The 1,148,516-nt window shown below is 44.4% G+C and overlaps 7 protein-coding genes, 2 long non-coding RNA genes and 1 pseudogene across 28 annotated transcripts; 5 read left to right on the plus strand and 5 right to left on the minus strand.

Moving 5' to 3' along the window:
• Positions 1-4,977: 4,977 nt before the first annotated feature.
• MAPKAPK3 (MAPK activated protein kinase 3) lies at positions 4,978-79,363 on the plus strand. 2 transcript variants are annotated; one of them, XM_050957866.1, is made up of 11 exons: positions 4,978-5,006; positions 6,933-7,258; positions 60,301-60,440; positions 61,378-61,442; positions 63,825-63,904; positions 70,329-70,455; positions 71,980-72,055; positions 72,292-72,416; positions 73,899-73,984; positions 76,512-76,592; positions 77,522-79,363. In XM_050957866.1, the coding sequence occupies exons 2-11, from the start codon at positions 7,034-7,036 to the stop codon at positions 77,678-77,680; spliced, it is 1,164 nt and encodes a 387-aa protein (XP_050813823.1). In that variant the 5' UTR covers positions 4,978-5,006; positions 6,933-7,033; the 3' UTR covers positions 77,681-79,363. The 2 variants fall into 2 exon arrangements, with proteins under 2 accessions (XP_050813823.1, XP_050813822.1); XM_050957865.1 differs by lacking the exon at positions 4,978-5,006 and adding an exon at positions 6,118-6,207.
• Positions 79,364-186,840: 107,477 nt separating this feature from the next.
• DOCK3 (dedicator of cytokinesis 3) lies at positions 186,841-790,190 on the plus strand. Of its 8 annotated transcripts, none has more exons than XM_050957666.1 (55): positions 186,841-187,258; positions 260,050-260,133; positions 282,689-282,729; positions 313,669-313,724; positions 327,276-327,372; positions 421,835-421,983; positions 455,804-455,888; positions 471,779-471,820; positions 473,168-473,322; positions 538,006-538,087; positions 556,574-556,634; positions 557,531-557,678; positions 601,356-601,444; positions 603,345-603,470; positions 618,931-619,055; positions 633,815-633,977; positions 634,545-634,651; positions 635,412-635,583; positions 636,527-636,624; positions 643,100-643,183; positions 643,577-643,677; positions 645,218-645,299; positions 655,606-655,776; positions 660,099-660,291; positions 665,128-665,255; positions 667,984-668,130; positions 683,786-683,884; positions 691,979-692,073; positions 694,171-694,246; positions 694,905-695,005; positions 695,662-695,720; positions 699,476-699,624; positions 703,280-703,365; positions 704,820-704,846; positions 704,971-705,066; positions 720,678-720,738; positions 721,429-721,522; positions 722,457-722,605; positions 738,347-738,433; positions 740,252-740,356; positions 749,912-750,053; positions 751,458-751,624; positions 752,165-752,251; positions 752,733-752,912; positions 754,017-754,100; positions 764,661-764,777; positions 767,245-767,366; positions 769,140-769,275; positions 769,902-770,049; positions 772,352-772,504; positions 776,403-776,521; positions 777,584-777,671; positions 782,825-782,947; positions 783,567-783,649; positions 785,906-790,190. In XM_050957666.1, the coding sequence occupies exons 1-55, from the start codon at positions 187,222-187,224 to the stop codon at positions 786,416-786,418; spliced, it is 6,369 nt and encodes a 2,122-aa protein (XP_050813623.1). In that variant the 5' UTR covers positions 186,841-187,221; the 3' UTR covers positions 786,419-790,190. The 8 variants fall into 8 exon arrangements, with proteins under 8 accessions (XP_050813623.1, XP_050813624.1, XP_050813628.1 ...); XM_050957667.1 differs by having other exon boundaries at positions 776,421-776,521; XM_050957671.1 differs by having other exon boundaries at positions 769,968-770,049.
• LOC127053374 (uncharacterized) lies at positions 514,086-582,422 on the minus strand. 2 transcript variants are annotated; one of them, XR_007775017.1, is made up of 4 exons: positions 582,209-582,422; positions 525,879-525,965; positions 520,541-520,707; positions 514,086-514,163 (listed from the first exon to the last, which is right to left on the minus strand). It is a non-coding gene; the product is annotated as an uncharacterized LOC127053374 (long non-coding RNA). The 2 variants fall into 2 exon arrangements; XR_007775016.1 differs by lacking the exon at positions 525,879-525,965.
• Positions 790,191-819,816: 29,626 nt separating the features above from the next.
• Positions 819,817-825,024, minus strand: LOC127053365 (uncharacterized). Its single transcript, XR_007775004.1, has 2 exons — positions 824,799-825,024; positions 819,817-820,755 (listed from the first exon to the last, which is right to left on the minus strand). It is a non-coding gene; the product is annotated as an uncharacterized LOC127053365 (long non-coding RNA).
• A 244-nt stretch (positions 825,025-825,268) lies between these two features.
• On the plus strand, positions 825,269-833,682 carry MANF (mesencephalic astrocyte derived neurotrophic factor). 2 transcript variants are annotated; one of them, XM_050957925.1, is made up of 4 exons: positions 825,269-825,430; positions 828,062-828,189; positions 829,262-829,403; positions 833,247-833,682. In XM_050957925.1, exons 1-4 carry the CDS (start codon positions 825,343-825,345, stop codon positions 833,429-833,431), a joined length of 543 nt encoding a protein of 180 aa, XP_050813882.1. In that variant the 5' UTR covers positions 825,269-825,342; the 3' UTR covers positions 833,432-833,682. The 2 variants fall into 2 exon arrangements, with proteins under 2 accessions (XP_050813882.1, XP_050813883.1); XM_050957926.1 differs by having other exon boundaries at positions 825,272-825,327.
• Positions 833,683-834,582: 900 nt separating this feature from the next.
• On the plus strand, positions 834,583-837,622 carry RBM15B (RNA binding motif protein 15B). Its single transcript, XM_050957751.1, has one exon. It carries the CDS (start codon positions 834,660-834,662, stop codon positions 837,357-837,359), a length of 2,700 nt encoding a protein of 899 aa, XP_050813708.1. The 5' UTR covers positions 834,583-834,659; the 3' UTR covers positions 837,360-837,622.
• Positions 837,623-841,489: 3,867 nt separating this feature from the next.
• Positions 841,490-949,947, minus strand: DCAF1 (DDB1 and CUL4 associated factor 1). Of its 2 annotated transcripts, XM_050957705.1 has the most exons (24): positions 949,850-949,947; positions 932,188-932,305; positions 924,301-924,377; positions 920,938-921,011; positions 918,550-918,663; positions 910,702-910,839; positions 909,120-909,623; positions 906,467-906,568; positions 905,612-905,770; positions 902,189-902,368; positions 901,083-901,292; positions 899,661-899,830; positions 898,573-898,697; positions 896,117-897,377; positions 894,927-895,125; positions 894,169-894,251; positions 891,387-891,471; positions 889,669-889,902; positions 877,371-877,464; positions 875,978-876,082; positions 875,101-875,174; positions 872,889-872,993; positions 848,787-849,042; positions 841,490-842,400 (listed from the first exon to the last, which is right to left on the minus strand). In XM_050957705.1, exons 2-24 carry the CDS (start codon positions 932,295-932,297, stop codon positions 842,342-842,344), a joined length of 4,518 nt encoding a protein of 1,505 aa, XP_050813662.1. In that variant the 5' UTR covers positions 932,298-932,305; positions 949,850-949,947; the 3' UTR covers positions 841,490-842,341. The 2 variants fall into 2 exon arrangements, with proteins under 2 accessions (XP_050813662.1, XP_050813663.1); XM_050957706.1 differs by lacking the exon at positions 910,702-910,839.
• A 37,379-nt stretch (positions 949,948-987,326) lies between these two features.
• Positions 987,327-1,004,143, minus strand: LOC127053844 (zinc finger BED domain-containing protein 5-like; annotated as a pseudogene).
• RAD54L2 (RAD54 like 2) lies at positions 1,002,254-1,096,659 on the plus strand. 9 transcript variants are annotated; one of them, XM_050957710.1, is made up of 27 exons: positions 1,002,254-1,002,572; positions 1,019,264-1,019,349; positions 1,023,454-1,023,584; positions 1,024,279-1,024,432; positions 1,026,813-1,026,991; positions 1,033,766-1,033,969; positions 1,057,346-1,057,429; positions 1,065,499-1,065,697; positions 1,067,231-1,067,370; positions 1,069,766-1,069,900; positions 1,070,262-1,070,497; positions 1,071,500-1,071,682; positions 1,071,994-1,072,127; positions 1,073,429-1,073,625; positions 1,074,630-1,074,972; positions 1,075,883-1,076,060; positions 1,077,469-1,077,720; positions 1,080,431-1,080,549; positions 1,080,870-1,080,988; positions 1,082,172-1,082,271; positions 1,082,484-1,082,689; positions 1,083,399-1,083,574; positions 1,085,505-1,085,701; positions 1,086,586-1,086,782; positions 1,087,867-1,087,956; positions 1,089,343-1,089,435; positions 1,089,712-1,096,659. In XM_050957710.1, the coding sequence occupies exons 6-27, from the start codon at positions 1,033,822-1,033,824 to the stop codon at positions 1,090,701-1,090,703; spliced, it is 4,518 nt and encodes a 1,505-aa protein (XP_050813667.1). In that variant the 5' UTR covers positions 1,002,254-1,002,572; positions 1,019,264-1,019,349; positions 1,023,454-1,023,584; positions 1,024,279-1,024,432; positions 1,026,813-1,026,991; positions 1,033,766-1,033,821; the 3' UTR covers positions 1,090,704-1,096,659. The 9 variants fall into 9 exon arrangements, with proteins under 9 accessions (XP_050813667.1, XP_050813666.1, XP_050813669.1 ...); XM_050957709.1 differs by lacking the exon at positions 1,023,454-1,023,584; XM_050957712.1 differs by lacking the exon at positions 1,023,454-1,023,584 and having other exon boundaries at positions 1,024,279-1,024,370.
• A 1,727-nt stretch (positions 1,096,660-1,098,386) lies between these two features.
• LOC127053304 (semaphorin-3D-like) lies at positions 1,098,387-1,126,296 on the minus strand. The gene is made up of 17 exons (XM_050957816.1): positions 1,126,067-1,126,296; positions 1,114,144-1,114,304; positions 1,113,626-1,113,688; positions 1,113,076-1,113,195; positions 1,112,186-1,112,288; positions 1,110,094-1,110,222; positions 1,108,439-1,108,584; positions 1,106,771-1,106,885; positions 1,106,376-1,106,445; positions 1,105,583-1,105,727; positions 1,104,970-1,105,192; positions 1,103,375-1,103,463; positions 1,101,975-1,102,016; positions 1,101,323-1,101,480; positions 1,100,803-1,100,867; positions 1,099,628-1,099,761; positions 1,098,387-1,099,313 (listed from the first exon to the last, which is right to left on the minus strand). The coding sequence occupies exons 1-17, from the start codon at positions 1,126,197-1,126,199 to the stop codon at positions 1,098,885-1,098,887; spliced, it is 2,325 nt and encodes a 774-aa protein (XP_050813773.1). The 5' UTR covers positions 1,126,200-1,126,296; the 3' UTR covers positions 1,098,387-1,098,884.
• Positions 1,126,297-1,148,516: the final 22,220 nt, after the last annotated feature.

The raw sequence follows: 1,148,516 nt of genomic DNA on the forward strand, positions 1-1,148,516 counted from the left end.
TAATAATGTATACTACCCAGATAGTTGACAATGCCTCAGAGGAAGGTACATAACCACTATAGTGCACCTAAATGTCTACAGCCGCATGCAGAGGGTTCCTCCTAATTGTAAAAATGTGGTCTGTCCCTTTTAAGGGGTGGTAGGCCCAGGGGCCTGCCAAATCCCTGTGCCAAGGTAAACTTCTTTAAAGGTAAGTGTTTCATCAGAATGCGGGCCAGGGGTTTTACTAACATGCCTACAATCCTCAGCAGGTAAAAAGATGGGGCTGGGGGGGCGGGTCTGGAGAGAAGTTCCCTGGAGCAGAACCTGTAGCCTGATAAGGGTAACTAGAGAAGCCAGTGAGGATTACAGCACAGTCCTGTGGGGCTGTGATAATTTCATCTCAAGGCAGAAGGAAGTTTGGGCTGAGAAGGAGGTGCTGGGAAGGAGAAACAGGATAACTTGAGGGGCAGAAAGACTGATTATTTAGGATTTCCAGGTCTGGAAACTCATGGCAGAGGGTGAGTGTAGGTTCTCCCTAGGCTACCATCCAGGTAGAGAGTGCAGCAACAGCTGCCGCTAAGAGGAGGTAGACAGAACTAACCAGAGCTCAGGAATTTGAGCCTGGGAATAGAAAGACAAAGCCTGTTATGTGACCGGCACAGGTCCAAGATGGAAGACTGATGTTTTTCCTTGGACTTTGATTACCTCAGAAGGGTTGGACTTAGCCAGAAAGCCAAGCCACCTCAGAAACTCAGTCACTGAAAACCCAGGAGGGAAACTGAGGCAGGTTGACTGCAGTGCCAGACCACACAGGGGCCTGCTCTGGAACTACACCCTCTATCTTAACCCCATCTTATACCCTGGGGGATTCATGAACCACTGTAACTGTTATCCTACTCTCTATAATTGCAGATGCTGCTGTTTTACGTAAAATGTATAATCTCCCTTTTAATCCCTAAAGAATGGATACATGGAGATCCTTGCATTGAAACAAATACAGCTCTTTTCAATGGAATGATTAATATCTTCACGTGTACAAAGAGCTTAGCATCTCACATCCACATAACAGCACTCTGTGCAACAGTTATGAGTGGTGGTGTGAGAACTATCATATTTTTTAATATCCTGACTGAGCATTCAGATGTGTAATGAAACATTGCATAGTTGAGGAGGGTTGTGTGTGTATGTGGGTGTGTGTGTGAATTGGATAACAATGTTGAATATTCCAGTAAACTGCATATCCATGGAGATGTAGCCTCAGGGCCATCCCTAGCTATTTGGGTGCCCTATGCAGCCCCCCTGCAGGGGGGCTCTGTGGGGCCCCCAGCCTCCATGGGACAGGGGCTGGCCACTTCCTGCAGGAAGTGGAGTGACCCGGCTCCAGCCTGCTCTGCTCCCCTGGCTCCCAGGCTTGGGGGGAAAGGGGCACTGCCCCCCAGCACTCATTGGCGGCGCGGTGAGTTTGGTGCCCCAAATTTCCTGGTGCCCTACGCAGCTGCATACTTTGCATATGGGTAAGGACAACCCTGTGTTGCCTGTCCAAATTACTTTACTGATTCCTTTTGCTTAGCTTTGTAGAAGAAATTTTACAGGTTAATAAACAGACTTTATTTAGACTGAATGTGACAATCCTGTCTCACTTTTAAAATAACAGGTGCAGGACACACATTTGATACAGCCTTTGAGAAGATTGCTTCAATCTTCCCTGTTATGCTTTACCAGTTTGCTATTGGGATATGCCCATTATCACCAGAAGGTGTCATACTGCTACCGTATCAAAAGTGGAGTGATACCAAAATTCAAAGAAGGCTAATGCAGCTGTGTTTTGTAAGTGGTTTCCTCCTCTTTACTAATCAATCTGTGCCTCAGGGAAGGGTGTTACTGGCAGTGGTACTTGGAATTCTCCGCCCCACCCCCCACCTTTAGATATATATAAAAAAAGTCTTTCTTCCCAGGACCTGTTGTACTGATGCAGCGACTGACTCATCTGTTAAGTGAACAGGGCAAAAGCTTCTGCAAGCTAGGCTTCTTTGCCATTAATAACCCTTCTCTACTGAGGGTGCCCTAAGAAAGGAGTGACAATTCCTTTGCTGCTGTTTTAGAGTCTCAGGTTTTGTAGCAGCCTCTTCTCGTTTTGGTCTGCTGCTCATTGGTCTTCTAACAGCTTCACCATGCATGCATGGTATTCCCATCATGTAACTACTGTGACACCTATCCTAAAAGATCATCCCAAATTATTCCCAGCTATAATGAATGCATCTTCCTTCCCCTTGCATCCCAAAGAGTGGGCCATCCAGCTGGTGCTGGAGCCTTCCATCTCAGAGTATTCAATGCAAGCCTGATTGCCTGCTGCTGGAGAGGCATGTCCTTGGCTTTCTCAGTGAGGAAGAAATACAGCTCTTTTGTTATTGCCTCTCTTGTATATGTTGCCTGCATCTGCACACAGGCACTGAAGTGACAACTGGGCCTTGTCCACCCTAGGGTCACTTTAAAAAAAATCCCCTGAGTTCAGCTACACTGCTGTGGACAATGTTGGGATGCCTATATGGATGGGCTGCTGTAGTGTCTAAACATATTGATTAGAGCTGGTCTGAACGAGGTTACTGGACACAGTGGTAAAAATACTCCAGGTGTGTCTGTTACCTACCCTCTACCATCGTACCCTCTGGGGGAGCTGCAGCAGCAGAGAATACGGTACCTGAATTTAGAAGAAACCAAAGGAGACTTCTGAGTCATAATGCTTCCCATGGAAGATTATAGCTTTATCAGTTCTGTGAGCAATACTTTATTGGCATTACAAGTGTTGCCAGAAAAAGAAAAGAAGCAAACAATTTTAAGGACAGAACCCTTGTGAGGTTTGTCAGTACTACATTACAGCAGGCACGGGGGCCTTCAGTGTGGGTTTGTGTCTTTATTCCCCTGTCTCTACTAGTCATGCCTGCCTCACTCACCAGTGCTAAGGTTCTCCCTGCCCTCTGACTCATCCTTTTGCTCTCTACCAGGAGGGTATTTCACATCAGTTCCTTTTGCCTCAAAGCTGATTTCTGCCTGTTTCCCCATCCAACTAATTAACACATAATCCTTGTGTCCCTCCCCACCACAACCCACACCCTGCCAACGTGTCCCTCCTTCTTAATACCACCTCCTCCTCTGCTATCTTGTGTGTCTGACCTGGCAGTGCCCCTGTGGCTAATGCCCCCTGCCCTTTGCACATCTCCTAGTCAAGAGGCTGGTGCTTGGTCCCTGCTCCCCCTCCTGGGCTGACTGGTACCCTGTGTGCCCCCACTCCCTGCCTGGCACCCTGTGTGGTGCCCCCTCTCCCTGCCTGGCAGGAATCCTGTGTGTCTCTCCCACCCCTGCCTGCCTAGCTCATGTGCGTTCCCCCCTTGGCTAGCAGGTACCCTGTGCCTCTCACCCGTGTCTGCTCCCACCTGGCTGGCTCGTACCACCCTTCTCAGCTAGCTCGTGCTCTGTGCATCTCCCCCACCCCCTGGCCCAGTCCACTCCCATGGTTGGCTGGTACTCTGTGCCCGCCCCACCACCAGGGCTGGCTCTTACCCTGCGCATCTCACACACACACACACTCTCCCCTCATGGCTGGCTCGTACCCTATGCATCTCCCCACCCCCTCCCACACTCCCTATGGCTGACTGGTACCCTGTGCATTCCCCGCACCCCACCCCCGTTCCCTATGGCTGCCTGGTACCCTGTGCATTCCCCGCATCCCACCCCCGTTCCCTATGGCTGACTGGTACCCTGTGCATTCCCCGCACCCCACCCCCGTTCCCTATGGCTGCCTGGTACCCTGTGCATTCCCCGCACCCCACCCCCGTTCCCTATGGCTGCCTGGTACCCTGTGCATTCCCCGCACCCCACCCCCGTTCCCTATGGCTGCCTGGTACCCTGTGCATTCCCCGCATCCCACCCCCGTTCCCTATGGCTGACTGGTACCCTGTGCATTCCCCGCACCCCACCCCCGTTCCCTATGGCTGCCTGGTACCCTGTGCATTCCCCGCACCCCACCCCCGTTCCCTATGGCTGACTGGTACCCTGTGCATTCCCCGCACCCCACCCCCGTTCCCTATGGCTGACTGGTACCCTGTGCATTCCCCGCACCCCACCCCCGTTCCCTATGGCTGACTGGTACCCTGTGCATTCCCCGCATCCCCCACTCCCGTTCCCTATGGCTGCCTGGTACCCTGTGCATTCCCCGCACCCCACCCCCGTTCCCTATGGCTGACTGGTACCCTGTGCATTCCCCGCATCCCACCCCCGTTCCCTATGGCTGACTGGTACCCTGTGCATTCCCCGCATCCCACCCCCGTTCCCTATGGCTGACTGGTACCCTGTGCATTCCCCGCATCCCCCACTCCCGTTCCCTATGGCTGCCTGGTACCCTGTGCATTCCCCGCACCCCACCCCCGTTCCCTATGGCTGACTGGTACCCTGTGCATTCCCCGCATCCCACCCCCGTTCCCTATGGCTGACTGGTACCCTGTGCATTCCCCGCACCCCACCCCCGTTCCCTATGGCTGCCTGGTACCCTGTGCATTCCCCGCATCCCACCCCCGTTCCCTATGGCTGCCTGGTACCCTGTGCATTCCCCGCACCCCACCCCCGTTCCCTATGGCTGCCTGGTACCCTGTGCATTCCCCGCATCCCCCACCCCCGTTCCCTATGGCTGCCTGGTACCCCGTGCATCACGCCCCGCCACTCTCTCCATGGCTCGCTGGCTGGTACCCTGTACGTTCCCCCCGCGTGGCTGGCTGGTACCCTAGGCGGCGGCGCCCCTCCCCTTCCCAGACTGCTGGCGCAACACGTGCTCCTGCCCCTCCCCTGGGCCGCATGTCTCCGCCGGGACCGGCGGTGGCAGGAAGGCGGGACCGGGGCGTCACATGAGCGGCCGCCTCTCCTGGCGGCTGGTGGAACAGACCGCGCCGGACCCTGTGTGGGAGGCGGCCCGCGGCTGTACCTGCCCTGTCCCGCTGGGACACCCCCCCCTCACCTGCGGCGGGCACCTCCAGGTAACCCCCCCAATAGCGCGGCGGGCAGGCTCACCTGGGCCCGTCCCGCCCCTAGCTCTGCGCGGGGCAGCCAGGTAACCTGCCCGGCTCTGCCCCTCCCCCGCCTTTGTCCTGTGGGAAGCCCAGGTGGGCCCTCCCCCCCCCCCCGGGCGAAACCCGGGTGGGCCCTCACCTGCCTCTCCCCCTCCACCCTGCCTGTGTCCTGGGTGAAACCCAGGTAGGATGACCAGATAGCAAGTGTGAAAAATCGGGACAGCGGGTGGGGGGTAATAGGAGCCCATATTAAAAAATACCCCAAGTATCAGGACTGGCCCTATAAAACTGGGACATCTGGTCACCCTAAACCCAGGTGGGTCCTCACCTGGGCTCTGCCCCTCCCCCCCTGCCTGTGTCCTGGGTGAAACCCAGGTGGGCTCTCACCTGGGCTCTGCCCCTCCCCCCCTGCCTGGGTCGTGAGTGAAACCCAGGTGGGCCCACACTTGCACCCTCCCCCCACCTCTGTGACCTGGCCTAGAGGAAGCTCAGAAGGGCCCTCATCTGCCACCCAGCTGTGCCCTCCCCCTATGTCCAGAGTGCTCTAATTGTAGTGACTAGGTAACACCTCACCTGAGGCCTTCTCTCCTCCAGTCTGCTATAGATTAGCCAGGTAACTCCTTACTTTGGGGTTCTCTCCTGTGATTCTCCACCAGGGCTGTCATTACCACCTCATCTGGGGGCCAGCTCTTCCACATACCTTTGATGCTGAATGGGAGTAGTCATGTATGTAGGGTGACCAGACAGCAAATGTGAAAAATCAGGATGGGGGTGGGGGGTAATAGGAGCCTATATAAGAAAAAGACCCAAAAATCAGGACTGGCCCTATAAAATCGGGACATCTGGTCACCCTATATGTACCTCTCATCTAGGGCCTTCATCTCCTTGAATTCTGCAATAGAGCAGCTGGGTAAACCCTCACTTGAAGGCCTTCTCCCCCATTCCCTTGATCCGTGCACCAGAATGGCCACATAACTCCTCACATGTTTTATGCCTGCCCCATAACTCTTCACTAGGGCATCCTTATCCTTATCCATGTACTTCATTTCACCTAAAACCTGCCCCTCTTCTTGACCCAGCATTGAAGTGGCCAGGTGATTCTTCACCTGAGGGCCTTTTCCCCCAACCTGACTTCACCTAGGGACTACTCTTGCACTGGACTTGCCAGGTAATCCCTTGGCTGGGGGCTTCCTTCTCCCAAAAACTTGTTCAATTATGTATTATCAATGAACCCCAGACCTTGGGACTTACTTCCTTTTGACCTGTGCACTGGGATAGCCAGGTTGCCACTCAGCTGGGGACACCCTCCCCCCTGCTTTTTCTCCAGTTTATGTACCAGGGCAATTAGGTAACCTCTGATTTAGGGCTTCCTTCTATCTCTCTACACAGTCCTGTTCCTGAGTCGGTGCATCAGTGACTCATTTGAAACCAAGTTCACTTAGGCCTGTAATTAACTGGGTGATTTTGAACCTTTCAGTCACTGTTCAGTGCTGTAAGGCTGATATTCAGATCATAGGTACAACTGTCTTCAACATTTGTCATTAGAGATTGTAAGCTCCTTGGGATATAGGGACCATCTTTTTGTTGTGTTTGTATGGCACCTGGCACAATGGGATCTGGGTCCGTGGTGTAGGCCCCAGGCTCTGCCACACTGTAGATAAATAGTGATTGACTGTTACCTCTAAATAAACGATTCAAGGCAACTTGATCAAGTTCTTTATGCTGATAGGTGAAAGTTACTTTTCTGACGTGAACAGCCATCTTCAGTCATCTGTAAGTCTGGTATTGCCAGATATCTAAATATGAAGAAGGGAGGAGAGAGAGGCGCTTGTGTAGGAGCAGAGTTTGATTCTACCAAGTAAATTGTTAATATTTATTTGCCTTTTTGTTTAGGAAAACTGAGTGAAATACAACCAAATGGACTCCTTGAAGCTCTTGCTTTGATCTGCTGAGGATCTGGTGTCTACATCTGTAACCTCTAACTTCTCAGTGCTATGGAACAAAGTGAGGGTGAGCAGGTGCCCCAGCCAGAGAGTCATGAGGACAGCAAGAGCAATGTGAAATCGTTGCCTGGGGGACCTGTCCATGTCTGGGGAGAAATAAAAAAACACGCAGTTACAGATGACTATAAGCTCTCCAAACGGGTGCTAGGCTTGGGTGTTAATGGCAAAGTACTGGAGTGTTTTAACAAGGTGACAGAGCAGAAATGCGCTTTAAAGGTATGTAGACTTTTTCTTGTATACATTTTTGAGGCCAAAGCTCATCTCTCAAAATCCCATAGAAGGCCATCTTTTCTGTTGGTGCCTAAGTAAAACAGATAGATACACTGGAGATTCTTGGATATGCAGAGAGACAGTCTAGTGTAACAGTATGTTGTTTCAAGCTCAAGAGGTCTTTTTCAGACTGTTCTTGAGTGAGTTTCTGTAATAATTATCATTTATATAACTGACTGTGTTTTTCTACCAGTACTGAAACCCCACCCCCCAGCCCTCTCCCCTGAGTGGTTTAGTCAGGGTTTTTATTTCGGATACTATGCAATCAACAGTCAGGAATCTGTTGCAATAGGTCTAGGGCAATGGTTCTCAAACTTCTGTACTGGTGACCCCTTTCACATAGCAAGTGTCTGAGTGCAACCCCCCCTACAAATTAAAAACACTTTTTTGTATATTTAACACCAGTCTAAATGCTGGAGGCAAAGCAGGGTTTAGGGTGGAGGCTGGCAGCTTGTGACCCCCCATGTAATAACCTCATGACCTCATAAGGGGTCCCAACCCCCAGTTTGAGAACCCCTGGTCTAGGGCCTGATGCCTTTATGTGTATTGTATCAGGGGGTAGCTGTGTCAGTCTGTATCCACAAAAACAACAAGGAGTCCTATGGCACCTTCAGGACTAACAGATTTATTTGGCCATGAGCTTTCATGTGTAAAAATACTTCACTTCTTCAGATGCATGGAGTGAAAGTTACAGATGCAGGCATTATATAATGACACATGAAGAGAAGGGAGTACCTCACAAGTGAAGAACCAGTGTTGACAGGGCCAATTCGATCAGGGTGAATGCAGTCCACTCCCAATAATAGATGAGGAGGTGTCAATTCCAGGAGAGACAAAGCTGCTTCTGTAATGAGCCAGCCACTCCCAGTTCCTATTCAAGCCCAAATTAATGGTGTTAAATTTATACATGAATTTTAGTTCTGCTGTTTCTCTTTGAAGTCTGTTTCTGAAGTTTTTTTGTTCAAGAATTGTGACTTTTAAATCTGTTATAGAATGTCCAGGGAGATTGAAATGTTCACCTATTGGCTTTTGTATGTTACCATTCCTGATGTCCAATTTGCATCCATTTATTCTTTTACGTAGGGACTGTCGGGTTTGGTCAGTGTACATGGCAGAGGGGCATTGCTGGCACATGGCATATATAACATTAGTAGACGTGCAGGTGAATAAGCCCTTGATGGCGTGGCTGATGTGGTTGGGTCCTCTGATGGTGTCGCCAGAGTAGATATGGGGACAGAATAGGCAGCGAGGTTTGCTACAGGGATTGATTCCTGGGCTGGTGGGGATCTGTGGTGTGGTGTGTAGTTGCTGGTGAGTATTGCCAGTCTTCTGGTTTTCCATCTTTAAAAAAAGTACTAACGGGCAATATGGATCCTGGGGTCCAAGACTTACAGGTCTGATGGAAAGGAGTCCCTGACAAATATTTGCCTGTTTGTTTTTCTTATAAAATATTTCTTGGGGCTTTAAGGAGCTTTTCTAGTTGTTGAATAAAAACTGCAGGGTGAGTGAGTAATTCCATTTTCTTATCTACTTCCAAAAGAGTAGGGCATATGAAAAAGATCAGAGATATCAGGTTTGGGCAAACGTGTTTACCCACTTATCAATGATGAGCTGATATTAGGGTAATAAGTGTCGTTTAGATAAATAGAGCAGGAAACATGCACTAATAAGTGTAGGGCTTACCTATCAGTTTGTGCAGTATTGTACAAATTTAACCCTAATAGTGACAAAGTTAATCTTTACTGAGTCTGTAAACAAGCATAAGCAACAAAATTGTGTGAACTGCCTCAGAGCTCATTACTGCTTCTTTTGCATTAATTGGGATAACTAGAATATCTAGAAGACTTCAGATACCTTTTTCTGTCCCCACCTTCAAACCCTGAATGCATTGGCAGAGAGTAGGACAAATCTGCTAGTGATCTTCTGGATGACTTGTTGTGGTATGGACAAGACCTTGTCTCTAGCAGACTGGACCTGAATTCTACAGCAAGGTTCTTGCATTCTGTACTATGCTGGTGTGGCAGACAGAAATATTGGACTTTTAATTGATTAAACATGAAAATATCAATCTGTACAGAAATGTGGGCTCAAATTAACATAGGGACTAATTAATGCATTGCTCACATCTTCAGTTTTCCTGCTGATTTCTGTATTGACAACGCATAGTTGAATTGCAGAAGTTTATTGGGATGGAGTTGCAGGTTTTGATAAGTGGGTGGGGGAACGTTCAGGCTTCTGGCACACAGGCAGGCATAGGAGGGTGTTTGAGATTGTTGGATAAGTACATTAGCTTGTTGTTTCTGATTAAAATGATCAGCAATGAATTATGGAGTGTAGTCGTAGTCATGTCTGTCGTAGTGAATTAGTTAATATTGACACTTATTTAATTTTCAGACCTAACTCATTAAAATGAAGGGAACAATTGACATTCAGAGCTATTTCACAGTGTCTGCAGACTCAGGCAGGCCTCATTATATAAGTTTATGCTTGGTTCACATTTTCAAAGCTTTTGTTGCAGCTCTAAGAGCTAGACATTTTTAAAATGTGCGCTTACTTTCTAGAGCAGGGGTGGGCAAACTTTTTGGCTTGGGGACCACATCTGGGTGTGGAAATGGTATGGCGGGCCATGAATGCTCATGAAATTGGGAGTTGGGGTGCAGGAAGACTCCAGCTGCGGGTGCAGGCTGTGGGGTGTGGCTGGGGATGAGGGGTTGGGGGTGCAGGAGAGTCTCCAGGCTGGGACAGAGGGGTTCAGAGGATGGGAGGGGATCAAGGCTGGGGCAGGCACTTACCTCCAGTGGCTCCTAGAAGCAGCAGCATGTCCCCTCTCTGGCTCCTATGCGGAGGTGCGGCAGGCGGCTCTGTGTGCTGCCCTGTCTGCAGGTGCCACCCCTGTAGCTCCCATTGGCTGTGGTTCCCGGCCAATGGGAGCTAAGGGGGTGGGGCTTGGGGCAGGGGCAGCATGCAGAGCCTCATCTGCCCCTAGGCGTAGGAGCCAGAGGTGGGTACATGCTGCTGCTTCCGGGAGCCGTGTGGAGTGGGGAAAGACCCCGACCCTGCTCCCTGGCTGGAGCGCCAGAGCGGGGAAAGCCCCTGACACCGCTTCCCGGTGGGAGCTTGAGGGCCTGATTAAAATGTCTGGAGGGCTGGATGTGGCCCCCGGGGCTGTAGTTTGCCCACTCCTGTTCTAGAGCAATGGTTCTCAACCAGGGGTACACATACCCCTGTGGATGCCCAGAGGTCTTCCATGGGGTACATCAACTCATCTAGATATTTGCCTACGTTTACAGCAGGCTATAGCTATAAAGCACTGATGAAGTCAGTACAAACTAAAATTTCATACAAACAATGACTTGTTTATACTGCTCTACATACTATACACTGAATTGTAAGTACAATATTTATATTCTAATTGATTTATTTTATTATTATATGGTAAATATGAGAAAGTCAGCAAGTTTTCAGTAATAGTGTGCTGTTACACTTTTTTGTATTTTTATGTCTGATTTTGTAGGCAAGTACTTTTTAAGTGAGGTGTAACAGGTATGCAAGACAAATCAGACTTCTGAAAAGGGTACGGTTGTCTGGAAAGGTTGAGAGTCTCTGTTCTAGAGCGTGGTTCTGTGGTAATGGATCAATTTGAAAGCAAATTCTGTAACTGTGAAATCATGTAATAAACTGTGTCTTGGATATAGATGTAATTTTAAAAAACTAATTCAGTACTGATGAAGCTACAGAGAAGAATGTCAGAGATTAAAGGTAATGTGCTTTTTAGCAGGCTTCCCTTTGCCTAACGAGCAGGAAGAAGTAATGATGGAGAAAGAGATCTGAGACATCCAATGTTGAGGTTCCCTGTAATCAAAAATGATGCTGAAAAATCAGTTAACCCCTTCAGTGCTAACATACATAGGGCACACAAAACCCCATCCCCTACCTCACCTCTCACACACACATACACAACCAAAACTATATTCTGTCTGATGTACCTGGTATATCACTGAAGTCTTGTTGTGATGTTCCAGTGGAATGTCTGCACTTCAGGGAGTGCGCCCTTGTTCTGCTGAAATGGACAGAAAGGTGTTAAGATGTGTGTAAAAGCCATAGGGAGCTAAAATAGCAGCTGATGCTATATTCTATGTATACAGTTTTCATCAGTATGGGTCTGAGTGCCAAGTACAAAATGAAATATGCAATTATGTAAAACTGCCAGTGGCTAAGAGTGCAGCCACTCCCAAAAAATGACAAAGAGAAAAATAACCATGGAAGGATAGACAAAATCATTTAATTGTCCTGAACTGAAAAATCTGTATTGAGCCCTGAAGATACTAAGGGGTGGCAATGTTCAGAGAGGATGTTGTCATTGTTTCATGGGGATCCTGAACCAAGCAGCACAAGTCCCTCTCCTGCTCCTCATGGGACCTCAGAACAGCCCATCCAGACAAAATAGCTGTGTAAAAACTTCTGGAAATACGTTCTGTTCAGAAACTCTGCTTTTATATCCTACAGTGTAAGGCTTGTTCTCCTTTTGGAGGAAAATAGGTTCAAGAGCTTTCAGTCTACCATTGCTTTCTATTTCTCGCTTGCATGTAATTATCTCGCATTGGGGGGGTTAAACGGTAGGGGCGGATGAATTATTATAAAAACACTCAAAAGTAGAGAAATGCAAATGTTACTTTGTGTGTAAATTTTTTTGTATAGGGAGCCAAAAGCTGGAAAGAAGGACAGAAGTGGGTATTTTTAGGGCTTTATTTGTGCGTGTCATATAATGCATAGTGTTTTAGAATATTAGGATTGGAAGAGACCTTAAGAGGTCATCTAGTCCAATCCCCTGCTCAAAGCAGGACCAACGTGTGCATGTGCACACGCATACACACTTCCTCCATTACCTCTCTGCTCCCTGTAACCAAGTCCCCTGAACAAAATCAAAAAATCCTCTTGCTGCTGAAGGTAGAGCTTATCAACAGTAGGTTCTCTTTACCACCAAACTCTCCCATCAAATCTGCTCCTGACTTGGCAGATGGCACTGCTTTCTGCCAGCAGGTTTTCTTTCACAAGGGAACAAAGCCAGCACAGAGCTTACTCAACAGAAGGAATTTTTACGGAGGTACTCAAGAGAAAAACGCCTGAAGAGGCAGAAACATTCATCCGCAGAGCCATGTGTCAGTCAAGCACTACATATTGTAATTGGGAGGTCCCTGTTGTCTCCTTTAGTCCGTGCCTGTAATTGGAACTAGTTAGAATTTTACTAATCATTGTAGACTGGGAAAACACAAGGCATCCTCCCAGGATACTGCAGGGGTTCTGACTGTGGCTTTGCTTATTTTTCTGAAGTGTTATGTGGCTTCGTTTACTCTGCTTGGCATAGTATTCTGTTATACGCTTTTTAAAAGTGCTGTCACCTTTGTTTCTATTAGATTGAAATGCCACCCACACTGCTTCCACAGTTCAGAAAATCTAATCTGGCTACTTGCTTATACGCATAATGACACGTTGGCTGTACAGCAATGTTTCCAAACAATAAGGGTGGAGGAGTAAACACTCTGGTCTACAGGACAGTGGCCTTCTAGAAGCAATTTTGAGTAGTCCACACATCTATTATTTTTCTACCAGGTAGGCAACTAACCTAGATTCACTTCCATAACTTAGGTGATTTCACAAGCCCTCTTGCATTTTTGTCCCTTCCTTTGTGTCCTGACCCCATTCTTCATAGTTCTACTTCCCTGTGGAGCTAGACTTGGAGAAAGTGCTGATACTTAACTTCCCTTCTGCTTGCATTGCAGTCAGCCTGAAAGCACTCTATTATGTCCCTTCCTTATGGGGATAAAGGAATCTGGGCCAGCTTTCTATCTGGGACAAAGATGATAAACATGACGGTTACTGAAAGTTGCCTTCTTGAAAAAGGCCAGTGGTTCTCAACACTTTTTTCTTCTTCTGTGGAATGAGACTCACAAAGTGGCCAAAAAAATCATCCTATCACCCACCATATCCCACAAATCTCAGTGGAACTGAGGATGATGTGATTTAGGTTTATAGGATGGAGGTGTATCAAAAAAGGTGAGGAGGCTGGAGGGTCTTCTGGGTCATGGAGGCTTTTCTGTGCTTGCACAGTGCTCCGTTCCAGGGTGGCAATGAACTGCTGCTAGTGGATGAGAAGCTGGTCAAACAGATCCTTAGAGCACTGCTTCCTCTTGCCCTGAAGCCTTCCACAGTGTGGAGAGAGAAAACAATTGTCCTCAAACTCAGGGGTGGCTGTTCAGGGATAGCATCAGCAGGAGTGAGCCTCTTCTTTCTTTTTGTTATTGCGTTGTCACTGTGTCCCAGAGTTTGAGATTTTTACATTGGTCAGCAGCTGGATGTGACTCACTGAGCATCCTCTTTAACCCACTTCTGCTTCACACCCCACTGAGTGAGAATCAGTGCATTACGGCTTGTAGATCACAAAACTGTTTTTTTATTTGAGACTTGCAGACCATGGGCAGGCTGTGTCTTTTACTTATCCCTGGTTCTCTTTCCTTTTGAGCTAGTCTGAACTTAGTAGCTGAGCAGGGGTAACACTGAGATTTCCAGAAAGGTCAAAGGCAGTGGTTTGAGCGTTTTGATACACTACGAAAAAGGACTAAAATGGCAGAGTGGCTGCCTGTGAGTTTTTCGCTCTTGCGCACACACACACAATATACACTAACACCCTCCTCATCTTGGTTAGGGCAACATGAGTTTGGTGTATGAATGGGCCTGCTTCCTCAGGGCTTCTAGCCTAGAACAAACTAGGCTGTCACCTTCTGGCTGCTGGAAAAGTTAAGAATTGGAGATTATGGCTACCCATAAGCTAATACCCCGAGAACATTAGAACATATAAAAATATGAGAGGCTATACTGTGTCAGATCAAAGGTGCATCTAGCCCAATATCTTGTCTTCTGACAGTAGCCAATTCCAGGTGCTTCAGAGGGAATGAACAGAACAGGTAATCATCAAGTGATCCATCTCCTGTCACCCGTTCCCAGCTTCTGGGAAAGCAGGCCTTGAATTCACATCAGAACAGCTCAGCAACAGGAAACCAAACAGGAAACTTACCTATATTGCAGGTAACTTTTGCTTTCTTAAGTGCCTTTTTTATTATTACCTGAGAGGGTAAAAAGTTTGAGAGAGAGAATACAAAGTTCATATGAGAGCAGCATTTACAGAGTGCAAAAAATTTGCAGTTTTACATGACTGAGACCAAGGCAGTGAATGAACATTTTCAAAGTGCAGATGCAGGCAATGGTTATGATTGTAGTGCATAAAATCATCCCCTGATAATGGGTATCATTGCCATTTTCTTGAGATGTTTGGGCTGGTATTTTCCTGTGAAGGATCAATACCTTTTGCTTCTTGAAGAATGTGGACGTGATTTTCAGCAGATGATTTGATACAGAACGAGAAATGTTAGCAAGTTTCCTGGTTGATAGAAGTTAATTAATCCTATTAATTCTCTTTCCATTGAAGTCATCCTTTAGAGTGAAGAATTCCAACCGCGTAACAGTGTAAAACAACACTGCATCGTTTTAGGACAGGAAATAAGAATGCTGGGTCATGCCGAAACTGCACGGGAATTCAGGGTGTTAGAATAGAATTATCAGAGTTGGAATTTTGTAACGCATGTAAGAGTGATTGTGTTTTGTAGGTGGAATTTTAGGACTTCTGACTACAGGACACTTCATCTTAATCTCAACTTTTTTTTTTAAACCCTTGCCATCTGTTTACGCCAATCCGTCTCATTGGTACAGGACTTCTAGAATCATTATCACAAACGATTACATGTAATGAGCTCGAGCTCCAGGGAGCTAATGGGATGTGGGAGAAGGCAGATGCTGGGTGAAACAAGCATACTTCAGGAAGATTCCACCTGAACTGGAGCAGAACCTAAAATATGCATAGTGTGAGACTGGTACCCTGAACTTTGTTCTTAGATGCCAAACCCAGATCATGTATGAAATACCTAAAATAAACATCCACTGGGTGGATAGTGGATTATTTTATCTGTCCCAAAAAACTTTTTGCAAATCAGTGGGTTACTTGAAAGACCAGGATCATTCACGCACTTACCTATCTGCAGTTGGTCTAGAGCTACTGCATCTTATGGACCAGTTGTTTTGGTTTGGTTATCAGTGGAGTTTGTCAATTGCTTGCACTCTACGGATGTAAATAAGTTGGTTAGTCTAGTAGCCTTTTGTGGTTATTGCCAGCGTGGGCTGATTTCTAACCATAGAAGAGTTGTATAATAGGGGTATAGCAAGTGGATGCTAACTCATCAAGCCTGTAAAGTGGAAATGCGGAAAAGAAGGGGATGCTGTAAAACGATTAAGGTCTCTGTGAAAAGCAAGCTGTATTGCTGTTCCCTCTGTGCTTTTTATGTTCTCTTCTAGTGTGCCAACAAGCTGAAACATGTTCCATCCAGACGTGTGTCGTAACAAAGCTTAGGAAGATCAAGGTGTGTCTCTGTGGCTTCAAGCAGATTTGAAGATCTGAAAAACTGTCACAGATACAAATCTTGTCACCTGGGTCTGTCTGTCTGTTCATCAGACCTGACTAAGATTGCTTTGTGTTAGGAATAGATGACCCTTCTCCCCATCTCTTCCCCCTTTATAGTTTAAATCCTTCTGTTCCATTTAAGGACAGTAGAACCTCACTAATTCACACTGACTGGGCATCTCATTACAGATAACTGGATTTTGCAGATCAGTTTTAATGTAAACACCCAGTAAGCTAGAATAACAAAACGTTCATTTATTTAGACAAGTCTGCTTCAGTTTTAATTACTTCTGGTAATACATCGCAGCACAGGGATGTCTGAACTGAACGTCTGATCCAGCCTTCTGCAGTTTGAGGAAAAACACATCCTCCTTTGAATGTGAAGGCTCAGGCCCGGTTTGCCTTCATAGTGCACTAGTAAACGTGATGAGGTGTCCTGTGTACAAGTAATGCAGTCTTAGAAAAATGAGGAGCTCTGCTAGCCCTCTGCTATTAAATCTCTGCCCAAAAAATGGGAAGAGACCCCCATTTTGCTGTGTTAAAGTGATAGGGAGCACAGATTAGTAACATTCTGCGTTAATTGGGACCATATGCCAACATGCACCTAAGACACTTAATAGATAGAGGTGCTTAGCATACATAGAATTTTTAATATTAATATTTTAATTGTATATTAAATGAACCAATTTAAAGCAGATGTAAATTAACCATTATTGATCAGTTCACATCTGTACAACACTCCATTCTAAAATAGTTTGCAAAGTACATTTCACTCACTCTTGAAAAGCAGCCATTGTTAGCATGAAATGATTATTGTTCCATATGATGGGATAATAGCTACACTCCCATTTTTTTCTTGATTTTTCCTAAATTAAAGATGTATTTATTTAAAAAGCCAAACTGTTTAGGGCTATGTGTAATGTACCAATGGCAATGGTTGCTGTTTAGCAGTCCTTATTTCTTTTGCCACAATAAGAGTTTGTTGAACTGCTCCGCTTCATGGTTTTAATACTGCAGATATCCACATGGAAACCTTCTTGAACAGCAGTGTGGTGCACATGTGTCCAGTAATGGAACTAGAATAGAAACCTAGTTGACTGGAAAAACGTGAGAACTTCTCTCTCCCCTAACCAATGGAATCAGCAGCCTCTCTGGATTAGAGCGTGTAAATTGTCTGGATTGTGATACTTTACAGAGACTTCCCAGGTATTTAAGATGATTCAAAGCTCTCTTAATGAGATTAAGCTGTAACTCCCTTGCATTTTAATACCTCTAAACTGAAGGGAGGAAAGAATTCTAGTTCAGCCTGCTAATCAGCCCTGGGCTTCCTATTTTCTGAATCTTTACAATATGGCATTTCATGCAGAGGCGTCTGAAAACTGCTTTGAGAGGAATAGCAAACACAAAATTTTTAAAATTAATTTATTCCAAAGCAACTTTAACAATGCCAAACTTTTGATAAAATACTCTGAATGTTTTTCTTTAAAAATTAATTTCAGATACCAACCAAGCTGGCCAAAGAGCCAGAGCTTGTTAAAGTTGAACTGGTCTCGAGTCTGACCTATTGTCAGTTCAAAATCTGGCTCTTCTCCACAGCCCTTTTCCCAAAATTATTAGTTCTTCCTGATTCCTGTTTTGAGCGTGCTAATGGTTAAGTAATAAGCCCTCGAGCAGCTTGCGGGATTTGAGCCAGCTACAGTCTGGGACAAATTTTGATGCCTATTTCAAGGGTGGAGTTGAGAAGTGCAGAATTCTGTTGGAATGCTCAGGGCCCCCATCTCTGGAAGCCACAAAGAGTAGCCAGAATGGTACTCTTTGGTTGCTGTCCATTGAGATTTTGGCTAGTGAGAGTGAATTGCCTTGTAAACTAGCCGTGATGCCCCTTATATTCAGTATCTCTGTTGCCTCTTACAAACACGTGAGTAGGTAAGATAACTGATAACCATTATTGGTTTTCAGGTAAATATTTTTTTTTGAGGGAAAGGAGGGAGGGAAAAGCCTGGATGGTGAACTACTAGTGTCTTTCTTGCACACTGTTCTGTGCATATATATCCTGAAAGTCTTAAGATCTCTCTAAGGTTTATGGCAGATTGGATATTACTGTTGTGGGATATTTAAAGCCCTGTTCACAATACCATAGGGCATAGTGAACAAAACATTCTCCTTATTAGCAGATCTGTGTGTCTGTTTGGGGGCTTGTTTGTTGTTTTTACCAAAACCCTAAAATCCTTATTTTTTTTCTTTTAAGAATTCATTTCTCACAGAGCTTTATAACGATTCCGGTTTCCCACATGTTGCTTTCGGTCAATGTGGCTTTGTCAAAAGCAGTCTGGTTGCCACAGCAACAGAGTTGTTAATAGCAAAGATGTCATTGCTTGAAGGTGGGGAGAGGGGGAGAGCGGGTTTCTCTGGCTCAGCTGCCTTTCCACAGTAGAAGCTCCTGCTGGAGCCACACTACAGTACAAGGTCTCCATTGTTTTTGTGAGGAGTAAAAGCCTTTTATTTTGTTCTCCTCTTCTCTTTCCAATCAATTTACAATCAAACTTTGACACATGGGAGGGTGACGGGGCTTGACATTGGCTTGATACTGTGAAGCGTTCCTGTTCTTTCAGACCCTCCAATCTCAAGGATACTGCTGTTGTCCTCTGTGTTTAAAAGAAAGTTTCTGTGAACAACAAAGCACTTGCATACATACAGAACCTGCAGCATTCAGTTTGTGTTTATAACTAAAATAACACATAGACACGCCATCCTCTTTCACTTTAGCTCACAGCCCTTTTATGAAGGTAGTGTGAAAAATAATCTATCCCTTCACCCTGTGCTGTAATATGAAACCAAGAGGACACTCAAAGAGCTTAAAGGGCATTGAGTTTTCAAAGGAACCTAAGGATGGGACGTGGGCATCTAACTCCCTTAGGAAAATCCCATCCTTAAACAGCATGTTACTTCTATTAATATTTAGTGAACCTGTGGAATTCTCTGCTCCAATGTCAGTGAGACCAATGCTATCAGGATTTTAAAAGGGACTGGGTCATGTTTATGAACCTTAATGAAACATGTATCTCTGCAAGCAAGTTATATAAACTTTTATGTTTTGAAACTAATAGTGCTATGTAAGCTTTGTGTTAGCTTGCAGTGATAGTACCCATGCTTCAAGGAAGTAGCTGATTCTCTCCTTTTCCCTGCTGCTAAATATACCACCTCAGCAAGTATAGCATTCCGCTAACCAAGGAGAGAGAAGTGGAGCTAGGTCTCGATTTTGCAAGTGCTTATGGACATGAGTAATGTCATTCACATGCAAAAAGTTATGCACGTGTAAGAGGTTGTCCACAGGGAGAGTTATTCCAGAATAAGGTAGGAAGTGAATTTAAAGCACATCAGCTATTACAGAATAGCTCCCTGTGTGGACACTTATTCTGATACAAGAATTAGAGACCTAAACTGGAAAAAAGGCTTATTCTGGAATCTGAGTGTCCACACTGAGCTATTGCAGACTAGCTATTCTAATCAATTTCCCCATGTAGACAAGCCCTAGGTGTTTGCAGGATCAGGGACCTGGAGTCATCCTATCGGCTCTAGTATGGTTACTGTGCTACTCCTGGAGCATTATGCTGTCCTCATTTTTTCTTTTTTAAAAATCTTATTTTTGGGTGCACTGTCTGCTACTTTATTAGCCTTTAATAGAAAGAAAAAAGCTACAACCATGTAATTCCTATTAAAATTACATTTAACCAGGGATTTGAAATGGAGTGGAAATAAGCTGGTTTAAAATATTTCTATATAATATGTTTCAAATACACAGTAAAATCAGATTTTACCCAAATGCATGCAAGGATGTAACTCAAATTAAGGTGTCTCTCACATTAATAATTAAAACAACACAAAAGTTTTATAGCTCTTTTTTTGCAGTCAGATGTAGTTTATTACTGTACTTGTATGTTACTTTCAGGCAGGTGCCTTATGTACTGTAGGCATCCTCCAGTTATGTACACAAATAACCTGGGTAGCAAAAGGGAAAATCTGTGCATTGTCTGCATCTGGTATGTTGGAATTTGTTGTTTTACAAGGTAAACCTCTTGCAGGATTAACTGGGTTGGATCTCATTAGGTTCTTCACTTTACAGTATTTGGAAATTGACAGGATTTCCAGCACCAGAGAGCGAGCAAGCTCGGGAACGGCCAATTAATGTAGAAACTGTCTCAGTTATGAAGGATTGGCACTGAGTGGAATAGTCTTTCAGCTCTGTAATAACTTTCTCTTGTTGCTGAGATACTGTGATTAAAGGCCTTTTGAGGGTGGAGGGCAAAAGAACTTGGGGTTACTAGTAAGACAAGTGCATTTCAGAAATCCTGATTGTCAGGTGCACCTTTATTTAACTGGTGGTGTAACTGCCTTGACTTGTAATGGGGCTACATGCCTATTGCTATTCATAAATAGGATGTTGCAATGAAGATCTGAAAATTCTAACCTCTTTCTGCAATAGGGTGGGGAAGAAAACAATAATATACATTACTGAGAAAAGGCTTAAAAGAGAGATTAACTGAGCTTTTCACATCTCTCAGCTATCTGAATCATTGGTAGTGGGCAACAAAAACAGTTTCAATGTTATATACTGGTGCACAAAAGTCAATTCACATAGGAAGAATACAGGGAAAAAATGCTCAGAATTGCTTCCAATGAAGCAATATCAAAGTTTGTTGTTTAAGAAAAATACCCCCAACTTCCACTCCCCCCTCTCCCCCTACAACATTGTACCAGTGTAGTTGTGGCCGTGTCAGTCACAAGAACTGTGTGTGGCTGGGAAGCTTGTCTCTCTCACCAACAGAAATTGGTCCAATAAAAGAGACCTCACCGCCTTGTCTCTGTAAAACTGTATTAGGTAATTTGGCTTAACCATTTTGAAGTGTTCAGTCTTTTTTTTTTTTTTTTTAAGATTTTTAAAATATATTTGCCAGGAAATTGTTTGTATCCTGTAATGCGGGGTGGAGTTCATAGTAGAAATTTTAGGAAGGACATAAAGATTTGAAAAGGAACAGTGATCCAGGACTGGACCCTAGGAAGAGAGTATTAGTATAAAGTGAGAATAGGTTGGGTGGAAGTTCATTAACAATAGGACGTGAAAGTATTGATGATAGCTGCTGAGTGGTTGTTTCTCACATGTCAGTTTTTGCATGATTTATGATACGAGTGCTGTGATCTCCAAATGCAGATATTGTTGGTATTCTGTATGTTTGTTTTGCTTTTTATTTCTTATATTGCAGTGTACCATTTTAATTCAAGCCTATGGGGACATTCAGTGTATATATTCTAAACAACTTTATTTTGTAACAAAACAACAACATTGTGTATGTTCTGCTTATGACTACTTCACCCCACTGATGCTTCTCGGTGGAAACCTGACTCAATCAATTAAAGACAAGGCGGGGAGGTAATATCTTTTATTGAACCAACTTCTGTTGATGTTAGACAAGCTTTTGAGCTACACAGAGCTGCTCTTCAGGTCTGGGAAAACTACAAGCAGTGAATTAAGATACTCCTTTCTCCCTTCTAGGGTTAGTCTAATGACCTGCATTTGAGCATTCTTAGAGCAGGGGGTTCACCATCCTTCCTCTCTTTAGCTTCTGTTAGTCAATAGCCTGTCCAATAATGATAGCCAGTCAGGCTCTTCCTTTCTCTGTTGCTTAATGAAATGCTAATTGCCTGGTATTGGGAAGAAGAGGGAAATCAGGTATTACTTTCTCACTTGCAGTGTGGTTCAAATGGTTCTTCATTTGAACAAACTGAACCAGAACTTCAGATAACTTCTTTCAATTACATGCAATTTCTTTTACATATGCTTTTGTGTGCAAGTAATGAGTATAGCAAATATCCGACATGGAGTTGGTAAGAAGTAAAATTGTAATGGCTGTGTTTTAATTAGAAAGTTCAGTGCCATGGCTATGACAACCTAGCTGTGTAAGGGAATATTTAAGTGTGTGAAAAATCCCGGAGCAGCTCTTATGGCATTTTAACTCCAGAATCTGAACAAAGTGAAAGCAGCTATTTTACTCATGGTGTGGGAGTGGGTGCTTCTGACTATGCTGCTTCAGTCAGAAAGGGAAGAGTATTAATATATTTGTGGAGTAAGTGGGGGAAATGGAGAGGGAGACTTAGGCTCCAATGTTGCAGATTTACATACATGCTCAACTTTAGCGACATGAGTAGTTCCTCTGAAGTTGACTCAAATACTGATTTCTAAAGATAAGTATATTGTGTATATCCTTGCAGGACTGGGGCTTTAGTTTACATTTTCCTGTTAGTTCTGTTGAGTATTATGATTCTTCACAACTCAGTGATAGATGTAGGTTTCATTTTTAGAAGGTACGCACTATACATTTTTTAAGTGATTTATTTTGAAAACTTTTCAGATTAGTTTTACAGATATATCAGAAAATGAATGATTGTTTGGTTATTTCATTTACCAAAGGTAATTGAAGCAGATGTTTATAAAGTCATTGGGAGGTGAACTATCTCCAATTCAATAGGTTAATCATTAATATTTGGAGGATTTTCTTGGCATGGTGTATTAGCAGGAGAACATCACCAAACAAAGACATTTAAACACATAATATTTTAACAATACAAGCATATGAATTTTTGAATTTAGTAAAACATTCAAGTTTTTTTTAAATCAGGTTTTTGTTAAAATTGTTTTTAACTAAAATAGTTAAATTAAATATTAAAAAAAACCAAAAATTAAATCAACTACATCAGCCAGGTCAACATGAGAAACGTGAAATATTGGCTTCTGCAGCTAACTCAGTTGTCTTCACCTTCATGTTCCTGTTTGCTCGTAATCTGGAAAAGAAAAACAAGCTTTCCTGCTTTTTCAGATCCCAAATTATTTCTCAATTTGGAATGAATTAGTCCAAAGGAAGAAAATATTCTTTCTACACCGGCAGAAGAAGCTACTGCTTTTGAAAGTGAGATTATCATTTCAACAGTCTCTGAATCCAAGTGCTTAAGTGAATTCCACCAGTTCATTGGTGTGATTTTCTTAAAACAACATCAGCAAACATATATTTCTTGAATGGTTCACCCTTAGCTCTCAAGTTTATTATAGTTGGCATTATGGAGGGATGATTGCTCAATGTCCATGTCGTAGCCAACTCATCATCTTCAGCAGTTAAGGTTTGACCCTGGTACTGAGTATTGAGAATATTTGTAAGAAAATGAGCTGGGGATAGTGCTTGTCCCATTCGTTTTTTAATTTAATGCTGTCATTGCATATTTCTCTTATTAAGATCTCACTGAGTTCCTTCCAAATTTCAACAGTGTCATCACTAAAACAGCTATTTCCCTGCATTTTGTTCAAGGCTACAGAAATCGGCTTCAGGGTACTCAGCATGTGTTCAACATTTCTCTTAAGCCCAATGTTAAGAACTTTGCCTGTGACCGTGCCGTCTGCCTGTGACCGTGCCGTCTATTTTTTCACAATTTTGTTCACAAACTGACATCAGATTAGGCCAATTCTTGATATAGTGCTCAAAACAGTCCACTACTGAATTCTATTGCTCGTCTTGTGGTTTCTCCAACTTTTTTCAGAGCAGCTGCTGCAAAGTGGTTATTACGGAAGTATTTTGCAATTTCAGCAACATTAGTCTTTATTTCTGGAACATTGAAGTCTTCGGCTAAGAGGTGCATCAAATGAGCCTGCAACCGTATGTTATTAGCTTGGGACGCTCTTCTAAATAATGTCTTCTCATCTTGGATACATTTGCAGCATTGTCTGTGACCAAGCTGCATACTAGACATTTGAATTTTTTTTCACAGTTTGTTATAGCTTGTACTGCTCCTACTTGTAAGTATTCTGCTGTGTGCGCATTTCCCAGTGTATCAATTGTTTCTGTAAGGAAGACATTCCCCACTTCTGTTGTAACACAGGCACATACAACAGGATCATTGTGGACATTGCTCCACCCATCAAGATTCAGGTTAACAATTTCACCCTCTAGACCTTTTGCACACTGCTAATTTTCTCTTTCATACACTTTATTCAGCAATTTGCCTGCGACACCTGCTCTGTTGGGTGGACTGTATCCTGGTCTTAATGACTGAACCATGTTAATGAAGTGTGGGTTCTCAAGCATACAGAAAGGAGAGTTTTTCATCAATTAACTCTTTTTGTAATCTGGGTCTTATCACAAACTTATCGATGGTTGTTTCTGGATAATGGAATTTTATTTTTCTTTTTGCTACAGGTGATATACTGTGGCTGTGTGACATAGATGATGTGACTGAAACACTATCATTGGCAGATAACTCTGAACTATAGAAAATGATGGTGATCTTGAAGGTGGATAGTCTTCAGAATCCTGTATGTTGAGGATGAATTCTCCTAAACAAAATAAGTCAGTGCAATTATTTAATTATTATTACTGTACTGCTCATTTAGTATTACTCATTGCATTCACTGACACTCAGTACTACTTTAAACATGAAATTGTAAAAGGAAGATCTGCCTATTTCAGCTACTTATTTTTTATCACAACTGCATCTAAAAGGATAGTACCATAGAGTAACAGCTATATTTTTTTGCTCAAACATAAGAATTCAAGAATAGTCCAGAAGGAAGACAGGCAGTTCTTAAGAAAGAAGTATGAATAAAAAAGTTTACTAACCTGAAGATCCTGTATGTTCAGACATGTTCCTTTCATCATCTTCAGTGCAGCTTCCTCCTGAGAAGGAACATTTCTCATGATATTGTTTTATTCGGGCAACCAGGCCTTGCATTTCTTTGTTGCACTGTTTGCATTTTTCACCCACAGGTAGAGGAACTTAATTAAAATATTCCCAAACTGGGTCTCTTTTACGGCCTCCTGCCATTATAGGTTTTCCCTTCTAGTGAGAGAATGGTATGATAGACCTCAAATCAATGAAGGTTGACCTCAAGACTTCTGGAATATGCTGCTCAAACAGTTTCACTTTTGTTTCTGCTGCCTGGCTCTCTCTGCTCATGTTTATCTCCAGACATCATCTCCTTATCCAGATCTGTTCCGCTCCCAACAATCTTCTATTCATTGAACTTTTTTAAACTTTGAACTTTTAGAGAGAGGTAAGGGATTGACTCTGTGTACACAAATTTGCAGAGGGACAATAGAGTTGAGGTCTGTTATTTCTCACCTCTATATATTATTTATTTATTTATTTAAAAACATTTTTGCTGTTAACAAGCATGTTATTTCTGGAGACACAAATCCACAGTTTGAGAACTGCAAAACTAAGCATCTTTGATGATATCTTCTAGACTGAACACTAGTCTATACAGAAGGTCCTATAAGGTTGGGTCCCTAATCCATGAACTATTAGAACTCATTTACAAAACTTTTTTTAAATATTACATGAATATATTGTCTCATACTATAGAGTTAGAATTTATAATCCCTATTCCATGATGATATCTTTTTGAGCTATAATGTATCTTATATAAAATTATCTTTAGGTAGGTTATTTCCTCAAAAAGCATTTTATCAAAAAAATCCGATTTAAATTAAAAAATCATTTTTTTTTTAAATCATTGATTTTTACCCACCCTGGTATTTTCATTAAATTCTAGTACTTAAATTATTCAGTGCTCATCTACCCCCTTCCGTTGCCAGTACTTGAAATTTCTGAGTATCCGTGTTCATGAAACCCCAGTTTGAATTTTTAATACATATATGTGCATTTCTAAGGCCTGGGCTACACTGGGGGTGGTGGTGGTGGTGTTCGAATTAAGATATGCAACTTAGTGTGGCTGAAGTTGAAGTATCTTAGTTTGACTTACCTGGCCATCCTCACAGTGGCGAGTCGACCGCTGCAGCTCCTCCATCGACTCGGCTTACTCCTCCTGCCGAGGTGGAGTACAGGCGTTGATTCGGGGATCTATTTATCGCATCTAGACGAGATGCAATAAATGGATCCCTGATACATTGAACACAACCTGCCGATCCAGCGGGTAGTATAGATGTACCCTGAGACACTTAACATTGTATCTATATTAGACAATATAGTCTAGATACAGATGCTAACTCTGCCTGGAAGACAAGGAAAAATAAGGCAAATTGATGTTTTTTTAACTTAAGACTGCAGTAGAGTGGACAAAGGCTAGTGTAGAGGTCTGCAGAGTTTATTTGCACTGGCTTCCCAGGTTGTTCCTGCTGGTTTCTGGATAATATTTACATGCCTCTTTATTTTGTCGTGGATACTTTTCAGATGCAGGGCTTTGGTCTAATGTCATTCCACAACAGTTCAAGCTGGGATAACAAAAAGCTGCTGGCCACTGAAGTCTGTGTGCAGGTCCATCCTAGCATCTCTATTGCTTAGATGAAATTCTGACATGGCATTCTTAGTAGGTTTTGGTTTTAGCCTCCAATATAAAAACTATTCTGTGGTTTTAATGTTCTATAGGACAAACCCTAACTAAATTAGGTAGATTTCATGCCTGTGTAGTCAGAGCAATTTTATCAGCATAGACTGATTTCAATGATGTTTAGGGACAGTTGGTGGTGCAGATATTAAACAAGATCAGTGCTTAGCTGGTTGCTGTGGTAGGCTGTCATTGTGAGTGCATGGCCTGCTGATCTGGTCACCAACAAAAAAGTAAAACCTACAGCTGGCCAAAATGTCTCGGAGTGTTTGATCATAGCAAAATTATCTCAATCAACACAGGCTTTCAGGAGAAAGACGTTCCTCCCTATGGTGTCATAGGCATCAGATAAATCTAAGAAAATTGCCCCAGTCTTGTGTTTTCACTGGAATTGTGCCTCAGCGTGTCGTGGTCAGGCTAATACTTGGTTAGCACAGTGCAGCCTGGTCAGAAACCTACTTGTTTATTCAGTAACATTTCTTCTACAAGCGGCATAATCTTTGCCAATAATATTCTCTCCATGACCTTGTGTAACATGCAGAGGAGTGACGTGGGCCACTACAATGGTTGGGCTTGTCAATGGCTATGACCACAGCCTCATACCAGATCCCTGGGACAAGTCCTGAGGAATGGATATTGGAGAACAGTGCTTCCAGCCATTTCTCTCCTTTAAATCAAAGGTTTTTAAGAAATTCTGGAAAGAAGCCATCAGGCCCTGCAGCTTTCCTAGCTTTTTTGAGTGAGAGAGTTTTATTCACCTTTTCAGTGTTGAAGGTCAATGATGCAGGGAGGAGGTGGATAGTGTTTGTCAATTCTTTCTGAACACGTTGTGCTTATTGGACTTGTCCCCTAAGCTTACTATTCAAAAGGTCTTCAAGAGGCACCTGTCTGTCTCTACTCCATCTCCCTGCTTTCCTCTGCTTCCCCACCCCACCCCAAAAAAGAGGAAACAAGCAGGAAAACATGCTGTATCTAAAGTGCTAGGGATTATGGGGTGCTATCTAATGCTGGTTTAATAGAATACTATGTTCTTCACCCTCTTCCCTAAAGAAAGATGAAGCTTAGGGTGTAGTGGGTACCCAGTGGCTCAAATTTTATTTTGAGGTTCAGGTACTGTAGAACCCAGATCCCCCAGTGAACTTGTAGGAGCTAAACTGGACAGGATCTGTTTGAGGCTCATGAGTGCCCCCACTTACTGTCAAGAATAGTTAACTAACTGGTCGGGATTGTGCCTGTGAGTTTGGATAAGAAAATTCAGTGACTCTTTCTCTTTTACTTCCTTTTATGAAAGGGTGAAGATAAACCAACTGATGCTCTCTCTGTTTAAAAAGTGGGTAGTTTTGTGTGTGTGTGTGCTTATATGTGCCTAACAGTCAAGTGTAAATAAAGAAGTAGATTTTTACAAGATGTGGAACATATGAGAATTGAAAATGACCACCACCATTTAGATCCAGGGAGAGAACCTGCAATGGGTAGGTAATCTACTCAGTATCATGAAGTGCTGTGCAATGATAGATCAGTGACTCTTCTCCTTCTCCAGCTTGACTTGTCTCTGTGATCCTTCTCTTGCACAGATGGAATAAACATCACTGGCAGCTTCGTCGTCCTCCTGCCACTTGCCTGGTGTGAAATGTTAGCTCAGCTCTTTTGAGAGGGACTTGCAGCTGCACCAGTTGGACAATCTGCCTCTCTGTTAACATGGCCTTAGTGTGAGTGTTTCCCTGGCACATCATGTCCAGGAGAATGATAATGGATGGCACATCATGTCAGTGAAATCCATCTCTTCAAAAAGCATTTTACAATTTCATGAAGCAGCTGCTGCTGCTGCAGCTCCCCCTGCTAGGTTTAGAATAAGAGAGCTGCGTAGAGTCTGATCAAAAGTCACATCAGTGCTATTTCTCCCTTTTACCCCACCTCCCTGCTCCTCTTTCTCCTTCTACAAAACCCACACTTTTATCTTAGAAACACACTGACTTTTGGAAATGAGCCAGCATTGCAGACTGACAGAAATAAATCGTTGCAGGGACAGGAGGAGAAAGACAGGATCCTATAAGAGGCAATTGGAGGTGTGTTTCACAGCTTGCTTAAGAAAGAATTGAAACAACTAGAATGACTTTGTTTTCCACCTTTGCAATGTCTTACTTTTCTTCCCTCTGTTTTATCCCCAGTTTAAAGGAAGAATAAGCCTTAGTCTTCCAAATATTCTTGGAATTTCTCCCTTTCCTCTAATGTGCATGGTCATCGAGTAGGCATAAAGTGGCAATACTATAGAGCAGCAGTTTTCAACCTTATCTCATTTGCAGACTTCTAATACATTTAAAGTGGCAGTATGGACCTCTTTGGAAATCTTAGACATAGTCTGTGGATACCCAGATGTACTCGGACCTCCGGTTGAAAAGCACTGCTGAAGAAGAATGGAGAGGAAGTCTATTTAGGAACATTTAAAAAGCCTCTTTTGATTATAGCAACATACTCTTTTCCATTTGAATTGCCCTGTTCATACTTCACTACGTTTGATTCTCTGCAACCCTATAATCCAATAGCAGGGAGTGCAAAGGAGATTGCTTTCTTTCTAATGCCTGGAAAATTGGATCACAGATCTTGGAATAGGTGGAAAAACTCTGCCTCCCCTCCTCCATACCATGATCTTGGCTAGGGAGAGACTTCAGAGGAAGGTCACAAGGATGGAAACTGCAATGAGGTGGAGATTGGAGTCAAAATTACATTTTCTGTCTTTGGGATTGGAAAACTCCTTTCGCCGCAGGGCAAGTGGAAAAGGAGATTGGGGATCTGAGGGGTATTCTGTATGTCTACATTCCGATGGAGATGAGCATTTGATTCAAGGCCAGAAGGGTCCATTTTGATCATCTAGTCTGACCTCTTGTCTACCACTGGTCATATAACTTCCCCAAAATAACTCCTAGAGTAGATATTTTAGCAAAACATTCAGTCTTGATTTAAATATTGCCAGTAATGGAGAATCCTCCAGGACTCTTGGTAAGTTGTTCCAATGGTTAAGTACCCTCACTGTTAAAAACGTATACCTTATTTCCAGTCTGAATTTGTCTAGCTTCAACTTCTGACCATTGGATCATGTTGCACCTTTTTCTGCTAGATTGAAGAGCCCATTATCAAATATTTATTCTCCACATGGGTACTTACGAACTGTGATAAAGTCACCCCTTAACCTCTTTGGGTACGTCTGCATTATAGAGACTATACCAGCATCGCTACGTGTAGACACAATATATTGACAAAATAGGTTTTTCACGTCAGCGTAGGAACACCATTCCCTCAAGCAATGGCAGCTACATTGACAGAAACATTCTTCTGTTGGTCAGGGGCATGCATTTTTCATACCCCCGACCAACATAACTATGTCAACCTAGCTTTTAACCTAACAATCACACCTTTAGTTAAGCTAAATAATTGAGCTCCTTGAGTGTGTCATTATAAGACACGTTTTCTAAACCTTTAATCATTCTTGTGGATTTTCTCTGAATCCTTTCTATTTTGTCAACATGCTTTTTAATTGTTGTCACCAAAACTTAAGAACATACATAAGAATGGCCATACTGGGTCAGATCAATGATCCATCTAGCCCAGTATCCTGTCTTCTGACAGTGGTCAATGCCAGATGCTTCAAAGGAAATGAACAGAACAGGGCAATCATCAGGTGATCCATCCCTTGTTGGTCAGTCCCAGCATCTGGCAGTCATAGGCCTAGGGACACCCAGAGCAGGGGTTGCATCCCTGACCATCTTGACTAATAGCTGTTGATGGACCTATCCTCCATGAACTTATTTAATTCTTTTTTGAATCCAGTTATACTTTTGGCCTTCACAACATCCCCTGGCAATAAGTTTCACAGGTTGACTGTGCATTGTGTGAAGAAGTACTTTTTTGTTTGTTTTAAACATGCTGCCTTTTAATTTTATGAGGTGACCCCTGGTTTTTGTGTTATGTGAAGGGAAAAGTAACACTTATTCACTTTCTCCACATCATGCATGATTTTATAGCCCTCTGTCGTATTCCCTGTTAGTAACCTCTTTTCAAAACTGTCCTGGTCTTTATTATTTCTCCTCATATGGAAGCTGTTCGATACTCCTAATCATTTTTGTTGCCTTGTTCTGTACCTTTTCAATTTCTAATATATCTTTTTTGAGATAAGGTGACCAGAACTGCATGCAATATTCCAGGTGTGAGCGCACCATGGATGTATATAGTGGCATCATGATATTTTCTGTCTTATTAGCTATCCCTTTCCTAATGGTTCCTACCATTCTGTTAGCTTTTTTGACTGCACACTGAGCAGATGTTTTCAGAGAACTATCCACAAGGACTCTCAAGATCTCTTTTTTGCGTGAGAATGGCTAATTCATATCCCACCATTTTGTGTGTATGGTTGGGATTATGTTTTCCAATGTGTGTTACTTTGCATTTATCAACACTGAATTTCATCTGCCATTTTGTTGTCTAGTCCCCCAGGTTAGTGCAATTTCTTTGTACCTCTTCGCAGTCTGCAGTGGACTTAATTGAGTAAATACCCCATCTTGTGCTTTATCTGTTAGGACATTGATCATAATTATTCAAGATCATGTTTTTCCAGGTTGTGAGTGACTCTGAAACAGCTATTGCCATTTTTGACAGAGTGTCACTCTCCCTTCCCTTTTGCCAACTCTTTTCTTCCTAAATAGGTTATGACCATTGATTGTAACATTCCAGTCATGCAAATCATCCCATCGGGTTTCAGTACTACCACCTAGATTGAATTTATGCTCCTGAATGAGCAATTCCAATTTCTCTTGTTAGTTACCCATGCTTCTAGCATTGATGTAGAGGCAATTAAAGGATTTCTTCTCTTCACATCCTGTGGTTCCTTGATTAATTTTATTCTCAACATCTCGATTTTTGTGCTAAATAAGTGTTCCTACCTTCCCTCTCTTCCCCTTCCCCTTTTGGCTACTTTAGCCGGCTGGTCCCTGAGGAGATTAGTTCCCTTTTTACTGAAGTGAAGGCCATCCAAACTATACAGCCCCTTCTCCCCATAGAAGATGGACCAATGTTCAACTAAACCACTTACCTAGCCAGCAGTTCATGTCTTAAATCTTCTGCCTTTTGTCTTTCTTTGCTTGCATGCTTCTGATTTCCCTGGAGTCATCTGTTATCTGTGAGAGATCCTGCGATGCAGCAGCATTAGTGCCGATATGAACCATCACCAATGACTCCTTGCCCATTGGCATCAGAAGCCTATCCAGTCTGAGAGAGATGGCTCATGTCTTGGCTCTGGGAAGATGGCACATCATCCTGTTTTCCACTTGTCCCTTGCAAAATGTTCTTTCAAATCTTCTGAGTTTTGAATCCCCAGCAAGGATCATCTCTCTTCCTTGGACAGCTGGAGATGTCTTGGTGGGCAAACTTGATTTTCTTACAGATTGAGCCCAGCTGCCAACTGTGGGTGTCTCTCCATTCCCTTGGACCAGCTGGATCTTGAGGTATCTTTTGCAATTTCCATGGTGAGGACCTGGTATTGACTGGAAATTCTAGCTATGTAGAATTCTTCCTGGTCCTCTTCTCTTTGGTGGCCACAGCCTTCCCATTCTTGTCTGTTTCCCACTGTGCAGAACTAGTTGCAGTTCATGATCACAACACTATGTCCTGCTTCCTCCCTCTTCTCTGCCCCATTACCCAACTTGGAGTGATAGAGAGATGGCTTAGGAGCAGCAGCTGAGGTTAGCTAAGGAGCAGTAGCATGGAGCAGGCTAAGCTGCAGAGAGCAGCAGATTGGCAGGAGACCAGCAGGAAGTAGACAACTGAAGGGAACAGAACAGAGTAGTGGACTGTAGACGTGCGGACTCACCCCTGCGGCGCCTCCTGCTGGTGACTTCTGGGAATTAGCTTGGTTCCAGCTCCAGAGCGCCCTCTGCAGGCTGGTGATCCTCCTGTCATCTGGCCCCCGTGTCCCTCCCAGGACCCGGTGCCCTTTTACATGGGGTTCTGCCCCCTGGCAGTAACCCCCTTTCTCTCAGGGTCTCTCCTTCCCGGGGACCCCCCACCCTCTATTCCCACCTCGCCTCAGTGTATGGCTATTGCCAGTCATTGTCTATCCCCACGCCCTGGGGCAGACTGCAGTATCAACCTATTCATCACTGACAAGGAGGGTTTGGACATGCTGCCTTGGCCTACCGCTGGGCTGCCCTCTGCAACCCCCAGTACCTGTTAACCCAATGCTAGGCCACAGCCTGGAGCCTTCTAGGCTTGAGCTCCCCAGCTCCTCAGCTTTTCCCCAGCCCTGCTTCACTCAGGTACCTTGTCTCTAGTTCCCAGCAGCTAGGCCCATCTCCCTCTACAGGCAGAGGAAGACTCCTGAGCCCCTGGCTCCCAGCCTCTTTGTATAGGCCAGCTGTTCAGTTTGGGGCATGGCCCCAGCTGCAGTCACTTCCCCCAATAAGTGCAGCCTAAAGGCTGCTCTCTCTAGCCACAGCCCCTTCCCAGGGCTGTTTTTAACCCCTCAGGGCAGGAGCAGGGGTCCACCCTGCTACATGGACAATTAACCATCTAGAGAAGGGAACCAAGCAGTGGGGAAGACCTGAGCCTGTAGGGACCCAATCAGTGGGAGACACAAGCCAGTGGAACTCTAGACAGTTGGAATGTACCCAGCAAAGGAATCAAGTTCTTCTCCTTTTCCACTCTTTGTTCTCTCCACTCCTTCTCCGAGAAAGATGCTTTCTAGGCTACTTAGTGCAGGGACCTATTTCAAATGCTTTCATTGTTTGTTTGGAAATCCTGAGCTATAGATAATGTCCTGAATGCTAGTGCAACAAGTCTGCTGAGTGGTTTTATGTCAGGAAAGTGCATTGTTATGAATCTGCTGCTGCTCTTTTCCTCCCACTTGTGAAGGTTCTAGGCCAGGAGTGCAGGATGGTTATGTGGCAGTTGGTGAGGAGAGGGTCATAGAGACATGGTATCTGGGGACCTTGCAGGAGTATAGTGTTTCTGGAGGCAGTTGGTGAGGGTGTCTGGAAGACCTGCCAGTTGCTGGACCCTATCAGGCATAGCAGTTGAAGCTGCTAGAACACTTTCTAGAGTCATGGTGTACAGAGCATGGTGTGACATCCTGCTCAGGACACCCAGGATAATGAGCTGCTGTGTTACCCCTCTCTGCCTCAGTAAGGGAGAATTTTTCTGTTGCTAAAGCTGTGCATCAGCTCCCTGACACACTAGCCTGTCTGTCTTGCTGGGAAACTCTTCCGGACTCTGCCAGTCCAAACCTCGCCTTGCAGGTAACAATCAGTGAACCCATATTCCCCAGAGGTGTGTCTCTGCTGGGTCCAGTTCCTCTCACTGTGACACTCTTAGAAATGATCAAGTTTGCTGCCTCCAAAGAGACAGAACATGCACAAGTGTGTCAGTTTTGCTGAGGACCCCCATAATACACAGCCCTGAGGTGGTTTTGTAATAAAACAAGAATAAGTTTGTTAGCAAAGAATAGAGATTGAAGTGATACTAAGCAAGAATAAAAAAGACAGGTATGGTTATAAGCAAAACAAAACATTCTTTTTGTTGACTAAAACATGATTTCAGCAAATTATGGTTGGTTAAGCAGATTTCTCACTCTCATCAAGTTTCCAGTAGCTCTTGCCTTTTAGGCCAAGAGGATCCAGGTTCAAAGGCGCAAAGGGTTCTGTACCCTATCATCTCCTCAGTGATGGATCCCTAAAAGGTCTTTTTGCTCCCCTTATATTACTCAGAGTCCATTGTTTCTGCCTCGAGCCAGGAAGTCTTCCTCAGATTCGTATTCTGTCCCCCAGCAACAGGGGATTGGGCCAAAATAATCTGATGAGATTCAACAAGGACAAGTGCAGAGTCCTGCTCTTAGGATGGAAGAATCCCATGCACCGCTGCAGGCTGGGGATCTGCAGAAAAGGACCTGGGAATTACAGTGGATGAGAAGCTGGATATGAATCAGCAGTGTGCCCTGGCTGCCAAGAAGGCTAATGGCATATTGGGCTGCATTAATAGGAGCATTGCTAGCAGATCGAGGGAAGTGATTATTCCCATCTGTTTGGCACTGTTGAGGCCATATCTGGAGTATTGCGTCCAGTTTTGGGCTCCCCACTACAGAAAAGATGTGGACAAATTAGAGAGAGTCCAGCAGAGGGCAACGAAAATGATCAGGGGCTGGGGCACATCACTTACAAGGAGAGGCTGAGGGAAGTGGGATTGTTTAGTCTGCAGAAGAGAAGAGTGAGAGGATTTGATAGCAGCCTTCAACTACCTGAAGGGGGCGGTTCCAAAGAGGATGGAGCTCGGCTGTTCTCAGTGGTGGCAATTGCAGTGAGGGAGGTCTAGGTTGGATATTAGGAAACACTATTTCACTAGAAGGGTGGTGAGGCACTGGAAAGGGTTACCTAGGGAGGTGGTGGAATCTCCATCCTTAGAGGTTTTTAAGGCCTGGCTTGACAAAGCCCTGGCTGGGGTGATTTAGTTGGTGTTGGTCCTGCTTTGAGCAGGGAGTTGGACTAAATGACCTCCTGAGGTCTCTTCTAACCCTAATCTTCTATGATTCTATTGTAAATGATCTTGTTCCCTGTTCATTTAACTTGATGACTTTGTTTACCTTATATATGTACTTCTGTTGTCCTCTGCCTATAAACAAGCTGGTCAGATGGGTAAATACACATTCCTTTGTCTAGGGCAGGCTGAGCTTATGCTCTGCCTTCCAAACACATTTTAAGAACATATTCCTATCACATATTTATATCACTTGTACACAATCCATACATACATCAAATAATGATTTTTGGGACCAGCTTGTCACCAGTTTACACACATCTTGCACGATGCCTATGATTATCTATCTATCTATCTAATCTATCAAAATATTACGACAACAGTATGTTAGGGCAATGAGTGTCAGGCCTGAGTCCTGATATGAGTTACAGTTTGGGGGGGGCCCTCTGCCTTTGGCATTGATGTGCTCCCAAGGTCACAGGAGAGAGACTGACAAACACTAATGTGTTCTGCCTCTCCAGGATAACTGAGGTTTTGGAGATGAATACTGGCAAACCCAAACAAATATCAAAGTTAAAATCTGACACCTCCTTAGAGATAAATTGTGTGTAAGGATTTAGCACCACTTTAGGGAATATAGCGAGTAGAGTATCTGCTGCAAGAACACGTGGCTTATGTTGTTGCTGTGAGAATTGTAGGGTTAATAATCAAAGTGAAACAGTGAAAACTGCAACAGTGGTTCACATAGGTAGTCCCAACAGCATTCTATTTAAATTTAGATTTCAAATTTCACACAGCTTGCAAAGGACCCTTTAGAAATCTCTTCAGTGTTGGATGAGTGACGAGAACATACCTTTCAGAGATACATGGTAATCTCATGTTGCTCCTGTGCACTGTCAGCAAAGGACATTGAGGAAATAGAATCTTTCAACTGAAGTAGATAATCTCGAAGATATCTGAAATTGAGGATGAAACAAGATTGAATTATTTTCTCTTTTCCCTAGTTGGATGAATTGTAGCCATTTGGAAGAAGCTATGGATGGAGGAAAAGGCAGCGCAGGCTGCACTAGCCGGGAGAATGCCCTTTTCCCTGACAGCAAAGGCAGTAACTGACATGGGCTTGCAGTTGTTGTACTGTTATAAGCTCAGATGCCTCTCTGGTTTAGCCATACTCAAATCCAGTGCTGCATAAAAGCCCCAAATGGCTTCTAGGCCTAGAATATGAAGGGGGTATGTGTGTGAGAAGAGTCCTAAAGCTACTTACAGCTAAAACTAACTGAATACCTAGGACTATCCAGTACTACAATGCAGTTAACCACAAGAATATTTTAAGCCTAGATCCCCAATTTGGGGCAAAATTAGTTGGACTGTCTAACTCACTCCAAGCTTCTGAGCTATTGCAGTAGTTGACTGTGAAAAGGAAATAAGGTGACTATTAGGAGCTACACCTCATTTATAGCTTCTCATAAGTTCCCTGCACAAGGAGTTCATGGCTTCAGCAGTCACTGCCAGCAAAAGGTTCCAGACACATAGCTACAGGCACATGCATCCCAAATGTTAATGTGGGGATTTTTGTGATGCAGTTCTCAAAGTATGATGTTTATCTGTTGTCTTGTAATACCAGTTAGCTGTTAAAATGCATTTGCAAGGCAAGTCTATATTGTGCAATATATGTGCAAGAAATAAAATATGATTGTTTAAGAAATGTTTTGACCATCTTACAGAAGGGTGAAGGGTTTGTTGCTTTAACCTAAAAAACAGATGACTACTTATATTCATAGCTAAACACCAACCCCAATGAATGGATGATTGCATGAGTGTGAATGATTTGATAGTGTATTAATACACCAGAACATGTGTGGGTTTTTTTTCAGTACTGTTGGGCACAGTCATCTTCTGAAGTGTGTATTTGCAAACTGCCGTCCTGTAAGTCTGAGCTTATTTCCCATATCTGCACTTTCCTCTCTACACTGCAGGTTATCATAGAGTCTGACAGATCACCTAAATGTCATGCTTTCCAGGGTTAATTAAGACTTCCAAAAGCCTGGACTTTGAGAGAGGGCGAACTATGGGAGGGAACTATGCATTGAAACCTGTGCTAATAATCTCCTTGTAACCATCTCTTCTGTCCTAATAGTAAAATCTTACGCCGCGCAAGATGCCTCATATTAATTGTATTCTTGGGTGATCGCCTATTAACAAACAGCCCCTTGGACATGATTAATAGACTTACTGTACTGTCACCCATATGAACTGAGTCCACCTTTGACTTTTTACTTTGAAATTTTGTTTTCTTCACTTTGAATTTATTAATTTTCTTGGCTCTAGAAGCTGCATACTCAGAAAAGCAAGCACAAGCAGCGGTTCGGAGAGAGTTATTTTCACCAAAGTTATTCCTACTTCTTGTATCTGCTCTCTTGAGTAGCAATACAGAAATGGCACCTGCATTTGGAACAGTTCTGATTTTTCACCCCTTGCTGTGTCAACTGTGCCTTGCACAAGATGTGCAGATCCCGGTGATCCTCTTGATCTGTTGCTCTAATGCAGTGGTTCTCAACCTATTTACCATTGTGGGTCTCATATGCAGCTCTCTCTGTGTTATGTGGTTTGCATCCACACAATATATATGCTACCTTTATGGCCCTGAGGATATCACATGGGCCGCAGCTCTGTGCTGACTGGGCCACGGGTTGAGAACCACTGTTCTAATGTATTACTCCTGCTGCAAGTTGGGCTGTAACTTAGAACATGTCTACACTTACCTCTGGAGCGATAAATCCAGGAGGGGTGGTTTTATCGTGTCTAGTCTAGACGCGATAAATCCACCACCAAATGCTCTGCTGTCGACTCTGGTACTCTACCAGAGTTCCATAAGCCAGAAATAGGATTTTCTTGTTGAAAGATTTTGCAGACAAGAATTAATGCAAGAGAAGTAGTTCACACATATGACACATTGCTGGAGAAAATGGTGCTGCAGTGCATTGGATCCAGTCATTCTAGTTGGATAGATAACAGAGAGTAATGGTGGGCAGCTCTTCTATGTTACCTGGAATTATATGGATTCTTTCAAGATTCTGCACCTCTCCTGTTACAGATTGTGAGATACCATGGTCCACCAGTATACGGGCCACATGCCACCAACATTGGGACTGCATTCATCTGCATGTCTCCTCTTCCACTAATAGAGCCTCTGGCATAGACATCACAATGCCTTGAAGAAATAAATGGATGGATGAAGAGCGGGTGGTTCAAGCTCCCTCCAGGAAAGTGGAAACATTTCAAGGAAGTTGATGGTAATCTATCCTCCCCATTGACTGAGAGCATCAGGTCACAGACAGTCAATATTTTGTTAAGCCACAGGCTCATGCAGAATTCTTTGCTGCTCCTGGACATGCACATTGCTCTAGTAATGAAGAATACTGTTTTCTTCAACTATCCACTAAACTGCTCCCTTTCTGCTCAGAAATCTACCCACTGGGCTTGAACATAACTTAAACTGATGCATGATTGCACCATGTCATTGGTAATAAAGGAATGATACCTCACAAATGCCACTGTTCTGTCCATTTTGAAATCCCTGATCTAGCCAGAAAACATTTATTTTGGTCCCAATCTGTTATCATAGTAACTGCCTCATTCTCTGCAGCCATCTCAGACAGCTGCAATACACAGGGATGATGCATCTTGACAGTTCCAGGTTTAGATTAACAAACATCATGCTGGGGGCAGAGTATTCTCCCTGAAGATAAGGACCAAGACCTTGAACTTGATTAACTGGGTAGCCAGTGTAAAGAGCAGAGAACAAGTTTGATGTGTTTGCAGTAGCCTATGTTGCTGAGGAGACATGCTGCAATATATGGTACTGTTGGAGTTTCCTAAGCCTTCATGCCCAGGAATATTGCGTTGATTTAGTCCATCTGCAAGGTGAATAAAAGAGGACAGGTCATTGCTTGTCAGGGATGGCATGATTCCTTATTGTGAGGGATTTATAAATTGGCAGTAGTGATAATTTTTCTCCTACGAGGAAACTTTTATTTCAATTTCCAGAGTAGGACCACAAGTGAAAAGTGTAATTATTTCAGGTGGGATTTTAAACTGCCTTTTTCCAAATCACTACTTGAATAGCAGTGGTGGAGCTGCAGTTGAGGTCATTTGATTGAGAAGCCCAATTTACTGCACATAGGGTGCTCACTTTCTCCCTGCAGTAAATATCCTTGGAAGGTTTATCACTAGCAATTAGCCCGAATATGCTGCAGTCAGAACAATGATGGTCTATCAGGCCAAACAGGCCAGGATTTTAGGTGTCACAGTTGTCTAACATACTAGACTTTTACCTCCCGATACTAGTTCGAATCCTGGCTTTGGTCAGGTGGAAATTTAATTTGCTCATCTCCAAACAACTAGATTTATGCACACAGCTGGAGCAGGCTGAGATTCCCCTCAGTGATGAATGACCAAACATCCAGCACAAGAGCTTCAAGCAAGAATTTGTGGTCTGCCCAGTCATTCTGCATCCTGCATGTTGGTGGAGAGGAGGGAGAGGGGAGAAGACTCAGATTACTGTGGTGGCAAGCAGTCTTTAAGTCTAAGAAGCTTGTCCGTGGCAGGGCTTTGAGACAGAGGTTTCTACCTGGATGATGACTGTTGAGCCTAGAGTTATTCTAGTACTGGATGCTTAGGTCATCAGTAGCATATCATGCTAATAGTACTTGAGAAACAGGGCCATCCTTAGGCATGCATAGCATATGTGGCTGCGTAGAGCACTCGAAAATTTGAAACACCACCAGGACCATATGCGCCAACTTCTCATCTTGCTAAGGAGTGCTCGACACCCCGCCCTTCTCTCCAGGCCCTGGCCCCACCACACCCCTTCCCCACCCCAGTGCATGAGAGGCAGCGGTGGGGGAGGGAGCTTGGCATTGGTGGATGCTGTGCACCCACTAAATTTTCCCCATGGATGGTCCAGCCGTGAAGCACCCACCCACGAAGTCTGTGCCTATGACTGGAACAGCAGGTAAGAGTGGGTCGGCTCCCACATAGCCAGCGCGCGCTACCATCTCCTTATTAGGCAGAAGGCAGTGCCGTATTCACAGAGCTGAATGTGCTGGCATAAGGGCACCAGTATAGGGGCACCAGTATTCACAGAGCCAAATGCACCGGCACAGGGGCACCAGTTTAATAATAATGCGTAGGGCCCCATAAATCCTAAGGATGGCCCTGTTGAGAAGTAATGATGGACTGGGAAATGGAGTCCTAGACCTGCCTAAACAAATTGTCAGACTAAGAATTTTGTGGGAGAAAAAAATTTGTGGCTGTGGCTTTTTAAACTAAATATGGTTACAGTGTTTAGAATACCATAGAAACCATTTGTGGCAGCCTGTAGCTTAAATCTTATTCTGTTCTAAAATGCTAACAAAAGTTGGTGGAGGAGGTGGAACAAGGTTACTCTATGCAAACAGCACTAGAACACCACCTCCTTTTTGGCTTATGGAAAATTGGAAGCCTTTCAATAAAGGGCTAATATTTATCAACATTTGGGAAATGAGAGTGCCTGAGCTGTGAAGTTGTCTTCCCTCATTCTTTCCTATCTCACCACCAGCACCCTCTTGACCCACCTTTCCTCTCTCCCCACTACAAATGAATGTAACTTTTCTTATGGCATGTATCAGATGGCTTTATCTATCCAACTTGCAAAGCAAGTATAGTGCTAAAACACAAATATACAGTACTTATCATAGAATATCAGGGTTGGAAGGGACCTCAGGAGGTCATCTAGTCCAACCCCCTGCTCAAGGTAGGACCAATCCCCAGACAGATTTTTGCCCCAGATTCCTAAATGGCTCCCTCAAGGATTGAACTGGGTTTAGCAGGCCAATGCTCAAACCACTGAGCTATCGCTCCCCCCCTGAACAAGTGCCCAACATGGGGCTTGAACCCACGACCCTGAAACTAAGAGTCTCATGCTCTACCAACTGAGATAGCCAAAAAATGAAAGGAAATTAGACTTTTAAATCAAATTATGTATGCAGTGTGGTATAAACATAAACCTGAGTAGTTGGGTCACCATACTTCAGTTAGGAAAACATACTCATACTATTAAATATAACAGCTCATTGGTTTGTGTTAATATAAATTATAGTTTTTTTGCTTTACTGTATGCTAACCTCACGTGCAGAGGATACCTTTGAAATATATATATATATATATCTGTTATTTTGCCATTTTGGTTGCCCTTGCTCCGTCTCTGCTGATGTTATGAGCAGAGACACTTGACCTTTGCAGAGTCAGTGGCTAGCGATATGTGTAATTAGAGTTAATAGCTGTATGTCTCATTTATTTTTTTCAGTTTGTACAATCATATTGCTGGGCACCCAGGCCATCTTCTGGGTACCTCTACAATAAAGTATACTGTGACATACATTAAATAGATATATTTGAAGCCACTGCCCAAAATTACCCACCATGGAAACCAGTTATACTCAGAGGACTCCTTAATTCCTCATACCAAGTCCAACTAACTCCCAAATGCTTGGGAAAAGAGTTGGACTTTGTAGTGTGGCCAGAAGGCTAATAAATCATCCTCTCCATAAATGCACAGAGATCCTTGTGTTATTCTAAAAATAGAGGAATCTTGACATAAAACTTCTGTTCCTCTTGCTGCTTCCCATCTCTGCTGCTGCTGAAACATGTGGTTATTTCTTACTGAGATGTGCATCTCATAAATTGACCACATCTGGTCTGCAAGCAGGCAAGTTTTACAAATGATCAGATTTATAAAGGATCATACCTCTCTCTGCTTGTGTGTCTTCTTCTCCTCTTTGCCTCTTTTTGTTTTTCTCTTAAATGTGCTTGTGATACAGCATGGCCAGAGGACAGCAGGAGAGGGTTAGAAGGGAGCCTTATTCCCTGTAAAGGGAAGAAAGTTTGCTGTAGATTAATTAGAGCACCTGAAGCCAATTAGAGCACCTGCAGTCAGTCACATGATAAAAACCCCTGCTTCAATTAGACAGTGTGGGAGTAAGAGCAGAAAGGACTGGTGTTGGAGCAGAGAACAGTTTGGGGGAGTTGGAGCAGAAAGGATTGGTGCTGGAGCAGAGAACAGTTTGATGGGAAGCAGAGGACAGTGCGGAGAAGTGCTGCGGTGGGCTGAGAAGTCCTAGACCCTAGGTAAGGGGCACCTGGCTTGTGCAGAGGGAGGGCAGGAAGCCCTCCACAATCTGAAGGGCAGCAGAGAGAAGTAGCCCAGGGGAAGGAACCGTCAGTTCAAGTGGTTCACCACTATCCTCAGGGCCCCGGGGCTAGGACCTGGAGTAGAGGGTGGGCCCAGGTCCCTCCCTCTCCACTCCCCTCCTCTAGGACACTAGTGGGGCAATTAATATTTCAATTCAGGGGCAAGAAATGGTGCCCTGAACCCCCCCCCAAAGAAGAGAACGCACAGGACCCATCATAATAGTGCCGGCAATTTGCCACACGTGGTGTCAGGAATGGGATTTACACTCTGGGGACTTAAACCAGGGTTAGCCAAAACCCTCCCGTCCTTAAGATGGACGACGTGGTCAAGGCCCTAATACAAGCCATCGTGGCCCAGCAGGAGGCTACCCGGGTCCAAGCAACTGCCCAACAGGAGGCGACTCGGATGCAGCAGGAGACTAATCATCTGTTGATGATTCAGGCTGCCCAAGACCGGGCCCTGCTGAAAGACCTGGTGAACCAGATGAAGGCCCTTACGGAACTGAACCGCAACTGTGAAGGCACCCGGACCATACGGGCCAGCCATTGACTACAGAAAATGACAGGGGAGGATGATGTGGAGGCATACCTCCTGGCTTTTGAAAGAGCAGCCCTGCAGGAGGCCTGGCCCCGAGATCAGTGGTCTGGTATCCTAGTCCCATTCCTGTGTGAGGAGGCCCAGAAGGTCTACTACAATATGGCCGCAGAGACTGCATTAGATTACTCCCAGCTGAAGGCAGAGATCCTGGCAAGATCCGGAGTAATGATGGCAATGCGAGCCCAGAGGTTCCATGAGTGGCAGTATACAGAGGACAAGACACCCCAATCACAATTGTTTGACCTGATCCACCTGACTCAGAAATGGCTGCGCCCTGAGGCCCTCAGCTCTGAGAAGATGATGGAGGTCCTGGTACTGGACTGGTATATCAGGGGGCTACCACCAGGCCTCCGGGCTTGGATTGTCCAGAATGATCCCTCCACCTATGATGAGTTGGTCTCCCTCGTGGAAAGACAGCTGGCAGCCCGTGAACTGTTCCAGACCCCAGGCAGGGAGACATGGCAATCCAGGAAGCCAACCCCAAACCCAAGGCCCCAGACTGTTGAGAACTACAGGAGAACTGCAACAGGGAGGAAAGACACCGAGGAATGGCCCGAGGCCAAGAAGGGACCTGGGGATTTGGGAAGAGAGGTGGGGGGCTGGCCAAATAGCCCCAGGCAGAGGGTGACAACCAGAATAAGGGGGCGGTGTTATGAGTGTGGGCAATTGGGGCATATAGCAGCCCAGTGCCCCAACAAGGAAGAACCTATGCAGTGTAATCTGGGGAATTACGGGGAGCAATGTGGCCTAATCGGCCTGGTAGGAGTCACAATGACCTCACATGGGTATACAAGATCAGTAAAAATGAATGGTATTAAGACCATAGCATGAATAGATTCTGGGAGTGCTGTCATGCTGGTCTTGGGGAAGTTGGTGGGGCGAGACTAATTAACCTGGGCCAAAAACACAGGGGTAATGTGCGTTCATGGCACCATGAATTTCTACCCCACAATGCCGGTATGGATTGAGATCCAGGGGAATACTACCAGGGTGACTGCAGAGGTGGTCCCCAAGCTCCCCTACCCTGTCTTAATCGGTAGGGACTTCCCCGGGTTTGAGAGCTTATTTACCCCAGTAGAGCCAGGGGAGGGTAGCAACCTCCAGGCTGAGACGGAGGCACCTACAGATAGTCTCACCCCAATGTTTGCCAAATTTGCTCCAGAGTTATTCTCATCCCCTGGGAAACCCCGAAAGTCTAGGTGGGAAAGGAGGGCAAATAAAAGATTAGGGACCAGGATTCTAGCAGAGAATCAAAAAACTTCCCTTGTGGGTAGGCAAACCCGTTCAGGAGGCCAGGAGATAATTCAGGCCAGGGAGGACTCGGAGGCGGTTCCTAGCCCAAGTAGGAGCAACCCCGGGGGCAGAGTAGAAATAGTCCCCCTAGAATTAGGTTAGATCAGTACCGCACGTGAGAATTTCGGGCAGGATCAGGCCAATGATCCGCTATATGTGAATGTGAGGGAAGAGGTAGTGGAAGTAAATGGCATACCTGTGGAAGGAAAGATCAAAGGCCCAAGGCCATATTATATGCTCAAATGCAATCTCTTGAACAGGATAGAGCAAATACAAGGGGAAGAAGTAGAGTAACTCTTAGTCCCATGGAAACACACAAGGGCCGTATGAGAGTTAGCTCACACTCATCTATTTGGAGGACATCTAGGAGTAGACAAGACACTGGATAGAGTCCTAAGAAAGTTTTATTGGCCAGGAATACGTGCAGAAGTCCAGCGCTATTGTGCCTCCTGCCCTGAATGCCAGTTGCATAGCCCCCGACCTTACTTGCAGGCCCCACTAGTACCTTTGCCTGTTATTGAAGTCCCTTTCAAGAGGATAGCCATGGACATAGTGGGCCCACTGGAAAGATTGGCATGGGGCCACCGAAACGTACTAGTCATCCTTGACTACGCCACACGATATCCAGAAGCTATTCCTTTAAGAAACCCCACATCCAAGGCAATAGCAAAAGAACTACTACAGGTTTTTGCCAGAGTGGGCATCCCTAAGGAGATCCTGACAGACCAAGGAACCCCTTTCATGTCAAAATTAATGAAGGACTTATGTGCCCTATTCCGCATCCAGGCCATACGGACTTCAGTCTACCATCCACAAACAGATGGACTGGTCGAGCTGTTTAATCGTACCCTTAAAAGTATGATCCGGAAGGCGGTAGCACAGGACAGAAAATACTGGGATACCCTTCTACTGTATTTAATGTTTGCTATATGGGAAGTCCCCCAGACATCCACTGGTTTCTCTCCCTTTGAACTACTATATGGACGCCACCCATGCAGGATATTAGATATCGCCAAGGAAGATTGTGGGAAGAACAACCCAACCCAGGAAAGAATGTCACTGAGCATGTGACACAGATGACAGAGCGAATAACTTGAGTAACCCCTATAGTGCGAGTACATTTGGAAAAAGCACAAGAGGCCCAGCAGACATATTACAACTGTCGGGCGAGAGTACGGAGATTTCAGCCAGGGGAACGGGTGATGGTGCTAGTGCCAACAGTAGAAAGCAAACTCCTAGGCAGCTGGCATGGACCATATGAGATAGTGGAAGCCATTGGGGAGGTGGACTGTAAGGTCAGACAACCAGACCGCCAAAAGCCAGAGCAAATCTACCATGTCAACTTACTGAAGCCCTGGTGTGACCGAGAGACGTGTCTGGTCATTCGAGGAGCTCCGCCCCAGACAGACAACCCACAGGAGCAAGTAAAGATACCTCCTGAATTAACCCCAGAACAATGAACAGAGGTCATTGAGATGATCCACCGGAATCAGGACTTGTTCTGTACACAACCGGGCCGTATGACACTGGTCCAACATCATATTGTCACCATCCCTGGAGTAAGGGTGACGATAAGACCGTACCAAATACCGGAAGCTAAAAGGGAAGAAATTAGGACGGAAGTGAAGAAGATGCTGGAACTTGGGGTTATTGAAGAATCCCACAATCAGTGGTCCAGCTCTATCGTCCTAGTCCCCAAGCCTGATGGCACCCTGAGGTTTTGCAACGACTTTCAGAAATTGAGTGAAGTATCTCAATTCGATGCCTATCCGATACCACGCATTGACGAGCTAGTTGATCAGTTAGGCAAGGCCTGATGCCTAACCGCTCTGGATCTGACCAAAGGATATTGGCAAATTCCCCTGGCCAAGAATGCCAAGGAAAAGACTGCTTTCTCTACACCTGATGGTCTGTTTCAATACACTGTCCTCCCTTTCGGACTCCATGGGACCCCTGCAACATTCCAATGACTTATGGATAAGTTACTGCGACCCCATGCCAAGTATGCCGCCACGTATCTAGACGACATAGTCATCCATAGACCTGACTGGGAAACACACCTAGGAAAAGTAGAAGCAGTGCTAGACACCTTGCGGAAGGCCGGCCTCACTGCTAACCCTCTCAAGTGCTTGATAGGACTAGCTGAGGCCAGATACCTTGGATATGTACTAGGGAGAGGTTTGGTGAAACCCCAATGGAACAAGTGGAGGCAATACAAGGTTGGCCTCGACCAGTCCGCAAAAAGCAAGTCAGAGCATTTCTAGGGATTGTAGGATACTATCGGAGATTCATCCCTCATTTCACCACAAGAGCAAGGCCATTGACGGATCTGATAAAAGCTCAGGGCCCCGAGATAGTAAAGTAGACTGATAAGACAGAAGAAGCATTTGCAGATTTAAGGACAGCCCTGTGCTGCCATCCAGTACTCATAGCCCCATACTTTGAGAAGCAATTCATCCTACAAACAGACGCCTCGGAGGTAGGGCTCGGAGCCGTCCTTTCACAGATGGTAGGGAGGAGGAACACCCAATCTTGTACCTCAACCGGAAAGTCCTCCCCAACAAAAGTACGCTGTCGTTGAAAAGGAATGTCTGGCGGTAAAATGGGCTATGGAGACTCTCCGCTACTATCTGCTGGGGCGGCGGTTTACCCTCGTGACAGACCATGCCCCGCTCCAATGGATGCACAGAAACAGGAAGAACGCAAGAGTGACTAGGTGGTTCCTATCCCTGCAGCCCTTCCATTTCTGGGTACAGCATAGGGCTGGAAGCCAACATGGCAATGCTGATGGCCTATCACGACAACACTGCCTCTCATCCCAAGTAGCCCAACCCCATGGTGTTGGGGTGGGGGCAGAATATGTGGTACATGGCCAGAGGGCAGCAGGAGAGGGTTAGAAGGGAGCCTTATTCCCTGTAAGGGGAAGAAAGTTTGCTATAGATTAACTAGAGTACCTGATACCAATTAGAGCACCTGAAGCCAATTAGAGCACCTGCAGTCAGTCACATGATAAAAACCCCTGCTTCAGTCAGACAGTTTGGAGGAGTTGGAGCAGAAAGAATTGGTGTTGGAGCAGAGAACAGTTTGAAGGGAAGCAGAGGACAGTTTGGAGAAGTGCTGCAGTGGGCTGAGAAGTCCTAGACCCTAGGTGAGGGGCACCTGGCTTGTGCAGAGGGAGGGCAGGAAGTCCTCCACAATCTGAAGGGCAGGAGAGGGAAGTAGCTCAGGGGAAGGAACTGTCAATTCAAGTGGTTCACCGCTATCTTCAGGGCCCCTGGGCTGGCACCTGGAGTAGAGGGCGGGCCGAGGTCCCTCCCTCTCCACTCCCCTCCTCTAGGACACTAGTGGGGCAATTAATATTCCAATTTAGGGGCAAGAAATGGCGCCCTGAACCCCCCCCCAAAGAAGAGAAAGCGCGAGACCCATCATAATAGGGCCAGCAATTTGCCACAGTGCTCTTTAAAACTTCTTATGGAACAGTGTTCAAGGTTTGAGTGTCAGCATGTAAGCGAGTCTTCTTCTGACACCACATGTAAGTACTCCTCTTTAGCCCTCTTCACTCTAGCTCATTGTGGCAGGACACTGAATATCAGTCTTCCAGCTTTTGCGTTTAGAGTGATTAGCTGGGTATAAATTAGAAGAACGGAGACAGGAGGAGGAAGAAGGATTCCTAAAGCAGACAAAGAAAGCCCTTGATTTAGTGCTTAGATTAACTAGAGTATAGGTATAAAACCAGAGCCATCTTTTAAAACTTGTTCTAGACACTTTGGCATTGTTCAGGTTTTGAATGGCTTTATCCCTGTGTAGGCTTATGAAAGGTGAATGAAAGCTCTTGACTGAACTCCCGTGTACAAGTATAGCGCAGGCAGGAGCAATGCAAGCTTTGGCACTGCAGAGTGCTTCTTTACTAACCTGGAGGGACCACCTGTGGGGTTGGTCTTTCCACTAAGTGTGCCCATTAGTGCTGACAGCAATGGTAGTTTTGGTAATGTGAACAACTCCACTGGAATTGGAGGGACTAGCTGTTCACTACACTTAGGCCACCAAACAGTTTTGGTTACTAACACCCTGGTGTAGAGACCTAGAAGTGAAAGGCTTTGTGACCCACCACCAATCCCCTGATCCATCCAATCCATCTGGTTATTTTTAAATATACAACAGTCACTGAAAGATTTTTAAAAAAAAAACACACTTTTTCAGTGAGGGTTTGCAGGCCTGTGTTCTCTGCTGGAAATTTTGGGTGTTTTTTTTTTCCCCCCTACGGAGAGCAGAAGAGAAACCTATTCAGAGGGGTATGTTCCTACTGCATTTTTCCCTTTCCCCACTATTTAAGAGAGAATGTGGACACTTCTCCACCAACTGAGGCTCTTCTCCTATAAGGATTTTTTCACCTCTGTGGGTAACACAAGCCAGAAGCACTGTCTTACTTCCATCTACCTATCACTAAGGCTACGTTTTAGTCATGGATATTTGTAATAAAAGTCGTGGACAGGTCACGGACAGTAAAATAAAATTCACGGCCCATGATCTGTCCATGACTTCTACTATATACCCCTGATTAAATCTTGGTGGAGGGGCGGCCCAGGGCTACTACAAGTGCTTGGGGGGGGCAGCCCAAGAACCCTGCTGGTACTTGGGAGGGCAGCGGCATGTGGTCCAGGATCCCCGCTGGTGCTGCCAGGGGTAAGGTTGGCAGGGCTGGCAGGCTTCCTGCCTGGTTCCTCCTGGCTCCCCAGAAGCGGCAACATGTCCCTCCCTTAGAATCATAGACTTTAAGGTCAGAAGGGGCCATTATAATCATCTAGTTTGACCTGCACAATGCAGGCCACAGAATTTCACCCACCCACTCCTGTATCAGACCTGTGTCCGAGCCACTGAAGTCCTCAAATCATGGTTTAAAGACTTCAAGGTGCAGAGAACTTTCCAACAAGTGACCCGTGCCCCACGCTGCAGAGGAAGGCCAAAAAAAACCAGGGCTTCTGCCAATCTGCCCTGGAGGAAAATTGCTTCCTAACCTCAAATATGACAGTCAGCTAAACCCTGAGCATGTGGGCAAGACTCACCAGCCAGCACCTAGGAAAGAATTCTCTGTAGTAACTCAGATCCCACCCCATCTAATATCCCATCACAAGCCACTGGGCATATTTATCGCTAGTAGTCAAAGACGAATTAATTGCCAAAATTAGGCTATCCCATTATACCATCCCCTCCATAAACTTATCAAGCTTAGTCTTGAAGCCAGATATGTCTTTTGCCCCCATTACTCCTCTTGGAAGGCTGTTCCAGAACTTATCTCCTCTGATGGTTAGAAACCTTCATCTAATTTCAAGTCTAAACTTTCCGATAGCCAGTTTATATCATTTGTTCTTGTGTCCACATTTGTACTGAGCTTAAATAATTCCTCTCCCTCCCTGATATTTATTCCTCTGATATATTTATAGAGAGCAATCATATCTCCCCTCAGCCTTCTTTTGGTTAAGCTAAACAAGCCAAGCTCTTTGAGTCTCCTTTCATATGACAGGTTTTCCATTCCTCGGATCATCCTAGTATCCCTTCTCTGTACCTCTTCCAGGTTAAGAAGGATGAATTCAAACATGGGAGACCAGGACTGCATACAGTATTCCAGATGTTGTCTCACCAGTGCCTTGTATAATGGTACTAACACCTCTTTAGCATTACTGGAAATACCTCGCCTAATGCATCTCAAGACTGCATTAGCTTTTTTCACACTCATATCACATTGATGGCTCATAGTCATCCTGTGATCAACCAATACTCTGAGGTCCTTCTCCTCCTCTGTTACTTCCAACTGATGCCTCCTCAGCTTATAACAATAGTTCTTGTTATTAATTCCTAAATGCATGACCTTGCACTTTTCACTATTAAATTTCATCCTATTACTATTACTCCAGTTTACAAGGTCATCCAGATCTTCCTGTATGATATCCTGGTCCTTCTGTGTATTGGCAATACCTCCCGCTTTGTGTCATCCGCAACCTTTATTAGCACATTCCCACTTTTTGTGCCAAGGTCAGTAATAAAAAGATTAAATAAGATTGGTCCCAAAACTGATCCCTGAGGAATTCCACTAGTAACCTCCTTCCAGCCTGACAGTTCACCTTTCAGTATGACCCATTGTAGTCTCCCCTTTAACCGGTTCCTTATCCACCTTTCAATTTTCATATTGATCCCCATCTTTTCCAATTTAGCCAATAATTCCCCATGTGGAACTGTATCAAATGCCTTACTGAAATCCAGATAAATTAGATCCACTGCATTTCCTTTGTCTAAAAAATCTGTTACCTTCTCAAAGAAGGAGATCAGGTTGGTTTGGCACGATCTACCTTTTGTAAAACCATGTTGTATTTTGTCCCAGTTACCACTGACCTCAATGTCCTTGACTACTTTTTCCTTCAAAATTTTTTCCAAGACCTTGCATACTACAGATGTCAAACTAACAGGCCTGTAGTTACCCGGATCACTTTTTCTTCCATTTCATAAAGATAGGAACTATGTTAGTAATTCTCCAGTCATACAGTACAACCCCTGAGTTTACAGATTCATTAAAAATTCTTGCTAATGGGCTTGCAATTTCATGTGCCACGTCCTTTAATATTTTTGGATGAAGATTATCTGGGCCCTCGATTTCATCCCATTAAGCTGTTCGAGTTTGGCTTCTGCCTCAAAACTGGTAATATCTACCTCCATATCCTCATTCCTATTTGTCAGCTTGGTCTACAAATCCTGCCTATGAATTTTTCCCCCTTTCATGGGATGCAGGCTTCTGCTAGTTTCTGCAACTTTGATTTGAAGTAATTCCAGGCCTCCTCCACCTTTAGATCCCCAAATTCTTCAGTCCAGTCCACTTCCCTAACTAATTTCCTTAATTCTTTAAAGTTAGCCCTTTTGACATAAAAAACCCTAGTCACAGATCTGTTTTTGTTTATCCTTCTGTTTAGTTTAAACTGAATTAGCTCATGATCACTCGAACCAAGGCTGTCCCCTACAACCATTTCTTCTATGAGGTCCTCACTACTCACCAAAACCAAATCTAAAATGGCTTCCCCTCCTGTTGGTTCAGAAACTACTTAGCTGATGGATTCCTTCACCATCGCATCTAGGAAAATCTGAGCCCTATTATTATTACTACTATCACTTGTCCTCCAGTCTATATCTGGGAAGTCTCCCATGATCACACAATTCCCATTAGTATTTATTTCATTAAAAACATTACAAAGGTCTCTATCCATATCCAAACCAGATCCCAGCAGTCTATAGCACACCCCAAGCACTATCTCATGGGAGGGTCTAGTAGCTTCCTTCCCCAATGTGATTTTTGCCCAGACAGACTCTCTTATCCATTCCATCCCTTATTTCTTTACAGTCTACCTCATCATTGATATACAATGTTACTTCACCACCTTTGCCTTTATTTCTCTCTTTCCTAAACAGCACATAGCCTTCAATACCTGTACTCCAGTCATGACTACTATTCCATCATGTTTCTGTTATCCCTATAATATCTGGTTTCACTTCCTGCACCAGTATCTCTAGTTCCTCCATTTTGTTACCTAGACTCCTCGCATTGGTGTATAAACATCCTAATTCTTGCTGGTTGGCTTCACTCACATTCTTTATCCAATTAGGCCAAGACATTCTACCGCCAGTATCACCTATTAGAACTGTATCTACAGTACCCTTCCTCCGTATGTCCATTCTCCTACCCACAACAGTATCCTTTGTTGCTTCGTTTTTTTCCCTCTCAATGGTAAAATCCGGCATGGAGATTACTTGGTCATCTCCTAACCATCTCCTCCCAATTCCTAGTTTAAAGCTCTCTTAATCAGTTGTGCCAGCCTCCATCCTAGAAGTCTATTTCCCTCCCTACTCAGGTGAAGTCCATCCCAAGAGAACAGTCCTCTGTCCATGAATGCCTCCCAGTGGCCATACATCTCAAAGCCCTGCTTATAGCACCACTGCCTGAGCCATCTGTTGATCTCCATAATTTTGTCATACCTTTGTTGCCCCTTCTCTGGGAACAGGCAGAATCCCACTGAAGATCACCTGAGCCCTGATTTCCTTAAGTGTCTTCCCCAGCCTGGCATAATCTCCCTTGATATGTTCCAGCAAGAATGTAGCCATATCATTCGTTCCCACATGAAGGACAATCAGCGGATTCTTTCCCGCTCCCGTTAGGATCCTCTTCAGCCTCAGGTCCACATTCCGTATCTTAGCACCTGGCAGACAGCACACCCTTCCGTTCTCTGGATCAGCTCTGGTGACAGGCCTGTCTATTCTTCTCAGTAAGGAGTCCCTAATCACATAGACCTGCCTTTTCCTGGTGACGGTACGATTCTCCGGTCTATCCCTTGTTCCCTCTGGCTGCAAGTCCTCTCGATTCCTATTCTTCCTTGCAATCCTCTGCAACCCATCCTATATCCTCCTGAGGCTTATGTTTGGTGTCATCTCCATTGACTCTTCCCCTCTTCTTATAGGACTAGCTGCTCTTCTCTTCTTTCTTGCCCTCTCACCTTCAGCAACCACCTGCTGTGCCCCTTCTTCATTTTCCAACTCTGCAAACCTGTTCTTGAGCTCTATTGCTCCTTCACTAGCCTGTCTTTTCCTCTGCCTGGTTCACTTAGTCACATGCTTCCATCGTCCACTTTCCTCACCCAGCAGTCTCCCCTCAGAATTCTTTGGTCCTGCTTCCAACTGCAAGTCTGAGCTTTTCCCTTTCCCCTCATCATATCTTTGCTCCATCATCTGCTCAAACCCCCTTCTAAACTCAACCAGAGTTTCCACCTGCATCTCCAATCCTCAGATCTTTTCTTCCATCAGCTCTAACAGGCGGCACTTCATGCAGACAAAAGTCTTTTCAGGTACCCCCTCCAGGATCATGTACATGCTGCAGCTTCCACATCCAGTCATCTTCATTGTGTCTTCCACTGCTGGGGTCACTACAACTGCTGCCTCTGTATCTATCATAGGCTTCCCACCTAAATTCTGTAAATCTGGAAAACACAAACCAACCCAAAACACCACCACTCACAGCAAAACAAACCCCCAGCAAGCACCAAGACACTGCTAGAACACTGCACACTCCCTTCAGTAGCCTTTGTTCCTCTGCCTGCCTCTCTTAGTCTTCCCACAAACTCCCACTCAAAATCCCCTGTGTGCAGCTCTGTTTGCTGGCTCCTGTGCCGCTGCATCTGTCTAGCTCCACGCACTGCCCCTGCCCCAAGCACCGACTCCACAGCTCCCATTGGCCTGTGGGTGGAGGCAGCGCGTGGAGCTAGGGGCTGAAAGAGGGACATGTTGCCGCTTCTGGGGAGCACCCCAAGGTAAGCACCATCCAGAGCCCTTACCCCCTCCTGCACTCCAACCCCCAGCCCTGAGCCCCCTCCCACACACCCCCAAACTTCTGCTGCTGGGGGAGGGGAGCAGTGCTCTGAGACTGCCCCAGCAGCAGCTGGTGCAGCTGGCCCAGAGGCTGCCGGAGGTGCTCAGGTGGCCCGTGGGCCAGCCACACTGGCTGCTGCAGAGGTCCCAGAAAGTCATGGAATCTGTGACCTCTGTGACAAACTCGCAGCCTTACCTATCACTGTCTGTTCCCCACCCCCTCTCCAGTTGAGAAGTGTCTTGAAAAAATAGTGAGTGAAACAGCATCTCACTGATACCTGAGCTTCCCCATAGAGTTTTCTGTTTTCAAGGTCAAAAAGCTGTTAATGTTAAGAGCAAGCAGTAAAGCAAAATGCAAAACATGATCCTCTTTGGGGAATTACAGCACTTAGAGAAAGACAGTGCGGTATCTCTTATTGAATGGCATTAATCAATGGGCTCTCCTCCATTCCCTTCCCCTGCTGCACCTTTTAGTCACCAGAATTCACAGTATTTGCAAAGGCCTTTTTAAGGTTTCCTGAATTAATAAAAATATGATTTAACAACCAGTGAAGTAAAACTATCAGAACATGCCTTTGCTGAAATTGAGGTGCAATCATCTTGTTTAAAAACCTTTCTGGTTGATTCAGTGTCCTTCTCTCTTTCCACTCTAATGGCACACAAGTGGTCTCCCCAGCATGTTCACATTCATTATGCATTAGACCATCCAGATCTGCCTTTATAGAGTAAGTGTAGAAATAAGGAATTGACTGCAAGACTACATGTGGTCCAAAGCCATGGTGGTAGAGACATTTTGTGGGTGAGGGAAGAGGAAAGGGACAAGTAAAAGCTGCATTAATCATACATAACTGGACATTTAGTTGAGGCCCGTCTCTACTAATCTTACAGCCTTATCTCTGACTGAAATGAACAACAGAAAGGTGAGGACACTTAGTTTCTGTTTGCAGGAGAAGCTAGGTGCTGGGAATGGGAGTAAATGAGTGAACCTAGAGAGGACCACCTGTAAAATCAGATGTTACTGGGACAACTAAATTCAAGTGCAGATGCCTAAAGTAGTAGTCAGTGAGTTTGCTAGGGGTCTAACACAAGTCTCAGAACTTGTTGGAATCACAGGGACTTGAAAAAGAGGATGATTGTTCTTAATCTACTACAGAGGGACAATGTCAGTGGATATGTCTACCCTGCAAAACAAGACCCACAGCCACACTCAGTTGACTTGGGCTCATGCTATGAGTTCGACTTCAGTCTGGAGCCTGGCCTTCAAAACCTGGTGAGGGAGGAGGGTCTCTAAGCCCAGGTTCCAGCCCGAGTGGGAACATCTACACTGCTATTTTTAGACCTTTAGTGTGAGTCCCAATCAGTTGACCCAGGCGCAGAGTCTCATTGCTGATATGAGTTTTTGCAATGTAACCGTATCCTTAAGCCCCAGAAATCAGACAAAATAGTAAAATCACCTTCCATGGAAACGTTACACACCAATCACTTAGTAGTTCTTGGTGTACATCGATGGGAAATCACACAGTTGTCAGAGGACAGCATACCATGCTCAGTTTCCTACTGCACCAGCCACAGATTCCATTACTACCATTAATTGCATAAAATGCTGCATATGTTTATACCTGTATATAGTATGCAAAGGGCTTATTTTTGGATCTGTGTACCAAATAAATACAAAGGATATTTTCCAGATTTTAACCCTTACCCTCTAAAAAAGGCTTTTGGCAGGCACTTTGACATATAACGATTGCTGCACCTCCTCCTTTCTTCACTTCTGGCCAACAGTCCAGGTGTGCTCCCTAGTGCCAGACTTGACTATGGTAACGTCAAGATGACAGCTGGAGAGAGTGGGAGAGGGAGAGAGCACACACAAAAATCAAGAGCAGAAATGTGGGGACTTGGTTCACATTTCAGGGGTGGTTAGATTTATATTAACTCTTCACAGTCAAATCTTTACTGGTAAGAGTACTGCAAAAATTAAAGTAACCTTTGGTTTCAAATGTAAAATGAGATGCCTTTATCATCCCTTGGAATGGTACTTGGAAAAGCCACTCACCTGTGCCAAGAGGAAAACTTTCCTTGATGTGTGCAGGGCCTACAAACAATTTCTGCAAAATGTAGGCTGTCATTTAAAACCACTATTAGGATTCTAGCTCTTATGAGTGCAAAGAACATTTTCCAAATTTGCACTGAGTGTAAACTGGAGCAGTGTCATCTTCCTGAGTCTGTAGAAAGATGGCACTGGTCCTCCTGCTGCTAATAGCTTGCCAAACAACAACAAAGCGAAACTGGTAAGACTAGAAATCAGTTTCACTGATGATTTTCAGAACTCTGAAAACATCAAGGAAATTAAAGCATCATGTTTTTTTCATGCTGTTGGTTCAGAGAGGCAGCTGAAACAAGAACCAGAGTTCTTCATGGGAAGACCCAAAAACGGAGGCTAGGAGAGATCTAAAGTAATAGAACCCTATTTCCTTGTCCTCCCCTCAGCTCTTTGCAGCAGCCAGGAAGGCTCTGGGGGAGAGGAAGAGGTTCAGTGTATATGACAGGAACAAGGCCAGGATTGTGGTAGAAATTCTAGAACACATTCCCATTCCAGTAGCTGGTGGTGGAGGCAAGACTGAGCTTCTCCAAAGGACATTGTCCCTCGGCCTTGCTTGTCATCTTTTGTGTCTACCTCTGGCTAGCAATTATGTGTTTAAAAAAAAAAATTGAGCCCTGCCTCAGAATGCCTGCTCTAGCCTTGCTCTGTGAAATTTCTTTTGATCATTTCTGTTGGAAAAAAAAGGAGACTAGGAAATTACACTGTATCTGCATTTGCTAATTGAACTTGCATTGATTGAGCATTATGTAAAAGGGAAGAGTAGCAGGAACTCTCACACCTTAATCGTCTGATCTATACAGAAAATAGCTTTCTAAGAACTCCAGTGAGAGGCAAGTTTAAGAGTGGTAGCCGTGTTAGTCTGTATCAGCAAAAACAACGAGGCGTCTTTGTGGCACCTTAGAGACTAACAAATTTGTTTGGGCATAAGCTTTCGTGGGCGAAAACCCACTTCATCAGATGCATGGAGTGAAAAATACAGTAAGAAATACATATATATATATAGAAAGAGAGCACATGAAAAGATGGGAGTTGCCTTAGCAAGTGGGGGGTCAGTACTAATAAGGCCAATTCAATTAAGGTGGAAATGGCCTATTCTCAACAGTTGACAAGAAGGGGTGAATATCAAGAGAGGGAAAATTACCTTTTGTAGTGACCCATCCACTCCCAGTCAGTGGGATCCTTAGCCATTTAACTAAAGAGGAGACAGGTCTTTGGAAGAGACTTTGGGTCTCATCTTCAGCTGCACTGAGACAGCTTTCCACCACCTCCAGGAGCATGAAGATTTCCTAAAGTCTCCGGCCTGGGGGAATCCCCAAGTAATGTAGAATCACCATAGTCACTCCGATGTCTTCCTCTTCCCTGCATCCAGAACAGGGGCTGCTGCCAGGGAGAAACAGGCGGTGGTACCTGTCATCTAGGGATCTCAAAGTACTTCACAAATATTTAATTGATTTAAGCATAATAAGGCCCTATGAAGTAGTTTTGTATGGCTGCCCCCATTTTACAAAAGGGAGAACTGAAGCACAGAGAGTAAATGGCTGGCCCAGTGTCACATGGAGAGTCTGTGTCAGAGCCTGGAAAAGAAACCAGAATTGCTGCTATCAGTTCCTTGCTCCAACCTTTAGACCATGCTGCTTTCTCTAAGCACCTAGTGTACCAATGACAGAATACATACTGATACTTGTTCTCAAGAAGTATCTTCAGTTCCGTTTTGACTGAGATCTAATATAATAAACGAATGAGACATGAGGCAGACTTTGGCCTCATAAAGCCAATGATAACAATGTTGCCAATTTATCTGAAAATATTTCACCTACTGTTGCTATACTTAACTCCTAAGGCCCCAGTAACTGAAAGAAATTATAGAAAATTATTTTTTTTCCTTCTTTTTACTTTGTGCATTTGACAGTAATGTGTAGAGAGCCAGTTTCATTATTTCTCCAGTCCTGTTAATGCTGCTATTATATTAGCACTGAGACATCAACCAATATCAAGAATGCATTGTGCTAGTCACTGTACTGATACACTATATGAGACAGTTCTTGCCCTAAAGAGTTTACAATGTCAAAATAGACAAAACAGAGGGAAGGAGTGGAAGAGAAGTCACAACTGATATCCTGTATGGGGATATCCAGTAAAGTTAATCCAAATTAACTAAAGGTATGAATTTAAAGTGAATTAATCAAATTGCATTAAATCCCTGTGTGGATGCTGTTATTCAAAGCGTTCTTAATTCAGTTTAGCTTAATTCACTTTGGAAGTGAATCAAAGTAAACAGAATTAAAGTCACTTCAGTTCTGAACAGGGGTGTTCGCACAACAGTTTAATGCAGGAGTTTCACTAATCCACTTCAAATGCACCTTTAATTAATTCAGATTAATTTTCCTGGATGCCCCAGTGTAGACAAGCCCGAGTGAAGTGACTTGCCCCATGTCATACAACAGGTCAGTAGAAGAGTTGTCAGGGTTCCTTCCCCGCTCTGAACTTTAGGGGACAGATGTAGGGACCTTCATGAAAGACCCGCTAAGCTTATTTACCAGCTTAGGTTAACAGTAAGCTGCTACCACCAAGTGTGTTCCGAATCTTAGGGTAGAGCCACTTGGAACTTTGCATTCCCTCAAGTATTTCCCAAGTCCCTAACCCCCCCTTTCCTGGGCAGATTTGAGACTAATTCCTCACCCTCCAAGTCCTTACACCCCCTTTCCTGAGTAGCCTTGAGAGTATACCCTCATCAGTTAGTCCTGGTGAACACAGATCCAAAACCCTTGGATCTTAAAACAATGAAAAATCAATCAGGTTCTTAAAAGAAGGATTTTATTAAAAGAAAAGGTAAAGTTTATCTCTGTAAAATCAGGATGGAAATAACTTTACAGGATAATCAGATTCAAAGAGCCCAGAGGAACCCCCTCTAGCCTTAGTTTCAAAGTACAGCCAAACAGGGATAAACACCCCTCTAGCAAAGGAACATTTTAAAGTTGAGAAAACAAAGATAAAACTAACATGCCTTGCCTGGCTGTTACTTACAAGTTTGAAATATGAGAGACTGGTTCAGAAAGATTTGGAGAACATGGATTGATGTCCGGTCCCTCTTAGTCCCAAGAGTGAACACCACCAAAGCAAAGAGCACAAACAAAAGCCTCCCCTCCCCCCAAGATTTGAAAGTATCTTGTCCCCTTATTGATCCTTTGGGTCAGGTGTCAGCCAAGTTACCTGAGCTTCTTAACCCTTTACAGCTAAAAGGATTTTGGTGCCTCTGGCCAGGAGGGATTTTATAGAATTGTATACAGGAGGGTTATTACCCTTCCCTTTATAATTATGACAAGAGTCTAGAATAGAACTCAGGTCTCTTGCCTGCCAGTATACAGTTGTGTTTCATGCAGAACACTGGGCATCGGATCCACTGGCACAGTTCATTTTGAGTCATGGTGTTTTCTGGCAGATGAATAATTGGAATGGTAATATCAGCAAGCTCTTGTGCTGCTCAGAATAATTTTTGGGGAGGGAGGGAATATGTTTCTTGTTGTGCAGAGCTTCCTATGACCAGGAAAGCTAATCTCTAACCTAACCTACCTCTGAGGAGGTTAATATTATATGTCACTGAATATAATAGAGAAGCATGAGTATCTAGCCAGCAATCCTGGGAACATTAGAGGTTTGTTAATACTCAAGGAGCATACTCACAAACAAAGGACTGTATACATAGTCACTGCACACATTTAAAATCTCACTACATTTTAGGGCCCTGTAGTGCACCTTGACTTTTTCAGGCTCTGTGGTGGCTGGAGTGGGGAGGAAGAGTTGCTTTCAAAATCGTCTGGACAGCTGGAGCCTCCTACTTCATTCACACTATCAGTTGCTTCTATTATGGAGAAGCCCAAGAGCAGTGCTAGCCTCTCGCTGCTATTAGATGCTAATGCTTTAATCCCTGCCAGCTACACGAGACCACCTCCTGCCCCTCTGTTGCCCCCACTTCCTCCAACAGGTGAACAGCGTCACATTCTTTCCCCACATGTCCAACTTCACTGGCTGGCCAGCCTCTCTGCATGGTGCCTCTTCTGGGCTCCATGTCAAGAAGTCCCTTTCCACAGCTGCTGCTCTGAGCAGACCTGCTTCTCTATGTGTGTGGCAGTGTTAGGATCCCATGCAAGCCAGTGAGGAAGGGAATGTTCCTAGCAAGGAGTGGGTAGGGTAGGACTGCCTCCATCTAGGAATTCCTATGCTGCCTTCCTTTTTGCACCCACAGACCCTTTCTTCTCCAAGGAACAATAGCCCTCTATAGCCTTCCCACTAGTCCAGGAAGCTTGTCAGTCCTGATAGCATAAACCTTCTCAGGATGGGCTAGCATCCTATGGGCTGAGAGGACAGCCAAAGAGGATTCCTGTCACAGTCTTGCGTGCAACTGCCCTTTGAACCCTAGGTACTAGATTTAAGCAAAATAGCTTAGACCAGTGGTTCTCAGACTTATTTGTTCAGGCCCCCCTTCTTTTTGTCTATAGTTGTTTACGCCCCTCTCCCACAAGTACATAGACTGCGAGCCAGCTCTGAAGGCAGTGCCACGCCAGTAGCAGCACAGAAGTAAGCGAGGCAATATGAAAAGTGACATTCATCAATATAACTTTTCACAGCGGACTTAGTGCCCTATTGCCCCTTACTTCTATGCTGCTACTGCCATCCTGAGGCTGACAGCTGGAGTCACACCGCATCCTGGTGAGGGATTGAGGGGTGGGGAGGAGAGCCCGGGGCTATGGCTGTCCTGTTTATCCCCACATTGGCCCTTCTGCAGAAGCTCTGGCTGCCTGGGGCTGACAGAGCTCTTAAAGCGGGGTTGGGGAGGGAGGGGAGCACACAGCTTGCCCCTGCCTTGACGCATTCCCGGGTCTCCCTTGGGAGGCCTGCCCTATAGTTTGAGAACCCCTGGCTTGGACTGATAGCATTGCTCTCTCCTGTCTCCTTACAGCTCCTGTATGACAGCCCAAAAGCACGACAGGAGGTGGATCATCACTGGAAGGCGTCAGGGTGTCCCCATATTGTCCACATTCTGGATGTGTATGAGAACATACATCAGGGGAAAAGATGCCTCCTCATCGTCATGGAATGGTACGAACCAGGGAAGTGTCTTCCACCTGATCCATATTCTGGAGAGAAGAGGCAATGTGACCTCTAGATGTAAGAGCTGGGAGCAGTCCTGGCTGCACAGTCTTGCCATGCAGTAGCCTAGTGTGTGTCTCTCTTTATAGGATTTATGGGGAAACCTGCAGCTGCTCCAAGCAGCCTGTCTGTGGGAGGAACAAGAAGACTAATCATGAAATTAACCTTCCTTTGCACTCAGAGAAAAGTATCTTTATGGAAACGTGGGTGTAATTAATACATATATTCAAACATGCATCTGTCACTTTCCTCGATACATTCTCATGGGGGCTGACTGTCCTTATAAGGGCATTTGGCTCCCCTCAGACTATTACTTAACCCTAATTCTTCCCACTGTCCCCTACCCTCTTGGTGCCACTGTTGCAATGTTGTCTTCCTCTGGGGGGGGGGGCGTTTAAATTCTCTTATCAGTTCCTTATTTGCATTTTTGCTTGGGTTGTTTTCCTCATCCCCAAACCTTAAATAACTTTTTAGCAATGCAGTAAGACCACAAGATAGCTATCAACCTTCTGAACTAGCATCTATCTAACGTGTCATTTCTCGTCCCCCAGCAGAGATGTGTGGCATGTTACCAATGTCAGTGATTCTGTTTTCTGTGAAATGCCTCACTACATATTAAATCACGAGCCTCAAAACTCCTGGGTTTTTAGGGTTTTTTTAATTTAATGGTAGAGCAGGACAGCAATCTGCACTGGACCTATCAGGAACAGATTATTTAGCAAGGTTATTACTATATTACAGATTATTTAGCAAGGCAGGCAGTTTACCTAACTTACATAAAACCACAGTTGCTGCAGATCCATGCACACAAGATGATGCACAGTCTGGTGGAGATTTTCTTTTGTTCATCCCCCTGAGTTTGTTTTGTATGTGTTCTCTATTTCAGCATGGAGGGAGGGGAGCTATTCAGTAGGATCCAGGAGCGAGGAGACCAAGCTTTCACAGAGAAAGGTAGAATGTCATGAGAAAGTTGGTGAGGTTTTATTTCTTTCACCCTCCCACACTACCCAAAATAAATGGAAAATGTTTGCGTAGTTTTTGCAGGAACTTTATGGGGTTCAGTTTTGTTTCCTGATGTTTTACATTTCTATTTTTTATCTTTAAAACAATTTAATGTCACAGCTCAAGAAAATGAGAAGCTACCAGAATTGGCTAGATTTAGACATAATGTGGAAAGCTAGATGAAAACTTCCTGACACACATCTGCCTATACATTTCAGTGCTAAACTGCAGGAGCCACTGCTGTTCTAATTCCTGGTCCTCACACAGCTCTGCCAGTGTACCCCCATCCTGACATGCAGTCCCTCCCTTGAGTAGCATCAGTTGTGTTCAGCTGTGTTGTGAATAAATGATTATAACAAACACTTCATACAGAAAGGCTTCATGACTTGTTTAAGGTCCCACAGTGAATCAGTGAGAGAGCCTGGAACACAACAGCCTTGTTGTTTATTAATTATCATTATTACTTATTATTTGGACAGTACCATAAATGCACGTGACTGCAAAATTCTAGTTGCCCACTCTCTGCAGGAGAAGTGGCTTACTTTTACTGAAGAGTAAAATATTATTAGAGTTGTTTCATTATTGTCCTTGCAAAATGGATAGGTGAGTGGAATTTATACCTGGATTGTAAATTATCGTGACCATTGTGCAAGGTTGGTATAGAGGCCAGGTTTTCTGATTCCCAGTTTCATATGCTAATCTCTAGTCTGTGACAAATTCCTCGAGTGACTCATGTGGAGCACATGAACTGGATGCAGTTCTAAGGAGTGTTCTGTGTAATTCTGTCAGATACAAGACTCCAGAGGGAAAGAATCATTCTGTGACTGTAGGTGATTCTACCCTGGTAACAACATGACTTTTATGCATTGTATACCTAGTGTGTTTTCTCCCAGATACCCATTCACAAACCTTTGGGGACTACAAGAGAAAAATACTCCACTTGCGCAACAGGCGCTGAGAAATTAATATCCCTCTTTCTTTGAGGGACCTCCCAAGATCCACTGACCTTCCACTCTCCACTCACCTAGCAGATAGCTTCCCAGTGCTCAAGGCCTAGGTAGTAAAGGAGAAGGGTATGCAAGCTTTTAGCCTCACAGCTTCCCAATGGGATGCATTTTTCCTCCCTTTGATTGTTGCTGCCTGACAGGGCACAATTTATGCTCTCAAGCAAAAGCATCTTTGTATCAGTCTAGACCTGGATATTCCAGCCAAAGCAGGAGACTTGCTTTAAACCCAGATGGGTCTATATAAACTAGGTTTTCCTGGGTACAGTACAATAATCTTGGCTTTTCTCCTCAGCCTCTGAAGCTGAGAGCATCACTTTAGTTATGCTTCTACCTGTGCAGGAAACAAATGGCCAAGTTAAAGATATTAACTCTGGCCTCTGTTAATTCAGACAATATTGGATAATGTAGATATTTCTGTAGACTTGTGGATTTAAGATACTGTTGACCCATAACAGTGGGAACAGAGAAAATAAGAGAGAGACTGCAAGTGAAGTACCTTAGGGGGTTGAAGCCAAAACCAGCACTTGCTCAACAATAGCTGCTCAGCACACAGAGCCGGGGGAGGTCACAACCCTCTTTCTCTGAAATGACCTCCCACATAAAGCTCTTCTGGTTGCTGCAAGTTGATGAACTCTTCCAGGCTGCACATCATGAAATCTGTTGCTGGGGGGACAGACAGCTCACTGGCCACTAGAATTTCCTGCTGGAGTATGTATCAAGTGCAGAAATTAGACATAAAAATAAATTGGTGAAAAAATATACTAGGATAGGCTTTGCTGGATAAAATGGTTAATTCACTTTTATTTTTATATGAGGAGACACTGTTAAGGCTGATGAGGACCAAAAATGTAACCTACCATGGTATTATTTTATTATGATGTTGATCTGATGCTAAAAGAACTTTTAGCACCTCCAGAAGTAGGTGCGCACTGTTAGTTAAACTATTCTGCTGGGCAACCCAAAAATATACCCAGGGGCACTTTCTTCATGATCTTGCACATTGCTCCATCACTCTGTTGTGCCCTTAATACTCTGTTCTGATGAGCACAGCAGAGCATTAATTTACAAGTACACACGGAGCAGGAGTCTCAACTATTTAAGTTACTGTGCCTGCTCATGAGAATGGCTGAGCTGCCAGGGGGATTGTGGGGTATGATTTCCTTCAAAACAAAAACACAGCTGTTAAGGCTAATTTTAGGTTTTCCAGCGTTGACGCTAGCCCTGTATACAGACAAGCTGGATGTAACTCAGAAACATTCCCAAGCATGTCTCTGCGCTACAGTGGGAATGTTAATATGATCTTTCTCTAAAATTGTATTTATAGAGGCCTCTGAGATAATGAGAGACATCGGAACAGCCATCCAGTATCTGCATGCAATGAACATTGCCCATAGAGATGTCAAGGTGAGGCCTGAATGTGCTTGTGTAGGGGAGAAAAGTTAAAGTGAAAACAAGTGGATGATGCTGATTTATATAACATTTATGAGTACAGTAAAGCATAGGTGCTGGAAGTAGCGGTGCTGCTGCACCCCCTGGGTTGAAGTGATTTCCATTATATACAGAGTTTACAGTTTTGTTCAGTGGCTCTCAGCACCCTCACTATACAAATTTTTCCAGCACCCTTGCAGTAAAGTAACTAAAGTGTACCTGTATTGGGAGGATATGTCATGCCCAATCAGTTCAGGGTCTGAATACCCACCCATACCAAAGCCAGTGGTTTTCAGTTACATATTCAACACAGATCTAGGTAGTCATAACTGGTATTAAAGAGATATTCAACTTGAAGTCGAGTTAATTAAAAAAAATGTATTAAGTTGTTTCAGATACTGCACCCACACCTGAAATCCCCTTGTCAGTTTTTGTGGTTTCAGAATCATATTTTCCTATTTTATGTTTTCAAAAAGACCACAGAAAAAGGAGAAACTTCCTATGTAGAGGAAAATATGAAACCAATTTCACACAAAATAAACAAACTGGGGAGGGGGAAGAGAAATTAATCTTAGACTTGATCCTGACTAACAGGAAGGTATTGGTTGCAAAGGAGGAAGGCAACTTGGGGTTGATCATGAAATGACCAATTTCATGATTCTAAGGAAAGGAAGGAATGAGAACAGCGGAATAAGGACAATGGCCTTTAAAAAAGCAGACTTCAGAAAACTCAGAACTAGTAGGCAAGGTCCCAAGGGAAGAAAATTCTAAGGAAAAAAGAATTCAGAAGAGCTGGCAGTTTCTCAGTGACAATAGTAAAGGCACAACGGTAAACTATCCTGTTGTGAAGAAGAGATAGTAGGACTAGCAAGAAGTCAGTTTGACTGCTTTAATGACCTGAAAATCAAAAAGGAATCCTACAGAGAAACATGGACAAATTGCTAAGGATGAATACAAAAGAACAGTGCAAATGTGTAGGGACAAAATCAAAAAGGCTAAGGTGCATCAAGCAAGGAATATAAAAGACAATAAGAGGTTTTATAAATACATTAGGAGAAGGAAAAAGATGAAGAAAAGCACGGGTATACTACTTAGTGGGAAAAGAGAGCTAATGATGGAAGACTTCAAGAAGCTTGGGGTATTTTGTTTTGTTTTAGTCGTCACTAAAAAAAAGGTTTCAATGTGACTATAATGAATATTAACAACAAGGGAGAAGGACACAAGCCGGAATAGGAAAAAAATAGGTTAAAGAATATTTAGATATTTAAGATGTATTCAAGTTGGCAAGGCCTGATGAAATTCATCGTAAGGTACTTAATGAACTCGCTGAAGCAATCTGAGAACCGTTAGCGATTATCTTTGGGACCTCACCTGTCCTCCATGAGTTCTCAGAGGACTGGAGAAGGGCAAATCTTTAAAAAGGGGAACAGAGAGGAGCTGGGGAATTATAACCAGTCAGCTTAACTTTGATACCTGGAAAAAAATACTGGAACAAATTAGTAAACAATCAGTTTAGAAACAACTAGAGAATAATACGGTGCTAACTAGTAGCAAATATAGATCTGTGAAGAACAAATCATGCCAAGCCAACCTAATTTCCTTCTTTGACAGGGTTACTGACCTACGAGACAGGGGAAAGCAGTAGTGGTGATACATCTTGATTTTAATAAGGCTTTTGACACAGTCCCACATGACATTCTCATAAGCAAACTAGGAAAATGTGGCCCACACTATAAAGTGGGTGTACAACTGGTTGAAAGGTCGTACTCAAAAAATGTACAGCTGATACCAAACTGGGAGGGTTGCAAGCACTTTTGAGGACAGGATTAGAATTCAAAATGACCTTGACAAATTGCAGAATTGGCCTTTTATTGAATTTCATCTTGTTGATTTCAGACAAAGTACTAAACTTAGGAAGGAAAAATCAAATGCGAAACTACAAAATGGGGAAAAACTGCTAGACACAGTACAGCTGAAAAAGATCTGGGGTTACAGTGGATCACAAATTGAATGTGACTCATCAATATGATGCAATTATAAAAAAAGGCTAATATTCTGTGGTGTACTAACAGGAGTATTATATGTAAGACAAGAGAGTTTATTGTCCTGGTCTATCCAGCAGAATATTGTATCCAGTTTTGAGCACCACACTTTAGGAAAGATTTAGACAAATTGGAGAGAATCTAGAGGAGAGCAACAAAAATGTTAAAAGGTTTAAGAAACTAACCTATGAGGAAATGTTAAAATAACTGGGTCTGTTTTGTCCTGAGAAAAGAAGACTGAGGGGAACCTGATAAATCTTCCAATATGTTAAGGAATGTTATAAAAAGGACAGTAATCAATGGTTTTTTTATGTCCACTGAAGGTAGGCCAAGAAGTAATGGACTTAATCTTCAGTAAGGGAGATTTAGGTTAGATATTAGGAAAATTTTTCTATCTGTAAAGATAGCTGAGTATTGGGATGGGTTTCCAAGGGAGGCTGTGGAGGTTTTTGAGAACAGGTAAGACAAACAACTGTCAGGGATTGTCTAGGATGTTATGCTTGGTCCTGCTTCAGGGTGTGCGGGGTGGACTAGATGACCTCTCAAGAATCATAGAATATCAGGGTTGGAAGGGACCTCCGGAGGTCATCTAGTCCAACCCCCTGCTCAAAGCAGGACCAATCCCCAACTAAATCATCCCAACCAGGGCTTTGTCAAGCCTGACCTTAAAAACCTCTAAGGAAGGAGATTGGACCACCTCCCCAAGTAACCCAATCCAGTGCTTCACCACCCTCCTAGTGAAAAAGTTTTTCCTAATATCCAATCTAAACCTCCCCCACTGCAACTTGAGACCATTACTCCTTGTTCTGTCCTCTGCTACCACTGAGAACAGTCTAGATCCATCCTCTTTGGAACCCCCTTTCAGGTAGTTGAAAGCAGCTATCAAATCCCCCTCATTCTTCTCTTCTGTAGACTAAACAATCCCAGTTCCCTTAACCTCTCCTCATAAATCATGTGCTCCAGCCCCCTAATCATTTTTGTTGCCCTCTGATGGATTCTTTCCAATTTTTCCACATCCTTCTTGTAGTGTGGGGCTCAAAACTGGACACAGTACTCCAGATGTCGCCTCACCAATGTCAAATAGAAGGGAATGATCACGTCCCTTGATCTGCTGGCAGTGCTCCTACTTATACAGCCCAAAATGCCGTTAGCCTTCTTGGCAACAAAGGCACACTGTCGACTCATATCCAACTTCTTGTCCACTGTAACCCCTAGGTCCTTTTCTGCACAATTGCTGCCTAGCCATTCGGTCCCTAGTCTATAGCAGTGCATGGTATTCTTCCGTCCTAAGAGCAGGACTCTGCACTTGTCCTTGTTGAACCTCATCAAATTTATTTTGGCCCAGTCCTTTAATTTGTCTAGGTCCCTCTGTATCCTATCCCTACCCTCCTGCATATCTACCACTCCTCCCAGTTTAGTGTCATCTGCAAACTTGCTGAGGGTGCAGTCCACGCCATTCTCCAGATCATTAATGAAGATACTGAAAAAAAAACGACCCCAGGACCAACCCTTGGGGCACTCTGCTCAAAAGCGACTGCCAAATAGACATGGAGCCGTTGATCACTACCCATTGAGCCTGACGATCTAGCCAGCTTTCTATCCACCTTATAGTCCATTCATCCAGCCCATACTTCTTTAACTTGCTGGCAAGAATACTGTGGGAGACTGTAGCAAAAGCTTTGCTAAAGTCAAGGAATAACACATCCACTGCATTTCCCTCATCCACAGAGCCAGTTATCTTATCATAGAAGGCAATTAGGTTAGTCAGGCATGACTTGCCCCAGGTGAATCCACGCTGACTGTTCCTGATCACTTTCCTCTAAGTGCTTCAGAATTGATTCCTTGAGGACCTGCTCCATGATTTTTCCAGGAACTGAGGTGAGGCTGACTGGCCTGTAGTTCTCCAGATCCTCCTCCTTTCCTTTTTTAAAGATGGGCAATACATTAGCCTTTTTCCAGTCATCCGGGACCTCCCCTGATCACCTTGAGTTTTCAAAGATAATGTCCAATGGCTCTGCAGTCACATCTGCCAACTTCTTTAGCACCCTTGGATGCAGCGCATCAGGCCCCATGGACTCGTGCTCGTCCAGCTTTTCTAAATAGTCCTGAACCACTTGTTTCTCCACAGAGGGCTGGTCACCAACTCCCCATGCTGTGCTGCCCAGTGCAGCAGTCTGGGAGCTGACCTTGTTTTTGAAGACAGAGGCAAAAAAAGCATTGAGTACATTAGCTTTTTCCACATCTTCTGTCACTAGGTTGCCTCCCTCATTCAGTAAGGGGCCCACACTTCCCTTGACTTTCTTCTTGTTGCTAACATAGGTCCCTTCCAGTCCTACATTACTATGATTCTATGATTTTTTAAATCAAATCTCTTTTCATTAGCAATCTAAGGTGTTGTAACAACAGCAGGTAAAAAAAAAAAAAGTGCAGTCCCGTCTGAATATTTCTTAAGTTGGCTCTCTCTTCAAGAATGTGTTAAAATAGCTAATGAAAGAGAGGATGATGTTGGAAGGTGCTAGTACCTGGTAATTATTTGTGGCACAATACTGAAGAGAATCATTCCAGAAAGCAGGTCTGGATTTCAGACCCTGATTTAGAACAGTGGTAAGAACCTCAGGCTATTCCAGAGAAGCAAGAATGCCTGGCCTGCATACAGTATACACAGTTGCAAGACAGGTGTTGGTGCATTCAGCTATCCTCTCCATAAGGCCATGTAGAACTATACCCCTGGCTATTTAGTGTTCCTCAGCATCGCTGATAATGCCTCAGTCCCATTCAGCAGAGGAGATACATGAAATAGACATTTGACACACTTGTACCATTTCTGTGCGAGCCCACTTTATACGTAGGATGTGTTTTATGGTTGGCACCCATTTGTTATGGCAGTGGCACTGCTTACAGCTCTTGCAAACTCAGCTCTGAAGCAGTCAAGACGTAAATGCAACTTTTCAAATATTCTTAATGTTATTGCTGAGTTCAGAATCAGGAGGAGTAGGGAGAGCTCATTTAACACTACCATGCAGAACTGATTTAAGGTACTAGCTAATATTTGCCAGCCTATTTAGTGAGGGAGATTTGGCAGGCTTTTGCTATTAAATTACTGTATTTACATAGTGTTTATAATGTGCTTAGCAAAAATAAAGACAAGACCACTGCCCCCAAAGAGTGTACAATCTAAATACTCAATGTACAAATGAGGGATGGGCTGTAACAAAGAACAATCGATTTAGTGGTGGGGGTTAGCATCTGTCCTATTCCCATTCCACAACTTATTCATTTGTGTGTGTTTTCTAGCATCTATTTCTGTTCACATTTAGTTGAAAGGAGGACTAGAGTTTGTAGGGCTCATGGAAGGAGTGTGTTTTAAAGAGGGACTTGGAGGATGATTTACAAGTTAAGGGACTACATTCCATATACTTTGGCGGAGCTGAATTTGTGCCACTGCCAAACATAAGCATGAGAACTAGATGCTGGCTGGCTACACAACACGTGCCATATGCACAGCAGGTTAATGCAGAAATGGTACAAACTGGTTAGCCATCCCTCAATTCCCTCTTCCTTCAAGTCCTTCCTCAAAACGTGTTTCTTCCATCCTAATAGCCCCAGTGTGGAAAAGGGCATATCTGTGTACAGAACTGTAATTTCAGAGTGTTTTCTTCTCCCTCCCAGTGAAGTTAAATAAAGTCCTTACTTACTAATATTTTAACTCTCAGTGCCCTTTGACTCAGTGCTTAAGAACCTTCTTCCTCTTCTCTCACAGTGCACTGTGCAAGGGTGCTAGTACACAGATTGTAAGGACAGAATTAGTTCAGTTTGGGGGGAAAAGCTGTATCTTTGTGCTGGTTTTAATAGAGTAGTGTCAGACACTGACCATGGATCCGGTTCTTAAAATGAGTTGTTACCAGTACCCTGGTTTTTAGCTCCTACTGCCTGAATGCCTCATGGAAACACAAAGCATGGACCGATATCTTAATCAGATTAGATGCCATGTAGATCAGAAAGAATAATCCCCCAAAGTGTAATGTTCTAAAGAGGAATTCATAGAAAGCATGGTCCTACACCCATTGAAGTCAATGGAAATTTTGTCATTGACTCCAGTGGGTGCAGGACTGAGCCCATTTTTCTGTGATTATTGGGTTGGGAAAGATTTTGATGCCTGCTCTAGGCAAAGATCCTGCCTACTGGGGAAGGGGAATGATCCTAAATCTGGGTGCAGAAGTGAGGAGAGAGAGTACAGCAGTTCATGGTTGTTAATGGGTGGCCATGTGGATGAATTTAGGAGTATAGCCCAGTAGAATTTATTTTGAGACCCTTCTTCTGTGTTGTTGCAATTACCTTTTCTCTTGGTGCCATTGCAGCCTGAAAACCTACTTTACACATCCAAAGAAAAGAATGCAGTACTCAAGCTCACAGACTTTGGGTTTGCCAAAGAGACCACTGTACAGAATGCACTGCAGACGCCCTGTTACACTCCTTATTATGTGGGTGAGTCTTCTGAGAGGCCCTCCTCCACATGTATAATCATCTCAGTGAGCCTGGAGACCTCAGGAAAGCTCCCCATGCTGTGAAGGGCACCTCTTCTCTCCCACAGAGATGAAAAAGAGGAACCCAGAATTTTAATTGAGGTCATACTTGGACACTAACGTAGTCCCAACACAGAGTTCAAGCCCTTCTGCGTGGGAAGGAGAGAGAAAACGTAATGGCAAACTTGGCTACACAGAAGTAATGTTGGCTTTTTCACTGTGGGTTGATGTGATTAAATCCATAATCTGAACCCAGCCTTCACAACCATTGGATGTTTTCTTGCAAAACGTTGCTCAGCATAAAAACATGATGGGAGAAAACAGGGTGATTGAGTATTCCTCCAACTATAAAGGTCCATTTTCCTAGTTTAAAAATGCAAGAATTTGTAATCCAAGAACAAAATTTAGTCTTGGCTGAAATATTGCCTTGCTTGCATCCAGCAGTGTGTACCAATGTATTGAATGTCTCATTATGCTGTACTTGTACTAATTCTAGGGTACACCCACTGCAATCTTTAGGACAGTGATTTCCTCAAGATAGGATGAAAAGTCACTCTCCCTTTTGTATGGCTGAGTCAGTTTGCACTCATAACACCTCTTTGGGGATGAGAAGGGATAATAAAAAGCCTTCACTATTTTGGCAGAGCTGGTCCCCTTTGCTATACAGATGAAAGCCTATTTGATGTTTTTAATGGGTTAAGTATCTTCATGGGGGGTGGGGCAAAACACAAGTGATCATGGCAGAAACCATGTAAAGAAAAACAGCACTAGGAAAACAACATTGGACTGTACCCACCATGCGTAGGATCAGCACACTAACATGTTAAAGAAATTCATATCCACATATTTTAATGTCCTATATATTTGCACATGAACAGGCTGACTTTTCCCTTTCCATACCTCTATAAACCAGCATGAATTGCTAATATACTCAGAGAACCTTTTTCTTGCTAAGCAAACCTAAAAACAATTTGTTTCGCCTAAGAAAAAAACAATTTTCCCCATCTCCCAAGCCCCTGATATCTTTTTTTCTCATTTTTGTACTTTTGTAAGAATTAGATGCGGTGGAGTATAATAATTCTGAATGGAGCCAACCACATTCCAGGCAGGTGCTGTGCAAGACTTCCCCACATAGCTCTGTCACTGCACTTCAGTTCCAATCTCTGCAATATGCACTCCTGGTTATTCCAATCCTGGCTCCCCATAAAGTCCTCAGCTGCAGCACCCTCTGCTACTTTAGCTCAGGATTTCTCCTGAGCAGAGATTTGCCAATGAGGAATTGTGCAGTTTTTCAGATTGACACCCACACATTTGGAGCTTCATAGAGATCACACAGCAGTTTGTAAATAGAAAAGATTACCTAGTGATAGCAATCGTTTATTTTTTCCTGCAACGTATCTTTGTTGTCATTTTATACTGCTACTTGCTGTTTAGAGGTGAAGAAAATATCTGGGAATCAACTGTTTCTGATTTTTCCCTTCCTCAGCCCCGGAAGTCCTTGGTCCTGAGAAATATGACAAATCATGTGACATGTGGTCTCTTGGTGTTATCACATATATTCTGTAAGTATGAGATATAGGGACAGATGAATAAACAAGGGTAGGCCAGCTATTAGCAGACTCTCGACCCATATGTCTTGCCTACCTCCATCCCAGATACCATTGCACTAAGTAATGGACTAGTCACTGGGATTTTACTCATCCCATCTTTGGAAGAATCATAGGCTGTATGACTTTATATGGGACAAAGGAATATGGAGATTTCCTCGTTATAACCATTCCATGCACCTCTCTTACAGCCTGTGTGGGTTTCCTCCATTTTACTCCAACACCGGACAAGCCATTTCCCCAGGGATGAAAAGGAGAATTCGGATGGGGCAATATGGGTTTCCCAATCCAGAGTGGTCTGAAGTATCAGAAGAAGGTAATTGAACTAGCCTGTGTCTCTGTTGCTCACACATACACACTGGCTGGTGAGATGGTGTTTACATTTCAGACTGTTTCTAAGGAGTCTTTCTTTTGTGATGTCCTTTAAATCACGATTTTATAAAATGATACAGGGAAGGGCTAGGGATTGATGCATTTCCTGAGCAGTGTGGAATGTAAATAACAGAAAACTTTTATTAAAGGGCACTTAGTGCTGGTGAGAGGTGTTAAACATCCCTGGAAACTGAAGACCTTAACCTATAGAACAGGTAACAGTGTGGTGGAAGGTGTGCTGCAGGGGAGAACTCAGACATTGGCCTCCTTATTGATACTGCCAACTTCTCAAAATAAATGTTGCGATGTGGACACTTATCATCCAGGTATTAGACTGACGTCAACAATCTATTTCAGCTAAACTAGTGACCAAAGTCAGCTGTTGAGTGGTGACCTGGATGAATTAAAATCAGTGTGCTAGAAGTGGAAGGTTCTGATTCTCTGTTACTACACCAGTTTCCTAGACCACCTACTCTCACTTGCCAAACCATGTGTCAGGGAAATAAGTTCAGCAGCTTCTGATCATACTTCTAATGATAAGATGGCTTGTTAGAAAAGAAGCGGGTTATGCTGTGATAACACCCTTTAATTTTTACTTATTGAGTGAAAACCAGATATCATCACTGTGTCACACTGTGAGATGTGGTACAGCTGCCCATTATGGGATCTCACGGATGTGCATGCGGAGTGGGCCACTGCACATTTAATGTGAAGGACGATGCATCAGTTGTATGTCCCTGGGTGAATGCTCATTCTCCCCTACATTCTGTTCTTATCCTCTCCCAGGACAGCAGTTATTAAAATACTAAAGGAAGGTGGAGAGAAGTAATTTACTTGGAAAACTTGTTTTCATATGGATGTGATTGAGGGTAGTTCCCTCCTAATTTGAAGCTATTCAGCCCTCTCTACAAACCAAATTCAGCAGTGGGTCCCCTTGAACCAGTGCTGAAAACTGTTTAACTGCTAGTATGGATGGGACAAAACTGATTACAGAAAGAATGATACGCCAACAGTGCTGAGAACAATTTTGTCTGGTATATGCCAGGGTCATTAAAGGTTTAGATATTATGTTGATGTAGAGCTACAGAAAACCCTCTTTTAGACAACAGCCAAGGTGTATAGTTTTCAACACTGGTCCAGCGTTACCCACTTCTGACACCTGTAGTCAGCAACAGGTTAGTTTCAGTGTGTAGACTGGCTCATAAAATCCCTAACCCTCGTCTCCTCTTCCTACTACCTTTCCTGTGTTTGTGTGTACGTGTACGTATGTTCTCTCTCTGTCTCTCCCATCTCCTCTGCTTTTCAACATGAGAGTAGACACAGCTAGGTGTCTTGAGCTGTATACATTACCCTTCTTAATTCTTGTTCTGAAGATTGTGCTGGATATAGCTGAATACAGTGTGCTATGTTGGTCCTTGTCTTTCAGCCAAGCAGCTGATTCGTCACTTGCTTAAGACAGACCCGACTGAGAGAATGACGATTTCTCAGTTTATGAATCATCCTTGGATTAATGTGAGTCCTGTGTGATTTTTACAAAGGAGAGGGCTAGATTCTTACTTGCAGAGCCTGAAATGCTGCTCTGCCTGGCACAGGAAGGGGGAGCATTGTTGTTGTTATTACTCATTGTTAATTAGCAAATACTCTACCCAATGTGCTCTCTGTAAAAGGACACCTGTCTGCAAAGAGACAGTTCCTCACTGTGGTACCAGAGGACACACTTTACAGTTCTTGTGAGCAAGAACTAAGTACATCCCTACCTACTCTCAGCCAGGAGTTGCTACTGACTGTAGCATGCGCCACCCTCCTCCCTTTAAAAAAAGCCATGGTACTTCATTGTTGCAGAACTTATGAAGAGCTATTATTAGAAGTCCCAGACTTAGCTATGTTGATATGAATTCAGAGCCTCACGCGAAGGGAATTCTCATCCTTGGTATAGATGCCTGGGAAAGGGGAAGGATTTATGCACTGTACTCTATGAGAAAACAACAGAGACTGGTATACATGATGGTGTTGAGGAAACCAGTTCAAGTCTTGCTTTGTCACTTGTTTTTTTTTTCTCCCAAGTATTTGAGCTGATGCCTCTATTTCATAAAGTAATATTTATTATCTCAAGCAGGAAGCAAATTCCTGCTAGGGTTCCAAGGTGCTATCAGGATGAGTCAAGCACAATGGCTTTTAGGATGCGATCTCTGCTCTGTAGATGTCACTGAGAATGTTATAAATTTTCAGTGTTCATGCCTAACACAGAGCCTGGTTCTCACTCCCATGAAAACAAACCCAAAGGAAACAGAATGCTTACAGTGCACAATCCTTTCTCCCAGGGATGGCGGTTCTAAGGAACTTCCCTGTCTATGCTCACCCCAGGAGGAAGAAACACAAACAACAACATAACTTCATATTGTGTCTTATTTTATTGTATTCATTGCTGAAGATAAGTCTGCACTTCTGCAATGCCTTTCATCTGAAGATCTCAAAGCCCTTTACAAACATGAAGGAATGTAGCCTTATTAGCCCCCTGTGAATCAGCTGGGTGTCCTCATTTTGTGTTTGAAGCATGGATGAGGGCATTATCATTGCAGCCCATGCATCTCATGTGCAAGAGGATGTGGTTTGTCATTTAGGAGGAGCATGTTGTCCTCCAGTCAGTTGGTATGGAAGTGGCAGTTGGCAAACTAACTGTCAGCGGGTGGGGGCACACTCAGCTCCTGCTCAGAGAAACTAAAATGCACTCCATGGTGCCAGTTTTCCATTCCCTCCTCCCTAGCCTATCCTTAGCAAATCATGCCTTGGTCAGCAGGAGACTTTTTCCAGAGAAGGCATCAGCCATGCTTTTGGCTTCCTCTTGCCATATTAGCTAGAGCAGGATTTAATTTTATGGCACCCTGACCTGGGTGGCCTTTAGGCACTACTACAATATAAATGTACAGAGATCTCTTCACCCTTTGCTGAAATGCAGCTTGCTTTGGTATGGAATGCAACAGCAGGAGAATTCTGTGCCCAACTGAATCTATAGTGTGAGCTGTAGACAGGCAAAATGTCATTGCTCAGCTGGAATTCAGCAAGGAAATTGAGCTAACAACTCTACTCTACCAAAAAGATCTACAAAACCTTTCTTGACAAGAGATCACGGACCTCAGTCTTAATTCTTATCTGAAAGAGCATCTCAAGCAAAACAGTTGTTGAGGCATTGAATGTGTACTTACTCAAGATAATAAAACTATACATTGCTCTTCTGTAGCACCTTTCAGCCAAGGATTTCAATTATTTTCAGCCATTAATTGAGCCTCCCAACCTTTTCCTGTGAGTTATTGTGTACCTATTTTACATTTGGATGAATAATAATCCCTCACTTGTATATAACACTCTCACTCATATATAGCACTTTACATCAGTAGATATCAAAGTGCTTTACAAAAGGAGGTCAGTATCTTTGTTCTCATTTTACTGATGGGGAAACTGAAGCACAAAGTAGCTTGGTTATTTGCGGCAAATACTGAGCAGAGCTGGGAATAGAGCTCAAGTGACTGAATTCCTAGTCACCTGTTCCAAACTTTCAATTGTGTTTCCACCTGCCAATTCACGCAGACCTTACTTTTCCTGAAAGGTTTCCTATGGGAGTACTACTGTATCCCTCCCTACATTTAAGGTCTGATGAGATCATAGCCAGTAGTACTATATGTGCAGAATGAAATTTCCCCTATCACAAATGCTAGAAGAAAAATAATGAACTGCTTTGAATGGGATACTTAATGAATGAACAGTTGTTAAAAACAAAATATAATAAGAATACACAATATATGGTTTAAAAAAATCCTAGAAAAGAATAAAAAACAAATGAAATTCCAGACTGTGGCTTCTACATCCTCTTCGCCTTGGTTATATTTTAGAGGGATAATAGTACTTCTCTACCTTACAGGATAAATGCATTTGATTGTTGAGCACTCAGATTCTAAGGTAATAGGAGGCCATTTAGTAGCTTAGATAGGTCTTCTGCCTCACATACATTCATGCTTCTTTCTGGTTTTATTTCTCTCCTTAGAAATCAATGGTGGTACCGCCAACCCCTCTTCATACTGCACGGGTCCTGCAAGAAGATAAAGACCACTGGGATGAAGTGAAGGTCAGCCAAAGAACAGCTGCATGAATTATTAGTTTTGTGGTTATTGGAGATTCTTCCCAGAACGGGGGTTTGAGAAGGGATGGAGAGGCCTTTCTTTGCTTGGAATGAAAGAAATCCAAACATGTTAATGTATGGAAATACACATTATGGGCACCCAAAGAACCTTAACTCTGCCCTGAGACACCACGAGGAAAAAGAGTGAAAAAGATCTAATTTGTCTTCTTAAAAAATCATTTTAATCTAATCTGGGACTCCAAACACTGTTGTGCATTGACCCCAACTGTATGGTTATTACATTGTCATTATAGGGCAGACTTAAGGTTGTTTGGATTCTCTAACTCTGTTTCCATACCTTAACATATTTGCATTTCTTTTAAGGTTAACTGTATTTTATAATGTTTGAGTTTGGGACAATTGCAACATCCCTGTAATGTATTTTAACCTAAATTAGTCATACGTTCTCTTAACTTTTAAACTACATTAAGACGGAGTTTTGTCTGCGAAATGAGTTAAGGCAAGGCCAAGGCTCTCATAAAATGTCATTAAAGGGATTGAGATGATAGTTTCATTTATGATTTTTCAGTCCCATGTCTCTATTTGATTGTATGTATTTTGTTCAGGCCTCTTGGATGTTCTCTGATCACTTGACCACTAGTCTGGTGCATTCTCTTGTAAATTTGAACTATTTTCTGTTTGCAAAATTCATTGACACTCACATAGGCAGCCTATATTGAGTGAGAGTAAGATTTTTGCTCCCTTACCTTGTTAGCAGGTGATAACTCTCCCAGGCAACAGAAAGGTCTAATTTATCATTGATTATAATATAAGGTACAAGAGGGCTCCATTCTGTCAGACAGTCACTCATCAGTAGGATGGGAATGGCTGTCTTGCCTATGTCTGAGTTTCACAATTGTTCGATGTCGTTTCAGGAAGAGATGACAAGTGCTTTGGCTACCATGAGAGTGGACTACGACCAAGTGAAAATCAAAGACTTGAAAACATCCAACAACCGCCTCCTCAACAAACGCCGCAAGAAACAGAAACAGGCAGGCACCTCCTCCGCAGCCCCAGGATGTAACAACCAATGAGAATAAAGGAGAGGAGGCTGAGGACTTGAGGGTTAAAATTAAAAGGAACAAATAAAAATGAACAGTCAGCTCACCCTATACCACAAAGGGGCTGGCCTGACAAAAAGAGGAACCTGGCCTGCAAAAGGGGGGGGAGTGTTAAAGATTACATCATTCTAGAACTTTTTCTGGGCTTTGCTTTTCAAGGGGGATTTGTTCTTGTCATATGATTTTTGCATTTTGCCAGGGGTACCTAGCAGTACCAGAAATTGTGGAATTTTGACACAGCTTTAGCTGTTTTGGGTCAGCAGAGGGTACAGGAGATCAAGTCTTAAGATACTGATGCACAAAGGTTTTAACTACAGCCTGTGAGAGTGACTTCTACTGTGATTTTAAGCTTGTGGAGGGGAAGACCAAAGTGTTCTGGTAGGAGAGGTTCAAGAGTTCAGGCACGGGGAATGGAGTGAAACATCACTGCCTTCTTCACACAAGCAGCACAGTGTCAACTCTTGGTGTTGCTGGCGCATCTGAATCGCAGCTCATGCTAGCATTGGTTAGAACAGTGAGTGTTTTTCAGGTTTAACTCCTACAGCTGCACATTATCAGCTGAACAGGGAACCACTGTCCTTGGTTTGGGAAAACCTTCCTGTGCAGCTAATGGATGGAATAAGGGTTTCTTCTTGCATTTCCTTATTTACACAGATCCTTAGTCTTATGTGAAATTCAGGTTTTGTAGTACTTTTCTAATTCAGTAGTTTGTTCATTTTCTACAGTTACAATGATGCCGTGTCTGTTCTATTGGCATATCCCTCTCTTGCGTTTTTTGTTTTTGTTTTTAAAATCCATGGCAATATTTTACATAAAGCTGTTTGTTTTTAATTAGGACTCAGAACATGTCATTAATCCTTCTGAGTCTGTGAACCTTCAGTGAACACACCTGGATAACTATCATATACACACCTCTGCTCTAAAGAGAGGCGTCTGAAGTCCACAAAGAAATGGAAAGTGTTGTTCTCTGTAGGAAATCCCATTGGCTGACTTCATCCAGTATATTACATGCAGGTCTTATGCCTGATGTAAGGTGCTTATTTCTGTTAGGTTTTACGTGCTGTGCTTTAACAAGCAAACTTTAAACCTTGGGGAGTATCTTGACCCATTCTGACACTAGCAAGTGTAAACCTATGTCAGCAATACTGCTGGATCCAGAGTCCCAATATGGATATGCACCCATTGTCTTTTTTTCCTAACTCAAACTTCTGTTTTATGATATTCTAGCTGTGGTTTGTTAATTTGTTCTTCTACTTTATGTTCAGATTGTTTCCTCTTACTTCATTACGGGTTTTATTTGAGGCAAGGAAAATATCATCAAGAATGTTGAGAGTTTTTAATGTGAAATTAAGTGCTTCCATTGGTGAAAATAAACACATTGTAACATGGGAAATGAGGGCCTGAAAGGGTCAGACAAGAGGACAACAGTGTATAGGAAGCAAAGCAATCATGCCAAACAGGGTCTGGATCTTCCAATCTATCTGAAAGCCACACTGAACTTTTACCTCTCCACTGAAGATTTGCTTGATGCTTTGACCTTACAGATGGGCTGTGCTCCCATATAGGAAGCACTGGCTATCCCTACAAACCATCCACTTTTTTTTGTGTAATCTCAGGATTTTACAAAATCATTTTAATAAATCATGATGTTCCAGCATTTCCAGCACTACAGTAGTCCCTGTTTTCATTGAAATGTGTGGTTTCATGATACAGTCAGGGCCGGCTCTAGGCACCAGCGCAGCAAGCAGGTGCTTGGGGTGGCCAACGGAAAGGGGCAGCACGTCCAGCTCTTCAGCAGCGTGTCCCTCAGTCCCTCTCAGAGGGAAGGACCTGCCACCGAATTGCTGCAAAAAGGTGAAGTGGCAGCGGTAAAGCTCCAATCTTGGCTTCCCCCGCCCCACCCCATCATTTGGGGCAGCAAAAACTCTGGAGCCGGCCCTGGATACAGTACCAGGTACAGTCATCTTTGAGGATTTTGGCAGGAAAGGAAAAGTTTAAAAAGGAAAAATATCACCTGCACTCAAAGGCTGGCCAGCATATCTGAACATCTTTTTGCTTGCAAAGCTTTGTTTTTAAAATATAAATCTCTGTGTAAATGAAAGCACTGAAGGGTTATTTCATGTTATCAATCTAGCTACTCCCATGACCATAGTGTATCTCACATTAATTGATTTATCCTTTAGGCTCTGGTATGAGGGAGAAACATTACTCCCCTATCTCTAAAATAGGGATAATAAGGCAGAGAGTGATTAAGTGACATGCCCATGGTCACATGGATGAGGGTGTGTGTTAGAGCTAGGAACTGATCTCCTTAGTCCCAATTTAGTGCCTTTACTACAAGACCATCCATCCTTCCTCCCAAGAGTTCATCTGTTTTCAGAGGGTAAGCTACCACATCATACCAGCCATCTGAGTTGTACACCTCTTCAAGTTGGAATTTGTTCTCCAATATCCCAGCTAGTAGGGCAAGGAGTGCAAAGGATGTGTTTCTAATAATCTGCCTGTTTTTGATTATATAGAAATATGACAGCCATCGTGGTCCCAGTGTTGTTCATCCTCTGCAGTGGGTTTCCCATTATCTAAAAGGTTAAAAGTCTGAGCCGTTGGTCTCCTGCAAAACAATGGCTCATGTTTTTTCTTAACTTGTCAGTTCAAGCAGTCTGGAGCGCATTAAGGCAGTGGTTCTCAACCAGGGGTACATGTAATACTGCAGGTATGCAGAGGTCTTCCAGGGGTACATCGACTCATCTAGATATTTGCCTAGTTTTATAACTGGCTACATAAAAAGCACTAATGAAGTCAGTACAAACTAAAATTTCATACAATGACTTGTTTATACTGCTCTATATACTGTACACTAAAATAAGTACAATATTTGTATTCCAATTGATTTTATAATTGTATAAAATGAGAACATAAGCAATTTTTCAGAAATAGTGTGCTGTGACACTTTTGTATGTTTGTCTGATTTTGTAAGCAAGTAGTTTTTAAGTAAGGTGAAACTTGAGGGTGTGCAAGACAAATCAGACTCCTTCAAGGAAGGGGTACAGTAGTCTGGAATGGTTGAGAGCCACTGTTTTAAGGGATGTGCTTAAGCATTGGTCATTTCTGATGGAGAACTCCAAAATATACTAAGGGCCCAATTCATCACCACATTACCCCACGTTTACAGCAGTGTAATTTCCTCAAAATCAATGGAGTTACGCCACTGGAAAACTGGAGTGACAAATTGGTGAGTCAGGCCCTCAGGTACTCAAATTCCAGTCCCTGGACAGTGGAAGCTGTGACATATTATTTTTCTGACTACTGCCATCACATTCTGTTGTACTGTGACATCTAGGAATGGACTAAGTCAATCCACAAGGGGCAACCCCAGGAAGATCTCCAAAGTACAGTGTGAAAATCGGGAGAGGGGGCATGAGGGCATATTTCTGCTTAACGTCTTTTAATGAGGGACAGAGGAACATGTGAGGTAAATGCCATGTAATATATGTCAAGCCTTCAAGCCCAAATGTGCTACAACTTCAGCCATGTAGGGGAAACTGGCTACAACATGGTTATTACACAATCTGGTTCCATTTACAATATAAACAAGCTTTGTTTTAACCTTGTTACTGAGCCACACCAAAGCCTTAGATACATCAAAAATTTCAGCAGGGCTTGAGCATGTGGTTAATGTGCCATCCTCACTGAAATATGCAAGTGTTTTGTAACTGAATCTGGGGATAATTATGTTGTAACCTTTCCTTCCCCCCCCCCCCCGTCACATGGCTAAAAATGTAGATTAGACAAAGCCTTGGAAAATGAAGGCTTTTAAATTTCAAAAGGTTTTTTTGTGGATGTGGAGCTACCTGCTGGTCCTTTGGCATCATTGCACTTGTTACAGCATTAAAAAGTGGTAAGTCTCAACATCAGTAAGAAGCAAGGATGGTATTAACATAGAACAAAGTAAAACAAAATTGCTTTTAATGGATAACATCCACACCCTAAAGATTTTTGTAATGATACTGAAATGTTGCAATTGTTCAAAGCGCAGTGATTTTTTTTTTTTTTTGGAGTGCCTACCTTAATGCAGGTTACTCTGCCATGGAAGAGGTTTGCAAGATAAGGCGTGAATAGTGCTCTGTATTCTATGGATTCTCATGTTTCATAGAAGACCTTTCCCTTGCGGTCTTTAGCTCAGTTATACAAAATAACCATCACAACACACTCACACATCGTAAAGTGCTCCGATTATTAGCTATGGTACTTGGATCTTCCATGAACCCTACCTTCACTCCCATGCAGTCCTCCCACTTGGTATAATAGCTTCTTTAGAACATACTGCTTGGGAGTCCAAATGTATTGCTTGTTTTTAAAGAGGATAGACTATTATCAAACTGATTTATTTGCATATTCATCAGGCACATGGATGAGGTGACACAGCCAGGAAGAGAAGTGAATGGCCAATAGGACAGGCTGCAAAGAAAACACAGATTAAAAGAGGGGCGGGAACCTTTTAGGCAGAAGCTGAATAAGAAACTGTATGCACAATTCCCTGCCCATTTCTTTTAATGATTGCTTATGGGCTGCCACTTCCCTTGTGCATGTCTCTAGCCCATCTCTCTCCCTCTCATGCGTGCACTCTCTCACACACAGATATAGTAATTCCCTCCACCAGCTTTTCTCTGCCTATATTACACATCTGACTACCTCCTTGTCTTTGATCAAATGTACATTCTGATGAACCTTTTCTGACACACTACATTTCAAAACTAATTTTAATTGTAAGCCATTGTTCTACTGCTGTGTCTTCTAATTGAGAAAACACAGCATGCAGTCTTGGGACTGCATGTCTTAACTCTTAATTGACTGGGGTTTGGAAGCCCCTTTATATTGCAGCTCCTGATTTGCCTGAACTTGTGAAAAAGTAGGGTGCTACATACACAGTTTGATCTAATTTCCTGTTCTCATTTCAATTAACTTGGGTTTTTTTGGCCACTATATGACCAAGTTCTGATTGTGAGCCTTTTTGAGAAGAGGAGTATTTGGTGGGATGGGGAGTTGGTGGTCTTGGAGGTACATTTGTGAAAACATTTTTTGCAATGTTTTGAAACATCTGTTAGGGGGCTGCTGCTTTCACACACATACACCCACAATTAAACTAGCCCCAGGAAATTTTCCTGCCGCCACTGGGAGAAGAATTAATTCTTGAACTGAGAGGTTCATTCTCAAACTGTACATCACCTCTTCTACTTTTCTTCCAGACTCAGACCTGCAATCTGCCTCCCTTCCCTGCAATATAGGTTTGTTTCATCTTTGTCTCTGCATCTTCCTTCCCATGCTTTTGTCTCCTTTCACTTTGGCAATTGCAATTCCATCATGTAAAGCCTCCCTGTGTCCTGGTTTCCCAGACACCATCATATGCTGGATACCCACCTGTATTTTTTCACAGATGAAAGGAAGCATTGCCCCATCACTCCCCCACATACACACACCATTCCCTAACTCTGTGAATTCCCCGTTCATATTAAGAGCCAGATCAACTCCTGCCCCTTTTTTGCTAAAATCTCTATGAACTTGCTGCCACTGATATCTCCCCTACCTACCAACCCCTGTTCATTCATTACTGCTTTTTCAGACTATCTACAAACTAAAGTGGGGTAAAGAGAGAAAGGAAAAGAATAATTATGCACTTAGAAAGTGGACCTAACTCCCTCAAAAAAAAAAAAACCATACTTTTTCCCTCTGATCAGAACAAGGGTCCTCTTTCTCCTAAACTCTTGTTCTCTCTCTCCTCACCTTGCTATTTTTAGTGGTCTGATCTGCAGGGTAGGCTCCTTGTTTAAGCTGCTTGAAGAAGAACCATCACAGGGTATCTGTCCTGTTAAGGGAAATCAGGCTCAAGCTTGCCTGTGACCTATTAGTTAACCCCCAGCTGATCCTGCTCTGATGACTTAATTACCATTAGTGACCCTAACTGTGAAAGGGTCAGGGAGGCCTACATACAGAGACAGGGAAAACTACATGCTGAAAGAGGAAAACTCAGAGGAAGGAGATCCCAGAGAGAGCTACAAGGGGAGTTTCCTCTCTCTAGGGAGGGCTGGGGAAGGTAGGCTGGAGAGATCTGCAAGGAATAGGTCAAGCTCCTGTGGAAAGCCCTGAGGTAGGGACTATAAGAAGTTGAGAAGTCCCTGTGGAAGTCCCCAGGGAAGGAGGTCAGTGGGAAAATCTAGTAGGAAGAAGTGCCTGTAGGTAAAAAGCCATGGAGGATAGTGCTTAGGCAAAGGAGCAAATGTACTGAAACATTCCAGTTGAAAATGTAAAGTCAGTCTTAGCTATTAAATAAATTTGATGAAATGTTTTTCATTAGAAATAAAAGCATTTTCTGTGAATGAAATGCAGCCTTAATAATGAGATTTTCTTATACAGTGGGCTATTAAGAAAGAAACACATCATAATGAAAAGGGAGTGAGAATTGAAAACTGTCTAGTGTCATGAGTTCTGTGCTGTACCCCAGATATGCTTTATTTATTTTGTTTTAGTGCAAAGGCCTAGAGCTACACAATTACAGCTGACTGGCTTGGTCATCCTGTGAATGCTCCCCCTAGGATCTAAATATATCCATACCTCTGGACAATTAAGCAAGAAATTTGGAAGTCAAGGTTCAAGACTCAAGCAAGTGGAGGTTAACATGGGTTCTATGGTCATCCTTATGTGGCATAGTTATAATTTCTTTAAATGGTATCTGTCTTGAGGAACAAGATTGAGGATTTAGAAAATGGAGATGTAATAACCACTGGAATACTGGCCTCCTGGAAGGTAGCTAGGGATCTGATTAAACAATTTCCCTCACAAGAAATAGTACCCTGAGTCCTGAAGAACCTCATCAGGCAAAATCCTAATTTACTATGTGCAATGCTCTATACATGCACACCTTGCTAATGGAATAAGACCCCTGCACACATGTGAGTACATCCCTATCCTGACAAGTGATATTATAAACTCCTCTCCAGCAGAAATGTTCTGAATGAATACATCTAACCTTATTTCCAAACCTGACCAGCAACTTTCAGAAGCAGAGAACTTTTAGATCCATTCAAGCAATTACATGCTCACTGTCATAATAAGACAGTCGAAGGTTAATTTTTCTTTTACCTGTAAAGGGTTAAGAAGTTCACATAGCCTAGCTGACACCTGACCAGAGGAACCAATGGGGGAACAAGATGGTTTTAAAGAGGGAGCAGGGAAATCAGTCTTGTCTGTTCAGAAAAGTTTGTGCTGGAGTGAAGGATCCAGGAATCAGCCATCTAGCATTTCTTAAAAGTAGTAAGTGTTTAGAGAAGGAATGTATTAGATTATGTTTATTTTCTTTTGTGACTTTGTTTTGCATAGAGGGAGAATCAAATTGGGTTTCTTTGTGTAACTAAGGTTTTTGCCCAGAGGGACATTCTCTGTGTTTTAAATCTGATGTCTGTGAGAGTGGCTGGCATGCTAATCTCACAGAAGTATCCCTTTAACCCTTTTTCTTTAGTTAAAAGTCTCCTAAGAACCTGATTGATTTTTCCTTGTTTTAAGATCCAAGGGGTTTTTTGGATCTGGGCTCACCAGGAATTGGTGGGAGGTGAATCAGTCTCAATCCTGCCAGGAAAAGGGGGATAAAGACGGGGGAAATATTTGGGGGGAAGACAGAGTTTCCAAATGACTCTCCCATAAATGTGTGTTTAAACTATTTGACGGTGGCAGCTACTAGATCTAAGCTGGTAAATAAGCTTAGGAGTTATCTCATGCAGGTCCCCACATCTGTACACTAAAGTTCAAAGTGAGGGGTGACACCTTGACACCCACCTTGCATTCATGCACTCAGCATTCCTCAAGAGTTTGGAATCTACCTGTACTAACCACTTCCAAATCCAAAAGTATAAACATATAAACATATCAGTGGAGGAAGATTATAGGGGCAGTTGTATTATGAAGAACTATTGTTCTTTGGGGAAGTTTCCTTCTGTGAGACTTTCTTGTGTCTGGCTGAGGCCTGGTCTACACTACGCGTTTAAACCGATTTTAGCAGCGTTAAACCGATTTAACGGCTCACCCATCCACACTATGAGGCCCTTTATATCGCTATAAAGGGCTCTTTAAATCGGTTTCTGTACTCTTCCCCAACGAGAGGAGTAGCACTAAAATCGGTATTACCATATCAGATTAGGGTTAGTGTGGCCGCAAATCGACGGTATTGGCCTCCGGGCGGTATCCCACAGTGCACCACTGTGACCGCTCTGGACAGCAATCTGAACTCGGATGCAATGGCCAGGTAAACAGGAAAAGCCCCGCGAACTTTTGAATTACATTTCCTGTTTGCCCAACGTGGAGCTCTGATCAGCACGGGTGGCGATGCAGTCCCAAATCCAAAAAGAGCTCCAGCATGGACTGTACGGGAGATACTGGATCTGATCGCTGTGTGGGGAGACAAATCTGTTCTATCAGAGCTCCGTTACAGAAGATGAAATGCCAAAGCATTTGAAAAAAATCTCCAGGCTACACAGTGCTGCGTGACAAGCGTAATGGAAAGCCAAAGAATCAAATGGACGCTCATGGAGGGAGGGAGGCGGTACTGAGGACTCCAGTTATCCTACAGTCCCCAGCAGTCTCCGAAAACTATTTGCATTCTTAGCTGTGCTCCCAGTGCCTGTAGGTTCAAACACATTGTCTGGCATGGTTCAGGGTATAGCTCGTCAATTTACTCCCTTCCCCCACCACGTGAAAGAAAGGGAAAGAAATTGTTTCTTGACTTTTTTCAATGTCACCCTATGTCTACTGAATGCTGGTGGTAGACGCGATGCTGCAGCAGTGAAGAGCAGTATTCTCTTTTCTCCCCTCTCCTGTGGCAGACGGTACAATATGACTGCGATCCATCGTCACCATCAGCCCATGAGTGCTGGCCTCAGGTGAGGCTGGCCGGGGGCACCTGGGTAAAAATAGGAATGATTCCCGGTCATTCCCAGTAGATGGTACAGAATGGCTGGTAACCGTCCTCATCATAGCAACTGGGGGCTGAGCTCCATCAGCCCCCTCCCTTTCCTGTGTAAAGAAAAGATTCTGTACTGATAAAACTATCATAGCAGTGGGACGCTGGGCTCCTCTCCCCCACACCGCTTAATGTTCTGCCTGGACTGTCATAGCACCAGGAGGCTGCCTCCCCCTCATTTTATCTCACTAACAAGTCACTGTTTCTTATTCCTGCATTCTTTATAATTTCATGACACAAATGGGGGGGAAACTGCCACAGTAGCCCAGGAAGGTTGGGGAGGAGGGAAGCAACGGGTGGGGTTGTTGCAGGGGCAACCCCCATGAATGGCATGCAGCTCGTCATTTCTGCGGGATCTGACATGAAGCAGCTGTGCTCTCTGATACACTGGTTCTCTAGTACACTTGCCCCATATTCTAGGCAGGACTGACTCTATTTTTAGATACCATAAAGGAGAGATTGACTCGGGGAGTCATTCCCATTTTTGCCTTTGACCCCCGGCCGACCTCAGCCAGGGGCACCCATGATAGCAGCAGACAGTACAGAATGACAGATAACCGTCATCTTATTGCCAATTTACAATGGCATCAGACGGTACAGAACAACTGATAACCATCTCTGCTATCATGCAAAAGCAAATGAATGCTGCTGTGCAGTGCTGCAGTAACGCCTCTGTCAGCGGCATCCAGTACACATACGGCGACAGTAAAAAAAAAAAAAAGCTGAACGGGCTCCATGGTTGCCATGCTATGGCATCTGCCAAGGCAATCAGGGAAAAAGGGCGCGAAATGATTATCTGCTGTTGTTTTCCCAGAGGAAGGAATGAGTGACGACATTTACCCAGAACCACCCACGACAATGATTTTTGCCCCATCAGGCACTGGAATCTCAACCCAGAATTCCAAGGGGCGGGGGAGACTGCGGGAACTATGAGATAGCTACGGAATAGCTACCCACAGCACAACGCTCCGGAAATAGACGCTAGCCTCGGACCATGGATGCACACCACCGAATTAATGTGCTTAGTGTGGCCGCGTGCACTCAACTTTATACAATCTGTTTTACAAAACCGGTTTATGTAAAATCGGAATAATCCCATAGTGTAGACGCACCCTGAGACATTCCTGGGGGTCCCAGTCCAGATGCCAGTGTCCTTGCCTAGTGTAGTCCTACTTGTCTTTCCAATCTTCTGCTACTTAGCAGGAGAGATTTTCAATTTCTTTATTGTTGTTTGGTTTTCCCCTTGTTTTTACTCTTGATACCTCATGTTTTCAGATAGTTGGCTCTGCTGTGGTACCCTTTACATGCTCCAGTAGCATAAATGGGCCATATAGCCAACTTAGCCATTCAACTGTGGATTCTCCTGGCATGAGGAAATCTCCAGGCAGCATTGATGGCATTCCCCTCACCACATCCTGTGTTGTAGGGGTAGAGACAAACAAGGTGGGAGTGCTACTGCATTCCAGCAATCCCTGGCTGCTGGAATGGCACCTTAGAGCTATAGTCAGTCAGGCATAAAGAGTTGCCCTGAAACAGTTGTAAGTATCACCATGAGCCAATGTATCCCCTAGTTGACTAAAGGAGAGTTGGAACTCAAAGATGGTATAGGTACCTCTGCCTTCTCCCCTCCTCCCCCTACTAAGTCTGGCATGAAGTAAAGCGTTGTTAGTAATGTCTGTCAAGTGGATGGGGTATTATTTTTCATTGTTACATTGGGCCATACTTTATGGAGTTCAACTGTAACTGCCAAGCATGGACTGTATGGAGCATAAAGAATCCAAAAATTGGAAGTTGCATGGTTTTCTTATAGAATTGACTTGTGCTGAATTCCAATGTATTGAAGTTTAATTACAAATGCTTTTTGTTTCACAACCATTTCTGATCACTTTATCCGTTAACAGGAATTATAGATGCTCCCTCCTTTTTTTGTTGCATCAGTTTTATTCAAGTCCTTGCAATTAAATGGAATGGTTATTTGGACTATAGTTGCTCTCCTGAAATTTCCTTGCTTACTGCTTTGAGAAGCTTGCAATACTGTTCTCAGGAGACATTTCTTATTGCTTAGCTACTGAAACATCTGCTAAAACTGAGCTCTCTGAAACTGAAAATTTAAATGTGAAAAGGGTGGGTAGGGCTGGAAGAGAAACTTCTTAAAACACTAATATAAGAATAAAATGTGTTGGTGGAGAAACACTGGGGAGGAGGGGGTGCGGGGAACTCAGATTTTAAATCTAAAATGTATTGCTTCACTAATGAATCAGGAAAATTCTGGTTTGGATATTAGCTATTGCCCCATCTCAGAGCAGTTCCTGAATTCAGAAGTAATTAAATCTCCCTAAAGACAAGTACAACATGTATTCTACCTATTTCTGGAGAATGCTAATGCAAGGCTGTGCCTTATGGATATGAATGAGTCATTTGAGTACTTACCTTAATTTACCTAATAGGCTCAATTTTTAGAGCAGCTAATAACTGAACAAATGCACTGTCCATGTATTATCAGATACAGTCCCACTCTCTCAAAGTTATTTGGCTGATCTCACTCTTTGTTTTTAAAGAAAGATATATGATCAGGCAAAGTAGACCTTCCCTTTTTAATAATCCTTTGTCAATCTTACAAATTTCTGACCTGGATGAAGATTTATTTCATTTGCCTCAAGACAGAGACCTATTCCATGATGTCTCTTTATCTTTGTTTCAACTTAAGAGGCTGCCTGCCACTCCATCTCTTACAATCACGTAGGGCAGGGGGAAATATCAAGGGATTGTTTGGCAGGAAACTTTCCAAATAGGATTCTATATTATGTGCAAACCAGTGAGAAGGAAAAGCCCAAAATATCTAGGAATGGAAGGTGTATCCCTGTGCCATGCCAGACTCCTGAGATCTCCCCTACACTTGCACGCCAAGACCAGAGAGAATGGACAACTCTGCCAATGAAATCAGCCCAGATAGAGCTCTGGGTACTGGGAGTGTGTGGCATGGTTCCTCTGTGGCAGCTTCCTCTGAGTCACCCTGAAAGAATGTTGCCCCCCTCAGCAACTGTCTTACTCGAAGAAACCCAAGATTGTGGGACACAAGGATTGGTTGCTTTCAAATGCACAGTATTACCTATGGACTGTGGAGGCAGGGAGAGGTCAAGAAACAGTGAAAGCACAAGGCCTCTGTATGAAAGGTGCTGGTGAGTCTCCCAGATCCATGGTTTTACAGAGATGGATCTATTTCACGAGAAGACAACAAGCAGTTGCTATAACACATCTATAAATCAATAGAGCTGGTTGAAAACTTTGTCAGAACAGTTTTCTGTCAGAAAGTTCTGCATCATCAAAATGTTTCAAAGGAACATGTCTATATCAATGGAAAAAGTGACATGATTTGAATGACAATATTTTGTTTAACTTTATCATTTCAGTTTGACTTTCTCATTCTTTCTATTTGGACTTTCTTGTTGTTTAATTTCATTTTATTGTTGCATTTTGGCTCGATGTGGAAAAATTTCATTTGAGGGATTGTGTACTGGGATTGACCTGTCACCTACTGCCACGTGTCGTCTTTCACTGGATCTGACTGCACATTGCTTCTGATTATTTCAGCTGACCCATGTGATGTCACAGTGTGAGCAGCAGCTCTCTGTTTAGAGCCAGGCTCAGCCTTTGAGTGAGGCTGTGATTGCATGACATCTTTGCTGAAAGGCAGCAATAATTGCCATCTATCTTGCTTCTCTGTCCTTCCCTTCCCCCCGCCCCCCCAGGTGCTCTGGGCTTCTGTGAAACATGGTATTTTCAGTGATTTCACCTCAGAAAGCCTGCCCTCTGATCTGAAAGATTTAAAGAGGAAGTGGAAGCAGTTCAGGTAACACTCAGCAGTTGTCTGACTCTCAAATAATAAAAAGGTCTCTTCGTATGACACTGCTTCCACTATAAATGACAGTGCCACATCTCCTGTCACTTCTAAGAACATAATGCCTATACTGGGTCAGAGAAATGGTCCTTCTAATCCAGTCTCCTGTATTCTGATAGTGGCCGGTGCCAGATGCTTCAGAGAATGAACAGAACAGGGCAATTATTGAGTGATCCATGCCCTGTTGGCCAGTCCTAGCATCTGGCAGTCAGAGGTTTAGGGACCCCCAGAACATAGAGTTGCACCCCTGACCACCTTGGCTAATAGCCATTGAACTTATCTAGTTCTCTTTTGAACCCAGTTGTGCTTCTGGCCTTCACAACATCCCCTGGCGATGAGTTCCACAGGTTGACTGTGTGTATATGAAGAGGTGCTTCCTCATGTTTGTTTTTAAACCTGATACCAGTTAGTTTCATTGGGTGACCCCTGGTTCTTGTGTTATGTGAAGGCATGAACAACTTTCTCCACACCATTCATAATTTTATAGACCTCTGTCATATCACCTCTAGTCGTCTCCTTTTCTAAAATTGACAGTCCCAGTCCTTTTAATCTCTCCTTATATGGAAACTGTTCTATACTACTAATTTTTGTTGCTAATCTCTGTACGTTTTCCAATTCTAATATATCTTTGAGATAAGTCAACCAGAACTGCATGCAGTGGTCTAGGTGTACCATGGATTTACATAGTGGCATTATGATATTTTCCATCTATCTATTTCCTAATGGTTCCTACCACTCTGTGGGCTTTTTTGACTGCTCCTGCACATTGAGCAAAGGTTTTTCAGAGAACTATCCAGTGACGCCAAGATCTTCCTGAGTGATAACAGTTACTTTAGATCCCATCATTTTGTAGGTTTAGTTGGGATTATGTTATGCATTATTTTGCACTTATCAACATTCTATATTATCTGCCATTGTGTTCCCAGTCACCCTGTTTTGTGGGATCCCTTTGGAACTCTTTGCAGTCACTTTTGGATTTAACTATCTTGAGTAATTTCGTATTGTCTGCAAATTTTGCCACCCCACTGTTTACCTCTTTTTCCAGACCGTTTATAAGTGTATTGTACAGCACAGGTCCCAGTACAGAACCTTGGGGGACCTGCTATTTACGTCTCTCCATTGTGAAAACTGACCACTTATCCCTATCCTGTGTTCCCTATCTTTTAATCAGTTACTGATCCATGAGAGGACCTTCCCTGTTACCTCATGACTGCTTACTTTGCTTTAAGACCCTTTGGTGAGGTACCTTGTCAAAGGCTTTCTGAAAGTCTAAGTACCCTACATCCATTAGAACAGTATAAGTGGAACTAGCAGTGGAGGGGTAGGGATTGAGCATTGGCCTGTTAAACCCAGGGTTGTGAGTTCAATCCTTGAGGGGTTGGTCCTGCTTTGAGCAGGGGGTTGGACTAGATGACCTCCTGAGGTCCCTTCCAACCCTGATATTCTGATCCCAGCATGAGGCTGCCCAGAAGCTACCATCTTCAATGGAACAGGTTAGGGTGGAAAAATGACCAGCTCTTGAGGCTTGGGCTTGCTCAGTACAGAAGCTGTTGTGGATGCTCTGCACCATGCACCCTAGCAACTGCAGGGGGGACCCAGTTTGCCAAGAATTCAGAGAGGGGAGAGAACCCTGACATGGTGGCAGCACGGGGGGATCATTTTGAACCAGAAGCACAGACCTTGCGATTTTAAAAGGACACTTTTTTTTCCTTTTAGCTGCTTGAAAACCAGGGAATGTGGTGTGTATGTGTTTTTTCTTTCTAGCTCTCTGGTTAGGCTAGGCTAAGTGCAGGAAGGCTAGAATGATGGAAAGTGAGGTACAAAAGAAACTAGAATTAGCCTTATTGGAAGCTGAAGAGAGACAGAACATGAAAGACAAATGGCCTTAAAGCACTTGGAGTTGGACATGGAGGAGAAGGAGGCAAAATGCTTGGAGGTAGAGGCAGCCAGGGAGAAGACTTCCCATAAAAGAGCCCTGGAGTTAAAAGACAGAGAAATACAGGGCCAGATTTCGGCCCAGAAGCATGAACTGCCTGTTATGGAGTTGAAAAGATGGAACCCTTCAGCAGCTGGCTCCACTTCCCCCAAAATCCACAAATGGGAGTTACTATATTCACAGTATGATGAATCCAGTGATATTGCTGAATATTTCATCACCTTTGAGAGACTGTGCACCCCCCCCATGCAATTCCTGAAGATCACAAGATAACCACATTAGTAGCAAAATTGACTGGAAGAGCTCTGGACATATTCAACAAGATTCCTATTGAGGATGGTTCTGACTATGGTAAATTTTAAGGATTTGGTTTTGAAACAATTTCAACTTATACCTAAAATTTAGAGCCCTTAAGAGAGGGGCTGGACTAAGTAATGTGGCTTATGTAAACCAGATGAAGGATCTGTTAGATACATGGGTCAAAGGATGAGGTGTAACTAGCTTTGAAGGAATGTGAGATTTGGTTGTACAGGAGCAGTTCCTGACTCTGACCAATGATGATGTAAAATAGTATTTATGGGATAAGAAAATGGACTCGGCAGAAAGTCTTGCTTCTTATGCTGATCAACAGGAGCAGTCCCAGACTGTCTGAGAGGCAGGGCAAATTGGAACAAAGCAGGTGGAGGTAGCAGAGAGGAACAACCTGGGTTGCAGTTTGGGTGGATACCAGAAGGGACACCCCAAGGCCACACCACACCACCGGGGGAAGCCTAAGGCCCCACCTACACCCCAAGGAAAACCCCAGACACCTTATCTCAGCAACCCACCTAGTCCCAGTGAAAGGCCAACTGCCCTAAGAACCCCAACAGGTTACAGTACACTGCACCGGGGTCTCACCAAAGGTGCTCAGGTCCAGATGTCTCCCAGATACCCTCAGAGTGAAAGAAAACTGAGTGTGGGCGGGAGGAAGGTTATCACATGGAGGGACACTGGAGCACAGGTGTCAGCTATCCACCAGTCCTTAGTGGATCCCAAATTCCTCAACCCAGAGGCCCAAGTGACGATTCAACCCTTCAAGTCAAACTCTTTTGACTTGCTTACAGCCAGGTTGCCTGTCCAGTACAAGGGCTGGTCAGGAATGTGGACTTTTGCAGTCTATGATGATTATCCCATTTCCATGCTGCTAGGGGAAGACTTGACCCACCACTTGAAGCTAGCCAAGAGGGTGGGAATGGTCACCCACAGCCAGGCTAAGCAAGCCTTCACACTTATTCCTGTTCCTGAGTTTTCTACAAGAGCCCCGTCTGAGTTACCAGAGACACCGACTGAGGTGGTGGAACCGGACCCTACGCCAACATCTGCGACAGCAGTAGTGGATCCAGTTCCAGAGACCCAGCCAGAACCAGTCCCAGAATGGGAACTGGCAGAGCAATCAACACCAAAACCATTGCCAGCACTGAATCCAATGTTTGCAACCCCATCTACAACTCCAACACCAGAAGGCACCACCAAGCCTGCCCTGGCAGCAGCAGATAAACCTATGCAACAGGCTCAGCCAGAGCCTGAAATACAACAGTGCACCAGAAAAGAGCAGTTCACAGTCAACGGAAACATCCCCATCACCTACATCACTTCCAGAGGGACCAAGCCCAAGTCCACAATCCAGTGAGGAACTGATGTCTCTAGCATCAAGGAAACAGTTCCAGGCTGAGCAGGAAGCAGATGAAAGCCTCCAGGGGGCTTGGACGGCAGCATGGAACAACTCACCGCCTCTCAGCTCTTCTAATCGATCTTGGTTTGTTGTAGAAAGAGGACTTTTATACAAGGAAACTCTTTCTGGTGGACACCAGGAAGACTGGCATTCTCAGAGACAGTTGGTAGTTGCAACTAAGTACCGGGCGAAGCTCTTGAGCTTAGCCCACGATCATCCTAGTGGCCATGCTGGGGAAAACAGGACCAAAGACCATTTGGGGAAGTTCTTCCACTGGGAGGGAATGGGCAAGGACATTTCTACCTGTGTCTGGTCATGGTGAGGTGTGCCAAAGAGTGGGAAAACCCCAAGACCAGGTCAAAGCCCCTCTCCAGCTACTCCCCATAATTGAGGTTCCATTTCAGTAAGTAGCTGTGGATATTTTGGATCCTTTTCTGAAAAAGACACCCAGTACATACTGACTTTCATGGATTTTGCCACTCCATGGCCAGAATCAGTAGCTTTAAGCAACATCAGGGCTAAAAGTGTGTGACAGACATTTTTGCCAGGGTAGGTTGGCCCTCCAACATCCTTATGATTCAGAAACTAATTTCCTGGCAGGGACCATGAAAAGCCTTTGGGAAGCTCATGGGGGTGAACCACTTGGTTGCCACCCCTTACCACCATCAAATAAATGGCCTGGTGGAGAAGTTTAATGGAACTTAGGGGGCCATGATATGTAAATTCGTAAATGAGCACTCCAATGATCGGGACCTAGTGTTGCAGCAGTTGCTCTTTCCCTGCAGGGCTGTATCACATCCCAGTTTAGGGTTTTCACCATTTGAACTTGTGTATGGCCATGAGGTTAAGGGGCCTTACAGTTGGTGAAGCAGCAATGGGAGGGAACTTTCTCCAGGAACTAACATTCTGGATTTTATAAACAACCTATAAAACACCCTCCGAAACCCTTTAGCCCTTACTAGAGAGAACCTAAAAGATGCTCAGGAAGAGCAAAAGGCCTGGTATGATAAACATGCCAGAGAGCGTTCCTTCAAAGTAGGGACCAGGTCATGGTTTTGAAGGCACTCCAGGCCCATAAGATGGAAGTGTTGTGGAAAGGGCCATCTATGGTTCAAGAGCACCTGGGAGCAGTATAACTATCTCCTAGCATCCCCCACCTCAAATCTAAAGCCTAAAGTGTACTATGTTAATTCTCTAAAGCCCTTTTATTCCAGAGAATTAAAGGTCTGTCAGTTTGCAGCCCAGGGAGGAGATGACACTGAGTGGCTTGAAAGAGTCTACTATGAAGAAAAAGTGATGGTGGGGTGGAAGAGGTGAACCTCTCAATGACCCTCAGACATATGCAGCAAGAGCGATCAAGGAGCTGTGTACTAGCTTCGTGCCAAGGTTCTCAGCCACCCCAGGACGGACCAAACTGCTTTTGTAGTTGGCTAGCCATTCATAGTCTTTGTTTAATCCTGATCTGATGGTGTCAAATTTGCAAAGACTGTGAGTGGCTAGCCAATTACAAAAACAGTTTCTCCCCCCTTGGTGTTCACACCTCAACTGCTAGAAGAGGGTCTCACCCTCCCTGATTGAACTAACCTCGTTCTCTCCAGACTGAATCTTGCCTGCATATTTATACCTGCCTCTGGAAATTTCCATTACATGCGTCTCACGAAGTGGGTATTCACCCACGAAAGCTCCAATACATCTGTTAGTCTTTAAGGTGCCACAGGACTCTTTGTTGCTTTTTATAGATCCAGACTAACATGGCTACCCCTCTGATACTTGTCTCTTATGAAAGTTTCCCAAAATCAACTGGTTAAAATCATCTTCAAAATGTGAAAAATATTGTTTGCTTTTTATATAATCAGTAGTATATCTAAAGGTGCATGTGTCTTAACTGTCTTCTCCTAGAGTTCCAGGAAGAAATCACAGCCAGTGCGGAACAGGCTGTCCAGCACCATCTGTGATTTGAGGAGCATGTCATAAATGTAAAGGGAAGGGTAACAACCCTTATTTGTGCAGTAACATAACCTCCCTTTTGGCCAGAGGTACAGAATCACTTACCTGTAAGGGTTAATCAGTTTAATTAACCTAGTTGGGCACCTGACTAGAAGGACCAATGGGAAAAGAAGATACTTTCAAATCTAGGGGGAGGTTTTCCTTCTGCTCTCTTTGTTTGTGCCCTCTCAGACAGAGAGATGGAGCAGGGCAGGAAAAACATCTCCTAAAAAGATCCTGAAATTATACATGTAAAATTACAGAAATTGTAAGTAATAGAAAGGAAATCCATTAGATTCTTTTGTTTTAGCTTGTAAATTTTCCCTATGCTAAGAGGTAACTTTATTCCGGTTTGGAACTGGGAAGCAGAGTTAGAGGGAAATCCTCTGGGTTTTAACTTTACAGGGTAAATGAAAAGATTTATCTTCCACCCTGATTTTGCCGGTGTGATTCTTTTACTTTTTAAGACTCTGATTAATTTTTTTAGTGTCCTAAAAACCAGGGATTTGGTCTGTGCTCACTTTAACCTATCAGTTGGTATATTCTTCTCAATCCCCCCCAGGAAAGGGGGTGAAGGGGCTTGGGAGAATGTTTTGGTGGGGGATAGGGCTCTATATGACCCCTCCCTGAATGTTTGTTTAAATCACTTGGTGGTGGCAGCAGCAATAACTTCTAAGGACAAAGAAATGAATTTGTGCCTTGGGGAAGTTTTTAACCTAAGCTGGTGGAATATAAGCGCATGGGGTTTCATGTGGGTCCTCAAATCTGTACTTCAGAGTGGGGAGGGAACCCTGACATGCATCAACACTAATAATAAATAATTTGTGGTGCAACTTAGGCTTTCACTTCTGTGCAATCCCATTGCCTTTAAATTATGCCTACTAATGTCTCTGTGGTTCTATTGCTGTCAGTGAGTTTTCACAGCTGTAACTGATTGGAACTTAGAACAAATGCTGATGATGATGCAGGTGAAGGAGTAGAACTCCTCTCACTTTCACTTAGCTACATTAGCTCTGCAGTGCAGGGACGCAATAAACAAAGCAGATTACTGTACTAAGTGCATACTGTGAAACTCAGGACAGACAGCTGCAAGGGCGTGGGGTAGAAAACAGTCCCAGAAAGTTAAAAGGCACTCCACCCTATCAACTGAGGAGGGGTAACTACAGGACAATTAGGATCAGCTGAGAGGGAGTTATCTGAGGTCAGTTAGGATCAGCTGATTCCAACTAAGGGCTGCCTGAGACCTTTTTAAACCCTCCCTTGTTGGGAGAAGAGGGGGAGCGTGTGTGTCTGTCTGTGAGAGAGACAGAAAGAGATGGATGGATGCATGCTACCGCCAGTAGGTTGGGAGCAGCGAGCTTCACCAGGAGGGGAAGCTGCATTGCCTCCCATAAGGGAGAAAAAACAGCCCAAAAGACTGGTGGAGAAAAGGAACGGATTTTCCCTGTGCAACCAAGAGGGACTCTTTTTATCCAAGCCTGTCTCACCAAGGCTAAAATGCAGTGGAGGCTGGTGAGACTGAGAAGGTGCCTTGCCACAATACAGAAAGCAAATCTATTGAATAAAAAACTTAATTTCAGAATGTGTGCTAAAATGTAAAAATTTGAAGCTCACATTCATTCTTGCTCTTTTAACATGTTCTCGGAGGGGGTGGAATATATTAGATGTGGGGAAGTGAAAAGTTGGCTAGATACGTTGCATTTTGCTAGTAGTCCCTTTGCAACTTTCTCTCTTGAGGAATGACTAGTAGGGGTGAGTATTCCAAATCTTCCAGAATATTCATATTAATCAGAACAGTAGAATCCTGTGTTTTTAAAAGACTTGCTAGGTCATATGGGCCATCTTTCTGCCAATGCAAGATTGTTCTCCATTGTACTGAATGGTTTTCACCTCAGCTTTTCTGATAGTTACCCACTAGCTCATTATGCAAGGTGTGTCATCTCGTACTTCTTTGGAAACATGGTTTCAATAATCCCTCAGGATTTATTATGGTGGTGACATAGCAGCTCCATAGTGAGAGATTTGTACTCTTATTAGGAATTAAACCTCTTTGTTATGCATAGTTTCTACTCCCCAAAGTTACAGCATTTACTCTGAGTACAGAATGAATTTTCTGGAAATTTATGAGTAAATCTGTTAATCGTGTTATGAGTTATAAGCATTAAATGTGACCCCTTATTTTTTTCTTTTAAGAATTGTCACTTGTAGCTTAGATATTTTTTTAATAGTCTCCAGGCTATTAAGATTATTACTGTGCATACTTAGTCATAACCATTTTAAGTATGCTGATTTTTATCAAATTTGTCAGAAAATATACAGCTATACAACTGACTTTTTTGTACTGGTCACTTGTGTTTGGAGAAGAGGTTATATAATATATTTTTACAGGCTGTTTCCTAAAAGGAAACTGATGGAAAAGAAGCATTCTTTGTCAAAAGGAGTGTCTTGCAGCTCATCTAAGTAGAGTTTCAGCAGCCTACTTTCTGAGCAATATCCAAAGAACCTTCTTGTCTCCTGGACTTCCTCATCCTTTGTAAGTCTTCTAAGAGGAAAACTGCCCTCCTGCAGGCTTCCTATGACACTCGGGTGAAGAGCTTCTCTTCTGTTCATTACCTAAGGAGCTCTTCTAGAGAATTTGGAAAGAGCCATTTGATCAGCATCTTGCCCGATCCAATGTCTTCTACTACTGTTATCATCCCTCCCACTCCCCTGCCTCATCCAGTGTACTTGTAAACTATAAGCACATTACATTTTAACATACAAAAGTTATACTTGCAAAATATGTTGGCATAAGTGTTTATAGTTCATAAGAAGAAAACTGGCTGAAGCAGTAGGGGGATGGCAAAAGATGTCTGCTTAGGTCTGAGAGCATAGGATGGAGACAAGTAGATGGTTCCAGGGTATAAACACTTTAGAGTTAGCAGAGTAAAAAAAAAAAAACATATATACTCTTCACATTCAGTGGAGAAAGCTTTAAATAACACCCCTGGCACCACCTTTGACTTGGACTACAGCCAGGGAAAACTGAAGTGATGCTGATGGAAGGAGGAAACACTGCATCCCCTGCTCCCACACTTATGCACGTAAAATTAAGTTAATGATAGTTTGTATGGAAATTTTTGTCTAGTTTCTTATGACAACACACACACCAGACTACAAGGAATCATAAGTTAAGACAACATATGCACCTAGTGCAGTACCCTTCTACAAGCACAAGAAGACATTCAATCACAACATGCCCCCCACAATTTCTCTAATACGTTGAAGAACTGACAGCCACAGTACAGCTTATGACATATATCTTGCATAATAACATTCTTTCAACCTTTTAAGTTGCAAAGTCTAAGACGCCAAAGTTAGAAAATTCCTGTTTCATGGCTATCTATATAAATTTGACCCATATCGTGTGCAGCCTGTGTCCTGAACTAGGCAGGGGTCCTTTGGGGGTGGGGGGCGAAAGATGTTTCTATGCATTACAGTACAGTGTAATGACTGTACAGTAATGCATAGAAACATGAGGGCAGTATTAAAGTTTCACAGACAACTAGATCTGGCCTTTTCTAGCATGCATTCTTGACTTTGCAACCTATTTATTTTTTAATGTAATTTTCTAAGGGTTTTTTAATGGAAAAGAATAAAAAGTTATACTTTTATACAACTGTAACAGCCTCCCCATCATGCCTCATCAGCAGAGCTTGAACCCTGCACATTCAACAGTGCAAGAGAGACTGCTACCACATGAGCAACAGGATTAAATATGTTATCTATCACCAAGAGAAGGCTATTATTCCAGGTCATGGGCCATCCCACCCTGATGTGTGCTTGCTCTCCTTCACTCTGGACTTGGGAGAGCTCCTGCCCCATGTGGTACCTTCAGAGATGGGGAGAGACTGCTGGCACCAAGTGCTGGGTCTGTTGGATGGTTGTGGGGAAACGGGCCTAGCTATTTTTCCTCACTATTCTTGGGAACTGGGGGAGTGCCACCTCCATGTAGTGCCCTAAGAAATGGAGGGAATGTGCTGCTAGGGTGAAACAGCATGCTGAGTCTGTGGGGAGGGGGTGGAGAGAGAAGTCTCGCCCATTTCCTGCTGAATGTGGTGCCCCAAGGGAAACATAAGCCACTGTGACCATGTGAGGGGAGTCCAGCCTGGCTATCTTCACACTCTGCCCACAGTTGCTTTGGCAGTCCCCAGCTGTTCCAAACATAGTCTCATCTGCTGCTGTTGCAGTGGTACAAACCCAGTGTTCAGATGTCTGCACATTTAGTCATTATTTGGGTAGGCTGCCAAAATTTTGTTGAAGCAAAGTGGGAGAAGGAAAATTGGCCATTTTTAACAGTTTCTATTTCAGGAAAAGCTGAACAGAATTGTATTGAACAAAGACAAGACACTTTCCTAACCTAAGGGCACTCCCTCTGCCAAATATGAAAGGTCTGCTTGTAAACAATAGAAGTATGAGATCTTATAAAAGAAAAGGTCACAAGAATCTTTTATAACAAAGGGTTGGGCAAGTAGCAGCTTCTTGGATAATACATACATGATTGTTAAACAGTGTACATGTACATTTTAAGAATGAATATGGTTTTGTTCAATAAGCTAATAAGTGTCTCAAAAGTCTAAATACACAGTAGGAGTTTCTGGCTTGAGGTAAAAAATCTCAAATATGTAATTTTGCTCCTCCCTCCCATTTACTTTATGGAATATGAAGATAGTATGATCATTTGCCTTATTAAGTCTTTGCCTGTTTATTGTTTTGAGTTGTGAGGAAAAACACTTAGGCAACCTTAGTGGTAAAGACTGGAGGGTGGCCCTCACCCCAGCCTCTTTGTATTCCTCTGACAGTGCAAAGGGGACAGAAATGTCACAACTTGGTAACAATGGATTTCCTCCAGAATGCTTGTTTGGGATAGAGCCAGTATTACCATATCCACACCACCTCTTCCAAGCCCCACCAACATAGGAGACTGGGTTGCCAAGAGTTGGAGGGGTTGTAGCTAGTGTGTACTGCGAGGGGCAGTGAGTTGTATGGGCCCATGATGTCCAAGCTCCAGCAAATTCAGGGCTGGGGGCGGGCACACTTCCTCCAAGCGTTCTCTAGCCCCACCTACCACCCCTGCGTGCCTCCTTCAAGCATCCCTGCCTGCCTTGGGCAGCAAGCAGCTGCCCTCTGCAGCTCCGTGCTGAACTCCCTCACTGGCTACTGCTGGCTACATGGGAGTGGTGCTGGGGGCAGGCTGAGAGAGCTGCTGCCCTGTTGAGGGAGGGGGTGCGTTTGTGGGGGCTTATCCTGGCTGGACAGCCTGAGCAGCAGGCTAGGGGGCATGGGTGAATGTCCTCCCTCTCCCCTGGAGCTTGCTGCTGCTGCTTATAGGGAGAGGGCTGGGGAGAGTCCTCTGGCTCCCCACCGCAGCCCCAGGGCAGCCTGCCTGCTGCACCCCAAATTCATCCCCAGCCCCATGACCCACACCCCAACTCTCTGTTCCAGCCCAGAGCCTGCACCTAGTGCCCAACCCCCCATCCTGGAGCCTGTACCCAGCACCCCCTTCTGCACTAACCCCCATTCCAGCCCAGAGCCCACACCCAGCACCCAAACTCTGTCCCAGAGCCTGCACCCCAAACCGCTTCCTGTACCCAAACTCCCTCCAAGAACCTTAAGCAAGTGTGTGTCTGGGTGTGGGGGCGGGGGGAGTGGCACAGCAACAGGACTTGGACCCATTCTGGGCACCAATAAAAATTATACAAACCTACCACGCCTTCTGTAATCTGGAAATCTGAGCCAGTGTAAGGGCTTCTTTTGAGCAGGAGGCGGTGGAGCCTAGGAGGACAGAGTTATATGCCATTGTAGTTCAGAGTACACTGAGGATGGAGGCACTGGAAAACCAGCCCCAGAATTGGGAGTGCCAAATACGTGACTTGTGGGAGCTGAACAAAGGGTCAAGTGCCCTCAGCAGCCAGCTTGGGCTGGGAGAGGAAGGGGTGAGGCCAGAGGCGGAAGGGAAGAGGTGGGGCCAGAGCCTCTCCTCTTCCAGCCATGCTGCCTCGGATGCTGTCTAGAGCAGTGCAAAACCAAGCAAAAACAAAGAGTGCTGCCGCCCCCAGCACTGCGCCTCTGAAACACCCACCCCCAGGCCACCTGAAGCCCCGCCCCCAAGTGCCGCGCTGCCCAAAGCCCCTGCCCCCCCCGAGCACTGCACCAAGCCCCTGCCCGCCTCCGAGCTCTGCGCTGCCCCAAGCCCCCGCCTCCCTCCGAGTGCTGTACCAGCCCTCGCCCCCAAGTGCCACACCAAGCCCTGACCCCCGAGCACCGCACTGCCTGAAGGCCTGCCCCCCTGAGCGCCGTGCCACCGAAACACAACCCTCCCCTCCAGCACTTCACCAACGAATAAAGCAAAAACAAAAACAAAAAAACACCCGAGCGCCGCCCTGCCCCAAGGTGCCACCCCAAACATGTGCTTGGTTGGCTGGTGCCTTGAGCTGGCCCTGGCAGTGGCTGACTGGGAGAGTGCCCGGCTGCAGCAGTAGAAGGCTGCCCCCCACCCAGGGTAGACAGTCAGACGTACCCCCCCCCACCAGCATGCTGAGAGTTGGCTCCTGAGCCTGGGCTGGGAGCAGGCTGAGCCTGGGGACAGGAGCAGACTCTGAGCAAGCCAACGGGGTGGGGAGACTCCAATTCGCTCGGCCCATGTTCTGGAAGTCAAGCCCAGGCAGGAGGCAGCCTACTGCTGCCACAGCCAGGTACTCTCCCAGGCAGCTGCTGTGCTGCATGGGACAGCATCCAGTAGCGGCTCTGGGGCCTGGCCACCAGGAAGAGCAGCCAAACATGTTGGGGGAGCCAGTGCACTGAGAGGACAGAGTGTCTCTTGCCCCCCACCCTCATAATATGGGATGCAGAGAAGATGGAGAAAGTGTAGGGGCCCCAGGCTGGGAGTGGGTTGGGGAGGAGTCATGTGTCCTCCCCTTTAGCTGGTGCCCCTGTGTCCCTCCCACAAGTTGCCCACCACCATGAAATGACTACTTTGCACCCCCTCTCCACTTGCACCCAGTGCTCATGAATCATGTATGAGGATGCAGCTGTAAATTAACAATGTGGCATTTCAGTTCGGTTTGATTTGTGGAAGAGGGTGGAATGTATGAGAAATGGAACTCTATGGGAAAATGAAGGGAGAAAAATCTTACGCCATTAGAAACAGTCTCTCTCCTGTCCAAAAAACTATAGAGGATGTATTGGTTTTAGCTAATGAAATACTGTGGCTCTTCAGGAGAGCAATTTTCAGATCATTTGTCCCTCTTGTGTAGTCACCTTATATGACCTGGGTGCCACTGCACCCTTTAGACCTCCTTTAGTCCACTCCTTCTAGTGTCTCTCAAATGGCTGCTTCCTCAAGGAGTACCTGTCTCCAGGACCAGTAGGTCCTGGGCTAAAGTGTCATATTCTACTGCCTTCTTTCTCTGACTGCTGGCCAAGGCTCTTGGTGGTATCTTCATTTTTTTGGCTGTAGCAGGTCTCCCCTCCCTGGTAGCAGTGTTGCTGATTGCATCTTACCATTAATCTGAGAGAACGCCAGACAGGAAGTGTGGTGGTCAGACTCCCATTTGTATGCAAATTCCTTTAAATTTTTCCAAGCCAAATTGGGATCTGTTGTTGTTGAATACTGTCTGGAATGACATAACTTGTTAAGTGGGCCCTCAGTTTGCCAATCCCTGACTTGCTTCTTGTATCAGGCGGGGCCTCAACCTCCCAAAAGTTAGAATAACAGTCCACTGTAATCAAGTACTGCTTTTCCTTGAAGGTAAACAAGTCCATTCCCACCTTTTCTCATAGTCAGGTGGGCAGCTCATGTGGTTAGTTTTTTTTCTGCTGGTGGTTATCACATGACTGGGAGGTGTCACATCCTTCCATCAAGGAGTGGACTTGTATTCATTCATGGCCTGTAAACACATGATCCCATCTAAGACCGCTGTCATCAGGGGCGGCTCTAGGTATTTTGCTGCCCCAAGCATGGCAGGCAGGCTGCCTTCGGCGGCTTGTCTGCAGGAGGTCCCCGGTCCTGCGAATTCGGCGGCAGCCTGCGGGAGGTCCGCTGAAGCTGTGGGACCACCGGACCCTCCGCAGGCATGCCACCGAAGGCAACCTGCCTGCCGCCCTCGCGATGACGAGCAGAGCGCCCCCCATGGGTTGCTGCCCCAAGCAGCGCTTGGTGTGCTGATGCCTGGAGCCGCCCCTGGCTGTCATGGCGCAGGTGTGAGGCGTGTATTTTCTTCAAAACATCCTTACATAATGTGGTGGGAAAACAGCTCTCTGTGCTCGAAATAGGACTCCATCTTGCACACTTAGCTCATCTTTAAACTGAAAATATGGTTCTGGTCCTACTTACTTGGCTTTTGTCTTCTGGACATCCTGCTAGTATTGCTCTCTTGATGTCTGTAACTGGATGTCCTTTTCCATAACTTCTTTGATTTCCATCAGCTTCACTTTTGAAATTGGGAGTGCAACATGTTAATGGATTCAGTGCCCTGATGGTATATGCCCTACTAAGAGTGTTAGCTAACAGTCTAATCATCCTGAACAATATCTGATCTCTATATGGTATTACTGGAGGCACATCAGCATGTGCTGCCTTGTCTTTGGCACACTAAGGAATTTTGCCATGACTGCCTCTAGGGGTTTGTGATCTGATTGCAGTATTACTGGGTGGCTGTAGATGTGCTGCTGGAATCGCTACACTCCAAATACCACAACCAGAAACTCTGTTTCTAATTGGGCCTACCTATGATCAACCTCTGACTGTCTGCTTCTGGAAAAGAGCAATCCTTTTTGCCATGCATCCCACTGAAGTGTCAGAGGCTCACCTGGCTGTTAGTACTTCAGGACAGGGGCATGTTGTCATAAACAGATAGTTAAGGGTTAATGTCTCTTTTACCTGTAAAGGGTTAACAAACAGGGAACCTGAGACACCTGACCAGAGGACCAATCAGGAAACAAGATACTTTCAAATCTCGGTGGAGGGAAGTCTTTGTTTGTGTTTTTTGGGTTTTGCTTTGTTCTCTCTGGGTCCTGAAAGGGACTAAACGTGCAACCAGGTTTCTTGCCAATCTCCCTGCTACAGTCTCTTATATATTCAGAATAGTGAGTATTAAGTAGAAAAGGCGGTTATAGTCTTTTGATTGTTTTCTGTACTTGCAAATGTGTATTTTGCTGGAAGTATTTTAAATTGTATTTTTGCTGGGGGGAGGCTTCTCTCTAGTGTCTATAAGCTGAAAGACCCTGTAACTTTTACCATCTAAATTACAGAGACAACTTTTACTTTTTTTCTTTCTTTTTATTAAAAGTTTTGCTTTTTAAGACCTGTTTGATTTTTCCCCCCCTTGTTGAGGCTCAAGGGAATTGAGTTGTACTTACCAGAGAATTAGTGGGAGACAGGGAGAGAGAAGGGGGGGGGGAAGGTGGAATCCCTTTGTTTTAGATTCACGGAGCTTGAATCTGTCTCTCTCTCCAGGATAGCCCAGGGAGGGAAAGCCTGGGAGGGGGAAAGAAGGGGGGAGAAAAAACCTGATTTCTCTGTGTTGTGATTCAAGGAGTTTGAATCACGGTGATCTCCTAGTATACCCAGTGCAGGAAAGATCTGGGAGGAAGAAAGGAGAAGGAGGGGAAATGGTTTATTCCCCTTTGTTGTGAGACTCAAGGAATTTGGGTCTTGGGGTCCCCAGGGAAGGTTTTTGGGGTGACCAGAGTGCCCCAAAACACTATATTTTTGGGTGGTGGCAGCTTATCAGATCTAAGCTGGTAATTAAGCTTAGAGGAATTCATGCTGGTGCCCCATCTTTTGGACTCTAAGGTTCAGACTGGGGAATTATACCATGACACATGTCATAATTTGTTTCAACATGTCAAATGCTTGCTTTTTGGGATCTACTCAATCCCACTGCACATTCTGCCTTATGAGCTGACATATGAGTTCTACTACTGAAAACAGTGGGGACAGAACTTGGACAGAAAATGTATCATAGTTTTGCAAGAACTAGGTTCCAAGCAGTTGTCGTTGTTAACTTGGACTCTGGCTGTACGATATGAGTTTATAAAGGAATCCCATCTATTTCTTTCTCCACCCCATCCCTGTATGCAATTTTCAAATAAAACAATTTAAAATATAACCGTGGAATCTGCTGCTGCTGTGAGAATTAAGCCAGACATGCTGTTAAATAATAAATGAAACTTTTTGTAAGGCATTTGGGAATAAAATTTATTATACATGATTCCTCAGGATAGCCGTATATCTTTCTCTTCATCCACCCAGGCGGACTTATGTTTTCAGGCCTCAGGTAAGAATGGGGTCCAATATCCTGGCATGAGGGAATCCGATCTTGAGTTCCCTCCCCTCCTGTTGTCATGGAGGGCAAAACTTAATTTTGTTTTTCCTCTCCATTCCTGCTGCTAGAGGTAGGATCAGTCCTCCTGTAGTAAAGTGGTCATAACTGGGTTACCCACATAACTGGAGTGAAGCCATGTTCCACTCCTCCTTTACTTCCTGTTTTGTGAGTCATCCTCTTCCCCTCTGCCCCAATACACTGTGAGGTGTTATGCAGTAAAATAAAACAGCAAGTTCCCAGCCTGCAGTACTGTGAGTAGAGCTTGGTTTGTGTTGTTGTACTGAGCCTTCCCTTAACCATCACTTGCAAAATTTTCATGAGAGCACGGGAGGTTTCAAGCAACTACTTGAATTATTTGTTTAAGAAATGTCTCACTCCACCATGTTCCCCACCCCTCCCCCTCCACGTCCAAAAAATGCACTGAGGGCCTCTGTTTAATCACATGATTTGCTACAAGCAAATTAAAAAACCTGATCTTGCCATGCACTGGAGTTCAGGTTTGATCCTGTGCCTGACAATATTAGAGTTCTATTTCTACTTTCTCCATGTGTGTCATTGTTTAATGGTTTTTGTAAAGAAAAGATGCAGTTATAGGTGCTAATTCTGTGGGTGCTCTGGGGCTGGAGCACCCATGGGGGGAAAAATGCTCAGCATCCACTGTCAGCCCTACTGATCAACTCCTTCCCCTAACCCTCAGCCATCCCATCTGCTGGTGGGCCTTCCTGATCAGCTCCTCCCCATCCCTCCCAGCACTTGCCAAGATCAGCTATTCAGCAGCATTCAGGAGGTACCGGGGTGGAGGAGGCAGGAAGAGGGGGATGGGTGGAGCAAGGGCAAAGAGGCGGGGCAGGGGCTTGGGGGAAGGGGTAGAGTGAGGGTGGGGCCTGGGGCAGAGCAGGGGTCGAGCACTCCCAGGAACTGGGGAAGTCAGTGCCTCTGGATGCAGTCATTTTGGAAGCCTTATTATCTACCCTCTATTCCTTGACTTGTAGATACATTTCCTCATATTGTTTTCCTTGGAAAAATTTCAGTTATATTGCCTTTGGTTGTGAGCCATTAAATATCATCTTCTGACAATATAGTGTAATCCTTGGCAGGACCCATGCAGCAGCTATTAACAAAGAGCAAACAATGCCCTTTGAAGCTGCTGCCAATTAGAATAAACTGTTTTAGCTGTTCATTCATTAGCAGAGAAGTAAATAGTGCAGACAGATGCTTGTGTAACAGGGTGTTTGTTCACTTGTTTTCTGTTCTTCTCTGGATTAATAAAATGACTCATAGGTACAATTGCATGTTTGGAGGGAAAAAAACTGTAGGTGGAATGTGTATTGAGGCTACTGGGTTTTTTGCCAAAACACCCCCATTCCACCATGCCCACACTTGTGCTATATGCTGGAGCACTTTGTTGCTAAGGGGACTAGAACACCAAAGCCAGCAGAATCAAAGAGCACCTACAAGGATTTGGGTGGTTCACATCCATTTGAAAGGAATGGCTTGTAGGTGAGCAATGAAGAGCACAGAGTTGCCTATGAATGTCTGCAAACTGCAGAAACACTTGGGAAGAAGCATTATAACAAGTTTTATGTCTTAATTTCTCTGTTGTGCCAATAGAAGGAGCTGAGGGGAGATAGAGAGGCTTTCATAAGAACACATCCAGTAGCTCTCTCTCTATTGCTGTGGCCCCCATCACTGTAGTAACCAAGCACTTCAGTGTATTTATCTGCATAACACCCCTGTGAGGTAAAAAATATATTATGTTTTACACATGAGACATGAGGGCATAGAGAGACTAAGGTCCATATCCACAAAAGGAGGTAGGCCCCTAATACCTTTGTGGGTCTGGGCCTAAGTGACTTACTCAAGGTCACATATGGAATCTGTAAGAGAGCAGGGACTTGCCCTGGTACTCGGCAAACTGAGATTCAACACCTTAACTACTGGAGCATCCTTCCTTTCTGTATAAACACACATCATCTCTACAGCAGGCCACATATTTCTTGTAAAGTAGGAGAGTATTACTTAGTAAGATCCATATACTACAAATGAAACTCTAATTATAAAGAGGATTTTGTATCTTGAAGGATCTTTAAAAGTGTTCAATGTTTTACAGTTGATGAAGTACACTTTTTCCATCATTGTATAATTCAAAAGCAGGTGAAGAGGTTCTTCTGTAAGTTTTGCACAACAGAAAAAAATTACATTTGGGTAATGAAGAATGAACAACTTTCAGCTAAATAGGAAAAATTTTCAGTAAGCTATGAGAAACTGAAAGCAGGACAAGAAGGGAGGGTATTGTCATAGAACTCCTGATCAGAATTTAATTATAGTAGTTGCTACCTGGTGACCTCTGTATTGAGGAAACAGTCAAACTAGAAGCACCCAACTGACTTAATTTGAGACACAGGAAATTTTGCTCAGCATTTAAGTGCATGAGAAAAAGCAGGAAACTGTTTGATTTTTTTTCTAAAAGACTATAATTATGAAAAAAGAAACCAGTGCCTACAATGCAGCCACAGAGTTTTCAAACAGCAAATTACATATTCAAAAAGTGTTATCCACATAGGTAGGAGTACATTTCACAGCAATAACTCACCCAATAAACCAGCTCATATTTCACTCCTGTAACCACTCAATTCATGAGCGGTCCTAAAATTAGAATTTACCTAAGAGATCCTACATTTATTTTTTAAGACCACTGATGTTGGAAACGATTCCCTTATAATCACGTGCCATTCATTCTTAAAGAGGAGCCTGTGTGGCTAGAGAAGAGGCTTGGGCCTAAATCCATAAAGGGACTTAGGCACTGAAATGCCTCCTTTCCCCGGCCCAGTGACTATTTAAATATTTATCCCAGTCAAATCATCATTGGGCCAGAAGAAAGGAAGGGAATGATGCTGTAGCCTGGTGGCTAGGGCACCCACCTTGGAGGTGGGAGACCCAGAGTCCAGTCCCTTTGCTCAAATGACTTTCTTTTTTTGTTGTTGTTTATCCACAGTGAAACAGATTTAACAGGAGAGACTGAGGGAGCCTTACATCATACTGTCCCATAGTTCTGTGGTTAGCAAACTCTTCTGAGAGGTGGAAGATCCTAGTTCAAGTTTTGTCTCCCGCTCAGCCAGAGGGGGGAATTGATCCTGTGGGATCTCCCACATACTATGCAAGTGCTCTAGCTGCTGGGTTAAAACTTATAAAATGGGAAGTGCCAGCATACTTCCTCTTCCTCCTACCAGATTTTGAATGGGACCTGATCCAGTAAGTGACCTCTGATTGGCACCACGTGTGGGGGCATTTGTCTGCCTATCTTCCTCCAGTTGGTGGATTACTCTTAGGCTTAGGTGAGAGCTAGGCAGCTGGATGCCTAGAGAGAGACAACAGTGGACATGCCTGGTGGCAGAAATTTAGGCATCAAGGAAACTTTCTCCCTGAAAACTTAAGCACCAAGTACGTTTAGGCACCTACAGTGTTTGGCGAGAGTTTTGTGGATTACAGTGGTGCCTAAAACTGGGATTTAGGGGCCTAAATACCTTTCTGGATCAGGGCCTAGGGCTGTAGGAAGCAAAGAAGTGGAGGAGCAGGTTGGATCTAGAGCCAGGGATGGGAAGAGCGGAATGGGATCTAGGAGTTTGATCAAAGATTGAGGATAATTAACAAGGCAAAGGGACTCAAAGAGGAGAGGAGAACAGGTATTCCCAGGGAAAAGTGTAAAGGATTATAAGGTCAAGGAATCAGAAATGTACAGCTGAGAGGGGCCTCAGGAGATCATCTAATGTATCTTGTTTATGCGGAGGCAGACCCAAGTAAATTTAGACCATGCCTGAAAGGTGTTTGTCTAACCTGTTCTTAAAAACCTCCAGTGATGGAGATTCCACAACTTCCTTTGGAAGCCTACTCCTGAACGTAATTAGGTAGATAGGAGAAAACAAGAGAAACAACAATAACAAGGCAATGTATACATCGGAGAGTCTGATGAGGGGGGAAAACCCCAGACTCAGTCATTATACAGCTAGCTCTATAAAGAAAGAAATAAAAAAAAAGACAGCATTAAAATGCTTAGGCTTGAATGATGCAAGGTTCATTTACAACTAAACCCAATGGCAGTTGCTAAAAATAGCAGACGATGATCCCTCACAAGTGTAGGAATTAAATAATCAAAATAGATGATGTGAGGGAAGAGTCCAGATAGTGGTGTTAAAAATGGATATGTATAGAAACATTACATTGGGGTGAAAAATATACATTGTAACATTTGGGTTACTGCAAGGGAACCCATGGAAAAAAATAGATTGAACTGCAGTTTATAAACAAAAGTGCAATGGATTTGCTTAGTCTTGTTGTCCAAGCACAGGGCCTTCTAAGGCTGCTGGGGGAATGAGCCCCATTTTCTTGCTTCAAGAGGACCTCTAGCTACAGGCCACTCTCCTTGCCAAATCTAGAAGATTCTTTGAGGGGCTGGAAGCTGACTGACACCCCTTTAAAAAAAAAAACAAAAAAACCCTGGAGCAGCAGAACTTGAACAGATGCCCCCTCATAATAAACCTTAGAATAGTAGAGGATACTCAATCTTTAGGCATAGCTGCTGGGAAACCTGTTGCTATTTAGGCTAATGGGATACTTCATGCACTTACTTAGGGAAGCAGTGCCACTCCTATGCTCACTGTGGTTCCCCTGAGGCTAGGAGACAGGGAAGAGAGGACCAGCCAGAGAAAATCACCTTTTCCCAGGAGAGAGCAGTAGGGAGAGAGGTTGTGGTCAGGCTCTGGGTCCTATTCAAAGATGGAAATGGTAAGATTGGAGAGGTTCCCAATTTAGGTGAAAGGAAACATCAGGAGGGCTTTTGGTAGGTCAAAAATCTAGATCTGTGCAAACTGAGGCCTGGTCTACATTACAGAGTTAGATTGATGTAAGGCAGCTTACATTGACCTAATTATGTCAGTGTACACACTAGAGCCTAGTCCTGCTGATGTAAGTGCCCTACTCATAGGTGCCAACTTCCACTGTGTCCCGTGGGTGCTCAACCCGCCCCTGCCCCACCCTCGCCCTGCCTCAATTCTCCCTGTTTCCCCAAGTCCCTGCCCCACTTCTTCCTGCCTCCTCCCCTGAGCGTGCTGCATCCTCACTCCTCAGTCCTAAGCACCACCAAACAGCTGTTAGGTGGCAGGGGGGAAGCACTGGGAGGGGGAAGAGTGGGGACGCGGTGCGCTCAGGGGAGGAGGAGCGGTTGGGGTGGGGGGAGCTTAGCTGCAGGTGGGTGCGGAGCACCTAATTTTTCCCCATGGGTGCTCCAGCCCCACAGCACCCATGGAGTCGGTGCCTATGGCCCTACTACACTGACATAAACCCTATGCCCCTTGACAAGCAAGCCAGGCTGGGGGGCAGAGTGGGACTGCCTCTGCAGGCATTTCTTATAATCCCGTGACTTTTTATAAGGGGGCTCGTATTTAGAGTGGGCGGCCGCTCTACTCTTCTCCACCAGAGCTTTGAACTCCTTCCTGTCACATTCCTGGAGGGAGTCTTTGAATTTGGGTAGAGAGCCCCACAAACTGAACTCACACCGACCCAGGAGAACCTGATGGTTCGACACCCTTACTGGAAACTTGAGGACAAATAAACCTTTCTCCCAAATAAGTCCAGCCTCCTTGAGTCTTTATTTTTCGGAGTAGGAGCTGGTTGGCCCTGCCTCTCCCTGTGGTTGACCGACTCAACAACCAGAGAGTTGGGGGCAGGGTGGGTGTGCAGGTATTCATGCCCCTTGGCAGACACAAAGTACTTCTGTTCTGCCCTCTTAGAGATGGGGGGCAAGGAAGCCGGGGTTTTCCACAAGGCATTTGAAACTTTTGCCACCGCTTTGTGGAGTGGAAGGGCCACCCTGCCTGGTACCAAGGCTGATAGGACATTGAAGAGGGAGTCCGAGGGTTCCTCCACCTCCTTGGCCTGAAGGCTGAGGCTTGATGCCACCCTTTTCAGTAGTTCCTGGTGGGCCTTAGAATCCTCCTGCGGAACAGAGGGAGGAGAGGCCATAATCATCTCCTCACGGGAGGTGAGGATGCAGGCACGGTATTCTGTGTACCCTTTGGTACTGGAGGTCCTACCACTTAGTCGCCCTCTGGGCACAGAACAGAAGACGCACATCCCACTGACTCCTTTCTGGGAGACTGGGAAAGGGAGGCTGGCGGTTGTTCCGAGGCTCCGGCCACCGAGCGAGCCCCCATCAGGGGCTGCGTCGGGAGCCATGGGGCCCATTTGTATCACGGTGCCAGCCAAGGAGCCTGGTGCCACTGCACCTGTTTGGGCACTGGTGGAGCAGGCTGTTCAGCCTGACTAGCGTTATCACATTGACTGATGACTACAAAGGGAGGTTGGGCTGGCATACAACCTGCCACTGTCCCTGGACTGGGAGGACCGGTGGTGTCAAGAACAGTGCTGACCACGAGACCATGATCCCAATGTGGAGGAACGATACTGCCAGTGGCAGCTGCTCTGCGATTGGCTCTGGCGGGTGGATCCGCGATGGCAAGGTGCTGGCGATCAATGCACGGGACTGTGGGAAGCCAGATGAAGAATGGAAATGGTGTCAACGCCCATATTGCGACAGGCTATAGTAGCCTCTCAGAGATAAGGACCTTTGGTGCCATCTGTCTCAGTCTCAATGGGGACCACTCCCTTCGCGAGATCTACAGTCCCTCGAGACGGAGCAGTGCCTGGAACCGCTGTCAGTTGGAACCCAGTCAGATAACCTGGTGGGGGTTCATGGTGACCAGCGTGGACTATGCACAAGATGGTCACTGAGCAGTGATTGGCACCAGGAACATTCCCTCAACTGCCAACGGTACCAACCAGGAGGTGACTGTGGCTTGCCTCTGGATTAGGGAGCCAACGGTGGCAGTGCCCCTGGTACTGGCAAGGACATAACGTCACAGGCTGCTTGCAGGGCCTCCGGCATGGAGGGCACCTGGACATCCAGAGAAGCCTGCACTGACTGGGCCAGGCTATCCCGCTCAACCTGAGCTGGAGGCCGACGGGGACCAAGAACTGCCCAAAGTGGGTCTAGTCTCTCCCCCAGTCTTGCTCCAGTGCCTCGGCAAAGACCTCTTCTTAGCCTTCTTGGTTGCCCTGCGGATGGGGAGCGCTGCTGACTGGTGGAAGGCACTGAACGTCGCTGTGCACCGATGCCACGATACCTGGTGCTGACTCAGAGTGGTGCACCAGAGTTGGGGTCAGCACCGACTCCATCAGAATGGCTCAGCGCTGAATGTCCCTTTGTTTCTTGTTTGGAGGCTTGAAAGATCTGCAAATAATGCACCGATTGCTCAGACAGGTTTCCCCCAGACAGCATAAACAGTCTGCTTGTGGGTCACTCACTGGCATCGGCCACCTGAAAGTGTCACACAACTTAAAGCCTGGGGCACATCTGACCCGGGAGCACTAAACAAAACTAAAACTCTTGGTAGTCCATCGATACGATGATGACAAATCTGTGCAGATCATCTATTGTTGGTCTCATGGTGTGCCCTCTGATGACTATACAAGCCAATTCTAGAAGTGCACATTTTACTGCAGATGGTGCATGGGAAGTTTGCGGTCAGTGGATTGTGCGCTGCTGCTGCTCTGTGACGTTGTTCACGTGCCTCTTGTAGACGCTGGCAGCAGTCTTCCTCAAAGGCGATGCAGGTATTTCTAACTGTTGCACGCCACTGTGTTCTGTCGCTGGCAGCGGCCTCAAAGTCCCTAGGTTTGATACTGCTATACTGCAGATTGGCTTTGATGGTGTCCTTGTAACGTTTCCGCGGACGACCTATATGCCGGGTGCCCTGGGAGAGCTCACCATACAGAAGCTGACGGGGGATTCTGTTGGCATCCATGAGGCTGACATGACCAGTCCAATGTAGCTGTGACTTCATGAACATCATTTCGATGCTTGTCATCTGGGCTCTCTCGAGGACTTCAAGATTGGGCACTTTGTCTTGCCAGCGGATCTTCATGATGTTGTGGAGGCAGTGCATGTGGAATGCTTCGAGCTGCTTGATGTGAAGCCTATATAGTGTCCATGTTTCGCACCCGTACAAAAGAGATGAAAGAACAACAGCTCTGTACACAAGCAGTTTTGTTGACATCCGGATGTTGTGATTTAAAACTTTGACACGCAAACAGCCAAGTGCCTAGCTTGCTTTGGATATTCATGCGTTGATTTCATTATCCAGTGATCCATCACTGGATATGACACTACCCAGGTATTTAAAGTTCTCCACTACTTTCAGCTGAGTGCCGTCAATGGAGATACTCGGGACAGAAGCATTTGCTCCAGGTGCAGGTTGATGGAGAACTTCTGTCTTTCCGAGGCTGATAGTCCAAAAAGTTGCGAGGCCTCAGCAAACTTGTTGACAATGTGCTAAGGATCATTTTCAGTGTGAGCCATGAGGGCACAGTCGTCAGCAAAGAGTGCCTCAAGAAGGAGTTTCTGCACTGTTTTAGTCTTTGCATTCAGGCGACGGAGGTCAAAAAATGAACCATTGTTCCAGTATTTCAAGTATACCTCGGTCCAGATCTTTCATTGCATGGTTAAGGACACATGCAAAGAACAGGTTAAATAGGACAGGAGAGAGAACACATCCTTGTTTCACACCATTGGTGATGTTGAAGGGGGCTGATGTGGCTCCATCAGACAATACTTCGCCTGTCATGCTGTCATGAAAAAGGTGTATAATCTGGGCAAACTTTCTTGGGCAGCCAATTCGTGTTAGAATGGTCCAAAGGGTTTCCCTGTTGACGGTATTAAATGCCTTTGTCAGATCTACGAAGACAGCATACAGGTGCATGTTCTGTTCAATGCACTTCTCATAGACTCATAGACTTTAGGGTCAGAAGGGACCAATGTGATCATCTAGTCTGACCTCCTGCACAAAGCAGGCCACAAAACCCTACCCATCCAGTACCCTAACCTATGTCCGAGTTATTGAAGTCTTCAAATTGTGGTTTGAAGACCTCAAGCTGCAGAGAATCCACCAGCAAGTGACCCATGCTGCAGAGGAAGGCGAAAAACCTCCAGGGCCTCTGCCAATCTGCCCTGGAGGAGAATTCCTTCTCGACCCCAAATATGGCAATCAGTTAAACCCTGAGCATGTGGGCAAGACTCACCAGCCAGCACTCAGGAAAGAATTCTCTGCAGTAACTCAGATCCCATCCCATCCAACATCCCATCACCGACCACTGGGCATACTTATCTGCTGATAATCAAAGATCAATTGCCAAAATTAAGCTATCCCATCATACCATCCCTTCCATAAACTTATCAAGCTTAGTCTTAAAGCCAGATATGTCTTTTGCCCCCACTACTTCCCTTGGAAGGCTGTTCCAGAACTTTACTCCTCTAATGGTTAGAAACCTTCGTCTAATTTCAAGTCTAAACTTCCTAGTGTCCAGTTTATACCCATTTGTTCTTGTGTCTACATTGGTACTAAGCTTAAATAATTCCTCTCCCTCCCTAATATTAATTCCTCTGATATATTTATAAAGAGCAAGCATATCCCTCCTCAGCCTTCTTTTGGCTAGACTAAACAAGCCAAGCTCTTTGAGTCTCCTTTCATATGACAGGTTTTCCATTCCTCGGATCATCCTAGTAGCCTGTCTCTGAACCTGTTCCAGTTTGAATTCATCCTTCTTAAACATGGGAGACCAGAACTGCACACAGTATTCCAGATGAGGTCTCACCAGTGCCTTGTATAACGGTACTAACATCTCCTTATCTTTGCTGGAAATACCTCGCCTGATGCATCCTAAAACCGCATTAGCTTTTTTCACGGCCATATCACATTGGCGGCTCATAGTCATCCTGTGATCAACCAATACTCCAAGGTCCTTCTCCTCCTCTGTTGCTTCCAACTGATGCGTCCCCAATATATATCTAAAATTCTTATTATTAATCCCTAAGTGCATGACCTTGCACTTTTCACTATTACATTTCATCCTATTATTATTACTCCAGTTTACAAGGTCATCCAGATCTTCCTGTATGATATCCCGGTCCTTCTCTGTGTTAGCATTACCCCCCAGCTTCGTGTCATCCGCAAACTTCATTAGCACATTCCCGCTTTTTGTGCCAAGGTCAGTAATAAAAAGGTTAAATAAGATTGGTCCCAAAACTGATCCTTGAGGAACTCCACTAGTAACCTCCTTCCAGCCTGACAGTTCACCCTTCAGTACGACCCGTTGGAGTCTCCCCTTTAACCAGTTCCTTATCCACCTTTCAATTTTCATATTGATCCCCATCTTTTCCAATTTAACTAATAATTCCCCATGTGGAACTGTGTCAAATGCCTTACTGAAATCGAGGTAAATTAGGTCTACTGCATTTCCTTTGTCTAAATAATCTGTCACCTTCTCAAAGAAGGAGATCAGGTTGGTTTGGCACGATCTACCCTTAGTAAAACCATGTTGTAATTTGTCCCAATTACCATTTACCTCAATGTCTTTAACTACTTTCTCCTTCAAAATTTTTTCCAATACCTTACATACTACAGATGTCAAACTAACAGGCCTATAGTTACTCGGATCACTTTTTTTCCCTTTCTTAAAGATATGAACTATGTTAGCAATTCTCCAGTCGTACGGTACAACCCCTGAGTTTACCGATTCATTAAAAATTCTTGCTAACAGGCTTGCAATTTCATGCGGCAGTTCCTTTAATATTCTTGGATGAAGATTGTCTGGGCCCTCTGATTTTGTCCCATTAAGCTGTTCAAGTTTGGCTTCTACCTCAGATGTGGTAATATCCACCTCCATATCCTCATTCCTGTTTGTCATCCTTCCATTATCCCTAAGCTCCTCATTAGCCTTATTAAAGACTGAGGCAAAGTACTTATTTAGATATTGGGCCATGCCTAGGTTATCCTTAACCTCCTTTCCATCCTCAGTGTTTAGCGGTCCCACTTCTTCTTTCTTTGTCTTCTTCTTATTTATATGGCTATAGAACCTTTTACTATTGGTTTTAATTCCCTTTGCAAGGTCCAACTCTACTTGGCTTTTAGCCTTTCTCACTTTATCCCCACATGTTCTGACCTCACTAAGGTAGCTTTCCTTGCTAATCTCCCCCTTATTCCACTCCTTGTAGGCTTTCTGCTTTTTCTTAATCACCTCTCTGAGATGCTTGCTCATCCAGCTTGGTCTACAACTCCTGCCTATGATTTTTTTCCCCTTTCTTGGGATGCAGGCTTCTGATAGTTTCTGCAGCTGCGACTTAAAGTAATTCCAGACCTCCTCCGCATTTAGATCCACAAGTTCTTCAGTCCAGTCCACTTCCCTAACTAATGTCCTTAATTCTTTAAAGTTAGCCCTTGAGAAGTCAAAAACCCTAGTCCCAGATCTATTTTTGTTTATCCTTCCATCTAGTTTGAACTGAATTAGCTCATGATCACTCGAGCCAAGGTTGTCCCCTACAACCATTTCTTCTATGAGGTCCTCACTACTCACCAAAACCAAATCTAAAATGGCATCCCCTCTTGTCGGTTCTTCAACTACTTGGTGAAGAAATCCATCTGCTATCACATCCAGAAAAATCTGAGCCCTATTATTCTCGCTAGCACTTGTCCTCCAGTCTATATCTGGGAAGTTAAAGTCTCCCATGATCACACATTTCCCATTAGTGTTTACTTCATCAAAAACATTAAAGAGGTCTCTATCCATATCCAAATCAGATCCCGGCGGTCTGTAGCACACCCCAAGCACTATCTCAGGGGAGGCTCTAGTAGCTTTCTTTCCCAGTGTGATTTTTGCCCAGCCAGACTCTGTCTTGTCCATTCCATCACTTCTTATTTCTTTACAGTTAACCTCCTCATTGATGTACAATACTACTCCACCACCTCTTCCTTTATTTCTGTCTTTCCTAAAGAGCACATAGCCTTCAATACCTGTACTCCAGTCATGACTACTATTCCACCATGTTTCTGTTATCCCTATAATATCCGGTTTCACTTCCTGCACCAGTAGCTCTAGTTCCTCCATTTTGTTCCCTAGGCTCCTCGCATTAGTATACAGACATCTTAATTTTTGCCATTTCGCTTCACTGACATTCTTTACCTTGTTAGGTAGAGACATTCTACCACCAGCATCACCTGTTAATCTGCTATCTACACTACCCTTCCTCCTTATGTCAATTCTTCTGTCCACGGCTGTATCCCCTTACTTTGTTTACCTCCCTCTCAAGATTAAATTCCGGCGTGGAGATCTCCTGGACATCTCCCAACCATCTCCCCCAAATTCCTAGTTTAAAGCTCTCTTAATCAGTTCGGCGAGCCTCCATCCTAGAAGTCTATTTCCCTCCTTACTCAGTGAAGTCCATCCCGAGAGAACAGTCCTCTGTCCGTAAATGCTTCCCAATGGCCATACCTCCCAAAGCCCTCCTTATAGCACCACTGCCTGCACCATCTGTTGACTGCCATAATCTTGTTACACCTTTGTTGCCCTTCTCTAGGAACTGGCAGAATCCCACTGAAGATCACCTGAGCTTCGATTTCCTTGAGCGTCTTCCCCAGTCTTGCATAGTCTCCCTTGATACATTCCAGAGAGTATCTAGCCGTATCATTCGTTCCCACATGAAGGACAATCAACGGATTCTTTCCCGCTCCCGCTAGGATCTTTTTCAGCCTCAGGTCCACATCCTGTATCTTAGCACCCTGCAGACAGCACACCCTTCTGTTCTCCCGATCAGCTCTAGTTACAGGCCTGTCTATTCTTCTCAGTAAGGAGTCTCCAATCATGTAGACCTGCCTTTTCCTGGTGACAGTGTGATTCTCCAGTCTATCCCCCGCACCCACCGGCTGCAAGTCCTTTCGATTCCTGTTCACCCTTGCAATCCTCCTGGGGCTTATATTTGGTGTTGCCTCCATTGACTCCTCCCCTCCTCTTGTAGGACTATCAGCTTTTCTCTTTTTCCTTGCCCTCTCTCCTTCAGTGACCACCTGCTGTGCCCCTTCTTCATTTTCCAACTCTGCAAACCTGTTCCTGAGTTCTGTTTCTCCTTCACTGGCCAGTCTTTTCCTCTGCCTGGTTCTCTTACTCACATGCTTCCACTGTCCACTTTCCTCCCCCAGCAGTCTCTCCTCTGAAGTCTTTGGTCCTGCTTCCATCTGCACGTCTGAGCTCATCCCTTCAGCCTCCTCGTGTCTGTGCTCCATCATCTGCTCAAACCCCCTTCTACACTCAACCAGAGTTTCCACCTGCATCTCCAGTCCTCGGATCTTTTCTTCCATCAGCTCTATCAGGCGGCACTTCATGCAGACAAAGCTCCTTTCAGGCACCCCCTCCAAGATCATGTACATGCCGCAGCTTCCACATCCAGTCATCCTCATTGTGTCTTTCACTGCTACCTCTGTATCAGTCATAGCCTTCCCACCTAAAGCTTGGTAGTGCACGGAACAGAACACAACACAAACTCCCAGCAGGCACCAGACCACCACCCACTCCCTTAACTAGCCTGTCAGTTCCTCTGTCTTAGTCTCCCCTGCAACCTCCCCCTGTAAACTCCCTCTGAAACTCCCGTTGGCAGCTCTGTTTGCTGGCTCCTGTGTTGCTGCAGCTGTCTGTGCCGCTGCCTGACTGGCTGGCTACTTTTATAGGACCCCTAATCAGGTAAGCCCTGCCCCCTAATCAGGGCTCCGCTGCTCTCCCAGCACACTGCCCGTAGCAGCCCACACACACACACACACACACACACACACACACACACACACACACACACACACACACACACACACACACACACACACACACACACACACACACACACACACACACACACACACACACACACACACACACACCAGAATACAATCCACAAACTACAAAAACCAGCTCCTCCAACAGAACTCCCTCTGAAACTCCCCTGCTGGCAGCTCTGTTTGCTGGCTCCTGTGCCGCTGCAGCTGTCTCTTGTATTTGTCTGACAGCAAACACCATGTCAACTGTGCTCCGGCCAGGTCAAAAACCACATTGACTTTCAGGTAGATTTGCCTCGGAAATACTGGTTATTAAGTGGTTCAAGATGATACGGGCGATGATCTTCCTTCCAATGGAGAGGAGGGATATGCCTCTATAGTTTTCACATTCTGCTTTGCTGCCTTTGTTCTTGAAAAGAGAGACCATAGTAGCGTCGCGGAGGTCCTGTGGTATGTTTTCATCCTCCCAGATGCTGATGATCACGCTGTGGAACGCTGCTAGTGCTGCTGGACCTGCTGCTTTGTATATCTCTGCTGGTACCCCATCTTTTCCAGGAGCTTTTCCTGAACTCATCCAGCTAACAGCTTTCTTAATCTCATCTATAGTGGGCGGAAAGTCAAGATCTGTCAGAGCAGGTTGTTGTGGAATTTCATTGAGGACATTATTATTCATGGCTGATGGTCTATTGAGAAGGTTGCTAAAGTGTTCTTGCCATCTTTCATTGATGCCTTCTTTATCTTTAATCAGAGTTGTGTTGTCTACTGAGAGCAATGGGGTGGTCCTTGGTTTAGAAGGTCCATAGACAGTCTTAATAGCACTGAAGAACATCTTTAAGTTGTGGGTCTCAGCATGGTGCTCAATTTCTTTGGCTTTGCTCTCCCACCAGTTGTCTTGTATCTGACGGAGGTCTTTCTGTGTTATGCTCTGAAAGTACTTGAAATGGTCCCGTTTAGAGACTGAGGAAGGGTCATTCTGTCATTCAATAAAGGCTTTTCTCTTTACTTCCAGTGCTGAGCATATTTCTTCTTGATTCTCATCAAACCAATTCTGATGTGTTCTTTTCTTTGGTCCAAGAGATGTTATTGCTGTGTCAGTCACTATCTTCTTGAACTGGTTCCACTTTTCGGTTACAGTACCGATCAGTTGTCCATGGGACATCAGTTTGTCAACAAGGCTCTTCTGGAAATTGTTGAAACATTGAGCATCCTTCAGTTTGGCTATATTGAAAGCAGGTCGCACATGCTTAGGGCGTTTGTGCCACGAGGGGGCGATGTAAAGTTGAAGAGACGTCCTGATTAATCTGTGATCTGTCCAGCACTCTGCGCCTCGCATTACCTTGGTAATCAGTACGTCTTGAATGTCTCGCCTTCTAACAATGGCATAATCTATCAGATGCCACTGTTTGGACCTAGGGTGCATCCATGTCATTTTGTACTTGTCTGCTTGTCAGAGCAGAGTGGTGGTAATGGTCAGGTCATTTTCAGAGCAAAGACTCAAAAGGAGTAGTCCATTGCTGTTCATTTTGCCTACACCAGGTGGCCCAATTACTCCTTTCCAGTTCTCACTGTCAGCCCCAACTCAGGCACTGAAATCTCCAAGTAGAAGTAGTTTGTCTGTTACAGGTGTAGCCTTGATCAGTCTGTCGAGATCTTCATAGCATTGTTCCTTTGAGTTGTCAGAGCATGTTAAAGTGAGTGCATATGCACTGATGACAGTGACATGACGTTTGGCATTTAGTGGGAAGTGTAGCTTCAGCAATCTTTCATTGATACCCACTGGAAGGTCTGGAAGTTGATGCTGTCAAGGTTCCTTCCCTACTCTGAACTTTAGGGTACAGATGTGGGGACCTGCATGGACACTTCTAAGCTTAATTACTAGCTTAGATCTGGTATCGCTGCCACCACCCCCAAGTACTACCTTTTTTCCCTGGATAGTCTTCAGGGACTTCATCAATTCCCTGGTGAACACAGATCCAAACCCCTTGGATCTTAAAACAAGGAGAAATTAACCATCCCCCCTCCTTTCTCCCACCAACTCCTGGTGGATCTAGATCCACTCCCTTGGATCTAAAAACAAGGAAAAAATCAATCAGGTATTAAGAAAAAGGCTTTTAATTAAAGAAAAGAAAGGTAAAAGAAAACCCTCTGGGAGAGATTAGCATACCAGCTACTCTCACAGACAACAGATTCAAAACACAGAGGATGTTCCCCTGGGCAAAAATCTTAATACACAAAAAGAATACCCAAATTTGATAATTCCCTTAATGGTACCAAGACAAGTTACAAAGAAAATAAACATAAACCTATTTATCCCTTTCTAAAACTTACTACTCTGATAAGAGGCTGGTTCTTTGATCTTTTTCACTCCGACTGAAAACTGAACTCTCAACAAAGGAAAACTTCCCTCCTTCCTTTTGAAACATCTTGTTCCCCCATTGGTCCCTCTGGTCAGCTGTCAGCTAGGCTAGGTGAACTTCTTAACCCTTTACAGGTAAAAGAGGCATTAACCCTTAATTATCTGTTTATGACAGATGCATCAATAAGGTTTTTATTGCCAGACCAACTCCATGTATTCTGTCCTCTGTCTCAGTCTTACCCTTCCAGAAGAAGGTGTAACCACTTCCTGGTTCGCTCAAGAAACCTTCTCCAGGCAATCTTGTTTCATTTAATGCTGCTATATCGATGTTGTAGCAGACTAGCTCTCATAGACTCATAGACTCTAGGACTGGAAGGGACCTCGAGAGGTCATTGAGTCCAGTCCCCTGCCCTCATGGCAGGACCAAATACTGTCTAGACCATCCCTAATAGACATTTATCTAACCTACTCTTAAATATCTCCAGAGATGGAGATTCCACAACTTCCCTAGGCAATCTATTCCAGTGTTTAACTACCCTGACAGTTAGGAACTTTTTCCTAATGTCCAACCTAAATCTCCCTTGCTGCAGTTTAAGCCCATTGCTTCTTGTTCTATCACTGGAGGCTAAGGTGAACAAGTTTTCTCCCTCCTCCTGATGACACCCTTTTAGATACCTGAAAACTGCTATCATGTCCCCTCTCAGTCTTCTCTTTTCCAAACTAAACAAACCCAATTCCTTCAGCCTTCCTTCATAGGTCATGTTCTCAAGACCTTTAATCATTCTTGTTGCTCTTCTCTGGACCCTCTCCAATTTCTCCACATCTTTCTTGAACTGGACACAATACTCCAGCTGAGGCCTAACCAGTGCAGAGTAAAGCGGAAGAATGACTTCTCGAGCAATGACAGCTGTCCTTCTCTCAGGTCTTGCAACAGCTTCTCGATCCATGAGGGTACGAACATTCCATACACCAATGGTAAGTTTTCTTAAATTTTTCTTTTGGTTTTGGCTGCAAATTGGGTTGAACTGCCAGCCGTGGCTTGCTGGCTGATTGATGTAGAACAGGTAATTTTTAGGCTACCTTTTCTAGGCCCCTCCTTACTAGGGTGAGCAGTTCTGTCCTGAAGAGGGCTGCTCAGAAGCCTGGGATGCTGCCAGGCAACTCTGCTGCCCCAAGTACAGAGCTGGACGACCACCTATCTACAGGCCGCCTGCATGCAGGATTTGGACTACGACTCCCAGTGGTAACCTCCACCTGTTGCTTTGCCCCTCCCCCATCACTGCAGGACTTGGTGGTATGATGATGATGTTTGATGATTTGCACAGGACCTGTGCGTGAAAGCTTTTTAAGTTGTAGAGCTGTTGCATGGGAGGAATCCCACTCTCTCGACCTTAGAAGCCAGACACCAATGGTACAAAAAATCGTCACGACTGGTAACTTCTTTGGTTGCAGTGGATGGCCTTGACATCTTTCGTGCCTCGTCAAACCCTTCGCTTTCCACAAAGTGTTGCAGAACTGCCTTCTTGGATCTTAGTGATCTCTTTCACCCAGTCCGCCGGAGCTGACGTCGCATGCAGGGTAGGCATATCCTTAATTCACTGAGGGTTTGAGTCCCGTCAGTTACACTCACCTGGTTTGGCCGGCCTGTCGAAGTCATTGCCCGGGGTGTGGCTGCTGCACATGCTGCAGCTACTTGGAGCCACAGGTGAGAGCTGAATGACAGGTGGGGACCAAAGTGGATGGACTACCCCCGAAGGGGTACGACAAGTCCCTCCATAAGAGGTACGACCCCTTCCTGGCCATCCCATACACCCTAAACCTAAACTAATACTAATCTAGGGATATCTCAGTGGTTTGAGCATTGGCCTGGTAAACCTAGGGTTGTGAGTTCAATCCTTAAGGGGGCCACTTAGGGATCTGGGGCAAAATCAGTACTTGGTCCTCCTAGTGAAGGCAAGGGGGCTGGACTTGATGACCTTTTGGGGTCCCTTCCAGTTCTATGAGATAGGTATATCTTCATATATTTAAACTACTTCAACTACAGATACTACTACTATGAATGGACAAAAGTTCTAGAGGAAAGCTGCAGACAAGCTGGAGCAGAGAAGTTCCGATACACCTTCACTGGCAGCAAGAAGGAACTGAGGGTGTGGGGAGCGCGCAGCACCCCTTATACTGCACCTTAGAGGTGCCACGTCAGGGGATCACTAGGTGTGCTCCCCTATGGGTACTGCTAGGGGAAAAACTTCTGGCACCAGTGACTATGGCAAGCATGCACACCTATTGTGGAATACATATGAGCAATCACTCGAAGAAGAAGATTGCCTTTCAGCACAAAAGATGCACTTCAACTCACAGGAGCAGTGAAAGGATTTTTGTACAGGAAGAACGAAGACTGAAAATGGCAATAATAGTATTTCCTTACCTTGCAAGGGTATTGTGAGGATATATACATTACAGATTGTGAAGTGCTTTGAGATATACTGAGGAAAGGCACTATATAAGAGCCAGATATTTATTATTATTGTTAGGGGGAGAGATGGCATCCCAAGTTGCACAACTCCTGTGATCTCATCAGAAAGGAAATTATTCCCAAGATGTCAGTTAGTTTACCCTGAAGGTAATTATTGGAGTCCAAATTATCTCTGCAAACATGCTGGGGGAGAACTTCGTGGTGCACTGATGGTACATCTGCACTGCAACTGGAATTGTAATTTCCAGCTATGGTAAACATAGTTACACTAGCTTTAAGTGAGCTCCAATGTAGCCAAGGCAGCACAGGCAGTAAAAGTGCCACGAATGGCTAGCCTGTGCTGCTGCCCACTATGCCATGGCTACACTGGTGTTTTTATCAGATGTTTGTCTACCCAAGCTGGAAATTGCACCTCCAGATGCAGTACAGATGTACTCTGAGTCTATTGTTGCGGTATACTGTTTAGATTTAGTTAAGGACCAGTAATTGGTAGCTTACAATATGATGATTTTCACATATATTCCAACTGTTCCCATCTGTAATGAGGAAAAATAATTCTTTCCACATGTCTCATATTTACTTCATGTGACAATTGGAAGTAAAAGGATCACTTTATTTTCTCACTTCACTTTTATGATAGAGTCCAAATTCTGCAGCTCAGTTTCAGTATTGAGCTGCCTGACTTGAAAGCTGCATTTGAGAAGCATGTGTGTACTAGGCAGAGTAAACTGAGACCTCAATCCTGAAAGCACTTTTGTAATGTACTTAATTTTAAGCACACAAGTAGTCCATTAACTTCAGTGTCTCTGCTCAAGTACTTTAAAGCACATGTATAAGCATTTGCAAGACAGGGACCTGAGTCAACAGTTTCCCTTACAATGTATTGTGGGATATCAATAAGAGATCACAGTAGCTCAAGCACATGAGTTCAGCAGCAGAAAAGTTGAGAGGAAGCTTAGAGAACTAGTGTAAAGCCTATCAGAGTGAATTAAATAGACTTTTTGTTTTCTATTTTTTATTTGTCAAGTTTTATTTGTTTCTTGTTAAAACAACTGCTTTGTAGCTAAAATATTCTAGCCACTTTCTGTGTCAGCATTCCACATCTCACCTATCATTTAGGGTGTTAAAAAGAGAGGTTGATTACTATTCTTTTTCTTCCTCCTTTGTGATTATTCAAAGCTAGGGAAGATTACCCAGAAAATTTAGCCTGAGTGATCCATTCTTGGTAATATGCTGCTATTAGAATTAAATTGAGAAAGATCAGGGAAATAACCTCTTTCCCTAAGTAATAAAGACCCTATTAGGCATTTGTTGGCAACATTTAAACTCACTTGATAACCCTCCAATCACTTCTTATAGGCAGTTTTGGCTGTGACATCCTATTAATAGATTTGATTTTTTTTTTATTGCTGCACTAGAGCTCACATCAGCTGGGAAACTTTCACACATTCCCCTAAATTAGTTATTCTTCTAAGTGTCTCTTTTACTCTTGCTGTTTTCTTTCCTCTTTCTGTATCTTACCTTTATTAATATTAAATAACTTTTAAACTTCAAAACACTGTAAGTTGTCTAATATTTCTGTGAGGAACACACGAGTAAAAAAAACAACGGGTCCTTGTGGCACCTTTAGAGACTAACAAATTTATTTGGGCATAAGCTTTTGTGGGCTAGAACCCACTCCCTGTTTTTTTTTTTGTTTTTGTTTTTGTTTTCTGATACAGACTAACACGACTAGCACTGAAACCTGTCATACATGAGAACTCCATTAGAAAAGTGACTTGCCTAGGTGGATTTGGTATTAGTGCCAGAATTAGTAATCGGGAGTCCCTCTCAGTCTTGTGTTTGAACCACTGCTTTATCTTCTTTCCTTTCCTACCTTCATCTTCTTTTCCCTCCACCCTGTGTCTTCTTCATTACTCTTCACCCCACAAGCAATTTTTTTGCTTCCTTTCCTCATGCGAGTTTATAATTTCGTGCTTCTTTGATTAATTCAGACAGCACCACTCATGTGCAGGGACTTTGCCAGCTACCTTGATGAACTAAAGAGATGCTAGTGCTGGAACTCCTGATTTAATGCAGCAGGAAAGAGGTGGCCTAGCAGCAGCAGTAATATTCAGTTAAAATGGGTGGGAAATCTGCCTGAACTGGAAAAAATTACAAAACACAGTAATTGCACTGCTGCAATTTTTATTAAGCTACTGATATTTTCCAGTGGTCTTGCTTAATGAGGATATTGGCCTTCAAAAGGAAATGTTTTTTTTCTGCACATGCTGAGGTTCTATTGTGTTTCTCTGTAAATCTACAAAACTGTCAGTTTATGTATTCAAGCTGTCAAGAACTCTCAGTGAAGGGATCCAAAGGACTAAAGAACATGATTAGACTGCATGTTAACCTACAGCTCAGCTATGTGCCCATGGACAAGTCTTCAGCTTTTTGTCTCCCCCCCGTGCACTGCATGGAGTTTTTACAATCAATTTCCTTTTGGCTACAGCTAGCAACCTTTTTATTTAGAATTAATGCTCCTATTAGCTACTGAAATCAAACACATGCTTGTATCTGTTCCTTTTCTTTCCCTGTACAAAATTAGGTTAGTGGATAAAGAGTTCCTCTCAATTTTTGTTTTGTTATCACAAAAGGTTTCAGCTCCAGTCTGGGAGAAGAAGGTTTGCAGATTTCTGAGCTCCTTTATGCTTACTGACTTTATTAATTAGTTAAACTGACCTAAACATGGAGGCTTTTTCCAGTAACTTATAGTATTTGCTGGGAAATATCCTAGTAGAGTAAAAAGAGAAAACATTTTAAAAAAATAGCCACAGGAGAACCTTGTTGTTTCCCAACATGTATAATTTGTATCAGAAAAGTTTCTCTGACTTTTCTGAATAAATTTCATAACTCATATTTGACTTGATTAAACTCAAGGACTATGTGGAGAGAAAAACTGTCAACATTCTGCCCCTGCTACTGTAAGAAGGTCATGCCTACATCACAAAGTTTGGTTGACAAGTTACATCAGCATAAAACCAATGACCTTTGTATATTGCTCAGGCAAATGCATACTTGGCTACTTGCATTGGAACTGTGCATACACATCACAAGTGGCTATGAGGATGGAAAATGCGGTGCACCATTGGCAGGTATTCCAGCTTGCCCCCTGCTGCTGTCCAGACCAATGCTTTATGGGATATTTTTGCAGTGCTTTATGGGATATTTTTGCAGTGCTTTGTGGGATAGCAGCTATTTGCCTGGGATTTCTGGGAACTGGGTGTCAAATTCCCACAATGTTATTGTCTCCATCCCATAATTTTAATGCTTTATTTTAAAACTTCTACAGTTCAGTGTGTCACTCTTCAGTTTCTGCCATCTCTCTGGCAGAAGCCTGGATCCTGAAGGACTCAGCGCAATTTTAATGACTACTGCTAGTAAAGGACACATGATTCTCCAGTATTTGCAGAACTTCAACAAGTACTACTACAGCTGGGTGTGTGTGAGGAGAAAGAAGAGGTATTCAGCAATGATGACTGTATGCTGATGGACACAGTGAATGAAAATGCCAGGTTGCTGCTGGTATTCCCAGAGCAGCTCTACATGGTGGCTCACTGCTTCTGGTATTGAGAAACAAGCACTGATTGGTGTGATCACATTGTAGTGCATGATTGGAATGATAAGCAGTGATCTGCAGAATTTTCGGATGCAAAATTCGGATTTTCGGATTCCAGGTTCTGTGTGCTGAGCCTGCTTCAGTGCAGGGACACCAGAATAAGAGCTGCACTGACAATGGAGAAGCAAGTGGTGATCACGCAGTGGAAGCTTACAATGCCAGATTGTTACCACTCCATGACCAAACAGTCTGGAGCTGGAAAAGCCAAAGTGGGGGCCATCTAACACTCATCCAAGTGTGCAAGGCCATTAAGTGTATCCTGCTACAGACGACTGTGACTCTCAGCAATGTGCTGGAAATAGTGGACGGATTGACAACAGTGGGGTGCCCAAATTGTGCTGGGGTGACAGATGGCACTCTTATTCTGGCACCACCTCACCTCATCAGCGATTATATAAACAGAAGGGATACTTTTTCCATGGCTATGCAAGTGCTAATGGATCACTGGGGATGCTTCACTGATGTCAATGTGGGCTTGTCAGGGAAGGTGCATGGTGCTCATATCTTTAAGAACACAGGACTTTTCCAAAAGCTGCAAACCAGGACATTATTTGCTGACTGGTGGATTACTATTGGTGATGTTGAAATGCTTATGATTATGGGAGACATAGACTATCCTGGTTCATGATGCCGTATACTGGCCATCTCAACAGTGCCAAATAAAGATTCAACTACTAACTCAGCACTGCAGGATGACTGTTGAATGCATTTTTGGTAGACTGTTACAAAAAAAAAAAAAAGGCTTCCCCTCCTGGCATTTATCAGGCTGCTGTGTTTTCACTACCTGGATCTTGTCTAGACACGATACGTCGATCCCCAGACGCACTCCCCATTAACTCCGGAACTCCACCAGGGCGAGAGGCCGAACTGGAGTTGACGGGGGAGTGGCGGTCATCGATCCGGCACCGTGAGGACATGAAGTAAGTCAATCTAAGATATGTCAACTTCAGCTACGCTATACTTGTATCTGAAGTTGCGTATCTTGGTTGACTCCCGCGCTCCCCCCTCCAGTGTAGACTAGGCCTAAAACCTTACAATCCAGCTGCCTAAGCCCAGTGATTAGTGCTGGCTCTTCCAGGCTCCACAGACTCTTAAGCACCGATTCCCAGAACTCCAAATTTGTGGGCACAGTGGCTTATTGTTTACCTTTTCAGGAGGGACATGTGATAGTTGAAGCATATAACACACAGCCTTTGCAAAGGTTCCAAAACCAATTGCTCTTTACTTTAGATAGCACAAGAAACAAACAGATCTGGACTGGAAGAGGGTGTTCACTCCACAGTCCTAAAACTGTTAAAGTGGCTCAAAAGAGGCCATTGATATTCAGTAATTGAAAATGAAGTCCAGCTGGGCAGGAGCAGGCTGGGCACAAATAAAGCCAGGATGCTGAGCACAAAAAGGGGCTCCAGGGAGAAAATGAGCAGTTGCTCTCTGGGTACTGAGGTGGGTAAGAATAAACCCAGGAGAGAGCAAAAGCTCTGGGATCCTAGCTCTGTGGGAAGGATTTACTCAGAGGAGTTGTAGGAAAGAGAGCCTGTGGAAGGCAGAGTAGGAAGAAGCTCAAGGAAAGCACAGCAAGGACTAATACTATGTAGACCTTGGCTGCTGATTATAGGGGCCATCAGCTGGAACCCAGAGTAAGGATAAACCCAGGTTCCTCTACCAGCTAGTGGGGAAATAGCACATACTGGGAAGTGGCACAGAGGATGGAATGGGAGAGCACATAGGCAGATTATCTAGTGGGACTTGGCTTCCCCTGAAGAGGAAAACTATACAGTGACTTGACTACTGAGTCTGGAGAATGAGAGAGGCCATGAGGTGAATGAGTGTGGGTGCCCGCCCCCCAGTGGTGAGTGAAACCCCATTACACAGGCAGAAACAAGAAAATACTTATGCCATTCCCAGCTTCAATTTCCTTACCACACTGGAGTGCTCTTCAGGAGCTGTTTCAGTGTCTGTTGAGGTTCCAGGTACCTTCTCTGGGACTCCTCTTATCCAGGTTGGGCTTCTCTCTTGAATCATAGAGTCCTCTCTCATTCCTCCAGCCAGCTTCCTTTGACCATAGCTGATTGTACCATCCAAGATAAAAGCCTATGCCTCTGTTCCTCTCAGCTCCACCCAGAGGCTCTATGGTTTTTAAGAACCAGCACTAAAACTTGATCTGCTTCTTGGGAAACTCCACTCCTTCAAACCCCAAACTCCTGCAGAAAAACTGGTACTACTAGCTTCAGCCCATCCACTGTCTTAAGGTACTTCCCTTGAATGTGCAATCATCAAGGTTTAAAGACTCTCTGTTGTCCCTGATCTGGAAGATATATGACCCAGCCCTGAGAGTAGTTGGTGGAATCCAAATATACTGAGGCAATCAGTGATTCAGCAATTTCTTCAAATCAACCAGACTCCTTAAGTTGTATACAGAGCGGTTCTGTAGCGAGGGAGCCCCACTCCCCCGCACTCCTGAGGGACATAGGCCAGAGAAGGTGCAGCCACGGGTGGAGTCCCCGCCCCCCGGAAGTCAAGGGGTGGGACAGGAAGTCCAAGGCCCGTCCCACCTGTCCCCGCCCACAGAAGTCAGGGGGCGGGACCAGAAGTACAAAAGCCCGGCCCCAGCGCTCAGTTAGGAGGAGGCTGCCAGAGAAGGCAGACACTAGGGCCCGAGCTCCTGCTGGGCCCGGCCTACCCCGTGCCCGGTACCCGGAGGGGTACTGGCCTGACCTCCCCTGGGGCCAGTACTCAGAGGAGCTGACTGAGCGGTCTGCCGCTCAGCCTGTGGAGGAGCTGTCTGGACCTCCCGGCGCCTGGTACCCCGAGGAGTGGACTGGACTACCCGATACCCCGACGAGTGGAATGGACCTCCCGACGCCGGACACCCTGGGGAACCCATGATCTGGGACCCCCCGGACTACCCTGGCAGAGGGCAGGTACCCAGTGAGGGGGAGGTTGGAAGTGGCCCGGGGGCAGCCGACCCCAGTCAGGCTGCAGGCTCACTTGAGCCGATGGCAGTGTGTTTTGGTCAGGATCCCCCACTGACCGCTAGCGGTGTTGACCGCTACTAGGGCCCCGGGCTGGAACGCAGTGGAGTGGGAGGGCCTGCGTTCCCCCTGCCACCCCTTCAAGGGTGGCAGACTCCCCCTCCCCTGACCGGTGGAAGCTATATACTGGTCACCTGTGCTCAGCTCCGCTGACGAGGCCTGAGCCTAGACTGTGTGTGTTGCCCCGCCCTGCCCAAGGGCCTGGACGTACTTATATACTGTTCCCCTGCGCTCAGCCCCGCTGACGAGGCCTGATCCTAGACTCTGTGTGTTGCCCCGCACTGCCCAAGGGCCTGCGCGTATTTATATACTGTTCCCCTGCGCTCAGCCCCGCTGACGAGGCCTGAGCGTAGTCTGTGTGTGTTGCCCCGCCCTGCCCAAGGGCCTGGGCCACTTGCTAACTATTGTGGGTTCACTCCGCCCCGCAGCAAGGGAAGGACCCCGAGTCGACAGAGCGCGGTGGGCCGGTGTGGTTCCCCTCCACCCGCAAGGAGGGTTGAGCCCCGGCGCCGCTCTACTACAGGTTCCTAGCCAAATCATCACAATACATTTTTTTTAAAGTTGAAGAAAATGTTAACTTACTCTACTAAAACATCATTTCCATTGGCTCCTAGTCTCCTGCAGTGTGCCATAGAACTCTGACACATGTCAAAGTCAAATCACCTACTGATGCACCTCTCTGAAAAACAGTTTCTGGGGTGGAATGCTATTATGATTACATTGACTCTCGTTAGTTATATGTTCTCTCTCATGCTGCTACAGCAAAAACAATACATTATGTATTTCTGCAGAAATTAAACTATGGTTGTCTATATATTATGCAGCGTGCCAATGGCATTTCATGCATATACAAGAATATATATAAAGCATGTTTTTCAGTAAAATTAATCTGTGCTGAAGCACAAAATAAAACCCCACCACTTTCCATCAAGCTTTCATAATTTGAGTAGAATTTGGGTTTTTTTGGACTGCTAATCTTAATAATTAATTAGTTAATAGTGAATAGCTGTTTTATTGTCCTAGTGACTAGGAAAGTCCAGATAAGATGCACTAAAGCATTTCACATATATCAAGCAGGAAACTGCATTTATTTTGGTTCCAGTCTCTTTTTATTTCTACATCTTCTTTTGAAATGATGCTTTTCAAGGATCAAGAAAAAGGATATGTTTATCCTTTTATAGCTTTTGTAACATTTATATTCATCTGGCCTCTTTATCTCCCTTGGAAATCATATTCTCTGCTGAATAGATCTGGATGTACAATAAACCAATCAAAAGTTCCTATGCAGTATGTTAAAAGTGGCCTTGGTTTTTTTAAAGTTAGTCAATTGGTGACCAACTGAGCAAGAGGTCATATGGGCTCCTTCTGGAACACGGTTACTCTTTGCAGCTTCCCTGAATACAGGGTTTTTTTTAAGCAAATGGTATAGATGACAATCAGAAGAGTTTAGCAAGTGTACTTTTGTGTTTGATTCCTTCATTTAATTTCCTTTGTTTGGAAGAGACAGATGAAATTTGTTTCTCTTGTAAGTACTATGAAATTAGAATAACTTTCAAATCAAATTTTTGAGGTGGTGGAGAGGTGCAACATCACAAGCACTCTGGATACTGAAATATAGAAATTTGATAGAGAGGAAAAACATAACTGGTACATGATTTTTTGGTTACATCCCATCACAGAATGGACTAATGATTAATCATATCACTTTTACATAGTCTTCACTTGAAGGTTCGCAAAGCACTTTGCAAACTGTGCAACAAACTATAATAAATGATCACTTCATTCTCCATTCAAATACCAACCTTTGTGATAGGAAGTGAAGACTACCTTTTTATCCAAATGAACCTGCAGGGGGAATTTAAGGACAAAAAGTGTAATTAGCAAAGTTGGAACCTGGCCAGACCAGTACTCACAGGAGTCTGACTGAATGCTCATATAGTTAATAGAAAATACTGTGCTTTGTCTCTTGACTAACCTGATCCCTGAATGCTTTTAAACCTTAAATTTTTATTTTTCAAAGGAGCCTAACACTCCTAGGCTCCTTCTAAAATTCTTGTTTAGAATTGATTCCAGTTTTGTGTCCTATAACAGTACTTCAGTATCACAGTGTTCCTGCTAGACAAAATACTAGAGCACTGATTCTGTGCAGATCCTGAGGAAAGACTGCTACCTACTGAAATTCCAACCCCACTTCCTGGAGCATGTAGGTGTTCCTGGATATCCATCCAATTACAGAATGGTGTGACCTTGCTTTGGTTCCATGATCTCCTGGGATCACAGAAAAGATAGTATAGCTACAGGTAATAATTACTCATCCTTTTCTAGAACACCCTGATGCAGATTTAACACTTAGTCATTCCATTTGGAGGAAGATTAACAATTTTAAATACAGTAATAAATTGAACAGTATATACTGAAGAATTAAAGTATAGAGGAGCAGTTAATTAAGAGAAGTAGATAATTGGGGTAGTTTTCCCTCAGCTGTGGCCTTTCATTAACTTACTGAAATTGCCTCCACCCAGTCTGCCACTGCCTGACCAGTTCTTCTCCATCCTCAGGTGGCAGCTCCCATCCAGTTCACTGCCACCATTCTACCAGGTCAGATCCACTGCTGCAAGCTCTTACCTAAGTAACCAACAAAGTCCACTATGTTTGGTTAGAACTAGGGCTGTCGATTCATTGCAGTTAACTCATGTGATTTAACTCAAAAAATTAATTGTGATTAAAAAAATCATGATTAATTGTAGTTTTTATTACATTGTTAAACAATAGAATACCAATTGAAATGTATAAAAAATGTTTGTTTTTCTACATTTTCATATATATTGTATTCTGTGTTGTAATTGAAATCAAAGTGTATTATTTTTTATTACAAATATTTGCACTGTAAAAATGATAAACAAAAGAAATAGTATTTTTCAATTCATCTCATCCAAGTACTGTAGTGCAATCTCTTTATCGTGAAAGTGTAACTTACAAATATTTTTTTTTGTTTTAGCTTCTTCAACAAATGAATTAGAGGTCCTACAGCCAATAGTCAGTCACTGTCACTACACAGTCTTGATTTATCCCCAGAGTAGGTCTAGCTTGTAGACTCAATGAGGCCAGGGTTCCATGAAGAAAACAGTATGTGATCATGTAATTAAAGACTGTATCATACTGCACATGCACAATTGTCAAGGCTAATTCCCCACTCTGGCACTTAGAGTGCAGAACGTGGGGGCCTGCAAGGATTCTAGAAATTAATAATTAAGTGTATTAAACTCCCAAGGTTACAGCTTTTCTCTGACCTTGGATTGGTAGATGCTGTCACCACCCAAGTGCAGATCCCCTTTGAGGGCTCAGGAAGGCGCACTTGGGAATTCCTTCCTGTGGGGTACCCTCAAGCCCTTTCACCCCCCACTCCACTCCAGGGAATCATGAACTCTATCATTTCACCCAAGTTTCCTTCCATTTTCAAATTCTCAACCAGTTCCTTCCTATTTGTCAGAATCAAGTCTAGAACAGCCTCTCCCCAATAGTTTTCCCCACCTTCTGAAATAAAAAATTGTCTCTAATACATTCCAAGAACTTGTTGGATAATCTGTGCCCAGCTGTGCTATTTTCTCAACAGATGTCTGAGTAGTTGAAGTCCCCGCTGACCACCAAGTCTTGTGCTTTGGATGATTTTGTTAGTTGTTTAAAAAAAGCCTCATCCACCTCTTCCTCCTGGTTAGGTGGTCTGTAGTAGACCCCCCACCATGACAGCACCCTTGTTTTTCACCCCTTTTATCCTTACCCAGAGACCTTCAATAAGGCTGTCTCCTATTTCCATCCTGACAGCCGTAGTGAGAACCTTGCTTCCCAGACCCAAGATGACACTCCAGAAGAAATCCTTACTTTCTATCTAGTTATCCATCTTGGGCCTGACTAGATTTAAATCTGTACACTTTGTATTCTGTATTGTAATTGAAATCATTGTATTTGAAAATGTAGAAATATATCCAAAAATATTTAACAAATTTCAATTGGTATTCTATTGTTTAACAGTAGGATTAATTGCAATTAATTTTTTTTGTACAAATCGCGTGAGTTATGTCAGAGAAAAACTTAGTTTTTGCTTTTTGTTTGGGTGCAGCAAAATCAAATACTTTATTATTTTTTTAGCAATTGCAATAGAGGGAAGGAGTGCCTTAGGACACAGGGTTGCCCTAGTTTCGGACAGGATTTTTAATAGGTAAACAATTATAGCAAGCATTTATATTTTTGTTACAGACAATAACAAGCAATAATATAGACAATAATAAGCAATAGCTGCATTTTGTTTATACATAGGCCATTTTGCTATTTTATTTTTTTTATTTTTAGAAGACGCCAGTTTACATATTTGGTTATTAGTGCAAGGTCGTGACAACTCTTTACACATTTTTTTAATTTGCTTTACACTATTTTTGCTTTTACAAGTTTTGTGTTATTAGGGTTATAGCTGGCCTAACTTTTGTTAACTGCTAGCCTGACTTTTGCTAACAGACTGATATGCATTAAGATTTTTTATAAATTTTGTTAATTTTTTTTTACTTTTTTTTGTATTTTTAGTACAATAGATATTTTTAATTTTTTATTTGCATTAAGCTATGGATTTTTGATTTTATATTAGATGTTTTAATCTTAGGGGGTTTTACTGGAAGTAATGATAATGCATGATTAGCATGGACATGAAAGGTATTACTATTATTATGTTTTTTATAATAACAATAACATAATGTTAAACTAACAGCAATGTAAGCAATAATATTTTTATAGCAATAATATGATGAGGTTGTTGTACAGTTTTGGTTATAAAACACAATATATTAGTACATAAAATAGACACTTTATAAGCTGTATGAAAGGCATTTTTTTTAGCTTGATATATATTTTGAAGCATGTGAATTTGTTTTTATATTTTAGAGATTTTTTGAATTTTTGGTAACAATGGAAGCAAATTTTGAAATTGATTAGGTATTAAGTTGGTTTAATTAAAAGGTATTTGGAAACTAAGGGCTATTTGCAAAATTTTATTTGCAGGCCAATAAACAATGATTGCCTGCAGTGGTAATGAGATTAAAATGTATATTTTGCAATTTGGTGGTTTTAACATATACACAGCTATTATTAGCTTGAAAAAGTAGATGTTTAGTTAGGATAGTTTTTTGTTTTTTATTTTTTTAGCAAACGTTATTATGAACAGTGACAACTTTTTTTGACTTTAGTTTATGGATACACTTGAACCTGTAGGGGTTTTAACAGCCAAATGTTTATTGACTTTTTATTGCTATTTAAAATATTAGGTGTTATTTTAGGGGCACTGACTATAAATTAGTTAGGTGTACTAGGTGGTTTAATTTTTTAGATGTTTTGGTGAATAATTTAGTTTTATATGCATTTTTTTTATGGACTTGTTAGGATTTGGTATGTGGGAGCCCACACTTTTTTAACTCGTCTAAATATTTAGAAGGAGCACTGTGAACGTTTACACTTTTACTTAGAAAGTTTTTAGCATGTTTTTATAGCCACAGATTGGATGGTACTTTTGATGTGTTTGTAAGGGCAGTGGGCTAAGTTTGATGCTTAAGATTACTTTGAATGGCCATTACCTGGTTATTTAGGAAATTTTGAATTTTTAAACATACTAGATTTTACTGCAATGCCTTTTTAGCCTTAGTGATATTTAATACTGTTTTTGTTAGTAATTTTTGGGTGATAGAACTAAGCGTGGAAATAATATGTAACTTACCAATTTTAGCCTGTACTTGGGTTAGCTGAGCGTGAGCCCAACAGAGACAGAAGGCCCCACGGACAGTCTTCCGACAACACCCCAATAGAGATTTTAAAAGGTCTTATACCTTTCTTGTGGCACCATGGAGTTTGAAGGGGAACGATCTGTAGCAGCTGCCTGTGTCTCAGTAGGTGTTGACATCCCGGACGAGCCCCCAAATTGTCAGAGAAAAACTTAGTTTTTGCTTTTTGTTTGGGTGCAGCAAAATCAAATACTTATTTTTTTTAGCAATTGCAATAAAGGGAGGGCGTGCCCTAGGACACAGGGTTGCCCCAGTCCTGGACAGGTCTCTCAACAGGTAAACAATTACAGCAAGCATTTATACCTTTGTTACAGACAATAACAAGCAATAATACAAACAATAATAAGCAACAGCTACATTTTGTTTATACATAGGCCATCCTGCTATTTTATTTTTTTTAGTTTTAGAAGACACCAATCTACATATTTGGTTATTAGTGCAAGGTCGTGACAACTTTTTACACAGTTCTTTTTTACTCGCCTTACACCATCCTTGCTTTTACAAGTCTTGTGTCATTAGGGTTACAGCTGGCCTAATTCTTGTTAACTGCTAGCCTGACTTTTGCTAACAGACTGACATGCATTAAGATCCCCTACAAATCCTTGTCAATTTTTTCCCTACTTCCACAGTTAACTGCAATTCATCAACAGCCCTATTAAATACACACAAACATGCAAGGGCTCGCTATGAAGCCATTACTTACATTCCAGACAGCATGTTTACATGACAGTCCACTCAGTGTAGATGGGTGTCTCCCATGGTCCATTGTTGCTTCTGAAATATATAACACTGTGAGTGCCACTAGAGATTTCACAAACTGTTTAAAAGAATGCAATTCTATCCCTATATGCTATACTGTGCACTCCAGGATTTAGAATGCCCAAGACACTATTATATATTTAGTCTGGCAAAGCACATGGAAGTATTGCCCAACTCTATTGCAGAGATACCGTGGTCACACTTTAAAATAAAATAAATAAATAAATCTCCCAGTTTGAGAGAGAGTACTCCTGTGAAAGACAGTCCCATCACTTAAATGAAGGATACCTCTGAAAAAAGTAATCTCTCTCAAAATAATAGACTTCTAAAGTGAAGCTACTCATAGAATCACAGGGTATGTCTATACTATGAAATTAGGCCGATTTAATAGAAGTTGATTTTTTAGAAATTGATTTGATACAGTCAATTGTGTGTGTCCCCACTAAGCACATTAAGTTGGCGGTGTGTGTCCACAGTACCGAGGCTAGCGTCAACTTTCGGAGCGTTACACTGTGGTAGCTATCCCACAGTTCTGGCAGTCTCTGCTGCCCATTGGAATTCTGGGTTGAGCTCCCAATGCTTGATGAGGAAAAAACATTGTCGCGAGTGGTTCTGGGTACATCGTCAGGCCCCACACTCTCCCTCCCTCCTCCGTGAAAGCAAAGGCAAAAAATTGTTTTTAGCCTTTTTTCCTGGGTTACCCATGCAGACAACATACCTGCTCAACTCACTGTCACCGTACGTCTCATGGGTGCTGCTGGCAGACATGGTACTGCAGTGCTACACAGCAGCATCCCCTCTTGCCTTGCCTTGCCTTGTAGATGGCAGACGTTGCAATGCGACTGCTAACTGTCGTTGTCGTGCCGTGGTTGCTCCTGGCCGACCTCAGTTAGGTTGGTCAGGGATGCCTGGACAAAAATGGGAGTGACTCCAGGTAATTCTCTTTTTTAAGTTTTGTCTAATGGAGATTCAGTCCTGCCTGGAATATCATCGCACCTGGTGGCTTCTGCCTCAGGCTGCTCTCCCAGGCGGCAGCACTGTGCGATCACACTTACCCCAGCCTATCCCTTGCTCCTACGGGTCATGAAGCCTGGACAGTAATAAGGAACAGTTCAACTATAGGCTGAGCAAGTGCATAATGGTGGTAGAATGTGCCTTTGGACATTTAAAAGCTCACTGGTGCAGTTTACTGATTCGGTCAGACCTCAGTGAAACAAATATTCCCATCATTATCACTGCTTGCTGTGTGCTCCACAATATCTGTGACAGTAAGGGGGAGACATTTATGGGAGGGTGGGAGGTTGAGGCAAATCACCTGACCACTGATTACACGCAGCCAGACACCAGGGCGGTTAGAAGAGCACAGCAAGGCGTGCTGCACATTAGAGAAGCTTTGAAAACCAGTTTCATCAGTGGCCAGGTTACGGTGTGAAAGTTCTGCTTGTTTCTCCTTGATGAAAACCTGCCCCTTTGGTTCACTCTACTTCCCTGTAAGCCAACCATCCTCCCCTCTCCCCTTTGATCTCCGCTTGCAGAGGCAATAAAGTCATTGTTGTTTCAAATTCATGCATTCTTTATTAATTCATCACACAAATGGGGGGATAACTGCCAAGGCAGCCTGGGAGGGGTGGGGGTGGAGGGAAGCACAGGGTGGGGTAGTTGTAGGGGCAGCCCCAGAATGGCAGCTCTTCATAGAAGTGGCATGTCTGGGGCTCTGACCCGGAGCAGCCATTTGCCTCTCTTGTTCTTTGGTAGGCTTGCCTGAGCTCCTTATGTTTCACGCGGCACTGCTGGTCCCTGTTATAACCTCAGTCCTTCATGCCCTGGGAGATTTTTTCAAATATTCTGGCATTTTGTCTTTTGGAACGGAGTTCGGATGGCACAGATTCGTCTACCGATACAGCAATCAGATGCAGTACCTCCCATTTGGTCCATACTGGAGCTGTTTTGTGATTCTAGGACTCCATGGTCACCTGTGCTGATGAGCGCTGCATGGTCACCTGTGCTGATCAGCTCACCATGTTGGCCAAACAGGAAATGAAATTCAAAAGTTCACGGGGCTTTTCCTGTCTACCTGACCAGTGCATCTGAGTTGGGAGTGCTGACCAGAGCAGTCACAATGGAACACTCTGGGATAGCTCCCGGAGGCCAATGCCGTTGAATTGCATCCAAACTATCCTAAATTCCACCAAGCAAGGTCAATTTCAGTGCTAATACCCTTGTCTGGAGGAGTACAGAAATCGATTTTAAGTTGACAAAAATGGCTTCATCGTGTGGACAGGTGCAGGGTTAAATCGATCTAACGCTGCTAAATTTGACCTGAACTCATAGTGTAGACCAGGGCTAAGAATATTAATTAGGGTTGGAAGAGACCTCAGGAGGTCATCTAGTCCAATCCCCTGCTCAAAGAAGGACCAATAGTAACTAAATCATCTCAGCCAAGGCTTTGTCAAGCTGGGCCTTAAAAACCTCTAAGGATGGAGATTCCACCACCTCCCTAGGTAACCCATTCCAGTGCTTCACCACCCTCCTAGTGAAATAGTGTTTCCTAATATGCAACTTGAGACTATTGCTCCTTGTTCTGTCATCTGCCCCCACTGAGAACAGCTGAGCTCCATCCTTTTTGGAACCTTCCTTCAGGTAGTTGAAGGGTGCTATCAAATCCCCCCTTACTCTTCTCTTCTGCAGACTAAATAACCCTAGGTCCCACAGCCTCTCCTCATATATCACGTGCCCCAGCCCCCTAATCATTTTCATTGCCCTCTGCTGGACTCTCTCCAATTTGTCTACATCCCTTCTGTAGTGGGGGAGACCAAAACTGGATGCAATAGTCCAGGTGTGGCCTCACCAGTGCTGAATAGAGGGGAATAATCACTTCCCTCAATCTGCTGGCAATGCCCCTACTAATACAGCCCAATATGCTGTTGGCCTTCTTGGCAATGAAGGCACACTGTCGACTCATATCCAGCTTCTCATCCACTGTAATCCCCAAGTCCTTTTCTGCAGAACTGGTGCTTAGCCAGTCGGTCCTGAGCCTGTAGTGGTGCATGGGATTCTTTCTTCCTAAGTGCAGGACTCTGCACTTGTCCTTGTTGAACCTCATCAGATTTCTTTTGGCCCAATTCTCCAATTTGTCTAGGTCACTCTGGACCCTATCCCTATCCTCCAGAATATCTACCTCTTCCCTCAGTTTAGTGTCATCTGCAAAACTGCTGAGGATGCAATTAATCCCATCATCCAGATCATTAATAAAGATGTTGAACAAAACCGGCCCCAGGACTGACCCCTGGGATACTCCGTTTGATACCAGCTGCCAACTAGACATCAAGTCGTTATCACTACCCGTTGAGCCCGACAATCTAGCCCGCTTTCTATCCACTTTATGGTCCATTCATCCAATCAATACATTTTTAACTTGCTGGCAAGAATACTGGGGGAGACCGTATCAAAAACTTTGCTAAAGTCAAGATATATGACATCTACCGCTTTCCCAATATCCACAAAGTCAGTTATCTCATCATAGAAGGCAATCGGGTTGGTCAGGCATAACTTGCCCTTGGTGAATCCATGCTGACTGTTCCTGATCACCTTCCTTTCCTCCAAGTGCTTCAGAATAGTTTCCTTGAGGACCTGCTCCATGATTTTGCCAGGCACTGAAGTGAGGCTGACTGGTCTGTAGTTTCCCGGGTTCTTTTTCTTCCCTTTTTAAAATATGGGCACTATATTTGTCTTTTTCCAATCATCTTGGACCTCCCACGAACACCATCAACCAAATCCTCAGCACCCTTGGATGCATTAGATCTGGTCCCATGGACTTGTGCATGTCCAGCTTTTCTAAATAGTCCTTAAACAGTTCTTTCACTACTGAGGGCTGCTTACCTCCTCCCCATACTGTGTTGCTCAGTGCAGCAGTCTGGGAGCTGACCTTGTCTGTGAAGACCAAGGCAGCTATACTCCAAATTTATTTTAACTATGGAGGAATGTCAATCAGAAAGTTAGCCAGCCATCAAATTACATTAAAACCAGGACAAATCACTAGTTTCAATATATGTAATTATCTAAAGCTTGGGCATTCCAGGAAAGGAGGTTTTTACAGCACTATTGGGCCCTTCTTAGGGCAAGAGCTCTTCAGCAAAACAATGCCCCTGACAGGACACCACGGCATTGTTTAACATTTGACTGAGGCCTGGTCTCCACTTTTTACCAGCATAACTTTGTTAAGTGGTGTTATTAGTATTTTTTTTTTTACTAACATAGTTATGCTGGCAAAAGACCTAGTGTAGACAGTTACACCAGTATAAAGGTGCCTTATATTGATATAGTTTTTTGTTTCACCAAACTGGAATAAGCTACACTGCTCTAAGCAACTTTTTATATTGATATAACACTGTCTATCTGGGGGCAGGGTGGAAGAAGAAAGAAGTTGCCTCTTTAACTATGCTGGCACCATTAAAGCAGCACCACTTTTAAGCAGGGTGAATTTGATTTAAATCAGTTTGATTTAAATCATGATTTAAAACACTAGTCAGGAAGTTTTGATTTAATCATGGATTTCTACATAAAAGTGCATTCTTGTTAGTTGTTATAATCTTAACACATATTCTTCACAACTCAGAGATAAATGTAGGTTTCATTTTTAGAAAGCACACTATACATTTTTAAAGTGATTTATTTTGAAAATTTTTCAGATTAGTTTTACAGCTATATCAGAAAATGAATGATTATTTGGTTATTTCATTTACCAAAGGTAACTGAAGCAGAGATTTATGAAGTCATTGAGAGATGAACTATTCCCAATTCAACAGGTTAATCATTAATATTTGGAGGATTTTCTTGCCATGCTGTATTAGGAGAAGACCATCACCAGACAGACATTTAAAATGCATGTCACATGCATCTGAGGAAGTGGGTATTCACCCACGAAAGCTCATGCTCCAAAAACGTCTGTTAGTCTATAAGGTGCCACAGGATTCTTTGCTGCTTTTACAGATCCAGACTAACATGGCTACCCCTCTGATACTTACCTCTGAAGTTTATTATAGTTGGCATTATGGAGGGATAATTTTTGTAATCTGCTGATTCTTATCACAAACTTATCGATGGTTGTTTCTGGATGATGGAGATTATTTTTTCTTTTTGTTACAGGTGATATACTGTGGCTATGCCACATACATGATATGACTGAAACACTGTCATTGGCAGATAACTCTGAAACTATAGAAGATGATGGTGATCTGGAAGGTGGATAGTCTTCAGAATCCTGTATGTTGAGGATGCATTCTCCCAAACAAAGTAAGTCAATGCAGTTATTTATTATTCCATACTGCTCATTTAGTATTACTCATTGCATTCACTGACACTCCATTGAACCATCAATACCACTTCCTGAAGCAGTTGCGCTTTACTTGAAGATCTCTCACACAAGTGTTGGTCAGGCCTTGACACTGCTTGTCTTATAAAATCACAGCCCGAGATGAGATGGCTGCAGGCACTGTATGCACTGAGTTCCCCTGTTCCTCTGCAACACTCTGACTCTAATATTGTATTTTGCAAAAGTCTGCTAATAAAGGGTTTTGAATTTTCTGCTTATGTATCATCCATATGTTTCTACTATGAAATTATTTCCACAGGGAAGTCTTCCCCTCTTCCATTACTGTCAGCCTATTACACATCCAAAATTTCTCATTGTACAGTTGCACTTTGCTTTATAATAAATTTTTAATTCTATAATTTTGTTTTTTCATTTAATATAGGAAAGGACTTTAAGCTTCTCTTATAAGAGGCACTATATAAATCAAGTGTTGTTACCTTGTTCTACTTATGTATTTTTAACATTTTATTTACACTTATGTTTTTAAACATCAATAATTGTATATACCTCTACCCCGCTATAACGCGGACGTGGGGAGCCAAAAATCCCTACCGCGCTATAGCTGAAATCCTGTTATATCGGGGTAGGGGCAGCAGGGCTCCTGTGGTGATTTAAAGGGCCCAAGGCTCCACGCAGCAGCCGAAGCCCTGGGCCCTTTAAATCGCCGGCAAGCCCTGCTGCCGCAGCCCTGGGGTAGCAGCAGCAGGGCTCCAGCGGGTTTTAAAGGGTTTGGGGCTCCTCGCAGCAGCTGGAGCCCTGGACCTTTCAAAGCACCACTGGAGCCCCGCTGCTACCGCACTATAGGCAAACCCTTGTTATATCGGGTCATGTTATAGCAGGGTAGAGGTGTACTTGAAAACTGGTAACACAAACTAGAAAATAATTATTTAATAAAAGCAGTAGTTGCAATCAATATAATATTCCAGGATTGTTATTCTGGGTGTCACTCTGAAGCCTAGAATGTCTGATTGAGTGGAAGCGATGGAAACAGCTACAAGCATGGTGGATAGTTCTTTTGGTTCAGAATATCATCAGGTTGAATCATAACTGGGTTTTGCAGTCTGTTACTGTTGGAAGTTTATTCATACCATTGTTTATTCCAATACCACTATGATCCCAATTCAACCATAAATTCCTTTATGCATTGCAAAGGCTGAATGGTATTTGTACAATTGCTCCAAGCATGTCTAAATAATAAGCAATTGCTACATCCATACAGTAACAAACATTCCTAAGCATTTGATCAGACTACTCATGAAAGGATCAGTACTGGGGATAACTCTCTCATCCTGACTTGCTCAAGCATAATCAGGTAGGATCTGATAAATACCTATTGCAAGTCTTGTTCTTTTACACAGCAGAACAAACAAGTGATGCTTTACTGACTCTTACTATTTTAGCTAAAAAAACAGGTTTTGGCTAGTTTGGGATTACTACAGGTTCAACATGCGCAATCCTTTATTGTCCAAATTAGTTAGAATTATTTCTAATGAGTGGGACCTTTTTTCCAAGCACTTTTCCTCCTATCTTATTAGTTACCTTTCAAATTCAGTTTTTCCACTTAAGCCACAGTGAAATTACCCAGGGTAAAATCTGGATTGATGGATAACACTCCCCCCTCAATTCCCTAACCTGGGGTGCCTTGTACACAACTTCGCTGTGAGATCAATCACTCCTGGTCTGCTCTCATACAGCCTCCATTATGTAAATTCATTGCTAGCTACACTGAATGACTGCTATCATGACCCACTCATGTATTACACTTTAGAGCAACACCAGCAAACTCCCAAGTTCCAGACTTCCCTTCAGAAATGTGCACTTTGTATTGTCCAGCACCCTCTTGGACAACACAAGGTCATATAAAGTCTCTCATTTATTAACAGAAAATGATATGCATAAATCTTGTTATCCCAAATGGAGTTTCCCAAACACTTCAATCCAAACACATAGCAGATAGATTCCTTCACCGAGTAGCTGAAGAACCAACAAGAGGGGATGCCATTTTAGATTTGGTTTTGGTGAGTAGTGAGGACCTCACAGAGGACATGGTTGTAGGGGACAACCTTGGTTCGAGTGATCATGAGCTATTTCAGTTCAAACTAGATGGAAGGATAAAGAAAAATAGATCTGGGATTAGGGTTTTTGATTTCAAAAGAGCTAACTTTAAAGAATTAAGGAAATTAGTTAGGGAAGTGGATTGGACTGAAGAACTTGTGGATCTAAAGGTGGAGGAGGCCAGGAGTTACTTCAAGTCAAAGTTGCAGAAACTATCTGAAGCCTGTATCCCAAGAAAGGCGAAAAATCATAGGCAGGAGTTGTAGACCAAGCTGGATGAGCAAGCATCTCAGAGAGGTGATTAAGAAAAAGCAGAAAGCCTACAAGGAGTGGAAGATGGGAGGGATCAGCAAGGAAAGCTACCTTATTGAGGTCAGAACATGTAGGGATAAAGTGAGAGGCCAAAAGCCATGTAGAGTTGGACCTTGCAAAGGGAATTAAAACCAATAGTAAAAGGTTCTATAGACATATAAATAAGAAGAAAACAAAGAAAAAAGAAGTGGGACCGCTAAACACTGAGGATGGAGTGGAGGTTAAGGATAATCTAGGTATGGCCCAATATGTAAACAAATACTTTGCCTCAGTCTTTAATGAGCCTAATGAGGAGTTTAGGAATAATGGTAGGATGACAAATGGGAATGAAGATATGGAGGTAGATATTACCACATCCAAGGTAGAAGCTAAACTCGAACAGCTTAATGGGACAAAATCAGAGGGCCCAGATAATCTTCATTCAAGAATATTAAAGGAACTGGCACATGAAATTGCAAGCCCATTAGCAAGAATTTTTAATGAATCAGTAAACTCAGGGGTTGTACCGTACGACTGGAAAATTGCTAACATAGTTCCTATTTTTAAGAAAGAGAAAAAAAGTGATCTGAGTAACTATAGGCCTGTTAGTTTAACATCTGTAGTATGCAAGGTCTTGGAAAAAATTTTGAAGGAGAAAGTAGGTAAGGACATTGAGGTCAATGGTAATTGGGACAAAATACAACATGGTTTTACAAAAGATAGATCGTGCCAAACCAACCTGATCTCCTTCTTTGAGAAGGTAACAGATTTTTTAGACAAAGGAAACATAGTGGATCTAATGTATCTCGTTTTCAGTAAGGCATTTGATACAGTTTCACATGGGGAATTATTAGCTAAATTGGAAAAGATGGGGATCAATATGAAAATTGAAAGGTGGATAAGGAACTGGTTAAAGGGGAGACTACAACAGGTCATACTGAAAGGTGAACTGTCAGGCTGGAAAGAGGTTACAAGTGGAGTTCCTCAGGGATCGGTTTAGGGACCAACCTTATTTAATCTTTTTATTACTGCCCTTGGCACAAAAAGTGGGAATGTGCTAATAAAGGTTGCGGATGACACAAAGCTGGGAGGTATTGCCAATACAGAGAAGGACCAGGATATCACACAGGAAGATCTGGATGACCGTGTAAACTGGAGTAATAGTAATAGGATGAAATGTAATAGTGAAAAGTGCAAGGTCATGCATTTAGGGATTAATAACAAGAACTATTGTTATAAGCTGAGGAGGCATCAGTTGGAAGTAACGGAGGAGAAGAAGGACCTCAGAGTATTAGTTGATCACAGGATGACTGAGCCACCAATGTGATAAGGCTGTTAAAAAAGCTAATGTGGTTTTAGGATGCCTCAGATGAGGTATTTCTAGTAAAGATAAGGAGGTGTTAGTACCGTTATACAAGGCACTGGTGAGATCTCATCTGGAATACTGTGTGCATGGTCTCCCATGCTTAAGAAGGATGAATTCAAACTGGAACAGGTACAGAGAAGGGCTACTAGGATGATCCGAGGAGTGGAAAACCTGTCTTATGAAAGAGCTTGGCTTGTTTAGCCTAACCAAAAGAAGGCTGAAGGGAGATATGATTGCTCTTTATAAATATATCAGAGGGATAAACATCAGGCAGGGAGAGGAATTATTTAAGCTTAGTACCAATGTGGACACAAGAACAAATGGATATAAACTGGACACTAGGAAGTTTAGACTTGAAATTAGATGAAGGTTTCTAATCATTAGAGTGAAGTTCTGGAACAGCCTTCCAAGGGGAGTAGTGGGGGCAAAAGACATATCTGGCTTCAAGACTAAGCTTAGGTTTATGGAGGAGATGGTATGATGGGATAGCCTAATTTTGGCAATTAATTGATCTTTGATTATTACCAGGTAAATAGGCCCAATGGTCTGTGATGGGATGCTAGATGGGGTGGGATCTGGGTTACTACAGAGAATTCTTTCCTGAGTGCTGGCTGGTGAGTCTTGCCCACATGCTCAGGGTTTAACTGATCGCCTTCCTCTGCAGCATGGGGCATGGGTCACTTGCTGGAGGATTCTCTATACCTTGAGGTCTTTAAACCACGATTTGAGGACTTCAATAACTCAGACATAGGTTAGAGGTTTGTTACAGGAGTGGGTGGGTTTGATCCTTTGGCCTGCGGTGTGCAGGAGGTCAGACTAGATGACCATAACGGTCCCTTCTGACCTTAAGTCTATGAATCTATGTTATTAACTACAGGAAGATAAACTTTAAGTGACTACAAGTAATGAGGCATATAAGTCAGAATTTGTTACAAGGAAATAAATGGTAAAACGCAACTAACACCTAACTTAAGAAGCTAAATTAATATAAAGCAAAGGTCTCCCCCACCATATGTTCCAGCAGTCTTACTCGTTGAACCTCTTTCAGTCAGGTTCCCTCCCCTAGTCCAATGCTGCTTCCTTTGTTCTCCAGGTATTGATAATGCTGTGGGTAGAGAGCAAGGGAGAGATGATTTGGGGGTATCTGCCCTTTCCTCTTTATAGCCCTTTCTCTTGCACAAGAATATCTCCAGCTGATCAGGAAACAGAAAATCTGTGTGACCAGGAACCTTAAGCTGCTTCTTTGTCACTATGTAGATTTTATTTATTTATTTATTTATTGCCACCACCCTCAGCATGTTGAGAGCTGGCAGAGGGATTGACTAGCTTTTTGTCTCTGGGGAACTTGTTTGTGACTGCCCTTGAGAAAACGTTGGAACATGTCTTGGTAAAATCATACAGTGGAATCTTCCATCTTTACACAATATTGTCACACATAATTTACCAGGATAATAATCAGCAAATCTAGAGTTTTCAAATAACACTTTACACAATCTGCTTTGTACATAGTTTTATAAAAAGAGTGAACATAGGGGTACAGCCTGTCACAGCCACATTCCAAGTCCACTATTTCTGATCAAGCCTACCATCTTTCAAGACCTCTCCACAACTGCTAACTGCAAACCAAGCCATATCTTTTTTTTCCAGTTAAGCTAATTTAACCCTTTTAGACCTATCTAATCCTACAATTACCATCCAATTACCATCCAGTTTTTAAGTTCTTACAACTGTCTCACAGAAAGGCATGTATCTATACTATATCTACGTATCTATACAGCAAGGGTCCTACTCCATTGTGACATCAGAAGTAATGCAACCAATCACCACCCTTACTCTACAGCTAAAGTTTAATTGGACGTATGAGGGAGATGGTACAGATGGTGCACTACGTGGCCCAGCTGCCCCACCCATAAGACAGCATGAGATTTCAATAACTAGTTTAAGCAATTAGAAAAGAAAGTACAAAATTTTACATGATACAATGAACACAAACAATAACTAGACATTCATTAGACAAAGGCATTAAAACAAAAACAGTATTGCTTGTTAGGATATAAATTCCTTTTTTATAAATAGAATTATCCAAAATGGTTAATATTTAATATTTGAATTCAGGTACAATAGAATGCAATTAGATATTATTCTGATGTATTATAGACCTAATCCATTCTCATTAACATCAACAGACCTAACTCCCATGTTTCCAGTGTTGTTGTAGCTGTGTGCCATGGGCATTGAACCAGGCTCTAAAGTGCTCCATTCTCATGTCTTCCTTCTTATATGCATAAATGAAAAGACATTTGGCATCATTGTAATCCATAAAATGTTAATTGCTTTCAATTAAAGCACAATCACATTTTAACAGGTTATAGTGTCAGTGTAGGTATAGCTACAGAAGCAAATTCTTATCTTAAATTCAGCAATATTCTCCACTGTATCTAAGTTGCTCTAGAGACAGCGAAACTTTTGTAGTCATAGCTCTTTTCTTAAATAATACAGAAAGAAATGTAATAAAAGTGAGCTACGCAATAAGGAAAAGTCAGAAATAACTGGTGAAAGAGGCGTACTGGGCATCTAAAAGCTTTGCCTATTTGTTAAAAATTGATCCTTTTCTTTTGTTCATGTGTGGTTTCCAGTAATGAAGAGACTGTTGTACAAATCAATGTACATAGCTTTCTAAAATTCTAATGTTACATGACTTGATCCTATTTTCAATAATTTCAATTTTGCAATGAAGCAAATCATTATCCTGTATGAAGACTCCATTGAGTAACTGAAATGTCATACTGTGATTGCAATTCAGATGTTTTCCCTATGATTTTTGTAATGTTCTTTGATTTAAAAAAATCTTAGAACTAAATGAGCTGATTCATAGACTCATAGACTCTAGGACTGGAAGGGACCTCGAGAGGTCATCGAGTCCAGTCCCCTGCCCTCATGGCAGGACCAAATACTGTCTAGACCATCCCTAATAGACATTTATCTAACCTACTCTTAAATATCTCCAGAGATGGAGATTCCACAACTTCCCTAGGCAATCTATTCCAGTGTTTAACTACCCTGACAGTTAGGAACTTTTTCCTAATGTCCAACCTAAATCTCCCTTGCTGCAGTTTAAGCCCATTGCTTCTTGTTCTATCATTGGAGGCTAAGGTGAACAAGTTTTCTCCCTCCTCCTGATGACACCCTTTTAGATACCTGAAAACTGCTATCATGTCCCCTCTCAGTCTTCTCTTTTCCAAACTAAACAAACCCAATTCCTTCAGCATTCCTTCATAGGTCATGTTCTCAAGACCTTTAATCATTCTTGTTGCTCTTCTCTGGACCCTCTCCAATTTCTCCACGTCTTTCTTGAATTGTGGTGCCCAGAACTGGACACAATACTCCAGTTGAGGCCTAACCAGCGCAGAGTAAAGCGGAAGAATGACTTCTCGTGTCTTGTTTACAACACACCTGTTAATGCATCCCAGAATCATGTTTGCTTTTTTTGCAACAGTATCACACTGTTGACTCATATTAAGCTTGTGGTCCACTATGACCCCTAGATCTCTTTCTGCCATACTCCTTCCTAGACAGTCTCTTCCCATTCTGTATGTGTGAAACTGATTGTTCCTTCCTAAGTGGAGCACTTTGCATTTATCTTTATTGAACTTCATCCTGTTTACCTCAGACCATTTCTCCAATTTGTCCAGATCATTTTGAATTTTGACCCTGTCCTCCAAAGCAGTTGCAATCCCTCCCAGTTTGGTATCGTCCGCAAACTTAATAAGCGTACTTTCTATGCCAACATCTAAATCGTTGATGAAGATATTGAACAGAACCGGTCCCAAAACAGAACCCTGCGGAACCCCACTTGTTATACCTTTCCAGCAGGATTGGGAGCCATTAACAACTACTCTCTGAGTACGGTTATCCAGCCAGTTATGCACCCACCTTATAGTAGCCCCATCTAAATTGTACTTTCCTAGCTTATCTATAAGAATATCATGCTAGACTGTATCAAATGCCTTACTAAAGTCTAGGTATATCACATCCACCGCTTCTCCCTTATCCACAAGGCTCGTTATCCTATCAAAGAACGCTATCAGATTAGTTTGACACGATTTGTTCTTTACAAATCCATGCTGGCTATTCCCTATCACCTTACCACCTTCCAAGTGTTTGCAGATGATTTCTTTGATTACCTGCTCCATTATCTTCCCTGGCACAGAAGTTAAACTAACGGGTCTGTAGTTTCCTGGGTTGTTTTTATTTCCCTTTTTATAGATGGGCACTATATTTGCCCCCTTCCAGTCTTCTGGAATCTCCCCCGTCTCCCATGATTTCCCAAAGATAATAGCTAGAGGCTCAGATACCTCTTCCATTAACTCCTTGAGTATTCTAGGATGCATTTCATCATGCCCTGGTGACTTGCAGGCATCTAACTTTTCTAAGTAATTTTTTACTTGCTCTTTCCTTATTTTCTCTTCTAAACCTACCCTCTTCTCGTAAGCATTCACTATACTAGACATTCCTTCAGACTTCTCAGTGAAGACCGAAACAAAGAAGTCATTAAGCATCTCTGCCATTTCCAAGTCTCCCGTTACTGTTACCCCCTCCTCATTGAGCAGTGGGCCTACCCTGTCCTTAGTCTTCCTCTTGCTTCTAATGTATTGATAAAAAGTCTTCTTGTTTCCCTTTATTCCCATAGCTAGTTTGAGTTCATTTTGTGCCTTTGCTTTTCTAATCTTGCCTCTGCATTCCTGTGTTATTTGCCTATATTCATCCTTCGTGATCTGACCTAGTTTCCATTTTTTATATGACGCCTTTTTATTTTGTAGGTCACGCAACATCTCAAGGGTAAGCCAAGGTGGTCTTTTGCCACATTTTCTATCTTTCCTAACCATCGGAATAACTTGCTTTTGGGCCCTTAATAGCGTCCCTTTGAAAAACTGCCAACTTTCCTCAGTTGTTTTTCCCCTCAGTCTTAATTCCCATGGGACCTTGCCTATCAGCTCTCTGAGCTTACCAAAATCCGCCTTCCTGAAATCCATTGTCTCTATTCTGCTGTACTCCCTTCTACCCTTCCTTAGAATTGCAAATTCTATGATTTCATGATCACTTTCACCCAAGCTTCCTTCTACTTTCAAATTCTCAACAAGTTCCTCCCTATTTGTTAAAATCAAGTCTAGAACAGCTTCCCCCCTAGTAGCTTTTTCAACTTTCTGAAATAAAAAGTTGTCTGCAATGCAGTCCAGGAACTTATTGGATAGTCTGTGCCCCGCGGTGTTATTTTCCCAACATATATCTGGATAGTTGAAGTCCCCCATCACCACCAAATCTTGGGCTTTGGATGATTTTGTTAGTTGTTTGAAAAAAGCCTCATCCACCTCTTTCGCCTGATTAGGTGGCCTGTAGTAGACTCCTAGCACGACATCACCTGTGTTTTTACCCCTTTTAGCCTAACCCAGAGACTCTCCACCCTTCCATCTCCTATGTCCATCTCCACCTCAGTCCAAGTGTGTACATTTTTTAATATATAAGGCAACACCTCCTCCCTTTTTCCCCTGTCTATCCTTCCTGAGCAAACTATACCCATCCACACCAACATTCCAGTCGTGTGTATTACCCCACCAAGTTTCAGTAATGCCAATAATGTCATAGTTGTATTTATTTATTAGCACTTCCAGTTCTTCCTGCTTATTACCCATACTTCTTGCATTTGTATAAAGGCATCTAAGATACTGGTTTGATTTTGCCTCCCAGCTTTGCCCTGACCCTCCTTCCTCTCTGCCATTATAGCCCGTGCTCCCTCCTGTTTCCAACCCATCTCCCAGGTCTTGTTCCCCACTTACCTGCGGGCTTTGCTCACCTGTCCCCATCGAACCTAGTTTAAAGCCCTCCTTACTAGGTTAGCCAGTTTCAGATTCAGTTTCAGATTCATTGCAACAAGACTCTAAAGCTTGTATTAAAGGAAACACAGATGAATGATATCTTTGAAGATAGAAGACAATTTATATACAGAACATACTGGGCCAGATTCTCAGATGGTACTGACTTCAATGGAGCTATACTGATTTACAGGAGCTAAGGAGCTGACATGCTGCATTCAGTGCTGCTCTGGCCAAAGAAGAATATGATGGGGGGCAGATTCCCTCTTTTTTTTGGATGTCTCCTATAACTGTCCACTCATTATTTTTTAAATACCTCAAGAATCAAAAGGGGAAAAGACATATTCAAAAAGGACATCCTTTCAGCAAAGAAAAGCAAGACATATAAATAACCATCTAGCTAATTACAGAAAACATCAAAAAATAGTTCCTGCTCTACTGGGTGAAGAGAGTTCCAACAGGGAATGTATGGGCCACTGGCAAAGACACAGAAGCAGGATCAGCAAGAACAGCAATCTGTCAAGGGAGAGAAGCTTTAGGGAAATCTTCTTTCCTAATATAACTTTTCTTGATATTTCACTGTAAATCTGCATCAACTCCCAACTTTTATAACATATCAGGAGATTTGTGCGCTCAAGTCAGGCCCATGCAAAAGTACGTCTGTTTTAAAAATGTGTTCCACCTGCCCTCTCAAACTAAAAAATCAAGTGGGGCAGAGGGAGGCAGGAAGAAACAAAACATTTATTCTTCAAAGTTCTCCAGAACCAGGGGACCTTTGTGCATCCACTCACATTATCATGGCTAGTTTAAGGTCTGGAGAGCTGTGTAGCTCCAGAGCTCAGCATCCTTCTCACTGTTGTACATACACTGGGTACAATTCTGTGCTGTGCCTCTTGGAAAGTGTGGGCTGCTCTGAGTACAGGCATAGCCCCTGTTGGTAAATTATAACACCCAGTGGCTAATCTAATTTATGGTAGCCTTCTGAAGACTGCTTATGAGCTGTTTCACAGCCCAGAATCTCTGTAAATTCATGCACTCCAAAGAGACCAGCAAAATCCCCCTCTTTCCCCTGCAACATGCTCACTGTGCCAGAGCTTGTTAGTGGAGAAACACAGCACCATTTCCACTGTCTCTATACTGCTCATGTGCTGGATGAATTCATGACCTCTATACAGTATATAGTGATTAAGGCAGATGAAGAGAACCTCTCCTTCTGATTCTCTCACTCAAACTGACTATTACAGGAAACAACTGCTCCTGTAGAGGAAAGAAATTGAAGTGATTATTGTTCTTTAAATGTTTCTAAATTTAAAGGAAAATGCACCAATACTTTTTAGATGGTGTCAACAACTAATTTAATTCTGTACCTTACAAATTGTGTCCCCTTGTGAGAACTTAAGCAGTGTTAATAATCCTCAACATGGAAATCAGTTACAAGGGGAAGATGACAGACCTTTTATTTTGAAACACGGTAGGCAGCTCTTTCTTTCAGGGAATATTCCCTAGAATTATCTTCATTTCTTCTTAAACCTCAAGTTAATTAAATTAGATCACTGAAAGGACACTAAGGACACGTTTTGTAGGGCAGCAGCATGTTAATCTCCTTGGATTTGGAGTCTGTGAGTTTGAATCCCAGCGTAGCTGGCTGTTTAAAGGAGCAATATGTCAAGGTCTACACATGCCTGTTCAGTGAGGCTTCTATCTACAGCTATTAAGAGAAAAAACAAAGATGGGAAGTAAAGACCTATGATCATCCTGCATAATCATATAGATAGTCAAAGAAGTAAGATTTTTTTATTAAAATCATTTTCCTAAGTAGTGCTACCTGAAATTTCATTAACCTGCTCAGATTTGTAACACTGGCCTGGTCTACACTACAAGTTTATCTCGAATTTAGCAGTGTTAAATCGAATTAACCCTGCACCCGTCCACACAATGAAGCCGTTTACTTTGATATAAAGGGCTCTTAAAATTGATTTCTGTACTTCTCCCTGATGAGGGGGATAGCGCTGAAATCGACATTGCCATTTCGAATTAGGGTTGGCGTGGCCGCAATTCGACGGTATTGGCCTCTGGGAGCTATCCCACAGTGCACCATTGTGACCGCTCTGGACAGCGATCTAAACTCGGATGCACTGGGCAGGTAGACAGGAAAAGCCCCGTGAACTTCTGAATTTCATTTCCTGTTTGCCCAGCGTGGAGAGCTGATCAGCACAGAAGACCATGCAGTCCTAGAATCAAAAAAGAGCTCCAGCATGGATTGTACGGGAGACACTGAAGCTGATCTCTGTATGGGGAGATGAATCTGTTCTATCAGAACTCCGTTCCAAAAGACAAAATGCCAAAACATTTGAAAAAATCTCCAAGGCCATGATGGACAGAGGCCACAACAGGGACTCAATACTGTGCTGCATGAAACTTAAGGAGCTGAGACAAGCGTACCAGAAAGCCAAAGAATCATATGGACGCTCATGGAGGGAGGGGCGACTGACGACTGTAGCTATCCCACAGTTCCTGCACTCTCCAAAAACCATTTGAATTCTGGGCTGAGCTCCCAAAACCTGAAGGGTCAAAAACATTGTCACAGGTGGTTCAGGGTATATGTCGTCAGCCCCCCTCCTCCTTCTGTGAAAGCAAAGGGAAAAAATCTTTTCTCACCTTTTTTGAATGTCTCCGTATGTCTACCGGATGCTGCTGGCAGACGCGGTGCTGCAGCGCTACACAGCAGCATCCCCTTGCCTTGCCTTGCAGACGGTACAGTAGGACTGGTATCCGTCGTCATCATCCCATGGGTGCTCCTGGCTGGCCTCGCTGAGGTCGGCCGGAGGCACCTGGGCAAAAATGGGAATGACTCCAGGTCATTCTCTTCTCTTCTTTAAGTTTTGTCTAATGGAGATTCAGTCCTGTCTAGAATATCATTGCAGCTGGAGGCTTCTGCCTCAGGCTGCTCTCCCAGACAGCAGCACCACACGGTCGCGCCTACCCCAGCCTACTCCTTGCTAACAGGGCTCACAATCAGATACTTAGACCTCTACATTTTGCTGCAAATAAAAAAAATTAAGCTGCCATTTAGAACTGTCACCCAACATACATATCCTGGGACATTTTGTATTTTACTAGTTTCAACCAAAGGCCCACACACAAATGGAGATTCAGTCCTGCCTGTGCTTCTATCCTAGTGCTTATCACAGATTCCCATTTTCAGCTATAGACTGAGCAAGTGCAGAATGGTGGTTCACTCTACTTCGCTGTAAGCCAATTGCCATCCCCTCCCACCTTTGATCTCTGCTTGCAGAGGTAATGAAGTCAGTGGTGGTTCTTATTCATGCATTCTTTATTACTTCATCACACAAATGGGGGGATAACTGCCACGGCAGCCCAGGAAGGGTCGGGGAGGAGGGAAGCAACAGGTAGGTTGTTGCAGAGGCACCCCCTAGAATAGCAGGCAGCTCATCATTTCTGTGGGATGTCTGGGGCTCTGACCTGGAGTGGCTGTTTGTCTCTCTAGTTCTTTAGTAGGCTTGCCTGATAGTCTAGGCAGGACTGACTCTCCATTAGACAAAACGTAAAGAAGAGAATGACCTGGGCAGTCATTCCCATTTCTATCCAGGTGCTCCTGACCGACCTCGCCGAGGCTGGCCAGCAGCACCGATAATAGCAGCAGACGGTACAGTATGACTGGTAACTGTCTTTGTCAACTTGTAAAGCAGCAGATGGTATAGTAGGGCTGGTAACCATCTTTGCTAACTTGCAAAAGGCAAGGGGATGTTGCTGTGTAGCACTGCAGTACCGCGTCTGTCAGCAGCATCCAGTATACATATGGTGACAGTGAAAAAAGGCCGAATGGGCTCCATGGTTGGCGTGCTATGGCGTCTGCCCGGGCAATCCAGGGAAAAGGGCGCGAAATGATTGTATGCCATTGCTTTCACGGAGGGAGGATTGACTGATGACATTTACCCATAACCACCTGCAATACATTTTTGGCCCTATCATGCACTGGGATCTCAACCCAGAATTCCAATGGGCGGGGGAGACTGCAGGAACTATGGGATAGCTATGGGATAGCTACCTACATTGCAATGCTCCGGAAGTCGACGCTAACCTCGGTACATGGACGCACACCGCTGAATTAATGTGCTTAGTGTGGCCACTCGACTTTATACAATGTTTCCAAAAATCGATTTCTGTAAAATCGGAATAATCCCGTAGTGTAGACATACCCACTGATACACTGTTTCTCAAGAGTCATTGTAATGACTCCTCTAAAATTTGAAAAATACTACCTATGTAAGACTGCACTTTTAGGATAAATTCAAGGTAAACTGGTAATCATTGGATGATGAAAGAAGAAAGGTGGGGTGCTGAAGTGGATCTTTGTCATCATTTCTCTACTGGAACATGTGAGCTGATTTTGGGGAGTGGGGTATTGTGCAAACTATACATTAGCACTGTGATAACAACGCTGACCCCTACAGGCAATGGTGGAAGCATTTTGCACTGTCAGACATGCCATCCTTTGGGTGAGATGTGAAGGAAATACTTTCTGTTCATCATGGTCCAACTGACAACTGGAGATCATATGGGTGAGTTTAAAAAAAATATGAGAGAACCTCAGTGCTAATGCCAAAGTTCCAAGCAAAATGTGTTCTGACCTCGAAGCTGTGTGTGACAACACAACACAATCACAAGTGTTGCATCATTGTATTTATTTAAATATACTATATGCCCATTCAGAGGCCTGGAGTCTGTGCAATCACCAGACGAAGATTACCCCCTGCCACCTACAAAATGGTAGAACAAACTGATCCTGTTCTATCCACCCCAAAACTCTCCTCAGCTCTTCTGCTCCCTCCACACCTGCCAGCCTCTGCTCCGGAAGAAACCAGGGAAAATGGTAAGCTGTGTAATGAGTCTGTTAGGTTGCCAAATGCAGATGAATAGGTTGAACACGAGTATCAGAATCGAGGACTCCTCACTAAAGGATGTCTTCACTGTCGCTGGGACGGGCACAGCCAGCTGCAGTGTAAATTTATAGTAAGAAACTAACAGAGATCCTGTGGCACCTTTAAGACTAACAGATGTATAGGAGCATAAGCTTTCGTGGGTCAGTAAGTATCTGGCTTCAAGATTAAGCTTGATAAATTTGTGGAGGGGATGGTATGATGGGATAGCCTAATTTTGGCAATTAATTTGGCAATTGATCTTTGATTACCAGCAGGTAAGTATGCCCAGTGGTCTGTGATGGGATGTTAGATGGGTGGGATCTGAGTTATTACAGAGAATTCTTTCCTGGGTGCTGGCTGGTGAATCTTGCCCACATGCTCAGGGTTTAACTGATCGCCATATTTGGGGTTGGGAAGGAATTTTCCTCCAGGGCAGATTGGCAGAGGCCCTGGAGGTTTTTTGCCTTCCTCTGCAGCACAGGGCACGGGTCACTTGCTGGAGGATTCTCTGCAGCTTGAGGTCTTCAAACCATGATTTGAGGACTTCAATAACTCAGACATAGGTTAGGGGTTTGTTACAGGAGTGGGTGGGTGAGATTCTGTGGCCTGCATTGTGCAGGAGGTCAGACTAGATGATCATAATGGTCCCTTCTGACCTTAAAGTCTATAAGTCTATGAACATAAGAATGGCCATACTGGATTAGACCACAGGTCCATTTAGTTCAGTATCTTCTCTTCCAACAGTGGCCAATGGCAGGTGCACAGAGGGAATGACGACAACAGGTAATCATCAAGTCAACCACCCTGTTGCCCATTTCCAGCTTCAGGAAACAGAGGCTAGGGACACCAACCCTGCCTATTCTGGCTAACAGCCATTGATAGACCTATCCTCCATGAATTTATCTAGTTTATCTAATTCTTTTTTGATGACAAATATAATTTTTTATTTTTATTAGATTTTTCAAACAATAGAAAAATTATACATACACATACACAAACACACACATATACATACAAAGCAGAGGACAGATTTTCACAGCTGTCTGGGAACAGGCAGGGGACTCATGCCATAGCCTTTGTCAGTGGAACCAACACATCTCTCTAAGATAGCCCTCCTCCTCCCTCACAGTCTTTTCACTTCAGATTCACTCCACACCTGCCCTTCTTTCCTTCTCTCTGCCCTGTCCCTCTTATTCCCTTCCCTTCAATGTCTCCTCTCCCGTCACTTTTCTTTCAATTTAGCTTATCCCCTCCTACCTAAACCTGTCCCCAAAATAATAACAGCTGTGGAACTAACATGATGTTTGATGCTACCACACAATTCATTCTGCTTGATTATTATACCTTTTTCAGCAACTTGTATTTGTCTGCTCTCTATCTAGATTGTAAGCTCTTTGGGGCAGTGACTGTCTATTACTCTGTTTGTGCATGTATAACACAATTGGGCCTCAGTCTTGGTTGGTTGTTAACCACAACTGTAGTAAATATTATTAATATCTACTACAGATTATTTATCAAATATGCCATGCTGAGTACAGTTTCAAAACATTTCAGCTTAGAGGGCATAATGAGCCATTTAATTTTTTTTTAAATATATATGGGAACAGGCAAAAAGGGCAGTAATAGGGTGACCAAACAGCAAATGTGAAAAATTAGGACAGGCGGTGCAGGGTAATAGGAGCCTATATAAGAAAAAGACCCAAAAATCAGGACTGTCCCTATAAAATTGGGACATCTGGTCACTCTAGGCAGAAAGCACCCAACTTCCATTGATTTTCAGTGGCATTTGGGCAACTAACTTCCATTAGAATCTTTGCAAATCTACCCATATCTTTAATACCTCTTTTCATCTCCAAACATGTTTGGAATAAGGCCAAATTCAGAGATGAGTCTAAACTAGGGCTGTCAAGTAATTAAAAAAAATCACAATTAATTGAGTGATTAAAAAATTAATCACGATTAATCACACTGTTAATAATAGAATACTATTTAAATATTTGTGGATGTTTTCTATATTTTCAAATATGTTGATTTCAATTACAACACAGAATACAAAGTGTACAGTGCTCACTTTATATTTATTTTTATTACAAATATTTGCATTATAAAAAACAAAAGAAATAATCTTTTTCAATTCATCTCATACTGTGATGCAATCTCTTTATCATGAAAATTGAACCTACAAATGTAGAATTATGTACCCCAAAAAAATTACATTAAAAAATAAAACAATGCAAAACTTTAAAGCCTACAAGTCCATTCAGTCCTACTTCTTGTTCAGCCAGTCATTCAGACAAACAAGTTTGTTTAAATTTGCAGGAGATAATGGAAGTGAGAACAGACATTCGCATGGCGTTGCAAGATATTTATGTGCCAGATGTGCTAAAGATTCATACGTCCCTTCATCTTCAATCATCATTCCAGAGGACATGCGTTCATGCTGATGATGGGTTCTGTTCAATAATGACTGAAAGCAGTGCAGACCAACGCATGTTCACTTTCATCATGAGTCAGATGCCACCAGCAGACGGTTGATTTTCTTTTTTGAGTTCTGTAGTTTCCACATTGGAGCGTTGCTCTTTTAAGATTTCTGAAAGCATGCTTCACACGTTGTCCCTCTCAGATTTTGGAAGACACTTCAATTCTTGGACCTTGGGTCAAGTGCTGTAGCTATCTTTAGAAATCTCATATTGGTACTTTCTTTGCATTTTGTCAGATCTGCAGTGAAAGTGTTCTTAAAATGAACGTGCTGAGTCATCATCTGAGATTGCTAGAATATGAAATACATGGCAGAATGTAGGTAAAACAGAACAGGAGACATACTATTCTCCCCTCAAAGAGTTCAGTCAAAATGTAATTAACACATTTTTTTTTTAGGAGCATCATCAGCATGGACGCATGTCCTCTGGAATGGTGGCTGAAGCATGAAGGGGCATACGAATGTTTAGCATATCTGGCACATAAATACCTTGCAATGCCAGCTACAAAAATGCCATGTGAAAACCTGTTCTCACTTTCAGGTGACATTGTAAATAAGAAGTTGGCAGCATTATCTCCCGTAAATGTAAACAAACTTGTTTGTCTTAGCGATTGGCTGAATAAGAAGTAGGACTGAGTGGACTTGTAGGTTTTAAAGTTTTACATTGTTTTATTTTTGAGAGCAGGTATGTAACAAAAAAAATTTATGGACTTGTAGGAGGTGAATTGAAAAATACTACTTCTTTTGTTTATCTTTTTATAGAGCAAATATTTGTAATAAAAATAATAGTATAAAGTGAGCACTGTACACTTTGCATTTTGTCTTGTAATTTAAGTCAATATATTTGAAAATGTAGAAAAACCTCCAAAGATAGTTAATAAACTTCAGTTGGTATTCTATTAACAGTGTGATTAAAACTGTAATTGACTGAAAAAAATCATGATTAATCGCCTGAGTTAACTGTGATTAATTGACAGCCCTAGTCTAACCTAGTATACCACCACCATATAAATTACACTAATTTAGACTCCTACAGATGCTCACTGATATGTAAATTACATCTCTATATACATCACCATAGCCATTTAATTTAATTAATCCTGACAATAGCCTCAGAGGGTAGGTCCATTTTATAGATTGAAAAATTGAGGAACAAAAAAGTTAAGGCCATAATTCTCAAAAGCATTCATTAATTTTCCATGCCCAGTTTTAGAAACATAGACGCTAGAGTTTCACTTTGCATATTGGCACCATAAGTGCTCAATACTTTTAAAGATTTTGACATGTGACTTCCTAAAGACAGATAACAAATGAATGACAGTGCTAGAATTAGAATTGATGAATGTTTGTTTTTTTTGATGATACAGACCTTTATAAGATATATTCACATCAACTTTTCCAAATTCAACAGCAACAATATAACAAAAATAGCTGAAACATTTTTAAAAATTAAATCATGAAAAGCAACTCTGGCATTTTTAAAGCTGTTGTTGTTAAAAGTCAAAACATTTAACCAGTCACTCATTTGTATCCACATCTGTTTCTGAACAAGACTGTGTAGCAGATATAGCCTCTGATTTTTTTTGTTCTACATCAGCTTTCATGGCAAATGTGGAATTTAAGTGAGTATAGGACTAAAGCCTCCACAAATTATCTTTTTATGGGAACTCCTTCCTGATGCTTCTCATAGACTCCAGGACTGGAAGGGACCTCGAGAGGTCATCGAGTCCAGTCCCCTGCCCTCATGGCAGGACCAAATATTGTCTAGACCATCATGTCATGGAAGTGATATCTATAAACACAAACACTTATTCATCCTTAAATAAATCACACTTCTTTCTAGCCATGGGGATGATTCTCTGTCACTAATAATAAAGATCAGATTGCTTCCTTGAGGATTCCTTTGTATCTACTTCTCTGTCCTCTTTATCAGACTCCTGAAGGCCATTTTTCATATAAATTAGCTCCTCACTGTCAAGCAGCAGAGCCATAGAAAACCAGGACTCCAGAAATCCTATAGGGTCCTCCCACTCTGCACTGCCTGGCAAGCCAATTAGCTTGATATTTTTATCATTAACCTGATTTGCACTAATTATAAATCAGTATTTTACCAATCTGTTTTCTGTGATAAATACCCCAGTCAACTATTATTAGATCTGTTCCTAGGACAGCTAAGTAGCCTCACATCCACTCCAAGTCTTTGCTTTTCTTTATTTCCTGTCCTGACTTTGAAGCAAGAGGAGAAAAAACACACACATGCACGCACACAAACAAAAACGAACTCAGGGCTGGCCAGAAGTCTTATGGGTTCTCCTCTGTTCATGGGTGTAGTATCTGAGTGCTTTCTAGTAGTGCATTAAATAATATGACTAGCATCACCTACTTGTTCTCTCAGCCTCTCCCTTGGGGAGAAATGCATGCAGGGGATTGTTTTGATTTGGAAATTTGTTTTAGTGTGTGTGTTTACTAGCAAAATGTGTATTTTATAAATCTGTGGCTACCTAGTACTTCATGGCCATCAAGCCCTATGGAATGCATGGTCATAAGTAGAGATAGAATGTACGTGCTTCTTTTTGCTCCAAAATCATAGACCCATGGCCATCAGAGACCTGAGGTTCCTTTTTCCACACCAAATGTAGAAGGTTCTCCCCAAGGGTCTGAGACCCAGGACAGTTAATACTCAGTCCTGTTCCAATGTCAAGTTTAAAATCTATCATCTCTTGACCCATCCAGTCTAACAATGGGAGCTTTATACCATTAGAAGGGGGAGTGTAATGGGGTTTACAGACCCCAAACTAAAGTTATAGGAATGCTGGAGTAATTTTGGGCCAAGAATGCCCCATCTCTGAGCAGCTGCTGGGCATGCTCCTATGGAGGACCTGCTTAAAAAGGGAGCTCTGGCAGTCAGGTGGTGTAGGAGGGAAGGAGAGACTGGCTTCAAGAAGGCTGTCGATAGCTGCTCAGCCAGAGTGACTGACAGGGGAAGGACTGAGACTGTGAGTAAGACTCAGGTGCGGCCCTGACCCCTCCACACTTCTCCCTGACAAGGAGTAACAAATGGACTATGTGAGTGAGCTGGGGAGCTTCCCCCTCGCTCCTACTCAGCTAGGAGTTGGGGTGATGAATTGTGACTTGGCTGACAGGCCTCCTGGACTGCCTGGAAGATCTATCCCATGACACAGAGAGACTGTTTGGCCATAGCTTGAACACTAGACCTGCTGTCCCTCGAGCAAAACCTACTACAGAGATTTCCAGTTGGCCAGTAATTAAAGCACTTGTTTCTAGCTTTGAAAGTTCCTAAGATATTGAGCTTTATAGTCACAATATTTTCATATATAGAAAGGCTATTTTAGGTCACTATCAGTGTTCTGTACAACTGGACTTTGGCTTCATAGGTGGAAGAATGCAAAAAAATAGTCACCAAAATATCAGAGGGGTAGCCGTGTTAGTCTGGATCTGTAAAAGCAGCAAAGAGTCCTGTGGCACCTTATAGACTAACAGATGTTTTGGAGCATGAGGTTTTGTGGGTGAAATGCTCCGATACGTCTGTTAGTCTATAAGGTGCCACAGGACTCTTTGCTGCTTCACCAAAATATGTTTTTGAAGTCTTTCCAACATTTCTAAAATGGTTCCCCTGCAAAATGTGTGTATTATTATTATTTGTATTACTGAAGTAACTAGCAGTCTCAGTCATGGACCAGGACCCCATTGTGCTAGGTGCTACACATACAAAATGCATGCTCTCCAGGGTGATACAAGTTTTTAAAATGCCTCTTTTTAATAATATAACAAGAATATATACATATATATATAATATGCTTTTTTTCAATAACAAATGTAAATCTAAATGAGGGTGATATTATACTTACATAATAATTTCTAGGTTCATCAAAGTTCAGGCCATAGAGCAGTGGCTTTCAACCTTTTTTTCTCTCCATTTGCAGACCCCTACAAAATTTTGAATGGCGGTGCGGACCCCTTTGGAAATCTTACAGGGTCCACAAACCACAGATTGAAACCCACAGCCATAGGGGGATGACTGTGATTATCTAGTTTGACCTCCTCCAAAACACAGGCCATAGAATATCGCCCAGTAATTCCTGCATCAAGTCCATAACGTCTGGTTGAGCTAAAGCATCGTTTTAGAAAAACATCCAAACTCGAGTTAGACTTCAAGTGATGCTTAATTCACCACATCCCTTGGTAAATTGTCCCAGTGATCCTCTTGGTTAAAAACTGTACTTTATTTCCAGTCTGAACATGTCTCACTTCAACTTCCAGCCATTTGATTTTGTTGTGCCTTTGCCCACTAGATTCAAGTGCTATTAGAAATCTCTCCAGGTAGGTACTGACATTCTGTGATCAAGTCATGCTTTAACTTTCTCTTTGTTAAAGCTAAATAGATTGTGCTTCTTAAATCTCTCCCAGTTAGGAAGATTTTTCAGACCTCAAATCATTCTTGTAGATCTTTTCTGAAGCATTTCCAAGTTTGTAACATTCTTTTTGGAAGTGTGGAGACCAGAACTGGATACAGTATTCTACCGTATCAAAGGGATACCAATCTGTATGGTAAGATTAGGTCTATGTAATTTTGTTTTTAAATAATTGATTATTTCCAATTTCCTTTTGAACTGGTCCAAGTTCTGGGTTGCTCTTGCTGAGGCTTGCTCCATTATGAAGTTTACTCTGATCAGTTCTACAACTTGTTATGGTCCTGTTGGGTTCATTCATGCTCTCAGGATTGCTTTCTTAGCCAGTGTTATCAACAATGAAGTTCTTAAAATGTTCATAATGCCAAAACTACACAATTGTGGCCTTTTAGGCACAACAATTTCTCTGAACCCTTTTCTTGTGGCCATGACAGCCTCTTGGGAAGTGGGGGGAGGAGCAAAGCAGTGGAGCCTCCCCAAGGGCCACCAGCAGGGGTTGGGCCCTGTCCCCCCTCTGGAGCCACAAACACCAGAGGAGCAGGCAGCCAGTGAGTTTCCCCACCTTCCTGGTGGCAGTGAGGTGCAGGCTTCCAGATCTGGTCATGGGTCTTTGGATTCTGGTCTTGGACCCCGGTCCTCGGCTCACCTGCCACTGGCCCCTGCTGTCTTCCTATCCACCTCCCCATCCAGGGCTTAATTTGTCCACTGGTTTGACAGGGCTGAGTAAGTCTGCTGTGGAAATTGATATGTGTATGTTTGTTAATATCACTTTTCACAGCAGACGTTCTAGCTAGATGGGAGGCTGTGAAAAGCAATAGTACTTACAAATATTACTTTTGGCAGCAGCAGACTTATTAGCTATCAAGCCAGTCTTTTTTAAAAAAGCTGCCAAATAGCAAAAGAACAACAAAAAGAGACAAGAATGTGCAAAGCACCTTATTTGTGTTTCTATTCTGCTTAGGTCCAATAAAAAATTGAGACTACTGTACATTATTTTTATTATTGAGTCTGGGGAAAAAAAAACCTCCTACATAAATAAATTACACTGATTTGGACATGTATATGTGCATATTTATTTGTTTTTCCTAAAGTTAATTAAGTATTTTAGGAAAAATTGTCAGAGCAGCCACCAGAAAGAGTTGGTGGCCGTACTCTGAGGCCACCAAAAATTTGCTGTGAGACTCCCTGAGCTAGATGGACCATTGGTCTGACCCAGTATGGCCATTCTTATAATATAATAGGCTGAGGGTGAAATCCTGGCCCCAATGACATCAATGAAGATTATAACATTGACTTGCATGAGGCAAGGCTTTCACCCTAAATGTTGAAAAGTATACAGGGGGTTAACAGACAACAGGAAAACCACTGGTACAGTTTATAACAAAATAAAACACAAGAATGAATACTTTTGACAAGCATGTGTATTAAATGTATATTATATCAAATACTACATTTATGGGGCCCCTGCCTCATTCAGTGAACAGAGTGGACAGTGCTCTGGGAATTAATAGTAATTAGTGATGCTGTGGAAAAAATATGTGAACATGTAATTAAAAAGTGTATCATAATGCATACACATAAAGGGGGTGAATTAAGAATGCACTGGCATTTCTTAACATTTGAGTGCTTGACTTTGCAGTTTCAATGTTCTTTTAATATCGTTTTTTAAATGTAAATTTGTAGATTGTTTAAAAAAGTATACTGGAAAAAATACAAAAGAAGTTCCAACATGTGGAAACACATTGACTCCCACATGGTCCATCAGCACGGTTAGAACCTTTAAGTCCACAGCACAGCCCTCTGCTACTTGAGATAACAGAGTAACTGTTAGTAACAGTAGGTTGTCATAATTTAAAGGGGCAAGCCAAGAGTGGAAGATGAGGCATTTTGCTAGTGGGTTTCACAGCTATTTGCTAACAGCACAGGAATGTTGAAACTCACCAATCCTGGTTTCTATTCCAGGTTCTGAGGGGAATGTACTGTACCCTCCTCCCCAGCCTAACTCCTTCTGTCCCTGGCACATCTAGCTTTTCCTTGTCCCAGCCTCACAGTCCCAGCCTCACCACCAACTACCCCTTGGCTTCTTGTTCCACGCTTAGTCCCCATACCTCATCTCCATATCCCATCCTCCCACCCCAAGTTCCACATCCCAGTCCCTGACTCTGCTTCCTCATCACAGTCCTCCCCACTCTCTGCATCCCTGCAAGCTTGGATATTCACTCCTATGCATTTCAGTCTTGCAGCATCCTCATTCTCCTCCTCATGGCCAGGGCACCCACATTAGGACTACTGGCAGCACAGGAGAGACAGACTCCCTGCTCTCCACTCCCATGCCCAGAGCCACAGTGGTGCTTTTGTTCTGCCCAGCTGCCATTACAAGGAAAGTCCTGCTCATCCTCTGAAGCCTTTGGCTGGAACATACTCAGTGCAGATTGAATCTTTGGAGAATTTAGAGCCAACTTTGGAAACTCAAATGAGCACATGTAAACTAAAACTTTTCAGATATTTATAACTTGACCATTTTGAGCAGATTTTCATGGCGATGCAAAAGACACATTCTTGACACCAAGGTACCCCATGTGCCAAATTACAAGTCCCTGTTCCAAAGCATGAGGCAATAGAATAGGCTCTAGAAGGGAAAGGCCCCATGTCCCATTCCCTGCCCCCTGGGCCTGCCAGCCCCCTGCCTTGGGGCCAGATCAGAAACAGCCCTAGATGGGAAAGGCCCCATATCCCATGAGGCAATAGAATAGAATAGAATGTACAAATTTTTAACATTGGCAATGTATTTTATCCTATCCTTGTTCTCAGAAATGGCTGAACTATATGTGTGCTGAAAAAAAAAATCAACATTTGGCATGGAAAAATTCAGTTACATTTTGGCAAAATTATAAGCAGCTGAAAACATGGACTTACAAGGCAGAGAACTATCTTAACTATAGGTGTTGCTACCCATGCCATCTATAATTTGTGTGTGTCCGGATCTGCTGCTTACATTGGAATTGGCGAGCTAGATACTGTACCTATCTCATGCACCAATCATTGCCTTTTGCACTTTATGTCTGGGGAGAACCTCTTCTGTTGAGGCAAGGGACTTTTTTAATGGTCTGCTCTTGGAGGGTGATGGATCATTTCCAGATGGCTTCATAGCAAACTAGTTGCTTCTGATTGACCATTTTCTTTTGTTTTTCATCATCAGTTAGGTGGCTCCCTGTCCTCCTCTTCCTCTGTTTCATTGTCACAGGTCTTCTTGGCTTTTTGATGATGTGCAGTAGATGAAACAAGAGCAAACTGCTGGAACCTATGGTGGATATTCAGGACTGAAGGTAACTGACTACACATAAAGAACTCTTAAGATTTTATTAGAAGATTCTATTTGAGAAAAAAGGTTTTTTCCCCTTTAATATAGCATACGCAATATCTTGGAACGTAGATTCCCCCCCCCACATTTTTGCCCCCAGGGATTGATTCAAGCATCTCCTGTCATGAAGAAATTTGTTATTATTGTAGAGAAATAATTCTAATTTTGACTGAGCTGTCTGCATCCATGGCAGCCAAACAGCATATTGAGGTGACTGCTTGAGTTTCCACCAGTGTTGCTCATTGAGTTTCTGAATGTTCTGGGAGAAATTAATACTGCATCCCATATTTTGAACCCATCTACCCCTTGGCTGGAGAAAACTATCAGGATTTGTTAGCTAGTGGAGATTGTCAAAAACCGCTTTAAGGAGGGCAGAGTACTGAGCACTCTTAAGAACTTGTATGTATGAACTTTTCTCAAGAAAACATCATTTCATGACTATAATTTAGCCAACTATAGACCAATATTTAATCTTATACTTTTGAATAAGAACACAGAGCGAAGGCAATTATGGTGAGAGAATTCTGAGTATCTAGATGTGTTAGTTGGCCTTGTCAATCTGGTTTTATATTAAATTTTAGCATTGAGACTGCGCTCATTGATTATCTTGTCCTGACGATAGACGAAGATGAGGTGTCCATGTTATGATTGTTAGGTCAATCATCTGCCTTTGATAATGTTTTTCGTGTGCCTTTGATGCTGTTGGTCACAATGTTACTCACTTGTAGAGCTGAGCAGGAGTAGATGGGATTGTCTTCTAGAGGCTTCATCTTTTTCTCTCAGATTTCAAAGGATAGTTTAAGGTAATTGCTGATGTGTCCTGTGGGTTATTTTGTGTTATGTTCCATAAGGTTTTACTTATCTTCCCTATTGTGAACATAGGATCATTAGGAAGGTTACTGAGGAGGCACCGATTGAGGTTCTTTCGATATGAAAATATTGCTGTATGCTATCTTTCCATTTCAACTGACTCTAAGGGTGCAGCTGAGTTTTTTCCTCAGTGTCTGTTGGTGATTGTGCATGGATGAGAGCAAACTGGCTGAAGCTCAATCCAGAGAAGACTGAATGGTATTGGCAGGTTGGGAGAAAAAAACTAGGAGATATGGTAAAGGTTAGATTGGCTCTTCTTACTGAAGATGTGTGACCGATTTTTCACTCAAGCTTTAAATTTGTGGGGCTTGTTAAGTCTCACATCAGTAGCAGGATGGTCATAAAGCAGCAGGATAAGATGTGTTTTTTCCTATCTGCATCTGGTCAAGTATTTCACTCTTTTTCTTTGATACGGATCTTATTACTGCCATCCAAGATTCTTTCACTTCAAGATTAAACTATTCTAATGTCGTTTATATTGGACTACACCTTAAATCAGCTCTGGAAACTGAAGGTGGTATAAAAGGCAGTGGTCTACTTGTTGAGTATCTAGGTCTAAGCATGATACTACTGCCCAGCAACCTGTGTTGGCTAGTTAGTAGGATTCCAGGTGGGGCTTACATTTTCTTACTTTCTTCATTTTAAATTACAAACATAGTGTTATTTCTATTACATTTTTGTGTGTTCATATCAGGTATGTATTGTCTGGTTTTATTTTGATAAGTACTTATCTCTGCATCTATTTCAAAAAAAATAAGAGGGTTTTATATTTAAACCCAGGGTCTTTTTGTTTGTCACGTTTTGTGTCTAAAATATCTCATAAAATCTGTGACTAATACTATAAATATAATAACTCTGGTTGAATACAGAAGGTCACTGGTAACAGCATAACAGAGAGTGTGCAAACATTACATCATCATAATATAAATGTCACAGTTCTTCATATAGGATAATTTACTAGAGCACACCAGCACCATGGATAGCTCCTTGCCATTTATTCTATTTCTTTGAAGACAGTGTGTGAAGTATGCTATATTTTGGAGGGATTTGTGCAAGCAACATAGCTTTGTTCTGATCTACTGTATGTCTGTATGTTTTACAAAATGGATGGTGCCCAAACATTTACTGCACAAGCTAGGATAAGGAAGAATTCTTCTAAAAATAACTAACATGGAATATTTAATTTGATAGTAAGGGTGCTGTGACTAACCCATGGAACAGAGAGACTGTGAGATAAGGGACAGAACAATAATAGGAAGGTATTTTTGTTTGACTTTTAAACCAATGCAAAATGAAATAAATCTGCTGCATTCTTGTTGTACAGCTGAACATTAATAAAGGTATATAATAAATGTTATTCTACAGCCACTAGTTCCAAGAGGTATATTGGTTCACTGTGGGGGGGAAAAAACCTAACATTCAATTTTCCGTGAAACAAGGCAATAGCATTAGAGAAAGCACTTTTAGAAATGAATTAGTCTGTTAAATTGTAGACAGTTATGCTAGAAATGGCCTAAGTGATTACTAGTGTCAATTAAGACAAGCTCTGGAATGCTAACCTGGTTGCATTTTCAGATGCAATGAAACCAGCTCTCCAAGGCTTGATTCAAATGAAACAAAATTAATGGAATGAAAGCAAATATATCCTTTCAAGAAAATAAATAAATACATGGTAAGAAGTAAACCAAATCAAAAAAGATTTCTGAACTCGGCCACTTGAAAGAAACTAAATGCTAACAGTTTGCCATGATCTCTCCAGAATGCAGAAAATCCCTCATATCCTAAAACATTACAAGAAATAAAAAGAAAATAGTATCAATTTGTCAGAAATTTGCTAATTAATCTTTTATGATTTCTATTATCATCACCAAACAATCTGCTGCAGTAAGAACTCTACAGTTCCTATCAGAGGAAAAGTAAAAATAAGGTCAGAGTAGCATTTCCCAGAATTTCTCCATTATTTATGGAACACACATGAAAATTCAGAGGAATCTTCTTTGGTAGTAATTGGAGAGCAAAATCTTCTAAGTCTCTTAGTATCATAAAAATGTATTTGTTTAGTGTAATCTTTGATATTTTTCAAATCAACATCTAAAAGACCAAAGAATCCTAGGCTATACCATGAATTTATTATACTTGTATTTGATTATGTTCTCTCTGTATTAAAGTATTAAACTGAAATAATTTTAAATTTGTAATTTAATGTAATGTTCATAAAAGTGAAGAGTGGATAGCCCTCATTTGATCCAGACATAGGAGAAGCAAACATCATGCAAACTTTCCACAAACAGCTGTACCAAGGCACCTCCGGCTTGACCCATAACAGCTCTTCCTATCTGAATCCTGATCCTCTCTCATTTTAATTTATTTTCATTGGAGATTAATTTTATTACATGTTGACAAAAACAACATTGCAAATATAGTACATGAAATTTTTGATATTTGAATATAGTTATTAGTTTTATTTTTTTTTAAATTCAACTTCTAATGTAGTGTTGAAATTCAACTATATAGTGCTTTCCCAAAAAATTAAAAAATAAAGAATAAAAACCAACAAAACACTCAGATATTTTAAACCTCAGTTGGAACCATTTTTATTCTGACCCTCACTTGGTATAAAAGTGAGAATTGTGTTGCTAGATGAATATTGGTATTTTTACAAAATGATTATTTTAATCTAGGTATTTTGGGGACTTCTGAGAGCCCCTCTTTTTTTCATTTGGGTGAAACATGGGAAGTTTGAGCTATTTCCAGCTGTATCTCGCCCCCCCTCTTGAATCATGAGACGGGGGTGCTCCCACATAAAACCCCTGATCAGAAGGCGCATATGATGGTAGAGTCATGTGACTTCTATAAGAGGTGGCTGCCCTTCTCACCTTAAGAGACCAGGGTTTGGATGTAAGTGTGAACAAGGGTCAACTTTATCATTGTGCCACAGTGCCAGTTAGATTTTAAGCCAAAATCTAATAAACTAGATTTATCAATTTGATAAGTATTATAATCAATATTTGAATGGATTTAATTAGGATAATTTATTTTTATTGAGTCCAGAGAGTGCTAGCTTATTAACTTTAGCACTAGATTCTTTTCAGGTCTACTTTTACCTTGGACAGTATTTCTTAGATCAAGACATTTGACTATTCTTAACTAATCAACAACTTACTAACTCACCCAGAACAATCAACGGTTCATCAATCAAATGTAGATACAACCAACTTTCTAGGCATGTACTGAACAGAAAATATACATGTAATCTTGTAAGCAATTAACACAGGTCAGTGCCGTGGCCCAGCAGCTATGCCAAGGAACACTACAAATCTCCAAGATTTCTTGTAACATTTACTTACAATCTTCAGATATCAATTCTTTAGTAGCTCTAATATATTTATTACTCTTCCAGTAATTCTCCAATGAGAAAGGATGCATATGTCTATTTTAATGGCATGTTACAAAAGGGAGTAGTTTAAAATATCAAGAGAAATTGCTTAAAGTTATTGGCTAAGTCTCTCTTAGGCCAATTTGCTTGGGTGTATAAAGAAGAAACATTAGTTGGTTAAAATCCAAAGTATGGTTATTTGAGGTCTCACCTGAAAGAGTAGACTCAAGAAGATAACTCTTAGTTATTTATATTAAAGAACATGAAGAAAAATACAATCTCTGAAATGAAATTTCTCCACTGCTTCTTCTGTCTTATTAACCCTGGAAGAGGGGAGAGCTATCCGTGAGGCTGGTCTAAGTGTCTGATAGCATTTCTGGATTCTGAAGCTTATTTGTGTGTTCAGTTATCTCTTTTCTTAGTACTGTACCCTGGAGGAGGGGAGAACCATGCGGGTTCAGTTAGTTCTGAGGTCCCACATGGTGACCTCAGTTTTACATACTTTGCTTGGGAGTTTGTCAGAGTGGGGCCACTTTCTTGTTTTTATCAGACAAACTTATCAACTCAGTGCTCAGATTTCCTCTCTCTCTTTCTCTGCTGCTCTTGTTGATATACAACAAATTTCTTCAATCCTTTTCTTAGTCAGGGATTTTTTATGTTTGTTTAATTTCAAGGATTGTATTTCAGTAAAAGCCCTGGACTATGAACTGGAATATCACTTTTTAAGCAATTTCTTTCAATATTTCCAGTTATACTCCAGTTATGTGCTTATATCTTTCAATATTCCTTTTTTCCGTCTTGTGTTGTACCATTCATTCCACTTCTGTAGTGTATCAATCATTTAGAATTAAAACAAGAATCCCTTAAATTTCCTCTCAATTTAGTTGACATAGTCTGTGCATTCTTTGGTTATATCTCTTACTTTTCTTTTCACATGGTTACGGCTTAAATAGAATATGACATACATAGATATGGGTTATCTGATTCATAAGGCAGAGAAATTTACGGCTTCTACTTTGGGATGAAAGACATACTGAAGGAACAAAACAGATTATTCACATATGGAAAGATGGTGCTTTTGATTCAGAAAGCAAACACATGTAGTTTCACATCTGTGGTGAAAGCTAGTTGGTTTGGACTTCTTAATTTTCCAGTTCCCACAGTAAGTTATTTTCAGTTGGTTTAACTCCTACAGTTTCTTTACTCATATCTGGTGCTTGGTTAACACTTACACTCTGCACAGGAAAAAAGGGGCAGTTACTGTTGTCTGTCACCCTGTAGCTAGACCAAGCAAGAGATGGAATTTTCATCCACGAGTAAATTATGAGTCTTTGGTCTGAGGATCTAACAATAGTTGGAAGACTCCTTCTCAAGCTTTCCCTTCCTGGGGAATGTGTACTTCAACTTCAGTTTAACTGATGTTCCCCAGACAAGATGACCCACCCTGTTGGATGTGAATATTGGTTCTCAATGCCTTTAGCTCCAACAAGAAGCTAGTTTTGGATATTGTATAAGGGTGTGTGTTATAATGTTAGCTGGCACAGATAGATGGTTTCCTGATGAAAAGGGGCAGAAAGAAAACTATAGTTGTTAAACTTTTCAGGGCATATTTAACATCTATATTTCTTATGGGAGAAAAGGTCAGGGAAAAGGCTTGTCTGTGAAGGGCTTAGCCAGAAGAGGCCTAGGAAGATATGTGTAGAGGAGCTGAAGAAGTTCTGTGGTAAAGACCTAAGATAAAAGGCAACCTAAGCAATGTCAGAAGTAGCTCTGATAGAACAATGACATGGATGAGCATAGAGCAGATGGCTATTTCACTAGTTAGGGCCTTAGAGGGAGGGTCCGAGCTACCTTGGATCTTTGTGCAATGTCCACTGTAAGAGGTGAGTAGACAACTTTCTTACCAAAGGTGATGGATTGATTGCAGTCCTAGGGTGAAGTCTGTGAGGAGCACCTGTAGTAAGAGGAGAAAGACTACTGTGTATTGATTCAGTAGGAGCTGAGGAATTCTTTTTAAACATGGGGAAAATGGCTGAAGTAGGGGTTCTCAAACTGGGGTTCAGGACCCCTCAGGGGGTGATGAGGTTATTACATGGAGGGGTCACAAGCTGTCAGCCTCACCCCAAATCCCACTATGCCTCCAGCATTTATAATGGTGTTAAATAAAAAAAAATTGTTTTTAATTTATAAGGGGGTCACATTCAGAGGCTTGCTATATGAAAGGGGTCACCAGAACAAAAGTTTGAGAACCACTGGGCTAAAGTATTACTTCAGTATAGGAAAGGGCTATGGGGAGTAGCACTCCCTGAAGCTGGGACAGTGGCCTAGCCATTGAAATATGGTTAACAGATTCATAGATTCCAAGGCTAGAAAGGATCATTGTCATCATCTAGTCTGACCATATAACACATACCATAGAACTTCCCCAGAATAATTCCTAGAGCATTTCATTCAGAAAAACATACAATCTTGATTTAAAAATTGTCAGTGATGAAAAATCCACAGTAACCCTTGGCAAGTTGTTCCAATGGTTAATTACCCTTACAGTTAAAAATATATGCCTTAGTTCATCTGAGTTTGTCTAGCTTCAACTTGAAAAGCCTCTGCATTTAGAGGCCAAGGGGAAAACCTCTGTCACAAAAGGGAGAATACAGACCATTGTGGCTGTGAAAAAGAGTGGACTTGTTTGGTTTATTTACTTAGCTCCTTTAATTTCCCCTGGAAGGGCAGATTTATGATTTAGTTGGAGAACCAAGTTGCTTCAACAGACCAGACCAGCCTATCAATAGGGAGAGACTGTGTACGTGAAGGGAAACAGATTCACAGAGTGTGGGAAACTGAGGCATGGACAACTAGCTTATTCCATTCTGGAATCTGAATTATAGGAGAGAAACAAAATCCACCCCTTGTTTACTATGTTAGCAGGGGGTAGGCCAGTAGCAGCCGGTCTTGAACACAGACTTTAATCACTGATGCCTCCATTTAGTATCACCAACAACCCTAAGGACTGAAGGGACAGAGGAGAAAGACAAAAGTATATGTGCCCTTCCTAGGCATATGGAAGTGGAAGGGGCAATAGTGATAAGTATCCCAAGATACCTGAGGACTGAGAGGATAAGGAGACAGCTGATTGTGGGATTGTGCAAGAATAACTCAGTGCCAGCTGCCTGCACTGTCTGATCCCCACATGTCTTTTGAGGAGTATCTGAAGTGACCATTCAGCTCTTTCCTTCTCCTGGCTCTTTGATCTACGTACAGGAGGACATTTTTGCAAGTCTTTCCTTTCCCAACCTCCTATCTCGCAGATCATGTGTATACTATGAAAAAATATTATGCTGTAAAATGTGCTAACTAATGCATTTTAACTAAAACAACGTTCAACATGATTTGACACTATGTATAGACAGGGACAGTTGTGTTTAAAATAGACCCTAAGTTAAACATGACCAATGAACATTTTAAACACAACTATTTTGTCTACCATTGTCATGTTTACTATTGTGTTTGTTAAACATTTTTTTCTAACGTGTTTTCCCAGTGCAAATAGGCATCAGTGTGGGGGATTTGGCATTCCTTCTTTAGTTTGTGAGACAGAGGTCTGAGGAAAGAGACTTGCAATGCTGCTTCGTAGACAATGACAGCTCAAAGGGTCACTGTGGGTATGTCTACACTACAGGATTATACCAATTTTACAGAAACCAGTTTTTTAAAACAGATTGTATAAAGACGAGTGCACGCGACCACACTAAGCACATTAATTCGGCGATGTGCGTCCATGTACTGAGGCTGGCGTTGATTTCCGGAGCGTTGCACTGTGGGTAGCTATCCCATAGTTCCTGCAGTCTCTCCCGCCCTTGGAATTCTGGGCTGATATCCCAGTGCCTGATGGGGCAAAAAACATTGTCGTGGGTGGTTCTGGGTACAGCCTCACCCCTCCCTCCATGAAAGTAGCAGACAACCGTTTCGCGCCTTTTTTCCTGCGTGAACTGTGCAAACGCCATAGCACAGCAAGCATGGACCCTGCTGAGCTCAAGACAGCAATCATGGACGTTGTAAACACCTTGCGCATTATCATGCAGTCTATGCTGACCCAGGACCTGCAAAACCAGGCAATGAGGCAGCGGCTACGGCAGAGCGGTGACAAGAGTCATGAGGACATGGACACAGAATTCTCTCAAACCGCGGGCCCCTGCACTTTGGAGATCCTGCTCGTAATGGGGCAGGTTCTAGCCATTGAATGCCGATTTTGGGCCCGGGAAACAAGCACAGACTGGTGGGACTGCATAGTTTTGCAGGTTTGGTACGATTCCCAGTGGCTGTGAAACTTTCGCATGCGTAAGGGCACTTTCATGGAACTTTGTGACTTGCTTTCCCCTGCCCTGAAATGCTAGAATACCAAGATGAGAGCAGCCCCCACAGTTGAGAAGCGAGTGGCAATAGCCCTTTGGAAGCTTGCAACGCCAGACAGCTACTGGTCAGTCGGGAATCAATTTGGAGTGGGAAAATCTACTGTGGGGGCTGCTGTGATGCAAGTAGCCAAAGCAATCATTAAGCTGCTGCTACGAAAGGTTGTGACTCTGGGAAATGTGCAGGTCATAGTGGATGGCTTTGCTGCAATGGGATTCCCTAACTGTAGTGGAGCAACAGATGGAACCCATATCCCTATCTTGGCACCAGGGCACCCAGTACGTAAACCGCAAGGGGTACTTTTCAATGGTGCTGCAAGCATTGGTGGATCACTAGGGGCGTTTCACCAACATCCACGTGGAATGGCCAGGAAGGCTTCATGACAGTCGCGTCTTCAGGAACACTACTCTGTTTAAATGGCTGCAGCAAGGGAATTACTTCCCAGACCAGAAAATAACAGTTGGGGATGCTGAAATGCCTGTAGTTATCCTGAGGTACCCAGCCTACCCCTTGATGCCATGGCTCATGAAGCCATACACAGGCAGCCTGGACAGTAGTCAGGAATTGTTCAACTACAGGCTGAGCAAGTGCAGAATGGTGGTAGAATGTGCATTTGGCCATTTAAAGGCATGCTGGCGCACATTACTGACTCGCTCAGACCTCAGCCAACCTAATGTCTCCTTTGTTATTGCTGCTTGCTGTGTGCTCCACAATCTCTGTAAGAGTAAGGGGGAGACTTTTATGGTGAAGTGGGAGGCTGAGGCAAATCACCTGGCCGCTGATTACGCACAGCCAGACATGAGGGTGATTAGAAGAGCATACCATGAAGCGCTGCACATCAGAGAAGCTTTGAAAACGAGTTTCGTCACGGGCCAGGGTACGGTGTGACTGCTGTGTTTGTTTCCCCTTGATGAACCGCATCCCCCTTGATTGACTCATTCCCTGTAAACAACCCACCCTCCCCTTAGATTACAGCTTGCTTAAGGAAATAAAGGCACTATCATTTAAAAATCATGTATTCTTTATTAATTCATTATAAATAGAGGGAGAGAACTGACAAGGTAGCCCGGGTGTGTTTGGGAGGAGGATAGGAGGGAAGGAAAAGGCCACTAAAAAAATTTCAAAGTAATGACAGCCTTTTGGTTGGGCTGTCCATGGGGGTGGAGTGGGCGGGTGCACGGAGCCTCCTCCCACGCATTCTTACACGTCTGGGTGAGGAGGATATGGAACATGGTGAGGGTGGTTACACAGGGGCTGCAGCGGCACTTTGTGATCCTGCTGCTGTTCCTGAAACTCCACCAGACGCCGGAGCACATCAGTTTGATCACACAGCAGCCCCAGAGTTGCATCCCGCCACCACTGATCTTCCTGCCTACACCTCTGATCTTCCTGCCGCCACCTCTCATCTCGAGCATCCCTCCTGTCCTCAAGTTCACTGGCATCTTTCCTGTAATTTGATACCACGTCCTTCCACTCATTCAGATGAGCTCTTTCATTGCGGGTCACTTCCATGATTTCCGAGAACATTTCCTTTCATGTCTTTTTTTTTTCCGCCGTCTTATCTGAGATAGCCTTCGGGATGGAGTAGGGAGGCTTCAAAAATTTGCAGCTGCATGAGGGAGGGAAAAAAGGGAGAGAAATATTTAAAAGGTACATTTTACAGAACGATGCTTATACTCTTTCACGGTGAACAACACTCTTCACCTTACATAGGACATGTGATTTGACTACAAGGTCGCATTTTGCATCTTAATACTGAGTGCCTGCAGCTCTGGTGTTAGAGATCTCACAGACGCAGGTCCGGGCAGCAGAATTTGGCTTGCATGCGGCCATGGTAAGCCATTGTCTTCTGCAGCCTTCATATATCCAGCGCCCTCCTTCACCAAATAGCAAGCAAAGCCCGTTCAGTGCTGCTTCTTTCCTGTTAACTTGCAGCAGCAGAAACTACCCCTCCATCCAATTCTCTGGGATGATCGCTTTACCCCTCCTCCCACCGCGTGGCTGGTAGCAGGGGAGATCCCTGCTACCTAAACGCGAAAAAGCTCAGTGCCAATCACCCGCCCTCCTTCCCCCTGCTTGGCTACCTGCAAGGAAGGATTTCTTTTAAGCAACAGGCAAACAGCCCAGTAGGAATGGCCATCTCTGTCCCCTTAATAAAATTCCGGAATTTCAACCAGGTTACCATGAACGATATCACTCTCCTGAGGATAAATCAGCGAGATAAAGAATGAATGTTGCTTCAATGCCAGCAAACACCGGAACCATACGCAGCTAGACTTTGTCATGCAGTGATACCAGATTACTTGCTACATGCATGGCGTGGTCAAGTGCCCTACCATGGAGGACAGAATAAGCCTGCCCTGCTCAGAAACCTTCTGCAAAGGCTTTTGGAGTACCTCCAAGAGAGCTTCATGGAGATGTCCCTGGAGGATTTCCGCTCCATCCCCAGACATTTTAACAGACTTTTCCAGTAACTGTACTGGCTGCGAATGCATCCCAAGTCCTCAGGGCAAATTAATCATTAAAAAACTCTTGCTTTTAAACCATGTTTTATATTTAAAAGGTACACTCACCAGAGGTCGTTTCCACGGCTTCATTGTGTGGGATAGTGCCTTGGGAGGGCTGGGAGGGTAATTCCGTCAAAGTGAGAAAAAGCTCCTGGCTGTTGGGGAGAAAGGAGTGCTGTGTGTTCTCTACAAGCTCGTCTTCCTCTTCCTCCTCATCTTCCCTGTCCACGGAATCTTCAGCCATGGCTGAGATACCACCCCCACCTCGGAATCCACAGACAGGGGTGGGGTAGTGGTGGCAGACCCCTCGAAAATTGCATGCAGCTCAGCGTAGAAGCGGCATGTTTTCGGCCGTGCCTTGGACCTTCCGTTTGCTTCTTTGGTTTTCTGGTAGGCTTGTCTGAGCTCCTTAACTTTCACATGGCACTGTACTGAGTCCCTGGTGTGTCTCTCTGCATCATGGCCTTGGAAATTTTTTCAACTTTTTTTCATTTCGTCTTTTGGAATGGAGTTCTGTTAGTACGGAATCCTCTCCCCATACAGCGATCAGATCCAGTACCTCCCGTGCAGTCCATGCTGGAGCTCTTTTTAAATTCTCAGGAGACTGCATTGTTACCTGTGCTGATGAGCTCTGCGTGGTCACCTGTGCTGGTGAGCTCTCCACGCTGGTCAAACAGGAAATGAAATTCAAAAGTTCGTGGGGCTTTTCCTGTCTACCTGGCCAGTGCATCCGAGTTCAGATGGCTGTCCAGAGCAGTCACAATTGTGCACTGTGGGATACTGCCCAGAGGCCAATACCGTCGAATTGCAGCCACACTAACCCTAATCCGACATGGCAATACCGATTTCAGCGCTACTCCTCTCGTCGGGAAGGAGTACAGAAACCGGTTTAAAGAGCTCTTTATATCGATATAAAGGGCTTCGTTGTGTGGGTGGGTGCAGGGTTAAATCAGTTTAATGCTGCTAAATTTGGTTTAAACGCGTAGTGTAGACCAGGCCTGAGAGGGGATATAAGGTTGATGATCTGCCAGTACAGCCAGTATCTGGAACCCATGAAGTCCATCCTCAACCATTTAGATTTAGGGGCCCTAGATATTCAAGGAAAATCTTATCTTTCATTTTGATTTCTAAAATAAATTTCCAGAATTTTTCCTTGCCAAGACCCTCTAAAACATAAAAATCTACACTGACAATAGAGATGGAATGAACAAGCATGCAATCCTTATATAAAATAAATCTTACATTTGGGGTGTATCAACGAATCATTGTGCTATACCTATGCATAGTGGTGTGATCATCATGATTAGACAGTCAATTACATTTGGAGGGAGGAGAAGAGGCACAACATTGTTCTGCAGGCCTGCCCAAAAGTGCTAAAGTTGGCTCTATTTGCAAGGCTACTATATGTTGCTCTGGGCTTCCTTTGTTGCATATGGCTGACCCTAAGCTCCTTCTTCCTCCCCAGTGGACTAGCTCCTGTGGCTCCTTCACAGGATAAGATATATATTTAGCATTGGTAAGAATGTTTGTTAAAGAAATCAGGATTTGTGTTGGGCTGGTAGAGTACTCATTCAGTTTGTGAATGCACATCAATGAAACAGGAGTAAATACATCTGATAACTTTAAATTTTGTAAAATTGAATTCCATCTACTGTACTGTAGAGGATAGTGATTTGTTAATTACGATATCTGCCCCTCATGTCACTCTTTGGGAAGTACAAATGTACTAACAAGATAACTGTATCTGAGGAGAAAATTGGGGATTAAATATCTAATCTGTAGAATGTTGCAAATAAATCTTAAAATGTTTCAATACTTAAAGAATGACTGGAACTGCTGATACCACCATTTTATATAATGGTCAGATATATAAATGACCAATCTGTCTTTAAAACAAAATATTTTGGTCCTCTGAAGGCTTTGTCTGTCCCCACTTCTAATTACTAGCCCCAGCATCTCTTTAGAGTTTGTTTTAATTTAATCTTGTGTGGTGTTATATACCCTCAGTCTGTATTGTCTTCAGTGGATAAGGGTGCTCAGAAGCGCTCTGCATATAGCATCATCATCCTGTTGAGTTCTTCCTCAAAGAGGAGTAGCACTAGGGCTGTGAGGAGAAGCATTTGTTATCTCTGTAAAGAACAGGGCAGTTAGGAGAGGGCTAGGTAGAATCCCTGAGAGCAGAGCATAGAGAGATGGCCATAGCAGAGGGACCGTCTCTTGTCTTTAGAAAGTTTAGGATAAGTAAAATGTCTAATATTTAAAATTCAGCAGGTACAGATAAAAGTAAGAGATTAAGTATTATATTACAAATGTTAAAGTGAATAGAAAAATCCTAAAAGCTAGTAGCATCCTAGCTGTAACAACAAAAATCTCAAGATTTCTCAATTTTTGTTACTACTAAAAGCTACTCTTGTACGCTATGAGAGTTCTTAGGAAGATAAATAACAAAACAAATGCAAAATATGTATGCTTACATTTATGTGTAGAGTAAGGTATGATAAAATAACTGTAGTTTTCTAAATCAAGACTGTAAGAACACATGCCTGCATATTGGCATTGTATTTGTACTCTTATAAAATGCTGTCAGTACATCATCAATGTTGAAAATTTAGTTGCACAAAAGTCAGAAAATTTATAATGAAGGTTTCCATGGCAACCTCAGCTCAGTAGCTCAATTCAGCAACCTTTATTATTTAATTACATAATCGCAGAACACATATTTAGTAAAACAAAATGTTATATTACAAAAGTACTATGTAACCATAAAATTGTATATTACACATCTTATTGACAGATTTTCTGGAAGAGCTGTACAAAAAGAGCAGTCCTCTTCCATTATATTAAGGACAGTATGTATTGAAAAAAATAGCTAAATTATCAGGAAATTGAACTGATGAACCCAATATCAAACTTATTGAAATCCTAGGAAACATCTAGAATGACACATCCTTCAACTTCTAAGGCTCTATGAAGAATTCATATCTGACCCCTTGACATCAGAGGTTAAGCAGAAGTCATAGGTGAAGTCTAACACTTAATACAAATGATAGATAACTGCTTTTCCAATGATATGCATAAACACCGGTTACTTCTACTTAGAAACTTGTCAAACTGTTCATAATCTCCACCTTACAGGATTACATAACTTTCAGAAGAGTGTCACATTAGCTAGTGTTAGATGAATATATTGTGAAAGCCCCTATTGTAATGTATATGTAAATTTCCAATACAACTACAATCTCAGGCTTAATAGTACAACAACCACATTTATTTTTTTTAAAGAAAAACAGATTGAAGAAATAATGATTTTCAATAAATACTCATCAAACAATGCAAAAATTACAGTAAAATCTGCCTTAGAGACCATCCCTGTCACGACCAACTACTTGCAGAGGCCACAGAACACAGCTGCTCTCTGGTCTGCAAATCTTTGAAGAGAGACCACCTCTCACAAGAGAACACTTTTGCTAACTCCCATGCATGGTAACTTTTGGCAGGTTTTACTGTACTTGGAAAACTTTCCATGAGCCCCTGGGCTAAAAATCTTTGAAGTTCCAGCCTGAAAGGTCTCTTATTGAGAATAGGAGTGCTAAATGGAAATACTAGTTCAATTTGTAAAGCCACTGAATAGGGTGGAATATCAATGTTAAAGTTTGTATCAGGACAATAATAATCCAAATTGTTAGTTTTTTTCCTCATGTAATCTGTATTAGGCATTTGTACCAGGACTGAAGTACTGAATATGAATTTGAACTTAACTCCTATGATTCCTGCATGCTCAAAGAGTATGTTTTCTAGACCACGAATATTCATATGGTACTCACTGTACCATGCAAACATTCTATAGTATATGACCTTAGGGGACTGAAATTCCTACACTTCTGGGAACAAGAAGTTTGAATCCTAGTAGTCATCTTGGTTTATTCTACTGAAGTAGATACATTAAATATGATGAAGTTTACTGTGAAGTTTTTCAGATGAGATATAAACAAAAATCTAAGATTCTGAATAACCCTCTTATTCTTTTAAGTAAGCATTTGTCCTTCTGTGTGTGGCCAAAATTCCATTCATTGTGCGTCCTGTCTGCTGTTCATTTGCCAGACACTTGCAATCTGAGGGAGCTTTTATTATGGATTTAGTTGGGGAAGCACTTTGAGATGCTTTAAGAAGAAATCAGCAATATAAATGTGAGTTAATAAAGGCCAGACAGTGAATGTGCCCATTAAAGTGTCATAAACTGAAGATTAGAGCAAGGGTTGGTTTATCACTTCACAGTTAGTTGAGGTACACACTTGTATACAACTTCTCCTAGATAGTACTGGTGGAAGAGATCCGGTTAACTACACAGCATGGACAACCGCAACACTTATTATCCAACAACACTGGTGTAATAGTGACTCTCAAGCCTGGTCTACACTACACGTTTAAATCGATTTTAGCAGCGTTAAACCAATTTAACGCTGCACCTGTCCACACAACGAGGCCCTTTATATCGATATAAAGGGCTCTTTAAACCGGTTTCTGTACTCCTCCCCGAAGGGAGGAGTAGCACTGAAATCGGTACTACCATATCGGATTAGGGTTAGTGTGGCTGCAAATCGACAGTATGGGCCTCCGGGCGGTATCCCACAGTGCACCATTGTAACCACTCTGGAAAGCCATCTGAACTCGGATGCACTGGCCAGGTAGACAGGAAAAGCCCCGCGAACTTTTGAATTTCATTTCCTGTTTGCCTAGCGTGGAGCTCCGATAAGCACGGGTGGCGATGCAGTCCCAAATCCAAAAAGAGCTCCAGCATGGACCGTACAGGAGATACTGGATCTGATCGCTGTATGGTGAGACAAATCTGTTCTATCAGAGCTCTGTTATAGAAGAAGAAATGACAAAGCATTTGAAAAAATCTCCAGGCTATGATACAGAGTCCACAGCCCAGTGCTGCGTGACAAGCGTAACGGAAAGCCAAAGAATCAAATGGACGCTCATGGAGGGAGGGAGGGGGTACTGAGGACTCCAGCTATCCCACAGTCCTAGCAGTCTCCAAAAAACATTTGCATTCTTGGCTGAGCTCCCAATGCTTGTAGGGTCAAACACATTGTCCGGGGTTGTTCAGGGTATATGTCATCAATTTACCACCCCTCCCCCCCGTGAAAGCAAAGGGAAAAAAATTGTTTCTTGACTTTTTTATACGTCACCCTATGTCTACTGCATGCTGCTGGTAGACGCGGTGCTGCGGCAATGAATAGCAGCATCCTCTCCACTCCCCTCCCCGGTGGCAGACGGTACCATACAAAAGGACTGATAGCTGTCCTCATCATCCTGTGAGTGCTCCTGGCTGGCCTCAGGTGAGGTCGGCCAGGGGCGCCTGGGTAAAAATAGGAATGACTCCCGGTCATTCCCAGTAGATGGTACAGAACGGCTGGTAACCGTCCTCATCATAGCAACTGGGGGCTGAGTTCCATCAGCCCCGCCCCTTCATGTCTAAAGAAAAGATTCTGTACTGCCTGGACTATCATAGCAGCGGGATGCTGAGCTCCTCTCCCCCGCACTGTTTAATGTCCTGCCTGGACTATCATAGCAGCTGGAGGCTGCCTCCCCCTCATTTTATCTCACTAAAAACTCAGTGTTTCTTATTCCTGCATTCTTTATAATTTCATGACACAAATGTGGGGGACACTGCCATGGTAGCCCAGGAAGATTGGGGGAGGAGGGAAGCAACAGGTGGGGTTGTTGCAGGGGCACCCTCGTGAATCTTATGCAGCTAATAATTTCTGCGGGATCTGACACGGAGTGGCTGTGCTCTCTGGTTCTCTAGTACACTTGCCCCATATTCTAGGCAGGACTGACTCTATTTTTAGATAAACTATAAAGGAGGCATTGACTCAGGGAGTCATTCCCATTTTTGTCTTTGCGCCCCCAGCCGACCTCAGCGAAGGCCAGCCAGGAGCACCTATGACAGCAGCAGACGGTACAGAATGACTGATAACTGTCATCTCATCGCCAATTTACAATGGTACAGCAGATGGTACAGAACGACTGGAAACTGTCTCTGCTACCTTGCAATGGCAAATGAATGCTACTGTGTAGCACTGCAGTACCGACTCTGTCAGCGGCATCCAGTACACATACGGTAACAGTGAGAAAAGGCAAAACGGGCTCCATGGTTGCCATGCTATGGCATCTGCCAGGGCAATCCAGGGAAAAAGGGCGCGAAATGATTGTCTGCTGTTGCTTTCACGGAGGAAGGAATGAGTGACGACATTTACCCAGAATCACCCGCGACACTGTTTTTGCACCACCATGCATTGGGATCTCAATCCAGAATTCCAATAGGTGAGGGAAACTGCAGGAACTATGGGATAGCTATGGGATAGCTACCCACAGTGCAACGCTCCGGAAATCAACGCTAGCCTCAGTACATGGACGCACACCATCGAATTAATGTGCACTCGATTTTATACAATCTGTTTTACAAAACCAGTTTATGTAAAATCAGAATAATCCCGTAGTGTAGACGTACCCCCCCACACACACATACACATACACACTGCTGTGGATTAAACAATAACTTTGTTTACAAACAAAATGTCAAAGTTTACAAATTCAAATTACATGAGGCAGACAGCTCTAATTCTGTGCTCCCCATTAGCTGGCAGAGCCCTCGTTCAAAAGAGGTAGAAGGAAAAATAAAAACTCACAGCTCTAGTTGTTTTGAAATGGCCCAGTGATTTCTACAGGTGGCAGTTCACAAAGGCGGCTGCTGGTGGGGGTAACATGTTGGCACCCCCAAACCTGCCGTTTTAGCTGTTGCCAGGCCTTGCGGTTTGTTTTAGCAGGAGACGTGTGATAGAGGGAGTGTGGCTTTTCTTCACGCAGCTCCAGCTCCTGGAGGCATCTTTCCTTATTTTCCCTCAGAATCTGCTGTGGCGCAGAACCACTAACGCCTCGCGCGTGTGCCCCCATTTCCCGCCCTTTTCGTTCCCCTCTGCGGGTACCGTGCGGCCCCGGGACCAGGGAGTGCAGACAGCCAAGGGAGGTGTCTGCGCATGCGCGCAATGTGAAGGTGGGCGGGCGGGCGGCGGCAGTAGCGCCAGTTGTTCGGCGACGACGACGACAGTGAGGAGGCTGGAGCTCATCAGAGTGACCTAAGGGAGGGAAGTGGGGACCCCTGCAGCCGAGGGTTGGACTGTGAGAGGCCGAGAGCCGCCAGTACCATCCCTGTCACCGGGGGCTATTGGCAGCTCCGCGCTGGGTGCTGCGGAGCGCTGAGGGATCCGGCACCTGCCGCGGCGGCTCCCCAGGGAGTGCCCCCCCCGCACCTGCGCCTGGCCCAAGTGAGAGCGAGGAGGAGACGTTACCGTGCTCCGGGGGCTGTGCGGAGCAGCGGCCCCGCTGTCAGCTGGGGAGACCGCCTCCGCTCCATGAGCAGGGCTCGGCTGCTGCGCTCCGTGAGGGGGGAACCGCGGCCGACGCCGGCACCAGCATGTGGACCCCGACCGAGGAGGAGAAATACGGCGTAGGTAGGTGCCCAGCCCCCTCTTCCCTTCCCGCTGGTAGCACGGCGACCCCCTTTTCATGCCTCAGCGGGCTGGGGAGCTGCCCCCTCCGCACTAGGTGTGGGTCTGTATCCCGAACTGACCTCTCGCGGTCCGGGGGTGGTGGTGGGGCTGCCCCTCCTCTGAGCAGCCCCAGCTCTTGTGCCGCGGGCTGGCGTTGTACAACGAACCCAAACTTGCTGTAGCGGGAAGGGTCGTGGTGGGCCGGGGGTGGAGGGATGCGGGGGTGGGGCTGTTGCTGCTGGATGACAGCGGTCGTCTCTCCGCCTTTTGAAAACAGTAACGTGTGCAGCAATGTTCGCATCCCACTGTTCCCAACTGCACCACAGGCCTGAGCATCCCCCATCGCCTTGCAGGTACAATAGGAAACGAAGGAGGGCCATGTTATGGGGCTGGTCCCATCTCCCATATACGTTGAAGGGCTGCCCGCTAAAAATAAGATGAACATCATGAGGTCTGTGTGTGGGGTGAAACATCTGCTTGGGACTTTAGTCCTTTCGGATTTTTGAGTCTGGAGTCCAGTGTTTATATTAATTGGAAATCCAATTGAACTGTGCATACGTGTTTTGTGTGTGTTTCTTTTTGAGATGGTAAGGGAGTGGAAGGAGAGGAGTAGGCTTCCAGGGTCCACTTGTAGGTTCTCTTTGCGGAATTAAACAGTAAACGATTGTCTCAACCTTAATCTACTTAACTGCTGTTCCTTTTTCTCTCTATTTTAATCTGTGGTCTGTGGTGTTGTTTATATGGTTGAGTTTAGAGAAAGGGAATGATCATGATGACATGTCATTAGGGGGCGCCAGCGATGCACCTGCTCTGAGTGCTGGTATCCTTCCAGGAAAAGAGACAGAAGATGTAACAAATAGATAAATGTTAAAACCTGGTACTGTACTAAGTCCGGGCTATGATATTGAAAACTGATGAGCATTTTTGGATTCTGGCAGCACTTTACACTAGTAACCCAGAGCTACTGGAAAAACCAAAATGAACCCCCCAACACCTTTTAATGGTGAAACTAAGTAGTATGGTGTTATGTATAATATGAAGGGGTGTATATATACTTAGGTGACCGTTTGTTCCATTTCAAAATTTGTAAAAAATTCACATCTTGTGTAATATCCCTGAAAATGTCTGTAAAAATACATTATACTTTCTGCTAACATTGATTATTTTTCCTGGGTGTTAATAGTAGATGTGGTTTTGATCAGATGCCATAATGCACGTGTACTAACAAATACTCATAATAGTCAACATTCATTATATTTTTACAGACATGTCTTGTTTCTTGTAAACTTGGTATATTTTGAATACTTTTTATCAACACTTGATATTTTATGGTGAAAATTGGTATCTCTAGGATCTAGGAAAACCTCATCTTCTGAAGTGACAGTTCACTTCTGCTCAACTATAAAATTAAAATGTTAATGATTTAGAGCAATTTTTGAGGGGTGTAGAGGACCAGTAACATGATAAAGTATTCTCAATTAATTTGTCGTGTTATGCAGCTGTGTTGTAGTTTTATTACAGCTAGATTTATACATGTGGTAAAAACAAATTTTATTTGCTTAGAACAAGCATGATAGAACTTATTAATGTATAGACACATAAGGAATGCAGTTTTATCAGAAATGCAATTAAATGTGGTGTATGTTACTACCAGAGATACATGTATTATCATAGGTTTTTACATGTAATACATGTAATAAGGCTGTAATTTACTACTACTACAAATTTAATTAAAAAACCCAGGGGAAAGTTCAGTTTACATACCTGCAGCAGTATTGTTACCACAGTGTGTATACTGTGTAAAATACAAATTTTAACCTCTCAAAAGAACCTATATTGTAATCAGTAATATTATATATAGTTTTTGTGTTGAGAATCTCAAGTAAATCTTCTGATATGTTTAACTTCATATTAGCATCTGTAATGTTGTATTAAAGTAAGCTTTTTGTATTTGAAGTTTATATATAAAAATTGTATATCGGGGTACCATGTTTGTTTGTTTTGTTGGTGTTTTTTGGGTAACTGTTTAACTTTGCTTTAAATTGACTGTAGATGCAGGAAAATCCCAGCTGCAGAACTCTGAAGTTTGACAATGTGGCAATAACGTAACTAAAACCTTTTTTTACTCTGATGTGAGAGTGAATTTTTAATCATTTTCTTGAATTCTCATTCTATCCCATTTATAAACTGATTCTTCCTCACTGTGGACTAACAGCACATGAAGTTTGATGGTTTTAATATTGTCTCTTTTGAGTGTTGTACGTAGTCATGGTGGAAAAACCAAAAAGCATTCTGCCTTCTTAACTCAAAAGCAACTGTATTGATTTTGCTTAATCTGAGGCAGAGAGTGATCACTCTTGGGCTCTAAACAAGCCTGGAAAAGTTCACCTAAAGTGAGAAATGAGTAAGTGACAACAAGGGGGATATAATGAAAGTTTCTGGAGTCTTGGACATCTTCCTGTAACACCTTGTGACAGGGTTGGGCCAGATGGCTACAGGAGAGAGATCCTTTTGAGTACCACTGCTAAAAGCCTCCCCCCCAGCCTAGGGAGGGGCTACTAAACCCAGAACCCAACTGAGTTCAGGGGACAACAAATGCAATAACAGGAACAGGCGTGGGAGTCAAAGGGCCAAAACTAGGGAACCAAAAGGGTACACCGAGCAGAGGGCCCCGGACAGCACCCACTGCTCCTTGAAAGCATCAAGAGAGCTGGCGGATGCTACCCAGACGAACTCTACCTGGATATGTGAACGGATAAATGAACAAAAAACAGTCCAACAGTCGCAGGGCTCCCCCTCTGCCAACCTCCTCTCCCTGGTGTTACTCCTGACCGCCCTGGCCAGGAGGAGGTTGACGAGGTGGTCCTGCAACTTTGTGGAGCCTCGAATCGGGTGTGCATAAATAAACAAGCGTGGGGAAAAGTGCAGCCAGAACCTCAATAAGAGTTCTGGAGGAGCAGGAAGAGGGGCTGCAGCCTGGCACACTGAAGATACGCATTTGCCAAGGTCTCCCTCACACCACAAAGGGACAGATTTCAGTGATAGAGGTCAACTGCGCCAAGTACATGCCTGTGTTCTCGGCTCCATGGAGGAGCCACCAGCTGATATCCTCGGCAGGCTGCGGGACCAAGATGGAATATAAACTGGCCCACCGGAGTTCCCCACCCTCCACTGCTGGTGAAAGGTCCCGCCCCTTGGTATCAGGGAGGGACACGAGGGTGGGGTAATGAAGTGTGTGCAGCACAGGCGCATATAGATGGTCCCTTGCCGTGGTTTGGAAATGAACCAACTGCAATGCATGCAGCCGGCTTGAGGTATAAGGAGAGGGAGGCTGGGAAGACTCATGGGGCAGGGGGCGATGGAAAGATCTGGAGGGCCTGGAGTGAGGGGCAGGCGAGGCGCACCTTCTCTCAGGACCTGCTTGAGGAAAAACCAAGCCGCGAGAGGCATGGCTGCCTTCACCTCCTGGAGTACATGCCAGGGGGTCGTAAGGGTGGAGAGCCCCTTGTGCCGACCGAGCACCCAGGGATCCACCCAACCCCCCAGGTCGTAGTCCAGGAGGTCTCCGATCTTGATGACTCCCGCCAGGACCAACCTCTGAGACACCAAGGGGGACTCCGCTACCTGCACACAAAGATAGGGATTGTGTAGCAGAGGCTCTGCAAGGAGATCTACCCCCTCAGTGGCCACAAAGGACCTGGTTGCTGAAACCAGCCTCCAGGCCCGGAGGAGGTCCTGGTAGAAGACCAGCAGCTCGGAGAGGTCTCGTGGAAGATCTCTCGGATGGAGAAAAAGGAGCAGCTGGTCATATTGGAGCCCATGCAGGTGGCGGAGGAAGGCATGTGCCAATAGGCTCTACACCAAGCCATCTGCAATATAAAGGAGTCTCTGCAGGGCCAGGAGGCAGAAGACATGGACCTGCTTGCGCATACACGTCAGGCCCTGTCCTCCCTCCTCCAGGGGGAGATGGAGAACCCCTGCAGAGACCCAGTGCAGTCCTGGCCAAAAAAACGCCAGAACCAACCTCTGGAGATTGGCCAGGAACACTGGGGGCAGGCACAGGATGTTGAGTCCATGCCAGAACATGGATAGGACCAGTTTGTTAAGCACCAGTGCCTCCCCCCTAGAGGGACAGGCACTAGAGCAGTCCTGTCCAGCCCTGCAACCGCCCAGTCACCCTGCCCTCTAAACTGTGCCAGTTCTCCGGCAGAGACAAATATGTGGCAGAAAGTTAAACACCAAGATAGAACAGCAGATGCACGCCTCACCGGATGGCCTGAAGCGCGGGTGGGAGGGAGCTTGCCTGGCACCTGGCCCCAACCACCAGACCAGAGTTCTTGACCCAGTTGACCTGGGCAGAGGAGGCTGCTGAATAAACAGCTTGATGAGCATCAACCTGCACCAGGTCATCCAGGTCCTTGATCATGAGGAGCACATTATTGGCGTACGCTTCCAGGACCAGCCGCACCTCCGGCTCACACAGCACCAACGCTGTCAACCTCTTGCGAAGGAGACAAAGAAAGGGCTCAATTGCCAGAGTTTACAGCTGACCCGGCAGCGGGCACCCCTCACCTGAAGCTGACAGGTGCGGTCAAGGTCCAGTTGAGCCTGACCAAACACTCTGCAGAGGCATACAACACCTGGAGAAACCCCACAAACCGGGGCCCAAAGCCGAATGCCTGCAGAGTGCCCAAGAGATACCAATGGTCCATCTGGTCAAAAGGTCCTGATCCAAGGACAGAAGGGTGAATGATAGACCATTCCTGTACCCAACCTCCAAGAGATCCTGGACCAGAGAGAGATTATAAAAGATGGTATGGCGCGGGACGGTGTAGGTCCGGTCTGGACAGCCCACGTCCACCAGCACGGACTGCAGCGAGATAGCCTTTGCCACAACTTTATAGTCTGTGCTAAGGAGCGAGATGGGATGCCCATTCCAGAGATCATGGAGGTCCCCCTTCTTCGGCAGCAACGCGAGTACTGCTTGTCTGCACGACAGAGAGAGGATCCTGCTTTCCAAGGACTCGGCCCAGATGGTGACAAGGTCTGGGCCGAGGACGTCCCAGAACATGTGGTAGAACTCCATGGACAGCCCGTCCATGCCCAGAGATTTGTTGGGTGGCATGAGACAAAGCGCTTCCGAGAACTCGGCCGGAGTGAGAGGCTGCTCCAGCCAGTCCCGGTTGCCCATGCTGAGCATCGGGAGTCCATCCCAAAGCACTCTGCAGGCATTGGCATTGGTTGGATCCAGGGAGAAAAGGCCAGCATAGAAGGCCTTGGCCCTCTCACGCATCTCCACCATCTTCTAACAAAGGTGCCCCAGGCCCGAAGATTGTCAAGGGCCCAGAGCTCCTCCCACTTCTCCCTGTACGCTCCACAGAGGGGTGGATCACCGGGACTGGCAGCCAGATGCCTCTCCAGCTCTAAAATCTCCAACTCCAACTGCTCTATCACCACATCCCTCTGCCGTCTGGCGCCCCGGATGTGGCTATGGCAGAAGAGCCAGGCATGCACCTTCCCCACATCCCACCACCGCTGCGCAGAGGGAAAGGCATGCCTTTGTTCCTGCCAGGCCAGCCAGAACTCCCAGAAGGATGCCACAAATCCCACATCCTTTAGTAGGCTGTTATTGAAATGCCAATAGGCTGGCCATAGCCTCTCCGAAGAAAGAGAGGCCGTCACCAAATGGTTGTCCGAGAATTGGGCCAGCCGAATGCTGGAGGAATGGGCATGTGAAAGATGACAGCGAGAAAAATAAATGCGATCCAACCAGCAGTGGTTCATTGTTCCTCCACCCGGACATAAGTGAACATAGAGTCGTCATCCAGGTGGTGGTCGCACCAGATGTTCACCAAGGAGTAATGAGCTACTATCTTCCTGAGGACATTTCTGGTGGCCGGGCTTGGCTCAGTCACCATCCGGTACCGCTCCTCGAGGGTGCAGTTGAAATCTCCGTCCAGGACCAGACACTCGCGAGGATCTAAAGAACCAAGGAAGGCGGACGCCTGCTGGAAGAAACGCATGTGCTCTGGGTTGGATGTCGGGGCATAGACATTGTCAAGATGCAGCCCTTCCGCCTGAGCCCAGAGGTGCAGCAGGCAACCCGACACGACCTCGGTAATCCCCAGCACCTCAGGCTGTTGGTGCGGGGAGAACAGGGTCGTCACCCGGCCTGACGGGCCGAAAGGTGGCAAAAATAGACCCTGTCCCCCCCACTCCAGCTGCCAGCTTGCTTTGGCGGCTGGGTCCATGTGGGTCTCCTGCAGGAAAATAGAATCATCATAGAATATCGGGGTTGGAAGGGACCTCAGGAGGACATCTAGTCCAACCCCCGGCTCAAAGCAGGGCCAATCCCCAGATCCCTAAGTGGTCCCCTCAAGGATGAACTCTCAGCCCTGGGTTTAGCAGGCCAGTGCTCAAACCACTGAGCTATCCCTCCCACTGGATAACTGACTACCCCCCATCCTGAAGGAAGGAGAGCACCTGGCACCTGCGGAGACCCAGCCTACAGCCCTGGGTGTTTAAAGTGGCAAAGATGGATGGCGACATAAGGAGAGCTGGGGGTGATCCTCGCGGACGGGGCGCTATCGGTTCCCATTGGACCCCGCAGCAAACCGTAACCGACCCCAAAAGCCATCAGGGCATCACAGAAGCTGCGGGTCTGCTGGTAGGACTGCAGCGTCCCTCTTCTCGGTCTCTTTGCCCCCCCCCCCCCAAAATGGCCCTCGTGGTCTGGAGAACAACATGGAAATCACCCCAACGCTGAAGAACGAGATGCACTCTGTTCGTGGAGCCACAAATGTCCTCCAAGAAACAGCACATCTCGTTCCTCTGAGCAACAAGGACCAGGGTCATGGACCCTGGGACATCCCCCGATTGAACCCCCCTGCCAGCCCTGTGGCCTATTGAGATGGGCAAGCAGGGATCAGATCCCTGCCGTGGCACTTGTCCCTCCAGTGCTGCACCACCTGACTCAGCACTTGGCCCTAGGGACGTTGGCGGAGGGAGAACTGCAGCCCCGAATGGGCCAGGAGAAGGAAAAAGAAAACCCACCTCCTGGGGGCCTTCGTTTAAAAATAAAAATAAAAATGGGGCAACCTTGGGGGCAGCAGCAACAGGAGGAGGGAAGGAATAAAGGTTAAGGACAGGAACAGAGGCTGGAAGGGGGTCAGGGATAGGGACAGGACACAAATCTTGGATGGGAAGAGGATCAAGCAGGAAAGGGACAAAAATCAGGGGCCTGAGTGGCAGAGCCACAGAGACACAGTGCCTCTTGATCCGGCACGATGGTCAAAGGGGCAGCAAGGGATTGGGGCATTTCCACAGTGCTAGGCTCAGGCGCCTCACCAACTAAGGCACCCATGATTACAGCACTGGAGGGTGACGAGGGCCAATGCGAAAAGAAGATAGTTTCAAATCGGGGGGGAGGTTTTGTTGGTGCTCTTTTTGTTGGTTCCCTCTTGGGACAAAGAAAGAGACCAAGCAGGTAAACCAGCTCCTAACAAGATCCTGAAATGATATATCTAAAATTAAAAAATTGTAAGTAATAGCAAGGAAATGCCCCTCTAAGCTGGGCCAGGGGGCAGTCCCTCCAGATGTACCCCGCTGCCTGGCAGAGAAAGCACCAGGCCTCCCCTGAAGAATAGTAAACCTGGTACTGGGCCCCTTGATGGGGCACCAGAAAGGACCCCTTCAAAGCCTGCCTGTCGTGTGCCACTGGTGGCACTTGAACCTGCACCTGCCGGCGGAATGACAAAACGTGGCAGAGGGTGGGGTCCTTACAGCCCAACAGAAGGGGGCTGAGGATGGACAGGGGCTTCCCCTGGGTGGAGAGGAACGGCAAAAGGGCGGCATTGGGGAGGAAGGGAGGAACAGAGGAGAGCACCACCTGCCGCCAATCCCCTCTTCACCGCCTCCTGGGCAGGGGCCTCCAATGCCAGGAAGAACACCACCTTCCCAAACATCTTAGAGGCCGCCGCCACGGCCCCGTGGGCCCCACCACCCGTGCCAATGGCTGCATGTAGGTTTCTACGTGGGGCGAGGCCAACAGCAGGAGGCAACGCACCCTGTCTCCCTGGTGAGGGTGGGAAACGCGGCTGCTGGGAATGGTATTTTGGGAGGTGGCTGGGGCAGACGGCGAAGTGCCGAGCAGAGGGGTTGCGGCCACCTGGGCATATGCAAGGGGTCGAGGGAGCGGCACATCCAGGGCTGGCGGAGGGAATAGTGGGTTGGGGGAGAAAGAGGGTTGTGGCTGTTAATGGGGCTGCAGCGGGAGAAGGAACCACTGCCACGGGGGGTTTCACTTTCCGGGCAGGGCCCTTGTCCTTCTTCGTCCCCCGACCTTTCCCACTGGCCGAGGGAGCAGTCTCAGAGGTGGAGGCGGCAGAGGTCGTGGCAGCAACAACGGAAGAGAGGAGTGGGATGGGGAGGGGGGAACAGCTACCACACCCTCCTGCTAGGCTGAAAGCAGGGCAGGAGGGCACCAGCAGAAAGGGGCAGAGGAAAAACAAGGAACACAACTCCCAGCACAAGATGAAAGAAACCGGCTCCCCTGGCTGCACTAAGGAAAGGAAGGGAAAACTAAGATGTCATAGGGAAGTGTGCATCAGCGAAGGGATTAATGGGAAAAAAAGGGGGGGGGGGAATCTCAAGTGCCGACAGCAGAATTTGGGCATGCAGGCAGTGAGGGCAGACTGGGATGGGGAGCAAGAAGCAAGGGGACGGAATGAAGGGGAGGGTCAGATCAGGTATGCCTCAGATGTGGAGCAAAAAACGGGGTGGATTCAAAAACAACCAAACCAAAAAGGGGGATATGGGGTTGGCAACCACGCCGTACTGCGGGATGAGGGCAGGGCAAACAAACTAACCAAGGATCAAAAAACAGAACAGAGGAAACAGAGTGGCTAGAAAGGGGATGGGCGGGAAAGACAGCAAAGGGAAAGGGGGCAAACAGCTGCAAGAACAGGGCAGTGGGCGAAGAGGAGGGGAAGGGAGCCCACCGGCCAAATACAGCGGGAGGGGGAGGGCAAAGCCAAGGGAGGGGAAAGGAAATATGCATCTACGAGTGCCCAGAAAACTAGTGCCCACTTGCTGCTGCTAATGTCCCAAGATGGGAAAAAGGACAGAGTAAACTGCTGGGCTGGGGAGTGAAGAACAGAGCCAGATGGTAACTGGAAAGGTGGAGGGGGTAATGGTGGCAGTAGGGGAGTGGACTGACCAGGGGGAGGGCTCCACACCACTCCCCCATCTCCCTACTACAACAGTACCCAGCACCACAGAAGCAAGGATGTTACAAACCCCCTCCACAAAGCAGGGTCTCCTCAGCTCCAGCAGCAGTAACAGGCTCTCCAGCAGCAGCAAGGGCAGTAGCAACCCAGCCAGGGGAGGTCCCAAAGATGATGGAAAAAGTGGGGCTGTCATAAACAGATAGCTAAGGGTTAATGTCTCTTTCACCTGAAGCACCTGACCAGAGGACCAATCAGGAAACCGGATTTTTTCAACTTTGGGTGGAGGGAATTTAGTGTCTGAGTCTTTGTCTGTCTGCCTGCTTTCTCTGAGCTTTGGAGAAGTAGTTTTCTACTTTCTAGTCTTCTGTTTCTAAGTGTAAGGACAAAGAGATCAGATAGTAAGTTCTATGGTTTCTTTTCTTTGGTATTTGCATGAATATAAGTGCTGGAGTGCTTTGATTTGTATTCTTTTTAAATAAGGCTGTTTATTCAATATTCTTTTAAGCAATTGACTCTGTATTGTATCATCTTAATACAGAGAGACCATTTATATGTATTTTTCTTTCTTTTTATATAAAGCTTTCTTTTAAGACCTGTTGGAGTTTTTCTTTACTTCAGGAAAATTGAGTCTGTACTCACCAGGGAATTGGTGGGGGGAAGAAATCGGGGAGATCTGTGTGTTGGATTTGCTAGCCTGATTTTGCATTCCCTCTGGGGGAATAGGAAAGTACTTTTTGTTTCCAGGATTGGGAACAGAGAGGGGGAATCACTCTGTTTGGATTCACAGAGCTTGTGTCTGTGTATCTCTCCAGGAGCACCTGGAGGGGGGAAGGGAAAAAGGATTATTTCCCTCTGTTTTGAGACTCAAGGGATTTGGGTCTTGGGGTCCCCAGGGAAGGTTTTTCAAGGGGACCAGAGTGCCCCAAAACACTCTAATTTTTTGGGTGGTGGCAGCAGGTACCAGGTCCAAGCTGGTAACTAAGCTTGGAGGTTTTCATGCTAACCCCCATATTTTGGACGCTAAGGTCCAAATCTGGGACTAAGGTTATGATATGGTGGCAGAGGTGGGATATAGACAGAATCCAGAAGCCAGTAGGAATATTATATTTTTCTTTTCTCTGCTAAGGGCTTTTTAGCAGAGAGAGAAACAGTTGGTTTTAAAAGGGAACCAGAGAGAATTTTTTTTTCTGCTCTCTCTGGCAGTTTGTGGCTTGCATGTTAAGCGAGAAGCCATTAAGAGACTGTTGAGGGTCTTTTGTCACACAATAGCACTCCCATTGAGAGTCATTACCAGCACTATATGAATGCAAATAAAGTGGTTTTTCAGGTTTACTTAACATTGAAAATTAGCTAAAGGCACTGTTGCTAGGCAGACTTCAGGAGGCAACAGAGCCTGCAGTTCAGAAGATAAACACTGGAGGGCACCCCAACACAAGAAAACAGGAACCATGACTTCTAAGGCAAAAATTGAGGCCGAAGAACAAATCAAAGAAGCTGAACACAGGCGAGAGATGGAAAAACACAAACAGGAACTGGAAATAAAACAAAAAGAGATGGAGATGAAAGAAAAGGAAGAAAGCATGAAACTGGCAGCCTTCCAAAGAGAACAGGCAGCCCAAGAGGCAGCACACAAAAGAAAACTAGAAGAAGAAGAGGTGGCCTACCGAAGGAAACAAGCAGAAGAAGAGTTGGCCCACCGCCGAGAAATGGAAAAGCACCAAAAAGAAATGGAAAAACAACAAAAAGAGAATGAAGAGAAGGAAAAACAGAGAAAACATGAACTGGAGTTGGCAAAAGCTGGGCTGCATGTGCCAGCCAACCCTAACAACCCGGCGCCAATTATTGCTCCACAGCACAGGAAATTTCCCACCTACAAGGCAGGTGATGACACCGAGGCCTTCTTGGAAAATTTTGAAAGAGCCTGTCTTGGGTACAGCATTCCCGAAGACCAGTACATGGTAGAATTGAGGTCACAGCTCAGTGGACCTTTAGCAGAGGTGGCAGCTGAAATGCCTAAGCAGCAAATGAATGACTATAAACTTTTTCAAACCAAGGCCAGATACAGAATGGGGATAACCCCAGATCATGCCCGTCGGCGCTTCAGAACCCAAAAGTGGAAACCAGAGGTGTCATTTCCCAAACACGCCTACTACATTGCAAAAAACTATGAGGCCTGGATAACAGGAAACAACATTCAAACCTTGGAAGAACTGCACCTCCTCATACAAATGGAGCAGTTCTTGGATGGTGTTCCTGAAGACATCACACGGTACATACAAGATGGAAATCCCAAAGATATCGCTGAGGTGGGGGAGATTGGAGCCAAATGGATGGAACTGGCAGAAAGCAAGAAAGCTACTGTCAAGGGGAACGATTACCCCAGGGGGCACACAGACCATAAACCCTACAACCGAGGACAGCCAAAGACCCCACATACCACCCAAGTAAAGCCACAGATACCCTACCCTTCAACCTCACCAGTCTCCAGTAACTCACCTCGGCCCAGTGACCCATCAGATGGAAGATGCTTTAAGTGTAATGAACTGGGACATATCAAGGCCAACTGTCCCAAGAACACCATGCGAGTGCAATTTATTACACCACCATCACCCCAAAGATCCCCAGGCCCGGATGCCTCTCAAATACCCTTGGAGCGAAGGGAAAATTTGAGAGTGGGCGGAAAGAAGGTTACTGCGTGGAGAGACACGGGGGCACAAGTGTCAGCTATCCACCAATCCTTCGTTGACCCCAAATTCATCAACCCAAAGGCCAAAGTTACAATTTACCCCTTCATGTCACAAGCTGTAGACTTGCCTACAGCTCAACTGCCTGTCCAGTACAAAGGCTGGTCAGGAATGTGGACTTTTGCAGTCTATGACAATTATCCTATCCCCATGCTGCTGGGGGAAGACTTGGCCAACCAGGTGAGGCGGGCCAAGAGAGTGGGAATGGTTACACGTAGCCAAACCAGGCAAGCTTCCAGACCCATTCCTGTTCCTGAGCCGTCCACAGAGGCCCCGTCTGTGTTACCAGAGACCCAGGCAGAGGTAGTGGACCCGGATTCCATGCCTACCACTGAAGCAGCCACAGCATCTCCAGTCCCAGGCCCGGAACTGGAACAGCAACCAGCACCAGCGATTGCAACCCCATCTTCAAACTCAACGCCAGAGGGCGCCAGCGAGCCAGAACTGGCAGAAGCCAAAGACAGCCATACCCAAAAGGCTCAGCCAGAGCCTGAAATACCCTCAGGTGCACCAGCGGAGAGCGGTTCACCAGCAACTAAAACAAACCCATCACCTACATCGCTTCCAGAGGGACCAAGTCCACAGTCTGAGGAAGAACTGATGACCCCAGCCTCAAGGGAACAGTTCCAGGCTGAGCAGGAAGCAGATGACAGCCTTCAGAAAGCTTGGGCGGCGGCACGGAGCACCCCACCGCCTCTCAGCTCTTCTAATCGATCCCGGTTTGTTATAGACCAAGGACTTTTATACAAGGAAATTCTTTCTGGTGGACACCGGGAAGAATGGCAGCCGCAAAAACAGTTGGTGGTTCCAACTAAGTACCGGGGGAAGCTCTTAAGCTTAGCCCATGATCATCCCAGTGGCCATGCTGGGGTGAACAGAACCAAGGACCGGTTGGGGAAGTCCTTCCACTGGGAGGGGATGGGCAAGGACGTTGCCAAGTATGTCCGGTCTTGTGAGGTATGCCAAAGAGTGGGAAAGCCTCAAGACCAGGTCAAGGCCCCTCTCCAGCCACTCCCCATAATTGAGGTCCCATTTCAGCGAGTAGCTGTGGATATTCTGGGCCCTTTCCCAAAAAAGACGCCCAGAGGAAAGCAGTACGTACTGACTTTAGTGGACTTTGCTACCCGATGGCCGGAAGCAGTAGCTCTAGGCAACACCCGGGCTAACACTGTGTGCCTGGCCTTAACAGACATCTTTGCCAGGGTAGGTTGGCCCTCCGACATCCTTACAGATTCAGGGTCTAATTTCCTGGCAGGGACCATGGAAAAACTGTGGGAAACTCATGGGGTGAATCACTTGGTTGCCACCCCATACCACTATCAAACCAATGGCCTGGTGGAAAGGTTCAATGGAACTTTGGGGGCCATGATACGAAAATTCATCAACGAATTCTCCAATAATTGGGACCTAGTGTTGCAGCAGTTGCTGTTTGCCTAGAGGGCTGTACCACATCCCAGTTTAGGGTTTTCACCATTTGAACTTGTGTATGGTCACGAGGTTAAGGGACCATTACAGTTGGTGAAGCAGCAATGGGAGGGGTTTACGCCTTCTCCAGGAACTAACATTCTGGACTTTGTAAGCAACCTACAAAGCACCCTCCGACACTCTTTAGCCCTTGCTAGAAAGAACCTAAAGGATGCTCAAGAAGAGCAAAAGGCCTGGTATGACAGACATGCCAGAGAACGTTCCTTCAAGGTAGGAGACCAGGTTATGGTCTTGAAGGCGCAACAGGCCCATAAGATGGAAGCATCATGGGAAGGGCCATTCACGGTCCAAGAGCGCCTGGGAGCTGTAAAGTACCTCATAGCATTTCCCAATTCCTCACTAAAGCCTAAAGTGTACCATGTTAATTCTCTCAAGCCTTTCTATTCCAGAGATTTACAGGTTTGTCAGTTTACAGTCCAGGGAGATGATGCTGAGTGGCCTGACGGTGTCTACTACGACGGGAAAAAAGACGGTGGCGTGGAAGAGGTGAACCTCTCAACCACCCTGGAACGTCTGCAGTGGCAACAAATCAAGGAGCTGTGCACTAGCTTCGCCCCATTGTTCTCAGCCACCCCAGGACGGACTGAACGGGCATACCACTCCATTGATACAGGTAATGCTCACCCAATCAGAACTCCACCCTACCGGGTGTCTCCTCATGCCCAAGCTGCTATAGAACGGGAGATCCAGAACATGCTACAGATGGGTATAATCTGCCCATCTACCAGTGCATGGGCATCTCCAGTGGTTCTGGTACCCAAACCAGATGGGGAAATACGCTTTTGCGTGGACTACCGTAAGCTAAATGCGGTAACTCGTCCGGACAACTATCCAATGCCCCGCACCGATGAGCTATTGGAAAAGTTGGGACGTGCCCAGTTCATCTCTACAATAGACTTAACCAAGGGGTACTGGCAAGTACCGCTAGATGAACCTGCCAAGGAGAGGTCAGCATTCGTCACCCATGCGGGGGTGTATGAATTCAATGTCCTTCCTTTCGGCCTTCGAAATGCACCCGCCACCTTCCAGAGGCTGGTAGATGGTCTACTAGCTGGACTGGGAGAATTTGCAGTTGCCTACCTCGATGATGTGGCCATTTTTTCAGACTCCTGGCCCGAACACCTACTACACCTGGAAAAGATCTTTAAGCGCATCAGGCAGGCAGGACTAACTGTTAAGGCCAAAAAGTGTCAAATAGGCCAAAACAGAGTGACTTACCTGGGTCACCAGGTGGGTCGAGGAACCATAAACCCCCTACAGGCCAAGGTGGATGCTATCCAAAAGTGGCCTGTCCCACGGTCCAAGAAGCAGGTCCAATCCTTCTTAGGCTTGGCCGGATACTACAGGCGATTTGTACCCCACTACAGCCAAATCGCTGCCCCACTGACCGACCTGACCAAAAAGACCCAGCCAAATGCAGTTAAGTGGACTGATGAGTGTCAAAAGGCCTTTACCCAACTTAAGGCAACGCTCATGTCTGACCCTGTGCTCAGGGCCCCAGATTTTGACAAGCCATTCCTAGTAACCACAGATGCATCTGAGCGTGGTATAGGAGCGGTGCTCATGCAGGAAGCAACAGATCACAACTTCCATCCTGTCGTGTTTCTCAGCAAGAAACTGTCTGAGAGGGAAAGTCACTGGTCAGTCAGTGAAAAGGAATGCTATGCCATTGTGTACGCCCTGGAAAAGCTACGCCCATATGTTTGGGGACGGCGGTTCCAACTACAAACTGACCATGCTGCACTAAAGTGGCTTCATACTGCCAAGGGGAACAACAAGAAACTTCTTCGTTGGAGTTTAGCTCTCCAAGATTTTGATTTTAAAATTCAACACATCACAGGAGCTTCTAACAAAGTAGCTGATGCACTCTCCCGTGAGAGTTTCCCAGAATTCAGTAGTTAAAAAGTGTTCTTAAAATGTAGAAGTCTGTTAGTTATATACTTAGGAGTATATGTAAAGGTGTATGTGTTGTATTAATCTGTTTATTTTCAAGTTCTAGAAGGAAATCGCCGCCAGTGAGCTTCCCCACTGTCTGCAATTTGGGGGGTGTGTCATAAACAGATAGCTAAGGGTTAATGTCTCTTTCACCTGAAGCACCTGACCAGAGGACCAATCAGGAAACCGGATTTTTTCAACTTTGGGTGGAGGGAATTTAGTGTCTGAGTCTTTGTCTGTCTGCCTGCTTTCTCTGAGCTTTGGAGAAGTAGTTTTCTACTTTCTAGTCTTCTGTTTCTAAGTGTAAGGACAAAGAGATCAGATAGTAAGTTCTATGGTTTCTTTTCTTTGGTATTTGCATGAATATAAGTGCTGGAGTGCTTTGATTTGTATTCTTTTTAAATAAGGCTGTTTATTCAATATTCTTTTAAGCAATTGACTCTGTATTGTATCATCTTAATACAGAGAGACCATTTATATGTATTTTTCTTTCTTTTTATATAAAGCTTTCTTTTAAGACCTGTTGGAGTTTTTCTTTACTTCAGGAAAATTGAGTCTGTACTCACCAGGGAATTGGTGGGGGGAAGAAATCGGGGAGATCTGTGTGTTGGATTTGCTAGCCTGATTTTGCATTCCCTCTGGGGGAATAGGAAAGTACTTTTTGTTTCCAGGATTGGGAACAGAGAGGGGGAATCACTCTGTTTGGATTCACAGAGCTTGTGTCTGTGTATCTCTCCAGGAGCACCTGGAGGGGGGAAGGGAAAAAGGATTATTTCCCTCTGTTTTGAGACTCAAGGGATTTGGGTCTTGGGGTCCCCAGGGAAGGTTTTTCAAGGGGACCAGAGTGCCCCAAAACACTCTAATTTTTTGGGTGGTGGCAGCAGGTACCAGGTCCAAGCTGGTAACTAAGCTTGGAGGTTTTCATGCTAACCCCCATATTTTGGACGCTAAGGTCCAAATCTGGGACTAAGGTTATGATAGGGGCCTCACACTCCCCTCTGACGGTCACACCAGCAGGGTCCTCCCCACAACAGCGACAGCCAAGGGGGCAACCAGCCAGCAAGACAGACTCAAAAGAGTGGAAGGCAGGTATCTCAGCCTTCAGAATGAGCGGGTCCCTTTTTCCCGGGTAAGGTAACGGGCAGTTCCAGAACCATCAGGAACTTGCTGGAACCAGTTAAGGCTGGCAGGCTAATCAGGACACCTGGTTTAAAAAGGACCTCACTGAAGTCAGTGAGGGGCATTTGAGGAGCTGGGAGCAAGAGGTGTGTAAGAAACTGAGAGTGAGTAGGTGTAATACTGGAGGACTGAGAAGTACAAGCGTTATGAGACATCGGGAGGAAGGTCCGGTGCGGAGAACAAAGAAAGTGTTGGAATGAGGCCATGGAGAAGTAGCCCAGGAAGTTGTAGCTATCATGCAGCTGTTACAGGAGACACTAAAGACAGCTGCAATCCACAGGGCCCTGGGCTGGAATCAGGAGTAGAATATTGTATACCTTGATGTGGATGAACACTCTGTCTTAAGGGACCCTGCTTTATAGGTTAAATACATGAAAACTCCCATTTTGCTCAAGGAATAAATCAGTGTCTTATGTGGCTGCCTCACAACACTGTTTCTTCTTTCACCAACTCCCTGGCCTTTAGTCTATCTGTTGATAGCAGGAGCAAAAGTAATATGCACGCTGGCTGCACAGCATAGAGGTGAAAGGAGAGAGAAGTCCGAGACTCTGTTTTAGCAGCAGCTTCTGGCCCTGTTGAGACAGGAATTTCATAACCGAAGCTGATGAGGGAGATGGTGTTATGGGGCAATTTAAAGAAAAGAGCTAACAACAAGAGAAAAGTCAAGTTTTGCAGCATGGATTAGGGGGAAGTAGAAATAATGGCAGTATATCCTAGCTATTGAATTAGCCATCTGGCTAGTGACTGTAAAGTTGTGAAGCTCTGCATGTAGCTTCTGGTGTGAACTAGAGAATCTATATTGTTTTGAACTCTATCTTTTACATTCTGTTTAATCTTTTCCTGTGATATTTCTACTACATATGTAAACCAATATCATTGCTGCCAGTGGCACCTGTGAATTCCCATTAATATTAATCAGGATTGTGTACTTAAAATCTAGTGTATTTGTCTTACATGTCAAAGGAATAACGTTCAGATCCTTTGGATGTGACGTTTTAGTCAGAATTTGACATAACTCTGTCAAATCCTTGCAACAACTTATACGCAGTGAGGCTTTCTTCTTTTTACCAGCCCTTCACCTTGAAAAAATGAGGGTCTGGTCAGTTATCCAATCTGATTGCATTATATTTCTTTTAAGAATCAGAGACTTTTCTCCTTAAATCACATCAAGTAGAAATTTTATAAATAAAACTAGTGTTTTCAACTAACTGTCTTACAGTGGAGGGATTTCAGAGCAAAATAAAAACCCATAGATTCGTAGGTTTCAAGACCAGAAGGAACCATTGTGATAATCTGGTCTGACCTCCTGTATAACACAGGCCATAGTACTTCCCCCAAAATAATTCATAGAGCATGTCTCTTACAAAAACATCCAATCTTGATTTTAAAATTGCCAGTGATGTAGACTTCATCACAACTATTGGTAAATGGGTCCGGTAGTTACTTACCCTCTCTATTAAAAATGTACATCTTATTTCCAGTCAAAATTTGTCTAGCTTCAATTTCCAGCCATTGGGTCATGTTATGCCTTTCGCTGCTAGGTGGAAGAGCGCATTATTAAATATTTGTTCCCCATGTAGGTACTTAAAGACAACAGTCAAGTCACCCCTTAATTTTCTCTTTGCTAAAATGATAAATTGAGCTGCTTTCCAATTTAGCAACATCCTTTTTGAATTGTGGGCACAGGACCTGGACACAGGATTCCAGCACAAGTTGCACGAGTGTCAAATACAGAGGTAAAATAACCTCTCTACTCCTGCTCAAGATACCCCTGTTTATGCATCAAAATATTGCATCAGCTTTTATAGCCACAGCATAACACAGGATTCATGTTCATCTGATTATCCACCATGAATCTCCAGGTCTTTTTCAGAGTCACTGCTTCCAAGGGGAGAGCCCCCCTTCATGTAAATATGGCCTACATTTTTTGATCCTTGATAGGTACATTTACATCTAGCCATATTAAAAGGCATATTGTTTACTTGCACTCAGTTTACCAAGTGATTCAGATTGCTCTGTATCTGTGACCTGTCCTCTTCATTATTTACTACTCTCCCAATCTTTCTGTCACCTGCAAACTTTATCAGTGATTTTATGTTTTCTTCTAGGTCATTGATAAAAATGTTAACTAGCATAGGGCCAAGAACCTGTCCCTGGGGATTCCACTAAAAATGCCCTTTCCCCCAAATAGGTGCATTTTGAGACCTATCAGTAGCTAGTTTTTAATCCATTTAATGCCATTTTAATTTTATATCATGCTGTTTTTTTTAGTCAAAATATTGTGCGGTACCAAGTCAAATGCCCCACAGAAGTCTAAGTATAGTACATCAACACTATTAGCCTTATCAACCAAAGATTTAATCTCATTTAAAACAAAAGTTAATTGACAGGATTTTTTTTTCCATAAATCCATATTGATTGGCATTATTTGTTACCCTCCTTTAATTCTCTGTTAATTGAGTCCAATATCAGTTACTCCATTATCTTGTCCAGGATCAGTGTCAGACTAACAAGTCTATGATTACCTGGATCATTCCTTTTACCCTTTTTAAAATTGACACAACATTAACTTTCTTCCAGTTTTCTGGAATTTCCCAGTGTTCAGAGACTTATGGAAGAGTCAAGATTAAAAACCCAGAGAGTACACCAGCCAGCTATGTAAAAACTCTTGGATGCAAGTTATCTGGACCTGCTGATTTAAAGATATCTAACTTCTGTAGCAGCCGTTTAACATCCTCTCAAGATACTAGGCAAATAAAGAGTTATCATCATGATATAGTAATATCATGTATTTTCTCAGATATAGAACAGAAATATTTATTTAACACTTTGGCCTTTTCTGCATTATTATTGATAATTATACCACGTCCATCTAGTAATGGACAAATACAACTTTTTAAAAAGTATATTGGGAAAAAAAAGAATCCTCTTTCTTACTCTTAATTCTGCAGGTCATTGAGAAATCTGTGTGTGTCTTCACTTCCCAAATATATATTTTTTTTACAATCATATGGTTATATTAATTACTATAAGCTTCCTTTTTCTTTCATTTGTTATATATATTTTTATAGCTGCCTTCACTTCCCTCTTCCTTGATTTGTGGTTTTTTTGGGATCTAGTAAAATATTCTTAAGCAATTCCCAGTTACTCACATTTTTCTGATTAAATTCTTCCACCCAGCTGATTTGGCTCATAATAGTTTTCAGTTTTGTGAAACTGGCCCTTTTAAAGCACCAAGTACATCTGTTACTGGTGTCAGGGTTCCCTCCCCACTCTGAACTCTGGAGTACAGATGTGGGGACCTGCATGAAAGATCCCATAAGCTTATATTTCACCAGCTTAAGTTTAAAAACTTCCCCAAGGCACTAATTCCTTTCCTTGTCCTTGAACGGCATTGCTGCCGCTACCAAGTGATTTAAACAAACATTCAGGGAGAGACCACTTAGAGCCCTATCACTCTCAAAATATCACCCAAGCCCTTCACCTGGGGGTGCTTGAGAATAATATACCAACCAATAGGTTAACAAACTCAGCACAGACCAAATCCCTGGTTTTAAGGACACAGAAAATCAATCAGGTTCTTAAAGAATTTTATTTAAAAAAAAAAAAAGTAAAAGAATCACACCTGCAAAATCAGGATGGAAGATAACTTTATGGGGTAAATAAAAAGATTTAAAACACAGAGGATTCCCCTCTGACTCTGCTTCCCAGTTACAAAACAGGAATAAAATTACCTCTTAGCATTGAGAAAATTCACAAGCTAAAACAGAAGATAATCTAATGCATTTCCTTGCTATTACTTACAATTTCTGTAATTTTAGATGTATCATTTCAGGATCTTGTTAGGAGCTGGTTTACCTGCTTGATCTGTCTCTTTGTCCTGAGAGGGGAACAACAAAAAGAGCACCAACAAAACCTTCCCCCCCACCGATTTTGAAGGTATCTTCTTTTTCCATTGGTCCTTCTGGTCAGGTGCCAACTAGGTTAATTGAACTGATTAACCCCTTACAGGTAAGTGATTCTGTACCTCTGGCCAGGAGAGATTGTATGTTATTGCATACATAATGGTTGTTACTCATCCCTTTATATTTATGAAAGCTGGATTGGACCGTATTCTGTTGGCACATTATAAATGCAATCAGGTTACTATCATTTATACCTAAGCTACCATTCATTTTTACTTCTGTGATCAGTTCCTCTTTAGACTAAGTCTAATATAAAATTCCCCTGTGTTGGATGGAATTCTTTTTGAGTAAGGAAATTGTCATCTGTAATGTTAAGAAATTCTGAGGATGTTTTACTACTGGCAGCATGAGATCTCCAATACATGTCACTCAAATTGAAGCCCCTCATGTTCATGTGTCTTTTTAACCTAAATATTACAGATAGTGTGTAAGGAGCCAGTCATCCTGTTCCTTAGTATAATTTGGTGGTCTGTGGCAGATGCTAACTAATACCTGATCTTATGCTTTATCTGTTAGGACATTGATCCATAAGCATTCAGTGTCACTTTTTTTCCAAATTATTAGAGACTCAAAAACAGGTAATGCCATTTTTGCACATAAAGTGCCACCCCAATCCTTCTTAAATAAGGTATAACCATTGATTGATATATATATATATATATATATATACATAAAAAACTTAGTTACAGAAGTAGAAAATATCAATCCTTTCTGACAAACTGATATGTTCTGCCATTGAAATGGCAGTACATTCTGCATGTGTGTTGACTTTCTGTGATGCTAAGTAGTGACTGGGGATAAGCAGCCTTCCAAAGGATAAGGTAACTTCATCAGCTCAACAGTTCTTAAATGTACACAATAGATCAAACACTTGCTTTTCTCTATCTGGATTGATTCCACTTCAGGCAGCTGGGTTTTAAATGTCATATAAAAGAGGGCAATTTAGAGGATTTAAAGAGATTGTTCTTATTTTCTTTCTCTCCTCTGATAAATCATATTGATGATTTAAAAACCTTACCAAATATCCATTACACATTAGTATACATGAAGGACATTAGTGGGGACTTAACAGCGATTTTCAGGAGCTACCCAGGCAGTGTTGTGAACTCTAATGATTGTATTTCAAGTCTCTCAGTATTCTGTATCTCCTTTTCTTTAAAGCCCTAGCTCCTGGAGGCATGTGATGAGGTGGAAATCTCAGCTTTTATTTAAAACTATGTGTTTTTTAAGCCCTCATGATTGCAAAAATATTTAACATGTGACACATGCACTCTAAATGCTCAAAGGAGAAGGCAAGTAAAAAACACCAAATGTAGTACTTGATTAAAATCTAATGATTTTTTTCAGTGCCCCTAGGTGATGAGAATGAGTATGGGGAAACTGATGGGAATGAGTATGGTGTTGAGATTTTTAATAGAGTGCTATCTTTTGGATTTTGATACAAACAATAACGCTCTGAATCTGCCTCTGGCCATGAAATCTTCTATAAATTTGAAGATCAACCCCTTTCTAGTTGCTTAAGGGTGAAAGGAGCTCCCACTGGAGCTTCTTAGACTTCAAGGCCAGAAGGGGATACTAGGGTAATCTAATCTGATCTCCTGCATAATACAGACCATAAAATGCTATTCCGAGAGAAGGATAATTTCCATTATTCTAAATACACAAATTGCCAGAGTGGAATAAACAGCATTATTCAGAATCCTCTCATTGGGAAATCGGGGATCCTCTATTAGAGGAGCATGTTTCAAGACAAACTTCAAAGCCATTGGCTCAGTTGTGCTCTGGCAGCAGGCAAGTGGGAGCTGAGCCAAGGCATCTGCAATAATCTGTCCACCAAGTGGTCTCTCCAGAATGTAATCTTATTTGTAACCTGCAACAACAGAAAGATGCCAAGAATTTGCTCTTGACGATGAAATCCCTGAACCTAGAAGACAGACAATGTCTTTTCACCAAGAACAAACCCATCAGTGGCATACAAAATAGGCCAAATGTAATTCTGAAGACATGTTATTTGCCATGCAGACTGTGGGTCTCCAGGTTCATAAAAATGGAAGCCTAAATCCCTCAGAAGATTGCGGTTTTCAGTGATTGCTTTGTTACCTTAATCTTAATAGTGAATGAACTGTATAGCATAACTACAGTTGAGAAGAAGGCTCCTGTATCCATCCAAATAACTTGTGTTGTTCGTGTAAACAGTGTTGCTTACATCGACTGTTACTGGCTTTTAGAAGCTGTCCCACAATGCCTTCCACTGACAGTACAGTTGGTACAAGCACTTCTGATGTGGATGTGCACCACCGACCCAAGGAATGCAGTGTGGATATGCATAAGTGACTTAATTATTGCGGCAGCTCTATGGCAATGTAAGTTAGATTGATGTAATTTTGTAATGTAGACATAACTTCCGGGTCACAACTAAATACAAGATGAAACGGATGTTTGGCAGATACTCTATCTAAGGGATCATTCAAGGTGAAATGGCCTGTTAACACTCCTGTAGTCATAGGACAAAATTGTGTGTGTGTGTGTATGTGTCAGTGGATTACAGATAGTTATTTAGACCATGATTTTTAGTGTCCAGCAAAATTATCAGTTTAAGCTTCCAGGCTTGTCTTTTGAAAGTGTTGTGCAGGTTGCCTTTGAGGATGGGGACTGATAGGTTAGATACAGATTGATTGTTTTATAAAAAGTGTTCACACACAGGGGATATGGCATTCAGGGTGGACAAAAATCAATTATTTAAAAAAAAATCCATTTTTTATTTAAATCAGATTTTTGATTAAAATGCTTTTTGAGGAAAAAACCTATCTAAAGATTTCTTTGAACTACACCTCTACCTCTATATAACGCTGCCCTCGGGACCCAAAAAATCTTACCATGTTATAGATGAAACCGCGTTATATCGAACTTGCTTTGATCCACCAAAGCATGCAGCCTGCCCTCCTGGAGCACTGCTTTAACGCGTTATATCTGAATTCGTGTTATATTGGATTGTGTTATATTGAGGTAGAGATGTATAATGTATCTTAATTAAAACTCTCTCATCATGGAATAGGGATTATAAATTCTAATTCTGTAGTATGAGAATATATTCCTGTAATGTTTAAGAAAAGTTTGTAGTTGAGTTCCAATAGTTCATGGATTAGGAACCAATTTTATGGGGTTCCAAGGGCTTCTATATAGATTATTTAAATTAATCTTTCTATCTACCCAATGGGACTCAGTGGTCAGTCTAGAACCGGGGTGGCCAACCTGAGCCTGAGAAGGAGCTAGAATTTACCAATGTACATTGACAAAGAGCCACAGTGATATGTCTGCAGCCCCCCATCAGCACCCCCACCCTGCTCCCAGCACCTCCCACCCACCAGCAGCCCCGCCAATCGGTGCCTCTCCGTCTCTCCCTGCACTTCCCGATCAGCTGTTTGATGGCCTGCAGGAGGTTCTAGGGGGTGGGGAGGGGAGGCAGCTAGGGCACAGCAGACTCAGGGGAGCAGGCAGGAAGGGGTGAAGTGAAGGCAAGGCCTGTGGCAGAGCCAGGAGTTGAACAGTGAGCACCCTCTGGCATATTGGGAAGTTGGCACCTGTAGCTCCAGCCCCGGAGTCTGTGCCTATACAAGGAGCTGCATATTAACTTCTGAAGAGCCACAGATTGACCACCTCTGGTTTAGAAGATCCCATCAAAGATGTTTAGTTTTGCAGTTCTCAAATTGTGGACTTGTTAATAGCAAAAATGTTTTTAAGTACAGAGGTGAGAAATAACAGACCTCAACCCTATTGTCCCTCTGCAAATTTGTGTACACAGAGTCAATCCCTTAACTCTCTCTAAAAGTGCAAAGTTTCAGAAAGTTCAATGAATAGAAGATTGTTGCGGGTGTAATAGATCTGCATAAGGAGAAGAAGTTTGGAGATAAATATGAGAAGGGAGGGACAGGCAGTAGAAACTGAAGTGAAACTGTTTGAACAGCATATTCCAGAAGTCTTGGTCTTCACTGATTTGAGACCTACCATACCATTCTCTCACTAAAAGGAAAAATGTATAATGGCAGCAGGCCATAAAAGAGACCCAGTTTGGGAATATTTGAATGAAGCTCCTCTACCTATGGGTAAGACAGGTATGTGTGTAAAATGCTAACAGCGCAACAAAGAAATGCAAGGCCTGGTCACCCGAATGAAACAACATCACGAGACATGTTCCTTCTCAGGAGGAAGATGATGAAAGGAACATGTCTGAACATGCAGGATCTTCAGGTTGCTAAACTTTTGTATTTCATACTTCTTTCTCAAGGACTGCCTGTCTTCCTTCTGGACTATTCTTGAATTCTCATGTTTGAGCAAAAAATATAGTTGTTGTTCTATGCTACTATCCTTTTAGATGCAGTTGTGATAAAAAAATAAATAGCTGAAATAGGCAGATCTTCATTTTATAATTTCACCTTTAAAGTAGTACTGAGTGTCAGTGAATGCAATGAGCAATACTAAATGAGCAGTATGGTAATAATAAATAACTGTATTGACCTGTTTAGGAGAATGCATCCTCAACATACAGGGTTCTGAAGACTATCCACCTTCCAGATCATCATAATTTTCTATAGTTTGAGTTATCTGCCACATGATGTGACTGAAATACTATCATTATGTGTCATAGCCACAGCATATCACCTGTAGCAAAAAGAAAAAATAATCTCCATCATCCAGAAACAACCATCGATAAATTTGTGATAAGAGCTAGCAAGGTAATTGATGAAAAAATTACTCGGTTTGTTTATGCAACAAACTGTCCTTTCTGTATTATTGAGAATGCACACTTCATTGACACAGTTCAGTCATTAAGACCAGGATACAGTCCACTCCACAGAGCAGATGTCACAGGCAAATTGCTGGATAAAGTGTATGAAAGAGAAATTGAGCAGTATGCAAAAGGTCTAGAGGGTGAAATTGTTAACCTGAGTCTTGATAGGTGGAGTAATGTCCACCATGATCCTGTTGTATGTGCTTGCGTGACAACAGAAAAAGGGAATGTCTTCCTTACAGAAACAATTGATACATCAGGAAATGCACACATAGCAAAGTACTTGCAAGATGTAGCAGAAAAAGCTATAACAAACTATGGAAAATAAATTCGAATGTCTAGTATGCAACTTGGTCACACACAATGCTACAAATGTATCCAAGATGAGAAGAAATTATTCAGAATAGAGTGAAGAGAGACCCAAGTTAATAACATATGGTTACAGTGCTCATTTGATGCACCTCCTAGCTAAAGAATTCAGTGTTCCAGAAATAAAGGGTAATGCTGTTGAAATTGCAAAATACTTCCATAACAACCACTTTGCAGCAGCTGCTCTGATAAAAGTGGGAGGAACCAAGCTAACTCTTCCACAAGACGTGCGTTGGAACTCAGTAGTGGACTGTTTTGATCACTGTATCAAAAACTGGCCTAATCTGATGACACTGTCACAGCCGAAGTTCTCAACATTGGGCTTAAGAGAAATGTTGAACACATGTTGAGTACCCTGAAGCCTATTTCTGTAGCCTTGAACAAAATGCCGGGAAATAGCTATTTTATTGATGTCGCTGTTGAAATTTGGAAGGAACTGAGTGAGAACTTAAAAGAGAACTGTGCAATGACAAAATTAAATTACAAGTATTAAAAAAATGAATGGGACAAGCACTATCTCCAGCTCATTTTCTTGCAAATATTTTCAATATTCGGTACCAGAGTCAAACCTTAACTGCTGAAGAAGAGTTGGCTATGACATGGACATCCAGCAATCATCCCTCCATAAGGCCAACTATAATAACTTGAGAGCTAAGGGTGAACCATTCAAGAAATATGTTTACTGATGATGTTTTAAAGAAAGTCACACCAATGAACTGGTGGAATTCACTTAAGCATTTGGATTCAGAGACTGTTGAAGTAATAATCTCATTTTTAACAGCAGTAGCTTCTTCTGCCGGTGTAGAAAGAATATTTTCTTCCTTTGGATGAATTCATTCCAAATTGAGAAATTTTGGGGGATCTGAAAAAGCAGGAAAGCATGCTTTTCTTTTCCAGATTATGAACAAACAGGAAAATTAAGGTGAAGATGACTAACTTAGCTGCAGAAGCTAATATTTTAAGTTTCTCCTGTTGATGTGGCTGACACAGTCGATTTTAATTTTTGTATTTTTTTTAATATTTCATTTAACTATTTCAGTTAAAAACAAGTTTAACAAAGAAACCTGATTGTAAAAAACTTGAACGTTTTACTAAATTCAAAAATTCATATGCTTGTTTTGTTAAAATATTTTAAAAAATCAGGAATACATAATGTAGTTTTAGTTAAATAAAACAATTTAAATGTCTGTCTGGTGATGTTCTCCTACTAATACAGCATGGCAAGAAAATCCTCCAAATATTAATGATTAACCTGTTGAATTGGAGATAGTTCACCTGCATGACTTCATAAGTCTCTGCTTCAATTACCTTTGGTAAATGAAATAACCAAACAATCATTCATTTTCTGATATAGCTGTAAAACTAATCTGAAAAGTTTTGAAAGTAAATCACTTTAAAAATGTATAGTGTGTACCTTCTAAAAATGAAATCTACATCTATCTCTGAGTTTTGAAAAATATGTATTAAGGTTGTAACAACCAACAAGAATGCACTTTTATGTAGAAATCTATGATTAAATCGAGTCTTCCTGACTAATGATTTAAATCAGGATGGCATTCGTCGTTTTTTTTTTTAAATCATTTTTCTGTATGAGTTCATTTGAGAACGTAGTGATTGTCAGGTTTCACCCACATAGTTGTTGTTGGGGCATTTAGTGCACTGGATGAGCACCCCACATGTTATGATAGGCATCCGTAAGATCCATGGATCCTGAAAGGCGTGTTGTGGGGGAAATTGATCATTGTAGCCGTGGAGATAAGTCTACAGGTTTTGCATCTGTTGTCCTGCCAGGATCTGGTGCCTCTTTGAGTTTGTGTGTCCTGGTCTGTGGGGAACTTGTATAAACCACACACCTTCTGGGTGTGGTGTTCTGCCCCATCTAGTGGCACTGAGACCACTTAGAGAGAGTTAAATGAATCTGCTCTATAGCCTTAGCTAAGAGCCAGTTGGCTTTTAGCTCATGTGGTAGAGGCTCATGCAGTAAGCTCCAGAGGTCCCAGGTTTGATCCATCCCACCACCAACCGGGGTCTGTCGGTGTTACGCTTGCTTCTGATTATGAGCTTTCAGAGGGGAGTGTGTTTGAAGGTCAGAAGAGGGGATTTAGGAAAGATTTCTTTTGGGATGGGGTCCCCCTCAAGTGTGGGTGGTGGTTGTTTGATACCTTTTATGGGTTCTAGTGTGAGGTGGTAGGTGACAACTGTGAGTGTGCAGTGAGAAGATTTTATTTCTGTATTGAAGCAGGTTCTCTCACCATCCAGATACCCTGAGAGAACCTACCTCAGTACAGAAATAAACCCTCTGATAACCTCATCACTCCCAATGGAGGTACTTCCCTCACTTTGAAAATTTATGAACTAAACTATTTGAGGTTAGTACTGGGTAATGAGAGAAAAATCAAGGGGCATACAATGGACTTTCACACAAAGTTAGCAGGCTGACTTTGCAGATGACATCAGCGGGCTATTTCATATCCATAGAGACATATAAGCCAAAACCAATGATCTCCATTAGGTAGATAATTAGATCCTTCCTGAGTCAAAATAGTTAATTCAGCCTGTGCTGAGTGCAGCTTACTAGGTTTTTATCTACAGCTAATCAGGGATTGGAGCGACTTTGGAGATACGACCATGGCATAAGACAAATCAAGCTTTTACTTTTTTCTCAAAAGCCATCATATTTTCTCCATGTTTCCTCCTCTTGGCAGATTCAAAACTAATATTTCTATTCTACCTCTCAAATGGGCCTTTAGCATATCTGAGAATTGCCTGCTAGAAAATGCTGAGGGTGACTTATTTTTTCAATAAAATTTTTGAAATTGGGATCTAATAAAAGCAAAGAATTAAATCTATCAACACGGCTGTTTCTGACCTGGATTTGATGCTATTTGAAGAGTTGTAGGATCATGATCAGAGACTGCATTGGTAGCATTGGAGGAGTCAGTTACAGAATTAACCAAGTCTCTGGAGATCAAAAAGAAATCCACACAGGAATAGGACCCACATATTGGGTCAAAGTCTGAATAAGTATGGGTATGGATGTATGAGCCACCAAATATCAAATAGTCTTAGGCCGTTGATATGCAATTCCAGGGCTATTCTAGTTTTGGTTGGTTTATGACACTGAGTGTGAGATTTATTCACAAAAGAAACAAGCACTTTATTCATATCCTTAGCAATCACAACAGGAATATGAGGTTCTCTGTATAACGTAGTAAAAAACCTCCTGAAGGGTTTCAGGATCATTGAGACTTCATGCCTATTAGCAGTAATTAATTCAGATTCATTTATGGTGACTTCAAGGATTAAAAATCTGCCCTGATAATGTGAAATTGATTTAGACTTTTACCGCCAGTGCTTTATGGAATGTTATGGCTACCTCTACAGATTTGGATGAGAAGCAGCAAGACACTGCTTTTCCCACCCAGTCACATTCTAATTGAGCAGTCTGATCTGTGGTCAAGTGTGTTTGTTGCAAAAGCACTACATTTGCCTTTGCATTCTTTAATAATGAGTATACTTTGTTTCTTTTAATTGTAGTTTAGAGTCTCTACGTTCCAGGAAATAAAATTGAGATTCAGGACCCCATTGGCTATGTTAAGAATTTTTGTCATGTGGGACCTTATAAATGAGTGTGATGGAATGTTTGTGTATTTGTCATCCTATTCACCACATAGAATTCCATAGGGTGCGGAGTGTCATCTATGGATTAAATGCTTCAGATGCTTACTCTGCAGACTTTTGGATTACCTTGCCAGATGTTTGCCACTTGCCAGACCTCCAGAGAATAATATAGGTGCAGAAGCATGGGGGGAAGCATCAGCATTAGGCTTGTCTACACTACTGTGATAAGTTGACCTAAGTTACGCTACTTCAGTTACGTGAATAACAGAACTGGAGTCGACATATTTTAGGTCAACTGTGGAGTCTGCACTGCGCTGCGTTGACGAGGGACTCCCTCCTGTTGACTTACCTTACTCTTCTCATTCCGGTGGAGTATTGGAGTTCACTGGAGAGCACTCTGCTGTTGATTTAGCGGATCTTCACTAGATCTGCTAAATTGATACTAGCTGCATCGATTGCAGCAGCACCAATCTACTGGTAGGTGTAGATGTAGCCTTAGTTGCAGCCACCTGCAGAAGCTTGATGCAATTCACTGTCATGTAGGGTGCAATTTTCCTGAGTAATGTTGATCTAGAGCAGTGGTCCCCAACGTGGTGCCCGCGGGTACTATGGCGCCCGCCGGGGCATTTATGTGCGCCCGCCTAGTGCCCAGCAGGGGAGAGAAGCCTTGGCCCAGCACCTGATGGGGACAGAGAACTCAGGCTGTGAGCATGGTGTTCTCTGTTCCCAGCAGGTGCGGGGCCCGCCTAGTGCCCAGCAAGAGAGACAAGCTGCGGCCCCGCGCCTGCCGGGGACAGAGAACTCTGGGGGCTGCAGGCGCCGGTGTTCTTAGTCCCTGCCAGGCGCGGGGCCGGAGCATAAGCCAGAGAGAAGCCGCAGCTCCGCGCCTGCTGGGGACAGAGAACTCCGGGGCTGCAGACTGTGGGCGCCGGTGTTCTCTGTCCTCGCAGCTTCTCCCCAGCTTCTCTCGTCTCTCTGGATTCATATATTATGTTATATTAAATATGATGTTTTTCGTATTATTTAATGTATAAATACAAAATAAGCCTTGAAAAATTGTTGGCGCCCGCCACACTCTTCTGAAAACATGAATGTGCTACTGGCCACAAAAAGGTTGGGGACCACTGGTCTAGAGAGAGGTGGAAAGAGTGAGGGTGATAAGGAGAATATAGGAGAGGGTTCTGGAGTGGAAAAGGGCAAAGCCAAAAAAGACATTAAAGCAAAAACATAAAAGTTGATACATTCCCTAAGTTGAAATATTCCAGAGCATGACTGGCTGTTTTTGGTATGTGGTACTGGGCATCAGGGGCCCACGTTAAAGGTAAATCTGAGTGAAAAAGCAAGAATTGTCAAGTACTTAACACTATAAACAAAGCTAAACCAATTTTAAGTTCCAGAGGGTGGGCTGAGGAGGCTCACCCAAGCAGGCTGGTATTTTTGCCAAATACCTACTATTTTAAATTATATTTTCCAACAGGCATCCTATATTTTTCATACTGCAACAAAGTAAGCACATCTTAAAGAGCTAGAAAAGGATCACAGGCTCCGCAGACATGACTTTTCTTAATCTGGTATGTCAAGGATATGCCTGAGTATATTGTACCACCTGAAAGTCCAATCCTTTCTCCAAGTAGTGGGACAGTGGAAACGGGACAAGTAGGGGATTGCTTTGTAGGGTGAAGTATGATGGCAAACTCTGCTCTTCAGGCTGTTATGGTAGCCATGAAGGCGTACAGGTATTTACTCTGAAACACCCTGGCTAACGTGGCTTTGGTCAAGCAGACTAGGCTTATTAGCTTGAGCAGTTGAGCAGCTGATCTAAGAGAAGATCACTCTGAAAATAAACCTGCTGCCAGCAAGTCCTTCAGTTTTGGTTTACCTTGCCACTGGAAATGGTCTTGTTGGCACACAACTGCTAATCGATTTAAAAAAATTCTCATAAAGTCTTTGAAAATCCAACCAGTCCAGCAGTGATGGGGAAATGGTGAAATTGACATGCAGTGGATATTGCTGGCAGTCATAGATGTGAACCTGCATGAAGGGCAGGTCAAAGCTTTGGTTACTCTGCATTGACCTGGGGTGGCATTGTAGTCCGACAGCATCTTGATCAACTTGGCTGCTCTGTTCAGGGACAGCACAGCTGACCTCAGTCTGAGGAGTCCTGACCACCTTACCCTGACTTGAGGGTGACCCATAATGTGGTCAAAATTCAGTCAAGCCTTGAAAAGTTTTTCCTTTTATTTTAGGGTTGTGATGTGGAATATTTGTATGCTCCTTGAACTCCAAACCAAACTGAATATCTTGCTAGGCGGACTACTCTAGTTGTGTGAGGGTTTGGAAGATATTGTGTAGACCAGTGGTCTCCAACCTTTTAATGCCCAGGATCACTTTTTGAATTTAAGGGCAACCCAGGATCTACCCTGCCCCTTCTTCAAGGTCCTGCCCCGCTCACTCCATTGCCCCCCCTGTTGCTCATTCTCCTGCACCCTCATTCACTTTCACTGCTGGGGCAAGGGTTTGGGAGGGGGTGCAGGCTCTGGGCTGAGGGCTTCTCAGTGTGCGGGGGGGCTCCAGGCTGAGCCTGGGCAGGGGGGTTGGGGTGCAGGAGTGGGTGCGGGGTGTGGGATCTGGGAGGGAGTATTGGTGCAGGAGGGGGCTCTGGGGTGGGGAATAGTGTTGGGGTGCAGGAGGTGGTATGGGATGTGGGCTCCCACCAGGGGGCACTTACCTCTGGTGGCTCCCGATGGGCGGTGCAGCAGGACTAAGGCTGGCCTGCCTGCCTGCCCCTGCCTCTGCCCCACTCAGGCACATGGGCATCTACACTCCATCACGAGCCAATCACCGCCCCCTACTCTGCCAGCCAGTAGTGCACCATGTGGCCACACTGTTCCCAGAAGGGGCCAATGTGTGCTGGCCGTTTCTGCAGTCACCGCCATGAAGCTCCCATTGGCCACAGCTCCCCATTCCTGGCCAGTGGGAGCTGTGGGGGCTGTGCTTATGAGCAGCCCCACTGCACCACAGCATCCGAAGATTGTGATCTACTGGGAGAGTCCCCAGGACAACCAGTCAATCACGATCAATGGGTTGGTGACCACTGGTATAGACATTATAGTGCTGAATGAGATGCAACTTGCTGAGGAGGGTCAACTGGCTGAGGAGAATGCCAGGTACAAGGTTTTTCTGGAAGGGACACCTACAAAACAAGACGTGCATCCCAGGAATCGGCTTTCCTATCAGCAAGACTCTTGTCTCATTTGGAGATACTACCCATCTGTATAAATGATGGACTGATGAAGCTGTGCCTACCCCAAGAGATGGACATTATGCTTTACTGATTAGTACTTAGGCACTGACAATGACTAACTGAGAGTAAGGAGAAGTTTTGTTCAAACTAAATGACCTGATCTGATTGACTCCCCACAAAAAGTTGATTATTTTAGGTGACTTTAGTGTTCATGTTGACCATAATGGTGTGGCATAGTGGGCAAACGTGGTGTCGGCAAAATGAACCTCAATGGCCTACATTTGCTGATGACGTGTTGAGCTCCACTGTCTTCCAACTCCCTGACAAATATAAAACTACCTGGATGCACTCTTGCTCACATCACTAGCATCTGATCGAGTGTGTGTTGGTCCAACAGCATAACGTATAAGATGTGCTCGCAACTTGGGTATTACATGGAGCTAATTGTTTGACTCATCACCATCTTGTTCAATCAAAGCTTTCCCTCTTTATTTGGCCAAAAATGGGGGAAAAAAAGTCAGGTAAACACATAAATACTGCCTGATTGAAAGATTTGGTGAAAGTTGTTTGACGATCAACAGAGCTAACAACTGTTTTTTAGAAACTCTTCCAATGAATAGTGATGATGTATCTGCCAAATGGGTATCCCTGCATGACACACTCTATGACACTGTTGTGGACTGTGTTGGGTACATGAAATGCTGTTATCCAGACTGGTGCAGTGATGATGATCCTGAACTATCAAATTGCCTTGATATCAAATGTCAATCACAGTTGCGCTCTTAGCTGAGCCTTTCTGTGTCAGAAAAGGCCACATACTGGGGATATTGCAGCATGCTCCAGTGCAAACTCTGCCAAATGCAAAATATGTGGTTTGACTGTAAAGCAGATGGAACCATAGGCTCTTGCTGATAAACACGACTTCAAAGGTTTCTGTGATGGTGTCAGTGCTGTGTAGGGCCCTACCCGATCTGCCTTGTTACTGCTAATGTTGCATCTCTCATCACAGATTGCACTGCCATCAATCAGTGGTGGTGTGAACCTGTTGTTTATCTACTGTTTCTGATGGGTCACTGGACAATGTCTGCAAGTTGCCCACCTCCACCCACATGAGCCAAGGTATTGGAGAGTGTTCAAAGTCAGAGGTGATGCGGTTGGGGGGCTATATGTGGGGTCAAATGCCCCCTCCTAGATTGCTCAGTCATGTGTTGTGGCCAGGCTCCACCCTTGCGGAGAAGCTGAGCTGGGAAGCTGCATCAGACATCGAGAGGCAGAGCTGCAGGAGGGGCCACCACTTTACTCTACCAGGAGAGGCAGAGTGACAGCTGGGAGCTGCACGCAGGGGCTGCCGCTTGGTGGGGGCGTAACTCAAGTTGTTCTGGGATTGCGGTCTCCCTCCACTGTCAGCAGGCAAAGGTTGTCTATGGTTCAGATAAGAAAGAATAATAAATCTTCTGGTCCTAATGCTATTCCAGCTGAACCTTTCAAACATGAAGAAATTCTTATTGATAGGCTTTTTGAATTTTTCTTACATGTCTGGCTTCAAAAAATCATATCACAACAACTGAAAGCTAGCAACATCTATAAGCGTAAAGGCTCAAAAAGCAACTGTGGTAATTATAGCGGCATGTCTTTGCAGTCTGTGGCCAGCAGGATTCTTGTCCAGATCTGCCTGAAATGACTCCTGACCCACATCATCACCAGTGTTCTATCTGAGTCACAGTGCTACTTTTGTGCTCAGAGCAGCACTATTGACACTATTTTCTTCATTCAACAGTTACAGGAAAAATGTTGTGAACAGCACCAACCTTTGCACATCATGTTTTTCGAGCTAACCAAAGCATTCAACACGGTCAGCCACAGTGCTCTCTGGAAACTACTTGCTAAATTTGGATGACCAGAGAAATTTATTAACATTGTTTGGCAATTTCATGAACACATGGCTGGAAAAGTTAGCATTGATGTTTATCTAACAGACCCATTTCCAGTTATGAACAGGGTGAAGCAAGAATGTGTCCTCGCTCCTAGCCTTTTTGATCTATTCTTTGCTGCGATGCCAGAGGGAGCCCTTTGTGGCTCTTCAAATGGTGTCTTTATACACTTCTGCACTGGTGAACTCTTCATTCTGCATTTACGTGCGAACACCAAGATGATAAAGTGTTGATCCAGGAACTGCTTTACTCCGATGATTGTGCCTTGATGGCACACTCTGATGCAGCACTACAAGATCTTATAATCTGCTTTGTTGTGGCGGCTAAAAACTTTGGCCTCACCATCAGCTGAATGAAAATCACTCCTCAATAACTCTGCTAAGATCTGCAATACACTTGAAAGGTACCACGCTCCAGGCTTGCAAACAGTTCACTTATCTCAGCAGCTTGTTGAACAATGAAGTGACATTTGATCATAACATGGATACATAAATTAAGAAATCCAGTGCTGCATATGGTAGCCTCCATCACCAGATCTGGAAGCAACACGGAATTTTTCTACAGACTACAGTCTTTGTTTGACTTTTTTGTCATGCTGTTGTCCTCATGACATTGCTCTACAAGTGTGAAACGTGGACCTTTTTATCAACAGCACATAAAAAACCTGTTTTTGTGACACCTATGATGATTGCTGGACATCATGGCAGGACTGGGTTTTAAATATGGAAGTCCTGGTGAAAGCTTGTTCAATTGGGATTGAGTCTGATTTGATCGTCACCCACGTGAGATGTACTGGCTATGTAATTAGGATGCCTGAGACTCATTTAACAAAACAAGTCATATTCCAAATTAAGCACTGGCAGTTGTAAATGTGGAGGGCAGATTAAATGCTTTAGACCCTGAAACAAAATCTGCAAAAAACAAACATTTCTGGCTCAACCTTTGAATGACTGGATACTGATCGTATTGCATGGGTACCACTCTGTAAGTGTGGGTGTCCATGAGTTTGAGAAGAATGGTGTTGAACAGCTGGATACACGGCACCGGGCACAGAAAGAACATGCACCTCAATCAACAGAACTTGGCAATGGGCTCTATGGCCAGTGCGGTAAACGTTCTTCCTGCATTGAGTCTGTGGAGTCACACAAAGACCCATGAATACAATCTATGATTGTTGGTGTTTGTCATCCTTGAAATGGACGTGACAATCACCATCATCCCCTAGTTGTAATCTGTTTAATTTGTCAAATTGAATGCCAGAGTATTGGTAATATAGCTTGGTGCACTGAGTGAGATATATGTTGGATTATTTTCCCAGATCCACATGCTCCCATCCCTTTTTTGTTTACAACCAAACATTCAGTGTCCTTTCCCCATATTAAATGGGTATATAACTGACAGGGAAGAAATGTGACTGCTCCCTTAAATTGTAAATTGCTGCAGCAGAGAACACAACAAATAAACCAATCCAGCAAGTGAATTTTCTGTACAAAGTCATACTCCATGTACTAAAGGTCTGAGTTTGTAGAAGATGTTAGGTTGGGGAAATGAAGTTAGTCACAGTTACTAGATAAGTTTGTATGTGCAAGTAGGGCAGAAATAACTTCGATGTAAAACAGAACAGGTACTCAGTACATTGCAGGCTGTTTTAAAAAAAAAAAAAACCCAACAATTTTTTGGCTTCTTTTGGTTTTTGGAAGGCATGGCAAGTTCCCTAGTTCTTCTAAAGGTTGATCTCTGTTTAATCACATCTTTTGCAAAATCATGAAAAATCATTATCTTAGTTCATGATCTCCTCTTAAATGGTATTAATCACCACACTACGGAAGGGTCTGCCATCCTTTTGGATAAGGAAAGAAGCATAGTGATCTTGTTACAGAACTTTTTTGTTTCATGCTTCAGTAGATGTAGTACTCAGCCTTATTTAACTTTGTTGTGTATAACAGTATAGTCAATAGTAAATGTTACATTTATGATAAATAGGTTCTATAAATACATACAATGCTGTTGACTTTATGTGTAATTGAGTACAAAATTAACACAGTATTCATCATCAGTAGCAAAGGGAAGATAAAATAGTGTTCTTGTTTTAAAAATGTTCTAGCATCAAGGTCCGCTTACCTTTACACTTCTTATTATGTCAAAAACTATACATAATTTGTTCCATAGTTAATTTTATTAAGTGTATTGATTTAATTATTTATTAAATTTATTTGCTGTATGTGGACATTTTTTGCAATAGCTAATATAGTGTGTGTATGTGTGTGTGTGTGTGTGTGTGTGTATATATATATATATATATATATATATATATATATATATAATACATATATATAAAATACCTCTTTATCCCATTTCTTCCCAAATACACACAACTTTTTACCCTGAGGAAAGAGCACTTGAAGGATGTATCTTAAGTCTCATTCCTGTTTATGATCACTATAAGCGGGTAGGGATACTGCCAATTTGAGTGTTTTAGAATCTGAATTAACCTTCTTGCATATATTGGGTGTAGCAAAATGAAAACATTAAAGGCCTAAATAAAGGTATTATAAGAGAACCTGTAGCAACCCTTTTTTTAGTTATCTAACGGTTTCTATTATAAAAGATTTGTGTGCTTTTTTTAGCACCTCCATTGTTTGCACCAGGCATTTGAAATTTTGGCAGGGAAAGGCTTCTGGCTAGAAAGGTGTCTTTTTATTTTATTTTATTTTATTTTATTTTATTTTATTTTATTTATTTATTTTGGTCCTGTGAAATTCCACTCAGGTTTTGCTGAGATATAAACTGTTGGAAATTGCCATTTCCCTTTTGTTACTTGCATTCCTCAGGAAAAATTTGGAGCCTAGCAAAATAACAACTGAACATGAACATTCTAAGGCTGGTTTTACACCACTGCACTGGGAATGCCTGGGAACAGTGAGAGCAGCTGAAGAGTGTGGGGAGAGCCAGGCACCCAGCACATGGCCCATCTCTTCCTCTGGGAACACTGTGTGGGGAAGGGGAAGGATGGGCTGGTCTGAGCTCTTGTCCCCATGTCTGTCCTCTCAACACAGCACCTGGTTCCATTTTCCCTGACCTCAGAGTATCAGTATTCTCCTATTGCCATCTAACTGTTAATCTCATAGCTTAGGTGATTGTCTACAGTATTGAAGTTTCAGGGTTCATTTTAAACCATAGTTATGTCATTTTGGAGGGGGGGTGTCAAGGGTGGGGTTGTTGGTTTTACATAATTTACTTTTTTCTTTAAACAACCAAACATAAAACAGGAAATTAATTACAAAAACTGTTAGTTCTTTAGGTAGCAAAAGTAAAGGCTCCAAAGGTAGGATATGCCAGATTTGTGATAACACAATGTAATTTTAATTCTGCCACCTGGTGCATACGCATTATGACACAGACTTTAATAACAAGATTTGAATGTGTGCTTTCTGCAGGACCTGATTTAGTGTATAGTTTGGACACACAAAAGGTTAGGATTGAGGGTGCATCGGCGACTGTAAATCTGCCTGTGACTGGGGGACTCTACTCACTGCAGGATGGCATCGCCTTCTAGCTCTTCTGAGGATTAGCTCTGTGTGGCTGAAGCCCCTTCCTGTGGTAGCACACCATCTCTTCCTCCCTCTGCGGCCCCTCTCTTGCTCCAGGAATTGCAGTGTCCTCTTAGTGACTTGGCCCTCCCCTTTCAAGAGTGTTTATCAAAGTCCCTGCTCACCAGCCATCTCAGGCAGGCCTCCCAGTCCCTGCCCCAGGTGCCACTCCCTCAGTGGCTTGTAGGGGGACCTGGATCTGCCCTCTACTCTGAGTTCCTGATCAGGAATCCTCTAAACAGCAGCCAAGATGTGGTTCCCTCTTGCACTTTGCTGGCTTTTCTTGAGCCTTTTACTTAACTCCTGGTTCTCCCTACTCCTCTGGGTTTGCCACCCTCTCAACTCCCTTCTCCCAGGGAGTGACTGCAGACTACCTTCCTGCAGCCCCCTCTGCTTCTAATTTCCGTTTAGCTAAGTTCCACCTGTTTCCTCACAGGTAAGTCTCCCTCCAATTGACTTCTTTCAGCCTAAATCTTTTCTTTTTCCAGCATAGTGGGCTGATTGGGCCCACTTGGCCTAATTCAGTTCTTCGAGGGCCAGTGTGGGCAATATACCCCATCACACTGCCTTTTCCTAATTTTGGAGTGCCTTGATTTTTACAGTCTAAGTTAATATTAGTTATAGATATTCTAGCCTACAGATCTTAAATGTTTGCCATATTTGATTTTACAAGTGTGTGTTTCAATGACTTTGCTCAACTTGTCTTGGATTCTTGATGTAATTGGATTTTTTGCCATTTTTAATTAAGCTTATGAACTGATTTAGGGTTAGATTATGAGTTAATGATTTTCCCTGAACAGGAAGCAGCATGTTGTTGTGCTGTCTAGAAGGGAGATTTGTGATTCAGCAAAATAACAATCTCCTTCACAGTCTACCTATTGCATCAACAAGAAAGTAAACTGTGCAAGGTCTATATCAGGTGTAGTGTATGTGTGCTGGCATATTTTCTGCCCACCTGTATGATTGGGGACAGGATTGGCTCACAGTGGCTATATGGAGAGTGCTTCACCATCTTTGCTGTGGGTGGTGGTGTGGGTAGTTGGGACAAGGCAGTAAACAGACTTTTTAAAGAGGCATGGATGCATGATTGTTAAGGCCAGGTCAAAAGTCTACTCCTTAGTAATTGCTATTTTTAATATCCTTTAACATAATGAAATGTAATTTTCCCCCCCAAAGTCTTCACCCTTTTTTCTTTGTGGTTTGGTTATATGTGTGTGTTTTATTTGATAAAATACTTTGCTGCTTATATAATAGCATTCTCAGGTTGTGGTCTAATTGATTCTTCTACTAACATAGGTTGGGGGCAAACGGAGCTATATTTTTCCTTGTCAGAAAATCTTTGTAATAGAATGAATTCTTCTGAGTCCATTCCTCAGATACTTCCCATTCCTGTAGGGAAGTTGGGATCATTAAATAGAGTAGATACTTACGAAACTAATTTGTCTTAAATTTTCTATTGTAAATGGCTCTCCGTACTTGTAGACATCCTCAAAGTAGTGTGTGGGTAAATTTTATCTGAGCAGTTTTCATTTTGTATTCAGTATAGTTATAACTGTCTTGGTCACAGGATATTAGGGAGACCCAAAGAAGAGCTGTGTGACTTGAAATCTTGTCTCTCTCACCAACAGAAGCTGGTTCAGTAAAAGATATTCCCTTACCCACCTTGTGTCTGTTTATTTTTTGTTTTACTAAACATAATCCAAAGGACGATGGGAAGCAATCCTTACAAGTACTTGTTCATTAGGCTAAAAATGTTAATTGCTAAGATGACATTTACTAGTACAGTATTGTTCTGTTTTAGTCTAGGTGGAATTGTTTTCCTGTTATCTGTCTAGTAAGATTTTGTAAGAGCTGAGCAGAAATGTAAATAAAATTTGGAAAATTTAGGTCTCCTTTGGTTTACCTGTATCTTACCACCTGCTTTTTTATTATGTTTTTTCATTTGGTTTGTTTTTAAGTGAGCAAGCGTTTTATTTCACAAAGAATGTGGCCTTAAATCTATATGAGAACAATTTATATTTGATGTGAAATCTGGGGAAGAATGTTCACTTTTATGTGAAACCTCTTTTCATAAATGTTACACTGATTGTCACCTATGTTTTTACTGAGCAGGGAGAGAGAGTGAAAGAATGGCATTCTTCACCCCAAAGGTATGAGGAGAGAGAGAACTGTTAATTTATCCCATCTTTACTCCTACAGGTATGGGAAAGTGGCATCCTTCTCCAAGTAGCCAATTCAAGGCTTATATTTTGCCTTCCCATGTAAGGTTGAATTTTGAACTTGAAGTAATTTCAAAATAATTGAGGGATATGTGTCAGTGGTTTCTCCCTAAAAACTCAACAATCAGAAGACAGACAGAAATGTCATTCATAAGTTTTAAATACAAATAACAGCCAGTCCTGATGTCTGATTCATAATCTTTGAATGATTGGGGTGGGCAATACTGCTTTTATTGCCCTTCCTTATTCTTCCCTTTCACCCACCACCATAATCCATTGCATCTCTCCGATGCCTGAACTCCTCCAAACGCAAAACAATGTCAGTTTTTGGCTGATGAATTTAACATAATCCATAAGTTAAATTAAGAACTGATGATAGATGTCAAAAATTAGCTGTCAATGGGAAATAATTATCAAATAGGGGTATTAGTAGTGGTGTTCTGCAGGGATCATTTATAGGCACAACACTATTCAATATTTGTATCAGTCTGCAGAAGAGAAGAGTGAGGGGGGATTTGATAGCAGCCTTCAACTACCTGAAGGGGGTTCCAAAGAGGATGGAGCTCAGCTGTTCTGAATGGGGGCAGATGACAGAATAAGGAACAATGGTCTCAAATTGCAGTGGGGGAGGTCTAGACTGGATATTAGGAAACACTGTTTCACTAGGAGGGTGGTGAAGCACTGGAATTGGTTACCTAGGGAAATAGTGGAATTTCCATCCTTAGAGGTTTTTAAGGCCAGGCTTGGCAAAGCCCTGACTGGGATGATTTAGTTGGTGTTTGGTCCTGTTTTGAGCAGCGGGTTGGATTAGATGACCTCCTGAGGTCTCTTCCAACCCTAATCTTCTATGATTCTGTGAACTGGAAGTAGATATAAAATCATTGCTGATTGGCAGAATGATCGGTGAAGACAGGACAGTCATACAGGTCAATTGGGATCACTTGTTAAGCTGGGCCTGTTCAAACAAAATTCTTTTTAATACAGCTAAATGCAAGGTTATAATATATATAGGAACAAAGAATGCAGGTCACGCCTACAGAATGGGGGACTGTATCTGAGATAGCTGTATCTGAAGTAGTCTCATTCAGAATGCAAAAATAACATGATTTGGCAGAAATTGAAAGTAATTGAGAATGCCATGAAATTTCTCATCCCTTTCTCAACCTCTTTATTCTTCATGATACTGTAATTGTATGGTCAGACTGTATCTTACCAGCAGGGAAAGTGAACATTCAGTTTACTTTTGAGAATGGAATCCCTTTAAAATTCTCATCTGGGCAGAAGTCATAATTTTAGTTCCATATGTTCAAGACAAGCTCAACATTCAAATAATAGAATATTAGGGTTGGAAGGGACCTCAGGAGATCATCTAGTCCAACCCCCTGCTCAAAGCAGGACCAATCCCCAAATGGTCCCCTCAAGGACTGAACTTGCCACCCTGGGTTTAACTGGCCAATGCTCAAACCACTGAGCTGTCCGTTCGCCCCCACCCCTCAACTGGTTGAATTGTCAAATGATGCCTCCAGGAGAGGATTTAAAGAGCAAGATGTTTCAAAAAATTACTTGGAATAGGGAACTCTCCAAATTGATTTGTCTCCAATACAGACAGAAATATGAATGTGTGTTGCCCCAGATATTGTGAAATGCAAGCATGGAGGACAAAATATCTTCTGATTTAGCTGGTCAGACCATCTGATATATGCTGTCTTTCCTTTCTTGCTCTTAAATTGAATGGCCAAGAAGACTGAGGAGGATAAGGCCAGCGTACTTCTAATAGGTCCTTTCTGGCAGCTCAGACTAGTTTTTATATCAGAAGGAAATGTTTGGTGTCCTTTTCTCTGGGAGGTTCTCTTCATCAAAGATTTTCTGAGGCTGGGTTCTTTATGCAGCCAAGATCCAGACATATTTAATTTGCCAGACTGGAACCTGAGAGGATAAATTTTCCAGATTTGGCTATTTGGAACAAATGGTAGATACCCCTCATTCAATGCAGGAAGGACAATACATCAGCGCTATTATCATATTTGGAAAGTCTTCAGATCCTGGGTGCTTTAAACATGGTCTTAATTCAAAGTTAACTTCAGTCAGGACTTGGGTTAATTTATTTTTTGATGGATTCGGTAATAGTACTTGTCCTCAGCACATTTTGAAATCCATGTGTCAGCTTTGAGAGTCATTTGAGTATTTTTTGGGAAATAGTCTTGCTTCACATTTTCATGTTGCCAGTTTTATTAAAACAGTAGTGATGTTTTGTCTCCTGTCAAGACTCCTATTGCCAGCTGGAAGCTAAATCTAGTCCTGGAATAATTGATGGGGCAGCCTTTTTGAACTGGTGGCTCCAGCATCTGTTTTTCTATTTCTGTTAAAGTGGCCTCTCTTGTGGCAATTACTCTATGAGAAGGGTCAGTGATTTGAGTGCCCTTTTAGTTAATACTCTTCTCTTCAGTTTTTCTCTGACAAAATAGTACTTCACAATACACAAGAATTCCTACCTAAGGTAGTCTCTCCATATTGTGTGAATAGATAATTACTTCACCTTTATTTTTGTCTTAATTTGTCTCAGAGAGAAGTGAGATGGCATTACCTGAATATCTGTTGAGTCATAGGACAGTATCCTTCAGGAAGTCTGATGCCAAAATCTGAAAGCTTTAAAAGCAATTAAAGAGAGGCTGGTAAAACTCCTTTTTATTTTGTTTGGTTTGGACTGCTTCCTAAATCCCAATGGCCCTTTCCCTCACAAATTAATTGACTGTATGTGAACAGACAATCTTCTTCTTTTTGTTAATTTCTCATACCAGGAAATCTATTAGTCTGAAATGTCTCTCCCTTGTAAATATGTGTGTAATTATTTCTCTCTGTCTTGTAAATATGTGTATAAAAAGTATTCTGAAAACTGGAAGATGTCTGCTGGAGCTGTGAAGCAGTGAACAGACATAGATAGGAAATTTGATTTGATGCAAAAATCATCACCATTGAGCTGCTTCTGTGGGTACAGATGAACATGGTCAACCCATTAGTCCTCACCCGAAGAATAGGTTGCTTGCCATGAGAAGACAAACTTGAAATAAGAAGATTATTTAATTTTGTGCTACACTGGCCACCATTTTTATTGGAAAACCTGAATATGCAAAATTAAACATGATGTTAAGACTTATTTTCCTTGGAAATGAGCAAAATAACAAGAGACAAGTGTGTGTGCGTGCGCGCACGTGTGTGCATATATGTGTGTGTGTGTGTGTGTTTTTTGTAATACGGAGCATAAACAGAAAGTGTTCTATTACCCTGACTTAAAATGCAACTCTCCTTTATCGGCTTTATTGTTGCATTCCCTGTTCAAATTCTCTCTAGCCTCTGTTTCTCTGTCTATAAGTTCTTGTGTATTCTCATGTATCTCTTGTAATTCGCTAGAAAAACGCAGTTTTTTGAAAAGTGCACATTTCTTAGTCTCTTTCAGGTGGGTTATCTTTTCAGGTTTGGATTTTTTCAGTTATGTTTTTACTTTGGCCTTCTTTATTAAGTGCTTCCTCTGCTTCTCTTTCCTCTCACTTTGTGCCCCTCTTTTTGATCACAGTCTGTCTTTTAAGCGTCTCTTCTGTGTTCTGGGACTCCTCCTATCCTTGTTTCCTTTCTTTCTAGGTTTACTTGTTTTGCATACTCACCCCGAGAAGGTGCATTGCCTGTTGTGCTTCTACGACTATGAGTTCTATTGGTTTTGTTATGATTTAAATGTGTTGCCAGGGAGTATTTTTACTATCAAGAAGTCAGTAAGGTTTATAAAAACTTAAAAGCTGTCTGTGCTGATATATTTTGCAAATATGAACTTAAGCAAATTTCAAATCCAGTTTAAGGGGCATTCTCCAAGATGATTCAGAAGTAAAGAATAAAAATAAGATTTTTTAAAATTGGTTACATAATAAAGTATCTTAAACACAGTCTTTTTTGTAGTATAGATTTATTTTCATCAATATGTAACACGGCAAGACAACTTTTGGAAATGACAGTTTGAAAAAAATATTCTACATAAATTTTTGATTACCTAATAAGTATATTGATATGGTTATAATGTAATTTACTTGAGTAATTGGACACTCCATAAAAATATATCACTATGAAAATTTCCAAATATTGTATAGCTTCAGTAAAAGAAATATTGTATGGTTAACTGCTTCAACTGTTGACTGTACAGTTCAATGCAGTATATGTCCATTATTTCAGTGGTTAATACATAAAATAAAGAAGTCCTTTAAGGAAGAATTTCCATTTCATGTCTTTTATTTCTGCATCAGAAAACTACACAGGTAATTCTTTGGAGCCATAATTGTAACTGTTCATACTGCAGTAATGATTTACTTGTCTTCTAAATGGAGGTGTGGATTAGGTTTGTTTGAGTGGGGTTTTTTTAAAAGAAAAAAATCCAAGCTTTTTGAAGAGACTCTGTAAAGTGTATTGCAATTTATTTTGAAATTTTTTTGTAGGTGCGCTGAAAACAGAGAGTGATGTATTACCCTAAGTGTACTACTACCTAATTTCCATTCAAATTAATATTTTTGCAAGTTTTGGTCCTCCTAAATCTTAATTTGGGTGTGTCTTGTTGTCATAACTCTCCTACTCAGATCTGAACCTTAGAGTTCAGAACATGAGAAGCTAGCATGAAACCTCAAAACTTAATTACCAGCTTGGATCTGATATCGCTGCCACCAGCCAGAATTTCAGTGTCTGGCTCACTCTGGTCTCCCCAAAACCTTCCCTGGGGAACCCCCAAGACTCAGATGCCCTGAGTCTCACCACAAAGGGAAATAACCCACTTCCCTTCTCCCTCTTCCCCTCCAGGTGTTCCCTCCCTGGGTTCCTGGAGAGATATACAGATTCAAGCTCCGTGAATCCAAACAAAGGGATTCCACCCTCTTTACCTCCTCCCAGGTTTCCCTGCCCTGGGTACTCTGGGAGATTCCCTGCTTCAAGTCCTTGAAACACAAGTACCGAGAGATCTAATCTCTCTCCCCCCTCACCCAGAGGGTATGCAAAGTCAGGCTTAGTAAATCTAACACAAAGAGATTTTCCCCCTCCCTTCGTTTCTTAGCCCTAACCATTGAAAAACACTCAAACAGGTCTTAAAAAGAAAGCTTTATATAAAAAGAAAGAAAAAGGACATAAAATGGTCTCTGTATCAAGGTGACAATATACAGGGTCAATTGCTTAAAGGAAAAAATGAATAAACAGCCTTATCCAAAAAGAATACAATTTAAAACATTACAGAAACTACACACATGTAAATACCAAAAAAAAAACAATATAAACCTATTGTCTTACTATCCTTGTACTTACAACTTGGAAACAGAAGATTAGAAAGCCTGGAGATAGAAAGATCACTCTCAGAGCCAAGAGGGTCACCGAACCAAGAACAAAGAACTCACACCCAAAACTTCCCTCCACCCAGATTTGAAAAAGTCTTGTTTCCTGATTGGTCCTCTGGTCAGGTGTTTGAGTCCCTTTGTTAACCCTTTACAGGTAAAAGAATATTAACCCTTAGCTATCTGTTTATGACACTTGTATTTTTGAGAAAGGGGAAATTATTTCTGGTATAGATCTTACTTATTTTATTTTTCATTTTTATATATTTATTTTCAGAGACACATATTGGATTTTAGATAGGTGTGCAGTTGCACAGTCAGTCTAGGGAAGAGGGACTTGAGCTCTCTAGAAAAAAATAAGGAAAGAATTGATAGGGGGAAAGCAGAAGAGAAGGTGTGAAAGGGGTGTCTATCAGGTCATTATTTTGCCCACTGCTGGAGGTGGTTGTGTCCTGACACCTCCCTGCTCAAGGAAAACCCACTTGGAGCGGGCTTCCAACAAGACTAGTCTACATTAGAAGCACTACAGTAGTGAAGCTGCACCAATGCAGATGTGCCACTGTAGTGCGTCTGGTGAAGACACTCTGCTGATGGGAGAGAGCTCTCTCATAAGCATAATAAAACTACCTCCATGAGACGTAGTAGCTATGTCGGTGGGAGAAGCTCTCCTGCCGACATAGTGCTGTCCACACTGGCTTATTCACACCCCTGAGCAACATAAATTAAACCAACATAAATGGTAGTATGTACAAAGCCCTCAGTCCTCCAGAGGCGTAGAAGTGCCAGGAGGAGATGCTGACCAATCAGGAGCCAGCAGGCCAGTTAAAAAGGCTTGTTTGCTTCTCAGGAGCCCTGCTGGATGAGAGTGGGAGAGAAGAAGAGCTCGTCAGTACCAGGTCAGGGCCTTGCCTTCAAGCATTGCAACTAAATGCTTGCCTTTGAAGTTGTGCTTATTTACTGAAGGGAAAGTAGGCCTGACACAGGACAGTTTGGGATTGCCAGGGCTGGCTGATTATTATTATGCCATGCCGTGACAGAGGGTTGGAGAGCTGGGGCCTAAGAGTGGGCAGATGAATAACCTCAGAGAGGCTGAGTAGTAAGCCCAGCTGGAATAAAGTCTTTTTTATTTTTCCTTATTTTGGGATTGTGACTTTGGACTCTGCTGCCCCAAAAAGGAGAATTGAATTTTTATAGTGACTGGCAAGGCAGCTGAGCCATAAGTCCCCAGAGCGGGCTGGAAACTCTGTCAGGGAAGCTGAGGCAGAGAAGCTGCAATGCTAGGTCCCACAGCAAGGATGAACATGGGGACAGTGATCTGGTGCAGGAGAAGGGTGGTCCACAGGGTGTTCAGTGAATAAAGAGAAGTAGTAGCTTCATGTAAATGTTTATAGGTATAACAGTGGATCACTGATTAATATGTGTCAAAGAGTAAAATTCATATGCGTTCTAATGTTTTTGAGTCTCAAGTTTTTGAGTGAAGTTGTCTTAAAATTCACAGTCCCTATCATCTATATGTGGGGGCATTTGAGACCTTTTCTCTGCAGCACTAGTTTTAGCCACTAGTGGCATGAATAAACCAGCATTCTTCACAAATCTGAGATCTAGTGACCTTGGAATTGCCCTCAATCTGAATAGTTTGGGCCTGAATGAAACACTGTCTTGGTGGATGATGGAAATCCTGAAATGCAACACCTCTCAAAATCCTTTAATCATGGAATATTCTCAAGAGCATATGTGGCAGGGTTCTTGGAGCCCAACAACATCAGCAGATATTATTGTCATTTAGCATTTTGGTGGAGGCCAATGGAGGAAGAACTGTATTTTCTGTTTGAGTCTGTGATGGAAGTGTTAGAAAGATCTTTCAGTTTAATAGTAAGGCTAATTACAGACTACAGTTCATTTTAAATAAAGGTCTGTAGTTTTCTGTTTTTAAAGGCTCTCAGGCAGTGTTTCCCAAACTTGGGATGCCGCTTGTGTAGAGAGAGCCCCTGGCGGGCCACGCCTTTTTGTTTACCTGCCCCGTCAGCAGGTCCATCTGACTTTTATGCCTCATTACTTGTAATCACTTAAAATTAGTCTTTTTGTAGTTAGTAAACTTGTTTTATCTAAACCTGTGTGCTTGGATGGAAGTGTTGAGGAAACTCCATTTGAGGTACATACTTTCTATTAATAAATTGATGGACTTTATATGAGCTTGTGTTGTCCCCGAGAGGGCTGGGCAGTACAAGAGAAACATTTCTGGGTGAAAGTCGGGGCCTGGGAATTTGCTCTATTGCTCTGCAGTGTCATTCAAGAGTGGCTGGCCACAGCTCTCATACAGTATAGCTAGAAGTAATTTACATGCTGGAGGCCTTGTGAGAGCTGACCAGGAGTGGTTGCTCTCACAGTGAAGCAGTGTAAAAGTCACCCCAGTTTGGATAATTGAGAGGAGTGCCATGGGGAATGTCACACTGTCTGAGAATAATTTTTATACGTTTGCCAATTTGGAGAAATTGTCATAAGATTTTTTTGCTAATCAGGATTTGCATCATCTTGCACAAACTTGCAAAAGTGTTTTGTTTTAAAAAACAGCAACAAAAACAAAAAAACCCCCCAACCTTAAAAATGCAAAGCAAGCATTAAAGTTGGAACTGAAATAATTCCACACACAACCTCACATTCACTCAATATGACATTCACCCAACAAACACATGGGATAAACTTCCATATTGTAAAATTATAGACATTATGGGTATGTCTACACGATGGGATTCTTCCGATTTTACAGAAACCGGTTTTTGGAAACAGATTGTATAAAGTCGAGTGCATGCGGCCACACTAAGCACATTAATTCGGTGGTGTGTGTCCGTGTACCGAGGCTAGCGTTGATTTCTGGAGCGTTGCACTGTGGGTAGCTATCCCATAGCTATCCCAGAGTTCCCGCAGTCTCCCCCGCCTACTGGAATTCTGGGTTGAGAAAATGTCAGTGAAAAATTAAGTATGTTTTACTTTATATGTGACTCACACTTAAATTACTGTAACTAAGATAGAAATACTAGACAGAATATTTTTCTGTATTTTTCACTTTGTGCATCTGATAGCACTTTCTGTATTGTCATTTTCCCTTAATGTTTTTGTGGGGCTTTAAATGCTTCTCTTGTTGCATGTGTTTTAAAGAAAAAAAAAGGAGTGAAATATAATTGTAAGACTACCCAAGTATGGGCACACAAAATCAGGAGCTGTATAATGGACATAGGGAGAGGAGAGCTCCTAACCACCTGTATTCTAGATGCTCTCTTGACATTACTTTAACTTTTTTTTTTTTTGAGCGATACTCAATTTCAAGTTTCAGAGTAGCAGCCGTGTTAGTCTGTATCTGCAAAAAGAACAGGAGTACTTGTGGCACCTAAGAGACTAATAAATTTATTTCAGCATAAGCTTTCATGAGTCTCTAAGGTGCCACAAGTACTCCTGTTCTTTTTACTAAATTTCAAGCTGACTGCATTCCTTTTAAAAGAGATAAGAAACAAGAGGCAGACAAGGAAAAAGCTCTTTTGCCAAAACAAGTTCACATCTTGGCACTTAAATTCTAATGCACCTTGTTTAGCTTACCTTGGGAGCTGTCAGGCTAAAGGAGGGCTCGGATACACTCAATGAAGAGACACCAGGTGCATAAGTATAACTGGTTTTATTGCCAAAATCTAAGAAGCTTCCCAGCCTTCACGTGTTACTAAATATATGCTTTCCAGCAACCTAGCAAGCAAGCAAGCATCAGTGCTTATGCCCCTTCTGCTACAGACAGTCCTGGACCCTCCAGCCTTGTCCTTGAGGGCTTGTAGCAGGCGCTGCTCCAGGGTGGGAAATTCCTGGGCACCCACAAGGCGAAGGTCTGCAGGTGAGACTTTGTCTAAAGCAATTTTCATAGCCGTTTTTATCATCGTCTCTTTCTCAGGGGGTGTATACATCCACAAGCAGGCTCTGGCAGGAAACACTGCTGCTTTCTATTTCCACACTTAACACTCTCAGGCCTTCCTTATCTCTTTACTTGTTTATCCAGTCAGAGTGGCTGCATACCAGCCTGACTGGTCACTAGCTCTGCCTGGACCATTCTGTAACAACAGGCCAATGTAACTTGTGATCAGCCCCAACAGGAGCTAGTTCATAAGTCCTTCAGGAGTCCAGTTTACGAACTATTATTGCTGAGCACCTTACCATAGAAAATAATTCAGTTTTGAAGGTGTCAAACTGATTTAGGGATTTGGCTTATTTTATGACATATATTCTTACAGTATGTATAACAAATAAAATCCAAACCCTGTGTTGAAGAGAGATCATTCGGTGGTGACATGTTACTAGGGAGTCTGTTTTTGGATTATCTTTCTCTGACAAAACAATGAACTTGGGTATTTTTTGAAAATATTTTGTCTCTCTAACTTTTTGTTCTTTATGTACAGTAGTTCCTATTGAATTTGGAAATAGCAACTGCTTATGGCAGTAGCAGGAATTGTGCAAAAGACCTAGCAAGGGTCTATGTTTTGCGTTAGAGGATGATCACTATACTTCATGAAGAATTTGAATTTTCTCTGACAGTTTGAACATAAGAATGGCCATACTGGGTCAGACCAAAGGTCCATCTAGCCCTGTATCCTGTCTTCCGACAGTGGCCAATGCCAGGTGCCCCAGAGGGAATTAACAGAACAGGTGATCCATCAAGTGATCAATCCCCTGTTGCTCATTCCCAGCTTCTGGCAAACAGAGGCTGGGGACACTATCCCTGCCCATCCTGGCTAATAGCCATGGATGGACCTATCCTTCATGAACTTATCAAGTTTTTTTTTAACCCGGTTATAGTGGTGATAGGGTTAGTTGATGGTTTTTAAAAAGTGCCATCTGACTAAATTTTTTTCTACTGTTTGAAGTTTTCTTTAAAAATTAGGGCTGTCAAGTGTTCAAAAAAATTAATTGCGATTAATTGCATGATTAAAAAAAACTAATCGCACTGTTAAACAATAAGAATACCATTTATTTAAATATTGTTGGGTTTACATTTTCAAATATATTGATTTCAAGTACAACATGGAATACAAAGTGTACAGTGCTCATTTCTATTATTGAATACAAATATTTGCACTGTAAAAAATAGTATTTCAATTCACCTAATACAGCCACTGTAGTGCAATCTCTTTATCATGAAAGTTGAACTTTCAAGTGTAGAATTATGTACAAAAAAACTGCATTCAGAAATAAAACAATGTAAAACTTTAGAGCCTACAAGTCCACACAGTCCTCCTTGAGCCAATCACTCAGACAAACAAATTTGGTTACATTTGCAGGAGATAATGGCGCCCGCTTCTTGTTTACAGTGTCATCTGAAAATGAGAACAGGCCTTCGCATGCACTGTTGTAGCCTGTGTTGCAAGATATTGACATGCTGGATATGCTAAAGATTCATATGTCCCTTCATGCTTCAACCTCCATTCCAGATGATATGTGGCCATGCTGATGACGGGTTCTGCTCAATAACAATCCAAAGTAGAGCTGACTGATGCATATTCATTTTCATCATCTGAGTTGGATGCCACTAGCAGAAGGTTTTTTTTGTTCTTTTTTGTTTTTTGTTTGTTTGTTTTTGTTTTTGGTGGTTCGGGTTCAGTAGTTTCTGCATCGGAACTCTTAAGACTTCTGAAAGCATGCTCCACTCCTTGTCCCGATCAGATTTTGGATGGCATTTCAGATTCTTAAACCTTGGGTCGAGTGCTGTAGGTATTTTTAGAAATCTCACGTTGGTACCTTCTTTGTGTTTTGTCAAATCTGCAGTGACAGTGTTCGTAAATCAAACAACATGTCATCATCTGAGACTGCTATAATATGAAATATATGGCAGAATGCGGGTAAAAGAGAGCAGGGAACATACAGTTCTCCCCCCAGGAGTTCAGTCACTAATTTAATTAATGCACTATTTTTTTTTTAACGAACATCAGCAGCATGGAAGCATGTCCTCCGGAATGGTGGCTGAAGCATGATGGGACATATGAATGTTTAGCATATCTGGCACGTAAATACTTTGCAACGCTGGCTACAAAAGTGCCATGCGAATGCCTGTTCTCACTTTCAGGTGACATTGTAAATAAGAAGCAGGCAGGATTATCTCCCGTAAATGTAAACAAACTTGTTAGTCTTAGCGATAGGCTGAATAAGAAGTAGGACTAAGTGGACGTGTAGGCTCTAAAGTTTGACATTGTTTTGTTTTTGAGTGCAGTTGTGTAACAAAAAAAAATCTACACTTGCAAGTTACGCTTTCACAATAAACATTGAACTGCAGTACTTGTAGGAGGTGAATTGAAAATACTATTTCTTTTGTTTATCATTTTTACAGTTCAAATATTTGTAATAAAAACTATAAAATGAGCTCTATGCACTTTGTATTCAGTGTTGTAATAGAAATCAATATATTTGAAAATATTTACTAAATTTCAATTGGTATTCTATTGTTTAACAGTGCGATTAATCACAGTTAATTTATTTGAGTTAATCGCATGAGTTAACTGTGATTAATTGACAGCCCTAATAATTAGTTATTTAAGATTTAAAAAAAAGGCTGGTTTGAATGTGAACATTGATGACACAAGATATAATGGTGGCTTGAGAGTTTGTTGACATGTTATTGAAGACTCAACCTGTAATGATAGCACTGCCCTTATCTGAACTCAACAGATCATTTAGACAGAAAATGTGTCAGATACACTATTTACTATCTCTCTACAGGACTGAAGACATTGCAATTGTTACTCATCCTAACACGAAGTGGTTCTTTGTCCTCCTCTGTGGGCTAGAGTACAGATAATAGTTTGAGCATGTTCCTTTCTTTGAGCTGGTTCTTCATCTTAGCACCTACAGGATCATGGTTTTAGATCCAGAGGTACTAATTTCATTCCCCACAGATGCACGTAGGTGACTGTATGTGTGCGGGACTCACCTCTGCTGCGTCTTCTGCTGGTCACATCTGGGAATTAGCTCATCCAGCCTCTGGAGCGCCCTCTGCAGACTAGTGTCCCCTGTTGCTTGGCGCCTATGTCCCTCCCGGACCCGATGCCCCGTTATCTGGGGTGCTGCCCCTTGGCAGTAACCTTTTTCTCTCAGGGCCTCCCCTCCCAAGGGAACCCGCACCCACTATCCCCATCTTGCCTCAGTATAAGGCTATGGTCAGGCATTGTCTAGGCCCCACACCCTGGGGCAGACTGCAGTATCAGTCTACTCATCACTGGCAAAGTTAGGTTTGGACCTGCTGCTTTTGCCTACCCCTGCGCTGCCCTCTGCAACCCTCAGTACCCGTTGACCTTCTGCTAGGCTGTAGCCTGGGGCTTTCCAGGCTGAAGCTCCCCAGCTCCTATGCCTTTTCCCAGCCCTGCTCTTCTCAGGTACTCTACTCAGGTCCCTGCAGCCAGCTCCCTCCTTCTCAGAAGCTAGAGGAAGTCTGCTGAGCTCCTGGCTCCCAGCCTCTTATATAGGGCCAATTGAGGCCTGATTGGGGCGTGGGCCAGCTGCAGCTGCCTCCCCAATCAGCCTAGTAGCTGCTTCCCCCTGCAACAACCCTCTCCAAGGGCTGTCTTTAAACACCTCAGGGCAGGAGCGGGTGACCACCCCGCTACAGTGACTTAAATTTCTGGGGAACTCTTCAGCTTTAGGAGAAGGTTTCCTGGCCAGGATGAGTATGCAACTTATACGAACATTAACAACGAGGAATCCTTGTGGCACCTCTAGAGACCTTATGTGCCACAAGGACTCCTCGTTGTTTTTAGTGATACAGACTAACATGGCTACCCCTCTGAAACGTTATACTAACATGGTGGCTTTTTGACCCCTCTAGTGACTTGATAATATGTAACATTGCTCCTAGTTGGGTCATATGTGGAAGAAAGCACTGTAGACCTCTGGTTTTAAAAGCATGAACTGCTACTGTTTGAAGTGAAGGACAGAGGCCATTAGTTTAAAGGCAGGAACAGAATCAGGAACCTTAATATGTGGTGTAGCCACTCGAGGAGAATCAAAGTGTGGATTAGTGTTTTCAATGGAGAAGGAAGTTCAGGGCATCCTGAAGTAACTGTTATATTTTATTATGTTTGACCCCATTTTGTGCTTCATGCGTTAAACTCTGACAATACTTTGGAAACACGTTTGCTAATGTCTTTCAATGCCGGGTGTCGGGGATGGGAGGCACAGTCTCCTCTGTAAGAGTTGCCTATCCATGTGGGGAAGTGTTCTTCCTGTAACCCCTGTCTCTGCAGGCAGATTGACTAGCTTCATTAAGCTCACAAGTTATACTGGTGACCCAGGGGAAGGATGCCAACAGAAATTATATTTATATTTTACACAGTATTCCAGGTAAGGTCTTATTAATGCCTTGTACAATGGTATTACTTCTCTATCTCTACTGGAAATGCTTTTCCTGATACACCTGAGGATGGCATGTGCCTTTTCATAGCTGTACCATATAGGTGTAGTAGTTGATCACAAGATGACTACAGGCCACCAAAGTCTTTCTCTTCCTCTGTTATTTCCAGCTGATGAGCCCTCCGTTTGTAGAAGAAATTCTTATTAGTCCCTAAGTGCATGACCTTGCACTTTGTGTTACTAAATTTCATCCCGTTTCTATTACTGCAGTCCTTGAGGTCATCCAGCTCTTCCTGTATGATGATCTTTGTTGATAATGCCTCCTAGCTTGAGTCATCAGCAAATTTTCATACATTTGTGTGTCAAGGTCATCAATGAAAATATTTTCATAAGATTAGTCCCAAAATTGATTCTTGAGGAACTCCATTGGTAACTTGCAATTTTTTTCTAATCCACATTTTCTCCATCCTAACTAATAATTTTCTTATGTGGCACTGTATCAAATGCTTTGCTGAAGGACATCTAAATTAGATCTACTGCATTTCTGTGGCCTACAAATTATTTTAATCCTAGTTGAAAACATTAACCAAACTGCATGATGTGACTTGTTGACATATATAATAATTTCAGTGTTATAATGGTGCACCCAGATACAAGTTACCATAGCAGTTCATTGGTTGTTCAGCATTCTATCAGAACTCTGGAACATAACAATTAATTACCGCATATACTTGTTCATAAGCCAACTATTTTTGGTAAAAAAGTGACACATCAAGGAGTAGGGGTCGGCTTATAAGTGGGTCTACACCAAAATTTGATGATTTTAATGGAATCATTGAATTGAATATCTAATACATTGTCGTTTTGTTTACCTGGAGCATCTGCAGGCATGGAGCCCCTAGCTCCGCCACTACCCACAGCTCCCATTGGCTGAGAATGGCAAACTGCGGCCACAGGGAGCTGAGGGGCTCCATGCCTGCAGACACTCCAAGTAAACAAAACATCCTGACCCACCAGCAGCTTACCCTGATGGCCGGGAGCCAAAGTTTGCCAACCCCTGAAATATAAGATCGGCTTATGAAAGGGTCATACAGTTTTTGCTGTTTTTACCTAACCATCTTGGGGGGTCGGCTTATAAACAAACGGGCTAATGAACGAGTATATACAGTAGTTTCAGAAGCTGCAATACAGCATTCTGAGAAGAATGAGTTTAGGCCCAGAATTCACACTGGACAAAGAGGTTCTGAAAATGACAAAAGTGTAATTAGTGAACTTCAGATATCCAGACCCATGTCCAAAATCAGGTTACAATTTTCCTCATTACTTAGATCAAGTCAGTCACTTCCACTGTGTTTTATTAAGTCTAAAAATGCTGCAGTCTCCTTTTTCTAAAGGTCATTCTTTGGTAAGCATCATTCAAGATCATTCAAAGCAGTAAGTTTTCTAGCATAGTTAAATAACACCTTGTCATTGAACAAAAAAATAGAATTTTTTCCTCAGATATATTGTCTTTTTTGTATCCCAGCTGGGCACCCATTTACCAAATAAGGAAACAGGGATTTTAATTTCTGTATTTCAGTCTCCTAGAAAATTATAACCACTGCAACTGATTTCTCCACAGCTGTTCTTTCTGAGACATTACTCGATTTCTTGACTTGCCTAGAAGCAATTTGCTGACTAGTGTAATGCAAATATTTTGTTCCTAGATGGAAACAAAAGCCAAATGGAACCCATTTTACTCATCTACAGTTTGAAGTCTTGTTTTAACAGAAAGGGGAGACATTGATTTGAAACAGTTTGCTCTTTATTGTTAATTAACTCCCCTTAGGCACCTAAGGAGAGAGCTAAATCATTCACCTTAGCACCAAAGGCTAATCTGGATGCAGATATCTGAGGAAGTCTCTGTGCAATCTGTGTCTGTGAAAAAATGTATCTTACCTTTCATTGTGTATATGTAATGCTTATGCACCTTTTCAAATTCTCAGGCTACTTCAGAGTCAAAATCTGATTTGTTACATGGTGTATTTAATTCAAAATATAAATATTAACTACATATTATTCTGGAACTTGTTTATTGTATGTAATATAGGAAGGATAATGGACAGGTTATTGACTAAGACATGGGAGACCTGGTTTAATTTTTTTATTTAGCCCAGAGGTGGGCAAACTACAGCCCGTGGGCCACACCTGGCCCATGGGACCATCCTGCCTGGCCTCTGAGCTCCTGGCCCAGGGGGCTAGCCCTGGCTTCTCCCCTCCTGTTCCCCTTCCCCCGCAGCTTCAGCTCGCTTTCTCTGCTGCCAGTGCAATGCTCTGTGCAGTGGGGCTGTGAGCTCCTGGGGCAACATAGCTGCAGAGCCCAGCCTGACCCAGTCTCTGTGCTGCGTGGTGGTGGCGGCGGTGGTGTGGCCTGGCTCTAGCCGGGTGGCGAGGCTGTAGCGCTGCCACCCACTGGCGCTCCAGGCAGCGTGTTAAGAGGGCAGGGAGCAGGGGGGGTTGGATAGAGGGCAGAGGAGTTCAGGTGGTCAGGGGGCAGGGGTGTGGATAGGGGTTGGGGTGGTCGGGGGGGAGGCGGAGGTTGACTGGAGGGGCAGTCAGGAAGGAGGGGGGGTTGGATGGGGCAGCAGGAGGCAGGGGTTCTGGGGGCGGTCAGGGGACAGGGAGCGGGGGTGTGTGTGGATGGGGTAGGGGTCTCCAGGGGGCTGTCAGGGAACGAGGGGGTTTGGATGGGGCAGGAGTCCCGGGCAGGGGGCAGATAGGAGATGGGGGCCAGGCCACGACCTCCTTCCCTAACTGGCACTCCATACAATTTACAAAACCTGATGCGGCCCTCAGGCCAAAAAGTTTGCCTGCCCCTGGTTTACGCATAGAATTCCTTTGTGATCTTGGGTAAGTCACTTAATCTACCCTGTGCTTCAGTAGTTCTTCTATATAAAATGTTGATAATGCTTCTCTGCCTCTTGGGTGTATTGAGATTAAAATCCATTGATGATTATGAGGGGGCACAGATATCACAGTGGTGTAAGTACCTAGATAGATAGGGACAAATTATTTTTTTCTGTTTGTTTTGACCTGGGATATTTCCCTGGAGTAGTTTCATTAAATGCACATGCTTGTGTGTGATTTTATGAAATAGACTTATATCAAGAATTTTGAATGAAATTGAAAATAAAAAAATATATAATACACACATCAAGGCAGAGTATCATTAGAGTGGGACATCTTGAAAATTACTTATAATTTTGTGCACATCCTATGTTTTTAATTGGTGATATTTGAAATCTATAGATTAAAGATAACATTATAAATCAACTTGCATATTTCTGAATTTTGAATAAAAGTTCCTAAAAGAAGTTGCTCCTTGACTGATCCAAAGTACTATATCCTACCCTACTTCCTCCTTTACTACTTTTTAGCATGAGTCTGAGATAATTTTCCCTGACTTAAGTAGAGCATTGCAGTTTTGTAGATACTTAATTTCATATAAAATTATATACTATCAGTAGTTTGAATAATGAGATACATTTCAATCTTTGAAACATGATATAGACTTGTGAAAGTTCTGTATTTTCTTCCAGACTGATGAATGTGATTGTACTGAAGCCTATGTGTATGCATATGATGCAAGTTAAAATTCTTCAGGGTCTGTTAAAGGGGACTAATGCCACTGAGCACCAGGCCTTTTTATGGCTGAATAAATTTATCATGATTTTCCTTTCAATAAGCTTTGTGTGATAATATCAACTCTGGGTATTCATTACTAATCATACACCACTACCTTGATATAACGCCACCCAATATAACACGGTAAAGCAGTGTTTCTGGGGGGGTAGAGGAGGGCGGGGCGTGCACTCCAGTGGATCAAAGCTAGTTCATTATAACATGGTTTCACCTATCACGTGGTAAGATTTTTTGGCTCCCAAGGACAGCATTATATCGAGGTAGAGGTGTACTTTTTATTAGGAAAAAAATCTGTTATAGCCTTTTTCTTTGCTAGGTGGACATAAAATCATAGCCATGTAGGGCTGGAAGCGACTGAGAAGTTACTAAGTAAACCTAGACCATCCCTGACAGGTGTTTGTCCAACTTGTTTTTAAAAGCTTTCAATAATGGGGACTCCATGACCTCCCTTAAAAGCCTATTCCAGACCTTAACTACCCTTATAGTTACAAAGTTGTTGCTAATATCTAATCTAAATCTCTCTTGCTGCAGATTAAGGCCATTACTCCTTGTCCTGCCTTTAGTGTACATGGAGAACAACTGACCACCGTACTGTTCGTAACAGTCCTTTAACATATTGGAAGACTGTTATCAGGTCCCCCCTCAGTTTTTTTTTCTCAAGACTTAAGCATGCCCAGTTTTTTAACCTTTCCTCATAGGTCAGGTTTTCTAAATCTTTTATCATTTTTGTTGTTCTTCTCTGGACTCTTTCCAATTTGTCCACATCTTTTCTAAACTCTAGGTGCCCAGAATTGGACACAGTGCTCCAGGTGGAGCCTTACCAGGGTGAAAAGATCAGGACAGTTACCTCCTTACATACAAAACTCCTGTTAATGTACCCCAGAATCATATTAACCTTTTTTGCAGCTGCAGCACATGGATGACTCGTATTCAGTTTGTCACAATGTGTCAAATAATAAAGCCAGAGGTTATTTGTATATTGGATATGATTGTATCCAGTTATTTGTTATAGTAATAAAAAAGTATCTAATAGGTAAGAACTTTCCTTGTGTGAGGCGATCAGCCATGTTCCAGCTTAGCAGAAATGTAGGGCTGGTCTACACTACGGAGGAAAATCGATCTTAGATACGCAACTTCAGCTACGTGAATAACGTAGCTGAAGTCAAAGTATCTAAGATCGAATTACTCACCATCCTCACGGCGCAGGATCGATGTCCGCGGCTCCCCCTGTCGATTCCGCAACTCCCTTCGGGTTGGTGGAGTTACGGAATCGATATAAGCGCGTTCGGGGATCGATATATCGCGTCTAGATGAGACGCGATATATCGATTCCCGAGCAATCGATTGCTACCCGCCGATACGGCGGGTAGCGAAGACTTACTCATAATTAGAAACAAACAAAACCTATATAGAATGCAATTTCACCTTTCCTGGAAAAACGTGTAAAGGTCAGAGAGCAGTTGCTCAGTCTGGGTTCTCATGAGATTGTTTAATATTTGCGTTTGCCACAGAAGCACAGCAGACCTAGAGTGGTCTTAGACCTCAAGTCTTTAAGTGCATTTGCAGTACAAGATGGAACAACCACAAGAAGCTTAGAAAATGACAATATCTAACAGTCGTATTGACAGCATAGTCCTGTAAACATCCTTCTAAGGCCCAATTCACTGATGTGATTGGGTTGCTTTGTGCTCTTCCAGCAGGGTGGATTTTATTTAAATCAAATTGATGTAAATGATGATTTAATTAACTAGTCAGGAAGACTCAATTTAATCATGGATTTCTACATAAAAATGCATTCTTGTTGGTTGTTATAATCTTAATACATTTTCACAACTCAGAGATAAATGTAGATTTCATTTTTAGAAGGTACACACTATACATTTTTAAAGTGATTTATTTTTAAAACTTTTCAGATTAGTTTTACAGCTATGTCAGAAGATGAATGTTTGGTTATTTCATTTACCAAAGGTAATTGAAGCAGAGATTTATGAAGTCATTGGGATGTGAACTATCTCCAATTCAACAGGTTAATCATTAATATTTGGAGGATTTTCTTCAGATGCTGTATTAGGAGAAGAACATCACCAGACAGACATTTAAATTGTTTTATTTAACTAAAACAACAATGGTTATGTATTCTGGATTTTTTTCTTCAACAACAAACATAATATTTTAACAAAACAAGCATATGAATTTTTGAATTTAGTTAAACATTCAAGTTTTTTTAATCAGATTTTTGTTAAAATTGTTTTTAACTAAAATAGTTATATAAAAACAAAAATTAAATCGACTATGTCAGCCAAGTCAACATGAGAAACTTAAAATATTGGCTTATGCAGCTAACTTAATTGTCTTCACCTTCATTTTCCTGTTTGTTCATAATCTGGAAAAGAAAAACAAGCTTTCTCCTTTTTCAGGTCCCAAATGATTTCTCAATTTGGAATGAATTCATCCAAAGGAAGAAAATATTCTTTCTACGCCGGCAGAAGAAGCTACTGCTGTTAAAAGTGAGATGATCACTTCAACAGTCTCTGAATCCAAGTGCTTAAGTGACTTCCACCAGTTCACTGATGTGACTTTCTTTAAAACATCATCAGCAAACATATATTTCTTGAACGGTTCACCCTTAGTTCCAAAGTTTATTATAGTTGGCATCATGGAAGGATGATTGCTGGATGTTCATGTTATAGCCAACTCCTCTTCTTCAGCAGTTAAGGTTTGACCCACGTACCAAGTATTGAGAATATTTGCAAGACAATGAGATGGAGATAGTGCTTGTCCCATTCATTTTTTTAATGCTTGCAGTGTAACTCTGCATATTTCTCTTTTTAAGATCTCACTCAGTTCCTTCCAAATTTCAACAGCATCATCAATAAAACAGCTTTTCCCTGCATTTTGTTCAAGGCTACAGAAATAGGCTTCAGGGTACTCAGCATGTGTTCAACATTTCTCTTAAGCCCAATGTTGAGAACTTTGGCTGTGACAAACTGTCATCAGATTAGGCCAATTCTTGATATAGTGCTCAAAACAGTCCACTACTGAGTTCCATTTCACACCTTGTGGGAGAGTTAGTTTGGTTCCTCCCACTTTTATCAGAGCAGCTGCTGCAAAGTGGTTGTTACAGTAGTATTTTATAATTTCAACATTAGCCTTTATTTCTGGAACACTGAAGTCTTTGGCTTGGAGGTGCATCAAATGAGCACTGCAACCGAATGTTATTAGCTTGGGACTCTCTTCTAAATAATTTCTTCTCATCTTGGATACATTTGCAGCATTGTGTGTGACTGACCAAGCTGCGTACTAGATATTTGAATTTTTTTTCCAGACTTTGTTATAGCTACTTCTTGTAAGTATTCTCCTGTGTATGCATTTCCTGAGGTACCAGTTGTTTCTGTAAGAAAGACATTCTCTTCTTCCCTTCTTCTGTAGTCACATGAGCACTTAAAACAGGATTACTGTGGACATTGCTCCACCCATCAAGACTGAGGTTAACAATTTCATCCTCTGGACATTTTGCACACTGCTCAATTTCTCTTTCTCTTTACCCAGTAATTTGCCTGTGACATCTGCTCTGTTGGGTGGACAGTATCCTGATCTTAAATACTGAACCATGTTAATGAAGTGTGAGTCCTCAATCATACAGAAGGGAGAGTTTGTTGCATAAACAAACTGGGTCATTTTTTCATCATTACGTCTTTTTGTAATCTACTTTAAAGGTGAAATTGTAAAAGGAAGATCTGCCTATTTCAGCTATTTATTTTTTATCTCAACTGCATCTAAAATGATAGTACCATAGAGTAACAACTATATATTTTTTCTCAAAAATAAGAATTCAAGAATAGTGCAGAAGGAATACATGCAGTCCTTAAGAAGTCTGAAATAAAAAAAGTTTACTAACCTGAAGATCCTGTGTGTTCAGAGATGTTCCTTTCATGATCTTCAACACAGCTTCCTCCTGAGAAGGAATTTCTTCTCATGATGTTGTTTCATTCTGGCAAGCAGGCCTTGCATTTATTTATTGCACTGTTTGTATTTTGCATGCATGCCTGTCTTACTCACAGGTAGGCCTGGTCTACACTACACATTTAGGTGAAATTTAGCAGCACTAAATTGAATTAAGCCTGCACTTGTCCACACAACAAAGCCATTTACTTCTACATAAAGGGCTATTAAAATCGATTTCTGTACTCCTCCCTGACGAGGGCTGCGGACGTGTGAGGGTGGGTGAAGGAGTCAGGGAAGACATAAGGGATGAAACCCTCACCTGTTTGGGCACTCTTATGCTAGGTAAAAGGGCTGGAACAGTATGAAGGAGCCTCTCCATGTCCCTGAGTAGCCCAGGATCGGTAGGATGCAACAGTGTCTCGAAGCCAGTTTAGCCCCTCTGGCTGCAAGTTTTGTGTTGCACCACTAAGGGATGCAGCTTAGAATCTCATCCATGCTTTTTAGTGGTGTCTTGAAAGAAGAAGGAACAGCCATTGTGCACATCAGAGGCAGGAGCGAGTTCCAGATGTATGAAGCAACATGGAGGAAGGCATGAAAATGAGAGTAGAGTATGGATACAAAGAAAATGATGAAGAATGAGAGTTGAAGCTAAAAGAATGAGATGTCACGGAGTGGGTGGAGAGGGAGTACGGAAAAAAAAAAAGAATATAGATACAGGTTGGGCTGGAGATCACTGCATCCACTTTAACTTATTGGGCCAATTTAATGGATGCAAATTCAGTGACTTCAATGATATTGCATCAGTTTAGACTAGGATTAATTTGACTTGCATTTTCAAAGGCATATTGACGTATGCAGTGAATGCAAGATAAATTTTCACTTTTTTCATTTTGACAGAAGATGTTAGAAAACTAATTCTTAGTCAAATATATATACTAAATAATGTTAGAGAAATTAATATTATGTATATAGTTTAAGAAAATATAAAGGAGTTTTTGCTTTTTGTATGTATTTCTGCTGATCCAGCATTTGCAAATTTAGCTGAAACAGCATCAGGGTTGCTCCTGGGGAATTCTGCACCAAAATATTAAAAATTCTGCATGCAGTATTTTAAAATTCTGTAAAATTCTGCATATTTTATTTGTCAAAACAACACAATATAATCACACCAGTTTCAATTATTTTGGTAATTTATTTCAAAATACCTGTCAGCAATTGTGTGTCTGTATTGTTAACACAACAAAAAAAGATTCAAGAAATGTTTTTTGACAAATAGATTTCTTGCTAGGCATATTCATACAGAACTCTGAGTAATAATTCATTTAAACTACAGTACAGAACCGTATTTCCTGAACCCCTCAGAAGCAGTGCAAGGGCTTGGTGGAGTCAGGTGTAACAGAGGAGCTGAGGGAGAAGAACTTCAGCAAATGTGGGTAGATTTTAGCCTTTGGAAAGGAGTAGCATGAGCACCCAGCTAGCACCTTCTGTTCCCCATACATTAGCTGGCTAGGGAGATGGGCATTCCCTCTTGGGGCTATGGCATGTTGGAAGACGTGGAAAGAAGCATTCTTACTTAATGCCCCGGCCCAAACTGGATCAGGTTTCTAAACTCTGAGAAGGTTCCAGGACCTGTGCTTGGGGAGTAAAGGTGGGTAGTAGGCCCATGGGATACAGATAAATACAATCAGTTGGTAAGTGCCATTTAAACACTTAGTGTCACTGGAAGTTGGAGTAGTTCTTCGAGTAATGTCCCTATGGGTGTTCCAATTTAGGTGTTTGTGTACCCCTGTGCTTGTAATTGGAGATTTATGGTAGCAGAGTCCGGTTGGGTCACACATGTATGGTCCCGTCTTGCACCACTTCAGGCGATTAATTGGTGCTGTGCGACCAGCCCTCCCTCAGTTCCTTCTCTACCGTGGTTGGCTCGAGTTGGAGCAACTAGCAGCACCTCTCAGCTTTCTGAGTAGCATAACTCAGACATAGGTTAGGGGTTTGTTATTGAAGTGGATGGGTGAGATTCTGTGGCCTGCATTGTGCAGGAGGTCAGACTAGATGATCATAATCGTCCCTTCTGACCTTAAAGTCTATGAGTCTATAAGAAAGTAATTGTTGTGAAAGAGCCTGGGTATGAACTTGAAGAGTTGTTGGGTATGAGTGGGAAAAGTATGGAACAAGTTTTTGTAGGGGGAGGCGGGGAGAGATTGTTTGGGAGTGTCCTCCATGCAGACCCTGGTGGACCCCTCACTCCCATTCAGCCAGGCACATCTGCTCCTGTCCCCATGTGTCCTTGCACTCCCTGTCCACGTGTCCCTCTACCTCTACTCAGACACCCATTCCCCCATCCCCATGTGTGTGTGTATCCCCTCCCCATCCTCATGTGTCTCTGTGCCCCCATTCAACCACTCCATTGTCCCCATGTGGCGCTACACCCCTCTTCCCTGTGACCCTTTGCCTCCACTCCCATTCAGTCCTTGCCCCAGTCTGTCCTCCCGCACTAGCCCTTATAAGTAAGGCTGTGTGTCTGTCATGGAGGTCACGGAAGTCATGGATTCTGTGACTTTCTGTGACCTCCATGATTTTTGCAGTGGCTGGCGCTGGCTCAGGTCGGCAGCAGCAGCAGTTTGGATGTGTGGGAGGGGACTCAGGGCTCAGGCAGCGAGTTGGGATGCAGTTCCCAGCCAATGGGAGCTGCAGAGCCAGCACTTGTGGAGGGAGCAGTGCGCGGAGCTTCTCTGGCTGCCCCTCCCCTAGGAGCTGCAGGGACATGCCAGTCAGAGCTGGGAGGCTAGAGAGCGGGGACTGCTGGTCGGGCGCCCAGCTCTGACTGTAGTGCTGCTGCCAGCAGCAGAGGAGAAGAAAAGGTGGCAATACCATACCATACACGCTTTACTTCTCTGCTGTTGCTGGCAGCGGCACTGCCTTTATAGCTTGGCTTCTGGGCAGCTGCCACTGCTCTCTGTTCTGCCTGCAGAGCTGGATGGCTGGAGAGCGGCAGTTCTTCTTCGAGAGATGTCCCTGTGGGTGCTCCACTCTAGGTGTTGGTGCGCTCCTGCGCCTTTGATCGGAGATTTCTTCAGCAGTACTCATACCGGCCACGCATGCTCAGAGCCTGGCCCCCGCTCTGAGTATACCTCTAGTGAGCATGTGCGTCTGGTTCCCTCAGTTCCTTCTCTACTGTCCCCGGCTTGAGACGGAGCTCAGCAGACTCCTTAAAGAATTTCTTTTCTCATCTTAAAATAACTTTTAGTTAGACAGTTTCTTGTTAGTTAGTTGTTAGTTAGTGTTACTTACCCTGTTTCTACTGTTAAAAAAAATTTGTTCTCTGAGCCGCTTCAGATATACCTGGCTCCACAGGCTTTAAGCGCTGCTCCTCCTGTAAGGACGCTATCCCTCTCTCCGGTGGACATTCACAGTGCATAAAATGTTTGGGGGAGACCCATATTCCCCAAAAACGTGCTCACTGCACTAAACTAAGCTCCAGAGCGAGAAAGGACAGGGAGCTAAAACTTAAACTTATTCTACTTCAAAAATCCCTAGGGTCCGCCTCAGACCCTGGCGTGGACTCTGCCTCTGCTCACCGACACAGCTCTCCCACTTCTAAAAAGCAGAAGAAAGCAGCAAAACAAGGGCACCTTCTGTCAAATTCAAAAGAAGCCCTTAGACACAAACCTTCTCCGGTCAGATCCACAGTCTCCTTACCAGTGCTCCCCCACCTGAGCACTTTCGACGAGTCAGGCTCCTCCGGCACTGCGTTAAACCCTCCTGTGCTTTCGGCGGCAGTGCGAAGCTTGGGTGCCGAGGCGACAGGCTTTCAGTTGCTTGCCTTGATTATGGCACCTATTGGCACTGCGATGAACGCGTTGCCGACATTCCAGGACCCCCCTGAGGCACCGCAGCCTGCTATTAATAGTGCGGCACCGACTCCAGCACCGGCATTAACAGCGCTACTTGGCACGGAGCCAAGATTAAGAACTCCGGTGCAAGCCTGGGTTCCCTCACAGTAATTCTATCAGCCTTCACCTTCAGCTGCCTCAGTGCTGCCCTTTACCCAGTCAAGTGACCTCTTAGTGTCACCTATGCTGCAATCGTCCTTCCTTAAAGACTGCTTCTCCGTTATGAATGATTCAGCTTCGGAACAGCCTTTCTCCAATGAGGAGGAGTCTGGACTACAGGGTGATGTTTCAATGCGATCAGAATTCCATTCTCAGAGTCCTGTCACCCGCAGGCACAGGAAAGTTGTCTCAGACTATCCTCGAGACCCTGCCTCCTGGTGCGTTAACCCCTGGATGGCACCACCTATGCTTTTCCACCACCATGGCAGTATTGGGCCCCATGGGCACCTTTCCCTCGGCAGCACACCCGCTATTCCAATCCAACGAAACGCGAACGTCCAAATGATATGACTCACTTGGCGGCACCCTCCCATTCTCAGGATCAGTTTACTCCTGCTCCTGACCCAGTACTAACTGAAGTACCAACTGAAGTAATGCCTGAAGAAGCTTTACTTCCCTCCCCTCTACCGTCCTCAGATGATTTTTCGAAATTCTAGGATCTCTTTAAAAGGGTTGCCAGCGAGCTTAGAATCAATCTAGAGGAAGTACCAGATCAACAACATGAGTTAACGGACATCCTGCAACCCTCTTCTTCATCCAGACTGGCATTACCAATCTATGCAGCCCTTCTGGAACCTGCTAAGTCCATCTGGCAGGCTCCAGCCACAAGCCAGCCTTCCTGCAAACAAGTGGACAGTAAATACTTCATTCCCTCTAAGGGCTCTGAATTCCTTTTCTCACATCCTGCGCCAAACTCACTGGTAGTGGACACAGCCAATCAAAGGAACAAACAACAGTATTTCTGCCATACCCCAGCCAACAAGGAAGGCAAACGCTTAGACCTGCTGGATCACAAAGTGTATGCCTCATCAACCTTACAATTTCGAATTGCCAATTATACCACAATTCTGGCAAAGTACGACCATAGAAACTATAACAAGTTCATGGACTTTATTGAACACATTCCAGACCAGAAGAAACAACAGTTTACAGCTTTAGTTTCTGAGGGCCAAATTGTATCATGCACGGCTTTTTCAAGCAGCTCTGGATGCAGCCAATACCGCAGCAAGATCCACTGCTATGGCGGTGGTCATGCGCCGAGGTTCATGGCTCTTATCTTTCCTCGTGAGGTTCAGAGCACCATAGAGGATCTCCCTTTTGATGGTGATAAACTATTTGCTTCCATCACGAATGAGGTGCTCCACTCAGTGAAGGACTCAAGGGCAACTCTTCGATCCTTAGGCATCCAAACCCTTACAACCAGAAGGCGACAGTACAGATATCAACCTTACCACCGTCCACACTACCCCCCATATACTCAGCATTTCCCAAGATCTCAGGATCAACAACAGCAACACCAACGCCAGAGATCCAGATACCAGCGGCGTCGCCCCAATTCTTCCGGGATGTCCCAACTTCCTCCAACTAATAAGCAGATTTGAACCTTTGGTCGAGGGTCTCGTAAACATTGTCCCAACTTCAGCATATGCATTGCCTACAACTATCTTTGGACACTGCCTACAGCCATTTTTGCGCCAATGGCAGAATATTACCACCGACAAGTGGGTTCTAGAGGTCATCACAACTGGGTATTCTATCCCCTTCCTCTCCTTACCTCCCACCCACCCATCCACCCTCCCCGCCCCTCTGCAGGGACACCTCTCACGAGCTACACCTCCAGCAAGAAGTACAACATCTCCTTCACCTGGGGGCTATTGAACTTGTGCCCAAATGCCACAAGGGGAAAGGGTTCTACTCCCATTATTTCTTAACAGAAAAGAAAACTGGAGGATGGCGACCAATCCTCGACCTCAGGAGGCTCAACAAATTTGTCAAAAAGCAAAAGTTCAAGATGGTTACTCTCTCCACCATAATTCCAGCCCTGGAGCAGGGCGATTGGTTTTCAGCCCTCGACCTACAAGACGCCTACTTTCACGTCACTATCCACCTGGCCCACAGACGTTTTCTTCGTTTTACCCTCGGCTCAACGCATTTCCAATACAGAGTTCTACCATTCGGCCTTTCCACTGCCCCTCGAGTTTTCTCCAAGCTCCTAGCGGTAGTCACTGCCTACCTCAGGAAAAAAGGAGTCATAATATTTCCTTACCTTGGCGATTGCTTCCTGAAGGCCTCCACGTTCAACGAGGCCCTCCACTTCACACAACTCACCATCGATTGCTTCCAATCCCTGGGCCTGCAAATAACCAAAGCAAATCCACATTAAGTCCTACCCAGCACCTGGAGTTTATAGGAGCGAACCTCGACTCCACAACCGGGCTGGCATCTCTCCCACCCGACTGATTCAATACCATAAAACTGCTGGCTAGGAGACTTCGCAACAGCCCCCGGGTCACTGCCCAAGACTGCCTCCAGCTACTAGGGCACATGGCCTCATGCACCTTCGTGGTCCAGAATGCACGTCTCTACAGGAGGTGCTTCCAAGCTTGGCTGGCCACGGTTTACAAACCAAACGTGCACTCACTAAACAAACACCTGGCCATACCCTACCGAGTCAAAGACTCTCTCATATGGTGGACAGTCCCCTACAACCTCTGCTCTGAGTCCCCTTCCTCCAGACCTCCCCAACTCTGATAATGGCGACTGATGCATCCCTCACGGGCTGGGGGGCACACATCTCTCACCAAACAGTCCGCGGGCTATGGTCTCATTCCGAGACCTCCCTGCACATAAATGTTCTAGAACTTCGAGCTATACGGAATTCCTGCCTCTGCTTCCTTCCACTAATCAAGAATCAGCATGTACTCATAATGACAGACAACATTGCCTGCATGTTCTACGTAAACAGACAAGGAGGGGCTCGTTCCCACTCTCTGCTCAGAGGCCATAAAACTCTGGAATTGGTGCCTTGCAAACCACATCCGCATATCAGCTGCTTATCTCCCAGGGGTGATGAACACCACTGCTGACGAGTTAAGCAGACGTTTCCCTTCGGAGCATGAATGGGAGATAGACGAGGGAATCATCTACAACATATTTCGCACTTGGGGTCACCCAACCATAGATCTCTTTGCAACCGCGAAAAACACGAAATGCCTCAATTTTTGCTCCAGGGCGGGACTGGGCAAACAGTCCCTCGGAGACGCATTCATGATCCCATTGCACCGGAACTTACCTTATGCATTTCCCCCAATACCATTGCTCAACAGGGTCCTCATAAAGATACGAACGGATCTTGCCAGGGTGGTATTGATCGCACCTTCATGGCCAAGACAACCGTGGTTCCCTTTCCTCACCAGAATGTCAATTCGACCACCGATCTCCCTGCCTCTCATCCCGAACCTTTTATCACAGCAACACAACCGGCTTCTTCACCCCAATCTCTCCATGCTTCATCTCAAAGCCTGGTACCTGCATGGTTCTCCCAACGAGAACTAGACTGTTCCGACCAAGTTCAGAGGGTACTTCTACACAGCAGAACACAATTCTCCCGTACCACCTATCTCCGAGAGTGGAAACGATTCACAAAATAGTGTTCAACTAAACAACTATCTCCTACCTTGGCACCTCTTCCCTGCATACTCGACTATCTATTGGACATTAAGCAATCCGGCCTTTCCTTCAGCTCCATCAGAGTCCACTTAGCTGCCATCACAACCTTTCATGGTACAGTTGACAATACCTCGGTCTTCGCTCATCCCATCACCAAGCGTTTCCTGAATGGACTCCAAACCTTATATCCAGACATTAAGCCACCTGCCCCTCCATGGGATCTTCACCTAGTATTGTCCTGTTTAACTCATCAACCCTTTGAGCCCTTAGCCACCTGCTCCGTCTTGCACTTCTTGATGAAAACAGCCTTTTTGGTGGCGATTACCTCCGCCAGATGGGCAGGCTAGATAGCAGCCTTTATGGCAGATCCACCATGTATGCTGTTCTTCAAGGGCAAAGTTACTCTACGCCTACACCCAAAATTCCTTCCAAAAGTTCACGCTTCATTTCACATCAATGAACCAATACATCTACCAACTTTCTTTCCGAAACCACATGCAAACTCCTTCGAAGCCACAGTGCACACACTTGATGTGCGCAGGTCCTTATCCTTCTATGTGGACAGAACCAAACCCTTCAGAAACTCTCCTAGACTCTTTGTCTCCATCGCGGAGCGCTCCAAAGGCATGCCTATCTCTACCCAGAGACTTTCGAACTGGATCTCCGATTGCATACGACTCTGCTATCAGATAAAAAACGTTACACCTCCAGCATTGATCAGAACACATTCCACTAGATCTGTATCTACCTCTGTCACCTTCTTACCACTGACTGACATTTGTAGAGCAGCCACTTGTTCCTCCCAGCACACATTTGTCAACCACTATGCCCTTACTCAGGGCCCTTTCTCTGACACTTGATTAGGCAGGGCAGTATTATCTGCTGCATTCCTGCCAGATCCAAAGTCCCTACCTCCTTGAGATACACTGCTTCGAAGTCACCTAGAGTGGAGCACCCATAGGGACATCTCTCAAAGAAGAAGAGGAGGTTGCTCACCTTGTGCAGTAACTGACGTTCTTCGAGATGAGTGTCCCTGTGGGTGCTCCACTACCCACCCTCCTCCCCTCTACTTCGGAGTTGAGGTAGCCTCCGTTATAGAAAAGGAACTGAGGGAACCGGCCGCGCATGCTCACTGGAGGTATACTCAGAGCAGGGGCCAGGCTCTGAGCATGCATGACCAGTACAAGTACTGCTGCAGAAATCTCCGATCAAAGGCGCAGGGGCGCACCGACACCTAGAGTGGAGCACCCACAGGGACACTCATCTCGAAGAACGTCAGTTACTGCACAAGGTGAGTAACCTCCTCTTGCTGTCCGGCTACCTGGTGAGGGGTGTAAACTACTACAGATATGAAGAAGGGGGCATGATTAAAGAAGTTTGAGAACTACTGCTGTAGCGTATTGATCGGAGCCTATAACTTCTGAATGTTGTAACTGATCTTAATAACTTTATTCTTCTTTGGCGCTTAGTTTTTTGATACTTATCCTCAATAACAGGACCTATTTATAATTATATATAATAATTCCTCTGTGATTGAAAGTGAATTCAATGGATTGAGAATACTCGTATGTGATTTAAAGGATTTTTCCACTATTGCCCCAGTCAGGCTTTAAGTCACCCTGAGACTCCTCTGGTCCTGGAGCTGTCTGGACGCTTGTCCTGTCTGACATAAATTAGAAGAGTGAAGTCTGCTCTAGCCTACAGTGGCTGCCACTAGACCCAAAGAGCTGTTATAATGGCTGGGGTTTGGTGGAGAAGTCCAGCCATGACCTCTTTTCCTTGACTGTGCACACTGCATAGAGATCTCCAGGAAGCAGGAAGAGGCGCAGATTCTATCGTATGTAGGTTCTTATACTTCCATTGTTACCGTAGAATCTGAGCAGTTTCCATTAGTGCATTAAGCAATGTGACTAACCTGGTCATGTGGTTTGTTTCCCTCTCATCCTCTCCACAGGGAGAAAATTGTGTGTGCAGTGAAATTTTTGTTTTGCTAAGGTTTAGGTTTTGGTTTTTTTAAATACACAGTGTTACATGTTGGAAAAGGTTGAAGAAATGTGATTTGCACTTGGAACAGAAAATGTTGACGTTTGATGGTCCCAAGTTCTCGTGGGAGTTTTTTCTACAGTATCAGACCAGCCCCTGAGAAAGCTGTGCCTTCTGCATGGATGGGCTTTATACACAGGACTCTCTACAGTGGCTCCTTGTTATATGAAAATGCCTGTTTGAAGTAAAGAAGTGAGAAGCAGCTAAACTGAATGGAGAATTAGGCCCAAAATCTTGAGTTTAATTTGAAAGGAAAACATATTTCTTCTTAAATTGAAAAAAAATTACTTGTGGGCAAATGTCTAAAGTTTTAACCTGAGTATATTATTCCCCACTGGAGGTCACTATTTCAACTCATGGTTTTCCATTATAAATCTCCGCTGTGTGTGTGTGTGTGTGTGTGTGTGTGTGTAAAATGTATATACAAGATGTGTGTATTGTCAGTGTATATATAAATCATCTTAAAATTAGTTCTCCAGGAGAAAGTGGGTTTTCTGTTTTCTCCATTTTCTAATAAACAAATCTCTGATGTGTCCATAATGAAACTTATAGATACAAAGGTTTTTAAAAGAATGATCATAATTTATATGTAATCCTAGTTACTGATGACATGACCTATTAATGTAAAAAAAAAAAATATAACCCCCACCAAAAAATAAACCACCACCAAAAAAACCCAAACAAACCAGTATCCATGCCACTATGGCATCTTAACAAGTATCATGGGTAAGGAAGACTTTGTTACGCATTTCCAACAAATAATTCCTTTCTTGTTAGATTTAGGTTCTGAGTGGTAATTTATTTTATTTATATTTTCCTATGTTCATTTTTAAGACAAGACATTTCATAAAGTGATTTTTCTTAATTCAGTTCTACAGTAATTAACCAATAAAAAACCTGGAAGAAAAGACACAACACTTAAGGCTGTCATCTCTAAATTATTAAAGCTCTACAACCTATTCAGTAATTCTAAACAAAAAACACATTCTCTAATAGCCTTAATCATAAATATCTAAAAATAACAGCTTTCCTATATTAAATTAGTGCCAGACCGCGCTTGAAGATGAATAGAAATGTTGGAGAAAAGTAATCTCTGCAATCTACTTCCCTTTTTATGTACATTAATGCTCAAGAATAATATTCCTGATCCAAATAAAATCAGTGCTATTTCTTTCATTTGATAAGTTGTATAGATGAAGTGAATCTTGGTATACAGCATGATTTCATCTGGGATCAGTTATAAAAAAATGATTGAGGTCTTCCTCAGCCTGGATTATTTTCCCTAAAAGTACACATCATTTTTAAACATGATGGAGTTCAAGGTTGTGGTAAGAGGGAGAAGGACGTACAAGAGGAAGTAAGTGGCAAAATGAGAGAGATTTTTTTTTAAGCAGATATGTAACAGCTCTTTGTGTATAAATAAATTAAGCTAATTTGTGATTCTCCTTTATTTTAAGAATAAAACAAGACAATATGTAACCTTTATCTTTTATTTTTTCTAGTGATATGCAGCTTCCGAGGATCTATACCACAAGGCTTAGTCTTGGAACTAGGAGAAACTGTCCAGATCCTGGAAAAATGTGAAGGTTAGTATGATGGGTTGAAGTGGGGTGTGTTTCCCAAAGATAAATCTTATTTGCAGTAGAAATATATAAACAAATTTACAGTCATTTTGGGACCACGATGTATCAGATCATCAAAATACTCTGATAAAACCTCATTTGACCCACTTACCATAGGAAAGGCTAGAGCTTTACTGGCAGTAATCCAGTCTGATAGGAGGTCAGCGTGTTTAAGTAAACCATCTGTCCAGAAAATGTTCAAACCCTGACTTGAGCATTTTATGGTTGTTGTGTCTAGTGGTGAATTTTCATCATGTTGACTTTTGAACAAATATCTAGATTTTATCCCCTTCCTATTAAGTTGAGCTTACCAATGTTATTCATTTTCCATAAGTATTTGAAAATATGCTTAATGAAATATAGTTGTGATTTGGTTGGGACCAAGACTGTGAAAAAGAATAATTTGTTGAAGTTACTGATTTATGTAAAAAGAACAAGAGTACTTGTGGCACCTTAGAGACTAACAAATTTATTTCCGCATGAGCTTTCGTGAGCTACAGCTCACTTCTTCAGATACACAGAGTGGAACACGCAGACAGGAGATATTTATACATACAGAGAACATGAAAAGATGGAAGTATGCATACCAACAGGAAGAGTCTAATCAATTGAGATGAGCTATTGTCAGCAGGGGAAAAAAACTTTTGAAGTGATAATTAAGATGACCCATAGAAGGTGTGAGGAGAACTTAACATAGGGAAATAGATTCAATTAGTGTAATGACCCAGCCATTCCCAGTTTCTGTTAAGGCCTGAGTTCATTGTGTCTAATTTGCATATTAATTCGAGTTCAGCAGTCTCTCTTTGGTGTCTGTTTTTGAAGTTTTTTTGTTGCAAAACTGCAACCTTCAAGTCTTCACTGAGTGGTTAGAGAGGTTGAAGTGTTCTCCCACTGGTTTTTGAATGTTATGATTCTTGATGTCAGATTTGTGTCCATTTATTCTTTTGCGAAGAGAATGTCCGGTTTCGCCAATGTGCCATCATGGGACCTAATCACATCAGCCACGCCATCGGGTTCATTCACCTGCACATCTACCAACGTGATATATGCCATCATGTGCCAGTAATGCCCCTCTGCCATGTACATTGACAGACTTGAAGGTGGCAGTTTTGCAACAAAAAACTTCAAAAACAGACTCCAAAGAGAGACTGCTGAACTCGAATTAATATGCAAATAAGACACAATGAACTCAGGCCTTAACAGAAACTGGGAATGGCTGGATCATTACACTAATTGAATCTATTTCCCTATGTTAAGTTCTCCTCACACCTTCTATGGGTCATCTTAATTATCACTTCAAAAGTTTTTTTTCCCCTGCTGACAATAGCTCATCTCAATTGATTAGACTCTTCCTGTTGGTATGCATAATTCCATCTTTTCATGTTCTCTGTATGTATAAATATCTCCTGTCTGTGTGTTTGTCATAAACAGATAACTAAGGGTTAATGTCTCTTTCACCTGAAGCACCTGACCAGAGGACCAATCAGGAAACCGGATTTTTTCAACTCTGGGTGGAGGGAAGTTTGTGTCTGAGTCTTTTGTCTGTCTGCCTGCTTTCTCTGAGCTTTGGAGAAGTAGTTTCTACTTTCTAGTCTTCTGTTTCTAAGTGTAAGGACAAAGAGATCAGATAGTAAGTTATATGGTTTCTTTTCTTTGGTATTTGCATGAATATAAGTGCTGGAGTGCTTTGATTTGTATTCTTTTTGAATAAGGCTGTTTATTCAATATTCTTTTAAGCAATCGACCCTGTATTTTATCACCTTAATACAGAGAGACCATTTGTATGTATTTTTCCTTTCTTTTTTATATAAAGCTTTCTTTTAAGACCTGTTGAAGTTTTCTTTACTGGGAAATTTCAGGGAAATTGAGTCTGTACTCACCAGGGAATTGGTGGGAGGAAGAAATCGGGGAGATCTGTGTGTTGGATTTGCTAGCCTGATTTTGCATTCCCTCTGGGGGAATAGGAAAGTACTTTTTGTTTCCAGGACTGGGAACAGAGAGGGGGAGTCACTCTGTGTAGTTTCACAGAGCTTGTGTCTGTGTATCTCTCCAGGAGCACCTGGAGGGAGGAAGGGAAAAAGAATTATTTCCCTTTGTTGTGAGACTCAAGGGATTTGGGTCTTGGGGTCCCCAGGGAAGGTTTTTCAGGGGGACCAGAGTGCCCCAAAACACTCTAATTTTTTGGGTGGTGGCAGCAGGTACCAGGTCCAAGCTGGTAACTAAGCTTGGAGGTTTTCATGCTAACCCCCATATTTTGGACGCTAAGGTCCAAATCTGGGACTAAGGTTATGACAGTGTTCCATTCTGTGCATCTGAAGAAGTGAGCTATAGCTCACGAAAGCTCATGCTGAACTAGATTTGTTAGTCTCTAAGGTTCCACAAGTACTCTTGTTCTTTTTGCGGATACAGACTAACACGGCTGCTACTCTGAAACCTGATTTATGTAGGAGAGTGTTTTACAATTAACCTTCTTTACCTTCTTTTTACTCTTAAAAGTAAATGCCATTTCCAGTACATTACAACAGTAGCAGCCATTCTCTCTCTTTGAATGTATACATATAGGGTCCAATCCTGCTGCCTTACTCATGGGAATAAACCAGTTGAAGTCAGTGCTGCTAATCACATATGTAAAGGATTTGTCCCCTATTGTACAGAAAAAGCAAGCAACTGTAAATTATTTGTTTGTAATACCTTTGAGGCATACTTTTGACAACATAAAACATGAGAGCACGTTTCACTCAAATCTCTGAGATGGAATTATAGATCCTTAATCCAAAAATGTCTTCAAAAAATTATTCCAGGTCCCAGATCCATAGTTATGTATCTGAGTTGCAAATCCATGGGCCATGCAGTCTTTTGTCTCTAACATCCATGAATGTTGCATCACACCAAAGAACAATTAGAATTTTTTTTTTCAGATTTGGATTGCAGTGTATTAAAATTTACTCAGTAGTTTAGCATAGTTTATCAGTATACCATTTTAGCCATAGACCACTGTGCATACTACAGTAAATACAAATTTTAAATTGATAACTCCGAAAAACAGAGTTTTAAAAGCACAAATTAAAAACACAAGATTTATCCTTCCCCTATATCAATTATACCTTTAAAATTGCCACTCCTAAAACATTGTATGAAAATAAGATTAAAAAAATTAGCAGTGCAATATTTCATTTTGGTTAAAAGTGGCCTCTCTCACACTTATTTTTTCTTATGTTTATGACCAACCAAGCAAATAGGGTAACAGTCTATATAACTGAAATGTTTTCAGTGCATAACAAGTATACTGATTTCTGAACTGATGCAGTAAAAGGCATCTAGGCCAGGAATGAAAATAGCCATTTATTTCTCAGGTGGCAGTATAGGTTACAAGACTATAAATAGTGTGTTAAGTCTGCAGCCTGGCCAAACGTACATGGACAAAGATGATGGTCTCTCAATACCAGTATAACTCCCTTCCTTCCAAATAGGCCCTTTGCATAGTTTGAAACAGAGACGTCTAAAGACCTTCCTTAACATACTGTTGTTTAAAAAACTCAAATATTTCTCATATCTGTAGATATTCTTTGTTAGAAAGTCAAGGAGACATTTATTGTCTGAACAACTGCCACATCCAATTGTTTACAATTATATTCTGCTCTGAACTTAATTAAGGTTTTCTCAGTTTTGTCTACAGTGGTAACAAAGACAAATTCCAAAAAGCCCAATGAATGGAGGCAATAGTGAACTTGCAAAAGCCAAGGGAATGTCAGAGGATATACCTTACTGAGCTTTTCCTTCACACAAAATCATGGCAAGCACTGTCAATTCATATGCTGCATACAGAGCCAATAAATATTAAGGCATTGGGCTTTTGTTGAAATAGCATATTCCCCTACCTCTGCCCTGAGTAAAGCAGCTTGGGTGTAACTTAGGAAGCTGAGCATTCTACTTAAAAATTTGTTTTATACGCCCTGTAATTCGCTATGATTCTTCCAGCCCCAAATTTCTGTATTATACAGTATTTGGGAACACACTTTAGCTTTAAACTCTAAGAGCTGGAAGGGCTGGATTGCCCTGGTAAACGTGAATGAACACAGCACTGCTTGCATAGAACCTCGGGCTTTCTTCTTTACCTCCTCTATATGTTTATCCTACTGGCCATTATGTGTAAAACAGATATCCAAACAGGGGAAAAACCTGACTTGTTCAATATAATGGCCATCAATCATCCATGTATGCAGTCTTGGTCTGTGGCCAGAGAAAATTACTTTAGTTTTCTAATAGTTTATGGTCAGATTCTCCTACTTGCAAAAAGAGCTAAAGTCATTTAACATATACTTTAAGCCTAGGGGAGTTTAGACCACAGAACCATGTTGTCTGCATAAAGAAGGACCAACACAAATCGGTTCAGAATTTTGGGAGGGAAATGTTGTGCTGCTTCTAAAGCTGTCACAATCTCATTAATGTAAAAATTAAGGAGAAAATGGGCCAATAAGCAGCCCTGCGGGATGCCTTTTATGATGGATAAGTAAATTAGTTTATCTCTCCACCCAATCCTAATCTTGACACTGTTTGTCTATGGAGGGCTTTCAAGATAAAGAAGCCTAGAGTCTATGCTAGCCTTCGCAAGTTTCTCCCAGAGATGATCTCTGTCAGTAGACTCAAAAGCTGATTTCATGTTGACAAAGGCTGCATAGAATTTTTCCTGGGAACTGGGTTTGAAGGCTAATAAAATACTCTTGTCAGATGGCTGAGAAATCTTAATTATCTGGTGTGACAAAAAGTGGCCAGTCCAAAACTACATGGCTCTTGAGCTGGAAGGCAAAATAATATACATACTTATCATTTTGTGAATGGTTACAGTACACACCTTTGTAGACCGGATTCTTGAATACCGAAAGTGCTATATAAGGTTATTAGACCATTAATACTATGGACTTAAAGGAAACAATTGCTTACTGGAATTTCTCTGCTCAAAGGTAGATCATTTTCCTGAGATGGCATATGTTAATGATGGTACCTATCTTAAGAGTCTTTGTTCTGTGCAACTAAACTTGTAAAAAAAATCCAAACGTCCTTCCCAGACCTGAAGAAGAGCTCTGTGTAGCTTGAAAGCTTGTCTCCTTCACTAACAGAAATTGGTCCAATAAAAGATATTATCTGACCCACCTTGTCTCTCTACTAGCCTGGGACCTGCATGGCTACAAAAACGCTTCAAACAAGCAGTGGTTTGTAATTAAAAGCTAATTCTCCAATTCCATGGTATATACCTACCTCTCTTCAAGGGCCAGGGGAAACAAATGGGCCCTTTTGCAACATGTCTTGAAAGTTGACTAGTCTAATCTATTTTGTACCACAAATGGTGGGAATTCTAGAGTCATATCAGCTGGCCCCTATTTGTTATGTCAGGAAGGATCTATCAGTACATCTGCTGATCACAACTGTCAGTGTATTGCAGGAAGGGACATAGGCACAGACAGGACCGGCGCTAGGGGTTTGAGCGCCCTAGGCGCATGGCAATTTCGCCGCCCAGCGCACTTGTCCCGCGGCTCCAGTGGAGCTGCCGGCGGAGGGTCCGGTGCTCTGCGGCTCCGGTGGAGCTGCCACAGTCATGCCTGTGGGCGGTCCACTGGAGCCGCGCGAGGAGCCGACCGTCTGCAGGCACGACTGTGGCAGCTTCACCGGAGCCGCGGAGCATCGGACTCTCCGCAGGCACCACTGCGGCAGCTCCACCGGAGCCGCCTGCCGCCCCCTCCGGCAAAACGGCGCCCACCAATTATTCTGGCGCCCTAGGCGATTGCCTAGGCTGCCTAAATGGTAGCGCCAGCCCTGGGCACAGAATTTCTAATCTGCTGGGGAGTGCTCCTCCCTGGCCTCGCCCTCACTCTATCCCTTCCCTAATGCCTCACGCCCGTCCCGTCTCTTCCTGGCCCAGTTCTTCCCCCTCCCCCCAGCACGCTGCGCCCTTGCTCCTCCCCCCCCACCAGTACCTCCAGACACTGCAAAACAGCTGATATGCGGTAGGCGCTGGGAGGGAAGGGGAGGTGCTGATTGGTGGGGCCTGCTGGCAGGCAGGAGCCACTGGGGGAAGAGGGAGGCATTGATGGGGGACTGCCAGAGGGTGCTAAACACCCACCATAGTTCTTCTTATAGACTTTTATATTCCCAAATTTAGTACAAATCCTCATTGCTTAGGATTTGCCAGTTTATTTCTATTTTATTTCTGGCACTTTTCTTTGTCTGCCTTCGTTCCTGGAAAATAGACTTTATACTCAGTTAACCTAATTTGATGGCTTGTATCCTGGATTAACAAGGACAGTACATATCAATTGCTTGATCCACACTAAACATAATGACACAGATTATGTGTGTGTGTTATAGATCTGTAAAACTGTAGAATCTGATTTTGGATTCATCCAGAAATTTTCTATACCACTGAATGTGTTTGTGTCCTTTAAACGTTGACAGCTATCAATTACTGGAAAGACTGTTACTGGCAGCTTTTAGCTGTTATTGAAAACGTTCCTCAATAAGCATTGCACCATCAGTATATACAATAATTCTTCACTTAAAGTTGTCCCAGTTAACGTTGTTTCGTTGTTATGTTGCTGATCAATTGGAGAACATGCTTGTTTAAAGGTTCGCAATGCTCCCTTATAACATTGTTTGGCAGCCACCTGCTTTGTCCTCCACTTGCAGAAAGAGCAGCCCATTGCAGCTGGCTGGTGGGATCTTGAACCAGGGTGGACTGGCAGCCCCCCTTATCAGCTCCCCATTCCCTTAAGTTCCCTGTCTGGCAGCTGCTCAGCAGGCTATTGATTGCCGGCAGTTCAGCTGTCCCTCCCCCCACTGCCATGTGCTGCTCCTGCCCTCTGCCTGGAGCCTCCTGCTTGCTGGCGCGGGGGAGGAAGAAGGGTGCTAATGTCAAGGTATCCCTGCCCCCCCCCCGCTCCTGCCCCCCACTTACCCCATCTCCATAGAGCGGGGCGGGGGCACGACAGGGCTCAGGACGGAGGAAGCTTGCTAGCTTCAGCTGCTGTCTCTACTTGCTGATCTACTTAAAAGGGCAATGTACTTAGAGTGGCATCAGCGTACTTAAAGGGATAATGCACATCTCTCTCTTTCACACACAGGGTGTGTGTCTCTGTCTCCCATGCTGTCTCCTCTCCCTCCATTTGTGCTGCCTTATAGAGTGTGAGGCTACATTAACAACAATTTGTTAACCCTTGAGGGCTCAGCCGAGTGCTAGTTCATTATTCAGCACGAAGGCATTTCCTGGGCGATATTCCACTCTGACTCCACCACCTCAACCAAGCTTCACAATCATCATTGCTGTGTACAGTATTAAATTGTTTGTTTAAAACTTATACTGTGTGTGTGTGTGTGTGTGTGTGTGTGTATGTGTGTGTATGTATATATATATAGTCTTTTGTCTGGTGAAAAAAATTTCCCTGCAACCTAACCCCTCGATTTACATTAATTCTTATGGGGAAATTGGATTCGCTTAAAATTATTTTGCTTAAAGTTTCAGGAACATAAGTGCAATGTTAAGCGAGGAGTTACTGTCTATAAGTACTTCAAACGCTATATCAAATAATTATTAAATTTCAAAGTGGGATTCTCTTCAAAAGACCTTTCTTCTCTGTTGGAGTTTTGCAGACACTTATGTAAACACTTATTCTTTCTGGATCTTTTGAAAGAAATTATTTGAGATTAACCAAAGATTTTAACCAGTGTAGATTTCAATCATTAGTATGAGCAGTCATGACAAATGAACAGTTTGTTTTATGGGAGAAAACCAGCCCAGAGCATTTTGTTGAATTTTCTGGATTTTCCCCCATTTACTTTTCTCTTTCTATCTGAAGAATGCTTTTTTATGTAAATTTATGCATATTTATATAAATGTATAAAACAGAACCTGTAGTTTTTTTGCTAGGAAGTGTTGACAGGTATGCAATTTGACATTACTACCATAGGTATGTTAAAATGTGCAATGCGCATAATGAGGACTTTTTATCAAAATATAGTAAAGTTTGTATATAACAACTTTACAAAGAGGCGCACAACTTACAAAAGTAATTGCAGGAAATTTAAAGGGAAATTAGTAATCAAAGTTGAAACTTTTCTAGTCTCAATGGAAATCTGATTTGATTCAATTAATAAAGAAATGGAACCACAAAAGAAAAACATCAAAAAATGAGAAAAACTCTGAAACTTTACTATTACTTAGCCAACATGAATGATCCCACATAAAAAAATCATTCGGTGAGCCCAGAACAAGAAGATGCTGAAACATGACTGGTGGAACACATTTCATCTTCTTTGCTGTCTTCTATTCTGCTATTTAAAATTAAAAGTCCAACTTCTTTCCCAAATCTTTGCTTATGAAGGAGATTGCCACAATTTCCTCTAAACAAAATATGATGGTTGCAGGAGGAAGGACAGGAAAATTAATTTTTTCTTCAGTATTTAAAAACATGGCACACCTGTCGACCAATAGCAAAGACTTCCCAAGTCTTCCTTTCAGGTATATATTATATTCATGGTAATGCTTTACAGTGACATAGAAATTTTAAACAAACAAACGAGAAAAAGCAAAGAAAAAATATTTAGCATGAGATCCTCATCCCTACTCTGGCTCCTTTACTTGGAGTAAATTAGACTGAGAGGTGTATATGGGCCTTAAGCTGTAATTCTGTCCAAGGAAGTATTCCCCCCAGTGCAGGAAATGAGGAAGACAACCATAAAGTTGTCAATTAGTGTCTCTATGGGTGCTCCACTGTAGGTGTGCTTGCATCCCTGTGCTGCTGATTGGAGAACTTCAGTAAGTGTCCTTTATCATCTCCTTGTGATGCACCACGAGGCTAGTCAGCGCCTGAGCTAACCCCTCTCAGTTCCCTCTGAACTGCCCCTGGCTAGAGATGGAGCTATTCGCAGTCTGTTAGGATCTTTACTTTCTATTTGCATTTCTATAGTTAATTAGTCTCTAAATTAGTATAGTTGTAGTTTTTTCTTTACCCTGTTTTTTCTCTTAAAAGAAAAAGAACTCCACCTCCCTTGCTTCTTCTTTGTCATTGGAGACTCTTTATCCTACTGAGTATATCCAGTTCACCAGGCTTCAAGAAGTGTCTTACTTGCAAGGGAGGCAATCCCGGTTGAAGACAAGCACTCCCAGTGCATTCGCTGCTTTGCGGAAGGCCACATCCAGCAGAAGTGTGGTCTCTGTCAGCAGCTCAGGCCAAGTTCATGTAAGATCAGAGAGCTCCAACAAAAATTTATTTGCATGGAGGTGGCTCTCAGACCCTCTCAGGGCCTGCAGTATGAGTCATTTGGCAGACAGTGAGTCTTCTCCACAGTCCTCTACATTTAAAGGCTATGAATTGAAGAAGCAAGCTGCTGACCCTTTTCACAAATCATTAAAGAAGAAGGCGGAAGCCCCCAAAGTGAGCCCCAAGTTGGCCATAAGTGATCCCCATTGCGCTCGATATCTTCGGCACTCTTGGCACAGAGACCTTCCCAATCAGGTACCCATGGCTTACAGAAACCGACAGCAGTAGGTACTTGTTGACATGCCCACCGAGTCATTGGCACCGAGGGACAGGAGTAAGCACTCCACTAAAAAGGGTCTCCCATTACGTGAGTCTGTTTTGGTACTGTCATCAGTGCCTCATATAGCACCAGAGCAACCAGAACAGGCAAGATCCCCGGCTCCACCATTGGCATCGAGCCAGTCGGTACCAGCAGAATTCCACCACTCTAGAAACCTCCGCATATTGGATGTACCAGTCTCTCTGCATCTTATTATTGGGACTTCCACACCAAGCCTCTGCCTAGCACGGAAATCATCCCCACTGCCATGCCACATTCCCCAGCTCTCTAGCAAGGGTTCAGATACTGAGCCAGAGGAGGTGGCGTCACGCAACTCCTCCCAGGCTCCATATGGTGCCCAGTATCAACAGGCCCTTAGAGTATGCCCTCAGATGGCCTCACCACCACCATCCTGGCTTGAGCGCCACTACCTGGCTCTATGCCACCACAACCCCAGTGGCCATATTGGGACCCTCAGGTGGCATATCGCCTCATGCCTCTTGAGCTTCAAGCCTCACTCAAGAACTCTTAAGGCACTTAATGCACCCCTTTGGCTGCAACATCTGTAGCTTCAGAGCCTCTATAAGACGACATTGAGGAACATGAGGGCAGTGCTGAGGAAGAAGTGACCCTGGGGACCATATTCTCCTCCTCGCTGGAAGAAGCCGTCATGCCTTCCCCACCATTTCTGGCTGATGCAATAAAGAGAGTTACATACACTCACCAGATACAACTGGAAGTAGCCGAAGACACCCGCCATTGTCTCCTTGGCATTCTCCATTCATCCTCTTCCTCAAAGATCATCTTTCCTATTTATAAGCCCATCTTGGATCCGGGAAGAACCATCTGGCAAACCCCAGCATTGGTAGTGCCTACTTGCAAGCGGTTGGACAAAAATACTAAGTCCCAGCTAAGGAATCTGAATTCCTCTTCTCCCACCCTCCACCCAACTCCATCGTGGTGGACACTATTAATTCCTGTGGCCGTCAACACCAGATGAGATCCACTCTCTATGATAGGGACTGAAAGCATCTGGACCTTTTCAGAAGAAAAGTGTGCTCCTCGGCCATGCTTCAATTCTGTATAGCCAACTACCAAGCTCTCACGGCAAAATATGATTATATAAATTATTCAAAACTGAATCATTTTATTGAATGACTGCTGGAGTCACACTGTGACCAATTTAAGGCCATTATCCAGGAGGACCAATTAGAGGCAAAGACAACACTGCAGTCTGCCCTCAATGCAGCTGACAGCTAGTTCCATCTCCATGGTAGTGGTGATGTGATGAACATCGTGGCTCCATCTATCGGGCTTCCCAAAGGAGGTATAGTCGACTGTTAGACTTTCCTTTTTGAGGGCACAAAACTCTTCTAAGAAAATATTGATGCCTCCCTTCACGCTCAAGCCCTCTTGGGCCACTCTCCATTCTCTGGGCATTTCTTGCCAGGACAAAAAAGGAGGATTCAGTCCCCAATCTCAGCATAGATCACACACATCCCAATATCTGACTCAACGCCACTATGAGCTGCAGAGAAAGAAAAGTAAATTTTCTAGGCATAAACCATCTGGGCAGCAATTTTCCTCATCCCAGCCATCTACTTCCAAACACCAGTTTTTGAAAGGCTGGTTGAGGTGTCGATAGACCACTTTTCCCCCCAACCACTACGGCCGAAAATGCTGTACACCCATTTGGCCACTGATTGGCAGCCTTCTGCAGTGCCTGGGAGTGCATAACATTAGACCAATGGGTCCTAGATATCATTCACATTGGGTACTTCATCCATTTTACCTTCCTACCCCGGACACATCTCAAGAAAGAGATCATCTCTTCCAGTTAGGAGCCATAGAACTGGTACCTCAACATCTACAAGGCAAAGGGTTCTACTCTTGGTATTTCTTAATACCCAAGAGGAAGGGAGGCTGGAGCCCCATGTTAGACTTCAGAGCTCTCAACAAGTTTGTCAAAAGTCAAAAATTCAAGATGGTCACTCTAGCAACAATCATTCCATCATTGGAACAGAGAGGCTGGTTTTTGGCCCTTGACCTTAAGGATGACTACTTTCATATCTCAATCGGCTGTGATTTCTTAGATTCACTCTAGGACAAGAGCACTACCAATTCACAGTGCTCCCCTTCAGACTATCATTGGCCCTGAAAGTATTTTCCAAGGTTCTCTCAATAGTAGCCATGAAATTACACTCCCAATGAAACCTGATTTACCCTTATCTGGACGATTGTCTCCTGAGAGCCCCATCTCTCCTGGAGGCTCAGCAAGTCACCAAGGCTAAAGTATGCCCTTTTACAGAATTGGGCCTACAGATCAATGCCCAGAATTCAACCCTTGTTCCAGTACAGCACCAGGAATTCATAGGTGTAGACCTCTACTCACTACAGGCCAGAACTCTTCTACCTCAACAAAGATTTCTCTCCGTGGTTACACTTATAGAGCCCACAAATATCAGCCAGACATTGCCTCCAACTCTTGGGGCATATGGCAGCGAGCACAGTGGTAATACCACATGCCTGGCTTCATGTGCGATGCCTTCAGATGTGGTACAGCTCAGTTTACAGACCAAACAGGGACAGGTTAGAGAAACCCCTGTCACTACCCTCCAGGATCAAAAACTCCTTAGATTGGTGGAAAGACCCGGCTAATGTTTGCAGAGGGATTCCCTTCTCGCAACTTCACCCATTGTTGCTTCTCATCACTGATTCATCACGCAGAGTAGGGTGCACATTTAAACAACCTCACCACACAAGGCAAGTGGTCACCCACAGAGGTGTTCCTTCACATCAGTCTCCTTAAGCTCAGAGCCGTTAGGAATGCCTGCACCCACTTCCTGGCACTGATTAAAGGATCACACGCGAGAGTTCTAACAGACAACATAGTCTGCATGTATTACATAAATCAACAAGAGTGAGCCAGGGCACCCTCCCCTTGTACAGAAGCAATGAGGCTGTGGAACTGGTGTATCTCCCATGACATCACGATCTCAGGAGCCTACCTCCCGGGCACACAAAACTCCGTAGCGTACAGCCGCAGTCACAAATTCCCACACGACCAAAAGTGGGAGCTAGACGCAGTCCCAGCTAGACCTATGATCAATTCAGGCGGTATGGGGGCACTGACCAGAGATTTGTTCACTGCAGTACTTACCTGAACCAGAAATGTCCATGCTACTGCTCCAGAGTGGGAATAGGAGAACACTCCTTGGGCAATGGTTTCCACCTCCCGCAGGGAGAGGGACCTCCTTTGTGCCTTTCTTCCTTTTCCCCTGCTATTGAAGGTCCTACTGAAAATAAAGAGAGAGAACACATGTTTTTCTAATTGCTCCTTCTTGTCCATGACAGATCTGGTACCCTTACCTGTTGCATCTCTCTCCCAGTCACTCTGGACTCCTCTCTCAGGACAGAGGATGTACCTTACATCCCAACTTGGGGATTCTCTGTTTCAAGGTGTGGCTCCTTCTTGGTTCAAACACCTAGAAAGCTCCTGTTTGAAGGAGGTGTAAGGGGAGGTATTACACAGTAGAAAGTCCTCGACACAAACATACCTATCTGCAAAAATGGTCCAGGTTTCAGATTTGGTGTACTTCCCACCAAATCTCCGTGAAATACTCTACTCTTCCACATACCTTAGACTGTATACTTTCCCTAAAAAAAATCAGGGCTACCTCTAAGCTCTGTGAGTCCACTTAGCAGTGATAACAACCATCAACCTACCAGTATAGGGATACTTGGTGCTGTCACACCTGACTTCTAAAAGGTTCCTCAAGGGTATAGTAAACCTCCTCCTATAACCTCGATTTCCTATTCCCACATGGGACCTAATTCTGGTGCTGAAAGGACTGACTACACCTCTCTTCGAACCCATGGCCACCTGTTCACCTATTTACCTCTCAATGAAAACCACTTGAATAGGAGAAATAACTCTAATGGCACATCTCCCCCTACATGGTATTCTTTTGGGACAAGGTTACACTCAGGCCACATCTGAAATTCATTGCTAACACAATCTTCATCAACCAGTTGATTCATCTTCCAACCTTTTACTCCAAGCCTCACTGAAACAACAGAGAGGCTATATTACACTCTCTAGATATCAGGAGTGCTCTAGCCTTTTACCTGGACAGGATGAAGGAAGTCTCCCAGGCTTTTCCTCCCCCTTGCGGAAAGATCCAAGGGCTCAGCAATATCAGCACAAAGACTCTCCAAGTGGGTCTGAAACTGCATCAGACACTGTTACCAAGTTCGCAATATACAATTCGTACATATTCCACCAGATCTCCTAATTTGTCGCCTTCTTCAAGAATGTCCCTATCTCAGAGATCTGTATAGAGGCGGCATGAGTGTCGGTCCACGCTTTCGCAGAACATTTTGTGATCATCGGCGATCCTGCATCTGATGCCATCTTCAGCTTCACAGTACTGTCATCTGTGACTGACCTGTCTCTGAAATTCCAGCCCTCCAGAAGGAGTCACCTACAGCGGAGCACTCATAGGAACACTATTCAAAGCAGAAGAAATTACTCACCTTATGCAGTAACGATGGTTCTTCTATATGTGTATCCCTATGGGTGCTCCGCAACCTGTCCTCCTCCCCTCTACTTTGGAATTCTTGTAAATAATTCTGCAGTAGAGAAAGAACTGAGGGGGGCTAGCCCACATGCGCTGACTAGCCTCTTGGGCAGCATGAGGAATGACACCACATGTGTGGGCCTAATGGACACTGTTACCAAAATTTTCTCCTATCAGCAGTACAGGGACACTTATACTGGAGCACCCATAGGGGCACACATCTTGAAGAATCATCGTTACTGCACAAGGTGAGTAACTTCTTCTGTGGATTGCCTCACAAGCCCTGATATAAGGGGTTTAGTGAGAGATGGGCTTCAGCACGCAGTGTTGCAGAGATTCTAGGCAGTGCTTGTTATCTAATGGTAGGTCCAAGTAGTTTATAAGGTGGGGAATCTACTAATATGGTCTTGTTTGTTTTTTAAAGAATGCAAGCTTTTTACATTTTGGAAAATGTGTGTTTGAGGAATAATTATGCTTATGAAGTGTATTTTTATGTGTTATTTGATAAAACCTAATCATTCTGAGGCCTGAGGTTTTTTTAATGGGTGGTTTCAGTAACAGAAACAGTCTTCCCTTCCCCCTTTTCAGGTTGAGAAAAAACACAATTTACAGCTTGAGAAGCCGGATTGTATACAACTGACTTAATGTGCAAGGAAATATATTGTGGGTAATTAAATACATATTTATATATTGATATTTTTCATATTTCCTATGCCATTTATTTTTAAAATATTAAAATGGTTATTTTACAACATCACTTGGTTACTGAATATTTTAGTGCCATTATGGGTTGTATGTAACTTTAATGCCACTTATGATCTTGATTAAAATATATAGTACAATTTTTTTGTTGCACTCTAAAAGTGGTCGCCTTAACCTCCTTGGGAATTTAGTTGTGATATAAATGTGCAAGAACACCATAAACTTTGAAATTTTGATTAAACCTTGAAATGCACAGCATTTTAAAAATGAAACCCTTGTATAGAATATACATAAAGCTAAAAGGGAAGGAGGATTAGAATTGAAAAATATTGTATTGCATGGAATATTAACATTTTTGTTATAGTAGATTATTGAATATAATGGCTATTTTCAAGCAATGCATGCAAACAGAAAATGAATTTAAATATCATTAGATTTAAATAACTAAACAGCATCAGGTAAAATGATTACTGTATCTTCTAGTCTTGTGATATTTTTGTACTTCTGTCATAAGGACTTTTTTCTGTTACGTCATCAGGTAACTGATAGTATTAGCTGGATAGTATTGGTTCATATTTTGTGTTTGTGCTTCTAGAGGTGCAACTTTTGTTGTTAATAGACAATCACCCTTACAATAAAGTAAGTTTAGCACATGCAGTGTATTAGTCTTACAGTTTAGAACAGTGTTAATAAAGAACAAAACATTTTATTGTAAGACACACAGAAGACAATTTCAGACCACTGAATAGATCATTATTTTTTTTAAACAAAAAATTAAATTAAAGCATCACTTTATGGAAGTGAAGGCAGACTGACGCTTCAACAGGCATTTTTCAGTTAACCTCAGAATTTGAGTTTGAATTTATAATGTTTGTCCAGATATGAAATGTCATTGGCCCATCTAATTATGACCTCATCACTGGGAGAGGAAGTAAAAAATACTGCTGCTTGGGTATGTGCCTAGCTGTCGCTCTTGAACTTCTTTTTTTTCTCTCTTTAATATAGTGATGCAGTTGTTTTACTCTCATTGGTCTTATCATTTGAGAATTTGGAAGTGATCTCAAGGAAATGAGGAGCTTTGTCTCCTGCTGCAGTGTTTTTTTATCATTCATTGTAAATCACTACTGAATTATTCATCATATTCTCCTTTTCCTTATTTATATTGAGCAGATTTCCCAATGCGACCTACCATAATTTTCCTATTCTATTTAGGTGGTTTTAATTCCTTTATATTGTTAGCATTGTAACCTCAAATTTGTGTTTTATGCCTTTTTGCAAGGCTTCTTTACTCCTTGTCATTGATTGTATCTCAATATAAAGGAAGAAAATTGAGGGAGGTATAATAGAAAAATGAGTATAAACTGGTTTTACTATTACACTTAAGCGGGTCTATGGATGTGTGAAGCCTGTTTCTTTCTCTCCTTCCAATCCTTTTAACACTCTCCACTATTCATTACTGCTTTTGAAGCAATCCAATTAGCGGATCAGAGACCTACTCCTATTCCTATGGAAAAATGAGTCACTTAAAAAGTCTCACTAGAAAACATCACTCTGCCCACTATGGACACCAGACCCCATCAAGACCTACTCAGGATGGTGGCCCAGAACTTGAACTTACAGGCAGAGGAGGTCTGTGAGGACATGGATCCCATGGTAGATATTCTGGTCCCAGAAGGGCCCTCGAGGATGACTCTTCCCCCATCAAAACTGTACAAAATACCACCAAGGTGCTGTGGCACATGCTCGCCTCTATCCCACTGATAGCCAAGTGAGTAGAGCGCAAGTACTTTGTGCCTTCTAAGGGTATGAGCACCTCTTCACCCACCCCCAGCCTGGGACCCTGGTGGTGGAGGCGGCGGCAAACCACAAAGAGCACCGGGGGCAACTGGGGCCTCCCTCAAATCCAAGGATGCTAAGAATCTGGACCTCTTTGGTTGGAAAGTCTACCCCACTGGGGGGCTCCAGCTTCACATAATGAATCAGCAAGCAGTACTGAGCCGCTGTGCTTATAATTCTTGGAACTCTCTGGCCCAATTCCAGGAATTGCTTCCAGCAGACTCCCGTTCAGAGTTTGGAGCCGTTCTGGAGGAGGGACAGGTGGTGGCCAGGACTTCTCTTCAGGCCACCCTGGACTCAGTTGATTCAACCACCCGCACCATGGCCACAACTTTTTGTGAGTTGTGCTGGGGCTATAAAAAGGGGTATATCTCCTTCTTGGTTCCTTTTGACTACCAATGGTGAGAGTCAGAGCTCCACGTAGTTATTTACATTGGTTAGCCAGCGTTTTCTGGAAAGCTTGATGTATATAGTTATAGATAATTTAGTTCGTTGTATGTATTTAGTGTAGTGATCTGGGAATTTATTATGAAAAAATCAACAGGTTTCAAGTAGTGTGCCACCTGCAGGGCAATTTTCCCTGTCATGGACAGGCACAAAAGCTGCTTAATCTGCCTAGGGGGAAGGACACACGAGGGACAAATGTCCAGTTTGTAGCTTGTACCCACCAATACAAAGAAGCAGAGGACTTCTTCCTAAAACCTGATGAAGGAGGTGATGTGTCCTGTGTTGGAACCAGCCCCTGAACGTGTTCCTTTTTTACATAAAGGTACAGAAATTTATTGAAAATATTCCCAGAGAGGGTCTTTTTTATGACCTCTAACCATGGCAGTTCTTTTTTCCACTACACAGGTTTTGAAATCAACACTAGAAGCTTCACTTGGAAGAATGTTACTACTTTTTCCCTACAGTGTCCTGCTTTTGACACCAGTGTTGCTCCTTTCTGGTTGTACGCTCTGTTCTTTCCACCTTATTACATAACACACACACACACACACACACACACACACACGCACCCTAACCCCCAGAAAAACAAAAATGAACAACAACCACGCAAGACTTCTGCTTGTGTAACCCACATGCCTTTTGCATTTCAGTATTTTATTTACAGAGAGGGAGGCTGTGAAGAATTTAATGGATTTCTTTTTGTCTCTCTGTCCGTGTACACATGGAAGGGGACAGAGCAAGGCCATTTACTCAAAGGGCCCAGAACTATTGAGAAGCAAGGGCTAATAGTTACTGGGCAGATCAGTGTTTTTCCATGCACTGAAGCATAAGTTTCCATGTTGGTTGGAGTATGAATATTCATAATTTGAGAACTGAGCTAATCAGAGCTCAGGTAGGGAGAAGCTATAAAATAGGAGTACGAGACCACACACATGGTCTCAATAGATGAACTTGACGAGATACTTGATGGTGTCTCCTGGAATCAGAGGCTGGGTCCAAGAAACTGTGATGACTTTGCCAGTCTCTTGCACCCCCTAGCACAGTCTCTCAGTCCCCCACTGCATCAAGGCCTTAATACAATACATGACCTTTTGTGCCATGTTTATAAAGCTTAACCTCAAAGTTAGATGTTTTTCCATGATTATTTCTTTACATAGAAAGGAAGCCTTTAACTCAACATTTTTGATAAAGCCTCATGGATTCAGCATATTTATTTTTTTATTTAAATGTTTTAAAAGATTGCAATAAATGTAGGCCTAAACATACTTTGCCTTAAATTCAGATTTCATTTTATATGGTTTATTTTTTAAAGGAAAAACTTATAATTTAAATAATTGTAAAAATCTGATATTTAAATACAATAATCTGATTTTTAAAAATTAAAAAAATCTATTTTTATCCACAGTGATTTTTAGCAATGTTGGAAACATCACAAGTATGGGGCATGTATAGTGAATAAGTTTGGACAGACCAAGATAATACTTATGCTAGGCTGGTTGACTTTTATCTAGTCTTGGCTCGGCATGGGTGTTGTCTTGTTGACTTGCCCTTATGTAAGCTTGGACAATGATTATAGCTGCTGTATAGGACAAGGGTAATGTTCTGACCACAGAAATGTACTGACAAATGCATATTCAATGGATATACAAAATATATTGACAAATGGCGGTTACAGAAAAACAGGAAAGTCCCAGCATTGAGTAAGGGGTAGATGGCCTGGTCAGCATGCATGATCAATGTGTGAACAATGGAAGTAAACCATTTGGAAAAGAGATGATAATGTGGAGATAATGAGATAGCACAGATAGCAAAAAATTTGTACGTCTAAGCTTGTGAATTCATGGTGTATGAGTTATATAAGACATATTTCCTAATGTTTGTTGGAGGATAGTTATGGGTATGTAATTTGAAATTGGTTTGAAGACAGATGCTAGGAGGTAAAGGGGTAGTTGGAGGATCGTAGGAGAAATCCATCATGACCTGCCTGCCCTCTTAAGAAAATATAACTGGCTGTTGTCTTTTTCTGCCTATCTGCCATTCATTGCTTTTATAGTAATTGTAACTGCAAGGTGTGCTTTTGGTTCATAAAAATGTTGAATTAATAAACCTGGGCATTTTGGCCAGAGTGTGTTAAACTTCATCCAACAGTTATTTAGACAGTTAATTATGATGTTTTTAAAAAACCTTAATTTGTTATTACTACATAACTTATATATTAACACAATTATCTAAATTGTACAACAATGTAGAATGGTTTAAATTATTTTTGAATTTCTTTGAATGTGAGAATTATTTTTTTAAAATTAAACTTACAAATAAAAGTATTGCGCTGAATGAGTTATAGGAAACTCTGCTTGCGTTAGAGATTTCCTGCAGTTAGCAAGGTGATTATGTTTTAAAGACATTCTTGCATGTAAAGATCTTTGCAGCTCACATAAATCTTTATTATAAAATATTTGGAAAACTTGATACATAAGGAGAGTTCTTTGTGATTTGTAGCAAGAAAATATCCTTTCTTGGATGTTCATTGTTCATTTGATTTTTTTGTGCCTGACTTATGAACATGCAGGTGATTGGACAGGAGAATGCAAGGGCAGATCACAGAGGAAGAATGAGGAGGGGAATATGATGGAAAAGGGGGAAACTCAGAGGGTAGAGGCAGGGCTATGATGGGAAATGGAAGGCTGTTCCCCATCTTAGGGGTATGGAGCGAGTAAGTAGAGTTGCCATCCTAGAAGCCAGGGAGAGGGGGTGTAGTAAATTTTAGTATTAGTTAAGGGTTGACTTTTCAAGCTGATATTCTCTCTCTCACGCCCTGGCAAAATAGCAGAGGGGAGTTGGAAAGTCAAAAGACTGACTAAAAAACACAGTTTGGCTCCCAAATCCATTAATTTTTTTTTTAAATTCAATCTCATGATTTTTGGGTTCTCATGATTTTTGATGTCATGTAGTTGGCAATAATTGATATGGATTTTTTGTAAAAAGCCTGAGCAAAGTTGCAGCCTATCTTTGGGCAGTTGTTGGAGTGACGTATCAGTCAGTGTCCCTTTAGAGAGATGGCTATTTTAAACTTTCTGATCTTCAGGGTCTTTTCCTTTGATGGTTTTACACACAGTCCCAGGGAAGAGTCATTGAGAAAAATGAATAAGAGAAACGCTTCTCAAAATGTCATCCATCTGAAGGCTGTTATAGCTTCCAGACTGTTGAGAACACTGAGAAATAGCAACTGTTTTGAAAAATGGCTGTTCTTCGTGAAATTCTCTGTGGCAGACCATTGTATCCTTTAGCCTCTTCTGAAAGAGAAACTTTCAGTTATGAAAAGTAATGGGGAAAATGGCCATTAATAAGAAAAAAATCAAATATGGCCTATGTGTAACATTTCAGTTAGTTTTACTTGTATGAGAAATTTGAAAAGTCTTTTATTCTGTTACTAAGATTATTAGAGGCAAAGGTCTGACACTGGGTACTTAATTTTTAATTATTTTTCATTCCTAAGTAATTAAAAGATTTACTTGTAAACTGTCAACAATTATTCTGTATGTGAACTGCTATAATTTTAAAGAGGATATGCTTTGTTTTTCTGTCCATAACAAACCTGTATGCCTCCTTTATGTGCTAGAATCAACTCACTCTCAACTATGGAGTCAGTATTGATGCCATAATTAATTCTGTAATATTTTATTTATTTTTTGGTCAGAGGAACTGTGTATGAATATTTATTTTTGATTCTTTAACATACTATCATAGTAGAGACTGGGAACATTTTATAATCCAGGGCAGGGGCCTCCTCTTTATTGGTGTTTGTAAAACGCCAAGCATTTTTAGGCCCTGATATTGAATAAAGCTTTTACATGCAGCCATAATACAAATGATTAATAACAGTAATAGTATATTAGAATTGCTGATTATTGAAAAATTTGCTATATGTACATTTTTATGAGATTATTTTAAAAAGAGAAAACCTCAGTACTATAGTAATAATAATATACAAAAATAACAGTAAAAGAATCTTAAGGTTGCAATGTCAAGACCTCAGTAGTTAGGAAATGCCGGAATTAAGGTTGTCTGTGATTCATTAATTTACTCTGTGTGCCTATCCATTATGATAATCTGCAATTATACTAGCTCATTCACTATACACCTTCTAACTCCCACAACACTGAGGCATGAGTCCTACAGACAACAGCCTTATTCAGTACACATCCCTGATTCATTCCCTGAGCACTGTCCATTCTGTGCACTGAATGAGGCAGGGGTCTTATTGAAACAATAGTATAGGATCATATAGTTAAAGACTTTATCATAATGGATATGTACACACCCACAGATTAACAGGTAGCAGTTGAAGACTGTTATCTGTGTAGACATATCTCTAGAGATGTATGAGAGACAAACTTCGAGTTTTATAATTATTTTTAAAACTCAGGAATCCTGGGTTCAATTCCAGTTCTGGAAGGGAATGTGCTTCATGCACCCATTGCACTTCAGCTGTAGGGGGAGGGATCCCTATACAGGGAGCTGCTCCTCCATCTGCCCAACCCCCAGGAATCCAGACCCCGTCATACCCAGACCCTCTCACCGAGCCTCACCCCCCTGCACTTAGAACCCACCCTGATGGGTCCCACTCCCCCTGCACCTGGACCACCCCGTTAAGCCACCCAGACCTGTATCCCCACCCCACCTAGCCCCAACCAGTTGCACCTGAATCCCACCCCACTGAGCCCCACACACCCAGATTCCCCTGACGAGCTCTATACACTCAAACCCAGAAATTCCCCCCTGTTGAGCCCCAACCATCTTCACCTGTACCCCCTACAGAATCCCATTACCATTGCACCCAGAACCCCCCAACAAGCCCCTGTGCATCCAGAACCCCCCTGAGCCACCTGCACCCAGATTACCCCACAGAGAACCCTCTCAACCCACACCTGGATCCCCCAATACTAAGCCCCTCCACACTTGGATACTGTCTTGCTGAGCCAGCCTGCCCACACCTGGTGCACCTGGTGTTGAGGCACCGTCCCAGTTCTTGCATTGTGTCAGGGTTGGGTGCAGCCTCCCTGCTGAGTCTGTCCCTCGGGAGTGAGGGGGAGTAACTGTACAGTCATCTCCCACCTCTGTGCAGCTAGTGGCCTGTGCTCTCCAGTGCTATGCTGGAGCCTCCACATTTATTTGAGAAATAATATTTGCAGAATTTTGCAGAATTTTAAAATATTGTGTGCAGAATTTTAATTCTGTTGGCACAGAATTTTTTGGCACAAAATGCCCTCAGGAGTAAATGATTACCTCAGCATTTGGACTGTTTTGCCAGTGGCAGTCAGATTATTTCAGTATAAAGAAATGCAATGCCACAATTTAATACAGTATATTTTGTCCTGTTTTAGGCTGGTACAGAGGAGTTTCCATTAAGAAGCCCAATGTAAAGGTAAGTGTAAATACAGTCTCTATTTTTAAAAATGTTTTGAGAATGAGGGCTTTCCAACTTGCTGTTGCAGCCCTAACCCATTTTCTCCATCACTCTTAAGATTCCACTTCCATTTACGATTATTTTGACGTACATAATTGTACTGAATTCTCTTCTGAATTGATAAACATTGCTTCCTAGTCATCCCAAAGGTTCAGAGACCCTTTCCACCTGCATGCATGTAGGCTGCATGCATTTTGACTTTTTTTCAAAAAAGCCCAAATGCCTAAACAAGTCTGTACAATTCTTAATTCAGGATTTTTTAAACAAATTTAAATACATTTACTTTATCAAAATATAAATAAGAGAATTTTTAAAATAAACTTAACTGGGAGAGAATATTTTGAACGTTTTATATTTCACAGATTTTATAGTCTAATCAAGGAAATTTTGCACTAGGAGGGCTCTTTACGCTGGCTGTGAATTTTTGTGTGAGTTCATGTATGCTTAAGTATACAAAGACACAAGCTATTTCCAACATTCAACTGGCTTTAGTTTAAAATACTGTAATTTTCAATGTAATTTGTAAAAGTATATTAATGAACACTAGTGTCTAATGAATTTTTTGTTTTTTTTCAAAAATATAACATACATAGTGTTCAGTTACATTTTTCTTCTGATAAAACTCCACTAAGTTGTCGAGCATTTCATTCACTTGCGCATTTATTGTTACATTGTACACTGCATAAATCTGTGTTCACAGTTCTGACACAAGAACCATTCAAACTGACCAGTTTCCTAGGTGACCAACACAGTGCCTCAGAAACAGACTGCATAAAGTTGGAGTAAATCAGATAAAGTAATTCCAAGCAGCATTTCTACCTTTCCAGTATTTCTGTATGGTTAAAATGCATGTGTTCACTATTCACTTTCCTGATGAAGTCACTCTTGTTGGGAGAACCTATGGAAGAATCTGCTTCAAGTTTATATTTCAATGGAAAGGGATTTTTCCGCCTTTATTTTTTTCCTTGAAAATTCTTCATTTTAGTACTTCAGTGAGTTTTTTTTTTAAATTGTTGAACTAGTTTATTTTTAGCTCCTGTGTATATTGCCTGTCTGCTAGATTTTGACCTCTGTGTGGATGGCTTGTATATTTTCTTGATGTTGAGCAGCTGTGTATTTTGAATCTTGACATCTTTTCTGGGGATACTGTGAAAAGTAGAGAAAAGTAGCCATTTTTTGGTATGACTGTATTTAAAATTGTATGTGTACAACTAATTGTAGGCAAAGCTGGTAGTTACGCCTGTTGAAGATGCAGTGCTTTCCATTATGAGACCTTGTTTTCAGTTTCTTATAACTTTGCCAAACATAAACCGTTCAGACTCATATTTCCCATGTCAGTTGCTTCTCTCGGGTTGACTGTTTTTGGAAAGTTTCAGCTAAAATGTTTTAGCCATTTCTTACACCAAGGTGAGGGAAAAATACATAGTTTTGCTCACATTAAAAAATTCTCAACTCTTTCTTTGAGATACTCTAGCACAGAGATTCTCAAACTTTTGTACTGGTGACTCCTTTCACATAGCAAGCCTCTGAGTGTGACCCTCCGCATATAAATTAAAAGCACTTTTTAATATATTTAACACCATTATAAATGCTAGAGACAAAGTGGGGTTTGGGGTAGAGGCTGACAGCTTGCAACCCCCCCATATAATAACCTTACCACCCCCTATGGGGTTCTGACCCCTAGTTTGAGAACCCCTGCTCTAGCACGTCCATGCTTTGCAGCAGACGTTTGAAATTTGGTAAATGGGTCACTCTGGTGTCAGAGTGATCTTTTGTCCCAGTGAAAATCTTCTCAAATTTGGCCAAGTTTATAAGTCCCTGGAAAATCACAGTTTGGACATGATTAGTAGAGTTTTGTTAAAGGTTCTGAAGATTGAGTCTGTACAAAATGTGCTCCACTACCACTACAGAGCTCCTATGTACTGGCGATTGTCTGTGCCATCCTGACACAGTGACTGAGCATGCTGTATCCTAGGACTGCAGGAGCCATGCATGACTTTACCTGCAATTGCACCTCCCGGCAGCAAAGAGACATTGTGGCACCAGGCACCAGAAGTAAGAGCAGGGAGACTCTCTCCTTTGCTCTCAATGCTTCTGCTTCTGTAGTGGCAGAATGGAAGAGAATGATCAAGCAAGTTGACTTGAAAGTGGAGGCTGAGGAACAGAGGGGAGCTGTGGAAGTCAGGATGTTGAGTAGCAGGGGTGAAGATGGGAGAGAGAGGAGCAGAGAACAGAACGGAGTTTGGGAGTGAGAAGGTGAGTAGATTGGAACAGACAATGTGAGCCTCAGTAGACAAACAGAATGGAAAGTGCCTGCTTAATGAGCAGCTATTTGATACTGTTTTCTCTATTGTTGTGTGTCCCCATGGCTTATTTACTGCATACTATTGAAACCCTGCTCTGAAGACAGAATTGTTAATTTCCACATGGGCTTTTCTATGGCACTCGTCACTACGATGTCTGAGTGCTTCATCAATATAAATGAATATATTTTTACAACTCCCCTGTGAGATGAGGGAGGATTATTATTCCCATTTTGCAGATAGGGAATTGTGGCTCTGAGAGAGATTAAGGCTTAAAGTAGCCACTAATTCTGGGTGCCCAATTTGAGACACCTAGAACCTGATTTTTCAGAGTATTTAGCATTTTATAGCACTTCATTTGCTTGGAGCTCAGCTTCTGATTGATTTCAGTTGCAGTAGTTAATGCTCAGCACTTCTACAAGTCAGACTGCAGGGTCTCAAGTTAGGCACTCAGAAAATGTGGACTACTCAGTTAGTGACAGCCTGTGAAAAGGTTGGGTAAATGACTTGTTTAGCATCATATAGAATGGAGGAAAAGAATCCACATACATGGATCATCAACAGGATTGGGACTGTTAAATACATCATACCCTCTGCCACCTGAGCTAAAGGCGTAACTGATAGCAGCCTTAGGTTGTCATTCTCTGTGTGGTCATGCAGTAGAGGGAACTTGACACCTTTTGCCAGTGGAGTTTGGAGATACCTGCTGACAGCAGAGCAATGATGAAACTTGGTAATCGGGTTCCATTCCAGGCTCTGGAAGGGAATGTGTTCTAGCTGGCACAGTCTGTTCTGCCTTTTACCCTCAAGAGTGACACCTTCAGTCCCATCCCTGCCAACCTCTCCTTTTCCCAATTCTGTCTTGTCTCAATTGCTGGTTCCTCATTCCAGCTCCACCCTTTTCATCTAGCAGTCCAAGTCACCAAGCTTCGCATACCAGTTTCCTTGCCAAGCAAGTCTTAGTCTCTCCCTTCCAAACTCCCCATCCCAGCCCTAGTCTCCCCCCCCACCACACGTTCCCTATCCCCATTGGCTTCCTAAATGGGCTCCTCATCCAAACTCACTATCCTGTCTCTCCTGTTACCCTGCTACTCTTTGTCCCAGTCTTTTTGCCCAGGCAGTACCAGGTCTCCCCCTATATCTCAGTTCTTTATCAAATCAGTCTCACATTCCTCCCATCTCCTTTCCCTGACCCACTGACTCTCAATCATAGTGTCCCCCTAGCTCTTCATCCAGTCTAACCCGCCCCCACCTATTGGTTCCCAGTCCCAATCTCCCCCCGGGTCTCAGTCCTAATCTCTCCACCCCCATACCAGTTTCGTTCCTCTTCCCCCCCTTACTATCGTCCACTCCTAGTCTCTCCACCCCAGGCTCCTTGCCCCAATCTATACCTCCTTCCCCACTGCGTATCTAGCTCTTGTCCCATTTGCATTCACATCAGGCAACTTACTCCTCCACCCTGTCTCTACGCAGCAGGGAATCATGGAAAACTCAGTAGAGCCAGCCTCCTTGCTGTTAGTTCAGATAGCTGGACTTGTCATGGCCTCTGGCAGGTACAGTCCTGCTGAGTCGTGGTCTGAAGCATGCTCAGTGCAGACAGAATCTTCAGGGAATTTAGCTGGAAGAATCTAAGTCTCTGGTGAGAGTGTGAGAACTGTGATTTTTTTCAAAGACTTATTGTTTGGCCAAATTTGGACCAAGCAATTGGCAAAAGGCTCATTGCTAACACAAAGGCCACCCCCTGCGAAATTTCAAGTTTCTGCTCTAAAGCATGGGAGTGCTAGAGGTTTTCAAAGAAATGGTCACTTGAATTTTGAAACATGAGAGAAATAATGTGTGATTCCTAGCCTCTTTCTCAAAAGTTTCTGAATTATTTTAACTGAAATTAAACAACCACGACTACCACCCAGACTTAGGCAGACACAAGGGATAGAAAAGTTCAGTCCAAACAGTTAGTTTAAGTTATAAGCAGTTGAAAACAGGGTCTTAAAATGGGAAGTCTTAAATTGGGAAGTGTAGGGCAACCTTAATAACATTCAGTACTACAAGTTGCGTCTGTAATAAAATCGTAATAATCTGCACTGCAAGCACTGCCTATAATTATAGTAGCAGTGGGAGATCCTGAAGAGATGATTAGCTTGGTTCAGTCAAATATGAAAAGTTTGGATATTTATCTAGAAATATCAATCTGTCTAGCCTGGGAGTCTAGTGAGAACAGGTTTTATTGCACTTTTTGTACCTTCTGTTCTTACTGTAGCAGAATTAGTACATTCATAGTGCCCTTTTCTGTAACATTTTTATTCGTCTTCAAGTGATTGCTCATGTCAATTCCAAGTAAGGGTGTGTGTGTGTGTGCGTGTGCTGCATGCATGATCGGCAGAAGGTTTTTCCCTGGTGGTACCCGTCGGGTCAGCTGTATAGCCCCCTGGAGTGGCACCTTCATGGCCATGTATATAGGTCCCTGCCGACCTGCCGCCTCTTCAGTTCCTTTTTACTGCCAGTGATGTCATTGGAGCAGCTCCTCTCTTGCATTAGCAAGCGATTCTCTAGTGATTTCTTTCTTTTCTCTCTGCAAATAGTTTAAAAGTATAGTTCAGTGGTCCCCAAGCTTTTTTGTCTGGTGGGCGCCAGACGATGAGCCACGGAGGACCGTGGTGGCGGACGAGCATCCACTGAAATTCTGCTGACAAGCGGCAACATCAATAGGTGTCGCCGCCGAAATGCTGCTGACAAGCATAGAATCATAGAATATCAGGGTTCGAAGGGACCTCAAGAGGTCATCTAGTCCAACTCCCTGCTCAAAGCAGGACCAGTTCCCAACTAAATCATCCCAGCCAGGGCTTTGTCAAGCCTGACCTTAAAAACCTCTAAGGAAGGAGATTCCACCACCTCCCTAGGTAACCCATTCCAGTGCTTCACCACCCTCTTAGTGAAAAAGTTTTTCCTAATATCCAATCTAAACCTCCCCCTCTGCAGCTTGAGACCGTTACTCCTTGTTCTGTCCTCTGCTACCACTGAGAACAGTCTAGATCCATCCTCTTTGGATCCCCCTTTCAGGTAGTTGAAAGCAGCTATCAAATCCCCCCTCCTTCTTCTCTTCTGCAGACTAAACAATCCCAGTTCCCTCAGCCTCTCCTCATAAGTCATGTTCTCCAGCCCCCTAATCATTTTTGTTGCCCTCCGCTGGACTCTTTCCAATTTTTCAACATCCTTCTTGTAGTGTGGGGCCCAAAACTGGACACAGTACTCCAGATGAGGCCTCACCAATGTCGAATAGAGGGGAATGATCACATCCGTATATCTGCTGGCAATGCTTCTACTTACACAGCAATACCCCTACTTATACAAGCAGCGTCATGCAGAGGCGTCACTGCCGAAATACTTCTGAAAATCGGCGGTGATGTCTCTGGATGACGCAGCTTGTCAGTGGCATTTTCGCAGATGCTCGTCTGCTGGCCAGTACGCGGGGGCACTTAGACGCCCCGTTGGGCACCGTGGTGCCCGCGGGTACTGTGTTGGTGACCGCTGGTATAGTTAGTGATAAAGTTATAGTTTCTGTTCTGTGTTGTAGTTAAAGTTTTAGCTGTGGGTTACGCCCCCCCCCCCCACTTTGTTCCTGTCTCAGGGACTGGAGCATGCCTCAGTCTCAGGGCGTTAAGCCTTGCAGGTCCTGCCTGAAGCCCATGCCAAAGGGAGACCCACATGACTCCTGTCTAAACTGTCTTGGAGAGGGACACCAGGCTCACAGGTGCAAAATCTGCAAGGGGTTAGCCCAGAACTAAGAAGGAGCAAGACTTTTGCTTAAAGCTCCTTCTGATGGCATCAGCTCTTCAACCCCAACTGCCTCAGATGGTGTCTGACCCAGCTTTGGTGCGCACCAGCCTCGGTAAGGGAAGCCTTGGCACCGAGAAAGGACTCTGTCAAAGTGCCACGACACCGCCATTCCCCTGACAGTGAGGACCAACTCTAGTGCAAGGCACTGCTCACAGTCACCGGTGCCGCACAAGAAGAAGAAAGCTTATAGGAGGCGCTCCCCTGCTAGGGCAGGGGAGCAGGCGAGAACTAATGAGATGCATCCCACGTTGGGACACCCAGCCTTGGGCCCGCCTAGACTGGCGCCATCGACTCTGGCCTCTCGGGGAGGTCTGTTAAGTCCAGTCACTCCCCGGTGCGGGAAGATGTGGGGAAAACTTGGATGCTCCCTCCACACCAGACACATTCGAGGTGGACAAGGAGCTGATTGTCATGACGGCGCAGTTCCCTGCTCCACCAGGAGGTGCACCAGCTCAGGCCCCAGGTCCAGCACGGGCAACATGGTTGGCACAGACACCGATCCGACATAGGGGAAAACCCACTATCATGTGGCACTGATCTCGTTCGTTGTGGTATCAATCTCTGGCACCATCTCAATCTGCACCTCCCTGATCAGATTCAGACTTATCCTCGGAATCAAAGGTGGACTCATAAAATCATAGAATATCAGGGTTGGAAGGGACCTCAGGACGTCATCTAGTCCAACCTCTGCTCAAAGCAGGACCAATCCCCAACTAAATCATCCCAGCCGGGGCTTTGTCAAGCTGGGCCTTAAAAACCTCTGAGGAGATTCCACCACCTCCCTGGGTAACCCATTCCAGTGCTTCACCATCCTCATAGTGAAAAGGTTTTTCCTAATATCCAACCTAAACCTCCCCCAATGCAACTTGAGACCATTACTTCTTGTTCTGTCATCTGGTACCACTGAGAACAGTCTAGATCCATCCACTTTGGAACCCCCTTTCAGGTAATTGGAAGCAGCTATCAAATCCTCCCTCATTCTTCTCTTCTGTAGACTAAACAATCCCAGTTCCCTCAACTTCTCCTCATAAGTCATGTGCTCCAGCCGCCTAATCATTTTTATTGCCCTCTGCTGGACTCTTTCCAATTTTTCCACATCCTTCTTCTAGTGTGGGGCCCAAAACTGGACAGAATACTCCAGATGAGGCCTCACCAATGCTGAACAGAGGGAAATGATCACGTCCCTTGATCTTCTGGCAATGCTCCTACTTATATAGCCGAAAATGCCATAAGCCTTCTTGGCAACAAAGGCACACTGTTGACTCATATCCAGCTTCTCATCCACTGTAACCCCAGGTCCTTTTCTGCAGAACTGCTGCCTAGCCACTCTGTAGCAGTGCATGGGATTCTTCCTTCCTAACTTGTCCTTGTTGAACCTCATCAGATTTCTTTTGGCCCTATCCTCTGATTTGTCTAGGTCCCTCTGTATCCTATCCGTACCACTCCTCCCAGTTTAGTGTCATCTGCAAACTTGCTGAGGGTGCAATCCACACCATCCTCCAGATCATTAATGAAGTTGAACAAAATTGGCCCCAGGACTGACCCTTGGGGCACTCCGCATGGTACTAGCTGCCAGGTGGAGCTGGCATCACTCCCAGTACTGCCTTGGACAAGACAAGGGACAGCCCATGCCTTTAATATCCTGGCCTCCACAAGGGCAGAGATCGACACAGTGGCCATTTGGACACCATGGGCCTACCGCCAAGTCCAGGGTCCTGGTTCCAGGGCCCTGTCGGTGGTGTTGGAGGCGTGAATCCCTCCATCGGCCATGTCTGTAGCCCGTGAAACCTCCCCAGCGTAGGGATGCTCAAGCCCAGGCTGATGAGAAGGTCAGCACCAGCACCGAAGTGGCTGTGGCACCAGGTGCTGCTACCACTTCCTGAACCTCTCAAGCGGCCCAAGAGGATCCCCCTGAGCCATAAGGGCAAGAGGACCCAGTGCATCTGAGGGTGTCATCTTCGTCCTCCCCAGTAGCAGCCACCTCCATCACTCTGCCTGCTATGAACACTCAGGAGGGTGGCCCAGAACTTAAACTTGCAGGCAGAGGAGATCTCTGAGGACACAGATCGCATGGTGGATATTCTGGTCCCAGAAGGGCCCTTGAGGGTGGCTCTGCCTCTCATCAAAACCATACAAAATACCACCAAGGTGCTGTGGCATACGCCAGCCTCAATCCCACTGATAGCCAAGTGAGCAAAGCGCAAGTACTTTGTGCCTTCTAAGGGTATGAGCACCTCTTCACCCACCCCCAGCCCGGGATCCTGGTGGTGGAGGCAGCAAACCACAAAGAGCACTGTGGGCAACTGGGGTCTCTCCCCAAATCCAAGGATGCTAAGAATCTGGACCTCTTTGGTCAGAAAGTCTACTCCTCTGGGGGGCTCCAGCTTCGCATAGCAAATCAGCAAGCAGTACTGAGCCGCTGTGCTTATAATTCTTGGAACTCTCTGGTCAAATTCCAGGAATTGCTTCCAGCGGACTCCTATTTGGAGCCGTTCTGGAGGAGGGACAGGTGGTGGCCAGAACCTCTCTTCAGGCCGCCCTGGACTCAGTTGACTTCACCACCCGCACCATGGCCACCGCCATAGCCATGAGACACACAGCTCTTGGATACAGATCTCAGGGTTCCCGCACAAGGTCCAGAATACAATTCAGGGCCTGCCCTTTGACTGCTCCAGACTCTTTGCAGAACAGACAGACTCAAGGCTACATAGTCTTAAGGGATTTCAAACACCAGCCCCGCAAAGACATTCATGCCCTTAGCCACCCAACATTTCTACCCTGCCCCTCCTAGACAAGACTACAATAGGAAGCGGGACAGAAGCAAGAGGAGGCACCCATCTCAGTCCTTCTCCAGCCAAGGGCAGGTCTCAGCTAAGCAGCCCTCAGGCTCAAAACCAAACTTTTGGATGGAGCACCAGTTCAATACTTGGATCCTTCCCCTCCCTTTGTTAACTGCCTATCCCATTTCTACCATGCCTGGGCTCAAATAACCTCAGACCAATGGGTCTTGAGCACGGTAGAATTGGGATATTCTCTTCAATTTTGTTCCCTCACATCCTCCTACCTCCCATCCGTATCCCTCTTCAGGGACCTGTCTCATGAGCAACTTCTAGTGTAGGAGATGCAAATGCTTCCATAGCTGGGGGTGGTAGAGGAGGTTCCTCTGGAGTTCTGGGGCAGGGGTTTCTATTCTCTTTACTACTTAATCCCCAAGGCCAAGGGCGGGCTCAGGCCTATTTTAGACCTGCGAAACATCACCAAATTCATGAAGAAACTGAAGTTCCACGTGGTCTCCCTGCCCTCCATCATTCTATCTCTGGATCTGGGGGACTGGTTCACCATCCTCAACTTGAAGGGTGCGTACTTCCATGTCTCCATAACCCTGTCCCACAGACGGTTTCTGTGATTTGTGGTCACCAACTCCAATTAGTTCACAGTCCTCCCCTTTGGCTTGTCGTCAGCCCCTTGGGTGTTCACCAAGTGCAAGGCAGTCATGGTGGCCTGCCTTTGGAAGCGTCAGGTGCAAGTCTTCCCATACCTAGACAACTGGCTCATCAAGTGCTGGTCCTGAGCCCAGGTGGAGGACTATGTGAATCTAGTACAAACAACGTTCCGCAATCTTGGTCTCATCCTCAATGTGGTGAAGTCGACCCTGGTTCCAACTCAAAGGATAGAATTCATTGGGGCTCTCCGGGACTCCACCCAGGCTAGGGCATTTCAGTCTGTCTCATTTTTAGCCATGAGTACCATAGTACAAGGTCTCCATTGGTTCCCCACCACGATGGTCAGGAACAGCCTAAAATTACTTGGGCATATGGCAGCATGCACTTACGTGGTGCAGCATGCAAGGCTGCACCTCAGTCCCCTCCAGGCATGGCTGGTCCAAGTGTACAGACCAAACGGGGACCATCTAGACATCTGGTCACACTTTCTCCTCAGGCTCTCGAGTCTCTACAGTGGTGGCTCGATCCACAAACAGTTTGTGCTGGAGTACCCTTTTCCAAACCTCAGCTGTCTCTGTCACTAGTCACAGATGTGTCAGTGCTTGGGTGTGGAGCGCACCTGGGCAACCTCAGGACTCAGGGTTTATGATTCCAGGCATAACTATTGCTGCACATCCATGTCAGGGAGCTACAGGTGATGCGCCTAGCTTGTCAGACGTTTCAGACCCACCTTGAGGCAAATGTGTATTGGTGTTAACAGACAACACCACGGTAATGTTCTGTATAAAAAAATGGGGTACTCACTCCTCTCTCCTGTACCAGGAAGAACTCAGGTTGTGGAACTTTTGCATCATCCACTTGATACAACTGGAGGCATCGTATCTGCCAGGTGCACAGAACGAACTGGCCAATCACTTCAGCAGATCTTTCCGTGGCCGTGAATGGTCTCTCCGACTGGTCTCTCTGACTGGACATCAGCAATATCTTCCTGAAGTGGGAATCTCACCAGGTGGACTTGTTCATGACATGAAGCAACAGGAAGTTTTACAGCTATATCAGAAAATGAATGATTGTTTGGTTATTTCATTTACCAAAGGTAACTGAAGCAGATATTTATGAAGTCATTGTGAGGTAAACTATCTCCAGTTCAACAGGTTAATCATTAATATTTGGAGGATTTTCTTGCCATGCTGTACTATAACTCCTCGCTTAAGGTTGTAATTATGTTCCTCAAAAAAAGGTGACTTTAAGCAAAACAATGTTAAGCGAATCCAACTTCCCCATAAGAATTAATGTAAATAGTGGAGTTAGTTTCCAGGGAAATTTTTTTCACCAGACAAAAGACACCACACACACACACACACACACAAACACACACACACACACACACACACACACACACACACACACACACACACACACACACACACACTATAAGTTTTAAACAAACAATTTAATACTGTACACAGCAACGATAATTGTGAAGCTTGGTTGAGGTGGTGGAGTCAAAGAGTGGAATATTTCCCAGGGAATGCCTTTGTGCTGAATGATGAACTAGCGCTCGGCTGAGCCCTCAAGGGTTAACACATTGTTATTAATGTAGCCTCACACTCTACAAGGCAGCACAAATGGAGGGAGGGGAGACAGCATGGCAGACAGAGACACACACACCCTGTGTGTGTGTAAGAGAGAGATGCGCACTGCACTTTTAGGTATGCTCACCCCACTCTACGTACATTGCCTTTTTAAGTAGATCAGCAAGTAGAGACAGCAGCTGCTGCTTGCGAGCTCCCTCCGTCCTGAGCCCTGTCATGCATCTCTCCTCTCCCCACCCCTGCTCTATGGAGATGGGATAAATGAGGGGGAGGGAGACACCCTGACATTAGCACCCTTCTTCCCCCTCCCCCCACAGCAAGCAGGAGGCTCCCGGGAGCAGATCCAAGGCAGAGGGCAGGAACAGCACATGTCAGTGGGGGGAGGGACAGTTGAACTGCCGGCAATTGATAGCCTGCTGGGCTGCTGCCGCACAGGGAACTTAGGGGAGTGGGGAACTAATAGGGAGGCTTCCGGTCCACCCTGGTTCCAAGCCCCCTGTCAAGGTTCCCTCCCCACTCTGAACTTTAGGGTACAGATGTGGGGACCTGCATGAAAGACTCCCTAAGCTTATTTACCTGCTTAGGTTAACAGTAATCTGCCACCACCAAGCATGTTTCTAATCTTAGGGAAGAGCCACTTGGAACTTTGCCTTTCCCCAAATATTTCACAAGTCCCTAAACCCCCTTTCCTGGGCAGATTTGAGACTAATTCTTCCCCCCCAAGTCTTTACCCCACCAGTCAGCTGCAACAGACTGCTCTTTTTGTAAGTGGTGAACAAAGCAGGCAGCTGCCAAACAACATTATAAGGGAGCATTGTGCAACTTTAATCAAGCATGTTCTCTAATTGATCAACAATGTAACAATGAAACAACGTTAATCGGGATGACTTTAAGTGAGGAGTTACTGTATTAGGAGGAAAACATCACCAGACAGACATTTAAATTGTTTTATTTAACTAAAACAACAGTGTTATGTATTCTGGATTTTTTTCTTCAACAACAGACATATAATGTTTTAACAAAACAAGTGTATGAATTTTTGAATTTAGGTAAACTTTCTAGTTTTTTTAAATCAGATTTTTGTTAAAATTGTTTTTAACTAAAATAGTTAAATTAAATATTTAAATAAAAAAACCAGAAATGAAATCGACTGTGTCAGCCAGGTCAACATGAGAACTTAAAATATTGGCTTCTGCAGCTAACTCAGTTGTCTTCACCTTCATTTTCCTGTTTGTTCATAATCTGGAAAAGACAAACAAGCTTTCCTGCTTTTTCAGGTCCCAAACGATTTCTCAATTTGGAATGAATTCGTCCAAAGGAAGAAAATATTCTTTCTACTGCTGTTAAAAGTGAAATTATCACTTCAACAGTTTCTGAATCCAGGTGCTTATGTGGCTTCCACCAGTTCACTAATGTGACTTTCTTTAAAACATCATCAGCAAACATATATTTCTTGAATGGTTCACCCTTAGTTCTGAAGTTTATTATAGTTGGCATTATAGAGGGGTGATTGCTGGATGTCCATATCATAGCCAGCCCCTCTTCTTGAGCAGTTAAGGTTTGACCCTGGTACCAAGTATTGAGAATATTTGCAAGAAAATGAGCTGGAGACAGTGCTTGTCCCATTCGTTCTTTCAATGCTTGTAATGTAACTCTGTCATTGCATATTTCTCTTTTAAGATCTCACTCAGTTCCTTCCAAATTTCGACAGCATCATCACTAAAACAGCTGTTTCCCTGCATTTTGTTCAAGGCTACAGAAATAGGCTTCAGGGTACTCAGCATGTGTTCAACATTTCTCTTAAGCCCAATGTTGAGAACTTTGGCTGTGACAGTGCCATCTATTTTTTTCACAATTTTGTTCACAAACTGTCATCAGATTAGGCCAGTTCTTAATATAATGCTCAAAACAGTCCACAACCTAGTTCCATCACATGTCTTGTGGAAGAGTTAGCTTGGTTCCTCCCACTTTTCTCAGAACAGCTGCTGCAAAGTGGTTGTTACGGTAGTATTTTGCAATTTCAAAAAAATTACCCTTTATTTCTGGAACACTAAAGTCTTTGGCTAGGAAGTGCATCAAATGAGCCTGCAACTGTTATGTTATTAGCTTGGGACTCTCTTCTAAATAATTTCTTCTCATCTTGGATACAGTTGCAGCATGATCTGTGACCAAGCTGCATACTAAACATTTGAATTTTTTTTCACAGTTTGTTATAGCTTGTACTGCCACTTCTTGTAAGTATTCTGCTGTGTATGCATTTCCTGATGTATGAATTGTTTCTGTAAGGAAGACATTCCCTTGTCACACAGGCACATATACAACAGGATCATTGTGGACATTGCTCCTCCCATCAAGACTCAGGTTAACAATTTCATCCTCTAAACCTTATGCACACTGCTCAATTTCTCTTTCATATACGTTATCCAGCAATTTGCCTGCAACATCTGCTCTGTTAGGTGGACTGTGTCCTGGTCTTAATGACTGAACCATGTTAATAAAGTGTGGGTTCTCAATCATACGGAATTGAGAGTTTGTTGCCTCAACAAACTGGGTACTTTTTTCATCATTATCTCTTTTTGTAATCTGCTGTTTTTTATCACAGATTTATTGATGGTTGTTTCTGGATGATGGAGATTTTTTTTCTTTTTGCTACAGGTGATATACTGTGGCTATGTGACATACATGAAGTGACTGAAACACTGTCATTGGCAGATAACTCTGAAGCTATACAAAATGATGGTGATCTGGAAGGTGGATTGTCATAAACAGACAGTTAAGGGTTAATGCCTCTTTTACCTATAAAGGGTTAAGACGTTCACGTAGCCTAGCTGACATCTGACCAGAGGAACCAATGGGGGGACAAAATGTTTCGCCCAGGAAGGAGGGAAAAGTCCTTTGTTCAGTCCATTCATTAAATTGTGTGCTGGAGAGAAAAGATCCAAGAATCAGCCTCCTATCAGGGTAGTGAGTATTAGAGAAGAAATAAATTAGCTTATGTTTATTTTTTTTGTGACTTGTCCTTTTGCATTAGAGGGATAATCAAATTGGGTTTTCTTTTCTATAGCTAAGGTTTTGCCCAGGGGAACATCCTCTGTGTTTTGAATCTGTTGTCTATGAGAGTAGCTTGTATGCTAATCTCACAGAGGTATTTCTTTTACCCCTTTTCTTTAATGAAAAGCCTTCTTTTTAAGAACCCGATTGATTTTTTTCCTTGTTTTAAGATCCAAGGGGTTTGGGTTGGTGTTCACCAGGAAATTGGTGAAAAAGTCTCTCAAGATTACCCAGGGAAGAGTTACAGTACTTGGGAGGGAGAGATTTTTGGGGGAAAGTTTCCCAAATGACTCATAAACAGCAGCTGTTTTAAATGATTTGGGTGGTGGCAGCATGCTGATCTAAGCTGGTAATTAAGCTTAGGGGTTCTCATGCAGGTCCCCACATCTGTACCCTAAAGTTCAGAGTAGAGGTGAAACCTATGACATGGATAATCTTCAGAATCCTGTATGTTGAGGATGGATTCTCCTAAACAAAATAAGTCAATGTTGTTATTTAATTATTATTACCATAATGCTCATTTTGTGTTAATCATTGCATTTACTGACACTCAGTACTACTTTAAAGGTGAAACTGTAAGAGGAAGATCTGCCTATTTCAGCTATTTATTTTTTATCACAACTTCATCTGAAATGATGAGTAACTTCATTAAAATATTTGCAAACTAGATCTTTTTTAGGTCCTGCTGCCATTATAGATTTTCCTTTCTAGTGAGAGAATGGTATGGTAGATTTCAAATCAATGAAGGCCACCCTGAGAAGGACCTCAAGACTTGTGGAATATTCTGCTCAAACAGTTTCACTTTTTGTTTCTACTGCCTATCCTTCCCTTTTCACATTTATCTCCAGACTTCTTCTTGTCCAGATCTATTCTGCCCTCAACAATCTTCTATTCATTGAACTTTTTGAAACTGTCCACTTTTAGATAGAGTTAAGGGATCGACTCTGTGTACACAAATTTGCAGAGAGACAATAGGGTTGAGGTCTTTTATTTCTCACCTTTATTTATTTATTTATTTAAAACACTTTTGCTGTTAACAAGCAGGTTTTCTCTGGAGACACAAATGCACAGTTTGAGAACTGCAAAACAAAGCATCTCTGATGGTATCTTGTAGACTGAGTACTGAGTCTCATTAGGTAGATAGAAATATTAACCTAAATAAACTGTAGAGAAGCCCCTGGAACCGCAGAAGATTGGGTCCCTAATCCATGATCTATCGGAACTCATTTACAAAACTTTTCTTAAACATTACATTAATATATTGTCTCATACTCTAGAATCCCTATTCCATGATGATATATCTTTGAGCTATAATGTATCTTAATTAAAATTATCTTTAGATGGTTTTTTTCCTCAAAAATCATTTTATCAAAAAAATCCTATCTAAATAAGAAAAATGCATGGGAATTCCATGGCTAAACCCATTAGAGCTCCAGTACTCTGATTCAGTTACCAAGGTTCTCCTTGGCAATACAAAGCCTTCATTCATGCCACTTATCTAGCCAAGTGGAAAAGGTTCTTTATTTGGGCCACACAGAAGGGCACTCCTCCGCTGCAGTACTCAGTTCCCTTTATACTGGACTACTTATTCTACTTAAAGCGGCAAGAGCTGGGAGTCTCATCAGTTAAGGTACTCTTGGCAGCTATTTCTGCTTTCTATCCGGGCGCAGCAGGGCAGTCAGTATTTGCTAACTCCATAGTTGGAGATTTCCTTAAAGGACTAAACAGTCTGTACCCCCAAGTGCGGCAACTGGTCCTCCCCGCCGGGATCTTAACTTGGTCCTGTCAAGGCTCATGGGGTCCTCTTTCAAACCTCTAGCAACTTTTTCGTTGCTTTACCTCGCTTGGAAGGTAACATGTCTAGTGTCTATCTCATCTGCCAGAAGGGTGTCTGAGCTCAAAGCTTTAATGTCTGAGCCTCCTTATACAGTTTTTTGTAAGGACAAGGTGCAATAGTGGGCACACCTGGCCTTTCTCCCTAAAATTGCTTCACAGTTTCATACAAGTCAGGACATCTTTTTTGCCAGTGTTCTTTGTGAAACCTCAAGGCAGACTCCATTCTCCTAGATGTTAGATGTTCCCTGGCTTTTTAAATTGAGCGAACAAAGCCATTTAGGAAATCAGCATAACTCTTTGATGCTGTTGCTGAGAGAATGAAAGGTTTGCCCATCTCATCCTAACAAATCTCATCTTGGATCACAGCCTGTGTGCTATATCCTGGTGAAGATTCTAGCCCCAGGACTGACGGCGCACTCCATGAAGAGTGCAAGCTTCATCTGCAGTGTACCTGGCGCAGGTCCCCATCCAGTACGTCTGCAGGGCGGCAATGTGGTCATCTATTCATGCTTTTACGTGTCACTACGCCATCACTCAGTAGGCTAGAGACGATGCCGCGTTTGGCAGAGCAGTACTCCAGTCTGCAGCTTGGTGAACTTTGAGTCCTCCTCCAGGGGACTGCTTGGGAGTCACCTACTTGGAATTGACAAGATTAATGGTTCCCAATCCTGCTGGAAAGGTATAACAAGTGGGGTTCCGCAGGGGTCTGTTTTGGGACCGGTTCTGTTCAATATCTTCATCAACGACTTAGATATTGGCATAGAAAGTACACTTATTAATTTTGCAGATGATACCAAACTGAGAGGGATTGCAACTGCTTTGGAGAACAGGGTCATAATTCAAAATGATCTGGACAAATTGGAGAAATGGTCTGAGGTAAACTGGATGAAGTTTAACAAAGACCAATGCAAAGTGCTCCACTTAGGAAGGAACAATCAGTTTCTCACGTACAAAATGGGAAGAGACTGTCTAGGAAGGAGTATGGCAGAAAAGGATCTAGGGGTTATAGTGGACCACAAGCTAAATATGAGTCAACAGTGTGATGCTGTTGCAAAAAAAGCAAATGTGATTCTGGGATGCATTAACAAGTGTGTTGTGAGCAAGACACGAGAAGTCATTCTTCCGCTCTACTCTGTGCTGGTTAGGCCTCAACTGGAATATTGTGCCCAGTTCTGGGCACCACATTTCAAGAAAGATGTGGAGAAATTGGAGAGGGTCCAGAGAAGAACAACAAGAATGATTAAAGGTCTTGAGAACATGACCTATGAAGGAAGGCTGAAGGAATTGGGTTTGTTTAGTTTGGAAAAGAGAAGACTGAGAGGGGACATGATAGCAGTTTTCAGGTATCTAAAAAGGGTGTCATCAGGAGGAGGGAGAAAACTTGTTCACCTTAGCCTCTAAGGATAGAACAAGAAGCAATGGGCTTAAACTGCAGCAAGGGAGGTTTCGGTTGGACATTAGGAAAAAGTTCCTAACTGTCAGGGTGGTTAAACACTGGAATAAATTGCCTAGAGAGGTTGTGGAATCTCCATCTCTGGAGATATTTAAGAGTAGGTTAGATAAATATCTATCAGGGATGGTCTAGACAGTATTTGGTCCTGCCATGAGGGCAGGGGACTGGACTCAATGACCTCTTGAGGTCCCTTCCAGTCCTAGAATCTATGAATCTGTTCTATTCCCTGGTAGTTAGGCAGATAATCATTTTGGACATTGTTATAGTCATATATTTTTATCAAGTACAGTTTTAAGTATCCCTGTGTCCTCAGCCAATCATTTATGAGTTGGTGTTCATTAAGAGTTAAGGTAATAGGGAGTTAAGTGAGACAGCATAATCTTTTCATAAACATTCAGTACAAAATGTTCTGCCTAGAGGATTTAATAAAGGACACCACATATCCCTTATATGAAAAAGGTGATAATTAAGATCTACCACTGAAGAATATCTCATTTGGAATTTCTTGATACTACTTTTCTGATGCTGGAACAAAATTCTGTGGAATGATACTCTGATTCTTGATATGTTTATATGAAATGAAATGGGAATAGCCTCTATCAAGATCAGGTTCAGCCTACCTTACATTCATTCTTCCAAAAGTGAGAATCTAGAATCTCTCTTTGATTTTGATCCCTGATGTGGCATTGGTGTCTTGCAGCACTGGCCCTCTACAGCAGAGCAGACTTAATGAATGTACTTTTATCTTTTTAGGCTATTTGTATCAACATGCTTTTGAAATGAGGTCTTTCTGAAATTAAGTAATTATTAATTTTTAGAATCCTTTTAAAGAAGTCACTCAAATATTAAAAGCAGGATATCAGAATATACTGTTGTTTTTGCCTATAGCAGAATCTTACATTTTATGGGTGACTGCATAGGGGAAGGAAGTGGGGTAAGAGAGATGCCTTCTGGAGCCACTGATGTGTGAATTACCTTGCGGGACACAGGTTCTGCCAGCCTTCTACCTGGAGAATGAACATATCACTTCTGTGATGCATTTAACCTCTTATTGGAGACCTGATGTTTTTGAGTAGTCTTTTTTGGCAGAACAATGTGTTTATGCTTTCTTTTTTTTAAAAGAAGACAGAAAGACAGAAAAAGAACATTATGTTTTATACTCTGAGTCTACAGAATACTGTTTCAACTACTAAAGTAATTGGCTGAAAAATATGGAGAATTTGCACTATAGTAAATCTAATCTGTGTTAAGGAGAAACAAAAGGAGGAAGATAAGAATATGCCAATTAGTTCTCCATTTTTTCATCATGCCAAGGTACACTGATCTGTTACAATGGATACTTGAGCCCGCTTGCTTCTTCAGGGCAGAATCGGAACAGTCGGGAATTATTACTATTTTGTTTTACCATAGAGCCTTGGAGCCCTAATCACAACAAAGAACCAGATTGGCTAGGCACTGTATGAACATAGAACAAAAAGACAGTCCCTGCACTGAAGAGTTTACAATCTTAGGCTATGTTTACACTGCAGCCTATGTTGGCAAAACGTATGTAGCTCAGGAATGTGAATATTCCGCCCCCCTAAGCGACTTAAGTTACACCAACATAAGTGATCATGGGTACAGCGCTATGTCAGCAGGAGAGCTCTCTCCTGTTGGCATAGAGCATCCTTACTCTCCACTATAGTGCTGTTCCTATAGACATGGCCTAAGTGTAAGATGAGATGTCAGATAGGGTAGCAATGAGAAGTATTGGTCAGCATGATAGTGGTCTCAGTGCACCAATGGCCTAACTGTTGTTGATTTTTTTGTAGGCAGCATGGCAGAGGAGAGTTTTAAGGTGAGATTTGAAGGAGGATAATGAGGCAGCTGTGCCTCAGATGTGCTGATTCCTTTGGATTTGCACACACATCTCCCAACACACACACGCAAAAGGGGACTGTTCCTCCTCAAGGGAGAAAACTCTGATTTGGACGGCTGCCCTAAGGGGTCAAATAATAACATATTTATGTTTGAAAAATAGCCAACCCCTCTCCCCTCCCAGCAAACCCTCAAAGGATAGCTTATTACAGAGTGCTGTGAAATTTATGCTTACGAGGGCTGCCACTGCTATAGACAAGTTGTATAGCAGTATATGCCTCCTTGTGTGGGAAGATTATAAAGGGATGAAATTTCTTGACTCTCCTAAAAGACTAAGAAAATATTGGGCTGTCATCACCAGTTGCTGCTGCCAGTTGCCCTAACTATTGGGCTATCATACCTGATGTGGATTAGTGACAGAGGATGTGGAAAAAGCTAATTTACTCAATGCTTTTTTTGACTCTGTCTTCACGAATGAGGTCAGCTCCCAGACTACTGCACTGGGCAGGACAGCATGGGGAGGAGGTGAGCAGCCCTCTGGGGAGAAAGAAGTGGTTCAGGACTATTTAGAAAAGCTGAGTGAGCATATGTCCATGGGACTGGATGCACTACATCCGAGGGTGCTAAAGGAGTTGGCAGATGTGATTGCAGAGCCATTGGCCATTATCTTTGAAAACTCATGGCAATCGGGGGACGTCCCGGATGACTGTAAAAAGGCTGGCGTAGTGCCAATCTTTAAAAAAGAGAAGAAAGAGGATCCGGGGAACTACAGGCCAGTCAGCCTCACCTCAGTCCCTGGAAAAATCATGGAGCAGGTCCTCAAGGAATCAATTCTGAAGCACTTAGAGGAGAGGAAAGTGATCAGGAACAGTCAGCATGGATTCACCAAGGGCAAGTCATGCCTGACTAACCTAATTACCTTCTATGACAAGATAGCTGACTCTTTGGATGAGGGGAAAGCAGTGGACGTGTTATTTCTTGACTTTAGCAAAGCTTTTGCTACGGTCTCCCACAGTACTTTTGCCAGCAAGTTAAAGAAGTATGGGCTGAATGAATGGACTATAATTATAAGGTGGATAGAAAGCTGGCTAGATCATCGGGCTCAACGGGTAATGATCAATGACTCGATGTCTAGTTGCAGCCGGTATCAAGCAGAGTGCCCCAAGGGTCAGTCCTGGGGTTGGTTTTGTTCAATATCTTCATTAATGATCTGGAGGATGGCGCGAACTGCACCCTCAGCAAGTTTGCAGATGACACTAAACTGGGAGGAGTGGTAGGGATAGGATACAGGTTCAACAAGGACAAGTTCAGAGTCCTACACTTACGACGGAAGAATCCCATGCTACAGACTAGGGACCGAATGACTAGGCAGCAGTTCAGCAGAGAAGGACCTAGGGGTTACAGTGGACGAGAAGATGGATATGAGTCGACAGTATGCCCTTATTGCCAAGAAGGCTAACAGCATTTTGGGCTGTATAAGTAGTGGCATTACCAGCAGATGGAGGGATGTGATCATTCCCCCTATTCGGCATTGGTCAGGCCTCATCTGGAGTATTGTGTCCACTTTTGGGACCCACACTACAAGAAGGGTGTGGAAAAATTGGAAAGAGTCCAGAGGAGGGCAGCAAAAATGATTAAGGGGCTGGAGCACATGACTTATGAGGAGAGACTGAGGGAACTGGGATTGTTTAGTCTGCAGAAGAGAAGAATGAGCGGGGATTTGATAGCTGCTTTCAACTACCTGAAAGGGGGTTCCAAAGAAGATGGATGTAGACTGTTCTCAGTGGTAGCAGATGACAGACCAAGGAGTAATTTTCTCAAGTTGCATTGGGGGAGGTTTAGGTTGGATATTAGGAAAAACTTTTTCACTAGGAGGGTGGTGAAGTACTGGAATGGATTACTTGGGGAGGTGGTGGAATCTCCTTCCTTAGAGGTTTTTAAGGTCAGGCTTGACAAAGCCCTGGCTGGGATGAGTTAGTTGGTATTTGAGCAGGTGGTTGGACTAGATGACCTCCTGATGTCCCTTCCAACCCTGATATTCTATGATCTCTTACTGTGGGTCACCATGTCATAACATCCAGGTTATTTTTCCCAACTGCTTCTGCTGTCTCTCCACAATCTCCCCTTCCTCCCCACAGCAGCGGACCATGGAGTGATGAGATTGTTCTTCCCCATCTGGGCTGCAGTAAAGGGATCTTTTTGCCCCAGCGTTATTTCTTAGCCCCTGGCCTCCATCTAATGAGGCCAGAGAATTCTTTAGTTTACACAAATTCAAATTCAACCTTGCATTGCTGCCGTCTGATACCTTAAGTTCCTCTCCATGCTTTCACAAGGAATGATAATGTGGGTTGAAATTATTGCAAATATTGTCCCTCTGAGCCTAAAAATCCAATGGCCTGAAGGATTCTCTTTGAACAATGTAGTGAGATGTAAATCTGTTTCTCACTGGTGCATGTGGCTTTCATCCTTGAGATCCAATGATCAGGAAAATCAATTCCCATCTGTCTTAGTGATACCAAGGGAAACTTTGTGGAAAGCTGAGAGTATTCAGAGTCACTTCAAAAGTTGATTTACAATCCTGGCTCCTGTCAGACATTATAGAAAGGAATACAAATTGTATGGCAAGTTGAAAGAGTTTGAAGTACAAAATGAGAAAATACCATTCTTGAATTAATAGCTTTGGTATTGAGGTGAGGTCAGTAGGTACCCACAGTTGCCTCAGCACGATCTGCAAGATTTTCAACCAGCCCTCTCTGGAGTTATAATTCTGATTGGTGCTAGACTCTTTGAGTTTGGCTACCTGTAGTTTTAGTCAAAATGAGGTCATAACTGTCATAGCATTCATTCCCAAAGAAAATTAAAAAAAGTTTATTCTTCTTTTAAGCAGCAAAGTCCATTTCTTAGGAGCCATGACAGTCTCAGGGTAGAGAAGTCTTGTCTACTGCATTAAGACCTGGTAAACAGCCAGATGGTGATCATTGCATAAATTCATCAAAATTTTACATATGAGTCACCCAGTCTTTACCCACTTCCATTTTTGGCAGAAGACTTCTCCACATATTAGTGCCTAGGTGAAGATGGAGAATATATAGAATCACAGAAGATTAGTGTTGTAAGAGACCTCAGGAGGTCATCTAGTCCAACTCCCTGCTCAAAGCATGACCAACCCCAACTAAATCATCCCAGCCAAGGCTTTGTTAAGCTGGGCCTTAGAAACCTCTAAGGATGGAGATTCCACCACCTCCCTAGGTAATCCATTCCAGTGCTTCACACCCTCCTAGTGAAATAGTGTTTCCCAATAGCCAACCTAGACCTCTCCCACTGCAACTTGAGACCATTGTTCCTTGTTTTGTTATCTGCCACCACTGAGAACAGCCTAGCTCCATCCTCTTTGGAACCCCCACTTCAAGTAGTTGAAGGCTGCTATCAAATCGTCCCTCACTCTTCTCTGCAGACTAAACAAGCCTAGTTCCCACAGGCTCTCCTCATAAGTCATGTGCTCCAGCCCCCTAATCATTTTTGTTGCCCTCCACTGGACTCTCTCCAATTTGTCCACATTCTTTCTGTGGTGGGAGGTTCAAAACTGGACGCAATACTCCACATATGGCCTCTCCAGTGCCAAATAGAGGGGAATAATCACTTCCCTTGATCTGCTGGCAATGCTCTTACTAATGCAGCCCAATATGCCATTAGCCTTCTTGGTAACAAGGGCACACTGCTGACTCATATCCAGCTTCTTGTCCACTGTAATCCCTAGGTTCTTTCTGCAGAACTGCTGCTTATCTAGTCTGTCCCAGCCTGTAGCAGTGTATGAGATTCTTCCTTCCTACGTGCAGGACTCTGCACTTGTCCTTGTTGAACCTCATCTGATTTTCTTTTTTCTTTCTTTTCTATAATATAGCTCCTGTTTGGATGTTCATATTTAAGCAGTGATCCTGCTTCCGATTCTGAGGGCAAAGTGTTGTAGAAATTCCATTCTAATGGATCTCCGGATATTATTACTCAATAAGATTTTTCTTTATCTGTGCTTTCAGGAAAGCATAGATACATTTTTCCTAATTTTTGGTAACTTGTTCTTTGAAAAATTAAGAGCCACTAAATAAAAGACCTGCGACAGAGTCTGTGAAAGGTTTTTGGAAGGTAATACAGAAGAATTGTTCTCCTATAGTTGGAATTCTTGAATTGCTTATCAGTATGTATTCATGGTCTTGGGCTTCACCTGCACACTACCACACCAATGTTGGGACTCTCCAAAAAGCTGATCATTGCCAGGCTATAAGGATCCTGTTGGAAGACATGGAGTCCTTCAGGTAAGCTTATGTAAGGAGGCATGGCCCCCACATACTTTCATTTCTTTCTGCTTCCTCAGAGGCAAATATGGACTCCAAAGAAGTCAGGCGGGAGGGGGAGGAAGTCTAAATCTATTATCAGTCTACATGAATTCCAGTCAGAAGTGTATATCTTTTCTATTGCTTTTGACTATTGCCTATATATATTTCTGCTCTTGGAAAATGTGAAAGCAGTAACCAATTATTAGGAGGTATCAGTGAGAGGGATATTTAATTGAACAATGATTGCAGAATTGCAATATTCTACAATTTGGGCTTCTTTGCACCAGTCATCTATTTTTCTTTATGCTGCTTTGCACTGGTTAATATCTGATACATTTACTCCTTTTAAGTCACTGCCTACTCACTACACTAAGTACTGCCTTTCTCTGCTGCTATTGTGTTACCTAAAATGTATTACCCAATTAATTGCAATACGGTCTACAAGTCTCTCTCACTTATTGAGATGACTCCTCCAGATCAAAATCTTTTCGAGGTCTTCCTTCAGGGCATAGTTTATTCTTTGAAAGACCTCCCTCCCCCTAGGTTAACACAAGTTTCACACATAAACCTTGCTTTTTCCCTCAACCTGGGGTCTTCTGTGTGGCTCAGAGGCTTTTTCCCTTGCATCTCTATCCCCTTGTTCAGGGCCAGCCACAGGAGCCAGTCTCGCATCTGCAGGCCTATTTCTAACGGAGCCACTTGCTGGCTTTTAGCTGATCAATCATAGGTGAAGCTAGGACTAACTTCCCTTCAAGTGCCAGCCATTCTGTGACAAACACTAATGACAATAAATGTATAGGTAATTTTTTCTGAAAATATAACAAATAAAATAGAACTTAACATGACTCCTTTAAAGGCTTTTAAAAATTACCTGAAGAAGCACTCAAAAGAAATGTCTCTGAAAATGATATTCTGGTCACATGGAGCCTATTCTACATATGCACTGTTACTGATAGGTCTTCAAAAAATCTTTTTCACATTTTTTCCCTCTTTCCTTGTGACCTACAATTGCAAACTGAGACACAAAATATTATATCAGAGAGAAAGATACCATAAGTCATTTGGGCCCCAAATCTGCAAACACCTAAGCACGGTGGAAGAAGGTGGAGAAAGCTACTAGGGGAGAGGCTGTTTTAGATTTGATTTTGGCAAATAGGGAAGAACTGGTTGAGATTTGAAAGTGAAGGAAACTTGGATGAAAGTGATCATGAAATGGTAAAAACAAGGAGGAGTCCGGTGGCACCGTAAAGACTAACAGATTTATTTGGGTGTTTGTTTTGCTGTGGGTGGTGGTGTTGTGGTTTGGTTTGTGTTTCCCGGATTTACAGGATTTAGATGGGAAGCCTATGACAGATACAGAGACAGCAGTGGTAGTGACCCAAGCAGTGGAAGACACAATGAAGATGACTGGATGTAGAAGCTGCAGCATGTACATGATCCTGAAGGGGGTACCTAAAAAGAGTTTCGTCTGCATGAAGTGCTGCCTGATAGAGCTGATGGAAGAAAAGACCCGAGGATTGGAGATGGAGGTGGAAACTCTGGTTGAGTTTAGAAGGGAGTTTAGAAGCTCAGACTTGCAGATGGAAGCAGGACCAAAGAACTCTGAGGGGAGACTGCTGGGTGAGGAAAGTGGAGAGTAGAAGCATGTGACTAAGAACCAGGCAGAGGAAAAGACGGCCCAGTAAAGGAGCAATAGAGCTCAGGAACAGGTTTGCAGAGTTGGAAAATGAAGAAGGGGCATAGCAGGTGGTTGCTGAAGGTGAAAGGACAAGAAAGAAGAGAAGAGCAGCTAGTCCTATAAGAAGAGTCAATGGAGATAACATCAAATATGAGCCCCAGGAGGATACGGGATGGGTTGCAGAGGATTGCAAGGGTGAACAGGAATTGAGAGGACTTGCAGCCAGAGGGAACAGGAGATAGACCAGAGAATCGCACTGTCACCTGGAAAAGGCTGGACTACGTGATTGGAGACTCCTTACTGAGAAGAATAGACAGGTCTGTAACCAGAGCTGTTCCAGAGAACAGAAGGGTGTGCTGTCTGCCGGGTGCTAAGATACGGGATGTGGCCCTGAGGCTGAAGAGGATCCTAACAGGAGCTGGAAAGAATCCACTGATTGTCCTTCATGTGGGAACAAATGATACGTCTAGATTCTCACTGGAATGTATCAAGGGAGACTATGCCAGGCTGGGGAAGATGCTTAAGGAAATCAAGGCTCAGGTGATCTTCAGTGGGATTCTGCCTGTTCCTGGAGAAGGGCGACAAAGATGTGACAAGATTATGACGATTAACAGATGGCTCAGGCAGTGGTGCTATAAGGAGGGCTTTGGGATGTATGGCCACTGGGAGGCATTCATGGACAGACGACTGTTCTCTTGGGATGGACCTCACCTGAATAGGGAGGGAAATAGACTCCTAGCATGGAGGTTGGCACAACTGATTAAGAGAGGTTTAAACTAGGAATTGGGAGGAGATGGTTGAGAGATGTCCAGGTAATCTCCACGCCGAATTTTAACATCGAGAGGGAAGAAAACAAAGAAAGAAACGATACAGCCATGGGTAGGAGAATGCACATACGGAGGAAGGGTAATGTAGATGGCCGTAGAAATAGCCGTAAAAAAGCTAATGCAATCTTGGGATGCATCAGGCGAGGTATTTCCAGTAGAGATAAGGAGGTGTTAGGACCGTTATTCAAGGCATGATGAGACCTCATCTGGAATACTGTGTGCAGTTCTGGTCTCCCATGCTTAAGAAGGAAGAATGCACACAGGAACAAGTACAGAGAAGGGCTACTAGGATGATCCAAGGAATGGAACACCTGTCTTATGAAAGGAGACTCAAAGAGCTTGGCTTGTTTAGCCTAACCAAAAGAAGGCTGAGGGGAGATTTGATTGCTCTCTATAAATGTATCAGAGGAATAAATATCAGGGAGGGAGAGGAATTATTTAAGCTCAGTACAAGTGTGGACACAAGAACAAATTGATATAAACTGGCCGTCAGGAAATTTAGACTTGAAATTAGATAAAGGTTTCTAACCATCAGGGGAGAGAAGTTCTGGAACAGCCTTCCAAGGGGAGTTGTGGGGGAAAAAGACATATCTGGCTTCAAGACTGAGCTTGATAAGTTTATGGATGGGGTGGTATGATGGGATAGCCTAATTTTGGCAATTAATTGATCTTTGACTATTAGCAGTAAATATGCCCAATGGCGTATGATGGGATGTTAGATGGGGTGGGATCTGAGTTACTACAGAGAATTCTTTCCAGGGTGTCTGGCTGGTGAGTCTTGCCCACATGCTCAGGGTTTAGGTGATCGCCATATTTGAGGTCAGGAAAGAATTTTGCTCGAGGGCAGATTGGCAGAGGCCCAGGGTGTTTTTTTTTGCCTTCCTCTGCAATGTGGGGCACGGGTCACTTCCTGGAGGATTCTCTGCACCCTGAAGTCTTTAAACCACAATTTGAGGACTTCAATAGCTCAGACATAGGTTAGGGGTTTGATACAGGAGTGGGTGGGTGAGATTCTGTGGTCTGCGTTGTGCAGGAGGTCAGACTAGACCAGGGATCGGTAACTTTTGGCATGCAGCCCACCAGGGTAAGCACCTTGGTGGGCCAGGCCAGTTTGTTTACCTGCTGCTTCTGCAGGTTTGGCCAATCACTGCTCCCATTGGCCGTGGTTCACTGCTCCAGGCCAGTTGGGGCTGCAGGAAGCTGCGCGGGCCGAGGGATGTGCTGGCTGCGGCTTCAGATGCATGGAGTGAAAATTACAGATGCAGGCATAAATATACTGCCACATGAAGAGAAGTGAGTTACCTTACAAGAGGACAACCAGTGTTGACAGGACCAATTCAATCAGGATGGATGTGGTCCACTCCCAATAGATGATGAGGTGGTGTCAATACCAAGAGTGGGAAAATTTGCTTTTGTAGTGAGTCAGCCATTCCCAGGCCCTATTCAAGTCCAAATTAATGGTGTTAAATTTGCAAATGAATTATAGCTCTGCAGTTTCTCTTTGAAGTCTGTTTCTGAAGTTTTTTTTTGTTGAAGTATGGCTACTTTTAAATCTGCTATAGAATGTCGAGGGAGATTGAAGTGTTGTTCTACTGGAATGAAATGGTAGAGTTCATGATTCTAAGGAATGGTAGGAGGGAGAACAGCTAAATAAAAATAATGGATTTCAAGAAGGCTGACTTTAGCACACTCCAGGAGTTGATAGGTAAGATCCCATGGAAAACAAGTCTAAGGGGAAAAACAATTGAAGACATTGGCAGTTTTTCAAACAGACATTATTAAGGGCACAAGAGCAAACTATCCCACTGCATAGGAAAGATAGGAAGTATGGCAAGAGACCACCCTGGCTTAACCAGGAGATCTTCAATGATCTGAAAATCAAAAAAGAGTCCTACAAAAAGTGGAAACTAGGTCACATTACAATGGATGAATATAAACAAGTGACGCAAGTATGTAGGAACAAAATTAGAAAAGCCAAAGCACAAAATGAGATCAAACTAGCTAGAGACATAAACGGCAACAAGAAAACATTCTACAAATACATTAGAAGCAAGAGGAAGACCAAGAACAGAGTAGACCCATTACTCAATGAGGGTAGGGGGGAACAATAACAGGAAATGTGGAAATGGCAGAGGTTCTTAATGACTTCTTGGTGAAAACCAAAACAAAGAAGATTTGTGGTGATCGGATGTCTAACGTAGTGAATGCCTGTGACAATGAGGTAGGATCAGAAGAGGCTGAAATAAGTAAAGAACAAGTTTAAAGTTACTTAGACAAGTTAGATGTCTTCAAGTCACCAGGGCCTGATGAAATGCATCCTTGAATAGTCAAGGAGCTGACTGAGGAGATATCTGAGCCATTAGCGATTATCTTTGAAAAGTCATGGAAGATGGGAGACATTCCAGAAGACTGGAAAAGGGCAAAAGTAGTCCCAATGTATAAAAAGGGAAGTAAGGACAACCTGGGGAATTACAGACCAGTCATCTTAACTTCTGTATCCGAAAAGATAATGGAGCAAATAATTAAGCAATCAGTTAAGATAATAAGATGATAAATAACAGTCAGCAGGGATTTGTCAAGAACAAATCTTGTCGAACCAACCAGATAGCTTTCTTTGAGAGGGTAACAAGCCATGTGGATAGAGCGGAAGCGGTAGATGTGGTATATCTTGACTTTAATAAAGCTTTTAATACTGTCTCACATGACTATCTCATAAACAAACTAGGGAAATGCAACCTTGATGGAGCTACTATAAGATGAGTGCAAAACTGGTTAGAAAACTATTCCCAGAGAGTAGTTATCATTGGATCACAGTCATGCTGGAAGTGCTGAGTCCGGTCTGTTCAATATCTTCATCAATGATTTAGATAATGGCATAGAGAGTACACTTATAAATTTTGCAGGTGATACCAAGCTGGGTTGCAAGTGCACTGATCAACTTCCTCTCCTCCAGGTGCTTCAAAATGGTCCTTCTTTGAGCGGGGGATTGGATTAGATGACCTCCTGAGGTCTCTTCCAACCCTAATATTTTATGATTTTATGGAGGATATGATTAAAATTCAAAATGATCTGGAGAAACTGAAGAAATGGTCTGAAGTAAATAGGATGAAATTCAGAAAGGACAAATGCAAAGTACTCTATTTAGGAAAGAATAGTCAGTTGCACACGTACAGAATTGGAAATTAGTGCCTAGGAAGGAGTATTGCAAAGAGGGGTCTGAGGGTTATAGTGGATCACAAGCTAAATATGAGTCAACAGTGTTACACTGTTGCAAAAAAAAAAAGCAAACATCTTTTAGGGATGTATTAGCAGGAGTGTTGTAAGCAAGACGTGAGAAGTAATTCTTCTGCTCTACTCTGCACTGATTAGGCCTCAACTCAAGTATTGTGTCCAGTTCTGGTGACCACATTTCAGGAAAGATGTGGACAAATTGGGCAAAGTCCAGAGAAGAGTAACAGGTCATGTTTTCTAGACCTTAATCATTTTTATGAGGGTAGATTGAAAAAATTGTGTTTCTTTAGTCTGGAAAAGAGAAGACTGAGGGGGGACATAACAGTTTTCAAGTATGTAAAAGGCTGTTACAAGGAGGAGGGAGAAAAATTAACCTATGAGAATAGGACCAGAAGCAATGGGCTTAAATTACAGCAAGGGATGTTAAGGTTGGACATTAGGAAAAACTTCCTAACTGTCAGGGTGGTTAAACACTGGAATAAATTGCCTAGGGAGGTTGTGGAACCTCCATCATTGGAGATTTTTAAGAGCAGGTTAGACAAACACCTGTCAGGAAGGGTCCAGATAATACTTAGTCCTGCCATAAGTGCAGGGGACTGGACTAGATGACCTCTCAAGGTCCCTCCCAGTTCTATGATTCTATGTATGTAACTTCACTCGTGGGAAAATTCATTGATGTCAATAGGAATGCCCCAGTAAGTAATGTTACACATGTCCTGAATAATTATTTCTCAAGATCAGGTCTTTTGTGCTATATATGAAATACCAAATTGATCTTCTACATTCCAGAAAGCCACTGCAGATGATGTAAAGTTGATTTTTTATTGTTATAGAACTTGTTATCCTGGCAACAGCATTCTGCACCATCTGTAATGTATACAATCACAAAGTTTAGCCTTAAAGTGTCAAATCAGAGGATAAAAAGAGGGATGATACATTTTCAAGGGTGGAGTGTGATGGAAAATAGGTTCATTCTGAGGATTAAGTCCATAATTTGACAGTCAGAGAAACCACAATAGATAACAGCATAAATATTCTTTAAATGAACAGCAAAAATTAAAACTCTTGTAAAGAGCAAAGAGGAAAAAGTAGAAAGTATTGTTGGAGACCAGTATTCTATTTCAAACCAGAAAGTTGCTTTTTAGAATTATAGAGCTTTCAGATGTTCTGATCTGTTTGCTGTGATATTTTTGTTGGATGCATACACAAGTTTTTTTTTTTTTTTCAAGAATGAAAGATTATATAACTTACATAATTGTCAAATCAACATATTGGCCTATTCTGAGATAAGTTGAAGCCACGTGATGTGAGTATAATTTGAATATTGATTTTGACAATGAGAGCTTGTTTTGCACCATGGATGAAATATGAAATGTTTGCTAATTTTTTTATAATGAAAACTGTTCAAAGCTATGATTGTATTTTTCTGACAAGTAGAATTATTATTCTCTCTTGCAGGGGATTTTTCCTGCTAACTATATTCACTTGAAAAAGGCAATCGTCAGTAACAGAGGGTGAGTATTTTTCTTGATTATTAAGAAGTTGCCTCATTTGTGTAAATGGAGAGAATCTGAGAAATGATCTGATTGGAATTTTGAAGGGATATTGTAAAAAACTTTCCTACAAAATGTATTAATTTTTCTATCTTGTTGTGTATGATACTTAGGGCTCTACCAAATTCACGGCTATGAAAAAGGTGTCACAGACTGTGAAATCTGGTCTACCCCTTTGAAATCTGGTCTTTTTTATGCTTTTATCCTATACTATACTGATTTCACGGGGGGACCAGCCTTTTCCATATTGGGGGCCCTGACCCAGAAGGGAGTTGCAGGGAGGTTGGAAGGTTATTTTAGGGGGCTTGCAGTATTTGCCACCGTTACTTCTGTGCTGCCTGCAGAGCTGGGTGGCTGGAGAACAGCAGCTGTTTGCAGGGAGCCCAGCTCTGAAGGCAGTGCCCTGTCAGCAGCAATGCAGAAGTAAGGGTTGCAAAATGCAATACCCTCACTTCTGCTTTGCTGCCTTCAGAGCTGGGTGGCTGGAGAGTGGTCACCGCTGACTGAGGGCGCAGCTCTGCAGGCATCACTGCAGAAGTAATAGTGTCAGTACCATACCATGCCATCCTTACTTCTGCGCTGTTGCTGGCAGTGACTCCGCCTTCAGATCTGGGCTTCCAGCCAGCAGCTGCTGCTCTCCAGCTCCCCTGCTCTGGAGGCAGCACTGCCGTAGTCTGTAGCAGTGCAGAAGTAAGAGTAGCAATACTGTAACCCCCTGTACAATAACCTTATGACCTCCCCCCCCCACTCCTTTTTGGGTCAGGACCCCTACAATTACACCATGAAATTTCAGATTTAAATAGCTGAAATCATGACATTTGATTTTTAAAATCCTATGAGAGTGAAATTGATCAAAATGGACTGTAAATTTGGTAGGGTCCTAATGATACTCTTTGAACCTTGAAAATCAAATGTCATTCTCTGGGGTTCTGATCTCCATTTATCAAATGTCACAATTGTATTTTTAATATTGGAAGAATAAAAATGGCTGTGTCTACACTCCTCTGGTTGTGCACTGGAAAAGTAACATATGGATGATGTCATCAGTAATATGTACACTTTTAAGAAACCATTCACACTCCCTGCTCACTGTTCTCTAACATACATGGGCTCACTGTTTTATTGATTATAGTATGCTTAGGGACAACAGATATGTAGCCAGCACCTCTTATTTTGCTATGATCAGACCTTCAATTACTTCTAATTATTCTTAGCCTCCTAAGTGCTTAAGTTACTTTTGAAAATTGAACTAGGAGTATAATTTTCAAAAGCATTGAAGAGCCAAAGTCCCTGTTTTTTCAAAAGGGAATTAGGCAGGCACTTTTGAAAATTTTACTTTGTGTGTGTGTAAAAGAGTGTGCTGATGATGAAGTCTAGGTATTGTCACCCAAGAGCAGAGTGTGATATTAATATACAATAACTCAGGGCACATCTTTAAAAATTATCAGCTGTACACAGTCAATACTTGGGAACAGAAGGCCTTGCTGTTCTATGACCCCTTTCATGCAATATTTTGTTGACATAACATGTTTCAAGAGAAGGTAACTACGCTAATAACTTAGAAGAGGGAATTGACACTTCAAGATAAGTATCAGTCCATTGAACCATTACAGACTGAAAAAACTCTGTGCATTGGGTGGAGCGTTGAGGTGGTGTTATGTACCAAAGGAATATAAACTTCCAAAGGAAACAATGAGATCAGTGACCCACAAAGCAGCAAAATCGGTGTATGAACCATTGAAGGCAACATCTCCTTGCTTCCATGATGTGTTAGCAACTAAGACTGAGCTATGAAGATGCTGAAGGAGATCATTGCTGTGAAGAATTGCTCTGGCATATTGAGGAACTGTAGGAGTGCAGGGCAAAACAATCAAGGGATACAGAAACACTGTCCAAAATAAAGCCAGTAATAAGAGCAACAGAGAGCTGGAACTAACCTAAATGGCTGCAGTCGCATAGGCGGGCTCCTTAGCTGTGTTCAGAAAGGAATATAAAAGTAGCATGTTCTAGAAGGCACTGTGGTATTGGAAGGTGATTTCAGAAGGCCAAATATCTTGCCTACTGGTACTTTAGAGGGCCAAATATCTTAGAGGTCTAGGGAAGTTCCAGCCTTTCTTGTGCTAAGGAGTTGAGATCCAAGAGTAGGGATTTAGTTATTATTCACAGACAAAAACCTATATTAAACTAAAGTGAAAGTTGAAAGTACACATCAGGTAACATGGAGTAAAAAAAATTTCAAATAATATTGTAATTATCCCCAAAATAAGCATTGCAAACCCAGGACCACAACCACTAAAATGTCTTAATCATGATCAAATTGTTGCTCTATGGTATCACTTTTCTGTCAGCCTAGATGCCTATATTTTATGTAGCATTTTGAATGTGTATAGATGTTGTGCCATCATATAATCTAAAACCTTATAGTAATGCAAAGATGTAAGCTATTGAGGTCTATATCCTCAAAAGATATTTAGGCACCTAACTCCCACTGATTTCAATGGGAGTTAAGTGACTAGATACCTTTGAGAATCTGGGCCTTAGTGTTAGGTGTGCTGTGGAAATCTTGGCCAAGATTTTCAGAAGTATCTAGTGATTTGAGGTGCTTCCAAGTTTTCAGTGACCAATTTGAGACACCATAAAAGGGCCTGATTTCAGAGGGCAGGTGCTCAGCACTTTCTGAAAAGAGATTCAAATCTTGATGCACTGAAAGTTGCAATTTTTCTGAATTTGTTCCTCTGCATTGCACACTCCTTAATCATCAGAATTGCTCCCAGCCAGCCAGGAAGATACTGTGGGAGATGCAGGAAGGATCTGATAGAGGGAGGGATCCTATTCCTGCATTCCAAACCAGTTCACTGATATCCTAGTTCAGCAGTTCTCAAACAGGGGTACCCCAGGGGTCTGCAGGCCTGCTGATCAACTCCTCCCCCTCCCTCAACTGCTCTCCCTCCCTACCAGCACCTCCTGCACGCCAGAGAACAGCTATTCAGCGGTGTGCAGGGTGGTGCTGGGAGAGAGGGGGAGGAACAAGGATGGGGTGCGCTTAAAGGAGGGGTGGAATCATGTCGGGGGCTGCGGGCCCTGCTGATCAACTCCTCCCCCTCCCTCCCAGTGCCTCCTGCATGCCAGGGAACAGCTGTTTGGCAGTGTGCAGGAGGCACAGGGATGGGGTGGAAGAGGAGGGGCAGGAGTGGAGCAGGAGCGGAAGGAGATGGGGCAGGGGTGGGGTCTTGGAGGAAGGGCGGAGTCGGGATGGAGCATGGGGCTGAATGGGGTGACTTGGGGGGTCCGTGAAAATTTTTAAATCAAAATGGGGGTCCTCGGGTTGCTAATGTTTGAGAACTGCTGTCCTAGTTTACTGTGCGTATGGTTTGGAGCTAGGCAGTTCTAAGATGAATTCTCACTTCTTTCCAAAATCCCTATTTAGAGAGGCTTCGCATCAATACCTCTAAAAGGTTCCGATGTTGTTCTTTTTCGAGTACTGGTCCCTCTGGGTATTCTCTGTGGGATGTGCATGCATTCTGTTCACTTGGGACCAAAGGTTCTTCAGTAGCAGTGTCTATTAATCTGTGCCTGCATGCCTCCTCATGTTGAAAACCACTGGCATAGATGGTGTTGTGGACCGACTACCTCTTCCGTTCCTTTTCTACGGCTCACGGTCTGGAATGAAATACTCCTGTGTCTGTCTTTTCTTCTTTCACTTGACATTTATCTTTAAATAATTGTAAATAGTTATTTCATTTTTACTTTTAGTTATCTTAAGTCTAGTTTACTTAGGGTTAAGGTGGTTGGCGGATTCCTTTCTCACCGTGTCCTTCCATGACAATGGGGCCTTATCCTTCAGGATTCTGCCAGTTCAAAGCTTGCTTTGCAGGTAACAAACAGTGAACTCGAACACCCGGGTTCCCCAGAGATGTCTCCCTGCAGTGTCCAACCCTCTCCCGAAACATTCATAATAGTTATTAAGTTTGTTGCTTTTTATAAGACATAATATACTGCAGCTTGTTCACTTAACTGGTGCACTGAATTGGTTCATAGTAAAAGTAAAAGTTTATTTAACAAGAAGATGTAGGATTAAGTGATACCAAGTGCAAGGAATAAAGGGCTACAAACAAACAAAAAGTAAAAATACGCTTTTGAGACTGAAATTTAATTTCAGCAAGTTACAATCTTTGCCTAAGCAGATTTCTCATCTAAATTCAGTTCCCAGAGATTTCAATCTCGTTAGTTGAAGGATTCACTTTTCTTAGATGTACAAGAGCTCTGGCTTCTTGTATCTGCCCAGTAGTGCATGCTAAAATGGCTTTCTGTTTCTGCTGATGTCTCCCAAAGTTCTTTGACCTGGTTACAAAAGAAAGGAAGGCTTCCTGCTGTTCTTCCCTTCCTGTTGACTTTCCATTCCCCTGCTGATTCCTATGTAAATAGGGCTTCCATTGTTTTGATTCCATAATGTTTAATTTACATTGGAGACAGATCCCTCCTGTGGAGGAGAAAACTAGTTTTTCCCTTGTGTTTGGTCACAGACTTTGAAGCATGATATCAGTGAGTATCCATAACTACTCATATAGTGTTAATGTGTACATTTCACCATAATATGAATCACCATTGTCTCACAGGCTTTCTTAAAAGACCTTAATTGATGCATTTTTATTTTGTATAAAATCAGTATATTTAATTGCTTATCATTTTTGATTGGCAGAAGCCCTGGGGGGTTTTCGCCTTCCTCTGCAGCGTGGGGCATGGGTCACTTGCTGGAAGGTTCTCTGCACCTTGAAGTCTTTAAACCATGATTTGATGGTTTAAAACCATGATTTGATGGTTTAAAGACACAGGTTTGATACAGGAGTGGGTGGGTGAGATTCTGTGTCCTGCATTGTGTAGGAGGTCAGACTAGATGACCATGGTGGTCCCTTCTGACCTTAAAGTCTATGATTCTATGATTTGAAGTTCAGACTCCCCGTCTTTATAGACCACTAAACCTTTGAAATGTATTCTCAGATTAAGTTGGTCTCTCCTAGTGAGGTATAGATGACACGCTATCTTCCCCCTCCTTGTTAGCTTGATAGCTTTGTTAGCTTGTATGTAAATGTATTTGCATTATCTCTTCCTAATGACCAAGCTGGTCAGACAAGCATATATACATTCTTTTATCTAAAGCAGACTGAGTTTATGCATTGTTTGACAAACACATTTTAATAACATAATTTTAGCACATATTTATAATTTTGTACATGCCTCATACATATATCATGCAATAATACTAATGATCAGTGAGTTAGTAGTTTTCCAGTGAGATATTGTTTTGGGTATCTATCATGACAACAGTGTGTTAGATGTAATGAGTATGTCAGGTCTGACAAGAGTTGCTAACACAGAGTTGTAAACCACCAGTGGGCCTTTGTGTCAGAGACATCTGGGACCAGATTTACAGAATTGTTGAGCACTCACAATTGCAACTGAAGTCGATTGGAGCTGTATTTTGAACATATAAAGTGCTCTAAAGTGCTAAATGCTTTTGAAAAATCAGGCCTTAGTTTCCTGTAGTTGGATGCCCAATATTACTGGACAGTTTTGACAGTACTGGCCTTAATCATTTTGTGCCTCAGTTTTTCATCTGTAAAATGTAGATGATTATGCTATCTAATCTCACAGAGGTGTTGCAAAGACAAATTCATTAATAGCAGCAAAGAGTCCTGTGGCACCTTATAGACTAACAGACGTTTTGGAGCATGAGCTTTCGTGGGTGAATACCCACTTCGTTGGATGCATGTAGTGGAAATTTCCAGGGGCAGGTATATATATATATATATATATATATATATGCAAGCAAGAAGCAGGCTAGAGAATTCATTAATGTTTGAGAAGCACTCACTTACCATGATGAGAATACTACAGAAATGCCCATTAGTAAATTAATAATTTTGTGTTCGGTGCAGGATTTGGATAGTATCTGTTAAATAAGACCTGGGGCCATACATTGAATATGGAGACTAAAAAGTGTTGAATAAGTACCCATTGACCGAAAGAGGCAGGGGACCTACGTGAGTGTGTAATTAAAGATTGTACTGTAATGCATAGTTACAATGGGACAGAATTAAGGTTGCATGGATAGCCTTAATACTGGCATTTTCTAACTTTTGAAGGCTTGCTATTGCTATCTTAATGTTCTTTTAATGTACTTTTAGGATGGAATATAATGTGTATAGTACACTGAATTGCTATCTGTGGGGTTTTTTCCCCCCTCAGGGAGGCTGCAAGTCTCTTATAATCCTTAGTTGTTACTGATTTAATGCTTATTTGCAAATTATTAATTTAGTTTTAAATTGGTAAAAGGCATCCAGTTTAATCTCTAGGTTTTTTATATAATATTAAATGTAACATGGATTTTTAAAACAAATGTGTAACAAAAATATGCACACTAACTTATCTAATACCCATAATTATCACTTATTAATGCCCTGTTTCTGGTAAACATCTGTAAACCGAGTAGAAAAGGTCTTGGAGGGAATCCCGACAATATCTAAAGACAGACACAGTATATCATAATTTACAGTTTCTGGATAAAAATTCCTTTTAACTAACCTTTAGTAAGAACTATTTCTTTTTGAACCCAGTTTTATTTTAGCTTAGTTTCTTTCAGTGGCCAGCTTGTAAGTGTATTTCATTAGAAACATTCTGGCATTCAAGGCTGGGGGAGCTAAAGGGAGCCTCAAGACAACCTGCATTGGAATTTAAACATTAGTCACTCATGCTTGTTCAAGTGTGACGTACATGAAAACCTATCTATTTAGAGTCTGACCTTGTCCATTGAAGAAATGCAATTTACAGGTTAAAAAAAGGGTTCATGATGTTATAAAGTAGACCAATAAAGACCTTTTATTAGATTGTACAGCAGGACATTTGACCAATTTAAAATTTAGACAGACACAACATGACATTTCATTGAAAGTATAGACAAGAATAGAATGCAAGTTTATAGGAATCTGAGCCATGATGTTTAAATGGTTTAACTCTAATTCTGTTATGCACTCTCTTTAAATTCAGTCACATTCTTGAAGGTTAGAGTTAATCTAGCAGAATGTTCTTTCTTGTCAGCAATGAAAGAAGCTTACAAACCATTTTCCAAAAAAAATCTTTAAGAAACCTTTTCTTCAGATTCAGTGAAATTATTATTTACGTATTGTCACGTAAAACAATATTGTCTGGGTTTTTTTCCTGCCCGTAGAAGGTTTCTTGAATGTATACTGGGTTATTTTTCAACCCCTCTTTTGTAGTTCAGTGACATTTTAGGAAGAGCCCAACAGAAACTAGACGATTTTCAGCTTTCCTGATTCCCTGTTCTCAAATTGTTGCCAACAGGCAAGCCTTTTGATTCTCCTTTTGGTTTATATTGTCAGTGCGAGCCACTGATATGATCTTTGACTTACTGTGTAAATCTCAGTTCCCCATAAAAGGCAATACTAGTCTATTATAGGCTGATAAAGAAACTTCTTTAACAGGGATCCTGAAGGCACCCTAAAATGATAAATGGACTATAGAAGATTTTTCAGAGGCAAATATGAACTTTTCAAATACATTAAGAACAAGATTATTAATTACAAGACTCACAGATCTCTGTTCTTCCTTCAGGTATACCTATACAAACCTTTGAAATCAAGGAGTTCATACAAAAGCCAGTGCAGAGTTATGCACATTATTATTAATCTGTGGCATGATCAGCATTGGTACAGATAAATGGGTGTTTGTGTATTTGGTCCATCAGACACATGGTGTCCAATTAGGATACAGGAATTTTTGTTCCCAGCTCCTCCTCTTCTAGGCTTCCCCATCATTCCTTGGTTCATACCCAGAGAAACAGCTAGTGTTTCATGCTGAAATGCCACTTTGGATCCTCTACTGCCTTAATCTACAGAATGTAAAACTGGTAAAAGACAAGCCAGCTGGGAACTACAAGCACTGTGCTGGATGAAAGTCTACTCTTTAGTCCCTGGTTGTGGGTCCCTTGTACATGAGTTCTCAGATACAGAGATTTTGCTCCTTTGTCTTCTCTATATGGGGCCTCCTGTATGGGAAAAGCCAAGTAAAATGCCACTGTGCTTCATCTCCACCTGCAGAACTGGCAGTTTTTTCAGGCCACATCACAACAGGAGGAAAATGGGGAGAGTTCCTATGAGGTGCCCGTAATTCAGGGGGAGGTGGTCATGATAACTATGTGGTCTTTTCCTCACAGTGAATTCCATGACCCCTTTCAGCACTCAGCTGTTCACAGGAGATAAGCAGAAGATGCGTGAATGGTGCAAGGTGTGAAATGGAGTCAGTGAGGGCAAGCTTTGAAGCGGGGGACAGAAATGGAGGAGTGTAGCAAAGTCAAAGACTCACTGTCATGGCGCCTCCTGCTGGTCATCTTGGGAATTAGCTCAACTCCAGCTCTGGAGCACCCTCTGTGGGCCAGTGGCTTGCCTGCCTCAGGCCCCGTTTCCCTCCTGGACCCCAGTGCCTGTTTACCTTGGGGTTCTGTCCCAGCAGTACCCTCTCACTCTAGGTCTCCCCTCCCAGGGGAACCCCCAACTCACTATACTCAGCTTGCCTCAGTGGCTACTGCCAGTCATCACCTAGCCCCCTCTCACTGCGGCAAACTGCAGTCTGTACTGGTCACTCATCGTTGGCAAGGGGGTTGGACCAGCTGCCTTTGCCTAACCCTGGGCTACATCTCTGTAGCCCTGGTACCTTTGTAGGCCTTCAACAAGGCCTGCAGCCTGGAGGTTTACCAGGCTGGAGCTCCACTTGTCCTTTTCCCCAGCACTGCATTGCTTCAGGTACCTTGCTCTCAGGCAGCTAGCCCTTCCCACTCCAAGGCTGGAGTGAGACTTCTTCAGCGCCTGGCTCCCAGCCCTCTTATCAGGGCCAGCTGGGCCCTGACTGAGCTGACCACACTTGTGGTCAGCTACTCCCTCAGCTGCTGTCACTGCTTATCCTAGCCACAGCCGTCTCCAGGGCTGCTTTCAACACTTTTTCTGCGGTAGTGGGGCAGCTGCCCCACTACAAGGAGGTATGGATTTACAGTACCATGCACCAATACACCCTGAAATTCTCCCTCTTTTTTCCAACTCTGCACCAAAAAGTTATGAAAATCTGAAAATGTTATGAGCAGTTCATGTTAGAAGGGCTTTGTATCATTTGACCCCTTGACCAGTTGACCCAGTGACTTGCTTTGCTTTGATCTCACTCAGTCACATAGGAAATTGTTGAACAGGAATAAGGCTGCAATTTAGTCATGGAGGTCACGGAAGTCATGGATTTTGTGACTTCCAAAGACCGCCATGACTTCAGCCAGCACTGGCTGGGATCTGCAGGGTTCTCTGCCACCTGCGAAGGCAGAGAGCTGTGGGATACCCCCGCTGCCACGAGTGGCAGAGGGTACCCCCAGAGGCAGGTGGGACCTCTGCAGCTTGGAGCTGCCAGTGGAGGGGGACCTTGGAGCTCCCAACCTGCCCACAGCTGCCAAGGTGCCTCATTTTGTCATGGATATTTTAGTAAAAGTCAGAGACAGGTCACAGGCTTCCGTGAATTTTTCATTATTGCCCATGACCTGTCCATGACTTTTACTAAAAATATCCGTGACAAAATCTTAGCTGTAAACATGTCATGACTGTATTACCTTGTTTACTAGTGTTTCATCTCCCCTGTATTTAATCACAGCTATTTTCCTTGACAATATTTCTGAAGTAAAAATAAATAAATAAAATAAATAATTTAAAAATCAGGTGTGCATGCTGATTTTTGAGCATTTTAAAATATTGCTCTTAAACCAAAACTTTCGATCTCAGATCAATGTATCCAAAAGCAGCCCCTGCAGAATGCAGAGAGAGAGAGCAATGAACAAGTAAAACACACATTCCACAAATGCTGCCAAGGGTAGAGCTCAAACTTATAGTACTTCATTGTAGCTCAGTTTCAGTGGCCACAGTATGTCATCGTGTACGTTTCAGTCTCTTAGTTAGTCTGTTTACTCCATGTTGGAGTAACAAATTCTGTCCTCAGTATCTTTTCGCTATTACTTCCTCAAAGGGGCAATGGTTGCTGATCAATCGCTAAAATAAATTAGAAGGGATGATACCAATTTTGGGGGAACAGAGCCATCATTTTAGCTCCAGGTGTGTATAAAAAACATTATAAGAACCATGTTTTATAAACACATTTTTTGTAGGTGGAGCTGTATCTCGAAAACCCTTCTCTCAAATGACCTCATAATTGTACCACAAACCCTGTGCTCCTTGCACCCCCTATGATTTACGGCAAACTGCAAGACAAACCGAACCAGCATGTGGCTGTAGAGTATTTAATATAGTCATATTTATTAGAGTATTTAATATAGTCATCTTTTAAACAGGAAGCCACTCTCCACTTCAACTGTAGGAAAGCTACCACTCCACTATAATGACTAGGCCAAATGGCCAGATCCAAAATTTTAAATACCATCAAATAAGAGTGTACAGGGAGACTTTGGCAAACCAGTAAAGTGCCTGAAACCACTATGGCTTATTGTTAGACATCCTAGTCAGCAGGCTGTTAAAAGCAAGTCTCAGCTTGACCAAGGCAGGAGGGGAGGAGGAGGTTTAGGGTGCCTCCGAAAGAGCGGCATGACCCCGCGTCCTTCCTGATAAGAATTGGGTTAAATTTGCTGATACATGCGTTTTCAAAGAGGAGGATATGCCCCAGGAATGTCTATTGAGGTCTCAAGGCTGCAAGTTCTGGAAAAACCCACACCTGGTTAATCAATAATCAGAAGGAACCTCTTGTTTGAAACTGCTTATTTAACAAGGTTTCTTTAATTACTAATGTATAAATAAGGGGAAAAAGCTTGAGACAGGTGGGACTCGTTTCGGGACTGGCCTCTCCCTTTGGATGCATCTTGTGTTCCCCAGTAGCAGACGGGCTGCTGCTGTATCATTTGAAAGCCACACAGCTTTGATAATTATCAAGGGTTGGGGGTGTTTTACTGACTTGTTGTGGACGTGTGTAAGTGCTTGAGACTAAGTAAAGTTTAGCTTTAAGTGAAAGCACTCTTGTGTTGTCCTGGTTGTGCCAGCTATCTATCGGTCGGTCGGCCGTGTCTCCCCTGATTTATTTCCTGACACCTCCTCGCACAGAGTAAAGTTACCAGGAGCTTTGGATTGAAAGAACCCCAGGTAACAAGAGGTGTGACAACTTCTTGGCTCATAGGGCATAAGCATCTGCCTCAGAAAATTGTGAGGAGACTAGCTGGTCATCTCACACCTTCATCTGGCATTAACAATTGTATCAGTCTTTGCTGACGTTTGTTGATTGCTATGTGCACCAACCACCACTGTAAGGTACATCGGCCTCCTTTAACCCATTGGTGGCTGAATCTGCAGTTTATAATTTCTGTTCCTGGATAGGATGGGGTAAAAGAGATGATAGAACAAGGGAAAATATCCTGTTTAATATCCCAAATCAGTAAGCGAATATGAATTGATTTAAATCATTGATTTAAATGGGAGTTTGGGGAAAGCTAGGAATGCTGTAAGGGTCATTGTGTGTGCTAGTTTTCTAGTCCCTGAGTATTTAGAGAAAGACGTATTCACTCAATTTTGTAACCATTTTCTAACATTAGCCTTAGTTTGTAGTGAGGCACAATTATAAAACTCTTGGATAAATGGATTAAAATTAAATGTTGCAAAGATGATGGGAAAACCAAATGAAAGTTTGTTTTGAGAATTTAGTTTTACATGTAAAAAGATTCAGTCTTTTTATTTAGATAAATCTTCAATTTCTGTTATTTATTTGGAGCTAGCATGAATACACAAGGGGAAGGTAAGGGGAAAAATGACTTTGCTTTCTTTCTCTGTCTTTCACATCCCGCATGGGTGTGGGGGAGACAAGTAGCTGAAATGTGGTGGGGAGTAGTAGAAACCATAGCCCTACCTGCTGCAAAAGTTCACAGAGCTGGCTAGGTGCAGAGAGCAGAGAGAAAACTGTACCATCCAAGAGGAAGGGCAAGTGGTAGCATGCCTCTAGTGTTCTTTGAAGTACTGGGATTGTGCCTCCTGAAGCAGTTTCTTCTGGAGATTCTTTAGAGTCAGTGTAGCTCCTACATCACTCCTCTACTCAGATCTGTGAATAAATTCCACAATCTAGCATTTGTATTTCAGAAACACTGATGCCTGTCACAGATTTTTGTTTTTGTTTTTTAATTGCTGGAATAGTAGAAGCTTGAGATACACTTTACTTTTATAGTTTTTGCCAGTTGTTGTACAATACCTAGCATTTGTATTTGTTCCACTTAAAAGGCTAAGTAAAGGAACTGGTGGCTCCAGACTCCAGCACGCCAAGCGCGTGCCTGCGGTGGCAAGCCACGGGGGCGCTTTGCCGGTCGCCACGAAGGCGTCAGGCGGATTGCCTTCAGCGGCCTGCCTGTGAAGGGTCTGCTGGTCCCGCGGCTTCGGCGGACCTCTCGCAGGTATGCCGCCGAATCTGCAGGACTAGGGACCTCCTGCAGGCAAGCTGCCAAAGGCAGCCTGCCTGCTGTGCTTGGGGTGGCAAAATACCTATAGCCACCCCTGGCTCCGATAATATAAAAAGCAGGTTATTACATTACATCACATTATATTATTACCATACTGTGTGTTCAGAGGGTGTGAAGGAATCTTGCTGCTTGCTTTATGGGTGTGGAAGACCCTGAACACAGTGGAACTAGTGTGATACTTCTGCTTAGTTGGTGGACAGGAAACCCACACAGAGACAATGTAACCCACTGCATTAAATGCTCTCTGAGCTGAGGAAGGTAAAGAGCTAGTGGATCCATAGAGTAATGGATTTGTTGGCCTGAGTGCTGAACATAGGGGCGAGGATCAACATAGTCTTGAGGAGAAAACTCAGTCCTGTGGAACTCCCCAGGCACAATCTGGTTACTTTGGCTGTGGGATGGACATTGGATGGGGCATAAGGAATATTAGTGCATCATAATCAAGAAGACTCTAATACTAAACTTTACTACAATTATAATTAAATAGTGCCCTCATATAATTAGAAAATACTCCCTCTCCTTGCAGGTTCCTGTGAGAGATAATGGAGTGACAGTTGAGCTGCTTCCTGAAGATGATATGTAACGGTGGTCAGCATAGCAGAGGACTAGTGCTAAAATACTGTCTTTAAAAATTCTTAGAAATATTTAACATTTAATAGACTAAATCTATAGAAATTAGAAATGCAAAGTACCTATTTTTCTTTAATTGTTTGTAATATAAATAATATGTCTTTGTGTCACAAAGTAAAATTTGATATAAAAAGAAAACAGTGTAAACATTCCTATGGCTTCAGAGCTCAATTTAGAGCCCTCTGGAAAGGCAGTCTAATTGATCAGTTTTTGGAGAGCAAGTTGTAATAATTGTCCTTTTCGCTATATATTGCTCACATGGATTTCAGGTCATTTTTGTTGTTTCTACCTTTTAATGAGAGCCTTTGTAAACAATATTTTTCTCTCTTTTACAGGCAATATGAAACAGTAGTTCCACTTGAAGATTCTGTAGTGACTGAAGTCACAGCAACGCTCCAGGAATGGGCTATCCTCTGGAAACAGTTGTATGTGGTAGGTACAGTGAGAACACTGTTTTTTATTCCACTATATGTAGAAACAAGTGTTGTGTTGCACACCATTAACTCCATCTAAGAAATGATTGCTGTACGTGTGGCATCTTGGGAACCTGTGGAATAATATTAGCAAATTATTCTGGGAGTGACTTTTAGAGGTAGTGAGCATCTGCGGCTGCTGTTGACTACATCTGAAATTGTGGATGGTCTCAACTCTTCTGATGTCTAAAATTTCCATTGCCAAAAACTGATGGTGATTTTTATTGATTGATCATTCAACATTTTAAGGATTCTTATGGTATCTGTGTGTGATTATCTCTGTTTAATAACAAACATATGAACTACCTTGAACTAGCAAGGGCTACCTTTAAGAACTTTTCCATAAATGACTCTGAAGGATTATTCAACACAGTTCGTAAATGTAACTATTTCCTATAGCATAGTATCAGCTTTTTCAAAACTTAACCTAATTGGTGCTCAAAAATAGAGAGAGCCCTAGCAAAATAAATTCTGAGTTAAATCATTGTCTCTCGTCAGAAACAAAAATGTATTAAATAAATTAAGAAGAGACTTGTTGAGCTGATTTTCTTTTAAAATTAACTTTCGTGGTAACATTCTTGTTTTCATTGATGCTACATTTCATTCCAGTTTTCTGGCCACACAGCATTTTGAGAAATGGCTGGCCTGATCCCGTGGTCAAAGGGAACAGAAAGCAAGAAAGGCAGCTTGTATATTAGAAAATTTCTTTTAATTTTCTTTTATGGTCTGTTTATCTATGATTACTGTATCTGCTGTGTTAGGGCCAGAGGCTCCAGGTGAGCCATGCTTGAAACTTCCCTTGACTTAAAAGGAATTTCTCCATGTGTTGCTGATGTGGCTTTGCTTCTCTATTAAGCCTGAATACTAGTAGTCTATTTGCCATCTACAGTAGATCGTGTTACTCCTGGGGGAATTCTGCATCACTGTGCATGCACAGAATTTATGTTCCCCTCAGATTTCTTTGTTTCCCCACAGAAAAATGACTTTCTGACAGGGAAGCCACAGGAGCGGTCATGTGACCCTCCCCAGCAGTATGTTACAGGTGCCCAGGGCAGCCAGCAGAGAGGTAAATCACTCTGGGGCAAGGGACGGGGGTGGGGAAGACCTGACTGATGGCTCCTACCCTGCGTCAGGCTCAGCTGCTAGTCCCAGCTGGGATGGGGAGGATGCGACTTCCTCTTACCCTGCATGGCATCCGGGGCCGGGTCAGACCCATCCCCAGATTTTTCCCCCAACTACAGGAAGCTCTGCAAACTTCTCCTTTCCTCACCAGTGGCCTGTGCTCCTCAATGCCATGCTGGAGCCTTCACTTTTATTTGACAATACTTGAAGACGATAAAGTTATTGCTGAGAAACTAAATTAATTCTTTGCGTCAGTCTTCACAGCTGAGGATGTTAAGGTGATTCCCAAACCGGAGCCATCCTTTGTAGGTGACAAATCTGAGGAATTGTCACAGATTGAAGTGTCATTAGAGGAGGTTTTGGAATTAATTGATAAACTTAACAGTAACAAGCCATCTGGTCCCAGTGACGTTCACCCAAGAGTTCTGAAAGAACTCAAATGTGAAATTCTGGAACTATTCACTATGGTTTGTAACCTGTCCTTTAAATCAGCTTATGTACCCAGTGACTGGAAGGTAGCTAATGTAACACCAATATTTAAAAAGGGCTCTAGAGGTGATCCTGGCAATTACAGATTGGTAAGTCTAATGTCAGTATCAGGCAAATTAGTTGAAACAATAGTAAGGAATAAAATTGTCAGGCACATAGAAGAACATAAATTGTTGGGCAAAAGTCAACATGGCAATACCGTGACCCTCCTGCAACTACCTTTTGGGTCAGGACCCCCAATTTGAAAGACGCTATTTTCCCTGGTGAAATCTGTATAATATAGGGTAAACTCATACAAAAGATCGGATTTCATGGGGAAAGACCAAATTTCATGGTCCGTGACACATTTTGGTAGGGCTCTACTTATGAGTCAGGGTCTGTGCTGCATTTTTAATACCTTTGTTGAAGCAAGTGCTGTAGTGTCTTCACTGATGTTTTTACTTGTGCTAGCTAGATTCAGTCTACATCAGACAGGCTAGCCCGCAGACATATCCCAAGCATGAGGAAAAAACTGTTGTGTGTCAAGTATCAAGTGTGATAACTGTTAGCAAATTATTACTTGATAATAGTGATCATGGTACTTACATATTTTGCTTTGCACGTCTCTAATATCTCTCAGACTCTCTGAATAGGATCAGCATTTTTATTAGTGTTCTTTACACAGATTTTTATTTGAAAGGCCAAGTGCATATTAATTTAAGAAGTCCTTAAATAATTAGGATGCATTGTAAGATTTGGTTTCAGAGTAGCAGGCGTGTTAGTCTGTATCTGCAAAAAGAACAGGAGTACTTGTGACACCTTAGAGACTAACAAATTTATTTGAGCATAAGCTTATTTGTAGCCCATGAAAGCTTATGCTCAAATAAATGTGTTAGTCTCGAAGGTGCCACAAGTACTCCTGTTCTTTTTGTAAGATTTGCATCTATCTTCTGATTTGTGAGTTAGACAATAGGAATAAAGATGTGAACTTCCATCCATGTAAAATTATCTCAGTCAAAGTTGCTTGCCTTCAAATGTGTTGATTCATTTATATATATATATATATATATATATATAAATGCAGAAATATTTAAATACTCTTATATTTTGAGTTAATTATGTGGTTGGTGAAAAAAAAATCTTCATAAAAAAGCTAAGTGGCTGCTCTGTTTAAATAACCCATAATGTATATTATATCTGTACCTTTTCATTTTCTTTGGGAAAAAGACTGTTTTCTTGAATCAACACCAGGCTGAAAAGTTTGAAATACTGTGAGGTAAATTTTCTTTCTAGATATAGTATTTTTGCTATTGTGAGAAGCAGCAATGGATACTGGGATTTAAGAGAACTCACTCTTGCTTCTTTAAAAAAACATTCCATTCTAACAATAGTGTTTGAAGAACATAATTTAATATGCCATGGCTTCTCATAGAAATATGATCTCCCTTCACAAAACATTTCCCTGATATATTCTTCCTAGAATTCTATAAACCTTGGCTGTGAATCCTGAAGAGTACTTAGTGCAGTAACATGCTTCCCTTCTTAAAGCAGCCCCTACCTGTGTCTTATTTGAACTCATATGTTCTAACTGCAGCCCTATTAACTTACTAGGGAGCCCATATGTCTAGCCACCCTTCTGACAACAGAAGAATTTTAACACCTAGAGAGAGACTTATGACATCTATGGAAGCAGTTATTAAACTCTCTCCATCAAAATATATGGAGTCAGGGAAATTTTCTACTTGTTTTCATAAAATCTTAACTGTTCTCTTCTTTCCCTGTGCCTCTTCCCCACACACAATGTTACCCCTATGTAGTCTGTTGGGGGGAGTGGCTCTGTGATGTTGCACTCCACATTTTTAATAAAAATATGTTTATAAGTGTGGATATGATGTAACTGGAATATGCTTTATGCAAAAGGTCTCTTGTAAGGTATCATTACAAAGCTTATAATCTACTGAGTGTGGTCACCCTATTTGTCTGAATGTATCATTCTTGTATCTGAAACTAGGAATATGAAATATAACTCTGAGGTCCTGTTGTAATTTTGCAAAGTGTGGGCCATTAATGCTGGTTTAGAATCTTGATGGCTCCCATTAACCAGAAGAATTGGTTATAAATGGCTCTGTTTACTTGTAGGACTTCCTATATATGTGTGTGCCAGCAAGTGGATAATGAAGTCTCACAGGACATGTAATCATGTCACCTGAACTGGAATCCATCTTTAACCTGGTGCTTTTCCATTCAGATGGAGTGGTGGGAACCCAGAGAGACAGAAAGGATTCCAGCCTTGTGCCAAAGCTATTAAAGGGGGTGGAACAGAGCAAAGGGGGACAGAGTCATGTTGAATCCCCTGCTTTTCATGTAAGATGCCTGCTGGAACTAACAAGGTCTGTACCAGGGGAAAGGATTGAGCCCAGAGTAGGAAGGAGTCTAGTCTGTGAAAGAAGCTTATTGGAACATCTGTGAGGGTGAGATTTACCTGTATTCAGTTTCTTAATGTATTAGGCTTAGACTTGCGTGTTTTTGCTTTATTTTACTTGGTGACTTCCTTTGTTCTGTCTGTTGTTACTTGGAACCACTTAAATCCTACTTTTTATTCTTAATGAAATCTCTTGTTTATTATTGAACCCAGAGTAAGTGATTAATACCTGGATGAGCAAGCAGCTGTGCATCTCTCTCTATCAGTGTTATAGAGGGCAGACAATTTGAGTTTACCCTGTTTAAGCTTTATACAGAGTAAAATGGATTTATTTGGGGTTTGGATCTCATTGGGAGTTGGGTTTCTGGGTGCTGGAGACAGGAGTACCTGCTCAGTGGTTTTCAGTTAAAGTCTGCAGCTTTGGTGATGTGGTTCAGACTCTGGGTGTGTGTTGCAGCAGGCTTGCGTGTCTGGCTCAACAAGATAGGGTTCTGGAGTCCCAAGCTGACAGGGAAAATGGGCTCAGAGGTAGTTTCAGCACATCAGGTGACAGTCCCAAGGGGGTCTCCTTTCCCTCCGAGTCTGTGGGTGGCCAATCCAGAGGTCACCTGGGGAATCAGTGGGGTAACGGGGAATGTGAGCTCGGGCCTGTGATCAGAGCCAAACAACAAACTCAGTTTCGGAGCCCCAGGGCAACAAAGAGTCTCAGGCTCAGGCCTGTACTCATGCTGGGCATCAAACAGTCAGTTAGCACATGCCCTTGATCAGGGCAGAGCACTAGAGAGTCTGAGGGCTCAGGCCAGCATGCAGGCTGAGTAGCAAACAGTCGGGCCTCCTAGCTCTGGCAGAGGGCCGACAATCGCAGGCTTCTTGCCTGAGAGAGGGGGTGACTGCCGCCCATGGACTGGGGTGGTGGGGGGTGGGGTCACAAGTTCCCCCACTCCACTGCATCCCGGCCCATGTCCCTAACTTTGATAGAGCCGTCTGCCACTGGATCAACGGGGCCACTTCCCAACTCCCCCTCAGGATGTACCTGGCTCTGTAGAGGGTCGTCTTGGTTGTTGGGGAAGAAGGCCTCTGTCCGTGCTTGCAGCTCCTCCATACTCAGGTCTGTAAATGGCTCTGGCGATCCTGGCCAGTCCTTGGCTCCCTTGGGGTCTGCAGCGGCCTCCCAGCTCAGGAGCTCACAGGAGGCGAAGCTCACAGGAGGCGTCTGGCTCTTCTGGTGGCTGCCTCTCAACTGAGTTCTCCGGCATGCCATTTGTACTTCCAGTCCCACTCATTGACTTCTGGCAGGAGGGTTGAGTGTGGGCTGGCTCTGCCCACCAGGGTTCAATGAGGGGTTCCTCCCACTCCGGGTTTGTGGGCGGCCAATCCTCTCCAATGCACCCTGTTATAACGAAACAATCCTGCAATGAAGTCTTGGCAGCCGAGTAAAAATTTTCAAATAGTTTGTTTAAAAGAGTAAATGGGTTAGTAACATTTCCCCTACACGTAGTTTGTTTTTTATTTTGGATTTTCAAAGTTTTTTTTTTAAATAGATTTTCAATTAATATTGAAAGGAATTAAATCTAAGACAAGTGAAATGAATAAATTTGCATTAAAAAGATGAACTGCTAAAGGTCCTAATCTGTTAAATAAATTTTCCTTGTATTAAATGAAACCATATTTTCGTCTTTGAGTGCTGGTCCCTATGTGGCTGTGCTCCATGCACTTGGAGTCAGAGAATTTTTTGCAAACCGTGTCTGGTCCGTGCATGAGCCCTTGCTTTCCGTGTGTTTCCAACCAAAGACATGAAGTGCAGAGTGGACCAACCCCCTCTCCAGTTCCTTCTTACTGCCGCATGGCCTGGGTGTCCATGTATCCAGTGCCCAGGGCTTTCCTTCAATTTCTCCTATCTGTAAATATTTCAAAGATTGCCTCAGTGTCTTTCTTGTATGTAATTCTTTATAGTGAGTACATATGTAATAGTTTTTATAGACCTTTAGCAGAGTTTTTTCTAGTTAGTTAGATTCCCTGCCTTGGGGACTTCCCACCTCCGCTATTACTGTGCTCAGAACTCCGGGCTTCAGAAATGTGTGTCCTGCCCCCGTTCCTTCTTGGTCAGTGATGATCACCAGCATTGTTTATACTGTTTCAGGAAGGCACAGATCGTGGCTACGTGAAATATCTGCCACATTTCCCCTTAGCCAGATCTGTGAGATGAGGGAACTCTGGCTTAGAAAACACCTCATGGAGAAGCCCATGAAGCCTCAATCAGACCCAGACAAAGAACACCTCTTCCCCTCCCCCCCCAGTGTGTTGGCCTGAACTGATACGGAGCATGCCTCCTGCCACAAGGTCCAACTCTGTGTCAGGGGAATCCATACCTATGGATCCCCACGCCCCCATTGAGCAAGCATACTCTGCCTTTCCAAGCATAAAAGCAGGTCTCTCCCTAACTCTGCTTTGAAGATGTCTGATATGGACATACTAAGTCCCAGGGTCATGACTTTAAAGTTCATAAGAACAGGGCTTACCAGTAGCGGATCCCCATACCAGCCATGTCCACTCCACTGGTACGGTCCAAGTCAAAAAGCCAGGTTCCATCAGTTCTGGCATGATCAGAGCTTCTACCACTGATGGTATTGTCATATCTTAACACTCCAGCCTCATGAAGCCTCCCTTCTCCAACCCATCTGACATGAGTGGATTGGACCCCTCACACTCCAGGGATATCAGAGATTTAATGCTACACCGAAGCCTCAGTTTCCACCTTCATCAGGTCCTTCTCTCACTAGGAAGATTGTGACTCCACCCGGGGACGCTACCTTTGACAGATGCCTATCTCCTCTTCTATCTGCCAGCTGTGCCTTTCCTCTGTTATAACTGTTGGTACCACCATTGGAACTGGACCCTTTCTTCTCTTCCTTGGGAGAATTAGGGCCACCAAAGGAGCAATTTTCTTCTCCTCGGAAACACGTTAGTCCAGATAGGAGATCCAGAGCCTCCTGGTACCAACCTCCATCTCAACATTTATCACTTAGGGGATTCCCTCCTTAACCATCATACAGGCCATAATGGGAAACAGGGTTCTGTATGCAAGATGTATAGAATCCATGCATTCTCCTAGAGAATCACTCTACCATTCCCTTCTGAAGGAACTGTCAGAGCCTCCTCCTGACCCTACAGAAGAGGAAGAATATGAACTGGTTCTTTCAGTACAGAAAAAATTGTCTTCATTTCCCAAAGAAGCAGTCACCGTGGCATCTCAGTCCTTTCCAGATGACCATAAACAGTTTCTGGATTTATTGTGAAAGGTTGCAAAGGGACTCCAGATCTCCCTAGAGGAGGTCCAGGACCCTCAGCACGAACATATCCTAGAAACCACTAGATCCAGTCAAATACACTTCCGATTAATGAAGCTATTCTGGAACCTCCTAGCACAGTCTGTCATACACCAGCTTCGGGTGCCCGTATTCCCAAGAGGGCAGAGAAATGCTGTTTCGTTCCAGCTAAGGGAGCAGAATTTCTCTTTACCTACTCTGCATCAAACGTTCTGGTCATCCAGGCTGCCGCAGAGAGATCTAGATATCTCAAATCCACTCCTCCTTCTTTGAGCAGTGTTCCTGTTGGTGCTCCACTTTAGGTGTCTTGGCGCCCTGTGCTTATATTCAGAGATTTGTAGTAGCAGTGTCCCAGCTGGCTGCACATGCATAGCCGCTTGGAGCAGCACGATACAGCGGCTACCTAGCATGCGCAGCCAATTGGCCCCCAGTTCCTTCTCTACTGCCCTTGGTTTGAGTTGGAGTGACAGCAGCGCCCCTTCAGCTTCATAGAAAGTTTATATTCCTTCCTTTTCCTTTTATCCCCTCTATTCTAGTTAACTTTGGTTGCCATTACTTTTAATTTCTTCCATCTTTAAAAAAAAACAAAAAAACTTTTTAGGGTAGTTTTCCCCTTCCTGCTTCCAGCGGGCCTCTTCCAACAATGACTGCTTAAACACAGGCTGCCCATGGTTTTCAAAGAATCAGCCTTTGCAAATCTTTGAATTATTTAGCAGTAGAGTGACTCATTTCTCCTGCTGATTTAAATAAACATGTTTGCATGCCCAAAAGGGATGGAGATAAACATCAAAGTTTCTTCTGCAGTTTAGCACTTTATGAGAATGAATTGTGGTAGATAGAAACAATTCCTGTTTAAAAAAGATGTCGTTTGTTGTACATCATGACAGTTTCAGTATCAGTAATTTGAGACAGTTTCTGAATTTCATCATAGTATGAATGGAGTCTCTGCAGAACATCTGTCCCTAAGGAAAGTGAAAAATCAAAATGGGCTGCTAAAAAAAAATTATAAATGTTATTCCTGTTAATGTCTTTCAATGAAGTGGGAGGGTATGACAGTGAGGGGTCAGTATGAAAACCTTCTAAAAATGTCCTCTAATTAAAATCAGCAAAGAGTCCTGTGGCATCTTATAGACTAACAGATGTATTGGAGCATGAGCTTTCGTGGGTGAATACCCACTTCGTCGGATGCAAGTGGGTATTCACCCACGAAAGCTCATGCTCCAATATGTCTGTTAGTCTATAAGGTGCCACAGGACTCTTTGCTGCTTTTACAGATCCAGACTAACACGGCTACCCCTCTGACACTTGGCTCTAATTAAAATGTCCATTAGGGGATAGTCCACAGTGCTCAGGTTTTTCTTTAACTAAGGCCTGGTCTACACTACGCGTTTAAACCAATTTTAGCAGCGTTAAACCGATTTTACGCTGTACCCGTCCACACTACGAGGCCCTTTATATCGCTATAAAGGGCTCTTTATATCGGTTTCTGTACGTCTCCCCAACGAGAGGAGTAGCGCTAAAATCGGTATTACCATATCGGATTAGGGTTAGTGTGGCCGCAAATCGACGGTATTGGCCTCCGGGCGGTATCCCACAGTGCACCACTGTGACCACTCTGGACAGCAATCTCAGCTCGGATGCAGTGGCCAGGTAAACAGGAAAAGCCCCTTGAAATTTTGATTTTCATTTCCTGTTTGCCCAGCGTGGAGCTCTGATCAGCACGGGTGGCAATGCAGTCCCAAATCCAAAAAGAGCTCCAGCATGGACCGTATGGGAGATACTGAATCTGATCGCTGTATAGGGAAACAAATCTGTTCTATCAGAGCTCCATTACAGAAGACGAAATGCCAAAGCATTTGAAAAAAAAATCTCCAAGCTACACAGTGCTGCGTGACAGGCGTAACGGGAAGCCAGAGACTCAAATGGACGCTCACGGAGGGAGGGAGGGGGTACTGAGGACTCCAGCTATCCCACAGTCCCCAGTAGTCTCCGAAAAGTATTTGCATTCTTGGCTGAGCTCCCAATGCCTGTAGGTTCAAACACATTGTGCGGTGTGGTTCAGGGAATAGCTCGTCAATTTACTCCCTCCCCCCCCCATGTGAAAGAAAAGGGAAAGAAATTGTTTCTTGACTTTTTTCAATGTCACCCTATGTCTACTGAATGCTGGTGGTAGACGCGATGCTGCAGCAGTGAAGAGCAGGATCAGCTCCTCTCCCCTCCCCGGTGGCAGACGGTGCAGTAGGACTGGTAACCATCCTTCTTATCAACCCGTGAGTGCTCCTGGCTGGCTTCAGGTGAGGCTGGCCGGGGGCACCTGGGTGAAAATAGGTATGACTCCTGGTCATTCTCAGTAGATGGTACAGAACGACTGGTAACTGTCTTCATCATAGCAACTTGGGACTGAGCTTCAATCAGCCCCCTCCCTTTCATATGAAAAGAAAAGATTCTGTACTGCCTGGACTATCATAGCAGTGGGATGCTGGGCTCCTCTCCCCCACACTTCTTAATGTCCTGCCTGGACTATCATAGCACCAGGAGGCTGCCTCCCCCTCATTTTATGTCACTAAAAACTCAGTGTTTCTTATTCCTTCATTCTTTATTACTTCATGACACTAATGGGGGGGACACTGCTATGGTAGCCCAGGAAGGTTGGGGAGGAGGGAAGCAATGGATGGGGTTGTTGCAGGAGCACCCCCTGTGAATGGCATGTAGCTCATCATTTCTGCGGGATCTGACACAGAGCAGCTATACTCTCTGATACACTGCTTCTCTAGTACATTTGCCCCATATTCTAGGCAGGACTGACTCTATATTTTTAGAAACCATAAAGGAGGGATTGACTCGGGGAGTCATTCCCAGTTTTGCTTTTGCGCCCCCGGCCGATCTCAGCCAGGGACACCCATGATAGCAGCAAACAGCACAGAAGGACAGATAACCATCATCTCATTGCCAAATTACCCTGGCAGCAGACGGTACAGAACGACTGGTAACCATCTCTGCTATCATGCAAAAGCAAATGAATGCTGCTGTGTAGCGCTGGAGTATCGCCTCTGTCCGCGGCATCATACGGTGACTGTAAAAAAAAAAAAAAAAAAAAAAAAAAAAAAAAGCTGAACGGGCTCCATGGTTGCCATGCTATGGCATCTGCCAGGGTAATCCAGGGAAAAAGGGCGCGAAATGATTGTCTGCTGTTGCTTTCCTGGAGGAAGGAATGACTGACGACATTTACCCAGAACCACCCGCGGCAATGATTTTTGCCCCATCAGCCACTGGGCTCTCAACCCAGAATTCTAAGGGGCGGGGGAGACTGCGGGAACTATGGGATAGCTATGGAATAGCTACCCACAGTGCAACGCTCCGGAAATCGACGTTAGCCTCGGACCATGGATGCACACCGCCGAATTAATGTGCTTAGTGTGGCCGCGTGCACTCAACTTTATACAATCTGTTTTACAAAACCGGTTTGTGTAAAATCGGAATAATCCCGTAGTATAGACGTACCCTAAGAGATTTGACCTCCTGGACTGTCTAACTGAGTTTTGGAGAATTGCAGAGATAAATAATGTTCTTAAGGTTTGAGAATATTGTATTTAGAGAATCTCCTTGTGTTGAATTGAGTAGAAGTTAGAGACTTTTTATAGAAAGTAGAGAGGTTCAGGATTGAAACAGTGGTTCAAAATGATGGGATTGGTAGAAACCCTGCAACCCCATTTGGGATTCTCGTCTCCAGATATTGTGACTTGGGCATATGTCTGTAATCCTTGTTGATATAAAATAGGGCAATAAACAGCCCATGAATAGGTGAAGGAGTTAAATTAGGAATTTCTTTGGGATGTTTTCTAATATATTGTGCATAAATATGTTACTTGTTACTGCATATCAAATAATTTACTCTGTGACATGCCTAATCTGTAATATGTTGCATGGAAAAAATATCATATCAAAATCATTTTACCACTGTCTGAGCTGTAGTATTACCCATTGTTTTGAGACTCCTTAAATACTTGGGCACAACATGTAGGATATTCAGTTGGGGTCCTACTTTTGATTCTTCTAGAATTGTACTCAGAAATAATGCTAAATACTGTTGGTTGAAGCTAGATCTGGGCAAACTGCTGAATTGTTCTAAGAAAATTCAACTATTTTTAAAATGGCAAGTTAGCACTTTTCATGTGGCCTGTCTTCCTAATGCCGTAATGAATCTTTTGGCAGTTGGCCCAATTCTGCTCTCACATCAGAATAAATCTGGAATGAGCATGCAATGAGTTTCCTCGGCTATAGGGAGCATATAACACTTGGTAACATAGGGTGGCTCTTTGTCGTGTGGTTCCTCCTCCCTCCACTGGAGCTGGATCACATATAAAGGTGTGAGTGTTATTTGGTCTGGGCCACTGGGTTTGGCTAATTATTCGAAGTAGCAGAGGTAATGCTTTGAGATCCAGAGGTCCTTGTTTCAATTCCTTCAGGCAACCCAGTGAAAATATTGTTACAAGTCATTGAAGTGTCTTTGGATATAGCTGGATGTAACTGAAAGTATAGTTTGGCCCTGTATCATAATGCATACACACATGGGAGTCAAGTTAGGATTGCACATTCAGCCTTAGCATTGACATTTCCTACTTACTGAGGGTTTAACGGTGCAGTCTTTAACATTGTGTTGACTTGGGTTTTTGCATTTTATTTACTAACGTGTGGTGTGTTTTGTTTAATTTTATTTTAAGAAAAATGGTGGTGAAAAGGGGTAAAAAAAAACCCAACAACCTGAAAAGTGAGATTTTCAGTCTTCCAGGCTTCCAAGTTATGCTAAGTTGCAAAACTTGTAATAAGAACCCCTTTTGTTTCCCCACATGTAGTAAGTGCCATTCTTTCCAGCTCCTGCCCAAGCCATATATGCAAGTTATGTAGGGGCTCCTTACTGACATACTCTCTCTTTCCACTGTGTGCCTGCATAAAGGCAAGCCAGAATCAAGCCCTAAGTGAAATGCCCATGTCACACACTTGGAACAGCCTCTTTCTTCCCATTTGCCAAACACCCTCGCAATCTAGACTCAGCCTTTCTTTACTTAGCTTTCAGAGTGGTAGCCTTGTTAGTCTGTATCAACAGAAGGAACGAGGACTACTTGTGACACCTTAGAGACTAACCAATTTATTTGGGCATAAGCTTTCGTGGGCTAAAACCCACTTCATCAGCTGCATGGAGTGGAAAATACAGTAGGAAGATGCATATATATAGATAGATAGATAGACAGATATACAGGGAACATGAAAAGTTGGGGGTTGCCATATCAACTGTTAACAAGACAAATCAATTAAGGTGGGCTATTACCAGGAGAAAAAAAAACTTTTGTAGTAATAATCTGGATGGCCCATTTCAAACAATTGACAGGAAGGTGTGAGTAACAGTAGGGGGGGAATTGGCATTGAGAAATATCACTATAAAAGTTTTTTTCTCCTGCTTATAATAGTCCACCTTAATTGATTTGTCTTGTTAGAGTTGGTATGGCAACCCACATCTTTTGATGTTCTCTGTGTATATGTGTATGTGTATATATATATATATATATCTGCTTACTGTATTTTCCACTCCATGCATCTGATGAAGTGGATTTTAGCCCACGAAAGCTTATGCCCAAATAAATTGGTTAGTCTCTAAGGTGCCACAAGTACTCCTCATTCTTTTTACTTCGCTTTGTGGATCTTGGGATGCTGTGACCAAATGACACTTCTGCATCTGAGGAAGCACAGAATATTCTTTAATCTTGTAAATTATCACTCTGGAAGTCCTCTTGGACTTCTCACTCATTCACTTCTGTAGAGTAACATCTGTTAAGATTTCTCTAGAGCCTGTTTTGCCTTCTGAGAGTCACTGGAAGAGAAAATTCCATTTGCTCACCCTCTGATGAAACACTTCATGAAAGGTTCCTTTGTCTTTATCCACGGGTGAAATTCTCTAATCAGTGTTGGGACATTAATCTGAACCTCATTAAATTTTGATCCTTCTCCTGAACTATTCAGGAAATGTTCATTCTACTCCTCTTCCTTGAAGGTAACTTGTACTCCCCTAAAATCCCTGATAGCTTATTCTCTTTTCCCTGCTTTCCATAAAGACAAAAAAGTTCTTAACCCTAAAATTCTTTCTAAGGTGGTTCCATCTAATTCACCTTATTGCTCTTCCTTCCAGTTTTTTTCCCTTGGGATGTGATTCTTCTAGCACAATTCAACAGAAGTTTCATATGAAATTAGTTTTTCATCTTTACATTGAGAGAATGAAAAACGTTGTCATCTCTTCTATATCACTTACAGGATAAAAACCAAGAGGAAATCCAACAACTATCTGGGCAATTCAGGCAGTGAATTGAAGCTTGCTATAATAAGATGATTTATGTTCTAGTGCAGAAAATGTTGAAGGCTCATTCTAATAGAAATATGGCAATGTAGAAGATTTGCCTTAGCAAAGTTCCTTTTCCTAATATGGTATCTGCAAGGTAACTCCTTGCAATTTAGTGAACATAACTTGAAGCAGAACTTACATAACATTATCATTTACAGCAGTTTCAGAGGCTAGGTCAGTAATCAGGATCAGGATGTCAGTTTTGTAGGCCAGGTCTACACTAGAAACTTTTGCCAGTATAATGATGTCATTTCGAGATGTGATTTTTCTTCTTAAGACCTTTTAAAAGACCTAGTGAAAATACTGTTATACTGGGGAAAATGTCCAGTATATCTTTTTGTCCAAATAGCTTACTTTGGGGGAACTGAAGCAATTAGAAATAACTTGTAAGTATCAGGGACATATTTAATTTACTTTGAAAAAATACACTAGCTTGGAAACGATAGTATTGTTGCAGGGGGTGCAACAGTTGGGGTTCGTTTGCCCGGTGTGCTTATCCCCAATGACCACACCGGAGTGGAGAAGCAAGTATCTTTATTTGAGTCAAATAAGGTGCAAGGAGATGTAAAATCTCAGATCATGCACACATCACTATTCATTGCCATGTCTTATATACCTTACTTGTTTACAGAGATGTTCACAGGTGCTACAATTCATCATTTACAATTCATTAACTACCGGATCTTTTAATTAACTATATCCTTAACCCATACTACTAACCCTCCCCCCTTTGATCGATTACATCTTGTACCATAAACAAAAGAACACAAGAAAATGATAAATGATTACATGTACTCATGCTAACTTTAAAGGAACATATTGTTTAGCTCGAAAGGCAGTCGTAGGCCTGAGAATGTAAACTTCTGACCCCACACCATATTGCCAGTTACTTGGAGCCCTACACCCCCCAACAGTCCCCCCTTTGAGAATACTCAAAGGTCTTTCGTTGAGTTTTCTCATATTCATTACTTAGAATAAGGTCAAAGGGCAAGCCACCTGATATTGGCAGCGAGACTGCCCTAATGGGGTACATTTCTGTTGGCTGACGGAGGGCAGAAAGACAACTTTTACAACAAGGCACTCCTAACTGCAGACCACAGCAGAAGAGCAAACCAATTGCTATCACTACTAGCAGGGAGGTAAAAATGCTTTTAAGCCACCCAAACCAATTACCAAAACCCCAAGAACCCCACCAATTATTGTCACTATTTTGCGTTATGTTAGTGACAATGTCACGCAACTTAGCCAGTCTATTTTCAATGCTTTGGCTGTGATCAGAAAGGTTAAAGCAACAGAGACCCTTAAATTTCTCACAGCCATGATTATGCCTTAAGAGGAGGTAATCTATTGCAGCGCGATTTTTGGAGTACCCCTTCTCGGACCCCTGTGATTTCCGAGGCCAAATCAGAGATTAAAGTGGAAGTTAGATTAATGGATTTGGCGAGGGCATAGACCACTTTAGCAAGCTGGAGCTCTGCATCTAAGGCCAGGCCTGGGACTCCGACCAATGAAGTAGCAAGGGCTATGGCCTGAGATTTAGACACCAAGTTTACCTTAGAATCACATGTTTCGTCCAGAGGCAGGCCACACCGAGCCCTCCAGGCTCGGATAGGTCCAGATGTCTTTAATACTAGAGCATGGCCAGGGACAACCCCCATGGTTATTCGTCCGAGAGAACAAGGGCCTCCCGAACTGTTAGCTGGGACATAGGTAAATGCGGTTAGTCTGCAGAGCAAAAACCACCCACGGGAAGGTATAAGTGTGCATAAAAATAAGAAGTCGGGGTTGGGGAAACAGAACAATTCATCTCATGGTTGGTTAAATTAGTACGACCTTCCATGCCCCTACAATAGTAAAACAGGAAGTAACATTTGAGGACACGGCCATTAGCCTAATCTGAAGACGATGCTGGTTTGTATAGGGCTTAGGATTTGAGATAGAGCCAAACCGAGACAGATGCCCAGCTGTCAATTTAATATTGAAACCAGCAAGTTCAGTATATTTGTGAATTTCTTGCAAGGGCATAGCCACCTCCACAAAACAAATAGTAAATACAGACCCTAAAGTGTAACCACTCCCTACACAAAAATGGGAAGAATTAGAGGCTGTGACAGCTAAAAGAGCCCACCAGTTATTTTCCGGGGAGTGGAAGGATAAAGTGGCCAGCTGTCCAGAAACAGTAAACACCCATACAAGTATTAAAAACATGGCCAAATTAGAGTGATTTGCGTTTAAACAATAACTTGAGTCCCAAATCTTCCGATGCTCTGGTCCCAGTAGGCTGGACTGTCCACTGCTCGGGGTCTGGATTCTGTGGTGGAGGTACAGCTTTTAATCAGGAGTAGTGAATCCAGCTTTTGTGTCCCTCTACTTTAGCTGCCATGTGGGACACCAGTAAAACGAGATAGGGTCCTTTCTACTTCTCCTGGAGAGGTTTGTCCTTCCAGGTATGGACAAGGATGAAGTCATCTGGCTGTAGGGAATGGACAGGTGCATCCAAAGGGAGTGGCTGAGAGTCCTTAATGTACCTGTAAAAAGAACATAAAACAGCAGACAGAGAATACATATACTGAGACAAATATCCACACCCAGCTTCCCATTCCCCTAGCAGGATCGGGGTACCATTCACAGGCCATGCCCTTCCAAACATAATCTCGAAGGGGCTTAAACCAGTTCTTCCCTTAGGAAGAGCTCGAATGCGGAGTAAAACCAAGGGTAGGGCATCAGGCCACTTTAAAGACGCTTCCTGACATATCTTGGCTAGATGCCTTTTGAGTGTCTGATTAGTACATTCTACCACTCCACTGGCCTGTGGCCTCCAAGGGGTGTGAAGTTTCCAGTTGAGCTGGAGGATATCCGAGACATTCTGGACAATTTTGGAGGTGAAGTGTGTTCCCTGGTCAGACTCCATCCATTGAGGCAGGCCAAATCTAGGAAAAATCTCTTTAACAAGTTTAAGAGCCACAGTCTTAGCAGTGTTCCTCGGTTAATACTGTGATCCTTCTTTTGATGAGCCTGTAGTGCATTACTGCTACCTTTAAGGGGAGTTGTACGGCCTCCAAAAGCTGAAGAATTTGTAACCCGTGCTTGACCAGGGAGCCTTGAGCCGTCAATAATCCCCTTTGTTTCCATAAACCTGTGTGGGCATGTAGTACACCAAAAGCATATTTAGAGTCTGTGAAGATATTAACCCTTTTCCCTTTTGACAATTCAAGCGCACGAGTTAAAGCCACTATTTCGGCTAGCTGGGCTGAAGTCCCGGGGGGCAGGCTTTTTGCCTCCACAGTTTCATGGAGAGACACCACGGCATAGCCCGCCCTTCTAAGTCCATTTACAACAGTGCTACTGCCATCCGTGTACCACTCATAGTCTGCGTTAGGAAGAGGTTGATCTTTTAAATCCTGACGGCTGGAATACTGCTCATCTATAACTTCCAAGCAGTCATTCTCTTGGCTCTCTGTTTCTGGCAGCAAGGTGGCTGGGTTAAGGGAGGGGCAAGCCTGCAGGGTAACTTCGGGGTTCTTGAGCATCCTTTAGGTTCTCTCTAGCAAGGGCTAAAGAGTGTCGGAGGGTGCTTTGTAGGTTGCTTACAAAGTCCAGAATGTTAGTTCCTGGAGAAGGCGTAAACCCCTCCCATTGCTGCTTCACCAACTGTAATGGTCCCTTAACCTCGTGACCATACACAAGTTCAAACGGTGAAAACCCTAAACTAGGATGTGGTACAGCCCTGTAGGCAAACAGCAACTGCTGCAACACTAGGTCCCAATTATTGGAGAATTTGTTGATGAATTTTCGTATCATGGCCCCCAAAGTTCCATTGAACCTTTCCACCAGGCCATTGGTTTGATGGTGGTATGGGGTGGCAACGAAGTGATTCACCCCATGAGTTTCCCACAGTTTTTCCATGGTCCCTGCCAGGAAATTAGACCCTGAATCTGTAAGGATGTCGGAGGGCCAACCTACCCTGGCAAAGATGTCTGTTAGGGCCAGGCACACAGTGTTAGCCCTGGTGTTGCCTAGAGCTACTGCTTCCGGCCATCGGGTAGCAGAGTCCACTAAAGTCAGTACGTACTGCTTTCCTCTGGGCGTCTTTTTTGGGAAAGGGCCCAGAATATCCACAGCTACTCGCTGAAATGGGACCTCAATTATGGGGAGTGGCTGGAGAGGGGCCTTGACCTGGTCTTGAGGCTTTCCCACTCTTTGGCATACCTCACAAGACCGGACATACTTGGCAACGTCCTTGCCCATCCCCTCCCAGTGGAAGGACTTCCCCAACCGGTCCTTGGTTCTGTTCACCCCAGCATGGCCACTGGGATGATCATGGGCTAAGCTTAAGAGCTTCCCCCGGTACTTAGTTGGAACCACCAACTGTTTTTGCGGCTGCCATTCTTCCCGGTGTCCACCAGAAAGAATTTCCTTGTATAAAAGTCCTTGGTCTATAACAAACCGGGATCGATTAGAAGAGCTGAGAGGCGGTGGGGTGCTCCGTGCCGCCGCCCACGCTTTCTGAAGGCTGTCATCTGCTTCCTGCTCAGTCTGGAACTGTTCCCTTGAGGCTGGGGTCACCAGTTCTTCCTCAGACTGTGGACTTGGGCTTGGTCCCTCTGGAAGCGATGTAGGTGATGGGGTTGTTTCCGTTGCTGGTGAACTGCTCTCCGCTAGTGCACCTGAGGGTATTTCAGGCTCTGGCTGAGCCTTTTGGGTATGGCTGTCTGTTGCTTCTGCCAGTTGTGGCTCGCTGGTGCCCTCTGGCGTTGAGTTTGAAGATGGGGTTGCAATTGCTGGTACTGGTTGTTGTTCCAGTTCCGGGCCTGGGACTGGAGATGCTGTGGCTGTTTCAGTGCTAGGCATGGAATCCGGGTCCACTACCTCTGTCTGGGTCTCTGGTAACACAGACGGGGCGTCTGTGGACGGTTCAGGAACAGGAATGGGTCTGGAAGCTTGCCTGGTTTGGCTACGTGTAACCATTCCCACTCTCTTGGCCCGCCTCACCTGGTTGGCCAAGTCTTCCCCCAGCAGCATGGGGATAGGATAATTGTCATAGACTGCAAAAGTCCACATTCCTGACCAGCCTTTGTACTGGACAGGCAGTTGAGCTGTAGGCAAGTCTACAGCTTGTGACATGAAGGGGTAAATTGTAACTTTGGCCTTTGGGTTGATGAATTTGGGGTCAACGAAGGATTGGTGGATAGCTGACACTTGTGCCCCCGTGTCTCTCCACGCAGTAACCTTCTTTCCGCCCACTCTCAAATTTTCCCTTCGCTCCAAGGGTATTTGAGAGGCATCCGGGCCTGGGGATCTTTGGTGTGATGGTGGTGTAATGAATTGCACTCGCATGGTGTTCTTGGGACAGTTGGCCTTGATATGTCCCAGTTCATTACACTTAAAGCATCTTCCATCTGATGGGTCACTGGGCCGAGGTGAGTTACTGGAGACTGGTGAGGTGGAAGAGTAGGGTGTCTGTGGCTTTACTTGGGTGGTATGTGGGGTCTTTGGCTGTCCTCGGTTGTAGGGTTTATGGTCTGTGTGCCCCCTGGGGTAATCGTTCCCCTTGACAGTAGCTTTCTTGCTTTCTGCCAGTTCCATCCATTTGGCTCCAATCTCCCCCGCCTCAGCGAGATCTTTGGGTTTTCCATCTTGTATGTACCGTGTGATGTCTTCAGGAACACCATCCAAGAACTGCTCCATTTGTATGAGGAGGTGCAGTTCTTCCACGGTTTGAACGTTGTTTCCTGTTATCCAGGCCTCATAGTTTTTTGCAATGTAGTAGGCGTGTTTGGGAAATGACACCTCTGGTTTCCACTTTTGGGTTCTGAAGCGCCGACGGGCATGATCTGGGGTTATCCCCATTCTGTATCTGGCCTTGGTTTGAAAAAGTTTATAGTCATTCATTTGCTGCTTAGGCATTTCAGCTGCCACCTCTGCTAAAGGTCCACTGAGCTGTGACCTCAATTCTACCATGTACTGGTCTTCGGGGATGTTGTACCCAAGACAGGCTCTTTCAAAATTTTCCAAGAAGGCCTCGGTGTCATCACCTGCCTTGTAGGTGGGAAATTTCCTGTGCTGTGGAGCAATAATTGGTGCCGGGTTGTTAGGGTTGGCTGGCACAGGTAGCCCAGCTTTTGCCAACTCCAGTTCATGTTTTCTCTGTTTTTCCTTCTCTTCATTCTCTTTTTGTTGTTTTTCCATGTCTCGGCGGTGGGCCGCCTCTTCTTCTGCTTGTTTCCTTCGGTAGGCCACCTCTTCTTCTTCTAGTTTTCTTTTGTGTGCTGCCTCTTTGATTTGTTCTTCTCTTTCTTTCATCTCCATTTGTCGCCTGTGTTCAGCTTCTTTGAATTGCTCTTCAGCCTCAATTTTTGCCTTAGAAGTCATGATTCCTGTTTTCTTGTGTTGGGGTGCCCTCCGGTGTTTATCTTCTGAACTGCAGGTTCTCTGTTGCCTCCTGAAGTCTGCCTAGCAACAGTGCCTTTAGCTAATCTTCAATGTTAAGTAAACCTGAAAAACCACTTTATTTGCATGCATATAGTGCTGGTACTTGCCTCCTAATGGGAGGGCTATTGCATGACAAAAGACCCTTAACAGTCTGGTAATGGCTTCTTGCTTAACATGCAAGCCACAAACTGCCAGAGAGAGCAGAAAAAAAAATTCTCTCTGGTTCCCTTTTAAAACCAAACTGTTTCTCTCTGCTAAAAAGCCCTTAGCAGAGAAAAGAAAAATATAATATTCCTACTGGCTTCTGGATTCTGTCTATATCCCACCGCTGCCACCATGTCATAACCTTAGTCCCAGATTTGGACCTTAGCGTCCAAAATATGGGGGTTAGCATGAAAACCTCCAAGCTTAGTTACCAGCTTGGACCTGGTACTTGCTGCCACCACCCAAAAAATTAGAGTGTTTTGGGGCACTCTGGTCCCCCTGAAAAAACCTTCCCTGGGGACCCCAAGACCCAAATCCCTTGAGTCTCACAACAAAGGGAAATAATCCTTTTTCCCTTCCCCCCTCCAGGTGCTCCTGGAGAGATACACAGACACAAGCTCTGTGAATCCAAACAGAGTGACTCCCCCTCCCCGTTCCCAGTCCTGGAAACAAAAGCACTTTCCTATTCACCTAGAGGGAATGCAAAATCAGGCTAGCAAATCCAACACACAGATCTCCCCCCTGATTTCTTCCTCCCACCAATTCCCTGGTGAGTACAGACTCAATTTCCCTGAAATTTCCCAATAAAGAAAAACTCTAACAGGTCTTAAAAGAAAGCTTTATATAAAAAGAAAGAAAAATACATACAAATGGTCTCTCTGTATTAAGGTGACACAATACAGGGTCAATTGCTTAAAAGAATATTGAATAAACAGCCTTATTCAAAAAGAATACAAATCAAAGCACTCCAGCACTTATATTCATGCAAATACCAAAGAAAAGAAACCATATAACTTACTATCTGATCTCTTTGTCCGTACACTTAGAAACAGAAGACTAGAAAGTAGAAACTACTTCTCCAAAGCTCAGAGAAAGCAGGCAGACAGAAAACAAAGACTCAGACACAAACTTCCCTCCACCCAGAGTTGAAAAAATCCGGTTTCCTGATTGGTCCTCTGGTCAGGTGCTTCAGGTGGAAGAGACATTAACCCTTAGCTATCTGTTTATGACAATCCTGACGGCTGGAATACTGGGCATCTATAACTTCCAAGCAGTTATTCTCTTGGCCCTCTGTTTCTGGCAGCAAGGTGGCTGGGTTAAGGGAGGGGCAAGCCTGCAGGGTAACTTCGGGGTTCTCTAAGAGCTTAGCCTGATACCGGGCTACCCGAGCTTGGGTGAGCCAGAGACCCCCCTTTGTGTCCAGTAAGGCTTGGACCATATGTGGAGTGTATACTTGAACAGCCCTCCCCAAAGTTAGTTTTTCTGCTTCCTCTAACACCAGAGCTGTAGCTGCAACTGCCCGTAAGCATGCCGGCCACCCCTTAGCAACCTGATCCAATTGTTTGGTGAATTAAGCCACTGGATGTTTCCAAGAGCCAAATAACTGTGTAAGTAGTCCCAGGGCCACCCCTTTTCTTTCATGTACATACAATTGAAAGGGCTTAGAAAGATCGGGCAGACCCAGGGCTGGGGCTTCCATCAATTTTCTTTTTATTAAGGTAAAGGCATTATTTGCCTCTGTTGTCCAGTAAAATGGTTTCTGATCGGTTCCTTTAACACATTCATACAATGGCTTAGCTAGTAGTCCAAACTCTGGAATCCATATGCGGCAAAATCCTGCCATTCCCAGGAATGCTCTGAGCTGCTTGCGATTTCGGGGAGTAGAAACTCGACAAATAGCTTCAAGCCTCCCCCTTGAAAGCTGGCGTTCCCCCTGTCTGATCTGGAAGCCTAGGTAATGTACTTCGGGGAGGGCAAGTTGGGCTTTATTTCTTGACACGCGATACCCCCGCAGCCTGAGAAAGTTTAAAAGACTTACGGTTGCCTGGAGAAATACTTCTAGTCCCACTGCTGTTATTAATAAATCATCAACGTATTGCTGGAGAAGGACTTTGTTCTTATTTTCCCATTTTTCCAAGTCCCGAGATAAAGCTTGACCGAAGAGAGTGGAGGAGTTCTTAAATCTTTGTGCCAGCACTGTCCATCACAGCTACCTTTTATTCCTGTTTGTGTCTTCAAGTTTGAAGGAGAAAATTTCCTGGGACTCTGTGTCCACCAGAATTGTGAAAAAGGTATCCTTTAAATCAAGAACTGAGAAACATGAATACTGTCCCCCCACAGAGGCTAGCAGCGACGAGGGGGTGTAGAGTCTTAACCCGCTCGTTGACTGCTCTTAAGTCCTGCACCAATCGATAACTGCCGTCCGGTTTCTGGACTGGTAAGATAGGGGTATTCCAAGCTGAGTGACACTCCTGTAATACCCCACACTGCAGGAATTTATCTATAATTTTCTGTAATTCCTCCCTGGCCTCCTTCTAAGCATCAAGACTTTGCTCATATCTTCATTCTGCTTCTGCCCGTGCCTTAGCTGAAACCTGGTTTCGCTCCACTTCAGAGAGGAGTGTTCACAGAAGTACCAGGCAGTTATCCCAGTCAGGTTTATGACTAACCAGACAGCCTTCAAAAACTGAAATAAATCGGGAGGGGTTGGTAGAAAATTCCCCTGCCTGCGCTTTGAAAGCCGCTAGATCCACAGGATTAAAAGGAACATGAGAGTACACCTGCATAGTGGTTAACTCCTGAGTAGCCATAGCATTGCGAGCGATTCGAGTTTCAGTAATTAAAGGGTACAAACCTGTGGCGGGCTCAATTGGCGGGGCTGAGGGGACTTTGTCACCATACGGTGGGGGTGCTGTGGCTGAATGTGACTCCGCTCCTGCTATTACAGTAAATAATGAGTTTTAAACATTTTCACAACTCTCCCCTAAGCCTGTTGGAATCAAATTACACTGCTTCAAAATATCTGTTCTGTTCCATAATGACATAAATATCTGACCATACATAGGCTCATTCCATTTACCAGTTCATTGACAAAATAAAAGAAGTTGGAGGATCGTATTATAATTAATCGAACCCTCCGGTGGCCACCGTTCCTGGTCCTCTAGCTGATATTGAGACCAGTCTATTGTACAATACCTTTTTAGTTTACCCTTAGTCAGTGGATCCATTCCAAAGATTTTCCAATTACCGAGAATGCAACCAGAATGCATTCTAAAGGCGTGCACGCTACCTTATCCTGTGACTGTCCCTGTCCCATTCCTTACCGGGAGACCCTGGGCATCCCCAGGTCTTAGCAGGTGACAGATTAAACCCTTTAACTTTTATCCTACCTTATCCCCGAGACCGGTTCCTCACCGTCGCTCGGGACCAAAGCTTCTCCACCTTCTGGGGCGTTGCACCGTTGTGCCTCCCGGAGTCGACCATACCAGACTTCGCTGAGGCCCCCGGTGAAAGCACCGGTGCGCGCTGGGCATCAGTGACTGTCTCAGTCCGTCGGCCACCAGAGAGGGTCCGGGCAAGGCTAATTTTTCAGCCTCAGACTGTCCTGCCGCGGTCGCCAAAGCTGTTGCAGGGGGTGCAACAGTTGGGGTTCGTTTGCCCGGTATGCTTATCCCCAATGACCACACCGGAGTGGAGAAGCAAGTATCTTTATTTGAGTCAAATAAGGTGCAAGGAGATGTAAAATCTCAGATCATGCACACATCACTATTCATTGCCATGTCTTATATACCTTACTTGTTTACAAAGATGTTCACAGGTGCTACAATTCATCATTTACAATTCATTAACTACCGGATCTTTTAATTAACTATATCCTTAACCCATACTACTAACCCTCCCCCCTTGATCGATTACATCTTGTACCATAAACAAAAGAACACAAGAAAATGATAAATGATTACATGTACTCATGCTAACTTTAAAGGAACATATTGTTTAGCTCGAAAGGCAGTCGTAGGCCTGAGAATGTAAACTTCTGACCCCACACCATATTGCCAGTTACTTGGAGCCCTGCACCCCCCAACAGTATTGTAACAGTACCATTTGAAATAAAGCACAGAATGCCGTCATTAAAATACAATTCTAGAGAGAACAGACAAAGGTTAAGTCTTTTTTCCTATAATACGCTTTATCTGTGAAACAACTTAAATCCCATCATTTCATGATGTCCCAGTAACCTTTTATTTTTGACAGAAACACTGTATGTTCTAAATTATAATTACAGTAAAAACTGTATTATCTAGCACTTTATCAACCGGAAAACTCTAGAAACCTGCATTTCTGGTATCTCCCAATACAAATTAAAAGTCTGGTTGGCACAGTGCCAGTAGGCTCCCTGCCTGGCTCCATGTGGCTCCCTGGAAGCAGCGACATGTCCCTGCTGCTCCTGTGTGGAGGAACGACCATGGGGGTTCTATACGCTGCCCCTGCCCTAAGTGCTGGCTCCGCAGCTCTCATTGGCCAGGAACTGTGGCCAATGGGAGCTGTGTCTCTGCCATGTAGGAGCAGCAGGGACATGCTGCCATTTCCAGGGAGCTACCCAAGGTGAGCACTGCCTGGATCCGGCACCCCAGAACCTTTCCTGTGCCCCAACCCCCTGACCTGAGCTCCCTCCTGCACCCAAACTCCCTTCCTCCATTGGTAAGTATAACTCTTAGTTAACTGGAATTTTTGAGGAGCTGGCACTCCCCATTCCCCCAACATGCAGGATAACAAAGCTTTTACTGTACTTGCATATTTATATATTTATGTATTTACTACTAAGCAACTGTGACGATGCGGTTCTGGCAGGACCCAACTGAGAGTGCCAATTGAGGACCAATTGCTCAAACAGGGCAGTCACAGCCCAAGGCTGGGTTTTTTCCACCTCTAAGGCAAACCAAACCAGCCAGACAAAAAGGACTTCAGTTTCACCCCTCTGGCTAACCACAAGTCACACAAGCAATTTCCTTAGACACTCTAGTCTCCCAGTATCGCCACCAGTGCCGCTCGTCCTGGGGATGAATGGTTATGAAAACCAACACCCCAGTAAAAGAAAAAGGTTCTCTCGATCCCAAAGGACCAAGCCCAAGACCCAGGTTAATATACACATCAGATCTTACCCACAAATCACGCTGTTACCAATCCTTTAGAATCTAAAATCTAAAGGTTTATTCATAAAAGGAAAAAGATAGAGATGAGAGCTAGAATTGTTTAAATGGAATCAATTACATACAGTAATGGCAAAGTTCTTAGTTCAGGCTTGTAGCAGTGATGGAGTAAACTGCAGGTTTAAATCAAGTCTCTGGAGAACATCCCCCGCTGGGATGGGTCATCAGTCCCTTGTGTAGAGCTTCAGCTTGTAGCAAAGTCCCTCCAGAGGTAGGAAGCAGGATTGGAGACAGGATGGAGATGAGGCATCAGCCTTATATAGGCACTTCCAGGTGTAAGAACACTTCTTTGTTCTTACTGTGGAAAATTACAGCAAAATGGAGTTTGGAGTCACATGGACAAGTCCCTGCATACTTTGCTGAGTTACAAGGCGTATCTGCCTCCTCTCAATGGGTCAATTGTGTAGCTGATGGTCCTTAATGGGCCATCAAGCAGGCTAAGCAGAGCTAACACCAACTTGTCTGGGGTGTTTCCCAGAACTGCAGCACCAATTTGAAATACAGACAGTATACAGCCAATACTCATAACTTCAACTACATAATGATACAGACATACAGACAGCATAATCATAACCAGTAACCAATAACCTGGCCTTAAAGACCTTATATGACCCCCTTTACATAGGATTTGGTGCCACTATAGAACCTTGGTTGCAAACCATGTTCTATATGGTCCAAGTTTATATCAATAACGTCACAGCAACATCTCACCCATTCTCCTCCAATGACCAAGCCTCTAATATAGCTGAGTTGGGTAAATGTATTACTGCATGGGTCAAGAGCTCAAGAACACAGAATTTGAACTTTCTGACACACGGTCTATGACTTTTCCAAACAGTGCACTCTATGTGGCTCTTTAAGCTATACTGCCATATTGATACTATTTCTTTGTTTATTTGAGACCCAGGATATCCATTTGTCAGGCATAGTTTCTAGATTTTTGCCCATGTGGCAAGAAATTCTAATTCAGCTGCTAATTCATGTACTGTACAATAAAAAACACTGATACATTTGCATAACAAGAATAATTAGTGTTTGGTACAGTTTTAATGTTATTGTTACTCCATGTTTTCTTACAGTTCTTCTTCGAGTGATTGCTCATGTCTATTCCACAGTAGGTGTGCGTGCTCACCACATGCACCAGTGCCAGAAGTTTTTACCTTAGCAGTACCTATAGTGGGGGAGCACCGCTGCGACCCCTACAATGACACCTCTATATCGCGCTATACGGGGAGCTGCGCACTCCCCCTATCCTCAGTTCCTTCTTGCCGCCAGTGAAAGTAGTCAGAACTTCGTGCTCCAGCTCTGCTGTAGCGCTTCTAGCCTTAGTAGTACAACTCTTCTTCATAGATTGCTTCTCTAGTTAGTTTCCTGGCTTGGGGCATGGCCCATGCCCCAGGCTTCAAATCGTGCTACTCCTGTCGCAGTTCTGTGCCCAGGAGTGACCCACAGTCTCAGTGTCTTCGCTGTCTGGGCGAGATTCACATAAGTAAGCGTTGTAAAATCTACAGATCGTTCAAGCCTTGAACGAAGAGTGAAAGAGATATCCGACTCTGGGCCCTGCTAATGGCATTGGCCCCGACTCGGCGCTGGGCACCATGTCATCGGTGCAGTGCGAGCCTCCATCCACCAGTCGGCACCGCTCCCCCGCCAAGAAGCAAGAGAAGACTCAGCACCGCTGAGAGGAGGACAGGGGTGAGGCTGGACCTGAGTTGGGCAGCCTACGATCCCCCTCAGGAACCAGACCTCCGACTTGCGCTGAGCAGAGTAGTCCAGTCCCGTCCGTGTGTGCCTCTCCTGCGGTGAGAATGCAGTCGATGCTGGAGGCAGCACAAGCAGCGTGTGACATCCTCGCCCTTCCGGTGCTGGGTATGCCACCTGAGATGGGCCCCTGATCCTGAGGGAAGCCACCATTGGGAGCTCATCAACCCTCCCTTTACGGCATAGCTCCCACTCTGAGGACAAGATACCTACCTGTTCTGAGGGGCCATCCCAGAGCCCCCACCAGACTTACACTCCGTTGGCCGATTCACCTGAGAGGGAGTCTCGAGGGTTCTCCACTACCGACAGAGGTTGCGGGCACCGAGACAAGAGGTGTTGACGCTCCTCTTCCCACCAAAGCTACAGGAGCAGGTCTTAACACGTCGGCAACGATGCTCAGATTCGAGTGTTTGCTCCGACAGACGTAATGCTCGGAATGCCCCTCGACCATCATCGGCACCCAGGCGTCGTAGCCATGGTCGCTGGGGGGAATCTAGAAGCAGCACCTCCGATGGGTACACATCTTGGTCATCAAGGTATAAATCTCAAGGTTGGCACCAACACGGCCATGGACGCTCCCCACGCTCATACAGCACCGTGCGTTTCTCAGCGACTTCGGCTTCGGCATCCAGCCGCCCATCCCTGGCCGTGCTTCCCCCCACGATCAAAAGGCTCTGCTCGATCCCTAAGCAGGTCAATGGCAAGGGGCGCCTTGGCAAGGGCAGTGGTGTCATGGGCACCATGGCCCCAATTACCTTCACCGGTGAGACCCCTTCAGTGGCTGGGGTGTCACAGGTATGCTCTACGTCCCTGCCTCGGCACCGGGAAAAGTCAACTGATACCAAACCAGCGGCACCACACCCAGGCTCGGAATTGAGGGTTGAACCATTGGTACCGCCAGATGCCCTGGGGGCAGAACTGATCCGATCACCGGCACTGGAGGAATCCATAGCGGTGCCACCACCCGCCCTACAGGAAGATTTTAAGGCTCATCAAGAGGTCCTTAAGCGGGTGGCTTCAAATCTCCAGCTTCAGGCTGAGGAGATGGAGAAGCCGTTGGACACCCTGTTAGATGTGTTGTCCTCCTCGGCATTGGGCCGTGTGGCCCTACCTCTCCACCAGGCAAACCCCAGCCTCCTTGAACCTATTTCTAAAAAGGTGGAGAGAAAGTATTTTTTGCCAGCAAAGGGGCACAGTTACTTGTACTCTCACCCAGCACCCAACTCTCTGGTGGTGGAGTCCGTAAAGCACCGAGAGAGGCATGGTCAACCCGCGCCCACCCCCAAGGATAAAGACGCCAGGAGACTGGACACCTTTGGCAGGAAGGTTTATTAATCGGTGAGCTTCCAGCTCAGGGTGGCAAATCACCAAGCCCTATTGAGCCAATATGATTTCAACTTATGGGGAGATAAAGGATATAAGGACTACAGAACCAAGAGACAGATGGAAGACCTGCTGTAAGATCATTGAGCTATAACTTGGTTGGATTCTCTGTTACCTCGGAATGGGTGGACAAAGGGCCAAATTGCGGGAAGAGAGACCACCACAGTGACAGAGAGACCGTTGGCAGGAAGTGCCAGGCAGAGAGACAGCCACTATGCCATGCCTGGTCATAAAGAGGTGCATCTGTGGTTAGTGAACCCAATTACATATGGGAAGAGAAAAATCTGATGTGGATTTGTATCAAAGACTATGTATCAAAGACCAGCTCACGTTAGAGGTTGACTGAGCATGCAAATGGAGGAGCCGGCAGAATGGAATCTCTGTGAGACTTTATACCGCTACTGGACACAGATATTCAGAATACCAGTTTGAAAAGTTTCTCAGTCAAGCAGGATATCCAAACCTACAGATTCTTCTCCAGTCATTGCAGTCAAGAGGTAAAAGTGCTGTATGTGTTGTTCCAATCACAGACAATAGTCTCAATTATTTACATGTTTGTCCTCTCTTCCCATTCTGATTAGCAGAAACTGCCAGCTAGATATGACCTTGCTTCTAAAAGCCTGTCTCCAAATTAACCCTTAGCTATGTGGTGTTCTGTTTCATTACTTCAGGGTGTCTGAATGCACATAATATGGTTGCAATTAGCTTGATCACATTCTGGGTTATACACACCCCTCAAATCCAGGGAAACGTTTCTGCTAATTTGACTGGGTGGGAAATTCCTCCCCAACCCCAAATTTGACAGTCATTTAGGCCCTGAACATATGGGTGAGACCCACTGGCCAGATACCTGGGAAAGGATTCTCTTTAGTAACTCAGAGCCCTTCCCATCTGGTGTCCCATCTTTGTCCATTGGAGAAATTAGATTACTGCAGTCATGAATGGACCATATGCCATTTTAAGCAATCTCACCATACAATTCACTCCATAAATTTATCAAGCTCAATCTTAAAACAAGTTAGTTTTTATATCCCTAATACTTCCCTTGGAAGACTGTTCCAGAATGTCACTCCTCTGATAGTCCAGAAATTTTCATCTAATTTCAAGCCTAAACTTATTCATCTTTCAGTATGACCCATTGTAGTCTCCCCTTTAACCAATTTCTTACCCACCTTTTGATTCTTGTATTAATCCCCATCTTCTCCAATTGAACTAATAATTTTGCTTGTGGAACTATATCAAATGCTTTACTGAAATCCAGATAGATTCAATCTACTGCATTTCCTTTGTCTAGAAAATCAGTTCTTCTTCGAGTGATTGTTCATGTCCATTCCAAGCAGGTGTGTGCGTGCCACGTACACACCAGCCGGAAGATTTTCCCCTAGCAGTGTCTGTAGGGTCGTCCTCGGTGCCCCCTGCAGTGGCGCCAGCCCTATATAGGGACCTGCCAACCCTCCACCCCTCAGTTTCTTCTTACCGCGGGTGACGACTAGCTGAAACCTTGCTCCCTTACAGCAAGTTTAGTAGCGTCTCATTCATGTATATAGTTTAGTTTTTAGATTAGAGTAGTTGTACATAGTTGATAGTTGTTGGGGGGGCTCCCCCCAACATACTCGTCGCCCCGCTGGGACATGCCCCGGTCCCCAGGGTTTAAACTCTGCAGGGACTGCGGGAAGTTTATGCCAAAGAGTGACCCGCACTCAGCTTGCTTGAGGTGCCTCAGAGAGGGCCACCAAAGAGACCGGTGCAGTATCTGCAGGGCTTCCATCCCAGGGCTCTTAAGGACAGAGAGCAGAGACTTAGAGTGCTCCTGATGGAGGCGGCCTTGCGGCCACCCTCCAACCCTGAGCCAGCACCTAGCACCTCGTCTTCAGTGCGTAGCGCCCTGGCACTGGCATCAGGACTTGGGGCCCAGACCAAAGCATCCAAATCCCGGCACTGGAGGGAATCTGGTCACAGGAAATCGGTCTCTGTGCTGCACCGCTCACCCTCTCCAGTGCCCACTAAAAAGAAGAGGCCGGTGAGGGAACGATCACTCCACCAGGACCTTAAGAGGCTGACACCGTCCATGAGTAAAAGTGGACAGACTGGGCCCCAGACTCATCCTCCAGCTGCTTCGTCGACTCCCGCACCGGAGAGAAGGTGGTCAAGTCTGGACCGGCTGAGATCCCCGGACCTCAGTGAGGACGTGCGTCTCCCATCAATGCCAGAGGTGTTTGGGGCGGCCTCTGACTTGTTGAGCCTCCCGGTGCCGGCCTCTCTGCACTGCCGCATGAAGCTGCCAGCCGTGGCCCGACCCCCAGTACAATCACGGGTCAAGCCAGCCATGATGACGCTTCGCTCCCCGCTCCGCACCACCCGGGCGGCACTGGGGCAGAGGGAGTGTTCCCCGTCCCTGCGGCACTGCTCCCCGGTGACAGTGGGTACTGCTCCCCCTAGGTCCTCCTATTCGGAGACCTCGGACACGGAGGTGGAATCCTACCACTCCAGTAGATCGAGGAGCAGGAGGTCAGCTTCACGGGCAAGCCATCAACCTTACCCGCCGCCGTGGCAGCAGCAATGGCAACCACCCTCCCAACGGCCATTCTGGACCCCCTGGGCCTACTATCAGTCGGTGGGACAGGCGTTTGGTCCTAGCTCCAGGTCCGCATCGATCTCCTTGACATCGGTGGCACCGGCGCAGTTGCCTCATCCACCGGCACCATCATCCTTCAGGGGTGTGCCGAATCAAAGTCCAGCGCCCCCTAGCCAGGTATCGGCACTGGCGGCGACCGTGGTTCCGGCACCGCATGCACCGCCCGACGCCTCGTCGCTCACTGTCGACCCTGGTACCAGCCACGGTGCGGCATCTTGAACCCGTACCGGCCCCACAACCACAGTACCATGTGCCACAGGCCCCTGAAGGCATGGACAGGTCAGAGGAGGGACTGCTACAGGTGATCTCCTCCTCTTCATCTCCGGACGAGGCTGTCTCAGGCACGGCAACAGCAATGGCCCTAGAGGACAACTGAGTGCTCCAACAGCTGCTTAGGCGGGCAGCCCAGAGCTTGGCGATCCAAGCGGAGGAGATTGAAGTGTACATGGACCCGGTAGTGGACATCCTGGCCCCCTCGGGCCCATCCAGGGTAGCCCTGCCATTGATCAAGACGATAGCAGACACGTCTCGTACTTTATGGCAGACGCCGGCTTCATTGGCCCCCACAGCCAAAAAGATGAAGAGGCGCTACTTTGTACCCTCCAAGGGCCATGAGCACCTGTATGCGCATCCTCCCCTGGACTCCCTGGTGGTAGATGCTGCCAACCAGAGGGGGCACCAGGGGTTCCGGGGATCGACATCCAAAACCAGAGGCCAAAAAGTTGGACCTGTTTGGCAGAAAGGTGTATTCAACGAGGGGGCTGCAATTGCATATAGCCAATCAACAGGCTATAGTGAGCCCGTTTGGATACAATACATGCTTGGCATTGTTTAAGTTCGCTGAACTTCTTCCCTAGGAGGCACAAACGGAATTTTTGGTTCTGGTCGAGATAGGGAAATTGATATCCTGAGCATCCCTCCAGGCAGCTCTGAATGTGGCAGATTCAGCCTCGCGCACGTTGGCAGCTGGCCTGGTCATGAGACGGGGAGCCTGGCTTCAAGTCTCAGGCCTTCCTCATGAGGTCCAACAGACCATCCAGGACCTCCCATTCGAGGGGCCAATGCTATTTTCGGAGAAAACGGACAAGTGATTGCATAGCTTGAAGGACTCAAGGGCTACTCTTTGCTCTCTGGGCCTGCACACCCCAGTAACCCAGTGCAGGCAGTTCACGCCGCAAACGGCCTCGCGCCCATACCAGCCTCAGAACTGCCCGGATTCCGGGCATAGGCGAGGCAGGAATGGCAGGAGGAGGCACCAACGTCAGCCCTCGGGCCAGTCATCCTGCCAGACAAGGCTGCCATCGGGCCCAGGCCTCCAGTTTGATGATATGGTCGAGGACGATCTACCAGTCAGAACTCTGGATCCTCCCATTCCTACCTTTGGGTCACGTCTATCCCCCTTCTATCGTGCCTGGTCCTGATTCACATCAGACAGCTGGGTGCTTCGCACGGTAGAGAAGGGATATTCTATTCAGTTCTCCTCCCTCCTGCCCCACCAGCCCCCCTGCCCGTCCCTCTCCAGGGACCCCTCTCACGAGCAACTTCTGACTCAGGAAGTGCAGTCTCTCCTCGAAACAAGGGGGCGGTGGAGGAAGTTTCTCAGGAACTCAGGGGCAGGGGTTTCTACTCCCGTTACTTCCTGATACCGAAAGCGAAAGGGGGCCTCAGGCCTATTCTGGACTTGTGGCATCTGAACAAGTTTGTAAAGAAGTTCAAGTTCCACATGGTCTCCCTGTCCTCGATCGTTCCCTCCTTGATCCAGGGCACTGGTATGCCGCCCTCGACTTGAAGGACGCGTATTTCCATATAGCCATAATCCTCCATCACAGGCGTTACCTCAGATTCGTCATAGCTGATGCCCATCTTCAGTTCACAGTGCTACCTTTCAGCCTGTCAGCAGCCCCGGGGGTTTTCACAAAGTGCATTGCAGTCATGGCAGCCTTCCTGCACAAGCACGGGATTCAGGTATTCCCCTACCTGTACGCTTGGCTCATAAAGGGCCGTACCAGGGCACAGGTGGAGGTTCAGGTGCTCTTCATCAGACCGACCTTCCTCGAGCTCGGCCTCCTGCTGAATGAGGCCAAGTCCACTCTGTCTACCACTCAAAGGATAGAGTTTATAGGGGCAGTTCTGGACTTGACCCACACCAAGGTGTACCTACTGGAGTCCAGGTTCCAGTCCATGTCCGGAATCATTCTCAGTCTCCAATGCACCCCGACCACCACAGCAAGAAACTACCTCAAGTTGTTGGGCCACATGGCAGCGTGTACCTATGTGGTGAGCCACGCCAGACTCAGGTTGCGTCCTCTCCAGTCTTGGTTGGTGACCGTATACTACCCGACCAGGGACGCCCTAGACTTGGTGGTGATGCTCCCCCATATGGTGCTGGTCTCCCTTCTGCGGTGGCTCAACCCGCAAGAAGTGTGTGCGGGAGTGCCCTTCGGCAGCCCCCAGCCCTCCCTTTCCTTGGTGACGGAAGCATCGGATCGAGGGTGGGGGGCGTACCTAGGGAACCTCAGGATCCAAGGCTTGTGGTGTCCAGAAGATCTCTCCTTGCACATCAACGTCAGGGAGCTGTGAGCGGTGCATCTGGCATGCCTAATCTTCAAACCCCATCTGGCAGGCAGATGTGTTTCAGTCCTCATGGACAACACATCAGCGATGTTTTATATCAGTAAACGGGGGTGCATGCTCCTCTCCCCTATGCTGGGAAGCCCTCGCGTTATGGGACTTTTGCCTACGGAACACAATTCACCTGTCAGCATCCTACCTCCCAGGGGAACAGAATGGCCTGGTGGATGCCCTCAGCTGCTCATTCCATGATCACAAGTGGTCCCTTCGCCGGGATGTAGTACGCTCAATTTTCCACCTCTGGGGTTATTTCCAGATAGATCTGTTTGCCTCGAGAGAGAACAGGAAGTGTCAATGTTTCTGCTCCCTCATGGGTCGCAGTCCGGAGTCTCTGTCGGATGCCTTCCTCCTCCCTGGGGAGACGGTCTGCTCTACGCCTTTCCCCCCGATTCCCATGGTTCACAGGGTGATTCTCAAGATCTGCAAGGATCACGCCCGCGTAATCCTGATAGCACCGACGTGGCCATGCCAACACTGGTACACGTCACTCCTGCACAAGTCCACTTGAGCACCCCTCATGCTGCCTCTGCTCCCGGACCTGATCACACAGGATCAGGGCTGCCTCCGCCACCCAAATCTGGAATCGCTCCACCTCACTGCCTGGATGCTCCATGGCTGAACCCCATGGAGATGCAATGCTCTCAACAGGTCAGGCAAGTCCTGCTTGGTGGCAGAAAACCATCTACCTGGCTAATTTGGAAACGCTTCTCCATCTGGGCTGAACAGTGGGGACAGGCTCCATTGCTGGCCCCGATCCCTTTTATCCTGGATTATTTGCTTCATCTGAGACAGCTAGGGCTTTCCCTCTCTTCAATTTGGGTTCATTTAGCGGCCATCTCAGCGTTCCATCCAAGAGAGCAGGGTACTTCGGATTTTGCGAACCCGCTGGTTGGTCACTTCCTCAAGGGCCTGGACAGGCTGTTTCCACATATTCGACAACCAGCCCCCACCTGGAACCTCAATTTGGTCCTTTCCGCCGTCACAGGGCCTCCCTTCGAGCCCCTGGCTTTGTGCTCTCTGCTATACCTCTCATACAAGGTCGCATTCCTTGTCGCTATCACTCAGAGCGCTGACATTTGAGCCTCCATACACCGTCTTCTGTAAAGACAAGGTCCAACTCAGGCCACACCCGGTGTTCCTTCCGAAGGTAGTCTCCCAATTCCACATGGGTCAGGATATCTTTCTCCCGGTGTTCTATCCAAAACCACACACTTTGGGTACAAAGCGTAGGCTGCATTCCCTGGATGTCTGCAAGGCCCTCGCTTTCTATAATGAATGGACCAAATGGTGTAGGAAATCAACCTAGCTCTCCATTGCTGTGGCAGATAGGATGAGGGGGCTCCTAGTCTCGTCTCAGCGGATCTCCTCATGCATTGCGGCCTGCATCCAGGAATGTTACCGCCGGGCCAAGGTCCCTACTCCTCCGATCACGGCCCACTCTACAAGGGCACAGGCCACCTCCGCAGCGTTCTTGGCCCAGATCCTGACTCAGGAAATATGTAGAGCTGCCACGTGGTCCTCCATCCACACGTTTACGTCGCACTGTGCCATCACGCACCAGGCCAGAGATGACACAGCTTTCAGCCGTGCTGTGCTTCAGTCAGCAGTGAACTTCGACCCCACCGCCTAGGTTCAGGCTTGTGAGTCACCTGCTTGGAATGGACATGAACAATCACTCGAAGAAGAAAAAACGGTTACCCACCTTTTTGTAACTGTTTTTCTTTGAGATGTATTGTTCATGTCCATTCCAATACCCACCTTCCTGCCCCTCTGTCGGAGTGCTGGCAAGAAGGAACTGAGGGGATGGAGGGTTGGCGGGCCCCTATATAGGGCGCTGTGGTGGCGCCACTCCAGGGGGCGTCAAGGCCGACCCTACGGACGCTGCTAGGGGAAAACCTTCTGGCTGGCGTGCACACACCTGCTTGGAATGGACATGAACAACACATCTCGAAGAACAACAGTTACTGAAAGGTGAGTAACCATTTTTTATCATCTCAAAAAGATCACTTTGCTCTGGCACAATCTACCTTTCATAAAATCAAGTCGTATTTTATCCTAATTGCTGTTTACCTCTGTGTCAGGGGTGGCCAGCCTGTGGCTCTTGAGCCACATGCGGCTCTTCAGAGATTAATATGCAGCTCCTTGCATAGGCACCAACTCTGGGGCTTGAGCTACAGGCACCAACTTTCCAGTGTGCTACAGGGTGCTCACTGCTCAACCCCTGCTCTGCCCCAGGTCCCAGCCCCACTCCACTCCTTCCCCCAAGGCCTCCACCCCATCTCCTGAGTCTGCCGCACCCTTACTCCTCCTCCTCCTGCACACAGTAAAACAGCTGATCACGGTGAGTGGAAGGCGCAGGAATGGAGGGTTAGGTGCTGATCGGCGGTGCTGCTGGCAGGTGGGAGATGCCGGGGGCGAGGGGACGGGAAGCTGACAGGGGGCTCCTGATGTGTTACTGTGGCTCTTTGGCAATGCACATTGGTAAATTCTGGCTCCTTCTCAGGCTCAGGTTAGCCACCCTTGCTCTATATCCTTAACTACTCTCTCTAAGACCTTGAATACAATTGAGGTCAACCTAATGAGCCTGTAGTTTACTGGATTAGTTTTTTTCCTTTCTTAAATATAGATACTATATTTGCAATTTTCCAGTCATAGGGTACAACCTCCGAGTTTCTAGATTCATTAAAAATCCTTGCTATTGGGCTTTCAAATTCATGTGCCAATTCCTTTAATATTCTTGGGAGCAGATTATCTGGGCCCCTGATTTGGTCCCATTTTAAGTGGTGTGAGTTTGGCTTCCACCTCATGTGGTAATTCTACTTCCATATGCTAATTGCCATTAGATACCTTGTGCTGTCCCCAGCCTCCTCATTACTCTTATTGAAAATGGAGGCAAAATATTCATGTAGATGTTGGGCCATCTCCACCCCATGATAGAAGTATGTAAAATTATTAATAGTGTAGAAAAGGTAGATCAGGAACTTTTTGTTCTCCCTGTCTTACAAAACAAGAGCAAGGAGACATTCCATGAATTTGAAAGGTAGCAAATTCAGAGCTGAGAAAAGGAAATACTCTTCCACTGAACCATAATTGCTCTGCAGAACTTACAGCCAGAGGGTGTCACTGAGGCCAATAACTTAAAAACATTCAAGAGGGATTGTTTTCAGTGGTGTTGTGGCCATGTTGGTCCCGACCTGAAGAAAAGCTCTGTGTAAATTTGAAGTCTTGTCTCTTTCACCAACAGAAGTTGGTCCAATAAAAGATATTAGCTCATGCATCTTGTCTCTCAAAAGAAGGATAACAGAAATATCCAGTTATAACAATTAAGGCAAAACGAAGATTTTGGAAGGGAAGCCTGGAAAGTTTCAAGGCTTAAACTAATCTTTAACTATTAGGGATTATATTGAGACATTTATGGGTCATATTATACCATATTTGCCTGCTCTATGGTTCTTGCATCTTCTTCTAAGGCACCTGGTACTGGCCCCTGTTGGTCCTATTGGCATCCAGCGGGGGTGGGCGGGCGAAGCCCGCCCACTTCTAAAGGGCCTCCCCCCAGCCTAAGGGGAGGACCCACAGGTCTGGGACACCAAATAATTACGGGGGACAACTAATGAAAAAAACAGGATCAGGAGTGAGATCATAGGGCTAAACGAAGGGAACCCGATGGGGACACCGAGCAGAGAACCCCGGACAACACCCACTGCTCCTCGAAGGCGTCAAGGGAGCCAGTGGACGCCACCCAGAGGAACTCTGCCCGGATGCGTGAGCAGACGGAGGAACGGAAATAGGCCCTACAGTCGCAGGAAATCCCGTCGGCCAACCTCCTCTCCCTGGTGTTGTAGATGGTCAGTTTGGCCAGGGCCAAGAGAAGGTTGAGAAGGAGATCCCACGACTTCGTGGGGCCACGGATGGGGAGCGTGTAGATAAAAAGGTGAGGGGAAAAGTGCAACCAAAAACGCAGGAAAATATTCAGGAGGAGCCGGAACAGGGGCTGCAACCTGGCGCACTCCAAATAAACGTGCGCCAAGGTCTCCTTCTTACCACAGAAAGGGCAGGTGCTAGGGACAGATGTGAACCGCGCCAAGTACACGCCCGTGCTCACGGCTCCATGAAGGAGCCGCCAACTGATATCCCCGGCGGGCCTCGGGACCAGGGCAGAGTACAAGCTGGCCCACCGCTGGCCCCTGTTGGTGGCAGGATGCAGGACTGAACTAGGTGGTCCATAGATCTGATCCAATATGCCAATTTCTATAATGGAAAACTAGAAATATTTGCCAGCAAAAGAAAACCATAAACTCACTCGCTCTCCAAAAAGAGGTTATAGTTATGGAAAAGGCTGCTTTTAGTGAGAGCCAAAATAAGGATTCTAATGCCAGGGGTTCAAAGGGTCAAGTATAGAGGCTATTAATCACCTTGTTTAGGCTCCAAGGAGGGATGATCCTTCTAGGTCTCACTGAAATCTATGTTATTGCCCTGAAAAAATAAATCAAGATATTAGACTGGGAACCCACTGAGTGTCCAGCCTTGCTGGTGGGGCCAGGTGTCTGCCAATCTGAACTTTTCAAGCTCTGTTTAAACCAAATCTTTAATTTTGCACCATCATATAAAGGCCTGTTGCTCTTGCAAGTCCTGAAATGTATTGTAGTTATGAAATCCTTCCATATTTAATCCTAGCTGAGCTACTAATGCATATCATTGCACAATACATTACCAATTCAATGGCATTTAAGTGAAATCGTTTTCAAAAATAAGTAAAAAATATAAGTCGGAGCTCTCTTCCAGCATTTTATGCTTATGTTTTTCCCTCGGGCCTTCAGCACAGCAGTACAAATGCATAATTTCACTGTATTCTGCTTAAAGGATTGCAAAATACAGAATTGTCCAGTAGTGTCTAAATGGGGTTTGAGTGATGGTAAATTTTCATGCATATTACAGTTTTGGGAACAAGTGTTCCTTTATATAGGGAACTGTAAAGCATAAATCTTTCTTCTCCAATTGTTTTGTGTTTCAAAGGGATAATTACAGGAAAGTACACAACTGAGTAAGCAGTTACACTTTCAGAACATACATAGATAACATCATATTTCCTTAGAATGCAGGAATTGTTTTATGTTTGCATTGTGTTTTGGATCTGAGGTTGTGGGTCTGTTCGTTTATGTTCTTTTATGTGTTGCAAGTACTAGATCTGCTAAGGCTCAACTTTCTTTGACTGGACCTAGGATGGTTTCATTTAGGTAGTAATTTGTTCCATATCTTGTTTTTTGTTCAGATACATCTTAATGGTAAGACTGTTGTGAGCCATAGTATGATGATACATCATAGACTCATATACTTTAAGGTCAGAAGGGACCATTATGATAATCTTATCTGACCACCTGCACAATGCAGGCCACAGAATTTCACCCACCCACTCCTTTTCTGGTATCTGTTATTCTAAAATTGAGAAAATTACCTGCTTCACAAGCAGTGTTGAGACTGCATTCACTGATGTTTGTAACTGCTTTGATGTGTTTAGATGGAAGTGACTAGAGAAATATAAGGTACAGTTGTCTTCCTCTTCTTTCTTGCCATTTCTCTATTCCTGGGCATTGACTTTTTTATAGCTTTCTTCCAAAACTCATGAATGTACACCTCGCTGTCATGCAAATTGGTCTCTTTATGGTCTGCTGATATCCAGTCTGTGTATTGAGTCTTTGGCCTCCCCCTTGGTCATCTTCCATCCACGATCATTGCAAGGGTCATCCTACCAATATAGCTCTCAGATCTCCACTGTACATGTTCATACCAACGTAGCCTAGCCTCCCTGAACTTATTTTCAATTGGGTCAACCTCCATTAGGCCGTCACAACTTCATTTCACTTCCTGTCATGGAGTGTCTAACCATTTGACCACCTTCAGTATTTTCATTACTGTGGTGGAGGTGGAGAGCATAGTGATTTGTTTTCTTGGTCCAGTCTCTGCTCCGTACATTAGGACTGGTTGAATTATATTTTTATACACTCTACCTTTTAACTTTATTGGCATCTTTTTATTACAGAGAACTAGGATCAGCTCCTGATATTTGCACTAAACAGTTTAAGCGTACAGCTGGGCATTGCTCAGGAGGGCACCATTGTCAGCAACCATTGATTCTAGGTATTTACATTCTTTAACTCTTCTAAGCTCTCTACCTGTAATGTTCTTTATGATGGGTCCTCCTCCATCAGTTATCATAGCATCAGTCTTACCAACATTCATTCTAAGTCCTGCTGTTCAGAGTTGGTTTGCAGGGTCTCCTAGTCATCTGTATGTATCACTGAGTCATCTGAGAACAGCAAATTCCAAGATGATTGCCTTTGTATATTCTCAGTGATCACATCCAAGACAATCACAAACAAAAAAAAGGCTTAACTGTGACTCCAGGTGCTGGCCACTGTTTATGGGAAATTCTCGGCTGTAGCTGCCATTTGGTTTTGATTGTGGTAGTTACTCCATCATCATCATCATCATCATCATCATCATCATCCTGGATAAGATGGACATATCCTTCTGGCACACCTGTAAACTCCACCAAACAAATTCTCTTGGCACACAATTGTATGCCTTCTCCAAGTCCACAAAGACTATGCCTAGTTACTGTCTCCTTTCTCTGAGCTTCTTCATGAGGATTCATAAAGCAAATATGGCATCAGATGTACTCCTTCCCGGCATAAATCCATACTGACCCTGTGATGGGTTTCCCCCCCCCTTCTGCGGTTTGCCAACTGGGACTGCATACCACTGAGCCCACCTGACCCACTAGCCTGGGCTCCCTTTCTCCCTGTAATGCTGTGGTTAGCTGCAGACATGCTTCTGGTCTCACACTTTTACCAGCACACAGGTAGGCACACAAGCAGCTTCAGAAACACACAGATACCGAAATCAGCTCTGCATGGGAAGACTCAGCTAAGGAATTGCCCAGTACTGAAGTGCATTCACCCCTCTAGAGGATAAACCCAAAATTATACCATCTTGCACTACACAGTGTAAATTCAAGAAATTTGTATCCTCCCTCATTGTGAAGAGAGAGAGATGCTACAGCTTTTTGCTCCCCAGTTATGAATTCCACGTACTGGATTTTAGACAAAACGAAAACAAGTTTATTAACTACAAAAGATAGATTTTAAGTTATTAGAAGGGATAGCAAACAGATCAAAGCAGATTACCCAGCAATTTAAACAAAAATGCAATCTAAGCTTAAGATACTAAAGAAACTGGATACAAGTAATAATTTCTCACTGTAAATGTTGTTTTAGGAAAATTGTGGAGATTCTTGAAAGCCAGCTGCACTTGCCTGCAGCTTAAACCTTCAGATATTTCATTCACAGGCTAGACAACCTTCCAGCCTGGGCTCAGTCCTTCTCCCCCAGATTGGTCTTTGTTTCATAGATGTTTACAGCAGTCATCTTGGACAGGGATGCAGTAAACAATGAACCATGATTGTGTTACTCCCCTGCCTTAAATAGGTTTTACAGATTGTGGGAATCCTTTGTCTTCCAGTGTGATTTCCACCCCCGGTCAGTGGAAAAATACTAATATTATCATGGTGTCTGGTATCAGGTGACTTGATCACATGGCCCTGCAGTCATAACTCAGAGTCTGTTTGCAGCGTCCCCAAGAAGGCATTCCTGGTGAAAGATTACCATCTTCTAAGACCTATTGTTCTTCCTAATGGCCCTTTCCAGCCAGCAATCTAGACCAGTGTTTCCCAAACTTGGGACAACGCTTGTGTAGGGAAAGCCCCTGGTAGGCCAGCCAGTTCATTTACCTGCCGCGTCCGCAGGTCTGGCTGATCATGGCTCCCCCGACTGCAGTTCACTGCTCCAGGACAATAGGAGCTGCTGGAAGCAGCGCAGGCCAAGGGACATGCTGGCCACTGCTTCCAGCAGCTCCCATTGGCCTGGAGCAGTGAACTGCAGTCGGGGGAGCCATGATCAGCCAGACCTGCGGACGCGGCAGGTAAAGAAACCATCCTAGCCCGCCAGGGGCTTTCCCTACACAAGTGTCATCCCAACTTCATCTTGGGAAACACTGATCTAGACTGATTGCATTCTGTCTAGTGGGCGGGCATTCCCCAGGTGTAAACACATTTGTAATAAGGGCATAGACAATATTCCTAACTTCAGATACAAAAATGATACATGCATACAAATATGATAATCATATTCAGAAAATCATAACATTTCCAATGATATCTCACATGCTTTATCTTGCACTAAATACATCATAATTATGCCATATTCATATCATAGTAATATTACTATGAAGAATATGGGGCATAATGCCGCAGAGCCTTCCAAATTTCAACTGTTCCATTCAGATTCTTTTCAATAATTTTCTCCCATACTTTCATAGCATGTGACAACAGCTTAATTGCATGATATTTAGCACACAGTGTAATATCTCCTTTACGTTTAAAAATGGACATCATAAAGCTTTTATGTCATTCCATCCATCATTCTCTCTGAAGAATATAATACAACAGACTTGTAAAATACTTGATGACTTCCCTTCTCAATGACTTCAGCACATCCACTGGTACTTCATCAGAACAAGGTGCTTTCTCTTTTTTCATTTTTCTAAGTGCCTTTACAACCTCTTCCTCTTGTATCCGATTGATCAGACTTGACTTACATTTCTTAGTTCATCACACTAGATTTCTTCATTCTTTCAAAGTTATTACTCCAGAGTTCACTGATTGTTTCACCATTCATTTGCAATATATCATGTTCATTTCTAATATAAGCAAACTCTTTCATGTCGTTTGTCGATATGTGTCTAGCCATAGTGAGATGGTCTTTTCTCCCTCAGACATATTGTCCTAGCTGGTTATATAGCTCATCACAGGCCAAATTTTTAGCTGTTACAACACTTCTTTTGGCCTCCTTTTTTGCCTCCATATACACCATCTTGTCACTGCTCAAGCCACTGCCCTGACATTTTTTTTAAGTTACTCTTTTTCTTCTCACTGCATTCTTTAGAAGATTCCACCACCAAGTCTCCCTTTTTACCCTTTGTGGGACTAGTTTCACAACACCTAGGATTTCATATGCCATTTACAGCAATGTTAATTTAGTTTATACCAGTTATCCTCCAGGCATCCCACTGTGTAGTCAGCATTACTTTTTGTTTAAAGATCTTGTCATTCCTATCTTTATGTTTCTACCACTTACACATTTCTGGTGCTCATGGGTTCAGATGATTCTGAGATCTCTATATTCTGAAGTCTATAAGTCTGTCCTGGTTCATAATGTTCGCCAGGCATTACCTTACAATTAATTAATTTATGACCTATTATTTCTTCTTGTTAAAAAATAAATCTATTTGAGACTTGTGTCCTCCACTCGCATAAGTTATGAGGTGGCTTTTCCTCCACTGAAAGTGTGTTTGCAATCACCATGTCCAGTGCTGCATAAGTCTGAAGGGCTGTTTCCTCTTTGGCGTTTCTGGCTCCAACGTCATGCCTATGACAGGGCAATTTCTTGCAATATTCTGAACAAACCTTATTGAATTGCGTTTACGTTATGTTGTGGACTAGGGGCTGTGTAATTCCATTTGAAAGGACCATGGACTTCCAAGGACTAGGGAAATTCGCTCAGGTTGTAGCAACTCCAGATAGGTACCGCCACCTGGAGAGAGGCTCATGTATGCTGGATTTTCCAGGGACCAATAGACAAAGAAAGGACTTTTAGTTAAATAGCCTGAGTAGAAACTGATGCAGGACCTTTTTTTTGAATCCAACAAATGGTTAATTAATTTCCAGTTCCCTATCTTCTGTTTTTACCAAGCATGATTTCAACATAGTCCTTTGGATCATATCAGTGGCTTTTTGTTTGTTTGTTCTTACTAATTTAGTCTATCTTTTTTTCTTGCGTCTTTTTGATAACATTCATTATTGAAAGCAACTTGATGTACTTTCAATCAACATTTGTTATTTTAGGTTATTATAGGTTATTCATTTTATGAAATTTAATATACTTTTTACAACTGATATTACATTTAGGGTAAATTTGTAGACACAGTTATCACAACTCCACTCTAGTTTTGCAATTATTTATTCTTCAGCTTCCTCTTTTAGACACTGGCTTCTCTATTGCAATCTATCTTTTCTTTGAAATTCTTGAATGCTACGATCTTATGAATTATAGAATGCAATCTGAGATACCCACATAATCCATAACTATAGGTAATTAAAAAGAGGAAGTTGCTGGCTGCAGAGAAATGGGTCTATCCGAAATTAAATAGGATGCACGAGCACTTAAAGTAGCGTTTATGACTGGACTGAGAAATATGGTGAGAATTGGACCAAAGCTTGATGGAGTGCCAGGACTGGCAGAGACTTTTGGGACAGATGTGTTGCAGTGTTGCTAACTCTAGAGCTTTTATCATGAATTTCATGATATTTGTTGTTTTTCTTAAAGCCCAAGATCGTGGAGTCCTGTGATTATGTGAGAATGTATGCTTTCATTGAAAAAAGAAAAAAAATTCAAGGACTGATGCTTGCAGAGAAGTGCTTGAAAACACAAACCATAAAGGTTCAACAAGAAGGTGACTAGAAAGGATCAATAACTTACTACTGTTTAAAATCTCGTGATTTTTAAGCCAATATCATGAGTTTTGGAGGCCTGACTTATGATGATAGAATATTTAGGATTTTCAATACTGGTACCGCTGCTTGAGCTGGCTGGCTGTTCTGCCTCTTTTCGCTGCTGGATGTCTTCTCAAGCCACCTGCAAGAACTGCGCCCTGTTTCACCAGTGCTTCAGGGAGTGTAGCACTACCTGCTTTTCTGTGTTTTCCCACATCGTCTCAGTATTGCTAATGCCAAGTGTTTAAAAATCGTGACATTAAGAAACATCTAATATTACAGCACTTGCAATAATGTCCCCAGAGTTACTAAATACTGCTCTCTCCACCTTCCCATGCTGCAAAAACTGGGGTAGAGGTGAGGGGAGAGAGAGAGATCCTACAGGCCCTCACGCTCTTCTCCATTCTCCTGTGGCAGCAGCAAGTAGTTCCTCTTTGGGGCTACAGTCCCCTGGCTCTCTACCCTGTCCCTCCATGGACATATAAAGCAGGCTGTAGGTTCCCTTAGGCTCATCAACAACAGGAGGAGAAAAGTGAGAGAGCTAGGATGCCACGGTGACTTAGGAGCTTGGCTGTGAGTGAATGTAGGGTGAATGAAGAGCTGCCTTGGTGACAGGGGAATTGAAACATCAAGGAGGACCAGTCAAAAACAAGGAAGGAATGTATTTCCCAGTGGGGAGTGGGAAGGGCTACAGGGGACAAAGTCAGAGACAGACAATATGCGGACCAGGCTGCTCCAGCAGTGGGTTTGTAAGAGGGCCCCAAGTTGACATGTTGTCCCAGGCCCTATAAATACTCACTGCCATCCTGATGCTGGATGGGGACTAGGAGGGGGCGGGGGATTTGCACAATAAGAAAGCAGCAATGGAATTGCAGTTTAACACTATTTTATTGAAACAGAATTGAAGTTAATCCATCATTAGAAGAAGTAACAGCAATATTAACCTCCTTTTATAATGTAATAATAAAGTGTTAATAAAGCATGAGGAAATGGAATTGAAGGGGGTAGTTGCTTGGACATAAAATTTACTTTATTTCAGTATGTAGTTTTAAGCAGGTTAACTGCAGTAAGATTAATGTCATAAATGACTTTTTCTCTTGTTTCAACTCATATAGTGCAGCCTATCCCAAATCATTTACTTATTAAATACATTACATTTATTTTCATTACTATAAGAACAAACACATTTTATTGCAAAAAATTTATTTTTTCCATCATACCAAAAATTACCATGTGCAAATTTTTTATTATTGAATCAAAGAGAATTTCTTGTTTTTTGTATTCTCCTAGTTCAACCTGTATAGTTGCTGGTTTTATCATATCTGTCAGTCATCAAAATAACAGAACACATAGGACAGAAAATTAGCACACTTCATTCTATTTGCCTGTGTTTTGTTGTGTTTGGTAATACTTTTGAATAAACAAATCTGACAATCAGTTTTCTTGGTAGTGTTGATCCATATTATCTTTGATAGAGCCCCACGTGAAGCGTGAAGGCAGCTATGTGTGGCATCTTCCTTTCTCCCTACCATGTAGCCACCAGCAGTCTCTTTGTGCAAGCTCAGCACCATAGCTAAAATGGAAGCATGTCTGGGCTGAAGGTGAAAAGCTGGGGAACTGTAGCTTTTTGTGCCTTGCTCTAGGAATACATCAGATGTGCCCTGTGATTGTTGCTGATGTGGAAAAGCTCTGTATTCTGCACAGATGAGGTGGACCTTCTTTTATACCTAAGGAGTGCATTTGGAAATCATGGCAGTCATTCCAGTGCTGTAAGAGAACTTTTATGTATCCTGGGCCCAGACCACTGAATTCCCTGAAGATAAGCACTGAGACCTTGAATTTGACTTGATATTCCATAGAGACCCAGAGTAGTGAACAAAAGACTAGTCTGAGTGCTCATGCTAGCCTGTGTTGCTGAGGGGAGGCACTACAATGCACTCAGATTCTAGGGTCATGAGCACAATATAAGAACTTATATAGAATATTAAAATATTCACAGCCCCCTGGTGCCTGGTTCCATTGAACAATGCAGGGAATATAGAATCATAAAAATGTAGGGCTGGAAGGAACCTCGAGGGGCTATCTAGTCCATTCCTCTGGCTGAGTCAGCATTTAAGTATGCTTAGACCATGAGAGATGTTTGTCTAGCCTGTTCTTAAACGCCTCCAATGCCAGGAATTCTAAAAACTCTCTGCATAACTTGTTCAAGTGCTTAAGTGCCCTTAAAGTCACTTGGGGTAAAATTTTCAAAAGCACAGCTATATGCCCAGTCTTGCTCCCCATAAAGTCAATGGGGAATTTTGCCTTTGACGTTGAGACTGGTAAATTTGTATAATTTATGTGAGAAAACTACATACATTTTTGTTTCTTCAAACTGTCTTGAAAACTGATCTGCCTGGGGTTATAAATAAGGAGAAAATAGAGCCTTTGATGGTGATAGTTTAATATTTTTTAATTTGGGGATTATTGGCACATTTGCTAAAACTGTTTTTGAGAGGCAAAACTTGCTTATATAAGAATTGTATGACTGCTGAGGCTTTGTATTCTGTGCCTTATGCTACTTTGAGAGCAGTTTTCATCTGAAATTTTGATTTTAAAATATGGAAAATAAGATGAAAGGCTGTGTTTCTAATGTAAAGACTTCTTTAGAAGTAGAGCAAGCTTATGTAATTGTCCTCTCCCTTGTTTATTTTTTCCCACAGCTCAAGGAAAGCCTTGTGGCTGAAATGCTACTTCAAATCAACATGTTTTTTTCTTTAAGAAAATACTCTATTTTATGAACTCCTTCTTTCACAATTTACAGACTACATTGTGATGTGCAATTTGTTTACTTTTGTGACTTTTTTAGTACACTAGTATAGTTATTGTTGTTTCCTTTCAAAATTAATATTTAAAGGGGAAAAAATGAATAAACTTCAGGAATGTGGGCCTGCTATACACTCTTAATTATTAGTGTCGTACATGAGGATATACCTCACAACCACCACAATTTGTGTAGTTAACATGTGATAGACCAAATCTGGTTTGTTCCTGTACCCAGGGATGGCTCCAGGCAACAGCGCAGCAAGCGCGTGCCTGGGGCGGCAAGTTGGAGGGGGGAGGGAGGGCGTGCCAGTTGTTGAGGGCAGCAGTCAGGGAGCCTTCGGTGGCGTTTCTGCGGGAAGTCCGCTGGTCCCGCGGATTTGGTGGTAATTCCGTGGCGGGTACGCCGAAGGCGCGGGACCGGTGAGCCTCCTGCAGAAACGCCGCCAAATCCACGTGACCAGTGGACCTCCCGCAGAAAAGCTGCTGAAGGCTCCCTGACTGCCATGCTTGGGGTGGCAAAAAACATAGAGCCGCCCCTGCCTGTACCATTTTGATTATAGTAGTAAACAACATTTTAATTTTGAAAAAGTTTTGAAAAAGGATCTGAATTAAATTTGTAAGGGAAATGTGGTTTAGATGTTTGTGGACAATGAATACTATGAAGCATGAATAAGAAAGAATCTGCCATTTTTCATGTGAGGAAAGATTGCAATTTGGCATAAATCCCTTGTAATTTAATTTCTCTTGCTAATAATGTGAAAAATCTTGGAACTTCAGACTAAGTTGACTTGTTAATTGCAGAGTACTATGATAATGGGTTTGAGTATTAGTCATTTGCCCCACTGTTCTTTGCAGTCAGATAGTAATGAAGGAAGAAAACAAAACTTTTCAAGGAATTACTTGGTTTTAGAAAACCATGGAATCTCTCCCTCTGCTCTCATTCTATGCAATTTCCTTGAATTTTGGTATTAGAATAATGTTACTTAGAACCCTTTCTGAATCATATTTGTAGAAGCCACGAGTCATGACTTAACAATGTTGGTTTGGTGTGCTCCAGGTACACTAAATCACCAGATGTATTCATTCTGTTGGCTTTGATATAGATGAACACGCTGGTTTATTCTTAGATCAAATAATTATGTTTTTCCGTTTGTCATATAGAATTTTAATTAATTTAACTGGGTTTTATTTGTTTTGAGTAGTGCAGAAATGTGCAATGCTCAGAGAATTGAAAAAATGTTGTAAGGAGTCATTTGCTGCTATAGCACTGTAGAGAAATTACTGTGGAGCAGAGCATTAAAATATCATAAAGAATTAAGTTTGTGCAAGTTACATAGACCTTAAATATTTCTAGAAAATAGAGGTGGTGAGGAGAAAAGAGGAATTTGCATATACAGAATAGATCCTTCAGGATTCCCACATATAATCTTTAAAACCTCCTGTTCCTCATATTTTAAGACTTCACATCACAATGATCATACTTCTTTAATCAGAGGATAGGATAGGATGGAAATCCCATTGTTTTTGCTCATAACTCAAGGAATGCCAAATAATTTTTTTTGTGCATTTTTGCACCACAAAATTCTGTTTAATTATCCAGAGGCATTGGTTTTCAGTCACATATGAGGTGCTCCCTCAAAGGTGAAATATGTAGAATTTGCAGCATTCACAACTCCTGGCCCTGAAGTTCCAGATGTATTCAGAAGTAAATAATTATTTTGACTACTTTATAAGAACAATATACAGTGATGCAGCCACGTTAGTCATATTAACATAGATGGAAATTATGTAACCAAATCTCTGCTTTCTATTTTACTCTGTTTTTATTTGCTTTAATGTAAAATGTTCTGACATTCCTTATGTCTCTTTATTTTTTCTAATGTCACACACTAATATTTAAAACTTAGGCAAGTTGTTGCCATAACACATTTTCCACTGGTTAATAGTCTGTAAATAGTATATTATGAGCAATGAGAAATATTTTTTTCTGTCACTTTGTTATCTTGCTTTAATGCAAACTCTGTTTATGAAGACAGTTGAGAACCAAATAAACAACAGATATATAGAACAATACATTGATGATTTCTTCTTGAAGCAAAATATCTTAATTATCTATCAGTAGGAATAAATAGGTTAATGCATCTTTATTCACTAGTTGAGAGCTTAAGCATATAAAAATGAAGACATTCAAAGTTCTGATCCCCCTTTCATGTGTTTATTAAGGGGATGGATGTCTACACTGGAAGGAAAAAGGGAGAGGATTCTTAACTCAGGTTAGCTAATCCACATTAGCTATCTCAGGTCAGAACAGAAGTGAAGGCATGGAAACTTGGCTTTTAACTTGAGTTAGCAGTTCAAGATCGACCTCAGGCTTCCATATAGATTTTAACATGAGCTGCTAAACCGAGTTAAGCAGAGTTGTCAGGTTTTTACTGTTATCTCAGTCCGAGTTAGCTAACACAGGTTAGCTGAACCAATTTCAAAACACATCCTTTTTTTTTTTGCAGTTAGGCATACCCTAAAGAGTTAGTGACACACTTTCTAAGAAATGGGATATCCGCCATGGACTCATGTCTGAATTCCAGAGTAGATATTTAAATTCTTGTAAAATTCACCTTATAGTTTTAAATTGGAGAAGTTATTATTGACTTCCTTTCTTTAAATCTGTTGTTTAATGGTGATGTGCACTGTTAACAGTCACTGCATTTATCAGACCTGACTGTATTTTAGTGGAGGTGAAAGCGATTCCTCTGTGTCTCAAGCTAATCTATTATTTCTTTACTATTTAGAATGTATGCAAGAATCTGGATGAGCTCTCCCGTAACATCCAGTGATGAAGTGGAGGGGCGGGATTTGGGAGCAGACTATATTTGCACAGACATATCTGCTCTGCCTAGGTGTGCAGTAGATGGAGCTGCTTTGCCAAAATTATCAGTTTTGTCTGGTTTTGGGTTACAAATCACTTTAATATTTGAATGCCGGGGTAGTGAAATTTTGCTATACTTATTGTCCAAGTAAAATGCAGCCAACTGTGCTTAACATGCCCTGATTGAGGGGGATCATCCTAAACTGAACCTTGCTTGCTAATTAGGGTTGCCAAATCCCAGTAAGGAGAGAGTGGTTGGGAAAAGGTGTTTCTGCATGATGGTATGGACACTGCCTAAAGAGTCCTAGACACCACTTAACCTGCCCCTCTCCAGCTTTTAAAAACAGAGTTGATTAGACTCAATTGAAAGTCCTTTTTTGTAGTTGGTGATTCCTGGAGCTGATATCACTGCTTAGCAGTTCTAGGGGCTAAGCCTCAGACTTTGTGCAGGAACAGTGCTGCAGGAAAAGACAACATAGCAACTACACTGGCAATGAGGTTCTCCACTACCTTCTGAAATCCAGGAGTTTGCAATCACTAAGAGCTAGGTAAAGTGGTGGAACCTCAGAATGTGATCTTGCAGTGCATGGAAACAGAGTAACAGTGACAGCAGCAGCCAGTGGGGTAGAGAGACCGCAGTGGCCAGCGGTAGCAGACAGGCAGCAGAAAGGCATCAGCAGTCAGCAACAGCAGAGAAACAGCAGCAACTGTGAGCCAGTTGCAGAGGTGCCTGCAGCAGCAAAGACATTATACAACACCCCCCAGGGGCAGGAAGTGAAACCTCATGAATGCACCTCTGAACTCTGGGTCTTCATTAACCAAGGGCTAGTAACTGTGCGTGGGATGCAGCGGCAGGAGAAGGGATTGGTGTGTTAAGGAATGTTTGTTTGTCAGCCTTTATTGCCTTGAGGAGCTTCACGTCGCCATCAAGTATAGTATCTGCCACTCCTTTCTTCCCTGAATGTGTGAGAGGCAAGGGCCCCACCTGCAGAAGCACCTCATGGAGCAGGCTATGAGTTCCCATTTGGATCCAGGTTGAAGAGATGCCCCTGCTCCCGCCATGCAACGGCCTCAAACTGCGTGCAGCGCCCTTCTTAGTATGAGCTCTGAAGTAGAGGCTAAAATACTTAAGTCTAAGAAACCCTTTCACAAGAGATGGGGACATGACGGTTGGCATAAGGACAAGTCCTCATCCAGATCTGCCTCTAAGAAAAAGGATCCCTATCTACCTTGGTCTAAGTCGGTTGAATCCTTGCCTGCCCATCCTAAGGAATTAGGGTCACATGAACCTTCCATTCAAGAAGGTAAAGCACAAAAGTAGAAGGATTTGTTGATATTAGTTCCAGCTCAGTCCCACAAACCATAAGATCGGTTCACATCGGTCCTATCTGGGAGTTCCACACTGGACCCCCCATTCAGTGGAGGATCTGATATACTCTGGGGATCCTCCAAATACTAGACCATCGGATGCCCCAGAATCTGCCAGTGCCTTCCTCAAGAGCTCTCCAAACTTTACCTCAATGGAGGATATTTTCACTCTCCTACCCACAATTTCCTCTTCTCTTCGGGCCTGGTCCTCCATAGAGGCATCTTTATGCTTGAAGAAACCACTTGGAGGAGAAGGGGATCTTCACCTACTGTGTCCACAACTCAGAGCATCCTCTCACCAGTATCGATGGCAGGTAGAGCAGGAGCCTATTATTTCATGGAGTGAATCTGAGGCTCCAGATGAATCTCTTCTCAGCAGAAGAAAACATGGACAGAACCTACCAAAGGTATTGGAATCATCCACCAGCTTCAGGATATGGCTAACCAGAGAACCCCTAGTACCTGATGCTTTGGGGCCCTCCTCCTCCGGACAGGTCTTCTTTCTTGGCTTATTGTACCCTGTGGGATCCATATAACAAGACATCCTGGATCCTTGCAAGAATCATTCTGGCCCTTCTCTCCTAGCTGATACTAACTGGCTCCATGGGAGTTTGCAGAAGAAGTCATTGAGGTGGGTTGTAGCGGGGTGGTTACCCCGCTTCTGAGATAAAAGGAATGAGAACAGCTGAGGGAGGCTGGCTTGGTAGCTGGCCACAGGTGTGGCCAGCTCAATCAGGGCACAGACTTTTTCAGCTCCTTACTCACAGCCCTCTTATCAGGGCCAGCTGTGCCCTGATTGAGCTGGCCACACCTGTGGCCAGCTACCTAGCCACCCTCCCTCAGCTGTTCTCACTCCTTTTATCCCAGAAGCGGGGTAACCGCCCCGCTACAATCCACCCTGACTTCTTCTGAAGACTCCCATGGAGCCAGTTAGTATCAGCTAGGAGAGAAAGGTTAGAAGGATCTAGCTGCCTGAGAGAGACAGGGTACCTTCGATAGAGCAGTGCTGGGGAAGGGGCAGGCTGAGCTGTGGAGCTCAGGCCTGGCTACCTCTCAGGTTGAGGCTGGGCAGGAAGGCCTAAGGAAGTAGTGGAGCTGCAGGGGAAGGCAGCAGGTCCAGCCCCCTTACCAATGATGAGTGGCCAGTACAGACTGCAGTTTGACCCAGAGAAAGGGGGTAGATGATGACTGGCATTTGCCACTGAGGCAAGGCGGGCATAGGGGGAGGGGGTTCCCCTGGGAAGGGGAGACCCAGACGGTGGGGCACTGCTGTGGGGCAGCACCCCAAGATAAGGGCATCAGGGTCTGGGAAGGACATGGGGCCAGAGGGAGTGGAGACAACAGGGCCAATAACCATGGGAGAGAAACCAGCCAGCAAGAGGAACTCCAAGGCTGGAAAGAGCTAACTCCGAAGCTGGAAAGAGCTGACCAGTAGGAGGCGCTGTGGCAGTGAGTGCATGCTGTTCTACATGGATCTGCTGGTTCTGACAAACGTGTCATACTCCTCACCTCATGAGGTGGCTGCTGCATTATCTCTCTCACTGCCCAACAGTCACAAGCTATACTAGGGTTACAGAGAGTAGCAACCGAGCTCCAGATACCACCACAGGAGGTCCAGAACACACAACATGGTCTAGTGGACATCCTTCAGCCTTCTGGTCCTTCTGGGATGGCCCTTCCAGTCAATTGGGACATTTTGGAACTCACCAGAGCAGTGTCACATACCCCTGCCTCGGGTGCCCCTATCCTGAAGAAGGATGAAAATAATACTTTGTGCCAGATAAAGGTATAGAGATTTTATTTACTTACCAAGCACCCAACACCATAGAGGTGCTAGTGGCTATAGAAAGGTCTAAGGCACAGCACCCCAAGACTACCTTAATTGACAAAGGTGCTTGTTATAGGTCTCACCCCCACTCTGAACTTTAGGGTACAGATGTGGGGACCTGCATGGACACTTCTAAGCTTAATTACCAGCTTAGATCTGGTCTCGCTTCCACCATCCAGAATTTCTGAGTATCTGGATCACTCCCTTTCCCCACAAAACCTTCCCCTCCCTGGGTAGCCTTGAGAGACTCCTCCACCAATTCCCTAGTGGACACTGATCCAAATCCCTTGGATCTTAAAACAAGGAGAATTTAGCCATCCCCCTTTCTTCCCCCCATCAATTCCTGGTGAGTCCAGATCCAATCCCCTTGGATCTTAAAACCAGGAAAAATCAATCAGGTTCTTAAAAAGAAGGCTTTTAATTAAAGAAAAGAAAGGTAAAAGAAAAAAGCCTCCGGGAGACAGCATACAGCTGACCTCACAAACAACAGATAAAAAACACAGGATGTTCCCCTTGGCAAAAATCTTAATACACACAAGAATACCCAATTTGATAATTCCCTTAGTGGCACCAAGACAAGTTACAAAGAAAATAAACATAAACCTATTTATCCCTTTCTAAAACTTACTACTCTGATAAGAGGCTGATTTCTTGATCTTTTTCACTCCGGCTGAAACTGAAACTGACTAAACAAAGAAACTTCCCTCCTTCCTTTTGAAACATCTTGTTCCCCCATTGGTTCCTCTGGTCAGGTGTCAGCTAGGCTAGGTGAACTTCTTAACCTTTTACAGGTAAAAGAGGCATTAACCTTAGCTATCTGTTTATGAGAGTGCTAAACACCTCGAGCTCTTCAGGAGGAAAATATTTTCAGCATCTAGTCTCCGGAGTTCCTAACCACCAAACACTGATAACAAAATATGATTTCCTGAACTATTCAAAATTTCTAGACATTAAAGATAAACTCTCTCAGGAAGGCAGGGACCTGTTCCAAGCCCTCATTGATGAAGGCAGTCTGGTGGACAAGACATCACTCCAAGTGGCAGTAGATGCAGCTGATACTGCCTCTAAAGCTGTAGCTGTAGTCATGAGACATGAATCGTGGTCGCAATCTTCAGGGTCCCTCAGGGAGGTCTGCAATACCATCGAGGACCTTCCCTTTGATGAGTCTAACTTCTTTAATGAAAAAGACCAATAAGTCTATACACTTTCTTGAAGGTTCTAGGGCAACCCTCCGCTATCAGGCCATTTACACCTCAGCCTCAGAGAGGAAACATCATAAGTAAACCTACAGGCCCAGATCTCCCCCTCAGGTGTTCAGCCACCAGTGTCCTTATAAGCTTGCACACAAAAGACTTAGTGTTCAAAGATCTAGATATGCAGCTTTTTCCACCTCTACACCTGCTGCCCACCTCACCAGCTGTCCAATGGGTTCTCTTGATGGCACTCCCAAGGACCCCATACCAGTATTGATGCCTTATTGCCTCCACAACCTTTGGTGGCTGCCTTGCCCACTTTGATGCCAACTGGGAGGCAATAACAACAGAGAAGTGGATGCTGGAGATCATCCGCTCTGGCTACACAATCAAGTGTATCACATGTCCTATAATGTTTTGGGGTTCAGCCCAGACCAGTGAGAGGCTGTCACCGCATGTCCTGTAACCTGGGGTGTCTTAAATGCTCTGTCACCGTGGCTCACACCCCAGCCACCAACAGCCTGCAGACAAGCATGTAGTTTCCTGAGTGTCTGTGTACTGTGCAGCACTGGTTCAGTGCTCGGACTCCAGCAGCCTTTGTATAACATGGCAGACCCACCGTGGTCTGCACCAGGCTTGGTTACTACTTGCAAGGTGACCCCAACAGACCCACAGTCCCAAAATTTTCCCCAAAACATCTTCCCTGAAGTATCCAGTCTTCTCCAGGAACACTCAAGGAAGTAATAAAGTTTGTTGGTCGTTTAAAAAGACAAAAGTAGAGTTTATTGCTTTAACTTGAATTAGCAATCCTTTCACTTCAGATACAGCACTGAGTTGGATTATAGTAAAAATAAAGCAGGTTTATTAACAAAAGGACATAGGTTAAATTATACCAAATAGAAGGGATTAAGGATAGAATGGATTACAATCAAACAAAAATAAAAATACACTTTCTAATGTGTAAGAACTAAATGAGCAACAGATGTTACTCAATGTAGTTTTCTCACCAATCATTCTTTGTCCAGCATGTCTGACAAGACCCACTGGCCAGGACCCAACACTTGGAGCACAAGTATAGGATAAAGATGGAATCTCATTCTGTCCCTTATATTCCCAAAGGAATTGGCTTTGTTCTAAAAGTCAAAAAGGCCGCCTTGGGGTTTCAGTCTCCTGTGTCTGTCTGGGGTGCAGGAGCCATGTTAATTCCCTGTCTCAGGTTCATTCTCGCAATAACCCCCACTGTTTTAGCTGGATGGCTTTCTTTACTGCTAATATGTAGTTTGAGGTAAACCCACATTCCTTTATTTAGGACAAACCTATTTAATACTTTTACCTAGGCTAGGCCATCTGGTTTTCAATATGTTTTAGTAACATCACACAGAGAGAATTTATAGCTTTACATGTAACTAGGGGCCTACCAAATTCACAGCCCATTGTGGTCAATTTCATAGCCATAGGATTTGAAAATTGTAAATTTCACATTTTCAGATATTTAAATTTCACAATGTTGTAATCGTGGGGGTTTTGACCCAAAAAGGTATGGGGGGGGTCGTAAACCTGTTGTAGGGCGGTCATGGGATTTCCATCCTCACTTTTGTGCAGCCTTCAGAGCTGAACAGAGTGGGGAGGAAGGGGTGCAGAGCTATCTGCAGCTGGGAGAGATACCCAAGAGTAGCCCTGCAGGGAAAGAGCAAGTCCTGTCCTGCCCCAGCCCTGCCTGGACTAGCAGCTAGGAGCCCCCTTTACTAGGCACGCCCAGCATCACTGGGAAGTTTGGACCCAAATCCACAAACCTCCTCCAGCTATAGGAAACTCTGGGGCTGCTGCCCAGTCCTAGAGTGTCCTGCAGTAGAGTGAGGCACTAGGGGTTGGGTCAGGTCTCCCCCAACCCTCCTTGGCATCTGTGCAGGGTATGGACAAGTCCTGTCCTTCCCCAGTGCAGCTGGAGCTAAGAGTCCCCTTTGTTGGGGCACTCTTAGGAACAAAGGGACATTGGATTTCATGGGGAAGGGCTTATTTCACGGTCTCTGACGTGTTTTTCACTGCTATGAAATTGGTAGGGCCCTACATATAATGTTACATGTATTTTACAATGGTATTATAGACCAGTTGGTGTTAGTTTTCAACTGATAGCTCATAAGGCATATTTTGTACAAATATCATTGCAATAGTGTGTAGGATGTGAATATAGCAGTGTCTAGGGTCACACTTCCCCCACCACAAACCTCCTTCTCGGGCCGTTCTCAGGGGCCGGTTTATGTGTAGATTCTTTGTCAAGAGGTAAATTTTCTCCTTCAGAAAGGGGACATAGAATTGCTGCCATCCCAACATAACGGGAAGGGATTTTATTACCCATATTTCTTGGTCTCCCAAAAGAAAGAGGGATAGAGACCTATTCTTAATCTATGTCAACTAAATGTATTCCTCTGGAAATTAAAATTCTGCATGGACACATTAACATCTATAATCTCCCATCTAGGAGACAGAACATGGTTTGTGGCTCTCATCATGAGAGATACTTTCCCATAGACATTCACCTGTCCTGTAGATCTCAATCTCATCTTTTCCCTTCTCACCAAACCTGCCTTCGAACCATTAGCTTATCTGTTCTTGGTCCAGTCTCTTGGTTCAAGTTGCCTTCCTAATCACATCATCCAGGAGGGCGAGCGAGCTGGGAGCATTCATGGCAGATCCACCATATACCATTTTTCATAAAGAGAAACGCCTCCATCCAAAATTCATCCCTATCATAACTGGAGTTTCACATGAATCAAATCATCCATTACCAGTATTTTTTCCAAAACGTCATGCCTCTGATGAGGAGAAAAGGTTTCACTCTCTAGACGTTTGACAGGGACTGGTGTTTTACCTACTGAGAACAAAAGAATTAGGAAAACACCTAGACTTTTTATCACCCTAGCAGAGCAATCAAGGAGACTCCCTAAGTGGATCTTGCGCTCCGTCATCTTTTGTTACCAACTAACTCAAATTCCTGACACGGACGGGGTGAGAACCTGTTCCACCACAGCTCAAGTGACCTCTGAAGCATCTCTGCGAGATGTGCCCTACTTAGGATTATGAAGGGAGGCTACCTGGAACTCCATACACTCCTTTACATGTGTGATGGGATCCCTGGGACTGTGGGACCACTGTGCCCCCTAACTCTGCAGCCTGTGCTGTCTCTCACAATGCTTTGCTAGTGACAAGCAGCAAACCCCTCCAGGTGCTGTTATCACTCAGCACAACCACATGTGGAGCCCCACACCCAGCTAGATAGCATGAATGTTCCCAGAGCCACTCATGAATCAGAGTAAGGCACCAGCCAAATCTCCCCAGTTCCCAGCCTTGTATCTCAGGAATATACTGTCTTGCACTGCTCAAGATAAGCAGCGCAAATTTATTAATTCTTTTATAATGAAAAGTGGATGTACACCAGCCTTTTTAAACTTGAGCAGATTCACCAGACACTTCAGGCAAACTCACTGGGAAAAGATAAACAGGTAAACAAATGTATTGACGACACCGGATAGATTTTAAGTAATTATAAGTGATAAGCAAAAAGTCAGAGTTAGTTACCAAAATAAAATGTAAGCATGCAGTCTAAACTCTCAACCCTATTAGACTGGGCAACATCTAGATTAAGCAGTTTTTCTCACTCCACTAGATATTTCAGTCCTTAATATACAGGTTTGTCTCTTAAACCTGGGCCAGTCTCCTCTGTTGGAGTCTTCAGTCTTCTGAGTGTCGTTGTTGCTTGCAGCATAGGTAAGGGTAGGAGAAAGGCCAAGCAGTGGGTCCCTTGTGTTCTCTTTTATACCTTTAGTCTATTCGCTTGGAGAACATAAGTCCAGGCATGTCTAGTGGGCATTGCTGAGTTCCCAGGCAAGGTTGAGCAATTCCCCTGGTTTGGCCTTATGCAGGTGAGTCATTGAATTGTAGCTCCCATTGCTGGACAATGGTTGTTGATGCGTTGTTTCACACCCCACCAGGACATTTGTTTCTTTCCTTGCTGTTGTCTCTGGGAAGCTAATATCTGGCAGAATCCCCAACTTACAGTATGTTTTAGTGACAACCATACAATACAATCTCATAACTTCATATGTACTGACAATATACATATTTAGCTAGAACAGTGACTTTTAGCAGATCATAACCTTTCCCCTGATACTTAACACAGAATATTTTATATGCAAGATCACAATGATATATAAATGAGGAACATGGGGGTTACAGGGCCCTCCCCCATGGTATAGACTGTCACATCATAATGTTACACATTGGTCCAGACTTCTACTGTAGGTACAGCTGTGGGAATGACAGTACTACAGACATCCATGGTATCTGCATCCTCACACCCGCCTCCTGTTTTACTCTGCTTACTAATCTCCCAAACATGGAATATACATAGGGACCATCACTAGAAGAAGAAATAGAGGTTACTCATTTGTAACTGGCTGTTCTTCATGACTTGTGGTCCATATCTATATTCCATTACCCCTCCTCCATCCGCTGTGGTGTAGATTATGATTAGATTTGCAGTAAAAAAAGGAACTGGAGAAGTGTTCCGCCCTGCCCTTTATATCCTCGGTTTAGAGCACAAGGAGAAAAATTGAACATGAGCATACCGAAGAACACTGCTTACTAAAAATCTCTGTAGCAGGCACATTGTGCACATGCGTACCCACTTGTGGAATACAAGTAAGTACCACCCGTCTCAAAGGAACTCCAGTTACAGGGAAGTAACCTCTGTTTACCCAGGTCGTCCTGTTCACCCTTTTAAAAAATTGGCACATTAGCTTTCTTCCAGTCTTCAGAAACTTCTTCAGTGTTTGCAAACGTATTGAAAATCAACATTAATTGTCGAGGGAGCTCCTTATCCAGTTCTTTTGAAGTTGTTGGCTGCAAGGCTATTATATAGGACCATTAGTTTTAGTGGAGCTTGCTGATTTACATCAGCTGAAAATCTTCACTTGTGTGTTCTAGGCTCTTTACAGGCATCATCTGTTTATTTAGTTAGTTAGTTTATTTGTATATCGTAGAACTTAGGAGCCCCAGTCGTGGACCAGGACTTCATTGTGGTAGGCACTGTACAAATACAGAACAAAAAGACTGTGTCTGCCCCAAAAAGCTCACAGTCTAAGTATGAGACAGGAGAGAACAGATGGGTATAGACAGACAGACTGATGAGACAATATTGGTCAGCATCATAGGCTGTGCTGTCAAAATGCTAGCAACCCAAGACAATAAAAAAGCATAGTAAGACAGAGTATAATATCAATTTAGATAGCATATAAAGGAGTGGGGGGAAGGGTATAAGTTTTTGATACTTTACATATTAGCCCCTGTACTTTCTATGGAGCCTTCACCCCTTACTTTACGATCAATTTTAACTCCACATCTATATATTTTACATCATTGTTACTACCTTTTTCCCTTGATCAGTCTTCTGAAACTTTGCCCCTCAAAATGGTAGACAGGTCACCGAAGAAACTGTTCACCTTCCTTGTTGCGAAGTCTAATGGATTCTTCTGGGTATACAAAATGGCTTCTTTAGATCGCTGTATTTGGAAAGTGCATTTCTGTGGAGACCTGTCTGGGCTTATTTGTCTCCAGGAGTAGGAATCAAGACAATATGAGGTCTTTAAAAATATATATATTTATAGTTTGGCTGCTCTCAAAATTATTTGACTAGATTCCTGCTTACCTGTCTGTTTTAGTCTTAGAGTTTGACTCATAGACTCATAGACTCATAGGTCAGAAGGGACCAATATGATCATCTAGTCTGACCTCCTGCACAAGGCAGGCCACAGAACCCCACCCATCCAATTTTATAACAACCCCTAACCCAGGACTGAGTTATTGAAATCCTCAAAATTGGTTTGAAGACCTCAAGCTGCAGAGAATCCACCAGCAAGCGACCCGTGCCCCACGCTACAGGGGAAGGCGAAAAACCTCCAGGGCCCCTGCCAATCCGCCCTGGAGGAAAATTCCTTCCCGACCCCAAATATGGCGATCAGCTAAACCCCGAGCATGTGGGCAAGACTTACCAGCAGTTTGGAAGTGAAAGATTGTCAGTGACTCCTTTTTGGTGTTCATCTTGTCATATGCCTGTTGTTTGAAAACTACATTTAGAATTTGGGGACTCTTTGTATCCTGCTTTTCCAGAATTGAGGTGAAATATTCTGGGGACACTGAGGCACTGGCACTTGGTGTGTCATTGTAACATGTACCTCAAGGTTCTTGACACCTCTGCCCTTCCCTATTTATCTGCTCTTGTCTTTTACTGAGTTCCCTCCATCCCCTCTGCTTCATTAAGAATACCATCTTTAATCAGCCATTTGTCTGCTTCTCTCCCAATCAGATTTATACTTCCCTATACTCCTTCTCTTAACCCTGGAACAACCTCACTGAATTGATTTGTAAAGCCTCTAACTTTTTACTACATCAAATTCCTCCTCAAGGCCCACTTCTATTGTGATGTCTCAGAGAAATTAGCTAACTCCCAATGGCCAAATAGAGAGGCAGTTGCAGATAATTGTTACTTATTTAAACAATTTGATCAATAGATTTTGATTATGTTTTGTCATTTGCATGTTGCTTGGGGTGTTTTTTTAAGATAGTAAGCTCTTGGAGCAGTGTTTATGGACAAAGTCTAGTATGTTGGATATACTACGCGAACATAAATAATTTTCCCAGTAACATCTGAGCCCCTAGGTCTGAGCCTGAGACTCAGCTACTGATATCCCAAGTTATCTCTTCTATAACTGAAGGTGTTCACAAGAGCACAGAACTCAAGAGTAGGGATTTAGTCAAATGGTATATTCAGAATTGCCAAATTACCTGCTAGTAATTTACCCTTCTTTGTTTTTTATAAGTGTTTTGTCTTTCTGCATTAAAACTTATTATTTTAATTGTATAGTTCTACTGTGCATAATCAGAGATTAATTCTCTGTTGATGGCAGGAAGCCTCATAATAACGTTACTGTTTGGAATTTGGTTGAACTGTTAGACACAGTATTATGTATAAAGTATATTTTGTCATGCTTAAGGGATTTGCTTGCATTTATAACATTAGAGACTTGCAGTAAGTTTTAAACCATAAATAAGGCACAACACTGTATATTCCAACTGAGTTTTATTGAGAGAGGATTTGTTTAGTGGTTAAAACTGAGAACATGGTGGCACGAGGTCTATGTTCTGTTCCCAGTTCTATTACTATCTTGCACTTACATTATCATTTTTCAGACTTTAATGTGGAAAGTTAGACACCTAAATCCATATTTAGACATCAGAAAATTTATTAGCCTAGGGACAAAATCTAATCATCCAGTCTTATAATAATTATGATAAGAAAAAAATAGATATAACTCACCTTTTAAAAAAATTATACCTCAGACAAGTGTCAGTGGAATTTTTCAGATTGCACTATAGAAATACAAAGATGTTGTTTTCTTTACAGTACCTTTAAATATAGTTATGATGATAAAAAGTTGCTATTAACATGTCGCCTTCCACAGTACGCTTGCTTCCTATGTATCTTCGTGGCATGCAGTATCTGTTTATCTTAGTGACAAAAAACAAGTGTAGACTCTTTGTAGCATTGCAAAGCTAGGTATGGAAAAGTGAGATGTTTCATGCATAAACACAATAAACAGCCAAATTCTAATTTTAGAATCTTTATTATGAGTGCTTGAGTAGGAGGCAGAAAATGCTCATTGTGATTTTGGGAACCAAGGTTGAGTTTTTAAAGAACTGGCAATTAGAAAAATCATCTTTTGATTTGTAAACTTTACAAAGTTGATATAGAATCACTGAGAGAGAATTAATATGGAATCTCACAATGTAACTATTCTGAGTATCACTGCACTTAGGACAGTCTTAGCAGTGCTGATACTGTGAGTTGTCAGTAGTAATAGATGATGCTGTAGAAGCCTAGGAAATGGTCTGTATCTGGAACATAAAACATGGGAACAAGATTGAGTGGATGATAGACTTGTGCTGCGTGTGATATGAGATCCAGCAACACATAATATCAAGTCTGACCAAGTACAGTTAGCCTTTAGCCATCTTCTAATATTATTACTATTATAAACAAATTGTGTATATGTTTACTAAAATATCCTAGGTACAAGAGAGATTTGCAGAATTTGTTCATGCAAGTGCAGTGTAGTTCACTACAGACAAACTGACAAGACTTCTGTTGCCTGGCAGCCCGTGACATGACAGAGCAGCCTGAAGTGAAAGCTATAATAAGTTACATGAGAGACAACTAAAAACATAATGAACAGTTACAAATAATATCTGACTGATTTGAAGAGGGCTGATTAGTATGTTTGATATATTAAAAAAAATATTTTTATTATGGGATTACTCTTTTGACTAAAGTTTCCCCACTTTAATGACTAATGAACTTTGATAGTTTGTCAGAAAAGGAGGTGTTCAGGATCATATTTGGTAATTCAAGCAGTTTTCTCTTCAAATAGGGTGGGGTGTAGCGAATCCAGATATTGCTAACATGGTAGTGAATTTTAGGTTTTTCTTCTTAGAAAGTTGAGAGAAAAAGGCAGAGAAAAGTAGCTGAAATTCACCAAAATGTGTGCAAACCCCTCTGTTGAATGGACCCTAGCAATCTCCAGATTCCTGGTTTATTTAAAAAAAAGAAAGATTATTTCAACCATCACATTACTGTCCTCAGTCCCTCATTTCAGAACTACCTCAGCTCATCCAGATTTCTCTCCTCCAATACAGGTCTCCTTCTTTACTCCATTTTCATGGCTCCCCAATCTTTGCTGTACTCCAGAGCTTCTGAGCTGTCACCATAAATTCTCTTATTCCCACAGAGCCTCACCCATGACTACCCCTGTTTCTTTTACCCTTAGGTAGAGATTAAACACCTATCTTCCTTATGTGTAGGGGTGGCTCCAGCCACTGGGGGCGCTCTGCTGGTCACTGCGAGGGCGACAGGCAGGCTGCCTTCAGCGACTTGCCTGCGGAGGGTCCGCTGGTCCTGCAGCTTCGGCGGACCTCCCGAAGCTACCGGACCAGCGGACCCTCCACAGGCAAGCCGCCGAAGGCAGCCTGCCTGCCTTGCTTGGGGCAGCAAAATGCCTAGAGCCGTCCCTGCTTACGTGGGCATAATCTTCTCAGCTCCCTAGCCATCAACATCTACCTCTCCTGCTGACAATGGCAAAGAAGTAATCTGCTAAAGAACAGCATTGTCAGCTGCAGCCAAAAGAGACAGGGGATTGGAGTAACTGAGCACTAAAATAGGCCCTTCTGTTCTTAAAATACTTCATCTGGAGCTCTGTGTGTTTGCCAAATCTATATTGCAGAATTTTCAGTAGAATTTGCACCTTGCAGCAGAATTGTGCTTCAGAATCTCTTTAATTTAAATTTATATATGTGCTTATGATTCTAAAGACAACATTGAAAATGTGATTTTAATTTAACCAATGTAGTGTTCTTGAGAGTTTACCAATAACTTGAAACAATAGCATGAGAGTTTTGAAGTGCCCCATTCGTCTCAATGGGTTAATTCTGAAACCTGAATAAGACAATTTTAATGTCATAATTCTTAACTATTATTTCACTGCTGATCATTTTAACGGAAATATGGAGCTAACTTGTTTATCCCACAGTCCCAAACTGTCTCCCACTCCTCCTTTTGTGTCACCAAAAGCTTCAATTCTGTCCTCTACCCAGTTGTCTAAAGCTCCAGTTTTGCCCATGACAAATTCTGATACAATTAAGTGTTACAAATACAAAAATGTGTGGCATGTTGAAAACTGAAAATGCTGGAACAGTATAAAGTAAATTGAATTTCATATAAAAATAAATAAAAGAGAGGCTACTGTGCTGACTACTGTTTATTTGTAGAGTTACTTAAAACCTCATGTTTTTAATTTATCTGAAGCTGCTGTGTAATTTCCACCACAGTGCTGCAGAATCCAGAGACCTTGTCACAGACTACACAGAATGTTGTTTATAATCTTCTCCAGAACTAGATCAGACTTTGGACATTGCCGGGGACTGCATGTACTTAGGACAGAGTGGGAAAATTCTTCATATCAGAACTCTTGTCAGCTGTGCAGGATATGCTGTTAATAATATTTATTTGTATCTTGAAGATGTGGCCTACAACTGAACACTGCATTCAGTTCCAAAAATCTACAGTAATTGTCTCTGGTTGCACCATATTACAAACAACTTAATTTCACAATACTACTTTGTTTCAGAAGCTTAACAGTGCCATTTCCAGAGGATGGGCAAACCTTTGATATGGAATTAAAATCTTCACATACTACTCAGCTAGATGGGGACATTGGTGTAGCATTATGCAAACATCTCTTTCACAATTATTTTCTTCTTCAGTATAGGGAACCCTCTACCCCAGCTTCCAAGGGTATTCAGTAGAGTAATCTTTCTTGACCAAATGGCACTAGATAAGGTGTCTTTAGGAGACCATCAGGATGCTTGTAGCTTGTAGTTCAGCCACATTTGGCACTGCCGAACTACATAACAGAGACGACCCATGCCTGCCAATAGTGTGGGGACAGAGTGAGGGCAGCCAGCTTCAGCAGTGTTACGGAGCATGCTCAGTGTGTAAGAGCATGCTCACAGGCCAAGCATCAAATCTGGGGGGAATGTAGGGTGACCAGACAGCAAGTGTGAAAAATCGAGACGGGGATGAGTAGGTAATAGGAGCCTATATAAGAAAAAGACCCCAAAATCGGAACTGTCCCTATGAAATTGGGACATCTGGTCACCCTAGTGGAACATGATCCTGTTTGCCCCCTGCTCCCCCCCATGTAGTGGTGCCTCTGCTACATAGTAAGGTGTGCATAGAGAGTAAGAAATCTGGCTGATCGGGTCTTTTATGAGGTCGCTTCCATGGCTAACCTCATGGGCAAACAAGCTGAACCAGTTATTTTATGTCTTATTAGGATAAAGATTTTTTTATATAAAATGCTTTCTGGGAGCCCTTTTCATAAGCCCCCTTAGAGAACATATTGTGTCTCTGAACCACAGTCTTCAGTGGGAGGAGCTGGATGAAGAGAGACTGAACAATTTGTACTCAGCTTTTAAGCACAGATTCCTAAACTTTTAAAAGCTGATCCCTCCCTCAGAAAAATGAAAACAATTATCTATCCCATTACAGTCTCATCATGTCTTGCGAAAGGCCTACATTTTTAATTTATACATCTTCTGTGTCCCTCTTCCCCTTTTCTTTTGACTACGCACTTTGGCTGTGGGAAACACTGTGTAATTATTCCTCTCCTTTCTTACATGCTTCAATGCACATTGACATAGTTAATAATGTTCACATCTGAAGAATCACCCATTACAAAGAATAGGACATTTCACACCTCAGAGTTGTCAAAACTATCGTTTCTTCTAGTGCTGGTCCCTATGTGTATTCCACACATGGATATGCATGTTCTCCATGCGGAAATGTAGCTAGCAGCAAGCAGTGTCTGATGGTCCACGTCTGCACAGATGCTTTCCTTGTGCTCTTATTCAAAGGCATAAATGGTAGTGTGTGTGACGTTGCACTCCATATGATCTTATGAAAACATGCTAATAAGTGTGAATAAAATATAACTGGAATATGCTTCATGCAAAAGGTCTCTTGTAAGGTATCATTACAAAGCTTATAATCTACTGAGTGTGTTCATCCTATTTGTATTAATGTATCATCCTTGTATCTGAAACTAAGAATATAAAATATAACTCTGAGGTCCCATTGTAGTTATGCAAAGTGTGGGCCATTAATGGTGGTTTAGAATCTTGATGGCTCCCATCAACTAAGACAATTGACGGTAGATGGCTCTGTTTACTTGAAAGCCTTCTTGTGAGAGTCAGGCCAGGAAGAATGAAGGCTTGGGGTCTCACAGGACATGTGACCATGTCACTTGGTACTGGAATCCATCTTAACCTAGGGCTTTTCCATTTAGAAGGAGGGGTGGGGACCCAGAGAGATGCAAAAATCCAGCCTTATGCCAAAGCTATATAAGGGAGTGGAACAGAACAAAGGGTGCTGCCATCATTAGAAATCTCCTAGCTACCACCTGAGCTGGAACAAGGACTGTACCAGGGGAAAAGACTGGGCCCAGACTGTGAAAGAGTCTAGTCTGTGAAAGAAGCTTATTAAAACATATCTGAGGGTGAAATTTATCTGTAATCAATTTCTTAATGTATTAGGCTTAGACTTGTGTGTTTTTGTTTTATTTTGCTTGGTAACTTACTTTGTTCTGTCTGTTACTACTTGGAACCACTTAAATCCTACTTTTTATATTTAATAAAATCACTTTTGCTTATAAATTAACCCAGAGTAAGTAAGTAATTCCTGGGGGAGCAAACAGGTGTGCATATCGCTCTATCAGTGTTATAGAGAGCAAACAATTGATGAGTTTACCCTGTATAAGCTTTATACAGAGTAAAACGGATTTATTTGGGATTTGGACCCCCTTGGGAACTGGATATCTGGGTTCGGGAGACAAGCGCACTTTTTAAGCTGTTTTCAGTTAAGTTAATTCTGCAACTTTTGGGGGACGTGGTTCAGACCTGGGTCTGTGTTTGTAGCAGGATAGCATGTCTGGCTCAACAAGACAGGGTACTGAAGTCCCTAGCTAGCAGGGAAAATGGACTAAGAGGTAGTCTCAGCACATCATGTGGCAGTCCCAACCCATCACAGTGTGGATTGATGCTTCTCCAGTTCTTTCTTACCACTGCATGGCTTGAGTTGGAATCTTCAGCTATCCTTGTTTTATTCTGAATCTGTAATGTGGATATTGTACATCATTATATAGCTTTTATAGTTTTCTAGCTTTAGAAATTCATGATTAGTTTAGTTCTTTCTGCTCTGGGAAATTTTTCCTCACAGAGAGAGATTATGCTCAGGGTCCTGGGGCTTAATAACTGTATTATCTTACCCCCATTACTTCTTCATTGTGATGAACATAAGCACTGCCTCTGTTGCCTTGGAAAGCCTCATTTTGCCTCCAAGTGCAGCATTTACTGCTCCTTCTCTCTCTCAACCCAGAAAGAAAGGGAGCTATGCTTAAGGAACATCTAATAAAGAAGGCCATTACACCACAGTTGGACCAAGGCTAGGGAGATCCCCATGTGTAGCAGCCTCAGTCTGTGAGTAGTCTCCTTCCAACCACAAGATCTGGGGCTGAGGTGGGGTTTGTTTTAAGCCTAAAAGACCCTCTCATGAGAGTAATGGGCATGACCATAGACACAAGGACAGACCCCCTTCCAGATCTGCCTCTGAAAGAAAAGATACCTTTCCAGGTTGGGCAAGTCCTCATGCACGAGACCTAAGGACTTAAGCCTTCTTAAATCTTCCATTCAAGAAGGGAATGTGTGAAAGGGGAAAGGATCTATTGGTACTGGCTCCATCTCCATCTCACTGACCAAAAGACTGGCATCCAACAGCCTTGTTTTGGAGTTCCATGTTGGATTTCCCTTCCCTGGTACTGCCTCAGCCAAGACAGGTCTGCTCTCCGACATCCCAGATCCATTGGTACCAATCTCTGGTACTCCACATACTCTGGGTTAAACTGAGACTTTCACCTCCGTGGAGGATATTTTTGCATTCCCATACCCACAATCTCTTCTCTTCTCAAGGCCGGTCCTCATTAGAGACATTCCTGCACCAGAGGTTACCACTTTCGGGAGAAACAGGTTCTCTCTCAGTACAAATGGGAATATTCTACTGCAGGCACCACCAGTAGAACATGACCCAACTTTCTCATTGGAGGCATATGACATTTGGTATAAACCTTCACCCTCCCTCGTAGGGAGACCAGCCTAGACAGATCATCAAGGAGGTTTTGGAACCATTCTCCAATCAGACAGTGTCTTGGAGGACACCGCCCCAGCCAGTTCTCCCATCTGTTCACCATATTTTGGCCTCTGGGAACTGTATCCTAGGCATTCCAGATTTGTGCAGGAATCACACTGACCATCTTCCTCAACTGGCCCAGCCATGGTTACAACCAGCAAGGTAACTCAACGCACTCCCAGTTCCACATTTTCCCAAAATCATGTGTACTGTAATGCCTAGTCTTCTCCTGGTCAATTCAGAGAAATAATAAGATTTGTTTGTTCCTCTAAAGATGCAAAAGCACGCCATTGCTTATTAACATAAATAGGGTAAATACACCTTTCCATTTAAACAAAACCCCCAGTTGGTTTATATTAATAGTAAAACAAGTTTATTAACAAAAGAAGATAGGATTTTAAGTGATTTCAAGTATAAGAGATAAAGTTAGACAGTGTTACAAGCAAATAAAAGTGAAAACACATCTAAAAGTCTAAAACTAAGTCTAGCAAAGTACAGACTTTGTTCAAGACAGTGTCTCTCACCAGTCTTCCTTCTTCAGAGACAGGCTGACTTTCATTCAGTCAGAACCGTTCACAGAAGTACAAGAGGCTGTTTTCCCTTGCCTTCTTAGGTGAAAGATCTTTGCCTATGCATGTTTCTCACTTATATTCAGTTTGCAGTGACCTCAACCCTCATTGGTTGAAGGACCATCTTTCTCAGTTTGCAAGAGCTCTCTTCCCTTGTGTCTGTTTAATGATGGATGCCAAAGATGGCTTTTGTGTTTGGTTATATCTTCCAAAAGTCAATGACTTTGTTTCAAGAGGCTGGATGACCTCTTGCTGTTCTTACCTTACTGTGGGCTTCCCATCCTCCTCTATGAAAATGGGGCTTCCATTGTTTTGATTTCACCATGCTTAATTTACATATGAGACAGGTAAACAGCTGCCTTCTCTCGTGTCTGGGAGGGAACGTCTTCCTTCCTGTTTGACCACAGACTTCAAAATGTACTATCATTAAGTATCTATATTTCTTCATATAGTGTTAATACATAAATTTCACAATGATATTAATCACCAGTGTGTCATTAGTTTTCAGGGAAGACCTTACTCTATATACTTTTATAATACAGTAATATTGTCAATCGCTTATCACTTGAGGTTCAGCCCTCGTCTTTATAGACCAATAAACCTTTGGAATCGATTTTTCCAAGGAATACCCTTCAAAGTAAAGATGATTCAAGTGGAAAGAAGGTGAGATGGAGTCTTGTGGTGAAGGATGTACTATGCACTTTCTTCCCCCACTTGCTAGCTTAATAGTTTTGTTTACTTAATATGTAAAAATGTACCTTCATTGTCTCTGCTTGAACTTCGGGCTGGTCAGAGAATCAAATACACATTCTTTCGTCTAAGGCAGACTTGTTTACCTACTACCCCGACATGCCTGGTTTAAACACACTTTAGTCATAATTCTAGCATATATCCATAACTTTTAATAACCCCATGCACAAACATCGCACAAGAATATTAATGATCAATGAGTTATTAGTTTTCATGTGGTTCCTCACAAGGTGTATTTTCTACAAAGATTATTACAGTAATGTGTAGGGTGTGAATACAGAGATTTTTAGTGTTTCACCCACCCAGCACCAGATTCCTTGATGGTACAGTGATCCAGATTACAGCACCCCAGGTCAATTTAAGGGTGATAAATGACTTGACCTTCTGGGGTGGAACATTTTCTCATCTCATCAGACCCCATCCTCAGGCATTTTATCACCAATGTCCTCACAGCCCACCATGTTGAAAGGTAGAGTATGCATAAACCCATATTTCATATACAGCTTTCTCAACCTCAGCTACTGCTGCCCAATCCCACCCACCAGGTTTCTTTTGAAAGGATGCTCAAGAACTGCTTACCGTTATCAATGACATTATATACTGCTATCCAAACATTTGGTGGCCCACTCACCCTCTTCATATATAACTGGAGAGCAATAACAACAGACAGATGGTTACTAGAGATCACCCACCTTAGCTGCACTATCAATTTGCACTATCAATTTCCACTCTCCTTCCACTCACAGACCCCCATCCTGGGCTCTCTACAGGGACCTCTCTCATGAGGTGATTTTCTATCAGGAAGTGGGTTCTCTCCTCCAGTGGGGAGCCATAAAACAAGTACCTCCTCAGTATTAGGGGAAAGCCATTTACCATACTTTCTAGTTGCCAAGAAAAATGGAGGCCAGAGGCCTTATTCTTGATCTTCGATAGTAAAATGTTTGTATTCACATGTCAGAATTCAGAATGATTACACTGGTGTTGATCCCCTCCTTGAAATTTTTTTCCATTCAGGCTAGCCATAGCACTCAGGGTCTTCACAAAGGTCTTATCTGTAATGTTGACTCAGATGAGATGAAATAGTTACACTGTCTTCCCATACCTGGATGATTGGCTGCTTATGGGCAGATCTAGTCAGGAGTTCCAGTCAGCAACCATCTTTTTACTGAGTCTCCTGGCATCCTTGGGAGTCTGTGTAATATCCCACTTTGACTCCCATGAGGACTATAGATTTTTTAGGGTCAACCCTTGATTAAATCTTAGCAAGGGGCTTATTCCCTATGGAGAGATTCCATGCCATAAACTCTTTAATAAGAAAAGTCAGTCTTGATTCTCAAACATCAGTCATGGTTTATCTGTCTGTACTGAGCAACGTGCCCTCATATACTTATGTAATGCTGTTTGCCAGACTCTGTCTCCATTGTCTGCAGGCCCAGCTCAGCTCTGTTTACTCTTGAGACAGTGACTACGTGAACATTAGAGTATCAGTTCCTGCCAAGCTGCAGCCTTTTTGGTTTGCTGGACAAAACCAGAGCAAGTGTGTGTGGGAGTATCTTTTATTCCACCCACAACCAATGTGACCATTATCACAGATGCATCCTTTATAGAATGGGATGCCCCCTGGGAACTCCTGCTGTGCAAGGCACCTGGACCCCTCAAGAAGCTAGCATGCATATCAATCTTCTAGACCTCTTCAGAGCAGTCTGCCTAGCCTGTAATGTGTTCCTTCCACTGATTTTATCCAGCTATGTCCAAATAATGTCAGACAACATGATGACTGTCTTCTACTTAAACAGAGTGGAGCAAGATCCCTTCCTTTGTGAGTTGAGGCAGTAAACTTATAGAACTGGTGCATCAGGAACCACATAGCATTCATGTCAACATATCTTCCAAGGGCACAGAATTCCCTGGCAGGCAATCTCATCGGACATTTCTCCACAGACCACAAATGGGAGTTATACAATTCCATCCTGAATGAGAGATTCACCCATTAGGGAACACCATCCTGGGACCTGCTCACTTCCCAGACAAAGAAGAAATTCAGCCTTTATTGCTCCAGAGCAGCTCCGGCCAAGGGTTCTAAGGGGGATGCCCTTCTCCTGTTCTGGACAGACTATGTGAAGTACACATTTCTTCCCATTCCACTACAACTACAGGTACTGAGAAAGATTGACTCGAGCTTTCTCATGATGATTGTCATTGCATCCAACTGGCCCAGACAGTTCTGGTTGTCCGATCTTCTACAAATACCAGCCATCTTCCCATCAGCATCAGAGATCTGTTGACCCAGGAAAACAGCACAAGCAGACAACCCCATCCAGACTCTGTGCACCTCACGGTATGGTGTTTGAATGGGCATCAGACCTAGAAACTTTCCTGTTCAGAGAACATTCTGGCTATTCTCAGTCAAAGTAGAAAAGACTCCACCACAAAATGCTATCTGGCTAAATGGAGATGTTTCTCCACCTGTGTGCAGCAGAACCATTTCTGTTCAGGTGCTATGGTCATTCCTGTTGTTCTTGACTACATGCTTCATCTTAAGATGTCAGACCTTTCTGTTACCACTCTGTGGGTCCACCTAGCAGCAATCAGCACCTTTAATCCTCCAGCTGAAGGATATATTTTTTCCCCCTCACGAGTGTGTTCCCCAGGAATTGAAATTAGGGGGGTGTTCAAATTTACGGGGGGAGGGTGTCAGGAGATATATAAAGATATGAATAAAGTAAATGTTTTGTTAGAATAATGGAAGTTTAACATAAAGATAATGCAAGTTACACCAAAACATATAACAGGTCTAGATTTCTAAAAACATATAGTTTTTTTTTTAAATGTATTTAAATTGACTTTTGAAAAGTAAGCCATAATGGGATAAGAGGGAAGTCCTCTCATGGATCAGTAACTGATTAAAAGATGGGAAACAAAGGGTAGGAATAAAATCAGTTTTCAGAATGGAGAGAGATGTAGCCCACAAAAGCGTATGCTCAAATAAATTTGTTAGTTGCTAAGGTGCTACACGTACTCCTGTTCTTTTGCAGATACAGCCTAACACGGCTGCTACTCTGAAACCTTTGCTTTTTAAAGAAAGGGATAGATAATAAGACAGAAAATATCGTATTGCCTCTGTATAAATCCATGGTATGTCTACACCTTGAATACTGTGTGCAGATCTGGTCACCCCATCCCAAAAAAGATATATTGGAAATGGAAAAGGTACAGAGATGGGCAACTAAAATGATTAGGGGTATGAAACAGGAGGAGAAATTAAAATGACTGGGAATTTTCAGCTTAGAAAAGAGACGACTAAGGGGGGATATGATAGAGGTCTGTAAAATCTTGACTGGTGTGAAGAAAGTGAATAAGGAAATGTTATTTAATCCTTCACATAACACAAGAACTAGCAGTCACTCAATGAAATTAATAGGTAGCAGTTTTTTAAAAAACAAAAGGAAGTACTTCTTCACACAACATAAAGTCAACTCATGGAACTCTTTGCCAGCGGATGCTGTGAAGACCAAAACTATAACAAGATTAAAAAAATAACTTGATAAATTCCTAGAGAATAGGTCCATCAGTGGCTATTAGCCAGGATGGGGAGGGATGCAACACCATGCTCTGAGCGTCCCTAGCCTGTTTGCCAGAAGCTGGGAATGGGCGACAGGGGATGGATCACTTGATGATTACCTGTTCTGTTCATTCCCTCTGAGGCACCTGGCCTTGACCACTGTTGGAAGACAGGATACTGGGCTATATGGACCATTGGTCTGACCCAGTATGATCATTCTTATGTAAAAATTAATTATAATAATAAAAATGTTCAGTACAGAAGCTCCCCAACATAATGACCTCTCAAGATAGCAACAATGTGAGATAACAGCCTTGATAAATACTTCACTTTAAAAATCTTGGCCTACTAGGAAACATATTTATATAAGTTTCCATTCCCAGTCACAAATCTAGCATTCTGGAGCAAAGTCACTAAAATATAGTCCAACAAACAAATGTTTATTTAATGTGCCCCTTATTTAAGCCATCAGAGGTGATTTCAAGTGAGTTCACCTCCCAGGTGGGGGGCAAGAAGGCACCTTACTCATTCCTCCAGCTGCTCACTGTGTGCTCTGGCCACGACTGTTAGTTGTGTCACTGTTCACTCCACCACTCTGTTGCCAATGGCCCTGTGCAGTCACCTTCTGCTGTCACCTGCCACTGTGACCTCTATGAGTTGGTCTCTTGAGGTTCAGCCCAGCTGTCAGTGATTCCAGCTGATCTCTCAGTGGGGGAACCTGGCTGATAGTACAGTCTAGGCTGTTTTTTACACAAAAACTCTGCCCACAGGAACACTGTCCCTGCAGCAGGACTAAGCACTTAGACCTGATTATCAGTGATTTCAGCTGCAGTGGTCACTTAACAGAACAAAAGACTCTCTGTGGAGCCTAATAAGCTCTGTTTTTAAACAGTGGAGAGGGACAGGTCCACACCCTCTCTTTTGATGCCCTCAGTCAGCACAAGCTAAGTACTGCTCTGCTTCCCTTTACTCATCCAATAAGAATAACAACATTTAATTCCCAACCTCACCCCCACCCCCTGCATTCAAGTGATTTGTAACCCAACCCCAGCCAAAATCTATCACTTGGGCAACAAAGCTCTGTTTGCTGGATATCTTGGTAGATTAGGTGTGAATGTAAATACAATCTGGCCCTGAAGCCTTTCCCCCCAGCTCATCATTAGCTGTCAGGGAGAGCTCATTTAGACTTTGCTAACAAATCATCAATTGAAATTATTAGGTTAGCCAGCATCACTGAAATAAATGCACTGACATTGTCATAAAAAACAACAGCTGTATAAGGAAGCTAGTCTATGTTCATACTTTTCAAATCTATTATACTTTCAGATACACATATTTTATCATACACTGTGTATGCTTTTAAAGTGTGTATTAATGTTTCAATTTCAATTCAAATTTCCAAACAGTCACTAAATTGGCATGTTTCAGAGTAGCAGCCATTTTAGTCTGTATCCGCAAAAAGAACAGGAGTACCTGTGGCACCTTAGAGACTAACAAATGTATTTGAGCATACGCTTTCATGGGTCCACTTCATCGGATGCATAGAATGGAACTTATAGTGAGGAGATATTTATCCATACAGAGAACATGAAAAGGTGGGAGTTTCCCAACCAACTCTAAGAGGCTAATTAATTAAGATGCACTAAAAACTTTTGTAGTGATACTCAAGACTGTTTGACAAGAAGGTGTGAGGATTCTTAACATGGGGAAGTAGATTCAATGTGTGTAATGGCTCAGCCATTCCCAGTCTCTATTTAAGCCTAAGTTGATTGTATCTAGTTTGCATATTAATTCAAATTCAGCAGTTTCTAGTTGAAGTCTGTTTTTAAAGCTTTTCTGTTGCAAAATTGCCACTTTTAAATCTGTTACTGAATGGCCAGAGAGGTTGAAGTTTTCTCCTATTGGTTTTTGAATGTTATGATTCCTGATGTCAGGTTTGTGTCCATTTGTTCTTTTGCATAGAGACTGTCTGGTTTGACCAACGTACATGGCAGAGGGGCATTGATGGCATATATCACATTGGTAGATGTGCAGGTGAATGAGCCCCTGATGATGTGGCTGATGTGATTAGGTCCTATTATGGTGTCATTTGAATAGATATGTGGACAGAGTTGGCATCGGGCTTTGTTGCAAGGATAAGTTCCTAGGTTAGTGTTTTTGTTCTGTGGTGTGTGGTTGCTGGTGAGTATTTGCTTCAGGTTGGGGGGCTGTCTATAAGCGAGGACAGGTCTGTCTCCCAAGATCTGGGAGAATGAGGGATCATCTTTCAGGATAGGTTGTAGATCTTTGATGATGCGCTGGAGAGGTTTTAGTTGGGGGATGAAGGTAACGGCTAGTGGCATTCTGTTATCTCCTGTGTTGGGCCTGTCTTGTAGTAGATGACGTCTGGGTACTCTTCTGGCTCTGTCAATCTATTTTTTTCACTTCAGCAGGTGAGTATTGCAGTTTTAAGAATGCTTGATAGAGATCTTGTAGGTGTTTGTCTCTGTCTGAGGGATCGGAGCAAATGCGATTGTATCTTAGAGCTTGGCTGTAGACAATGGACTGTGTGGTGTGTCCTGGATGGAAGCTGGAGGCATGTGGGTAAGTATAGCGGTCAGTAGGTTTCCGGTATAGGGTGGTGTTTATGTGACCAACACAGTAATGTCAAGGAAATGGACCGCTTGTGTGGACTGGTCTATGCTGAGGTTGATGGTGGGATGGAAATTGTTGAAATCATGGTGGAATTCCTCAAGGGCTTCTTTTCCATGGGTCCTGTCATAAACAGATGGTTAAGGGTTAGTGCCTCTTTTACCTGTAAAGGGTTAAAAAGTTCACCTAGCCTAGGTAACACCTGACCAGATGAACCAATGGGGGAACAAGATGTTTCAAAAGAAGGAGGGAAGTTTTTCCTTTGTTTGGAGAGTTTCCGTTTCAGCTGGAGTGAAAAAGATCAAGGAACCAGCTAGTAAATTTTAGAAAGGGATAAATAGGTTTATGTTTATTTTCTTTGTAACTTGTCTTGGTATCATTAAGGGAATAATCAAAAATTGGGTATTGGTGAGCAGTGGTGAGGGATTTTTTAGGAACCAAAAGCCAGATTTTTTTTTCCCTCCTTTGAGATGCTGGGGAAGTAGTGAAGGAGAGATACCCTGAAGGCAAACAGATAAAGGTTTTTCTAACAAGGCTTTGTTAGAAAGGATTCCAGCTGGGCTTAGCTGGAGGGTAATTAACAGTTTGCAAAAGACAAGTTACAAACCAGTTTTTCTGGTTTCTTCTCATTCTGAGAAGTCCAGTTAAAAGCTGTGGGTTTTTTTCTGCCTCGCAAACCAAGATAGCTCAGGCAGAGCAGGGAAAAATGCAGGCAAAGAAAAAAAAACCATCCAACAGCAGCTGGAGTTAGCCAAACTCCAGGCAGAGGAAAGCCAGAAGGAACATGACAGACAGATGGCCAGAGATGAGGCTGCCTACCAGAGAGAAGAGAAAGCCAAGGAGGCTGCCCACAAAAGAGCTGAGGCTGCCCACAAAAGAGCTATGGAGGAATAGATGAGAAAGCCAAAGAGGCTGACCACCGGAGGGCTATGGAGATCCAGAGGGAGGCCCACAAGCAAGCCCTGGAATTGGCAAGGGCTAAGCAGGATGTACCAGCCAACCCTTACAACCCTTCTCCAGGTACTGTTTCCCATCCCAGAAAATTCCCCACCTACAAGGCAGGTGATGATACTGAGGCCTTCTTAGAAAATTTCGAAAGGGCCTGCCATGGTTACAACATCCCTACAGACCGGTACATGATAGAGCTGAGGCCACAGCTCAGTGGACCCTTAGCAGAGGTGGCGGCTGAAATGCCTAAGGAACACATGAACGATTATAACCTTTTTCAAACCAAGGCCAGAATCAGAATGGGGCTAACACCTGAGCATGCCCGTTGGCCGTTCAGAGCCCCAAGGGGAAACCAGATGTGTCATTTACCCAACACGCCCACCACATTGGAAAGAATTGGGATGCCTGGATATCAGGAGCAAGTGCTAACTCTCTGGAAGAGCTGTCCTTCCTAATGCAAATGGAGCAGTTCTTAGTTGGTGTTCCTGAGGAAATAGAAAGGTACATCCTAGATGGGAAACCCAAAACTGTAACCGAGGTGGGGGAGATTGGAGCCAAATGGGTGGAGGTGGCAGAAAAGAAAAAAACTACTAGCAGTTGGAGCGAATATCAGAGGGGGCAAACCAAAACTAAACCCTATCACCGGGGGCATCCCAAGACCCCACCTACAACCCAAAGAAAGCCCCAGACACCTTATTGTCCCACCTCACCAGTCTCCAGCAACCCACCTCGTCCCAGTGACCAGTCAGCTGGGCGATGTTTTAAATGTAATGAACTGGGACATATAAAGGCCCACTGCCCCAAGAACCCCAACCAATTACAGTTCATTACACCACAATCACACCAAAGATCCCCAGGCACAAATGCCTCTCAAATACCCTCGGAGCGAAGGGAAATCTTGAGAGTGGACGGAAAGAAGGTTATCGCGTGGAGAGACGCGGGGGCACAAGTGTCAGCTATCCATCAATCCTTAGTGGACACCAAATTCATCAACCCAGAGGCCCAAGTGACAATTCACCCATTCATGTCAAAATCTTTAAACTTGCCTACATCTGAGTTGCCTGTCTAGTACAAGGGCTGGTCAGGAATGTGGACTTTTGCAGTCTATGACAATTATCCCATGCCCATGCTACTGGGGGAAGACTTGGCCGACCAGGTGAAGCTGGCTAACAGGGTTGGAATGGTCACCTGCAGCCAGGCCAAGCAAGCTTCCACACCCGTCCCTGTTCCTGAGCCGTCCACAAGGGCCCCATCTGTGTTACTAGAGACCCAGACAGTGGTAGTGGAACCGGATCCCCTGCCAACGACTGCAACAGCTTGGGTGGCGGCACGGAGCACTCAACCACCTCTCAGCTCTTCTAACCGATCCCGGTTTGTTGTAGAACAAGGACTTTTATACAAGGAGACACTTTCTGGTGGACACCAGGAAGACTGGCATCCTCAGAGACAGTTGGTAGTTCCAGCTAAGTACCGGGTAAAGCTCTTGAGCTTATCCCATGATCATCATCCCAGTGGTCATTCTGGGGTGAACAGAATCAAGGACTGGTTGGGGAAGTCTTTCCACTGGGAGGGAATGGGCAAGGACATTGCTAATTATGTCTGGTCTTGTGAAGTGTGCCAACGGGTGGGGAAGCCTCAAGACCAGGTCTCCAGCCACTCCCCATAATTGAGGTCCCATTTCAGTGAGTAGCTATGGATATTCTGGGTCCTTTCCCAAAAAAGACCCCCAGAGGAAAGCAGTACATACTGACTTTCATGGATTTTGCTACCCGATGGCTGGAAGCAGTAGCTCTAAGCAACACCAGGGCTAAAACCGTGTGCCAGGTCTTAGCAGACATTTTTGCCAGGGTAGATTGGCCCTCCAACATCCTTACAGATTCGGGAACTAATTTCCTGACAGGGACAATGAAAAACCTGTGGGAAGTGTTGTGGAAAATCGACCACACCGTTGATTTCAGATCAGACAGCCCAAGGCTTTTTTTATTGATTACAAGTTGCACACAGGGAGAGCCAGCGTTTGTTTACGCAAAGGGAAGGCTGCTCTACCCTTCACAAATTTTCACTCAGCTTTTAAAACTTTAAACCGCAAAGCGTCACTCAGTAGTAATACATTTGATACATTCCTTATTTGGCATTTACATAGTTAATATTGCAGAACATGATTAATAACTTTCCTTGTATGGCTTACATATTGCAATTCCAGCAGCATGTTGTCACAACCTTTCCTGTTATTTTCTTTAGGTGGTCATGAGGGTCTGGCTGTTATGTGCCCTGTGATATGCGGTTACCTTAAGCAAGCACTTGTTGCTACAATACAACCCACAAAGCTGCAATGGCTCCCCCTGGATCCCCCTTCGTTCCTAGCTGAAACTGTGTAAACAGCTTTTAAGGAACTAAACTTACACAGCCAGCCCTGAGGGTACATTGGCTAAAGGTTAGGCCTGCAAAATTGTCTTGGTAGCTAGAAAGTCCTTTACAGGGGAATAACAGGAAGGCCCCCATTAAGGAGGGGGTATTATTTTTCCCTATCAGAAGCTCATGGGGTGAATCACTTGGTTGCCACCCTTTACCACCATCAAACCTATGGCCTGGTGGAGAGGTTTAATGGAACTTTGGGGGCCATGATACATAAATTCATAAATGAACACTCCAATGATTGGGACCTAGTGTTGCAGCAGTCGCTTTTTGCCTACTGGGCTGTACCACATCCCAGTTTAGGGTTTTCACCATTCAAACTTGTGTATGGCCACGAGGTTAAGGGGCCATTACAGTTGGTGAAGCAGCAATGGGAGGGGTTTACGCCTTCTCCAGGAACTAACATTCTAGACTTAGTAAGCAACCTACAAAGCACCCCCCGACATTCTTTAACCCTTGCTAAAGAAAACCTAAAAGATGCTCAGGAAGAGCAAAAGACCTGGTATGATAAACATACCAGAGAGCATTCCTTCAAAGTAGGGGACCAGGTTATGGTCTTGAAGGTGCAACAGGCCCATGAGATGGAAGCGTCATGGGAAGGGCCATTCATGGTCCAAGAACACCTAGGAGCTGTTAACTATCTCATAGCATTCCCCACCTCAACCCTAAAGCCTAAAGTGTACCATGTTAATTCTCTCAAGCCCTTTTATTCCAGAGACTTAAAGGTTTGTCAGTTTACAGCCCAGGGAGGAGATGACGCTGAGTGGCCTGAAGATGTCTACTACGAAGGAAAAAGTGAAGGTGGCGTGGAAGAGGTGAACCTCTCCACAACCCTGGAATGTCTGCAGCGGCAACAGATCAAGGAGCTGTGCACTAGCTTCACCTCAATGTTCTCAGCCACCCCAGGACGGACTGAACAGGCATACCACTCCACTGACACAGGTAATGCTCACCCAATTAGAACCCCACCCTACTGAGTGTCTTCTCATGCCCAAGATGCTATAGAACGGGAAATCCAAAGCATGCTACAGATGGGTATAATCCACCCCTCTAACAGTGTATGGGCACCTCCCGTGGTTCTGGTTCCCAAACCAGATGGGGAAATACGCTTTTGCGTAGACTACCGTAAGCTAAATGCTGTAACTCATCCCGACAACTATCCAATGCCACGCACCGATGAGCTGTTGGAGAAATTGGGACGGGCCCAGTTCGTCTTTACAATAGACTTAACCAAGGGGTACTGGCAAGTACCGCTAGATGAACCCACCAAGGAAAGGTCAGCCTTCATCACCCATGCAGGGGTGTATGAATTTAATGTGCTTCCTTTCGGGCTGCGAAATGCACCTGCCACCTTCCAACGACTTGTGGGTGGTCTCCTAGCAGGATTGGGAGAATCTGCAGTTGCCTACCTCGATGATGTGGCCATTTTTTCTGATTCATGGGCAGAACACCTGCAGCACCTGGAAAAAGTCTTTGAGCGCATCAGGCAGGCAGGACTAACTGTTAAGGCTAAGAAGTGTCAAATAGGCCAAAACAGAGTGACTTATCTTGGACACCAGGTGGGTCAAGGAACGATAAACCCCCTACAGGCCAAAGTGGATGCTATCCAAAAGTGACCTGTCCCAAAGTCAAAGAAACAGGTCCAATCCTTCTTAGGCTTGGCCGGATATTACAGGTGATTTGTACCACACTACAGCCAAATCGCTGCCCCACTAACAGACCTGGCCAGAAAGACCCAGCCAAATGCAGTTAAGTGGACTGATGAGTGCCAGAAGCCCTTTAACCAGCTTAAGACAACACTCATGTCTGACCCTGTGCTAAGGGCCCCAGACTTTGACAAACCATTCCTAGTAACCACAGATGCATCTGAGCGTGGTGTAGGAGCAGTTTTAATGCAGGAAGGACTGGATCAAGAATTTCATCCTGTCGTGTTTCTCAGCAAGAAACTGTCTGAGAGGGAAGGCCACTGGTCAATCAGTGAAAAAGAATGCTACGCCACTGTGAAATGCCCTGGAAAAGCTACGCCCATACGTTTGGGGACGGTGTTTCCAGCTACAGACCGACCATGCTGCGCTAAAGTGGCTTCATACTGCCAAGGGAAACAACAAAAAACTTCTTCGATGGAGTTTAGCTCTCCAAGATTTCGATTTTGAAATTCAACACGTTTCAGGAGCTTCTAACAAAGTAGCTGATGCCCTCTCCCGTGAACGTTTCCTGGAGTTAACTAGTTAAATTGTCCTTGGAATGTAAAAGATCTTGTAGTTTTACATAATTAATAGTATATGTAAAGGTGCATGTGTTTTATTAATCTGTTTGTTCTAAAATTCTAGGAAGAAATCACTGCCAGTATGGTTTCACACTGTCTGAGATTTGAGGGGTGTTTCATAACCATCTGTTTAAGGGTTAGTGCGTCTTTTACCTGTAAAGGGTTAAAAAGTTCACCTAGCCTAGCTAACATCTGACCAGATGAACCAATGGGGGAACAAGATGTTTCAAAAGAAAGGAGGGAAGTTTTTCCTTTGTTTGGAGAGTTTCAGTTTCAGCCGGAGTGAAAAAGATCGAGGAACCAGCCTCTTATCAGAGTAGTAAGTTTTAGAAAGGGATAAATAGGTTTATGTTTATTTTCTTTGTAACTTGTCTTGGTATCATTATGGGAATTATCAAAAACTGGGTATTTGGGTATTTTTTTTCTTTGTGTAACTTAATTTTTGCCCAGGGGAACATCCTCTGTGTTTTGAATCTGTTGTCTGTGAGAGTAGCTGGTATGCTAATCTCTCCCAGAGGGTTTTCTTTCACCTTTCTTTTCTTTAATTAAATTTAATTTCTTTAATTAAAAGCCTTTTTTTTCTTAATACCTGATTGATATTTTCCTTGTGGCTTTTTTTTGTTCCAAAGGGATTGGATCTGGACTCACCCGGGATTGGTGGGGGGGAAAAAGGGGGGATGGTTAATTACTCCTTGTTTTAAGATCCAAGGGCTTTGGATCTATGTTCACCAGGGAATTGGTGAAGTCTTTCAAGGCAACCCAGGGAGAGGAAAATTTTGGGGGGACAGGGAGTGCTCCAGACACTGAAATTCTGGATGGTGGCAGCGTTACCAGATCTAAGCTTGTAATTAAGCTTAGAAGTGTCCATGCAGGACCCCACATCTGTACCCTAAAGTTCAGAGTGGGGAAGGAACCTTGACAGGTCCAGATGATGAAGATGTCATCAATGTAGCACAAGTAGAGTAGGGGCGTTAGGGAACGAGAGCTAAGGAAGCATTGTTCTAAGTCAGGCGTAAAGATGTTGGCATCCTATGGGGACAGGTGGGTACCCATAGCAGTGCCACTGACTTGAAGGTATATATTGTCCAAAAATGTGAAATAGTTGTGGGTGAGGACAAAGTCGCAAAGTTCAGCCACCAGGTTTGGCATGTAACTAATTCACAAAACTGAAGAGAGTGTTGGGGAAATTCAGGAGGGGTGTAGGGAAATCACTGCCCCTCACCCTACATTAGTCAGATTTCTGAGAGGCCTCATTAAGGCCTTCCTGAAGCCAGCACCACAATGGGACTTCAGTCTTGTACTTTCCACACTGACCAGACCTCCGTTTCAGCTATTGTCGCTTGTTGCATGTCCCACTTCTCCATGTAAGTAGTCACCTTCCTAGTCGCCATCACATCAACGAGAAGGGTTAGCGTATTAGGAGGGCTGATGGCAGACCCACCATATTTCATAAGAAGAAAGTTTCTTTTCATCTCCATCCAAAATTCATTCCTAAAGTGATGTGAGTTCCACATGAATCAACTGATTTTCTTTACTAACCCTCATGCTTCTGGGGAAGAGAGGAGATTTCACTCTCTTGATGTCAGATGAACTTTGGCTTTTTATCTGCAGAAAACAAAACCAATTAAAAAACTTCTAGGCTTTTTCTTGTTAGAGCAGAATGAAAATGGGAATAAGCATTATTTGCTCAGACACTAAGTAGATTTCTGGATGTATCCTTTTTCTATATCAGTTGGATCATCTCACTTCCCCTGAAGGGGTAAGAGTCCATTCCACTAGAGCAGAGGCAACTTCAGCATCCTTATTTGGAGATGTACTTATTCTGGACATTTGTAAGGTGGCTAATTGGATTTTCATCCACACTTTCAGAAGGCATTACACCTTAGTCCAGACCTCTCCTGCAGATGGAACATTTGGAACAGCAGTATTAGTATTCTACTACTCTCCGAATACCATTTACTAATCACCCATGTGTGGAATACACACAGGAACCAGCACTCGAAGAAATGGAGGTTACTCACCTGTAACTGGAGGTTCTTCGAGATGTGTGATCCCTATCTGTATTCCACTACCCACACTTCTTCCTCTCTGCTGCGGATATTGTCTGATTTGCAGTAAGAGGAGAAACTGGAGATTTCGGTCAACATCTCCTTTATGCCCTCAGATCAGAGCACAAGGAGAGCATCTGTCTAGGTGTGGACCAACAGACACTGCTTGCTTACAAAGCACCAATGTCAGATGCATGGAGCCCATGCATACCCATGTGTGCAGTACAAACAGGGTCATGACCTCCTGTTATGGGTGATTAACCTTCATTTCAGGCAGACATTCCTGCATTGGTTACACCTGGGTCACGTTGTCAAGGTTTTCTGCACAATTGTAGTAGCTAGAGACTTGCAAGGAATCTGAAACTGGAGAGCAATTGAGAAGTCTGTCCAGGCATTCTGTCTAGTCATTCACACACGTCTGTGGAGGAGGGTGCACCGCACACTTTGGGGAACACTATTTTACAGGAATCAATGTGTTCCTGTGCCGTGTGCCCACTCCGATACTCAAGTTTGGGGAACAGGGTCATAGCCCTGCCCAAGCCCATACGTCCTGCCTCCTTGGATGAGCCTAGTGCTGCAGTAATGTCGCACTCATGCAACCCTTGTTCTCACATGAGTGGAAATAATGGGATTTTACAGTGATTCAAGGCTGTTGGGAGACTCCTTGAGCCCTCTCCCTTCTCTCTGCCAGTTTGTACAAGACTGTCTGTCTTGTGGCCCAGTTATTTATAAATGTGATGTTATTTTAAAAGCATTAACACCATTACTTTGCCTTTTCTGTTTTTTTCTGTTTTTCCTTTGGCTTTTTGCATTCAAAGCATGTATCTTGTACAGGAAAAAAGGGAGGAATAGTGTTCATATCACTTTGTACTGGCTGAATGGCCAGAGTAGCTCAATATGTATGTTTAGTATACCCTTTTTTTATACTGGCAGAATCATTGCTGTCATTCTTTCTCCTGTGTACTGTCACCAGGGAGAGAATGCAATGACTGAACAGATGCTGTGTGCTATATGAAAAACAAAATCTTCTCCAGGGCATTCATCTGCCCTGGAATTCATTTCATTTCTTACCCATTCTGAGAATCGTTTCTTACCCGTTCTGAGAATGAGATGTAAAATTTGCTCCCTTCTTAATGTTTGTTTTGCTTTGCTAGGGTATCTCTATAGTTCAAACTGTATAAAGTTCATTTTTCATTACTTAAAGTAATAAACTGCAGTTGTGTTCTCTATTTTGTGTGTGACATTTCTCACTGGTTTGTGTTTTTGGAAGTCCATAATCCTCTCTATGTAGTGCTTTTATAACCGAAAGGGAAGTTATACCTGTATATTTTCAAGTCTTTGTTACTCCAGTCAACAAAACCAACATTTTATTCTTCCAGATATAATAGGTATTTCTTCTTCAAATAGTGTCCCTATGAGTGCTCCACTGTAGGTGTGCATGTGTCCTTGTGCTGCTGATCGGAGAACTTAGGTAGCAGTGTTCGTTAGGCCTGCATGTGCACTGACCCCATGCTGTGCCATGAGGCTAGTTAGCGCAAGCGGGTTAGCCACCTCAATTCCTTCTCAACCACTCCTGACAAGAGACATAGCAATTCACAGTCCATTAAAACTATCGCTTTAATTTACATATCTATAGTTAATTTCCTTGTTATAGTTATAGTTGTAGTTTTTTCTGTTTTCTAATTTTACCCTTGAAAATTAAAATTAAAAAGAAAAAGACTTTAATTTCTTTTCTGGCTCTTTTTTCCCTGCTGGGGACCCTTCTATCCAGTGGTTCACTTGGCTTTAAGGAATACCTCACTTGCAAAGAGACAATCCTGATTGCAGACAAGCACTCAGTGCATTCGCTGCCTTGGAGAAGGCCACATCCAGCAAAAGTGTGGTCTCTGCCAATAACTCTTTCCACATGGACTGAGAGCTTGACAGAAGATCATCTTCATGGTGGCTGCTCTCAGGCCTGAGTCACCTGGCAGACATGAGTCTTCCCCTCAGCCCTCTACATCTAAGGGTGGTGGATCGAAGAAACAAACCGTAGACTCCTCTCATAAATAATCTAAGAAATGATTGGAAAGTCCCCACATTGAGCCCTGACATAACTGTAAGTAGCGCCTACCTGCAAGAAGGCACACAAAAAAGTCTATGTGCCTGCCAAGGAATTTGAATTGCTTTTTTACCATCAGCTACCCAACTCCGTCGTGATGGAGACCATCAAGTCCTGCGGCTGAAAACACCAGTTGAAGGCTACTCCCAGTGACAGGAATTGGAAGTGCCTGGACCTTTTCAGAAAGAAAGCGTACTCTTCGGCCACTCTTTCATTCCATATTGCCAGCTACCAGGCCCTCACAGCAAAATATGGCTACATAAACTGTTCAAAACTGAATGACTTTATTGAATGGGTGCCGAAGTCACATCATGACCAATTTAAGCCCTTTGTCCAGTGGGCCAGTTAGTGGCAAAGACATCGGTGCAGTGTGCCCTCAGTGCAGCTGACACAGTGGCTAGCTCCATTTCCACGGCTGTGGTGGTGCAATGGGCATTTTGGCTCCACCTGTCAGCCTTCCCAAAGAAGGTACAGTCTATGGTGGAAGACCTCCCACTTGCGGGCACAAAGCTCTTTGCCCAGAAGACCGATGCCTCCCTTCACACCTTGTAGGATTTTAGGACAATTTTCTGATCACCGGGCATCTATATGCAAGGACAAATAAGATGGTTCAGTCCCCAATCCCAGCACAGACCGCACACATATCAGTACACAGCTCAAAGCTACTATGATCTGAGGAAGAAAGGCAGATTCCCCATATGTAAACCATCTGTCCAGCAGTCTTCTTCATCCCAGCCCTCTACGTCCAAACACTAGTTTTGATGGGCAGGTTGAGGTAACGTTAGACCGCTCTTCCCGACTAATTCTGCAGATCTTGGCTTCACACCCATGGCTACCCATTGTCAGCATTCAGCAGTGCTTGGGAATGCTTAATAACAGACCGATGGGTCTTAGAGATCACTTGAACTGGATACTCCATCCACATTACCTTCCCGAGCCCCTCCACAACACCCTTCCATGTCCCTCTTCAGGGACCCTTCTCACGAGAGTTTACTGTGACAAGAGGTAGATTGTTTCCAGTTACTAGCCATAGAACTGGTACCTCAAAATCTAAGAGGCAAAGGTTCTACTCTTGTTATTTCCTAATCCCGAAGAATAAGGGAAGTTGGAGACCCATACTAAACATCAGAGCTCTCAACAAGTTTGTCAAGGCTCAAAAGTTCAAGATGGTCACCTTAGCAATGATTATTCCAGCATTAGAACAGGGAGACTGGTTTTCAGCCCTTAACCTTCAGGACACCTATTTTTCATATTTCCATCCTACCAACTCACAGTCGATTTCTCAGATTCACTCTGGGACAAGACCACTTGTCATAGTATCTTTCCCCAATCTGAACCTTAGAGTCCAAAAGATGGGGTCCTAGCATGAATTTCTCTAAGCTTAATTACCTGCTTAGATCTGATAAGCTGCCACCAATTAGGAATTCCAGTGCCTGATACACTCTGGTCCCCCCAAAACCTTCCCTGAGGGCCCGAAGACCAAATTCCTTGAGTCTTACAACACAGGGGAATAAACCATTTCCCTCCCCTTCTCCTCCCCTCCAGGTGTTCCCTCACTGGGCTCCTGGAGAGATATACAGGTTCAAGCTCCGTGAATCTAAACAAAGGGATTCCCCCTTCTCCTTTCTTCCTCCCAGATCTTTCCCGCCCTGGGTACACTAGGAGATCACCGTGATTCAAACTCCTTGAATCACAACACACAGAAATCAGGTGGGTTCCTCCCCTTTCTCTCCCCCTCCCTTCTCCTTTCCTGTTAAGTACAGACACAGTTCCCTTGAGCCTCAACAAGGGGAAAAATCAGACAGGTCTTAAAAGCAAAACTTTTAATAAAAGAAAAAAAAGAATAAAGAAAATCACTGTAAATTCAAGATGGAATATTACAGGGTCTGTCAGCTTATAGACATTGGAGAAACAGCCTCCTCCAGCAGAAAGACAATTTAAATTACTTTCAGCCAAATACACATTTGCAAATAAAGAAAAAACAAATAAAAAGACTATACCGCCTTTTTACCTTTGTACTTACAAAATTGGAATAGAAGATTAGAGAGCCTGTAGGTACGTGTAGTTACTCTTAGAGCCCAGAGAGACCAAAGCAAAACCTAAAAAACACAAACAAAGGCTTCCCTCCACCGAGATTTGAAAGTATCTTGTCTCCTGATTGGTCCCCTGGTCAGGTGTTTGGTTCCCTGTTTGTTAACCCTTTTCAGGTAAAAGAGACATTAACCCTTAACTATCTGTTTATGACACGCCCCCCAAATCGCAGACAGTGGGGAACCTCACTGGCGGTGATTTCTTCCTAGAACTTTGGAATAAACAGATTAATACAACACATGCACCTTTACATATACTACTAAGTATGTAAACTACAAGACTTTCTAGACCTTCAGGACACCTATTTTTCATATTTCCATCCTACCAACTCACAGTCGATTTCTCAGATTCACTCTGAGACAAGACCACTATTAACAGAATACTTCCCTTTGGGCTATCATCAGCCCCAAGAGTGTTTTCCAAGGTCCTCTCAGTGGTGGCTGCTCAACTATACTCCCAAGTGATCATGAATTACCCATACTGGGATGACTGCCCCTTCAAAGCCTCCAGGAGGCTCAGTGAGTCACCAGAGCTGCAATGCACTTATTTATGGAACTGGCCCTACAGATCAACACCCAGAAACCTACCCTCACTCCAGTGCAATGCCTGGAATTCATAGGTGCCAGCCTCGATTCATTACAGGCCAGTGCTCTCTTACCTCAACACAGGTTCCTCTGCCTGGCTATGCTCATAGAGACTGTTCAGAGCAGCCTGTGAATATCATCCAGACTTGGCCTCCAACTCTTGAGGGGTATATCGCAGTGGGCATGGCAGTGATACTATAAGACAGGCTTCGTGTGCAATGCTTTCAAATGTGGTTCAGTTCAGTTTGCAGACCAAACGGACAGACTGGAGAAGCCGTTTCACCACCCACCAGGATCAAAACGTCCCTAAACTGGTGGAAGGACTCAGCTAACATTTGCAAAGGGATTCCCGTCTCACAAGCCCCACCATCATTACTGCTCACCACCAATGCACCACTTTAGAGTGTGGTGTGCATCTAAACAACCTCACAGTACAAGCAAGTGTTCACCCATGGAGATATCCCTGCACATAATCTCCTCAAGTTAAGAGCCGTCAGGAAAGCCTGTGGCCTATTCCTCCTGCTGATCAAAGGATCACACACAAAGATCTGGACAGGCAACGTGGCCTGTATGTACTATATCAATAGATAGGGGCAAGCCAGGTCTCCCTTTGCTGCACAGAAGCAACGAGGTTCTGGAACTGGTATATCTCCCACGATGGCATGCTCTCTGCTGCTTACCTCTCAGGCACACACAATTGAATAGCGGGCAGTCTCAGTTGCAAATTCCCACACGAACATGAGTGGGAAATAGACCCAACAATACCTCATGACCAGTTCAAATGTTGCCACTCATCTGAGCAAGAAATGTTAATGCTAGTGCTCTAGGGAAGAGATAGGATGGTATTCCCTGGGTGATGCTCTCCTCCTCCTCTGGGACAGTGATCTTCTCTATGCCTTTTCCCCATTTCCCCTACCGTAAAATGTCCTGCTGAAAATAAAACAGGGCAGGGCTCATGTCATTCTGATTGCTCCTACTTGGCTAAGACAGACTTGGTACCTTTACCTGTCACAGCTCGTGCTGTGTCCTCCAATCCCTCTCACAGACATTCCACACCTCCTCTTGCAGAACAGAAGACATATCCTACATCCCAACTTGGCGGTCTTTGCCTCAAGGCATGGATCCTGCTTTTTTCTAATACCTAGAAAGTTCCTGTTTAAGAGACGTGCAAAAGGTTCTATTACACAGTAGAAAGTCCTCAACACGACATACTTACCTGCAGAAATGATCTAGGCTCCAGATTTGGTGCACATCTCAACAAATTTCTCAAACATCTGTGACTCTCCCACATATCCTAGACTATGCACTGAACCTAAAGAGGTCGGGACTCTCTTTGAGTTCTCTCAGGGTCCAGCTAGTGCAGTGTTTCCCAAACTTGGGTTTACCTGCGCCATCTGCAGGTCCAGCCAATCACTGCTCCAGGCCAGTGGGAGCTGCAGGAAGTGGCGCGAGTGGAGGGATGTACTGGCCGCCGCTTCCAGCAGCTCCCATTGGCCTGGAGCAGCGAGCTGTGGCTAATGGGAGCCGCGATTGGCTGGATCTGTGGACACAGCAGGTAAACAAACTGGCCCAGCCCACCAGGGGCTTTCCCTAAACAAGCAGCGTCCCAGGTTTGGGAAACACTGATCCAGTGGCTTTCTACCAACTTGTAGAGGGATACACAGTGCTGTCACACCCAATGACTAAAACAAGGTTCGGCAACTTTTCAGAAGTGGTGTGCTGAGTCTTCATTTATTTACTCTAATTTAAGGTTTCGCGTGCCAGTAATACATTTTAACATTTTTAGAAGATCTCTCTCTATAAGTCTATATTATATAACTAAACTATTGTTGTATGTAAAGTAAATAAGGTTTTTAAAATGTTTAAGAATCTTCATTTAAAATTAAATTAAAATATGGATCTTATCAGTTTAGTGCAGTGGTTTTTAACCTGGGGTGCATGCCCTTTCTGGGGGTGCGAGACATGCAAGATTTTTTTAGAAGGTAGATCATTGAAAACACAAATTAAGCACAGGCAGATAAGTTCAACTACTGTGTTTCATCAAACCTATGTATTTATTAACATTATACGTTTTAAAAAATTACTGTAATATACAAACAAAGTTTATAAGTTTTTAAGCTAATTGTAGTGTAATTTTTGATAAGGGGTGCAAGAACATATTTTGAGAACTCCAGACCGTCAGCGGGCTTAGCGGGGCTGAGTGTAGTGTATTAAATTGCTCCCCGTAGGAATGTGCTACTTATGGTGTACTACTTAGGGCTGCCTGTCCTGATGCTCTGAGCAGCATGGTGAGGGGACAGGGAACAGGGTTGGTTGTATAGGTGTGGGAGTCCCAAGGGGCCTGTCAGGGTTCGGGACAGTCAGAGGACAGGGAGCAGGGGGGCTTGGATGGGGGGAGTGTCCCGGGGGGGCAGATGGGGTGGGGGGTCCCGGGAGGGGGTGGTCAGGAGACAAGGAGTAGGGGGGGTTGGATGGGTGGGGAGTTCTGAGGAGGCAGTCAGGGGGCAGGGGATCCCGGGAGGGAGCGGTCAGAGGACAAGGAGCAGGGGGGGTTGGATGGGTGGGGGATTCTGAGGGGGGCAGTGGGTCCTGGGAGGGTGTTGTCAGGGGACAAGGAGCAGGGGGGTTGGATGGGTCAGGGGTTATGACGGGGGCAGTCAGGGGGCGGGAAGTGGGAGGGGGCGGATAGAGAGTGGGCTGTTTGGGAAAACACAGCCTTCCCTACCCGGGTGTAGTGTATTAAATTTCTCCCCATAGGAATGTGCTACTTACAGTGTACTACTTACAGCTGCCAGTCCTGGTGCTCCGCAAGCAGCACGTTCTTACTGGGAGAAATTTAATACACTACACCAGCGGACAAAACCCCAGACTGGTGGCGGACTGAGCGGCTCAGCCCACCGCCAGTCTGGAGTTCCGGCCGCCGGCTCCTGCCAGCCGGGGTCCCGGCTGCCGGCCCCACTCAGCCCGCACCGGGCCTGGGGTTCCATTCACCCAGGCCAGCAGCGGGCTGAGTGGGGGCGGCAGCCGGGAACTCAGCCATCGTGTCAGTAAAAATTGGCTTGCGTGCCTCAGGTTGCCGATCCCTGGACTAAAAGTTTCCTCGGCTATAGTAAACCTCTTCCTACAACCTCAACTTCCTACCCACATGTGGAACCTAAACTTAGTGTTGAAGGACTGACTAGGCCTCGCTTCAAACCCCTGGCCACCTGTTCGCTGACATACCTGTCAATGAAAACAGCCTTCCTGATAGCAATTACCTTGGCCAGGAAAATTGCAGAGATAGCAAACCTAATGGTGCATCCCCCCATATGATAATTTTTCCAGAAAAGGTTACACTCAGTCAGCCTTCAAAATTCATCTCAAAGGCAACCTCTCCATTTCACATGAATCAACTGATTCACCTTCCTATCTTCTACCCCAAGCCTCACCAGGACAAAAAGGAGGCTGTATTGTATAACTTAGATGTTATACAATTAATTAGATCCCCCATTCCATTGGCTCTTTGTTCCCCCATTCCCATTTTCCCCCATAGTAGAGTCCCCCAATCTCTCCCGCACCACGGGTTCTGAGTGCTCCACATTATCTCCTCACCCTATACCAGCATCCTCCATTCTCTTCTCTGTGGGCTGGTCCACACTACGGGGGGGAAATCGATCTTAGATACGCAACTTCAGCTACGTGAATAATGTAGCTGAAGTCGTATATCTAAGATCGGATTACTCACCCGTCCACACCACGCGGGATCGATGTTCGCGGCTCTCCCTGTCGATTCCGGAACTCCGTTGGGGTTGATGGAGTTCCGGAATCGATATAAGCGCGCTCGGGGATCGATATATCGCGTCTAGATTAGACGCGATATATCGATCCCCGAGCAATCGATTTTAACCCGCCGATACGGCGGGTAGTCTGGACGTGGCCTAAGTCAGAGTTCTGTGTCCCCATATCCCTCTCTCCCTCATTCTCCATCCCATGCCAGGCACTGTTTGTTTCCCACCGTGTTTTGTCTGGGTGATACGTCATTCAGGATGTCATCATGTGAAACTCTTCGGAGAATGAGCAGAGATCAGATAAGGTATTGTTATGTTGAAAGTCATTAATGAGTGCCATTAGTTTATTCCTTATAGACAATTGCGGAGTGCTTGAAACTGTGGCTGTGCTAATCAGATGGCAGGGACTCCATGTGTCTCCTGTTTTCTGGTTTACCCAAAAATTAATAGAATTCTGGCTACTGATACCTAGAACAGTCTTTGAAATTTTTGAATTTATCGGATAGGACATTCAAAAGTTACTGCGTTACAGACTGACAGAAAAATGCTATCAAGTGGGTAGTAAGGTCTTCACAAGCTCGGCCAAAAAATTTAGCATCTCGTGTCAAATCTTTTCTTCATGACATTATTTTAACAGTGGATTTACACAGACTCTTCAGACTTCCCATATGGTTAAATGATAGAAATATTTTGTTTTAGACTACTTCTAAATATTTTTTTAAATGATTAATAGTATTTTTTCCTGTATTCTTCCCCAAGTTTGAGGATTGCACTGGGGCTGAGACAAGATATGTGTCTAGAATTATGCCTACAGTGAAGCAGCAATGCACATGTTCAGAGTCAGAAACTTAGAAGCCTATGGAACTTTTACAGCCAAAAATTTACATGTTGGTTGAGTTTAGTCAGGCAGCAGCTGAATGGCAGTTTTGTGGATCTCAGTGGTGCTTACATTGAGACTGAGACACCTGAGTCCCTTTATTGATATGTCCCCATCAATATGTGTTGCCTGTATTTGTTGCAGGCACTGTGAAGAATTATTTTGTTGTGATTTACTATTGCCTATGTTGGTACTGACTTAAATGTTTTTCATTCTTTTGATTGTGATAGACAAGTTTTGGGGACCTTTTCCTGTGTTTTTAGTTTATACTAGGTACTTCTATTAAATGCTGGACCTTAGTACCTTAAGAGTTACAGATGTCACTTTAAAAAATGTTTGGCGTGAGCTGAGCTCTGCTGCCAGCCAGTGAAGTCAATAGAAGTAGCATTCTGGAGCTATTGAAGTCAATGGCAAAACTCCCATCGACTTTAGTAGGGCCAGGATATCACCCTGGGAGTTTTACCAATGACTGTAAATGGAGCAGAATTAGACCAATGCTGAATACGTCTAAAAATCCTACCCTATGTGCATCCCCACTTTAGGTGCCGAAATATGGGGTTAAGAGCCTTACTCTAGACTCCTACCCTTGAACTTTTTGATCTATGTGCATAAAAGAGTTTACAGTAATTTTGTTTATGTACTAAAGATCTAAATAACTTCTCATTGTTAAAAATGAAGAAAATTTATTTTACTATGAAGATTTTATGCCATTAAGAAAAAAATATACTAAAAATACAGTTTTTACTCCCTGATGCATATACTTACTTGTAAGTAGTCCCATTGAAGTCAATGGGATTCTACATGTAAGTAAAGTTATGTAACCGCTTAAGTGTTTGCAGACAGCCTCCTACTAGTGGCATTAAAAACAAACAATAATTATAATTTGGTGTATTATACATTTTAATCTAAAGATGCTATAGAGCAGTTTTTCAAATTACTTTTACAAAGACTGAACCTGATTTAAATCAATTATTGGGGGGGCAGGGGGAATCAAGTGATTTAAATTGGGTTGTTTTAAATTGCTCCATCCTGAAGGTTAGGTACACTTTCAAGGGTAGGATTGAATTACATATCTATAAATTCATGGGTTTTTTCCTTCTCTTTCTGTGATTTAGGCTTCAGGCAAGAAAACAGTACCTAAATCTGCCTCGTGGTCCATGTACCTTTCTAGTACTACTAAAATATTCAAGGCCACAGCAATTAAAATACAATTCAGTTTCAAGGTTTACAGTTGATTGCCTTTTTGTGGCCATAATACTTAAACGGAAGCTATTGTAGAGTATTTTTTACTAGTTGAAGCAAAACAAACTGCAGAAAAAAGGAAATGGAATGACTGTGACAGCTTGGTGAAGGAACCTGGAGTTTGTATTTATTTATATTCTGGAAGCATCATGACATTGATACATACATGGGGAAACGAATGATTCTTATGTGAGTTTTTTTTCTTGGATAATTGATGAAAATCTCACTTGATTTTTTTAATCTCTCTCCCCTCCCCCCCACTTACCACCAAAATGTACTTTTACAGAAGCATAAGATAGATCTTTTCTACAAACTGCGCCATGTGATGAATGAACTCATTGACCTGCGTAGACAGCTACTGTCAGGTCACTTGACACAGGATCAGGTACGAGAAGTCAAGAGACACCTTACAGTGCGACTGGACTGGGGTAATGAGTAAGTACAAGTATCATCTGAGTGCCATCTGTTTTAATTAATATGGATTTTTTTTTGTGTAATGGAATTTGCAAACTGTTGAACTATCTTCTAGTTGTTGGCAACTGAAATCAAATATCACTTTTTACATTATGAGTTTACGGCGTACCTCCTCCCCCATAGACTCATAGACTCATAGGTCAGAAGGGACCAATATGATCATCTAGTCTGACCTCCTGCACAAGGCAGGCCACAGAACCCTACCCATCCACTTTTATAACAACCCCTAACCCAGGACTGAGTTATTGAAATCCTCAAAATTGGTTTGAAGACCTCAAGCTGCAGAGAATCCACCAGCAAGCGGCCCATGCCCCACGCTGCAGGGGAAGGCGAAAAACCTCCAGGGCCCCTGCCAATCCGCCCTGGAGGAAAATTCCTTCCCGACCCCAAATATGGTGATCAGCTAAACCCTGAGCATGTGGGCAAGACTCACCAGCCAGCACCCAAGAAGGAATTCTCTGCAGTAACTCAGTTCCCATCCCATCCAACATCTCCCCGCAGACCATTGAGCAGACATATCTGGTGATAATCCAAGATCAATTGCCCAAATTAAACTATCCTATCATAACATCCCCTCCATATTCTTATCAAGCTTAGTCTTAAAGCCAGATAAGTCTTTTGCCCCCACTACTTCCCTCGGAAGGCTGTTCCAGAACTTCACTCCCCTAATGGTTAGAAACCTTCGTCTAATTTCAAGTCTAAACTTCCTAATATCCAGTTTGTACCCATTCGTCCTCGTGCCTACATTAGTACTAAACTTAAATAATTCCTCTCCCTCCCTAACGTTAACCCCCCTGATATATTTATATAGAGCAAACATATCCCCCCGCAGCCTTCTTTTGGCCAGGCTAAACAAGCCAAGCTCTTTGAGTCTCTTTTCATAAGGCAGGTTTTCCATTCCTCGGATCATCCTAGTAGCCCGTCTCTGGACCTGTTCCAGTTTGAATTCATCCTTCTTGAACATGGGACACCAGAACTGCACACAATATTCCAGATGGGGTCTCAGCAGCGCCTTATATAACGGTACTAACACCTCCTTATCCCTGCTGGAAATACCTCGCCTCATGCATCCTAAAATCGCATTTGCTTTTTTAACAGCCGTATCACATTGGCGGCTCATAGTCATCCTGCTGTCAACCAATACCCCAAGGTCCTTCTCCTCCTCTGTCGCTTCCAACTGATGCGTCCCCAACGTATATCTAAAATTCTTATTATTAATCCCTAAGTGCATGACCTTGCACTTTTCACTATTGTATTTCATCCTATTACTATTACTCCAGTTTACAAGGTGGTCCAGATCTTCCTGAATAGTATCCCTGTCCTTCTCCGTGTTAGCAATACCCCCCAGCTTTGTGTCATCCGCAAACTTTATTAGCACATTCCTGCTCTTTGTGCCAAGGTCAGTAATAAAAGGTTAAATAAGATCGGTCCCAAAACCGATCCTTGAGGGACTCCACTAGTGACCTCCTTCCAGCCTGACAGTTCACCCTTCAATACGACCCGCTGGAGTCTCCCCTTTAACCAGTTCCTTATCCACCTTACAACTTTCATATTCATCCCCATCTTTTCCAATTTAACTAACAGTTCCCCATGTGGAACCGTGTCAAACGCCTTACTGAAGTCGAGGTAAATTATATCTACCGCATTTCCTTTATCTAAGTAATCCGTCACCTTCTCAAAGAAGGAGATCAGATTGGTTTGGCACGATCTACCTTTAGTAAATCCATGGTGCAATTCGTCCCAATTACCAATGACCGCTATGTCCTTAACTACTTTCTGCCTTAAAATTTTTTCCAAGACCTTACATACTACAGATGTCAAGCTAACAGGCCTATAATTACCCAGATCACTTTTTTTCCCTTTCTTAAAAATAGGAACTACATTAGCAATCCTCCAGTCGTACGGCACAACCCCCGAGTTTATCGATTGCTTAAAAATTCTCGCTAACGGGCTCGCAATTTCATGCGCCAGTTCCTTTAATATCCTCGGATGGAGATTGTCCGGGCCCTCTGATTTTGTCCCATTAAGCTGTTCAAGTTTGGCCTCTACCTCAGTTGCGGTAATATCCACCTCCATATCCACATTCCCGTTTATCATCCCTCCATCATTGCTAAACTCCTCACTAGTCTTATTAAAAACTGAGGCAAAGTACTTATTTAGATATTGGGCCATGCCTAGGTTATCCTTAACCTCCATTCCATCCTCAGTGTATAGTGGCCCCACTTCTTCATTCTTTGTAGATATACATAATTAAAAATTCTAGAAATGTATGATTTGCTTCTACCATTCATTCCTTTCTGAAGGAGTCTGTATTTTTCAATGTGTTTTAGGCCTTATTGCTTAAGTTGTACAGTGAATATTAAATCTGAGGTAGTCTATACATTGTAATTCATCTGCATTATTATTAATATTACCATTTTGCCATTTGAAAAATAGTTACGGTCAGTGGAACAACTGTACAGCTTTGTTGTTAGGCAACACTGTAGAATAGCCAGAACTGACACTGTCTGATCAAACGATTAACACTGTGGAATTGAGGATTATAGTATTCAGATTTAATTTTGTTTTAGGTCTTGTAATCCATATAATTCTCTGCTGATGCTTTCTCAGATTTTGTGCACTGATTATCAGTCCTTTTGTAAAGAGGTGACCATGTGAATCTTCTTTTTATGGAGCCAAAGGGATTTATAGTAATTTTGAGTTGAATCTGGAATTATAATTAATTACTTTAAAAAACCCCTAGCCCTATCCCAGAATCGACTCTTGAAAAACAACAAGTAGAAAGCTTAGCTTGCCTAGTTCTAAGGCAAAGTGCTGTGCACAGATATGTTATGCATGGCATGCACATGACCTTTTTGGAGGAAATGTCACTCTCCTTAGGCTTACAACAACCTTTCTTCCACCAGGATGTGGATATGTTACACAGAATTTTACTCTGTACTTTAATTATAAGTTACCAAAAACAGAAAAAAGTCAATTTTTCCTCCCTAACTTACTCTAGTCATGTCCACATTCCTTGACCACCTGTGTCAGGACTCCCATGGAGAAGAGTACTGAAATGAACTGACAAAAACTCAACTGGTCCCTCTTGTTAAATTAATATATTATTCTCTTCTTAGTTGAAAAAGAGACTCTGAAAGATGTAGACGGAATTGGTTTTTAGTAAAAGTAAAACAAGTTTATTTAACAAAAGAACATAGGATTAAGTGATACCAAGTAAAAGGAATAAAGATTAAAAAGGGTTAATAGCAAACAAAAGTAAAAATACATTTCTAAGGCTAAAACTTATTTTCAGTAAGTTACAGTTTTTGCCTAAGCAGGCTTCTCACCTAAATTCAGGTCTCAAAAACTTCAACTCACTTGTTTGAAGGATACAACATTCCATGATTTCAAGAGCTCTGGCCCCTTTAATTTCTCAAGTGATGGATAATTATGAGGGTTCTCTCCCCATTCTATTTATAGTCCAGTAAACCTTTGAAATTTATTATTTGACAAGTAAGCCCAGACAAAGCTTCTCTCTCCTCCTGGGATGTAGATGTCATGCTGTCTTCCTAAAGTTCATTGTCCCTACTTCAAGAGGCAGGAAGGCTTCTGTTGTTATTCCCTGCCTGTTTACTTCCCATCATACAGAAATGGGGCTTCCGTTGTTTTGATTCCATAATGCTTAATTTACATTGGAGACAGGTAGGTAGCTGTCTTCCCTCCTGGTGGGGAGAAAACCTATACAGGTCTGTCGCATCTTACGCGCATTTAACATACGCGATTTCAGCTTTGTGCGGTTGGGAGAAAGAAAAAAAAAAACAGGCGATTCCATCAGCATTAAACGCGAATCTGCTGTTCCCACTAAAATATTTTTTGGGGGGGACTTGACAGCAACAGCATATCTTTAGGCCTGTGATAAGGGTCTCCCCTATAGTAACCCTGGAGGATTGGCAAAAAAAAAATGTTTAAATAGTGTATCTGCCCTGGAGTGAGTGTGAGATGGGAGAAGAGAATCTGCTGTTCCCATTACAGTACTCAGTCCCCCTGTGCCTCTCATACTGTGCACATCTCACCATGCTGAGTGAGATTCTGCTGTGCCTGTACTGTTTAAAAAGACAGTACGTATTTTCGTGCTGTATAACATGGCCTCTAAACGCAAGCCACCTACTTCTTCTGGTGCTCAACCAAAGAAACAGCAATGTGCTCCAACGCTGGAGCTAAAACTGGCCGTGTTGGACTTATTGAGAGACTTTATGTCCATCACCAATGTGGCGCGTAAATACGGCCGCAACTAATCTAGCATCTGTGCCATCAAGATTCGAGAGACAGAAATTCGTCAAGCCGTGGCATCAAGTGCTCCAGTAACTGCTAAGGTGACGAGCCAAGTGTGTGATAAGACTTTAGTGAAGACTGAAAAGGCATTAAACTTATGGCTGGAAGACACGAACCGTAAACGTGTGCCTATCAACGGAAACATGTTGCAGGAAAAGGCTCTTAGCATCTATGTGCTGTTCAAACCTCCCACCGAAGAGGGACAGCCTTCTGATAAGAGGGAATTCAAAGCCAGCCAAGACTGGCTTAAGAGTTTTAGGAACTGCTTCAACCTCAAAAATGTGCAGACTACTGGTGAAGCTGCATCTGCCCATGAGGACGCAGCAAAAGCCTACCCCGAACAATTAAAGAAAATCATAGAGGAAAGGGGCTATCTTTCACAACAAGTTTTTAATGCTGACGAGACTGGGCTCTTCTGGAAAAAATGCCCACCTGCACTTAGGTTTCAAAATCAGAAAGACAAGCCCCTGGCTTCAAAGCAGCTAAAGACCGTGTGACTGTGTTGCTTTATGGCAATGTGGCTGAGCATTTAATAAAGCCGAGCTTGCTCTACAGGGCTGCAAATCCCCGTGCATTAAAAGGTAAGAACAAAAATCTCCTGCCTGTGTTCTGGCAATCAAATAAAAAGGCTTGGGTGACAGCAGCATTATTTCTGGATTGATTCCACAAATGTTTCATTCTGGAGGTCAGACAGTACCTTGAAGAAAAAGGACTTGACTTTAAAGTGTTGCTGATTGTAGACAATGCTCCTGGCCATCCTGCCACACTCTGGTTTGCGCATAACAATGTTGAAGTCGTCTTTCTCCCCCCCAATACCACCTCCATCCTTCAACCTCTCGACCAAGGCGTCATTAGCTGTTTCAAGGCCACGTACATGAGGCTTACATTCTCACGGATCCTTACTGCTATGAATGCTGATCTCAATGTTAATGTGATGGAGTGTTGGAAGTCCTTCAACATTGCTGATTGCATCACTTATATTAAACAGGCAATGGATGTAGTCAAGCCTGAAACAGTCAATGCATGTTGGTGAAACCTATGGGAAGACTGTGTGAGTGATTTTAAGGGTTTCCCGACCATTGATAAAGAAGTGCAACTCATTGTTCATGTGGCCAGGCCAGTGGGTGGTGATGGCTTCGTCAACATCCTCGAGGAAGAAATTGAGGAATTAATTGAGGGCCATAAAGAAACATTGACTAACGAAGAGTTAGAGGAACTGATAAAATCATCTACAGAAGACGAAGATGATGACGAACAGGAGAAGCCAGCAACTTGGAATCTTCATAAATTTTCTGAAGTGTTCCAAGCAGCAAAACACTTGAATGATTTAATTTCTGAATATGATCCCTCTATATAACGAAGCCTCATAATCACACATAGTGTTATGGATGATTTGAGACCATACAAAGAAATGTTTGAGGAGCTCAAGAGACAACAGCAACAGTTGCCAATCACCATGTTTTTAAAGAAAAAACAACCAGCAGCAGCAGAGCCTACACAATCAACTTCTCAAGCTGAGCCAGAGCCAACCACTTCGTCTACGACTCGCTCTCTGTCACCCAAGCCTGGCCCATCGTCTCCTGGATTGACATCAAGCCCTGACGACTCAATAATAGTGTTGTCAGGGGAAGAGGAAGACTAATCATTGGAGTGTGTACAGTACAAGACTGGTGACTGTTCAGGTTTACAGAACATGAAAAGGTGGAAGTACGCATACCAACTGCAAGAGTCCAATCAATTGAGATGAGCTATCATCAGCAGGAGAAAAAAAACCTTTGAAGTGATAATTGAGATGACCCATAGAAGGTGTGAGGAGAACTTAACATAGGGAAATAAATTCAATTAGTGTAATGACCCAGCCATTCCAAGTCTCTGTTTAAACCTAAGTTAATTGTATCTAATTTGTTTTAGTTCCTTTTATTTACTGCCTCTTTCGGCATAGTTGTATTTCACTAACTTTATACCATAAGCATGATTGATTGCAAACTTTAGTCTTACTTCTTCACTTTGTCACTTAGAGTAAAAGCAATCAATATGAATGCAACCCATTTCTTACCTAAGAGGATTACCCGTGATGTAAGCTCTGCCCGTCAATATATTGCTCATAGCTGTATCACTTATAGTTCACTTTGTTTTTATATACATTTTAATCATATTAGATTCCATCACATTCCCCATTTTACTGCTCTATTTGGGACATCATATAATATATTAATTTGAATGATTTTTAATTCATTTACCTATTCACAGACAGGAAAAAAGGGGTGTCTGTTTAGCTGCACAAGCAATACACACTTGTGAAAGGCTGCAGCAACTCTAAGTTTCCTCACACTTGAAGAAAGCTAGACCTTGTGGGGTTTTATTCTTTTAGACCTCCATTGTTTCTTTTTTCTCAAATGCCTTAATCTGGGGGCAGTTCTTAAATAGTAGTAACGCATAATTTTGTGGCCTTAGTTACTACATATGCTTAGGGTCCAAATCCTTCCTGGCTGGTTAAGGCCATTAGGGAAGAACAGGATACTGTCAAAATCTCCTCGAGGAAGATCAGGTCGCTGGATTCTTTAAGGAAGGTGTTGTACAACTATCACTCAAAAAAATGTTTGATATTCACAATCTGGCTAACCATTGTCCAGTAGCTGATCTTTCCTTTCTATTTAGAATTGTTAATGTTATAATGGACACCTCTTAACATATCTGATTGCCTCAGATCTCCTTGATGCTTGTCAGTCTGGTTACAAATCTGAGTATGGCATGGAAACTGCATTGGCAGCATTGGTACATTATCACCTTCTGCCATAGATATATATCAGATGTCCATATTGATATTGTGAGATCTATCCACTACCTTTGATATTGTTGATCACAAGGTGTTGTTGACTCACCCGCATATGCGGGGGTAGAAGAAAGGTTGACCTTCAGTGACTTTGGTTTTCTCTCTCTGAGAGATCCCAGGTGATAATTTCGGACAGTTGCTCTTTTGCTGCAAGGGTACTCTCATTTGGAGTTCCTTAGGGGCCTCTTGCCCCCTCTCTTGTTCAGTAGATGAGAGGATTAGTGAGGTAGCATGAGCTCTGGTGTTTTCAGTATGCTTATGACTCCTTGTTTTTTTTTTTTATTTTATTCAGTCCATCCACTGCTGTTAAAGACCTTATTTAGTAGAAATGGGTCAAGATAAGCTGGATAGATAAGATGGTGGACCTAGATAAGACTGAGGTTATATAGGTAGGTTGGGGGAATCAGCTAGGGGACATGGTGAAGATTTATTTTTGTCACTTTAATTGAGGGGTATATTTGCCACTTGGTGCTAATATTCACATTCTAGGGGGGATTGTTGGGCCCCCAGTTGCTTAGACAATAACTATTGCTTTGTTTTACAGTATCATCTAAACTGAAAGAACAGGTCTATTGTGCTAGGCACTGTATAAACGCATAGTAAAAGACAGTGTGAGCCTTGAAGATCTTACAATCTAAAAACGGCAAGATTAAGGGTTTGAAACTATTCTAATTTATCTGGAACTTAACCAGTACTGTAATCTCTTGTGTCACTTTAACCAAAGTTCATATCATATTTGATATTCAATATAATATTAAATAAAAATATTTAAACCTACAAGCTAGTTTAAAGCTTCTTGTCTTTTTGTCTAAGAAACTTTTCACTACTTCTTTGGGTGATGGTTCCTATATATATTGCACACATGGGATATGCATGTGCACCATGGACCCAAATCCAGAATTTTTTAGTAATTGCTGTCCGTTGGTCCACATGTGGCATAGCTTTCCTCATGCTCTGAACTAAAGGTGTAAGGGATGGTGCAGACAAACACTTCTCCAGTCCCTTCTTACTGCTGCATGGTCCAAGTCGGAATCTTTTGTGTCCTCAGCTCCTTTTGCTACTGCATCATTTCTGAGAATATATTGCAAGTGTTTGTTTTCTTTATTTTCTCCTTTTTAGACTCGAGTATAGTGTAGTTAAATAGTTTCCTCCTCTTCTTCTCCTTCTTGTTGATTCTGATATGAATGCATCTTGTACTGCAGCTCAAATGCTTGCTGGTAAACAATTCTGTTGTGCTCCATGTGGCTTGACTTTAACATCCATGCCCTGAATGTTCTGAAACTTTATTCATTTGTTCAGTGTATGAGCAGGGAGAGGTACTCATGTAGTTCCAGCATTTGTCTGGTAAATGTTGGCTAGCACTCAAAAGGTGTTTAAGTTTGAAGACACTGACTCCTTAAAGAGTTTGATGATGATATAACTGAGTATATGCTACCATTATGGGAGGAACTTCAGACATGGGGGCATGCCTAGTCTCCTACATTCAAGTTCTGGGATCGTTTTCTCCAGGTTGTGCAGATCTAAATGTCCGTGCAGAGAGATGGTGATTGGAAAGTTCACCTGCAAACAGCATGCCATTCTTCCATAATTCTTAACTACAGATAAGCCCAGCTATCCCTGGTGGATATCAGTCTACATTTGTGATATGTGAAATCTCCCTGAAAAAATACACAGTGCATTTGAATCAAGGGAATTTGCTGTGCATCAGATTACTAGTTCTTGTATTGGAATGTGCCATCAAAGACTCAAAGGCAGTACTGGGATTGTAGGACTGACAAGAAAGATGCTATCCTTTGTCAGGTGGACCCTCAAAAGACTGGTCCTGAGTGAATATGCAAAAGATATGAGAGAAAGATGTGACCTAACAAGAAATAGTGAAGACAAAGTCCACAAAAAAATCCTTGCCTCTGCACTGAAATGGATGAAAAGTGTGTTACAGCATTTAATAACCTTGTCATCAAAAACATGACAAACACAGTTGACCCTGAATCACATCCAGAAATGCTTACCAATGTAGCAGTTGGACTTCAGGGAACATCAGATGTACAAAAAATAGCCGATGTTGGCAAAGAAGAAATGGAAAGATTTGTGAGAGGTCCTTTTGATTCTGAGGGGACATGAAGCTTCTTCAACCCAGTCAAGATGACCAAATTTTAGTCTGACAAGGGAGGGACAATTACAGCAGCTGTCAGTCCAGAAATTGTTTTCCCTAGAACCCTGTTTGTAGCAAGATGCAGAGAAGTTTCAGTGTACGCACATTAACAAGATGTGACTCTGTGTCATCCCTATTTGGTATTGGGGAGAAAAAAATCCAAGTTTGATATTGTCAAAGTAAAGGAAGCTTACTGCCTCAGAGATCTTGCCAAATTGGGAGAGAATGATGGATAGTTGCAATTTCTTCAATAAGGAAGTTGGTAGCAGTGCTGCATGACAGAGTGAGAGAGAAAAGGAGAACCACAAATACCAGAATTGCTTGTGCCTTAATCTGGCCATCAAAAAGGTCATATCACAAGCCAAACTCCCACCATGTGAGGACAGTTTTGAAGAGCATATCAAAAAACCATCTGGACAAATAGAAATTTGGATCTCTTTGCACGTAGGTAAATCAGATATTGGATCCCATTCCAATATGGATGGGAAAACCTGTATGATGAGCTACTTCCTGTACTCTTCAAGGGATGAATGGCATCTGAGCTTCTACAAGACCTTATTTGTGCCTGTACGGGTAGGAGGGCACTGAACAGTCAACTGTATCTGTAGTCTGAACAATCTTCCCTGCAGAGCACTGTGTATATTACAAGATAATGAAGACTTTGGTTACCCACAGGCTCTTGACAGAGATCATAATGATGAATAATATGATGATAATGCTGTTAACTAGAAATGTCACCAGTAGTATTACATTTCAATGATATCAGTGCAAATTTTGATTATTAGATTTTGTTTTACCCTTTAGATTGTCGTAGTGATGGTTTGAGGTCACAAAGAAATCCAATTTTATGTCTTGAAATAATATGTACAGTCATTAAGAAACAGAAATGAATGCAAATATTTCATTTGCAATGATAGTTTTAGCATGTTGATGTTATTGTTCATCTCCATTTCTGTGGTAAAGGCACCTCTTGACAGCTCCATATCATGTCTCTCTTTAAGTACACATAAGCTTTCAAATGATGTGCATGTGTTTAGAGGGGGTACATTAAGTCAGTGGTGTCTGCCACTCACCTACTTCGTCTGGAAAATTCCAGTATCTTCATGTAGAACATCTTGTCCCATACTAGTTTATGTAGAGACATTTTGGACCATACAGTGAACAGCTGCCAGCTTAGCTTCAGACTGCAGATTATTTTCTGTGGGTCTCCTCTGATCCTTTGGCCAACTTTGCACAGCTCCATGCTCTTTCCATCAGCATTTTTAACTATCTGCAGTAGTGTCCATTTTTAATTTAGAGCAGAATGTAAAGTCTGTTCACAATTCATGATGGTTCTGCCCTTGTTTAGTAGTTTTCACTATTCAGCAGTATAAAAGTATTTGACTCGTTTGGTATGCCAGTCAACAGTAGGTCAGTCAAAACAGCTGTGCACATCTCCATACCAGTGCTTGATTATTCCATATACCACAGTGATAAGGGTGGTAAGATTACTTCATATGTGAAACGCTCTCTGTGCAACTGTTAGTCATATGCTTGATCAGGTCTTAGGGCCTTATAACATTTTTGTTGGTTCACTTAAAAGATTTACACCTCACTTTGTATCCTCAACATACCACTTGAATGGATCAGCTTCTTCAATACAAAACGAGTATTTTGTTAGCTATTACTTTTAGTTATATATGTTGATCGGATTTTCTATTTCAGATAGACATCATGCTCTGAAGTATTTGCAGTATTTTATGATGAATACTGAATATGAGGGATGAAAAATCCTCAAACTTGAAGGAGTCTATGACATAATGCCTGTAGCATAGCTTTAATTTTCTAATATCATTTCTTAAATCTGAATTGACACCTGTTAGATTTCTTTATCTACTAAAAACATTATATCTTGTCATACTGTATCAACTAGTATAGCTTGATCTATGGCATCTCTATTACCAATTTATAGGCACAGATGAGGAAGTAACTTCACAGCTTAATAAGAATTTGGGATTAGGTCTAGCTAATTAGCTGTTATAGTGTAGCAACCTACATCTCCTCTGTAGTTTCTGCTCTTCTATATCTTTTAAAGGCTTAGATGTAAGTTTTGACAAGATTGCAGCCTGTGTGTGGATGTCTATAATATTGTTGTTAATAAAGTCCATATTTTCTGCATCATTGCTGCAGAAGGAACATTTGAAGAGGCTTCAAAATAAATCAGCTCCCCAAATCATGTAAAAATGTAGGAAGACCTTATTCTGGAGTTATATAGAAGAACTTTGCAGAAACCTGTAGATCACTACTGATCATCTCAGAATACTCATGATGGGCTGGATATTCATACCTTTATATTAAGTTGTACCTCACTCTATAGCTAGTTCCACTAATTTTAGTGAGGCTACTTATAGTATAAAGTTTTCCAACCTGAGGATGGCTATCCCAATCTAGCCCTATAATTCATGAGAGAGGTCAGAAGAATAGAAATGTGAATTTGGCATTCAAAATTAGTATGGCTGAGGAGATGGATAATGAGTCTGGCTCAGTAAATTGCCAGGCAAATTGCCTGGATATCTACATAGTACAAATGAGACATAGTTGGTGAGGCAATATCTTTCATTGGTCTGACTTCTGTTGGTGAGAGAGACAAGCTTTTGAACTTACACTGAACTTTTTATTAGGTCTGGAAATGTACTCAGAGCATCACAGCTAAATACAAGGTGGAATAGATTGTTTAGCGTAAGTAGTTAACACATTTCAAGGGACCATTTAAGGTGAAGTGGACTGTGTGACAGGTTTTCACCCCTGGGGTGCAGTCTGAGAACCAAGAGAACTGCTGCACCCTTCTAAGACACACAACTGGGCTGGCCCTGCTTTTCCTGCTCTGTTGGAGACACAACCAGCCTCACCAGGCTCTGTTTGTGATGGGTTGGATCACAGAAACCCCCTTGGGAACTGCCAGCCAATGTGCCAAGATTACTTCTTCCCCTGCTTTCCCTGGCAGCCTGGGACTCCAGCACCCTGTCTTGTTGAGCCAGACACACCAGTCTGCTCCAGCTCCGACCCAGGCTCTGAACCTAACAGCTGTAGGCTTAAACTGAAAGCAACTTACGGAAGTGTTCCTGTCTCTAACATTCAGATGCCCAACTCCCAGTGGGGTCCAAACCCCAAATAAATCCATTTTACCCTGTATAAAGATTATACAGGGTAAACTCAAACTTTTCGACCTCTGTAACACTGATAGAGAGGTATGCACAGCTGTTTCCTCCCCCCACCCCCGATATTAATACATACTCTGGGTTAATTAATAAGTAAAAAGTGATTTTATTAAATACAGAAAGTAGGATTTAAGTGGTTCAAAGTAATAGCAGACAGAACAAAGTGAATTACCAAGTAAAATAAAATATGCAAGTCTGAGTCTAATACAGTAAGAAAACTGAGCACAGATAAAAACCTCATCCTTAGAGGAATTCCACTAAGCTTCCTTTTACAGACTAATCTCCTTCTAGTCTGGGTCCAGCAATCACTCACACCTCCTATAGTTACTGTCCTTTGTTCCAGTTTATTTCAGGTATCCTTGTGGGTGGAGAGGCTATCTCTTTACCCAGCTGAAGACAAAATGGAGGGGTCACCCAGGAATTTAAGTAGACTTTCTCTTGTAGGTGGAGCCCCCTCCTTTCTGCTATGCAAAGTGCAGCTCCACGATTGAGTTTTGAAGTCACATGGGCAAGTCACATGTCCAGGCATGACTGAGTTTCTTACCAACTGTCAAGGTTCCTTCCCAGCTCTGTACTCTAGGGTACAGACATGGGGATCTGCATGAAATACCCTCTAATCTTATTTCAACCAGTTTAGGTTAAAAACTCCCCAAGGCACAATTTCTCTCTTATACCTTGGATTAAGTAATGCTGCCACCACCAAGTGATTTAAACAAACATTTAGGGAGGGCCACTTGGAGCCCTACCTTCCCCAAATACAGGCTTTGTCTGTCTGTTCTGTGTGCTCGGACAGGTCTCTCTGTGCTGGTCAGCACCCACTGAATTCATATGGATAGAGACAGGGTTGGCAGGCCCCCAGCCTGAGTCTTCTACCACTTTGCCATATCGTCTGCTGGACAATTCAAGCCAGGAACAAGTTGCAGTCTGTCAGGGAAGCTAGTTGACCTGAGTACCCTGCGCTCCTCTGGGCCTATTTATAGGTAATGAACGGTCCTGTGATGTTACAGGGGATTACTGTTGTGTACATGAGTAGCAGCACCTAGGGACTGTGCCTGAGATCAGCCCCCCCCCCCCAGTGTCAGGCACTGTACATATACATGGCGAGAGACCGTCCTGTCCCGGAACCGTTTGCCATCTAAATCAGAGGTGGCCCCTCCCCTGCTGTCCCCCATCCCCCGCAGCCTCAGCTCACCACGCCACCAGTGCTCTGGGTGGTGGAGCTGCGAGCTCCTGCAGGGCAGTGCTGCTGTGAGAGCTGCTGCCTGCTCTGGTGCTCTAGACTGCGCGGCGGCACGGCTGCCAGTCCTGGTGCTCTGAGCGCCATGGTAAGAGTGTGGGGAGGGTTGGATAAGGGGCAGCGGGTTGCCGGGGGGCAGTCAGGGGCCAGGGGCTTAAGCAAGAGAGAAGTCACGGCCCCATGCCTGCCAGGGACAGAGAACTCTAGGGCTGCAGGCTGCGGGCGCCAGTGTTCTCTGTCCCCAGCAGGTGCGGGGCCCGCCTAGTGCCCAGCAGGGGAGAGAAGCTGGGGCCCCACTCCTGTTGGGGACAGATTACTCCAGGGCTGCGGACGCCAGTGTTCTCTGTCCTCGCGGCTTCTCTCTGGATTCCTATGTTATGTAATATTAAATATGATGTTTTTCATATTATTTAATGTACAAATACAAAATAAGCCTTGAAAAATTGTTGGCGCCCGCCACACTCTTCTGAAAACATGAATGTGCTACTGGGCTGTGGGCGCCAGTGTTCTCTGTCCTCGCGGCTTCTCTCCGGCTTCTCATGTCATGTCACCTGGTCACATGCCCTTGATGAGTCATAGTAGCCATTACTTACAGGCTGGCTGGAGCTTTCTCAGTAAGGCTCACCATGTGGAGGATAAGCTTCTCCTAAGGCCTATATTTTTTTTTAATGTCACATTACCCTGAATAGGCCCTTCACAACCAGCTGTCTAGACTGGAAGCCTTTTGCCTAGTGGGTGTTACCCAGGTGTAACCACATTTGAAATACAGATACATAGTTTTCATAACTTCAGATACAAAAATGATGCATGCATACAAATAAGATAGTCATATTCTACAAATCGTAACTTTTCCAGACACCTGACAAGACATTTTTTATATGAATTGCATAATAATTATATCATAATCATACAACTATGAAGAATATGGGGTGCAATGTCACAGCTTCTTAACATGATACAAGTCCATCTACCATACCACAAACTTAAAAAAAAAAAAAAAAAAAAAAAGAGCCATGCAGAAAAAGCATTAGTACTCTGTTAGAGAGGTTGGCCAGTAGATCCCTAGGGTACAGATTTTACCCCAAACATCACAAAAATCTCCTCTCTATAAAGTAGTGTCGTGAAAACCTCTATGGAAATCTATGGCATGCAAGGAGCATGGTCTCCCCACAGTATAATCTCCACCTGTTCTGCTAGGTCCATGGCCCTCCATATCTATCAGAGTAAGTAGACAAGACTTGCTCCTAAAAGAGAATTTAATCTCTTTGACATTGTTGGCAGTAATAAAATAATATTTTTAAAAAGTAAATGCATAACTAAGTTAGATTGGATGCCATAATAAAGTACTTGATCTTCTGTAAACTGTGCATTATCATCTAGAACAAAGAACACAAAATTCAATTTTGGTTCAGGTAAACTAATACCAGTTCCTTACAGATTGATTTAGCATAGAATAACTTTGAATAGGGCCATGCAATTTTAGTAAGTTTCTCTCAAATAGTTTCAGCCAGGAGAGTAAAATCTCTCACCTTCTGTCCACTTCCCTGTCCAGTGCTGTTAAAAAGTCAGACTAATAGAGAATAAAGTTTTGGGAAGACATAGTAACGTGGTACAGTGGGAATACAGTGAAAGCATTGTTTTACTTTTTGACATGTGCTTATGTAAAAATTGTACCATACTGAAATGATAAAGGACAAAGTACCAGTTAAGAACTCAGATATTGAGTTTAGGAGCATTTCAATAAATATGTGCTAGCTGTGGCAAAGCTCCAACCTTGTCTCCCATGGGACCCGTGCTTCCAGGCGGTTTATGCTAGCCTCAGAGGCTCATTGCGACCCTCCATGTAGCCCTTCTCTCTCTAGAGCCAGGGTTACAGTCTACTGAGCCTTTTTCATCATAAGCCAGCAAGGAAGTTGGTGAGAGAACTCCCAATCTCTGCTGTCCCTACGGGATTGTTCAAGAACAGTTTAGCCTCCTGTCCTGACAGGGGTCTGTCTTCCCTTCCAGGAGGTGTTTCTGTAGTGGCAGGTTGTGGGGAACTCGGGCCCGCCCTCTACTCCGGGTTCCGGCCCAGGGACCCTAATGGCAGCAGCTATTGGCAGCCAACCTTTCACTGCCAGGGCTGCTACACTTCCCTGATCCACTTCCCCACAGTTCTCCCGCTTCTTTCTCTTAATGCCTTCTTCACCCTTACCTTAGGGCTCTGTAACAGTGCATAGACTCACCCGGCAGCACCTCCTGCTTGTCATCTCGGGGAATTAGCCTCTAGAACACCCTCTGTTAGCCGGTTTCTCACTTTGCCACTGGCCCCGTGTCCCTCCTGGAACCTGAGTGAACCTTTCACTGTGTGCTGCCCCCTGGCAGTACCCTCACTGTTTCTCCAAGTCTCCTCACTCAGCGGAACACCCACCCACTACCCCCACCTCGCCTCAGTCATAGGCTACTGCCAGTCACCAACTCACCCTCACGCACTGGGGCAGACTAGAATGTAAGCCACTCATCATAGGCAAGGTTGGGTCTGGACCTGCTGCCTCTACCTATTGCTAGGCTGCCCCTTTGCAATCCCAGTACTTGTCTTAGGCCCTCAGTTAGGCCTGCAGCCTGGGAGTTTTCCAGCTGGAGCTCCCCAGCTCCTCTAGCCTTCCTCCAGCCCTACTCCACTCCCTGTACCCTGCTCAGCTCCCTAGCAGCCAGGCCATTCTCTCTCTACAAGCAGAGAGAGTATTTGGGCTTCTGGCTCGCAACCTCTTATAGGAACCAGCTGAGCCTGATTGGGACGTGGCTCTTGCTGTTACTGCCTTCCCCAATCAGCCCAGGCTTTGCTTCACAGCCTCAGCCCTCTCCCAGGGCTGGCTTTAACCCTTCCAGGGCTGGAGCGGGTGACCACCCCACTACACCCCCCCAAACCCTCACTCTTGGCTTGGTCTCCCCAAAGTTGGCCCTCCAGGGCTGCCACTCTCCTCTCAGCTGCTTCCCAACCTCGGCCCATCTCCCGAGCGTGCACCTCCGCCTTCTGGCTAGCCAACTCCGTGGCCTCCAGGTGCACCCAGAGGTCGGGGTCCCCCAGGCCCTCCACCTCCAGGGTCTCAGTCCATTTAGTTTGTTTTTCCTGGACCGCCTGGACTCCAGCCTCGTGCTGGGCCCACTCCATCTGAGTTTCCCCCTTGGCGACTGGCTTAGTGATGGTCTGGGTCCCCATCTTTCGGGGTCCCCGTCTTCTCTGCCTCGGCCTCTGTCACCTTTACCGGGTCCTATGCGGCCCCTTCCGGGCCTCCAGGCACTTCCTTCGCCCAACCCTCAACTCCTGTGAGGGGACAGTGCCTCCTACTGTGTCCTGGGATATGGCAGCCCCTTCAGGCTCCCCGCCTCTTTGCTGCCTTGGCTCCTCAGTCCTTCTCAGGTCCCACTCTTCCACCAGGGTGGACCTGGACCCTCCAACTTGGGCCTGGGCGTGCTCACTGCGTGTGGCCCTTCTGCCCAGAGGCCCAATATATTGGCAGCTGCTCAGGTTCCCTCACCCAGCGGACTATCCCCGGGACTTGCCCCTGTCTCTCTCCTGGGTGAGGCGCCCAGCCCCCGCCCCAGTAGGGACAATCCCTCTTTATATGTTGTGACAAAGTTCCTCCTCTACCTTGGTGGGTCCTGCACTTATTGGCAGATTTGCTCACCTCAGTGATCTCCCCCACAGTCTGGATCAATTCCTCCTGTGTCTGATCAGGAGTTGGGAGGTTTGGGGGGAACCCGGGCCTGCCCTCTACTCCAGGTTCCAGCCCAGGGCCCTAAGGATTTGCAGCTGTCTATAGTGCCTCTTGTAACAGCTGTGTGACAGCTACACCTCCCTGGGCTACTTCCCCAAGGCCTCCTCCAATCACCTTCTTTATCCTCACCACAAGACCTTCGTCCTGGTGTCTGATAACATTTGTACTCCTTAGTCCTCCAGCAGCACACCCTCTCACTCTCGGCTCCTTGCGCCTCTTGCTCCCAGCTCCTCATATGCACTTCCTCTCCTCTGGCTCCTCCCCATCTGACTGGAGAGAGCTCCTTTTAAAACCCAGGTGCCCTGATTAGCCTGCCTTGATTGGCTGCAGGTGTTCTAATCAGCCTGTCTTCCTTAATTGGTTCTAGCAAGTTCCTGACTACTCTAGTGCAGCTCCTGCTCTGGTCACTCAGGGAACAGAAAACTACTCATCCAGTGACCAGTATATATTTGCCCTCTACCAGACTCCTGCACCCCACTGGCCTGGGTCTGTCACAATGTCCTCGCCTTAAACAGGCATAACGTGTCCGGCGCTCGGCCGCAGGTCCTGGTCCCAGCTCTCCGCCTCTCCCATCCGTCTCCACCACTCCTCTGGAACTCCTTCCTGAGGAGGTTTACCAAGGCCCGCTATTCCTGTACCAGCTGGCCCAACTCTTCCTGGAGAGCCACTTGCACCTCCCACAATCCCTCCTGGGCCTCCTGGATTCCCTGCAGGTCATCAGCCCCCTTCCGCTATGGTGCTGACACTGGGGCCCAGCCGGGGATGGCACCTGGGGTCTTAGCATAAAACATCCCAGCATACCCAGGATCCATAATCCCTCCTTCCAGCTGCAGTGTCCAGGCAATAGTCCAACAGTCCTTTTCCCTGCCCCTTGTATCAGGAGTGGACTGTCCGTGCCTGCATTCTCCACCACTAATGTAACGGGGCAGCGACTCACCCCTGCAGCACCTCCTGTCGGTCATCCTGGGAATTAGCTCTTCGACCCAGGAGCGCCCTCTGCAGGCTTGGGTCCCGCTTGCCACTGGGTCCCAAGTCCCTCTTTGACCCTGGTGCCCCTTTCAGACCAGGGTACTGCCTCTAGCAGTACCCCGCAGTCTGAAAGAGGCACTGGGGTGCTGGCCCCTACAGTACCCCAGAGTCTGAAAGGAGCACTGGGGTCCAAGAGGGACTCGGGACCCAGCAGGAAGCACCGTGACACCACTGATTTCCTGAGGAAACTACAATGCATTGGTGACCTTCCAGAAAACACCATCCTAGCCACCATGGATGTAGAGGCTCTCTACACAAACATCCCACACACAGATGGAATGCAAGCTGTCAGGAACAGTATCCCTGATGATGCCACAGCACAACTGGTTGCCGAGCTCTGTGCCTTTATCCTCACACACAACTATTTCAAATTTGATGACAATACATATCTCCAGATCAGTGGCACCGCTATAGGCACCCGCATGGCCCCACAATATGCCAATATTTTTATGGCCGACCTGGAACAACGCTTCCTCAGCTCTCGTCCACTCACGCCCCTTCTCTACCTACGCTACACTGATGACATCTTCATCATCTGGACCCATGGGAAGGAGACTCTGGAAAAATTCGACCATGATTTCAACAGCTTCCACCCCACCATCAGCCTCAGCCTGGACCAATCTACGCGGGAGGTCCACTTCCTAGACACCACGGTGCAAATAAGTGATGGTCACATTAACACCACCTTATACCAAAAACCTACTGACCGCTATGCCTACCTTCATGCCTCCAGCTTCCATCCCGGGCACACCACATGATCCATTGTCTACAGCCAAGTACTGAGGTACAACCGCATCTGCTCTAACCCTCAAACAGAGACCAGCACCTACAAAATCTCCACCAAGCATTCTCAAATCTACATTACCCGCACGAGGAAACAAGGAAACAGATCAACAGAGCCAGACATGTACCTAGAAGCCTCCTACTGCAAGACAAACCCAAGAAAGAAACCAATAGGACTCCATTGGCCATCACATACAGTCCCCAGCTAAAACCCCTCCAACGCATCATCAGGGATCTACAACCCATCCTGGACAATGATCCCACACTTTCACAGGCCTTGGGTGGCAGGCCAGTCCTCGCCCACAGACAACCTGCCAACCTGAAGCATATTCTCACCAGTAACTGCACACCGCACCATAGTATCTCTAGCTCAGGAACCAATCCATGCAACAAACCTTTATGCCAACTCTGCCCACATATCTACACCAGCGACACCATCACAAGACCTAACCAGATCAGCCACACCATCACCGGTTCATTCACCTGCACGTCCACCAGTGTAATGTACGCCATCATATGCCAGCAATGCCCCTCTGCTATGTACATCGGCCAAACTGGACAGTCTCTACGGAAGAGGATAAATGGACACAAATCAGATATTAGGAATGGCAATATACAAAAACCTGTAGGAGGACACTTCAACCTCCCTGGCCACACAGTAGCAGATCTTAAGGTGGCCATCCTGCAGCAAAAAAACTTCAGGACCAGACTTCAAAGAGAAACTGCTGAGCTTCAGTTCATCTGCAAATTTGACACCATCAGCTCAGGATTAAACAAAGACTGTGAATGGCTTGCCAACTACAAAACCAGTTTCTCCTCCATTGGTTTTCACACCTCAACTGCTAGAACAGGGCCTCATCCTCCCTGATTGAACTAACCTTGTTATCTCTAGCTTGCTTCTTGTTTGCATATATATACCTGCCCCTGGAAATCTCCACTACATGCATCCGATTAAGTGAGTATTCACCCATGAAAGCGCATGCTTCAAAACGTCTGTTAGTCTATAAGGTGCCACAGGATTCTTTGCTGCTTTTATCAGCGTCAGGGAGCTAAAAGCGGTCTGCCTTGCTTGCCAGACATTCCAGGCCCATCTGGAGGGCAGATGTGTATCGGAATTGACTGACAACACCACAGCACTGTTCCATTTAAACAGACAGGGTGATGCTCACTTCTCTTGCCTGTTCCAGAAAGCTCTCAAGCTTTGGGACTTCTGCATCACCCATTCAATACATCTAGAGGCATCATACTTTCCAGGTTCCCAGAATGAACTGGCCGATCGTTTCAGCAGGTCATTTTACAATCATGAGTGGTCCTTCTGCCTGGACTTTGTGATCAACATCTTCCAGTGTTGGGGGTTTCCTCAAATAGATTTATTTGTGACAAAGAACAACAGGAAATGTCACCAGTTTTGCTCCTTCTTGAATCACAGCCCAGGCTCATTCGCAGTTTTCTCCTCTCTTGGAAGGACCTATCTACTATACACTTTTCCACCCTTCCCGCTTGTGCACAAAATACTGCTCAGAGTCAGAAGGGAGTATCATTGATCTTAATAGCATCAGCATGGCCTCACCAGCATTGGTTTACCACCCTTCTAGACCTGTCAGTGCACATGCCAATAACCCTGCCACTGGTCCCAGAGTTGATCACCCAGGACCACAGCTACCTCCAGCATCCCAATCTGCAGTCTCTCCATCTCACAGCATGGAAACTCCATGGCTGACCCCTCAGAGCTCACATGCTCAGACCCTGTTAGAGAGGTCCTTCTTTGCAGCAGGAAACCATCCACTAGGGCCACCTATCTGGCCAAGTGGAAAAGGAACATGCCATTTGAGCATTACCAAAGCACTCCACCTTTACAGTCATCAATTCCCTTTATCCTGGACTATTTGCTGCATCTAAAACAGCAGGGTCTGCCGGTATCATCAATAAAAGTGCACCTGGTCGCTATCTCAGCTTTCCATCTCAGTTTGGCTGGTCACTGAGTTTTCGCAAACCCCATGGTGGGCTGTTTCCTCAAGGGATTAGATAGAATGTACACTCAAGTAAAACAGCCAGCTCCCTCATGGGATCTTAACCTTGTGCTCTCTAGATTGATGGGACCTTCTTTCAAACCCTTAGTAACAGCCTCCCTCCTTTATCTTTCCTGGAAATTAGTGTTCTTGGTAACTATAACTTCAGCTAGGCAGGCGTCTGAGCTTAGGGCCTTAACCCAGGAACCCCTGTACACAGTCTTCTTTAAGGACAAGATGCAGTTGCAACTGCACCCAGCCTTCCTCCCGAAAGTAATTTCGCAATTCCATGTGAACCAGGACATTTTTCTTCCTATGTTCTTTCCTAAGCTGCACACTAGCAACAGGGAACGTATGCTCCACTCCCTGGATGTCAGACAAGCATTAGCATTCTACATTGAAAGAACAAAGCCATTTTGAAAATCAACGCAACTCTTCACTGCAATTGCCAGTATATGAAGGGGCTTCCAGTCTCATTCCAAAGGATCTCTTCTTGTATCATGTCCTGTGTCTGGATGGGATTTGATTTGTCAAAGATACCTGCCCCCGCACTGACAGCACACTACACAAGGGTGCAGACATCTTCAGTGGCGTTCTTGGCTCAAGTTCCTCTCTGGATGGATTTGATTTAAATCAAATTGATTTAAATCATTAGTCAGGAAGACTTGATTTAATCATGGATTTCTACATAAAAGTGCATTCTTGTTGGTTGTTATAACCTTAATACATATTCTTCACAACTCAGAGATAGTTGTAGGTTTCATTTTTAGAATGTACACACTATACATTTTTAAAGCAATTTCTTTTGAAAACTTTTCAGATTAGTTTTACAGCTATATCAGAAAATGAATGATCGCTTGGTTATTTCATTTACCAAAGGTAATTGAAGCAGAGATTTATGAAGTCATTGGGAGGTGAACTGTCTCCAATTCAACAGGTTAATCATTAATATTTGGAGGATTTTCTTGCCATGCTGTAGTAGGAGGAGAACATCACCAGACAGACATTTAAATTGTTTTATTTAACTAAAACAACAAAGTTATATATTCTGGATTTTTAAAATATTTTAACAAAAGAGGCATATGAATTTTTGAATTTAGTAAAACATCCAAGTTTTTTAAAATCAGGTTTGTTTTTGTTAAAATTGTTTTTAAAATAGTCAAATGAAATATTTTAAAAAAATAATTAAATCGACTGTCAACCAGGTCAACATGAGAAACTTAAAATATTGGCTTCTGCAGCTAACTCAGTCATCTTCACCTTCATTTTCCTGTTTGTTCTAATCTGGAAAAGAAAAACAAGCTTTCCTGCTTTTTCAGGTCCCAAACAATTTCTCAATTTCAAATGAATTAGACCAAAGGAAGAAAATATTCTTTCTACACTGGCGGAAGAAGCTAATAAGAAGCTACTGCTGTTAAAAGTGAGATTATCACTTCAGCAGTCTCTGAATCCAAGTCCTTACATGACTTCCACCAGTTCACTGGTGTGATTTTCTTTAAAACATCATCAGCAAACATATATTTTTGAATGGTTCACCCTTATCTCTGAAGTTAATTTGGAATGAATTGGTCCAAAGGAAGAAAATATTCTTTCTACTGCTGTTAAAAGTGAAATTATCACTTCAACAGTTTCTGAATCCAGGTGCTTAAGTGGCTTCCACCAGTTCACTAATGTGACTTTCTTTAAAACATCATCAGCAAACATATATTTCTTGAATGGTTCACCCTTAGTTCTAAAGTTTATTATAGTTGGCATTATAGAGGGGTGATTGCTGGATGTCCATATCATAGCCAACCCCTCTTCTTGAGCAGTTAAGGTTTGACCCTGGTACCGAGTATTGAGAGTATTTGCAAGAAAATGAGCTGGAGATAGTGCTTGTCCCATTCGTTCTTTCAATGCTTGTAATGTAACTATGTCATTGCATATTTCTCTTTTTAAGATCTCACTCAGTTCCTTCCAAATTTCAACAATGTCAGCAATAAAACAGCTATTTCTCTGCATTTTGTTCAAGGCTACAGAAATAGGCTTCAGGGTACTAGCGTGTGTTCAACATTTCTCTTAAGCCGAATGTTGAGAAGCTGTGACAGTGCCATCTATTTTTTTCACAATTTTGTTCACAGACTGTCATCAGATTAGGCCAGTTCTTGATATAGTGCTCAAAACAGTCCACTACTGAGTTCCATCGCACATCTTGTGGGAGAGTTAGCTTGGCTGCACCCAGTTTTTTTCAGAGCAGCTGCTTCAAAGTGGTTGTTATGGAAGTATTTTGCTATTTCAGCAACATTAGCCTTTATTTCTGGAATTCTGAAGTCTTTGGCTTGGAGGTGCATCAAATGAGCACTGCAACTGTAGGTTATTAACTTGGGACTCTCTTCTGAATAATTTCTTCTCATCTTGGATATATTTGCAGCGTTGTCTGTGACCAAGCTGCATACTAGACATTTGAATTTTTTTTCAAGGTTTGTTATAGCTTTTACTGCTACCTCTTGTAAGTATTCTGCTGTGTATGCATTTCCTGATGTATGAATTGTTTCTGTAAGGAAGACATTTCCTTCTTCTGTTGTCACACGAGCACATACAACAGGATCATTGTGGACATTGCTCCACCCATCAAGACTCAGGTTAACAATTTCACCCTCTAGACCTTTTGCACACTGCTCAATTTCTCTTTCATACACTTCATCCAGTGATTTGCATGTGACATCTGCTCTATTGGGTGGACCGTATCCTGGTCTTAATGACTGAACCATGTTAATGAAGTGTTGGTTCTCAATCATACGAAAAGGAGAGTTTGTTGCATAAACAAACCGGGCAATTTTTTCATCAATTACCTCTTTTTGTAATCTGCTGTTTCTTATCACAAACTTATTGATGGTTGTTTCTGGATGATGGAATTTTATTTTTCTTTTTGCTACAGGTGATATACTGTGGCTATGTGACATACATGATATGACTTAAACACTATAATTGGCAGATAACTCTGAAACTATAAAAAATGATGGTGATCTAGAAGGTGGATAATCTTCAGAATCCTGAATATTGAGGATGGATTCTCCTAAACAAAATAAGTCAATGTAGTTATTTAATTAGTATTACCATACTGCTCATTTAGTATTACTCATTTCATTCACTGACACTCAGTACTATTTAAAAGGTGAAAGTGTAAAAGGAAGATCTGCCTATTTCAGCTATTTATTTTTTATCTCAACTTCATCTAAAATGATAGTACCATAGAGTAACAACTGTATTTTTTGCTCAAACATGAGAATTTAAGAATAGATCAGAAGGAAGACAGACAGTCCTTAAGAAAGAAGTATGAAATAAAAAAATTTTATCAGCCTGAAGATCCTGCATGTTCAAACGTGTTCCTTTCATCATCTTCAACACAGCTTCCTTCTGAGAAGGAACACTTCTCATGATGTTGTTTCATTCTGGCAAGCAGGCCTTGCATTTCTTTGTTGCACTGTTTCTATTATGCACACATGCCTGTCTTACCCACAGGTAGGGGAACTTCATTAAAATATTCCCAAACTGGATCTCTTTCACAGCCTGCTGCAATTGTAAGTTTTTCCTTCTAGTGAGAGAATTGTATGGTAGGTCTTAAATCAATGAAGGCCCCACTCAGAAAGACCTCAAGACTTTTGGAATGTGCTGCTCAAACAGTTTCACTTTTGTTTCTACTGCCTGTCCCTCCCTTCTCCCATTTATCTCCAAACTTCTTCTCTTTGACCAGATCTATTCTGCCCCCAATAATCTTCTATTCATTGAACTTTTTGAAACTTTGCACTTTTAAAGAAAGGTAAGGGATTGACTCTGTGTACACAAATTTGCAGAGGGACAATAGGGTTGAGGTCTGTTATTTCTCACCTCTATATATTATCTTATCTCTATATGTTATCTCTGGAGACACAAATCCACAGTTTGAGAACTGCAAAACTAAGCATCTCTGATGGTATCTTCTATACTGAGCACTGAGTCCCATTGGGTAGATAGAAAGATTAACCTAAATCTGTGATTTCCAAACTTGTTCTGCTACTTGAGCAGGGAAAGCCCCTGGTGGGCCGGGCTGGTTTGTGTACCTGCCGTGTCCACAGGTTCGGCCGATCGTAGCTCCCAGTAGCCACAGTTTGCTGCTCCGGGCCAATGGGACAGGTCAGGCGGAAGCTTCTCTCTTGCCTTTTCCTGCACTCTGGGAAAGGTCAAAGGTTTAACTGAGGGAGCAGTCTGGCCGTAAATATAAAAAGGACCATGCAGAGAGAAGTGGTAACCAGTTGGCCACAGAAAAGGAGATAGAAAAGACATTCATTCGGAAAACCAGATGCTCCTTCTGATTGTGAATTAGACATCTATTTACGTGATAGACTCAGTGCAGCCACACTTCTGAGTACAATCACTCTCCCCATTATAATACTGAGAGATACTTACTTTCTTATCCTTTAAAGATAGGAGTGTTATTCCTTATACTTAGAAACAGAGTAGGGAAGAAGGAGACATCAGTAATATGGGACTTGAAATGGGACCATAGGAATTAACAAGTAAAGGCTTGCATTACTTGATAGTAAAAGGTTATTTTTCCTTATAACATGCATTACAACTATTTTTTTTTAAATCACTTCAATCATAGCAGTAAATAGCTGGAAACAACTAGAAAGAACACAAATGGCCAACAGTTGCAATTCAGCGAGAATTGCTAGTGGAAAATATAGTCTTTTACACTGTGGTCTGAGTGAAATTAAACCCTGCTTTGAAATTCATGGTCTTTCCCTGCTCTTCACTTATATGAAAATTATTTTACGCACTGGCAGTTGCAATACTAGCACTTACTGAATATCGAAATGAGTAATATTGTATAGTTAATGAAGAGTTATGTGACCTAAGCAGATGACTGGGAACTAAGAACTCCCAAGTTTTAATCCTGGCACTTACATTAACTTTCTCTATGGGTTTGGGACTTGCCCTCTCTGTCTGCATTTATTTATTTGTACAAGGGAGGATAATAATAGTACAATCTTGCCTCATAACAGCATTGTGTGAATTAGTTTTATGTTTATAAAATACCATTCATGATTAAAAGTACTAAGTAGTAAGATAGAAAGGATTCTGAAGAGGCAAACTAAGCAATTTCTCTGTATTCTGGGAGATGTTGCAAGACATCCTCACTCCAGAGAAGCCTGTGTGAGGAACACTTCATCAAAGAGGTCCTGGTGTCTTTATTTTTTGGTTCTCACTTGGTACTTGCTCCCTGGCCCGTTTTCCGCCCCTCGGACGATGCATTCCGTATCATACTTTTCATTTCCTCCTAAAACCTTCCATTTTCATTCCTCCTTTTTTTGTCTTAACTCTCATGTCAACCAATGGGATAATGTATATTTATATGCTTTTAAGATGTTTTGTGCAGGTCTTGAAATAATATACATTCTAGTTTAAAAAGTACTTTTTGTATCTTCATGAACAGTTACTGTCTTTGCTCTCCCTGAGCCTTCAGTTGTCCTGGTAAACACATACTTAGTGAATTTGCTTTGTGTAGAAATTGCCCATCATTTGATGCCATACAGCTTTTGATGCTTACTTAAAATATGTAATTACTTATTCATTTTAAACAATACATAAATCTGATCTCTCAATCAGCTCTGGCTTCCACTGAGGCAGTTTCTCCACTACATAGATTTTCCGACAGCCCCTGTTTTCTCCCTTCTGCTGCAGCTGTTTTCCTTCTCTACCTGAAGCTGATTTCTCTGTAGCTCCTTCTGAATCTATCTTCCCCTGCCCTATTTGATACAGTTTCTCTGTACTCCCCTTGACACCAACTCTCCCACCCCCAAACTTCATTTATTGATGGTTCCCACTACCTTTCTATTTCTTCTTCTGCTTTCTCTTTCTTGCTCTTCAGTGACCGTTATTCCATTTTTGCTGTTTCCCTGCCTCACATCCCTTGACCATCTTCTGAGTTGGAACACAGGCAGCATTCTACCTTCACATTCCCCTAACTCCTCGTTGTTTCTGGGTGCCATATATTTTCAATTATAGTTGACTAATATTTGTATTGCTTGAATATTCAGTTGCCAAACTAGTTGCTATCAGTTCTCTTAGCTATGTCCTACCACTCTCATATGGCTGAATGTTTGACTAACACAAACGTCAAACAAAAATATTCTAAAATATTTGGGTCACCAAATATTGCTGATATTTACATAATTTGGCAAATTAATAATTCAATTCACACTTTCCTAATAAACTGTCCTGTTACATTATACCTATTCTAAGATGGCTTCCAGCTAAGCAACCTATTACTTTTAACGTTTTATTAATTTTATAAGTAACTGCATAACTCTTAGTTATTCAAATTATCTCTCTCTCTTCTGTGTCTCTGGGAAATCTTTGTACTTTATTTTATCTGAACTAACAAATACCACAAGTTTGGATGGTGTCATCTGCTATTTCGTTCTTTCTTGCTCCGGTCCACATCAGCGGAAAACCTTAGCATTGTGTATAATTTCAGAGCCTTTGACTATTAAAAATGTTCTGTCTCAGTGGTACACTTTACATTCCTTCAGTACAACACTCCTCCTTGCTACACAAAATAGTCATCAGTTCTACATTCTCTCTTTCTCCACCTCTCCCCTAAAAGCAAAACAGAAAAACTCCATGAATTCCATACTCTTCCCCATTCCCAAATTCATAGTCCTTCTACCACCATCATCTTCTGGGCCAGTTCACCATACTGCTCTCTCTTCAGTACCTCATTGTGGATCCTCTAAACATCTCTCCTACATGACATCCTTTGCTCACTGCAGCAATAGCAGTGAAGGCAAGTTGTTCTCTGGGCTGTGGCTGTGGAGTGGATGATCAGGTGGGGAATGGGTATCTTTTGATGGTGGACTGCATGGCCATCTGAGGAAAAGATCCCCTTTGGTCATGAAGTAGGCAGTTCTTGAACTACTGAAGTTCTTTCTTAGCTTGGGCAAAAGAGTGGGAGTGGGACTGGGAGGAAAAGTCTCTCTTGGCTTATGAATGGATGAACAGGGCTTTAGGCTCCTCCGCAGTATGAACTCCACAGACTCTAGGCTAGGAGAGGGGCTGGGTAGGCACCAATGGGGAGACTGGTGGACTAGAGTGGCTATAGTCACTTTAGTGGCAACTTGGCCCCATCTCTTCCTGGTGTGCTGCTGGTATGACTGATGGGAAGGGTTTGGCACCTGTTATAAATGAAGAGGTGGGGGATAGCTCCCTTTTTTGGACACCCACCCAGCCAGTTAGTTATAAAATTCCTCTTAGTAGCTTTTTCCTACTTGCTTTACCTGTAAAAGGTTAACAAGCCCAAAGGTAAAAGGAAAGGAGTGGACACCTGACCAAAGAGCCAATGGGAGGGCTAGAACTTTTTCAAATTGGGAAAAAACTTCCCTTTGTCTGTGTGTTGTGGTTGTCCAGATCAGAGGGGAACAGGGCAGCAGTTATGTTGTGAGAAGCTTTAAGCCAGGTATGAAAACCCATCAGATCATACCTAGAGATTGCTTATCTGAAACTACAGATATGTAAGTAAATTAGGGAATGTCTAGAAAAGATGCAATTAGGTTTATTTCTGTGTGTTTCTTATTGGCTTGTAGACTCCTCTGTGATAACCCCAAATGCATTTTGTTTTGCTTGTAACCTTTAAGCCGGACCTCAAGAAGATTATTCTTGATGTTTAATTTTTGTAAGTGGGTTTTTTAAATCTAGCAAAAGCCTACGTGCCAGATGTATTTTCTTTCTTTTTGTTTTTAATAAAATTTACCTTTTTTAAGGACAGAATTGGATTTTTGGTGTCCTAAGAGGTTTGTGCATGTTGTTTAATTAGCTGGTGGAAACAGCTGATTTCCTTTGCTTTCTTTCTCAGTTCTTCCCCAGGCGGATGGAGGGTGAAAGGGCTTGAGGGTATCCCAGAGGGAGGAATTCCCAAGTGCGCCTTCCTGGGACCCAGAGGGTTTTTTTTTTTTATACTTGGGTGGTGGTAGCATCTAAGGTCAGAGAGAAACTCTGACCTTGGGAGTTTAATACAAGTCTGGAATGGCCAGTATTAGTTTTTAGAATCCTTGTGGGCCCCCCACCTTCTGCACTCAAAGTGCCAGAGTGGAGAATCAGCCTTGACAGCACCCAAGAAAGGATTCCTTTTACAGTAGTTGCCATGATCACAACAATAATGATCTTACTCGGGGCTGGAAATTTTAACACTCAGAGCCAACCATTTTTGAAAGGGTTGCCAAACAAATTTTTGCAGCCTACCTTTAAATGTAATCAGTTTCTCTCCCCAATTATCATACCACTTTTTATAGGCCATTTAAGATTTGTGTCTAAGTAGCTTCACAGTGAGAATGTACTGGGTACTAAAGGTCGCTTTAATCTAACATAATAAAAATCAATAAATGGAGGTTAAAGCCAGATAAATTGAAATTAGAAATAAGGCACATGTTTTTAACAGTGAGGAAAAACCAACAAAGGGAAGTGGTAGATTCCCCATCTCTTACTGTCTTTACACCAGTGTGAGGTGCCTTTTTGTCTTTAGTCAAACACACGTTATTAGGCTCAATACAGGGGTAACTGGATGAAATTCTATGATTTGTGTTTTATAGGAGGTCAGACTAAATAACCTAATGTCCCTTCTGGCCTTGGAATCTATGAATCCACAAAGATTGCGGGGATTGTTACTGAGGTCATATCTTGAAATATAATGCAAACTTAACAGACATGTGTTTTAATAAAATCTTTTGGGGATGGGTTTTTACATTCCCACTCAACCTCCTACTGCAGAATCATAGAAGATTAGAGTTGGAAGAGACCTCAAGAAGTCATCTAGTCCAATCCCAGCTCAAAAGCAGGACCAACCCCAACTAAATCAGAAGATGAGGCCCAGCTGCATAACCCTCTTTAGTCTTAGCAATTGTTTAGCACTGCTTTACGTCAGTTTGTTTTTAAGCTAATCGTTGCAAGGAAAAGGGCTAGAGATTTAAATACTGTTTTCAAAGAACGCTAAGATTCTCTTTATAGGGTCCAAAATCTGGCTCCATGGAAAAAGAGACTTGCACAAACTCCTGCCAATTCAATACTGACTTTGTCCAACACTGATGTCATTCGGAGAAGCTGTCTGTCATCTCAGGAATTTTTCCTAAGTGACTTACTTGCAGAACTGCTTCAAAGAGTAATCAAACTGAGGCAAAAGTAGGAAGAGAAAGTCCTATGTAGAGGGAACTGCCCAATAAATGGAGCTCCATGTCACCTAATTTGCACCAGGGAACTTTTCCAAAAAAATTCCTTCTGTTGATTAATCTGCCTCAGGGCCATCACTGCTAGCAACAGTGGGAGCTTTAGCGTGAATGGGCTCTGGCATTTTAACCATTGTGTCATCTGACCCTGCATAGAGCAGGTCTTATCAACCCAATTAAACATTTTACATAATATGGCTTGAACTTCAGCCCACATTACAGATAAGAACATGTTAGGTTCTTAAGAGCTAGTAGAAAAAGATTTAATTTGGTTACTGTGGCAGTGCACACAGGTACCAGCTTAATGGGTGTAGGAACTCTACAAGATTACCATAGTATTAGAGGATGAGAATCCTCTAGACTGGAAATCCATGGTGTTAGAAGATTTTACTAAATTTAGAGTGCCAAATAAGTTTCAAAGGTAATAGTTTCAGAGTGCTACTGTGGCATTTGTGTCAAATGTTATTAACTAGAGGATAGCATCTTTGTCACATACTGAATAACATATCCTGCCACTGTTTGAGTTGGCAGTTCTAAAGAGAGTTGAAATCATGAGAATGGAACAGTTTTAAATGGTGATCAGCTTTGGCAGCCTTTTCTGTAATGCTGTAATGGTAGTCTGTAACTACACATAAAGGGTAGTTCTGTGTATTCTGTTCTTTTGATAATACTATTAGAAAGCATCAGTTTATTTTTTGTCACCTGAGATCCACATGTTCGGGAGGGATTACTTCTTATAAATGTTCACTTGTGTATGCATTGTTGTTTTAGGGGAAGCCTTTTAGACTCAGGAAAACTTTCTAATCTATGTTATTTATATGGTGCTAATTGTTGAAATGAATCGTTAAGGGCCCACAGTTGGGCAGATTATTACCTGTACCAATGAAAATTCACATTCAATTTGCGCAATGCACAGCAGTTTATTTGAGAAAGAATCACACAAGTAGTAAAAGGTTATATAATACTGTACATCTTCCTAATAAGCCTCAATTCCCCAAGCGTAAACCCTCAGTAGTTGTATTGGCCTTACACAGTATCCTGATTTGCAAACAAAGGAGATATAGCTACCGGTTCTAGATGGAGACTTCTTTTCTTCTCTTCTCTTACCCTTTCAGGTACTTGGTCTGTCAAACGTCCCCTGAAGCAGGGTATTGGTTACCCCAAGGCCCTCTGGTTCAAAAGTCTACAAAAGTCACTCATAGCAGGGTGTTGGCTGCCCTGAGACCCTCTACCTCACAGCATCACAGACCTCTCCAGATATTAATTGGGGAACTAACTAACTCTGCTTAGCATTTATACCTCTTGTTCTCAAAGAAGTCACATGTTGCAGAAATATGACCTGTTGGATGTTCCATTACTGTGTTTTTTTTTAATTAATATTTTAGAAGAGACTGCAAAATGGACAGAGACCAAAGATCAGTTGATGTTTACCCTCTCATTAATCATTCACTTGAGCTCTTGGTGTGGTGCCATCCTAAAGGATCATTTTGACCCAGATCAGGCTGTACCAAGCTTCTGTGTCTTCTACATATTTACTTTCGTGAGCTCGCCATCAACTGATATATTTCAAAGTCCATTGTTGAAACACACACACAGATAGAATCTCTGATTAATGAATTCCAGCACTTTCAGTAAATTTCCATACAAACTATCTGATGCTAAGACAACCCTGCTCTCAGCATCCTCTAGCAAATTTAGACGTATCCAGCCATACCAAACTCATGTTCACCACATTGATTCATATCAAACACAACAATTCACAATAACAATTTGGCACCATCCCAACACTAATCACCATAGTTTCTACATGCTGCTGACGTTAATGCATATTATAATTAAAATATAAACACTGTATCTTTTATTATATCTGGCATTCTAGTGACAGCACATTTTAAAATTACCTAAACCGTTCTATTATAAACCCCCATTTTCAGTTGCTAATGAAGATCATCATTTTTCATCTTTTGACCTGTACAGAGGTGAAATATATTTGGTAAGTTTCAGCAAAAATAGGCTAGCCATTTTTGAGAATAAAGACAGTAGTGAAAGTTACACACTTCCTATTAATAAAAAGCATAAATAAATTGTGCCACCATTTTTAACATGATTAGCTCTAAAGTGTGCTTAGGGTAGAAACTGACGTTTGATAGGGAATGCTTAGGAAGGAAGATTGCCTTCAATGTCCTGGTGTAAATCTAATTGTGTTTGGCAAAGATATGAGGGTTTGAAAATTGTAGTTTGCCTACCTGCAGTAGTTTTATAAAAATTATAGCACCTTTTAACAACTGTCTTCCAATGGTATAAATGAAAGAGGGCTGTACAGTGCTTCTGTGAGTAGATAATTTAGGACCATTAAAAAAAAATCCATTGAGTCCTGCCTGATTCTTTGGGAGTGAGTTTTGTGCCTCATAGCCAAATGCCCCAGTGGGCCATTCTGGTTGCTACTGATTGCTAAAGCATAGCAATGCTGCTTCCTTAGCTATGCACAGAAATGCCTTACACTCTAGGGGACTCAGCTGGCCAAATAAGACAGATTTTCAACCCATTTATACCACTGGACCCTATTTTGCAAAATAAATAAATTACTCAGTGTTAAGGTGGAGTTTTAGTTACACAAAAGTCATGACGTTCGGAGTGAATTTCCCAACGCATCCTACACTGTTTCCTTGCGTGTATGCCTTCTATTAAAAGATTACACAATACTGAAACAATGTGATATACTGGTTGGCAAATCAGACCGTAAAATGGAAAGTGATTTTTTTCTCTAGTCTTCCTCCAGTTGGACTGCATAAGTAAATTGAATACTATTTTTAAAATATATATACGTACATGAACATTTTTTGTTGCTCTATATGTGTTGTTTAATCATGTAACAAAAGAACCTGCTGAAATTATATGGGTGAGAATCTTAATTCTAAATTTCCTAACTTTTGTGACAATAACTCATCCCATTGCATCAACATAGTGGCCCAGATCCTCAGCTGATATACACTGGGATAGCTCCACTGAAGTTAGTGGAGCCAGCTAATTTACAACATATGAGGCGCTTGATCCTATGTTTTTGTTTGCTTTTGTTATTTATTTTTATATTTAAAAGGATTATCTGTATTGAAAACCAACAGTATTTAAAGGATAGCATGCACCTTAGTGGTTCAAGTGTCATTGTTCCTGTGTGTGCATGCAGAGTAGATAGATGTACTAACTGTTGTTCCATCTGCCTTTCTCTTTCATAGACATTTGGGCCTGGATCTAGTTCCTCGTAAGGACTTTGAGGTGGTGGATTCAGATCAGATCAGCATCTCAGATCTTTATAAAATGGTAAGAAGCCTCAGGTGAAAGTCCTTTGTTTGTGGGGAAGAGATTTTCCTTTCGTTATTTGTATTGCTTGTTTGAGGGGAGCGGGTGAACTAAATCTTTTTTTATTGTTTTCAACATTACTAATATTGGTGGGGGAGAAGGGGAGCGATTGGTGCTAGTCCTTAGCTGATGCTACGAAAGATAGGTATTTCTGGGTTTGTTACGTATCACTCTATAAAGCTTCCAGTATCAGTGAGTCTCATTATTTTCAATCTGAACTTTTTTTAAAATGAAAAATCAGGTAAATAGTGATGTCAGGGTTCTTTCCCAAGAGTGGTCTATAATAAGTGTTTTTCTCTGTGTGATCACTAGCTTAAGGCAACACTCATGTCTGACCCTGTGCTAAGGGCCCCAGACTTTGACAAACCATTCCTAGTAACCACAGATGCGTCTGAGCGTGGTGTAGGAGCAGTTTTAATGCAGGAAGGACTGGATCAAGAATTTCATCCTGTCGTGTTTCTCAGCAAGAAACTGTCTGAGAGGGAAGGCCACTGGTCAATCAGTGAAAAAGAATGCTACGCCATTGTGTATGCCCTGGAAAAGCTACGCCCATATGTTTGGGGACGGTGTTTCCAGCTACAAACCGACCATGCTGCGCTAAAGTGGCTTCATACTGCCAAGGGAAACAACAAAAAACTTCTTCGATGGAGTTTAGCTCTCCAAGATTTTGATCTCGAAATTCAACACGTTTCAGGAGCTTCTAACAAAGTAGCTGATGCACTCCTCCATGAAAGTTTCCCAGAATCAACGGGTTAAAAATTGTCCTTGAAATGTGGAAAATCTTGTAGTTTTATATAATTAGTAGTATATGTAAAGGTGCATGTGTTTTATTAATCTGTTTATTCTAAAGTTCTAGGAAGAAATCACCAGTGTGGTTCCACACTGTCTGAGATTTGGGGGGCTTGTCATAAACAGATAGTTAAGGGTTAATGTCTCTTTTATCTGTAAAGGGTTAAGAAGCTCAGTAAACCTGGCTGACACCTGACCAGAGGACCAATAGGGGGACAAGATACTTTCAAATCTTGGTGGAGGGAAGTCTTTTGTTTGTGCTCTTTGTGGTGGTGTTGTTTGCTCTCGGGACTGAGAGGGACAGGACATCAATCCAGGCTCTCCAAATCTTTCTGAATCAGTCTCTCATGTTTCAAACTTGTAAGTAATTAGCCAGGCAAGGCGTGTTAGTCTTATGTTTGTTTTCTCAACTTGTAAATGTTTCTTTTTGCTGGAAGGATTTTACCTCTGTTTGCTGTAACTTTGAACCTAAAGCTAGGGGGGGGCCCTCTGGTCTACAGGAATCTGATTACCCTGTAAAGCATTTTCCATCCTGATTTTACAGAGATAATTTTTACCTTTTCTTTCTTTAATTAAAAGCTTTCTTTTTAAGAACTTGATTGATTTTTCCTTGTTTATAGATCCAAAGGGATTGGATCTGGACTCACCAGGGATTGGTGGGGGACAGGAGGGGGGATAGTTAATTTCCCCTTGTGTTAAGATCCAAGGGGACTGGATCTGGACTCACCAAGGATTGATGGGGGGAAAGGAGGAGGTTGGTAAATTTCTCCTTGTTCTAAGATCCAAGAGGTTTGGATCTGTGTTCACCAGGGAATTGGTGAAGTCCCTCAAGGCAACCCAGGGAGGGGACGAAGTTTTGGGGGAACAGAGAGTGCCCCAGAGACTGGAATTCTGGATGGTGGCAGTGTATCCCAGATCTAAGCTAGTAATTAGGCTTAGAAGTGTCCATGCATTTGTACCCATAAGTTCAGAGTGGGGAAAGAAACCTTGACAAGGTCCCAGAAAGGTGACAATTAATTAGGTCTGACAATTAAAGATGGTCTGGCATACTCCAGGCAATTGTGCTCCCACTTCAAAGAGAACAGAGAAGAAACACTTTCTGCCTTCCAAGGGAGAAGAATACTTATTCTCACGCTGTGCTCTGAACTCTTTCATGGTGCAAGCTATCAGTGAAATGAACAAGCAAAACCACACTAGCTCTACACCTTCTTATAAGGAGGCCAAATGTTTAGACCATTTTTTAGAAAAAACTTCACTTTGGCAAGCTTACAATTCTGCATAGCAAACTACCAAGCTTTAATGTTGAAACATGATTTTATTGATTGCAGTACATTCTCAGAATTCACCAACAAACTACACCAAGAAGATAGACCTCATTTCCAAGCAGTTATTGATGAAGGTAAATTGTTGACTGGATTGGCCCTCAGGCAATAAGAGATGCAGCAGATACAGTCTCCCACTCAGTGGCAATTTCCATAGTCATGAGACGGGCTTTTTGGCACAATCCTCCAGATTTCCCAAAGAAAGCCAATCCATCATGGAGGATTTGCCTTTGAAGGAAATAATCTATTTAGTGAGAAGACAGATAAGTCATGACATTCCCTCCACAACTCAGGAGCAACCCTTGGCTTACTAAGTATCTATACCCCCGCACCACGGAGGATATAACCCAAGACTCAACCTTACAGATTACAGCCAAGCCCCTGAACTATTCTACCACCAGAGGGCTTATGACCCACCTAAGAAATGCAAGAGAATGTGGCATAATAAGCATAATTTTCCACCTTCATTCTCCTTCCAGCCTCTCACCAAGAAATTTATTTAATGGGACTTTCAAAAGCTGCGAAACAGTTCCCTTGCCATATTTACTTGTCAGGACTCCTGCACCCCATTTGGTGGCTGCCTAGCTCATTTTTCCCAGGCTTGGCACCTAATAACATCGGACAGATTGGTTCTGGAGATATTTACCTCTAGTTATACAGTATAATTCCTCTCCCTTCCCATGACCCCGAGAAAACACTTTCCCATCCCTCTTCAGAAACCCTTCTCATGAGAGGTTGCTTAGTCAAGGTATTAGACTCCCTATTCCATTTGGGAGCTTTAAAGCCAGTAACTTCTCAGTACAGACAAAAAGGATTTTATTCAAGATATTTCCTCATCTCCAAGAAGAAAGGAGACTGGAGGCCTATACCAGATCTCAAACAGCTGAATATCTTTATCTACAATCTGCAGTTCAGAATGATCACCCTAGCTTCTGGAATCCCTTCACTGGACAAGAACAATTAGTTCACAGCTCTCAATTTAATGGACATTTATTTCCACATAGATATCCACCCTGCATGCAGGAGATTCCTCTGATTCACCATGGACCTAGATCGTTATCAAGAGAGAGTGCTCCTCTTAGGCCTCTCAGTGGTAGTGAGACTATATATGAACGTACTATTGGTACTGTCATGGCTTGTCAGTGTTCCCCTTCTTCAATGATTGATTGTTCACGAGGGAATTCATATCAAGAAGAATGGGCAACAACTCTGTCCATCCTCAATCTCTAACTCTTCTAAGGGCTTCAAGTAAATGTAGAAAAGTCCATTTTAGTTCCCTCACAGACTACAGACTTTATTGGGATGACCCTAGACTCAATGAATGCCAAAGCATACCTACTTGATGATATATTCCAAGTTTTGAGGGATCTCATCACTCAGCTACAGCTGAGCCCCCAGATGACAGTTTGATCACGGCTGCTCCTCTTAGGTCACATGGCCAAGTGTACCTATGTGATACCTTTTGTGAGAGTTTGCCATCTATGTCTATAGGCTTGATTACGGAACATTTAAGCAAGCACAGTCTGCGCAAACTGATGCCACTTTCCCACAGAGTTCTGGCTTCTCTCTCCTGGTGCAAGAACAGGAAGATGGTATTTCATCCCTCCACTACCCACAGAAAGACTGATTATAGATGCCACCCTACTAGGGTTGGAGCCATTCTGAGTGAACACATAGTGCAGGATATCTGGACTCACCAAAAATCCCAATTGCACATAAACCTTCTGGAGCTTCATGCAGTACACAGAGCCTGCAAACAATTCCTACCATTTATCCAGACTTTGCATGTTCAAGTCATATCAGATAACATGACAACAGTTTCATATGAACTAACATGGGAGAGCAAAGGTCAACCTCTCTTTTCATAGAAATAGTCAATCTCTGGAACTGGTTCATTCGCCACCAGATCACCCTGTTCTTCTTTGAGTGAAAATGTCTGCGCGCCGCATGCACACCAGCTGGAAGATTTTCCACAGCAGCGTCCGTAGGGTCGGCCTTGGCGCCCCCTTGAGTGGCGCCTCCGTGGCACCCTATATAGGGGCCCACCGACCCTCTACCCCCTTAGTTCCTTCTTACCGCCGGTGGCAGCTAGCTGGAACCTTACTCACTCTTACAGCGAGATTAGCAGTGTCTCGTTGTCCATGTATATAGTTTAGTTTTAGCTTAGAGTTAGTTGTGCATAGTTGATGATTGTTGTAGGGGGGCCCCCCAACGTATTCGTTGCCCTGCTGGGGCATGCCAGGGTCCCCAGGGTTTAAGCACTGCACGGACTGCGGGAAGTTTATGCCAAAGAATGAACCACACTTTCCTGCTTAATGTGCCTTGGAGAGAGCCACCAAAGAGACCAGTGCAGTATCTGCAGGGGCTTCCGTCCCAGGACTCTTAAGGACAGAGAGCAGAGACTCAAAATGCTCCTGGTGGATGCGGCCTTGCAGCCACCATCCAACCCCGAGCCGGCCAACCCGGTGCCCAGCACCTCATCTTTGGTGCGCAGCGCCCCGGCACCGGTATCAAGACATGAGGCCCAGGCCAAAGCCTCCAAATCCCGGCACCGGAGGGAGTCGGGACACAAAAAATTGTCCTCCGTGAGGCACCGTTCACCTTCTCCGGTGCCCGCTAAAAAGAAGAAGCCGGTGAGGGAACGATCACCCCACCAGGACCTTAAAAGTCCGACTCCGTCCACGAGTGCAAGTGGACAAGCCGGGCCACAGACTCATCCTCTTGTTGCTCCGTCGATTCCTGCACCAGAGAGAGGGTGGTCGAGTCCAGACCGGCCCAGGTCCCTGGACCTCAGCGAGGATGTGCGTCTTCCATCGACGCCTGAAGCGTTCGAGGCAGCCTCTGACTTGTTGAGCCTCCCAGTGCCGATCTCTCCACACCAGCACAAGGAGCCGCTGCCCGTGGCCTGTCCCCCAATACGATCACAGGGCAAGCCAGCCATGATGTTGCCTCGGTCCCTGCCCCGCGCCACCCCATTGGCTCTGGTGCTGAGAGAGCGTTCTCTGGCTCTGTGGCACCACTCCACAGCAAGAGTGGGTACTGCTCCCCCTAGGTCCTCCTATTCAGAGACCTCGGAGGCGGAGTCCTACCACTCCAGTAGGTCGAGGAGCAGGAGGTTGGCTTCATAGGCAAGCCATCAACCTTACCCGCTGCAGTGGCAGCAGCAGTGGCAACCGCCCTCCCAGTGGCCATTCTGGACTCCCTGGGCCTACCATCAGTCCATGGGACAGGCATTCAGACCTTGCTCCAGGTCCGCATCAATCTCCTCGACGTCATGACTCCAGCACAAATACCTCTACCACTGGCACCTCCATCTGGCAGAGGTGTGCTGCAACAAAGTCCAGCACCCCCTAGCCATGCACAGGCACTGATGGGGGCCATGGTTCCGGCACCGCCAGGCACGCCTTGTTGTTCGATGTCGACCCTGGTATCAGCTGCCGTGCCGCATCTCGAATTCGCACTGGCCACGCAACCACAATACTGTGTGCCACAAGCCCCTGAAGAGATGGACGGTGCAGAGGAAGGTCCGCTGCAGGTGATCTCCTCTTCATCTCTGGATGAGGCGATCACGGGTACTACAACGGCACCAGCCCTAGAGGACAACCGGATGCTCCAGCAGCTACTCAAGAGGGCAGCCCAGACCCTGGCAATCCAAGCAGAGGACATTGAGGTGGATGTGGACCCGCTAGTGGACATCTTGGCCCCCTCGGTCCCATCCAGGGTGGCCTTGCCATTGATCAAAAAGATAGCTGACATGTACCGTTCTTTGTGGCAGACACCAGCTTCATTGGTCTCTACGGCCAAAAAGACAGAGAGGCGCTACTTCGTACCCTCCAGGGGCCACGAGCACCTGTTTTCCCACCCTCCCCCAGACTCTTTAGCAGTGGATGTGGCCAACCAAAGGGAGTATCAGGGTTTCCAAGGGTCTACACCTAAGAACAGAGAGGCCAAAAAGTTGGACCTGTTTGGCAAAAAAGTGTATTCAGCAGGGGGGCTGCAGTTATGTATGGCCAACCAACAGGTTATAGTGAGCTGGTATGGACACAATACATGCTCGGCATTGTCTAAGTTTGCTGAACTTCTTCCCCAGGATTCGTGAACAGAGCTTTTGGTCTTGGTTGAGGAGGGGAAGTTGATCTCCTGAGCATCCCTCCAGGCAGCCTTAGATGCAGCAGATGCAGCCTCCTGCACGTTGGCGACTGGCCTGGTCATGAGGTGGGGAGCCTGGCTTCAGGTCTCAGGCCTTCCTCATGAAGTTCAAGAGACCATCCAAGACCTCCCCTTCGAGGGGCCCATGCTCTTCTCCGAAAAGACAGACAAGAGGTTACACAGCCTGAAGGATTCGAGGGCTACCCTTCACTCCCTGAGCTTGCACACCCCAGTAACCCAGCGCAGGCAATTCAGACCTCAACCATCCCCACGTCCTTACCAGTTTCAGAACCGCTCAGACGCCGGGCGCAGGCGAGGCAGGAATGGCAGAAGGAGGCACCAACATCAGCCCTCCGGCCAGTCATCCGACCAGACAAGGCCACCATCGGGGCCTAGGCCCCCAGTTTGATGGTATGGTCAGGGACGACCTACCAGTCAGGACTCTGGATCCTCCCAACCCTACCTTTGGGTCACGTCTGTCCCCTTTTTACCGTGCCTGGTCCCGAATCACATTGGATAGTTGGGTGCTTCGCATGGTAGAGAGGGGATATTCTATCCAGTTCTCCTCCCTCCCGGTCCACCAGCCCCCCTCCCCGTCCCTCTTCAGGGACCCTTCTCACGAGCAACTTCTAACTCAGGAAGTACAGTCCTTCCTCACAGCAGGGGCAATGGAGGAAGTTCCTCAGGAACTCGGGGGCAGGGGCTTCTACTCCTTATTATTTCCTAATACCAAAGGTGAAAGGGGACCTCAGACCTATTCTGGACTTGCGGCATCTGAACAAGTTTGTAAAGAAGCTCAAGTTCTGAATGATCTCCCTGTTCTCTATCATTCCGTCCATGGATCCAGGGGACTGGTATGCCGCCCTAGACTTGAAGGATGCATATTTTCATATTGTCATAATCCCCCAGCACAGGCATTACCTCAGATTCGTTGTGGGCAACGCTCGTCTTCAGTTCACAGTACTGCCTTTCAGACATCTCAGCAGCCCTGAGGGTTTTCACAAAGTGCATGGTAGTTGTGGCAGCCTTCCTGAGCAAGCAGAGGATCGTCCCCTACCTGGACGATTGGCTCATCAAGGGCCGTGCCAAGGCACAGGTAGAGGCTCAGGTGGTCTTCATCAGACAAACCTTCCTCGAGCTCGGCCTCCTGCTGAACGAAGCCAAGTCCACCCTGTCTCCCACTCAAATGATAAAATTTATAGGGGCAGTTCTGGACTCAACATACGCCGGGGCGTACCTACTGGAGTCCAGGTTCCGGTCCATGTCCAAGGTCATTCTCGGTCTCCAACCTGTCCTGATCACCACAGCAAGAAACTGCCTCAGGTTACTGGGTCACATGGCGGCGTGCACTTATGTGGTGAGCCACGCCAGGCTCAGGCTGCACCCTCTCCAGTCCTGGTTGGCGACTGTGTACCTGCCAGCCAGGGACGCCCTAGACTCTGTGGTGACGCTCCCCCGAATGGTGCTTGATTCCCTCCAGTGGTGGCTTGACCCACGGGAGGTGTACGCGGGGGTACCTTTTGCCAGGCCCCAGCCCTCCCTCTCCTTGGTAACAGACGCATCAGATCTGGGGTAGGGGGCGCATCTGGGGAACCTCAGGACCCAAGGCCTGTGGTCACCAGAGGACCTCTCCTTGCACATCAACGTCAGGGAGCTACGAGCAGTGCGTCTAGCATGCCTAACCTTCAAATCTCACCCGGCACGCAGGTGTGTTTCAGTCCTCACGGACAATACATCGGCAATGTTCTATATCAAAAAACAGGGGGATGCATGCTCCTCTCCTCTGTGCCGGGAAGCCCTCGCGTTATGGGACTTTTGCGTTCGGAATGCAATTTGCCTAACAGAATCCTACCTTCCAGGGGAGCAGAACGGACTGGTGGATGCTTTCAGCCGCTCATTCCAGGGTCACGAGTGGTCCCTTCACTGAGATGTAGTATGCTCAATTTTCTGTCTCGGGGGCTATCCCCAGGTAGACCTTTTTGCCTCGAGAGAAAACAAGAAGTGTCAACGTTTCTGCTCCCTCATAGGCTGCAGTCCGGGGTCTTTGACGGATGCCTTCCTCCTCTCCTGGGAAGAGGGTTTGCTTACGCCTTTCCCCTGATTCCCATGGTCCACAGGGTACTCCTCAGGATCTGCAGGGATCGCGCTTGTGTCATCCTGATAGCGCTGGCGTGGCCGTGCCAACACTGGTACACGTCACTCGTGCATATGTCTACTCAGGCGCCCCTCACTCTGCCCCTGCTCCCAGACTTGATCACACAGGATCGGGGCCACCTCCGACACCCGAATCTGGAGTCACTCCCCCTCACAGCCTGGATGCTCCGTGGCTGAATCCTGTGGAGATGCAGTGCTCTCAACAGGTCAGGCAAGTCCTGCTTGGTAGCAGAAAAACCCTCTACCAGGGCCACTTACATGACTAAGTGGAAACGCTTCTCCATCTGGGCCGAACAGCGGGGACAGGCTCCTTTGCTCACCCCAATCCCTCTTATCCTGGATTATTTTCTTCATCTGAGACAGCTAGGACCTTCCATCTCTTCCATTCGAGTCCACTTGGCGGCCATCTCAGCGTTCCACCCAGGAGAGCAAGTTGCTTCGGTTTTCGCAAACCCACTGGTTGGTTGCTTCCTCAAGGGCTGGGACAGACTGTTTCCACATATTCAACAACCAGCCCCGGCCTGGGACCTCAATTTGGTTCTTTCTGCCCTCACAAGGCCCCCCTTCGAGTCTCTGGCTTTGTGCTTTCTGCTATATCACTCATATGAGGTCGCATTCCTCGTGGCTATCACCTCGGCCAGGAGGTCCTCGGAGCTCAGGACGCTGACATCCGCGCCCCCATACACTGTCTTTCATAAAGATAAGGTCCAACTTAGGTCACATCTGGCGTTCCTTCCGAAGGTAGTCTCCCAATTCACATGGGTCAAGACATTTTTCTCCCTGTGTTTTATCCAAAGCCATACTCCTCCAGCACAGAGCGCAGACTGCATTCCCTGGACATCCACAGGGCCCTAGCATTCTATATTGAACAGACCAAACCCGTTCAGTAAATCAACCCAGCTCTTTGTTGCCGTGGCCGACAGGATGAGGGGACTCCCAGTCTCATCACAGCGTATCTCCTCCTGGATCACGGCCTGAATCTGCGAATGCTACAATCAGGCTAAGGTGCCTGCCCTGCCGATCACGGCCCACTCAGCAAGGGCATAGGCCTCCTCCACTTTGTTCCTGGCTCAGATCCCGACACAGGAAATATGTAGAGCTGCCACGTGGTCTTCAGTCCACACATTTACGTCGCACTATGCCATCACGCACCAGGCCAGAGACGATGCAGCCTTTGGCTGCGCAGTGCTTCAATCCGCAGTGAACTCCGACCCCACCACCTAAGTTCAGGCTTGTGAGTCACTTGTTTGGAATGGACATGAGCAATCACTCGAAGAAGAAAAAACAGTCACTCATCTTTTTGAACTGTTGTTCTTCGAGAAGTGTTGTTAGTGTCCATTCCAATACCCACCCGCCTGCCCCTCTATCGGAGTGTCGGCAAGAAGGAACTGAGGGGGTGGAGGGTCAGCAGGCCCCTATATAGAGCGCCATGGAGGCGCCACGGCAGGGGTGCCAAGGCTGACCCTACGGACGCTGCTAGGGAAAATCTTCCATCTGGCGTGCACGCGGCATGCACGCACCTTCTTGGAATGGACATGAACAACACATCTCGAAGAACAACAGTTACAAAAAGGTGCGTAACCATTTTTTAGCCATGCACCTTTCAGCAGATACTTCTCCAGACACCACTAGTGGGAACTACACAACTTGGTGATACAGAGAGCAGCTTAATCAGTGGAGATTCCCATTTGGGGATCTCTTTGCATCTCAGGAGAACAAGAAATATCCAGCCTACAGCTCCAGAGTAGCTCTAGGCCATGACTCCAGATGGGACACGTTTCTAGTTTAGTAGTCAGGACGACTGATGTATCCTTTTTCACCCATCCCACCTTTACTCAAGCTGTGAGGAAGATCAAAATAGAGTGCTGGTGATCCAGATTGCAACTAGGGGTGGCCCAGGCAGTCCTGGTTCCTGAGTCCTTGTGCTTGTGGATCTATATTCAGCTCCTCTCCGACCTACTGGCTTAGGACAAAGGCAAGATGAAACACTCCAACTCAGGCCATGTCTAATCTACAGGGACTATAGTGGCATAGTTACGGCAACATAGCTATGCTGCATAACTCCATTACATAGATGCAGTCTACAGCAGCAGAGTGACATTAGCTAGTTTGCTGAAAGCATTTTTCCATTGACCTAGCTGTGCCTAGGGATTATGTCAACATGGCTATGGTAATCAGGGATGTGGATGTGTAGACCAGACCTTGGCATCCTTCCAAATAGCAGCATGATATTTGGATGGATGACAGACCTAGAAAAGTCATGGTTAGAGGCAGTACAATCCATCCTTAGCAGTAGTAGAAAAGATTCCACAAGGAAATATTATATAGCAAAATGGAAAAGATTTTCTGGGTTGGTGTCATTGTTGTCCAGTATCACCCCCCAGAAGATGTTGATATCCCTACTATTCTGGATTACCTCTTCTTTCTAAAAATGTCAGGACTTTCACTCAGCTTCTCATGAATATTTTTGGAAACTATTAGTGCCTTTCACCCGCTGGTGGACAGCCATTCAGTCTTTGCCCATCCTACTACAATACTGCTTCTGAAGGGACAGAATCTTTCCCCGATACTGAACCCTACCCTGATATGCTATGTCCACCAAGACCTGTAAAGCATTAATGAAAACTCCATTTCAACTCAGCCTCATGTTTCTTCTTTCATCTATCTGTGAAGGTTGCTTTGCTGATAGCAATCACCTGAGCCAGAAGAGTAGGTGAACTGGGAGCTTTTGTGGCTGTACCAGCTTATACTGTCTTCCATAAGGACAAAATTTCCCTGAGGTTACCCCACAAATTCATCCACATAGTAATTTTATCTAAAGCAGGTCATCCATTTACCTATCTTCTATCTGAAACTACATGCCACCAGACAGGACAAGAAACTACACTCCCTGGATGCATGATGACCCTCGTCATTCTATTTACAGAAGACAAAACCCTTCAGGAAATCTCCTGAACTGTTGTCTATTTTATGGTACATATGAGAGGGCAAGCAATCTCTTCACAGAGACTTTCCAAATGTATTTTAGGTTGCACCATCCTTTGTTATGAGTTAATGGCAGCCCATCTCCCACACAAAGGCCCACTTGACCAGAGCCCAGGCTGCAACTGTTGCTTCACTTCAAGATAGCCCTCTTCTGGAGATCTGTAGAGCAGCTCTGTTCACACCTTTGTGAACCATTATGCTCTTGTATGATCTTCTACAGTAGATGCACCCTTCAGCAGAGCAGTCCTCCAACTGGTAGTAGAGCAGATGCAGACCAACCTACCCTCCTCAATGAATACTGTTCGTGAATCACCTTGAGTGGATACACATAAGGACCATCACTCGAAGAAGAAAGGTTACTTACCTTGCATAATAATTGGAGTTCTTTAAGATACGTGGTCCCTATCTGTATTCCACTATACACCTTCTTTCCCTTCTACTGCAGAGCCTTGGCCTATGGCTATTCACAGTAGAAAGGAAACAAGAGAGGCAGTCAGTCCACACTGCCACTTATGCCCTCAGTTCAGCGCTCAAGAAGGAGAAGAGTGCAGCTATGGACCAATGGAGTCTGCAAGAAGAGATCTTCCAGTCTTGGGCACATAGAGTACATACACTCTTCTAATAGACTACAGATAGGGATCCACACATCTAAGATAAACTCCAGTTATTGTACAGGTAAATAACTTTTCTTTTTCATCTCCTCTCTTGTCAGAATCATTTTGTCTTAGGCCTTGTGAATCAGGTTACTGATTATGAAGCTGAACAATGTGGCTTAACATGAACAAAATTTACCTAAAATTAATGTTGTTTTCTAAGAAAAACAAATTACCCTTTCCATATGAAAATGTGCATTTTTTTAAATGGTGTAAGCTGAATAGTATTTGTTGGTATGTACATTGTTTTTAACCTATATAACATTGTGGGGAAATATATTCTGAGTTGTGAAACTGTTCCATGGAGCTTCCTGTAAATCAGCTTGCCATTGGAATTGCTGCTGGATTTAATCTACATCGGTCAGTAGTATAGGCCCAGCAGCACAGCAGTAACAGTGGGACACTGGAGATATCTGCAAATCTTTAGAAGGGTTTAAATCTAGCCTCTAAACATTTGTTTAGCCTTCGTTTTGATTAATTGAACGTTTATTTATGCATCATTCTGAAATGCCTACAGGGTGAGTACTGTAGATGGGCAGAAGACAGAGCTACTGATCATGTTTCTTCCAGGCCTCAGCTGTTTGTCTTTAAATTGAACTTTTTATTTTTAAGATAAGATAAGTAATATATCAGGATTTCTTACAAATACACTAGTTTTGAAGGAAGTTTTGAAGTAGAGAGAAACTAGAAATAGACTTGCAATGAACATAACATTTGATGTCAAAACAACAAGATACATAGGGAGCTCAAACAGAGTTGAGCATGGCAGCTTTTATACAGCTGTTATACAGAACTGGAAACCTCTCTAAGCTTTCTAAAAAATATTTGTAAATATGTAATAAAAATGAAAATAGCATGTATACATTAAAAATTCCCCACAATTTGAAGCATTTTGCCTTTGCATGCAAGTAGACACAGTGTGGATGCTCATCACCTAGAACACTACTGATTGGGGCTTTGTAGATGCCCTGAGGGAAGGGAAAAAACTCATCTTTGCCTCCATCACAGCCACAAGATAAGATTAAAAATGTTTTATAGAAATGAGACTCAGATATCATGTGCCAAATTCTAGCCATCTTCCATTTCATGCCATTTTTTGCATGTCATCTGTGTACTATGGTGATCTGTGACGGTAATGGAGGGGAGAGACTGTTTTCAGAGCTGAGTACAAAATATTTTTAGTTTATCTGTAGGAATAGTGTTAGTTCAAATGCAAATGTAATGTGCTGTTTGGGCTTTTTTGATGAATCCATAGTCGTACACCAAACTCTCTCTAGGCACATTGAGACCTCATCATTGAAACTCACTGAGAACACCTGTTCCCTACTTCTGGGGATAGGGATGGAGTGGGAGGAGGGGAAGAGGATGCAAACAGTTCAGGGAACAACTTTTTAAAAGAGAGAGTGGGTTAGAAAAATAAACAATAAGTATATTCAACATGAGGATTGAAACGATCATTTTTCACGGTTGATGGATACATTGCATAAAAAAACCCACAAAACTTTAGGAAGAGTGTTCAAAAATAATGAAGTATAAGATTAATAAGCCATACTCTTAATAGCCCTATTAGTCATTATAATGTAGTAGTAAGCTATGATGAGTCAGAAATAGGAGTGAGTGTGCATTAGTAAGCTATTGCTGCAATTCTCTTGTGGTTAAAGAAGACAAAAGGCCTTGGACTAGATCCTAAAATAGGACTTAGTCTAAGCATTGCAGTGCCTAAATTTTAGACTCCCTGTCATCTAATGGAATTTATAACACTGAACCAGGTACCCTGTATAACTCCTGCGGAGAGTTAAGTACCTAAGAATGGGATCCACAAATGCCAGCAAGTTGAGTGGGGAACTGTCTAAACTAACTAATATGAAATGCTGAAGACTTAAGCCCTGGTATGACCTAAACCCTGCCCCTCAAAGGAAGTTACGTGCCTAAGTCCAGGTCTGAGGGAAATGCCTATTTTCGTTTGAGATTCACAGCCATGAACCTTCTCCTGGAGCTAGGCACCTAAGTCCTTTCTTGCAAAAAGAAGGTGGGACAAGATTGGAAGAAGGACTCAAACTTAGGTCTCTCACGTACTGGGTGAATGCCCTAGCCACTGGGTTAGAGAATCATTCCGGCTCTTTCTCTGACCCAATAAATATTTAATTATTTATACAAAGTAGAATGGCTTCTACAGGAGAGTTGGAGAGAGACCCAGCCTAGACTATCCGGGCTGGGGGGGGAGGGGGCGGTTGAGCCCAAGTCTCCCATGTCCATGGGAAGTGCTCTAACCATAGGGCCAAACATTGTAAGGTGGAAGCAACATCACCATCATCACTTCCTCCTCTAGATAAGTTTTGTGTGGGATCTGATCTGTTAGGTGACCTCTGAGAATGCCTGCCAGATCAGGCCCTGCAAGCAAGATAGGAGAGAGAATGCCTAGTCTGAGGATCCCAACTAGGCACAGGACTGAGATTGCTGTGCACGTGCCCAGTGGCAGGTTTAAGGGGACTTTACCAGCAGACACTTAGGTGCCTAAATCTTTTTATGGATTTAACCTCTTGTGCTTCTTAGTGCATCTGAGTCATGCAGCAGTGGCTTACTCATTTCCACTTTTTTGTAGGTCATTGCTGTGTCCTATCAGATCATCAATACAGTGGCCCACTACTGTTAAAATGCAAATTAATTGATCTCCAATTGTATTATTTAATTTCAGTCTCTTGTAAAGCTTATTCTTTTGTATAGACTATCTTTCAATTCCATAAATAAAATGGCCTTTTTCCTCTGTTTTTATTCATTTTTTTTGACTGCAAGACTCATAAGAATGCTGTGGTCAGGAGATGATGTTGCTGAAGCTCTTGGTTTGTTGAATTTCTGTTCCTGCAACTGCTGCCATTTTGACAACAAATCATGCAGGTTTTGCTAGGTAGTGTGTTCGGGTTTGTCAGAACAAGGTCTTAGACGTGTCTGAAAGGGGTAGGGTATTAAGAGAGGGGAAAGACATAATCTATTCTGTTGATCATGTTGACAAGATATTTCATTTTTTAAATACTAAAGTTTAAATGAATGTACATAACGAGGCATGGCAAAATCATTAACAAGACATTAAAAAAACAAAACTCTCAAACATCAATTTAGATTTAGATTAATATTTAAATCTCTCCTCTGTAATTAAACAAGCACAGTTAGAGACTTGCAGTCCATTTTCTGATTATAATGTTACTCTTTAGCATGAAAAAACAGGATCATCCTGTGAGTTACAATTTCAGAGATGTTGCTCTTACTACAAATGTTTTTGTACAGGTGTTGACTATTTGAGATTAGTGAAAATGTCTTCAAATGTTTACTGGCATTTCATTTTGTATCACACAGTCCAGATCTGTGCAAAATTTGAACATGGAAAGTATCAAATGAAATACAAAGACAATTTTAAATGCTATCAGGTCTGTAAGAGCCTTTTACATTCAAAGTTAAGGCAACACCACCCTTAAATTATCTCGATTAAGTATAAAAAGATTGTCAGAAAAGCTAGTGGTATTGGTGTATGTCTGAATGAATAACACAAATAAAAGAAAATCATTCTGAATTATGAAAATAAACTGAAAAATCAGTTTGTTCTGATCTCAGAAATATCTAGTATATTTATGATAAAGGACACAGTAACAGTTAGAGGAATACATAGAGAGAAGAGAATATAGGCAGGAGAATTTTAGGGTTGAAAATTAATTTTTAAAAATAGTGGTCCAATGCTGTATAAAGTGAATACAAATGTTTCTCATATAATAAACAATTTCTATTTTTATTCTTTTTTCCTCCACAGCATTTATCAAGTAGGCACAGTGTCCAGCAAAGCACAACACAGGTAAGATTGCTACAAAACCCTGGCATTATGTCTTTTTTTTTCCATTAAGTCTGTGATAATGTATCTGAATGTAAAGAAATAATGCAAATTGCTGACTGACTGATACTTATATAGAGCCTTTCATTCAAAGATCTCAAAGCATCATTCATCCTTTCCTTGGGTCCCTCTCTAGCCTATGTCTGAGCCTCCTTTTCCTTAACTCAAGCTGCTGCTCTTACCAGGGCTTCTGCCATGGAGTCACCCACAAGTAACAACTACCTATCTAGGTCTCTCTCCTCTCCATCCCCACACTGTTTCCCCTGAAAAGCTGCCTTTTAATTAGCCTTACTGTCACCTAGTTCCTGCTTCGTCACAGAATCTCTGGAATCGGATTGGTAGTTCCCAAAATTTCCAGCTTTAAATGACTGGGGCTTCTAACAGGTATTGTAGGTTGTGAATGTACTCTGTTATACCTTGATTTATTGTAAAATTTAGAGAATTTTTACATTTAGATTGTACCTTCAAAGATAGGGCAAATTTGAAAACTAAAATCTTAACATTGTCCCTGTACAGAAATACATTCCCAGCTCATTCTGAACAGAATTGGCTCAAATTGATTGTTGACCTGCACATAGTGTTTTTATTTACACCAGTGCAAAATAGAAATAAAACACTGTCAAATTAGAATGGTAGTATTTTACACATGCTTTCCACTGGTATAAATGATGTAACTGGTATTAGGCCCAAATGTACACCCTTCTTGGGATTTGGCTCTTTTGGTTACTCAAATATCAAAAATAAAAGATATGCCCACACCCCCCAGCCTAAGCTTTCTCTCTAAATTGTCCTAGACTTTCCTAACAGAGACCTCACTATTTTAGACCCCAAATCCCTCCTTCCCCCTAATCTCACATAGCCAGTTCCACATCTCTCATCTCCAGGGTGGTTAATGAGCTACAACTATTATAAAAAGTCAGCAAGAAGCAGTTTCTGAAGCATTTTTTTCAGAATTCTAATACCTGCTAACAGTGTGACTCAACAAGAAGAATTGTATTTTCTAGAATCAGGAGCGCTGGCTGAGAAACAGAATTGATGTAGTCTGTTTGATGGTTAGATAAATTGATTTCAGATTGGTAACACATCATCTTATCTCTGTTTCCAAAACCACTGCAATGAAAAACAAATATATAAGTTAAAACTAGAAAAACTGAAAACACGTCTGCCATATGTCTCTGATGTAGCACCTAATTCATGAGGCTGAACTTCTACTCCAGGGAGAAGGAAGAACTGAGTTATGACTCTGCCATGTGAGTTATGTGCCCCTATTTGTGAAGAAAATAATACTTGTTTTTGATTTTTAAATATCAGGTGGATACAATTCGTCAGCGTCATGGGGAAGCTTGCCGTATGCCAGTGTCCCACCACTTCTTCGTCAGTCTAAAGAGCTTCACCTATAATACTATTGGGGAGGACACAGATGTCTTCTTTTCTTTGTATGATGTTCGAGAGGGCAAGCAGATCAGGTAGGACAATATCAACTTCTTGTTTGCATTTCATCACATGTGGAAGAATGTGAATTCAAAGAATACAAAGGTTGGAGGAAAAATGTCTGAACTATCTCCTCTCACACTTGTCATGAGGCATTTTGATAGATGAATTCAGCAACTGGCAGTTTTGTGATGCATACATCAAAATATCAAAGTATGGTCTTTTTTGTGTAAGAAATATAGTTCTCAGGAAAGTGACTCAGAGCATTGACTAACAGTAGACATAGCATGGGCAGTCATTGTACAAACTTCCAGATCAGTCCTAAAGCTTAGCCTTAAAAAAGTTTTCTAATGTAGTCCAGGTCTTGTGCAGAGTTAAAGTGGTTACTCTGTAAAAAGTGATAATGCTGATTTGTGCCATATTATATGAGAGTTTTGAAAGGAGCCCAGCTGTTTGTTTACGTGCTTGGCTGAGATCATCAAACACTCTTTCCCTCGTGATCTAAGAAGGATCATAGTGGATTGGAGAGATGCTAGAATTACCATAATAATTTGTGTTCCTCACTCTGAGTTAGATATAAATACTTAAATATGGCTGCAGGTATCCATTCTTCTGGCTAGTTTGACTGTACAGTATGTTACAGGCAGCCACTAGAGCAGAGGTCCCCAAATTGTGGGGCACGCCCCCTAGGGGGGTGCAGAAGAGCATTTGGGGAATTGTGGTGGGCGAGGCCAGCCCCCCTGGAGGGTGGGCCAGGAGCGCCACCCAGCCCTGCCCCAAGATTTTCTGTGACCCCACCCCCAGCCACATCCCCCATTCTCAGCCCTGTGTCTGACCCTGTCCCCAGCCTTGGTGCGGCTCCGCACCTGGACGGGGGCTCAGCTGCCATTCCAGCCCCACCCTCAACCCCTGGCTGGGGAGGAAGCAGAGACAAACCCAGCTGCAGGCCTGGCCACGTCTCCATTCCCGGCCCAGGGATGGGAGCAGAGCTACACCCGGCCACAAGCCCGCCTGTGTCTCTGCTTGCGCCCCAGCCTTGGCCCCTGGCGAGGCTCCGGCCCTAGACCCACCCTCAGCTGCGGCCCCAGCCTCAGCGCCCTTTCCCCATCCATGTTCCCCCTGCCCAGCTGCAGCCCAGTCCTGGCCCTGGCTTCAGGGGAGGCCAGGGGGCCAGGGAAGCACGACCCTCAAAACTAAAGGTTTCAATATGATAGGAAATAGTTCCTATTTTTTTCCTTCTCATAAGTGGTCTTTGGAAATACCAGGATGAAAATTAACAGAAAATGACCACATCAAGTGCCTTGTATCTGAGTAGTGCAGTTAGTATATGTGTTTATCAAGAGAAGTCATTGAGACACCTTATGCTGAAGAAAATGTTGCAGGCAAAGGTCTAGTATCACTGGGAATCCTTGACTTAACTCTTATTGATGTCATCTTACTCCTGCACAACAAAAACAAGTGATGAAAACAGGTTAGAGAAAAAACTGAAGATTTCCAGACTAAAGCTTTTTTAAATTCTAATTATAGGATAAAAGGAAGGTATCATCTACAATTTATTTGAAAAAAAGCAGCACTTATAAATCATTCTTTTGAGCTTTGATTAAATTATGTCTGGGTCCTTGGACAGAGATATTTAACATTTCCCTAAAAGAATTTTATGCCATTGTGATCACAACTATCTTGTACATTTTGACATTTAAATGTGTCCCAAGCTGGGAAAAAAACAAATTTCAGAGCTCTTTCTGCCTTTTGTTTCATTTTGAAAAAAATATTCTTCCAAAGAAGTTGTGGGGTAGAACAACTAATATTTGGGGCTCTCCAGAGTACTAAAAAAAGTTGAAATATTGGAATACCCTAAATAAATCAGTTAACTCTTATAGTTAAACAAATGTGTCTGCCACCAATTAGCTGGGCATCTTCAAGAACACTTTTAAGGAATGTAGGGAGGGAGTCTGACCTGATATTGAGTCAGCTGTTTGATTCCCTCTATCCATAGGAGTTATTAAAACATTTATTTTGGCTGGTCAAAATACTCAAAGTCGTGGTGCTCCTCCAGAGAATAGAACAAAAAATAGCTATCACCAAAAGTTTAGTGTGAGAATGGCACATCTAGATACTTCAAATAAACACATTCAGTTTCTATAACAATTAACTGAAGTATCAGAAACTGCTGAGTTCAAGAGCAGCAGTCGGAAATGGGCAAGACAAATGTGCAGCTAGAAAATAAGCCTGTGCAAGGCCTCTAATAGCTTCAGACGGAGAGAAGTTGTCACATAAGAGACCACACTGGCTTAACCAGGAGATCTTAAATTATCTGAAACTCAAAAAGGAATCCTATAAGAAGTGGAAACTAGGTCAAATTACAAAGGATCAATATAAACAGCACAAGCATGTAGGGATAAAATTAGAAAGGCCCAGGCATGAAATGAGATTAAACTAGCTAGAGACATAAAGGATAACAAGAAGACATTCTACAAATACATTACAAGCAAGCAGAATACCAAGGACAAGATAGGCCTGTTACTCAATGGCAGGGGGAGACAATAACAATAACTTTTTCGTGTTTCAGTTTTCTCCAAAAAGTTTATTTGCGATTGGACTTCTAACATAGTGAACGCCAGTGAAAATGGGGTAGGATCAGAGGCTAAAATAGGCAAAGAACAAGTTAAAATTACTTAGACAAGTTAGATGTCTTCAAGTAGCCAGGATCTGATGAAGTACATCCTAGAATACTCAAGGAGCTAACTGAAGAGATATTTGAGTTACACCTGTACCTCGATATAACACTGTCCTTGGGAGCCAAAAAATCTTACTGCGTTATAGGTGAAACCGTGTTATATTGAACTTGCTTTGATCCACTGGAGTGCACAGCCCCCTCCCCCCCACTCCCGTAGGACTGCTTTACCGCGTTATATCCAAATTTGTGTTATATCAGGTGGCATTATATCGAGGTAGTGGTGTATTAGCGATTATCTTCAAAAAATCATGGAAAATATAGTGCCAATGTATACAAAGGGAAATAAGGACAACCTGGGGAATGACAGACCAGTCACCTTAACTTCAGTACCTGGAAAGATAATGGCACAGATAAGTAAGCAAGCAATTTACAATTGCCTAGAGAATGATAAGGTAAGTAACAATGAGCATGGATTTGTCAAAAACAGATCGTGTCAAACCAAGTTAATAGCTTTCTTTGACAGGGTAACAATCCTTGTGGATGTAGGAAAGCAGTAGATGATGTATATCTTGACTTTAGTAAGCCTTTTGATACTGTCTCTCATGACCTTCTCATAAACAACTAGGGAAATGCAACCTAGATGGAGCTACTATAAGGTGGGTGCATAACTGCTTGGAAAACTGTTTCTAGAGAGTAGTTATCAGTGGTTCACGGTCAAGCTGGAAGGACATATCAGGTGGAGTCCCACAGGGATTGGTCCTGGTTCTGTTTCTCATCAATATCTTAATCAGTGATTTAGCTAATGGCATAGAGAGTACACTAATAAAGTAGTGGTAGTGGTTTAGTAAGTTTAGCTTACAAGATAAATATGAGAAAACAGTGTAAGACTTGCAAAAAAAAAAGTTTGCAGACAATACCAAACTGAGAGGGGTTGCAGGTGTTTTGGATGATAAGATTAAAATTCAAAATGATCTGGAAAAAATGGAGAAATGGTCTGAAGTAAATAGGATGAAATTCAGTAAAGAGGAATGCGAAGTACTCCCTTAGGAAGGAACAATCAGTTGCACACATACAAAATGAGAACGGACTGCCTAGGAAGGAGTGCTGTGGAAAGGGATCTGGGGGTCATCGTTGCTTACAAGATAAATATGAGACAACAGTGTAAGACTGTTGCAAAAAAAGCAAACATCGTTCCTTGGATGTATTAGCAGGAGTGTGGTAAGCAGGACACAAGAAGTAATTCTTCTGCTCTACTCTATGCTGATAAGGCCTCAACTGCAGTATTGTGTCCAATTCTGGGCACCACATTTCAGGAAATATGTGGAGACATTGGAGAAAGTCCAGAGGAAAGAAACAAAAATGATTAAAGGTCTAGATAACATGACCTATGAAGAAAAATTGAAAAAATTGTGTTTGTTTAATCTGGAGAAGAGAAGACTAAAAGGGGACATGATAACAATCTTCAAGTACATAAATGGTTGCTATAAAGCAGAGGTGATAAAATATTCTCCTTATCCACTGAGGACAGGACAAGAAACAATGGGCTTAAATTTAGGTTGGACCTCTCAAGGTCCCTTACAGTCCTATGATCTTATCATTCTATGACCCAGTTCAGGAAAACAGTTAAGTATATGCTTAAATCCTTTTGAACTAAATGTGACTTCATCCTTAAGTGCTTTGCTGAATAGGGATGAAGTTACCCACAATCTTTGTTAATGATGTGCTTAAACGCTTTGCTGAATCAGGGCCTGAATGGCAACATCTGGGGGAATGGTGCACAAAGGAAGATGGGAAATACCTGAAGAGGCTTTTTGTATAACTGGCAACCAAAAGAAGCTGAAAATAATGCTGACCATGAAGAGGAAAGTACAAGGGCTTCTGAGATACTTGAATGCATACAAAAGTGCCTCAGAAATGCAAACAGTTGTTATTGTGCTCTTGGGGTTGTATCATGCACCAGTGAGCATCTATAGTGACAATAACATCAGTTTTAATATTGCCCTAACTTCCCAAAGGAAGAGGTGCAGGAAGACTGGGATGAGAGGCTGAGCTGCACTTAACTCTTGAAGACAGGAAATTATCTTTCCTAAACCAGAAAAGAAAACAAAGATAAATGTTTCTTTTAAAGTAGATATAAAAACGTTTTTTTAGCTTTTGAGCAATAAAGGTTTTCCCCCCTCTCAGTATGCTTTGGAAAATAGTCAAATATTCCCGAGTCAATGGCTCAATAGGCTGATGTGGTTCAGGAATGTCAATGTCATAGCCAACAGTATACAAGGGGGCGATGCAGCCAACATCATGTCTGACAGCCCTAACTGGATGGATCAGGTACACATTTTGCAGCTGAATGAACTGGAGGTGCTTTTCAGTATGAGATTGAGCAAGACTTTAATCCATGAGCTTCAAGATTCTAGTCAAGTGCCTTAACCACTTAGCCACTACACCTATTTTCTATTGTAAAATAGTACATCAGAGTGAAACCAAGCAAACCTCTGTGCATTCAGTTCTCAATGAAGAAAACAATGATTTTCTTAGTTATTCCCAGGCTGAAGGTTGGATGGTTCCCAGCAAGCATGTCTTAAGCATATAGACAGTCACAAACCTTGTTGAAGCTGGTGAGCATGATGGTTGCTTTGTTTGGTGAAGCTGTGTCTGGGAATGAGAAGCTGCCAGAAGCAGACAGAGATAGACGCAGAAAAGCCAATGAGTCATTAAGAAAAGCACTGGAAATGTGGTTCTGAGAGAGCTTTTTGGACAGAGTGCTGACTGGAAAGAGGTTTGGAACTGTGAGCAAAAAACCCATCTCCTGTTGTTTGATTCCTATTGTGTTCAGGAAAACAGGATTTGTAAATAAATGAGATTGCATCAAAGGAACACCTGACTCTATCATCAGCTTCTCATCCTAATGGAAACAAATGGTAGGACCCCAAACATTGGCTAACCACTCGCACCAGTAACTGTGTGTTCTTTTGATATGTGTGAATCCCACTGTAGGTATGCATATACTTCATGCAGGGAAGATCAGATTTTTTTGGCTAGCAGTGTATGTTGAGGCCACAGATGGCCCTGGTTATTGTGCGAGGACATAAAGGGCAAAGTGACTGTCCCTCCCTCAGTTCCATCTTACTGCCTACAACAGTGAGAAAGAACCTTGTGATGTACCACCTGCGGGCTCTCTATCATGAGCTATTTTTGTTTAACTTCTGAAAATTTTCATAACAGCCTTCAGTCCTTTAGTTTTAACATCTTGGACAGAATAAGCCTCTGTCTGGTTCAGATTTCTTCAACCAGACCACCCTTGTCCAGATCCCCCTTCCATCCTTCCCCCTCCCCCCGTATAAGGACCTCAAGATTGCAGACTGAAAATCTGCAGTCTTCAAGTCTTGTTCATCCTGTGATAGACTAATTCTTCTTACAAACAAGTTATGTGTGGGTGAATGCTATACAGTTGCTTGGTTTGCCTCTCCTGCATTCATACTCAAAAATTGAAAGAACCAAGACTGAAGCTCCATCTCTTGAAGCAATCAATGAGATATCTGTTTGATATTTTATAAGCCTCTGAATCAGCCATAAATGAGGGACTGTTAGACCCAGCAAGAGCTCTGTGGTAGGCACTCGCCACTACAGCACTAATGGCAAAGCATATCAAGAAAATATACCAGGTTTGAGTACTTTCCAGGTTCAAGTACTTCTGTTCACATTCTGATCACAGAAGTACAAACCATGACCAAGAATCTGCAACTTGAAGGCTGGAGACTGCAGACTACAACTCCAATGAATTAAGAAAAATTGCAAGTGGCAAACCACAATCATTAGTCTATCTCACACATAGGGAGACCTATTCACTAGGGATGCCTAAAACACACAAGTTGTACTGCTTCAACTATACCAGAATAGTTAAAGCAATGCAGCCCCCATCTCCAATGTGGATGTAGTATAGAGGTGCTTTATAGTACTATAGCTGTTCCTGTATGGAAAGGGAAATAAGCTAAACTGCTCTAAGGCACTGTGACATGGTGTACTTAGCTTTTGTGGCTCCCTACAGGAGGCCACACAGTCATACTAAACCATGTCCCAAGAAACAGCAAAGTGACAAGAAAGGAGCAGCGAAGGTGGGTGCTTCAGGCCTGCCTAGAGAGGCCTCATGGAAGCAGCCAGTCAGAGTCCAGTATGCTCAGATAAAAGGAGCTGCAGGGCTTAGCAGGTCAGTTCCTGGCTAGGACCAGACAAATGAAGAAAGGTGCTTCATTCTGGCTTGGAGATAGCAACAAATCTGAGGATGCTGGCCCTGAGATAGGGCTGGAGATAAAATGGGCCTGGTAGGAAGAGGCCCAGGGAAATAGCTGCAACAGATTGGAGTAAGCAATCCCAACTATACATATAAAATGATGGGGTCTAAATTAGTAGTTACCACTCAAGAAAGAGGTCTTCGAGTCATTGTTGATAGTTCTCTGAAAACATTGCAGCGGCAATCAAAAAAGCAAACAATGTCGGGAATCATTTAGAAAGGGATAGATGATAAGACCGAAAATATCATATTGCCTCTATATAAATCCATGGTACGCCCATATCTTGAATACTGCATGCAGATGTGATCATCTCATCTCAAAAAAGATGTATTGGAGTTGAAAAAGGTTCAGAAAAGGGCAACAAAAATGATTAGGGGTATGAGGAGAGATTAATAAGACTAGGACTTTTCAGCTTGGAAAAGAGGCTACTAAGGGAAGATATGATTGAGGTCTATAAAATCATGACTCGTGTGGAGAAAGTAAATAAGGAAGTGTTATTTACTCCTTCTCATAACACAAGAACTAGGGGTCACCAAATGAAATTAATAAGCAGCAGGTTTAAAACAAACAAAAGGAAGTATTTCTTCCCACAATGCACAATTAGTCAACCTGTGGAACTCCTTGCCAGAGGATGTTGTGAAGGCCAAGACTATAACAGGGTTCAAAAAAGAACTAGATAAATTCATGGAGGATAGGTCCATCGATGTCTGTTAGCCAGGATGGGAGGGATAGTGTTCCTAGCCTCTGTTTGCCAGAGGCTGGGGATGGGCTTCAGGAAATGGATCAGTTGATGATTACCTGTTCTGTTCATTCCCTTTGGGGCACCTGGCATTGGCTCCTGTTGGAAAACAGGATACTGAGCTAGATGGACCTTTGATCTGACCCAGTATGGCCGATCTTATGTTCTTAGAGGCTTTTTAGCAAGAAAACCAACAGTATCTTACACTTACTCGAGGACTTCAAGGTAATTCTATGTTCGCTTGGATTTGCACATCTCCAGTGTACTGCAAAATTTGTACCATCAGCTACAGCACCAGCAAATACAACTTATGTTGCCCTACTGTAGTCAGCCAGAATATCACTGTAAAAAGCAGCAGAGTATCGGAGGGGTAGCCGTGTTAGTCTGGATCTGTAAAAGCAGCAAAGAATCCTGTGGCACCTTATAGACTAACAGACTTTGTTTAGGAGCATGAGCTTTCGTGAGTGAATACCCGCTTCATCGGATGCATGTAGTGGAAATTTCCAGGGGCAGATATATATATGCAAGCAAGAAGCAAGCTAGAGATAACAAGGTTAGTTCAATCAGAGAGAATGAGGTCCTGTTCTAGCAGCTGAGGTGTAAAAACCAACAGAGGAGAAACTGGTTTTGTGGTTGGCAAGCCATTCACAGTCTTTGTTTAATCCTGAGCTGATGGTGTCAAATTTGCAGATGAACTGAAGCTCAGCAGTTTCCCTTTGAAGTCCTGAAGTTTTTTTGCTGCAGTATGGCCACCTTAAGATCTGATATTGTGTGGCCAGGGAGGCTGAAGTGTTCTCCTACAGGTGCAAGTGAATGAACCGGTGATGGTGTGGCTGATCTGGTTAGGTCCTGTGATGGTGTCGCTGGTGTAGATATGTGGGCAGAGTTGGCATCGAGGTTTGTTGCATGGATTGGTTCCTGAGCTAGAGTTACTATGGTGCGGTGTGCAGTTACTGGTGAGAATATGCTTCAGGTTGGCAGATTGTCTGTGCACGAGGACTGGCCTGCCACCCAAGGCCTGTGAAAGTGTGGGATCATTGTCCAGGATGGGTTGTAGATCCTTGATGATGCGTTGGAGGGGTTTTAGCTGGGGACTGTATGTGGTGGCCAATGGAGTCCTATTGGTTTCTTTCTTGGGTTTGTCTTGCAGTAGGAGGCTTCTGGGTACATGTCTGGCTCTGTTGATCTGTTTCCTTATTTCCTCGTGCGGGTATTGTAGTTTTGAGAATGCTTGGTGGAGATCTTGTAGGTGTTGGTCTCTGTCTGTCTGCACATCCACCAATGTAATATACACCATCATATGCCAGCAATGCCCCTCTGCTATGTACATTGGCCAAACTCGACAGTCTCTATGGAAAAGGATAAATGGACACAAATCAGATTTTAGAAATGGCAATATACAAAAACCTGTAGGAGAACACTTCAACCTCCCTGGCCACACAATATCAGATCTTAAGGTGGTCATACTGCAGCAAAAAAACATCAGGACCAGACTTCAAAGAGAAACTGCTGAGCTTCAGTTCATCTGCAAATTTGACACCATCAGCTCAGGATTAAACAAAGACTGTGAATGGCTTGCCAACTACAAAACCAGTTTCTCCTGCGTTGGTTTTCACACCTCAACTGCTAGAACAGGACCTCATTCTCCCTGATTGAACTAACCTTGTTATCTCTAGCTTGCTTCTTGCTTGCATATATATACCTGCCCCTGGAAATTTCTACTACATGCATCCGACGAAGTGGATATTCACCCGCGAAAGCTCATGCTCCTAAATGTCTGTTAGTCTATAAGGTGCCACAGGATTCAAAAGCAGCAGAGATACACTTGAGGACATCAGTCTTCCTCAGTTTCAGCAATGCACTGCACTTTGCTCACACACCATCAAATTTGACAGATTGAGAGCTCCAGCAGAGTCAGTCTATGGAGCACCTCTTTCAGAAGCCTCCTCACCTCATTCCATCAAGCATACTAAGACATTACCACCAACAAATGGGTGCTGAATATCATCACCACTGGCTATACCATCCAGTTCCTTTACCACCTCCTTCCCTATCCCCCTTTAGAGATCCTTTTTATGGGAGCCTTTTTACAAACTATATATTCTTCTTCCAAAGAAAAGATGGGGTCTTTGTCCTGTCCTAGTCCTGAGGCTACTCAACAAATACTTGTATTGCCTCAAATTCAGGATGGTAGTGCTTGCCTCCTTTGTTCCATTGCTCCAGACTCAAGACTGGTTAGCAGTTCTTGACTTGTATGACATGTACTTCAACACTGCCTGCCACCCACGTGGCACACAGGACGTTCTTCAGGTAATCAATACAGGGTTCTGCCTTTCAGACTCTCCATGGCACTGAGACTTTTCAACAAGTGCCCAGCATTGGTAGTGGCACATCTAAGGAAACAGCAATTTCATGTCCATTTGTACATAGAAGGGTTGGCTGATCAGGAGCAAGTCCCAGGATTAAAATAAAGACAGCCCTAAATTGAGTCCACGCTCTGTTCTCTCAGTTAAGGTTCCTGGTGAACTTAGAAAAATTGTGTTTCACGGAATTCTAGATGATAGAGTTCATAGGACCCCTATTGGACTCATGGTTAGCATGAGCAACTCTGCTGAAGGGTAGATTTAGATCCCTTCAGGAGCTTTTATATGACATAAGAACAAGACCATACACAATGGTTTGCATGTTCCTGAGGTTATTAGGACACCTCTGCATATATATATCCATGACACCACTTGCCAGACTTTGCCTGCAGCCAGTACAATACTGGGTAAGGACAGTGTACTTCCAGGCAAGTCACTGTTCCTCTTTGAATGATTACACTAGTGCATTCCACTATGGTGTATGTGCACTCAGTGAACGACCATCAGAAACTTTTTCCTTCAGTGGTTGGGTGGCTTGAGCCTCCCCTGCTGCTGTGTACCACTGCGTGCAGGTATAAAGGGGAGATCCTCCCCAGTCCTCCTCAGTTCCTTCTTACCACCCATGATGGTTATTGGAACTCTGTTCTACACCAGGACAGTTCTTCTCTCAGCATGGCATACTCATATATTTAGTTTAGTTTAGTTCCTAGTGTTGTTAGGATAGTTAGTAAGTTTTAGTTCTGTTATTTTAAAAAAAGGTTTTTCAGACTTCTTGTTTCCCAATTTGTTTTCTTTTTTTTCTAGTCTCAGTACCAAAGTATTCCTGGTCACCAGGTTTGAGCATTGGCCTGCTAAACCCAGGGTTGTGAGTTCAATCCTTGAGGGGGCCACTCAGGGATCTGGGGCAAAAATTGGTCCTACTAGTGAAGGCAGGGGGCTGGACTCGATGACCTTTCAAGGTCCCTTCCAGTTCTAGGAGATTGGTATATCTCCAGTTATTATTGCCAGGTTTCAAGCCATATGCTTCTTGCTCCAGGCCTATGCTGGTGAGCAAACTGCATAGTTGCTGCCTGAAATGGTTGGGAGAGGCTCACATGAAGGACTGATGCCAGATTTGCAGGGAGTTCAAGCCTAGGATGAAGGCTAGGGAGGCTACGCTGAAATTCTTGCTAATGGATGCAGCACTCAGGCCACCATCGAGCTGTGCCAGTCTGAGTCAGTGCTGAGTGCTGCAGCTTCAAAAAGAAGCACATCTCCAGAATTAGTGGAATCACAGTACCATGCTTCCTTGTCCATACTGAGGAAGAAATACAAAGCTTCTAGAGAGGAAACCAGAGGAAGGTCTCCACCCTCTTAAGTCTGGTAAGAGGGTTGAGAAGGAATTGAGTAGAGAGCATCTGAAACCTAAGCACTCCTCCTCCAAATCTGTGCCTAAGTTGGCACAGTCGACTCCATGCCACAAGGGGCACCATCAGGCCCAATGCTGGGAGAGGCAGTATCAACTTCTTCTGCACTGTAACAAGAGACCATCTTGATGCCAACTACTGCAGTGGCATTTTTGGCAGTGTAGCGAGGCGCCCTGGCTCCCCGCCGAGCCTGAATGGGAAGAACCAGAACAGATGCTGAGGTGGGCGGAGCCACCGCTGCCAGTCCCCGCCCCCCAGAAGTTAAGGGGTGGGACAGGAAGTATAAAGACCCGCCCCCAGCACTCAGTTAGGCGCAGGCCGCCGGAGGGGACAGACGCTGGTGCTCGAGCTCCCGCCGGGCCCAGCCTGCCCCGTGCTCGGTATCCAGAAGAGCGCTGGCCTGAGCTGCCCCGTGCTCAGTATCCAGAGGAGCGCTGGCCTGAGCTTCCTCGTGCCCGGTATCCAGAAGAGCGCTGGCCTGAGCTTCCTCGTGGCCGGTATCCAGAGGAGCTGCCTGAGCTTCCCCATACCTGGTATCCAGAGGAGCTGCCTGAGCTTCCCCATACCTGGTATCCAGAGGAGCTACCTGAGCTTCCCTACGCCCGGTATCCAGATGAGCTACCTGAGCTTCCCCACGCCCGCTATCCAGAGGAGTCACCTGAGCTCCCCTGCGGCTGGTATCCTGAGGAGCCCATGGTCTGGGACCCACCGGACGAAGCCGGCGAGAGACAGGTACCTAGAGAGGGGGAGATTGGAAGTGGCCCGGGAGTAGCCGACCCCAGTCTGGCTCCAGGGGACCCCGAACCAATGTCAGTGTGTTGCGGCCAGGATTCCCACTGACTGCAGCGAATCTTTACCGCTGCCAGGGCCACGGGCCGGGACGCAGTGGAGTGGGAGGGCCTGCTTCCCCCCTGCCACCCTTCCAAGGGTGACAGACTCCCCCTCCCCCTGGCCTGAGGAGGCCTTCTGTACTGTTTAACTCGCTGTATTCGCTCAGCCCTGCTGAAAGGCCTGAGCCTGAACTGTTTGCTGCCCCGCCCTGCTCCAGGGCCGGGCTTATAGGCTCTGTCTTTGCTCAGCCCTGCTGAAAGGCCTGAGCCTGTACTGTTTGCTGCCCCGCCCTGCTCCAGGGCCGGGCTTACGGACTCTGTGTCCGCCCAGCCCCTGTTGAAGGGCCGGGACTCTGACTTGCTTAGAGACTGTTTGTTTGCTCAGCCCCGCTGAAGGGTCTGAGCCCTGGACAGATTGTTGCTTTGTAGCAAGGCGCCCTGGCTCCCCGCCGTGCCTGAAAGGGACGAGCCCCAGCACCGGACCCTTACAGGCAGCAAGAAACCTGCTTTGCATTTTGGTACTGGTGTCTCCATCCTTACAAGAGTCCAGTCCCCTGGCACTGTGGCCAGTGATTCAACCTCCAGTACTGCTGTTGCTTACTTCCCAGATAGGCAACCTCTTGGTACCCTCTAAGAGGAAGCTTGCTATGATGGCATTGCTCTGCTCATTGCCTGGCTCCCAGCATCAGTCCCTGGCACTGATGGGATCAGCTCTGCCATTGTCAGAGGAAAGGGAATCTTTGAGTCGTAGAATCATAGAATGTCAGGGTTGGAAGGGACCTCAGGAGATCATATAGTCCAACCCCCTGCTCAAAACAGGACCAATCAACCATGAAGCAAGACCCACAGGTCTATGCACAGATCCTTTCTTCGTATTTACCACAGCAACCCTTCAGTGGGACCCATGGGAATGCCCTGCCTCATATCAGTGGTTCTTTTGGAACCCTTGGAGATTTCCCCCAACTTCCTAATCTTCCCCACACTGTGTATGTTAAGTATCCTCACCTAGAAGGGCTGAGTCTACACACTGAGCAGCTCTGTCCCCAGAGTCGAGTACCAGGTGCGGTACCGAGCATCCCGGAGGAGGTTCCAGAGCCACAGCAACAACCAGTAGAGGAGATTCTATTCTCTCCAGTCTTGGCTTCCTCTTCATCTTCACCAGACAAAGCCACTTTGTCCAGCATGATTTCACCTTCTCCTGATTTTAAAGTTCATCAGGAGTTGCTGAAGACTGTGTTCCTTCTAAGGTGCATGCCTTCATGGCCATGCAAGAGGGCATCAAAGGCCGCGCACCTAATTAGTGGAGCCATGCAGGCATGCAGCCATATGCATGCTGGGACCCTGGAGAGGATGTGTAAGAAGATAAGGTGGGGGGAATAAAGGGTGGGTGGAGGCAGTGGGGTAAGATGGGAGTGGGGAGCTTGGGGCGTGTAGGACTGAGATGGCCAGGGAGAGACACCTCTCCCCCAACCCCAGGGCTATGGCAGGGAGAGAGGAAGAGGACTCCCCCAGCTCTGGGGCTGTAGCAGGGAGCCGAGGCTAAGGTGAGGCGAGAGGGCCCAGGGGAATCCTCTCTCCCCACTGCAGCCCTGGGTTTCGGGGTGCCCCTTCAAATCCACAAACCTATCTCTCCCAGGGGTAGGGTTTGTGAGACTCCAGTAGAGGTCGTTGTGGGTAACAGAATCGTCTCTCTGTGTGACCACAGCTCCCACTAGCATCATTTTGCCACCACAGCAGTCTTCAGTGTGATGCCTTTTCTCTCTTGGGCTGCCTCAGCTTCATTATGGTTATAACTTTTTAAAAATATATATTATATCTCAGTTTTTTGTTTCTATCGGTGGCACACATCTGCACATTAACTCAATATTAGTGCTGCACAGAACAAAATTCATTCTGCACATGGATGGAAAAAATTAGAGGGAACATTGGCCGAAGAGAGTGGCTGCTAGCTTAGATGTATAGGACAAAGAGGTCAGGGAGTCTTCGCATCATCTGGTTGACATTTTATCATTGGTCAGTCCTTCTAAGGTAGCTCTGCCAATTAACAAGGCAGTCTTAGAGCCTATAAAAGCTCTATGGCAAACTCCATCTTTGCTTTCTCTCACCTCAAAAAGAGCAGAAAGAAAATATTATGTACGCTCCCCAAGCTTTGAGTACTTCTACACTCATCCACCATGGACTCATTAGCTGTGACAGCTGCTAGTGAAAGAATATATCCAGGGCACCAAGCTGTGATTCCCAAATAAAAGAACGCTAAAAGGCTGGACTTATTTGGAAGAAAGATTTGTTCAACGCAGGGTTTACAGCTCCATATTGCTAACCAACAGGCTCTGCTGGGGCAGTATGACTTTAATTTATGGGGCTGTGTAGAAATGCAGACTCACCCCTGCGGCCTCTCCTGCTGGTGACTTCCAGGAATTAGCTCATTCCAGCTCCGGAGCGCCCTCTGCAGGCTGGTGATCCGCCTGCTCTCTGGCCCCTGTGTCCCTCCCTGGACCCCAGTGCCCCTTTAGCTGGACCCCAGTGCCCAGGAGGCAGCACCCCACCGATCTAGGTCTCCCCTCCCTGGGGAACCCCCAACCCACTATCCCCACCTCACCTCAGTCTTGGCTACTGCCAGTCATCACTTAGCCCCATTCCCTGGGGCAGACTGCAATGTATCAGCCACTCATCACAGGCAAAGGGATTTGGACCAGCTGCCTCTGGCTACCCATGGCTACCCCTCTGTATCCCCAGTACCTGCCTGGCCTTACACTAGGCCGCAGCCTGGGGGTTTTACCAGGTGGAGCCCTACAGCTCCCTTGCCCTGCTCCCCAGCCCTGCTTCGCTCAGATACACTCTCAACTTCCAGCAGCCAGGCCCTTCTCTCTCTGAACCCAGAGAGAGACTGAGACTCCTTCAGCCCAGCAGTCCCTTTATAGGGCCAGCTGAGTCTGTTTGGGGCGTGGCCACATCTGCGGCTATTTCCCCACTCAGCCTGGGCTGTTCTCCCAGCCTGCTAGCCCTCTCCCAGGGCTGGTTCCAACCCTGTCAGGGCTGGAGCGGGTCACCACTCCACTACAGGCTCCATGGAAATGTTCAGAAAGCTGCTACTGGAGAATGCTAGACAGTTTTTTCCTAGTCAATGAGGGTAGACTAATTGTAAGAACATCACTATAGGTGGTGCTACCAGGAGTTCAGTTCAATCCTTCTCCCATCACTATTTCCTGGGATGTGTATGGACAATCACTTGAAGAAAGAATGGTTACTTATCCTACTGTAACTGTGGGTCTTAGAGGTGTATTGTCCACTTGTATTCCATGACCTGCCCTCCTTCCCTGCTACTGCAGAGTTCTTACCAAATAGGGTTCAGTATTAGGGAAGGAATTGGAAAGCCATTGTGGTTACCCTGCCCTTGATGTCCTTGGCTATGGAGCATGGGAAGGCATGCAGGGCACAGATGTAGCCCCGATGAACACTGCTGCTCAGAAAGATTCCGGTCTCATGAGCATGGCGCACATGCACACCAGAAGTGGAATATATTTGGACAACACATCTCAAATCACAGTTACTGTAGGGTAAGTAACCATTCTTTCCTAGCCTCACCTTGCACCCTCCTTCCACCCTCCCCCTTAAAAACAGGGATTCTGGGGCTCTGTGGGGGTCTTGATATTTTTTATTGTATCATATTTGGATTGAAATGGGAATGATCTGAGTTTTTTATTGTTAGCATATTTGGACACCTAGCAACAGGCATAATAGGGAAAGACACCTACAGAGGCATTTACTTCCATAATGACAGATAAGTGGCTGTGTACAAGCAAAGATGGTGTCATTATGTGCTCAGCAACCTCCTACATACAAACAGTGGTGAATTTCTGCATTTCTGCCAGGTAATTGATGCTAATACAGAATGAGATACAGAGAGAAACTGATGGCCAGGATCTCTGTTAATTCCTCTGTGCTTTTCCATGGTGTTATGACATCCATTACTTTCCCTAAAACACATAATATTAAAAAGTGTAAATGCTTGATGTGCATATGTAGTTTTAGATTGGTGGGAATATGTCACAGGGTGACACTGGCCATTTAAGATGGAAGAGGCCAGTGCACCTGTGACTGGTCAACTGACCCCTGGTTGGGCTTAAGAGGGCACCTGGACCATAGAAGTGCTTATTAACAGACACAGAGAGTCAGGAAGTGGCAGGTGAGAACTGCCAGAGACAGAGAAGTGCCATGGAAAGCGTGGGAGAAAACTGCAGAGGACCCTAGAGGGAAAGAGCTGAGTTCTGATAAGAGCTAGAAGAGAACTATTGGTTTGAACTGACCAAAAGTGGTGAACCCTCATGAGCAAAAGGCTTGGGCAAAGAACCCTAGGAAAATGGGAAGATCCAGCTCGATCAAGGGAAGCTGAGCCCAGAAGCAAAAGGATTGTTATTGGAGAGTGCATCACCAGGTTCATGCAGAAAACTCACAGTCAAGGAGGCCTGGGAAGTGAAACAGTGCAGGAGGGGAAGCCCTCTGCAAAGCTCTGCAGGAGGAGTCAGGAACAAGAGGTTGGTCCTGAAAGGACATTCCCTGAGCAAGGCTAGGACTCCCAGACAGGGGGGCTGGGGAGTGGAACACTGCAGAGAGCTGTCTCATGGGAGACCTGTTTGGGGGGCTGTGGTAGAAGAGTCTAGTCACTCAGGTGGAGGCCTTGGAGAGTGGTGCCCTGGAACAGGAACAAAAGGAACTGGGAGTTGGTGAACTGTTGAATGGGTAACCTGGAAGTTATGTCCTTGGAGATGGGAATGGAAAAGCTGTGTACCATTTATGTGTTTTATTGTGGTAACTGGAGAATGGTTTTACCATAAGGATTTTGAGGAACTACTGCATTGATGTATATGAATACATTATGCCCGTAGGTAGGACTTTGTATTGGACACTGAGAGAGACTGCATTCCTCTTACGGGTAAACTGTGGCAGGTATCCATGTTGTGCTGTGGCCTGCTGCAGGAGGGTGCTCAAGATTTCAATGGTTTCCATCCTACCATCAACCTCAGCCTAAACCAGTCCACACAAGAGGCCCACTTCCTAGACACTACAGTGCTAATAAGCGATGGTCACATAAAAACCACCCTATACCGGAAACCTGCTGACCGCTATACTTACCTACACACCTCTAGCTTTCATCCAGACCACATCACATGATCCATTGTCTACAGCTAAGCTCTAAGATATAACCGCATTTGCTCTGATCCCCCCAGACAGAGACAAACATCTACAGAATCTCTATCAAGCGTTCTTGAGGCCTGGTCTACACTACGCGTTTATACTGAATTTAGCAGCGTTAAACTGAATTACCCCTGCACCCTTCCACACAACGAAGCCCTTTATTTCGATATAAAGGGTTCTTAATACCGATATCTATATTCCTTCCCGACGAGGGGAGTAGCGCTGAAATCGGTATTGCCATGTCGGATTAGGGTTAGTATGGCCGCAATTCAACGGTATTGGCCTCTGGGCGCTATCCCACAGTGCACCATTGTGACCACTCTGGACAGCAATCTGAACTCGGATGCACTGGCCAGGTAGACAGGAAAAGCCCTGCGAACTTTTGAATTTCATTTCCTGTTTGCCCAGCGTGGAGCGCTGATCAGCATGGACTGTACAGGAGATACTGGATCTGATCACTTTATGGGGAGACAAATCTGTTCTATCAGAGCTCCATTCCAGAAGACGAAATGCCAAAGCATTTGAAAAAATCTCCAGGCTTTGATAGACAGAGGCCACAGCAGGGACTCAACATAGTGCTGCGTGACAAGCATAATGGAAAGCCAAAGAATCAAATGGACGCTCATGGAGGGAGGGAAGGGGGACTGAGGACTCCAGCTGTCCCACAGTCCCCGCAGTCTCCAAAAAGCATTTGCATTCTTAGCTGAGCTCCCAATGCTTGAAGGGTCAAAAACATTGTCCTCGGGTGGTTCAGGGTATATGTCGTCAATTTACCCCCGTCCCTCCCTCGTGAAAAAAAGGGGAAAAAATCATTTCTTGCCTTTTTTCAATGTCACCGGTCACCGTATGTCTGCTGCGTGCTGCTGGTAGACACGGTGCTGCGGCGCTGAACAGCAGCATCCCCTCCCCTTCCTTTCCTGATGGCAGGCGGTACAAAAGGCTTGGTAACCGTCCTCATCATAGCAGCTGGAGGCTGAGCTCCTCTCCCCACCCCCCCCACCCCCGTTTCATGTCTAATGAAGAATCTGTAGTGCCTGGACTACCATAGCAGCGGGAGACTGCTCTCCTCTCCCCCCCACCCTTTAATAAGTAATGGAGATTCTGTACTGCCTGGAATATCATAGCAGCTGGAGGCTGCCTCCCCCTCTTTTTCTCTCACTAAAAAGTCAGTGTTTCTTATTCCTGCATTCTTTATTACTTCATCACACAAATGGGGGGACACTGCCACGGTATCCCAGAAGGGGTGTGGGAGAAGGAAAGCAACAAGTGGGGTTGTTGCAGAGGCACCCTCTAGAATGGCATGCAGCTCATCATTTCTGCGGGATATCTGGGGCTCTGACCCGGAGCGGCTGTGATCTCTGGTTCTCTAGTAGACTTGCCCCATAGTCTAGGCAGGACTGACTCTATTTTTAGATAAACAAATAAGGAAGGGAATGACCTGGGGAGTCATTCCCATTTTTGTCCATGCACCCCGGCCGACCTCAGCAAGTGACAGCAGCAGATGGTACAAAAGGACTGGTAACCGTCATCACCAATTTCCAAAGCAGTAGACAGTGCAATAGGGCTGGTAACCATCATCACCAATTTCCAAAGCAGCAGACGATACAAAAGGACTGGTAACTGTCATCGCCAATTTCCAAAGAAGCAGACGGTGCCATAGGGCTGGTAACCGTCTCTGCTACCTTGCAAAGGCAAATGAATGCTGCTGTGTAGCACTGCAGTACCGCGTCTGTCAGCAGCATCCAGTACACGTATGGTGACAGTGACAAAAGGCAAAACGAGCTCCATGGTTGCCATGCTATGGCGTCTGCCAGGGCAATCCAGGGAAAAAGGGCGCTAAATGATTGTCTGCCGTTGCTTTCACAGAGGAAGGATTGAGTGTCGATATTTACCCAGAATCACCCGCGACACTGTTTTTGCCCCATCATGCATTGGGATCTCAACCCAGAATTCCAATGGGTGGGGGAGACTGCGGGAACTATGGGATAGCTACCCACAGTGCAATGCTCCGGAAATCAACGCTAGCCTCGGTACATGGACGCACACCACCAAATTAATGTGCTTAGTGTGGCTGCATGCACTCAACATTATACAATCTGTTTTAAAAAAACGGTTTCTGTAAAATTGGAATAATCCCGTAGTGTAGACATACCCTAAAACTGCAATACCCATCTGGTGAAGTGAAGAAACAGATTGATAGAGTCAGAATGGTACCGAGAAGTCACTTATTACAAGACAGGCCTAACAAAGAAAGTAACCGAATGCGACTGGCTGTCACCTACAGCCCCCAACTAAAACCTCGCCAGCTCATCATCAAGGATCTACAACCTATCCTGAAGGATGATCCCTCACTCTCACAGACCTTGGGAGACAGGCCAGTCCTCACTTACAGACAGCCCGCCCAACCTGAAGCAAATACTCACAGCAACTACACACCACACAACAAACCACCAACCCAGGAACCAAACCCTGCTACAAACCCCGGTGCCAGCTCTGTCCACATAACTATTCAAGGGAGAGCATCATAGGACCTAACCACATCAGTCACACCATCCGGGGCTCCTTCACCTGCACATCTACCAATGTGATATATGCCATCATGTGCCAGCCATGCCCCTCTGCCATGTGCATTGTCCAGACTGGACAGTCTCTACGCAAAAGAATAAATGGACACAAATCTGACATCAGGAATCATAACATTCAAAAACCAGTAAGAGAACACTTCAATCTCTCTGGTCACTCAATAACAGACCTAAAAGTGGCAATTCTTCAAGAAAAAAAAACTTCAAAAACAGACTCCAATGTGAAGCTGCAGAACTGGAATTAATTTGCAAACTAGATACCATCAGATTAGGCCTGAATAAAGACTGGGAGTGGTTGGGACATTACAAAACCTATACTTAATTTTCCCAATACTAATTTCTCCCTACTGTTACTCACACCTTCTTGTCAACTGTCTGTAATGGGCCTCTCTCTTACCACTTCAAAAGTTATTTTTCCTTCCTTGGTATCCTGCTGTTAATTGATTTATCTCGTTAGACTGACTTAACACTTGGTAAAGCAACCCCCATCCTTTCATGTATTTATACCTGCTCCTGTATTTTTTACATCATACGTCTGAGGAGGTGGGTTCTAGCCCATGAAAGGTTATGCCCAAATAAATTTGTTAGTCTCTAAGGTGCTACAAGGACTCCTCAGGTTTTTTGCTGGTACAGACTAACACGGCTACTGATGAAACCAGAAAATAGAGAGTGAACCATGAAATTGAATTTAGTTATACGTATATTAATTTAATGTCATAAATAATGCTTCTAAGAAGACCCCCAGATTAGTCACATAATATGGGTTAAGCAAGGCAAAAAACTGTAACTCAGCTACAGCCCTTGTTTCCAGTTTGAAAGGTATGTGTAGTCCCCAGGAAGTCTTTCCAATGTAGCATGTCTCAAAGATTGAATGATCTGGGTTGAATTACTGTGCTTTATAGCAAACACATCTTTGTCTTCCCTAAAACTCCACTAATTTGGGTTAGTGGTTATTCATTATATCATCTCCCCCAAATCAGTTAGGTTTATTTCCTGCCACAAAAATACTTGTATGATCTCAATGAATATTAGACCATCTCCTTTTTGCATCTTTTTCAAAACTGCATGCTTAATTCTTGCTTGGCTTTCTTCAACCTAACAAATCCCAATCCATACCTTTGGAGTACAGACAGGTCCATAATATGCATTTTGTTAATAATTTTGGAGTATAAGAAGAACGAAAAACATACTCTGGATGCTGCTCAAAGCCTCAGCTAATTGGGCATTTGACTTTGTACATGCATATGTCACAGCATAGAGATTTATCAGTTTTCTGGCTGTACTGCCTTTCTTAGACTTGTAAAAGAATGAGAACATTTTATTTAAATATAGGAAGTTTTATTGGTGGTAAACAGCAAGGTACTCCTAACAACCTATTCAGTTGTTTTCTTCTCACTTTCTCTTCTGCTGAAAACATTTGTTAGGAAAAAAGTTGTAATGAAGAATGGGTGAACATTTAATATGCTTCCACTGTGTGTGTAGGTTCCATACGTTTAGGACTTGTTTACACAGTGGTATAATGCTAAGTACAAGGGTGGATTTCTAATGCACACTAATATGTTTTTCATTAATTGGTGTCTGTAGAGCCTACTTTTGCACACCACAAATTATCTACTGCACTTTAACATGGTACACTAGGGAATTTTTAGTGTGTGCCGGCAGGGTTCACACAAACCAACTAATGCACAACATGTTCATGTACTTTACCACCTTACATACATGCCCTAAGGTTTTATTGAAGAATTGTGACATTCTTCATTTATTTTTTCAGTTCTTTTGTTATTAGTGATCCAAGTATTTAATTAGGAGGTTATGTTCTTGTGTGTGCTTGACTGCCCTTTTGGCCTGACTTTTGAGGTGTGGATCTTTTGGTGATACACAGCCCCAAAGAAGAAAGTCACTTAAGAATCCAGGGAAATAAAGGCAATTGAAATTAATTTAATTCCAGAACTAAGTGGAGCAGGGAATTTAGGCACCTTTTCATGCAGATCTATTCTTCCAAGAGCTGTATAATCTTATTCAGTTTATGGATCAAAAGGCTGACGTGTTTTTACAGAAGATCAAAAAACTTGAAGAATCTGTAGAAAGTATTATAAATGAACAAGTAAAGGTTTTGACCAGGCTTTTGAGCATTGTCCAAAATGTACTTCTAATCTGAATAATGACTCTATCAAATGGCACTTTCTTGTTCAACATATACAATCCCTGTGACCAAAAAAAAAGTATATATTTTTTATTGCTGTTGGCACAGCAGAGCTGCATGGCTATTTGGAAGTGATTCTAATTCTTCTCACAGATCATCAACTGATTGCTCAATTCCAATGGCATAGCTAAATTATGCCCTCACTTACCCCTTTGCAACTCTATTGAACATACTGGGGTTACATAAGACAACCAGGAATACTATATAATAGAGTAGGACTCTGGTTAAAATCCCTGTTTAATCCTATTTTGAAGCAACCGTCTTTTTGTCATGGAGTGTGGGGGAGTCAAGACCCAGCACCTCCGGCTTCCTGTGATTCACCATGACTCTCAGCCAGCCAGTAAAACAGAAGGTTTATTTAGACAACAGGAACACAGTCCAAGACAGGCCTTGCAGGTGCAGACAAAAGGACCCCCTCAGTTAGGTCCATCTGGGGGACCAGGGAGGCCAGAGCCGCATTGGGAGACCAGAGCCCCATCTCGGCTCTCCTCCATTCTCCCAGCCAGCTCCAAACTGAAACTGCCTCCAGCCATCTCACTCAGCCTCCCCCCGGCTCCTCCCCCACCCTTTGTCCAGTTTCCCAGGCAGAGGTGTCACCTGACTTCCAACTCCCTTTCTGGGTTCTCATGTTATGTGCTCAGGTATCCTCCCTCAAGGAAAGTCCCCCATCCCCAATGCAGACAGTCCCAGCAAAATTCCTCTGCAACCTTCCCAGGCCAGGAGTCCCCACTCAGCATTCAAAGAACACATTAAGAACATTCCCAGTTCATCACACTTTTAAACTTCCAAGTCTCATGAATCTCATGAAGAGCTTGACAGAACATTTTACACATGCGCTGAAGAATTTATTTTTAAATTTTCAATTATTATGAAGATGTATGTATTGATGAAAAGAAGATCTAAATAAGATGTGGGAATACAACTTAATTGGAGTCAGATGTACCTCCGGAATATGTGTGCGTGGATTGTTTTGAGAGGACCGTTTGGGTATGTGCCCCACCATACATTTCTTACCACATTAAATTGACTATAGTTTCAAACTACGTCTGACTTTTAAATATCGAAATACTGTTTATTATTGCCTTACACATTCCCAGCTTCCAGAAATGATGAGTCAGTATTATTGGATGGTGGGTAACATGAGGGGTGTAAGTAAGAAATGGCCATTTTAAATGTCTGAACATCTGTAGCCTACATGTTTTCAGCAGTAGCACCAATTTTGCTTTCCCTGATTTTTAAATACAGGATTACAGTGAAGATTGGCAGTTAAGAACATTCTTGGTGACAAAATTGCTAGACTAGAAAATATCTGTGCAAATGACAGCATCGTGTTTGTAAAATATATATATATATGTGTATATATACACAAACACACAAATATATGTATATACACATATATATTATCCAAGAAAGACATAAAGTGTGCATTATTAAAATTGCAAAACCAAGTACTCAGAAGTTAGCAAATGCCAGTATGAAGGTTGCTTGTGCAACCTTAGTTCAGCCACATTCTGCTTATGGTTATTACTAAACACTTTAATTACATGATCATGTACTATATTTTCCATAGGAACATATTTCATTCAGTGCATAGAATAGACAGTGCTCACTTAACGAGCAGAATTCAATATTTTTCTCCTCATTGTTCAATATGTGTTCCTATGTCTTATTGACTGCTTACTACTCAAACCCTGCTCTGAAAACAGAATTTTTAAACGCCTTATGGTCATTTCTATGGCATGCATCACTATAGTAGCTGAGTGCTTCACAAATATTAATAAATTTATTTTCATAACACCCCAGTGAGATGAGGGAATATTGTTATTCTCATTTTGCAAATGAAGAACTGAAACATAGGTTAAAAATATCCACTAATTTTGACTGCCCAATTTGAGACACCTAGGACCTGATTTTTTCAGAGTACAACATTTTATACATATATATATATAGCACTTTATGTGTTTCTGACATTCCCCTGGTGTTATCTGGACCAGTGATCTGCTAGATCACTCCAATCCTTGACTCTGAGAGCCAATTTACCCTGCTCCACTGTGAGAACCCCCACTCCCAGGTTGTTCACGCACAGCATGTAAGCTACTCCCAGTTACGTGAGTGAGCACTTTTGGCCAGATGCTGCTTGGATTGTGCAACTGAATGACACTAGCCAATATCTCCGGACCCAGACACAGCCCTAGGAATCTCTGTCTCGCAGTGTCCAGTTATGCCTACTGGATGCTGCAAGCTTGTATGAGTTCATCATTTAACAAAGAAATTGATATGTACCCAGGCTTGTTATCCCAAGGAGAGCCTCTGACATGCTTCAGACCAAATGCTGTGCTTCAGGTAGAACAAACAAACAAATTTATTAACTACAAAAAATAGATTTTAAGTGATTATAAGTCAAAGCACAACAAGTCAGATTTGGTCAAATGAAATAAAAGCAAAATTATAAGCTGATCTTAACACTTTCAGTGCCCTTACAAATTTAGATGCTTCTCATCACAGGCTGTCTGGTTGCCCTTCAGCCAGGCTCTCCCCTTTGATCAGTGCTTCAGTCACTTGGTGGTGATGTCTGTAGATGGAGGTGGAAGAGAGAGAGCATGGCAAACATCTCTCCCTTTTATCATGTTCTTTCCTCCTTCTTGGCTTTGCCTTCCTCCCTTCATAGTCAGGTGAGCATTACCTCATTGTAGTCCCAAACTGACCAAGGGAAGAGGGTAACTCACTTGAGAGCCCAACAGATCCTTTGTTGCTGTCTAGGCTAGTGTTCTTTATTCCTGTGAGGCTGGGCTGGGTTTGTCCCATACATACCCTGATGAGGTGTGAACTGCCCCTCTGCTCCTCGAGAGTTTTGCCCGGGCTTGCTTTAAGCCATGAGGACACATTTTCAGCCTCATAACTATATACATGAAATTACAACATATAACATTACTATGACAACAATGCTCAGTGCATCATGAGCCTTCCGAAGGCACCCGACCTGGCAAACTTTGCATTGGATACCACACAGTCATTTTATAAGGATGAACCTGGGGGTGCAGAGTGTTCCCCTGAGGCACAGAGTGTCACAGCGTTCAGAGCACATTTCTTCTTTGAGTGGTTGCAGACATGTATTCAACTCAGGTGTGTGTGTGCCCAGCAAAACAAAGCCAGAAACTTTGTGTGACAGTAAGCATCAGGGCCACAGATGCCGACTTTCATTTTTCTGGGTGGGTGGCCTGCTCCACCACAAGGCCCCAACTCTGCCCTTTCACCAAGCCTCTGCCCTCTCTTCACCTATTCCCGCTCCCACTCCACTCCTTCCCCTGACCGCACTCCGCCCTTTCTCCCCGCTGCCTCCTGCTCATTGCCGAACAGCTGATCAGCGGGTGGCTGGTGGATGTTGAGCACCCACTATATTTTTCTGTGTGTGCTCAAGCTCGGAGCACCCACGGAGTCGACGCCTATGATCAGAGCAGTGCATGTGCCCCCACAACTCCTCATGGCCACTTCCTCAGGCTGTGTAAGGGTGGGGCTGCCCCAATCCTCCTCAGCTACTTCTCACTGCTAACAGCTTAAGTCTGAGCTTCACATGTATTTTTTTTCTCACGGTTACTGCACCACAGCAAGATTTCTGTGTGCTTTGTAAATATTTAATTTTAGCTTAGGAGTACTGTATAGTTAGATTTAGTAGTTTAATTGACTACAACACTGCATATAATTAGTAGTTGGATATTAAAGCTGGTGCAGTGCCTTCACCAGGTTTTAAGCATTATCCTTTGTGTGAGGAGGCTATCCCAAGTAACGACCCCCACACACATACATTCAGTGCTTGTTGTGCCCAGGAGAGGAGCATACTAAAGAAAATTGCACAATTTGCCAGTCATTCGAAAAGAAAACATGTTGCCAGAGATCTGTGCCTGAAGCAGCATCAACATGGAATAAGATATGAGGCCCACTTCAGCTCCGGGACCTTATACAGATTGCCCAGCCCCTCAAACTGCGTCAGAGCCAGTGCAGGTCTTTTTTAGAGTGCCAGTGTCAGATTTTTTCTCTACAGAGAAGGGATTGTTCTCCTTCCTCTGGTCCACCGAGAAGAGAAACTAATTAGGGGTCAGAGAGACTCTTTCTCCACTTCTAAGAAGAGCGTGGGGCTTCACAAAGACTCTTCAAGTGCTCAGGATAGAGCAGGGCCATCTACCCACCCCCCAGCACTGACATGAGAACAGATTGGTACTGTACTGTCAATTCCTGGTATTCTCTGTGGGATGTCCATTGGTCCAGTACCAATGACATTGGTTTTGGCACTGATATTGAGCAGGGTCCTGCATGTATTGGCTGGGGGTTCTATTCTATTTAACATTTTATCAGTGACCTGGGAGAAAACATAAAATCACTACTGATGAAGTTTGCTGATGACACAAAGATTGGGAGAGTAGTAATTATTCTCCGTTAATTCTTTATTGAGTCCCACATGAGCTGTTCCATCATTTTTCCCAGATCAGTGTCAAACTGAGAAGCCTATAGTTATCTGTGTTTGCCTGTTTACCCTTTTTAAATATTGGCACCACATTAGCTTAGGCAGTAACATAAGACTCCTCAGTCTCTCCTATGTGGATTACTGCTTGATAGTATCCACAAGTGGGATCCACATGGACAAGGAATCTGCTAGGTCCCAGGGCTAAGAGTCAGACTGGCAGTGGGGTCTTCTACCCAGCAAGGCAGCCGTGACTCTAGCAGGGGGAAAGTGGACCAGGAAAGTGGACCCAGTGCAGACCAAGAAGAGGCTCCAAAAGCAAGGGGTACCCTGACTACTGGAGTTGGGGCTAAGTCCCAGGGGAACCTTACAGAACAAAGAGGGGAGGCTTGTAGGGCCATCATTCACCCCTAACCTCCCAAGTTTTAAAGTGGGTCCTGAGAGCTAGGGGAAAGAAAAAGGATTACTAATCAGCCCTCCTCCTCAGGGGAATTGGGACCCAGTGGGGGAGGATTCTGAGACAGACCTCTGGGTAGCACTCCTGACCCTTAGAAAAGCAAGGTGAAAAAGGTTTCACCAAAGCCACAGCAGAGTTTCTATGCTCCAAGGCACATAAAGAAGGTTTAAAATATCTAAAAAGGCTAAAATGGAAAAGAAAAAGCACAAAAAATCTAAAAAATGAGTCATATAACTCCTCATCTCCCTTCTCCACTGAAGAAAAGTGAGCTGTCTGGCTTTGAATCTGAGCAGGATGGGAGAAAAATACAGAGGTACCAGCAAAGGGACAACAGATTCCCCAAGGGGAAACAGTGGAATCAGGGTTCAGGGGGAAAGTCCAAAGGGACCTCTGCTTCCCCTAATCCACTTTGTAATACAGATCGCACAGGCATCTGCCTAGAACTGAAGCTAGGGACAAGATTTCTCATTTCCTGGAGAAATGATTTTCATCGACCACTGACCAGTGGGTCAGGAAAATAGTGAACCAGGGATAATCCCTAAAACTGGGGCTCCACCCTTTCGTTCTTCATCCAGTCACTCAGCTCCAATGACCCTGTAAAACTCAATCTGATCCAGAATGAAATGTCTCATCTTCTGGATATGGGAGTGATAGTGTCCCCTCAGAAGAAAGGTTCTTGAAGTTCTACGCCATCTTCTTTATTGTACAAAAGCGCCCAGGGGTATCAGAATCCTTCTCAACCTCACAAAGCTCAACAATTGGATAAAGGAAAAATGATCTTTTGGATGGAGACCCTGGCCTCTACAATGTCATCCCTCTCCTGGTGGACTTCTTAACTTTAGTAAATCTAGCAGATGCATATCTCCATGTATCCATCACATCATGCCTTTCCTAGGCAGAGAAAGGAGAGCATCCCAAAAGTCCAGAATTGTGAGAGACACAGGGCTGCAGAAAAATAAATATCTTGTAATGGCTTAAACCCAAATTCTGCTTTCAGTTATATGCAAACCACCCATTGTCTTCAGTGGGTTACAGAGTTTATAAGTAAGTGCAGAATTTGTTCGTTGTTAGTAATAGTATTACTTAGAACTTACATAGTGTTTTTCATTCATAGATCTCAAAGTGCTTTCTAAAGATGGGTAGGTGCTATTATCCATGTTGCACAGATGCAGATGGAGAAACTGATACACATAGGGGATAAGTGACTTAGGTTTACTTACCTAATCAGTGGCTAAATTAGGAATGGTACTGAGATCACCTGAATCTCAGTGTTGTGAACCATCCAATGAATCACACTGCTTCCTGTACAATTAGATATCTGAATTAAAGCTAACTTGCCCAGTTCAGGGGCCAGGAAATTTTAGGTCAAATTAATAACCTTAACCTGTTATCAGGACTGTACTTTTGTTTGGTTTACTGTGTAACTCTGACCAGGTTTTGAATTTTTTAAATAATGTACATTTCCATTTTAAATATAGTATCTTACAAAAGCAATTAACTGGTAAAAGAAATTATTCCTATTCAGTCTTTTAGCTGTTGCTAATTTATGCCTATAATTGATGCAAAGGGAGTGTAAAGCTGTGCTAAACAAGCAGCTGGAGATTCCCCAGGCGCACACACATTCCTGGCTGGTGTAGAGCTGGAATAACTAGCTTTATACCACCCCTTCTCCATACTCATTGTCTGGGATGTGCCATGGCTGTTACATGTCAGCACATAGTAGAGTAGCCCTGAGGTAGTTCTCATTTATATTGGAAATCAAACCAGTCCCCAGCGCCCTTGGGGATCAGAGAAGTACAAAGGTGGTTCTGACACATGTGATGGTCTGGACCTGACTTTCTCACCAATTAGAATTTCAAATAGTAGTACATAAACATTTATGTGTAGTTCCACAGAAAACAGACACATTACTTGTTTAGTATATTTTGGTCACATATCTCAGGTACCAATACCCCAAACAAACACAACAAAAAAGATAGTTTTAGTGTAGGGACATTTATGATGTGCTCATACATATTAACAGTCATAGCCAATTCCCTTCTCTTATTATGCTTGTGTTGCTTGTCTTTGTTATGGAATTTTCTTATACTTCTGCCTCTCCATACAAGTATATTTTATATGGAAACATTACTCCATCAGATATTGATGACATCTCCATTTTTAAAAAAAGAGATACTATAGTTCAACTAGTGCAGAATGAATACAATTTCCTACTAGATTATTTTAAATATTAAATTAGTTTGTTTACTAGAAAAGAACAGCTTAATCTGCAAGAAGACATCATGTCATTAATACTGTACTGCATTCTCGTGATACTGTTGTTTTGGTGCTCACATTAGAAAAACAGACCTTTGTAGTTATTCAGCTCCACCCCACCCAAACCTTATAATAAGAACTGTTTATAGAGCCAGAACTAAATAAATGTGACAACTAATGTATGACACCTGAAAACATATTGCTGGCAAATTAGAGGCTTCTGGCTTAGACTGCTTTAAAGGTTATACAAAATAGGAAGAGAAGAGGTCAGTATCATGAGGCTGGGGAAGATTTATAAATAGCTCATGACAGGGCAGCAGTACCTAAACAGGGTATCAGCGAACAGTCTGGTTTTAGAAACAGAAAAGAAAATGAACGATCTGACTGTCAGAATGAAATGTGAAGACTACGTTATTGCCTCAGAAAGTTACAGAAGGAATTTCCACTTCAGTTCTTTCATTCCCATGGTGTGGATGATTTAAGTACCACAGCAAAACACGGTGTAGCTTTCAAGGATATCAGTAGCATTTACAAATGTATGGTAAGGGTTACTGATGTATGAATTTTCTAAGAGGAATTCCTGCATGAATGTTTAACCTAATTGACAAAATGAGTTAAGCACACAATTTATCTGTAAACAAATAAATGGCTTTCTCTTTCCCTTTGCTGCCACTATTGCTTTACTACGGGCTTGTCTATACTACAAAATTAGGTTGACTTACGTTAGGTCGACGTACAGCCACTGCAGTAAATAAATCAGCTGTTGGTGTGCGTTGTCACCAGGAGCGCTTGCACCGACTGAAGTGGGGTATTGTGAGGTACTGACATGGCCACACACTCCAGCTGACAGCCACGCAGCTCACAGCTGGAGCCTCACACCCCCACCCCAGAGTTGACAACCACAGCTGTGAGCCAGGCGCAGCTCAATTTCACAGCAGGGAGCCTACCAGCAGTGAATTTGGCATTCTTGTCAGTTTCCTGGATGCTGCTATTTCACATTTCTTCTCTGGCTCCTGCTGTCAACCAATGCCGGGTTCACAGCTGGAAACCCCTCTTCTCCCCCCACCCTTCCCCAGTTCTGGAGCTGACAGCCAGGAGCTGGAGACTAAACGTGAAATAACAGTAGCCATGAAACTGACAAAAATATCAATTTCATGGCTGGTAGGCTTCCTGCTGTGAAATTTGATGTCAGCCGTAGGTTGCTCCCACTGTGAACCCTGGGGTGAGGGATGCGATGGCTCCTGCTGGGAGCCCTGCTACTGCCTCCTGGAGAAGGTTTGGGGGAGAAAGAGGAGAAGCCAAGCCTGGCCACCTCCCGGTGAGGGATTGGGTGGGAGAGGAGAGCCCAAGCCGGGCAGCGGACAGGCTCAAGCTTTCCTTCCTCCACCCCCTAATCTGTCACCAGGAGGCAGCAGTGGGGCTCTGGGGTGTCAGTCCTAATCGTGGGGGTCCAGCTGTGAGCCCCCGTGCAGGGCTGACAGCCAACAAGCAATGTCAATAACAGTGTCTATACAGACAGTGCATCGCCCTGACTACATCGACTTACATGCTATGTGTCTTGCAGAGGCAATGTTATTAGGTTGTTGTAGTGGATGACTTACATTGGCGGGAGCACCATTCCAGGGTAAACACTTGTATAGTTAGGTCAGTGTAATCTGCCTTACGTCGACCTAACTCTGTAGTGTAGACTAGGCCTACCTCTTTTATCCTTAGTCCTGATCTACACCTAAAACTTAGGTCAACCTAGCTACATCGCTCAGGGGCATAGACACCAGTCAGCCAAAGAAATAAATCTTCGGACCTAAATACCGCTTCTTGAGGGGTAGATTAACCACAGCAATGGGAAAACACCTTCCATTGCTCTAGAAAGTGTCTGCACCATGGTGCTATGGTGGCACAGCTACAGCACCATCGCTATGACACTGCAGCATCTGTAGCTTAGACAAGCCCTTAGTTTTGGAAGACCTAGCAGTCTGCTGCTTTCACAGTTGATACTGATGCCTCTAATTGGCTGAGTGCCACATGCTGTTGTATGTAGAAAGCTGGTCAGAAGAAGGTTGATTTTCAGATTATTTAGATTATTTTTCAACATTTTCTTCAGTCAAATCAAATGCAGTTGCTTCTGATGTAAATCTGTTCATTGAACCAATAATGCTGCTTTACTGATGCCAGGACCATTGACGTGTGTAGTGATCATATTATAATGCTGTGGGTTTTTTCCACTTTCAGTTATCATAACTGAGAAGAGAGGTAGTTTCTTGGTAGAACAAAATGCAAAGCCTATCTAGATAGGCCTCAGTGAGAAAATGTGTCAATATCAGACAATAACAGTCAAGACTTTAAAAATATAAATAAACTAGAGATTAATCAGTGGATTTTAATTATTGAAGCACTAGTTTTAATCTGAAATGCCATCATCCCTAAAATATCAGTAGTCAATGTTTAGAAGTCCTCTCCACAATCAAGTTTACAACATTTCACATTAAGATTGTGTCAAACTGCAGGATTGTGTCAAACTCTTTTGTCACCATTTCTGTGTTGAGGGCCTCTGACAAGGATGGTAGAAATGAGGGATCACATTTTGTGACTGACTTCTCTCCTTTGGAAGTCAGAAATCTTTTTCAATTAATGGGGACAAATCAGTTTCCAGTGCCTTTCATCAATGCTAATATGAACCTTTCCTGATTTCAAATAACAAAAAAAATGCTAACTAGAACATCAAATGTTGTGTGGCAGATTTACAAGAATCCAAGGAGAATCTGTAATTGGTACTTAGTTATATTGCTTCTGCAGTCTTTAGTACATTTTCAAGCATTTTTCATTGTTTTTGCTTGAATCTGGGATGACAGGTAGTTATTTTAACTAATTTGTGTTTCTATGGAAACCCAGTATTTGCAGTGACAGTATTACTGTATGCTCTGTAATCCTTCCCTGTGGCTTCTAGCCAAGGTGGTAACTTAATAATTCATGAGCACTAAGCCTGAATTTGTTGGAAAGCAAACTGTGTTGCTTGGAGCTGTTTTTTCTTAACCAAACTCATTTCCCTCACAAATTTGGGGTTCTTTTCTCCAAGATGTCTTTTTAAAGTACACTCCATAAACCAAAGCAAAGCACTTTTATAGACTTGTTTTTGAAACTAGGGTTACTGCAGGTCATTTTAGCAAAGCAGCTGATGAAAAAAAGATAATGTAAAGACTTGCGTGAAAATGAAGATTTTAACAACAGTCTGTGAATCATATTTCCTTTTAATAGCCATCATAATTTAATCAAACAATTTTTAAACTAGGAGAACAGCGGAGGTGATGCTTCTGGCTGTGAATGTGTGGAGGAAGGTGAGTCTCCTGTTCCTTGAGTGACTTCTGTTGGCTTATTAGAGATAATACTAAGTACTAAAGATTGTTCAGAATAGTGTGGTGCCATAAAGTCTAGATTGAGGGGTTGGGTAGGTTTGTAAATGGAATGTGAGCTCTTCATAAAGCCACACTGTCATCCTGAACACACCCTTTGCCCTGCATGACTCATTTTCTCTCACACACATGTTGTGCTGGCTGAGGATTGGATGACTTGATCATGTTCCCTTCATCCTGTGGAGAGGAAGAAGATTGTAATATTGGGTCATGTCAGACAGCAGTTCAGAGAAACTGAATAGACTTTTCTAGAAGAGATTTCAGAGTGGTAGCCGTGTTAGTCTGTATCAGCAAAAACAAAGAGAAGCACTTTTGGCACCTTAGAGACTAACAAATAAATGTGTTAGTCTCTAAGGTGCCAAAAGTATTCCTCATTGTTTTTTCTAGAAGAGATGGCCTAACATAGCAAATCTAACTAGGTAAATACTAACAATAGAAAATGCACAATTATATTTACTGTAGGGAACAGTCGTAAACTGACTCCTGAGAAATGTACTAATATATCTTTTCCAAATCTAATTTTTGAGCTAGTGAAGGTTTTGTCTTTTAAAGTGGGGCAGATAACATATACTCATGCTTCAGCATATTTGACAAAAGGGAAAATGAAAATAAACTGTTTCCCTGATTCTGCAATGAGATGTCTGGAGATGGCCTTCTGCAGAGCCCCAGTAATTTTTTAATGAACATCAACACTGAAGCCTTTTGCTATAGTAGATATTTGTGCTTTCATTAGAATGTGTTCCCTTACTGCTCATCATCTCCTTCTTTTGTATCATTTAGGCAGCATCAATCCTGTATTAATGACATCAGGAAATGACTGAGGTGTCACCAGAAGTAGTTTATGATTTTACTGTGGAGTTAGGTAGTCCTTTTTAAATACAAATATTTTTATTAGTCGGCAAATGTGATAAGAAAAAAGTAGTAAAAGCATCTGAATAATAAATGAATGTAAGATTTAGTACAAGATCATCACTAACTCTGCATAGGTGTGCAAGAGAGTAAGGAGAAGTAAAGATGGAGCCTCAGCTTTGCCCCTCCAACTTCATAATGTCCCAATTACTTGTGTCAATGCACTGGGAAACCATACACTGTGCTAGTTCAGTGTATTTCCTCCCCAAAGCCAGGGAAAAACTGAGTCACAATCAGCTTCCCAGACTTTTACCTTGGACAGCACAACTACATGCTGCCCTTGCTTAGGGCAAACCATAAAGTGATGATCTAGTCCCTATTTTGTTACATCTGAAAGTTTTCTCTAAACTAAATGTCCTCCTTTAACTAGGACGCTACTTGCTTATACGTGTTCAGATTAGCAAGAGAGTAACTGTTGGTGCACCCCATAGGGACATATATTGACACCAGTAAATTCCTAATAAGACTCCAGAAGCTTGAAAAGCTGGCTCTCAATGAGATACTTAATCCCAATTCCAGAAGAAAGGCAGTCATGAATAAGAATCAAGATTACAGCAAGATAGATAATAAAAGGGTTGTGGCAATAACACAGACCTGCTTAACAGTGTAGATGGTGAATGGGTCCCTCTCCAACCCATTACAGAGGATGGTGGCAATCATCTCATCATGAAATATCCTGAGAACAAGAATGAACTTCAATGGACAACTGAACCTAGACAGCACCTTCCATAATGCTTCACGACAGATGGAATCAAAGGCCTTAAGTCAATAAAGGCTATAAACAATGGCTCATGGTATTCTCTACACTTCTCTTGAATCTGTCGTGCAACAAAAGTCATGTCAGTGATGCCTCAAGATAGTTTGAATCCACACTGGGATTCCTGAAGGATGTCTTCAGCAAGAGGGAGGAGACAGTTCGAAAGGAAGTGAGCAAGGATCTTCCCGGCAATGAAGAGGAGGGATTTCTAGGGTTAGGATTCCTATGGGTAGGGCTCCCTGCCCTAGAGTTAGGGTTCCAATGGGTAGGGTTTGCCAGCCTAGGATTAAGGGTTCCTATGGGTAGGGTACTTGGAGCTAGGGTGAGGGTTCCTATGGGTAGGGTACTTGGAGCTAGGCTTAGGGTTTCTGTGGGTAGGGTGCTTGAGCTAGGGTTTGGTTCTTATTGGGGAGGGGGTACTTGGAGATAGGTTTAGGGATCCTGTGGGTTGGGCTTCCCATCCTAGAGTGAGGGGTTTTTTGGCTTGGATACTTGGAGCAAGGGTTAGAGTTTATATGAGTAAGGTACTTAAAGCTAGGGTGAGGATTCCTGTGGGTAGAGAGATTTGGAGCTATGGTGAAGGTTCCTATGAGTAGGGTACTTTGAAATATGATGTGACTAGCCTGCTGGAGCCTCCCTGCCTGCCACACCCCGTCCCAGAAAAGGGTAGGGTGCTCAGAGCTAGAGTTAGGGTTCCTATGGGTAGGGTGCTTGGAACTAGATTTAGGAGGCTGAGGGAACTAGGGTTATTTAGTCTGCAGAAGAGAAGAGTGAGGGGGGATTTGATAGCAGCCTTCAGCTATCTGAAGGGGGGTTCCAAAGAGGACGGAGCTCTGCTGTTCTCAGTGGTGGCAGATGACAGAACAAGAAGAAATTGTCTCATGTTGCAGTTCGGGAGGTCTAGGTTGCATATTAGAAAACACTATTTCACTAGGAGGGTGGTGGAGCACTGGAATGGGTTACCTAGGGAGGTGGTGAAATCTCCATCTTTAAAGGTTTTCAAGACCAGGCTTGACAAAGCTTTGGCTGGAATGATTTAGTTGGTGTTGGTCCTGCTTTGAGCGGGGGATTGGACTAGATGACCTCCTGAGGTCTCTCCCAACCCTAATATTCTATGATTCCTATGGATTAGGGCTCCCCACCCTACTGTTACAGCTCCTGTAGGTAGGTCTGTCCCCCCTTGAGTTAGGGTTCCTATGGGTAGGGAACTTAGAGCTAGAATAGGGGGGTTTTCTCTGAGGAGTATCCCTGTGGATGCTCCACTTTAGGTGCCTTGGCACCCTGTGCTTGTAATTGGAGATTTGTAGCAGCAGTGCCCTGGTTGGCTGCGCACGCGTGGCAGCCATCTCACACTGCTCTGAGTGGCCACTTAGCAAGCACAGCCAACTATCACTCAGTTCCTTCTCTACTGCCTTTGGCTTGAGTTGGAGCTACAGCTGCGCTCTTCTATTTCATAAATTGCTTATATTCCCAGATTTATTTATCCTTTTTACCAGTTTTCTTCTGTTTTCCCATCCTTATTTATCCATTAAAAAAATATTTCATTTGTCCCCCTCCCGCTCCCAGTGGGTCTCCACCAAAGTGACAACTACAAACGTTTTCTATAGATCTGGATCTCCTCAGGCATTCCTGGTTCCCCCAGCTTTAAAAGTTGCCTGACCTGCGGGTTATCAATTTCTGTATCAGATGGTAATGCTCAGTGCAACTGCTGTCTCGGAGAAACCCATATACCATAGAAGTGTCCACATTGCAAGAAATTATCTGCCAGGATCCTGAAAGCCAGAGACCTTCAACTAAAATTATTAATGATGGAGAAATCCCTCAGGCCAGCCTCCAACCCAGAGTCCAGGACTTCCTCCTGGCCAACGGTCTCCAGCAGCAGCCTCAGACAAGGGTTCCACACAAACCGTGTCTAAGGATCCGGCGCCTAAGAAGGCCGCCAAATATCGGTTGCAGTCATCGCCACAGAGAGATCCCTCTAAGAAGAAGTGGGCTCCTGGTGAGAAATCTGCCCTGCTACCAACAGCACTGAGAATCTTGAACCGAGAGGCAATGGGAACGTCCAGTACTGAGACATCCCAAATAGCCAAGGTGCCGATGTGGCCAGGCTCTCACTCAGATGCACAAGTCAAAGCTAAGCTCCCTAGCTCGGCACCGGCTAGTGTTATGGTGCCACCTGCTGCATAAACACAGCCTCACAAGACCATGGCACCATCAGAGCATACTATGCTGCCATCCATGGCACCGAGCTTCCTGGTACCACAACCCTTTACCAGGCAGGCAGACCTGGCAATCTCCTCTATGCCCGGAACACCCCCCTTCAGCACCGATGGTACCCCAGTCAGATCAGGACTGAGCCAAATAGGCTCTCCTGGTGGATCTTCACCTCCATTATCTAGTGATGAAGATGATTCAGGTCTTTATACCCCTCATAATTTCTCACCAAAACCAGGACTCTCTCACCAACAACCACCTATACAAGGGCAAAGCTAGCAGGCACAACCATGGATGCCACCACCCATTGTTATGCCACCCAACTGGCCATACTGGGACCCATGGGCAATCTACAGAGCCCAAAATCTTAAACCCCCCAATCCACCAGCGTAAAGGGCCACACAGTCCTGTTCACCCACGAACCCACCACCATCGGAAGTCCAGGAGGAAGAAGGAGAGGAGCCGGAAGAGGCTCCTGAAGGCAACATACTGTTGGCAACCATATTTTGTCCTCGTCCCCAGACGAAACAATTATGTCACCACCTCCCATCACAGGAGATGATTTCAAGTCCTTCCAGGACTTATTCAAAAGAGTTGCAGAATCCTTGGACATCTCTTTAGCAGAGCTGCCATAGACCTAGCACAAACTTACTGACATCTTGCAGGCATTCCTATCAGCAAAGATAGCTCTGCCCATCAACACTGCTGTAATGGATCCTGCAGAGATAATATGACAGACACCAGCCACTGTCCCACTCTCCTGTAAATGTTTGGACAGAAAATATTATCATAGAATCATAGAATATCAGGGATGGAGGCGACTTCAGGAGGTCATCTAGTCCAATCCCCTGCTCAAAGCAGGAGTAATCCCCAACTAAATCATTATGTACCAGCAAAAGGGGCTGAGTTCTTATTTACTCACCCAGCTCCAAATTCACTGGTCATAGAGGCAATAAACCAAAGGGGATAACAGCACCAGTCAAAAACCACCCCTTATGACAAAGACTGGAAAGGGCTTGACCTCTTTGGATGAAAAGCCTATTCCTCAGCCTCACTGCAGTTTTGCATAGCAAACTACTCTGCTCTGTTAGTGAAATCCACTTACAACTTGTTTAATAAAATGACATATTTTATTGAACAAATGCCAGAGGAGTCAAAGGAGCAATACAAAGCTAACGTTGCGGAGGGCCCCTTAATTACCAAAGCAGCATCATGGCTCCAGCTCTCTGGATTTCCTAGGGAAGTACAAGGCACAGTTGAGGACATGCCCTTTGAGGGACAAAAACTATTTGCAGAGAGCACAGATGCATCCGTACATACCTTAAAGGACTTGAGAACCACCTTGAAGACTTAGGTATTTAGTTCCCCCCAAACAAGAAAAAAACAGGGCCATACTCCCAACCCCAAAGACAATACAACCAACGCCACAAGCAAAAACAAGCGAGGCACAGGCAGAACCAGGATCAACCTGCCACGTCTCAACTTTCAACATCACATCAATCGTTTTGAAGTACTGGTCGAGGGCTCAAGACCTCTATCTTCTCCCATGCCGGATTATCAGATGACCTCCAGTCTCTTTGGAGACTGCCTGCTACCACACTACCCAGTCTGGAACAGCATCACTAAAGACAAATGATGCTGGAAATCCTCCAGAAAGGTTACTCTATCTCATTTATTTCTACTACCTCTACTCACCAGCCTTCCCCGTCCCCCTTCAATGACCCCTCTCACAAAACCCTGTTGCAAGAGGAAATAAATCATCTCTTGTAACTAGGAGCGGTGGAAACAGTACCACTCTAACACAGGGAAAGAGGATTTTATTCATGTTATTTTCTCACACAGAAAAAGAAGGGCGGCTTAAGACCCATTCCGGATTTATACAACTCAACAAGTTTGTAAGGATGAAGCGCTTCAAAATGATAACCCTGGCAACCATAATTTCAGTATTAGAGAAAGAAAATTGGTTCTTGTCCCTATGACCTATGGGACACTTACTTTCATGTCACCATTCACCCAGCACACAGATGATTTCTGCCCTCCACACTAGGCCATCAACATTACCAAACATTACAAAGTACTACCCTTCAGCTTGTCAGCAGCCCAAAGGGTATTCTCCAAAGTCCTAGCCATCACCACAGCTCACCTCCACAGACTAGGGGTAATGATCTTCCCATACTTGGATGACTGCCTCATAAGAGCACCAGCTCAATAGATGGCAGTATAAGCTACATAGACCACTATAAGCCTCTTCACCAACCTAGGGTTTCAAATAAACGTCCAAAAGTCCATCCTGGTCCCTGTCCAATAACTACTGTTTATAGGGGCCTATCCTGACTGCCTTGCAGCACAAGCGAGATTACCCCAACAGTGATTCCTCAGCCTAACTAGGCTGATAACAACGATCACAGACAGCCTCCAAACATCTGCCAGAGCCTGCCTACAACTTCTTGGGCATATGGATATTACAACTTATGTAGTCAGACATGCCCTACTGCATCTGAGATGCCAACAGGCCTGGCTCCACATCTGCTATATACACAAGCATTCCCCCACAAACAGCTCACTATACCCCGCAGAGTGAAGGACTCCCTCAAGTGGTGGATGCAACCACAAAACATCTGCTCAGGGGTCCCATTTCAACAAAAATCTCACACTATAGCAATCACCACAGATGCCTCCCTCATGGGATGGCGAGCCCATCTGGACAACACCACCATCCAGGGATGCTGGTCCCCAGTGGAAACCAACCTATATATAAACATTCTAGGGCTCTGAGCAGTCAGAAAAGCATGTGAACATTTCCTTCCACTTATCTGCAATAATACCATCAAAGTCCTCATGGACAACACAGCCTGAATGTTTTATATGAACCAACAGGATGGAGCTCGTTCATACCCTCTCTGCTTCAAGGCACTACACCTGTGGCAATGGTGCATATCCGACAAGATAGACATTTCTGCAGCTTACCATCCAGGACTTCAGAATACCAGGGCAGACCATCTGAGCAGACACTTCTCACAAACCCACGTGTGGGAGATGGACTTCCTGACCCTCGTGACCTTATTCAACCAGTGGGAGTTCCCTACTATAGATTTATTTGCAACAGCTCACAATTCAAAGAATACCCTCAATATTGTGTCCGAGCAGGGCTTGAGCACCACTCACTGGGCGATGCCCTCCTCACAAAATGGGAAGCACCACTAATAAACGCATTCCCCTCGATTCCTCTACTGAGATGGACGTTACACGAAGTCAGACAGGACAAGGCCAGGGTCATACTCATCACACCACATGGCCCAGACAGATGTGGTTCCCAAACCTAACACAGATGGCAGTGAAACCTCCTCGAACCCTTCCACAATTATCTCACCTCCTTACACAGGACGCCGGCCACGTCATTTGCCCCAACCTAGTAATTCTCTGCCTCAAAGCCTGGTTACTCCATGGCTAACTGGGCTGGATCAGGATTACTTGAGGCGGTTAAAGACATTCTCTTGAATAGTCGCAAACCAAGCACACACAAAACATATGCTCATAAGTGAGTATGTTTCTGCAGCTGGTGCAATGCTCACCTTATGTCTCCTCATTCTGCCCCTTTATCCAGAGTCCTGGACTATATACTAGGCCTTAAAAAGATGGGCCTCTCCAATAGTTCCATAAAGGGACACTTAGCAGAAATCACCTCACTACATGATAAGGTAGATGGAGCCATGATCTTTGCTCATCCAACAACTAAATGATTCTTAAAAGGCATGACCAACATCTACCCTCCCCTAAATCACCCTACTCCTATATGGGACCTTAACCTCGTACTATGCACCCCCATGGGCAAACCATTTGAACCTCTTGCAACTTGCTCATTGCTACATCTGTCAGTGAAGGTCTCCTTCCTTATCACAATCACTTCACCAAGAAGAGTAGGGGAGCTAAGGGCCCTAATGGCACACCCACTGTATACCACATTCTATAAAGAAAAGTGATCCTAAGAACCCACCCTAAATGTATACCTAAAGTAACCTCTTCATTTCATTTAAACCAGCCCATTTACTTACTTGTGTTTTTTCCGAAACCCCACGCTGACGCCAGGGAGGCATCCCTTCACACTCTCGACATCCATAGATCTCTGGCCTTCTACCTAGAAAGAACAAAGACATTTAGAAAATCATGTCTCTTTCTCTTGGTCGCAGAGCGATCGAAGGGTGAGGCCATCTCTAAACAAAGACTGTCTAAGTGGATTTCTAGCTATATCCACCTGTGCTATCATCAGAGCAGCATTCCGGCTCCACCTGGGATTCATACGCACTCCACCAGAGCACTATCCACATCAGTAGCCTTCCTCAACTATGTACCCATCATAGACATTTGCAGGGCAGCTACCTGGGCCTCGGCCCACACGTTTACCAAACACTATGCCCCAGAACAACATTCCTCTGCTGACACTCAGTTCATAGTCTCGGTGCAATCTACCATCAACAGAGATATTCCAAAGCCCTTCCTTCCATCAAGGAGTACTGCTCCATAGTCACCTAAAGTGGAGCACCCATAAGGACACTCCTCAAAGAAGAAGAGAAGGTTACTCACCTTGTGCAGTAACTGAGGTTCGTCAAGATGGTTGTCCTGTGGGTGCTCGACTACTCTCCCTCCTCTCCTCTACTTCAGAGTTTCACGCTGATTCTCTAGGATAGAAAAGGAACTGAGAGATGGTTGGCTGTGCATGCTAAGTGGCCACTGAGAACGGTGCAAGACAGCTGGTGCGCATGCATGGACAACCGGGGCACTGCTACTACAAATCTCTGATTACAAGCACAGGGCGCCAAGACACCTAAAGTGGAGCACCCACAGGGACAACCATCTCGAAGAACCTCAGTTACTGTACAAGGTCAGTAACCTTCTCTTCCTGTGGCCAGGGCTCCCCACCCTAGAGTAAGGAGTTTCTATGGGTAGGGCTCTGCTCCCTAGGATTAGTGTTCCTATGAGTAGGGTACTTGTAGCTAGGATTAGGGTTTCAATGGATAAGGAACTTAGAGTTAGGTTTCGGGTTCCTTTGGGTGGGTACTTGGAGCTAGGGTTAGAGTTCTTAGGGTAGGTTAGGGCTCTCCTCCCTAGAGTTAGGGTTCCTATGGGTAGGATAATTGGAGATAAGTTTAGAGTTCCTATGACTAGAGTAATTGTGTTACCCGGGTTTTTCAGACCCCTCAACATTGGTAACTAAAGTATTTTACTCCAGGCGGTGTCCGGAATAAATCAATAGAAACACAGCAATTATGTCTGATCAAGGATTAAATGCAAGTAAGCATGCTCTTATCTAACAATGCAGTTTATTAGATTTAAGCATACACTAACATAAACAATAGGTTTAGAACATCCCAGATATTTACCTAACATCTGGAATGGTATTGAGTAATTAACAGCAGGTTTGCAGTGGTCAATTGCTCACCCGCTAAGGAGAGAGAAGGTGTCAGAAAAAACGTCTTTCAAGATGGCGTCAGAGGATTGTTCCAAAGTACACTCTGTTAGCTAATCTTTTATAACTAACTTCTACAAAACACATAGTTCATAATGACCCCGACTGGATCATCACTTCTCTAACGTTCAATACACTTTTAATATCAGCGGCGTCTAGATTCATGGTTTTCCAACCACCAAGATTTTCAGTCTCAGTTGTTTACTTGTCCGTCCCCTCCTCTCATTCTGATAAGCAGAAACTGTAGCTAGTTTTGACCTTGCTTTTGAAAGCCTGTCTTCAAATTAACCCTTAACGATGAGGTATTCTATTTCATTACTTCAAGGTGGCTAAATGCTCATAATATGGTTGTAATTAGCTTGATCACATTCTGGAATATGTACACCCCTCAAATCCAGGGCAACACTTGAACCTAGGGTTAGAGTTCCTATAGGTTAGGTTCCTGCCCTGTGGTTAGGTTTTCTGTGCATAGAGTACTTGGAGTTAGAGTTGGAGTTTCTATTCATAGGGGTTCCTGAAGCTAGGGTTAGGATTCCTGTGGATAGGAGACATAGGACTTAGGGTAAGGGTTCCTATGGGTAGGGCCTATCCCTGACTGTCAGATTCATAGATGCCCTGGTGTCTCCTCACTGAAAGTATGTTCCTGCTTGCAGCTCCCTCTCCTGGACAGGCAGCTGTGTCAGCTTCTCCTTTCACAGTGACTTAACAAATCTCACACACAGACTTGGGAGGATTCACTGGAAGTACCCCACGGACACAGAAAGGCTCCCAGCTCCTTCCCTTCTGCTCCTCACCTGCGTCCCTGCCAGAGCCAACCTATGAAACACTTAATTCCCTAGCCTTCTCCCTCTGTGCACCGGCCTCCTCCAGAGGGCTAGACATACTGCAGGGAGTGAACAGCATAGTGCAGATTGGATAGCTCCAGCTGGAGACATCCTGCTGCTGCCCGTGCTTCCAGAGGCAATACCCCTCAACTCCCTCACTAGGGCCAGGTGCACTTGCTACACCCACCTCGTATTCAGAGGGAGTCATCCAGACTGACAATTAGATACGCTATTCCATGAAACACCCACATCTCATCTCTCGCTCTCAGATCTTCAGGTAAAGACATATTCCTGTCTAAAAGTGGTTGGGGAATAGTTCGGGTGGCCCCTCTCCTCACGCCGCAGCCTATACTACTGAGCTGTGTGGTTCCTTTCAAACTGCCTAGCTACATAGGCCACTTCTAAGTGAAAAGAGGACTAGCTCTGCCACTAGATATTGTAATGCAAGTGAAGATGTGAGGCTTTTGACTTTTACATTAAGATCAACAATGGTGCCCCTCAATCTTATATATTTTATTCAACGCAAAAAAACCCCAAACCTATGTTAATGGAGTTTTATGATTGAGAATTTAAATGGACAAAAGGCAGGAATTTCAAAACTGTTATAATTTTCCCAGCAGCCATAATTTGGCCAGCATAAAATGTAAGGGCATGTCTTGGAAGAAGTATGTACACAAGAGGGCAATTTATGATTGATATGCTAGCTGTAATTTTGAATGTGAGTGTCAGTTTTTTGAAGGTAGAGGCATTTTCCTGTAATTTTATATGTGCTGATAGCATCTTATTCCATAACATTTTGAAGCATTTTGGCTTCATTAGTCCATTCTGCTAAATGATATTTTAATTTAAAGAAAAATGTAATTTTACTATTTCTCTGCTAGATTGTGTTCCTTTCCTAAGATAGGGTCATAATATATGCCTGTATCTGTAATAATGTATTGATTTATCAGTTCTTCATTCTGAATAAAATTAAGAATATTAATATTAATCAAAATCTCCAGTGTCCGAGCCTGGAATCTCAAGCAGAATAAAATTGGACAGGAGTTATCAGTTTTTTACACTGATTTCTTTATTTAAAAATCCTAAAATGCACAGCTTCTGTGAGTGTTTATTACCTTCTCCCAGAAGCTCTCTCTCTAATTTTAGACTTCTTGGTTTTATGAACATTATCTTTGATTTTCTAGGTCAGAAACTTTAGAGGTATAGGTGAAGTCTAGGAATTAGTATCTGTCAGATTACAAAATTAGTTTATTGACTTTGGCTCCATTTTCCAAGACCCATGCAGGAAAAAAACTCTGAAGATTTTTTCAAGTTTTGCACTTTCATTTATATATTCCTTCAAACTCCTCCATCACCACTATGCTAATTTTTATGCAGACTAATCCAAGTTGCACCTCTTTATGCTGTGGTTATGCTGATGGATGAGAGAATTCGACTCCATGTAGCAATCCCTTCTTTTTGATAGCATGAGTCACAGAAAAGAACAGCACCGCTTCTTACTGTGATTTATTAATTATAGATGTCATGTAAGACCAGTGTCATGGCCAAAAGAAATCAGCAGAAAGAGTTAGCAAAATTATATGGTAAATGCTGTAAGAATTCTACAGAAACTTTTAGACCTCCGATTCTGAGCCTCCCTTTTATTTACATTTATTTCTTTTGGAGTATAAGTATGATGCTGTCCTAAGGATACCCAGAACTGTAAGCCACTATGTTACCCCTCTGCCTCAGCCGCGGAGAACTTTGCTGAGGCTTAAACTGTGTGCCATCTCCCTGCCATGCCAGACTGTCTGCCTCAACAGCAAATTCCTTGAGACTCTGTCAGTCTTAATCTTTCCTTGCAGGTAATTCCTCAGGAACCCCAGTTCCTGAGTTCCCTGGAGACATGTCTCTGAAGTTTATTAATAAAGAACAGAGATTTAAGTGATACTAAGCAAGAGAAAAAAAGACAGATATAGTTACAAACAAAACGAAACAAAACAAGCTTTCCAGTGCCTAAAACTTTAGCAAGTTACATTTTTGCATAAGCAGTTTTCTCACTTACATTAGGTTACCAGCATCTCCAGTCACTGGCATGAATGTTACCTTTCTTTCCTTTTTCATTTTTTAGTTACGGTATTCTTCTTGTTTATAAATCAATTATTGTCTTTTCATTGACCTGTCAGTTACAGGGTTTTGATAGTATTATTAAATAAATTTCTGGAACCTGACAATAAATTCTGAAAACAAAAAATACAGGTAATAGTGGTTATAATAGGCTCCCACTCATATTCTCTACAGTTAGGGAATCTTTGTTTTATATATTATAATTCTATTACTATTTACTCCAAAACCCATTGATGGCTGAGGCAGTTGTTGGCCATAGCATCTCGTCAATTAAAGGGAAATTAAGATTGGAGAGTCAAACACTCAAAAGTTAGGAAATGCTGGGAAGTAAGATTGCCCATACAATCTTAATTTGGCTCCCTTGTGTGTATGCATTATGATAGTGTTTAATTATATGATCACATACTATTTTTCCAAAGACTCCTGCATCACTCTGTTCAGAGGCTGGACAGTGTTCCCTGAATGGGTTCCTAACTTTTGAATGTGTGGCTTTGCCATCTTATTTTTCTGTTAACATAGTTTCTTTACTATAATTTCCTACACATGCATGATAATTCTTCACCCCTCTGGATTTGAGTAAGACTGAATCTTCCTTCTCCACCACATTGTCTGGACAGTAGCATGGGGAGCATTGAGAGCACAGGGGAGACAGTCTCCTTGCTGTCAATTCTGGTGCCTGAGCATGCAACAATCAGGGAGAGCAAGTGCAGCCCTTGAATCTCCAGCTATTTGGAGCATGATCAGTAGTTATGTGCTGGTGGTACATGCACAGTCCAATTGGCACATAGGAGCTGTGAGATGATGGAATAATCCCCTGCCAAATTTAAGTCCCTGCTCCAAAGCATGGAGGCACTAGAGCATCTCAACAAAACATCTGGAAGAATTTTTTTTTAATGTAGGCAAAACAATGTATTTTCTCAAATATTGCTCTCAGAAACAACTGAGCTTTGAAACTTTTCAAAAAATTCAGCCTGAGGCAGACAAATAACATGGAAAATTTCAGCCTGAACGATCTGTTTGGCAAAGTTGTAAGCAAATGAAAACAATCTTAGAACAGAAAAAGTTGGGAAACCTTGAATATAGATGTTACCTGCACTCCCTGTAATAAGTAGGCATCGATGAGAACATTGGTTTAACAGCTCAGGGCATGGAGCACAAGCATCTTAAGCCAATCAAATACAGAAAGCACAGCTATCATAACCTTAGTCCCAGATTTGGACCTTAGCGTCCAAAATATGGGGGTTAGCATGAAAACCTCCAAGCTTAGTTACCAGCTTGGACCTGGTACTTGCTGCCACCACCCAAAAAATTAGAGTGTTTTGGGGCACTCTGGTCCCCCTGAAAAACCTTCCCTGGGGACCCCAAGACCCAAATCCCTTGAGTCTCACAACAAAGGGAAATAATCCTTTTCCCCTTCCCCCCTCCAGGTGCTCCTGGAGAGATACACAGACACAAGCTCTGTGAAACTACACGGAGACTCCCCCCTCTCTGTTCCCAATCCTGGAAACAAAAGTACTTTCCTATTCCCCCCAGAGGGAATGCAAAATCAGGCTAGCAATCCAACACACAGATCTCCCCGATTTCTTCCTCCCACCAATTCCCTGGTGAGTATAGACTCAATTTCCCTGAAGTAAAGAAAACTTCAACAGGTCTTAAAAGAAAGCTTTATATAAAAAGAAAGAAAAATACATACAAATGTGCTCTCTGTATTAAGATGATACAACACAGGGTCAATTGCTTAAAAGAATATTGAATAAACAGCCTTATTCAAAAAGAAGACAAATCAAAGCACTCCAGCACTTATATTCATGCAAATACCAAAGAAAAGAAAACCATAGAACTTACTATCTGATCTCTTTGTCCTTACACTTAGAAACAGAAGATTAGAAAGTAGAACTACTTCTCCAAAGCTCAGAGAAAGCAGGCAGGCAGACAAAAAACTCAGAGACACAATTCCCTCCACCCAAAATTGAAAAAATCCGGTTTCCTGATTGGTCTAAAAATCCGGTTTCCTGATTGGTCCTCTGGTCAGGTGCTTCAGGTGAAAGAGACATTAACCCTTAGCTATCTGTTTATGACAACAGCATTAGGAATGGTCATCTTTATTGGAATTATTACCTTTTGAGAAGTTATAGCAGTATAGAGATGGCACACAGCTCTATTGATCCATGAACACATATGGCCAAATCACTACCACCAAGATGTCCCAGTGCTTGGATAAGCTCTGTCTTTGGAATAAGCTCTGTCTTTGATTGAAGCTGAATCCAGGTAAGATAGAGATTATTCTGGTGGGCAGAGGAAAGCACCTTGAAGAGTTTGCTGCTGCTGGTGCGGTGTGCAGTTACTGGTGAGACTGGAAAACCCAAGAAAGAAACCAACAGGACTCCACTGGCCATCACATACAGCCCCCAGCTAAAACCCCTCCAATGCATCATCAAGGATCTACAACCCATCCTGGACAATGATCCCACACTTTCACAGGCCTTGGGTGGCAGGCCAGTCTTTGCCCACAGACAACCTGCCAACTTGAAACATATTCTCACCAGTAACTGCACATCGCACCATAATAACTCTAGCTCAGGAACCAATCCATGCAACAAACCTCGATGCCAACTCTGCCCACATATCTACACCAACGACACCATCACAGGACCTAACCAGATCAGCCACACCATCACTGGTTCATTCACCTGCACATCCACCAATGTAATATACGCCATCATATGCCAGCAATGCCCTTCTGCTATGTACATCGGCCAAACTGGACAGTCTCTACGGAAAAGGATAAATGGACACAAATCAGACATTAGGAATGGCAATATACAAAAACCTGTAGGAGAGCAATTCAACCTCCCTGGCCACACTATAGCAGACCTTAAGGTGGCCATCCTGCAGCAAAAAAAACTTCAGGACCAGACTTCAAAGAGAAACTGCTGAGCTTCAGTTCATCTGCAAATTTGACACCATCAGCTCAGGATTGAACAAAGACTGTGAATGGCTTGCCAACTACAGAACCAGTTTCTCCTCTCTTGGTTTTCACACCTCAACTGCTAGAACAGGGCCTCATCCTCCCTGATTGAACTGACCTCGTTATCTCTAGCTTGCTTGCTAGCACACATATATATACCTGCCCCTGGAAATTTCCACCACATGCATCTGAAGAAGTGGGTATTCACCCACGAAAGCTCATGCTCCAAAACGTCTGTTAGTCTATAAGGTGCCACAGGATTCTTTGCTGCTTTTACAGATCCAGACTAACACGGCTACCCCTCTGATACTTGATGTAGTTGTGCCGCTGTAGCGCTGCTAGTGCAGACCCTAGTGCCGAAGGGAGAGAGCCTCTCTCACTGACATAGCACTGTCCACACTGGTGCTTAGGTCAGTTTAACTTGCATCGCTCAGGGGAAGGCTTTTCCACACCCCTGAACAACTTCAGTTATATGGAAGTAAGCACTGGAGTGTACAAGCTCTAAGTCTAAAATTTAGATCCTCAAAACCTCCACGCAGTTGCTGCCTAACCCTGTGGACACCTAAATACTGTTGTGACTTTGTTTCTGCTGTTAAGTTCCCCATGATACCTAAAAATATGCTATTGAGCATGCACACAAACACCAAAGTCCTTAATGACTTCTTTGTTTCAGTCTTCACTGAGAAGTCTGAAGGAATGTCTAGTATAGTGAATGCTTACGGGAAGAGGGTAGGTTTAGAAGAGAAAATAAGGAAAGAGCAAGTAAAAAATCACTTAGAAAAGTTAGATGCCTGCAAGTCACCAGGGCCTGATGAAATGCATCCTAGAATACTCAAGGAGTTAATAGAAGAGGTATCTGAGCCTCTAGCTATTATCTTTGGGAAATCATGGGAGACGTAGGATATTCCAGAAGACTGGAAGGGGGCAAATATAGTGCCCATCTATAAAAAGGGAAATAAAAACAACCCAGGAAACTACAGACCAGTTAGTTTAACTTCTGTGCCAGGGAAGATAATGGAGCAGGTAATCAAAGAAATCATCTGCAAACACTTGGAAGGTGGTAAGGTGATAGGGAATAGCCAGCATGGATTTGTAAAGAACAAATCGTGTCAAACTAATCTGATAGCGTTCTTTGACAGGATAACGAGCCTTGTGGATAAGGGAGAAGCGGTGGATGTGATATACCTAGACTTTAGTAAGGCATTTGATACGGTCTAGCATGATATTCTTATAGATAAACTAGGAAAGTACAATTTAGATGGGGCTACTATAAGGTGGGTGCATAACTGGCTGGATAACCGTACTCAGAGAGTAGTTGTTAATGGCTCCCAATCCTGCTGTAAAGATATAACAAGTGGGGTTCCGCAGGGGTCTGTTTTGGGACCGGTTCTGTTCAATATCTTCATCAACGATTTAGATGTTGGCATAGAAAGTACGCTTATTAAGTTTGCGGACGATACCAAACTGGGAGGGATTGCAACTGCTTTGGAGGACAGGGTCAAAATTCAAAATGATCTGGACAAATTGGAGAAATGGTCTGAGGTAAACAGGATGAAGTTCAATAAAGATAAATGCAAAGTGCTCCACCTAGGAAGGAACAATCAGTTTCACGCATACAGAATGGGAAGAGACTGTCTAGGAAGGAGTATGGCAGAAAGAGATCTAGGGGTCATAGTAGACCACAGGCTTAATATGAGTCAACAGTGTGATACTGTTGCAAAAAAAGGAAACATGATTCTGGGATGCATTAACAGGTTTGTTGTAAACAAGACACGAGAAGTCATTCTTCCGCTTTACTCTGCGCTGGTTAGGCCTCAACTGGAGTATTGTGTCCAGTTCTGGGCACCGCATTTCAAGAAGGATGTGGAGAAATTGGAGAGGGTCCAGAGAAGAGCAGCAAGAATGATTAAAGGTCTTGAGAACATGACCTATGAAGGAAGGCTGAAGGAATTGGGTTTGTTTAGTTTGGAAAAGAGAAGACTGAGAGGGGACATGATAGCAGTTTTCAGGTATCTAAAAGGGTGTCATCAGGAGGAGGGAGAAAACTTGTTCACCTTAGCCTCCAATGATAGAACAAGAAGCAATGGGCTTAAACTGCAGCAAGGGAGATTTAGGTTGGACATTAGGAAAAAGTTCCTAACTGTCAGGGTAGTTAAACACTGGAATAGATTGCCTAGGGAAGTTGTGGAATCTCCATCTCTGGAGATATTTAAGAGTAGGTTAGATAAATGTCTATTAGGGATGGTCTAGACAGTATTTGGTCCTGCCATGAGGGGAGGGGACTGGACTCGATGACCTCTCGAGGTCCCTTCCAGTCCTAGAGTCTATGAGTCTATGAGTCCCGATGCATGGGCACCCAGCTCATGCCTAAGTTCCAGTGTGATCCTCAAACTTGGCATTCCAACCCAGATCCTGAAAGGTATTTAGGCACCTAGCTCTTATTGATTTCAGATAGAGTCAAGTACCTATATATCTTGATAGATCTGGTCCTTTCTACCTATCTTGCTTGTGGAGGCTGGTCCAGTAGGTGTTCTCAGAGGCTTCCTAAAACCATGTTTATTGGATCAGGCTCTGCATAGATGGTGCTGGTGGTCCCTGCATCCCCTTTATAACTATATAACCTTTATTCCAATTATTAGAGAACTCACCTAGGATGTGAGATACCCAGGTTCAATTTCCTCCTCTGGAAAGAAATTGGAGCAAGAATTTGAACCCAAATCTCACATCTCATCGGAGAGTGCCCTAATAGCTGAGCAATGGGATATTCTAAGGTGGATCTCCCTCAATCTCTCCTGTTGAAACTGTTCCACTTTGTATAAATAATTAAATTTATGGGGGTCTCCCACAACCTGTGGGAGTGCTCTAACCGTTTGGATAAAGGTAATATGGAGGCACCAAGACCACCTCCTGTTTGTCTTGTTTGTGATAAATGGCTTAGGTGCCTTAATTCTAGGAAGGTTTCATGGCTGTGAATCCGAAGCAGAGATAGGCACCTCACTGCAACCTGGATTTAGGCACCGAACTCCCTTTGAGGGACAGGACCTAGGCCCCACCCCTCTCCTCAGCATTTTCTATTGACTAGCTAAGGCAGCTCTCCACTCAGCTTGCAGGCTTTTGGAAATTCCTTTCTTAGGTGTCTAACAGTCATTGTGCATTGTATAAGAAGCCTGGGTGCCTAACCCAAAGCTGTGGATTGTGTTAGGTGGCAGGGTACCTAAGTCCCCTTTCTGGATCTTGCCCTCAGATCCTATGAGCACTGTATAAGAACCTATGTAGAACAAGAATTACAAAGAACTAAGTTTTATCTTTTATGTCTTTATTTTAGAAAGTGGGAGGGAATTTAGAGGTCATGTTCTTACAAAACATATGGGCAAGAAGGGAAAGCTGTTGGATTAACTAAATAGATTGCATCAAGTTCACGTGTCAGAAGCCTTCCATTTAGAGCCTGTTGATCCCAAATGAACACACTTTAGTATTTAATCACAATTTCTATCTTCTTAGTAATTAATGGTTTGGTGTTCACTTCCATTGAGATAAGAATCAGTTTAATGGACAGGGTGAAGATGAGCATCTTGCCTATATCGGCTTTGACTCTCATATCTGGTAAAAGACAAGAATAGTGAATTGATAGGCAGTTTCCGTCTCACATTGTCTGCAGATGCTATATCATTCTTTTCGCGCTCATGCGCTCTTTTTTTTTTTTTTTGGTTTTTCTTTTAAAATTTTTTAAAGTAGAAAGTAAATCAAAGCTAGCACAGCCAAACTGGCCATTAAAGGTGGAAAATTAATCTTTATTTCTTCTCCTTAGTTTTTTTCAAATATTTTTGAATTATATTTTACCTTCATACTACTTTAGCACTCACAGAGCTGTCAGGCTATAAATTCCAAGTTTATTATGAGTTGAATTGGATGAGAATGGTTGAATAAATTATTAAGAATATTTCAACTTTAGCAGAAGGGATTATTCATTTCTTTCTCATATCACATGGCAAATTCCAACAGAATGTGTACACTTGAAAAAGAAAAACTACCTGAAAATTTGAGGCCAGTTGTCATAGATAGTTAAGGGTTAATTCCTCTTTTACCTGTAAAGGGTTAAAAAGTTCACATAGCCTAGCTGACACCTGACCAGAGGAACCAATGAGGGGACAAGATGTTTTCAAAGAGAGAGGAGGGAAATCAGTCTTTTGTCTGATCAGAAACGTTTGTGCCAGAGTGAAGGATCCAGGAATCAGACATCTAACATTTCCTAAAAGTAGTAAGTGATTTGAGAAGGAATGTATTAGATTATGTTTATTTTCTTTTGTGACTTCATTTTGTATAAGAGGGAGAATCAAATTGGGTTTCTTTTGTGTAACTTTAAGGTTTTACCCAGAGGGACATTCTCTGTGTTGTGAATCTGTCCTTTGTGAGAGTAGCTTGCATGCTAATCTCACAGAGGTATTCCTTTCACCCTTATTCTTTAGTTAAAAGTCTTCTTCTAAGAACCTGATTGATTTTTCCTTGTTTTAGGATCCAAAGGTTTTTTGAATCTGGGCTCACCAGGAATTGGTGGGAGGTGAATCAGTCTCAATCCTGCCAGGAAAAGGGAGATAAAGACTGGGGAAATATTTGCGGGGAAGACAGAGTTTCCAAATGCTTCTCCCGTAAATGTTTGTTTAAACTATTTGATGGTGGCAGCTACTAGATCTAAGCTGGTAAATAAGCTTAGGGGTTATCTCATGCAAGTCCCCACATCTGTACCCTAAAGTTCAGAGTGGGGGTGGCACCTTGACACCAGTAAATAATAATAATTTTATAAAAAATGTTTCAGACTCTGAAGAAACATTCACCAGTTTGAATATGGAAGCACTGAATTGCATTTGGTGGAGTTTAGATTTTTTTTTATTTGTGACAAGTCCAGCATTTTACAAGTATTAGTATAGTATAGTATATTTGTTAGAAAATAGTACTTGACAGAGTCAAAACTGCAGTATAGTGGTTAGAAAATAGTACTTGACAGAGTCAATACCACTGTGTTCTATTTCCACCTCTGCCACCAACTTGCTTTATATCTCTGGGGTAGCTCAGTTAACCTTTCTATGGGTTTAGTTTCCTCATCTGTGGAAGGATAATTCCTACCTCACAAAATGTTAAGAAGCTTAATGAATTAATGTTTGTAAAGTGCTTTGAGATCCTTATATAAAAAGGCATTATAGAATACATTACAGACAAATAAAATGACAGGTTCCTACCCAAAAGAGCTTACACTCTAAGGGCTAAATCCTTTGTAGCAGAACCCCATTGAAGTCAGGCACAGGAAACCACCTCTGCAGATCCAGTTGCAGGATCCAGGTCTATAGTATGGTTAACAAAGTGAGGTATGACAATAAACAAGAAGTGAGAGAGTTGAGTGTGGGAGGACAAGTATTAAATAATTAAAGAGTGTATTTTATGTTTGTATGCTTTAGTGTTGTAAACTCATCTCATTAGTCCCTCTACAGATTTATATTTTAAGGGAGGAAAACTATTTTAGAGTTTTTGCATAGTGCCCAGAATGAAGGCTGGTTTGGGAGGGAGTATTAAGATACACATTGCTGTAACTTTGCAGCAAAACCCAGGTTTAATACATTCATTGGTTTGCAAATTGCAAAATGAAATATTTTTCTGCCTTGTTTTCTTATATGAAAATAAATTCTGTCATTAGAGAAGCTTACTCAGTACCTCCTAAGTATTCTCAGACAATTTGCTGCTGATAAATTAGTAAGCAACTGTACAATAAACATGAATTGGCTATACTAAGACATTCTTTTTAGGTTGATGCTTTTTTGATTCTCTAATGTTGAGGGGTTGCTTTGCTCCCTTGAATCCACCACGGAAGCTTTACCAGTGGGGAGCAGTTTAAACTACGATGTGTCTTAAATTCAAGTTGGCAGAGGTGACGCAGTGGATTGTTTCTCCCCCTCACTAACTGTCCCTGTTGTCTTTAAGGCCTGTGCCAGTGTGCTTCAAGGCCCTCTGGCAGAGCACAAGTTGATGGGAGCTTATGCCAATGTGCTTCCATTGAGCGGACTATCTGTCACAGGTCTCCCATAGCCTGGGTTTTCCCAGCAGAAATAAGAATGAAGCAGGCCCAAGATGTTGTCTATGGAGACAGCTGGATATTCATGCATTTTACATCCTTATTCAACAAAATAGGGGACAGTTATCACCTATGATGAGTACTTACTAGTTGTAATTTGCAATACTGTAGTAGACCAGACATGCCAAGCCCATGAAAAAAACTCAGAAATTGGGCTTGGTTTTGGCATAATTGGCTTGTGAGTTGCTTGTTGGCTAGTTTTTGGCTTGTATCTTGTTGCTTGTTTGGCTTGTTGCTTGTTGTAGCATGTTGCTTCTTTTTTTTTGATTGGCTCCCGTCAAGCAGGGGGAAGTGGGGAAGAGAGTCAGGGATGCACAGCGGGCCCACCACAGTCCCAGACTGCATACTCGGGGGATCTAATCACATAGAGTGTTGGAGTTCTTAGGGATCGGCTAGTTTGGCCTTGTTTTGAAATGAGATTAGCTTGATTTTTGGTTTGTTGTGAATGTCGAGGTGCTTATTTACCACATGAAAGTTGGCAGCTGTGCATTAGACAGCAGTGGAAGATTTGCATCCAGCAGTTACCAAAAAAGGTTACATTTTTTAGATATTGGAACGCTTTATAATTTGGTGTGACAGGGCATACCAGGTCCTTTGAGACCTTGTGGTCCTACCACATCCTGCCCCAGGAAAGGAGCAGTGAAGGTGGGTCCTTCATGCCTGCCTAGAAAGGCTGTAGGGAATCAGCCAATCAGGACTCAGTTAAAAGGAGCTGCTGGGCCAGAGCAGTTTCAGTCCCTGGTTGAGACCAGAAGGCTGAGAAAGTCCTGGAAGATGGAGAAATTCTCCAGGCAAGGAGGCTTGGGAGAAGCCCTACTCAAGCAAGAGTATGACAGAAAATCTCTCCAGTCAAGGAGGCCTGGAAGAAACCCTGCGCAAACAAGGAATGAGAGAAATAGAACCCAAAGACTGTAACTCAGGGGTCAGCAACATTTCAGAAGTGGTGTGCCGAGTCTTCATTTATTCACTCTAATTTAAGGTTTTGTGTGCCGGTAATACATTTTAATGTTTTTTAGAAGGTGTCTCTCTACAGGTCCATATTTATAATATAACTAAACTAGTGTTGTATTGTAAAATAAACAAGGTTTTCAAAATGTTTAAGAAGCTTCATTTAAAATTAAATTAAAATGTTGATCTTATGCTGCCGGCTCACTCAGCCCACTGCTGGTCTGGGGTTCTGTTCACCTAGGCTGGCAGTGGGCTGAGTGGGGCCTGTGGCCGGGACCCCAGCTGGGAAGGGTCCAGCAGCCAGAACCCCACACTGGCAGCAGGCTGTGCTTGGCCTGCGGCCGGGATCCCAGACCAGCAGTGGGCTGAGTGGCTCAGCCCACTGCTGCTCAGGGGTTCCATCTGCCGGCTCCTGCCAGCCGGGATCCCGACTGCCGGACCCGCTCATCCTGTTGCTGGTCTGGGATCCTGGCCCTGCCCACATACAGTGGGTACTTACCTTCTCCCTGGTTCTGGCCCATTCTCTTCCTCTCTCTGCACTGAGCTGAGGGTGGGAGTGCACTGAGTACAGGGCTGGGGGTGAAGGGTCTGGCCAGGAGCTAGAATGAGGGAGGAGGCTCAGGGTTGGGGCAGGAGGTTTGGATGTGGGGGCACTTACCTGGGCAGCTCCCATTTGGTGTGAGGGGTGCAGATGGGAATGGTGTGGTGGTGCAGGATCTCCTGTTTGCTGCTCAGGGTGGGGGTGGGGATGTGTAGAGTGCATGGGAGGGGGGGGCTGGGGATATGCTGGTTCAATAGTCAGGGCAGAGGGCTGGGGGCATGTGAGGGGGTGCAGGTGTCAGGGCAGGGGGTCTGGGTATGTGTGAGGGTGCCAGAGTCAGGGCTGGAGTTGGGGGGGGAGGGTGAAGGAGTCAACACAGGGCTGCGTGTGTATGAGGGAGGTACAGGGCTCAGGGCAGGGGCCTGGGGTGTGTGTGAAGGTACAGGGCAGAGGGCTGGGTGACTTCCCCCCTCAGAACTCCCAAGCCCCCCCACTCCTTGTCCCCTGATTACCCCCTCCTGGGACTCCTGCCCCTAACTGCCCCCAGGATCCTATCCCCTATCTAAGCCTCCCTGCTCCTTGTCCCTTGACTATCCCCATAGGACCCTACCCCTTACCTGTCCCTTGACTGCCCCGACCCTTATCCATACCCGCGCTCCCAGACAGACCCCCGGGACTCCCACGCCTAGCCCCCTGACAGGACCCCCAGAACTCCGGACCCATACAATCCCCCCTCCTGCTCCCTGCCTGCCCCAACTCCTCTCCATACCCCTGCCTCCTGACAGCCCCCCCAGAACTCCCAACTCATCCAACCTCCCCAGCTTCTTGTCCCCTGACCACCCCCTCCAGAGACCCCCCACCCTAACTGCCCCCTTCAGGACCCTCCTTGCTCCCTCTCCCCGACTGTCTTGACCCCTACCCACCCCCCACCCCCAACAGACCCCGGAACTCCCATGCCCCATCCACCCACCCTGCTCCCTGACTGCCCCCTCCAGAGACCCCCACTTGTAGCCACCCCCCCTTGGGATCCAATTCCCATCCAATCCACCCTGCCCTCTGTCCCCTGACTGCTCTTACCCCTTATTCAGCCATCCCAACCCCTTTACCATGAGGCTCCAAGCAGAGCCAGATATGCTGCCCCCATGGGAGCATGCAGCTCCGCCCCTCAGAATGCTGCACACGTGGCGGCAGGGCTCTGGATGAACGGGAGCATCTTTCCCTCCCTGCAGAGCCAAACACTGCCCTGCGGGAGCGTGCAGCCCCGGCCCCCAGGGCACTGCACGCATGGCGGCAGGGCTCCAGGGGAAGAGGGGAAAGGCAGGGGAGGGGCCGGCGGCTTGCTGCGCTCGGCCAGACGCTCCTGCCTGGGAGGATGGGCCCTGCGGCTTGCCACACCGATTGGATTTTTAATGGCACACTGGAGTCCTGGCAGGCAGCAGTGTGCCATTAAAAATCGGTTCCTGTGCCGTCTTTGGCACGCGTGCCATAGGTTGCCGACCCCTGCTGTAACTTAAGGTAGAGTGAAGGTTATGGGACCAAATGGGAAGCGGCCCAGAGAGTAGCAGCAGCAACCAAGTAAAGAAAAGCTGCTGTCTAAAAGGTCCCTAAGTTGGGATCTGGTGTAGTGGGCAGGCCCGAGACACTCCTTCCCCCCAGCCACTGGAAAAGTGGCTAAACCCCAAGAAGGGGATAAGACTATTAAAAGCCCAAATAGGCCCAGGGACACGGCTGAAGACCCCAGAGAGGGCCAACCCTTTGTTGAACTTTGTTTCCCTCCCCCCACTCCCACGAAGGGGACTGAAATTAAGGACTGACATGGCTGGAGAGCTGGGATACCAGAGAACAATTAAAGGCAAACAGTCTCCAGGGAGAAAGCCCTGGGGACGCTGCTTTATAACAGGACAGGGACAGACTTAAAGTTAGCCCAGAAGGGGCTGAGAACTGAACCCAGAGGCAGGGCTGCAGATACCAACAAGTGCACGGTGATAGTCCTTGTTGGACATTTGTTGCCATGGAAGGGGTTCATCCATTTTAGACTATGTTTGACTTAGCCAGAGGGCTGAGCCACTGAAGACACGCCTGATGAGGGCAACAGCCGACCAGGAGCATTGTGAACAGAGAAAGTGCAGATTCACACCCAACTGACAGGCAGCGCTCAGGAGAGGTGAGTGCACCCTGTCACGTTCAGTTTTAGTGAGGGATAAACACAGTCTTAGAACCTCTGTTACAGAAGTAATCGTCATGTGTTTGAGGGTCATGATGGCTATCTGCAACAATCTTGATAGTTAATTCTAGGCCTTTTTGGATTTGCTGTTCTTTTCTTTGGAACTCAGATTTTCCTTATGAAACCAGTCAACCAGATACAAAGCTTTATGGAGAAGATATGTGATATGAATTATAATTGCAAGAGAAATGAAAAAAATGTTTTCTCATATAACTGCAAGACTGCATATTAAAACTGGTTTAAGAATTAAAATAGCTGCATCTGTTGAGATAAATGTCTGTGCAGAGGTGACCTAATAACTATTTTTCAAGTCTTTCTGAAAAGTATTTTTGGAAGTATAGAAAAAGCCTCCTTTGTATAGTTCCTGTGGCTCAGGGAATGCATCTACTTTTTAAAAGCTATCAGTTCATTATTATCTCCTAAAATTAGTGCAGAACTTTAAAGCTACTGTAGTGTAATTCTTATCTGAAAAGTGACCATATAAAAATATCACAGTATGCCTCTATTTATCCAGAGTCTGAGTTTGTGGAAATGCTCAGGTCCACAACTTGAGTTGAATATATGTCCATCCTGGCTGTTGGAGACCAGTGAAGAAGTACTGGGCCCATTGTGGATTGTGTATGTCACTGTGGGGATAGAATAACAGCAGACCTTAAGAAAGCTATTGGCTTGACTCTGACAATCTTGCTATTTATTGACCTCTGTCTAGTTTTCATTTTCAGGAAAAATTGTTAAAAAGGTTGTGGCAAAACAGGTCAGATGATATGTGAGAGCCTTGAGCTCATCCAGGGCCAGCCTTAGGAAAAATGGTACCCTGAGAAAACTTGTGTTTTGTTGACCCTGCCCCCGTCTCCCCAAGCTCCTCCATTGTCTTGGGCCCCTCTGCCTCTCCAGGCTCTCCACCCATCCCCTGATCATCCCAGGACCCCTCTGCCTCCTCATCTATCGCCCCTGGCTTCCACTGCCTCTGGGGGTCATCCCCATTGCTCCAGGCCTCTGCTGCCTCCACAGGCTCCTCTCCCATAGCCTCTGGCTCCCACTGCCTCTGGGGGCTCATCCCCATTGCTCCAGGCCCCTGCTGCCTCCACAGGCTCCTCTCCCATAGCCCCTGGCTCCCACTGCCTCTGGGGGCTCATCCCCATTGCTCCAGGCCCCTGCTGCCTCCACAGGCTCTTCCCCCATAGCCCCTGGACCCCACTGCCTCCCAATCCATCCTCCCACAGACCTCACTGCCTTCTCCCCTCATTACTTCAAGCTCCCTTCCGTGGTCTCGCACCCCAGGCCCACCCTGCCCCTTGCCTCTTGACCACAGTGCTCCCCTGACCAGGGCACCCTGGGCAATCACCCACCAACCCCTTAAGGTTGGCCCTGTGCTCCTCACCTGGCAGATCTGCCCCAGTCAGCCACCCAGCACCCTGGCCTGCCTCACAGGGAACGAGAGAAGGGCTCGGGGGCTGTCAGTGCCAGGAAAAAAGCAGGCACTCAGGCCAGTCCTGGCCATTACCTTATTGGTCCCAATCCTAGTCATGGCGTTGTCCAGGTGGGAACAGCGGCACCGCCAAGCCCCAATCCCTGCAGCAGCTGCAGATCCTCCAGGGGACCCAACAGGCATGGATCGCAGGGTGTGGTGACTCGAAGGCAATGACCATGAAACCTCCAGCCACCCTCAGGGCCAACTCCTTCTCCTTGCCCTCCCCCCTCCACCTAGTGGCTCTGTTTCTCCCTCTGCCACCTGCCAGGACCCTGGGCTCCTCTGGCCCTGGGTGGAGGCCATCGCCAGCCACCACTCCACTAACATATACTGCTGGGGGGGGGCATTGCTCCCCCAAACCCTGCCCAAATTTCTGAGGTTCAAGGTTGGAATTTTTAAAATGCTTAATGTTGGCCTAATTCTGCTTCCATTAAATTCAATTGACTTCAGTGGAAGCAGAGTTAGGCCAACACTGAACACTTTTGAAAATCTCACTCCAAGGCTCTTGAGATTCACTTCTTTCTTACTACATCGGCTCCAGCTTTAAGAGCTCTCCACTCCAATCAGCCAGAAGGAAGCTCTAGCAGAAATAAGAACAGCCATTCATGGGGAAATGGAAGTGAGAATTTTCTCTACTTATATAACTATTTTTCCTTAACATATATTCAGAAGCTTAGTGGGTACTGAACTATCTTTTTCCCCTGGGAAATTTTAAAAGCATTTTTGTCACTTTTATTTTTACGCCATTTGCCTTAATTTTTACAACATTGTTTGTGGCCTATATTGCAGCTGATACAACCTTAAAAAGAAACAGAAGAGGCAGGAAATTTGCCCAAAATGCTTCATGTTCTGTGGAATAAGTTTTAATATCTGAAAAACATGGTCTCTTACCCTAAACATCTAGCAGGATGACATAGGACCTGCTATAAGACTTCTCTTTTTATGTCTTAAGAATTTTATTTCACAGGGACATCAGTTTTACAGCATATTCTATATTACAGGGTCACATGATCCTGTTTCAGCCACAGATCATTTTTGGTGCCAAAAATTCTTGATAATTTATGAGGATATTTTAGTGCAAACCTTATTAAGGGTATATGACCATGTCTCAGCCTACTTTGGCAGGTCATGGGAGTAATAAATATATATAATCACATCATAGCCATGTTTAAACATACAACAGAACAGTCAAGATTCAGAATGCTTTCAAATTAAATCTCTCACACTAAGAAAGAAGCATCAGTTTATGGACAGTTATATTGCTTGATGTAGTGTAAATATACTTCACCATGCTCTACATCAAAGTAAAAGATTTATTTGTATTCCTCCGAAGTTCTGGCTCAACCATTCTACTTATGAGTAGTAGAGCAATGCAGTGACAATCTGGTTTAAATTGTCAGGTCGCAATTTTTAACTTAAATCTAAAATGTAAACTCACATTATATATGTTTACTATAAATTTTGTGTTTATATGTACAGTAACTCCTCGCTTAACGTAGTTATGTTCCTGAAATTGCGACTTTAAGTGAAATGATGTTTGTCATAAATAGATAAGTAAGAGTTAATGGAACAGAAATACTTCATATCTCTTTTGCCTGTAAAGGGTTAACAAGATCAGTGAGCCTGGCTGTCACCTGACCAGAGGACCAATCAGGGGACAGGATACTTTCAAATCTTGAGGGAGGGAAGTTTTTGTGTGTGCTGTTAGTTTTTGGTGGTTGTTCTCTCTGGGTTCTGAGAGTGACCAGACGTGCAACCAAATTTCTCTCCAATCTCCCTGATACAGGTTCTTATAGATTCAAAATAGTAAGTACTAGGTGATAAGGCGAGTTAGGCTTATGTTTGTTTTCTTTATTTGCAAATGTGTATTTGGCTGGGAGGAGTTCAAATGTGTATTTGGCTGGAAGGAGTTCAAATTTGTATTTTGCTGAAAGGATTTTACTTTGTACTTGTATACTTAGGCTGGGAGGGTATTCCTAGTGTCTATAGCTGAAAGACCCTGTACATATTCCATCTTAAATTTACAAAGATAATTTTTACTGTTTTTTCTTTCTTTAATTAAAAGCTTTTCTTGTTTAAGAACCCAATTTTTTGTTTTATTCTGGTGAGACCCCAGGGGACTGGGTCTGGATTCACCAGGGAATTGGTGGGGAGAAAGGAGGGAAGGGGGAGAGAGAGGTTAATTTTCTCTCTGTGTTAGGATTACTTTCTCTCTCAGGGAGAGTCTGGGAGGGGGAGAGAGAAGGAGGGGGGAAGGTGAATTTTCCTCTCTGTTTTAAGATTCAAGGAGTTTGAATCACAGTGATCTTCCAGGGTAACCCAGGGAGGGGAAGCCTGGGAGAGGCAATGGTGAGGGAAAGGGTTTACTTTCCGTGTGTTAAGATCCAGAGGGACTGGGTCTTGGGGGTCCCCGGGCAAGGTTTTGGGGGGACCAGAGTGTACCAGGCACTGGAATTCCTGGTTGGTGGCAGCACTACAAGTACTAAGCTGGTAATTGAGCTTAGAGGATTTCATGCTGGTACCCCATCTTTTGGACGCTAAAGTTCAGAGTGGGGGATTATTCTATGACAATGTTAAGCGAATCCAATTTCCCCATAAGAATTTATGTAAATGAGAGGATTAGGTTCCAGGGAAATTTTTTTCACCAGACAAAAGACTACACACACACACACACACACACACACACACACACACACACTGTAAGTTTTAAACAAACAATTTAATACTGTACACAGCAGTGAAGATTGTGAAGCTTGGTTGAGGTGGTGAAGTCAGAGGGTGGAAGAGGGTAGGATATTTCCCAGGGAATGCCTTACTGCTAAATGATGAACTAGAACAGCTGAGCCCTCAAGGGTTAACACATCGTTGTTAATGTAGCCTCACACTCTATGAGGCAGCACGAACGGAGGGAGGGGAGACAGCATGGCAGGCAGAGATAGACACACATCCTTGTGTGAGTGAGAGATGCGCATTGCCCCTTTAAGTACGCTGACTCCACTCTAAGTACATTGCCTTTTTAAGTAGATCAGCAAGTTGAGACAGCAGCTGCTGCCAGCAAGCTCCCTCAGTCCTGACCCCTGTCATGTCTGTTCCCCCCACTCTATGGAGATGGGGTAAGCGGCAGGCAGGAGCAGGAAGGAAGGGGACACCCTGACATTAGCCCCCCTCTCCTTCACTGGCACAGCAAGCAGGAGGCTCCTGGGAGCAGCTCCAAGGCAGAGGGCAGGAGCAGCACATGGCAGTGCGGGGAGGGACAGCTGAACTGCTGGCAATTGGTAGTCTGCTGGGTGGCTGCTGCACAGGGAACTTAGGGGCACAGGGAGCTGAACGTTAACCGGGACAACTTTAATTGAGGAGTTACTGTACAAAGAAACAATATATTGCAGACTGTGTTTCATTGAATTTAGTTAATCCTTACTAGAGTTGTTTATTAATAGCAGCAAAGAGTCCTGTGGCACCTTATAGACTAACAGACGTTTTGGAGCATGAGCTTTCGTGGGTGAATACCCACTTCGTCAGATGCATCTGACAAAGTGGGTATTCACCCACGAAAGCTCATGCTCCAAAACGTCTGTTAGTCTATAAGGTGCCACAGGACTCTTTGCTGCTTTTACAGATCCAGACTAACACGGCTACCCCTCTGATACTTATTAATAGCAGTTGTCCACAGATCTTGGGTTCTATACATGGGGAGGAGACAGACTAGGCTATGGGGACTTGCATCATTCCTTCCCCACCCCTCTAGAATATCTATGCAGCGATAACAAAGGTGAGCACAGTATTATGCAGGAAGTAAGTCCTCTCCATACAGTAGACACCATTTTAAGGGAAACTACAGGGGCAGCTGCGAATCAGGGTGCTTTAAGTATGTCTTTCCTTGGATCTGTGCTCTGGAGAGCAAGCTGGAGGAGTCAAGCATGTGGACTTGAATCACAGAGCCTCCTTGTTTGTTTTGCAGATAGCTTAATGAAGCAGTGCTCCCCATAGGAGAGAACAATCTGGGTCTAGTTTCTCGTATAGTTTGAGAGGCCATCTTAAGCACAGTTTTTAAACCTTGTTGAAATGTCAGTGTAGGCGGCACCAAATAGGATTGTGGAAGGTGATTGCCATGCAACCCTATTTGAACTGACTTAACACTTCCTGAGCTACTGATTGAAAAATTGCAAGATCCCACAACTGTATGTGCCCTTCACAAGCCTTACAGGGATGGTCACTAGGAAACAGTGTTTCAGATGCCATTCCAAACCATGGAGCCATCCATATATTAAGTTTAATAGTGCAAATAAATGTCTCACTTTAAGAACATTAATAATTACATAATTGCACAAGGTTGGAAAAGTTACCAAGCTACATATTCTAAGGTGCACAGTTGAAGGCTGAGAGTTATTGAGATGTGTATACAAATGCATAGTCACAAGCTCAGCAAATAATTAAATCTACTGATCTTGGTTTTGTATATGTATATAAGTAACTTCTCTGTCATGAATTTTTGTGTAATTACCATATTGTGTCTCCATTAGTGGGTGGATGATTTGGTTTTCAAACCCATTTTGTTGATTTAGACTCCATCCTGGCTTTGCAGTAGGGCTGTTCAATTTATGAATGATAAAAAGTTTGGTAAATCAGGTCCTAAGATTCAAGAATTACTACAGTATTTTATTGGTTTTGTTTAAAATGAGTAAGCATTCAGACACATTTTTCTCATCTCTGTATCCTTCTTTTGTTATGATGTCTTACATTTTGAGTGAATTTCAGTTGTCATGAAAGTGAAAGGCAGACAGAACTGACTTGAACCAAGCATCATGCAGGCAGGTGCTTTGCACCTTTCCTTTACACAGCTCTGCAAATGCACTTCAGTTCTTACTTGAAGTACTTTCCGACCCCAAACAGCTCAGTCAGTAGACATCAATCCTGCACTGCAGCATTCCTGCTATTCTAGTCTTGTGGCACGAGCTCTGCCACATGCTTTTTAGTCCTTATCTGCAGCACTTGTTCAAGTCCTGTGCTTTCATGAGACTTCATGCACTTGAAAAATAGCTGTAACCCAAGTCTGTTATTTTAGTATGATAATCTGCCAGTAAGATGTATCAGCACTGCAGCTTTTCATGGAGAGGTACTTCCTGTAAAACAAAGCCTTCTACAATAATTACTCATGGCTTCACAATGTAATTCTACCTGAGTCGCTGAATACAGTTCCTTATGCTTTGAGAAATTCAGAAATGACAGGGTTTAACACACAGTTCTAAATATTTATTCTTTTGTATTTAAGTTTGTTGCAAGTAAGTTTCCTTTGTTTCCTTTGCTCTTTAGTGAGCGGTTTCTGGTGAGGTTAAACAAGAACGGAGGCCCGAGGAATCCAGAAAAGATAGAACGGATGTGTGGCCTTTTCACAGTATGTATGAATTCTCATTCTCTTTCCCTATCTAACTGTGAACTGAGACTTCTCTTGAAGATTGTTTGACTGTGGACACAATCACTCTGGGAACAAATAGAAATTCTCTCTTTCCTGTATACTGAGGAAAATGAAAACTGTATATTTCTGCTCAATTGAATGAAATGTTAACATAAAAAAACTGAAATAATCTTCCAGAAAAATTGATCTTTTGCAAGTAAGGGAACATCAGATACTTTTTCACAGTTTTCATTTTTTAATGCCCATTGCATGTATTATACTCTTAGAAAACAGAAGATGGGAAATTATTTCTTTTTTGACTGTTTGTGTGGATCCCACTATTCATACACCTCATGTTCACAAGACTGGAATATTTGAATAGCAATATCTGCAGGGCCACACCTATGCCATGTGTACTCTCCCTCTCCCCCTCCCCCATGCTGGCATAAAGGCCAGAGCCATCCCTCGGTACTCTTTTACCACTCATGTCAGTTAGATGGAGCAAGCAGTGTCCACCTATTACCCTTAGTGGAATCTGCTTCAGTTGCAAATTAGGTGATTAGTTAGTGTTAATGCCCTTTAAATGACTGCTCCTTTTTTTCTTATTTTAGCCCCCCCCAAAAAAAACCTAAATTTAATTTGCCTCTTAGCATTCTGAGCCACTATCCAGGTCAAAATGGTAGATTCAGAGCTTTCAGGCTTCAAACAGTTGCTGTGTTGGGATGTTCTCATTCCACCCATGGACAGCCACAGCTATTTTGTCTCAGTGACAGCTGTGTGCCAGACTGCTACTTAGCGTGTCATTCCTTCATAACAAAAAAGTCCAAGGACACTTATTTGAAGTTATACTTCCTCAAACGATCAATTATAAGAACTTCAGACCTTGAAGAGGAAGGATCAACTTCCAACATGGATCCTGCCTCTTCTAAGTCTTTGTCAGACAGGGACCCTGCTAGCTAGCATGCAAAACCCAACATGTTGTCACCAGTCTGTTTCTTCCCTTAAGGGGACTCAAATCTTTGCTCTCCCAAGAAGAGAGCACTAAGCCTGCTCATTCAGCGGGGCAAGTGATGTTGGTTCGGCTCTGGCTAGATACTGAAGAAGCACAGTGCCTGTTACTAGTACTTTTAGGCATGTGTACCAAATGTGACAACACTAATCTCAACATATGCACCAGAACCAATGTCAGCCCTGTCGATGGACGTCTTAACAGCTCCGGCTGATTTAATGTTGGTGGAGGTGACTCCATCCCAGTACCAGTGTTGGCACCAATATCTCTATATTTGGAACTAGTGCATATTTCTGACCAGTACCAACGTTTGGGGGACAGCTATTCTCCTCCTCAGATCACATAGGTCAAGATAAGACCTCTCTCTACAGATCAGGGATTCTCACTTTAGAGCTGGAAATCATCTGCTTCCGGCATGGCAATGGCCTGGTCAGCCTTGTCAGAACCAGCATTGTCAAAATGATGCTCCACCTTGGCCCTATGGATCATACTGGAGACCACCATGCAGGAGCCAATCTCCTTCTTATCATTCATGGAAATGGAGAGGGTCTCAATCCCCTTGACAGATCCTGTCTGCACAGAAGGAAGAACAGCAGCCGGCAAAAGAGGATTGGTTGCCCAGGGGCTGCTATTATCGAGACAAATGGTCGTCAGTATAAACAAACTTGTTACTCCACAGTAGGCGTCCAACTAGATTTTGAGAGGTCTGCTTTGGCACCAGTACAGTGAATAGATTTCACAGGGACATCTGTAATGCTCTGAACCTCAGGGGAACACCCTACACCCTGATGTGCATCCTTATAATGATTGTGTGGTATCCAATGCAAGGTTTGTCATGGCGGGTGTCTTTGGAAGGCTCATGATGCACTGAGCATTGTTAGTATAGTGATGTTATAGTAATTGTTGTTACAGTAATGTTATAGTAATGTTATAGGTTATAATTTCATGTATATAGTTATGACACTGAAAATGTGTCCTCGTGGCTTAAAATAGGCCCAGGCAAAACTCTCCAAGAGCAGAGAGGCAGGTCACACCTCATAAGGGTGTGTATGGGACAAACCCAGCCCAGCCTCACAGGAACAAAGGACACTAGCCTAGGCAGCAACAAAGGATCTGTTGGACTCTTGAGTGAGTCACCCCCCTTCCCTTTGTCAGTTTGGGACTGCAATGGAGGTAATGCTCCTGACCTTGGAAGGGGGGGGGGGGCAAAGCCAAGAGGGAAGAAAGAACATGATAAAAGGGAGAGACGTTTGCCATGCTCTTTCTCTCTCTTCCACTTCCATCTACAGACATCACCACCAAGCGACTGAAGCTGATCAAAGGAGAGAGCCTGGCTGAAAGGCAACCAGCCAGCCTTTGATGAGAAGCTTCTAAGTTTGTAAGGGCACTGAAAATGTTAAGATCAGCTTAGAATGTGTTTTGCTTTTATTTCATTTGACCAAATCTGATTTGTTGTGCTTTGATTTATAATCACTTAAAATCTATCTTTGTAGTTAATACATTTGTTTGTTTATTCTACCTGAAGCAGTGCTTTTGATTTGAAGCAAGTCAGAGACTCCCCTGGGGATAACAAGCCTGGTGCATATCAATTTCTTCGTTAAACTGACGAACTCATGTAAGCTTGCAGCATCCAGCCGGCATAACTGGACATTGCAAAACGGAGGTTCCTAGGGTTATGTCTGGGACTGGCGATATTGGCTTGTGTCATTTGGTTGCACAATCCAAGGAACAGCTTACATGCCAGAGGCTGTGCATCAACAACCCAGGAGTGGGGGTTCTCACAGCAGAGCAGGGTAAGGCTGGCTCCCAGAGTCAAGGATTGGAGTGACCTAGCAGATCACCAGTCCAGATAACACCAGGGGAACGTCACAGAACAGATTTCATAGGGACATCACTGAATGCAGTGACAGGTAGGGCTAACTTTTACCTACTGATATATTTCTCACCCTAAAGTATCTTAACAATTCAGCTCAGCCTCAAACCTGAGTGAGGAATTGCCTTCAACTATTGGGCCATGTTTTTGTAACCCAAAACACTAGGTTACATCTTTGATGCCTCCATGGATGTCTCAGGATACTCTACATACCAAACAAACAGTCTGGACAAGCAAGTGTCTGTAGTCAGCTAGGTTCTGCTGTCTCTCAACTCGTGGAAGGATCCTTCCAGAGTCTGTGCAGGAATCCCATTTATTCACGATTTCCGGACCATTGTGATAACAGACACTTTCCTCTTGGGTTGGAAATCACACAATCCAGGGCAAAGGGTCATCCCAAGAGCAGTTACTCCATGTCAAGCTTCTAGAGTTGAGAGAGTTCAGAAATGTTGGCCTTCAATTTCTTCTTCTGATCAGAGCCAAATCCAATCAAGATCATGACAGACAATGTGGCCTGGATGTTCTATATCAGTTGTCAGGGAGAGGATGTCTCCCCTCATTCCATGCCGAAGCAATAAAACTGGTGCATACCCAACCAGGAATCATCTCAGCTTCTTACTTTCTAGATGTGCAAAAAACTGTAGCTGATGACCTCAGCAGGCATTTCCCCCAAAATTACAAATGGGAGCTGGACTCATGAGTCCTCAACAACATATTATTAACTTGGGTGCTTCCAGACCTAGACCTCTTTGCAACTTCTGCCAATAGAAAATACAAGAAATTTTGCTAAAGAGACTAGACCCTCAATTACTGGGGGATTTCTTTCTCATCTCATGGATGAGAGGCCTTCCAACATTACTTTGGAAAGTATTGAATAAAATCAAACAAGACAGGGCCAGGGTCATTTTAATTGCAACATTCTGGTCGAGGTAAGTCTGGTAACCTTTCATCATTCAACTTGCTTCTTGTCCACTCATGAGACTTCCAGCTAGTTGGCATTCTGTTGTCTCAGGATGCTGGTCAGATTTTTCATCCCAATCTAAAAGTTCTGCTACTCCAGGTGTGGCTCCTGAATGGTTCTTGGGGACAGAGACCTCCTGATCAAGGTAAGAGCAACATATATTATTAAACAGCAGAAAACATCTGCCAGAAATATGTACCTTCAAAAATGGAAGAGATTTTACCACTGGTATACTTGTCAACAAGTCTCTCCTGTTCTCTTCCCTTCCCACCATCCTTGACTAATTAAAGACTTCAGGTCTCACTGCGAGTTTCATCAGGGTTGACTTGGCAGCTATTACAGTCTTTTACTCATTTGTAGAAGGTTTTTTGATCTTTGCTCACCCTGCAAACTCAGGATTTCTCAGAGGACTGATGAATCTTTTGCATAAGATTAGAGAACCTACTCCAGTATGGGACTTGAACCTTGTTGAACCTTACAAAACGCCCTTTTGAGCCATTAGCTACAATATATTTATTGCTTTACTTATTCATGAAAACAGCTTTCTTGGTGGCCAGCACTTCTGCCTGGAAAGTAAGAGAACTGGGAGCTTGAATGGCAGACCCTCCTTTTACAATAAAAGCAGCAAAGAATCCTGTGGCACCTTATAGACTAACAGACGTTTTGGAGCATGAGCTTTCGTGGGTGAATACCCACTTCCTCAGATGCATCCACGAAAGCTCATGCTCCAAAACGTCTGTTAGTCTATAAGGTGCCACAGGATTCTTTGCTGCTTTTACAGATCCAGACTAACACGGCTACCCTCTGATCCTTTTACAATGTTTCTCAAGGAAAAGGTAATTTGTGACCAGATCTCAAGTTTCTGCCTAAGATGTCTTCTGAATTTTATATTAATCAGACCATTTATCTCCCAGTTACTTTTCCAAAAGCATATCAGACTAGACAAGAAGCAACCTTCCATATTCTTAATGTCAGAAGGATGTTAGTCTTCTATCTGGACAGAATCAAACTGTTCATAAGGTCTTCTACACTCTTTGTTTCAGCTATAGACATATTCAAGGGATCTGCACTCTCCTCTCAAAGTTTCTCAAGATGGATCTTGGGGTATATTATTGCATGTTATGATTTGGCTCATATTCAGCCTCTTTCTAGAGTAATAGCTCATTCTACAGGTCAGTCTTTGTCTGTGGCATTACTCAAAGATGTTCCAGTTACTGAAATCTGCAGAGCTGCAACCTGAACCTCTGTACATACTTTCTCCAACCATTATGCTCTGCTTTGCTTCTAAATCAGATGCTGCAATTGGTAATGTAGTTTTCTCTTCAGTACTGAACTCTGTTCCGAAGCTCCCTCCTTCTTATGGAGGTGCTTCTTGGAAGTCACTTGAAATGGAGGATCCATAGGGACACTACTCAGAGAAGGGGAGCTAAACTTGTGTAGTAACTGGAGTTATTCAAGATGTTCCACTACCCACCCTCCTTCCCCTCTCTTGGGAGTTTCCCCTGTGGAACTCTGTGGTAGAGAAGTAACTGAGGGCAGTTTTCCCATGCAGCCCTATATGTCCTTGAAATGGGGAATGAGGATGTGTAGGGCACATATGCAGGCCAAATAGGTGCTGCTACCAATAATTTTCAACCAAAGGTTCAGGGACACATGCACTCCTGAAGTGGAGCAACTACAGGGATACACACCTTGAAGAACTCCAGTTAAGGCACAAGGGTGAGTAACCTCTTCTATTTGGGTGTACGTCTGTCTTTGACAGGACTCTGTTGGCATAAGTGACTAACTTCTCCTGCAAAAGAAATATGCCCAGTGTTTTCTCTGATGCATCACTCTGGAGGGTCAGTGGCTCTCCTGCTTGGTGGTACTTCAGGAGAGGGGCATCTGTTATTAGTTTCAGCATGTCAAATATTTGGAGTTGGTGACTTTCCCAGTCCCACTCCACATCCTGCCTTGTGAGCTGACATATGGGTTCTACCACTGCAGCCAGGTGTGGACAGAAAAATTTATCATTCCTCTGAAGCGCCATACCCCTTCTATATACACTGGAGCTGATGTGTCTCTGACTGCCTTAATCTTGTTGGGATCTGCTTTCAATGCCTTTGCTGTGCGCAGTTGTACAATATATGTCATCTCATGCTTTTTGAATAACTTTTTTTTCTGGATTGAGTTTAATGTTCTGGTCCCTGCATGGCTGTAGGAAATCTTGTAGTTTTCTGTCATAGTCTCATTCATCTTCTGTGTCACTTCTCCCTTCACCTATAATGAAGATAACACCTGCAGTTATTTTCACCACAAGCAGTCCTTCCAGTGGTTGAGTGAGTCTTCTCTGGACCACCTCTGGTGCTGAGCTTATGCCTATCAGCATGCATAGCCATCTGTAGCAACCAAATAGTGTTATGCCTGACTCTTTATCCAGGCTTATGTGCCAAAACATGTTCCTCACATCACAGATCATAAATATTCTGGCTTTGAAATGTTCTGTCAAGATGTCATCAATTGTGAGCAGTGGGCAATGGCATCTTGTCAATGCCCAGTTCAGTGGCTTTGGGTCTATGCAGATGCATAATTTGCCTGAAGGCTTCTTTACCACCACCATGCTGCTTACCCAGGCAGTTCTAGCTTCTGCAGGTGCTATGATACCACTGCCTCTGCAGGTGCTGTGATGCATCTGCTCAGCAGACTTTTGAGCTCCTTGTGTACTGGATTATGTATTGCCACTGGAAATTTCCTTCGTGATAAACACACCGATTCCACTGTAGGGTGTATTTACAGTCACAGATTTCCTTTGAGGCACTCATCTCTTTTGAAAAATCCTCATATGCTTTCAGAATTGTCTCCATTGTCCATGGGACTCCCTCTTTTGCTTCTTGCACTGCAGCTATAAAATTCTGGTGCTTGCTCTTTTATCAGATCTGTAGCTTGTATTGCTGTATTCCCCAAGAGGGATCTGTGTTCATAGAATCTTAGAATATCAGGGTTGGAAGGGACCTCAGGAGGTCATCTAGTCCAACCCCCTGCTCAAAGCAGGACCAATTCCCAACTAAATCATCCCAGCCAGGGCTTTGTCAAGCCTGACCTTAAAAACTTCTAAGGAAGGAGATTTCACCACCTCCCTAGGTAACTCATTCCAGTGCTTCACCACCCTCCTACTGAAAAAGTTTTTCCTAATATCCAGCCATCCACAACAACAAACATCAATTGTACCATCTGTTTTTAATGTTAGTTACTATGAAGTCACATTTTCCTACGGGCCGTATTATGCTCTCGTTGTACATTAGGAGGGTACACCTGCTTTTTCTAATGGGTGTGTTCAAGTCCAGTTCACACCAAGGAATCATTTTGCAGGAGGCCATGCTATCCATCTGAAATTGCACGACAGAGTGTGGGGGTGCATGGAGGTTGATATTGTCCCTAGTTGCTTTCCTGTCCTGACAGTCTGTATCTAATAGTCTTGTGGAGTCAAGGAGAAAGTTATGCTGTCACCACAACAATCTGATATCCACTCCCCTTCTTGTACAAGGCTTATTGAATCTGAGACTTTCTCCTGTTCTTGTACATGATGCTAAAATGGTTCAACTTGCCACATTCCTTGTAATGCTGTCCCACATATGCAGTGTCCCACAGTAAATACATTTCAGTATGCGTATGGAATCCTGGCCACCTCCTCTCCTTTGCTGTTGTCTCACTTCATATATTTCTGGAGGTGTTGTGCCTCCTAGGGCTTTCATCCTTTGTCTTTATTTTCACTGCATGCCTCATCTACCTCGTGTGAGGTTGCCTTCCTGGAGCTTCCACTCCCACAAGTTTTGATCCCAAGTGCTGTAGACCATCTGTTATTAGGGAGTCTGCCAAGTCCCCAAAATTGCATGGAACAGCCAGAGTGCATAAGGCAGTAACCATAGGGGTTTATCTCTGTCCCTTCAGATTTGTCTCCAGTGAAAAACTTGTGTCATGCCATAGTTTCTTTTTTTTGTGAGCAATAGTTCTCCCAGGCTCCTTGGACTGCTGTATGGCTTGAGGCAGTGGTGAGCTTCAGAGTGCAGCAGACCTCTCTGCCTTATTCCCAGTAAGGTAAAGTAACAGTTTTACTTCTCTGCTATTGTTGTTGTCCTGCATGGGCATGTTTGTGTACTGCCCAAACTCCTCTTCCACTTGGCCAATCACTGGGCTAGGTTTGTATCTGCAAAATCCAAGGCTCCATGGTTCACACTGCTAGCTGCTGCACTTCAGAGAACTCACAGCTCCAACACTCCCACCATGTTTCATTCACAATGAATGAAAGTTGAGGTGAACAAGTAAAACTTTATTAAATTCTGTGCACTGTTTTGTCCATGTGGATGAGTTGCTCCCAGCCTAACTTCCTTGCTTCCCTGTTTCTATTGGTGTACTGTCAATAAAAGTCCCTCCAGGAAACATGGACCCTCTGACTCCAATTCCACTCATCATGATAAAGGCAGAACACTGGTTTCAGGGCCTATGGCAGTTGGGCTGCAAAGTCCCACTTCCCAAGGAAGGAGGATGGACAGGAGTTCTGCACCCAGAATTGTACCTGAGAGGCCCAGAGTTTTAAACAGTGACTGGGTGCTGCCCAAACCCAGCTGGTATGGAAGCACATGGGATCCAAATGTTGGTCCAGTTGCAACATGGAACACAGCCAGTTATTTAACATGGGGTATCCCCCTTTCTAGCTAAACTCCCACAAGACAGTTTTCAGGTATCTGAAAGGGTGTCATAAGGAGGAGGAAGAAAACTTGTTCATCTTAGCCTCTAAGGATAACCTCATTGCAAACTGCACTGGATGTATCAACACAGCAGCTGATCCATGGCCACCATGGTAGCTGTGTGAAGAGATGCATGGCTGTAAGCCTCTGGCATTCTCAGAGATGTGCAGAGCACAACTGGCAGTTTGCCCTTCAAGGGCACAGGCCACACACAGATGACACACTACACTTCCTATAGGATTCCAGAGCCAGACTTCATTCATTGGTCATCTACATCTCAGCCCCAAATCATAAATCCTCTAGATATCAGGGCAATCCAGGCAGAAGACGTCTACATGTCCTCAACAACAGCCTTCTGGGTAGCTACCCTGGAAGATGTTAAGGTTCTCTCAAAGGACACGATCTTCCCCATTTACTAGGCAGCCTTCATTTGCTTCCAGACAGCAAGTTTGACACAAGGTTGGGAGCCATATTCAAATCACTCAAGAGCCACTCCAAGCCCTTCCTTTGGATGCCATCTTGCTTTCTTAAGAACATAAGAATGGCCCTATTGGGTCAGACCAAAGGTCCATCTAGCCCAGTATCCTGTCTTCTGACAGTGGCCAGTGCCAGGTGCCCCAGAGGGAATGAACAGAACAGGTACTCATCAAGTGATCCATCCCCTGTTGCTCATTCCCAGCTTCTGGCAAACAGAGGCTAGGGACACCATTCCTGCCCAATAGCCATTGATGGACCTTCCTTCAAACTTGGACTGCAATAACAGACAAATGGGTGCTAGAAGTTGTGTCTCATGACTATTCCATCTAATTTCAGGCTTTACTCCCTACCCACCCTCCCTTCCCTATTGTTCTTCAGAGACGCTTCTCATGAAAATCAGCTAAAGGAAGAATTGTCTTTTCCACTTTGCCAAGGAGTCATAGAGGACATGGTACCTCTGGAGTACAGAGGAACAGGTTTCTACTCCTTATATTTATTTTTTTGTCCTGAAGCAAAAAGGGGGTCTTCATCCTATACTAGAACTGAGTAGACTGAATAAATGTATATGCCATCTCAGATTCAGGATAGCAAAGCTTACTTGGATCATCCTTTTTCTTTCAGGCTTAAGACTTGTTCATATCTCTTGAGTTGCAAGACACATACTTCCATATTGCCATCCATCTGTCCCACAGGAAGTACCTATATGGCATATACCTATATGGGGATTGGTCCTGCTTTGAGCAGCGGGTTCGACTAGATGACCTCCTGAGGTCCCTTCCAACCTTGATATTCTATGATTCTATGGCCCAATCATTAGCAGTACAAGGCTGCCATGTGCCATTCAATCTTTCCATAACATGAAGAGACTTCCCAAAATGCTAATGACCAATATAAAAAACAAACTTCTTGGCTGCTTGTTGGCTTGCACATATGTGATACTGTTAGCCGGACTTCACCTGTGTTCATAAGAAGTCTGGTTAAGGTCATCCTCCAAGATATCAAATGAGCATGTGATTTGTGGTCCTTGGCATTCTGTCAACACTGTTGGCTAGACCCCCAAGAACATTTTGGAGGGATTCCTTTCTCTGCTCTGTCTCCTGCAATGTTGTTTCATGGTATATATATTCTAGAACTAAGAGTAATCGGATATACTACACAGCATTCCAACCTACAAGATCATTCCAATCCTGCAGAATTCCACTCTGCAAATTCTCATAGACAACACAACCACAACATACTGTATAAACAAGCAAGGAGGTGCCCATTTATCTGTCAGGAGGCAGTCAAGTTATGGACATGGTGTCAGTAGCACAAAATGAACCCCAAAAGCTCTTCATCTACCAGGAGTGAGCAACAGCCCAGCAGAATTTCTAAGCAGACACTCCATCAGCAACCACAAATGGTTTCTGGACTGTCTGCTAGGAAGTCTGCTAGGTTGATTCCTGGTAAATGAACAGCTTTGGGGGTTCATTTGTGTTATTTACACCATGTCCATAACTTGACTACCTCAATTTCTTTTGTTTGCCATCTCTGGTGCTCTTAGAGGTCAACCCACCTCCTCCCAGAGGCTACCAAAATAGATTATATGCACTGTATTTCGATCTGGTGTTATAGGACTGGTACATCTCTTCCTCCAAATATTAAAGTTCACTTCCCTAGAGTGCAAATTGCATCCTCTCCAGGCTTTAGAAACATCCCCATATCTGAAATGTGCAGGGTAATTCCTTACTTTGGTTAAGTACTATGCCCCTGACTTGACCACAAGATCAGATGCCAAATTTGGCAGGACAGTGTTAAGTTACTTGTAACAGGGTTCACTCACCACTGTGGGTCCTCCTGCTGGCTGTCTTGGGAATTATCTCTATGTGTTAGTGCACCCTTTTTGGGTGATACCTCACCGTGGTCACTCCTGCTGTAGGACCCACGTCTCTCCAAGGACCACGGCGTCCCTTTCAGCAACACAGCCCTCTGACCGTGCCACACACTGTGCTCCCTCTCCAGGGGACCTGTAGTCTTCTGTTCAGCCACTTCCCTTAGTGGCTACTGCAGCAAATTGTCTGGCCACTTCCTCATGGCTCCAGCATCCTCTTTGCCCTTGCCTCAGGGCCTCAGCCTGCAAACCTCAGCAGCCAGCCAGGAGCTGTCTCTCACTCCCCCGGCCTCTGCTAGCAGCACTTCTCTGTCCAGGTTGCTGACATCTCTCTCGGCCCCCAAGACACAGTCCTTCCTCCCTGGGCTCCCAGTAGAGAACTGAACTCCACTGCCCTGAAGCTCCCTGTTTATATGGGCCTGCTTGGCACTGATTGGCTGCTCCCTTCAGCTCTTCTCTGATTGGCTGCCTCCTACGCAGCCTCCCTAGGGCTCTATTAACCCCTTAGAGACCAGTGTGGGGCAGGTGCCCCATCACATCACTATTTAGGTAGTGGCAGTCAGGACTCCTTAATATTAATACCTCCTTCCAGTTGGGGCACTGCATATCGATCACATAGAGGAGATGACAACATCTGGAAGAACCACGGGTACTGTAAAGTTCAATAACCATTCTTTTTAATGAAAATTTGTTGTTTTCCATTTGGCAAACTTTTTTTAACCTGTATTCCTAATGAAGCATTAATTATCATGGTCTTTTGGTTTACTACGTTTTATCTGTCAACCAACGTCACTTGAAAATGTCAGCTCTGTAGAGGGAATAGTTTACACCTGCTCCAGAGGCAATATTGAGAGCACAGTTCAACAAATCACTTTAGTTCCATGGGACACAAATAAGTAATTGGCTCAGATTGTCCCCTCCTACATTAAAACCCAGGAGAAGGGAACTTTTTGTCTGGAATTGTCTGGATTTCCTCATAGATATTCTTGCATTCTCCTTTCAGGGGTGAGGCAATATTTTCAACCCTTGCAAAAAAGCCACCCTCAACCTTGGCAGATCTCAAGGCCATCTGCACTGAGGTCCTATGGCCTCTGGCTGTGACCTGCAGCCCCTGGGGCTGTATTAATGTTTTTAGTATTTTCTATGGAGCTGAAGAAAGTACAGTATGTTTCCCCACTTCTCCCCAATATTTTGACATTTTCCACTTAAAAAATAATCCCCTCTATAAATCAATTTGTCATACTGAAAATAAAAATGCTACTTCTCCAAATAGAGTAATGAACATGTACAGCTGTAGCTATTTCAATATCTGCCCATCATCCATATAATACTTTAATTAGGCAAAGGGTGTTTCCCCTTATATGTAAAACCTAAACAAAAGTAATGTTAACTTTTCACTGTCAGATTAGAAAATACAACCAGTCTTGTTGCCAAGAAGGCTAATGGCATATTGGGCCGCATTAGTAGGAGCATTGCCAGCAGATAGAGGGGAATAATCACCTCCCTCAATTCGGCACTGGTGAGGCCACATTTGGAGTACTGTGTCCAGTTTTGTGTCCCTCCCCCCCCCTCCCCCCCGAAAGGATGTGGACAAATTGGAGAGTCCAGTGGAGGACAACAAAAATATCAGGGAGCTGGGACACATGACTTATGAGGAGACGTGGAGGGAACTGGGCTTGTTTAGTCTGCAGAAGAGAAGAGTAAGGAGGGATTTGATAGCAGCCTTCAGCTACCTGAAGCGGGGTTCCAAAGAGGATGGAGCTCGGCTGTTCTCAGTGGTGGCAGATGACAGAACAAGGAGCAATCGTCTCAAATTGCAGTGAGGGAGGTCTAGGCTGAATATTAGGAAACACTATTTCACTAGGAGAGTGGTGAAGCATTGGAATGGGTTACCTAGGGAGGTGGTGGAATCTCAATCCTTAGAGGTTTTTGAGGCTCGGCTTGACAAAGCCCTGGCTGGGATGATTTAGTTGGTTGAGCAGGGGGTTGGAACCAATGCCCTCCTGAGGTCTCTTCCAACCCTAATCTTTTATGATTCTGTGATTCTATGATCACATCAAAAAGTAAAGGGTTTGTTAAGGAACCATGCATGTTTTCAAATGCCCTTTACTGTCTAGGAAGACTGAGTACAGTTGTGTGTCCCTGGCCTGTTTCTGAGTTTCTTTGCTTGTCACCATTCACTTTCTCAAAGGGAGAATTACAAAGCAAAGAAAGTATTTAAGCAGTGGTACTTCTAACAAGTGAAAACGTGGAAGCCTGTGCTGTAAATATTCTAATAATTATCCATAATTTTAATATTTTAAAATATGGTGAATTAACTTGCTTTTACATTTGTACTCTGTTTTCACAAATACTCTGTGTGCATGAGGCACTACTGAACAAAAACAACAGACAAACACTTCTTACCAGGGTTGGTCTATAATTTTTAATCCTGGTATGAGACGACGTTAGCAGGATAAGCATCCCCGGAACACTGGGAAATAGAAGAACCTTACCGGCTGAAGATGAGCTAATGATAGCTGTGAAGATTAAAACTGCACAAAATCCCTTCTTATCATTGAGCTTCATTTTTTCCAAGACACACAGGGCTAAATCTTGCCATATGCTGCACTGGTGCACTAGACAGTAAAGAGAGCATAGAAAGCTTATCCCTTACCTATGCAGCAGGAGAGAAAAAATACTAGGAAAATTTTATGCAGCTTTCACTCCTCAGCCCCAAAGAGGCATGATTTGCTAGCTAGAGAGCAGAGGCAGCACAGAAGCTAGCAAACAGAGCTGAAACAGGAATTTGAGTGGGAATTTCTACAGGAAGTTTGGAGGAGGTGGTATTTTTGTGAGGTGTTTTTCCTTCTTGACAGGAGCTTAGGAAGTAAGCCTACAAAAGCAGCCCTGCTAGTGAACAGAAAAATGGAAGAGATGGTGAAGATGACTGAAGGTGGAAGCAGCAGGATGTATATTCTTCTGGAGTGGGTATCTGAAAGGTGCTTTGTTTGTATGAAGTGCTGGCTGAATGGTTTGATGGAAGAGAAGATCCAAGGTTTGGAGATGCAGCTAGAAACTCTGATAAGAGTTTTGAAGAGTATTTGAGTGAATAATGAAGGGACGGGGACAGGAGGCTAAAGGGAAACATAAACACTTGCGGATACATGATGGACCAGAGAACTGTGAGGGTAGACTGTTGAATGAGGAGAGTGACCAGTGAAAGCCTGTGGCTCTGAGAACAAAGCAGAGGAAAGGACTGGCTACCAAAGGCGAAACAGAGCTGAGGAACAGGTTCAGTGAGTTGGAAAATGAAGGAAGGAGGCAGGCAGTAACAGAAGATGGAAGAGCAAGGAAGAAGAGAAGAACTACTGGTTCTTCCCCTATAAGAAGAGGGGAAGAAACACTGAAGATAGCCAGAGTTTGGAGCCCTAGGAGGATAGGGAATGAACAGAAGATAAGACATGCAGCCAATAAAAAACAGAAGAGGAATGGACAGAAGATCACATCAACACCGGGAAGAAGTAGGTCTATGTGACTGAGGACTCCCTATTAAGAACAGACAGGCTTGTCACTTGAGCTGATCCAGAGAACAAGAAGGTGTATTACCTGCCAGGAGCTAAGATACGGGATGTGGACCTGAAGTTGAAGAGGATCCTAATGAGATCAGAAAAGAATCCACCAATTGTCCTTCACTTGGGAACAAACTATACTGCTAGTTTCTGTCAGGAATGCATCAAGGAAGACTACATCCAGCTAGGGAAAACACTTAAAGATATGGAAGTAGAAATTACCATATCTGAGGTGGAAGCTAAACTCAAACACCTTGATGGGACCAAATCAGAGCACCCAAATAATCTCCATCTGAGAATATTAAAGGAACAGGCACATGAAATTTGCAAGCCCAATAGCAAGGCTTTTTAATGAATCTGCAAACTCAGGGATCATATCCTGTGACTGGAGAATTGCAAATATAGTACCTATATTTAAGAAAGGGGAGAAAAAGTGATCCAGGAAACTGCAGGCCCATTAGTTTGACCTCAATTGTATGTAAGGTTTGAGAAATTTTGAAAGAGAGAATAGTTAAGGACATAGAGGTAAACGGTGATTGGGATAAAACACAGCATAGTTTTACAAAAGGTAGATCGTATCATACAAACCTTATCTCTTTCTTTGAGGAGATAACTGATTTTCTAGACAAAGCAAATGCACTAGATCTAGTCTGTCTGGATTTCAGTAAAGCATTTGATACAGTTCCATGTGGGAAATTACTAGTTCCATTGGAGAAGATTGGGATTAACATGAGAATCAAATGATGGATAAAGAACTGATTAAAGGGGAGGTAAGGAACTGGTTAAAGGATACAGTGGATCAATCTGAAAATTGAACTGTCAGTCTGGAGGGAGATTACTAGTGGAGTTCCTCAGACATTGGTCATTTTCATTACTGATGTTTGCACAAAAAGTGGGAGTGCGCTAATAAAATTTGCAGATGGCACAAAGTTGGAAAGTACTGCCGATACAAAGGAGAAACAGAATACCATACAAGAAGATTTGGACCACTTTGAAAACCGGAGTAATAGAAATGGGATGAAATTTAGTAGTGCATCTGGAATACTGTGTGCAATTCTGATCTCCCATGTTTGAAAGATGAATTCAAATTGGAACAGATGCAGAGAAGGGCTACTAGGGTGATCAGAGGAATGGAGAATCTACCTTATGAGAGGAGACTTAAGGAGCTTGGCTTGTTTAGCGTAACAAAATGAAGGCTAAATGGATATATGATTGCTCTTTACAAATACGTCAGAGGGATAAATGCCAGGGAGAGAGATGAGTTATTTAAGTTAAAGGTCAATGTTGGCCAAAAAAAATAAAAAAAAGGGCAACTCCAAACAAATGGATATAAATTAGCCATCAATAAATTTAGGCCTGAAATTAGACAAAGATTTCTAACTATCAGAGAAGTGACAGCCTTCCAAGGGGAGTAGCAGGGACAAAAAACCTAATTTGTTCTAAGACCAAGATTGATAAATTTATGGAGGGGAAGATATGATTGCCTACAATGGCATATGTCCCAACCTCCATTGCCTTGGCAAATATCTTCACTGGCTGGAGATGGTAGACCAGCTGGGGAGGGCTCTGAGTTACTACAGAGAATTTTTTCCCAGGTATCTGGCTGGTGGGTCTCACCCATGTGCTCAGGGTGTAACCAATTACCATATTTGAAGTCGGGAAGGAATTTTTCCCCAGGTCAGATTGGCAGAGTCCCTTGCGGGATTTCGCCTTCCTCTGCAGCTGCGGGCATCAGTCACTTGCTGGTTTAAACCAGAGTAAACGATGGATTGTGTGTAATTTGAAGTCTTTAAATCAAGATTTGAGGACTTCAGTAACTCAGTCAGAGTTTTGGGCCTATTACAGAAGTGGGTGGGTGAGGTTTGTGGCCTACAATGTTTGGGAGGTCAAACTAGATTGTAACGGTCCCCTTCTGGCCTTTAAAGTAATAGGCGTGACCAGTCTCCAGCATGATATTTACAATAAGCAGCATGCACTAGCCAGGGAAATACACTATTTCTTTTCAAAGGAGTAAGTAGCAAGATATCCCCATCAGTTTATAGCTCCCCTTCAGCCATCCTGCACTGTGCTAGCAGAGTGGTTCTAATGCTGGAAACACAGCTCTGGTTGATATTTTTCTCTTCCCTCTCTCCCCGCACTCAGCATGCATGGCCACATATGTAAAGGGCAGAATTTTTCTCTTAGAACTTTGCTTAAAAAATATGATCTTTACTGTAGTTAGAAGTGTAACTGTCCATATGCATTTATTTTAGCTGTGCTTCTATATTTCACTGTCTGCATTGCTATCAGAAACCTCAATTTTTGAGATTTCCTCTCTCAAATCACATAGGACAGAAATCTTCCATGCAAGGTGACAGGTAGGATTCGTATTTTCTTTTCAACAAAAAAAAACCTTTTTAATTCTCTAAATTGATTTTAAGTTATAGAATTGCAAAACCAGAATTCTCCACTTTTACCTGTACTAAAAATTGTTTTCTTTTCTTTTCACAATGGCTGTAGTGTCATTTGACTTATGAGTGCTTTCATTTTGAAAAATTGCTAGTGAGAAACAAAGTTGAGTTTTTTATATTTTACAAAACTTAGTAGTAGAACAAGCCTTGTTACTGTATAAGCAAACCCAATAATGCTGTAAAACTCTCTCACTCAAACATTTCGGAGTATGCCACCATCACTAGGATGGAGGTCATAGTTTAATTAAAGGGAAAGAAAACATGAAAAATTTGAATCCCCAGCTATTATATTAAAATAACGTTAAGGGTCAGACGTAAGCTCTCAAAGCTTTTAGATTGGGAACTGAGGCCTCTACAACATCCTATTCTCATTTTATTAAGTCTAGTGATTATAAAATGCATGGGGTTTTTTCATCTTGGGTCTCAAATGAAGTGAGATGACTATTTCCTCTTACTAGGAACAATAAAGATGAGTTAAGTTACAACTTCATTTAGAATTTCTGTTTGTAGGTATGTATTTCTCCGTTTAGTATTACTATGACTTTTTTATATTTAATATAGTAACAGAACCAAAACTTCATAAATATTCTATGAATGACAACTATTTAAATGACTCTTAGACATTGTTCTCTTCTTCTTTGAGTGCTGGTCCCTGTGTGTATTCCATTGTGGGTATGCATGTGCTCCATGTGCCTGAAAGAGAGAGAATTCTTGCAAGTAGTGTCTGTTGATCCACTCCTGTGCCCCTGCCATCCTCACGCTTTGCACTAAGATTATAAGGGGTAGGGTGGACTGACCACTGCTCCAGTTCCTTCTCTACCATGAATCCAGTCATTATCTGAAGTAGGGGGAAGGAGGGTGGGTAGTGGAATACAGATAGGGACCACACATCTCGAAGAGCACCAGTTTCAACCAGGTAAGTAGCTTCCCTTTCTTCTTCAAGTGTTGGTTCCTATGTGTATTCCACTGTAGGTGTCTGACAAGCAGTAGTAAGAAAGGAGAGTATAAGGATGCAGAGTATGGCTGTATGTAAAACTACAGCCCCAAAGCATGTGTCAGCAGAGGGGTCTTGGACCAAGACGTAATGTCTCATGAATGTATGGATGGGACTTCACATAGATGCCCTGCAAATGGCAAGTGGCCATCAGACAGTGCGGAGCAGTGCGGCAGAGCTGTCTAATTTCCTAATATTGTGTAGTGCTGCAGCTCATAGATTTCATCTCAAGTAGGGTGTGTTAGGATCAAAGGATTAAATACATGTTTGAAAATGACTGTTGACAGAATTTCAACATAGTTTCACTCACCGAGGTAGACAGTTGATTTTTATTTTTTCTTTTATAGAACTCTGCTAGCCAAAACATAACCTATCTGTGCCTTATTTTTCTTCATCCATAACCTTCTCACCTTTGTAAAACAGATTTAAAGATGGAAGAAGTTAAATAAGTGAAAAATATTACTTTTTATTATTATTTGTGGGATGTATTTGTTTGAGTAATTTTGCAGACCTGCTCTAAGGTTCAAAAGTGTGTTGTGTTATTTATTTTAACTTTTATTTTTTTTCAATTTGTTAGGATCTCAGCAGCAAGGATATGAAGAGAGACTTGTACATAGTTGCACAAGTAATTCGAATAGGTACAGTATGGTTTGCTAAGTAAATTTTTTTATATTAGCTCAAAATGAAAAGTATTTTTAAAACGTATCTTATACTGAATTAACACTGTGATGAATTTTTCCAGTCAGAAAGCTCCATCACAGACCCTACCTCTTTGTTGAAACACAAGTTCAAATCATGGCATTATAGATAAGTGTTAATACGTTTTAGTAATTGGTAGACAGTGATTTTCTTGATCTGGAACATAAGACTTGGGTAAATACCCATTTGGAAAGAGAAGATTATCAGTTTTATCGTGCACCCTTCTAAGCCTTGAACACAAGATGTAGGAAAGTCCCAAAAAATGGGACATCTGGTCACCCTAATGTCAGTGTACCTGGTCATTCAGAATTGTAAATCATTTGCAGATGGATAAATACAGGAACTCTTTTTTGTTGTGTGCCCGATGACCATAAATGGCTGTGGCAGCTTTTTGAGACACACTGTTGGCAAAAAACCTGCTTAATGGGGATGCATTTAACCAGTGCCAAGGTATTAAGATATTGGGGTTTTAATTGAGAAGAGGCCGGATAAATATTTCTTGTATTTGTGTCAAGTATACTAGTTTATTTCTAGTTTTTTAAAGCTGTTTAAAAATCTCATCTCTTAGTGGGACAATAGTTTAATCAAAATAATAGTCTGTCTACAGAAATGTCCCAGTTAAAAAGTTTCTATGTAACAATTGAAAGCATAATTCGTATATATAAGAATATGAAAAGAGGAACATAGACAGTCTAGAATACCTATACAATACATTGATAACTTTATACTGTAGTTTGTACTGTATGTATGTGTACACATTCACATAGAGAGAACAGAAAGATAGGAGCAGAGAGAGCAGCTGCATGTTAATTTCTAACCAAGCTGTCTGTTTCAGGTCGCATGCTGCTGAATGATTCCAAAAAGGGCCCCTCCCATCTACATTATCGTCGCCCCTATGGCTGTGCAGTATTGAGCATCATGGATGTACTTCAATCAATCTCTGAACTAAAGGAAGAAAAAGATTTTGTTCTCAAAGTTTACACGTGAGTAACACACCAGAGGGAGAAAGAAATTGTGTGAGCAATTAGTATAGGTCAGGTGTCTTAATACTACATGAATACACATGTGCCACAAACCAGAGATTCAGCACTGAGCTATAAATTACATGTAAAGGATTTATATTTTTTGTGAGATCCTCTTTGTGACAGGTTAGCATGACCTGCTCTCATGCATACAGAAAAAACCCCTAAATAAATCTCTTGCAGAAATGTGCAAGTGTATGATGCTTACGCTGATGAATTCTCCAGCCTTCTAATCCATTTTACTTAGCTGGCTGATGCTAATGCTGAGCTCTTTAAAGAATAACCATTGTAGCACACTTTTCAGATGTTTCTTTTCATAGGGAAGCAAGCTTGGGGATGGGGGGGAGAGCATGAGCAGGGAAGTTTCTACTTGCCCTTGCTTTTTCTTACAGTTGCAAGACAGCTAGTGAGCCTATAGGAGATATACTAAAACTACATGCAGCTCCATTTTAAAGATATGATGTTTCAGCCAGGTTGCATGACAAGAAGACATATTTTGGAATATTCCTTGAATATACATCACTTGGGAGAATTCATAAACTGTCCTTTTTTGTGTTTCTTACTGATGTTGCTCTCAGTGCTACTAAGCCTAACTTTTAAAAGCCTAAAGAATGGCTAGAGCAGTATTCTGCAATCTAGAAGCGGGGGAGAGAGAAGCCTAGGTTTGGCTACGCGGGTGCAGGGAAGAGGAAAGGAGCAGTAAGGCTTAAGGGTGGGGAAAGCTGCATGACCATAGATCCACTCTGAATGTCCACTGCAAAAGTGCTGCTGTGACTAAATCATTTGGCATCTCCTTGAAAAACTACATTCCCTCCCTGCACTTGGTACAGTTTCCTAATGCACATAGCTATAGGAGCAACTCATGCATACCGGACTACAGTTTTGAGCATATCATCAGCTGAAGCTTTGTCTCTGCTCCCACAAAAGAGTACGTCTTCAGAAGCATGTGTCCAGGCTTACAGATTTCTGATGTACACCCCCACTTTTGCAGAAAAGGTGAAACAGGCGGGAGGGGGCGACAAGGAAAAGGCAGCAAAACATGAGAGAGCAAATATGTATAAAAATAGAAAGCAGAAAAGCAGGGAGGGAGATGTAGGGGGTAAAAAAAGCATGGAAACAGGGAGATTGAGGGGGGAGAGAGAGAATTGATAGAAAAAAGCAGAGATACTGCCATGCCATAAAGAGTTGTGGGGGCTTCCACGGAGCCCGTAGATCAGTCTATTGCATATAAATAAAAGCCAGGGAACCACTGGGTTAAAGACTGAAATGTTGACTGTCATTCATAATATGAGTGAAGACTTTCCTGATGGAAAAGCAGGAAAAGTTCAAGCATATTTCTATTTTTCAGTCAAGTTTGTAGATTGAAGTCTTATTTTGAACCTTTAATATGCAGTTTACTTCTAGCTTTAACCTCAGTGGCATCATCTGCCTTTGACCTGCTTAAAATAAATCTGTCAGATTTTCCAGGCTAAACTGAAATTGTCTGTCTGGCTTCTATTCACAACTGCTCACAGAGGCTGCTTTATTGGATCAGTATTGCTTTCTGATGGTTAATTAAATAGAGAACATTGGCAGTTATTTTCTCAGTGTGCTGGGATTGTTCATAGACTGTCAGTTTGCACGGGAGGTCCACTAGTAGTTTACCTTCATCCTTTGAAAGATGCTAATCAGATTAGTGAATAAATACCCACACACACCTGACCCAAGACTTTCTTCTACCTGCACATTCCCATCAGTATTCAAATTCTGTTCCATACTGGTGTTTGAGTGACAGACTTTTTGAAAACATGCTGGTAGGTTTAATTGCCCTAAAAGCAATCACCGGCTGTTCTTTCGCCCCAAGAGATTGTTTTGCAATAACAAGGATTAGTATTTTAGCTGTTGCTTTCAAAGGTTTACAGTCTGAAATATTTTTAATTTAAAAAGGTAAAATACTCAGATTTTCAAGGTTGAAGGTGCTTTCTTGTTTTAGGAGCATTAATAGAGATTAAAATATATGTTACATTTGGGAATTATGGCTGTAAATTCAGATTATTTTCGAAGTGATTTGCTTACCGTTCTGGAATTCTTTAGTAGATCTGTGTGGGATTTAAATCCACTTGAACTATCAGTCTGTACTAGCCATACCATGCATTTGTTGTTGAAGGGCTTTGTTAACACTAGCTGTAGGAGAAATGATGGATGGATATTGTGTTGGGTCAGAGGTTTAGGTGTCAAACAAAGTAAGGCTTTTGTACTCCTTAACAGCTGATGGTCCTACAGCATCCAATAAGGATGATGAAAATTGGCAAACATTACATTTCTTCTGGACAACTTGGTCTCGGAAACAACTGAGAAAATATTCATCAGTTCTCACAGTCATCACCTCTTTAAATAACAGAAAATGATAAAATGTGCAATAGCTCATGTCAGCTTCCATTAAAGCAGATTCAGTCATTGGTGCACTTCTCCTTCAGTCAGGCATGTCTTTTCAAATACCTTTTGTTTAGATTCAGTTTCGTGTTCTTGTGCACTGTGCCCACTTCAGGACAAAAGGCTATTCGTCTGTATTGGTAACTAAGGGCCAGATTTTTAAAGATATTTATATGCCTAAAGGTCCACATAGGAGCCTAGTGGGATTTTTCAAAACTGCCTAACTCCCTTTGGAACTTAGGCACTTGGAACTTTCAAAAGTGCCTAGGTGCATACATCCAACGGGAGTTAGGCAGCTTTGAAAAATCCCACTAGGCTCCTACCTGCATCTTTAGACACCTAAATATCTTTGAAAATCTGGCCCTAAAACATTGTCTGTATTTATAATGGCATGATATAACTTTAGGAACCATAGTATAACTGTATGTTTTAAACTGTATACCTTCCTTTCAGTCTATCAGCAGTTTATGTAACTATTAGAAAGTTGTGAATCCCAAAAGGAAGCTATATTTGAAGATAAGAATGCTAATTTCTTCTTCCTCATTTAGCAGAGGCACCACCAGTAGTACAGGATGAAGTGCTCTATCTTTCTCTTCTAAAGTATCAGGATTTAGAATTTAAAATTTCACATGCAGAATTGTACACTCTGTTTAAAAATAGCCTTATCCTAAATGTACATTGAGACTTCGGTTGTTTTTTGTTTGTTTGTTTGCTTTTTTTTTCTAAAGCACTATACAATATTGAAGTAAAAAATGCAAAAGTTGCAGGGTCAGATGTAGTATCCTGATGGAATCCTCACTATTTTACTGGTGGATTTTATTGTTTTCTACTCCCTATGTAGGCTGGCATACCGTCATTGAATTGATGCTTGTACTGTACTTAGAAGTATGTGTCATAGCCTCCAGTGTTGTCATTTCTCTTGTGGTCTATGCTATTTCTTTTGACTTACATTTTATATAGTCTATATTATAGGATATTTATATTTCTTTCACATTGCAGTAACCCTCATAAATGTCATTGTTTAACATAACAGATTATCCCTGAGACTTCACAATTATTTAATTTCTTTTCTAAATTTTAAATTGATTTTTTTACTTATGAAAGATGTTGAATTGACAACGCTGGGAACTGAAGTCCTCTATTTAACCACAAATCAGATAAAGCATGTTAGGCACTTCCCTACACAGCCAGCTACTTCTGTACTTCAAGAGAGCTCCCATAGGTTTCTTTTCAGAGTCCTATGTGAAGTACTAGTAATACATGCTAGACCTAGCTAGATCCTCCCTACCTATGACCACGTGCTCCCACTTTTGCATACCCAGAATGGCCAATTCTTGTCTATATGTTGTTTCCACATCCACCATCATCCCACTCTTCAGGCTGCGGCTTTACAGCTTCAATTAATTCCCTGAATGGACCAGGCAGCCAGAAGGTTGTGCATAAAGTTAACTTTTCCATGGAGAGAGATGGGTAAATTATTTTGCCCCATTGACTACAGAATCAGACAGAACTGCTATTGGGAGATAAGCACTCTGGGTGCTGCTTTAGCCATATGCACCTGGGTCAGGAAGAGTGGCTATGTACATTTGCATGGCCTTAAGGTCACTAGCCGGCTTCAACTCTGGCCATAAGGGGCCATTCTGGGGCAAGAGTGTCATATGGTTCTTGGTCTACTCAAGATAGTTACGTCCCAGGCAGACTGCGAAGAGCTACAAAAGGATCTCTTAAAACTAGATGACTGGGCAATAAAATGGTAGATGAAATTCAGTGTTGATAAATGCAAAGTATTGCACATTGGAAAACATAATGCCAACTATACATATAAAATATATATTCTAGGTCTAGCATGTATTACTAGTACTTCACATAGGACTCTGAAAAGAAACCTATGGGAGCTCTCTTGAAGTACAGAAGTAGCTGGCTGTGTAGGGAAGTGCCTAACATGCTTTATCTGATATACATCCAATCAATTTGCAGCGGCAGTCAAAAAAGCTAATAGAATGTTGGGAATCATTAAGAAAGGTATAGATAATAAGACAGAAAATATCATATAGCCTCTGTATATATCCATGATATGCTCACATCTTGAATACTATCTGCAGATGTGGTCATGCCATCTCAAAAAAGATATATTGGAATTGGAAAAGGTTCAGAAAAGGGCAACAAAAATGATTAGGGGTATGGAATAGCTGCCACATGATGAGAGATTAATAAGACTAGGACTTTTCAGCTTGGAAAAGAGACTACTAAGGGGGGATATGATTGAGGTCTATAAAATCATGACTGATGTGGAGAAAGTAAATAAGGAAGTGTTATTTACTCCTTCTCATAACACAAGAATTAAGGGCCATCAAATGAAATTAATAGGCAGCAGGTTTAAAACAAACAAAAGAAGTAATTTTTCACACAGTGTATAGTCAACCTGTGGAACTCCTTGCCAGAGGATATTGTGAAGGCCAAGACTATAATAAGGTTCAAAAAAGAACTAGATAAATTCATGGAGGATGGGTCCATCAATGGCTATTAGCCAGGATGGGCAGGGATGGTGTCCCTAGCCTCTGTTTGCCAGAGGCTGGGAATGGGCGACGGGATGGATCACATGATGATTACCGGTTCTGTTCATTCCCTCTGGGGCACCTGGCATTGACCACTGTCGGAAAACAGGTACTGGGCTAGATGGATCTTTGGACTGACCCTGCCTGACCATTCTTATGTCTCTGCCCAGACTATCAAACTGGCCAGTTTGGTGGAGATTTTATGATGTGGATATCTGTGTGCTAGGAGTTAGACTGACACCACCAATCCATTGCAAATACTATAGGCTATTAGTTGCCACTAGATGGTACCAACTTTCAGTCACTATCAACTTGGGGTGGATTCAGTCCAGTAACCTAAAGGTGAAAGGTGTATATCTCATTATCTATTTATTCCTCTCTTTTTTTTTAATTGCATTTAAAGAGTGAAACGAGTGAGCTTGTCAACCTATTTTGCTCCATCATTACTCTTTTGAGTGCATCCTTCCAGGTCTTTTAAGTTTATCTTAACACACATAGAGACATAAAATTTCTGCGTTCCAGCAGTCCATCTAGTCAAGCAGTCCATCTGGTGCTGTATTCAGTTTACAATTGGTCAGAACCAGAGATAAGAATCTTTCAGCAGGCATATGTGGAATAATCTGACCCATATATAGGTCTCATCCTGATTTCTGTTAGTTAGTGATTGTCTTAAGCCCTGAAGTACAAAGTTAATATCCCTTCCAAAAGTTATATTTTCATTAAAAACAACAACTGTGGATGTTCTTGATATCCATATAAATATCTAATTGCTTTTTGCATTTTGCTGATTTCTTGGTCTCAACAGCTTTGTCTAGTGATAAATTCTACCGTTTAACTACATGTTGTATGAAAAAACATTTCCCCTTATTGGTTTTGAATTTCCTACTTTTTATTTCATTGAATGTTACCTTATTCTTATGTTACACACACCCTGCAAGCCTTTTAATAGAACAGTATTCTGTTTCTGGATCTTGACCTTTTCCCCACTCCGAGACAGTTCAGGCTTAACAATACTCTTTATGCCTTTATGGAAGATTCGCAGTGTTCTCAGCCACCATTGCACTCCCCAATCCTGGAACTGGCATATTATGGACCGATCCCCTCAGCATAAGTTAGAACAGTCTAAAGGCCTCATATCAGCAGTCAGGGTGGTGCTCCCAATGTAGAGGAAGGTGTGGGTGGGACAATGGGAAGAGACTATGTGATAAAGGATTTCTTGTAACCCTTGATTAAAGAGTGAAAGAGGTGAATTTGTGGTGGAAGTAGGTGTAGGAAACAGCCTTGAGGCAAAAGTAGCAGCTTGGGCTGAGATCTAATGTGGACGCCTTCTACTGTTTAGGAGTTGTCTGGGGCTGAGGGTGGGAGAACGCTTCCCCTTTGCAGCCAGGGGAGAAGTGTGCATAGACACAGAGGAAAGAACTGTGGCCTGAGTAGAGCAAAAGTTTGTTTCATGCTTCTGGTTTGGATGGAGCCAGACAGCTTTAGCTAGTCTCAGAGTATGTCTACACTGCAATTAAATAACCATGTCTGGCCTGTGTCAGCTGACTCGGGGTTGTGGGACTCAGGCTAAGGGGCTGTTTAATTGCCGTGTGTAGATGTTCAGGCTTGGACTGGAGTCTGGGCTCTCGAACCCTGCAAGGAGGGAGTGTCCCAGAGCTCAGGCTCCAGTCCAAGCCCGAATGCCTACACTGCAGTTAAACAGTCCCTTATCCCGAGCTCCGCGAGCCCAAGTCTGCTGTAGACATACCCTCACAGCATACAATTGCCATAACTGAGCTACTCAACATTGGGCCAGATAAGCTTTTTTAGGTGGAGAATATAGGAAATGTAAACAAGACTGAAAGGTATATAATATTTAAACAGGGATTTTACAGGTGTGCAAATCAGAATGGTTGTACAAAAATTCAGTTTATCTTACCATTCTTTTAGAGCCTGACTTGTTGTTGTTAAAGATTTATGTCTGAACAAGATTGTTCCTTTCACAATCCAGTTTTTCCTGCTTCTTAATCCTACAGTCATATTACAACCTTGCAAAGAGGATATAATTCCACAGTTATAAGCTTATTACATAAACCATGAAAAGATTTACTTTATTTATAATACATTTTAATTATATACCCATAAAACTATTTTTTAAAATGAAGTAAAAACTAATAAATCTAACTGTATAAATCATTTTTATCTCACTTTTCTTGGTTGCCTGTATTTTTATATCTCTATATGACCTTTTTGTCTTTAATTCTTTGCTCCTTTTACCTTATCTCCATTGGTTTTCCTTTCCGTCTTCCTTAAACCGATCTCACTTTTTTCTTATTCCTGCTTTCAGTTTTCCTTTTTGTCCTCTCTTCCACAGTCCTATTACTCTCTTCCCCTTTTTCCTTATCTGACAGAACCTTTTGGTTTTAAAATTCCTTTTTCTTATTGCAAGTATATTGCCTAAATGCTTTTCCTCTTGTAACACTCTTTCATTGCTATTTGCCCAACTGGGTAGTGCCTTCATTTTACTTCTGCCCCCACAGTGTTTTACATTATAGCCTAATGCTGTGTGTGAAACATTCAGCATTGTGAATTTACTATGGAAGCAACCAATGAAAAAGGAAATTTGGACTGCAAAGAAGGACTTTTTATTTAAATAGAAATATATTTGATCACTAGTAAAATGCCCAAAGAAAACTATGAAAAGTTTATTAATGATGAATGTATTTAGGTCTAAATTTTCAAACTTAGATGCCTAAAATTAACCAGCTAGAATCAGATCCTTGGCTTTGGCCAAAAAGTGCAACTTAAAAGGGTGGTTGGTGCAAAAATGGCTTTAGGCCACCTTTTTGGTATCTAGGTTTTGGGCCAGTTTATCTTAAACAGGTCCTCTGTCATAAGGTAGAGTAGGCTAAAGGCTGCTCTAACTTGCATGTGCTTTTCTAAAACGAGTCACAATACAGAATGCAGGGTAGGCAAGTAACATGGGGCTGCTTGTAAGTAATATGTTAAAACCATCTGCTCAATGTTTGCTTGTTTCAGGGAAAGCAAACAAAATCTTGTGATGTAGATAAAGAGGCATAAATTGGCAGTCGTATTCTTGTGTTATGTAAATGGTATCATGTTGCAAATATTGTCTGGTATTCAGTTCATTTATCATAGGGATGATCTTTCTTAGAATAGAAAGGTATGTTAAAGATCAAATTTATTTGACGTTCTGGAGTAAGGATTGCAAGGAAAGGCCAGCTAGATTCGGCTTTAGTAGTTTAGGAAGAAAGGGACCTGTGAAAGGATTCCAGGATCTTGTAAGGAGAGGAATGGATTGATGCCAGTTAACTGAGAGAAATATAATTTCAAAAACAAGAGGTCAATGAATGAAATTAATGAGGAACTATGGTATAAGAAATTTGGGCCAGGTTTCTTAACACAAATGATGGCTGGCATGGAACAAGCTGCCAGAGTCAGCAATAGATTTAAACCAAAAAAAAATCAATTCAAGAGGGAGTTGGACACATTCATGGAAGCCAATGTTACCCAGGATTGTAGCACTATCCAATTTATCAAGTTACAGGATGAGAGAATGTAAAGTTGATTTGAAGTTCCTAGCTTTATCAGGACAGACATCTATTTTCATTCAATAAAAAAGAAAATGACCAAGAGTGTTCTCTGAGAAAGTACTTTCTCTCCTTATGCTGTTGCTGGACAGCTTGGGGCCATAGAAATGGCAAAGAAGTTTCTTGCTCATCATGCAGTGGGTGGGAAAGCTTTAAAATTATATCTAAATTGAACAATTCTAAATGTACTGCGTAGGCCATATGAAATCTGCTGAATTATTGAATTTACTGGTACAGTGTCACACAATACAAAGAGAAGCTTTTATTTAGACAATAGATATCAACACTGACATGGGGCAGAGATACAAATCTGTAGTATCTTGAGATAAAAAATACAAAGAAAACACTCTTTTTCTCAAAAGTAAATTTAATGCTGGTGAAAGGAACAGTTCAGCTCTGTAAACTAAAGTCCTGTACCCTCAGAACAACATGGATAACAGCAGTTCAACCTTCCCTACACTGCCACTCTTATGTACCTCTACCTTTTTTTGCAGAGATCCTCTTTAAGAGTAAGAGGTGTGACAAAGTTCCTCCTCTACGTTGGTGGGTCCTGCACTTATTGGCAGATTTGCTCACCTCAGTGATCTCCCCCACAGTCTGGATCAGCTCCTCCTGTGTCTGATCAGGAGTTGGGAGGTTTGGGGGGAACCCGGGCCCGCCCTCTACTCCGGGTTCCAGCCCAGGGCCCTGTGGATTTGCAGCTGTCTATAGTGCCTCTTGTAACAGCTGTTTGACAGCTACACCTCCCTGGGCTACTTCCCCAAGGCCTCCTCCAAACACCTTCTTTATCCTCACCACAGGACCTTCCTCCTGGTGTCTGATAACGCTTGTACTCCTTAGTCCTCCAACAGCACACCCTCTCAGTCTCAGCTCCTTGTGTCTCTTGCTCCCAGCTCCTCACACGCACTTCCTCTCCCCTGGCTCCTCCCCATCTGACTGGAAAGAGCTCCTTTTAAAACCCAGGTGCGCTGATTAGCCTGCCTTGATTGGCTGCAGGTGTTCTAATCAGCCTGTCTGCCTTAATTGGTTCTAGCAAGTTCCTGACCAAACCCTGCTCTGGTCACTCAGGGAACAGAAAACTACTCACCCAGTGACCCAGTATATTTGCCCTCTGCCAGATTACTGCACCCCACTGGCCTGGGTCTGTCACATATCCCTCCCCCCTGCTCAACACCAAGGGGTTGGGCAGCTTCAGAAGCCAGACAGTGCACACGTGACAAGCCATCGGCGTTGCCGTGACGGCTCCCTGCTCTGTGTTGCACACGGAACTGGAAAGGTTGGAGGGATAAGAACCACCTGGTCACCCTTTTATTCTTCCTCTTGTTCCGCTGCATCCATTGGAGAGGGGCATGGTCGGTCACGAGGACAAATCTGTGCCCGAGCAAGTAGTAGCGCAATGCTTCCATGGCCCATTTTACGGCGAGGCATTCTCTCTCCACCACTGCATATTTTTGTTCCCTCGGAAGGAGTTTCCTACTAAGGTAGAGAATTGGGTGTTCCTCCTCCCCAACCATCTGATAGAACGGCCCCCAACCCCACTTCCGATGCACCTGTCTGCAGGATAAATTCCTTGGAGAAATCAGGGTCTATCAGTACGGGGTTACTGCAGAGTGCAGTCCGTAGGTCTGTGAATGCTTCCTCTGCTGCGTCAGACCACCTCACCAGATCAGGTCCATGGGCTTTCACTAGGTCTGTCAGGGGGCTTGCCCTTGTGGCAAAGTGGGAGATACATCGTCGGTAATACCCCACTACACCTAGAAATGCCTGGACTTGTTTCTTGCGATGTGGTCGCGGCCAATTTTGGATGGCCTCCAACTTGTTCACTTGGGGTTTTACCAGACCTTTCCCCACAATGTAGCCAAGATATTAGGCCTCTGTAAACCCTACAGCGCACTTGGCAGGGTTTGCTGTAAGGCCACCTCTCCTGAAGGTAACAAGGACTGTCTCCACCTTCTCTAGGTGACTTTCCCAGTGTGGGATATGAATGACCACATCGTCCAAGTAGGCAGCAGCATAACTGTTATGCGGGCATAATAGCTTATCCATAAGGTGCTGGAAAGTAGCTGGGGCCCCCATGTAGTCCAAAAGGGAGGACAGTATATTGAAAAAGACCCTCTGGTGTACAGAACGCAGTCTTTTCCTTTGCTTCTTCCGCAAGGGGAATGTGCCAGTACCCCTTTGTCAAGTCTAGAGTAGTCAAGTACCAGGCATTACCCAGACGGTCCACTAGCTCATCTATGCTAGGTATGGGGTACGTGTCAAACTGGGTGTCATAACATTCCTTCCCAGTTCTGGACCTTAGCGTCCAAAATATGGGTACTAGCATGAGTTTCCCTAAGCTTAATTACCAGCTTAGGTCTGATATGCTGCCACCAATCAGGAATTTTCCAGGGCCTGATACCCTCTGGTCCCCACAAAACCTTCCCTGGGGACGCCAAGAACCCAGATCCCTTGGGTTCTTAAAACAAGGAGAAATAAGCGCTGGCATCAGTGCTGGCAACGGTTCTGGTGCTGGCTGCTTTCCCAGTTCCTGGTCTGGGACTGGAAGCACTGTGGCTGTTGCCATTGTTGGCATGGGATCCGGGTCCACTACCTCTGTCTGGGTCTCTGGTAACACAGACGGGGCCTCTGTGGACGGCTCAGAACAGGAATGGGTCTGGAAGCTTGCCTGGTTTGGCTACATGTAACCATTCCCACTCTCTTGGGCTGTTTCACCTGGTTGGCCAAATCTTCCCCCAGTAGCATGGGGATGGAATAATTGTCATAGACTGCAAAAGTCTACATTCCTGACCAGCCTTTGTACTGGACAGGCAGTTCAGCTGTCTACAGCTTGTGACATGAAGGGGTAAATGGTCACTTGGGCCTTTGGGTTGATGAATTTGGGGTCGACTAAGGATTGGTGGATAGCTGACACTTGTGCCCCCATGTCTCTCCATGCGGTAACCTTCTTTCCGCCCACTCTCAAAATTTCTCTTCGCTCCAAGGGTATTTGAGAGGCATCTGGGCCTGGGGATCTTTGGTGTGATGGTGGTGTAATGAACTGCACTCGGTTGGTGTTCTTTGGGCAGTTGGCCTTTATATGTCCCAGTTCATTACCCTTAAAGCATCTTCCAGCTGACTAGTCACTGGGTCGAGGTGGGTTACTGGAGACTGGTGAGGTGGAAGAATAGGGTGTCTGTGGCTTTCCTTGGGTTGTAGGTGGGGTCTTTGGCTGCCCTCAGTTGTAGGGTTTATTGTCGGTGTGCCCTCTGGGGTATTCGTTCCCCTTGACAGTAGCTTTTTTCTTTTCTGCCACTTCCATCCATTTGGCTCCAATCTCCCCCCCCCCCCGATTACCGTTTTGGGTTTTCCATCTAGGATGTACCTTTCTATTTCCTCAGGAACACCATCTAAGAACTGCTCCATTTGTATCGGGAGGTGCAGCTCATCCATATTGGTAACCTTTGTTCCTGATATCCAGGCCTCATAATTGTTTGCAATGTGGTAGGCGTGTCGGGGGAATGACACATCTGGTTTCCATTTTAGGGTTCTGAACCGCCGACGGGCATGTTCAGGTGTTATCCCCATTCTGTATCTGGCCTTGGTTTGAAAAAGTTTATAATCGTTCGTGTTCTCCTTAGGCATTTCAGCCTCCACCTCTGCTAAGGGTCCACTGAGCTGTGGCCTCAGTTCTACCATGTACTGGTCTTCAGAGATGCTGTACCCAAGGCAGGCCCTTTCAAAATTTTCTAAGAAGGCCTCAGTGTCATCACCTGCCTTGTAGGTGGGAAATTTCTTGTGATGTGGAACAATCATTGGCGCAGGGTTGTTAGGATTGGCTGGAGCATCCTGCCTGGCCCGCGCCAAGTCCATTTCATGCTTTCTCTCTTTTTCCCTCTCTTCACTCGTTTTTGTTGTTTTTCCAGTTCTCATTGGTGGGCTGCATCTTTGGCTTCTTGTTCTCTTTTATGGGCTGCCTCTTTGGCTGCTTGTTCTCTTTTGTAGGCTGCCAGTTTGATGTTTTCTTCCCTTTCTTTCAGCTCCACCTCTTTTTCTCTTTTTTCCATTTGTTGCCTGTGGTCTGCTTCTTTGATTTGTGCCTCTGCATCCATTTTTGCCTTGGAAGTCATGGTTCCTGTTTTCTTGTGCTGGGGTGCCCTCTGGTGTTTTTTTTGTCTAAACTACTGGCTCTCTGTTGTCTCCTGGGGTTGCTTAGCAACAGAGTCCTTTTTAACTTACTAGCCTCTCCCGAAGAGTTAAAAAGCAAAAGAGAACTCTCTTTCGTTTACAAATGTGTTCTGGCTGGAGTGCGTTGCTGACCACTTAAGGCTGCTTTGTTTTACAAACAACCGTCGTTAAACCTTAATAGCCCTCCCTATGCACAGCTAGATGGAGCAAGGAAAAAAAATTCTCTAGTTGCAGTTTAAAAAAATAAACCCTTTCCCTCTGCTTATAACCAGCTAGAAGAGAAGCAAATTAATAATCGTACTGGCTTTTGGATTCTTATCTTTCCCATACGCTGCACACCATGTCATAGCATTCCTTCCCAGTTCTGGACCTTAGTGTCCAAAATATAGGTACTAGCATGAGTTTCCCTAAGCTTACTTACCAGCTTAGGTCTGATATGCTGCCACCAATCAGGAATTTTCCAGGGCCTGATACCCTCTGGTCCCCCCAAAACCTTCCCTAGGGACCCCAAGAACCCAGATCCCTTGGGTTCTTAAAACAAGGAGAAATAAGCCATTCCCCCAACTCTCCCCCTCCCAGAATTTCTCTCCCTGGGCTATTCTGAGAGATACTGATCCAACCTCTTAAATCACCATACAGAGAAACATCTCCCTTCCCTCTCACAAAGAGGCAAACAGATTCAAGGAAAACAGAGAGAGATTCTATCTCTCCCTCCTCCCGTCTCCCCCACCAGTCCTGGTGAGTTATCCCAATCCCCTGGGATAAAACAAGGGAAACAAGAAAAAAAAATCAATCAGGTTCTTTAAAAAGAAATCTTTTAATAAAAGAAAGAAAAAGTAAAGAATTATCTCTGTAACTTCAAGATGTAAATATACAGGGTCCTATAGCTTACAGATACCAGAGAGAGACTTTCCCCCTAGTACCAATACAAATCAAAATATTCCCAGCAACTACACATATAAAAGTTAACCAGCCAGATCCACAATTGCAAATAGAGTAAAACAATTAAAAAGCCTAAACCGCCTGATTTTTACCTTCTATTTGAAAAGAAACTTAGAGAGCCTGTAGTAATGTCTGGTCTCTCTCAGACCCTCCGAGAGAAGAACAAAGAACTGACACCCAAACTTCCCTCCACCCAAATTTAAAAGTATCTTGTCTTCTGATTGGTCTTCTGGTCAGGTGTCCAGTTTCCTGCTTGTAACTCTTTACAGGTATAAGAGACATTAACCCTTAACACTCTGTTTATGACACTGGGATACTTCATTTAGTCGCCGGAAGTCATTGCAAAACCTTGTGGTGCCATCAGGTTTGGGCACCAGCACGATTGGGCTGGACCACTGACTGTGGGATTCTTCAATGATCCCCAACTCCAGCATTTTTTTTACTTCTGCTTTTATTTCCTCCCTTATGGCCACTGGCACCCGATAGGGCCTCATTGTTATTCTGGCCCCAGGGTTCGTAACAATGTGGTGATACGTCTCGGTTGTTCGACTCAGTTTTGTCGAGAACACATCTTGGTTCCGGAAGATCATCTCAGACACTTCATTCTTTTGGTCTGGTGTTAAATCAGGAGACACTCTCACCTGTTTGGAAGGTTGTTTTCATGGGTTAGGTCTTTTTGGACACTTATGCACGCCTCTTGTGCATGCCAGGGTTTCAGAAGGTTGAGGTGATAAATCTGTTCTTGTTTTCAGGGTCCTGGCTGCCGCACCTTGTAGGTTACTTCTCCCACGGGTTCAACCACCTCATAGGGCCCCTGCCATTGGGCCAAAAGCTTGATTTCTGCCATGGGTCCCAACACCATCACCCGATCCCATGGTTGGAACTGTTGGACTTTTGTCTGGCAATTGTAATAGGTTCTCTGGGCCTCCTGGGCCTTTTCCAAATATTCCCGTACAATAGGGGTGACCCGGACTATCCGGTCTCGCATCTGTATTACATGTTCTATTATATTTCTCCCCTCATTGGGTTCCTCTTCCCAGATCTCTTTGGCGATGTCTAGTATGCCACGGGGGTGACGCCTGTATAATAACTCGAAGGAGGAAAACCCAGTTGAGGCCTGAGGTACCTCCCGGATAGCGAACATAAGATAGGGTAGTAGGGCGTCCCAATCCTTCCTGTCCCAACTTACCACCTTCCTTATCATAGCTTTGAGGGTTCGGTTAAACCTTTCTACCAACCCATCAGTCTGCAGATGGTAGACTGAAGTTCTCAAGGTATGTATATGGAGTAGCGTACAGAGGTCCTTCATTAGTTTTGACATAAATGGGGTTCTTTGGTCTATTAATATCTCCTTTGGTAGACCCACTCTGGCAAAGATCCCCACCAGCTCTTTGGCTATCGTTTTAGAGGCCGTGTTCCGCAGGGGGATGGCTTCTGGGTAGCGAGTAGCATAGTCCAAAACAACAAGTATATATTGGTGGCCCGTGCCGCCTTCCCCAGGGGTCCCACTAGATCCATGGCTATTCGCTCAAAGGGGACCTCTATGATGGGAAGGGGTACTAAAGGTGCCCTCAGGTGGGGATGGGGACTGTGCAGGTGACACTCTGGGCAGGACGCACAGTATCTCCGTACTTCTTCGTGTACTCCGGGCCAGAAGAACCATCATAGGACTCGTGCCAGGGTCTTCTCTACGCCCAAATGCCCCCCAAAAAGGTGACTACAAGCAAGACTTAATACAGCATTGTGGTGTTTGTGAGGTACTAGGATCTGCTGTTATCTTCTGCCCCTGTATTGGTGCAACCCGGTATAAGAGATTCTTATGAAAGAGGGTCCTGGTCCCTGGGTTTTCGCTTCCATGGGGATCCCATCTATTTCAGTCACCTCCTTCCTAATGTTGTCGTACCTTGGGTCTTCGGCCTGGTCTCATCCAAAATTTCCTCTTCTGGGACTAATCTGCCCAAGATCTAGGGGCCCAGTCTCTGTTGCCTCTACTGGTTCAGAAACGTTAAGGTGGGAGTCAGATTCGGGTGCTTCTCCCTCTGGGGTGGCCTCCTTTTCAGCTGCTCAGTTCCACCTGACTACGAGAGTGACCCTCTGGCTTTGAGTCAGTATTTGGGTTCCCAAGGCCTTAGCTGCCCTCCTTTCCCTTTTCGACTTTCTACCCTGTCTGGAAATGGAAAATAAATCTGGGGATATTTCAGAGAAAACCGGGGGTTGACAGTCTACTATGGAGGCCTCACTAACTTCAGGGTTCCCCTTTTCCTCCAATCCTCCTACTGGGAGTAAGTTTCCAAACCTGGGAAGTCCCTCCCTATGAGCACCGGGTATGGGAGTTTAGGGACTACACCTGCTGCTACCTCAGTAGTGTTCCCCAGAATTTCGAGTTTTACTGGGATGGTGGGGTAATAACCAACTGTCCTGTGGACGCATGTTATCCCCGTACGCTTAGCCCGCAGCAACTGACTACACTTCACAAGCTTCCCCGAGACAAGCATGATAGCACTCCCCGAATCAATCAGTGCTGTGGTTTCTAACCCATTTAGCTTTACTGGTCTGGTGTACATATGTGGGGTTAGTGACACCCCCACAAGGTGGATTAAGGAGCACGGGTCTGCCCAGTTCCCCAGGTTACACTGCATCGGCTTCTCAGCATTGGGACATTGTGCAGCTATATGTCCCCATTCCCCGCAGGCATAACATCTATATGAAGCCATAGGCATTCCCCGGTCTCTTGGTTTGGGCAGTCCAACCTCATGATCCTCTTCTCTCTCAGTTCTCTGACTCTTTGTGGCTTCTGGTGAGCCTTCAGCCCCTCTCTTTTTCCACCTGGGCTCCCCTGGTGGCCCCGTCACTCGAGCTCTAGGGCTTAGTGCTGCTAGTTTAACCCGGGGTGCTTCTTCCTTAACTGGTCAGGTCAGCTCTCTCGCTGTCCTTCGCCTCTCTACCAGTGCAACAACCTCATCATAGGTGGAGGGTTCGTTCTGGCTTACCCAGGTACGAAGGTCTGGCGGTAGCTCCCTCATGTATCGATCGATGACCAGAACCTCTAGTATGTCTTCTGGACTCCGGGACTCCGTTCGCAACCACTTTCATGTTAGATGGGTGAGATCATACAATTGGGACCGCAGGGTTTTATTTTCCTGGTACCTCCACTCATGATACTGCTGGGCCCGCACTGCAGTCGTTACCCCAGATCTGGCCAGGATCTCTGTTTCAGCTGGGGGTAGTTTGCTGCAGCCTCTTCAGGCAGATCATAGTAAGCCTTCTGGGCCTCTCCACACAGGAATGGGGCAAGGATGCCAGGCCACTGATCTCGAGGCCAAGCCTCCCATAGGGCTGTCCTCTCAAAGACCAGAAGGTATGCCTCTACATCACCCTCCCGCATCATTTTCTGCAGCCAATGGCTGGCCCATATGAACTGCATCCTATCATGGCCATGGTTCAGCTCTGTAAGGGTCTTTACCTGGTTTACCAGTTCTCGCAACATAGCTCGGTCTTAAGAAGCCTGGTCCATCAGCAGGCTATTAGTCTCTTGCTGCAGCCTCACTGCCTCCTGTTGGGCAGCTGCCTGGAGACAGATAGCATCCTGCTGGGCCGCCGTCGCTTGTATCAATGCCCGCACTAAGTCTTCCATTGTGGTGAAAAAAAATAAACCCTCTACCTCCTTTATTTTTTTTTTTTAAATCACCCTCCTTCTTCTGCCGTGCTGTGCACACCAAGATCCCACTCCTGACACCAGTTGTGACATAGTTCCTCTCTACCTTGATGGGTCCTGTGCTTATTGGCAGATTTGCTCACCTCAGTGATCTCCCCCACAGTCTGGATCAGCTCGTCCTGTGTCTGATCAGGAGTTGGGAGGTTTGGGGGGAACCCGGGCCCGCCCTCTACTCCGGGTTCCAGCCCAGGGCCCTATGGATTTGCAGCTGCCCTCTTGTAACAGCTGTGTGACAGCTACACCTCCCTGGGCTACTTCCCCAAGGCCTTCTCCAAACACCTTCTTTATCCTCCTGGTGTCTGATAACACTTGTACTCCTTAGTCCTCCAGCAGCACACCCTCTCAGTCTCAGCTCCTTGTGTCTCTTGCTCCTAGATCCTCACATGCACTTCCTCTCCCCTGGCTCCTCCCCATCTGACTGGAGAGAGCTCCTTTTAAAACCCAGGTGCCCTGATTAGCCTGCCTTGATTGGCTGCAGGTGTTCTAATCAGCCTGTCTGCCTTAATTGGTTCTAGCAAGTTCCTGACTACTCTAGTGCAAACCCTGCTCTGGTCACTCAGGGAACAGAAAACTACTCACCCAGTGACCAGTATATTTGCCCTCTACCAGACTCCTGCACCCCACTGGCCTGGGTCTGTCACAGAGAGTAGTTCATTCTCCATAGCTATCATGCTGCGACAGGCAACAGATATGCCAGATGTGACTTTAGAGAGGGATGTTGACACCTGTACAACTAAGACTTAGATTGAAACCTTACAAATCTGTATGAAACCAGTGGTCTAGAAGTGAAAGGGGTCCATACAGACCCCACTACCAAACTTTTCAGTTATTTAATTCCCTTTTGAACATATTCTGGGAAAATTTAGTTTTACTTTTTAGTTCTTTTTCACCGCTCAGATGGTATGCTTGAAATATAGCATCCTATTTCCTGTTGTACACACAACTTTTTACTGTTATAATATTCAGCATTTTCTAAAAGGCTGTCAGGCGAGAGCAGAAGCTTCTGCTAACTTATTATACCTAACAGAACATGGGTCTATAATGTGAAAGCTGTAGAAAATGACCAGTTACTTCTTTACAGTTAGCCTGTTACTCCTTATGCCATTGAGTGCTCAAGTTCCATGAACATAAATGCTGAAAAATTGTTGATGTTTTTGTCTGTCTTGACAGCAGCTGGTTTTTCTCCTGTCTAATTTTGCCAACATTATGTGCCCTTTTAAAAAAGAGGAATTAACATCCTTCATATAAGGAAAGCCTCAGGGTAAACTGCTTTTATCTTCCTGAAGTTTTGCATCTTTTCAGCAGCTGAAAGCTATGGTCTGTAAAGATGAACAAATGAGGAAAATCAGTAGGGCAGAGGTTTAGTTTAATAACAAGCCAACATTACGTCAGAATAATTAGGTCTCTTTGCTGTTGAGAAAAAATATAGCAATGGGGGAGGGATAGCTCAGTGGTTTGAGCTTTGGCTTGCTAAATCTAGGGTTGTGAGTTCAGTTCTTGAGGGGGCCTCTTAGGGATCTGGGGCAAAATCAGTACTTGGTCCTGCTAGTGAAGGCAGGGGGCTGGACTCAATGACCTTTCAGGGTCCCTTCCAGTTCTGTGAGATAGGTATATCCCCATATGTTATGTTATCATGACTTCAAAGGCATCTTAAACATCTTGTAGCTGTGTTATATTCAAAATAACCTGGCCAGTAGTCAGAATTGAGAAGATCTTAGTCCTGGTCTAAGTTTTTGTCCCAGAAGAACTATATCAGTTAGGAAAGATTGGGGTGGGGGTGTGTTCTGGTTTTTTACTGATGTAGTTATATTAGAACCTCACAATTACGAACTGACCAGTCAACCACACGCCTCATTTGCAACCAGAAGTATGCAGTCAGGCAACAGCGGAGACCAAAAAAAGCAAATACAGTACAGTGCTGTGTTAACATAAACTACTAAACAAAATAAAGGGAAAGTTTACCAAAAAAAAAAGATTTGACAAGGTAAGGAAACTATTTCTGCGCTTATTTCATTTAAATTAAGATGGTTAAAAGCACCATTTTTTCTTCTGCATAATCATGTTTCAAAGTTATATTAAGTCAACGTTCAGTTTAAACTTTGGAAAGAACCGTATGGTTTGTTCAGAGTTACAAACATTTCAGAGTTACAAACAATTTCTATTCCTGAGGTGTTCGTAACTCTGAGGTTCTGCTGTATATACCGGTACAACCTCTAGTTTGAATGCTGTTATATCAGTGCAGTAGTGCCTTATACCAGTATAGCTTATTCCCTATCATAGAATGTCAGGGTTGGAAGGGACCTCAGGAGATCATCTAGTCCAACGTGCAGCTCAAAGCAGGACCAATCCCCAGACAGATTTTTGACCCAGATCCCTAAATGGCCTCCTCAAGGATTGAGCTCATAATCCTGGGTTTAGCAGGCCAATGCTCAAACTACTGAGCTATTCCTCCAATATGGGAATAAGCTATACTACTATAAGGACTTTTATACTAGTATAACTTCATCCACGCTAGGAAAGGTCATACTGCTTTAACTATGTCAGTATAGATAAAGCAAGACAACTAGCAAAGAAAGGTATACACGATCCAATGAAGTTAGATGAATTCAGACTGGAAACAAGGCATAATTTTTTAACAGTGTGGGTAATTAACCATTGGAAGAATTTACCAAGGTGTGACATTCCCCTGGTGTTATCTGGACTGGTGAACTGCTAGGTCACTCCAATCCTTGACTCTGGGAGCCAGCCTTACCCTGCTCTGCTATGAGAACCCCCACTCCTGGGCTGTTCATGCACAGCCTCTAGCATGTAAGCTGCTCCCAGCTACATGAGTGAGCACTTTTGGCCAGACGCTGCTTGGATTGTGCAACTGAATGACACTAGCCAATATCTCCAGACCCAGACACAACCCTAGGAACCTCCATCTTGCAGTGTCCAATTATGCCCGCTGGACGCTGCAAGCTTGTATGAGTTCGTCAGTTTAACAAAGAAATTGATATGTACCAGGCTTGTTATCCCAAGAGGAGTCTCTGACATACTTCAAACCAAACCCTCTGCTTCAGGTAGAAGAAACAAACAAATTTATTAACTACAAAACATAGATTTTAAGTGATTATAAGTCAAAGCACAAGAAGTCAGATTTGGTCAAATGAAATAAAAGCAAAACGCATTCTAAGCTGGTCTTAACACTTTCAATGCCCTTACAAGCCTAGATGCTTCTCATCACAGGCTGTCTGGTTGCCCTTCAGCCAGGATCTCTCCTTAGATAAGCATTTCAGTCGCTTGGTGGTGATGTCTGTAGATGGAAGTGGAAGCGAAAGAGCATGGCAAACATCTCTCCCTTTTATCATGTACCTTCTTCCCTCTTGGCTTTGCCTCCCCCACTTAGAGTCAGGTGAACATTACCACCTCGTAGTCCCAAACTGACCAAGGGAAGGGGGGTGACTCACTTGAGAGTCCAACCGATCCTTTGTTGCTGCCTAAGCTAGTGTCCTTTGTTCCTGTGAGGCTGGGCTGGGTTTGTCCCATACATGCCCTGATGAGATTAAACACCCTATTATACCAAGTCATCTGGCACAGGCCAGCTGCAGGCTTTTAATTGCAGTGTAGACATACCCAAAGAGGCTTCTTGAGTCTGTTCCACGATCAGTATTTACAGAGAAAAGATCCCTTGAATTATCTTTATTTGCAGATATAAATAATTCAGCCAAGTGTAGAAATGGAGTTCAACCAAAGCTTTTACTTTACATCAGGAGTTCTCAAACTATGGGGCGGATCTCCAAAGGGAGGTGAGGGAATGTGTCAAGGAAGTCGCGAGGTGTGTACCTTTTTTTTAAGAGCTGTGGCTGTCAGCCCCAGGTGCCTGGGGCTTGTGCAAAAGGGCTAGGCACACCTGGGAGACAAGGATAAAGGGAACAGGCAGAGCTTTGCCACTTGGGGCTGACAGCCAGAGCCCAACCACCCAGGCTTTCACTCTCCTTCCCCCCTTCTACATCCCTCACCAGGAGGCGGCCCGGGCTCAGGCTCTCTTCCACCCGGCAATCACTCAGCTGGAGGTAGCCGGGCTCTGACTGTCAGCCCCAGGGTGGCAGCAGCAGCACAGACGTAAGGGTGGCAATGGGGCACTTAGTTTGCTATGAAAAGTTGTTACAAATATCACTTGTCACATTGCCTCCCTTCTGTGTGGCTGCTGGTGTGGCACTGCCTTTAAAGCTAGGCACCTGTCCAGCAGCTGCTGGTCTCCACTCTGTCTTCAGAGCTGAGTGGCGGTATATGTACTTGTGGGGGCGGGGGGCATAAACGACTACAGATACAAAGAAGGGGGACCTGATCAAATAAGTTTAAGAACCACTGCTTTACATGAAGAGGAGAGTACTAATGAGAATTAGATGCTACATTTACATACTTAGTTAGTGTAATAATTTATTGAAAATGTATGCATTTTTATTGAGGACTGAAAGACTGAAAAGGCAACCTCTCCCTCAGTTATATGTGAGTCCCAGACTGAGTGAGTGTGGATGGATGTGGGTACCGGGCTTGAGGGGAGAAGGGCAGAAACAAGGGGAGAGTAAACTTACAGTGTCAAGACAGCCACTGGGCTGCTGTATAGGACTGGCTTAAAAAGGAATCCTGTTTTGACCTGGGGAGGTGTTCTACTTGTTTTTAACATTAGAAATGTCGCATATCACGTGTGATCATCTTTGGTTTTGCTTGAGGACCACACAGATGTCTCAAAGAATGTGTGTTCCCTACTGTCATTGTTCAAGTGAATGGGTGAGGGGAGTCGGGGGAGGAATCTTTAACAAAGCTGTATTTTCTCTAAAATGTTAATTAGTCTGACATAAAACAGGTGTTAGCAGAAATAGTCTTAAAAAGTCTGACTAAAACTCCTCTCCTCTTTCAGTTGCTCACCTTTCAGCCTCTTGAGACAAAGGCCTGATCTACACTTAAAAGTTTTATTGGCATAGCTGTATCAGTTAGAAGTGTGAAAAATTACACCCCTAACCAACATAGCTATGTTGGCAAAAGCTCTAGTGTAGATGCAGTTATACTGGCAAAAAAAGTCTTCTGTTGGTATGGAGAATGAGGAAGATATCTGTAAAAAGAACAGGAGTACTTGTGGCACCTTAGAGACTAACAAATTTATCTGAGCATAAGCTTTCGTGGGCTACAGCCCACTTCATCAGATGCATAGAATGGAACATATAGTAAGAAGATATATATTGTGACAAAGTTCCTCCTCTACCTTGGTGGGTCCTGCGCTTATTGGCAGATTTGCTCACCTCAGTGATCTCCCCCACAGTCGGGGTCAGCTCCTCCTGTGTCTGATCAGGAGTTGGGATATTTGGGGGGAACCCGGGCCCACCCTCTACTCCGGGTTCCAGCCCAGGGCCCTGTGGATTGCAGCTACCTATAGTGCCTCCTGTAACAGCTGCATGACAGCTACAACTCCCTGGGCTACTTCCCCATGGCCTCCTCCAAACACCTGCTCTGGTCACTCAGGGAACAGAAAACTACTCACCCAGTGACCAGTATATTTGTCCTCTACCATACTCCTGTACCCCACTGGCCTGGGTCTGTCACAATATATATACGGAGAACATGAAAAGGTGGAAGTTGCCATACCAACTCTAAGAGGCTAATTAATTAAGATGAGCTATTATCAGCAGAAGAAAAAAATCTTTTGTAGTGGTAATCAAGATGGCCCATTTCAGACAGTTGACCAAAAGATGTGAGGATACTTAACATGGGGAAATAGATTCAATTTGTGTAATGACCCAGCCACTCCCAGTCTATTCAAGCCCAAATTAATGGTATCTAGTTTGCATATTGATTCAGGTTCAGCAGTTTCTCGTTGGTATTTGTTTTTGAAGCTTTTCTGTCCCCGTGGGCCCTGCCACCCAGGCAGTCCCTGACCATCACTAACCTGAACTTGCACTGTGGCCACTGCTTCAGCAGTGAGGAGCTCATCCAGGAAGGTGCAGAATGTGGACTGGGGGTCTACAGCATGTGGGGTTGGGCTGAGAGTGTGGAGTGCAGGCTGGGGGACAGAGTATAGAGGGTCGGGGGGCTGAGTCCTGAAGTGGTTGAGCTGAGAGGCTCCAGGGAGGGGTTGTGTGGGATGTGGCCCTGATCCCAGGGGATGGAGGAGGAGGCCAGGGGAGGTTGCAAAAGGCAGATGGGGATCAGCCCCTGATTAGAATTAATCTCTCTACTGTGTTAGAATGTGTTTCTCCTAACTAGGCTAGATTCACTAATTCACTGTGTTTCCTATGCAACATTTTGACAATGGAAAACTATTGGCAACCTGGTCTAAATCAGCCAGGTAAATTTGGTTTATGGAGTGGCCCAAAAGTAGCTGGAGCATACCAGTGAATCTTATACCGTATGAGGTACAATCATACTGCATCCGAAAAGTGCATATATCTTGGAGGTACTTAGAAAATGTTACAGTTGTTGGTGAGGGCTGGCTTTTTATCTAGGTCAGGTAACATTTCTATGATATTTGCAGTGATGTTGTAGCCATGTTGGTCCCAGGATATGAGAGAGAGAAGGTAGTATTTTTTTTATTGGTGAAAGGTGTGATGGGTTAGATCACGGAAACCCCATTGGGGCTGCCAACTGATGTGCCAAGACTACTTCTGCCCCTACTTTCCCTGCCAGCTTGGGACTCCAGCACCCTATCTTGTTGAGCCAGACATGCCAGTCTGCTCCAACACAGACCCAGAGTCTGAACCACGTGCCCCAAAGCTGCAGACTTAACTGAAAGCGACTTAAGAAGTGTTCCTGTCTTTAACACTCAGATGCCCAACTCCCAGTGGGGTCCAAACCCCCAAATAAATCCATTTTATCCTGTATAAAGCTTATACAGGGTAAACTCATAAATTGTTCACTCTCTATAACACTGATAGAGAGATATGCACAGCTGTTTGCCTCCCCCCCCACCAGGTATTAATATATACTCTGGGTTAATTAAAAAGTAAAAAGTGATTTTATTAAATACAGAAAGTAATAGCAGACAGAACAAAGTGAATTGCCAAGCAAAATAAAATAAAATATGCATGTCTAAGCCTAGCACAGTAATAAAACTGAATACAGATAAAATCTTACCCTCAAAGATGTTTCAATAAGTTTCTTTCACAGACTGGATGCCTTCCTAGTCTGGGCACAATCCTTTATCCTGGTGTAGCCCTTGTTCCAGCTCAGGTGGTAGCTAGGGGATTTCTCATGATGACCGCCCCTTTGTTCTTTTTTCACCCACTTATATATATTTTTACATAAGGCGGGAATCCTTTGTCCCTCTCTGGCTTCCGACCAGGGCCGGTGGAAGCACTAGGCAAGTTAGGCAGCTGCATAGGGCGACGAGATCTGGGGAGTGCTAAAAAGCTGGTGCCTAAAAATAGACACAGGCTCAGGCTGCAGATCGCAGACTGTAGGGAGGATGTAGATAAGAACTACACTCCCAATGAATTGCTCTCCTGCCATTTACAAAGCCAGTGATTAGGGAAGTCCTTTGATTAGATCACAGACTACAGGGAGGTGATAAGAATCACGCTCCCAATGAATTGCTCTCCAACTACTGCCATTTAGTAAGCCAGCGAAGTTCTTCGATTAGATCACAGACTATAGGGAAGTGATAAGAACCATGCTCCCAATGAATTGCTGTCCGACTCCTGTCTGCTGCCATTTAGAAAACCAGGGAAGTCCCAATTGCTCTCTGACTTCTGCCGTGTGAAGTCCTTTGATTGTGAATCAATAATTGTACAGATTGCTGTGTTGGTAGGTGCATTATTACAGTACTAGCTCCTCTGCCTTGTAGTAGATTGCACAGCAACAGCCAGAAGGATAGTGGAGCAGCCTTGAGTGGGGGAGTGTAAGACCCCCTGCTGGGGCTAGGGTGACCAGATGTCCCAATTTTATAGGGACAGTCCTGATTTTTGGGTCTTTTTCTTATCTAGGTTCCTATTACCCCCAACCCTCATCCCAATTTTTCACATTTGCTGTCTGGTCACCCTAGCAGGGGCTGAGCTGTGCTATCAGTGCAGTGCAGCTGGGGCTGGCTTGCATGGCATACTCCTTGGAGAGCAGGCTGCAGGTTTTCCAGGGCAGAGGCTCTGCTCCCTGGGGAGAGAAGGGAGGGAGGCCACGGCTGGCAGCTCTGTGGGCTCTCTTGTATGGAGGGGCGGCTAAGCCACTTTAACCCATCTCCCTGTGCCCCAGCTTTCTACCCTCTCGACCCTGCTTTGGTGTGAGGGCCACGCACTCTCTGCCCCATGCCCCCCTGCCGGAACGAGAGCCCAGCATTCAGCTCCCCAGCCTGGGCGCAGGACAGACTGGTGACATGCTCCCATTGCCCTGTTGCAATTGCACTGTGACTTGGCCCACTGCTGCATGCCAGGGACTGGAGAGGAGAGCACCCATTTCACCTTGCGTCTCTTTGAATCTTACCCTGTCCGCTACCCTCCTCCACACCCAAACCCGGTCTGCTTCTCTTCCACTCCCCAGCCAAACCCAATCCCTCACCACCCTGAACCCAGTCTGCTTCCCTTCCCCACCTAATCCAATACCCCAGTATGATGGAGTATCTACCATTCTAATTTTATAAATTTTATAAATAACAATAATTCAATATTATAAAGGTAGAATAAAAAGTAGTAGATTTTGATATGAAAGAAGGAAGGAAGGAAGCATAGGTGACCAAAAAGGGTGTATTTCTGATTACAATCAACATTGCTTAATTTTCAGGAAAAGTCATCCTGATCTTTTAATCAATGTTTACGTTACCTAGGGAAAGACATACAGAATGAACTTATTCAGCTTCTATCCAATGCCATCAAACAAAAAATCCTAGCATCTGCTTGTGCTGCAAAATACTTTTCGATCATTCTAGATTATACACCGGATGCAGGCTACATTGAACAAATGACCATAATCATTCGGTTTGTGGATAGGCCTACTTCAAAGACAGAGAATGAGACTGAATCAGTATTCATAAAGGAACACTTCTTGGGATTTGTGTCGCTTACGGAGACAATTGGAGCTGGTATGACAGAAACTATTCTTCACCAGTTAGAAGAGATGTCACTGCCTATAGAAAACTTGTGTGGTCAGGGGTACAATAATGGGAGCAATATGAAAGGGAAAGAAAATGGTGTCCAGCGAAGAATTTTGGATATTAATCCACGAGCCTTTTTCGTTCCTTGCAGTGCACATTCATTGAATTTGGTTGTTAATGATGCTGCAAAGTGTTGCTTGGAGGCAACTGCCTTCTTTGATTTAGCTCAACATGTGTATGTGTATTTCTCAGCTTCTGCACATCACTGGGAAGTTCTAACACACCACATATCTAATCTCACAGTTAAACCATTGAGTGAAACAAGATGGGAAAGTCGAATTGATGCCTTGAAACCTCTTCGCTATCAGCTTGGTAACATCTATGATGCTCTGATAGACATCTATGAAGACACTACTCTAACAGGATCATCTAGCAATACGTCATGAGTTGATGCAAAGGATCTTGCAAAAGCCATTTGATTTCAAGTTTCTTGTTTCTCTTGTTGTGTGTTATGACATATTGTTTGAGATCAACATGACTAGCAAACAACTTTAGGTGAAATAATTCGACATAAGTGACACCATTAATCAACTTGGAGAAACCAGGAAGTTTCTTGTAGGCCGCAGAAGTGACGCAGACTTTGAGAAAACATTGGTAGATGCAGGTGAACTTGCGGAGGAGTTGGATGTACCGGCACATTTTGAATCAGATCCAATCCGTATTAGGAAAAAGAGGAAGTAGTTCACATATGAAACAGATGACAAACCTATTTATAATCTGAAAGAAAAATTCAAAGTGAACTTTTATTTTGCAGTCATCAGTGCAGCAATACATTCAGTTGAAGAAAGATTCACATTGATGCAGCAAATTAGTTCAGTGTTTGGCTTCCTATATGATGTTTACAGTTTGCAAAATACAACACCAAAGCAAATTATGGAACATTGCTTGAATCTGGAGCAAGCTTTGCAACAAGGTGAATCCAAAGATACTGATGTCTTTGACTTGTGCAATGAATTGCAAGCTATTGCATGATGAGTCCAGAAGACTGCATCACCGCAAGATGTGTTGAACTTCATATGCACAAATAAACTGACAGTGTCACCAACACAGTTATTGCTTTTGTCATCCTCTTGTTAGGCTTCAGGGATAGCTCAGTGGTTTGCGCATTAGCCTGCTAAACCCAGAGTTGTGAGTTCAATCCTTGAGGGGGCCATTGAGGGATATGGGGCAAAAATCTGTCTGGGGATTGGTTCTGCTTTGAGCAGGGGATTGGACTAGATGACCTCCTGAGGTCCCTTCCAACAGTGATATTCTGTGACTCTCCCAGTTTCTGTGGCTAGTGGTGAGCGAAGCGTCTCAAAGCTCAAGTTGATACAAATATACGTGCTAACATCAATGTTGCAACAAAGTCTTGTTGGGCTATCTACCTTGTCAATAGAACTTGACATTACTCGCAGCATTGACTTGGAGGAACTTGTTTCTAAATTTGCTAAACTGAAAGCACGGAAAAATAAATTATAACGTGTTACTTTGTGACTGTGTATAAGGTATGTGATTTATTTTAAGATCCATGCTATGTTGTGCAAAATGAAAACAATAACAGTGTCAACACTGTCAGGTTATTCATTTATTTTCATTAAATATGTAGACTAAATAATTAAACTAATACATTTTCAAACCGAATGTGTATTAATTCTAATGAACAATGCCACCTTATGCAGCATTCATTTTTGAAAGTTGTTAATAAGCGATGCTCTTGGCGGGGGGGGTGCAAGATGGTAGTTTCACCTAGGGCACAAAATATCCTAGCACCGGCCCTGCTTCCGACCCCTCCTTCTCAATGGAAAAGCACCAGGTTAAAGATGGATTCCAGTTCAGGTGACATGATAACATGTTACTGTAAGACTTCATTACCCACTTGCCAGCACACACATATACAAGTAAAACCAGGGTGGCTCCAGGCCCCAGCACACCAAGCGCGTGCTTGGGGCGGCAAGCCGGGGAGGGCACTCTACCAGCGCTGCGAGGGCGGCAGGCAGGCTGCCTGCGGCAGCTTGCCTGCGGAGGGTCCACTGGTTCCGCGGCTTCGGCGGACCTCCCGCAGTCGTGCCTGTAGAGGGTCCCCTGGTCCCACAGCTTCAGCGGACCTCCCACAGGCAAGGGAGGTCTGCCGAAGCCATGGGACCAGCGGACCCTCCGCAGGCAAGCCGCCGAAGGCAGCCTGCCTGCCGTGCATGGGGCGGCAAAATGCCTAGAGCCGCCCCTGAGTAAAAAGAGCCATCTGCAGTCAATTGTCCTGTTTAATGGGAGCTATTAAGATTCCAAACCACCATTAATGGCCCACACTTTGCATAACTACAATAGGACCTCAGAGTTGTATTTCATATTTCTAGATTCAGATACAAGATTGATACATTTATACGAACAGGATGACCACACTCAGTAGATTATAAGCTTTGTAATGATACCTTACAAGAGACCTTTTGCATGAAGCATACTTTAGTTACATTATATTCACACTCATCAGCATACTTTCATAAAATCATATAGAGTGCAACGTCACAAAAGGGACAAGCTTGTCAGTATCACAGAGCTCTTCTTCTAAGTTTGGGGAAGGTAAACAGAGTGAGCTAAATACAAGTTAGAATAGATAGTTAAGCATAAGGGGTTCACACATGCAGTAGGAGACTACTTGAAGTGGGCAGTTCAGGGTTGTCAGGGTGTTGGACAAATGATATGATATGGAAACAGACATACCATACGTTACTCTTGGGAGAATTCTGCGCTAAAAATTTAAAATGCTGTGCACAGTATTATAAAATTCTGCAAAATTGTTAGGGAGTTGAGAAGTCTCCCGCATGCAGACCTTGGCTGACCCCAAGCTTCTCCCATTCAGTCAGGCACATCTGCCCCTCTTCCCCATGAATTCCTGCAGCCCCCTACCATCTAGCCCTATGTAGCCCTGCAGCACCCCTACCATTCAGCCCCTGTCTCAACGCTGTCAGCCCACTAGTTCCTGAGCCTGTTCCCCAGTCTGTCTCACCCACTAGCCCTTCTGAATCACAGTCTGTGGCCCCCAGCACCCCTGTGTACCCCACTCTGTCTGTCCTAACCTGGCTCCATGGGCAGGATGCTGTGATAAACGCAGCTAGCTGCTGATTGTTCTGGTGCCACAGTGGCCTCTGGTGGGTGAAAGGCAAAACTGCAGCACTTCTGCTGTGGGGAAAAAATTCTTCACTGGACATGAATTCTGCACATGTGAAGTAGCACAGAATGCCCCTAGTTGTAATAAATGCCTGACTTAGTCAGTAATGTAAAATGGACTAGCTTTCATGATCTTTGAAAAGTGCTGAAGATGTAGTTGTTTTACTAGTTAGTTGTTTTGTTTTTTATTGGACATGGCAGTATGGATCTCTGTGCTTGGTTTCTGTGACACAGAGACCACATTTAGAGTGATCTATATGTTTGTGACAATACTTGTTTTCATTTGGTGCCCACCCACACATGACTGGTCAATGCAAATGCTGTGTGTGCTCAAATTGCATGTTTTGCCATAGACAAAATTGTGTGTTCAGATATATAAAGATTTGGGGCTTGATTTCCTGTTGTATTACTCACCCTCTCTATTCACTGAGTTCCAGTAGAATTGCACCAACTTGAGACAGGAGTAACACAATAGTGACTCCCATCTTCGTGCTTTTTGGCAAACTACATGTATACTTGGGACATGCCTTATGTGTAGTTTTAAGTTTGGCACACAAAACCTGAGTTACATATTTTTATCTTGATACAATGTGTGTTTATTACTAATGTTTATGTTGATACAACATAAGCATGGATCACTTGATGATAACCTGTCTGTTCATTCCCTTTGGGGCATCTGCCATTGGCCGCTGTCAGAGGACAGGATACTGAGCTTGATGAACCTTTGGTCTGACCCAGTATGGCCATTCTTATGTTCTTATGTGTGAAGCCTCATGACTGCTGTTGTGCAGATTTTCAGTTAGATAACATTTACTAGTAAAATGATACTTAGGTTTTGTATATGGATGCTTTATCTTGTGATGGAACAATATGCAGACTGCGTGTTTATGAATATGATGGATAAATTATGATTTTCCAAGATGATAACGGTAAGCAAAACTTTAGATTTTGGAACCGGAAAGGAGACCTCTATTCTTGGACCAGGGTCCTCTCGGACCTTGCTACGCCACTGCTAGCAAGGTTTATCCTTCCCAGGCCTGATCCTAGGATCAAAGAGGTACTAGATCATTAAAGGACTACAGGCCTAGAAAAAAGAAAGGAGGAGATGAGCCTACATCTATGCTACACACCAGTGGTGGTGGCATGTATGGTATGTAATAGCTATGTGCCAAAGTGAAAAGCAGGTGGTGAAAGGGTCTGGTGAGGGGAGACAGCAGGGAAAAGCTTCAGCAGCTTCCCGCTGCCAGAGCCTTTCACTGTGGTAGGGAAAGGCTCTGGGAGGTTGAGGCAGCTGTGAAAGGCTGAGCCCTGTGGCAGGGAAAGCTGGGGAGCTGCCCAAGCCTTTCCCTGCTGCCTCCCAATGTCAGAGCCTTTCCTGGCTGAGGGAGTTTTTTCCTGCAGACAGTAAAGGCTCCAGCAGTGAGGAGGCAGCGGGACACTACACTGCTAAAAATAGCAGTGCAAACAGAGGGGCATGACTTGGGCAAGCAGAGAGTATGTAAGGTATTCACATAATTCTTCAGGCATGTCTTTATTCACCTATGTTGTGCCTCACCATCTACACTGCTATTTATACTTATGCTAAGGCAGAGGTAGGCAAAGTACGGCCCGTGGTACTGTCCTGCCCAGCCCCTGAGCTCCCGGCCAGGGAGGCTAGCCCCTGGCTCCTCCCCTGCTGTTCCCCCTCCCCCACAGCCTCAGCTCACTGTGCCGCCGGGCAGCTCAGTACCGGCACCCCCGCCCCCGCAGGGGTGGGCAGGGGAGAGCAGGAAGGAAGGCTCACCCGCAGCCTCAGGGGAGCAGGCGGGAGGTGCAGGTGGCAGGAGCACTGCGAACATGGGTGGAGGACTCAGGAGGCGCACCAGGTGACGGTGCAGCCAGCTGGAGAGAAGCGGCACTTTGAAGGGAAAACCGCCACTTCTCTCCTGCTGCCCCTACTCCTCCTGAGTCCTCTACCTGTGTTCGCAGGGCCACATTTTGAATGGGGCTGAGGGGGAGTCAGATCAGGGAGGTACCAAGGGGGCAGTTGGGGCAGGGGGTCCCAGGAGGGGGCAGTCAGGGGACAAGGCGCAGGGTGGGTTGGATGGGTTGGGAGTTCTGAGGGGGGCAGTCAGGGGGTGGGAAGTGGGAGGGGGCAGATAGGGGGCAGGGGCCAGGCTGTTTGGGGAGGCACAGCCTTCCCTATTCAGCCCTCTATACCATTTTGCAACCCTGATGTGGCCCTCAGGCCAAAAAGTTTGCCCACTCCTGTGCTAGGGGCACTATGCATGTATGTACTCTGCATAGTGCTGAAAGAAGCATGCAGTGTATATGTACTGTGGCAAATTGCCGGCACTACTTTCTCTTCTTGGGGGGGGGGGTTCAGGGCACCGTTTCTTGCCTCTGAACTGGGATATTAACCGCCTCACTAGTGTCCTAGAGGAGGGGAGTGGAGAGGGAGGGACCCGGGCCCACATCTACTCCGGGTCCCAGCCCAGGAGCCCTAGGGATAGTGGTGAACCACTTGAACTAGCAGTTCTTTCCCTTGGGCTACTTCTCTCTCCTGCCCTTCAGCTTGTGGGGGCTTTCTGCCCTCCCTCTGCACAACCCAGGTGTCCCTTTACCTAGGGTCTTGGTCTTCTTAGCCTACTGCAGCACTTCTCCAAACTTTTCTCTGCTCCAACACCAATCCACTCTGCTCCAACTCCTCCAAACTGCTCTCTGCTCCAACACCTCCACTTGTCTGATTGAAGCAGGGGGGTTTTATCAGGTGACTGGCTTCAGGTGCTCTAATTGGTCTATAGCAAACTTTTTTCCCCTCTACAGGGAATAAGGCTTCCTTCTAACCCTCTTCTGCTGCCCTCTGGCCATGCTGTAGCGCAGTACCTAGAGGGACATACAGAGCATGATACAGCAGCACAACCACTTCTTTCTTTCAGCCCAGAGCTGGAGATAACTGGGCTGAATGGAACTTACCAGAAATTTCAAGGAAATATTAAGGTTTACATAAGGGGAAGCGTATGTGTATATCAGCCTTTATTGTTTTTACCCTTTGCTCTGTGTGCTATATATATATTTGGGTGAATAAATAATGCTTTGGTTTTGAAGAGGCTGTTTCTGAGTCACTTTAATCAGCTGCTGTCACAGACTCCTGGAAGAAAAGGGGTTTCAGATGACAAAAACAGCCAGGCCTGTCATGTTAACACAGTTGGTAAACAGAGAAGCTGTCACCCAAAGATCCTGTCCTAGGTTGTTTGAACTGCATGGGTCCATCCTTGAGAGAGGTAGAGGATGTTAGACCTGTCACCTCAGGGATAAAAAGGGATAGAAGGTATGGATCACCCCTCAACCATGACAGCCAGGACAGGTTTTGTTCAGGGTACTGGTGTAAACTGCATCTCCACTAGCAGTTTTGCCTGCAAACTCTTTCTAGTGTAGATTAAGGCCTAATTCTCCAGTTATCGTAGACTATTCTCTATGGTCCCTTCCAACTCTACTTTTCTGTGGTTCAAGGGCATACAAGACTTGAGTTTCCAATATCAACAACACGTTGTTTGTTGTTTGGGATGTTTTCTTTTGATTAAAACATTTCAAGCCTTCCTTATATATCATATATCTCAAAGAAGTGAAAATTGGCAGAAAGCTAGTTCCGCTCCCCCACATGTCCCAATATAGACTTTAATTCTCATCTAGTAATTAATTTCTCCTTTGTATCAATTTTATGTTCTTGACAGGATAAGTTTAATCAGTCCCTAATGTTTCTATTAAAAAAATAATTAAGGAGTTATTTCACTTTAAAAAGTAAATATGTACATATTCTTAGTAATATTTAAGTTTTTATAAATTGACTTTTTTCATAAGTGAAACAACTGTGCACAGCTCACATATTCGCCCTATAACTCTGAGCTATTATCATTTTTCCAGTGGTTAGAGGATGAAGCAAGATGTATTGACACTCAGCACATCATAACTCATCCCTGACATGTTTCATATATCTTCCAAAGTTCTCATCCCACATGTCAGTTCCAAAATTAAATTTCATTCCACATTTTTGTGCCCTAAAAAAATTATCCATGAATGTAGATTGTCATAATTCCAGGACTAAATTTCTGCTTAAAGATAAAATTTTGAATCGGAATTTAAAAATACATGTTTTCAACACAGTATTAATGGTCTCCATTTAACTTGGATATTTTACAATTAAATTTCTAGTGTGACTGCTTCATATTAGTCCCTTTGCATTGTTTTCATATAGCATTTGCTAGGTGACTTAATTTCTTAAAGTAAAGAGGTCAGCAGCGAAGTGAAAGGAACAGTGAAACACATACTGTACAAAGTTTCAGCAGCTCCTGCTCTGCAAGCTCCCAAGTCATCATAAAATGTCTTATTAGTAAGATCTGTGAAAAACTGGTAAATCTACTCTTCTTATGAAACTTAATGTCAGCAGTCACTGAAATCACTAAACCCATAAGCTACTCTTCATCTAGGTGTAAATTTGTCTGCTTTGCTAAACTGTCTTTATAGAAGAGACCTATATTTTTCATTAAAGCTGTAGAGCTGCTATATGAATGTGGAGATTAGAAGTCTTATGGGCTCTTTCTGCCCTGTGGCTATGTTACACTTGGGGGAAAGGATAGCTCAGTGGTTTGAGCATTGCGCTGCTAAACTAAGGGTTGTGAGTTCAGTCCTTGAGGGGCCCACTTAGAGATCTGGGGCAAAATCAGTACTTGGTCCTGCCAGCAAAGGCAGGGGGCTGGACTCAACTCCATGACCCTTTAGGGTTTCTTCCAGTTCTATGAGATAGGTATATCTACATATATTTATAGCAAGTTGCTCTTGCAATCTTGTAGACCTAGAAAGCTACAAGGAAGCCTGACAAAGCAGCAAGTCTGGTATAAGTATTTTTACACCTGTGTAATACTTCAAGGTATTGGCTGATCTGGCAAATGAAGAAGTTACAAGTGTCAAGCCTTTAAGGGATTGTAAAATCTGTCAGAGCCTCTCATTGCTCAGTTACCAATGGGACTTCAACAAATGGATTGCATTCACTTTAGACAATGTTCTGTTCTTCCTAGATTCTGAGGAAAGAGGGGAGACCATGTGCTTTTTCCAAGCTGTATATCTCCTTGCTTTCCCAGTCTTCTACTGCATATTTTATGCTGGCTATTGTGGTTGCTTGTCTTACTCATTCATTGTGTTCCAATGGTTAGAGCAAAGGACTGAGGGTCACCAACTCACTAAATGACCTTGGGTAGTCAGTTACTGTTCACTTCTTCAGCAACTGGGACATGGGTTGGAAACAGGAGGAAGCACGGGCTATAATGGCAGTGAGGAAGGAGGGTCAGGGCAAACCTGGGAGGCAAGATCAAACCAGTATCTTAGATGCCTATATACAAATGCAAGAAGTATGGGTAATAAGCAGGAAGAACTGGAAGTGCTAATAAATAAATACAACTATGACATTGTTGGCATTACTGAAACTTGGTGGGATAATACACACGACTGGAATGTTGGTGTGGATGGGTATAGTTTGCTCAGGAAGGTTAGACAGGGGGAAAAGGGAGGAGGTGTTGCCTTATATATTAAAAATGTACACACTTGGACTGAGGTGGAGATGGACATAGGAGACGGAAGTATTGAGAGTCTCTGGGTTAGGCTAAAAGGGGTAAAAAACACGAGTGATGTCGTGCTGGGAGTCTACTACAGGCCACCTAATCAGGTGGAAGAGGTGGATGAGGCTTTTTTCAAACAACTAACAAAATCATCCAAAGCCCAAGATTTGGTGGTGATGGGGGACTTCAACTATCCAGATATATGTTGGGAAAATAACACTGCGGGGCACAGACTCTCCAATAAGTTCCTGGACTGCATTGCAGACAACTTTTTATTTCAGAAAGTTGAAAAAGCTACTAGGGGGGAAGCTGTTCTAGACTTGATTTTAACAAATAGGGAGGAACTTGTTGAGAATTTGAAAGTAGAAGGAAGCTTGGGTGAAAGTGATCATGAAATCATAGAGTTTGCAATTCTAAGGAAGGGTAGAAGGGAGTACAGCAGAATAGAGACAATGGATTTCAGGAAGGCAGATTTTGGTAAGCTCAGAGAGCTGATAGGTAAGGTCCCATGGGAATCAAGACTGAGGGGAAAAACAACTGAGGAGAGTTGGCAGTTTTTCAAAGGAACACTATCAAGGGCCCAAAAGCAAGCTATTCCGATGGTTAGGAAAGATAGAAAACGTGGCAAAAGACCACCTTGGCTTAACCACGAGATCTTGCGTGACCTACAAAATAAAAAGGCGTCATATAAAAAATGGAAACTAGGTCAGATTACAAAGGATGAATATAGGCAAATAACACAGGAATGCAGAGGCAAGATTAGAAAGGCAAAGGCACAAAATGAACTCAAACTAGCTATGGGAATAAAGGGAAACAAGAAGACTTTTTATCAATACATTAGAAGCAAGAGGAAGACCAAGGACAGGGTAGGCCCACTGCTCAGTGAGGAGGGGGAAACAGTAACGGGAGACTTGGAAATGGCAGAGATGCTTAATGACTTCTTTGTTTCGGTCTTCACTGAGAAGTCTGAAGGAATGTCTAATATAGTGAATGCTTACGGGAAGAGGGTAGTTTAGAAGATAAAATAAAAAAAGAGCAAGTAAAAAAATCACTTAGAAAAGTTAGATGCCTGCAAGTCACCAGGGCCTGATGAAATGCATCCTAGAATACTCAAGGCGTTAATAGAAGAGGTATCTGAGCCTCTAGCTATTATCTTTGGGAAATCATGGGAGACGGGGGATATTCCAGAAGACTGGAAGGGGGCAAATATAGTGCCCATCTATAAAAAGGGAAATAAAAACAACCCAGGAAACTACAGACCCGTTAGTTTAACTTCTGTGCCAGGGAAGATAATGGAGCAGGTAATCAAAGAAATCATCTGCAAACACTTGGAAGGTGGTAAGGTGATAGGGAATAGCCAGCATGGATTTGTAAAGAACAAATCGTGTCAAACTAATCTGATAGCATTCTTTGATAGGATAACGAGCCTTGTGGATAAGGGAGAAGCAGTGGATGTGATATACCTAGACTTTAGTAAGGCATTTGATACGGTCTCGCATGATATTCTTACAGATAAACTAGGAAAGTACAATTTAGATGGGGCTACTATAAGGTGGGTGCATAACTGGCTGGATAACCGTACTCAGAGGGTAGTTGTTAATGGCTCCCAATCCTGCTGGAAAGGTATAACAAGTGGGGTTCCGCAGGGGTCTGTTTTGGGACCGGTTCTGTTCAATATCTTCATCAACGATTTAGATGTTGGCATAGAAAGTACGCTTATTAAGTTTGCAGATGATACCAAACTGGGAGGAATTGCAACTGCTTTGGAAGATAGGGTCATAATTCAAAATGGACAAATTGGAGAAATGGCCTGAGATAAACAGGATGAAGTTTAATAAAGACAAATGCAAAGTGCTCCACTTAGGAAGGAATACATACAGTTTCACACATACAGAATGGGAAGACCCTGTCTAGGAAGGAGTATGGCAGAAAGGGATCTAGGAGTTATAGTGGACCACAAGCTAAATATGAGTCAACAGTGTGATACTGTTGCAAAAAAAGCAAACGTGATTCTGGGATGCATTAACAGGTGTGTTGTAAACAAGACACGAGAAGTCATTCTTCCGCTTTACTCTGCGCTGGTCAGGCCTCAGCTGGAGTATTGTGTCCAGTTCTGGGCACCGCATTTCAAGAAAGATGTGGAGAAATTGGAGAGGGTCCAGAGAAGAGCAACAAGAATGGTTAAAGGTCTTGAGAACATGACCTATGAAGGAAGGCTGAAGGAATTGGGTTTGTTTAGTTTGGAAAAGAGAAGACTGAGAGGGGACATGATAGCAGTTTTCTGGTATCTAAAAGGATGTCATCAGGAGGAGGGAGAAAACATGTTCACCTTAGCCTCCAATGATAGAACAAGAAGCAATGGGCTTAAACTGCAGCAAGGGAGATTTAGGTTGGACATTAGGAAAAAGTTTCTAACTGTCAGGGTAGTTAAACACTGGAATAGATTGCCTAGGGAAGTTGTGGAATCTCCATCTCTGGAGATATTTAAGAGTAGGTTAAATAAATGTCTATTAGGGATGGTCTAGACAATATTTGGTCCTGCCATGAGGGCAGGGGACTGGACTCGATGACCTCTCGAGGTCCCTTCCAGTCCTAGAGTCTATGAATCTGTGAATCTATGAACTGTAAGAATAAGGAAAATAGAGTTGCAGTAATCTCCATTAATTAAATTTACCCACCTAATATATAAGAATCTAAGAAAAAAATACTGTCTGCAACAGGCGTGCACAACATGAGGCCCGCTGGCTGCATGCGGCCCGCGTGGGCTCACTGTGCGGCCCGCGGGCAAGTGGCGTGGTGGGGCTGTCGGGTTCGCCCAGGGCCAGTGCAACTGTCCGGGATTTTTCCTCCCTCCTCTCCCTTCCCCTCACGCAGAGTGCGGAGCAGCTGATTGGGCACCTGAGCCTGATTTAGCTGCTCCCATTGGCCTCTAGCTGGCAGAGTCCCTCCCCCGCTCCCCCCTTCCCCGTGCCTCAGCGTCGTGTCACATCGCAGCTCTGCAGGGGAGGGGCTGTGTGCTTGGCAGCTTGTTTGGTTGGATCCACGTGAAGCCAGCAGCTGGAGTGGCATGGTGCTAAGGGGAGTCCTGGGGGACAGTCAAGGAGCAGGGGGAGGGTTGGCTGGGTCAGGAGTTCGGTGGGGGCTGTCAGGGTGTGTGTGTGTGTGGAGAGGGATCAGAGCAGTCAGGGGACAGGGAGCAGGGGGAAGGTTGGATGGGTCAGGAGTTCTGGGGGGGCGGGGGAGGGTTGGATGGGTCAGGAGTTCTGGGCGGGGCTGTCAGGGATGGGAAGTGGGTGGATGGGGTGTGAGTGTCCCGGGGGTCTGTCTGGCAGTGGGGGTGTGGGTAAGGGTTGTGGCAGCCAGGGGATGGGTAGGGGGTAGGATCCTAGGGGGGCAGTTAGGGTGGGGGAGTCTCAGGAGGGAGCAGTCAGCGGAAAAGGAGCGGGGGGGTTGGGAGTTCTTAGGGGGTGGGAAGTAGGAGGGAGTGTATGGGGCAGGGCTCAGGTGGGGCTCTCCCCCCATCCTCTTCTTCGATTGTTGAAATATGGTAACCTAAAAAAGTAGTGCCCTGGCTCGGCAGGGAGGAGCCTCCTTCTGGAAGCACCGGAGAGCCAAAGTTTCAGCTTGCAGGGGCAGCAAGCCCCAGCCATGGAGGAGCTGGCATGGCACAGGAGGGCAGCAGCCCTGCAAAAGTGGCGGCACCACTAACAACGAGCAGCTGTGCCCCCCGCCCCTTCTGCCCAGGCTGCAGCCTGGCGCGCCCCCACCCCACCAGGGCCCCTGCAGGCTGCAGCAGATGCATGCAGTCGGCAGCCCCCGTGCACCCCCTGGCTCCCCCCTCACCACACTCGGGCTTTGCGGCTCCCGGGCGTGTGAGCCGCCAGGTCACGGGGCCCTGAGCCTGCTCCAGGACGGGCAGCGGTGATGGTGGCTCAGACTCCCAGGAGCCGCAGAGCCCAAGCATGGTGAGGGGGACGCATGGGGGGCCAGCGAGAATCAATTTGGAGTGGGCAAATCTGCTGCGGGAACTGCTGTGATTCAAGTAGCCAATGCAATCAGTGACATTCTGCTATCAAGGATAGTGAGTTTGGGAAATGTGCAGGTCATAGTGGATGGCTTTGCTCCAATGGGTTTCCCTAACTGTGGGGTGATACATAGAATGCATATCCCTATCTTCGCACTGGACCGCCTTGCCAACCAGTACATAAACCGCAAGGGGTACTTCTCAATGGTGCTGCAAGCACTGGTGGAGCATAAGGGACGTTTCACCAACATCAGTGTGGGATGATGAGGAAAGGTGCATGACGTTTGCATCTTTAGGAACTCTCGGCTGTTTGAGCAGCTGCAAGAAGGGACTTACTTCCCAGACCAGAAAATTACTGTTGGGGATGTTGAAATGCCAATAGTTATCCGTGGAGACCCAGCCTACCCCTTGTTCCCATGGCTCCTGAAGCCATACACAGGCAGCCTGGACAGTAGTAAGGAGCAGTTCAACTGAGCAAGTGCAGAATGGTGGTAGGATGTGCCTTTGGACATTTAAAAGCTCGCTGGCACTGTTTGCTGACTAAGTTAGACCTCAGCGCAACCAGTATTCTCATTGTTATTACTGCTTGCTGTGTACTCCATAATATCTGTGAAAGTAAGGGGAGATGTTTATGGTGGGGTGGGAGGTTGAGGCAAATCGCCTGGCTGCCAATTTTGAACAGCCAGACACCAGGGCGATTAGAAGAGCACAGGTAGGCATGCTGCACATCAGACAGGCTTTGAAAATTAGTTTAATGACTGGCTAGGCTACGGTGTGACAGTTGTGTGTGTTTCTTCTTGACGCAAACCCACCCCCTTTGTTGATTTTAATTCCCTGTAAACCAACCACCCTCCTCCCTTCGATCACAGCTGGCAAAGGAAATAAAGTCACTATTGTTTTGAAACCATGCATTCTTTCTTTATTAATTAAAAAAAATGTAGATAACTGATAAGGTAGCCCGGGTGGGGTAGGGTGGGGTGGGGGAGGAGGGAAGGACAAGGCCACATTGCTTATTGTAGCCACACTACAAATCAAAACTGTTTGAATGACAGCCTTTTATTGCTTGGGCCATCCTCTGGAGTGGAGTGGCTGGTTGCCCGGAGTCTCCCCCCCCCCGCATTCTTGGGCATTGGGCGTCTGGGTGAGGAGGATATGGAACTTGAGGAGGAGGGCAGGCAGTTGTACAGTGGATGCAGTGGCAGTCTGTGCTCTTGTTGGCTTTCCTGCAGCTCCACAAGACACCTGAGCATGTCCGTTTGCTCCCCCATTAGCCTTAGCATTGCATCCTGCCTCTTCTCATCATGCTCACTTAGTGCTTTCCTAGACTCTGCCACTGAATTCCTCCATGCATTCAGCTGTGCCCTATCAGTGCGGGAAGACTGCATGATCTTGGAAAACATGTCATCGCAAGTGCGGTTTTTTCACCTTCTAATCTGCAATAATCTCAGGAACGGAGGTGATAGAGGGAGCATAGAAACTTTTGCACCTGCGGGGGGATAAAAAAGGGAGAGAAAAATTTAAGATGATACATTTCTGAGAACAAAAGGTAGACTCTTTCACAGTGAATCAGGCAATTCACAGCAGACAACACATGTGCTTTAGGTACAAGGTCACATTTTGCCTTTTATATTGAGCGCCTGCCAGTATGGTGCAGGTGTTCATGGACAGTGGTGGGGTAGTGGTAGGGTCCCCCCTAGAATGCCGTGCCGCTGATCATAGAAGTGGCATGTATGGGGCTCTGACCCAGAGCGACCGTTTGCATCCTTTGTCTTTTGGTAGGCTTGCCTGAAGTCCTTGACTTTCATGTGCACTGCTGTGTGTCCCTTTTGTAGCCTCTGTCCACCATGCCCTGTGCGATGTTAGCATGTATATTAGCATTTCTTCTTTTTGATCGGAGTTCTGCCTGCACAGATTCTTCTCCCCATACAGCAATCAGATCCAATGTCTCCTGTTAGCTCCATGCTGGAGCTCGTTTACGATTCTGGGGGGACATGTAGTGCTGCTGAGCTCGCCAGGAAACCAAACAGGAAATGAAATTCAAAAGTTCCCGGGGCAAAGTTCCCAGGGCTTTTCCTGTGTACCTGACTAGTGCATCTGTCAAGGTTCCTTCCCAACTCTGAACTCTGGGGTACAGATGTGGGGACCTGCATGAAAGATCCCCCTACGCTTATTTTTATCAGCTTAGGTTAAAAACTTTCCCAAGGCACAAATTCCACCTTGTTTTTGAACAGTATGCTGCCACCACCATGTGATTTAGACAGAGAATCAGGGAAAGGACCGCTTGGAGTCCTTTTCCCCCAAAATATTCCCCCAAGCCCTGCACCTCCCTTTCCTGGGGAAGGCTTAAGAATAATATCCTCACCAATTGGTACAGATGAACACAGACCCAAACCCTTGGATCTTAAGAACAATGAAAAATGAATCGAGTTCTTAATAGAAGAATTTTAATTAAGGAAAAGGTAAAAGAATCACCTCTGTAAAATCAGGATGGTAAGTACTTTACAGAATAACAAAAGACTCAAAAACACAGAGGATTTCCCCTCTAAGCAAAACTTTCAAGTTCCAAAACAGGGATAAACCTCCCTCTTAGCACAGGGAAAATTCAAAAGCTAAAACAAAAGGCAATCTAACGCATTTCTTTGCTATTACTATTTCTGCAAGACTAGATGCTTAGTTCAGATATGGCTTAGGGAGATATATTTTCCCTGCCCTGTTTCCTTGTTGACTCTGGGAAAACCAGACAAGAAACCTTCCTCCACAGATTTGAAATTATCTTCTCCCCTTATTGGTCCTTTTGGTCAGGTGCCACCCAGGTTATCTGAGCTTCCTAACCCTTTATAGGTAAAAGAAGAATTAACCCTTTACAGAGTAAAGAGGGATTTTATGCTACCCTTAGCTGTATGTTTATGACAGCATTGGAGTTGAAAGTGCTGTCCAGAGCGGTCACACTGGAGCACTCAGGGATAGTTTCCGGAGGCCAATAACGTCGATTTGCATCCGCACTACCCCAAATCTGACTCCTCGCCGGGGATTTTAAGTCGATTTTAAGAGTCCTTTAGGTCAATGGAATATGTTTGTTTGTGTAAATGCATTCATTATAAAATTGACCTAATGCGGCTAAATTTGACCTAAACCTGTAGTGTAGATGAGGGCTTTGTTGCCTTTCTAATTACTCATTATTAACATTCATTTTTAAGTTACTATTTGAGAGAACAAAGTTGAAGAAGAGATCAGAAGTGGATGGGACATAGAAAAGCTAACTGTAAAACGTGGAAGATCAACAATCTGTAAAAATGGAACAGGAGACATCATCTTTTACACATCCTGTGGATGTGGGCATTATTATATAATCATTCTGCAATAAAATCTGAAGCAGCTAGTACCATGGCCAAGATATATTGGTTAGAAAATATTTCAGAACGTACCCTGCTCATAGGCATTATTTCTCCTAACACTAGCTCAGAAATGTGTCTGGATGGTTTGTACTATTAAAGATCAGTACAGTTGGCTATCTTAGATGAATATTGTTAAATGACATTTATTCGTAGAACAAATTACCAATGCATCATCTGGACTGACATCAATAGTTGACTTTTTTATCAATCAAAAAATAGACTTAACTTATGTACTAGTGATAGATGAGTAAACATATTGTAATTGCTATCCTGGAAACTTTTTGAAAATATATCGTTAAATTGACTTTATAAATACAATACTGTAATAGTGTTTGCAGGACCTAATTCAAATTACATATGCATGGGGGCTGATGGTGAATAAATAATTGGAAGAAACCTTTCCCCAATCCCAGCAAAAGAAACTCTCTCTTTCTCTGTAGATTTTTGTTTGTTATCCCATAGTTTTTTGGATTTGTCTTATATTGCTAGATAGTCTGTTCAACATAGTTTAGCATAAGACTTTTTGCAAATAACTGAAATACTCAAGAGTCTCTTTATTTCACCTTTCAATTACCCTGTTTTAAGTTTTGGGATGTAACTTGATTTGTTGCCAAATGTGAAAGGGTAATAAATAGCAGCAATTAATTTTAGGATTAAATTGATCTTTTTTTTTTTCAAAATTCAATTAAAACATGTGCAAACTTTCCCCCGCTGTATCATAATGTGCAATATGAAACTCTTCCCAAAATTACAGAAGCCACCACAGGCTCAAAAGTGTCCAAGATAAAGAGATTAATACTGGAAGATGAGACAAGACTGGTTTCCCTTGTGGCCCAATGTCCCATTATTGTCTGTTAAAAAGAGGCTTGTGTTGGATTTCTCCCACAAAACAGAATCATACAACTTATGCAGTAAAACCTTTCTCTCTTTTTATCATTTGGATAAAAAAAAGAGCAGGTAACTTTAACTAGTGTCCCTTTTATTTTAGGTGCAACAATGAAAATGAATGGTATCAGATCCATGAAAACATTATCCGCAAGTCCAGTACCAAGTACACAGCACCCAGCTCAAACTATGGTAATTTTTTTTATTTTATTTATTTATTTTTGGCTAGAGAACCCTTAAAGTGTAGTTTGATAAGACTGAGAATTCTTAGTGGGCAGAGAAGTTCCACAAGATATGCTGTGACACCTAGCCCATTGCCAATTATCATACATTCTTTCTAGTTGTTTGTTTATTTGTGCTGGTGTTCGTACTTTGTCAGGTAAAGATTTATACTGCATTACAACTCTGAAAACTGACTCTCTGAAAATGGCATTTTGGGGTTCAAGGTTTGTGTTTTTAATAATTTCCATATAAAATTTCTTCAGTTTACAGGTTAAAAAAAAATCTCTAACTACCACTCCTACAAATTTGCCCAGAATACAGAAAGTCAATGCAGACTCTGTCTTGCTCATGCACTATTGGCATTAATAAACATTCTGCACATTAAAGTCTCTCCTTTATTATATCTGTACAATGTCATTGTCTGTAGATCAAAGTGGAGGCTACTAGTGGCTATCTCTGATTTTTAATTCGTGACCACTCTTACTTTTGTTAGGCATTTTACCCTTACTTATGAAAACCAGTAACCAAAGAAAGTGTACAATATCAGCAGCTAACTGCAATGGCAAAAATATTTTAAATATCCATTTGGAGCAATGTTTCTTATTAAGTGTTCCTAGATAGAAATCGAGGGAAGTTCCACAGGAGCTGAAGGATTTGTACAGGACTCAAAAATGTAATTAGAATCTCTCTTGATTTTTCTGGATCATACCACCTAAGTATTCCCACGAAGATTCCCGCAGTGACACATACCTGAGACATTCTCATCTTAGGACACCATGAATCTATTTGTGAAGGGATAAACATTGCATTTCTTTAAGATACTTATCTGATTTTTCCAGAGAGAGACCAGTGAATTTATACCTGAAGATTAATTATCATGAACACTAGCTCTAATAGTTGCAATGTAGAGTGCTTCATATATAGCCAGGGGGAGTTATTGTCTTGGCAGAGTTCTTACTGTATTCTGAGTCCAGATTTCTTAAATTAAATAAATCTATTAAAGATAAATTTGTAATTTGCTGAGTAAATTAATCTTTCTCCTTATCCTGTCAGCTACCTCAGTTTATAAGTGCCATAGATAGCTAATTTGGAAATGCAATTGCTATTCCATTCCAAATGCTACTGTATGTTACCCTTAATGTACAGTCATTTAAAGGTACAGGCAGTTTTGCTTTTGTTGCAAAATAAATTTATAATTCAGCAGGACCCCATTGAGGTTTAAATCCTAATCTCTTCTGGATTTCAGTTGTTTACATATCAAATATGCTGTCACTGAATTTGCAGTAATTCACATTAGCATAAAGGGCACTAGGTACTGCTGAAGGCAAATGAAGCAGTTAGCAAGCAGGGTTATGTTATAGGTAGAGTTTGTAATGCCACCTATAGGTAAGGTCGCCCAACACTTCTTGTTATAAGGCTCTCTTTACAGTTGCTCATAACTTTGCAAAACTTTAACCACTTGGGCTGAGACAGTTCAAGGAAACCCTATAGCATTGTACTGATGTGGTAATTAAGATAAAGGCTTACGTTATTATTCCCAAGTGGTTCTAGCTTAGTGTGTACCAGGAAAAAACATAGTACCTCATAAGTGTTTTACAGTCAACCTGCATTGTTTAATTTTTTACTTCCAAATTCACAGTCCTGTATAACATTACACTACGCTCCTAACTAGTTCTTTAGAATAGTTTGGTTTCTCCAGCATTTCTTCAGATTTAGATACATAATATTATTCAAATAAAAAAAATGCTGTGTGTATTATCATGTTGTACATACTATATGTAATACAAGCCATTATTTCCCACATATAGCTTGATGTGAAGTGAGTTATAACTCTCGGATCTGGAAAAATAAATAACTTTGTTTCTTGCAGGACTTATAATTTCTCTACAGCTTCTTCGTGGGGACATGGAGCAGATTCGAAGGGAGAACCCCATGATCTTTAGCAGGGGGGTGTCTGTTACCAGAAAACTTGGTTTCCCTGATGTCATAATGCCAGGTTGGTAGATCGCCTCTAACTGTAAAATGCAGATGCTATTGTTCACAATCTTTCTTAACCATTGATAACTAGGATGGTTTTTCACTCAAGGATGGACAATAATGTCAGAGATGCCTTGGATGTTTCCATATTACAAATTCCAGATTGCAATAAAGCATACTTATTGCCAATTTGAAGTATTTTTCACTGAAGCAGTACAGAATCATAATAGAATGCATTAAATTGACATGCATAACATGTATTCAACAAACTGTTTTGTTCTTTTTTTTTTTTAATTCGAAATCCCTGCATAGTCTAAGTGTAGGGCTGTCTGTTTCAGAACCAGGGAGAGTTATCACACCCCTTTTTCCCCATAATAAAACGCCTGGGAAAACAGAAGAGTTTCCACATTGTGGAGCTGATTCTCAGGTTTAATATAGCTCCTCTTCATTGTTTGACAGCACAAAGGGCGTGTAAAACTGCCTAATTCCCCCCTCACCCCAATTCCCTAATTCTACACAACACTCAGTCCTCCAACAGATGTCTTGGCCACAGTGCTGCAGCATTCTAGCTATCCCTGGCTGCCAGAACAGCCTCTTGGGTCCATTGTCATCTGGGCAAAAATTAGAGGAGCCTTGAGTCTACTGAGTTGATTTAGGGGCCAAAGTAGCACATGGCCAGTTCTATGATAAATGGGCATGAAGGTTGGCATCATATAGACTGATTCATGCAGTGTAATGAGGAACTGGCCTTGAAACTCTCTGTCATACATAAACTTCATATGCCAGAATTTGAAATGCCACTCCCTCACTTCACATTATGAATCAGACCCAAATAAGGCTTTTTTAGATTTGGGAAATTTTGTGTGAGCAGTGTTTGGGAGAAATGTTGGATTTCTGTACTGGAAAAACTGTGCTGACACATTAACACCTTTGGTTGGTGCAATCTGATCAGGCAGTCTTTATAGAAACCATAGCGAAAAGCTCAGCAGGGGTTATGGGGGAAGTATTTTTAGAAAATATCGTGTAAATGATATGATCAGAAGTTTAGAACCATATATATTTTGACACACTTGAAAGTACCAGGATTTCTTGCATTAAGATGGGTGAGAGAGGAGGATGAGCACACAGGGATGCTAACTCCCAAATTCTATTTTGTGATAATTACATGGGAATTTAAAAAGAAACAATTTCAAATTAAAATTGTGTTTTATTGATCACAAAAAAATGTATAAATCTGAATAAAGCTAAAGAAGTTTAATTGACACATATTTAACGTGAATGTCTTTTTAGTGAATTTACCAAAGATATTTTTTGGCCTAAGAGCATGCTAAAGAATTTCATTTATTTAACTATATTCTAAACCTGTGTTCTACAAGCCAGGCCCAATGGCATGATGGCATCACATCACTCTGCAGTCTGCTATTCAAGAGGTTGTATATCAGGATAAAATCACAACTCCCACTCAGTGGACTACTGTAGTTGACATCAGGGCCAGACTTTTGAAATTTCAGTGTTTAAATCCATATTTAGACACCTGGATAAGTGGCCTGATTCTCCTTCATGAATTACTCATATGGATCCATACTCTTGGGTATATTGAACTGCCCCTTGGTTCCTTCAGACCACTGCAGGTATAGCAAGTTCAAAGAAGAGCTCAATGGCCTCAATGCTTCCTTCATTGTTTTTGCTCTTCCTGGGGCACCAGCCCTGCTCTGGGGGCTGTCATAAAGTGGGGGTTGCCCTGCCTCCTCCATATCTCTCCTCTTTTAGGCAATTTGTTTGCAAAGGAATCGAAGGGGAGCAGTCTCCATACAAGGGCTGTCCCCAGTCTAAGCCTAAGAGGTTTCCTCTAATAGTATCAACTCAGTCTACAAATCTTCTAGACTGTGGCTTAGGGGGTTAGTCTAGCAGTTAGTCCATCTCAACACAAAAGCTGTCCAAATGAGTAAGATTATGGGTACATTATTGTTGTGACTTTGCTGGTGTTCAGCCACTGGGAGACATCAGGAATATTAAAATAAAAGCAGCTTCTACAGAATGCCTTCAAAGTGTTTCTATCTTTGAGATATGCTGGGCTGTGACTTCCAGTTCCATATTCAGCTGTATGCACTTGACTTGGCCTCTAGATCTGGTGCCCAATTAAAGAGAGCCTGTCCTGCACTCTCTTTTCAGCTAATGGTCCTCAGAGACACCTCCTGCTGCTTGTTAATCTCCCTAGAGTGGAAATCCATACTGCCAATCTTTGAAGGAGAAAAAACAGCTACTTACCAGAGTAACTGTGTTTCTTTTAGATGACTGTGGATACGGATTCACACTCACCTTGCCACTTATTTGGAGTCTCTTATTAAGGATTCCTGAACTAAAAGAAGGATGCAGAAGGGCAGTTGAGGCAATTATTAGTGAGTGGAGAGAGGTTGAGTGCAACCAAAGCCTCATCAGATATTGATTACTAGAATGTCCATACTTGTGAACCAGGGGTGTGCATCTCTCCAAAGTGTGGGCCTACATGGACAGTCATCTTGAAGGACCACAGTAAATTATTGTTTCTTTCTTTTTAGAGGTGCTGAACACCAGAACTCTGTTAAATCCAGTGGTGTCTGCAGATGTTCTGCATATCCGAAAATTAGGCCTCTTATTTAGGTGCCTAAATGTGGAATTAGGTGTCTAACTTTAGGCACTCACATTTGAAAAATTTGGCTCAGGTATGTCAGAAATGGAGAAAAGCACATTGGACACTCCCTGACAACCAGTACCCTTCTTTGAAGAGTTTGTGCACAGACGAAGAGTAGGTATAAAGGAGAACATAACCACAGTGTAAGTAGAGTAGGAAGAAAGAAGTAGTCATATGTGAAGTGATGCATAATGCAATCACTTAACTACCTGGACAACTCTCCATCAGCAAAATCAGTATACTAAAAAAAATAAGGGAATTTCAATGATACAGGTTAGTGCCCCTTCACCTCTGGAGATACATGTTTTTACAATTGAAAATATGTTTGATCTCGTCCATTCCATAGTAGATATTTATCCATCTAATGCAGTTTGACACACTTGATAGACTCTGTTTAGCAGAAGTCCAGTATTAGAGAACCAGAGATAGTATAAATCAGGATTGAATTAGCAGAACTATGAAAATAAAGTTTACATGATCTTTGGTTCCAATGTCATTGTCAAATTCAAAAGTCTTCATTTTCTGGCAACTTTATTTGTATTTTCAGTGATTTAGAAAAGACTACTGGTTACCACGTCAAAACCTTTTGGGTGCTTTTGGTAGCTCTTGAGCATGTCCACGTATTTGTTAACTCTCTCTTTCAGACTGCTTTCTCCCTGCTTTACTTCGGAGCTGTTGCTGTGTTATTAAAGACAAGGTTTCTTCTCTCTGAAACGATTACTAGTGAGCTCAAAGGTTTCTATTAGCATCATACTTTGCAACTAGGTGCATGTTTTCAAAAGGTGACGGTCAAAAGAGGATTAATAACCATGTAGAGGCTTTGTCACCTAATGTTGCTTATATACACTGATCAGATTGTGAAGCAAAAAACTGTCAAAAGAAAGCAAATAACTAATATATTCAAACCGATTTCAAATGAACTTTAACATTCTTTTCTCTTCCTTTTTTATGAGGAGTCAGCAAGTTCCCTTTGCCCTCAGGCATCCAAACATTAAAATTCTAAGGTTACTACTTTTCTCCCAGTTTCCCTTCTTCCTCCCTGGCTTTTTTAATGGCACTGATGAGGATTCTTCTAATAAACCTCTCCCCCATCGACCAAGAATCTTGACTGATATCCAGCAATTGTTAGGGAACAGAATTACTGGAACCAGTCAAGTCATGCATATGTCCTGCATAGCTGTACAGAGCATTGCTAAAGTCTCTTTGGACAATCATGTCTGTTTCAATGTTAAATTTAGAAGTTCTGAGATTTTCATTGTGTTGCCATCTGAGAAGAGCATTCTGGGGAACTTAATGATCTTCTGTGTCCTTGTGAATCAGAAGGGATTCAGTCAGACCAGCCTTATCAAGTTTCTTTCTAAATTGCTATCGGATTTAAGAACATCCATTTAATCCTGACAATAATTTTACCTTTCCTCAGAGGTAAAAGCAATGAGGCATGTGCTGCTTGCCTTTTGGATTGCAAATTTATTGGTATACAGAACTTGCTATCAGAAATTTATTTCATAGGCATAGTGTTTGTCAGTTTCCCAAAGGCCATCCCTTCCCTTCCCCATGTGCTGATACATATTCTGTCTTTTACTTCGATTCTCTGATGAAAAGTGCATGCTTCATCTTTTACTTGTGAATGATGTTTCTTTCTCTTTTTTCTCTCTCTCCTTTCTAATTGTCCTGGTTCCTCTCTTTACTTTTCCTTCATTTTCTCCTCTTTCTTTCTGATGCAGAGATGAAGATAGTTGGGTGTAAGTTTCTGCTTTTCTGTGTAATTTCTGCTTATTGCTTGATTTTTTTCCCCATCTTTACTTCATGTTTTTTTCATGGAATGTTGGGGATTGGTCAAAATAACAAACCATAATAACATTGTGGGGAAGCTTTGGTAACAGATGGGCATTAACAGTGTATTATCGGTATTTCTTCACACTAATGTATTCCAGACAGAGTTGCTAAGTATAAAAGGATGAATCAGTATCCCTGCTTAGAAAGCTACGGGCATCAATGCTTTGAATGTTCACGAAATCATAGCAAGAGAAACATTAATAATAGGATGTGACAGGGCTTGTCAGCTGCTCAGAGGACAGGGCTTGTCAGCTGCTCAGAGCACAATTGTGGGAAGAGGGTTAACAGTAATTACAAAGAGAATGAAGACCAATCATTTTCATTAGTCAGAAAAAAGAAAATAAGCAAGGGTTAAGATGGAGCAAGGAAAATTTAGGTAAAATATTAGAAGAATCTGTTCGTAAAACCAGAGAGAAAAAATGGAACAGTCTGTCAAGGAAGTTTCTGGAATCACTGATTGATATTCAAGGACAGAAAAGAAACCTATCTAACCGGGACAGGATGGATAATGAAACCAATCATTTATTTACACAAGGGCATATGCTGGATCATCCACTAGTGTGCCTTACCCACCCTAAAGATTGCATGATTCTATCGGTATGAAAAAGAAATCTTGTTGAAGGAGAGGAAATAGAGTGATCAACTTTCTCCAATTTAATCTGGGAGCAAAACCATGACACTAAATACAAAGATTTGTGTAGATATGTCCTGCTGGCTCTATAAATCTGTTTATAAAACATAAGAACATAAGAATGGCCGTACCGGGTCAGACCAAAGGTCCATCTAGCCCAGTATCTTTCTACCGACAGTGGCCAATGCCAGGTGCCCCAGAGGGAGTGAAGCTAACAGGAAATGATCAAGTGATCTCTCTCCTGCCATCCATCTCCATCCTCTGATGAACAGAGGCTAGGGATACCATTCTTTACCCTTCCTGGCTAATAGCCATTTATGGACTTAGCCACCATGAATTTATTCAGTTCCCTTTTAAATGCTGTTATAGTCCCAGCCTTCACAACCTCCTCAGGCAAAGAGTTCCTCAAGTTGACTGTGCGCTGCGTGAAGAAGAACTTCCTTTTATTTGTTTTAAATCTGCTTCCTATTAATTTCATTTGATGACCCCTAATCATTTTAGTTGCCCTTTTCTGAACCTTTTCTAGTGCCAGTATATCTTTTTTGGTGTGAGGAGACCACGTCTGTACACAGTATTCGAGATGTGGGCGTACCATGGATTTAGATAAGGGCAATAATATATTCTCAGTCTTATTCTCTATCCCCTTTTTAATGATTCCTAACATCCTGTTTGCTTTTCTGACTGCCTCTGCACACTTTATGGACATCTTCAGAGAACTGTCCACAATGACTCCAAGATCTTTTTCCTGACCCGTTGTAGCTAAATTAGCCCCCATCATACTGTATTAATTCATTTGGATCCACAGGTCTAAATATCTGTTATTAGAAAGCAGATTAATGTGACAGTCTGTCTTTCCCTAGTTCCCCTCAGAAGCAGGGGGGAATACAGCCTGACCATTTTCTTCATCAAAAGCCAGAGTGTTCATCACGGGTTAAAATCAGGGCCGGTGCAACCATTTAGGCAAACTAGGCGGCCGCCTAGGGCGCCTAGTGGTTGGGGGTGCCTAAAAGCCCCCTCAGGCGAGGAGGTGGACGTTAGCTGGGTGGGGGGGCGCTTGGAGAGCCTTGCCCGCAATAACGAGGGGGGGCGCACAGGGGAACCGCTCCCTGCCCCAGCTCACCTCCGCTCTGCCTCCTCCGCTGAGCACACAGCCCAGCTCTAAGTCTCCTCCAATCAGCATCGCAAGCCTGGGCGAGGAGGAGAATTAGAACAGTGCTGACGTGCTCAATGGAGGAGGCGGAGCCGAGTTGAGCTGGGGCGGGCTACTCAGGCAGGCTTAGCTTCCACAGGAGGTCTCCCCAGGCAGGGTTAGCTGCCGGGGGGGAAGTCTCCCCAGACAGGGTTAGCTGCCAGGGGAGGAGGGGGGGAAGTCTCCCCAGGCAGGGTTAGCTGCCGGGGAAGTGGGGGGAAGGGGAGAAGTCTCCCCAGGCAGGATTAGCTGCCGGGAGGGGGGAAGAGGAGAAGTCTCCCCAGGCAGGGTTAGTTGCCATGGGGGGACGGAAGGGAGAGGGGTTAGCTGTCACGGGGGGTGGGGTTGGGTTTTTAATATAGTCCTCGATCACTTGGCTTTACAGGCCATGAGAGACTGGATTTTTACTTTAAAAAATCCTGTAAAGACTCTCTGGGTAAATACTCCTTTTTACTGAAATATTCCTCAATTATTCAGAAAGCTGGGTGCATCTAAGGTACAAATACCAACTAACCTGAGCTGCCTTTTTCCCCCAAATGGACACTGATGTATTAAGTCCATTTCAGAAGGCTGCAAAGCTGGAGAAAGCTGACCACTCTGTAAACTGAAGTTGAGAGTCAAGACTTCAAGGTTTTATTTACTGTTCTGTCTCTAGCTTATCCTATGACCTTAACAAGTCATATAACCTCTTTACTTAATTTTTCCCACATATAAAATAGGGATAATAATCATTTCTTTCCTCAAAAGGTCATTGTAAGTGTAGTTGAAAAATTTTTAGATCCTCTAATGAAAAGTGCTACATAAATGCAAACTGTAAAACGCGACAAAGAGTCCTGTGGCACCTTATAGACTAACAGATATATTGGAGCATGAGCTTTCGTGGGTGAATACCCACTTCCTCAGACGCATGCTGTTACTATAAGGTATGATTACTTTGTGGCCAGAACATCATGGTAAACCCTTTCAACAGAGAACATGAAAATCCTTTTAGCAAAAATCTCCTCTTTACTCTAATAGATGTCGGCTACTAAGTTGTCACTAAACTAGAGTAGTTCATATTTTTAAAGGTATTTTCAGCTTAAAGCCGTTAAAACAAAGGATGAGCATTAGCGATTTTCAAACGTTCTGCATACATTTTTCAATTTCTGGTGCATATACAAATACAAAACCAATATATAGTTATAACAGCTTTTCATGGCATTTTTAGGTTAGAAGATAGAGGCTTTCATTTTCATCTAAGTGAAGTTGCCAAAGCTTGCTAGGTTATAGCTTGCTCAGGATTTGTTTTCTGAACCTGAGGCTTCATAAACAGAGAGGGGAAAAAACTCCAGTGGAGGGAAGAAGGGGCCATTGGGTATATTTTTCTGATAAAATACAGAAGAATATAAATTGGTCTTATGTAACATTTTTCACACTCAAAAGCATTTTCAAGGCATTTCACTGAAAAATAAATTGCAGTCACTGGCTAGGTGAATTCTATAAACTTTTTATGCTCAGTAACAGCTAATACCTAGCTTTGGAAATTAGACTCAGTTTTGTTGAGAGAAGTAACATAAGCAGAGACACTCATGCTATGCTGTTGAAAATTGCCATTACATATTTCATTTCAACCTAGACAGCCACCTAAAATGAATCTTATAGTAGTATTATTCCTGCCATAAAGGTATGAGGCTACAGCTAATCTCATTTTCTAATCTGCAATATTCTCCTTACAAAGATAAGAAGTCCTAAACAATCCATGCTTCCAAGCCACACTGTCCTTCTCCCAAAATCATGAATAGAGAAATATCAGTTATTGCTGCTTCAGGGAGCCATTGCAATTTACACGTTTGCCACACCGAGGAAATAGATTAGCTGGTATGTGAGAAAAGTCCTTCTTTGTTTATTTTTGTTTTATAAATGATGTGAAAGATCTGATTTAAAGAGCACAAATTCTGTTAACCAGACCTTTCGATTTGAAATCACATTGCCATTCTGTGTTAAAGCTGACTTATCATTTTCTAAAGTCATAGACCAGACCTTTTTAGTCACATGCAAGCTGCACTCTCATTTCTGTTTAAACATTTATTGCAGGATGGCACCTCTTGCCTTCTAAGTGTAATTAAAGAACATGGATAATTGCAGTTAATGAACTGATGTGGGACTGAAGATTTGCTGTGGTTTCTGTGCAACCCTTAGGCCTTGTCTACGCTACAGAGTTTTGTCGACGCAAGTTAAGCCGACAATAAAAAATGGTTATAATTACACCACGTGTGCATGTTCACACTGTGCTCCTTCTGTCAGCAGAGTGCATCTACACTTGGTGCTCTAGCATCAACAATGAGAGCAGTGCACTGTGGGTAGCTAGCCCACTATGCTACTTGCCACTTTCTGCAGCTAAGAGTTGTGGGAAGGTGGAGTGGATCGCAGTGCATCATGGGTGCAGGCTCAATGTCCCATGATGCAATTCTTTCTGTCCCAGCATTCCATGAGCTTCCGGCTGCGTTTCACCGCATTTTTCAATGGCCCCTGTTTTCTGTGCACCCACCATCTCTGTCTGAAAGGATGGATCCTGCACTGCTCTCTACTGTTGTGGTCATTGTTATGAACACATCGTGGATGGTCATGCAGTATATCATGAGCTTCAAATCTGAACGGACATCAGAGGTGCCTGACCTGCTGCATGCCATGGAAAGAAACAACATCAGATTACTTTTGACATTCACAGAGCAGCTGAACATGATGGACTGTTGCTTTTGGACTCAGGAAACAAGTACTGAATGGTACAATTGCATCATTATGCAGGTCTGGGATGATGAGCAGTGGCTGCAGAACTTTCAGATGTGGAAAGCCACCTTCTAGGAACTGTGTGTGGAGCTTGCCCCTGTACTGCGGCACAAGGACTCCACAATGAGAGTAGCCCTCTCAGTGGAGAAATGTGTGACGATCGCTATGTAGAAGCTGGTTAATCCAGACTGCTACCAGGCAGTTGTGAATCAGTTTAGAGTCAGGAAGTCGACCATTGGGACTGCGTTAATGCAATTGTGCAGAGCCATTAATTGCATCTTGTTATGAAAGACTGTGACTCTTGGCAATGTGTGTGAAACAGTGGATGGCTTTACAGCTATGGGATTCCCTAACTGCGAAAGGGCAATAGATGGCATGCATATTCCAATTTTGGCCCAGACCATCTTGTGATGGAGTACCTCAATAGAAAGGGGTACTTCTCTATGATATTTCAAGCACTTGTGGGTCATGCAGACGTTTCACTGACATGAGCGCAGGGTGGTCTCAGAAGGTGCATGATGCATGTGTCTTCGGGAGCACTGGCCTGTACAGAAAGCTCCAAGCAAGGACTTTCTTTCCAGACCAGTTGATTCCAGTGGGGGATGTTGAAATGCCCACCGTGATCCTGGGAGACCCAGCATATGCCTTACTCCCATGGCTCATGAAGCCTTGAACAGGAAATCTGGACAGCATCATGGAGCACTTCAAGAATAGGCTGAGCAGGTGCAGAATGAATGTGGAATGTGCCTTTGGCTGATTAAAAGTATGCTAGCGCTGCCTTTATGGCAGGTTAGTTCTAAATGAGGAAAACATTCCCATAATCATAGCAGCCTGCTGCATGCCCCATAATATTTGTGAGGCTAAGAGTGAAAAGTTTTCCCACAGAGTGGAGTGCGGAGGTGGACTGCCTGGCAGCTGAATTTGAGCAGCCAGATACCAGGGTTATTAGAGGAGCACAACAGGGGACTATTCAAATCAGGGAGGCTTTGAGGCAACATTTTGATAAGGAGCACCAGTAATTTGTCTTTCTATACAGCACTCTGGCATGCTGTCACAAACAGATAGTTAAGGGTTAATGCCTCTTTTACCTGCAAAGGGTTAAGAAGTTCACCTAGCCTGGCTGACACCTGACCAGAGGAACCAATGGGGGAACAAGATGTTTCAGAAGGAAGGAGGGAAGTTTCCTTTGTTTAGAGTCAGTTTCAGTTTCAGCTGGAGTGAAAAAGATCAAGGAACCAGCTTCTTATCAGAATAGTAAGTTCTAGAAAGGAATAAATAGGTGTATGTTTATCTTCTTTTGTAACATGTCTTTGTGCAATTAGGGGAATAATCAAATTTGGGTATTCTTGTGTGTACTAAGGTTTTTGCCCAGGGTAACATCCTGTGTTTTAAATCTCTAGTCTGTGAGATCAGCTTGTATGCTGTCCCCCAGAGGTTTTTTCTTTTACCTTTCTTTTCTTTAATTAAAAGCCTTCATTTTAAGAACCTAATTGATTTTTCTCCCTGTGTTTTAGATCCAAGGAAATTGGCTCTGGACTCACAAGGATTGGTGGGGGGGAAAAGGAGGGGGAAGGAGTAATTCTTCTTTGTTTTTGAGATCCAAGGGAATTGGATCTGGACTCACCAGGAAATTGATGGAGGAGTCTCTCAAGGCTATCCAGGGAGGGGAAGGTTTTGGGGGGGAAGATAGTTTTCTCCAGATAACTCAAACATCTGGATGGTGGCAGCGAGACCAAATCTAAGCTGGTAGTTAAGCTTAGAGGTGTTCATGCAGGTCACCACATCTGTACCCTAAAGTTCAAAGTAGTGTGAGACCTATGACACATGCTTTGTTAACAAGCTGCCTTGCATGAAAATTGTAATGATTCCTGACCAGGATTTGAAGTCAGCAAATGATCAAACTACCACTATGTATTTCTACCAGCAACAAACACCATGCGTAGGAGACAAATAAAGATTGGTTATCTTTCAGAGAGTTTGTTTTTATTAAATACCAATTAACAACAAAAGGCTTGGTGAGAAGGGAGATAAGAGTGCAGGGCAGTGTAGGCTCTCATAGCAGTGTGTAAGTCCAGCTATCATTTTGGAAGCTGTCCGAAGTGGTGGAGTGAATGGGGTACCGAGATGTTCTGGGAAGTTGCAAGGAATGTGTGGGAGGAGTTTGGGGAGGACATGGAAAGCAGTTCTGTATCCGTCTGTGGGGCGGCGGGGAGAGCATCCATGTGTTCTGCCTGGAGCATGATTAGGGACTTCACTATCTCTGTTTGCTCCTCCATCCTTTTATCATCTGCTCCTGGCCCTTTACAAATGCACTCCTTGCTCTCCTTTCTGTCCTGCCTTTCTATTTTAAATTTTTTCCTCAGGGTCTCTTGCCACTCCCTGCGTTCTCTTTTTTTGGCCTCTGAGGATTGGGGCACCTCTCGGAACATGTCCTCCTTGCTCCGCCTTGGTCGCTTCCTTATCTAGCAGCGGCTCTTTGCCTGTTTGAAGAGGGTTCCCCTGAAGGCCACATCTGCAGGAGCACAAGAAAAAATACAAGGAAGCATGATTGTTAGTTCACACACAGCATTGAACCATTACAGTAAAAAACATCTCTTTTAACATACTAATCACTTTCTCACTGTCCCTTGGCAAGCACACATCTTGGCGAACACCCTAAGCATGGTGAGTTCAGCCCAGGTGGGGGTGAGTGGTCAGGATGGGGCAAAGGGTCTAGGTTGTTTTTTAAGGGGATTGGTGCAGGTGACTAGGGACAATATTGTAAATTCTGCCACCATTTTCCACAGGTGGGTTATCAAAGCCAATATTTCACTCCTGAGGGTAAGCAAGGGTGCATCTCTTGCATGCATGCAGCTTCAGACTGGGTCCCTATGCTGCTCCCTTGTGTGCTGCTTTAGTCCCTGCACAAGTGATTACCAGTTGGCACGGGAAAGTTTCCTACAATGCTGGAAGAAACAAAGCGGCTCTGCCAAGGAACATTCAGCAGAGGATTGGCGAGTACCTGCACAAAAGTTTCCTAGAGATATCTCTGGAGGATTCCCGTGAAATCTCGGTGTGCATTAACACACTGTTCTACCGCGCTGCTTAGCTGCACAGGGGAATGTATAGCACATTCAAACATAACTAGTCTTGTACATTTCTATCCCTTTACTCACTTCTAGAATATACAGAGCAAAGGACAGCTCTACCTCATATAACCAAGCAACATCAACTCAAGAAGATCACTTACCAGAGTTCTCCTCTCCTGTATCATGCGCACCAGAGATGGACTGCTTGGACTGGCTAGACCCCTCCGGAATGGAAAAGGGCTCCTGACTCACTGTGCCACAGGTGACCCTGCCGTGTGCTGCACATCGTCCTCCATCTTGACCTCCTCATCCACGACTTTGTCCTTGCCGTTGAGTTCACTGTCCATTGCCTCCAGCCCCACCGAAGTATCCATGGGGCTCTTGGTGGTGGAGGTAGGGTTGCTGCCAAGGATGGCATCCAGCTCCTTACAGAAGTGGCAGGTCTTGAGCGCAGCACCAGAGCGACGGTTTGAGGGGAGTGAAGGGCAGCAGAGTTTGAATTGCTGACAGAGCGGTCAGGAGGGGCATTGTGGGAAATCTTCTGGAGGCCATTTACAGCGACATAACCAAGCACAGTGTCTACACTAACACTTTGTCAATATAACTTAGGCACAAAAATCTCTACACCTCTCATCGAGGTGGTTTTATTTTATCAGCAAAGCAGGCGAATTTTGTCGGCAGATGAAGCATTGCAGTGTGTACACCTCTGCTGTTTTGTCAACGAAACCTGCCTTTTGTCAACAAAACTGTGTAGTGTAAGCAAGATCTTAGTGCCTCTGGGCTTAGAAACTTCCTGCTGATAGCTACCATCTCAGGGAAATGTGACCCCAACTCATGGGGGCCAATGGAAGAAGTGATAAACCAATGTAATATTTAAGTAAATATTTTCAAGACAGTAAAATTATTTTCATCGTTAAAGTGAAGAACTTAATTCAGCAGTTTAAGCTTCTGATTTTGGAACTAGACTCTCTGCCATCATAGGTTCAATACCTGATCAAGTTTACTCACCCCTTCTCTATGCCAAAGTACATCATTTTTCTCTTGTACCCTTTGCTGTGGGAAACACCTTATTTTTTAAAAGGTCCTGTTTGCTCTGCATTAACATTACAGACCCCAAGCCATTTTTTTGTAAATGCAGTTGCACCAAGGTGTTTGACTAAAATGCCTTCTCCCCTCATTATTTCTCATTGTGATGTCAATCACGGTATCTAAGCTGTCTGTATCTTATGGATTTCCTTTATATATACCTATGTAAAGCATCTTGAAATGTAAGATGCTATGTAAATATCAAATATTGTTATTAAATCAGGCTTGGGACTGATATGCAATCTGTCACTAGAACTCTGTATTTGCAGAGTCAGTCTTCAGCAAGGTGGGGTCACCAGGAAGAGGCTCCAAAAACCCAACCATAATTATGAAAATGTATTTCCAGAAAGTTATAGATGTAAATTAATTCCTCTCACCATATGAAGTGTTCTAAGGAAAATGGGTGCACTTGTCACTAAAGACTGACCAGGAGCAATTTCCAAACAAATAACCAACTCTGCCCTACTTTTCGCTTTCATGTCAACAGACTGTTACATTTCTTTAATAGTCCCATAGCAAGTGCATAAATGGCTCAGTCTGCATTTTGAGCAATGAGACTGATTAGAAATACATTATCACTTTCCCATCATTGTGGTTTGCTAGGTGTTAAGTTTGACCACTAAACATTAGTAAGAAAAGCTAGGTCTTCAGAAACATCTGTTGTCAGTTTCCATATAACAATTCCACCCTCCCTCCTCTCCCATCCCCCATTAATTAGGCTTGGCATTTTCAGATCTGTAATTGTGAGATGCTTCAGGCTGCAAACTTCATGGGGCTACACATTGGGAGTGGGGATAGTGGATAAGGAGGAGGCACTGTATATAGATACTCGTTCATAAATAACTCCCAGCAGAAGTCTTGGCAAAATAATATAGCTCTGTATCTAATATTAAGTGCTAAAGAGCTATAACTGTCACCAGCAACAAGTGAGATAAAGACAAGGCTGAAAGCTTGTAGTATTGATCCATACAGTGGATTTAGGAAGGGGGTTAAGGAACATTTCAGTTTGGGTGTAGACTACAAGAAAGACAGTACATTTATGACAGATACATGATTTCCCTTACTGCCTCTTTCCTTGTGCTTCTGGTTAATAAACAGATTTAAATGCATCAGCTTCTCCAAGTACTGAAGTGGAAAAGAACATGCCTCCAAACAGGCTCTGCATTGCTGGATAGCCATTCCATTACTTCATTATTTAGTTTCTTTGGGCTGCTTAACAAAATATTTGCCTGAAAGGGTTTGATTTTTTTGTTTTTTAACCTTACACATTTTTCACACAGTGTTAGCATGAGCTACCCTTCAGTATGCTATGTGGAAAACCAACATACATGAAAAAATGTATCTTTAGAAGCCAGTGACAGTTAAAAATAAATAAATGAAAAACCTAAAGAAAAATGACTGCTCTCTAGTCTCCTTTTGTTACAAAACATAAACACTTTAGAGTTGACTGCATTAGATTTGAAAGCTGATTTTCCCACAACAGCAGTAAATACTAGAGAAGTGGACTAGAAGCTGTCAAATTCAAATCAACAAGGGGTTGACAGATTGTTACCCCCAATACTCTAGCATCTGTATTTCTGGATATAATCATCTGCTCTGAAAGCACCTGAAAACAAGGTGATGAAAAATTGGCAGGCATTTCTAGTGCTCTCTCCCTAGCACTCCTGCATTGAGTGTGCAAGCTAGCCAGGAAACCATCAGAAAGAAATGTATTAATTCTCACCCACTCCACCTCAGCTGAGGTTTGAATTACAAACAGATCTCCAAAACAAAGAACAGCTTTTGCTTTTGTTACAGTAATAATAAACATTAGTGTTGTTGTGAAAAGAATTACTTGAATTTAATTTTCTATTAATTGCTACAAAATATAATTTTTAAAGCATACAAGAGACAGTTAATCAAGTGTTATTGACTATTTGTTAAACTTACCCGGATCATTCCACATCAGATGACTCAGCAAAAGATTGTGAGGTTATTTTCCCATTCCCTTCACTCCACCCATAATAATGCAATTATTGATTCTGAATCCAGATTTAATACAAACATTACTAACAACCCTCTGCTTTAATGCATTGTTGGTCAAATATTCTTTTTTTTTTTTATTAACTTGCTGCTTGGAATGAGTTGGGCTCCAGTCAATATCTTGAAGAACACAGTCAGTGAGTTGTCTCCATAGAGGCACCATATCTTTGATGTGGTCTTTAAACATGTGACTCCTGTCTCTCATTTTAGGTGATATACGTAATGACTTGTACCTGACACTAGAGAAGGGGGATTTTGAGAGAGGTGGGAAGAGTGTTCAGAAGAACATCGAAGTGACCATGTATGTTCTTTATGCAGATGGAGAGATCCTGAAGGTAAGCAAATAAGTTTGTTTCTGTGCTGAGTTACATCAATATCAACCTCCTTGTTCCATGTACATCTTCTCTTGCCTTCTCTAATACCCTGGAAAGTTTTGAATAAAATTATTTCCTTTAACTTTTGGGGCCTTTTGGGTTCTTTATTTACTTCAATACTATGATAAAGAGATTCAGCTACTAGGTTTGAATTAGTTTAGGGCAGTTCTGCTAGTGGAGAAATAATGGTAAACCTCTGAATTTGGGGATTTGGACAAAACATTAACAAACAGTAAGTGAAAAGCTAATTTAGTTAAAATTTTCACTCATAGTGGATCAAAACTCAAGAATTCCATGCCAGCGATGGGAGGGGAGAAGGATGTGGCTGACTAAATTTGAATGAATGCATTGTGCTCTGGTGCATGGGATCACAGCATTGCTCAGGTTTGGCCCAGCTGCCTCTCTGTTAATGATGGAGGTGTGGCTGGGCCAAATGTGAATGGCGCTGTAACCCTGTGCCCAGAATGGGGAGCCAGGCCCAGCCCCAGGGGAAGGAGCCACTGCTGCAGGGTGTGTGGGGCAGGATCACAATTTTTAGTGTCTAGCAAAAGTTATGAAGTTAAGCTCCCAGGCTTGTTTTTTGAAAGTATTGTGAAAGTTTCCTTTGAGGATGAAAACTGAATAGTTCGCTCTATATCTGACTGAATAGAGACACTGGATTTTTGGTTTATTAAAATAATCTATTACCCACTACCAAGCCCCCGTTTCCTTTCCTCCTTTTGACTGGAGGGATGTTAATGGACCATTTCATCTTGAATGGTCCCTTGAAATGTGTGTTAGCTACTTCTGCTAAACAATTTTCACCTTGTATTTAGCTGTAACACTCTGAGTGAGTTTCCCAGACCTATAGAAGAGCTCTGTGTAAGCTCGAAAGCTTATCTCTCTCACCAACCAGATGTTGCTCCAATAAAAGATATTACCTCACCCACCTTGTCTCTCTGATATCTGGAACCAACACAGTCACAACAACACTGCATACAAAAATATGAGTAAGGATGACAGAATTGGGCTTTTCGGGAGAGATTGAGATGTCCTTAAAATTATTGGGTTGTCCCTCCAAAGTCTGTAGAAGGCATTGTATTCAAATATGAATTATGTCCGAAATCAACAAGTTTGGTGGCTTTAGTCTAATTTCAGTCTAATTTTAATTGAAATTCCCTCACACTGCTTTGTAATTTAGCACCCCTTATCACAAGCAGCAATCTCTGTTTAGAATAGGCCATAGACCAGGAACAGCAAAATATATTTCGAATCGGAATTGTGGTGCTTTGACTGTGTAACAGAACTTGCACAGTTCTGCTCAATTACTGTATGCTTGGAATAGAGAATTTCTATCAGTCTCTCCTCTCCATTAAGCACTAAAAATTATTAAATTCACCCTATAATTAAACAAAAGAAACTTGGAGAAAATGTCTGCATCCCACTGTGTAAGCAGCCTCAAGGAACTCAGGTGATCCTTCTGGGAAAACAAATATAAACACTGACGATATTGGATCAAATTAGCTCTTCCAGAAACTCCTTACTATTAATGTTTACAATAAAAATTATTAATCTTTAATGCATTCTTTTGCATTTTCTTTCCTATTATGTTGATTATTGCAGCTGAAGTTCTCTGGCTGACAGTGGCTTTGCAGCAGCAGCTTCTCCTTCTGTTTAATATCAAAATCCTATCTGACCTTGAGTAAAATCTGCCTCACTCCTGATGGGAAATGGCAGGGACGTCACAAGTATTCAGTTAAAAGCCCACTTGCTCTAAATGCCCAAAATGAAGATTAACTAGACCACATGTATGAAGTGTAAAACAAAATACCTTGAAATTTTGCAGATAGTTTGAAACAAAAGCAGAATGATCTGAAAATAAAAGATAAAAAAATATTAATTTAGTGTCATACTGAAAACACCTAGGGTAATAAACCTGTGTAGTTTTTTGGCAAATGAATGCCTAGACATCTTAATATCCATTACAAAGATGAGACTATTAAAAGTGATAGATCTAATCATTCTCGGAGATCTTCACCTAAATTAAGAGGAAGACCTTGAATACAAACTTTCTTTATCTAGTCTTTGCGGCATTTTGAAGGCTGACACAAACTGGAAATCTAATGTTTGAGGAGCTGACATTTTCTGTTTTTCTGGGTTTTTCTACAGATTTACAACACCAGTATACACTTGATAGGTCAACTTCTTCTGCAAGGACAAGGATATTAATGTTCAATGATAAGTTACCCCACTAAATTAACAGTAATCCCCCAGATGGCTGGTCTCATTTGCTTTTACTTTGGCAGATGAATTGGCAACATTTTTACATCAAGCAGAAAACTCCACAGTGAGCAAAGAGTTGAGACAGGATTAGTCTCCAAATTTAATTCCCATATAGTGTGTTTCTGTTATGTGGTAGTGATTATTTCTGCATATTGGCAATTGTCATTTTTGAAATGATCTAAATTCAGTTCAATAGATGTTAAATTTGATATGTTTCATGCTGCTGTTCTGAAGTAATAAACTATACAGATATTCAGATTAATGGGAGCAAAGTTCTGCTTTCTCTTGTGGGCTATTATTGTACCAGGATGGATATTTTGCTTACTTGTTACTAGGTATGTCAGATCCCATAGTCCATATTCCACAGTGTTTCCTATTTAGGAATCCTCAGTTGTTGTTAATCAGTTCCTTTTTGGACAACTGTTTGAACATTTGAAATGCTGTATAACATTCTTTTGAATTTTGGGTCAGATCCTCAGCTGGTGTAAATTGAAATATCTCCATTGTTTTTAGTCAAGCTGTGTTGACTGATATGAGTTGAGAATCTGGCCTTCTATGTTTCAATTAAATATTTGGTCTGAAGTTTAAAAACACGTGAGCTTCTTTGTGCATTGAGCACACAATCTCTCCATTTTGAGGGTGTGTCCACTTGAATTCATCTGTTTGGATTGTAAATTCTTTTGGGCAAGGACAGTCTCTTGCTATGGTGTCTGTTTGTACAGTACCTAGTACAATGAAACCCCAGTCTCAGTTGTAGCCTCTAGGTGCTACTATAATATAAATAATAACAAAAATATGGGTCGATATTGAAATGGCCCATCCTGTTGAAATGAGGATGCTCAGAGAGCTGGCAATATATTCAGTTCGTCTTACTTAGAATCAACATTATATGTTGACTAATTGTATAGATTTAGCACATTTATTATTATTGATGTGTTCAATAATATTTATGATTAAAGTTTCTCTTTTTCCTAATGAAACCTTTTAGAGTATTTCCTTTGTTGGATGATGGTGAAGTCGTGTAAGGAATTAGGACAGAGTTTCAGATATCACAGATTTGAGAGGTTAGAGACACATATAGATTGTTAGGTAGATTGTTTTTTTTTAATGACTGATTTTAAAAATATATCATTTAATTTCAAAGGTATCCCAAATCCAAGTAAATAAAAGAGCATTGGGTCCTCCTGGGAGAAGCCAGGACCACAAATAACTTTCTTACAAGAGATCCACCTAATTTCTTACCAAATTACAAGCAAGAATGGATGTATTAAGTAGACTGAGTGACAATGATTTTGATACATGGGCACTTGAGTATTAAGTCTCTTTTGAGAAACAGAATAAAAAGACCATTTTATTGTAGTGGAGGGAAAGATAGGTGAGATGGAATTGTTATTAGTTAATATGAATTCCTATACTTTGAATGCTTCAGGAACTGGCACCTTACAAATAAACTCTGTTTTTCTACTATATGTGGAAGCATGTGATATAACAATAAGCACTTGTTAACAAAATTTTTGATCATTGTGACAAAGTCAAACCTCACAGCTATAAGAGAGTGGTGGAAAGCGTGTATATCATTCCTAGAACGGTGAAGGCCCTTTTTCCTATGAACTGAAAAGACATTATCTCAGATTAATTAGAGACATGCAAGTCCAATTAAGGGGCTTCCAGTGACCTTTAAAAACCCCTCCTCCAGTTAGAGAGTGGGAGGAGGGAGAAGAAACAAGCTGCAGCAGGGTTAGGGGCAGCAGGAAGAAAAGGGTTCTCCTAGGTAAGAAGGCTGGTCTCCTCCTTACACAGGAAACATTGAATTTACATATGTTTTGGGGAAGGGCTAGTAACCAGAAACCAGCATAATAAGTTAATACTCTAGTCAGGGATCAAGGAGATGTGTTTCTTTTGTATTATAGGGTTCTTTTGCTTAAGAGAACTATTCTAGCCTACCCTGAGCCTGACCTTGTAAATATTGTAAATAAACCAAAGTTAAGAACTTAAAAACCTCTAGAGTAGGACTGATTTACTCCAGCTGTGCCTCTGCCACCACAGAGAGAAATGCTGAGGCTGCCCTGGCCAAAAAGGTGCCTTGCCACATCATATACAGCAGTGTTTCCCAACTGCTTGTGTAGGGAAAGCCCCTGGTGGGCCAGGCCGGTTTGTTTACCTGCCCCATCTACAGGTTCTTCTTCGAGTGATTGCTCATATCCATTACAGTTAGGTGTGCGCGCTGTGCGTGCACGTTCGTCAGAAGATTTTTACCCTAGCAACTCCAGCGGGCCGGCAGGTCGCCCCCTAGAGTGGCGCCGCCATGGCGCCTGATATATACCCCTGCCGGCCCGTCTGCTCCTGAGTTCCTTCTTACCGCCGTGTCGGTCGTTGGAACTGTGGAGCGCGGCATAGCTGTCCTCCACGTCCCTAGCTCTCCATTGTATCGTTGTTCTACTAGTTGTATTTAGTTGTAGTTGTAGTTAGAGTATAGAATATTAGTTGATAGTTGTATTTACTTATTGTATATAGTTAGCGGGCTTGGGCTCTAGCCCTCCCCAGCGCCGGGCTCATGCCCGGTTCGCCAGGGTTCAAACACTGCTCGGCCTGCAAGAAGCCGATGCCCACGAGCGATCCCCACGACTCCTGCTTGAAGTGCCTTGGGGAATCGCATATTTCCAAGAAGTGCCGCATTTGTAAGGCATTTAAGCCAAGGACCAAGAAGGAGAGAGATCAGCGCTTAAAGACTCACCTCATGGAAGCAGCGCTTAACCCTCCATCCTCAACACCGAGTGCCGGCTCCGCTCTGGCACCGGACCGCGCCGGGCCCGGGAAAACACCTCGGCACCGACCTTCCCCAGCACCGGGCCCCGACGCAAGACATTCGACGTCCACCACTCTGGCCAAGCAGACTCGAACGGAGCGCCCGGCACCGACTACTGCCGCAGCACCATTACCAGGGATTCCGTCAACTCCGGGCCCGGGGGATCCGTCGAGTCCGGTCCCTCACAGCTCCCTCATAAGATCCGGGGTTGAGCTAATGGTCCCCTCGACGCCTGAGACATTTTCCTCGGCTAGGGACCTGATAGCACTAACTGAGTCTACGCTGCCTCAACCCCCAGTGCCTCCGGTGCGGGTTCTACAATCTAAAGGCAAGCCTGTGGCCATGCGAGCGCTGTCTCTGGATTCACCGAGCCGGCACCAATCCCCATCGCGGTCCCGGCACCGTTCCCGGTCCCATGGGCGGTCTCGATCAAGGCACTGCTCGCAGTCCCGGCACCGCTCTCCACAGCGGTACCGGTCATACTTGCGGCGCCAGTCCTCTTCATGACGGTCCCGATACTCCCGGCACCGCTCTGGCTCGAGCCATTGCTACCGGCGCTGAGGTTCGAGAAGCCGTTCCCAACATCGACATTCTAGATCCCGGTCGACCTCCCGGCACCGCACTGGTGGCAGGTCCCGGTCTCGATCCCGGCACCGGTCCCCGGCACCGAGGAGGTCTCCGCCGTCTAGAGTCCATATCAGTCCCGTTCGGCTCCTCCCTGGCCGTCCCGACAGCCGTCTGTCTTCTCCCAAACAGACAGCGCGTACGCCATGGACACTGACAGGCCTGCTGCTCTCTTCCATGATCCCCCCCCCCCCAGGAACATGGACCACAACAGTGGGGCTTATGGACTCCCTGGGCGTATCATCAAGCCCAAGGCCCTCAGCAGATTCCCCCGCGTTCGACAGCATCTGAACACAGGGCTCCGGAGGCCACATTGTCTCGTCCTCCCCCTTCCCCTGCAGAGGAGGGGTTGTCTCACCGTCAGGACCCTGATCTCCCTCCAGAGTCGGATGCAGTGCTCCAGGCAGAGCCTTCTGCAGATCCACTCCTGCCGGGTGTCTCCTCATCATCCTCCCCGGATGAAGCAGTGGCTGGAACGACATCCACCAGCCCTCCTCCGCTTGACCTCAGGGCGCATCAGGACTTCCTCAGGCACGTGGCGCAGAGCATGAACTTACAGGCTGAGGAGGTCTCAGAAATTGAGGATCCGGTGGTGAGCATATTATCTGCCGATACACCCACTCAAGTCGCCCTTCCTTTCATCCGGACCATTCAGGCCAATGCCAATACCATCTGGCAATCACCGGCGTCCGTTCCCCCTGCTGCACGCGGAGTGGAGTGCAAATACATGGTGCCCTTGAAGGGGTACGAGTATCTATATGTTCACTCGCCCCCGTGCTCCCTCGTCGTACAATCTGTGAACGAGAGGGAGCGCCATGGCCAACAGTCCCCGGCACCAAAGTCTAAGGAAGCGAGGTGCATGGACCTGCTCGGCCGAAAGGTCTATTCTGCGGGCGCCCTCCAGCTTCGGGTGTCCAATCAACAGGCTCTCCTTAGTTGCTACACTTACAACACCTGGGCGGCAGCGGACAAATTTAAGGAGCTGCTTCCGCAAGATGCGTGTCAGGAATTCGCTGCGATCCTTGACGAGGGCAAGAAGGTAGCGAGAACTTCCCTACAAGCATCTCTGGACGCCGCAGATTCGGCCGCCAGGACTCTAGCTTCTGGCGTTACCATGCGCCGCATTTCCTGGCTACAGGTCTCTGGCCTCCCTCTGGAGCTCCAGTATACCATCCAGGATCTCCCGTTTGAAGGCCAGGGCCTGTTCTCGGACAAGACTGACCCCAGGCTACAAAGCCTCAAAGACAATAGGGTCATTATGCGCTCGCTGGGGATGCATACACCTGTCACCCAGCGCAGACCCTTCCGGCCTCAACAACACCGGCCCTACCCACAACCCCGGCAGAGGCAAGACTTCGCCAGACGACAAAGTAGAAATGGCCGACGTAGACAATTGGGCAGCCAAGGAGGACAAAACCAGAGCTCCTCCAAGGCTCCCTCCGGCCCGAAACCTTCATTTTGAAGGTGCGCCCGAGGGCGCTGCACCAGTTTCCCTCCTGGATCCATCCCCTCCTTTTTCCAACCGTCTTTCGTTTTTCCTCCCTGCATGGTTCCAGCTAACATCCGACCGATGGGTCTTACGCACGTTGCAAGTTGGATACCATCTGCAATTCGTTTCGCACCCTCCCTCGTCCCTCTTCAGGGACCCCTCTCACGAGCAACTCCTCCTTCAGGAGGTGCGAATGCTCCTCGCCAAAGGAGCCATAGAGGAGGTTCCAGAGAGCGAGCGGGGCAAGGGGTTTTATTCCCGTTACTTTCTGATCCCCAAAGCCAAGGGAGGCCTCAGGCCTATCCTCGACTTGCGGGAACTCAACAGATACGTGGTGAAGTTGAAGTTCCGTATGGTATCCTTGGGGACCATTATCCCATCCTTGGATCCTGGAGACTGGTACGTCGCCCTCGACATGCAAGACTCATACTTTCATATAGCCATCTTCCCGCCCCACAGACGGTTCCTTCGGTTCGTGGTCAACCGCCGCCACTATCAATTCGCGGTCCTCCCATTTGGCCTCTCTACGGCCCCGAGGGTGTTCACCAAGTGTATGGCTGTAGTCGTCGCCCATCTTCGTCGCAGTCGCATACATGTATTCCCATACCTCGACGACTGGCTGATACGGGGATCATTAGAGGCACAAGTCCTCAGCCACGTCCGCATGGTCAACAGACTTTTCGTGAGCTTGGGTCTAATCCTCAGTATAGAAAAGTCAACACTAATCCCCACTCAGAGGATAGAGTTTATTGGAGCCCTTCTGGACTCTACTCTGGCCAGAGCCATTCTTCCTCTATCAAGGTTCCAGACCTTGACAGCCATCATACAACAACTGCAGGCAGCACCCTTGACCTCAATACGCACTTGCCTGACTCTATTGGGCCACATGGCGGCCTGTACGTTTGTCACGGGGTATGCGTGGCTTTGCATGAGGCCCCTCCAGTCCTGGCTCATCACTCAGTACTGTCCGGCCAGGCACCCTCTGGACACGATTGTCACCGTCCCCCAGGACATATTAGGTTCCCTGCAGTGGTGGCTGGATCAGTCCGTGGTGTGCGTGGGGCTCCCGTTCCATCCGCCCCAGTCCTCGGTGTCCCTGACAACGGATGCCTCAGATCTAGGCTGGGGGGCCCATCTCAGAACCCTGCGGACCCAGAGCCAGTGGTCACCTCACGAGCTGACCCTCCATATCAAAGTACGGGAATTGAGAGCAGTCTGCCTTGCTTGCCAAACGTTCCGTCATCAACTTCAGGGCCGCTGTGTCTCGGTGTTCACCGACAACACAACGAACATGTATTATATAAACAAGCAGGGCGGCACGAGGTCTTCTTCCCTGTGTCAGGAGACCATGAGGGTCTGGGACTTCTGCATAGCCCACTCCATTCACCTCATCGCATCCTTCCTTCCTGTGGTTCGGAACACGCTGGCGGATCATCTGAGCAGATCCTTCCTTTCGCACGAGTGGTCCCTTCGCCCGGACATCGCCTTTTCGCTCTTCCGGAGGTGGGGATGTCCCCTTCGCGTCTCGAGGGAACAGGAAGTGCCAGATGTTCTGCTCCTTTCAAGGCCTGGAACCGGGTTTGGTAGCGGACGCCTTCCTTATTCCATGGATGACACACCTGTTCTACGCATTCCCTCCATATCCGCTCATCCACAAGGTCCTTCTGAAGGTGCGCAGGGACAGGGCCCGCTTGATCATGATAGCTCCAGCATGGCCCCGGCAACATTGGTACTCCATGTTGCTGGGCCTGTCTCTGGCTGACCCTGTCCCCCTGCCTCTTCACCTGGACCTGATCACTCAGGACCACGGCAGGCTCCGTCACCCGGACCTTCAATCGCTGCACCTCACAGCGTGGCTCCTGAGTGGCTGACCCGGTCTGAAATGCGTTGCTCTACCCCAGTGCGTCAGGTGCTCCTGGAGAGCAGGAAGCCTTGCACCAGAGCGACGTATTTGGCCAAATGGAAGCGCTTCACGTGCTGGTGTGCTAATCGGAACTTCCTTCCCACTGCAGTCTCCATCTCTACTATCCTTGACTACCTCTGGTCCCTCAAACAACAGGGCCTGGCGGTGTCATCTCTAAGGGTTCACTTGGCGGCCATTTCCACCTTCCACCCAGGAAGGGATGGCCGCTCGGTGTTTTCTCACCCGATGGTGACTAGGTTCCTTAAAGGTCTGGAGCGTCTTTACCCACAGATTCGCCGCCCCGCCCCCACCTGGGTCCTGAACCTGGTTCTGGCCCGGCTCATGTCCCCTCCCTTTGAGCCTTTGGCAACTTGCTCCCTTCTCTACCTCTCCTGGAAGACCGCCTTCCTGGTGGCCATCACCTCCGCGAGACGGGTGTTGGAACTCCGGCCCCTCACGGTAGATCCCCCCTATACTGTGTTCCACAGGGACAAGGTGCAGCTGAGACCGCACCCAGCCTTTCTCCCCAAGGTGGTCTCGGCCTTTCACGTCAACCAGGAGATCTTTCTCCGTCTTTTTCCCGAAACCCCATTCGTCCCGCAGGGAGCAGCAGCTTCACTCACTGGACGTCCGTAGGGCGCGCGCCTTTTATATAGAGAGAACCAAGCCGTTCCGCAAATCCCCCCAACTCTTTGTGGCAGTAGCGGAACGTGTCAAAGGGTTGCCCGTCTCATCTCAAAGAATCTCCTCGTGGGTGACGTCCTGTATCCGAGCCTGTTATGACTTGGCTCATACCCCTCCGGGCCACGTGACTGCGCACTCTACCAGGGCTCAAGCCTCATCGATGGCTTTCCTCTCCCACGTGCCCATCCAGGAGATCTGTAGGGCAGCGACCTAGTCCTCCATTCATACTTTCACTTCCCATTATGCCCTGGTCCAGCAGTCCAGCGATGACGCGGCCTTTGGCTCCGCCGTGCTCCACGCCGCGACTTCTCACTCCGACCCCACCGCCTAGGTAAGGCTTGGAATTCACCTAACTGGAATGGGTATGAGTAATCACTCGAAGAAGAAAAGACGGTTACTCACCTTTGTAACTGTTGTTCTTCAAGAAGTGTTGCTCATATACATTCCACACCTGCCCTCCTTCCCCACTGTCGGAGTAGCCGGCAAGAAGGAACTGAGGAGCGGACGAGCCGGCAGGGGTATATATTAGGCGCCATAGCGGCGCCACTCTAGGGGGCGACCTGTCGGCCCGCCGTAGGTGCTAGGGTAAAAATCTTCCGACGAATGTGCACGCACGGCACGCACACCTAACTGGAATGGATATGAGCAACACATCTCGAAGAACAACAGTTACAAAGGTGAGTAACCGTCTTTTCGGCTGATTGCGGCTCCCACTGGCTGAGGTTCACTGCTCCAGGCCAATGGGAGCTGCTGGAAGCAGTGACCAGCACATCCCCGCGCTGCTTCCAGCAGCTCCCATTGGCCTGGAGCAGAGAACCGTGGCTGGTGGGACCCGTGATTGGCCAAACCTGCGGACGGGGCAGGTAAACAAACCAGCCCGGCCTGCCAGGGGCTTTCCCTACACAAGCAGTGTCCCAAGTTTGGGAAACACTGATATACAAAAATCTGCTGTATGGGTGAGGGGACATGCAGAAAGAGAGAAACCTCACCTTTAATCTTAGTTCCTCCTGAGCTGCTGACAAATTGGAAAGTCCAGTTCCTCCACTGATTATGGTCACTCACTAGTTGTTGTGGTACTTCATCCCAGCTGATGCCAGATCATTCAGTGTCCTCTGGCACTGTCTTCTGTCATTTCTTCCTTGACCTTTCTTGCTTTCTCTTTCCTTTCTCAGATACCTATTTCAATACTTGCTTAGCATGTCTCGTCTTCCCTATGGTATATATATCCCAGGCAGCTGACTCGTCTTTCTTTGATGATATTTTATAACATGTCCTGCTCTCTCAGCTCCCTTACTCTTATATTTGTAATTTTGTCTTTCCGTGAAATATTCAGTATTTTCCTTCACCATCTTTGATGGGAAGCCTCCAATCTCTTTTTGTTAGCCACAGTCATTGGCCATGTCTCTGCTCTGTACAGAAACATGCTCAGTACAATCACATGGTATAATCTGACCTATCATTTGGTGTGAAGATCTGTTTGACCAAATTTGGTCATCCTTCCAAAAGTGGTGTTTGCTTTTCCTAATCTTGTGCGAATATGTTTATCACAGCCACCTTTGAATGACATCACACACACCCAGGTAATAGAACATTTCTAGCTGTTCAATTTCTTTTCCATCCATGTACACCTTTGTATCTGTTGTCCAGTTTTCTGTTTTCATAATATTATTTTTTCTCTGCATTTATTTTCAGTCCAAATTTTGCTGCTTCCTGGTCTACCTCTGATGTAAGGACAGTCATTCCATTCCACGTCATACTTAGGGCTGGTCTACACTATGGCAGTAAATTGAACTAAGTTACACTACTTCAGTTACATAACTGAAGACAATGTAGCTAAATCCACTTACCGCAGTGTCTACACTGCGCTGTGTCGATGGGAGACGCTCTCCCACCGACTTCCCTTATGCTTCTTGGTGGAGAGGTGGAGTAGACAAATCAATCGGAGAGTGCTTTCCCCGTCGATTTAGCGTGTCTTCATCAGACCTGCTAAATCCACCCCGCTGCAGGGATCACAGCAGTGCTGATTTAGCCGGTAGTGTAGACCTGGCCTCAGTAAAGCAATGTTGTCAGCAAAGTTAAGGTTGTGTAACTAGTCTCTGTTAACCAATTTTACACCGTCCATGATGCCTTCTATTGCCTGCTTCATCACCCAATCTATCGCCAATGCAAAGAGGATTGATGATAACACACGCCCTTGTCTAACTCCGGTCACAGTATTGAACCATTCACCCAGGCCTGTATCCAATCTTACTGCATATCTAATTCCATGATATAAATTCCTTATAGTGCTGATCAGTTTATCTGTTATATCCTAGCTTCTAGCAATATTTAAAGAGATTATACTGTATATATTATTGTAGTGCCTAAGAGCCAGCCCCATTGTTCTAGGCACTGTAAAAATACACAGTAGTAGAGAGTCCCTGTCCCAAAGAGTCTACAGTCTAAATAGACAAGATTGACACAGGGCTGGGGAAGAGGGTATAATACACAAGCAGTGTGAACAATGTAATGGCAGCCAATGTCATATTAGTTACATGATTATATTTATTTATTGTGGGGTTACTTAGAAGGAGATAAGCTACATATAAAGGGTAGGGAATGAGTGTGAGGCTAATAGGGAAGGGAGGGGGTAAGGTGAAGAGACTGCGAAGGAGGGAGAGGGTTGGAACTAGAGCCCTGCAACTCTACAGATATCCACCTTGTATCCATGGACCATTTTTGCAGATCGTGGATCTAATGCAGATACAAATTTTGTATCTATGTGGGGTTCTCCTTGAAGCAAACCTCCAGTCAGCATAGGGCACAGAAAATCCAGTCAAAGTTTTAGAAAGTTGTCTGAATATCCAGTGTTCCCTGCTTTGGCTGCTTTTGTTCCTTCTGGCTGGTTACTCTCTGCCGTTTTCCCTGGGGAGAGAGGGCACTTGGGTCCTAGTGCCCCCAGAGTATTCTGTTACATTATAATCTTGTAGACTTTAAGGTCAGAAAAGACCATCATTATCCTCTAGTCACCTCCTACACATTGCAGGCCACAGAACCTCACCCACTCACTCCTGTAACAGACTCCTAACCTCAGGCTGTTACAGAAGTCCTCAAATCATGCCCCATGCTATAGAGGAAGGCAAAAAAAGCTCCCAGAGTCTCTACCAGTCTGACCCGGGGGGAAAAATCCTACCCGACCCCAAATATGGTGATCAGTTTTAGACCCTGAGCATGTGGGCAAGAACCACTAGCCAGACACCTGGGAACAAATTCTCTGTAGTACCTCAAAGCCCTCCCCATCTAGTGTCCCATCCTCAGCCACTGGAGATATTTGCTGCTAACAGTCACAGATCGGCTTCATGCCGTTATTGTCAGTCTCATCATACCACCCCTCCATAAACTTATCATGCTCAGTCTTGAAGCCAGTGTAGTTTTTTGCCCCCACTGCTCCCCTGGGACGGCTGTTCCAGAACTTCACTCCTCTGATGGTTAGAAACCTTTATCTAATTTCAAGCCTAAACTTGTTGATGGCCAGTTTATATCCATTTGTTCTTGTGTCCATGTTGGGGCTTAACTTAAATACCTTCTCTCCCTCCCTGATATTTATCCCTCTGATGTATTTATAGAGAGCAATCATATCTCCCCTTAGCCTTCTTTTGGTTAATCTAAATAAGCCAAGCTCTTCGAGTCTCCTCTCATAAGGTGGGTTTTCCATTCCTTGGATCATCCTAGTTGCCATTTTCTGCACCTGTTCTGTTTGGAAGTCATTCTGTTCTGTTCCTTCCATATACATATTTCAAATTGATAGAGAAGTTCAAAACATTAAAAGAGAGGAACCTACCCCACCCAAAAAACAAAAAATCAATAGTCCAAATACTGGGTTACTATTTTCCTGCGGGGGGAATGGGGGTAACATAAACAAAATCAAATTTTCTTGGAAGTTATACCTTGCAGATTCTTTCAGCTGTCCTTTTTCTGCTTTGTTTTAAGATGTATGGTGTAGTCAGATCTTCCAGGTTGCTTTGCAAGTGTCCAGCCCAGTGCATGCACTTATGCTTTACCTTTTTGTATATCCGTATTTCAATGCAAACCCTGAAATGTCTCCTCCTTGGGAACATGCGGCCCTTTCCCCAGCTGTTTGCCACCTGCTCACTATTTCTCCCAACTGTCCTACCTCCTGTTGTGAATGGAAGATTCAGGAAGTTTCCATGATACTCCTAAATTAAATTGATCTGTACAGTTTTTGTTCCTCCATGGGTTGAGAATGTATAGATTTGTCAAGACTACCCTGGAGTTTTTCAGTCTCCAAGAGTGGGAATCCACTCTGGTATCGTTAGGTGGTAATTATTAACCTGAATGTTCTTTGCTTGCCATTACTCAGTGACATGAAATAAAATGTTCTCTCTAAGGGCACTGGGGCACTGGCATTTGATCTCAGAATTAGATTATATGGCCAGTGCTTCAAAGAGCCCAAAAAATTTGAGAACTCAGAGAGTTCTTCCCTGAATCACATTAGTGAGCTGAGACCCAAAAGTAGGAATCTAGCTAAATAATGTTTTCAGAGAAGCCTAATTACAAGTGAGTAATTATCTGTTACTACTCATTTTTTCCTTCTGGTCTCTTTGTTAATATATATCCTGTACTTACTTGATACAACGGTCAAACTAAATAATAATCTGAGGAAAACGGAAAGCAAAGAAATCCTGTTTGAATGCCACTTGAGACACAGGTCCCAGAGTTGTACCTCTGATCCAAAGCACAGTCTAAAAATCTCCCTTCAAAAAACTTCAGATTCCTTTGCATCCAGGATTCTCCTTCTATCTCTGTCCTTGTGTTTGCAGAAGGGTATGAATTATACAGAGAAAAAAACACACTAGATTTCAGAAACCTCAGCATGAGGCTCACACAATGTAATAAAATGACTTGTGTAGCAGTGTGATGTCTTTTATTCTTTCTTTTTTGTTTTGTTCTAGGACTGTATCAGTTTAGGCTCAGGAGAGCCAAACAGAAGTGCATACCACTCTTTTGTCCTCTACCACAGTAACAGCCCTCGTTGGGGGGAAATTATCAAGCTGCCCATCCCCATTGACAGGTTCCGTGGGTCTCACCTTCGCTTTGAGTTCAGGCATTGCTCCAGTGAGTGCAACATGATCCTTTGTCCAAAACAAATCTAAAAATGTTGATTTCTTTCCATTACAAGTAGAAGATTAAAATGCTATGTCACTGGAAGAGGGAATCTTAAAGTATAATAAGTACAGTGTTAAGGATTCTGGTGCTATCAAGAGTTGTTAGAGAATATAAAAAAGGAGTCTAAATTAGAACATGCTGTTCAGTACAAGAGACTCCCATATTGTTTTCCTACTGTGTTCTTTGACATATTGTTTTTTCAAGTTGTGCATATGATTTACTCTGGTCAACACAATCTTGATAAAGGCTTGTCTGTTTTACATTTGTAGAGACTAATTTTGTGGTCAATAGCATAAACTGCAACCTAGTAGAGTGCGTGTGTCTATCGATAGATAGATAGATAGATAGATTAGATAGAAAAATTAATCCTGATGTGGCTTCATGCATTGGTTGTTAGAAATACAGAGAGGCTAAGGAGTGAGTGTGTAGTGTAGAGAGTGAGGGGGGAAAATGCACACACACACACTTGCAGCATATGCAGAAATGTTTCTCGGTGTTCTTTATTTCCTGTTGCAGCTAAAGACAAAGGAGAAAAAAAGCTTTTTGGCTTTGCATTCACTCCTCTGATGAGGGATGATGGCACTACCCTATCGGATGATATCCATGAGCTTTATGTTTATAAGGTACCATAGCTCACAACTCTTCTAATACTGCACTGCAGACCTGCCACCCATTTATCCCTACTTCAGTGTAGATACATTTGAGTAAATGTCATTGCATTTCTGATAATGCTGTTTTTCATTACATGAGGAAATAGTGATAGGATTCTGAACCTATTTATAACAGATCCCAATTTATAGGATTCGGTATAGATGAGTGTCCTTTTTACAGGTTTCCTCCTCAAATTATAATGACCTTTGTTACTCCTCTCTGGTTTTAAATTCAGTCTCACTAGTATTCATAACCACCCAAGAATGCTATGAGGGTATGTTATTACTATACGCTTTTATGCTCTGAAAACATGCTGTTATGGACAAGACTAGTAATGTGAGACACCATAATCCTGCTCGGCAATACCCTAGCAGAGTAATTTTGTCCTTACAAGGTTACCCTAGTTTTTTCCTTCAGTGTGTATATATATAGCTCTCAAACAGATGCATTACATCTGGAAGATCCTTACAAGTTGTGAAGGGATCTGTGAGTGGGAGACCACATTTTCTTAAGCACAAGTGACTTAATGTACTGTACCTGAGGATGGCAAGCATAGGCTTCTGTGTATAGATTTTCTGTGCACTCAGAGGATTGTACAATGGCATTCTGATTTATGACTAGGTATCCTAGATGCTATGATAATACAAATAATAATTCAGGCTAGCAGGTAATGAATGTGTGGAATAAAGTAAATCAGCTGGGTAAAATTTAGTTTCCTTTCTGTATCTGCAGTGTGATGAGAACAGCACATTTAATAATCATGCTCTGTACCTGGGGCTGCCCTGCTGCAAAGAGGACTACAACGGCTGCCCTAACATCCCTTCGAGCCTCATTTTCCAGCGTAGTACCAAAGAGACCTTCTCGATCTCCACCCAACTCTCCTCCACCAAACTCACCCAAAACGGTACCATAACTGTCCCTTCTGAAAACAAGGCCATTGAAACATGTTCTTTTTTTTCACTATAATGTTCCTTTTTTCTATGGGTTAATATTAGCTGTGCTTATATTTACTAAGCTCCAGTGCTACTGGAATGAGTAGAGAAAGGGTTTTTTTAAGGAAATGAGCATACTAACTTGTAACCGAGATAGTAGGTATATTCTGTAAATAGAGGCACAAAGGCTAGGATAAAACATTGTTAATTCTGATTAAACTCATGAGAATAATAAATTCAAAGTTAACTTGTTTACTCAATTCTAAATTAACTCTGTTGGGCTTTGTACTGAAGGTTTCTGTGATCAAGGCTTGATGTTTCTTACTTCAAGTCCTCAGAGACACCAGAGGGTGATATGTGGCTGCCCACAGTGCAACATCAAGACAAAATACAACCTTTACATTTTAAACACCTTTCATTTCTTTCGCAATAATGTAAGATATGTTTCTAGGTTTACTCCTTAGGTTTTCTTTTTGAGGTGAGGAGTAATTCATGGAACAAGTATTGTCTCTTCAATCTCTATCACATTTTGGGGGTGGGTTTCTTCCTGCCTTACTTGTTTATAAATTTTGAGTGGTTCTGTGTGTGTTTCTAACCCACAAGCTTTTGTTATGGGAAGGATTCTTGAACTGTTGTTAACTGTTTTAGAGGCTTCACTTAAACTTATACCGTGTTTCAGTCTTCCATCATATTGCATGAAAAGCAGGAGAGAGACCACAGACAAGATCTGAACGTGCAGTGGAAACTGAAACATTTCTTTCTTTCTTTTAATGGCCAGTCTGGGCCTCGATAGTTGTCATACTGATTCTGAACTTTGGTATCCCAGCTATGTACTGCCTGTACTAGACATTCTTCGGTGTCCTTGTGCTTTATAGTATATCAGAGTGCATGTTCCTTTCTTGTGTCATTTTACAGTTGACTTGCTTGCCCTCTTAAAATGGAAGGCTTACCCAGACCGTGTAATGGATATCCTAGGAAGACTGAGGCATGTCAATGGCGAGGAAATTGTTAAGGTACTGAGTCAACTAATGGTCACTCTTACTAATGGAAAAATTATTTTTTATGATAACAAAGGAGCAAACCAGAAGAGGCCTTCCTGTGATTGACTCTCTGCTGTCAATTTTTAAAGTCCAGATAATATGACTGTTATCTGAGATGTTATGTACCTGGTATTTTTTAGGGGGCTCAGGGTTTTGTATATATATTTTTTCAGTGTGTAGATAAGGAAAAGTCATGTTTTTGCTTTATTCCTCGACCAAAAAAAGTTAAAGATTGAGATAATGTTGAACATTACACATTAATCTATAACAACATTAGAATGTTGCAGTTATTTAATACATTTGAAAGAGAATTTAGACAAGTTTAAGAAAATAAATGTATGAAAGCTGGGAATTTAAAACACTGTAATTCAAAAATCCTAAACTCCAGAAACACACAGTAAATCCATATTATCCTTGCCAACCACAGCTTCTCCTTGGAGTTATTGTCCCAAAGGGGCTCCACTTTAGGCAGACACACATCCAGGCACTTTTGATCAGAGATTTTTCACCAGCAGTGTCCACATCTCTGCCTGCTCCCTACACATCCTCGTGCTCTGGACCAATGGTATATTAGTGAGGAGCGGACCCACTGCAGCTCCAGTTCCTTTTCAACCACCTGTAGCTAGAGAGGGAGCATTGTGGTGTCTGCTAGCTTAGCATACCTAGCCGACCATTTATTTTATTATTTTATTATTTTTGTTTCTTCTTGGTACAAGCTGTGCTTTTGGAGGTTCCTCCACCCTTGTTTTTCACAGCAAGGGCCTCTGCCCTTTGACCTCCTTTGTCTGCAGCCTTCCTCCTTGGGCTATGCCCCAAAACCTGGATTTTAAACCCTGCCAGACCTGCCATCGGTCCTTCCCCTTGGCAACAGGCATTCCGGCTGCCTCAGAGAGCCCCACATCCTACAAAGTGTAAGGCCTGCTCTGGTTTCAGGAGCAGATCCAGGAAGCTGAGGGAGGACAGACTAAAGTTACTTCTTATGGAGCAGTCCTTGAGAGCCACCATCACTTCAGGGTCCAACTCCCTGTGCATACATTTGCATCAACCTCTCAGAGCATTCTGATGATGACTTTGGCTCCGGTGAGCAGAGAAAGGGTAGCTTCAGAGAGTTCAAAGCCCTCTAAAAAGAACAGACATCACTACCCCCATATGTGGCATATAAAAGAAGGGGAAAGTCACCCCAAAGGCCAGGGATTGAGAAGGCAGGATGGGTACAACTAGGCTTCTACCTCCTCTGGTATCAAGGTGTCGGTACTCATGAACAAGACTTCCAGTGCACATACTGAGAAGTCTTAGGATAATTGTTCAGCACGATTGTTGGTACCCTTGGAGCCCTCCAACCTGAAGATTTGAAAAAACTGCCACTGACCCCAATCCAGGCACCCTCCTCAGGTTTTGTGCATAAGGAACATATGGACCACCCATCCATACTGTCTCCAGTACCACTCAATTCACCTCAGCCTGAGGAGCAGTGTCCAGAATTGCTGATACCAACCAGTTTCCTCTATCACGAGGCTCTCCGAGTCACAGCCTGAATCCTCTGTACTGAAAGGTACACAGGGATTTCCTACCAGTACCAATGTACCCACCTATCCTGACATACTGCCCAGCTTCTGTGCACCTCCACACTAAAAGTCAGCCACTGGTTCCAACTCAGAATCCAGTATCAACACAACCACCAGTACAGACATAACCAACAGTACCAACAACTCCTAGCTCCTCCGTTAGATACAGGGAGGCAACACCTCCTTGTACTCAGACATTTCTGTCCAGGATTCCACTACATTTCCATTCCAGCCTCCCTCTCCAGCAGTGTACTGTAAGGACAAGACCCCTGGAACGAGCCAACTTCCAACCTGCCAACCTTGGCAGGAGAATCCTTACAGTCCCTTCTGCTTTCCTTATACACCTCCACAATGGGCTTTCTGGAACCCTTGAGCTTCTTATGCTGACTAATTTTATAGAATGCTCTCACAGAAGAGGACTTATCAAGAAAAGCAGGCACTGGGACCATATTCTCCAGCAACACTGCCAGAACCCATGTCAGTGTGTTGCAGCCAGGATCCCCACTGACCCAGCAGCAGGTCTTCTGCCACTGCTAGGGCCCCAGGCTGGGACGCAGTGGAGTGGGAAGGCCTGCATCCCCCCTGCTACCCAACTCGTCTTCCCCTTTCCCAGGTCCTTTGAAGGCCTGGGCTCATTGCTACTGTTCACATTGCTACTGCTCAGCCCTGCCTGAGCTCCTGACTCATTGTTTTTTGTTTGTTTGTTTTGTTTTGTTTTTGTTTTTTTTGGAGGGGGAGGGATCCACTTTTGTTTTATTTATTTCTCAGAAGAGTTCCTCCTGGCCCTTTCCAGAGAGAAAATACAAAACAAGATGCAAAACTTTGTTTCATGTACATAAACAGCCTGTTGGAGTATAAAGAGCAACCGATAAGTGTTTCAGAAGAACGTTGGCTTACTCCAGGGGCACTTCAGGAATAACCATGAGGAATAACCATAATTTCTCCTTTCGTCCCACTGGGATGTTCTTAAGTCATTAGTCACTGTTCTTTTACAAATTTGCCATGGAGAAGATAGGGAGACTGGAAATCATGCTGACAATTGGAATAAGCCATTCCTAATCCCATCCCTGACCCAAATGCAATAGGCTGTGTTTTTCTTTTAAAGAAGATAACTGAGAAAACAATTCCTAATCCAAAACTAGCACCCAGCTTGACGACCGAGTAGGCCAGACACCAATCCCACTTCCTGCCCAACTCGTGCTCCGACGCCATCTTGTTCCCTCCCCCCCGCAGTAGCAGCGTCGCTCGCAGGTCACTCTCGACTTCCCCACACCCCCATTGTTGCCCTGCCCTGACCCAGGGCCTGGGCTTATTGCTACTGTTTGTGTTACTACCGCTCAGCCCCTGCCTGAGGGCTTGAGCTTCTGAGTCATTGTTGCCACACTCTGAGCCAGGGCCTGGGCTTATTGCTACTATTTGTACTGTTAGTGCTCCACCCTACCTGAGGGACTGAGCACCTGACTCACTGTTGCCCTGCCCTGACCTAGGGCCTGGACTTACTATGCTTCTTTCAGTTGCTGCAAGAGCCGCCGAGGGAGACTCCCACTGCTGGACTAATTCCCACAAGACATCAACAATGTATAGTGAGGCAGTGTGGCTACCTGCTGCCCCGGAGAGGGATGAGCCCCAGCTAACCTCTTTACACCACGTGATACCAAAGCTTCTTTGCAGGCCTCTCTCGATGCTGCTAGTACAGTCTCTTGTTCATTTTGACTATTTTGTCCAGGGTCACAAATCACCTCACTATGAATCCTGTGGTGCACCACCCTGCCCAATTGCTACTCTGTGATGTACACCTCTCCCAGAATACATCAGATCAGACAGATGGATACTTGAAGTATTATAGTCGGGTTACACCATCCAGTTCAGCCCCATTCCCTCTTCCTCATCGCTTTTGGAAAGGGAGATGGAGACTGAACCTGGACCCTGGGCTGGCGCAACCCATAAGGTGACCTAGAGGGTCGCCTAGGGCACTAACATTTGGGGGGCGGCAGCCACCCCGGTTGTCGGCGGTATTTCAGGAGTGGGACCGTCCACCACCTCTGTCGGGGGCGCCATTTTGGGCACGGGAACTTCCGCCACCTAGGGCGCCAAAAAAGCTGGCGGCACTCCTGCCTGGACCTCAGGTCTCTAAACACTTTAAAAAAAATTGCAGAGATTCAGGATGGCATCCCTAGCAGCAATAATTCCATCATTAACTCGTCATTAATTGATTAATTCCCCTTCCTATATTCCCTCAGTCCAGACAATGACTATGCATAGGGTGCAGGTGAGACCCACAGATACTGCTGATGAAAAATCTCTGATTAAAAGCTCTTGGACACGTGCGCATCCATAGGGACAGAACATCTCGAAGCATTCCAGTTTCTGTACTGGTAATTAACCCCTCTTTATCCTCCTCTTACTCTTGCAACATGAAAGAAAGGAAACCTTCTTTGTTATGTCTATAAATTAAAATAACCTGGATGGTTTTTTGTTATCTGATTATATAACCTTCACCTATCATTTTGGCCTGTAAGAGCTATGGGAGAACTCTCAGGTCTAGTCTGCTGGGGGTCTGCAGCTTGTATGTTCAGGATGAATGTGTAAAGACTTGATTTCTGTCTGTAGTTATAAAAGGGGTCTCTAGCCATTATTGTGTTTGGGGTGAATGTTGCCTCAAATTATGATTTCCTTGTATTTTAGTATTTGCATTGTTGTGAGAAAGTACAGCTAAGCAATCTTACCTCTAAATTAACCATGTTTTTTTGTGTGGAAATATTGAAAAGGTGGCTGTCTCTGAACTCCCTTCCTAAATAAGCAAGAATACTCAAAAATTCATTAGTTGCATGGAGGCAATGATGGAACTGAAACTCCAGTCGACAATTTGATTTCTGAGCTAAATATGCGGCTCTGCTTGTTCACAAAGCAACAACCTGGTGGCTATTAGTTATGACTGAGAAACTTCAAAAATTTCAACATTTGGACCTGAATAGGCTCAGAAAATGCCAGATGGCTAATCAGATTTATTTCAACTTTTTAGGTCTCTTTTCTTCTATGTCTTGCCCAGATCCTTCCCTTCAGAGCAAGTAGATCATTCTCCCTTACCATGACACCAACTGCTTAACAATCTACAAGAGGCCTTCTTTATCTCTCTCCACTTTTCCAAATCTCTCCTTAGTCCTCAAAACTAGAGCTGGTCAGAACATTTTTCACAAAATGTTTTTTCATCAAAGTAAGCTGTTTCACCAACACTGAAATGTTTCACAGACATATATATATATTTTGATTAAGTTTTTAACAAGAACATTTCCAAGGTCCAGAGTGGACTCTCTGGTCATTTCCAGGGAGAGAGAGAGAGAAACCCCAATTTGAAAACCTGGCCTTTTCAATCCAAACATAGATGTTTAGAGACAATTTCATTTTGCAAAAAAATTAAAAAGGTTTTGTTTTCCTTCCAATACAGAACAAAAACAAATTTTGGCAATCTCTATTGTGCTGAGTTCCAACTCTTCTGTTATCTTACATGCCTCAGGGTTTTCCAGATCAAAGATGATATTTCAGAATACATTCACACACTTGTGAGCCTGGCGAAGGACATATGCATGCCAGATATGGAGACAGTAGCTATCTCTTCCACTAGTTCCAGAAATGCAGAGAGCCCTTCCTGCAATTTATTTTGCAGAATTTAAGATTTGGAAGGAGGTGTGTTTGAGCTCTGGGATAGTGAACCCAAAAAACCTGTCCACTCTAATAGTACTCATTTTTGAACAATACTAATTATTTAATGTTGACTTATATGACTATGAGCAAAACAGGCCTACTCCTCCATGTCCATATTTGAATTCTTCACAAAATTCCATAATTTTGAGAATAAATTTTGTGTTCAATGCAGTACAGCAAGGGTCTGCACAGGGATCATTTTTCTTTTGGAAATCGTAAAAAATATGTGGACTTAACATATTCCAAGTGAAGTGGTGTCTGACTCCCTTTTGGAATTCACTGCCATTCAGTGACAGCTGTATCTTTTTTTCGGGAACTTCATAAATTATTGTGGGTTTTTTTTCTTATTTTTCCACATCAGAGAACCCGGTGGAATAGATTGCACAAAGCTAACCTACAATGCCAGCTATCAGTTTCACGTATAGCTAGGGTGACTAGACAGCAAGGGTGAAAAATCGGGACAGGGTGTGGAGGGTAATAGGAGCCTATATAAGAAAAAGCCCCAACTATCCCTATAAAATCGGGACATCTGGTCACCCTACCTATAGCACTGTCACTTCGCTATCTTCTTCTCCAGTGGGTCCTATTTATTGAAATGGAAAGCAATGGGAGATCAGCACACTGAGCAGTCTGCCATGTCATGGACAAAAGGGGCTGACATTATATAGCTAAATTGTTGCACAGATACTTGATTTAAAAAACAAAAACCTGAATGTCTGTCCTGTAAAATACAACCATTTTGTACTAACCATGTCTTGAAACATTTACTGTTTACTGTGAATCAGTGGATGTGCTTGTATCAGATGTGGAATGCTATCTGACATGCTGTTAGGACTGCAGAATAGTGAACAGTTTTGTCAGTCTTGGGCAATACTGTTGATCTGCCCAGAGACAGTGAAAGGCAAACACTAAGTAAATTAAGTGAAAATAGTTTGTAATAAAATATTTTTTCTGTTTTCTGTCATTTTCTTTTATAATTGTTCTTTGTAAAGGGAAGGGAGACATTCTTGGCAATGAGTAATTTTTCATACACATACTATGGGTGAATCTTAAGTGGTCTGTTCCTGCAGAATGGTGGTAAAGGCATATGAAAGTATGACACATCTGAGAATAAAAGCAGTGTTATTGAATGTAAGCAGGGTTTGTAGATTTAAATTCTCTGTCTCTTCCTACCATTTCAGTTCCTGCAAGATATTCTAGACACGTTGTTTGTGATTTTGGATGACAACACAGAAAAGTATGGCCTGTTGGTCTTCCAGTCACTGGTAAGTAACCCCATTCCATTAAATTAGTAGTTTTCTTTCTCTGTTGGTCAGTATTTCCCGTGCTCTTATTACCTTATCACCATGCCTTATTGCTATTATCTTATTACCTTAAAATGTATGAGAGATTCAGCTGGAGGTTCTACACCTGTACTTTTTTGTAACTTTATTGGGTGCAAGGAGTAGAATAACCGTAGCCAAAATGTGAGGAGAGAAGGATTATATCCATCAGTATGGGAGGGGCAAACAATAAGTCAGAGAGGAGCATTTCCATTGTCAGCATATGAAAAAAACGCATTAACATCTGACTGTTTCTTAGCCTGTTTAGCTTGTTCATTTAATCCCAGGTAACGTGCAGTTTGCTCTGTTATGGGTTCCCTTCTCTATCTTCTGCAGGTGTTCATCATAAATCTGCTACGTGACAGCAAGTATTTCCATTTCCGACCTGTTATGGATATGTACATTCAGAAACACTTTGCAGGAGCACTGGCTTACAAGTAGGTTGTGTTTTGTCATCACTTCGTACAGTAACACTCTCAGACTTTTGAGTAGTATGGGCACCAGAGTCATCACTTTTACAGTAGCAGAGTATATCTGGTATTCAAAAGCAAACATTCTGGAGAAAAAAAACCATAGCATGACTTCTAAATCTAGCCACAGAGAGAGGCTGCTGAATGTCATGCCAGTCCTAGTTCCAGTCTTATCCTGCAGGGGCTAGGAATGCTGTGAAGTGAGGAAGTACTTCATGTCACTCAGCAGCAACTAATTAGAAGCTGTGTTGTTTGATGGGCCCCATAGAGCATCCATCCCTCCTATACTAGAAGGATGCTGGCTACTTGAGGCCTGCATGAAAGTTAAGCAGAGATCATGGAAATGATTCTTACATTTCTTATCAGGAATGTATCCACTGGCACAAAACCAATAGCTTCCACTTTAGGGAGACAAATCACCTATTCTCTAATACCTTTTCTTATGGCGTGTTTCAAAGAAGAGGGCAAGTATTCAGATTAGATCAAGGTATTCTATTCTGTGAGGTTAAAGGCAGAATGTTCATTTCAACAGAGAATTAGAAAATTAATTTCCATTAACATTCAAAAGAGTGGTGAGCCTTCTTTTCCAGATTTAGAAAGCAGTAGCAATTATTTTCCAGGATTGTAATTTACCTTTCTTCCAAATTGCTTCTTGTGCATAATTTAGTGGCTCCCAAACTGGGTCAAAACAAAGTGAAGACAACGATCTTCTAGCTCCATCATTCTTGATCCTGATATTATAGGAGTCTCAAGCTATAGTGTATTGAAAAAATCTTAAATAGGTTACATTAAAAATGTTCTTTTAAAACAGATTGGAAACTGTATGCTTGGTATGCGATCACAAAGCACAGTGAAGCTCAGAATGATGAGAAAGCAGTTTCACAATTTATAATAATCAGTGTCATCTTTGATCTAAGAGAAATGTTATTTACAGTTCTACTTTCTTCTGATGAGCTGGTGTCTAAACAAACTTGTTCTTCAGCATATGTAATACCTCAGGGCATTCTAAACAGTCTTGTGCACTTTAGGAAATTAGATGAAGGTATTTTCTCTCTGTTTTTGCATAAGTTGGTCTCTTCCAGTTTCAAATAGTTTCTGAAAATTGCTTATCTATAAGAGCCTTACTCAGATTGCTTAGCCAAAGAGAAATACTACATGTATTTTATTTTCTGTAAACTGATTATTTTCTTTATTTGAAGTGATTTGTTATAACCCCTTTTTGATTCTTTGTTTCTTGCAGTCTGAGTTAATTATGAAAGGAGAGTTATTTTTTGGTGTCAGAAATTTCTTTTTTACATTTAAATTAATGTATATGCATTACTGTAAACTTGGTTGTTTGGACTAATGTGCCTAATTATTAGAAGTGAATGTAACAAGAGAGCACATTGCATTTCTTGCTGTCTAAGGAAACAACTGCCAAGTCGTTTAAAAAGAAAAACAAAAGGTTTCAGGGTTGGCCACTTTCAGTTAATTGCTTGATGTTTCTGTCAATGTGTCTTTTACTCAGAGAACTGATCCGATGTTTGAAGTGGTACATGGATCGATCAGCTGAGCTTGTACGGCAAGATCATATCCAGGAAGCAATGAGGGTATGTGTTTGTTGTAAATACCTGTATGTTCAATGTAGCTGTGGCTTCTACACAGCTGAGGCTGCTCTAAGGCACATGAAACCTGGTCTTGAACAGATTTCCAGTACTCATTTGTCCAGAGCAAATTTCAACTTTTTGTCAAAAACTGCACAAATTCTAATCTTAAGGTGAAATTTACCCTTGTGCAGAGGGCAGTACAAGGTCTATGCCTCCTTAACTCCTACCAAAACCCTATTTTGTGAATTTAAGTGATATTTTTGTGTGGTGTTGGCCTTGTGCTGGCCCTCTGCACAGTAGTAAATTTCACCTTTATAAAAGTAACATTTTATAGCGATTAGAGTACAGACTGGGAGTCTGTAGTTCTGATTTTTATTTCTGGCAGTGACACAGACTGGATGAATCTCTAGACTATTTTAACAGTAAATGGACCCTTGAGTGGACCATGGTAATGACAGATATCATCCCATAGAGCATGGATCAGTTGTCAATGAACAGAGCGTGATTTTGAAAGAAAACACAGCTTCCCATCCCTGTGCGTGAACCAGGGGAATCGTTTTTGCTCTAGTTCAGTTCCACAGAAAACAAATCAAATACTACCTTTTTACTACAATTATAGTATAACAGCAATTACTCAAAGTCACTAAGATTAAGAGATTTACTATAGAAAGACCATAGAGTTTGGTTTTCAGATGTTCACTAGGTGGAGAAACACAAACTTCTTTCTGAGTTCGCCTTTGTTGAACCCAGAGGAATGAAGGTTGGCTTCACTGATAGGTTCTCAAATAGATCATTTCATCTTGAGCAGATCCAACCTTTTTCAGCAGATTCTGGGACAGGCAAACAGAAATATGTCACCTTTTCTCATAAATGACATTTCCAGCTGGTATACACCTTCACATTTATGCTAATGATGCTCTGACACAGATCAGACTTTGAATGCTCTTTTTTTTTTTTTTTGAAGGATGGATAGTTTTATGTCAAAGGCCTGTAAGGTCACGGTCCATTTGTTGACTTCACATTTTAGAGTTAATTGCTGTGTCTGCATCCTGAACATTAGCTTCAGTTCAGGAGCTATGTAAAGCATCTGTATAGAGATGGACCATTATTGCTACCAGCATCATTTCAAGTTGTCTGTGTAGCCTTTGGTAGAAGGTTTCACCAAGCAGTAATCCAACAAAGAGTCCACACTTCTGAGTTGCTACTTCTTTAAGTCCCTACGATCACAAGACTGGTATCAGACTTGAAGAAAATGTACTTAATTCCTGAAAAATTACTTTTTGTTTATTTCTCTGTGCTTGTCTGACAGTCTTTCCCTGGCTTTAAATGTTCTCTACCACCTCCTTCAAGCTGTATTTCCAATCTTTTGTTCTTCATAGTGTCTGTGCTGTAAAACAGTAGGATTCATTGAGTATTTGCAAACTAAAGCAGAGGGCTTTGGTGCCACACGCACACACACACTATTTTGCCTTTGCCGCTTGCAGAAACTTAATTTCCAGTTAGGGACTGAAGTCTCTTTTGTCTCTGTTAATTGTCAGACAATGCCTCCAAGATAATAGCGTTCAAGAAAACAGAAGGTTTCAGGGCCTTTCAATTGATTTTTTCTTCTCTAAGGGCCTTACACTCTACAACTGTGATTTTGTAGACTAACTGAACTTCCAACATTTAACATGATTTGTTAGTGTCCATGCGCCTGCTTTTCTGCCATCCCAGCCATGTGTTTGCACCCACAACTAGTGCTCTACCTAACTCTGTGAGGGCATTCTGGGCAGCCATTGCAGCAATAGCTGCCTGCCTCCAGAAGCATGGGTCTTTTTAAGGACCCCTTTTTTCATAGAGGATTATGAAACAATGTACAAATCCTATAATCCTCTTCCTTGGGTCACAGTGACCTTTCCCTTTTATGGAGAATTTCAAGTCACTTCACATTGCTTCCAGTCACTTCTGGAATTTGGTGGTTGGCAGTCTGGAAGCAAAGCAGGGCAGAAATTGTAATACACTCAGAGCACTCTGTAAAGAAGGAAGATGCAAATGAAGAGGTTTATTATATTTCCAAACTGAATCATGAGGAAAGTGGTTTCTGGGTCAGGTCAAATGTTATATACTAATGAGACAGTGTTGTATAAATTAAAAGGAAGTTGAACTGGCCCATGTGATCAAGGTTACTACTGTACCAGAGATAATGGAAGACTTTGAAGATTGTGACTTCTCAAACTGTGCTGGGACTATTGATGAATCTCATTTCTCAATTCTTTGTCCTTAAAATCAGTCCACAGATTTCTGCAAACATAAGCCTTACTGGCTGTTGCAAATCTTAGAGAGCAAGTCCTGGAACTCACACTGGCTGACCAGGCAAGATGCATGATGTGAGAATGTTAAAGAATTCCACTTGTGACAGGCAGGAATAGTTCTTCTTTGAGTGCTTGCTCATATCAATTCCAGTTAGGTGTGTGCATGCCATGTGCACGATCGTTGGAAGATTTTTATCCTAGCAACACTTGGTGAGTCGGCTGAGGTGCCTCCTGGATGGCACCTTCACAGCGCCGGATATCTACCCCAGGTGACCCAGTGGCCCCTCAGTTCTTTCTAACCGCCTGTGATGGTCGTTGGAACTGTGGAGCGCAGCTTAGCTGAACTCCACTTCCCCAGCTTTTTGTGTAGCACTTGTTTATAGTTGTAAATAGTTTTAAGTAGTTGTTATTCAGTTCTTTAGTAGTACTTAATAGTTATTTTTCTTAGTGTAAATAGTAGTTGGGGGTAAGGGGCTTCTCCCCTCCCCACCCTACCAGTACCCAGGCTGATGCCTAGTCCCCGGGTTTCAAACCATTCTCAGCCTGCCTTAAACTGATGCCTATGGGAGACCCCCACGACTCCTGCTTGAAGTGCCTGGGGGAATCCCATCAATCTGACAAGTGCCGCATTTGTAAGGCATTCAAGCCTCGGATTAAAAAGGAGCTGGACTTTCGCCTGAATCAGCTTCTTATGGAAGCGTCACTTAGCCCAATGTCCTCAGCCCGCACCGAGACCCAGCGCTGACTTTGTTGGTTCGAAGCGTGCCTGCGGCACCGGAAGGGTCAGCGCCACATCCAGACACCGGCAAAGACTCCTGGCACCAGACATCTCCAGCACTCTTATCAGCATGGCATTTCTCCTTGTCTCTGGGACCGAAGAAGCAGCGCAAGCAATCTGCTTCCCCCTCGCAGTCACCGTTGCCACGTGTGCTTCCCTCGGAGCCACATCCCGTGTTGGAGTGTCTGGCAAAGGCATCAACCCCGGTACTGTTGACTCCGGCACCCCAAGGGCCGTCAAGTCTGGTGCACATAAGCTCCCCGGTGTGTACCGTGGTTGAGCTCAGGCTGCCGTCCACTCCAGAGACATTATCCACGGCGCGCAACCTCATTGCACTCACAAAGTCGAGACCATCATAGCCTTCGGTATGGCTGGTATGGGCTATTCCTCAAAAGGAAAGCCGTCTATGCTGCGCCCTCTGTCTCAGAGTGAGATAGGACAGCACCGATCCCAGTCCCAATCCCGGTGACAGTCTCGATCCAGACGCTGGTCTCGTTCACGGCACCGCCCGCAGTCCCAGCACGGATCACCGTCTCGGTGCCAGTCGCACTCGCAGCTCCACTCCACCTCACGAAGATCTACTTCTCGGTTATGGTCGGTACCGGTCCAGCTCCCAGCACCGATCCCAAAGCCAGTCTGAGTGCCGATCTACTCGTAGTCGATCCCAGCACCATTCCAGCCATAAATCTTCATCAAGGTCCTCCTGATCCATCTCTGGGCACCAATATGACTGCCGGTCCCTATCGGGATCGCAGTACTGCTCGAGAGCATGGTGCCGATCTCCATCTCCACAGCACAGTGCGGTACTGCACAACAAGGTGACACAGCAAATGTGCTCGGCTCCACCTTGGCCATACCACCCCACCTCGAGGTCCTCCCAAGCAGGAAGTGGCTAACAAGTCCAGAACCAAAATGTGGACGGTGTTAGCCAATGGCAGGATGAGGGCCAGGATCCTGGTCAGGGACATTTGCAATGGTCCTTTTGGACAGCTTGGGCTTACCATCAGGCCCAGGGTGTCCCCTCGGGGGTTTCTTGCTCTGCTCACTTGGAGCCCCTGGTACTGGACGCCACTGTGAGTCGCCCTCCCTTGGGTGGCTAGGAGGCAACGGCCCTGCCCCCAGTCCAGGCCCATGCCCCTAGCATGTTGGACCTAGGGCAGCCGGATCCTCCCCTACAAGACATTCCCCAGGACCCATTAGTCCCCAGAAGTATCCTCCTCTTCTTCACCCAGTGAGGCGGTGGTGGGTACATCCTCCTCTGGCCTCCCACATATAGACCTCCGTGCCCACCAGGAGTTTCTCCACACAGTGGCACAGAACATGAGCCTGCAGGTGGAGTAGGTGGTGGAGATAGAGGATCTGGTAGTGGACAGTCTGTCTGCTGACCCACCAACCAGAATAGCCTTGTCCTTTATCCAGACTATTCAGGCTAATGCCACTACAATCTGGCAATCACCAGAGAGGAAGTATTTGGTCCCCTCCAAAGACTACAAATACTTGTATACTCACCCCCAGCTGTGCTCCCTCATTGTACAGTCCGTTAACGAGAGAGAAAGATATGACTAACAAGCTCCCGCTCCTAAATCCGAGGATACTAGACCCCTGAATTTATTTGAGCACAAAATTTACTCCACTGACGACTTGCCGCTCAGAGTGGCTAACCAGCAAGGCCCTCTTGAGCTGATACAATTATAATACCTGGAACTCAATGCAGAAGTTCAAAGAACTTATTCCTCAGGAGTCCAGGGAGGAGTTCGGGACCCTACTAGAGGAGGGCAAGAAGGTAGCCAGGACATCTTTACAAGCCTCAGTACATGCGGCAGACTCGGTGGCTAGGTCTCTAGCCTTAGGCATAGCTATGCGCTGCATCTCGTGGCTACAGGTCTCCAGGCTCCCACCGGAACTCCAGCAGACTATACAGGACCTACCCTTTGATGGTCAAGGTCTGTTTTCAGAGAAGACAGACTCCAGGCTTCACAGTCTGAAGGACAACCGGGCCATCATGCGTTCACTGGGCATACATACCCTGGTGACAGAACATTAGACCCTTCCGACCCCAACCACAGCACACCTACCCTAACCCACAGCCGAGACAGGACTTCTTATAGATGATGCAGCCGGGGTGGTAGGCAAAGACAGTCTGGTACAAAGACGGACCAGAACCAGGGTTCCCCCAAGCCATCGGCAGGGCCCAAACAAAATTTTTGACTGTGCGCCCGAGGGCGGAGCACCAGGATCCTTCCCTGCCTTTCAACAACCACCTCTCCTATTTCCTCCATGCGTGGTCCCGTATAACGTCAGACCACTGGGTCCTACATATGGTGGAAAGTGGATACCGCCTTAAATTTGTTTTTCCCTCCCTCCTGCCCATCCCTCTTCAGGGACCCTTCTCATGAGCAATTCCTTCTACAGGAGGTGCGACTGCTCCTAGCTATTGGAGCGATAGAGGAGGTTCCAAGGGAACTGAGAGGCAGGGGGGTTTACTTACATTATTTCCTAATCCCCAAGGCAAAGGGAGGGCTACGGCCCATCCTGGATCTGCGCAGACTCAACAAATTCGTGGTAAGGTTGAAGTTCAACATGGTTTCCCTGGGGACCATTATTCCTTCCATGGATCCTGGAGACTGGTACGCTGTCCTCGACATGAAGGACGTGTACTTCCACATAGCGATTTACCCACCGCACAGGTGTTTCCTTTGCTTTGTGGTCAACCAACAGCACTTCCAATTTACCGTCCTTCCCTTTGGTCTATCCACGGCACCAAGGGTCTTTACAAAGTGTATGGTTGTCATAGCTGCCTCACTCGGTTGACATCGGATCCAAGTGTTTCCGTACCTCGACGACTGGCTCATTCAGGGTCGCTCCAGGGATCAGGTGCAATCTCATGTTCAGTTCACCATGAGTTTGTTCAGACAGCTGGGCCTGCTGCTCAGTGTCGGAAAGTCCACTTTGGAGCCGACCCAAAGAATAAACTTCATCAGTGCAGTCCTAGATTCGAGAGTCGCCCATGCGTGTCTACCGCATGAGCTCTTTCAGTCCTTGGTGAGCATCATCCACGGCTTCCAAGGCTTCCCGACCTAGACAGTACGGATGTGCCTGGGTCTCCTGGGACACATAGCATCTTGTACCTTCATGACCAGACACACCAGACTGCACCTCCATCCACTTCAGACCTGGCTCTCAACCATATACCACCCAGGCCGGGACAGCATGGGCACAGTGGTCACGGTACCGCCAGAAGTCTTAAGCTTACTGGACTGGTGGCTGAACCCCAACTCAGTATGCCAAGGGGAACCATTCCATGCCTCACAGCCCTCCCTGGCCCTAACCACGGATGCATCAGCTTTGGGCTGGGGCATTCACCTTGTGGACCTTCACACACAGAGCCTTTGGTCCACACAAGAGATATCCCTCCACATCAATGTACAGGAGCTTAGAGCAGTGCACCAGGCTTGTCAAGTGTTCCGCAAGCACCTTCAGGGCTGTTGTGTTGCAGTTTTCACAGACAACACAACAGCCATGTTTTATATCAACAAACAAGGGGAAGCGCGATCATCCCCCCTCTGTCAGGAAGCCATTCACCAGTGGGAATTTTGCATAGCCCACTCAATCTACCTGGTGGTGTCATTTCTCCCAGGAATCCAGAACACCTTAGCGGACCGCCTCAGCAGATCCTTCGAGGCTCACGAGTGGTCGATTCGCCCGGACGTCATCCATTGTGTTTTCCGGAAGTGAGAGATTCCCCAGATAAACCTTTTCACCTCTCGCGAGAATCGGAAGTGCCAGGGGTTCTGCTCTCTCCAGGGACACTCCCTGGGTTCCCTGTCAGACGCCTTCCTAATAGTGTGGAAAGACCACCTGTATTACGCCTTTCCTCATTTCCCGTTAGTCCACAGGATCCTGCTCAAGTTGTGCAGGGACAGAGCCCGCTTAATTTTGGTGCCCTGGCGTGGCCCAGGCAGCACTGGTACACCACTCTCCTAGATCTGTCGGTGACCACTCCAACTCCACTTCCGTTATGGCTGGACCTGATCATTCAGAAACACGGACAACTCTGACATCCCAATCTGCAATCCCTACACCTCACAGCGTGGATGTTGCATGGCTTACTCAATCTGAGCTACGTTGCTCCTGCTCGGTACAGCAGGTACTTTTGGGTAGCAGAAAGCCCTCTACCGGGTCCACATATTTGGCCAAGTGGAAGCGTTTTTCCTGCAGGTGTGCTCTGAGCAATACTGCCCCCCTGCAGGCACCAGTACCTATCATCTTAGACTACCTCTTGTCCTTGAAACAGCAGGGCCTAGCAGTTTCATCCATCAGAGTACACCTAGCAGTGATTTCAGCCTTCCACCCAGGTGAAAATAGGCACTCGGTCTTCTCCAATCCCATGGTCAGCAGATTCCTCCAGGGATTAGAACGTCGGTACCTGCACATTCGACATACAGCCCCTACGTGGGACCTCAGCCTGGTCCTATCCAGACTTATGGGTGCCCCATTCGAGCCGATGGCCACCTGCTCACTCCTGTACCTTTCCTGGAAGACAGCCTTCCTCGTAGCTATCACCTCAGCGACCACACCCTGCCTTCCTTCCTAAGGTGGTGTCTGCCTTCCGTGTCAAACAAGACATCTTCCTCCCGGTCTTCTATCTGAAGCTGCACACTTCTTGACGGGACCAACAGCTGCACTCCCTAGACGTTCGCAGGGCCCTTGTCTTTTACATTTAATTAACAAAACCTTTTAGGAAGACTACCCAGCTGTTCATAGCTGTGGCAGACAGGATGAAGGGCCTTCTGGTCTCCACCCAGCGCATCTTGTCCTGGATCACATCATGTATCCATGTGTGCTATGACTTGGCTGGTGTCCCAACTACACAACTTACTGCCCACTCCACTGAGGCTCAAGCTTCGTCCTCTGCTTTCCTGGTTCATATACTCATACAGGAGATATGTAGGGCAGCAACTTGGTCATCGGTGCATACCTTTGCTACCAACTATGTGATAGTCCAACAGTCAAGGGTTGACACGGCATTTAGCTCAGCAGTTCTGCACTCCGCAACATCTTACTCCAACCCCACTGCCTGGGTAAGGCTTGGGAGTCACCTAATTGGAATCGATATGAGCAAGCACTCGAAGAAGAAAAGATGGTTACTCACCTTTGTGACTGTTGTTCTTCGAGATGTGTTGCTCATATCCATTCCAAACCCACCCCCCCTTCCCCTCTGTCAGAGTAGCTAGCAAGAAGGAATTGAGGGAGTGCTGGGTCAGCTGGGGTTTATATCCGGCGCCATGAAGGTGCCACTCCAGGGGGCGCCTCAGCTGACCCACCGACTGTTGCTAGGGTAAAAATCTTCTGACAATCATGCATGTGCACAGCTAATTGGAATGGATATGAGTAACACATCTCGAAGAACAACAGTTACATAGGTGAGTAACCGTCTTTTTTCACGAGTAGGGACATTAATAATGTGTCTCTGCCAGCTGTAGAGATCCAGCCTATCCTTTGCTTCCTTAGACAATGTAGTTATAGGTACCCAGACTATGAGGATGGCATCAAACAGCACTTCAGCTACTACTTCAGCCATGCCAAAATGGAAGACTGAAGGGAAGGGGGAGGTGCCTACTGAAGCAAAATGGCACGGCCTCATTGCTGCTGCTTGTGTACTCCATGTGATGAGAGTGGAGAGCACTATGTTTTCATATGGGATACTGACACTCAGTTCTATCCATTTTCTCAGCTAGCTGTGAGTCCTGTGATTACTATTGCTGATCATGCTGGGCTAGTTAGCATAATAAAGCATTCACTATGACAGTATTTTTTTCTTACACTGACACTTAGCTCACCCCAGAGTGCTTCTCTACCAATTGATACGTAGAATTATAAAATCATAAAAATTCAGCTAGTTGCCCTGTTTAGATCAGTGTTTTTTAAAATATGTTAGTTAAAGCATTTTAGCAAACACATTTTTAAAATACACCATTTATCCTAGTCTGTACAAGCCATATTGTGACATTTCACTCTACTGTAAAACACTCACTGAGGTAATCCTCTGGAACCGCAGTAATTATCACTCACTATATAGTGTTAAATGCTGTATTTCAAGGGGATTATTCCCCCCTCTGCCTGGGCTAAATAGGGACAAAAAGAAGTTGCCATATGGGGAGAGAGAAAGAAGAATCCCTAACTCCCCCTGCAACTGTACTCAGCTGGGAGAAAAGGGAAGCCTGTTTGCTACTGTACAACTGCTCCTTGCTGGTACTAAAGTTATGGCCCTCCAGAGACCCTCACATCCCGCTCCTGCCTCCTTCTACGCACACATACTGCTATTTCTACACGCAGTTGCACGGGCTAAAGAGAGGCCAGGCCATCATGTCCAGAGTGAAGAGCAGCGTTTTTTCCCCTGGTAGGCCCTCTTCTGTTACTCTAAGGGTATTTGAACATTTGGAGCTGGAGGTATAATTTCCAGTTTGAGGAGACGTATTTGTGCTAGCTCTGATTGAGCAAAGCATGCTACAAATAGCATAGCCACAGCAGCACAAGCATCAGTAGGGTCTAACCACTCCAAGTACATGCCTAACATATTATGCCATCTTGGGTATCTCTACACAGCAATCAGTGGTGTGACTGCAGCACATGTAGATGTACCTAAGCTTGCTTTGATCTGGCTAGCTTGAATTCCAATAGCAGTGAAGCTGCAGCAGCAGGGGCTATGCAAGCCTGCCCATGACCCTGGTATTTACTCAAGTGGTTAGCCCATGCAGCTGCAGTATCATTGCTATCTTTTCTAGAAACAAAAGATATATTCTCAACTCAAGTTAGTTAACTCGGGGTAAAATCCTGTTGAAGACAAAGTAGTTTGTAGTTCTCATGTAAGTTAGAAAGTTGACTGAAAGACTAGGCTCCCCCATAGTTTTTAGCTCAACCGGCTAACTTACGCAAAAACTACCTACTGCATTATCTTCACTAGGATTTTGCCTTAATTCAGTTAATTTGAATTAAGAACAGAACTTTTATCCTAGTTAGAGATTTCCATAGTGAAGATTGTTGGTGAGGAGAGAACACTTAGCTATGAGCAGGTTGTACATAACTGTGTTTTTATTTACAAAACCTGGTTTTCTTTCCCTGTTCTCTGTCAGTGAAGAATTCCATTATTCATAATGTTATTAAAATCTTCCTGGCTCTCTTTAAAGCTCTTTTATCCCTCTCTTTCTTTGTTACTCCCATTCCTCTCTTATTCATTAAGGCCTTGGAATATCTTTTCAAGTTCATTGTCCAATCTCGGATCCTTTACTCGAGAGCTACTTGTGGAATGGAGGAGGAACAATTTCGCTCCAGTATCCAAGAGCTTTTCCAGTCCATCAGATTCGTGCTCAGCTTGGACAGCAGGAGCTCAGAGACTCTCATCTTCACACAGGTTAGCTATTTTCTATACTTGAATACAGGAAGTGCAGAGGCAACTATTTTGTGCACAAGCAACATATTCATCCAATAGTTAAGAGCCATAATTTGTGCTCTTTTACCAACTGATTTTACAGAAATGAGTAACATAGTTGCACAGTAATTTTAGACAGTGAACAGATGCAGAACAGCTGGGCAGTTTTACAGTGAAGAAGGGAGACAAATGGATTGTCATGTTATGTGGTTAGAGTAGACATTCCATATTCTTGTTGTTTTTACGTTGTGTCTCATTCATAAACACGTCTCAGAATTGGCACAGAGGAATTTAAATTCCTTTATTAGTCACAAAGAAAAGTAACAGCTCAAGTCAATACCATAGGTCACAGCAGCTGCTCATAGTGGAAGAGTTCTGATTGATATGTCATTAACAACTAGGAAACCCTAGAAAAATTCACATCCTCAGTTTCACCATCACTACTGGAATCAATTGTGGATTGACTACAACCGTATTATGATATCCTTATTCATGTTTGGTAATGCCTTACTCTGCAAACAGTCCCATAGACTTCAGTAGGAGTTCACATAAGGTAAGACGCTCCTCAGTGTGAGTAAGGATGTCACAGTCTGGCTCTGTATTATTGTAAGGATCACTATACTAACATTTAAAACTTAACACTTTACACAGTAGGATCTTTTGTTGTATGTACATACCCTAGCTCAAATTGTGATTTGCATAGAGCTGACTGGTAATGCGGTGCTGGTTCTCGACATTCTCCATTGTTAAAATGCAATAAAAGACAGTTACAGATACATTTAATATTGTCCTAATAGGATTTTCCATGGAAGCAATTGCTGTAGTTGTCACAATAAAGTTTAATTATCCCAGTGGGAGGGAAAGTGGTCAGCAAGACAATCTCTCTCAAGATGTGGTCCACATTATGGCAGAGTTTGAGAACCACTGCTGCAGCCTTTGGTTTAATCACTTAGCAAGAGTATGGACCAGTGTCATCAGAAATCACTGCAACTTTCTACCAGGAAACTGACATTCGGGGAAAAATAGTGTCTGGGGAAACTATTCTTTTGTTTTTCATTTGGGCTATCATAAATACATAAGGGAAGCTGAACTGAGGACAGGATAGTTCTCTCTCTCTCTTTTTGCCCTGTGTTACTACTGTCTTTCGAAGTGTCTTCATTTCAGGCATTTGTATATTTATAAAAACCTGTCCTGTTTAATATTTGAAAAATTTACTTTTTGTTTCCCACTTGCCATTGTGTTGCCCCCTCGACCCTCATTGCCCCATAGGCCCCTCAGCCTGGAGGACAGGTGAGCGGAGCTGGGATATGTGCCCCACAAAAGTGTGGTGGTACTTCAAGGCCATCGTTTAATTCTGTAAGTAATAATCACCTTGCCTGCACCACTCTTTCATCATGGATGTTCCTCGTGACTCTCCTTTCCCTACCCAAATCCATCTTTTCCTGCATATAATCTTGGAGTGCAGTGTATAACTGTTCAGGTTTTTTTGAAAATAGGGAAAGAGATGTGGAATATTCTGGTGATGGATTGAACATGTAGGATTTCAAACACTGAAAATACAGTACAAGTGGTCATCAATACCTACGTGAGTCAACTTGCTCAGGAGAACCAACAATGAGTGGAAAAAATATATCCAGTCAGTCATGAAAGAGAACAGATACTGGATCTTATTCATCCATCAGTAAACAAGATATATTTAATAACTACATGGTCATGAAAAACAATGACGAGAAAGAAAATATTTTAGATCCAATATTGAAAGAGAAGAGATATTGGATCTTATGCATCCTTCATTATAAAGGATGCTTAACATGTTAATAGTCAGGAGAAGCAATGGTAGGAGAGAAGATATTTTAGACAAATGATGAAAGAGAAGATTTACTTGGACCTTGCTCATCCTTTCTGCTTCTACCAGGATGATTGTGACAAATGGCAATTTACAAGTTCAAGCCTTTTGTTATAATGATTAGGTTCTTTAAGTGCATGTATCACCGTATGATAGTAACGCTAGTCCAGTGCTTGTCTGTTGAGTATTTCATATCAATACTGATCCAGTAATGTTCTAGCAAAGACTTAAATCTAATAGTGAAGCTGGTTATTTAGAACAGCCCTGTTCCTGTTTCATTGTTTATATTTTCATACACTGATCCAGAGTTAGGTCTTTTGAGTGAATAAAAAGCAATCCAGATAACTGGAAAACTATTAAGCCATGACAGAAATGCTCAAGGCCTTAGCAAAAATCTTTCTTCACACTTCTCCTTTCACCCAGGATGTTAGAGATCTCGCTCTCCTTACTTCTTTCTCAACCATCACAGTGAAATTGATTCTGCCCTCTTTCCAGTTCAATGATCTGACAAGAGGAATATACCAGACCATTGCAGATACTTGTACAGAGAGCAGCCATACCCTTCTAAGAATTAATAAACCATCACAGAGATCCCGCAGGTTATCTAGCATATTATTGAACTATTACTAGGTTTCCTAAATCATTACAGAAATCCTCCCTCTCAGAAGAAAGATTTATAGGCAGGCTTCAGGCAAACTGTTGCAAGAATACCCAGGGCCATAATACCCAGCCCAAAGGCTGTCACAGATCTCCCAAAATTAGTCTACAGAATCATCAGATTATCACAGAGATAAACTGATGTAGAGATTCACAGCCATTGTAATAGCCTTCAAAGAGATACCTTGAAATATTTCAAAACTCTCAGATTGTTATTAGTTTAATTAAAAATCTATATGTTGCATGTGATGGCCCTTGTAAGCTCTTTAGGCCACTATGTAATCAAAATTGATTACAAGATAAGATGCGGGGGGATATAACAGGCAAGAGAAATGGAGGAAGGGGTGAAGGAATATAGAGAATGTTACAGACTATACAGGACAAATTGTTAGTTCTGAAAGGCTTTTGTTTTTATTTTATTCATAATTGCATTTTTTTATTTTTATTGTGCAAGGGACGTTAGCTAGAGGATTATTGTTTGTTGGAAGGATTGTGGATAAAGGTGTTTTGAAGAGGGAAATTGTGTAGTGTATAGAATCAGGGAAGATATTCCAAGTCTAAGAGCGAGCATGAGAGAAGGCACAGAAGTACTTCTGGGAGAAAAGAAAAAGTATGGGGAGGGAAGAAAGATTGGCAGAATAGAGGAGAATGGTAGACAGCCACTAATGAGATGTAGGCAAGAGCAGAGCTGGAAAGAGTCTAACAAATTGAGTTCAGTGATTTTGAAATTGTTACACAAAGGACTGTAGAGCCAGTTAAGGGATTCATAAAAGGGGATGATGTGGTCAAAAAGTGAGTTTCATGGTGACATTTTGGATAGACTGGATAGGAGTGAGGCAGTTGTTGGGAAGACTAGAGAAGAGGTTACAGTAGTCCAGATGGGAGGTTGTTAAGACATGCACAGAGATTTTGGATGCACTGTAAAGGAGAAAACAGAAGGATTTTAAAACATACTGAAAATGAGGGGTAAATGGGAGGAGTTAAGGATAACATCAGGCGTGTGGGCCTGGAGATTGGAAGGGCTCATGGAATTATCTGCTGTTATGGAGAAGTGAATATGAAGGAAGGACATGAGTGTGAAATGAAGAGTAAGGTTTTTGTTATATTGAGGTCCTTCCTCCGGTCCAGAGATACCTTCACAGATAACTCCAAGCTACTGAAGATATCCCCTTATAACAGAAATATTTTTGCTCTATTATTTGCATGGTATGATGCATAATTTTCATGCAAAATACCCTGCATCACTGTTGTACAAATACAGTAATATCATGTGGTGGTGCTTTTAAGAGTTTCACAGTATCTTACTTATAAACAACCTTTCAGAATGGTTTGTAAATCTTCCTTATTAAGTTGTTTCAGTGCAAAAAAACTTTATAGAATTTCTTTAACTCAGAAGCACTTTTTTTTCCATTAAAAGATAAAATCAAGAAAAAATATTTGGACCAGTTTGGGACTTTTTCTTTTTTTTCTCCTGTCTTTAAAAAAACATGAGGCTATAATATGGCCAGTACTACTGTGGTTTTTTTGTTTTTTTAAATCGCTCTGTTCTCAATTTATTATATAATATGTTGATATTGCAAAGCTTCAGAACAGAGCATAATCTTATATACCAGAAGTGCTTTGCTTTTGGGAGCTGCAGGGTGATACAAAGAGAGAACATCAGCCACCATTTTGAATGTAATAGCTTTTTTCAGACCCTTAACTCTGTTTTACCATTGTTTATTTGTATTTCACACAAATGTCCCTATTCTGTAGTTACAGAACTCAAAACTATCATAGCTTGTTCATTTTCTTTTTTCAGGCTGCTTTACTGAATTCCTTCCCTGCAATCTTCGATGAGCTATTGCAGATGTTCACCGTGCAGGAAGTAGCAGAGTTTGTGAGAGGAACTCTAGGAAGCATGCCTAGTACAGTGCATATCGGACAGTCGATGGATGTAGTTAAGCTGCAATCTATAGCACGCACTGTGGACAGCCGCCTTTTTTCTTTCTCGGGTAAGACAGTAGCATCCATTTGTAACACTTGCAGCTGAATGCCCCTGGTAAATCTGGCCAAGTGATAGTAGGATCATGTTGCATTTTTTGTAGCTGCTTTGTGGAGAACTATACCATGAAGAATACAAATAAATTTGGAGAAACTGTTAGCTATGTTGTACTTCTGGTGTATGTATGCACTTGATGTATATATTGTTCTACATATATGGAGCTTTTCCTACAGTGAACAATGTGATGTACTCTGTGATATGCGCCCATAAATAAATTTTGTGTGACTGCAGATAGTGGAGAAAACATGAGATTTAGGATACAGAACAATACTCTTAACTAGCATATCCACTGATTAAAAACACTCTTATTAAGTGATCACCCAATTATTATGATTATCAGTGCTCCAAGGAATACACTGTGCTACAACTCTAATATTATTTCTTATTACAACTGCATTGAACAAGACACAGATATGAAGACAGTCCCTGCCCCAGCAAGCTTGCAGCCTGGAAAACACTCACTGAAAGAGGAGCTGCAATGAGAGACCCAGGAAAGAGTCACTTCAGATATATATTTTTAAAAAATGCTTAATCTGAACATTTTTATTTTCACATTTATGGGGTTTATAAAAGAAGTGGGTGTTTTGGAGGCATTTGAATGAGGAAAAGGTGAGAGCCTGGTGCAGTGAGTTGAGAAGGTAATTCCATGTATAAGGGTCTGCATGAAAGAAGTTAAGAAGACAGGAGTGGAAGAAGAAAACAAAAGGGTTTTAGATGCTGGCATATTTGTCCAAAGAAAAGGACAGAGAGGAAACACTATAGACAGTGAGATCCAATAAGCCAGGGCTGGGTCTAGCAGGGCCTTGAAGGTGAGGAAGAAAGGATTAAACTTTACTGAAGTGGGTGACAAGGGGGAACAAGTGAAGCACATCAAAGAGGGCAGTGATGTTGTCTGACTGGCAGGCAATGGATTCTGTTTTTTTAAATACTTTAACCCTATTTTCCTTAGGGTTCTAAAGGCAGGAGCTAAGTAAACCTGACTCCTCTCTGTTAGCCTCTCCATTTCCTCCTCCTCTCTTTAACAAGGGATTCCGGCATCCAAAGCCCTCCTTTACCTGCTGTGGCAAAGTACCTGTCTCTCCTCTCCTAGCTCAGTCCTCCTCAGCCTTGGAGACACAGGCTTGGGCAAAGCAAAAGCCCTTCACAGTCGCTCAGGGTCTGGCTGATCCCTTCTCAGTCAGGCCCTTGTTCTGTTTTCCTCTCCTTCTGGGGAGAGTGCAACCTGCCTTGCAAGAAAAGTTTTTAGAGTTCAGCTGCCTCTACTCCCTGGCAGCTACTCTACTTCTCTCCTCCCCCCCTGCTTCCCTGCCAGGGAGGGTTTAAAAAGGGCTCCAGCCATTGGGGCCAGCTGAAACTAATTACCTCCCTGGTAACCCCTGTTCCAGCTGAACCTTATTCCTCCATGGTTAAGCCTTCTGGGACTAATTACTACCCCACTCTTGGTAGCTAAGTGTCCTGAATTTGCCACACTGCCAACCCTACAGCTTCTTAACCTCATTGCATTCCAATGAACAGAAAGCCTCACTGTTCCTTCTTGTTTCAGAGTGGTAGCCTGTATCAGCAAAAAGAATGAGGAGTACTTGTGGCACCTTAGAGACTAACAAATTTATGTGAGCACCAGCTTTCGTGGGCTAAAACCCACTTCATCGGATGCGTGCAGTGGAAAATACAGTAGAAAGATATTGTGACAAAGTTCCTCCTCTACTTTGGTGGATCCTGCGCTTATTGGCAGATTTGCTCACCTCAGTGTTCTTCCCCTCTTGTGGAACCCACAGTCTGGGTCAACTCCTTCTGTGTCTGATCAGGAGTTGGGAGGTTTGGGGGGAACCTGGGCCCGCCCTCTACTCCGGGTTCCAGCCCAGGGCCCTGTGGATCGCAGCTGTCTATAGTGCCTCCTGTAACAGCTGCATGACAGCTACAACTCCCTGGGCTACTTCCCCTTGGCCTCCTCCAAACACCTTTATCCTCACCACAGGACCTTCCTCCTGGTGTCTGATAATGCTTGTACTCCTCAATCCTTCAGCAGCACACTCTCTCACTCTCAGCTCCTTGCGCCTCTTGCTCCCAGCTCCTCACACACAAATCTGACTGACTAACTGGGAGGCTTTTAACTAGTTCCAGCCAGCCCTTGATTGGCTTCAGGTGGCCCAATCATTGTAGCTATCTCCACTGCCTTCTAGAAAGATCTTAATTGGCCCCAGGTGTCTTGATTAATCTGGAGCAGCTGCCATTTGGTTACCATGGTACTAGGGATTTGGTTAGCCTGGGGCTACATACCTATTCCTTACTACTTTACTGTAGCCATCTGGCCTTGCCCCATCACAATATATATACATAGAGGACATGAAAAAATGGGTGTTGCCATACTAACTATAACAAAAGTAATCAGTTAAGGTGGGCTATTATCAGCAGGAGAAAAAAAAAACTTTTGTAGTGATAATCAGAATGGCCCATTTCCAACAGTTGACAAGAAGGTGTGAGTAACAATTAGGGGAAAAATTAACATGGGGAGATAAGTTTTACTTTGTGTAATGACCCATCCTCTCCCAGTCTTTATTCAAGCCTAATTTAATGGTGTCCAGTTTGCAAATAAATTCCAATTTTGTAGTTTCTCGTTGGAGTCTGTTTTTGAAGTTTTTTTGTTGGAGTATTGTGACTTTGAGGTCTGTAATCGAGTGACCAGGGAGGTTGAAGTGTTCTCCGACTGGTTTTTAAATGTTATAATTCTTAACTTCTGATTTGTGTCCATTTATTCTTTTGCATAGAGACTGTCCGGTTTGGCCAGTGTACATGGCAGAGGGGCATTGCTGGCACACAATGGCATATATCACATTGGTAGATGTGCAGGTGTTCCTCTTCCTACTGGCCTGTTTTCCTTGCACCTATCCTCTCAAACACATGGCTGCCTTTGGTGCTGATTTCTATTTTCTCCCAGCACATGAGTCATTTGCGGCCTTTCTACAGGGGTAAGATCATTGGCCAGGCATACTAGAGGAAGGAATGAGGAAATCCTAGCAGTGAGAAGTCTGGGCCAACCAGAACTCACTGCTGGCAAGAATCCTGATGTGTGGCCTTGCCTCCCAATAGCCAGAAAACCTCCCTGCTTCCAACATTGCACCCTTTCCACTATTTTGTGCAATGAATACAGTCAGGTCCTTAAGGTGATGAACCCATAAAGATAAGTTAATTTCCTAAGAGTTAAATATATACAGAGTTTGACTCACTGAGCTGCTGTGAAAGCAGCATGAAGTGAACAAAGGGTCACACAGCAGGAAATTAATTCTAGCAAATTGCAATTCACACCTGTTGTTTGCAAGCATATTCACAGTATTCTTACCACTTCAAAAGTTATTTTGCCTCCCTTGGTGTCCTGCTGTTAATTGATTTATCTTGTTAGACTGACCTCACACTTGGTAAAGCAACCTCCATCCTTTCATGTATTTATACCTGCTCCTGTATTTTTCACTTCATGCATCCGATGAAGTGGGTTCTAGTCCACGAAAGCTTATGTCCAAATAAATTTGTTAGTCTCTAAAGTGTCACAAGGACTCCTCATTGTTTTTACATTCACAGTAGTTAACATCAGGCATGCCATTTAGGTGCACCATTAATTCATTGTTTAGTGACTTTGAAATGCATTGCACTGAAAATCTGTTCTCTAGCAATCCCACCAATTAATCAGGCATGCTGTTTATCAGAGGCCCAGTTAAGTGAATTCTACTGTATCAGCATCCTATATTAATATTAATTCCTCGGTTTCCACATACAGTAACTCCTCACTTAACGTTGTACTTATGTTCCTGAAAAATGCGACTTTAAGCGAAACGATGTTGAGTGAATCCAATTTCCCGATAAGAAGTAATGTAAATGAGGGGGTTAGGTTCCAGAGAAAAAAATTTCACCAGTCAAAAGACTATATTATACACATGTGTACAATATAGTCTTTTAAGTAAAATATTGTTTTTTGACTGGTGAAAAATTTTTCCGTGGAACCTAACCCCCTCATTTACATTAATTCTTATTGGGAAATTGGATTCGCTTAACATCGTTTCGCTTAAAGTCTCATTTGTGTGTGTGTGTGTGTGTGTGTGTGTGTGTGAGAGAGAGAGAGAGAGAGAGAGAGAGAGAGAGAGATGCGCATTGCCCCTATAGGTATGAAGAGTGGGGTCAGAAGTACCCTCCCTTGTTAATTAGTTCAGCAAGCTGAGACCAGACCGCAGCTGCAGCTGCTGCAACCTGGAAGCTCCCTCTGTTGTGTGTTTCCCCTGCTCTATGGAAGATGGGGTAAGCGGGGTGCAGGAGCAGGGGGGAGGAGAACACCCTGACATTAGCCCGCCTTCTCCTCCCCCCTACACAGCAAGCAGGAGTCTCGGGAGCAGCTCCAAGGCAGAGGGCAGGAGCAGCACATGGCAGTGTGGGGAGGGACTGCTGCAATTGCTAGCCTTCTGGGCAGCTGCTGCACAGGGAACTTAGGGGAGCGGGGAGCTGATAGGGAGAGCTGATAGGGGGGCTGTTGGTCCACCCTGGTTCCAACCACCCACCACCTACCTCCACCGGGCTGCTCTTCCTGCAAGTAGTGGACAAGGCAGGCAGCTGCCAAATGACCTTAGAAAGGAGCATTGCACAACTTTAAATGAGCATGTTCCTTAATTGATCAGCTTTGAAACAACGTTAACCGGGATGACTTTAAGTGAGGAGTTACTGTACAAAGTTTTTGGATAATATCAAGGTTGCTGAAATTCAGGTCCATCCTAGAATAATTCTGAGTCTTGTTTCCCTCTTTTAGAATCCCGGCGAATCTTGCTCCCTGTGGTTCTTCATCACATTCACCTTCATCTGAGACAGCAGAAGGAGTTACTCATCTGCTCTGGGATTCTCAGTAGTATCTTCTCCATTATCAAGGCCAGCACCATGGTAATCTGCCCACCTGTCTTCTCCATTCCAACACTAAATTACTGAAGAACAATCCAAGATAGTTTCTATTGGATATATATCTTTTTCAGTGAATCTTTTTATAACAGAACTCTAACTTTATTAGCAGCAAGAGAATTCCTTAAGTGAACGACTGCCTTTGTGTGTATGACTCATAGCATTCTGGTTACAGCATGTTCTTGCTGTGAACACACACACACACACACACACACACACACACACACACACACACACACACACACACACACACACACACACACACACACACCCCTAGCAAGACTGACACTGTTTAATTTTCTTCACCCTAGCCTGGAACTCACTTATCTGTGGTGCTCAAAAGCCCTACCCAGTCCTGTCACTTGCAGTTGTGTAGGAGACAGTAATTAGCACTTTATTGTGAATGTTAAGAGAACTCTGTAAAATTATCTAATCAATGAAATCATGCTTATTTTCAGAAATTGCTGCTGATTTAAACAGCTGACTTTGATCTTCAGGATACTCTTATCTCGAATGCCACCTCAGTCATTTTTTAAAATGTTCAGAGTTTCCTACAGGGCAGTGAAATATCCCAAGTTACTCCAAAGGAGGAAGTCTGTGGCGTTTAAAATAAGTGACATCAATGAGTATTTTGAACTGTACGCTGTAGTTCTGTAAGTTTGAATGGGATGAAAGAAACAATAAAATAAAGTAATGTTTCCACAGAACATAGGGGAACAGAAGTTGGTCCCATGGAGTACATAGGTCTCTTATTATGGATTTATATTAGGGCTGTCAAGCGGTTAAAAAAATTAAGCATACGATTAAAAAAATTAAGCACGCGATTAAAAAAATTAAGCGCAATTAATCGCACTGTTAATAATAGTATAACATTTAGTTAAATATTTTTGGATGTTTTCTACATTTTCAAATATATTTATTTCAATTACAACAGAATACAAGGTGTACAGTGCTCACTTTATATTTATTTTTTATTACAAATATTTGCACTGTAAAAAACAAACAAAATAATATTTTTCAATTCATCTAATACAAGTACTGTAGTGCAATCTCTTTATTATAAAAGTTGAACTTACAAAGGTAGAATTATGTACAAACAAACTTTTAAAAAATAAAACAATGTATAACTTTAGAGCCTACAAGTCCACTCAGTCCTACTTCAGCCAGTCGCTCAGACAAACAAGTTTGGTTACAATTTACAGGAGACAATGCTGCCCACTTCTTGTTTACAATGTCACCAGAAAGTGAGAACAGGCATTCACATGGCTCTGTTATAAGCTGTCACAGCAAGACATTTACATGCCAGAGGTGCTAAAGGTTCATACGTCCCTTCATGCTTCAACAACCATTCCAGAGGACATGAGTCTATGCTGATGATGGGTTCTGCTCGATAACGATCGAAAGCAGAACAGACTGACACATGTTCATTTTCATCATCTGAGTCAGATGCCACCAGCAGAAGGTCAACTTTCTTTTTTGGTGGTTCAGGTTCTGTAGTTTCCACATCTGAGTGTTGCTCTTTTAAGACTTCTGAAAGCATGCTCCACACCTCGTCCCTCTCAGATTTTGGATGGCACTTCAGATTCTTAAACTTTGGGCCCAATCTCACATTGGGACCCTCTTTGCGTTTTGTCAGATCTGCTGTGGAAGTGTTCTTAAAACAAACGTGCTGGATCATCATCCAAGACTGCTATAACATGAAATATATGGCAGAATGCGGGTAAAACAGAACAGGAAACATACAATTCTCCCCCAAGGAGTTCAGTCACAAATTTAATTAATGCATTATTTTTTAACGAGCATCATCAGCATGGAAGCCTGTCCTCTGGAATGTTGGCCGGAGCATGAAGGGGCATACAGATGTTTAACATATCTGGGATGTAAATACCTTGCCACACTGGCTACAAAAATGCCATGTGAATGCCTGTTCTCACTTTCAGGTGACATTTTAAATAAGGAGCAGGCAGCAGTATCTCCTGTAAATGTAAATGTCTTAGAGATTGGCTGAACAAGAAGTACAACTGAGTGGACTTGTAGGCTCTAAAGTTTTACATTGTTTTGTTTTTGAGTGCAGTTATGTAACAAAAATAATCTACATTTGTAAGTTACACTTTCATGATAAAGAGATTGCACTACAGTACTTGTATGAGGTGACTTGAAAAATACTTTCTTTTATCATTTTAACAGTGCAAATATTTGTAATCAAAATTAATAATATAAAGTGAGCACTCTACACTTCGTATTCTGTGCTGTAATAGAAATCAATATACTTGAAAATGTAGAAAAACATCCAAAATATTTAATAAATTTGAATTGGTATTCTGTTGTTTAACAGTGCAATTAATCGTGATTAAATTTTTTAATCACGATTTTTTTGAGTTAATCACGTGAGTTAACTGTGATTCATCAACAGCCCTAATTTATATCTTTTGACGTGTTCCAATATCCTTCTATCAGGGAGGGAAGAGGTGAGAAGTCACATACTGTAATATTGCAGCCACATGATAGTGTCTGCTATGTAGGGTGATGTTTATTTTCTCTCTCCAAACCTCCATCTCCAGGAACCTCTTTTGGTAACAATTCTTCCCGAGCTTCTCTAAAATTATCAGAATCCCATTAGGAAGGCTGTTCCTGGCATGGTTGGAGCTGCACATTTGGCTTGCCATTTCTGTCCTCAGCTACTAATTGTCTGTTTTCTTACTGCTCATTGTAGGAGGCAGATGTAGTGGAGGAGGTTGAGATGATGGTGGAGAGCCTCCTGGATGTACTTTTACAAACTCTGCTTGCTATCATGAGTAAATCGCAGTCTCAGGAGGCGGTAAGAGGGCAGCGTTGCCCGCAGTGCACAGCTGAAATCACTGTTAGTAACTAACAATCAGGTTCTATTTCCTGCTTCTCTAACATTCAGCTCCCTTTATCCAACTCCCTCACAACCACCTACACCTCATTACCATCTCTCCTGCATGAACGATCACAGCTTTCTCTCCTTTCCTTCCCACTCATGAATTCATTCCTTCCACTCTGAAAAAATCTGTTACAGTGTACTAGTCAGGCTGCTTCATGTTTACATCAGCAACTGATGAGGCCCAGAAAGCTTTCCGGTTGCTGTAGTTACTGTCTTGGATTACATTTGAAGCTATGATTGCAAATTACCATTTGATAGTCTTTGGCAGATGTTAATTAGGTGTTGATTTAGGGCTCCACCTCTAAATGGGCACCAAAATAGCATTGGGAATATCTTGATTGCTCACCAGCAGGCCAGTGCCATTCACTTCAGTTCCTGGAGAGATTCTGCTCAACTGATGCACAGTTATCACTTCCCACAAATGAAACAGGTGCATCCTTCTGGAGAAGGAAATAACAGATAGGGAATCGAGTGTGTTGCTGAGCTGGGTGGGAGGAAAGGAGCAAAGAGAGATGAAAACAGCACCAAACCTGGTCTTTGCAAAGGGTGCTAATACGCTTACAGCTGGCCCAAATTACTCAGCAGCATGGGATAAAGACGGAATGAGAATTCTTCCTTGTCCTTCACTAAAAGAGGGGGGAAAGAATAAAATTCCCGTCCAGCCTTCTCCCTGGACTCATTGCACTACATATTCTGTCCTAACCCTATTTTTACTTGATTCAAACACTGAGCTGAGATCGGCATCATTTGTGTTGTCAATCTGTTCTCCAAAACACCTTCCACCCAGTGTTAATTTTCTTACAAATTGGCTGGGAATTTATGTGTGTTGAGCAGGTAGATGTACAGTCAATGCCTCAACACTAAGAACAAAGTTGATTCCTAACCTCTTGTTAGCTAAAATGCAGTAACAAACATAAGGTAAATTCCTAATGAAGACAAGGCAGTTTGTAGGGGCGAGTCTGGGGTTTACCGTCACTTGCTAACATGTTACAACTGCAATTGCCTTTTCTTCACTATTTTACGTTCTTTCGCTTACATCTGTTAGCTAAGTATCAGAGGGTAGCCGTGTTAGTCTGGATCTGTAAAAGCAGCAAAGAATCCTGTGGCACCTTATAGACTAACAGACGTTTTGGAGCATGAGCTTTCGTGGGTGAATACCCACTTCCTCAGATGCATGTAATGGAAATATCCAGGGGCAGGTATATATATGTGTGCTAGCAAGCAAGCTAGAGATAACGAGGTCAGTTCAATCAGGGCCTCATCCTCCCTGATTGAACTGACCTCGTTATCTCTAGCTTGCTTGCTAGCACACATATATATACCTGCCCCTGGATATTTCCATTACATGCATCTGAGGAAGTGGGTATTCACCCACGAAAGCTCATGCTCCAAAACGTCTGTTAGTCTATAAGGTGCCACAGGATTCTTTGCTGCTTTTACATCTGTTAGCTAACACATGGTAAGAACACACCTTTTTCTTAATAAAGACAAGGTATTAACATTAATTGGAGTAGCTCAGAAAAGTTTATAAACATTTCAGAGCATGTGGGCAGATACCTGAGTCCATCTGAAAAAGGAAATTGCCCAGGACGCTCTCAGATATAAAATCTCTTCAGAAACATTCTTCATGAACATTCATATTTAGCACAGTATCTGTAATGTGTGACACAAGATTAGGTACTTCTTAAAAAATCTTTGCAATTGATTAAAAATAAATTGTTCTTCTTTGAGTGCTTGCTCATATCCATTCCAGTTAGGTGTGCGCGTGCCGCGTGCACATTCGTCGGAGATTTTTACCCTAGCAACACTCAGTGGGCTGGCAGGGCGCCCTCTGGAGTGGTGCCGCTATGGCCCCTGATATATACCCCTGCCGGCCCGTCCGCTCCTCAGTTCCTTCTTACCACCCGTGTCGGTCGTTGGAACAGTGGAGCATGGCTTAGCTGATCTCCACCTCCCTAGCTCTTCGCTCGTTTATATAGTTATTGTGTACATAGTTCGTTTTCTGTAGTTCTAGTTAGCATTTATATTAGTAGTTCTTATAGTAGTTGTGTATATAGTTAGAGGGGATCGGGGGTTAGCTCCTTCTCCTCCCCCTGGTACCGGGGCCCATGCCCAGTTCACCGGGCTTCAAACCCTGCACGGCCTGTCATTGGCCGATGCCCACAGGAGACCCGCACGACTCCTGTTTGAAGTGCCTGGGTGAATCTCACCTTGCGGACAAGTGCCGAATCTGCAAGGCTTTCAAGCCCCAGACGAAGAGAGAGCGGGACATTCGCCTCAAGCAACTTTTGATGGAGGCAGCTCTAACTCCTCCATCCTCGGCACCGACTCCGGCACCGGGGATGAGTGCTCTCTCCACACCGGAGCGCACGGTTCCAGTAAAGGCTCCTCGGAACCAGCCTTCACCGGCTCAACCTTCTGGCCGGCACCGATCCCTCTCCCCGAGGAGCAAGAAGAACAAGGCTCCTGCAGCACCTGTATCTACTCCGCAGTGGAAGCGTCCATCCAAGGCAGACCGCCCGGCACCGTCAACTGCCGCAGCACCACTTTCCTCCGCACCGTTGATTCCGGTCTCTCAGGAGCTGTTGAGTCCGGTGCCTGCCAGCTCCCCAGCGCATGCTGTGGTCAAGCTCGTCGTGCCCTCGACGCCGGAGACCTTCTCCACAGCTCGGGAACTGATTGCTCTGACGGAGCCTGACTGCCCCAACCCCCAGCACCGCTGGTGCGGGTTGTTCAGTCATTGGGCAAGCCCGCCATGATGAGGCCATCTTCGCCGGGCACTGCAGAACACCACCGGTCCCGATCCAGGTCCCGCGGACACTCTCAGTCCCGCCATCGCTCCCGATCCCGGCACCACTCGCAGTCCCGGTACCGCTCTCCATCCCGGTACCGGTCGTACTCGTGGCACCGCTCGAGGTCCCGGTCTCCATCGCGGTACTCGCAGCACCGGTACAGATCCCAGCACCGCCGTATCTCTCGCAGCCGATCTCGGCATGGAGACGTGAGGCACCGGTCGACCTCCCGGCACCATGCTGGTTGCAGGTCCCGGTCCCGCTCCCAGCACCGCTGCGACTCTTGGTACCATTCACCGGTCCCGTGCAGGCAGGAGTCCAATGGACACAGAGATCTGGTCCAATCGACTTCGGCTCCTCCTTGGCCTTCACGTCATCCATCCGTCTCCTCCCATGCAGACAGTGCCTCCTACGGGGACTCGGATATGCATGCCCATGGCCCGGACCATGGACCTCATCAGTGATCCTTTTGGACATATCATCAAGCCCAAGGCGAACCGACTGGCCCATCACGCTCCGGTCACTCAGAGCACTGTGTGCCCGAGGCCACCGTCAGTCGACCTCCCCTTGCTGGCACAGAGGAAACCAGTGCACACACACCGGACCCACAGGATCTTCCAGAGACGGAGGTGCCCCCGGACCAGGCGTCAATGCAGGACCCACTCGTCCCGGGGCTGTCATCCTCCTCTTCCCCGGATGAGGCAGTAGCGGGGACGTCATCATCGGGGCCACCTCTGATTGACCTCCGGTCATACCAGGACCTTCTGCGGCATGTCGCCCAGAATATCAGCCTGCCGGTAGAGGAGGTTCCAGAGGTGGAGGACCTGGTGATTAGCATCTTGTCCGCAGAGACACCCACCAGAGTGGCTCTCCCCTTTATCCGTTTGATCCAGGCTAGAGCAGACACTATCTGGCAATCCCTGGCTTCCATCCCACCCACAGCCAAGGGGGTCGAACGGAAGTACATGGTGCCTTCCAAGGGGTATGAGTACCTCTACTTGCACCCCGCTCCCTGTTCATTGGTGGTACAGTCTGTCAACGTACGGGAGCGCCACAGCCAACAAGCCCCCGCGCCAAAATCTAGGGAGGCCCAGCGCATGGATTTGTTGGGACGGAAAATCTATTCCGCAAGAGGCCTCCAACTCCGCATAGCGAACCAACAAGCCCTCCTGGGCAGATACAATTACAATACCTGGGAGGCAGTCAGCAAGTTTGCCGAGTTGGTTCCACAGGATTCCCGCCAGGAATTTGCAGCACTCCTGGAGGAGGGGAAGAGGGTCGCAAGGACCTCCTTACAAGCCTCGCTAGATGCCGCCGATTTAGCGGCTAGAACGGTCGCCTCTGGCATAGCCATGTGCCGTATATCATGGTTTCAAGTGTCCGGCCTGCCTCCTGAGTTGCAACATACCATACAAGACTTGCCGTTTGATGGACAAGGCTTGTTCTCACAAAAGACGGACCCCAGACTGCATAGTCTAAAGGACAACCAAGTAATTATGCATTTGTTGGGAATGCATACGCCTCAGACTCAAATATGGTCCTTCCGCTCCCAACCTCAGCGCCCTTACCCCCTACCTCGGCCAAGGCAAGACTTTGCCAGAAGACGAGGTCATACCAATCGCAGACGTCAGTCTGGACCTCAAGGGGGTAACAATTCCGATCCCACCAAACCAACACCGGGACCCAAATCAAATTTTTGAGGGTGCACCCGAGAGCAGTGTACCAATTGCCTCCCCAGATCCCTTTCAGTTCTACAAACACCTTTCCCCGTTCCTTCCTGCCTGGTCCCAGTTGACGTCAGATCGTTGGGTCCTACATACGATGGAGCTTGGATACCATCTTCAGTTTGTTTCACCCCCTCCGTTCCATCCCCCCTCCTCATCCCTCTTCAGGGACCCCTCTCACGAGCAACTCCTCATCCAGGAGGTCCGCAGGCTCCTCTCAATCGGAGATATAGAGGAGGTTCCGGAGGAGTTAAGGGACAAGGGGTTTTATTCCCGATATTTCCTAATTCCCAAGGCGAAAGGGGGCCTCTGGCCTATCCTAGACCTGCGAGGACTGAACAAATTCATCAAAAAGTTCAAGTTCCGCATGGTATCCCCGGAACCATTATTCCTTCCCTGGATCCCAGAGATTGGTACGCCGCTCTCGACATGCAGGATGCATATTTCCACATTGCAATTTATCCCCCGCACAGGAGGTATCTGCGCTTTGTGGTAAATCATCGACACTACCAGTTTACTGTCCTCCCCTTTGGCCTCTCCTCAGCACCTCGTGTCTTCACGAAGTGTATGGCGGTCGTCACTGCTTCCCTACGCCGTCATCGAATACACGTCTTCCCTTACCTCGACAACTGGCTTATCCGAGGGGCCTCCAAGGCACAAGTCATCAGCCATATGACCGTTATCAAGGACCTGTTTATGCGTCTAGGCCTGATCCTCAATCTAGACAAGTCCACTCTGGTACCTACGTAGAGGATAGTTTATCGGGGCTATCATAAACAGATAGCTAAGGGTTAATGTCTCTTACACCTGGAAAGAAGTAACCTGAAACACCTGACCAGAGGACCAATCAGGAAACAAGACTTTTTCAAATCTGGGTGGAGGGAAGTTTGTGTGTGAGTCCTTTGTTTTTTGGTCTTGAATCTGTCCCTCTCGGCTATGGGAAGGATTTTTCTGTTTCCTGCTTTCTAATCTTCTGTTTCCAAGTTGTGAGTACAGAGATCATAAAACAATATGGGGTTATTGTTTTTTTCTTTTGTATTTACATGGTGTAGTTGCTGGAATGTTTTGAATTGTATTCTTTTTGAACAAGGCTGTTTATTCATATTTCTTTTAAGCAAATGACCCTGTATTGTCACCTTAATACAAAGAGACCATTTTTATGTATTTTTCTTTCTTTTTACATAAAGCTTTCCTTTTAAGACCTGTTGGAGTTTCTCTTTAGTGGGGAACTCCAGGGAACTGAGTCTGTACTCACCAGGGAATTGGTGGGAGGAAGAAGTCAGGGGGAAATGTGTGTGTGTTAGATTTACTAGCCTGACTTTGCATTCCCTCTGGGTGAAGAGGGAAGTACTTCTGTTTCCAGGACTGGAAACAGGGAGGGAACACCTGAAGGGGGGGAAGGGAAATGGTGTATTCCCCTTTGTTGTGAGACTCAAGGAATTTGGGTCTTGGGGTCCCCAGGGAAGGTTTTTGGGGGGACCAGAGTGCCCCAAAACACTCTAATTTTTTGGGTGGTGGCAGTTTTACCAGGTCCAAGCTGGTAACTAAGCTTGGAGGTTTTCATGCTAACCCCCATATTTTGGATGCTAAGATCCAAATCTGGGAATAGGTTATGACAGGGGCAATGCTGGACTCCAACCTGGCGACAGCCAGTTTACCCCCCCACCGGTTTCAGGTCATAGTCTCCCTTGTCCAAAGTCTTCAGAGTTTTCCAACAACCTCTGCTCGCACTTGCCTTGGTCTCCTCGGTCACATGGCTGCATGCGCATTCGTCACAAAGCATGCCAGGCTGCATATGCGTCCTCTCCAAATCTGGCTCACGTCCATCTATCGGCCGGGCAGAGACACCATAGACATCATTCTGACAGTTCCGCCGAGCATTCTCGGCTCCCTCGACTGGTGGCGAACATCGTCCCGGGTGCATGCAGGTCTGCCGTTCCATCCTCCCCAGCCCTCTACATCCCTAACAACGGACGCGTCCTCTCTGGGCTGGGGTGCTCATCTAAGGCACCTGCGCACCCAAGGCCTTTGGTCGTCCCAGGAGTTGACGCTACTCATCAATGTCCGGGAGCTGAGAGTGGTCCGGCTGGCGTGCCAAGCGTTCCAGCGCCATCTGCAGGGCCGTTGTGTTGCAGTATTCACAGACAACACAACGGCCATGTATTATATAAACAAACAGGGAGGGACACGGTCCTCCCCCTTGTGTCAGGAAGCGATCCAACTGTGGGACTTCTGCATAGCCCACTCCATAGACCTAGTAGCCTCCTTCCTCCCAGGAATCTGGAACACGCTCACAGATCATCTGAGCAGGTCCTTCCTGGCGCACGAGTGGTCCATCCGTCCGGACATTCTCCATTCAGTTTTCCGGAGGTGGGGCTCTCCCACATAGACCTCTTTGCCTCCTGGGAGAACAGGAAATGCCAGGTGTTCTGCTCCCTACAAGGTCGCTCCCCGGGCTCTCTGTCGGACGCTTTCCTCATTCCGTGGACGGGCCACCTCTGTTATGCCTTCCCATCATTTCCTCTCGTCCACCAAGTTCTACTCAAGCTCCACAGGGACAAAGCCCGCCTTATCTTGATCGCTCCGGCTTGGCCGAGGCAGCATTGGTACACCATGCTGCTCGACCTGTCTCTGTCAGACCCAATTCCCCTGCCACTCTGCCCGGACCTGATCACACAGGACTTCGGCAGGCTGCACTACCCGGACCTGCAGTCCCTTCATCTAACTGCATGGCTACTGGCTGGTTGAGCCAATCAGAGTTGCATTGTTCCGCCGCAGTGCAGCAGGTGCTGCTGAGAAGCAGAAAGCCCTCCACGCGATCAACATACCTCGCTAAATGGAAGCGCTTCTGTCACTGGTGCGCCCAGCAGGACCTTTCTCCGCGGTCTGTATTAGTCCCCACTATCTTGGACTATTTATGGTCTCTCAAAGAGCAAGGTCTAGCGATCTCTTCTCTAAGAGTGCACCTTGCAGCTATTTCCACCTTCCATCCCGGGGAGGCTGGCAGTTCCGTTTTTCCCACCCTATACTTTCCAGATTCCTCAAGGGCTTGGAGCGACTCTATCCTTAGGTCAAACGCCCAACCCCTACCTGGGACCTGAACCTCGTCTTAACCAGGCTCATGGGGGCCCCCTTTGAGCCTTTAGCCACATGCTCGCTACTGTACCTGTCCTGGAAGACAGCATTCCTAGTCGCTGTCGCCTCGGCTAGACGAGTCTCAGAGCTTCAAGCTTTGACTGTGGATCCTCCGCATACAGTGTTCCATAAGGACAAGGTACAGCTGCGACCACACCCAGCGTTCCTCCCTAAGGTTGTCTCTGCCTTTCATGTTAATCAGGACATCTTCCTGCCAGTCTTTTTTCCAAAGCCACACTCATTGCGACGGGAACAGCAGCTGCATACTCTGGATGTCCCCAGGGCTCTCGCCTTTTACATCGAGAGGACCAAACCCTTCTGGCGTTCACCTCAGCTATTTGTAGCGGTGGCAGAACATATGAAGGGCATGGCAATCTCTTCCCAACGGATTGCATCTTGGGTGCCAGCCTGCATTCGGGCATGCTACGAGTTGGCTCACGTCCCGACTGGCCATCTCACTGCCCACTCTACTCGGACTCAAGCCTCATCTGCCGCGTTCTTGGCCCATGTTCTCATACAGGACATCTGCCGCGCGGCCACCTGGTCTTCCGTCCACACCTTTGCATCGCACTATGCATTGGTCCAACAGTCCAGAGACGATGCTGCCTTCGGTTCAGCGGTCTTACATTCCGCAACGTCTCGCTCCGACCCCACCACCTAGGTAAGGCTTGGGAATCACCCTAACTGGAATGGATATGAGCAAGCACTCGAAGAAGAAAAGACAGTTACTCACCTTTGTAACTGTTGTTCTTCGAGATGTGTTGCTCATATCCATTCCACACCCGCCCTCCTTCCTCACTGTCGGAGTAGCCAGCAAGAAGGAACTGAGGAGCGGATGGGCCGGCAGGGGTATATATCAGACGCCATAGCTGCGCCACTCCAGAGGGCGCCCTGCCGGCCCACCGAGTGTTGCTAGGGTAAAAATCTCTGACGAACGTGCACGCGGCGCGCGCACACCTAACTGGAATGGATATGAGCAACACATCTCAAAGAACAACAGTTACAAAGGTGAGTAACCGTCTTTTTCAATAGCTTAGGGACACAATTGCTACAAGGAGACATAGTCATAGCAGGGAACTAGTAATGTTGAGACAGATACCATTCCTGACAGCCACTGACTTGCAATCTTACCTTTGACACAATGCCTAACCCCTTTATGCTGTTGTCATGGTATAATCCCCACTCTGAACCTTAGCGTCCAAAAAGATGGGATACCAGCATGAATTCCTCTAAGCTTAATTACCAGCTTAGAACCTGTAGCGCTGCCACCAACCAGGAATTCCAGTGCCTGGTACACTCTGGTCCCCCCAAAACCTGGCCCGGGGACCCCCAAGACCCAGTCTCTCTGGATCTTAACACAAGGAAAGTAAACCCTTTCCCCCACCATTGCCTCTCCCAGGCTTCCCCTCCCTGGGTTACCCTGGAAGATCACTGTGTGATTCAAACTCCTTGAATCACAAAACAGAGAGGACAATTCACCTTCCTCCCTCCTTCTCTTTCCCCCTCCCAGACTCTTCCTGAGAGAAAGTAATCCTGGCACAGAGAGAAATCAGCCTCTCTCTCCCTCTTCCCTCCTTTCTCCCCACCAATTCCCTGGTGAATCCAGACCCAGTCCCCTGGGGTCTCACCAGAATAAAAAAACAATTAGGTTCTTAAACAAGAAAAGCTTTTAATTAAAGAAAGAAAAAACAGTAAAAATTATCTTTGTAAATTTAAAAAAAAATGGAATAGGTACAGGGTCTTTCAGCTATAGACACTGGGAATACTCTCCCAGCCTAAGTATACAAGTACAAATTAAAATCTTTTCAGCAAAATACCAATTTGAACTCCTTTCAGCCAAATGCACATTTGCAAATAAAGAAAACAAACATAACCTAACTCACTTTATCTATCTAGTACTCACTATTCTGAACTTATAAGAGCCTGTATTGGAGAGATTGGAGAGAAACCTGGTTGCATGTCTGATCCCTCTGAGCCCCCAGAGTGAACAACAACCAAAACTAACAGCACAGCACAAAAACTTCCCTCCCTCAAGATCTGAAAGTATCCTGTCCTCTGATTGGTCTTCTGGTCAGGTGACATTCAGGCTTACTGAATTTGTTAACCCTTTACAGTCAAAGAGATATAAAGTACTTCTGTGCTATTAACTTTTCTTATCTGTTTATGACAGCTGTACTCTTCAAATGTGTAAAAATGGGGATTTTTACTCACCTTTGTAAAGCACTTTGAGAGGCTGTGGTGAAAGGAGCTATATAACTGCAAAGCATTATTTACTATGTAAGACCTTGATTTCAGAGCAGCTTCTCCTACATACTGGGAGAGAGACCCCTTGACTGTCTGTATTGACTGTTTAAACTCTGATATTTGTAATAAGTCCTATGAAAAAAAGAGCACACACAGCTGAGCCTCTGAGAGTTTTTGCTTTGTATTAACAGGCAATAGAGAGAATTTGTCATACAGTATTTTTAATCTCTGCAAATGAGCTTCTTCTTCAAGTGTTTGTTCACGTCGATTCCACATTAGATGTGCACGTGCCGCGTGCACGGATGTCAGAAACTTTTTCCCTTAGCGGGTCCCGTCAGGTTAACAGGGGAGCCCCCTAGAGTGGCACCTCTATGCTGGTGCATATATACCCCTGCCGACCCGACCCCCCCTTCAGTTCCTTCTTACCATCCATGGCGGCGTTGGAACAACTCTTCACGCGCTTGTGAGTGATTCCTTAGCACAGTTGTAGCAGTTATCAGTAGTTAGCAGTTATTTGTAGTTAATAGTTACCAGTAGTTAGTACTTCTTTATACTACAGTTAAGCTTCCTTTGTTTTAGGTGTCTGAAAGTTGTTTCTAGCACCACCCCTGGGCTGCGGGGCATGCCGCAGGCCCAGTGGTTTAAGGCTTGTGCCACGTGCCGCAAGCCTATGCCAATCAGTGATCCCCACGACTCCTGTCTCCGCTGTTTGGGAGAATTGCACCAGATTGAGTGCAGTTACTCATGGAGGCCGCGCTGCAACCTACGGCCTCGGACCATCCGGCTTCGGTGCCGGTGTCCTCGGTGCGGAGTGCCCCGGCATCAGTCTGTGATTTGGCACCGGTGGGGCACCGAAGCAACAGGACAAGCTCCGGCACCGCTCAGCCTCTCCAGTACAGTCAAAGGGGCAGCCTAAAGACAATAGAGGGCGCTCCCCACATAAGAAGGCGGCATCTTCCAGGGGACCGAGCACTCAGAGGGGCATTGTGGCCCCAGGACATATACCGGCACCGGTGGCTCCGGTGCCGCAGGGCCCATTGAGCCCCAGGCTAAATGAGTTGCATGCAGAGAAGGGATGGAAGACATCCTAGAACAGTCCTCTACGCCAGACACCTTTGAGGCGGCAAAAGACCTCATTGAGCTGTTGGCGGAAAGCCCCCTCCCTGGCAAGGAGAAGCCTCCGGCACCATGATGGAGGGTGCCATCCAGAGACAAGCCGGCAATGGAGCGCCACTCAAGGTCACCCTCCCGGCGCCAGTCCCAGTCAAACTCAGCCTCTGTGGACCCCCAGTTACCTTTGGCTCAGCAGGACTCGATGGCACCGAAACCTGAGCCAGCATATGGCACCATCTCCGCTGGCACACTGCTCCCCAGCACCGTCACTAAGCCGGCACCAAGGGGATATAAGGCCGTAGTCCCCAGCCCAGGGTAGAAGGCAGCCATCCCAGTCCCGAGAGCATTGGTACCAATCCCAGTCCCAGTCGGTGAGGTGCCGCTCTCCAGCATCCTGATGGCACCATGCCACGGCACTGCCTTGGCCTTTGAGGTTGGCATTCTCGGAATCCGAGGTCAACTCAAGCAGTTCCAGCTACACCCACAGGGCGCCGGCTAGCAGGGAGCCTGTCATGGTATAATTCCCCACTCTGAACCTCTAAGCTCAATTACCGGCTTAGTACTTGTAGAGCTACCACCAACCAGGAATTCCAGTGCCTGGTACACTCTGGTCCCCCCAAAACCTTGCCCGGAGACCCCCAATACCCAGTCCCTCTGGATCTTAATACACAGAAAGTAAACCCTTTCCCTCACCGTTGCCTCTCCAGACTTCCCCTCCCTGGGTTACCCTGGAAGATTACTTGTGATTCAAACTCCTTGAATCTTAAAACAGAGAGGAAAATTCACCTTCCCCCCTCCTTCTCTTTCCCCCTCCCAGACTCTCCCTGAGAGAGACAGTAATCCTAACACAGAGAGAAATTAGCCTCTCTCTGCCCCTTCCCTCCTTTCTCCCCACCAGTTTCCTGGTGGATCCAGACCCAGTCCCCTGGAGTCTCACCAGAATAAAAAAACAATCAGGTTCTTAAACAAGAAAAGCTTTTAATTAAAGAAAGAAAAAACAGTAAAAATTATCTTCGTAAATTTAAAATGGAATATGTTACAGGGTCTTTCAGCTATGGACACTGGGAATACCCTCCCAGCCTAAGTATACAAGTACAAATTAAAATCCTTTTAGCAAAATACACATTTGTACTCCTCCCAGACAAATACACATTTGAATTCCTCCCAGCCAAATACACATTTGCAAATAAAGAAAACAAACATAAGCCTAACTTGCCTTATTTACCTAGTACTTACTATTCTGAGTACATAAGAGCCTGTATTAGAGAGAGGGGAGAGAAACCTGGTTGCATGTCTGGTCACTCTCAGAACCCAGAGAGAACAACAACCAAATACTAACAGCACACACACAAACTTCCCTCCCTCAAGATTTGAAAGTATCCTGCCCCCTGATTGGTCCTCTGGTCAGGTGACAGCCAGGCTTACTGATCTTGTTAACCCTTTACAAGCAAAAAAGATATGAAGTACTTCTGTTCTATTAACTCTTAACTATCCGTTTATGACAGTGCCCCAGACTGCGTGGCATCCCCAGTGGGGCCCGCCACAACAATGGCCCTTTTGGACACCGTGGGCCTATCATCAGCAGCAAGGGACCTCCTCCAGAGCTTTGAGGTCCAGCTGTTCGGTGCATCAGTCCCAGTCCCCACACAGGCACCCGTCTACACCCAAGGAGGCTACGGTATCCAGGCAGCGAGACGCTTCTCCGAAACACCAGTGAGTGGAAGCAGCACCGAGCTTGGGGCCATCCTGGGGAGTCAACCAGGTAGGGATCAGATGTGCCCCTGGCCTATGATGAGGGTCAAGAAGAGCAGGTGAGGAAGCACAGCAGGACCTCACCTCCTCATCATCCCCAGACAAAGCTGTGGTGGGCACGGCAGTTTCAGGGCCTCTCCCAGTTGAACACGGGGCACATCAGGAGCTGCTCTGCAGGGTCACCCAGAACTTGGACCTACAGGCAGAGGAAGTGGTGAAACAGGAGGATCTTATGGTGGACATCCTAAGCCCTGAATGCCCCTCCAGAATTGTGCTCCCACTCATAAAGAAAATTCAGTCTAACTACAAGACAGTCTGGCAAATCCCAGCCTCCAGTGCACCGACAGCAAGGGGGATGAAGAGGAAGTACTTCACCCCCTCCAAGGGATATGACTTCCTATTTTGTCATCCAGCCCCCTGTTCGCTGGTCGTCTCAGCCGTGAATGAATGGGAGCGTCATGGCCAGGAAGCCCTGGCCCCCAAGGCCAAGGAGGCTAAATGTTTGGACCTCTTTAAAAGGAAGGTCTGCTCCTCTGAGTGCCTCCAATTAAGGATTGTGAACCAGCAGATGATCCTAAACAGGCACAATTTTAATTCCTGGGCAGCAGTTTCCAAATTTAAAGACTCCTTGCCTCGGGGCTCTCAACCTGAGTTCACGGCCCTTGTGGAAGAGGGAAAGGCAGTTCCCAAGACCTCTTTACAGGCCTCTCTGGACTCGGCAGACACAGCAGCAAGAACAATTGCCTCAGGTGTGGTGATGACGTGCTCGGCGTGGCTTCGGGCTTCAGGCCTTCCACCAGAGGTCCAGAACACCATCCAGGACCTCCCCTTTGAAGGGTCAGGCCTCTTTTCTGACCAGACGGATGCCAGGCTGCCTAGCCTTAAAGACTCCCGGGCAACCCTCAAGTTGTTAGGAATGCACACCCCAGCGACTCAGAGGAAGCCATTCAAGCCCCAACTGTTGCAGCAATGGCAGTACAAGCCTCGCCCTAGGCAGGAGTCTTATCACAGGAGGGGCAGAGACAACAGACGCATGTGGAATAACATTCCTAATTAAGGCCAGGGTCAGGGTAAGCCCCAGCCTGGCAACAAGCAGGGGTTTTGAAGGTGCGCTCGAGGACAGCGTACCAACCCAGCTCCTGGATCCTTCCCCATGTTTCCTGGACCGCTTGACCGCAGGCGTGGTCCCATATAACGTCGGACCGTTGGGTCTTGCACACGGTACAAGTGGGTTACATGCTACAGTTCTCTTTCCCTCCTACCCACCCCCTTTCCCCATCCCTCTTCAGGGACCCCTCTCATGAGCAACTCCTGATGCAGGAGGTACAATCACTCTTAGAGGCGGGGGCAGTGGAGGAAGTCTCTCGGGAACTAAGGGGGAAGGGTTTTACTCCCATTATTTTCTCATCGCAAAGGCAAAGGGGGGCTTTCAGCCCATTTTAGACCTTCGCGGGCTCAACAAGTTCTTAGTCAAGGTCCGCTTCCGCATGGTCTCCCTAGGCACTATTATCCCGTCACTCGATCCGGGGGATTGCTACGCTGCCCTCGACATGAAAGATGCATACTTTCACATCACTATTCACCCTGCTCACCGGTGGTTCCTGCGGTTCACCATAAACCAGCACCATTACCAGTTTGTGGTCCTCCCGTTCGGCCTGGCGACAGCCACCCACATATCCATGAAATGCATGTCAGTAGTGGCAGCCTTTCTGCAAAAGAGGAGAATACGGATATACCCATACCTCAACGATTGGCTCCTCGTGGGTCGGTCCAAAGAGGAGGTCTGTTCCCGTGTAACAGTGGCCCTGGACACGTTCCCCAGGCTGGGTCTTCTCGTCAACATGCCCAAGTCTTCCCTGATACCAGCGCAAAGGCTGGAGTTCATCGAGGCAGTTCTGGACTCGGTGGAGGCACGAGCGAGCCTCCTAGCTGCCATTTCAGCATTCCACCTGGTGGAATTCGGATGCTGTGTATTTTCTAACCCCATGATGGTGCTGTTCCTCAAGGGACTGGAGAGAGTGTTCCCTTACTCATGCCTGTCGGTTCCTCCCTGGAACCTTAATCTGGTCCTTTCCAAGCTTATGGGGCCCCCGTTCGAGCCCCTGGCCTCTTACTCTATCCTTCACCTCTCCTGGAAGGTGGCATTCCGGTGGCCATTACATTGGCAACAAGGGCACAAGCGTCCTCAACAGCTTTTCTGGCACACATCCTGATCCAGGAGATCTGTAAAGCAGCCACCTTGTCATCAGTGCACACATTCACAGCCCACTACGCAGTCAACCAGCAGATCAGAGATGATGCAGCGGTTGGCAGGGCTGTTCCTCAGTCAATTGCTCCATGACTCCTACCCTCCTCCTATGGTAAGCTTGTGAGTCACCTAAAGTGGAATGGACATGAACAAGCACTTGAAAAAGAAAAAACGGTTACCTAACTTTCGTAACTGTTGTTCTTTGAGATGTGTTGTTCACGTCCATTACACTTCTCACCCTCCTTCCCCTCTGTCGGAGTCTCTGGCAAGAAGGAACTGAAGGGGGGTCGGGTCAGCAGAGGTATATATGCACCAGCATAGCGGTGCCACTCTAGGGGGCTCCCCTGCCGACTTGATGGGAATCGCTAAGGGAAAAAGTTTCTGACGTCTGTACACGCAGTGTGCGTGCACCTAATGTGGAATGGACATGAACAACACATCTCGAAGAACAACAGTTACGAAAGGTAGGTAACTGATTTTTTTCTTTCATATGCATTGATGCCATTTCAGACCCCACCTTTTATCTCCTACCTCAGGTTGAATTTTACATATAAAAAATTCTTTGATCGTCTGGACTAAATAATTCTTCATTTACTTGACAGGGAGAGTATGTGTCCTGTCTCTTGTCTCTGCTTCGTCAGATGTCAGATGCTCATTTTCAACATTTACTGGACAACTTCCAGAGCAAGGATGAGCTAAAGGTAGGACATAACTTCATGGTTTTTAGAAGCAACTATTAAATATTGTCCTCAGAAATCAGATAGATGACAATGCAGGAAGTGTTTTCACTTATTCTGCTGAACATCCACATTCACTACAGATATAGTCACTATTTGTTTCATATACTTAGTTTATTATTATTAGAGAAAAGGATGGTCCAGTGGTTCGGGCACTAGCCTAGGAGTTGGGAGTCCCTACCTCCAGCCCAGGCTTCCTGTGTGACCTTGAACAAGCCACCGAAGGTATGTTTACACTGCAAAGAAAAACCCATGGTGCTGAATCTCAGACCCTGGTTCCATTGACTTGAGCTCACAGGACTTGGATTGCAGGGCTAAAAATAGCTGTGTAGACATTCACATGTGGGCTGGAGCTGAGGGGTAGGGTCTCAGACCTGGGCTCCAGTCCGAGCAGGAACATCAAAACTGCTATTTTTAGCCCGGTAGCCCAAGTCCTGCAAGCCCAAATCTGTTGACCCAGGCTCTGAGACTGTGCTGCAGGTTTTTTTCTGCATTGTAGACATATGCAGAATCTCTCTAGTATGTCTACACTGCAGCTCGGAGGTGTGATTCCCAGTGTGAGTAGACAGACTCACGCTAGCTCAACTTGAGTTAGTGGAGTGTGGATGTTGTGGCACTAGCAGTGGCTCAGGGTAGCTGCCCAAGTGCAAGCCTGCCCAACCTTTTGGGTCTGCGCTCAAGTGACTAGCCCAAGCCAGCATCGCAATTTCCACACTTCTATTTTTAATGTGCTAGCATGAATCTGTCTACCCACACTGGGAATAACACCTCTCAGCTGCAGTTAGTTATACCCATAGCACTTCCCTACCTCATGGCAGTGGTGTGAAGATAAATACATTAAAGATAGCAAGGTGTTCAGATCATATGGTAATAGTGAGCAGATAAATACCTGGGATAGAAATCATTATGGTACTTTGTGGAACATAGCCTGAACTACAGACTAGTAGTCTATACAGACTAGAAAATCCAAAGTAGTTTATTCTGCAACTTATTGAAGGGCATGGAATATACATAGGAGCTCACTTAAGAAAAGGTTTGAAGTTTGTTCTTTTGTCAAAAGATAATTATATTCCAAGGCTGACTTTTGCATACCAAGCAGAGAAAAGTCAACAGCAAAGTTTTCCTCCATTTGTTGGAGTATTGGCCAGCCTAATCCACCTGGTATGCTCCGACAAGCTCCCCAAATTCCCATTGGAGAGTGGTGATCTAAACCATAGCTATTAGTGACCAAGAGAGAGTTGCTTAGTACACAGTTTATGTACCCTCACTGGTGGCTTCCCAACAATCATCTGCTTTGAGGTGTCCATCTCAAAGGGAGAGAAGCCTACCTTTTACATTCACATCTTTATGAAGCATGTCTCAGTAAATGACTCTGAAGTGCAGAATAACATCAAGAAGCAATACATAAATCCGATGGAAGTAACAGTCATACTGTCACTTTCCTTTCACAGTGTGATGACGGGATTATATACAAAATGTTTTTGTGGCTAGTGTGATAGAGTGAATAGTAATACCGTACTGACACCATGATAGAAACCTGTTAAAACACTGAACAAACAAGGTGGAACAGGACATGAAGTGCTTTTGGAAGAGGTTGTCAACTTCCAATTATTGTATATACCAATGAAAATTTATCCTGAGAAAGGCTGGGTGGTTCAGAGATATAGACTTTGAGATAACAGAGTCTCTTACCTCTAAGTGGCTAGGTTGAATGGAGCACAAATTCGTAGTGATCTAAGGGTACGTCTACAGTACAAAATTGATTCGAACTTATTCTATTTAATTTTCGGAAGCGATTTTATACATTCAGTGTTGTGTGTCCGCACTAAAGCGCGTGAATTCGGCGGAGTGCATCACAGTGCCGAGGCTACAGTACCGAATGCGTCCACAGTACCGAATGTCGGAGCAGTGCACTGTGGGAAGCTATCCCACAGTCCCCGCCGCCCATTACAATTCTGGGTTAAGCTCCCAGTGCATGATGGGACAAAAACATTCTTGCGAGTGTTTCTGGGTATGTGTCATCACTTGTTTCTCCCTCCATGAAAGCTACGGCAGATGCCATACTGCGAGCAGAGAGTGCAGTACAGTGCACCGTCTGTCTCCTGGTGCTATTAATCCACCTCGCATGTTCTATCATCTTTCTATGTACTCTTTTATCTAACCATTTCCTGCCTTTTTTCGACCATCATGAACTGAGTGCACAGCTTCTGCCGCAAACTGTGCTCTCCCGCTATTACAGCTCTAGCGAGCTTCCCGCCTTTGTGAAAGCTACAGAAGACAACCATTTACCGCCTTTTATCAGCCATCTTGAACCAAAGAGCTCTCCTACGTTTCGCGCCCTTTTTCCAGGATTACCCGTGCAGGCACCATAGCAAGCATGGACCCCGGTCAGATCTCCACTGCAGTTTTGACCATTGTACATACCTCGCTGTAGCAGGGTGGACCCCTGCTCCGGCCCTGAAAGAGTTAAAATAGCCCTGGAGAAGGGCTGGGGCTGGAGAAAGCAGCCTTTTAGGCTGGACTGATTGGGGAAGTGGCAGCAGCTGGGGCCACGCCCCAAACTGAGCAACAGGCCCTTATATAAGGGCAGAGAAGCCAGGAACCCAGACAGTCTCTCTCTGCGTTCAGAGGGAGAAGGGCCTGGCTGCATAGAACTGACAAGGTACCTAGAGTAAAGCAGTGCTGGGGAAAGGCAGAGCAGCTGGGGAGCTCCTGCCTGGAAAGCCCTAGGCTGCAGCCTAGAGTTAGGCCAGGAGGTACTGGGGTTGCAGGGTGCAGCCCAGGGGTAGGCCAAGGCAGCAGGTCCAAACCCCTTTGCTGATGATGAGTGGCTGATACTGCAGTCTGCCCCAGGGCGTTGGGCTAGACAATGACTGGCAGTAGCCTACACTGAGGCAAAATGGGGATAGAGGGTGGGGGGTTCCCAGGGAGGGGAAACCCCTAAGGAAAAGGGGTTGCTGCCAGGGGGAAGAACCCCATGTAAAAAGGGCACCGGGGTCCAGGGAGGGACATGGGTCCTGTAGCAGGAAACAAGGCTGATCACTGGCCTGCAGAAGGCGCTCCGAGTTGGAATTTGAGCTAATTCCCAGGACGACCAGTAGAAGGCGCCGCAGGGGTGAGTCCGCTCGTTTACACTCGCGCATTATCCAGCAGTATGTGCAGTACCTGCAAAACCGGGCGAGGAAGAGACAACAGCGTGATTACTATACTGATGAGGACATGGACACAGACGTTCCTAGAAGCACGGCATGTGGCAGTTGGGAGATCATGGTGGCATTGGGCCAGGTTCATACCGTGGAACGCTGATTCTGGGCCCGGGAAACAAGCAGGCTGGTGGAACCTCATAGTGTTGCAGGTCTGGGATGATTCACAGTGGCTGCAAAACTTTCGTATGCGTAGGGCCACTTTCATGGAACTTTGTGTCTTGCTGTCCTGTGCCCTGAAACACAGATACCAAAATGAGAGCAGCCCTCACAGTTGAGAAGTGAGTGGCCATTGCACTGTGGAAGCTTGCAATGCCCAACAGCTACTGGTCAGTCAGGAATCAGTTCGGAATGGGCAAATCTACTGTAGGGGCTGCTGTGCTGCAAGTAGCCAGTGCAATCATTGACCAGCTGCTATCAAGGGTAGTGACTTTGGGAAATTTGCAGACCATTGTGGATGGCTTTAATGCGCTGGGGTTCCCTAACTGCAGCGGGGTGATAGTCGGAACGCATATCCCTATCTTGGCCCCGTCACACCAGGAGGCCCAGTATGTAAACCGCAAGGGGTACTTTTCCATGTTGCTGCAAGCACTCGTGGATCACAAGGGACCGACATCAACATGGGATGGCTGGGAAAGGTGCATGACCCTCGCATCTTCAGGAACTCTGGTCTGTTTGAACAGCTGCAGGAAGGGACGTACTTCCCAGACCAGAAGATTAATATTGGGGATGTTGAAATGCCTATAGTTATCCTCGGGGACCCAGCCTACCCCTTAATGCCATGGCTCATGATGCCGCACACAGGCACCCTGGACAGTAGTAAGGAGCAGTTCAACTATAGGCTGAGCAAGTGCAGAATGGTGGTAGAATATGCTTTTGGAAGTTTGAAAGCATGCTGGTGCAGTTACTGGCTCGGTTAGATCTCAGCACAATCAATATTCCGGTTGTAATTGCTGCTTGTTTTGTGCTCCACAGTATCTGTGAGAGTAAGGGGGAGACGTTTATGGCGGGGTGGGAGGTTGAGGCAACTCACGTGGTGGCCAATTTCGCAGAGCCAGACAACAGGGTGATTAGAAGAGCGCAGCAGAGCGTGCTGTGCATCAGAGAAGCTTTGAAAGCCAGTTTCATGACTGGCCAGGGTACAGTGTGACAGTTGTGTTTGTTTCCACCCCCTATATATATGAAAGGAAATAAATAAAGTCAAAATTGTTTAAAAACTGTTCTTTATTATTTGTTGGACAACACACTGAGAGAAATCAGAAGGTAGACTGGGGGAAGGGGGATGGGGGGGGGGAGTATTGGGTTGGGGAGTGGAGGAGGAGGGAAGGACAAGTCTAGAAATCAAATCAAAAGTTCGCATATGCTAGCTTTCTGCTGCTTGGGCAATCCTCTGGGGTTGAGTGTATGGGTCCCCACAGCCTCCCCCCTTGTGTTCTTGGGTGTCTGGGTGAGGAGGCTATGGAACTTGGGGAGGAGGGAGGGCGGTTATACAGGGGCTGCAGTGGCAATCTGTGGTCTTGCTGCCTTTCCTGCATTAGATCCACCATACAGCGGAGCATGTCAGTTTTCTCCCCCATGAGCTTGACCATAGCATCCTGCCTGCTCTCATCACACACATTCCTCCTCTCTTTGTGTTCCTATAATGCTTTATGGGACTCCACAATTGTTTGCCTCCACGCACTCAGTGGGCTCTATCAGTGCGGGAGGACTGCATGAGCTTGGCGAACATGTCACCCAGAGTTCGTTTTGTCCGCATTCTAATTTGGACCAGCAACTGGGATGAAGTAGATAAGGGCCGTGTTGAAACATGTGCACCGGTGGGAGAAGAAAAAGGGAGGATAGTATTTTAAAAGATACATTTCAGAGAGCAAAGGGGACACTCCTTCTCAGTGAAACAGGCAATTCATAGTACACAGCACATGTTCTTTCTGTACAAGTTAGCATTTTGCCTCTTATACTGAAGTGCCTTCCACTTTGGTGTGAGTAAGCCATCACACACGGCCGGGCAACAGAATTCAGCTTGCAGGCAGCCTAGGGGCACGCAAGGTTCTGCTTCTTCTACATTCATTTCAATGCTTTCAAACTGCCGGGCCCCCTTTCCCATAGCAAGCAATGCCTGGTGGGTCTGCCATATAAAGGAGGGCCTGTGGGCTCTCTGGGATGATCACTTCACACAGCACACACACACCCCGCACCCACCGCATGGCTCCGATGAGGCTCTGAGCAGGGATGACTCTAAACTAAACGTGAACAGCCCAGCGTGGCTAGGTTCCCCTGCCCCCCACCGCATGGCTTCGACCAGGCTCTCACTCACCAGAATTACCTTCTCCAAGGTCATGGTCCGGGAGCCCACCTTGGAAGTGGAGGGAGGCTATTGGCTCCAGTGTTAAGGATAGTTCCTGACTAGCGGGGGAAACGGATTCCCCACTTGCCGCCTGTGCACTATTCTCCTCCTCCAATGACTCTCCCTCATTCCGTGCAACTCCCCCCTTGCAGGTGTCCACGGACAGTGGTGGGGTAGTGGTGGTGTCACCCCTCATAATTGCATGCAGCTCACGGTAGAAGCAGAATTTATGGGGATGTGACCCAGAGTGCCTGTCCGCCTCCCTGGCTTTTTGGTATGCTTGCTTGAGCTCCTTGATTTTTGTACACTGCTTTGTGTCCCTGGAGTAGCCTCTTTCCGTCATGGCCCTGGAGACTTTAGTGTACGTATTTGCATTCCTTTTTTTGGAATATAGTTCTGCCATAACAGATTCGTCTCCCCAACATGCAATGAGATCCAGTACCTCCCATTCGGACCATGCTGGAGCTCGTCTGAAAATCAGGGACTGCATGGTCACCTGTGATGGTGGACTGTGCTGATGGTGACCAAACAGGAAATGAAATTAAAAAGTTCCCGGGGCTTTTCCTGCCCCCCTGGCTAGTGCATCAGAGTTCAGAGTGTTGTCCAGAGCGGTCACAAGGGAACATTCTGGGATAGCTCCTGGAAGCCAATAACGTTGAATTGCATCCACAATACCTTTAACCCAGGGTTGCGATCTCAATTTTAAGCGCTATTCCACTTGCCGAGGTGGAGTACAGAAATCGGATTAAAGAGCCCTTTTAATAAAAAAAAACAGTTTGGTCGTGTGGACAGAATCTTTTTTTTTTCGAATTAACTTGGTTAATTCTGAAATAACCGACTAGTGTAGACCAGCCTAAAGTTAACTTTTGATGATTTCTTCAGTAGTCCACATGATAAGAGTTGGCACTCTCATACTGAGTCTTAAGTAGACATGGAATATACATAGGAATAGAGCTTGTTGGAAATTTTTGAGGGACTTTTTAACAGAAAATGTTGGTTTCATCATAATTGAAATATTTCTGAAAAAGTTGTCAATTTTAATCAAATTTCAAAACAAACAAATATCATTTCAGATTTTCAAATTTTGCTTTGGGATTTGAATTTTTGCTTTGAAATTTCAAAATTTCATTTTGAATTCTATTTTATTTGTACCTGTTTTTATTGTTACATTATTTTTACATTATTTTATGTTAGTAGCATTGCACATTATGCACTGTAGCTGCTGACTCACAATATTATATAATAGTTTAAATATTCTATTTTTAATATATATTTTATTTTTTAAAACATTAAGGGCAGCTATTAATATGTTTCAGTCAGTACTAAGAAGCAGCTGCCTTTAATGATATTTACTACATCTACATGTCATGAAATAATATTAAGTATAATAAAAATTTTAAAAAATCAAATCAAATTTGAAACAAAGTTCTGAAATTCCAGAACAAAAAACAAGCTTCCAAAACAAAACTGAGAAATCCAAAATGAAATTTCAAAATTAATGTCTTCCAAAACTGTATTGGGGAGGGCGAGGGGGGAAGAATTTTGAGTAATTAGGAAATTTCAAAAATATTTATTTTCTACCTGAATCAGAAGAAAGGAATTTTTAAATTTCCCATAAACCAAAAAGTCGAAGTTTTGACCAGCTATATTGAGGAGTTCACTTAATAAAAGTTTTGAAGTTGTTCTCACCTGACATCACAAATACCACTATCACAGCTGGCAACCTTCTTGATAGTCTCAGTAAAAAGACCTGTGATAAAATTGGTTATGAAGATAGAGATGGAACTATGTTGTTGTAACAATAATAATGTATACCCCTTTTATGGGTTGAGAGGATTACTATCACTGTTATATAAAAGTGAAAATTGAGGCAGATAGTGACTTGCTAAGTGATTTATTCAGAGTCAAAAGGTAAGTCATTGGCAGAGCCAGGATTTGATCTCAGGAGTTTTTCCTCAATCCTTTGCTCAGAACTACATCACAGACACAGATAGTCAGTCTCTCTCTCTCTCTTTCTCTGAAGTGGTCCTTTTGGAAACAGACATCTGGGTGGGATGCGTTTAGCAAGTCCTTTCTTCTTCATCATAAATGGGATGTTATATTACCATATTACATAACCTATAAAAGAATTTTTTCTATTTTATGACAGGGGTGCCTAGAACCATGAAAACATACCCTTTTTAATATAAATTAAATAAATAACAATTCCTCCAAAAGGCACACTGGGAACTCAGACCAGAATTCTGCATGACACTATTGAAATGTCATATGGAATAAAGTAAAATTAAGGTCTGCATTGTAAGCTTTAAAATACAGGAGAATGCACCTGCTGAAAAAACTGTATCTGCCTCATTCCCATATATACTGCTTCCATGTTCTGAGCTATGTACAGTAGTGACACAGGGATCAAGCAAGGGAAACATAATTAGCTTAATTGTCTTGGCTGTGGCTAGGAAAGTACATTTGCCTACAGCTGCCACTGCTTATTATTCTCTTCTTTCTGTGTATTAGGAGTTCCTGCTGAAGATTTTCTGTGTGTTTCGAAACCTGATGAAGATGAGTGTTTTTCCTCGGGACTGGATGGTGATGAGGTTGCTCACCAGCAAGTGAGTGAAGACATGTTTAAAACACTGAAAGTTTGTATGAAAACGCTGTGGGTGCTCTAGTCCCAGAGAAACAGTGTGTTTTAGTGGACTGAGGGATGGGACTCTAGGCAGGAACTCCTCCTGAGTACTAATCCTGGTTCTGCAAAATTACTTAAGATATCAGGGCCAAATTAGGGCTTCTGTGAATGAATGAGTTTTACATGCTACCAGTGGGCATGCATACTATATAGTTAATACTATAAACTTCTTTTTTTTCCCACAAAAACCAAGTGCAAATAGGCTTCCTGTATGTAAATTCTATCATTTATGCACACAAGTGATAGTGAGCTAAAATGATTTGCCCAAAGTAGGTCACGTACAGAGTATATTTACCCCTTTGTACATCTGCTCCTTTGTCTGTTTTCCCATCTGTAAAGTTTAGGTAATTGCTTTGCTTAGGTCCATTGCTTTGAAGACAGGCAACACTCTTTAAGTGTCAAGTAGAACTAGATACCAATTCCAGTTATCTATGACTGTATCCACAAGGACCCCTGAAATCCTTCCCTGACCGAGGCATGGTTTCCTCTTGCCATGTGATAGATGCACTTCATCAATAGTCTGAGTTGCAAGGAGTGACAGCCAAAAAGATTGGCTCTGCCATTTCAGCCAAGTTACTGAAGTGAAAGGAGCTTCTAAGGAATACATAGCTCTTGGATATATAGTGCTCATAGTCTTAATTTTCCCTTTACCTACATTGTTACCTTTCTGTCATCATTGTGTCTCAATTTCAAAAACAGCAACAAAACTCACCAAGGAGTTTTCTCACAGTCTGTGCCTGGTGCACTACCTTGGGCTACTGCTCCTGGCAGTGCCAGCATCCCTACTGGCTCTAAAACTGCTCTTTGGGTGAAAGACCAAAGCAACTCAGCTTAGATCAGTGGTGGACTCAATTTTTTTGAGAAAAGGAGGGGCAGACCACAGTCCTTAAACCAGATGACAGAGTATCAGATTGAAATCATTTTTTGATTATGCAGTTGTCATTTGGGCTTGCATTTATTTAGTTTTGTTTTTTATTTTTGCCTTGTCAAGCTTTTTCTGTTGTTTTTAGGAGGTAGCAGCAGCAGGCTGAGAGCCAGGATTATACCCAGAGGCTGGGATTACCTACTAGTGTCTCATTTTATTAGCTAACCTAACTGTAGCATCACTGTTGATTAACTGAAGTAGTGGAGGGGTCCATATTGCAAGATGATGTCATAGACCTCTTCCTGAAGGCTGATTGGTCAGCTGAGGTGTTGTATGTTCTCTGAGTTCACAGTGCTAATGGGAAGTGAAAGAAGTGGCTTTAGATGTTGTGGAGCCCCAGATTACATGCTGTACTGTAGAAAAAGAGAAATCCATATAAAGTAAAAAGACCTGGTTACCTAGATAGTCTGATCCTGCTGGCGCTCCTTAGCTGGAAATCTCTTCAGGTTGAAATAAGGTGCATTTATCAATGTCACTGAAAGTATCGCACGAATGAGATGCTGAGCTTTAGCCTATTACTTTTTTATACCAAAGCAAATTAGACTTTGTTAATTCTTGCATGTTGTTACATGATTTATTCCCATTTAATTAAAGGCTTTTATACACTTACAAAAAAAATTAAGTTTCCCAGTGAACCCAGAGCTTGCAAAATATTACCAAAATGTACAGAGGAGATCAATTTACAGCGAAGTCCAAAAACGGTAGAGGATTGTGCCTCCCTGAAAAGTTCTGCCTTTTTTGTTAAAGAAATGCACAGAAACAAACATAAATAAGTTATGTTTGTCCCTTTATTTATTAACTGTAGTACTGGACTTTTGAAAATAAACTCAAGAATTACAAAGATACTCTTCCGTTTCCAAAATCTACAATATTTTAGGAAAACATATTTGTGAATTCTGCCTTGCATTATTTAATATGAAATCTTTGTTTAAAGAAAACAGTGACCTTTATGGTGATATCTAGAAATGACTGCATAAAGAGTGCCAAAATGCATTTTGAAATATAACAGAAATCACCAGTGCTCAGAGCTATTCAAAGACTCTTTGAATGTGATTTGTACTGCAGATTGAAAAGGATCTTTTTTTTTAATTATAGTATCATAGTTACGACAGTCCAGTACCTGTCCTCTGCCCTGCACAAGAACTTCACAGAAACAGACTTTGATTTTAAGGTAAAGTTTGAAATCGGGAAAATTTCATGACATCCTTTAAAACTAGCAGCAATGCAGGAACAGCAGTTACTCTATGTTAATGGATTATGTTCACTATGTTTGTTAGCTCAGAAAATAAACTAGCTGATACAGACAGTCATCAAACTCTGCTGAGGCTTTGACTGAACTGGGAAATCCTGAAAGAGCAAAAGCATTATGAATTCTAATGGTTTGAAAAGTGAGACCTCTTGCATTAGCTAAAGGCAAGAATGTATAGTGTCTAATGTAATTCAAAGCACACTCTATGGTGTGGTTTAGGGTATGAAAAAGTGTTCACTAGGACTATTTGAAACTACCAAACTCATTTCACTTTTGGCCCAAGGCAGAGTTGAATTCAGGTGTCAAGAAGTAAAAGGCCTATGTTTGAAACCCCAGCACTCCCTTGTTGCTGGGTTCTTTTAATTGTCATTTCCTCTAGTGTTTGTATAATTCCTCGCACTGATTTAACTTATTTTATTATTACATCTGGTTTATTTAGACATAATTATCTACTTTCCTCTGATTTAAGGTGGAACAACCTGATGCCTTCTGCAAAATGTATGCATGGCATGTATGTTTGTGTTCAGAACTTGATCTGCCTTTGGACTATCATATATTTAATTTTCTTCCTGTTTTCTAGGTGTGGAACTCCTATTTCAGCTTGGCAGTTCTGTTTATAAACCAGCCAAGCCTGCAGCTAGAAACTGTCACTCCAGCTAAGAGAAAGAAGATTCTGGACAAGTAAGAATCTGATCTCCTTGCCTCTGAAACTCTGATTTTTTCCATCACCTCAAAAGTAGGACAAAAGTTTTTATCACAAACTCCCATACATTACAGGCGTGGAAGGAATCGCCCCAGAAAAATCATAAGTAGAGACAGGGCCGGCGCTTCCATTGAGGCGAACTAGGCAATCGCCTAGGGCGCCAGGATTTTCAGGGGGTGGCATTTTGCCGGGGGTGGGCGGCAGGCGGCTCCGGTGGACCTGCTGCAGTCGTGCCTGTGGAGGGTCCATTGGTCCGCGGCTCCGGTGGAGCTGCCGCAGCCATGCCTGCAGACGGTCTGCTGGTCCCGCACGGCTCTGGTGGACCTCCCGCAGGCACGGCTGCGGCAGCTCCACCAGAGCCGCGGACCAACGGACCTTCCGCAGAAATGGCTGCAGCAGGTCCACCAGAGCCGCGGGAGTGGCGCGCGGGTCGGCGAAATGGCCGTGCTCCTAGGGCGCGAAAAACTCTAGCGCCAGTCCTGAGTAGAGATCATAGGACAACTCTTCAACAATTAGATAAATTCCTTGATGTTCTTAAAAAAGTATAACCTTTATTTGAATATTAATTGCATTAGATCACCAACTTGCTGTATTTTGTCCCATTAAGGGGTTGTGTCTATGCCATCTCTTTCAGATATGGTGACATGCGAGTGATGATGGCATATGAGTTATTCAGCATGTGGCAGAACCTGGGTATGTTTCTCTGTCTCCTGTTCTGCTCCTAATCACCAAAATTAAAGTTGTCTAAGAATTGCATTACTAATATTCAGCTTTAGTGATGTAAAACCACAGAGCTCATGCTGGGTTTTGTAGTTCTTCAGGAATTTTTAACTAAAAAAAATGACTTTCTGCATAGCTCCATGGTGATATTTTTCTCTTTTGAAATAACTCATGTCTATGAATTTGAATACTTTACTCTCAAATCTTGTAGTGACTGGTTTCAACAGATTTTCTTTGGTATTCCCAGATGGTGTACTGCATTAGCATTTGGAAAGCCCTGCTATTGTGCTGCAATCTAATCTGGTATTAGAGATACGCTTGTACACTCTTGACTTTAATCTGGTCTATGTTGGCACAGCTGAAACTAAACCTTTACAGCTGTGTCCAATTTCATCCATTTGGAAATGGTACAACAGAACAAGTCAGAGTGATGCAGAATTCTAAAAGTGAACAGTCAGCGATCATGTACAGACATGACATGCAGTAAAGTGCATATTTATGATTGCTGTATTAATGTGTCTAATAAGCGTGATAACAAATTCTGTTACTGGTTAAAAAAAACAAAAGTTTGCCCACAATTATGCAATATTTTTTACACCAGTTGTAATAGACTTACATTTCTGTAAGTTATTTGAATTTGTACCACATGATATTTTGATTAAGACACTGGAATGTTACTAAATCAACATAGCATATATTGAATGTACTAAAACTAGCTAACTGATAGCTCACAAAATGTGATTGTAAATGGGAAATCATAATCAAGCAAGTGTGTTCTTAGTGGAGCCCCGCAGGGATCTTTATTGGCCCTATGCTGTTTAACATATTTATCTGTCTGGGAAGAGTACATACAATCATTCCTGGTAAAGTTTGTAGATGACACAAAGATTGGGTGAGTAGTAAATAATGAAGAGGATAAGTCACTGCTACAGAATGATCTGGATCACTTGGTAAACTGGGCGCAAGCAACAAATAAGCTTTCAGTGTGGCTACATATAAAATCCTACATCTAAGAACCAAGAATGTAGGCCTTACTTCTAGGATGTGGGGGGATTCTGTCCTTGCAAGCAATGACTCCAAAAAGGACTTGGGGGTCATGGTGGATAATCAGCTGAACAAGATCTCCCAGAGTAAAGCTATGGCCAAAAGCACTAATGTGTTTCTTGATTATAAAAAAAACAGGGAATGTTGAATAGGAGTAGAGGGGTTATTTTACCTCTATATTTGGCACAGGTGCAACTGCTACTGGAATATAGTGCCCATTTCTGGTTTCCAAAATTCATGAAAGTCATTGATATTGGAAAGGATTCAGAAAAGAGCCACAAAAATGATGAGAGAATTGAAAACATACCATATAGTGAAGGACCCAAGGAGCTCAATCTGTTAGCTTAACAAAGACAATATTAAGGGGTGACTTGGTCTCAGTCTATAAGAATCTGTATATGGAACAGCTAACAGAAGGCTCTTCAATCTGGCAACAAAGATATAGCAAAATCTAATGGCTGGAAATTGCAGCTAGACAAATTCACCCTAGAAATAAGGCGTACATTTTTAACGGTGAGGGTAGTTATCCATTGGAACAATTTACCAAGGGCTGTGGTGGATTCTCCGTCACTGCCAATTTTAAAATCAAGATTGTATGTTTTTCTAAATGATATGGTCTAGTTCAAACAGGAATTAATTCAGGGAAATCCTATGGCCTGTGTTATACATGAGGATAGATTAGATGATAACAATGATCCCTTCTGGCCTTCAGGGGTGGCAGGTTTGTATAATTTTTGGTGGTGCCCAGAATGGGTTCAAGTTCCCCCCACACGCGCACACACACACACCTGCCTAAGGCTCTGAGATGGAGTTTGGGTGCTAGGTGCAGACTCTGGGCTGGGGCAGGGGGTTGGGGTGCAGGAGGGGGTTTGGATTGCAGGCTCTAGGAGAGAATTCGGGTACGGGATGGATGCAGGCTCTGGGAAGGAGTTTGGGTTCTGGATACGAGCTTTGGGCTTGGACAATGGGTTGGAGTACAGAAGAGAGAGCGGGAGGGGGTGTTGGGGTCCTGAACATTTGGTGGAGCCGGGCGCCCCGGGCCCTGAATTTGCTGGAACCCAGGCACCAGGGGCCCATACAACTCGCCACTCCTGCTGTCATAATCTACAAAATTATGAATTGTGCTTATTTCTGATCTAAATAACATCTTCTGGTTGAAGTGAGCTGGGATGCAGTGTAGCATCTTATGGCATGTGCCACATCACATTGGCAGGGAATGTATCACATTGACTCCACTGTATTAGTTATGTTAGAAACACATTTTGCTTCCTAAAAAGAACAGGAGTACTTGTGGCACCTTAGAGAGTAACAAAGTTATTTCAACATGAGCTTTCATGAGCTACAGCTCACTTCTTCGGGTGCACAGAATGGAACACACAGACAGGAGATATTTATACATACAGAGAACATAAAAAGGTGACCTTTTCGTGTTCTGTGTATGTATAAATATCTCTTTTCTGTGTGTTCCATTCTATGCATCCAAAGAAGTGAGCTGTAGGTCACGAAAGCTCATGCTGAAATAAATTTGTTAATCTCTAAGGTGCCACAAGTACTCCTGTTCTTTTTGCGGATATAGACTAACACGGCTGCTACTCTGAAACTTTGCTTCTCATTATTTGTCTGAAAAGCAGATAGCAATATTCATGAAATTGTTAACAGGCTTAAACAAATGTCACATGCAGCTTAAAAGACAAAATCCAGTACTTCTAAATTGTAATCATCCAGATCATGATTCTGAGGAATAGACCAAACTGTCTGTTTTATGCTTCACATACACAACGACAGAAAAGAAATAAGAGTTTTAATATTGCAGAGTTAATAACATATGCTCCCCTAAGGATTAAAGTTACTATCTCTTTAAATCAAAATAATTCTTTTCTGCTTTTCCTGATTTATTTATTTCTCTCCTCCTACCCCTGCCTTTTTGCAGTTGTGGGACCACCTAAGAGGCTGATTAATTTACTAGAGGAAAACCTCCAATATGTATGTGTATGTTGGATTCCCAATTTAACCTGAAGGATAATTTTGGGGAGAAATGATATCTCAAAACAATATTGCCCTATCAGTGGGGGGGGGGGTTTCCGATAATTTTGTTTTATTTACTAAAATTTAATAGTGGAAGCACACTATAAAAGTGATTGCTAACAATGCTGTATATTCCTGCTACTTAGAGGTGACACTGTTTGGTTCAAAGTCAAGGTTCTTATCCATTCGATTGCAAATTTCACACCACTGAAGTTAAGGAACTCTAAAAAGTCTAAAGGACCTGTAGCTGATCCATTAAATACTATTACCACAGTTCCTTTGAAAAAGCCCTTTCTTCTTAGGAGCCCGAGCCCCCAAAACAGCAGTGGAATCTCTCAGTCTTCTCTGGCAGAATGAATGTGTGCTAGCACGTAAAGATGGAGCAGCTATTGAATGAGTTTCCCTGTAGGATCTGCGGTTTCTGCTAAACGTAAAGATTAATTAATGTAAAGATAACCAGGCAGACATCACCATGGAAAATGGAAAACTTAAAGTAGGATTGATTTGATAATTTTTGGAGAAAGAACCTGTTTGCTTCTTTAGGCTTAATTCAGGGACAGGTTGCATGTTCTTTACCAAAGTGTCTCACCTTCTTTTCAGCAAGAAAGGATGAAAAAAAGAAGGCTTTCATTAAATGTAACTTGCTTTGTGTTGCCCAGGTGAACATAAAATTCACTTTATCCCGGGAATGATTGGCCCCTTTCTTGGTGTCACACTGGTCCCACAGACAGAGGTCCGCAACATCATGATCCCCATCTTTCATGACATGATGGACTGGGAGCAGAGGAAAAATGGCAACTTCAAACAGGTGAAATGGTTTTCCAGGCTCTTGCTATATCCTCTGTGTTGTTCTTCCCTTCTGCAACACTGTACTAGAAGTACTGCTAGTTTGTTTCTGAATGTGAGGGAGCTGTTGATGTGGATGGATAGATAGATCGATCTTAATTAAAAAGTAACATCCTTTACAACACTGCTACCAAAGTCCCACCATTATATGAACATTTCTGTAAGGCATTTTCCAAGTAGCCATTTCTCCTATTAATACAGAACACAGTGTTGCACTCACTGCACAGGGAGCAAGGGAAAGTGGATTTTCCTTTGCCAGCTGGGCCCTATTTGCAGAGCAAACAGACAGCAAATTGCATGGCCGCAAGGACTCCCACACCACCCTGAAAACCCTTGGTCTCTCTACATCCCAGCCTCGGCGTGTAAGTGGTTCAAACCGCAGTAGCTGCAGGGCCAGGGGAGCCAGCCTCGGCAGGACCAGCCGCATAAATGAGCCAAGGGCTACAAGTGCTGCCTGAGCCACCTACCTCCACCCTCTGCCCTGTCGGGCTTGACCCGTAATAAGCAGGGGGCCAAACGGTCATTTTGAGGATGCACCTGAGGGCAACCTACCAGACTATTCCCAAGATCCATCTTTCCCAGTGTTCTCCTACTGCCTTTCCCTCTTCCTGCCTGGACGGCTATAATCTCAGACATGAGGGTCCTCAGCACTGTGGAACAGAGTTATACCCTCCAATTCCTTTCTACCCCCCTGTTCCCACCCGCCTTCCCTGTCCCTCTTCAGAGATCTCTCTCATGAGAGTCTTCTCACGCAGGAGGTAAAGGGGATGCTACAACTGGATGTGGTGGAAGAAGTTCCTCTCGAGCACAGGAACAAGGGGTTCTGTTCCCGGTACTTTTTAATCCCAAAGGGAGAGGGTGGTCTTTGGCCCATCTTGGACCTGTGAGACTTCAACAGATACTTAAAGAAGCTAAAGTTCCGCATGGTCTCTCTAGCTTCTATTATCCCCTCCCTGGATCCAGGAGACTGCTATGCCGCCCTTGACTTGAAGGACGCATACTTCCATATTGCGATCTTTCAAGGACATAGATGCATCCTCCAGTTTACAGTGAGGCCCCACCACTACGAGTTTGCGGTCCTCCCGTTCGGCCTGGCAGCGGCACCGAGGGAGTTCACCAAGTGCATGTTGGTGGTGGCAGCTTACCTCAGGCACCGAGGTATCCAGATCTACCCATACCTCGATGACTGGCTTGTCAAGGGCAGCTCCAGGTCTCAAGTCCAAAGGGATGTTGCGGTGCTTCACTATGTGCCCTCTCTGGGCCTACTAGTTAAAGACAAAAAGTCAGTGTTAGTGCCAGTGCAGAGGATAGAGTTCATCAGAGCAGTCCTCAACTCAACCTGCACCAGGGTGTTCCTGCAACTGGAAAGGCTCCATGCACTGACAAACCTCATCGCGGAAATCTCTGCATTCCCTCTGACTACAGCCAAGGTCTGTCTGCTCCTGCTGGGCCACATGGCAGCGTGCACTTACATGGTCCACCATGACAGGCTCTGGATGCGGCCCCTGCAACAGTGGCTGGCGATGGTCTATTCCCAGTCCCAAGACCCCCGGAAAAGATCATTGCTCTTCCCCAGACGATTCTTACCTTGCTGAGGTGGTGGAGCAACCACAGAACAGTCCTGGAAGGCGTTCTGTTCAACAACCCTCCCAACTCCATCAAATTGGTGTCAGATGCCTCGGACCTTAGCGAGGGGGCACATATCGGTGTCCTCCAGGCTCAGGATCTGGTCCCCGGATGAAGCACGCTTACACATAAACATCAAAGAGCTCTGAGCAGTCCGGCTGACATGCAGAGTCTTGCCCCACCTGTCGAGCAAATTGATACGAGTCCTGACAGACAACACAGCCTCAATGTTCTACATCAACAGACAAGGGGGACTGTGCTCATCAGCTCTCTGTGAGGAGGCCCTCTGTCTATGGGACTTCTGCATCAGCCATGAGATCCACCCAGAAGCTTGTCACCTTCCCAGCATCAGAATTATGCTGGCGGACCAGCTCAGCAGGGCTTCTCCCCTCAACACAAGTGGTCACTCCATCCAGAGGTAGCCTACATGATCTTACAAAGGTGAGGAACTCCCCAAGTGGACCTGTTCACTACCAGACAGAACAGGAAATGCCACTGGTTTTTTTTCTCGTCAAGGTCTGAGCAGTGGCTCCCTCTCAGACGCCTTCCTCCCGTCATGGTCAGGGAGCCTGCCCCTACATGTTCCCTCCGATTCCGCTCATCAGCAGGGCCCTGGCAAAGATCAAGAGAGACAAGGCACAGGTCATCATGATTGCCCTGACGTGGCCTCGCCAGCACTGGATCAGCATGCTCACAAGCCTGTCAGTGGCCCCTCCCTGGCCCAGCCGAACCAACCGGACCTGCTGTCACAGGACCACGGTCGACTCCTGTGCCCCAACCTCATGTTCCTCCACCTCTCAGTATGGATGCTGCATGACTGAACCCGGAGAAGCAGACCTGTTCAGAAGGAGTCCAACAGGTCCTCCTGAAAGAAAGAAGCTCTCAACTAGACTGACTTACCTGGTCAAGTGGATGAGGGGTTCCGCCGCCGCTGATTGTCAGAGCCCACTCAGTGAGAGTGCAGGCATCTTTGTCGGCCTTCCTGGTGCACATCGCTATCCAGGACATCTGTAGAGCCGCAACGTGGTCCTCTGTTCACACATTTACCACTCCTTGTGCCATCACTCAGCAGGCCAGGGAAGACACTGTTTTGACAGAGCTGTGTTGTAATCTACATGTCAGTGAACTTCCACCCACCTCCAAGGGTACTGCTTGGGAGTCACCTAATATGGAATGGTGATGAACAAGCACTCAAAGAAGAAAAGACAGTTACCTTTTCTGTAACTGGTGTTCTTCGAGATGTGTTGCTCATGTCTATTCCATGACCCACCCTCCTTCCCCACTGTCGGAGTTTCTGGCAAGAAGGAACTGAAGGTTGGGGGAGCCAGTGGCGTCCCTTATACCATGCCATGCGGGCACCATTCCAGAGGGCACCAGAGCTGGTCCCCTATGGATACTACTGAAGGAAAAAACTTGCAGCACCAGTGCATGTGGTGAGCACACACACCTAATATGGAATGGACGTGAGCAATACATCTCGAAGAACACCAGTTATGGAAAAGGTAACTGTCTTTTACGAAAGGTAGGTAACCATTTTTCCCCCCTCTTACTGACAGGTAGGACAGGGTAAGATTCTACTTGATACATTCGTTTTTAGAAAATCCATATCTAGGTATTGATAAAAACAAAGGAAGTGGATGACTAGGACTCCTGTAAGAAACAAAAAAGCCTCTCTCCACAGGGAAGCCCATTTTACCCCTCTGCTCAGCCAGAGGATAATTGAACTCTGAGGTCCACCTCTTCCACTGACCCATATGAGGCCAGTTGTTTCACTGAATCCACTGAGCCATTGTTTTGTAGATTTGAATGGAGTCTGTTTTATTACAGATGTTTTTTTATATCAGAGCAGAAATCATCCATCCATAAAATCAGACAACTTGCAGAGCGTAAGAAATTATCCATGAAACACAATCTCAGCCTTCTTGATGTTTGAAATTTACCTTCTCTGCAAACACAGTTAATTTCTAACCCCTCATTTCTCCCTGATCCAGGTGGAAGCTGAATTGATTGATAAGCTGGACAGCTTGGTATCAGAAGGAAAAGGAGATGAGAACTACAGGGAGCTCTTCAGTCTACTGTAAGCATTGCCAGTCTCCCTTCATCTTGCATGTTACAAAGTCACCTTAGAAGACTTGGTGAAATTTCAATGTAATGATCAATTGTAAAATATCAGCAATGGAAGTGGCCTCCCTCAGAACACAGTAATGTACAGGGACTTTTGGCAGGTTATTGTGACATGGGCCACAAATTAGAGAGAGCTATGAAAAAGCTTGCCATTCCTTTTACACTGACAAGAATATAAAAAAAAATTTTTTGTATCTTTCATGCAATAAAATCTAGTATCGATGCTGCATAGGTTACAGTATCCAGTGTGCCACGTGGTTTCTACTTTCCTATCACAGACACACTAGATGTGCCAGTGCTCAGCTTTGTGACATCACTGTGTGAAATCATAGTCTTCAGACTGTTCAGAGAGCCAGCTAAACCATCAAGCAGTTCAAACCAGTTTTGGGGCATCTAGGATTTCCCTCCATTTTCTCCCTTTGCTTACCTTGCTCTTGAAGGTCATACATTAATTGAAAGTTGGAAACTGCTCCTTCCAAAGCCTGTAAGTTCACAGCATTTCCAGTCCCTTCCAACCCAAGAAACAATAATGATAGTAAGCGGCGAACCTGAAATCTCAAGATCTGACCCTCCCACATTGTTAGTTCTAGGGTGCTGAGCTGTATGTTCAAGTCTGATTTTCAAATGCCTCCCTTGTTGGATGCTGATCTTGGTTTGAAGGCATATATTGTGACCCACTCTGATCTCCACTGAGTTAAATCTTGACTCTTTAATTGATCCAGTGGTCCCTCTGAGATCAGTAACGGAATACAGGGCAAATTTTCAAAAGGATCTCAATCCAGTCTCCATTTATGTGCATGCAGCTTGTTGTATGCAAACATCTACATGCATTGTTGGTGCACCAACACCTCTGGATGGAAATTATAGAATTTATTTGTGCACACGCATCATTTTGGGTATGAAGGTAAATCTATAACCTGTGCACCTCTATGTTAATACACAGAAAGTATGCACTTGTATTTGAGTGCACACAAATGGAAACCACTTTTTGGAAGTTTGGCTCCATCAGTGTACATGCAAAAATGGCAAATACATTTGAAAAGCAAATAATGGAAAAATTGTTTTTCTTTTTATTTACCTGGCAAAAACAATGTTCTGTGTTTCCCTTGCTTCGGCTGATGATATCTCTGATAACAGTTGTGATGCAAGATGTTGAACTGGGATTGCTCATTAGAGACCAGAATTTAACAGTTTAACTGAGGAGATAAAATGTGTTACAGTGGGTTTAGGCTCCTTCCCAGTCATAGCTTTCCATTGCTATAAGCAGCTACCATTAGCAGCTTGGGAACCAGTTTGTTACGTTCAGTGTTCTCTTTCCTATGTTTGAAACAGTATTGTGATGGGAAATTTTACCTTTTGCTGCCAATTTCATCTTTTCTTGTCTTTGCTTTATGCTGCATGGAGTAGAACCCAGCTCTTTGGGCCCTACCCCAGGTAAGACTGTAATTCTCTCAGTCTTCTGTATGAGAGAGAGAGAGAGAAAGTTGCTCCTGGCTCCCTCTAGGATCTATACCATTTCCAGAAAAGCCTCATATGCTGCCTCTTCATTTCCAAACAGCCTGCTGGAGAAGATTGAACAAGAGACGTGGCGGGAGACTGGCGTCTCTTTTGTTACATCAGTTACTCGCCTCATGGAGCGTCTCCTTGACTACAGGTACCTGGTCACAGCAATAAAGTGTTCTGAGTATAAGTATTCTAGCATTCTGCAAGAAGGGTGTACAGAATTAGTAATGCACCAAATTCTTTTTGTATAGAGAACTGTTTTGTATTGGTTTTAAAGCAATCAGTTAATTCGGTGGTGTGGAGTAATGTAAGTGCAACCATTACACAGAACTGTTGGTTTCTGAATTAAGACAGTGGATGCACACGTTCTCATTTACTTCTTGTTCATTCTTGATAAATTGTCAGAATGGAGAAACTGGTGTGTAGTTTACTTGATGATGAGGCTAAAGGACTATAGAAATGTTAGAAGTTATTAATTTGACTCTCTTCTTAGAATATTTGGCCCTGATTCATCAAAGTCTAACACCATATCTTCTAACTCAGCTAAGGGAGACATTTTTAAAAGCAGGGCCCCATGTATTCCATGTCTCAGTGACCACTGAAGTGGATAGTGTTCTGTGCCGGGGTTGGGACTCACCACCACGGCACCTCCCGCTGGTCACTCCAAGAATTAGCTCAGTACCTTGGTGGGGCTCCCGCTGCTGGTGGTGTCCCATCTGTCCTCTGCTCCTTTGTTGTTGTCTGGACCCACGCTTCCTGCTCAACAACATCCTCTTCAGGACACTGCCCTCCGGCAGTGCCCGCTGCTCCGATCTCACCCCCTTCTGGGGGTCTCTGCGCCCCAGCCACCATGGTCAACCACACCCCAAAGTCTAACCCTTAGTGTTAAGGGTCTGGTGCAGTCCACTATCCCAACATCCACTAGCTGGGTGTTCATGCAAAGGGGGGACCCAGGCCCACCCTCTACACTGGATCCCGACCCAGGGACCCTTTGGTGGCAACCTTCCTGCCCTCCTCCTCTCCCTTGTGCACCTCTGTCCCTGGGCTGCTTCCCCATTGGCCCCTTTGCACTGGCTAGGCTCTTCCCTCAGGGCCTGCAGCCTGGCAGGTAGCGGGCTGGAATTCCCTTCCACTCCCCCAAGCCTGCCCAGCACTGCGCTGTACCAGGTGCGGGTCTCCTCACTCAGGAGACAGACCTTCCCCTCTGAAGATCTGGGAGAGACTGCCTGCTGCTCTTCTGGGCAGCCTTTATATAGGGCCAAGCTGAGCCCTGATTGGCTCTCTCCAATCTCGGCCCCCATTGGCTCTCAGCCCTTTCCTGATTGGCTGCCAGCCTGCGCAGCCTCTCTGGCCTACTCTAGCCCCCTCTCACATGGGGGTGGGGCTGCCACCCCACCACATGTTCATTAATCTCAACATTCATTTATTTTAAAAAAAGTTTCTAACCTTAATGGTTGTAAAGAAAATCTTGAAAGTGTAAACAGAACGTAAACAGATGTAATGAAACAGTAGTGAACTGTCCCGTTCATCTTTGTGGATGTTATCTCTGGAACTTAAAGACCAGAGTTTAACTAATAATTGGCTGTTTTGCTGTTGATCATTGTAACTGAAATATTTGGCTAATGTGCTTTATTCAACAATCTCAAATAATTTTCCATATTCATGTGCCAGAAGCCCCTGTTGTCCCCACCCACATGACAAAACCTCCAGTTCTTCTTCAAGTGATTGTTCATATCAATTCCAATTAGGTGTGCGCACGCCACATGCACAGTTGTTGGAAACTTCTTCCCCTAGCAGCACCCATCGGGTCGACTGTGGAGCCCCCTGGAGTGGCACCTTCATGGCGCTCAATATATGACCCTGCAAACCTGACGCCTCCACAGTTCCTTCTTACTGCCAGTGATGATTGTTGGAACTGTGAAATCTTGCTCAGGAAGTTCTACTACATTTCCCTAGCTTTGTTTGTGTTCTCTGTACTTATTAGTTAGTTCTTAGGTGGTAGTTAGCAGTTGGGCTGGGGCGGGGGGTCTACCCTCTATCCCAACTGCTTTTCCTTGGGAGGGCTTACATACCCAAGTCTCAGGGGTTCAAGCTCTGCAAGTCCTGCAGCAAGCCGATGCCAACGGGCAACACTCATGACGCTTGTCTGAAGTGTCTGGGGGAGGCTCACCAAGCCGACAGGTGTGGGATTTGTAAGTGGTTTCACCCCAGAACCAAAAATGAGCAAGACTTTCACCTCAAACAGCTCCTTATGGAGGAGGCACTTAGACCAGAGCCTCCACCGGCGCAGCAAGACCCGGCACCGAGTTCATCGGTGCATAGCGCCCCAGTGACGGTGGAAGCGGCACTGTGGAAGAACACTGGCAGACACCTGCAGCACCAAAACCGGCAGGATCGACCCGGCACCACTCCCTGGCACCGAAGCGGCACCGGAAGCAAGGAAAGAGCAGCTCTCCATCCCAAAGGTTCACCTCTCTACAGCCGGCCAATGGGGCGTGTCCTCAAGAGGAGTACCCAGCACTGAAGTCTGCGGAGATGGCACTGTCGACTTCGGCCCTGCAAGGGGGACCATCGAATCTAGTGTTTTCAGACTCCTCGGCCCATTTATTGAGGAGGTGGAACTGCCATCCACCCCAGATGCCTTTGAGGTCACAAGAGAACTCATCACTATGACAGCGCTGAGGTCACCATGGCACCGTCTTGAGGCAAACTGGTGACGCTCCATCCTTTGACCACGCTGCTAAAATCACGGCATCGCTAGGAGTCCCAGCACTGCTCGCAATCATGGCACTGGTTGGACTTGCAGCACCACTCCAGGTCACACCAGCGCTTCCACTCACAACGCTTATCTGCACATTGATCTGTGTTGCGCAGCAGGTCCCACTTTCAGCACCAGTCCCAGTGCCACTCAGGGTACGTCTACACTACGAGATAATTCTGATTTTACATAAACTGGTTTTATAAAACAGATTGTATAAAGTCGAGTGCACGCGGCCACATTAAGCACATTAATTCGGCGGTGTGCATCCATGGTCCGAGGCTAGCATCGATTTCCGGAGCGTTGCACTGTGGGTAGCTATTCCGTAGCTATCCCATAGTTCCCGTAGTCTCCCCTGCCCCTTAGAATTCTGAGTTGAGAGCCCAGTGGCTGATGGGGCAAAAATCATTGTCGCGGGTGGTTCTGGGTAAATGTCGTCAGTCATTCCTTCCTCCGGGAAAGCAACGGCAGACAATCATTTCGCGCTCTTTTTCCCTGGATTGTCCTGGCAGACGCCATAGCATGGCAACCATGGAGCCCGTTCAGCTTTTTTTATTTTACAGTCACCGTATGTGTACTGGATGCCGCGGACAGAGGCGATACTCCAGTGCTACACAGCAGCATTCATTTGCTTTTGCACGATAGCAGAGATGATTACCAGTCATTCTGTACCGTCTGCTGCCAGGGTAATTTGACAATGAGATGACGGTTATCTGTCCTTCTGTGCTGTCTGCTGCTATCACGGGTGCCCCTGGCTGAGGTCGGCCGGGGGCGCAAAAGCAAAACTGGGAATGACTCCCCGAGTCAATCCCTCCTTTATGGTTTCTAAAAATATAGAGTCAGTCCTGCCCAGAATTTGGGGCAAGTGTACTAGAGAAGCAGTGTATCAGAGAGTACAGCTGCTCCGTGTCAGATCCCGCAGAAATGATGAGCTACATGCCATTCACGGGGAGTGCCCCTGCAACAACCCCACCCGTTGCTTCCCTCCTTCCCCAACCTTCCTGGGCTACTGTGGCAGTGTCCCCCCCATTTGTGTCATGAAGTTATAAAGAATGCAGGAATAAGAAACAGTGACTTGTTAGTGAGATAAAATGAGGGGGGGGGGCAACCTCCCAGTGCTATGACAGTCCAGGCAGTACAGAATCTTTTCTTTACACAGGAAAGGGAGGGGGCTGATGGAGCTCAGCCCCCAGTTGCTATGATGAGGACGGTTACCAGCCGTTCTGTCCCATGTACTGGGAATGACCAGGAATCATTCCAATTTTAGCCAGGCGCCCCCAACCGACCTCACCTGAGGCAAGCCAGGAGCACTCACAGGCTAATGGTGACGACGGATATCAGTCATATTGTACCGTCTGCCACCAAGGAGGGGAGAGGAGTGGATACTGCTCTTCACTGCTGCAGCATTGCGTCTACCAGCAGCATTCAGTAGACATAGGGTGACATTGAAAAAAGTCAAGAAACGTTTTCTTTCCCTTTTCTTTCACGTGGGGGGGAGGGAGTAAATTGACGAGCTGTTCCCTGAACCACGCCGGACAATGTGTTTGACCCTACAGGCATTGGGAGCTCAGCCAAGAATGCAAATACTTTTCGGAGACTGCTGTGGACTGTGGGATAGCTGGAGTCCTCAGTACCCCCTCCCTCCCTCCATGACCGTCCATTTGAGTCTCTGGCTTCCGGTTACGCTTGTCACGCAGCACTGTGTAGCCTGTAGATTTTTTTTTCAAACACTTTGGCATTTCGTCTTCTGTAGTGGAGCTCTGATAGAACAGATTTGTTTCCCCATACAGCGATCAGATTCAGTATCTCCCGTACGGTCCGTGCTGGAGCTCTTTTTGGACTTGGGACTGCATTGCCACCCGTGCTGATCAGAGCTCCACGCTGGGCGAACAGGAAATGAAAATCAAAATTTCGCGGGGCTTTTCCTGTTTACCTGGCCACTGCATCCGAGCTGAGATTGCTGTCCAGAGTAGTCAGAGTGGTGCACTGTGGGATACTGCCCGGAAGCCAATACCGTCGATTTGCGGCCACACTAACCCTAATCTGATATGGTAATACTGATTTTAGCGCTACTCCTCTCGTTGGGGAGGAGTACAGAAACCGATATAAAGAGCCCTTTATATTGATATAAAGGGCCTCGTAGTGTGGACAGGTACAGCGTTAAATCGGTTTAATGCTGCTAAAATCGGTTTAAACGCGTAGTGTAGACCAGGCCTCAGCAACCCCACACATCTCCAGATCGCGATGCTACTCCAGCCTCTCAGCACCGCTCTCCAGCCTCACAGCACCACTCTCTGGCATTGGAACACTACTCCCCAGTGTGGCGCTGCCTGCAGGATCAGCTCCTCTTGTCACCACCCTGGCCACGGCATTCCCAGTCCCGGTCTTCGGACTTGGAGACAGGATCTAGATACTCAGAGTGGGGTCGGCACCAGTTGGGCCATGGATGCTCTGAGGTGGGGGCAAGGCCATGGCCTGCTCAGTGGCAGGGACCACCACAGTGGCCATTTTGGACCCCGTGAGCATACTGCCAAGCGCAGGGCGCCCAATCTAAAGGCTCCCAATTGGCCACCTCTCAACCACAGGTGCCGGAGGCTTCCACCAGTCGCCCCAACCCTAGGGGTGCCAAGGAGGTGCCATGCCCACATCCCACCCATGGAACCAACTCCAATTCCTGAGCAGGACTGTTGTCTACCTGGTCCAGCGAGTGAGACAGGATGAGAGGTCCTTGACAAGCAGGAGGGACAGGAGGACGCTATTCCCCAATTAGCCTCCTCATCGTCCTCCCTAGATGCAGCTGTTGCAAGCACTTCTGTCTCTGCACCAACCCCCATAGACAGCCGTGCCCACCAGGACCTCTTCACAGGATGGGACACGACATGGGTCCGCAGGCCAAGGAGGTGATGGAGTTGGAGGACCCAGTGGTCGACATCTTGGCCGCAGAAGGTCCTTTGAGGGTGGCTCTGCCCCCATCAAGACCATACAGGCCAATGCCAAGATCATCTGGCAGACCCCAGCCTCCATCCATCCCACCGCCAAGGGCGTTGAGAGGAAATACTTCATCCCATTGACGGGGTACAAATACCTCTTCACGCACCCGCAGCCTTGTTCTTTGTTGGTTGTGGTAGTGAATGAGAAGGAGAGGCAGGGGCAACAAGCCTCAGCACCTAAGTCCGAGGACACCAAGCTCCGCGGGGGGGGCTCCAACTCAGGATTGCCAATCAGCAGGCAATTCTGAGCTGGTGTAGTTTCATCTTATGCATCTGATGAAGTGGGTATTCACCCACGAAAGCTCATGGTCCTATACGTCTGTTAGTCTATAAGGTGCCACAGGACTCTTTTCTGCTTTTATAGATCCAGACTAACACGGCTACCCCTCTGATACTTTAATCTCCTGGAACTCGATGCCCAAATTCAAGGAGCTGGTGCCAACAGAGTCCAGGGAGGAGTTTGGCGCAATCGTGGAGGAAGGCAAGGCGGTGATACTGGCCTCTTTACAGGCCTCACTAGATGCTGCGGACTCGGTGGTGCGCACCTTGTTCTCCGGTATCACCATGAGGTGTAGCTCCTGGTTGCAGGCCTTGGGCCTCCTGCCTGAGGTTCAACAGACGATGCAGGACCTGCCTTTTGATGAGGCGGGCCTGTTTGTGGAGCAGACTGACTCTCGGCTGCATAGCCTAAAATACTCAAGGGCTACTCTGAAATCTTTGGATATGCATACCCCAGCAACCCAATGCAAACATTTCAGGCCCCAGTAGCAGCAGCAGCACTCCTACCATCCTCAGCCGAGGAAGGACTTTTACAGGAAAAGGAACAGGAATGGCAAAAGGAAGCCTTCCAACCCCCCTTCTGGGCAGGGCCCAACTAAACCATTGTTTAGTTCCAAGCAGGCCTTTTGAAGGTGCACCCAAGGATGGTGCACCAGCTTCGATTCCAGATCCTTCTCCCTCTTTTTTGAATCGTCTGTCCCACTTCTACCATGCTTGGTCCCAAATAAGTTCGGACTGCTGGGTCCTCCATATGGTGGAAGTGGGATATTTTCTCCAGTTCTGCTCCTACCCTCCCTCCAGCCCACCTTCCCCATCCCTCTTCAGGGACCATTCTCATGAGCAACTCCTTATCCAGGAGGTTTAGGCACAGTGGAGGAAGTTCCTCAGGAGTTAAGGGGCAAGAAATTCTATTCCCGATACTTCCTAATCCCCAAGGCCAAGAGGGGTCTTAGACCCATTCTAGATCTGCGCAGACTCAACAAATCCATGGTAAAGTTGAAGTTCCGCATGGTCTCCCTGGGCACCATTATCCACTCCCTGGATCGGATCTGGGAGACTGGTATGCCACCCTCGACATGAAGGTTGCATATTTCCATATAGCGATTCTTCCCACACACCAGCACTTCCTATGCTTTGTGGTTAACCACAAGCATTACCAATTCACTCTCCTACCATTCGGCCTCTCAGCAGTCCCACGAGTGTTCACCAAGTGCATGTCAGTCATGGCTGCTTTCCTCTGTTGACAGCAGGGGCAATATACCCCTATTTGACAACTGGCTGCTCAAGGGCCACACCAGGGGGCAGGTGCAGTCCCACATCCATTTGGTCAGGTATACGTTTGAGCGACTGGGTCTCCTCCTCAACTTGGGGAAGTTGACCTTGGAACCGACCCAAAGAATAGAATTCATTGGGAAGGTGTTAGATTCGGTTCAGGTGTGAGAACTTCTGCCAGAGACCCGATTCTGAGCCATCATGGACATAATTCAAAGCCTCCAGCAAATCCCAAGCACAATAACAAGGGAGTGCCTGAGTCTCCTCCGCCACATGGCTGCTTGTGACCCAGCACTCCAGGCTGCAGCTCAGACTGTTACAGGCATGGCTCAACTCAGCTTACCTTCCAAAGGTGCAACAGCTTGAATTCAGTGGTCACGGTGCCAGGGCAGGTCCTCATGTCCCTCTACCGGTGGCTCAACCCTCAAGCAGCGTGCGAAGGTGTCCCCTTCCACAACCCTCAGCCTTCCTTGTCCCTGGTTAGGGCCGCGTCAGCTCTGGGATGGGGTGCACATCTGGGAGACTTCCGGACACAGGACCTGTGCTCTCCCTATATATCAACATCAAAGATCTGAGGGAAGTGTGCCTAGCCTGCCAGGCCTTTCAGGCCTGACTACAAGGCCAGTGCATAGCAGTTCATAGACTCATAGACTTTAAGGTCAGACGGGACCATTATGATCATCTAGTCTGACCTCTTGCACAATGCAGGCCACAGAATCTCACCCATCCACTTCAATAACAAGCCCTTAACCTATGTCTGAGTTATTGAAATCCTCAAATTGTGGTTTGAATACCTCAAGCTGCAGAGAATCCTCCAGCAAGTGACCCATGCTCCATGCTGCAGAGGAAGGCGAAAAACCTCCAGGGCCTCTGCTAATCTGCCCTGGAGGAAAATTCCTTCCCGACCCCAAATATGGTGATCAGTTAAATCCTGAGCATGTGGGCAAGACTCACCAGCCAGCACCCAGGAAAGAATTCTCTGTAGTAACTCAAATCCCATCCCATCTAATATCCCATCACAGACCACTGGGCATACTTACCTGCTGATAATCAAAGGTCAGTTGCCAAATTAATTGCCAGAATTAGGCTATCCCATCATACTATCCCCTCCATAAACTTATCAAACTTAGTCTTAAAGCCAGATAGGTCTTTTGCCCCCACTACTCCCCTTGGAAGGCTGTTCCAGAACTTCACTCCTCTAATGGTTAGAAACCTTCGTCTAATTTCAAGTCTAAACTTCCCAGTGTCCAGTTTATATCCATTGGTACTAAGCTTAAATAATTCCTCTCCCTCCCTAATATTTATCTCTCTGATATATTTATAAAGAGCAGTCATATCCCCCCTCAACCTTCTTTTGGTTAGGCTAAACAAGCCAAGCTCCTTCAGCCTCCTTTCATAAGACAGGTTTTCCATTCCTCGGATCATCCTAGTAGCCCGTCTCTGAACCTGTTCCAGTTTGAATTCATCCTTCTTGAACATGGGAGACCAGAACGGCACACAGTATTCCAGATGAGGTCTCACCAGTGCCTTGTATAACGGTACTAACACCTCCTTATCTTTGCTGGAAATACCTCGCCTGAGGCATCCTAAAACTCCATTAGCTTTTTTAACGGTCATATCACATTGGCGGCTCATAGTCATTCTGTGATCAACCAATACTCCGAGGTCCTTCTCCTCCTCTGTTACTTCCAGCTGATGTGTCCCCAATTTATAACCAAAATTCTTGTTATTAATCCCTAAATGCATGACCTTGCACTTTTCACTGTTACATTTCATCCTATTACTATTAGTCCAGTTTACAAGGTCATCCAGATCTTCCTGTAGGGTATCCCGGTCCTTCTCTGTGTTAGCAATACCTCCCAGCTTTGTGTCATCTGCAAACTTTATTAGCACATTCCCACTTTTTGTGCCAAGGTCAGTAATAAAAAGATTAAATAAGATTAGTCCCAAAACTGATTCCTGAGGAACTCCACTAGTAACCTCCTTCCAGTCTGACAGTTCACCTTTCAGTTCTAACGGAGAACACCATCGACATGTTTTACATCAACAAGCAGAGTGAAGCCCATTCCTCTCCCCTGTGCCAGGAGGCCCTCCAGCTGTGGGAGTTCTGCATAGTCCACTCCATTCACCTGGAAGCCTCCTTTCTACCAGGAGTTCAGAACATGCTGGTAGACCACCTCAGCAGGTCCTTACACACACACGAGTGGTCCATCCGGCTGGATGTCGTACACCTTGTTTTCCAGAGATGGGAGTTTCCCCGGGTCGACCTGTTTGCCACGTGATGCAACAGGAAATGTCCAATGTTCTGCTCCTTCCAGGGTCACAGTCCAGGCCCACTCACAGATGCATTCCTGCTACCCTGAAGAGATCACCTGCTGTATGCCTTTCCCCTGTTTCCTCTCATGCATAAGGTCCTGCTCAGGGTCCACAGGGAAGGGGCAGAGATCATTTTGATAGCTCCAGCGTGGCCTCGACAGCACTGGTACACCACACTCCTAGAAATGTCAGTGGATGCACCGGTGACGTTACCTCTCCTCCCCGACTTACTCAGGACCATGGTCACCTCCATCACCCCGACCTGCAGTCCCTCCACCTCATGACTTGGAAGCTTCATGGCTGAACCCCATGGAACTTCTGTTATCAGAACAAGTAAGGGAGGTCCTCCTCGTCAGCAGGAAGCCCTCCACTAGAGCCATGTATCTGGCAAAGTGGAAGAGATTCTCGTGTTGGTGTGACCAGCGTCATACACCCCCTCTCCAGGTGCCTGTACCTCTCATCTTGGAGTAGCTCATACACCTGAAACATCAAGGCCTGGCAGCATCCTCCATAAGAATACACCTCCCTGTATCTCGGCCTTCCACCCAGGAGCGTCTGGTTGATCCATTTTCACCAACCCTGTGGTTGGTCGCTTCCTCAAAAGTCTGGACCGCCTACATCCCCAGATCCGGCAGCCTGTCCCTGCGTGGGACCTTAACCTGGTCCCCTCCGGGCTCATGGGGGCCCCCATTCAAACCATTGGCAACTTGCTCCCTCCTATATCTGTCACAGAAGGTGGCCTTCCTGGTTGGGGAGGGATAGCTCAGTGGTTTGAGCATTGGCCTGCTAAACCCAGGGTTGTGAGTTCAGTCATTGAGGGGGCCATTTAGGGATCTAGGACAAAAATCTGTCTGTGGATTGGTCCTACTTTCAGCAGAGGGATGGACTAGATGACCTCCTGAGATCCCTTCCAACCTTGAGATTCTATGAATTGTAGTTCTATGAATGGTCACCATTACTTCTGTGAGGAGGGTGTCTGAGCTTAAAGGCCCTCACATCTGACCCACCTTACATGGTTTTCCACAGGAATAAGGTGCAACTCTGGCCTGACTGGTGTTGCACTTCCACACCAGTCAGGACATTTTCCTGCCTGTCTTTTACCCTAAACCTCATGCCAGTTACTGGGAGCAGAGGCTGTACTCCCTCGATGTTTGGCGAGCACTAGCTTTCTACACTGAGCACATTAAGCCGTTCAGGAAGTCAAACCAGTTGTTCATGGTAACCGAATAAAAGGGCTCCTGGTCTCATCTCAAAGAATATCCTCCAGGATCACGTCATGCATCCGCATGTGCTATAAGTTGGCCAGAGTACCGGCCGCGGCTCTTATGGCACACTCCACGAGGGCCCAGGCTTCGTGGGCAGCAGTCTTGGCCCAGGTCCTGATCCAATAAATCTGCAGGGCAGTAACTTGGTCCTTGGTACATACCTTCAGCTCTCACTTCGTTATCGTCCAGCATGCCAGAGATGATGCAGCTTCAGCGGAGTGGTGGTACAATCAGTGTTTCCTTAACTCTGACCCCGCCACCTAGGTACAGCTTGGGAGTCACCTAACTGGAATCGATATGAGCAATCACTCGAAGAAGAAAAAAATGGTTACTCAACTCTTGTAACTGTTATTCTTCGAGATGTGTTGCTCATATCTATTCCAAATGCTGGAGTAACCAGCAAGAAGGAACTGAACAGGTACTGGGTCGGCAAGATCATATATTGAGTGCCACTCTAGGGGGCTCCACAGCCAACCCGACAATTGCAGCTAGGAGAAGAACCTTCCAATGAGAGGAAGGTCTCATTCGTCTTCAAGTGATTGCTCATGTGTATTCCACAATAGGTGTGCGTGCTCTCCACATGCACCGGTGCCAGAAGTTTTTCCCCTAGAAGTACCCGTAGGGGGGAGCACCCCTCATAACCCCTGGAGTGGTGTTGTGTGCTCCCCTCACTCTCTGTTCCTTCTTGCTGCCAGTAAAGGTGCGTCAGAACTGCTCTACTCCAGCTTTGCTGTAGCTCATTTCCAGAATTGTTTGTTGGTTCAGTGTTAGTACCTGTAGTTAGTTAGCTGTTTAGTTAGTTTAGTTAGTCAGTGAGCCTGGGCCGCAGCATGCCCCGAGCCCCGGAGTTTAAATCGTGCAGCTCTTGCAGGCGTTCTGTGCCAAGAAGTGACCCACACACAAACTGTTTGCACGGCTTGAGAGAAACCTATATCAGCAAAAGGTGCAAGATTTGCAAGTCATTAAAGCCTCGGACCAAAAGAGAAAGGGACATTAGGCTCCGGGCCATACTAATGGAGTCGGCGCTGACCCCGCCCCTGGCACGCCGCTCCAAACCGGTATCTGGCACTGGGGCGTCGGTGCGCAGCAACCCTCCGGTACCATCAACCAATCGGCACCACTCCCTGTCCACGGGGCACGCCAAAAGGGCCAGGAAGACTCCCTCTTCGCAGTGGCACCAAGGGAGATCTGGGACAGAGGCTAGGCCAGACGTGGGCAAACTATGGCCTGTGGGACCGTCCCACCCGGTCCCTGAGTTCCCAGCCGGGGAGCCTAGTTCCCAGCCCCTCCCCCACTATCCCCACTTCCCCACAGCCATGCTGCCACACGGGCCACACTCTGGCCTGCTGCTCCCGCTGGGCAGCGTGGGGAGCGCAACTGGCTCTGGCCAGGTGTCATGAGTGTGAGCTCCTGCTGCTGGTAAGGGGTTGGGTAGCGGGGGGGTGGGTAAGGGAGCGGGGAGGTCCTGGGGGGCAGTCAGGGAGGAGGGGTGGTTGAATCGGGCGGAGGTTCGGGGGGCCTGTCGGGTGGGGGTGTGGATTGGGGTCGGAAGGGCAGTCAGGAGACAGGGAGCAGTAGGGGTTGAATAAGGGAGTGGGATCCCAGGAGGCAGTTAGGGGCAGGGGTTCCCGGGAGGGGGTGGTCAGGGGATGAGGAGCAGAGGGCATTATGATAGGGGGTGGGAGTCCCAGGGGGGCTGCCAGAGGGCAGGGGTATGGATAGGAGTCAGGGCAGTCAGGGAGCAGGTGCGGTTGGATAGGGGACGGGGGTCCCGGAAGGGGGAGGTCAGGGGACAAGGAGCGGGGGGGAGTTGGATGGGTTGGGGATTCTGAGCAGGGCAGTCAGGGGGCGGGAATTGGGATGGGGCAGATAGGGGGCGGGGCCAAGCTGTTTGGGGAGGCACAGCCTTCACTGCCCGGCCCTCCATACAGTTGCACAACCCCAATGTGGCCCTCAAGCCAAAAAGTTTGCCCACACCTGGGCTAGGCCCATGTTGGGCTGTCCTCGATCCTCACCAAGCCCCAGGCCTCCAACTCAAGCTGAGCAGAGTAGCCCATCCCTTTCAGAACAGGCCTCTCCAGATGTCCAAATGCTTTCCATGTCTGAAGCAACGCTGATGTCAGCCCCACGCTTCAGTGGCAATTCACCACTGGGATCTCCGATCTCCGTCAAGGGAATATTCCCGAGGCCGATCTCCACCCAGCAACCACTTGGGGCAGAGTCCAGGTGGATTGCCCTCGATGCTGACCAGACTGTCTGTCTGGGTCCCGTCCAGTCCGGACTTGCAGCACCGCTCGTCCTGAAGGGGCGAACATGGGCAGGACCGCGGCAGGCGTCGCTGTCAATCCTCGTCTTGGAGAGGGTACTGCAATCAGTCATGGCACAATCATCGACGTCATTCCCACTCGAACTCCCACTCCAAGTCTCTGTCAAGACATCGCGGCCCCAGGCGTCGATCGCCGGTGTCTCGCCATCGTGGGTCCGCCCATTGAGGCCGTTAGCGGAGCAGCTATTACTATCGGTACCAGTCCTCCACGTCGAGATCGCAGTCCCGTGGCCGTCATAGATCCCGGCACCGCTGCTACTCCAGGTCAAGGGACAGCAGTGGATCGTACGCCAGCCCGGTCTCCATCCGTAGCCGTCCTTTGATGGGCCAGGCCAGCCAACCTGGACAGCCGGTGCAGTGGCACCGAGCATCGTGGCTGCCCAAATGGTACCAGTGGGCACCATGGCCTCCAGCGCAGCCCCGGACCGGAGCTTCAGAAGCACCATCGGTCTCCCTTTCCAGACCCCCGAGAAAGGAGTCAGTGGGACATACATCCTCAGCACCGTGCCCGGAGTCCGACCAGGTGGTGGACCCTCCGGTGCCAGCCGACACCCATAGGACTGCACCAGCCTCTTCACCCTGCCTGGAGGAGGCGATTGCAGGCCCTCCCCCCTCCGTCCCACAGGAGGACTCTAGGGAACACCAAGAACTCTTAAAGTGGGTGGCAGCAAGCCTACACCTCCAGGCAGAGGAGATAGAGGAGCCGTCGGACAAGGGCCCTGATTGCCCTGGCATGGCCCAGGCAGCATTGGTACGGGACCCTCACAGGCCTGGCAGTAGCTGCGCCATGGCCGTTGCCACTCCGCCCGGACCTGCTCTCTCAGGACCACGGCCACCTCCTCCATCCCAACATCGCAGCTCTTCACCTCACGGTGTGGCTGCTCAATGGTTAAGTGGAGAGGAAAGGATGTATTCAGAGCAGGTTCAGCGCATCCTCCTCAAGACAGCCCTCCACTCTCTGCACTTATTTGGCGAAGTGGTCCCGGTTTTCTCGGTGGGCGGTGGACCAGGGTGTCTCCCCGGTGATCGCACTGATCCATCTTATCCTTGATTACCTCCTCCACCTGAGGGCCCAGGGCCTGGCACCCTCGTCAGTCCAGGTGCACCTGGCAGCCATATCTGCCTTCCATCTGCCGGTGCAAGGGCACACAGTATTTTCCCATGCTAATACTGGCTGGTTCCTTAAGGGTTTGGACTGTCTTTTTCCGTATTCTGGACCCCCAGTCCCACAGTGGGACCTAAACCTGGTGTTGGCTCACCTCAGGGGGCCCCCGTTTAAACCACTGGCCACGTGCTCCAGATCTCACCTGTCATGGAAGGTGGCCTTCCTGGTTGCAATCATGTCGGGCAGGCGAGTCTCGGAGCTCAGTGCTCTGACCTCCAAGCCGCCGTACACAATCTTTCATAAGGACAAGGTCCAGCTCCTCCCACACCCCACATTCCTCCCAAAGGTGATTTCCGCCTACCACATGGGTCAGGATATTTTTCTACCGGTCCTCTGCCCCAAGCCTCTAGTGAGGAGCGCCGTCTCCACACGCTCAATGTGTGGCGGCTCTGGTTTTCTACCTCGAGCGGACTAAGCTGTTCAGAAAGTCCTCGCAACTGTTTGTCGCCTCAGCTGAGGGGCCAGCCGATTTCCACTCAGCGGCTTTCCAATTGGATCACTTGGTGCATCTGTTCCTATTAGGAGCTGGCGGGTGTCCCCTCGCCACCCATTGTGAGGGCACGCTCGACTCAGGTGCAGACTTTGTCGGCTGCCTTTGTGGCCCACGTTCCCATCCAGGACATTTGTAGGGCTGCCACGTGGTCTTTGATTCACACATTCACCTCGCACTACGCGATCGTTCCCCAGACCAGGGATGACGCCAGGTTCGGCAGGGCTGTCCTCCACCCTGGGAATTTGTGAACTCCTACCTACCTCCAACAGATATAGCTTGGAATCACCTATTGTGGAATACACATGAGCAATCACTCAAAGAAGAAAAGACAGTTACCCTTTCCGTAACCAGTGTTCTTCAAGATGTGTTGCTCATGTCTGTTCCACATCCCACCCTCCTTCCCCCTCTGTCAGAGTTGTCTGGCAAAAACAAACTGAGGGTGGGAGGAGTGCACAGCTCCCCTTACACCGTGCCAGGCAGGTGCCACTCCAAGGGTCGTGGGGGGTGCTCCCTCTTACGGGTACTGCTTGGGGAAAAACTTCTGGCACCAGTGCACATGGCAAGCATGCACACCTACTGTGGAATAGACATGAGCAACACATCTCAAAGAACACCAGTTACGGAAAAGGTAATTCTTGTCTCTAAGGCACTCAATCCAGAACCTTTTAATAGCACTAAATTAACTTTAAAATTTTGCTCATTTGAAGACTAACTTCCTTAAATAACTTCTTTAGATGTGCACTGTATGGAGTCTCTTTTGAGGGGTGCTTTAAGAATAAACTTTAGCCTTAACTATTGTTTTTGCATCTGAGAGAATTCTGGTTCTAGAACAGTTTCATCTTTAGTTAAGAAACACGCTCTTGCAGTCTAAATATCTCAACAGTGTTTCTCTTTTCAGAGACTGCATGAAAGGAGATGAAACAGAAAACAAGAAGATTGGCTGCACTGTTAACCTGATGGTAAGAACACGTTCTTTTTGTATTTATTGACCTGTACATCATGATCCTATACACAGTATTTTAATCTGGAATGGTAAGGTTTAGATATGATGATCTGCAGAGAAGGTTAATAGCCTCAGCATGCTGCAGATGAAAATTTAGGGTTTTTTCCATTTTGAATTTACAGGAGTGTGTAGTAAAATGGTTCCATCAAGACAGGAGGCAAGAGAGCAGAGCAGATGAGCAAGTGTGACTCTTAGCAAAGAATATTTCTACAGGCATTTTATCCTTTTCCCTTCCTCCTCTTTAATCTCCTCCTGTACAAACACTCCCCCACTCACATCTCCTTTTCTGTATGGCTGTAGTATTTTTAGAGTGCAGAGGGAATGAATCACCAGTACGTATTTGTGGGCATTCACTCTCTTGTACCTTGCTCTTTCACACTCATATTTATGTGGATACAATGGGCCTGATTATTTTCTCCTTTGCACTCATGTTAAGTCCAGCATAACTTCATTGAAATTAGTGGAGTTACTCCTCATTTACACCAGTTTAAATTAATGCAGTATTGGGCCCAATCTTTCATATTATTAATGCACTTTCTTCATATTATATTCAGTTTCTATTAGCTGCCTGGAAGTAGGGGGTTATTTTACACTGAAAAAGTATCTCAAGATTGTTTCTGAATATTAATTTTCAACTCTTTTTCAGAACTTTTATAAATCTGAAATTAACAAGGAAGAGATGTATATCCGCTACATCCACAAGCTGTGTGACATGCACTTACAGGCTGAGAACTACACTGGTTAGTAATGAATGAGGAGGCTTTCTTCAGGGTCTGTTAGAAAGCAGGCCAGAAGTGTTGAGTCTCCCAGCATTCTCTTAGAATATTCATCAAAGACTTTTCTAGGAATGTTTGTGAAGATCAGCTACTGCAGTTAGAAGAGTTAGAAGCCCTGTTGTTTCATATTCCTAATCAACTTGCTTTGATGCCCTTTAAGAAACAGACCAGTTTGTAAATTTAGAAACCTAATGAAGAGGTTGATTTTGAAACAGTACATCAAGGAAAAAGGGTGTTGAAGGGACCTTGTGGATGGTAGCCCTTTGCTAATGTTCGGTATTGGCAGAATCCACGTGTTAGTCATGTATCTTGTTCAGGAGGTGTTTATAAGCGAGGGAGAAAACCTAAGGAGAAATGAATCATAAAAGCATTAGCAGTCTGATATGTTGCTATGTTTATATCTCAGTTGAAATATGAGAATCTATTTTTAAATTATATACATCTGCACAACTTTGGGGAACTTGGAGGAAGTTAGAAAGATGACTTTGAAGGGGAAAGTACAAACATTAGTAAGGTGCTTTTTCCATTTCAGAGAACATTCATCAAGAAAGTGTAATTGGCGCTACAGTTAGATAGCAGTTGCAAAAACCCATCATGTTAGCTCCCTATTCCCTGTCCAGATGACAGGAGTCCAACACGTTTTCCACTGAATGACCAGGACATGTCATCTTTGTAATGCTGCAGCATGAAGTTGTTGATCCACTGACCAAGTAGCTTCCATCTCTCAGATGTTTCAGAAAGGGGATCTTAGTTTTCAAGCACTTTGTTCCCCACTGGGTTATTCTGTAGGTAAATTTCAGATCATGATTTGGTTGACAAATCCAAGTGCAAATCAAACCCATTAATTGTATTTATTTGTCGTAATTCACTCAGTCTTCACTGATTGTTGTTCTAACAGAGGCTGCATTTACATTGCTTCTGTACTGTGAGCTACTTCAGTGGGAAGACAGACCTCTGCGAGAGTTCTTGCACTACCCATCACAGACAGAGTGGCAACGTAAGGAGGGGCTATGCCGGAAGATTATCCACTACTTCAACAAAGGGAAGGTATGCCAACTACTGCTCTCCTCCAACATCTTCCCTCTGTTTCCCTGACTTGCTTTTTTCCCTCCCAACCCATCTTTTCAATTAAGTAGTATATTAAAAAATCTTATGCTGTGATAAGTGGACCTTCAGCATTGTAGACTAAACAGCAGATAGCTAGAGAGTAGCTGAGAAAATGAGTGGGGATAAAACATAAAACTCAGAACTAGATGAGTTAGATCCAGAAAAAAGAATCCAACAAATTCCTGCACCTTCTATCCAAATTCTGAATCAGTTGGACTGATAAAGAACTCTGTGAATTTCAGTTGCTTTATTTCCAAAAAGTCTCTCTTTGTAGAAAGTTCTGAAAATTTCCACTTATATGTATTGTGATTCATGTTAAGGTTTGGTTATTTTCTGACCTGCAAGGTTAAATATGAATGGTCAGTGGAATTTAAGACTAATCCTCCTCACCTCAGCTGTTGTTTTACTCCCAGGTTTGGGGTTCCAATTGGACTCCATTATCCATTCACTGCCTCAGAACAAAATGCAACAACTTGCAAACGTCACTTATTTGACATATCTTTCCCACAGTAAATAAACAAATTTTAAAACTACTGTACTGATATATGAGCTATGATCCCTTATGTTATGATACTTCGGGATGGTTTCATTAGGTGAGTCTTAGAAGGTATTTATACAATTTTGTAAAAATTAAAGACCAGATTATCCCCCTGTCTACAGTATCTCCATTCTCTAAAACCTCCCGAGTCTTAGCTCCATAGAGCAAGACTAGCAGAATTCCCTGAGTTTTAAAGATTTTTTATTGCTGGCAGGGGTTTTTTCACCCAGGAGGGCAGTGGCTGCAGCATAAAGCACAAACACCTCTGCACCATACAGAGAATGGGATTAATATTTCATTTAGTTCCTCGTTGGCCACGGTCAGTGAAGGAGCTGTACTTTGGCAAAGACACATACTACATATATCTATAATGGGAAAAATCTATCCTCAATTTACTGGGGGAAGGGAATGGCGTATTTACAAGTAATTTGTTACATTAACAAAGAAATACTTTGTTCTCAGGGTAGTGTTCTTGTATAGTAAAACTGACTATCACCCCCTCTATAAAGCTTCAGATATTCTCAGTATTTAGCCAACTACATTCCACAGATTTATCAACTTCAGCTTGTATCTCAGGACTACCTCATTAGGCAAAGAGTACGGAGAGCATATATATAAAATAGTGTATTCTCTAACTATTAAAGGTTAATAAAGTCTTGTTTGACACGTTATCAGTTGTATGAGACAATATAACAAAAGTACTACTGGTTCTTGCACTATTATGTTTCTACTGTTCTTCCAGATGGACATTTATGGGGTTGTCTGCTGTATGTTTGCTTCCTTTTACCTTAGACAGTAACTGAATCACTGAATTAGCCTCCCAAAACAAGTATTTTTTTTCCTGGGTATGTAGCTCAGTTTTTCTAGACACAGGAGTAGAACTGAAATGCCTTGAGCAGTAAAATTATTTTGACACTATTCAGCACGTTTTTCCATTGCTATGTAGCAGGGCTCAGGTCAGGGAATAGCAGAATTTTGCAGCTATCAATTTCTGTTAGCTCTTTTTTTCTGGGCAGCCAGAAGAAGCCTTTCTCTGCCTCTACAACCAATGGCTGCTATTGTGCTGCTTGCTGTAATTTGTTCTATCTGTCCTTTATAAGGGTTTCCTTAGCAGCATTCTAGGGGTGAGATTCTTACCCCGTTCTAGCCTCTTAACACTTTGTAAAAGGTCTGCAGTAGCATAAAGGAGATCTAAAACCCCTGAATATAGCTGGAGGAGAATTCCTCCAGCACAGAAATTGAGGAAGACTACAGCTATGGGCCGTTTTCTGAGGACCCCCTCGCAACCATTGACAAGAAGGGCATGCCAGGGCTGGGCTGAGGACAGGAGGGGTGTTTCAGGACAGGGCCACATCTCATAGCACTAAGTGATTGTGGGTGGTGCTGCTGCCCATAAGCAGCCCTTACATAACTGTCTAAGTTATGTCAGGAGCCACTTCAGCCCATGGAGCAGCCCAGAATTGCCACATTAACACCCACCCAGGCTGCAGAAAAGATGTTTTTTGTTCCATTACTTCCACTCTGTCCTTAATGGGTTTATATCTCTAGAAGCCAGTAGCGCTAAGATTTTAAGCACTGGCTTGATTTTTTCTGTCTAATTTGCAATTTGTGCAAAAACCTTGTTTTAACAGATTTTTTTAAATCTCAAGGATCTCAGTCAACGTTTTGTCTTATAAAACTCCTTGTGTATCATTTTCACATATGAAGATTTCAACTTGCTCTCAGTAAATGTGAATTCTAGTGATTCCGCCTTATTTCTCAGTATTAAAATACTTCATCTCGGCTTGACTGCATCTTATCTGCATTCTTTGACAATGATTCTAGCAGCTTCCAGGTTGTAACCTCTCCAGTTGCAGCAGAGCTTGAGGAAGAAGAAGGGAATTCAGTAAAGTTGCCAGCTTCTTGCTGGCAGACATTTTTTGTCCATTTCTCTGTCTTTTTTGTTCTTCCCTGAGGTACAGTTAACTAGCCAGGGTCAGAAATGTAACCTTTATACTGGAAATCAAGATTTAAGAGATTTTATTTGCTGTTCTCAGACCCAAATATTCATTGACAGCACCTTAAAAGCTACTGAGACTTTTAGTTTACAGACAGTGAATGGAACAGACTAAATGTGATTCATTCTCTTGGTGGATAGAGATTTAGAATTAAGCTGCATTTTGCATCAAGTCCACTGCTAGGCCCCATCATTAGCAATATTTACCAGCCTAATGAAGCCAATCCTGTTTGTGACATCTCAGTGTACATTCTTCTCCCTTACTGTTTTGAGCAGGGGTGCACAAAGCCAGATTTTCAAAAGAGTGCATGTTCAAATGCCCAGAACCCACAACTGGAGCTCAGCTGACATTTGTGCTCCAAAATAAGTAGCCAAGTTTCCAAAAGAGTTCAGCATATTGAGTTCTGAGGTCTTCTGAAAATCTGCCCCCAATTGTGCATGCTGAGCACTTTTGAAAATCTGCCACATAAATCCACTGCAGCTTATGTAAATGTTGCAATTTGTGAATTTTGAGATTTGCTTTATAAGTGCCTCCTGAGTGTGTTTGGTGTTAATCAGTGTAGAACTGCTGGCACCATAGAGCAAGGTTGTAATAAGGGGGTAGATGAGAGATGCTCAGCAAGTGAAGGAGGCTGTAAAAGATGAAAACAGATCAGGCACAAGGTGAGTGGAGGATCAAGGTCCGATGAAGAAGTCATGGTGAGAAGAGAGAAAGAGGAATGACATCATAGAGAGGACAGGAACTTGCACAGGGCCTACAGCTAGAACTCAGATCTTTGATTATATAAAATTACAGATGAGTCTCATTTAAGTCATAGATTTTAATCAAGGGGATCTAATGTTTCAAGGGTAACTTCCATGTGCGATATTGCCAGAATCCTTGAGTGGAATTACAGCACCACACTTCAGTTGTCTGTTTATTCTCTCTATATCCTTTTCAAATCTACACTCTCTGTCTTCCTTTCTCTCTTCTGTAAAAGATGGAGACAGTAGTCATATCCTGGAGTTTTCCTCCCTGGTTTCTCAATTTGTAGCTACAAAATGTTCACCCAGTGCAATAGAATATCTCCATGTTGAAATGTAACCAAAAGAGAGAGCTTCATTTAGGATGACATGTGTAATATCAAAGTACATTTGACAGAGCTGGTAGAAATAATGAAAACTGCAATAAAATTATAATAGCATTCAGATCACAGGAAAAAAGGGAACATGCAAGCAGGAGGGGAAGACATCTATAGGGTCAAGTCAGAGGAATAGCTTCCATTTTTTCACTGTCCTCTGTCTAAAACTAGACACTAGACATTCATATAAGCTTCAGTTGTAACATCCCAGTTGGATCTCTGAATCTCTGGATTCAGAAAACGACTCTTACTCCTTTCAAACTGCTTTAGAATTCATTTTTCAGTTCTGTTCTTTTAGATAAATCCAGAATATCTGAGGAGGCAAATGGTCCATACATTGACATTTAAAAATGTTTGTGTGATAAATAAAAAATAAATGCCATTTGGATGGCAAATATAAACCCTTAACCATGTAATGTTTGAAAAGGAAATTTTTGGCCTGTAAGTATGTATCAGTTCATTTGAATTGGAAACTCACAGCAAAGATGCTATTGTTATGAGATCATAAAGCCTGAGTGATATTCTGAGCACCCAAGCAACTGGTCTTCCAGCTGGTTTCCTGTTATGTTGTTGACTATCTAAATATAACTCATGTCCTCAGTGCAAAAGATTTTCATCATTTAAAGCTATATATATTACCAGAACAACCAAAAAAGACCCTGAAAAAGCTGATGCAAAAAATCTTATATTCGTTTTTGCCATTCACAAAAGCTGCAGAAATTTAGGATGGTTATTTTTGTTTTTTTAATTCTTGGATTTATGCTTTCTTTTCTAAATGTTCCCAAGATCTCACTTACCATGTTTTGAGCTTCTTCAAATAAAAGATACAGCATCTCTCAGTTCTTCTTCGAGTGCTGTCCCTCTGGGTGCTCCACTCTAGGTGACGGTGCGTCCCGGCGCCATTGATCGGAGATCTTCGGTAGCAAGGCCTGGCCAGGACTCACATGCTCAGCTGCTGTCTCGAGGTCTCGTTAGAGTCTGCTTGAGAGCGCGCGTCCCGCGTCCCTTTTAGTTCCTTCTCAACTGTCCTCGGCTGAAGACGGGACTTGGGGCAGTGCTGATCCTCTTCCCAGGTCTCTGAAGGAAACAATTACAAAGAATATAGAAATAGTTAGTTGTAACATCCCAGTTGTTTCCCCTACCTTAGAACAGTTACTTAGTTTTTTAAAAAAAACAACATCTTTTTTCCCTCAAGCTTGTCTCCCGCGGAGACACTCTCCCCCGGCATTCCTAGTTCAATAATGCCAGGGGCTTCAGGATTCAAGAAATGTGCTTCCTGTCAGGACTATGTCAAGGTCTGATGGACTTCCACATTGTGTGAAGTGCCTTGGCGAGACACAAGTCCCTGCCAAGTGTGTCCATTGCACGAGCCTCAAAACGGGCTCGTCATGACAGGGACCTGCGGCTGAAAATGCTTCTCATGCAGAAATCCCTGCAGCCACTTCTGGAGATGGCAATGTCAAACCCTCTCCCTCACACTCCTCCGCCAGGTCCGAACCAATTGGGAGCATGGCTTCACCCTCTCAGGCAAAGAGGCAAGAAGTCCAACTGTCTCCAAGCAGAGACTTTCACAAGGGTAAAGGGTCTCCTGCGAGATCCTTACCCTCAGTACTGACAGCACCGAAGGCAGGTGCCTCCGACCATCCCAGCACCTCAGCCATGGCTCCCACGGAGTGCAGAGGCAGGGACCCGACTTCCTGTGCCAGGAAGGTCTCCTTGGCACTGAAAATAGACCTGGTGCCGACAGCGCACTTTGCCCTGGTGCTGAAAAGAACGTCGGCACCATGCCTGCCTGCTGTTCAGATAGCAGCAGTGGTCCTCCCACAGAGCGCCTAGAAGAGACCCATGGCACTGGGAAAAGCCAAAAAAAAGTCTGTGCACGCCTTTGAGCACAGATTGCGCGCAGCGGAGTCAGAGCCTAGGGAACAGCAACAACAGTTCCTGAGTCAGGACAACCTTTCAGTGGCACCTGAGCCTAACTCTCCGCTCCTGGACACACAGTGCTCACTCTGTTACCAGCCGCTCTCCCCACCTGACCTGGCTACCTTTATTGACAGCAAGCCTGATATGCAGCAGCAGGTGAAGTTCTCCCCACCTGCCTCTCCTCCTCCACTGGAATCTTTTGCACCTCAGGTCATGGCTTACAACCACCGGCCTCAGTTTCCCTACTTCGCCCCCCCCCCGTGGGTGGCACCTAACTTTCTTTTCTGATGCCTTGGCCTCATTGGTATCCGTGGCCAGCTCCTACTGCCACTCGCCCTCATGTTTCTTCCACCAGACCACAAGCTCCTTCCTCATCTCTGTCTCTATCTCCGTCTACTTCTAGAGCACCTGAACTCCCCTCTGAAGAGGTGGGCTATGGACCATACCCTGATTCGCCAATTCCTCACTCTCCATCGGTTCCAGATGGAGTCCTCATGCCTCTGCCTCCACAGAATGTGGACGACTTCTAACAGTTCCAGGAATTTTCAAGAGGGTGGCATTCAGCCAAGACATCCCTTTAGAGGAGGTCCAGGAGACACAACACAAACTCTTCAAAATCTTCCAACCCTCTGCGCTCTCAAAGATTGCGCTTCCCATAAATGAAGCACTTCTAGAACCAGCTGACACTCGCTGGCAGACCCAAGCCTCTATCTTACCAACTTGCAAAAAGGCTGAACGTAAATATTATGTTCCTGCTAAGGATGTAGACTTTTTATTCTTCCATCCACAACCAAATTCTCTTGTAGTGGATGCAGCGACTACCGGACCACCCCACAGGACAAGGACCTCAAATGCCTTGACATCTTGGGCCACAAGGTTTATACCTCCTCCATTCTGCAATTCAGAATTGCAAACTATCCCACCCTACTTGCAAGTTACGACTTTGATAACTACAATAAACTCTTTGATTTTACCTGCCATATTCCAGAGGACAGGAGAGCAGACTTTAAGTCAGTCCTTGTCAAGGGCCAATTGGTCTCCAGAATGGCCCTACAAGCATCTCTGGACATGGCAGATACAGCTGCCTACACTACTGCAACTGCAATGGTTATGCACAGATCTTCCTGACTCTCTACATCCGGTATCCCCAAAGACCTGCAGACCAAAGTGGAGGACCTCCCCTTTGATAAAGACAAACTCTTTTCCAAGAAAACCGACAAAGTCCTTCACATGAAAGTCCTTCACCATGAAAACCGAAAAAGTCCTTCACCATGAAAGATTCTAGAGCAATCCTGCAGACCCTGGGCATCTACCCATCCCTTCCCAGGAGACAACGGTATCACCAGCCTCAGAACAGACCATGTGATATACCCAAGAATCGCCCTAGACTTCCTAGGCGCAAACAAAACCAAGCGCAAACAGCTACCTCCCACCCATCGGGAAATAAACAACAATTTTGAAGCGTTGGTCGAGGATCTGCATGACCACCTCTTGACTCGACCACCTACTTGCCCATTTGGCCACTGCCTCCAGGTTTTGCACCATGCCTTGCAGCAGTTATACAGGACCGTTGGGTCCTGGAAATAGTTCAGTCCGGTTACTGTATCCCTTTTATATCCTATGCTCCTATCCTTCCCTTTTCAGGGACCCCTTTCATGAACACCTGCTTCGCGTAGAAGTGGCTCATCTTCTACATATAGGAGCAGTGGAATCTGTGTCGACACAACATCGAGGAAAAGGGTTCTACTCCCACTACTTTCTGACCCAGAAAAAGACTGGGGGATGAAGGCCTATACTAGACCTACGCTGACTGAACAAATTCGTAAGGGTACAGAAATTCAAGATGGTACACTGGGCACAATAATACCTGCGCTGGAACAAAGGGACTGGTTCACAGCCCTCGACCTACAGGACACCTATTTTCATATATCCATTCATCCAGCCCCCAGACACTTCCTGTGGTTCACAATCGATCATGACCATTTCCAATACAGGGTACTCCATTTCGGACTCTCCACAGCACCAAGAGTATTCTCCAAGATCCTAGCCATAGCCATGGCCCACCTCCACAGACACGGGATCATACATTTCCCCTACCTAGACGATTGCCTCATCAAGGGCAACTCATACGATGAGATGCTACAAGCTACCCATTTCACCATTTCCCTCTTCCACAACTTGGGCCTGCAAATAAACGTCCAAAAATCCACCCTGACAGCTACACAGCAGATCAAATTCATTGGAACTCACCTGGACTGAATTCGAACCAGAGCCTCACTCCCAGACAACAGATTCCTCACTATTATACATCTCGTACGTACGCTCTCTGTTTGTCCCAGGATACAGGCAAGAATGTGCCTACAGCTCCTTGGCCACATGGCTGCCACCACCTTCATGGTCAAGTACACCAGGCTGCACATGAGATATCTTCAGGGCTGGCTCAACTCAAACTACAAACACAGCAGGCACAGCCTCTGCATGCTGTTAACTCCTCCAGCAACATACTAGCTTCCCTGCAATGGTGGACAAGACCAGAGAACCTTTGCATGGGCGTTCCCTTTAAAAAAAAATCCCCCACGCTCATGCTCACCACGGACGCTTCCCTGATCAGTTGGGGAGTGCATCTGGAAGGACACACAGCACAAGGCCACTGGTCCACGCCAGAGACATGTCTACACATAAATCTCCTAGAGCTCAGAGCAGTGAGACGATTGCACTCCCTATGCATAGAAGCCATCCAATTGTAGAATTGGTGCATACAACACCACATACAAATTATTGCATCGTACCTACCCAGCTGTCACAACACTACCGTCAACACACTCCGCAGACACTTCTCCAAAGAACATGAATGGGAATTGCACCCTGCGATACTACAACAGCTCTTCTCCCAATGGGGCACCCCATCAGTAGACCTCTTTGCCACAACCCAGAATTGCAAATGTCACCTATTTTGCTCCAGAGCAGGATTCGGGACTGCATCCCCAGGAGACGCCTTCCTCATCCCATGGAACAGCTCTCTCACGTACGCCTTTCCACCGATCCCTCTGATACACAGGGTCCTGCGCAAGATCAGAGACAAGGCCCGGATCATACTCATTGCCCCAGCTTGGCCGAGACAGATATGGTATCCTTACCTGCTCCACATGTCTGCTCATCCTCCACGGACTCTCCCCAACAGACCAGATCTGCTTTCTCAGGACAACGGACGAATTCTTCAGTCTCAGCTCCAGAAACTCCACCTGACAGCGTTGTTCCTTCATGGTTTCTGACCCACGAATTAGCCTGTTCTGAGCAAGTCCAATATGTCCTGCTGCATAGTAGAAAAGACTCCACTCGTAAAACTTACCTGGAGAAGTGGAAGCGCTTCTCCTTGTGGTGCTCAAATAAACACTTATCACCTCATATTGTGACCCATCGTAGACTACCTCCTGAAACTAAAATAGGACGGACTCTCACTCAGCTCCATTAGAGTACACCTTCCATGATTCGTTAGAAGGCTATTCACTCTTTTCCCACTCCATCATAAAATACTTTCTCACGGGCCTACAAAATCTCTACCCTGAGATTTATCCATCAGGAGCTGCATGGAATCTCAGTCTCGTTCTTCATGGTCTTATGAAGCCTCCATTCGAGCCCTTACCTACCTCATCTCTTCTTCATATGTCCATATGGAAGGTAGCTTTTTTGGTTGCTATAACATCAGCAAGTAGGGTAAGGGAAATAAGCCCCCTGATGGCCTACCCTCCCTACACAGCCTTCTCTAAAGACAAAGTTACCCTGCGACCACATCTTAAATTTCTCCCTAAGGTGGTGTCCACCTTCCACCTTAACCAACCAATATACTTACCTACATTCTATCCCAAACTTCATGACTCTGCACGAGGCGACTCTGCATATCCTGGATGTCAGACGAGCAATTGCCTTCTATTTAGACAGGACTAAACCATTTCGTAAGTCTTTACGCCTATTTGTCTCCACTACCGAGAGATCAAAGGGTGCAGCTATTTCTAAACAATGCATTTCCAAGTGGATCTCTGATTGCATCAAATCCTGTTACCGCATTCAGAATGCTCAACCGCTCGAAGGCATCAGAACTCATTCTACTAGAGCCATGTCAATATCCGTTGCCTTCCTCCATAATGTACCCATTCCTGATATCTGTAAGGCGGCCACGTAGTCATCTGAACACACATTTACCAAACACTATGCTATCACGCAGGATACCACGGCAGACACCATACAGTAGGCCATACAGTATTGTCTACAGTACTCACTGCCACAACTCCAGAGTCCCACCAGCCATAGGGGGTACTGCTTCACATTCACCTGGAGTGGAGCACCCACAGGGACAGCACTCAAAGAAGAAGAGAAAGTTACTCACCTTGCAGTAACGGAGGTTCTTCAAGATGTGCGTCCCTGTGGGTGCTCCACTCCCCGCCCTCCTCCCCTCTACTTTGTAGTACTATTCTGACCTCTCCATGGTAGAGAAGGAACTGAGGGGGGCGTGGGACGCGCGTGCTCAGGCAGACTCTAATGAGACTGCAAGACAGCAGCTGAGTGTGTGCGTCCCGGCCAGGCATTGCTACCAAAGATCTCCGATCAACAGCACTGGGACGCACCGTCACCTGGAGCGGAGCACCCAAAGGGACACACATCTCAAAGAACCTCGGTTACTGCAAGGTGAGTAACTTTCTCTTTTGTGACAACTAACGTTTTATTTCTGTTATTTACATGACAGTGATTTGTAAACCAGTTAAAACTTCCTAAATAAATAGATATAATGTAAAGAAAATAAACTGAATGTAAGTGCCTACAGTGCTCCCTTGCTATAGACCTGTTTGGAGAATCAGTCATGTTGTATTATAAAGAGGTCTTCCGTGGTATTGAGGGTGAGAGAGCAGAAATGGTAGAGGAGACATTTAGGAGAGCCTTATAAAGAGAGGTATGATATACTGTATCAAGTGGTGTGGGAGTTCATTTTTTAAATAAAGGTGCATATAGCAAGAAAAACGTCATCCACATTCATTACTACTGGTCTGATAGGGTATGTCTACTCTGCAGTAAAACACCTGTGGCTGACTCATGTCAGCAGACTTGGGCCCAAGGGGCTCAGGCTGCAGGGCAATAAAACTGCAGTGTACACATCTGGGCTTGGGCTGGAGCCCAGGCTCCAGGACCCTTCCCCCTTGCAGGGTTGCAGAGCCTGGGCTCCAACTCAAACCCAAACATTAATACTGCAATTTTATATCCCCACACCACAAGCCCAAGTCACCTAACAGTGGCCAGCTGCAGGTGTTTTATTGCAGTTTAGACATATCCTTAATTACTATTAAAAAAATGGTAGGGTCAGATTCTGATTGCCATATTTACATTAATGTTGCTCTCAATGTAGTATTCTCCTATTTGCAACATTTGAAGTATCTATTTATAGTTGTTAGTCTAATAGTGAGAAGCAATCCATGCCCAAAGAGCTTATAATCTAAATAGGCAAGATAGACAAGGGTTGAGAGACATCAATTTATGAAGCCCTCATCATCATAGTATCTGAGCATCTCCCAAAGTTTAAAAGAAGTAACAAAAAAATCCTTCTCTCTCTTTTCTTCCCTGCCTGTGGAAGTAAATGTTTGAATAGTCACCAGAATTTCATTGTGGGACCGTGGATATACTGTATGGAAGAACTCAATTAGGGAAGGCTAAGGTGAAGAAATGAGTTTTGCATTTAGTTCTGAACATACTGAGGTTAGCGATTATAGTTATATCCCTTGGCAATGAGTTCAATAGTATAGGCCCAATTCCTATGCAAGTTCTGGTTTTCAAGTTATTGACCCTAGGGGTGCTCCACAATAGGATGTGTATGCACATGTGCACTCTTGACCAGATGCTTTAATTAGCAGTGTCCACAGGTCTGTTCTATGCATTATACACCTTGTGCTCCAGTGTGAGGGCATCTAGGGAGGGGCAGACCCATTGCCACTCCAGTTCCTTCTCAACTGCCATTGGCTCAAGATAGATCACTGGGGTGCCTGCTGCTGCTCTAAGAGTATTTGTTCTTCTTGTTTTGATTTGTTTAGAGTTTTTTTTTAGTTTTAGTTTTGAAGTACAAGTTTGTGCTTTCAGGGCGGTTCTCCCACCTCAAGCTTTCTTTGTTGCTCGTGGCACTATCTATCTGGGTTATGCCAAGGACTGTAGATTTCAAACCCTGCCAGACTTGCCACAGATCTTTCCCCCTCGGTGACAGGCACTCCAGCTGTGTCCGGTGCCTTGGAGGGTCACATAACCCATCAAATTGCAAGGTCATTACAGAGTTCAAAAGCAGATCTTGCAAACGGAGGTAGGATAGATTGACACCCCTCCTAATGGAGCACTCCCTGAGGCCTAGGGGATCCAAATCCTCTTCCATTCATTAGCTTAGCCTCTCAGGCATCACCGGTGGTACTTCCTGAACTCTAGAGGCAGTTTCAGAAAAGAAGCATTCAAAGAAGAGAAAATCCCATTCCCTGAAGAAAGACTTCAGAAGGGGTAAGGTCCCCTCTTAAAGCTGGACTCAAGGAGACCACGCATCCTATTATAGCAGGGGTGGGCAAACTTTTTGGCCCAAGAGCCACATCTGGATATGGAAATTGTATAGCGGGCGTTGAATAAGAACATAAGAATGGCCATACCGAGTCAGACCAAAGGTCCATCTAGCCCAGTATCTATCTATCGACAGTGGCCAATGCCAGGTGTCCCAGAGGGAGTGAACCTAACAGACAATGATCAAGTGATCTCTCTCCTGCCATCCATCTCCATCCTCTGACAAACAGAGGCTAGGGACACCATTCCTTACCCATCCTGGCCAATAGCCATTTATGGACTTAACCACCATGAATTTATCCAGTTCTCTTTTAAACGCTGTTATAGTCGTAGCCTTCACAACCTCCTCAGGTAAGGAGTTCCACAAGTTGACTGTGCACTCCATGAAGAAGAACTGCATGAAGAAGAACGGAGGTAGGATAGATTGACGCGCCTCTTAATGGAGCACTCCCTGAGGCCTGGAGGATCCAAATCCTCTTCCATTCATCAGCTTAGCCTCTTAGGCGTCACCGGTGGTGCTTCCTGAACTCTAGAGGCAGTTTCAGAAAAGAAGCATTCAGAGAAGAGAAAATCCCATTCCCTAAAGAAAGACTTCAGAAGGGGTAAGGTCACCTCTTAAAGCTGGACTCAAGGAGACCACGCATCCTATTATAGCAGGGGTGGGCAAACTTTTTGGCCTGAGGGCCACATCTGATATGGAAATTGTATGGTGGGCAATGAATAAGAACATAAGAACGGCCATACTGGGTCAGACCAAAGGTCCACAAAATTGGGGTTGGGATCAGGAGAGGCTGTGGGCCCCGGTTGAGAGTATGGGCTCTGGGGTGTGGCCAGGAATGAGGAGTTCAGGGTGTTGGAGGGGGCTCCAGGCTGGGGTAGGAGGTTGGGATATGAGGGGGAGAGTGTGAGGGCTCTGACTGGGGGTGCAGGCTCTGGACTGGGACTGGGGATGAGGGTTTTGGGGTGAAGGAGGGTGCTCCAGGTTGGGATCAAAGGGTTCAGATGGCAGGAGGGGGATCAGGGCTGGGGCAAGGTGTTGGGGCCTTGGAGAGGCTCAGGGGTTCAGGTTCCAGGTGGTGCTTACCTCAAGCAGCTCCCAGAAGCAGTGCCTCCGCTCCACTCTGGCTCCTACACGGAGGCACGGCCAGGCATCTCTATGCACTGCCCCATCCGCAGGCACTGCCCCTGCAGCTCCCATTGGCCTCAGTTCCTGGCCAATGGGAGCTGCAGGGGCAGCGCTTGGGGTGGGGGCAGCACACGGAGCCCCCTGGCTGCCCCTAAACGTAGGAGCCGGAGTGGGAACATGCCGCTGTTTCCAGGAGCTGTGCAGAGCTACGGCATGTGCGCGCAGAGCACCCCGTGACCACACTCCCCGGCTGGAGCATGGGAGCGGGACAAGCCCCAGACTCTGCTCCCCAGCAGGATCTCAAGGGTCGGATTAAATCAGCTGGCGGGCCAGATGTGGCCCGCGGGCCGTAGTTTGCCCACCACTGCATTATAGGTACTGCTGAGGCTCCTGCAGACCTTGGTATCCAAGAGTCGGCACCTCCCAAAAAAACATCCCATTCCGAAAGATCTAACAGAAAACAGCACTGAGAGGCCCCATCCTCGGTACTGGGAGCAGACCACTCTAGACACAGTAACTCATCTAAGATTAAGGACTCTAGAACAGTGTTTCTCAGCCATTTTTATACCAGGAACTGGCTTGGTGCCTTTCAAAACTGTGTCAGGCAGATCTCAGGGCCCAGTGCCGGTCCACAGACCGGCTGTTGAGAAACACTACTCTAGAAAAGCTGCCTCGAAGGCATCAGTATTGCTATCGTCTCACAACTACAGAACATTCAGACTGGCTTCTATCTGTCTCCAGTACCATCCTCCTCATTATGCATCAGTTCAGAGCACAGGAACAATGGTCTCTCCAGGACTGGGTCTAGCCCTGATACCAGCTATGGCCCAGGCTCCTCCTGTCCTCTACCTTAACCCACTGTCACTGTCCATGTTCCTGTCCTATGAGGATCTTCTCATCTCAGAAGAACTGGAATCTCCCCTCTTAAGGGGCACTGAGAGAGGTTCTTCCCCAGTATCATTACACCAGCCAGTGACCAACCCTCTTTTCTCCTTTCCATCCTTGTTGTCAGCCAAAGTTCTCATCAGAGTTCCATATCAATCAAGACAGCCATTTCTGTGTTTTATCGTATGCCTCACACCTTGAAAGAGGAGGCTAAATGCCATACCTTAGATGTTAGAAAGGTGCTTGCCTTCTGTCTTGACAGGACAAAGACTTTCAAGGCTTTCCCCCAACTATTTTTATCTTTCATTGAAAAGTTTAAGGAACAGCCAAGCTCTACTCAGAGACTGTCAAAGTGGGTTTCAGGTTGCATTGTAGCCTGCTATGAAGCTGTTGGAGTGCATCCCCTACCTAAAGTAACAGTCAACTCCACCAGGACTCAATCCACGTCCATAGCCCTTCTTAAAGGCATTCCCATCATGGAGATCTGCAGGGTCACAATCTGATCCTCAGCTAACGTCTCCAAGCATTACTCCATCCTAACTGCTTCCAGGACTATAAAGCCCTCAGTGATGCTGTCCTCCAAACCATCTTGGATCTACCTTTTCAGCACCCGCATCCATCTTGAATTACTGCTTAGGAATCTCCTACAGTGGAGCACCCATGAGAACAATAACTTGAAAAAGGAGAGGTTACTTACCTATACAGTAACTTGAGTTCTTTGAGATGGATTGTCCCTATGGGTGCTCCACCAACTGTCCTCCCTCCCCTGCTGTAGAGTCTAGAAGACTTCATGGTTGAGAAGGTACTAGAGAGGCAGTGGATCTGCCCCTTCCTAAATGCCCTGATCCTGAAGCACAAGGTGTATAATGCACAGACATGGACCTTGCTAATAAAAGTCTCCAATCAAAAGTGCAAAGGCATGCACATATCCTGCAACGGAGCACCCACAGGGACAAATCATCGAAAACAACTCAAATTACTGTACAGGTAAGTAACCTCTCCTTTTCTGTGCTGAAGAGTCTTTTCTAGTGCTTGACAACATCATTGTTCCTGTGGAAAATAGTAGTCATGGAGGCAGGGGTTGTCATACTCAAGGAGAGAGATGCAATCTTTCAGATAGCTAGGGCCAATCCCATGATTAAACCTGACTTTATTCCATTGGGATTTAGGCAGAAGGTGGAGTAGCTATGCAGAACTTTTTTTTACAGTAAGCCTATTTGTTAGCTCTTGTATCTTTCTCTGAAGAATTTCCTGATCTGATTAGTGAATTAAGAATGATGTAAAACTCATGGAAACATAGGCATCTGTTAGCATCAAGTTGCTAAATGTCTTGCATCAAACATTTATATGAAACCTAATAGAAAACCCTGTATTGCATTGTCTTTTCATGTGTGTTTGCTCCTTGGGTTTTAATCACTAATGAATTCCCCAAAATGCATTTCCCTATTCGTAACTGTTAAGAGCTTTAGTTGTGGCTGATAATCCCAGTTGGTCTGAGTCTTGTTTGCTTTTGCAGAGCTGGGAGTTTGGAATCCCACTGTGCAGAGAGCTGGCCATTCAGTATGAAAGTCTGTACGATTATCAAAGCCTCAGCTGGATTCGGGTAAGTGAAACCAGCCCTTCTCCCGCCAAACTCTTTATCCATTCCGTAGTGATTACTCCTAATGCATCAGAGAAGTCTGAATTAAAAAACAAACATACTGCTCCTCACACAGTTAGGATGGCTCCTTTCTGAGTATGTAATTTTTCCCCCTCTGCCAAGATTACAGATCTGTTCCTGCAACCTTTACTAAAAAATAGACATCACTCTCCCAAATAGGCTCATTGAAGTAACATCTGATCCTGCCAGCTGTAATTACCAACAAGTATATGGACAACAGTTAAATATATAAATATGAACTATGCTCACAAGCACAAATACATGTATATTCGTATTACTGCATTAAATTTTATTTTTTTATATATTTTCTTTATTGGCAGTCAAATTGGTCTCCCCCTCAAGATGGAACTTGACAAGCTTATGAATGAGATTATATGATTGGGTTGCCTGTGCTATGGTTTTATATAAAATTTATTCTAGGGGCAGCAAGAGTAGCATGTCAGTCTAGGCTTTTGAGAAGATAAAGAGAGATAAATAGAATGCAAAGCACAGTGAAGTTCATGGTATTCCTGCCAATCATGTCGATTCTCTCATAAAAGCGAGTAATTAATTGTCAAGGTGAATTTGTGTCATCCCTGCTTTTATCAGAAAATCTTAACCAAGGCATCAATAAGGATTTTAAACTGTATGGTTCATCCATTCTGGTTTATGTCCAAAAAATATCAAGTATTACACTAAAATAAAAAGTGCCATGTGTTTGTGAATTGAGTCTCAGGTTGATGAGCACACCTGTCCAATGATGAAGCTCAATTCAGTATTGTATCATTATCCTAAAATTGCATCAGTAAATTAATTATTGCTGTTTCCTCATTGGTTGGATTTAATCAGTCACGTGAAAAAAATCTTGACTAGTCAGTAACAGCCATTCACCTAATTCTTATTCTCATCTCTTCTGTTAAAAAAAAATCTGTTTTCGGTTCAGGTTTCCTAAATCTGTATTAGACATGAATTTCTTTGATGAGTTTCTCCCCATCTATTTTTTCCCCCAGTTTCTGTCTCTCTTCTTCATTCTATTTCCACATTATTCTGTCTGTTCATTATTGTACCCGTAATGTTTTGAGGCTAAAGCCCCTTTTTCAAAAGAAGGATTAATGTATGCAGGAACCATGAACCTTAACTCAGTTCTGTGTCTGGGCCAGAGTTGCGATTAGGTTCCCCTGTACTGGAGGCTAGGATTCCAAACTGGATTCCTCTCTCCAAAAAAGTCACCACTGTTAATAGTGAACTTGCTGTGAGCCTTTTTGAGCTTTGAGTTGCATGTAGCCCAGCTGGACAATGGGGTTTGAGAGCCTGCTTTTGGGACAGGCCAGCATACTATCAGTAGAAAAGTACCTTTTCCTTCCCGCAAATCATTTTTTTCCTTCTTCCTGTTAAACTTACAGATGTCCAGAATTCCAGATAGTCTAGTCCAACTCCACTTCCTGCCCTTTCATGCCCTTTGGTTCACTGTTTAACCTATGGGAGAGAATATGGTTAAAACAGGAGACTGAGAGACTGGAATTCAGCCAATCTAGATTTTAATCCCATTAGTTGCCACTAACTAATTCTGAAACCCATAATTCTAACTCCCATAAAATTTAATGTAAAATGGGGATAATTAAACTTACCCATTTCCCAGGAGTTTTGTTTAATTACTGTAATGTTTAAGTGTTTTGAAGTCCTTACATAGCAGGCACTACGTAAATGCAAAGTATTATTATGAGATTCTGAAACAGTAGCAGGAACTTTGAGTTAGATATCAACTGCTTTTTCCGTCCACAGAAAATGGAAGCTACCTATTATGATAACATCATGGAACAGCAGCGCTTGGAACCTGAGTTTTTCAGAGTTGGTTTTTATGGCCGGAAATTCCCCTTCTTCCTTCGGGTAAGGCAGTTCAGAAGAAAGTGCAACATATCAACCAGGTCTGGATTTTTTGTGGGAGACAGGAATGTTGTGACTGTTGAGTGTTAAAAATAAGATTTTGCTTTGAAAGGGATAGAACTGATTGATCCAGCTCAGAGACATTTTTGTGTCATTTCCACTGGGCTATTTGCTGCCCTCAAACTCTGTGCTTTAATATTTTGTATTGTTTTGTAACTATCAGGAACAACCAAGGGTAGTTTTATCCACACCAACCATTTTGGAAACTTACAGCTGATTTTTGTTTATGCAATAAACACAGAGATCTGTAAAACATCAAACCATGGTGGCAAGTTGGCCATCTTTCACACTGATTGGTGTGAGATGTCAGGTCTTGGCGTGTAATCTCTCTTGCTTTCTACAGTGAGAAATGGGTAGCTTGTTATATCTGCTCCCATAAAGTCAGCTTACTGGGTAAACTAAAGGAACTGGACCCTTGGTAATAATTCATGGTGAAGACACAGAGGAGCGGATTTTCAGGTGCACAGATTTGCAAGCTCAGTATCAGGAGTTTTGATACATGCAAGTTTGTGCATGTGAAAAGTCTTATCCAGACTCAACAGCATTTCTTTCTCTCCATTCAGCATAGCACCCTGTTGCAGCAATTTTGGCTGTAGTACATTACAAACTTCCATTTTTTCATAACACATCATACTTACAAGGTCTCAAATGACGTTCAGAGCCTAATATCAATTTGGTGGCTCTTCTAGGCTGCTTTTACACTAGAATTTTCAGACATGTTCAGCCACAGCTGTAAAACACAGCCCCTCATCTACATAAACTAGTGTCAATCCTCATTGTCCACTGGTCTATACATAATCAACTGGGTTTAATACCTGTTGTTTTAAAAGAGTGGTTGACTCCTTTTTTCTAATAGTGAATCAACACTAAAAGCCTAGCCTAGGAAAATGAAGGCTCTGAATGGATATGATTGCGCTCTATAAATGTCTCTGGGAAGTAAACACCAGAAAGGGAGAAGTGCTATTTAAACTAAAAGATAATGCTTATAAGAACGAGTGGTTATAAACTGACTGTGAATAAATTTAGGCTGGAAATTAGAGGAAGGTTTCTAAGCATCAGAAAAGTGAGAATCTAGGAGTAGTGGGGATAAACAACGTAACTGATTCTAAGATGGAACTTGACAAGCTTATGAATGAGATTATATGATTGGGTTGCCTGTGCTAGCAGGGGCCTGGACTTGATGATCCAAGAGGTCCCTTCCAGTCCTGTGTCCCTAAAATGGGTGTTGCTGATTATAGTTTAACACCTCATGTAAAACTTACTTGTCTGACAATTCTAGTGTAGGTAGAGCCCTAGCAACTGTACTGACAAGATAAGCTAACTTGAGACAACTAGAACTCCAGATTTCTGGTTTTCTTCAAGGGAAGGTGTGACAAGAGATTGTAATCAATTTAGTGGTGCATAGGAGGAAGGGAGGTCAGAGCCTGCAATGGTGAGAGTGTGTGGGTGCTTTGTTAGTAATGTATATATTTTTAAGGTTTCCCAATTTTAAAAAAATACCAGTACTTTGAAGAGAGTTAAAAAATTTAAACTCTGGTGTATAGGTTATTTGAAAAAAAGTGTGTTTTATGGAGAAACTTGAAGGGGATGGAGGCATGTTAGAATAGGTCATCAACAGAGGTGCCCATTGGTGGAGGACAGCATAGAACAAGGGACAGACATAAGAGGCATGAAAGAATCGAAAGGGCAGTTAGGCACACAGTTTGGATGGAGGAAAGGGAGCTGGAGCAAAACAGAAACAGACTAGATTAGAAAGTTAAGCCAAAGCTAAAATGTGCAAAGCCTGTATCAATTAGCTTGATTCTGATGTGGAATGTTAGTGGAAGTGGGTAAAGAGATCAAAAGAGATGACAAATCTTAGAAGAGTGAACATAAAAAAAAATTAAGGACTGGAATATTAGAGGTGCTCAAATCCTGATAACCTACAGAATCTTACATGATAAATATGATTTCTGAGGGTCAAGAAAACAAACAGAAAAAGCATAACCATATCCAGTAGTTCAACTGTGAAAGGCAAAATGTAGAAGAAACCAGTATCAACACATATGGAGATTTTTAGAGGAAATTATCTCAGTTTCATCTTTTGTATCTGGCAGTGGAAATTTCAGAACATGAACAATAAAAACTAGTCATTAGAGCAGAGGAAGAGATCCTAAGGTCTGTAGTTCCATAAGTGAACCTAGCCTGCTTTTCATTTGTGAACATACAGCTGCATCTTGGATAGTAAGTGACCTGGCCTGTATGTTTAAGAATATGCATGAGTTTTCGGTGGTACAACAAGTACTCTTGGTTAAATTGTATAAGAGTGTGGGAATTGCTGCTAGTGACAGAAACAGCAAATATACTGTATACAGTTATAATTCCCCTTAATTCTCTAATTATATTCCATAGCAGTGTCTCTACTAGCAGAGTGGGAATTAATAATGTAACAACCTCAATAAACTCCTTCTTTCTCTCTTAATAACCAATAGTGTACAGACATTTCAGAGACTGAATCTGTTAGCTGACCTATCTGCATGGATCATATAGTTAGATGGTTGATTAGTGTTAATCTAAAGAGTAAGATTTTCACTGATTTAAAATAAAATATGTATTCAGGAATTCTCAGGGATCAAATAAGCACCCAACACTTTCCTCTGATTTATTGTTTCCTTGCTGCAGATTTTAAAACAGGAAATTACCATGCTCACTTCCACCTCTTCCACTTGGTAGCAAACATATCTAAAAATGTCATTGTTCATGTTGCTAAGAATTCTGAATCTCTTTCTGTCCTGGCTGTATAAAGGGCAGTTAATTAAAAACTATCTGATTCTGCATTACAGAAGTTCAAGTAAGGCTTGACAAACCATGTTTTGAGAGCTTGCACTGGCTTCTGCAGGGAAGAATCTGTATTAAATGCAGATTTCAGGTATTTTCAGTGCATTATGGTTAGAACCATAATAATTTGATGCATAGGCTCACAATTTCCTGGGTTGCTACGGTCAAAAGGAAAAAAAAAAAGATACAAGAAGAAGTAGAATGGGTCTCTATTTACAGGTACATCTCTTCATGTCAAAGTTAATAACAGCTGGGAACTTTGTGCATTACACACAAAACTGTCCAGGTCCATCATGTAATATTTCTTCCTGTTCAACAGTTGCTGTGATTGATGTATGGCAAGTTAGATATCACAGATGGAACTGATATCTGTTCCAAAATGACGTAGTGCGAGGCCATGGAATAAGCATTTATTTTGCCCATTGGACTTGGAGTGTTTTTGCTTCAAGATCACTAGAGTGTGCCTTTCTAGTTGTATTACAGTCCTTACAGAATAGCTGGTGATCTATCATAGCCACCAAGAACAATCCATTATTTTAATTTCTAATTTTAGTACTTCATAAAGCTCATCCACTTTCTCATTTTCCATGCAATGTTTAAATATGCTGCAAGGCAATGAAAAAAAATTATTTAATTCTTTAGCAGAATTTTTTGTATTTATCTTGCCACCTTTTGTCAAGAAAAACAGGAGATATGTTTTAGCTCCAATTATCTTCCAGCTGAAGGAAGACACAGCAATTATTCACAGGCACCTTAACTTCCAGTTCAAGAGGAAGGCAGAGAAAGACTCATCCATGAAACAAGGGTATTAAAATGTACCTCTTGCCACTACAACTAATGAACTGATGAAACAGTGCTGTTTTTCTGGCTGACCTTAATATTCTTTCATTACCTTTTGTCCTTTCCAGACTAATCAGACAGATAAGTTTTGACACCCTAAACAGTTTTGTCTCTACTTCACAGTGAAGGTTAGAAATGTTGTAAACCTCTTCTTGGAGTGGAGGTTAAATCTCTTTATACAGGATTCTGCAAAGTGAATGGACAAAAATAACTGCTGTCCTCGTCCAGAACTAATAGCTGCTCCATTGTCCTTCCATGCACAGGTAGGTGGATCTTTACAGAGAAGAAAATTCTAGTAGCAGGATCTCCCCTCAGAGCAATTCACACCTCAAAGTTACAGTTCTTTGTCTACTACCCCATTCTTCTGCAGTCACAGGACTATGCTGTTTCCTTCAGAGGACAGAGGGATAGAAATTTTATGCTTGGAATTTAGAACAGTGGTTTCGCAGGCTGTAGCCAGGGTGTCCTGTCCCTTCTGCCATCTCACCCTTTCCCTGTGAACAGGGTTGTGGGACTCAGAGAGCTTTGGCTGGCATTCTGGGAGTACAGAGCTAGCTCCAATTCCCTGTTGACCACTATCCATGATCAAGACTAGGCCTTATTTGATATGGCTTTTTCTGGGCACTGTGAGTGACTTAACAAGTCAATCTACATGGCTATGCTGAAGTCAGGTTCCCACCAAGCTCTGTTGTGGTGAGGGGAGCTACAGAAGCAGCAACTTTACTGTGATCAAGTAGCCCCATGCCAGAAGCCATTTTTCCAGAGACTTCTCCTTCCCCTACAAAGTCTCCAGGGATACATTTCTCAGTGCCAAACACCCAAACAGCAGCCTAGCCAAAAGCAGTCAGAGACAGACCTCCCACTACCACAGATGAGGTTCCAGGAGGTTCCAGAGACAAAATAAAAATCATTATATTCCTCCTCCCATTACAATAATGATCTTTAACATGGAACATAAAGAAAACTCTCACCACCTCTCCCCTAGCCCTGCAGGCAACAGTGATCAAGAGCTCTAGTCAGACATAGCTCCCCTTCCCCCCAACAAAAGAAATAAAATGTTTAAGGATGTCAGAGACACTGACATTCTGGGGCATAGTTGGTCCCACCATTTTACCACAGAGAACTCCCATTTTTTGATCGATGAAGTATCCAGGGTCCTGTACTTATCATCAGAGAAGGAAACTAGCAAAAAAGGAAAATCTGTCAAATGCTTCTTCTACCTTAAGACTAAAGAAGACATGTTTCTCCATAAACCCAAATCTCCTCAACTTTGTTAAAGAGAAGGCTCACCCAATAGCACTCCTTCTTTTCCGAACTGTAAACTGTATCTTGCCCAAAGAGATATTTGAAGAATGGATTCCCAATGTGTACTTGTCAGCCTTCACTATTAAAGAGAGCTCTATTTGCTTTGCATGAACGGTGGCCATCAAGAATCTGTTATTGACCAGTAGATACTCATTTTAAGAAAGACTAAGAGCTTGTCTCAAAATGTATTTCAGTCAGCATAGCCTCAGCATTTTGCTCTCAAGGAAACAGACTACTAGAAGTCAGATGACAGAACAAGGAGTAATGGTCTCAAGTTGCAGTGGGGGAGGTCTAGTTTGGATATTAGGAAACACTATTTCACTAGGAGAGTGGTGAAGCACTGGAATGGGTTACTTAGGGAGGTGGAGGAATCTCCATCCCTAGAGGTTTTTAAGGCCTGTCTTGACAAAGCCCTGGCTGGGATGATTTAGTTAGTGTTGGTCCTGCTTTTGAGCAGGGGGTTGGACTAGATGCCCTCCTGAAGTCTCTTCCAACTCTAATATTCTATGATTCTAAGTCAAATCTAGAACAGAGGATACCTAAGAAGTCATACAAAATGAGGAAGAACTTGGAGATTTGCCAGTATGCCACAAAGTATATCCGCAAAGTTGCCTTCAACTTAGTCGTTGTCATTAGTTCTCCTTACTAACAAAGACAAGAGGGCTATATGGCTTTATTCATAGCAACTGGATGTCCAGGCCAAACATAATTTTATTGTACTACTTTTTCCAGGTCAGTACTTTGGGGACAACTTAGACAAGGACCTAAAAGAACAGAAAGCCTATGTCCCAGAAAAGAAACACCCTTAGTCTTCCTCTCAGAATTTTGTTTCTTTGGCTGCTCTCCAGCAAAGTCCAAGGTTAGCTCTTGTTTCATGTGGGCCTTCTCATTCAAGTTGTCCAGAGGCTGAGAACTACAGAGGCCTCCAACGGTCTTCTCATGTCAGAATATCAGCAGATTCCCTTCTCTCCCAAAAGACAGAATTCATCACTTCAAACAAAGGGGAGAAAACCACCAACAATTAGTGTGTACCATCTAGTTTCAGATAGGCTGTATGTAGAATTTTTTCAACTTCCACCCTAATGCATTTCATCATTTCACCAATTCCTTCAAACTTAAAACAAAATAAGATATTGCTGGCAGACATTAGGTACCTGATCAACATTCAAGCAATAAAGCAAGTTTTGATGTCAGAAAGATTCCAAAGAATGTACTACTCCTGTTTGTCCTCTCCAGTAGATCAAAAGTGCATAACGTTGTCTACCTATGCTCCCATTTAAGTCAGTGGGAGTTTTACCACTGACATCAGTGGGAGCAATTAAACCAATTCTGGATAAATTCTTTCATAGCCTATAGAGAGGTAGAGCTCAGTGGTTTGAGCATTGGCCTGGTAAACCCAGCATTGTGAGCTCAATCCTTAAGGGGGCCATTTAGGGATCTGGGGCAAAAATCTGTCCGGGAATTGGTCCTGCTTTGAGCAGGGGATTGGACAAGATGACTTCCTGAGGTCCCTTCCAACCCTGATATTCTATTATTCTAGTTCAAGATGGAAACACTAAGCAGCATGTAGCAGCAATGGAACTAGAAAATTTCCTTGCATTCATTAATTTTAAAGATGCCTATGTTCATATTCCAAAAGTTGAGTCCCATTTAAAATAACTTCAGTTTACATTGAGTCTGAATCATTGCACATTGACATTTCTGTCCATCAGTTTGTTATGACACCTAGAATGTCTTCCCTAAGATTTTCATCATGTTGGTCATGACACTGTGCTGGTGATATATCAGTCTTTAATTTGACAGCTGGTTGATTTGAGCACTGACAGTGGATAAAGTATAGTTTGTAGTGGGGAAGACCAAAACTCTCCTGTCAGCTTCCTGATTAATGTGGAAGAGTATCTTGTAATTAGTTCAACAGCACACTTACCCATAGGTTCAGCAAATGCAGCATGTGTGTGTGGTTTGTTTTTGCCTTTGAGAATCCAAAAGTCCATGAAGTTAGCAGCTCAGCTTTTCTCACCTATTTGCCTATGACATCTTGCTTGGATAATTATTAAAATACTAGACAGAGACCTTTAGTGCCAGGTCAGGGGATCATCAAGCCTTTTGTCCCTTATCTATAAATTTCATTTTGACAAGAGACTTTCCCAATCCACAGTGCTGCATCTGATGGTTCTGTGACAAATCCTGGATGATGTGGAGGTGGGGATGTTTGTGTGTCTATATATTTATTTGGGTTTAGTTTAATAAAAAAAGCAATCTATCATTTAGCTAAGAAGCAATTTAGATGAGTTTTTAGGGGTGGTCTTGTTGCTGAGCAGTTGTTCAGTGCAAAGGATCAATCTACTTATGTGTGAGAGGACAGTGGAACAGCCCATTAGTTCTGGATTAGAGGAGCTTCTTGCAAAAATATAATGTAAAGAAAGGCAAGGAACAAAATGTTCTTCTCCAGTCAATGTTAAATGCAGCTTTCACCCTTAGTCCATTCTGCCTGTATCTCTTGTGATTAATGCTAACAGGATGCACATATCTTTCCCAGGGTATTGTATTAGCTACAAGTTCTAATAATTTAATTGCTCAACTGGTTTTAGAAAAAGAGCTCTATAAAAAAATCATCATATTTTTCTTACAGAATGGAAAGATCCCAAATAAGCGTAGAGACTTTATAGATCTAAAGATTATATCAGCCTTCTTTTACCAATCTGGAAATTCTACAGCTGAGCAGCATTAACTGGTGCAATGATTACAACATGCAGAGATGAAAGGAACTGCTTCAAATTACCAGGGCCTCAAAGCCTTGTTTCCTAATTTAACTTAGAGTAATGGAGCATTCTTTTAATGTAATCCAAACATGAATACCACACTGAAGGCTCAGACTCTGACAGGTTTTTTCCCAAAGTTACAGCTCAGTATTTATTTTGAGACTAGATTACAGTGCTTCTGCACCCACTTGCCTGGGCATAGAGGGCTATGGCTGCAGTATGACCAGTATGGCTTTCCTGCATGGGAGAGGAGGATTCAGTGAGTCAGCTCTTTGGAGGCTACCTGAATTTCTCATGAAGAATGGAGATTTGGGGCCTGGAGATTTGGGGCACAGCCATTCCTTTCCATGAAAGAAGGTGTAGTGTCTGAAGGAGCAGCTGCAGAGCTGCTCTCCAAGTGTGACATGGAGGATTCCTTCACCATGCTGAGTCCCTGCAGACCTTCTCAGTGCATTATTCAGTGTGTGGGATGAGAATAAGATTTGTGCCTCCGTGCACAATTGAGGGAGTTCCCAGGCTTCTCTCCTGTTTTTAAAGATCCAGACAAAAAATTAAGTGAAGATAAAAGGCTGAAACATCTGGGAAATTGTTTCACCAAATAGCCCATAACAAGATTTGTGATCAGCTTAAAACTAAACAAGATTCACCCAACAGAGAGTTCTATGTGTATTTACAAATTAGATAGGTTTAGCAGACTATATTCGACATAAGCAACTATATCTTATTTTTAAAAACATCATCTGGAAGAGTTACTCCTATCATGACAGGTATCTAAGCGGGTTCTGTCTAAAATATGTGGTCCTGTTATAAATCATGTTTTCAAATACATAGGGCTCAAATGTCTATGGGAGTAAGATTTGCAAGGCTATCCTTACACAATGAACCATGGCTTGAAGCTTTGGCTTACCCCTCTACTTCAGTTGTTACAAATACAATGTAAGTAGATGCAGTTGTTTATATCCTTGTTCAGTGGCAGTGCTCCGTCACTTTACAGCTGAAATTCTAGAAGACTGCCTTAAACCTAGGGTGAAAAAAGTCAGCACATTGCTTTTGGGAGTGTCTCGTGACTGGAATTTTCTGGACTTTACTGCAAAATTTTGTCAAATGAAAACGAGGACAAATTATTGGAGTGGATGTAGAAGAGATGCTGGATCCTATCCTGATTCCATTCAAATCACGCTGAGGTTATACCACTGACTTCAGAGGATTCTATCCTTTATCTATATTCATTTTTTTAAATGACAGTACATTAATTTTGCTTGTAAAAAAGAGATTCTGCATTTCAGGACAAAACCTGTTGCTCCTGCTCTGTCAACTTTGTTAAAAGAATTTAAAACATATTTGGGCCTGCTGTGGATTAGCTTACATCTTTAATGGGACAAAAGAGGAAACTAGATTATTAGTAAAGTATGTCTTACTTCCAATAGTTACTCTAAACAATTGCTTCGGTCCATGTTCCAACAGTGAGTACATCTTGGAGGCTGACTTGTGGATTCCTATTTTTGATGGCATCCATATTATAGATAGATGTAAAGTTAAACATTGTAAATAATTAATAGTAATAATGAATAATTAAGTAGTTAAATCCTTTAAAGATGTTTTCATAACTTTATCATTTATAATTTTATTTTTTATGTAATAAAACAAAAAATTAAAAATATATAGATTTGTGCCTGTTATTATGTATGAAGAAGACCTCTTCCAGTTAAACAGCAAGAAAGGCATAGACAATGGTTTAGGGATTTAGTGGTTTTCATGCCTGTTTGTTTTGCAGAACAAGGAGTATGTATGTCGAGGCCATGACTATGAAAGGCTGGAGACCTTCCAGCAAAGAATGCTGAGTGAGTTCCCACAAGCCATTGCAATGCAGCACCCAAACCATCCAGATGACACCATTTTGCAATGTGATGCTCAGTGTATCCTTTCATAAAGGCAGCCTAATGTTAATCAAATGGTTGTAGGACACAAAGGATGTAGGGAAAGGAAAATGGTTTCATTTTAGAAGATCTTGGTTCATCTCTGGCTTTAGTGATAGGTGTCATGATTTTCATCATCTCCAACTTGTGTTTAGTGGATATTTATCTACATCACTGCACACCAGTTGGACATAATTGTCACTTTTGCTTAGGGAATACTCCAGGTCATGGCTGATGTACATTTTCAGGACTGTGTGGGAAGATGTGCACGGGGCCCAGTCTGGTCCATGACACTCACTCCCTTATTGAACATTACATTTCACCAGACATCCACCCAGCTACCTTCTACAATTCCCCAAGAGAGAACTATGCAATTAGATTCATACCTATTCTCAACATACTTTCCGTTTTGTTTGTTTTTCACTTCACCTTCCTTTTACATTGCACATTCCTTTCCATCCAGACTATCTGCGTCTTTTATGCAGTACATCAGACTTTGAGTCCACTTCATCCCATTGATACGAATCTGCGTTGTGAATTTAAATGCAGACACAAAAGTAATGTTGCTGTGCAGTATCTGAGGACTAGACCACATGGCATTTGTTTGAGAGTGTGAACATTTTAGGTGAGATGGGAGGGGAAGATTGCCTGCTGGCTCCTAGTTCACTAATTACGATAATGAACAGTACTTTGATTTTACTGACTAATAGCCTCAAGTTAAATTCACCAAGAGTAGAATGGTCAGTATTTCCCACTCCTACTGCAGCCTTCCGTCCCTGACAGAACCCACTTTTTCCTTGCTGTGTGATGTCGAAAACACCAAATAACAACAATGGTTTGTTTTGAGTTGTGATCATTTGGGTTTTCTTTGCTTTGCTTTCTAATGCCTTGTCTACACACAAGTCGCATGAGTTTAATTAAATTGGTTTCTAAACTGATCTTTTTAAATCAGTACAGCCTGTGCATGGAGACAAAGCCAAAGTAAAGGCCAGATTTTCAAAGGTATTTGGGGGCTGAAAGATGCAGCCCAGATGCCTAGTAGGATTTACAGAAGTGCCTAAGCAAGTTAGATGCCTAACTTCCTTTATCATCAATGGGAATCAACTGCTTAGACACTTTAGCAAATCCCATTAGGTGCATATTTGGTTGCTTAAATGCCTTTGAAAACCTGGCCTGAAGTTCCTACAGCACTGTAGGGTCCCCTGGCCCAATGAGTTGCTGCTACCTTTGAAGCAGCTGTGAAAAGGAGAGATGTGTAATGGAAGGAAAAGGGAAGTATGGATTTCACACTTTCTCCATCATTTTTCTTTTGGTAACATGTGACATCCCTAAGGGAGTATTGTTTTGTCTCATTGTTTTCTTATTTGATACCTCCATGTGTTTCTTTGACTCCTCGTTTTTCAGATTTACAGATATATGCAGTAACTCCCATCCCAGATAATATTGATGTGCTACAAATGGAACGTGTGCCTGATCGTATAAAGAGCTTTTATCGTGTCAACAACATCAGGAAATTCCGCTATGATAGGCCTTTCCATAAAGGTCCAAAGGACAAAGAGAATGAATTTAAGGTAGGAGCACCCAGTAATAGTAACTAAATTTTAATCTTTCCAGGGCAGGTAGTGTCTTCCTCTTCTGCATTTGTACGGCACAGCACACAATGGGGCCCTAATCCTAATTTGGTGCTGCAAGATGTTGTTTTAATTCAAATAAAATGCAGGACTGTTGAGCCCAATGGTTGAACACCTGGCATAAGTAAAGCCTACTCTGTTTAGAAGATACTTGTGTCAGTGCCATGGAGAGGGATTCTGAAGCAATGGGGCTTGCTTTGTTGATTCACATATTACCAAAAATGATTCCTTAGTTCCCAGCTAATTGGTCTAGAAACTAACTGAAAAGTGTGATGCATTGTTTTAAAGCACACACAGTTTTTTTCTTTGTGTTTAAATGTAAAGCAGACTTCAGTTTCATGTTCCATTCCATTGTGGAAAACATATCTGCTCAGAGTATTAATGCCCTCTTCTATTCAGCAACTCCTGAACAACTGCAGTGAGAATAAGAGTGTTCAGATTCTGATTCACTGGGTCCCCCATTTACTGTATTCTTTGCAGAGCTTGTGGATTGAACGTACCACTCTGACACTGACTCACAGTTTACCTGGGATCTCCCGGTGGTTTGAAGTGGAGAGAAGAGAGCTGGTAACATTTGTTATACTTATAACTGAGATTTGAATGGATAGTTTCTTCAGAATGAAGGATGGGCAATTTAAAGTCTCTTGACTGGGTCTTGCAGTTGAAAAAAATTCATGCTTCACTGGTGGCTATTGTAGAATCCATTCCCTCAGCCAAAATAATTGCTGAACATAACAAGAGGAGCAATGTGAAGGAAACAGAGCAGTCAGAGTAAGTGCCAGTGAGGTGCGATTCTGAATCTTGACAGCATCTTCAGTCAGTTGTTCAGCGACATGTGACAGCTATTGTAACTGCTAAGATGAGTGCACAGTGAGGTGAACTGAGATGTATTGCTGATACACAGTAAAAAAATGGCTAGCTAGTCTGCACATCAGAAAAAAATTGGAGTGCTCATCAAGCAGTAGTAGGAATTGGTTTCATAGTAGGGAAGGGAACATGGTGGCAATGAGGTGTCTGTGGCATTGAACTATTCTTTGTTGCCTTGTAGGTCGAGGTGAGCCCCTTGGAAAATGCCATTCAAGTTGTTGAGAACAAAAACCAGGAGCTGAGGACATTAATAAGCCAGTATCAGCACAAGCAAATGCATGGCAATATTAACCTGCTCAGCATGTGTCTGAATGGAGTGATTGATGCAGCAGTGAATGGTGGCATAGCACGGTACCAGGAGGTAAGCAGGGACTGTACCTCTGAGTGTAGTATCAACCTGTTAGCAACTCTTTCCAAGTAGCATTTCTCCTGCTGTGTTGAAAAGAGCATGACATATTTGACTTTTTATTATAAGAAATTACCCCCATGTGCCCAGTTTTCATACTTTTGATCTAAACAGGATGCTGAAATCCCATGTTTAGTTGTGTATATATATGAGCACTTGGACATGTAAATCCTGCTGTATGTAGCTAAGTGTTGATGTGAATGTCCAGATATGGGTTCTGGATGTTCTGTTTTGATGGCCATAGTTGAAAACTCAGCTTCTGAAGTGTGAATTCTGATTGACACGGCAAAGCTGATCTTGCATGTACAATAGTGAAACAGGCAGTTTATATGCTGCTACTCTGTAAACACATTTTGCAAAGCAAGCAGTGGGACTCGGTCTCTGAGCTGATGGAGACTGAATGTGATGAGGTCCCTGCTGAGGGAAAGTTGCTGGCTGGCACTTCCAAAGAGTTGTCTTTGCCAGACAGTGTCCAGTATAGTCTTAGTCCTAAGGGGACCAAATGTGCTGTTTCCTTCACCAGGAGTTAGTTAAAGATGTATGTTGCAAAAGGGAGCTACAGGGATACTTACTGAAAAATGATGATTCTGGTCCACATTTTTGGGTTGTGTGTGCCCTGCATACAAGCCTAGAAAAAGCTCTTCATTCCTTATATTATTTACTACTTTAGTCACTCATTTCCTACAGTTTCTTAAGATACTTAAATGAAAGAAGCTATATAAAATTCAAGTAATGGGCTTAATGATAGTGCTTTGCACTGTCATGTGGGGAGATTTGATTAGATTCATAATCCTTTGGGGCTAGAAGGAAATACCTTATGCTGCTCAACAGTGATCCCTTTGACTAATTGAGGAGCAGGATTATCTAGGCAGCTAAAATTGTGGTACTGTAGCTTCACCTAGATCCCAAAATACTAGAAGAGATCAGTTAAATTGACTTTTCAGTTTGCTAAGTGTACTTGGGTCTCCTAGGATTTCTGTTCCTTCTTCTCTCCCTCTTTGACATGTGGACATAATGAAATGTTTCCTAATAAGGAGATGATTTCTCTTTCTCCCACAGGCCTTTTTTGATAAAGATTATATCACCAAGCACCCTGGAGATGCAGAAAAAATCACACAGCTCAAGGAGCTCATGCAGGAACAGGTAATGCAGTGCTTTTAAAGATGAAGAAAGAATGCTGTGATAGTGTGTGGATTCCTCAGCAATCACCTTGCAAACCCAGAGCTAAATAATTCATTCAGAAGCAAAGAAACACAGGAGCTTTGCAGTTTATTAAAACATAGGGAAGTGAGAAGGCCAGTGAATTAATAATGCACTAGCCTTTCACCTCTATAGACCTGAGTTGAAGCCTGATTTAGATAACAAATTAAATGAGTATGGCTTCTCCATTTATTAAGCACTGTATGTCTTTCTACATTACAAAACTACCCATCATTATGGGACAATTAGCAACCTCTTCTCAGTGGAGTCTCAGATAGACATAGTAAGGGTGGCACATGGATGACTGAGATATGTTGGCAGAGCCATGTGGGAAAGCATATACAGAGCCTACTTGCACTATCCCTGAGTCTATCCAGTGTTCTCAGTGTCTCACTTGCACAAACATATCAAATCTCACCAGACAGGTTATAAATCAGTGATGTGATGAGAAAGAAAAATCATGTCACTGTTTAAAGAATGATTAGCAAAATATTTACCCCTCCCATAACACAAGAACCAGGGGTTGCCAAATGATATTAATAGGTAGCAAATTAAAAACAAAAGGAAGTACTTCTTCACACAATGAACAATCCACCTGTGGAACTCATTGCCAGGGGATGTTGTGAAGGCCAAAACTATAACAGGATTCAAAAAAGAATTAGATACACTCATGGAGGATAAGTCCATCAGTGGCTGTTAGCCGAGATGGTCTGGAGTGCAGCCCCATGATCTGGGTGTCCTAAACCTCTGACTGCCAGAAGCTGGTAGTGTACAACAAAGGATGGATCACTTGATGATTACCCTATTCTGTTCATTCCCTCTGAAGCATCTGGCATTGGCTACTGTTGGAAGACAGGATATTGAGCTAGATGGACCATTGGTCTGACCGGGTACGGTCATTCTTAAGCTATATTCAAAAAGTCTGTCCAAGTCTGAATGGAGTTTGGGGATTATTCAGCAGAGATAGCATGGACTTTGAGGGTCACTTAATCCCTGTGTATCTCATATTTTCCATCTACAAAATAAGGATAATGGTTATTTTACCAATACTCAAGGGGAGTCGTGAGGATCAATTAGGTACTACTTCTACATGATGTAAAGTATTATTATTATTATTATTAAGTATTGCTGTGCTCTCTTATCTGAGAGTTTATATAACCCTACTCACTATTATATTTATGACCTTTAAAAATGGGACCTTTATGAATAAATAATGAGCAATAGAGAGCCAACAGTTAGTAGTGTACATGCAGCTTTGTCACTGTTCAGATTAATTGTAGAAAATTCCCCTACAAATCTCCATTAGCAACTTTGATCCCTTGTCTGACATTATGTGAAGATATGGAGAAAGGGAATTTCCTGTGTCACAAAGAACTGTCGGAGTGAGGACTCAACACTGTTTGCTCTGCAGAGTTGTGGCAGGGCGGGACTCACCAGTGCAGCACCTCCTGCTGGTCGTCCTGGGAATTAGCTCTTCCAGCCCAAAGCACCCTGTGCAGGCCAGTGTCTTGCCTGCCGCTGGCCCCCATGTCCCTCCCGGACCCCAGTGCTCCTCTACATCAGGGTTCTTCCCCCAGCAGTAACCCCCAATCTGGGCCTCTCCTCCCAGGAGGACCCCAATCCCTCTATTCCCACCTTGCCTCACTGTCTAGTGCCAGTCACCATCTAGCCCCCGCTCACTGAAGCAGACTGCAATCTATAAACCACTCATCATCAGCAAAAAGGAGGTTGGACCAGCTGCCTCTTCTTATCCCTGGGCTGCCCGTCTGCAGCGCCAATACCTTTTGTAGGCCTTTAACAAGGCCTGCAGCCTGGGATTTTACTAGGCTGGAGGTCCCCAGCTCCCTCTACCCTTTCCCTGCACTGCTCTGCCCTAGGTACTCTGCTCAGGTCCCAGGCAGCCCAGTCCTTCTCTCTCAGAAGCTAGAGAGGGAGTCTCTCTAGCTTCTGGCCCACAGCCCTCTTAGAAGGGCCAGTTGGGCCCTAATTAAGCTGGCCATAGCTGTGGTCAGCTACCCAGTCAGCTTCCCCAGCTGTTCTTAATCCCTTTCCCTACTGCAGCCCTCTCCTGCTTCCAACCCCTGTTCTGTGGGAGTGAGGGAGCCGTCCCACTACAGGGAGTGGTCAGTCTACTTGGGCTGCTACTGCTGGCTGGAGCTCTCCCTCTCTGGCTGCCCTGGGCTACTGCTTCTGGCTGGAACTCTCCCTCCCTTCCTGGGCTGCTGCTGCTCCTGCTGGCTGGAGTCTCCCTCCCTGGACTACCGCTGCTGTTGCTGAGTGAGAGTGGGAGGGCCTTGCTAGCCTGCCCCCCGGGCCTCTGGAGGGAGAAGCACGGGCCCCACCACCATTTGGGGACCCTCCTGCCTAGCTGGCTGACTGCTGCTTGCGGCTGCTGTGTCAGAGCTGCTGCTGCCGTTGTGGAGGAGTAAGAAGAGAGGATTCCTACTAAGGGACATTGTGGACTGGGGGTGTTCACAAACTGAGTGACTTTTACCATCTCTGCTCCTGGGGTGGTGTTGACTCCTATTGCTGTTGAGGAGAGCAAGGGGGAGACGTGAGGAGCCCTCCCCCTCACCCATCTGCTCCCTCCACCATCACCACCCCACGTACCACCTGGACCTGCTCTTCGCCCCTCAGCGTGGCTGTTTGTCCCCCCCCTTTTACCACCTGGGACTGTTTGCAGCAGTGAGCAGCAAGGACTGAGCTACACAAGTGCACATGGGTGCACATACCTCCCCACCTTGGACTTACCATACCCACCCAGCTGTGTTTGGCTGGTGGGGTCCCTCCCTGCTGTGCCACCCAGGCCCCCTGTGTTAGCTTGCCCCTCTCCCCCTGCAGCCTGCCCCACCTGTTTTGACCCTTTGGGAGTTTCCCTTTCTGTTGGTTTGCCTGCTCTGCCCCAGCCTTTAGTATTTGTTACTTGCCCCACCCCAAACTTTGGTGTTTGGTTTGGTTGCCTGCCCCACCCTTCCCCTTGTAGTTCCCTCCTGTGATTTACCTGCCCCCTTTCTTTTTCCTCTGCCCTCCTTTGTCGCCCCCCCGGTTCGGTCTCTCTTACCTGTGCGCCCATGCCCCCTCTATAAGTGCTGTGCCCTCTTTTAGTTGCGGCCCCACCACTGTTTAAAGCCTCCCCACTGATATTGTAGTCCCTCCCCTTCCCAGTGCAGCCAGAGGAGCTGGTATCCCTACCCAGTACCTGTGCCCCCTTTTTTTTACCCCTACATACCCCACCGCTGGCACCCTCCTCCCCTGGCCACAGCCTAGCGGGGAGGAGCAGTTGCTTCTTCCCTTTCCCTCACTCCCCTCTGCAATTCCCCTCCCACTGGTGCCCTACTTCCCTGAACACAGCTTAGCCAGGGAGGAGTGGTTAGCCCCATTCCCTCTCCCCCATCTCCCCTACCCCTTCCGCTGGACCCTCCTCCCCTGCGTGTTGCCTAGCAGGGAAGAGCAGCTGCCCATCACCTCACCCCCATCTTAGGGCCTCCTCTTGCCATCATGGAGGAGGATCCTGCTCCTGCCCTTGTCCCAATCCCTGCTTCAATCCCCACCCCTGACCCTGCCTCGGCTGACCCTGTGTTGTCCCCTTTGTTACAGCCCCTGCCCGCCCCAGCAGCTGGCCTCTCGGCCACCACTAGCTTCAACTCCGCCGCTGCCATGGCCGCCCCTTCCACCGGCAAAAAGGGCCAGGGGAATAAAAAGGGCAAAGGCCCCGCCTGGAAACCAAAACCTCCCTCCAGCAGGCCCACCCTCCCTGCTGCGGCCCTGACACCTGCCACGGCCCCTCCTTCCACTGCTGTTCCTTCCACTACCTCTGGAGTTCCATCTCAAGCCCCCAGAGCGTACGCCCAGGTGGCCGTTGCCCCTCCGCGTGCCACCGCGCCATCCACCCCAGCTGCTGCCTCTGGCACCATCCCTGGCGGCCGGGGCCCCTTCCCCTCAATGACCAGGAGGCATGGCATCCGCTGCCTCCTCGTGCCTGCCTTGCCCCACATCAAAACATGCATGCGGGCACTGGCGAGGGTAGTGGGGCCCACAGCCATCGTGGTGTCCTCCAAAATGTACAGGAAGGTCGTATTCTTCCTGGCGTCAGAGGCCGCCGCACAGGAGGCAATGGAGAAGGGCCTGGCAGTGGGGGACATGTTTGTTCCCTTGGAACTCCTGGAGGACCTGGGCGTACAGGTGGTGTTAACCTCCGTCCCGCCCTTCCTTCCCAACGCTGCCCTGCTACCTCCCTCTCCACCCTGGGGAAGCCCATTTCCGTCATCAGCCCTCTCCCGCTGGGCTGTAAGGACCCCGCCCTCCATCACGTCCTGTCCTTCCGCCGGCAGGCCCAGATCCAACTGCCACCGGCGGTGCGGGACAGAGTAGGGCTTGAGGGGTCCTTCCTGATGTCCTACTGGGGGCCCATTACCAGGTCCATTATACGACGGGGGAGGCCTGGTGCTACCTCTGCCGGCTGATGGGGCACATCCAGAGGCACTGCCCTGTGGCCTGGCACAGAGAGGCATCCGGGACCCCTGAGATCCAGGAGGGCGCCGGCCCTGTCATCGCTGGCAACTCTGGTAGCCTGGCTACCGCTGCCGCCGCCGCCCCTCCTCCTCCTGCCTTAGTCTCCACTCGGGCCGTGGGGATGGCCAAGCGGGTGGGCCTTGCCTCCATCGGTTGCAGTTCAGTGGGGCCTGCGGAGGAGAGGGCGGCGAGACCCCTGCCAGCTGAGGGAGAGGGCCCACCCCAGGGGGAGGTCTCCTTCCCCCTCTGCTGTCCCACTCTTGCCATCCCAAGCCCCGAAACCATCGCCCTTGCCCCCTGGCCCTGCCCCCGCTGACCATCCCACCACCTCCACTTCCACCTTGGAGGGTTGGGTGCATGTCCAGGGGAAATGCGGCGCCCATAAATTGTGGGCTGCATTCCTCCCCGCCAATGAGAAAGGAGAGGCGGCCCCCCTGAAAGATGCTGCGGGGGGCTGAGGCTGCTAAATCTTCCGCCATGCCCCTGGACAGAGCCCAGCAGGAGGCGCTGGCCATGGAAGCCATGGCAGCGGATGGAGGCAATCCTGCCCCCCATGCCACCTCTTCCTGCGGCCGATACCGGGGCAATTGTTGCCTCTGTGACTGGCGGAGAGGACTCGGGGGCTGCGGGAACTGACTTCACCTCGATATTTGACGAGATTGAGGCCCTGGGTCTGACCCCTGTCACCCAGGGGGAGGATGACTCCATGCCAGCAGGCCTCGTTCCGGGTGGCAGGTTAGCCCTGCCACCCCCTCGTTCTCCTTGCCCTCACCCCATGCTGTGGCCCCTGCTCTTTTCCTTGGGGCTACCCTTGGCCCTACCTGTCAGCCTCGGGGTGATGGCTGATGCAGAGCGGCTAGGCCCTGAGCCTGTGGGTGCACCCTCTACCCCTTGGACAGAGCGGTTAGCCTCCCCTCTGGACGGGGCCCCCTAACGACTCCGTCATGCCGGATGCTGTGGCTGCGGGCAATGCACTTGCAGTGACACATGTGCCTGGCATCGGCAAAGGTCCCCCTCCTGCACCGAGTCCCGGTCGAGAGGAGCCGAGACCCAGCGGCTTGGCTGCTGGGGACCATGTATCCATTTCTGTCCCCGTTCCCGTTCCAATCCCTGCCCCTGCTCCTGTCTCAGTCCCAGTTCCCGAACCTGCCCCTGTTCCTGCCCCCACCCCTGTTCCTGTTCCCAAAGCATCGCCTGTCCCTCTCCCCTCCACCTCCCATTCTATTGCCACCCCCGCGGTTGTCTCATTCCTGCTACCCACAGACAACCCTTGGGGTGGTTTTCGTGTCTCCCCTTCCCAACATTATGGGAGCTGCACTATTCCCTCCGCCGCCCCGTTCCTTGCCGGGGATGGAGATGGGCTGTCCGGCGCAGCAGTGCCGGGGCTAAGCCCCTTGTTTTCCCATCTCCTCAGGAAGTGAGGATCTCTTGGGGGGCCCCACCAGAGGACAGCAGCAGATTGGCTGCTGCGTCCCCCTTTGCGTTGAAGGATGAGCTGCGCAACTTCCTGAAGGATATCCGTGGCTCTAAGGGCAAGGTGCAGCTCGCCTTCCAGCGCTGGGGGGACTTCCATCATTTCCTCCGGGCTGTGAGGGCCCTTTTGTGGGAGGGGAGAGGAACCGAGAGGCAGGACATCATGGCCTATCGGCTGGGCCACAAGTTCTGCGACTCCCTCATGACCTTTGGGGTTGAACATCAGTTGTTGCGGGGCCCGCTGGAGGCTGTCGATCACTCTGCCTGTGAGGATCCTCCCTTTAAAAGCCATCATCTTTGCCACATTATGCACCTGGGGCTGTAAGTTGGGTCTCCGCAGGAGCCAGGTGGTCTCCTTCCTTCGGGAGGGGAGGGGGGGAACTCTGTGATCTTCCTGCAGGAGACCCACACAGCTCCAGCTGTTGAGGCTAGCTGGTGGCTGGAGTAGGGGGACGGGGTATATTTTAGCCATCTCGGTGTCCACTCGGCCGGGGTGGCCTTCCTGTTCTTCCCTGAGCTACGGCCTGAGGTGTTTGGGGGTCACCAAGGTCGTGCTGGGTCGCCTGCTGCACATCCGGGCCTGTATGGAGGGGCTGATATTAAACCTGGTCAACATGTATGCCCCAAACACGGGCCCAGAACGAGTGCATTTCTATTGGCAGGCGTCGGCCTTCCTCAGCACCCTGGTTCCTCACGAGTGCCTGGTCCTGGGCAGGGACTTCAACACCACCCTCGAGGACCGGGACCACTCAGGAGTCGAGAAATCCTACGCAGCCACAGGCATCCTCAGGGAGATCATGGACCATCACTCCCTGCTAGATGTCTGGCGTGACCACCACCCAGACGATGACACCACCCGCAGTTGGACCACATTTATTTCTCATGTTTCTACCTGGCATGGGCCAACCTAGTGACCGTGACAGCCTCTCCCAGTTCAGAGAGGCCGGGGCCAGCCTATTGGCATTTTGACAACATCTTGCTGGAGGACGTGGTCTTTGTGGCATCTTTCCAGGTGTTCTGGCTGGCCTGGCGAGGGCAGAGGCATGCCTTTCCCTTGGCAAGATGGTGGTGGGATGCGGGGAAGGTGAGCGCACGGCTCTTCTGCCGCAGCTACTCCTGGGGTGCCAGCCAGCGGAGAGATGCAGTGATAGGGCAATTGGAGCGGGAGGTTTTAGAGCTAGAGAGGCGTCTGGCCTCTGGCCCTGAGAATCCACCCCTCTGTGCAGTGTACCGGGAGAAGCAGGAGGAGCTCCAGGCCCTGGAGGACCATCAGGCCCGGGATTCCTTCATTCAATCCCACATCCATCTCCTTTGGGAGATGGATCGCAGCTCCCGCTTCTTCTATGCCCTGGAGAAAAAGGAGGAGGCTAAAAAGCATGTCACCTACCTTCTGGCGGAGGACGGCACCCCCCTCATGGCTCTGGAGGAGATGCGTGGAAGGGCCAGGGCCTTCTTCACCAGCCTTTTCTCCCCGGATCCGACCGACGCCAAAGCCTGCAGGGTGCTCTGGACCGAACTCCCTACGGTCAGTCCAGGCAACTGAGATCGGCTGGAGTTGCCTCTCTTTCTCTGGACAAGCTCTCGGAAGCCCTCCATCTTATGCCCACGAACAAATCCCCAGGCATGGACGGGCTGACTGTGGAGTTCTACCGTGTGTTCTCGGACGTCCTCAGCCCAGACTTTGTTACCGTCTGAGCCGAGTCCTTGCAAAGAGGGGTTCTCCCTCTCTCATGCAGGCAAGCCGTGCTCGCCTTATTGCCGAAGAAGGGGGACCTCCGCGACCTATGGAATTGGCATCCCATCTCGCTCCTCAGCACGGACTATAAGGTCATAGTGAAGGCCATCTCACTGTGGCTGGGATCCGTGCTGGTGGACATGGTCCATCACAACCAGACCTACACTGTCTCGGGCTGGATCATACTCCATAACTTGTATTTGGTCCAGGACCTCTTGGAGCTGCGGGGTGGGGATGGTCTGTCATTCACCCTCCTGTCTCTGGACCAGGAGAAGGCATTCGACAGGATGGACCACAGGTATCTCCTGGGCACTCTGTGGGCATTTGGCTTCAGGCCCCAGTTTGTGGGCTTTCTCTGGATGCTGTGCGCTGATACAGTGTCTGATCAGGCTCAACTGGACCCTGACCGAGCTGGTCAGCTTTAGGCGGGAAGTACGGCAGAGTTGCCTCCTCTTGGGCCACCTGTACGCTTTGACAATTGAGCCCTTCCTATGTCTCCTCCGCCGGAGGTTGACAGGGTTGGAGCTTTGGGAGCCAGAGCTGTGGCTGGTCCTGTCGGCATATGCCAACGACGTGCTCCTCGCAGTCCAGGATCTGGGCGAGCTGGTGAGGGTGGAGGCCGCACCAGGTCATTTACTCGACAGCCTCCTCCGCCCGGGTCAACTGGGTCAAAAGCTCTGGCCTGGTGGTCAGGGACAGGTGGCAGGCGAGCTCCTTTCCGCCCACGCTTCAAGCCATCCGATGGAGCGTGGGTCCATTGCTCTATTTTGGCATTTATCCACCACGCATCCTTCTCCGCCGGAGAACTGGCAGGATTTGGAGGCCAGGGTGTGTGAGTGGCTGTGGAGATGGACAGGACTGCTCTGTTGTTTCTCCCTGTGAGGGAGGGCGCTGGTGCTGAACCAGCTAGTCCTGTCCATGCTCTGGCACCGGCTCAACACCCTGACCTCGGCCCCGGGGACCCTGACCAGGCTTCAGAAGATGGTCCTAGAGTTATTCTGGCCGGGGCTGCACTGGGTCTCTGCAGGGGTTTTGAATCTTCCCCTGGAGGAGGGAGGGCAGGACCTGATCTGCCTTCGCAGCCAGGTCCATGTCTTCCGCCTCTAGGCCCTGCAGAGACTGCTTTACGGTGCAGGTAGTCCAGTATGGAGCACGTTGGCGCATGCCTTCCTCCATCGCCTCCGAGGCCTCCGATATGAGTGGTGGCTCTTTTTTCTCCACCTGAGATGTCTTCCATGAGATCTCTCAGAGCTGCCGGTCTTTTACCAGGACCTCCTGGAAGCTCTTTTTGGTGACCAGGTCCTATGTGGCCACCGAGTGGGCGGACATCCTCGCGGAGCCCCTGATGCACAACCCCGATCTACGTGTGCAGGTGGTGGAGTCTCCCTCAGTGCGCCGGAGGTTGCTCTTGGCAGAAACCACTAGGGTCGGACATCTCCTGGACTATGACAGGTGGGACTGGGTGAATCCCCATGTGCTAGGTAGGCGCATGGGGCTCTCCACCCTTCCAGCACCCCTGCGCGTACTCCAGGAGATGGAGGTTGCCTTGTCACCTGTCTCTCTCATCTTCCTGCAGTGGGCCCTGCGAGAGGGTGCTCTCTGCCCATCCCTCATCCCGGGCCTTCCAGACATTTTTATTTGGCCCCTGTTCCATGAGAGCCCACACCCTGAGCCAGCTGCACACCCTGCAGCCAGTTCCAGTTCCAAACCGCACCTAGAGACCAACTGTTCACACTTGTGCTCCACACACTGCGTTTCCTCACCCTCGCGTCCCACTCTGACACCAAATGGCGGGACTACCTCGACCTAAAGAGGGTGAGGCACCCCGGTGGGCCAGCCTTTATTCCACTTTGGTTCCACGGCCCACCGGGGACATCGGTTGGCGGCTCCTTCACGGAGCCATAATCATGGGCGTGTACCTGGCGCGATTCACACCTGTACCCAAGGTCTGCCCCTTTTGCTGCCTGAGGGAGAACCTGGCACACGCCTATCTTGAATGTGCCAGGTTGCAGCCCTTATTCCGGCTCCTCCAGAACCTTTTGTTGAAGTTCTGGTTGCACTTTTCCCCGCACCTGTTCCTTTTTGCACACCCCATCTGTGGCCCCACAAAGTCGCGAGACCTCCTTGACAACCTCCTCCTGGCCCTGGCCAAACTCTCCATCTACACTACCAGGAGGAGGCTGCTGGATGAGGGGGTGTTCTGCGACTGCGGGGCCTATTTCTGTTCCTCCTTAGTTTCACACATCTGGTCAGAGTTCCACTGGGCAGCGTCCGCTGGCTCCCTCAACACCTTTGAGGAGCAGTGGGCACTGTCCGGGGTTCTCTGCTCAGTGTCCCCATCCGGTACCCTTATTTTGAACCTATGACCTTTACCTCAGTCCCTGTTTTTCTCATTTGTTGTCCCACATACTCATTTGGTTCCTGGGCTAGGCTGGGGGAGGGGCCTTTAGAAGTGGGCAGTCTTGTGCCCGCCCACCTCCCAGGTTTCCAATAAGACTACAAGAGTGAATCAGTTTTGTCATTTTTTTATTGTTCTCTCTTGCAACTGTAAATCCAACATATCACAAATGTGGTTGTCTCCTACTTAAAATGTATGTTAAACACATACTTGTCAGCTTTCTTATGTTTACTAATTTTCAGCAACCTTGCAAATGAACAATAGACTATTTTACAGATCTCTCTCACACACTGACCAAACTTGAGGATATAATTATGTAGTGTCTTCTAGGATGAATGAAGATGTTCTTGATTCATGATGTTATAATTTCTTTTTTTTTTAATAGGTGCATGTTCTTGGAGTGGGTCTGGCAGTACATGAGAAATTTGTACATCCAGAGATGCGTCCTCTACATAAGAAACTGATTGATCAGTTCCAAATGATGCAGTCTAGTCTGTACCATGTAAGCTAATCCCCACCACTTCCGGGTCATTGTCAGTAGTACAGAGCCATGATAAAAATTCATTCAGTTACAATGAGATGCACACAGGAACTGGAAAAAAAGTAGTGTATATTAAACCTATGGGATTGTCTAATTTACAGGAAACCTTGTTTCCAGTGCAAGAATTAAAGCCCAAAAAGATTTGCAAACTGAGCCTTTAATATAGGCCCTGGCATTTTTCATGCTCCCTCTCCTCTAATTTATATGGCTGGTGATATGGCAGAAGGTCTGTGAAGCTGAATACTTACACTGTCTTATGTAACGTAGGACAAAATTTAGCCCTTGTCATAGGGTGCTATGCCATGGGTAGAGAGAAAGATGACTAGACAGTACTAGTTGCCCATCTCACAAAACAGCCATCCTGTTGCAACCTGTTGAACGCAGCATAGGTGCCACCCAGATGCGAGGCTGGACACATTCCTTGTTTGGCAGATCATACTCAGCAATGAGCTGTGCAGACCAGGATGTTGATGGGATATGCCTTCTAGTCAGCTTTTGTGGGAGAAGTTCTTTCCTGCTCCGTGCACTGGGGGATGGAAGTCCTCTCACCAGACAAGGACAGCAGTAGAAGGCAGAGGATCAGTCCCATAGTCAGAATGCCCTTATTTCTCATAGGCTTTTTAGCCTGCAAAGTCCTACTATTAGTCCAGTGCCGCAATGATGGGAGAGCTAATGTAAATAGGGCACCAACAGCTGCTGCTGATTTTACCTCTGTATCACAGAAATCTGCTCAGGGTAGATAATTGGTAATCACCGTTTCACGTATATGCATCATATTTTATGTGTCTTTTATTCTATAACAATAGAAAGAACAAATCGAGGCTTCCACTTAAAATGTGTTTTAGGAAATTTCAGAGTGAATCTCCAGTGTTGAAATAGTGGGGCCTGTTTAGTGTGTTGTTTAACCAAGTGTACATGATTTGATTTCCATTTGGTTTTGTTGGGAGATTTAAAAAGAGCTTGCCTCTTGGAACTGCTACTGAAGTCATTACTTTGTTAGCACATTTGCCATTCAGCTGTCCTTAGTGAGCAGAGACATGTCCATTTCATGTAATTATCACTTCTTAAAATTCACTGGCACAGGACATCCATGGTTATTTAAGAAGATACAGACTATAAGTTCGCTTCAATAGCACATAATAAATAGGCATGTGATGTTAATGTGTTGTCACTCAAGAAGAGTTGTGTGATCAAAAGTTTTTTCTTTGCCAATTTGTTTGAAAGCTTAATAAGAAGTTAATTATACAAAAAGCAAACTGTGCTGCCTCTGTTACTAGTGTTTCAAGATTTGGCTGAAGCTGTAAAACCAAACAACTCAGAATTAGAAAGGTTAACGCTGTGTAAGATAAAGCTCATTTAGAAGACTGCTCCTGTTCTGTCTGAAGAAATCTGATCATATAGTAGTCTCATGGTCATCTCTTCCCTATGGCCAATTTATCCCCAATACATCCCACCCTAATCCTCAATATCCTGAAGCACATCACTGAAAAGGCAACACCTGTTGGTGGGGAGGAGAAATAGAACAGTCATAGAATAATCATTAGTGTCTCTGCAAGTGCTGACTGTCTGATTAATGTTTATTTTTTTATCAGTGGTTCATGCAGAGTCAGTGATCCCAAGACAAATCTAAATTTCTCTGCTTCTTAGATTGTTAATAATGTTGTCAGACATCATAGAGAAGCCATAGACTCCACTGTCGCTTGATGTCCGCTTGTCTCTTTATGCTATTTTATTCTTCAGTGCTCTGGGACAGCTCCTTGAAGTGTTTGGATTAAATGGGTCCTAAGAAATGGCAGACCACTTATCTATTCATTGGACAGTGTCATTTTCACAGATCTCTTGACTCCCTCATAAACATTTTAAAAAACAAAGAAGGGGCAGCTTTCAAAGATTTAAGAAAACATTTTGAATTACATATGCTAGAATTTTACATTATACGCTGAAAGGCAAATCCACATTTTCTAAGTGTTAGCTATGTGAGGATGGCCACAAATGAGGCCTCCAGAATTCTGCAGTATGGCCACTTTTAATATGGAAATGTGGTCCTCATAGATTACAGCTCCCAACCTGCAGTTCTCCATCTTTGTACAAGTGGCTGGGCCACACTATATGCGGGTATTTGTGTTCTCTGCACGCCTATCTTCATATTAAAAATGAAGGCAGTTGCAATCTGGTCCATTGTATGCCTAAGCTTCCAGCAAATTGCTGAGAAGGCACCTGGGAATTGTTGGTAACAAGCTAATTAGGTTGGGAGTGAAGGGGTCTGAAAGCTCTTGGGCTAATTGCAGAACCATAATAGCTCTGTGAAGAATATAGTCACAGATTTATCACCAATCTTTTGACAAAAAGAGAAAGCTTATTTCCCCTTTTCCCATGATCAAGCCCAAAATTTCTGAAGTAAATAAATAATTTTGTATTTCCTATGTAGGAGTTGCCTGGTTTGGATAAATTGAGTCCAGCCTGTTCTGGTACCAGCACCCCACGCAGCAGTGTTCTTGTGTCACACGGCCCGATGAGTCCAGAGAGCATCAAGCTGGTACATCGACACAGGTACTGGTTTTTTGCTGTAATCTCTAGAATGTCTAATGGTTTAAGCAGAGAGTTCTAAATATAGCATTCTTTAATAAAGTTTATGGGCCCAAGTAAGCCTAGCCTCACAGGTGGCTAGAAGTACTGTGGAGGCAGCAACATCAGCCTTTGTAGAAAAGTGTTCCTTTTGTTAGTTTGCAGAGACCACTGATGTTTGATTTAGAGTCATCATTGGAAAGCTTTGAAGTGAAGCCATCCGTTCCTTCTCATGTCTAGGTTGGAAGCTGTGTTACACTGAGAAGCCAGGGATTTAATAGAGATCTTAAATGCTTGTTAGCTGGAAGCTGACACGTAGCCACTTCACCGCAATATTTATACATACAGATAAAATATCCTTAACTGGCACTTAGGTTTTTCTCAGAGCCCAAAATTCACAATGACTTTGAAGGTCCAAACTTTAATATTTCTGACACGTAAATAAGGGATTGATAGCCTGCTCAAGTTGAGTAAGACACATACTTTGACAACCAAAAAAAAAAGCCTTGTTGCTTATTTTTGGAACTGAACTCAAACTGAATCTTTGTTTAAAGTTCTAAAGATGTTCAGATTGTTGTGTTTACAATTCTGATTTCCAGCCTAGACTAGAATCAAAATACAATAAGAGAAGCTTTCAAGGTATTAGATCAGAATGGTATAAAATAATACAGGCCAGTTTTCAGATTTAAGAGGCTTATAAGATTTAAATAAGCATCTGAACTTTTTGATTCTTATTCAGATTGAGGAGCCAACCCTAAAGCCAACCCTAGAACTGATAATAGCAGACTTCAGGATACAAACAAATCTTTTTAGCATCTATAAAATGTGCTGTTAGTTGAAAAGAGTTATAGCCTCACAAGACCGAACAACAAACACAAGAATGCTACAGGAGTTGTGAAGTCTCAGTTGCTATTCTCTGTTTTTCCCTTGTGAAGAGTGAGTCCATGTAGCTGTTTTTAAAGCTTTGTTCAGTAGGAGAGGGTGCAGCAACTCACTCTCAGGTGTGTAAATCCAAGAAGTTAAGTTGTGTGGTAGAATTCCATAGTCCACCACTCACTCAGAGTGATAGCACTTTTCTCAAAAGTCACCTGCTTGTAAAGGGCTTCCAAGGTGTCGGTGTGCTTTAGCAAGATTCTACTGTGTATATTATGTATGTGATTCAGAATAAGAGAGGAACATATCAACGTGATTTTACATCATGAGGGATCAAAGTGCAGCCTGCAGGCCATTTGGGCCATAGAGTTCTACATTCAGCTGCAGTTGCCTTCAGTTTTAATACATAGGTGTGGACCACGGAGACTACAGATTACGCAGGAAATGCTCCATCTTGATCTGAGTAGCCTCTGCTGGAGCTGGATGAAACATTCCTGGAAGTTGTCTCCACAGGTTGCATCTCAGCATTAAAAACGAGAGCCATTTCAGTCTGCTCTGTTTGAGGCAAATTAGGTGTAGCACTCAGATTCCTGGAAAGATGCCAGCTTGGCCCCAGATTGAAGTTTGAATGACCTTGTTTTATATTGTCAGTGTGTAGCTAACTGAAATGTAATGGTATTGGTTTCTTATTACTATTGCCATGAAAATGAAAGGGGTAAGCATTTATGGCCTCATTTTTCAAAGGTGTTCAACACAAAAGTCTGTGGGACTTGCAGGCATTCACACCTTTGAAGACAAGGCCTCACTACTTAAAACTGAGATTTGGAAAAGAATATTGTCTAACCATTGCACCCTGTTTTGCCACTGTCTCCATTTTTGTTTTAGCCCATTGAACTTGCTCGGTTCAGTCAGACACTCGTCATCGTCTCTTTCCTCCCATACTTCCAGTGAAACAGGAAACCTGGTTATCCTAACAGAGAGTTCTGTAGGGGAGACCGCTGAGGATATGTACCGCATGCAGGTATAACTGCTGTACAACATCAAGGACCTATTGCTAGGAATATAATTGAACATGCCCTGTAGGCTGTACTTGGGACAAGAATCATTTACATGTACAGTAGACATACTTAGACCTCTTCTGTCTTAGATTCATCTATAGCTATGAACTGAAAAGATATAGCAATAATCCCATAGAGTCTGACCTGGTGTATAGATCAGTATCTCTTAAAGATTGATAGAAATGTCATGGAGGCAGAGATGGTTCCCAGTGATTTCCTTCTAAGGTAAATATTATTAACTCTTCTATAGGTGTAAATTAAAAGTTCCTAGTGTAGCCTAAGAACAGAGCAAAGTAAAGGTCATCTTTATAAGGGGTGTGGTATCACCTAGTGAGCGGAATAGTTAGTTTTTCTTATTGAGATGCTTATCTTACTTAGTAATATCTCTTTCAATCCATGACAATCAATATGAAAGGCCGAAATGGGTCCCACAGCCCAGTGACTGTACAGTGTTAATAGTGAGTTTAATTGTAACTGTTTCCTAGACAGAAGTCACATTCCCCACACATTTGATGATCTGAGGGAGGTGAATATATAATGCACCAGTCTGCTCAGTTTTCTGTCTTGCTCATTTCTCTGCCTCCTGCAGCTTGTTTACCCCATCTCCAGGTACCAAGGCTCAGTCACCAACGTCTCTGTTTTATCCTCGTCCCAGGCCAGTCCTTCCACTTCAAGCCTGAGCTCTACCCACTCTGCACCATCCCAGATGATTAACTCTGCCCCTTCCAGTGCACGAGGTAAGAATGAAGGGACCCAAATGGCCCTGACTCTTGTCCTATCAGTTTAAAAATGGTGCTGCTAAGATGCTTTAAATATACAGTAATTTTACGATTTTACTTTATTAGGGATTGTTTTTTCAACAGTGACTTCTTCTGAAATGTTTTGTGTAACCCTCAAAGTGGTCTCAGTCATCTTTTCAGCAAAATTTGGTGGAGTGATACCTTTGGTACTTGCTGACTTCAGGGAGTTTAGCTATGTAATGGTTTTGAATGTGCTTCCACACAATTGAGCCAACCACTTGCATCACAGACATTGTAAGGGAAAGGATGCCATACTGCCCTGTGGCAAACAATCTACTGAAGGATGTAAATAATTTGTTTCAGTATTTGCAAGAAGTGGAATATCAAGAAAAGGCAAAGTTCAGTCTTGTTTTAAGGAAATTAGACCATTCTAAAGAAGTCATGAGATGGGTTAACATTCATGTATACAGTGAAGGTTGAAGGGCTTGGAATGAGAGATACCAGAATTAAAAGAGGACTTTCATGCTGGATCATACTTGAAGACAAGAAAAAAACCCACACAAAATACTTTACCTCCTCATGTTTTGTTTTCCCTTACGTCTTAGGATAACGAGGCTTAGTGTAGTGAATTCCCTTTTCCCCAGGCCTCAGAACTGCAGCAGAGTCATTCCATGTCTGCTACTGCAGCCTCAGAGTTTTCATAACCTCCATTCAAGTTGTTTCCTTTCCCTTTTGTAGCAGCTCTGTGGCATGTCTACCTGCCCCCACCCCAGCCACTGCTGCATTTCCCTCCACAGGCTCATGCAGAAGGCCTCTACAGTACAGGCTGTAGAGCTTGGCTCCAGTTGCTCGGATCTTGTCCCTCTTCCCCACACAAGAGAATTCCACTGGTTGCACTGTGGCCAGGGGTCTCTGTAAACACAGAAGAGGGGGCAGAATTTGTTTCTTCTTAACTAGAATAAGAGCTTTTTTCCTCTCAGTCCAGCCTGTCTTTGTGCGTGATCCTACAATGAAGTCATAAATCACAGTCTGTTGCCATGTCAGAAATGCAGCAGGATGATTTAACGGAAGGATCAGGTGGAATAGAAAGCTGAGGAATGAGATTCTTTATGTCAATAAAAATAACTTGGTTAATTTTCAAGAGCTGGAGGAAAATAATGACAACCCAAATAATAAAGTACACCTCTACACCAATATAACGCAACCCGATATAACACGAATTCGGATATAACACGGTAAAGCAGCGCTCCGTGGGGGCGGGGGCTGTGCACTCTGGCGGATCAAAGCAGGTTCGATATAACGTGGTTTCACCTATAATGCGGTAAGATTTTTTGGCTCCCGAGGACAGCGTTATATCGGGGTAGAGATGTAATTAGAATAAAGGTGACATAGCAGGGAACAGAAGGTGGAACTGAATATGGTACTGTCATGTCAGGAAGGCTCTGTAAATGAACCTGTCCAGCAAGTTCTATGAATCCTGAATCTTTTGAGGGAGCAGTGTGAGATTTTGATGCTTGCAGCATTTCAAGCTATTTTCCAGTTCAGAAATCCAGTATTCACTGCCACAGGCTTTGCCAGTCATTCTGAGCTGTCTGACTTCCCAGCATCACCAACTACCCCCTCAGCTGTGGTCTCTGCTGTTGCTTAGGAACCAAAGTGATGAACAATATAAAAGGATGTCTGGCTGATGCTTAAGTCAACAGCACCTCCCATAGATAAGAACTGTATAACTCTACTGACTACAAATAAGGAAACAGCAAGAGAAATAGTGATTTTTAAAAGTGTATTATTTGAAGGGACAGTTTTGGATATTATTTATTTTATTTTGTTTTACTCACCATTCTTAATAATACATTTTGATAAATTCAAGATAAAACATTTCTTCCCTGCCAGTTTTATCCATTTTCAGTTAGGCAAAAAGCAGTGTTTACCTCCACAGTCTAATGAATTATTATGAAACTCCATTTGCAGTAACGTGGAATGAAAGTCCTAGATCTTTTCCATACTTCACAATTTGCAAGTTTCGAATCTGGTTATTATGAAAGCTCCTTTTGGAGTGAAATTGTTAATCAGGAAAAACAACTTCACTATATAAAAGTTCCACTGTGTTTAAAATTAACATGGCTTTGGTTTCTTTGTTTGACTTTGTTTTGTTTTGTTTTTTTTAATTGGGGGAATTTGATGCTTGTTAAAATGAGTGATGGCACTGGCTAGAGCAAAGTACCATGCAGACTTCACATGCAGCTCTGCCAATGCACCGCTATCCTTTTTATATTTATTTATATTCTTTTTAATTTAGTGCTGGTGAAAGGTGCTGGATTGACAACACTGGAGGCTGAAGCCCTCTATTTATCCACAGAACAGATGCAGCACGGGCGGCAGCAGTGCAAGCTTCCCCACACTGCCCCCACCAATGTGCCTCATCTCTGTCCTGGAGGGACCACCTCTAGAGGTGAGAGGATAGTTCAGTCTCCATGACCCGTTCAATCCTTGGCCTTTCTGCTGAGACTGCTGACAAAGTTACCAATTGAGATGCAGCATCAGTCAGGAACTGTACTAAGGCTATCAACTCATTTCACATGGCCACCTAGCATTTCTCAGATTTAACAGTTCTTGTCAACTCTGGTCCTACGTTGAACATTGGTTACCTCTGTTTCTACTTCTAGTATTTATCAGTTGTTAAAAGTTTTCATCTGCAGATTCACATCTTAACCTAGAGGTGAAAAACTGCATCCCATTTCCCTAATCCTTGCACCAGCTTGTCCTGTTAGCTGCAGTCCTGTCTAGCAGCATGCTTACTAACGTCAGTCTAAGCAGAGAGGTGGCTTTGTGAGGTGAATTAATTTCCACACTGATCAAGGGACCACCCAGGTCACTTGCACTTAGGGTTCAACTAGAATTTGAATCTCCCAGCCCTGGAGATGGTAGAGCTAATCCCCCACTCCCAAAATGTGGCACTGTTCACTGAAGGAGAAAAATACCAGTTGTTTGAGGGTCAGCAATAAGCCAAGTAAACAAAGTAATAGAAATATGGATTAATAACTTAACATTTTATTTGCGGGAAGATAGTCATCCAGCAAATAGATTGATACTGATCATATCCACAAAGAACAGATTAAATAGTACACAGCAAACCTTACAGTGATGTTATAATGCACATCACCTCCAGCCAGGATCCAGGGAGTTGAATATTATAAGGAAATGTTGTAATCAAGATACGTAAGAACTCTATTAGCTTGCACTAGTGATAGAGAAACACATTACAAATTACTGTTATTTGCCAATTTAAAGAGTATGTTCCTCTCTGGTTTTGCCTGGCCTGACTCAAACCCTAACATAACCTGGTGCAGCACTTCCTGTTTACCCTTTGGGAAACACCATGTCCCAGCCCCAGCAAAAGAACAGCACTGTGTTGTAGGCAAGGTCAATGAGAATATTTGAGTTTGCATTCACTCCCCTTGAGATCGCTCAGATGAGGCACTACTCTAATTCTAATGGGGTTAAAAGAAGATGTGAACCAAGGTTCCTTAACCAGGAGTTATAACAGGGAGTCCTATAAGGAGGTATGTAATGTTGTTTTAAAAGGAATCCTTTTAAAGCTGGCTTGGAGCATGTTCAATACACTTTAAAGGCAGCTCATATTGAGTACTCACTGTGGGAGCTGTCAAGTCATTCTCAGTGCTTCCTCTAGACAGCCTTCTTCTCAGGCTTATAGAGCAAAGGTCCCAGCTTCTTACTCAGCATGGTAAAAGAGCCTCTGTACTTGGCATTTAAAGTAAATAAAAATCTTCATCAGAGCTAAAAGTTCATGTTTGGGGCTGGAAGCAAATGGTTTCAAAATACTAATAGAAGTGGGAGAATCAAGAAGGATTTAACAGGAATTTACAGATTCCTCAATTAGTTGAAAATGAGTTGCTAAAACCAGTATTTTTTTGTCAATTTTAATATTTTATTTGGTTAAAAATGTTGGAGTAGAATTAAAAGTCTCCCCAGGCCCTGACAAACTAAGTTTTGCTTTCCTATAAACCGTGTGTAAAATAATACTGCACAGATTACATGTGCAGGGCTACAAGCTGAAAAGCATAGGAGACCAGTGGTACATGCAGCTGAGTTTTGTAAAGTCTGCAGGGCCACTGCATTGCAATGTTATTCTGAAGGATATCCCTATGGCAGCTCTGGAAGCTTTTAAAAGGTTTGAGTTTGTTTTAAAATGTTTACTTGACTCTAAAGGGGGCCTTAGAGAACTCCTGAGCCAAGTCCAAGATAGCAGTCCTGATTGTTAACAGGATCTCAAATGAGCCACTCTTTTTGCACCCACAATTTTGCCAGCAAATCAGATGCTGAGACACCATTTATAACATTTTGAACCAGTTATTTGCAATTCCAAACTGAGGGCACAGAAAGGAGGGCTAGTTTTAAAAATTAGATTCTGCCACCATAAAGCAGCATAGAGCAAGGGATTTTAAAGATCATGCAATGCAAAGTCTTGTGGGGTTTGTGATTCTTTCTAAACTGATGGCACATATAGCTGCAATTTTCTTCCACTAGAAGAAAAATGAGGATCAGATGATAAATAAAAGGGAAAAAAGTTGCAGTGTGGTTTGTGCTGTGATGCAGTTCTTGGCACCCCTATAAGTTCAGTATTTTTATATTTGTCGTGCAGAAATAGGACTATCTGTGATGTGTATGTGAGTAAAAGAGACTCAACATAGTGTTAAAGCTGTCTTTTTAAAGATAATATGTATAAGAATTAAGACTGTCTAAATGTATTTGTTTTATGTCTGTGGAGAAATTGTGATTGGAGTTAGGTTGCAAATATTTTGCATTTACCTATGCAGTGCTGGGGTTTTGATTTATCTGGGCCTTACACCCCCTGATGAAATTGTTGCAAGTATAGGATTTTATTCTGCACTCTGCTGGCTACATTGTTACCTCCACAGTGTGCTGTATGTCCCTCCAAAAAGGTGCATGTTATGCTGCTGTTGGTGTAAAAGCTGCATTAACTTGGGGTGGGGGAAGCCTTTGCTCATTGATGTTGGAGTGCTGTTCAGGTAATTCGCATATAGTTGTGGAAAGTTTGCAAAAGGGGGCATGTCTTTCCCAAAAGCAGGCATGGCTGGGAAATGCGCTATGTGCTGCTGCCTGTGAAGTGTGTGTTTGTGGCACAAATAATAAGTACAAGTTATAGCTCACTTCTGCAGCTTCAGGGTGTTAACTTCTGCATATTATTGTTTATCCATGAGTGTGTGTGTATCAGTATTACCAGACAGCCACATGCCATCCCATTAATGTGAATCATTCTTGTGGCACAACCATTGTGGCTGTATACATCAGCACGCCCTTTGGTGCGTGATGTGCTCCTTGCAGAACATGGTGCCTAATGTAAAAAAACCAAGTAGGCTGGTACAAAATGCTGTACTCCAATAAATATTTAACATGAAACACACAGACCCTCTGTAATGTAATATCTCCTGACAATTATCCAGATTACAAACAACTACGGGATCACATGAGCAAATATCCTCCTACTAATATATAGCAGCATGTTGGCAAACCTCTGACGTATTCTCAGAATAGCAGCATGCTGCTTAGTAATTGTATGTCATCTGAAAGCACAGTAATAAACAAAATGCCCTCAAAATTCACAGAATGGTGGTTTTCAACCTCTGGTCTGTGGCCCCTGAGGGTCCACAGACCATATCTAAGATTTCCAAGCGGACCTCACCTCCATTCAAAATTTTTTAGGGATCAGCAAATGAAAAAGGATTGAAAACCACTGTCAAAGAACATTCCATTTTTATCTGGGTAATATTAATAAAGAGGAAGCCAGACACGGGAATCACCATTTATCTGTACCATCTCTGACACGCACGAGGCAAATTCCAGCATCAGTTGTATTTGTATCCCAAACTCATATCCCATTCATACTTATTCAGTCATAAAGTACAGTTTTATGGCATCTGAATACATAACTCTGAGATCTTATTGGGCCAGGGAAGAGTAGGCATATTAAACCACAACTGCTGCTGATTCCACACAGACAAATACACTTTTATTTTAGGGGTAAGTGGCTTGTAATGTACAGCTAGTGACTTGCTGAGTTGTACATCCTAAATCTAACACTGTGTCCATATCTTAACTGTATAACAAATGGATTATTACTGCACCTACCTACAGTCAGCTGCTAAGTGGGCTCAGCACCCTGACTTCCTGGAGTCCTGTGAGATCATCATCCAGATTGTTGGGGTAATTTGTGAGTCCCAAGAAAGAAAGAGGACTAGATCACTGGGCCAAGCTGAGATCTTTCTGTGGTTTGTCATGTGTACGTGATTATTCTCACTTGTTTACAGGCTCTCCCTCTCTACCAGATAAGTACCGCCACACTCGGGAGCCGATGATGATGCTGCCAACCCACCGGGACCGACCAAGCAGTGCCCTGTATCCTGCAGCTATCATGGAAAATGGACAGGTAATAGACTTACTGTTCTTTCCTAGTAAAGCAGCTGTGGCATTTGCGTATTTGTGATTAGCATATAGATCCACTGTTGTCATTTGTAATTATCTTCACTTCTTCCCTTTTTAGCTTCCCCTGCATCCAGAAACCACTGACTTAGCTACATTCACAGAGTGGCCCATCAGTTTGTGCAGAGATTTCTATACTTGTCTCTCTCCCCCTTTCAGAACCACTATTTTGATACACTAAAATCAGCATCGTACTAGTATGTTGCAATTGTCGGTCCTCATCGTGGAGATGGGCTCTTCTTACTTTAAACCTGACCAGTAAATGCTGATACATCATAAACTGTCACATGACTTGACTTTGTACATAAAGCCTAGAGCATGGGATGGGCACAATTTTAGAAGTAGAAATAAATGAATCAACTTTATAAAATGCCACCACAATTGATAAATGAAATATAGTACCCAGTCTCCCAAAATCAAAGACAAATTAATTCATGATTCAAAACCCAGAGCTCTTCAAAGCAAATATAACCTCAAAACACTACCATCATCCCATCATTTAGCATCTCATGAAAGCCATCCAGAAAGGGCTGGGGGCACAGCTGAGCCTGGCAGCACGATACAAAGTTCAAAAAATCAGATCTCTCAAATGATGGGAGAAGCAACTTCCATAGTTAACACTCCTCACTGAGAACAACCCATCCCGTCACAAATAAACCTAGGGAGCAATGAGATGGGTTGTATTAGCTGATCTTGGCTGCCGTGGAATATACCAGGGTGATGGAGATCAAGAAGTGGTTTCTGGAGTAACCAGAAGCCAGCCTTTATGAGTCTTTAAGAGTTAAAACTTCCTAGGGCATTTAACAATAAATGGCTAAAATGGTTTCCAACAATGCAATGCCTCCAAACAGTCTCCCATCTGCCCCTTGCCTACTGACATTCATGTCAAAGCTCAGAGGCTAGAGCTTTCCCTGGATTTTTATCTTGGGCTCCTCAGCTATCACAGGATTCTATACTGGCAAATCTGTAACTGTTTTCACATTTCTATGCTGCCTCCCCTCGTCTTTAGCCTCCAAATATTCAGCGCGCCTTGATCCAGCAAGTGATCGGACCATGCAAACCTTGCAGTGATCCCAATCTATCTGTTGCTGAGAAAGGTATTCCTTTTCTTAATTATATTCCTTCATCTTGTAGTAGTGTTACTCTGTTCATGCTTGGACATTTATGGACTTCCACCTCTGTACATCCTGTCACATTCTTAGGCTGAGAGTTTCTAAGCTGGGAGCTTCTGCCAGCCTAAAGACAGCTGTGCTGATGCTTTAGATCTGCAAAGAGATGCACAAATGCCTCCACTAAAGAAGCTCTTTACCATATATTAATGACAATGGGCCAAATCTTGCAGTCCTGACACAGACAAACTCTCACTGAGTTCAGTAGGAGCTTTGACTGAGTAAAGGCTGCAGGAGTTGGCCCAAAGATAATACGTATGTGTGTTGAGCTTTTTTTTCTTAAAAGATTCTCCAAACTACCCTGTGAGGTAGCTTTTGACATTTGATAGTCATTAATAGAGATGAACATTTTGTTCAATGAAGTTGTCGTGGGTGTTTTTAAGTTACAAACAGGAATCCCTGTTGGCAAAAACAAATGCCTCGTGCACATATCAAGGGCAGGTGCTTGATTGGTTAGTCTCTTTAGGAATGTTTTATAATCCTCTGTAGGGGACGATCAGGGAATCCCAGTTTCTGAGCCATGTTGTGAATGTAAATAAATGCAGCTGCAGGCATATGTGCAACCTTTTGAACCATTATCACTGTCTGTAAGTCAAGAGTGCTATCAACCAACTTGTTTTTTGTTAATGTTCATGTCCCGTGAACTTGTCCAAGCCCTTCTCCTATGAGAAGCCCTCTGCACTAATTCTCATTGACAGCAGAGTGAGACCAGCTGCTGAAGGGAAAAACTGTTCAGCTTCTGCTTTCCTACTGCTGAACTTGACCACCAAGTGCACTTGGCTCCATCAGATGGTTTGGCTGCTCTAGGGCAGCAGGAGCTTCGATGGTAGCTTCCTCCCTGGAGCATAGCTGGATAAAGTGTTTCCAACAGGAAGAAGCTGGGCTCTGAACCATCCATCAACAGAATCATGTACAGTCGTTCTAGGCACTGATATGGGCTGGGTCAGATCCACATAGCGTAATGGGCTAGTTGACGAGATTTACATCTGTTTTTCAGATTCCTTCTGATTAGTGCTATTGATTTCTCCTTTTTAACAAAAGTGCCTCAAGGAAAGGAAAAGAAAGAAACTCTAGTTTAGTGCTTGTGGTTATCATCCTAGTACAGAATATTACTATGAATGTCAATTTTAGTCCCATCAGGGAAAGATTACTATTGATCAGTAGAACATTGTGTAGGTTTAATGTTTGACCTTTGCTCGGTATTCTCAAGTAGCAACATTGTTGCTTGGTAACCATTTTGTGGCATACAACTGTTGCATATTATTTTTAATGGTGGCACTACGGTATCCATTCCAAGAGTCTGATTTGTCTTGCACACCCCCAAGTTTCACCTCACTTAAAAACTACTTGCTTACACAATCAGACATAAAAATACAAGTGTCAGCACACTATGACTAAAAAATTGCTGACGTTCTCATTTTTGCCATATAATTATAAAATAAATGAATTTGAATATAAATATTGTACTTACATTTCAGTGTGTAGTATACAGAGCAGTATAAACAAATCATTGTATCACATTTTAGTTTGTACTGACTTTTTATGTAGTCTGTTGTAAAACTAGGCAAATATCTAGATGAGTTGATGTGCCCTCTGGAAGACCCCTTAGTACTCCCAGGGGTCTGTGTACCTCTGGTTGAGAACCACTGCCCTATGCTATAGAGCACCAAACTGGTAAAAATACCTGTGGCTGGTCTATACTAGAATGCTGACAGTTGCTTTTACCAGTTGAACTGCATCAGTGCTAGAACAGTAATGGGAGAATTTCGGGAAATCCTAGATGCAGCCCAAGGCAGTTGACTTTCTGTTCTGATCCAACAACCATGCCTTGGCATGTTAATTGCTTGTCTGGACATGTCAGCCTCAACTCAGCTTGCTATCTGCCTTAGAAGAGACACCACTTGACTTTATTCTTCTCTATATCATATATAATCACCAATCTGTGACAGGCACTGAACTCCAGCATTGTGTGAGGCATTGTCTCCCCAAAAGAAATCACAGGAAGATGATCTCCAGTATATCATTGCCAAAGCCCCCAACTTCAGATCAAAACCTGCAGTTGTCCCCTTTCCATACGGTTTCAGAGCTGGAAGACAGATCCAGGGAGCCTCTGCAGTGATTCTGTAGGTGATGTACCATATCGATCCTGGTAATTTCCAAGGCTGCACTGAAGGTTGCAGTATTGCCTGCAGCACTTACCTCAGACCTTTTGCCAAGTGTCCGCAACTGGAACTCTTTTTGAGTTGCAGATTAACAGATCTTCAATGGCCAAATGACAGGTCAAGTGTGGGGGAAAAGACCTCAGATGGACTCTGGCCTTAAGACTGGCTTAGGCAACCCAAGGTTCCTCATCCATCTGTATAGATGATTGGTGGTGTAGAGCCAGCATAGAGGTTCTTATTCTACTCCCTTTTCCGGATGCCAGTATAGCAGAGAAAAGGACACTGGTGGGATGACCTGGCACTACACCAATCCCTGGCTGTGTTTTTGGCCTTTGGGGCTATTTGCAGCTGGTATAAACTAGAGTAATCCTCAGGCCATTCTAAACAGCAGAGTTAGGTGAGTGCACAATTGAACTTGATGCCATCTTTGCACAAACTTCCCTGACCTGCACTCTCTACAGATCAGGTGCATCCCTGGAGCTCTTTTAGGATTCTCATTTGGTCTCTTCTCCCGCCCCCCCGCTTCCACTTTTGGATTGGTGTTTTTAAGGTGTGTTTATCTTTACACCTTTCATGTTTGAGGGTCTAATTTTGCAATCATTTTGATTTTATAATTGGCTGGTTTTTTTCTCTTGGGAAGCCTTTGCTTCCTGCTGAATCAGGAACTAATTAAAAAGCTCCAAGGGCAATATATGAGAGTTGTGGCACACAACCTTGGTTGTGGGGTGACCTTTATTCCTGTCCACTACCACAGACCTTTTAGGGACCATAAAAAACCCTTCAAAGCTTGGGAGGTTTTGCCTGTTTACACTAGGGAGCTGAGACTCAGGAGTGTGAATCCTGCAAGATGATGTATTCAGAGAAGCAGATTTACAAGGTAAGTAATATTTGCTCATGCAGTTGAATGGCTGGTGGAATCAGGAAGGAAGATTGGAATTTGGCCAGGTGCCTGGGGCTGACACTCATGTGAATAGAGGATATCTTTTGATGGGATGCTTTTCTGAAATACATTAGTAAAACATTTTCCTGGACTGGGGAAAAGATTAGGGAATTTTTAAGCTTCTCCAAGATCACCAATCCTCTTCCAGAACATACATGTGTAGTCCAAGGTAAGACATTGATAGATTTGGAGGTGGAGCCCCCAGTCCTTTAAAAAAAAACCTCACCAAGTACAGAAATATGGAAAATATACAGTACCTGTCATATTAAGAGTGAAATATTCACAGGTCAGTGACTCCTGGGACTGAAGGGCATTTCTTCCCCTCTCCAAGATGCAAACTCTTTCCTGGGCATATCTCCTCTTCCTACCCTATCCCCCTCCCCCACCCGCCATTAACTTTAGTTAAGTTTAAGGCCTATAAAATATTCTAGGCTGACTGAGCATCTCTTTGATTATATTTTGCCGGTGGAGGCCCTTAGCACCTACTAGTTTCATCCAATTATGTCCCCAAACCAGATGTAGAGGAATGAGGATAAGGTCCTATTAGAAAAAAAATTGTAACTAAAATTCCATTGGCATCTATTATCAGAGCAGTAGCCGTGTTGGTCTGGATCTGAAAAAAGTGACAAAGAATCTTGTGGCACCTTATAGACTAACAGATATTTGGCATCTATTGCTCTACAGTCCCTGTTGCATTTTCCACTTGCTACTTGGCATTAGCTTTTTGTAACCCCACATGTATTTTCATCTTCTACTGTCAGACCTATTGTTGGAACCCGTATTTTCTGTCATCCAGAGCCTGCAAGGAAGATCTAATATTTTTAATCAAAACTGGTTTCAGTATCTGTTAAAATAATACAAGTAGAGAATAGGATTGAGATGGTAAGAAAAAATTTGAAAGAGATGAAGAAAAGAATGGTTGTTCTAGAAACAGAAGAACAGTGCATCAAAACATAGGTGCTTTAATCAAAGGTAATTCCTGTCTACACAGAGAATTATGCCAGAGGAATTAACCTCTCTGTACTGGATCTGTCTTCCATATCTGAAGATGATGAGCTTTTTCATTTCATTTTTTCTTTGTTAGGCTCTCCAAATCATTTGATTCCCCCTTCAGATATTAAACAGTTTTAGAATAACCAACACAGCAGTAAATAGATAAAATCGCTGTTCCGGCACATTGGTTAGTATATTGGCTGCTTCTTGTGATCAAGAAAGTGGTGCAGTGTGTCTGAAAGAAAGAAGGGTGTATTTTCTTTAATAACAAGAGTTCATATCTTTCCAGACATTTCAAATGTCACTCAGCCTAGAAGGAAAAAGCTATTGCTTCTCAGATCTGAATGTATTACTTTGGGTTTCTCTACTTGAGCTGTTTTCCATGCAAAACTGAAGGCATTTAGAGATCATAACCAGTATGTATTATATGATTGTGAAGACAGGAAAGCTTTATTGTCTTCTTTGGCTAAAGAAAATCAGGGCTTCTGATGATAATTCTAAAATAGGATTATCTGATCCCTTAGAACCACATTTTGAAGAATTGTTATCATAGCTAGTGATTAACTTTACTGGGCAAAAGAGTTAATGTTTTTGTTGCATTATGTTTAGATATGATTAGCTTAGTCATCCTCCACCTAACCGTTATGGTGCAGTAATAGGTTTTGTTGTGTTTAGTGAGGTGTCTGCCACTTATGCTTGTACTCTACTTCTCTTTACCCTTAAATTTAAAATAATGACCTTTCTGTAGATCGCAGTCCCCTAATTCACCCTGGCCCTGGAGTCTGGCCTATCCTTGCAGCCAAAGAGCACACAGTTTCTCTTGTGCTTGCTGCCTTCAGGTCTGCCTTGTGGTCAGGTACTACATCAAATGGCAAGGAGCTAGACCCACATACTCAGTTGAGGAATGGAGAAATGCCATTGCCTCTAGCCCCAAGAAAAACTTGTAATGTAATGTTACCCAAGTTCAATCTGTTTCCATCCTTCAGCTGTGCCAGCAGCGCCCAGCAGTTGGAGCCTAGACAGCGGAACCAGAGAGGCCCTGCCATTCCTGTCTGCCCACGTTGGGAGCATCTTGGCCCCACCAGTACCTCCCCGAAGCCTACCCCATGGTAAGGAAATCCCCAATAGGTCCACTGAATAAATCCTGTGCTCATGCACAGATAAACCTAGGCCACATGAAAGCCAACATTGACTTGTATGAGCCTTTTGTAAGGAGTGCAGGGAGAGAAGGCTATTTGGTCTGCTTGGTTGACTGTTAGATAATACTTAAAATTTCATCAGCTGCAGCAATAAGGTCGTAAGTGTGTTTTGGGACTAGAATTAGGTTTATTAGTGGTGTAATCTGGCTTGGCTTCTTGTCACTGACTATCCTCAGCAGTAGATTAAGGCTACAAAGATATTAATTGTGTTTCCAGACATTCAGCGTGTAAGAGCCTGTTGTCTTGCCATGAAATCCTTGATAACAACGGTGGGTAGAATTCTGTTGTTGTTACTAAACTCCTCATTTTCACTTCGTAACAGATACACTTTGGGTTACCCATTCCAAGGATTGCTTTCCAGGATATATAGTAAGCTCTGGACTGGAGATGGGGCTCTCAGCAGTTGGACCTGGTTACCTGATGTTACAGAGGGCTAGAACAGTGAATTCTTACTGCCTTGAGGTTGTACAGGTCTGTGAGCCCCCAGCAACAATTCTTTATTAATATTTTATTCCTTGTATCATTTCAGGTCACTACTCACTGCACTTTGATGCCTTCCACCACCAGCTCAGTGATGCTCCTCCAGCACTGCCTGCGCGGACATTGCGCAAGGTAAAATGATCTCTCAAGGTTGCAGGACATAACATCCAGCTAATCTGGTCATTAGCAGTTATGATCAATTTCAGAATCTCCAGCTCTCACATACCTTCTCCATTCTGCCTTATTCTCATTGTCTGAGCAGCAGAAAATACATCATCTATTTCTAAGAAACAGAAGCTCAGACTGAAGGCTGACATGGTGATTGTCTACACCATTAAATGGACAGTTTGCTGCTGTTCCAGTAATCAAGTAGCCCATAGATATGTTTGTGCTCTCTTTTGCCCATAGGAGGCTCACCCTCTTTTACTCTATATATGTGTGGTTTTCATCCAAGCACACAAGCCTTTGAATAGCCAGTTCTAATCACAGTTGGGACTCTCATGCCCCTCACATAAGGATTTTTGAGAGAGAGATTGAGGGCAGACTAGCAGTATTTTTATCTTGTTGGCCTATTATACCTTTTGATTCAAACTGATGCAGGAATGGGGGGATAAAAAGTTTAGTTGTCAGCTCTCTTTACCTTGCCCTCAAGAACAGAACATCAGGTAGTGATTTGGCAGGTCATCTTTTCTCTTTCCACTCTGCGCCTCAAGGCGCAAGGGTTAGTTACTCTTTCCTGATACATACTGAAAACAAAGGGTCTGTGACCTCATCTGGAACTCATTGTTCTGAATGAACACAATGTACGGTAAAACTAATGCTTAGCCTGATGTCTCTGCAATCAGTCCTTTTCATCAAATAATAAAATCTCTAGAATCAATCTGCCAAAGAGGGTGTTATTTATTAGAGAGCAAACAAATTTCTAACGGTGTTCATTCATTGCTCTTCCCTTTAGGGCCAGATTGTCAAACATGCACACAACAGGTGCACCTGCATGAACGTGCTGGCAAATAAGTTGGTTGGGCCAGTATACATCAGTAGGCTGTATACTGATGCTTTCTAAAACTCCTGTCTGTCTGTGTGCTGCTCCCAGCAGAGCAGTACACTGAAATTAACAAGATTTGATGAATGCTTTAGAAATTGCTCCTCCTTTGTTCTTTTTCCTCACCCCCTGCTCAGTGTGCATCACAGCAGTGGAGTAAAGAGAGGAGCAGAGCAGGTGACTGCAAGTGTGAAATTAACAAAACTCTCTGACATTTACTGCTATTGAGCTTCAGAGAACTTCTTACTTTTACTTCATCTGAGAAGCCAGGCAGCAGACCAGCGTGGAGGCTGGGAGGAGAAGCAGTAAAAGGAAGAGAAGAAGAGGGGAATAAAGCAGCACAGAATACAAGGAAAAGAAGCAGAGGGAGAAGGGAAAGAGAAATGAGAGTATAAAATCACAGATGAAAGGTCCTGCTTGGGTGGAGCTACTTCCTCACAGCCTCAGAGAAGATTGGGGACAGGGCTGGATAGCTGCAGAGCCACTTGCCAAACTGATTGATTTTCCCATCAGACCCCATTGGACCTCACCTGCAGACAGTTTGGTTTGAGCTGGGGAGAGGATTGGACAGGGAGAACAGAGAAACGACAGGAAAAATATAGACATAACCTCAGAAAAAAGACAGCTGAGAAAGATTAGAGAGAGAGGAGAGAGGGAAAAGGAGAGAGAGAAGAGAAAATTGGAAAAGATAGAAATAAGATAAATGTGGAGATGCTCACAATGAGTGCTACAGGATTTGGGGGAGACAGCATGCATTAAGCAGAGCAGGGGTACACAGTGTGGCATTAAATCTTTTAAAATAAAAAGACAAAAGGAAGCTAGTGAATATGTACTATTGAACTAAGAAAAGGAGATAGCTACTGAAACAGTTTTAATAAATAGCAATTATTAACTTCTAAATAGCAGAACTCCTGAAAAAATAAATCAGTGTGTAAAAACTTGTAACACATTATTAATGTTTTCATTGTAATATTTGTGTTGCAAGATTTTACATAAATACCCTGATATTTATGGAATGTAGGAGGTCCTAGCAAGGCAGGTGTGGTGAATGGAGGATGCTGGGATGTAGGACATGTTAAATAGGGTTGGAGAAGACGGTGTCACCACCATGACCACTAGTTTTTTACTGTTTGATCATGCATACAGGAAAAACACATTTGCCTGTACAAACAGGTGTTTGTAGATGGAAATCAGGTGTGTGGGTGTTACAAATGGCTCGGAGTTCTTCCTTTCTTAAGCACAAAAACAATTAGGCAGTAACTAATGAGCTGTAAACAATGAAACATGGCTGCTGAGGTGCAAAATTGCGCTATCACGGATGTTAACATGTGTTTTTCTTTGAACAGTCTCCTCTTCATCCAATTCCTGCATCACCCACAAGTCCCCAGTCTGGCTTGGATGGAAGTAACTCCACTCTGTCAGGCAGTGCCAGCAGTGGTGTGTCCTCCTTAAGTGAGAGTAACTTTGGACACTCATCTGAGCCCCCTCCTCGCACAGACACCATGGATTCTGTCCCTAGCCAGGCCTGGAATACTGATGAAGACTTAGAGACACCCTATCTCCCTGTCAGGTACAGTCTCTCTGAACCTGATGTTCTGGAGTCACTCAAATCCCAGCCATGTCGAAGCCACTCTGCTCCATCTGGAGTCATTCCTCAGGACACTATGGACCCTCCAGCTCTCCCCCCAAAACCATACCATGCTCGGCTCCCAAACATGGAGAATGAAGAGGAAATGATGTTGATGATGGAAGAGGAAGACAAACACCGGCCACTGCATCGCAAAGTCTCCCAACCAGCTAGTGGTGGAAAGGAGGAGCAGGCCAGGGTAGCATGGGAGCATGGCATCAGTGAGCAGTAAGCAGGACTACCTAGAAAGAAGCTTGTGTAGTAATAGTAATTCCAGGTCTGACCAGAAGAAAGATGTAAAAGTTCAGGACTCAGAGGAGAGAACAGTGATCCAATTCTTTACTTTCTACTGCCATGAGTTAATGTCCAGAGCCCATACAAAGCTTGGGCTGGCATGTGAGGTTGCTGCTTTCCTTTTTATTGCATTTTATACTTTTTGATTTTATGTTATTTTTAATTATTATTTTTTGTGTGCAGTGGGTGCTTTATTCCTTCTGCAGTTTATCCGACCACACAAAGTGGCATGTAAGCTGTTAGCCATAGAGACTTGCAGAAACTGAAAAAAACTGGAATATTGAAGAGGGGGTGTGGCGAATTGTTTTAAAAAGCTTTCCTCCCAGTTTTGAGACGCACACAAGTAGAAGCAGTTGCACTAGGGACATGTTTCTTTGCTGCATAGAAGTGAAAGCTCATTGCTGAATTCAGGGATTCCATGAACTGTCAGGCTGGAAGGTGCATTCTCTGCAGGCAATGGAAACTTGGCTGTTCTATGAAGAAACTGTCTCTTTCAGGTGTGTGATCATAAACAGCTTTATAGTAGTCTACTGCATTGACTCAATTGTGATGAAATGATCTTACCAGTGCTGACAGGCTTCCATATTGATTTTTGACGTATCATTTCAAATAAACTCTGCAGCCTTTGGTTTTTCATGGACATGTACTTTGGTTTTTCATGTTTTTGTTAAGTAATTTCATTTTTTTACTGGGTAAACCAGCCTGCTTTTCCATTGGAGTCATAGTCCATATCCACCTTTACTGCAGAGTAAGAAAGAGTTATGTAGCCTTTAGGGCTGCAACCCAATTCTGAGCCTTTTCCCATGCCTAGCTCTGGGCAAATAGTTGTACAGTCAAGGAACCAGTTGAGTGGCTCGTTCCACAACTGCTTGATGACTCAGCAAATAAGAAGAGACGGCTTGAATGCATCATATCCAGGCCTTGCCTCAGGATTGAAAGTCTGCACAATCCACACCAACATCCATTAACTGTGTTTGTTACTGTAATATCTTATGTGCCCTTCTGATACGTTTCACTGCTGCTCAATGCCTCCATCTCTCCCTTCGAATAGGAAACCCTATAAGCTGCAAGAAAGGCCCAGTGTGTAGTGTGCACTCCAGCTTCAGGGATTTTAAAGATGAACTGTCAGGGGAAAGGGGGGAGACGTTTATTCCCTTTTTTTGCTTCTTTATGGTGTGTAAAGAAAGTTTGAAAAGTTTTTCTTGTTTTATTGTAAGGATTTTTTTCCTCTGTTTTTTACATTGCACAAATTTCCAGTCTCGACTTCCCTTTTTTGCTGGCAGACTCTGTGAAGAACTGTAGAATTTAGTGCAATTATGATATGACACAAAACAAGAGATTGAGACCAGAGCAGTGGAATGGGGAAGGGAATTTTAGTCAGACTGTTTTAAGTTCTAGGGTTTTTTGTTTTCTTTGTTTAACACCTGCTTAGTACCTGACAAATGGGAGAAGAACTTTGTTGGTGAAAGATCCAATAAACCTGCCATTTTATCAGAGGGCTGAGAAATTTCCCAGTTCTCAAGTCTTTTGAGAAATCTTCCAGCAAAAATAGGGAAGAAAATATCCATCTATTCTGTTTCCTATATATCATAAATATTATAAAGAAGCAAAAAAGGAAACTTTTTTTTCCCTTTGCAAGTCACCTTTAGCACTACCTCTATGCAAAGTGACTGATCAAATACACCATTTCCAAATTCTCCTGAAAACGATAATCTGTATCAAGTTTGGACTCAGGTGGCAATTGTATAGAGTGGGTGTTGAGATTGTTCATTTATTCTTTCTCAAACTCTAGCCCATGCAAAAGAAATATTGTTCTGGTTTTGTTTCTTAACTGGCCTGCCTAGCTAGAAAAAGATCTGTCCCATTTCCTTTACCTTTCCTAGAGCAGGACACCTGGAATCATTGTATCCTTCACCATTGAAACACAGGTGTTAAAATCTGGTCCACAATGGGCATTTCCTCTCTAGCATAAACGTCAAGGCAGGTCTGAGTAGAAATGAAAAATGGTGAAGCTCTTAAGAGCCAGTCTCAGCTGGTGTAAATCAGTGTCACTCCATTGAAATGAATGGAATATTCTGATCTACACCTCTGAGAATGTAGCCCAGGATCTTCATATGAAACTTTATTAGAACAAGACACTTATTTTCCTTTTTTGGTAGAAGGGTTAAACATTATTGTATCTGGAAATGTGAGCTCTCCTTTAGAGCAAAAAATAAGGTGTCTGCGCATAAAGCTTTGTGAGTAAGTTGGAGTTAACATTCAAGTTAGTCTAAACATCCAGCTAGAGGGACTGACTAGAGCTAACTGCTAACCAGAGTTTTAAGGGATTCCCTAAGGCATATCATGCTGTGCTGATTGGAAGGATAGTGTCTGGCATGGAGACACCCAGCTTTGATGTGTGATTTTATTTTCTTTTTTTGGTAAAGGCTTTTTCTAAAAGTTAGATGATCAGTTAGCTTTTATAAACAGATGTCAGCCAATTTTACAGCGGGTCCATAGCCACCAAGTTTCATGAAGGAGCAAATTCAATTAACACAAACATATTAGATTTGAATCTCCAAGGAGTTATTCAGAACCATGGTCAAATTGTTGCAAAATATTTTGTATTCTTTTAAAATGCCTAATTTCAGAGGGCAGTTGGGGGGTTGGGTGGGAAGAGAAGGAGGTAGGGGACATTTTATTGTAATTAAGACCTGGATGTGAAACTCATACTACTCTCTGGGGCAAGTATGCTTGGCCAATAGCAGCATGAAAATTAAAGCCAAATTCAGCCCTGGGGTAAGTGGGCACAACTACATTTTCTGAATTAGGGCTGAATTTGGCCACCAGGGTTCGTTGCTGTGCTCTATGTAATTATAGTAAATAGACATAATTTACAAGGAACATGGTCATTCCAAACTCATGTACCAAGTTTGAAATGGAAGATACTTCTTTTGGGTTCTTGGGCCACCACTTCTCTCCTGAATGCACGGGCTATTAAACTTTCCACCATTGATGTTTACACACTCTGTCTGGAGAAAAAGGAATGGGCAGAGGCAATGATGGAGGTGAAGCAATGAGAAGAATTGCATTAATCTGCCACATTAGTTGCTGATTGGCTGGAAGAATGTTTTGACTATGTTGCTAGGTGCAAGACCACAAGATTTTTTCCTCTTTTTTTGGTTTCTTTTGTTTAACCTTTATTTCCCCCTTTGCGTGGGGAAGGGGTTACTACATATCCATCGGGGGGAGAGAGAGCAACCAAATTGGAAAGGCTGTAGCTCAGAAGCAGAAAAAAAGTGTGATATTTAACTTTTCCTTCCATCGTGCTCTTTTTGTATATATCCCATTTGAATGCTGTGTATTTGTACAGGAAATTGAGCAAAAAATGTATAGATCGTGCTGTCTGACTGGTACTCTGCCCTGTAAATGTGTTTTTAACCTCTGGCATTCTGTGCTTATTTAAAAAAGGCAAAAACCTCTAACCACTTCTCTTTTGTGTATTCATGTTTAAAAAATTTTTTTAAAAAGCTCTCAACTATAATGGAAAGCAAACGTAAAAGAAAAAAAAGAATTTGAACAAATGTCCTAAAGGTATTTCATTGTATATATTGTGATAGCATGTTTCCAGAACCAACAAATAAGTGGTGTGAATTTTAGATGTAAATATCTGCTGGGTTTTTTTTCCTTCCCCATTCACTCGACTGCTGTGATGTGGAATTAAAGATTAATACCTGATATTAAAACATTGGGTTAATGTGTATTCATTATGGTCTTGCTGAGAAGGTTGTCTAGATGCTGCTCCTGGTGTTCGCAGGGTCTGTGTGTGCTAGAGACTCATAGACTCATAGACTTTAGGGTCAGAAGGGACCAAAATGATCATCTAGTCTGACCTCCTGCACAAAGCAGGCCACAGAACCCTACCCATCCACTTCTATAACAAACCCCTAACCTATGTCTGAGTTATTGAAGTCTTCAAATTGTGGCTTGAAGACCTCAAGCTGCAGAGAATCCACCAGCAAGTGACCCATGCCCCATGCTGCAGAGGAAGGCAAAAAACCTCCAGGGCTTCTGCCAAGCTGCCCCGGAGGAAAATTCTTTCCCGACCCCAAATATGACGATCAGCTAAACCCTGAGCATGTGGGCAAGATTCACCAGACAGCACTCAGGAAAGAATTCTCTGCAGTAACTCAGATCCCATCCCATCCAACATCCCATCACAGACCACTGGGCATATTTATCTGCTGATAATCAAAGATCAATTGCCAAAATTAAGCTATCCCATCATACCATCCCTTCCATAAACTTATCAAGCTTAGTCTTAAAGCCAGATATGTCTTTTGCCCCCACTACTCCCCTTGGAAGGCTGTTTCAGAACTTCACTCCTCTAATGGTTAGAAACCTTCATCTAATTTCAAGTCTAAACTTCCTAGTGTCCGGTTTATACCCATTTGTTCTTGTGTCTACATTGGTACTAAGCTTAAATAATTCCTCTCCCTCCCTAATATTAATCCCTCTGATATATTTATAAAGAGCAATCATATCCCCCCTCAGCCTTCTTTTGGCTCTTTGAGTCTCCTTTCATATGACAGGTTTTCCATTCCTCGGATCATCCTAGTAGCCCGTCTCTGAACCTGTTCCAGTTTGAATTCATCCTTCTTAAACATGGGAGACCAGAACCAGATGAGGTCTCACCAGTGCCTTATATAACAATACTAACACCTCCTTATCTTTGCTGGAAATACCTCGCCTGATGCATCCTAAAACCGCATTAGCTTTTTTAACGGCCACATCACATTGGCGGCTCATAGTCATCCTGTGATCAACCAATACTCCAAGGTCCTTCTCCTCCTCTGTTGCTTCCAACTATGCGTCCCCAATGTATATCTAAAATTCTTATTATTAATCCCTAAGTGCATGACCTTGCACTTTTCACTGTTAAATTTCATCCTATTACTATTACTCCAGTTTACAAGGTCATCCAGATCTTCCTCTATGATATCCCGGTCTTTCTCTGTGTTAGCAATACCCCCCAGTTTTGTGTCATCCGCAAACTTTATTAGCACATTGCCGCTTTTTGTGCCAAGGTCAGTAATAAAAAGGTTAAATAAGATTGGTCCCAAAACTGATCCTTGAGGAACTCCACTAGTAACCTCCTTCCAGCCTGATAGTTCACCCTTCAGTACGACCCGTTGGAGTCTCCCCTTTAACCAGTTCCTTAGCCACCTTTCAATTTTCATATTGATCCCCATCTTTTCCAATTTAACTAATAGTTCCCCATGTGGAACCATGTCAAATGCCTTACTGAAATTGAGGTAAATTAGATCTACTGCATTTCCTTTGTCTAAATAATCTGTCACCTTCTCAAAGAAGGAGATCAGGTTGGTTTGGCATGATCTACCTTTAGTAAAACCATGTTGTAACTTGTCCCAATTACCATTGACCTCAATGTCCTTAACTACTTTCTCCTTCAAAATTTTTTCCAAGACCTTACATACTACAGATGTCAAACTAACAGGCCTATAGTTACTCAGATCACTTTTTTTTCCCTTTCTTAAAGATAGGAACTATGTTAGCAATTCTCCAATCGTATGGTACAACCCCTGAGTTTACCGATTCATTAAAAATTCTTGCTAACGGGCCTGCAATTTCATGCGCCAGTTCCTTTAATATTCTTGGATGAAGATTATCCGAGCCCTCCGATTTTGTCCCATTAAGCTGTTTAAGTTTAGCTTCTACCTCAGATGTGGTAATATCCACCTCTATATCCTCATTCCTGTTTGTCATCCTTCCATTATCCCTAAGCTTCTCATTAGCCTTATTAAAGACTGAGGCAAAGTACTTATTTAGATATTGGGCCATGCCTAGGTTATTCTTAACCTCCATTCCATCCTCAGTGTTTAGCGGTCCCACTTCTTCTTTCTTTGTTTTCTTCTTATTTATATGGCTATAGAACCTTTTACTATTGGTTTTAATTCCCTTTGCAAGGTCCAACTCTACATGGCTTTTAGCCTTTCTCACTTTATCCCTACATGTTCTGACCTCACTAAGGTAGCTTTCCTTGCTAATCCCACCCTTCTTCCACTCCTTGTAGGCTTTCTGCTTTTTCTTAATCACCTCTCTGAGATGCTTGCTCATCCAGCTTGGTCTACAATTCCTGATTATGTTTTTTTTCCCTTTTCTTGGGATGCAGGCTTCCGATAGTTTCTGCAGCTGCGACAATGTAATTCCAGGCCTCCTCCGCATTTAGATCCACAAGTTCTTCAGTCCAATCCACTTCCCTAACTAATTTCCTTAATTCTTTAAAGTTAGCCCTTGAGAAGTCAAAAACCCTAGTCCCAGATCTATTTTTGTTTATCCTTCCATCTAGTTTGAACTGAATTAGCTCATGATCATGCGAACCAAGGTTGTCCCCTACAACCATTTCTTCTATGAGGTCCTCACTACTCACCAAAACCAAATCTAAAATGGCATCCCCTCTTGTTAGTTCTTCAACTACTTGGTGAAGAAAGCCATCTGCTATCACATCCAGAAAATTCTGAGCCCTATTATTCTTGCTAGCACTTGTCCTCCAGTCTATATCTGGGAAGTTAAAGTCTCCCATGATCACACATTTCCCATTAGTGTTTACTTCATTAAAAACATTGAAGAGTTCTCTGTCTATATCCAAATCAGATCCTGGCGGTCTGTAGCACACCCCAAGCACTATCTCAGGGGAGGCTCTAGTAGCTTTCTTTCCCAGTGTGATTTTTGCCCAGACCGACTCTGTCTTGTCCATTCCATCACTTCTTATTTCTTTACAGTTAACCTCCTCATTGATGTACAATGCTACTCCACCACCTTTGCCTTTATTTCTGTCTTTCCTAAACAGCACATAGCCTTCAATACCTGTACTCCAGTCATGACTACTATTCCACCATGTTTCTGTTATCCCTATAATATCCGGTTTCACTTCCTGCACCAGTAGCTCTAGTTCCTCCATTTTGTGTACAGACATCTTAATTTTTGCCGTTTGGCTTCACTGACATTCTTTACCCTGTTAGGCACAGACATTCTACCACCAGCATCACCTGTTAGTGTGGTATCTACACTACCCTTCCTCTTAATGTCAATTCTTCTGTCCACGGCTGTATCCCCTCTTACTTTGTTTTCTTCCCTCTCAAGGTTAAATTCCGATGTGGAGATCACCTGGACATCTCCCAACCATCTCCCCCAAATTCCTAGTTTAAAGCTCTCTTAATCAGTTGGGCGAGCCTCCATCCTAGAAGTCTATTTCCCTCCTTACTCAGGTGAAGTCCATTCCGAGAGAACAATCTTCTGTACATAAATGCTTCCCAATGGCCATACATCCCAAAGCCCTCCTTATAGCACCACTGCCTGAGCCATCTGTTGATTGCCATAATCTTGTCACACCTTTGTTGCCCTTCTCTAGGAACCGACAGAATCCCACTGAAGATCACCTGAGCCTCGATTTCCTTAAGCGTCTTCCCCAGTCTGGCATAGTCTCCCTTGATACATTCCAGCGAGAATCTAGCTGTATCATTCGTTCCCACATGAAGGACAATCAACGGATTCTTTCCTGCTCCCGCTAGGATCCTTTTCAGCCTCAGGTCCACATCCTGTATCTTAGCACCCGGCAGACAGCACACCCTCCTGTTCTCCCGATCAGCTCTAGTTACAGGCCTGTCTATTCTTCTCAGTAAGGAGTCTCCAATCACGTAGACCTGCCTTTTCCTGGTGACAGTGTGATTCTCCGGTCTATCCCCTGCACCACTGGCTGCAAGTCCTCTCGATTCCTATTCGCCCTTACAATCCTCCTGGGGCTTATATTTGATGTTGCCTTCATTGACTCCTCCCCTCCTCCTGTAGGACTATCAGCTCTTCTCTTTTTCCTTGCCCTCTCTCCTTCAGCGACCACCTGCTGTGCCCCTTCCTCATTTTCCAACTCTGCAAACCTGTTCCTGAGTTCTGTTTCCCCTTCACTGGCCCATCTTTTCCTCTGCCTGGTTCTCTTAGTCACATGCTTCCACTGTCCACTTTCCTCACCCAGCAGTCTCTCCTCAGAATTCTTTGGTCCTGCTTCCATCTGCAAGTCTGAGCTTATCCCTTCAGCCCCCTCATGTCTGTGCTCGAACCCCCTTCTAAATTCGACCAGAGTTTCCATCTGCATCTCCAGTCCTCGGATCTTTTCTTCCATCAGCTCTATCAGGTGGCACTTCATGCAGACAAAACTCTTTTCAGGTACCCCCTCCAGGATCATGTACATGCTGCAGCTTCCACATCCAGTCATCCTCATTGTGTCTTTCACTGCTACCTCTGTATCAGTCATAGCCTTCCCACCTAAAACCTGGTAGTCCAAGAACCGCAGCACAACACAAACCCCCAACAGGCACCAGAACACTGACAGACCATCACCCACTCCCTTTCCTAGCCTGTCAGTTCCTCTGTGCAGGTCTCTTGGTCTCCCCTGCAACCTCCCCCTGAAACTCCCCTGTTTACAGCTCTGTTTGCTGGCTGCTGTGCCGCTGCAGCTGCCTGACTGGCTGGCTACTTTTATAGGACCCCTAATCAGGTAAACCCTGCCCCCTAATCAGGGCTCAGCTGCTCTCCCAGCACAGAAACAGATAGTGTATTTTTAATCCTGTTTATCTTTCCCTACCTTCTTCTTGCAGGTGGTATCAAAATCCACAACAAAGAAACCAGCCACAACCCAGCATTTTGGGTGTGGGGAACTACTGAGGAGACAAAAAGGAAATGCAGGAACATTACATGGGGAGAGGGAACTGATTTCAAACTGCCTCCCTAATTGACTGATTGCTGCTGTTTGAATTAAGATGAGAGTTTGCTGTAGCAAAGGGGTTGTGTTTTAGGCAAAACTGCTCTGAGGAACACCTACTGGTCCACGGGTCCCTGCACCTGTTTCAGAGCTGTGTCCACCAGCTATGTTCCACCCCCACAAAGTTCAGGACACAAATTGTTCCAGGGAAGAGGTAAGGAAGGAGCATGGCCAGGGCAGAATCTGTTTCTCTACAGTAGTCCATAGTGACCATTGCAATAGGGGCACAAGTTAGAAGTAGCCTGCATTGGGGCCCCACACACTCCCACAGTCCTTGAATAGGAGAGCTGCAAGCCTCATCCTCTCTGTTCCCATGCCAGCACAGGGATGAATCTGGTCCCTAGAAGGTGCACTGCTAGCTATCAGGCAAGTTGCAGTCTCTTATATGGAAAATGTTACTGGAGTTCATACGTTCTTTTTCAGTCATAGTGCTGGTTTGTGGCTTCAAGGGACTTGCACTTGCTTCCTCCTTTGGACCTGGCCCAGTGGTAAGTACAGCAGCTCTGAATCCACTTACTGAAATATTTGAAGAGAGCCTTGAATGGAAGACTACTTAAACCCCCTTTTGGACCAGCAGCTAAACCCTTACTGGGAGCAACAGGCACTGGGAATTAGAATATAGTACATTTTCATCAAGGCAAAAATTAACAATGGGATGTCCTGAGGAATCTGTACTAGGATGGGTGTTGTATAATATATTTATTAATTATCTGGAAAAGGGGGTAAAGCAATGAAGTAGCAAAATCTGCAGATGACACACAATTACGTGAATGGTCAACACTGAAGACTGAAGAACTTCAGATGGACTTAACCACACAAGGTAAATTGACAACATGATGCCACATGAAATGCAAAGATGACTAATACAAAGTAATGCAAAGTGGAGGAAATAATCTGAACTACTTTTACAACTTACTAGCATCTAAATTAACTATTAATTCAGGGAGAACATTTGAGCTTCAGTGTGAACATCTCACTTAATGTGCAGCAGCAGTCAAAACAAACAAAATATTAGGCTGTCTGAGGAAAATTTTTTAGATAAATGATAAATATTTAATATCATTACAGAATCATAGAATATCAGGGTTGGAAGGGACCTCAGGAGGTCATCTAGTCCAACCACCTGCTCAAAGCAGGACTAATTCCCAACTAAATCATCCCAGCCAGGGTTTTCTCAAGCCTGACCTTAAAAACCTCAAAGGAGATTCCACCACCTCCCTAGGTAATCCATTCCAGTGCTTCACCACCCTCCTAGTGAAATAGTGTTTCCTAATATCCAACCTAACAGCCCCACTCTCCCCCCCCCCCCCCCACTGAACGTGAGACCATTACTCCTTGTTCTGTCATCTGGTACCACTAAGAACAGTCTAGATCCATCCTCTTTGGAACCCCCTTTTGGGTAGTTGAAAGCAGCTATCAAATCCCCCCTCATTCTTCTCTTCCGCAGACTAAACAATCCCAGTTCCCTCAGCCTCTCTTCATAAATCATGTGCTCCAGCCCCCTAATCATTTTTGTTGCCCTCTGCTGGACTCTTTCCAAGTTTTCCACATCCTTCTTGTAGTGTGGGGCCCAAAACTGGACACAGTACTCCAGATGAGGCCTCACCAATGTTAAGTAGAGGGGAATGATCACATCTCTCGATCTGCTGGCAATACCCCTATTTATACAGCCCAAAATGCCATTAGCCTTCTTGGCAACAAGGGCACACTGTTCACTCATATCCACCTTCTTGTCCACTGTAACTCCTAGGTCCTTTTCTGCAGAACTGCTTCCTAGCCATTTGGTCCCTAGTCTGTAACAGTGCATGGGATTCTTCCGTCCTAAGTGCAGCACTCTGCACTTGTCCTTGTTGAACCTCATCAGGTTTCTTTTGGCCCAATCCTCTAATTTGTCTAGGTCCCTCTGTATCCTATCTCTACCCTCCAGTGTATCTACCACTCCTCCCAGTTTAGTGTCATCTGCAAACTTGCTGAGGGCGCAATCCACGCCATCCTCCAGATTATTAATGAAGATATTGAACAAACCAGCCCCAGGACCGACCCTTGGGGCACTCTGCTCAAAAGCGGCTGCCAAATAGACATGGAGCCGTTGATCACTACCCCTTGAGCCTGATGATCTAGCCAGCTTTCTATCCACCTTATAGTCCATTCATTCAGCCCATACTTCTTTAACTTGCTGGCAAGAATACTGTGGAAGACCACACCCAAAGTTTTGCTAAAGTCAAGGAATAACACATCCACTGCTTTCCCCTCATCCACAGGCCCAGTTATCTCCTCATAGGAGGCAATTAGGTTAGTCAGGTATGACTTGCCCTTGGTGAATCCATGCTGACTGTTCCTGATCACTGTCCTCTCCTCTAAGTGCTTCAGAATTGATTCTTGAAGACCTGCTCCATGATTTTTCCAGGGACTGAGGTGAGGCTGACTGGCCTGTAGTTCCCCAGATTCTCCTCCTTCTCTTTTTTAAAGATGGGCACTACATTAGCCTTTTTCCAGTCATCCGGGACGTCCCCCAATCGCCATGAGTTTGCAGAGCCATTGGCCATTATCTTTGAAATCACATCCGCCAACTCCTTTAGCACCCTCGAATGCAGTGCATCTGGCCCCATGGACTTGTATTCATCTAGTTTTTCTAAATAGTTCTAACCACTTTCTCCACAGAGGGCTGGTCACCTCCTCCCTATACCGTGCTGTCCAGTGCAGCAGTCTGGGAGCTGACCTTGTTTGTGAACACAGGGGCAAAAAAAGCATTGAATACATTAGCTTTTTCCACATCTTCTGTCACTAGGTTGGCTTCCTCATTCAGTAAGGGGACCACACTTCCCTTGACTCTCTTCTTGTTGCTAACATACCTGAAGAAACCCTTCTTGTTACTCTTTTCTTGCTAGCTGCAACTCCAAGTGTGATTTGGCCTTCCTGATTTCACTCCTGCATCTGAGCAATATTTTTATACTCCTCCCTGGTCATTTGTCCAGTCTTCCACTTCTTGTAAGCTTCTTTTTTGCGGTTAAGATCAGCAAGGATTTCACTGTTAAGCCAAGCTAGTCGCCTGCCATATTTTCTATTCTTTCTACACATCGAGGTTTCCTGCAACCTCAATAAGGATTCTTTAAAATACAGCCAGCTCTCCTGGACTCCTTTCCCCCTCATGTTATTCTCCAAGGGGATCCTGCCCATCAGTTTCCTGAGGGAGTCAAAGTCTGCTTTTCTGAAGTCCAGTGTCCATATTCTGCTGCTCTCCTTTCTTCCTTGTGTCAGGATCCCGAACTTGACCATCTCATGGTCAGTGCCTCCCAGGTTCCCATCCACTTTTGCTTCCCCTACTAATTCTTCCCGGTTTGTGAGCAGCAGGTCTAGAAGAGCTCTGCCCCTAGTTGGTTCCTCCAGCACTTGCACTAGGAAATTGTCCCCTACACTTTCCAAAAACTTCCTGGATTGTCTGTGCACCTCTGTATTGCTCTCCCAGCAGATATCAGGGTGATTAAAGTCTCCCATGAGAACCATGGCCTGTGATCTAGTAACTTCTGTTAGTTGCCTGAAGAAAGCCTCGTCAACCTCATCCCCCTGGTCTGGTGGTCTATAGCAGACTGCCACCACGACATCACCCTTGTTGCTCACACTTCTAAACTTAATCCAGAGACTCTCAGGTTTTTCTGCAGTTTCATACCAGAGCTCTGAGCAGTCATACTGCTCTCTTGCATACAATGCAACTCCTCCACCTTTTCTGCCCTGCCTGTCCTTCCTGAACAGTTTATATCCATCCATGACAGTCCTCCAGTCATGTGAGTTATCCCACCAAGTCTCTGTTATTCCAATCACATCATAGTTCCTTGACTGCGCCAGGACTTCCAGTTTGCCCCGCTTGTTTCCCTGGCTTCTTGCATTTGTGTACAGGCACTTAAGATAACTCGCTGATTGTCCCGCTTTCTCAGTCTGAGACAGGAATCCTCCTCCCCTCTTGCACTCTCCTGCTTGTGCTTCCTCCCTGTATCCCATTTACCCACTTACCTCAGGACTTTGGTCTCCTTCCTCCGGTGAACCTAGTTTAAAGCCCTCCTCACTATGTTAGACAGCCTGCTTGCGAAGATGCTCTTCCCTCTCTTTGTTAGGTGGAGCCCATTTCTGCCTAGCACTCCTCATCCTTGGAACACCATTCCATGGTCAAAGAATCCAAAGCCTTCTCTCCAACACCACCTGTGTAACCATTTGTTGACTTCCACAATTCAACGATCTCTACCTAGGCCTTTTCCCTGCACAGGGAGGATGGACGAGAACGCCACTTGCACCTCAAACTCCTTTATCCTTCTTCCCAGAGCCACGTAGTCTGCAGTGATCTGCTCAAGGTCATTCTTGGCAGTATCATTGGTGCCTACGTGGAGAAGCAGGAAGGGGTAGCAATCCAAGGGCTTGATGAATCTCGGCAGTCTCTCCGTCGCATCGTGAATCCTAGCTCCTGGCAAGCAACAGACCTCTTGGTTTTCTTGGTCAGGATGGCAGATAGATGACTCAGTCCCCCTGAGGAGGCAGTCCCCGACCACCACCACTCGCCTTCTTCTCTTGGGATCAGTGGTCGTGGAACCCCCATCCCTAGGACAGTGCATCTCATGCCTTCCAACTGGTGGAGTCTCCTTCTGCTCCCTTCCTTCAGACGTATCATCTAGTCTACTCTCCGCATTAGTGCCTGTGGAGAGAACATGAAAACGGTTGCTCACCTGTATCTCCATTGCTGGTACATGGACGCTCCTCCTCCTTCTTCTGGAGGTCACATGCTGCCAAATTTCTTCACCGTCCCTCTGTCCCCTCTGCACAGCCTGCTCCAATTCTTCAGAACGTTGTGCCCGTAGAAGCATATCCTGATGTCTGTCATATAAATCCAATTATATGCCTTCATCTAGATTGCTGTGTTCAATTCAAGTCATCCCACCTACAAATGATACAGCATAAGAAGAGGGGGTTCAGAGATGGACAATGCAAATTATGGAAATACTCATGACTGAAAAGAATGAGGTTATCTCAGGAGACGAATAAGGGGACATAATAAATGCTCTAGAGAAGGTAGACTGGGAACTTCTATTCACTTTCATAACATAAAAACTGAGAGCTATTGAAAGGTGGTAAATTCAAAACTGATGATAGGATATTATTCTTCACACAACACAATTAGCCTGTGGAACTCTGTAGCACATTTAAGCACTGAGGCCAAGACTTTAGGATTAAAAAAAAAAAAGTTGACCTGTATATGGTTAACAAGGATATTCAGAGTTTTTATAGCAAATATTAAAAGAATAAACAATTGGGGAAGGAAAATAAACACTCATACTTTAGGCCACAAGCAAATTTCTAATTATTGGGGGTTAAAAGGAGATTCTGAGGGCAAGTTATCCCATAACTGCCTCTTGAAGGATTTCTTGCACCTGCCTCTGAAGCATCTGGTTCTGGACACTGTCTGTAACAGAATACTGGCTAGATGGACTACTGGTGAGATCCAGAATGGCAATTCCTGTGCTCTAAAGGAGAGAGAGAGAAAGAAATACCAGGAGAAAAAGCTAGAGGTTTTGGATTCACAACCACACAAAGAAAATGCAATACAGGGCTGCAGTCGATGTTGATTTAAATTAATTTTAGATCCACCTTAAACTTCCATTTGGTGGTGATGAAGTACCTCCCTACAGTTGAATTACTATAATTGTTTGTTTTCAGTATTCATGCATCTACAAAAGGCGGGGGGTGAGGAGAGAGAGAAAAATTAGTGAAGCAAATCTATAACACTGCACCTAGATGAAACAACAGACTTACTGCAAACTCAGTACATCCAATATAGCAACACTGCATATTTATTTTGTAATAAAATAAGTATGGGGCCACTTCTGGTCCCTGCTATTCCTGTATGCAGTTGCAACAGCATATGGAACCACATAAGACCCAACAGGGGCCAAGGAGAATTCCCCTTAGGCAGGAGCGGCGTATAGCCAATGTGCCCCTCATTTGCAGTCCTAGAAGTGGGAGGGAGCGTACCTACAGAATTGAGTGTAGGGCTGTTGATTAGTTGGAGTTAACTCATGCAATTAACTAAAAAACATTAATTGTGATTAAAAACATTAATTGCACTGTTAAACAATAGAATAGCAATTGAAATGTATTAAATATTTTTCTACATTTTCAAATATTGATTTCTATTACAACACAGAATACAAAGTGTACAGTGCTCACTTTATATTTTTATTACAAATATTTGCACTGTAAAAATGAAAGAAAGAAAGAAATAGTATTTTTCAATTCACCTCATATAAGCAAGACCAATCCCCAGATCCCTAAATGGCCCCCTCAAGGACTGAATTCACAACCCTCCGTTTACTAGGCCAGTGCTCAAACCACTGAGCTATCTCTCTCCACCTTTCTATGCTGATGATGCATGTTAAAAAAATAGTGCATTAATTCAATTTGTGACTACACTTCTTGGGGGAGTATGTCTCCTATTCTGTTTTACCTGCATTCTGCCATATATTTCATGTTATAGCAGTCTCGGGTGATGACTGAGCACGTTTGTTTTAAGAACACTTTCACAGGCAGATTTGACAAAACACAAAAAAGGTACCAATGTGAGATTTCTAAAAATAGCTACAGTACTGGACCCAAGGTTTAAGAATCTGAAGTGCCTTCCAAAATGTGATCAGGACAGGGTGTGGAGCATGCTTTCAGAAGTCTGAAAAGAGAAACACTCTGATGTGGAAACTACAGAACCAGAACCACCAAAAAAAAGAAAATCAACCTTCTGCTGGTGGTATCTGACTCAGATGATGAAAATTAACATACATCGTTCTGCTCTGCTTTGGATTGTTATTGAGCAAAACTCAGCAGTAGCATGGACTCATGTCCTCTGGAATGGTGGTTGAAGCATGAAGGGACATATGAATCTTTAGCGCATCTGGCATGTAAACATCTTGTGATGCCAGCTACAACAGTCGCATGCAAATGCCTGTTCTCACTTTCAGGTGACATTGTAAACAAGAAGCAGGCAGCATTATCTGCTGCAAATTGTGACCAGACGTGATTGTCGGAGCGATTGGCTGAAGTTGGACTGAGTGGACTTGTAGGCTCTAGAGTTTTACGTTGTTTTATTTTTGAATGCAGTTATTTTTTGTACATAATTCTACATTCTTCTTCGAGTGATTGCTCATATCCATTCCAGTTAGGTGTGTGCGCCGCGTGTGCACATTCGTCGGAAAACTTTTACCCTAGCAACTCAGTGGGCCGGCAGGTCGCCCCCTAGAGTGGCGCTGTCATGGTGCTCGATATATACCCCTGCCGGCCCACCCGCTCCTCAGTTCCTTCTTACCGCCCGTGTTGGTCGTTGGAACAGTGGAGCGCGGCTTAGCTGACCTCCACTTCCCTAGCTACTTGTAGTTCTCGTATATAGTTATGCAGTTATAATCCTTTTATATATATATTTGTATAGTTATACGTTTTTTCTTTGCTAACATAGTTAGTTTAGTAATAGTTAGTGGGTTCAGGAAGTAGCCCCTTCCCTGCACCCGGTGCCGGAGCCCATGCACGGCTCACCGGGTTTTAAAATGGGCTCGGCCTGCCAGAAGCCGATGCTGAAGGGAGATCTACATGACTCCTGTTTGAAGTGCCTCAGGGAATCACACTTGACAGCTCAGTGCCCCATTTGCAAGGCTTTTAAGCCGAGAACAAAAAGGAGCGGGACTTTCACTTACCCCTCCACCTTTGGCACCGAGCGATGATCAAGTGGCTGGCAGAAGCGCCTCCTCGGCACCGGACCCCGCCGGTACTGCCAAGGCCTTTCGGCACCGGCCGTCGCCAGCACCGAAGTCGACTCGGCACCGCTCCCTTCCTCCGAGGTCGAGAAAGCCTACAATTCCTGCTGGTGCCTGACAGCTCCCCGGCACGCGCCGTGGTTGAGCCCCCTGCTCCTGCTGCTTCCGTGCCACCTGCATCGCAGCCAGAGAGCTCGTCTAAGTCGGATTGCCCGGCACCGACACCTGCAGAGGCACCGATGACATCGGCACCGTCGATTCCAGTCCCCCAGGGCCATTGAATCCGGTGCCTGACGGCTCCCCGGCATGCGCCGTGGTTGAGCTTACTGCTCCTGCTGCTTCCGTGCCAACTGCACCTCAGCCAGAGAGCTCGTCTAAGTCGGATCGCCCGGCACCGACACCTGCTGAGGCACCGACGACGTCGGCACCGTCGATCCCGGTCCCACAAGGGCCGTCGAATCCGGTGCCTGACGGCTCCCCGGCACGCGCCGTGGTTGAGCTTACTGCTCCTGCTGCTTCCGTGCCAACTGCACCGCAGCCAGAGAGCTCGTCTAAGTCGGATCGCCCGGCACCGACACCTCTGAGGCACCGACGACGTTGGCACCGTCGATTCCAGTCCCACAAGGGCCGTCGAATCCGGTGCCTGACGGCTCCCCGGCACGCGCCGTGGTTGAGCTTACTGCTCCTGCTGCTTCCGTGCCAACTGCACCGCAGCCAGAGAGCTCGTCTAAGTCGGATCGCCCGGCACCGACACCTCTGAGGCACCGACGACGTCGGCACCGTCAATTCCAGTCCCACAAGGGCCGTCGAATCCGGTGCCTGACGGCTCCCCGGCACGCGCCGTGGTTGAGCTTACTGCTCCTGCTGCTTCCGTGCCGACTGCACCGCAGCCAGAGAGCTCGTCTAAGTCGGATTGCCCGGCACCAACACCTACCGAAGCTCTGATGACCTCGGTACCGTCGATCCCGGTCCCACGAGGGCCGTCGAATCCAGTGCCTGACAGCTCCCCAGTATGCACTGTGGTTGAGCCTGCTGTTCCCTCCACGCCGGAGACATTACCAACGGCGAGGGATCTCATTGCCATGATAGAGTCGATGCTGCCTGACCCCGGCACCGCCGGTGCGGGTAATACAGTCTCTTCATATGACCGTCCTCTGTCAGCACAGCAGAGCGGCACCGTTCATGATCACGGTCCCGCAGGCGCTCCAGGTCCCGTCGGCACACCCGACACCACTTGCAGTCCCGGTGCTGTTTTCCTCATCGGTACTGGTCGCACTCGCCGCACCGGTCGGTATCCCATTCGCCGACCCGCTACTATCGGCACCGTTCCGATTCCCGGCACCACGACAGGTACCGTGACTCCCGTAGCCTCTCCCCGAGCCTCGAGATCTCAGTCGACCTCCCGGCACCGTTCTGGTTGCAGGTCTGGATCTCGTTCCAGGTACCAGTACGCCTCCCGGTGCCGGTCCCCGGTGCCGAGTTGGGCAAGGTCCGATAGAGTCAGAGACTCTGCCCATGCCTTTCTTTAGTACCTCCATGGCCATCCAGACACGCATCCGTGTCATCCCACATGCGCAGATCTTATGCTCAGGACCACGATTCTGATACGCCCCCCGACAACCTGAGATGGAGGAGGTCCCAGAGGTAGAGGACCCGATATGGGGCCCTCTAAGGGGTACGACTACTCGTCTGTCCGCTCTCCTCTCTGCTCACTAGTCTTTCAGTCTGTTAAGGAGAGGTATTGGCATGGCCAGCAGGCGCCAGCCCCGAAACCGAAGGAGGCTTGGCGAATGAACCTACTTGGCCACCAGGTGTACTCTGCAGAGGCCCTGCAGCTCTGGGTAGCAAAGCAACAAGCCTTGCTTAGCTGCTATAATTATAGCATCTGGGTGAAGGTAGTTTAGTTTATGGAGTTTCTCCCTCAAAACTCCCACCAAGAGTTCGCTGCCGTCTTGGAGGATGGGGGAAAAAGGTACCCAGAGCGTCCCTCCAGGCCTCGTTGGACGCAGCAGACTTAGCAGCCAGGACTCTGGCCTTTGGTGTCGCCATGAGGTGCATCTCATGGCTTCAGGTTTCAAACCTCCGGCCGGAGCTGCAGTATGCCATTCAGGATTTACCCTTTGTTGGTAAAGGCCTCTTCGCGGCAAAGACAGCCCCAGGCTGCGAAGCCTGATGGACAATAGGGTCCTAATGCGCTCTCTCAGCATGCATATGCCAGCGACCAAACACAGGCTTTTCTGTCCCCAGCCGCCATACTCTGTGCCTAGACAGAGACAGGACTTTGGCAAACGGCGAGGCCAAGGTGGTCGCAGACGAACGTCAGGACCCCTAAAGAGCCAAGGTCAAGGTCCCTCGCAATTACCACTGGGACCAAAGACGAACCTTCCAAGGTGCGCCTGAGGGCGGTGTACCAGTCACAGGCCAGGATCCCAATCCCGCTTTCTCCTGGCGTGGCCCCAGTTAATTTCAGATCGCTGGGTCCTGCGCACGGTGGAGCATAGGTACCACCTCTAATTTGTTCCAGCCCTGTCCCCCTTCAGGGACCCCTCTCACGAGCAATTCCTCGTACAAGAGGTGCAGACGCCGACTGACGAAAGGGGCAAGGGGGTCTACTCCCGTTATGCCCTAGTCCCCCACTCGAACAGAGGTCTCAGACCTTCCTAGTCCTGCGTGGACTCAACCAGTTTAGGATAAGGTTGAAGTTCCGCATGGTATCCCTGGGAACCATTATTCCATCCTCGCCTCCTGGGGGCTACTATGCCGCCCTCGATATGAAGGACGCATACTTTCACAACGCCATCTTCCCTCCGCACAGGAGATACCTCCGCTTTCTAGCCAACCGTCAGTACTTCTGGTTTACGGCCATAGTCGCCGCCTACCTTCGCTGATGTCGGATATGCTTTTTTCCGTATCTGGACGATTCGCTTATCCGAGGAGACTCCGAGACACAAACCACTCAGTACGTGGGCATTGTCACGGTCTTATTCACAGGTCTAGGCCTGATGATTACTATAGAGCAATCCACTCTGGTTCCCACGCAGAGGTTGGACTTCCTAGGGGCTATCCTGGTCTCCGACCTAGCCGGAGCCTGCTTATCACAACTGCGGTTTTAGGCGATGGCAACAATCATCCGAGGTCCGCAGACTTTCCCAACGACCTCGGCTCGCACTTGTCTCAGTCTCCTGGGTCCATGGCTGCCCGCAAGTTTGTAACCAAACATGCCAAGCTCCGCCTCCGTCCTCTCCAAGTCCGGCTCACCTCGGCGTACCACCCGGACAGGGAGCCAATGGTCATGGTAGTCACCGTTCCCTCGAGCACCTTAGGCTCCCTAGAGTGGTGGCTAACTCCCTCCCTGGTGTGGGCAGGGATGCGGTTCCATCCGCCCAGCCCTCACTGCCCCTGACGGCAGACGCATCATCTCTCTGCTCGAGTGCTCATGGTCACCTCCGAGCTTAAGGCCTTTGGTCTTCTCGGGAGCTGGCATTCCACATCAATGCCCCAAAAATGAGAGTAGTCCGCCTGGCGTGCCAGGGGTTCCAGCGGCAGCTGCGAGGCCGTGGTATCTCGGTGTTTACAGCCAACACAACGGCCATGTGCTTCATAAATAACCAGGGAGGGACATGGTCCTCCCCCCTTTTGTCAGGAGGCCATCCATTTCTGGGACTTTTGCATGGCCCACTCGATGGAGCTGGTGACGTCCTTTCTCCCAGGTGTTCGGAACGCCTTGGCGCTTTGACTCAGCAGGTCTTTCCCGTCTTACGAGTGGTCACTCTGCCCCATGTGAGGCGTTCTGCTTTCCAGAAGTGGAGATTTTTCCTCACATAGACCTGTTCGCTCACCGCGAGATCAGAAAATGCCAGATGTTCTGCTCCTTCCAAGGTCTCTCCTCGGGATCGATCTTGGATGCATTCCTGATGCCGTGGAAAGGCCAACTCCTTTATGCCTTCCCACTGTTCCCACTGGTTCATTAGGTCCTACTCAAACTCCGCAGGGGCAGAGCGCGCATCATCATGATCACTCCAGCGTGGTCCAGGCAGCATGGATATACCACGTTGCTCGGCCTGTCAATAACCGACCCAATTACCCTGCCACCCCACCCAGACCTCATCACTCAGGGCCACGACAGGCTTCGTCACCCGGACCTGCAGCCTCTTCGCCTCATGGTGTGGCTGCTGTGCAACTGAGCCGGGGTGACAGGAAGCCTTCCACCTGGTCAACGTACCGGGCCGAGTGGAAGCGTTTCTTCTACAGGTGCAATACGCTCGATCTTGCTCCTACTGAGGTCTCGATCCCCTCTATTTGGCCTGCCTCTGGCCTTCAGCGGCAGGACCTGGCGGTATCATTGCTGAGGGTACACTCAGCAGCCATCTCTACCTTCCAGCCAGGCTAAGGTGGATGTTCCGTGTTCTCACACTCTATGGGTTCGAGGTCCCTCAAGGGCTTGGAGCGCTTGCACCCTCGGGTGCGCCGCCCATCCCCAACCTTGGACCTCAACCTAGTTTTAACCAGACTTATGTCTCCCCCATTTGAGCCGTTCGCGACCGGCCCTCTGCTATACCTGTCTTGGACGACAACTTTCCTCGTAGCTGTTACATCGGCCAGACGAGTCTCCGAGCTCAGAGCTCTTACGGTGGTTCCGCCGTACACTAGGTTTCACAAAGACAAGGTGCAGTTATGACCGCACCCGGCTTTCCTCCCTAAGGTGGTTTCGGCCTTTCATGTTACCCACAGCTCAACGCAATGGGCGCAACAATTGCACTCTCTGGACATCTGTAGAGTGCTCGCATTTATATTGCGCTGACAGAACCATTTCGTAAGGTGCCCCAGCTCTGTCACGGTAGCAGACCAAAGGGAAGGCTTGCTTGTTTTCCTCTCAGAGGATCTCATCTTGGGTGATGGCGTACATCCGCACTTGTTATGAGTTGGCTCATATTTCCCCAAGCCACATCACCGTGCATTCTACCAGGGCTCAGGCTTCATCTGCCGCCTTGCTGGCTCGTGTTCCTACCCACGAGATCTGTCGCGCAGCTCCACTGGTCCTCGGTCCATACCTTTGCTTCGCAGTATGCCCTGGTTCAACAGTCAAGAGATGCTGTAGCCTCTGGCTCAGCAGTTTTCATTCTGCCACATTTCACTCCGACCCCACCGCCTACGTAAGGCTTGGGATTCACCTAACTGGAATGGATATGAGCAATCACTCGAAGAAGAAAAGACGGTTACTCACCTTTGTAACTGTTGTTCTTCGAGATGTGTTGCTCATATCCATTCCACACCCGCCCTCCTTCCCCACTGTCGGAGTAGCCGGCAAGAAGGAACTGAGGAGCGGGTGGGCCGGCAGGGGTATATATCGAGCACCATGACGGCGCCACTCTAGGGGGCGACCTGCCGGCCCACTGAGTTGCTAGGGTAAAAGTTTTCCGACGAATGTGCATGCGCGGCGCACACACCTAACTGGAATGGATATGAGCAACACATCTCGAAGAACAACAGTTACAAAGGTGAGTAACCGTCTTTTTGTAAGTTCGATTTTCATGACAAAGACATTGCACTACGGTACTTACATTAAATGAATTGAAAAATACAAATTCTTTTGTTTTTTACTGTGAATCTATTTGTAATTAAAGTGGGCACTGTACACTTAGTATTCTGTGTTGTAATTGAAATCAATATATTTGAAAATGTAGAAAACATCAAAAAATATTTAAATAAATGGTATTCTATTATTGCTTAAGAGCACAATTAATCATAATTAATTTTTTTAATTGCTTGCCAGCCCTAATTGAGTGCTACAGGAATTCTGGGCTACATTGCACCACACAGGTAGTCCTAGAGATTCTGCTATAAGTTAGTGCAGCCCTAGGCTCTATCTTGCTTCAGGAGCTGTTTGACCCTTGCAGCAGTGCAGAATCAAAAGGGCACAAAGGTGGCATGAATCCATCGTTGCTCACACGCTCCTGCTCAACATGACCTGAATCTTCTATGCTGTGTCTATCAGGATGTACAGCGAGCTGGTAGTGACCCCCACATTTAGGTTGCCTAACCCTTTTCATTATAAAAAAATATTTTATATGAGAAGCCTCATTGTTTCCAGCAGTTAACAGAGGAATCGCCCCACCCTAGATCACTAATGTTTGTTTGAATAGGTCTACAACATAAATAGCAGAAATGTCCGTTTGAAACAAAACTGGTGTTGGTGTCACTAGGCATAGCCCTAGGTAACTCGGGAGGGTGGTAGACCACGAGTGTCAATGAAGGCCTCCTGTTGTAGGCCTCAGTGAACCATTGTTCCTCCATGTTCAACACTTTGTGTAACCTAATATGTTAATAGCTGTAAAATGTAATGTTAGCAGTTAGTTTTCTGATTGTAACAGCCAGTTCCCTGCTGTAACACACTGGAGCTAAACTGAAGCAAGTTTCAAGACCGCTTTTAGATACAGCGTACATGTCTCTGTAGCAGAAAGGGGGGAGGAAGGGGGAAGACAAAGGAGTGTGTGAGAAGAAAATATTGCAGCGGACAGGAGAGGGAGGGGGAGTAGGGGGATTGTTAGTCAGCAAGAAAAGTTCTCATGGGATATAAAGGAACAGACTGCTTGTTTTAATTGTGCTTGATTTGAGGCATCAGTCTCCCTGCACCGCTTTGAGATATCAAATAAACTTGGTTTGCTTCTCCACCCTGGTGTGTTTATTGGCGTGGCACATCGGGCTACGGACATACCCCGCCTCCGCTGTTGCTTGGCCTCGGGCACTTTGTGCCGGCAACACTGGGGTCACGTTGACATGCAGGAAGGATTAGAGTAGCTCAGTTATAACAGTCTGCATCTAGGGACTGCCAAAAACATGCACGTACAGTAAGCAAATGATCTAGCTAAGTTTAAAGGTAAGTTCATATCAGTTTAGTTTTGGATTCAGCCATTTACTTGTAGTGCTTGCAACCCAAATACTGCAATATGGTAGAAATAAAAATAGAGGGGAGGGATTGCTCAGTGGTTTGAGCATTGGCCTGCTAAACCCAGGGTTGTGAACTCAATCCTCAAGGGGGGCATTTAGGGAACTGTGGTAAAGATCTGTCTGAGGATTGGTCCTGCTTTGAGCAGGGGGTTGGACTAGATGCCCTCCTGAAGTCCCTTCCACCCCTGATATTCTATGAGTCTAACTGGAAATAAAAGTGAAACTGACTAGTCTGTTTCTATGGTCCAAGCTGAATGAAGTGCAAACAGGAAACAGCCTAAATGATGAAAAACTTAATGATTTTTTAAAACACTTTCAATTCTTGTAATCTAAGGTATCATTAATGACACAGGTGCCATTTTTTAAAATATTGCTATTAATGATAAAATGATGACACAGAGGTAGCATGGTACAGAAGGATGGGCAATAAGGCATGGTTTAATGGGTAAGGGTACAGTGGATTGGGAGTGAAGAAACCCAGGTACTATTCCTGGCTCTGCCACTGGTCTGCTATGTGACTATAGGCAAGTTACTTTTGTTTCTCTGAACTCTGCCCATCTGTCTATTTAGACTAGAAGCTCTTGGGGGCCGGAACTGATCTGTCTGTGGGCAGTGCCTAGCAAAATACCCCTGATCTTGTTTTGGATCTCAAGAAATAAGAGAATACAAATAATAATAATTGGGGAATTAGAAACTCCCTAGTTTCACTCCTAGCTTTGTGGCCTAGGGAAAGTCACAGACCAAACTTTTTAAAACTGGCTACTGGCTTTAAACTAGCCACTCAATTTTTGGGTGTCTAACTTCATACAATTTGAGTCTTATTTTAGAGCTGCTGAACCCCTACTGGAGTCAATAGGAGCTGCAGAAAGTTGGTACTTCTTAAAATCAAGGCAAAGGTATATCTCAAGTTGGACATCCAAAAATTGAGTTTCTTTTTCGAGTAGTGTCCCTGTGGGAGCTCCACTGTAGGTGTAGGTGTATCTGTGCCCCTGTGCCTCTAATCAGAGATTTTAGGTAGCAGTGTCCATTCAGCCACACTGCCTGGGCAAATACCCCTCAGTTCCCTCTCCATCGCTTTTGGCCTCATGGAGCGAGCAGTTGTCTCTCTCTTATCTGCGTCATCAGCATAAGTAGTAGGTATTTTTGTCTCTTTTTTGTTCATTTTAATGGTTCGTGTTTCCTTTTTACCCTGCTGGGATAAAGAGAAAAGAGGAAAAAGAACTTTAGTTTACGTTTTCCATCTTGTCAGGGAGGGATTTCCCCCTCCCCTAGGGTGTTTAAAAGACTCTCTAAGTTCTTTCAGTTTAAGAAAAGAAGAGGAGGAAAAAAAGATCTTTCTTCTGCATTCCTCACTGCTAGAGGGTGATAGTCCCCTCCCCCTGGGCATGCCCGGGTTCCAGAGGTGCCTCTCCTGCAAGAAGTCAATTCCAGTAACAGACAGACACTCTCATTCATAGAATCATAGAATATCAGGGTTGGAAGAGACCTCAGGAGGTCATCTAGTCCAACCCCCTGCTCAAAGCAGGACCAAGCCCCAACTAAATCATCCCAGCCAGGGCTTTGTCAAGCCTGACCTCAAAAACCTCTAATCTGAGCTGATTATGTAAAACAGTTTATTATTTTAAAAGAAGATTAAGTTTTATTACATAATACAGAAATTGTTTGGTAATTGACCTATTAAAAAAACCCTGAAATATATAACCATCCTTGAGCGCAGATGACTGAAATTCCTTAAAAACAATAGTCACGCAGATTAAAATTAGTGAATAGAATTAATATTTTTGACCCAAAACTGTCATATCTAAAAAACAGAACAATGAGTAGTGAAAAGATGTTTTGACTAAAAGATTATTCTCAGGAACATATATGAGCAACAGGGTGGATAAAAATCAATCATTTCTTTAAAAAAAAATAAAATCTGAATTTTTAAATTTAAATCTGATTTTTTTTCAGGAAAAAAACTATCTAAAGATAGATACATTATAGCTCAAAGATATCTCATGGAATAGGGATTATAAATTCTAATTCTATAGTATGAGACAATATATTCATGTAATATTTAAAAAAAGTTTTGTAAATGAGTTCCAATAGTTCATGGATTAGGGACCCAATCTTATGGAATTCCAGGGGCCTCTATAGAGATTATTAAGGTTAATCTTTCTATCTACCCAGTGGGACTCAGTGCTTAGTCTAGACGATACCCTCAGAGATGCTTAGTTTTGCAGTTCTCACACTGTGGATTTGTGTCTCCAGAGGTAACATGCTTGTTAACAGCAAAAATAAATAAATAAATAAATAATATATAGAGGTGAGAAATAACAGACCTCAACCCTATTGTCCCTCTGCAAATTTGTGTACACAGAGTCAATCCCTTACCTCTCTCTAGAAGTGTGTTCAGTGCTTAGGAGAGATCCATATCCCTCAGAAATGCTCCCTCTGCCACCAGCTGGTATGAACGGGGAGCTGAAGTTAAAACTCCTTATGGAGAAGGCACTTCAGCCTCCAGGGAACTTTGGTGCTGACCCCGGATCCTCCCTGGAGCCTTCAACTTCAAAGGAGGTAGAGTCATGGAAAAGACCAGCAGAATTCCTCCTAAAAGCTTAGAAAAGAAGGGCTCCAAGACCCCAAACTCAGTCATTGGCCAGCCAGAGAGGTTTCCCAATGCAGCCACCTCAGTACCGGCGGCTTGTATGCCTTTCCCCTCATTTCCTCTTCTATCCAAGGTCCTGTTGAAAATTAATTAAGATTAATCGCTGTGAGCTCTGCCGCACTGCCTAGAGATGGCAGGGGCTCAGGCCATGAGACAGCAATACTGCCACCTAAAGGCAAAGACAAATGAAGCGGCACCGAAAAAAACTTTTCCGGGTGCAACAAAGCTCCCATCTAGGGAACACTCTGCACCTTCACAACCATCAGTACTGACAACGTACCATGGACACAACTCTGCGGTACCGAGTTTGCTGATGGTACCATAAGAGTTCTGGTACCCTAGAGATCTGATGGGGAAGAACCACACTCCCCATTGTTCGGAACCAAGGCCCTAGTACTGAACACACCCTGGTGCCCGGAAGCACCCTCAGCTCCGGACCATGTACCACTAATATCCCGGTCAACAGCACCCATACCAAGTGGTGAGTCTGACAGTGACCAAGAGGATGTCATTTCCCTGGCTTCTCATCATGGCCCACCATCACAATACAAGGGTACTCCTCAATTCCACTGAGCTAAACCACAATTTTGGTATAGGCCCCCTTGGGCACCCTACACCATCCATGTCTTTCACCCACAATGGCCATACTGGAATACCTGGGAAATGTACAGATCCCATACTTCACAGGCATTTAGTGTCTCTCAGAGAGAGTCTGCCAGATACTCTCTTACAGCATCACTGTCCAGAGTCCCTGAACCAGAGGAGGAGGAAGATTTTGAGGAATAGGAAGAAAGGGCCAAAAGGGAAGCTAGCCCCTCCAACAGACTTCTCCTCATCTTCGCCAGATAAGGCTGTAATCCTGTCCCCTCCCCCACAGTCACTAGCTGATGATTTCAAGAACTTCCAAGACATTACAAAGTAGGGGATGAATGAGATGCAGATTCCCTACAGGAGGTGGCAGCTACACATCACAAGCTGGTGGATAGTCTGCACACCTCCTCCTCATCCAGAATTGCCCTCCCAATTAATGACATGATTCTAGATCCTGCCAAAGTCATCTGGCAGACACCAGCCTCCATCACACCGACCAGCAAGAGAGATGACAAAAAAATACTACATGCCTCCCCAAGCAGACTTTCTATTTCAACATCCGCAACCCAACTCCATCATAGTGGATGCAGTTAATGCATGAGGCAAGCAACATCACTCCAAGTAGACCCCATACAATCGGGACTGGAAAAGGCTAGATCTCTTTGAGAGGAAGGCGTATTCATCAGAGTCATGAACTACCAAGCTATCATGGCCAAATATGATTTTATTAATTATCGGAAACTCAAGGTTCAAGACAAGTGGTCTTCCACAGAAGTGACCCTCAATATCAATCTTTTTGAGCGAAGGGCCATCGGAACACTTGTGCACACTTTCTGCCTTTCATCAAGAAAACCCACTCAAAGATCATAATGGACAATATGACCTATATGTTTTACATAATAGCCAGATCTCCCTCCCTAAGCATGGAAGCACTCACATTTTGGAATTGGTGCATCCATCGCAATGTGATCAGTTCAGCCTTCTGTCTACCAGGGATACAGAATGTGACAGCCTACAGTTTCAGTACGAACTTTTCTCATGACCATAAATGGGAACTCAACAGAGAGGTGCTTCAAGACATATTTGCCCTTTGGGGCAAGCAACTACAGATCTCTTTGCTACTTACCAGACCAAGAAATGTCCTTGTTATTGCTCCAGGGTTTGTCTGAGGAAGCATTCACTGGGAGATGCCCTCATCCTCCCATGGGACAGGGTCCTCTTGTATGCCTTTCCTCTCATTTCCTCCTTTATCCAAGGTCCTGTTGAAAATTCTATGAGACAAAGGGTATGTCTGCACTATGAAATTAGGTTGAATTTATAGAAGTTGATTTTTTAGGAAGCAATTTTGTACAGTTGATTGTATGTGTTGTCCCCACTAAGCGCATTAAGTCGGCAGAGTGCACTCACAGTACCAAGCTTCGACTTTCGAAGCGTTGCACTGTGGGCAGCTATCCCACAGTTCCCGCAGTCTCCGCTGACCATTGGAATTCTGGGTTGAGATGCCAATGTCTGGTGGGCAAAAACATTGTTGCAGGTTTTGGGTACATGTCATCAGTCACCCCTCCCTCCATGAAAGCAATGACAATTATTTCGTGCCTTTTTTCCGTGCGGGCACCACACTGCTTTCAGCAGACGGTGCAGTAGGACTGCTAACCGTTGTCATCGAATGACCGCTTCTGCTGCCACTCTGCTCTCCTGCTCTGGCCGCAGATGGTGCAATAGGTTGGAAAAACTGGCATTCCGACCACTGCTTCCGCTCCCACTCTGCTTTCCTGGTGGTCTTGCAGGGCCTCTGTATGACCGCCGTCATCTGCCGCTTCCGCTACAACTCTGCTCTCCTGCTCTTGTTTCGCCATACCATGGCAAGAGGGCAGCCCACTCAGCTGTTGTATTCTGGCAGCAGACGGTGCAGTAGGTCTGCAAAACTAGTCATCCAACCACTGCTTCCCCTGCAACTCTGCTCTCGTGCTCTCCTGCAGACGCCATACCACAGCAAGCATGGAGCCTGCTCAGATCACCGCAGCAGTTATGAACATTGTAAACACACATCGCGCATTATCTTGCAGTATATGCAGAACCAGAACCTGCAAAAGGAGGCAACGGCAGCGCAGTGAAGAGCGTGATAAGGACAAGGACACAGACTTCTCTCAAAGCACGGGCCCTGGCAATATGGACATCATGGTGGTAATGGGGCAGGTTCATGCCATGGAATGTCGACTCTTGGCCCGGGAAACAAGCACAGACTGGTGGGACCGCATAGTGTTGCAGGTCTGGGATGATTCCCAGTGACTGCGAAACTTTCACATGCGTAAGGGCACTTTCATGGAACTTTGTAACTTGCTTTCCCCTGCCCTGAAGCACAAGAATACCAAGATGAGAGCAGCCCGCACAGTTGAGAAGCAAGTGGCGATAGCCTTCTGGAGGCTTGCAACGCCAGACAGCTACCAGTCAGTCGGGAATCAATTTGGAGTGGGCAAATCTACTGGCGGGGCTGCTGTGATCCAAGTAGCCAATGCAATCACTGAGCAGCTGCTATCAAGGGTAATGACTCTGGGAAATGTTTAGTTCATAGTGGATGGCTTTGCTGCAATGGGATTCCCTAACTGTGGTGTGGTGATAGACAGACCGCATATCCCTATCTTGGGACTGGACCACCAAAACAGCCAGCACATAAACCACAAGGGGTACTTTTCAATGGTGCTGCAAGCACTGGTGGATCACAATATCTGTGAGAGTAAGGGAGAGACATTTATGGCAGGGTGGGAGGTTGAGGCAAATCGCCTGGCTGCTGATTACGCACAGCCAGACACCAGGACGATTAGAAGAGCACTGCAGGACGCGCTGCACACCACAGAAGCTTTGAAAAACCACTTTCATGATTGGCCTGGCTACGGTGTAACAGTTCTGTTTGTTTCTCCTTAATGAAAACCCAACCCCTTGGTTCACTCTACTTCCCTGTAAGCCAACCACCGTCCCCTCCCCCTTTGATCACTGCTTGCAGAGGCAATAAAATCGTTGTTTCAAATTCATGCATTCTTTATTAATTTGTCACACAAATAGGGGGACAACCGCCAAAGTAGCCCTGGAGGGGTGGTGGATGAGGGAAGGACAAGGCCACACTGTACTTCAGAACTTACTGAAGGCCAGCCTTCTGTTGCTTGAGCAGTCCTCTGAGGTGGAGTGGTTGGTTGCCCGGAGTCCCATCCCTGCCTATGTTCTTGGGCATCTGGGTGAGGAGGCTATGGAACTTGGGGAGGAGGGAGATTGGTTACACAGGGGCTGCAGCAGCCATCTGTGCTCCTGCTGCCTTTCCTGCACCTCACCCAGACACCAAAGCATATCAGTTTCATTCTCCACTAGCCTCAGAATTGTGTCCTGCCTCCCCTCATCACGCTGCCACCACCTATCCTCTTGCTTCAGCCATCTATCCTCTTGCACGTCATTCCTGTCCTCATGTTCATTTTGTGCTTTCCTGGACTCTGACATTGTCTGCCTCCACACATTCTGCTGGTCTCTTTCAGTGCAGGAGGACTGCATGAGCTCAGAGAACATTTCATTGTGAGTGGGGCTTTTTTTTGCCTTCTTATCTGCGCTAGCCTCTGGAACCGAGATGATAGTGGGAGTGTTGAAACATTTGCAGCTGCGAGAGAAAAAAAGGGAGAGTAGTATTTAAAAAGACACATTTTAGAGAACAATGAGTAGACTCTTTCATTGTGAACCAAGCTGTTAACATTACATAGCACATGTGCTTTCTTTACAAGGTCGCATTTTGCCTCTTATATTGAGGGCCTGCCGGCTTGGGGTGAGAAATCACACACGCAGAGCTGGGCAACAGAATTCGGCTTGCAGGCAGCCATGGTAAGCCATGGTCTTTTGGCTTCTTTAACCTTCATAACATGTAGGAATGGTTTCAAATAGCAGTGCCCTCATTTCCCATACCAAGCACTTGTTGAGTTGGCCATTTAAAATGGGTTGGCCATTTAAAAGGCGGGGCTGTGGTTTTTCGATTAATGTGCAGCGCAAGCCCAACTAACTCCCCCCCACACACACCCAATTCTCTGGAATGATAGCTTCACCCCTCCCCCACCACGTGTCTAACAGAAGGGATGATTTCTTTTCAGACACAGGCAAACAGCCCAGCAGGAACGGCCACCTCTGAATGTCCCCTTAATAAAATTCCCCTTTTTCAACCAGGTGACCATGAATGATATCACTTTCCTGAGGATAACACAGAGAGATAAAGAACAGATGTTGCTTGAATGCCAGCAAACACCGGGACCATACGCAGCCATGCTTTCTTATGCAATGATTCCAGACTACGTGCTACTGGCCCAGCATGATAAAGTGTCCTACCATGGCGGACGCATTAAGGCTACCCTCCCCAGAAACCTTTTGCAAAGGCTTTGGGAGTACCTCCAAGAGAGCTTCATTGAGATGTCCCTGGAGGCTTTCCGCTCCATCCTCAGACACATTAACAGACTTTTCCAGTAGCTGTACTGGCTGGGAATGCATCCCAAGTCTTCAGGGCTAATTAATCATTAAACATGCTTGCTTTTAAGCCATGTATTATATTTACAAAGATACACTCACTAGAGGTGCCTTCTCTGCCTTCAAGGTCCGGGAGCCCTTGGGTTGGGAAGGTACTGTCTGCAGACTGATAAAACAGTTCCTGGCTGTTGGGGAGAACGGTTTCTCCACTTGCCTGGTGTGCGCTATCTCCTCACATTTCACCATGATATGAATCACCATTGTCTCACAGGCTTTCTTAAAAGACCTTAATTGATGCACTTTTATTTTGTATAAAATCAGTATATTTAATTGCTTATCATTTTTGATTGGCAGAAGCCCTGGGGGGTTTTCACCTTCCTCTGCAGCGTGGGGCATGGGTCACTTGCTGGAAGGTCTTTAAACCATGATTTGATGGTTTAAAGATACAGGTCTGATACAGGAGTGAGTGGGTGAGATTCTGTGTCCTGCATTGTGTAGGAGGTCAGACTAGATGATCATAATGGTCCCCTCTGACCTTAAAGTCTATGATTCTATGATCTTCCTTGTCCCCAAAATCTTCATCTCTGTTGTGTGAGACTCCCTTGCAGGAGTCCACATACGGGGTGGGATAGTTGTAGGGGCACCTCCCAGAATGGCAGCTCAGCATCGAAGTGGCATGTCTGGGGCTCTGACCCGGAGCGGCCATTTGCCTCTCTGGTTCTTTGGTAGGCTTGCCTGAGCTCTGTAAGTTTCATGCGGCACTGCTGTTCCCTGTTATAACCTCTGTCCTTCATGCCCTGGGAGATTTTTTTCAAATATTCCATCTTTTGGAACGGAGTTCTGATAGCAAGGATTTGTCTCCCCATACAACGATCAGAGCCAGTACCTCCCATTCAGTCCATGCTGGAGCTCTTTTGCAATTCTGGGACTCCATAGTCACTTCTGCTGATGAGATCTACACACTCACCGGTGCTGATCAGCTTGCCATGCTGGCCAAACAGGAAATGAAATTCAAAAGTTCGCTGGGCTTTCCCTGTCTATCTGGCCAGTGCACCTAAATTGAGAGTGCTGACCAAAGTGGTCACAATGGAGCACTCTGGGATAGCTCCTGGAGGCCAATACCATTGAATTGCGTCCACATTTCCCCAAATTCAACCTGGCGGTGTCGATTTCAGCGCTAATCCTCTCTTCGGGGAGGAGTACAGGAATTGATTTTAAGAGCTCTTTAAGTCAATAAAAATGGCTTCGTCATGTGGACGGGTGCAGGATTAAATCAATCTAACACTGCTGAATTTGACCTAAGCTCGTAGTGTAGATCAGGTCAAAGTGAGAGTTATTTTGATTGCCCCATCCTGGCCAAAACAAGTCTGGTTTCCTTACACACAGATGGCAATATGTCCTCCAGTTCCATTTCAGCCCATTCCCCACCTGCTTTCTCAAAGTGACAGGCTGATCCTTCACCCCAGCCTTCGGGTCCTCTGCCTCCAGGCTTGGCTCCTTCTTGGTTCCATAAATTAGAGGTAGACTGCTCTGATGAGGTGAAAGATGTGTTGCTGCACAGCCAAAAGTCAACCACTTGATGTACTTACCTGCACCTTGGCAGGGGGTTAGACTAGATGACACTTGCGGCCCTTCAGATCCTATGGTTCTATGCCATCCCCAGCCAGTCTGCCATGGCATAACTGGCAGTTCTCCTTAAGTGCAGAAAAGGGAGTTCCTCTCCTGAGTATCACAGAGGATTGCCTGGAGTTCTTCAGTGCTTGCCCGAGGTTACCTGCACACATTAGGGCACCCCACTTTTTCCCAGTCAGTAGGGCTCCAGGTGTAACCCGGTTAATTTAGGAACCCCTACCTTTTCCCAATTCGTAGGACTCCAGGCGAAAAGCATCTACTCTTACCCAATTCATAGGGCGCCATGCCACCCGTACCCAATTGGTAGGACTCGGGTGTAACTAACCTGGTCAATTTAAGTACCCACACCCTTTCCCAATACATAGGGCTCCAGGTGTATATTACTTCTGCAGGTATGCAGGACCTTTTACGAGTGACAGAGCCTTATACAGTAATATACTACATACCTTCTATTTATTAATTACCAAAAACAGACTGCACATGCCACACATACAGTGCTCACCACTCCCAATAAGACAGGTGAACTTGTGACAACCAGGCAGGATCAGGTCCATCTGGGGGATTCCAGTTTCTGCAGGGTGTCATTGGCAGAGTGTTGAGGTCTGGCAGCTCTGATCTTTGGGGCTATGTCCTGGAGTTAGTTCCCAAAGAATTTCCTTTTGGACCCCAGTTTATAGAATGAAATTTTAGTCCTTTTTTAGCTATACCTTAACCAATCATTATACTAAAATTTTACTAACCAAGCCTAACACAGTGTAGCAAAATTCTCTAACCAATCCTATCCTACCACCTTCATTAATTTACACCTAACAACATTAATTATGTAACAGACAGAAACAATTAAAGAACCGGACAGAGACTATACAGATAAACAATTAGGGAAGTGAGGACTATAATAACAAAACAATAAAGAAATGAGGATTTTGCATCCACAGCTATTGATAAATGATTTCTTGCCAGACAGGATGCTATCAAACTAAGTTTTCCTTAACCATCTTAAGATCTGTTTTTTTAATCTGGTGATAGTGGATGCTATTAGGACAGGATCTCCTTCTTAACAGCCTGATGTTACATTGTTTTAATGTAATTTAGATGGAATGTGAAGATGTGACTTCTGCTTCTCAGCTAATGGCTGCTGCTCGGTTGCTCTTTTAATCTGTCTGCAGATGAAGGTGTCAAGGCTAATTCCCCACTCTGGACACTCCAGGCTTGTATTAACCTCCCAAGATTACAGCTTTTCTCTGACCTTGGAGTGGTAGATGCTGCCACCACCCAAGTGCAGAACCCTTTGAGAACCCAGGAAGGTGCACTTGGGAATTCCTTCCTGTGGGGTACCCTCAAGTCCTTTCACACACACCCCTTCCGGGGAAGAGCTGAGAAAAAAAAAGAAAAAGGAAATCAGCTGTTGCCACCAGCTAATTAAACAACGCATGCACAAACCTCTTAAGACACAAAAATCCAATTCTGTTCTTAAAAAAGGTAAATTTTATTAATTAAAAAAAGAAAGAAAATACATGTGGGAACTCAGGCTATTGCTAGATTTAAAAAAAACTACAAGGATTAAACATCAAGAATAGCTTTCTTGAGGTCCAGATTAAAGGTTACAAGCAAAACAGAAGCCCCTGGGGTTAGCACAGAGGAATCCACAAGCCATAATGAAATAAAAGGAATAAAGCTTATTGCGTCTTCCTAGACATTTCCTGATTACATATCTGGGGTTTTAAATGAGTAGTTTCTAGGTATGATACTGACGATTTGTTCATACCTGGACCAAGCTCTTACACCAGTGGTGGACAAACTTTTTGGCCACATCTGGATGTGGAAATTGCATGCAGGGCCAAGAATTTAGAGCTGGGGCAAGGGATTGGGGTGCAGAAGAGATTGCAGACGGTGGAAAGGGGTTACGGTGTGCAGGAAGGGGCTCAGGATGGGGGGCTGGGGTGCAGGGAGGGGTGCAGAGTGCAGGAGGGAGCTCAGGGCAGGGGGTTGGGTGGCAGGGAGGGATGTGGGAAGGGGCTCAGAGCAGAGGGTTGGGGTGCAAGGAGGGGTGCAGAGTGCAGGAGGGGGCTCAGGGAAGGGGGTTGGGGTGCGGGAGGGGGCTCAGAGCAGGGGGTTGGGGTGCAGAATGTGGGAGGGAGCTCAGGGCAGGGGGCTGGGGGTGCAGGGTGCAGCAGGGGGCTCCGGGCAGGGGATTGGGGTGCGGGGTGCAAGAGGGCTTCAGGGTGTGGGCTCCGGGATGGCAGTGGTGTGCAGCGGGCTCCCTGCCTGCCCTGGCCCCGCACCACACCGCTCCCGGAAGTGGCCGGCACTACATCCCATCGGCCCTTGGGGTGGGTGCAGAGGACTCCACTCGTTGCCCTCACCTGTGGGTACCTTCCCTGAAGCTCCCATTGGCTGCCGTTCCCTGTTCCTGGCCAATGGGAGCTGGGTTTGGAACCCACAAGTGAAGGCAGTGCACGGAGCCCTCTGCTCCTCCCCTCCCTCAGGGAGTGGCGCGGGGCCCACGGCGCCACGAGGATGGCAATCCCGCAGGCCGGATCCAAAGCCCTGATGTGCCAGATCCGGCCCGCAGGCCGCAGTTTGCCCACCCCTGTCTTACAGCATAGCTCGGTCCTGTCCTCCTCTCCCTGGGAGAAGGACAGACCAAAGGGGAGTCTTTGTTTCAATTTTAAAAAGTTCTAGACTTCCCATTGGCTCTTTTGGCCACGTGCCCCCTCACTTCCTTTTACCTATGCATAGCAGTGAGACTTTTTAACCCTTTACAGGTAGAGCAATTAGAGAACAGCTACTAAGAGGGATTTTATAGCTATTGGCTGTCTGGGTGTCCATAAAAGGGAGCAACCCCCACTCCCTTTCATTTATCACAGAAGGTCTTAGGCTTTAGGCCTTAAAATATAGCTGCAGACAAAGGCCTTATATTTACAAGGTGACAGTCCAGTTCAAGATAAAGCTAGCTTAGCTGTCTATGCATGCACACAGCATTCCTAACTTCAGTTCACTCATAATGAACAGAGCAAAAGCATGGAATGCTTGGAATGCCAGTATGCTTAGAATCTGATTTTCAATTGTCCATAAACTGTTCAAACCCAATTTACTCTGGAATAAGGATGTGTTCTGCTCCTTCATCAAATTTTTATCCATGCATCTTAGAATTAGAACTGTTTCACAGGAACCATATATTCTTTTTCTGTGCTGCTTGTGCTCAGAAACTTCTTGGCTCTTCTTTCTCTGCCTCAGTCTGAAATATGAAAATACCAAAAGTTTTGACACTTTCATATTTCAGCTCTGTGTAAAGCTCAGTGTAAGCCTGAAAGCTTAGAGTCAGTAACCAGTTTTAAAAAGTTTGAGTATGCTTGAAAGCTTGTACCAAGGGAAGTGGGTCCACTAAAAGATATTACCTCACCCTGTTCGTGTTTCTATAATATCCTGGGACCAACATAGCTACAATAACGCTGCAAACAAAAGTTTTAAATGGCCAAAATGAAATTAGAATGGAAATCATTTTGCAGCCTTAACTAGTGGTCACTGGTTTACAGGCTATTAAGCAACATTTTTTTCCTTTGAGAAAATATTTTTTCTGAATCTTCTCATCCAACTCCAAAATCCAGTAGGGAGTGTTTGCCAATTCCTGCAATTTTAATCTCAATTCTCTCAATATTTGGTGTTTTTCTTGAAGCCTTAACTCCTGGGTTCATAGAATTATATGGAAATCTCAGCTTTCTTTTTTTAAGTAAGTTCCACTTTATGGCAGCAAAGGAAAGTCTGAAATGGTGACCTATGTGCATCCCAATGGCTCAAAAACCAGATAGGAACTAAAAATACACAACAGTTATTACTATTTTTAAAAAGTCTCATTTTTAAGCCAATCTTATGATTTTGAGTGCCTGACAATTTTTAAGCATGTGGGGTTAGAAGCCCTGCTCTCTAATCCTTGTTCACTGTGCATATCTAGTGCCTAGGCCAGGCCTGCACAACATGCGGGGGCTCACGGTGTGGCCTGCGGGGGATGAGTAGGTAGGCTCACTGTGCGGCCTGTCGATAGGAGGGGTGAATAGGCAAGCAGCAGGTGAGGGAAAGGGGCTGAAGAGGTGGGTGGGCAGTGACATGGGGTGAGGAGGCAAGCTGGGGGAGGAGAGGGGGGCTGAGGAGGTGAGAGGGCAGGCAGTGGTGAGAGGATAGGTGAGCTGGAGGTAGGGGAGGGGGGCTGAGGTGAGCCAGGGGGGTGGGGGGCTGAGGAGGCGAGCGAGGAGTCAGTGGCTGACCTGTCCTACTGATCTCCAAGGATTGCAGCTGTCTGGAGGTGCCTGCCTTCCACACCTTCCTCATTCACACCTCATTCATTCAACAGGGCAATTGATTACAAAGTGGGGGGAAGATCTTACTACTAGCAAAAAGACATTTTTCTTTTACCTTAATTATACTACCTTAGGGGCCCGCTATAACATATTACCAAGGTTCAATACCGCTGTTTCAGTGGGGCAGTGCTAGGGATGGAGGGTTTGTTTCCGCGAGGCAGGTGGTGCTGGGGTGTGTGTGTGTTGTGTTTCAGGGGGGCTTGATGGTGCTGGGGGGGGGGGTTGGCCCGGCCGGGGGAGTGGGCCCTCAGCTGTTTTCTTTGGAGTAATATGGCCGTTGCCGTTACCTTAATTATACTACCTTAGGGGCCCGCTATAACATATTACCAAGGTTCAATACCGCTGTTTCAGTGGGGCAGTGCTAGGGATGGAGGGTTTGTTTCCGCGAGGCAGGTGGTGCTGGGGTGTGTGTGTGTTGTTTCAGGGGGGCTTGATGGTGCTGGGGGGGGGGTTGGCCCGGCCGGGGGAGTGGGCCCTCAGCTGTTTTCTTTGGAGTAATATGGCCGTTGCCGCTTCTTGAGTTGTGCAGGCCTGGCCTAGGCTTTCTAAAGAGCAGCACAAACTCCTTTTTTTTTTCCTGGCTGCTTCCCTAATCAGGTTCTGTGACTTTAACAGCTTTCTTCTAAAAGTCATGATCATAGGCCGTAATGCTCTGTAGACCCACTGAGATCCAGTCTGTGTACCAAGTCTTTGGGGTCCCCTTGGTCCCTTTCTAGGGTGACCAGACACCAAGTGTGAAAAATCAGGATGGGGGTGGGGGGTAATAGGAGTCTATATAAGAAAAAGACCCCAAACTTGGGATTGTCCCTATAAAATTGGGCTATCCGATCATCCTATCCCTTCCACCCCCAATTACTGCAAGAGCCAACCTCAGGCAAAAGCTTTGCTTGTTAAAGGGAATTGGAAGCATGGCATGTGTGCGCCCATGAATCCAGGGCAGCTGGGACCAGGGAGCCAGCCTGGTCCACAGCACTTGCCGAGTTGTCACGCAGTCAGCCTGGGTTATCGTGCTTGGTGCCAGGTCAGGCAGCCACCAAACGCCCTTTGGCTCCAGCACCCACCTCCCCCGCCGCAGGGTGCTGCCCAGGCACCTGCTAGGCTCAGCCCGTCTTGCCTTCAGGACGTTCCTGCCAACTACGGGGGTCCCGGCCCCTGGGAGCGGGGACCTGCCCGAGACCCAGAGCAAAGCGCCAGCCCCTGCTCTCTGCCGGCTCCAGGCTTCCGGCTCTTGGCTTGGGGGACTTGCCCCGCACAAAGATGGCGGCTGCACGGAATTCCATTGCGTGATCATGCTCCGCACAAAGATGGCGTTTCGGGGGAGGGGGGGTGTTCCGTCTCCTGGAGACCGGCGGCTATAGCCGTTTCGCTCACCTCGTCCAATCAGCAGCCGCCAACTCTCCCGTCTCGGCCGCGACCCGACCAATAGGGAAAGGGAGCGTGGAGGCCTGTGGATGAGTGGGCGAATGGGAGCTCGACGTGTGAGGGAAGCCTCAGGAGCACCCAATGGGGTGGGGGATGGGCGGTGCACGTTGTCAAGGCACCGGGTGCGAAGGGGTCTCGCAGAGCGGCGTGTGCTACCAAGGAAGCCGGGTGCGCAGCGGCAGGATGCGGGTGGCGAACGGGCTCTGGGCGGCGCTGGTCCTGATTCTGCTCCCGGGCGGCAGCCGGGCCCTGCGGGAGGGGGAGTGCGAGGGTGAGCGAGGTGCCGGCGGGTGTCCTTGTCCGGGGGGCTGCGCAGGGGGCACCGGCTCTGCCGAGTGGGGCTGCTTCCCCCGAGACTCGCTCGCCCGGTGGGCGGACTGGCGGCCGCTGCGCGGGCTGCGAGGAGTGGGGCTCCTGGTGGGGGGAGGGGTCCTGGAACTGCCTGGGGTCTCCTGGGCCGGGGGGGCTGCCCGGGGGGCTCCCTGGAAGTCTCAGAGGGAAAAGGCCCTAGTGAAGAGCAGCCCAGGAAGGCAAAGGGAAGCTGCCTCTTGTCACTGGTTGATAAGTCTGGAGTGTATCCTGCCTGAGCTTTGTCCTTCATAGCAGCTTTCTGTTGTCTCTGGCAGCCTGTTTTAAAACACCTAATCAAAACTTTTGCTTGTTTATATCAGGAAGAGGGAGACCTGATTTTGGAAAGATCTGTGGAGGGCCTCACAGTGACGTCAGCCAGGATTACAACTCTCTCTTATGTGCACCCAGTTGAGAAGAGCAATTTTGAGACCAGGGTCCAAATTTTTGAAGGTATTTGATGACCCTCTTCAGGTGTCTAAATACCTTTAAAAATCTGCCCCTAATACTAATATTTAGTACTTTGCTGCCCTCGTTTTTTTTTTTTTTAAATGCTCTTAGTTCACAGTTCACCTTCATTAAAGATCCATTTAATACTTGGTTCTTCACTTCTCTGTTCTATCCTGGGTTTAGGGTGTGTTTTTTCTGTAATAGCTGATAATCTCCAAATAAAGCAAAGTAGGGAGGGTGAGGAATGTTCTGATTAGAGGTTTTGTGATAGGAAGAACTTCCATAGGTAAGGAAGTGAATTCTGAACCTGAATGTTGGCAGGTTAGTAAAGGAGAAAATGAATCTTGACTATGTTCAAATGTATTTGTAAATTGCAAGTCTGACCTGATAAGTGAAATGTAATTTTAAAAAAACTTTATCTCCTTACATGGCATAAATGTTACCATGGTGACTAACATAATAGAAAGCATGCAAGACTGGTCACCATTATACTCCAGTTCAGGTAATATATATTATACCTTTTATGCTAAAGGATGCTAGTGTTCAGTTAATAATACAAACTATACACTGGGATGTTGGTGCACCACTGAAATGCATCAGCCTCTTAGGTTTAAACCACTTAACAGCACAGAAGAGTTACACAGCAATTCTTAAGTGAAGAAGTGAACAGATTCTGCAGATGGAACTTTAAATATGTAGTTATCCAGTTTGGAATTTCCCTGCAGTTCTGGCATTTTGCACCACTACTGTTGCAAAAAATGCCATAGTCTCTTTAATTAGGGATTAATCTTTTCACCTCATCTGAAAGATGGCATCTGCAGCAGCCCAGTGCCCTGTAACACCATGTTGGAACTCAGGTTCAAGAATAACTCAGTCACCAGTATCATTACCTGCAGAACCTGGAATCCAAATACCAGATCGCAGCACAAGACCAGCAGACAGCACTGTGTGGGAGAATTAATGTGAAATGGCCAAAAAAATTGCCATGCATGTAGAAAAAGTTCAGCTGCCTATCTAGTTCAGGTTATGCTTTCTGCCAGTGTTACATATTTGGAGTGCAGACCTCTTCTTGGTTGTGTGGGGCTCAAATAGGTGATCCTGTATTTTCCAACTACTTATGCCCTCCCTTGACTTTGGAATTGAGTGTAAAAGTAGCTGAAGGCCATAGAGATTGGTTGATCCCTTCTCCTGGTATCAGTAAAACATATGGAAGCCCGTTACCTGTGCCATTTTTTCTGCCTAAAAATGGGGTCAGTGTTGGGCACCTTATCTCATCATTGAAGGTAACAGAATTGCAAGAGGGATGCTGAGGGTCTCATTTGGCCCACAGAATTTTTCATACTAGTGATGTTGAGATCAAGGTTGAGTTTCCAAAGCTGACACACTCAAAGCATTTTTTTCCTTTTGTAAACTGAGTGGACTTGATCTGTACACACTGAGAGACAATAAACATGGAATCCACAGTGCCATATTTAGAGTCTGTCATTTTCAGAATAGTGTTGCATATTTAAAGTCCTTGGATTGACATTGAGTTATTGTTTTGGGAGGGAAGGATAAGAGAGCCTAGGCATTAAATTGGCTCTTCCCACCCACCACTTAGTGCTCCCTCTATTGTTTGCTGCTAGCATTGTATTTCCACAGCTCAGAGGTTCTCAACCTGTGGCCAGTCAACACAGAGCTGTGGTCCATGTGACATTTGCAGGGCCATAGAGATAGTATTGGATGTGGCCCTCAATGGTAAATAGGTTGAGAACCACTGCCTCAGCTGAATCTGTGCTGCTCTTCCAGTATGGTATATGAATGCCATTGATGGGATCTCTCCTCAGGGATCTGTTTCTAAGTATTAGCAAGACAAGGTGGGTGAGGTGTATAAATGTGTGAGTTATATGTGAGTCACCTGTCCTCATTCATGCTCTGAAAGATTTACTGTGGTGTAATTGTCATGTGTGCACCTACAAGAGGATAGGTTCTTGGTCACTAATGCAGTGTCCTAACCTCATTCACAAACCCCTTCATTCTCTTGTTTTCGTATAGCAGTTCTCCCCAAGTGCTACTTCCAGGTTAGTGCAAATGTTATGAATCTCTCCATTTTTCCCCCCTTTAGTGTGTGTTACATTCCTGGGAAGGTTCTATCAGAGTCTAAAGGACAAGGATATTGAGTTCACACCAGCTAGTGTTGAAAAAGAACTCTTGAAATCCTGCAAAGAAGCAAAAGGCAAAGAGAACCGACTGGTGAGTAACAATGATCCATCACCATCTCTTTTGCAGAATAATTCATAGAACACCTGGGAGGTAGGTAGAAACTGGGAAAATCTCTCACTGAATGGTTGTGTATACAGTATAGGCCTATATAGAGAAGATTAGAGGAGGAGTGCAGTCCCTCTCCACCATAAAAATAAATAAATTGGTACCAGTTTTCCTATTGCTTGACCTCATTTCTGCCTGTAATTGAACTGCCGTGAGAGAGTTTTTCTTATGAAATTTTACTTTCTGCTGAACCCCTTGAGCATTAGATGATGCATCTAGATTGCTATACAAACTATGTTTAAGTAATAATGTTTATCAGCCCTTGAACTGAAAAATGGCTAAGGAAATTAACCCAAAGGAAGTGCTAATTGAAAGCAGTCCAAAATGCTTTCACAATGAAGTGACCTGAGTAGAAAGGCTTTCCCCTATCTTTGAAGAGAACTAGGAGTGACTTTGTCAGACATTCTCAGGGACATATTGTACTTCAGACAAGTTGTCCTTGAACTGAGAAAAAACTGCCTTCAGGCCAGCTCAGATAAAACGTCACTCGGGGGGTACTAAGACAACCTACATCAACATAATGAGAAATCAGCTTTTTTCATAGCTCTAATAGGACTCATGGAGAAATATTCTGTACCAGTAAATGTGAAACTGCAAAACCAGGCATCCTAGTCTGTCAAAAATGGGCATAACAAAAGGCCAAATAAGCCATTTCTTGGTAGCATGTTATCTCTGTTCCTTATGAGTGAAAATAAATCTTCCACTGGAGCTGAGGTGCTTCCAAGAGGTAGAGTGAAAGTGAGGCTGTGGTTCCTGTTCCCCCTTCACTTTGCTTGCTCTAGAAATCCGAACCAAAGCAGCTGGTCCTCTCCTCTGGATGAAACAAATTCTGAGATGAAATCATGGCAAGACACTGAGATTTGTATGGCAGAAAGCTCAGGGTCTTTGGCACAGAGGAGGGAGGAAGCAACCAAGAAAATCATCTGAATTCTTCTGAAAGGATTCTTTTCCCTCAGTATCACTAGACACCTCATACTTTTCCTTTCTACCCCTCTAGTGCTATTACATTGGAGCCACCAGTGATGCAGCCACTAAAATGGTTAATGAGGTATCAAAACCTCTGAGTCACCACATCCCTGTGGAAAAGGTCTGTGAGAAACTGAAGAAGAAAGACAGCCAGATCTGTGAGCTAAAATACGGTGAGTTTGGGGAGACATTAGCTATGGGGTTAAATGACTGGATTTTTCTGCAGTATGGATCTTTGTTCTGATGGTAACACACTTGCACCTGATCCCTTGTATGGATCTGCTGCTAATCTAAAACAGCCTAAAGTGGGCTTCTTTTGAAAGTTGATGAGGTGAAGCCACTTACTCTTAAATTCTTCAGCAAGATCAGCAGAGTAAGTATTATGACAGATAACTTGAGCTGACCCCGTTAGAGATGCTTGAATTGTTAGGCAGTAGCACAAGTATGTGTAGTAAATGTTCCTGGAGGCTCCTAATAGGGTGATTCAGTGAAAGTTGCTGTGTCTGGCACTAATCCGACTCAGAAGGTTCCTGCACAGACATGGGTTTGTCTAGCGTGCAGCATTGCTTATGCCCAAGTTTAGCCCAGACCCTTGCAGCTAGACTCTCAAAGGGTGCCTAACTGCCTCTCTAGATGCCTAGGTCCAACATTTAAGCACCACTGACGTTCACAAAACCACTGCTCAGCTGCTGCCTAACTTTGCTTAAGTCCTGATCAGGTTGTTGGCTTCTGAGAATCTCTTTCTTGGATGCTTAACTCTCCTCATACAATTGGGCTTCTTGTTACCAAACCCTATCAAAGACATTTACAAGAGACTATTTAATTTTTAAATGGTCCCACCTTGATTCCCTAAAAGTCTGGCTTCCAGTTCTGCTCCACTGAAACTGCTCATGACAGTCCATTAATGAGGTCTTCCTTGCCAAGCCTAATTAATGGTCAGTATCGCAGCCCTCCATTATTATTCTCTCCAAGTGATCTCTACCTTGCTGGCCACTCCTTCAGAAATATTTCTTAGTTGCTAGGCGTCTGTCCTTGGACTCCATTTTTCTGTACTTGCTCTCTGTGAGTATTCCTATCATTCTCTCATCACCTCTATTTTGATGATTCTCAAATCCACCTCTTATTCTGTGCAGGCCACATCTTTCTTTTGTTTTGTCTCCTCATGGATAGTTGTTTACTAAGAAGATCCATTTGTCATGTTTCTCTTATCTTTCGTCTTGAAACCTCTCCTTTCACCTCTTGAGATGGAGAATTCCACTGTCCTCTCTTGTTAGAGTTTGCAGCTCTGGGGTTACCCTTGAATCCTCACATCCAGGCTTTCACTAAGCCTTATGTTTCTCTCTAATAGATAAAATCAAAAATCTGCCCTTTCCTTTCTGTGCTTACTGCCAAAAACCCTAATTCTTGCCTCGTTTCTGTCTCGCTTGAACTCTTGTAACCACCACCACCTTTCTGGTGTCCCCAACTCTCTCCCCTTCACTAGGTCCAGTCTTCAGCAGCTGAATATAAGAATGGCCATATTGGATCAGACCAATAGCCCATCTAGCCCAGTATCCTGTCTCTGACAGTGGCCAGTGCCAGATATTTCAGAGGGAATGAACAGCACAGGTAGTTTTGAGTGATCTATCTGCTGTCATCATGTCCCTGCTTCTGACAGTTGGATGGTTAGGGACACTTGGATCCTGGGGTTGCATCCCCAGCCTTCTTGTCTAATAGCCATTGATGGACCTGTCTTCCATGAGTTTACCTGATTAACTTTCTTTAAGCCCGTTATACTTTTGGCATTCACAACATCCCATGGCAAAGAGTTCCACCAGTTGACTCTGCATTGTGTAGACAAGTACTTCCTTATGTTTGTTTTTAAACCTGCTGCGTGACCCCTAATTCTTGTGTTGTGTGAAAGAGGTGAATGATACTTCTTCGTTCACTTTCTTCACACCATTCATGATTTTATAGACCTCTATCATTCCCCGGTATTCATCTCTTTTTCTAAGCAAAACAGTCCCAGTCTTTTTAATCTCTCCTGATACGGAAGTTGTTCCATACCCGTAATCATTTTTGTTGCTCTCCTCTTCCATTCTAATATATCTTTTTAGAGATGAGGCAACAGAACTGTGTGCAATATTCAAGGTATGGACATACCCATGGATTTACATAGTGGCATGATGATATTTTCTGTCTTAGTATCTATCCCTTTCTAATGATTCTTAACACTGTTACCTTTATTGACTACCACTGTGTATTTAGAGGATGTTTTGAGGGAGCTATTCACGATGATTCTAAGAGCTCTTTCTGTTAACCGCTAATTTAGACTCCATCATTTTGTATGAATAGTTAAGATTGTTTTCCAATGTGCATTACTTTGCATTTATCAACCCTGATTTTCATTTGCCATTTTGTTGCCTAGTCATTCCGTTTAGTAGCTCTTTGCAGTCAGCTTTGGACCTAACTATTTTTTGTGTAATTTTGTATCATCTACAAGTTTTGCTACCTCACTGTTTACACCTTATTTCAGATCACTTTTGAATATGCTGAACAGCACATATCCATGAGGGACCCTACTATTTACCCCTCTCCATTATGAAAACTGACCATGTATTCCTATCCTTAATTTCCTGTCTTTTTAACTAGATCCTGATCCATGAAAGGCCCTTCCTTCGTATCCTATGACTGCTTAATTTGCTTAAGGGCCTTTGGTGAGGGACCTTATCAAAAGCTTTCTGAAAGGCCAGGGACACTATATCAACTGGATTACCCTTGTCCACATGCTTGTTGACACTCTTAATAATTCTAATACATTGGTGAGGCACGATTTCCCTTTATAAAAGGAGTGTTGAGCAACATACCATTTTTATCTTGATGTCTGATAATTTTCTTTTTTTCCGATAGTTTCAAACAATTTGCCTGTTACTGAAGTTAGGCTTCCTGGCCTATAGTTATCAGAATTGCCTTTTAGAGCCTTTTTTTAAAGAATAGAGATTACATTAGCTCCACTCCAGTTATCTGGTACAGAGGCTGACCTAAATGATATACATACCGTAGTTCAGCAGTTTTCATATTTGAGTTCCTTCAGAACTCTTTGGTGGCTACCATTTATCGTCGTGACTTATTACTCTTTAATTTATCCCCAGAGCTCCTCTATTGATATCTCAGTCTGGGACAATTCCTCAGATCTATCACCTACAAAGAATGGGTCAGGTGTGGGAATGTCACTCATCCCTTGTAGCAAAGGACCACTGCAAACAATTCATTTAGCTTCTCTGCAATAGCCTTGTACTTTCTTGAGTACTCCTTTAGCATCTTGATCATCTAGTGGTCCCACTTCCTGTTCGTCAGGCTTCCGGCTTCTGTTATACTTAGAATTTTTTTTTTCTTTTCCTGTTTCTCTAACTGCATCAGTCTGACACTGCCAGTCTCTTTACTGATGCCATGTACTTGTGCATAAAATTCAGCCTTGTTTGTCTTCAATTGCGATTCTCCTTTTTGCCTTGCCTCATCACAAAATAATAATAAAAATAAATTGACAAGAAGATGTGAGGAACTGTGTGTGTGAGAGAGAGAGAAAAATAAGCATGGGGATGCTATTCCCCCTCTCCGCCCCCCCGCCCCCTTACAGTTTCTCACATCTTCTTGTCAATTGCTGGAAATGGGCTATTTTCATTACCATTACAAACCGTTTTCTTTCTCCTGCTGATAATAGCTCACCTTAACTGATCACTCTCCTTATAGTGTGTATGGTAACACCTATCGTTTCGTCTGTCTGTCTGTCTGTCTTCCTATTGTATTTTCCACTGCATGCATCCGATGAAGTGAGCTGTAGCACACAAGCTTATGCTCAAATAAATTTGTTAGTCTCTAAGGTACCATAAGTACTCCTGTTCTTTTTGCAGATACAGCCTAACGTGGCTGCTACTCTGAATCCTTTTAAGAAAGATGTTAATTTTGACAACTTCTAATCAATTTGTCATTGCTCACTTAGAGTAACTGATGTCCCCCCCCGCCCCCTCTCTCCTTAGACAAGCAGATTGACCTGAGTACTGTGGATCTGAAGAAACTGAGAGTGAAAGAACTGAAGAAGATCCTAGATGACTGGGGTGAAACATGCAAGGGCTGTGCAGAAAAATCAGACTACATTCGCAAAATCAATGAACTGATGCCTAAATATGCACCAAAGGCAGCCAGTTCACGGACAGATCTCTGACCAATGTAGTGGCCTCTGTCATACTAGTCCTCGTACGAACTACATTAATCTGTTTTGTTTCTTATAAAGCTTTTTTTGTAACTTATTTAACTGGGCTCCCAAGGCTGTCAGTTGGAGCTGGAGCAGTTGTGAAATGCTCATTCAACACCTCCGTTATGTCATGTCTCTAGTTTGTATTTCTCTTGATTCTGGTTTAGTTTAGAACATCACACTCTGTATGGAATTTTTTTATTAAAGTAAGAAGAAATCTCTTCTTTTTCTACAAAATCTGGGTTGAAAGGAGTTCAGTAGAAATCACAAGTAGGTACAGCCAGAGTTTAGCTGAACCTAGTCTGCTAAAATGAGCAGCACTGCTATTCTGGTGCACAAATTTGAGCTGCTCTAGCCCTGTGGGCATACACACTTCCCAGCTGCTGCATAGCTACAATCAGACTCTTTGCTGGAGGCTGGTCACAGGGTGGGTGAGAGGTTTGGTGTGTTACAAGACCCTGCACAAGCTTCACTGTGAGTCATAGCCTCCAGTCAGGGAACAGACTGTGCCTCTCGTGCTGTGTCAAGCCAGGGCTGCAGGGAGGGGTGAGACCAGAGCCTGCAGCCTGGTCAGGTAAATGTATATGCAGCTGTACCCTAGCCCTGTCTCCTGTTTGTTGAATTGGGGGAGTTCCTGGTCCAGTGCTGTGGGGGGGGGGGGGCAGGCGCAGAGAGGGGCTGGGGCCCTACGAGCAGGATGCCTGGGGTGAAGCACCTCCTGCCAGGGGCGATGCCGAGATGGATGGTCCCACGGAAGGCCCAAGGCTGCTCGACTCAGGACGGGCCTGGCCTCACTCCCATAGGGGCTGGCACTGTTGGCTGATCTCAAGTAGCAGGGGCCGCCCTGCTCCTGCGGCAGGGGGCGCTGTGCGGGGCCGGGCCATCGCCCGTTCTTCCCCTCCCCCGAAGCCGGCGCCCTCCAAGTTGGTCCCCTGTCGGGGGAGAAGATGTGATTGTCCTTCCACATTGGGCCTTTTTTTGGTCACGTGACTCCGGCCGTCTAGGTGCCCCTTGTCATGTGACGGGTGCCTCGGCGCCAGCTCGCCATTACCCCTGACGCAAGCACGCGGCGGGGCGCGGAATGATGACGTGTGGCCCGCGCGGCGCCGCGGCCGGACTCCGGAGCCGCCTTCGTTCCCTTTTGTCCAAGATGGCGGCGGCCGCCGGAGGCGCCTCCTGAGCCGCTGGTCCGGGAGCCATGAAGCGGGGCAGCGAGCGGGACTCCAGCCCGGGCGGGGCGGGGGGAGGCCGAGCCGCCGCCGCCAAGCGGCCCCGGGAGCGAGAACGGGAAAGCAGCAGCCGGCGGGGCCCGCACCGGAGCTCGGGCGCCTCCCGCAGTAGCCGGGACAAGCTCCCGCCCGGCGGCGGCAGCGGCGCCTCCAGCTCCCGCAGCCACCGCGGTGACGAGCGGGCCGGAGGCAGCGACTCCAACCACCGCACGGCGGGGAGCGGCTCGGCCTCCAGCGCTCGCAGCAGCCAGGCCGCCCCCCCCTCCACCTCCTCCTCCTCCCGGGCGCTGGGGCCCCCCAAGGCCAAGGCCCTACCGGGGGCCGTGGTGGCCCCATCACTGCTGCTGGCGGGCCCCCCGCCGGGGGCAGCACCCTCCCTGCTGCTGGCCCCTCTGGGGGGCTCGCCAGGGCTGGTGGTGGAGCCGCCCGGCTCCTGCGAGTACAAGACGTTGCTGGTGAGTGGGCTGAGTGCAGCGCTGCCTGACCAGCTGCTGGAGGATGGGCTCTTCCGCCAGTTCCAGCGCTTTGCGAGTGGGGGCGCTGGCGACATCAGTGTGAAGCTCTCCCACACGCCTGAGCTGGGCCGTGTCGCCTATGTCAACTTCCGGCACCCGGGGGACGCCCGTGATGCCCGCAGACACGCCCGGGCCCGGCAGCTGCTTCTGTACGATCGTCCCCTCAAAGTGGAGCCTGTGTATCTACGTGGGGGTCGCAGGAGCCGCACACCCCCACCTGTGCCCTCCCCAGAGCCTCTGGGCTACCTGCCACCCATCCACAGCACCTACCAGTATAAGCAGAGGTCACTCTCACCTGTTGCCAGCCCTTTATTGAGGGAGCCAAGGCCCCGACATGCTCATGCCGCGGCTGCAGCCTTTGCCTTGGAGGCTGCTGCACTCGGGCTCTCCCGGGAGCGGGAGAGGGCACTGGATTACTATGGGCTGTATGATGAGCGTGGCCGCCCCTATGGCTACCCCATAGTGGCTGAGGAAGACCTGATGCCAGAGGATGACCAGAGAGCCACCCGGAACCTGTTCATTGGGAACTTAGATCATAACGTTTCAGAGGTGGAGCTGAGACGTGCTTTTGAGAAGTATGGCATCATTGAGGAGGTGGTGATTAAGCGCCCTGCTCGAGGTCAAGGTGGGGCGTATGCATTTCTCAAGTTCCAAAACTTGGACATGGCCCATCGGGCTAAGGTCGCCATGTCTGGCCGGGTTGTTGGCAGGAACCCCATCAAAATTGGCTATGGTAAAGCCAACCCTACTACTCGACTCTGGGTAGGCGGCCTTGGACCAAGTACATCCCTGGCTGCCCTTGCTAGGGAGTTTGATCGCTTTGGTAGCATCAGAACTATTGACTATGTGAAGGGGGATAGCTTTGCCTATATTCAATATGAAAGCCTGGATGCTGCCCAGGCTGCCTGTGCGCAGATGAGGGGCTTCCCCTTGGGCGGACCAGAGAGGAGACTTAGAGTGGATTTTGCCAAAGCTGAAGAGACAAGATACCCCCAGCAGTACCAGCCTGCACCACTCCCTGTGCACTATGAGCTGTTACCTGATGGATATAGCAGGCACAGAAGCCTAGAGCAAGACTTAAGGGTGAGAGATAGGACTCCTCCACATCTCCTGTACTCGGACAGAGACAGGAGCTTTGCAGAGGCAGACTGGGCTAGCCCTACCAAAAATGCTGAACGCAGAAATAACTTGGAGAGCTATGGCCGATCCGTGCGTAGCCGCAGCGGAGAACGTTGGGGTAGTGACAGTGACCGCAGCGTGCCCAAGCCTTGGGAAGAAAGGCGGAAACGCCGGAGCCTTTCCAGTGACCGTGGAAGGACTGCTCATTCGCCTTACGAGGACAGAGGCAGGACAAAGGCCAGTGGGTTAGCTTTAGATCGCAGCCCAGACAGGGTTCGGAAAGAGAACAACACTACAGAATCTGGAACAGAACGAGACCAGAATAACTCCCTTCAGAACAACCGGCATGTATCTGAGGAGAAACCCCATCGTGAAACTTCTGATCTTCCTCAGCCTAAAAGAAGGGACAGCGAACGCAATCATCGAACTGGTGAATCGGAATCAAAAACTCACGAGGAGCCAAAATCTGAGACCAAAAAAGTAAAGAACTTATCAGAATTCGCTCAGACACTGCAACTTGCTTGGAACGGGCTTCTTGTGTTAAAAAATAGCTGCTTCCCCACCTCTATGCACATCCTGGAGGGAGACCTAGGTGTCATCAATGGGCTCCTAAAAGACCATTCATCTGGTGGGAAGTTAACACAGCTCAAGATTGCTCAAAGACTTCGACTTGACCAGCCCAAGCTGGATGAAGTAACTCGCCGTATCAAACAAGGCAGTCCTAATGGTTATGCTGTGCTACTGGCTACCCAAGCCACCCAAGGAGGGGTAGGGGCTGAGGGGACTTTTCCTGTTGTGGAGCCTGGCTTGCAGCGAAGGCTTCTCAGGAATCTGGTCTCCTACTTGAAACAGAAGCAGGCTGCTGGGGTGATCAGCCTGCCTGTGGGAGGGGCGAAGTGCAGAGACAGCACAGGCATGCTTTACGCTTTCCCTCCCTGTGAATTCTCTCAGCAGTACCTCCAGTCAGCACTAAGGACATTGGGAAAGTTAGAAGAAGAACATATGGTGATAGTTATAGTCAAAGACACTGCCTAGCCCACACTGTCTCTTCAGATTCCATGTTTTCTTTGTGTGTGTCACAACCCAGTTGTTTTTAAGGCCGATAATTTTGGTGGAAGCCCAGTAAACCTTAAACAAAACTGTAAGATTTTTAGTTTCTAATTAATTTTAATACCAATTGAATAGATCCAATTTTATTCGTTTTTTAATATGTGACACTGTCCACTGTGTTCTGTATTTTTATTTTTTAACTGTATGGAAAGTTGTCAGTAAAGCCTTGTTCACTGATGGATTTTTAATCTTGTGCAGTACCTTGGTTTTTATGGTCTTACGAGGGGCTGGTTCCCAAGAGCTAAAAGATGATGCCTCCTCCCTTTCCAGTTTCTCTGACCTATAGTTCCCCTCCCTCTTTCCGGGTGCCCTGGAAGATTGGGGGAAGACTTCTTTATGATGTATGAGAGACACTGAAATGTCAATTCATGTTCTTGGCCTGCTTGCTTTGTATATTATGAATTTGAGTCTTGACACTTTTCTGCTACTTCTCCAATATTTGATAGAGGCGTCCCAGGTAGAGAAGTTCCAAGGAAGTGAATCCTGATCAAGAATAGAAGTGACTTTTATTCATTGTTTTAAATCTTTTTTTTAACAGCTATTTAACACTTGAGAGAAAAATGCTTCTTGTAAAAGGTCGCAAGGACTGACCAAGAAGCTTCAACAAAATATTGGTAGACATGGCTTGACATTCCTGATAATTTTTTTTATTTTTTGGGGGGGGAGGGGGATAAAAAAAACAACCCTTGCCTTTCCTCTTTGGAGAGAACCGTCTTGGGCCTCTGTTATACATAGACAAATAAAGGGCACAAGCTTAGTTTTTATTGCACTGCAGGTGCTCTTTTGTATAGTGCAGAGCTTGACTACCTGAACAAGGTTAACTGCCATAGTTAAATTGTTTGCAGGATTCTAAAGGAGGAAAAAAATATCTTTGGCTGTTTAAAAACAATGTATTAAGAGTTAATTTTCCGAAGATCTTGGGACGTCCTGTCACAGTAAGAGCATAAACAAGGAATGAAAATTGGAATTGAAGAAGGGCCGGCTCCTTCCGGTAGTCTGTGAGGTGGTTGTCTGACAGAAGCTAGGACATTTGCCTCTCAGTTCTCAGTTTCTTAATGATGGGAGTTTACCATTCCAAACTTGATTTAAAAGCCACACAGTTACATTATTTTATAATGCTGTTAGCCTTTAGCAGTCTTCAAGAAGAGTTTGTAGGATTTAAAAAACAACAAACCCTAAATTTAGCAGTTTCTTTGAATTTCCAGACTTTTTTTGTTGTAACACAACAATGCTGGAGGAACCAACCATCTCCTTTGCACATGTGGGTGTGAGCCAGAAACTCGGTGGCAGAAAGTTGGCAAAGACCCTTTTAAAACTGTGCTGTCAGCTAATACGCTGGTATGACTGGTAGCAGAAGCTATGTAAGGGGGAGGTTAATTCACACTAATAAAGTCCATTTATCCTGCAGTTTTAGACTAGGGACAGCAGTGTTGGTGCATGGTCTGTTGCTTGTTTCAATAATGTAAATAATTTGTTGTTTTTATGTAATACAGCAGTTACATTAAAATAGAGCTACTTGGTGAGTTTAATAATGTTTCCATAGTAATGCCCCCCACTCACCCCAAGTACAACAACACGTCTAAAAGTTGGAGGCTAGCTGGATTGACTAGGGCTTTCAGTTTTTTTTAACTATGTTGTGGCCAAGTCCTGTAGTGTTGACGGTTCCTTATGTAAGCTATCAGCACCTTGAAGTGTTACATTTGTTTTTTTTTTTTAAACCAACTGCTATTAAATATTCCACATGGTCAGTGTTAGAGAGTAACACTAACTTTTGTCACAAACATCCTGTGTATTGAAGACATTCAGTATTGAAACTGCAGTTATGAACTGAATCTTTTACTGCCTATTGCTGTGAATTCTAGCTGCTACTGCTGCTTTGGTTGAGTGGCAATGACTGCTTGTTATATGATCTGAGTTGGAAGGTTCCAGAGACAGATGATTCCCTGAGGCCAAAGCCAGAAAAATGTTACTTGAGCTCTGCAATGCCAAGGCCCAAGTAAATAGTCATTAGAACTTCAGATTATTAGAGCTTTAGCCTTGTACTGTTGCTTCCTGAGTGGGTTTCTGTTCAATGTGGCTGAGTGTTTATGAATGGAGTTCATCATTCCCAGGATAGGGTTGTGCCCCTGGTGTCAAGAGTATTCCGACATCTAAAGGTACTATTAAAAACAGGTGCCTGTTATCAGTCTAGCATCGAATGTATGCTAAATGTAGAAAAATAAGGCCAAGGTCCTTGCCCCCCAGACTTCACAGCAGATACGGCATGGGGAATGTACTGACAAGCAAGTAATAGCACGAATGCTGCTAGATCTGAGATTTTTTTCCAGCTATGAGATCCTTCACGGCAGGGCCTCAGTGAAGATGCAACAAGACAATGGCAGCACTAGGTAAGGCCAGCCTAGGGAGGCACAACAGGTGGTAATGTCATGTGACCGTAATATCTCAATGACTGTAGGAGACTGGCCCTATAGTGTCTTTTAGATACATACGGAACCACAAAAGCATGGGTCTTGATAAATGTGAATCTTGCCTGACCCTCGTGGATAGATGAGATTTTTGGGGAGGAGGAAGGAAAATGTAAGCCAGTCTCTGCTCTGGGGAAGAGACACCAAAATAATTCCCATCTAGTCTAAAACTAGCAGTGGGAATTGTAGTGTAGACATAGCTCCAGCAGTGAATTTTTGTGTGTGTGCTATTTTAGTAAATGTGCTGAAAAGCACAACACCAGCATGGTGGTAAAAATGGTTCAGCCTTGTCTACACTTGTACTAGTTTTAACAGCAGTTCAGTGGCCATTTTTGGGGACAGTACCCTGGGAAGAGAGCCTGGTTGAACTGATTTATAGGCTGTCTTGCTCTAGTGGAGAATTGGGTTGTTAGGATAGAGCTAACACAGAGCACAAACTGTTCAGCCATGTCCATGCTATAAACCACTTATTGCAATGCCCCTCAGGTAAATATCCTGGCACTGCTCCCTGTGGGACATTTCAAAAAGCCCTTGATGCATTATGTACTACTTGTGCTGTTAGACCAGAAAGCCCCCCCCACTGAAGTGGCACTGTAGGCATACATCATGCATATAACCTGTTTAAAACAGTCATGTATAGTGATCTTTTTTAATGGTTAATTTCTCTAGGGTAGACAAAGTGAATTAGCAACTGTTGGCGTTTACTGTCTGCCAACCCTCTCACAGTGGTACTTCCCTCCATCTCCCGTTGTGGTTAAAAACATTCTACTTGGGGTAGTGCCGGCCTGACTCTCTGCCTGAGGCTTGAACGGAGAAGGAGGAGGAAGAAACTCACTGGGCTTCCCTGCCCTCTACTCAACATCATTCTTTCTGTGAAAACTTCGCATTCTGAATTCTAGGAATAGACAAGAGAGCAACTGACCAGTGTAAAAGTTTTCAGAACAGACACGTTTTCAGGCAAGTCGTGGCATGTTTTTTGAGCACCAGGCCTGGAATTTGATGTGAAAGTGAACGACTTAGTTCTGCTCTGTGTAACAAAAGCCTAGGCACCTAACCTAGGTGATTTTTAAGGTGGGGCCCTTGCGGTCTCAAACAGCAGCACCTTATTTGACTTACCTGTCATCCAGCCAGCATAAATAATATCTCTTCCTCTCTCATGTTAACCCCACTACACAACCATTTATTGCACTGTTATGGGCACTACATAAATGTTCAGGTATATGTTAAATCACAGTAGTAAAGCAGTAAGAGTTTTGTTTCAAGGCAGACCACGTATGCTGTTAATCAGTAAATATTTGTTTTGATTTAACCTTGTAAAAAGAGGAATCTGGAAGAGCTGTCAGGGATGTCCAAGGCATAGAGCTCCGGTGGGCAGCCAGAAGTGAGTGAAGGACAAGTTCTGTCACAGAACTGAACAGTTCTTTGTAACTGCAGCGCTGCTCCTTCCTCCCATCCGATTTACCTTGTCCTTTGTGTTGCAACTCAGCCACAGAAGGCTGCTTGTTGGGGAGTCTTGGGAGATACTGTGCTGTCAAATACTATTTGGGCAGGTCTGAGGGGGAAAACATGGGTCCAGCTCACAGCCATACGTAGAGACAGGACTTGTATTTTATTTTTTTTAATAAATACACTTTACATTAAAGAAAGGCCTTCAATTTGCAGTTTCCACAGAGGGTGTGAAAGGGAGAAAAAAAGATTAAAAAAACTTGAATCACAAGGGGAAAAAAGGGCCCAAACTGCAATCCCAGAGCCCCCCGTCTCCATGAATACTGGGTGTCAGCCTCCCCCCTCTTGCTGCAAGAACCTCTGCTTAAAACAGGCTGGAGGTTCAGTTACCCCCTTGGGCTTTTCCCTAAAGGCAGGTGACACACAAGCTAGCAGCAGATGGCAACACCTGTTTAAATAAAAAATTCTCAATTCTTGGCAATTTTAGAAACCATGATCCTCTTATTTCATTTAGTACTCAGTAAAAATGCCCCTTTTGCTAATTTTAAACAATTTTTCTCCCCCCAAACCTGACCCATGGTAACAAGATACTAGACTGATACAAAGTTCAGACCCTTTTTACTATAACACCTGCCTTTTTTTCTTTTTTCTTTTTTTTTTTCCTTTTTTTGGTTTTATATAAAACTATTTTTGTTCTTTAGGAAAGAACTTTGTACAAAGAAAATATATTCTGAAATAGCTTCAGACGTTTCCATGGAGAGGAGAGTCTCATCTCAGCCTAAAATTAAAAATTAAAAAAAAAAAAGGCAGAGAGAAAGAGGCCTAACCCCTGGTCTGTTTATTCAAGCGCCTCGATCTGACCCAAACCAACACAACTGATGGGCTGGAGTTCCTTGGATGTCCCAAGGGGTGCTCAGAAATTGCTTCTGAGTTGGTCTCTTGTCTTCTGGGAAGGGAACTTCTCCTGACGCCAACACCCTGCGTGGTGGTCACTCCTCACTCATTCAAAGACAAGATTATGTCGTCTTCCAAGTCAGAGTTATCTGAGCTGTCAGCTGGAAAGGGGACATATGGGTTATTTGTTTGGTGTATGTGGAAAAAATGCAGCTGTCAGGCCAGCTAAGTAATGGAGCCTGTTCTGCATCAGTCAGTTACAAGAGACCACCACCACCTGCTCAAGCAAACTGACCACAGACCAATGAACTCCTTAGCATTAGCAGCGAGAGAGACAGCCTGTAATTGTATTTCAGGCCAGGAAGTCAACTGGCATAAGGTGAGTGCGCACTAGGATTTTAGTGGATCAAAGGGACTGGTGCAATTTTGCCCAGTATAATTCATGTAAGTTGACAGAACTCCCTTGCACAAGTGGGGCTGGAATTTTCCACCAGGAGGTTACTCATATAAAAGCTGTTTGCACAACTTATTGGGAACATATAAATGACATAACTTCATGTTGTTGGGACAGGACAGATGTGTGGGATAACTGTGTTGCAAAACCACATTATTTCAAGAAATGACATCCTACCGTGATGTGTGGGCTCTGCATAAGTTACTAGTTCATTATGTAGCAAACTGGACACCAAAAGCTACATTCTTATTGAACAGTTGCCTTTCCAGGCAGGGCACTGCTGGGACCTCATTAGTGAGGAAAGTTAATAATTCATTATACTTACACCAGCATTTATAGCACCTCCCACAAAGCACTTCACAATGAAATAGCTGCACAGCACTCATTGAAGGTGACCTGCAGAGGATTTCTAAAAACCAGACTTTTGCCCTTTTTAGCTTTGTGAGGCAGAATGAAGACATGAAAATATTTGCCAAGAGTTCCACCCCCCACCCCACCCCCACTTGCTTTAACTTTAAACAGGAAAGTCCAGGCTCCCTCAGTTGTGCTGCTGGAGAGTATGAAGTGACAGAGATGCATACCATGAGTTCTCAGGCCCTAGCTGAAGTCACATGGTTACTGAATCTTTAACCAAGGTGGCCTAAGTATTCCTCGAGTGCTATAGTTAACTAGGTGTTAAAAGCAGTTTTAAAGAATAACCAAAACTCACTCTCCCCTCAGCTTCCAGTCTTTTACGATTTCGCTTACATTTCATGAGTTCTCCAGAGAGCCTTGCAGGGTAAGCAAAGCCTCAAAAAAGGGGACAAACCTTTTAGGCCTTAAAAAAAAAAGGGGGGGGGGAGCAGCTCAGAGCACAAGTCTGTTTTTTCCCCTTTGTAGGTACCTTTAATATAGGTAGGAAAAATGTGTTGGCAAAAGTTAGTCAAAGAAATGTTTTATATTCTGAAATATCCAGTATCAAGCTCACTGCCCAGACAACTCAATGCCCAGATGGAGTACTTCACAAGCAGCTGGACTCCTTTCAACTTTTCCTTTCGCTTAAAAAGATTATCTGGGAGCTATTTCCATGGTCTTGATTTATACAGAGGAAATGTTTATAGCAACTTTCCAGTGCTGCTGATTTCTGTGGCCAGGCTGGGCCAAGATCTCTGACCGCTTTGGGAGAACCAGCTGCCACACATCTCAGAAGTTTCAAGAGAAAGTACAAGTCAACCCAGCTGCCATGTTCTGCCATGGGGTGGGGCTGGCCAAGGGACAACAGCTGCTGGGCTGAAAAGTCAGGGGAGCTGAAGGAAAGCTGAAGTTCCAGAGTGTCCCTGCCCAAAATGTTTGGCTGCCCTTTCAGCTGTGACCCACTAGCCAATCAAGTCTCAGCCTCTATTATAAAGCCTAGGAGAGCAGTAGCTATGGCAATGCAATGGGAGCTGAGCCACAAAGTGCTGCTGTAAAATAGCAACTAGGTTACATGGGGAAAGAGGAGGGACAACAGATCTGAAGAGTCCAGAAAACATGGAGAGGAAAAGAGGCCCAAAAAGAAGTTATTACTAGCAGGTGGGAATTGAATGAGAGAGAGGCATCCTGATCTCACGAGGAAAGAATTTCTTGGCTGATCAGCCTTCAGCCATGTCCTTAAGAACCCAACGTATGCCTCAGGTGTACCACCGCTATCACTCCACTGGCCAGACAGCACAGAACCTTTCAAGATGTTTACAAGCACTTATCTTGTCATCTGTTCTCACACTGCCCAAGTGAGACCACACAGACCTGTTACAACTGCCATGAGGGAGAGCACAACGCTTCACTGGGTCCTGTAGGGCTCTTCAATTCAAACACTGGCTGTTCTCGAAACACAAACCCTTAAATCTGCAAATACATATGGCTGGAGACAGCTCACATAGTAGCTTGGCAGTTACCGTTCCAGGTGTTAGAATAGCAGTTCACAGCTCAGCCCAACACTCAAAAGCAAGTTATTCTGCTGTGAGTTGCCAGTCACCAGCAAGAGAGACAGAAATACCCATTTTAGTCGGACACTTTTCTTGCAGATACACAAGTTCAGCCTGTCAACAAGAGGCTTCTTCCCAGGGCCTGCATCAGAACTCCTGCTGAGCTTCTTTCTGTAGGGCATTACCCGAGGGAGATAGCCCCACATTTCCTAGGAGTGTTTTCATAAGGACATCCTGACTCAGACAGTGAAACAAGCTTTTGCAAGAACCCCAGTGGGTGCAGAAATTGCCCTGGTCCAGAAAGTCCAAGCTTCAAGCTCCTTTGTGCAGATCTCCTCCAACCCAAGTGATGCATTAGGCCGAGAGGAATGTCTGCACATTTTAAATGTTTTCACAGGTGATTCCTGAAAAGGCAACCCCCTGCCTGGGACATGAATACCAGGGTCACTCACTTCCCCATTTTCATTGTTTCTTTAATTATTATGTCCCAACACTGTACATGGGCATACTAACTGTGCCAAGCTTAGGGAGGGTTGTCAAGAAATACCAGTATGGTCAGTAAGAATCTCATCAGAGGGCCAGTACTGCTGGGGGGCAGAGGAGGAGAGGCGAAGTGCTATACATTAGACAGTGCATCTTAAGATTGGACTCTAAGCAGTGAATACAAGATTCCAAGTCTCTGAGGCTTACTGGTCTCCCCATGGCTGGGAACTTGTAAGACATGACTGCAGCCTCAGAGGAGGCAGAGGAGAAGATTATGATTAGGTAAATATGAGATGCATGCTGGACCTGGACCACACTAGCCTGACAAAGCTGAGTCCAAAAAGAAGAGCTGCCACAGGACCCAGCTAACCATACAAGTGCAACCTGACCAGAGCATGGCTGAGAGTCCCATCCCTAGCTAGAGACTCCAAAGATGCAGGGGAACTTCACAGCCATCTCAGAGGGTTAGCTGCACTATACAAGTTCAAAGTAGAGCCTCAAATAGCCCAAAATCACAGGGCACGTGCTCAGCAACTTCTCAGCAGGCAGCGCACTCAGTGCAAGAGGTGCTGATGCTACTCATAAATGACCCCTTTGGTAGAGGCTTGGCACTTGGGCCAGGTGAAGCTGTGACATGTCCCTTTAGCCTGGTGACTTATGATGGCAGTGGGAAGAAGCCTAAAGGAATTACCCAACAAACCACTTTGGCGAGCTTCTGAACAAGAGCACCCACAGTGCTGTCTCTCTGCAAAGCTGTCCTTAGGAGCACTATGTCCATAATAGCTATGTATGTACAGGGCCAGTATGCACCCTACTCCCAAACCTGCTTCCCATCCTACCCCAACTTTAGCTGACATGGCTAGTGAGGCACCATTCAAAACTGCAGATGCTGAAATGAGGCACAAAAAGCACCTGACTCAGGTATTTGCAGAAACACGTGAGCCAGCATGGGGAGCCAGAGCAAGAAGAGAGCCAGCCAACTGCTGCGGCTGCTCCTCCTCACCAAGCTTTGGCTCCACCTCCCTGCCCATGGTCCAGGCCACCACATACACAGGGAAGGGATCAGCAACTCCCAGACTCCCATTTCCTCTGCTTCTTTTCTACCTCCTCCCTACTTTGTACTACACCGAGAAATAAAGTGGGCAACAAGGAGATGGGGTGGGGGATAGCTGAGAAGGGACACATGATGGGGTGGGAACCAGTCATGGGCAGTGCTCTGGTGGAGCATAGATGAGTACCAGCCTGTTTTCCCCCAATGTGCCCATTGGAAAGGGGTCACACGCACCCCCACCCCCAGTGTTCACAGGCTGCAATTTCACTGCAAGGTTGACAACCTCAAACCACCAGTCCAAATCTAGATCTAAAACCCCACAATAAACTTGATATTACATGCCCATTTGCTATATTAGTAATGCTCCACCCCTCACCTCTCTATATTCACCCCCTTCCCCTTCTATAAATCGCAGGCCACTCAGGAATGAGTGGTGAGATGTATCTAATTCCCTCGAGCATCAGGAGTTAGATGATTAACTACTGCCCCTAAGTGTCAAACCTGTTACCCGCTGGCCTCTCTAATGGAAGCCTCTGCTTTGTCTCTCCCATATAAGCCTGGAGTTTTCTATGTGCTTTTCAGTGCTGTAGACTGAGTAGTTTCTAATACTTTAGGCATCAAGTCTAAATGCTCGGTGCCCATCCGAGATTTTGGAGCCAAATAGTGATCTCTGTGACTCAGTATTCAAACAGGTAAAGTCGTGAGCAGAAAAGGTGTATTCACATTGCCTGGATGTCAGATGATCACTTATTCTCTGCTGCAGCCGCCTCCCCTTCTGCTGAGACTCAATCACAGACTGATGTACACATTACAGCCATTTACTGGAACTAAGAGCCAATTTACTTGCAAATGCAGAGGTTTTTAAAGACAGTCAAGTTAAAATAAGCTCCTTTTCAAAGTGCACAAATTTTCCATTCCTGTGTAACGTCCCCTCTCCTTCCCACCAGTGTCTGCTACCTACCTGTCCTCAACTCCTTCCTCAATACCCATTCCCCTTGCGTCCTTACAAGCCAAAGTGCAGAGATGTCAGGTTCTTGTGGCTTCCTTACCATTCCCACTGGGTCTTCCCCACACAGCTGCTGAGTGCTCACAGCAGCCCTGTAGCCCCATCACAGGATGCAGGAACACAGAGTTAGTGGACAGGCCAGAGGCGGCAGCACCACAGGACTTTGTCTTTCCTCCAACAGTAAAGTAACTGGGGTAAGGCAGATGCAGCACAGAATGCCAGTCTCCCCCTCTGGCAGAAGGGCCAGAGAGTGGTGAAAAGGCCCTGCAGGACCAAGTTTTAGTCACTTCTCTTCCTGGCACCGGTGACTCCTAAACTGAGATTTCCTTTAGTTTCAGTTCAGGGACCTGTCATAGGCCTGTTCGACCCCACCCTCCCAAAACAGTACCGCTAAGTATCTATTAAAGTGCGATTCATTTTTAATTAGAGCTATGCAAATGTCCTGTTTGGACAAAATACCTACCACCTTCAAGAGAACTGTGGACTGACTGACATACATATAAGAAAATCTCTGGAGACCTGAGGGGGCATTACCCCCAAATTCATGAGTCTGATCACAGAGGAGCAGGGCTGCACTACAACGAAACAGAAGAAGAGCATGGATGAGTCTGCCAGCGAGAGAGACTCTGAACTTGGTGGAGAAGGCTATACCAGCTCAGAAACAGAACTGCCATTCAAAGCCTTCCAACCTGCCACCAAAGAGGTCAGGCTTCCATCTTGGTTCCCATCCAGCCCCACCACTGCAATATTTTAGCACCTCAAACATCATTTATCTTCAACACCCATGTAAGGTAGGGCAGTGCTACTACCCTCATTTGACAGATGGGGAACTGCAGTACAGAGACACTAAGTGAATACCTAAGATCACACAGGAAATCTGTAGAAGAGGTGGCAACAGAACTGAGATCTCTTGAGTCTCAATCCAGTGCCACCTTAACCACAAGGTCATCCTCTCTTGATTGTTAAGCGTTTTCAAAATTGAAGTGCTAGACAAACTCCAAAGCTGTTATTTATTTATTTTTCTTTTAAATGAAGTCTCTGTTTCTCCAAACCAGGAGGGAGAACAACTTCAACCTTTTGCGCAGCTAGGTTAGCATTGGAACGGTCACGGGCAATGAAGAAGCAAGCTCAGAAATGCCATGCTGGGTTATTCTCTAAGTAACTGCAGAAGGTGAAAGAGGCTCAAACCAGCAAGGAAGAAAATGGCTTCCCATTTCTATGAGTGTATAAACAAAGCAGAGGAGAGGAGAGGAGAGGAGAGAAGTTACATAGTGGTCTGGGTCCCTCTGGAGAGCAGGATTTGTGAGCATACATATAACAATCCTTCACACGAAGTTGCAAAACCTGCTTTATAATTCTCTCAAGTGTATCTGGGAATAAAGATGGAAACAGTTTTCTTCCTAGACCTAACAAAGGTGATTCCCTCAGACCATGGTTGGTATTTACCAGTGAAGCTCTTTGGGAGGCCTAAAGCTGATTGAACGGGGGGACCAGTGCCTTTCATCCAGGGACGGAAGGAGAGAAATCAATTTTTCCAGAGGGAAAATTTCTCTCTTTCATATTTGTGAGGATGCGATCACCTGTGACCACCAGTTTAGAAGTATACTTACTATCACCAAGGATCAGCTCAACTTCCTCATCTGCATCAGAATCCTCATCTTCACCTTCATCCCCCTCTTCCAGCAAGTTGGCAAGCTCCTCATCATCAGAGGGAGCGAAATCATTGTCTCCATCCTCACCAGCATTCTCATTGTTCTCATCCTCCTCCAGCTCGGCCTCCAGCAGCTGGTCAGTGTCTAGTTCATCTAGGTCATCTGTATCATCATCATCTTCATCATCATCCTCTTCCTCTTGTTCTTCCTCCTCCTGCAGCGACAGCAATAGAGCCCATTAGGACATGCAAAAGTATATGGGGACCCTTCTGAGGGAAATGCATACCTTCCCAAACTAAAGATCACCCAACATTACTTGTAAACTCTACCCTCTTCACCCTTAAATCACATGATAGATGCTAGATTGACAGCCCTGGAGAAGTCCTTGTTACTATCTTGTGTTATACTTGTTTTATGGGTAACATTGCATGCCTCCACCCCATGATGTTACTTGCCAACATGCCTCACACAGATCTGCAGAGGCACATGAGTTCAGTCCCAGCTCAATACAATGCCTGGCCTCATGCCAGGCTTACATAGACAGCTGTTTCTTCACAATTGGTCTGAGACCATTAATTCAGTCAGAGTAACTGGTATTGGTCACTGCTGACCAGGATGAGATTTGAGGTCCAGTGAAAATCTCTGTTATCCCATTACCAAACCACGAGCCATTCAATTCTCAGATTATAAATTCTTTTAAAGTGGCTCAGCAGTCTCACTACTGAAATTTACACTGTGAATCAGGGTCTCCATTCTACCAGTGTGCTGAATGAATAGCTTAAAGAGAAGAAAACAATCCATGGGAATTTTTGTTTGTGTTTAGTGATTGAATTTCTTATTCCATAAATTAAACCCTTCCCAGCCTGAATGTCATTTCTGGTATAAGCATGGTTTTATGAGTGGGATGAGGAGAATGGTAGCGCTGAGTGATCCTTACACACAACTGAGAGGATACCAGCTGCACCAAAAAGTCTCTGAATATCAGTTCCCTTTTAGTATTCTTGCACCTATATCACACCCACCCACCCACCTCTTCTCTGATGGAATATTTTCAGAAGGCAGGAAAAATACATCACTGAACCCTGGATTCTGATGGGGTATATGGGACACATCTTCCAAGATTATAAAGCAGTTGGGGAATATTTGACAAACCCATATGAGACAGATACTCATCCTGCCTCTTCCTGTGGCATTGACAGATTTTGGATGGTTTCATTTTCAGAATTATGCTAAGGGAAGAGAAGCCCCATCTTCTTTGCTCCCCCACACCACACTTTTTTTTTGTCTAATACACATACATGCAAATGGTATTATGACTAAAAGCAGTAGGTAAATGTTCTCCAAAAGCATGTGCATCCACAGCATGAAGGGTTACCCTGAGTTTACTGTCCACAGCTGGAAATTTAGGAATAGCAGCAAGGCCTAACATTCTATCCATCCAGTGAGCTCTATTATTTTTAGATTCATGAAAGGCCTCCAAAGTATGTCTGTCACTCACTGGAAGTATTTACATAATTTAAAATGGGATGGATAAAAATAGATGTTAATAATAAAGAAAAAACTGATTTAAAAAAAATCTAGTTTATTAAAATTAAAGACATTTTTCTTTTTCAAAATCAGCCTGTTTAAAATTCAGTTTGAAATAACAACCTCGGTAAAGGCCTAAATTTACTATAAACTATTTAAATCATTTAAATAAATAAAAAGACAATATGCTATATCAATAAGCCCTCCTTCAATTTCAATGAGTTAAAAGGTGCGGCTTTATGTACAGAATTGGGGAGAATAGCTAATTTTTGAGGTCAACTTGAGTTTTATAAATATGTCACAATGTCAAGTACTATATTATTGTCAGCCTTTACAACTGAGTAAATGCTAATATTTACATTTTTCCAAAAGTACTTTCGGTTTGCTGTGCAGAATTATCCTTAATTACTTTTGGTTTCAGTTTAGCTGGCAGGTGGACAGATTTTTTTTTTTTTAATTCATTTGAGCTAGTTCAAAGTTGAGATGCCAACTGGGAGCTGAAAAAGCAGGAAAGCTTGTTTTACTCTTCAAATATATGAATAAAAAACAAATAGCAGAAGATGAGCTCTACTAATTCTAAAACCAAGAGACCAGATTTTCAAGGGCACTTAGGCACCTAGATGCAGATAGGCGCCTAGTAGGATGTTCTAAAGCACCTAACTTCTACTGATTTCAATTCCAATTGTTTTCAATAGGAGTTAGGTACCTAACCTGTTTAAGCGTTTTTGAAACTCCCACTAGAAATCTCTCCCTGCTTTTAGGCACCAAAATACCTTTGAATATCTGGTCCACAGTGATGGGGAACCATCAGTCAACTCACTAACTACAATATATACTTCCACTGTTTAATAAATCAGTTTTAAATGCAAAATATGCTTTAATAAACTTAGTTTTTTTCTTATGCATCCAATACATTTAGGGTTGTTTTATTTAACTAAAAAACAATTTTAAAATGCTGGTTTTGTGCATTTGTAATTGAATTCCAAGCTTGACACAAAACATGAGTAAACAAAATCATCTAGTAAATAAAAAACAAGTCATCCAACCTTTTCTAATAATAAAAAAGGTAAAAATTAAGTGTACATGGACCTATAGAATTGCTTCAGTGTGTATAGATATAGTTTATCCTAGTGGTTAGCAAAAAGAACCAAAGGCTACATTTAGTTGCAAACTAACAGATTTTAATATTTATATCAACTAATGAAAATGAACCTTTAAGAAAGTAACTAAAAAGTACCAGTGCAAAATAAGATCAAAATCAATTATTTAAATCGAGGTTTCTTGCTTGCCGATTTAAATCAGTCCACCCTGATTTTAACACACCACAACAATACTGTCTCAGCTACACAGATCTCTCCCCAACCTCAGTAAAGCAGACTCATTTCTCAAGTCTCCCATTCAGGCTACAGTCTGAGGATATTCTCAAACTGTGATCTACCCTTGCCAATGGGCCACAGAAGGAAACATTTTGAGACCCAAGCCATAGGGGGTTAGGGTGCTGAGAAGGGAGGTAATTCATGAAAGGAATGCTGCAAAGGGTGGAACAGTTGGATAATCTCAGGTCTAGGTGGACCAAGTGAAAGTGCCCTACCTGATCTGACACAGGGGAGCACCTTAAGTAACAGAACCAAATCTGTTCTGTAAAGATATTCAGGGGTTGCTGTGCTCAGTGATGAAACATCTAACTGATTTAAGAGACTAAATCTCATTTTCAAAAGGAATTTAGGCAGTTAAGAGCCCAAATCACATTGACCACCAATGGGATTTTGGCTCCTAAGTGCCTAAATCCCTTTTGAAAATGAGATTTAGACACTGCAACACTGAGTTCAGCACTGTCTAAATACCTATTAAAATCTATGCCTTAAAGATCCAAAGGCAGCACTCTGAATTGTACACAGAAGCAAAATGTCAGCCCGTACAACTTTGAAGAATAGATGCAACGTGGTACCCCCACTAAACAACAGGCAGCTGGATTCTGCTTTCGTGTCTGAGCAGTCTTTAAGCCTAACTCTTTGTACAGGACAATGTAGTAATCGACTCTGTAAGTGAAAGGCCTAGCTAACTGTGGCAAGGTCTACACTAGCAAGAGTGAAAATGGTTGCAATTTTCTAGCCAAACAAACTGGGGACAAGGGTTTCAGTCCTGGGTGACAGGGCTCATTTTACAGGCCCTCCGCCTGGGGCCGATGGCCTTGGGTTTCAGCTTTGGCCCCCGTCCCAGGATGGTGGGGCTTGGGCTTGGGCCCCGCCACCTGGGGCAGTGGGGCTTGGGCGATCTTAGGCTTCAGTCTCCACTTCTGGGGTCGCATAGTAATTTTTGTTGTCAGAAGGGGGGTGCAGTGCAATGAAGTTTGAGAACCCCTCATCTACGAGACCATTACTTGGTCTGAGTTCATACCAGCTGATTCTAATGCAGGCCCTTACCTTCATCAGGTGAGACCATCCAGGTCTCAGAGAAAAGACAAAGCTTTGTCATCCATATGAAGATTAAAATTACACCCCCAACCATGTGACAATCTTCCCCAATGACCACCATATACACTGGAAAGGAGTGACAGACAGAACAGAACTCTGCAACCTTGTGCAACTCTGCAAGAGAGGGTGTTCTGGGCAGAAGAGCAAATTACCTTCTGGGATCTGAGAAGAACCAGCAAAGCCAGAATCTAACCCTGTCAAGGTCCCCAACTTAGCTGGCCAAGCCTCATGGTCAATGGAAATTGCGAACAGATCTAGAAGAATCAAAATGCACACCTGTCTCCACTGAAGTTAAACTAACCAAACTTGTGTGTCTGCGGTATAACCGGGTCTGCATCTGAGGAAGGAGAAATTCAACACTCTGTAGAAACAGGGCAAATCAGCATGAGGGGTAAGGGGCCCAATTTTCAAATATGGGTTAAGCACCTTACAATCACGCATTTTAGGTAGTTACATGCTGGTTTAGGCAGTTAGGTCACCACACAGATGCCTAAAATGGGGATTTAGGTGCTTAACTTTGATAACTGGGCATTAAGGTTGGGACCTCTACAAGCATCTAAGTAATAGGTGCACAAATGCCATTGACTTTCAACGGGACTTGTGCTCCTAACTCACGTACGTGCTTTTGAAAATCCTACTTCAAATGACTTGTCAAAGGTCATATATGCCTCTTTTTGCTCTATAAATCTAAATAAAAACACCACATCAGTGAGAGAGATAAGAATACACCAGGAGTCAATCACCAGGCCACTGCTTCCCTTAAAAATGCAGTAGTAAGTTAAAACAGGAAGAGGTTCTGTTTATGAATGCTGAACATTTTTATTGACCGTCACCTTCATAGCACTGTACCAACATTTCTCCTCAGCATTCCTGTGGTATAACTATGTAACATGCATAGGCTACCACGGGAAATCCATTGTAATACGTAAAGAAAGAGAGAATCAACTCTTCCTGATAATCAAAATATACGCAGAACCACTCTAATCTATGCCCCTTGTGGTTCATACATAAAATGCTTGCCCCACTTTTCTACTGATATTTGATAGGAAAGTGCTGACTTTACCTGGCTTCAACAAAAGCCCCGGCAAGAGATTTGTAGTGTACACTGTTAGCCTTAACTGTTCACTTTATAACACAAGAAACAAGCTGAAATAATAATTAAAGAGCATGGTAAAAAGAGACCCTGCCCAACGTTACCAAAAATAGTGTCTACACACAGATTTGTACTGTTTTAGTGAAAGTGGTACAAACTCCTGTGTGGGCACAGGGAGTGTTGTAAGCAAGACACAAGAAGTAATTCTTCCGCTCTACTCTACACTGATTAGGCCTCAATTGGAGTATTGTGTCCAGTTCTGGGCATCACATTTCAGGAAGGATGTGGACAAACTGGAGAGAGTCCAGGGAAGAGTGACAAAAATGATAAAAGGTCTAGAAAACAAGACATATGAGGGAAGATTGAAAAAATTGATTTTGTTTAGTCTGGAAAAGAGAAGACTGAGAGGGGACAAGATAACAATTTTCCAGTATGTAAAAGGTTGTTACAAGAAGGAGGGAGGAGAATTGTTCTCCTTAACCACTGAGGATAGGATAAGAAGCAATGGGCTTAAATTGAAGCAAGGAAGGTTTAGGTTGGACATTAGGAAAAAATTCCTAACTGTCAAGGTGGTTAAGCACTGGAATAAATTGCCTGGGGAGGTTGTGGAATCTCCATCATTGGAGATTTTTAAGAGCAAGTTAGACAAACACCTGTCAGGGATGGTCTAGGTAATACTGTGTCCAGCCATGAGTGCAGGGGACTGGACTAGATGACCTCTCAAGGCCCTTCCACTCCTATGATTCTATGACACTTATTTTGAGTTAGTTTAACCTGTTCCTAACTGACTAAAACTACACTGAAATAAGTGTGTTCATGCAGGAGTTTGTATCAGTTTAATTAAAATGTTTTAAAATCAATCAATCACACCTTAAAACTAAATTGGTGAACTCTGCATATAAACTAGTGTGGCAATGGCAGTACCAGCTTCCTAACAAAGCTCTCCTTTAGCAAGGGCAGATCAGCGTTTGTAATCAAGCTGATACAAGACTGGAATGAAACTGAAGGCATCATGAACTTTGCTCACAGAAACTCCCTCCCTCCTGAAGTCCAGCATCCCCATACCAGCAACATCCATGGAAGGTGCACTTCACTTTAGAGTCAAGTATAATAATAAATAATAATAATAATAGGATTCCATATGATTTAACACCCTTTTTGGTCCATGCTAGTACAACATTAAGCTTCAAAAGTACAACTAACAGGTCCAATCAGGCTGGCCTGGAGTAGCTCATCAAGATGGGTATCACCTTCAGCTCCAGAATTCTATCTTTTATTTAAAAAAATTAAGTCTCTAGCCCTTATGGTTGTAAAGAACCACCTTTAAAATATGACCTGAGTGTAAAAAGACACAGGTGATACCTGCCTGAGTCCTCAGACGCCCAGAAATGAGAGGTCTATAGGAAGGATTATTGTTCCGATTCATTGCAGTTGGGTGTTGACAATGAAGCCTAACGACAACTTTAAATGCCAATATTGTTTCTTTTTCTTGTACAATTTCTTCAGAGGTGAACTAAAATCTTCCTATTTTTTGGTAACCGATCTGACCCTTGAAAACTAGACTGCAAAAATAAATGAACCAAGAGGGATTATTATTATTATTACTATGATTCATGAATTCCCAAAATTCAGTTATTCACAAGGTGTCCCTTAGTCATTAGTACAAGTTAGCGAGATGCTACTGTAGATAATGAAAAGCAAGCTGCCCCACTATCACACAAGATGCCATGAACAACCTCAACATATATATATTTTCTTACACAAAAACCTGAAGTTTCATTTGTTCTATTCCAGGTATTGCTGCTGTTATGATGGAAGAATAGCAATGCTATTCACATCTGCTTTGGAGATGAATCAGGGTTGTGTAGCGCACAAGACTATTGTCTGTAGAATCTCTGCCTCATTTGTTGCAAAAGTTGGAAGGTGTGTAGTGAACGAGGCAAGAGATTGCAAGTCTCATGATAAAGGCAGTTGAATGCTGCTCAGGAGAATTGGACTATCCCTGCCTCTGCCACAGAATTCCTGTGTGATGGTAGGCAAGTCACTTAATCCAAACTCATCACATGTGATCACTATTGCTAACTGCATGTGCCGCATTTTCTGGGTGTCTGACTTGACACCCTGAGGACTAGTCTGCAGAAGTGCTGAGCACTCAAAGCAGCAACTGAAATCAGTGGAATCTGTTTTGAACATATAAAGTGTTATAAAATGCTAAGTGCTATGAAAAATCAGGTCCTAGGTGTCTCAGTTCCCCATCTGTAAAATGTGGATAATACCTCCTCACCTCACAGGGGTGGGGGGAAAATAAATTCATTAATGTTTATGAAGCACTCAGATATTGTAGTGATGGGCACCACAGCAAAGCCCATGAGTAAATTAACAATTCTATCTTCAGATTAGGGTTTGGGCAGTGTGCAGCAAATAAGGCGTAAGGCCATACATTGAACAATGAGAAAACAAAATATTGAATAGCTGCTCATTAAGTAAGCACCGTCCATCCTGTGCACTGAATGAGGCAGGCATACTATGGAAAAGTAGTATGTAATTAAAGACTGTCATAATGCATACTCCCAAGATGGCCAAAGAAAGATTTTCACAGGTATCCTTTATTGTGGCATTTCCAAACTTTTCAGTGTTTGACTTTGTATCCTTAATAATGTTATTTAAACAGTTTGTGTAATTTCCTAGGTTTAAAAAACAAAATGAAAAAAACTAATTCTATCATGTAGCATCATATTGACACCCACATGGTTCACCAGCAGGCATGGAACCTTTAGATCTACTACTTTTTCCAGTAATAGCAATGGTAGGTCTTCATCCTCTACGTGGACCAGCACTAGAGAGGGATGGAACACTTTGACAGTGGATACTTGTGAGACTTGGGTTCCATCCCACATTCTGGAGGGAAAAATTCTGTAGTGGGCATAGGCTCTTTTTGACTGTTCCTCCCACAATCTTGACCCCCTTTTGCCCTATTTCCTTGAATCTATCCCTATTTCAGTCCTGCTTCTTCCCCATCCCTATCCCTTGTCCCAGTCCCATTCTTTTTCACCTAGCCCGTCCCAGTCTCCACTCCTCAAGCTTCCCATCCCAGTTTAATTGTCCACCTATTCCTAGCGGCTCACCTCCCAGCTCCTCATCTCAACTATCTTCTCTCTGCCCCCTCAATCTCTCTCCCCAGGCTCTTCATCCAATTTCAGCTCCTCCTACAGCTCCTTGTCCCAGTCCCTTTGCCCAGCCAGTCTCAGTTCTCCCCCAACACCTCAACTCATCAGATCCATCTCCCCATCCTCCATTCACACCTCCTTCCCCCCATCCCAGTGTTCTACAGTGCCAGTCTTCTTGCCCAATCAGACCCAACCCATTGCCTCTCCCTAACCCCGCTTCCCAGACCCAGTCTCCACCCCATCTCACAGTCCCAGCTCCCAGTCTCCTTGCACAGCTAGTCTGCCTCCCTCGACTTACTCCAACTCCCAGTCTCCTCTCTGTGACAGATTGGGGGACATGTCCATGTCAAACTACTCACAATTTACTTCCCCTCCCCGCACCAGAAGGTCCGGCTGCTGCCCACTCTGCATTTAAATAAGGCAACTTCTTCTTCTGCACTGCCTAGACCATCAAGCTGGGTCGATCATTTTTCTCTCCCTGGTCTCAGTTTATCTGCTCTCAGTTCAGGTGCTCAGACCTGGACCTGGCATACCCTGCGGCAGCCCAGAAATGTCCTGCTCTGTCCCAGGGTCCAGCACACTCAGTGTGGTCAGAATTTTCAGAGAATTTAGCTGCTCAAATCTAAAAAGTCTTTACTGAGCACGTATAAACTGATTTTTTCAAAGGCCAAATTTGGGTTGATTTTCATAGGGATGGTAAAAGGCTCATTCCTAATACAAAGGGCATGCCCTGACAAATTTCAAGTGCTAGAGCTTTTCAAAGAAAAGTTTGCCCAGATTTCCTACCCCTCCTAAAAAAAAAAAAAAAAAAAAGGGTGGGGGGGGGCGGAACAACATATTATTCCTCAGCCCCATTCTTGCAAATAGCTGAAATTTCAACAACAAATTTTCAGTCCAAGGCAGACACCCTGCATATAAAGTTTCAGCACAAACCGTTAGAAGTTTGGCAAAGTTATAAACAATTAAAATCAGGGTCTTATCATGGGAAAGGCTGGGTAACCTTAATAATATGCAGTGCTCCTAACTATATATTTTAGGCTTCCCAAAAAGATACTACGATGGAATGAAAAACAAGGGCTAAGGATTTATGTGAACTTTTAAGTGAGTCTCAATAAAGACTTTCTCCAGGCCCCTAGGCTTATTTGAGAATCTGTCTGATCTATCAAAACCTTTAAACCGCTACGCTGAAAATGCTCAATCATGAACAGTGTAGTCTCTTCCTGTGCTCATGTACTATTGTGATAAGAATTAAGAAAGTTAACACATGAGCCACAAGTAATAAGTTGGTTTTTTACATGTCATTATGGAGAGATCTGGGATTTACTGCATACAGCCAGATTTAAAGGAATAAAGAATATAAAGAAAACAAGAGAAGCTGTAGATTTAAAATATGGGATGAAAAAGGCATGGATTGCAAAGGATCAAGGCAAAATCATCTTAAAACAGATTTCTAGCAAGAGTGAGCTATCAGAGCAAGGGAACACAAAGGCCACGTCTTTACTACAGCTGAATCGATGATTCGGTGATCGATGCACTGGGGGTCAATTTAGCAGGTCTAGTGATGACCAGCCAAATTGACCACAGGTCGCTCTCCGGTCAACTCTGATACTCCACCCTGAACGAGAAGAGTAAGGTAAGTCGATGGAAGAGTGTCTCCCGTCAACCCAGTGCAGCACAGACACAGCAGTAAGTTGACCTAAGTTTTGCCAACTCCAGCTACATTATTCATGTAGCTGGAGTAGCGCAACATCGGCCGACTTACTGAGGTAGGTAGACAGATAAAGAGCATCAAAAATAGTAGTACATTCTTACACCAAAACAAAACTACATTTTAGATATTACCAAACCAAATGGTCACCGTAGAAAGTTAAACACTTACTGTGCATTATGAAAACCAAAGTTTGGGGAAGAAAGAAGAATGTTTTACACTAGCATTTAGTAACAAGAGAACCACACTTAGTACTTGCCTACACTGGGATATTTACCAGCATACTGCTACAGTTATACCTATATAACTCCCTGCATAGACACTGTTATTCTGGAATAAGAGTGAGATTTTCCAGCTTAGTGTACATTGCTCTGAAAGTGGTTTAACCTAAACCAGAAAAACAGCATTAACTCCGAAATGAAAGTGTCTACACAGAGAGATATGCAGTAGCAGTACAGTTGTAACAGTATAATTATGCCAGTATATTTCCCCGTATAGACAAAGCCTCAGTATAAAAGAAGCTAGTCAAGGAGTTTTCCAGATGTTATCACTCTCCTGAGCTCAGTCTCCAGAAAAGACATTGTGCCAGTAGATTTGGAAAAAAAACAAACTTAACAGTGCAGATAATGAAGTCTAAAACTGAGAAAACACAGGAAAGAGGGGAGAGGGAAAATTCAGTCAAACAGACCTCCAGGCTGTTCAACAGCCTTCAAATGAAGTATATTATCATCTTACTAGGAATCCTAATTCATTTTCCTGGGCCAGGAGTTTATACAAATGCATCCAAAGAGATGTGACACCTATAAGGCTACATAATCTATATATTGAGTGCTATTCCAAACTTAACTATTAGTAGATATAACCTTCATTTACACAGGAAGGTTCCCCGGTTACAGCCGACAGTCATGGGTCCAAGACAAGACATGGATGTCAACCTGTATCAATGGAACTTCCCTGTGTTATCCAGTTAAGGGAATATCCCCTTTATCCTGGACCACACTAGATAGTAATCACATTTATTTAAGTTCCTGGACTGAGAACATAGCTGAAGAGGGTATCTTCCCTCCTGAGCCATGGAATACATACTGTGTAAAAGAGATTAACTCAGGATCACATTATGACATGAGCTGAATCATGGAACAAAGGTTCTGCAGGAGGACACTACTATTGGACTGTTTGATACACAACAGTATTCCACATCCTCTCTAGACAACTATTTGTCCAGATCTGACATGGTGCCTGATTGTCTATATGTATTTTGTGTACACACACACACACACACACACACACACACACACACACTCTCTCTCTCTCTCTCTCTCTCACTCACTCCCTCACTCCAAGACTGTTGGTAAAGTTGAGTTTTAGCATTTCTCTGCTGCAAGTTTTAAAGAATATAAGGCTGCAGAGCAACCCATCACATGTAGCAGAAGTTGCCCTGTTACCTCTTAAAGCTGCGTAGCACAGACCAATTGAAAAGCTACTTCCACTGAACAGACCAGATCCTAAGCTGGTGTAAGTTAACACAGTTCCACTGACTTCAGTGGAGCTATCTTGATTTACACTAATGGAGATCTGGCCCAACATGTTTTCTACACCTCTCACTCTTGAAGGACTAAACTCCCTTTGGTTGGCATGTCATTAAGGAGTGTTACACTTGTTGGATCCCTCCTCTTCTAGAAAGATCAAATAAACAAAGGGAACCCATTATCAGGATTGTTTTCATGAACAGGGAAGCCAGCTTTAAACACAGATTGATACAAGGGTCTGATTCCTATTATCTGGAAGGCAGTTGAGCAGAAGTGACCTAGAGACGCTTGCTTTGACACCAACTCTTTCCAAAGATTTGATGGGCTTTGATCTGGCGCAGGTATTTCCCACAGTGTACCGATGAGGAGTCTAGTCAGCACAACGAACTATCAGAGAAATTTAAACTCAAAAGATTGGTTCATGGCCCACAATCTCCAAATATATAGGAGATTGTAGAAATTTCATATTTTGGTCTACGTGTTAGATTTCAGTCTTTTGGGATTTATTATTACCATTCTTCCCTTAAAAACTGTGGGCTATAGTGTACTTCACCTCCTTCCAAGGTGTCTCTTCCCTCCATTAATGAGCTTTAGCAAATTAAATGGCATTACAACAAGGCTACAAAAGTTAGAATTCCCTTCTTATCCACAATAGGTACTTTAGTTTATAAAAATAGGTCAGGCTTTCCTCATTATCCCATTTCCAAAGAGCTTTTGGTACCAAACAAGTCTGTTGCTTAGTGGCTCATACAGACGGTAAAGACTATATGAGGACTAACATACACCAGCTTGTTTTACTGTCACTAAAAAAACACTTTCTGTATAATATTTTCCTGTGAGAATTTCTGAAGTCTGGAAACACTTTCATAATGATTGGATGTCCAGAACCAAATGAGATTCCTCAGTGGGAGGAGGAGGAGGAGCAGGAAGAGGATATAGTTTCTCAGGCTTACATGTTTAGATTCTGGCTTTGAAATCAAATCAGAAGATCTCTCAAGCCTTTTTGTATGCTTGCAACTGGGTTTGCATTCCTCAGACAACTTCATTTGGGGGATTACAATACATAAATCTGGGTTTCAGTCTTTGAAATAGTTTCAGCTATTACCACAAAATAAGTTCCGCCCTACTGCCCTCCACTCCCGTTTTTTAAAGGAAATTCCTTTCTTCCACAGTCTTGATTACTTTGGTAAGTTTATCCATTTCCTACACACAAACATCTTACTGGTTTCTCTCTCCAGATTGTTCCTGTGGAAAAGCAAGTTCACTTTCAGCAATGCGAACCTTTCTAGAAGGTCAGTATTCTATTGGTATCTGCCTCTTTTCCTGATACCAAAGGATTTTGTTTTCCATGCTCATCCAAAAGGTTGAACAAAGAATGTTCTACTCCAGAGGAGGAAACCTTCCCCATATTAGTAAGTTATCTTGCTCCACAGCGAAGCTACGCTTTATTCTTCTGACAGTTCAACACTCTGCTGCCAAAGCCATAAGCAGCTCCACATCCCTCTGTAACTGACTCTCAAGGAGAGACAAGTTCTGGTTTTTTGCTGTTGGAGCGGTTACCTGATTTCCTCCCACAACTCCACTTTTTAGCTTCCCCAAACACTATATAGCAGTGAATGCTTAGTGATAGCAATAGTCATTCTATGTCTTATTCATGTCATGACATCACCACATTTCCCTGTCTAAACTTTGCCCTCCTTTTCCCTCCCTTCCCCAAATCTGAACCCACACCTATTATCTCCACGCTAGGCATTATCAGAGTCCTCCGCAACATGTGGCTACCCCTGCTTTCACCTTTGCAGCTAGTTTGGTGTTGGAGCTTAATTTCTTTGTGGATGAAATGATGTGATTCAGGTAAAGACACAGAGCTCTGGCTAGATGTATTAGTACATATAATGAGTAAGGATTCTTACCATAGGCTTCTATGCAGATGGAGAGGACATGGACAGACGTAATACAGGGAGCACAGCAAACACAGCATACAATATGTCACAGATGCAAAAACGGAGCGAAGAGATAAAACACAGTTATTCTCTGGATACTATAAGAGTATCCTTAGCCAGTTTAACAATAACCACAGATCTACAGTAAAGAAAGAGGTTACCATTACACCTTTTTAACAAGTCAGCTAGACAAGACCTTGGAGACATTAGTTCAGTCTCAGAGAGATTCACATCATGCTTCATTGTGGCTCAGCGTTTTAATGATCAATACCCTTTACTTTACATGTGAAACGTGTTTGGTCACACATGGCCATATAGTTTGTCTATGTACCATAATTTTTTTAAGAATAAAGGGATTAAGAATAATCAATTTAAACCGAAACCATTATTTCCTTAACTGTATAAATAGCACAGTTAAGGCAATTTTTCCATCAATAGGGAGAATATTTGTTGTTGTTTTTCATATATAAACTTTATTACAGGTTAAAATTGTGCCACCTCGAAATAATCAATACAAGCATCAGCTACTGTGTGGTCTTATTACAGAAAAGGACAAGGCAGCCCACTGGCCAGGTAGACCTCAACCTTAAGATCTAAGAGTTAAGATTGCAAGTGTGCTCCTTTTTCAAGCCTGGCCAGTTTCCAGGGGTTTGTTGAGGCTCACAGGAGGTTGTTGTTGAAGGGGATGGAGAGGAACAGAATCTGGGGCAAGACTCTTGAAAAGAATCCATCCAACCCTGATATGTTTCCACCCTGCCAGGAATATCTCTGACTAGCTCTCCTACTCTTTCCCTTTTCCCTGTACAGCTAGTTCCATTCGCCTCCTCTCACACAAGTCAGAAATTGGGGAATCAGAGCCCTGCACAGGACTTGTGCAGAGTCCTGCAGCGGGATTGGGATCCCGCGGGTCCCTCTGGACCCACTGCCTTAATAGCAGGAACGGGTGGGGGTGGGAGTGGGTATTGCAGGGTGGGAGCAGGATTTAAAATAGTCCTGCGCAAGGCTTTACTCTGAATTATTACCCATATGTTCTTAAATATGCCCATCCCTCTGGTACCCATATGCCAGAGCAGCAGCATTTGCAAACACTGTCAATTTGATTGTAGTTTGACTTTCCTACCACAGATGAAAGCATGTTCCCTTATTTCTACACTCCTAGTTCTTTGTTTAATTTTTTTACTGCAACTGTGATAGCTTTTCCTGTTTTAAAATCACAGCTGCTTTGGAGCTGCAGGAATATCCTCTGGGCTATGGGGAGGCATCAAATTTTGATTTTGTGACTGAAGAGCCTGAATGTTCTTTTTTCATTTCTGTTTTCAGCGGGGAAACTGCACTCTAGGATATTAGAGCTAAAGGTTTAAGAAATCGCAAGTATTTTATAGTAATTTCCTCTGTCTGTACCAGAGGGCTGCCACCTTCTGAAATTACAGCATAGTTCAGAGATGGACGCTAGCAATCCTTACCAAGAACTAACAGGAATTCTTGTTGCCATGCAAAGATGTAGCAAAGGTGAGCATGTGGCTAAAAACTATCCTTTTAATCCATTTTACAGGTTGCCCTTCCCTAATCTCTTGTCTGTCACAAAGAGGTCTTTAATCAAAGCCATTCCATGGCTAGCCTCATGGCTGAAGTCTGTTTTCAGACAGCCCTGCTAAGATGTATGATAATGTCCATTCATAATGCCTCTATTCAGCGAAGCTCTCTCACAGAAACTACTGTCCTGTAATCCAGTGCCAGAGTTCACATTAAACCTTATCGTGCAATATTATAAGCACCTCTTATTACGAGTTGAGAACCATCAACTCCCATTGACCTTTTGAGGGCACTCAGCACCTTGCAGAATTGGTGGGTTCTTAAACATGTCTGCCAATTTGCATGGAAGCTTTTTGACAAGGATCAACATGAAAACTACAGGCTTCTCTCTAACAGAAATGGGTTTAGCATAGGATTTTTGCTGTAGACAGAGGAGGGAGAGTCCTAAATAAACACACACAACATAATTGGAATCACAAGTGGCAGAATGTGAGCTGATAATGGAAAAAATAATGCTATGAAAGCACCACAAGCAGCTACAATTTCAGTTAGTGCAGAAGAGAGATTTCATTGGCAGGATCCAATTTGCAAACCTAAAACAAGTCTCTCTCTAATCTAGATTTACAGAAGCTTGCAATAGAAATGTTAACATTATACTGTAAAAGGTGAATGTCTCAAAAACCAGTATAATTTAAACTTGAATGACATTTACCGATTCTCACAGAACAAATCCATATAACTACAGAGTATAAATAGATTTTCTCTAAAATTTTAAATAGAGAATTCCACATTTTTCCACTGCAATTAATGAAAAGGGTGAGAGAGGAAGATACTGGAGAGATTACCATTGGCTAGGGCTATAAAATATGGACAGATATTCCTTGTCCCTGACCCTAAGCTTCCACTCAAGAGTATACATGAAGAAAATAGAATTTAGGAAATATTAACGAAGTATATAAACATTATCTCCCTAAACTCAAGATATCTTTCCCACAATCCACAACTCAGAAAGACCTATGTTAGCAATGGGAAATCTCTGTATTCTGTAGAGATATAAAAGAAGAAAAACAGACCATGTCTTTTAACATCAGAAAAGCTAGCCAAGTTTAGATGGTGATGGCACTGAGGGAGGAGGATGTATCCAGGAGATATTTTTAACGCGAAATAAAACAGAGCTTCACAAATGTCTTATGCTTAATGCAAAAATCAAAAGACTGAAGACATAGAGAGTTCCCTATCTGGCTAAACTAGGGATTACAAGAAGAATGACCCTTCCCCCAAATATTTGTTTTGTAGGTCCACACAATCAGAATTTCCAGGAGTCGAATAAAAATATTCAGAAATGTCATTTGGCGAAGGTATCCACATAAAAGCAAAACCCAAATTATACAGAGCACTCCTCCCACATAGAGAAGCTTCTGTTAGATACATACTGATGTAGGAGGATGACTAAGAAAAAACAGCCTTTCAATACTGATGATTAAAAAGTACACCACATTTCAAGAGCAGTCTAGGAACAGTAACAGACTACTAAGCTTTGTAACCTGCCCTTCAAGACTCCAGTCTCTGTGAACAGGACAGTTTAAGTAGGCAGAGACTCTCAAAACTCACGCATCTGTGGTGGAGTACCCCAAATATTATATGCCATAACACTTACAGTTATTAATGAGTATTACTGAGGAGAAAAAGCAATGTTTTCAATCGACAAAAATGCACAAGCATAATAAACCAAACTCTTTGCGTTCTACGCAACTAGTCTCAAAACAGTGATGGGCCAGACCACAGATCTATTTAACTTGTAGATTTTGACTCTACTTGCCAGCAAACCCCCCTCCCCAACCCTCCTCCCCATCTCTGGCCTTTTTGACTAACCAATATTTTTAAAGTTTTCATCTCCTGCCACTCAGAAAGACCTCAAGACTTCTGGAATATGCTGCTCAAACAGTTTCACTTTTGTTTCTACTGCCTGTCCCTCCCTTCTCACATTTATCTCCAGACTTCTTCTCCTTGTCCAGATCTATTCAGCCCCCAACAATCTTCTATTCATTGAACTTTTTGACTCTGTGTACACAAATTTGCAGAGACACAAAAGAGTTGAGGTCTGTTATTTTTCACCTTTACATATTATTTATTTGCTGTTAATCCAGCAAATAAATAATATGTAAAGGTGAAAAATTCAGTTTGAGAACTGCAAAACTAAGCATCTCTGATGGTATCTTCTAGACTGAGCACTGAGTCCCACTGGGTAGACAGAAAGATTAACCTAAATAATCTATACAGAAGCCCCTGGAACAGCATAGGATTGGATCCCTAATCCATGGACTATTAGAATTCATTTACAAAACTTTTCTTAAACATTACATGAATATATTGTCTCATACTATAGAATTAGAATTTATAATCCCTATTCCATGATGAGATCTCTTTGAGCTATAATGCACCTTAATTAAAATCATCTTTAGATTGTTTTTTTCCTCAAAAAGCATGTTATCAAAAAATCTGATTTCAATTAAAAAAATTGATTTAAAAAAATAATAATTGATTTTTATCTATCTTGTTTCCTGCCTACTGCAGGGGTATGTGGGCAGCACCTGAAACTCCTTCACCCTTCCCTCCTTGGTATCTCAGTGTATTCACTGCCCGCTGTACCAGTTCCTCCACAGCTCCTGCTTTGTCCCTCAATACAGAAGACAGGTAATGAATGAAATGAGTAACTGTCTAGGGAAGGAAGAGTAGGAGACCTTAGCAGGCCAGCAGCTAAAAGATGTTCAGGGGGGAGGGATAGCTCAGTGGTTTGAGCACTGGATTGCTAAACCCAGTGAGTTCAATCCTTGAGGGGACCATTTAGGAATTTGGGGATTTAGTTAGGGATTGGTCCTGCTTTGAGCAGGGGGTTGGACTTAGATGACCTCCTGAGGTCTCTTCCAACCCTGAGGCCACGTCTACACTACAGCATAAAATCGAAATTATTAAAACCGGTTTTATAAAACTGGTTTTATAAAATCGATTTTACGCGTCCACACTAGGGCACATTAATTCGGTGGTGTGCGTCCATGGTCCTAGGCTACCATCGATTTCCAGAGCGGTGCACTCTGGGTAGCTCAGTAAAAGAATGAGACCAATAACTTCGATTTCCGTCCACACTAACCCTAAATCGATATAGTAATATCGATTTTAGGGTTACTCCTCTCGTTGGGGAGGAGTACAGAAATCGATTTTAAGAGCCCTTAAAATCGATTTAAAGTGCCTTGTAGTGTGGATGGGTACAGCGTTAAATCGATTTAACGCTGTTTAAATCGATTTAACGCTGTAGTGTGGACCAGGCCTGATATTCTATGATTCATCTGCATCAGCAGCCCAGATGCCCACTTGTGCAGTCAAAACCTCAGAGAGTGGGGAAGCCTGAAGGAGCAAGACCAGGGAAACTGTAGGGAGCAGGGAAGGAGAGAAAGGGCTTAAAGGCAAGAAAGAGTGGGGAACTGGACCCTGATGATACTGCAGGAATGGGCCTGCCACCTGCACCTAAAACTCTATATGCCTACAAACTGTGTATGCAAATATTATGCAAGCAAGATTACCAGGGTTTCTGATGGGCATTATGATGAACTCACACTGAAACACACTAAATGCTAACGGCCAAAGACAGTCAGTAAGGCTAAAAAGTGACAAAGAGTCCTATGGCACCTTATAGACTAACAGACGTACTGGAGCACGAGCTTTCATGGGTGAATACCCACTTCGTCACATTCATCTGACAAAGTGGGTATTCACCCACAAAAAAGTTAGTCTATAAGGTGCCACAGGACTCTATTGCTTTTTACAGATCCAGACTAACACAGCTACCCCTCTGATACTTGTCAGTAAGGCTAGAATTTTCAAAAGAGCACAAGGATGCCAGGCTTCAATTGAATTTCAGTAGGATCTGGGTGTCTAATTCCCTTGGCCTCTTATGAAACTCCCAGCTTAAGAGACAACGGGAAAGAAAGAAGGAATGGAAGTGTGCAAGCCAAAACATGTACCCGGCTCCCCTAAATCTGAGAGAAATAGGTTAGAATGGAAGCTATATTAAATAAAGAAAATGTTAATGCCACCTACTGGTTAGATGTGGAACTGAATTCATTTGTATATTTAGCATCAAACATCGGTTATAAAGACCTAATAAAAAAAAAAGGCCCACAACTTCACCATTGCTCTACCTGGCCATCATAAACCCCTTTCTTCCTTATCTCCCCCTTACTTAATGTAGTAACTCCCAGAAAACATCTTAACAGTACAATACCAAAGGATTCACCTTAGTTTTGCTTAATTGGGCTTGATATTCTGAAGTATTCCCCTCAGCTAGGACAAGGTGGCTTTCCAGAGGTCTAATATGAAGTCTAGCACGAGCAACCTAGGCAGAAACCCACCAGCTGCAGAAACCCACCCTAACCCCAACTATTAACCTCAAATATTTTATAACAAAAACACTCAAGGTTTTACAGCAGTGGCACTATGCATAAAACAGCTAATCCATCATGGTCACTGGGTTTGAGAGTAGCTTAAGCAGCAGCAAGTCAGTTTGATTTTACCTTCTCCCACCCCTCCCAATCAAATCACGGGCAGGGTGCAAAGAGATGCCTTGCAAAAAAAAAAAAAAAAAACAACAAACAAACAAACAAACAAAAAAAACCCCAAGTGCTGCAGCTTCATTTTACTCAGAAACATCTGAAAACAGAGCCATTAGGTGATACTGATGCTGGGATGTCACAATCTGAAGCCAAGAGGTTATTATAGTTCCCACCCGCCCCTATTACTTGCTATGCCTAACTTGTTGCAAACACCATTACTAAAATGAGCAGGACACCTTCAATTCCTTCCTTCACTGCACTAAGGGGACTTAAACCAAGAATTGGGAAACTTGCTGGCAGACCATTTACAGAAGAAATAGATGTGAAAGCAAAAGGCCTGGAGGTATAGATCCAGGATACCAAAAAAAACAACAAACAACCTCAGCTATCTAAAAGCTGCAACTGATCTAGTACCAGAGCATCACTTAGAACATTTAGTGAATCAGATTAAGAACATATGATCTATGAGTTCTGGTCAAAAGAGGAGACATCAGATTCATATGCTATAGGGAGGACATCATGCCTCTATTTTCAAGGAACTCAGTGAGAAGACCTAACAAGGAGAAATCTGGAAGTACCCTTCTGATTTGTCAGGGCCTATGCAATGCTGTAGAACTGTTTAAGCACCTCAAACTTTCAAAACTATATTAGATATAGTAAGATACAAATTACTTTTTTGATCAGCCTCAACAGAGACACACAAGACAGGTGGAAGAAAAGTGTGCGTGTGGTGGGGGAAAGGGGTCTGGAGCTCTCTGCTCCTTCTAGCTCAGGGGTGAGTAAACTTTTTGGCCTGAGGGGCCACATCTGGGTATAGAAATTGTATGGAGGGTTGGGGTGCAGGATGAGGAGAGGGCTCTGTGGTGGGGCCAGAAATGAGGAGTTCGGGGTATGGGAGGAGGCTCTGGATTGGGGTGGGGGGAGGGCTGGTGGTGCGGGCTCTTGGGTGGGGCTGGGGATGAGGGGTTTGGGGTGCAGGAGTGTACTCCGGGCTGGAACTGAGGGATTTGGAGGGCGGGAGTGGCATCAGGGCTGGGTCAGAGGTGCAGGGGGATTGAGGGCTCCAGCTGGGGGTGCAGGATCTGGAGTCGGGGATGAGGGGCTTGGGGTGCAGGTGGGTGCTCCGGGCTGGGACCGAGGGGTTCAAAGGGCAGGAGGGGGATCAGCACTAGGGCTGGGGTGCATGCTCAGGGGTGCATGCTCCAGGAGGTGCTTACCAGAAGCAGCAGCATGCCCCCTTCCGGCTCCTACATGGAGGCACAGTGCCTGCCCCGTCTGCAGGCGTCACCCTACAGCTCGCATTGGCCATGGTTTCCGGAGCTGCCGAGGGTGATGCTTAGGGCAGGGGCAGCGTGCGGAGCCCCTATAGCCCTGGCTGCCCCACGTGTAAGAGCCGGAATGAGGACATGCCGCTACTCCTGGGAGCCGCACAGAAAGTCCCCGACCCTGCTCAGTGGCTGGAGCACGGAGTGGGACAAGCCCCCGACCCTGCTCCCTGGCAGGAGCTCAAGGGCTGGATTAAAAGGTCCGACAGGCTAGACGTGGCCCGCAGCCCGTAGTTTGCCCATCCCATTCTAGTTCAACACAGGAAGTTTCTATGAAGATATAAAGCTATATTTTGAGGATCTATAAATCTGCAAGTCAATGTATTGGACCAAACAAAGGGATGCAATGGAGAAAAGGTTACCAGAAGCAAAAAGGATGTATGTTTCTGGTTTAGATTTTGCTACATATACAGTGACTGGAATTTGGGTAGCTTTTATGTAGTTCACATTAAAACTAATCTCCTTCACACCCAAGACTGATGTTGACAGTCTCAAAAAGTGACTGTAAAAGTGACTGTATTTTAATAAAGTCAAGGGACAAAGATAGTCAAGAGCAATAAATGCATACGTCAACCACATGCTCTTATTCTGCAATCGATGCCACAGTACCAAACAATGAAGCAGTTCTGCTTTGTTACTTTTTAAGTTTTGTGATAGCTTTTCAGTATACAAACAGTGCCTGAGACCTAGATATACAAACAGAAGTTCATTTAGGGCACCACACAAACACACATCACCACTGAAAAATCAGTGATTACCAACCAACCATTACCATGAGCTATTATCTGGTACTACAATATTTTCCTATATTTAGGATAAGAGAACAGTGATATTTGCCTGGTAACGGCTGATAAATGCTGTCTGTGAAAAATGGAAATAGCTATTAAAAAAAAAAGTTTTACAGTAAGTTTATTTTGTAAATTTGTCAAAATCATGACAAATTTTACCACAAGAATGCTGAATACTAAATTAATTTAGGAGGAAACAGGCATGAACATGAGGCACACTCACTGACTACAGCCAGAAACCCTTATTTTACACATACATGTGCTCTGGGATAGATGTTGGCTGGCTATTAGGTAGTCATGCTTTGGAATATTATTTGGAAAGGACAACAACTGGTATTTCTTCTATTAGAAAGTATTTTTGCTGTTTTAAAGAGTTACTAAACCAGATCCATCCAGTCTGGTGGTGTGCCTCAAAGAGTAGCAGATAGAGGATTCCTCCTTCATAGTAAAGCACCCACCGCCCCATAACACAACTTTTGAACCAATGTGGTATCAGGGATGAGAAAGAAAAGCATTCTCCAATCTAATTTGTGCAGGTGATGTGAGGTACTACCAATATTATACAGAGCATAAATCCACTGATTAGACTGAAATCCAGACTCCTCCATGGATGCTATTATCAAATGTTCCTCTGACAGTCAGTAAAGCAGTTTTATTCTAAAAGGAGATTAAGGAAGTGGAATGAACACCAAAACCCCAGCTTTCCATGCAGTCTGAAGAAATCAAACTTCTCTTTACAGCCCCCTCAACACGCCAATGCAGAGGTGTCATAAACAGATAGCTAAGGGTTAATGTGTCTTTCACCTGGAAAAAAAGTAACCTGAAGCACCTGACCAGAGGACCAATCAGGAAACAAGACTTTTTCAAATCTGAGTGGAGGGTTTTTTGTGTGAGAGTCCTTTGTTCTTGGTCTTCTGCCTGCACTCTCTCGGCTATGAGGGGGTTTCTATTTCCTGCTTTCTAATCTTCTGTTTCCAAGTTGTGAGTATAGAGATCATAAAAACAATAGGGGTTATTGGTTTTTTCTTTTGTATTTACATGTCTATAGTTGCTGGAGTGCTTTGAATTGTATTCTTTTTGAATAAGGCTGTTTATTCAATATTCTTTTAAGCAAATGACCCTGTATTTGTCACCTTAATACAGAGAGGTGTATTTAATACAGAGATACAGAGAGGTAATACAGAGAGGTAATACATTTTTATGTACTTTTTCTTTCTGTTTATATAAAGCTTTCTTTTTAAGACCTGTTGGAGTTTTTTCTTTAGTGGGGGACTTCAGGGAATTGCATCTGTGCTCACCAGGGAATTGGTGGGAGGAAGAAGTCGGGGAAAATCTGTGTGTGTTAGATTTACTAGCCTGGCTTTGCATTCCCTCTGGGTGAAGAGGGAAGTGCTTGTGTTTCCAGGACTGGAAATAGAGAGGGTGGACTCCCTCTGTTTAAATTCACGGACTTTGCTTCTGTGTATCTCTCCAGGAACACCTGGAGGGGGGAAGGGAAAAGGTTTATTTCCCTTTGTTGTGAGACTCAAGGGATTTGGGTCTTGGGGTCCCCAGGGAAGGTTTTTGGGGGGACCAGAGTGCCCCAAAACACTCTAATTTTTTGGGTGGTGGCAGCATTACCAGGTCCAAGCTGGTAACTAAGCTTGGAGGTTTTCATGCTAACCCCCATATTTTGGACGCTAAGGTCCAAATCTGGGACTAGGTTTATGACAAGAGGAAAAAAGAAAAGTTGGCTGTGTTTCTACGATGCAGACATCAATGTATCACAATACAAACACCAAAAAGGTGATGATAAACCACTCCACGGGGGGTGTGAGAGATTTCCGCTCTCCTCCAACCAAAGCAATATGTGTTGGGCAGTTCTATGAAACCTGGCACCAAGAGGTCTCCTGAAAGCTAACTATAGAACATGCTGTAGCATAGCAGGTAATCCTATTACCTACTGTATCCTGAGGAATAATAATTTTTAGCTCTTTTATAGATTGTCAGACACAGTGAATCCAGAGGTCAAATGCTTAGTTTATGCCAGATATTAGTGCATCCCAATATAAACCTCTAGATGTTACCAAATTTCTTAAACATCTTTATTACACAGAAACATTGTGCAATTTCACAATGCAATACTGTGCTCCATATCCTATTTTTACAAGGGTTACAAATCATAAGTGACCAAGCCAATCTTAAACCTAAAGATTTGGAAATACGGACTTAAAGACAGCTAGAAAAAAAAAAAGAACACTAGACTAGAGAATTGCTATTTTACAGTAATAGTTTAACAAGCAGAAGCTCCCAGCATTCCAGCTATGAGTGAAAAGAGTTTGATCACAACTGGACTGCAACAATCGAAATGACTCTACAGTACTCACCTGATCTTCCTCTTCATCCTCTTCATCTTCTGCCAAACGCTGCCTGCCTACCTCATAGAGCCTGCAAACTGTATCCATGTTCATGGCATCCATGCTCCCTTGATTCTGAAGAAAATCCCCAACACAGCAGTTAGTACCTAGTGCAATTGTTTATGCTTTCTTACGTGACTCAACTCTATCATGATCTCCATTACAGAAGAGAGCTTACGACCAAGAACAAACAACAAAAAAGCATTTTATCTTATTTGCTACTTACATAGTGTAATTAGTACTAACGATTATTCTGTTATGCTGCAAGAATTACCTCAAGAGCAGCATAAAAGGTTTGGCTTTGAGATTCTAGCATCTATGCCACTCTCAACAAATAATTTTATACCCCATAAACCTTCATTTTGACAATTCAACACCCCGCATGTCCAACTTTGGGTTTGTTCACCCTCTCCAAAACTGCATGCCAGCTTCCCTTTAGATTCTCCCCCTCCTTTCCCACCTGAACTTTGCCAACAACCATTGCTTTAAAAACAAAACAGTTTGTCGCAAGTGGGATTTGAACTCTCCACTCTTATAGACCAACTGCTGATACACTAATAGTTTGCACTGGGACCATTGCATTACTGTTAATCGTGCCCCTAAGCATAAACCCTGCTGGTGTGTCAGGAACAGCACAGTAATCCCCGGGCTAGTATTATGGTGCCACTCGGTATGAGCATGAGGAGAGAGCCTTATCAAAAGTTAAAACTGCTTCCAAGCAGGGAAAGAAATGATTTTATAATGATCCATAAATAACTTACAATACAAAAAAACAGACAACCAATACAAGCCTGTTAGCCACTCCATCACTACAGGGTAATGGAGAAACTCAGATCATTACAAGGCCAGAAGGGACCATTGTGACCATCTAGTCTGACCTCCTGCATACACAGGCCATAGAATGTCACCCAGAAATTCCTGCATCAAGCCCCTAACTTCAGGATGTCCATAGCTTCCTTCCTATCAAGAAGAAACAGGGAGGGTAAGAGAGACCCAAATAAAAGCTCTGGGTGCACCAGACAGAGGGAGTTTCCTTTTTTGTGCAAGTTTCAACCAAAGACTAGAGAATCAAAATAAAAATGTATTTCTCCCTGCCTGTGAGGAGGACTCCTCCCTCTGTAGTATATTTCTTTTAAAGCAAGACAATTTTTGAGGAATGCAGGTGCAAGGGTTCCAAGAAGTCCCCAAAATGTGCTGTGACAGACCCAGGCCAGTGGGGTAAAGAAGCCTGGTAGAGGGCAAATATACTGGTCACTGGATGAGTAGTTTTCTGTTCCCTGAGTGACCAGAGCAGGGGCTGCACTAGAGTAATCAGGAACCTGCTAGAACCAATTAAGGCAGACAGGTTAATTAGAACACCTGCAGCCAATCAAGGCAGGCTAATCAGGGCACCTGAGTTTAAAAATGCATGCATCTGATGAAGTGGGTATTCACCCACGAAAGCTCATGCTCCAAAACATCTGTTAGTCTATAAGGTGCCACAGGACTCTTTGCTGAGTTTAAAAAGGAGCTCACTCCAGTCAGGCAGGGGGGAGCCAGAGGAGAGGAAGTGCGTGTGAGGAGCAGGGAGCAAGAGGCACAAGGAGCTGAGAGTGAGAGGCTATGCTGCTGGAGGACTAAGGAGTACAAGCATTATCAGACACCAGGAGGAAGGTCCTGTGGTGAGGAGAAAGAAGGTGTTTGGAGGAGGCCATGGGGAAGTAGCCCAGGGAGTTGTAGCTGTCATGCAGCTGTTACAGGAGGCACTATAGACAGCTGCAATCCACAGGGCCCTGGGCTGGAACTCGGAGTAGAGGGCGGGCCCGGGTTCCCCCAAACCTCCCAACTCCTGATCAGACACAGGAGGAGCTGACCCAGACTGTGGGGAAGATCACTGAGGTGAGCAAATCTGCCAGTAAGTGCAGGACCCACCAAGGTAGAGGAGGAACTTTGTCGCAGTGCATATGCTAGAGACACAGAGACAGCACTGCATTTAAGCACAAGCAATGGGGTATTGGGAACTGATCACTACTCCCCTATCCACATCAAAACTCTAGTGCACAAGACACCCGAGACTGATAGTAGGAACTCCAGGACTTCCAGCTCCAATGATGGTAGATATTGATTTTTTTAAAGCATTGCTCTCAGACCATAGCCACAAATACTGGTATTTACTCTTCCCCAACTATCTCAGATCCTTTACCTCAATAACAGCCAAATAGCAATCCTTGCTGTCCGTGCACAAATCAAAGATATTCCGTTTTACATCAATGGTGGCTAGAAAACAACACAAAGTGAACATAATGGTTACCAGCAGGTTATTCAATGCTTTGCCAAATATACAATATACAAACATAGCAGGACAGCTATAGCTAAAACAAAAGTATGTTTAGTACATCTATCTAATTTCAACCAGGAATGGAGAATATTTCTAAGCTGATAACACTGAGCTAGTCAGTTCTCATACTGAGCACCCCCAACTCGTGTGCAAGTATGGCTCCTGGGTTTTCTGTGAAGAGGAGAGACCAAGTTGGCCCCTCAACTTCCAATGAGGCAGTGACTGAGATGGACAGAAGTGTGGGCCATCTTTTCTCATCTCAGCACATGGCCTTGTTTACTCATGCCTGTTGCTGCTGCACTGAGCTCAGCTCCAGGACCGCTGCGGGCTGGAGGCTGAACTGACAGATATCTGAGCTAGAGATAGGAACAAATCCTGATGGGAGAGGGGAATGTAGGGGAGAAAAATGGGCTCTTTCATGAAGCTGTGCAATTAAAGCCTAGGCCATACCACCGACTATTTCTCAGATTCATGTCTGACTTGGTGGAAGGAAAACCAGAGCTGATGACTGTAGGCCACAGAGTGAGTGAAGAGAAGAAATCATGTACTGGAGCAGAAATTCTAACTCAAGCTAGTTTAGTGTTAAAGATGAAGTTCATGCTTGGAACAGGGTATATTAAGCAGAATTTGTTTTCATAAGATACTGTGGGGAGGTAACAAGTGGGGTTAAATAAAGAAAAATTTATGTCAACCTGCACCAAACCCACAAAGCAACCCCTGGCAACTGCGCCTTCATCCTCACCTATAGGTTTATAGTCTGTTGCATTGAATGTCCTGAAGGATGACCCAAAGGGGCTTCTCATCCTCTCCTCCAGTAGGTCATCTTCATCATCCGCCTGCAACATAGCTGACAAGGGAAAGACTATTAGGCAAATCCATGTCCCATTTACAATGCTACTTCTAATCATTTTATGATCCTGTCAGGGTCCACACAATACTATGATTTTTTTTTTTTTAGGTTTTTGCTTTTAATAATTTGGTAAAACCCCATTTAACCAACAAATACTGTTCCCAAGTTGTCTTTCACCACACTGAAGGTTAAGAAGATTACCAAATAAATGGAAGCAGATTCTTTCCCTAATCATTACAAGCCAAAGTTTTGCACTGCATTACAAATTTTCAAAAGGCACAAATGGAGTTTGATGCCCAACTTCTATTGACCTTTGGTGGGAGTAGAGTGCCTAACTTTTCTTTGTGCCTCCTATTAAAATTTACTAAATAAACAGATTTTTTTTTTAAATTTCTCCCTACAAGTTATGGGCAGAGGATTTGGAGTCAGGACCCTTGGGTCTCTTCTGAGCAGGGGAAAGGAGAACATCTAATTGTTAGAACAGGAGATTCTGAATTCATGACTAGGGAATGTAATTAAAAGCTATCATAATGCATATGCAAAGGGGACCAAATTAACGTTGCACAGACCATCTTAACTGTGGCATTTCCTAACTTTGGACTACTTGACATTGCAACTTAATGTTCTTTTAACGTGGTTGAGTGGGTGTTCATTCCTTAAGTCAACTTGCCCACGGCCCAAAGAGTCTCTGCTTTCTAGAGGATTACAACTTAATGCACTCCAAAGGAAGCAAACTGCATCATAATCTGATAATATGACCATCATATCATAATCTGCAAAAGTGGCCAGTATATTTCCTTATGTTCCAAAATCCCCAGAAACTGCTAAAACCAGTGGTTCAGATTCCCCTTGAGGAACGCAACTGAAGTTCAGTGGCCATGTATCCTTAACATACTGCTCTATTCAGAAGCGTCAGATTAATAGGCACTCCACTGACAGTTAAGTTCCACACTGTTAAATTAGATACCACTACTACAGGGACGGATAAAGTGTAGCCAGTGAAGTTTTAAACAGCACCCTAAAGAGTTGGTGGACACTACAGGTCCCCACCATGCAATGATTCACTGTAGCTTTTATGAGTTGCAACTTCCCTTAAAAATGACTGAAGCCAATTACAGCACTCGTTCCTCATGTAAGTTACGAAGTACAGCCATTGGCTGGAAAAAGTTTCCATTTGTCTGCTTTACCATGAACACGAGGAAAAGAACACCCCTACCCTGGCTTCAATTCCAAGGAGATTCAGGAGAACAACAATACCATGGTGCAATACTCAGGGACATCCTACCTCCATACATAACTGTGCCAGTGTAGTTGAAGACTACACGGCACTGATCCAATGCTGGTACCGTGTGCAACAAATGGAACGTTCGAAGATCCCACTGAAAAAAGAAATTAAGGAATAACACACGACAAACTTTCCATTTTAATTCCATGGTGAACAGGAGAGTAATAGTGCCCAACTAATGAAGCTTACTTGCCAGGTCAGGCAAATACTCAGACCTCCAGCATGAACAAAAATTTAATTAAACATGTTGCACTAAGTCCTCAGCTGTAAGCATGGTGGTTATGATGAAGTTTTAGGTGAGGAGAGAAATGATCCCCTGAATGAAATGAAAATGGTAAAACTACAAACACCTATGAGTCACACCTGAGAGGGCAGAATATAACATGCATCAACAGAAAACCCTCTCAACTCCCTCTGTTGCTGGAGAGGTCCATATTTCCCTCTCCTCTCCTGCCTCCCTTTCTGAAAGTCTTAACTCCCCACCCCACCCCCATCTCACCCAATCTTTAACATAACCAGTGTCTTACCACCAAGACTACAGAGATGTAAGAACCTTCGCAATTAAAACAGAAAGGAGTTGCACTTGCATGGAGAGCACCACTGAGAGTTACCACAGGAAGTGTGGCCCAAGTGAAAGTCTGGTACTGAGGCAGGTAAGCTTCTAAATTAGTTCATTCAATGTTATACACAGAGGAAAAACTCCTGCTTAAATTATGGTACACCCGATATAATGTGACCCAAAAGAACACGAATTCGAAAGTTCGATATAACGTGGTTTTACCTATAACACAGTAAGATTTTTTGGCTCCCGAGGACAGCGTTATATCGGGGTAGAGATGTAGTAGAATGTCAGCAGAAGATCAAGATGAAGGACACCCAGTTTACTGCACAGAGTGCAGAATGTGTGACTGCTTGCCTTATGGCCAAATGCAGCACCCTGAGACTAGAATTATTCAAATAGACAGAAATATTTAGAGACAAAACATTGAAAGCTGAACCCACCTCAGAATTAGCTGCCCCAAAACTCCAGCTGAGAAAGCCAGTCTCCCAATGAAGCCAATGTGGAAGAGAAGAACAAATTTCCCTAGTTGGAACCCACTATTATTTCTTACTCACCATGGCAGTCACTCCAAGAGATGGGGTTACAGATTAAATAACTAGAAATATCAACAGTTCAGCATGTGGTGATCATGAAATTTGGCTCTTGAATGTGCAGGTAAAGAGATATCTGGACAGACTTATAGCAAATGCTGGAGATTTGCTCATAAGACGTGCCATATTGGTAAGAGAGACAGAGAAGTCATCCTGGAAGTTAAATTGGGGGGGTGGCCTCCATAGCATCCCTCTCTAAAAACTGGGCCAACTCGGCAGGCCTGATTTCAAAATCTCAGTGTATAGGTGAGAGCATGGAGAAGAGTGGAGGAGCTTACACTTATTAGATGCTAGGGAATGTGGAGGGAAGGGACAGCCTATGCAGAACAACAGGTTCCATTAACAAAAATGGAACCAACCTGAGGACAGAGAAAATTAACAAGGCTCTGGGGTCTTATTTGAAGTAGGAGCTGGGGAAAAGCCACAATATCTGATGAGCAGTCTGGACAAACACGAAGGAAATTCTGTAACCAGTAAAGAATAGAAATACAGCTGTACTGAAGGAGTGACTAGTTGAGATCACAGAGGCAAAATTCTGGAAGAGTAACAGGGGATCAGACTAAGGAGTTAAAAGAGGTACAAGGCCTAAAATAAACTATACAATGGCATAATACACCAGTACATATGCTTAAAAGCAAAAAACAAGTGAACTAAAATGCCTGACAATAGAAAGTGGCCTTGACATCAAAGACATTATTGAAACATGATAGAATGGCAATAAGTAATGCGATATTGTAAGACCTGGCAACAGGCTACATGAGAAAGGAAGATTATATGATAGCAATGTATCTAACAAAGACCACTACAGAATCTCAAGACAAGATTTCTTAGTACAGAGGACCACACAGCAGAACATATACCAATACAATTCTCACATCAAAAGAACACAAATAATAATTTTTTTAAATGTGAAGGCTAATAGTAAAGAACATAATGTGAGGGACAACAAAGCACCTAAGTCTAAAAAATTATAATAGGTAACTTCAACCACCTACACATAAATTGGTCAAATGTCACAACAAGACAAGGAAGGGTAAGGCAATTTCTTGACTCCATAAATGGATTGCTTCTTGGAACACACAGTGCTAAAACACAAGAGGAAAGACTTAGTTCCACATCCTCAAGGAAATAATCATACCAAAGACTAGACCAAATAATAAACTTGAGGAGGATTAAAAAAATTGAATTAAATAAAAGCAGCTAGTGAGAAGTAAAAGGAAATTAAAATTCTAGAACTCAACATGTAAGTTATTTAAACATACCAAACCATTAAGCAAAAAAGAATCAAGAGGACAAGAATAAAACACAAATGACAGTACAGTTAAATGGCAAAGCTCAGCAGTTTCAGAGGTGTCCTTCAGAAAATAGAAGTGTGAAGCCATTAGAAATAAATAAATAATCCTCTCTTAAATAGTGTTTTTCAGCCATGACACTCAAAGCACTTCAGCAAATAAAGTCAGTATCATTACCTTCAGATTGTGAAATTGAAGTACAGGGGTAAGATGGACTTGCTGAAATGTTTCACAGCAGGTCACTGGCAGAGCTAGGAATGTTACCCAGGTCTCCTGACTCTCAGTTTAGTGCCCTATCCATTAGAATATGTTGCCTTCCAGATGGAGACTAAATTAAGGCAGGTAAAGTGTAAGCTGCAAGTCAGAAGGGCTAGGAGAGAATTTGAAGTACAAATAACCAAAAACAAACAAGAAATTCTTTTAACTGAAAGCAGAAAGCCTGCAAAAGAGCTATTATATCTACTGAACTAACAGTGTTAAGGAAACAAGTAAAGAGAATAAAGACAGGGCACACAACCCAAGATTATGTCTGTGCATCAAACTTCACTGCAGAAGATGCTGGGGAGGGGTACCCACCTCAGACCTACTTTTTTCACTTCACAGACTTCGGATTAAGCTGTTAAAATGAGAAGGTACTGGAACAAACTGATGAGTTAAAGTGCAAGAAGTTACTAGGACTAGAATCCAAAGGAATTTAAGAATGAATATGCTAAACTGCTAACAAATATACACAATCTATCATTAAAGTCAGCTACAGTACCAAAGGACTGGAGGGGAGAAAAGGTTGCGTGTATCTTTAAAAAAAAGTGTTGGAGTGAGAACTACAGACCAGTAATCCCTACTTCAGTATCAGGTAAGTAAACTGGCTGGAACAGCAGCGAAAAATAGAATACCTAAACGGGAATGGTGAGATACACAAATATAGCATGGCTTCTCTGAAGAAAAATGGTGCCTCTAATCTACTCAAATTGTTTGAGGAGATGAAAGGAGGTATAAGAAGGAGAACCAGTTGACATAATTTGAGTTTATAAAAGATTTTTGAAAAAAATTCTTTGTTAAGAAATCTAATGCATGTAGGGTAAGTGGCAACATTCCATCTTGGATTAGAAACTGGCTATCAGACAGAAATGGTAGGAACAGTCAATTTTCAGTGTGTCCAAAGAGTTAGAGGGGATGTCTCAAAGTTCTATACTAGGTCGGTTTTAAAAATATTTATTAATGAGCAAATGAATGTGGGCACAGGAGGAGGTAAAATTTGCAAAGGACAAAAGTCTTTAGATCACTCAAGATTAATGAAGAGCTTCAAAGAGTCCTAAACAAAGCTAGATAAACAGGCAGGACAACGGCAGATAAAATTCAATGTTGTCAAATACAAGATAATGTACATTGGAAGGAATAATCTGAATTATTCACTCACTACAAGTCAATTTAGAACCGAGCAATCATTCAGGAAAGTCCTGCTGTCAGTATGGCAGTTCAATGGAAAACAAACAAACAAACAAAGAAACCCTCTGTTCTATGCATAGCAGTGTTTTTTAAAAAAAAAGCAATCAAAAAGTTAGAATGTATAAGGAATGGGATACAAAAGTGACAACATAAAGCCTTCATATACAGCAATGGTCTGCGCCTATCTGGGTCAACACTGGCCACCCTAGCTCAAAAGGGACAGCAGAAATAGAAGGGGGAAATCAGGGTCAAGAAATGCAAGCATGAAAAGATTGTTCTCAATACTAAACCATCTCAAAGAGGGAACAAGACTGAAGTACATAAGATAATGAATGGTACAGAGAAGGTAGGTCAGGCATTCCTGTTTACCCTCTCATAACAGTACAACAAGGGACGTCCAATGAAACTGAATGGCAATAACATTTAAAAGTGAACAAAACAAATCTTTTTAGATAATGCATTAACTAATATTGCAACTCACTGTCAAAGAATTACTGAAGCCAAGGGTTTAACAGGATTCCAAAAAGTATAGACATCTATATGGATAATGAGAACATCCACAGTTGCTTTACAGGGCACTTTTGTTTTTAAGTAGAGATAAAGTACTGGGTTTTACAAGGGCATTGGTTCTCAAACTTTTCACTACAACCCCATACTACAAAAAATAAGCAGTTGCAGACCTCTCTCCCATCATGCCACTAAGAAAGGTCTGGGTGGGGTGGGGTGTCACAATAACTGTCCCTTTTCACAACCCCTGGGTCAAGAACTCACCCTGCATTATTCAGATGGCAGCCCATGGACCACATTCAGCCTGCAGAGGCCTTCCCTTTGGCCTGCCAGGCATACATTGTTCCCTCCTGCTCCCCACTGGGGCTTCCTTTGTAAAGGTGGCCCTACTACATGGCTCCAGCTCTGAACTCACCTGCCAGGCAACTCCTTTCCCTCCCTAGCTGCAAAGCATCTTCTGAAGCCAGCAGGTGTCAGGCAATAGGGATGGGTGGGAGATGGGGAGTGATGCTCAGAGGCGCGTGATGGATCATGAATATTTGTTCTACCAAATGTAGCCAAAGTAAAGCCAGTGTTCTTGATGTGCAACAAGTGTGTTTCTGTCATAAAGGAATACAACCTGAGATACCATTTTTATATGAACCACTCAACTTTCAATGACAATTATCCTTTGAACTCAGAGACAAGGTGTTCAAAGGTCGACTCCCTGATCACATTTTACAATTATGGAAGTAAGATGCTCATGAGTTCTGCATCACAACAGGAGATGGGTATGGCTGCTTCTCTAGGAGCGGCCTGGACTCTGGCATGAAAGACAAAGCCCTTCACTGATTCCAAAACCAAAACCAAAGAGTGTATGCTGGCTGTTCTCCAGGAAGTGGAAGCTGATGAGAAGATGAAGGCAGCCATCATGAACACTGTCAAGCAAGTTCCTGTCGGACACGACTGCACTGCGCCCATGTCCAGGCTTTGACGAAGCGTTTCATTGATTGTTGAAAGGTCTGAGAGGTGCTGAGTTTGTGTCAGTGGCCATTGACTAATCAATTACAATAAAGACATAGCGCAGCTGTGTTTGAATGTGAGCTACTTTGATAGCCAAACCTTCTGAGAAGAACTTTTGAGTTCGATGCTCCTGGAAACATTTTTCCCTGGAGATGTCGTATTTGAAGAAAATCAATGGAGCGTTTGATAAACAGCGACTCTCACTCAGCAACATTTGCTTTCTGGTAACAGATGGCAACCTTCAATGCTGGCAAGTGGAAGCACAACCAGCGGAACTAGCATCACAACTGAAAGCCTTCCATAAAGCGTGCTGTGTGCCAAGTTGAGTGGGGAACTGAAAGATAAGGAGACTGATGAGAAAGCTCTGATGAAATTGATTGTTTTCAAGTCCGCAACAAACTATCTTGTGAGCTGATTGATGGGCCCTCTGCAAACCATGAAGATCATCTTCTCCAGAATGATATTCACTGGCTTGGTGAGGCTACATCACTGGCCTGCTTCTGCGAGCTCTAGGCTCAAGCTATTGAGCAGTCACAAGGAGGCATCTGAATATCTGGTCCTTCTCGAGATACTGAATTCATGGTCAAATCAGCATTTCTTTGCAACATATCTGACCACCTGAATACCCTGAATGTACAGCTGCAAAGCCAGGAGAAGATAAGCTGCAACCTTGTATAGAAGCTAGAAGCTTTTCAGAAGAAGCTATACATATTTCTCATGGATTTGAGCTCTGGAAAGCTTTATTCAATTCCACAACCATTGTTCAGCACTGGAGACAGATGATGTGATCAGTCCTCTCATGATAAGCTGCCTTTAACAGCAACAGGACAATTTCAGCACCCAATTTGGAGATTTTTTTCAAGCCAAAGGATGTAATTGGTTTTGTACATGATCTCTTCTCCATACCACCTGAGCATGACTTCTCATCTCACATCCACGTGGTCCTCCCGGTAACAGATGAGGGGGCCCTGCAGCTAAAACTAGTCAACCTGCAGACCTCTGATATGCTGAAGAATGAATTCAAGAACACCAAAATCATGACATCCTGGACACGTTAGCTGGACACAGCAAAATACCCAAACTTCAAGAAACTCTCCCTCCTGGTACTCTCAAATGTTCGGATGATACATGAACAAATCCAGATTTGTAGTCAGAAGCACATTCAAGAATGATGCTTGAAACAAGCTCACAAACGAGTCTCTGGAGAGCTACCTTTGCATAACAGTCACTTCACTGAAGCTGAACTTAAACGAGCTAGCACAGAGGAAGAAGTGCCACTTTGTGCTCCAGTAATAACAGGTACATAATAGGGCTGCCAAGCGATTAAAAAAAATTAATGGTGCTGTTAAACAATAAGAGAATACCATTTAAATATTTTTGGATGTTTTCTATATTTTCAAACATATTGATGTCAATTACAACACAGAATACAGAGTGTACAGTGCTCACTTTATATTTATTTTTATTACAAATATTTGCACTGTAAAAAACAAAAGAAATATTTTTCATTCACCTAGTACAAGTACTGTAGTGCAATGTCTTTATTATGAAAATTGAAATCACAAATGTAGAATTATGTACAAACTGCGTTCAAAAATAAAACATAATATAACTTTAGAGCCTACAAGTCCACTCAGTCCAACTTCAGCCAGTCGCTCAGACAAACAAGTTTGGTTACAATTTGCAGGAGACAATGCTGCCTGCTTCTTGTTTACAATGTCACTTGAAAGTTAGAAAAGGCATTCTCATGGCACTGTTGTAGCTTGCACTGCAGAACATTTACATGCCAGATGTGCTAAAGGGTCATATGTCCCTTCATGCTTCAACCACCTTTCCAGAGGACATGCGTCCATGCAGATGACGGGTTCTGCTCCATAACAATCCAAAGCAAAACAGACCGACACATGTTCATTTTCATCATCTGAGTCAGATGCCACCAGAAGATTTTTTATTTTTTTTTGGTGGTTTGGCTTCTGTAGTTTCCACATCTGAGTGTTGCTCTTTTAAGACTTCTGAAAGCATGCTCCACACCTTGTCCCTCTCAGATTTTAGACGGCACTTCAGATTCTTAAACCTTGGGTTGAGTGTTGTAGCTACTTTTAGAAATCTCAGATTGGAATCTTCTTTACATTTTGTCAAATCTGCTGTGAAAGTGTTCTTAAACACGTGCCGGGTCATCATCCGACACTGCTATAACATGAAATATATGGCAGAATGCAGGTAAAACAAAAACAGGAGACATACAATTCTCCCCCAAGGAGTTCAGTCACAAATGTAATTAATGCATTGTTTTTTTAATGAGCATCACCAGCATTGAAGCATGTTCTCTGGAATGGTGGTCGAAGCATGTAGTGTACACATATGTTTAGCATATCTGGGATGTAAATACCTTGCAACACCGGCTACAGAAGTGCCATGCGAACTCCTGTTCTCACTTTCAGGTGACATTTTAAATAAGAAGCCAGCAGCAGTATCTCCCGTAAATGTAAACAAACTTGCTTGTCTTAGAAATTGGCTGAACAAGAAGTAGGACTGAGTGGACTTCTAGGCTCTAAAGTTTTACATTATTTTGTTTCTAAGTGCAGTTATGTAACAAACGTAATCTACATTTGTAAATTACACTTTCATGATAAAGAGATTGCACTACAGTACTTGTATGAGGTGACTTTAAAATATTATCTTTTAACATTTTTACAGTACAAATATTTGTAATCAAAACAATAATATAAAGTGAGTACTGTACACTTTGTATTCTGTGCTGTAATAGAAATCAATATACTTGAAAATGTAGAAAAACATCCAAAAATATTTAATAAATTTCAACTGGTATTCTATTGTACAACAGTGTGATTCTTTTAAATCATGGTTAAATTATGAGTTAATCGCGTGAGTCAACTGTTATTAATCGATAGCCTAGTAAATAATAGTACAGACAAAAACTCTCTATTAGCCACCACTATGCCAACAAATTATGTGTAGAGGATTGAAGCTTGTGGGTCACGTGTTAAATGACACAGAACTTTTTATTTAGACACAAAATTCAGTAAAACAAAAAAAGCTTGAAAAAGGCAAACAAAATGATGTGGTGATGAGGATGTGTGTGTCAGATCGGAAACAAGGATGCATTGAGTGAAAGAGTATGTCTACACTATGGGATTATTCTGATTTTACAGAAATCGATTTTTGGAAACAGACTGTACAAAGTCGAGTGCACGCCACCACACTAAGCACATTAATTTGGCAGTGTGCATCCATGTACCGAGGCTAGCGTCGACTTCCAGAGCCTTGCACCGTGGGTAGCTATCCCATAGATCCCACAGTCTCCCCCGCCCATTGGAATTCTGGGTTGAGATCCCAATGCCTGATGGGGCCAAAAATTTGTTGCGGGTGGTTATGGGTAAATGTCGTCAGTCAATCCTCCCTCTATGAAAGCAACGGCAGAATCATTTTGCGCCCTTTTCCCTGGATTGCCTGGGCAGACACCATAGCACAGCAACTATGGAGCCCGTTCAGCCTTTTTTCACTGTCACCATATGTCTACTGGATGCTGCTGACAGACGCGGTACTGCAGTGCTACACAGCAGCATCCCCTTGCCTTTTGCAAGTTAGCAAAGATCGTTACCAGCGCTACTGTACCGTCTGCTGCTTTGCAAGTTGATGAAGATTTTTACCAGTCATACTGTACCGTCTGCTGCTGTCATGGGTGCTCCTGGCTGGCCTCGGTGAGGTCGGTCGGGGGCGCCTGGACAAAAATGGGAATCGGAGTAGCGGCCATGTTAGTCTGTATCTGCAAAAAGATAATCAAGATAGCCCAGTACAGACAGTTTGATAAGAAGTATGAGAATACTTACAAGAGGAGACAGATTCCCACACTTCTTATCAAACTGTCAGTACTGGGCTATCTTGATCATCACTTCAAAAGTTTTTTCTTACTTAACTGGTCTCTCAGAGTTAGTTAGACAGCTCCCACTTTTTCATGATCTCTGTATGTGTATATATATCTTCTCAACATATGTTCCATTCTGTGCATCCAAAGAAGTGGGCTGTGGCCCACGAAAGCTTATGCTCATATAAATTTGTTAGTCTCTAAGGTGCCACAAGTACTCCTGTTCTTTTTTAAAAATGGGAATGACTCCCCAGGTCATTCTCTTCTTTAAGTTTTGTCTGATGGAGAGTCAGTCCTGCCTAGAATATAGGCAAGCCTACTAAAGAACCAGAGAGGCAAATGGCCACTCTGGGTCAAAGCCCCAGGCATCCCGCAGAAATGATGAGCTGCATGCCATTCCAGGGGGTGCCCCTGCAAAAACCCCACCCATTGCTTCCCTGCTCCCCCACTCCTTCTGGGCTACCATGGCAGTTATCCTCCCATTTGTGTGATGAAGTAATAAAGAATGCATGAATAAGAAACACTGACTTTATTGCCTCTGCAAGCAGAGATCAAAGCGGGGAGGGGAGGGCGGCTGGCTTACAGCAAAGTAGAGTGAACCACCATTCTGCACTTGCTCAGTCTATAGCTGAAAATGGGAATCTGTGACAAGCACTAGGATAGAAGTACAGGCAGGACTGAATCTCCATTTGTGCGTGGGCCTTTGGTTGACACTGGTAAAATACAAAATGTCCCAGGATATGTATGTTGGGTGACAGTTCTAAATGGCAGCTTAATTTTTTTATTTGCAGCAAAAAGTAGAGGTCTAAGTATCTGATTGTGAGCCCTGGTAGCAAGGAGTAGGCTAGGGTAGGCACGACTGCGCGATGCTGCTGACTGGGAGAGCAGCCTGAGGCAGAAACCTCCAGCTGCCATGATATTCCAGGCAGGATTGAATCTCCATTAGACAAAACTTAAAGAAGAGAATGACCTGGAGTCATTCCCACTTTTCCCCAGGCACCCCTGGCCAACCTCACCGAGGCCAGCCAGGAGCACCCATGGGATGACGATGACGGATACCAGTCATACTGTACCGTCTGCAAGGCAAGGGGATGCTGCTGTGTAGCGCTGCAGCACCATGTCTGCGAGCAGCATCCAGCAGACATAGGGTGACACTGAAAAAAGGCGAGAAATGATTTTTTTCCCTTTGTTTTCACGGCCCCACCATGCGGCTAACAACATATACCCTGAACCACCCGCGACAATGTTTTTGACCATTCAGGCTTTGGGAGCTCAGCCCAGAATTCAAATGGTTTTTGGAGAGTGCGGGAACTGTGGGATAGCTACAGTCGTCAGTCACCCCTCCCTCTGTGAGTGTCCATTTGATTCTTTGGCTTTCTGGTACACTTGTCTCAGCTCCTTAAGTTTCATGCAGCACAGTATTGAGTCCCTGTTGTGGCCTCTGTCCATCATGGCCTTGGAGATTTTTTCAAATGTTTTAGCATTTCGTCTTTTCGAACGGAGTTCAGATCGAACAGATTCATCTCCCCATACAGAGGATCACATTCAGTATCTCCCATACAGTCCATGCTGGAGCTCTTTTTTGATTCTGGGACTGCATGGTTACCTGTGCTGATCAGTGCTCTACGCTAGACAAACAGGAAATAAAATTCAAAAGTTCGCAAGGCTTTTCCTTTCTACCTGACCAGTGCATCCGAGTTCAGATTGCTGTCCATAGCGGTCACAATGGTGCACTGTGGGATAGCTCCCGGAGGCCAACACCATCAAATTGCGGCCACACTAACCCTAGTGTGAAATGGCAATGTCAATTTCAGTGCTACTCCCCTCATCGGGGAGAAGTACAGAAATCGATTTTAAGAGCCCTTTATATTGAAGTAAAGGGCTTCGTTGTGTGGACGGGCGCAGCGTTAATTCGATTTAATGCTGCTAAATTTGAGATAAACTCGTAGTGTAGACCAGGCCAAAGTATCGAACATTACCCCCACTTTAGCTGGGTATAGAACTTTGACTCCCCATGTAGACTGTCATTGTGGTCAGTGACTGAAAGACATTTCAGTGTGAAACTGCAGCTAAAATCATCATTTACCTTTATCCAAATGTCCAGTTATCCAAAGGTAATTAATATCCTCGAAGTTAAAAGTTTCACCTATGGATAGGCTAGCCCCTAAGTGTCCACTGGGGAGGGTGGGGGATGTGGGGGGAGAGAGAGGCATGCAGAAGCAGCCACTGTACATCATGTTCTGAAGCACCAGGCACTGGGTTAAGATCAGGGTTTTTCAACCAAAATTGGGTTGTCAGAATGTTTCAAAAGGTGGAGTGGCAGCTCCTGTGACTCCTGTCCCATTGAGTGGGCTGGGCTCGTTTCCCTGCTCCAGGCACTGCAGCCTCTGGGGTTCCAGTGCCACGCATATTTAACCCAGCTGTCATGACGACAAGAGTCCAGGTAGGCCATTTGCGTGAATGGCACTGCAACTCCATGAGCCAGGTCACAACTCCACTCACACAAACTTTGTCAAGTCGGGGGGGAGGGAGGGGCCAAACATGAGCAGCATTGCAGCCCTGGAGGTTGCAACACCCAGAGCGGAGAGCTAAGCCCAGACAGACCCACAACACAAGACATGCAGAAGCAGCCACTGTGGGTGAGTGCTGGGCATGACCCAAGGCTCCAAAAGGGCAGGATCCAACCAAAACCATCCCAGAGCCTCCACCCCTAGACTACTTACTGGGTTGCGACAGGTCCTAAACATTTGTAAATGGGTCCTCATCCAAAAAAAAATTGAGAACACCTGGTCTAGATGGACTATTGATCTAACCTGCATAATTACTATGCTCACCCTATTTAACTTATGTATTAAAGCTTCGGTTACTACCACAGCCTGTGAAATTCTATTTCTGCTTATCCTATGATGCAGCCAGACAGTTATACAGGCTGCTGCAATCCGACCACCTGTTTGTCAGTCCAAGGTTTTTATGTTTCCAGTGCATTAGTGTTATAACTGAGGTAAAAGGATACAATCTCTGTATTGACTATGACCTCTAGCCCATTAGGATGAAAAACTCCACTGATGGTCATGTTGAATTTGTCAAACTTGTGGATGGCCTGTGCAGAGCGGACGTCCCAGAGCACCCCATCATTTAGGACAAGGTCATCTGTGGGGTTAAAGGTGGCACAGTTCTTCTTGTAGTTGTTGGCAAGATCTGGGTTAAACAGAGTCAATAGCTTGTTGCCAGTCTGAATATCATAGATCTTTTAGATTAAAAAGAAAGAGAAAGATTAGTTAAGATTTGTAGTTCTATCAGTGCCCAAGAACACTATGTACCATCCCTTCCAGAATGTTTTTGGTGATCCCTCTCACTCTAGCTTTCCTTATGCATCACAAATGAGAGCTTGCCAATGTCAGACTCTCCATTCCAAGGCATCAAACGTTCAGATAGAGTTCTCCAGGCCAGAATCTGTGTTTCCCCATATATTTGGACAATGCTTAGCTCATCTGGGGCTCTCTAACATGTTTAACAAGCCTGAGGTTGGTACTAGAAAACTAACCCAGTTTTGAAAAATAGGTTGCAAAGTTTTAGATGAAGGCAACATTTAGCCAATCTGCTCCAGAAATATTTAAACGAATTTTAAAGGAGGTGATATTTACAGGCTACAAGCAAAGAAAGAGTCCATTAGCACACAGTGAAGAAAACCCTGAAATATAGGAGAGAAGGAGTTCAAGTTACTGGCAATTACATACACTACATGGTCTCGTTAAACTGTGCCCTTATTTCCCTGAGAGGATTTTCACAACCAAAGACAAAACTTTCATACTTTTTGTGCCTGTGACTATTTTCTCAGAGGTATTTCTCACAGCCTAGTTTCCTTCTGACCCTGCAATGAAGCCATAAGCCTGTGTTTTTTGGATATCAATTTGTTGCCAGATGATCACATTGCAAACTCAGATTTGATTTCCCTGGCGTGCCAAAACACTGGAAGAGCTCTACAAGGATGAATAACTGATTTGTTTAAACAAAAATGTACATGAAAATTAGCAAGAGTGGCAAGGAAAATGATGAACAATCTGAATAAGTAGGCTTTGTGACATTTTTTATCAACGTTTCTTCAGGTGAGATAAACCCTGTAATGAATTCTGTCTAGCACTGTGACCTTCAAAAAAGGAGAGGAACCCCTCAAACTGCAGGATTTTCATGGCCTGATATGTGCAAAATGCTCAAAGAGTATTATGCAGAATACACAGAGATAATTTAAACCAATTTATCTGGCACTGTAAAATGAGCTCATTCTGTGCATTCCTGCTGGAAAACTTCCAATATCCCATTTCCCTCAACTGCTGGTTAAGTACTCTTCATGGCAAAACCTTTCATTTATAAAAAGCTGCCATAACTTCTTCACAGTTGCATGTGTTCCAGTAAAATTCCCTGGAGAACATCTCTCAAATGAATGGCTCATCAGGCCAGATACTAGATATGCCCAATACAATTAGAGACACCGTATATCTAAAAGGCAGGTGGCATACCATTCAGCATTACAGCCTAACTCAATATTCAGGTTATCCCAATGCTTTTCAATGCAGTGAATAAGCTAATCTACACTTTTGAAGCTGTTCCTGTAAAGCCTTTTAGTTTGCCAGTTACATACAGCTCCACAGTACCCATATCAGTTAACAGATGGTACGGGCAGGACAATAACCTTGTCATGGCTTCAAGGAATCAATTTCCACTGGTACTTACATGGGCAATGTCCCCTTTTGTGCCAATGACCCTATCCTGAGAGTGCTTGCTGAACTCCACATAGTGATCATCTGGGAAGGAATGCCTGCACAAAAACAATCAGTGACGAGGTCAATGAGCAGCAGATTCAGACTGTCTATTCTGAATCAGACACACTGTGGAAATACTTCTGGCAGAGGTTACAATTTTTAACACACAAGAAATAAAACCTAAAAGCGCATTCTCTGCTCCACTGACCACAGCAAATGGCAGTGCTAAAATGTGCACACCAGCTGGGAGTTGTCCATTTGTCAGAAGAGTATTTCCTATTAACAGTCACAAACAGTACAGCTGTGAAACACATCAGCAAGGCAACTTGTGATCAAAAGTCACCTCAGAGCATTAACTGCAGCTGCTTAAGAAGACAAGAGGTGACATTATATTTGCTAAAGAAGGCTAGGGAGAACTGTAAAATTCCCACATGCATAGATTTGAGCATATAAAATTTCCTGACATAACATGCCTTCCAGTTAATTTAAACATAGTCACATTAAAAAGTTAATGCTATTCCTCATAGTCTAGTGGGCAAAGGTTAAACCTTTGAGAGATGGGACTCTCTCCCTTCTGTTTTCTAAAGGGACTAAGAATGGTTAATATTGAAATGAATTTAACTTTGCCATGTTTACAGTATCCACCTGTAATGCAAAATTTACCATGCAAATTACTATGCTACACTTTTTCAGTAGCCAGCCTTAAAAGATTGTCTTGATAATTTACCAATGAAGCAAAACACACAAAAAATGCTACTTATTTGCTTTTTATCAAAATCACTATTTAACTCATCTGTCTCAAGTAAATATCCTCCAGGCAAATAGAACAGTAAGGCTATCTGCATCCAATGAAGTGATGAAGACACAGCAACATAGGAACAGAGCCAGACTTTTTTATTCAAACACTAAAAATTTGAATGCTCTGGTCATAGTTATGTTGCACTTTCCTTTTACACAATAACACCACCATTTTCCCCTTTTGAAGTTATTTCATTTAACTGGGTTCCTGATAACTTTTAATTGTTCTGATTTTGTTTGATTATTTTAAAGTAGTCAATACTCTGATCTGTCTTCTACAAAATCTCGGGATAGGTAAGATTCCTTATCCCTTATCTCTAAAACTGAAGCAGTATTCAGAAGCTTGCTTTCAGGATGCACATCAATGACTCTACTAAGAAACCAGGAGCTGAAATGTTCCTTACTTTGGCCTTTGAGTATAAAATGCTCTCTTAAGAGAGCCAGATTTAGTGTAATGTACATATCGTGCTCTAAGTATTTTCTCTTTTTATAAAAACAGTTGTTAATGTCTCAGAGTATATGGAGTCTGGTGGGGTTTCCCCCATTGCCCCAAACTCACACCTTTGTTGGAATGAGAGCTGTCAATTGACTGCAGTTAACCCAAGTAATTAACTCAATACAAATTAATTCTATTAAAAAATTAATGGCAATTTATCACAGTTTTAATTGTGCTGTTTAACAATAATAGAATACCAATTTAAATTTCTTATTTTTAGATTTTTTCAACATTTTCAAAATATATTGAAATTACAACACAGAATACAAAGTATACTGTGCTCACTTTATTTTTTTTATTATAAATATTTGCACTGTATAAAGGATAAACAAAAGAACAGTACATTTACGAGAGATAATGCTGCCTGTTTCTTATTTACAATGTCATCTGAAAGTGAGAACAGGTGTTTGCATGGCACTTTTGTAGCTTATGTTGCAAGGTATTTACGTGCTAGATATGCTAAACACTCATATGCCCCTTCATGCTTCAGCCACCATTTCAGAGGACACAATTCCATTTTGATTATGCTCATTAAAAAAATAATACACTAAATTACATTTGTGATGGAACTCTTTGGGGCAGAATTGTACGTCTCCTGCTCTGTGGTTTTACCCACAGTCTGCCATATATTTCGTGTTATGGCAGTCTCAGGTGACAACCCAGCACATGTTCTTTGATCTAAGAACACTTGAACTGCAGATTTGACAAAACACAAAGAAACAAACTTATTTGTCTTAGTGATTGGCTGAACAAGAAGTAGGACTGAGTGGACTTGTAGGTTCTAAAGTTTTACATTGTTTTGTTTTTGAGTGCATTTATGTAAAAAAATTCTACATTTGTAAGTTGCACTTTCACAATAAAGAGATTGCACTACAGTACTTGTATGAGGTGAACCAAAAAGTACTATTTCTTTTATCTTTTTTACAGTACAAATATTTGTAATACACCTCTACCTCGATATAACGCTGTCCTTGGGAGCCAAAAAATCTTACCGTTATAGGTGAAACAGTGTTATATTGAACTTGCTCTGATCCACCTGAGTGCGCAGCCCTCCCGGAGCACTGCTTAACCACGTTATATCCAAATTCGGCATTATATCGAGGTAGCAGTGTAGAAATATAAAATGAGTACGGTATACTTTGTATTCTGTGTTGTTACTGAAATCAATATATTTGCAAATACAGAAAACATCCAAAATATTTAAATAAATGGTATTGTATTATCAACAGTGTGATTAAAACTGCAATTAATCATGATTTTTTTAAATCTTGTGATTAATCACAATTCATTTTTTTAATTGTTTGATAGCCCTAGTTGGAATAGATTTCCTAGCACATAGCAGCTCTCAACTGCCAAGTACTTGAATACATTTTTGCAGTTTGCCATTCCAGGGGTTTTTGGGTACATTTAAAGGTTCTTCTTCAATTTTGTGCATTTCAGACTATCAAAGAGTACCTACTTCATGTCAAAGACAGATTTCATCCCCCACAGCGCAGACAATGGTTGGCTCCACGTAGCAGATGTTAGCAGTAAAGATCCATCCTGTAGCCCAATGGTGCGAGAGAACAGCAGATCAATACAAAGTGGAGTTATTGGTACACAAGTGTATTTTCTCATTATGTACAATAGGGGTTTAAGAAGTACTCAAAAGGACCCTTTCTCACTGCACTACTCAGGAATGGTGATCAGGTGGTAAATTATACCACTATACAATATTCCTCAAAAATGTTATGGCCATCTAAAGGAGCTATACATTATGATGTATGAGATGAGAAGGAGGAAATCCTTGCCTAAGCTCCAATGCCCTGTGAGTGAAGAGAACGCTACTTACTTTTTTTTTTTAATTTCTTCCTAAATCCTTGCACATCAGGTTTCTAAAGGAAAGTTCTTTGTTACAGCATCTTGTGTTTCTCCTATACATATACAAAGCCACTTCAATAGCCCTCTTTGTCAGCTTAACAAACACAGGTTATCTATGCAGACACAACACTACTGCATCCCTCCTGTGCTATCTGTTAGGTAAAAGGAAGGATTTATATAATTCTAAGGGAGGAGACCAAAAACTGTTCCACTGTTATTCTGCTAGTATTTTTGTAGGCTATGCTGCATGCTAGCCAGAAGATGTGCTTTGGGTCCATGTAATCCATATGAAGCAAAAACAGGACAAGGTTTAAACCACAGGAACTCAATGTTCAGATGAGGTCTTTGACTCCTTACCCTGGATGGTTCAAGGTGTGTGATGGCAGAGTTATGGCAGTTGTAACTGGCCTCCTCCTGCCCACTGAAAACATTGTAGAGCTTCAGCTGCCCAGTGCAAGTGCCCAGCATTAGGAATCGCTCCCGTGCAGAGAATGCACAGCATGTAAAGCCACTTTCATCCTCATTTGCTTCCCGGAACACAGAAATTGGACGAAACCTGGTGAAGGAAAGAATGTAGAAAAGTGACCCAAAAGGGAGGAAAGAAAAGCAACAATGAACTAGGGTGGGATGATCTTAAAACCTGTGCTTGAAAGCTCAGGTAGCTTCAATTATGACTTCAGCTTTCTTTTTAGGGGAAGATTAGAGAGAATGACACCAGCAGCGTAGGAAGTAAACAGCTGACACTGTGACTTGTAACATCTCGGGATTTGTGTCTTGAAAGATGAAGTCCTTGAGTCATAACATGTAAAATCTGGAAACAACACCTTCCAAGTTGGACTGGTGGAAAATCTGTGGCATGGTCACATAGGAAAACCTGGCCGGGTGGCTAAGACCTCATGAAAGAAGCATAGAACAAGCAAAACAAGAAGAAAGGGTACATCAGGTGTCACAGGATCATAAACTTTTGAAGGTGGTAGTGTGGTTTTACCACCACCAAAAAACATTTGCATCAACATATGATCATTTTACAGGCTTATCAGATCTTCCTATTTATTCCACATCTGAAGAAGTCACAGACTTCTGTGTAGGTAGGACAGCACTACTGGTGGCTGTGAGGAAGAGGAGATATGGGTAAGCTGCAAGAACAAAATAGAGATCCTGTATTCATTAATCTGCCAAAAGCCCTGGATCTGACAGATAAACTCATACCTTCAGTAGCTCAGTCTTTCTGCCTCAATTGCCTCACCTGTAAAGTGGGGATTACAATACTTACCTCCCAGGGTGGGGTCATGAGGCTTCATTAGTGTCTTTACAATACTCTGAAGCTTGAAGGGGCTATATTAAGTGCTAATAAATATCAAAGAGAAACAGATTAGCTTCTCAAATTGGATTTGAAAAGTTCTCCCAACAGTCACCATAGAAGAGAAATGTTTTATCTGTCCAAGGAATGAGGATTCTGGGACATGCATCCACCTTTGTAGCAGGTAAAATCTTTTGGCACAGATACCACCCCAAGAGGATTTGAGAAACATTCCTTTCTTCCTTACCTGCTGAATATAAGGTGTCTATCAAAGCATCCACCGTCCACCCCTCCATACTTCGGAAAGGCCGCCCTACGGGTCAGCCGCGAGGTAAAGTTAGTTGGCGCCTGGCGCCTCTGTTTTGGCTCAGGGCACTGGTGGGGAGTAAAGAGAGAGAAAGGGGGGCAGGTGGCAACAGGGTTCTTGCAGCGGGCATGCTGCTCCCTAAGGTACTCTGTAATTATACTGTCCAGCGTGGGTGGGGAAGGGAGGTGTCTGTCCAGCTGCTTTTTGATAGCTGGGCTCTGGCTGTAGGCGCCGTGGTCCGATTTTTGTCTCAGCACTCTGATTTTCCTGCCATTGCAGGGTGGTGGCCTCTCTCTGATGAAGCTAATCCTGCCAATCAAGGGGGAGTTGCTGGCATAAGAAGGACCTGGAAGGGCAAGTGGACCCTGGGATACAGAAGGCCTTGGCTGAGCATGGACAGAGGTGGCAGTAGAACCTACAGAAGCATGGCTACTCAGTCGGGCGGAGATACCATTAGCTATACGAGGTGTGCGAGGCAGAGCCACAGGGGAGGCAGCAGCTGCAACAGGGGTGAAGGCAGAGGAGTGAGATGCCGCAGTCATGGGTAGATCTGCCTCTTTAGTGAGGACAGTAGCAGTTTCTCCTAGCCCCTTAGAGATGAGATGGTTCCGAATCAAAAGCAGCAGCTCCTTTTCAGGAAACGAGATCCTTGACTGGGCCACCACATCCGCTTTCTGCAACCGAGCCAAGGAGACATCTGTGCCAATCAGCAATGGCTTCCCTGAGACACGTTCTATCAGCTCAGCAGCATACTTGCAGAACTTGACATGGTCACTGCGCTTGTCCTGGAGCACAGGCTCCTTCATCAGTTGCTGGATCTGACAGCTGCTGAAGAGGGGAAGCTTGCTGATGATCTGACGGACAGTACTGCTACGAGACAGCCCCACCAAGGCCTTGCAGGCTAACGCTCGGATCTGATCTGCATCCGTAATTGGCATCTTTATAGACAGCAATGACAGCAGCACTTTGATACCATTGTTAGACTGTACCACATTCCACATCTTGGCCAGTGTGTGCTCACTGCTTTTGGGTGCCTGGGGGAGCTTTCGTCGGGGTGTTCCCGAGATGAATTTGCCGATACTGGAGATCCGATTATCTGGGCCACACACACAGTTGATGATGATCTGAAGGGCAGACTTCTGGATCTCTGCATCATGGATGAAGAATTCACCCTCAGCAACTCCCAGGATGATGCTGATACCTAATGAGAGAAATACTTCTGTTACCATGCTAGCCTACTTAAGCATTACACACTGTTCTACAAATCAGAGTATGAGACACTGCTCCGCTCTCCATCTGGAGCCCTCTGCAGTCACCTCATTCTCTCTGACCACCACAGCTGTTCCTCTATCTCCCCAGGCTAGATAATCCCCTCCACTAGTACCACCCACTGATATGCTCCGTGAATCACACCACAGCAATACTTAGTGGTGGGTCAAATATGGTCTCTCACAGAAGATGAGCAGGCATGGTCCATGTTTGCTTTAGGCCAGGCACCTCACCAGACTGCAGCTAGGCCATGGGGATTGACATCACAGAAAGGAGCTATCTATTATGTACGTAACAAAGCAAAAGTGGAGGAGAGGGTAACTTTTTATGAAAAAAGGACAATATACATCACACCCTCCAGAGTGACTCAAAGAAAAAAGGCTGGAACTGATTGCTTTTTGACCAAAAAGCATCTATTACATTAATTGCTCTTCAAATCCAACCTTCATTCCAGGAAGGACCAATGTGCTGCCCAGAGAAAGTGCTCACACATGAGAGGTTCTCTCTCACAGCTACACCAAGTCTCCTTTCCTCCCCCACACCGACTTCTATAATATGCCAGGCCCCTTCCTCCTAACATTTAGAGCCCAGCTATCAGCCAGAGTTGATTCATTTGCAAGCTGTGAGTGTGTGGCATGACTGACCCAAGAGACTGGATCAAAAAGAGGCACACTCATCGGCTGTTTAATTATTTAACAGTCAGTACTCCCTTCCAATACCATGTCCCATAAGGATACTTTAAGAGTCCAGGAAGCTGAGTGACCCTCACTCTCCCATGGAAATGAGGATTTGCCAGTATATTTGTTGAGCACTGACAGTGTGCTGTGGGTTCTTCAGAACAAGGAGGAGACAAAGGCTGTGCCCTCCAGTAGTTTACAATTTAAGTACTATATCACAATCTCCTCTCATTTATCTGTATCACTGGCTGTGACTATGAACAAAGTGCTGTAGCCCTCTATCTTACTGTGGGAGGCATGAAACAAGTTACCTAAATACCATTTAACTAAAGACATGTTGGTCCTGCTTTGAACAGGGGGTTGGACTAGATGACCTTCTGAAGTCTCTTCCAGCCCTAATATTCTATGACTATTAAAGTACTTAAATCCTAAAGGCCAAGTTCAGCTTACCCACAGTGGAGACAGTAGATCCCGCTTCATCCAACACATCTACAGGCTCTGCCAGCTGCAACTGGATTTTAGGAACCACAGTAAGAATAGCCAGAACATCCAAAGCATAGCGTACTGTGTCATTCCTGAAAGAGTACAGTGAAAGAAAAAAATTACAAATACTAGGATAGAACATTTGTAACACTACAACAGGACTCCCTGCAGATTCTTCTCTCTTTGGCTACAGGTTGGATACTGTAATGTAGGATGAGGTCTGGGGGATGAGATGTCTCAGGATGCATGCTCTGGCAACATGCCGCTGTAGAGAGCCTATTATCAAAAACAGCAGAGAGGCCTTTAGGAGTGACATCTCCCAGGTTAGTTCTATGCAACTCTAGAGTTTGGCCACTATAGAATTTCCTCTAAGGTCACCAGTCTAAGCATAATATAGCAAATCAGCAGCTTCCAACACCCACTTTTTGACTGGCCAGATATTCATAACCTCTATACAGGCTTATATTTCAAAACACCTGGCCAAATTCAGCGAAGTCAACACAGAGAGATGAGAAGTATCCCTCCTTGACCCAGCTAATGGAGATCTGCCCTCTGTAGGGCAGCCTAAACAGCTGGTTTTTCCCTTCTCTCTGCACTATGAAAGATAATGTTTTCTAGTCTCCAACAGTGCTGTGGTTATTGCTTTCTGCTACTAAGCAAGCACAACGAAAAGTAAGCAAAGTTAGGGGTGGATGGGAAATACAGTGGATTAAGACTGTGCTTAATATCTACTCAGCTTCTGTTTTACCAGTGATTCTTGAAAACTAGAGCATTCTGGCTCTGTAGAGCCCTTATGGCATTCACATCATCATGTTTCCACTGTGGTTCAACTGTCAATGATACTCCTTCTTTCATACACAATAACTACACGACTATAGCAGAGGCTCCCTGCAGATCACGAGACATTGTGTATGTGTGTCCTTAATTAGATGTTGGGGCTCTGTTTAATGCAAAAATGGAAAAATTTCTTATTTAAAGTATTCAACGCCCAAATACAGAGTTGCACCCTACAGTTTGGGAAATGCAGCAGTACAGTATGGGGTCTACTGTCTCACCTGGCATAGTATGTCTTCCAGTTGCATGCTATAGAGATAAGCTGGAGCATGAGTTGCACACAAGACAATTTGAGAAAGACTTCTGCTGGCTCCCAGTAGAGCTGTGCTGGACCATACTCTATTAGAAATTCCATCATCTCCACAATCTGCTCATGAGTGTAGGAACAGGCCTGTAGGGAGGAGGCAGGGTGAATTAAAGAGCTATCACAAAGGTTATATGCTTAGTAGAGATTATACTCTATATTCTTAGGAAATCACTCTCCTTGGAAGTTGCATTAACATCCAAGTCTAGTGGCCATTAAGATACCACGCAGCTAAAATAAATACAATTTCATTCATAGTTAACTTGCTGTTGTTTTGCACTTTATTCCCTTACTATACTATCTAGTGTAACTGCCATTACAATAGATGCTAGAGAAATGACTAAAACAATATCTTTCAAGTTTCCCCCTACACCTAGAAATGACAAGTGAGTTTGAGAAAAGCTAAGAAAGAGGTTGTATCAAAATAAAGTTCTGGCCTCATGGGGCTAATATACACTAACTACTACACAATTTAGAAAGAGTTCAGTAAGAATTTTACACTAGTATGATTCAAACTCTCAGAAAGCTGCAGTAAAATGGAGCTACAGTCCCTAAATTCCAACCATAAAAACCATTTAAAAAAGAAAAAACCTGAATAGGCTTTTTTCTCAACCGTCGTCACTTCATCTTTCATATATTTCAATAAACATGTTTTTACAACATAAAAGAAAAGTGACTAACATAAGATTCCTGCATTTTTAATTCCTTTGTTTTTCTGAATGAAACTAAGTGTAATTTTTGTCACTCCACAGAAGGGGAAGTTGTCTTTTCGGTTTGCATCTAAAAGCCCAGCAAAAGATCAGAACAGAAACTATAAATGTATTGAATTTGCTCCCTCAGGACGAATGGTTAATGGATTTACAATTTAAGATCACGTGGAAAAAAAAGGAACTAAAGGTAACACAAGGATTTCTTAACTTATTTCTAAAGACTACTGTCCTCCTTGGGCACAGAGAGGATTGTTCCCTCTGTTGCCAGAGCAGAATCTCACAACGTGACCCAAATTCTCTTCAGTACCTTTAAAAACTTTCTTGATCTTGCCCTTTCAGAGGTGAAAGACATGAGAAGGAAGTAGGTATGGGATGACAAAGTTCTGATTAGACACTCTTAGCTTAACTCTTTGATGGGAAAGAAGTGGCAGCTCCCAGTTAAATGGAAGCCAAATACCCTCTGAAACTTTGCTACAGCCATTTTTCTATTTTCTATCAGATCACTGGGGGAAAAAAACCCCAAAAATACAGTCTGTTGTGTGTCCTGCATGGATTCCACTGACTTCAGAAGACATTGTCACAGATATGGAAATGAAATAATGTGAAAATGTCACACACAGACTGCTCACCTTATATGGTGGTTGCGGATGGACCAGAATGCCACCTTCAGTGCGCTGGAGCGACTGCTTCACCTGTTCAAGTTTGATGGCAAGGTGAGCTTCAAAGTACCTGCGCAGGGCCATGCAGGTGTGCTTCCCAGTTTGGCGACTGGCAAAGATCTCGTCGTCACTCAGGAGGGCTCCCTGGTCTTCCAGGTTTAAGATCTCCAAGGTGCTGATCTATACAAAGCAAGTCAAGAAAGGGGAAGCATCTTTTCACTAGGCTCATTCTTCAGGAGTAAGATGCCTACAACTGCCAACTGCATATGTACGAAAACTTACCCTACAGAGCTAACCTCACTATCAGGATGGATATCAAATATCACAGCTCAAATTGTAGATTTGTGTTCTCTTTCAGCTATTAAATAGAAGCCTCTTTTTACAGAGATATGACTGGGTGAATAGCAATATTCTCCAGGAAGAGTAGCTCCCTCTCCCCTATTATGCATAAAACCAAAGGCAAATCCAATAGCCACATCAGGGCAGATCTGGAGAAGATGTTTCTACAGTAATCACATGAGGATTAGAATACATGTTGGTGGAATGGTATCACTCATGAGGTGAAAGGTCTGAGAACTAAGACAAAGTTAGAATTTAATAGACCATTGCCCAACCAAGGAGGAGCACTAACAGGCTGTTTTTGAAGCGTCACCCAGTCCTCAGCCTTGAAGACAATAATCATCAATACTGGCTCTAGGCACTAGCAAACCAAGCATGTACTTGGGGTGGCACAATTCCAGGAGCAGCATTCTGGGAGGTTTTTTTTTTTCTTTTGCATTTCGGCAGTTGTGCTGAGGTGTTTTTTGGGTGTTTTTTTTTCCTGGGGCGGCAAATACCTAGAGCCGACCCTGATAATCATAGGATCTTTGAGTGTGAGAAGAGAGTAAAAATGATCCCAAAATGGGGAGGCAGGCTACTCATATCCATTACACAGAATCCTCACATCCCACCTCCATCCATTCCAATGGGAGGGAGGGTTGGAGAAAATGGAGCTCTTTACAGCTATAAAGGTAAGAGCTCTAAAACTTGACACTAAAGCAATATCTTGGAACGTAAAAGGAGACTGTAATCGTTACCAAGTTCACTAGGCGACGGAGGCCATCATGCCTGTCGAAGAGCTCCAGGACAGCACGGAAGGAGAAGCAAATGGAGAAGAACATGGTAGCATGGCAGCAGCCCGAGGCGTGGGAGCATTCCATCAACCACAGGGTGTAGTTCACAACATCCGACAGCACGTTATGGGGATGCATGCACACCTACAAAGCAAAAGATGCAATGACAACCCTCTCATTCTGGGGACAGACACACTGAGTGAGTGGTTACACTCAGACAGTCAACACTGGCTACATAAGAAGTGAAGTAATTACTAATACAGCTGCTTTTATCCTGAGCAGCAATGAGCACAACCTCTGAATCTCAGACCGAAGGACAAAACTTGAAAACATGTGCGTGGCTCAAAAGACTTTGCCCCATTTAGCCCACAGTGGCTGACTGCACCATGGTCCCACCTCTCTGGATAGGAAGTGTGATTTTTAACAAGCTGTTTTATTAACCTGTTCTCTTTAGTCATATACCATACTTTTTAAAAAAAATCCAAAAGCCCATTAGCCTTGCTAAGGTCAGACAATATGACCTTGTTTCAGATTATTATTTATATTTATCAAGCACAGGAGAGGCAGCTTAGACTAATAGAAATATTCTTTGACCTGCAGAGTTAACATATGAATATAAACAAGGAGCTTCAGAAAAGTGGGGTTTGGATCATTGGAAAAGCCTGTCTAGCAGGTTCTCCTTATTAGGGCAGCAGGGGTGTACAGAGACAAGAGGATCCTAAGTGCCAGTAACTAGAAGTGCTCTAGTTAGATCAAGCTAGCTAACTAGTTTTCTATCCAATGCCCTGTGTTTTCTGGAACCATTCCCCTTTGCTTCCTGCCAAACAGCTGGCGGAACTGGCTAGCAAGTCAGATGATAGTGATGTGCTGGCTGTCAATTATCCAGAGATTTTGGGTAACTGCCATCGCTTTGGGATAGTGGTGTTCACCAGGCTATACTAGCAGAAACCCTTCTTTAGCGCCAGGTTAACGGCTCATCATGCAGGATAACCACAAATCTGTACACTACTTATTTACTGGAGATGGCGTCAAACAGAAAAGAAATAAGCAGACACTTAGGAACAGCCAGACACTAAGGAATTTAATAGGCAGAAGTGCAGTTTCTTATGTTAACGACTAGATTAGTTGCTACTGTCCTTAGTTGAAAAAGAGAGCATAAGATGATATGGTCAGGAACCACATGTAGCCTACTGTCACTCTGAAAATGTGGTACACCTGTGGTTCTAAATGCAGGGTACCACCAAAACCTGTCTAAAGGGGCTCAGAGATCATAGCCACAATCAGAGTGCTAAATGAAAGATATGATCTATGGTCAAGTCTCTTAACCATACACCCTTTTGAGACCAGCGATCCAGTACCTCAGTTTGGTACCTACCAGAACAGAGTATCACAGAAGCAACAAAAGCAAGGCTCCTTGCTCCAGGAGTTATACTGTGAACAGCTTCAGTTAGTGCGCAGCAACCTCTCCAGGCAACTCAGAACTAGTTACTGTATTCTGAGAGAGTTATATCCAGCCCGTCTCATTTTAAGAAGCAGCCAGTCATTGCACAAAACTACATTTGTAGCAGCCATACTATAACATACTATTCAGATGACCTCCTGAGGTCCCTTCCAACCCTGATATTCTATGATAGTCTATGAAAGCAACTTAAAAACAGACCAATGGAGGGAAGTTGTTAGCAGATTTTCATAGTCTGACAAGAAGAGACAAGGACAAACTTCCTAGTGGCAGATACAAGACAAAAATTCAGGAAAGGAAACAACTCTTCTCAGCTACTCTATTCATAGCTTCATAGATCTGAACGCCAGGAGGGACCATTATCATCACCTGGTCTGACCTCCTACATAACAAAGGTGATGCTGCTGTCCATGCTTTCATAGAATCAGAGAAATGCAAGGCTGTAAGGGACACAAGAGGTCCCAAGTCCAGTCCACTGTGCTCTGGCAGAAGCAAGAAAACCCAAATCATCCCTAACAAGTGTTTGTCCAACCTGTTCTTAAAAACTTCTGTTGATGGGGATTTCACAATCTCTGTATTCCAGAGCTTAATATCATTATAGTTACAAAGTTTTCCCTAATATCTAACCTAACTCTCCCTTGCTGTAGATTAAGCTAATTAATTCTTGTCCTACCTTCAGTGGTCAGGGAGAACAGTTGATCACTGTGCTCTTTATAACAGCCTTTAATAAATTTGAAGACTTTTAGGTCTTCCCCCTCCCCTAGTCTTCTTTTCTCAAGATTAAACATGCCCAGTTTTTTTTTAATTTTTCCTCACAGCTCTGGGTTTCTAAACCTTTGATGATTTTTATTGCTCTTCTCTGGATTCTCTCCAATTCATCTACATCTTTGCTAAAATGCAGTGCCTGGAACCGAACAAAGTAATCCAGCTGAGGCCTCACAGTGGCAAGCAGAGAGGGACAATTACCTCCATTATCTTACATGCAAAACTCTTTAAAACACCCCAGAATTATATTAACCTTTTTTTGCAACTGTATCACATTGCTGACTCGCATCCAATCTGTTATCCACTATAACCTGCAGATACTTTTCAGCTGTACTACATAGCCTACAACCATTTTGTACTCGTGTATTTGACTTTTCCTTCTTAAGCATAGTATTTGGCAGTTGTCTTTACTGAATTTCTTCTTGTTGATTTCAGAACAATTCTCCAAATTATCACATTTTGAATTCTAATCCCATCCTCCAAAGTGCTTGCAACCCCTCCCAGCGTGGTGTCATTAGCAAATTTTATAAACTTTTGCTTCACTCTGTTATCCAAGTCATTAATTAAAATATTGACTAGTACCAGACCCAGGACTAATCCCTGTGGGATCCCATTAGATACACCCTCCAAGATTAACAGTGAACCACTGTTGCAGGTGCACTATACAACGAAGTGTGGGTGGCCTCATGAAGTTTCACTGCTTGTTTTGGAGCCTCCCTCTGGACCGTGCAATAGAGCAGCCACCCAAGCTTGGATTTTATGTGGAAAAGCAATACCAGTAAATCAGTAGCCATGAATTCATAGATTTGAAAGGCCAGAAGGGAGCAATATAATCATATGACCTTCTACATAACACAGATTACAAAATTAGGAGGCAGGGTTGGTGAATTTTTCTGTGATTTTATGTTCTGCTATTCCCCCAGATACACCCCCTGGAAGGAGTTATACACGCCCATGCTTAAACATACTCAAACACTCTCTCAGTGGTACTGTACATATTCCTTCACTTCACTCCTAATCTATACAGGCCATGGCCTCAAAACAGTAGCTGGCTCTTCAGCTCTACCATTGAAGTGGTCATTCCATTGTTTGAACCAACCATGATACAGAGCTTCTTGATACCCTGTGAATCACTACAACCCTAGTAAGGGAATGTCTCTTACCCTCTCCATGGCATCCTGGTTGTAGGATAGATAATATAAGCACATGGAGACCCCTGTAGCTGCCATGGAAGGACGAGGAATCTCTAGCAGCTTCTGCACTCCTCCATGAGCAACAAACTCCGTAGCAAACTTGTTGTGGAGCAGCAATGATGCCAAATGCTAAGAAAAGAAATCAGGTTAGTGTGGGATTCCCCATACTTCTCTCAGTGCTCAGCAACACTTGAGAAAGATCCTGCCGTGCTACTTGTATAGGAAAGTAGCAGAGACATTTGGTTCCCTAATTCCTATTCTCCCCACCATCACAGGCAGCAGAATGTAAGATTTAACTTACGTCAACACCTTTCTATTATACAGTAACTCCTCGCTTAATGTTGTAGTTATGTTCCTGAAAAATGCAACTTTAAATGAAACGATGTTAAGCGAATATTAACACTCAAAGAACTTTATAAAGGCTGGAGAGAATCCTCATTTTACACATAGGGAATCTTAACCTAACAGCACTTCAGTATTTGTTCAAGGTTACACAGCTAGTTAGCAGTAATGCCAGAATTAGAACCTGCAATCAAGATTTATTCACTTGCTCTCGCCACTAGAAATCACTCCCCATTTATTTCAAATGACAAATGGGAAGTGGTCTCTCCCACTTGTTGTTTGCTTTGTCCTTGCAGAGCGAGGAAGCATCTGATTCAAATTGATTCCATTTCCAATCCCAGGCCAGCCTGCACGACATACAGGTGACATCTACTGAAGGAGAAGAGCATTCACTTCAGAAACCTTTGAGCCTGCAGAGCAAATATCTGGTTCAATACACCACAATTCAACACACAACTTCTTTGCACTATGAGAGTAATTTACCTTTAGAGCTTCAAAGGTGAGCAGCACATCATTGGTCCGTTTCAGGTCAATGTAGAACATCATCAGCTCTCTTGACCCAAGTTGCATGAAGATAGGGAGCAGCTGAGAACAGTGAGAATTGAGAGACTTGCTCAATGTTTCATAGCATTTAAAAGGTCTGTTTTATTTTTTACCCTTTTCCCAAACCCCACTTTTCCCCTATTAGAGGATACCTGTGATGAGAGGTCAAAGGTACCCAGCTCCATCCATAGGAAGCAATAAAGGTTAACAGACCTCTTGTAATACATCTGCTGACTGCAGCAAGGTGCATGACAGCGGCCACATGGAAATCTCAAGCCACTCCTTCTGTAAGAATATGACATGTCCATACAGGGAACACACTGGCGATAGGTTCCGTTATCCATCTGTGCAAAGACAACTACCCAACAACCAAACAAAACACAGGACAGCAGGGCAACAAAGCCAAAACCCCTTCATATTAAATTATATGTACAAGTATTAACTCAATTGTATATCTTTATTATTGCTGACAGACTGCATGCCATCCAGCAAGCAGCAATATTTGGGGATTATTATGACAGTCCCATAGTTTCTTTGGTTCTCTCAGAAGCAAAGGGTGCATACGCACATATAAGGTATGCCATAAGGCAATTTTGTGTTGCTGGGTTACATCTCAGATCAAGTTAATCAAGTGAAATTTTCTAAGTAAAGGTACAGCCTCTTGACAGATCTATTTGTGTCCAGATATGCAACAAAGCGAATAGCTCAATTTTTCAGCTTTTCTGTGCAGCATGAATGGAGCTAACTTCCACAAACCAGGATTACTGAAGCGGTCACACAAGGCACTTGCTTTAACATTTCACACATACATGGCATCTTTCCTCTCAAAGCACATTACAAATGTAGGGTGTTAATCTTAATTTTACAGATAACTTGAAACATACAATTTCCCTACAATATTTGCCCCGTCTCACACAACAAATCACTAAGAGTTAAGAAAAAGAAACAGAATCCAGGAGTCTGATTCCCAGTGACTGCTCTATAACTGTTACCCAGGACTTCCACTTAGTTTCAACTTAACCATTTAGGTCTGATATTTTAAAGAACAATTAGTCTGAAGATTATAGATTCCTAAAGTGTAAATTGTGACCTATGCCACATTCAAGACACATCCTGGCACTCAGATCTTTCCCCCTAATATCATACATAGGGTTGGAAGAATTTGATTTTTTTTTTGTTTTAATTTTGATAATTATTTTTATTTTTAAGGGTTTTTTTTTCTATTTTTAACTATTTTTATTTTTACAGTTGTGGGGCATATAGGCTTGGAGTTCATGTTAAAAGAGCTGACAGTGGGGCCGCAGGGGCTAACTGTGCAACCGAGGGGCCCAAGACACCAGGGCTGAAGGTGTGGCTGCAGTTATCCAGGCCTGCTGGAGCAGAGACCCTTAGGCAGGACTGAGCAGGACAATGAGCCTCCAGCTGGGGGGAGGCCATCCTACTGCTGAACAGTTCCTGCCCAGGGACAGCTCCCACACTCTTCGCTGGTGAGTGAGCAAGTGGGGCCGGGTCAGCAGAGCTGAAGAGGGATCCCTTGATGGCCACAGGACTGGTGACATTGGATCCCTGCAGATGTGGGGAAGGCTGGGGTTCTAATGGGGTACAGCAAAGACCCCTGGCCAGGGCCATGAGGATGACAGTGAGTCCCCAGCTGCATGGGTGGACATCACCCTGTTGAATGGCACCTGCCCAGGAATAAAGCCATTCAGAACTGGAGTAGCATCCTCCATGGCCAGGGACAACGATGACTTCTCCTCGCAGTACTGGCCAGGTGTCTCTCTTCTACCAGGCCAGGACTGCAGTTTTCCCCACACCTTGCGCCTGCAGGGACCGGATGTCACTGGCTCCACTCACTCACACACACCAGCTAGAAGCATGGAGGCTGCCCCAGGCTGGAACTGCCGGGGGCTCATCCATTTCCTTGCAGTCCTGGCCAGGGGTCTCCACTTCTCTGAACCAGGAGACCACAGCCTCCCTTGCACCTTATGCCTGCAGGGATCAGATGTCACTGGTCCAGCAATCCATACAGGTTGCCCTCTGCAGCTCCCACAGGAGTGAGGGAGCTAAGCAGGGACCACTGAGCTGCAAAGGATAGCCTGAATGGCCACAGGGCCAGTGACACCCAGTCTCTATGGGTGTTGCAAAGGCCGCGGTTCTGGAAGGGCAAAACAGAGATCCCCTTCACTCCCAACTCATGAGTGAGAGGGGGATTGTGACAGCAGGACTGCAGTGGGCACCCTCCATGCCACAGGAGCCATTCAACAGTGGCGTGATCAGCCTTGCGGCCAAGGGCTCATCTTCCTCCTCCTTGCAGTCCTAGCCAGAGATCTCTACTCTGTACTACCAGGACCGCACCCCTCCCTGTATCTTGTGACTCCCGAAATCAGGTGTCACTGGTGCTGAGGCAGCACAGGAAACCCTCTGCCTGGCGTCACCAATTGATTTGTTTTAGTCTATTTCAGTGTGTCAACAGAAATCAACTTTCACTGACAATTATTGATTAAAAGCAAATCTTGCCAAGCCTAAAACATACAAAAGTCTCATCAAAACAATTAAAACTCAGTCTGCTTCCTCCCCTCCCCTATATGCTCACCTCTTGGTATTCTCCTAAGGGGGTCAGGTACTGCAGAATTAGTCTCTGTTCTATGGCAGGAGTCAAAGGGTAAAGGGTATAGTTGGTGCCAATTACCCATGGGGACATTTCTGACCAGCTGCTGTTGGATAACTCAACGAACATCCGCTCTGGCTCTGAAGAAGAGAAGCCCAGTTTTTGTTTGGCCTTCCGGAAGCTGTCTCTTTCATGCTGTTTCCCTGATTTGCTTTTCCTTAGTCCCATGTCCTCAAGCTTTGTGGCAGAGTTCACTCGACTGCTGGTCTTGTGGCTTGACTCAAGATGAAAAGAGATGTCCATATCCCCAGCAACTTCCTCTTGTTCCCCATCTACTGCCATCTCCCCATAGTCCATATCCACAGCCTCTTCATCCAGAGGCAACAGAGGTTCCGAAGGCAGCTTCCGAGGACTGGGACGCTTGTTTTCCTGTTTCACGGTCATTTCATTACCCTGTAGCTCCCGTAGCCGTCGAAGAACCAAAGCTACCTGTCATGCAAACAAACAAGTGAGAATGTATCCACTGACTTCATGTAGTAACCAAATAGAGCATCTAGCCTGCTCCAAAGATTGGCCATTACCAGATTTGTAAGTCTTCTCACGCTTACCCTAGATCCAGGTCTTTGGCATAAGGTATCATGCATGCTGTGGTCTGCATTTGGGCCAGAAATAATCTGCCTCAAATATTTAAACCTAAAGAATTCTAATCAAGCAAAAGGGAAGGTACTTTTAGCCATAATGGCTTCCTGTATAAATAAGGCCAACAATACTCAATATCCTTATGACTGATGAAGAGATGGCCTGGGAGTTGTAATCAACAACAGAAATGCTATAGCCAGAACACATATGCTAGAAGATCCTTTGTGTCCCCTGCACATTTCCTCTACTCCCTTAGCCTGTGGCAAGTGCACACTACCTCTGCAGCAGTAATTATATCAAACTTGACTGAAGTTCTACAAAACTCTCAAGCCCCAATTTCACCTCAGATGTGCAAGAACGAACTTAATCCTGCTCATACACTGATGTATCGTATTCACTTGAGAGCTAATTTCACCTGTCCCATATGGATCTAAATTTATGCCATTTATGTGTTGACAACTCACATAAGGCATCATAAAACTAAAGTGATAACAGGCTTCATATAAAAAAAAGTGATTTCACGTTAAGTTGTTTCTTTGTTGTTTAGCCTATCATTTTATAGCGTGTGTCCAGTATGTGAGCTTTGACACGTGAAAGCTATGGACTTTGAGTGGAATATTCAAATGCACTTAACAACTCCCACTGACAGTCAATGGTACTTGTGTTCTTAGCTCCCATAAGCACTTTTGAAAATGCTACCCACAGAACACAAGAAATTGGGTCACAAAATATACCATAAAAAAAAATATGTCTTCGGGGAGAAGGTGAATGAACCAAAAGGCATTTACTCCTTCAGTTTTACTATTAGAGCCACTAAAGAGTGCATAAAATACTATTTCATAAATGTCAGCAGCCTCAGGCAAACAAAAAAGGTTTTATAATTTCATGCCCCTCTCCCGAAAAGGAAAGCATCTCATGTGGACATTACCAGTTGAGAGTTCTCATCTCTGTAGTTGGCAGCAATATCTTGGTTTTCCATAGCACCTCCTAGCAACCCAGTTGCATATGTCCTCAATGGCTGATCCGCCTCTCGGGCCCACTTAAAAAGATTTTCAACTATGCCTTCCTAAAGTAAAACAAAAAAGCCATTCAGACACTAAATTTTCCCGTCCTCCCTCCCACCATCAACTGTGTGGAGGCACAGTTCTCCTTACTTCCCATTATCCATGTTACACACCAACAATTTACATTACATGGTTTGGGTCAGGATTTTTATGCATGCAGAATTCACTTACATGTTCATTTGGCTTATTGCCCAGAAAGTACCAGCACTCAGTAGGTTAACACTGACTATTTGGCCTAATTCTCTTCTCAGTCACACCAGCGTAAACCTGAAGCAATTCTACTAATCTCAGAGGAGTTGCTTTGGATTTACACTAGTATAACGAAGCAGGATCTGGCCAAAAGTGCTTTGCTTCAACAAGACATTGTATTATTCTTTATGCCCAGATTGTGAACCCCCTTACTCACACAAGTAATCCCTTTGGAGCCAACAGAACTATTAATGAAAGTAATTGCTCATCAACAAAAATAAGGGATTCCTTAATCTAGCCCTAAATCCAGAATGGTTTGGTGCAACAGACACCAGTGGAAGCATACTGATCATTTCACTAAGAAAGGGAAGCTATTTTCTGTAGTAAGAATACCACCCTACTTCTGTTTGAACAGAATATCTGACAGATAAAAGCTAATTCAGACAGAATTCAAAAGTGAAAAGTAACAGTGCCAAATACTGCTTTTCTCTTGAAACAGTATCACTGACCCCAAAGCATAACACAAAGTTTCATTAGCAGCTACTACTACGGGGCTCTGATACATAATTGGAATCCCTACCCTAGCCATTACAATACTAATAATAGAGTAATAATAACTGGGCATCTAGAAGGTCATGTATTGCTGCAAAGAAATCAGAACCCTGAATTTACCTCTCAAGATTTGAGTAGAACAAATGTTTAAAATGTGGTCTAGTTTTTATTTTAGTGAATTACTTTATATATACACATGTTGTCAATTTTAGTTCTTTCATATTTTCTTCTTCAAGAATGTTTTAAGAGCATTTAAATTAATCTTTAAAATCCATGAAATGTGAAATACTTTGACCACTAGAGGGCCATATTATTCCCAGGAACAAACAAAACTATTAAATAATGGCAAAAGTAACCACCACGCAAAGAATGAAATGCAGTGTAGTTAACAAAAAAAAATCTGTATGACTGAAAAAATGTTATAAAAAAATTAACAAATTTACTGAAGGGTTTCATATCTTTGAAAAAAATTCAGATAAAATATAGAACCCTACTTATGGAGAAATTATGGTATTAAAAAAAAGCCTTGTATTGACCAAAAGCACCAAGTTCTAACATTTGCTATTGTCAGGACACAAACTGAAAATTTTGTTAAGTTCAATCATACAGAGGGAAAAATGTAGTGATTTTCCTTTCCAGGTTGTCCTGGAGTCACTACTGAGAATTAATTTTAATAGTAAATATTGGTACTTATACAGCTTTTTATAAATATTAACTAGTTAACCCTCACTACCTCTGGAGGTTGGTATTGTCTTAGGGCATGTTGACACCTACCGATGCAGCTGTGCTGCTGCAGCACATCTGGCGAAGACACTCTATGCTGATAGGAGAGAGCTTTTTCATTAGCATAATAAAACCACCTCCACGAACGGCAGAAGCTATGCCGCTGGGAGCAGCTCCTCCCGCAGACCTAGCACTGTGCATATGAGCACTTTTTGTTGCTTAGGGTGGTGGTTTATTCACACCCCTGAGGGACATAATTAAGCTGAAATAGGCTGTCACATAGACATAGTGTCAGTTTTACAGAATGGGTAGAAAACTGCAACTGACTTGCTGTCTCCCAACTCTTTTTGTTTTCCACAGATTAACAGATTTGAAGGCCAGAAGGGGACCATTGTGATCATCTAGTCCAGGAGTGGCCAAACTGGGGCTTGCAAGCCACATGAGGTTCTTTAACAGTTAAAGTGCAGATCGCTGAGCCCTCCATCCACCCCACATTCTCCACTTACCAGACTGGAAGGGGAAGAGGGGAGTTTGAGCTTCTGCCTGCAGCAGGATAGTGGGACTAAGGGCTTTTGCCCAGCAGGGAAGGGGGTCTAGAGGCTTCGGTCCCAAGGGAAGTGCTTGCTGGGGCTTGGGGCTTCAGCCCCGCTCTTGTGGTGAACCCAGTTCTCGAACTTCTGAAGATTAATTCCCAGAACAGATCTTTTAGTAACATCTTGATTTTAAAATGGTACGTGATGGATAAAATCCACCACAATCTTTGGTAAATTGTTCCAATGGTTAATTATTCTCACTGGTATAAATTTACACCTCTACCTCGATATAACGCTGTCCTTGGGAGCCAAAAAAATCTTACCGCGTTATAGGTGAAACCGTGTTATATTGAACTTGCTTTGATCCACCAGAGTGTGCAGCCCTCCCCGCTCCCTGGAGAACTGCTTTACCGTGTTATATCCAAATTCGTGTTATATTGGGTGGCATTATATCGAGGTAGCGGTGTATACTATATCCAGCTTCAACTTCTAACCATTGGATCACGTTATACCTTTCTCTGGTAGACTGAAGAGCCCATTATTAAATATTTTTTCGCCATGCAGATACTTGCAAACTGTAATCAAGTCACCGTTTAGCTTTCTCTTTGTTAAACTAAACAGACTGAGCTCTGAGTCTACCACTATAAGGCATGTTTCTAATCATTTAATCATTTTTGCGGCTCTTCTCTGAATCCTCTATAATTTAGCTACATCCTCCTTGAATTGTGGGCACAGAACTGGACACAAGGTTCCAGCAGTGGTCAAACCAGTGCCAAACGCAAAGGTCAAATAATCGCTCTACTTCTACTTGAGATTCCACTGGTTTCAGAGTAGCAGTCATGTTAGTCTGTATCCACAAAAAGAACAGGAGTACTTGTGGCACCTTAGAGACTAACAGATTTATTTGAGCATAACCTTTCGTGGGCTACAGCCCACTACATCGGACGCGTAGAATGGAACATATAGTGAGGAGATATATATACATACAGAGAACATGAAAAGGTGGGAGTTGCCCAACCAACTCTAAGAGGCTAATTAATTAAGATGAACTGCTGTCAGCAGGAGAAAAAAAACTTTTGTAGTGATAATCAAGATAGCCCATTTAAGACAGTTTGACAAGAAGCTGTGAGGATATTTAACATAGGGGAAATCGATTCAATGTGTGTAATGGCTCAGCCATTCCCAGTCTCTATTTAAGCCTCCTCAGCAATGTGACACAGCATTAAAATGGTGTGGTGGTAGCAGCAAAATTTCCATTTTAAAAGAGGTGAAAAACCCCTAAAAAAATTGTCTTCTGGATTAGAGTAAATTTTTGTACGTTGATTGTAGTTTATACACTGCTGTAAGGGCAAAACTTTCAGGATTCCCTGCAGAAGCAAATTCAGAGAGTAAATCATTCTCAGAACACACTCTCAAGGCAGGTCTACACTACAGCTGCTACAGCGCCATAGCATAGACACTTCCTACATGGACAGAACGTTGGTTTTTTTTTCCCCTCTGTCATGGAGTTAATCCATCTCTCCAAGAGCCAATAGCTAGATCGACAAAAGAATTCTTCTGCCGACCTAGCCATGTCTACCCCAGGGGGTTGGGAGGTAGGGCAACCTAACTACAGTGGCTCAGGACACTACATTTTTCACAGCCCTAAGCAAGATAGCTAGGGCGACATAATTTTTAAGTGTAGACAAGGCCTCAATAAGCTGTATAGGGCAGGACTCAAACTCTCAGTACATGGGTGCCACTCAAGTTCAATGGCCAAAGCATGGCACCTTGAGCAAACCACTAAGGCCAGGTCTACACTACAGACATATATCAATCTAACTATGTCGCTCAATGGTGTGAAAAATCCACACCATTAAGAGACAGTCATACCAACTTAACCCTCTGTGCAGACCGAGCTATGGCAACGGGAGAACTTCTCTCAGGGAGGTGGTTTGGCTACACCAACTCAGGAAGCTCTCTCATTGGCACAGGAGAGTCTTCATTTAAGCACTACAGAGGCAAAGCTGCATCACTGCAGCTACTCCAATGCAGTGTTTTAAGTGTAGACCTGCCCTGGTCTACACTATAAAATTTACAGGCATAGGCCAGGTCTACACTAAAAAATTTAAGTACACCCACCTTCATCACTCAGGTATATGAAAATCCACACTCACAAGCAACGTAATTAAGCTGACCTAATCCCCGATGCAGACAGTGCTAGGTCTATGGAAGAATTCTTCCACTGACCTAGCTTCTGCCTCTCAGGGAGGTGGATTGACTACGACGATCTCCTCCTGTCACTGTAGTGAGTGGCTATACTGAAGTGCTTCAGCAGCACAGATACAGCACTGCAGCTATGCTGCTGTAGCTGTTTAACTGTAGACAGAGACATACACCGCTACCTCAATATAACACCACCCGATATAACACGAATTCGGATATAAAGTGGTAAAGTAGTGCTCGGGGGCGGAGGGGGCGCTGCGCACTCCGATGGATCAAAGCAAGTTCGATATAACACGGTTTCACCTATAACGCGGTAAGATTTTTTGGCTCCCAAGGACAGCGTTATATCGAGGTAGAGGTGTAGTTGTGTCAGCTGAGGAAGAAGGGGAAATCACACCCCTAACTGACATAGCTATCCCAGCAAAGCCCTAGTAAAGTTGCAATTATAACAACAAAAGAGTCCTTATTCCTTTCAGGCAACTGGTTTAAACTTAACTTTTTCACTGGCATATAAACTCTCTCTCCAGTGACAGAGGGGTGAGGGGGTTCCTGGCATAGCTCTACTGGTACATCTATACCGACAGATCCTTTTAAGTGTAGACAAGGCTTTACTCCAACGTCAAGCTGCCTACAACATTCTTGCTTGCAACAGATCCTCAGTCTTGTAGCATGTGTGGGCAGAACTTTCTCTGACTTATCAAATTGGCCCAAGTTCCACTGTAGATCCAAATTTTATCCTAAAGAACTTTTTAAATGTTGCTTCTCAAAAAGGGCAGACACTAGTTGAGTTCAAGTCTAAACGAGTAATATCGGTTTGAGGAGGATGAGTCATAGTTTTAGCCCCAAGTGTGTGCAAAAATATGTTACAAGACCCATAAAATATTGGTGTCACTCAACTTTATTTAAGGGGCTTTGTGTCAGAAGCCAGTTGCTTAAACAGTCTCAAATACAGATAACAAGGGGTGTGATGCTGTGTATAAGAAAGATGACCATTTTACTCCTGAGAGCATTCTGCACCAAAAAATTAAAAATTCTGCACACAATATTTTAAAATTCTGCAAGTTTTATTTGTCTATAAATAAATGCAGAGGCTCCAGCATGGCCGCGTACGAAGGTTGGAGATCACCCTGCAGCCTCCCCACCCCCATCCCAGGGACACGGACTCAGTGGTAAGGCTGCACTTGTCTCTGACACAGCACAAGGCCTGGCCTGCCCCAAAAACACTCTGGGGCCCTGCCCCTCTGCACCAGGTGTGAGGCAGGCAGGATTCAAGTGTGGGCTGGCGTGGGTTGAGAGGATTCTGTGTGGGACAATCTGGCAAGAGCTTCCAGGTGTGAAAGTGTTGGGGCTCAGCAGAGAGGTCTGAGGGTCTCAGCAGGGGGATCTGGCGGCTGGGGAAGTGGGGTTTGGTGGGGGCTGGATGCAGCTAATTGAGGGTCAGTGGCGTGGGGGTCTAGATGTGGGGGTGGTGCAGGGGGTTTGTCAGAGTGGGGGTTTGAGTGCAGGAAGCTCAGTGGGGGGTGGTCTGGGTGCAGGGGTAGTGTTCCGGAGGCAGGAGGTCTGAGTGCAGGGAGCTCCAGATGCAGAAGTTGAGGTTCAATGGGGTGGGGTTCAGGTATGGAAGGCTAGGGGGGTTCTGAGTGTATGCGGTGAGGCTTGGCAGGGATAGGTATGGGAGGCCCAGATGCATGGGGGTTGGGTGGATGGAGGAGCACCTCCCTCTACAGTGCCCCTGCCTCCTGCAGCTGAGAAGCGATGGGGGCAGGAAGCAGGGGAGGATGCTGAGCTTTCTGCAGCTGGAGGAGGTTTCTGGAGGTGGGTCTGACACAGCCCCAGTCTCTCCTTGCAGGGAAAGAGGAAGTCCCATCCTCTCCTGCCTCTAGCCCAGCCAGGATTAACAGCTGATCCGGGCTCAGGGTAGGAGCCACTGGCTTGGATGTCCCCAGCCCTACGGTGATTTACCTCCCCGCTGGCTGAACTGGGTGCCTGAAACAATGTACCTGCACAGCTAGGGAATGGTGTGTGACTGGTCTTGCAGCTTCCCTTTGCTTCCCTGTCAGCAAGTCATTTTTCTGTGGGGAAGAAAAGAAATCTGCAGGGGCCATGAATTCTGTGCACATGTAGTGGTGCAGAATTCCCCCAGAAGTACCATTTGTATCATTGTTGCTACTATTGTTACACAATTGCAACAAATCTTGTACAAAGTATGTCATATAAGATGTCAATGGAAAAATTACAATTGCTAAGTATGATTGTCTTGTTTATATCCATGTATCATTTTTGTACCTGAAGTTATGAATATTGGCTATGTACTTGTATCTTAATCATGTGTTGTATTCCTGTGTGACACCACCCAGAGAGAATTTATATTAGGGCCAGACAGTTATGTGTTGGTGGTTTATCAAGGACACTCCACTCTGTGAATGGGCCATTGAAGAAACTCATCTCGTCCAGACAGCTCTTCCAGAGGATGCCTCAGATGCAAATGACCACCCCCTGTGATTCAGCAAAACATGTAAGGGTACGTAATATGCTCATGTGATGCTCATGTGACCTTGGACTCCATCTTGGGCCAGTAACTTTCCACATTCAGGGGCTGTGGGATTTGTTTGGGACAGTAAATTTAAGTAAATAAAAGACCCTTGACACACCAAATTTGCCTCTTTCCTGCTCTAATTCTCTGGACTGTGGATTTACAACTAAAAGAAGCATCTTGAACTATAGATTGAAGACCCTCCAACCTTTTGGAAGTTACCAGGGAGACTTCACAAGCCTGCATCTATTCCATCACTGCTACAAACCTGACATAAAGACTTTGCAATCATTTGTGTGTATATGATATATTTTATAACTCTCTTCTTTTATTATTAAATCTTTAGTTAGTTTACTAAGGATTGGCTGCCAGAAGGATATTTGTGTAAGATCTGAGATACATATTGATCTGGGGTAAGTGTCTGATCCTTTGGGATCAGTAAGAACCTCACATATGGCGAAATGTGTTTTCAATAACCTCTCACTATATCAGACTTGGTTGTCTGGATGGGAGCCAGGCTAGAATGCCTAAAGGAGATTGTGTCTGACTTCTTATCAACCAGTGTGGTCACAGGTGCTGCCTTCCTCCTTGCTTCTGGGGTGCTCAACACCTGCTCTGGTCGAGGCCCTGCCCCCATTCCACCCCTTCCCTCAAGCTCCCACCCTTGCCCCACCTCTTCCCACTCCCGCTCTGCCCTAGGCCCTGCCCTCACTCCACTCCTTCCCCCAAGCTCCCAACCCCACACCATCTCTTCCCTCACTGTCTCTTCCCTCCCAGTTCCAACCCTCCCCGAGCGCACCCTGTCCCCACTACTCCCACTCCCCACAGCGCCTCCTGCATGCCGTGGAACAACTGATCTGTGGCAGGTGGGAGGTGCTGGGAGGGAGAGGGAGGAGCTGATCAGCAGAGCTGCTGGTGGACTGAAGGCACTGGGTGGGTAGGGGCACAGAATCGGCACCTATCAGTATACATGGTACCTTTTCCTGAAAGACAACGGCAGTTTCCAGTCCTGGCATGATGTCCAGAAGGAGTCGGCAGGCAGCAGTATTTAATGGAGGTTCCCTGCTTGTCATCACGTAAGCATTCACCAGCTGGGGGAAGAATATCAGGAATAGGAGTGGCCTGAAATTCAACTCTGACTCAAAACAGTGCAACACAGTGAAATCATTAGTGATTCCCCTAGCTTCACAAAACACAGGAGCAAAGGGGAAGATACCAGTAGTATTGTCAGTGTGTAAACCCTTGACCTACACTTTAGGGCTTGTCTACATATACAGCACTGATGAAGACGCTCTATGCCGATGGGAGAAGCTCTCCTGCCGACATAAGCGCTGGTGTGGAAAGCGCTCATGTCGGTGTTACTTATGTCACTCAGGAGCATGGTTTATTCATACATCTGAGCAATGTAAGTTATGCCGACAATCTATAGTACAGACCTAGCTTCAGAGAGAGCATAGCTAACTGTCTGGTGACTTTTCCTCTCTGTTGTATCAGAAAAGAAGTGGAAGGACAGCACAACTTATTTTTTTCTCAGCCAAACGATGTTCTCTCTTCTATACTGCCCACCCTGGACTGATCTGTAAGGCTACAATGCCTATACGAAACCAACTAAATCAATGATGGCTTAAGTCAGAGGAGAACAACTGGCATTTACTTTGTTTAGAAAATTCAAGGCACAAGATTTTTTCTTATTTGTTTGTGTCCCTTTTCACTGAGTCTTTATAGTCTGATAAGTGATATGCAAGCAATTTGGGGAAGGGTCCATGTATTAATGCAAGTTTTTAGATGGCCTAGAACAATAGGGCCAATATTAATTTAGGCCTCTGGGTGCTACTGCAATTTAAATATTCAATAAAAGATGTTGTAAGTACAAAGCGTTAGCATTGCAGGAAAAGAACCAGTAACTCTTAGTCCTCTGCTCAGTCCCCTAGAACTAATTTTCTTCTCCAGCTCACATAACCAGTCCAGCATGTAAAAGCATTCACAGGCGTAGCCTGTAATCATTAAAAACCATATAATGCAATAATTCCAAACTAGTATTAGAGACTGTTTTAACAGTTTACCTGGCAAATCTTGACCAGGCCGGACTCCATTTTTCTTATTTATATTACAGTAAGTCCTCCCGGTTAACGTTATGTTGCTGATCAATTAGAGAACATGCTCGTTTAAAGTTGCGCAGTGCTCCCTTATAATGTTTGGCAGCCGCCTGCTTTGTCCACTGCTTGCAGAAAGAGCAGCCCATTGGAGCTAGCTGGTGGGGGCTTGGAACTAGGGAGGCCCGGCAGCCCTGCTATCAGCTCCCTGCTCCCCTAAGTTCCCTGTGTGGCAGCTGCCCAGCAGGCTATCAGTTGCCAGGCAGCTCAGCTGTCCCTCCTCGCACTGCCATGTGCTGCTCCTGCCATCTGCCTTGGATCTACTACCAGGAGCCTTCTGCTTGCTGTGCGGGGGTAGGGGGCGGCGGAAGAGAGGTGCTAATGCCAGGGCATCCCTCTCCCCCGCTCCTGTACCCCCATCTCTTGTACCTTATCTCCACGGGGGGGGTGTGTGTGTGTGTGGAAACTACAGGGCTCAGGACTGAGGGAGCTTGCTGGCAGAAGCTGCTGTCTCAACTTGCTAATCTACCTAAAAAGGCAATGTACTCAGAGTGGGGTCAGCGTACTTAAAGGGGCAATGAGCGTGTCTCTCTCACACACACACACACACACACACACACACACACAGTGTGTGTCTGTCGCTCTCTGTCTCCCTTCCCTCCATTTGTGTTGCCTTGTAGAGCGTGAGGCTATATTAACAATGATGCATTACCTTTGAGGGCTCAGCCGAGTGCTAGTTCATCATTTAGCAGCAAGGCATTCCCTGGGAAATATCCCATCCTCTGACTTCACCACCTCAACCAAGCTTCACAATCTTCATTGCTATATATAGTATTAAATTGCTTAAAACTTTTGTCTGGTGAAAAAAATGTCCCTGGAACCTATCCCCCGCCCCCATTTACATTAATTCTTTTGGGGAAATTGGATTCGCTTAACATCATTTCGCTTAAAGTAGCATTTTTCAGGAACATAACTACAACGTTAAGTGATGAGTTACTGTACATCAGTGTGTGCATGATGATTTACATTTAGAAAACTTCCATCCCTCGACTTTAATAGAGGGAGGCAAATCACATTTAACCCTGTTTTAAAACCAGAATTTGTAAGAAATATTCCTAACAGTAGAAAAACTCCAACGTGGCCTGGACAAAATACAAAAAAACACAAGCACTGAGGCTAACCAGCCCAAGGCAGATAAAGACAAACCGTAACAGGGAAGTGTCATCACTTGCCAATTATAATTCTTAGGATAAATGCAAATGGCAAACCTACCGCATTCATGAAGTCGTCATTCTTAAAAAGTATTCTCAGCAGATGGCCCAGCATACACTCTGGATCTGCTCGACCTGGCAAGGCACAAAGAAGGGGTTGAGCTAGTCATTCAAACCTCCTTAGCCAAACAAAATATTAAAACCAAAAAATGAATGGAAGAGCAAAGAAAGGAGACAGTTGCTCGGTAAACTTGACAGCTCTAAATGGCTTGTCGTTTAATGAGCTCTAGGCTTCACGGCCAACACTGAAGTATAAAACTAGGTCATGCCACAGAAAAACTGGCTGTGGGATACCCCAATTAGCAGGATCAATCTTACATAAAAGACGACTTACATAAGAAATCATGTGAATTAAGACATTCAGTAGTTGAGATCAGGGTGGATAAAAACCAATTATTTAAAAAAAAATTTAAAAAATCGGATTTTATTTAAATCAGATTTTTTGATAAAATGCTTTTAAAGGAAAAAACCTATCTAAAAGATAGTTTTAGATAAGATACCTTATAGCTCAAAGAGATCTCATCATGGAATAGGGATTATAAATTCTAATTCTACAGTATGAGACAATATATTCATGTAATGTTTTGGAAAAATTTTGCAATGAGTTCCAGCAGCTCATGGATTAAGGACCCAATCTTATGAGGTTCCACAGGCTTCTGTATAGATTATTTGGGTTAATCTTTCTATCTACCCAATGGGACTTAGTGCTCAGTCTAGAAGATACTCAGTCTAGAAGATACCATCAGAGATGCTTAGTTTTGCAGTTCTCAAACTGTGGATTTGTGTCTCCAGAGGTAACATGCTTGTTAACAGCAAAAATGTTTTTAAATAAATAAATAAATTATAGAGGTGAGAAATAATAGACCTCACCTCTATTGTCCCTCTGCAAATTTGTGTATATAGAGTCAATCCCTTACCTCTCTCTAAAAGTGCAGTTTTAAAAAGTTCAATGAATAGAAGATTGTTGGGGGCAGAATAGATCTGGACAAGGAGAAAGTGTATGGAGATAAATGTGAGACGTGAAGGACATAAGATTGTTTTGTTAAAGTATTATATGTTTGCTATTGAAGAAAAAAATCCAAAATACTAAACATTGTTGTTTTAGTTAAATAAGACAATTTAAATCTCTGTCTGGTGATGGTCTCCTCCTAATACAGCATGGCAAGAAAATCCTCAAAATATTAATGATTAACCTGTTGAATTGGAGATAGTTCACCTCCCAATGACTTCATAAATATCTGCTTCAGTTACCCTTGGCAAATGAAATAACAAATCATTCATTTTCTGATATAGCTGTAAAACTAATCTGAAGAGTTTTCAAAATAAATTACTGTTTAAAAATGTATAGTGTGCCCCTTCTAAAAATGAAACCTACATTTATCTCTGAGTTGTGAAGAACATGTATTAAGGTTATAACAACCAACAAGAATGCACTTTTATGTAGAAAACCATGATTTAAATCAAATCCACCCTGGTTGAGGTAGCATTTTTCCTTCCAAATCCATACTGCCCAAGGGCTCCACCTCCCTAAAACAGTGCCTCCAGTCAAAGTGTAAAGAATTTTCACTCAATGCCATTAGGAGCCACTATAATTTTTGTAGTCCTGGAATACTGAAGGACCAATTTATTCTCTGTGGCTACAATGCTGTTCTATGTCCAGCTACTAGAGGGTGCATGAGATTCAGATTGCAATCTCTAACCTCTTCCAAACTGGATATCTGGAGACCTAGGCCAGGTCTACATTTAAAATTTAGGTCAACAGAGGTAACGGATCTGGATAAAGAGTTAAGAAGGGAGCTGGAAAAATCTGCAGATGATACAAAACTACTCAAGATAGTTAAGTCCAAAGCAAACTGTGAAGAGTTACAAAGAGATCTCACAAAACTGGGTGACTGGGCAACAAAATGGTAGATGAAAGTCACTGTTGATAAATGCAAAGTAATGCACACTGGAAAACAAAATTCCAACTGTACATACCAAATGATGGGATCTAAATTAGCTGTTACCACTCAAGAAAGAAATCTTGGAGTCACTGTGGATAGTTGTCAGAAAACATCCACTCAACATGCAGCAGCAGACAAAAAAGCTAACAGAATGCTGGGAATCATTAGGAAAGGGATAGATAATAAGATAGAAAATATCATATTGCCTCTATATAAATCCATGATATATCCCTCATCTTGAATATTGCGTGCAGATCTGGTTGCCCCATCTCAAAAAGATATATTGGAATTAGAAAAGGTACAGAAAAGGGCAACAAAAATTATTAGGGGTATGGAACAGCTTCCATATGAGGACAGATTAATTAAACTGGAATTTTTCAGCTTGGAAAAGAGATGACTAAGGAGGAATATGATAGAGGTCTATAAAATCATGACTGGTGTGGTAAACGTAAATAAGGAAGCATCAGTTGCTCCTTCTCATACACAAGAACTAGGTGTCACCAAATGAAATTAATAGGGAGCAGGTTTAAAAACAAACAAAAGGAAGTATATCTTAAAACAACGCATAGTCAACCTGAGGAACTCTTTGCCAGAGGATGTTGTGAAGGCCAAGACTATAAAAAAGAACGAGATAAATTCATGAAGGATAGGTCCATCAATGGCTATTAGCCAGGACAGGCAGGGATGCAAAACCATGCTCTGATGTGTCCCTAGCCTCTGTTTGCCAGAAGCTGGTAATGGGTGACAGGGGATGGATTACTTAATGATTACTGGTTCTGTTAAATCCCTCTGAAGCATGTGGCATTGGCCACTGTTGGAAGACAGGAAGCTAGGCTATATGGACCATTGGTCTGACCCAGTATGGCTGTTCTTTGTTCTTATGTTCTCATGAGCTCTGGTGCTCAGGGGTGTGAAAAACAGAGACCACTGTGTGCCATGGCTATGTCAACCTAACCCTTGGTGTAGACACAGCTAGGTCAATGGAAGAATGCTTCCATCAACCTAGTTACTATCGCTCAGGGAGGTGGTGAACTTACAGCAATGGAAAAACCCCTTACATTGCTGTAGGCTGTGTCTACACTATGGAGTTATGCCAACATAGCTACAGAAGTGTAACTATGCAGCTATCATGCTTGTAGTATAGACAGGGCACAAGAAAAGTATCTCCAAATTAGTCCCCACATCAACATCCAGAAAAGCCATTCAAAATTGTGCCTGGAGCCAAGACCTCTTACAGTCAGAAATGCCAGGTGATAAAACTATAAAACAAGGTTAGTAAGCTGAGTAGTGATGCCAGGACTTAACCAGCAGCAAGGACTTTCAGGCTAGTTTTTTGGGTATATCTTAAACATACGAATGACTAATTTTCTCCTGAAACAGAGTGGGTTCACACAAAAGGCATTGTGTTTTCCAGGCCTTACCAGGGTGTCTGTCATCAAATGGGTCCGGATCTCCCTTGCGGTATTCTTCAGTCTCCTTCTCAATTAACTCAGACATTCTAGGGAGGGAGTAAAAATCAAATAAACATGCCACATGCATTTTCTTTCCCCAATGGACAGCTCCTAAACAGTCTATTTGCCAAAATACTATAAATAACATATCAATTCACATTCAGATTGTACTCTGTGAACCACCAGAAGATTCCAGGTATCCACTGGATACATATAAGAGTGAGTGAGAGGAGGATGGCTGTCCCTCCCAAAACACTGATCACATATCTATGTTCTAATGATATGCTGGCAGGCTATACTGAAATAGCTTGACCGCTTCTCTTTGCTGAGTCCCAACTATGGAGAGAAAGCTTTTTTCCTCCTCTGAAAGAGGCAGTGCATCCAACTGAACTGCTTCAATGCTATGCCAAAGGTGAGGACACAAGAGAAAAACCATCCTGCTGTCACGCTACCTCAAAACTCTGGCACTAATGGCCTACAAGATATCAGGTAGGAAACTCCTGGCCACTCTAGCCTCCCCTGCATAGCACTTCAGATTGCTTTTTGCCTCCCTGACATATAGATGAGCCACTGCAATTCATACAGCTTTATTATTTTTGCTCGGGGGGAGAGGGGGAGTTGGAGGAATTTCTCACCACCACATACTCTATTACAAGAGGTAAAGGAGACTAAATGTCATATGAGAAAGCTATCCACCTTGTCCCTGCTCAGTCTGTTAGCGAAGGGGGCATACCCTCCGATTTCTTCCCCCTCCTCAACCACCTGAAATAACATTGAGGGATCTAAACCTGCTCAGCTGGGCCCCTGCTCAATTCCTCAGACAATTAGTCAGCAGTTGTGGGGCTGGAGTAAGGATGGACTCAAGCAGCCACCCTTCCAACCCCCTATGGAGCCTTACACCAGATTAACTGTTCATCTGTACCAGACAGGAGAGTTGTGGGAGCAGCTTTAAAGTTGTGCATTACCCTTGCCTGAGCCATGACATTAAAGCTAAAGGCAAAATTCCAGACAATGACTAGTAGCCTGAACAGTTATAAGAAATCTTATGTTCCTGCTCCTCTAGGAAGACCAGAAGAGGTACCTGAGAGTGGGAAATGCTAAGTCATCAGAGACACTGATCATTATTTTGGCCTGATTCCAAAGAGAAGTAAACCGCATCTTACACTAAAAGGTTGCTGAATCTGGGCTTTGGTGGATTTCTAGCAACAGTAAGTTGTACAGTTGGGTACACCTTTATATAGAACATCCTACTGTCAACTCTTTTTGCCTTGGGAATTAACACCCTGAGAGCACCTGTTGAGCACACACAACCATGAGGAGGCAGAGAAGGAGATGTGATCTGAGAAATCAGGTCTACGGGTTTGTCTACACATAATCCACTACAGCATCACCACTGTAGCACTTCAGTGAAGACTCTTACCTATACCGACAGAAGGGATTCTAACACCTGAGCAACATAGTTATACAGACCTAATTTCCTAGTGTAGACCAGGCCATAGACTAGTTAGACCTTTCAAGGGATGTAAATAGGCCTTAAAAATAGTACCGTTTAACCTATTAAAATTCTATCAGCTAAATAGCTAACTGTTAAGGAGTTCACATAGGCAGTGAACTGGGGTGTGGTGCTGCAGCACTCCCACATTTTATGCAGGGCTCCACTGCCACCTGTGCCCAGCATCCCAGCTGCCGGCCCAGGTGCGGGGCTCTGCTGCCAGCCTGCGTCCAGGGTTCCATCTGCCGGAACGCGCCTCTGCTGCCGCCATGCTGGCCCTGGAATTGGCACTCTGGCTGCTGCCCAGGGCTGGCCGCAGGGAACCGAGGCATGGGAGGCAGCATAGTTTAACTGTTAACCTAAACCGAGAAGACTGTGCTTATTGGTTAACCAGTTACACTTTTACATCCCTAGGCCTTTCAAGCATCTTGAATTTCAGACTGAACTGACAGATAGTACAGAACACACATGTAACATCAGGCCACCTGGTTTGGTGGGCAGTCAAATCACATGTTATGAGCGGTCGGCCCCATGGAAGAGAACATTACCATAGACAAATCTAGCTGTGATGTGTATGTGCGTGTATATCTATAGATATATCTATATATAGATATATATATTGTGACAAGTTCAGGCCAGATGGCTACAGGAGAGTGATCGAAGGCAGATATATTAGCCCCAGGTTAAGCAGGTCCCCTTTCCCTGGGTAAGGTAACAGGGAAGGTTCCAGAACAATCAGGAACTTTCTGGAAATAATTAAGGCAGACAGGCTGATTAGAACACCTGCAGCCAATCAAGAAGCTTATAGAATCAATTAAGGCAGGCTAATCAGGGCACCTGGGTTTAAATGGGACCTCACTTCAGTTTGCGGTGTGTGAGTGAGGAGCTGGGAGCAAGAGGCACAAGGAGCTGAGAGGATGTGCTGGTGAAGGACTGAGGAGTACAAGCGTTATCAGACACCAGGAGGAAGGTCCTATGGTGAGGATAAAGAAGGTGTTTGAAGGAGGCCATGGGGAAGTAGCCCAGGGAGTTGTAGCTGTCATGCAGCTCTTACAGAAGGCACTATAGACAGCTGCAATCCACAGGGCCCTGGGCTGGAACCCGGAGTAGAGGGCAGGCCTCGGTTCCCCCCAAAACCTCCCAACTCCTGATCCAACACAGGAAGATCTCTGAGGCTAGCAAAATCTGCCAGTAAGCACAGGACCCACCAAGGTAGAGAAGGAACTTTGTCACGAGATACACAGAGAGACAGATAGATAGATCACGGACTATGTTTGAAACTGAGATGAATGGGTGCAATTACTTAGCTAGTCAAAATGCATGACAGTGGTCTGAAAGAGTTCTTGCCTCACTCACAACCGCCTTCCAAGAAAGTTTGTTTGATTTTTCCCCTTACCCTCAATCAAAAAATGCCTTGAGTGTTTAATCCCATTTTTCCTTTTTGATTGGATAAATCAAATTTTGACTGGTGGCTGTGTCAACCCTTAACTGAAGAAGTGGGAGTGGTGAATAATTAAGAGTTTCCCTTCCCCTCCTTCCCAAGTGCTTAGTTCAACCGGGGTTGTTAAAACAAAAAAAACCAGAAACAAAAATAAGGTCTTGAACAAAATGAATAAGAGTCATCTCCCTCTCAGTTAATGTTTCCTTGACTTCCTTGGTGCATCTGACATCATACACTTACTAATTCTCCAGTCATCTATACAGTGCAGAACCTAGAGTTTTTCACGTGAAGACAAAGCAAAAGCACATGCCCCTCATTTTGTTTTGTTCGTTTCCAATCTTCTCTTTGCGGGTTATATTTGAAAAGACTGTGGGTCAGATCCTCAAGTGCACCTAAACTAACCTCCGCACATCTGAGAGAGGGTGAGGTAAGGGGACATGCATAGGTAGCTTTCTACCTCCTTTACTTACTTACACACACACACACTCTCTCTCCTAAGTGGCATAAGTTAGGCCATGTGTACATACAGCTCTGGTGAAGACGCTCTCCCATCAGCATTAAAAAAAAACCACACCCCCACAAGTGGCACAAGCTATATTGGTGGGAGAAGCTCTCCCGCCAATGTAGTGCTGTGCATGCCAGAGCCCATATTGGTGTAACGTATGTCGCTCGGGGGTAGACTATTTACACCCCTGAATGACAAGTTTTGCCGACATAGGCGGTAGCATAGACATAGCCTTCGCGTAGTCTCAGGGTTGCTTCATCTTGCCCTGATCACTACAGCCCCCAGGGGCCTTTCCTCTAGCAAAGATCACTGTAGCAGAGTGTGCTGCAGCTACCCCTCACACCACGATATACCCCATTCTAAGTGGGTGAGGATACAGACAGGACGGGTGCTATAGAGCCACTGGCTTTACACCATCTAGGCATCCCCTTATGTAAAGAGTTTGAGAATGTGGCCCACAGCAGGTACAGAACTGGTTCATATGAGCTACACCCAGATCTTGAATGAATGCTGCTGCATCTTCTCATATCTAAGTATTCTAGAAGTACTTGCTGATCGACACTGCCTTATAATCAGCCTCTTCTCTTGTACAGTGTTTGTACCTTCTGACACTCTGGGACATACAAGCCTATTTGGAGACATTGTTTCATATGCAGCCTGTCACTCTGTGAGTCACTGACTACTTCCATTTATTGTCATTTAATTTTACTGTTACATTTCTAATAGTTACCACAGGTTACATTGAAGCCTTGACACCATTAGAGTTTGCCTATAGCTGACAAACCATTTTTTTCAGAGCATTTCTCATGATGCTTCAATACAGCTTTCAACACCACACTTTGGTGTGTACTGTCAGCAAATTTCATGCAGTTTTGCCCCTCAAAGATTTCCTCTATTTCAACTTGGAAGGAGGAAGGAAACAGAAAGATGTCACTCACTGACAAGCATGACCACAAGTTCCTCAGTCTTAGCGTCTACAACAATATACAAAAGAATCACATGTGCCTTGAAACATCACAGAGCACAATCAATCTCCGTGGGGAATATCTAATATCCAGAGCGGAGACACCCCAAGAGACTCCCTTAAATCTAGGTAGAAGCCAGTCTGGAGCACTTCTACATCCTGTCCTCAAAGCAGATGATGGAGTAAAGCTATGCTGCTGAGCTCCTGAAAGTTGGGACTCTCTTACTGCTTTCTACAGCAAAGTAAATTCAGCTACTGCTTAGTCCAATGGATCCGCTTCACCAGTTGCCTTAAAGCAATCTCTGTATCTGCCTGAAGCCAAAAATGACAACATGCCAGATCTGTACCGAGCTTTGGCATCATTTTCACAAAAGCAAGGAGCAAGAGCCAGCTGCTTGCCCAAACCACTCTGCTGAAGCTATCGACGCCGAACAGCACTACAGCAAAGCCTCGGGAAACCACTCTCCCAAAAGGCTCTGTCTTCAGACTAACTTGGAGGACCTTGTTTGCAGTAGTGTATGCTCATGGAGTTTGTCAAGTCCAGCAGGGAATCAGTGAGATTGCCTTGCAGGGAGCTGAGATCCATTAGAAGTGTCTGCACAGTAAAAGTACTCTTTGTGGTAAGTTCCACTAGTTAGTCTGTTCAGTGAAAGATGGGCTGACAACACGAAGATCCTCTCAACCATTCACTCCAAACATCAGTGTAATCCAAGGGTTCTCAAACTGGGGGTCGGGACCTCTCAGGGAGTAGCGAGGTTACTACACTGGGGGGTGGGCAGGGGGCACAAGCTGCCAAACTCCACCATTTATAATGGTGTTAAATATATTTTTTAAAGTTTTTAATTTATGAAGGGGGAGGTGTCGCATTTAGAGGCTTGCTATGTGAAAGGGGTCACTGTTAAGAGATATAGATATTCAGGCCTGTCTACAAAGGCCTATAATTTAAGAATTTAGGTGTATTCTTATCACTTAGCTAGTTATAGAGGTACAAAACAAGAATCAAAATCAGCCTGCCTGTTTATAGGCCTTCTCTCACTATGACAGTCTAAGGCAGGGGTTCTCAAACTGGGGGTCGGGACCCCTCAGGAGTTGCAAGGTTATTACATGGGAGGGTCATGAGCTGTCAGTCTCCACCCCAAACCCTGCTTTGCCACCAGCATTTATAATGGTGTTAAATCTATAAAAAAAGTGTTTTTAATGTATAAGTGGGGGGTTGCACTCAGAGGTTTGCTATGTGAAAGGGGTCACCAGTACAAAAGTTTGAGAACCCCTGGTCTAAGGCCTTGTTCTTAGGCTGAGGCCTTTGGCTAAAACAGCAGAGGCAGCCACAAGCTGGGAAGCGAACAGTCACAGCCTCACCAGTCACACTGAAATAAGGCAGTTTGGGGCTGTTAAAAATGTGATCCAATCTATTGCCTCCAGAGAAAGGGAAGAGCCTAGAAGATTTAAAAAAAACTTAGTTTGATAGCATCCTATCTGGCAAGAACTCACTTATCAATAGCTGGAGTGTGAAATCCTTATTTCTTTGTTGTTCTATCACCGTAGTCCCCATTTCCCTATTAGTCGTCTGTATAATCTGTCTGGTTCTGTGATTGTTTCTGTCTGATGTATAATTAATTTTGTTGGGTGTAAACCAATTAAGGTGGTGGGATATAACTGGTTAGATAATCATGTTACAATATGTTAGGACTGATTAGTTAAATTTCAGTAAAATGATTGGTAAAGGTATAGCTAAGCAGAACTCAAGTTTCACTATATAGTCTGCAGTCAATCCAGAAGTAAGGAGGGGGGAATGGGAATCATGTTTTGCTAAGGGTAGGAATGGGAACAGGGACACAGGCGTTAGAGCTGGGAAGGGGGACACTGAGGAAGGAAATTGGAATCATTGCTTTCTGGAAGTTCACCCCAATAAACATGGAATTGTTTGCACCTTCAGACTTCAGGTATTATTGCTCTCTGTTTATGCAAGAAGGACCAGGGAAGTGAGAGGGTGAAGGAATAATCCCTCTAACAGTCACCGGTAAAAAAGTTTGAGAACCACTGGTGTAATCAGCCTCAGCATCTGCAAGATGGTGTTGGTGCTTCTAACCTCTCTGCCAAACATATGTAATCAGTGTACTATGTTGAGTCCTATAAGCAGGATCAGGGGAAACTCTGATGATAACTTACTTGGAAACTGATGCTGTAGAGGACAGAGATGACGTACTTCTCTGGAGCAGCAGAAATGCAAGACTGCTCTGAACAATATGACCTCCCCTCCACACACACCCCAGATAAATAATTTTTAAGTAGATTAGGACAACTGGATATGTCTGAGGATTCTTGGACAGGAATCCTCAAGGGCCAAGATAGATGCTATCTATCTTATTGTTGCAAACTCTTAATATTTTGCACATTTGGTAATACTTGGTGTTTTTCTTAAAACCCTAGCTCGGAAAGCTAGAGAACACATAAGGATCTTGGCTTACACTTAAAAAAGGAGTATGTTTCTAGCCCTTGTGCTTGCAGGGAAAAGCCTAAAATCATGAACTGAATGTACCTTGAAGTCTCAAGAAACCAGAAAACAAATAATAAAAGCCCTAAATATATGTTTTTAACATCTCATGATTTTTAAAACAAACGTGATATTTTGGGGGCTAGGTCATGATTTTTAAAGGTCTGAGAATGGCAATACTGCTGTCCATTCAACGAGTACCGTTCTGCTCTTGCCCCCTATTTTTCCATGAGTTAGTGAAGATGTTGTGGAAGAAACATCACACTTCTCTCCTCCTACCCTGAGTTACTTGAGGCAATCAGAGCTACTACCTCTTCCCACCAAAACAGAGCTTTAGTCAAGGCAGCAACGGTCAGAGGAAAGAGATCTCCTCATACATATAACATAGGACCAGCATCCTATCCACAAAGTGCCACTGGTTCCCTGTTCATTAAAGGATTCCACTAAAGGAGGGGCGGAAAGCCACAGCTCATTTTCAAAACTCTCCACTGGAATTGGCAAGCCAACCTCACAAGCTTCCTCTCTCTGTTCACCTCAGTTCATCTTATGTGAGTCTCTTGCATGCCTTCACACATTCTGACCACTGTTACTGCAAGACTCTCTGTAACCCCAACCAGATGGAATAAACTTGTAACTCTCCACCCCAGGCTATGTTTTACAAGTTTCAGAGGCAGATCTAACTTTTCTCCCTTGTCTAAATCTCAAATAGTAGAAGAACGAGAGAAACTTTAAGTGTATTAAATTCAAATACTTTGGAGACAGTTTATATAAAATCTATACAAAGTAACACCATACTGTTTTGACAAGAATTGTGAAGTATTGCACATTGCTTAATTTTTAGGCCAAAAAGAACATAAGCTACCAGTAACTGAACAACTTCAAGTATAAGTCATCACATGCCAAAAGCTGCTGTTGAGCCTCAGAGGTATTTGCATCTCAGAGCTTATTTAACAGAGCTTACCTGGTGAGGATAGGGACCATGTCTTGCCCACTGCCATGATCTTTCTCCCACTGCTCCAGCAAAGCGGTGAGTTCAGCCTTGGAGTCCACATGCCCAGATCCTGACGTCATGGCTTAGCCTAAGCGAGATGGGAAGAACAAAAATAAAGTGAGGTTAACCAGCAAACTGTCCCACTCGGCTATGTTGACTCCTCAAAGAGAGTCAAAAATCAGGGTTTAAAAATCCACTTGGCAGTGGCAAGCAAACTTTAGCTACAAGGCAGGGAGGAGGCTAACCCATCAAATCCTACAGAATTTGACATAAAAAAAGCAGAGGGCTGTCTTTCAACCCTCAGGTATATAAACAAATGCAAGTCTAACTTTGCAAACCCAAATCTGGACTGGTGTATGCAAATCCTCAACTGTGATGGATAATAACCACAAGTGCAGGTTAACATAAGTCTCCACAGGCAGACTGCTCCTGTCCCTTTGCTGTTACACCTAGGTTTACCAAAGAAATAGCAAAGCAAAGCTGACAAGACTCTCATCAGTTCCACTGCTCCTGTTCAATACCCTCTGGGCATCAGGGAAAGTGACAAGAATCATATTAGCTTTACATTGCTGCTGCTGTCCCACAAGATTTCAAGCAGCAGTAGAGGGAGGCACTGACAGTTGTTCACAGTGGACTAAGGACAAAAAGAGATGCAGGGAAAGGATCTCTACCACTCTGTCCCTTCAAGCCTCCCAAGAACAGTCAGGTGGCTCTAGTGAAAAAGAGGAAGTGACAGAGACACAGACACACATTCTCCTTTCCAACAGCTTCATGGGAGGAAACAAGAAAGCAATAACTTCAAGTTTATCAGACACCTACTTAGTGCAAACCAGGGGCTGATACAAAAAAGATTTGCCCCTATGAAGGTAAAATACTAGACTTTATACCAAGGTGTTTCTGCCCCTGGACCTTACTAAGGTTACCACCTCTCTTCTTACATATTGGTCTCCAGCTAGCAAACGTCAAAAGAACATTTTCAAGCTGGATAAAAATGCCTCTAAACCACTGATGGTTCATAACTCTGGGCATGGCTCAGTACACAGCCAGGCTCTTTTTGCCTTCACTTTCTAACCTGATAGGTCTTGGATTACTGGGAAGGTAGACTATAGCTTCTTGTGGCATGGTTGCAGGGCACTGAGAAGATCTCAAGGGAGCTGTACCCTGGCCTAATCTACAGGGATGGTCACGATGATGTGTGACTCGTAAGGGTGAAAGAGAAGGAAAGCGATTACAAAAGATATTCCTTCTCCTCCAAATATATGTTAAGACTTCCAGTATTTGAGTAGTGGTGACAAACTGACAAGTAACAGATGCCAGTGCATATCAACTATCAAAACAACGAGTTTGTCATAATTAAACAACAGAACACACATAGAACTTTGCTGAGCCATTTACAATGCAGATACCTAAAAGGAGAACACACACACAGTGCTCATTCCACTTCCTCAAATATACATTACAGAAAGTCAGTTGAGGGGAAGAACATGTAGAGAACCACAGTTTAGTCAATACTACAGATAACGCAGGTTAGCTAGAAGTTCATACGGTCAACTGTCAGTATTTTAAATCATATGGACCACAGGGCACCTCCCACTGACCTGGAATTTTTCTCGTTAACAGAATGAAGTAAGTTCTATTACTCAGACTTCTGTCTCATAGGTCCTTTTGAGTTTAATGTATTTTGATTGATTAGTTTATTAGACACAAGGCAACAATCAAATGGGAAACTAGTCATGCATGAAACTGACAGGAATCACTTAAAACTCTGCATCGGCGCAGCTGCATCACTGCAGCACTTAAGTGAAGATGCTCCTACGCCCATGGGAGAAGCTCTCCCATTGGCATAGTTAATCCACCTCTGCAAGAGGGAGCTGGCGGATGTGATTGCAGAGTCATTGGCCATTATCTTTGAAAACTCATGGTGATTGGGGGAGGTTCCAGATGACTGGAAAAAGGCTAATCTAGTGCCCATCTTTAAAAAAGGGAAGAAGGAGGATCCAGACAACTACAGGCCAGTCAGTCTCACCTCAATCCCTGGAAAAATCATGGAGCAGGTCCTCAAGGAATCAATTCTGAAGCACTTAGAGGAGAGGAAAGTGATCAGGAACAGTAAGCATGGATTCACCAAGGGCAAGTCATGCCTGACTAACCTAATTGCCTTCTATGAGGAGATAACTGGGTCTGTGGATGAGGGGAAAACAGTGGATGTGTTATTCCTTCATTTTAGCAAAGCTTCTGGTACGGTCTCCCACAGTATTCTTGCCAGCAAATTAAAGAAGTATGGGCTGTATAATGGACTATAAGGTGGATAGAAAGCTGGCTAGATCGTCGGGCTCAATCATCTGGTAGTGATCAATGGCGCCATGTCTAGTTGGTAGCCGGTTTCAAGCGGAGTGCTCCAAGGGTCGGTCCTGGGGCCAGTTTTGTTCAACATCTTCATTAATGATCTGGAGCAGGGGTCCCCGCCATGGCGTCTAAGTATGTCCTGGTACTGGCCGGCAGACGAGCATCCGCCAAAATGCCGATAAGCTGCATCATCCAGAGGTGTCGCCGCCAAAATGCCGTGAATTTTTGGTGGTATCTCGGCGGCAACGCCTCTGGATGACGCTGCTTGTCGGCGGCAACGCCTCTCGATGACGCTGCTTGTCGGTATTTTGACAGTGATGCCTACTGACGTTGCCGCTTGTCTGAGGAATTTCAGAGGATACTCGTCCGCCACTACGATCTCCATGGCTCGTCCTCTGGAGCCCACCAGACAAAAAAGGTTGGGGACCACTGGAGGATGCCGTGGACTGCACTCTCAGCAAGTTTGCAGATGACACTAAACTGGGAAGAGTGGTAGATAAGCTGGAGGGTAGGGATAGGATACAGAGGGACCTAGACAAATTTAGAGGATTGGGCCAAAAGAAACCTGATGAGGGTCAACAAGGACAAGTGCAGAGTCCTGCACTTAGGAAGGAAGAATCCCATTCACTGTTACAGACTAGGAACCGAATGGCTAGGAAGCAGTTCTGCAGAAAAGGACTTATGGGTTACAGTGGATGAGAAGCTGGATATGAGTCAACAGTGTGCCCCTGTTGACAAGAAGGCTAACGGCATTTTGGGCTGTATAAGTAGGGGCATTGCCAACAGATCGAGGGACATGATCATTCCCCTCTATTCAACATTGGTGAGGCCTCATCTGGTGTACTGTGTCCAGTTTTGGGCCCCACACTATAAGGAAAACTTGGAAAACTTGGAAAGAGTCCAGCGGAGGGCAACAAAAATGATTAGTGGGCTGGAGCACATGACTTATGAGGAGAGGCCGAGGGAACTGGGACTGTTTAGTCTGCAGAAGAAGGGGGAGGGGTTGATAGCTGCTTTCAACTACCTGAAAGGGGGTTCCAAAGAGGATGGATCAGACTATTCTCAGTGGTAGCAGATGACAGAACAAGGAGTAATGGTCTCAAGTTGCAGTGGGGGAGGTTTAGATTGGATATTAGGAAAAACTTTTTCACTAGGAGGGTGGTGAAGCACTGGAATGGGTTACCTAGGGAGGTGGTGGAATCTCCTTCCTTAGGAGGTTTTTAAGGTCAGGCTTGACAAAGCCCTGGCTGGGATGATTTAATTGGGAACTGGTCCTGCTTTGAGCAGGGGGTTGGACTAGATGATCTCTTGAGGTCCCCTCCAACCCTGATATTCTATGATTCTATGAAAACACACACACACACACACACACTTGAAAGGGATATTTTAAAAACTTTAAAAAAACAAAAAACACCCTGATAGTCTATGATTCTAGGAGAAACTCTCCCACTGACAAAGCCTATCTACATCAGTGATTAGGTTGATAGAACTACATTGTTCAGGGGGGATGAAAAATTTGTAGTTATACTAATGGACCTGGCGATAGGGATACCACACAGACTCAAAGACAGTGAAAGATTAAACTCACAATTACAAGTAGAGGGCAAATATACTGGTCACTGGATGAGTCGTTTTCTGTTCCCTGAGTGACCAGAGCAGGGCTGCACTAGAGTAATCAGGAACCTGCTAGAACCAATTAAGGAAGACAGGCTGATTAGATCACCTGCAGCCAATCAAGGCAGGCTAATCAGGGCATCTGGGTTTAAAAAGGAGCTCACTCCAGTCAGGTGAGGAGGAGAAGTGTGTGTGAGGAGCAGGGAGCAAGAGGCACAAGGAGCTGAGAGTGAGAGAGTGTGCTGCTGGAGGACTAAGGAGTACAAGCATTACCAGCCACCAGGAGGAAGGTCCTGTGGTGAGGAGAAAGAAGGTGTTTGGAGGAGGCCATGGGGAAGTAGCCCAGGGAGTTGTAGCTGTCATGCAGCTGTTACAAGAGGCACTATAGACAGCTGCGATCCACAGGGCCCTGGGCTGGAACCTGGAGTAGAGGGTGGGCCCGGGTTCCCCCCAAACCTCCCAACTCCTGATCAGACACAGAAGGAGCTGATCCAGACTGTGGGGAAGATCACTGAGGTGAGCACATCTGCCAATAAGCACAGGACCCACCAAGGTAGAGGAGGAACTTTGTCACAGTACCTTTAAGCAGAAATAAGAAATGTTGAAATATAGGTGCCAGGAAAAGAAACGTTAGGCATAAACAATGGTGCTAATGGTGAAACATTAACAGAAGATTGGTAATAGTAAGGAAATAAGATATGCATGCCTAGCCCAAGTAAACGTATCAGATTCTGCTTCCTTTGTTATCTTGTTAAGTTCTCGCCCTTTTATCTGTATAAATAAGATAGTTTGTGTCTTACATGGTGCTCACATTATCTGGGTGTTATTAGCAGAGCGCTGTGCTAATAAAACAGAGTGGTCTGACACACTGAGTCCTGAATCTAACTTTGACAATTTGGAGGTCCCACTGAGATGGCAACAGTCTTCACTGGAGCTGTGTGATTCCTGACCGTTTTTGTAGGATGAATGTGGCAGCCGGCACCTGGGCATTTGGCCCGAGCGGTCCTCCACCAGAACGGAAAGGCGCACGACCACAGTGAAGTCTACGCCATCGAACCTGTTGGTTCCCACTCCGTTCTGGTAGGGATCCCGGGATCTGACATCAGGAATCTGGTCAGGTAATTATTTCTGTGTTTTGTCCGGACTGAGGACTGTCTTGTCTCTGTGTATCCGTCCTCCTGTGGAGTATTTGAGTCTGGGTGCCGTCTCTGTCCGGGGATCAGCCAACCAAGGGGTTCTTGTCCCCGCGGTCTCAGTGAGTGGAATCTGCACAATCACAGCAGCACCACACTTTGGGTAAAACCCCTGGTGTGAAAGCAAGGGCGATTGAGGCAGCAGCCTGTGGGCTCCTTTTGTGTGTTGCACCAGGCATCGCTCTGACGAACCCGAATTTCCTCCTTGTGCGATTGGTGTGTGAAGTCCTCCTGTATGGGTAATCAGACATCTAAGTAGGGACAGTTCCCTAAACGAACGCCAGCTTATTTATGTATTTTAGGATGGGTCCGGACTCCTGTAAATTTCTGGAAAAATGGTCTAGGCTAACTCAGAGGGATCCCAAAACTCATTGTACACTGTTAAAATCTTGGAACAAAGACCGAGCAGATGTCTTAAAGGACAAACTCGGCCAAACTAAAACTAAATTGGCTAAAGGAGAGGTTAATTGTTTCATGCAGTGGTGAGAAGAGGCAAATCGTAAGTGGACAAAATCAAAACTTGCCTCTTTCAAATATTCAAATAATAAGTTAAAAGCTTTATTAAAAGCCTCCTCTCCCACCACCAGACCGAGCGCTCCCCTTTACCCTGTTCTCCAAACCCCAGATCGATCCCAGACCCCTTCATAGTCTCATTTCATTGTAAAAAGGACAAAAAGCCCCTTGTTCTGTTCCCCTTTGTTGTCTGCCTCAAAAACTGACTCTTTAATGTTCCACTACCAATTCAGCAAGGAGAGTGGGCTCCTCAACTAGCCCCCACCCTTCCTGGTCCCTTTCCTTAACAATTTCTTTCAAAATTGTGAAATGACCACAATATCACTCACAAACGGTTCATTGGAAAAAGCAGGATCGGGCCCAGGCAAGCAACAGATAAAGAAACTGAAAAACAGGTTGGAAGCCCTAAGGGCATAGTGTCAGGAGTAAGAAAAGCCGTAAGTGCAGGCAGGAATCCCTGGAACAATACTTAGAAAGGTGAAATCTGAGGTGATAAAGGTGTCATTTTGGGAGATAAACAAGTGATTTACGGAAAGAGTGAAAAGTTAACTCTACAGAGGCTGGAGAGAATTAAGCAGTTCAACTCTGTGAAAATGTTAAAAAGGACCATGTTAAAGAGAGAGAATTCTTGGTTTCTTTGCAGCCATTCTGAAGGAAAAATGGGCCCTTTTCCAAAAGAGTGCCTGTAAATAATCCAAATATATATACAGCTATGTAAAAACAAAGCAGTGTAAAGGAATTTTAAGGAAAAGAAAATGTGTACTGTATCTGTCTGTGAAAATAAGTAAAGTTCTAAGAATCTAAATCAGCACATCTGGTTTGTAAAACTCCTCTTTTGTCGGTGTAAGATAAATTGGTTTTGTTTTTGTTTTCAATGCCAGTAAAAATTTATTTGACTCTTTTTAATTCAAAGTTGCAAAACTGACAGACCTTTTTGCAAGACCCAGGTAATTAGTGTTATTTGGCTTTGGGATTTAGCATTTAACCCTTAAGGAGTAACTTGATTCTTTATTTAAAAACATTTTACATTTTGTAAAGACCAAGTCATGGCTGCAATAGGGCAGTCAAAATCAGGAGAATAGGGAGAGATTCTAGTCTTTTTGTTTGGTTGATTGGTTTTTTTTTGTAACAATAGCAGATAAGAGCTGTAGTGAAAGAATAAGAAATTAACAGTGACCCTCTGAAGCAACAGCAGAGGTGAAGTGCACAAAACAAAAAAGAAGCAATGTTAAAAACACTGAGCCTTAAAATGACTGTGTAATCAGACTGTTACTTTGATAAGGGTACTTAAACTCTGTAAGAACAAAAGAAACCGTTACACTTTATGTAAAAATTGATATGACTAATGTTTTTAAAAAGTTATAGTATAGAAGAAATGTGCATTTTCCCTGGGACATGTGCAGTATATATTGTAGAAAGGGGTAAAAAAGAAATACAAATGAAACATGCTACTGAATTAAAATCCTATTGGGGCTCCAAAAAGAGCCGCAATAGACTGTTTTCTTTTTCAGACTTCTGTGTGTTTTGTAATCAGAAGTTGAAAGTGAAAAGAAATCAAAACTCTGGTGGAAGTTGATTATGTCCCTTTTAAGACAGAGTTTCTGAGCTCTGCTGATGGCTTTGAACCCAAAAGCCAAGCCTGTGTTGATGCAAATTACCTAACTGATAAAGGAAGGTGAGAACTTCCAGCACAAAAGAAATTGCCTGAATAAAAGACATGGTATAACCAGATACCTTTAATAGATTTGGTGCTAATGTTATTGTTAATATTAAACATTGAAATTTAATGTTAGTAAGTACCCCTGTAACAACGTATAATGTGTATGATTTTTGGAAAAATTCTTTAAGGTAATATGGTAACAATGCTTCTCAGCTATTACCTGTGAATAACACAGCAGGAAAACATTACAAACTTGGTGTACCTCAAGTTTTCTTCTCTTATATAGGAGACCACCTCATGAATTTAATAACTAAACTGTGGAATAATTTCCCCATAACCCTTTAAAATTAGAAGCCATTAAAACCTGGCCAGCCTATAAAACAAAAACAACACAGGAAAATATAGGGGTAATTCCTCTGTTTTGCCTGCAATCAGCAAGGGTATTTGTAAAAGAACGGAATCTTTAATCAATAATCAATGCCACCCCAAAAGGAGTAGAAAAATTTTATTTTTGTCTTTCAGATAATCCAAAGTACTGTATAATGGGCTATGTGTATGTGTTAATTCTTGAGGAAAAGTGTTTAAAAAGTGTTAGCAACCCACCAGAAGACAAATGTACATGTAATGTAAGTACTGTTTACCAATAATCACATTTACTATTTGCCACAGCAACAACAAAAAAAAAGAAGTCTCAGCTTACTGTAAGCACTGATTTAGCTGAGTTCTCTACCAGTCTTGGCATTAAATGGCAAACAGTTACTTGTTAGAAGGTAACATAGTTCCTAGAAACAAACAATGTGGGAAACGGGACCATTCATATTATACACGCAAATGGGGACATGTTAAGAATTGCCACTGCAGAAAGACGTAACAGCTTACCATTGGTGTAACATTTTCTGGATGGTCTCCCACAACTACTGGCATACTAATGATACTACCCCTAAATGTTTTTGGTTTTAAATTGTATGTGTTTAATTAATGTTTAAAATGTGCTGGTGGATAAAATGAATGTATGCAAAGCTAAAGCCACAGGCCCAAATCACCTCCCAGTATTTTCTATTATGTGGACTAAAGAAATGACACTGGTGATTAATAATCTTAGTGTCAAAAGGGGGATATGTAGGAGCAGGATTTTATAATGTCCCATAAGAATTAACGTATAATTTGATTTCATCCTGCGAGCCACCCTTTTTGAATAGCAGAAAGAAATGGCCCTCTGGCACTATAAGATTCTGTTTTCCCATATGCTTTACAAATTGGGCCCTCTCTAACTCTTTGTTTTAAGATTTAGTTAGTAAGAGACAGGATTCTCCATTGTGTCTGTTAAGTAAACTACAGAAAAATTGAAGGCCTGGGTCTCAATGTAAATTGTCTTGGTTACTGATAGTAAAACTTAACAACGTTTAATTTACAATGCCATTTTGCTCAATATAAAATACTGCTGTTTCTATTCTCAATCTGTTTGTGTGAATGAGGAATGTATGCATCAGGAAAAGATAAAGTGTGAAGGCCACTGTTATAGCCAGAGTCAAGGAAGAAGTACTAAAGAGACTTAAAGAACATCAAAAAATCATCAGGCACTGCTTACTACCCAGACAGCTGTCAAACTGTCTGGCATCGCAGAGTGGATACATGCTTCCCAGTGTAAGAATGCACCACCCACAGTGAAACAATCACCACCTCAGGACCACGCAGAGTCAGTTTTGACTCCAGAAGAAGATGTAGAGGAACAACCTGCAATATCTTACAATCTACAGTCTCGTAAGGGTTGCCAGAAGCAGACGACGACCTAAAGCAAGGCCCAAGAAAAAGCAGTAGCAAGCCCAGCGCCTGCTGTCTGGTGGACGTAAAACCGTCACTGCGGTTCCCTCAGTTGAGGTTGTCAGAACCAGAAGGGCCCTGCCTCCAACATGCACCTCTGATGGCGCCTGTTCCTCGGCTGCTGGTGTCTTAAGGTCTGGGGAGTCCACAATGACAATTCTTTTATCCAGCAGCAAGTGTGGATAGCTCAGACCCTTAATATTTCTAAATGCTGGGTCTGCAGCCACATCCCAGCCCACTCTCAAACTGGTGTTCCTGTCCTGGCTATCCCACTCAATTCCCCAGACCTCACTGGAGGACCTTGTCCGTTTTAACACAATATGGAACAGTAATGACACCTGGGAAAAAGCTATTGGCAGTTCCTTTATCCCACTTGGGGGAGTAATACACCATGCAAAAAGGCTCCTGAGGTTACAAGCAGTAGTTTAAAATAATGGCAAATGAAACCAGAGAGAGTTTAAGAGCCCTGGCCAAAGAAACAGGGGCGATCCGACAGGTGGCCCTCCAAAACCATCAGGCATTGTACATAGTGCTGGCGGCCAAAGGAGGGACCTGTGCTCTCACTGGAAAACAATGTTGTGTGTTTATACCTGACGATAACAATGAGGTAATAGATCGTGCTAGCCACTTAGAACAAATCGCATATCTTCCCCATGAAGAGCCGAGTTCTTTATGGAAGTAGCTAAGTAACCTGTTCAATTTCTCTAGCATAGAAAACTGGTTGTTTCAGGGAGCCCTGACTATCCTGTTTGGAATCCTGACAATTTTTGTATGTTAGTCTCCTGTTGTATCCAAAATTGTGTAAGGCATGCCACCCAAGTGACTGCCCCAAAACAGAGTGTAATATGATGATTTTAAATATTGCTGATGAACAAAGAGTTTAAGAACGGTTAATATGTGGAACCCAGTAAAATGTTGATCATGGCATAGCTTGACCAAAAGGAGGGATTGTGAAAGTAGAATGAATTATATTGTAAAAATAAGAATGGATTAAAAAAATGTTGTATGTACCTTTAAGCAGAAATAAGAAATGTTGAAATACAGGTGCCAGGAAAAGAAACATTAGGCATAAACAGTGGTGCTAATGGCGAAACATTAACAGACCAGCAGTAATAGTTAGTAAGGAAATAAGATATGCATGCCTAGCCCAGGTAAACTTATCAGATTCTGCTTCCTTTGTTATCTTGTTAAGTTCTTGCCCTTTTATCTGTATAAATAAGATAATGTGAGCACCATGCAAGACACAAACTATCTGGGTGTTATTAGTAGAGTGCTGTGCTAATAAAACAGAGTGGTCTGACAAACTGAGTCCTGAGTCTAACTTTGACAGTACCATACAAGAGTTAGTATCTACTAATGGATGTCCCAAAAAAGCATAAAGAAAAGGGGACATACACCTCTACCCCGATATAACATGAATTTGGATATAATGCAGTAAAGCAGCACTTGGGGGAAGAGGGAGAAGCGGGCTGCACATCGTGGCGAATCAAAGCGAGTTCGATATAACACAGTCTCACCTATAACACAGTAAGATTTTTTTGGCTCCCGCGGACAGTGTTATATCGGGGTAGAGGTGAATGTTTCATTTTGTGCAGTCTTAAAAGAGAGCCTCCCTGAAGTGATCTGCATGTTTGATTCAAACCTCACAGCCTAACTTAATGTGTTGAATGAATGCTCCACATAATAAACAGGATAAGAGGAGAATTCATACAGTCATTTCGCTGTCCTCAGGAGACAAAAATCTTACCGCGTTATAGGTGAAATTGCGTTATATCGAACTTGCTTTGATCCTCTGGAGTGTGCACCCTCCCCCCCCCCGGAGTGCTGCTTTACCATATTATGGGCTTGGCTACACTTGAGAGTTACAGCGCTGTAACTTACTCCCTGTCCACATTGGCAAGGCACATACAGCGCTGGCTGTACTCCACCTCGGCCTGGGGAATAATGACTATAGCGCTGCTCTTGCAGCGCTGGAGTGCCAGTGTAAACAGTGATTAATCTTACTATGCTGTAACTGACCTCCGGAACCTTCCCATAATGCTTTTTAAGTAAAGATAACACACTGTTTTGTTATGATGCCTCTCTTTGTTTTGTTGTGAACTCGGGGCTCCCGGAGCTGCTTATCTAAAAAACAAACATAGCTACTATTTGCTCGAGCAGAGACAGGGAGGGGGGATCCCCTAGTGTTTGCTTGAGGAGAGAAGCAGCCCGGAGTAGGGGAGGGGGGTCCATTTTGGAGCAGCTGCTTATCTAGTCTGAAGGCTATTTGCATTTAGTGAATGAGAGAGGGGTGGGGGAAGGGGTCGAAACTTTTAAAATGACTGAAGGTTGGTGCTGTGTATCTTCAAGTCCTTAGAACTTGCAAGGCAGGGAGCTGACACAGTGTCAGCTCCAAAAATCCACTCCCTCTGTCTCCCCCACGCTCCCTGTCACACTCCACCCCACCCCCCTCTTTTGAAAAGCACGTTGCAGCCACTTGAACGCTGGGATAGCCGCCCATAATGCACCACTCCCAACACCGCTGCAACTGTGGCTGCACTGCAGCGCTTTCTCTACACAGCTGTACGAAGACAGCTTTAACTCCCAGCGCTGTACAGCTGCAAGTGTAGCCAAACCCTATATCTGAATCTGTGTTATATTGAGTTGCATTATATCAGAGTAGAGGTGTATTAGGAACAAAATCTGGTCCAAACCCACGAAGGTTTAGATGAACAGCAGGACTCAGCGTATAACAGATACATACTAGTCAGAGGCAGATATAAAAGATACTCTCCTTCCCCTCAAAGGGTCCTGGCACTGTGGCCTTTCTAGGAAAGTCAGCTCTTGGCTCCAGGGAGTGAAGACACGCTGGACTTCCCACCAGGACTCTAATGCTGGATCCCACTTTAGGACAGTTACCTCTCCTCTAAAACAACTTGGCAGATATCTAGTAAATATACAATCCTTCCTGATTGTTTCCCTGCTCACTTACTGAACTCACTAGCTACTGATTAATGCATTTTCAAGTCTTTGCATATTACAAATAAGAATTTCAGTCCATTACTTCCACAGAAGAATTCTCTTTTTTTCTACTGGGAATGCTAAGTGCTGGGCTTGTAATTGCATCCAATCTTTTCAGTCATCCTCACCCCGGTACTGTACTCCAGGGATACAAAGGCACTAAATGACCCTCACAAGGCCTTCCCAGCTCCCTATGTCATTGATTCATTATAACTGTGAAGAGTAGTTTACACCTCATTTTGGAGCCCTTCCCTGTCAGCCACAGTAGTTCCAGCCGGAACAGCAAAAAGATCGCTCTGGAAGTACTGGCAACAGATCAGCAAAGTTCAAGTCTGGAAGTAATAAGAATGTACATTCTTCATCCTAACCTACTAGACATACAGCACTGCCATTCCTGAAAAACCAGGAATCCCAACTTTTCCTAGAAAGTTGGATCATTACCTGTTTAAGTCATAATGCGGACTTAATGTGAGAATTAGCCATGCTCTAGTATATTCCTGATTTTTTTTCAATCTGCATACATGCACACAAGTTTAAACTTAACTCTTTGTTCAAAGCATCTAGTGCATGCCACTTTTTAAAATTGTTGTTATAACAAAAACAAGTACATTCTAAGTCCCACCATACAGAACAAGTACTATATATCAGAAAAGACAGGCTTGGTCTACACTAGAAAATTAGGTCAGCATAACTACATCAATCAGATGTGTGAAAAATGCACATCCTTGAGTGGTTTAGTTAAGCCAGACTAAATCCCCATGCAGACAGTGCTCGGTCGACTGAAGAACTCTTCTGTAAGCCTAGCTACCACCTCTAGATGGGGATTACCTACACCAGACCTGCACAACAGGCGGCCCATGTGGGCTCACTGTGCGGCCCACAGGGGGTGAGTAAGCAAGCAGCGGGTGGGGGGGGGCAGAGGAGGCGAGCGGGTGGGCAGTGGCAGAGGGTGAGTAGGCAGGGGGGGTTGAGGAGGCAAGCAGGCGGGCAGTGAGTAGGCAAGCCGGGGGACTGAGGAGGTGAGCAGGCGGGAAGTGGCTGGGGCTGAGGAGGCGAGTGGGCAGGCAGTGGCAGGGGGGCAGGTGAGCCGGCAGCTGAGGAGGCGAGCGAGTGGGCAGGCAGTGGCGGGGGGGTAGGTGAGCTGGCAGTGGGAGAGGAGGCGGCTGAGGAGGCGAGCAGGCAGGCAGTGGCAGGCGATGAGTAGGCAAGCCAGGGGTGGGAGCGAGCAGGCAGGCACTGGTGGGTAGGGGCAGGGGCAGTTGAGGCAGCGGCCAGGGAGAGGAGCTGAGGAGGCGAGTGGCTGACCTGTTCTACTGATCTGGTCTGGCTCCCATGCCCTCTCCAAGGGTTGCAGCTGTCTGGAGGTGCTGCCTTCCAAGTCTTCCTCATTACCTCGTTCATTTAACAGAGCAATTGATTACAAAGTGGGGGGAAGATCTTATTCTACTTCTAGCAAAAAGACAGCTTTCTTTTACCTTAATTATACTACCTTAGGGGCCCGCTATAACATATTTCCAAGGTTCAATGCTGCTGTTTTGGTGGGGTGGCGCTAGGGAAGGAGGGTTTGTTTCCGTGGGCCAAGCAGTGCTGGGGGGGTGCTGGGTGGTGGAAGGTTCGGCGGGGCTGGGGGTGTGTCAGCCCTCAGCTGTTTTCTTTGAAGTAATATGGCCCTCGCCACTTTAGGAGCTGTGCAGGCCTGACCTACACCAATAGGAGAATCCTTCCCATCAGAGTAGGTAGCATCTAGACTGAAGCTACAGTGGCACAGCTGTGCCACCGTAGTGTTTTAAGTGTAGAAAAGCACTATGGCTAGGTCTACAGTGGGGGCGGGGGGTGCTGACCTAAGATATGCCGACTTCAGCTACACTATTAGGTCGATTTACCTGGCCGTGAGGAAGGCGGTTGACCGCTGCCGCTCTCCTGTTGACTCCGCTTCTGCCTCTCGCCGTGGAGGAGTTCCGGAGTCAACGGCAGAGCGATCAGGGATCAATTTTATCGCATCTAAATCGATCCCCGATAGATCGATCACTACCCGCCGATTCGGTGGGTTTTATAGATGTACCCTAAGATTTACACAATGCTTGCATTCCAAAGGATTAACTGCAATATTCCCAGCACACACACATTTTTGCAGAACATGTATGGCACTGTTAGACACAGTATCCAAACCAATTCCTCCCAGAACTATCGTCACCTCATTCAAGTATTCTGTTTTAACTCAAAGGGAAGAGGGCAAGATCATAAACTGTGCAAATTGTAGGGTCATATCTACACTACCATTTATGCTGGCAAAATTTAAGTCGCTCAGGGATGTGAAAAACACACTTCCCTGAGCAACATAAGTTTTGCTGGCATAAGTGGTAGTGTGCACATCACCATGTTGGCGGGAGAGCTTCTCCCACCAACATAGCTACTCCCACTCATTGAGGCAGCTTTACTCTCTCTCTCCCCATCAGCACAAAGCGGCTACACGAGTGATCTTAAAGTGGTGCAGCTACATCGGTTCAGTTATGCTGCCTGAAACTCACTAGTGTATACATGGCCTAACTGTCAAGAAGTGCTCCTATGCTACAGGAGAGGATACTTATTAGAGCAGCCCTAATTCTCATCTTTTCCCTTGAATAAACCAGTTGACAATTTCAATCCCAAACTGCTCTCCAGGAACTGGTAAAACAGGGTGGAGTGATTTAATCACTAATTTAAACCATTATTGGGTTTAAATCAATATTTAAATCAGGTTAAGGACTTGTAAAACTAATCTGAAAACTTTTGCTACTGCAACTACAGATTAAAATTTATAATGAATTAAATGATAAATGCAGTTTTTTTAATGCCATTCCTGTCAGGGTACCTTATTTGAATTTTATGAAGCTGCTATATACAAAATATAAAATATTGAAAATTAAGGCCCTGATTCGGCTCAATTCGACTTAAATAGGCATGTAACCGTACAAACCTAAATAGTAATTGACTTCAGTCATATTATTCATGTGTTTAAAATTAAGGGCAAAGTTAAGAGCTAAAATGTTTTCTTTGTTTTTGTTTTTTATTAAAAACTTCTCTGTTAAACCATATCCATACCATGGCACAACAGCGTAATCCACAGAGCAGAGGAATCCCTCTGCAACAGTTTTCCCATCGCTGTATGAGTGGCACCACCCCGACTGGCAGTAGCTAGGTAGACAGAAGCAGTCTTCTCTTGGCCTAGCTGTATCTACATAAGACATTAGGTAGGCTTGGGATAGCTACAGCACTCATGTGTGGATTTTTCACACTCCGACCACCACTGCAATGTCGACTAAAGTTTTAAGCCTCAGAAAAAAGCCACCTTAAAACAAAATCGATTGTTTTAACAATAAAAAAGTTATTTTAAACTTTCAATTTATTAACAAAATTATTGTGAATAAAGGCCAAAATATTGAAGCCTACAGTTAGGCTCCTAAGCCCATATTTAAGCACTAAACATTGGATTTTCAAATGCACCTAAAAGACTTTCGGATCACAAGTTCCACTGACTTCTAATTGCAAATCCTGACAATGTATAGTCCGGTCAAAGTATTTCAACTTTTTTTTGACCTGTGGAACTTCAATATACTGGAAAATGTCACTGGCAACAAGAACAGAGCAAGATATTTGCTTATCAGTTTTGTGTTTTTCTCACAGTAAGGATGATAATGAAGCACTCAGTTGCTTGTTTTCAGCATAGATAAGCATTGTAAACGTGAAACTTCTTAGAAAAAAATAGTGTACAATCTGAAATTTTACTAACGTCAGGAAACAAGCACAAAATATTCATTTGGTAACTGAAAATTATAAAATGGGAAGTGAAAAACTAGAAACAAATTTTAAAGAAATTTATATAAGAAAGGAAAGAAAATCTTATGAAGCTGCACCATTTAATGTGAATTAAATTACATTGTAGTGGGATAGGTGGGTGGAGCTTAGAAGAGCATTACCAATTATTTCCAGTTCAACTCCAGCCAGACAAAACTTTACTTACCTGCACTTACTGCAAACATTAAATAATTATTTTTTAAAACTATCAATATTTTACTTGCCTATCAAAAAAAAAAGGAATGCTTACTCACTACAAGTAAAATTTTGTAAGGCCTGCCTAAAATATTAAATCAGTCAGTTGTCTAGATTTAAATTTCTAGGAAATAAAACTCAAAATAGCTGTTAACCAATCATGACAAAACTTTATTAAAACTCAGGAAAAAAAATAGCACAATGAAAAGGCGATGCTCTAATTTCAGCTGCCCCATTTCTCAGGCTATAGATTTCCAAATTGATTCCTACATACATAACTGAAAAGAAATATTAAGGACTTCTCTACAACCAAAAGTTATACTGCTTTAACTATGCCTGTATAATTAAAGCAGTACACACACAAAGAGCGTGGAATATACTTATATGAGTGGATACACTTATACCAGTACAGCTTACTCCCATATGGGAAGGGGAATAAACTAAATCAGTAGACATCTTCTATACTGGTACAACTGAGTCAACACAAACAATTGTACTGATTTAACTATTTTGATACAAAAATCATACCCTTAACTGAAATAGTTAAAACTGATACAAAAACTGTGCAGACCATGCTCCAACGCCCACTACAAAACACTACTATACTTTCTGCAAAGAGAGACTGCATAATACTTCATCAGTTCCACACACTCATCAGATGGCGAGGGGAAGAAAGTGGTTGGAGTCTCCCCTTTGCAGGGGGCTGGCATTCACATCCCCACCCAAAGCAGGTGGGGAGAAGATTAAGTATTAGGTGAGGGTAAGTGCTTCAGGGATACGTGAAGCACTACTACACACCCCATTAACAGGCACAAGAAAAGGTGAGACATGAAGGCACCTCAGCCGTAGGTGTGCGGGGGAAGGCAATGCCCCCCACAACGACAGGAGGCGGCGGCGTGGGGAGACACATGGGGAGGAGAAACACCTCCCTCCCAGCAGCTGGATAGGCTAAGTGCATGGGGGGGTTGAAACCCCACTAGCGGTCGGCAATCACCCTGGCAAGAAGCTGGAGTGACGCATCCCCCCGCCCCCTCGTAGGGACTGGCGAGAGAAATAACACCTGCTCCACCCCGTGGGTGGGTGACTGTGATGGGGGCGGGGGAAGGCTATAGCCCCCTACGAGTGGGGGAGGGGAAGCCCCCACCTGACTGGGGGGAGGGGCAATGACCCGGGTGAGGCGAAGCCTGACACACGGGCAGGGAGGAGGGGCGAGAAGTGAGACCCCACCCCACACACCCGCGTGTCTGTGGAAGCCCCCCTGGCAGTGGGGGAGGGGAATAGAGGAAGCCCCGACGGCGGAAGGGACTGATTGGGGGCGGCCCCGTGCGAGGCGGGAGAGGGAAGCCGAGCCCCGCCGGCCGGTGTGTGAGGTGAATACCCCCGGCGCCGAGGACTGGGCAGAGGAGCGGCCTATAAGGCTGCGCCGGGGGCCGCGCTGTGCCCGCTCCCATGCTACCTGCCCGATGCCCCGCTGGGTCCCCGCCGCTGCTCCCGGCCCCTGCGCTGGGCCCCGCACACACCGCGGCGGCGGCGATTGCTATGGCGGGCACACACTTTGCGCGTCACCGCGCTGCGGCGCCGTCACGGCGCGCGAAGGGAAGAAGCTCGCGCTCTGCCTCTAGGGAAACGCAGTTCGGGAGCAAACGACTCCAGTGCGCAGGCGTCTCTGCTCCACGGTGGGGAGCCCAAGTGAGGCTGGGAGTTGTAGTTCTCTCCGTGGCTGTAGGCTCTAGTCATCGTTTTCAGAGTAGGGGGATAGTACCTACTGCCCAATGCCCAAAAGACCGTGGCAGCGGCCTCCTCCTTCTGGGCACATCCTATGCCCCTGCCCACCGTATACAAGGTCCCCACAGTGCCCCCTTCTCACTGGGTCTGGCCTAAATGGCATCCCAGCCCCTCTGCCCCCAGTGCCCAGCCAATTCCACCCATCAGGCAAAGTCCTGCACTTGCAAAACTGCATCCCCACACAGAGGCCAGGCAGGTTCAGCATAGGAAGGAGTGAGGCTGGATTCCAAGCCAAGGCAGGGGAGCTAACAGACACCATGCACAGATAAATCCCTGCACCCCACTCCTCAGTGACACAAGCCATGGAATAGCCTCCTGGCATTCAATAAGTCCAACCTCCCCACAGCCCCCACCCCATAATCACTCTCTTCCCTTTCCCCTCCACCCCCCATAAAAAGACATAGTACTGAGCCAAGGATATTGATTGATGTACCAGCTTCTGGCCACCAGAACCCCGTGAAGCCAGCTTCCAGGATGTCCTCATTGTGTCTGCCCTGCTCCCTGCCTTTGCACACTTTTGGCTGGCCAGAGACTTCAGTGGAAAGGTTGAGGGGTTAGACCAGCAATGGTGGGGTAGGGACAGCTGTCTTGATACCATGAACCTGCCCCACCTAAATGCAACTCTACAAGCTATAGGAGATACAGTACCTGCTACAAATTACTTACAAACTAGATTGGACAGCTATCATGGGACAAAATTATTATGTGCAGCCCAAAGGCCAGAAGGAGTTCTACAACCAGTACAGCAGCTGGGAGTGGGGAAGAATTGGTTTGGTTTTTTTACTAGAGGTCGCTCAACTGAAAATGGAGACCAGCATGCCAAGACCTGTAGTGGTCACAGGCCACACCTCTATTAGACAAGACAAGAGCAGCTATGAACTGATCCATTTTATGTAAACCAGGTTTAGTCTCCAGCTCCTGGAAAGTTACCAACAGGGGCTTAGGCTGGGCATTGCCTGCAGAAGAACAGCCAGCTCCTTTACCTGCTGAGTGCCAACACAGCCTTTTATGTGCACAAGCCATTTTTTTGTGCAAATATCTCAACTGCTGTTTGAGAACCACCTGCATGAAAATAAAAGGAACATAAATAATAATTGTTTTTCCCTTGATTTTCTTTCCAAGTGTTACCTGCCCTGCACTTACCATCTATGGGACTGCATGATAATAGCCTGACATCATGCTCGTGGATGTAGCCAGGTGTAAACAATAATATACAAGTTTTAATTACCTGGGACTAATATTACCATGTTACTATTCTTCACTATTCAACTGCACCTGCTCCATTACTGATCACGTTGGATCCCATTTATCCCTGGAGTAACTATCAGTCACTCGAGTTACAAGAGGGATGGTCTTGGCACATTATTAGGACCCTACCAAATTCATGGTCCATTTTGGTCAATTTCAAAGTCATAGGATTTTTAAAATAGTAAATTTCATGCTTTCAGCTATTTAAATCTGAAATTTCACGGTGTTGTAACTGTAGGAATCCTGACCCAAAAGGGATTTGGTGGCAGGGGAGTCACAAGGAGGTTATCATAGGGAGGGTTGTGATACTGCTACCCTACTTCTGCACTGCTGCTGGCGGTTGCACTGCTTTCAGAGCTGGGCAGCTGGAGAGCGGCAGCTGCTGGCCAGGAGCCCAGCTCTGAAGGTAGAGCCGCTGCCAGCAATAGCACAGAAGTAATTATGATATGGTATAGGATTGCCACCCTTCTCTGCTGCTGCATGCAGAGCTAGGCACTCAATCAGCAGCCACCGCTCTCTGGCTGCCCAGCTCTGAAGGCAGCAGCAGAGAAGTAAGAGTGACATGGTATGGTATTGCCACCCTTACTTCTGTACTGCTGCTGGTGGGGCACTGCCTTCAGACCTGGGTGCCCAGCCAACAGCCACTACTCTCTGGCTAGCCAGCTCTGAAGGCAGTGCTGAAGTAAGGGTGGCAATACCCCTAAAATAATCTTACCACCCACTTGCAACTCCCTTTTGGGTCAGGACCCCAATTTTGAGAAATGCTGCTCTCTCCCATTAAATCAGTATAGTATAGGGTAAAAGCACACACAAGACCAGATTTCACAGTGGGAGACCAGATTTCACAGTCCGTCAAGAATTTTTCATGGCCCTGAATTTGCTAGGGCCCTACACATTATAGACTATAAATTCTTTGAAGCAGGAACTATCATTTACTGCATTTGTACAATGCCTAGACTGGGCTGGGCTCTAAAGAGATATCATAATATAAATGCTAAATAAGTTCTGTGCAAGGGCACATCTACTTAGCGATATTAAATCTATATTGTAGGATGGTACAGAGGCAGTAGCAAACGGAGCAGCATGTACATTCCTTCCAAGATGGTTGACACCCCTTTGATAGTGCTGCAGCAGGTCACGTTCCTAATACCTCATAAGTTAAGTACATAAATTGTGCACTCATATGTAATACACAGAGATCCACACAGCTGAATAAACCCCATCATGCACTGTATTCACCATAAAACTTGGGTTGGATTCTCTGGGACAGTGTCTCTGGTTGTTCCAAAGTCCTTCCAGGAATCTGGGATAAGGACGACGGGGTCAGTACTTTACCAAGCAATGGATGGCTATATAATCCAGATAATAAAATCATCTCTCATTGTCACCATTTCACAATACCAGCCTCACCTATTCCTTAGTTCAACGCATTTGTTTGGTTTTGAGCTCCCTTTTATTCATTTCAATAATTTCTTTCCCTTCCTGTCTTTCTCCACAACCATGAAATGAGACATTGATGAATACTGATCAGTTTGGCCTTGGCTCTGTTCCCAGCGCCAACACTACTTTCACCCATTAACAGCAGCTCGCTTTGGCAACAGGGCAGCTTTTCACCGGGCAGGGAACAGAAAGGAACCGAACTCCAAGCAAGCCATTTAGATAGAAAACTATTACATTTAAGAAGACAAATCCGCCCCAGTTCTGACTCTGTCCATGCACAGATCACTTTGGCACAGTCACTTTAATCACAGGGAGGAAACATGATCTACTGCTTATAGCAGGGGATGGAGTCAGAATGCTGGTTCTGTTCCAGCTTGGCCAATGACACACTTGTGACTGTTAGCAGGTCACTTCACTTCTCTATCCCTTCTCTTTCTTATCTGTAAGATGGGAAATAACCTCCACTTCCAAGGTGATTGAGACATTTGATTAATTAATGGAACACGCTATACTGTAGAGGTGCTGAGTTACCATCTAGGCCAGGGGTAGGCAACCTATGACATGTGTGCCGAAGGCAGCACATGGGCTGATTTTCAGTGGCACTCACACTGCCCGGGTCCTGGCCACCAGTCCAGGGGGCTCTGCATTTTAATTTAATTTTAAACGAAGCTTCTTAAACATTTTAAAAATGTTATTTACTTTACTTATAACAATAGTTTAGTTATATATTATAGACCTTATAGAAAGAGACTTTCTAAAAACATTAAAATGTATTACTGGCACGTGAAACCTTAAATTAGAGTGAATAAATGAAGACTCAGCACACCACTTCTGAAAGGTTGCTGACCCCTGATCTAGGCAGCAGTCAGTTCTTTTGCACATCCACCCTTCAAGACGGGAGAGATGACTCACTGGAACACCCAAGAGGTTCTCAGAGTGTTTTTCAGTTTAACTCCAGAATGTCTCTGTTTCGTTCATCTACATAACCAGTTCAAACTCTGCCCACTTTTCATTAACCTTATGCCAAAGACACAAAGTGTACAGATTTTGTCTCCACGTCTTTGGAGAAGACAGGTTAGCTCACCACCTAATATACATTTACTTGGCCCTCTCACCTGCCCACCACTGTACCTGAACTATTTCCCCCTTTCTCCATTTTGTTTTGTCTGTCAGTTTGTGCACTCTGCAGGGGAGGGTTAGTGACTTATTCTACATTTTGTAGTGTCATGTACTTTGACAGTGCTATAGTGTGCCCCTTCCTCCACCTGTGACATGCTTAGGTTGTACACAGAGTAGTTCTAGATATACACACAGCAAGGTTAGCCAACACTCCTCTCTATGATCAGAACAGTTTACAACATCTGCAGGGCGATGAAAGAAAACACTCCCTCAGAACTAACCTACCCTCAAGCAAAACTTGAGTCAGCAGAACCATGCAGTTTCCAGGAAGGAGAGAGAGTTCCAAACCAGAATGCCTTGCCACTAGTCCCCAAATTCCAACTCTAGTGATGCCAAAGGCAGCATCTCATCTGATCTCAGTCATCAGGAAAGTTCACATGGATGTTTCATCTTCCCCTCTGAAAGCCCTGTGGGCAACATTTAGTTCTTCTCTTTAATGCATTTGTCATCAGACACAGCCATCCCCAATGACTCCAGAACCACAACTGGAACTCCCAATCTAGGCTGTAGATTACGTCATTTAATTATTTCACAACATGGACAAAATGCTGAGACCCCATGTTGGTTGACGATCAGCCTCAGAGGCCATTGAGACAAAGAAGCACAGTTCTCTTTCCTGCAGTACAAATACAAATTATTTTCCAGTCCCTCGACCTGTCCTACAGAGATGCCAAGGAGGTAAGATTGCTTCCTACCCCATGTGGGCCTCATCATTACATAACAAGGGGCTTGCTTGGTCTAAGCTGAAAGGTATTGGAACATTTTATTTCCATTAGGAGACAAAGTAGAGGAGCGTGCTCTCTCTCTCTCTCTCTCTGTAATTTGTCTCTTCAGTTTTACTTCAGACCTGAGCAGGCCCAGATTACAGCAAAGGTGATCTACCACTTTTCCATTGACATCTCCACTTGTTGCTGAGTCTCAACCTAATGCTGGCACACTCATTCTTTCATGCCAAGAGGCAACATTTGCATTAATTGCTTCAAAAGATCAGTTCAGCCACTTAAGGGGAAGACTGATTCAGGCTTTAACTATTTCTAGTCCAGATCATACAGTTGATAACTATGGCTTTGGGACTTCTCTCAGCCTGATCTCCCTCCTCCTGGAACCGAAGTTTCTAAGATTTCTAGATTGTAGCATTTTAACCTGCAGAGGAATGTGGATATGCAAGAGTCATAAATAGGCACATCAAGGGTTGCAGTCACCCTGCATTTCCCATATTGCAATACAGAAGGCAAATGTTGGTATGGAAAAGCCAATGGGAGGGCTGTCCCCCCATATGGAAGAGGTTGTGTGTGAGGAAGATGACAGCTCTCATTTGCTGTAAGTCCAACTGCCGTATGCTTATTCAAGTCCCCATAAGTTGTCTTGAGACAAGGCTGCTGCAGATCAGATCTCCACAGATTCAAGGACCTGCAAGTACCTGTGGACAGTCATTCACAAATCTCTAGGAAGGCTTGTGGGTCATCGACTGGTCTCATCTTAGTTAAGAAAAGGCCCAGCGCCACAGAAATCATTCTTGCATAGTCACCCTGCTTGATGCATTTGGGCTGCATAAGAAGGCCAGATTTATGAACAGGACTAGTTATTGCTAGCAGCTGCACCTCCTGCTAGTTCTGTTCCACCTGCAACTTCTGGTGCAGAATGGCAGTTTGTATCCATACCTATCACTATAGCAGTTTGCGCCTATACTTGTCTTTCCTGGGCAACAGTTTGTTTCCTGGCCAGGAAGTATACTGACTCTTAAATTTCACCTTTATGGCAAAACCTTCAAGGGGCGGTCGCTGCCAGACAGCCCTACTTTTCCTACCAATTGTGGGAGCTCTGACCAGGGCAGCTGTTCAGTCCAGTAATACTATTCCTTTAAGATGCTAAATGAGCCCCTCTTGAGTGAAAAGTCCAGTTATTATAAGTTCCTTTGGTTTTGCTTCAGTCCAAGCTAAAATAGTAACAAGGTTCCAGAGCCAGCTTGCTTTATTCAACCTCTCATGGAAACCTTCTTTCCTGGTAGCTGGTAAATAGTTCTAAGCAGCCCTTGTTGTTTCACTTCAGAGCCCCTTTCTTCACGCTCTCTGTCAGCCAGTCCTCTCCATTCTGAGGATACAGGCTCTGTAATCAACTCCAGCTGAAACACTTCCTGCTTCTCAATGTCTGAATTAACCCTTTCCTTCCTCCTTGGTGTATAAGACTCTATCACAGACCTACTCTGCATAGGCATGAATGCTGCTACTAAAAATACTGAATCCAAGTATGAAATCTTCAATTGCTGCAGGATACAAAATGCAAGAAGATCCAGTGAAATGGCATGAGATTCGTGATCATCTTTGGTTTGAGGCTGGTGCAGATCTATTTTAATTAATTCTTTTGATATATCAGTTGAAAATACACCCTGCCAAGCAAGCCCTTACCATGCACAGTCACATGTGATAGCAGAAAAAAATCAGTTAAGAATAATAAAGAGTTAGATTTAAAAGAGCTAACAGGGTAGGTTCAAGAGGTCCATATTTAGAATTGTTATACTACCCCAATACACCTCACAATACTTGATTAGGATCACCAGTTCATACACTTATGGACAAGAGGACAAAAACTTTAGTACCAGCATCTAAGAAGTTTCTTGAGCCAAATGCTCAAGGAACAGGAAGAACAGAAGACATCTAAACAGAATCCAGGAATATACTGGCTCTGTTTCCTAAGAACATCTAGAATACTACTTCCAGTGCTTGTGTTCTGACAAAAATACCTTTCTCACCAAGTCACTGTCATTGACAAACATGAAGAGCAACAAACACAGCGTCCAGGCAGCGGATCCACTTTATTGGCTGAACAGGCCACACAAAGGGGACTGTTTTAATAACAAGAAGTGGTCATGTTTTCAGAGAGTCACTGAGGTGCAGAGAGATTTTATTGACACATATCCAATAAGAGGCCTTTTACCTCTTGAGAAGGTTCAGGTTTCTTACCCTAAATTCCAACCTAGACATCTCCATTTGTGTGCTGTGATATGGTATATAAATCCCACATTGGTTAACCATGGGTTAACAGGAGCCTGAGTCCAATTAGACCAGAGCATGTCACCTGGAGCCACTGTTAGGCATAACTGGAGATCAAACCCAGCTGGGGAGGGGCTGGGCCTTCATAAAGGAAGGAGCACAAGGTAGTGGAAGAAAAATCAGGGAGGAGAGATAGATGAAAGGTAGATGGTTTTTTATTTATTTATTTATTGAGGAAGAGGGTAGAAGGGTGAGTGGTGTTTGGGTGGTCTGGAGGCCCTGCTTTCCTGAGCTGCAGCAAGAAATCTTGGGGAAGGAGTGTGGGGGATGTGGCAAGGAAGCCCAAGGTGTTAGGGAAGGCCAATGGAGGTAGAGAAAATCCTTGGTCTGGACAATTAAAAGGTAAAGCTTATAGGAGGTGGTGATTCTCACTGAAGTAGGCCTAAAAGAGGTTTAAAAATGGAATTGCAAATGAGGGAGTACTAAAATGGCAGGAGATAAGAAGTTTTGTGGTGGGGAGCAGGACAATTTGGCAAAGTACTGGGAGTTGGTGGGGTGTTTGTTGTGTTTTTTTTTTAAATGAATGGTCTAACTTGAAGATCCCACGGGAGGACCTGTGTGTCTTAATAATGCCTGAGAAGAGGGGCTGCAAGGACTGGGTATTGTTTTATGTGGGCTTATAACTGAAGTACCATAGCAAGGGTAGGAATAAGTGTGACCGGGCCAATGGGCTGAGTTACAAGAAGACATTGATTACTGTGGGTTTGGAGTGACTGTCAGCAGGGGGCACTGGAGAGGACAGCCTGCCATGCTATGCCCAGCTAGAAGAAGGTGCTCTAGGGAAGAGTCTACCCTTCCACAGGGCTTTATTAACTGACTACAATAGCCTGTAGATGCCATTTTTGTCTACTATTATTATTTGCATTTGATTTGTTTTAAGGGAAGGTATAACAATAGTTATTGAGTCTGACTACTGACCTCTGCTATATAACTCCATGTCAGGTGAGAGGGGACCAGATAACAAAATTCAGTCTCCTATCAGCACTTGTATATGTGTTAAACCTCTACTACAGTGTGCAGTGCCCAGATTGATTAACTGCAGGCATTTGAAGGAGGGATACAGTATCAGGAGCTGATCTATAAAGACTAAAGTCTGATCTCATATTTTCAACCTAAAGGATCTAATGCTACAGATTTTGGTGTCACAGACTGACTGCACAAATTGGCCTCTTTGCTAGGAAATATGAAGGATTGCCCTAAGGAAATGCAGAGGCATTTCTCTTAATTGCCCACTAGAGGTCACTCTGCCTCTACCCCAGTCCAGCTAATAGAGCAGTCCTCTGGCAGAAAAACTTTGAAAGCTTTTCCTCATTTTTTGTGCACGCAAGGTATTCTTGGTTTCCAGGTGGAGTGTATACTGCAATGGCAAAGCTCAGCCCCACTCTTGGTGCTATCCATCTCGACTCGCCAATACTCTGGAGCAGTCACAGTGGCATCACATCAAAATATTGTTGGAGGGAGTTTATATGGTATGTAGACCCTCCAACAGTATCCATTTTCCATGCACAGTGCTAGGTTTCCAAGTACTGTGCCAAGGATATTGCAGATTCTGGCCACCAGAAGCCCATGAAGCCAACTTCCAGGATGTCCTCATTTTGTCTGCCCTGCTCTCTGCCTTTGCACACTTTTGGCTGGCCAGAGACTTCAGTGGAAAGGTTGGGAGGGTTAGACCAGCAATGGTGGGGTAGGGACAGCTGTCTTCATACCACGAACCTGCCCCACCTAAACGCAGCTCTACAAGCTATAGAAGATACAGTACCTGCTACAAATGACTTACAAACTAGATTGGACAGCTATCGTGGGACAAAATTATTGCATACCATATGACCCTATGTGAATGATGGGGGTTGAGCTGGAGACCCCAGACAAATCACAAGGAGGAGGCACACAAGGATCATCTCTTTAGTGTGAGGGGAAAGAGAAGGAAACAAACCAAAACATCTAAATAATAATTATGCCAACCAATCCTTTGATATTTTAACAGAACCGGGACTAGCCACACAAAACAAATAGAGATGGGGAGAAAGGGGGACAGACAAAAGCTTTAGTAATTCAAGGACTCTGCATCCAAAAGACCTGGCAGGTGCAGGGGGAGCAGTTGAAGGCCCCAGAGTCTGCCTGCAAATTAAGCCCAATCTTCTGCTCATGGGGCTGTTCAGCAAGATCACAGGCAGCAGCAGGAGGCAAGGGAAGGGGAGATGAACCAGCTCAGGAGCAGGGTGTGAAGAGACTGAGCACAGAAGAAAGTGGATGCAGAAGCTGCTGTGGGGGACCATGTGGCCTGGGAGAGTCACTCCTGCATTGGGATGTGCAGGTAAACAGAGATAATGTTGGGGTCATTCCTCCATCAGAAGAGTCACAGCGAAGTAGAGAAGCTTTCAGCAGCAGATCAAATCTTTCCACTCTCCAGATGGAGACTGACCATGGGGAAGCAGTAGAAGGGAGATGTCAGAAAGGGCCTTGCTGCAGAAGGCTTTTAATATAGTATTTGTGGGGAGAATATAGAGAAAAGGGGATTAAAAGAAAAGAAGTAGCAGGTTTCCCAAGGCTGCATTTTCCCTGAGCTTGAGTTGGCACAGCAACAATAACCAAGACCAGCACCATGATTTGAGATTAGAGAGAGACTTTTAGGTCTGAGGCTATGTCTAAACTACTTTGGTAAATTGACCTATGCTATGCAACTCCAGCTATGTGAATAATGTAGCTGGAGTTGACATACCTTAATTCAAGTTACTGCAGGGTCTGCACCACAGCAGGGTTGATGGGAGATTTTCTCCCATTGACTTACCTTACTCTTCTCGTTGAGGGTAGAGTACAGGGGTCAACTGGAGAGCGATTTTGGGGGGTCTTTACTAGACCTGTTAAATTGACTGCTGGTGGATCAATCTCAAAGCATTGATTTTTGCTGTAGTGTAGACCTGCCGTTAGATGAGTCTCCACTATCAATGGTGACTTACCTTCTACAAGTAAAGAACTGATAACAGCTCATCCAACAGATCAGGGTAGTAGCATGGTCAGTTACATTAACTCCTATACAAACACAAGACCTGCAGGACTTGACTTCAGATGGATAATGGACCTCAGGCAGTGCTAGGGTTTGCAGCAATTCAGCCACACAATTTATCAGCCAGCTATGCCAAGCAAAGAGTTGATTGAGAACTTAATCCAGACTGGAGAGCGGAGCCAGATCTGTCTAGAAACACAGGAGAATGTAGTTCATTGGCTCCAATGCTAATGAACAGGCAGCTGATATCCAAATTACTTTGCTCCAAATATATCCTGGTGCTAAAACCCCCACTCAGACTCCAATTCAGATGCCAAGAGTATTTATACTTGGCCTAGCTGAGTATTTGGATGATGATGTAGAGGTAGAAGTTAATAGGAAAGTGGTTAAGCAATTTAAACTATTGAAACATTCTGCTATAAGAAGCAACTAATCAATATAATCTGTTTCCCTCTGGCAGTGGTGGGGTCTGGGGTGATTGAGTGGGAGAACAATTAAGGATTCAAGTGAATGCCCTTCCTTAAGATAAATTCAGGCTGGTCACCCACATACTTTTTTTCCTTTAGAGATGGTCCTGAGCCCTAAACCTGGATCTGAACCCTGGATATGAGTTTAGCTCATAGTTCACAGTTCCAGCTCCACCCACTCTAATGGGACTGAATCTGAACACATTAGCTGAACAGTGATACTTAAGAGTCTAGATATGTATCTAGATTTCAAAATCTATTTGTGGTCACTGCCTCCTCCATTGCATCTCTCCTTCTCACTTATTGCTCCAGCCTCCCAATGAATCTTTTAGCCTTTATATTTAATTATTTGCATGGGGTGGAAACTATTTATTCATAGATCCTAAGGTCCAAAGGGACCATTATGAGCATCTAGTCAGACCTCCTGTATACCACAGGCCAGAGAACTTCCCCAAAATACTTCCTAGAGCAGATCTTTCAGAAACACATCCAATCTTGATTTTAATAATGGCCAGTGATTGAGAATTCACCATGACTCTTGGTAAACTGTTATTGGTGTTAATCTACATAGCATTGGTGAATTGGTTCTGCACCAGCCTGCTCACAGATGTCAAAAAACCTTTAAAGAAATTAGGTCCAAATCTGGCTTGGCACAACCACCATATATGGCTCTACGAACAATTAAGAAGTCACCAGAGAGCCATCCAGAGATTAAAGGAGGGAGCACTCTGTGATGCACACTGGAACTTCTTGCTATTCAGAATCATTTCCCACCACTATGCCTCAAGTATCTATAAATAGCTAAACCAAAGGCTAGCACCACAGCTGTAGCTCAAGAGAAAATCCAGGAGGCCAAGCTGCAAAAAATTTATTCAGCAATGGGAAAGGTCTGTCAGCTGCCAGAATAGCTCACAATTTCTGATGGATGAGCTCCAGGTCCAACCAATTGCTATTTTTCCCCCATAGTATATAGTGGATGTCAATCCATTTAGATCACCAGAAATATCATCCTTCTGACATCTGCTGGAAATGCTCTTCTGAAAAAGGGACATGGATACAGATACACTGGGAGTACCCCAACTTTAGGCCCTGTTAATTAAATATTATGCAGAGAATAAACCTCATAGGCATATTGTGTCCTCCAAAAAACTGATGGACTAGAAAATGCCAACCCAGCCAATTATCATGCAAAAGTAAATGCAGTCTGCCAGGCACAGTTTAAACATAGGAAAATGCCAGACTAATTAAATTCCAAAACTACTGCAATACAGTGATCAAACTGGATGAGTGCTTAGCTACATAAACATGATGGGAGAACTCAGGACTGTACAGGAGATGGGGGTAGGATAGGGCCATGAGGAAGGTTATGTCTGGCCATGCAACCAATCTGGATGCAGAGTGGCTGTTAACCCTGGTATCCTGGTCAAATTCTAGCTCAGATCATTACATTCTGCTTCCCGACACTATCCCAGCAGTTTCAAGTGAAAACGTCCTTTCAAACTGTTGTATAGCTCCATGCTGTTAAATAAGTGCTGTGTTTTACTCTAGAGCAGGAGTGGACAAACTTTTTGGCCCGAGGGCCACATCTGGGTATGGAAATTGTATGGTGGGCCATGAATGCTCTCAAAATTGAGGGTTGGGGTGTGGAAGGGGTTGAGAGCTCCAGCTGGGGGTGCAGGCTCTGGGCTGGAGCAGTGGGTTGGGGTGTGTGGGGGGCTCCATCTGGGCATGCAGACTCTCAGATGGGGCTGGGGGTGAGGGGTTGGGGATGCAGGAGGGTACTCTGGGCTGGGCAGAGGGGTTCAGAGGGTGGGAGGGGGCTCAGGACTGGGAGTTGGGGCACAGGAGGGGGTCAGGGATTCAGGCTCCGGGTCACGCTTACCTCAAGCAGCTCCCGGGAGAAGTGGCATGTTCCCCGTCTGGCTCCTATGCAGGGGTGTGTCCAGGCAGTTCTGAATGCTGCCCCATCCACAGGCACTGCCCCTGTAGCTCCCATTGGCTGTGGTTTCTGGCCAATGGGAGCTTCAGGGGCGGCACTTGGGGAGGGGCAACATGGAGAGCTCCCTGGCTGTCCCTATGCATAGGAGCCAGAGCAGGGACATGCCTCTGCTTCCGGAAGCCGTGGAGAGCCGCAGCACATATGGAGCAGGGCAAGCCCCAGACCCCACTCCCCAGCGGGAGCTTGAGGGCTAGATTAAAACATCTGAAGGGTTGGATGTGGCCCCTGGGCTGTAGTTTGCCCAACGCTGCTCTAGAGGTAGCTACATATCAACAGTGGATTGAATAATCCAGGCATGTAACTTGAGGTTGTAAAGAATTTTGAGGTTGTCTCAGACTACACAAATGCAAAGACGGACATTTTGGGCTCAAACTTATTATTGATGATAAAATATTCAAGAGAGACTATAAAGAAACTGAGGTGGTAAGTACATAGAGAAGGGAATAATAGCAATTGTTTGGGGTTTGGTTAAACCTTATGGGCTGGGCATAACCACTGCCTTTCATTCAGGATAAATGTAAACAAGCATTGTTTTAGCCCATAAATATAATAACCGTAACACCCAAAACACATACACATGGAAAAGCTCAAGCAGAAAATGAACCATGCGGTCTAGGGGGTTTCCCAGACAGGACCGGCTCTACAGTTTTTGCCACCCTAAGCAGCGCACCGAATTGCTGCCGCGGACGGCTGGGACAGTCCATGTGCCATTAGGGATGCAGATGTATTTCTGCGGCGGCAGCTTCTATGTTTAACTGAAGCCACCACGGACAGCTAAATATAGAAGCTGCTGCCGAATTGCCACCACCGCGGAAACGCGCCTGCCACCCTAAGGGGGCACGGACTGCCCCCGCAGTCCGCGGTGGCAATTTGGCACGCTGTGGGGGCAAAACAACAGGGACTACCACCCCTTGCAGATTGCAGTCCCAAGCACCAGCTTGGAATGCTGGTGCGTAGAGCTGGCCCTGTTCCCAGAGTTCTGATAGCAAATACAGTGGGTAGGGCTTTGGCTGATGGAACTGTCTGTGTGGCTGGAGGGCAGAGAAAGACAGAAGAGCTGGTAATGTGCCCTGAGAGAAAGCTAAGAGACATTGCTGTTTGGGCACAGTGTGCTGGCCAGAAAGGCAGGCTCTGAGCTTTGAGCAAAGGAATGTCCCCTGCTGTTGGATTTCTATGATGTTCAGGGACACAGGACTTTGTAAATAAACACAATTGCATCAAACATCTGGCTTTATCATCAATGTCTCCTCCTAACTGCATAATCCACAACACCCTCAATTTGGCTAACCACTCAGGTCAAGAGGGGCTAGCTGATACCTTGCTAGCTTCAATCCTCATCAGTTTGCACTGTTTCTCTTATTAGGAGTGAATGAAAAGTTCATTTAGATACTACACCTGTTCCAAAGTTCCCTGTCAATTTTTGTGATTTTAATAGTATTTTCCAGATTTTGTAAATGATCTTTCTCTGTCCTAGTACCATGTGAAAGACTTTCACAAACAACAAGGGAAACTGGCTACTCAGGTGCAAACAATGACAGATAATACACAAAGTGCGCTCAAATGCTCAGAGTAAAGAAACTAGGAACAAAACCAATTCCCTCTATTCTCTTCCAGTCACAATGATCTTAGGGGTTACTTGTAACAACATCAGCTTAAAAAAAAAAAAAGTGAGGCAGCAGTGTGGTTTTTAAATTGATGGTGCCTTTTTAGTAGTTCTCATAGCAGTCTTCTCAAGAGCTATTAGACAAGCATCAGTGTTGATTTTTGTATCTGTCCTCATACATAATTTGTTTCCCGTGGCTTCTGCTTAAATGGGTCAATTGCCTGTATGTGGCAATTTTGATGTATGTGAAGACAATGAACAGATTAGTGAAACTATGTGCATCCACAGCACCTGTAAGCACCATGCCCTAAAGTTAATTTTTGAATCCTCAATAGCTCCAAGGTCACTTCACCTTTGTGGAGTTTTCCTTAAATGATAGCATGTACCGTGCCTGATGAGATTGAAATAGAAACAGGTATTAAGGCCTTAGTAATTCAAACTTTCCCATATAGGTACCTAAAGTATTTACTAATAATATCTAGCTCTTATAGTGCTTTTCATCTTTAGATCTCAAAGCACTTTCCAATACTATGTGTTACACTACCCAGGCTGAGATATTGTACCATAGTAATGGATAAGAGAGAGGACTTCACTCTCCACTGAAATTAGCCACACTTGGGATGAAACATTGTAACTATTTAGCAGCATACAGCAATTCTGTGTTAAACTTGAAACAGGGAAAAAAAGAATAAGCTGAAGCCGCAGATGGAATTTAGGGAGGCAGAATGCAATCACCTAAGCTGGAACTTGCCTGGGACAGCTTGCCAAATATCCCTTCTACCATGAAATATGCCATGGGCTCTTAACCTGAAAGGCATAACCTCCACCACTAGTGCTTCCTACTATTATGCTAGATGCCCTCATTCAGCAGTGATTCAGAAGGAAGAATGCCCCAAACATCACTTCCTGCAGCACATAGGATTTTCACAGAGGTCTCTCATCCAAGCACTAGTCACTCTAACCCAGCTTAGTTTGTGAAATGTAAGAGACTTCAGCCCGAGGTGATAACTACTACAAGCCAAAATATACCTGGTTACTGCGGACTTCATAATGTGTCAGCTAGTCTTATGAGGTCACAAGTGCTGCCATCAGATGAATTCTATTAGTGCCTTAGGATACCGAGTGTACCAGGACATGCACATGGCACTCTCTCCCAACTCTCTTTTGATGTCTCTTCTGTTTATTATATTGAGTGGGTGATAGTGTGTGTGTGGGCAGGGGGACGGACCTATGTGCTTGATAATCATATTAGAAGGCAAGCAAATTTTCTTGTCTAAAATATGTTTCACAAACTTCTTTGCTCAATTAAAAAAAAAAGGAGGATGTGGGGGGACCTGAATTTCCAGAAGTCTGACCTGATGCAAAACAAATGAGTGCCTGCTATTGGGCTATGAGCATGGACACCACCAAGTCTGTACTAGCAAGTGCAGTGAGGCATTTTCCATAGGCCTTGTCCTTCTGGGAATCTTCATATTTTGGCACTTCCTTTCAGTTCTGTGTAAGGGGCTCCTCATATAGTGGTTTGCTCATTGTACTGAACAATTGTGTGAAGTAAATAATAGTATTGCCTATTAGAAATATCAACCAGCATTGATACATGGTATCCAGAGATGTATCTGCCCACCTTGTTTGTATCCACATCCAGATTTTCCTCAGATCTAGAGGTGGAGAGGTGTTTAAAGTCTAAGATTCCAGCTAGAACTCTCTCTATGGGTAATGCAAGGTATATGTGTGACACACTCCATATGCTTTACGAAAATATGCTTATGAATGTGACTATGATGTAACTGGAATATGCTTTATCCCAAAGGTCTCTTGTAAGGTATTATTACAAAGCTTATAATCTACTGAGTGTGTTCATCCTATTTGTATGCATGTATCAATCTTCTATCTGAAGCTAGAAATATGAAGGATAATTCTGAGGTCCTGTTGTAATTATGCAAAGTGTGGGCCATTAATGATGATTTAGAATCTTGATGGCTCCCATTGGCTACGACAATTGATTGTAAATGGTTTATTTACCTGTAAGCCTTCCTGTGTACTTATGGGCCAGCCCCTGGGTAATGAAGAATGAGGTCTCATGGGACATGTGAGCATGTCTCCTGATAATGAAATCCATCTTAAATGTAGTACTCTTCCATTTAGAAGGAGGAGTGGGGACCCAGAGAAACAAGATTCCCACTTTATGCCAAAGCTATAAAAGGGGATGGAGCAGGACAGAGAAGGCTGCCAGTCTTAAGAGAGTCCCTGCTTTCCACCTAAGATGTCTGATGGAACTAACAAGGACTGTATCAGGGGAAAGGATTGGGCCCAGACTAGGAAGGAAGCTTATTGGAACATCTCTGAGGGTGAAAGATTACCTGTAATCAGTTTCTTAATGTATTAGGCTTAGACATGAGTGTTTTTGCTTTATTTTGGTTGGTGACTTATTTTGTTCTGTCTGTGACTACTTAGAACCACTTAAATCCTACTTTTTATACTTTTGTCTATTAGTAAACCCAGAGTAAGTGATTGATACCCAGGGAAGCAAACAGCTGTGCATATCTCTCTATCAGTGTTATAGAGGGTGGACAATTTGAGTTTACCCTGTATAAGCTTTATACAGAGTAAAATGGATTTATTTGCAGTTTGGATCCCATTGGGAGCTGGGTATCTGGGTGCTGGAGTTGGGTAACCTGCAGAACTGTTTCCACTTAAAGCCTGCAGCTCTGGGGGCATGGCCTGGTCCCTGGGTCTGTGTTGCAGCAGGCTAGCGTGTCTGGCTCAACAAGGCAGGGTTCTGGAAGTCCCAAGCTGACAGGGAAGATGTGCTCAGGTAATTTCAGTATGTCGAGTGACAGTCCCAAGGGGATCTCTGTGACCGAACCCATTACAATATGTCTTGGGGAAAGTTCAAATATCTGGCATATATAAATGCTTGCTTTCAGCTTACTGGCTTTCAAATTGCTCCCAGGACCGAGTACACACCCTATGAATACATAGTGTGTTCACAGTGGATCTGATGGATATTGTTTAGACACCCAAATTGTGACATTTGAATTCACATCTTCCTTGCATTCCTACAGGATAGAATGATGGCTAAACCCTGCCATGTTGTCTCTATGGGCTCACTCTATGGATCCTAGAATGCAGAGAAAATGATCTTGTTATATGAAATGCATGGAGAGTTTGCAATAGAAACTGTATACTAAAAAGCCAATAGCTGAAATGTCTGATTCTCTTAGAAAGAGAAGGCAATATGCATCTGTATGACTGAACACCTATAACTGGATGCAAAAGAGATCTGAAAGACCCTTGCTTCATCTCTGCCTTCTTGACCTCAGGATCCTGACTTAGGAGTTTTGCTTGTGTGCTTTGCCTGGGATTCAGAAGGAATTTCTTAGAGTTCTGTGTCTTATGGCCAGTTAGTAAATTGTTCCCTAGGTTCCTTTAGAGAAGCTATGTTAAACACATTTGCTCTGGATAGAAGGAACAAATATCATGTCAGTATAGTTTTACATTGAATATAATCTGTTTGATTTTTTTCTGTTTATAATGCATTGAAATCTCTGCATTCCAAATTGTCACATGCCTTCAAATGTATTCACTTTAACGTATGTTCTCTCCTCTAACATTATGAGCTTTTGTAATGTGCCCATTCTTATAGCTTCTGGGCACATTTTTTTCTTTTACTAACATTTACATGATTTGTTGTTGAATGTGTTTACACGTGGTATTTTGGACGTCACTGTTCATGAATTATATTTGCAAGGCAAAATTCAGTCCTGATAACCAGGTCTGACTCTTGGCTGTAGTCTGGATCTATTTATTGCTATATGCTGGTTAAATACTGTAAAATACAACCAGTTATTTATAAAACAAATGTTTCTATTATTGACCCTTCCACAAAAAGAACTGGTATTTTAGACTAGTGACTTTTGGATCTTACCACTGCGTGAAGGGGCTAATGTGCTCCCTTGTGATGGTAGGAGTCTCTCTCGGTGTTTCATATGACTGTTCTCTGCTTCAATCCCTCTGTGTCTGGCAAAGATCCACCCTCATCGGAAGAACCACTGTTATCATCAATGAGCCCCCATTGTGATGTCACAAGAAGGGACATGATTTTTCTCCGTATTTTTTTTCTTTAACATTCATGTGGTGTTGGTTTTTGTTTTTAATATGAGAATTTAACAGTGAATTTTCATGCACTCTGGGAGCAAAAGCCTGTGTCTTTGTCTAATTGCTGTAGAGGAGGTTAAACAGGTGAGATGGGGGAGGAATGAAGTTTCTGTATGACTCAGGGGCTGTTTGGACTCATGTTTGCAGAACAGGGGTGGCCAACCTGAGCCTGAGAAGGAGCCAGAATTGAACAACGTACATTGCCAAAGAGCCACAGTAATACAACAGCAGCCCTGCGTCAGCTCCTCCACCCACCAGCAGCCCTGCCAATCAGCACCTCCCCCTTCCTCCCCACACTTCCCGATCAGCTGTTTCAAGGTATACAGGAGGCTTGGAGAGGGATGGGGGGGGGGAAGGGCTGAGGATCGAGGGTAGGGCAGGCTCAGGGGAGGGGGCAGGAAAGGGTGGAGTGGGGCAGGGCCTGTGGCAGAGCCAGGGGTTAAGCAGTGAGCACTCTCTGGCACACTGGAAAATTGGCACCTGTAGCTCCAGGCCGAGTCAGTGCCTATACAAGGAGCCGCATATTAACTTCTGAAGAGCCGCATGTGGCTCTAGAGCCACAAGTTGGCCACCTCTGCTGTAGAGGATTTAGCAATCTGGCTGCTACAAAGGCCATGACCCAAGGAGGGAAGGGAGTGAGGCACATCCTCATCCTTGGATATTTCCATGCTCTTCTCAGACAATGCTGCTACTGGCAATGCTTCCATGATACACATATTCAGATCACAGTGCATCGAATAGGAAATGAGGTTTATTTTGGTTTGTCTTTGGATTTTAGGGGTGAAAGCCTGACCTCACTGAAGTCATTGGGAGTTTACAACTGACTTCAGTAGAACCAGGATTTGTCCCCTGGACTCTTGAAATTGACTGCCACTTATCAGTTAATGCCATGTCGGCCTCTAACAATTTTCTGATCTGGATCCATTCTCAGTAGACTTGCACTTCCCTTCTCAGCTGACAAATTCACACCATTTTATCTTGGTATCCATTCTACTGCTGTCTAGTGTTAACTTACACCTCATATTTTCCCCTAATACCACATGAAATCCCCCCAAGTCGTGTGGGTTGCGGGCAAGATCCAAAGGATGAACTTAGGGGAAAAGAGTTCCAGCAGGGGCTGCTGCAAAGAAATGTATCCTGGATAATATGGTTCACAAAAGAAACTTGTAAGTTACAAATCAGATCTGGCTACAATCAATACAAGATAGTATTTGTATTACAGCAGCACGTAAAGGTCCCAGCTGAAATCAGGACCCCATTGTACTTGGTACTGTACACACCTAGTTATCAGGGCCGTAGCAACAAAGAACGTGGCCCCCTCCGAACATATGTCCGGGGCCCCTTCCAATGCAGAAACTGGAATGCGGTATTTATTTTATACAATATATAGGGTTCATATTATGTATACATAGGCCTACAGTATACATGTATTCCGTATTTACGCAAAGCGCTTCTTTCGAGCCTTGTTCTCCGCAAATTGGTTAATCAATGGGTCATAGTCCAGAGATCTGGCAATCTTGTTTTCGACTGAGATAACTGCAAGCGCAGAAAGCCTGTCATCTGTCATGGCTGAGCGCAGGATATTCTTGATCAGTTTCATTCTGCTGAAGCTCCTTTCAGCACCAGCGACAGTAACTGGTGTGGTCAGAAGAATTCTGATGCAAATGCAAAGATTCGGATATATCTCCTGAAGGCTGTTCTTGTATATGTACTTTAAAAAATTGTTTGCCCTGACAAGTCCTCTCTCTTTCTCGATGACATAAATAAAACGATTCAATTCCATTATGAGTTCGTTGGCATCAATGTCTCCCATTTTTCTTTCAAAATTTTTTGCTGTGATTCTCCAGTTCATTTTCTCTGTGACACTGCTTCAGGCTGTTAGCGTTGTACAGAAATCCAAACAACTTATACCACTCCACGAGTTGGTCAAATCGCAATGAAACAGAAGATATGGCCTGATCAGTGAGAACAAGAAAGAACTGCGATTTGAATTTTTCTTCGGCAGAAAGACGACTCGAATCATCAGCACATTCATAATCAAACATTCTCTTCTTACGTCGCACCCTGGTTTCTGGAAACACCTGCTCAATACCCATATGCTCTGCTATTTCACGTGCATTTGTGACCACAGAGTTATATCCTGTATTTCGATAGTCTTCCAAAAATTTCATTGTAGCACCGACTTCTGCCTGCAGTACGTCAATTGACACATCTGGTGACTGAATTAATTTGCTGGTTATTGACGTGAAATAGTATATCGTACCATGTGTACACAGTCAGAACAAAAGGCCATATAGTAACATGGTCTAAAAGCGCACCGGCTTCTGTTGCTGTATTGCGATCTTTCTTTTTGAGCGCATATTCTCGCAAAGATGACAAAGCATTGCACAATTCTTCAAGGTGATGACACAATGGCTTCACAGCATCAATTCTCAACTCCCAACGAGTGTCCGATAACCCTTTAACAGATATTGGCATATGTTCTTGAAGTATATCCCAACGTGAAGGTGAAGAAGAAAAGATAACGTATATTCTGTTAATCAGACCGAAAAAGTCAACGGCATATTTCGATGACTTTGCCGCGTCTGAGATCACAAGATTCCAAGTGTGAGCTCCACATGGTACATACAAGGCACGGTCATTTATTTCTAGCATGCGGGCTTGAACTCCTTTATTCTTTCCTCTCATATTTGCGCCGTTATCATAAGCTTGGCCTCTCATGTCAGCAATGTCTATTTCTAAGTTGTTTGCCTTTTCAAGAAACGGAATATCTGTCACAGTTTGTTTGATAGAACAACTGGCTTCACCTTCGACCTCACTTGAAGCACTTCTGGATACTTCTGGATACGATTCGTCGCTGCTAGCGCTGTCCGTTTCATATGCCTGTACCTGTACATTGGATTGCAGCACAAAATACATTGACAACTTTGGAATTTTCTCAAGTTCCTTCTCGGCATCTTTTGCTGCCTTTCGTTTACTAGCTCCGCTCTTACACATTCTCTTAGACATCACAAAGCACGCTTCTGCGTTGGAAACAATAAAAAACTAAACAACTAAATTAATAACATTGATCCGCTGACCGCCATTATGAACGCAAATACACATTCTTTGAATGGGTCCAACTAAAATTCAAAACTGACCGACAAACAACTGATGTAGCCAATAGCATTATGATGTATCATAATGACTTCACGGTTTTGTCAGTAAAACCGACATGGATTGTGCAATAGCGTCAATAAATGTCACTTACCTAGTTATACCTTACATTTTTTTTGCCACTTTTACGGGCCCCCTTCCTTGCGGGGCCCCCTCCGGTCGGAGGGTACGGAGGGCGCTCGCTACACCTCTGCTAGTTATACAGCCTCTGCCCCCAAAATCTTGCAATCTAAATGGATAAAGCCGGGGGTGGGGAAACTGGCACCAAGAGGTGATATGACTTTCCCAAGGTCAGACAACAAGTCAGTGACAGAGTTAGAATTAGAACCCAGGTCTCTGGAGTGCTGCCCTACCCACTAGGAACAAATCACAGCTCAGATGGTAGAAGGCTCCTGAAATTTAGGCCCATGTCTTCAAACGTATTTGAAATCAATGGAAATTGGGAGCCTAAACACCTTTGAGGATCTGGGCCTTAGCTTTCCTGACGTCAGCATACAAGTTAATAGTAATCCAAATTCAAATCACACTGTATTGCTGCCAGAAAAGATGTCAGTCTTCCCTTTATAAATCAGGATCTATACAAAATTATTCTAACTCCAAACAGTTTATATGCTATCATCTTGTGTATCTACTGCCTCAACATATTTATTCTGCAGTGAGTAATTGTGCATACTCCTCTACATCTTTGTTGCATCAGCTGTGTATATATAATAAACTGTATATACTAACACTGGATCCAAAGAGTGTATTTACTCGTATTTTTCTGCATGTTTTCCTCTGTTCATATTTGTATACTGGCTTCCATGCTCCATTGTAAATTCACCTGTGTAACTACTGCTAAATGCTTTTTAAAATAAATATAGATAATTGTACATAAACTAAATAGGCCACTGAATCCATCAGTTCCAGTTCTTTCCAGCTGTCTCAGCTAGTTCCCCCTTACCTGGAAGTGATTAGCAAATCTGTTTCAGTTGCTTACTGTTAGCTTCACTCACATTAAAGAAGAAAAACTTTGCAAAGGGGGAAAGGTATGATGGTGCTTCAAGTTCAGCATGTTCAAAGGGAGGATCATAAAGACAATATACCACTGGTGTACTGTAGAGACTCAATATTCTCCCCTGCTCTTAGCTTTGCCTCTGAAGATCTCTGCCTACTACTGTACTGCTGACTTTCCCCTGCTTTCTCATTAGACACCTGTGTAGTTAGCCAATCATCAAGAGCTTTGATAGTTTGGACAAAAGAATAACCATTATTGGTTAAACTCATTTTACTTTTCCCAGGAAGGCAGATATATCCAGACAAGTAAGCATTCTATGTTCACTCATGTGTCATTAGCATTTTGGAAAGCTGATTTTTTTTTTCAATTTAAATAACCTAAACACACACTTGAACCTTGATGGATTGGATGTTATCAGGGAATGGAAACAGGATGATGAGTTATTGCCTTTTGCTGGCTGTTTGGTGTCTCTGCCACGTGAAATGAGTTGGAGAAATAGTACCTACATCACAGAAACCACCTTGACAATCAGCACTAATTGATCCTCTTGTTCGCAGTCTCAGAAGAAATGGAACAGCCAAGGAGCATGAAGTACCTTCCCATTCCCAGAAATGGTTTGACCAAGTCAGAGCCGAACAACATTAGGTCTGATTCTCCAATGCCTTGCTATTTATACTCATGCAAAGGGTCTAAAACACTACCAACCTCTTTAAATTAAGCAATTCTTCAACCCTTGCTGAAGAAACCATCTTTGGACATTGATAATCTTGCCAATTATTACCTGGTCTTTTGCGTTAGCGGAGATGCTTTGGAAGTAAATCTGTCCGTTCCTCAGAGTTTTTGATCCTGGCCTTGAGCTGGGTATTTGTATGGAAACAGCATAAGTTTTGCTGGTCAATGATCTCCTAATGGTGATAGATAAAAATTAAGTACTGTATTCATACAGACTTTAGATCATAGAATCATAGGACTGGAAGGAACCTCGAGAGGTCTTCTAGTCCAGTTTCCTGCCCTCATGGCAGGACTAAGTATTACCTAGACCAGTGGTCTCCAACCTTTTTATACCCTCGATCACCTTTTTTAATATAAGGGCAACCCAGGATCTAGTCCGTCCCTTCCCCAAAGCCCCGCACCATTCCTTGCTCTCCTCCACCCTCACTCACTTTCACTGGGCTGGGTTAGGGGGTTGGGGTTTGTGAGGGGGTGCAGGCTTTGGGCTGGGGATGAGGGACAAGGGAGGGGGTATAGGAGGGGGTGAGGGGTGCAAGCTCTGAGAGGGAGTTTATGTGCAGGAGGGGGCTCTGGGCTGAGGTGAGTCTTGGGGTGCAGGAGAAGGCTCTGGGTTGGAGTAGAGTGTTAGGGTGCAGGAGGGGATATAGGGTGCTGGCTCTGGGAGGGGGTCAGAGCTGGGGCAGGGTGTTGGGGTGCAGGAGAGGTTTTGGGGGTGTAGGAAGGGGTATGGGATGCTGGCTCCAGGAAGGGTTCAGGGCTGAAGATTGGGGTGCTGGCTCCAGGAAGAGGCTTAGGCTGGGGATTGGGGTGCAGCCTCTTGCTGGGCGGCACTTACCTTGGATAGCTCTTGGTCGGCGGCGCAGAAAGGATAAGACAGGCTCCGTGCCTGTCCTGGCCCCATGCTGCTCCCAGAGGGGGCTAACACAGACAGGTGTTTTGTCTAACCTGCTCTTAAATCTTCAACGATGGAGATTCCACAACCTCCCTAGGTAATTTATTCTAGTGCTTAACCACCCTGACAGTTAGGAAGCTTTTCCTGATGTCAAACCTAAACCTCTCTTGCTGCAATTTAAGCCCATTGCTTCTTGTCCTATCCTCAGAGGTTAAGAAGAACAATTTTTCTCCCTCCTCCTTGTAACAACCTTTTATGTACTTGAAAACTGTTATCATGTCCCCTCTCAGTCTTCTCTTTTCCAAACTAAACATACTCCATTTTTTCAATCTTTCCGCACAGGTCATGTTTTCTAGACTTTTAATAATTTTTGTTGCTCTTCTCTGGACTTTCTCCAATTTGTCTACTTCTTTCCTGGAATACAACACCAGATGGACATAATACTCCAAGTAAGGCCTAATCAGCTCAGCGAGAGTGGAAGAATTACTTCTCGTGTTTTGCTTACAACACTCCTGCTCATACATCCCAAAATGATGATAACTTTTTTTTTTGCAACAGTGTTACACTTTTTATTGTTGGTATTATTCTCTTCAAGCTGTAGGAGCCAGCTTCTGTTATGGACTTTGACACCCTGATGGAGACAAGGGCACCACTTGTTATGATCACTTGCCAAGATTTCCCATTGGTCAGAATCAATTTAAAATTCCTTCATATCTCACTTGCATGTGTCTTTTTATAGTGATGCTTGGGACAGCCTGTTGTTCTTGTTCCCTCTGATAGCTCATTGTATAGCATATCCTTGGGTATGTGTCTTCCAACCTATTCAGATGGCCCAGCCAGTGCAGTCATCTTTGCTTGAGCAAGGCTGTCACACTTGGTAAATTTGCCCTTTGAAGAACCTCTGTGTTGGTGACTTTATCTTGCCATTTAGTGTTGAGTATGCGACGTAAACAATGTAGGTGGAAACGGTTTAACCTTTTCTCCTGATGAGTATAAGTTGTCCATGTCTCCCCACCATACATGAGCGCTGAAGACGCAGGCTTAGTACACTAGCATTTTGGCCTTGATGGTAAGCGCTGAGTTGTTCCATGCTCTTTTAGTTAGTCTGCTAAAGATGGTGGCAGCCTTTCCAATGCTGGGGGGTCTATGTAAAGAAAGGAAGATAAACTCTAAAAATCTTTAAAAAGTCAGGGCTGGTGTCTTTTCTCTAGGAAGCTGATCAAAGGCAGAATGAGGTACCAACCCCATACCAGTACATAGAGAGGCCCCAGTTCCCTTGCAGGGCATGAAGATGCCCCAGAAGACCAAGACCAGAAATAATCCGCAGGACCAGGAGAGTCAGAGGATGAGATCACAGAGTAAGGCCTGGAGGATGATGATGAGAGCGGAAGCAGCAGCGACCAGGCCCCATTCAGTCCTAGCTCCTCAAATTAGCAGAGACTAGTGTGGAAGAGGCTACAGCTAGAGAGAGAAGCTGCCTCTGGAGTGACAGAGGTTGGCAGAGCTGGAGTGTCAGCGGCAGCACCAGGAGGCACAGCACCAGAGCAAACAGGCAGAGAGAACTGGACCTTGTGATCCAGTAAATGGGATAAAACATGGAATGCCAACTCTGCAGGGAGCATAGGCGCTAAGTTGGTGCACCAATGTAAGGAAGGGGGGATGTTGATGCCTATCTCTCACTGCCTTTGAGAAGGCTTGTGTCCTGAAATGGGTTCCCCCTGCTGGTTGGCTGTGTTTTCTCACCCTCGTTGGTGTGGGTAAAGGCACAAAACCTGACACCTGGGGAGGTGCACTGAAGGTATGTCTACACAGCAAAGATAAACCCCTGACTGGCCAGTGCCAGCTGACTTAGGCTGAAGTGTGGTGTGGGTTTCTGAAGGCTCCTAAATATTTAGGGCAGGGGTCGGAAACCTTTCAGAAGAGGTGTGCCGAGTCTTCATTTTATTCACTCTAATTTAAGGTTTCATGTGCCGGTAATACATTTTAATGTTTTTAGAAGGTCTCTTTCTATATGTCTATAATGTATAACTAAACTATTGTTGTATGTCAAGTAAATAAGGTTTTTAAAATGTTTAAGAAGCTTCATTTAAATTTAAATTTAAAATGCAGAGCCCCCCAGACCAGTGGCCAGGACCTGGGCAGTGTGAGTGCCACTGAAAATCAGTTCGCGTGCCGCCTTCGGCACATGTGCCATAGATTGCCTAACCCTGAGCTATGACATGATTTCTCCAGGAAAGGTTTGTGGATTCTTAGTATTTGTGCATTGCCTTCTGCACTCTCAATTGACTATCATTCCATAGCCTCAAGCTGAGCAAACAGGAATGATTTGACTGTTTCATTCTTGAATTCCAGTTTCATTAGTATCTGAATAGTTTACAACAGTTGGTTTGTAGGGTTGACTACATCAATAATATCATGTTTAGGGTCCTGTTTACACTGCCAAAACTGCCATGTTTGACACCATTTCAACCCCAGATCAGCAGCAAAGGGGGAGTTTTATGTTTGACACCTGATGCCTATTGAAGTCAATGGCAAAGCTCCCATTGACCTTCGTTGATTTTAGTAGTGCAGGACTAGGGCTCTGATGTCAGTAGTAGACAGTTTCTGTAATATAACCAACACCCACACTGTGAGGTAAATCATGAAAGTTTTAAAAAAAAGTCTAAAACCTGAATATACTTTCCTTATGAAACAGTTGATGCAGTGAATGCCTACAAACTAAAAAGTGCTGTAAAAGTAGATTTGTGGTGAAGGTGTGTTCACGTCTAGTTGTTCTTAGGAATCCCCACTGAATGTGAAACTCAAACATGATTTTCAAAATATCATGAATGCTGCAAATGAGACTCAAAATCCCTAATATGAATGTGACAGACAGTTTGATTAAGAATGAAAAGCTAAACTTGCCCATGGCATCTCAATACCTACCATGGACATTGAATGACTTCACAAAGTAGTCAGTGATGTTTCAACTTAAAATACACTGCTAATTGGACAAATTTCCTATTTCATGAACAGACCATTTGCAGTGTTGTTGCAGCCCTGTTGGTCCCAGGATATTAGGGTATGTCTACACTATGAAATTAGGTCAAATTTATAGAAGTTGGTTCTTTAGAAATCATTTTTATACAGTCGATTGTGTGTGTCCCCACACAAAATGCTCTAAGTGCATTAAGTCGGCGGACTGCATCCACAGTACCGAGGCTAGTGTTGACTTCTGGAGCATTGCACTGTGGGTAGCTGTGAGTAGCTGGGTTGAGATCCCAATACCTGATGGGGCAAAAATAGTGTCCCAGGTGGTTCTAGGTAAATGTTGTCAGGCCCCCCTCTCCCTCCCTTCCTCCCTCCCTCCGTGAAAGCAAAGGCAGACAATTGTTTCGCACCTTTTTTCCTGGGTTACCTTTGCAGATGCCATACCACGGCAAGCATAGAGCCTGCACAGCTGACTGTCACCATAAGTCTCCTGGGTGCTGGCAGACATGGGACTGCATTGCTACACAGCAGCAGCTCATTGCCTTTTGGCAGCAGACAGTGCGTTATGAGTGGCAGCCACTGTCATCATATTCCTGGGTGCTCTTTTACCCGACCTCGGTGAGGGGTGCCTGGACAGCTGGCAGATGTAGGACTGCATTGCTACACAGTGGCAGATCCTTGCCTTTTGGCAGCAGACAGTGCGTTATGATTGGTAGCCATTGTTGTTGTATTCCTGGGTGCTCTTTTAACCGACCTCGGTGAGGTCAGTCAGGGGCGCCTGAGCAGACTCCTTCTGCCGAGCACCCAGGAGCTGATGATGGCTAGCAGCCAAACTGCACTGTCTGCTGCCACCCTAAAGATGTAAAAGATAGATGGAGTGGATCAAAACAAGAAATAGACCCGATTTTGTTTTGTACTCATTTGCTTCTTCCTGCTCTCTGTGAAATCAACGGCCTGCTAAACCCAGGGTTTTGAGTTCGATCCTTGAGGGGGCCATTCTGTGTGTGACAGTTTGTTTTCTCCTTGATGCAAAGCCACTCCCTTTGTGGACTGTAATTCCCTGTAAGCCACGTCGTCAGTTGCCCCTCCCTCCTTCAGAGCAGACAATCGTTTCACGCCTTTTTTCAGCCCAGACACCATAGCACTGGGATCATGGAGCCCGCTGAGATCACCGCAGCAATTATGAGCACTGTAAACACCACGCGCATTATCCTGGAGTATATGCAGAACCTGCCAAAGCAAAATGAGGCAAGAAGGCGATGGCAGCATGCTGACGAGACTGATGAGGACATAGACATGGACATAGACTTCTCGCAAAGTACGGGCCCTGGCAATGTGCACATCATGGTGTTAATGGAGCAGGTTCATGCTGTGGAATGCTGATTCTGGGCCTGGGAAACAAGCACAGACTGGTGGGACCGCATAGTGTTGCAGGTCTGGGATGAGTCCCAGTGGCTGCAAAACTTTCACATGCGTAAGGGAACTTTCATGGAACTTTGTGACTTGCTTGCCCCTGCCCTGAAGCACCAGAATACCAAGATGAGAGCAGCCCTCACAGTGGAGAAGCGACTGGCGATAGCCTGTGGAAACTTGCAATGCCAGACAGCTACCAGTCAGTTGGGCATCAATTTGAAGTGGGCAAATCTACTGTGGGGGCTGCTGTGATCCAAGTAACCCACGCAATAAAAGATCTGCTGCTATCAAGGGTAGTGACTCTGGGAAATGTGCAGCTCATAGTGGATGGGTTTGCTGCAATGGGATTCCCTATCTATCACTCCATCTTGGGACCGGAGCACCAAGCCAGCGAGTACATAAACTGAAAGGGGTACTTTTCAATGCTGCTGCAAGCACTGGTGGATCACTAGGGACGTTTCACCAACATCAACGTGGGATGGCCAAAAAAGGTACATGACGCTCGCGTCTTCAGGAACTCTGGTCTGTTTTCAAAAGCTGCAGGAAGGGACTTTCTTCCCAGACCAGAAAATAACCGTTGAGGATGTTGAAATGCCTATAGTTATCCTTGGGGAACCAGCCTACCCCTTAATGCCATGGCTCATGAAGCCATACACAGGTACCCTGGACAGTAGTCAGGAGCTGTTCAATTATAGGCTGAGCAAGTGCAGAATGGTGGTAGAATGTGCATTTGTACGTTTAAAAATGTGCTGGCGCAGTTTACTAACTCGGGTAGACCTCAGCGAAACCAATATTCCCATTGTTATTACTGCTTGCTGTGCGCTCCACAATATCTGAGTAAGGGGGAGACATTTATGGTGAGGTGGGAGGTTGAGGCAAATCTTCTGGCTGCTGATTACATGCAGCCAGACACCAGGGCAGTTAGAAGAGCACAGCAGCACACGCTATGCATCAGAGAAGCTTTGAGAACCAGTTTCATGACTGGCCAGGCTACAGTGTGAAAGTTCTGTTTGTTTCTCCTTGATGAAGTCCCCGCACCTTGGTTCACTCTAGTTCTCTGTAAGCTAAACACTCTCCCCTCCCCACTTCGATCACCGCTTGCAGAGGCAATAAAGTCATTGTTGCTTCACATTCATGCATTCTTTATTAATTCATCACACAAAGAGGGATAACTGCCAAGGTAGCCCGGGAGGGGTTATGGTGGAGGGAAGTGCAGGGTGGGGTGGGGGAGGAGGGAAGAACAAGGCCACCCCACACTTTAAAACTTAAACTTAAAAACTTTAAAACTTATTGAAGGCCAACCTTCTGTTGCTTGGGCAATCCTCTGGGGTGGAGTGGGTGGGTGGCCGGAGGCCCCACACGGCATTCTTGGGTGTCCGGGTGAGGAGGCTATGGAATTTGGGGAGGAGGGCGGTTGGTTACGCAGGGGCTGTAGCGGCCGTCTGTGCTCCTTCTGCCTTTCCTGCAGCTCAACCATACGCTGGAGCATATCAGTTTGATGCTCCAGCAGTCGGAGCATCGACTCTTGCCTTCCGTCAGCAAGCTGACGCCACCTATCCTCTTCAGCCTGCCAGCTCTCCTCACGTTCCTGTTGTGCTTTCCTGCACTCTGAAATCGTCTGCCTCCACGCATTCTGGTGTGCTCTGTCAGTGTGGGAGGACAGCTGTAGCTCTGAGAACATCTCATCCCAAGTGCATTTTTTTCGCCTTCTAATCTTCGCTAGCCTCTGCGAAGGAGAAACATTTGCAGCTGGTAAGGGGGAAAAGGGAGATTGGTAGTGAAAAAGACACATTTTTAGAGAACAATAGGATCACTCTTTCCTGTTAAACCTGCTGTTCACATTACACAGCACATGTGCTTTCGTTACAAGGTTGCATTTTGCCTCTTATATTGAGGGCCTGCCAGTGTGGTGTGAGATCACTCATGCAGTGCCAGGCAACAGAATTTGGCTTGCAGGCAGCCATGGTAAGCCACAGTCTTTTGGCTTCTTTAACCTTCATAACATGTGGAAATGGATTCAAACAGCAGCTCCCTCATTTCCCATACCAAGCAGCCATTGGGTTGGTCATTTAAAATGGGTTTGCAATTTAAAAGGAGGGGCTGTGGTTTGCGGGTTAGCGTGCAGCACAAACCCAAATACTCCCCCCACACCCCATGCTATTCTCTGGGATGATCACTTAACCCCTCCCCCCACCGCTTGGCTAACAGTGGGGAACATTTCTGTTCAGCCACAGCCAAACAGCTGAGTAGGAATGGGCACCTCTGAATGTCCCCTTAATAAAAGCACCCTATTTCAACCAGGTGACCATGAATGATACCACTCTCCTGAAGATAACACAGAGAGATAAGGAACGGATGTTGTCTGAATGCCAGCAAACACCAGGATTTCAGCTCCATCCCCATACATGTTAACAGACTTTTGCAGGAGCTGTACTGGCTATGAATGCCAAGGCAGATTAATCATTAAACATGCTTGCTTTCAAACCATGTGTAATATTTACAAAGGTACACTCACCAGAGGTCCCTTCTCCGCCTACAGGGTCCATGAGCATGCCTTGGGTGGGTTCAGGGGGTACTGACTCCAGGTCCAAGGTAAGAAACATATCTTGGCTGTTGGGGAAACAGGTTTCTCTGCTTCCTTGCTGTGAGCTATCTTCAATCTTTGTCATCATCTTCCTCATCCCCAAAACCCGCTTCCCTGTTGCGTGATTCTCCATTGATGGAGTCAAAGCATAGGATTGGGGTAGTGGTGGCTGCACCCTCTAGCATGGCATGCAGCTCAGCGTAGAAGTGGCATGTCTGTGGCTCTGCCCCGGACCTTCTGTTTTGTCTCCCTGGTTTTGTGGTAGGCTTGCCTTAGCTCCTTAATTTTCATGCGGCACTGCTGTGCGTCCCTGTTATGGCCTCTGTCCTTCATGCCCTTTGAGACTTTTTCTAATGTTTTGGCATTTCATTTACTGCAACAGAGTTCAGCTAGCATGGATTTGTCTCCCCATATGGTGAGCAGATCCCGTACCTCCCGTTCGGTCCATGCTGGAGCTCTTTTGCTATCTTGGGACTCCATAGTTTCCATGGACTCTGCTGATGAGATCTGCACTTACCTGCACCTTGCCATGCTGGCTAAACAGGAAATGAGACTCAAAAGTTCTCAGGCCTTTTCCTATCTACCTTGTCAGTGCATCTGAGTTGAGAGCGCTGTCCAGAGCGGTCACAATGGAGCACTCTGGGATAGCTCCCGGAGGCCAATACCGTTGAATTGCGTCCACACTACCCCAAATTCGACCCCGCAAAGCCGATTTCAACGCTAATCCCCTTGTTGGAGGCAGAGTAAAGAAATCGATTTAAAGAGCTCTTTAAGTTGGAAAAAAGGGCTTTGTCGTGTGGACGGGTCCAGGCTTAAATCCAGGTAACGCTGCTAAATTTGACCTAAAATCGTAGTGTAGACCAGGCCTTAGAGAGACAAGGTAGGTGAGGTAAAATCTTTTCTTGGACCAACTTCTGTTGGTGAATGAGACAAGCTTGTACACTTACATGGAGCTCTTCCTCAGGGCTGGGAGTGGTACCTGAGAAAAGTACCTTTTCCAGACCTGAAGACTACAAGCTTGGTGTGTGTAGCTCAAAAGCTTGTCTCTTTCACCAACAGAAGTTGGTCCAAGAAAAGCTTTTACCTCACCCACCTTGTATCAGGGAAATGACTGTCATCTGTGCAAACCTAGGGGGCCTTTCCCATAAGGCAAAGGTTAGACTGGGCTACAGTAAGTCTGGGTTCAATTTGCAGCTCTACTACAGGTTTCTTAGGGGACCTTGGGTGTGTTAATCAATCTCCCTCAATTCCATGTCTGGATCAACCTTGTCCACATATTTGTTGACCACCTCAAAGAATTCTTATAAATGGTGTGGAGACATGGTTTCCCTTTACCAAAGCTGTGCTGACTCTTCCCCAACAAATCATGTTAATCTGTGTCTGATAATCCTGTTCATTACTGTAGTTTCAACCAATTTACCTGGTACTGCAGCTGGGCTTGTCAGCTTGTAATTGTCAGGATTGCCTCTGGAGCCCTTTTTAAAAATCAGAGGTTCGTTTCAGCGATGTGCTACATTTATCTCATTGTTTTTAAGTGTGGTATGTAACCTAAGTAGAGTAGGGGCGCCAGGGGATGCCATCATGTACCAGCAGTGCCCCTCTGCCATGTACATTGGCCAAACCAGATAGTCTCTATGCAAAAGAATAAATGGACACAAATCAGACATCAAGAATTGTAACATTCAAAAACCAGTAGGAGAGCACTTCAATCTCTCTGGACACTCAATAACAGACTTAAAAGTTGTCATTCTTCAACAAAAAACTTCAAAACCAGACTTCAATGAGAAACTGCGGAATTAATTTGCAAACTTGATACCATCAAATTAGGCCTGAATAAAGACTGGGAGTGGCTGGGTTACTACAAAAAATAGTTTTCCCTCCGATATTCATCCCTTCTTGTCAACTATTGGGAATTGGCCACTTCCACCCTAATTGAATTGGCCTTGTTAGCACTGACCCCCCACCTGGTAAGGCATCGCCCATCTTTTCAGTGCTGTATATTTATACCTGCTTACTTTATTTTCCAGTCCATGCATCTGATGAAGTGGGTTATATCCCATGAAAGCTTATGCCCAAATAAATTAGTTAGTCTCTAAGGTGCCACGAGGACTCCTTGTTCTTTTTACTGATACAGATTAACATGGCTACCCCTCTGAAACCTGTCACCATACCACACTTAGTAGTTCTGCAGTTTCATCTTTGAATTCCTTCAGAATTCTTGGGTGAACACCATCTGGGTGGGGGAGCTGTTTACGGTTTAATTTATCAACTTGTTTGAAAACCTTGTCTATTGACTCATCAGTGTGGGACAGTACTTCAGATTTGTCAGCCACATCAGAGCTATCCGTTTTGGCCATCTCCCTCACATTCTCTGCAGTGATGACTCACGCAAATAATTCATTTAGCTTCTCTGCAATGGTCTTGTCTTCCTTGAGTGCTCCTTTAACTCCTTTGTCTGGTGGCCCCACTGACTGTCAGACTTAATGCTTCTGATCTACTTACAAAAATTCTTACTATTTTGTGTCTTTGGCAAGTTGCTCCTCAAAGTCATGTTTAGTCTGCCTTATTATACTTTTTACACTTAACCTGCCAGAGTTAGTTCCTACACCACGTTCTTATCCCTATGAGGATATGACTTACAAATTTTAAAGGATGCCTTTTTGCCTCTAATGACCTCCATTACTCTGCTGTGTAGCCATGGTAGAGAGACAAGGTGGGTGTGGCAATGTCTTTTATTGTATCAACATCTGGTGGTGAAAGAGAATAGCTTTCAAGCTACACAGAGCTTTTCTTCGGGTCATAGTGGCATTGTTTTGTTCCTCTTCTTATCTGTTCTGATTTGGGGGTATATATTTAGTCTGAGCCTCTAGTGTGGTGTTTTTAAATAGTCCCCATACTGCTTTCAGGCATTTAACCCTTGTGCCAGCTCCCTTTAATTTCCATCTAACAAGTGACCTCATTCTTGTGTAGTTCTCTTTTTTTAAAAATTAAATGTTAATACCAAAAAACTGCACTACGTTATCCCCCCTACAAAGATGTTCAATATAATTGTTATGGTCACTATTGCCAAGTGGTTCAGCTATAGTTACACCTTGGACCAGATCCTGGGTTCCATTTAGGACTAAATCAAGAATTACCTCTCCCTTTATATGACTCATTGTTTCTAATCCCATGTGACAGCAGTATCTGTCATTTTGTGCCCTGTTCTCTCTCATCTTTCCTGTTTTCCTTTAATTTCCCTTCATACTTTGCATAATTCTTGTTGCTATGCAACATTTCCAAGCTGAGCGATCTGTAACAATCCCCCATGATGGGTGCTTGCTGCTTGGCTGCATAATGGACCCTTTGCTTAATTTACTTTCTCTTTTTGTATAAGGATTTTGAGGGCTTGGAAAGCAATTAAAAGCAAAATTACAACCCCCCCCCCCACACTCCAGTGAACCAAAATTAGCCTCAGTAAATTAAACCATTGATAAACTCTCTCTAATGTGGCCTGGAAGAGTGTGCACATGGCAAAGCAACCCAAAAATTAAAAGATGGAGCCTGACTCATCTTTCACTCCTGTTATCACTGGTGTGAACTGTATGAGTGAGGAGTCAATGCAGAGTGGGGAATGGGAAGAAACAAAGGGGAGAAAATGGATGTTGGAGAGACTGTACTTGGAGGTTTTAAACTTGAGCGCAGTAGCCATTCATCCCACAGAGGGAGGGAGTGATGGAGGGGTATCCCTGAACCTGCCTTAAGCAGAGAGGATCAGGAGAAGCTGCATGGGGAGGGCAGGAGATCCCCCAGCCCTCTCTCCCAGCCACGAGGCTGATGTTTCATAGGGCAGGAGATTCCCTATATTGCCAGCTATCGGAGTGCATGGCCTGTCAGCACAGGAAAACCTTACCATGGACCTTATCTTTAGGAAGTATGCGGGTGACACTGGAGTGAGTGTCTGGGGAAAGGGGTGCTTTGGTGCCAAGTGTAGCATGGGGGTGGATGTTGTAACAGTTCAAGGGATATGTCAGTGCCAGCTTCAGAACTCCATTTTGTTTTGGAAATGCCCTTGTCTACTGTAACTCTTACTGTGGATTAGAGCATCCATTCTGTAGCAGGAACCTGACACAGTTAAGGCTCATCAACAATGAATTGCTCTACCCTGGTGGGACAATGAGGTTTCTGCCAGTAGGACCTTTTGACTCTGAATGGTCTCTTGAAAGAGAGCCCTGTCTGTGGGGAGGGGGTTTTCTCTCTTCACCCATGCCCAGATTTAAACAGGCTGGGAGATCTGCTGCAGTCTCACCACCAGACTAAAGGGGGTCAGAGGCTGATTTAAAAGAGCTGTGCTCCCTAAGCAAAAAGTCATCTCATCACCAGAACCAGAAGACTACATTCAGGAGGCAGTTTAACCTCCGCTCAGGATGCTGACCAAACCCAAAGTCTCCCAGGGTGGTGAGGACACCAAGGGGGACAGAGTGCATGAGTGTGATATTTTTCACAGATCTGTAACTCTCCTGAGCTCTCTAAGAGTAAAGTGTGTGTGTGTATTTATTTGTTTAGGAAATTCCTTTGCTAAGCCTGTATTTCCTTGCTTTACTGCCACATTGTCCCTGAAGGGGTTAATTGAGAAAAATAGAGCTTGCACAGCCAAATGGACACTGTGGGGAAAATATCTAAGCAGCTGGGGTGCTCAGGAGTGCTGAAACACCGGTTTCAGGGTGATTTAAATGATGTAAATGGTTATATGCCATAGTTAGTAGTTCTGCAACTTCATATCTGAGGTCCTTCAGAACTCCTGGGTCAATACCCTCTGGTCCTGGTGACTCACTACTGTTTAATTTATCAATTGGTTCCAAAACCTCCCTTATTGACGCTTCAATCTGGGACAGTTCCTCAGATTTGTCACCTAAAGAGAGAGGATCAGGTGTGGGAATCTCTCTCACATCCTCTGCAGTGAAGACTGATGCAAAATATTCATTTGGCTTCTTTCCAATGGCCTTGTCTTGCTTGAGTGCACCTTCAGTACCTTGCTCATCCAGTGCCCCCGCTGATTGTTTGGCAGGCTTGCTGCTTCTGATGTATTTTTTTTTAAAAATTGCTGTTAGTTTTTGAGTCTGTCTAGTTGTGCTTCAGATTTTTTTTGACCTCCCTAATTATACTTGACTTGTCAGAGTTTATGCTCCCTACTACCTTCCTCAGTAGGATTTAACTTCCAATTTTTAAAGGATGCCTTTTTGCCTCCGACTACTTCTTTTACTTTGTTTAGCCATGGTGGCACTTTTTTGGTCTTCTTACAATTATTTTTTAATTGGGGTATACATTTAATTTCAGCCTCTGTTATGGTGTTTTTAAAAATCTTCCTTGCAGCTTGCAGGTATTTCACTTTTGTGACTGTATCTTTTAATTTCCATTTCAGTAGCTTCTTCAGTTTTGTGAAGTTCCCCTTTCTGAAGTTAAATGCTACTAGGCTATGCACCTGGCTACGTGCCTGAGAGACTCAGCTAGGGGCAGTGACTAGTCACTCCCCAGACCTGGGGACAGCACAGGGGTTCAGCAGTTGGATCCCATTACAACCGAGTCCATCCAGAGAGTGGGACAGGGCCGGATTGTAACGGATGGGTACTCCTGAGGTAACGGGAGAGTGGCTGGAGTAGCTGCCTAGGGTGGGTGCAAGGTGGGGTAACTAGTTGGGTGGGGGCCTGGTATATGTTGGAGTAGCTAGCTGGTGTGAGTGCCTGGGGGAACAGAAGTTGGTTATGTAGTGAGAAGCCTAGACCTACTATCCTATTATTCCCTCATCTTGTTACCTTGATGGTAGCCTCTGCCCTTTCTGCTCCTTAAACAGAATCATAGAACCATAGAGTTAGAAAGGACCAGAAGGAGTCTAAGCCCCTGCCAAGATGCAGGATTTCTTCTGTCTAAACCAGCATTTCCCAAACTTTTTTGGCCACGGAACACGTTTTAGCCTATTAAAAAACACTTATAATATTATTTTGTAGTCATTTGGTTTTCAAATTAAAAAATGCATTATTTATGCTCAAATATATTGTATTTTTGCTTTGTTCTGTAAAATAAAAATTTAAAATAACTTGAACTAACAATTTCTAACTGGAATGTGCGTATAAAGTAGTACAAAGATCAAGTGCAAGAGTCAAAGTTAAAAACCGTGTTCTATTTAAAAAAAACCTGTTTTTATGTATACACAAACACTAAACAAATTAGATTTTTACTAGGAAAATCTGTTTTTATAAATAGAAATACAAATCTGGATTTAATGGGATTGATATTTCTACATTTTTCTATCACAAATTCGCTTAATATTAGGAATAATGCTGGAAAGTTGAATCCTTATGTCAGGTGCAGCATCAAGTCTATTCCTGCATTTGGTTTTTGTTGCAGTATAATACGAAAATCCCATCTCACACAAATAAGTTGTAGCAAAAGGAAGGAGCACTTGAACTGGATGTTTAGCCACATTAGGGTACTCTTCTATTAGGCTGCTCCAAAAATTATTCAGCGGACGATCCTTAAACTTCTGTTTCAAATCAGAGTCAGAAATCAAGTCAATTAAGCTTTCATAATCATGCGCAGTAAAGCCGACTGGTTTAGCTGTAATTACAAATTGATTAGAACCCAAGCGTTATCATCAGTAGTTGTAGGAAAATGTTCTAATAAAGAGGCCTGCAAGTCACATAAGTGCTGTAAAATGGTGCTGGAAACTTCTTCATGGACTGTAGAATTTATTTCAGTTAGAGATTCATGTATTGTAGGGAAGCAGTTGAAATTTTTCTCTTCTACAGAAGATGCCCAGAATTCCAGTTTCTTTTTTAATGACAAAATTTTATCCATTGTAGTAAAAATGGTCACATTCTTTCCTTGCAGTGACAGATTAATTTAATTTTGCAAAAATATCTGCAAGATACGCAAATATAATTAGCTATGAGGAATTTGTCAGACAGTCATTACATTTATGTCCTGGATTATCTGAAGTGAAGAATACCAGTAGTTCACTATGAAGCTCAAAAAGCCTCACAACCACTTTTCCTTTGGATAGCCACCTCAATTCCGTATGTAAAAGAAGAACTTTGTGATGACTACCCATTTCCTCACACAATTTTAAATAACTTGGATTGAAGTGGTCGAGATTTGACAAAATTGATAATTTGTACTGCTTAATCGAGCACAATTTTCAGATATGCTGGTATTTTTTTTTTAACTGCAAGTGCTTGTCTGTGTAGAACACCATGGCTCTTAGTGCTTTTTGGTGCCACACTTACGATTTGCATTACAGCTCCCTTCATCTTCCCGATCATTGCCCGAGCACCCTCAGTACATACATCAATACGTTTTCCCCAACTAATTTCATGCTTTCTGATAAAATTGTTGATGCAGTTGAATATTTCTTCTCTAGTTGTGTTGCTTTGCAGAGATTCACATAAGAGCAGATCCTCTTCGATAATATTATTAAATCTATATCGGACAAATACTAGCAGCACAGCAAGTCCTGAAACGTCAGTGGACTCATCTAGCTGCAATGAATACTGATGGCAAATTTTCAGTTGGCAAACTAGCTCTTTTTCTATGTCATCGGCAAGATCTTTAATACGGCATGCAACAATATTATTTGACAACTGTACTGCATCATTTTTTTTACCAGACTGCTCACTCAACATGCACGTTACAATATCTTTCACACAAGACTTGATAAGCATTTCTCCAATAGTGTGAGCTTCTCCGGCAAGTGCTATATCGTAACTTACTCAATAAGATGCCTCTGTTGCACTTTTGTCTGTTTTAGCAATTTTAATCATCGAAAGTTTATAATCTCCAAGTGAGTCACGCTTCCTCTTGAAAAAAAATTATATCTTTGTCTTTGTATTCAGCATGCTTGGTTTCCAAATGCCTATGAGGTTTAGCAGGAGCCAATGAACTGTTTGCTAGTATTTTGTTGCACACGACGCGCCGCGCATCAGGAATATCTTTATTTCCAGCACAGGTAAAACCGAAAGACAAAACTTTCATCATACTTTCGCTTCAGTCTTAACACTTTCTTCTTGTTTTTTGATATACTTCAGTGGAAATTTTCACCTTGGATAACTCACTAGTACTAACAGATTTTTTTGGCAACAAAAGACTGTGATTGTTTATCCTCATTTTGAAGTGTCTCAATCTTTTGCTCGTTTATTTCGGCCACAGTTGGAATACCAGAAGAACTTGCTTTTCATTTCAAAGTTCCTTCTTTTAGCCACAAATCCATCATGATTAGGTTTAGTAACAATATTTAGAAATCCTGATTTTTTTTGTCAAATTTTGTTTGTCAGAAATCTATATTGTTCCGAGCAAAGCTTTTAGTTGTGCTTACCACACACATGGTAAAGACCCACAGGTTTGAATGTGTTGAGTGAATAGGTTATGTTCAACATGGCATAAAGAGAATGGTGTGTGCATACGACTGCAGTTTGCGCAGCCTCGAGCGGAAAGGGTATAACATCACTAACTGAAATGTGCCCAAAAGAGGTAGACGTCAACATGCTTGCATGCCACATTCTCTTGTCACCATGATATTCAATATGAGATCTAGCAATAACCGGAAAGAGTTTTATGTTAAATTATAGTCATTCAAAAAGAGTTGTAAACTAAGCTTCAAATATGCCAAATTTAAGACCCTTTTTTAAAATTATGATTCTTTCACGGAACACCTATTCACATCGTGCGGAACACAGTTTGGGAAACACTGGTCTAAACTATCCAAGACAGATGGCTATCCAACCTCTTTTTGAAAACCTGCAGTGAAGGAGCTTTCACAACCTTCCCAGGCAGTCTATTCCTTTGTCCTACTGTTCTTGGGAAGTTTTCTGCTATGCTTTAGTTTGAACCCATTGCCTCTTGTCCTGCCCTCTATAGCAAGAAAGAACAACTTTTCTCCATATTTTTTATGGTAGCCTTTCAAGTATTTGAAGACCGCTATCATGTCCTCCCTTTAATCTCCTCTTTTCCAAACTAACATACCCCATTCCTTCAGTCTTTGCTTATATGGCTTGCACTCCATTCATTTAATCATCTTTATCACTCACCTCTGGATCCTTTCCAGTTTCTCTGCATCCTTTCTATACATTGATGGCCAAAATTGTACACGGTACTACAACTGAGGCCTAATGAGTCCTGAATAGAGTGGTACTATCATCTCCCATGACTTGCATGCTATGCTTCTGTTAATGCAACCTAAAATTGCATTTGCGGGTTTGTTTTTTTTTGCAACAGTATCACACTGGTTATGCATGTTGATGTTGTGATCCACCACAACTCCCAGATCCTTCTCAGCAGTGCTGCTGCCAAGCCAGTTATTCCCCCATTCTGTATTTGTGCGTCTGCTTTTTCTCCCTTAAATGTAGCATCTTACATTTGTCTTTGTTGAATTCCATTTTGTTGTCTATTGCCTGGTTCTCAAATTTATTAAGATCCCTTTGAATTTTACCTCTGTCCTCCAAAATGTTTGCCACCCCTCTCCACCTTTGTGTCATCTGCAAATTTGATCAGTATGCTCTGATACTGAACTCCACGTTCTTCATAGTGACATTGATATGAGTATATGACATAATTATGTATTTTATGCAAGATAAGTCATGTGAGGTATAATTGGAAAGGTTATGATTTGCTGAATAGGATTATCCTATTTGTATGCATGTAACACTTTTGTAGCTGAAGTTATGAATATTTACTATGTATCTGTATCTCACACGTAGTTGCATCTGGGTAATGCCCACTAGACAAGATGTTTTCATTCTAGACTGTGGATGGGGATGAGCCTATTCAGTGCAATGGCCATTAGGAGAATAGGCCTTAGCAGATGCTTATCTCCCACCTGGGGAGCCTTCCTGAGGATGCTACAGACAGCCACTGAGTAATGGCTGCTGTGACACTACAGGCACATGTGACCAGGTCACTTGGTGCTGCACCCCATTTTGAGATGTCAGTATTCTTCCACTGACTGGCATGGGAACCAAGCTTTGAAAGAAAGAGTTCCTGCCATATGTAAAAGCTACATAAGGCAGGGAAGAACCACATCATTGTGGTTCTTCACTGACTCCCGCACCCAAGGAGACTCCTGGAAACACCTGAGGAACAAAGACTGAACTGAGGGAAGTGCTGGACCCAGGCTAAAAGGATTTTTAGCCTGTGAATGGAACACCCTGGGATTCCAAGCTGTAAGCAAGTGCAGCTTTCCCTTTAAGAATCTGCAGCCTGCTTGTATCCATCACTTAAGGTGAGAATTTGCTATTCATATCTGATCAATGTATTATATTAAGCTTAGTTTGTGTTTTTTGTTTATTTGCTAAGTAATCAGCTTTAATCTGTTTGCTATCCCTTATAATCATTTAAAATCTATCTTTTGTAGTTAATAGACTTGGTTTTGCTTTATCTAAAACCAGTGTGTGGGAGTCATAACTTGGGGCAGAAAGCTGTTGTATATTTCCTCTCCACACTGAGAGAAGGGGCAAATTTCATGAGCTTATGCTGTACAGTTCCCTGTGCAGCGCAAGATGGTATAATTCTGGGTTTACACTCAAGAGAGGGTGTGTGCCTTAATAGCTGGGAAGTACCCTAGCTGGAGCCTTCCCAGGCAGCAGCTGGTCAGAATGTCTGCATGTAACTGCAGCTGGGTGTGTCCCTACTTGTATGTGTGCTGGTGAAAGTGCAGGCTGGAGCCTGGAGAGGGATTGGCAGCTTGTCACAGCAATACAGTGTAAAAGGGAGCCCAGGCTGGTGGGACAGGGGGGCTCAGTGGTCCCCCAGTTCCAGGTGGCATCCTGGGGGGGAATCTGTCACATGCTCTCGATTCCTACATCCAGATCATTAATAAAAATATTAAGTAACACCAAACCCAGAACACATCCATGTGGAACCCCACTCAAGACCTCTTTCTAATCTGACATCATTCCATTAATAGTAACTTGTAGTTTGCAGTTTTTTAACCAATAATGTATCTACTTAATGGTAATTCTGCCACGCCTGCATTTCTCCAGTTTACTTATCAGAATGCCATGTGGGACTGTGTGAAAAGCCTTGCTAAAGTCCAGGTACATTATGTCCACTGCATTCCCACTATCCACCAAACCAATTATACTGTCAAAGAAAGAAATCAGACTGGCTTGGCATGATTTGTTCTAAGTAAGTCCAAGCTGGCTGCTAGTGATCAGTTCTTCATCCTCCAGGTATTTGCAAACTGAATGTTTTATATATACCTCTAGTTAGTCTAGTAGGTTCCAAGGTATCGAGATCAAGCTGACTGGTCTATAGTTCACCAGCTACTCCTTCCCCAACTTTTTAAAGATGGGCACTACGTTAGCTCTTCTCCAGTCTTCCGGGAACTTTCCATCATCAATGAGTTTGCAAATATTATTGCCAATGATGCTGAGATTTTTGCAGCTAATTCCTTCAGCACCCTGACGTGACTAGCATCAGGCCCCGCTGACTTGAATTCATTCAAATTAGTCTGGAGATCTGTGTTCTTTATATATCCTGATCTGCATCCCTTCCACTTAATTGTCTATGGTAACTTTGCTAGTCTTCTGGTCACATTATTTTTGGAAGCAAAGTAGGCATTGAGCAGCTGTGCCTTCCTATAATCTTCCATTACTAGCTCACCTTCTCCATTGAGCAGTGGGCCCACACCATCTGTGATCTTTCTTTTTTTTTTTGTCTGACATATTTGTGGAACACCTTCTTGTTGTCTCTAACATTTCTTGCCAGCTGAGACTATTCTTTGTCTTGGCTTTCCTGATGTTTGTCCCTGCATGGTAGCACTACTCCCATGTATACTTCCTTGGCGACATGTCTGTCTTTCCATTCCCTGTATGTATCCCCTTTTGGCTTTTAGATAGCCCAAAAGCTCCCTGTGCAGCCACATTGGCCTCCTATGGCTCTTCTTATCTTTCCTCTGCATAGGACTGCCTGCCCCCTTCAACTCCTTTTCTTCCTAATTGGTCTTTCCATGGGACCTTGCCTACTATTTCTCTGAGTTGGCTGAAATCTGTCTTTCTGAAGTTGTGTCCTTGTTTTGTTCTTATTCCTCCTTTCCTTAGGATCTTCAATTCTATCAGATCATGATCACTTCCTTCCAAGTTCCCGACCACCTTTGCATTTGCAACTAATTCATCCCTGCTGGTCAACACCCGATCCAAAATAGACCCCTTAGTTGCTTCCTCAACTTTCTGAATCAGAAAGTGACCCCTTACATATGCTAAAAAACTAACAAATCACTAACAAATCCTTCTCCACTTGGATCCAACCTGGGGAGCAGTGAACAGCAAGGGAGATGGGCTGCCTGCTCAAGTCTCTATAGGCATAGCAGCCCGAGGCAGGAGGAAAAAATGCAAGTAACTGCCTGAACTTCCATGCAGCCAAGCCAGCAGTGTGGCAGAATGACACAGCTGCAGGAAGGAATAGTGGGGGCTGCTGGCATGGGTGTCACATAAGATGCCTGATAGGCCAGCTAGGAGTGGGGGGCTATACACACAGGTGCACACTAAAATCCTCCCTTCTGTTGTGCAGTATGTTGGCTTCAGTGTGGGAGCCAGCTGGTGCACGGGGGTGTCTGCATTTCAGCGATGCTGTGTGTATACTTAACAAAGGCTTTTGAGATGAAAGGACTTTTGTAAGTGATATCACCTGCACTGGTGGGCCCATCAATAATAGTAGCTACATGGAGGGCTATTATAATTCAAAGTTATCCCCTCACATACTGTTGTTATGGTAGGAGTTAACAGATAGTGCCATAATGATAGTCTTACAATTTTCTTTAGAGCATGAGCAAGTTTGTAGTTTTGTGATACAAGGTATTTTTGGGGGAACTTTGGCAAGCCTCAAAGGAGTTGCTCTCTGCCTCAATCTAACTAGTCAATTCTTGAATCAGAGATGTTTCTTAGGAACTGGGTATCTGCTACTGCTTGGAAGTGGGGTGATACTATTCACCAGCTAGAAATCCCAGACACAGAGTAGTGGACGGCTTTAATGTTGATGCCTTGAATACTAAAAATTGAATTGGAAAACTTTTATCCTGTAAACAATTAACCTACCTCAAGAAGTCTAAAGAAACCACATGTTCACTTCCTTAGCAATTATAGAGAACAAATAATAGATTTAGAGTCTACATTGTGCTCAAAGAAGTTGGACAAGAACATTAAAAGTGCTTTCCCATTTGACCACCAGGAGTGAAATGTTTGCTGAGATAGCAGGAGCTAAATTCTTCAGTCATTTAGATTAATGGGCAGGTTCCCATGGACACAGACAACTCCAATATTTGCTCTTTTAATGCAACAGTAGGAAGATACTGGTTCTTGTGACTGCCTTTCGGAGTATGCACAGCCCCAGAGGGGAGGGGAAAAAGGGAGAGAGGGGGAGGGGGAGAGGGAGAGAGAGAGAGAGAGAGAGAGGTGTGTGTGTGTGTGTGTGTGTGTGTGTGTGTGTGTGTGTGTGTGAAGGATTTGAAGAGAATACTGACTTCTACATGAGAATTGAAGTTCTTTCGCACGGCTGAAAGAAATCCATCTCTGCACAGATGATTCAGAGGGAGGGCTTGGAGTTGTCGTGCTACAGAGACGAGGGACTTAATGTCTACTTGTAATGAATGATGGGAGTGAGAGCTATGAGAGTGACAGAGAAAATGTAAGTGCAAATCACGGAAGGGATGCTAGGTTATAGAATCATAGACTCTCAGGACCAATCCCCAACTAAATCATCCCAGCCAGGGCTTTCTCAAGCCTGACCTTAAAACCTCTAAGGAAGGAGATTCCACCACCTCCCTAGTAACCCATTCCAGTGTTTTCACCACCCTCCTAGTGAAAACGTTTTTCCTAATATCCAACCTAAATCTCCCCCAATGCAACTTGAGACCATTACTCCTTGTTCTGTCATCTGATACCACTGAGAACGGTCTAGATCCATCCTCTTTGGAACCCCCTTTCGGGTAGTTGAAAGCAGCTATCAAATCCCCCCTCATTTTTCTCTTCTGTAGACTACATAATCCTAGTTCCCTCAGCCTCTCCTAATGTGCTCCAGCCTCCTAATAATTTTTGTTGCCCTCCGCTGGACTCTTTCCAATTTTTCCACATCTTTCGTCTAGTGTGGGGCCCATAATTGGACACCATACTCCAGATAAGGCCTCACCAATGCCAATAGAAGGGAACAATCACTTCCCTCAATGTGCTGGCAATGCCCCTACTTATACAGCTCAAGATGCTGTTAACCTTCTTGGCAACAAGGGCACACAATTGACTCATATCCAGCTTCTTGTCCACTGTAACCCCTAGGTCCTTTTCTGCAGAACTGCTGCCTAGCCATTTGGTTCCTAGTCTGTAGCAGTGAATGGGATTCTTCCGTCCTAAGTGCAGGACTCTGCACTTGTCCTTGTTGAACCTCATCAGATTTCTTTTGGCCCAATCCTCTAACTTGTCTAGGTCCCTCTGTATCCTATCCCTACCCTCCAGCATATCTACCACTCCTCCCAGTTTAGTGTCATCTGCAAAATTGCTGAGGGTGCAGTCCACACCATCTTCCAGATCATTAATGAAGATATTGAACAAAACTGGCCCCAGGACTGACTCTTGGGGCACTCTGCTTGATACCATCTGTCAACTAGACATGGAGCCATTTTGAGCCCGATGATCTAGCCAGCTTTCTATCCATCTTATAGTCCATTCATCCCAGCCCATACTACTTTAACTTGCTGGCAAGAATGCTGTGGGAGACCGTATCAAAAGCTTTGCTAAAGTCAAGGAATAACACATCCACTGCTTTCCTGTCATCCACAGAGACCGTTATTTCATCATAGAAGGCAAATAGGTTAGTCAGGCATAACTTGCCCTTGGTGAATCCATGCTTACTGTTCCTGATCACTTTCCTCTCCTCTAAGTGCTTCAGAACTGATTCCTTGAGGACCTGCTCCATGATTTTTCCAGGGATTGAGGTGAGGCTGACTGGCCTATAGTTCTCTTGATCCTCCTTCTTCCCTTTTTTAAAGATGGGCACTACATTAGCCTTTTTCCAGTCATCCGGGACCTTCTCCGATTGCCATGAGTTTTCAAAGATAATGGCCAATGGCTCTGCAGTCACATCTGCCAACTCCTTTAGCACCCTTGGATGCAGAACATCCGGCCCCATGGACTTTTGTGCTCATCCAACTTTTCTAAATAGTCTTGAACCACCTCTTTCTCCACAGAAGGCTGGTCACCTCCTCCCCATACTGTACTTCCCAGTGCCGTAGTCTAGCAGCTGACCTTGTTCGTGAAGACAGAGAGACAAAAAAAAGCATTGAGTAGATTATTTTTTTCCACATCCTCTGTCACTAGGTTGACTCTTCATTCAGTAAGGGGCCCACACTTTCCTTGATCTTTTTTCTTGTTGCTAACATACTTGAAGAAACCCTTGTTACTCTTAACATCCCTTGCTAGCTGCAACTCCAAGTGTGATTTGGCCTTCCTGATTTTTAAGACCTTTTGGAAAGGTCTTGCATGTGGTTCTACAGTCATAGCTTAAAAGCTGAAACAGACCATAAATCACTGACTGCAATATACAAAAAACTTAAAAATGCCTCCGAGGTTACAGCATTTACTTCTGAAGGTAAAAAAAGTATGACACAGCTGCAGCATTCCAGCCAGAATGTTACCTAAGTGATTACAGATGTGCTGTCAATAAAGTACTGTATTATATGATACCATGTTGTCCATTCCACAAAAATCTGCAAACATTTCACTCATAGACTCATAGAATATCAGGGTTGGAAGGGACCTCAGGAGGTTATCTAGTCTAAGCCCCTGCTCAAAGCAGGCCCAGTCCCCAGATAGATTTTTGCCCAGATCCCTAAATGGCCCCCTCAAGGATTGAACTCACAATCCTGGGTTTAGCTGGCAATGGAATAGAACCATTTGTTTAGACTGCTTGACTCTTCTGAAAATAGTCTGATATTTTCTGTTTCTGTTCACCATTTTAGTTCATTCACTGAGGGCTTGTTTCGTCATAATTACTTCCCTACCAATGTTGTTGCTCCCTACTTTAGCATTCATACCTTTAGGCATCCTCACTAGTATAACAGCAAATATTAGTCTAAATTAAAACTTAAGTACAGGTCTCAAATGAACAAAGTAATGCAGTGTCACACTCCTGGCTGAGTCCCCAGCGTGGATGGTCACCAGTCTGTTTATAATTGGATCCAACCTTTGAATCCCATGTGTGTCTAAGCCCAAGGGGTCTTGGCAGAGCCCATCACTGCTTCCAACTGAAGGGCTCCGAAAGCATTGTTATTTCTATTTTGTGTGACCCTCTTCCTGGGATGCAGGACTCTGCAGTCTAACTGCTTTAGGCCTCAAAGCTCCCAAATCTTTCCAGCTTCTGTGCACATTCTCCCAGAGTCCCATCTAGCTGTAGTCACTCTGGTTTACAGTCTAACCCATTGAGGACCATGTGGCAGTTAAAGCAGGGAATGCAAACTTTGCAAAGGAGCTTCTTAAACACACATTTAATTCTTAGACAGCACAGGAGAGTTACAGATCTAGGCAAAACAATAAATGCCTAAATGCCACCACCCCCTTGGCGTTCTCACCACTGCCAAGAGTCATTGAGTTTGGTCAGGGTCTTTGGGAAAGGCAAAAGTCCTTTCTGCCCCTACTCCAGCTGTGTCTTCTGTTTGTGGTGATGGAATAGAACCCTTTGTTTAGACAGCTTGACTCTTCTGAAAATAGTCTGACATTTTCGGTTTCTGTTCTTCCACTGGGGATTTTCCATGTTCACCACTGGAAGGAGGCAGGGAGTTAGACTTGTGTTGCTTTTTGTTTCCTTAACTTGAAGGTACAGTTGCATGGGAGGGAAATGGCATGTTGCCAACACTACTGCTAGTTCTTCCTCTGCCTGCGCCTGTGGGAGGCCCCTATCAGACAGGCAAACTGTCTTTGGAGGCCAGAAAAAGCCAGGCAGGGGGAACCACCAGGTGTGAGAGGTGTCTGTTGGTGGAGTCTCTCAGGAAGCTGGTAAGAGAGCTGCAAGAGGAGGTGGCTTATCTGTGTAGCAATCAGAAATGTGAGGACTTTGACAGGATGCACACAGATATCTGGGATGGAGGAGCCTAGTTGACTACAGCAGCTCCGGAGGAGGAAGGAGAACTGGCTTCTCTGTGAGGAGGAGACTGACTGCTGGCCACCTTGGGCAGTTGACAGTGCTTCACCCCTACTCAGGTCCCTAGTCCATTGAGGTGAAGAACTAGGATGCCATACTGGCAACAAGAGGTGAGGAGCAGACTCTAATGGCTGATGAAGAGCAGATGTTTGTCTCCAAGGCTGGGAGGCTCCTGCCATTGCTCCTGAGAGAAGCAGATGTAGAGTGCTGGTGGTCAGGGACTCCCTTCTGCCGGAGAACAGAGACATCCATCAGTCAACCTGACTTGATGTCCCAGGCGGTGTGCTGCCTTCCTGGAGCCTGCATCAGAGATATTGTGGAAAGGTTGCCAAGGCTCATCTATCCCTCTGATCACTATCCCATGCTGCTCATCCATGTGGGCACTAATGATACTGTCAGGCCTGACCCTTAGCAGATCAGCAGTGACTACAGGGCTTTGGGAGCGAGGGTAAAAGGGCCCGGGGTGCAAGTAGTGTTCTCGTCCATCCTCCCAGTTGAAGCTAAGGGCCCAGGCATGGACATGTGCATCCTAGTGATGAATGCATGGCTGCAGATGGTGTCAATGGGAGGGCTTTGGCTTCCTTGACCATGGGATGCTGTTCCAGAAGGTCTGCTGGGAAGATATGGGGTCCCCCTGACCAACTAGGGGAAGAGTATATTTGCGCACTAACTCACCAGCCTAATGCAGAGGGCTTTAAACTAGGTTCAAAAGGGGAAGATGACAAAACTTCACAGGTACATATAACAAAAGGTGACTTTTTTTTAACAGGATGTTGGGGTGGAGCAGCTCCGGAGCAGTGGAGCTGCAGGTTTTTGCCTGGAGCTGGAGCGGAGCTAGAGCACAACTCCAAAGCCCTGGTAGGTGGAAAAGCTTTGTACTGAAGGAGGCAGGATTTGTTTGGACTTAAACAGAGCAAATGGAGTGATGCAGCAACAGGGTTAAACAGTAAATTATGCTGTCATCTGCAGTTCCATATAATTGTGTTTATACATCTGGACCCTGCCTGTAGACATTACACAGGCAAAATTCTCCCATTGCATTCACTGCAGGACTTTCGTCTATCTTAGGGCTGCAGAATGCAGGCTGCATTCCTGAAAGAAACCAAAGTCTCCAGACAACTTCAACAAGGCCCAGTGGCCCATGATGCAAGAGAGGCTGTAGTTGCTCATGGCATAATAATAGTCAAGCCCATTTCCTCAAACATTGGTAGAACAAATTCACCAGCTGTGAGTTGTGCTGTAATACCCACAGTGTTGTCACAAGAGTACTTTAGGAATAGATTGCTGTGATTTATGCTCCCATGGAACCCAGTGTGGCTGTGCCAGTGATGGGGTTAGCAATTTATTGGTTATTTTAAATGGAGAGTAAATTGATGACTCCCAGCTGCCATTGCCATAGAGCAGTACTCTGAGCCACTCCTTTAGAGTGTCTTTATGGATTGCACTTAATGGGAACCTGTATCCCCTCCATTTATTTTCTCATCTGCCACCACCGAGTGCCAGCTACTTTAACATCTTGACAAAGTAAGTATGGGAAAATCTAGTGGTATTCAGGTGCATCCTGCAATGTTAAGTCAGTGTAGTGCAAGTGCAGGTAGTGTTTCCTTGCCAATGAGATGTGCCTTGGCCTAGAGGTGACACTCCCAGAATGCTCTCTGGGATGGAGCAAGAGCTGCTTTAAGGAATATTTCTACTAATAGAAAGGGAAGCTTTGCAAGTGCATTATACAGTGTCTCTGCATAGCCCCACTGCACAACAGTGAGTGAGTAGTTGGAACATGAGAATGCCAGAGAAAAATCTATTGCTACACAAATCTTTTGGACCTCTCCTCAACTATGTGCATGGGCTGCGTGTGCTAGGGCCACAGAGTCTACTTCAGCACTTAGGCTGGAGTAGCAGCTGCAGGATAGTTCTACAGCCTTACAAAGGGGAATTTCTTCACACCTTTCCTCCTTGCAGTTTCGCAGTAGCCAGCTAAGTCATTGTCTACAATTTAGGTGATCGATTAGCTCACTGAAAAGTGAAGCTAGCTGCACATGCATATGCAGTGCATCCTTTCCAAGGTGAAGGTCATGAGCAAGCAAAAACAGGAGCTTAGAATGGAAAATGGTACACAACCTTATAGTAGTCACTGCCAGGTCCCTGCTATAATACAGGTCCAGGTTTTTGTTCCTTATATTTTTGCCTATAAAGGCTGAACAACAACTAGCAAATAAGCAGTGCTTCGTTCTTCTATTAAGCCCACACTTTGTTTCTGGAAGATCTTTCCCAGCTATTGCTGACTATGATGAAGCACTCTGTAAGCTATTGCTTTAGCAGCTGTGAGTAGGGAGAGAGCCTGATGAGGCAGTCACTTTCCATCTTTTTTGTATTTTGAGAGTGTAATGAATGATATAGCCTTGCACTGCTGCCTGCAATCCCTAGGTGTCTTTACAGAAATCAGTGTATTGTCCATATCTCTGTATGCTTTACAAGAATGGTCCCCTGAAAAAGCCACCCCTCCACTGGACCATACTTCATAATATAGTAATCTGCCAATGCAGGAATAAATGTATAAAATGTGATATTGTTTTTCCATTCTGAATGTAATAGCTCCTCACCATCCTTTCTGTTTGGGGCTTTCCTGTCTCACTTAACGGGGGGGGGGGAAGGGCCATAGACTCAACACAAAGAGGGAGTATCTTATTTCTGTAAAATGGGAGATAAATCCTTGACAGGTCTGTTTATGATTTGTGTGTGTTTAGTGGGGAAGAGAGTAAAGCCTCTTTGTAATACTTCTCATTCATTCTTTTGAAGAACCTCCTGGGACACGCTATTTATATTATGAGGCACTCTTCTGTCTGCCCTTCTGTGATCTGAGGCCCTTTGTTCTTAGGCTGCTTTTCCTCCTTTCTTGGCTCCTGCATCTCTAGAATGTATATGACCTCTGTAAAGGAAGAAGAAGTTGAGCTACAGTGATATGGGAGAGGCTGCCAACTTGATTACCAGAACAAGCAGTTCATTTTGCCATTTTTTTCCTTTTAGTGAAAGTCTAGCTTAGTACTGTGCAAGATACAAACTGGACAGTCCCACTGCATAGGTTATACAATATGGCCCATAGTAAACCTAGTGGGCTTACTCTTGCTTCCTTGGACTTCCTGCTTGGGCCCAGTTTGTATGTTACAGGGACAAGCACATAGTAGGTGTTCATTAAATAATAGCACTACCTGGCTGTTTGCTACAATCACACTCCAAAGCAGCACAATAAAGTCTTATAAATGGTTCAGTGCAAATGCAATACTTACTTCCCAGATAACATCATTGGGATGACAATTCTGGGCTGCACCATCAACTGGACTCTGTACTTCAGAGCAGTGAGTACACCTAAGCCACAGTTCACAGGAGCCATGTAAGGCAACATTGGTAATGCTAGAAATAAGCAGTCTGACTTTACCAGGTCCAGCCCCTAGATGGAATTAAAGTGTTGTAATTCACAGTTTCCTGCTCTCAGTTCTGCACTTAATGGACATTGCTTCTGAATAGTGGTCACGCGTGTCCTGTCTGTTTTGCCTCTCAGCAATTGTAGGGGTTGACTTAACCCCACCACTCAGATATCATTAGGCGTCAAGTGCATCTTCAGGACTGTGGAGCCAGCGCTAATGTGATGGGGTGAATTGTTTTTTTTACAGAGCAGGGATATTCAAGATGCACTGCTCCCAGGGCCCATGAGGCCTGCTGACTTTTCATATACAGCCACTTGCTGTCTCAGAACATGCAGTGTGAGGCCACATCTGAGCAACAGGGACTTGCAGTCCAACCTGAACTCGAGGATCCAGCACTTCCTAATAAACAACCAAGGGAGACTGGAGTATTTGGCCTATGTGGGTTCAAGATACCGGACAGATGTTTATCTGCATGGTGGGTGATACCCTCTGGTTCCAGGACTGATTGCCACCCAGCCCTTCGGTGGCAAAGTTTGGGTGTGGCCATGTGGAGAGCTGTGGGACTGGAGGGGAGCAGGAGTCTCCGCTGGCCCCGCTAGGAAACTAGGCCCAGCAGGAATTCTTCCCTCAGAACACCAGGCGTCTCCCTCCAGGGGGCTCCTGCTGCCATCTCTCCCGCCCCATGGGAGGTGGGAACCTATCTCCTCCCCGCGGAACCTTTGCTGCGGAGGCGCCTGTTGCCGCCCGGGGGATCCTATCGCTGCGCTGGCCGGGGGGACGCTTACCGAAGCGGACCCCGAGCGGAGCCTGAGCGCGGAGCCGAGGAGGCGCGGGCGGAGCCGAGCCGCTCCCGGGGCCGGCAAGGTACCTGCAGCTGGAGGAGTCGCCGAGCCCCGCGGCCCGGCCCGGCCCGCAGCCCCGCCGGGGAGGTGAGCGCTGGGCTGCCGCTGAAGGCACGGGGCGGGGGACGTGCCACAATGGAGGCGCCGGGGCTGGCGGCAGGGGAGCAGGGCCCTGGGGGAGAGGCCCCCGGAGAGGCCCAGGCCGCGCCCACCCTGGGGAAGAGGGGGCCAAGCCTTACGCGGGACATCAGTAATGGGGCAGGCTGGGGACTGACAAATACCTGGAGACGCTGGAGCCCGTTGTGTGTCACTGTCCAAGGGGGGGGGCGGGGCACAACTATGGGCAGCCAGGCCCTGGACAACGTGAATTATGCCCTGTGGGATTATACTGGAGGAGGGGAGAAACCGGCTTCCCGGGGAGTGAAGAGCCGTGCGCCGGGCCGGAACCCCCGCAGGAGGAGGGTCTGGTAGCCCAGCAGTGGGTTGAAGCCCCGTTGAGTTAGGCAGAAGCTGCGGACAGTCAGAGTGAAGTGGAAGCAGAGGAAATAGAACTTTTAATTTGGACCTGTAGTCTGGAGACGGGGCGATGTGCGTACTGGAGGCAGGGAAGGTAACAGCTTGGAAATCAGGCTCCTGCTCCTAAATGAACAGGGACAGCCCCAAGGAGATTATATAAGGGTGAACAGATAATAGTGTAACAGAATACACTTTCTTGCTCTTCAAACAGGAAACCGATCTGCATGTGAGAAATTAATTGTGCTTCCTTGTTCCCCTTGCCTCATAACACAGGAACAAGGGGCATTCAATGAATTAAAAAGTGTCAAATTCAAAACTGAAAAAAGGAAATACTCTTACACAGAACATGTAATTAGACTGTGGAACTCATTGCCACAAGGAGTTAAGATCAAGAACTTACTAAGATTTAAGAAGTGCTAGGATGGGTAACAAGGCCATCCAGAGTTATAATTAATAATAATGTAAAGGATATTAAACCTCTTGGTTCAAGGTTTATGCTAATATCTAACTATTAGTGATCAGGATGAGATCTAAGGTGTGTGTGTATAGGGGGGAGCAGCAGCTTATCCCATACTTGCCTATTGTTTGGTTCTTACATTTTCCTTTGAAGCATCTGGTACTGATTGCTGTCAGAGGTTGGATACCTGCCCTAGATGGATCTTGGCTCTGATCCAGTCTATCAATTTCTACGTGTAAAACATTTTTCTAATTTAAATGTTATTGTTTAGTCACATTCAATAGTATTAGTAAATAGATACTTAAAACAACAATGTGGGTTTCTAGTATTTTGTTGTGATATTGTTGGATGGACTGTGAGAACCTTTTATGATATTTGTGGATGGGTTTTGGAGGCTATTCATTATTCTGTGGTGCTGTAACTTTTTCATTTGATTTTCCTCTTCACCAATCCATAATTCTGTATTTATGTTGAGTAATGTACAGTTGATTTTCACTGATGCCTCTTGTTTGTGACGTAAGACAGTAGAAGCTCACATCGGTGAGACACTTGTACATTTCATTAATATGTCTTCCCATGGATTTATATAGAATTTATTAGAATAGAAGTTCTTGTTTTTAAAAAAGTTTACATCTCTTAGTTAAAACACAACAGCACCATCTTGACTGCGGACTCACCAAGCCATCAGGGGTTTACGTTGTCAAGACTTTTCAGTGAAAAGGGCCAGAATGTCACTTCCCCCCTTCATCTTAAGTGGTTAATAGTTATCTTACTTATCATCATCATTGCATTTGGTTAACTATTCAGCTGTTGGTAGACCTACTAGAAATATCCAGGTAATGTGCTTATTCACTGGGATGCTCCTATGTCCAGTAATTTGAAAGTACCATTCCCAGGTATAAAGCTATAATTTTTGAAAACAGTAGGATGAAGAGCTTCAGCTTCAGAATGGAGAGGGGTAACTAGTGGTGTTCCCCAAGGGTCAGTCCTAGGACCAATTCTATTCAATTTATTCATAAATGATCTGGAGAAAGGGGTAAACAGTGAGGTGGCAAAGTTTGCAGATGTACTAAACTACTCAAGATAGTTAAGACCAAAGCAGATTGTGAAGAACTTCAAAAAGATCTCACAAAACTAAATGATTGGGCAACAAAATGGCAAATGAAATATAATGTGGATAAATGTAAAGTAATGCACACTGGAAAAAATAGCTCCATCTATACATACAGTATGATGGGGGCTAATTTAGCTACAGCGAGTCAGGAAAAAGATCTTGGCGTCATCGTGGATAGTTCTCTGAAGATGTCCACGCAGTGTGCAGAGGCTGTCAAAAAAGCAAACAGGATGTTAGGATTCATTAAAAAGGGGATAGAGAATAAGACTGAGAATATATTATTGCCCTTATATAAATCCATGGTATGCCCGCATCTCGAATACTGTGTACAGATATGGTCTCCTCACCTCAAAAAAGATATTCTAGCACTAGAAAAGGTTCAGAAAAGGGCAACTAAAATGATTAGGGGTTTGGAGAGGGTCCCATATGAGGAAAGATTAAAGAGGCTAGGCCTCTTCAGCTTGGAAAAGAGGAGACTAAGGGGGGATATGATAGAGGTATATAAAATCATGAGTGATGTGGAGAAAGTGGATAAGGAAAAGTTATTTACTTATTCTCATAATACAAGAACGAGGGGTCACCAAATGAAATTAATAGGTAGCAGGTTTAAAACAAATAAAAGGAAGTTCTTCTTCACACAGCACACAGTCAACTTATGGAACTCCTTACCTGAGGACACTGTGAAGGCTGGAACTATAACAGTGTTTAAAAGAGAACTGGATAAATTCGTGGTGGCTAAGTCCATAAATGACTATTAACCAGGAAGGGTAAAGAATGGTGTCCCTAGCTTCTGTTCATCAGAGGATGGAGATGGATGGCAGGAGAGAGATCACTTGATCATTGCCTGTTAGCTTCACTCCCTCTGGGGCATCTGGCATTGGCCACTATCGGTAGACAGATACTGGGCTAGATGGACCTTTAGTCTGACCCGCTATGGCCGTTCTTATGTTCTTATGACATTATTGGCCCCTGCTATTTGAATGGGAGGTCTCCAGGAAGAACCTGGGTGCTCCTATAAGAAGAGGTGTTGGTGATTCAGTATGTGGTGTGAGTCAGCACTGAACCAATATCCCAGTCCTGTTGGTTGGGGTGCCACCAGTAATCACTGAGCCACTTATGTTTAAAGATCCAATAGCCTTTTTAATGAAGAATATGAGCATTTAGCCATTGTGTACTGGCCAGACTCCAGCCAGAGTTACTGCGTAAGTTCTGCCTCCCTAAATTCCCCTTGAAAGTTCACTTGGATGGAATATGCTACTCCAGTTTATACTGAACGGTAGCACAATGTAGGTGGTAGGCTTTTAAAAAATGGCTCTGGTCCATCACAGATGTGGCTGCACTTCAGTTGTGAGATTGAATGCACTGTAAGATCTTTTGGGATTCTATCAATTCTATAATTTATATGTATATTATGATGGGTGGGTGAGTGTTTTGTGTTTCACCAGTATTTCCTACAAATGACTGTCTGCCTCTTCCTCGTTGCTATGCCATAATTTCACCTTTATTCTCATTGGTTAGGTGCCGTATCCTGCAAGCCTGTCTGTCTTGCTGTATCTTGTTTTGATTGCCCCAAAATACTCTTTGTTTCAAATACCTACTATTCTAAATATGACTGGGTCATTAGGGTAAGGGTGGTGGTGGTGCTGAAATAAGTATTCCTTCAGGATTTGAGCTGAAATTTAAAAACAGAAAGTTTGTTGTCCACAGATGTTGTGTTATTTTTAAATAACATTTATAGGTGGCAGATCAAAGACATTATAATGCAGTTCTTTCTAATCATGCAGTTAAGTTATGCTGTAGTTTTAACTCTACTGCTTTCAGACATTTATAACTTTTTGGGAAATAATTCTGCAGGGAAATTTTCTGTGCTCATTCTAAATGTGAATTCTGTGTAGCAAATGAGTGAAATATCTTTTGGGTATTCTTGAGTTAAGAAACGTTTCAACTGCTCTATCTTCTACTTAACAAAAAAGGGTTTAAGTTTTAAAAACTTGACGCTTGCCATGGATTTAATACTTAAAGAGGGGAAACACCTTTGATATCTTGAAACTTGGCTTAGAAATAAGTTTGCATGTTTTGTGCATCTAACATATTTTCTAAAAAATACTTAATAAGGTACTGAGGGGGGGAGTATATTGAAGTAATTCCATCTTTTTCTCATCCTAACTAGTAAGAACAAAAGCTGTTGGTGAGTACTGTGTACAGGCAGTTAGCATTTATTGATTACTAAACATTGTTGAATACATCTATTTGATTCAGTAAGTTGAAGGAAGTGTCAGGAAATGTGCAATTGAATGCACTGAAATAATGAAAACTGAGACATTTTCTAAAGTAAAATCTAAACATTTTCAAGGATTATTAGGCAGAAAATTAGAATGGATTTGTGCTCATCTCAAAAAGTGCAGAAGTTGGTTTCTTTAAACTCTTCCAGATCAAATGTGCCATTGAATGCAATTTTGTCTATTGAAGTGGAAGAGCAGAACATTGATGAGTTTAAAACTGCAAGTGAGACATATTCAATGCCTTTGGTGTAATTGCAGTGTTGCTGTGATGATTCAAATCTTGTTTAGGATCTTCTAGCAGCTACTGAGTATCAACTTCAGGACCAGTCTCTGTGTGACTCTGATGCCTCAAAATGTCAAAGATTAGTTGGCAATAATGCCATTAAAATAACTTGAACTTGACAAGAAAGTTGCATCCTTTTTATATTGTCTCCTTAATTGTTTTCCAAAGTGAGCAATACATAGAAGTGATTGAAGTATTTTTTCTTGGATGCGTACTTTTGTCCTAGACTTAAACCTGCACGTCCACCACTGTGTGCTTCAAGTGAAGAAATAGAGGAAAAGATAAAGGAAGAACCAGAAGAATCAACATTGACATTAATGGAAGATGGTTGGTCAAACATGAGAGAGGACTCTCTAATGGTGGCAAGCATCCATGGAGGGAATGTGTGTTCTACTTAAACTGCTGAATAATTGTATGCAAATAGCAGACGATTCCCTCAAGAATGTAGAGAAAATCATAACAAAAAGATCTTTGCCAGTTGCTCAGATATGAAGCTAAGGGAGTATTTCTTAGGAGTCATTCAAAATTTTGTGTGTTCAGTACAATATTTAAAGGAACATTTACTGCAGCCCTAAAGCATGTGATGGAAGTTCAAAATTTCTTCGACAGTTAACATCAACCTCTTGATTGGTTGAAAATAGGAGAACAGATGCCTGTAGTTCACAACAACGCTTAATGGAACTAACAGGAAGACTGTGGCCTGGTCTACATGCAGAAAGTTTTAATGGCATAACTGTCGGTAAAGGGTGTGATTCTTTTCTTTGCTCACATGACTTTGCTGGTAAAGCCCTAGTGTAGACACAATTATGGCTTATTTCATTTCCTAAATGGAAATAAGATACAATGACCAGTATAATTGCGTCTACTCTGGGATTTTTTTTTGTTGCTTTAATTATGCAGAGTTAAAGGAGCAAAGTGCAAAAAAGCCCCAAATCCGTACAACTGCATCCAAATACCATAAGTATATTGAAACTTTCACTGAATATGAGGAGAACTTTGATCAGGACATAAGATACAAAACATAATACATGCTTTACGTAACAAGGGAATCTAAAAGGAGGTACAAAACTTATTAAAAAAATGGAAGGAGGTTTTGTAATAATTTGACAGATTACAGGCAAATAATGCTACAGTCACAATCTCTCTGAAAATCTTGCTTGATCTAATAAAGAACTGGAACTACACAAGAAGAGAATAATTCATATAATCGAGAGAACCCTTCCGTTTCTTAGTTCGTATGACTGATTTCAAATACATAGAAAGGTCAAGTTTTAAGTCCAGTACAGAAGAGGTGAAACGTGGCTGATGTAACATCATCCTGAGTTTGTTCTTTTTTCTTCTGGTATTTAAAATCAAAGATCCAGGTTTCTACCCAAAATCTCAGTTTGTGAAGATTGGCACAGTCCATAAGAATAGTGAGAAATGGTGGAAGTGATGTGACAGAAAACAGGACAGTTAAATTCAGAATTTTATCATTTTTAAAAAAAAAAACCCTGTAATCTTGGCCTCAGGTAAGCATGTTGCTAGTGCATTTGCAATGGTTTAGTATACACTGAAATAGACTACCTCTTGAAAATGTAATTAAGTTGGTAAAAATGAGTTGGTATATCAGGGTCTTATCCAGCTTTCCAGAGCTATGAATTGGAGCTGGTTCAGCCCATGTGGGCTATCTAACAAAGGCCAGGAGGGATGACTACTGTCAGTCTGTTACAGACCACTGAATCAAACTAGAGAACAGGATGAGTTTCTCTTTAAGCACCTGTCTGTTTTGTGTGGAAAAAAATACTGTGTTCTTATGGGGAACTTGAATTTGGGAAACACATGCTGGAGGTCTCATGCAGCCAACAGTAGAATGTTGTTAGACTTTTAAAAAATTATAGATGATTTTCTGACACACAGGGTATTGCACCCAACATACAGTAACTCTATTTTGGGTCTCTTTCTGATGAATAAAAATGAATTAATCACTGGACTGGATGTTGGTGGTTGCCTAGGGACCAGTGATCATGACCTGATTACGTTCAGTGTGGGCAAACATAAGATAGTTCCAACAAGTAATGTGTATATACAGTATTTTCCTGATTACCTGAATAACATGGGGGAGACAGATTTTATTCGGATAACCAGGAGTTCATGTAATTGAGAAGCTCAGAGCTATTCACCGGCTGGGAGGGGACTCATTCTCCTCCTCCTCAGTCCTGGTCAGGAGTCTTTTCTTTGCCCCACTCACAACCATGACAGGGGCTGCAGAGGGGTCCCTGTGCTGCTGCAGGGCCAGTGATGCCCAGTCCCTGCAGGCGCAAGGTGTGGTAGGAGGAGGCTGCAGTCAGAGCAGAGACACCTGGCCAGGACTCTGTTCTGCCCTGCCAGGATTGCAGCCTTCCATGCATCTTCCACCTGCAGGGATCGTGTGTCTGTGACCCTGTGGCAGTGCAGGAGCCCTCTGTAGCTCCCTCCATGCCTCCTGTGGCAACAGGGCCGCAGAGGGCTCCCTGTGTTGCCACAGGAGCCATTCAGCAGCAGAGTGGTCTCCCCCATGGCCAGGGGTTGTCCTTCTCCTCACAGTCCTGGCTGGGAGGGTCTCTGCTCTACTTGCTGTACCTCCTTATTATCCAAATCCCTTCCTTGCCCTTTGCAACATGTATCTCATGTTGGGGACAAGAAAGAAATTCAGATATTGTGTTGGGTTTCAATAATAGGGTTTCAGATAAATGGGAGTATTCTGTACTTGGTGCTTCAAAAGGCTAATTTACCAAAATAGAGGAAAACTATGAGTGAAATGATTGGGGGGAAGGGAGGAAATTAGGCAGAAAAATTAAATAGTCAAAAAGCCACGATTACACAACCAAGAAAAAGGATACTTTTGGCAAAAAACCCATTCTGGTTCAGAGGTGAATTGAAGGCAGCAATTAGAAATAAAAAGCAATGTCTATCAAATGGGGCAGCAGATAGCAATCAATATCAATTAGAAGTTATGAAGTGTAGAAAGTTTATAAGGGAAGCTAAAGACATCAGGAAAAAATCCATGACAGGCAGGGTGAAGGGCAGTAAGGAGGAGTTTCAATATATCAGAAACCAGCGCAATCCTAGCATTGGTATTACTAGATGGAAATAATAATTTTTTTATAAAGCTGCATAAAAATTAAGTGTTGAATACCTATTTCTCTTCTGTATTTGGAAAGAAGCAGGCTGTGCTGTATCACATGAGGCTGACGACATATTTTCCAGTCCATTAGTAACTAAGGAGGGTTTCAAACAACATCTACTAGACAAAAACATTTTAAAATCAGGAGGCCCAGATAACTTGCACCCAAGAGTCCTAAAATAGTTGGCTGAAGAGCTCTCTAGCCACTGACGTTATTTTTTAATATATCTTGGAATATTGTGGAAATTTCAGAAAACTGGGAGTAATATTTTGCAAATATTCCAAAAGGGTAAGCAGGGTGACCCAGCTATCTGAAGGCTGGTTAACCTGAATCAGTCTCAGGCAAAATAATGGAATGGTTGATATGAGATTCAATTGTTAAAGAATTAAAGGATAGAAATATAATTAATGCCAGTCAACATGGTTTATGGAAAATAAGTTTTGTCGATCCTGACTTCATTCAATGAGATTACAGATTTGGTTGCTAAAGGTAACTGTGTAAATGTAATAGACTTTGTGCTGCACAACATTTTGATTAAAAAATTAGCACTATACAGTTTCAATAAAGCACTCATTGTATGGATTAAGAACTGACTAACTGACAGGTCTCAAAAAGTAGTTGTCAATGAAGAATTGTCATTGAATGGGAATGTGTCTTATGGGGTTCCACAAGGATTGATACTGGGTCTGATGCTATTCAACATTTTGATCAATGATCTGGAAGTAAATATAAAATCACTGCTGATAAAATTTGTGGATGACACAAATATTAATGGAGTGATGAACAGTGACAATAGGGCAGTCGGAGAAAATGATCTGGGTTGCTTGGTAAGTGAGGAACATTCAAACAAAATATGTTTTAATACAGCCAAATTCAAAGTTATCCATCTGGGAACAAGAAGTTCAGACCATACCTACAGACTGGGGGACTGGATCCTGGAAAACAGCATCTTTGAAAAGGATTTAGTAATCTTGGTGGACAAGCAACTGAACGTGAGCTCCCAGGGCTGATATTGTGGCAAAAAGAGCTAAAGTAATCCTTGAATGTAGAAACAGGAGTGGTGAATAGGGAAATGATGTAATTGGTGTGAGAGTTCTGGCGCTGACATTTTTAAAAGGGTGTTGAAAAACTGGAAAAGGTATAGAAGAGAACCAGAAAAACGATTAAAGGGCTGAAGAAAAATGCTTTACAATGAGAGACTAAAAGGGCTCAATATGTTTAACTTATCAAAAAGAAAATTAAGAGGTGACTTGATTACAGTTTATAAATACTTTCGTGGGGAGAATATACTGGGTGCCTACGTGCTCTTCTTTCTAACAGAGAAAGACATGACATAAGAACCAAAGACTGGAAGTTAAAGCCAGACAATTTCAAATTGGAAATTGAGCACAATTTTTAACAGTGAGGGTGATTAATCACTGGAACAAATTACTAAGTGAAGTAAGTGGTAGATTCTTTGTCTCTTGACGTCTTCAGATCAAGACTTAAAGCATTTCTGGAACACATGATTTAGGCAAACCCTAGTTGTTGGGCTCAACATATGGTAACCAAGTGAAATTTAGTGGCCTGTGGTATGCAGGAGTTCAGACTAGGTGATCTAATGATCTCTTCTGTCCTTAAACTCTAGTTAGTAGACTGGGGACTTGATTATTGTGGTGGTGTTTTACTTACAGTATTGGAAACTTTTCTTTCAATTCATGTACTTTTTTCTGCCTAAGGAATAGTTATGCTTATGAAGTAAACCACTTAGTTTGGGTTTCATAAACCTTTGACCTCCTCCTCCTCCTCCCCCCCCCCAAATGTGTGGTTTATGGGGGTGGGCTTTTGGGAAGAAATGGGGGAAAATCACAACCACCATGACTCACCTCTTTAACAAGCTGCAATGCCCACCCTCCCTCTCTTCCTCAGGAATCGTGTGTACGTTGACAAAGACCACTCACCAGTAGTTGGTGGGAAGGGTTATGTTGAAAGTGTGGGGGCCTAAGCCAATTAACTTCTGCAGAATTTAATCTTTCACTGAAAAATTGTTGCCAGCCCCTATGCTGTTGAGTAGCCTTGTGAATGTGAATCAAATGTAGAATGAGGCAGTGTTGTCTTTGTGTTTGCTCATAGCTTTATCAAGCAGCATCAGAGTGAAATTAACAGATTTCTGGGCAACTGCAAGAAATTAGCTGGGGTCTGTTGCCATTTTGTCCTGTCTACTGGAAGCCAAAAGGACATTAAGGGCAAGGTTAAAAGCCTCTCACTCTGCAAGGAACCAGCTAAAGGTTGCTTCCATCAATACTCTATCCACCTGAGGTCTGGAGCTACCCTTTTTCCCTTTGTCTCCTAGATATTATTTCATGGGGGATAGGTCCATCAATGGCTAGTAGCCACAATGGGCAGGGATGGTGTCCCTTGCCTCTGTTTGGGAATGGGCACCGGGGATGAATCACTTGATTATCGGTTCTGTTATTCCCTCTGGGGCACCTGAAGACAGGATACTGGACTACGTGGACCTTTGGTCTGACCCTGTATGGCCGTTCTTATGTTCATAAAGTAGAGGAAAATATTTTATTCTCTCTATACCTAGGTATATTTCCCAGGTTTCTCTGCTGACAGGCTCACCAAAAAGAGATTTGCAGGAAGATATTTATCATTTCACCTCCTAATTTTCTTTTTTAAAGGGACCCTCTCTTTTGTTTTTATCTCCCTCTCTACCACTTTGCCACTAAAGAAGAGACAGCAAGGGAAAGAACGGAGGGAGGTGTTGTAAACACATTTTTCACCTTGTCCTTACTATCACTGCAAGTGGGGCAAATAATGGAGGAAGTAAATGTGTTCTTTCTCTCAGCCCCCTCTGTGATCACCTTTAGCTGAAACTGTTTTACAAGTACTTAAATTAGAAGAACAAAAATTTGGGGATGGATTCACGCCTCCTCTGTGACTCTAGTATGCTTCATTGGCATCAGAAAAGGACTGGCAGAGCCCAGGATCAGGTCTGGAGACAATTTACCCTGGCACAATCTTTGTGAAAGGCAGCAAAAGGCCCTGCAGTAGGAGTGGGCTTAATTGTTGGAGGAGGTGGGTCTGCAATGACAGATTGCCATAATTTAGGCAGCCCTTTAAGGCTGTCTCTTATGTTAGGGACATTGCTGGCCTCTGCATTAGTCAAGAATTGGGAGGCCATGAGGTGACATATAGCCACATCAAGCCCTTTCCTCTTCCCTTGGGCTTTGAGTGTTTTGTTGTGCTTAACTGTGATGTAGAACACATGGGAAACTCTATTAAATCTGCAAATAATTCATATTTTCTGTATTTCTAAATCTGCTATTGTGGATTTTTCTGTTAGTTTAAATTTTTTAGTCTTATTTGCTGCAGTCCTCCTTTAAATATATTGAAAGTGCACCACATTCCACTACATAAATCCTGCCTGGAATAACATAAGCAAAGTCAGGCACTAGAGTTATTTATGAATGGAAAGAACACAAAAAAAGAGGATGGGAGAGGGATAGAGTAGGCCTCTTCTCCCTTCCTTCATGGTGCTGAGCATAAGTCCCTAGTTTCAGAGGATGGTAACTAAAGCAAGTTCCTCTTGACCAAGTTAAAAGAAAATACCTTGCCATTCTGACCGTTGGCTTCATGTCAATGTGGATTAAGGTTCTGTCTTCCTGAAGACATGAGTGTCATGTACCTTTTTCAGCCATCCCACTTTGATGTTGGTGAAACGTCCCTTGTGATCCACCAGTGCTAGCAGCACCACTGAAAAGTACCCCTTGTGGTTTATGTACTGCCTGCCAAGGAGGTCCAGTCCCAAGATAGTGATATGAGTTCTGTCTATTGCCCCACCACAGGGAATCACATTGCAGCAAAGTCATCCACTATGGGCTGCACATTTCCTGGAGTCACTACCCTTGATAGCAGCTCAGTGATTGCGTTGAGTACTTGGATTGCAGCAGCCCCAACAGTAGATTTACCCACTCCAAATTGATTACTGACTGGTAGCTGTCTGATGTTGCAAACTTACAGAGGGCTATTGCCACTCACTTCTCAACTGTGAGGGCTGCTCTCATCTTGGTATTCTTGCGCTTCAAGGCAGGGGAAAGCAAGTCATTAAGTTCCTTGAAAGTGCCCTTATGCATATGAAAGTTTTGCAGCCACTGGGAATCATCCCAGACCTGCAACACTATGCGGTCCCACCAGTCTGTGCTTGTTTCCTGGCCCCAGAATCAGCATTCCACAGCATGAACCTGCCCCATTACCACTATGACGTTCATATTGCCAGGGCCCGTTTATGTCCATGTCCTCATCACTCTCGTCACCACGCTGCCGTTGCCTCCTTGCCTGCTTTTGCAGATTCTGGTTCTGCATGTACCGCATGATAATGCGCTAGGTGTTTACAGTGCTCACAACAGCAGCGGTGAGCTGAGCGGATTCCATGTTCGTCATGTTATGGCATCTGAAGGAGAGCAGGAAAGCAGAGTTGCAGTAGAATTGGTGGATGATGATGGATGCCATGAGAATAGATATTTATACCGAATGACGAGAGGACCTGCGAGGTGGATTCATGGCACCAGGAGAGCAGAGTTGTAGCAGAAGCAGTGGAAGACGACAGTTAGCACTGTGCAAATTTCCTGAGGACCCGGGAGCCCATGACAGACAACATGGAGAAATTCGCTGTCGAGGCAGTATCAGCAGAGCAGAGTTGCAGCGGAAGCGGTGTATGACAATGGTTTGCAGTCCTACTGCGTCATCTGCTGCCAGCAGCACCCAGGACACAACAGTGGTGGTGGCGGTGAGCTGAGCTGAGCAGGCTGCACGCTTGCTATGGTATGGGGTCTGAAGGAGACCAGGAAAGCAGAGTTGCAGTGGAAGTGGTGTATGACGATGGTTTGCAGTCCTATTGCACTGTCTGCTGCCAGCAGCACCCAGGAAGCACCCAGGACACAACAATGGCAGTGTCGGTGAGCTGAGCTGAGCGGACTGCATGCTTGCCGTGGTACGGCATCTGCATGGAAAAAAGGCGTGAAACGATTTTCTGCCATTGCTTTCATGGAGGGAGGGGCTACTGATGACGTACTCAAAACCACCTGCAACAATGTTTTTCCCCATCAGGCACTGGGAGCTTAACCCAGAATTCCAGTGGGCAGTGGAGACTGCGGGAACTGTGGGATAGCTACCCACAATGCACTGCTCTGTAAGTTGATGCTAACCACGGTAGTGAGGACGCACTTCGCCGACTTAATGTGCTTAGTGTGAACATATGCAGTCAACTGTATAAAATCGATTTCTAAAAATCAACTTCTATAAAATCGACCTAATTTCTTGTGTAGACATACATAAAATAGCGCTGTTCTTTTTTTCTTGAAATGTTTGACCCTTCTCCTTATCCCAGAACTGTCCCCACCTAACCCATCCTCTCCCTTTCAGTAGCCACAGTGACCATCTTTTCAAGTGTGGATAAGAACTTTCTTTGTAAGCCATCAGTTTCACTCCTTAACTATCTAATGAAGCCCTTGTGGAACAACATGAGAAACCCCCTCTTCTCCCAACAACCGAGCAAGCTACCTTTGCTGGTGAATATGAGGAGAGACCAGAACTAGAACTCCAAACTGGGTTCCCTGCATGGTAGGGCACAACACTATAACTTGGTAACTGGCTGCTATAGAACCATTCTGGCTCATTGTTAGAATAATTTTATTACTACTAAACCATTAGCGGACTCCTTAAGTAGGAAATTCTTTGTGGTAGGGGCTATCTCTTACTCTGTGTGTGGATAACATCAAGCACAATAGAAACTCCCTCTCAGTTGGGGTTTTTAGGTGTGACTGTAAATAATAGTATAAATCCTAATCATGTCTATTTTGTGAAACTGATTGATACAGGATATATTCTCTGCCTTTTAGGTTTCTATTTCCTGTTAATATTTTATCCCTACTTGTTGTGCTGTTTTGTTTATTACTTACTTAGATTATTTCTTCTTAAAAGCAATACAGGTGGTATGAGTTTTATTTCTGTATAGTAACCAGATTTAAGAAGTCTGCGAAGAATGCTTAGTTTGAAAATTATGTCCAAGAAAGGGTGGGCAGGAAACTGCTTATCTTAATAGAATGAGATATGGAGACGTTCATCTCTGCTACTTATATGAAATATTCTTATTTTTAAATCTGCTTTTTCGATGTGAGAGAGACATAGAAAATATCCATTAGGAAGTCTTGATGTATATTTTTTCTTCAGAAAATTGTGGATGAAATAGAATGTGGTGTTACTTATAGAGACGAGTGCTATTAAGCATACATGAGCTCCCATGAAAAGAAAAGTTATGGTTATTATTAATATCTCTGAATTCAGTCCAAGTGAACAATGACCAAAAGTTCTTACAGTTAGATGAATGTTAGGTGGACTGGATGGATAACTTGTCAACCTCAATCCAGTTATTAATCATTCATGGAAGTGGGAAGAAGAGGGGGATAGGCACAGGAAATTCCGCCCCGACCTTTGTTTTAGCAGATGTCAGAGGCTGTGGTGGGATATTACTCTTGCTATGTGTGATATCTCTAGTTTAGGATTGTGGCACATGGATGAGGTATTGTGGGAACGTTTGCATAGCTACTGCTCATTTTATACTTTGTGGATAAAGCAAACTCTCTAGGGCTGTCAGCACCTTTCACAAACACTAAACGGACTTTAAAAAAAAAGTTGTCTCTTGAAAGCTATTGAAGATCTATAAGTGAAGATCACTTAAAACCTACTCTTCCACACTACTGCATAGTTCTTCTTTCACCTGTCCTTCCTGCACCTAGGGTAGTAGCTTGGGAAGAGCGTAGTCTAGTGGTCTTCTAAAATGAGATTTTCTGCTTCTGAATCTTAGGAGTTAAAATTTGGATTATGTCTTATATTAATATAAAACTCATTATGATCTGGTGTAGTAACATATAAAATCCCTAAAGCAAGGTGGATAAAAATCAGTGATTAAAAAAAAAAAAATTAAAAATAAGATTTTGTATTTAAATCGGATTTTTTTTGATAAAATGCTTTTTGAGGAAAAAACCTATCTAAAGATAGTTTTAATTAAGATACGTTATAGCTCAAAGATATCTCATATGGAATGGGGATTATAAATTCTAATTCTATAGTATGAGACAGTATATTCATGTAATGTTTAAGAAAGTTTTGTAGATGAATTCTAATAGTTCATGGATTAGGGACCCAATCTTATGGGGTTCCACAGGCTTCTGTATAGATTATTTGAGTTAATCTTTCTATCTACCCAATGGGACTCAGTGCTCAGTCTAGAAGATACCATCAGAGATGCTTAGTTTTGCAGTTCTCAGACTGTGGATTTGTGTCTCCAGGGGTAACATGCTTGTTAACAGCAAAAATGTTTTTAAATAAATAATATATAGAGATGAGAAATAGCAGACCTCAGCTCTGTTGCCCCTTTGCAGATTTGTGTACACAAAGTCCCATTGGGTAGATAGGAAGTCCAAAGTTTCAAAAAGTTCAATGAATACAAGATTGTTGGGGATGGAATAGATCTGGACAAGGAGAAGAAGTCTGGAGATATATGTGAGAAGTGAGGGACATATGCTTGTTTTGTTAAAATATTATGTTGTTGAAGAAGAAAATCCAGAATACTTAACATTGTTGTTTTTGTTAAATAAAACAATTTAAATCTCTGTCTGGTGATGGTTTCCTCCTAATACAGCGTGACAAGAAATTCCTCCAAATATTAATGATTAACCTGTTGAATTGGAGATAGTTCACCTCCCAATGACTTCATAAATCTCTGCTTCAGTTACCTTTGGTAAATGAAATAACCAAACAGTCATTCATTTTTTGATGTAGCTGTAAAACTAATCTGAAAAATTTTCAAATTAAATATCTGTTTAAAAATGTATAGTGTGTACCTTCTAAAAATGAAACCTACATCTGTCTCTGAGTTGTGAAGAACATGTATTAAGGTTATAACAAACAACAAGAATTCACTTGTATGTTGAAAACCATGATTAAATTGAGTCTTCCTAACTAGTGATTTAAATTATGATTTAATCATAATCAAATCCACCCTGCCTTAAAGTGTATGGAAGTCAGCATATACTGATATCTTCCCTGTTAAAGTTTTTAATCAGCTATCTGCAGACGGACCTGATACTCCTATAGATAATGGCCCCAGATATGCTCTAGGAATTATTTTGGGGGAAGTTCTATGGCCTTTATTATACAGGAAGTCAGATTAGTTTACCGTAGTGGTCCTTTTTGGCCATGGAATCTAGGAAAATTCTCTGGTGCCCCCTAAAATAACTTCATTATATTTATATATGTCAGTGTACTGAACAATTTGCATTATACTGTTTTTAAAACTCTACCTGAAAGTAGAACTCAAGTGTGCAAAGCCAATATTGACATTTTTAAAGGGACATTGTGAGAGGTACTATAACTTAGTTTCTGTTATGTATTTTCTCTGATTAGAGCATTTCTGTGGTATGCATGTGATTCTCTAAAGCAGGCCTGCACAACTCATAAAGCGGCGAGGGCCACATTACTCCAAAGAAAACAGCTGAGGGCTGAAAGCTGCCCCAGCCCTGGGCTCCCCCCCACCAGTGCCCCCCCCACATCTCCTGCCACCCTAGCCCTGGGTCACTGGTAACTCGCTCCCAGGGCTGGTCATTCAGCAGGAATTTTGGATGTGCACAAAACACAGAGCTGCAGTAAAGTGGAACAACCCATGTGGTTACAGAGCTGCAGTAAAGTGGAACAATTTTCAGCTTGTGTGATTGGAGGATATCTGGATGCATATTATAAGACTGTCCTCCAAAAATGAGGAAAAGTTGAGGTGCCTTTATTATTCTTTTGTTCCACTCTTTCTTTCTATGGGGAATTTGCCAATGTAATATCACTGTCTTCCTTTTAAACGATCAAAAAGGCAATGGCTGTTGAAAACAGCAACTCCAGTCCTAATAAGCATTTCTTGCTCAATTTTATCCTACTTTTTCTACAGCAGGTTACAGTGGATCAATATATTTGATTTGGGAGAAATGAAGTAACAGCTGCCCAAACTGAGCTTGAGCACTCCTGAATTTTGAGGTATTCAAATCTGGAAGGCAGGTGCTGAAGCGGGAGGGGGGCTGTGGGCTCCATGGGGGAGCATGGCAGCAACGTGTCTGGAGCTGCACGGAGCCAGACACGTTGGTCTGAGTAGCACGGTAAAGGGGCTGGGGGTTGGAGAAGGGGTAGGGGGTTCCGGGGGGCAGTCAAGGGACAGGGAGCAGGGGGGGTTGGATGGGGCGGAGGTTTGGGGGGGCAGTCGGGACAGGCAGCAGTTGGATAGGTGTGAGAGTCCCAGGGGTTTATCAGCGGACAGGTAGGCGGTGGGGTCCTGGGGGGAAGTTGGGGAGGGTCTCAGGAGGGGGCAGTTGGGGACAAGGAGAAGGGAGGCTTAGATAGGGGCTGGGGTCTAAAGGGGCAGTTAGGGGCAGGGGTCTCAGGAGGGGGCAATCGGGGGACAAGGAGCAGCAGCATTTAGATAGGGGGTGGGGTCCTAGGGGGCAGTTAGGGTCAGCCATGGGGAGCCCTGAGCCCTTTTTAATCCCAGCCGTGGCTGGGAATCTCTCTGGGCAGTCCAGAGCCCTTTGACTCCCGGTCGCGGCTGAGATTTAAAGGGCGGCCCAGAGCCTTTGATTCCCTTCCTCGCCTGGGATTTAAAGGGCTCTGGGCTCCCCGCGGCTGTGGGCAACCCAGAGCCCTTAGATTGCCCGCCGCGGCCGGGATTCAAAGGGCTCTGGGCTGCCCGCAGAGCGCCTTGTGTGGGGGATTTAGAATCCCCCCGCGGGCCGCACAGTGAGGCTCCGGGGGCCGCATGTTGTGCAGGCCTGCTCTAAAGAAATGTTTTTGATCTGGTACATAGCGTATGATAAGCAGAAGTGAGCTGGATCTTTCATTTGTAAGCTTGACAAAAAAAATGTAAGTGTGTTTCTCGAGTCAGGAAGATTTGGAGCTTGGGAAAAGGAAGCCTCACCTTAGATTACACTTTCATTTTTAAGGATCGAAAAATGTTGTAAGCTGCGTCAGTCTCATCGCTTTACATGTGAGCAAAGCAAAGACATGGATGTTTACCGAACAAGTGTGTGTTTAGTCTTTGTGTGTATGCTTGGTGGTGGAGGATCCATATTTTCTCTTATTTCATCTTTTAAAGGTGGGCAAAAAGTCAGGGACCGGCCATCAGGCTGTAACTACATGTGTTGAGAGCCAGCTGAACTAACCTGCCTGAGAGGCATGTGCTATCATGGAAAGGTCACAGGAAGCAGAATTCCTTAGGGAGTGAATGATTCTGCATGAAGTCCATGTTTCTAAAGGTTTTAAATCAGAGGTTCTCAGACTTTTGTACTGGTGACCCCTTTCACATAGCAAGCCTTGGAGTGCAACCCCCTTATACATTAAAAACACTTTTTTATATCAAAGGGGTAGCTGTGTTAGTCTGGATCTGTAAAAGCAGCAAAGAGTCCTGTGGCACCTTATAGACTAACGGACGTTTTGGAGCATGAGCTTTCGTGGGTGAATACCCACTTCGTCAGATACATGTATATGCATCTGACGAAGTGGGTATTCACCCACGAAAGCTCATGCTCCAAAACATCTGTTAGTCTGTAAGGTGCCACAGGACTCTTTGCTACTTTTTTATATATTTAACACCATGATAAATGCTGGATGCAAAGCGGGGTTTGGGATGGAGGCTGACAGCTCGCGACCCCGCCCCCCCATGTAATAACCTCTTGACCCCCTGAGGGGTCCTGACCCCCAGTTTGAGAACCCCTGTTTTTAAATCCTTAAATGGCTTTTTAATTTAGTGTGAAACTTAGTCAAAATCATTTTTAATCATTGGGGAATTCTTGTGTGTCTGACCATTGGGCACAACTGAACCAGTTTGCCATACAGTAAATGTAAGCTTATAATATAAAGATGACAGATTTTTTTTTTCTCAAAACTGTTCAGAGGGTGACCAACTACCCAAGGTCATGTGTGTTTCTTACCAAGAAGTCTATTTCTTGCCTGAGCAGAAGTTTCCTTTGCCAAGTCATAGGTAATGGCAGGAGAAGTTTTTGCATTATTTCCTTTAGCCAGAAGCTGATGGAATTTTGATTTTTTTTTCATTCAAATTCAGAGCCAAGAAGACTAGTTTTCAGTCAATGTTGAGGAGATGGAATGGTGCAGTATTGAAACCAAAACCCCCCTTAACATTCTGGATAGTGAAATGCAGAAACATGACCTAAGGGACAGAATAACCACAACTTGGTCGTGCTTTATTAATGACTCTGTGCCATATGATTGGCCCTTGTTAGACACGAAAATGGGTGAAAGGAAGTGACAGTCAGTCACTACCAATCAGGTCTGTCTAGCTGAGTGGTAAAAAGAGAGGGGTATGTGAATGGTGAATGCTCTGGACAAATTAACCAGGTATTCCAAGCAGCGCCATAACAAGGGCGAGGTGAGTGAGGCACTTGCCTTGGGCGCGCAAAGCGGAGGGGCGCAGCTCTACCATGATCGGCGGTGCTTCAGCGGCAGCTCTACCGCATCGGCGGCGCTTCGGTGGCAATTTGGCGACGGGTCCCTGAGTCCCTCTCAGAGGGAAGGACCTGCCGCCTAATTGCCACCACTGCTTCATTGTTCTTTGGTGGCAATTCGGCAGCGGGTCCTTCTCTCCGAGAGGGACTCAGGGGCACGTCGCCGAATTGCCGCCGAAGAGCCTGGAGCCGGCCCTTGCCTCCGGCGCAAAAATTCCTTGTTATGGCTCTGATTCCAAGGTTAAGAAAAGATGCATTTTCCCTATTACAAAAGTAGAAAACTTTGTCTATGGGCAGCAATTGTCTCTTTGTGAGACACTTGTGTCAAAGAGATGAACAGCAATGCCAGCAAATCCCGACTGCTGGTGCCACAGATTAGTTTTGTAGTTCTTTACTGATCAGCGGTGACTTTCTCCGGATACTACTACCTCATGCCTTTACGGCTCATGGGGAGTGTGCTCCTAGCACCGGCTCTGTTTTACATAGCTTGCAGTTTATCAGTTCCAAGCCATCCTTCCATGAATACAGCCTAAACTCCCAGGGGAATCTGTTTTAATTCTGTAGTCCTCTACTATTGGTTAGAATTAGGTCACCTATTGCCAGTGGTTGAGTGAGGTTGGTACTCGCAAAGAGAAGGGTTAACACATGTTCCCCGTGAACCATATTTAAAAGGACAAAATTTCAAGAGCCAAAAATATACATGGTAATTCTAAAAAGTAAATAAGACAAGGGATCAGATTTTGTTGAGTTGCAGTGATGTCAGTGCAGAAAAACATCAGTGGAATTACTCTGGATTGATAGTGTGGCCCTGTGGTTTCTGGTCCAAAGAGTTCAGTCTGATGCGCTACAAAATGGCACACTAGCTACAGTTTAGGTTTGGGAGCATGTAGAGATGGCCCTGTTGAGAATAGCAGGGTAGGAAGGACTTGCAGAAGAATTTCGTACAAATAAGCTCCTACATTTTAAATGATCCTAGTGTCCAATTTAATATGCCTAAAAATCAAATCATATTTAAAAATACACAATGTTGTTAGAGCAAAAATATATCAGCACCTTTCTGTTGGTTCCACTCACAAATAAACAGCATTTCAGTACTTATAATCCCTTATGAAGAAGAGGATTTTCTCTTTAAATGTTACAAAATATCAACATTGCTTGTAGTAGTGTGGCTCTGTCCCTTATGAAATGGGAGGCCATAAGGGGGAAAGTACTCGACCTGCCACCAGAAGTTTCTGCGTGGCATGCAGCAGTTGATTGATTAGCAGGCTGTGCTGCTGCCTCTGTTGTGTAATGATCTGCAGATGCTGCCATTGACTTGCCTTAGCTCTTTTTGTTCAGAATCACAGTGGGAACTGGACCTTATGTAATGCTGATTGTCAAACTCTCCGTTCCAGCATTGTCACATTAGCATGGAAGCATTAGCTGTCCTTTTCTTTCCCTCACCCCCTCTTACACATTCTTATTGTTTTCACTTCTCCAGGCAAGAGCCTGCTTTATGTTGCTTTGGTGTCATGCTGTCTTTTTAAATGATCCATGTACCTAAAGATAATAAGGCTGGGTCCTGAATTTCTTCAAAATATGGCGTGTGGAAGTGGGTTTCTGAAGCACCCTTTTGTTGTTTTTTCTCTAGCCTTTGCTCCCTACAAATCATGTTGGCCAACAGCAGTGAGAACCCTTGCAATTTATAACCGGTTAGGGATGAGACCAGATTCTTTTCAACAGTGTCTGATGGGAGTTTGCCTTTCTTCCTCAGAATAGTGGGTGAGTGTGAGCACAGGTTCTATTCCCAATCTCAAATGCAGTTTACTATATAAAGCCTCAAATCATTACATCCCTGTGGCTTCCTTTTCTATTGGCAGACCTTTACAATAAAGCAACATAAAGTTCAACTCAAAACTTCTCTCTGGGCTTAGCTGCTCCAATGGCACCTATCTCAGGACTGCTCAACAATACCCTGGATTCTTGTAGCGAGCCATTCCCACTTTGCATGGGGTAGTAAGCCACCTGCCTTTGTGAGTAACATAAACCACATAACCATTTCCCAGCAGAATAAACACCTGCTTCCAGAGTGGGGTGTTCCACATACACACTGTCAGCCTATTACAGTCAGTTTTCTTCAACCAGCAATGTACCATTTTGGTGTGGGCTGTACAAATGCCCTTTTAACATAGAGCTTGCTTCCAGTTGTGAATGTGGTGGCAGATGGGTCTCGCCTAAGGACTGCCAATGTCAATGCTAAGGATAGGGGCTGTCCAACTTCTTCATAGTATGGACCACGTTTTCAGAGAGACTGTTGTGGAAACCTCCCCTCCCATTTGTAATTACACAGACCACTTCTTTTCTCATTCTGCTGTATTAGTAAGTGTATCAGTTACTTCCAGAGAAAGTTAATAGTGATTGATATGATGGGTTAGGTTTTAATGTATACTTAGCTGCTTCTGATGTGATTAAACAGGTGGAAATAAGAGCCAGCATCACGTGAGCAGCCATCTCTTCACAGATCACCAGCATGTGCTCTGTGCGCTACCAGTTATCCATAAGGCACAGGTGAAGAACTGCTGCTTTAGCTTCATAATAGTCTGCTACAGCAAACTGAGTCCATCCCATTTGTGAGTACAGCAGAAGGATCTGATTTAAATCAGGACTTTTATATAAAATATTACAACTTTCATTTTCCTAAAGAAAAGTTCCATCTCTTTGATTTGTGAAAGAGCCAAAGCATTTTGACTCATGCATTTGCTTTATTTAGAAATACAGACTACCTGTTAAGTGAATGTTGTTTGAAAACATGCTTGTGCCTTTTTTGAACAAATACTTGTCTTTATTTTACACAACAGCATATAATGACTGACTAAATATAATTTGTGGCGATGTTAATACATTGTGTAAGGTATATTGTTAGAATTAAATTAAACAAAACCATTAGTCCTGACATTCTGCACTTTCTTTCATATTGTATTTTTAAATTCAAGAGCAAAATATTAATTACATTGTCACTTTGAAATTACACAAACATTACCAATATATTTTTTCCTCCATGAGCAACTTTAATGAATGACTTCTTCTCTAATGATCTATTTGTATGTTTTGCACTTGCGCATGCTATTAAGTACTGGATGTTATTTATATAGTGCCTGAAAGCCAAAAGTGGAATATTCATACCCAAAGTAATCCCCTCACACCCTACCCTCAACTGATTACAATAACTGACTAGTGATATAGTAAAGATGAAACTTAACAATTTCTGCACCTGATATATATATTCAGTTTTAGGATGACTGAAACTATTCATGAATTTGGGTTGAATTTGGAAAATAGTTTTAACTGAATAAAAAAGGAAGACTTTTTTTAGGTCAAAATGGTTAATTTTGACTTTTCTTTTAAATGAACTGTCTCATTTAGAAAACATAAATTCAGATTGACCTGAATTCAATTTTTATTTTATTTTATTTCATTTTTTTTGGACAAGAAATCAGTTTGGGTTAAAAATGAAACATATTTTTTCCAGATTTTTTGGTTCAGCCATTGAACCAAAAAATTATTTGTTCAGTTCTAATTGGAATTACCTGTTTGACCCTAATTTCTGTTTACACAAATGTCTTTGCTACAAAATTGCATCATACCAGTCTATAAGTTTCTCTCCCAGCATGCACTAGTAGTCTGGAGTATTTTGGGTTCTAGGATTTCCCAGGATTCTTGACACTTTATTTATAGCCAGACATTACAACAACCAAGGCAAAATCTCTTACGAAACAGACATTAAGGGACAAATCTTCCATAAATCCAAATAATGGGCTTGGCTCAAGCGAGATCAGGGAATGGAATCTTCTTCCCCCACTTTACATCGCAGCTGCTAGTGCTGCCTCAGGGCTGCAGGGTTGAACCTACATCCTCTGCAGGTATTTAGATGGTAGATATATGCAGTCGTGGACCCACAGGCTCCGCACCCAAATCCCACCTGCACGATGGGGTAGTGAGAGTCCCGGTGAAGCACAGATGCTTAAGTATTCTGGCTATCCCTTGTGGAGTAAAGTTCTTCCCACCTCTAAATGGGTGGATCGGATTTGATCCTGCCCTAAGCAGAGTGAGTTTTAGCGAACACCAGGGTTCCTTCTACAGTCCAGGCTGTAACCTTTCTTCATCCAGTTATATTTATCATGTTTCATTAAATAAATTGTTTGGACATGGACTACATGTGGGTGGGTCCTGTGATGGAAAATTGCAGAGAGATGATGTGTACAGCATACAGTTTCAGTGACTGTCACAGTATTTGTTGCTTCACTGAAAGGCCCAGCTCCTGAGGACAAGTGATGAGTTAAGAATCCCTACTCTCATTTAAAAAAAAGAAAAAGTGAGTTTCTCGCTCTCAGGAGTGTGGAGAAAAGCTTGGAAAGGACAGTGAATTATGGACCTTAACTCTTTGCACACTGAGATTTAAAGAAAAAAAAATCTAATCTTTAAACACATATTCATGCTGTGGAAGCACCTAAATCCCTAATCAGGATTGAGCCTCTCTTGTGCTAACACACAGTAAGAGACACTCATTCCCTTAAGAAGATTACATTTTAAAATATTCTACTTAAAAAAAACAACCACCACCACCCCACAACAGACCACCCCCACCACAAAACTACTTTTATCTTCCTTGAAGGGCAGGTATAGTGCCTGATAGAGGCAGTCTTGGATATTATTTTGATGTTCAGCTGATGTAGGCTTTGACTCCCTGAACAGTGGTAAACATGAAAGCTTCTCTCTCTTTATTGTGTAAGCAAATGGAATGCTTTAGGGTTTCCTCATTTAATAAGCTCCTCCCGCCCCCTTTACTCGGCAGCCTCCCAATTTCTTGAAATTTGTCCAGGATCAATCGCAGACTTTTTTAATATAATCCTGTGAAGTAGAGGGCTTTGTTTATATATCTTGGTGCTGTCTGCCCTCTTCCGTTTCTCCCTGCATACAGCCCATGATGCCATGTGTTTCTTTCCATTCTAGGGCTAGGAGGTTCAGATTTATTTAATGTGGGAGAGCTGGAAAGTCCAGATGAATAGTAACTTCGATCAGTTGAAGATAATCTATTTATCTCTTGCAAAGTGCCCTGCCAGCAGTGATTAAATGTGTGTGAGAGGTTGGAATAACCCTGCTGTGAAACAATAGAAGCAGATGCAATCTGGGTATGTTATGTAATTCCCCTTCGAGAAGGCTCTGAACTGGGTCATATCTGTGTGAGAAATAAGGGCAGGCTGGTGTCTGTGTAATTCGTACCTGCCTGTTCAGTGTTCAGGTTGTGTATCCCAGTTTTATCAGGCAAGCTGGGAGCTCTCCAGAGAAGCAGAATTTATGCAACTGAAAATTGTTCGGGGAGCTGCCAGGATCTTGGGTGGAGGTGGGGCAAGAGGGATGTCTACACGACAACATGAGAAGAAGAGTTTATCATCTTTATTACACTGGAATCCTTTAAAAAGCTTCTGTTTTACCCCTGCATATCACGCAGACTGCGGAATAATTTAGATTGTTAAGATGCACTTGCTACTGATTTCAAAATACCTTAATAAGTCGTGCATCAAAAAAAAAAGCCTGGAATCTACTCTTTTTAAAAGGTACTTTTTGTGATTAACTGATGGCTTCTGAGTTTTGATTTTATTCACAGAAATACAGACACTATGAAGACCCACTCCCTTTCTATGTTCTGTGTTCTATGATCTCTTAACCACTTTCAAATATATTTTTTTGTAAATTGTTACAAACATTGAGCTGTGAAAGATGAGACAGGAAAATATTAGTGTTGAGACTAGATTATTTAATCTCTTGTATTTTGAAGTCTTGTAGGTCTCATTTAGTATAATCAGAACACTTTTCTGACACCTCCCCGTGTGGTCCCCCCCCCCCCCCGTTTATGTAAGGATAAGCTCATAATTAGCACACTAGGAACACTCAGCAATTATCACATTCTCCCTCTTTTTGGTCAGTGTGCTGTCTTTTTAGATAGGTAGGGCTGTGTGTGTGCGCACGCATGCCGCACTGCTCCGGGGTGGGGTGTTTGCTTTTGTATTTCTGGCAGAAGTCTGTGCTTTGACTATAAAGTACCTGGCACTTTTGGTAATATGTAAATAAAATAAACTCTACTGAAATCCAAGGGTGTATCTACTTATGGAGGGTTGGTAAATTCCCAAAGGACTGTTGAAAGGCAAATATGATACCTCTCTTTAAAAAGGGGAGCAGCAAGGACCCAGGGAATTATAGTTCAGTCAGCCTAACTTTGATACCTGGAGTGATACTGGAACAAATTATTAAACAATCAATTTGTAAGCACCAAAGAAAAATAAAGTTATAGTAACAGCCAACATGGATTACTCAAGAACAAAACCTGTCAAACCAGTTTAATTTCCTTATTTGACCTGATTACTGGCCTAGTGGATACAGGGGAAACAGTAGATGTGCTATATCTTTATTTTAGTAAGGCTTTGGCCACAGTCCGACATGACATTCTCATACACAAACTAGGGAATATGGTCTAAATGAAATTGCTATAAGATACTGCAAATTTTTTGAAAGTTTGTATTCAGAGTGGTTATCAATGTTTGCTGTCAAACTGGGAGGCTATATCCAGTGGGAATCCAACAGGAATCTGTCCTGGGTCAGATACTATTCAATATTTTTATTAATATCTTGAATAACAGAGTGGAGAGTATGCTTATAAAATTTGCATGACACCAAACTTGATGGGGTTGAAAGCACTTGAGAGTACAGGATTACAATTCAAAATGACCATGACAAATTGGAGAATTGGGCTGAAATCAACCAAGTGAAATTCAACAAGAAAGTGCAAAGCCGTACACTTAGGGTTTGGCTACACTTGCAGCTGTACAGCGCTGGGAGTTAAAGCTGTCTTTGTACAGCTGTGTAGGGAAAGCGCTGCAGGGTGGCCACATTTGCAGCATTTGCTGCGGTGTTGGGAGTGGTGCATTGTGGGCAGCTATCCCAGCGTTCAAGTGGCTGCAACGTGCTTTTCAAAAGGGGGGGTGAGGTGGAGTGTCACAGGGAGCATGGGGGAGACAGAGTGAGTGGATTTTTGGAGCTGACACTGTGTCAGCTCGCTGCCTTGCAAGTTCCGACCCCTTCCTCCACCCTCTCTCATTCACTAAATGCAAATAGCCTTCTTTGTTTTTTTCCTCACAGACCAGATAAGCAGTTGCTCCGAAACGGACCCCCCGACCCCACACCGCGGTGCTGCATCTCTCCTCAAGCAAATACTAGCTGTGGACATTCCAAAGGGATCCCCGTGCCTCTGCTCATTCACTGCAAACAGTAGCTGTGTTTGTTTTTTAGATAAGCAGTTCCGGGAGCCCCGAGTTCACAACAAAACAAAGAGAGGAATCACAACAAAACAAAGAGTGTTATCTTTACTTAAAAGCATTATGGGAAGGTTCCGGACGTTAGTTACAGTGTAGTAAGATTTATCACTGTTTACACTGGCACCCCAGCGCTGCAACAGCAGCACTGTTCTCTATATTCCTCTCGTCGAGGTGGAGTACATGCAGCGCTGTAGCCAGGGAGATACAGTGCTGTATGTGCCTTGCCAGTATGGACGGGGAGTAAGTTACAGCACTGTAAAGCCACCACCAGCGCTGTAGCTCTCAAGTGTATCCAAGCCCTTAAGGAAAAATCAAATGCACAATTTCAAAATAGTGACTAACTGCTAGCCTCTAGGGAGTAATACTGCAGAAAAGGATGTAGGGGCTATAGTGGATCATAAATTTAATGTGAGTCAACAATATGATGCAGTTGTGAAAAAGACTAATATTTTGAGGTGTATTAACAGGAGTGTTTATGTAAGACGAAGGAGGTAATTGTCCTGCTCAGTTCAGAGATGGAGAGGTCTCAGCTGGAATACTGTATCCAATTCTGGGCACCACACTTTAGGGAAGATGTGGACAAATTAGAGCAAGTCCAGAGGAGAGCAACAAAAATGAGAAAAGGTTTAAAAAAATAGACATATTTAATCTTGACAAGAGAAGACAGGGTGGGAACCTGATAAGTCTTTACATATGTAAAGGGCCTTTATAAAGTGGATGTGATCAATTGTTCTGCATGTTTACTGAACGCAAGACAGAGATCTAATAGGCTTAATCTACAGGAAGGGAAATCTGGGTTAGATATTAGGAAAAACTTTCTAGCTATAAGGGTGGTTAAGCTCTGGAATAGACTTCCAAGGGAGATTGTGGAATCTGCAGCATTAGAGGTTTTTAAGAACAGGTTGGACAAAGGTGTCAGGGATGGTCTAGATTTACTTGGTTGTACCTCAGCACACGTGGATTGACTAGGTGACCTCTTGAGATCCCTTCTTCCCAGCATTTCTATGATGCGCTGAAAATGAAAGTGTGACCATAGCACGGGTAGGCATACCCATACTAATTATAACCTAGCTAGCATGAGTAACAATAGCGGTGTAGATGTGTTGGCACACACTTTAACATAGGCTAGCAAAGTACAAGTCCAGTATGCAAACTCTTGTTCTGAAATCCATGCCATTGTGTCTACACTGCTGCTGTGACTCAGGCAAGCTAGATTAAAGTTATTACAGGTATGCGTACCCATGATGCAGTGTAGACACACACTAAGTGATCAAAAAAAAAAAAAATCCAGTGAGGCTGCAGCACTAATCTTTCTGGGAATTATACAGGAAACACCAGCAGCTTCACAATTACAAGTCTGAAAGCAACCTGACTATTTAAGCTAAAACAAAATAGAAATATATTTTTAGATCTGTGCATCAGTTGGAAAGTATGTTTTCGGCTGCTTACAGGTGCAGATAACTTGCTGCTTTGAAATAAACATCAGAATTTAGCACAGCACTTATTGTCAAGAAAAACTTTTTATAGTAGAGTGGCTTATGCTTCCTCCCTTGCTCCCTCCTTTTTTCTCAGCAGCTGCTGTGGTCATTTATGGGTGATCTAGAGCAATGTTTCTCAATGTTTTTTATACCAGGGACTGGCTAGATGCCTTCCTAGACTGTGCCAGGGAGATCTCAAGGACCAGCGTCAGTGTACAGACCGGTTGTAGAGAAACACTGATCCTACGAGCATCGAGCAAATGGCAGTGAGTCTGGGGATCTGTGAACAGATCCTTAGCTGGAGTGAATTGCCATGGGTCCATTTAAGTCAGTTGAGATTTGTGTTGTATCTGCCTTCTGTTGGACTCCGACAACCAACCTATCCTGTTTAGTCCGCTAAGCAGCTGTTGAACTGTAAGAACTTTTGGTTGCTTACATCAAAGACTAGAACTAAACCTAGTGATGAAAGGTTCTGTATCACAAGAGCTGAGCCATCCTCTTACCTTGGTTTCATTTTCTTTTGTTCTCTTGCTTTCCCTCCGTGTCTTGCCGACACATTCTCACTGTTACTCTTGCCTCAGTCAGCTTCCCGGTGTCTGGTTACTTTAACTGGAATAATTTTAACACACTTAACTGTTAGATTTGTATTTTTTCAGGCCTTATTTTACAGAGTTGTGAGGTGTTTCTTAACTTTCAGGATGTCCAGCCTGTAGTGCTTAGCAAGTCCATGACTAGGGCACTGCGTTAATACAAATAATAATATACCAGAAAATGAAAGTTCTGCATATGTTATGAAAAGTTTATGTAGATGTTGAAAGCTTGCATACAGGCTTATTTTAACTGCTTGGAAAAGAGGTTGAGACTCATGTCTTTTTAAAATGTATGTTTTGATTCTCAAATACATTGTTGCTTAAATCTTAAGTGCCATGGATGCTAGGGGCAAAAGCAGATGATTGACAATCCATGAAGAACAGGGAAAATGTTTGATAAGGCACATGTAGGGCCATGCTGGTTATGTTGAATAGTGACCTGTCAGAGGGTCAAGTTTGAACACCTCTTTAGCTTTTTCCCAAGGAAGGATTTGTTGTTGTCTGCCATTATCTTCATTTTCTCTCCTTTGACACTTTGCTTTCTACCCACCCTATCCAGTACTAAGATTTCCTAACCCTATACAGCTGTCATATGACACTGTTCTCCTTGAAACACAGCTGAGGCACTTCCAAACAGAAAGATCGGTCATGAAATCCACGCTGGGGCAATAGGTGGTCTGAGCTGACAAACCTGTCATGATCACCTTGGCCTTTTCTTCCAGTTTACTTTGTCATTGTATACAGAGACTCTGACTGTGACAAACTGAGATGGGACTAGGTGAGAGTTTCTCCACAGGCCAGCATTCCTGTCCCGTTCCCTACAGGCAGTACTTGTAACTTGTCTTTTTTGGGCTGATGTATTGTTATCCCCTCCCGAGCTTTTATTCTTCTCCTTTCCTTCCTTTAAAAGGGATGGTGCAGCCAATGGATCCTGGACCCTTGTCACAGTCTTTCTTCATGTTATGTTGAAGGAAGGTTGTCTTTGCCTGTAAGATACACAGACCACTGTGAAAAGTTGAAGGTACTCGGATACTAGAGTAAATAGCCTGCAGTGTAAAATCCCAAGGGACGTGAAGTCTGTATGTGAAACTGAATTGCTGGATCACAAAGAGGTGTCAAATGATCTACTCAATCCACTTTCTGTTTCCAGGAAGTAGGGTGACCAGATAACAAATATGAAAAATTGGGATGGGGGTGGGGTGGGAGGACACTTATATAACACACAGCCCCAAATATTGGGACGGTCCCTATAAAATCGGGACATCTGGTCACCCTACCTGGAAGTGACTTTTTCAGCTAGCATTTTGAGCCTATGTTTCAGAGACAGAGCAACATCTGAAATCAGATTGAAAGGTTACCTTTGTCTTTAACAGTTGTATATTTGGATATTAATATCTTGGAATTTTTTAGGTGTTTGCATCATTTTTATATAAAATATGAATATTTTAGCGGCAGTCTGTTATGCCAGTATTCACAAGAGGATTTTCCTGGCCTGCGTGTACTAAGAATAACAATCAAGATGTTCTGGCTTGAGTGATTAGTTGCTACATGTCAGTTGAGCCTCTGATACTGGTTCCGGAGTCTTCATCATCTTTGTACATTGCTGGGGAGTGCAGTGACTCTGCTATCTACAGATGACTTTGCCTGTGTTGCGAGGACTTTCCTTTTAGAAGTTGAGAGCTAATTTTGTTTCGTATTTATCCACTTTGGGTCTCGGAAGCAAGCACATGTGAAAAGTTCATTGGGGGTGGATCAGGGGCACGGCATGGAGGTAGCCCATCTTTCATATCATACTTTGGCTAATACATTTAATTCCCTGGGCATCTAGTTAGGTTTCCAAACCTTATGTGTAAGTGGATGGGTATGATTTGGGTGTGTGGCAGGGAGAGAGTGAAACTGATTATATAAATTAGAAAAGAGAAGTATGGTATAGAGGAAGAGGTAGTGAACACGCTGTAGGGAGAGAAAAAAGGATGGAGAAAAGGAAACCTACTCAGAAGAGGAATCCACAGAGAAAGTGACAGCATTACCACTGCTGTAGGAAAGAATAGGTGGAGTGAAGCCAGCAGAGGGAAGGAAGCTTACAAAAGTAAGAGAGATGATTATTATTATTTTTAATTACTAAAGTGGAATAACAGTACACAATAAACAGTGTATGCATATTTTCTCTGCATTCTGAAAGTTTTGGCCTTGGTGCGTGGGTTCTGTCATGGAAGCATAGACATCTTTCACTATGGCATCTTCGCTTAGTTTTTGAGTATTGGCTAAATTTTTCAAGCCCTGGCAATAACTCAAGCAAGATCTGTGAATAGATTGGGTGCGGGTTACTGCCTTTCTCATCTCTTAGTTAACGATTGTGTCCATGATTCTCTCTTCTGAGAGGATTCTGATGTCCAGGATAAATGTTAACTGCAGTTATGGAACCATACAAACTTGTCATGGGCTGCACTTGGGTGGCTTTTGTATCTGAAATTTTGCATGGCTGAGTTTTTCTTGAATGGATTTTTTTCTTCCTACTCCTGCAGGGCTGCCTTGCAATAGATCATGAGCAGGTAATGCACAAGGAGCACCACTGGGAATCATGTCAGACGAGTCAATCTCAGGGAGTGATCCAGACCTGGACCCGGACTTGGAGCAGGAGGATATGGAAGAGGAGGAGGAGGAAGATGATGAAGCAATGGAGGAGGATAATGACGGGGATGACGAGGAAGACTTACTTGATGAGAATGGTGAGTGAGTGAGGTTGTGAGCACACACACATACTTTACTGTGCATAATCACTGGAACTGCTAATTCTCAATGTATGGTTTGGGGGAGCCCCATGGAAATAAAATCTAAACAGAGAGGGGAGAAAACAAACCTCTGTTATGGGTTTTGCTGAGCATTTCAAGTGTAGAGATTGCTCATGCATCAAACGTTTCCCGAGGAAAAATGTTGGCTGTTTGAACTATTGAATGAATCCCTCTGTGGTGTTCTGTCTTCACTCTTTCTGGATGTCTGGGATTATTTCTGATTGCAGTGGCTGGAATTCAGCTTCATTTGTTTGTTGGTGGTACTGTCCTAGCATTAATATTGACAGAGAGTCACTTGTTTTCTGCCTCTGAGAAATGATATGGATTAATCACATTTCAAAAATTTGCTGTTCAGGGTGAATAACTGATAGGAAATGAAATCTAGAGTACTGTAACAGATGCAGTTGTGAGTATTGGCATTCAGATACCGTCCTCCAAGGCTTCTGGTTATGTTTGTATTTAAACCTGGATTTGGAAAACCTTCATTTAGTACTGGTGGAATGAAATAATGGAACAGCCATGCTGTCCATCTAGTGGTTCTGGCTGTGATCTAATATACTTCTGTATTTTTAAGTCTCTAACAGAAACTGTCATAGGACTCCTGCTTTAGTTTAACTTTGTGTCGAAGAAGTCTAACAGCAGTGGGGCCTGTGGTTAGAGCAGGGGACTGAAAATAAGGACTTCAGAAGTATATTCCTGGATGTGTCACTGTTGCTGATTCTCTATGATCTTGAGCCTGTCTTTAATCTTTTCAGGTCTCAGTTTCCTAATCTGTAAAATTATGATACTTTGCTGCACAGATTTGTAGTCTTCATTCAGGTTCGTAAAGAACTTTGATATTCTTGAATCCTTATTAAAGAAATGCCTAACATTATTAAAAGGACACAGTTAGGTCAACTTTGCCCCATAACTTAAGTTTTTTAAAAATAAACCTCAGACCAATATATTTTAAAATTTATTTATTAAAATTCCAATGGAAAAGTGTTTTTTTCTTTAAATAAAAATTCCTCTGCATCTATTTTACAGTCCATAAATTGCAGCATTGTGAAGATGATGCATGAAATTGAAAGTGAAATTGACTTGAAACTGACTAGCCTATTTTCATTGTCTAGTTTGATGGAAATGGAAGTAGTACATAACATAAATAGTGAAAAACTAAATAGACTTCCAAAATAATTTGTTTTGCCAACCTCATGTGCTATCTGTAAAGCAAATAAGGAGATGAAAAATGTGAGCTTGTGTTCCTCTCTGCTTCCGTGATCGTAGGGGTACTTGTGCCAAAACCCACAGAACCCAGCTTTTGGCAAGTGGGGAGGGGGCAGCGCAGGATTATCTTGAGAAAGTTCCCTCTCTTTGTTGTGAATACTCTGTGTTCCTACTTGAAGCAGGCTCCATCAACAGTGGCCTGCTTGGGGACAGTTCCTTCACTGGGGATCGGTGGGTTCTGTAAGCTGAACCCCCGTTACATATGTGGGATTGGGAGAGGAAGACAAGTGAAAATTTGCTGAGTCTTGTCCTCTATGTGACAGTTACCCAGGTAGGTGGGCATGGGGCCCTGACTTAATCTGATAGCATCCTATAAATTGGGCCTGTTACTGTCTATGTACAATCCTAAATGAGGGATAGAGGAGGAATGCAATAGCCTCTGTGATTGTTGTATGAAGTGTGGGTGTAGCCATGTCAGTCCCAGGATATTAGAGAGACCAGGTAGGTGAGGTAATATCTTTATTGGACCAACTTCTGCTGGTGAGAGAGACAAGCTTTCAATCTTACACAGAAGAGCTCTGTGTAAGATGAAAAGCTTATCTCTGTCACCAACAAAAATTGGTCCAATAAAAGATATTACCTCACCCACCTTGTCTCTGTAATTGTTAGCCCATCAAACATTATCCCATTTAATCAGGGAATATTTGTGTCTAAGGCAAGGAAGGGCCTTATTGTGGAAAAAAGGTGCTGTAGGTGAGGGGAAGAATATAATTTTGCACTTTTTCTGCAGTGCTGGAAGATAGATGTTAGTCTGTTGCTGTCTACTTTTGACCCATGCTGAACTCCTTTCAGTTCTGGAAAGACTGTCTTTAAAATGCCGCTGTGATTCCAAGGAGGGAAGATGGATGACTTCCAATCTCTTGAACCGCTAATAGAGAACCCCTGTTCTAGTGAGGATGGTTGTTTCAAGAGGAAAGGGGGTAAATGTTGTATCATTTTTGCTGTTTCCCAGAAGATTTAAGAATAATGATTTAACAGCATTTCATGTGGGTGGGTGAATGTTGAGGGGAAAGTAGATCCCAAAGTCAATGAATTTTTTTTTTTCTTCCTCCTCTTTCTGGGCAGTATAAGACACTGCAGCTGCTCCTTGGGGAACACTATATTTTTATTAGATGATTCCATCTGCTATGGTAGACAGGAGCATAACAAACTTTATTGCTCCTTGCATTCTGCCTCAGATCTGTGATGCAAGCAGTCTGAACAGTTCCGCACTGCTTGGTGTGACTGAAAACTGGAGGAGGAGGCAGGGAAAAAAGTGGAGCCTGACATAATAAAACTGGTATGGAAAGGAGGCTCAGGCTCTTCTGTTTATGGAGGTGGGGATGAAACAAAAGAAAGGACTTGCCTCTAGCCCAGGAGGGTTTTGAAATTAATCAGGAGGGTTTGTATTTTTAAGCCCTGCTCTGTCTCTGTGCAAATGTCATAGTGATCCGTGCTAGTAAATAATAAAAGTTATAAATAAATATAAAAGCATTATCAGTAGCCTATAACTCACCCAGCAAAATACTATTTGTAGAGCAGGAGGATTTATTTTGGTGGGAGGCAAGGTATGTAATCTCCCCCTTTTCTCCTTATTTTCCCTGCTAAAGGACTCTACATTGCTCCTTTTTATTTTGGCTGATTAGAACTGGATGCAGCTCCCTTTGGAGCCCATCTGCATTACTTCTAAGTCAGCTGGTGGGAAACTCTGAGGCAAGGTGTATATTACAGCTTGGGCATATAAGTAATCTCCTCTCCATACCAGGTGATTTACTTGCTAGTTAACATCCTGTGTATTGGCATGTATTTAAACCTTGTGGGCTTCTCTGTGCTGGGAAATTAGATAATATTAATACAGAACTCTGATGGATCATAGTAACTGACACAATGTTCAGCATGACTTACCATTAATTGAAGACTACGACTGTTGTGTATAATATTGTGCCAGCTGGTTGTGGTTGACCAGCCCAGAGTCTCAACTGCATGTAGTGTATGTGTATCAGAAAAAGTCGTTTCTCAGGTCCAGTTAGGCCTCAGATTTGTTTTATAAAAACAAATGTTTTCAGTGATCTAGAATTAATAGAAGTATATCCACAGTTGTTTAATAGGGATATTTTACTTGCATTTAAACTTACCTCATCAGTCTCTGGAGCCCAGACATTGTAGCACTATGCTAGTTTAATGAGAAACAGAAAGTAAAAATGTCTAGAAACTGTCTTTTCTATTTCCATGATCCAACATGAGTGAAATGCTCTGTGTTTGTACAGTACCTAGCACAGAGGGGTCATGGTCTGTTACTAGGGCTCCTGGATGCTTCACTAATACAAAATAATAATAATAAATTAATAAGCAACATTAATGATGAAAATAAAGTGATATTGATGCTTTCATTTTAATGATCTAAAGAATTATTAATACAGGTAAGGTTGTGGTTTTTTTTTTTTTTTTTTTTCTTTTTTAAATGTGGAGTAAGTCCTATGGTTCTTATTTAGGCAAAAACACCATTAATTTCAATGGGATCTTTGCTTGAGTAAGTAGGATTGCAGGTTTCGCCCCTTATTTTGGACCTACCGGTATCCTTTTGATACAATAAGTCTTACATTTTTGTCAGAGAAAAGTATAGTAAATTCATGCAAGAGGAGGGAATTGGCCCTGCAGACTCGGGGCCATGTCTACACTGTGAAATTAGGTCCATTTTATAGAAGTCGATTGCATATTTCCACACTAAGCGCATTAAGTCTGCGGAGTGCGTCCTCACTACTGTGGCTAGCATAGACTTACAGAGTGGTACACTGTGGGTAGCTATCCCACAGTTCCCGCAGTCTCCGCCACCCATTGGAATTCTGGGTTTAGCTCCCAATGACTGATGGGGCAAAAACATTGTCATGGGTGGTTTGGGTACATGTTGTCAGTTGCCCCTCCATCCCTCCCTCTGTGAAAGCAACGGCAGACAATCATTTTGCACCAGATACCAGCAGGGTGTGCTGTGCACGAGAGAGGCTGTGAAAACTAATTTCATGACTGGCCAGGGTTCGGTGTGACAGTTGTGTGTGTTTCTCCTTGGTGCAAACCTGCTCCCTTTGTTGATTTTAATTCCCTGTAAGCCAACCATCCTCCCCCCTTCGAAATAAAGTAACTATTGTTTTGAAACCATCTTTCTTTATTAATTAAAAAAAAATGAGATAATGGACAAGGTAGCCCAGGTGGGGTGGGAGAGGAGGGAAGGACAAGGCCACATTGCTTATTGTAACCACACTAAAAATCAAAATGAATGACAGCCTTCTGTTGCTTGGGCCATCTTCTGCGGTGGAGTGGCTGGCTGCCTGGAGCCTCCTCCCGCCCCCACGTTCTTGGGCGTCTGGATGAGGAAGCTGTGGAACATGGGGAGGAGGGTAGGCGGTTATACAGTGGGTGCAGTGGGGGTCTGTGCTCTTGTTGGCTTTCCTGCAGCTCCAAAAGACACTTCATCATGTCCGTTTGCTCCCCCAGTAGCCTCAGCATCGTGTCCTGCCTCCACTCTTCACGCTCACTTAATTCTTTCCTGGCCTCTGCCACTGAATGCCTCCATGGATTCAGCTGTGCCCTATCAGTGCGGGAGGACTTCATGAGCTCGGAAATCATGTCATTGCGAGTGCGTTTTTTTTCGCCTTCTGATCTGCGATAACCTTAGGGATGGAGATGATAGAGGGAGCATAGAAACATTCTATGCTCTACAATTCTGTGGGGAATGCATGGTCACCTGTTCTGCTGAGTTCACCACACTGACCAAATAGGAAATGAAATTCAAAAGTTCCTGGAGCTTTTCCTGTGTACCTGGCTAGTGCATCAGAGTTCAAAGTGCTGCCCAGAGTGGTCACAATGGAGCACTCTGGGATAGCTCCTGGAGGCCAATACTGTTGATTTGCTCCACACTACCCCAAATTCGACCCAGCAAAGTCGATTTTAAGAGCCCTGTAGGTCGACGGAACGGGGTTGGTTGTGTGGACGCATTAATTTTTAAATTGACCTAACGCAGCTAATTTCAACCTAACACCATAGTGTAGACCAGGCCTCAGCAAAATGTCTGTGTACAGGACATATTCTGTAGAACCGCACCAGCTCCTGTAAGAACATGTCCTGTATATAGACATTTTGCTAAGTCTGCAGTGGTGACACTGAAAATCCCTTCTCTGTGTTTTGGGAAGAACACTGTGTACTTCATTTTGATTTCTGTTTTTCTTTTCTAGTAAATCTGGCATGGGCCAGTTGACTGTATTGCTAGTTTTCTCTGTGAACTTGTGTCTTGTGTTCTATTTGTGTAGAGCATATTCTGCCAGGGGTGTAAAGGAGGGAGGGAGGGGGCATTTTAGTGTATACAGGATATACCTTAGTAAGTCTTGGAGGAACATGGGGAAATACTATTGGGTTTAAAAGATGAGAGGGCACCTTTCTGGCTGACTCCAGCATTTTAACTAACCCCATGAACTGGGTTATCTAGTGTTATTTAAAAGGCATGGCCTGAATGGTGATATGGGAAGAAAGGACAAGGCCCTCCCTAACTCCCCACTCCCTTTTCAGGGTATTACAGACTAACAATGCTTCAGGCCAGTCTGTCCGTCTCTCTCACTGTGTTTAGCCTTTCAAAATGCACAAACTCTGGTTCCTAGTCTTCAGTGATTTTTGTAAAGGAAAGTTCCAAACAAAAGTGATGTTCTTACCTACCCCACTGCGTCTCTTTCCCTATCCACCCCAGCTTTCTGACAGCAGCTTCCTTTCTGAGAGAGTGGCATAAAGCCTGGTGTAGTCAAAATGTTATGAACCTGGAGTAATGACTTGCTTTACTTCTTTAAAAGGAGGTGATGTCACCAGAGCTTTCCTTCCCTTGAACCCACTAATTAGGGTGTTGGGTCTCGCTGATCTAGTAAAACAAGGTGGAATTATAACTACACCTCTACCTCGATATAACACTATCCTCAGGAGCCAAAAAATATTTGCGTTATAAGTGAAACCGCATTATATCGAACTTGCTTTGATCCACCGGAGTGCACAGCCCCGCCTCACCGGAACACTGCTTTACTATGTTATATCCGAATTCGTGTTATATTGGGGTAGAGGTGTACTACTTGGCTAAGGTCACCTAGTCAGTCAGTGATGAAGCTGGGAACAGAATCCATGAATCTTAACTCTCAGTCCTCTGCTCTGTCTTTTAGACAACACCTCCAATAGTGTTACCTGAAGCGTATGATGAACATAGTTAAACGCTTCCTTTTGAGGGATGGGCTTAGACTAAATATCAGCTCCTGGTTTAATTTTTCTTTAATTTCAGCAGGCATTTTACTAGAATATGCTGGTTTCACCAAAACATGGTAGCTCAGGTTAAATCAAAGATGTACTTATTTTACTGTATATTACATGTTGCAGGGGTGCAAGAGCAGGTTTGGAGGAAGATATTTTTAGTTAAATGCCAAGGTATTCCCTAAAAATAAGTTGTTTTTCTCAATATAGTTTAAAAATCCTCCTTCAGAATCATGAGGCTGAAATCTGAAACTGTATGTAGTTTGTAGCTGAGATAGTGCTTTCTGACCTGCAAAAGGCATTGTAGGTATGGATAAATGTGTTCCATTACTGCATTTTTGCTTCCCATTATGTACTCTCTGGTTTATAATTGTTGGATTGCTCATGGATAGTGTAATTGAGTGTTTCAGTGAATTAATGTGGGAAAGAAAACACACCAAAATTACATGAACAAAGATATAAAGTTGATCAAATTTGTATTTTTGGCCTGATCGAAAGACCATTAAAGTCAATAGAAAGACTCCCAGTGGGCTTTGGATGAAATTCTGTTTTAAAAAAAAAATCCAACCCCCAAACCATAGTACATATAATTGCTGCTTGAATATGCTTGAAGCATATTTTGTAGGTAGAATTTGATGTAGTTCAGAAGTTATAAATTAATTAGCAGCATCTAAACCATCCCTCCCCGTCATCTTCTCCACGTGGGAGCGTGGGACACCCCCATGTTCTCGTGTTTTTTTTCCATGATGGCGATGAAGTTACGGAGAGGGTGTGATGTTTTGGGGACCACCCAGACCAGTAAGGGATTGTGTCATAACTGCTCTATGACGTTGGGAGCCTTCATGGTGGTTCAGATCTCTGACACCAGTAGCCAGCCCACAAGCATAAGGTCTCACTCTGGCTTTTGTCAGGCCAGTTACTCCTTGCAAGGTGACACCAGGTAACCGCTCCCACCCCCCGCTTGCCCAGTCCTGAATCTCCCCAAATTCATCCTCCCTGAGTTCGTGTAGGCCGGTTGTGTTGGGGCTTGTCCCCCTCAGGCGTGGCGGGGAGCCAGGGCGCCTCCTTACGCACTGCAGTCCGGGTCGGCTTAGCCCCTCGGCAGGTGTTGAGGGGGGTATAAGGTCTGTAAACAGGGTAGAGCCCCGGCCCTCTAGCCGGGGTCGGGGCTCTCAAAGTCAATAAGCCCCGGCCCTTGGAGAGGGCGGGCAGCAATAGTTCAGGCTCAGGCCTCCAGCGGGGCTGAGCAAACCCAGTATCAGCCCAGGCCCTTGGACAGGCCAGGCAGTAATAGTTCAGGCTCAGGCCCCTAGCAGGGGCTGAGCAAACACAGTATCAGCCCGGGCCCTTGGCTCAGGCGGGGCACCAAACACAAGTCTAGTTTGCTCTGGCCCTCTGGGTCAGGGCAGCACAGTGGCAAAGTCAAAGGGGCCCAGCCCTTGGTCCGGGCGGGGCACCAAACACAAGTCTAATTAGCTCTGGCCCTTTGGGTCAGGGCAGAGCAGTAGCAAAGTAAACGGAGCCCAGCCCTTGGTTCGAGCGGGGCACCAAACACAAGTCTAATTTGCTCTGGCTCTTTGGGTCAGGGCAGAGCAGTGGCAATAGGCGGGAAGAGGGGGAGTCTGCCACCCGGTTATGGGTGGCAGGGGGAACGCAGGCCCTCCCACTCCACTGCGTTCCAGCCCGGGGCCCTAGCAGAGGTCAAGACCCGCTGCGGTCAGTGGGGATCCTGGCCGCAACACACTGACATGGGTTCGGGCTCTTCCGGAGCCAAACCAGGGTCGGCTATCCCCGGGCTACTTCCAACCTCCCCCTCTCTGGGTACCTGGTTCTTGCCGGCGTCGTCTGGTGGGTCCCAGACCATGGGTTCCTCCAGGTACCGGTCGTGGGGAAGCTCAGGCCACTCCTCGGTGTATCGGGCACACGGCAGGTCAGGCCGACGTTTCTCCAGGTACTGGGTCTGAGGCAAGTCCAGCCAGCGCTCCTCTGGGTAGTGGGCGCGGGGCAGGTCCGGCCAGCGTTCCTCCGGGTAGTGGGCGCGAGGCAGGTCCGGGCAGCGCTCCTCCGGGTAGTGGGCGCGGGGCAGGTCAGGCCAGCGCTCCTCGGGGTAGTGGGTGCGGGGCAGGTCCGGCCCGGCGGGAGCCCGGGCACCAGCGTCTGTCCTCTCCGGCAACCTTCTTCCAACTGAGCGCTGGGGCCAGGCTTTTATACTTCCTGTCCTGCCCCTTGACTTCTGGGGGGCGGGGACAGGCCGTGCTGACTCCGCCCACTGAGGCGCCTGCTCTGGCTTGTCCCCCTCAGGCGCGGCGGGGAGCCAGGGCGCCTCCTTACAGTTCTAATTACCAGTACTTTTGACTGTGCCTCACTGGTTTGTCACCCCCAAAGACGTGAAACCAGTCCCCCAGTTACCAACTTTCTTTGGGAGACACACTCCACACATGCACACTGGGGACCTGCTTGGGGTAAAAATAAACCAAAAGGTTCTTTAATAGAAAAACCACCGATTCAAAGATGAAATAGAGAGAGGAAACATATACAAGTAACACAAAAATAGACATAAAAATGCAACTTCAGGCTTTATACTTTACTTCCATATTTGATAAGATCCCTTTTCTAATACAAGTTACTTAGTGCATTTGAACAGGCGAATGGAAGGAGGACATACCAATTATCATGTAGTACTAGCACCCAGAATATTGTTTGTGCTCATACTAGATGCTAATAGTTATGTCCTCTTTCCATTCTTCTCAGTAACTTAAAGCAATCCAGATTTGTAGACAGCCTCAACTTGTTGATGAGCAATGGGGTGTGCAGAGAGCAGCTGTTAGAAATTCAGCAGCATGCGAGACAGCTGCGGGAATGAGGAGGCGTAGCACAGATGGCACAGAGTAGTTAAGATGGGAAAGAGCAGGAATGGCCTGGCTTGCAGAAAGTAGCTGTTGTTGTTCTGTAGCTCTTGTGGTCTGTCAGATGGGCTAGATGGATCATTAGCCTTACCTAGTATGAGCATTTGTATGTTCTTATTGGAAGGTGAACAGCATGTAAGAAGTGGTAGGAAAGAAAAGGAGGGGACCATCACAGCTGGCAGAGAATATGTAGCATGGCCATTGTCCAGCCATGGAGATCTTTTATACTGTGTCTGTGTAATACAGTTGGGATATGACAAAAACATTGGATCCAAAGAAATGAGTGGAGGAGCAATTTCCTAGTTACTCTGACAAGACTGGCCTCACAAAAGGATATTCCGTAAATGGGCTTATCTATAATAAATTACCTCCCGCGAAGAGATCATTTTATGAACTGACAGTTTCTGGCATAAGAACTCTACTTGAGTGTGCTGATGATACGTGGTGCATATCTGTCATGGTAAATGGTGATGACAACACTGGTTCTTTGCCTTGTATGGAAAAGTTCACTTCCACTCTCCATTGTAAGACACAGAAGGGAATGTGCTGTTTATTCAACCATGGAAAAGGAAAGACCTAGGTCATCCTATTTCTCTGATGCAGTAGTCTTTCATTTTCCTGATGTTTCATCCTCATAACGAATGTGTTATGGAAACCACCCTCTTGTCATTCGGATGCCTGCCTTTAAATCTTACTTCCTAGTTTCATAAATGTGTTTGCTCAGACTTTCTGCTCATGCTTGGATCACTTGTACCGATCCCATTCATGTATTATAAGGCCTGCTGCAGAAGCCTCGGCCTCATGTTTGATTTCCCTAATATATTTGTCCCTGTTGGCCATTGCAAACTTTTCCTGGAGGAAGTACGAGACTGGGCTGGATTTGAATCAGTTACATGGAGATGAAAGGCTCTGCATCCCATTCCCTAGCCTTTGAACCATCCAATTCCTTCTTTTACCGAGTTGATAACTTCTTCTCAATAAGATGTATACAGGCAGCCCTAATTACTGTACAGTCCTAATATGTTTCAAAGTTATGATATTCTCCAAAGCAATAAAAATATTTTGATGCTTCTAACGACATTGAAAATAAGATGCCTAATACCAATGGCTATAATTGCACATCGTGCCGGTAGGTATTGCCCAAGTTTCTGAAACAGACCTCTGAGTGAACTTCAGTCCTTAAATAAATGGATCATATTATACTATTTCACTCCTGGAGTCCCCGCATATCTGTGCCGGTATTTCTCAGTCACAGGCTGCTCTTGCTGATCCTTTCCTAGTATTGTCTACCAGTTGTTTCATATTGCAGACTGTTTTTGTTCACAAAGAAATAGTTGACGTTTTGTCAAACTGATTTCACATGCCACCTTTCTAGAGGTCGTATTGTTGCATTATACTGCTGCAGTATTTAGTTTCTTGTGCTCCCCACTCTCAGGTGACAAGAGTGAAAGACGTAAAATTATGTCTCCACAGTGTTTTTCTTCACTGTAGCTAGGGACCTTCATTTTCAGTTTTTAATTTTATTTTATTTTTCCCAGGAATTTATCAGTGTTTATTACTACGACAACAAAAACAGGTGAAAATTGGTGGGAAAAAAACCTTATTTTTTTCTAGGTAAATATCAAGGTTTATTTTGTTTGACGGAAGGACAGGAGGATGTGGTTTGCTGCAGAACTAAAACATGGGGTCATACCATTTGCACTGCTTACATGCAACTTCATCCTTTTTCTCCAGTTTGTTTTTTGAAAACTTTCGAATATTTCTTTGTTCTGAAATGTATTCTGATACAGATTTTCCTTTTCTTCCCATTTTAGTGTGTCACATCTTTAAACTGTTATCTAATAACAACTTGAAATGTGTATGTGATGGGCATGAGATTCAGATGTGCACACGTGTGTGCCTGTTTGTTTATTGTGTGTATCTTCTAGACTAATACATGTCCTTACTTCAACAGGCAGCTTTGCATATACACACAGACTAATGTATTATTGTAATACATATATATCATGCAATGTATTGTATTTTCCTAATAAAACAATTTTTGTTATATATTTGAATAATACAAAAGTAGGGTGAAAATCAGCAAAAACTGAATAATACTTTTTGTAAAACCTGGGATTTTTTCCGGTAAAAATCTGTTTAAACTGAAAACAAAGGGGCTTAACTCTAGCTGAGTAACAAGAGAAGAAATATATATACTTTCTACTCCCACCTCTTTTGAGAAAAGGGCCTTGCTGTCTCTTGTGATAACATCGTGTCTGAGATGATCATATGTTCAGTGAATGAGGTTTTTATTTGTATAATAGTAATTTAAGAATTCCCTAGTCAGTGGATGCTTCATTCCAGTCCATCACCCACAGGCACATTGCTTTCTACTATGATTGAGTTTTTCTGTGAATGGAATCTGACATGGAGAAGGTCTCTGTAGCAAGATTAGTCATGCGTGATCATTAGCTGCGTAGTGTGTCAAACATAGCCGTGAAAGCACTTGTTCCCTCCTGTTACCAGTGTTACGGTGTGACAGCCCTGCTAGTACAGAAGAGTGACTTTCCTGTGTGTGGGGAGAAGAGGTGAGTGGGATTTCCCCACACCTCCCCAGAGGGGAAGTACACCCCCCTGAATTTCCCCAGCACCCAGCATGTAACTGCCAATTAGTCTTGCCAATTAGTCTTTGGTTGGAAATTTGAACTGAAATTGAAACATTAACACACTTTAAAATCATATACAGTATATGAGAAAATACTTATACCTGAGAAAGCATAATGGGTTTGAAAACTTTGAACAAAGACTAGTTTCCTCATACAGCTGTTATTTATGACAATGTTGGTGCATTTGCTTCGGCTGTATTGGCCTACCTTATAATTTCAAATTATGATTCGTAAACAAGGTCCAAATGAGCTCTCCCCTGACAGCTAGTGATGAGCCAGGAGTGGGTATAGAGCAGGGGTCAGCAACCTTTCAGAAGTGGTGTGCCAACTCTTCATTTATTCACTCTAATTTAAGGTTTCACGTGCCAGTAATGCATTTTAACCTTTTTAGAAGGTCTCTTTCTAGAAGTCTATAATGTATAACTAAACTATTGTTGTATGTAAAGTAAATAAGATTTCAAAATGTTTAGAAGTTTCATTTTAAAATTAAATTAAAATGCAGAGCCCCCTCCCCCCCTGGACCAGTGGCCAGGACCCAGGCAGTGTGAGTGCCACTGAAAACCAGCTCACATGCCGCCTTGGCACATGTGCCATAGGTTGCCTACCCCTGGTATGGAGGCTTCAGGATCAGATTGTATTTACATGAACACACCTACTCTGACTAAGTATCCAGCAGACAGAGCTGAGCTGCCCAAGTGATCAATTTTTTTTTTGGCAGGTGTTGGGTTACAAATCACTATAGTATTAAATGTGGGGTCATGAAATGTTGTTATCCTTATTGTATGAGTAAAGGGCAGCAGAACTGTACTTAGCCTGCCTGAATGAGGGAGTCTTCCCCAGTGCTTAATTTGTGTGAGGGCTTGCCAGGGCTGAGCCCCAGCACCTCTAGGCTTAGCAGTTCATAGTCCTGGGATCTTTGGACTTGCCACATCAGTTATGAAAGTAACACACTTGCTTGAGCCTTGGCACCTTTTTTATTACAAATTAAGCACTGGTTACCTGAAACTGAACAGCACTCCCTAAGCAGGAGGTTTGGATGCCTTATCCTAATGAAGAGAGGGAGGGGCACAGGTGTTTTGCTTGGTGGTGTGGGCTTTCCCTAAGAATCACAGGCACTATTTGACTGCCCCTCTCTCATGTTTAGAGAGAGAGATAGTGTTGCATCCCTGTCCATCCTTGCTAATAACCATTGATGGACTTAACCTCCATGAACTTATCTAGTTCTTTTTTTTAACCCTGTTATAATTATGGCCTTCACATCATCCCTAGCATAAAGTTCCATGGGTGACTGTGTGTTGTGTGAAGAAATACTTCCTTTTGTATGTTTTAAACTTGCTGCCTATTAATTTCATTGGGTTGAACCCTGGTTCTTGTCTTAAGTGAAGGGGTAAATAATACTTCCTTATTCATTTTCTCCATACCAGTCAAGATTTTATAAGCCTTTGTCATATCTCCCTTAGTTATCTCTTTTCCAAGCAGAACAGTCCCAGTCTTTTTAATCTCTCCTCATATGGAAGCTGTTCCATACCCCTACTCATTTTTATTGCCCTTCTCTGCACTTTTTCCAATTCCAATATATCATTTTTGAGAGGGGTGACCAGAACTGCCCTTAGTATTCAAGAAGTGGGCATATCATGGATTTATATGGTAAAATTGGAGGAGCTTGGTTTGCCAGACTGATCAGCTAAGCCAATATTGGCAACCTATATGAAAAGACTGGAAACACCATGCCTCTGGACTGCCTCAACATGCAGAAAGCCTTATAAGCCAGTCACTGTCAGTGCCATTTTTAGAAGAACTTAATGAGGCTGTTAAGAATGCTGGAGACACAACTCAGTTTATGTGAACCAACAAGGCTGTTGCATCATACTTTCTTTTTAAGCAAGAGATACCCCACACTGCAAACTGGAGGTCAGTGTTAAGTGCATTGTCACTTGTTAATCCTGAAGTTGGACACTGGTTTCGAACAAGACTGGCAAATGCTCTCTATCTTTCTGGAAAAAACAACTCAGTTGACTCTCTAGAAGCATGCAGTACAACAGTGAAAGACTCAGCAGCTGAAAAAGTGAAGAACTCTCTTACCATGTTCAAAAAATGTGCATATGTCATAAACAGATAGTTAAGGGTTAATGTCTCTTTTACCTGTAAAGGGTTAACAAGCTCAGTGAACCTGGCTGACACCTGACCAGAGGACCAATCGGGGGACAAGATACTTTCAAATCTTGGTGGAGGGAAGTCTTTGTTTTGTGCTTTTTGGGTTGTTGTTTGTTCTCTCTCGGGGTTAAGAGGAGCCAGACATGCAACCAGGTTTCTCCAATCTTTCTGAAACAGACCCTCATGTTCTAACTAGTAAGTCCTAGATAGAAGGTGAATTAGTCTTTATATTTTTTTTCTTGATTTGCAAATGTGTATTTTGCTGGAAGAATATTTTACCTCTGTTTGCTGTAACTTATACTTAGGCTAGGGGGGAGGGAGTCCCTGTGGTCTATGTAAAGCTGAGACCCTGTAAACATTTTCCATCTTGATTTTACAGAGATAATTTTTACTTTTTTCTTTCTTTAATTAAAAACTTTTCTTTTTAAGATCCTGATTGATTTTGTCCTTGTGTAGACCCCAGAGGACTGGGTCTGAACTCACCAGGGATTGGTGGGGGGGAAAGGAGAAGAAGGGAAGGTGAATTTCTCTCTGTTTTAAGATTCAAGGAGTTTATATCACAGTATCTCTCAGGGTAACCCAGGGAGGGGAAAGTCTGGGACGGGAAGGGTAGGGGAATGATTTATTTCCCCTTGTTTTAAGACCCAAGGGGTTTGGGTCTTGGTCTGCCCAGGGAAGGTTTTAGGGGGACAAGGAGTGCACCAGACACTGAAATCTCTGGTTGATGGCAGCACTATAAGATCTAAGCTAGGAATTAAGTTTAGAGGGGTACATGCCGGTTCCCACTTTCTGGACGCTAAAGTTCAAAGTGGGAATGAGACCTTGATAGCATACATGGCTGATGAATGCACCAATGCAAATAGGCATCAAATATTAAGTCATTGCATATGTTATCTTGTTCTCCATGATAGGCTAGTAGATGCAGTTTAGATCTTCAGGTTATAGAAGACACCATCAGCTGTATCTGTGACATCCTAGAAGAGTTAAATACTTGTAAATTGAACCCGAGATGGCTGCTTATGCATTTGATGGAGCTGCAAACTTCTCTGGAAGACATGGTGGAGCACAAGCTTTACTCAGAGAACAGTGTAACCCTAATCTCTCCTATATACACTGCAGAGGCCATCTACTCCAGCTCATGCTAGTACGAGCTGCAGAATCTTCAAAAGACATTAAAAGCTATAAATGTAATGGCTTTTTTGTACTCTTTTTTTCAGCAGGAGTCCAAAAGGACTGAATGTGTTGGAAACAAATAGAAGATACACTGGGGCTGAAGTTCTAATTAGACAAACCTGGGGAAACCTACTGCCTTTCTCATGAGCGATTCTTGGCTGTTGTCTTTAAAATTATTGCAACCATTATTACTGGCTTTGGAAAGTATCCAACAAGATAGGACAGATTCAAGTAGTGAGGTTGGTGGGCTGCTTTTGTTACTAAGTTTAGAGACGACTATCGCCATTCTCTCTCTTGTAAATCTACTGTTGAAACCACTTGGATCATTAAACAATGTCATCCAGGCATCTGCTACAACCGTAATATATCTCTGTCCATCAATAGAAGCTACCCTTGGATCAATCAGAAATATTCATTGAAAATGTACTGGAAAAAACAAAGACTTCAGTCCGGAAGTTGACTAATGAAGGTACTTATATTGACTCCATAAGTGAAGATGACAAGAAGTGCTTTTTAAGCCAGCTGAAAAAGTACACAGACTTGATTCTTACAAACCTACAATAGCGATTTCTGGTTTCTACTCCACCTCCGTGTAGCTTTTATAGATGCCTGTCTTATAAAACACCTGCAGTTGAGTGGAGTGAGGCACTACCAGAAGTGGGGCTGTGATCACGACAGAATAGATAATTTTGAACACAGAGTAGAATATCATACAACGAACTAATGAAGTTTTAATTTCAACTTCTTCTTTATCATCACTAGAGGTTTGACCTGATCTTTATGCTATAGTTCCTGGGATGAAAGAAGCAGGAATTCATCTCTTGCTACTCCCAGTCACAACAGCTACAGTTGAGTGTTCTTTTTCCTCAATGAATAGAATTTTGTGTTCTGAAAGAAGCCGCCTTCTGCCTGATCATGAGCATATCATGAAGAACTGGAAGTAACGGACACACAGGAAGACACCAGAGTTATACAAAAATTACAACAAGAAACAAAGAAGGATGTAGATGTTGTGCTTCATAGTAGGCTTGAGTAGCCAACTTTAATTTCTGGGATGATTTTAAAACGTGAGTTAAATCTGATAAAATGATTGTGAAACATTTTTTAGTTTTTATTATGATACCATACAGCCCACCTTCACCTTTGCAGTCTCAAGCCTCGTCCATCCTCACCCTCCCCCGTATATTCGAACACCCCCCGTAATTTCAGTTCCTGGGGAAAACACTAAAGGTCTGTCTCTTACAACACCCCAAATCTTATTAGTGGCATTTTCATTGTGTTCAGATCCTTTGAGGGGGTATAGTATAAAACACATTAATGTAAGGAAAAAATCAACAGGTTACTCTGTTGTTGTGTAAGGTGGTTACAGGTTCCTGAGTGATCTTTTTCCAGTCTTCTAGTTTCACTTGCGTGGTCTGTTTTAGGTTAGCAAACACCATGTGAGCAATTAGCAAAATCACAGATAACAAAACTCTTTCCACAGCCAAAGACTACTTATTTTCTAATTTCCCCCCTTTCCCTTTGCCCTGATCATCTCTGGTGTATAGTTAAGATTCTGTGCATCTCTGGCTGTAGATTTCCTGTTGCCTGTTGAAATTCCCCCTCTGTGGGGCCCCAGTTGAGTTTGAATGGTTATGTAAGGAGTTTTGTTTTATTCCGGTCTGCGCCTCTGCTGCTGTTAGTTGAAGTGGATTGCAGGCAAAGTGAATAGGATCAGATCTGAGCAGCGTGCACAGCTGCTGCTCAAGCCACCAGAGAGAGAAGAGACACCTGCCCACATATACACACACCTCACTTACATGCTCTTCTTCTGCCTTTTAAAACCTTCCCCTTTCTCAAGAGTGGCTGGGGTTACTGCCTCTGATTTAGCACATGTGCTGATCCCAAGCTAAGAGGACAGAATAGTTCTGATGGTTGGTTCCTAGCTATCCAGCGCCTACCCCTACCTTACGCTGGACTGTGCAGTTTGAGTATCTGAGCAAAGGAGGGAGATAGTGACACTTCTACCGAGGGTAGAAACCAGACATATTTAACCAGTAATAGAGCAGTGACCCCACTCAGCACAGCTGAGTTCTGGAGGATATATGCTCACAGATTCCCAGACACTGGGCTTGTGGAACAGAGCACTAAGTGCTATTTACCAAAGTTATTTTCAGGAATACGAAGCACCAGGATTTTACTTAGTCTGTGTTCCGCCCTGGACTACTTTGTCACGGGGCATGTTCCCAGTTACACATTCACAAAGCTAGCAGAGCATCTTTAGTGCTTACTGTGCTCCTGGCAGAGATAACAAACTGTTGGGTGACTAGAAACTTTTGGCCTGAGGACCCCGAGACTGGAATAGCTGAGGAGGCTGATAACTTGTTGCCTTATTGACCTGCTGCTAAAACGCTGAACCAGCCACTCAGTCACTGACGGAGATCTTGCCTCAGTCAGCGGAGTACAGTGAGCAGCATGTTACTCTTGGATGAGTCTCAGCAGTTTCCAGGTAAGACGCAGGTTTTTTTTTCTTTCGTCTCTTTCTTTTCCTGCTTTATGGTGACACTATTCATTTTAATACCTCCATGTTGGGATATGGCATTTGATACTTGGAGAGCTCCCCCTAGAATCGCTCACTTGAGATCCAAGGGAGTTTTGTGAGGCACGGTTTTTGATTTGGCATTTGTCTGACGGTGATGGATTTGGCTCAGTTTTCAGGGTCTTTCAATGCACATATAATTCTGACTGAGCAAATTTAAGAAAATCTTTCCTTGCGTAGTATTATTTGTTTGTTTGTTTATTTGCGTTACTGGTTTTGTTGGTAAAATTGACATTTGGAAAGTGATAATACCTCCTGTATCTGTCTGATGGGATCACAGCTCTAGTTTCTGTGGCTCTTCGAGTTGCAGGAGTAGTTATTTAGTGAACAAGGATATCGTATTTTCAGTATCCTCTGTCCTTTTCCCTTTTTTGATGCATTTCTTTTTCCTCTGTTCCTGATGGAGTTCTAAGAACACGTTAGTGAAATCCTTGCTGAGAGAGGATGGTGATCACATATTGAAGCCGCTTGCTACTTGTTAAACCCTTGCTGACAACTGCAATACCTCAGGGCACTGGTCAAGTAATACATGATCTCTCTAGCATCATTCCCTATTTCCTAGCAGTCTCTAATTTGTGTCTGGCTGCCGAGAACTGCTCAGCTCTTTTTTTCTTTATTTTCCCTCTCCCATTAAGGGGGGTTGTGCTAAGGAATATTGACATATAGTTTGCCTCATTGAGGTGGAGCCTCTAAAATTGGTCTCTAATGTGAAGAAGTAATGTTTGAGAGAAACTTCTCCTTTAGCAATTTACACTTACTGTACTACATTTTGGTTTTAGTATCAGGTGGACCCTATATCAAAGATGGAGCTCTTTTTTCTTCTTACGCCACCGGAAGGATACAGGTTATGGGATCTATTGCTCTAGCTCATGAACCTCATGTAAAGGAAACAATGGACTCTGCAGGGTCCACCTTTAAGTTCCTTATCATGCATAGGGCCCCATGTGTGTGGTCCTCATTTGGAGTAAAAGCAAGCAGTTCAGTGTGTATCTGACCAGTGAACAACCTCCTGAAGTCTTATTAGAATCCATTTTGTTAGCTTTATATGCCTTTTATCTGAAAGAGTGACTGTGCAGGCAGGATTGGAAGGGAGGGCATGATAGAAAAGGGAAGGGGATTAAGTTCAGAATGACTTGGATAAACTAGGAATATGGAACACATAAATGATTTATGCAACCCAATGTAGGGTAACAGAGCTTAAGATGGGGAAAAAATAAGAAGGGAAGGTGGTTTCAATGGTGATACACTTGGAGGTTACAGATTAGAGATGGGGAGAGCTCCAGGTTAGAGTAAAACCAAGAATTATAAATGGAAAAATCTAGTTGGTGAAAGTTATGAAAGCTGGGGCAAGACCACAGATTAGTCCTGCATAGCATTGTATAGCACAGGGATTGAAGTTTGAGGCTTGAGCTCTGTCCTAGATTCCAGGCTGTCAGAGCACAGACAGCTCTGAGGGTTGAGGGAGAATTTTGCTTGTGTTTTGCAGCAGTCCCTGTCTGGCTGGTGTGTTCTGGAGCAGCCCCTCTCCAATGACAAGGATGTTTGCAATGGTACACGTTTTTGGGAAGGATTCATTTAGAGGATCCTCAGGACTTGGGTTTCCTGCGTCGTGTGGGTGGGGGATGTGATGAGGGGCAGGGGGAAATAGAATTCTAGGATGCTTAAGTTAAGTTAGAGTAGTTTCCCATTCTTATTTGTATTGGCATAAAGCCCTGATCAGAGATCAAACACTGTGTACTTACTAAATTTTTAGAAGGGTAGCCGTGTTAGTCTGGATCTGTAAAAAGCAACGAAGAGTCCTGTGGCACCTTATCGACTAACAGACATATTGGAGCATGCGTCTGACGAAGTGAGTATTCACCCACAAAAGCTTATGCTCCAATACGTCTGTTAGTCGATAAGGTGCCACAGGACACTCTGTTGCTTTTTACTAAATGTTAATAATCCTCATCAGTGATACTTTACGTTTTGTAGCCACTTTCCATCTCAGGATCTCAAAGTACCTTGAAAACAATTCAGCATTACAGTTACCCCTGTGAGGTAGGGAATCATCCTTACCCCCATTTAATAGTGTGGAAAAGCTCAGGCACAGAGAGGTTAGGTAATTTGCACAAGATCACACAATGTGTCAGTGGCAGAGCTAGGAATAGAACCCAGATATCCTACCTCCTGTCTGGTTCTGCACAGATTGGTGCTTCCGTTTCTCCCCCTACCCCCCCAAATGGCTCTTGATTGGTCTAATTCAATATACAGCTCTTTAGGGGTAGATCAGCCACTATGTGCTGGACACACAGCATTTATGTTCCAGTTGTCAGCTCTGCATTTTGTAACATGTTTTTGGATTTGGAAATTTTTCAGATTTTTATGGTACCACCATGTGGTGAAATTTTGCGGTGTTCCTGTACACTGTCTGCACCCTATTTCAGCTGAGTTATATCATCATGTAAGGTAAATGACTGACTGCTAATGAAAAAACTAAACTACAAGACCCCTTCTCTGTGATGGCAGTGCTGATTGTAATATCTTCCTTCAGTGAGCCCAGTGCAGGACCAGTCCTTGTTGTGGGAACACTGTTTTCTTTCTGGAATCTATTGAGCCAGTTGTTCCTATCTTAAATGTTATGGGCCTGGGGTTGATAGTGGTGCCTCCTCTTGACATCATGGCTGCTTCTTCAGGCTTTGACTGATGTGATTTTTCTGAACAGTTTTGCAGCCCTTTTGTGTTCTGTGTCAGATTGGTTCAATGCTCCTGTCTTAGAGTATGCTAAACAGCACCAATATTTTAGAATGAACCCAAAAACAAATAGTTCTCCAAGCTCTGATATTTCATATCAATCTTATTCAGCTTTTCAAGGTGCTTTCTGTTGTTCTTCTGGCCGCGGAAAACAGGAGAAATGCTAAGGCACGGCAATGACACAGTGACTCAAACTCTTGAATTTGCATCTTTCTTCAAGTGAAGTCTTTCTAATTAAACAAAGTCCTTAAGAATTCCCCTGAAATTATTTTATGGACTGAAGCAGAAAGTGGCAATTGAGTTGAGGCCTGTGGGGTTTTTTTTAAATTCTAAATACCATATCCATTTTTCCAGTAAAAATTATGTTTAAGGAAGGAAGCCTAGTCTAGTGGTCTGAGTGTAGGACCAGGGCTAGGAATTCAGGAGTTCTCATCTCAGCACTGATACTGACTCTGGCTTCAGGAAAGCTACCTAATTTCATTGCCTCATTTTCCCTGTCTGTAAAATAGGCATGATATTTACTTACTTCACATAGCTATCCTGAGGATCGTTTAATGCTTGTTAAAGCCCTTTGACATAAAATGCTGTGTAAGTGCCAGGTATTACTGTTTCACCACTCTTCCATTGCACCATTGCCACCATAAACAATACCAGTGATGGCAAAGGGGCACTCAGACACTGAAGGATACTTTGTGAAGGGATTGTCTTTCATGCAGCTCTTTAAACACTGATCAAGATTAAATATCCTTTTTTCTAAACAAGCCCTGAATGAGGCTGTGGTGAGGGCTGGGAGCAAAGATTAGCATAAAGTTCTATTTGCTGTAGTTGCTTTTTTTGCCATTTTGGTGGCCTTAGAAGCGTGTGGCAGCAATAATCCCCTCTTTATTATCTCTCATTACTCTGAGGCTATCCTAGTATAAAACTAATACCATGACTCCCAACCTCCTACAGTAAACTAATCCTTATGTAATCATTGCATACAGCAAAATGCCTGCTCCCTCATCTTCTCTGCTCATCCTGTTTTCCGAGTCTCTGAATATTACATGGATCTACAAAAATAATGATAGTTTCAAGACTGATCCATCTTTCAGGACACATGATAAGCCGAGGAATATTTCTGTTTACTGGGGCTGAAATTTTCAACTTGGGTGTCTAATGCCATATTTAAGCACTTAAATGAAAATGGCCTTATTTTTAGAGGTTCTGAACTTCCACTGAAATCAGTAGGTGCTCTGTGTAAAATCGGGTCACTTTTATTTTGGTACCTAATTTTTGGCAGCCTAGTTTAAAAAATATATCCTGGGTTACTAGAATACTGGTTAACTGGGCTAACCAGAAGGTGAGGTTTCAGTGCCTTCCTACATACAGTTACTGAAGTAGCAACTTGCTGAAAACTTCTCAGCTCTGGAAACTGAAACATTTCCTGGCTTTATAGCATCGGAGTCATGCAGACGTTTGTTTTGTTTAACTAAATTGGGTGTGGAGGAGGATGATTGCAAGGACAAATGTGAGTGAATCACAGATGGGTTGATACTAGATGATGGAGTACAGTTTCATGATTTTGGGGTGTATTGGCTAGTGCCTGAATTGTGTGTGTATGAGAGGGCGGTGGTTATAAAAGTCAATACATTCTAGATTTTATAATAAGGATGCTGGATAATAATACCCTGCATTTCTCTGGGTCCTTCCATCTGAGGATCACAAAGCACTATGTGAATACTTAATTGAGATTTACAACATCCCTGTTGGGGTGACAGTACATCTGTGTCAAAGCTAGAAATAGAAAGCAGGTTTCCTAGCTCTCAGTCCTGGGCTCTAGCCATTAGACCATGGTTCTTGGCATAGGTTAGGAAGAGGATGTTATTTGAACAGTGGCATGCATTTCAAATTTTGTGTGTTGGGAGTAGTGTTGTCTAGCACCTAGACTAAGAAGGGGGCTGTTATGAGATGGATGTAGTTATGCATAGCTTGGTCTTGGCTGGAACAGCTACTTGCTTTCCTCGTTCAGCTCCGGGTGTCGATGTTTGTAAGTGTGTTTCATAGAAAAGCTTATATAAGTACTCTTTAGTGTTTATGTAACTTGGGTCTCTTTAGTATATGCAGCAGTGAGGCCTGGCCAGAACAAGAGCTTCTGGATATCTGGGATCTGGTTCTGCTTGCATAATCCCAGGGTTAGAAGATACATTGTCTGTCACCAAAGTTGGTCTTTTGATGTTCCAGTTTGCCTCTAAGCACTCTTGGCCCTTTTCATTCCTTCTTCATTTTTGTGTTGCTTCTTTCTGTCTCCTTTTTTTCCTGTTTGATTGGTTCTTCTTACTTGTGAATGATTCTTTTAGGCCTGGAAATAAATTTTCTTGTGTAGCATACATCATCTGCAACTGATGCACTATGAAAAACTCAGAAAAAGAGAGGGAATCTTTAATTTTTCTTTAAACTTCCAGTGTTGTGGGTTCCTTCATACCCAGAAGGAATTTGGAGATCACTCTCCTCCTCTCCCTTCAAGATTTGTCCTTTTCTTACTTCCACCCCTATAACTGTGTCCTGAAGAGTCTTCAGTGGTACCTTCTTCAGAGCCTGTTAACATGTTATCCCTCCATTCCAGAGCCAGATGGGAGTCCTGTTATACAGAGTGCTCTGCCTTGTTCTCTCTCTCTGCAGGCCCCAAGGATGCTGCCTTTATACTACAGTGAGTGATCACTTCATAAATATCTAGAAAAATGAAAAATGTATTACTAGAACTGCAAGTTAAGCTGTTTGTTATACTCCTACGAAATACTCTGCCTCTCGTTTTTGAGACCGGTACAAAAGAGAGACCTGGCGTTGTTAACTTCTAGATAAATCAGCTGTGCTAATGAGGACAACAGAGTTGATATGTGTGCTGTGTGACAGGCCAGAGGAAGCATCAGTCATCAGAAGGAAAGCTCCAGGGCTTGAGCATGTACAGACTGGAAGATTCACTTTTGTGCCTCAGAGTATAGCCATGATCGTGACTCATAGCAAGGTACAAGCTATAGCAGCCTACACTGTGTGCAAATCTGAGGAGGGAGAGTGAGTGGGAATTAGGTTATGTACCCTAATGAGGGTAAAGTATAGGCTATGCTAAGAGAGGCTGCTGTGCTTTCCAAGGGATCAGAGTTTAGGGTCCCTAAGCAGTAGTGACCGACTTCTTTGCCCAGCTGGGGTCAAGATGAAGCATTTCCTGCTGGGAGCAGTAGTCTCTGCAAGTTGCATCTCTGCAACAAAGACTTTGCTATGCATTGCAGACTTCTGAGCTGCATTGGGCTACTTCTGCAGGGTGAGGGGATGCCTCACTTGGCTCTTTAGCAAACTTCTCCAGTGGAGTGACATTGAAAGTTGTTTTCTGCAGTCCTCTGTTCAGTTCCCACAAGGCGGGAATGGCAGAACAGGGAGGGCCAGGGGGCATGGCCCTCCAATTTTCTGAAAGTGGAGGGGCCTGTCTTGTCCACTTTTCACCATCAGCCTCACTCCTCCTCTTCCCCCCAGTCTCCAACCAGCTGGGGAGCTTGAGCAGCTGTGGGGAGCCGCAGACCCTGCATTTGCCAAGGGTGGAGGGGTGAGAACAGCCTCAGGCCCATGTCCCTGCCCCCTGGACCTCCCACCCAGGGCAGGTGAGGGTTCATGGTTCCCCACAGCTGCCCGGGTGGCTCTTACCATGGCTTTGAGGCCTGGACCCCCAGCCGGAGCTGGGTCGGGGTGAGAGCTGCACAGGCAGCTATGGGGACTAAGGGTCCATCCTCCTGCCCTGGGTGGGGGATATGGGGGGTGGGGACACAGGCTAGGGAGGGCAGGCTCCCTGGTTTCTGGCTTGGCCAGGGATGGGGCCTTGGGGGGAAGAAGGGGATGGGGCGGGCCACAGAGGGGGCAGCGGTCCCTCCCCCCCCAGGGCCATGGCAACCCATTAGGCGACCTAGGCGGTCACCTAGGGTGCTAACATTTGGGGGGCAGCGACCGCAGCGGCCAGATCTTCGGCCGCCCCAGTCGTCAGCGATATTTCGGGGGCGGGACCTTCTGCTGCCTAGGGCGGCAAAAAAGCTGGTGGCTGCTTCTGCTCCCTCCCCCACACACTTTTGGGAAGGCGCCGCTGCCCCTGCCATAAGGTAGGCTTGAGTGGGGAAAATAGGAAAGGGGAAGTAGAGTGACTAGAAAAGAGCTGAGTACCTGGAGAAGCAAAAAATGTAGGACAGAGAAGAGAATGTGAGTGAGAGAAAAGAGGAAGATAGCAAAAGCTAAGAATGAAATGTAGTGGATGACAGACCTAAGTGAAAGGGGTAACTGTGATGGATGCTGGTTATAAAGCTGGTTGTCCATACAGCATGATGATCTATTCAAGGGGAGGGGCGGGGAAGATTTCTTGTGTATTCCCCTTGGCCCTGCTAGCTTTTGGGGGACCAGGAAAGAGTGGTTGTATATGTGTGCTGGGGTGAGTGGGTGTGTCAGCTTATATAATGGTTACATAATTAGTTCTTTGTTAGGCTACTCTGGGTGGGAGGGGCCTAAAGCTGCTTTGTTGCTTGAAGGGCTGAGGCTGATTATTTTAAAACGAGAACAGAGTTGTTTTTTCTCTCTAATTAGCTGGCCTGGTAGAAACTGCAGAGGTTTTCAAAGGCTCTGGACCCTGTGAGCTGGTGGGGACTGTTTTTCTTTTCCTTCCCTAAGAGGTGGATTAATTTGTCTGGGCACATATCACCAGGGATTATCACAGAATAATGGAAATACAAGGCTGGAAGAGACCTCTAGAAGTCATCAAGTCCAGCCCCTTGTGCTGAGTGAGGCAAGACCAAGTAAACCTAGACCAGGGGTCAGCAACTTTTCAGAAGTGCTGTGCCGAGTCTTCATTTATTCACTTTAATTTAAGGTTTTGCATGCCAGTAATACATGTTAATGTTTTTAGAAGGTCTCTTTCTATAAGTCTATAATATATAACTAAACTATTGTTGTATGTCAAGTAAATAAGGTTTTTAAAATGTTGAAGAAGCTTCATTTAAAATTAAATTAAAATGCAGAGCCCCCCGAACCAGTGGCCAGGACCCGGGCAGTGTGAGTGCCACTGAAAATCAGCTTGTGTGCCGCCTTCGGCGCATGTGCCATAGGTTGCCTACCCCTGACCTAGACCATCGCTCTCAGTTGTTTGTTCAGTCTATTCTCAAAAACCTCCAGTGATGGGGATTCTGCAGCCTCCCTTGGAAGCCCGTTCCAATGCTTTATATCTTTATAATTATAAAGTTTTTCCTAGTGTCTAACCAAAATCTTCCCTCTTGCAGATTAACCCCATTACTGCCTGTCCTTCCTTCAGTGGACATGGAGAACAATTGATCACCATCTTCCTCATAATGCTGCTTAATGTATTTGAAGACTGTTATCCGGTCCCGCTCAGTTGTCTTTTGTCAAAACTAAACATGGCCAGAAAAAGAATTAAATGGAATCCCTGCCCCACATTGAGCACCAACACCTAAAGTGGCCTTGAGGCCTACCTGCTAGTCTGGCAGTGGTTGCAGCATGGGCAGTGGCTGAACCACAGGCTTGGGGAGGCTAGCTCTCGTCCTGGCCCTCCCTTCTGCCTCAGCCCCCCCCTTCTGTCCCTCCCAAGCCCAGTGCCCCCCAGTACCCTCCAGCCCTGGGGCCCTGAGTCCCTCCAGCCTAAGAGCACCTGGCAGATAGCACAGACACCCCCAACCCCAAAGTGTCGGGCAGGTGGCACACGCCCCACCCCCTTCCCCCAGCCCTGGAGCACTGGTTGGGGGAGCAGCATGTGGCCTCCCCCCCCTCCCCAGCCCTGGAGCACCCGGTGGGTGGCATGGAGACCCTCCTTCCCCCCAGCACTGGAGTGCTGGGAGATGCAGCCCCAGCACAGGGGGCTCTTCCAGTGCTGGGTGGCCCCGTTCCAGCCGCCCCTGCCCCACCCCAACAGGCTTCACTTCCTGGAAGAGAAGCAGCCTGCCTGGGCTGAGGCCAACTAGCAGCAGGAGGGGGCCTTATGGCGGAGTGTGAGTGAGGCCACATGAGGCTGTTTGAGGAGCCACAGCCTTGCCCAGCCTATTATACACACCACCCGTGGGTTGGAGAGGAAGCAGTTGACTCTTCACCATGGAGTCTGCAAATATCAAGTGTAGTCCATTCTCCTCTGTGCACTTACAGCTGCTGTGCAGGACAGAACTGTGCGCAGTGTATACTGTGCACCACAGATAGGCTTGGAAAGATTAGATTTTTATTGGTAAATATCGGTAAATGCTGGTGTCACTGTACACACACAAACCCATGAAAAATATATCCAGCAATAATGATAGAAATTTACTGATTGGGAAAGTAAGAAAAATGCTTCTTGAGAACTGATTAGAGTTTGATTTAAGGATATTTACTTTGTATATTTTGACATATGATGTTGACAGTTTGTGTTTTAACAGTACAAAGCTTTAACTTTTTGAATATCAACATCTACTCGCATTAAACTATTGTCTGATTCCCCCCTATAGTTTTCCACAACTGAATATTTAAATACATGAAAATAAAAAATGCTTAAAACCTATATTTTTGCACAACTGCCTAACCATAGAGAATATGAACCTGCTCCTAGTAGTTGTGCTGCGCATTGTGGGATATTTGCAACAATCCCCGTGACTTTCAACAGTAGCTGCAGGGGCTGTGTATGGTTGTGGTACACTTTGGGCTCCTAATAGAAGATGCCTGCTGTGCATGCTGTACACCACTACAGCTTCCACCTATTCATTTGCAGCAGTAAAAGTTGCAACAGTGCGATTTTATGGTGCAGACAGAGCATCTATGGGCAGGTCTACACATCTGAGTTAGACCTAATTACAGTGTGGCTGTACTCTGATTTTTAGAAAACCATTCTAATCTCTCTTGCAGATGCGGTCTGTCCAAGGCCAGGTAAAGAACACTGTCACGATCCTATCTGCCTTACAAACTAGAACCAGGTTGTAACCAGGTCTCTTGACTTAATTGTTAGTGTAGAAGGCTCATTGTGCCTCCATCTACGCTAGCCTTTAGCTGAATGAGTAAACAGTTGGTGACGTAACTATTATTTAGTTGTGTTAATACAAGTGATAGCACTTAGGATCCCCAGTCACGGATTGGGACCTGGTTGTGCCAGATGCTGTACAAACATGCAACAAAAAGATGTTCCTTGTCCAAAAGTGTTTATAGTCTAGTTGGTTCTAAATATGGTTTGTGTTGACACACAGCACATTGGATACACGGTTAGTAACCACAGAAGCTAAACCAGATTCATCCTTGCCAGCTCCCCGGGCTGGCACATGACTATTGTCCTGTATCCAGGTTGTAACTGTGTTTAGCGAAAACCCCCGAACTGTGCCAGTGCAGCCAGTTTGGCTGGTGGGCCTTCCTCCAGAACCCTGGGTGGGTAGGATTATCCAGTGTGCAGTGCTGCACATGTTGCTGGTGGCACTCTCTTGGCTGAGGCAGTATGGAATAACTGCCCAGACTTTCCCAGAGGGCATTGACGGTGTAAACATGGTTAGGCAGCTGTGGATGTTCAAACATGATTGACGAATTGTTACATTGTGAAAAAAGCTGCTTATTGAAGCTGTGTCAAGTTAGCAGTTCAATCAAATGTGTAGTGGGAGCAGTGCTGCTGTGTAACATTCCTTCACTCCCTCTGTCACAAAGAGAAAAAGTGTTACTAGTGCAAGACTGATGGGAGATCAGTGTTTAGCACAAGATTTAAAGTGTGTCTACAGTAGGGAATTTAACAAAAATAAACCCCACTGGTTCTAATGTCAGCTCAGGTGCACAGGTGTTAGAGCCACTGGGAGTTGTAGCCTAGACAAGATTCCAGTATCTTCTGGTGGTTTGTGTGTGTTGAGCCTACAGCTTTATTTAACATAGTGGTAAAAATGCACCCAGCCATGGGAACCTTGCTACACGATGGCTCCCACTGATTCTAATACCTCTTCAGCTGAACCGATGAGATTTTTTGATAAGTCCCTAATGTGGACAAGATGGTATTGTCCAGTTGGGTATGTACCATGTGTGTTGTCATACTGCAGTCCTCATCTTAGGAATTGTATACACAGGGCAAACAACTGTGTTTAACTATTAAATGAAATATGGTTATGGTTGAACAAGGTTCTAGCTTGAAGTTATATTTTGTTTGAACAGGGACAAACCATTTTATCAGAGTTGAATTTCATATTCTTGCTCAGGTAAGAGTGGGTTTTTTTAAAAAAATTCTGGGCACAGCTGTGTGTCACCTAATGTGTTAAATAGGTGACACACAGCTGGTTAAATATGGTTTGGCGCAAATATAGAAGAGAAGTAAATATGCGGAGAGACTGAAAGACAGATAGGGAAACATGTTTTGGATACAGCCCCACCTTCCTCTGTGTAGATTCTGACTTGAGTTTGCCCTGCAGTACCCTCTACTGGTATTCTGCTGGAGAATAGTCAGTGCAAAGGGAAGAACGAGTGCTGCATCAGTAATTGTTGGGGGCAGAAAGAGAGATGGTTCCCTCTCCAAAATGAACATGCCTTTATGTTTCCTCTCTAATTGTGTCCAGGTCTCAAGGGCTCAGAGTAGGATGGCAGCAGGGAAACCAATGGCTTTGTTTGGCTCTGGGAAAGTTACTGGTTTAATGACTCATCCTGTAGAATGTGGTCACGTTGCTGCTGTTGCTGTTTCCCTTTGCCCTATTTTATTCAATCTTTTGATCTAGTTATATAATTGTGAATCAAGACAAAGCAATGTTAGACCTGTGGGTAATGTGACCAAGCTGCATTTTTACTCGAATGGCAGAGCTCTTATCTGGGAAGCCCAGGAAACTGGATTCTTTTCTGAGCACCGATTTCTCCCTGTAAATGAATGTAATGCATGGTCTGTGAGCCTGTTTTGTTTAGGGAGGCATGTTGTAGTATTAGACTCTAAAGCCTTATCTATGCTAGAAAACCCACCAGGTTCATAACACTGAGATCAGTTTGTCTATGTCTACATTTGCAGCAAAACAGTGTTCCCTGTTCAGCACAAGATAAACTGTACCTATTGCTGGCACCTGTTGCTGATAACCATTCTTCTAGCGTAGACAAGGCTTAATGGTATGGATGTGCATAGAAAATGGCCCATTCTGTGGCTCAGGATGTGCTGTGTTCAGAAGTCCTGCACTAGTTCTGATTTAGATTGGGGGCAAATGCACTTAGTTCTGGGAGATGTCTAATGGAATCTCTGCTGGGCTGAGCTTGCAGTACTGTTCACTTTGCTCAGCTAGCAAAATACTGTTCTTGGGACTCCAGCTTTGAGGGGAAGAAGTTGGTGGCAAGACTAATGTAATTGGTGTGTTAATGTGGCAGCCTCTAGTGGCACCTGTGTGCATGACATGTTACACTGTGGTACCCTGGTTGGTCCTGCTAGTGAAGGCAGGGGGCTGGACTAGATGACCTTTCGGGGTCCCTTTCAGTTCTATGAGATAGGTGTATCTCCATATATAACCTTCGTTACTGTAGCCATCTCTCCTTCTGCATAGAATCATAGAATATCAGACTTGGAAGGGATCCCGAAAGGTCATCTAGTCCAACTCCCTGCTCAAAGCAGGACCAATCCCGGACAGATTTTTACTCCAGATCCCTAAATGGCCCCCTCAAGGATTGAACTCACAACCCTGGGTTTAGCAGGCCAATGTTCTCCTTTCAGAGGGTACTCCACTAGTTTCCAGAGATGCTGGTATCACTGACATATTGTATGTTTTCCTCTTTCTTGTCACAGCCTTCCACCTTCCCCACTCCCCACCGGCAGACCCTTTTCCGGTCACTGTAGTTCTCTGATTTAACTCTTTGTATAGGAGGATCAGAGTTGATCCTGAGATGGGGTACGGGTTATCCCTCTGCTGTTAAAATTGGACAGCAGTTTTCATGGCATGCTGGATCATTTTCCTTTTACAAAGCTTGTGGAAACTTCCCTCCCAAGAGGAACTCATTGCCAGGGGATGCTGTGAAGGCCAAACATATAACGGGGTTCAAAAAAGAGTTAGATAAGTTAATGGAGGATAGGTCCATCAATTGCTATAAGCCAAGTTGGTCAGGGATGCAACCTCTATGCTCTGGGTGTCCCTAAATCTCTGCCTGATGCTGGGGCTGGACAACAGGATGAATCACTCGATAATTGCCCTGTTCTGTTCATTCCCTCTGAAGCGTCTGGCCACTGTCAGAAGACACTATACTAGGTTATATGGACCGTGGGTCTAACGTGTTATGGCCATTCTTGTGCTCTTACAGCCCTTAGGAGCACGCATCTAACGCACATTGACTTTTAGCGGCATCTAGACTTGTAGGTTGCCCAAATGCAGTATATATGGGTATGGGGTATTTTTTGCTCCCTCTCCTAATCAATACTAGTTCTGGCTGCTAGAAGGAAGTGAAGTCTCAGGCCAGAAAACTTTGTGCCTGAGTTAGAATCTGTTCACTTTGTTTTCATGTTAGGGCTCTAGAGGTTTTTTTTCTCTCTGGGTCTGTTTTTAGTGGTGCAGCCTTCTCTGTCACAGGAGACAGACACTGGCCTGAAAACTTTAACACTGTGTTCAGTAGCATCTTCAGGGCAGAAAGGTCAGTTCACAGTTTTGGCCTTCAAAGAAACATACAACCAAATGAACCAGAAGAGGGATGAGTGAGTCCAGTTGGTCTCTGAGCTCGGTGTGGGGTTAGCAGGTGTGTAAAAACTGCCTGACAGCGTGGGATGGTTGTTTACAATTTGTTCTTGCCCTGTCTTTTCAGACCAGCCACAGGAAGATGTGTTCAGCAATGACCATGTTCAGCATGGGGACGATGGGGAATGGCAACGCTCTACTTCAACTACCTCATCTCAGAGTGAGCGGGCGGAGCGACTCTTGCAGAACCAGCACAAGAGCCTAGCCTCTGAGGACACCAAAAAGAAGAGGGCTCAGAAACCTTCTCACATGAGGAGGAACATAAGGTGGGCAGCAATAGAATTGGGAAGGGCAGAGGGTCCCACAGTCTTAATGGGAGAAAGTGGAGTCTATTCGATTGAATTTGTATTGCTTCTAGGACTTTGCCACCAGCTTCGGTAGCAAACAAGACAGTCTCTTAAAACCAAAGCATTTTACTTGTGGCGGGATGCAAGTAAACTGTTTGAGATCTCAGAAAATTAACATGTTCAGCTCCACAGCAGCAAATATATTAAATTAGCAAAATAATTCACATATTGGTTTTAAAACCAAATACATGAAAATCAGTCCCACCATTACATTCTAATCAATGCCTGAGTTCAGGGTGTCTCTCTCCTCTGCTAGAGCTGATGATATTGTAAGTAGGCTAAAATGAATCCTTTCCCTGCACTTACTTTAGGTGTTTATTTGCAAGAAAGCTCCGAGCACAGCCAGTGACTAAAAAGTTGAAAATCAGTGTCTCCTTCATTTTACATTGTAGTAATTGAGATTTTTTTAGATCCCCTCCTATATTCTGTGGCAGGATGTAGGGCTGTAAGAAGTTTGCAATAACATTTATTTATGGGGAACTAGATGTCTCAGAGCAGTCATAATGGAATGTGGAGCCTTATACCAGCTGATGGCGGTTTGATGCCCCTTGTGTGAAAAGAATTAGTGGTCTTGATCTGGTTCACATGGCAATTAGCTCTCTTGTTGGCAGCCTCAACCCAAGGAACAATAGTTTAGTGGGCCCTGGATACTAAGATAGCTCCTTACTCATAGAGGAGGAGGTGCCTACATTTGAGGGCTAGAGTGAATTGGCAGGGCAGGGTGGGGAAGTGTTGGACTGCCCCTGATCAGACTGTACCTATATTCTGGATAGAGGAATTCAGTCTTCAGAGCTGCAAATCTCACACCTTTCACATTAATCTGAAAGGGAAAAAATGGAACTTTCCAAAACTCATGGGATTACCTATAAAGTGGTGTATTTAAGTTAACCCCTAAGCATATTTGGAATGCATGTGGGGTCATGGTTCCTGGAAAGAACCAGGAGAATAAAAAAGTGGCTTGAAAGTAGTTATTTCCTCTTTTGCTGTTGAAGGCTTTTAGATACGTGCTTTGTCTCCTAACAAATTTCCCTGATGTTGTGCCATTGCTGTTGTACGTGGCCTCTAATACCATAGAAATAAATAACATACATATCCTCTGCTGTTTACAGAAAGATCCTTTCAAGTTTACTGCTACGAGGCATCTCAGCATAGATACACACTTGTCCGTGCACCTTTTCCATCCATCTAGCATTTTGCTCCTGTCAAACATGAGCCCTTTCCTCATACAACAGTAGCAGTTACAGGCAGCTGAAAAAGCGAGCAGCCTTCCCTAAAATTGTAGTTGTCATGCTATGGCTTTTGGCTATGATGTCCTTTGTCTGTGTAGCTTACGTTCTTTCTGGAGCTTGTCATTCCTCTCGTGGGTCAGCTGTGAAACCATCCAAGTTATTTAGGATAGACTGTTTCTGGGTGTAATGAAATAACATTTTCTGTGTTTGCCCATGTGCTCAGAAAGCTGTTGCGGGAGGATCAGCTTGAGGCTGTGACAAAAGCAGCCCAGCTGGAAGAGTTGGAGAGAAGGAAACGGCTGGAGCAGCAGCGAAAGGATTATCCGGCAGCTATCCCCACTGTACCGCTAGAGTTCCTTCCAGGTAAGCAGAGAGGGGTGTTCACTAATGCAAGTTTTAAGGGTAGCAGCTGAAGAGGAGCAGAAAGTGGTGCTCTCCCTAGCCCAGGGGTCGGCAAGGTATGGGCACCCGGCCCATCAGACCTTTTAATCCAGCCCTTAAGCTCCCGCTGGGGAGCAGGGTTGGGGGCTTGCCCCACTCCTGCACTCCAAACAGGGAGCAAGATCGGGGGGCTTTCCCCACTCCGCGCGTGCTGTGGCTCCACGCAGCTTCCAGGAAGCATTGGCATGTCTCCCTCTGGCTCCTGTGCATAGGGGCAGCCAGGGGGCTCCGCACACCACCCCCACCTCAGCTGCTGGCTCAATAGTGCCCATTGGCCAGAAACCGTGTCCAATGGGAGCTGCAGGGGTGGCGTGTGCAGACGGGGCAGCTCGCAGAGCCACCTGGCCGCACCTCCATGTAGGAGCTGGAAGGGGGACATGCCGCTTCTTCCGGGAGCTGTGAGAGGTAAGCCTACACCCCTGACCTCTTCCCACACCCCAGCCCCCTGTCCCAGCTGTGATCCCCCTCCCGCACTCCAAACCCCTCAGCCCCAGCCTGGAGTCCCCTCCCCAACCCCCAGACCCCTCCCCAACCCATCCTGAACCTCTCATTTCTGGCCCCACCCTGGAACCCGCACCCCTAGTCCAGAGCCCGTACCTCCTCCAACACCCCAACCCCTTACCTCAGTCTGGAGCCCCTTCCCATACTCTGAACCCCTCTGCTCCACCCCCAGCCCGGAGCCCCCTCCCTCACCTGAACTCCTCATTTCTGGCCGCACTCCCAGCCTGAGCCCTCACCTTCTCCCACACTCCAACCCCCAGTTTTGTGAACATTCATGGCCCGGCATACAATTTCCGTACCCAGATGTGGCCCTTACGCCAAAAAGTTTGCCCACCCCTGCCCTAGTCCCACACTCAAACCAAACATCACTCCGAGTAGTTGGTGCAAATGCTCACACTTGTTTCTTTCATGTTTTGACCAGCAGTGAAATACTGGACAATGTAGACATTTAAATTAGAACAGCTAGGCTTCAGAATCAACACCCATTGAAATAATGAGGCAGTTCACACCTCTCAGAGCTATTTTTTTCAGGCTATCTGCAGACCCATGAAGACAACATTGTATTAGTTACACTCTCTTCGCATTTTAAAAATGTTTTTCACAAACATAAAGTCTTAAGAGTAACCACAAGAGTGCTGGGAAAAGATGACCACAGCTGGCCCCATTTAGCCCTAAACACTTGTGCTTTCTCTACAGGATGTAGTGCAAAGTAAGGAAAAGGGAACTTTATTTCCCTTGTTGTATGGCACTGGATGGTTAAAAGATGGCCCTGTTTTTCTCAGCTTTTGGAACAAAATGGGCTTTGGAGTCTCAGGGCTTGGCTACACTTGTGAGTTACAGCACAATAAAGGATCCGTCCCGGGCGCACTAGCTCACTCTCCGTCCACACTGGCAAGGGCATGTAGAGTGCTCTGACTGCGGCTACAGAGCTGCCGGTACTCCACTTCAGCGAGAGGAATAACGTTTGCTGTGCCTTGGCTACAATGCACAGGCATCGTGTGAACGAGGTTTTGGGTTACTGTGCTCTAATCGTCCTCTGGAAACATCCCATAATCTCCTTAAGTCAAGTGGCCACTCTTGTCATTGTTTTGAACTCCTGTAGGAATGCGGAAATGTCCTTTCAAAGCTCCATTTATAGCAAGCCATTAATGTGGAATGCTGCGAGTGAGAGAGAGAGAGGCGGGAGGTGTGGAGGGGGAGGTCTACTGCTGTCTGAACTTACAAGACAGCATGCTCACATGCTCTCAGCCCCTCAAAACCCCACTCTCTTTTCCCCCTCATACATATAACATACTCCCTGTTGCACTCCACCCCACCCCCCCATTTGAAAAGCATGTTGCAGTCACTTGCATGCTGGGATAGCTGCCCATAATGCACTGCTCCCAGTGCCGCTGCAAGTGCCACAAATGTGGCCACGCCAATGTGCAAGCAGCTGTCAGTGTGGACAGACTTCAGCGCTTTCCCTACTGCACTCTCCAAAGGTGGGTTTAACTCACTGCACTCTATATCTGCAAGGGTAGCCATGCCCTCAGTGAGGAATATACTCCACACATGGCTTATAATAGGGAGCTACCCAGCAATGGGAATCTTGTTTAGAGAGAAGCATTGAGCACATTGAGATGGGGGAAAGGAGATGAAATGACCCGCTAAGCTGAGACATAGCAATAGGTTAAACAGCAAGAGTTGATTATGGAAAATCCCAGGACTGATTGACTGGAGCAAGTGTAGAAGGGAATGTTGACTTAACTCTGAACAGTTTTGTATCTTTCCTAATTATTATTAGTATTGCTAACTATTGTTTACTATTTTTGTGTAGAAGAAATAGTTTTAAGAACAGCGGAGGCCACTCAGCTTCCACCTCAGGTGTTAGCTGAGGAAGTGATCTGCTTGGATAGCACCAGCAGTGGCAGTGAAGATGACACGAAAGGCATACTACATAGCATTAAAGATGGTAAGGCTCACAACCAATCCATCACACATCCATGTATCTCCCAGACAGTCTCATTTACCCAGTTGCATCCAGCCAGTTCTCCCACAAAGCTATCTATCTTCAGATTTTATGTATCTAAAGGTTTTTTTATGAATGTAGTGCTGATTCTGGTAGTCCCACTCCCAAATTGCCCTTAATTAACCTTTCCAAAATGAGCCGAATCACCTTGGGCCAAGCACTGGCTACACCCTGTATTTGAGTATTCAGCTTGCATTTGAAATTGGTATTTTTGAGTCCTTTGCTGAAAATTAACAGAATTTGATTCCTGTCTACAAGTCCAATGAAAAGTTAATGCCCCCTCCCCACTCTGGCTCTTTCACAGAAGTGATCGAATTGAGTTCAGGAGAGGATGAGGCCCTCCAGATTGTGGACAGCAGCGACTCTGCCAACGAGGGAGAAGATGGGGATGGTACTGAAGAGAGCAGTGGCTCTCATGTGAATGACGCCTTAAATCAGTCGGATTCTCTGGGGCAGGTCATTGTCAACATCAACCATCCACCCAATGAAGAGGACATTTTCCTGGCTCCGCAGCTTGCACGGGCAGTAAAGCCTCACCAGGTACAGGAAGTCGAGGCCCAGAACACACAGGGACTTCAGCAAAACCTCCTTCTTATCCCAGGAGCTGAAATCCATGCTGTTGATGTCATGTGGGTTGATGGTTGGCCATAGTGATGTTCTTGGCAGAGCTGCCGCCCTGAAGCTTGTGGCCAGGATTTGTGGCAGTGCCCAGTGCAGACAGTTAAACGATGGAGAGATATTAAAGGAGATCCTGAGCCCCATATTTCTTTGACTATTGTTATCTGATAAGCAGGCTCTTGACATCTTAGACCTAGAGCCTGTGCTGTTATGTTGTCAAAATATGTAGAAATATGAATATTTTCATGTTTATAACTTCATTGTTTGTAAATCAAATTCCTTCAAGTGTCAAATGCAAAGTATTTAGACTTATTAGAATAGAGCAGGGGTCAGCAACCTCTGGCACGCGGCTCGCCAGTGGGGGAGGTGGGAAGCTGCGGCCAGCACATCCCTCGCCCATGCCGCTTCCTGCTGCCCCCATTGGCCTGGGACGGCAAACCGTGGCCAGTGGGAGCCGCGGTTGGCCGAATCTCCTGACGCGGCAGGCAAACAAACTGGCCCAGCCCGCTAGGGTGCTTACCCTGGTGAACCGCGTGCCAGCGGTTGCCGAGCCCTGGAGTAGAGTGATGCGCGGAAAAGTTTCAAAACCAGCTATTATGACATTGTATTAATAGAGATTTTCCCCCTCTACCTCATGCTTGGATGAGCATTATTTTATCAACTTATTTAAGAACAAAAAAACAACCCAAAGACTGTAGGCTCTGCACAAACATAAGAATGATCAGGATCATCTTTAAAGAAATTTTTTATAAGGAATTCTATTGAGTCCTTGTATCTGAAAATACTGCAATGAATCTCTAATTTCCCCTTGTGTATTTATATTCCATATAAACTCATACAGTGTATATATCAATCTGTAGCGACATCTCCATTTTGTTGTTTTCCATCACTTCTTTGGCAACTCTTCCATTATTTTCTCTATAGATTGGTGGGATCCGGTTCCTGTATGATAATCTGGTGGAATCCCTGGAGAGATTTAAAAGCAGCAGTGGGTTTGGGTGTATCTTAGCCCATAGCATGGGGCTGGGCAAGACCATCCAGGTCATCTCTTTCTTGGATGTACTTTTCCGGCACACGGAGGCAAAGACTGTCCTTGCCATTGTACCTGTAAGTAGCCTGTGTGAAGCAGTCTCAGGTCCACCAATTTGGACTTGTTTTTTTTTATTGTTGTGGGGAGAGGATGGATTGGTCCCTCATACCTTAGAGAGAGCCCTCGGATACCCTCACTCCCATTTTCACTGCTTTCATTCCTTCCATCCTTGAGATTTTGTATCATGGTCCATTCTTTCTAGCTGAGGACAGTTGGATGTGATTCCCAGGTCCCAGTTAGCTTTGAGTTCTAAGTGCTAGGTGATGGAATTTTGTAGTCTGAGGACTACTTCCTCAGTCCTTTTGGGTGCATTTTTGTTCCTCCCCAGGTAAACACTCTCCAGAACTGGCTGGCAGAATTCAACATGTGGCTCCCTGCGCCTGAAACCCTCCCTGCTGACTATAACCCAAAAGAAATTCAGCCACGCTTCTTCAAAGTCCATATCCTGAATGATGAACACAAGTAGGTGCCATGAATGTCCCTCCTGAGCAATTAAACTGCTTCTCATGAAGTTGTATTATCAGTGTCTCTGTAGCACTGCTGCAGTCTGTTCATTTGATTTGATTCCATGCTCTGTCCTTTTAGTTTCTCTCCCACTGTACATCTGCAGTATATGTACTTCATGAGGATTTCAGTACATCAAAAAGGTGCATCTTTTAATGAGGGGTTGGATTTCTCTCATTTCTTATTTATACTCTCCTCCATCATGGTTGTCAACTCAGCTCCACGTTTCCCCTCATGCATTGCGATGAAAAAATTCAAATGCCAGACCTTGTGCTATGTATGGATTGGCCAGTAGGGAGTTCATTGTTTTGTCTGTGGTGGGTACTTTCCTTCACCCTCTTGGCCCATATGCATGATTGCTATTGAATCTTCTGTTTGGCTTTTTTGGGAATTTTCACTTTCCTCTCTGATTCCTTCTTGCAGACATTTTAACTTTTACTCAGTTTTGCTATGCCTGAGGGCTTCTAAACAAGTTAGCATTCCTACACAGAAGGGAGAGATCATGTAAGGCAGAGTATTGTCCTTTTCATTTTACACAGTATGTATTTTTGGCTGCTGCAGCTCTGCTTGACTCTTGGTCATTTTGTCTCATGCAATCTGTTGAGATTTATATTAATCTCAGGGCACTCATAGTTCACCTGGTATTTACACACACTTGGCCGCAGAGGTCCTCACCTCACGAGAGGAATATACTTCCTATTCAATTGATATTATTTTGAGCCTCTTATATGCATCTCATATTGGATTGGGGATTACCGTGCTCTGGTGTATGGAAAAGGTGGAGTGGACAGCCTTGTATCTGAGCCTGTCCTTAATATTGGTGGGAGAGAGAGGAAATAATTCAGCTAACTGTCAGATTGCTGGATAGGTGTGTGATAAGTAGTAGAGTAAGACAGCCACATACATCAGCACCTCATGCAAATATGTGCTTTGAAGAGGTCTCTTTCCTAATACTTCCCATAAGAGGATTCCATTGCTCTGTGAAATCTGATTTAGGTTCATATACAGCAAACGTCTTCATGCAGCCACTAACATCCTATAATGGTTCACTTTTCTCTGCCATGTTACCCTCAGTGTGCTGGAAGTTTCTACCAGATATTCATGTAAAAGGTTCATCGCACTTGTCTGCTGATTTGGTCTGATGCCAGCATATGTTTTAAGTTGTTTGAAAAGGTCCTTTCCCTTAGCAGGCATCCGTTTTAGCAAGTTTAGATGTATCCAAGGAAGAGGTCTCATTTTTTGTACGTTTGTTTTTCTAGGACGACGGCTGCCCGTGCAAAGGTGGTGACTGACTGGGTGACAGATGGCGGGGTGCTGCTGATGGGCTATGAGATGTACCGTCTCCTCTCACTGAAGAAGTCCTTTGCCACTGGCAGGAAGAAGAAAACAAAGAAACAAACTGGCCCGGTCATTATCGACTTAGATGAGGAGGACCGGCAGCAGGAGCTTCTGAAAGGTGGGAGGCGAGTCTTGCTGGGAAATAACCTCCTGTCTACAGAACTGCAGCTGGGAGATTCTACTAATGCCAGCTGGCTCCATAAGCAAATGGTCACTTGGCAGCAGAAAATAGTTAGTTTATTGTACATAGGCACCAACATCAGCAGAGGTGGTTGTCTTTAACACAGTCACTATATTTGCTGACAGCTTATTCCTGTGTAGGTTCTAAATGAATTCAGTGCTAGCAAAAGATGCAGGAGCGACTTAGCTAGAAACTGAAGTCCCCCAGTTTTTATACAGAGCAGGTGCAGAATAGGTAGCTGCCTATCAGCATCACTGATCCGAACCAGCCCTATTCTCTAAGGATCATTCTTGGAATTAGAAAGGTGTTCATACCCATTCAATCGTTGATTTCTCTGCTGAGGCTGCAGATAAAGGAGCCAATGAGTACTTTTTGCTAGTGAAAGACGTGTACAAGAAGGACTACTAGGAACTAGACTGAGACTCCCAACTTCCCTCACCTAGGCCACTGAATAAACACCAGGTGACAGTGACTTGGGTCTCTACCAACCTAGGCAGTATTGGAGCTGGTGGCCCTGTAGCCCTTTCCCAATTCCTAGAGCCATCCTGGCACCCTGCCAAAAATTAATTTCAGCGAGCCAAGGTGGGTGAACTAATATATTTTATTGGACCAGCTTCTGTTGGTGAGAGAGACAAGCTTTTGAGCTTACACAGAGCTCTTCCTCAGTCTCAGACCTGCTCTCTAATATCCTTCAGGTCTGAAGAAGAGATCTGTGTAAACTTGCAAGGTTCTCTCTCTCATCAACAGGAGCTGGGCTAGTGAAAGGTATTACCTCACCCACCTTGTCTCTCTCATATCCTGGGACCACCACAGCTGCAATAACACTACAAACTACTAGTATTATTTTTCAACTTTCATAATTACTCATTTTTCCTTCTGTAGAGCTACATGAAGCAGGAACATCAGCTGACCAAGTAACTCCCAATGTTCCTTTCCCTCAGGGATCGAGAAGGCTTTATCCCGCCCTGGCCCAGATGTAGTTATCTGTGATGAGGGACACCGGATAAAGAACTGCCATGCCAGCACATCGCAGGCCCTGAAGAACATCCGCTCCAGGCGGCGGGTGGTACTGACGGGCTACCCGCTCCAGAACAACCTGATTGAGTACTGGTGCATGGTAGACTTTGTCCGTCCTGACTTCTTGGGTACCCGGCAGGAGTTCAGCAACATGTTTGAGCGCCCCATCCTGAACGGGCAGTGTATTGACAGTACGCCGCAGGATGTCCGTCTCATGAGGTACCGCAGTCATGTCCTGCATAGTCTGCTGGAGGGGTTTGTGCAGAGGTGAGTCCACATCAAGTGTTCAGTAATGTAGTCTGTGAAGTCAGCTCCTTGATCATAGTTTAGCCACTTTGATTGAGGAGTGTATTCATTACAGCAAATTCCTGTTGTCTTCCCGAGCTTGATTTTTACCCTGGATTCCCTGTTGTCCTTTAAGGAGATTGTAGACATACAGGAGAAATCTTAGAGAGGACCCCAAAGTTAGCACCTGCATGTTTCTCTCAAAAGCACTTCGTCTGGTTTAGCCTGTCAGTTAAGAAGTGATCTTTGGGGGCTTCTCCCTGACTTAGTGGCAGGTGTAAAGTTGCCAGTACTGTCCTGTGGGACTGGTAGAGGGGCAGCACAGTGCTCCCTAACTTCCTTTAGAAGTATTAGTAGGTGATTGGTAGATGCATTTCTGTATCATCTTCCATCCAAGGATCTGAAAGCGTTTTACAAACCGCAAACAGTGTAAGCATCACAGTACTCTTACGGGGGAGAGAAGAAGGGGGACTAGAGATCCTCCCCATTTTACAGATGAGGACTCAGAGGCACAGAAGGAGTAAGTGACGTGGCCTGAGCAAGTCATTGGCAAAGACAGAAATAGACACCAGGTCTCTTAATTTTCAGTGCAGCGTTTCGGCCACAAGCTCATTCTTCCTGATTTAGCACCAGGGTTAGCAAGACCTTTATCCCCTTTCTTAACACTATCCTGGGGTATTATAATGCTTGCTGTTTTGGTAATAGAACTTACTGTACTTTTTATTTGGCTTCAATTGTAATGTCTTCTGAGTGTCCTGCATTAGAAACATTCACAACTAGAGTTCCTTCTCTTTGCTGTCATCAGAAATCTTACCCCAAAGGCAGCCCCTGAGATGCTAGCCCTGAACATTCTTGCTCTCTTCTGATCTTCCTTTCTTGATTGCTTCTGTAGGAGAGGCCATAATGTACTAAAAGCTCAGCTTCCCTATAAAGAAGAACATGTCATCCTGGTACGTCTGTCAAAAATCCAACGGGCTCTCTACACAGAATTCATGAACCGGTTCCGGGATGCAGGCAACAGTGGCTGGCTGGGATTGAACCCACTCAAGGCCTTCTGTGTCTGTTGTAAGGTGGGTATAGGCAAGAGAGTAGCTTCTCCTGCAGTATACAGGGAAAGGGTAGGAGTCTGTCAAAATATTGGCAAGAAGAGTGATGTAGATTAACAGGTGTGTTGTAAACAAGACACGAGAAGTCATTCTTCCGCTTTACTCTGCGCTGGTTAGGCCTCAACTGGAGTATTGTGTCCAGTTCTGGGCACCGCATTTCAAGAAAGATGTGGAGAAATTGGAGAGGGTCCAGAGAAGAGCAACAAGAATGATTAAAGGTCTTGAGAACATGACCTATGAAGGAAGGCTGAAGGAATTGGGTTTGTTTAGTTTGGAAAAGAGGAGACTGAGAGGGGACATGATAGCAGTTTTCAGGTATCTAAAAGGGTGTCATCAGGAGGAGGGAGAAAACTTGTTCACCTTAGCCTCTAAGGATAGAACAAGAAGCAATGGGCTTAAACTGCAGCAAGGGAGATTTAGGTTGGACATTAGGAAAAAGTTCCTAACTGTCAGAGTAGTTAAACACTGGAATAGATTGCTTAGGGAGGTTGTGGAATGTCCATCTCTGGAGATATTTAAGAGTAGGTTAGATAAATGTCTATCAGGGATGGTCTAGACAGTATTTGGTCCTGCCATGAGGGCAGGGGACTGGACTCGATGACCTCTCGAGGTCCCTTCCAGTACTAGAGTCTATGAATCTAGATATAGTACAAGTGCAGTATCTGGGTGCATCTTAAGCAGTAGTGTGCAAGTTCCTGTGCATGATGTAATAAAGTCTCCTGATAGTATCATTATTCCCATGTTAAAAATGGGGAACGGAGTCACAGAGCGTTTAATTGACCTGCCCAAATTCATGCAAAAAGTCTGTGGCAGAGCCAGGAACTGAACCCAGGTGATCCAAGTCCCAGCCTTTAATAGCAGGATAATCCTTCATTTCCCAGAGTGTAAACAACATGCTGCACACTTTGTGTTTGCATATGCATGTGTGCGCCTTGTGCATGTTCATTCATCAGTCACCAAACAGAGGAGCGTTAAGATAATTAAACTTGGTAACATGTCTTGGTTGAAACAGCATGTACCTGTGCTCTGACAAAATTGCACTTTCCTTTTTACTTGTTGACTGGAATCTGCCTAGCTTCTATAGCAGGCAAAGTTTCAGTCCACGCTAGTTAACTACAGAGGACTTCAGACTACACAGGCAGAGTCCCTGGCATTAAATTATTCTAAAGTGGTGAGACCTGCTTAATTTGTGGCACTTTACAAACTCCCTTTCAGCTGAATTTGGAGGGGAATAATTAGATGAACAAATTGTCTGTGCATTCCTGCAGGGGAATTAGCATTTGATTGCACATGAGGTGCTGTAAATCCACAAGCACCTTGGTTGGGTTTGTGCTAGTGCAGTGTTACTTTTTACCTTTTCTTCATCTCTCAGATCTGGAATCACCCAGATGTGCTATATGAGGCACTGCAAAAAGAGAATCTGGCAAATGAGCAGGATCTGGATGTGGATGACCTTGGCACAGCTGGAACTAATTCTCGCTGTCAGCCACAGGGAATAAAAGTCAAAACAGAGACTAATGCTTTGGCATCACCAGTTGGAGAAGCTACCAACAGCAAGTTCCTTCAGGGCATTGGCTTCAACCCCTTTCAGGAGAGAGCAAATCAAGTAGTTACTTACGAGTGGGTGAGTACCAATCTCAGAGCTAGGAGTCTCATGGCTTTTTTTCAATAAACATGAGCTGAATGCTTAATTGGTCAAAGGCCCATGACCCTTTTGTGCTGATTATAAATTGGAGAAAAGCAGTGGAAAAAACCCTTGCTTTTAGTTCTGGGACTTTCTCACCTGTCACAACGTGCTTTTGGAGGTTAGGATTATAATTCAAAATGATCTGTACAAACTAGTGAAGTGGTCTGAAGTAAGTAGGATGAAATTCAATAAGGACAAATGCAAAGTACTCCACTTAGGAAGGAAAAATCAGTTGCACGCATACAAAATGAGAAATGACTGCTGAGGAAGGAGTAGTTTGGAAAGGGATCTGGGGGTCATAGTAGATCTCAAGCTAAACATGAGTCAACAATGTGACACTGTTGCAGAAAAAGCAAACGTCATTCTGGGATGTATTTAGCAGGAGTGTTGTAAGCAAAACATGAGAAGTAATTCTTCGGCTCTACTCCACGTTGATTAGGCCTCAGCTGGAGTATTGTGTCCAGTTCTAGGCACCACATTTCAGGAAAGATATGGACAAATTGGAGAAAGTCCAGAAAAGAGCAAACAAAAATGATTAAAAGTCTAGAAAATATGACCTATGAGGGAAGATTGAAAAAATTGGGTTTGTTTAGTCTGGAAAAGAGAAGACTGAGAGGGGACATAACAGTTTTCAAGTCCATAAAAGGTTGTTACAAGGAGGAGGGAGAAAAATTATTATTCTTAACCTCTAAGGATAGGACAAGAAGCAATGGGCTTAAATTGCTGCAAGGGAGATTTAGGTTGGACATCAGGAAAAACTTCCTAACTGTCAGGGTGGTTAAGCACTGGAATAAATTGCCCAGGGAGGCTGTGGAATCTCCATCGTTTGAGATTCTTAAGAGCAGGTTAGACAAACACCTGTCAGGGGTGGTCTAAATAATACTTAGTCCTGCCTTGAGTGCAGGGGACTGGACTAGATGATCTCTGCTACAAAGCTCTGCCTTGCTCTCTGTCTTGTTTAGTGTGTATAAAAGGCTACTAATGGGAATTATGTGACCACTGTACAGCTGGCCCTGTGCTTTACACCTTGTTTTCATCAGACCTGGATGGTGCAGTGTCAGTGTTTTCTCACCAGCATAGCTGAGATCAGGACTTGGATGAGAGTGAGATGGCTGAAACTTAAGCAGAATAAGGCAGTGCTGATGCTAGTGGGCATCCTGAGGCTATGGCAGAAGTGATTCCTGTTCCTGTACTCAAAAGTTTTTGTCCACCTATTGCCCAAGAAATCTGCAGTTTGAAACTCCTGGATCCTCTGTGGCTTTGGGAGTCAGCAATGGCCAAAACCATCTCTTTCATCTGGACCTACCTGAATGCTTGTGGCCTCTCTTCTTGGATCCAGACTGTGCCACAGTAATTTATTCCTCTGTCACTGTCAAGGTTCTTCCCCCACTCTGAACTTTAGGGTACGGATGTGGGGACCTGCATGGACACTTCTAAGTTTAATTACTAGCTTAGATCTGGTAACACTGCCACCATCCAGAAATTTCAGTGTCTGGAACACTTCTTGTCCCCCCAAAACCTTCCCCTCCCTGGGCAGCCTTGAGAGGCTTTTTCACCAAGTTCCTGGTGAACATCGATCCAACCCTTTGGATCTTAACACAAGGAGAATTTAACCATCCCTCCCTCCTTTCCCCCACCAATTCCTGATGAGTCCAGATCCAATTCCCTTGGATCTTAAAACGAGGAAAAATCAATCAGGTTCTTAAAAAGAAAGCTTTTAATTAAAGAAAGAAAGATAAAAATCATCTCTGTAAAATCAGGATGGAAAATACTTTACAGGGTAATCAGATTCATGTAGCCTAGAGGAACCCCCTCTAGCCTTAGGTTCAAAGTTACAACAAACAGAGGTAAAATCCTCCCAGCAAATAGGAACATTTACAAGTTGAGAAAACAAAAATAAGACTAACATGCCTTGCCTGGCTGTTACTTACAAGTTTGAAACATGAGAGACTGATTCAGAAAGATTTGGAGAGCCTGGATTGACGTCTGGTCCCTCTTAGTCCCAAGAGCGAACAACCCCCAAAACAAAGAGCACAAACAAAGACTTCCCCCACCAAGTTTTGAAAGTATCTTGTCCCCTTATTGGTCCTCTGGTCAGGTGTCAGCCAGGTTTACTGAGCTTCTTAACCCTTTACAGGTAAAAAAGGCATTAACCCTTAACTATCTGTTTATGACAGTCACCTTGAGACAGAGTTCTTGTAACATGCTCCACAAGGGGCTACCTTTGAAGATCACTTGGAAGCTACAGCTGGCAGAATGCCTCAGCTAGATTCCACTGGCTGTCTTCACCTTTTATATTAGTTCTCCAGGAATTGCATTGGTTTCCTGTTCACTTCCAGATGCAATTCAGGGCATTGACTTTGTAGACTGAAGTCCTTTAAGGGCACTTAGAGACTGCTGTTTCCTATGAATTGCCACAGCAGTTTTCACACTCAAGCTAACAGTCCCCAGACTTAAATGACAGGGGTGATGGCCAGTTATTCTCAATATGGGGATGTGTGTGTTGGAACTTGGGAGGGCTATGTGGCGATCTGGCTCTTTGTATAGGGTACATGAGCCTGGAGCCTCTTATGGAAAGTATATTTTATAGAACTAACCAGTGACTTGAGTACCTCCCCATGTAACCGAGTATCTTGTTTCTGGGTAGGCCAAGGACATTTTGTGTGATTACCAAACGGGAGTTTTGGAGAACTCGCCCAAGATGGTGTTACTGTTCCACCTGATTGAGGAAAGCGTGAAGCACGGAGACAAGATCTTGGTCTTCAGGTAAGAGGAAGTATGAATGGCTGCTCCTCTGAGCCCTGAGCTGTGCTGTATTTGGAGATTAGACAGTGGTAGAATGAGACTGATGGTGTTTCCCCCATGACAGCTGCCCACTGCTGTGCAATGTTGTTTGGTCTTTTCCCATTGTTTGGTTTAATCTTTTTTGTTGTCCATTGATTTTGTAGTCTCTTCATCTGTATAGCTGTCAGTGGTAAGGGGGTGTCCCGTGGCACCCTCAGACTGCTAGCAGGGGAAAGATGGAGCTCTGTTGTTCTAGTTACACTATTAGGGGCTTTCCTGAGCATAGACTTTGATTTTTGCAGCCAGAGTCTGTCCACGTTGTCTGTCATTGAGGAGTTCTTGGCCAAGAGACCAATGCCCAATCCTTCAGGCTCAGATGTGCAAGGCGTTCATAACTGGGTCCGAAATCTCAACTATTACAGTGAGTACAAACTGTCCTTCCTTCCTTCACCTGGGACCCTATTTGATCCTCTTCGGCTGGGCTAACCTCTGATGTTGCAGCGATTTCCTCCGGTTTCTCTCCACACTTACCTGTGCTTTTCCGTGGGCGTGCAGATCTGTTTTTCTTTCTCAGCCATTTTCAGTTGATTTGTCTGAGTTATCTTGGGTGCATGTTTTTAGTTTTGATGAAGAATAACTGATAATTTCACAGTTCCCCCTTTTCTTTTTAATGGCTCTCTGAATAGCTTAACTATCACTTCTTAAAACTTTAAAAAAAAAATCTTCATTCTTCCCTTGCACCACTTGGACACTTTCTAATTCTAGAATCTTTACTGCTTGTTTTGGTGATTGTGAGTTTTCCCTCCTGTTCTAGTCTTTGTCCCCTTCAGTAGCTGACTTTTGTGCCAGGGCAACAGGAATGTTTAGGGTAGCTGGATGGACATGGTGTCCCTGTGAGCTCCTGGCAAGCATGCTAGGTGCGTATAAACTTCTCTAACTCCTCTTTTAACTCAAGGTCTGGGTGGCAGCATCTCTTCATCATGAGTGAGTTCTGCCCATGACCACAAGTATGCACTGTCTTTCTGCGTTCTTCTTCTCTGATTCCTCTGCATATCCTCATATTTGGTCCAGTGGGGTTTTGCCAGCCGCTTGGGTTGTTTTTGTGCTATCCCAGCTCAATGGGTCTATTTTATACCGTTGCCTATTACCAATACAGGTATTTCAGGCTTTTCTGACTGGTACTGCAGACTTCTTACCTGAATGATGAGCCTCAGTGTAGGATCCCAGTGCACTACAACTGCTTGTCTTTGATTTGGCTATATGCATTGTAGCCCGCTGTGGAACTTGGGCTATGTCAGACTCCTGTTTTGCACTCATGCAATATTGCAGCTAGACATAGCCCGAGCTCCCTGGCTGAGTACACTGTGTATGTTTGACTGGGAGGATGTGGGCATTGGCTGGGACAGCTGAGGGCTTGTTTTGATAAGCTGAGTCAATTGCCTGAGATGGCTGGAAGCTCTGCCCTAGCTTGATCTCTGCGGAGTCTGCAGGGAAATGGCATTCTTCACAGTGCAGGTAATCTAAGAACCAGACAGGAACTGTTTTATTTTGATGGATCCCACACTACAAAGGGTTTTTAAATACCCCTCTAATTTTCTTACCAGGACTGGATGGCAGCACTTCTGCCTCAGAAAGGGAACGATTGATTAACCAGTTCAATGACCCCAGCAGCAGCTCTGTTTGGCTCTTCCTTTTGTCCACACGGTGAGTTGGCCACCTGCCTGGAACGGAGGAGTGGCGTGAAAGAGTGGGTTTGATTGATGTGGTGGAGGCTGTTCAGACAAGAGAATTTTTGCACTTGCTCTGTTTGAAAGATTTGGCTTAAGATCATACTGGATGGTAACTCCTTAAAGTGTAAAGGTATTGAAGACTGGGAAGAAAAATTATTTTGAAACTTAATTTTTGTTTTGTTTAAGAGCTGGGTGTTTGGGTGTCAACCTGATTGGAGCAAACAGAGTGGTGGTGTTTGATGCTTCTTGGAACCCGTGCCATGACGCGCAAGCAGTTTGCCGGGTGTACCGCTATGGACAAAGGAAGCCATGCCACATTTACCGACTAGTTTCGGATTACACCCTGGAGAAGAAAATCTATGACCGCCAGGTCTCCAAGCAGGGGATGTCAGGTAGGCTTAATTACTTTTCCCAATACGTCATCTTGCTTAATTTCCTTATATTCTGTAGTCCATGAACGGAGTCTGTATGATTTTGGTGATGCTTCCTTTTGTCTGACACATACCCACACCCACACCCATCTTGACACATACACAGATATCAAATCTTGGGAAATAGTTCAGCCTCTTTTAAGTTGTGGAGGTGAGAATGGGGATCTCAGCTGTTATCCAGAACTTTCAAATAATTTAACAGAATCTGATGGCTGTAGTCCCTGGAAACCTGAGTCCCTGGTTAGTCACTATAAACTTTTGAGCCTTTCTCAGTGGTTCTGGCTCGTCAGTTACTCATCTTCATCTTTGCAGCTGCCTTTTTATTACAATGTCCACATAATATTTTCAGCCTTCTGATGTGCAAGTGTGAGATGGGGAACTTCTTCAACCATATTGTAAGTACAGTATCTTCAGCTTCCAGGTTTGTGTATGCCGTGATGTTAATGGCCCACATCACCTTGCAAAGTATTCCCTAGCCTGATTTGTGTCAATATTCAAACACCTGCATGGTCATGTCTCAAAATGCAGCGGAATGATCCCTGTCCCTCCGCAGATATCCACAGCAGGGTACTGTGGAAAGCACAGATTAAGAGCTGGGAAATTGAATACAGCAGAGAGCAGTAAACTGTTTCCTCCTTTCTCTGAATGATGCATTCCATCCCTTCTCCAGATCGTGTTGTAGATGATCTGAATCCAGTGCTGAACTTCACCCGGAGGGAGGTGGAGAACCTGCTGCACTTCGTAGAAGAGGAGTCAGATCCTGCCCAGTTGGCATTGGACCCAGACAAGATGAAGGAGTCTGTCTTACAGCTAGCCTGTCTCAAATACCCTCACCTTATCACCAGGGTAAGAACAAAGATACACAATGCTGCTTCCAGATATCATTGCCAGTGAGGGATGACACTGAGCTCAATGAGTAACTGTCTGCCCCAGGAGAAAATGGAGCTGCGTGTGGTGTGATACCTTGGTTAAGATAAGAGTATTCCAAAACAATATTTGTTATAAGGGCGTGTGCATTTCTCTGAGACAAGTCCATGATCACTGTCGGGTATCAGGAAAACTGTTGTTCCAACCAATACCTGAGGTTCGTGTGCAGATTTCCTTAGGCCTTTGGTAGATACTCCTGGGGGAACTATGTGCTGAATTTATGTCCCCCCGCAGATTTCTTTGCTTCCCCGCAGAAAAATGACTTTCTGATTGGGAAGTAAAGGGAAGCCACAAGAGCAGTCATTTGACCTTCCCCAGCAGTATGTTTTGAGTGCCCAGGGCAGTTGACAGAGAGGTAAATCACTATGGGGCAGGGGGTGGGACTGGGGAAGACCTGGCTGGTGGCTCAGCTAGTCCCAGCTGAGCTGAGGAGGATAGGACTTCCTCTTCCCCTGCATAGCATCCTGGGCTGGGTCAGACCCACTCCCAGATTTCTCCTCCAGCTGCAGGAATCTCTGCAACTCCCCTTCCTCCCCCCACCGCTTCCTGCACCCATCGCTCCTCAGCTGCAGGGGGAGGGATCACTGTATAGGGAACTGCTCCTCCATCCACCCAGCTGCCATGTATCCAGACACCCTCATACCCAGACCTTCCCGCTGAGCCTCACTGCCCGCACTCAGAACCCCCTTGAGGAGCCCCCTGCTGCTGGATCACCCTAATGAGCCACCCACACCCAGGTTCCCACTCCACTGTGCCCCAACCAGCTCCACCTGGATCGCCAGCCCACTGTGCCCCACTCCCCCAGCATCTGCCTCCTCCATTGAAACCCCCCCCCCCACACACACCCTCTGCCGAGCTCTATCTCCCCCACACCCAGACCTTCCCAGGCCCCACCCACTGAGCCCTAACCACCTTCACCTGGACCCCACTGCATCATTCCATTACCTTTGCATCCAGAACCCCCCCCCAACAAGCTTCTGTACATCCAGGTCCCCTGTGCATCTGGATCCCCCACTGAACCTCCCACACCCAGATGGCCCCACACAGAACCCTCTCAATCCACGCCTGGATCCTGCCACACTAAGCCCCTCCACACTTGGATTCTGCCAGGCTGAGCCTGCATGCCCACATCTAGGTGTACCTCGCACAGAGGGGCAGGGCACTGGGGTGTTTCTGGGGCAGGCCCAGTCTTTGCGTTGTCAGGGTTGGGTGCAACCTCACCGCTGAGTCTGTCCCCCGGGGGGAGCTACAAAGTGATCTACCACTTCTGTGCAGCTAGTGGGTGCTGGAGCTTCCACATTTCTTTGCCAAATAAAATCTGCGGAATTTTGCAGAATTATAAAATATTGTGCACAGAATTTTTAATTTTTTGCCACAGAATGCCCTCAGGAGTAGGTGGAGCATCTAGGAAGAACACAGTTTGGGGTAGTTTGGTTAGGGCTGTTTGAAGAGAGGAGAAATGATGGACTGTGTCTGCCTGTCTGTCTCTATGCAGAGATTCATGGTTAAAAGGAAAGCCTGCTATGGGGCGTTTAGTGCAGTAGTAGAATTGCTCCATTTATGTGCTGTCATATTGCGTGTGTTGTGAATAAGCATGTTCCTGGGAGTGTTCTGTGGTGAGATCATTGTGGAGTTTGTGCACAGGTTCTTTACAAGAAGTAACCATATGTGCCTATTGCACTAGTTTCAAACTCCTTCCCCAAGAGCGCACCCAGAATACTGCCCAGCGCCTGCCATTTGCCATGTTATCCTACCTGGGAGACAGGAAGGGATTGCTGCCATTTGGGTTCGTCTACTGCCCTCTTGTGGTATGTTGGTGTCTAAGTATGTTTATGTGCTGTGACCATAGGAGCCTTTCCAGCATGAGTCGCTGCTGATTGACCGGAAGGAGCACAAGCTGACCAAGGCAGAGAAGAAGGCAGCAAAGAAGAGCTATGAGGAAGAGAAGCGAGCATCCGTCCCCTACACCCGTCCGTCCTATGCACAGTATTACCCAGCCAGTGACCAGAGCCTGACAAGCATCCCTGCCTTCAGTCAAAGGAATTGGTGGGTGCTTATTTCTTTCCATGTTCTGCTGAGGACTTCAATCGAGAGGAAAGGCAGGGGCAGGAAAAACAGCTGGGGTAGATGAAGACTAACCTGTTACCCTGGGCATTCTCACTTGGCTCCTAGGAAATGGGAAAACTGAGGCTGGGTGATGCCCCCTCTCCTTCCCCTGCCAGCTATAAATACGCATCCATGAAGAAGGGGAATGAAGCAAGTAAGGTGGGGAAAACAGCTGACTAGGGAGGAAGGCTCCCTTTGCAGCCTTGGGGGCACATGCAGCCTTTCTGAGTGGGGTGGGAGGGGGGTGTCACTGATTGCAATGGCTGTGGCTGAGAGAATGGATTCTGCATCTCTCAGTATGGTACTATGCCCAGACAGGTAGTGAAAGTGTCAAGACCTGCTTCCTCCCCTCACTCCCCAACCTTTCTGGCTAATATCCAGAGTCACTGTGTCCATCATCTGCCTTCACTCTGCATGTCTCTGCCGTCGGTAAGAAACCCTCCCCCGTTTACAGATGGGGACACTAGGTGAAGTGACTTGCCCAAGGTCAGTAACAGTCAGGAATAGAGGCTGGGAGTCCTGACTGCCAGGCCTGTGCTTTAACTCAGAGATCAAACTCCCTGCCATGGAGCGATTTCATTCTCTCTCAGCGATCCTGGACCAGTGAGTTTCCTACTGCCACTCTCCAGAACCGGGAGCAGAGCCAGAACGTTTCAGGGCTTTGCATTTTGGGTGTTTCTGCCTCCAGGAGCAATTTCCTCTGTGCAGAGCTTCACGATTGCCCATGTGAACAGCTGAGAATGCTGGAACCAAATACAATTGGGACTCTCCCTCCAAAAGAACATAACTCAGTTTGATACTTTTCTTTTCTCTCTTCCCACTAGGCGACCAGTCTTCAAGGGTGAGGACAAGCCAGTGGCAAGCGTCCGCCCTGTTCAGTCCACCCCCATTCCTATGATGCCTCGGCATGTCCCGTTGGGTGGCGTGGGTTCGGCATCTGGTTCCAACCCTGCTGTCAACTTCCCCATCAACTATCTGCAGCGAGCCGGTGTCCTTGTTCAGAAGATTGTCACCACAACAGGTCAGTCGTTTCTTTGGAACCAAGACCCCCTGGGAACACAGCTGGTTGAGACAAAGTCCTGGGATCCAGAGATGGAAGACAGGCAGTCCATCCCTTGGGGATAGAACAGTGTCCCAGACAGCCATGGTGTCTCATCTGTGGCCTAAGGAGCCGGCTAAGCCCCTTGAGGGGGATTGTGTCAAGAAGAAAAGTGTTTGATTATGAACTGAAATGTGTCCCTTGAAGCATGTGCCGTGGTTTTTAAACAGAAGTGCTGGAATCAGATCCATTAATGCAGACCGGAGGCAAGAGGAGTGCTGCTTCCCCTGCAGCAGCTTGGCTGGGAGCTGTCCCTTCTCTACTGCAGCTGCTCAACACCTCCCCTGCCTCATGGCAAGGAACGGAGGAGAGGAGTTACTCTGGCTGTTCTAGTGCCTGACTCTGATTCTCTGTCCTGGCCCAAGCATAGGTTAGAGCAGTGCTATCTTGCACCTACTGGCAACAGTGGCTAGGGACCATACACCAGCTGGGGACAGCCAGACTGCAGCGGGCTCCAGCCAATCCCTTTCCCTACCCCTCTCTAACCTTTACATACCAGGGAGGGAGGCATAGGAGCCAGCTATGCCAGCTCTGCCTGTTATGGATTCCCCCATACCTGCAGAATCCCCAGCAGCAGGTTTTGCACCACAGGTGTGCAAAGGGCGTAAAACAGGGCAGTGAATCTGCCCCAAAGTACTGATTGGGGCCCCCTGATCCCTTTGCAGTTTGCAGGCCAAACATATTTCAAAAGCCAGGTGTGCTACACTGTGGTACCCCTTCCAGTGCTCTGCCCAGTCCTATTTTCTGTGTTCTAATTGATGGGGCTTGTGTACTGGGGCAACTTGCCTTTCATTTCCCCTGAGCCCCACTCCTTGGGCTCTCAGTCCCAAGGGATTCCACTTCTGCCTCCTATGCCTTCTGTGCTACTCATAATTAAAGCCTGATCTCATTTGTAGCAGAATTTATTGAGGAAGCTAGCTGGATGGTGAGGGAATTTAGCCCTGGATCTCTCTCACACTTCTTGAGCCCATAATGTAACTTCTCAAATGCTGGCTTTCTCCACCAGATATTGTGATTCCAGGCACAAACACATCCACCGATGTGCAGGCAAGAATCAGTGCTGGTGAGAGCATCCACATAATTCGGGGGACTAAAGGTAAATCCCTGTCTTGAGGAAGAAGTAACTGCTAATCTCCTGGCCCTGATAACACTATAATCACCCCCGATTCCTGTTTCCAGTGCTCTGCTGGCAAGATGCCTTTGCTAAACAGGCTTCTTCAAAGCTTGAAGAGTCAGAAAAAACAGAGGCCTTAGTTATGGGTTTAACCATGATGGGGAGATGAAGGGGGCCAGGCGACTGATACTGGAATTTCCTGCCAGTGCCCCAAAGGGGGAATGGTCTGCCATCCTTCCCTTCTGAAGAGGATGGAAGCAATTTCAAGCTCCAGGGTTGCCCATCTCATTATGTTGACACACAGTCTCCTATCGTGTTTTGGGGATGAATAGCTCTCGACTTACTAGACTGTTGCAACCAGTGGAGAAGTTGCAACTAACAGAGTCCCAGGTCAGACTGTAAGGAGATGTGGTGGCGCATTCTCCCTTCCAGTGGAGTCCGTCTTGTCACCTTTCGAGAGTATTGCAAGCTCTAGCTCTTTACACAAGCCTTCTCCCAACAACGGTGGAGCAGCTGGCCAGGCATCGTTTCTCAGAGATGGGGCAGGGCTTGGCCTGTTCTCAATGCTGTAACACTGGAGGGCTGATCGGTTGGGGCCCTCGGGACAGGAACCGTATGTTTCAGTTATTTGAACAGAGCCTAGTTGAGTGCCATTGAAATACACTGACATCAGTGCATAAGGGAAAGTTGAGCCAGAGTCATTGCCCCTGGCAGAGATATTGACCTGAAAATGTGTTTGACTCTCCTAGGGGAGAAAAGGGAGCACGGGAAGGGGATTCGGGTCCTGCAGAGATTCAGCGGAGAGCCACGTGTGTGTGTGTGTGTGTAACCCTGGGACAGAGGGAAGCAGACGGAGGGATTTTTCAGGGACAGACTGGAGACAGACTCTAAAGGACAGAACCAGTGTGCACCTGAGTGCAGGGGCACTCCAGCACTGGGAGTGTTCAAGAACACAGTCTGTGGCTGCCCTTGTTGCTAGACAAGGTGCAGGCCTAGGAGCTGCTGCATCCTGGTTTTACAATCTGCTCTGTTTTAGGTAAATGGCATGCGGGCTGCAGGCCCCTGGCATGTTGCCAGCACCACCCTCACCTGGCCACAGATTGGGTGTCTCTGGCCTGTCTGTAATGGACCTGTAGGCCTCTGACACTGACACAGCACTGTGACACCAGCATTGCCCCATGGCAGTGCTCACGGACATGGAGCGAGAGATCAAGTGTTTGGGGATTAGGGGCTAGTGTGTCCTCTCTGCTGCCCTTTTCTCTCCCTGCCTGCCTGCGAGTTCTGCAGCCTTTCCCTGAGGCAGGGAGCGAGCAGCTGGGCATGGAGCTGTTCCTGTGTCTGACCCGTTGCTTCCTCCATCTGTTTCAGGGACGTACATCCGCACCAGCGATGGGCGGATTTTTGCTATCCGGACCACTGGGAAGCCGAAGGGCAGTGAAGACCGTCGAACAGCTGCCTCAGGTAGGAGCTGAATTTCCTTACATGGGAATCACGCCCTGAGTGCTCTCCTCCGTTGAGTTTCTGTGCGGGGTGTTTCACCACACTGTCTTCCCCAGCTTTCTCTCTTCTCACTTCTTTAAATTCCACATTTTGTCTCCTCCTTGGCTGATTCCATGGCAGCCCCCTGCCCGCCCCCCCGCATCCCACACCGAGTCTATTCAGTCCCCCCTCTCCTCCCTTTTCCCAGTGCCCGGATGTTTCTCTGTTTCACCCACCCCATCTCCTTGTCGCCTCCAGGCTCTCAGGGTCTGTCTCTGGAATCCACAAGCAATGGCAGACACAGTGCCTCGTCGCCCAAGCTCCCTAACACAGAGGAGCTCACTCGGCCCATTTCCCCCGATAGCCCGGAGATCATCAGCGAGCTGCAGCAGTATGCCGAGGCAGCCGCTGCCCGGGAGTCTCGCCACAACTCCCCCAGCACTAACACTGTGCACGGACATCCTGCCCGGACAGACAACGCAGCCACCTTAGCAGCCCGGGGAGCTGAGCAGCGATTGGGCCTCCATTGCTTGGCTCCGTCAGTTTCTTCAGTCCTGCCAGCCACCAGCCAACATGTCGATGGTCACTCAGTGCTGGACTTACGGGGCAACAAGCGCAAGTCGACCTCGCCCTCTGTCCCGGAGGAACCAGCCCGTCGGCAGCAGAAAAAGCGCCACCTGCCAACGTCTGTTCAGTCATACGAACACGGGTACCCAGTCTCTGGTGGGTTCACCATGCCCCCTATTTCTTTAAACCACAACCTAACCCATCCATTTGCCCCCCAAGCAGGAAACTCCTTGTACATGGGCACTGGCTCATCCTACTACCAGCTGCCCAATTTACTACCAGATCCCCAGCTGGTGTTCCCTGTGACTACTGACCCTCTGCTGACAGCCGGCACCGCCAGCTCCTCTGCTGCTACCTCAGCCACCGCCAGTGTCCCCTCGTTCATGCTAAACCCCTCTATGACGGGGATGCTGCCCAGCTACTCACTTCCCTTCACGCAGTCACTCCTGCCTGAGCCCAGGATGTTTGCTCCTTTCCCAGCCCCCGTTTTGCCTAGCAGCCTTCCCAGGAGCATGGCGTCTGCCTACCCTGGCTACATGTCCCCTCATTCGGGCTACCCGGCTGGGGGCCTCCTGCGGTCCCAGGTGCCTCAGTTTGAATCCCAGGAGGCCTCAGAGGTGGGATGCAGCTCCAATGATGACGAGGACAAAGACGACGATGTAATAGAGATCACAGGGAAATAATGGGCCCAGTTCCTGTTAGATCTCAGCTTAGCCAGGAGGCAAAAGTTTCAGGACCTCTCTGGAGTCAGGATTTCCCCTCTGGGCTATGGCAGCAGGGCTGGAGGAGGAGACTTTTTAGATGTCAAGGATCTGCATTGTATTGGGGAGGGAGGGTGGGGAGAACAAAACCTGAACGGACTTGCAAGAGTGGGGGCAGCATTGCAAACCATAGGAGTGCCTCCCTTGCTTCCTCTCCTGCATTGTCCGTGTGTCTGTCCGTGTTGTCCGAAAGGGAGCCTTGACATTGCGATTTGGTGCCCCTTCTCAGGCCTGGAGACACTGGGTTGATCTCTGTGTGTGGAAGAGCTCCCTCTCGCGTGAACTGCCTTATCTGTGAACTTTTCTCGCTCAAGGAGGCACGGGCTGGGGGTGTGCCCCAGGAGAGGGTCTCGATGAAGATCATTTTTAATTGGGGTTGGGGAGGAGCAGGCTATATGTTGTGTGTGTAGGAGGGGAGGGCAAGGGGTGGGGTGGGGGGGTAAATGTGAAAACTGATTTGTCTTTCATCCTCTTAAAAATTCAAAACACAATAATCTGATAGCTTGTGCCAGGCCCTTGCTGGAGGATGAGATGGGGAGTGGGGGGAATGCTGAGCTGTGACATGACTCTCCAGTCTGCTCCTCCAGGGGGCCTTCTCTATGAAGCCCTCTGAAGGCAGTGACTCTAGTAGGTTGATCATGTAGTTTTGGCGCTTTTTCTCGAGTTTGGGTTGGGTTAGGAATCCTTTAAATCTTGTAGCGGTTTGAGGGGAATCTTGGGGACTTTCCCAGTTCCTCCGTCTCTTCCAGTGGTGGCCTCCTCACCAGGCTATTGAGGAGTATGCCCTCAGGCTCCAGGAGGAGGCCTCGGGGGGAGCAGGTGGACCAGTTCGACTCCTATCAACCCCAGCCAGCAGGACAGGTTGAAAAGGGATACCATTGTGGACTCAGCACTCGTCTCCATTGACTCTGTGACCGGAGCGACTGCCCCCTCCGCAGAATCTCTACATTAATTTATTTCATGAAGGCAAATATTTATTTGTTTGGGGAGTTTCTTTCTATGTTTTATTAATTTTGTTGTTTAAAAGAAAAACAAACCTGCTGGCCTCCATAATGCAGTAGTTGATAGTTGGATTGTCCATATGTGGGAGATGAGACATAATGACCATTTGACCAAAGCATAATCTGAAAGCAGGACCAACTGTGAACGTTCCCCAGTAGCCAGTTCTCTCGTTTGGTTCTGTTACAATAATGTGGCATGGCCTGTGCCATATACACCCCTTTGGGGGAGCGTGTGACAGTAGCATGGGGTAGTTACAGTGTCTGTCCATGCAGTGCAAGGGATAATGAGAAACCTTTGGTCTTGGGGTTGGGATCACTCTGACACAGAGTTTGCTGGGCGGCTGAGAAATTAAAGTGAATCCTTATCTCTCTGAGAGATTGGTTATCTTGGCTCGTGACAGGTGGGCTTGGGATCTCATGGCAGCAGGCTTGAGCTCCTGTTGGTTTAATGGACCCCCTGGCTGACATGTGGAGCGCTGTTGCTGGACTTCAGCCCTTCCCAACTGGAGAGGTGTCACATGAGAGTAAAAAGCGAGAGAATGCCTCTAGCACAGACTGTTTACCTCTCGGGGTCTGCATTCAAATCATGCTCTTGGCATTGAAATGTCAAATTTATGAGTTTGGGCACCTGAGCTAGATGGCCTGCCATCCTGTCCGCTGTGTGCGTGCACACGCACTGATAACTGCTAAGTAATCTTGGAAACTCAATGCCTGCTTAAAGACCTAGATCCTCGAAGGGATGTAGGCTCCTAAATCCCATTGACTTCAATGGAAGTTTAGAATCTTAAATACCTTTGAGGATCTGGACCTAAATGTCACCATCTCAGGGAACGAGAGAGACTGTGAATGTCCTTGGAAAGTGGTCCATGCCATTGGACCAATGCAGCTGTTGGCACAAACCTGTTATCAGCAGACCTCCAGGGCTGATGCTTCAGCATGGTTGTTGAGATCTACTCAGACCAGCTCAGGAGGGAGGGACAAGGCATTCTGGCATATTGTGTAAGGTAGCCATGAAGAACGGGGAACTGCTTTATTGAGGGAAGGTGGTGCAGTGCGTCTGTTTGTGTATACCATGACAAAAGTAGGACGTTATGGGGCTTTCTCTCTGTCGTTCTCTGTTTTAATGGAACTTGTCTGTCAGAAATAACCACACCATTCATAGAAGCCTTAGATCTACAGTTTAGCTATGCAAATTATTTTAAAAACAAACATTGAAATAGTGCTTTCTTCTTTAACATATCCTAGGAGTTGAAAACCGAGGGGTTCTGAGCAAACTTCTGAACAACTTGTCTTTGGATGCACCATGGAAATAAACAAACTCACTCCCCTTCCCCTCTCACCTCCCAATAACAAAGCAAACTAACTGATGGTGTCCATGTGAGTTTCTCCAAAGACTTAACAGTGCTGCATCTGTGAGTCATGCCCTTTGCAGTTTGTGTGTCCATCTTGTGCAAAATACTGTGAAGCTGATTGTATTACAGCTGTCTGGTGTATCTTTGTAAGGCTCTCAAAAACTCCAGCGGATTTGGGAAGTGGACCTAGGCAACGGGGTTTCTTATCAAGAGTAGCAAGGATTCTGACCTGCTGGAAATCTAAACAGTACTTGTAGAAGGCAACTGTTGATTTAGGGTTAGAGGAGACCTTTTAACCAGAGTCCTTTGGCATGGATTATGGTTCCTTTGTTGTTTGTGCCAGGGTAGCAGTTTAATCCGAATGATCCTGCTAGTTCTTTGTAATGGGGGCATGTTGTGTGTCTTTTCTCTGCTCAGATGAGGCATAAAGATTTCACTCTAAACAGTAGGTTAATGTGTGGTTCTGGATGCTGTACCTGTAATTGCACGAGCTTTCACAGGGACTTTGCTCATTGCCTCACGAGGAAAGCACCAGAGGCCTCTGGAGGGCACTTTGGCAGGCAGTGAATTGGGCAGGCCTCTGGCACACCCTCATTTAAGGGGGGGGAATATGGGAATGTTTCTGCTCACAGGAATAGGTGCACATGGGATTAATTTAACCAAGCCCTGTAGCCATAGGAGCTGGAGACTGATGGATCCTCTCATAGCCATAGGAAATGGACCCCTGTAATTTACTTCCCCAGCCGCTGGATGACAGTGTTGTTTCACATGGAATATTTACTTCCTGCAAGCAAGTAGGTTTAAAAATGTGCTTGTTTTGAACACTGGTTTTTGTATTCAGTCAAGAAAGCAAGGAGAATTAATGCTCTTTGCATTGTGCAGATTCCTGCATTAAACTGACTCTTGTAAACAGGGATCTTTCTCTGTCCCTGGCAAACTTCTATCTCCTCCTATCTGTTCGTAGTACATTCAGTGCTTAGAGTGCACATCCTCCATAAACTACTGGAGACTAATTAGCTCCACAAGTGCCTGGGTCGAACCCCCATCCAGTACCCCAGCCAGCACTTGGTGGGTGGGTCCCTCTCTCTCTCCTGCTTCATCCTGACAAATGCTCAATCCAGACTACCTCCTCCCCCACAAACCCTCCCAGTTTCTATGTGTCCTCTCCCAAAAGCTAGCTAGTGGTTTAAAGATGAATCCCCATTGATTTGGGGCATCACAATCTTTGGGAGAGATGGTCTCATCACCTGGAGTGAAGGAAGGGTTGTGAAGGTGATTTCCTCTGCTTTAGTTTTCTGTTAGTGCTGATAAAGCCCCCATCTCCCAGATGCTGACCACTGAGATCCACTGGGTGTGCAACATCTCCCAGGAAGGTGCAGCTACTAGTGCCAGAGGGCTGGCTGTGCTTCTGAGTACATTAAGTGCAGGGAATGCAGACTGCGACCATGGAATCAGAACTATTTAATGGCGGAGGCCAGGAATAAGAATTGTTTAATGACTTTTGCATAGAAGGTCAGAAAGTCCTTTATCTGATGCTGCTTTAATCTTCAAGAATATCTTGGACATTCAGAGGTGGTATTGACAATGAAGACCTCTCTGAATCCTGTTCCACAACACTTTCTTACCTAGGGTATGTCTACATTACAGCCACTACAGTGGCACAGTTGCGCACTGTGGCTGCGCTGCTGTAATGCCCTAGTATGGGCTCTTCCTCCATGGATGGCAGAGTTTTTCCATCGCCATAGGTATTGCACCTCTCCGAGAGGGGGAAGCTAGATGGATAAAAAAATCCTTCCATTGACCTACCTGTGTCTTGACTGGGTGTTAGGTCGACCTAACTATGGTGTGAAATTGTTCGCAGTCCTGAGCGATGTAGCTAGGTGTACCTAAGTTTTAGGTGTAGACTAGACCCTAGTCACCTCGCTCCTCTTCCACAACCCTCAGTCCTCCCTCTTTCCCTGATCTCTCCTTTCCAGACTCCTCTTTTCTCTAGCTGACACATAGGTTCTCTCTTTGCTTTCCTGACTCGTGTGATGGGGCTGTCTCTGCTAATTTTCTGACTCCAAATGGACTGACCAAAGTAGCTTATAGTTCATATTTGTGCTGCCGATAACACTGAGAGTAGGAACAGGGACTCTCTGATAAGCACTTGGACACTAAGGAAGATTCCTGGGCAGAGCACAGAAGCCCTGGGGACTTGTGGAATCCTTGGGTTGCACTTTGGCTGCCCCTTTCAGTCACTGTCTAACTGTAATGAGTAGATTTTACTTACTTAGGCCAAACTGTTTAGATGGCAATTTCTGGAGCAGCAGGGATATCAGGGCAAATTCCGCACTGTACTGCTACAAGATACTAAGACAGAATTAGGGGAAGAGGTGACCTCATAACTGTGATGTTTCTGTGAGTTTTCTAGGATGTACCTAATCTCAGTCCAGTCTTGGGCAGTGTATGTTCACGCAGTTCTGCAGGATGGAGCATCTCACAATCAGTTCCAAAAACTGCCAGACGAGCTTCTCCCAAGCTTTGCTGGGAATGAAAGAATTCACTTGGTGTTGTGCTCTCCGGGAACAATCATGCGATTGAATTTCACTAGTACAAATACTGATGGGAGATGGGAGAGCGCCCTTTCACCTTGCACATTTGAATACTTCAGGCAAGCAAATTCAGGTTGGTTTTCATGGGCATTTGCACCAGTAAGCAGGTAACTGTTGGCTAATAACTTCAAATAATTGCTAAATTAGAGAAAATCATGGTCTGTGGACATTCTGCAAACAGAAAGGGGCAAAATACGGCAACTCCATTCACAATGAATGTGCTTCTCTGTTCTTTCAAGTGAGATCAGGTAGCCCAAATTTGAGGGGGAAGGAGGGTGGAGGGGAATTTAGACCAACTAGGATACACTGGGAATGGCTCCTTGCAAGCTGAATAGGAAAAGAAGCCCATCTGCAAAGAGAGAGGATGTTGTAAGTGGAGGGTGATCAACTGTGTAGGGTGGAGGGAATAGAGAGAAGAAATCCCCATATGCTCCACCCTATTCCCCCTGTACTGAAACAATACCACTAACAGCTGCCCAAAGCTGCACTGTGTCTTGGATCCTGTATTGTTAGCCATCCAGCTTGCAGTCAGAAACTCTCTGGTAGATTTGCTTGTATAGGGGAGCGTGAACGAATCCATCGATGATGTTTGTTTTTTATTTTGTTTTTTCTGTTTTTAATACCGCCTTAGCTTGTGGCCTGTCTTTTGTGAGCAGAAGGAGGAGTTACTGTAGCAGGGTAAGTCGGTTGGCCAGCTGCATACATGATCATGTGCTTCCCTCTTCTCTCTGTCTAACGGGGTGTGCTCACTGATCTCCCAGAACAGAGACTTTGAACAATTTGTTGTTTATATGATGTATTTATTTTTACTTGTGTTTCATGTCATTTTTTTAAAAAAATCAATAAATTGTAAGTTGGTATAACTGCTGCTTGGCTCTCTCTCTCTCTCTCTCTTTTTTTGGTAAAATAAACTTCAAAATTAAAAAACCCACCAGCGACTATTGTCTGAAATGACTTTGGTTTGGGTTTGCATGTTCACAAGTTATTTCATGTGCGCGCTGATGGAGCCAGGGAGCTGGGAAGAGGTTCACTGAGTTCGATTGCTCTGGAGTTAGAGACGCAAAGCCTGGTGCATTTAGGATGTCAGGCCTCTGATTCAGCAACACACGTAGGCATGTGCTTAATTCCCATTGAATTCAACGGGACTTTAAGCATGTGCTTTGCTGAATTGGGGTTGTGGTAAATTTCACTTTTGATCAGTGATATGTGAAAAGGTGATTGTGCACACTTTGTTTGAGAACTAGCCCAACAGAATCATGCCTCTTTTCAGCAAATGTTTAATATCCTCGGGCTGCAGTGAGAACTTTTGGTATTAAGACTCCATTATTTTGTACAAGTAAGAGGGCAGAATATTTACTGCAAGGGATTTATTCCCTTTGTTACTGTGAATGAGTTGTGCTCTTATGTACTTGCTCCCAGCATGAGAGCGAAGCTGCAGGGAGGGGACTCCAGCATAGACCTGTTCTGCACCCCTGTCCCCAACTACCTTGAGTTTCCTCTTCTCAGGTTTCAAGAAGGGACTGGGCTTAAATTAGTTGTTCTGGTGTGGGCCCTCCGAGCCCTTTCCCCATAAGGCAGACATGTCACATGGTCCTCCAGCTTCCTATCACCAAGTTCTGTCCTTCCCCCGCCCAGTTTGCAAACTCCAGGCCCTTTCCATTAAGGAACATTTCTCCACGTTTCCTTGAGGGTTCAGACTCCAATCTCATTCTGACAGTCAACTCAGCTCTGCCTTTCACACCAACCAGTGTAATTCCCTGCGTGCCTTCCGGCCCAAGCCTCAACTCTGCTAACTCCATGTGGGGGATGTTCACAAGGTCCTAAAGTTCTGCCTCAGAAGACAGGAGTGGAAGGGGGTAACTATTGTCCCTCCTGTCCTTGAGGGGCTCCAAAAGGTCTTAAGGCACAGATTAGTTCAGGTAGGCTCCAAGGCTGGCCAACTGTGTCGATTAATGTCCCAGCCCACGATACCAGAAAACTGTCCTCCCCGTTGGTCAGTTATAGCCTGTTCCCACTTTTATACCATGCTGCAAGTTTAATATCCTTTTGCCAGCAGGAAACAGCCTTGAGCCTGCCTGCAGGGTAGAATGGCCTTTTTTGTCATGGCCTCAGGACATCTGTCGCTGCTTCCGTCACAGTAACTGGCCTGTCGGACACAAGGGGATGAATGTCCCCACATGTATGTCATTTGGTTTTCTCCGGGGTTGGAGGATCCCTGCGTGGGCCCCCTCCCTGATTAATGCTATGCCTGTCTGGTGCCCAAGACTGACATCTGCCTTTGGAGTTCCCAGCACTGGTACCATTCTGCAGGGAGATTCATTCCAGCTGCTTCGGTCTCACAAGAACAGTGCAGCACTGCAGCGGGTTTCTCCGACAAGACCAGATGGCTGGTAAGGCGGAAAATATAACTAGTTAAACGTTGCAGTGAGGGAGGTAATTATGGTGGTTCCCATTTTGCCCCACACCATACACTGAGTCCGTAGCAGTGCTGGGACCAGAACTCCAAACTCCCTCCTCAAGCCTGTGCCCTATCCACTAGCTCACGTGTCATGCCCCTAACTGACTTGCAGTGCTTACCTGAAGGAGCTGGGGGCTCTGTTCTCCACCAGGGCAGAGGAAGAAGTGTATTACTGAGGCCGGGTATCAGTTCCCCATAACAAGGGAGGCTGGTAAGAAACATGGGTTTCCATTCTATTTAATTTCCAGTATTTATCATTAATAATAAGAGGCATAATAAGAAAATGACAGAAGAAAAATGCAGAAAATAAATATTTCATGGTATGTAAATAGTTTAAAGTCCTCGCATCACATCAGTCTGTCTCAGCCTGCCTAATAACCAGACTGTTTGCTCCCGGCCATGGCTGCAAAGTCCCTGTTCTAGCACCTCCTGGACTTAGCAGCCCCGTGGGTCTGGGGGTGTCTGAGTGCATCTGTACTGTCCGCTGGCCCGCCCCAGGCTCCAGGAGATGGCAAAGGGCAGTGTCGGCTGAGGTAGTACATGGTGAATCCTTGGGCCTCTCAGCAGGCAGAGTTTGGCAGCGGCTGAGCTGGCACCTGTGTGCAGGGCTGTGCATTCTGAAAGGCTCTGGAGACTTGGCTGGCTAATGGACACTGGTTCAGTGACACCCCCCTGCCCCAGGGGGCACTGTGCAGAGATCAGACTAGTCTCAGCCCAGCTCTGGCTGGCTTCAGGGGGTCGGGATGCCTCCGCACTCGGCCTTTCTTGCTCTCCAAGGAATGCTGCTGCCACTTCGGGTTCCAGGCCTTTTGCCGCTGCCTGTCCTGGTGCCGGAGCACATTGCAGTACTCGTCCAGGCTGGTGCCCGGTGCCCCCAGGTTCCGCGGGTAGCCCTTGTACTGGAGCTGCACAGGCATGGTGCTCAGGTGGCTGCCTCCCTCCTCGGCACCCTTGCTCTGTTTGGCCCCCATGGCCTCGTGGCCAATAACATGAAGGCTGTAGTGCACGAGGGGGCGAGAGAAGGAATGCTCCACTGCCTGGCACTGATAGACCCCAGCATCCTCTCTAGCCAGCTGGCGGATCAGGAGTCCTTGCTCCAGGATAGAGAAGCGGTCACCGGTCCTCACCTGGGGCAGACACGCAGGGGACAAAAGCAGAGCGCCCTGAGATGCTACCCATGGGCTGTTGCCATGGAGCCAGGGCTGCAGCTTGCAACGTGCTCTGCTCATCAATGTGCGGGGACTGTGCCAGCTGAGCTGCTTGTGCAATGGGCCAGGCTCCAGCCTTGGCAGCGTCCCCCCCATCCTACCCCCTCTGAGGGACTGGGGAGGAGAAGAGAGACCTGGGCAGTGTCTCTTCCCCGCCATGCCCCTGCAGGGGCAGAGCGTGGGAGTCTGGCCGTACCACTCCCCATGAGTTAGCTTTTCCCTTCCCCAAGTACCTCATCCAGGGCTGCCTCCCTGCTGCGCTGCACAAGCCACCGAATGGCCGTCTGGGGAGAGCGTGCCAGGCACTCGAGGAAGGTAGAGTTGTTCTCCACCCCAAATACCAGTTTCTCCTCAGTTGCAATGACCTCTGCAAGGGGGAGAGCAGATCATGTGCGTGTGGGCGGAGCAGAGCCCTGCTGCATCAAGTCTCTCCACACCCTGAACCAGCACCCCTTCTTCCCCAGCCTCTCTAAATCAGCCCCACAACCTTTGCTGCTCTGATCCCCTGGAGCGGCCCTGCCCCATCTGCTCCAGTAGCCCGGCACACTTGGTGAGAGAGTTCCACGTTCCAGCTGGGCCATCTCTGGCTAGAGCGCCATGCATGTGCAAAGTGCTCTAGCCCATGGGGCAGGAGGGCAGAATTGTAACTGGCAACGATACAACCACCTTTTTCTGCATGAAAAGGGGCCTGGGTGTGTGTGAAGTGACTCACTGTACCTCGTCTTTGCACACATGCAGCTGGCAGTGCCCAGAGCACAGGCGGAGAGCACGCTGTTTGCAGAGCCGTGTAAACCCCAGCTTTCCCGGCCTAGCACGCTTAACAGAGTGTCAGGCTGACAGCGCGCTGGGGAGTGACTGGAAGGGGGACAGCATCTATGGAAATGGAGCTGGCCATCCCAAGGTCCTCTGCTCTGCTCACTGTTTGCTGGTTAATTACCCAGCCCCATGTCAATGGCCACCTGGCACTAGATCTGCTTACACACCTTGCCCTGCAACTGAGCTGGGTTCAGTTTTGCAAGCAACACTTCCTGGGGAAGCGTGTTGTCCAAGGTGACTGTACAAGCCTGGGAGTGGCGCTGCTGTGTGTCTGCTGGGGATAGCTGCTCCTGTACATTGCTGCCAGCATTGGGGGGGTGGCCCTTCCCGGGGCTATCAGCACCCCAATGCTCAGCCCACTGCGTGGTGCAGTGGTGCAGCATGCAGCTGCACCACAATGTGGCATTGGTGCAATGTCTCCATCACGGGACGAGATTGCCCCACCCATGGCCAGTCCTGCTAGAAGCACCTGAGGCTGACCGGGATTTCTGACCCATCGCCATCTGCTCCCTCCTCCATGGCTGAAGAGAACAGCCCGTGCTAGGCTGCATGCAGCTGCTGGGAGAGGGGTGCCGCAGTGGCCGATTCTCACCTGCTGTGGTGTCCTGGCACTGACTGACCGGGTCGGCCTTCAGCGCATCCTGGCAGCGTGCTCGCCTGTGGGGAGGGGAATGAGACAACACTCAGTGAGCCAGGCGCCTGCTGCAGTACATGGGTCAAATGGAAATGTATTGATGGGGCTGTTGGGGGCTCAGGCTGGCTGGAGGAGCATTGGCAGGTGTGGGGGGAGGGCTCAGGGCTGGAATAGCAGGAGGTTGCAGGGCTGGATGAGGGGCATAGGCAGGGCTGTGGGGACGCAGGGCTGGATGGAGGGCATTGAAAGGTGGGTGTCTGTAAGGCCCCAGACAAGGGCTGCTGCGGTTCTGTATTGTTGACTTGGGTTGATTGGGAGAAGCCAGTGCAATGTCTGGTCCAGTGGGTAGTGTCCACTGCTGCTGGGGAGAGGCGCTGGACTGCAGGGTGTGTAACCAGCCCTGAATTCCCCCTTCCCACCTCCATGCAAACGGCCAGGAACGGTGGACACAGTGTAAAGGAAGCAGGGCTGGGCTCACCTCTTCTTAGTCAGCCGGTAGGGGCTGCAGCTCTTGCCGTGCCAGGTGCAGTAGGGGTCTCTGGCCAGGCAGCAGTCAGCGCAGTCCTTGCCGTAGAGCTCGCAGCGGTACAGGGAGAGCTGGACCAGCCCATGGGTGCTGCTCACAAACAGCTCCTGCTGCTCGTGGAACCAGAATGGCTGTCAGCACCCCCAGCTCCCCTTCCATGGAAGAGTGGCACGTAGGAGCCTGGGAGCAGGGCTGGACCCACACCTCAGCTCCTAGCTAGTAAAGGAACCACCTGTTCTAGCTGTTCAGAGACTAGTGCAGGGAGTGGGCACCTGACTCAAATTGGGGCACTTTGACACACATGGACTTGGGCAATGTCACTCCTGGCACCATGCAATGGGGGGCCTGACCCAGCTGGAACTGGGCTGCACCACACCTGGTGCCATGCAGTGGGGGGCCTGACCCTCACAGCTGAAACCAGGCAGCACCATGCCTAGCACCTGGTGCCCTGGAGTGGGAGATCCTGTCCCACACAACTGCAGCATGCGAATGTCTGCATTAGCCTGTGGCTCTGGCCGGAGGGCCCAGGAGTCGCATCCTTGTCTTGCATGGTGTGACTGGGCTCTGTACAGGGCTTTGCGAATGGTCCTTAATGAGGCCTTACCCGCTTTGGTGAGAACTGCATGTCCAGGATGGGAGATGGCACCTAGAGGAGAAAGGACCACACTGGAGCTTGAGTAGATCTTTGCCCAACTTCCCAGCTGAGTTCAGCCATGGCACTTGAGTAGATCTTTGCCCACTTTCCCAGCTGGTCCACTGCTGGATCCCCCCCACTCGTCCTCCTTTGCCAGTGCACGTCCAGCCTGACATACCCTAGGCCCCTGCCATTCTAGGATTGGTCCTGTGCTTGAATGGGTTAAATTCCAGCAGGAAATGGACAAGAGGTCAGGATCCAGCGCCAGGCTCTGACACAGGCTCTGTGTGACCTTGGGCAACTCACTGAAGCTACTTTGTGTCTCAGTTTCCTGTCTGTGCAATGGGGGTAACAGCACTGCCCCTGCCTCTGACTGAGGGTGAGGCCCTCTGAGACTACAGCACTGAGGCTCTGAGTCTCCAGGTGGAGAGGCCGGGCTGCAGCCTGCAGGACACGGTCAACCCACACCCTGGGCTGGCTGTGGCATGCCGTTGTATGATCTCAGGGGCGGCGAGTTGTGTAGGCCCGTAGTGTCCAGGCTCCAGCAAATTCAGGGCCCGAGGGGCCTGGCTCCACCAATGCTCAGGACCCCAACACCACCTCATACATCCCAACCCACTGTCCTAGCCTAGAGCCTGCACCCAGCACCCAAACTCCCTCCCAGAGCCCGCACTCAGCACCCAAATCCCCTCCCACACCCAGCACCCCAAAACCCCTCCTGCACCCCCCCATCCCATCCCAGAGCCTGCACCCAGCACCTAAACTCCCTCCCAGAGCCTGCACCCATCCTGTACCCAAATTCTGAGCCTGCACCCCAAGTCCCTGCCCCAGCCCAGAGCCTGCACCCAGCCCCCAAACTCCATTCCAGAGCCCACATCCTGCACCCCAACCCCCTGCCTCAGCCCAGAACCAGCACCCAACTCCATTCCAGAGCCCACACCCTGCCTGCACTCCAGCCCCTGCCCCCCCAACTCCCTCCCAGAGCCATAGGCAGGTGCGTGTTAAGGGGGAGGGGAACAGGGGGGACAGGACTTGGACCGGTTCTGGGCACCACCAAAAATTATACAAACCTGCCACCCCTGCATAAGCTCTGTCCATGACTGCTGCAGCTGAGGGCTGGGATATGAAAGAGCACGGGCCTGTCTGGCCCTGAGAGAGGAGCAGCTCTCAGCCACAGCAGCCAGGCTGGCAGAGGCTGCTGGCCCCACCTGACACTCCCACAGTGCAGACCCCAGCGAGAGAGGAAGCTGCACTGTTGCAACCACTTTCAATGGCCACTCACAAGCATCCCATGTCCTACAGCTGAGGCCTCTAGCCGAATCAGTTCTGCCAGGAGCCAGCAAAGAACCCAAAGTGGGTGGGATGGGTACCTTAGAAACACTGATTTCCTCCAGGCTGATCTCCTCGCTGTCCTGGCCTCTCCCGCCGGTGAGCCCCACCTTCAGCACTTTGCCTTCATCTAGGGGAGCAACAGGGAGCCATCACAATTGCACTAGACCCAGCAAGAGCCCCCTCGGGAAGTGCTCGAGGGGGAGGCGCTACAGTGATCAGTTATGGAGGGCAGCTGCTACAGAGCTTCTTACCTCACCTCCCCGGCTGGAGAGATCATTACTAGCTCAGGGAAGGATAATTATTCAGTGTCCTCCCCAGGCAGGGGGGACTTGTTCCGAGCCAGCATGTGTACTTTGTCTTCTCCTCTGGGATTCAGCAGGGGGAGAGATCAGACTTGACTTCTGAGCAAGCCAAAGCTGACCTGCTGAGACCAGCCCTGGGTTCTGCAAGCAGCCTGCCCTTTCATCCCTCCTCCTCATTGGCCCGTCTCATCAGAACCATCAGTGCCAGGAGAAAGAGTCAGAGACCTGCTAAGTGTAGCAAGAGGGACAGAATCCAGACTGCACCAAGACCTGGCCTTTACCCGGTTCTCTTCTTAGCAAGAGGCTGAATCGTGATTGTCTGCAGCTTGCTGGCAGATCCCATTCTTGGGGGCTGCTGGCGGTGCATGGAGCAAGCACCTGCAGCATTTGCTAGCCCTGAACGTCTGCAAACTCCCCCTTAGCCCCCTAGGGAGCTCAAGGTCAGGCCTCAGTGAGGATGGAGGGGGGAGTGAGTGATGCCGTCTAGTGGCTGCTCTAGATATGATAGTTGACCTGCTCTGGTCCCTGTGCTTTTGAAGCTGAAGGGTCTGACTTCTGGTTACCCGTGTGATTAACCTGCTGGCTGCAGTGCACGGCTAGCTCTCTGGGGCAGGGACAGTTGTGTTCATCTGTACAGCCCCTGGCACCACAGGACAGGGAGCTGTAGTTCCCAGAGCATGACTGAGGTATGCTGGCTGCTCACTCTGAGAGTCCCACAGACTGGCGCAGCAAGAGGACAGGACCCTGCTAGGTGCTAATACTGCTCAGTGGGGCAGGCTGTTGTGTGGGCAGAGTGGGGGCAGGGCCGGCGCTACCATTTAGGCGACCTAGGCAATGGCATAGGGCGCCAGAATTTTTTGGGGGGCGCTATTTTGCCGGGGGGGGGGCGCGGCACGCAGCCCCAGTGGACCTACTGCAGTAATGCCGGCGGATGGTCTGCTGCTGGAAAGGCTACTGTGGAGCTGCCGCAGTGATGCCGGCGGGCGGTCCGCTGGTCTAAAGGCTCCGGTGGACCTGCCGCAGGCATGCCTGCGGCAGGTCCACCGGAGCCTTTAGACCAGCGCACCGTCCGCCGAAATGACTGCAGCAGCTCCACTGGAGCCTTTCCAGCAGCAGACCGTCCACCGGCATTACTGCAGTAGGTCCACTGGGGCCGCGGGGGGGCGGCGAAATGGCCGTACGCCTAGGGCATCAGAAACCCTGGCGCCGCTCCTGAGTGGGGGGCTTTCGCTGGTGCCAGGAGGAGGGGGACACGCTCTCCCCAGTGGCAGTCCAGCAGGAGGGGGCAAAGGTACATGCGGAGCTGGCAGTAAAGATCCCAGAGCCTCTACCTGTTCCAAGGAAGAGAACATCGTAGTGCCCAGACTCTGTCTCCACCCGGTCCACCAGCAGCTGCTGGAGCCGATAGGGCACGTTGGCCCTCACCAGGATGGGCTTCCGACCAAGGGGATACACGGGGCCCCACATCAGCTGGTGGTTGCGCATGAAGCTTATCAGGTCATCAGGGAAGTCCTTGGTGGAGTGGAGAAGAGGGTCGTATGTTTCACTGGGGCACTGGAGGAAGAGATGGAAACGGGGGAGTTTAAAGCACAGAGTGACCCAACCCCATCCCCTGCAATCACCGGCCTCTCACTCCCGCCCCCAGGGCCGGCTCCAGGTTCCAGCGCGCCAAGCGCGTGCTTGGGGCAGCATGCCGCGGGGGGCGCTCTGCCGGTTGCCAGGAGGGCGGTGGGCAGCTCCGGTGGACCTCCAGCAGGCATCCCTGCGGAGGGTCCGCCGGTCCTGCGGCTCCGGTGGAGCATCCATGCCTGCGGGAGGTCCATCGGAGCTGCGGGACCAGCGAGCGGCAGAGCGCCCCCCGTGGCGTGCCATCGTGCTTGGGGTGGCGAAATGGCTAGAGCCGGCCCTGCCCGCCCCTCACCCCTCCCTGTGTCCCACACTCACCGTCCCTGGGCGGGGATAGGGGATCCGGCCCTTGTACTCCACCCAGCGGTAGTCAGCTCCTTCCTTGTGTGCAAAGGGTCCACTGAAAGCAGCTTTCATGTCAGCCATGGAGTAGACACACACGGCAGAGCCACTGAAGATCCCACTGCCGGAAAGGAAACAGACCGGCCTAAACATCAGACTCTGACGTGGCTGCCATGGGAGCCAGCGCGAAAGGCCTGGTCTGTGTGCAACTCTGCTGTGGTTTAACCAACTCAGGGCTCAGACCGGGCAGCCCCTTTCTGTGGCTTCAGTGGGGCCCATTGCCTGAGCTTCTCTCCGTTCCCTGCCAGCTGCCGCCAGTAGCGCTCTGAAGCCGCTGAGAGAGCATCCACCAGCGCTAATTGGTACAGCTGGTGCTGAACCACCCAGCCTAGGGCTAGAGAGCTGCTGCTTGCACGGGAGAGGCTGGCGTCCATTTATCACTGACCCAAGAGTCCCCGCCCTGCAATCCTTGGGAGACCAGCATTAGCTAATGGGGGCAGGCAGGGAGGGGCTGGCACGGTCCCAGGGGAGTGGGATTGGCTACGAGGCTCTGCAATGGGATCTGTTTTTGCCATGGGCTTCATGCATCCTCCCTCAGGGACCTTGTGTCCCTCTTCTCGCCTGCTCCGCCCTGGCACTTGACTAGTAACAGCCTCCATGCTGTCCAGCCACTGGTCTCATCGCCATTTGTGCGAGAGCCTCCTCCCCTGCTGCTCCCTCTGCTCTGCTCTTCCCTCCTCTCCCCTCCAGCCCACCCGCTCACACTAACCTGGAGACTGTGAAAAGGCCGAAGATGAGAGGGCTCTGTGGGTCCCGGGTGCGGAGGAGAAAGATGTCCTCTGCAACGACAGCAGGTGAGAAGTCCTGAGCACACACTCTCAAGGACCCAGCTCTGGGCCCAGGGAATGGAGTGACGGGCTTTCATCAGGGAACCTTTTCCCCCTCCCCTCTCCCACTGCAGTGACTGTGCCCCACTCGCTCTGGCAAAGGAATGGGCAGCTGCTGGCACCCTTCAGTTGGCAGCCAGGGCTGCTGTGGTGATGCAAGGTGCTCAGAGTCCTTGCTACGGCTCAGTGGGTCGCCTCCGGGACGAGCCCAGCCCAGGCAACCCAGCTGTGGGCCTGAAGAATGGCAGCCCTAGGAGGGCCCACGCGCCCCACTCACCGAGCTGGTCAAAGTGCGTCTCACTGGCCTGGGGGCCTGGGATGGAGCAGACCAGCCGGGCCTTGAGGAACGTGCTCCAGCGATTGATCAGGCTGCGTTTCCCACCGACGTCATTCTGCCAGCCACAAACCCACCACTCAGAGGACACTTGTGATGCCCCCTGCTCCCTCCAGTGTTTACCCTCCGTGCCCCCTCCATGCCCCAGGCCACCGCCTGTCACGTTATTGACTTGAACTGGGACTGTATAGAACATGGTTGCAACCAAGGTCCTGTAGTGGCACCAAATCTTGTATAAAGGGGGTCAAATGAGGTGTCTAAGACAGGGTTATGGTTTGCTGGTTATGGTTATGCTATCTATATGCATATATCATTTTTGTATTTAAAGTTATAAGTATTGGCTCTATACTGCCTGTATTTCAAAATTACGCAGTGCTTCTGGGTGACACCCCAGACAAGTTGGTGTTAGCTCTGCCTAGCCTGCTTGATGGCCCATTAAGGACCATCAGCTATACAATTGGCCCATTGAGAGAAGGCAGATATGCCTTGTAACTCAGCAAAGTATGCAGGGACTTGCCCATGTGACTCTAGACTCCATTTTGCTGTAATTTTCCACAGTAAGAACAAAGAGGTGTTCTTACGCCTGGAAAAGACTATAAAAGGCTGATGCCTGGTCTTCAATCCTGCTTCTTACCTCTGGAGGGACTTTGCTACAAACAGAAGCTCTACACAAAGGACTGAATGACCCATCCCAGCGGGGGATGTACTCCAGAGACTTGATTTGAACCTGCAGTTTATTCTATCTCTGCTACAAGCCTGAACCAAGACTTTGCTATTACTGTATGTAATTGATTCCATTTAACCAATTCTAGCTCTCATCTATCTCTTTTTCCTTTCGTGAATAAACCTTTTGATTTTAGATTCTAAAGAATTGGCAACAATGTGATTTGTGGGTAAGATCTGATTTGTATATTGATCTGGGTCTGGGGCTTGATTCTTTGGGATCGAGAGAACCTTTTTTATTTTACTGGGATATTGGTTTTCATAACCATTTGTCCCCATAACGAGTGGCACTGGTGGTGATACTGGGAAACTAGAGTGTCTAAGGGAATTGCTTGTGTGACTTGTCGTTTGCCAGTGGGGTGAGACCAAAATCCGCTTTTTCTGGCTAGTTTGGTTTGCCTTAGAGGAGGAAAAACCCCAGCCTTGAGTTGTAACTGCCCTGTTTTAAGCAATTTGTCCTGAATGGATACTCTCAGTTGGGTCCCGCCAGAACCAGCATCGTTACACTGCCCCCTCCAGGATTGTTAACCTTGACAAGCCCACAGCTCAGGGAGGGTGGGATGGGCGATTACCCCACTCTCTCCAGCCCAGTGTCTCAGCTTCACAAAGCAAGGCAGGGGACACGACTTGCCCAATCAGTGGCAGAATGGGCAACAAAACCCAGGTCTCCTTACTCCTAAACCCTTCTCTATCCACTCCATCACGCTGCCTCTCATCCCTCTCCCCAAAGGCCAGCACTGAGCCCAAGGGACCCTGCCACGACAGAGGGAAAGGAGAGAGAAACACGCCCTTGTTTCTTAGTAGGACAGTGCCATGTCATAGTGCCAGCCCCTCCCCCGGCCACTTGGTGGCTCTGCACAGCCATGCCCTGACCCTGGGGTAGCTGACCTTGCAGACGCGTGCCACCCGGGCATGGATGCGCCGCCTCTCCCATTGGCTGGCTTCCAGGGCTGTCTCTCGGAGGAAGATGTACACCTTGTCGTCGTGGGCATTGTGCGTGTCGGGAATCACGTAGGCACCAATGAACACGGGCTCTGCGAGAAGGGAAAGTCCGGTAGCCAATGGCACCATGTTGGCAGGTTGACTGATACCCTTTGGCCATGTCCCCTTTTCCTCTGACAGACTTGGCTCTGTTCCGGCTTTAAATGATACCTGCAGCCAGGAGCTGCAGTCAGGATTGGGACCTAGGAATAGTCGCTGCCTCACGGAGCTCACGCTTTGCCCGAGTCATGAAATGAGGCTCTGATTCCGTGCTTTCAAGTACAGAGTGTCCATTATGATCATAGAGCCATGACCGGCGAACTCTACCCCTTGGTTCCTGCATCTCCATTGCTTCCGCAAAGCGAGTTTTGAGTCCAAACTTCATCGAGGCAGAGGGCTGTTGGGCTCTGCAGGTGAATCATGGAGTGACAAGCCAGCTGCAAAGTTTGGTCTCAACGGCACCTGGCTCTGAAATTCCCTGCTGGGCTTTGGAGCTGGGGTTCTGATCCAGACCCATCTAAGCTTTACTAAAGTGAAAGGAGATGCTGGAACCGAGGAGCACCCCAGCAAACAAAGAGGGGAGTGGGAATACTGTTAGCTTCCCGGCGCATTCAGTTTTGCTGTCTTGTGATAAGATCCTTACGAACGTGGAGTCATTGCTTACTCTGAGCGGAATGCCCTGGATTTCAGCAAGCCGCCATGCAGAGCGAGGGTATTGCTCAAACCAAGCAATGCTGTCAGGATCTCACCAGTGGGACTGGCATTCGGCACTACCCACTCAGACTGTCTCTGTTTTCTACCTGACATCTTGTGTCATCATTTGTGGCACGAGGTTTGATGCAAGGTGCTCTGTGGGTTTTTGATAGTCTCGCAAAACTTCCCCTCAACAATGGAGATGTGATGGCTGAGAAACCCGGCTTCCACCTGAGCGAAGGCTCCCTAGCTGGGCCTGCAGCTGACTTGCCCCCTCCATGGACAGGGCATAGAGGGGCCCACTCACACACCCGCAGAGCAGTGGGTTACACAAGCTGATCTCACCCGGGGCTGGGTTTCAGCAGCACCTTCCATCTTCAGGGGCCGGAGATCTGAAGAACGTCAGAATGAATCTGGGCACTAAAGGGAGCTTGCGCCCTGCAGTGAGTCTGGGGCTTTGGCCCAAAGGCAGCTGGAGCTCCTGGGCCTGGGCATGGAGTTGTCCGGTTCTACCCGGGTCTTTCCTCTGTCATTTGGAGGTGCTTCTTGTCCTTTCTCCCTGCAGCTCCTGAGGGCTGAGACTGGCGGGGGTGCCGGGGGGGGGGGAGGGGGGACGACACAGCAGCAGAAGGGGTAGTTTGAAGTGCTTGAACAGAGGCCTGTGCCCTAGTGACATTAGGAGGTCTGGGCCTCTTAAAGTAGCAGGGAGAGAAAATCAAGCCCCTGCTCCCCAGCAGCGGCAGCAGAGGAAACATGGCACCTGCATCTCTTCCTGCCGCTCACCCTCTTCCCCAGCAGTGCTAAGTCCGTTACATTGCTGGGTAGGACTGCCCCCCACCCCTAGGCTATCTCTCAGCCCCCCATTGTACCGTTTAGCCAGTGATCTTGGTTCTGTTCTGTCCGGATGTAGTTCTGGGAAGCCTTGTGAACTTGGGTCCGGAAGAAGGCGGCGCTGCTGCCCATGAAATCACTGGAGGTGCCTGAATACAGCTCCCCGTCTGAGCTCAAAGAGAAGCATGTGTTAGCAGAGTGCCAGCTCTAGGTTTTTTGCCCCCCCCCCAAGCAAAAAAAATGTTGGCTGCCCCCCAGCTCTGGGTTCTCCCCCCACACACCAGTGCCCTCCCCCCCACACATCCCCTGCCGCCCCAGCCCTGGGCTCCCCCCGCACCAGTGCTGACTCTGCCCGCTCCTCCCTCACCTCCAACCGATCTGGCACTGTCAGGGTCAGGGTAAGCAGTGAGGCTCCCAGGCTGTGCCTCAGCCCAGGGTCCCTCCAACCAGGGCTCCTGCCTCCAGGTCCGGCTGGGACCCGGGAGGGCAGAGCTGGGGGACTGCCTCGGTAGGGGGCTGAGAAGCCAGGGCAGGGTAGCCCCAGAGGGAGTGGAGCCCCAGAGAGTGGGATGTGGGCCCCGCAAAGCAGCGCCCCACCCTCTATGGCCCCACTGCTGCTTCTGGCCGCCTTGCCGCAGTCCCTGGGTGGCTTGGGCCGCTTCGCCCAGCCCCAGCTGTGGCGCTGAGGGGCGGCCGGCCTGTGGCACCTGCAGGTGGCTTCTTGTGCCCTTCGGGGCAGCCCCCAGCCTGTGTGTCCCCCGCTCGGATCCTGCCCGGCCCAGCCACAAGGTGCGGATGCTGCTCCCCCATGGCACGAACCACAGTGGCCCGGGGCATTCCCCACGCACAATGCGCTGCTGCTGCCAGGGCCAACTCTAAGCTTTTGCCGCCGGTAGCAAAAAAACGGAACAACCACATGGCTGGAATGCTGCCCCTGAAAACATGCCGCCCCAAGCTCATGCTTGGTTTGCTGGTGCCTAGAGCCGGCCCTGGTTAGCAGAGCCGGTGGGTGCTTTGACCTAGACAGCCAGTTCCTCCCTCAGTCCTACCCCAGGGAAAGGAGACACAGCAGGGTTATGGGGCACTGTGCCATGGATCAGCCTTGCCCGAGGAGTCATGTGCTGACTGCGACATGGTAACGGCAGATTTCCTTGTGGAGCCTTGAATACAAACTAGAATCACAGCCCTCGTTCTGTATAACTAGCTCCAGGAAGAGTGTGCGTTCCCTGCTCAGGTGCGGGTCTCAGAGGTGGCCAAGTTTGCTGCAGATCTGCTGCCTTTCCCTGCGAATGCTTTGCAAATTGAAGGCAGACTGTGCAAGGCAGTTGCTGGGAGGGAAATTGAGGAGCTCTGAGGGTATAACTACACTGCGGCTGAAGGTGTAATTCCCAACGTGGGGAGATGTACATGTGCCAGCTCTGAGCAAGCTAGTGTGGGTGGCCATGGCCCCAGGGGCAGCATCTTGGGCTGGCTGGCAGAGTGTGGTCCCTCCCGAAACTCCACTCCACACAATGAGGGCTAGAAATTCTCTGGCATTAAAACAAGAACAAACACCGAACAAGAACCAGCAGTTCAGCAATAACTAAATACAGGGCAGATGAAACCAATTCCCTTCATCGCTCGGCAAGAAATGCCAATTTCCTTACCTACCACCCTGGGCCAGGAGAGGGACTTATTACAGTCTCCTGCACAATCTACTGCCTCTATCACCCTCCCGAACCAAAACTGGCAGCCTTCAGCTGCTGTCGGACAGATGGGCCTCCTACTCGTAGATCCAGCTAGTCACAAGTTTGGGCAGCTCTGTAGTTCCAGCCCCAGATCAGCCGTGTCAGTAAGGAGCCCAGGCCAAAGCTCGGCAGTGATGATGCTGTGCAGCCAGTCACTCCTTGCCTAGTTCCTGTCAGAGCTAACCTCCTACCTTGGCCTGTCACACTTGCCTGGGCATCCGGCTGAGCTCCCCCATGAAAGGGAGCTTGCAGGTTCCCCTCTGGCAGAAACTGCAGCTGAATGAGGGACGTGGGTTAGGAATCACTGGCAGGGGATGGAGCTGATTGTCTAACTCTACTTCATTTCTAATGCTCCATCACCACAGTATCTAGGTCCCTCATCCTACCCACCCCTTCCTCTTACCTATGAGTAGCCCAGTGAAAGGTTCGTGGGGGCTGAATGGACACTTGCCTCTCCCAGATTCCACGGAGTTGGCCACCAGCTGTATAGGGGAGCCCCCCGGCTCCTGCAGGGATTAAAGGGGACATTTTTGGCCCAGGCAGAGGCTGGGAATGAACTGATCTGAGCAACTTTGGGGCAGCCCCACCGGACTTCAAAGTCCACATTGTGTCAGACCCATATGCCCATACGTTGGGGTCCGAGCACATTGGGCCCGCTCTGCCGGCCGCTGCCAAGTTAGCAGCACTTAGTATGTATTGGATGGATGTGCTCATAGTGCCGGAGGCAGAAGCAGACGTGGTCCCTTGTCCCTAAAAGCTCACAATACAGGGAAGGTCTTGGAGATGTGACCAGGCAGGGATGCTGCTGGGCACCAACCAAGCTGACCAGGTTCAGCTCATCTGGTGAGAGACTGGGTCGCTCAGCTGCTGTTGGCCTGGGAGCAGCTGATCTCTGGAGAGGACTGACCCTTGCGAGGGGTGCGTGTGCCCCAGGGTCCTGCTGCAGGAATGGGCATGCCTCCCTCCTGCTGCTGGGGGAGAAAGGGGAGTGAGCCCCCTCTCCTAGGCCCCCTCACACTCCTCCCCTCCTGAGGTCCTTCATGCTACCTGCACAAGACGTGCTACCAGGTTCCTTGCAGTAGGTGCAGAGCTTGGCACGGGCATGCTCTGGTGTCCCTCTTGCACCACCTAGGAGACTGTGCGCCTCTCCTCTGTGACTCCTCATGCCCCACCAGAGAGGAGAGAGTGGGTACCCAGGGATTCATCATGGAGCCCAGAGGGGGTGAGGGCACGTCCGGGGGTCTTCTCACTGCCCTTGGCACAGGCATATTCACCCTCCAGGGTCTCTCTCACCTGTGCCCTGGCTCCGAGCTGGACAAAGGCGCAGATGGGCTGGTAGGAGCCAGTCCCACAGACAAACACATGGCTCCTGTTGAACGGCTGGAGAAGCCGGATGAAATTGGCACATTCTGTCTGCTCAGGGAAAAAAGGTTCCTTCAAACGCCAGCACCATTGCCCCAGGCCTTTGTGCTCCAGATCCTGCCCCTGGAGCCCCCTCACCTCTTCTAACACTGATCTCCAGCATGTCCCCTCCCCAGGGTATGGGAACGCCCTGGCACCATTTGCTGTGCAATTCCTCATAGGTTTGCTGATCCCCAGAAGATGGGTGATGGGGACAAGGCCAGTGGCCTGGTGGCCCCTGACCAAAGCTGTACGCTTACTGTCCCCATCGTTAAAGGATACATGGGGTCAAAGGGAGCCATGCCAGCAGCCTGAGCTCCCACTGGCTACAGCTCAATGAGGCTACTGCTCTCGGCAGGCTGGATTCACTTGGGTCAGGCAGATTCCTGCCTGGGCCATGGCTCACTGAACTTTTAACAAGGATGTTGGGATCCTGCTTTACCTCTGCGTTCTTCCCAGCGAGCCGGCAGCGCTCCACCTGCTCCTTGTGGGCTGGCCAGAAAACCTGCAAGAGAAAGCACCGGGCTGGGCCTGTTACTCCAGCCTCCTCTCTCCTCCTTTGTGGTCCTGCATCAGTTGGGCAGCACAAAGGGGGCGGGAGCTGCTCCCCAAGAGCGCTCCATGCTCCATCCTGCTTCCCTGACAGGGGTACGAAGCATGGGCAGGTGTGTGTCAGTACATGCAATCACAGCCCAACCAGTCAGTGGTGCCGCTCCATGAGGCAATGCGAATGAGCGAATGCCACCTCGAGGGCTGCAGTGTGTGCCAGGGCTTGCTTGCTCTGGGGTGCAATGCCCCCCTCACCCCAATGGCAGTGTATAACAAGCCTTTGGTCGCTGGCTTTGCAGTACCAGTGCCCCTTCTGGCACACAGAGCTGTGCTCCTGGCTCCCCAGACTGCTGGACAGGGGAAAGCCGAGCTGCCTCTGGACTGCGTTTCCATGCCCACCCCGGCACTGACCTTCTGAGGCTCCTCATTTGGCCTGTCCAGGTGCAGCAGGAAGATGTGGTTTTTGGCTCCCACCATCAGCCATGCCCCGGTCTCATCCACCAGGAAGGACTGGAAGGCCAGCCCGTCCCCTGAACCCAGCAACAAGTGGGAGCTGTTGGATGTCAGCAGGTCTGCAGAGCAGAGGAGGGAGAGGGATCTGTCACCCCCATACACAGGAGGGAGCCCTGACCACATCCCCAGAGATAGCGAGCACTATCCCATCTGGTCCCTCACGCTCCTCGGGAAAGTCCTCTTTACCCTGACCCCAGAAGAGTCCTTGCTACTGTGAACGCTATCCCCGTGTGCCCTGGGGAAGGACTGCACTTCCCCAGGAGATAGCGAGCATTACCCCAGCCCACAGGACATAGCTGCCCTTTCCCCGACACCAGGGCAAGATGGCCCAGCCCACCTCTGGCCGGTAACTGGTGTGGCCTCTGGCAGTCCTGCCCTGGTGTTCCCTCCCAGAGAGCGGAGTGTCCCACGAGTCAGGACAGCCGGCTGGCCCACAGGAGACAAGCAGCTGCTATAGTTGGGTCCACCCAGGGTCATGGCAGCTCAGCTTCGAGTGTCACTGACCTTGCAGTTCAATGGCGCCATAGAGCCTGGAAGAATTTTAGCCACTGCAGCAAATCCCCGATTCTCTGCAGTCCCGTTGCCCAGGCAGTGCAGGCTGAGAATGCAGGACAGGTCCAGCTTGTATTTCTAGTGGAGGGATCCCTGAGCACAGGCTCAGTGGAATTTCTATATGAAGGCTCTCAGTCATTCCCCTGGTGAATGTAGCCTTAAAATTAAAGGCTGTGTTAAACTGGTGGCTGCTGCTTGATTTATGGGGCGATCGTTTGTGGTGTTGCAGGACTTGTTTCCCTCGCTGAACTGGGCCCCACCTCCTGGGTCGAGCAGAATCTCGACAGCTTCTAAATCCATCTCCCTCTCTCTCCTGGGGAACCACAGTGTTCCTCAACCCTGGCCCAGGTCAGCTGGTGGGAGATGCCAGAGGGCCCTTGGCACAGGCGGGTGAGAGCAGCACAGAAACTGGAGGTGGCAAGGCCCCAGGACATGATCTCCTGGTGCCATTGCATCGTGGAGTCCGTCTGCAGGGACATGTTCCGATACTTTGTTGGTTCTGCTCTACTGCTAAAGTCCCAATGGATGGGGCTGTCACCGCTTCTCTAGGGAGAGTATCCCTATTCCCCAGCCTCTCTGTGCACTGGCAGGACTTTGCCCCTGCCTGTCTTCTCCTTTTTGCTAAGCGCTGACCACATGCTCAGCTCTGCACAGAGGACAGAGCCAGCCAGTCCCTGCCCCAAGGAGCTTACAGTCCAAACCTCCCCCTGCTGCTCCTTGGTCCATCCTGCACCATTCCTCAGCCTCAGCGTCCCTCGGCAGACGTGCCTTCAGACTGCTGAGCCAGTGGGGATCTGGCAGCTCTTCCCCTCCCCCTTAAAACAGTAGTGGAGTTTGAGTCCTGGATTAGCCCAGCTCAGAAAGTAGTTTTTGGAGAAGTCATTTGCTGACCGAGCCCCTGGCAAGATTCCTGGGAGCAACATTGGCTGAACAAAGCAGAGGAGCCAGCGCAAAGCCCTTGGTATGAGCACTCCTCCACCTCCCACCCCTCCTGCCACCCCACCCCTCGCTCAGGAAGCGGACAAAGGAGCGCGGACTTGGTACTGCACTGGAAAATGTGCCAGCAAGGTGAGTGCCCTCGGGTGAGGGGGCAGGACTGGGCAGCCACACAACCTCCTCTTCCCCCAGTTCTGTCTGCACGTGACAGCCAAGGCGCTGGACCACAGCAGCGACTGAGTGCCCTAGGCATGAGCTGGACTGGAACCCAGCTTGCTTTCCCATTGCTGTAACAGCCCCATTGGCTAACAGCAGGAATTGAGGCCATCTGGCTGTACTCTCTCTCTTGCCTATAACCACCTCACTTTCACCTGTGCGGACACCTCTGAGCCTCAGGTGTCTGGCTTCCCCTTCCTGGATGAGTTCCAGGGATGCTTGGGGGAAAAATCTTCCACCTTGGCTAATCGTCCCTGAAACATGGCCCAGACTAGCCTGAGCCTGGACAGGGGGCTGTGTGGGCATTAATGAGACATGTATCAGTCTGGGACACAGCCAAATCCACCCCCTGTCACTCCACAGACATGGAGTTCTGCTCTGATTAAGTGCTGACCACACGCTGTACAAAACCCAAATGTCAAAGCGGCTGCTGCCCTGGAGAGGTTACTCAGTAGAAGACTGATGCAGCCGGACAAGAAGTAATGGGAGGCCCAGAGAGAAGAGTCACCTTACAGCATTTGAAACCCTTAACCAATCACTTTCCTGTGGGTACGTCTACACTACGGGATTATTATTTCGATTTTACATAAACCGGTTTTGTAAAACAGATTGTATAAAGTCGAGTGCACGCGGCCACACTAAGCACATTAATTCGATGGTGTGCGTCCATGGTTCGAGGCTAGTGTTGATTTCTGGAGTGTTGCACTGTGGGTAGCTATTCTGTAGCTATCCCATAGTTCCCGCAGTCTCCCCCGCCCCTTGGAATTCTGGGTTGAGATCCCAGTGCCTGATGGGACAAAAATCATTGTCGCGGGTGGTTCTGGGTAAATGTCATCACTCATTCCTTCCTCTGGGAAATCAACGGCAGACAATCATTTCGCGCCCTTTTTCCCTGGATTGCCCGGCAGATGCCATAGCACGGCAACCATGGAGCCCGTTCAGCTTTTTTTTTTTACTGTCACCGTATGTCTACCTGATACCACTGACAGAGGCGATACTGCAGTGCTACACAGCAGCATTCACTTGCTTTTGCATGATAGCAGAGACAGTTATCAGTTGTTCTGTACTGTCTGCTGCCATTGTAAATTGGCAACGAGATGATGGTTATCTGTTGTTCTGTACTGTCTGCTGCTATCATAGATGCCCCTGACTGAGGTCGGCTGGGGGTGCAAAGGCAAAAATGGGAATGACTCCTGAGTCAATCCCTCCTTTATGGTATCTAAAAATAGAGTCAGTCCTGCCTAGAATATGGGGCAAGTGTACTAGAGAACCAGTGTATCAGAGAGCAGAGCTGCTCCATGTCAGATCCCACAGAAATGATGAGCTACATGCCATTCACAGGGGTTGTCCCTGCAACAACCCCACCCGTTGCTTCCCTCCTCCCCAACCTTCCTGGGCTACCGTGGCAGTGTCCCCCCCATTTGTGTCATGAAGTTATAAAGAATGCAGGAATAAGAAACAGTGACTTGTTAGTGAGATAAAATGAGGGGGAGGTAGCCTCCCGCTGTTATGACAGTCCAGGCAGAAAATTAAGCGGTGTGGGGGAGAGGAGCCCAGCATCCCGCTGCTATGATAGTCCAGGCAGTACAGAATCTTTTCTTTACACAGGAAAGGGAGGGGGCTTATGGAGCTCAGCCCCCAGTTGCTATGATGAGGACAGTTACCAGCCGTTCTGTACCATCTACTGGGAATCATTCCTATTTTTACCCAGGCGCCCCCGGCCAGCCTCACCTGAGGCCAGCCAGGAGCACTCACGGGCTGATGACAAGGACGGCTAGCAGTCCTACTGCACCATCTGCCACTGGGGAGCAGAGAAGAGTGGATACTGCTCTTCACTGCCGCAGCATCGCGTCTACCAGCAGCATTCAGTAGACATAGGGTGACATTGAAAGAAGTCAAGAAACAATTTCTTTCCCTTTTCTTTCACGTGAGGGGGAGGGAGTAAATTGTCGAGATGTACCCTGAACCACGCTGGACAATGTGTTTGAACCTACAGGCATTGGGAGCTCAGCCAAGAATGTAAATATTTTTCGGAGACTGCTGTGGACTGTGGGATAGCTGGAGTCTTCAGTACCCCCTCCCTCCCTCCCTCTATGAGCGTCCATTTGATTCTTTGGCTTTCCGTTACGCTTGTCATGCAGCACTGTGTAGCCTTGAGATTTTTTTCAAAGGCTTTGGCATTTCGTCTTCTGGAACGGAGCTCTGATAGAACAGATTTGTCTCCCCATACAGCGATCAGATCCAGTATCTCCTGTACGGTCCATGCTGGAGCTCTTTTTGGATTTGGGACTGCATCGCCACCCGTGCTGATCAGAGCTCCACGCTGGGCAAACAGGAAATGAAATTCAAAAGTTTGCGGGACTTTTCTTGTTTACCTGGCCATTGCATCCGAGTTCAGATTGCTGTCCAGAGCGGTCACAATGGTGCACTGTGGGATACTGCCCGGAGGCCAATACCGTCTATTTGTGGCCACACTAACCCTAATCCAATATGGTAATACCAATTTTAGCGCTACTCCTCTCATTGGGGAGGAGTACAGAAATCAATTTAAAGAGCCCTTTATAGCGATATAAAGGGCCTCGTAGTGTGGACGGGTACAGCATTAAATCGGTTTAACGCTGCTAAAATCGGTTTAAACGCGTAGTGTAGACCAGGCCTGTGTCTCCTGGAGGGATCTGACTGAGATGAGCGTGCTGGCCAGCTGCACTGGGAGGTCATTCCATGCTGAGGGGGCTTGGAGGAAGGTCGGAAACAGGGCCGGCTCTAGGTTTTTTGCCTCCCCAAGCAAAAAAATTTTTGGCTGCCCCCCACCCCAGCCCTGGGCTCTCCCCCTCTCCCCCTCCAATGCCTCGCTGCTGCTGCTGCTTCTGGCTGCCCTGCCACAGTCCTGGGTGGCTCAGGCCGCTTTGCCCAGTCCTGGCTGTGGAGCTGGGGGGGGGGGCGGCTGCCCTGCGGCATTTGCAGGTGGCTCCTTGTGCCCCACAGGGCAGCCCCCAGCCCAAGCATCCCCCGTTCGGAGCCTGCCTGGCCCAGTCACAAGGTGCGGGTGCTGCTCCCTCACAGTGGCCCCAGGGCACCCCCTGCGCACGACACACTGCTGCTGCCAGGGCCAGCTCTAGGCTTTTGCTGCCGTAAGCAAAAAAAAAAAGGCCCTGAAAATGTGCCGCCCCAAGCAGGTGCTTGGTTTGCTGGTGCCTAGAGCCGGCCCTGGTCGGAAAACAGGAGTGGAAGCAGGAAAGAAGAGAGGAGATCAGGCAGGTGTTATTGGCTAAGTGACAGGGCTGGGGATGCGTAGGAGGTGAGATGTGAGTCCTAGGTCTGGGAGAATCTGTGCAGGACCTTGAAATCCATGAAGATGGGATGAACTTGCCTCTCTGTGGCTGAGCAGACTGCACCAGAAATGCAGCTGGGGAGCAAGCAAGCCAGCATGTGTCTGTGCAGGTGTGGGTCCGTGTATGTGGGGGCACGGGTGTCTGAGATGGGATGCATGGAGACCTATGCTAAAACAGGCCATCGGATTGCAGACTGTTTCTCTTTCCCTGTCACCCCATTTCCAGGGGACAGAGGAAGCCAGGACCTCTTTTTCTTCGGGGCAGCTGCAGCCAACTGGAAATTCCACTGGCATCTGCTCAGCTCAGCAGGGCCAGGAGCAGCTGCTGCATTTGCAGCAGGCAGGTGCTGGTTCTCAGTCTCTGTACGAAGAGAACGCATCAGTCAAGGCAGCAGCTCAATGGCAAATCAGTTCCCTGGCTCAGCCCAGTCCAGCCTGGCTAATGACCGGGCCTGTCATTTCATATCCAGCGAGCCAGGGAAGTTCCTTGCCACTAAGCATTCCTGCTGTGAGTGTCCTATAACTAGCCGGGGGAGGCGTTCTTATGGCTGGCATCATCGCTTGCTAGCTGTATCTCCAGTGCTGTTTACCCGGCTGCAGCCTGGCGACCTCTGGGTGCTTTCCCCCTGGCCAAGGACAAAGCTTTTTAAATCTGAGAGGGAATCTGGACTCATGTTCGTTGGAACGGGGCAGGTGAGTACAGTCCGAATGAGCCAGAGGGGGACTTGCCTTCCCCCAAGCTGGTGATCACGGCCCTGTGCGTGACCCCAGGCGGGAGCTGGGCAGGACCCTGATCTACAGTGCATTCAGCAGCCTCTGAAAAGGCTGGGTGTCTCTCTGGAGGCAGGGCTGCTCCTCTGACCCTGCTCACGCAGAGTAAAATGTAGGCCAGGCCCATTGAGGATACAGATCAGAATGAGGGGTGGGGGCAGGTCAAAGGTTTATCCAATACACACCTCCACCCTGCTTAATTAACCAGAGTAATGCAGAGAGGTCCTTAGGGCGATAGAGCCCAGGACGCTCCCATTAGCACTGCTTCACCTTCTGACCTCCCTCAGGCCGTGGGCAGGGGAGAGGTCAGCCAGGGTTGATGGTGGGGTTTGCTCAGGCCCGCTGTGTTCTTTGGGGCTAAGATTCAATCTGGCTCCAAGGCAGGATGAATTGTTTCACACTTGCAGCATTAAGTCCATCGCTATCATCTCTAGTTTCAGATTCTCCACCCTGTGGCTTGGCTTGTCCTATTTCCTTCATGAAGAAGTAGGTGGTAATCTGACCCAGTTCGTCCCACTCATGAAGCAAACCTGGACAAGGAACTGATCAGTTAAACAGGAAGTCTGAGGGGGCTGGGAAAGGGGTGGAGCATGGAGATCCCCACTGTGTGGTGGCTGGGAGAGCGCAGGTACCTGCTCCTTATTTGCAGATGAAGCATCATTATCCCTCCCAAGCATATTTACATTCCTGGCCAGGTCCCCCATAGCCATTGCATCCTGCTGACCATCTCTGCTCAACCTTCCCCTGAACTGACTAACCTAATTAGGGGGCTGGAGCACATGACTTATGAGGAGAGGGTGAGGGAACTGGGATTGTTTAGTCTACAAAAGAGAAGAATGAGGGGGATTTGATAGCTGCTTTCAACTACCTGAAAGGGGGTTCCAAAGAGGATGGATCTAGACTCTTCTCAGTGGTAGCAGATGACAGAACAAGGAGTAATGGTCTCAAGTTGCAGTGGGAGAGGTTTAAGTTGGATATTAGGAAACACTGTTTCACTAGGAGGGTGGTGAAGCACTGGAATGGGTTACCTAGGGAGGTGGTGGAATCTCCATCCTTAGAGGTTTTTAAGGTCAGGCTTGACAAAGCCCTGGCTGGGATGATTTAGTTGGGGATTGGTCCTGCTTTGAGCAGGGGGTTGGACTAGAATGACCTCCTGAGATTCCCTCCAACCCTGATATTCTATGATTCTATGAACTGTGCCCACCACGAGGGCATTCGAGTGCCTCCCAGGCCTGAAGTGTTGCTCTTCTTGGAGAGCATTCTCTCTCCTCCCCATCACAGATGGGCCAGCACTGAAACCCTGAGCAGAACACCCCAAAAGCCTGGGGAAAGTCTGGATTTGAATCAAGCTTTTTGCTGCGATGGCCAGCGTGAAAAGAGTGCATTGGGGCCACTTAGTGGTGTGTGATACAATAACGACCTGCTGGGAACAGGAATGAGGCACATGAACACACTGTGCACCTACACCACCAATCAACCATCCAATGGTAACAACATCCAGCCCCTAACAATCTGTGAACCAGTGATCCGCAGGCAAAGGCTCTGTAGCCAGCATCCAGTCACCTGGAATGTTCAGCCCTCTAAGTTAACAGCAGATCACGCAGTGTTAAGGTGTAATCACTGAAATGTAAGCCCGGAGTAATGATAGAAAGACACAGCCCAGTCCAGGATTTCAGCTGGCTTCAACGCTGGCCTGTCTGAAACAGATTTGAAGTAGCATTCACATTGTGAATGCCGATCAGCGCAGGCCAAACACCAAGAGGCTGGCAGTGCTTTCTGTCCAGTAATGTAACTTATTGATGTGCATGTGTGATGTGTTACAGGTCCCACTCTGTGACTATCAGTGGGAATCGAGGTGTTACATGCAGCCACAGAGATCAGGCAGCTCATGCTTTCAGCTCTGGAGGTCCCTAGTTCAGGCCCTCCCACGTCAGTCACAGGAGGAGTTGCGTGGATTGTCTCAGAGAGGCCGGCGTTCTATTATAAGCCATCCAATTGTGTTATTATGGTGTAAGGGGTCATATTGCTGCTTAGTTGTATTGTTCTGGGCCATGTTCCCCTGTGCACTATCCTTCCTTTGCTCTCCCTGCCTTAGGTCTGTCATTTCCTTTCCGAAAGCCTGTCTGTGTTTCTCCCCACCCCCACTGAGCCCACGCCCCTCCCCCATGCAGGGTTCTGACGATAGCTCGGCTAACAAGGGGCTCTGGGATGGAGGGAGTCTGGGAGGTTTCTTTCCTCTGGGGTTTTTGAAACCTAAACTTGTCAGGCCGTTGTGGCCTTGACCCTACTACGTGTGGTCTGTGAGTCACACCTCCTGCCATTGTCTGCATTGTCCCCAAGCCAGCCTGAGGCTGGGAGCTTCCTCTCCCAGCTCTGCCCACAGCACGAGGGCTGCTCTGGCTTTGAAGAAGGAAGCCCTCCTCGGTCCTCTCCTCCAAACAATCTCTGCTCCCGCTTGGCCAAGGAAAGGAAGATCCAGCCATTGTGTTTCTGAGACGTGTTATCGACGCTGGCAATCGCCCAGCGGTGACCTGCTCTGGATCACTGTGCTTCCTCACCGGATGCTGCGTGGAAGACAGTGTGTGCAGGCAGCCCTGACCAGGGCCGATTTCTCCCCCCACTCCCTTGTGGTCCTTGGTTTCAAACCTGAGTTCTGATGGCTCCCCACAAACCCCCAGGGCATCTCCCGGCTTGCGTGCCAGTCTTTGCCCAGAACTCATTTCTGTACTGAGAGCGCATCACCCCTAGACCACAGCCAATGGGCCATAACCTCAGGCTTGGCATCCAGAAGACAGTTTTGCAGAGCTCTGTGTTCGAAGAGCATTCAGTCTAAGTCCCCCTTGCACCTCAGTTAGACAGCCAAGCAACTGGCTTTCTTCTCTGGGAGTGAGAGGAGACATATGGTCACAGGTGTCATCCCTGCCCTGCCCTGATGTGCCACCCATGGTCCTGACGTCCACCCTGATGCCACCACCATCATCCAAGTTCTTTCTGCAGCAAAACCACTGTCCTCAGCTAGTGTAAACTAAGCAGGCTTGTGTCTGGCTGGAGTTTGGATGGGAGGCCTCCAAGAAAGCCCAGCTAGGGTAGGCATTGCTGATGGGGCAGTTCGGTAAGTGGTGCTCATCTGTGTCCGTGCTGATCCAATGGCCCAGCACATAGCTAGGATGTGCTATGCTGCTGCTGGCTGAAATCAGAGAGCGTCCCGACCACTTTGTCATTAAAGAGCCCTGTCTCAGGCTGAGCTGGCCCTTTAAGGGGGTGGGGGCTCAGCCTACCTTCCCTGCTGAAAGGGGTCACATGGGAGAAGATTGTGACTCAAGAGTGAGGTTTGTGGGAGTATAAAAGATGGCCTGAGCTCGAAAGCTATCTCCAGCAGAAGGGAGTAGAGCAGCTTGCCTTAATTCCCAGGCAAAAGGCCTAGGGTGTGGGATCTCTGGCAGAGCCACCAGCAGGAGACCCTGGGTTGGGGGAATGGGCCTGATTTACGTGTGGAGCGAAGGTTAAACTGTTTTACTTGGAAGAAGCAGAAGCCAAGTCCTGAAGAAAAGGGACTGAAAGACTGTGTTGGCTGCGAGGTTTCGCAGGCATTGGCTGGTGAGTTGGGCCTCTGCCTTACAAGCCCATGCCGGTTTTCTGGAGAGCAGGAATGCTGAATTCCAGCAGCCTGGCTGGATCCCAACTCCTGAGTAAGCTATGCAGATTAGTCTTCACTTCCCCTGTCCTATAAGCTATCGTATAGTTTTGCTGGGTGCTGTTAATGAGCTAGTGCATTCTGTACCAGAAGTGGCTGCATTTCATTGTTGGGCCTTCGAGCCCTCCACATAGCCTGTAAAATGCTTCAGGATCCTTTTGTTGAAAGAGGCTGTGTGGTACGCGAACGTAAGATCGTTGTCAGTAGCCGTGGCATCGAAATATCATACCATTAGGATGGGTGCTTACATACCCCGGTGATGAGTGCAGTATAAATGACAGACAAATCATCATCTTTATGTCACTAGCTGAAATAAGATCCAGGGCAGATGTGGCCCAATTGCAGATTTTGTGGAGGCTCAGAGTAGGGCAAAGATTGGGATTGTTCCCTTAGAAAGAATGAATAAGAGGGGATGTGATAAAGGTTTGCTTGGTCCTTCCACGGCACAGGACTTCTCAAGGTCCCTTCCAGCCCTACGTGTCTATGAAAGGCTATAAAACCATGAATGGGATAGAGAAGGGAGACTGGGAACTTCTATTCTGCCTCATGACACATGAACAAGGGGACAGTCAATTAAACGGAAAGGGGGGAAATCCAAAACTGACCCAAGCTTTCCCCCAATGTGCAATCAGTTTGTCTTGCCCCAGGCAGTTAAGAACTGTCTATATGGATAACCAGGCTAGCCAGTTAACATAACTGACAACAGCAAAACTTCTGGAAGTGATATTAACCCCCATGGTTTGAGCCAAGCTCTCACTACCAGGGACAAGGTGGTTTCTTGCACCTTTCTCTGAAGCATCTATCTGGTGCTGGCCTCCGGTTCACTGGGCTAGATGGACCTCGGGTGTGAGCCAGTCTGGCAATCCCTGTGTCCCTAAAAGGAACTCAGCGTGATGCCTGTCTGGTGCCCCTTTGTGAGACAAGCTGAGGGTCTCAGTCCAGTTCCTTATGGATGTGTGCCCGTTTCACAAACCCGCTGCTAGCTGGTCCCCGCGCTGGCAGCCTCAGCAGAGAGGCCAAGGGTTGCTGTGGTGTGAACTCCCCTCTCACACCTACAGAAAAGATTTGGGGGAGGTGACGAGAGCTAAAACTCTGGCACGACAAAGGCTGAATCCTCGCTCGCCCCCACATGGCTGGAGTAAACGGGCTGGGCACTGAGTAGGAATCCTTGCCCCGGGAGTAGTGTAGCAACGGCTCCGCTCCATGGCTGCTGCTGCTGCTGCCACCTCTCTGGGCTGCCATTGCTCCCTCCTTGCAGGGTGCTGGGCAGTGGATCTGTGTAGCCAGCAGATCCCCCAGTTCCTCCCTGGCCCACTATAAGAGTCCTGCGGCCGGGGGTGCAGGGAGCCCTCACAGAGCTCTGTACCACAGAGGGCAGGGAATACAGCCTCCCTGCATCCACGTATTGGGTCTTGGTTGACTGAGCCTCACAAAGCTGAAGTATGTGACTCGCCTGAGGCCACGCACTGAGTCAGTGGCAGAAGCTGGCGCTCCAGATTCCCAATGCCCTGCTCTGACCACTAGACATGCTTCCTCCCAGGTGACCACAGGCTGACTCTGTTCCCGCCCTCACACTGAAGTCCGTACACTTCCCCCATGCAACTGAACAATATGTTTTGTTGTGTGGCCTGTGTAGCTAGAGGCTGCCCAAGGCCTCCTGTAGTGTGTGATGTTTCCCCATGGTGAGGGCTGGCCCTGAACCTGTGCATTACATAGTACGTGGAACATTATAAAGCACTGTATGCTGAGTCTCAGGGTGAAATGGGGCATTTTTAGACACCCTCCTCTGCCCCAGGGGCAGCCTGAGACTTCCCCTCTGAGCCACTCCCTTTCCAACCCCCATCCGTGACAGCAGCAGGTAGATGAGCATTGCCTGAGCCCCCTGGGGTGGTGGCATTCTATGAGCTCTCTGGCTATGCTGCATAGGGTGACCAGATGTCCTAATTTTATGGGGACAGTCCTGATTTTTGTGTCTTTTTCTTATATAGGCTCCTATTACTCCCCACCCCGTCCCGATTTTTCACACTTGCTGTCTGGTCACCCTAGTGCTGCAGTCAGCTGAGCTCAGCCTCTCTCAGGTTCTGGTGCCTCACTGACCACAACTACTGCAGGGCAAGAAGCTCCATTGTAGGGCTGATATTGGCATCACCCAAACCCAGTAGTCCAGATCTCACCCCCACCACCCCTCTCCATCCCTGGCTTCGCTAGCAGCCAGTCAGCTTGGCTAACTGATGCTGTTTCTAGATCATTCTGAACAGGGCATGAACCCCAAGGAAATCCTGGCTCTGATTGCAGGGCTGATCAGCCGCAGGCTCCCCTACCTTTGTATGAGAGGCGAAGGCGAGGGACACCTCGCTTCCAGGCACTGCCATTCCCAATGCTCAGCAGGAGAATCCAAGTCAGCAGGGTAGGGGCAGTGGAGAGGTGCTGTCTGCTAAAGACCAGGGCTGGCATGTTGATGGATTCTCTGGCCGGGGTCTCCTCTCTCAGCAGGGAAAGTTGCTCCTCCCTCCTGGGAGCATGTTCTGCTGGGGGAGATTCTGGTGCCGCTTCCAGCTGAAAACAGAAAGGGAGGAATTCTGCATCTCTCTCTACCATGCATTTAGCAGGGCTGAATACTTGGGCTCTTGGCCTGCATGTGCTGAGCCCCTGCAGTTCTCACTGCTGCCTGGGAGACTGATTTAAATCAAAGTGATTGAAGTCAGTGATTTAAATCTAGCGTGACCAGATGTCCCGATTTTCTAGGGACAGTCCCGATCTTCAGTCTTTTTCTTTTACTATTACCCCCAACCCCTGTCCCAATTTTTCACATTTGCTGTCTGGTCACCCTATTAAATCATGATTTCAGTCATCAGGTGGAAAGCCTTGATTTAACTCATTGGTTATAATCAACTTTTCCATTTGCACTTCAGTTACTTCCTAAAGAAACGTGAATTCTCATTGGTTGATGTAATCATTTAAAACATGTTGATTTACAACTAAATGGAGTCTTTGCACTAAATATGGTACAACTTCTTGCTACGTAGGAGGGTACACAATAACGCTAAACATTTATTTAAGCAATTCTATAGCTTGCTATTTTCATATTCTTGTTACTTGTACACTTTTAGTATGTTAGGAAATGGTGAATGATATATTGCTTATTTACAACATAATTAGCTTTTGGGTCATGATTTGGGCCGAGCTGCATTAGGATGGTAACTGGAATTGAATTAAACACACAACAGCAAATACAATTTATTTTTATTAAACAAAACAACTTAAAACATTTTGGCCAAATAAACATCTCTTATCAAAGCATGTTTCTCATTTACAACTAAACTCCAATAGGTTTTTGCCTTCACGCATTTTGGGTTAAAATCAAATTTCCTTTTAAACAGGTTTATTTTTTTAAAAGAAAAGCGTTATAATGTAAGCAACAAAGTCAAACATCTGATTTTAAATTAAAAAATCCAATGTAATTTTTTTTTAAAAAAAAAAATATATATTTTAAATCTACTCTGCTTTGCTGGCTTGGGCTCTATCTGAGAATTAATTGCATCAGTGGCAATAGAAACTCAGGCCTGGGTTCTGTTAGGGTTCTGGAACCAGTAGAGGAGTCCTGGGACAAACCCTAGCGCAGGCATGCTGCACCTCTGTAAAAACCACTTGCACGTGTGGTGTTGCATTGGTGTCGGAAGAGCAGCCCAACCCCCCTCGTGGGCAAGCTGTTAGGTGATATCTAAGGGGAATCAATTCTCCAGATCCATCAGTTCTCCAACAGCTGATCCCTGTAGCAGTGGGGCTGAAATTCCACCCTCCCCTTCCTATTCACAGCCCCACTCAATCAGCCAGGAGCATCCTGAACTACGGAACTCCTTGTCAATTGCAGAGCTCAGAGGGCTTTAAACCTCAGCGTCAGGGTCATTGGACTGATGGGGATACAATCAGTATGGAAAAGTACAAAGAATCCCAAGGCCACACAGCAAGTCAGTCGCAGAACCATTGCTTACTAATCATTATTCCTTTGCTATTAAAATAGCACCTTGAGGGCCCCAGCCAAGCTCAGGGCCCTGTTGTGCTATGCACTGTGCACAGACAATCCTTGTTCTGTAGAACTCCTGCTGGCAAAGTAGACTCAAGTGCAAGGGGAAGGGACTTACCCACAGTGCTGCACTGTGGCATCGTTAAATGATGTTTTTATGATGGCCCGTATGTTTAGGTGCCCATCCCTGTAGGATTTCGGTCATTTTACAGCAGAGCCAAACAGCTTCCAAGGGATGGGGAGCAGGTGTCCCCCTTCCCTCAGCATAGTCACCTCTGCTTCCTTGAGGAATCCCAAGATCAGAGTGCACTAGCCAGAGAATCTAATACCTGCAGGCTGCAGTTGTTGAACAGCCTGCTCAAAGAGGTGCATCTTGCCTAGATGGCAAGGCAGCCAGACCCTGTGCATAGGAGTGCCTTGCAAAGATAGGCTTGTATTGCAGCAGCACTGGCATGTGTGCAAGCAATGTGACAATGTTTGCACTACTGGGGCCTGGTCTACACTAGGATTTTACCTCGGTATAGCTACGTCTCACAGGAGGGTGAAAAATCCACACCCTTGAGAGACTGATCTATGCTGACCTAACCCCTGGTGTAGACCACGCTTCCCCTGCCCTAGCTACCACCTCTTGGGGGAGGTGGGTTTCCTGTGCCAGTGAGAGAATTCCCTCTCATTGGTGTAGGCAGTGGATACAGTGGTGCAGATGGGCCCATCACACACAAACCCCTAACTCCAGTGCATAGTGCTTTTCACTTTGTTTGGCTGCCCTGGGGTGGGGGCAGATTGGCACAGCCTGAGAGAACACCCCCTCCCCCCAGCTGCTAACACGCCCACAGTGTCATGTGGACGCAGGCTAATGCTGCTTGAGTGAGTGCCACTAGTCCTCCAATCCCTTCCCACAATTTCCCCCACGTACCCAAAAGGCCAGAGGACTTCTCCCACAATTCCTCAGTGGATGATGTAGACATTCAGGCTCTAGGACCACACCGTAGCTAAACAGCCCCTTAGCCGGAGCCCTTGGAGTCTGTGTCAGCTGGCCTGCACCAGCTGTGGGGTTTTAATTGCAGTGTGGCCAGACCCTTACTGTTCTCTCTCCTTTGATTTGCCACTTCAGTGCCGGCTTTGAGAGGCTGGCATCAAAGAGCCATTTTCCACCCTTATGACCACATTCCTTCCTGCCATCCCCCCAGAGCGGCTGCTGCTTGGGCCACCTGTCCCCTCTGCAAGGGGGAAGAGGAGAGGCTCAGGGGCAACAAATAAAATGGGCAACAGTAGTGAAGAGAGGGAGTGTGTGGGGGATGGGTGCTGTTCCAGCACCATGCAGGAGCAGCAACAGGTGTATCCCTACCATAGTGGCCCTTCTGGGCCAGGACAATGCCTGGAGCACAGCTAGGCAGGGAGGCTGCCCTGGGTAACAGCATAGAGGGTGGCAGCTAGAGGCACACACTGCATTCTGTTCTGATGGGTTCCCTTGCCCCCCACAGTAAATTGTACTGATCTTCTCTCATGTGCATATATTATATCCACCTCTACATAGAGCGATGCTTGCATTCCCCCTCCTGGGCCTGGAGCTGCCTCGCCTGTGAGCTGGGTGTGTGTGTGCACCCTGCCCTTTCCTGATGGACTAAAACCTGCATGTGTTTCAGCATCCTGGCCAGGAAACTGAGAAAGCTGAGCTCTGCCTGCATGCTCCCCACCCCTGCAGGGGTTTGGGCAGAGCAAACCCTGTGCTCATCACAAGGCCAGGGCTGGGGCTGGCCTGAGAGTCCTGCCAGTGTTCACTGGTTGCTGGAAGCCTTGAGAAAACACTAGCTGGTAATTGCAGGCTGCTATAAATGGAATGTGCCTGTCTGGGGACAGCGCTGAACAGTGGGAGGGAGCCCTGCATGACCTGATGCCCCAAGATGGTCCTTGGTGGCTGCAGGATTGTGTGAGGGGCAGGTGGAGCAGAGCCCTGACCCTCCACAGCCTAGGACTGAGCCTGAACCACAGTCCTGTGGCTGAGTGAGAACTGGTGTGTTTTGCATGCAACCTCCAGGGGATGAAATAAAGGGGCTGGTGGATACCCTGTGCCAAGGTTCAATCCTGTGTCTCCCGAAGTCAAGGGGAAACTCCCGCTGGGATCAGGATCAGGCTTCAAAATGAAATCCGAATAATAGAGGATAACTGCCCTCCCCTGCAACAGGGACAGTTCACTATTGGTATAAGGGATACGAGTCCAGGAGACTTTCACTTACTTGTGCTAGCCTTGAACGTGGCCCAATGTCTGCAAAAATGCAAAGGATGCAGGCAGTGATATTTAACTCAAAGCAGGTGGGCAGTTGTTGCTAAAAGAGACAGGGCAAAGGAAGCACAGTTACAAAAATGGATCCCCGTTCCCTCTATACAGTGGCTCTCACCCTTTCCAGACTACTGGTCCCCTTTCCGGAGTCTGATTTCTCTGGTGTACCCCTAAGTTTCACCTCACTTGAAAACTACTTGCTTACAAAATCAGACATAAAAATACAAAAGTGTCACAGCATACTTCTACTGAAAACTGGCTGACTTTCTCATTTTTACCATATCATTATAAAATAAATCAATTGGAATATAAATATTGTGCTTACATTTCAGTGTATATATAGAGCAGTATAAACAAGCCATTGTCTGTATGAAATTGTAGTTTGTACTGATTTTGCTAGTGCTTTTTAAGTAGCCTGTTGTAAAACCAGGCAAATATTTAGATGAGTTGATGTACCCCCTGGAAGACCTCTGAGTACCCCCAGGGGTACATGTACCCCTGGTTGAGAACCACTGCTCTACACTATCTCAGGACTTAATTCAAAGGCAACTCCAAGCCAATGCTTCTTTGCCTTGGTATTGTTGGATATAAATCCTTCTTACATTGCACGAGGCTTAGGAAAGCCATTTTTCTCTCTACTGCCCTTGTTCTTTTTTGCCCCTAGTGTCTACTGTACCAGTCTTTTAATGCAACTTGGGGAAGTCCCTGCTGCAGGATGTTATTGAGGTGAACAGTATACCCAGGATCAGAGAGAGACTAGGCACTTAGAGGAATAAAAGGAGCACCCATTGTTACACTAGCTAAGGGGGAAATTCCAAGGCTCCAAGGCTGTGCACCTTGCTCAGAAGCATCAGAGGCAGGATGCCAGGCTTCACTGTTCCTTCTGGAGCAGCAGTGCCTATGGCCGTGGCACTGTGTTAGTGCAGCAGGTCAGGACTGAGGGGCATGAGCAGGGCGCTGTGGCAGCTCAGGGTTGTGCGGTTAAGGGGTACAGTTAAGTTAGCTTCCATGGTGTCTGTGCGGGATAGTCTGCCCATAGCTTGGCATTTGCTTTGCTAGGGGCTCCTTCAGTTCTGGAAACAGAATGTCAAAGATCACTCTCACTGATTAATCCCTTCCCCTCACAGTCCCTATGCTGGAACACGCCTCCCTGGTGGGCTTCCCCACACAGCAATGTCCACTCCATGCCAACCAGGCACTCTGAGCTTCTCCACACAGCCAACTGGGCATGCAGCAGTGAGTGCTTCTGCGCCCCTCTCCCCAGCACATGTCAACTAGGGGTCCCGCAGCAGGCACTGCCTCCCACAGCAGTGCCCTGCCCATATCAACGAGGAATCCAGCAGAGGCATCCTTCTCCCAGCAGTATCCTGTCAATGCAGGCCTAGCAGGTTCTCCTCCACTCCACCCTAGGATAGAAACCAAGCAAGGGCTCCCCCGTACGAGGGATAACGGCCCCAAGCTATAAACCTCTGCCCAAGTATACTCTTGGAGGGAACTTGTTTCAGGCAGAGTTTATACAGACTGAGGGGAGGAGTGGGTGTCCGGTGGATGGAAACAAGCTGCAGATGATGAATCCAAGGTTAAATTAAACACTCCCGACAGCTTTATGTAATCAACTGTCCAGAACGACAAGTGTGTTCTCACTCTGTTTGGAACGGGGTGCGCTGGTGGGTGCAGGCAGCCGGGCAAGGGCACTTCTGCGTGTCTGGCTTCAGAGCCAGGACTGTGGCAGGGAAGACACATTCAGATAGTGTCAGTGGGAGCCGGGCCAGTACTTATGGGTTCTGGAATCAGGGGGGTGGGACAAGATTTTGGTGAATGTTCTCTCTCATAAAAAAGGACCAGTGTCCCTGGGCAACGCCGGTCATGATCCCAGGATGAGCCATACATGACCTCTGCCTCACCTGCAGCTCCTCCACCTCTGTGCCAAAGCTCCCCTGCCTGACCAGCAGCACTTCTGCCCCCTCCACCCCACAGCCCTCCAGATGCACCTCAGTCTAGACCTGCAGCACACTCTCCCCCCCATGTTTACAGGCCTGGCCACAACCCCACAGCTATGTCATGGCCCTTTGAACCTGAAAACTAAAGTCCTCTGCAGAACAGCACCAACTTCCCAGCTCTGCTGCTGTGCCTCACCCTGATGTGGACTGCAGCTACCAGCTGTTGTCCAGATACCAATCCACCACAAACTGGACTGAAACAAGACAGGCTTTTCACATAGGCAACCAAGCAGCCTTCAGATGGTGACAACTTAGTCACTATTGACCTGGGTTGGCTTTGAGCCATTGACCGGAGTTACGCATTCCTGATCCCACTGGCCACGTAGGCTACCAGAGGCAGTGCCTCTCTCGTTCAGCCAAGCTCAGATAATGCTCTGGGAGCAAAGGATTGCAGGGCTGAGACTCGGTGACTTCGTCTGTGTATCCTGTGGCATCATTCAATGCACCTCCATTAGAGCCAATCCCTGATAGAGGGATTCGTACCCATCTACAGGAGGAAGATGATCACTATAGGGGAGAGTGTAAACACCACAAAGGGGTTACTCCACAGAATTCCTCCCAAGGGCTGTAATTAGGAGTTATGGATGGAAACAGAGCTAAGGAGTTGTCGACTGAATTTCAGGGAACGTATCGTGGCAGTGAGATCTAGGCTGTGGATCACCTCTCAGAATGGAAGTGTATGTTGTGCTTGAGCCTTCTGAGCTATACGATGGCACCAATAGCAATTACAACACACTCCCTGCTCCATCTCTCTGGCCCAATGGGGCCTGCCACGTGCACTGCACAGCTCAGCAGGTTCTTGATTGTTTTCTAAATGATCCAGAAACAACATTGCAGGAAATTGCTGGCTTGTGTTCCTCTTTGGAGCTAGATGGGCCATGCCCAGGAGGACGGGGTCAACAGCTGTGTGCAGCTTGGGGGAGCAGCCAGAGGAGACAGCCAGAAGGGGATTGCACGTAGTCTGTGAGCGTTGCAGGGTGGTAAAGATCACTGCAGGGGAAGAGAAGCTTCCTGTTAGATCAGGCTGTGGGTGACTCACTCTTGGGTTGCCTGAGATAGGAGAGCTCAGTGCCTTTAACTACTCCTCCCCCAGATACCCGCTGCATTGGGCTGGCATTGCACTGCAGCATGGGAGAGCGAGGCGCAAATGGATTAGCCTCAGATCCTGTGCTTAAATCCAGGCTTCATGCTCCTGGGGGGCCTGATGCTGCATTCCTGCTTTCACCTGCAGATGCTCTCCTGAGTCAGCAGGAGCTGGAGCCCGGGGTACTAACGAAGCATTAGAATGTGCTGCCACGCCCCCTCTGCCATTTTGGACGTGCTGAGGATGGACTTCAGGCACTGCAGCGTTTGGATGGGCAAAAATGGAGTGGCTCATCAGGGCTGCAAGAGGGACTTGGATGGTAAGTCTATGTTGCTATTAGACACCTGCGGCTGGCCTGTGCTGGCTGAGTGGGGTTCAGGCTCGCGGGGCTGTTTAATTGAGGTGGCTTGGGCTGCAGCATGAACTCTGAGACCCTCCCACCTTGCAGGGTACCAGAGCCCAGGCTCCAGCCTGAGCCTGAATGTCTACACTTCAATTAAATGTCCCCTGAGCCTAAGTGAGCTGGCATGGGCCTGTCATGGGTGTCTAATTGCAGTGTAGGCACACCCAGACAGTCCCCGCAATTCCTTGAGTAAAAGTGAATCATGCACTGAGGTAGGCCTTGCCTGACTGACAGGCCACGAATGACCACTGTCCCACACCTGCTCAGGGCATAAGCAGGAGGCATTCCCAGGCCATACTTCCCCCTACTGTATAGCACGTTGCTCTGGGGCTGTGCTTACTGGATCTGAATCTGGAGAGGGGCCTCTCTCTGTGTATTCATTTGAGTGGTGTATTAGTGTGCTGCTACTTGCATCTCCATGTACATGTAATGTGTAAGGGGTGGTACCAGTATGCATGGGCACATACTTGTCTGTATATATCTGTGTGCAGAGAAACATACCTATGTCTGTGGGCCCAGCCTGTGCCTCTGTAAAAACAGATGAGTATGCACTTGTCTGCATGTACACGTGTGCTGAAATCTCTCTATGCTCCATGAATTCCACGAAGGTTTTAGTTCCTACGGTGAAGCGTGATGGATTCCCCAGCAGCTGTGGCTGCTCCCTGCTTAATGCAGGGGCTCTGGGCAAGGCAGCTGTCGTCTTTCTCTAAATGAGATGACAAAGACAAAAATAAACAAGTTCCTTTCCCTCCCTGCCCCACTTCCCTCCCTTGCTGCGGTTCCCCTGGTGCTCCCAGGCAAGGGGAACAGCCCTCTGTGCTGAGTGTGCACGGGTCGCTGGATGGCATGTACTGTTCATGTGAGTCTTACGCGTATTTAACTTCTCATCCCTTGTGCAAGTGACCTTAAGAGGCAGAAGTGTGATGAACACTGGGTCCAGAGCCCATGTGACAGCAGGGTAGCCAATACATGTACTGTGAAAAAGTGGCCTGTAACCTCCAGTCATTTGGGGTGATACATATGAGTCAGGAAACTGTCTGTGCAGAGTCCTGATGGTGGAGAGAGGGAGGGAGCAGGAGGAAGGGATGAATTCTGCAGCGCTCAAACTGGGGAAATGCTAACGGGGTATAACAGGCACATTCTGTGCAAGCTTCCCTCATACCCACTCTCTGCCAGGGCCCCTCCATCCTGACTGGTAGCCCCCTGATTACTTCAGCACTGTGACCCTCACACAGTCCTGCCAATGCCCCTCAGTCCTGATTGGCAAGATTCAATGCGGTTATCGCAATTATCACCCCATATGGATTTCTCCCAAAAGTGGCAACACGGAAGCGTGCTAAGTTCCAGGAATGTGAAGGAACAGGCTCCGTCTGCTCTCAGCATAACCCCCCCCATGTGCCTCCTTTGGTTGAGCTGCTTTAGCTTTTCACCATTTGCCTTTCATACCTGCCTGGTAGGAGAACTCATCGCTCCCAGGTATGTGGTAATAACGACTGTAGCAGACATAGCTCCATCCCCCTGATAACTCAGTGCCAGAGAGCCTGGCAGCAGTTCTTGTCCAGGTCAAGGGAACTTTATGACACTTACTTTGACACTTGGGGCTGTGAGCTCTTCCTTCAGTTTTTATTCTTTTATGTTGTGATGTAAAGAGTTCCCAGCCCTTCCAGGGTTCAGCTGTTCTGTCAATTTCAGTCCATCTGCTGGGCAGTTGCCTCTGCTTTCTCCTCCTCCCCTATTCCGTGTATGGAGCTGTGTCCATCAGAACTATGCCGAGTTCTCTGAGAACCCGGTAAATCCCAGCTGCCGCCTCTCTCTCTTGTACTGAAAAGAATTTTCCATCTGTTCCATGGCCAGCATCAGTGGGATGAGGGATTGGCAGGCTGCTCTCCAGGGAGCAGATCTTTGTCTGTCTGGAGGGGACACATACATCTCTGGGAGTTCTGCTCCCTGAGATTCCATTCTGCTGGCACCATGCCCCTTATGGCTTGTAATGCAAATGGGGAATGACTGTGTCCATTGATGGCCAAGGTGATTAATACCACCCTAGGAGGGGTTAGGGAACTGGCTTCCCTCTAACAAGTGTCTGTTAATCCCATAATTTGGAAGCTATTGTCTGTGGCTGGCGCACTTACCAGCTCTCACTCTCTGTCTCTAACCTTCCATTCTTGAGCAAGGCATTTACAGTGTTGGCTGGAGGCCTTAGGGTTCCTTCATCCCTCCCCCCTCTGGTTTCAGGCCTGAGTAATGCACAGAGCCTGCACTTGTCTCACTGGCTGGCAGTGGGCCAAGGATAGGTGTTAATGCTGATGATTTCAGATCACTTGTCTGCTTTTGACATTGTTGACCGTGGGGTTTTGTTGACTTGCCCGCATGGAGCGAATCTCCACCTTCTAGGACCTGTCCACTCTTTCTCCAGCAGATGAATCCTTTAGAAGACAGTGGGCCAAGCTCGCATAGGGAGTTACCACCTGCACCTCCCCTCCACCAGCAAGCGTGGGTCTGGTATGGCCCAAGAGCTGCAGGAAGCCCCTAGGCGCTGAGGAGGTGACAGTCGCTGCAGTGGGAAGAGGTGTCCCAACTGATCAGTGATTAGGTAAGTAATCAACCAGTGAATATGATGCCTCAGAGTAAACTCTAAGCCAGACAAAATATTGTCACATAAGCCCCAGTAGGGTGGAGAGCCTCTGGGACTGTGGCTTTGGATTCACGCATCTCTAGCTATCAATGCCACCAGTTTAGATCCTATCTGGTGGCTCGTACTGCTGCCATCTCCACACTGTCCACCCTTGATCTCTCGCCATGGAGAGCCCACTGTTTGGAAGAGCGTTTTCATGAAGTGGCCTGGCTCCTGCTTCCTTGACCAGCCTGGCAGGTCTTCTCTGTGGGGGGTAAGCCACAAGGCAAACGAAGCCAGATGGCAGCTGTGCCGAGTTTGGACAGATTGAGAGGAAGAGGGCTGGGCTTCTCTCCAGACAAAGCCCAGGGTCAGAAAGGCAAGACAAGTGCGTGGCAGCCACACCTCAAGCTGGACCAGCAACGTGGCCTGCTTTCCTGGCTGTTTGCCAGAATCCCCACTCTGATGAACCACTGACCCTGAATGGCAAGAAAATGTGTGCAGCTGGTACCCTGCTCCTCACACTAGGCTCAGGCCTCTGCCCAGAGTATGCCTTGCAGACTCCCTTATTAATTGTAGCAACAGCAAGCAGTGCAGTGCTTTCCACTCCAATCCCCTCTTTCAGCATCTTGGAACCTTCTTTACCTTCTGCCTTTGGGATTGAAGTTCTCTCCTTGCAGAGGAATGGAGCTCTTGCTGGTTAGAATTTGAGCAGAGCCAATTAAGTCATTCTGGAGGACCAGGAGAAGGAATAAATCATGTTTCATCCCGTGATTAAAAAAAACCCATCCTGCAACCTTTTGAGAAGAACTCCACAGCTGAAACGACTGGTGGAAAGAAGTTGGCATTTGGCCTGGAAATAGCCCTGACAGAAGAGACGCATCTTTGAGTCTTGTCAAAGTTAGAATCAGGACTCACAATTTGTCAGACCACTCTGTTTATTAGCGCAGCGCTCCGCCAATAACATTCAGAATATGTGAGTGGCCATGCAAGGCCCAAACAGTCTTATTTATACAGATAAAAGAGCGGGAATTAGACAAAGGGACAAAGAAAGCAAAACAGGAAAATTCACCTGGGGCACAGCATGCATATCCTATTTCCTTACTAACTGTTATCGATTTAAGGCTAATACTTTACCAATTGCCCTTAAACGGTGCAATTGTTCTATGTTAATGTCTGTATTCCTGACACCTGGATTGCAGCATTCCAACAGTTTTGCTTAAAGGTACAGACAGCATTTTTTTAATCCTTTCTATTCTTACTATATAATTCATTCTACTTTCACAGTCTTCTGGTGAGAAATGGGTTTAGAATGACTAAGTTGGGAGCCATTGCATAGTGAACGCTGCATGCCTGGGACATTTGGCACAGAACTTTTCACTCAGCTCTTAGAATGTGCAACCAGGGAAGCATTCACTGCCCAAAGCACGCATGGCCAGCTCAGAGGAAAAGGAAAGTGAGGGGCTGAGGTAAGGACATCAGAGGAACCTTTGGCTTAGGCCACCTGGAGGACATAAGGTGCAAAAGAGTGAGGCAGGGCTGCTGTCTACTCTTTAAGGCTCATAAGAGGCAGTTCTGCTGGGAAGGACCATAGGAGCTCCACACTATACAGAGGGCAGAGGAGAGGGATTCCTTCCCTCGACCCTCCTACCACGTTCGGGATGGCATTCTGGTGGTGGTCAGATTAGGGCACTTATGCATTATTGCCAATGTTCTGCAAGCCAACAGAGCTTTCAAGGCATGGATAGCTGTAACTCTTGTGTGTGCATCACATGGCCATGTAGGAACGTCATCAGTGTCTCTGTGCTGCACACTGTGATCAATCAGAACTTCTTGCAGCCTCTGGCTCCAAGAACCCAGGGCCCTTCAACTGCAGAGAAAGGAGAGTCGCTGATGGCAATATAGTTTTGCCATGCAGTAAAGCCATCCATCAGAAGGCAGTGTTGCACCTAGTTACTTAATTCATAATGGTGTCAAGAGGTTTAAATGTCCTAATGTCTGAAGTGTGCTGATACCCTCTGATGGAGGGTGCTGGAGACAAAGTGCCCGTGTAGTGTATCAAAGAGCCTCTATCCCACCCACATCACGGAGTGTGACTGATCCCTAATGCACTACAGATTACAGGAGATAGAGATACACACACACACATACACACATTCCTGAGAGCTCTTTACACTGAAATTCCCTCCTCTGGGAAGAAACTGACACTTGTCACCTGTCTAATAACACATAGTCTCGCACTCAGTACAACAAGTCAGAGACCCATGGAGTTTATCCCTTTTTACCACTCACTTCATCAGAGTTGAATCTGTAGGTTAATGCAGCAAAATCAGATGGGGGCTCTAGACCTCAGTGTGCTGGGTTTGAGAGATGGCCATTGCCAGACATGATGTGCTGTTGCTAGTGCTTTTTACATCAGCCCTGCTCAAGAGCATTGGATGCCCTAGAGGATAGGAATTTAAATGTATTCTGTATCTAGAGGAGTGGGGGTTGCTACAGTGCCCTAACATCTCAGGCCTGGAAACACGGGTTCAAATCCTTGTTCAAATCAAAACAGAAAATAAATGTGATGGTCCCAATGTCACATTTTTACTATTGGGCAGGGAAAGGGTGGGTTTGTGAGGGGATGCCAGGTCAGGATTGAGGGGCAGTTGCAGAGCGGTGAGGGGAGCTCAGGGCTGGCATAGCAGGGGACAGCAGCTCAGGACGGGGCATCAGCAGAGCTGTGTGTGGTAACTTGTAAAGCACTTGCCTGACTCTAGCAAGTGTTACCCACCCATCTTTTTCATGATCCTTCATGTCATGCAGAACAACCTTGTTAAGAGAAGATTGCTGGCTCACAGGGTTTGGATACAGGGACTTTCACCTCTAGGTCACCGGAGCAAATCTGGACACGGTCAGTGGAGACAAGAAGTAACTGGCACTGCTGGCTATTCGGTGGCCTCTGTGAAACATGTGTGGTCTGTCAGGTTCCTAGTGGTCATGGCCTGACCTCACAAAGGGTCCTTTGCTCGCAGTCTCAGCAGCGAGGCCAAGGACTGAAGGCACTTTCCCTAGAACTGCTCAGCCTTGACACAAGTGGTGCAGGGGTGAAGCTTGCCCTGCAGCATGGATACATCACTATCCAGGGCTATCAAGAAGCCAGTTTCTAGTGCTTGCATTCAACTCACTGAAAACTCTCCTACAAATATATTTCAAAGGGCTTTCTCCTGCTGAAAGTTAATCTGCAATAAACCAAGACCTCCTTGGCCCCAGCACGATTTGGTGTGGGTGTGCTGCAGCTCTCAGATCAAGGCCCTTAGTTTGCAGGGCTCCTCAGTTTGGCCTAACCCTAAAGCTGGGGCCATCCTGCCACAGGAGTGACCTGCTGCTTTGCTCAGTGACCCAGTTAGATGGATTCACTGATGCCAGCCACTGCCCTGGGCCAAGGAGGTTACTGGGTCTTACGTTCCTGAAGCTGCTCCCTGCCTCAGCCGAGGGAGCCTGCCTCCCCCACCTGACACATCAAAGCTTTGCCAGTATTTTCTTTTAATCCAAAGGAAGCCCACTCCCTGCCCTCCTGCTCTAATTGGAATAAAATAGAACAAACAGGCATGGGGGACTCTGGCAGAGAAAATGTTTTTATGAGCAATAGGGGGTTCCTGCACCATCTCTGCTTCTTCTCAGAGGCTGTCAGCTGGAATGGCTCTTTAACTGCAGCCTGGATTTGATGGGAGGCTCTCTGGATGAGTCCCCAGGACTCCTGTACAGTGCTGTGCTCCCACAGCCTCTTGGAAGAGCTGCTCTTTCCTCTGGCACATCCAGGCCTGCCTCTCTCACTCCCTGAGTGGCCTCACTCCAGGGGATAAAATGTACTGTTCAGTCAGCCACCTCTGAAAGACACCGGTTGAACGAACCTCAGTAGCGTCCCCTGTGGTTTGAGCCAGGGAAGGAGAGGCCCTGTAGTTTAATAAAAAGTTAAGAAAGAGATCTTGCCTGGTTTTTGCCTTAGGTGGTTCCTCTGCAGCCCTGCCATAGAAGGCCATGGGAATTTTTCTGAGCCACGAGCACTGGATTTGGCCTGTCTAATCTCCTGGGGATTAGTGAATGGCTGAGAGGCAGATGCACACCCTGCCTTTGGCCCCAGCTGGCCATTCATTCAGCCCCATGTAGGGGCCCTGCACCCGGGTGATCCTGGTGATGAGCTAAAACCCAAGGAAGATTTGTTGGGGCAGGGGGAGCTAATAGAGCTGATGAGAGGAAAATTAACCTGGAGCTCACAGTGTCCTTTGCATGGTCACATTGCTGACCGTGGCCACATTTTAAGGCAAAGAAGGCTTCCATGTCCCCAGCCATTTAACCCCATATCAGCCAAACCTGAATGAATCTAGCAGAGATGGGGTTAATCAAAGAATGTTGAGGGTGCAGGAGGCGTGTCTGTATAAAGGCTCCCAACACAAATGATATGTCAGCTCACTTGCACTGGAGTGCGCAATAGCTAGGGGTGTGTCGGGCCAACCTGATGTGTGTATGTGGTATCTATCTAAGGGGCTTCTGTCTCCCTGTCACTGCAGTATCAGGATGCTCAGTATCTAATTATCCCCACTACACTCCTGTGCATTACAGAAGTGCTAGTAAAGATGGGAATGAGATCAAGACTAGGGGTATGTCTACCCTGGAGCTAGAGGTGTAATTTCCAGCTATGGTCACCACATCAGTGCTAACCCTGGGTGAGTTAGCCCTGGGATTTCAGATGAGATTGGCCTAGGGGCAGCTAGCCAGTGCTGCTGCTCGCTTCACTGTGACTATGCTGCTGTTTTTAGTGCACTAACTCCATCTGAATGTCTGCACCAGCTGGGAACAACCCCTTCAGCAGTACCAATGTAGACATACCCTGATATGCTCAAGAACACATGGGCATCTGTGGTGAAGCAGGGATTCAAGATCAGGTCTCCCACAGCCAAGGCTGGCTCTCTAGCCGCTGACCCATCCTTGCTTTCTGCTGTGCAGGCTAGGCCAGCCTTTTTGAAAGAGCTCAGCATGCCGGGGATGCTCTGGCCCTTTATGTCGGAATGAATGAGAGCGGATAGGCAAGGCTGGGCTGTGGGTGTGGTTACAGCATTCAGTAGTGGTACACTACGCAGGTGCATCGCATGTGGCACAGTTCTGTTCTCAACATGACTCGGGAGAGACTGAAACCGAAAGCCATTGTCAACCTGGCTGTTCACCGCATTAAAAGCTCTGGGAAAGAGACTTCCTCACATTATCTGACATCAGAAATCTCTCCCTGGAAAGCGAGGAAATAAACTTGAGCCTGATGCTGGGAGATGTGAAGGAGGTGGCGAAGCAGCCACACAATACGTGGCAGCCTGCCAGTGAGTTAGACATGAAGAATCACAGCCAATGGGCAGGTGTTTTTGAAGCACATTGTTTCGGTGAAGCCATATCCTGTGCAGGCACATGATTAGACTTTACTCGCCATGAGCAATAATTGTGTCCCATGTCATGCAAATAAAATTGTGTCGGCCAGTGCATGTGTATGAGTGAGTGGCACAATGGGTGTGGGTGGGCACAGGATGTCAGCTGGGTCTGGGTATACAGGGAATGACTGAGGATGGATACAGCACAGTCACATGAGCACCTATTGGTCAGTGTGTTCATCTCTGCCTCCTCTACAGAGGATAGGGATCAGTCACAACCCCTAGCTACAGAACCAGGCTCCTTAACTCTGTTTGTAGAGACTCCTGCTTTTAGTTCTTGGAGTCCTCAGTTGAGTTCCCACTGTGGCACCCATCACATCTATGGTACTGATATACCACCCTAACACCTTGCTATCCAGGTAGTGGTGGGTCCAGGGTCTGTTTGTTTGTGCTCATGATTGTTATGAACTGTGGGGATGTTTAGAGAGGCAGCATGACCCAATGGAAAGAACTCTGGAGTGAGAACCAGGCCACCCCTCACCTCCCCCATCCCCCCAGTGAGTTAAAGAGTGTTCTGTTCCCAGCTCTGCAACCTCAGGTGAGTCACTTTGCCTCAGTTTCCCTAGCTGTGGAAGAGAGGAAATGATACTGTCAAGTCCTGTGAACTCTGTTGATGAAAGGCACTCAGAACAAAGGCAGAGCAACTGTGGGTCATTTAGGAAACTGAAGAGAAGAAAGGGCTCACAGCTAGGCCTGGATTCCTGGAACAGAACAAATTGTCTTTTCCCTCGTCTCTGGTCTGGGGTTCTGTCCTGCCCCTCACAGGAGCTATGTCACAGCAGATCATTACCCCAGTTAAGAGTGTTCCCTAAATACGTGCATGTGAGGAAGGACTGGCTGCATCTTTCCCAAACCTTCTCTTCTCCCTCCCCCACCCTAGTTTAAAAGCATTCCCAGCTTCAGCTGGGATGTGTGGAGCTACTCAGCTGATTCCTCAACTGTCTTCCTTTCCCTCACTCATTTTTTCAGCACTCCAGGTCTGTGCCTGGGATCCCAGGTTTTGTAAAAGCACCGGTCATTCTGCGCTCCCCAGATTGGTCCTCGCTGTAATACCAGCAGGAATGTGGGACGGGCTGTTTCTAGAGGAAGAGGCAGCTCCCATGGGGCAGTAGCCAAGACTGGCAATAAATCTTCCTTCCCGCTGTAAACAATCCTAGAGAGGGTGTCACACGAGTACGGATGGAAGCAAGGAAGCCAGGAGCACTCACCTGCTTTAGTATCTGTCAGTAAGTGCGTCCCGTTGGCTCTCGTCCCTGCTTTCTGTGCAGAGAAGACCATTCCGAGGGAGCTCTGTTGTGGCTCCTGCTCTAATGAGCCCAGTTGTTATTCTTTATTGTGAGCTTGGTGCTGGCAAAAGGAGTACAATGGACAGCCCTATAGCCTGAAGTCCTCTCATGTACAGAACAGGGATGGTTCAGCCACCTCCATGAACAGGACAGGCTGTGGCATTTTGGAGAAGGCTTGCAGGCCAGTTTTATATCTTCCTAGGTTCCCTACTCAACTCTCTTCTTAAGAAAGCAAATCAAATTCAACTCTCTCTTGTCTCCACTGGCTGCAATGAAATTAGACCCGGGTATTTGGCCTCCCGGTCTGCCACATTCCCCCATCTCGAGCTTATGAATAATAACTGTGTTTGTATCTCTGTGATGCTTGCACTAAAGTTAGATCAGTAAGGAAGAGTTACAGATACACTCTCATTTCTTTCTTTAATGGATTGGATAATAGGCCTGTAGGAAAATCTGACAAAGTCTGATCTCTGCTCTAAAGTCCTGTGGGTGGAACTTCAAGGGGCCTAAGGAGTTAGTTAATGGGATTTGGGCCTCTTTGAATGTCTCAGCCTATATTTCTGTGTCGTGTGTGTGTGTGTATATAACTCCTGCTGTCCTTTCTGGGCCATAATAACAAGACTTCTCTGGACACTAAGCTGGCAACAAGGCTATGCTGGCTCCTAGCTCAGCAACGATTCCATGCTGCTCACCAGCAGCCAGCTAGATCCCAGCCACACACCCATGTAGTGATACAACACCGAAAGATCACAAACTAAGCTTAGTTCTGGCAACAGCCTGAGATTTCTGGCCAACTATATTCTGCCGATTGACAATCCCCCTATAGTTTCCATTGGACATGGTATCTTTTAAGCAATGTGCCAGACTGCTGTGTAGCATTTCTGTATACAGTACCCTTAGATCACTGCTGTGCTCCACCCCAGCAGGGGGTCTCATATCGGAGTGGTTAAATAATCTCTGGGTACATAGTTTTCATTTACATTTGCAAAGTGCTTTGGGATCCTTTTCTATCTATAAACATAAGTGCAAGTAATTATTATTATATTGGTCCATTTTTCAAATGAAATCTTACAAAAACACAAAGTTGAAACATCCCTCCCTTAAGAAAGGCAGTATTGGTTTTGTCTGCCCAGGCTCCCCAGTCATCAATAACACAAGTACTGAAATATTTAGAAACCAAAAGAGCACAAGTTAAATGATTCTTTCAGAGAGCACTTTAAATTTCTCAGGGTCTGTTTCTTTTCTGCCTGCTACACTGCATGTCCTGAGTTTCTGGGAGTAGAGACACCGCAGAGAGGGAGGCGTATCAGCTGGTTTAAAGGAGCAGAACTTTGCCCTGGAGAGGGTTTAACTCATTCAGGGGACTTAGTGGTAATTTTTTAGTTTAAACATTAGTGCTGTCAGACAAAGTCAAATGGAAAACAAAGATTTATGTAGTCATTTTTACTTTCTTTTTTGGGGGAGGGGGATCCAACAGAGTAGCCTGTGGTCAGTGGAACAGTCCTCTGAATGGAACAGTCCTTCAGTGAAAATGTGATCTATAAACTAATTCCAGATTGTTAAGATTTATTGGTGGGAAATTAAATGGTCAGTGTAAAGAAGCCATAGAAATTATCAGCATGGAATATACAAAGCCTTATCCTGATAATAAAATCTGCTGAATCCAAAGTAAGGCATTTATAATGATGACAAACAGGCTTACCAGAGACTTCCCCATCACATAATATGGGGCAGGAGTGACAGAGTAATCTCTGTTTGCTCTTCGAGTTAGGAAAGGATAAGTCACAGTTAGAAGCCCTTTTGCAGATATAGAGGCCAGCTGTGTGCTCAGTTACAGTGGGTTATCCCTGACATACCTCCACTGACTTTGATGGAGTTACCCTGGATCTTTCCCAATGTAAATGGAAACACAATTTCGGTCCCACAGGGAGAAAAAAATACAAAGATTTTCCAGCCACTAACTGTAGCACTTTAATAACTCTTTGCTACTCACCACCCCAAGGCTCTGCTGACTCTTACAGAAGATGAGCTGCTGTCCCTTTACCAGTGTGCTCTCTGCTTCTTATGCTGTTTTCCTGTTTCAAGCTCAACAGTCTCCAGTGCATTAGCCACTGGCAAAGCAGAAGCACCTGAAATGTACAAGGAGGCTGTAGAGTAGGGGTGGAGTCAAGAGGCAGTGATGTCATCCAAAGACGGCCTCCATTCATAAAAACAGTAGGAGCTGTTACCAGACCATCTGTTCCACTTATTTATGTTTCATTCTCAACCCTTAATCCAGTTCCTTGGCCCAGACAAAATTTGCTGGGAAGAGCTGACATCTAGTGGTAAATGTCTGTATTTATCGAGCTAGATGTTTGGATCTGAATACTTTCCAAGCACCTATTGTAAAATTGCAAACTGGCTACTTATCATGGTTGTGAAGTGGGTGCAGATTTTTGTATTCAGTTATGTGTTCTCTGCGTTTCTATTGCTCATTTCATTTAAGCAGCTCAGTGCATATTATACTGTAGCAGACTATTGTTCAATTTATGTGAGTGCATGCACTTTTTATTAGAAATCCTTCCCACTTTTTATTCCCTTGGCTTCTGATGGGTGCATGTTCAGCAGAAAATTTTCTTTTTCATCCAGAAATGAGCAGCATTGAATACAGGATGAACGTCTAGTCCAGCACCCTCAGGGCCTGACTGGTGCCGACCCAGAGAATTTGCCAAACTACGGGAGGTCAATGCAGAGTGCCAGCGGGTCTCCACAGGCGCAGGAAGTAGCGGTGCGGGGGGTGTTGCAGCACCTCCAGGCTTTGAGCCCAGCGTGGCCCCCCACCCAGGGGCCCTGCTGTCACCCAGGGGCTCCAATGCCAGCCCCAGGTCCTCCCCCTCGCTCCCAGAGCTTGAATGCCATGAATCAGCTGTTCAGTGCATTCTGGAAGTGCTGGGAGGGAGGAGGAGGAACTGGTAAGTGTGGGGCCACTAGTGCGCTGGGAGGAGCTTGACATCTGTGGATGCTCTGCACCCACTAATTTTTCCCCATGGGTGCTCCAGCCCCGGAGCACCCAGGGAGTTGGCACTTATTCCAGACCACGAATGTTGCCAAACCAAGGAGTGCCGGATTAGAGCGGTTCAGCCTCTAATATTTAACCAGCTATTGGATCAAGGCATGAAGTTATTTACAGTATTAAGTTAAATTCTTACAAAGTGTTGCGTGCATTTAGATCTTGCTATGAAGCAGGAAAGAGAATTATTCCTTTTTGTGGTGTAATTTGTTAGCTCTCCTAGACTAAGGAGAGTTAGGCATAGTCAGTATCTGAATGGAAGACCGTTCAAGTATGTTACTTTGGGTAATTGCGTTCTGCCTTCCAAAATTGCCCCTATAGTTTCAGATAACTAGATCATGCGTCTTAATTTCCTATCCTAAATGTGTGTGTAGAATGAGCGTGTGCTATTAAACAGCTACCAACATTTGCTCCCCGAGATGGCTGCATGTTGCTTGTGGGTCAAGAGGCCCCTGTAGGTTTATAAAGAACTCTGGGATTCTTTGGGGTAAAAGGAACTATTTATATTTGTGATATTATCATTATTACTTTGTAAATATTGCTGTGTAAAGTTTGTGCTCATATTTTTATACTCTTTTGGTGACTCCGTTGGGCTAATGGAATTGAGCAACTGTGGTCTAGTGCACTGAGCAGCTTACAGAGGAGTCAGGAGATGTGGGGTCTAGTCCTGGCTTTGACACTGACTTGGTGTGACCTTGGGCAAGTCATTTACCAGCTCATTGTCTCAGTTTCCCTGTAAATAGGAATAATAATGTTTAGCTGTTTTTGTAAAGCACTTTAATATCCATGAAAGAAATATGCATAAGAGAAAATGATTATTATATCTGGAACACCAGTCAATCACTGGGAAAAATCAGTTCCAAACCCAAAAACTGGTGGTAACGGAATATTCTAGTGAGTGAAGTTATAACAGATAAACCTGTCTTCACTTTTCCTTGTACTGTAATTCTCTTCTCCATGGCTTCTGATGCAGATCCAGATATTATCTAGCTTTCATACCCATCCAGCCGTACAAAATCCATGTCTGACTTCAGTCCAGTCCTTGCTGTAGCTCAGTCTGTGAATACAGCTTCAGCCAAAAGGGGTCAGAACTTTCCCATGTACAAATGGCTCTCAAACCTTTTCCTTCTGTGGCCCATCTGCCCTCCTATCCATCCCTGTGTTAACTACAGCGCTTAGTTACAGTAACCTGCCTGTGTAACAACTGCATAAAAGGCGAGGAAGGATTTCAGGATTTGCTCCCAGTACTGTAGCAGAGATGAAATATATGGAATTTCTCTCCAGCCATGGTCTCTCCTTATTGTCTTCCTCTGCTGAATGGTATTTCCGACATTTAGGTTTGTCAAGGCACTATGTATTTTGCAATGTTTCAACTAAAATATTCCAAATGCGGTGAATGTCCTCCCTATGGACACTTGCTTATGTCAGCCCTTTGAGTCGAAAGTGATTTTTTACAAAGCACATTTTCTCCTCCCTCTCAGATCAAATACATACAGTGCAACTGAATTTGAGGAAAGGGAGATAGTGACAGGCGATGGCATGTGTGACATCTTGTTCAGGTCACTCACAACTATGAGCCATCCCCAATACACCCGCTCAACTGCTCTGCCAGCAAACTCTCTTGAGGACTCTGCCAGTCCAAACCTTGCCTTGCAGATACCCTAACTCCTGAGTTCCCCAGAGATGTCTCCCTGCCATGTCCCTCTTGCTGGACACTCATAAGTTTGCGGCATCTAGAGAGACAGAGACCCACCCTGTAGTTTACTACACAACCCTGAGATGGTTTTGTAATGAAACAAGAATGTTTATTAACAAAGAATATTTGTTAAGTGCCTTCAAGTAAGAGTGAAAGAGCTAGGAAAGATCAGTGACTAAATCTTAATTTCAGCAAGTTACAATATCTTTTCCTGAGCAGGTTTCTCACCAACAGTCAGTTCCCAGGGAATTCAACCCCCTTGGCTGAAGGATCCACCTTTCTCCAATTTCAAGCGCTCTGGCCCCTTTTGTCTCCCCAGTCAGAGATACCAAAACGGCTTTCTGTGTCTGCTTAAATCTCCCAAGGCTCACTGACCCTGTTATAAGAGGCAGGAATGCTTGTTGGGGTGCAACTTCCATTCCCTGTTGTGATTGCTAAGTAGCCATCTCCCTCACTTGCTCGCCCGATGGCCCTTGTTTACCTTCCATGTAAATGTGTTTTCATTGTCTTTGGTGTCACTTTGCTTAATTTCCATTTGGAGACACAGTTAAGCAGGCAAAATAACATTCCTTTGTCTAAGGCATACTCATTGCCCGCCAAAGACATTTTAGGAACATATTTCCAGCATACATCTATAATAATTTTTACATCACCAGTACATGCATCGCACAATAATATTAATGGCTAGTGTGTCACCGGTTTGTATATGGTACCTCTCATGACATCTTTTAGATACAAATTCTAACAGTGAGTTGGAGCAATGAGTGTGTCAGGCCTGAAGTGAGTTATGGTAGGGCGTGCCCTCTGCTAGTTAGCATTGGGGTCACAGCATGTCCAGCAGATGGGGACAGAGTTAAGAGCCAGGGTGCTGTGCT

The sequence above is a fragment of the Gopherus flavomarginatus genome, chromosome 6, assembly GCF_025201925.1.
Source record: "Gopherus flavomarginatus isolate rGopFla2 chromosome 6, rGopFla2.mat.asm, whole genome shotgun sequence".
Lineage (NCBI taxonomy): Eukaryota > Metazoa > Chordata > Testudines > Testudinidae > Gopherus > Gopherus flavomarginatus.

Excerpts from the sequence above, each read along its gene's own strand:
- MAPKAPK3 (XM_050957866.1), top strand. The coding sequence starts at position 7,034 with ATGGAACAAAGTGAGGGTGAGCAGGTGCCCCAGCCAGAGAGTCATGAG. Across the intron at positions 7,259-60,300 it reads AGCAGAAATGCGCTTTAAAG|CTCCTGTATGACAGCCCAAA; the intron begins GTATGTAGACTT and ends GTCTCCTTACAG. Across the intron at positions 70,456-71,979 it reads TTACACTCCTTATTATGTGG|CCCCGGAAGTCCTTGGTCCT; the intron begins GTGAGTCTTCTG and ends TCCCTTCCTCAG.
- DOCK3 (XM_050957666.1), top strand. The coding sequence starts at position 187,222 with ATGTGGACCCCGACCGAGGAGGAGAAATACGGCGTAG. Across the intron at positions 633,978-634,544 it reads TGAGTTCAGGCATTGCTCCA|CTAAAGACAAAGGAGAAAAA; the intron begins GTGAGTGCAACA and ends TTCCTGTTGCAG. Across the intron at positions 695,721-699,475 it reads CAGCATGTGGCAGAACCTGG|GTGAACATAAAATTCACTTT; the intron begins GTATGTTTCTCT and ends TGTGTTGCCCAG.
- MANF (XM_050957925.1), top strand. The coding sequence starts at position 825,343 with ATGCGGGTGGCGAACGGGCTCTGGGCGGCGCTGGTCCTGATTCTGCTC. Across the intron at positions 825,431-828,061 it reads GCGGGAGGGGGAGTGCGAGG|TGTGTGTTACATTCCTGGGA; the intron begins GTGAGCGAGGTG and ends TCCCCCCTTTAG. Across the intron at positions 828,190-829,261 it reads AAGGCAAAGAGAACCGACTG|TGCTATTACATTGGAGCCAC; the intron begins GTGAGTAACAAT and ends CTACCCCTCTAG.
- RBM15B (XM_050957751.1), top strand. The coding sequence starts at position 834,660 with ATGAAGCGGGGCAGCGAGCGGGACTCCAGCCCGGGCGGGGCGGGGGGA.
- DCAF1 (XM_050957705.1), bottom strand. The coding sequence starts at position 932,297 with ATGACGTCAGGATCTGGGCATGTGGACTCCAAGGCTGAACTCACCGCT. Across the intron at positions 899,831-901,082 it reads ATCCGCAACCACCATATAAG|GCCTGTTCCTACACTCATGA; the intron begins GTGAGCAGTCTG and ends TCCTCCCTACAG. Across the intron at positions 889,903-891,386 it reads CAAAAGGGGACATTGCCCAT|ATCTATGATATTCAGACTGG; the intron begins GTAAGTACCAGT and ends TTAATCTAAAAG.
- RAD54L2 (XM_050957710.1), top strand. The coding sequence starts at position 1,033,822 with ATGTCAGACGAGTCAATCTCAGGGAGTGATCCAGACCTGGACCCGGAC. Across the intron at positions 1,065,698-1,067,230 it reads CACATGAGGAGGAACATAAG|AAAGCTGTTGCGGGAGGATC; the intron begins GTGGGCAGCAAT and ends CCATGTGCTCAG. Across the intron at positions 1,071,683-1,071,993 it reads CTGTCCTTGCCATTGTACCT|GTAAACACTCTCCAGAACTG; the intron begins GTAAGTAGCCTG and ends GTTCCTCCCCAG.
- LOC127053304 (XM_050957816.1), bottom strand. The coding sequence starts at position 1,126,199 with ATGCCAGCCCTGGTCTTTAGCAGACAGCACCTCTCCACTGCCCCTACC. Across the intron at positions 1,113,689-1,114,143 it reads CAAATGAGGAGCCTCAGAAG|GTTTTCTGGCCAGCCCACAA; the intron begins GTCAGTGCCGGG and ends TTTCTCTTGCAG. Across the intron at positions 1,100,868-1,101,322 it reads TACCGGCTGACTAAGAAGAG|GCGAGCACGCTGCCAGGATG; the intron begins GTGAGCCCAGCC and ends CCCTCCCCACAG.